We start from the raw sequence: 1,137,686 nt of genomic DNA on the forward strand, positions 1-1,137,686 counted from the left end.
GTGTTAGATCTCGGTTTCCTCACGTGGTGCACAACATGCTGGCGGCTTCATGGGACATGGTTTTGAGACAGGAAAGCTCTAAACCACCACCAAATGGATTTAAGCTGGGAGAAGGGAGATTTAGGCTGGGGATTAGGAAGAAATTCTTGACAGGGAGGGGGGCTGAGGCACTGGAACAGGTTGCCCAGGGAGGGAGGTCATGGATGTCCCCTCCCCGGAGGCGTTCAAGGCCAGGTTGGATGAGGCCTTGAGCAAGCTGGGCTGGTGGGAGGTGTCCCTGCCCATGGCAGGGGGAGGGGTTGGAACTAGATGATCTTTAAGGCCCCTTCTATGGACCCCAAACCCTTCTATGAATCTATACATCCATGGAACAGATAGGAGAAAGCAAAGTGTGCCCATCTGTCTCTGCACTCATCAATGCAAATCATAGAATGGAATGGCATGGCATCAATAAGTTTGGAAGAGACCTCAAAGATCATCAAGTCCAACCTGTCACCCAACACCTCATGCCTACTAAACCATGGCACCAAGTGTCACATCCAATCCCCTCTTGAACAGCTCCAGGGATGGGGACTCCACCACCTCTCTGGGCAGCACTTTCCAATGGCCAATCTCTCTTTCTGGGAAGAACTTTCTCCTCACCTCCAGCTTAAACCTCCCCTGGCACAGCTTGAGACTGTGTCCTCTTGTTGTGGTGTTGGTTGCCTGGGAGAAGAGACCAACCCCCACCTGGCTACAACCTCCCTTCAGGGAGTTGTAGACAGCAAGAAGGTCTCCCCTGAGCCTCCTCTTCTCCAGGCTAAGCAACCCCAGCTCCCTCAACCTCTCCTCACAGGGCTGTGCTCCAGACCCTTCCCTGGACACCTTCAAGTGTCTCAATGTCCTTCTTAAATTGAGGAGCCCAGAACTGGACACAGTACTCAAGGTATCATAGAATCACTGAGGTTAGAATCAGAGAGACAGGGAGGCTGGAAAAGACCTCCAGCCAACAAATCCAACCAAAAGACCTCTACCCTCAAATCCAGCCTTGCACCCAACACCTCCATGCCCATCAGACCACATCTACACACTGCTTGAACACCTCCACGGATGGTGACTCCACCGCTTCCCTGGGCAGCCTATTGCAATGCCTTATCAAACCCTTGAAAGCCAGTCTGGAGGTGCACTGGGAAGGAAGAACATCAAATGTTCTAGGATCTTTCAGTCCAGCATCCCCTGAAAACAGAAACATCCCTAACATGGCAGCATGTTCTACCTGTACCTCTCAGCAGTGAAATGGGGCACCTGTCTTGTTCGCCCTGACAAACTCAGCCTAGACAGAGGACAAAGTCTGACATCTTGCCCAGCACACAGCATCCCTGCAGACCCATTTCCAGTGCTTCACAGCAGGGAGAAGCAATTTCCACCTCACCCAGGCTCCCACCAGATGGTTTTCAGGGCAAACCTATGGGATGAAGGCAATACAGAGCCCCCCTGAACCCTTCTTTTTCTGCCTAATAATGGAACAAGCAGAAGGAACACAGAGGACAATCATAACCACATTCCTTCCAAAAGCTCCTCAAAGGCTTTCCCTGGGAATTAGGCACACAGAAAATCATTTGTGTGGGCTCTTATTTGATCAAAACCACCCCACTTCCTATGTCAATACAAGGCCATTACCGGTTCCAGGAGGCTCCTGGCTTGGATCTTGAAGTCTTGCCCATGCTTCCTTGCACTGGAATCAAAACTGTCTTGTCTGTGAAGTGTGGGTCAAGTAATCTGGGCTTCACAGTTGTTGGCAGCTCAGAGATGGAGGGTTTTATTCTCTCCCTTCACAACTGCATGCTTGCTTACACCAGGCAGCACCTCTGCCTTTGCTTATCTCCTCTCTGCAGCAAAGCAAACCTTTCAAATGAAAGCCCCCTGGCCAACCAGGTGGAACTAAATGATCCTCAAAGTCCCCTCCAACCCAAACCTTTCTATGAACTCTCCACTGATGAGCCACAGCCCTGGAAACTCACCCAGCCCTAAGCACCTGCAGGCAGTTTGGGAGCCATCAACAGGGGTTGCAAACACCTGGCTGAGGTCAGGGACTGATCCTGCCTCAGAGGGTTGCTTCCTTCCCTTTGGATACACGAATCAAGAGTAACTTCCCCCAAAACTGATGGGGTTATACTAGCACAGGACCAAACAAGAAGGGGAAGAGATGCTCTCCTACATCCTTGCTCCAGGATTAATTTTCTGCTTGCTTCAGCTCTGCAATAGCAGAGCTCCACTAGCTTGCGGCAAACTGAGTTTTATCAGCTTTGGTTAATTGCTCTCTAACTGCCTCCACATGGATGTTTCTCTCTCTGGTGCTTTCTCAGCCTCTGGGAGCTGCTGATACTGTGTCTCCTCTCAGGCTATTTGATAGCATGATCTGGTTCCATGTTTTTCCTGCTGATTGCAGTCCCTCCCATTGCCTTTGTAATTCTTTACCTCTGTGCATCAGCAGTGTGGAGGCTCTCTCTGACTTTCATCCCAAGCCAAGATTGTCCTTGTCCAGCTGGGTTCTGCCATGAGTTTTGTTTTACTTTCAAGCCCATCTCACTCTGGTGGATGGGGACAAGGCAGATGGGAGATTGCATCAGGGCTGCAGTCAGGCTCCAAGCTCCTCTCTTTAGCTTAGGAAGCACCTTAAAAAGGACCAGGTTACAAATCCCTCCAGATGGGTTTGAACCTGGAGGGGGAAAAGCACAGAGTACCTTGGATGCTCATTTTGCTGCCTCAGTCTACAGCTTAAGGGAGAAATAAGGGCCCTTGTGTTCATTTCACAGCTCTCCAGGGGCTCTTCCAGCCCTCCACTAAGTTGAAACAGATGAGCTGAGCACACTAACCTCAGTATCTCCTTGGGATGCTGTCTCCAAACCTCTTGGAAGTCAACCTCCTTGAAGGAGCATCCAATTCCCTGAAAGGTGAGGTTATTCCTAATGAATCTCTCCAGGGGAGCAAGGAAAGGGAAGTGGAATTTTTGCACATGCAACTGAAAAATCCTGGAGATGGCTCTTGGCTGGGCTGAGCTAATAAATAAGGACTAATTTTGGAGAGCATAACTCATGCTGGTGGGAGATAAGAGAGGAATGCAAGTTCCCTCTGAGAACAGCCTAGGAGAGAGTTATCCTCTGAGATCAGAGCAGAGAGTCAACAGCAGAGGCCAGTCACCAATAATAAATCCAAGCTCAGCAGAGCAGACCCCAAATCAGCAGAGCAAGGCACCATCCCATCCCACCAGGCAAGCAGCAGCAGGAGACATGCCAAAGCCTAGTCCCAGAGCAAGAGTTTGGGGGTTTGCAACACAAGCTCCATTTAGGCAGCAGGCTGTTTGTCTCAGTTGTGAAGCAGATGCATTCCTCCAAGGTGAGGCAACAGGCTCTGCAGATGGGAAACCATGCTAGGCCTTCCAGTAGTGGTTTCAGGGACAGTTCTGCTTGGGGGATCAGCTCCAAGTGATTTAAAACTGGAGGGGTCTCAAGAAGCCCAGCACTCCTGGGCAGCCTCTTCCAATGCCTGACCACTCTTGCAGCAGAGAAATTCTTCCTAACCTCCAACCTAAACCTCTCCTGGAACAATTTTGGGTTATTTTCTCTCATCCTATCATCTAGGAGAAGAGACCAACCCCCACCTCACTGCAACCTCCTTTCAGGGAGTCACAGAGAGCAATGAGGTCTCCCCTCAGCCTCCTCTTCTCCAGGCTAAGCAACCCCAGGTCCCTCAGCTGCTCCTCCCCAGCCCTGTTCTTCAGAACCTCTCCCAGCTTTGTTGCCCTTCTCTGGACACTCTCCAGCCCCTCAATGTCATTCTTGGGGTGAGGGCCCCAAAACTGAACCTAGGACTCGAGCTGTGGCCTCAGCAGTGCCCACTACAGGGGCATGATCACTGTCCAGGTCCTGCTGGTCACACCATTGCAGTTCCAAGCCAGGATGCTGGTGGCCTTCTTGGCCACCTGAGCACACTGCTGGCTCATGTTCTGACAGCTGTCAACCAGCACCCTCAAGTCCTTTCTTGCCAGTAGTTTCCAGCTGCTCTGACCCAAGCCTGGAGCATTCATGGGGTTGTTGTGACCCAAGTTCAGGACCCAGCACCTGGCCTTGTTGAACCTCATACAACTGAGCTCAGCCCATCCAGCCAGCCTGGCCAGATCTCTTGGCAGAGCCTTCCTACCCTCAAGCAGAGCACCACTCCTTCCCAACTGAGTGTCATAGCTCCTTGTCTCTTGCCCTTGGTATTGACTAAAGGGAGCTGAAGCAGAGCAGATTGTTTGTGCCATCCATTGTCTTGTTGCATGTCTCTTTCTTGCTCCATGTTTGTCACAACTGCTTCTAGCTTCCTGCCCAACATCTATTAAGGGCTTGTTGACACAGGACACCCAGGAACAGTCATCTGACTCCTTCTGGATTGTATTAGCTGGTGTCAAAGTCCTCCGTGGTGTTACATTCAAATCTTCATTCTCTTTGGGAAGCCTGGGCTCTACAGAGTCCTCCACACTGTCCCTCCTGGATTAACACCTTCACTTAACTCAGAAAAACCCTTCTGGAATGTTTTGGCACAGGCAAGCCAAGATCTTTGCTTCCTTCACATGGTGTCAGAGGCAGCAGGACACATGAGGACAGTGTTAATCATGCACCAGACCTCATGTCAGCTCTGACGCCGTCTCCAGCCAGATTTTCTCTCTGATGGGAGCAGGAGCAAGCTGCAGGGAAGCCAGAGAGTCAAGAAGTTGTGATTTAAAGTTGGACATCTGCCTATCTGGGAAGGCATCAAGAAGACAGTGCTGCTCCAGAGGAACTCAGTTAGGCTGGAGGTGGAGTTTTCCTTCTGCTCCTTCTTCCCTGTCTGTACTGGGACAGAAAGGAAGGGACCTCTGGAAAGAGGGAGCTTGAAACCCAGCTCTTCCCCATGGATCAGGGCGTGCTCACTGCACCTGCTCTGTATTTATAGATCACTTGAGTGGGAAATAAAGTCAAGGGGATGGGGACTGGGGAGAAAACAGGGTGGGAAAATCAGATCTCAGCTATGCAATGCTGCATTTTTTTCTGCAAGCACATTAAATGAAATCTTCTATATTAAACCAAAGCCACATTGCTGAAATCCTAAGGGGCTAATCCAGCTTCCTATCTAATCCTGCATCTCCCCAGTGCATCTTCTAAGAGGTTCTCAGAGATGTGCTCTAAAACATGAAAGAATTCACTGCAATCCTTCAGCTCATATGCCTTCAAAAAAGGTCATTGTAGAACTGTTTTGGTTGGAAGACACCTCTAAGATTGAGTCCAACCTTCAACCCAACACCTCCACGGCCATTGAACCGTGTCCCAGAGTGCCATGGCCACACATTTCTTGAACACCTCCAGGGACAGAGACTCCACCACCTCCCTGGGCAGCCTATGCCAATCCCTGACCACTCTTGCAGCAAAGAAAGTCTTCCTAATCTCCAACCTAAACCTCCCCTGGTGCAGCTTGAGGCCATTTCCTCTCATCCTGTCACTAGCTCCTTGGGAGAAGAGACCAACAACCACCTCCCTCCAATCTCCTTGCAGGGAGTCACAGAGAGCCAGAAGGTCTCCCCACAACCTGCTTTTATCCAGAGTAAACACCCCCAGTTCCCTCAGCTGCTCCTCCCCAGCCCTGTTCTCCAGACCCTTCCCCAGCTTCATTGGCCTTCTCTGGACCTGCGCCAGCACCTCCTTGTCCTTCTTGGAGTGAGGAGCCCAACTGCAAGCTGATCTTGCAAGTCTTCAACCAGAACATCCCAAGGGATAGGAAAATCACCTCGATCACTGCCAGATAGAATGGAATGGAATGGAATGGAATGGAATGGAATAGAATAGAATAGAATAGAATAGAATAGACCAGACCAGGTTGGAAAAAACCTATCACCCAACACCATCTAATCAACTAAACCATGGCACCAAGTGCCTCATCCAGGCTCTTCCTAAACACCTCCAGGGCTGGGGACTCCACCACCTCCCTGGGCAGCACATTCCAATGGCCAATCTCTCTTTCTATGAAGAACTTCTTCCTAACATCCAGCCTAAACCTCCCCTGGTGCAGCTTGAGACTGTGTCCTCTTGTTCTTGTCTTGACTGCCTGGGAGAAGAGACCAACCCCCACCTGGCTCCAACCTCCCTTCAGGTAGTTGTAGACAGCAATAAGATGCAAAGGCCCATAGCTTTTTCCTGCTTGTAACAGTGGATGTCTGGCTTTTCAGAGGTTTGTTTAAGAGAAAATACAAGGAACAACCTCACACCAGATGGGAATGAGGACTCCTTAGGCCACACATCACTCCATGCATACCTTGGGCTCAACGAACTGTCTCCCCAGTTTCAAGCCCACTTTGTTAATTCCAGTAGGACCATGCCAACTCAACTGGACTCCAGCTCCTCCAAAATCACTTTTTCCAGAGCCCCTTCCCCCCTGTTCCTCACCCTGCCATAAAAAAGAGAGGGAAAAACAACCCCCAAACCCACCCTGCAAACACCCACCATTAAAACCCTGCTGGGAACCAAGGGGGGATTTGCAGCAGCAAACACCCAGCCAAGGTGACAGAGACATCACCAAATAGCTATGCAAAGAGCTCTATTTTTAAACCTTCCCCTTGGCTACCTGTTAACCCTTTGTCTCCCGGGTGGAGGAGCAGAGATCCCTCTCAGTTTGCAGAGAGCAGCAGCCCCAGTTCCTGCCTTCTCTTTTCCCAACCTTTAACGATTTGTTTTCTTCTCCGGGAGGGAGAACTGCACCCCCCGGACACAGATTTGAGCCCCGGCTGTGTTAGTCTTGGCCAGGCTTGGAGCTGTTTCATACTCTGCACTGGCAGGGGCTTGTTATACCAGCTGCTTAGTAACAACACACCTGTATGCAAGCTGGGGCTGGGGGCCGCAGAGCACCCGAGCAGTGGCTTTAATTATTGCAGGGTGACACAGGGGTGTTGGCATGACCTCATGGTTTACTTTAGCCTGGTGATCCAACACGATGAAGAGCACATGTTTGCTCAGCTGTCCTTGGGCCCTCCAGGAGACCAGAGTGACCTGCAGGCTAAACCTCTGGTCAAGAGATGGCCACCTGTATGGAAGGCCTGGAGCTGTTCATCCCTCCTTAAGGAAGGCGCATCTCTCTCTTGCTTGCTCAAGTTTGCCTCCTGGAATGATTTATCGGCGGCGGTCTGGGGGTTTGGGTTGGCTTTCAAGACTGATGAAAAAGACTTTAATTCCATCCCACCCCCCCACACCCCCCCCTTCTTTTGGAAATCTGTGCTGCCTACAACGGGCCAGGAAGCTACAAACCCAATGGCATCCACATAAAAAAGAGTGGGGGGGGGGGGGGGGGGGGGGGGGGGGGGGGAACATCTCTGCAGCGAGCAGCAGGCTGGGCAGGAAAATGTGAGCCACGTTTACGTAATAATTATAACTCACACTCACGCAGAACCTGTCAGCAGGGGATTAAAAAGCACTTTGCGAACATTATTGACCACAACTCCTCTCTGAGGTAGGTAGGTAGGAGTCCTCCTTCCTCCCCAGGAGGAGCCAGAGCACAGAGAGGTGTTTTTCCAGCCCTGGCGTTATGAGAAGGCGGCCTGCGGGTTTGGAATAGAATAGAGGAGAATGGAATGGAATGGAATAGAATAGAATAGAATAGGATAGAATAGAGTAGACTAGGATAGAGTAGAATAGAATAGAGTAGACTAGGATAGAGTAGAATAGAGTAGACTAGACTAGAATAGAATAGAATAGGATAGAGTCGAATAGAATAGGATAGAGTAGAATAGGATAGAGTAGAATAGAATAGAATAGAATAGAATAGAATAGAATAGAATAGAATAGAATAGAATAGAATAGAATAGGATAGAGTAGAATAGAATAGGATAGAGTAGAATAGAATGGAATGGAATGGAATGGAATGGAATAGAATAGAATAGAATAGAATAGAATAGAATAGAATAGAATAGAATAGAATAGAATAGAATAGGATTGAATGGAATGGAATGGACTAGATTAGACTAGACTAGACTAGAATAGACTAGAATAGAATGGAATAGAATAGGATAGAGTAGAGTAGAGTAGAATAGAATAGAATAGAATAGGATTGAATGGAATGGAATGGAATGGACTAGATTAGACTAGACTAGAATAGAATAGAATCAATAAGGTTGGAAGAGACCTCAAAGATCATCAAGTCCAACCTGTCACCATGGCACCAAGTGCCACGTCCAATCCCCTCTTCAACACCTCCAGGGATGGGGACTCCACCACCTCCCTGGGCAGCACATTCCAATGGCTAACAACTCTCTCTGGGAAGAACTTTCTCCTCACCTCCAGCCTAAACCTCCCCTGGTACAGCTTGAGACTGTGTCCTCTTGTTCTGGTGCTGCTTGCCTGGGAGAAGAGACCAATCCCCACCTGGCTACAACCTCCCTTCAGGGAGTTGTAGACAGCAATAAGGTCTCCTCCTCTTCTCCAGTCTAAGCAACCCCAAGCTGGTCCCAAGCCAGCTCCTAGAGCCACAGTCCTACACAAGGAGGAGTTGCCACCCCAGTCCCAAGCCAGCTTCTACAGCCACAGTCCTACACAAGGAGGAGTTGCCACCCCAGTCCCAAGCCAGCTCCTAGAGCCACAGTCCTACACAAGGAGGAGTTGCCACCTCAGTCCCAAGCCAGCTCCTAGAGCCACAGTCCTACACAAGGAGGAGTTGCCACCTCAGTCCCAAGCCAGCTCCTAGAGCCACAGTCCTACACAAGGAGGAGTTGCCACCTCAGTCCCAAGCCAGCTCCTAGAGCCACAGTCCTACACAAGGAGGAGCTGCCACTCCATTCCCAAGCCTGCTTCTACAGCCACAGTCCTACACAAGGAGGAGTTGCCACCCCAGTCCCAAGCCAGCTTCTACAGCCACAGTCCTACACAAGGAGGAGTTGTCACCTCAGTCCCAAGCCAGCTTCTACAGCCACAGTCCTACACAAGGAGAAGTTGTCACCCCAGTCCCAAGCCATCTCCTAGAGTCACAGTCCTACACAAGGAGGAGTTGTCACCTCAGTCCCAAGCCAGCTTCTACAGCCACAGTCCTACACAAGGAGGAGTTGCCACTCCATTCCCAAGGCTGCTCCTAGAGCCACAGTCCCACCATGGCACAGGGCTTGGGAAAAGGTCTGACACTATCCCTGGAGGAGTGTTTATTTACAGACTGCCCTTGGAAATCACCAAAAGCCACAGGGAATGTGTCTTTTAGCCTCCTGGCCAAGAGGAAGAGTAGCCCAGAGCTTGCTGTAAGGGTTAATTCACCAGCCCTGCTCCTAATACAAACACTTACAGACCTCAGTTATGCTACCCACGTTTTAAAGGGACTGTAAAACATATATTGCATTGGCAAGATAGTCAAAAGCACCCCTGGGACTCGTGCTCTGGACTCTAAAGAGGTTTTACTTGATTTGATTGTTATTTTTTTTGCTTGGGTTTGGATTTTTTTGGCTCCTTTTTCCTCTCCCCCCCCCCTTTTTTTTTGACTTATCCAATACATCTGCATTATTGTGAGGTATGTGCATAAGCTCTGGGAGATTAAAGAGCTTCTATCTGTAATACTCTGTCTATATAAATAGATTCCACTGGGCCAGAGGTATCATTTTCAACATACCTGAGGATCTGTCATCTAGCTCCCACTGCCTGCCAGCACAGCACACACTCCCAAGCCCCTGAAGCCCTGCTGAAATCAAAGCGTGGACTCCCAATTCACCAGGTGCCTTTGAAAGCTCTGCCCCTCCAAAACCGCTCCAGCCCCAGTGCTCTGCCCTGATTGCAGCACAACTGCTCCTCAGGCATGCAAAGTAGCCTGAAAATGTGCCTGTGCTCAGCAGAGTAACTGCATAAAGCTGACACCTCATTACCACAAACATCTGCCCCGCGTGTTTCGGGTGAGTCACATTCGCTCCACTTACAGAGCAGAAACACAAACACATGTTTTAAGCTCCTCTGACCAACACAGTGCCAGTGGAGCTCAGGAAAAGCCCTCGAGGGTCTCCACTGCCTCGTGTTGTCATCACAAAGTGGCTGGCTCTGAAGTCCACATGGCAACGAAACAACAGCCTCCCTCCCTACACAACAGCCCTGCCTCTCACCGAGGCTTTTGTTCCGTTCACAGGTAGGGAGACAGAGGCACAGAGGGCCAAAAGGATTATTTTTTGTCTCACATCAAGAACAGCCTGATGAAATAGCTCCGTGGAATATCCAAATGCCAATGTCTGCAGCACCAGGGGCTGTGAAGCTTAGAGACTCACAGAAGGGCCCCTCAGTTTAGGAAAGATGTTGAGCTGCTGGAAGGTGTCCAGAGAAGGGCAACAAAGCTGGGGAGGGGTCTGGAGCACAGCCCTGGGAGGAGAGGCTGAGGGAGCTGGGGTTGCTTAGCCTGGAGAAGAGGAGGCTCAGGGGAGACCTTATTGCTGTCTACAACTCCCTGAAGGGAGGTTGTAGCCAGGTGGGGGTTGGTCTCTTCCCAGAAAGAGAGATTGGCTGTGGGAATGTGCTGCCAAGGGAGGTGGTAGAGTCACCATCCCTGGAGGTGTTTAGGAAGAGACTGGATGGGGTGCTTAGTGCCATGGTTTAGTTGATTAGATGGTGTTGGGTGATAGGTTGGACTCAATGATCTCAAAGGTCTCTTACAACCTGGTTACTTCTCCTCTTCTCTTCGCTTCTCTTCGCTTCACTTCTCTTCACTTCGCTTCGCCTTTATCATAGAGTCCAACCATCAACCCAACACCACCATGGCCACTAAACCACTTCCCAGAGCGCCATGGCTACACATTTCTTGAACACCTTCAGGGATGGGGACTCCACCACCTCCCTGGGCAGCCTGTTCCAATCCCTGACCACTCTTCCAGCAAAGAAATTGTTCCTCATCTCCAACCTAAACCTCCCCTGGTGCAACCCAGGAGAATTTTGCCTTTCAGTTGCAGGTGGACACAGCATCACCAAAGGACAGCTTAGAGCCGAGGCAAAGCTGTTTTGAGGCTGAGAAGGACAACAGTCACAGAATCACACAGAATCACCAAGGTTGGGAGAGACCTCAAAGATCATCAAGCCCAACCTGTCACCACAGACCTCATGACTAAACCATGGCACCAAGTGCCACATCCAATCCCCTCTTGAACACCTCCAGGGATGGGGACTCCACCACCTCCCTGGGCAGCACATTCCAATGGCTAACAACTCCCTCAGTGAAGAACTTTCTCCTCACCTCCAGCCTAAACTTCCCCTGGCGCAGCTCTAGTCAAAGCTCAGAGGTTCTTCTGACCTCCACATCATCATGTGTTTCTCATTTTGACCCTTCCCAGTTTTGCAGCCTGGCCATGGAGGGTGGTCACACAATCTGAGCTTTGATGGTATCCAGAGCCCATCCGAGATCACGCTTTGGCGTCCAGGCGCAGGTCGGTTCCAGCCAACAATGGCACGCAGGGCACAAGCTCTGATTAGGACAAGCTGTTGTGCAATGCACTGCAGTTGCAAGGCAAGTGGTGGACTCTGCCAGGAAGAGTTTATTTTGGGTTGCTGGAAAACAAAAGCTGCAGCAGCAAACTGTGTGATTTTTATTGCTGGTGAAAGGTGCTGGATTTGCACTCAAAGGAAGCAGAGTCTTGTGAAACGGGCTGGGGGGAGCTGCTTTCCCTATCTGATGGAGTTTTGCAGTCTCCTGAATTTCTTTGCATCCACATCAGAGCAGCATGAACTCAGAGCTACCTTTTTGGTTTGTTTTGTTTGAAATAAAAGATTTCACATTAGCTTTGATACCAAAGTTATTGACTTCTGACTGGAGCCCAGCACAGCTGGCTTAGGAACTGTCACAATTCAAGTGTGCAGATCTCTCCCCTAAGACCTGTACAGTAGAAACCTCTCAACTCTCTGAATCACAGAATCACCAAGGTTGGAAAAGACCTCAAAGATCATCAAGTCCAACCTGTCACCACAGACCTCATGACTAAACCATGGCTCCAAGTGCCACATCCAATCCCCTCTTGAACACCTCCAGGGATGGGGACTCCACCACCTCCCTGGGCAGCACATCCCAATGGCTAACAACTCTCTCGGTGAAGAACTTTCTCCTCACCTCCAGCCTAAACCTCCCCTGGTGCAGCTTGAGACTGTGTCCTCTTGTTCTGGTGCTGGTTACCTGGGAGAAGAGACCAACCTCCTCCTGGCTACAACCTCCCTTCAGGGAGTGTAGAGAGCAATCAGGTCTCCCCTGATCCTTCTCTTCTCCAGGCTAAGCAACCCCAGCTCCCTCAGCCTCTCCTCACAGGGCTGTGCTCCAGACCCCTCCCCAGCTTTGTTGCCCTTCTCTGGACACCTTCAAGTCTCTCAATGTCCTTCTTAAACTGAGGAGCCCAGAACTGGACACAGGACTCAAGGTGTGGCCTAACCAGTGCTGAGTCCAGGACACAATGACTTCCCTGCTCCTGCTGGCCACACTATTCTTGATGCAGGCCAGGATGCCCTTGGTGTTCTTGGCCACCTGGGCACGCTGCTGGCTCATGTTCAGCCAGCTGTCAATCAGCACCCCCAGGTCTCTTTCTGTTTGGCAGCTCTCTGGCCACTCTGACCCCACTCTGCCTGGGGTTGTTGTGGCCAAAGTGCAGCACCCAGCACTTGGATTTGTTAAATGTCATCTTGTTGGACCCTGCCCATCTGTCCAGTCCTTCTGCTAGCAATTGGCAAGCATTGAGAAACATTTAACCAAAATCCCTCTGCAAAGAGGTTAGTAACCAGCATGGTAAACAAAGCTCAACAAGGGTTGGGTCCTGGTTGTACATCTGCAGATGAAGACACCATGAAGAACAACTCACCCACCTCTGATTCAGAGCCACTTATTGCACTGGCTTGGAAGGGACCCTCAAATGTCATCTTGTCCAACCCCACCTTGCAGTCAGTAGGGACATCTCCAACTAGACCAGGCTGTAATGGTGATGGTGTAATGGGTTGTGGTATTTCTCCCTAAGCTGCTAAACAAGCCAGCTGGGTTTACAAACTCACCACTCTCCTATGAGAACAGGCTGAGAGAGTTCAGCTTGGAGAAGAGAAGGCTCCAGGGAGACCTTAGAGCAGCCTTCCAGTGCCTGAAGGGGGCTACTGCAGAGCTAGGGAGGGCCTTGTTACAAAGGCATGGAGTGACAAGATAAGGGCCAATGGCTTCAAGCTGCAAGAAGCTGCTTTTAGAGTAGACATTGGGAAGAAATTCTTCCCCACAACAGTGGAACAGGTTGCCCAGAGAAGCTGTGGAGGCTCCAAGCCTGAAAGTGTCCAAAGCCAGGTTGGATGGCACCTTGAGCAACATGGTCTAGTGGAAGGCATCCCTGCCCATGGTAGGGGAGTTGGGACTAGATGCTCTTTAAGGTCCCTTCCAACCCAAACCATTTTATGACTCCAAGAGGACATAATCTTGGAGAAATGGGAAGAAAACTTCTGCACCAACAGGGGTGGAGAAGATGATGACCACACCACAGGGGCTCTGCAGTCCATTCTCCAACACCTAGTGTGTTAATCAACACATGAGCACACACCAAGCCGAGGGATCTATTGTTTCAAAGCAACCACACAAAGCTGGAGCTGCTTTCCACCACCAAACAATCCTCTCCCCATCATTTATCTTGGCCAGTGAAGCTTTACATTCCTGATTAATTTTTTTGGGGGGGGGGGAGCACCAGCGAGTTCCAAGCCACAGGAACAGGCCATGTGGCTAGAAACCATCACTGCTGAGCACGTAAGCCCTGCTAGAAAGCCTTCAGAGAAGCCCCTAGGAGTGCTGAAGCCTTCCTGGTGTGCAGGCAGTTGCACCAAAGCTCTAGCATCACCCACCAAGAGCTGGGCTGCACGGAATCAGGCGGGGGAAGGCTTCAGGCGGTGCCAGGACGCGATCCTTCCAGAGAGCTCAGACCACAAAATAACTTCCCCAGTCATGTACAAAAACAATCATCTTGGAGAAGCCTCCTGTGAGTACACACACTCATTTACACTCTGTTGTTATTATTATACATGTTATTCTCCATTGGTGATGAAATCCATATGTCTGCTTTCTGCCCCCTCCCCGTTTCGTTCTTTCTCCGTTGCTATCTGAGGCTTTGATTTATTTCCTGGCCCTTCCAAATTGATTATTCAGAGCCATAGAAGAGGGAAAACATGATACTAGGGAGGCAGGAACCAAAAAAAAACCCCAAAGGGCTCAAAAAACCCAACCCCCTCCAGACCCTGGTGCCAAGTATCACACATCTGTAGTGTCTCTAGACAGAGGTGGGGAGGGGGGTGAAAACCCCACCACCACCACCACCAACCCCCAAGCTGTTCCCTGCAAGGGCACGGGCAGGGATTGACTGCAAAAGCCCCTGGTAAGCTAAACTTCTTGGGCAAGGGTTAAGCAACCAAGGAGCCCATCTTATAAACACTAAGGCACATACTTAACTTGATTTCAACATCAAAGGCTCCTCACGTGAGTCAAGTTATTGAGCATGTGTTTGCAGGGCATGAGGGGTTAGCAGCAGAGCCATAAAAAAAAGGGGCTGAGGAGGCTGGGAGAGAGAGCACAGCAAATAAGCAAGGATTAAAAATAACCAAAATAAAGGGGGGGGAGAAAAAAAATGCTGGCAAGGAACTCTTGGCAGCTAAAACAACAATAGTAAAAGAAAGAGGGGGGGGAAAAAAAGGAAAGAAAACAACAGAAAGCCCACATAAATTAAAATGCTGTTAGCATTATGTATGTGAGGGCTTCCTCAGTCTGTTTGCTTGCCAGACTGAGCTGTGAGATGGTCTTGCTGCTGGGACCTTTGTTCTTTATCAGCCCTCTCGCTGCACGTCTGAATTTGGAGCCTTGTCCCTGAGAAAACAGCTTTCTGTGCTTAAATCCTCACCCAAAAGCCCCAGACGTCCTGCAGAGGGGGATGGCTGCTGGATCAGCTCAGATGCTTCAGCCTTCCCAGGAGGACCTCCTCGTCCACCATGTGGTGCTGCTGCCGGTGCCAGCAGCACGCGGGTGGAGCGAAAGGTTGCTGAAAGCTAAGAGCAGGGAACCGTTGAATTGTTTCAGTTGGAAAAGACCTCTGAGACCACTGGGCCCAACCATCAGCCTAACACCACCATGGCCATTAAGCCAGGTCCCCTGGTGCCACGTCCACACATTTCTGCAGGGCCTCCAGGGATGGGGACTCCACCACCTCCCCGAGCAACCTACTCCAGTGACCACTTCTTAAAGAAAGGTAATTTATCCACATGCCCAAACCCACTGCTGACCACCAGTCCCATTCATTGTGCAGCACTGGCTGAGCACCTACAAGTTCCTATTGTAACCTCAGCACCAAGGAACAGGCAGAAAGGGACCTGGGGGTACTGGTTCAGAGTAAGCTGAACGTAAGCCAGCAGTGTGCTCAGGTGGCCAAGAAGGCCAATGGCATCCTGGCCTGCATCAGGAACAGTGTGGCCAGCAGGAGCAGGGAGGTCATTCTGCCCCTCTAATCAGCAGTGGTTAGGACACACCTTGAGTCCTGGGTCCAGTTCTGGGCCCCTCAGTTTAGGCAAGATGTTGAGTTGCTGGAAGGTGTCCAGAGAAGGGCAACAAAGCTGGGGAGGGGTCTGGAGCACAGCCCTGTGAGGAGAGGCTGAGGGAGCTGGGGTTGCTTAGCCTGGAGAAGAGGAGGCTCAGGGGAGACCTGATTGCTGTCTACAACTGCCTGAAGGGAGGTTGGAGCCAGGTGGGGGTTGGTCTCTTCTCCCAGGCAACCAGCACCAGAACAAGAGGACACAGTCTCAAGCTGTGCCAGGGGAAGTTTAGGCTGGAGGTGAGAAGAAAGTTCTTCACAGAAAGAGTAATTGGCCATTGGGATGTGCTGCCCAGGGAGGTGGTGGAGTCCCCATCCCTGGAGGTGTTCAAAAGAAGATTGGATGTGGCACTTGGAGCCATGGTTTAGTTGTCATGAGGTGTTAGGTATTAGGTAATAGGTTGGACTTGATGATCTCTGTTGATCTCTTGTTGATTCTATGATTCTATGAAGAGCAGCACAGAGCAGATCCAACCAAGCAAGCCTTAAATGTTCCTGGAGGTACCACAGCACAGCCACCGGAGGCCATCATACCCTTGGAGGCGCCACTTGTCATCTTCTAGACAACCTAAGGACAAAGACATGCTGCAGAAAGCCTATTTTGGTTCAACCCCACACTTCCAAGTAGTGGACTCCTGCCTGCTTCCAGACAGCTCTTTCCAACAAAGAGGAAAAGCCTCACCCATTACCGCCCCTCATCCAATTTCGGCCCGCTCAGAACGAGAGCAGCTCTTTGCAACGTCAAGCTGGAGCTGGAAAAAGTGAGAGACAGCAAGAAAGTGAGCAAAAAAACCAAAAAGAACCCCCTTACCCACAACTTGCAAGTTTCCTGTGGGAAAATTAGAAAGTTTTCTTTGTGGAAGGCTGTCAAGAAAGGGATTTTTCCCATAACTAGCTTTCTTTCAGGGGAAATGCTGGAGCTGCAGCCAGCTCTAGTCTAAAGCTCTTAGGTTTCCAGTATTAGGCTGGGAATATCATAAAAATAAGCTTCCTTGGAAGAGTGCTGGTATTTCTAACTCCTAATAGAGCTGGTTTTAGGAGCAGCATGAACAGCTATTAGTAGTCTCTTAGACAACTGTCAATGGGAGATACAGCAGCACGGCTTAAAAATGTCAGTAGGAGCTTTGGAGTAGACTTCAGCTCCTGTTCCCTTCCCCAAGCTATTTCCTTTGCCATATTTCTCCAATTATTAATTATCCTCAGAGAGATGGGAAAGCCTTTGTTGGTGTCTTTCTGCCATTCAGTGTCCACTTCTAGTGTGGTTCTCCCAAACTTTGGCTCTTTGCTTCTTCAGCCGCCTATGGCTTTCCCTCCATTCCTTTTGCTCAGCTATAAACACCTACCCCCAACCCATTCAGCTGCCAGATGTCCACAAATCCAGCCCTGACACACAAGACCCCACTTTAGGGAAGCAGTGGGAGCTGCTCACTGTTCTGGCTGCCCACAACAACCACTCTCCTCAAGTCATTCCCCCCACCTCGATTCTTTTCCTTGTCTCAACGTGGTGTGAGGTCCCACCAACTCCATGTTGGGCTTGGAGCGGTCTGCTGCTGACCCTAGTTGTGTGGTTTGGGCCCTGCTCCTCCACCAACTCATTTTTAACAAGGCACAAAATTCCATTTTAAGCATTTAAAGGATGAGGCACTCAGTTTAGTGCCTAGAGGACAGACCTTTGAATGAGGAACTCAGCTCAGAGCCTAGGGGACAGAGCTTTGAATGGAGCACTCAGCTCAGAGCCTAGGGGACAGAGCTTTGCATGAAGCACTCAGTTTAGAGCCTAGAGGACAGACCTTTGCATGAGGAACTCAGCTCAGAGCCTAGAGGACAGACCTTTGAATGAGTAACTCCGCTCAGAGCCTAGAGGACAGACTTTTGCATGAAGCCCTCAGCTCAGAGCCTAGGGGACAGACTTTTGCATGAAGCCCTCAGCTCAGAGCCTAGGGGACAGAGCTTTGCATGAAGCACTCAGCTCAGAGCCTAGGGGACAGAGCTTTGCATGAAGCACTCAGCTCAGAGCCTAGGGGACAGACTTTTGCATGAAGCCCTCAGCTCAGAGCCTAGGGGACAGAGCTTTGCATGAAGCACTCAGCTCAGAGCCTAGGGGACAGACTTTTGCATGAAGCACTCAGCTCAGAGCCTAGGGGACAGAGCTTTGCATGAAGCACTCAGCTCAGAGCCTAGGGGACAGACTTTTGCATGAAGCCCTCAGCTCAGAGCCTAGGGGACAGAGTTTTGCATGAAGCACTCAGCTCAGAGCCTAGGGGACAGAGCTTTGCATGAAGCACTCAGCTCAGAGCCTAGGGGACAGACTTTTGCATGAAGCCCTCAGCTCAGAGCCTAGGGGACAGAGTTTTGCATGAAGCCCTCAGCTCAGAGCCTAGGGGACAGAGCTTTGCATGAAGCACTCAGCTCAGAGCCTAGGGGACAGAGTTTTGCATGAAGAACTGAGCTCAGAGCCTAGGGGACAGAGCTTTGCATGAAGCACTCAGCTCAGAGCCTAGAAGACAGAGCTTTGAATGGAGCACTCAGCTCAGAGCCCAGAGGACAGAGCTTTGCTCTCACTGAAAATGAGGAGCACACTAAGGCAAGAGATTCCCATTTCCTACATATATTGAGGGAAGTCACAGCCCTGTGCTAGGGATTTCCTTAGCTTGTTTCTAGGTTCCTCCCCACATTTGTTCACTGGAGTAAGCTAACAAAACCAGAAGTGGCAGAAGGCAAAGCTGGCCACAACAGCAAGTCAGTGGTTTGTTGAAGTCAAAACTTTGCCTTCCTGGAGGAGCTGAAATGACAATCCCACAGCACTCCAGTAAAACCCAAGGCACGTTTGCTGGAGCAGTTGGTCCCAGACAGTTGATATCTAGGGACTCCATCAGCACAAACTCCACGCAACGAGGAATGTGGTGCATTTTTATCCCAAACCTCTTCCAGCAGCCATTAACTTCCTTCCTCCACTCTTGAACTGTCTGGGTTTGCAGCATTTGGTACCCTATCCCCTACATGAGTTGGCAGGCAGATGAAAGGAGTCTGTGGCTCTTGTCTTTGTGAAGCATTGCAAAGGGATCATGTCATGGCTAATCCCTCCCCCACCACCTATCACTTAGTATTACAAGGAAACCAAATTGCCTTGCAACCCAGAAAGTCCTTTTTTGGGGGGGTGTGGGTGGGGTGGGGTTTTGTTTGGGGTCTTTTTTTTCTCTCCTTTTTATCCTTTCCCATCTGAAGATTGTCTCCACTTACAAACCCAGAGTGAAACCTTAAACCTCTCTCGCCAGTAAGGCCAGCCCCACTGGGCATCCACCGAAGAGTCATCCTACCGGAGCCACGGAAGTGCTGGCAGACAGGAATGCAGGATCCAGACTTCAGCTCCATGGGCTGGAGAGGCTACCTCGTGCTCTGATAAGACACAGCAGAAGGAAGAAAGAGCCCCAGGGATTTCCAAGGGCTGCTGAAGCCTTGCAGCTGGCTGAGAGCGAACGCAAGGCTCTGTGGTTTGAGCTGAGGAGGTGTTGCAGGGGAACACGTCTCTTCCCTTGGAGATACCATCTGTGCCAGTAAACAGTAACCTGAGAGGGGCTGTGCTCACTGAACCCTGCTAGATAACACCCTTCCACTCTCACCAAGGCCTAGACCCACCCTTTCCCAATCACTTTCCCAGAACTTAACCTTTTTCCAGGCACTGCTTTGGGCTTTTAATTTTCCAGGAACGTTGCCTGGCCGTGGCCCTGTAGACAGTTTGTTGCAATCCACTTCTTGCACCCACACGGTGATCACATCCCCTCTGCTCCACCATTAGTCATGGCTGCTTGCAGCCACCCTCAACCAAACCCTGCAGCATCCCTTGAGGTCTGTTCAGACAGTTGGGGCTGTTTTGCCTGGGGAAAAGAAGGCTCCAGGGAGAACTTAGAGCAGCCTCCCAGTACCTGAAGGGGGCTACAGGAGAGCTGGGGAGGGACTTGTTACAAAAGCATGGAGTGATCTTGTTACAAAAGTATGGAATGTTCTTGTCACAAGAGCATGGAGTGATAGGATGAAGGGCAATGGCTTTGAGCTGGAAGAGGGCAGATTGAGACTGGAGGTTAGGAAGAAATTCTTTAGAGTGAGGGTGGTGAGACACTGGAACAGTTTGCCCTGGGGGGTTGTGGATGTCCCCTCCCTGGAGGTATTAAAGGCCAGGTTGGATGGAGCCTCCAGCAACCAGGTCCAGTGGAAGGAGTCCCTGGCCATGACATGGAGGTTAGAACTGGATAATCTTTAAGGTCCCTTCCATATCAAACCATTCTATGAGTCTTTAACCACCACAGCTACAAAGCAGATGGTACCAGCAGCCTTGAGGTTTGCCAACACCCACCAAGGGAAGAACCATGACTTGATACCAGTTTGGGATAACCAGACTCTATTTGCCCACATCAGCCCCATACCAGGCACCCTGATTCCCAGCCCTGAGGTCTGTCCAGCTTGGGAATACCAACAGCTTTGCCTGCCCCATGGCTTCCTGCCACAAGTCAAAGCAGTCCTGCTTCGGGGGCTGCGCTTTCTTCCCATGGCCAAGCTGCCTCTGCACATTCCCAAACAAAGCATTACACTATGTGAAAAGAAGGCACAGGCCCTTGCAAAGCCCATCCTGCTGGCTGAGGCAGGAAATATCTCCCATCATCTCAGCTAATCCTCCACCAATACAATGAGAAATGATATCCAGAGGCCGCCAGGAAGATTATTAAGTGAAGAACAAAAATACTGCACCGCCCATCGCCGGGGAGCCAAAGGCAATAAAAGGGGAAACACAAACTGCAGCCAGTGGCTGGGAGGAGGAGGGGGTGAGGAGAAGCAGCAAACAGCAAGCAAAGCCTTCAGCAAAGCCCCAGAGTTGGAAGAGAATCACAGAATGGTTTGGTTTGAAAGGGACATTAAAGGTCATCCAGTTCCATCCCCGCTGCCACGGGCAGGGACACCTCCTACCATCCCAGGCTGCTCAAGGTCTCATCCAACCTGGCTTTGAACAGAGCCAGGAAGGGAGCCCTATGAGGAGAGGCTAAGGGAGGATATTGAAACACTTGAATGTGTCCAGAGAAGGGCAAGGAGGCTGGGGAGGGGTCTGGAGCACAGCCCTGGGAGGAGAGGCTGAGGGAGCTGGGGTTGCTTAGCCTGCAGAAGAGGAGGCTCAGGGGAGACCTTCTTGCTCTCTACAGCTCCCTGAAGGGAGGTTGGAGCCAGGTGGGGGTTGGTCTCTTCTGCCAGGCAAGCAGCACCAGAACAAGAGGACACAGTCTCAAACTGTGCCAGGGGAAGTTTAGGCTGGAGGTAAGGAGAAAGTTCTTCCCAGAGAGAGTTGTTAGCCCTTGGAATGTGCTGCCCAGGGAGGTGGTGGAGTCCCCATCCCTGGAGGTATTCAAGAGGGGATTGGACATGGCACTTGGTGCTATGGTTTAGTGGTCATGAGGTGTTGGGTGACAGGTTGGACTTGATGATCTTTGAGGTCTCTTCCAACCTTATTGATTCTATGAGTCTGTGATTCTTCAGCAGCATGCCAGCCTGACATTGCACTCTCTGCATGCTCAACAGCTTCTCTTCTTAGGTTTGGCTGCAATGAATGGACCCAGGCCATGGCTTGAGTGTCTGGTACAGCCTGAGACCTGCCTCCAGCTAACAGAGCTTCTAGGAACAGGAGTTAGCACCAGGTTCCAGCCTGACATTGCACTCTCTGCATGCTCAACAGCTTAGGTTTGGCTGTAACTGTGCTAGTTTTAGGACACATTCCTCAGCAGCATGCCAGCCTGACATTGCACTTTCTGCACGCTCAACAGCTTCTCATCTTAGGTTTGGCTGCAATGAATGGACCCAGGCCATGGCTTGAGTATCTGGTACAGCCTGAGACCTGCCTCCAGCTGACACAGCGCTCCTGGGAACAGGAGAGAGAGCCCTAGAAGGGTTCTACCTGTGCATCCTACCACAGAAACACTGCTTCCCCCCTTTGATCAGCACCTTCCACTAAGAGATCTGCTTTAGCTGCAGAGATGTGACTAAACCAGCCCCTTGCACACTGACATTTACATCTCTCAGCACCAGGATATTAAGAGTTGTGTGGGCTGATCACACATAGCTCAGCATGAGCACGGCAGCTACTTTTAGGAGCGTGGCATTCGGGTGCTGAGGACAAAACTCTTGCAGCATCTCCCTACTGCTCCCCTCCTTGGGGCTCCAGAAGCTCTGTGAAATTAAACAAGGCACTTGGATGGACAGCACTGAGGGGAACTTGGAGTCTGCTTCAACAACAGCCTCCAAAATAGCAGTTGCCAGGTTGTTTTTAGAGGCAGTATTCCTTGAGGGTTGGGCTTGGGGTGGGGGTGTTTTTGGTGGTGTTTTTCTAAGCAGTGCATTCAAGGTGAACAGATTCAACTCTTGCAGGAGCAGCAGAGATAAACCTCCTGCCCCTTGGTCCCTCCTGGGGAAAACCTTCCACTGGTGGACCCCAAGAATCATTTGGTCCAGGCTTTCCAGGTGATAACTTTCTAGATGATACCTTCCTAGGTGATATCTTCCTAGATGATACCTTCCTAGGTGAAACCTTCCTAGGTGATACCTTTCCAGGTGATACCTTCCTAGGTGATACCTTCCTAGGTGATACCTTTCTAGGTGATACCTTTCTAGGTGATACCTTTCCGGGTGATGGAAAATCTTCCTTCAGGGAATTTGTCATGGAAAAAACCCACCATAGAATCACAGAATCAATAAGGTTGGAAAAGACCTCAGAGATCATCAAGTCCAACCTGTCACCCAACACCTCCTGACTAACTAAACCATGGCTCCAAGTGCCACGTCCAATCCCCTCTTGAATACCTCCAGGGATAGGGACTCCACCACCTCCCTGGGCAGCACATTCCAATGGCTAACAACTCTCTCTGGGAAGAACTTTCTCCTCACCTCCAGCCTAAACTTCCCCTGGCACAGCTTGAGACTGTGTCCTCTTGTTCTGGTGCTGCTTGCCTGGGAGAAGAGACCAACCCCCACCTGGCTACAACCTCCCCTCAGGGAATTGCAGACAGAAATGAGGTCTCCCCTGAGCCTCCTCTTCTCCAGGTTAAGCAACCCCAGCTCCCTGGAGTGGAGTGATGGTGGTGGAGTCACCATCACTGGAGGTGTTTAAGAGGGGACTGGATGAGGCACTGGATGCTATGCTTTAGTTGATCAGATGGTGTTGGGTGATAGGTTGGCCTTGATGATCTCAAAGGTCTTTTCCAACCTGGTTAATTCTATTCTATTCTATTCTATTCTATTCTATTCTATTCTATTCTATTCTATTCTATTCTATTCTATTCTATTCTATTCTATTCTACTGACTCTGCTTAGAGCTGCACATTACTGAGGACTGGGCTGTTTCACCACAGTTTCACAAGACACATGGATCTGGGATATGGTCTGGGGCTGAGCCCCCCTCAGTGGCACCACAATTATGTTAATAATAATAAAAAGAGGATGTTCCCTCCCAGAAAGTTTATGGTCTGAAGAGCCAGCCAGACAGGACCAGAGCAAAGGATTACCATTATCACCAGTGTCTGTGACTCAGGGGCTTACCCAGAAACCTCACCCAGTCTGCAGCAGTGCTGGGAAGGAGCTCAGCATCCCAGTTCCCACACCCATACCTCCCACGTGCCATACTTCAGCATCTCTTCTCCCTACACCTTCTCCAAGTCTGGAGGCTGAAGTTATCTTTCAGAGTTCCTGCTGCTCCTTCAAGTTATCAAATGCTCCAGTTTCCTAGCTAGCCACCACACTTGATATCAAAGTCTGGTTTGTGGCACCTCCCAGCTCATACACCTTCACTTCTGCCCACAGGACACTGCAAATTGTTCTCCAACACATCATTAAAGTCCTAGGGGGGACATTCAAGTGATTTCACCAAACCTGAAACACCCAACCCCTTTCCAGGAAACCTTAAAGGTGTTTTCCTTAAGCACATTCACCAAATGCTGTGCAGCAGAGTGACCTATTCCAGTGCTTGGGTATTAGATGGCTGCTGGAGAGCTGCTGCCAAATGTTCCACATGAGTAATGCTGAGTAGGTGGCACAGAGGGAGAGCACATCCTCACTTCTCGTTACCCTTCAGACCTGCCACAGGCTCCCAAGTGGCAGAATGAGGCAGGAGGGCCCAATTCCCACCTCTGCTGTCCCACTGGAAGTCATCTGCCCTGCAACAAGGTGAACTGGAGTGTGTGGCAGCCCTGATGCTTTGGGTGCTACTGGGCATCTTCATTGCTTGGCTCTGGCCTGAGTTCAACCCCCCCCTAAACTGTATCCTCACTTAAAAGCTGCTCTTACTGCTTGAGTCCTGGGTCCAGTTCTGGGCCTCTCAGTTTAGGCAAGATGTTGAGATGCTGGAAGGTGTCCAGAGAAGGGCAACAAAGCTGGGGAGGGGTCTGGAGCACAGCCCTGTGAGGAGAGGCTGAGGGAGCTGGGGTTGCTTAGCCTGCAGAAGAGGAGGCTCAGGGGAGACCTTCTTGCTGTCTACAACTCCCTGAAGGGAGGTTGTAGCCAGGTGGGGATTGGTCTCTTCTCCTAGGCACCCAGCACCAGAACAAGAGGACACAGTCTCAAGCTGTGCCAGGGGAGGTTTAGGCTGGCGGTGAGGAGAAAGTTCTTCCCAGAAAGAGAGATTGGCCATTGGAATGTGCTGCCCAGGGAGGTGGTGGAGTCCCCATCCCTGGAGGTGTTTAGGAAGAGACTGAATGGGGTGATTGGTGCCATGGTTTAGTTAATTAGGTGGTGTTGGGCAATAGGTTGGACTCGATGATCTATTCTTTTCTTTTCTTTTCTTTTCTTTTCTTTTCTTTTCTTTTCTTTTCTTTTCTTTTCTTTTCTTTTCTTTTCTTTTCTTTTCTTTTCTTTTCTTTTCTTTTCTTTTCTTTTCTTTTCTTTTCTTTTCTTTTCTTTTCTTTTCTATCCTATTTGGAATCATTTTCCATTCTAAGCAGAACCATTTTCTCCTGGAGGACTCAAGAAGAGGGTGCTTTCCAGTGAAGGTTGCTCCTTATTAAAGTGCCAGAGTTGTTCCAGGGCTTGCAGGGGTGAATCAGGTTTGCTGCATGGGGATGGCTTTCCTTCAGTTTGAAGTTCCCAGAGGAGTCAGTGCAGAGAGGTGAGGTGCCACCAGGCAGTGTACACCTTTGCCGTCCTCCATCACTCCCCTAAGGTGCTTGTAAGGCTGTAGAGAACCTCAAACACATCTTCCTGTGCCTCAAACACACTTTCTTGTGCCTCACACACACATTTGTCTGTGCCTCAAACATATTCCTGCCTTTGATATCTAACTGTGGATGTTCACACAGCACACTCCGAGATAATCTTCTAACCATCCCAGCCCACACAGGCAACTCCTACAAGTGACAGCTGACAGCTTGCTAATGTGGAGCTTGAAGGCTTGAGAGCCCTCTTTATACATCCCAGTATCATAATTGTCTTCTTTGCAACACAAAACCACACAAGACCCAAGCCTAGGGCACCTCCAAACCCTCCCAGGCAGAGCTGCTAGCTGGCCAGGCTCTTCTCCTTCTCCTTCTCCATCTCCTTCCTCCTTCTCCTCCTCCTCCTCCTCCTCTTCCTCCTCCTCCTCCTCCTCCTTCTCCTTCTCCTTCTCCTTCTCCTTCTCCTTCTCCTTCTCCTTCTCCTTCTCCTTTCTCCTTCTCCTTCTCCTTCTCCTTTCTCCTTCTCCTTCTCCTTCTCCTTCTCCTTCTCCTTCTCCTTCTCCTTCTCCTTCTTCTCCTCCTCCTCTCTTCCCCACCCAGAAGGGTTACTGTTTCTCTACACTGCGACAGTCCCCCCAAATCCTCACCTCACCCTCCAGCAGCACCTCCCTGCCTGGCAGCCCTGACACACTTATTCCCTCTTCTATCATCCAGAACCTCAGGGATTATGAAACACTTTGGGGTTGAGTGGTTTGGGTTTGTTGGTTGTTTTTGTTCAGCCCTGGCAAAATGTCACTTAATAAAGCTTGCTGCTCTGGCAGCAAACCATTAACAACTGCTCTGTGTCTGGTTTTCTCCTGCTTACCTTTTAGCAGCAGCCTCCAGATCATGCCTCCCCACCACACAGTGCCAACACCCTGCACATTCAAGACACATAGGTTTAGTCTTCCCTCCCCTCATATCTGCTTACCCACCAGGAGGGGCAATGAAATCACCTGGCTGAGCACAAATCACAGAATCACACAGAATGCTTGGGGTTGGAAGGGAGCTCTGGAGCTCATCAAGTCCAAACCCCCCCCGCTCAAGGCCTCATCCAGTCTGGCATCCACAGCCTCCCTGGGCAACCTGTTCCAGTGTCTCACCACCTTCAGTGGAAAGAATTTCTTCCTCATCTCCAGTCAAAATCTCCCATCCTCCTGTTTTAATCCATTGCCCCTTGCCTAATCACTCCAAGCCCTTGTCAAAAGTCCCTCCCCAGCTCTCCTGTAGCCCCCTTCAGGTACTGGAAGGCTGCTCTAAGACCTCCCTGGAGCCTTCTGTTCTCCAGGATGAACGACTTCCTCAGGGGAGGTGCTCCAGCCCTCTGATCATCCTCATGGCCATCTCTGCAGCTGCTCCAGCAGTGTCCTATTTCTGGTGATCTAACTTTGGATCTATTAAATGGACTAAGCCTTGGGGTGGCAGGAATCAGAAATCCAAGAGAAGCATGCTCTGGGTGCTTTCAATCCCCAATCAATCTCCAGGGAGGTCTGCAGGAACATGCAAGCAATTGGAACGTGGGCACTGTGAGAAATGGGTGGAACACTTTGCTTTTAGCTGATGTCCTTGCAGGAAACATTTGGCTGTCTTCAGATGCTGATGAAAAGCAGGTAAGGTGCCAATAGGGAAGGCCAAGAGCATTCTGTATGATATCAAGAGCAGTGTGGCCATCAGGACCAGGAAAGTGATTGCCACCCTGTGTTTGGCACTGCCTTGACTACTGGGCTTAGTTTTGGGGTACTCACTTTAAGAAGTGCTGGAAAGTGTCCAAAGAAGGGAAGCAGAGTTAGTGAAGGGTCCAGAGCTCAAGGTCTGTGAGGGGTGGCTGAGAGAACTGGGACTGTTCAGCCTGGAGAAAAGGAGGCTGAGGGGAGACAGTGAGGGTGGGAAGACACTGGCACAGGTTGCCCAGGGAGGCTGGGGATACTTCCTCTCTGGAGGTGTTCAAGGCCAGGCTGGATGAGGCCTTGAGCAACCTGGGCTGGTGGAGGTGTCCCTGCCCATGACAGAGGGGTTGGAATGAAATGATCTCTAAAGTCCCTTCCAACCTAACTATTTTATGAATCTATGACTCCAGGAATCTACTTTCAAACTGAAGCAGAGAGAAGAGCATCACTCTGGGAACCTGGAAGCCACCTCTGCTTATTATTGAGCAGCTCTTGAGCTCCTTTGCTGCACAAGGCTGGTAGAAAAAGCTCTCTCCCATAGGACACAGTGCTGCATTTCAAGATAGTCAGAAATAGCTGTGATAAGGAAGAAGATGCAGCAACAGAAGTGACCCAGCAGATGTTCCTCCAGGATCCTTCTCCCAGCTGATGCTCATCGTTAAACAGCCACCAAACACAGGCACAGAGCAGGCACCCTGCTCACCAGTTTGGCCAGAGAGTATCAGGCACCAGTTAATGTCATCCTTCTCATTCATGCAGCAATCACCAAGTTTTCCATGACCAAAACTCCCACACTGTACCACTTTGCCCACTTGCTCCCACTCTCAGCCTCTGGTTGATGATTTCTGCATTCCACCCCTGCAAGCCTTCCCAGCACACTGTGCTCAGAGCCAGCACAAGCTCCTACTCAGATGTCCAATGCCAGTTCCTCCACTGGTTAGCCAAGCTCTTCTCATCTACTCAGGGGATTCTCATGTTTCCTCCTGGGAGCAAATGATGACTTCCATTCTGCCTCTGTTTTGCTGTTGTTTCCCTGGCTTACTGCTAAACACTGGTCCTGTGCTCATCCTTTTAGTTCCATGTTAGCAGCATCTCTCCAAGAAGAATCTCCATGAGACTCCTTGGATTAGGCTGATCTTCTCCTTGGGCTTCTGTGCTTGCAGATGCTTTCTCTTGTGCCAGCATCACACAGATCTCACTCCAGTGCCATCCCAGTCAGGCTTTTTACACCTCAGGCTGTGAGAGTTTGGACTGTTCAGCCTGGAGAAGGCTCCAGGGAGACCTTAGAGCCTGGTCCAGTGGAAGGTGTCTCTGACATGGCAGGGGGGTTGTAACTAGATGTTCTTTAATGTCACAGAATCACCAAGGTTGGAAGAGACCTCAATGATCATCAAGTCCAACCTGGCACCACAGACTTCATGACTAAACCATGGCTCCAAGTGCCACATCCAGTCCCCTCTTGAACACCTCCAGGGATGGGGACTCTCCCACCTCCCTGGGCAGCACATTCCAACCCAAACCATTCTATGATTCTCCTGCCTGCTCTCAGTCATTGTCTTGCTGTGATTCAAGAACTCTTTCTTCTCCTTCCTCAGCCCATATCCCACCCTAACACCTCACAGAGGTTTCTGAGCCTGGAGATGAACTCCATCCTTCCACTCTGTCATATTCTTCACTACAAAGAAAAGCCTTCTTGTCCCCTTTTCCTTTTCTCTCTGCCCCTGGACTGATGCCCTGTGCTCTGTACAGTGCCTCACCCTCACCATGCTGATTTCCCCACCTGGAAACAGCAAACATTTCTGCATCATTCACCTTGGGACAGACCCTTCAAGTAACTCTGAAGGAAACCCTCTCCCCCCACCTCCCAACAACAGAACTGGCTCAATGCAAGGAGTCCAGCTGCAACTGGCCAAGTAGAAAAGGGGTACAACCACAGCCCCAAGGTATTGCAACCACACCAGCAGCCATTCCGGATTGGAGAGGGGGCCATGGGATTTCTTTCTATCACACAATGATGAAATAGCTTCTAATCCAACAGTACCTAAGAAGGATGTTAAGCCACAGCTAGTAAATGAGGTATTTTCAATCCAGCAAGCCCAGAGAACTTGCATTCAAGATTTAAAATGGACTTGGCCAAAGAGTGCTCTGGATCATTAATGTTGACTTTTAATAAGGCTTTGGAACACTGAGGGCTGGGAGAAAGCTGCTGTTGTGCCAGAGTTTTAAGAGGATAGAAACAGGATGACCCATGTAATAATCCACCTGTGACCCTGACTCCTATCCCAGGTGAAATAATGGAACAGCTGTAAAAGAACTTCATTAATAAAGCATTAAAGGAGGGGAACAGCAAATGCCAACAGCTTGGGTTTATAGGAAGCAGATTTGTCACTAAGTTGAGAAATTTTTGTGCAGTTGAATATGTTCCTTAGGCTTGCAGCCTGGATGTAAGAAGAGTATGAAGTTTGCACAGTTTAAAGCCAGCTGAGGCCTTACAAACCCCCCTCAGCCTTCCCAGCCTAGCAGAAGGACTATCAAAGCAGTCAGAGAGACCCTGGGGCAAGCCAGGAAATTGTGGGGTAAGATGGGCAAGGAAGTGGTCCCTGAGTCACCACAGACTGTGGAAAGGCACAGTCACACCAGCAGCCATCACAGGAATTTCCCCACTGGGAGGTGCAGAACATCATCACTCTCTGCTCTGGATTTCCTTGGCTCTTGGCTTCCCCTGAGAACCCCAAGGGCTTCCAATTGGTTTTGTTTTCTGTGCAACATCAACACAGACTTCCTCAAGCTGTGCCAGGGGAAGTATAGGCTGGAGGTGAGGAGAAAGTTCTTCCCAGAGAGAGTTGGTAGCCATTGGAATGTGCTGCCCAGGGAAGTGGTGGAGTCCCCATCCCTGGAGGTGCTCAAGAGGGGACTGGATGTGGCACTTGGAGCCATGGTTTAGTCATGGGGTCTGTGGTGCCAGGTTGATGATCTTCGAGGTCTCTTCCAACCTTGGTGATTCTGTGACTCCCCTCCCCTGGAGGTGTTCAAGAAACACGTGGGCATGGCCCTTTGGGACGTGGTTTAATGGCCATGGGGGTGTTAGGTGGGTGGCTGGACTCAGAGATCTTTTCCAACCAAAACAATTCCATGATTCTCTGACCAAAAGGGTTCTCAAAGACTGGAAGAGGCTCCCCGGGGAGGTGGTTGAATCCCCATCCCTGGAGGGGATTAATAGCCACAGAGATGTGGTGCTGAGGGACATGTCTTAGCAGCGGGCTTGGTAGAGCTAGAGAATGGTTGGACCTGATCTTAAAGGTCTTTTCCAACCCAAGTGACTCTGTGAGGCTATGACATACAGGAAAACTTCATTTACTTGCAAGCAAATCCAGGAGCTGAAGCACAACGTGAATACCAGAGGCGCTTCCAGGTGCACACCAACAGACGTGCCTCTGACGCTCAGAGAGGGCAGCCAGAGCCAGAACCCACCAACATCCCCCTGGTAAGGGACTAGTAAACTCACTGCACACCAGGAAGGCTTTGGGTCCTTGCCTAAGGCTAAGGAGAGAAATACAGAAGGGGAAAAAAGTGAAGCTGCTGATGCTGTCATCTTCCGGTATGAAGCAATGGGTGGTGAAGAGCCAAACTGGGTTGGCCAAACTCATGCTGCTGGGTCTGGTATTCCACAAAGGATGTGCTTCATCTCCAGCAACATCCCTGCCTTGCCCTAGGCTTAGCAGCAGCCTTCCTTCCTCACCCCTTCCTGGGAGGTCAGCTATGGTGGGACCTTTAGGAATCGGCCAGTTTTCCAAGCCAGGAGCCAAAGGCCTTCAGCCACGAGCCTGTCAGCTTCCCCCTTGATTTATGCCTGCCTGGGAGTCCCTGCCAGCTCCAGGTGGTGCAGCAGTGATCTGGGACTCACAGCCATTCCCCACAGAAAGCTGGTGAGCACCCAGCAGTGCACATTGGCTCTCGCCCCTCTGTGCCAGACAGCTGGGCGACCCTGGGCACCTTTGGGACAGCTAGAGGGTCTGTGAAGCATTTCCAAATCCCCCTGATGGTCATTGCTGAGCCTACATGACTTCATCTCAGTTACTGTTATGTTTCTGGGAGTCAAGAATAACATTAGTTTTCCATATCTTGTGGTTTTTGGAGGGTGTGAAGAAATTCTCTTGCTCTGAGTTACTGAGGTATCCATGAACCAAACCCAGCGGTGGTGAAGCCATTGAGCAATGCAGGAGAGCCATGGTGGAGATGTGGCAAGCAAAGACACACCAGCTTGACACACCCTGAGCTCCTAAATGCTAAGGCAAAAATTATCAAGGGCTCCAGATACTCCCTAGGGTCAATGATTGATCTTCTGCCCCGGTGCTCAGCACTGGTTAGGCCACACCTTGAGTCCTGGGTCCAGTTCTGGGCCCCTCTATTTAAGAAGGACATTGAGAGACTTGAAGGTGTCCAGAGAAGGGCAATGAGGCTGGGGAGGGGTCTGGAGCACAGCCCTGTGAGGAGAGGCTGAGGGAGCTGGGGTTGCTTAGCCTGCAGAAGAGGAGGCTCAGGGGAGACCTTCTTGCTCTTTCCAACTCCCTGAAGGGAGGTTGTAGCCAGGTGGGGGTTGGTCTCTTCTCTCAGGCAAGCAGCACCAGAACAAGAGGACAAAGTCTCAAGCTGTGCCAGGGGAAGTTTAGGCTGGAGGTGAGGAGAAAGTTCTTCCCAGAGAGAGTTGTTAGCCATTGGAATGTGCTGCCCATGGAGGTGGTGGAGTCCCCATCCCTGGAGGTGTTCAAGAGGGGATTGGATGTGGCACTTGGTGCCATGGTTTAGTAGTCATGAGGTGTTGGGTGACAGGTTGGATTTGATGATCTCTGAGATCTTTTCCAACCTTATTGATTCTATGATTCCTCAGAGAAGTTAATTAGAGCCCAAACTTGTGAAACAATAATCCAGCTGCTTCTTCTACCTTTGCTTTCATGCCTTGTACACAGGGATGAATACCAGGTGCCAAAAGACAACAGACTTGTACCCTTCCAGACCACCAGGAGTCAAGTAAACCCCTCCAAATCCTTCAGATAAACATCCTGCTGGCATATCAATGAGAAAAGCCAAGCCACTGTGATCTCCCACTGCTGTGCTCTCCTCCTAAAGATGTATCTCAGCTGGAGCTTTACACTGAAGCATCCTTTAGCCCAATGGCCACTGAAAGTTAAACAATTCAGGGGTATTTAGAGCTAGTACCTAAAAGGCCTGAGAGGGAATGGATTTAAGGTGGAAGAGGGAGACTGGAGATTAGGAAGAAATTCCTTAGAGTGAGGGTGGGGAGACACTGGAACAAGATACCCAGGGAGGTTGTGGATGCCTCACAGTATCACAGAATCACAGTATCACCAAGGTTGGAAGAGACCTCAAAGATCATCAAGTCCAACCTGGCACCACAGACCTCATGACTAAACCATGGCACCAAGTGCCACAACCAATCCCCTCTTGAACACCTCCAGGGACAGTGATTTCAGCACCTCCCTGGGCAACACATTCCAGTGGCTAACAACTCTCTCTGGGAAGAACTTTCACCTCACCTCCAGCCTATACCTCCCCTGGCACAGCTTGAGGCTGTGTCCTCTTGTTCTGGTGCTGGTTGCCTGGGAGAAGAGACCAACCCCCACGTGGCTACCACCTCCCTTCAGGGAGTTGCAGAGAGCAGTAAGCTCTCCCCTGAGCCTCCTCCTGGAGAGGAGGCTCCCTCAGCCTCTCCTCAATGTGAGCTCCTCCCTGGCCTGACCCCCACACACCACCACACGGGAAGCCTCCATTCGCCTCAGCCCAACTCAGAAGGGGCTTGAGCCTCCCACACGAACAAGTGCAGGAGGGAGAGACCTCATTTAAGGCTTCCACCGAGGGGAAATTGCACAAAAATTACCTAAACCTTCAGGAACACATTTCTATTTTGATTTCATGTACTATTACTTCCTGGTTTCCAGCAGGCTATTCCCTGGGCGGCCCCTATCAAATATCAGGCAGTATTAAATCACTGATCCCTGATCCCCGTGGCTCTCAGAAAAACATCTGTACTAATTTGTTGGTTTTCCTTAACATGAGGGCCAGATGAACTCCTCCAGGGCTCAAGCCAAGTGAGATCGCTGACAGATGCAGAATAGAAGTGCAAAGGGTTTTTTTCCCTCAGTATTTTCATGTGGGGGTTTTAATTTTATTCTTATTATTACTCTTCTTCTTCTTCTTCTTCTTCTTCTTCTTCTTCTTCTTCTTCTTCTTCTTCTTCTTCTTCTTCTTCTTCTTCCTTCTTCTTTTTCTTCTTCTTCTTCTTATTCTTCTCCTCCTTCTCCTTCTCCTCCATCTCATTCCCCTTCTACTTCATTCTTCTTCCTCGTCTTCTTCTTCTTCTTCTTACTTTTCTTCTTCTTCGTCTTCTTCTTCTTCTTCTTCCCTCTTCTTCTCCTTCCCCTTCTCCTTCTCCTTCCCCTTCTCCTCCCCCTTCTCCTTCTTTCTTCTTCTCCTCCCCCTTCTCCTTCTTCTTCTTCTTCTTCTTCTTCTCCTTCCCCTTCTCCTCCTTCTCCTTCCCCTTCCCCTTCTCCTTCTTTCTTCTTCTTCTTCTTCTTCTTCTTCTTCTTCTTCTTCTTCTTCTTCTTCTTCTTCTTCTCCTTCCCCTTCTCCTCCTTCTCCTTCCCCTTCTCCTTCTTTCTTCTTCCCCTTCTCCTTCTTTCTTCTTCCCCTTCTCCTTCTTTCTTCTTCCCCTCCTCCTCCTTCTTCTTCTTCTCCTTCTTCTTCTTCTTCTTCTTCTTCTCCTTCTTCTTCTTCTTCCCCTTCTCCTTCTTTCTTCTTCCCCTTCTCCTTCTTTCTTCTTCCTCTTCTTCTTCTTCTTCTTCTTCCTTTTCTTCTTCTTCTTCTTCTTCTTCTTCTTCTTCTTCTTCCCTCTTCTTCTTCTCCTTCCCCTTCCACTTCTCCTTCTTTCTTCTTCTTCTTCTTCTTCTTCTTCTTCTTCTTCTTCTTCTTCTTCTTCTTCTTCTTCTTCTTCTTCTTCTTCTTCTTCTTCTTCTTCTTCTTCTTCTTCTTCTCCTCCTCCTCCTCCTTCTCCTCCTCCTCCTCTATCTTTATTATTAAAACTCTTTATGATTATATCTCTTTATTATTACATTTCTTTATAATTTTATTGCTTTATTACTTTACTTCTTTATTAAAAGCTAAGGTTCCCCACTCCCCAGGCCTGAGCTTGTCCTCTGCCAGAGTGATGCAATGACACCCAGCAACCTTGATCCAACACTGTTGTGGATACCACAAGCCAGGGCTCTTACCTAATGCAGCTCCCCTCAGCGAGTGATTGCTGACAGCCCATCCAGCTTGGCACGAGGGGAGCCAACAAGGTGAGGGGGGCTGGCAAGTGCAGAGAACCCTTTTTAGCTGTGGGTTCCTGAACTGTCCCAAAGGTGTAGAGGTATTTGAGTTCACTGAGCTGGGAACACAGCAAATCTGGCACCCAGCTCGCTTGCAAGGCCGTGACTGCACTCCTGACAAACTTGGCTGCAGCAGCTCATACAGTCACAGAGTGCTCTGGGTTGGAAGGGACCTCAAAGATCATCCAGCTCCAACCTCCCCTGCCATGGGCAGGGAGACCTCCCACCAGCCCAGGTTGCTCAAGGCTTCATCCAGCCTGGCCCCTCCAGGGAAGGGGCAGCCACAACTGGTTAGGCAACACCTTGAGTCCGGTGTCCAGTTCTGGGCTCCCCAGTTTAGGAAAGATGTTGAGATGCTGGAAAGTGTCCAGAGAAGGGCAGCAAGGCTGGGGAGGGGTCTGGAGCACAGCCCTGGGAGGAGAGGCTGAGGGAGCTGGGGTTGCTTAGCCTGGAGAAGAGGAGGCTCAGGGGAGACCTTAATGCTCTCTACAACTCCCTGAAGGGAGGATGTAGCCAGGAGGGGGTTGGTCTCTTCTCCCAGGCAATCAGCACCAGAACAAGAGGACACAGTCTCAAGCTGTGCCAGGGGAGGTTCAGGCTGGATGTTAGGAACAAATTCTTCATAGAGAGAGTGATTGGCCATTAGAATGTGCTGCCCAGGGAGGTGGTAGAGTCACCATCACTGGGGGTGTTTAGGAAGAGACTGGATGGGGTGCTTGGTGCCATGGTTTTGTTGATCAGATGGTGTTGGGTGATAGGTTGGACTCGGTGATCTCGAAGGTCTCTTCCAACCTGGTTAATTCCATTCTATTCTATTCTATTCTATTCTATTCTATTCTATTCTATTCTATTTTCCTTGGGCAACCTGTTCCAGTGTCTCCCCACCCTCACTGGAAAGAATTTCTTCCTCATCTCCAGTCTAAATCTCCCCTTCTCAAGCTTCCATCCATTGCCCCATATCCTATCACTACAAGCCCTTATCAAAAGTCCCTCCCAAGTTCTCCTGTAGCCACTTTCAGGTACTGGAAGGCTGCTCTAAGGTCTCCCCAGAGCTTTCTCTTCTTCAGGCTGAACATGAGGGGCAGATGATGTGGAAGTCACCCTGATCTCCAGAGGTCCCTTCCAACCCAAACCACTCTATGATTCTGTGATCCCTGGAGGTGTTCAAGAGGGGATTGGATGTGGCACTTGGTGCCATGGCCTAGTAGTCATGGGGTGTTGGGTGGCAGGCTGGACTTGATGATCTTTGAGGTCTTTTCCAACATTATTGATTCTATGATTCTATTAATAGAATAGAGTAGAATTAACCAGGTTGGAAAAGACCTTCGAGATCAGCAAGTCCAACCTATCACCCAACACCATCTAATCAACTAAACCATGGCACCAAGTGCCTCATCCAGGCTCTTCTTAAACACCTCCAGGGATGGTGACTCCACCACCTCCCTCGGCAGCGCATCCCAAAGGCCAGTCTCTCTTTCTGGGAAGAACTTCTTCCTAACATCCAGCCTGAACCTCCTCTGGCGCAGCTTGAGAGCAGACCTTGGGTCTGTCCCTGCCTGGTGGGCTTTGTGATGTGGATGCTTCTCTTCTGCATGTGTGCACTTCATGCAGGGTGCTGAGGAGGCAACAGAAGCTGCCTTTGAACTAATTAATTAATAGGAATATTAATCTAATTACCAGCTGGGGCAAGACCTCCTTGCACGGAGAACCTCAGGCGTGCATCTAGCCTCGAAGGAGCTCACCACAAAACTTGTCAGTACCACAACTCCCTGCAGAGAAATGACTCACACCCCTCTGCCAACGCTGGTGGTGGGCATTCCCCCTCCAGGAAATTCTCCCTGGCAATGACTCAGGCCAAAAAGCAAGAAACCCCCTCCAAAGAAACCACCCCCCACAGAGAGAGAGAGAGAGATCCCTCCCCAACCGCCAGCAGCCTGAGGGTGTATTTGAGCCGGGGGCATCGGTCAGCCCATTGACAGGCTGGATCTGCTTTCAATAAACTTTTACAGCCTGTCAAAGTGCTGAATCCTACCCAATAAAATTGGTGTCAGGGAAAAAAAATAAGGGCAAAAAGAAGAAGTCTTGCAGTGCCAGTGTCTCTTTTTCCCCCCACTTTCTCTCTCCCCCTCTTTAATGTGAGGATAGGTGGGAGGGGCTGCTTCAGAGGCCAACTTCCAAAGGTTCTGAATTTCTCGTTAGTTATTTATTTGCTAATTAAAGACCTAAAACCAGCCCCACTTTAAATGACAATGGGAGCTCTCAAAGCCTCCTTCTGGGAAGAGCAGCCATTTTCTGCAGTGACTTCATTTCCAGAGCTGGCTTACCTCCCAGGGTCTGAACAAGCAAGGAAAGGAAAGTTCAGCATGCAGAGAGGTTTCCAGTTTGGCTTGCTTGGCTTCAAGCTGAAGAGGCAGAACCCAGCTTCTAATAATCCCAGGCACACTCTAGCGCGGTTGAAGCTTATGGGGCTGCCAGCCTTAAGCTTCAGCTTGCTGACCAGAAGAGATGAGATCCTGCACGGCGCTGCCTTCAGTGAACATGTGAATGCAGAACCTTGGCACGAAGAACCTGGAAACCCTCTGGCCAATCTGTGGGTTTAACCCTGCGAGGCTTTCGGATGGATTTTCACCGGGGCTCCGCGTCTGACACCTTTGGTTTGCATCCCTTCTTCGGGATGCGCTTTGGTGGCGGCTGTTGAGAGCCGGCTTAAATCCCTTTTCGGGTCCTTGCACCTCCTGAAATGCCGAGCAAGGGGCATTTAAGAGCCATTCAAGCTCCGGTAAAGCGTCGAGTGGAGACACAGGGACCGAGGAGACTTTGGGGCAGCCTCAGAGTCTCTTTATTCCCTCCCTTCAAGATGCAGATAACATTGTTTTCCTAACGAGCATGTTAGGAAGATAAAGACGCTGCCAGTGGCTAACAGGCTCCACGGCTCGGGATTTGCAGCCCAATTCCCAGTCCCACTGGGCACTTTTCACCCCAGCTGATGGTTGTCTGCAATGCCTGGTTATCAGGCAGAGTTCTCCCTGGGAGGAGCAGGGCTCTGATAAAGCTCTGAGTAAGCAGGAGGAATTTTTTTCCCCTGCTCCCATCAGTCACCCTTCGCTTTGCTACGAAGAGTACATGAGCCTAGGAGGGAGCTGTTAAGCCCATGTCCCAGCATGTATCTGTAAGGGAGGGGGATTCAGGCACGTAGGGTGCAAACAGCTGGAGCTATAGACAGCTGTTCTCCACCAGAGCACGGTGATGGATGGGCTCCCTGGCTGGGATGTCAGCTTTTGGGGGGTGTTTTAGGAAAGATAAGTCGCTAATGACTGCTGTTTAAATGCTTCTTGGCAGGAAGGAAAACACAGGGGTCCTTTCTGAAGAGCTGCTCTTTATCTGTCAGAAGAGCAGAGCCAGTTCATATTTTTGTTGTTTCCATGCTATATGTTGTCTCTGGGGTGGGTACGTGAGGGAAGAGCTGCTTTCTAACTCCTCTAGACGAGATGTTAACGTCCCAGACGTGATGGACTGCCTGCTAGACTCCCGTGGCTCTCTCTCTTGCTATCACCTCCTCCATTTTTAAGAGCTTTTGTTTCCAGTGAAAGGTGGGGGATTGACAGCAATCAGTTTGAGCAGCCTTAGGAGAGGTGAGGAAAGCTGCTCTGCTCTGCCCTGCCACAGAGGGGACCAGCTCAGACTGACAGCACTGCCTGGCCATCCCTCCCAGCGGTGTGACTTATGCTGAGGGGCCAGGATGGTTTCCCTCAGCATCCCAAGCAGCAGCCCTTTGGAGAGTTCTGTCAGCAATCTGGCTGCCCAGAAAGTCAACTGAATAAAATGAGCCATGCCTCTTCTCCTGGTGGCATCAGGAGAAGAAAAAGCAAAGCCAACACTCCTCACTCTGCAGCTCTGCAGCCCACAACACAGGAAGGACAGAGGTCTATTGGAGAGGGTCCAGAGTAGGCCACAAAGATGATCCAATGGCTGAAACATCTCCCCTGTGGAAACAGGCTGAGAGATTTTGGCTTGTTCAGCCTGGAGAAGAGAAGGCTCCAGGGAGACCTTAGAGCAGCCTTCCAGTATTTGAAAGGGGCTACAGGAGAGCTGGGGAGGGCCTTTTGACGAAGACATGGAGTGACAGGACATGGGGTAACAGCTTCAAACTGGAAGAAGCTGGGCTGAGGTGGAGCCCCCAAGCCTGGAAGTGTTCAAAGGCAGGTTGGCTGGGGCCTTGAGCATCCTGGTCTAGTGGGAGGTGTCTCTGCCCATGGCAGGGGGGTTGGAACTGAATGATCTTGAAGGTCCTTTCCAACCCAAACCAGGCTGTGATTCTGTGAAACTATATGCTGATGACAGAAACATGCATGAGTTCAGAAGTCCCTTATTCTTGATTTCCTTCCTCTTTGAGGTAGGTCAGGAGGTCTCCTACCTCTTTGCTGCACGCTCCTTGATCCAAAATAAGTACACGTAAGATAGAACTTGCCAGGAAGAGAGGTTCCTGTGAGGTCAGTGGCATAAAGGCAGTGATAGGATACTGTGTGACAGTGGAACAGGTTGCCCAGGGATGTGTTTAAGGCCCCATCCCTGGAGACATTCAAGGTCAGGCTTGATGTGCCCCTGGGCAGCCTGATCTAGTTGGTGTCACTGCTGAATGCAGGGAGGTTGGACAAGATGAGCTTTGAGGGTCCCTTCCAACCTGATGCAATCTGTGAATCTGTGATAGCAATGGGCAAGAGCAGGCTTAGAATAGAATAGAGTAGAGTAGAATAGAGTAGAATAGAATAGAGTAGAATAGAATAGAATTGACCAGGATGGAAAAGACCTTCAAGATCATTTGAGTCCAAGCTATCACCCAACACCATCTAATCAACTAAACCATGGCACCAAGAGCCTCATCCAGGCTCTTCCTAAACACCTCCAGGGAAGGTGACTCCACCACCTCCCTGGGCAGCACATTCCAATGGCCAATCTCTATGAAGAACTTCTTCCTAACATCCAGCCTAAACGTTCCCTGGCACAGCTTGAGACTGTGTCCTCTTGTTCTGGTGCTGCTAGCCTGGGAGAAGAGACCAACCCCCACCTGGCTCCAACCTCCCTTCAGCAAGACAGCAAGAAGGTCTCCCCTGAGCCTCCTCTTCTGCAGCCTAAGCAACCCCAGCTCCCTCAGCCTCTCCTCCCAGGGCTGTGCTCCAGACCCCTCCCCAGCTTTGTTGCCCTTCTCTGGCTGTGGAAATTTAGGTCTAATCTTCTTGTATGCAACCTCAGAGAGGTCAAACTCTTCCTTGTCAGCCTCCCCATCTACAGAGAGATCACAGAATGAGCAGTGGAGGATGCAGCCAGGCTGCCCTACCAAGCGGTGAGAATGAGCTAGTGGCTGTGAAGCGCGCCGAGAGCCTCAGCTGACAGGTAGTATATAACTGCAAACTCTATTATATCATCCCCCCAGCCCCTGTGCCAAAAACCTGCCTCTGCAGAAGAGATCCAGACACAGAGGACATTATTAAGTGAGGATGTCTGACAGTAGTTCAGCTATGTAGAGATGTTAAATAGCAATCATAATGAAACCATACTCGGCGCTTGAGGACGCTGTACATCTTCAAAGCACTTCACCAAAACATTAACTGATTATACCCCCAGAATAAATTGCTCACAGCTGTTAAAGAGAGCCAGAAGGTATTCAAAAGGAAGGGATGGAACCTCATCCATCCTGGATCATAGAGGGGATGCCTGTGTTACAGCATAATCAAGAGCTCAAAAGGAAATCGCTTGTGGGGAGTTCAGCTCTCAGTGATCTTCTGGACACCTCAAAGCATGGTTTGGTTGGGGGGTGGGGGTGGAGGGAAGCAGCACAGAGACCTCCTCTCAACTGCAGAAAAGGTTGTGAAGGAGCCAAAGACTTATTCAAAGTTCAATGTCATACTATTACAAGTCTCATTTCAACTTAATTTTAGCAGAAATAGCTGCATGCCAGACAGCTTAAGGCATCTATGTGTCCACAACCAAGAGAAAAGAGGTTTGGGCTTCATTGGAGTAAACACAGCAAGCTCATCCAACAGCCCCTTTGGCACTCATCTGTCTTAATTCAAGCATGGATCTCACTGCTGCAGTTCCCAGATTCACAGATTGCACTGGGTTGGAAGGCACCCTCAAAAGTCATCTTGTGCAACCCCCCCTGCACTCAGCAGGGGCAGCTCAGCTCACAGAATGGCTCAGGTGGGAAGGGATCTCAGAGATCATCTGCTGCAACTTCCTGCTGTGGGCAGGGACACTTCTCAACCAGACTCAGCTGCTCAAAGCCTCATCCAACCTGGCCTTGAACACCTCCAGGGAGGCATCCACAACCTCCCTGGGCAACCAGTTCCAGTGTCTCACCACCCTCATACTGAAGAGCTTCTTCCTCAGCTCCAGTCTAACCCTACTCTTCCTCACCTTAAACCCATTCCTCCTTGTCCTGTCTCTAGACAGCCTCATGAAAAGTCTCTTTGCAGCCTTCCTGTGGGACCCCTTCAGGTACTGGAAGGCAGCTCTAAGGTCTCCTTGGATTCTTCTCTTCCCCAGGCTGAACACCCCCAGCTCCCTCAGCCTGCCCTCACAGCAGAGCTGCTCCAGCCCTTGGATCATTGTTGTAGCCTCCTCTGGACTCACTCCAACAGCTCTGTGTCCTTCTTCTGATGATGAGGACACCAGAACTGGATGCAGTATTCAAGGCAGGCTCTCACCAGAGCAAAGTAAAGGGGCAGAATCCCCTCTCCTGACCTGCTGGCCACGGCACATGAAGGCAACACCTCCCTCTCCTGTGCCCATCCCCAAAGCAGGCAGCTGGCTGGAAAAAAGGCAGCAGTTTCAGGTGCTTCACAAAAGCTTCTTGCTGTAAGTGCCTGGGAGCTCACACACACACAGACACACTCAGAGACACACACACAGAGACACACACAGAGACACACAGAGACACACACACAGAGACACACACAGAGACACACAGAGACACACACACATAGACACACACACAGACACACAGAGACACACACACAGACACACACACACATAGACACACACGCACACATTTACACACTCACACATACTCTCACACACACACTCACTCTCACACACTGTCATACATCACACACACACTCACACACTCACACACACACATTCACACTCTTATACAGACACACACACACACTCACACACACACATTCTCACACACACTCTCACATACTCACACTCACTCTCACACACACTCACTACACCGACACAGACACACACACACTCATACGTTCTCACACATATACTCACACACACACTTTCACACATACACTCATACACACAGTTACACTCACACACACACACTCATTCTCACACACACTCTCATATACTCACACTCTCTCACACACTACACAGACACAGACACACATACACTCATATGTTCTCACACATACACTCACACACACACAGTTACACTCACACACACACACTCATTCTCACACACTCTCACATACTTACACTCACTCTCTCACACACACTCACTACACTGACACAGACACTCATACGTTCTCACACATACACTCACACACACACACTTTCACACACACACTCATACACACAGTTACACTCACACACACACACTCATTCTCACACACTCTCATATACTCACACTCTCTCACACACACTACACAGACACACATACACTCATATGTTCTCACACATACACTCACACACACTCCCTCACACACACTCATACACACAGTTACACTCACACACACACACTCATTCTCACACACACTCTCATATACTCACACTCTCTCACACACTACACAGACACAGACACACATACACTCATATGTTCTCACACATACACTCACACACACTCCCTCACACACACTATCACACATACACTCATACACAGTTACACTCACACACACACACTCATTCTCACACACACTCTCATATACTCACACTCTCTCACACACACTACACTGACACAGACACACACACTCATATGTTCTCACACATACACTCACACACACTCTCTCACACACACACTTTCACACATACACTCATACACACAGTTACACTCACACACACACACTCATTCTCACACACTCTCACATACTCACACTCTCTCACACACACTACACAGACACACACACTCATACGTTCTCACACACTCTCTCACACACACACTTTCACACACACACTCATACACACAGTTACACTCACACACACACACTCATTCTCACACACTCTCACATACTCACACTCTCTCACACACACTACACAGACACACATACACTCATATGTTCTCACACACTCTCTCACACACACACTTTCACACATACACTCATACACACAGTTACACTCACACACACACACTCATTCTCACACACACTCTCATATACTCACACTCTCTCACACACACTACACAGACACACACACTCATATGTTCTCACACACACACTTTCACACACACACTCATACACACAGTTACACTCACACACACACACTCATTCTCACACACTCTCATATACTCACACTCTCTCACACACACTACACAGGCACACATACACTCATATGTTCTCACACATACACTCACACACACTCCCTCACACACACACTATCACACATACGCTCATACACACAGTTACACTCACACACACACATACGCTCATACACACACTCACACTCACATACACACACTCTCACACACACACTCATACACACTCACATACTCTCACACACACCCACACCCACTCTCACACACTCACACACTCTCTCACACACATACATTCACACCCCCCCACAGAGGCACTCTAAAGGGCACCAGTGCACTTGCACCTAAACCACCCCAGGCAAAGCATTACTTCCACACACAGTTCCTGGCCGGTTGTCCAAGGCTGCAGCGAGTTCCTGGCCTGCTCCCTGCCAGAGCACAGCATCTGCCTAGGCAGCTGCCTGGAAAGACACGAGCAGGGACCTGGCATCTGCAATAATCATTAAGGTATAAAAGGTTGTTTGTTCCCAAAGCTGCAGAAGGCTGCCCTGGCCCTGCTGTTTGCCACTGACCCACTTTGTGGTCTGCCTGCATTCCCCTAAGAGCAGAGCTCAGAAGAAAACAAGCCTTGAGAAGCCCCAGAACAACCACTAATTTAACACCACTTTACCACAGCATTAGGCTTGGCTTGTTTAGTCTGCTCCTTCCAAAAGCAAAGCTGCCTGCTCAGTGCAGCATCTGGCCTCCCCTCGTCTCCAGGCAGGAGGGCAGCACAGCAGGGCAGTGGAGTGGGATCCAGGGTGGAGAGCACAGAGAGCAGCATCCTTCAGCATTTAACACTTAACACATCCAAGTGCCAGGTGCTGCACTTTGGCCACAACAACCCCAGGCAGAGCTACAGGCTGGGGATAGAGTGGTTGAGAGCAGCCAGGCAGAAAGGGACCTGGGGGTAGTGGTTGATAGTAGGCTGAACGTGAGCCAGCAGTGTGCCCAAGTGGCCAAGAAGGCCAAGGGCATCCTGGCCTGCATCAGGCAGAGTGTGGCCAGCAGGAACAGGGAAGTCCTTGTGCCCTGTGCTCAGCACTGCTGAGGCCACACCTTGAGTCCTGAGTCCAGTTCTGGGCCCCTCAGTTCAAGAAGGACATCAAGACACTTGAAGGTGTCCAGAGAAGGGCAACAAAGCTGGGGAGGGGTCTGGAGCACAGCCCTGTGAGGAGAGGCTGAGGGAGCTGGGGTTGCTTAGCCTGGAGAAGAGGAGGCTCAGGGGAGACCTTCTTGCTCTCTCCAGGTCCCTGAAGGGAGGTTGTAGCCAGGTGGGGGTTGGTCTCTTCTCTCAGCACCAGAACAAGAGGACACAGTCTCAAGCTGTGCCAGGGGAAGTTTAGTCTGGAGGTGAGGAAAAAGTTCTTCCCAGAGAGAGTTGTTAGCCATTGGAATGTGCTGCCCAGGGAGGTGGTGGAGTCCCCATCCCTGGAGGTGTTCAAGAGGGGATTGGATGTGGCACTTGGTGCCATGGTTTAGTCCTGAGGTCTGTGGTGCCAGGTTGGACTTGATGATCTTTGAGGTCTCTTCCAACCTTGGTGATTGTGTGTGATCCTCTGTGTGTGTGTGTGAGCAAACCTGCAGCAGCCAGCACAAATCACCACTGAGTGGCCCAGCAGAGCTTCATTTTGAAGGCTGAGGCTCACAAAGCACAAAGAGCAGTGTCACCATGGAAAGAGCAGGCAAAGTCCAGGTCAGGAGTAACAGATGCCCAGCAGCACCACACAGGAGCAAGTCAGGAGCTTTCCAGATGCCAGTGGCTAAGGTGAGGGCAGAGCAGCCAGCCTTGTGTCTGCACAACACTGCAAGGAGCTTTCATCAGATATTAGGGGACTCAAAGCCTGCTAGAGAGGGGAGCAGCAGAGCAATGGTGAAGACACCTTGACTCAGCCCACATCTAGAGGAAAGAAAAGCAGCTCCTCATGTTCTTGAGCATTAAAACTCAGTCTCACAGGAGTCTGAGTTTCAGCTTTTTCTACCATGTGCACACCATGGCCTGGAGATCATCCTGCCACACATCATCAGCCTCTCCAAAGAATCCCAGGGTGACTGCATGTGAAATGAGACCTCCACCACCCTGCAGGAAAGCCAGCAGTGCCTTTGGTAATGGAGACAGCCACAACCTGTTTAAAGATGAGCTCTTTAAAAGGAGCAGCCTCTGGTACTTGCCCAAACTCTTTTCCCTCGAGGAGAGCACCAGAGGGCATTTGTCTGCTTTGCTCCCAGCTCACAACACATCAGCTCAGAAGTGGGGGAAGGATTTGAGTTGCAAACCACATTTTAGTGTGTGTAGGGGGGTCACAATGTTTATTGAGTGCTTTAGGTTCCACAAGACAGGAATCACATCCTTGTGCTCTGCTGCAGCTTAACTGGGTCTGTGCAACTAAGGAAAGTGTTTAAACACAGCCCACAAGCCACAGCAGCTTGAGATATGCACTGGAGGCCATGAGCATGAAAAAGGGGCTGCAAAGCTTGCCCCTGCCCTGTGCATGGGCAAAAATACCACCACACCATCCCTACAGCACCCTCCATGTGCTCACAGGCATCCCCACAGCATCCTCCACACAGATTCACAAAATTGTCAGGGCAGGAAGGGACCTCAAGGCTCAGCCAGTTCCAATCCCTCTGCCATGGGCAGGGACACCTCACACTAGATCAGGTTGCTCACAGACACATCCAGCCTGGCCTTCAAAACCTCCAGGGATGAGGCTTCCACCACCTCCCTGGGCAACCTGTGCCAGGCTCTCACCATCCTCACACCATCACAGGACTCCACTCTGAGCTAGTAGTTATGGTTTGGTGCAGAAGGATGCTGGAAGAGGCACTGTGAACGTTGGTCAGAGGAAAGCTCTTTAGATGCAGCCTAATCATAGAGTCATAGAATCAACAGGGTTGGAAAAGACCTCAGAGATCATCAAGTCCAACCTATCACCTCCTAACAACTGAACCATGGCTCCAAGTGCCACATCCAATCCCCTCTTGAACACCTCCAGGGATGGGGACTCCACCACCTCCCTGGGCAGCACATCCCAATGACCAGTCTCTCTTGCTGGGAAGAACTTTCTCCTCATCTCCAGCCTAAACTTCCCCTGGCACACCTTGAGACTGTGTCCTCTTGTTCTGGTGCTGCTTGCCTGGGAGAAGAGACCAACCCCCTCCTGGCTACAGCCTCCCCTCAGGGAGCTGTAGAGAGCAAGAAGGTCTCCTCTGAGCCTCCTCTTCTCCAGGCTAAGCAACCCCAGCTCCCTCAGCCTCTCCTCACAGGATTTGTGCTCCAGACTTCTCCCCAGCCTCGTTGCCCTTCTCTGGACACAAAACACAAGGCAGGCTGTCAGCAGGTTGCTTTGCTAAAGCCTGAAAGCAGAGCTTAAAGCACCACCTCTGTGTGGGGCATCAGAGTGGAAAGAGCCAAGATCAGCTGCAAATCAGCACTGGGGGGCATTGGTGGAACTACATGGGAGCTGCCAGGGCAGGTGGGAGCCCAGCACTGCAGTGCAGGGTCAGACAGGCTGGTTTGAGGCACCCCTCACAGCCATCCCTCACCCCAAGAGCTGCAGGAGGGTCTGTGCACAGCCAAGGGAGGAGAAACATGGAAGAGCAAAGCACACACAGCACCTGCTCAGGCTGTGCCTGGCTCCAGTCAACACTGTCAGGCTCTCACTTGGAAAAAAAAGAGGGGAAAAAAGCCACCACAAATAGAGCTTCTCCCATCCAAGCCTCTCTCCTTCCCCCTCTGAGCTCATTCATGGCTCAGGCTCCAGGACAGCTGCTGGGTTGCCAAGTCCCCCCCAGCTCACTGAAGCACAGAGCAACACGATCAGGATGATAGCTGGGCCAGCTGTTAGAGATCACTGCAGGACTCAAAACAGCTACAGACCAAGCAGAGAGAGAGAGGGAGGGGGGGAAATAAACCAGCACAAAGCCTCTCACTCCTTTTCCTCTGCCTGGATATTGTGGCCTCTTTGTTACCACCATCCTTAACTGGCCAAGAGAGCCCTGGCCAAAATGACAGCTCATTAAGGATATTTAAAAGCTACACTGGGTGGGGACTAGAGGAGCCCAGGGAACAGGCACTGGATTTTTTCACACCTATGTGATTGTTTTGAATGCAGCTCAGGTCGATAGAAGTGACCCTGATCCTTACTGGGAGCAGTGCCAGTGGCCTGCAGGATGAAGTCCTCCCTCCCAGGCACCAGCAGAGCCACACTGCAGTTGAAGGCTCTGCAGGGAGGTGAGCTGTGTGCCTGTGGGACCTGCTGGTGGACATTTATCTGTGCATATTCACCAGCTGCCTCTATTTTGTGCTCAGTTACCTGTGTTTATTCATGCTCAGACACCTTTAGCTACAGGCTCTGCTTGGAAGGGTTGCCCAATTCTGCAGCCTTCACTCAAAGGCAGACTCCCCTCTCTGCATGAAAAAAACCCAACCCTTTCTAACCACAGGAAGGTACAAAATCCACCCAGCTCGTTGGGGAACATCATTCTGGTCAGATTCAAGCAGATTAAAGCAGGCAACAACATCTTTGTCTGTGGGAAACGTTGTCTTCCCCCTGGGGACTTGCAGAATGAGCTCCCCAACGTCCTCAGCTGCCACCAAACCTCAGCAAAGGGGCATTGAGGGGATGGAGAAGAGCAGGATGGCTGCTCCCTGGACATGGAGGCACCAGGAACACCACAAACTCAACAGCTCAGCAAGGAAGATGGGATTTTGAGCCACAAATAGCCACAGGGCCCCACAAGTGTTCACACCAGTGCCCAAGTGTCAGGCTCTGCATGGGGTAACCCTCACCAAAGTGGGGGGGAAAAGTCTGTCCCTGCACATCAGGTTGGGATGAGGCTTGGATGCCATGAGTGATGGTGACAGAGGACTGCATGGGATGCTGAGGAGAAGCAGCAGCACTCAGGCAGTTAAAACCATGATGTTTCCTCAGCACCTCACTGCTGCTCCACAGCCTTCAAGCCAGGTCTGCCCAGCCCCTCTGCTTTCAGCAGGTAGGATCATAGAACCATGGAAAGTTAGGGAAGGGACCTCTAGAGATCATCCAGTCCAACCCCCTTGGCAAAGCAGGATCACCCCAATTTGAATTGGAAGCCACCACCAGGAGATGTTGTTCCACTTTCCCTCTGCTCCCTGGCTGGCAGGGGCTGTCCCCAAGGCAGTGCCAGGCCACTCTCCCTCCACACCCTGCTGCTTGCACAGCACCCAGAGAACTTCCCTCCAGGTTTTAGGTGTCTCTAGGGTGGGAAGGAGGCCACCAGCACCAAGATTCTTCAGAAAAGCCTCCACACCTCCTTTGTGCTGTGCTAGCTCTGTACAAAGAGCAGAGCTCCAGTCTGTCAGCTCTGCTTAGCTCTGCTGCAAGCACATCTGATGAAGCAAAGCCAGAGGTTATGCTCCTCGTTACCAAGCTGGAAATAAGGCTTCAAGCAGAAAAACCCCAGAGGGGACACAGTTCTAGGCTGGGGCTGTCATCAAGATGCCTCCTGAGCTGTTTCCACCACTGTCTCCCCAGTGCACAGCAATGTTTCCCTGCAGTGTGTTTCTCCAGCACTGAGCCCTCCCCATCTTTCCTCCTCTCTCCGGGGCAGCAGCTGAACCCCGGTGTGTGGCCACCCAAAAGACCCTGCCCCTCCTGGCTGCAAGTCCAGCAGGGTGTTTCATGAGGAGAGGAAGGGGACTGCACCTCTGCTCTTCAGGAGGCTCTTGGCTCCTCAGAAGGAGCAATCAGCACACTCAGCAAACCCATGGGCTCCCACATCCTCTCTGCACATTAAGCAACAGCTGACTACTTAGTTATTAGGGAGTCTGCTCCAGCTGAACTCCTCCCTTCCTGTCCTCTGCCTTCCAGCAAGCTGCTCTCTCTCCCTTTGGAGAAGCCTCTCACCTACAGCAAAGGCCCTGCCTAGAGAGCCCAAGGGTTTGTCATTGTTGGTGAGAACAGGAGCCACTACAGCCTTGCTCCTGTGATTGCTTTTCTTCACCCAGCCTCCGGCAGAAGCATCCTGACAGCCTGCTGCCCTCGTTCCAGCTCCCTGCATCGCTTTCTTCCCACACCACGAGCTCGCTCCCACTGCCTCCAGGTGCACAGCACAAGCATGTTGCTGCCTAAACGCTGCTCCTGGGCAACTGGCTTCTTTCTCTTCCATTCCTTTATCCTCTGAGGCTTTGCTGTGTGCACAGAAGACGGGACAGATGTACAGGCTGCCGCAGCTCAGGGTGCCCTGTGGGACAGCGTGTTGCAGGATGAGGTAAGGCAGAAGGAAATGGGTGCTCTAGGCTGAAAGGAAGGACAGCTGTGGCTGTTCTCAGGCTCTGGAGCTACTTAATTGATAAAGACCAGAGTGGGACCTGCAGGAAAGCTGGGCATTCACAGCCAAGAAAGTCAAACTGCTTGGGAAGAAGCCCTGGCCTCTGTTGCACAATCTCCGTGGAAGGCACTCTCTGTACTCAGGCAGCAAGAGGCAAACCAGGGATAAGCGAATGCACACCCCCTCACTCTGCCTTGCACAGCCCAAAACTCAGCTCAGCACAGGCCATCAGCTTCCCACCTTCCAAGCACACAGCCTCCCAAAGGCAGTGCTGCAGCTCATCCTCTGCAGCTGCCCCTGAGGAGCTCGGGGCTAGAAGCAGAAAGATCTCAGGGTTCAGAAAAGATTCACAGATTGCATCAGGTTGGAAGTGATCCTCAAAGGTCATCTTGTCCAACCCTCCCTGCAGCCAGGAACAGGAGTGACTTTATAGAACCATGGGGCTCCATCCGTGACAGCACATTTCTTACCAGCTGACAAGATCTGATCATTTCTTATCAGCAGATCTCTGTCATCAAATGATGATCTTTAAGGTCCCTTCTAACCCAACCCATTCTATTTGGCTGCTAGGAACATGCTCTTTGGATGTTAGAAACAAGTTCTTTACCATGAGGGGAGTGGAACACTGGAACAGGTTGCCTGGGGAGGTGGTTGGGTCCCCATCCCTTGAGATCACAGAATCATAGAATCAACAAGGTTGGAAAAGACCTCAGAGATCATCAAGTCCAAACTATCACTCAGCACCTCCTAAACCATGGCTCCAAGTGCCACATCCAATCCCCTCTTGAACATCTCCAGGGATGGGGACTCCACCACCTCCCTGGGCAGCACATTCCAATGGCCAGTTCCTCTTTCTGGGAAGAACTTCCTCCTCACCTCCAGCCTAAACTTCTCCTGGCACAGCTTGAGACTGTGTCCTCTTGTTCTGGTGCTGCTTGCCTGGGAGAAGAGACCAACCCCTCCTGGCTACAACCTCCTTTCAGGTAGTTGTAGAGAGTGATAAGGTCTCCCCTGAGCCTCCTCTTCTCCAGGCTAGATATTCAAGGGGAGGCTCAACAGGGCTCTGGGCAACCTGATGTAGCTGAGGATGTCCCTGCTGATGGCAGAGGGGGTTGGCCTGGATGACCTTTAGAGGTCCCTTCCAGCCCAGCCCATTCTATGACTCTATGACCAGCTGATAAGATCTGATAATTCCTTATCACAGAAGCACAGAACCACCAAGGTTGGAAGAGACCTCAAAGCTCATCAAGTCCAAGCTGTCACCACAGACCTCATGACTAAACCATGGCACCAAGTGCCACGTCCAACCCCCTCTTCATCAGATTTCTGTCACCAGATGATGATCTTCAAGGACCCTTCCTACCCAAACCATTCTATGACTCTCTGATATACATCAGCCTTCCCTTCTTGTACCTGCCAAACCCCATGCTGACGCCAAACCCACCCCCCTGAGGTGCACTTCCAGGCACAGCAGTGGGATTCAAGCACAGCCTGTGTGGGTACACACACATGTGAGTGCTCCCCCCAGGGCACACGTGCACACCCCAGCGTGCAAATTATCTCCCTTCCCTTTGTATTTGGCTTGGCTGCACAGCCTGCTCTCCCTGGGCTCGGCCAGGAGATATCCAGGCTAAGATAAACACCAGACAGCTGCTGGGAGCCAGAGAGATTTTGGTGATTAACAGCTGTGCAGGGCTATCCAACAGAGACCCCCCCGACCTCCCCCAGCCCTCCACAACAGCCTGCTTCAGTTCAGATTTCTCTTTGTCAGGAGAAGGCTGGAAGTGATCAGAGAAGATCCTCTGCAGAATGTGCAGGTGGGAAACCTGGCTGGGAGAAGCTGTTGCCCAGGAATCCCATCCCTTTCCCAGCAGGCCAGGCAGGGCTGCCTGGGTTGGCTCTGCCCAGCAGCGCTTGCAACCACAACTGCGAAACCACCGTTACTTAGTTCAAGATCTCTTGAATCCAGAAATGAATAGCAAAAGCCTCACAGTGAAGCCTCTGCTCATGCTTTAATATAATCAGTTAGGGCTTTTTGCAAGGTTCTTCCCTCTTATTTCTCCCCTCCCCTCCCCTCCCCTCCCCTTCCCTTCCCTTCCCTTCCCTTCCCTTCCCTTCCCTTCCCTTCCCTTCCCTTCCCTTCCCTTCCCTTCCCTTCCCTTCCCTTCCCTTCCCTTCCCTTCCCTTCCCTTCCCTTCCCTTCCCTTCCCTTCCCTTCCCTTCCCTTCCCTTCCCTTCCCTTCCCTTCCCTTCCCTTCCCTTCCCTTCCCTTCCCTTCCCTTCCCTTCCCTTCCCTTCCCTCCCCTCCCCTCCCCTCCCCTCCCCTCCCCTCCCCTCCCCTCCCCTTCCCTTCCCTTCCCTTCCCTTCCCTTCCCTTCCCTTCCCTTCCCTTCCCTTCCCTTCCCTTCCCTTCCCTTCCCTTCCCTTCCCTTCCTTCTCCCCCTTTAAGTGCAACAAGGCTGGTGAGAGGCCTTGAGCACAGCCCTATGAGAAGAGGCTGAGGGAGCTGGGATTGTTTAGCCTGGAGAAGAGGAGGCTCAGGGGAGACCTCATTGCTCTCTACAACTACCTAAAGGAAGGTTGTAGCCAGGAAGGGGTTGGTCTCTTCTCCCAGGCAAGCAGCACCAGAACAAGAAGACACAGTCTCAAGCTGTGCCAGGGGAAGTTTAGGCTGGAGGTGAGGAGAAAGTTCTTCACTGAGAGAGTCTTTCATCATTGGGATGTGCTGCCCAGGGAGGTGGTGGAGTCCCCATCCCTGGAGGTGTTCAAGAGGGGATTGGATGTGGTACTTGGTGCCATGGTCTAGTCATGAGGTCTGTGGTGACAGGTTGGACTTGATGATCTTTGAGGTCTCTTCCAACCTTAGTGATACTGTGATACTTTCTCTTCTCCTCTCTCACAGCCATGCAACAAGGACCAATCCTGTCCTGGTGAGTGAAGAAGCTGAGGAAAGGAGTCAGACCTGGTCTTTAGACTAAGAATGGGGCTGACAGCAGAAATATTATTACCCCTTCAGAACAAGAAGGAGCAGGATGCACAGCAACCCCAGCTGCCCATGTCCAAAGAGCACAAGGAAACTCCCAGCCTGACTCGCCCAGTAGGAAAGGAGGAGTGCTGAATGGAAATCCATCCTCAGCAGCAGCAGCCTAGGATGCTTTACACACAACTGCAGGGCCAAAGATGTTTCGAGGCAGGAAAGGGGTGAAGAGTGGGAATTTGCTCACAATGTGACCATAAGCCAAAGTCTAAGGACTACTTAATAATGTGTGGTCTGAGGAAACAAACACAGCTCCCCATAAAGACCTGAGTTCAAACAAACTGCTGCTGCTAGCATTCCACCCCACCATCTGCAGGTCTGTTTTCCACTGGGGCCAGTGTGAAATTTAAAGGGACCACTGCGTGGGGAAACAGCCCCCTACCATCATCCTTTGGGGCACTGCAGAATCCAGATGTGGCTGAAGGACACCGTGACTTGGACTCATCCCTGCCTGATGTTTGTGCTGAACCCCAACGCACTTAGCTCAGAGTCCTTAAGCTTTACACAGGAGGCCTGAGTTGAAGGAAACAGCTTCTGGTCTTCAACAAGCTTGAGGGAGGGAGGTTTAGACTGGAGACTAGGAAGAAATTCTTTAGTGAGGGTGGGGAGACTCTGGCACAGGTTGCCCAGGGAGGCTGTGGATGTCCCCTCCCTGGAGGTGTTCAAGGCCAGGCTGGATGAGACCTTGAGCAACCTGGGCTGGTGGGAGGTGTCCCTGCCCATGGCAGGGGAGTTGGAACTGGATGATCTTTAAGGTCCTCTCCAACCCAAACCACTCTGTGAAGCTATGATGAAGGTCACAGACCCTAAGAAGCCAGCAGCAGGTGCAGGTGTGTGGGGAGATGGCTGCTTGTGCTCAAGGTGATTGCATGCCCCATCGAGCTCTCCTCCTCCTTTCTCTCCCTTACTCCCAGCTCCCTCCCTGCAGTGCTACAGGTAAAGCCCCAGAGCTGACAAACCAGGTCTAGCCCCAAAGCCCCCTAAGCTCCTTGTGGGAGTGAAGACCTCCCTGGCTTTGCTCAGGTCACCCTTTCATGCCTGATTGCAGCTCATCAAGGCCCAAAGCCTAATAATGAAACAAGGGAGGCTGAGAGCTCCCACTGACAGCTTAACTGATGGCTGCAATTTGGGAGCAGCCCACACAGCCTTTCATTAGTGTGCTGCACAGCACAGGAGTTACTCTGGCTGTGGTGGAGAAACTGGGCTTCATATCCAGCAAAAAGGCATCAAGGCCTCCAGCCTCTGAGGACAGAGGGGAGGAGAAAGGCTTGGTGCAGAGAGGGAGTTCCCTGTGCTTTTATGGATCTATAAGTGGCCAACAGCCTGCAGTTATTGGACGTTAGAAGGAGCTTCTGTCACTGAAAAGGTTCTCAGACACTGGAACAGGCTGCTCAGGGAGGTAGTTGCATCCCTGGAGGGGTTTAAAAGAGGCAGAGATGCGGTGCTGAGGGCCACGGTTTAGCACCAGCCTCGGGAGAGTTAGAGAATGGTTGGGCTGGATGAGCTGGGAGGTCTTCTCTAACCAAACCCAGTTCCCTGATTCTGTGATGTTCAGTGCAGAGTCAGGTTTCACTGACATGCAGTTGGCATTCTAGGGACATCCAAGCACCTTCCCATTGCATTGCACGTGGCACATTCATCAGTCTAAAATCTCCTGCAGCCCCCAGGTTATTCCACAGCCACTGGTGACTGCAGGCAATCTCTGGAGTCTCTGCTGTTTCCTCTCCACACCTTCTACATACCCTTAGATGAGCCTGGCCATGCCTTTCCTCAGACTGTGGGTCACTTCTTTGGGCTGAGCTTCACTTCTCAGCCTTCTCTGAGCACTGGCTAAGGGATCCTGCTGCAGTTGTGGTGGTGCTGGGCTACATCACTTCCTCTGTTTTGCTTCCTGAACAAAACAAACCCCCAAAAGATTTTCTTACATAGCAAAAGACTTCCCCATGCTGAGAAGCAGGTTCATTTTCCAGGTGACAGGTAGAATGGAGTCCTCTCAAGTCCCTGTTTCCTTCCTCTCTTCTGCCTTCCCAAGCAGAACCTGCTTCTCTCTCCTACTGCCACCAACAAGCTCTTGCTTTTGGTCACTTTGATTCCTCAGCTTTGAGTTTTCTTACTCAAAGAAATAGAATCAATAAGGTTGGAAAAGACCTGTCACCCAACACCTCCTGACTAACTACACCATGGCTCCAAGTGCCACATCCAATCCCCTCTTGAACACCTCCAGTGATGGTGACTCCACCACCTCCCTGGGCAGCACATCCCAATGGCCAATCTCTCTTTCTGGGAAGAACTTTCTCCTCACCTCCAGCCTAAACCTCCCCTGGCACAGCTTGAGACTGTGTCCTCTTGTGCTGGTGCTGGGAGAAGAGACCAACCCCCACCTAGCTACAACCTCCCTGCAGGGAGCTGGAGAGAGCAAGAAGGTCTCCCCTGAGCCTCCTCTTCTCCAGGCTAAGCAACCCCAGCTCCCTCAGCCTCTCCTCATGTCTGCTCCTCTTGTAGCTGTTTTGTGGAAGAAGTTGTGATTGTGAAATGGCAAAGGGAAGGAAAAGGAAGTAAAGAGGTTGTGGAGCCAGAATCACTCTTGGCACTCCTCCCATTTCTTTTTTTTTCCCCTCTTAGATTATAAATCTGGAATAAATCAGAGGTGAGCAGAACACAGCTGATGGGAGGGGAGCAGAACCAGCACTCTGGTCCCCTGCATGGCTACAACAAAGTGTCCTCCCATGCAGGCAACAGCTCTTCTGATCTGCAAGTGGTGGGGAAGGAGAATGGACTCCAAGTGTTTATTAGCAGTCATAACCTTAATCAAATAACACTCAAGGATATGTAAAGAAATCTGCTCCACTGCAGCCTCCCAAGCCAAATAAAGAAGTAAATGGACTTCTATCAAAAAGCCCTTTTAAAACTCATGCACCTCAGGTTCTAAAGAGAGGGAAAAAAAATATCCCAGCTTCTTGGGGAACAGCCAAAGCTCCAGAGGAGCTGCCCAAGATCAAACCAGTGGCCCGTGGTGCCAGGCATTCAGCTTGCTGCTGGAGAAAGGTGATGGCCTAGGATCAGCCTGGCTTGGCCATGTGTGGAGGCCTGTGGCTAGTGGTGTCCGCCAGGGGTTGGTTCTGGGCCCTCTTCAATATTCACAGAGTCATAGGCTCATAGAATGGTTTGGGTTGGAAGGGACCATAAAGGTCATCCAGTTCCAACCCCACTGCCGAGGGCAGGGACACCTTCCACAAGCCCAGGGTGCTCAATGCCTCATCCAGCCTGGCCTTGAACATCTCTAGGGAGGAGGCATCCACAATGTCCCTGGGGAAACTGTTTCAGTGTCTCCCCACCCTCACTGGAAAAGAATGTCTTCCTAATCTCCAGTCTCAATCTGCTTTCCTCAAGCTTAAAGCCATTCCCTCTCATCTTATATATTCATCAAAGTGATGGAGAGGACCCTCAGCCAGTTTGCTGATGATGCCAAGCTGGGAGGACATGCTAGGAGGCTGTGCTGCCATCCAGTGTGACCTGGACAGGCTGGAGAGCTGGGCAGGGAGAAAGAAATTCAATTCACTAAAGGCAGATGTAGTGTCCTGCATCTGGGGAAGAACAGCCCCATGGTTCAGTACAGGTTGGGGCTAATCTGTTGGACAGCAGCTCTGGGAAAGACAACCTGCAGTCCTGGTGGACAGCAGTCAAGAGAGGTTCTCCTACCCCTGTCCTCTGCTCTGGTGAGGCCACATCTGGAGTCCTGTGTGCAGGCCTGAGCTCCCTGGTTCAAGAATGACAAGGACTTGCTGGAAAGGCTACAGAAAAGGGCTACAGAGATGCTGCTGATTTCCTCAGCACATCTCTGTGATGAGGAAAGCCAGAGAACTGGGGCTGTTTAGTCTGGAAAAGAGCAGGCTGAGGGGGGATCTCATCAATGCTGATCAATACTTCAAGAGTGAGTGTCAGGAGGATGGGACCAGGCTTTGTTCAGTGGTGCCCAGTGACAGGACAAGAGGTAACAGGCACAAATGTGAGCATCAGAAGTTCCATGTAAACATGAGGAGGAACTTCTGTAATTGAAGGGTGATGGAGCCCTGAAACAGGCTGCCCAGAGAGGTGATGGAGTCTCCATCTCTGGAGACAGTCCTAACCCACCTGGATGTGTTCCTGTGTGACCATCTTTAGGTGACCCTGCCTTGAGGGGGGGTTGGGGGGTGTGTTGGATTTGATGGTTGAGGTTCCTTCCAAGCCCCCCCATTCTGTGATTCTGTGGAAGGAAGAGGATGCTCTCCCCACATCATCAGCCCTGGAGGCATCTCCAAGCTCAGAGATCCTCATCTACCCATTTCCCTTCGCATAGCAGGAGCTTCCTCGGCTCCCTCTTCCCCCATCTCTGTGACTGCTTCAGTCAGTGTTTATTATATTTTGTATAATTACATGGAGGGGGGGGCGGGGGGGGTGGTGGAAAGAAAAGAAACAGACTCAGTGTAATAGAGGTGCATGTAAATAATCACTGTCCTAATCCCCTCTGACAATGAAAGATGGCCAAGCAGAAAACATTCGTGTCTGTAACTCAACCTGAAACTTAAGCACAAGGAAGTCGTGTCAAAAGGGGACTTGGGTTCCCATAAAAGCCTCTCCACTTCCAGCCCCTGGGGGCCCCCTGGCCAAAAAACCAGAGCAAACTTCCAGACATAACATTGGAGAAGTGCAGGCCTCACAAAGGGACTCGCTAACCTCTGCCGGAGAAGCAGCCACCAGGAGAACAAGCAGGGAGAAGGAAGCCTTCGAGCCCAGATGAAGTACCTGCCATGGAAGAGAGGCAGGCTCTCCATCAGAGATCTAGCAGGCTGGGGGACACTGTCCCATGAGGGCTGGGGAGACATTCAAAGCAAGGCTGGACAAAGCCCTGGAGAAGATTCATGGCTGGAGTCTGTTCTCCTCCGCTCTGGTGCAACAACCCTGAAGCTGATGCATGACAGATGAACCTAGCTTGGTGTAGGAAGGATACAAGAAAAGATGGAGCAAATCACCCAGCTGTGCTTTTAAGTCTCTTGTTTGGATGCTTCTGCCCTACTAAGGATGCAGAGTGTGTGAGATTCACCAGCACTGCTTGGGCATGACTGGAAAACCTTCCTGGAAGGAGTGGAGGGCACCTCCAGTGGAGCAGGTACCCATCTCTGCGTGAGGACACCTGAGGTTAATGCCTCCTTTGCTGTCAATGATGTTAAAGAGAAGCAGTAAGGACCAAATTTCAGGCTGCTTTGAAGAGCAGAGGGTCAGGTCAGGACCTGGTTTTGTTTTTTTCAGGAAGAAAGAGAACCCCTAAGATGGCAGCACCTTTTCCAGAGCTAGCAGCTAGTCTGCTACATTCCCTGCCTCCACAAACCCCACCTTGCTTGCTTGCACCTCAGCAGCTTCAGAACATCTTCTTCCAGCCATGAAATACCCAGTTGAGCACCTTGCCAAGGATGGGTCAGAGTCCCTTAGGGGGGTAAGAGCCTGCTCTGGAGGAAGCCCAAACCTGAAAAAGCAGAGCTGTCTCCATGGCACACAGATTTCCTCCCCCTGGTTAAGCCACAGGACTGGCTGGAGATCTGTGACCACCATCACTCAACCATCAGACCTGGTTAAGGGCTGCTCACCTTGGTTTCTCCATAATCTCAAACTGGATGGACCCTCTTTAGCTCCAGGCCCCTGCCAGAGGCAGGGTGAACCACTGGAGTTGTCAGCTTGTTGCTTCCAGTCTCTGACAGGTCCTGCTTGTGGTCTGAAGGAAAGGATAGGATAGGATAGGATAGGATAGGAATAGGAATAGGAATAGAAATAGGAATAGGAATAGGAATAGGAATAGGAATGGAATGGAATGGAATGGAATGGAATGGAATGGAATGGAATAGAATAGAATAGAATAGAATAGAATAGAATAGAATAGAATAGAACAGAACAGAACAGACCAGACCAGACCAGAACAGAACAGGAGTTTGCACACTGCACCCTCTGCCTGCACAGAAAGCAGCAGCACCCTGAGGAAAGAGAAATAAGAGGGAAGTGTTAGGGCAAAGCTGGACTCTGTGGTTTCCTCTCCTGCCACGAGTGCTGGCTCTATTTTCAGAGAGTCATAGAATTTGGGTTGGAAGGGACCTTTAAGATGGCCTAGTTCCAGCCCCACTGCCACGGGTAGGGACACCTCTAATTAGACCAGGTTACTTCACTCAGCCTGGCCTTGAGCACCTCCATGGAGGGGACATCCACAGCCTCCCTGGGCAACCTGTGCCAGTGTCTCCCCACCCTCACTGGAAAGAATTTCTTCCTAATCTTCAATCTAAACCTCCCCTCCTCGAGCTTCAGTCCATTCCCTCATGTCCTATCACTACAAGCCCTTGTAAAAAGAGCCCCCAGCCCCAGGGCTCTGCTGGTATTAAGTTCCCTGTGCTGATGCCCTGGAGAGTCTCTCTTGGCTGTTGGCCCCGTGCCATTGAGCCGGTTTCTCATCGGAAAGCGTCGATGCCCTGCAATCAAAGCCCTCGGGGTGGGAATGCACCAGCTTCAGGAAATCCTTCATGGGAAAATGGCTCTTCAAACCCAGGCTGGAGCTCTCTGCCACAGAAGATCCAGATCCAGCATCCCCACCACCTGGCAGAACCAGTGCCTCCACCCCTGGGATGGGGACACCAAGACCCTTCTCTGTCTTGTCTTCTCCCCACCCCGAGGAGCTCTCTCCGTGAGGCTCACGTCTCTGCAGGTTTCTTTCACCCCTTTTAAGTGCTCTAACCCTCAGGGACACAAACCCTTCAACCCCATGGGTGGGACATGGGCCCATAGGATGGAGGCTTGAGCAGCCTGGTCTAGTGTGAGGTGTCCCTGCCCTGGGCAGGGGCATTGGAACCAGACCATTTTTAAGGTCCCTTCCAACTCAAACCGTTCTATGCCATTACCTCCGGTCATGGGAATGGGAGACCCGGATGGGAAGCCACACTCACCAGCCTGTGTATCTTTCCAGATCACTTTTCAACAGTTTTTCCTGGGGCAGAGCCTTGGGGTCACCCTGAAGAAGGGCTGGAAATAGGCTTAAGCTTGGGGGGAGGTCGCATTCGGGAGCTGGGCGCTGTCCTGCGCAGAGCTCCGGGAGATGCCGTGGTGGCACAGGGGGGGATCACATTTTCCCCCTGCCTGCGGTGCCTGTCCCCTGTCCCTCGCAGGCTCCGCGATGGCTGAGACAACAGCACCACCTTGTGCCTCTGCTTGGCCTGCGGAGCGAACTTCAGGACCAGCCGCGAAGCTCCCTCTCGTGGTTCCGGCAGCAACCAAGTCCCACCGGCCAGGAGCAGCTGGTCCTCTGCACCACCCCTTCATGTGCTGGTGTGGGGGCAAAGCAGACCTTGCAGCTTGCCTGCTCCCCAAACCAAACTCAGTAGAGAAACCATTCCAAGCAGTGTGAGCAGGCTGCCCAGGCAGGTGGTGGAATCACCATCCCTGAAGGTGGTCAAGAATTGTGGCAGGGGAGGTTTAGGTTGGAGATGAGGAACAATTGAAGCCCTGGAATGGGTTGTCCAGGGAGGTGGTTGGGGCCCCATCCCTGGAGGTGTTTAAGCCAAGGCTGGATGAGGCTCTGGCCAGCCTGATCTAGTGTGGGGTGTCCCTGCCCATGGCAGGGGGGTTGGAACTGGATGATCCTTGTGGTCCCTTCCAACCCTGACTGATACTGTGATACTACTATGATAGGTGTTCAGGAAGTGTGTGGCCATGGCACTTGGGGCCATGGTTTAATGGCCATGGTGGTGTTGGGCTGATGGTTGGACTGGATGGTTGGATGGTTTTGGAGGCCTTTTCCAATGCAAATGATTCTATGACTCCTAGACAGGGCAGGACATGGCATGTTCATGCCCCATCCATTCCTAATTCCAGCCACAGCAGAGGGCCATGTGAGGACACTGTGCAGGCAAGCCTGGGTTTCATAGCTCAAAGCATGGAGCACTGTTTGGGAGCTAGCAGGCTCCACTGAATCCCTTCCCAAACCAAGACACAGCTGCAGGGCTGTAGTCCTTCAAGAGATGCTGAGAGCCAAGGGAGGTGTCCCCGGCTACAACCTGCTGCTGCAGTGCAGGGGCCTGTAAGCACTCACCTTAAAGGCAGCTCACCTTTAACTGAGCACCTCCTCTGGCAGTGGAGGGCTGCCTCAGGAGGGTGCTCTCTGTGGCAGTGCCGCTGGTGCCTTCCAGCACTTTCCCAGCTGGTGCTTTGAAGTGCAATCGGCGCAGCGCTGGGGGGGGATTTGCTCAGCTGGAGCCAGCCCTTGGCTTTCCCAAGGGATTTCTTCCCCTATTGCACCCATTTTCTAATTTCACACCGTGGTGAAATCAGGTCCTTTTGATGTTTCCCCACCACCACCACCCCCAGAAGGATCCAGGGGGCTGACAGATTGCAAAACCACTTAGTGCTGCCTTATCTGCCGGCGCTTGTGCCACACTCCAGGCAAAATACAGCTGCTGCTGCCAAGCAGAAGAGATGAACCTGTTCTTAAGGACACTATGAGCTACAGGGCAAGCAACAGGAGCTTTTTGAAGAGTATTAGTGGCTGCAGATGTAGCTGCAGATCCATTGTTGTCACTTGAGAAAGGTGAGAAGGTTTCTTCATCCTAATGTCCTGTCTGGAGGACCTGCAGTATTGTGTCCAGCTCTGGGGCCCCCAGCATAAAGGAGACATGGCACTGCTGGAGTGGGTTCAAAGGGGGCCACAAAGATGATCAGAGGGATGGAGAATCTCACCTGTGGGGCAGACTGAGAGTTGGGGCTGTTAAGCCTGGAGAAGAGAAAGCTCCCAGGAGAACTTAGAGCAGCCTCCCGGCACCTGAAGGGGGCTCCAGGAGAGCTGGGGAGGGACTTTTGACTAGGGCTGGGAGTGACAGGATGAGGAGCACTGGCTTTGAGCTGGAAGCAGGGGATAGAGACTGGAGTTTAGGAAGAAATTCTTCAGACTGAGGGTGGTGAGACAGTGGAACAAGTTGCCCAGAGAGGTTATAGACATCCTTTCCTGGAAGAGTTCAAGGCCAGGCTGGATGAGGCCTTGAGCAACCTGGGCTGGTGGGAGGTGTTCCTGCCCATGGCAAGAGGGCTGGTACTGGATAATTTTAAGGTGCTTCCAAACCACACCATTCCCTGAATCCACAAATCTGTGTTCCTCTCACCCAGGTTTTTCCCTCCAAGCCACAATAAAGAGGAGCAGTTTTCAATCCTATTCCCCTCCATGCCATCACGGGCTCACAGGACGTTAGCAGTTGGAAGGGACCTCTGCAGACCACCAAGTCCAGCTCAAACTTACCCAGCTCAGGTTCCACAGGAACACATCCAGATTGGTTTTGACAGCCTCCAGAGAAGGAGACTCCACCACCTCTCTGGGCAGCCTGCTCCAGGGCTCTGTCACCAGAGTCCCTTCTTCATTCTCAACTCTCCTCAGCCTTTCTGTGTCCTCTGCCTCCCGTTAGCACAGGGCCCTGACCTACGCTGCCCTCCAACTTGATGGAGATGCTTCAGTGGGGCTGCCAGCCAGCATCTCACCACAGCTGACTAGCATGAGCTTGGCACTGGGAGTGAAGCCTGGCAGATATTCCCTCCCCATGTCCCTCACCACGCAGGCTGAGCTGTCCAGGGAATATCACGCCTGATGGCGTGCCAGCCTTGTTGTTCACCATCGATGAGATAATGTCTCTTAAATCTGGATCCCTGTCATGGAGGGTGTTCAACTCAACTCCTCTTTTGCCTGTGGCTGCATTCCAGTTGCAGGACAGAAATGACCAGGAGAAATATGAGAGGTTAGTGACATTCTTGGCTTGGAAACGGTCAGCCTGTCGTGGAAAGGAATGTGATCGAAAAGAGACATCGCTGGTGTTTGCTTTCAGGCCCTTGATGTGTGATGCACTTTCATACAGCCTGTCCTAGCCCAGCTTTGGAGCTTCAGGTGATCTTACCCAAGGGACTGGAAGAGGTTATTTTTGTTGGTGGAGCATAGTGGCCCAAGAACAGCCCTTAAAAAGCACTGTGCCTATTCATAGACCCATAGAACTGGTGAGGTTGGAAGAGACCTTGGAGGTCATCAAGTCCAACTGCTTGCCTAGAGCTTACAATCTCAGCCCTGCTGCTGAGCCACTGCCACCAAAACATGTGCCTCAGCACCACATCCACATGGTTTTTAACACCTCCAGGGATGGGGACTCCACCACCTCCCTGGGCAGCCTGTTCCAATAGCTCACCACTCCTGCAAAAGAGAATTTTTCCCCTAATCTCCAACCTAACCCTCTCCTGGCACAAGTTCAGGCCATTTCCTCTCATGCTATGACCTGATACTAAGGAGGAGAAGCTGACACCCTGCCCCTCACTCAAACTTTTCCTTCAGGGAGCTGTAGGGAGCAAAGAGATCTCCCCTCAGCCTCCTTTTCTCCAGACTAAACACCCCCAGTTCCCTCAGCTTGCTCCTTCTCAGCCCTGTTCTCCAGCCCCTTCACCAGCTTTGTTGCCCTCCTCTGCCCATTGATGATGCCCCTCAAGGCATCAGAGCCATGGGATGGCCAGGACAGGCCCTGCCATCCTGCTTTTCCATGCAGGTGGTGGCAAGAATGCTGGCAAATGCCACTTTGAGTGCCTGTCTTGAGGGACAGAGGGATTTCCAGAGCCTTCTTTGAGATGCAGATGAATCTGGGACCAAGCTCTCAGAAGGTGCAGGGATGTGTTTGTGCTGAGGTGTGGTGAGAGTGACAGCCAGGAGGCTATTGGAATTCAGTGGCACGGACAAGAGCTTAATAACACAGCTTGATGGAGTGCTCAGAGCCCAGAGCAGACTTGCTGCAATAAAAGCACATTGCCTTTTGACATAGTGATGAACACCACTGCTGGGAAGGCTCTTCACCACTCAGTCAAGCTGGGAAAGCTCTGCTCCCTTCATCTTCATCACTTTGTCCCAAAGAGAGCAGCAAGAAGCAAATCTCCGTCCTCGCAGAGTTATTCACCTGGTTCAGCAGTACATTTTCTGGAGAGGAGCAACATCCTCTCCCAAGGTCACATCCAGAGGAGCATGGGAGGTAATCTGGGTGAGAAACAGAAGGTGCTTGCAGCCCATTCATGCTGCAGATGAGGGAGGAATTCAGGAGTTTTTCTGTTGGTCTGGTCAGACAAAGACGGTGACAAGGTCCCTACTAGTGCAGAGCATGCTCCAGGCACACAAACCAATTCCTCCAGTGGCCCTGCCTGCACAGATAGCATCAAAGCATCTGTCAGGAAGAGGAGATTACCAAGTGCTAATGCTCTAAAAGGTCTCAGCTCCCTCAGTGGCTGCAGACCTCGAGCATATCTTGCAGACAAACCATCCAGCAGTGGTTCTGCAACAAACAAGTCCCAGGTGCTATCGGCCATCAGGCAGAGGGCACGAGCTGTCAGCTCAGCTCCCTTAGCTGTGCCAGAAGCTGGCACAGGAGGGATGTGCAACCTCACAACCTGATCTTCAGTTTTCCATGCTCAACTTTGCTTGTGACTGTCCCCCTGTGCTCGGCCCTGGTGAGGCTGCACCTTGAATACTGGGCTCAGTTTTGGGCCTCTCACTCCAAGAAGGACACCGAGGGGCTGCAGCAGGTCCAGAGAGAGGCAACAAAGCTGGGGAAGGGGCTGGAGAACAGGGCTGGGGAGGAGCAGCTGAGGGAGCTGGAGGTGTTTAGCCTGGAGAAAAGTAGGCTGAGGGGAGACCTCATTGCTCTCTGCAACTCCCTGAAAGGAGGTTGGAGTGAGCTGGGGGTTCATTTCTTCTCCATAGTAGCAGGTGATGAGAGGAAATGGCCTGAACTTGTGCCAGGGGAGGTTTAGGTTGGACCTTAGGAAGAATTTCTTTGCTGCAAGAGCGGTCAGGCATTGGAACAGGCTGCCCAGGGAGGTTGGTGGAGTCCCCATTCCTAGAGGTGTTCAAGAAATGTGTGGCCATGGCACTGTGGGACATGGTTTAGTGGCCTTAGTGGTGTTGGGTTGATGGTTGGACTGAGAGATCTTTTCTAACCAGAACAGTTCTATGACTCTAGGAACTTCCATGGCTCTTTCTCACTGTCACATATCATGATAGCTCCTGAAGGAGCCAGAAGTGGCAGCATTCCCCTGAGGGACACGGCTCAGTGCTGTGCACACCGTGGCCTTGCAGCAATCAAGTCAAGCTATTAAACATCCTGCACTTCCCATGAAGCTGACATTTCTAATCCCCACTCTGCTTCTCTTTTCTCACACTGGTGGCTGGGGCCTTTCCCCACTGCGAGGGGCTGTGTGTCTCCCACCTCATCATTTCTCCAACCTTATTGCTCCCTCCCACTTGCAGCTGAGAATTAAAAGCGTAATAAAGAGCCCTTGAGTCAGAGGGGAGGGTGGAAAAAAAACCCCCACAACAAACCAACAAAAAGCAGATCCCTTGTTTGAGCCTGGGATTCATCTGCCTCTCCCTGTGGAGATAAAGAGGCCCTTTCACCCCAGCAACCAGAAGGTTGAAGCTGGATATGTGGTCACCAGCACGGAGCTGCCAGCCTGGGGGCTGACGACGGTGACATTTCTCCTTCAGATGAGACAAAACCCCCCACCCTGGAGTTGCTGGGGAGACTGCCCCTTCATAAGGCTGCACGCCTGGGAGCGAGCCTCTGTAGCTATGAAACCAGGCCAGCGCCTGGACACAGCCCCTCTCTGCAGATTAAGGTTAATCAGAGGCTCCCCCAGCCCGCCGTGCCCACCGAGCTCTCCCAGCGGAGAGCAGAGCGGCGGGAGCCAGCGCCTCTCATATCCCCACCGGCGAGCACGATGTGCCCCTGCTTTTGTTCTCAGCTGCTGCCCGGTGCTTTTCATTACATCCAGCCCCTGCTCATGCACACATGGAGGGGGAGAGAGCCCACACAAAGAGAAAGAAAAAAGCTGCTTGCTAGAAACCCAGTAATTACGGGGCTGGGGCTTAGGGATTCCACATGGCAGCGGTTCACACATACGGCCCCTCCGGGGGCCTGCTCCCCTTCCCGTTTCATTAGCAGCAAGCTGGGCTGCCAAAGGCAACTTTCCCCCCTCCCCAAGAAAAAGGGGACAGTTGCACTTCTTTTCTTATCTGCTTCGAAAGCAATTTCACTGCTGCCCCCAAGAAGCCTCAGTGTTCACTCAGGAGAGCACAAATGCCATGAGCTGGCTTGTCATCACAGCAATACAATAGAATAGAAATGGGATAGAATAGGAATAGGAACAGAATAGAATTAACCAAGTTGGAAGAGACCTTTGAGATCATCAAGTCCAACCTATCACCCAACACCATCTAATCAACTCAACCATGGCACCAAGCACCCCATCCAGTCTCTTCCTAAACACCTCCAGTGATGGGGACTCCACCACCTCCCTGGCCAGCACATCCCAATGGCCAATCTCTCTTCCCATGAAGAACTTCTTCCTAGCATCCAGCCCAAACCTCCCCTGGCACAGCTTGAGACTGTGTCCTCTTGTTCTGGTGCTGGGTGCTTGGGAGAAGAGGCCAGCCCCAACAATGCCTGGAAATGTGTGGTCACCATGTATTTTAGCCAGATCTGGAGGTGATGGATCAGCCCTTCAGATGTTTCCTAACCCCACCTGTGACTTGTGGAGGCTTTGCTCTCAAGGTGCTTGTGAAGATAAGCAAAATTCTCTGTTTGACCTTTTATAATGGAGGTAAAATGTAACCCACTTAAAAACCACAGAATGGTAGGGGTTGGAAGGGACCTCTGGAGATCATTGAATCCAACCCCCCCTGCCAAGGCAGGGTGACCTAAAGAAGGTCCCACAGGAACACATCCATGTGGATTTGGAATGACTCCAAAGATGGAGACTCCATCACCTCTCTGGGCAGCCTGCTCCAGGGCTCCATCACCCTTCAATTAAAGGAGTTCCTCCTCATCTTTAGATAGAACTTCTTATGCTTAAGTTTGTGCCCATTAGCCCTTGTCCTGTCACTGGGCATCACTGAACAAAGCCTGGTCCCATCCTCCTGACACTCACCCTTGAAGTATTGATCAGCATTGCTGAGATTTCCCCCTCAGGCTGCTCTTTCCCAGGCTAAAAAGACTTGATACAAGTAAAGCCCTGATGTTTTGTACTCACTTGCCACAGGTGATGGGGGGTTTGCAGATGTCCTAACACTGCCAAGATCTGGGTGCTGTGGTAACTCATTCAGGTTGCAGTGAAGCCTAGATTCATAGAATAGGATCACAGAATGGTTTAGGTTGGAAAGATCATCCAGTTCCACCACCCCTGCCATGGGCAGGGACACCTCCCACCAGCCCAGGTTGCTCAAAGGCCTCATCCAAGCTGGCCTTGAACACCTCCAGGGAGGGGACATCCACAACCCCCCAGGGCAACGTGTTCCAATGTCTCCCCACTCCTCATCTCCAGCCTAAATCTCTCTTCTTCCAGCTTCAACCCACTCCCTCTCATCCTATCACTACAAGCCCTTGTCAAGACTCAGGCCCAGGACTGGGTTTCCAAACATGCTGAAGGTCGCTTTGGTTCTGTCTCCTAATTCCCACCACTTTTAGTTTCTCTCCTTATTTACTCGTTCAGTTCCATGGCTCTTAATTTCCTGCACCCCAACCCCTGCTGAGAGCAGCCTCTGCCTACATGGGATTGCAGGCTGCAGCCCTTCCCTCTTGAGGGAAAGGTCAGGAAGGGAGGTTTTGGTGTGCAGAGAAGAAAGGCAGCAGCAGACAGACAGAGAGCACTCATAAAGATCTGGCTGTGAGCCTCTCTGAGAAAATGTCAGGTTGGGGAGGCTCTAATAGCTTTAATCTGCAGTACAAGAGGATTAAAAGACTCCTTCTCAGAGGACAAAAGAGAAAGGAGCAGAGCGGAAGGAGCAGGACAAGGGGAGAATGAAGGCTGCAAGGGGAGGAAGGGAGAAAGTTAAAGGGCTCAGCTATAAAGAGCATCGGGATTTAAAGAGCTCCCTAAGAAATGTGAAGTGGCCCACAAGGAAAAGGGGCTTTAGCCAACGGCTTTGCTGTTGCTTTTTCACACCAAGCACACACACACTTCAGCCTCCTTCCACCCAGGCAACCTCTTCTGTTTGGCTTTGTTGATTTCCAGGGGTAAAGGAGTAGGAGGGGGAAACAGAAGGTTAATGAGGCTCTGCCAGAGGCGACACTCCAGAGGAGTGGTGGCCATTCGGGTTTTTAAACAGTGGTTTATGGGCTTTGATCCTCACCCCTGCTGCCCCTTGTCCTGGAGGGCTGTGGAGGAGCAAAGGGGCCTGGGAACAGGAAGGAAGTGCAGCAAAAAGCAGGATGCTCTCCTCAAGTACTGCTTGAGCAACCTTTTCTGGGAGGCCAGGAGATGGAGAGAGTGGAACTGAATGGCTGAGGGAGGAAGGCAACTTTAAATACTCCCCAAAGGAGAAAAACAACTCCAGTGCATCAACTGCAGGAGAGGGCAAGGCCAGCAAGCCACCAGGATGGACCAGCTGCACTCCAGGAAACTCAAAGCCAGCTTTAAAGCATTGCTAATACAGTGCAAGAAACAGAGTTTCTAAGGGCTGGATGCTGACCTCAAATGAAGGCAGGATTGCTCTGCTACATGAACAGGGAGGTCTGGACATACTGACATCAGGACACTGCCATTACTCTCCTCAGTGACACTGGGACTCTTCCTCCACCTGGTAGTAAGGGCAGATTTTAGCCTTCAAAAACCTGTGAAGAACCATAGAGTGGTTTATGTTGGAAGGGACCTCAGAGATCATCTACTCCAACCTCCCTGCCATGGCCAAGGATTCCTCTCAACTAGACTTGGTTGCTCATGGCCTCATCCCACCTGGCCCTGAACAGCTGCACGAAGAGGGCATCAACAGCCTCTCTGGGCAGAGTCCAGAGTCTCACTGTCCTTGTACTGAAGAACTTCCTCCTCAGATCCAGTCTAGCCCTGCTCTCCCTCAGCTTCAAACCATTCCCCCTTGGCCTGTCTGGACACCCTTATGAAAAATCCCTCTGCAGCCTTCCTGTAGGATCCCTTCAGCTAATGGAAGGCAGCTCAAAGGTACCCCCAGAGTCTTCTCCAGGTTGAACACCCCCACCTCCCTCAGCCTATCCTTATAGCAGGGCTGCTTCAGCCCTTGGATCATCTTTGTGGCCTCCTCTGGTCTTGTTCCAGCAGCTCTGTGTCCTTCTTATGCTGGGGACACCAGAACTGGAAGCGGTATTGGAGGTGGGGTCTCAGCAGAGCAAAGGGGCAGAATCACCATCCAGGGGGCTTGAATTCCCTCACCAGCCTAAAGCCCTGTGACAGCTCAACCCACCACAGCCCTGAGCAGAGAGAAGCAGCTTCCCTCAGCCCATTGGGTTAAACAGGACTGCAACACTTCCTCTGATCTTTTTAGTTATCCACTTTCCCCCAGCTCAGCAGGCTTAAAAGCCAGGAGAGATGCTCCAGGACACCACCAAGCACAATCCAATCTCTAAAGCAGGTTCTCTTGACTGTTTTAGCAGCTCAGCAAAGTGCTGGAGGGCAGGCCAGTGCTCTGGGCACAAGCTGTACTCAGAGAGGCAAAAAAAGAGAACAAGCTTTTGTAACATAATAAGCAAGCTCCAGACAGGAATTAGAGTGTAAGGTATCCAGTGGAGACAGGGGGCTAGAGGGGCATTAAGGTAGGGAGAGTATAATTACCTGCTCTGGAGAGGAGCCAGCAGAATGGTATCCATTTAGAAGTGCCCAAATCTGGATTTTACATTTACATCCAGAAAATGGCAAATCACAGCATCCTGATTGCATTCCTCAAGTGTTTGGCTGGAAGGGAAGTGCTCCTGATGGGTTTACAGAGAGTCATTGAATTGTTTTGGTTGGAAACGACCTCTAAGATCACCGAGCCCAACCATCAGCCTAAGGCCACTAAGCCATGTCCCAGAGTGCCATGGCCACACAGTTTTTGCACACCTTCAGGGATGGGGTCTCTATCACCTCCCTGGGCAGCCTGTTCAAATGCCTGACCACTCTGGCAGTGAAGAAATTCTTCCTAAGGTGCAACCTAAACCTCCCCTGGCACAAGTTCAGGCCATTTCCTCTCATCTTATCACCTGATACTAAGGAGGAGAAACTGATCCCCAGCTCACTCCAACCTCCTTTCAGGGAGCTGTAGAGAGCAATGAGGTCTCCCCTCAGCTTCCTTTTCTCCAGACTAAACACCCCCAGCTCCCTCAGCTTGCTCCTTCTCAGCCCTGTTCTCCAGCCCCTTCACCAGCTTTGTTGCCCTCCTCTGGACAGGCTCCAGCCCCTCGCTGTACTCCTCAAGGCAGCAGGGCCATGGGATGGCCAGGACAGGCCCTGCCATCCTGCTTTTCCATGCTGGTGGTGGCAGGAATGCTGGCAAATGCCACTTGGAGTGCCTATCTCAGGGACAGAAACCCCCAGTTCCCTCAGCTGCCTCTCCCCAGCCCTGTTCTCCAGACTCTTCCCCAGCTTTGCTGCCCCTCTCTGGACCTGCTGCAGCCTCTCAATGTCCTTCTTGGAGTGAGGGGCCCAAAACTGAACCCAGTGTTTGGGGTATAGCCTCACCAATGCCACACCAGGAAAGCTCATCCTCAGCTTCATTTGGGAATGCTGTTGCTGTTCAAGGCCAGGCTGGATGAGGCCTTGAGCAGTCTGGTCTAGGGGAAGGTGTCCCTGCCCATGGCAGGGGGTCGGGAACAAGATGATCTTCAGTGTCCCTTCCAACCCAAACCACTCTATGAATCCCAGTGCACAGCACTGGAGCTGCTGGTGCTGTGCTCCAAGGCAAGCCCTGCACCTTGCAGCACAGAGAGATCACCCACCCCCCTCCCCCCAAGTCACCCCCAGGCAAGAAAGCCAAATAAGAGCAGCAGGCAAGGGAGCGCAGCCCCCACTTCGATCTGGTATTAATTATCCACTGCTCTGCAGAGATAAATGTTTAATCCTCTGGCTGTTGACCCTGGAAGTGGCCCAATCTACCCTGGGGTGGATATTATACAGGGGAACTTGGCTGCAGCTCCCATCCCTGCATCATGTGCTGGGCAAATGTTCACTGGCTTGTAGGTAATGGATTTCATAGGGTGTAGAGGATCTTGCTGTGGCAGAGCTAATCCACAATAATACATGACCCAAGCACTCCTTGTATCAGATTTTCATTCCCCCTCTTTTTTTCCCCCCTTCTGCTTTTCTGTCAATGCAATATTTCAACTCTCCTGTGGAGCTTCTCTTTTTCAGCCAGCCTTTACTTACCAGCTTTCCTCCTCCAGCATCAGTGTCAAGGGCAACTTCCTAAGCAGCAGTGCCCAAGGGAGGTGCAGATGAGGCTGCACAGGGCCCTGCTTCTCCAGATGTCTTCCACTTTCTTCCAGGAGAATGCCCAAAGATTCATAGCTTCATAGAATGGTTTGGGTTGGAAAGGGTTGTGAAGATCATCCAGTTCCAGCCCCTCTGCCATGGGCAGGGGCACCTCAACACTAGCCCAGGTTGCTCAAGGCCTCATCCAACGTGGCTTTGAACGCTTCCAGGAAGGGGAAACCCACAACCAACCTGTGCCAGTGTCTCCCCACCCTCACTGTCAAGAATTTCTTCCTAATTTCCAGCCTAAATCTCCCCTCTTTCAGCTCAAAGCCATTGTCTCTCATCCTATCACCACAAACCCTTGTAAAAAGTCCCTCCCCAGCCTTCCTGTACCCTTCAGGTCCCCCCAGAGTCTTCTCTTCTCCAGGCTGAACACCTCCCAGCTCCCTCAGCCTGTTCCCAGAGCAGAGGTGCTTCAGCCCTTGGATCATCTTTGTGACCCTCTTCTGGACTCACTCCACCAGCTCTGTGTCCTTCTGATGCTGAGGACACCAGAACTGGAGGCAGTGCTGCAGGTGGGGTCTGAGCAGAGCAGAGCAGAGGGGCAGAATCCCCTCCCTCTGCTGCTACTCTCACTGCCTGGGATGCAGCCCAGCACACAGCTGCCTTCTGAGCTGCCAGTGACCACTGCCAGCTCATGTTGAGATCTCCACATTGCTCCTCTGGTTTCACACTCCCTGCAAAGCCTAAATCAAGAAGTTGGCTTCTCAGGGAGCTAGAAGCTGATGCTACCAGAGATGGAAAACTGCTCCTACTTCTGACCAAGTTACTACAGACTTTGGTCTTTCCCATGCCACTGTGTGCCAGGAGGGCAGACCACCATTTCAGGCCCACTGCCACCAGCCCTGCTGCCCCAGCCTGGCAGGTTAGGACACTCAAGGGAGGTGCCTGCTGCCCTCTTCCCACTCCCACTTGGGCTTTCTTGCCTCCCCCCTACTCACTCTTCCCTTTCTCAGGGGGCAGTGTCCTGGCAAAGGTGAATTTCAAACCCAAACACAGAAACATGTTTGAAACTGAGTATTATTGTCCACAGAACAAGAGCCACAGGTGCTTGGGAGCACCACCACCACTTTGCTCCCCCACTTAACAACAAAACCAGATTTTCAACACTGTGCTTTTCTACACAGCCCTGAAGACCTGCACCCGAAGGGTTTGAATACAGGAGACACAATAGGGGATGGTGACACTCCTTTATCCCCCAAACCATCAAGAGCAAGCTGTGGTTCAACACCACAGCCAATGATTTAGCTTCCAGTGGTGCCCTGAAGCTCTGGATCACTGCACTCTGCTGTTACAGACACACACCAGCAGCCTCTGCTTCCAGGGGGGGATGAAATGTGTTCCTTGATGCCACACAGACAGCAAGGGGTGGGCTGGAAGCAGAACATGTGTATCCAGCAGGATGCAGCGAGCTGAGGATCCACCTGAATCATGTTCTGCTCCAGACAGAAGCCTGCAACTTGTTCTTTAGCTCCAGCCTGGCTGCTCTCACCTCTTTCTCCCTTTAGGCAGAAGTGGCTTGAGCCTTCTGCACAAATCCCTGCAGAAAAAAGGGAGCTGGCTGGGAACAGACACAGACAGAGTGACTCAGAAGTTGCTTTGTTGGCCTTGTTTGTTTTACCAAAGTGGGGTTCCTAGTCTCAGTCCAAGGGCAGTGAAAAACTTTCAGCCCACCTGACTGGAGAATTCTGCCTTTGCCAGTGGCCTGCTGAATCTAATCCCCAAATTGCAGTGAGGCAAAGAAGTGGCAGCAGGGAAAAAAGCTGAGCTTTTTATTGGATTTTGGATTCCCTAACAACAAGAGAGGGGGAGAAAGAGAGAGAGAGAAGGGCTCCTTGTTCCTGCACTGCTCCTGGGCAGCTTCACCTCAGCTGTGAGAATGGACTAAGATCCATGAAGGAGAGAATGGGAGTTTGAAGCTTAGCCAGTGAGAGCATGAGAAAGGGCTCTGGCAAGCCTGGGTGCTGCTTTTCCTCACGTTAAGAGAAGAAAGGGAGGTCTGGGGATTAAAACTAAGACTCTGCAATCCAAATTCCTGGGGCTTGTCCCCAACTCTGCTGCTGACTTCAGAGTCTGCAAGTAAATCTGCTTCATCTCCCTGCCCCAGCTTCTCCCCTGGCAAACTGCTGCTGCTTCACCAAGGGAGTCTGCAAAGTGCAGGCTCTGAGGTCCCTGTGTGGCAGTGCAGGAGATGGAGACCCCAAGCAGGGAGACCAAGCACAGATGATTGTCACACCAGCCCAGCAAAGCCCCAGCTCTCAGGCTATGCTCCTTGGAGCCTGCCAGCAGAAATGATTTCCATCACAAGGATTGATTGTTGAGTGACTCACATGATGTTAGAGGTCAGGGTGAAAGGCAGGGGTTTGCTGGGGCTTCCCAGGAAAGCCATAGCTGCTTCTTCCAACATCACATCCAGTGTAAGGGCTGTGCTAGACCTCTGCCCCCACCTGGAGCTGGCAGTGCCCAGCTTGCAGTGTGTGTTCCTGAATGATCCTTTTCAGGCAGTCTCTTAATGATATCCCTAATCAGTGGCAGACTACAATCTTGGAGCTCCAAAGCCAGCTAATTAATGAGGAAGCAACAGCAAGCCAGCACACCAAGAGTGTCTGGGAGGCCACCAAGCACAACAGGGCCAAGCTCCATCAGCCCTGGCTGATGGCTGCTGCTTCTGCTGCCCTCTCCTCAAGACAGGTGATTAATAAATGGAAGTAGTAGGTAAAAGGAGGGAAACAGGAGCCTGGCAGTGAAGGACAGAGTGAGGCAGCTACTCCAAGGAGAGGATGTGTGGGAGTCCTGCTTCCCAGCCTGCTGCTTGGCCATTGGGGATTATCCCATATGAAGCCTTCTCCAACTTTTTGGCCTGTTCTACTCTTAAGCTACTTAACACACCTGCTCCCTTCTTTTCCAGGCAGGTGGCAAGGCCACCAGCAGCTCACAAGTGTCACTGCTGAGAACTGGCTCTGAGAAGCCATGCAAAACTGTTTTGCTTCATTACATTGGGCTCTGCCTTGTCTTGGGATGTCCTTGGAGCTCCCTAAAAATGCTGGCAGCAAGCTAAGCACACAACACACACCAGAAGCACAAAGCAGCACACATCACTGTGTGGCCATCATTAAGCAGCTGCCTCTGAAAGGAGCAGAGTCTCTGCTTCCAGCAGTAGGCATGTTGGAGTTACATCATCTTCCCTCCAAGCAGGCCACAGAGTATCCAGCTCCAAGAAACAGCAGGCTGCATGAAATGCCTGTCCTGTAACATGGAAACTAGTCATGATCCTGCACACTTCCCTGCTGGAAGTCTCCTCTTCAAAGTGCTTTAATCTGTAGAGAACACCAGGAGCAGCAGCTCCTTGATCAGCAAAGTCCAGCTCTGGGCAGCTGCTGTTTCTCTCAGGAAATACACCAGAACAGGTCACCACACCAGCCTGTTGGTGCATGCTCTCCATGTCCATTTGTCCTGCCACAAACCTGACAAACCCACTCAAGCCTTGGATGACCTGGAAAAGCAGCTGCCAGCAAAGTGTGCTGGGTGGCACTGGGCATGGTGACCTGGCAAGCTTGCTAGAGCCCTCTGCACACAGCTGCTGCAATAGCAGGCATAGCAAAGCCTGGTGGCACAGCAAAGCCTGGGGACAGAACAATCAACCCCAGAGCCCAGGTGGGGCTCTGAAACTCATCTCTGTGGCTGTCCATGACTCATCTGGAGTTCCTCCTGGGTTCAGAGGTGCTCACTTCCTTCCCCAGCTTGCTGTGACCAGCACTCTGTGTGGGAGGTGATTTCCTTGCTGTGTCACACATGGGTCAGCAATATTTCAGTTCTGTGCCTTCCCCCTGGCAGCCTCTGGGACTAAAACATGGCTCAGCAGGCAACATGCACAGTCCTCTGGGGTCCAGCTAAGCCACCACTCTTCAGCCTGGGAATAAGTCTCTTTTGCAGGACCACAGCCTAACCTGCTTACATCCTGATGTTCAGTCAGCAAGAGAGGCCACAACAAGACCATGTCAGTGCAGAGGCAGTGGGAAGCAGCTCATTTTGTCCCTGCTGCAGGACAGCAGCCCTGATTTCTGCACTGCTTCCAAAACTGGGATCCTTGACCTTGACTTCAGGGCTGCCACCACAACTCCACCTCTCCATTCTCTCTCCATCTTCCTTCTGGTAAAATGGATGATGCTGGTGTAGGCACAGGGCAGGCTGCTTAGAGAGGAGGGCTAGCATTTGTTTCTCCCTTGACCTGTCCTGGAGAAGCATCTATCAGCCTCTATCAACAAGACACCATCCCATCAAATCTCCACACGCCAGCGCCAGCTGAAGCCACGGAAGCACATCTGATGTGCTGTCTGATGTTCAGGAAAGTGGGGCAAGAAAGCAGGATCTGTGGGCAGCCTCCATATCCTTCTCCAACTCCCCAGCTCAGCAGAGGTCAGGCTTCTTCATTCCAGGCTCTCCATCAGGTCAGCAACAGAGCAGATGCTACATGGCAGAAACCCACCCTCAGCCTCTGACGCTGGGCTCAATCCATTACCCAGCCAAACCAGAGAAGCCTGGAAGCAGCCCCCTGTAGCACTGGCTGGAACAATTGCTTTGCAAGAAGCTCCCAGACGTGTTCAGTAAGCACTGGAAATCAAATCAGCCCATGCCTGTGGCTGCTGCTCTCCTCCACTGCTGGCTACAGCAGCCTCGGTCAGTGTGCTGCTTGCTCCAGGCCTCCGGAGGCAGACGGCGCGACAGCTGCGGTCTCAAGCTCATCACTGGAGCCCTTCACGACCAAGAACTCCAGCACAATATCCAAGAGGCAGAAAACCAGGTGCCTGAAATGAAGAGAGGACAGAGCTTAGGCTGGTCAGGGCCCAGCAGAGCAGGGAGATGGGCTCCAGGCACGCAGAAGTCAAAGCTCAGCTACAGAAGGTGGATTCTGGCTGCCGTCAGGGGAAAGACCAAAGACTTGGTGTGCTAGAAGGAACGTTTCAAGGGAGGGCTCAGGCTTGGGTTTTTCCCCTGTGCAAACACAAATACATCTTCTGGAGTGGGGTGGCACATGCACTGCCCTGCAGCTAAACAAACCCACTGCTTTCCAAACACAGGGTGATGGGCACACAGAGGAACACTGCACAGCTCTGCAGCCCCCCAAGCTCCTCTCCAAACAGCAAACCAAAGCAGGGTTTGTCTGCTTTCCTCTGACAGCCACAACCAAGCAGGCCCAGCAACCTAATTAACAAGACTGGCTCAATGAGCTCCAGCCAGACCAAGGTCCTAGACATGCACCTTCATAATAAGCAAGCCAGATGCCCTCTGCTAGTATAAATCTGGGGGAATTAGCCAGATATGTTCTGTGCCAAGAGGCTGGCAGCAAGAATCTCTTGGTGAAGCTCTGACTGTAGCTTACAGACCCCACCACAAAAGCTAGCAGGGAAAAGAGACCATAAATCCACTTACCTGTTTATCACAGGCTGGCCCAGGGACTCCAGTACCAGCTTCCAGCTCATCTGACATTTACTGGTCCCAAGGACTTCTTGGATTACATCTGTCAGAGACAAAGCTTTAGGAACTGTGCACTTGCACACAGCAGTGAAACAGGGTCAGGCTTCTGCTGGTGGGTACTAAATCAAAGTTTCTGGTGATGCTCTAAGCCTCAGGCATCTCATGGCCAACATGACCATGCCAGAAACCAGCCAGGGACAGTGCCAGGAAAGTTATTCAAGGCTGGAAGAGCCTATCCCCAAAGGACAGCGAGGGCCCCTGAAGCTGCAGCAAGGAGTTAAAAGTTCAGTCTGCACTCACATGGATTAGGCAGCAGCTGCTTTAATGCCAAAGGTCCTGGTGTCAGACTTCAAGAGAGGGAAATCCACTGCAGCTGGGCTCATGGTGTCAGCCCAGTGGAAAAGCCAAAGGCTTTGCCTTAAGAATCTTCCCAGCAATGGTGCCCTTTGGCAGCAGGGGGGAGCACAGGGTGGCACTGCCTTGCCTGAGCCCTACCTTCTTGGAAGTGGCTCAGCAGGAAGCAGCAGCACAGGGGACGTGGCCACTTTGCCTCTGGGAATCACCAGCACGTGTCCTTTCCCTCTGAGCTCTGCTGCTCCCCAAACACTTAGGCAAACTATCTAGAACTGGGAAATTGGGGAGTTTGCTTGCAGGAAACCATTCAGACCTCCAGGGTCACAAATGTTTCCCACTGCTTCAGCATGAGCAGGCTCCATCTCTGTGTTTAAGAACACTTCCAGCGATGCCAACGCACTGGAGGGCTCCCCAGCCACCCGCACTGCTCCTGTCTCAAGGGCAGCTGCCACATCCCTGGGGCACACTCACTAGGCAAGATCCCCATCAGACTCTGCAGGGCTTGCTCTGCTGCTGCTTTCTTCTGTTCCTCTGTCCTGGCTGGTTTAGGCACTGCTGGTAAAACTCCTCCAGGCCAGATGGATTCCTGGAGCAACTGGAGGTACTGGACCCAACGCTGGGTGCAGGTCAGGTTAACCACTTGGACTTCCAGCCACCTGTGGGCAGATGGAGAGAAAGGGAAATGTCAGGGGGAAAAACATCAAGCTTGGTACCAGCTCACAGAATCACCAAGGTTGGAAGAGACCTCAAAGCTCATCAAGTCCAACCTGTCACCACAGACCTCATGACTAAACCATGACACCCAGTGCCACATCCTATCCCCTCCTGAACACCTCCAGGGACGGTGACTCAGGAGCTTTCTGCTGATTCAGAGGCCCTTGGAGGGAATAAAATCAGCTTGCTGGCTGAGTTAACATGCATTTCCCAAGTCCTTATGTTAGATATTTTCCCAAGTCTTACTGAGCTGAGCTTCCCTGTGCACCAGAAGTATGTCAGTGCTGTCCATCTGACGAACAAAACACGAAAGCAAAGGCACAGTGAAGAGCAAAAGCCATGAAAAGCTCCACCACCCTCCTGCCTGCAGGAGACCAAGTGAGTAACCCTGCAGGGAGCACAGCTAAGGGATGTGCCTGGCCTTAGCCTCCTGAGCTATGTCCATACATGAGCAGATGGCAGAGAGGAGACAGAGCTGGGAGAACCACCAAAACTGGCAGTTTAGTTCTGCAGCAGCTCTCTGTGACTGACTGCAAGGACAGCAGCATGGTCTGGCAACCAGTGCTCCCCTCATCAGTCCTTCTGCTACCCAAAGAGCCAAGGGTGTCTTGCCTGGAGACCAAAACACACACTGCTAGGAAGGCAAGGCACAAATATCCTGCTGCTGTATGCTCCTCTCAGCCCCCTGCTGCCAAGCCCTGCTCCGTCTGGCAGCAGGCAGTGAAACCAGCACCCCTCCCACCCCAGAGCCCATCTATTAAAAGCAGAGTTAGGTACCTGCCAACAAAACTGCTGGGCAGCCAAGGCTCTGCTCTTTAGGAGGATAACAGCTTGCAAATCCCTGGGCTGTGGGAGGCCTGGAGGGCTCTGCAGCCTTCATGGGGGAGAGGAGTCCACAGCACCGGCTGGGAAGAGCCTTCTGCATCAACAGGTGAGATCCCTTCCCTGTGCAGCAGCAAGAGCCACGGCAGCCAACCACAACCCAACACTGCTTAAAATCTTCCCCCTCAGAACAAGCAGAGGCCAGCAGATGAATCCCTGGTGCCCCCAAGGCCAGCTGCAAGGCTCCCATCGACTCAGCAGGCCCAGGGCCGGGCGGCGCAGAGCCCACGGCGCCGGCTCGCTCCCCTCGCCCGCATCGGCGGGAGGCCGCGGAGCGGAGAGCGGCCACGGGGCAGGGAACAGGCTCCAGACTTCACCCAGCACTTCAAGGAGTCCCTGAGGAGAGGAGGCCACAAGCAGGGCCAAGAGCCCAGCTCCTCTTGGCAGCTGGGGCTCGTGCTTGCAATTCCCTCACCACTACGCCCCGGCAGCTCCCGGCCCAGCCAAGCGCGCGGGTCCTGCCAAGGCAAACTTTATTTAACCTGCGCTCTGCCAGACTGTCTGCATTCCTCTGGGGCCAGCCACAGGGCCAGCACTCTCCTTCCCCCTGCACCCAGCACAGCCTGAGTGCAGAGATGGCAACAGCAGCACCCCACGGGAGCCAGCGGGGAAGGGACGGCCGGTGGCCAGCGCCAAGGCCGCAGGGGCGACCTGTGGCAGCACCTAAAGGCAGCCAGGGGTGAAGGAATGGGAGCTGGCCAGCATCAGAGCCACAGTGGCAACCTGTACCAGCACCTAAAGGCAGCCAGGGGTGAAGGAATGGGAGCTGGCCAGCATCAGAGCCACAGGGGCAACCTGTACCAGCACCTAAAGGCAGCCAGGGGTGAAGGAATGGCCAGTGGCCAGCATCAGAGCCACAGGGGCAACCTGTACCAGCACCTAAAGGCAGCCAGGGGTGAAAGAATGGCCAGTGGCCATCATCAAAGCCACAGTGGCAACCTGCACCAGCACCTAAAGGCAGCCAGGGGTGAAGGAATGGCCAGTGGCCAGCATCAAAGCCATAATGGCAACCTGTACCAGCACCTAAAATTAACCAGGGGTGAAAGAATGGGAGCTGGCCAGCATCAGTGCCATGGTGGCAACACCATGCTCCTTCTCTACCTCCAAGGAGGTTGGAGCCAGGTCAGGGTCAGTCTCTTCTCACATGCAACAAGTGCCAGGAGAAGAGGAAATGGGCTCAAGTTGTGCCAGGGGAGGTTCAGGTTGGTATGAGGAAACATTTCTTCCCAGAAAGGGTTGTCAGACACTGCAACAGGCTGCCCAGGGAGGTGGAGGAGTCCCCATCCCTGGAGCTATTTAAGACACATGGATGTGGTGCTGAGGGATGTGGTTTAGTGGCAGTGGCTTAGCAGCAGAGGTGGGATGGTGAGCTCTGGGTGAGTGGTTGGACTTGAGGGCCTCAAAGGTCCCTTACAACCTCAGCAGTTCTATGGCTCTGTGATTGTCCAGCACAAAATGTGCCTGAAGGCTGGGGAGGCAGCAAGAAAGCTGGGGAGGGACTTTTGCCACGGGCTTGTAGTGACAGGATGAAAGGGAACAGATTGAAGCTGGAAGAGGGGAGATTTAGACTGGAGATAGGAAGGAATTCTTTCCAGTGAGGGTGGGGAGACACTGGAACAGGTTGCTCAGGGAGGTTGTGGATGCCCTCTCCCTGGAGGTGCTCAAGGCCAAGCTGGCTAAGGCTTTGAGCCACCTGGACTAGGGGAAGGTGTCCCTGCCCATGGCAGGGGGGTTGGAACTGGATGATCTTCAAGGTGCCTTCCCATTCAGTGAATCTCTGAATGCCCCTGGTGATGCCAGTGACAGCACTGGCAATGAGGAGCCATGGCTTTTCTGCTCAGCCTCACCAAGGTCCTCAAGTACTGCAGCTGCTCCAAGAGGTCCAAAGCACAGCTTCTACCTGTCTTAGAGGACAAAATGTCACAGCACAGCCTTGGGGGAAAAGGCCATGTTTGAACTACAACAGCTTAAGAGGGTTTTTATCTCCAGCCATCAGCAGAGTTTAACACCCTGGATCACATTAAACCCTCCAGCCATCCCCAAGCAAATTAAAGTGTTGAACTGTGGCTCCTCCAGGGGCAAGAGCTTTCATTAAGCTGCTTTTTCATTAACATGTTTTCCTACACAACCTGCCTTCCTAATTGAGAAAACATTTGAGGAGCAACAGAAGTTCAGAGACCTGGGGACAGAGCTGCAAACAGTCCAGCCCTGCACCTAGGGAGAGCAGATTGAATGACAGCTTGGAATGCCTCTCAGCCACAGTCACTCACCAGCCTCTCCAAGCCTGCAGGAGGCACACACCAAGCTTGCTTTTTCCCTTAGGAATGTTCCTAAAGCAGCCCCAAAAAGCCAAGCAGAGCTTTGAGAAGACACCAGATGTTTCCAGACAGCTCGAGAGAGGGCTGAGAAGTGACAAAGGCTGGAGGGTCCCACACAAGCAGTTTACCACTCCCAGCTCATCCATTTGCATCAAACCACCAGAGCTAGGCAAAGGGACCTCCAATTGACACCTCTGAATCTGCTCCAGTGTGCACCAACTGGGGTTATGCTGCAAGGTTTTAGTTCCCACAGCTGTAAAACATGCTTGATGGAGTTTTGACTTGGTCTGGCAGCTCCTTGACTTCCACTTCCTTGACTTCCTTCCTTAGGAAGCAAAGGGCAGGATCCAAGGATGGCTTTGCCCCACCTGCACCAAATGTGTGCTACAGCTACAGAGAAGATGCCAACTTCCCCATCAGAGTTGGAGGTGCCCCAGCTCACTGCAGGGGGTAGGACAAGATGAACTTTGAGGGTCCTAATCTCCAGCCTAAACTCTTCCTACTCTCCAGTCTACATCTGCCCTCAGACAGGCATCAGACAAGGCAGCAGATCAGGGTAACCTGCCCCCAAGAGTCTTCCTCCTTTCTCTCAACCTGAACCTGCTGAAGTCACCATCACCACCCACTCTGGAGGATGCACACTGCACTTCTACAGCACAGGGACACACAGCAGCAACAAGCATTAAAGACTGAGGAGCAAAGTCATTCCCTCAGCTCTCACAGCTGGAGAGAACCACAGAATCTTTTCAGCTGGAATAGACCTTTGAGATTATTCACAGTGAGGGTGGGGAGACACTGGCACAGGTTGCCCAGGGAGGCTGTGGATGCCCCCCTCCTTGGAGGTGTTCAAAGTCAGGCTGGATGAGGCCCTGAGCAAGCTGGGCTGGTGGGAGGTGTCCCTGCCCATGGCAGGGGGGTTGGAACTGGCTGATCTTCAAGGTCCCTTCCAAGCCAACCCATTCTATGACTCTATGCACCCTGGAGTCCAGCCATTACCTAACCACCAAATGTGCTGTCAACCAACTCAAGGAGAGTCACACCAAGCTTCACTGGAAAGTCCTACCCAAGCAAACCCCAGGTCTGTGGCAAACTGGCCTTTCCATGGCAGACTTGTTGCCCCAGGGTCAGGATTAACAGCTCACACTTCTCACACAAGAACTCCAAACATGTGCTGGTCCAAAGCTGACCTTTGCCAGCAGGTCACAGATGAGTTTTCTGTACTATTAAAGGACCAAGCATTTGAGATGGAAAGCACACACAGGTAGAAATAAACCCAGCAAGGAACACAAATAGATCTACCTTGGGGTTTTTTTTTTGGGGGGGGTGGATGGCTTATGAGCTACTATTTCCACTCTGCTATTTGATGAAGAAATAACCTTAATAAGAAAGAAAGAAAACCAAACCTATCTCTGAACCATCTCCTTACACTTCAACAGAGACCAGAAATAGATAGAAAGTGACCTCCCCAGGCTCAGACTTTCAAATGCTTTGATAATGCCCAATGCAAAGAGCCAGACTGCAAAGGCTACAAGTCCTGGACCTCAGTCTGGAGGTGCATAACTTGTCCATGCTGTAAGGGCCCTCTGTTTTAAATAGCTGCTGGTGAAGGAATGAAATGGCTGCTAAAAAAGAGCCCATTTAATGCCAAGGCTTAAGCTGGAACTCCAAGGTCAGCTGAAGGGTCCATTAAGACAGGAACGGTAGAAATGCCCTGGGAATGAGAAACAAGGCCTGGGGGGTACATACCTGGGGCCTTCTGTGGCTCTTAGAAGCACCAAGATTTATAGAATGGGTGGGGTTGGGTTGGAAGGGGCCTTGAAGATCATCCAGCTCCAACCCCCTTGCCATGGGCAGGGATGCCTCCCACTAGCCCAGGTTGCTCAAGGCCTCATCCAGCCTGGCCTTGAACACCTCCAGGGAGGGGAAATCCACAACTAACCTGTTCCAGTGTCTCCCCACCTGGGGAGAGGGGAGAGAGAGAAGAGGAGGGGAGAGGGGAGAGAGAGAAGAGGAGGGGAGAGGGGAGAGAGAGAAGAGGAGGGGAGAGGGGAGAGAGAGAAGAGGAGGGGAGAGGGGAGAGAGAGAAGAGGAGGGGAGAGGGGAGAGAGAGAAGAGGAGGGGAGAGGGGAGAGAGAGAAGAGGAGGGGAGAGGGGAGAGAGAGAAGAGGAGGGGAGAGGGGAGAGAGAGAAGAGGAGGGGAGAGGGGAGAGAGAGAAGAGGAGGGGAGAGGGGAGAGAGAGAAGAGGAGCCCTCCATAAATCAAGGAACACAAAGCATCCTGAGTCCTTTCAAAATTCTGGCCAAAGACACATAAGCAAAGTAAACTTTCCTTACTGGAAATGTTCCTCTCCTGCTGCCCTATAAAAGTTTACAGTTGTGGATGCTGTGAACAATTCGTCCTGTACCCCTGCCCGAGCACAGGCAGTGAAGTGTTTGACCAGGGAGGCAGTGGCCAAGTGCCTGCCCTCAAGCAGAGAGCCTTGCCAGCCCTGCACCTTCCAAGCACAGTTCCCCTGAGGGCACCAAAGGAAGCCAGAAAGAAATGGAGCTGCTAGGAGCTCATTTCACAGAATGGTAGGGGCTAGAAGGGACCTCCAGAGATCACCAAGTCCAAGCCCTCTGTCAAAGCAGGATCACCCAGGGCAGGTCACCCAGGAATGCATCCAGATGGGTCTTGAAAGTCTCCAGAGAAGGAGACTCCACAGCCTCTCTGGGCAGCCTGCTCCAGGGCTCCAGCACCCTCACAGTAAAGAAGTTTCTCCTCCTGTTGAGGTGGAGCTTCCTGAGTTCCAGTTTGTGTCCATTGTCCTACCACAGGACACCACTGACAAGAGCCTGAGCCCTTCTTCTTGCCCCTCACCCTTCAGGTATTTCCAAACATTCACAAGATCTCCTCTCAGGCTGCTCTTCCCCAGGCTAAACAGCCCCAGGTCTCTCAGCCTTTCCTCCTCACACAGTTGTTGCAGACCCTTCAGCATCTTCCCAGCCTCTGTTGGACACTCTCCAGGGCATCCCTGTCCCTCTCGAGCCGGGGAGCCCAGAACTGGACACAATGCTCCAGACGTGGCCTCACCAGGGCAATTTGCATCTAGCAAGCCTCCAGCAGCCTTGCCAGGGGGATTTTTCTACCTGCTTGGCCCGAGCAGAAGCCCTGTGGGGCAGAGAGGAAGAAAACCAGCTCATCCCCTGCTGCCTGCAGGCACGGACCCCCAGCTCAGGGCTGGGATTTGGGGCTGCTTTCCCGTGCTGCTCCCTCCGAGAGACACCTGCTGCAAAACCCCGGCGTGTAAACACCCAGGGCTCCAACTCCCAACCTCCTTCTCCCTGCTGTGCCTTAACCCAGCTGCTCTGCTGTGTTTTTCTTTGCTCTTCTCAAGTCAGAGCCCCCTGGCACGCCCTGGGGCTCAGGAAAGGGGGAGAGAAAGCAGCGTGATTAACCAAGAAACCAAGCCCCAAAGCCCCTTGATTGTTCAACAAAGCATCCTTTGCTTTCGATAACATCTTCATCAAGTATTTATTGAGCCAATTAAGCTCTCAGCAGGGCCCCAGGGGAGAGGCCAGGCTGTCTCAGCCAGGTCCTGCTCACAGCAGATTGCTTCATTAAGCCCACTTCAGAATCAAAATACATTAAAAAACCCCCCCCACCATTAACCCTTCCCGAGGCAGGGAGGAGGAAGAGCAACAAGGACACATTCTTGCCTCTCAGCCTTTGTCTTCTTTGCCTGGTCTGTTTGAAATAGGAAGTGGTTGAGTTTTGGGTGGGTTATTTAAATCTTGGGGGGAGGGGGGGGGGGGGAGGAAAAAAAAAGAAAGAGAAATAAAAGTTGGCAGGGATCTTGACAGTTGAAAGGGAATCAAAAGGCAAGAGAGAGGCAGGCAGTTCAAATAATGTTGCAATTGTTATCAAAGCACAGAGAGCTTGCTTCATTCTAGTGGCTGTTTTTGGAAGAGAGCTGCTTCTAGAAAAAGAGAGAAAGAACCCAAAATTGGGCTTGGGACAGAGATTTCAAGGCAGATCCAAAATTTCCAGGTGCTTGGAGACCACTGAATCAAGGCCTGGTTCCAAGCTGATTTTTTATTTACTTTACATCCACACACGAGGACACAGAGAGCCCTGAAGGTCTTTTTCACTGCCATTCCACGGCCCTGGGATTTCTGCAGCTCCTCACAGCTCTGAGGGCAAGAGCAAGATGCCATAAGGTTGGCTCCTCCACAGATAGAGCTGAGGGGCAGGCTGACAGCCTCTCACATTAGCAAGGAAACACCAATTCAGAGAGCCACAGAATGGTCAGGGCTGGAAGGAGACCTCAAGGATCATTTGGTTCCAACCCCTCCTGCCATAGGCAGGGACACCTTCCACTAGATCACAGAATCACCAAGGTTGGAAGAGACCTCAAAGATCATCGAGTCCAACCTGGCACCACAGGCCTCATGACTAAACCATGGCTTCAAGTGCCACATCCAATCCTTTTTTGAACACCTCCAGGGATGGGGACTCCGCCACCTCCCTGGGCAGCACATTCCAATGGCTACCAACTCTCTCTAGGAAGAACTTTCTCCTCACCTCCAGCCTAAACTTCCCCTGGCACAGCTTGAGGCTGTGTCCTCTTGTTCTGGTGCTGGTTGCTTGAGAGAAGAGATCAACTCCCTCCTGGCTACAGCCTTCCTTCAGGTAGTTGTAGACAGCAAGAAGGTCTCCCCAGGTTGCTCAAGGCCTCATCCAACTAGCTGCCAAGTCCTTGGGCCAGCCAGCACAGCAACTTGATGTGCTGTCAGAAAGGTCCTTGCCAAACATCCCTAAATCAGCTCTCCCAGCTGACAAACCACAGCACCAAATGGATTTAGCTGCCCCAGCTGCTCTGACACTGCAGTTTGACAGCTTGTTTCTGCCAGCCAAACACAGAGGCTCTGCCCAAGCCTGGACTGCTCACCTCCCTGCCAGACCCAAAGCCCAGGGAAGTTGGGAACAGCCACATGGGGAACCTCCCCAGCTTCTCCTGGACAGCCTGGAGCGCTGGGCAGAGGAGAACCTCATTAAGTTTGACCAGGGCAAGTGTAGAGCCCTGAACCTGGGGAGGAATAACCCCCTGCAGCAGTACAGGTGAGGGGTGACCTGCTGGAAAGCAGCTCTGGAGAAGGAGCTGGGAGTGCTGGAGGCCAAGTTCAGCGTGAGCCACCAATGTGCCCTTGTGGCCAAGAGGGCAAAGAGTCTCCTGGAGGGCATGAAGAGGAGTGTGGTCAGCACAGCAAGGGAGGGTCCCCTCCCTTCTTCTCTGCCCTGGTGATGACACAGCTGGAGTCTTGTGTTCAGTTCTGAGCTCCCCAGTCCAAGAGGGACAGGGAACTACTGGAGAGATTCCAGCAGAGGGCCATGAGGATGCTGAGGGGCCTGGAGGATCTCTTTGGAGGAAAGGCTGAGAGACCTGGGGCTGCTCAGCCTGGAGAGGAGCAGCCTGAGAGCAGATCTCCTCAGTGCTGCTCAATATGGTGACAGGTTGGACTTGATGATCTTTGAGGTCTCTTCCAACCTTTGTGATACTGTGGTATCTAAAGGGTGGAGGTCACGAGCATGGGGCTGGGCTCTTTTCATGGTGGCCAGTGACAGGAGAAGGGGCAGTGGGTACAAACTAGAACCCAGGAGGTTTCACTTGAACATAAGGAAAAACTTCTTTGGTGTGAGGGTGCTGGAGCCCTGGAGCAGGCTGCCCAGAGAGGCTGTGGAGTCTCCCCTGGAGAGATTCCAAACCAGGATATTGTGATCCTGGGCAAGCTGCTGTGGGTGACCCTGCTTTAGCAAGGGGTGTTGGACTTGATCTCCAGAAGTCCCTTCCAACCCCTGCCATGCTATGGTCCTTCAGGCACCTGAGGAGCACAAGTCAAGCCTCACTTTAAAAGTCTTTCTCAGAGAGAACACAGAGAGGTTACAGGGAGCCTCTGCAGCTAACATCTGCCTGTGCACAGCCATGTCCCACCCCAGGATCCCCCTGACACCAAGTGCCAGAGACACAGAGCAGCTTTGTGCTGAGCCCACAGCACTGAGATGAGGTCTGGCTGACCATCATGGCTGCTGGACACGGCCCCAGGCAGCCAGGGCTGGGCAGAGCTGCTGGCCCATGGGCAGCACATTCCCAGCACACCCAGGGCTGCAGGTGCTTGGCTGGCCAGGTTTACTCAGGGACACTGAAGAGGGTCAGGCAACACTAGATGCCGGTGGCACTTTCAAGTCAAGGGGATCAAGGAGCTTGCCAAAGGTCTGTCTTTGTGCCAGTGCAGTTGGCACAGAGATCAAGGAAGAAGTAAGAGAAATACCAGGAAAAAACCCACCCAGCAAGCAATTCCCTGAAGCTAGGAGCTCCTTGACTCCAGCAGTTGCACAAGTGCCTGTGACCCCTGGCCTGACACCCACAGGCTCCAACGACAGCTCAAGATGACAGCAAGAAGGCAAGGACAGCCTGGAGTAACTCCCAGCACTATCCCACCCACATCCAGTGTGTGTGCAATGGTTGGGCACTGTGCCACATCTCTGCTGAAGGAGAGATGGGAAATGTGCCACCAGAGCAAGCTGCAGCACCCTTGGAACCTTTGCTGATAGACCTCTGCTGAAGACAATCCTGCCTCTATGGTCTTGCCCACCCTCCACCAGACCAGGTTGTTCAAGGGCCTCAACATCTCCAGGGAGGGGGCATCCACAGCCTCTCTGAGCAGCCTGCTCCAGTGCCTCCCCACCCTCACTATAAAGAATTTCTCCAGTCTCAATCTCCCCTTTTCCAGCTCAAAGCTGTTGCTCCTCAACCTATCACTTCCAAGCCCTTGTCAAAAGCCCCTCCCCAGCTTTCTGGAAGGTACTGGAAGGTTACTTTAAGATGAGGAAGCAGATGTAAGCCTGGGAGAATCCCACAAGCACAGTGAGCTGGTACCCAGTGGCTGTCATCCCAGTTCCATGGCTACCACCATCCTGTTGTGGCAGGAGCAGACCCCTGACCTAGTGACCACTGTGCCACCCAGGACAGACTGGGGGCAGGGTGTGGGGTCACAGCTGTGGCGTGGTTCAGATGCCTGCTGTGTATTTTTAATGCTGCTTTGACTCACAAGGCTTCAAAAAGCACATGGATTCTCCAAATGCTTTTAAGCTCTTCCACCAACCCCCCCCAGGAGTCCAGAGTAGCCCCCACCTACCTCCCCTCCCCTTCTGCTACCAGGTCCCTGTTGTAGCTTCCTCAGGAAAGAGGGATCTGCACTGCCATGCCGTGGGATGGAAGTGAGAGCTGGAGAGAAGGGTGCAGAGCTGGAGCAGGGCAGTGAGTTTGTTTACAGGCATGGAGAGGCTGCTGGAAGCTCTGCTTGGCTGCAGGGCTGTCCCCACTCGCAGCGAGGCTCCCAGCCCCTCCGCCCGTCTCCTCTGGCGGCGCTGGAAAGGGCTCACTCCCTGTTGCATAACAGGAGGAGCTGCAGGGGGATGGAGCCTGCACACAGGGCCTCCTCTGGGCTTAACAATCCCTTTTTCGGTCATGCAGCCTCCCTCTGCCCAGCTGCCAGGCTGGGGAGAGGGAGAGCCACAGAAGTGCACAGGTTGGGAAGGAGCTCACCCAGTCCAACCAGCAACCCAACCCCACCACGGCCACCAAACCACGTCCCCGAGTGCCAGGGCAGCACAGTGCCTGAACACCTGCAGGGCTGGGGACTCCACCACCTCCCTGGGCAGCCTGTGCCAATGCCTGACCACCCTGGCAGCAAAGAAATTCTTCCTAGCATCCAACCTAAACTTCCCCTGGAGCAGCTTGAGGCCATTTAAATGGGGTGGTGGAGTCACTATCACTGGAGGTGTTTAAGAGGGCACTGGACATGGCACTTGGTGCCATGGTTTAGTTGATCAGATGGCGTTGGGTGATAGGTTGGACTTGATGATCTCAAAGGTCTTTTCCAACCTGGTTAATTCTATCCTACCCTGCCCTACCCTACCCTGCCCTACTCTACCCTACCCTGACTGTTCTCTCTCATTTTATCACCTGACACTAGGGAGAAGAGACCAACCCCCACCTCACCCCAACCTCCTTTCAGGGAGCTCCACAACCCTCTCTGGAGACACCCCTATGGCAGGGCTGCCAAATGCAAAGACACTGTGGTGGAACACTGCAACAGGCTGTCCAGGGAGGTGGTGGAGGTCCCATCCCTGGAGACATTCAAGGTGAGGCCACTTCCTCTTGTGTCATCTGATACAAGGGAGAAGAGGCCAAGCCCCACTTTGCTCCAAGCTCCTTTCAGGGATTTGTAGAGAGCAGCTCCTGGAGCTCCTGCACCTTGCAGAGCCAGGCACGTGGGGTGTGTTTGACAGCTTCTCTAGTGGAAAATACCAAAGCCATGTGCTGGGGCTGCAGGCTCCCCAGGGGCCTGGGACAGGGTTTATTAGGAGGTGATGACGTGCTCCAAGCTCTCATACCTCCCTGCTTACACACAGGGACTGCCTTCCAGCTCACCCCCTGTTTTGGAGAAGTGGGAGCAACACCCACCTCCTTCCACCCAAGGAAAGGGATTCTGGAGTGCTGGCCAGCAGCCCCTGACCTCAAAGTGCTTCAAGCAACCTCTGCTGAGGGCAGCTTAAATTACCAGCTGGGTTCCAATGTGCTGCCCTGCACATTCTGCCTGTGGATGTCTGCGAGAGAAGAAAGGGCACAGGAGTGGGAAAAGCACTGCTCTGAGACTCCCTCTATCCCAAGTCGTCCCAGGAAGGCTTTCTTTTTCCTCTGAAGGACCATATCCCTCAGCTAGTGATAGTCACTGACCTACACAAGGAACCAGAAATGCTCTGTTTGTGTGCCTTGGCCCAATGCCTTACCACACAGCGACACTGGCCCCAGAAGAGCTTGGCAAGCTCATGCCAGCTGGAAAGGAAGCATATCCCAAATAGCTGTGGGTCACTGCCCAAGGCACAGGCACTGCTGGCCCACTGCAGACCAGAGACAGCAAAGGCCCCAGGAGGCTGCATTCCAAGCTGTTACTTGACAAGTTGCTGGTCCCTGTGCCTGTTTGTTCTCCTTTGCTCAAAGAACAAGCTGAGCCCCTCAGCAGTGAGATACCGGGAGGCCAGCAGAGGCTTGTCTCTCCCTGGAGAGCCAAGCAGCTGGGCACTCTTTCCCTTTCATGAGGGAAGAAGCTTCCCATTTCCAGGGCTAGTTCCTTCCTTTCCCTGGTTGTTCAAGGACAGGAGACTGCCCACTGGATTTATGGGGCAAAGAGCTCCTGCTGCAAGTCTCTGAGACGTTTCCTCTACATAAATGTGACAGCTTCTTTGCAGAACCTTGTTGTGTGATGTGCATTTACCTCTGTTCAGGCAAGAGCCCCACTTCAGACTGGGATTTCAAGGGCAATGCTGTGAGGTTGGTTGCTGAGGCCTCACCTTTGAATGAGGGTCCCAAAGAGCAGGTCGCAGATCTTGTGGACGTTCTCCGTGCACAGCCAGCTCCAGCGATCCAGCAGCAGCAGACGAAGCACATCCAGGGCCAGGTCAGCCAAAGCTGTCTCAGAGTCTGGCAGGAGGAAGAGGAGGGTCAGGTGAAGAAGCCAACTTGGTGGAAAGTATCATCCAAAGCTGGCTCCTGTCTCCAAGAGCCTGCTTGTCTCTCTTTTCCTTGTGCTTCTGTGGCACAGCCGGACCGGGGAGCCCACCCTCTCAGGCTCCTGCCCCAACCACTCTTTCATGTCCACTTTCATCCAAGCTCCCTACCAGATCAGAACATGGTTGCTCCAAAAGCTTAGCTGCTGCATAGTTAAACCAAGAAATGATCAAACCCCAGTCCAGGCACAGGGATAGCAGAGGGCCCAGAACAGGTGAGAAAGAAGGCAGTGACCGTGGCCAGAAGAAAGCTACACTGCTGAGGACTTTTTCCCTGGTCTTCACCAACACTTTTCCCTCTTCCAAGGTGCAGTTTTCCAGGCATAAGCCTCGGGTCGGTGTCTGCAGGCTGCCACCCTGTGGCAGATCCAGGTCTGAGCAGGAAGGTGGACAAACCACATCTGGGTAAACCAGATGGCAGCAGTTGAAGACACCCCCCCAACACACACTCGTGCCCAGGTTACCTCTGGTGACACAGATTTGGGACAGCAAAACCTCTCCCCAATCCTCAGGGGGGTGTCAGAGCCTACAGTGTAAATACATCCTGCTGGCTAGAGAAATGTTTCTTAGATTCAGGCTGAAGAACAGGAAGAAATTCTTTAGCATGAGGGTGGTGAGACACTGGGACAGGTTGCCCAGGGAAACTGTGGATGCCCCCTCCCTGGAGATGTTCAAGGCTAGGTTGGATGAAGCCTTGAGCAACCTGAGCTGGTGGGAAGTGTCCCTGCCCATGGCAGGGGGCTGGAACTGGATGATCTTTAAGGTTCCTTCCATCCCAAACCATTCCATGATTTATGCTGCTTGGCCCCAAAGCATCTTATGATGAAGGAGCTCTTTTATGTACCATAAGCCTGCCTGAGACAAACAACCCCAGGTCTGTGCCCCAACCTGAGGATACTGTGATGGCTCTGCTGGCAAAGTGAGCTCCTGCAGAGCAGCTTCCCCTCCTCTGACCTTGATCTTGGTTTGATCTTTCAACCACTATGTTTATGGAGTCAACAAGACAGTTCTTGCCTGATTTACTGCTGGAGGTAAAGGGGAGAGGGATTCTGGACCCCAGAACCTCTCCTTTCCTCCTGGACTAATGAACTCCAGGCTGTTTCAGTTGGAAAAGACACGAGTGTGCTTGGCACCTCTTGCTCTGGGCCATGCAGAATTTACTCCTTGCTTGCTTTGCCCTTTGGGATCTGTCTTCCCTGGGCAGAAACAGGAGTAGGCTGTTCAGCAGGGCCAGCAAGCTCTGTTCATTCCCTTAGCATCCAAGTCCCCTTCCTCAGAGAGCTGCTGGCCAACCTCTTCCGAGAAGTCGCCCCGTGAGCAGATACCGGTTGCCTTTTCAGCCAGCTGCTCCTCAGACATTCCCTCCCCTCACCCTGCCACACCAGCCTGCCCTGTCTGGGCTCTGAAGCCTCACAGACCTGCAGGCATTTGACATCGCTGACATTCAGTTTCCTTTAGGCTCCAGCTAATTTGGCCTGCCTGTATCCTTTGTGCTCTGCACGCTGGCCTCCCAGCTCCAGCCCTGCTTCCCAGCAGCCCCAAAGCAACCCCATCCAAAGCCTGCACTCAAAGCTGGTAGCACAAGCTAGCTTTCAAAACACCAGCCCCATCCTGTCACAAGCACGTGCTTTCAGTCAGAGCTTGCCAAACTGGAACCACTGGAGTGAAGCTTTTGGGAAGTTCCAGCTGATAGAGCTCAGCTCTTCCAAGAAATAGATTAGAGAACATGTTTTGTGCCTGTGCTCAGGGCAATCTTGTAACCATTCTGACAGGCCACACCACCCCTCTGCTTCAGAGGAGGGATCTGTCATCAGATAAAAAGGAACAGCATTCCTTGTGCTGGGATTAGCTTTGCTGTTCCCATCAAACCCATCCAAAAGGTCCTTTAAGAGTGCATGGATGAATCAAGGCTAACGTAAGACTACCAAGAAATCATCATCTGGTCAGTTTTCAGCTCCTAAGAGCTTGGGTTTACAACACTGGCAGTTTAAGCAGCGTGTCCCCAGGAAGCTTGCTGCTTGCAGAAACTCCTGAGGGCACCACAGTGAAGATTCACAGTGACAGTGCTGAGCCAAGATCCAAGTTACTTCCATAACAATAAACACCAAAGCAATCACTGCAACAGGCTGCCCAGGAAGGCTGGGGATTCCCCCTCCCTGGTGGTGTTCAAGGCCTGAGCAACCTGGGCTGGTGGGAGGTGTTCCACCTTTTAAGGTCCCTTCCAACCCAAACCATTCCAGGAATTTTTGGATCACCCAGGAGGACTGGGAAAACTCAGTTTGCTTTCCCTCTAATCAAAGCTTGCAAAGGCCTTGCAAGCTGAGTCTGCAGTTGCAGAGCTCTTGAGATTCCAAAGGAGATAAACTGAAGCCTTAACAGAGGGCTTGAGCTCACCAGGTTCTGTGACTGGATGTGTTCCATGCTTTGATGTGCCCAGTCCATCTATGTCCTCCAGCATGGAGCTGTCCTTAACTTCTCTGCCTCCCTCACCTTCAGGAGCCTTGCTGGGGACAGCCTCCAGCAGCTTCTCCTGCTTCTGGATGAAGGACTCCATAGCAGCCAGGGACAGGGTGCCAGAGACCTACAAAACCAGCAGTGCATTAGGACCACAGCAGCAAGCTGCACACAGCCAAACTGATACACAAGATCTCCACTCCCAGGCAGCCTCCCACCACCTGCTTTGCACCTTGCTGTGGCCATAGGGCTGCTGATTGCCTTTCTGGCACGTGGAACGAGGCTGCAGCAGCCACAGCCCTCATGGCACAGGGATTATTCCATGTCAGCACCCAAACAGCACAATGATTAGGATCATGAGATGACTGAAAGAAGGATCTGAACTTACAGCACTTCCTTCCCTGAGAGAGTACAAGATCCTGTCATGAGCTTCACTCACACTCAGCACTGGAGTGATTTTACTGGAGGAGAATCTCAGCCGGGACCTGAAGAGGAGGGACAGGGAAGAGTCAGGGTTTTCTCAGCAAGCTGGGAGGGATGAGTTTCCCCACCCTTAGCCAAGAACCTGGACCACCTAGCTTTGCCCACTGTCTAAGCTTAGCTGTCCAAGCTGAGAAGCCTGATTAGGTCAAAAGTGGTTCAAAAAAGCAGGATAACTAAGGCTATCCCCTGGGGTATCTAAGAGCTAGCAGTAAAACCATGCAATACAAACATTACATACAAACCAAGGGCAGGGTCCTGCAGCTGGGTCGAGGCAACCCCAGGCACAAATCCAGGCTGGGCAGGGACTGGCTGGAAAGCAGCCCTGAGGAGAGAGACTTGGGGGTGCTGGGGGAGGAGAAGCTCAGCAGGAGCTCTCAGTGTGCACTTGCAGCCCAGAAAGCCAAGCAGAGCCTGGGCTGCAGCAAGAGAAGTGTGGCCAGCAGGGCAAGGGAGGGGATTCTCCCCCTCTGCTCAGCTCTGGGGAGACCCCACCTGGAGTACTGCCTCCAGTTCTGGAGCCCCTATTGCAAGAGGGATCTGGAGGTGCTGGAAGGTGTCCAGAGAAGGGCCAGGAGGATGAGCAGAGGGCTGGAGCACCTCTCCTGTGAGGACAGACTGAAGGAGTTGGGGCTGTTCAGTCTGGAGAAGAGAAGGCTTTGAGGTGACCTCGTTGTGGCCTTCCAGTATCTGAAGGGGGCTACAAGGAGGCTGGGAAGGGACTGCTCAGGATCTCAGGTAGTGATAGGACTAGGGGGAATGGAAGGAAGCTGGAGGTGGGGAGATTCAGACTGGAGGTGAGGAGGAAGTTCTTCCCCATGAGAGTGATGAAGCCCTGGAATGGGTTGTCCAGGGAGGTGGTTGAGGCCCCATCCCTGGAAGTGTTTAAGCCCAGGCTGGATGAGGCTCTGACCAGTCTGATCTAGTGTGGGGTGTCCCTGCCCATGGCAGGGGGGTTGGAACTAGCTGATCCTTGTGGTCCCTTCCAACCCTGACTGATACTGTGATACTATGAAATTAAAGTGCTTTTCCTCATAGAATCATAGAATCAGTAAAAAGGCCTCAGAGATCAAGTCCAACCTGTCACCCAACACCCCGTGGACCCAGCCAAGGCTTTCCACCATCCATCACACAAAACCACCTTCTTCAGAAGGTATGTCCCATCTCAGCTCCCATGGAGCTGCTGGCATTTCTGCTGAGCAAGGTGTGAGCACTGCAGCATGCAGGAAAGTGACCAGAAAAGCCTGGGAGACCAATCGCACTCAGCAGGATTGTGAAATCCACTTGTAACTCCACACAGGCAGGAGGAGGAGTCCAAAGGCCCTTTGGGATTGCAGGACAAATTGTAACCCAGCCTGGCTGTAATGAAGGAATGTCCCTTGCAGCCAAGATGCCTCAAAACATGGACTTTTTTGGTTTGTCTCTTTGTCCAGTTTTTTCTAGCAAAACATCTCTTTCCTGGACAAGAAGTCATGCTTGGGAGGAAACCTTCCCACCTCCTGTGAGGGAAGAAATGCTGCTGAGCACAAGAGGGCTCAGCACTGCCAGCAACACCAAGTAAAGGCCTGGTGAGCCACATTAGCCCAATGCCCTTAAACACCTACATAAATCCTCAGATGTTTCCTGGGCAAGGCAGCATGCCACTGTGTGAAACACAGCAAAGAAGCAGGAGAAAGCCTGCAGGTGGACAACTTAGAGCTGTGTCTTGCAGTGACTCACCACATACAGAGGTCACACACATGCTGAAGGGTAAAAAGCAGTTCTCCAGGAGCATCAGCTTGGCTGGCAAATGTCACCACCATATAGCTGCCTCAGGAAGAAAGCCACCCACTGGGGAAACCTGAGTGTTGCTGGAAATGACTCTACCCCAACAGGAACTCAGCATGTGAAAAAGGAAGGAAAAGAATCCACCTGGAGCACAACAGCAATGTGCTCTCCACCCACAACAGGTCAAGCACCAAGTCTGGGTTTTCCTGTGATGGAGTCACTGATGGATGAAGTCCTTGTTCTGTTTCAAGCACATGAGAAGCTGAAGAAGCTTTTCCTTACTTGTTTGCCTTCTTCCCCTCTGTCTGAGATTTCCCATCCACTTCAGACTCGCTCAGATCCTCCGTGGGGCTCTGGGGCTCTGACCTGGGGAATGCTGTCTTCAAGGTGTCCACAATGGCATTGACAACGATCTGCAAAAGCCAACAGGGCCACCAGTTGCTGATTCCCAGCCCTTAAACAGGAATTAAGAGCTTTCAGACCTGCATGCTCTCTGTTTTCCATGATAACCCCCAGGCTCTCTGAGGTAGGCTCTGAGTCTTCCTGGCTTTATGGTCATCTGGACAATCTCACATTATAGTCAGGGTGGGGAGACACTGGAACAGGTTGCCCAGGGAGGTCATGGATGCTCCTTCCCTGGAGGTATTCAAGGCCAGGATGGATGAGGCCTGGAGCAACCTGGGCTAGTGGAAGGTGTGCCTGCCCACGGCAGTGGGATCGGACCTAGATGGTATTTAAGCTGCCAAACCATTCTATGACTCTCTGAATCTATGACTCTCTGAATCTATATCCAGATGCCCAGCTACACAGAGAGGCTTCAAGTTTATTGGCTACTGCCACAACAGATGTTGAAGCCCAGGAGGCATGTCTAGCTGCAGGGTAAGGGGGTCAGCCAACCAGCTTCCCACCTTGTCGATCCTGGAGACAACGAAGGGCTTCTTGACAAACGCGATCCTGGCGTCGGTGTTGAGGGCCAGGAACTCCTGCACCTCCTCACTGTTTGCAATCTCAGGGATTGCACACAGTTGCTGCAAGGAGAGAGGTGGCTTTAGGTCTTTTGGGTTGGTTTTTTTTGGCTCAACTTCTCAGCTTAATCACTTAAAAGTGCAGGTGGAAGCAAACAGCTCACCTTCAGGAAAGATTCCAGCAGGCTTTTTCTGGCTTCCACTTTATCGCTGTCCATATTTCCAAATGGGAGGTCAGGGAAGAGCTTCTTTGGGCCTTTGATGTCTACAAAGACACCAAATTCATCAGCAAGCTCAGGAAAATTGCAACAGTTGGGTTAAAAATCTCAATGCTCTCATGTTTAAGGTTACATCAGCCCAAGATAACACAACCCTCAAGCCAGGGTGGCTGAATCAGGCCTTAAATCCACACAGACTTTGTGCTCTGCTGACACCACCTGTGCCTTTAAAGTAGCAAAACTGTCAGTTTAATACAAGGACTTTGCATCACTCCAAGACTAGATGATCCTTGAGGTCCCTTCCAACCTGGTATTCTGGGGATCTATGAATCTTTTGGAGTGGCTGGCTGGGGCATTGAGCAGAATGGAATGGAATTAACCAGGTTGGAAAAGACCTTTGAGATCATCAAGTCCAACCTATCACCCAACACCATCTGATCAACTAAATCATGGCACCAAGCATCCCATTCAGTCTCTTCCTAAACACCTCCAGGGATGGTGACTCCACCACCTCCCTGAGCAGCACATTCCAATGGCCAATTCCTCTTTCTATGAAGAACTTCTTCCTAACACCCAGCCTAAACCTCCCCCGGTGCAGCTTGAGACTGTGTCCTCTTGTTCTGGTACTGGTTGCCTGGGAGAAGAGACCAACCCCCTTCTGGCTACAACCTCCCTTCAGGTAGTTGTAGAGAGCAAGAAGGTCTCCCTTGAGCCTCCTCCTCTGTGGGTTTAGTAGGAGCTGTCTCTGCCCACAGCAGGGGATTGGAATTAGATTCTCTTTAAGGTTCCTTCCAAGCCAAATCATTCTATGAATCTATCTCAACAATGCAGTTTTCCAGTCAAACCCCAGATCTGTCAAAACCAAAGGATTATGGAGGGCCATGCTCAACCCAAGGAATCTTCCCACAGGAGCAGCATTTGAATGACAACAGAAAGAAATTTCCCCTCTAGCCAGCTCTGCTCAGAACAAGGATGTGGGCATCACACACAGCCCAGCATCCAGAGCTGCACAGGCAGTGCAGAAGAGAGGAGCATGGATAGGGAGGTTTAGGCTGGATGTTAGAAAGAAATTCTTCATAGAGAGAGTGATTGCCCATTGGAAGGTGGTGGAGTCACCATCACTGGAGGTGTTTAAGAGGAGACTTGACGGGTGCTTGGTGCCATGGTTTAGTTGACTAGATAGTGTTGGTTGCTAGGTTGGACTCAATCTCAAAGGTCTCTTCCAACCTGGTTTATTCTATTCCATTCCATTCTGTTCTATTCCATCCTAAGAGGGAGAGGGATTTTGTCAGGGGGCTAAGGCAGGCACTGACTTTTCAGGAACTTGCGGAGCTCCGGCTTCTCCTCCAGCCTGGTCTGGAGGTTGAGGAACTCGCGGTAGCGGCGGTTCACGGTGTGGTAAGCCATTTGCTGGAGGCTGCCTGTGCTCTCACCCTCCAGGGCTGTGTCATACTGAGGAGGAAGACAACACTCAATTATCCTTACAGACCCCAAAAGAGTCCTGATGTGCTGTGGGCTCTGCTGGCCCTAAAGCCCCACCCCAACCCGACTCCATAGGATTCCGTGCAGCGATTCCTCAGGCTGACCCTTCCTGGAAGAACAGCAGCTGCACAGCACAGAAAGCCCTCATGATGAGGGGAATGGTGGAAACATGACACAGAAAGCTCACTCAGCCCCATGCAACCCTTGCTCATGAGTAGGAGCCCCTGTCCCACACCCAAATGACCGCTGGAAAAGCCACCGCGCTTGATACGCCCCCGCTGCCAAACAAAACACACAGAGCAAGTCCTCATCTCCACACACCAGCCTGTGCTCTCCTGCCAGGACAGAGGTCCTGGAAAAGGGGTGGCCACTGGGGAAGCCTTTACCTTGACAGTGTAGAGGGTGTAGGGGTGGAAACCAGTCCCACTGTGCTCTCGGGCAGTGATGGTCCCAGTTATCCGCAGGTTCTGGATGACAACTGGTCCGTCGGGGCTGCTGAGGGGCTCAAAGCTGAAGGTGCTGATGGAAGCTGTTGGGGAGGATGTGAGCAGGGGCAGAGTCTGCCTGGAGTCTGCAAGGGTTTGTGGTGGGCCCTCTGCTGCCCCCAGATCTTTCCCCAAGCTGGAGGGTCTCTGTGAGGAGGACTTCTTGGGCACAGCAAGGCCTTCTACTTCCTTTTCAACTGCTGGGTTGATCTGGATGTCAGGGCAGGAGCTCAGTGCAAAAGCAGAGGTGGGAAGCAGGCCAGCATCTGAGTTGGTGGCAATGCCTTCCTCCTGATCCCCTATGCCATTTTCTGGTCCCTCGAGCACATTGGAGGTGTCCTGGAGGGATTCATCAAGGAACTCCCCTGCAGGTGATGGTGCCAGCAGATCCACGTCCTGGCCAGCATCCGGTGCGGAGGACTCCAGCTCCAAACCCTCGCAGGGAAAGAGGTTGCCCAGGGCGCGGGGCCGGAGGAAGGGCTCTTCTGGGGGGCACAGACCACTCACTGAGTCCTCTCCTTTCTCACCAGCAGCTCCAGCTTCTTGCCTGGGCACCTCTGTGACCCTCGGGGTAGGCGACAACCCTGCAGGGACGGTGTCCGTCGGCACCGTGAAGGGCAAGGAATCAGGCACTGGGGGCGCTGGGGGCGGCTTCTCAGCCCGGGGCTTCTTGGAGAAAGCCCCAATGAGCAGCAGGTTAATCCAGTCAGGATCAGCCATCTTCCTGATGGCCGGCAGCAGCACGTTGCAGGTGACCAGCTCCACCACCACGAAGCGGCCTGTCCGCGTCTCCAGGTGTGGCCAGGGCACCAGCGCCCGCAGCAGCGTCTCCACCGCAGCCCGGGCGTAGCCCACCTCAGCTGCCGGGCTGAGGAGGGCAGGATGCGGCCCTGCCAGCCGGCTGTACTCCTGCCACAGGGTCCTGCCACCTGCTGGATCGTCCCTCAGGGCCTCAGTGGCCTGCAGGTAGCTCTGCAAGTGATGGCCGCAGAGGAGGAGGACGCGGCGAGCCAGGGCTTGGCGGTCCACTCGCCGCATCCGCCGCCTCAGCTCAGCCGCCAGCCCGGTCATAGCCTTCTCTACCTCAACCTCAAAGGCTGGCTCGCTGCTGACGGTGCGGTACCAGGAGGCGACAAAGTCCCGCACCACCTTGTGGACGGTGCTGGTGATCTCCCTCTCCAGCCGCTCCTCGGCTTCGGGGCAGCGGGGCTGGGGCTGCAGCGAGCTGACAAAACGCTCCAGCCGCAGCCGCCGGCCAGGGGGACGGAGAGCTCGGGGGCCCAGCCAGCCGCCCAGTGCTGCCAGCAGCCCGCAGAGCAGCCCCAGTGCCCGCAGGTCCACCAGCAGCTGCAGGGCCAGCAGCCAGCCCAGCATGGCCACCAGCGCCAGCAGCACCCGCTGGAATCCTTGTGGCCTCTGGCTTGGCATGGTGGGGCTGGGCAGGAGGAGCCGCCCTGGGGCTCTGCCTGAAGGGCCACCAGGGCTAGGCACTAGCATCTGTCAAGGCCCAGCTGACCAGTCCCCTTCACTGGGCATCAGGGCTCAGCCAACTGGGCTCCTCAGCAGGCAGTGGGGCTTGCCGGCGCTCAACCGATTAGCATCCTTACTAGGCATGAGGACCCCGCCGAGCAGGTTCCTCGCTGGAGGCGCGGGAGCTCACCAGGCTTCCACGGACCAGGCTCCTTCACGGGACACCGGCGCCCAATCCGCCGGGCCCCTCCTCAAGCACTGCAGCTCACCGAGGCCCAACCGACCAGCGTCCTTACCAGGCAGAAAGGCTCAGCCAAGCAGGCTCCTCACCAGGGTGCAACACACCAGGCTCCTTTACCGGACGCGGGAGCTCCAGACCCGGCTAACCCTGGTCCCGCCGGGGCGCAGCCACCCGCAACCCTCACCGGGGTTACTCTGCGTGCACGGGAGCTCACGCCGCGGCGGAACGCAGAGCCCAGCCCTACCGACACGGCAGCACCCGCGGAAACGAATCCGCTACTCCCCGCGCCTACAAACCGGCACCGCCGCCAAGCCTGCCCGGAACCGGCCGCCGCTTCCGCTTCCAGTTCCGGTCCCCCTCCCACCGCTCCCCGAGCGGCTCAGCGGCTGCTTGGCTTTTGCCTGCGTTGCTCCCTTGCGAGCCGGAGGTCTCACGGCATCTGCTTTGGGATTAAAGCGGAAAAAACCCCAACACATCATATCCCAAAGCCCAGATTCCCACCCACCCACCCCCAATTTGCAGCTTCACGTGAGGCAGGAAAAAGTTTCTTCTTCCTCCCCCCTCCCCCCCCCTGCTGTTTACAGAATGCTGAATTAGCTTGAGGTTGGGAAAGACCTTTGAGATAATTGAGTCCAAGCTATCACCCAACACCATCTAATCAGCTAAACCAGAATACAGAATTAACCAGGTTGGAAAAGACCGCAGAGATCATCAAGTCCAAGCTATCACCCAACACCATCTAACCAACTAAACCAGAATACAGAATTAACCAGGTTAGAAATGACCTCAGAGATCATTGAGTCCAAGCTATCACCCAACATCATCTAATCAGTTAAACCAGAGTACAGAACAAGGTTGGAAAAGACCTCGGAGATCATCAAGTCCAAGCTATCACCCAACACCATCTAACCAACTAAACCAGAATACAGAATTAACCAGGTTGGAAATGACCTCAGAGATCATTGAGTCCAAGCTATCACCCAACACCATCTAATCAGCTAAACCATGGCACCAAGCACCCCATCCAGTCTCCTCTTAAACACCTCCAGGGATGGTGACTCCACCACCTCCCTGGGCAGCACATTCCAATGGCAAATCCCTTGTTTAAAAAGCCCTGCCACGAATTTATTTCACAGGGGCCCCAACCCATTACAAGCAGTAAGAGTTCCAAGGAAATCTTCTTCTCTGCTAATTTTTATCCTCATTTTTGGCATGCATTAAAGAAAGTGACATTGAGTTTCACAGAATCACAGAATCAAGCAGGTTGGAAGAGACCTCCAAGATAGTCCACTCCAACCTATCACCCAGTCCTATCCAATCAACCAGACCATGGCACTAAGTGCCTCATCCAGGCTTGTCTTGAAGATCTCCAGGGATGGCAACTCCACCACCTCCCTGGGCAGCACATTCCAATGGCCAATCTCTCTGTGAAGAACTTCTTCCTAATATCCAGCCTGAACCTCCCCTGGCACAGCTTGAGACTGTGCCCTCTTGTTCTGGTGCTGCTTGCTGGGGAGAAGAGACCAACCCCCCCGCCGGCTGCAACCTCCCTTCAGGGAGTTGTAGACAGCAATAATGTCTCCTCTGAGCCTTCTCTTCTGGAGGCTAAGCAACCCCAGCTCCCTCAGCCTCTCCTCACAGGGCTGTGCTCTGGACCCCTCTCCCCAGCCTTGTTGCCCTTCTCTGGACAAGTTCAAGTCTCTCAGTATCCTTCTTAAACTGAGGAGCCCAGAACTGGACACAGGACTGAAGGTGTGGTGTTTGCCACACGCTTGGTGCTTGCCAGGTGCTTGCCTGATGAAAAGAAAACCAAGCAAACAGGTGTATTGAATCTAAGAGGGGTTGGGGATGACTGCACACCACCTGAAACCAATAATCAATCAGGAGGAAACACAGGTGATGCCACTTAGGGGTGTGAGGTTGTGAGGGCAAAAGGGGCTGAGGGAGCAGCAGTTTCTTTTGGTTTCTCCACGGACTCAGACCTGGATCTGGGCTTGTGCTCAGGGAAATTTGGACTTGATGTTTTGTGGGGGTAAAAATACGTCTGGATGTTCTCCTCCTGTGACTAAGAAGGTGTGGAAAGCCTGGAAGCTTCTGCTCTCTCCAGGAGATATCTCAAAAGCACTTATGGAGCTTCTGGAGTCAGGCCATGCAAGAGGAGACACAGGATGGAGGTAAGAGCAAATTTTCTCTGCTAAAAGCTCTTTAAAGCTGTGTCAGGAGGAGAGCCTTGTGTAGGGGGCTTGGATGTGTCTCCATTCTGTCCCTGGGGACCTTGCTCCAGGTTCTGAGGTTTGAAGCATTGCTCCAGGTTCTGAGGTTTGAAGCACTGTGGGAAGGTGTTGCTGCAAGTTTTCTTTGTCCCCCGTGAGGGCATTTGTGTTTTGTGGCTGAACAGCTAAGGGCTGTTTAGGAGTGAGCTGAAAGTCCCCAAACCAGAACAAACACACAAAACATCCCCAGTTTCCTGGGTTTCTCCTGTTTCTCCCCAGTGTGTGGCTGCAGCTTTTGGGTTTGTGTGCCTCCCCCCCCCCCCCCCCCCCCCCCCAAACCTGGAGGCAGTGAACTCCCCTGCCCATGGGAGCTGGGGTTTGGTGGTATCTGGGAGCTGTGGATCGTTGGGCTGGGGAGCCTGAGATGAAATTGCTCACTTCTGGGTGGAGAAATTTGCAATGCTGTAAAAATTGCCCTGAATATGTCAGTTTTGAGGATGTCTTTTAACTGTGGGTACTGCAGGAAGGTACAGCAGCAAGGAAAACTTGGCTTGATCAAAACCTTCCTGTTTAACAAAAGGCTTTTTAAGGGGCTCATGTCACTTTGAACCCTCTGGAAGCAGAAGTGTGATGCTGTTCTCTGCCCTGACTTGCTGTTTGGGGAGCTGCTTGTGTGCAGGGCTGTGCTATGCATCTTGTTGCCTGAGTGCTCCCACCCCTGCCCTGGTGTAAATACATGTGTTAGACAAGCACCAGTACCTGCTGCCAGATGTTAGATGGGCATGAAAAAGTGATGAGGCAAGCCTGATGGTTTCTGTCATTGTTTTTGAAGTGAGCAAAATGCAGGTCTTACAAACTGCTGCTGCCTTCTAAGTGTGGTCCACAAAGCATGGTCCGACCTAAATGCATGCAAGGGAGGGGTGGAGCTCTTGGGTTTAATAAAGCTGAATAGCAGAGCTTGACTTCTGCTCCACCATTAAAGCTCCAAGAGGATTACCACCTTCTCTACTAGGGCACACTGCACTCAAGGTTAAAGCCCCACACCTGTTTCCCCCTTGCTTCCAGCTCTTTCCCCATTTGCTCTGGTTACCCTTCCTCCTTCAAGAGATATTTTGAGGAGAGGCTTTTATGCAAGCAGTTGCATGGGCTGAGCAACTTTGCCTTTATATCAAGAGCTGCAGGAGTGATGCCAAGGCATTTTAATCATGATGCCAAGGGTGACAAACATCCCTGTTCCCTCACTGGACATTTTTTACTGCAGGTGGGAGGGGGTGGCAGGATCCTTTGGCAGGTGCTAGCTCTTTGGTGCCATGTAACTGTGTGGTGTAAAAAGCCCCGTGGGGAGCTATTGTTCCTGAGTTGGGCTGGGAAGCATGGCCAATTAAAAGAGATTAATTTATAATGGGTACCAACCAGGAATCTGACAGCTTATTATTAATGGATAAATGCAGAACAGAGTGTGCAGCATGAGGAGCAAAGAACCTTGCTGATCTTGGAGGTGTGTGTGGGGGGGTGGGGGTGGTGAGATGCTGTGTACAAACCAGCTCCCACATGCTCTTTGAAGGTGAGGGTCCTCCCAAAGTGCTGATATTTGGGATTAAATCACCTGCCTCAGAGGTTTTGCCTTTCTCAAGCACCTGGCTTTGGGGTTTGATCACAAATGTTTCCTGCTTGCAAGCAAAGGGGTGGGACAGGGAAGAATTTGTTTGAATCCTTAAATATTTACAGCCATCTCTGTTAAATAGGTAGTGCTGTGCTTAATGAGCCACTTTGGGGCAGGGTGAGACCTCTGCAGAGGTGCTTCATGGAAGTTGCAGCTGCCTGGAAGGTTTAAGAGAGTGAAATAAATGAATTGCCTCAAGTGTATCTGCAGTTCCCTCTTTTGGTGACAGTTCCCTATCTGAGAAATAACTCAGTATGTGATTCCTCCTCTTGCAAAAGAGGTGGTGGAGTGGCAAAACACTGCTAAAGGAGGCAGTTTCATCCCAGGGTTGCTTATTTATGCTTTTCCTCCCCCAAGAAAGCAGTAGCAGCTTGATTAGATGGAGGGGGAAGGTGAGTTGAACAAGTCCCACACTTCCATTATTCCCCACAGCAAACTTGGGGCTGCCTGAATACCTGCAGCTAAATAGGTTTGATCTTTAAAGTAGGAAATTGGAGGTCAAGTGTGGAATACTTGGACACTCAAGTCGTCCTCTGTGTACTTGACAGGGGGGAATGTGAAGCTGTTGAGATGATTTTCATGTCGGGAGGTGCAAAGCATCCCTGCACAGCTGTAGAAGGCTGCTTATAAGCTCCTTCAGGTGCCTACACTGACTACAGGTGTTTCACAAGCTATTGTAGAGCCTTTCCCAGCTGCATCCCTCCTTTCCTGGGTATTGGAGCAAGCTGGTTCCTTACATTGGATTTTGTGGGTGGTTTTTCTGTTTTCTTTGCCCCTCAGGAAGCAGGGTTATTAATATGGAGACAGCCTGTACAGTGTCTAGAACAAAAAGACCATGGTGGGACACTAGTTGCTATAGAGATGTGATTTAGAAGGTCCTTTGCCTCCTACCTGAGCCTTTAAGTGAGCAAACAAGTGTTGTTGCTTTTCTGCAGTGCTCCACCAGCTTTGTGCTTGCTCTCCTGTGATGCTGATTTTGAAGGGGCTCTTGAGCACTGGAAGCTACTCCTCAGATAAATACCCTGAAGCTGGGAGTCTGTCTGCTAGAGCTGATAGCTCTGATCGACCTGACTGCTGTAGCAGTGCAGCTCTTAACGTGCAGGAGGTGATAAAAGAGTCATTGTCATGCCAAGATGCTTGAGAGTTGACCAGTCCTTCCCAGAGCCACTTCTGGACTGTACAGGTTTAAGAGATCCCTGTGCATTGCTCATACCTTTTAGGAGAGTCTGGGCTGATGGATGACTTTGCTATAGAAATCATTCAAGGCAAGAAAGGAAGAGTGTCTCTGTAGCTAGCCCTGGTCCTGGGGACATCTTGAGGTTTGGATTTGAGATGAATCCTGTGTTGGGAGAGCTGGGAAGGGACAGGGTGAGCTGTCCTCATGCTGTCCAGGTGTACAAGCCCCTCTTTTACAGATTGCACTGGGTTGGAAGGGACCCCAAAGGTCACCTTATCCAACCCCCCTACAGTCAGCAAGGACACCTCCAACTAGAGCAGGCTGCCCAGGGCCATATCGAGTCTAACCTTGAATATCTCTGGGGATGGGGCCTCAACTACATTCCTGGGCAACCTGTTCCAGGATTTCACCACTCTCACTGTGCAGAAATTCCTCCTAATCTCCAATCTAAATCTCCCCTCTTCCGCCTCAAAGCCTTTGCCTCCAGAGAAGGGCAACACGGCTGGGGAGAGGCTTTGAGCACAGCCCTGTGAGGAGAGGCTGAGGGAGCTGGGGTTGCTTAGCCTGGAGAAGAGGAGGCTCAGGGGAGACCACCTTGCTCTCTCCAGCTCCCTGAAGGGAGGTTGTAGCCAGGTGGGGGTTGGTCTCTTCTCCCAGGCAAGCAGCACCAGAACAAGAGGACACAGTCTCAAGCTGTGCCAGGGGAGGTTTAGGCTGGAGGTGAGGAGAAAGTTCTTCCCAGAGAGAGTTGTTAGCCATTGGAATGTGCTGCCCAGGGAGGTGGTGGAGTCCCCATCCCTGGAGGTGTTCAAGAGAGGATTGGATGTGGCACTTGGAGCCATGGTTTAGTTAGCCATGAGGTGTTGGGTGCCAGGTTGGACTTGATGATTTCTGAGGCTGTTTCCAACCTTGTTGATTCTATGATTATATGATTCTCATCTGATCACTCCAAGCCCTTCTAAACAGTTTCCTCTCCAGCCCTCCTCTAGGAGGATTTCTGATGCTCCCTGATTTGAGCACAGATCACCATTGCATCAAAGCTTGTCAGCTGGGCCATGGCTTGGAGACCTTCCATACCTTGACCACACTTCATCACCTATCCCTGAAACTCTCCAGCCTTCTTGTAGGAGGATTTCTGGTGCTCCCTGGTTTGAGCACAGATCACCATTGCATTAAAACTTGTCACCTAGACCACAGCTTGGAGGTCTTCCATACCTTGACCACACTTCATCACCTATCCCTCAACCCCTCCGCTCGGGTTGTGCTGTGCCGGGGAAGCGCCAGCCCCGTTTAAATCCTTGCACTTGAGTTGATTAACATACTCCTAGCTCATAAATCTAGGCAAGTGGATTTGGGAAGAACTTTTCCTGCCTCCAGTGAAACTTGCCTTTAAATTATTTAACAAGCTTCTTAAGCAACTCAGCCGTTTTGCATGGAATTTGTCAAGGCTCCATCAGCGACAGGCAGCGCAATGTGACAGCCATCCTTTTATTATGAGCAGCCTATTAATCTTGGAATAGTGCTATTTGTTTTCCCCCTCTTGCTTTTATGGTGCTTAAAAGCATGTATCTTCTCCTGAAAATCAATAACTGAAGCCATGAATAATAAAAAACCACTGCAGTGAATGGCTGGTGGAGGATCCTATGGCTGGGAGTTGCAGCTGTAATGGCTCTGTTTGCCATCCATTAAGTATGTGAACTCCAAAGAATTATGCAGATTATAATAGCTGTATCAACATAAGTATGTTTTGCTGATAGACTTTCCTGATTGGATCCACAGGATGTAAGCCTGCTAATCCCCTGTGCAGAGGACCTGATTATATTCGTGTTCTGCAGATAGAAAGTTAAGGAACAATTAAAAAGAGGTTGCTCGGTGTGTGGGGGGGGTGGTTCTCTGAAGTGCTCCTGTTGCTGCGGGCTTTGGGCTCTTCTTGAAGCACAGGTGGTTTTGACTCTTGGGTGCTTTGGTGGGAAGGAAGGCTCCAGCCCCGGTGAAAATGTAAACACCGATGGGTTTGGTACAAAGGAGTGAAATTTGCCCCGTGCTGAGGCTTAAATGTCGCAGCGGCTTTGTGCTGCAACCGCTCAGCCTGAGGCTTGAGCAGCGCTTTGGGACCAGCCTGGGTGGTGTGGGGCTGGGGGAGAGGGGGGAGGAACCAGCCTGGGCGGTGTGGGGCTGGGGGAGAGGGGGGAGGAACCAGCCTGGGCGGTGTGGGGCTGGGGGAGGGGGGGGAGGAACCAGCCTGGGCGGTGTGGGGCTGGGGGAGAGGGGGGAGGAACCAGCCTGGGCGGTGTGGGGCTGGGGGAGAGGGGGGAGGAACCAGCCTGGGCGGTGTGGGGCTGGGGGAGAGGGGGGAGGAACCAGCCTGGGCGGTGTGGTGCTGGGAGAGGGGGGGGCGGCAGCAGCCTGGGCGGTGTGGGGCTGGGGGAGAGGGGAGGGACAGCAGCCTGGGCGCTGTGGGGGGACCTGTGTCAGTGCGTGTGTGGTGTAGCCTTGCTAACTGCGGCTGTTGGGGGTGCATCTGCCCTCACACACTGCTCGTTGCACACGTGGATGTCAGCTGCATGCCTGGCGTCCCTTTTCTCTCCCTTTCTGGTTGAACTGCTCGTTGCACACGGATGTGCTTTGACAGCCTGCAGACCCCCTTTTTCACTCCCATCTTCACCTTGCAGCTTCTCAGTGATTTGTTGGCTGGAATGGAAGTGGGGGTGGGGGCGTGGGGGGGAAGACAAATCACCCCCCCCAGCCTGTAATTAAAGTAATCAGCTTGCTGTGCACTTGACACAAGGTTAAACGTCATCCAATTTGCTATGTAAAATGTTGCATGTAAGGTCTGCTTATTAATATCACCTTGTTAATGTGGTGTCACCTCAGGAGGTGACAGTGTGCTCTCAGGAGGTGACAGCTGCTCGGTGGAGTCTGCTCAGTTGTTTCTTCATGATGCTTCAGCTCTCTTCAAACTGAGGGGAAACTGAGGCTGTGCTGCAGGAGCTTCCATCCTGCTGGCATGGCTTGACTTGAATCATTGGCTTGGAGTCGCTGTCCCTGGAGGTGTTCAAGAGGGGGCTGGATGTAGCACTTGGTGCCATGGTCTAGTAGTCATGAGGTTTTGGGTGCCAGGTTGGACTTGATGATCTTTGAGGTCTTTTCCAACCTTCTTGATTCTATGATTATTCATAGGGGACCTTAAAGATGATCCGGTTCCAACCCCCTGCCATGGGCAGGGACATCTTCCACTAGCCCAGGTTGCTCAAGGCCTCATCCCCCTCCAGGGAGGGGTCATCCACAACCTCCCTGGGCAACCTGTTCCAGTGTCTCCCCACCCTCCCTGGAAAGAATTTCTTCCTAATCTCCAGTTTAAATCTCCCCTCCTCAAGCTCCATTCCCATGTCAAAACCCCTCCCTAGCTCTCCTGGAGCCCCTTCAGGTACTGGGAGGCTGTTCTAAGGTGTCCCTGGAGCCTTCTCCAGGCTGAACAGCCCCAACTCTCTCAGCCTGTCCCCATAGGGGAGATTCTCCAGCTCTCTGGTCATTTTTGTGGTCTCCTCTGGACCCACTCCAGCAGCTCTATGTCTGTCTTACTCTGGGTGAGCCAGCACTGGATGGAGTGCTGCAGGTGGAGGTCTAAGGACCTAAACCATTTCCATATTCAATAAGGGATGCACAGCCATGTGTAACCTGTCTAAATCCCTCATCCATGTCTCCTCTAAGTCTCCTTGGTCCTGTCATTTCTTGCTGTGGGCTGTTTGGTCACAAGCTCCTTTGATGCCTGACAAACACCTTGGTTCCCCTCAGCCCTTTGCAGCAGCATTTGGCCAGGCTCTGGCGGATGCCGGAACGAGTGGAAAGGAGGTCACTGTGTGTTAGGGCTCAGCAGAAAGGAGATTCTGCCCCCCCCCTCCAGTCAGCAGAGATGCATACAAAACTTGAAACATGCTGGTTTAATTTTTCTGGGAGAAGATGAAAGCTCCTTTCCAGGAGAATCTCTTCCAGCATCTCTGCTCCATGCTGAGTGCTTGCCTGTGAGGTAGGGGAGAGCAGCATCGCAGCTCTGCGGCGCTTTGGGTACCGCAGCAGGGAGTCATTTGTTCTGTGAACTGGATGAGGTTGGAGCAGTGTTTGCAGCAAAACTCTTTTGGCTGCTGGGAGAACTCAGACCTGGGATGGATGGCTTCAGCCAGCCCTCAATGTGGGCGAGCCTTGCAGCCAGCAGAAGTAACTGGAAAGAGATATTAGTCCTTGCATGTCTCTCCTGGCAGTGCTCAGCTTGGATTTTTTTCCATGAAGTCAGAGAATCACAGAATGGTTTGGGTTGGAAGCAACCTTTAAAGGCCATCTAGTTCCTGCAGTGAGCAGGGGCACCTTCAGATCAGCTGCTTACAGCTCTGTCCATCCCTAATGTTTCCAGGGAATCCACTACCTCTCTGGGCAGCCTGTGCTAGCATTTCACCACCCTCAGCATAGGAAACTTCTTTTTATCTAATCTAAATTGCCCTTCTTTTAATTAAAAACCATCAGTCCTTGTTGGAAGCCCTGCTGAAAAGTCTGTCCCCAGTCTGCCTGATATGCTTTTTCCTTAAAGGTGGTGGAGTTGGACTCGATGATCCTTGGGGTCTCTTCCAACCTTAGTTATACTGTGATACCGTGAGTCCCCATCCCTGCAGGTGTTCAGGAAACCTGTAGCCATGGCACTTGGGGACATAGAATCAACCAGGTTGGAAAAGACCTCAGAGATCAAGTCCAACCTATTACCTAACACCTCCTGACAACTAAACCATGGCTCCAAGTGCCACATCCAATCCTTTTTTGAACACCTCCAGGGATGGGGACTCCACCACCTCCTTGGGCAGCACATCCCAATGGCCAATCTCTCTTTCTGTGAAGAACTTTCTCCTCACCTCCAGCCTAAACGTCCCCTGGCACAGCTTCAGACTGTGTCCTCTTGTTCTGGTGCTGTTTGCCTGGGAGTATGGTTTAATGGCCGTGGTGCTGTTGGGTTGAGGGTTGGACTGAGTGATCTTGGAGGTCTTTTCCAACCAAAGCAGTACATGCTGGGAGTGTGTTATCTTGAAAGATGAAGGGAGAAGAGCTCCCTTCAGGTATCATAGTATCAGTCAGGGTTGGAAGGGACCACAAGGATCATCTAGTTCCAACCCCCCTGCCATGGGCAAGGACACAATGATCTATGCTCTATGATTCTATATTAGAACATCATCTATAGGGTTGGCCTCAACTTCCTTGTCCAGAGAAACTGCTTTGGGTTGGCATGAGGAATTAATTCAGTGGTTGTGGAACCCATTCTGCTTCCTGCTGTCCAGCCAGGGAAGCCATTGCCTCATGCAGCAGCAGCAGCCTCCCCTCCACCAGCCAGCATCTCATTAACAAATAAACTTGTTATGTTTCGGGGTAAGGCTGCCGGTGACTGTGATGTGCACATCACCACCACCCCCCTCACCCCCCACTCCCCCCAGAAAATAATCCTCTGCTCTGCCTTCAGAAGCAGGTTGGGTTGCACAGTGATGAATGTCATGCAAAAACTGGGAGGCACTAATTGAAGGTGGTTTCAACAGAATATTCAATTAATGCTCCGTGCGTCGCAGACAGTCTGGCAGAGGCTGGGAGCTCTCCTGAGGATCTCTGCTCCTCTGCAACAAACAGATGAAAATGAACCATTTTACAGCTGCCTAATTGAAAGTCGATGCACCAGTTTTATTAAAGTCTTCGTGGTGGGGGGAAACTGGGTGCCTCAAGGGCCCAGTAATGGGATGAAGAAGCTTCCTCCTTCTCTGCTGCCTCGCATCTAGCCCCAGGCAGAAGCGACTGGAAGTAAAAGCCTCGGCTGTCCCTGGTGGCGCCTTTGGCCTCGGCGTCTCTTTGGATCCGTCTTAATCTGTGCCCACCGCCCCCTTGAGGGGAGCCAGGATGCTTGGGATGCTTTCATGGAACAAAGTTGGGTGAGGAGAGTGGAAAGGATTTTCCTCGTCCCTATTTGTGGGCACAAGGTTTGGTTTCTTCTGCTTGGAGGTTTTTGCTCTATCTTGGTGCCATTGTGCCACGTACTGGGGAGCTGAAGCCTCACCGACCTGATCTCCTTCTGTGCCCGGGTGACCGCCTGGTGGATGTGGGGCAGGCTGTGCATGTAGCCTGCCTGGACTTCAGCAAGGCCTTTGACACCATCCCCCACAGCAAACTCCTGGCCAAGCTGTCAGCCCCTGGCTTGGACAGCAGCACTCTGAACTGGGTTAGGAACTGTCTGGAGGCTGAGCCCAGAGAGTGGTGGTGAATGGTGCCACAGCCAGCTGGCAGCCAGGCACTAGTGGTGTGTCCCAGGGATCAGTGCTGTGCCCCAGCCTGTTCAATATCTTTACTGATAATCAGGATGAGGGGATGGAGTCCATCATCAGTAAATTTGTAGATGACACTGAGTTGGGAGCAGGAGTTGATCAGTTAGAGGGTAGAAGGGCTCTGCAGAGGGACCTTGCCTGGCTGGACAGATGGGCAGGGTCCAACAGGGTGACATTCAACAAGTCCAAGTGCCAGGTGCTGCACTTTGGCCACAGCAACCCCAGGCAGTGCTACAGGCTGGGGTCAGAGTGGCTGAGAGCAGCCAGGCAGAAAGGGACCTGGGGGTAGTGGTTGGCAGCAGCTGAACATGAGCCAGCAGTGTGCCCAGGTGGCCAAGGAGGTTGATGGCATCCTGGCCTGCATCAGGAATAGTGTGGCCAGCAGGAGCAGGGAAGTCGTGCCCTGTACTCAGCACTGCTTAGGCCACATCTTGAGTCCTGTGTCCAGTTCTGGGCTCCTCAATTTAAGAAGGACATTGAGACACTTGAATATGTCCAGAGAAGGACACCAAGCAGCCAGCCCAATGTGGTTATGGTCTCTGGGTGCTGTCTGGGTGGTTAGAAGCAGCAGAAAGATGCTCTCCATGCAAATTCCAAACATTTGCTGGCTGGAAGCTGTTTGAGACCTTCCATGGTGTTTCATATGGATGCTAATTGACTCTCAATGATGATTTAGCTATTTTAAAGCATTATTTATGATGAATTCTGATACTTGCCATGGTGGTAGTGTTGTGATAATGGCAATTTGCAGCTCTTCCTGACAAGAGACTGTAAACCAACTGGCTGGATAGTTCCTTTTGTATTCCTACAGGCCTAATTTGTACCATAAAGCACTTAATAATTGTTATTAATGAACCTGCTGTGGTCGGTCTATAGACCCAGCTGGAAATCACATCTGCTCTCAGATCTAGCAGCAGAGTTGAGGGAGGTGTGAGCAGCCAGGAGGAGATGGCTTCAGCTGGCCAAAAGTGCCTGAGGATCAACAGGAGCCAAGGCCCAGGCAGTGTGGGGTGTTTTTTTTCTGTGGGGAGGAGCATGGGAATCTTAAGTGGCTGCTGGGTGAGGAAGGAGAATTGTAATGAAGAAGGGAAGTAAAGAAAAAAGAACCTTCTGGTTTCTTAGGGACAGGGTATTTGGGACAATTAAATGCATGTTGGTAAACAATTGCCAAGGACTTCAGTATATATCCTCAGGGATTCTCATCCCCATTCCTCACTTAAACAGAAAGCAGCCAACACTGGTTTTTTTTTCCTTGCAGCCAGCTAGTGACTGCTGTCTGGGTCCAGCTTCAGCTCTCCAGCATGGGATGGAAAGATAATGGATGCTTCTCATTTCTCTTCACCTCTCCCACTGGGTTGTGTGTGACCTTGAGAAAGGTGTTTAATCTTCATGTGCCTGGGCTCCTGCCTGAAATAAGGCTGTGCTGGACTTCCTCTGGGCTGCAGCCAAAATGGTGTAAAGATAGAGGCAGCACAGTCTTTATTACAATATCTTTTATTAAACCTTGCAAATCTCACTGCTGGTAGTCCCACCTGTTTAGATCTGGGGAGATATATATGTGTGTGTAGTCAGCACTGGTGAGGCTGCAGCTTGAATACTGTCCTCAGCTCCAAGGAGGACATTGAGGGGCTGCAGGAAGTCCAGAGAAGGGCAGCAAAGCTGGGGAAGGGTCTGGAGAAGAGGGGTGGGGAGGAGCAGCTGAGGGACCTGGCATTGTTCAGCCTGGGGAAGAGGAGACCTAGTTGCTCTCTACAACTCCCTGAAAGGAGGTTGCAGTAAGGTGGGGTTGGTCTCTTCTCCCTGTTATCAGGCAATAGGAGGAGAAGAAATGGCCTGAAACTGTGCTGGGGAGGTTTAGGCTGGAGATTAGGAATGATTTCTTTGCTGTGGGAGTGGCCAGGCATTGGAACAGGCTGCCTAGGGAGGTGGTGGAGTCCCCATCTCTGGAAGTGTTTGGGAAATATGTGGCACTTGATATGGTTTAATGGCCATGGTGGTGTTGGGTTGCTGGTAGGACTCAATGATCTCCAAGGTGTCTTCCAACTGAAACAATTGGGGATTGGATGTGGCACTTGGTGCCATGGTCTAGTCATGAGGTCTGTAGTGACAGGTTGGACTTGATGATCTTTGAGGTCTCTTCCAACCTTGGTGATTCTGTGAATTCCATGACTCTATTTTCACTGGCATGGGCTAACAGGCTGGGATCTAGGTGGAGGCATCTTCACTGCCAATGTAAACCTAACAAATTTGAATAGTGTGTTTTTGGAAGGCCTACAGCTCCCTGAAGGGAGGTTGTAGCCAGGTGGGGGTTGGTCTTTTCTCCCAGAACAAGAGGACACAGTCTCAAGCTGTGCCAGGGGAGGTTTAGGCTGGATGTTAGGAAGAAGTTCTTCATAGAAAGCGAGATTTGCCATTGGAATGTGCTGCCCAGGGAGGTGGTGGAGTCACCATCCCTGGAGGTGTTTAGGAAGAGCCTGGATGGGATGCTTGGTGCCATGGTTTAGTTGATTGGATGCTGTTGGTTGATAGGTTGGACTTGAAGATCTCAAAGGTCTTTTCCAACCTGGTTAATTCGATTCTACAAATGCTTGCAAGCCATGATGTCACTGACTAGATGACTTCAGAGAGCTTAATCATGCCAGCATCACCTCCTGATTCATCTCCTCATCCTCATCTCCTGATTCACAGCCCCGTGCCTCGTCCCCGGCAGCTGAAATGAGGTAATGCTTTCAAGCAGCACGAGCGGAGCCTTGCCGGGAGGATGTTTTGCATAATTGGTTTCTGACAAGACCTAAAATACTATTTGGACTTACATGGCTGAGTGTTAATTTATGCCTCTGCTCCTAAGCCTAACTTGGTTAGATGGGAGGCTTATTTACGAGGCAAGCTCAGATCTATTGTTGTGTTGGTGATAGCAAGGTGATAATGGAGATGGATGGCTCGTTGTGGCAAGGAGCTATAAAAGAAATGGGTAGATGTTTCTCTGCTGTTATGGACTTAATTTTTTAATGTGAGGTATGGTAGCAGTCATGAGGGATGTGATCTGCCAGTCAAGAGGAAAGCAGGATGGCAGAGGGTTCGTGGCAGAGGGGAGGAATAAGTTTCTTCTCGGAGATGCTTTGGAGCTCCTGCTGAGCCTGATGGCTTCTCCCAGCTTTTCCAAGTGGCTTGAAATCAAACTAGTGGGTATTGACTTGTCTCTTCTCTTAAATACAAGTCTCACATTTAATTAAAGCTTAAATCATAGCAAAATTAATCCTGTGTGTTGAATAGGAGAAAACTTAGCCTGGAAGTGAGACAAGTTGTGTTTGGCTGCAGTCCTTTTGATGTTTCATGATTGTTTCAGGCATTGGTGGAAAGGGTAACTTCTCTTTCTTCTTCCAAGGGGTGAAGTGTGAAATACTTTGATATGCTGCCTGGTTCAAGATGGAGAGGGGACAGAAAAGGGTTACATAGATGCTGATGGGACTGGAACATCTCTGTGATGAGGAAAGACTGAGAGAATTTGAACTGTTTAGCCTGGAAAAGAACAGCCTGAGGGGGATCTCATCGATGCTGATCAATACTTGAAGGGTGAGTGTCAGGAGGATGGGACTGAGGGAGTTGGGGCCGTTCAGTCTGGAAAGGAGAGGGCTCTGAGGTGACCTAATTGTGGCCACCTGGTATCTGAAGGGGGCCTGCAGGAGGGCTGGGGAGGGACTGCGGAGGATCTCAGGTAGTGATAGGATGAGGGGGAATGGAATGAAGCTGGAGGTGGGGAGATTCAGGCTGGATGTGAGGAGGAAGTTCTTCACCGTGAGAGTGGTGAAGCCCTGGAATGGGTTGTCCAGGGAGGTGGTTGAGGCCCCAGCCCTGGAGGTGTTTAAGCCCAGGCTAGATGAGGCTCTGGCCAGCCTGATCTAGTGTGGGGTGTCCCTGGCTATGGCAGGGGGGTTGGAACTAGCTGATCCTTGTGGTCCCTTCCAACCCTGACTGATTCTGTGGTACTACTATGACCAGGCTTTTTTCAGTGGTGCTCAGTGGCAGGACAATGGCCAAGTGGCACTAGCCTGAACATAAGCAATTCCATCTAAAGATGAGGAGGAAATTGCTTTCCTTGAAGGTGATGGTTCCTTGGAGCAAGATGCCCAGGGAGGTGGTGGAGTCCATCTCTGGAGACACTCCAAACCCACCTGGATGTGGTCCTCTGTGTCCTCCTCTAGGTGAAGCTGCCTTGGCAGGGGGATTTGTACTTGATGATCTCCGGAGGTCCCTTCCAACCCCTACCGCTCTACCATTCTGTGATCTTTATGCCCTTCCAGCAGCAAAATTCTGCCTGCAGCTGTGAGTTGTGGGGATGGTGGCTTTGTTTCTAATGGAAGTGAGAGACTGGCTTGCCAAAGCTCCTTCAAAACATCGCAGGCAGGAGCGTATCTTGTTTCTGCATTAGCGTTTTTATGTCTTACTTGACAAAGCACAACAGGAAACAGTTGAGGGGAAAACAAGTCTGGGGTTAAAGTTGTTTGGAAACAAAGAATGTAAATGCTGGGATTTTTGAGGAGTATCAAAGCAGGATGATTCAAAGTTGTCAGCTGTTGTTTTAGTCTATAGATTTATTTATCTTTTCCCTCCTTCCTCCTCCTGTGAAATGAAATGTCTGCAGCGAAAGCCCTGACTCTGCAGAGCGTTGCGCTTCCGACGCGTCTCATTTCCCTGACACAGAACGGTTCCTTCCCAGCCTTTTTTCCAGCCAGACCTACGACTTACCTTTTCCTGGGCCAGATTTATTCCTTCTCTCAACGTGTTTCCTCGTCATGGAGACGGCCCCAAAGCTCAGGGAAAGGAATCAAAACAGCTCTGGGTACTTCAAAGGCTGGAAGTCGCTCTGGCGCGGCGCGTTAGACGCCCCGCGACAACTAATCCAGCGTGTGATGTGACCCCTTTCCAGGTGTCCCTGCCTCTCTCAAAGACCTTGAAAAGAGCCCTGATAGACTGAACTCGACTTCTGCTTAAATCACCTGCCTATGATACTTTCCCTGTGAAAATGCAGGGGACTGGGGAATATGAAAGGAGCAAGAGCCAGATGAAATGAGAAACAAGGGAGAAGCAAGCAACACGCACGGGCAGGCAAGGTGTTAGCAAGATGGAAAGAGTAAAGGCTTTAGTGGCAGCAGTAAAAGCCAATATGAAGCCATCACACTGGACATAAAGCTAACAATTTACTGACAGCCCTGCAGCAGTAAATCAGGGTTGAGCTCAATCTGAATATAAGGAGCAGTGATGTGTGGACTCTGTAGGCAGCTTAGGATGGGGGTTTGCGTGAGCTGGAAGGTCCATGTGGTGTTGGAGGAGGGTGTGCAGGCTGAATGTGTGCCAAACTCAGATGCATCTCAGCTGAGTCTATAAGAGGCAGATTATCAGCTTCATTGCTTAGGGGAGACCCTTCTGGCTCTCTACAGCTACCTGAAAGGAGGGTGGAGCAAGGTAGGGGTTGGTCTCTCCTCTCGAGGAACAAATGATAGGACAAGAGGAAATGGCCTCAAGTTGTACCAGGAAGGTTTGGGTTGGACATGAGGAACAATTTCTTCCCCAGAAGGGTTGTCAAGGCCTTCAAAAGGCTGCCCAGGGCAGTGGTGGAGTCCCCATCCCTGGAGGAGTTTCAAAGCTCTGTAGATGTGGTGCTGAGGGGCATGGTGTGGTGATGATGTGGCAGGGCTGGGTTCATGGCTGGATTTGATGATCTTGATTCTTTCCAAGTAACTAATGACCAGACAAGAGCTAATGGCTTCAAGTTGCACCAGGGGAGGTTTAGGTTGGAGATGAGGAAGAATTTCTCTGCTGCAAGAGTGGTCAGGGATTGGAACTGGCTGCCCAGGGAGGTGGTGGAGTCCCCATCCTTGGAGGTATTCAAGAAACCTGTGGCCATGGCAGCCTGGGACATGGTCTAGTAGTCATAAAGGTGTTGGGTGGAAGTCTGGACTCGTTAATTTTAGGTCTTTTCCAACCTTAATGATTCCAGAATGTTAATGATTCTGTGGTCTTAAAAGCCAAATGATGCTGTGATTCATTGGCCAGCCTGGAGAAGGCAGTGGAACTGCTTGTTCTTGGCTTCCTTGCAGGCTTTCCTGTGCATTCACTTCCTGGGGGCTCCTCATGGGAGCAGGACTACCTCTGTGCTTTGGTGCATTGAGGATTAGAGCAACACCTATGAGAAAAGGAAGAAATCTCCTGTTTGGTCTTGAAATCTTCCCCTCTGAGTGCTGCAGGAGGATGCTTGTTAAGATTCTCTCTGAAGGCTGTTGGTGAGGATTCTTCACTTTTCACATCACATTGAAGAAGGGAAAGGAGCAAAAAAAAAAAAAAGGTCTTCTTTAAACTGCTATCACTTAAAAATCTTCTTAGCACTTACGGTTGTGGTTTTTCCTTTAAAAAAGAACAACTTTAAGAAAATCCCCAAGGTCAGAGCAGGCTCATCTTTGTATGGATTGCAATAAATTACCTCAAGTCTATTCATAGGCCAGGGAAGACCTTTTTATGTGGAAAAGGATCATTACAGAGTTGCCAGGTCGTTAATTACTTTGGGTTCTTCCCTGTGAGTCATTTCCACGGAGCTGCTAAGATCTTGGTGAGAGATAATGCAGTGAAAAAAAAAAGAAAAAAAAGAGAGAGTGCATTAAAATGCTTCAAATGTCCTTTTGCTCCTATCTGTGCATCAGTCCCAACGACAGTGGCTTCACAAAGGCCACTGCCAATTGCGATCAATAAAGTTTTACTGGTGCGGCTCGGGCCCCCTCTGGATGTTTCGAGCGGGAGCAGGGGGCTGGCAGCAGGCTTGCTGTTGATGCTCAGAAGTATTAAAGCTTAACAGACTCTCCAGCCCCATCCTGGCTGTCTGTCACGTTGGTGCAAATCCAGAGCTGCTCCGTGGCAGGCGAGGGGAGGGCTGCAGGTGCAGGAGCAGAATCTGGCCCTCTGTGCCTTATTTACCACTCCAACCACCTGCTTCAGGAGATAAAGCAGCTGCTATCTTTCTGGCTTTAAATGTGACATTCAGGCAGTTATGTGCCTGGTCCCCTCATCACTTTAGATGCTTGTTGATTTTTCTTAAATGTCAGAAGACTTGGTTTTTTTTTTTTCCCCTCTATTTCTGTGGTCTTTTTTTTCCTTGGAGCATCATTAGAATTCTGCTGCCAAGCTTTGGTGGCAGCGCTGTCACCTCCTGCACGGCTCTCCCACGAGGTCTGTCTGCTGAGTCCTGTTGCTGTGTGGCTGTCTATTAAAATGTTGAGGTGGGGGGAAATTAGCCCTGTCCTTTATCTGCAGGGAGAGATTTCTGCTCTGATTTACTTCCCTGAACGCCGCCAGCTCTTTTCGTAGGCTGGGGCTGAGCCGTTTCACTCCATTTAGCCTGGAGAAGAGCAGCCTGAGAGGAGATGCTGTTAATGCTTACAGACGCCTGAAGGGTGGGGGACAAGCAGAAGGGGCCAGGCTCTTCTCAGTGGTGTCCTGTGATGGGACAAGGGGCAATGGATGCAAACTGGAGCCCAGAAAGTTCCAGCTCAACGTGAGGAAAAACTTTTGCTGTGAGGGTGCTGCAGAAGGCTGCCTGGAGAAATTTTGGAGTCTCCTTCTCTGGAGACTCTCCAAACCTGTCTGGATGTGTCCTTGTGTGACCTGCCCTGGGTGTGATAGTGCTTGGGCAGGGGGATTGCCTTCAATCTCTGAGGCTCCCTTCCAACCTCTACTGTTCCATGATTCTTCCTTCCATTCTGTGATGACCAAGGAAGGGTCAAGTAGATGAGTGCAGATTTTTTTCTCAGGTGCTTATTCTTCAAACAGTCACCAAAAGAAATACTTTCCAACAGAAAACTCAGCCATTTTTGTCTACATTTTTGTCCTTGAGCTCCATCAGACTCAGTGGTGGGGAAGTGCATTTGCTTTCAAGCTGAGTCATGGTCCTTCTCCTGCATTTCTCCTTGAGCTCCATCAGATTCATTTAGTAGTGGGGAGCTGCCTTTGCTTTCCACTTGAGGCGTTGGCCCTTCTCCACTCACCTTGGATGTGTTGGAAGATGAGGTTTCATATTCCAATCCTGCTCTCCAAACAGATCCCTTGTGGTGTGTATGGGGGGGAAAAGAGCCAAGGGGAAACTCTTTGAAGCTCTCAGCTTTCTCTCTCTGCCCTCTCTGCTCAGGTTAGGTGTCTCTAGAGAACCCTGTGCAGGAATGCAGGCTGTCAGGAGCAGACTATTCTGGTTGCTAAGGAAAGAAACAGCTTGTCCAGGCTTGTCCAAGCAGATCCAGAAGATAGGGTCAGACCATGGAGCTGCAAGGCAAATCCGCCTGGGGCTTGGCTCCCATGAAAAATATGCAAGGTGGCTTCAGGTAAAGCCAGACACAACTCCTGCTGTCTCCCTCAGCTCTGAGCAGGGTGGGTTGTGGCTGGGAAGACAATCCATCCCAAGCCAGGCACTCACAGGGTTTCAAGTCCCTGTAGCTTGCCAAGACTTCATTAGTGGGTCTGAGAACCTAGAGCTGAAGTTTCTTCTACATGGAAAGGGCCATTATCATCATCAACACTATCTTGAAACTTCAGATTGAGGTCTTCAAAGCATGGAGGTGATCAGTGGCCCCTCCACATCAGCATTGCTTTGTGGGCTTAAAGCTGTCCATCAGCTGGAGATCCTCTCTGAGCTGGAAAATGGTGTTTTTAATAAAGCTGTGGAGACAGGCAGGTGGCTTATGAGTAAAGGGAGGAGGAAGAAGCACAGTGTAGAATAGAACAGAATTAACCAGGTTGGAGAAGACCTCAGAGATCGAGTCCAACCTATCACCCAACACCATCTAATCAACTAAACCATGGCACCAAGCACCCCATCCAGCTCTTCCTAAACATCTCCAGTGATGGTGATTCCACCATCTCCCTGGGCAGCACATTCCAATGGCCAATCTCTCTTTCTGTGAAGAACTTTCTCCTCACCTCCAGCCTAAACTTCCCCTGGTGCAGCTTGAGGCTGTGTCTTCTTGTTCTGGTATTGGGTGCCTGGGAGAAGAGACCACCCCCCACCTGGCTACAACCTCCCTTCAGGTAGCTGTAGACAGCAATAACACAGCAGGCACTGCTCTTGTGAAGATTGAGCAGTGCTTCCAGCAGCCCTACAGTGCTTGGCCCAAGCTCTTCTCTCTGCTGCTGAGAGGGGCAGGGTGGCCGTGGGGCAGGCGCGAACGCGCCGCCTCTGATCGCGAGCGCCAAGCCCTCGCCATCAAACCTCCAGCTCTTCCCTGCCTAATTACAACTTGCCTGGTGCATCGCTTACGACGAGCAATGAAGATATAATCGCTGCTGTTGTTTGTCCTTCCCAGCTCCAGCTGTTAAAACAATTCCTCCTTCATAGTCCAGCCAATTTCATGGCTCTGAGGCGTCCCCGCCGCCGCCGGCCCGCTCCCGCAGCCCGCGCGGGGAGCCGCTGCAGCAGGATCGCCGTGAAAGCAGCCTATTTCCTGCATGAAGCCCGTGAAATTGGGGAAGATAATATTTTCAGAGCTTGCTGGTACCCTGATTGCATGTTTGTTTGAGATGACAGTTTATGTTGTCTCTCTCTTTCATTAGGGAGGTTCAGCGATCGCGATGTTATTAACTAACAACAGCACTCACTGCATATAAACATGATTCCGCAGAGACACTCCAAGGAGCACTTGAAGGCAGAGGGGAGGGAGATGGAGAAGCAAGAGAGATGTGATGTTTCTTCCTGCCTTTTTTCTTTTTTTTTTAACCTTTTTTTTTTTTTCTCTCTCCACTTTTCAGAAGTGGAAAAAGGTTTGGAAAGGGTTTTTAACTAGATCAGGGAAGTCGTTCTGCCCCTGTGCTCCGCACTGGTTAGGCTACACCTTGAGTCCTGTGTCCAGTTCTGGGCCCCTCAGTTTAAGAAGGACATAGAGAGACTTGAAGGTGTCCAGAGAAGGGCAACAAAGCTGTGGAAGGGTCTGGAGCACAGCCCTGGGAGGAGAGGCTGAGGGAGCTGGGGTTGCTTAGCCTGGAGAAGAGGAGGCTCAGGGGAGACCTTCTTGCTCTCTATGACTCCCTGAAGGGAGGTTGTAGCCAGGTGGGGGTTGGTCTCTTCTCCCAGGCAAGCAGCACCAGAACAAGAGGACACAGTCTCAAGCTGTGCCAGGGGAGGTTTAGGCTGGATGTTAGGAAGTTGTTCTTCCCAGAAAGAGAGATTGGCCATTGGAATGTGCTGCCCAGGGAGGTGGTGGAGTCACCATCACTGGAGGTGTTTAGGAGGAGCCTGGATGAGGCACTTGGTGCCATGGTTTAGTTGATTAGATGGTGTTGGGTTGGACTCAATGATCTCAAAGGTCTTTCCCAACCTGGTTAATTCTATTCTATGTTTTGTACCAAATGCCCTGAGAGCAAAGGGGAGGTGCAGTGCTGACTGTCCAGGGTGAGATGTGGTGTTCTTAGGTTGATCTTTGGACTTGATTTTAGAGGTCTTTTCAGAGATTCACAGGTTGCATCAGGTTGGAAGGAATTCTCAAACGTTTTCTTTCCCCTAGCAGATCCTTTCCAGCCCAAATCATCCTGCTAAGAGGGCTGAGCTGCAGTGTGCCTTGCTGCAGCTGTATCTGCCTTCTAGCATCCATAGCATCTCCTGAAGCTCCACTTAATACTCTTCACAGCTCTAGCTCTGCACCAGACAAATGCTGTCACTTAATTAACAGACCATGACTCCATCCCAGGCAGTTGCTAGCTGAAGCCTCATCATCAGCCCTGTGAAATCCCCTGTGACAGGGCTGCTTTGCGTGGTGGCTGCAAGGAAAGCCAGGGCTGCAGGCTTGATGCCATTTAGAGATGGGGATCAGTGGGGACTAATGAAACTACTGCTTGGCTGGGGGAGAAGGGAGGAGGAACCTTGCAGATTGAGCAAGTGAAAGATGTTATTAGATCCAAAGTTGGAGTTTTCATGGACATAAACTCCTGCTGCTACAGTACTCCACTCAGAACACCAGTCAAATCCTGGTGCTTTGTGGAGTGCCTCAGAAAGCTCCTTGCTCCACAACCCTGAGCTGCAAGAGCAGCATCTTTCACACTCGAGGTTCTGCTGACACCATGCTAGAAAGTAAGTGTCCAGGGACTGGGAGCTGGCAGTGAGGGTGAAACCTAAGTGGTGTGGATTTAGGTTGGACATTGGGAGGAAGTTCTTTACAGTGAGAGTGGTGAAATACTGGAACAGGTTGCCCAGAGATGTGGTTGAGGCCCCATCCCTGGAGACATTCAAGGTCAGAGTTGATGGGGCTCTGAGCAACCTGATCCTAGCTGGAGATGTCTGCTCACTGCAGAGGGTTTGCACAAGGTGACCTTTGAGGGTCCCTTCTAACCCAATGCATTCTGTGACTCTGTGTTCAGCTATGGTGATTGGTTTTGGAAGGACCAGTGAGGGGAAGCCCTAACTGGTGGTCAAGTGGTAGGAGCTTTCTTCCAGAAGACAACTTTCCCCCATGAGAACAGCCAGAATCATTGGGGGAAGCAGTGGATTCCCCTGCACTGGGCAGCTTTTAAGACTCAGCTGGCCAGGGTGCTGGGCCAGCTCATTTCAACTCCACTATCACCTAGAAAGCTTGGACCAGATGATCCTTGGGATCCCTTCTGACCTGGTACTCTGTGAATTCTATGAGCTGGTAGCTGGGGAAAGTAGAGATGATGTTTATAACATCAAGACTGGGGCTCATTGGAGGTGTTTACCCTTCCTTTTCTCCAGCCTGTGTGATGGAGGAACAAGATGAATCGCTTTGGTGCATGCATCAGCACCCAACCTGCAGCACAGGGATGCTGCTGATTTCCCATGCTGCTGGTGCTGCCTCTTATTAAACATAAATAGCTGTGAAATGGGCTGCAGGGGGGTTTATCTATCCTGAGGTATGGAGCTTGCTTTAAGTGGAGCCAGCAAAGTTGCTTATAGCCAAGGCTGCCCATTATAAGATCCTGTTTGCAGCCAGCTAACTCTCTGCCAAGAGATAATTGTTCAGGCTCAAAATTTCCATGCTGTAAGTCTGCCTTGGGCTATATGAAATTAGGGGAGAGGAGGGGGGTGAGGGAGGGCTTTTTTCTGGTCTGCTCTTTAAAAAGAGAAGTAACTTGACAGAGCTGAAGGGATCCAGTCTCTCCATGAGATGGAGGCAGAGACTTGGAGTTTGGCAGGGGGGATGCGAAGGCTGTGCAGGAGCTGAGGTTGAGTGGTAGGTAAAAGCAGGGAGAGGAGTGATGAGTCTGGTGAGAGGGAACTGTCTGTTTTCATTACCCCTGACTCATAAACAGGAGGCTCTGCTGTGGCTCTAATAGCTGTAGACTTGCACATCCCAGTATGGGCTGGTTGGTTAATGTGGTTCTCCTAGACAGGGAAAATGTGCAGGAGAGATTGTTAAAGGAGCTTGATTAAAGGTGCAGCCATTTAGGGAAGAGCAGAAGGCTCCTTGTTCAGCCTTAATTTGGCCATTTGCATGGCTTGGTTCACTCTGATTGTTCTGAATGATGTAATTGGGTGTTATTTTCTCTATGGGAGTGCTTTATCTGTCACAAGGAAGTGCTGGCCTCGGTGCAAACATCCCTCCCTGGCTTCTGCTTTGTCTCCATCCTGCCTGCAGGAATAACCATCCACAATGAAAACACAGGAGAGGCTGGAGCTGTCCTTGGATGCTGGCCTTCCATCTGTGGGTTAGGGCTTTTCTGAGCTAGCTGTGTGAGAGGTGGCTCTTGCATCCAAATTTAGGCAGCCCAAAATACTTGCACACATACTACAGTGGTTGGACTTGATGATCTTAGAGGCCTTTCCCAACCAAAACAGTTCTGTGATTCTCCTCATGGTGGCCTTTCAATATTTACAGGGAGCTTACAAGAAAGATGGGGACAGACTTTTAAACAGGGTCTGCTGTGATAGGGTAAGGGCTAGTGGTTTTAAACCACAAAAGTCTGAATTTAGATGAGAGACAAGGAAGAATGAGGGTGGTGAAGCAGAGTGATGCCCATAGAACATTCAAGGTCTGGTTGGACAGAGCTCTGAGCAGTCTGATCTAGTTAAAGAGGGGAGATTTAGACTGGAGATTAGGATGAAATTCTTTCCAGTGAGGGTGGGGAGACACTGGAGCAGGTTGCCCAGGGAGGTTGTGGATGCCTCCTCCCTGGAGGTATTCAAGGCCAGGCTGGATGAGGCCTTGAGCAACCTGGGCTGGTGGGAGATGTCCCTGCCCATGGCAGGGGGTTGAGTCTAGATCTTTAAGGTCCCTTCCAACCTAAAGCATTCTATGTGTCTATGAAAGACGTCCCCATTATTGCATGGAGGTTGGACTAGGTGATCTTTAAAGGTCCCTTCCAACTCAAAGTAGTCTGTTGCTATAATTCTCTTCTCTTTCAGCTCCAGCCCCCTTTTCTCCCTTATTTTGATCCCTTATTGACCCTGCCCACGCTTCTGCCTTTCACAGCAGCCTCTTGCAACAAGTTTGATGTGCTAATTGTGTGTGTGCACAGATTAAAAACCACTGTCTTTGAATCTGCAAAAAAAACCCCAACACCCCACCAAACCCCAGTGTCTGAACTTCAGAGCTACTCATCCCCCGTGGTGCAGAAAGCCAGGGAGCTGCATCCTTTCCTCTCTTTCCCCCAGGAGGGATGCTGGGCTGCAGTGGTACCCAAAAGCCAGGCTGTGGGTTGGTGCTGCTGCAGTGGAGCTGGGTGGTGTGAGTGCTCCCTGTGTGTGCCAGCTGATTAGAAAGCAGAAGAATGGCAAGAGAAAATGAAAATGGGAAGGAGCTTGACAGCCCATGGAGAGGTATTTCAGCTGCAACACAAAACATTTGGTGGTAATTATAGAATAACCTTCATTTAAATGCAAATAAGCCTGTAATTAAGATAAGGGCTCTGTCATTTGCCAGTATTCCTCCTTCCCTCCCTTGCCAGCTATGGGTTTGAGATGTTCCCCATCTCGCTGTGGTGCTGCCTGTCTGCCTGAGGCCTCCTATGGTGAGGGGCAGTGAGATGAGCAGTGAAGGAAACAAGTTCTGCTGCACTTTGAGCCCATCTCAGCCAAGCAGAGCAGTCTGAGTTGGGACAGGCTGTCCTACTTGCACCCTTTGGCTGACAGCTTCAGCTAAACGCTCCAAGCGCTGGGAAGATGGATTTGGGCTGGCCTTGGCTGTTGTTGAGATGCAGATCTTCTCCATGGGCCATGCTGGAGTCTGCTGGGATTGCAGTACCTAGCAGAGAGTGCAGGAGCAGAGCTCCTTTGCTATGTCCTGGTGTACTAGGACAAGCTTGTTTCAGTTGGAAGAGACCTCCAAGATTGTTGAGTCCAACCATCAACCCAATACCACCATGGTTGTTAAACCATGTCCCAAAGTGCCATGGGCACACACTCCTTGAACACCTCCCTGGCCAGCCTGTTCCAATGCCTGACTGCCTTTGCAGGAAAGAAATTGCTCCTGATATCCAGCCTGAACCTCCTGTGGCACAACTTCAGGCCATTTCTTCTTGTGCTATCACCTGATACAAGAGACCAACTCTCACCTCACTCCAACCTCCTAACAGTAGGTACTTTGTCCTAGAAGCATCAGTGCCAGAGCACTGAGAAAGGCCAGATGATGGCCTGTTGGGAGCAGGAGTTGATCTGTTAGAGGGTAGAAGGGTTCTGCAGAGGGACCTTGACAGGCTGGACAGATGGGCAGAGGCCAACAGGATGGCATTCAGCAAGTCCATGTGCCAGGTGCTGCACTTCGGCCACAGCAACCCCAGGCAGTGCTGCAGGCTGGGGTCAGAGTGGCTGAGAGCAGCCAGGTGAAAAGGGACCTGGGGGTAGTGGTTGACAACAGCTGAACATGAGTCTGCAGTGTGCCCAGGTGGCCAGGAAGGCCAATGGCATCCTGGCCTGCATCAGGAACAGTGTGGCCAGCAGGAGCAGGGAAGTTATTGTGCCCTGTGCTCAGCACTGCTGAGGCCACACCTTGAGTCCTGTGTCCAGTTCTGGGCTCCTCAGTTCAAGAAGGACATTGAGAGACTTGAAGGTGTCCAGAGAAGGACAACAAAGATGGGGAGGGGTTTGGAGCACAGCCCTGTGAGGAGAGGCTGAGGGAGCTGGGGTTGCTTAGCTTGGAGGAGGCTCAGGGGAGACCTTCTTGCTCTCTGCAACTCCCTGAAGGGAGGTTGTAGCCAGGTGGGGGTTGGTCTCTTCTCCCAGGCAAGCAGCACCAGAACAAGTGGACACAGTCTCAAGCTGTGCCAGGGGAGGTTTAGGCTGGATGTTAGGAAGAAGGTCTACAGATAGAGAGTGATTGCCCCTTGGAATGTGCTGCCCAGGGAGGTGGTGGAGTCATTGGATGTGGCACTTGGTGCCATGGTTTAGTTAGTCAGGAGGTGTTGGGTGACAGGTTGGACTTGATGATCTCTGAGGTATTTTCCAACCTTGTTGATTCTATGGCTTGTAGCCTGTGGGAAGATGACTTTGGGGAGGCCATGTCCCTCATGGCTTTCTGGGCCAGCTCTCCCAGGCAGCAGCTGGGTTGTGCTGGGTTTCCTTGCCGGGGAGCGAAACTGGAGCGCTGGAAACTGCCATTGCTGGAAAGGTTAACCAGCAACCTTTGCTTAAACTGTCTCAATCTGTAGGAAATGTTATCTCTCTGCCTGACTAAGGATATGTGAGCTGAGGGAGTGGAGCTGCTCCCAGATTGTATTTATCTAGCCCTTTGAAAGGGCGCTTGAGGAATTAACTCAGCAGCTTAAGAGAACTTTAATGTTTCCCTAAGTGGCTGCTTCTGTGTCTCTGCAGCGTGACACCTGCCACAGAGCAGCTCCACAGCAGACAGGGTCTGGTTAAGAGGAGGCAAACTGCTCATCCCACTTGTGCTAAAGCTGCCAGACTCCCCAGTACCATTGGTGCCCCTTCTTCTTGGGCTCTTCCCTTCTCGTCCCGCTGGGGGCAGGCAGTGCTGTCTGGTTCCACCCCTGGAAGCCGGCCGTGGGTGATGCTCTGGCTGAACCAGCTCTTCCAAGCCCATCTGCATTGCAGATTCCCATGAAAATGATGCCTGCTGTATTCATGTATTCTTTTTCTTCCCATTCTGGAGGCTTCTGCAGGTGTTGGGGGTGGAGGAAAGACAGGCTTAGGTGCCCCTGCAGGGGAAGTGGAGGTGAATCCAGCTTGCTGCAGAAACAGTCTGGGGAGCTTTCTTGAGATGATGGTAAGATTTGGAGCTCTGACCTTACAGCAGCAAGACTTTCCACTTCAGGGGCTCCCAGGGACAGAGGCAGTAGGGCAAAGACAAGCAGGATGGAGTCCAGAGGAGCAACCAGAGGCAGTTGGACAGGATGATTCAGAGAATGGGGTGGGTTGGAAGGGACCTTAAAGATCATCCAGTTCCAACTCCCCTGCCGTGGGCAGGGACACCTAACACTAGACCAAGTTGCTCAGGGCCTCATCCAACCTAGCCTTGAACACCTCCTGGGAGGGGGCATCCACAACCTCCCCAGGCAACCTGCTCCAGTGTCTTATCACCCTTGCTGTAAAGAAGTTCTTCCCAGTAGCCAGGGATATTAGGAATGATGGTGCAGATACTTTCCTCCAGTATCATATCAGCAGGGAAAGCAGAAGACTTTGTCTCTAAGAGGTCAAGTTTCTCTTAAATACTGACAGGGGGATTTTCTCTTGAGACTGCTGAGCTGAGCAAGGGAAGCAGGAGAGGTTGGAGTGCAGGTTTTTCTTTCTGGAGAGGACCAGAATCTTACAACCTGCTGGCCTGGTTGATTTCTGTGCTCCCAGCAAGGTGCAAGTGGTCTTCAGTCAGTGTGAAGGAATGCAATTAAAGAGCAACATCCATCAGCAGGCCCTGGGGCTGCTCAGGAAAGAGTCCAAAAGGAGGCAAAAAGGGAAGAGTAATTTACTGGTGGAAGTGTTCTTGAATATACAAAGAATCTGTCAATAGGACTCTGCTTTGAATATTTGATACTGGCCTATGAATAATTCACTAAGATATACAGCCAGCTTGGTGACCTCTGGAGTGATGCAGAACGTGGGCTTGGGATAAATCCTTCATTCCAGTAAGGGGGACAAAGCAGCCCCTGGGGGGAGAGTCCCTCTGCTCTCTTCCCACTGCCCACGAGATGGCAGACAGTGCCTACACAGGCACCCACAGCTGAGCCCACTGCTGGTGGCTAGGCTGGCAGGGAGTGAAAGCTCACCTTGGGCCAAGCTGCCTGACTTAACAACAGTTCAGCTCCTGGGCCTTTTAGCACGTTCCTAGTCCTAGAATCACAGAATTGTTTGGGTTGGAAGAGGCCTCTAAGGTCACTGAGCCCAACCAGCAGCCCAACACTGCCCTGGCCACTAAACCATGGCCACACATGTCTTGAATCCCTCCAGGGATGGGGACTCCACCACCTCCCTGGGCAGCCTGTTCCAATGCCTGACCACCCCTGCAGCAAAGAAATTAGTATCATAGTATCAGTCAGGGTTGGAAGGGACCACAAGGATCAGCTAGTTCCAACCCCCCTGCCATGGGCAGGGACACCTCACACTAGATCAGGCTGGCCAGAGCCTCATCCAGCCTGGGCTTAAACACCTCCAGGGCTGGGGTCTCAACCACCTCCCTGGACAACCCATTCCAGGGCTTCAATTGTTCCTAATCTCCCACTTAAACCTCTCCTGGCACAATTTCAGTCCATTTCCTCTTGGCCTCTCACCTGATGTAAGTGAGAAGAGACCAATCCCCACCTCGCTCCAGCCTCCTTTTAGGGACTTGTAGAGAGCAATAAACTCTCCCCTCAGCCTCCTCTTCCCCAGGCTGAACAACCCCAGCTCCCTAAGATGCTCCTCAGCAGCCCTGTTCTCCAGACCCTTCATCAGCTTCTTTGTCCTTCTCTTGATGCACTCCAGCACCTCCATATCCTCCAAAACTGAACCCAGTGTCTGTTTTGGGTATGGGTGAGGGAGGTGGGTCTGGGGTTGCACCTCAGATGCACTACCAGGGAGCACTAACTCACATCCTTCCCCTGGCAGTCCCAGATATTCCCCTGGCTCTGCCTACCTGATCTAGGATTCTATACAGTTAGCAAAGGAGGGCACTGCCCCCATGCTGGCACAGCACTGCAGAGGGCAGCAAGCACCTCCTATGCCAGCCCATCCTGGTGTGTCCCCCCCAGCCTTGCATTTCCCCTCCTGCTGCAGTAGTTCATGTGCTACAAACAGGCCCAATTACCATATTGATCTCCTACATGCTGGGAGCTGATGGCAGGTTCCTCCCCAGCTGGCTTGGTAAACAGAGCTCTCCATCAGCAGGCACTTCATGAATGTCACAGAGCAACTTCCTCTTCAGCCCCCCAGTGGGCAGGGTGCTGTCAGGAAAAGGCAAACAGTCTTGGGAGGAGAAGGGAGAAACTGGGTCACCCCCTTCCCCAGCCACCAGAAATTGTCTGTGGTCACCACACTGGGTTGGTTTGCCAGAACATTGCAGACAGGAGGCTGCAGGCAGGGAGTGGGTGGTGATGTCCAATTTAAGCTATGGGTTAGAACCACAGAATGGTAGGGACTGGGAAGCACCTCCAGAGACTGAGTCCAGCCCCGCTGCCAAAGCAGGATCACCCAGGGCAAGTCACACAGGAATGCATCCAGATGGGGCTTAAAAATCTGCACAGAAGGAAACTCCACAACCTTCCTGAGCAGCCTCCTCCAGGGCTTGAGGATGGGGGAGCTGAATAGATTTCCTGGAGTGGTTAAAGTTCAGAGTGGGCTTAGCCAGGCAAAGCCAGGGCCATTAAGGCAGAGTCCAGAGCACTGTTTGCTCTGACTGATAGGGCTAAGGGCTCTGAGGCATCTTCCTCTCTCTGTGTCCAGTTCTGGGCCCCTCAGCTTAGGAAAGATGTTGAGTTGCTGGAAGGTGTCCAGAGAAGGGCAACAAGGCTGGGGAGGGGTCTGGAGCACAGCCCTGGGAGGAGAGGCTGAGGGAGCTGGGGTTGCTTAGCCTGGAGAAGAGGAGGCTCAGGGAAGACCTCATTGCCCTCTCCAACTCCCTGAAGGGAGGTTATAGCCAGGAGGGGGTTGGTCTCTTCTCCCAGGCAAGCAGCACCAGAACAAGAGGACACAGTCTCAAGTTGTGCCAGGGGAGGCTCAGGCTGGATGTTAGGAAGAAGTTCTTCCCAGAAAGAGAGATTGGCCATTGGGATGTGCTGCCCAGGGAGGTGGCGGAGTCACCATCTCTGGAGGTGTTTAGGAAGAGCCTGGATGAGGCACTTGGTGCCATGGTTCAGTTGATTAGATGGTGTTGAGTGATAGGTTGGACTTGATGATCTTAAGGTCTCTTCCAGCCTGGTCTGGTGTATTCTATTTTCACCTTGGGGTAGATGTTTGAGAGGCAGAGAGGATGCTTTGGTGGTGCAGAGTGACTTGGTACCTGCTGGTGGAAGCAGCTTCATGTCTCTGAGCTGTTATTAGCCATTATTTGAGTGTGTGAGCACAGGCAGACAAGGACAAATAGGCCAAGGGACAGGAAAGCCCTTGCCTTTGGCTTCTAGATGTGCTCTTGTGACGGCTAAGTGGTCCCAAGCTTGGCTCTGCTGTGCTGCTTGAACGTGGCATCCTCATCTGAAATAGGTTGAGTTGACCTTAGCTTGACTCCTGCTATGTGTCTGGCTTCAATTATTGCTAATCAAGTGTGGGAAAACTGTCACAGTGAGTGTGAGATGAGGTGGGGGTGACATTGCCTGCTCCTGGCTGCGTGGTAATGAGGTCCTACCGAAGCTCCTTTGGGGTGGCCTTACTTGAAGCGTTCCCTACGTGCCACAGGGTGCTGAAGGCTCACTGCTGGCTCCTTGAGTAACAACAAGAAGAGCAAGGCAGTGGGGAAGGTCATCAGAGTTTTTTTTTGGGGGGGGGAGTTCAGGGGGGGAGGGGGAGGGTACCACTAAGGTTTGCAAGCCAGGAGGATTTCAAACCCCATTTGTATTCGGCCCGTGTTGCGAATTTGCAGCCAAAGCCGAGGAGTTGGATGCCTGGAGAAATCCAGAGTTGCCATAACAACCCACAAAACTATAATTAGTCAAAGAGTTGAGGAGAGAGGGGTCCAAAGAACAAATGGGAAAAGGAGCTGCTCTTTGAGGGCTGCTGATAGAGATCAGAGAGCCTGGTCACAAGCGTGGTACAGGAGAGCTAATCTCTCCAGAAGCCGCTCGGTCTTTAGGCCCCCGGAGGAGTTGTTTGAAGCTGTCTAAACTCTGGATTTTCTGATGTTTTCACTTCTGGAGGACACAAGGATTAGAAACACCCCATGTGTTGAGGCTCTTGCTTTTGAGGTGTGATTGGGTTGCACTGGCAGAGCGGTGTAGGCTGATAAAGGGATTGCAGAGGTTTTTCTTGACCTGGAGGGTGCAGGATGTGAGGAGGAGCAGGGCTTGAGGAACCAGCCTGAGCTGCAGAAAGGAGCCTTGTCCTTGGCAGACAGGAGAAAGGGGGAAGATTTGCTGCTGAGTAACCAAAATGCACATGCCTGCATTGCAAGGAGACAAAACTCACTGCAGGACGAGCAGCCCAGCTTTATCCATGGGTTTTCCGAACAGGTTGGCTGAATGCCTGCTGGAATGGTTGGGATGCAGCGTCTGTGGGGACAGCAGGGAGGCACAGCCCATGCTTTGCCTTCTGAACTTGTGGCCTTTCATGCAGTAAAATGCATCCCACCCTTTTGCACTGGGCTGAGAAGCAGCAGCAGAATCATGGAATCAATAAGGTTGGAAAAGACCTCAGAGATCATCAAGTCCAACCTGTCACCCAACACCTCATAACTACTAAACCATGGCTCCAAGTACCACATCCAATACCCTCTTAAATACCTCCAGGGATGGGGACTTCACCACCTCCCTGGGTAGCACATTCCAATGGCTAACAAGTCTCTCTGGGAAGAACTTTTTCCTCACCTCCAGCCTAAACTTCCCCTGGCACAGCTTGAGACTATGTCCTCTTGTTCTGGTGCTGCTTGCCTGGCAGAAGAGACCAACCCCCTCCTGGCTACAGCCTCCCTTCAGGGAGTTGCAGAGAGCAAGAAGGTCTCCCCTGAGCCTCCTCTTCTGCAGGCTAAGCAACCCCAGCTCCCTCAGCCTCTCCTCACAGGGCTGTGCTGGAGACCCCTCCCCAGCTTTGTTGCCCTTCTCTGGACACCTTCAACTCTCTCAATGTCCTTCCTAAACTGAGGAGCCCAGAACTGGACACAGGACTCAAGGTGTGGCCTCAGCAGTGCTGAGCACAGGGCACAATGACTTCCCTGCTCCTGCTGGCCACACTATTTCTCATGCAGGCCAGGATGCCCTTGGCCTTCTTGGCCCCCTGGACACACTGCTGGCTCATGTTTAGGTGGCTGTCAATCAGCACTCCCAGGTCCCTCTCTGTTTGGCAGCTCTCAGCCACTCTGTCCCCAGCCTGTAGCTCTGCCTGGGGTTGTTGTGGCCAAAGTGCAGCACCCAGCACTTGGACTTGTTGAATGCCATCCTGTTGGACTCTGCCCATCTGTCTAGCCTGGCAAGGTCCCTCTGGAAGGCCCTTCTACCTGGAACTGCTCTTAGCAGCAGAAAACCATCCAGTGGCAGTTTAGGGTAGGATTAGGATATTGGGAAGAAATTCTCTCCAGTGAGGGTGGGGAGACCCTGGACCAGGTTGCCCAGGGAGGTTGTGGATGCCCTCTCCCTGGAGGTGTTCAAGCCCAGCTTGGATGTGCCCTTAGGGCAACCTGGGCTAGTGGGAGGTGTCCCTGCCCAGGGCAGCAGGGTTGGAACTGGATGATCTTTAAGGCCCCTTCCAACACAAATCACTCTGTGATTAGCCAGGAAGTTATTTCCTGGCCCTTAGGACGGAAATCCCCAGTGGCTTGGGGGTATTTTTGGGTCTCATTTGCAGCCTGTACTGGTGCAGGCTGCTCTGCTAGGAAGTGTCCCAGTTCTGCAGAGGGAGTGAAACCAAGTGTAGTGTGGAGGGAAGACAATTGGATCAATCACAACCCCGAGCAGCTCCCTGCTCTCCTACCCCCTGGTTTCCTCCTTGAGGCTGTTCAGAGGAACACAGGGGCAAGAGCAAGGCAGGCAGCATCCACATGGAGGGGGGTGTGTGTGTGAAAAAAGTCAGTCTAGCATGGAAAAAAAGCCCTCAAAAAGCCATGAAACACCTCACAGACAATATAGAACAAAAAAAACTAAAGCATTATAATATGTCTGGAATACAATAGAAGCCAAATCTCCTGGCAGCAAACATTCATGCACTTGACTGCCAAGAAAAAAAGGACCTTACAGAAGATGAGACATGAAAGGGATCCCAGCACAAAAAAGCAGCCCCCTAAAAGTCAGAACACAATGGTATATATTTCAGGCATATGAAAAGGAAGTGAGACAGTAATACTAAGGAGACAAGATACTCTAACAGAACTGGGAGCTGAGGAGAGGAGAAACTCAATCAGCAGTGACACAGGAGGGCTTGGGGGAGGCAGCTCTGTGAATGGATTGGAATCCTTTCACCAAAAAAAAAGAATCCTCCTCTTTTCTTTCTTTATTTAATTTTTTTTTTATTCCCCAGGAATTAATCTGCCTCCATTTCTTTTTTTCCCCCCTCCTTTCTCTGCTTGTAGAGGAACAAGAGAGCACGTGAATAATGCATGGCCGAGGCCAAAAAGATAGCAGGGGCTGAATGCAGGGGAACTGCAGGCATCAATACAAAATATTTATGCCCTGCAAAGGTGAGGCTTGCTGGCTTTTGGCAGTGGCAAGGGGTGTGCAGGGGAAAATGGGAGCCCAGGGGCAGAGGAGGAGTGGGTCTGCTACTGGAGGAGACCTGGAAGACCTCAGGCTATGAGAGTTGGGGCTGTTCAGCCTGCCCCCTGGGCTCAGCACTGGTTAGGCCACAGCTTGAGTCCTGTGTCCAGTTCTGGGCTCCTCAGTTTAGGAAAGATGTTGAGATGCTGGAAGGTGTCCAGAGAAGGGCAACAAAGCTGGGGAGGGGTCTGGAGCACAGCCCTGTGAGGAGAGGCTGAGGGAGCTGGGGTTGCTTAGCCTGCAGAAGAGGAGGCTCAGGGCAGACCTCATTGCTCTCTCCAACTCCCTGAAGGGAGGTTGTAGCCAGGTGGGGGTTGGTCTCTTCTTCCAGGCAAGCAGCACCAGAACAAGAGGACACAGTCTGTAGCAGTGCCAGGGAGGTTCAGGGTGGATGTTAGGAAGAAGTTCTTCCCAGAAAGAGAGATTGGCCTTGGGAATGTGCTGCCCAGGCAGGTGGTGGAGTCGCCATCACTGGATGTGTTGAAGAAGAGCCTGGATGAGGCACTTGGTGCCATGGTTTAGTTGATGAGATGGTGTTGGGTGATAGGTTGGACTCACTGATCCCAAAGGTCTGTTCCAACCTGGTTAATTCCATTCTGTGAGTGAGTGAGAAGAGAAGGCCACCCAGTGCCAATGGTTATGGTTCACTTTTGGAGGGTGAGGGCAAAGCCTAAACTGCAGTAGCTGATAGAAATAAGAAGGAGGAGAGGCAGCCCCAGGGCTTGCTGTGAGGGTTGTGGCTGGTTCACCCTGGAGAAACCAGGGAAACCTCAGAGCAGCTTTCCAGCACATGAAGGGAGCTACAGGAGAGCTGGGGAGGGACTTTTGACAAGCCCTTATAGAAAGTCCCTCCCTGTGTTTCTGCCAATAAAGATTTGCAGCCAATCTTTCTGTGGTCCTGAGGAATTCACAGAATCACCAAGGTTGGAAGAGACCTCAAAGATCATCAAGTCCAACCTGGCACCACAGACCTCATGGCTAAACCATGGCACCAAGTGCCACATCCAATCCCCTCTTGAACACCTCCAGGGATGGGGACTCCACCACCTCCCTGGGCAGCACATCCCAATGGCTAACAACTCTCTCTGGGAAGAACTTTCTGCTCTCCTCCAGCCTAAACCTCCCCTGGCACAGCTTGAGGCTGTGTCCTCTTGTTCTGGTGCCAGGTGCCTGGGAGAAGAGCCCAACCCCCACCTGGCTACAACCTCCCTTCGTGTAGTTGGAGAGAGCAAGAAGGTCTCCCCTGAGCCTCTTCTTCTCCAGGCTAAGCAACCCCAGCTCCCTCAGCCTCTCTTCACAGGGCTGTGCTCCAGACCCCTCCCCAGCCTCCTTGCCCTTCTCTGGACACCTTCAACTCTCTTAATGTCCTTCTTAAACTGAGGGGCCCAGAACTGGACACAATTCACATGTGTGTGGGGCTTGCAGGAGCCTTCCTGCTGGAAAAGCTGTAGCTCATGGTGGTGCTGGGGGTACCACTGACAGGGCTGGTAAGGGAAGGATGCTCAGGGAAAAAAGTCCCTGAGCTGCTTCCCTGCTGTCATCCTGGTGACAAAAGGGAATTCCCAGCTGGGTGTCTTGCACATCTCTCCTCTGTCAAAGCCTAGCAAGGCTTTCTACCTAGTCTTAGAATGACTTCTTTTTGGGGCTGAGTATATTTAGCAGAAGAGATTATTTTTGTCCCACTAGAGTGACTCGAGTTGGTACTTCAACGAGAAGCAGCTCTCAGTGAGCTCAGACTGCAGGAGTTGCCAGAGCCTTGACTCTCCTGGTCAAAGGAGTTGGTGCCAAAGCACTGCAAGAGCTGACTTGTATACATATTTTTATTTTTTTCCCCCCAGTTTATATATATATCATAGTATCAGTCAGGGTTGGAAGGGACCACAAGGATCAGCTAGTTCCAACCCCCCTGCCATGGGCAAGGACACCCCACACTAGATCAGCCTGGCCAGAGCCTCAGCCAGCCTGGCCTCAACCACCTCCCTGGACAACCCATTCCAGGGCTTCACCACTCTCATGGGGAAGAACTTCCTCCTCCCCTCCAGCCTGAATCTCCCCATCTCCAGCTTCATTCCATTCCCCCCAGTCCTATCACTGCCTGAGATCCTGAGCAGTCCCTCCCCAGCCTTCTTGTAGCCCCCTTCAGATCCTGGAAGGCCACAATGAGGTCACCTCAAAGCCTTCTCTTCTCCAGACTGAACAGCCCCAATTCCTTCAGTCTGTCCTCACAGCAGAGCAGCTCCAGCCCTCTGCTCATCCTCCTGGCCCTTCTCTGGACATCTTCCAGCACCTCCAGATCCCTCTTGCAATAGGGGCTCCAGAACTGGAGGCAGTACTCCAGGTGAGGTCTCCCCAGAGCTGAACAGAGGGGGAGAATCCCCTCCCTTGCCCTGCTGGCCACACTTCTCTTGCTGCAGCCCGGGATCTGGTTGGCTCTCTGGGCTGCAAGTGCACACTGAGAGCTCCTGGTGAGCTTCTCCTCCCCCAGCACCCCCAAGTCTTTCTCCTCAGGGCTGCTTTCCAGCCAGTCCCTGCCCAGCCTGCATTTGTGCCTGGGATTGCCTCCACCCAGCTGCAGGACCCTGCCCTTGGCCTTGTTGAACCTCTTGAGGTTGTCTTGTGCCCACCTCTCCAGCCTGTCCAGGTCCCTCTGGATGGCATCACTTCCCTCCAGCTGTCTGCTGCACCACACAGCTTGGTGCCATCAGCAAACCTGCTGAGGGTGCACTCAGTGCCACTGTCCATGGCACCCACAAAGATGCTGAAAAAGCCTGGTCCCAGGACTGTTCCCTGAGGGACTCTGCTTGTCCCTGGCCTCCCCTGGGATGTGGCCCCATTGACAGCCACAATATATATATATTATTTTTCTTTTCAGCATTAAATATTTAAATGCAGTGAGAAGGCTGAAGCCTGGAGCTTTGTTCTGTCCTTGAAAGGTACAAGAGCCTGGAGGCAGAGGCCAGGGCTTTCCAGCAGTTTGATGGCTCCTGTATGAGCAGCTAAATTCCTTTTTAATAGGTTGTTCTCTCTCTCCAAGATCAGAGAGCTTGCCTGTCCCCTCCCTCAGCCCTGGCAAGGCCCTGCTGCCTGTGGTTCAAGCACAGACATTATTTTTAATGATGTCCTGTTACCAGAAGCCTCCTGCAATCATCCCATTTAGATCTGGAGCCTCTAAAGGATGGCCTGGAAAAAAAAACCACCCCACCGCATATCTGAAGTGCTGAAGCACCTTGGGAAGAAACAATAAACCTCTGCCCAGCATTTCCATGCTATGGCAGATGGGAGATTGCAGCTCTGCTGCCACGGCCAAGGGCTGGAAGGGGGCATTGATTAGCTTATTGGTGATAGTTTTTCTTCTCCCCATCAAACATCACTTTTGGAGCCCAGAAGGTAGCAAGGGAGATTTTTTTTGGTCTGACCTAGCATGGCTGTGCTGATGGTACTTGCCCTGAAGCAGGTGTTTGGCTGCCCATGGCAGGGGGGGGTTGGAACTGGCTGATCCTTGTGGTCCCTTCCAACCCTGACTGATTGTATGACTCTAATCTCAGAGCCTGACTGGCCTTCAGAAGCCAAATGAATCAGTTCAGGGCAGGCTTCTATTATTTTCCTGTTCCTTTTTTTGTCTTTTTGCAGGGAGTGAGTTGTCAAAAAGAAAATCCTGATGCTCTTTTAGCTGGAGTCACCTCCTGGGGCAGGAGAGGGATCTGTGGTTGGAAGGGGCCTTAAAGGTCATCCAGTTCTAATCCCTCTGCCACGGGCAGGGACACCTCCCACTAAATCAGGTTGCTCAAGGCCTCATCCAAGCTGCCCTTGAGCACCTCCAGGGGAGAGGGCATCCACAACCTCCCTGGGCAACGTGTTCAGTGTCTCCCCACCCTCACTGGGAAGAATTTCTTGCTAATCTCCAGTCTAAATCTCCCTTCCTCCAGCTTCAATCCATTTTCCCTCCTATCACTACAAGCCCTTGTCAAATAGCTGAGGTGAGGGTAGGTAAGGATGAAAGGATCCCACTCCCAGGCGAGACATTCCCACTCTCCAGGGCTAAATTGAGCTTGTCTGTCTGGCCAAGGGCTTGCTGGGGGTATAATCTTACCCAGCTATGCTGAAGATGAGTCTGCAGAAACGTGAGAGGCTGGTGAAGGCAACTGCAGCTTGCATGAGCATCTCCTCCCCAGGGAAGCTCCCTGTCTGCCATCTGCCAGCCAGCTCTTCCCTCTTCTCTGAAGGGGAGCAGGGAGGACGAGGGGCTTGGAGAGGACAAGACCTTGTTGATTTGCCTGGCTGTTGGTTTGTTTACCTGTCCTAATGCTGTTTTATGGGCCTGCCATAAAAAACACTCATTAGACAGTGTTGATTTTCATTAATGTTGATTCACCAAAAGCTTAATCAATCTTCTGTGACCAACGACCCTGTTCCTGAGGGAGAACAAAGCTGTTGAACAAATTAGCCTTACAGATTGGAGGCAGAGCTTGCAGATGTGCCAGCCTGGGTACCAGAGCTGTAACAGGCCCAGGAACAATGACACTCAGCTGCCTTTTTTTTTCCTTCCCTTTTTCTTCTCCATTTGCATCTTGACTGAAGCACATCAGCAAGGGGCTCAGCCTTCCTCTTGTCTCACCTTCTCTGGTATGAGCCTTGCTGTTTGCAGGCATGGGGACGTGGAGTGAGGGGGAGAGTTAATGGACCTCCTGGAAAGCAGCCCCAAGGAGAAAAGGACCTGGGAGTGCTGGTGGGCAAGTTGTCTGTGAGGCAGCAATGTGCCCTCGTGGCCAAAAAGGCCAACTGTGTTCTGGGCTGCATGAAGAGTGTGGCCAGCAGGTCAGGGGAGATGCTCCTCCCTCTCTACTCTGTCCTGGTAGGGTCTCATCTGGAGTATTGTGTCCAGCTCTGGGCTCCCCACTTCAAGAGACAGGGAAATTCTGGAGTCCAGTGGAGGTCCATGAAAACGCTGAGGGGACTGGAAAAATCTGTGAGGAGGAAAGGCTGAGAGGCCTGGGGAAGAGAGTGGGGATCTGCTCAATGCTCAGCAAGAGCCTTGGAACAGGCTGCCCAGGGAGGTGGTAGAGTCACATCCCAGGACATGCTCAAGAGATGTGTGGCCATGGCACGTGGGGATGTAGTCCTAGTGGCTGTGGTGGTGTTAGGCTGGTGGTTGGACTCGATGGTCTTAAGCCTTTTCCACCCAAAACAGTTCTCTGATTCTCTGAAGGGATGGGGACTTGCCGGGGACGATGCTCTGTCCAGCTCCTGCTGGGGAGGAGCCGGGGACGATGCTCTGTCCAGCTCCTGCTGGGGAGGAGCCGGGGACGATGCTCTGTCCAGCTTCTGATGGGGAGGAGCCGGGGACGATGCTCTGTCCAGCTCCTGCTGGGGACTTGCCGGGGACGATGCTCTGTCCAGCTCCTGCTGGGGACTTGCTGGGGACGATGCTCTGTCCAGCTTCTGATGGGGAGGAGCCGGGGACGATGCTCTGTCCAGCTTCTGATGGGGAGGTGCCGGGGACGATGTTCTGTCCAGCTCCTGCTGGCTTGGTGACACCAAACTGTGTCGCCTGCAGGCTTCCTGCTGCTCCTCGGGGCTTGCAGACCCCCTGACTCATTTCCCACGGGCTGCAGCCTACCCATCAGGTTGGTAACAACTTCCCCTCTCCCTCCTGGGCTGGATCTGAGTGGCTGGGCCCGAGGTGAAAGGGCTCCGTTCCCATTACCGAGCCAATTTCCTGGACTTTTAGCGGGTAGCTAGGAGCTGCCGGAGCGGAACAGCCTGATGGAGCAGCCAGCCTGGTGTCTCCTCTCTGACAGCAGCTTGTGTTTGGCGTGTGATTAAAAGCCTTTGTACTGTTTGCCTTGTAACTCAGTCTCATGCTGTCACATACATGTCTCATTCGAGGCAGAATAGACCCTGACATTTGCAAACAGAGGGAGGTGAGCCCTCCCCTCCCCTCCCCAGCTGCAGGGTCGGCTCTGCAGCCACCTGAGCGTCTCTTGGCAGCGACTCCGGGCCCCAGGCTGTGTTGCGTGTGAGGCTCCGCACGCCGCAGAGGATGCTTCCCTCCGGCGCTGGGTGGGGAAAGATGTGGGGAGAGAAGAGCAGGCAGGGAGCAGAGCTGTGGCTTCCGGTGGGGGAGTTGCTCTGTGATTTATTTGCTCCTGCTGCAAACACTGAGATTAAGGAAAGTGCCCTAAATGGGCCTTAAAAGCTGGCTTTAGTAGGAGAGATGAGCCTGTGTGATTACATCCTGTCTGCCTCAGCCTGGGCTGGTTTGAGCCCCTCTCAGCAGATGTGCTGGAGCAGGTGAGGAGGGTCCACAGCCCTATCTGTCAGCAGGATGGGGTGCAGCAGGCAGCACCCTATCAAACCATGCTCAGAGGGTTTGCTGGCAGTTCACAGACTGTAGTGGGTGGCCAGGTACCCCCAAAGGTCAGCAGGGACACCTCCAACTGCATCAGGCTACATCATCAAGTCTGATCTTGAATGTCTCCAGGGATGGGTCCTCAACCACATCCCTGGGCAACCTGTTCCAGGATTCCACCACTCTCATTGTGAAGAACCTCCTCCTAATGGCCAACTTAAGTCTATTCTGCTGCAGTTTCAAACCATTGCTCTTCATCCTGTCCCTACAAGCTCTTACAGAAAGTCCCTCTCCAGCTCTCCTGTAGCCCCCTTCAAGTACTGGAAGGCTGCTCTAAGGTCTTCCTGGAGCCTTCTCTTCTCCATGCTGAACAGCCCCAACTCTTTCAGCCTGTGTGTATCTATTCCCTCTGCCTCAACAGGAGCTTTTGTTGCTCTGCCATGCAGATGGCAATCTCCCCTTCCCACCTGTGTTGCTCTGTGCTGTGGGCAGTGTACAGCAATGAAGCTCCATGTGTCTGTGCTCTGTGCAGTGTTTGCTCCTCCAGCTTGCCTTTGGGCTGGTGACCACCTTGCCTGGAGTGGCAGAAGCTGCTTATTAAAAACAAAAAGGCATGAGCAAGCTGTGGGACTGAGGAGGGACCATGTGGGCCAAGAAGATGAGACAAGCTGGGTGTCAGGGATTGAGAAGGGGCAATGTGAGTCAAGATGAGACAAGTTTGGTGCAGAGGACTGAGGAGGGACCGTGTGAGTCAAGATGAGACAAGCTGGGTGTCAGGGATTGAGAAGGGGCAATGTGAGTCAAGGTGAGACAAGCTGGGTGTCACGGATTGAGAAGGAACAACGTGTGTGAAGATGAGACAAGTTGGGTGCAGAGGGCTGGATGAAAAAGCAAGCCTTGTAGGTCTGGGATGACTCAGCTTATGACCAGAAGGAAAGAGAACTTCTGAAATTCGGTTTCAATGGGCCTGAGGTGATGCTGGAGACCTTGCATGGGAGTTTTGCAAGGCTAAAGCTCGCCTCAGGAGAAGTTGCTGGGCGTGAGGGTTTGCATCAGCACCTGGGCTTGCCAAACCCCTCTTTACAGGGGGAGGCTCTGCTTAAGACTGATTAATTTAGCCACCTAAGTGCTAATCCCCCTAATTGACTGAGCCTACAAGCAAACAAACCTGGGCTGATCAATAGAGAAATAATTTTCCCAATGGTGGGCATAAATCACGCCTGATGGGCGGCTGCTCCCGTTGGTTAATGACTAAACCAAACTAAATCAATTTGCTTTATTAAAACACAATTGTTTCATCTATTATTGCTGAAGGAGGGGGGCAGTGGCTATTCACCTTCCCAATGCTTCCTGGGCTGAGATGTGAGCAGAGGACCCACCAGCTCTGGTGTGTGCATCACACGTAGGCCACCATACCGGTGGTCCATGAGTGTGTCCTGGGCAGGCAAATGGAGTGAGGACACTGGAAGGGGATGCCCAGGGAGGCTGTGGATGCCACCTCCCTGGAGGTGTTCAAGGCCAGGTTGGATGAGGCCTTGAGCACCCAAGTCTGTGGCAGGGGGTTTGGAACTAGCTGGTCTTCAAGGTCCTTTCCAACCCCAAACCACTCTATGAACCTGCCTTTGGGATGCCATTTATCACAGTGCATTAATTAGCCTCAGTACTGCAGTATTTCTGTCTGCAAGGAGGAGGTAAAGAACCTGATGCCTGTGTCAGTATCATCACTGCTTTTGTCACCCATCACTCAGGCTGCAGCTCTTCAACCCTTGGCATGATAACCCACTGGTCTCGAGCACAAGCCCTATGAGGAGAGGCTGAGGGAGCTGGGGTTGCTTAGCCTGCAGAAGAGGAGGCTCAGGGGAGACCTTCTTGCTCTCTCCAACTCCCTGAAGGGAGGTTGGAGCCAGGTGGGGGTTGGTCTCTTCTCCCAGGCAAGCAGTGCCAGAACAAGAGGATGCAGTCTCAAATTGTGCCAGAACAAGTTTAGGCTGGAGGTGAGGAGAAAGTTCTTCCCAGAAAGAGGAATTGGCCATTGGAATGTGCTGCCCAGGGAGGTGGTGGAGTCCCCATCACTGGAGGTGTTCAAAAAGGGATTGGATGTGGCACTTGGAGCCATGGTCTAGTAGTCATGAGGTGTTGGGTGACAGGTTGGATTTGATGATCTCTGAGGCCTTTTCCAACCTTATTGATTCTATGATTCTAGCTCTGATCTTGGGTGCCAGGTATTTCAGGTGGCTCATCCCACAGCTCCCACTGCCTCTGGTGGATCTCCCCTCTTGGTCTGTACGTCTTGTGCTGGAGTTGGCCAGCCAGTCAATGCCTTGCTTTGTCCTTGCACCTTTCCCAACATAAGTAGTGATGATTTCCCCCGCATAAAGGTTGGAGGAGTCACTGTTCCTGGAGGTGTTCAAGAAATGTGTGGCCCTGGCACTTTGGGCCAGGGTTTAATGGCCATGGTGGTGTTGGGTCAGTGGTTGGACTTGATGATCTTGGAGGATTTTTCCAACCATGGTGATGGTGTTTTCAGGTCCAGAGTGGCTCTGATTTGCACCTGGGCATCCAAACCACTGCCTTGCTCAGGGGTGAAAAGCAGTTCCTTCTTTCCTCCACACTAGGAGAAGGATTAGGGCTGCTTTTTGGCCTGATTTACGCCTTTTTGGCCAGGAGGAGAGTTTCTTTGAATCACTTGGCTCTTGCTGGATGTGACAGCTGCCTCTGAGAGCTGTGGGGGTGCCTGAAGTGTCTGTCCAGGGAGCCCCATCTCTTCATTGATTTGGTTTTTTTTCCCCTTCTTTTTGAGTTCTACAAATGAAGGAATCACAGCACCACAGCAAACACAAGGGGGGGATAAATAATCTTGGTGCTTGGCAGGCTGAGCTGAATGGGGCCAAGTGAAATACAACAGGGATGTGAGCCAGGAGAAGGTCAAGTTTTTAAATCTCAGCCGGAGCTAAGTAAGATATTGGCTAACTGGATTCCAAAGCTCATAAAATGTTGATAGTGCTGACTGCTGGCTGGAATGCATCTCCTCCTCTGAGACAGGGAGCTGGTGCTTGCCTTGATCTTCCCTCCCTGGGGAAATGCTCCTCAGGAGGAGAAGGGAGCCTGTCAAGTGGCTTGTTTTCCTCTCTGCCGGCAGGGCAGAGCCGCAGAGGTCGCTGGGGTTAAAAGCAGCAGCGAAAGCAAAGCTACAAGCAGAGCTTCAAGCCCCTGTGCTTTGATTTCCTGAGCTGAGCAGTGAGCTGGGATGGATGCTTGGGAGAGAAGCTCTGGGCTCAGAGCCTCCCTGCTGGCTTGGAGGGTGTGAGTGCAGGTGCTTACCACCTCAGCTGGGCCTCAGTGTCTTTTGCAGTACGGGAGAGCACCTCTGTGGTTCAGGTCTTGAACTCTGCTGTGGAGGTCCCATGAGGATGGGTGTTCCAGAGGAGATCTTTCTCTGGAAGAGCTTAATAAATCTGGGGGCTCAGGCTGATGAAGACAACCTGATGATGGTTTCATGGCCAGTTTTCAGGCACTCAATCCAAGGAGGACATTGAAGTCCTGGAGTGTGTCCAGGGAAGGGCAGTGAACCTGGTGAAGGGCCTGGAGAAGAGGGCTGGTGAGGAGTGGCTGAGGGAATTGTTGGTTGTTCATCCTGGAGAACAGAAAGTTGAGGGGTGAGGGGAGACCTCCTGACTCTCTACACCTCCCTGAAAGGAGGATGGAACCAGGTGGGGGTTGGTCTCTGTTTTTTTCTGGTAGCAAGTGATAGGAGGAGGGGAAATGGCCTCATTTTTCACCAGGGGATGTTTAGGTTGGGCATTAGGTGAAATTTCTTCACTGAAAAGGTTCTCAAGCACTGAAACAGACTGCCCAGGGAAATGGTTAAATCCCCATCCCTGGAGGTCTTCAAAAGAGGCAGAGGTGTGATGCTGAGGGATGTGGTTTAGCCAACAGCCTTGGCAGAGTTAGAGAAGGGTTGGACTCAATCTTAGAGGCCTTTTCCAACTGGAATGAGTCTATGATTCTCTGCCCTGGCAGAACCTGCCAGCTCCCAGGAAAGGGCAGGTTGGTACCCAGGGGTTTGCCGCTCGCTCAGCTGCCGAAGAAGCTTTAGATGCTCCAGCTTCAAACCTCAGAGCCCACAAAGCTGCAGGCTGGGGCCTGAACCAACCTGCTGCTTCAGTAGAGAAAAATAACAGTGCCTACCACAAAGGGGTGTTGGGAAGACAAGTCAGGGAACATTCGTGCTCTGCTTTGAAATGGGGAGGCTTTTGAAGTCGAGATTCACTGCTTTCCTTTCCTGTCCTCTTTGTTCCCTTCAGTGCTCTGTAAGGAGTGTGGCTCAGTGGTGTGCTGGTAGCAGGGTTTGATGGCCTCTTGCTCCCTGGGAGAATTAGATTCTCCCTCGATGGCTTCACTTCAAGGCAGCCTGCTCAATTGGTATTCTCTGGCTGGCATTTGCACTTGTACAGAGTGCATTTTTATTCAAATAGTGCTATTGATTGGGGAAGGAGTAATGGAGAAAACAAATGAAAACAAATAAACACCCAAGATGTGCACTAAACTTTCTCAAGGTCTGGTGCTGAAAGTCAAGGAACTGTCTGTGTCCTCCCCAGGAGCAGTGGTTGGTGAGGCAGTTGGTGCTTCCTTCATCAGTGTGGAGTTTGATGCTTGCTGACAGCAAAGAGGGAATAAATATGTGGATTTACAGAATGGTTTGGGTTGGAAGGGACCTTAATGATCATCTGGTTCCAACCTCCCTGCCATGGCTAGGGACAGCTTCCACTAGCTCTCATCCAACCTGGCCTTGAGGAGGCTCAGGGGAGACCTTATTGCTGTCTACAACTACCTGAAGGGTGGTTGTAGGCAGGAGGGGGTTGGTCTCTTCTCCCAGGCAACCAGCACTAGAACAAGAGGACACAGTCTCAAGCTGTGCCAGGAGAAGTTTAGGCTGGAGGTGAGGAGAAAGTTCTTCCCAGAAAGAGTTGTTAGCCATTGGAATGTGCTGCCCAGGGAGGTGGTGGAGTTTCTATCCCTGGAGGTGTTCATGAGGGGATTGGATGTGGCACTTGGTGCCATGGTTTAGTAGTCAAGAGGTGTTGGGCGACAGGTTGGACTTGATGATCTCTGAGGTCATTTCCAGCCTTATTGATTCTCTGGAGCAGCTCCAGGGAGGAGGCATCCACAGCCTGCCTGGGCAACCAGTCCTAGTGATGGTGAGATGAGACAGCACAGCCAGCAAGGAGCAAATGCCCCCAAAGTACTGCTCAAGCCTGTCACAGGGAACTGTGTTCTCCCACATCAGATGTGACCTTCAGGTGGGCCAGGTGGACATTTTACCTGTGTCTTGTATGTGGCTCCTGCCAGGGTTTGCAAGTGATGGAGTGCGCTGGGGGAGCTGGCCGGTTCCAGCTGACAAGATAATGAACTGCCAAATAAAGCATGGGAGAAAGGGAAATCCATGATAAATCCACCTCTCACACATGGCAGAGGAGACAGATAAACTCCCTCTCTCCTCCTGACAGTGGGATTTTTCTCTGCTGTGCCCACTGCAGGAGACGTGGCAGGGACTCTGCTCCCATCGCTGTGCCCCTCCGGCACCAGCAGACAGACAGAGGGAGGCACAAGGAGGTTTGCATCAGCACAGTGTGATTTGTGTCCTCCTGGACATGGCTGGGGACAGAAAAGCTGTCTCCAGCAGTTGGGTCCCTTCCTAGGGTTGTCACCTTTCAGTGTTGCTTAAATGACTGTTGACCTGTAACCATGAATTGTGAAGGCACAGAATCACAGCATGGTTTGGGTTGGAAGGGACCTTAGGGATCATTTAGTTCCAACCCCCTGCCATGGGCAGGGACACCTCCCACCAGCACAGGTTGCTCAAGGCCTCATCCAGCCTGACCTTGAACCCTTCCAAGGAGGGGGCATCCACAACCCCCTTGGGCAACCTGTTCCAGTGTCTCCCCATCCTCGCTGTCAAGAATTGCTTCTTAATCTCCAGTCTCAATCTGCCCTCTCCCAGCTCCAGCCCTTTGCCTTTTGTCTTGCCACTACAAGCCCTTGTAAGAAGTCTCTCTGCAAAGCTACTGGTTCTTAAACTCCATTAAAGCTTTAATGGATGTGTGCAAATTAAGATCTTTGAGGTCTGTCCTAGCTGTGAGTCACTGCAGTGTAGGATTTCTGATCTCTCTGGAAAAAGTCAACCCAATCTCTGCTGCAGAGCTCTCTCTCCAGGGCCTGGGTGGTGGAGTCACCATCACTGGAAGTGTTTAAAGAGAGCCTGGATGAGGTGCTTGGTGCCATGGTTTAGTTGATTAGGTGGTGTTGGGTGGTAGGTTGGACTTAGATGATCTCAGAGGTCTTTTCCAACCTGCTTAATTCTGTATTCTATGCTGTCTTGTCACTACAAGCCCTTGTAAAAAGTCTCTCCTTCCCCTCGGGCTCTTGTTTGCCTCTTTTGGGGTGGGGAGGTCCTTCTCTTTCTCCCCTTGCTGCGTGGCAGCTGAAGCTGCTTCCCCAGCCAAATGCCACAAGGTGCAAATCAAACCCCAGCTCCCCAACCCAGACTCTACTGCTGCTTCTATTGCTCTCTCCATGTGATGCAGTCTTAAATTTTCCCTGAGACCAGGGAAGCACAAGTGCTGGTGAGACAGCCTGGGGCTGGAGGAGAGTTTGGAGGCGCAGAGTTTGGGGGGCAGCTCTCCGCACAGGCTGTGCTGCCAGCGCATTAGCAGAGAAGCAGGGCAGGAGATGAGGTGCATCAGCAAAGCAATTTAGCAGGTGGGCTGTGGAGTGGAATAATGAGGGCGGGGGGCAGGCTGGTGCTGGGGGTTGCTGCTGGAGCTCAGCAGCCCCCGGAATGGTGCCATTAGCAGAGGCCCACAAAGCGTGGCAGAGCCCGGGGCGGGGGGTCGGGCCGGCTCTCGGCTCTCCTCAGCCTCGCCCAGCAGCTCCTAAGAGGTTGGCCTTTTCTTTTTCAGTGCACTCTCTCCCTCTCCCAACTCCTTTCTCCACGCCTGATTAATAAATCATGAAGTTTGCCCAAGACTCCCTCTGTCCCCACCCAAATACAAACATTCCCCATCGCCGCCACCTTGCAACCAGCAAAGCTGCTCCCTCTGACAATCAATTACCCTCCGGAGATGAAATTATTGTTTAATGGCTTTTGGAACAGGCTCCTGCTCTGACATTCATCACAATCAATAATGCATCAGCGGGGACAAAAGAAATTACCTGCCTCCTGCTAAGTGAAAGAGTCCATTTGTATTCTGCACGGCCCCTTCACGCCCACTGAGCCGGCAACCACAGGTGGATCGCGCCGACGGCGGGTGAGGCAGCTGGCTCCAGCTTGAACTCCTGCAAACTCTGCTTGCAACTTCTTCAGCTCTGCTTGTGTTACAAGGTTTGGGGCTGATTGAGAGGATGGAAGGTGTCTAGGGACTTGGGGTGCAGGTGAGGGTATGGTACGGGGCAGGATATTGTAGAGCTGCAGAGGGGTTTGGCTTGGAAGATGCCTTAAAGATCATCCAGTTCCGAGCTCCTGCTATGGGCAGGGACACCTCCCGCTAGTCCACGTTGTACAATGCCTCATCTAGCCTTGCCTGGAACACCTCCAGGGAGGGGAACATCCACAACCCCCCTGGGCCACCTGTTCCTGTGTCTCCCCACCCTCACTCTAAGGAATTTCTTTTCAATCTCCAGTCCAAATCTCCCCTCCTCATGCTTCAATCCACTGTCCCTCTTCCTGTCAGTACAAGACCTTGTTAAAGCTCTCTTCTTAGCTTTCTTGTAGCCCTACTTCAGCTACTGGCACTTGGTGCCACGGTCTAGTCATGAGGTCTTGGGTGATAGGTTGGCCTTGATGATCTTTGAGGTCTCTTCCAACCTTGGTGATACTGGAAGGCTGCTCTTCCTTCTTTCTGAAGCCTTCTCTTCTTCAGGCTGAACAACCCCAACTCTCTCTGTGTGCCCCCACAAGGAGATGTGCTCCAGCCTTCTGATCATCTTGGTGGTCGTGAGGGTAAGATGAAGATTTAGGTTGTGTCATGCTGAAAATGCAGCTGGGATGGAAAGTCTCGCTGCTGGAAAGGGCAGGGTGAGGAGTGAGAGTATCATAGTATCAGTCAGGGTTGGAAGGGACCACAAGGATCAGCTAGTTCCAACCCCCCTGCCATGGGCAGGGACTCACACTACATCAGGCTGGCCACAGCCTCATCCAGCCTGGGTGTAAACACCTCCAGGGCTGGGGCCTCAACCACCTCCCTGGACAACCCATTCCAGGGCTTCACCACTCTCATGGGGAAGAACTTCCTCCTCACCTCCAGCCTGAATCTCCCCACCTCCAGCTTCATTCCATTGCCCCTAGACCCCTATCACACCTGATATCCTGAGAAGTCCCTCCCCAGCCTTCTTGAGCACTGGAATGGAAGCACTGTGGAGGCACTGGGAGGGCTGCAAGGAGAGAGCAGACTGTAGTGGGTGAGCCAAGGCAGCAGACATCCCTGAGCAGCAGGATTAAGCTTGCCCCAGGCAAGCATCCTCTCACTGCAGGGATCACTGCTCTCCGTGGCTGGACTTTGGTCCTTATCTCCAATAAGTCAGGGAGCTGCTTTTGGTCTTTACTCAAAGCTAAGAGGGCAAAACGTCCTCGGAGGGTTAGCTGTGATCTATCTAACTCATCTGCCGAGCTGTGGCGTGATAGCAGCGTGTCCCTGCGCCGGGCTCGGCGTGATCAATGCATCCGCAATGCCAGCGGCGTGGCTCCTCAGGCGGCTGCAGCCAGCCAGGCAAGGTCCTCAGCCACGGGGAGGGGGGTGGGGGGTCACACACTGCTGGCTCCAGGCTGTGTTGCTGCAGCATTAGGGAGCAGTGCTGCATCCCAGTAATCCCAAAGACACCACTTGTTCCAGCAGGCTGGGTGTCTGCAGGGGGACGTTTGGGGGTTTATTGCCTTCGTCTTCAGATGAAAAGGCAAAATACTCCCTAGGCAGGGGATGGTCTTGCTCCTGCCTCCCTTAATGTGACTTTGAAGGTACCAGGTCTCCAGCAGCACCAGTTTGTCAGCCTAGAGAATCAGAACATGGTTTCAGTTGGAAAAGACCTCTAAGAACACGTCCCTGGAGGGGTTCAAGGGCAGGTTGGATGAGGCCTTGAGCTAGCTGGTCTAGTGAAGGGTGTCCCTGTCTCTGACAGGAGGGTTGGAGCTAGGTAATCTTAAAGGTCCCTTCCAACCCAAAACATTTTATGAATCTACAAATCACTGAGTCCAACCATCAGCCCAGACCCACTGTGTCCCGAAGTGCCATGGCCACAGGTTTCTTGAGCACCTCCAGGGATGGGGACTCCACCACCTCCCTGGGCAGCCTGTTCCAGTGCCTGACCACTCTGGGAGCCAAGAATTTTTTCCTAATGAGCTGTAGTCTGTTGCTTTGGAGGATCTCCTGGTGATTAGGTAGCACTCTCAAGTGGCTGTCCCAATTAGTGATGATGTGGGGAGCCTCATCAGCTCAATGCCTTGAACACCACTTGCATTAAAACCTCTTGATTGCTATTGTTTGGTTTTTATTTTCCCACCCCAGCTGCTGTTTTACCTTAAGCTTAACTGTAGGAGCCAGGAGGTGATGGAGCAGGTGGGACCAAATGTGGTGGGCAAACTGCTTAGGGTCTTGTTCCCTTCTCAAATTCCTTAATTCTTTGGTTTCTTGCCAAAGAGCATCTTTGATAGCCTCTTTCCACAGACTCTGAGGATATGGCAGCCTCTAGGGCTTCCAGGGACATAAACTGGTTCCCACTGGGAGATGGTGAGCACTTAGTATCTCCTTCTCCCTAGTTTGGCACTTGCCTTGGCTCGTTGTGGGGGTCTTTGCTGCTGGTTTCAGTCCATGGGCACCTTGCATCAAAGGTGTGAGTCTTGCAGAGCATCCTGTACAGCATCAGCGCTGTGTGCCACTTGTGCAAGGGGAGGGTTGCAGAACAGCAGGAGAAACTTGGCTCTGAAGGTGCTGGAGGACTGGAGGAGGCTGCCCAGAGAGGTGGTGGAGTTCTTCTCTGGAGAGATTCCAACCCCCCCTGGACATTTGATCCTGGGCAAGCTGCTGTGCTCAGAGGTCCCTGTGTGGTAGGACACTGTGCTTCAGCAGGGGGCTTGGACTGGCTGATGCTCAGAGGTCCCTGTGTGGTAGGACACTGTGCTTTAGCAGGGGGGTTGGAGTGGCTGATGCTCAGAGGTCCCTGTGTGGTAGGACACTGTGCTTTAGCAGGGGGGTTGGAGTGGCTGATGCTCAGAGGTCCCTGTGTGGTAGGACACTGTGCTTTAGCAGGGGGGTTGGACTGGCTGATGCTCAGAGGTCCCTGTGTGGTAGGACACTGTGCTTTAGCAGGGGGCTTGGACTGGCTGATGCTCAGAGGTCCCTGTGTGGTAGGACACTGTGCTTTAGCAGGGGGGTTGGACTGGCTGATGCTCAGAGGTCCCTTCCAACCACCACTGTGCTGGGGTTTGGTGACTGTGGTGCAGCGATTTGGGCTAAAGAGAAGCCTTTCAGGGCCAGCTTTATTTGGGACCCCGAACTGGCTCTTTCCTGCGGGTGGGATGAGCAAAGAGGTTCGCCACCTTGTTTTGGAGCAGAGTCTGATGAATCAGAGGCTGGCTGGAAGGTGGCTGATCAAAAGCCAGCACTTGCTGTGCGATTCCCAGGTGGCAGCGGGAGCGGGGAGCGAGCAAACACCGAGCCCAGGGGGGGAAAAAAACCAGGGGAGAGGAGGAGACAAGAGAGGCAAACAACGCTCACACCGGCACCGTGTTTAGCTGTAATCTAACATGACTTTCCCCTCTGCTGGCAGAGGGGTGCAGATGATGTTAACATTCATTATCATGTCATATTCCATCGGCTGCCAGAGCGCATTAGGCTGCCTCCTGTGAGGCACCCGCCGCTGACAAGCCCCGATCGCTCGCGCTGCGCCTCCGCCGCGTCGCGGAGAGCTGCTGGGGTTGGGAGGTCGTGGATGCAAACCTAATGCGTGTCATTCCCCTGGGGATGCAGCTGCCTGGGATGGCTCCTTCGTAGAAATGAGTTCCTAGTACCAATGGGAAGGATAAGCAGGGTGCAGCAGGGGAGAGGAGGCCGAGCGGGTGCCAGCAGGGGCGTGCTAGCGGAAGCAGGGGGGGTGGTGGTGGTGCAGGAGTTGGATTCCTGAGGATCAGAAACCCAAGGATGGTGGCTGGGAAATTCCAGCTGCAGTCCTGGAGGAACTATAGTCTCCCCTGAGCCTCCTCTTCTCCAGGCTGAGCAACCCCAGCTCCCTCATCCTCTCCTCATAGGTCTTCAATCTGAAGACATTTCTCCTTTTTCCCACTCAAAGCTTCCTGATGATTGAAATTAATTCCCAAGGGAGAGGCAGAATGTCTTCTACTGGTTAGGCCACCCCTTCAGTCCTGTGTCCAGTTCTGGGCCCCTCAGTTTAGGAAAGATGTTGAGTTGCTGGAAGGTGTCCAGAGAAGGGCAAGGAGGATGGGGAGGGGTCTGGAGCACAGCCCTGGGAGGAGAGGCTGAGGGAGCTGGGGTTGCTTAGCCTGCAGAAGAGGAGGCTCAGGGGAGACCTTCTTGCTCTCTGCAACTCCCTGAAGGGAGGTTGTAGCCAGGTGGGGGTTGGTCTCTTCTCCCAGGCAAGCAGCACCAGAACAAGAGGACACAGTCTCAAGTTGTGCCAGGGGAGGTTTAGGCCAGAGGTAAGGAGAAAGTTCTTCCCAGAAAGAGGAATTGGCCATTGGGATGTGCTGCCCAGGGAGGTGGTGGAGTCCCCATCCCTGGAGGTGTTTAGGAAGAGCCTGGATGAGGCACTTGGTGCCATGGTTTAATTGATTAGATGGTGTTGGGTGATAGGTTGGACTTGATGATCTCGTAGGTCTTTTCCAACCTGGTTAATTCTATTCTCTTCTACTCTGTGTGAGCTTCATGTTCTTCTTTGGCTGGTATAAAAATATTGTTTCCCTTTGGGTTGGCTGTGAGGGGGATTTCTGGGAGAGGACTTGCTAAGTTATTCTGGATTCCACACAATTAAATTTGGAGTTCAGCAGGATAATGAAGTTGCAGCTCCTGCCAGAAATAGCTGTTGCAGTTGAGATGGAATTGGATCACTGTGCTTTGAGGTCTTCTAGTTTCCTGGTGTTGGTCTAGAATGGTAGGGGTTGGAAGGGAGCTCTGCACATCACTGAATCCAACCCCCCTGCCAAAGCAGGGTCACCGAGGGCAGGCTGCACAGGAACACATCCAGGTGGGTTTTGAAAGTCTCCAGAGATGGAGACTCTCTGGGCAGCCTGCTCCAGGCCTCCAACACCCTCACAGTAAAGATGTTTGCCCTCATGTTGAGGTGGAACTTCTTGTGCTCTGGTTTGTATCCATTGTCTCTTGTCCTATCACAAGGGAGCCCTGGAAAGAGCTTGGGTAGTTATTCTTGTTCCCCACCCTTCAGATGCTTTTAAGCATTAATAAGATCTCCTCTGAGTCTTCTCCAGGCTCAAGAGCCTCTCAGCCTCTCCTCCTCATACAGATGTTCCAGTCCTTTCACCATCCTTGTAGCCTCTGTTGGACACACTCTAGTAAATCCCTGTCCCTCTTGAACCAGGGAGCCCAGAACTGGACACAATATTCCTGATGTGATCTCACCAGGGCAGAAGGAGGAGAGCTGTCCTCAGCCTGCTGCCCATGCTCTTCTTGATGCACCCCAGGATACCATTTGCCTTCTTGGCCACAAGAGCATATTGCTGTCCTGTGGATAGCTACTTATCCTCTAGGGCACCCAGGTCGTTCTCCATGGTGCTGTTTTCTAGCAGGTCGAGCCCTGATCTGTACTGGTGCATGAGGAAACTGTGGTGCAGTGAGCTCTGTGCAGGTCCCTTGTGGTGTTGTCTCTGTGCTCAGAGAGGCAAATGTGTGCTTGCAAAGGGAGGGAAAAAAATCTCATTTGCTCCCTGTGCAGCAGGCACTAGGCAGTGAGACTCCTTTTATTCCCTCAGGTCAAATTTAATCCCAGCAAGAGAGGGAGCAAATCTCTGGAGTTTGCTGCACAAACGTTATCCCCAGGCGTGCTTTCTGTGGCTCTGCACTGACATGCTTACACTGCAACCACCTAGGCACTCTTGCTGCTCCTTGCCTGCCTGATCCCTCCTGCCCTGGAAAACTTCTCCCACTTCCTTCAACCTAAAGCACATAAAGGCTTGGCTCCTCTCCTCATAGTATCAGTCAGGGTTGGAAGGGACCACAAGGATCAGCTAGTTCCAACCCCCCTGCCATGGGCAGCGACACCCCACACTAGATCAGGCTGGCCGGAGCCTCATCCAGCCTGGGCTTAAACACCTCCAGGGATGGTGCCCCAACCACCTCCCTGGACAACCCATTCCAGGGCAGAGAAGGGCAACAAAGCTGGGGAGGGGTCTGGGGCACAGCCCTGTGAGGAGAGGCTGAGGGAGCTGGGGTTGCTTAGCCTGGAGAGGAGACTCAGGGGAGACCTTCTTGCTCTCTCCAACTCCCTGAAGGGAGGTTGTAGCCAGGTGGGGGTTGGTCTCTTCTCCCAGGCAAGCAGCACCAGAACAAGAGGACACAGTCTCAAGCTGTGCCAGGGGAGGTTCAGGCTGGATGTTAGGAAGAAAGCCTTCCCATCAAGAGAGATTGGCCATTAGAATGTGCTGCCCAGGGAGGTGGTGGAGTCACCATCACTGGAAGGGTTTAAAAAGAGCCTGGATGAGGCACTTGGTGCCATGGTTAGAGGGTGTTGGGTGATAGGTTGGACTTGATGATTTGGAAGGTCTTTTCCAACCTGGTTAATTCTATCCTATTCTATTCAACCAGCTTTGCTCAGGCTCCCTATTGATTGACTGAGTGATTAAGCTGTTGAATCACTGCTGCCATATTTGTGGTGTCTAACTGTCATTTTTCTCCCAAGGTCTTAAAAGGATTGTTTTTTGGGCTTTTTTTTTTAGTATCTGTCAGCTATATCCTGCATATTTGCTCCTAATAATCAATATTGATTTTCTCATGCTGCAGTCCATCCTGGTGCCAGCCCTTATTTGTTGTAAGATTAGAATCTCCATGAGCTGATAAAAATAAAGCACATATTCCCCTCATGCATGGATGCAGAAATACCCTGTTAAGATAATTATCTTCCTTCTGATGGAGTAAAAACCTGAGTGAGGCTCTGCAGCAGCAAAAAAACCCCATTCCACTCTGGCCACCTTACTCTTAAAGTCATTGATAGGGGGAATGGAATAGAATAGAATAGAATTAACCAAGTTGGAAGAGACCTTTGAGATCATCAAGTCCAACCTATCACCCAGCACCATTTGATCAACTAAACCATGGCACCAAGCACCCCATCCAGTCTCTTCCTAAACACCTCCAGTGATGGTGACTCCACCACCTCCCTGGGCAGCACATTCCAATGGCCAGTTCCTCTTTCCAGGAAGATCTTTCTCCTCACCTCCAGCCTAAACTTCCCCTAGAGCAGCTTGAGACTGTGTCCTCTTGTTCTGGTGCTGCTTGTCTGGGAGAAGAGACCAACCCCCACCTGGCTACAACCTCCCTTCAGCAAGGTGGTCTCCCCTGAGCCTCCTCTTCTCCAGCCTAAGCAACCCCAGCTCCCTCAGCCTCTCCTCACAGGGCTGTGCTCCAGACCCCTCCCCAGCCTCCTTGCCCTTCTCTGGACACCTTCAAGTCTCTCAATGTCCTTCTTAAATTGAGGAGCCCAGAACTGGACACAGGACTCAAGGTGTGGCCTAAGCAGTGCTGAGCACAGGGCAGAATGACTTCCCTGCTCCTGCTGGCCACACTATTCCTGATGCAGGCCAGGATGCCACTGGCCTTCTTGGCATCCTGGGCACACTGCTGGCTCATGTTCAGCTACTGTCACCCAGTACCCCCAGGTCCCTTTCTGCCTGGCTGCTCTCAGCCACTCTGACCTCAGCCTGTAGGTCTGCCTGGGGTGGTTGTGACCAAAGTGCAGCCCCTGGCACTTGGACTTGTTGAATGCCATCCTGTTGGACTCTGCCCATATGTCCAGCCAGGCAAGGTCCCTCTGCAGAGCCCTTCTACCCTCTAACAGCTCAACTCCTGCTCCCAACTCAGTGTCATCTACAAATTTACTGATGATGGACTCCATCCCCTCATCCAGATCATCAATAAAGATATTGAACAGGCTGGGGCCCAGCACTGATCCCTGGGGGACACCACTAGTGCCTGGCTGCCAGCTGGCTGTGGCACCATTCACCACCACTCTCTGGGCTCAGCCTCCAGCCAGTTCCTGACCCAGCTCAGAGAGCTGCTGTCCAAGCCAGGGGCTGACAGCTTGGCCAGCAGTTTGCTGTGAGGGATGGTGTCAAAGGCCTTGCTGAAGTCCAGGCAGGCTACATGCATAGCCTGCCCCACATCCACCAGGCGGTCACCTGGGCACAGAAGGAGATCAGGTTGGTGAGGCTGGACCTGCCCTTACTAAATCCATGTTGGCTGGGCCTGATCCCTTGGCCATCCTGCAGCTGTGCTGTGGTTGGTGCTGGATAGGTTTGGGGGTTGTTTTTAGGAATCTGAAAGCTTTTTAGTGGCTTTGGTGAGAGGATGGTTGGCTTTGCCTGGAGACAAGCTCCTGCTGCTGAGCGAGGAAAGATTCTTGCTGTAAAGAGAGGGAGCAGAGAGAACACTAAAACAAAAAGTGGATTGAGTGTGACTGAAAATGTGCCAAAGCAAATACAGGTTTGTGCCCAAAACTGTTGGGAGAAGTTAAAAATTAAGTCAATTTCCCTCCCCCCTCCACCCCCAGCCCCATTTTTTGACAGGGGCCTGCCAGATAAGATGCCTCAAATCGGCTTATTGAATTATAAGCCATCGACATTTGGAAGCAGGACACTTTGCTTTGAAGGGAAATGCTGAGATTTGTCATCCTGACATTTCCCAATTGGTCTGTGTGTGTGTGTATATATTATATATATATTTCTTTTTTTTGCTCTGGGTAACTTTCTGCACACCTGGTGGAAAAAGAAGGGAGATGGGGGTGGGGAGGAAGGGAGGCTGGAGGAAGAAAAGTGCAAGGCATTCAAATGACTGAATTGCTGAATGGGTAGAATAAAGAAATGCCACTCTTGAGATGGTTCTCATTAAAGGCAAGCTGTTCACTTGGTGCTTCATCTCTCAAACATGGCCCCAAGTATGCACCAACCTGATTATCTCTGTTTTTAACCACGTATAGCCAAGGTCCCATTGGCTTCTGTGTCTCTGAACCTATGGAGAGGCTTTCTGACACAATACAGACTACAGACTTAACCAGCTTGGAAAAGACCTTTGGGATCATCAAGTCCAATCTATCACCCAGCACCATCTGATCAACTAAACCATGGCACCAAGTGCCTCATCCAGGCTCTTCCTAAACATCTCCAGGGATGGTGACTCCACCAGCTCCCTGGGCAGCACATTCCAATGGCCAATCTCTCTTGCTGGGAAGACTTTCTTCCTAACATCCAGCCTGAACCTCCCCTGGCACAGCTTGAGACTGTGTCCTCTTGTTCTGGTGCTGCTTGCCTGGGAGAAGAGACCAACCCTCAGCTGGCTCCAACCTCCTTTCAGGGAGTTGGAGAGAGCCAGAAGGTCTCCTCTGAGCTTCCTCTTCTCCAGGCTAAGCAACCCCAGCTCCCTCAGCCCTCTCCTCATAGGTCATCAATCTGAAGACATTTCCCCTCTTCCCCACTCAAAGCTTCCTGATAATTGAAATTAATTCCCAAGGGAAAGGCAGAATCTCTTCTACTCTGTGATAGCTTCATGTTCCTTTTTGGCTGGTATAAAAATGTTGTTTCCCTTTGGGTTGGCTGTGAGGGGGATTTCTGGGAGAGGACTTGCTAAGTTATTCTGGATTCCACACAATTAAATTTGGAGTTCAGCAGGATAATGAAGTTGCAGGCTCCTGCCAGAAATAGCTGTTGCAGTTGAGATGGAATTGGATCACTGTGCTTTGAGGTCTTCTAGTTTCCTGGTGTTGGTCTAGAATGGTAGGGGTTGGAAGGGATCCTGGCCTGTATCAGGAGTAGTGTGGCCAGCAGGAGCAGGGAAGTCATTGTGCCCTGTACTCTGCACTGGTTAGACCACACCTTGAGTCTTGTGTCCAGTTCTGGGCTTCTCAGTTTAAGAAGGACATTGAGACTCTTGAAGGTGTCCAGAGAAGGGCAATGAGACTGGGGAGGGGTCTGGAGCACAGCCCTGGGAGAAGAGGCTGAGGGAGCTGGGGTTGCTTAGCCTGGAGAAGAGGAGGCTCAGGGGAGACCTTGCTCTCTGCAGCTCCCTGAAGGGAGGTTGTAGCCAGGTGGGGGTTGGTCTCTTCTGCCAGGCAAGCAGCACCAGAACAAGTGGACACAGTCTCAAGCAGTGCCAGGGGAGGTTTAGGCTGGAGGTGAGGAGAAAGTTCTTCTCAGAAAGAGGAATTGGCCATTGGGATGTGCTGCCCAGGGAGGTGGTGGAGTCACCATCCCTGGAGGTGTTTAGGAAGAGACTGGATGGGGCATTTGATGTCATGGTTTAGTTGATTAGATGGTGTTGGGTGATAGGTTGGACTCAATCTCAAAGGTCTGTTCCAACCTGGTTTATTCTATTCTAAGGGATCTCTGCAAACCATTGAATCCAACTTCCCTGTCAAAGCAGGGCCTCCTAGGGCAGGCTGCACAGGAACACATCCAGATGGGTTTTGTAAGTCTCTTGAATGGAGCCTCTCTGGGCAGCCTGCTCCAGATATTGGTCTAGAATGGAAGGACCAGAGCACAAAATGGGGAACACCACAAGGCAAGGGAAGGGTTTTGGGGAGGAAAACAGCTTGGAGGTCTTTCTAATTCCTCCCAGTTATGCATTTGTTGTTTGGTTTTAAAATCTCTTCCAGCAGAGGAGGTGCAGCTGTTGCCTGCAGGGCATGTTTGGACTTGGTCCTTCCTTGATGCTTGCTCCTCATCACCCCCCTTCTGTGTGCCATTGGCCATGGGATGGGATTTGTCTCCTCCCCTTATGCTTTCCAAAGCAAGCTAAAGGGGTGACTGTGCACGAAGAGAAGGCTTGAGGGTTGCATTATGCACCAAAGAGTGACTTAAAGAATGGGGAAAAAAAGACCCAAATCAAATAAATAAAAGTAAGGAGAGAAGGAAAATGAAACATCAAAAGAAATGAAAAGGCAGCAAAAGACAAAGCCAAGTTCTGCTTCTCAAGCGGCTTTTGTGGCTCTCTCTGCACATCCCACTTGGGTTTCCTCGTGGTTTGGGGGCTGGAGGGAGGAGGGCAGCAAGCTGCAGCTGAGCAAAGCTGAGCCAAAGATGCTTCATATGGTAATAACCTCTCCTGAGAGTCCCCCAGCGCCGTGCACATGAAAGCCCTGCCCCTGGCGCTGCTGATTATACAGCCTCTAATTGTCTCCCATGTCTGTGCTCAACATAAATACTGGAGAAGAGAGAAACCTAGATACTGTTTGCTGAGCTGGCCAGGCCAGCCAAGATCCTAAAATAAACCTCTGGTACACTTGGGAAGGGAGACTTGGGTACCAGTGAGCCCAGGGACGGGCTGAGGCCAGCTGTGAGGCAGGGCTGCTGATGCTGAAGCTCTCCCCAGCCTGGTGCCTGCAGGGACAGGCCCTTGTGTTTGGGTTAGTTTTGGGTAAAGCTTCAGCTTAGCTGCATCTGCTCAATAAAGCTTTTAGTTCAATACCTCTTAATGCTAAGCCTCAGTGTGTTAACTCAAGACTTCCCTGTGATCAGGCCATAAACATGGAGCAGCTCCTGCTGCAGAGACACCACTGGGTGCTGCCCTTAATAGAGCAGCAGAGCAGGAGGCAGCTGCTTCTCTCCCCCTGGAGGCTGTCAGATAGTGGAGTTGTCTGTTTGCTCTGCCTTGTGTCTGGGACCATTTTCAGCGTGGAGAGGACCAGAATAGACTCACAGAGTGGTTTGTTAGGACCATAGAACTGTTGAAGGTTTGAGTTGGAAAGGACCTTTCAAGGTCATCCAGTCCAACCCCCCTGCAGTCTGCAGGGACATCTGCAACTAGAGCAGGATCCTCAGAGCCCCAAACATCCTGACCTGGCATGCTTCCAGGCATGGGGCATCTCCCACCTCTCTGGGCAGCCTGGAACAGGCTCTCACCACCCTCATTGTGAACTGTTTCCACCTTCTCTCCCACCTGAGTCTCCCTCTTTTAATTCAGACCATCACTCCTTGTCCTCTCCTAACAGATCCTGCTCAAAAGTCTGTCCCCAGCTTTCTTATCAATCCCTTTAAGTAACTAAAGACCACCAGAAGATCCCCCTGGAGCCTTCTCTTCTTCAGGCTGAACAAGCCCCACTCTCTCAGCCTGGCCTCACAGCAGAGGGCTTCCAGCCCTCCCAGCATTGCTGTGGCCTTCTCTGGCCCTGATCCAACAGGTCCTTGTCTCTGCTGTGCTCCAATCTTGGCCCCAGCAATGCAGGTGGGGTCTCAGCAGAGCAGAGGGGCACAATCCCCTCTCTGCCCCAGCTACCCATGGCATGGCTGGGGCTGGGCTGGAAGCATTTGATGCTGGCTCTTAGTCCATCTTTGCACCCCTCAGCACCTCCAAGTCCTCCTTCTTGAGGCTGCTCTCCAGTCCTTCATCCTTAGCCTGGATTGATGTCAGGGATTGCCCTGACCCATGTGCAGGATCTTGTACTTGGCCTTGTTGAACCTCCTGACTTTCACATAGACATACTTCTCCAGCCTGTCCAGAGCCCTCTGGATGCTCCTGTCCTTCAGGTGTGGCAGCTGCCCCACTCAGCTTGGTGTCATCTTCCACCTCCCTTAGGGTGCACTCAATCCTATTGTCTGTGTCCTTGATGAAGACATTAAACAGCACTGGAGGCAAACACATGGTGTTAAAAAGCACAAGTCAAAGGTTTGGAGGTCACCTTTATGTTCTTGATCTCTCTGCAATATCTCCAAGATGTTTTGTACCACCCATCTCCCATCACAGAATCAGAGAGTGGTTTGGATTGGAAGTGACCCTAAAGACCATCCAATTCCCAACCCCTGCCATGGACAGGGACACCTCCCACTAGCCCAGCTTGCTCAAGGCATCATCCAACCTGGCCTTGAACACCTGCAGGGTGGGGACATTCCAGTTCTGGGCCCTTCAATTTAAGAAGGCTATTGAGACACTTGAAGGTGTCCAGAGAAGGGCAATGAGGCTGGGGAGGAGTCTGGAGCACAGCCCTGTGAGGAGAGGCTGAGGGAGCTGGGGTTGCTTAGCCTGGAGAAGAGGAGGCTCAGGGGAGACCACCTTGCTGAAGGGAGGTTGTAGCCAGGTGGGGGTTGGTCTCTTCTCCCCGGCAGCCAGCACCAGAACAAGAGGACACAGTCTCAAGCTGTGCCAGGGGAAGTTTAGGCTGGAGGTGAGGAGAAAGTTCTTCCCAGAAAGAGGAATTGGCCATTGGAATGTGCTGCCCAGGGAGGTGGTGGAGTCCCCATCCCTGGAGGTGTTCAAGAGAGGATTGGATGTGGCACTTGGAGCCATGGTTTAGTTAGCCATGAGGTGTTGGGTGCTAGGTTGGACTTGATGATCTCTGAGGTCTTTTCCAACCTTGTTGATTCTATGATTCATTCCACAATCTCCCTGGGCAACCTGCTCCAGGAGGGGAATGCCCTCGCTGCCTCCTCCCTTTTGGGTCTCCTCTGCAAGCACCCAGCCAGCTGCTCAGCTCCACGTGACAAATCATGCAGGCAAAGTGCTGCCCTCACGTTGTGTGCCTTTGCAAAGGAGCAATTTATCAGAGTGATTTTTTTTCCCCCTCATTAAGGCAAATTAAGGCCACAAAGCTGGCAGTGGAATGGGAGAGAGGGAAGGGGGAGGGGGAAAAAGATCAAAATTGGTGTTCATGAAATATTTATTAAAAACAGCCATTGTAATAAATATTTGAAACCTGGTTATTAGAGTTAAATCAGATCAATGTCAAGTGTGTGTTCCACATGGGCTCTTGTGCTAATTGGGGGCAGGGGGCTGCAGACCTTTCACACCAGGGGGGCAGCTGCTGCTGGCTGCCCAGCACTGATGGCGATGCTTCGCTTGTGGAGCTTGAGAGCAAAGCCCTAAAGAGCAGGGGCTCATAGAAATGGAAGGAGAGGCAGTGCCCAGGGCTTGCTGTGAGTGTTGGGGTTGTTTAGCCTGGAGAAAAGAAGGCTCCAGGAAGACCTTAGAGCAGCCTTCCAGTACCTGAAGGGGGCTACAGGACAGTTGGGGAGGGACTTGTTATAAGGGCTTCTAGTAATAGGACAAGGGGCAATGGATTGAAGCTTGAGAAGGGCAGGTTTAGACTGGAGATTAGGAAGAATGTGTCCAGAGAAGGGCCATGAGGATGAGCAGAGGGCTGGAGCACCTCACCTGCCAGGACAGACTGAAGGAGTTGGGGCTGTTCAGTCTGGAGAAGAGAAGGCTCCCAGGTGACCTCATTGTGGCCTTCCAGTATCTGAAGGGGGCTACAAGAAGGCTGGGGAGGGACTGCTCAGGATCTCAGGCAGTGATAGGACTAGGGGGAATGGAATGAAGCTGGAGGAGGGGAGATTCAGGCTGCAGGGGAGGAGGAAGTTCTTCCCCATGAGAGTGGTGAAGCCCTGGAATGGGTTGTCCAGGGAGGTGGTTGAGGCCCCATCCCTGGAGGTGTTTAAGCCCAGGCTGGCTGAGGCTCTGGCCAGGCTGATCTAGTGTGGGGTGTCCCTGCCCATTGCAGGGGGGTTGGAGCTGGCTGATCCTTGTGGTCCCTTCCAACCCTGACTGATTCTGTGATTCTAAGAAATTCTTGGCAGTGAGGGTGGGGAGACACTGGAACAGGTTGCCCAGGGAGGTTATGGAAGTTCCCTCCCTGGAGGTGTTAAAGGCTGGATTGGATGAGGTCTTGAGCAAGCTGTGCTGGTGGGAGATGTCCCTGCCCATGGCAGGGGGGTTAGAACTAGCTGATCTTGAAAGTCCCTCCCAACCCAAGCTACAAATCCCTTCTCTGATTGTAACCTCTGTGTAGGCTGATGAGTATTTTTCAATTGGATGTAAGCACTGTGGGGTGAGATAATTATCCCTGAGGAGAAGTAAAGTGAGGGCTTGTGCTCCAAACCACCCATCTCCACACCATGCAAAACAAGGGAATAAATCTCCAAAGTGGGCTAATAATGCAGGCAGTAAAATGAATATTGATTATTAGAGGAGAGGGTAGGAGGCAGTAAAAGTGGTTGTGAGGTGAAGCTGAGGTGGTTGTGGAGAGCTGGTGTTGGAGTGCTGAGCTGTGTGTGGGAATGAGGGGGTTTTCCTGGGGGATACATGTGGTGGTTGGCTCTTTCTCCAGATCTTTGGCTCAATGCACAGACCTCTAAAGGATGGTGGGGTGGAGGAAGGGACTCAGAAGGCTCACTAGGCTTCACTAGTGGTGTGCCCCAGGGATCAGTGCTGGGCCCCAGCCTGTTCAATATCTTCCTTGATGATCTGGATGAGGGAATTGAGTCAGTCATCAGTAAATGTGCAGATGACACCAAGCTGGGAGCAGGAGTTGATCAGTTAGAGGGTAGAAGGGCTCTGCAGAGGGACCTTGACCAGCTGGACAGATGGGCAGAGTCCAACAGGATGGCATTCAACAAGTCCAAGTGCCAGGGGCTGCACTTTGGCCACAGCAACCCCAGGCAGTGCTACAGGCTGGGGGCAGAGTGGCTGAGAGCGGCCAGGCAGAAAGGTACCTGGGGGTACTGGGTGACAGCAGCTGAACATGAGCCAGCAGTGGCCCAATGACATCCTGGCCTGGATCAGGAAGAGTGTGGCCAGCAGGAGCAGGGAGGTCATTCTGCCCTGTGCTCAGCACTGGTTAGGTCACACCTTGAGTCCTGTGTCCAGTTCTGGGCTCCTCAGCTCAAGAAGGACATTGAGAGACTTGAAGGTGTCCAGAGAAGGGCAATGAGGCTGGGGAGGGATCTGGGGCACAGCCCTGTGAGGAGAGGCTGAGGGAGCTGGGGTTGCTTAGCCTGCAGAAGAGGAGGCTCAGGGGAGACCTTCTTAATCTCTCCAACTCCCTGAAGGGAGGTTGTAGCCAGCTGGGGGTTGGTCTCTTCTCCCAGGCACCCAGCACCAGAACAAGAGGACACAGTCTCAAGCTGTGCCAGGGGAAGTTTAGGCTGGAGGTGAGCAGAAAGTTCTTCCCAGAAAGAGGAATTGGCTGCCCAGGGAGGTGGTGGAGTCCCCATCCCTGGAGGTGTTGAAGAGGGGATTGGATGTGGCACTTGGTGCCATGGTTTAGTAGTCAGGAGGTGTTGGGTGACAGGTTGAACTTGATGATCTCTGAGGTCTTTTCCAACCTTGTTGATCCTGTGGTGGGTTGGAGTATCTCCACCTCTACAGTGGGAACTAAGGGAAGCTTCTCAGGGGGAGTCCTGCAGAGGGCATACCCCAAACACTTGAGCATTGCAGCTGCTTCTCCTCAAGCTGTTGGTGTCTGGAGGGGAAAAAAAAAATAATTAAAGGCAAAAAGAAGAGTCAGAAGAGTGTCAGTTATTAACAGCTGGAGCCTTTGGTTCAGCTAACCTTTTGTCTGAAACATCCTTTATATTTATTAGAAAGCCAAAAAGCAATAAAAGCTTGCAAGGAGACGTGAAACACTTGGTTAAATCCCAGATCTGCTGCTTCTCTCTCCCCCTCTTGCTTGCAATAGCTGCTGGAGATGGAGCTGCCTGGTAGCTGGTGCTCAGGGGGAGGTGGGCACACTGCCTTGAATGGGTAGGGTGGGGACAAGGACATCCTTTGCTTTGCTTGCAAGCCTACTCCTACCTTATAACTTGCCCAAGGCCATTTAGTGTTTCTCCAGCCTTGGAGGTGCTTCTTTAATGCATAATTATTCAGAGACTGGTGGTAATTATTTAATGTATAATTATTCAGAGGCTAGTGGGAGCATAAAGCATGCTAAGCAGCTGGACAGGCACCCAGGAGCTGCTGGCATCAATCTCCTGGCTCCTCATCAGCCCAAATCTGCTCATCCCTTGCAGGCAGTGGGGTTGGGAAAGGAAGATCCTGGTATCAGCTCAGCTTCTTCCCAGTGTGGACACTGAGACACTTGAAGGTGTCCAGAGAAGGGCAACGAGGCTGGGGAGAGGCCTCGAGCCCAAACCCTACGAGGAGAGGCTGAGGGAGCTGGGGTTGCTTAGCCTGGAGAAGAGGAGGCTCAGAGGAGACCTTCTTGCTCTCTCAAACTCCTTGAAGGGAGGTTGTAGCCAGGTGGGGGTTGGGCTCTTCTGCCAGGCAGCCAGCACCAGAACAAGAGGACACAGTCTCAAGCTGCACCAGGGGAGGTTTAGGCTGGAGGTGAGGAGAAAGTTCTTCCCAGAGAGAGTTGTTAGCCATTGGGATGTGCTGCCCAGGGAGGTGGTGGAGTCCCCATCCCTGGAGGTGTTCAAGAGGGGATTGGATGTGGCACCTGGAGCCATGGTTTAGTAGTCATGAGGTGTTGGGTGACAGGTTGGACTTGATGATCTTTGAGGTCTCTTCCAACCTTGGTGATTCTGTGACCTGTGGTGGCTCTGCACCATCCAGAGGCCTTTGCAAAACACTTGTTGGTGATTCCAGCCCTCCAGTCTGAGGGGTGGAGGGGATTCTATAAACATATATGAAGATTTTACAAGGGGTTGTAGTAGATCAGGGTAATGGATTGTAGCTGGAAAAGCGTAGAGTTAGACTGGAGATGAGGAAGAAATTCTTTCCAGTGAGGGTGGGGAGACACTGGAACAGGTTGCCCTGGGAGGTCGTGGATGTCCCCTCCCTGGAGGTGTTCAAGGCCTGGTTGAAAGAAGCCTTGAGCTCCCTAGGCTGGTGGCAGGTGTCCCTGCCCATGGCAGGGGGGTTGGAACTGGATGGTCTTTCGGGTATCTTGCAACCCCACTCATTCTCTGATTGTATGATGTTTGAAGCAAGCAAATAAATAAATAGTAATTTAGCCATGGCCCAAACCCAGCCTCTCATAAAAGCTGCTGCAGACCAGATTTACAGCCCCGTGCTGAGATGCTTTTATGTGAAGCAGAGCTTCAGAGGGGAAGCCATCTATCAGGCAAGGAGCTGGAGTGAATGAGATTTAAAAGGCAGCTTCCTTTTGTTCCCTAATAGCTTGGACGCTTTGGTGTGAAGGTGGGGGGGAGGCAGGGCCGGGGGAAACGAGAAGGTGTTAGGAGTGACATTCCTAACGGCAGTGCTGCACACCTGTTTGGGTAATAGGCTTTAAACATTTAAGAAGGTGAATCCTCTTATTTCCTGTGTTTATTTTCTCCATCAGTGTAAATTTATCAGCCAGGGTTGACTCTGCTGCAAGCTGTGAGGAGCCTGATGCAGAAGGAGAGACTTTGGGTCCCGGTTAGAGCAGGAAAGCTGTAATTTCCCAGCTCCCAAATCTCCTCTCTTCATTTGAGTTTGCTTTTTAAACTCACCATGGTGGGGGCTCTCCAGTGGCCATGGGCAGCTCTTCTCCTCTCTGGCACCTCTGCTCTCTTTGGCTGGAGCAGGGAGGTGCCATCCTTTGGCTGAGAGCCTCTGGCAGCAGCAGCTTGCGGGACCAGCAGCGCTCTTGCCATCTATATCTGGAGGTCGGGCTGGCTGGTGGCCACCTCTCTCACCTCTCAGGTAGCCAACCTTGGGCTGAAATCCCAATGCTGGCAAGCTGAAGCTGGGCTAAACATCCTCTCAACTTCCAAATGTACCAGCAGAGCTCCTTTGCCTGCTGTTTAGCTGGAAATGAGGAAATGATAGCCTTGTTCCCTAAAAGGTGATGTTCCAGGGAAATCAGGCCATGGCTCTGCCTCATTTGGGGGCTGAGGTTGGGGCATTGCTTATCCCCCCTCCTTCCTGAAGCCACACTTGCTCCTCTCTGTGCATGGTAAGATGATTTTCAATGTCATTTGCACTTGCTGTGGGCTTTGCCCTCCAGAGGAGTACAGGCCAGTGATTCCAGTCTGCCAAAGAGTGTGTGTGGGGGGCATAGTCGTTAGCTTTAATCTTTGTGAAGGGAGGAACAGGTGAGGGAACAAAGGCATGGGGAAAGCAGGAAAAGAAAAGGCTGGGCAGGAGGATGTGGAAGGAAAGTTGGCACTGGGAGAGATCAGATGGGAGAGACAGCTGTGAAGGGCACAGACATGAGGCAGAGGACAAAGGCTTGAAGGCAGGAGCTGATGGTGTGAGGGGAGGCAGAGTACTGAGCCATACCTCTCTTCCCCAGGCTTCTCATTCCAGGGAAGTTCAGTGCCACCCACATGGGTGCCACATCCCTGCCAGGTCCAACCCTGCAACCTCCTCTGTTTCTATGCCAAGCCTGTCTCTGTCTCCAAGTCTTTTCTTGGTGGTGGCATGGCACATGGACAGCATCCCCCACTCCTTGCCCTTGGGCAGCTCTTACTGAGGGGAGACCTCACTGGTCTCTACAGCTTCCTGAAAGGAGGTTGCAGTGAAGGAGGGGTTGCTCTCTTCTTCCTAGTATCAGGTGACAGAAGAAGAGGAAATGGCCTGGAATTGTGCCAGGAGAGGTTTGAGGTTGGACACAGGGAACAATTTCTTTCCTGCAGGAGTGGTCAGGGATTGAAACAGGCTGCCCAGGGAGGTGGTGGAGTCCCCCTCACTGGAGGTGTTCAGAAAGGGACTGGATGTGGCACTTGGAGCCATGGTTTAGTTGTCAGGAGGTGACAGGTTGGACTTGATGAGCTCTGAGGCCTTTTCCAACCTTATTGATTCTATGATTCTGTGACTTTAGCTCTGATTTTGGGTGCCAGGTACTTCATCCCTGGAGATGTTCAAGAAATGTGTGGCCATGGCACTTTGGGACCTGGTTTGGTGACCATGGTGGTGGTTGGACTGGATGATCTGAGAGGGCTTTTCCAACCCAAACACTTCTGAGAGTCTCTGGGTTTATGAGTGAATCAGAGCTTTTCACTTGGCTGTCAGCCCTGGGATGGTCCTAGCGGAGTTGAATCACTCCAATCCCTTCCTCCACAGAGCTGGTGCTCCAGATTAAAGGCACAAGCTCTGTGCCATCCCCTGGGGAAGCAGTGGGGAAAGCAGGGTCTCTGTCTGCTGTCATGTCAAGGCTAAGGCACAGCTGGGAGGTGTGTGGCTGGGAGGTGTGTGGCCGCCCCAGCGATAAGCACGTTGCAAGGGACTCTATTACAGGCAGAGTGTACAAGGTCTGCTGGGAGAAGAAGTTGTCCCCACGATGCAACATGCAGGTGATTCAGGCTGACACAAATCAGCCCTTGGAATGAGAAAACACTCTCTAAAAAGACAAAAAGCTTTGGCTTTTTAGTGCAGCTTTGAAATGACTGCGGCGGTGCCACCGCCTGGGTTCTCTTCCCATGCTGGCTAACAGAGAAAGCAAGAAGCTGCTGGTGGTGGCAATGGGATGTTTTGGGGTGAGGGAGGCCAAGTTTCCCTTCTCCTCATTTCAGCATAGGCAAGCAAAAGGTTATTTTTGCAGGAGGACTGAAAAGAAGCTAATGGCATTTACTAATGCCAAGCCCTGCACCTGGGGCAGAGCAGCCTCCTGGATCAGTCCAGGCTGGGAGCTGATCTAATGGAGAGCAGCTCTGGGGGAGAAGGAACTGGAGGTTCTGGCAGGCAGCAGGATGGCCATGAGCCAGCAATGTGCCCTTGTGCTCAAGAAGGCAAAATGCATCGTGGGGTGCATCAAGAAAGGTGGTTGTAGCCAGGAGGGGTTTGGTCTCATCTCCCAGGCAAGCAGCACCAGAACAAGAGGACACAGTCTCAAGCTGCACCAGGGGAAGTTTAGGCTGGAGGTGAGGAGAAAGTTCTTCCCTGAGAGAGTTGTTAGCCATTGGAATGTGCTGCCCAGGGAGGTGGTGGAGTCCCTATCCCTGGAGTTGTTCCAGAGGGGATTGGATGTGGCACTTGGTGCCATGGTCTAGTCATGAGGTCTGTGGTGACAGGTTGGAGTTGATGATCTTTGAGGTCTCTTCCAACCTTAGTGATACTGTGATACTGTGAAGAAGAGTGTGGCCAGCAGCTGGAGGGAGGTCATCCTCTCCTACTCTGCCCTGGTGGAACCACATCTGGAATCTTGGGTCCAGTTCTGGGTCCCCCAGTTCAAGGAAGTCAGGGGCTTGCTGGAGAAGGTACAGCAAAGGACTATAAAGATGCTGAGGGGACTGGAACATCTCTGTTGTGAGGAAAGGCTGAGAGAATTTGGATTGTTTAGCCTGGAAAAGTGCAGGTAAGAGGGGATCTGATCATTGCTGATCAATACTTCAGGGGTGGGTATCAAGGAGGATGGGACCAGGCTTTGTCCAGTGGTGCCCACAGGCAGGATAAGGGGTAACAGGCATAAACTTGGACATAAGAAGTCCCAGCTGAACATGGGGAGGGACTTTTTTATCTGAAGGGTGACAGAGCACTGGAATGGGATGGGATGGAATTCAATGGAATGGAATGGAATGGAATGGGCTGCCCAGAGAGGTGGTGGAGTCTCCATCTCTGGAGACATTCCAAACCCACCTGGATGTGTTCCTGTGTGATGTTCTGTAGGTGAAGCTGCTTTGGCAGGGAGGTTGGACTCAATCTCCAGAGGTCCTTTCCAACCCTTACCATTCTGTTGACTCTCTGACTGGAGGAGTTGTCTGGTTTGGGATACCTCTGCCTTAGGATTGGGAACTCAGGGGAAGCAATTCCCCATTCAGCTCAGGGGTGCAGGCTGGAGCAGTGTCTGGGACAAGCACAGGCTGAGCATTCACAGGAGATGATTTCAGCTGTTATTCTACCTCTTCTGTATTGCATTGTCTAATAAAGACATCAATTTAAACCCCTTACAAGTGGCAATTACCTAATAAAATGCAGTGAGGATCTTCCAACTTGGCAGTAAAATTAGCATTACCAGGTTTTAATTAATAGCCCAAGCCTGAAAGGCTCTTCTGTGTCCTAGGTAAGAGGAATGGCTGCATGATGCTGCATGCAGATGGGGCAAGATGAGGCAAAAGAAGTCAGCCCCCAAAGTCTGCATGCTCAGGAGGCAGATGGGTGCTGGGAAGGGTTGTGTGGGGTCCAGCTTCGATGGAACTGCTGTGCTGCCTCTGCAGGTTGTTGCTCTTGGTGCTGCTTGCCCGTGGACCAGGCAGCCACAGCGTTGTCATGGCAGTCCTGTTGCATGAGGAAGCCACAGGAGAGCCCAGCTGAGATGGTGACTCAAGGCTCTTTGCAAAGCACTTGTTTGAAGAGCCATCAAGCTTTGCCATCACACATCCAAGGCTGATGTGCTCTTCAAACAAGTTTCCCCTGATTCATAGAATCCTAGAATTGGTTTGGTTGGAAAAGATCTCTAAGATCATTGAGTCCAACCATCACCCACCACCACCACTACAGCCATTAAACCATGCCCCCAAGTGCCATGGCCACAGGTTTCTTGAACACCCCCAGGGATGGGGACTGCACCACCCCCCTGGGCAGCCTGTGCCAATGCCTGACCACTTCTGCAGCAAAGAAATTATTCCTAATCCCCAACCTAAACCTTCCCTGCCACAATCCAGGCCATTTGCTCTCATCCCATTAGCTCATATTAGAGAAAAGAGACCAACACTCACCTCCCTCCAACCTTTCAGGGAGTTCTAAAGAGCACTGAGGTCTCCCCTCAGCCTCCAGAATAAACACCCCCAGGTCCTCAGCTGCTTTTCACCAGCCCTGTTCTCCAGACCCTTCCCCAGCTTTGTTGCCCTTCTCTGGACCTCCTGCAGCCTCTCAATGTCCCTGGGGTCCAAAACTGAGCCCAGTACTCAAGCTGTGGCCTCTCCAGCACCCGGGACAGGGGTTCAGTGAGTACCAGGCAGCCCCCATCGAGGCTGGATGCCCGCAGGGTCCTTTCCCTGCCGAAGCAAAGATGCAGCCGGCAGGAATTTGGGTGAGCTGCTCCTGGCTGTTCCGGCAGCAGGCACGGCCCCGGTTTGCCGCGGTGCAGAGCTGGGCTGCTACAAAGGCAACCTGTCAAAAGCCACTCGAACAAATTTGAAATGGCAGGGTGACTTTATAGCTCACCAGCGCTTTCTCTCGTGTAACCACAGGAGTTTTGATGTGCTACAAGAAGCCCTAGAGCTAGGCTGACTTGTGCTGTCAACCCTCAACCCTCCCCTATCCTTTTTATCCTTGCTCCCCGTCCCGTTTTCCTCCCCCGGTTTGGTGGCGAGCTGGCGAGCCGCCTGGTGGAAGCAAACGGCAGGGGATGGAGGGGAGGGAGGAGGGATGGAAGGGAGGGAGGAGGGATGAAGGGGGCTCTCCCCCTGCCCACATTGGGTTTCTCAGGAGGGTAGCTCCGTCAGATGGAGAATTCACAACACGCCAGCAAGATTACTTTCCTGGGGAATGGAGAGGGGGGAGAGGAGGGAGAGTGAGGGCAATCTGCCTGCAAATGTGCCTGTTGGAGAAGGGAAAAATCAAAGCGCTGCCTTTAGCGGAGCCAGTTTCCTCTCGGACCGGGAGGCGGCGGGGAGAGGGAAGCAGGAGCTCAGATTGGTGCTTCCCGAGCTAATTGTATTGACAAAACAATGGAAGTATTTGTATGCACTTGTTGTGGAGGAGCTGCAGCAAAGAGAAATCCACAGGATCGTGGGGTTGGGTATTTGTTCTCCTTGGTGTTGCAGTTCTCAGGCAGTTTGCAGCTGGAAAGTGATGGGAAGTCACTCTGCTAGGGGCTTGGCTTCATCTGGAATGAGTTAACCAGGGAGGCTGTGGATGCTCCCTTCCTGGAGGTGTTTAAGGCCAGGTTGGATGAGGTTTTGAGCAGCCTGGGCTAGGGGGAGGTGTCCCTGCACATGGCAGGGAGTTGGAACTAGATGATCACTTAGTGCCATGGTTTAGTCATGAGGTCTGTGGTGACAGGTTGGAGTTGATCATCTTTCAGGTCTCTTCCAACCTTGGTGATTCTGTGATTCTATGACCTTGAAGGTTTCTTCCAACCCAAACCAACAGAACAAGAGGACACAGTCTCAAGCTGCACCAGGGGAGGTTCAGGCTGGATGTTAGGAAGAAATTCTTCTCAGAAAGAGAGATTGGCCATTGGAATGTGCTGCCCAGGGAGGTGGTGGAGTCACCATCACTGGAGGTGTTTAGGAAGAGCCTGGATGAGGCACTTGGTGCCATGGTTTAGTTGATTAGATGGTGTTGGGTGAGAGGTTGGACTCGATGATCTCTGAGGTCTTTTCCAACCTGGTCTGGTGTATTCCATTCCATTCCATTCCATTCCATTCCATTCCATTCCATTCCATTCCATTCCATTCCATTCCATTCCATTCCATTCCATTCCATTCCATTCCATTCCATTCCATTCCATTCCATTCCATTCTTCCATGAATCTCTGCATCTCTCACCGTACTCCTGCCCTCACTGCCTGGAGATAGAGGGATGGGGTTCAAGTCCTGCACGTGCTACCATCACAGCTCTTGGTCCCACAGCAGTCACCTACCATCTCTTCTCTCCCCCTTATGTTCCTTGATTTAAAGGGTGGGCTTTAATTAAGGAGCAAGAGCCTGGTTTGATGCCTTGGCTCCAAGTCCTGGTGCAGTCATGAGCAGCTTCCCCTAGGGTCTGTGTGAGTTGAGCTGAACAAATTACCACCCAAGACACGTGGTTCCCATAGCATGTCCCTATGGAGACAGGCTGAGGGAATTGGGGCTGCTCAACCTGGAGAAGAGAAAGGCTCCAGGGAGACCTTAGAGCAGCCTTCCAGTACCTGAAGGGTGCTACAAGAAAGCTGGAAGGGGACTTTTTACAAGGGCTTGGAGTGATAGGGCAATGTTGATTGGGTTTTCTGATGGCTGTTTACTACAGACTGATTTTTTTGGGTGGTTTGTCTATCTTTTGGCAAACCTGCTCCTTTTAGCCTGGTTCCAGCATGGGAATCCCTTCCTTTTGGCTTTCCCTTTTTTATGAGGTGCTTCATCACAGGCTTCTGTGGGTGTGAGATGATGGAAAGTGGTGCTCTGTGAAGAATAATTGTTTAATGTGCCTGCTGAGCCCAGATCTGGCATCAAGCTGCCAATATTCAGGAGGTTTGAAGCTAGGAATGGATCCTGCATCAGTTTGTGGTGGGTTTGGGGCTGAGCATCACTTGCACTGTGTTACCAGAGCTGCAGGTGTAGCCCTGAGGGACAGAGCCTGGTGTTTTCTGCTCATCCTGGGTTGTGGAGCACAACTCTGAGAGTTGTGGCTGCTGTTGCAGGAGGAAAGAAGGGATCTGGTCTGGGGAAGCCTTGCAGGGTGAGACAAGGGATCACAGAATCAATAAGGTTGGAAAAGACCTCAGAGGTCATCAAGTTCAACCTGTCACCCAACACCTCATGACTACTAAACCATGGCTCCAGGTGCCACATCCAATCCCCTCTTGAACACCTCCAGGGATGGGGACTCCACCACCTCCCTGGGCAGCACATCCCAATGGCCAATCTCCCTTTCTGGGAAGAATTTCTTCCTCACCTCCAGCCTAAACTTCCCCTGGCACAGCTTGAGACTGTGTCCTCTTGTTCTGGTGCTGCTTGCCTGGGAGAAGAGACCAACCCCCAGCTGGCTACAACCTCCCTTCAGGGAGTTGCAGAGAGCAAGAAGGTCTCCCCTGAGCCTCCTCTTCTGCAGGCTAAGCAACCCCAGCTCCTTCAGCCTTTCCTCACAGGGCTGTGCCCCAGACCCCTCCCCAGCCTCATTGCCCTTCTCTGGACACCTTCAAGTCTCTCAATGTCCTTCTTAAATGGAGGAGCCCAGAACTGGACACAGGACTCAAGGTGTGGCCTGAGCACTGCTGGGTATGGGGGCACAATGACCTCCCTGCTGTAAGAAAGCCTTGCAGCTGCTTTAAAAACAGGTTCACATGAGAATCTCTCTGCTTTGTCGACAGAGGGATGGAGGAAAGCAGCTGGGTGACCTGTGCTGCTGCTTTCCAGGCAGTTCTGTGGCTGTTTGCAGTTGCTCAGCTCCCCCCTCCTCTGCCGGTGCACCGCGGGAGCGAGTCCCGCTGCCGAGCAGCCTGCTCAGCGTGTCCAGCCCCCATCTCTGCCCCGCTTCTCCAGGTCAGTGCCGGCAGAGAAGGGACCAATAACTTTAGAGACAGTAAAGAGAAGCCAGGAGCTCTTCATAAAGTGTCACTGATGTGGAAATAGAGGATCAAATGAGTAGCAATTCGTGTGTCACCGCATGACAGAACAAAACCCTCTACCGAGGAATTAAAGCCATAAATATCCTACAGAGCCCCTTCCCTGCTAACATGCTCCTGACATCTGGAGTGGCAGCCCACTGGAACCTATCTGCTGTCAAAGAGCTGTTGCAATTAAGTCGTGAATGCAGAGGGGAGAAGGGGGGAAAACAATTTTTTAACTGACTTGGCAGGTGATGGAAAACCAAAATACCCTTTTCCATTAACAGGAGCACATTTACCTTAAAAGGAGCTGGCTTAGAGACCGAGGAAGTTAATTGCTGGAGTCATTCAGTCAGCTTTTGGTCTCCTCTGGGGCCAGGGTGGGAGCTGTGGAGGGTCTCTGGTTGGGTTCCCACCCAGGGCTGTGCTGCTGCAGTGTTTAAGGCTTTCTCAAGTTTCTGTGCTCTGCCACGGCTTGAATCGGGGAGTGCTAGGGGTGGGAAGGGACCTCTGGAGCTCATCAACTCCAGCCCCCCTGCCAAAGGATCACCAAGTGCTGGGGGCTGCACTTTGGCCACAGCAACCCCAGGCAGTGCTGCAGGCTGGGGGCAGAGTGGCTGAGAGCAGCCAGGCAGAAAGGGACCTGGGGGTAGTGGTTGACAGTAGGCTAAACATGAGGCAGCAGTGTGCCCAGGTGGCCAAGAAGGCCAAGGGCATCCTGGCCTGGATCAGGAAGAGTGTGGGCAGCAGGAGCAGGGAAGTCATTGTGCCCTGTGCTCAGCACTGCTTAGGCCACACCTTGAGTCCTGTGTCCAGTTCTGGGCTCCTCCATTTAAGAAGGACACTGAGAGACTTGAAGGTGTCCAGAGAAGGGCAAGGAGGCTGAGTTGTGATGCAGCCTTTTGCATCTCTCCTTTGTGGCAGGGTTTACACAGACCTCACGCAGCCCCAGCATCCACCCAAACCTTTCCCACCTTGCAGAGCACCATGGGGTTGTGCCAGGCTGCCTGGTGTGGCTGTGCACCCCCAAAGCAAAGGTGCCTGCAAATCCTCCTTGGGATCCTGGCTGGCTGCTGGGTGCCATCCTGCCCGCTCGCCTTTCGGTGCTCTTCGCAGAGGTGGGAGCGCGCTCGATGCGATTTGCGCTCGGGGAGCTTGCAGAAGGTGTCACAAAGCAGAGAGAGTGGCAAGCTGTGTCTCACAGAGAATTTATTTCACTGGGGTTTTGCTCCCTCCTTTTCCAATCTGGCCAGCTTGATTGCAATTAAAGCATCTAGCTCCTTCTAAAGAGAGCAGCCCCAACGGTAGGCTCTGTGCTGGGCTCTTTTTCCCCCCACCTCCCTTCCTCCTTGCCCCTGTGTTTGGCTGATCTCCAAAGAAGCAGCTGCTGTCAGGCTGCTGTGGGCATGTCTTCACTGGAAAGATTTTCCTCACTGGTCATCTGAAAAATCAGGAAGCAGAATTGCTGTGGTATGCCTGGGCTGAGCGGGCTGAGCTCAGGACTAATCATTCGCCGTTCCTCAGAGGCTGAGAAGTTCAAAAGGGCTTCTGTGACTCTTTCCTCTTCATCTTGTTTAAGGGACCCACTTTTCAGAAGGGAAGTGCCCAGCTCTGGTGGGTTAACCCCCATTCTGAACACAAACCCAAACCAGGGGGGAGGGCTTGTGGGTGCTTTGCCCTCCCTGCAGGGCGTTTGCCCCCTGGGAAGCTGAGTCTGTTCCACTCCCCCCTCCCTGCCCAGCTAGGGTATAAAAAGCAGGACATTGCAGCCATTAGCTCTCCTTTTTGGCTCCTGCCTCTCCTGGATGAGAGCTACTGCAGCTGCCTTCTTGCTCCTCTGCCATGTGGTTGGGCCTGATCCTTCTCCCTGCTGCTTCTGTGCCTCTTCAGAGAGAGACTGGTTTTGTATTCCTCTTCTTTGCCCCCCTCCCATCCATCCTTGTTCCTTGCCCTTGTGAACCTTACCTGTTATTGTTATATATACACACACACATATATTGTTTAAAGAAAACTCTCCACCTCTCTACTTCCAAGCTGACTCCAAATTATTGCTTGGTGGATTTGCTCCTTTCCTTTTTTAACCTCAGTCGGGGGGGGGGTGGGAGCGGGGGAGAGATTCTCAGCCTTGCCCCCATCTGAGCCCTTGCCTCCCAGTTAAGGCTCAAACCACCACACCAGCCTTGACTGAAGTTTGCTCCTTTACAGATACTGAAGAGACTGTTTGGAAACTGCCAGTCACTTCCTGACTGCACTTTGCTGAGCATTAAATTATTCCAGCAGCAGCTCAGTCTTGACTGAACTGTTTCCTGTGTTTTCTCTCCCCCATAGCTTGCACAAACAGGAGGGGGGGAAAGACCTAAGCTGAATGACCTGCAGCAAGTGGTTGGACCTAAAACTGTGCTCACTCCCTTTTTGCTTTAAAACCAAGGATATTTCCTTCTCAGCCCCATCTGAATCACATCTCAAGGGCTGTTTGGGAGGGTTGGAGGTTTCTGTGGTGTTGGTTGATCCTGGAGAGAGGGAGAGGTGGCTGCAGAGGGTTGGGTTGATCCTGGAGTGAGGGAGAGGTGGCTGGAGAGGGTTTGGTTGATCCTGGAGTGAGGGAAAGGTGGCTGCAGAGGGTCTGGTTGATCCTGGAGAGAAGGAAAGGTGGTTGCAGAGGGTTTGGTTGATCCTGGTGAGAGGGAGAGGTGGCTGGAGAGGGTTTGGTTGATCCTGAAGTGAGGGAGAGGTGGCTGCAGAGGGTTTGGTTGATCCTGGAGAGAGGGAGAGGTAGCTGGAGAGGGTTTGGTTGATCCTGAAGTGAGGGAGAGGTGGCTGCAGAGGGTTTGGTTGATCCTGGAGAGAGGGAGAGGTAGCTGGAGAGGGTTTGGTTGATCCTGAAGTGAGGGAGAGGTGGCTGCAGAGGGTTTGGCTGAAATGGGTAAGCCACTGCAGCAACAGTTGTGATTATAGCAGGAGAGCATCAGTGATGGTTTTGTCTTATTTAATGCTGACATCCTGAGGTCAAGCTGCTCCTCTCCAAGGAAAGCACAGCAGCATTAGTCAAACACTGAAATCTTGAGCTTTGTAGTTTAGCTCCATGATTTATCAGCCACAAGGGTGTAAAAAGGAGGAGGTTTTTTCTTTTCCTCTGGAAATGCTCAGGAATTTCCCCATCCTTTAGTCTCCTTGTTGCATTCCCTGCCTCATTTTAACTTCAGTTTTATGACATCAAAGTGCTGGAGCTGAGCTCTCCTGGTACCCCTGTGCAGGATTTGGTCTCCTACCACGTCTTGCCAATCACTCAGTAATTCATCACACAGACACCATCCCACCTCCCTCCAGGTTTCTTGCAATGAGCACCTCCTGTTCAGAGAGGGATGGTGAAATACCAGGAACATATATAACCTGCTGCCTCATCTGCCACAGGAGCAAGAAATCCATCTTCAGCCTGCTTTAGCACTCATTGCCAGAGCTTTGTGAGGCTCAGAGCGCAGGACAGCTGAAATCCATCCCTCTGCCACAACAGGGACAGAGGATTCCAGTCCTAAGCCCTGCCATGGTGGTAGGGAAATGGTCATAGAATCACAGAATCAAGGCATGGCTCAACCCCTGCATGGTTGCTGCTCTGCAAGATGCTGGCTGCACCCATTGAGCTTCTGCACTTCAGATCTTCCATTGGGGAAATCAGAGAGTCATAGAATCAATAAGATTGGAAAAGACCTCAGAGATCATCAAGTCCAACCTAGCACCCAACACCTCCTGACTAACTAAACCATGGCTCCAAGTGCCACATCCAATCCTCTCTTGAACACCTCCAGGGATGGGGACTCCAGCACCTCCCTAGGCAGCACATCCCAATGGCCAATTCCTCTTTCTGGGAAGATCTTTCTCCTCACCTCCAGCCTAAACTTTGCCTGGAGAGCTTGAGGCTGTGTCCTCTTGTTCTGGTGCTGGGTGCCTGGGAGAAGAGACCAACCCCCACCTGGCTACAGCCTCCCTTCAGGGAGTTGCAGAGAGCAAGAAGGTCTCCCCTGAGCCTCCTCTTCTGCAGGCTAAGCAACCCCAGCTCCCTCAGCCTTCCCTCACAGGGCTGTGCTCCAGACCCCTCCCCAACCTCCTTGCCCTTCTCTGGACACCTTCAAGTCTCTCAATGTCCTTCTTGAACTGAGGAGCCCAGAACGGGACACAGGACTCGAGGTGCCTAAGCAGCACAGGGCACAATGACCTCCCTGCTTGCTCCTGCTGGCCACGCTGTTCCTGGTACAGGCCAGGATGCCATTGGCCTTCTTGGCCACCTGAGCAGACTGCTGTTCCAGTGCCCTCAACATCTTTGTAGCCCTTTGCTGTCCCTTCTCCAACATAGAATCACAGAATCACCAAGGTTGGAAAAGACCTCAAAGATCATCAAGTCCAACCTGTCACCCAACACCTCCTGACTACCAGACCAAGTGCCACATCCAGTCCCCTCTTGGCCCTCTCCTTGAAGCTGGCACCAGCTGAGCAGGTCAAAAGCTAAAACTCCTTTTTGGAAACGATTTCAGGCTGAGGGAGGCCTTTGTTTCCTTTTGCATTTGCAACTCTAATGTATTCTCCTTCTGCACTCCCACCCACTCCTCACACTCCACCCCAGACTCTACTCACATGGCTATCAGTGTCACATCTCAAGCATGTCTTTCCTTGCAAACCCAGCTTTTCATCAATTAAACATTTCTTTTTTGACAGCTTTTCTGAAACAAATCCTTTTAGGAAAAGAGAAAAACCCATAATCATTACAAATTGCTCTTTGCTCTCCTGCAAAGTTTTGGTGGTTTTACCTTAAAAGACTCCAGCAGCCCTGCTGGGAAAGGGCCTGGGTGATCCCAGCTTAGAGCAAGGTTTTGGGGCAGCTTTGGGCTGCTCCAGTATAGAATAGAATAAACCAGGTTAGAAAAGACCTCAGAGATCATCAAGTCCAACCTAGCACCCAACACCATCTAATCAGCTAAACCATGGCACCAAGTGCCTCATCCAGGCTCTTCCTAAACACCTCCAGGGATGGGGACTCCACCACCTCCCTGGGCAGCACATTCCAATGGCCAATCTCTCCTTCTGGGAACAATTTCTTCTTAACATCCAGCCTGAACCTCCCTGGCACAGCTTGAGACTGTGTCCTCTTCTTCTAGTGCTGGTTGCCTGGGAGAAGAGACCAACCTCTGCCTGTCTACAACCTCCCTTCAGGAAGTTGGAGAGAGCAAGAAGGTCTCCCCTGAGCCTCCTCTTCTGCAGGCTAAGCAACCCCAGCTCCCTCAGCCTCTCCTCACAGGGCTGTGCTGCAGACCCCTCCCCAGCCTCCTTGCCCTTCTCTGGACACCTTCAAGTCTCTCAATGTCCTTCTTAAACTGAGGGGCCCAGAACTGGACACAGGACTCAAGGTGTGGCCTAATCAGTGCTGGGTATGGGGGCACAATGACTTCCTTGCTCCTGCTGGCCACATTCTTCCTGATCCAGGCCAGGATGCCATTGGCCTTCTTGGCCACCTGGGCACACTGCTGGCTCATGTTCAGCCTACTATCAACCAGTACCCCCAGGTCCCTTTCTGCCTGGCTGCTGTGCTGTGGGGTGCAGCTCCATGGCTGTAGCTTGGCTGTGTTGCTGTTAGTGCTGCTCAGTTCTTGTGCAGGTCACTGGCATGATCACAGCATCATGGAATGGCTTAGGTTTGGAAGGGACCTCAGGGATCATCTCCTCCAACCTCCCCTGCCATTGGCAGGGACACCTTCCATTAGACCAGGTTGCCTAAGGCCTTGAACATGTGTCCTTAGACGCAGTCTCAAGCTGTGCCAGGGGTGGTTTAGGCTGGAGGTGAGGAGAAAGTTCTTCCCAGCAAGAGAGATTGGCCATTGGAATGTGCTGCCCAGGGAGGTGGTGGAGTCCCCATCCCTGGAGGTGTTCAAGAGGGGATTGGACTTGGCACTTTAAGCCACGGTTTAGTCAGTCCTGAGGGTGCCAGGTTGGAGTTGATGATCCCTGAGGTCTTTTCCAACCTTATTGTTTCTATTGATCTGTGATTCTGTAATACAGCAATTGCATCCTCCTGCTAAGGAGCAGAAGGGGCAGCAACAGATCTGCAAATCCAACCTGGGCAGCCAGCTTCACCCAGACCTTCTCTTTGTGCTTTAGAGTGGGTCCCATGTGTTGTATCTTCCAGAAATGCAGCTGAGGATGCTCTGTCCCTTTCCCTGGACTGCTCACACTTGTCTTTTTGATCCCTCCTTCTCCTCCCCTCTGCATTGCATTTAATTTCTCGCCTAGTGGCACTTTGAAGCCACTAATGAAGAGAAGGTCCCATCCTTCAGTGCCAGTCACACAAAATTGGTTTTGTGGGCACACAGATGCTTCAAGGATGAGACTGAACTGGCAGGACATGATGGCTTTGCAATGACTTGCAGACTCCTTTAATTAAGGTGAACATGTTTAGCTGGGGAGTGGAGGGGGTGGGGGGGGGGAAGCCCAACAATAAAGCAGAGCCCATGAAAGTATGCTAAGCATGTTGGTTTAATTGGCAATTACTGAATTTGAAGTTAAGCATTCAAGTGTAGCCAAGGCCCTTGTAAGACAAAGCCTGAGCCCAAAGTCCTCCCAGGCAAGCACCAAGAAAATGAGGCAGAGAAAGATTAAACACTTTGCCCAAGGTCCTGTGGAAGGTTGTGCCAGAACTGGGAGCTGAACTGTGGGAGCAGGCAGGCCTGGGGCTTTCCTCCTTCTGCAGCATCACTTGGGTCTAGGAAGGTTTTCTTATCTCCCCCCATCTCCAGCAGCACTGCAGAGCTCCAAGAGCTCTTTTTTTCAGTCTAATGTTGTCTTGTAAGTTGGTTTTAATCATGGAGGTGCAGAATGGTAGGGTTGGAAGCAACCTCTGCTGATTGAGTCCAACTCTGCTGCCAAAGCAGGTTCACCTAGAGCAGGTTGCACAGGAATGCATCCAGATGGGTCTTGAAAGGCTCCAGAGGAGGAGATTCCACAACCTCTCTGGGCAGCCTGCTCCAGGGCTCCAGCACCCTCACAACAAAGAATTTTCTTCTGCAGTTCAAGGGAAACTTCTGGGTTTTGGTTTGTACCCACTGCCCCTTGTCCTGTCACTGGCCACCACTGAGAAGAGCCCAGACCCATCCTCATGACCTCCACCCTTTAGCTCTTGCTGAGCCTTGAGGAAATGCCCCCTCAGGCTGCTCTTCTCCAGGCTGAACACCCCAAGTGTCAGCCTCTCTTCAAAGGCAGAAATTCCAGTCCCTCCTTATCCTTGTGGCCCTCTGCTGCACTCTCTCCAGCAGTTCCTTGTCCCTCTTGAACTGGGGAGGCCAGAACTGGACACAGTACTCCAGATATGGGAGGGCAGAGTAGAAGGGGAAGACAACCTCCCTTGACCTGCTGGCCACTCTCTTCTTAATGCTTCCTAGAACACTGTTGGTGGTCTTGGCCACAAGGCCACGTTGCTGGCTGCTGGTGAACTTGCCCACTGGTGCTTCCAGGTCTTTTTCCATAGAGCTGCTCCCCAGCAGGTCACCCTCTCACCTGTTCTGCTGCAGGAGTTACTCCTCCCCAGGGGCAGCACTCTTCAGCTGCCCTTGTTGAGCTTCCTGAGGTTCTCCAGCCTGGCCAGGCCTCACTGAACAGCAGCACAACCTCATGGGCTATCAGCCACCCCTCCATTGTGACTCTGTAATGACCTGGTGGTGTTCCTTTCTCCCTTTCCAGTGGCATTGTTGTGACTCTGTAATGACCTGGTGGTGTTCCTTTCTCCCTTTCCAGTGGCACTGGGAACACCATGGAGCAGCTGGTGTGAGATTTGTGATTTGAATCTACCTTATGTGCTGCTGGTCTGAAATTGTCTCCTGTCATCTTTTGCCTCTGAATCCTTTGGTGCCTTGAAGCTGGGGCTGTGGTTGCAACAGCCACAAACCAACATACCAAATGCTGGGCCCCTTAACTTTAGAAGAGCTTCACTTGGTAGAGGCTTTTACACTCTTACACCAGGGGGTACTGGTTGACAGTAGGCTGAACATGAGCCAGCAGTGTGCCCAGGTGGCCAAGAAGGCCAATGGCATCCTGGCCTGCATTAGGAATAGTGTGGCCAGCAAGAGCAGGGAGGTCATTGTGCCCTGTGCTCAGCACTGGTTAGGCCACACCTTGAGTCCTGTGTCCAGTTCTGGGCTCCTCAATTTAAGAAGGACCTTGAGAGACTTGAAGGTGTCCAGAGAAGGGCAAGGAGGCTGGGGAGGGTCTGGAGCACAGCTCTGTGAGGAGAGGCTGAGGGAGCTGGGGTTGCTTAGCCTGGAGAAGAGGCTCAGGGGAGACCTTCTTGCTCTCTCCAACTCCCTGAAGGGAGGCTGTAGCCAGGTGGGGGTTGGTCTCTTCTCCCAGGCAAGCATCACCAGAACAAGAGGACACAGTCTCAAGCTGTGCCAGGGGAGGTTCAGGCTGGCTGTTAGGAAGAAATTCTTCCCAGAAAGAGAGATTGGCCATGGGGATGTGCTGCCCAGGGAGGTGGTGGAGTCCCCATCACTGGAGGTGTTTAGGAAGAGAGTGGATGGGGTGCTTGGAGCCATGGTTTAGTTGATTAGATGGTGTTGGGTGATAGATTGGACTCAATGATCTCAAAGGTCTTTTCCAACCCCATTCCATTCCATTCCATTCCATTCCATTCCATCCCATCCCATCCCATCCCATCCCATCCCATCCCATCCCATCCCTGAGCATCTTTCTGAGTGAAAAATGCCTTACAAAGCAGCTGGGGAGAGAGCTGAGAGTCCCTTCCAGTCCCTATAACATCCCCCAGGCACAGGGAGCCTGGCTGCAGGTGCCATGCTGCGGCACTGAGCACGTTTGGAGGAACAATGTGCGTGGAGAGAGGCTGTGAGCAGCCAAACTGGGGCAGGCAGCTCCAGCCAAGGGCTGGCAGAGCTTGGTGGTGCTGGCCAGAATGTGGCACTTGTGCTTTTCACTCAAATGTGGGTTGTTCTTTTTGGTGGTTATTGATGTTACAGGGAGGACTGATCTGTGATTTTCCTTGATGTTTTGCCACGTGTTCCTGGAATGGTTCAGCAGGAAGTTCTTGGGGAAGCCCAGAGTTATGCTGAACCCTTTATTTGCTGCAAATAATCATTTGAATTATGCTTTTCCAGCAGGGAAATGTGCATTTTGCAGCCAAGCAGCTGAACCAGCTGGTGCCTCTTGGAGCTTTGTATAGAATCTCTCAGGTTGGAGGAGACCCATAAGTGTGGAACAGGTTGCCCAGGGAAGTTGTGGATTCCCTCCTGCAAGAGGTGTCCTTTATTCCTAGCCACTATGTTTTAGGGCTGTCTTGATGCTTGCTGTAGTCAACTCAAAGCCTTGCCTGCATGCCAAGGCATGGCTCAACCCCCACATGGCTGCTCCTCTGCAAGCTGCTGGCTGCTCCCTTGAGCTTCTGCACTTCAGATCTTCCATTGGGGAGAGAATCAATAAGGTTGGAAAAGCCCTCAGAGGTCATCAAGTCCAACCTAGCACCAAGCACTTCATGGCTTCAACTGCCACATCTAATCCTCTTTTTGAACACCCCCAGGGATGGGGACTCCACCAGCTCCCTGGGCAGCACATTCCAATGGCCAATTCCTCTTTCTGGGAAGAGCTTTCTCCTCACCTCCGGCCTAAACCTCCCCTGGCACAGCTTGGGAGGGAGCTGGGGTTGCTTAGCCTGGAGAAGAGGAGGCTCAGGGGAGACCTCATTGCTCTCTACAACTCCCTGAAGGGAGGTTGTAGCCAGGTGGGGGTTGGTCTCTTCTCCCAGGCAACCAGCACCAGAACAAGAGGACACAGCCTCAAGCTGTGCCAGGGGAGGTTTAGGTTGGATGTTAGGAAGTTGTTCTTCAAAGAAAGAGAGATTGGCCATTGGAATGTGCTGCCCAGGGAGGTGGTGGAGTCCCCATCCCTGGAGGTGTTTAGGAAGAGACTGGATGGGGTGCTTGGTGCCATGGTTTAGTTGATTAGATGGTGTTGGGTGATAGGTTGGATTCGATGATTTCAAAGGTCTTTTCCAACTTGGTCTGGTCTGATCTATGCTATTCTATGCTATTCTATTTGGCATCAGCCTTGATATGGCCCTGAACAACCTGGTCTAGTTGGTGGTGTCCCTGTACATTGCAGTGGTGCTGGAGAAGATGACCTTTGAGGGTCCTTTCCAACCCATTTTGTGGATCTGTGATGGAAGAGGCTTCTGCACCATGGTTACTCCTGCAATTAGCTACTCAGAACCTAAATGAAGGAAGGATCCCTGTGCTGTGTGCTGCCCTATGGAGTGGAAGGTGCTGTGAGGGTGCAAAGCAGGCTGGAAGCCAGGCAGGAGTGCGAGGGGTGAGAAGGGACTTTGGGCAGAGCTGGAGGGATTTCCAGCCTGGCCAGGAGGTGTGCCAGGGAAAGGGGCCAGCAATGCAGGGAACAGGGCCAGGCCAGGGTTATTATAATTCTTTGGAGGATTGATTTGCCAGCTACTCAAGCAAAAGCAAGCAGCCCCCTGAAATGGAGAGCAGCTATTTTGCAGCAATTAGCTGCTGCTGCTGGCTGCTGCTTTTGGAGGGGAGCCGAGGGCAAGCCGAGGGGCGGTGGAGGCAAGAGCCTGTGGGGTGTGGGCAGGGCTGCTTGCACCTCTGCTGCCACCCTGGGGGTGACACCCTCGTGTCACCAGGCATCATTTGGAAAGGAGGAGGTTGTTGCTGTCCTTCAGAGCATGGAGATGCTGTAAGATGCTGGATGGAGCATCTGGCTGAGGAGGAAGGGCTGAGACCTGGGGCTGTTTAGCCTGGAGAAGAGCAGCCTGAGAGGGGAACCTGATCAATGTTTACAAGTATCTGAAAGGTTGGGACAAGAAGAAGGGGCCAGGCTCTTTTCAGTGGTGTCCAGTGACAAGCCAAGGGGCAGTGGATGCAAACTGGAACCCAGGAAGTCCTGCTCATGAGGAAAAACTTTAGCCTGAGGGTGCTGGAGCCGGCTGCCCAGAGAGGTTGTGGAGTCTCCTTCTCTGGAGACTTTCAAGAGCAGTCTGGATGTGTTCCTGTGTGACCTGCCCTGGGTGATCCTGCTTTGGCAGGGGGGTTGGACTGGATGATTTTCAGAGGGCCCTTCTAACCCCTACCTTTTTGTCATTCTGTGATGGGATTTGTGATCCCTGTGGGTCTACAGAGCTGTAACAGTTAGGGAGGTCCTCAAGCCCCACAGGGCTGTTTGCAAGGGTTCAGCCTTCTTCCAGGCCCCTAAAAGCAGAACCTCCAGCAAGTGAGGGGTTAAATGGACACTTACATTACCACCAGTGCCTGTTCCAAGTGCTTGGTGTATTTCTGTGTCTGCTGCTTCTGGTTTTACTCCATGACTGTGCATGTGGCACAGGGAGGAAGCTGGACACGCATGGAAAAAAATCCCTGCTGGGATGCCAGCACCAAGAGTTGAGCAAAGGAAGGATGGGATGGGAGTGGGAGGATGATGGCAGGAGTCTCTTCTTTTTACAGAAAGTGAAAAATCAATCCTTGACCTTTAAAGGAGTTTATGAATTCCTGGCTTAGGGATCAATGCACATCGATTGCTGTGTGTCTGCGCTGGGCTTGCCATGTTTGCTGTCAGGTGATGAAAGCTGAGTTTTGCTGAGTCTGGAGCAGGCAGAAGAAGCAGGAGCTGTCTGCCCAGATGCCAGCAGTGAAAACATTGTTTTCCCTCCTCCTTTCTTACCTAGTTTTTTTCCTCCTCCTTCTGTCAGCCATGAGGTCACCTGAAGATAGTGTTTGGTGTTTTGGTGAGGTGGCAGCTTCCTGCCTCCCCTCTCCTGTCCTGCTGCACAGAGACTCTCCATTGCTCTGTGCCCCCCAGTTCTGCCCAGGGATGTTGCAGGCTCTGTCTTCCTTTGTTATTTAAAGGGTCTGCAAGAGGAGAAAGCTGCTGGCTTGCCTTGGGAAGGAGCACCATAGAATCAATAAGGTTGGAAAAGACCTCAGAGACCATCGAGTCCAACCTATCACCCATTTAATCAACTAAACCATGGCACCAAGTGCCCCATCCAGTCTCTTCTTGAACACCTCCAGGGATGGGGACTCCACCACCTCCCTGGGCAGCACATTCCAATGGCTAACAACTCTCTCTGGGAAGAACTTTCTCCTCACCTCCAGCCTAAACTTCCCCTGGCACAGCTTGAGACTGTGTCCTCTTGTTCTGGTGCTGGTTGCCTGGGAGAAGAGACCATCCCCCACCTGGCTGCAGATCATCAAGTCCAACCTATCACCCAACACCTCCTGACTAAGCAAGCCATGGCTTCAAGTGCCACCTCCAATCCCCTCTTGAATCACTGTCCCTCCCCAGTTGGGTCTAGTGAAGGGTGTCCCTGTCAGTGCCAGAGGGGTTGGAACTGGCTTCTCTTCAAGGTCTTTTTAAATCCAACCCTTTCTGTGAATCTATGAATGAATCTCCCAGTAATTCAGAACGGGATCATGAGAGGCTTGCTCAGGGTGGGGTTTGGCAGCGTGCTGGGGGAGAGGAGGGCAGAAAGACACAGAGATGTGATGCTGAGGGGCCATGGTTTAGCAGCAAGCTTGTTAGAGTCAGATAGTGGTTGGACTGGGTGATCTGAAAGGTCTTTTCCAACCAAACCATTCCTGTGATCCTCCCAGAGCTGCTCCCATGTGCTTGTTGACATTGCAGAGCTGCGGTGGCAGCTGAGGTTGTCGCTCCTGCCTGAGCCCTTGGATAAAGTGCTCAAGCCCGGGCTAGCAGAGGAGGTGCTGGTGGCAACCCTAATAGTGGTGACAACTGCTTAGGTAGCAGCCAGCACAGGTTTCCTCCTCCCCCCAGCAGAGCAGCACTTTTCTGCAAGACTGCAGACTCAGCCAGCGCCGGAGCGAGCTTAATGAATCAGAACTCGGCGCGGCTCGACCTCGGAGGTGTGACGTTCCTCCTTGTGAATGAGAATTTAAGGGAGGAGATGTGCTGGCAGCCCATTTCCTGACCTGCTCCCACGAGATGTGTGAGCAGAAGCAAAGCCCTCCTGTGCCACACTTCTAGATATATTTGGTGTCTGTTCGTGCCCACCCACTGATCTCCCGAGATGAAGCCGTGCGAGCTGACAGCTGCAGAGGAGCCGAGAGGTGCTGGGGGTGGGATGGGAACAGAAGGCTTGGAAGCCTGTTCAGCTGCTACAGGCTGGGGAGGGAAGCAGGAAAAAAGAAAGGCTGACGTGTCTCAACTCACAAATGTTGAGGAAGGCAGGGCAGGAAATAGCAGCACCCAACAGCATGGGCCTGAGCCGAGGCTCCTGCGGAGTGTCAGCAGAGTTGCTGTTTTCTGCAGCAGTCCCTGACGGGCCATCCAGGTTCAGGTGGTACAATGAGAGGAAATGGCCTGAACTTGTGCCAGGGGAGGGTTAGGTTGGAGATCAGGAACAATTTCTTTGCTGCAGGAGTTGTCAGGGATTAGAACAGGCTGCCCAGGGAGGTGGTGGAGTCCCCATCGCTGGAGGTGTTCAAGGAGTGTGTGGGCATGGATCTCGGGCACAGGTTTTGGTGGTGGTGTTGGGCTGCTGGCTGGACTCAGTGATCTTGATTCTGTGACAAGAGAAAGATACTTCCCTGTGCTCTGGTGGCTTTCTCACTGCATCCACAGGCCCTGGCTAATGCATGCTGCAGGACCTGGTGTTGGCAGTGTCACACTAGATCTTCTCTTGCAAAGAACCTTCTGATTCCTAGAGCTGCCAGGCCTGCTGTGGTGGGGAAGGGCTGGAAGGAGCAAGTGAATCAGGAGATGGGAGGTGCAGATACCAAGGGCTTTATTCCCCACCCCAGGACCCTGCTGATCTCTCCCTGATCAGTGTACAAGGTTTGGTGGTCCTCAAGACTGAGAGCTGTAAGGGAAAAGAACCTTGCTGGTTGGTGGAGATTCTGATGTCACTTTATTCAACCCAGCAACTTCTCCAGCCTCTCCTCCTGTCTCTTCTAATGTATTCGTGGTTGTTTGATCTCCTACAAACTTCCCCTCTCTGATCTCCTGATGAAATAATAAATCTGGGGCCCTTGAAGACATTTCACAGCAGGAGAGTCTAAACGAAAACCCTTTTAAGCATTTAGAGGTTTTTAATGTGACAATCCCCTCCTGCAAGGGTACTGTAGACACTGCAGTGCTCCTGGCTGCTCCCTGGGAAACACAGGGCCATAAGAGCTCCTTCTTTCCAAGGCTGGGTTGGATTCCCTCTCTGTGGAGACACAAGGAGCTGTCCATAATTACCCCAACTCCTTTCATTCACCAACCAGGTTTGTGTCCATTGCCCCTTGTGCTGGCACTGAAGAGAGCCTGGCCCCTTCCTGACCCCCACCCTTCAGGTATTCATGAACATTGAGGAGATCTCCTCTCAGGCTGCTCTTCTCCAGGCTAAACAGCCCCAGGTCTCTCAGCCTTTCCTCATCAGACACATGCTCCAGTCCCTTCAGCATCCTTATAGCCTCTATTTGACATCTCCAGTATATCCCAGTCCCTCTTGATCTGGGGAGCCCAGACTAGGATAGGATAGGGTAGGATAGGCTAGAACAGAATAGAATAGATTTAACCAGGTTGGAAGAGACCTTTGAGATCATCAAGTCTAACCTATCACCCAGCACCATCTAATCAACTAAACCATGGCACCAAGCACCCCATCCAGGCTCTTCGTGAACACCTCCAGTGATGGTGACTCCACCACCTCCCTGGGCAGCACATTCCAATGGCCAAGCTCTCTGTCTATGAAGAATTTCTTCCTAACATCCAGCCTGAGCCTCCCCTGGCACAGCTTGAGACTGTGTCCTCTTGTTCTGGTGCTGCTTGCCTGGGAGAAGAGACCAACCCCCACCTGGCTACAACCTCCCTTCAGGGAGTTGCAGACAGCAAGAAGGTCTCCCCTGAGCCTCCTCTTCTCCAGGCTAAGCAACCCCAGCTCCCTCAGCCTCTCCTCCCAGGGCTGTGCTCCAGACCCCTCCCCAGCCTCCTTGCCCTTCTCTGGACACATTCCAGCTGTGTTCTCACCAAGGCAGAGCAGTTGTACCAGGTGGTCCTTAGTGGCCTAAAAGCTCTCACAGTACCCAGAGGTGCTGCCCAAGTCTCCTTTTATATTTGACTTGAGACATCAGAATGCTTCTGAACACAAACTGAGCAGGCTGCAGCAGCCACACCAACTGCACTGTGTCCTACCACAGAGCTGCCAGGGAGTGCTACAGGCTGGGGTCAGAGTGGCTGGAGAACTGTCAAACAGAAAGGGACCTGGGACTCTGGCTGAACATGAGCCAGCAGTGTGCCCAGGTGGCCAAGAAGGCTAAAGGCATCCTGGCCTGCATCAAGAATAGTGTGGCCAGCAGGAGCAGGGAAGTCATTGTGCCCTGTGCTCAGCACTGCTTAGGCCACCCCTTGAGTCCTGTGTCCAGTTCTGGGCTCTGCAGTTGAGGGAAGATGTTGACCTGCTGGAATGTGTCCAGAGAAGGGCAACAAAGCTGGGGAGGGGTCTGGAGCACAGCCCTGTGAGGAGAGGCTGAGGGAGCTGGGGTTGCTTAGCCTGCAGAAGAGGAGGCTCAGGGGAGACCTTCTTGCTCTCTACAACTCCCTGAAGGGAGGTTGTAGCCAGGTGGGGGTTGGTCTCTTCTCCCAGGCAAGCAGCACCAGAACAAGAGGACACAGTCTCAAGCTGTGCCAGGGGAAGTTTAGGCTGGAGCTGAGGAGAAAGTTCTGCACAGAGAGGGTTGTTAGCTGTTGGAATGTGCTCCCCAGGGAGGTAGTGGAGTCCCCATCCCTGGAGGTATTCAAGACAGGACTGGATGTGGCACTTGGTGCCATGGCTTAGTTGTCAGGAGGTGTTGGGTGACAGGTTGGACTTGATGATCTTTGAGGTCTTTTCCAACCTTGTTGATTCTATGATCTCAGCTTGACCATTTCCCATCACTTGGGCAGGGATGCTCTGCAAAGCCCCTCCTGAGCCCCCTTGTGCTGAGCCTGCAATGATCTGCGGTGGGTTTGGAACTCTCCAGCACGACCCTGAGCTTTTCCCTTCTGGCTGTTCCTACAGGCACAGCCTAGAGGTTTGCTTCTAAGGCTTCAGGACCATCGTGCTGCCCTTGCAGATCTCCCCTCATGCCAACTGTGAGGAGGCAAAGCAGCTTTCGCTACGTTTACCTTTGCTGTCACCAAGATAAATGCTGCATTGTGGCTTCCAGAGCCGGGCGCCGCTGCTCACCCTGCTGCAATCCGAGGGGAAACGCAGTGCCACCGTGTGGCTTTGCTCCTGCTCCCTCCTTGCAAGGCAGGCACGGAGGCTTGGAGTCCCCACGCTGCTCCACAGAGCCAGCCACGGGATATTATCCAGATCTTTTTATTTCTTTACAGCATGTAATGATGTTTTGTCCATTTAGTGTGTTTGGCTGCTGCTCTTCATTGCATTGGGCTCCTCAGCCTGCGAGCATCTGATTCCATCAGTGGCCAGGAGCCCCCTAATTGGGTTTGCTAGTGTTTGAGTTTTGTGGAGAAGGAGGAGGAGGGAGGTGGGCAGGTTTGGGGAAGCCAGCAGCTAAGGAGTATCTTCTGCTGGGAAATGAAGTGACTCTGATCTGGGCTGGGCGTTTTTGCAGGGCAGAGGCACATTTGGGGAGTCTCTGGAGTGTATGAAGCTGCATGCAACAGAAGCTCCTGGGTTTGTGGGGCTCCAGTGCTGTAGGGCTTTGAGCTGCTGGCTAGACTTAGAGAGCCCATCTCAGCTCTGAAATAGCAGCTGATCACATCTGGAGTGTTGTGGCCATGTTTGGGCTCCCCAGCTGAAGAAGAACAGGGATCTACTGGAGAAAGGCCAATGGGGGCCAGGAGGGTGATGAAGGGGCTGGAACATCTAGAGCTGTTTGGCCTGGAGAAGAGCAGCCTGAGAGGAGATCTGAATGAAGGAAGCTCCACCTTACCCTCAGGAGAAACTTCTTTGCTGTGAGGGTGCTGGAGCCCTGGAGCAGGCTGTCCAGAGAGGTCATAGAGTCTCCTTCTCTGGAGATGTTCAAAACCCCTCTGGATGTGCTCCTATGTGACCTGCTTTTGCAGGGGGATTGCACTGGATGATCTCCAACCCCCCTACCATTCTATGCATGTGGTTGGTGTTGTTGGGTAAGTGACCCACCAGGTCTGCATCCAGGAGCCATATCCCAAACGTCTTCAGCCACACATGATGCCCTGCAGAATGATGATGTGCTGCAAAGGCATCTGCAAAGCCCTCAGAGATTCATGGGGAGGTCCTCTCTGCTCTAAAGGGAGGGAAGTAGCTCCATGGTCACAGAGGCAGAAATGCCCCTGCATGGCTTTGGGAAGTTGTTCAAGTGGACCCTGAGCCACACAGGGCTCGTGTTAACCTCTGCCAGCCCCTGCAAGGGGCCAGCCTCTTGCTGGAGGGTGACACAGCCTGAAAGTGCATAAAAATTGCAAATCCATCATTTCTAGCCAAGGAGGAGGTACCTTTTCCTCCTCCTGCCTTGGGCTGGAGATGATAATTCCCTTGCTGGTGCGCTAATGGATGTCACTAAGTGCTTTGCAAAAGCATGCATGGCTGCAGAAGTGCCAGGAGCTGTCACCAGTCACAGCCCAGTGGCGCTGAGAAACTGGGGGTAGGAGCAGGACCTCTGTGGGGCTGGGCTTTGCACGTGGGCTGGTGACAGCCCTGCACAGAGATGGAGACAGGGAGGCATTGGAGATGGAGAAAACATCTTCCCCAAGGTCATCAATGGCATTTCATTTCCAGGAGCAAGAGCCTTTCCTTGTGGCTTTTATCATCTTTGTTCTCCCTTTCTTCTCTCCTCCGAGGCTGGCTCCTGCTGGTTTTGATCCCATCCATTGCGAGCGTTGGAACAAAGCTTGGCTAAACATCTTTAAGTGATTTTGAAGAAGAAGAAGAAGGGGGTTGGGGGTGGGGGGTGGGAAATAAAACAACCCAGGAGCTAGGAAGAAAATAATGAAGTTTGTGGCTCTGAATTTTAAGCAGCAGCTTCGGTCGAGGCTGTGCGCCGCACGTGGGTGAACTCGGCCCCCTTTGCAAAGCTTCCCCACCAATTGGCTGTTCCCCTCCAGCCAAGCTGCTTTATAATTAAGTGATAATTGTTTTTGCTGGGGAGCTCACCAGCAAGATAAACAGCTTTGAGGAATCAATAAGCATCAAGGTCATAGGCTGAGTTATTTACTGAATCATCTGCAATTTATCTCCCAACTTTCTCCCTACAAAAGCAAGCGGCGGCTGCTTCACCGAGGGGTCTAGGGGGAGTGCTGGGGTGAGCAGTGGCTTTAAACCAAGGCAGAACAGTGCAAAATGTGGTGGATTTTGGGGGGTGGGGTGGGGGAGGTGGGGAGGAAACCCCACCCAAAGCCTTCAGGATTCAGTCAGGAAGGTTTGGGGGCAGTGTGCCAAGGTGCAATAGAGTTCTCCACACTCATGCATGCGCACGTCTCCACGTGCACTTGCTCTCTTACAATGGTTTAGCCAAATCGATGTAAAGCCCTGCCTGGACACTTACTTCTCATTAGCTTAAATTTGTCCTTAATTGATGTAAAGCAAACCACAGTGCACTTGCTTTCAATGGAGCTGGTGAGCAGCCCCCTCACATCTGTGGATCTGAGTCGCTTTGAAGCCGAGCTCTCGTTCGGTGGAGGGCAATTTGTGGGGTCGGGCGGTCGATGAGCGGAGCAGAAGGGTGGAGGGAGCAGGAGGAGCTGTGGAGATTGACAGCAGCAGGACCTTTTTGTACTGGTGGCAGCTGCCAAGTGGCTTGAATCCTGTGTACAGTTCTGGGCCCCTCAGTTTAGGAAGGATGTTGACTTGAAGGTGTCCAGAGAAGAGCTGGGGAGGGGTTTGGAGCACAGCCCTGTGAGGAGAGGCTGAGGGAGCTGGGTTTGCTTAGCCTGGAGAAGAGGAGGCTAAGGGGTGACCTTATTGCTCTCTACAACTCCCTAAAGGGAGGTTGTAGCCAGGTGGGGGTTGGTCTCTTCTCTAGGCCCCCTGTCTTCAGGTAGTCTTTGCTGGATACCCTCTGTGTATTGTCCAATCCCTGAAATAACAATTATGGAGTGCTTGCCATGGAGAGACCTCAAGTCTGTTTGTTATCCCATTTTCCTTATGGGATTTCACTTGCTCAGGGTTATCTGAGCAGCAGCAGAGCAGGAACCCCAGCTCCCCAGCCTGGTACATTATCTGCTGGGCAGCACCATCCCCTTGTACTTTGCTCTGAAGGGGATGTTTAATTTATACAGCCTCAAGTGAAGTGCAGGAAAGACTTTTCCCTGGGTAGCAACATGCATTATCCTCATTACCTTACATCAAATCCAAGGAATCCTGGGCTGCAGAACTGATAAAAGAATAAAGAGCCCAGAGACAGGACCCACGCTTCCAGCACTTGGCTGGGCAAACATCTCTATTGAGGATCTAATTCCCCTCCTGCCAAGGGTTTGGAGGAAAGTGCCTGCTGTTGCTTCACCCACAGCAGCACTGAGCTGCTGGCTGACCCCAAAACAGGTGAATGAGATCAAAACTCCATCTGGCAGCTCCCTTGCTTTCCCCAGCACCGTGGTGCAGGCAGCTCTCCTGCCGTGGTGATCGCTCCATGCTGGATTCTGCCTCCCTGCCTCTCACTGCCTTGGTTAAGTGATGTCACTGCTAGGCTTGTTGTGGGTGAAGTAGATCTGCCAGGCAAAGGACTGGGTGGATGCAGGTTCTCCTGGCTGTTGTTGTAGAAGAGCTTGAGCCCAGTCTTCTCTCTGGTCCCCGAGCTCTGGTCCGCTGCAGGACCATGCTCTGTGGCTTTTCCTTTACATGAGCTCCTTGAAATGGCCTTGGAGATGCTGCTGGACCCTTTAAACCCTACAGGTTTTAGTGCCCCTAATCCCTTGCTGGCTTTCCTAGCTCCTTCTAGCTTTTAGGATCCCTAATCCCATGCTGGCTTTCCTAGATTCTTTCTCTTGTTCTCCATAAAATAATCTCTCTCCTTTTTCAGTTTCTTCTTTTCCACTTTCTCTTTTATGTCTGCTTTTTTTCTGGCCTCTTCTCTCCTTTTTTTTTTCCCCTGGCCTCTCCTCTACCTTCATTTTCTTTTCTGGTCTCTCTTCTCCTTCCTTTTTTCCCCTGGCCTCTCCTCTCCTTCCTTCCTTTTTTTCCCCTGGTCTCTCCTCTCTTTCATTTTTTTCCCCCTGGCCTCTCCTCTCCTTCCTTCCTTTTTTTCCCCTGGCTTCTCCTCTCTTTCCTTTTTTTCCCCTGGCCTCTCCTCTCCTTCCTTTTTTTTCCCCTGGCCTCTCCTCTCCTTCCTTTTTTTTCCCCTGGCCTCTTCTCTCCTTCCTTTTTTTTCCCCTGGCCTCTCCTCTCCTTCCTTTTCTGGTCTCTCCTCTCCTTCCTTTTTTTCCCCTGGCTTCTCCTCTCCTTCCTTTTTTTTTCCCCCTGGCCTCTCCTTCTTTTTCCCAATCTCTCCTTTGTAACACCCTGATGATCTGCTATCACTTTGCTCTCTCTCTTTGACCTGCAGCATTCATTAGTCTCCCTTATTTGGCTGCCAAAGCATCCTCCTATTTCTTCCTCCTGTTTTTTCTGTGAGGAAAAGCACCGGAGCAGGTAGTTGGAGCCTGCTGTGCTCATTTGCTGGTGGTATCCAAGCTGAATTTAAACAAAGGCTGGAGAGGGCATGCACAGTGAGCTACCAAGCCTCCAGTGCTTGGAGATGGAAGAGGCAGGAGCTGGCATGTTAGCAGGGATTGTACAGCCCATAGCTGTGCCACTATCTACTGCCCAGTCCTCTGCAGCCAGCCTGGACAGGAGGGCAGGTGTCTGGCAGCAGCTGTTTACATCTCAGACAAGATCTGTGATCCCCCTGGAGTTAGGGGAATGAGGGCTGAGTTTCCCTATAGCTGCCTGCTTGGTGTTTGGAGATGTTTTCCCACGCTGTAGAGGTTTTAAGTGATGCCTTTAAAACTTAGTTGCAGATTTGGAGCAGAAAAGTTAGGAAAATTTAAACAAATCACTATTGGGTGGGGGGAAAAAAAGAAAGCAAAAGATTATTCTGAACAAATTCATTGGAGAAATGTCTAGAAGAAGACCACAGGAGGTCACCCACCAGAAGGCTATCACAAGCTTGTCTGCCCACAGGAGCTGTGGAGGCTCCCAAGCCTGGAAGTGTTCAGAGCCAGGTTGAACAGAACCTGCCCGTGGCAGAGAGGTTGGAAGGAAATGATCTTTAAGGTCCCTTCCATTCTATGAGTCTGTGATGTCTGAGGGGCAAAAATAGGGCTGCTTGGCACAAAAGTGCCTTCCAGCCTCTTGTAGAACTCCCTTTTGTTCAGCTCTGCAAGCTGTGCTGCAAACCCCTTCCCCTCCTATCTGCGCTTGGTGCCACCAGATGCCTTCCAAGCATGGGGCCTGTTACCTCAGGTTCCTTTATCTAAGGAATTCATCATATCAGGGAAGCAACTGACACTCCTCCTTCAGTCTCAGGCAGAGGCTGGAGTGCATTACCCATCATGCTAACATCCAAAATGACGACTTGGCATAGATCAATCCTGGCTTTTGAAACCCATTTAGGTGGCTGCAGCAGGCTGCAGCAAGTGAGGCTGGGGAGAAGAGAATGCTGTGTTAATCTGTAATGAAACAAGAAATAACCCTGAAGGGAGAGCCAGGCTGGATGGGGCTTGTGTTGGAAGGAGCATTTCCTGTGATGTTCTCATTCTCTCTCCATTTGTCCTGTGCAGCCTCTGGTTTTCTCTACCCTTTCACTCTGCACACAGCCTTTTGCCTTTGGAGATGCTCTGTCTAATGATGCCATCACTCGAGTGCTCCCCACCAGAGAAAAAGCTCTGCCTTTTATTCCATTTGTTCACAACCTTAATACATTTTCAAATGGAGAGTGTCCTAGTGACAAGCAAAGCTGCAAGCATGGAGATGGCAACCCTAGAGAGAAACTCTTTACAGTGGGATTGGGGAGACACTGCAACAGGTTAGCAGGGGAGGCTGTGGATGCCTCCTCCCTTGAGGTGTTCAAAGCCAGGTTGGATGAGGCCTTGACCAGCCTGGGCTAGAGGGGGGTGGGGGGGTGGGGTGTCCCTGCCCATGGCAACTGGATGATATTCAAGGTCCCTTTTAACCAAAACCAATCTATGAGCCTTTATAAAATCATAGAATTGCTTCATTCAGAAGAGATTTCCAAGACCAACCATCAACCTAAGACCACCATGGCCATTAAACCATGTCCCAAAGTGCTATGGCCAAAGGTTTCTTGAACACCTCCAGGGATGGGGACTCCACCACCTCCCTGGGCAGCCTGTTCCCATGCTTGACCACTCTTGCAGCAAAGAAACTGTTCTTAATAACCAACCTAAACCTCCCCTGGCACAATTTTAAGCTATTTCCTCTTCTTCTGTTAGCTGATACTAAGGAGAAGAGATCAATGTCCACCTCACTCCAACTTCCTTTCAGGTAGTAATAGAGAGCAATGAGGTCTCTCCTCAGCCTCTTCTCCAGACTAAACACCCCCAGTTCCCTCAGCTGCCTCTCCCCAGCCCTGATCTCCAGACCCTTCCCCACCTGTGTTGCCCTTCTCAGCAATACACTCTTCAGCCCCTCAGTATCGTTCTTTCCTTCTCACCCACGAACCTGCTGAAGGTGCTGCAGTCTCTGTGCTGGGCAATGGCTCAGGCAAGGCTGTGTAGGAGAGGAGACCTCATTGCAGCCTACAGCTGCCCAAAAGGACTCCCCTCTTTTGGACAAGTTCAACAACAATAGAGTTAACCAGGTTGGAAAAGACCTCAGAGGTCATCAAATCCAACCTAGCACCTAATACCATCTGATCAACTAAAGCATGGTACCAAGTGCCTCGTCTAGGCTCCTCCTAAACACTTCCAGTGATGGTGACTGCACCACCTCCCTGGGCAGCACATTCCCATGGCCAAGCTCTCTCCCTGGGAAGAACTTCTTCCTAACATCCAGCCTAAACCTCCCCTGGCACAGCTTGAGACTGTGTCCTCTTATTCTGGTGTTGCTTGCCTGGGAGAAGAGCCCAACCCCCACCTGGCTCCAACCTCCCTTCAGGGAGTTGCAGAGAGCAAGAAGGTCTCCCCTGAGCCTCCTCTTCTGCAGGCTAAGCAACCCCAGCTCCCTCAGAGTCCCTTGCTGTTGGGTGAGCTCGAACACACTTTCAGCACTCCAGGAAGGAAAGTTGTGAAATTACTTTCCCACATTCCAATTATTTTAAGGTGGTTTGGGGGGGTTTTTTCTTTGGTTGTTTTTTGTGAAGTTGAATTGTTTGCAAACTCCACCAACGCCTCCATCCACCCTCTCCCCCTGTCATAAACTCCTCTGCTGTGCAACACGAAATAAATTGTTTTGAAATTGACTGAAAATTTCAGCAGTGCCTCAAGCACTTTGATTAGAGCTGCTGGGAGATGTTTGGTGGGGGGGGGTTGGGTTTGTTTCCTCCCTCCCCCCTTTCTCTTTTCCTAATGAATCAGTTTGCAAAATGAAAACACAGATTTGCTGCAACCAAATCATTTTTTCTGTGGGGGCTGCCACTCTTTTTTTTTTCCCCTCCCTCATTTAAAACTTCATCAAAATGTTTTATTAGAATGGAGCCCAATCCCCTTGGCTCACTTGATCACTCTGCAGTGTTGGCTGCCTTGCAATTTGTGGTAGGAAATGAGAGGATGAAATTTCCCATGAGAGTGGTGAAGCCCTGGGATGGGTTGTCCAGGGAGATGGTTGAGGCCCCAGCCCTGGAGGTGTTTAAGCCCAGGCTGGATGAGGCTCTGGCCAGGCTGATCTAGTGTGAGGTGTCCCTGCCCATGGCAGGGGGCTTGGAAATAGATGATCCTTGTGGTCCCTTCCAGCCCTGACTGATTCCATGATACTATGGTTCATACTATCATAGAATCATAGTATATAATTCTTCTGCTGTCTACCACTCCCTGAAGGGAGATTGTAGCCAGGAGGGAGTTGGTCTCTTCTCCCAGGCAACCAGCATCAGAACAAGAGGACACAGTCTCAAGCTGCACCAGGGAAAGTTTAGGCTTGAGGTGAGGAGAAAGTTCTTCCCAGAGAGAGTTGTTAGCCATTGGAATGTGATGCCCAGGGAGGTGGTGGAGTTTCCATCCCTGGAGGTGTTCAAAAGAGGATTGGATGTGGCACTTGGTGCCATGGTTTAGTAGTCATGAGGTGTAAGGTGACAGGTTGGACTTGATGATCCTTGAGGTCTCTTCCAACCATATTGATTCTGTGATTCTAGTATCATAGTATCAGTCAGGGCTTCACCACTCTCATGGGGAAGAACTTCCTCCTCACCTCCAGCCTGAATCTCCCCACCTCCAGCTTCATTCCATTCCCCCTAGTCCTATCACTACCTGAGATCCTGAGCAGTCCCTCCCCAGCCTTCTTGTAGCCCCCTTCAGATACTGGAAGGCCACAATGAGGTCACCTTGGAGCCTTCTCTTCTCCAGACTGAACAGCCCCAACTCTTTCAGTCTGTCCTCACAGAAAAGCTGCTCCAGCCCTCTGACCATCTCCATAACCCTCTGGTTATGGAGATGGGGGGGAAATGAAACACAAACCCTTTGAGGCCGTGGGGGATATTGCTGAGTTCAACTTTTTGGGCTTGATTTTTGGGGTTTAATTGTTTTGGGGAGGTGTGAAACTTGCTTTTTTTGTCTGGTTGACGAAGGAAACAATGCAAATTGGAGTTTTCTAAAGGCAGAAAAACCCAACCCCAATAAATGTGGTGCCTGCCTCAGCTGCGGTCTGGGTGCCTCTTGCTGGTGAGGTTTCTCCCAGTGCTGGCCCTGCTCACCCAACACTTTCCCATCTCCCCTGTCAGTGGAGCTCAGCTGTCGCCACAACTCATAAATCAAAGCTTGGTCTGCAGTGTGGCTGGGATGAGATTGCTTTGAAGATTAATTCCTTTGAAAGATTAGGGCCGAGGGCAAGATTAGGACCTCTGTCACCCCTGGAAATGGCAGCAGCGATGCGAAATGTCTCAAAGTCTGAAGGAAATGGCAGGGCTGGCTGCTTGCAGACGTGGTTGTGGTTGAGGAGGGCTTGCACAGGGTGCTGGGGCAGTGGGCCTCCAACAAACACAGCTTGTGTTGTGTGGTGGGTTACTATGAGCCAGCATGGCGTCCTGGCCTGCATCAGGAACAGCATGGCCAGCAGGAGAATTCTGCCCCTGGGCTCAGCACTGGTTAGGCCACACCTTGAGTCCTGTGTCCAGTTCTGGGCTCCTCAGATTAGGAAAGATGTTGAGTTGCTGCTGGACGGTGTCCAGAGAAGGGCAACAAAGCTGGGGAGGGGTCTGGAGCACAGCCCTGTGAGGAGAGGCTGAGGGAGCTGGGGTTGCTTAGCCTGGAGAAGAGGAGGCTCAGGGGAGACCTCTCTCCAGCTCCCTGAAGGGAGGTTGTAGCCAGGTGGGGGTTGGTCTCTTCTCCCAGGCAAGCAGCACCAGAACAAGAGGACACAGTCTCAAGCTGCACCAGGGGAGGTTCAGGCTGGATGTTAGGAAGAAGTTCTTCCCAGAAAGAGAGATTGGCCATTGGAATGTGCTGCCCAGGGAGGTGGTGGAGTCATCATCACTGGAAGTGTTTAAGAAGAGACTAATTGGGGTGCTTGGTGCCATGGTTTAGTTGATTAGAGGGTGTTGAGTGATAGGTTGGACTTGATGATCTCAAAGGTCTTTTCCAACCTGGTCTGGTCTATTCTGTTCTGTTCTACTCTACTCTACTCTACATCTCCAGTGTCCTGGTCTCCAGCTGCTCTTAAGCATTTTCCATTGGAAATTTGGGAATTCAGCTTGGAGGATTTGCTCTCCCATATCCTCCCCCTCTGCTCTGCCCTGGTGAGACCTCATCTAGAGCACTGTGTCCAGTTCTGGGCTCCCCGGTTCAAGAAGGACAGGGACTTGCTGGAGAGGGTGCAACAAAGGGCTACAAAGATGTTGAGGGGAGTGGAACATCTCTGTGATGAGGAAAGACTCAGAGAGTTGGGGATATTTGGTGTGGAGAAGGGCAGCCTCTGGGGGATCTCATCAATGCTGATCAATACTTCAAGGGTGTGTGCCAGGAGGATGGGACCAGGCTTTGTTCAGTGGTGCCCAGGGACAGGACAAGGGGTAACAGGCACCAATGTGAGCATCAGAATTCCCATCTGAACATGAGGAGGAGCTTCTTTAATTGAAGGGTGATGGAGCCCTGGAGCAGGCTGCCCAGAGAGGTGGTGGAGTCTCCATGTCTGGAGACATTCCAAACCCACCTGGATCTGTTCCTGTGTGACCTTCTCTAGGTGACCCTGCCTTGGCAGGGGGCTTGGACTCAATGATCTCCAGAGGTCCCTTCCAACCCTTCCCCTTCTGTGATTCTGCCATGTCCTGGTGCTGGCAGGTGCAGTGTGAGGGTTGGGATGTAGGGCTTGGCCAAGCCATTTCTCCTGGCTGCCTGCCAGTTAATCCCCTGCCGAGTAAACACATTCCCTGTGCTTTATCAGCCCACGAGGAGCCTTAAAGACAAACAGAGAAGCAAGAAGGAAACAAAACAAGCCACCCGCCGGCAAATTAAATGCAGGGAGGAAAGCACAGAGAAAGCCCGAGCCAAATCCTAAGCAGCCCCTTCCTCTGAGTTAATTAATTGGAGGCCTGTTTGAGGACAAGTTCCCTCCTCAATCCCCCATTGCTGGATGCAATTTTCTCAGCACAATCACTGGGTGGCCCTGACGGACAGGAGCCCAATCGCTGCCCGCCAGAAGGCAAAGGCTGCGGCGGTGCTGGAGCAGAGGGATTTGCAACGCTGCTGCAGGGCTTGGAAATACCCAAGGGGAAACAATTCCCCCTCTGACCACTTCTTTCAACGTGTCCAGAGAAGGGCAATAAAGCTGGGGAGGGGTCTGGAGCACAGCCCTGTGAGGAGAGGCTGAGGGAGCTGGGGTTGCTTAGCCTGCAGAAGAGGAGGCTCAGGGGAGACCTTCTTGCTCTCTCCAACTCCCTGAAGGGAGGTTGTAGCCAGGTGGGGGTTGGTCTCTTCTCCCAGGCAAGCAGCACCAGAACAAGAGGACACAGTCCCAAGCTGCACCAGGGCTGGATGTTAGGAAGAAGTTCTTCCCAGAAAGAGAGATTGGCCATTGGGCTGTGCTGCCCAGGGAGGTGGTGGAGTCACCATTGCTGGAAGTGTTTAAAAAGAGCCTGGATGAGGCACTTGGTGCCATGGTTTAGTTGATTAGATGGTATTGGGTGATAGGCTGGACTTGCTCTCAAAGGTCTTTTCCAGCCTGGTTAATTCTGTATCATGGGTTGGATTTGTTCCCCCCAAGAGGTTGCCACTGCTGGTGTTTCACAGGAGATGTGGTGGTGATTTCCTTCTCCTACCTGTCTCTGTGTGGGAGCCTGCAAATGGCTGAGCTGTGGGTGGAGAAGATAGAATCACAGAGTTGTTTTGGTTGGAAGAGACCTCTAAGATCATTGGGTCCAAACATCAGCCTAACATCACCATAGCCATTAAACCATGTCCCAAAATGCCAATGTCTACAGGTTTCTTGAACCCCTACAGGGATGGTGACTTCACCACCTCCCTGGGCAGCCTGTGCCAATGTCTGGCCAGTCTTCCATCAAAGAAATTGTTCCTCATCTCCAATCTAAACCTTTCCTGGTGGAACTCAAGGCTATCTCCTCTCATTTTGTCTCTTGTACTTGGGAGAAGAGAACTTCACTACACTCACTCACTACACTCACTTCACTACAGCCTCCTTTTAGGCTGAATGAGTTTGGTTTCTTTTGTGTGTGTGTGTGTATGTGAAGGTTAAGGCCATGTTGCTACCTCCTTTGAAAGGGTTATGAGATATTGAACAGGCTGTCTGGAGTCTCCATTCCTGGAAGGACTTCAAAGATGCATGGATGTGGTGCTTAGGGCCATGGTTTAGTGGTGGGATTGTGAGTGTGGCTGATGATCTCAAAGGTCTCTTCCATCCTCAACAGTTCTATGGTTCCTGCTCACTCCTGAGGTGGGAGGATTCGTAGAATGCTTTGGGCTGGAAGGGACATTGGAGATCAGAGACTCACAGAATCACCAAGGTTGGAAGAGACCTCAAAGATCATCAAGTCCAACCTGTCAAACCATCCAGTTCCAACCCTCTGCCATGGGCAGGAACTCCTTCCATTAGTCCAGTTTGCTCAGGTCCCTGTCCTACCTGGCCCCACCTCCATCTAGACATCTACAGCCTCCCTGGGCAACTTGTTCCAGTGCCTCACCACTCTCACTGGAAAGAATTTCTCCCTAGTCTGCAGTCTCAGTCTCCCTTCTTCCAACTCAAGGCCATTGCCCCTTGTTCTGTCACAAAAGTCCCTTTCTGGCTTTCTTGTAGGCCCCCTTCACATCTTGGGGTTGTGCAACCACCATGCAAAAAGACTGAGGAGGAGAAGGGCTGGATGAGGAGTTTGGGCATGGAGAATCCCAGATCTGGAGAAAAGCTCAGGATCCATTTCCTGTAGCTCCAAGCAGCTTTTCCCTCTGGAACTGCCTTTTGCTTCCTCGGCTATCAACCAGCCCTGAAGGCGCTGGTGGCTGTGTGCGCGGTGCTGTGCGGCCAGGGGGGGTCAGGGAGGTCACCCCTCTTAAAGGCTTAATCCTTGGGCAGAAGGCTAACGACTTAACTATGTTTATAATATCAGGGAGGACCCATGTCAAATCCATTGTTGCATGATGTGACCAAAGCCATTACTGCACACATGGAAATCAATTACTGCCCATTAGGGAACGTTTAACACTTGAGCCTCTGCCGCTGCCTTGTTTGCACACCCGGGCTGCAGGAATCGTTAGCTGCCACTCTGCAAATGGATTTTCCCCACCCCCACCCCCCTCTCCTTTCTTTTAACATCTGCAACAAATGTGCATGGACACAGAGCAGAACATGCCTGGGGAAGGGCTTCATAGAATCATAGAATCAGTCAGGCTTGGAAGGGACCACAAGGATCAGCTAGTTCCAAACCCCCTGCCATGGGCAGGGACACCCCACACTAGATCAGGCTGGCCAGAGCCTCATCCAGCCTGGGCTTAAACACCTCCAGGGATGGGGCCCCAACCACCTCCCTGCACAACCCATTCCAGGGCTTCACCACTCTCATGGGGAAGAACTTCCTCCTCACCTCCAGCCTGAATCTCCCCACCTCCAGCTTCATTCCATTCCCCCCAGTCCTATCACTACCTGAGATCCTGAGCAGTCCCTCCCCAGCCTTCTTGTAGCCCCCTTCAGATACTGGAAGGCCACAATGAGGTCACCTCAGAGCCTTTTCTTCTCCAGACTGAACAGCCCCAACTCCTTCAGTCTGTCCTGGCAGGAGAGGTGCTCCAGCCCTCTGCTCATCCTCATGGCCCTTCTCTACATGGAGAAAGGGCTGGAGAAGAGCTGGGTGAAGGTGGTGGGTGCTGCACCAACAGCACTTACCACGAATGAGTGGGAATGGATGCTGTCCTCTGCCATCTGCAGATGTCTCACAGAATAGGAGGGGTTGGTTTCTGGGTGAGTGGATTGAGGCCACCATCAGTAAGTTTGGAGATGACACCAAGCTGGGGGCAGGAGCTGATCTGTTAGAGGGTAGGAGAGCTCTGCAGAGTGACCTGGCCAGGCTGGACAGATGGGCATGAGAATGAACACATCTAAGTGCTGGATTCTACACATTGGCCACGACAACCTCATGCAGAGCTACAGGCTGGGGTCAGAGTGGGTGGAGAGCAGCCAGGCAGAAAGGGACCTGGGGCCAGCAGGAGCAGTGTGGCCAGCAGGAGCAGGGAGATCATTGTGCCCTGTGCTCAGCACTGGTTAGGCCACACCTTGAGTCCTGTGTCCAGTTGAGTTGCTGGAAGGTGTCCAGAGAAGGGCAACAAAGCTGGGGAGGGGTCTGGAGCACAGCCCTGTGAGGAGAGGCTGAGGGAGCTGGGGTTGCTTAGCCTGCAGAAGAGGAGGCTCAGGGGAGACCTTCTTGCTGTCTACAACTCCCTGCAGGGAGGTTGTAGCCAGGTGGGGGTTGGTCTCTTCTCCCAGGCACCCAGCACCAGAACAAGAGGACACAGTCTCAAGCTGTGCCAGGGGAGGTTTAGGCTGGTGGTGAGGAAGAAGTGCTTCCTAGAAAGAGGAATTGGCGATTGGAATGTGCTGCCCAGGGAGGTGGTGGAGTCACCATCCCTGGAGATGTTTAGGAGGAGACTTGATGGGGTGCTTGGTTGCATGGTTTAGTTGATTAGATGGTGTTGGATGATGGGTTGGATGCAATGATCTCAAAGGTCTCTTCCAACCTGGTGTGGTCTACTGTACTCTATTCTACTCCTACTCTATTCTACTCCTACTCTATTCTACTCCTATTCTACTCTGCTCTATTCTATTCTACTGTGCTCTGCCCTACTCTATTCTACTCTACTCTATTCTATTCTACTCTATTCTGCCCTACTCTATTTCTATTCTATTTCTATTCTATTCTGTTCTATTCTACTCTGCTCTGCCCTACTCTGTTCTATCCTACTCTATTCTATTCATTTCTATTCTACTCTGCTCTGCCCTATTATATTCTATTCTACTCTATTCTATTCTACTCTGTTCTGTCCTACTCTATTCTACCCTACTCTCTTCTACTCTATTCTATTCTACTCTACTCTATTCTATTCTATCCTATCCTACTCTATTCTATTCTATCCTACTCTACTCTATTCTATTCTATTCTATCCTACTCTACTCTATTCTATTCTATCCTACTCCAAATTCCCACTTTGGCTTTCTCCTTTCCCCACCTGCCCGCAGGTCCCAGCTTTCCCCCGGCACTAATGTGCTCACTTAGCAGGCACTCCCCACCTCTGCTCTCCCCTGCCCCCCTTCCCCCCCCTTGACACGCACAGAGAGGCAGGAAATGGATGAAGGTTCAATTTTTTTTTGGGCCCCTCTCATAATGACTCATCCATAACGATTTCCATTGGTTATATTTCCTTGTGTGACAGAAACAATTTACTGCATTCCTGCAAAGCCTATTTTCTCTGCATGATCCGCCCGTGTGGAGGGCTGGGGAAGTAATTTACTGATATTTTGCCTCAAAAAATAGCTTACAAAGACAAAAGAGTCCTGTTGACACCAAGGTGCACTCCTCGGGAGCGAGGGAGAGGGGAATGAAACAGCTTAAAAAATAAAAGCCCTTTGTGGTAGTCACTCAAAGTCAAGCTCTGCGGCGCACCCGCAGCAGGCAGCAAGCTCTTGCGGCTGCTGGGGACTCAGGGAAGGTGCAAGGATTCTCTAGGGCCTGCTTGCACTTTGGGCTTGGGTAGAGAAGGGCAACTGGCTGGAAAGCAGCCCTGAGGAGAGAGACTTGGGGGTGCTGGGGGAGGAGAAGCTCAGCAGGAGCTCTCAGTGTGCACTTGTAGCCCGGAAAGCCAAGCAGAGCCTGGGCTGCAGCAAGAGAAGTGTGGCCAGCAGGGCAAGGGAGGGGATTCTCCCCCTCTGCTCAGCTCTGGGGAGACCCCACCTGGAGTACTGCCTCCAGTTCTGGAGCCCCTATTGCAAGAGGGATCTGGAGGTGCTGGAAGGTGTCCAGAGAAGGGCCACGAGGATGAGCAGAGGGCTGCAGCACCTCTCCTGTGAGGACAGACTGAAGGAGTTGGGGCTGTTCTGTCTGGAGAAGAGAAGGCTTTGAGGTGACCTCATTGTGGCCTTCCAGTATCTGAAGGGGGCTACAAGAAGGCTGGGGAGGGACTGCTCAGGATCTCAGGGGGAATGGAATGAAGGTGGAGGTGGGGAGATTCAGGCTGGAGGTGAGGAGGAAGTTCTTCCCCATGAGAGTGGTGAAGCCCTGGAATGGGTTGTCCAGGGAGGTGGTTGGGGTGTTTAAGCCCAGGCTGGATGAGGCTGTGGCCAGGCTGATCTAGTATGGGGTGTCCCTGCCCATGGCAGGGGGGTTGGAACTAGCTGATCCTTGTGGTCCCTTCCAACCCTGACTGCTACTATGATAACAAAGTTGGTGAGGCTCAGGGGAGAACTTCTTGCTGTCTACAACTCCCTGAAGGGAGGTTGTAGCCAGGAGGGAGTTGGTCTCTTCTCCCAGGCAAGCAGCACCAGAACAAGAGGCCACAGTCTCAAGCTGTGCCAGGGGAGGTTTAGGCTGGAAGTTAGGAAGAAGTTCTACAGAGAGAGAGATATTGGCCATTGGAATGGGCTGCCTGGGGAGGTGGTGGAGTCACCATCATTGGAGGTGTTTAGGAGGAGACTTGATAGGGTGCTTGGTGCCATGGTTTAGTTGATGTTGGTGTTGGATGATGGCTTGGACACAATGATCTTGAAGGTTTCTTCCAACATGGTCTATTCTATTCTATTCTAAAAGGATGGCCATGAACCCCTGTGTGCCCTTGTGACAGACAAGGACCATGGCATCCTGGGGTACTTTAGGAAGAGTGTGGCCCAAAGGCTGAGGGAGGTTCTCTTCCTGATCTGCCCTGGTGAGGCCACACCTGGAATTCTGTATCCAGTCCTGGGCTCCCCAGTTCAAGAAGGGCAGGGATTTGCTGGAGAGGGTACAGCAAAGGGTTACAAAGAGGCTGAAGGGACTGGAACAAGTCTGTGATGAGGAAAGACTCAGAGAATTGGGGCTGTTTGGTCTGGAGAAGACTGAGGGGGAATCTGATCAATGCTGATCAATACTCAGAGGGTGGGTGTCAGGAGGATGGGACCAGGCTTTGTTCAGTGGTGCCCAGTGACAGGACAAGGGGTAATGGGCACAAACTTGAACATAGGAAGTTCCATCTAAAGGTGAGGAGGAACTTCTGTGATTGAAGGGTGATGGAGCCCTGGAGCAGGCTACCTAGAGGTGGTGGAGTCTCCTTCGGAGTCTCCTTCTCTGGAGCTGTTCCAAACCCCCCTGGACCTGTTCCTGTGTGACCTTCTCTAGGTGACCCTGGAGTGTTGGACTCAGTGGTCTCCAGAGGTCCCTTCCAACCCCTATGATTCTCTGATCTGCTCTTGGATATTGTACCACAGGGGTAAGCCAGCCCCAGGGCTGCCATGGGTCATGAGAGCAGAGTGCTCCCTAGCCTTGTGGGTATGATTTTGCTGTTTCTATCTGTAGGACTGGGGCCAGAAGCCTGGGAAGAAGCAGGGAGTCATGGAAAGATGTATTTTGGCACAGCCCAGGGTTTTTTTTCTGTGTCAGTGCTCCCCCAGCCCCCCATAACCTGCCTGCAGCTCTCTCCCTGCTCCACCAGCAATAAGCTCAGAGATAATGACTGCTGGAGGTAATTTGCTCAGGCAAATGCTCCTGCTGATGTGCTCAATGCTCTGTGATGGATAGCTTGGTTATTTCTTGGGTGTCTGTTACTCCAGGACCAAATCCCTCTTTCCCTGCTTGTTTGCCCTGCCCCACAAGCTCAGCCCCTCTTGTGCCCCGGGAACCACCTGCAGCTGATCCAGGTGGAAGCAGCAAGAGGCCATTTCGTGTTTGCTTCTCCATCTGCTCATGCATTTGGCCTTGAATTTAGTTAGTGGGCAGGGTGGCAGAGGGGTGAGTGTTGTCATCTTCTGTGGTAGCAGGCAGGGGGTTGCCTTCTCCTCCAGTCACTGATGAAGGTAACAACCCCCCTGGGCTGGGAGGAAAGGCCTCAGTCACTGCCACCTGCAGCTGCCCAGGGGTGGGGGCAGGTCAGTGTGCCAGGCAGGGAGGATAGATTAGAGAGGGTAAGAGAAGGGGAAAGGTTTCTGTGCCCAAGAGCTGGGCTGCCCTGACAGTCAGGGCTGGAGTGTAAAGCATGTGAGACCTGGGAGCTGGAGCAAGAGCAGCTGGTGTCAGCAGCCTGTGCTGGGCTGACTCAAGACTGGGGGAGAGGGGAGGACTGGAAAAGAGTCCAAGGAGCCTGAACTTTGCACCTTACAGCCAGACTTGCAGCCTATCAGTGGGACCTCCCTCCTCATTACTTGGGATTTACTGGGAGCTCTTAGTTGGATTTTTCCTTTCCCTTATTTCCCTACTGATTATTTTTTGGGGAGGGAAGCAGATGCTGAGTTTGTGATTTGTTTGGTGCTGTGAGAAGAAGAAAACAACCAGCCAGAAACTTCTTACTACATTTGCTCTTAAAAGCAAGCTAATTGCAGGTGTCAAGGGCAGGACAAGCCTTGGCTGTATCTCTTAAAATCATAGAGGTTTATTTCCAATCAAAGCAATTCTAACCAGTCCAACCATCAACCCAGCACCACTGTGACATTAAACTGTCCCAGAGTGCCATGGCCACACATCTCTTGAACACCTCCAGGGATGGTGATTCCACCACCTCCCCGGGCAGCCTGCTCCAATCATAGAATCAATGAGGGTGGCAAAGACCTCAAAGATCATCAAGTCCAACCTGTCACCCAAGACCTCATGACAATGCCTGGCCACTCTTTAGTCCTACTCTTCAGCCCAGCCTAGAGCTGTATTTTGGAGGTAGCAAGGTGGTAGGGGCTGGCACAGCCCATCCTGGTCCCCTTGGGCTCCCCTTCAAATGCCTTGTCTGGAAGGAAGTCAAAGTTTGGTCCTTGCTTGGACCCTCTCCATATCTTTCCATATGCTGTTGGTGCTGTGCTCCAAGAAATGGGTGAAGGTAGAGCTCTGATGCTCCAGGCTGCTGGCACCACTGGAGAGCCTGTGTCAGGGACTTGAGTATGGTACCTGCCCTCTTGCAGCATCCAAGTGCCCCTTGCTGCCCTCTCACAGGGCGTCAGTGCAATGCTGGGGTGCTGGAGGGGGTCAGGGCAGTCACGGGGCTGGGTGTGGGGAGAGGCAGACACTTGTTTGCATTCACAGGTCAGACAGTGATGCCAGCAGCAGCAAAGAGTGGCTCTTTGTCCCCCTCCTGCCCTGCAGACACAGACCCTCTTGTTGCTGCACGTGGTGCTGGCAGCAGAGCCTGAGGAGCAGCTCCAGCGCTGCTGCAGCCTGGGGCAAAGGCTATCGGTGACCCAGCTGTCAATGGGCCCTTTGTGCAGGGACCTGAGGCAGATGGCTGTGATGTGAAGCCCACTGCCCCTTGGCATGCTCTGGGTGACCAAGTGCCATGTGGCTTTGTCACATTGATCTCTCCTGCAGTGTAGGGTCTGGAGGGACCTGGCTGCACCAAGTGCTTGCAGCCCTGCTTGTGTTTGGTGCTGAATCAAGCCAGGAAGAGCAAAAAGCAGTGTCCTCACCCTCCATCTCTCCCCAGCACCACATTTCTCCTCATCCAGCTCCCTGTGCAATCCCAGGGAAGCTCAGGGGCTGCTTTTGCAGCTCAAGAGCACCTCTAGATGCTGTCCTCCCTGCCTGTTGGCTACAGAGCTCGGTTTGACCATCTCAGGGCTGCTTGGGACCATCTGTAGCTGTTGCCCTATATGCCTGAGGGTTCCAGAACTTGATTTGACCATCTTGGGGCTACTTTTGCAGCTCAAAAACACCTCTAGATGCCTGTCCTCCCTGCCCAGGGGGTGCAGAGCTGGATTTGACTGATTTTGCAGCTTGGGAGCATGTGTGGATGTTGTCCTCCATCCCTGAGGTCTCTAGGGTTGGGTTTGACCATCTTAGGACTACTTCTGCAGCTCAGGAGCATCTATGGATCTTGTCCTCCACCCCTGAGGTCTCTAGAGTTGGGTTTGACCATCTTAGGACCTTTTCTGCAGCTCAGGAGCCTCTGTGAATGTTGTCCTCCCTGCTTGTGGGTTCCAGATCTGGGTTTGATCATCCCCAGGACCTTCTCCTGGGAGTGCTGGAGGAGACCACAGCAAGGTTTTAACTTCCCCTGGGTGAAAGGAATGGTGGTGAGCTCTGAGTGTGTGGTGGTCTGTACCACTGTGTGTAGCTAAGCTCCACTACACTGAAGGCAGGCAGCTGTTGGCCTTGGGTGCTGGCAAGTGTGCCCAAGTGGTAGCAGCCAGCATTTGCTCCTAGATCCGGGCTGAGGTCTGAGAATGCCTCCTGTTTGAGCTCGAGGATACTGTCCTCTGACAACATTGGTCTTTGATGCTTATTTTGAGACTGTTCATTGAGTACTGATCAGAAACTTTCACCTGAAACTTTGAGCTATTGAAACATTCCTCTTCTGAAAAAGCCAAGCAGGTTCCCTGCATGCTGAACAGATCTGGGACATGGGCCTTTTAGGAAAGCACACAGGAACCTGGAGGATCTTTCCTTCCTCCAGTCATCCTGACCCACTGTGAGTATTCAGGTTGGTGTCAGATGGCACCAGCCTTCACCCCTGCACAGAGAATCTTTGCCTTCAGAGAAGGACTTGAGGGATCCACAAATCATTTGTGGGTTTGTTGGCAAATGGCTGAACTTCATAAAATCATTTGGGCTGGAAAAGACCTTGAAGAGAGAACAGGCAAGCAGCATCAGAAAAAGAGGACACAGTCTGAAGCTGTGCTAGGGGAGGCTCAGGCTGGATGTTAGGAAGGAGTTCTTCATAGAAAGAGAGATTGGCCATTGGAATGTGCTGCCCAGGGAGGTGGTGGAGTCACCATCATTAGAGGTGTTTAGGAAGAGACTGGGTGGGGTGCTTGGTGCCATGGTTTAGTTGATTAGATGGTGTTGGGTGATAGGTTGGACTGGATGATCTCAAAGGTCCCTTCCCCTTCCCCTTCCCCTTCCCCTTCCCCTTCCCCTTCCCCTTCCCCTTCCCCTTCCCCTTCCCCTTCCCCTTCCCCTTCCCCTTCCCCTTCCCCTTCCCCTTCCCCTTCCCCTTCCCCTTCCCCTTCCCCTTCCCCTTCCCCTTCCCCTTCCCCTTCCCCTTCCCCTTCCCCTTCCCCTTCCCCTTCCCCCCCCCGTTTTTGTCCCCCCCTGCCTGTTGCAGGGGGACAGAGCTCTGCCCCTCTGGCATGCAGAGCAGGTAGCAGGGCTCTTGCATAAGAGGGCCCCCAAAGAGCATCCTGGGCCGGCGAGGCTGCGCTCTGTGCTAATTTGAAATGAGGTGAGCGATGGCAAATTGAGTTTCAAGGGCAGCAGAGACAACTTGTCAATTTAGCCTCAGCTCCTCTCTGGCTCTGCAATCTTTGGAAGCTGGATCTGAGGCTTGTTTACGGCCCTGAGATATAATAGCTGCAATCCCCCAGGTAGATTAAGCAATTTCTTCATTTAGGACTCTCCAAACTCTCTGATATTTGGAGGGATTTTTCTTGACCTTGCGAAGGGTGAGAGCTGCCTCCCCCCACTCCCCAGCAGCCTCCTGGCTCTTTCTAATGACTCCAGGGGGGGAAATAGAACTTGTCAGGGTGGAAATTGCTGTGGGATTGTGTTTGCTGTGGAAGTGTGGGGCAGAGCTGTGCTGGAGTGAGGGGAAGTCCTTCCACCGCCTTCTCTGTTGGGTTTTGGTTCATTGCCAGCAAGAATCAGAGAACTGTTTGGGTTGGGAAAGCTCTCTAAGATCATCAATTCCAACCATCAACTCAGCACCACCATGGTCATTAAACCATGTCCCAGATAGAATAGATTAGAATTAACCAGGTAGGAAAAGACCTTTGAGATCATCAAGTCCAACTTATCACCCAGCACCATCTCATCAACTCAACCATGGCACCAAGTATCACAGTATCACAGTATCACAGTAACTAAGGTTGGAAGAGACCCCAAGGATCATCAAGTCCAACCTGTTCCAAGTGCCTCATCCAGGCTCCTCTTAAACACCTCCAGGGATGGTGACTCCACCACCTGCCTGGGCAGCACATTCCAATGGCCAATCTCTGTCTGTGAAGAACTTCTTTCTAACATCCAGCCTAAACCTCCCTTGGCACAGCTTGAGACTGTGTCCTCTTGTTGTGGTGCTGCTTGCCTGGGAGAGGAGACCAACCCCCACCTGGCTACAACCTCCCTTCAGGTAGCTGTGTGCCATGGCCACACAATTCTTCAACACCTCCAGGGATGGGGACTCCCCCACCTCCCTGGGCAGCCTGTTCCAGTGCCTGACCACTCTTGCAGCAAAGAAATTGTTCCTAATCTCCAACCCTCAGGTTCTCTGCTGGGCAGCTTTCCAGGCACTCTGCCCCAAGCTTGGAGCATTCCTGGGGTCGTTGTGACCCAAGAACAAGACCCAGCTCTTGGCTTAAAGAGATGTGTCTCCTTACTCAGTGCTGGTTGGGCAGGTCTTGGTCTCTTTGCATGCCTCAGTTTCCCCACGTTAAACCACCCTCTGTTTAAGAAAACCAGCACAATGCAGCCACTTAGAGACTTGCTGGCAAGGTGTGTGGGACAAAGGAAAGAATGATTCTTTACTCTTGCTGTAGCATCCACCACCTAGCAGGTGCTTTGTGAATACAGGAAGCCCCAGTCTTAGCAGCAAAGCACTTAAAATACAGCATCAGGCAGTGAAGCACCTGGGGAGATGTCAAGGCAGAGGCAGTGTCAAAGAGAAAATGCAGTGTGAGCTCTAGATGGTGTTGGCTCAGCTCCTCCTGGGCCGAGAGGCAGCTGAGAAGTGCTGTGGGGGTTTGCAGGAAGGGTTTGCTGTGGTAGGGGGAAGTGGAGCAGAGACTTGTAGAAATCCCAGCAGTGGTGTTGGAGCAAGTCCAGAGGAGAGGCTGCAGCACCTCTGCTGTGAGGATAGGCCTAGGGAGCTGGGGGTGTTCAGCCTGGAGAAGTGAAGACTCCAGGGAGACCTTTTAGCTGCCTTCCAATGGCTGAAAGGATCCTGCAGGGAGGCTGCACCCTTTCGTAAGGGTGTCTGGAGACAGGCCAAGGGGGAATGGCTTGAAGCTGAGGGGGTGCAGGTTCACACTGGATTTGGGGAAGATGTTCTTCAGTAGGAGGGTGGTGAGACTCTGGAACAGGTTGCCCAGGGAGGATGCCTCCTCCCTGCAAGTGTTCAAGGCCAGGCTGGATGAGGCCTTGGGCAACCAAGTCTAGCTGAGAGGTGTCCTTGCCCATGTCAGGGGGGTTGGAGTAGATGATCTCTGATGCCCCTTCCAACCTGAGCCATTCTCTGAGCAGGCAATGCCTTCTGCAGGGTTTCAGTGGGGAATAAGCACCTCTGGCTTGTGAGCACTCCACCAGGCAACTGATCTGCATCCTTGGCTACCTAAACCTTTGCATATCTCTCTCTTGGCTGCTGCCAGAGCAGTAGTGCATCCAGCCCAGGTCCCTGTCAGCAGTTGCCAGCACCTCTGGGTGCTCAAGGGAAGGTGCAAAGAGAATTTGTACCCAAAGAGGCAGAAGAGGTTAAGGGTGAACTGCCAGGACCAGGGATGTCAGTGGGGAAAAGGAGCAACGAGGAGACTCTGGATGCTGAAACTCCTCAAGCAGGGAAGAGAATCAAATGGGACTTTTTAGATTTTAAGGAATAAAACCCAGCACACCAAACCCCAACCAAATCCAACCTGCTAGCAACCTGAAAGCTTTGAAGGCAGGAGCGTGGTTGATGACATCCCTGCTTACCTCCCCGCTCCATTTGCAGCTGATCTGCTGTCTGATTAAGTCTCAGTAGCAGCAACGTTCACAGCTGCATGTAGGACATGGAAAGTGCCTAATGACTGCTGGAGCTGGCATAATTCCTAAGTAGGTATGGCATGTGGTTGCTCTGGAAAGGATTTGGGGACTGACAGTCTGTGAACACTGATAGAGGAGAGGAATGGCAGAGCAGGGAATTAGCCACTCGCACGGCTGAGATGAACTCGCAAGGCAGGGCTGCGCTGCTCCTGCCTGAGCCTGGCCTGGGCTCAGCCAGGCAGCACTGAGGGTGCACACGTGGAAACGGGGTGAGGGCAACATGGGGATAGAAGGGGAGCTGCAGAGCAAGCCCTGGGTCCACCCCATCCACATCTTTCGGTGATGCTTCCTTGAGTTTCTTGGATGCTTTGGAGGTTTCTGTGGAGCAGAGACTCACCAGCTGGCTGCTGCAGGTGCCAAGCTCCAGCTTGTCTCCTAACGGCTTTCTGTGTCATCTGAGCTGATATTTAGGGTGGAAAGGTGCAGGAGCCATCCCTCAGGCCTTTGGGCTTGGGGCTGTCTCACCCTAGATTACTTGGGGGGGGGGGGGGGGAAATGTGCCTTATAAATGGACTTTTCTACCCATCCTGGCCATTCCTGCTGTCCCTCCCTCCCTCCCTTCCCCATGCACATCCTCTTCCCAGCTTTTCATTACCATAATTAGGGAATTAAAATAATTTCCAATATTTTCTTAAACCAGATGATGAACTCAGGAGCTGCTTTGGCTGCTGCCATATTGTTAAGTGTCTTAATAGCTCCATTTCCTAGTTAAACTCGCTTCATGTGCAGTTGCTCAGATGGTCAATGTGCAGCAGCCCACTCCAACCAGTCCTGGCTGGGCAGTGAGACTTAAGTGACTTCCAGTTTGTGGAAGCCTAATAAAAGAAATCATCAGCATTTTGGAGCAGAAATGAAGACCTGGCAAGGGTGATGCAGTTTAGGAGGACTGCTGCAAAACAGAGGCTTGGTTTGCTCTGGGGGGTGCACCAAAAGGTGGTCAGGAGACCAATCTGCCTCTTAAGCCACAAGAAAGGCCTTGAGTGATCTGCTCTAGTGGGAGCTGTCCTTGCCCATGGCAGGGAGGTTAGCACTAGGTGATCTTTCAGGTCTCTTCCAACCCAAACTATTCCATGAATCTCTGGAAGGGGTTGGTTTGCTCTCAGCTGCAGAAGGCTTGCATCCATTCTTCCCTTTAGGGCTATGATGAAGGAAATGAAATCAATAGAATCATAGAATTGTTTGGGTTGGAAAAGACCTCTAAGATCATTGAGTTCAGCCAATGGATACCTCCTCCCTGAAGGTGATCAAGGCCAGGTTGGATGAGACCTTCAGCATCCTGGTTTAGTGGAGGTGACCCTGCCCATGGCAGGGTGGGGCTGGAACTGGATGATCTTTAAGGTCCCTTCCAGTCCAAACCATTTTATGAATCTGTGAACCATGTAGCCTGCCTGGACTTCAGCAAGGCCTTTGAGACCTTCCCCCACAGCAAACTCCTGGCCAAGCTGTCAGCCCCTGGCTTGGACAGCAGCACTCTGAGCTGGGTTAGGAACTGGCTGGAGGCTGAGCCCAGAGAGTGGTGGTGAATGGTGCCACAGCCAGCTGGCAGCCAGGCACCAGTGGTGTGCCCCAGAGATCAGTGCTGGGCCCCATGCTCTTTAGCATCTTCATTGATGATCTGGATGAGGGCATTGAGTCAGTCATCAGCAAATGTGCAGATGACACCAAGTTGGGAGCAGAAGTTGATCTGTTAGAGGGCAGAAGGGCTCTGCAGAGGCAACTCAGCCGACTGGACAGATGGGCAGCATCCAACAGGATGGCATTCAACAGATCCAAGTGCCAGGTGCTGCACTTTGGCCACAGCAACCCCATGCAGAGCTACAGGCTGGGATCAGAGTGGCTGAGAGCTGCCAAACAGAGAGGGACCTGGGAGTGCTAATTGACAGCCACCTAAATATGAGCCAGCAGTGTGCCCAGGTGGCCAAGAAGGCCAATGGCATCCTGGCCTGTATTAGGAATAGTGTGGCCAGCAGGAGCAGGGAAGTCATTGTGCCCTGTGCTCAGCACTGCTTAGGCCACACCTTGAGTCCTGTGTCCAGTTCTGGGCTCCTCAGTTTAAGAAGGACATTGAGAGACTTGAAGGTGTCCAGAGAAGAGCAATAAAGCTGGGGAGGGGTCTGGAGCACAGCCCTGTGAGGAGAGGCTGAGGGAGCTGGGGTTGCTTAGCCTGCAGAAGAGGAGGCTCAGGGGAGACCTTCTTGCTCTCTGCAACTCCCTGAAGGGAGGTTGTAGCCAGGTGGGGGTTGGTCTCTTCTCCCAGGCAAGCAGCACCAGAACAAGAGGACACAGTCTCAAGCTGTGCCAGGGGAAGTTTAGGCTGGAGGTGAGGAGAAAGTTCTTCCCAGAGATAGTTGTTAGCCATTGGAATGTGCTGCCTGGGAAGGTGGTGGAGTCCCCATCCCTGGAGGTGTTTAAGAGGGACTTGGATGTGGCACTTGGTGCCATGGTCTAGTCATGAGGTCTGTGGGTGACAGGTTGGACTTGATCTTTGAGGTCCCTTCCAACCTTGGTGATACTGTGATAAAATAGGGAAGGAAAAAAAACCCCAACAAAACAACAAAACCAAAGCACAAATCAGACCCCAGAAGAAGCAAATGAAATCACTACAAGCATGGAATCATTAAGGTTGGAAAAGACCTCTAAGATCATTGAGTGCAACCATCACAAAATAATCACAGGGAGAAATAAAAGCAAAACAACAAACCAGACCCTGAAAGTAGCAGAAGTATCATAATAAAGCATAAAGTGTTGGAATAAATATTATTAGAGCATCTCCAGCAGCAATAAAATGATTAATTTGCAATTGCAAGGAAGGGGGGGGGGGGGAAAAACCACCACCCAACAATGTGTTTATGCTGAGAATTGCTGCTGGGAATTGCTCTCCATCTAACGTGTTCTGTTTTATTGCCTTTTGCCTCTTCGCCTTCCCCTTCTTCCCCCCTCCCTACCCACCCCCCCCAGCTCTTTGTGTTGCTGTAGGTGACTCTGAAGGTCCTGAGCTATCCCTCACACATCTCTTTGACTTAGGATTTGACTTGTTATGTGTTTATTTATTGGCATTATATTGGGGTTCTTTTTCTCCCCCACCCCACCCCCCCTGAAGGAACTGATTTGCCAGCGCCTGCTCTGAGAGGGTTCTGCGTGCAGCAGACGGGCAGCAGCTGATGTATGGCCACATTTGGAGCCACAGCCTCCACCAGCCTTAAGAACATTCTTCTTTGCAAAGTGCTGGCTGTTAAATATGTATGAGATGATGCTCCAGGTCCGTGAGCATCCCTCCTCCCTGCGGTTTAATGGGGCTGTGCTGTGGAAAGCAGGTGGGCAACCTCCTCTTTATTATTCTGCTCTGGCTCGGGGCTGGCCAAGCCTTGACCTGCCCTCACTAATTGTGTTTTCAGTGGCTGAATGGTGGGCATTACAGATTTATCTGGGGCAAGGGACTCTGTGTGGAGGCAGAGGGCTGTGCTTTGTAAGTCCTCTTAACAGCTCCAGCCTGGCTTGGGGCCAGGGGGATATGATTTTTGTTGATGAGCAAGGGCTGGAGGCTCTTGGCTGTGGAGCAGGAAGAGTTGGGGTGAGCTGAGGTCCTGTTCTGATGTGATGGGGACTTAAGCAGTCTGGTCTAGTGGAAAGTGTCCCTGCCAATGGCAGGGGGTGGGAGGCAGATGATCTGCAAGGTCCCTCGCAACCCAAACCGTTCTGTGTTTCTATGAGTCTGTGGTTTTTGCCTTTTTTCTGCCTCTTTGTGTGTTCTCAATTTAGGGTCAAACTCTTCCTCTTGCCTTAACCCCCCTCGCCCCCTGGGAAGTCCCCGAGACTTTCCACACCTCCAGCTTGGCTCTCATCCCACCATCAATCTTTTAAAGCCTCTGAATAGCGGCTAGGTGCTGCCAAAAGAGTGGCTGGAGGGGACAGAGGTGGCCTTTTTCCGCCCATGGGGAGGATAAAAGCAGGAGCGCCGGCGGCTAACGATGCCTTTCCTTTGGTTTAGGAGGGCTGATTGTGACAGCCCTGGATCCCGGCTCTGTTCTGCTCGCTGGGAATGTATCACTGCTGGCAATTGCAGCCTTACTTACAGGCAGCATCATTAAAGCAGCTCTTCTATCCCAAGGGGCGATGGGCTAAACTCAACAGTTCCAATTGTTTTCAAGTTATCTGATTGCAGCGGGGCGATAACGATCTACAAATTGCAGGAGTCATCTCCAAAAGCAAGCCTGCCTCTAATGTCCTCTTTGCCGGGGAATCGCTTTAATAAAGCATAACTAGCTCTTATTAGCATTTCCACCCGCAGCTCTGCAGCTTTCGGAGGGAGGAGGTGGCCTTGTGAAGAGGGAGAGGGAGGTGCAGCCCGTGCGGCTCGCTGGCGCTGTCCGGGATGCTGATGGAGCACCAGGCTGCCTTGAGGCGTGTTGGCACTTCTGCTGAGGTGCCAGCCAAGCTCCTGAAAACCCTCGTGAGCGTGTGAAAACGCACAGAGTGGCTTTAACTCCTCCTAACGTTGCCTATTTAATTTGTAACCTCGGAGAGGGGGGGATTTGGGTCGAAGCCAGGCTGTTTCCAATTGGTGCTCCTTTAGTTTTACTTTGTTAGTCAAATGCTGAAGGGTTGGAGATCAACTTGAGGAATAATTCCTTCACTGAAAGGATTGTCAAGCCCCGGGGCAGGCTGCCCAGGGAAGCGGTGGAGTCACCGTTCACAGATTGCATGGGTTGGAAGGGGTCCTCAAAGGTCATCTTGTCCAACCCCCTTGCAGTCAACTCTGTATCAGGCTGCCCAGGGCCACACTGAGGCTGATCTTGAATCTCTCCAGGGATGGGGCCTCAACCACATCCCTGGGCATCCTGCCCCAGGCTTTCACCACCCTCACTGTGAAGAACTTCCTCCCGATTTTCACCCTAAATCTGCCCTGATCCAGTTCAAAATCTATACCCCTTGTCCCATCACTACAAGCCCTTGCAAACAGCCCTGCCCCAGCCTTCCTGGGGGCCTCCTTCACATATTGAGATGCTGCTCTAAGGTCTTCCTGGAGCCTTCTCTTCTCCAGGCTGAAGAACCCCAGCTCTCCCAGCCTGTCCCCAGGTTCTCCAGCCCTCTGATCATCTTTGTGACCTCCTCTAGATCTTCTCCAGCTGCTCCATCTCCCTCTTGTGTTGGGGGTCCCGCAGCTGGACACCATCCCTGGAGGGACTGAAAAGCCATGCAGAGGTGGTGCTGAGGGCTGTGGTTTAATGGTAACCTGGCAGTGCTGCTTTAATGTTTGAACTGGGTGATCTGAAAGCCCTTTCCCAACCTGAAGCATTCTGTGCTGCTGTGAATGAGGGCTGTGTTGTGTAGCCTCCACCTCAGCATGAAGCGATAACGCCTCACAACCAAAATGCTCCTTACTCCAGTGACTTCCACTCAGTGATAGGGAAGGAGCTGTAAACCCAGTCACAGTCACAGCACAGTGTTTCTGTACAGCCTGCTGCAAGCCAAGGCACCTTAATAAAGGAAGGAAATTACAGCAAGAAGGCTTCTAGGGTAGACAAATTGGAAGGGGTTCTCCAGCCTGCTGCTCACTCCCTGTTTATTTAGCAAAGGGCTGGCTCATAACGAGGGAGGGAAAGGCTGGGTGCTGGGGTTTGTTGCCACCCCATTATCTCTGCCTCTTGGTGAGCAGAAGTGGTGCCTTACAGTCACCTGTGATCAAAGGAGACACACAAGTGAGTCAGGGCTGTGCAGTCCTCAGCTCTTGGACTATTTAATGTGGGTTTTTTGTAAGTGGCTTGTAGTGCTAGGATGAGAGGGAATGGACTGAAGCTTGAGGAGGGCAGATTGAGACTGGGGATCAGGAAGAAATTCTTGCCTGGGAGAAGAGACCAACCCCCACCTGGCTACAACCTCCCTTCAGGGAGTTGTAGACAGCAAGAAGGTCTCCCCTGAGCCTCCTCTTCTGCAGGCTAAGCAACCCCAGCTCCCTCAGCCTCTCCTCACAGGGCTGTGTTCCAAGCCCCTCCCCAACTTTGTTGCCCTTCTCTGGACACCTTCCAGCAGGTCAACATCTTTCCTAAACTGAGGAGCCCAGAACTGGACACAGGACTCAAGGTGTGGCCTAACCATTGCAGCATACAGGGGGAGAATCACCTCCCTGCTCCTGCTGGCCACACTCTTCCTGATGCAGGCCAGGATGCCATTGGCCCTCTTGGCTGCCTGGGCACACTGCGGGCTCATGTTCAGCCTACCACTGACCAGTACCCCGAGGTCCCTCTCTGCCTGACTGCTCTCCAGCCACTCTGCCCCCAGCCTGTAGCACTGCATGGGCCAAGCCCTGAGACTGAGCAGCTTGAGCAGGACGCTGGTGCTGGACCTGGCTTGAGTGTCACTGCTGTAGACTTGAGACCATGCCAGGCATTAGATGGCTGGTGGCCGCCGGGTGAGCCCCCAGGACGTGCTTGCTGAGCTGTAAATGGGACACCTAATATTGCTAATAATTTCACAGACAGCTCTGCTCACTGCTGAAGTGAGAGGAGACACTTGTGCTGCTCTGCCTGCCTCTCTTGATGGTTTAATCTCCCATTGAGATTCCAGGCACAGCTCTGCTAATTAAAACGATGAATGCCGGAGGAAGGCTTTGGCTTTGGCTTTGGCTTTGGATTTTAGGCTGGGTTTATTTTCTTTATTTTCTTTCATTTTTTTTTATTATTCCTTCTCCTGGTAGGTCAAGCTGGTATCTGCATGCACAGAGACTGCTTCAGGCAGAGGATATTTGCTGGCTGGCTGAGTACCCAGGACAGATAGAAACGCTCCCATAGCCACACACAAAATCTGGCTGAGAGATACCTGAGCCCCCCCTGGGAGCTCCATGAAATTGGAGGTTGTGTTGGTGCACACAGCCATCACAGTGTCTTGCACTGCATCCTTTGTCAGTGTGAGAGCTGCTGTCCAGCTGTGGGATCCCCAACACGAGAGAGATGTGGACCTGCTGGTGAGGAGGACCACTAAGGTGATCAGAGGGCTGGAGCACTTCTGCTGTAGGGACAGGCTGAGAGAGTTGGGTCTGTTCAGCCTGGAGAAGAGAAGACTCCAGGGAGACCTTAGAGCAACATTTCAATATCTGAAGGGCACCTACAGGGAAGCTGGGGAGGGACTGTTTCCAAAGGCTTGTAGTGATGGGAGGAGGGTCAAAGGTTTGAAACTGGAGCAGGGCAGATTTAGGTTGGACATTAAATAGAGCAAGAAGTTCTTGAGGTTCAAGAAATGGGGAGATTCAGATTGGATGTTAGGAAGAATCACAGAACCACCAAGGTTGGAAGAGACCTCAAAGCTCATCAAGTCCAACCTGTCACCACAGAGCTCATGAATAAACCATGGCACCAAGTGCCACGTCCAATCCCCTCTTGAACACCTCCAGGGATGGAAACTCCACCACCTCCCTGGGCAGTACATCCCAATGACTAACAAATCTCTCTGGGAAGAACTTTCTCCTCACCTCCAGCCTAAACTTCCCCTGGCACAGCTTGAGACTGTGTCCTCTTGTTCTGGTGCTGGTTGCTTGAGAGAAGAGACCAACCCCTTCCTGGCTACAACCTCCTTTCAGGTACTTGTAGAGAGCAATGAGGTCTCCCCTGAGCCTCCTCTTCTCCAGGCTAAACAACCCCAGCTCCCTCAGCCTCTCCTCGTAGGGAAGTTCTTCCCCAGGAGGGTGGTGAGAGCCTAGCACAGGTTGCCCAGGGAGGTGGTGGAAGCCTCATCCCTGGAGGTTTTTAAGGCCAGGCTGGATGTGGCTGTGAGCAGCCTGCTGTAGTGTGAGGTGTCCCTGCCCAGGGCAGCAGGTTTGGAACTGTCTGATCCCTGAGGTCCCTTCCAACCCTAACACTTCAATGATTCTTTATAATGAGAGTGGAACAGGCTGCCCAGGGATGTGGTAGAGGCCCCATCCCTAAAGACAGTCAAGGTCAGAACCCAAGGAGCTGAGGCATTGCTGCTTGTGCATGGCTTCCCCTCCCTAAATGCCCCCAGGAGCTTTGATTTTTTCAGTTGCCCATCACCACTCTTCCACTTTTAAATGCCTTGTGTTTTAATTGATAAAAAGAGAAGCTGAGTGAGGAGTTGTGATGGGCTCTGTTATCCTGTAATTAAAGCCTTTTTTCCCCCCTGCTTTTCTTTTTCTTGGAGTGCAGGCATGGAGGCACTCAAACAGCATTTCCCTGCAGTGGGGAGGGCTGGGAGCAGCAGATGTGTACTCTGGGTCGTGAGCAAAGAGAATGAATGAGCAGAAATGCATCAGGGAGGGTTCATGTGGGGGGATTGAAATGTCTGTGTCATGTGCTGTCACCAAAGCAGAGCTTTAAATAGGAGCTCTCTATAAGGTGCTTGCATAACTGCTTGTGCTAACATTAGCTCCTGCACAGGGCAGGGAGGCTGGCTGGGGGGAAAGGGGTTAAGCTGGGGAAAGCAGCATTAGTTCTGCTTGGATGTTTTGAATTCTTTGCCTTGTTACATCCTCATTGCCCCCCTCCCCACCCTGTGACCCAGAGGATGGAAATGGTGGTCAAGGTGGACATACCTCTGGGGGAGGGCACGAAGAAGAGGGCAGCCGGCAGGTCAAGGGAGGTTCTTAACTCTGCCCTGGTGAGGAGGTTGCACATGGAACATTATGTCCAGTTCTGGACTCCCATGCTCAAGAGGGACAGGGAACTACTGGAGAGTGTCCAATAGAGGGCCACAAGGCTGCTGGTGGGACTGGAGCATCTCTCTTACTAGGAGAGGCTGAGAGCAAAGGAGATCTTCTCTATGCTCAGCAAGGGCTAAAGGGTGTGGGGGGGCAAGGGGACGGGGCCAGGCTATTTTCAGTGGTGACAGGACAAGGAGCAAGAGCCATAAAGTGGCACCCAGGAGGTCCCATCTGAACTTGAGGAGAAAATTCTTTACTGTGAGGGTGCTGGAGCCCTGGAGCAGGCTGCCTGGAGAGGCAGGAGGTTGCCACTTCCCCAGCTGCCCAAAGAATGACATTCATTGTCATTTCTCTTCCTGACAAGGTGACTCTTGTCCAAGTGCTGGCTTTCAGCTGGAGCATCCCATATCCTACATCAAAGGTGTCCCAGGGCTGTGTCCTCCCAGCCCAGAGGGATGGACAGAGGTGTCCCTAGATTTATGGCTTCTTTTGCTCACCTTAGGAAAGGTTCCCATCCAGCTCCTCAATTCCCCAGGAGAGCGAGGGCTGGAAGTGTTTGCTGCTTTAAGAACAGGGTGCAAAATCCTCCCCTGTCTGGGCCAGAGGGAAAAGATCTTAAGTGGCCAACTGGTCAGTGCCAGCTTACCAGCATGTCCTCTGAGCATGCAAGGAGCAAGTGACAGGAACGGGGTGACCCAGGATTCCAGCCCAGGGGCTGGGGGGATGAGGGTATTGCCCTGCTGAAGCTGGCTTCTCAGCTCTGCAGCTCCTCCCTTGCATCTTCTGAGTCCCATTTGAAAGGGCAGTAGCCCCACATGTGCCTTTCTGCTCGACTCCCCTGCAACCCCTGTCCGTGGTGAAACTCAAACCCTCTGTGTGCTGTCACCGAAACCTCCCTTTGGGACACAGCTCAGAGTGGTGAGATCTCATCCCTATGTGCTTAGGAGAATGTTCATAGACTCATAGAATCAATAAGGTTGGAAAAGACCTCAGAGATCATCAAGTCCAACCTATCCCCCAACACCTTCATGACTAACTAAACCATGGCACCAAGTGCCACATCAAATCCCCTCTTGAACACCTCCAGGGGTGATGACTCCATCACCTCCCTGGGCAGCACATTCCAGTGGCCAATCCCTTCTTCTGGGAAGAACTTGCTGCTCACCTCCAGCCTAAACCTCCCCTGGCACCGCTTGAGACTGTGTTCTCTTGTTCTGGTGCTGCTTGCCTGGGAGAAGAGACCAACCCCCACCTGGCTACAACCTCCCTTCAGGGAGTTGGAGAGAGCAAGAAGGTCTCCCCTGAGCCTCCTCTTCTCCAGGCTCAGCAACCCCAGCTCCCTCAGCCTCTCCTCACAGGGCTGTGCTCAATACCTCTCCCCAGCCTCCTTGCCCTTCCCTGGACACGCTCAAGCAGCCAGTTTCCAGCTCAGGTCTAATTTCCATCAACCTTTAGCCGGTGATTTTGCAGCTAGCTCCCTTCACCTCTGGTCCAAGCAGCTGTGCTCACGGTGGGGAGGGGCGTGACAAGGCAGGAAGATCTTCAGGCAGATGCTCTAACTCAAACTGCTGTTTAATTGGGATGATTTAAATGGAAATCAGGAGAGCTTAGAGCGGGAGGAGTCCACCCTCCCGGCAGCAGTTGGGTTGTGTGCTTTACGATCGGGAGCTTTCGCAGGACCGGATTAGTTTGTTTTCGTTTCTCCTCTTGCCTGCTGATCGTCCAACTGTCTCAGTGTTTGGGTGAGATGCAGAGATGCTTAGAAATACCAATAATAATTAAAAATAACAGGCAGTGGAACCCAAACTGCAGCCTGCAATTTGGCTAGTGGCCATTGGAAACGGCTCAGAGAGAGGGCGGGCAGAAAATTCCCCAGCTCTGGAGGCTCTGGGGTAGGGGGTGGTGGAGGGATTCTGATGGCTGGAAGCCCCCCCCCCCCAAGCCCTTCTCTACCTCTCCCTGCAGCTTATGTTTGGAGACCTGCAGGATGTGTTGTTCCCTCCCCAGCGAGTCAATCCAACATCCCACCCTTCAAGCCCATCTGGCTTCCTGCCCACAAGATGATGTTCTATAAACCACCCTTAAATGCAGTGTCTGGGAAAGTGCCTTTATGTTTTAATTTCCAAATAGGCAGGCAAAATTGAGTGCTCTGATTGGCATCTGCAATCAGAGCCCCATTCAGCCAGAGCTGTGAAGGGAGCTGATTGCAACCAGCGCTGCTCTGACCTTCTGGGGCCTCCGCTGCTGCCTCTGCTTCATTAACAGGATAAATATTTTTCCAGAAACAACATTTCTGAGCTGCCAGAAGTCGTGACGGGGCTGGGGACTATTGTGTGGCAGGGGCTGGGCTGAGGCAGTGCTCTCACACGTTCTCCAGCTTAAGATTTTGGGGGAGGAAGAGGTATTTTGGGCAGGCTGGTGGTGCCGCTCGGGACGCGGCTTGGGGACACCTGGGCTTCGTTTCTGCAGTGCCACCGAGTGGCACAGTGTGCTCTGAGCCTTCCTCCTTCCGTGCCTGTCTTGCCTCAGCAGCTTTCATCCTTCCTTTTCCACTGAGCTGGTGAGTGGTGCAAAACAAGGACCCTATTTTGGGATGTGTTGCCCAAGGGAGACATCTTCGTGCTCTGCAGCAGAGAGCTCCTTGGCTTGCTCCTGCATCATCAGCTGCTCAAGGCTCATGGGTATTGAGGGGCTGGAGTGTGTCCAGGGTGAAGGGTCTGGAGAACAGGGCTGCAAGGAGCAGCTGAGGGAACTGGGGGGTGTTTAGCCTGGAGAAGAGGAGCATGAGGGGAGGCCTCACTGGTCTGTACAACTCCCTGAGAGGAGGTTGGAGCGAGGTGGGGGTTGGTCTCTTCTCCCTACTAACAAACAATAGGACAAGAGGAAATGGCCTCAGGTTGTACCAGGAAAGGTTTAGGTTGGATGTTAGAAGAAAATTCCCTGCTGAAAGGGCTCTCGAACACTGGAACAGGCTTCCCAGGGAGGTGGTTGGATCCCTGTCCCTGGAGGTATTTCAAAGAGGCAATTGGGGTTGTTCAGTCTGGAGAAGAGTGGGCTGAGGGGAGACCTGGCTCCCTCTGAAGTTCCAGTGCCTTGGCATGATGTCCCAGCAGTTATAGAAGTGATGATGGTAATGGGATAGTCAAGTATAACCGGGACATTTGTGTCCAAGGAGCACTCCTGGACCCCATCAGGGTCAGCAGTAACTTGTCCCCATCACCTCTCTTCCTTCCTGTGGGACTTGTGAAAAGGGAGTCTCCATTCTCCTGCGCCCACCCTTTCTGTACTGGTCCATGGTGATAAGGTCTCCTCTCAGGGCTGAACAAACCCAGCTCTCTCAGGCCTGAACAAACCCAGCTCTCTCAGGGCTGAACAAACCCAACTCTCTCAGCCTTTCCTTCTATGGCATGGCTGACAACCCTCAGGACTGTGCTGTGACCACGCTGCAGTGCCCATGGCTTGCTGTCATCAAACACCCACAGCGCGCTGGAGCTCGGTGCCGGGCTAAGAGCATCTGCAGCATCAGCTGAGCCCCTCCAGTGAGTTACAGCCTGGGCTCTGCTCCGGGGGCCTCTTAGCATCCTGCAGCCGGTAATAGATGTTTTTAATTCTCAAGGAATTATTGAACAAACATCAGGGAAATATGTTTTACAGTCCAGAGCTGGCTCTGAGCATCGTTAACATTGTTATTGGAGGCGAGGTGGATGATTTAAGCAGGGACCTCTGACAAAGACACACACCTGCCCGGGAATAAAAGACTGCCATTTAATACCCGCGCTGTTAATTAAGGAGAGGATGAGGGTCAAGTGTAATGCCCGTCTCAAAGGTCTCCCGAGCCCAGCAGGCAAGGTGACAGTGCTAATGCTTCCTTTGCTGCTCCTTGGCATGCTGAGCAGGCATCAGCTGAGGCAGGGGAGGGGGGAGCTGGTGAGGGCACACAAGTGTCGGGCACCTCGTGTCAGCTGTGGTCCGATGCCACGTAAGCTCAGCGCGGAGCCAGGCAGCGTGGAGATGGAAATGAGCAGATGCTGCCAGCTCAAAGAGCAGGAGAGAGCATCCCTCTCCTATCAGAGCAGAGCAAACTGCCCTTCCAGCCAGGCACTGACAGCCGTCAGCAGCCATGGCTCCGGCTGGAGCAGGGAAAGGCAGGAGCAGCCCTCCAGCGCCTGCCAGCGCCTTGGTGGTGACAGCCTGCCCCCAGCCTGCCCTCAGCCTGCCAGCTTGTCTGCGTGTTGAGGTTTTGGGGTTTCATCAATTAGTTTTGCACTGAAGAAAAGCCATCCTGTTGTCTGCAGCAGCGTGCTCCTGCGGCACCAGATAGGGCTCAAGGCTCACAGACGTTGAGGTGCTGGAGCAGGTCCAGAGAAGGACAATGAGGCTGGTGAAGGGTCTGGGGAACAGGGCTGGTGAGGAGCACCCAAGGGACCTGGGGTTGTTTAGTCTGGGAAAGAGGAGGATGAGGAGGGACCTTCTGACTCTCTCCAACTTCCTGAAAGGAGATTGCAGTGATGTGGGGATTGGTCCAGTGATAGGATGAGAGGAAATGGCCTCAAGTTGCACCAGGGTGGGGTTAGGTTGGATATTAGGAATGATTTCTTTCCTGCAGGAGTGGTCAGGCATTGAAACAGGCTGCCCAGGGTGGTGGTGGAGTCCCCATGCCTGGAGGTGCCCAAGAAACCTGTGGCCATGGCCCTTTGGGACATGGTTTAGTGGGCATGGTGGTGTTGGGTTGATGGTTGGACTCAATGACCTTAGAGGTCTCTTCCAACCTTAGTGATTTTATGAGTCTATAACCAACTCTATCTCCCTTCAGGGAGTTGTAGGGAACAACTCATCTGGGCTGCTTGAACCCAATTCCCTTGATCACAGCAGGCAGACACCAAGGCAAGGTTCATCCTGCCCTGCTTGATCCATCTCATCACTAACCTCTTTGCCAGCGACTGTAAAAGTTGATTAAAAAGCCGGGGCTGGAAATGCAATAATCCTAGGAGGGCTTCAGCAGCTGAAATCTTGTGTTTGGGCTGTCAGGGAGCTGTAGGGATGCTGCTAAACACTGCTTTCTCGCTTCATTTGGATGCGGAGCGGAGCCGATGGGAGGCGTTGGAGGAGCAGAGCTTGTTTGCATGCGTGTCGGAGCGCACAGGCGTAGCCCTACACGTGTCGCCGTCCACTTTGGTTCACTTCACCTGCATCCTGCACAGGCAGCCATGCAAGGAAATTGCTTCTGCATCACTTCTGCTCCTCTCTTTCAATAAAGGACCAGCAGCTGCTGAGCTCCTGCCTCTCTTCATCTGCCTCCCCTTGGACTGAGCGACGTCTCTTCTCCTGTGTCACTTATCCCTCCTCCACCCACACAGCTCAACTCGTTTTCCATGTCCTGCTCTGCAGCTTTCCTGCTGCCCATGGCTCCTAAGAGAGACAGGGATGATGTATCTGTGGTGGTGAGGAGCTGGGTTTTGACAAGGAGAAGGGTTTTGTCTTGCTGCCTGCAATATCTGTGTTTCCTTCTTGTGTCAGCAGCTCAAGCACCTATCTTTCAGGTGGCAGCACAGATTGGAAGGTCTCTGGCAAGCTCTTGGCAGCCAAATGGAGCTGAGAGACCTGGGGCTGTTTAGCCTGGAGAAGAGCAGACTGGTGGGGGGTATCTTATTAATGCCTACAAATGTCTGAAGGGTGTGGGGCAAGAAGCAGGGGCCAGGCTCTTTTCAGTGGTGTCCTGGGAAAGGACAAGGGACAGAGGATACAACCTAGAACCCAGGAGGTTCCACCTCAACATGAGGTGAAACTTCTTTGGTGTGAGGCTGCTGGAGCCCTGGAGCAGGCTGCCCAGAGAGGTTGTGGAATTTCCTTCTCTGGAGACTTTCAAGATCCATCTGGATTCATTCCTTTGTGACCTGTCCTGAGTGATCCTGCTGTGGCAGAGGGGTTGGACTTGATCTCCAAAGCTCCCTTCCATCCCCTACCATTCTATGACTCCATGACTTATCTGTCTCCTGTGGGGCTCTGTGTGAGCCTGGGACAATCTGGAGCCTTTTCAACCAAAGTGTGCCCAAAGGTTTGTTGCAGGCAGTGATAATCTGGAGCCTTTTTAACCACAGTGTGCCCAAGGGTTTGGTGCAGGCAGTGATAAATCTGGAGTCTCTTTGACCATAGTGTGCCCAAAGGTTTGGTGCAGGCAGTGATAATCTGGAGTATCTTCAACCAAAGTGTGCCCAAGGGTTTGGTGCAGGCAGTGATAATCTGGAGTATCTTCAACCACAGTGTGCCCAAAGGTTTGGTGCAGGCAGTGATAATCTGGAGTATCTTCAACCAAAGTGTGCCCAAGGGTTTGGTGCAGGCAGTGATAATGCGGAGTATCTTCAACCAAAGTGTGCCCAAAGGCTTGGTGCAGGCAGTGATAATCTGGAGTCTCTTTGACCATAATGTGCCCAAAGGCTTGGTGCAGGCAGTGATAATCTGGAGTATCTTCAACCAAAGTGTGCCCAAAGGCTTGGTGCAGGCAGTGATAATCTGGAGCCTTTTCAACCACAGTGTGCCCAAAGGTTTGGTGCAGGCAGCTTGGTGGGGAGTGGAGAAACCTCCTGTGGGAGGAAAGGCAGCAGTGTGAGCTCATCCTTCAGCAAAGCCTGGGAGGGTTCCCAGCTGAGTGCATTGTTCTGAATTCCCCAACAGTGGGGGGAAGAAAAAAAAAAAGACTTTGATCAGAGCTTGCACCTCATTAGACATCAGAGAATTGAGCCATGAGACACCAATCCATAGGCAGGCAGGCTTCATTAGTCTGGCTGCTCGTGGGACTGCCTGCTTAAGGAACAAGTAAATGCTACAAAATTGACTTTTGTTTTTAATTATTTTTATGAGGGCTTGCTCCCCCCTCTCCCCTCCATGTTGTGCCTGCCTTCTCTTTTTTAACTTGCTTGCAGGGCTCTGGCAGAATCTTTGCAGCAGGCTTAGGGAGGCTGCAAACAGTTATCTGTTGTTTCATCAAAGCGAGCCCAAAAGTTTTCTCGAAGTCGAATATTAATGTGTGGATCCATCTGCTGTGCCCCAGGGATCAGCTCTGGGATTATGAACCCTCCTGGGCCAGATTCCCAGCTCAGGCTCTCCATCCCACGCCACGTGTCTTAGGTTTCTCCTGCTGCTGCATTGCAGGGGCTGAATCCTGACCTGATGTTCTGATTCAGCCCCCAAAGCCCAAGCTGAAGCTGCAGCGCAAGAGCAGCAGGCAGCAGAAACAGCAAAAAAGAAACATTTTTGATGTTTCCCAACCAACCCTCTTCTGAGTCCCAAGCAAAGAAATAGATGGGAGAGGCAGAGAAGCTTGTCAGCTGTGGTTTGGGGGCAAACAAGTGGGCTTCTGAGCAGTAGAATCATTAAGGTTGGAAGGACCTCTGTGATCACCATCCCTGGAGGTGTTAAAAAAGGGATTGGACGTGGCAGTTGGTGCCATGGTTTAGTAGCCATGAGGTGTTGGGTGACAGGTTGGACTTGGTGATCTTGGTGGTTTCTGAGGTCTTTTCCAACCTTATTGATTCTATGATTCTATGACCAAGTCCAATCTTCTCCTAGGGCTCAATATTGCTCCACAAATGAACGACAGAGTCATAGAATCATGGAATGGTAGGGGCTGGAAGGGACCTCTGAAGATCATCAAGTCATATTGTTTAGCCTGGAGAAGAGGAGGCTCAGGGAAGACCTTACTGCTCTCTACATCTAGCTGAAGGGAGGTTGTAGCCAGGTGGGGGTTGGTCTCTTCTCCCAGGCAAGCAGCACCAGAACAAGAGGACACAGTCTCAAGCTGCACCAGGGGAAGTTTAGGCTGGAGGTGAGGAGAAAGTTCTTCCCAGAGAGAGTTGTTAGCCGTTGGAATGTGCTGCCCAGGGAGGTGGTGGAGTCCCCATCCCTGGAGGTGTTCAAAAAAGGCTTGGATGTGGCACCTGGAGCCATGGTTTAGTGGTCATGAGGTGTTGGGTGATAGGTTGGACTTGATGATCTCTGAGGTCTTTTCCAACCTTTCTGATTCTATGATCATTGAGTTCAATCTTGACCACCAGATCATCTCCTAAAGTGCTACATGGGCTTGTTTTTTGAAGTCCCCGTGGGATGACAATCTGGGCTGGCTTTGGAGACCTTTGTGTGATCTGAGCTGTTGTCTTTCCATGCCCAGCTCTGCCCTGCCCTTGGTTTTGGAGGAGCCTTTACCCAAGCACCCCTCCCAGCAGCTTGAGGCAGAGCAGAGCCTGAGGCATCGAAAGCACAGCAGCTTGTCTGTAAGTGGAATTCCTGTAAAACTCCTTGGCTGAAAGCTGTGGAGGAAGATAAATGGGGCTCTGAAAAGCCAGATTTGCACCATTCTCCTTCTCAGCTGTGCTCTGAGAAGAGAAGTGGCAAAACACAGAAGCCCCACGTGCTACAGACAGACCCCACAGCTGAGGGGAAGGAAGGACTCGCTCGCGGACTGTGTTCCAGTCGAGATCACAGCCTGGTGAGAAAATAGAAGCAGACAAGGTAGACCTGCTAATGCCTCCAACCTGCCTGATACAGAAATGGAGAAGAAAAGCTGAGTGCAGAGCAGATGAGAGAGACATTTGCCTCCTTGTGTGCAGACTGACAAGACCTGGGGATGGACGAATTCATCGCAGGTTCTCTGTGGAGTGGAGGCGGGGAATAGGAAGCCATCCAAGCTGATTAGTGAGAGGTTTCTCAAAGAGACAGGCTGGCTGGATTTAATTCCCTAGTCAGCATTCCCAGTACATTGATCTCCTCCTAAGCAGGAAGGAGGGGGAGCGGAGAGAGGGATGGTGAGGAGCGGGGAGAGGAGAGAAAAATAGGTTGGGAGGTGGTAAGAGAAGGAAGGCAGAGGGAGAAAAATTGGGAGTGGAAGGAAAGAGGAGGAAAATGGAGATGAAAATGGCAGGGATGCAGAGGAGGCAGAGATGCAGAACCAGCCTTGGTTATGCTCCAGTTCATCAGCCATCACCAGAGGTGCTTCCTGGTGAATAAGGAAGGAATCCAGGTTGGTTATCCTCTGCGATGTCCTCCTGGTCCATGTGAGGGACAGAGCAGCTCTCTGTCACGTTGCTAGCCATGACCAAGGCAAGGTGGAAGATTCAGGTGCGGCTGGACATAGCCCTGAGCTGTCTGAGTGAGGAAGAAGGATGATCAGATCCCTACAGATGTGCTCTAGGTCGTGAATCAGACACAGCTTTAGCATCCCATACCTCCTGCGACACCAGGGCTGGCGATGGGAGAGGCCAAGTGTTCGCAAGACGTGGTCCCCTACTTGCAACAGGCAGGAGGCTTTAATTTCCAGCCCCAGCTGGTTGTGAGATATTGGGCATTAAAAGCACATTATTCTGATTACTGTCTTACTTCTTTTCCCACTTTCATTCCTCACTTGGTTTCCAGCTTGATTTTTAGTGTCTACTCCCTCAAGATCCACAAGTGCCAGAAGTCAGGGCTGTATACCATCCGAAAGCTCAGCCTCCCAGCTTTCAGACGCTATAATTAAAGCATTAATCTCTTACTCCAGCAGTCTGTAAGACAGCAGCTGCTAAAATAACATGGAAGGGCTGCTACCAAAAGAAAAGGAGGTGATTTGCTTCCAAGATAACTGCAACAAGATTTTGGGGGTCAGCAAACACCCTCTTGCGCTGGGCAAGGTCCAGGGGCGAGAGCAGTTCTGGCCTTTGAAACTAGAGGCTGCTGTTGGGTCTCAAATCTGCTCCTCCCTGGACAGCTGCAACCTGGTATAAGGCAATGCAGAGCTGAATCTCTTCATGCTTTGCTGGGCTTGGGTCGAGCTGGTGGCTTCTTGCCTCTAAACTTGCCTTGCTGTAGGTGAAAGACCATTGGGAAATGCAGCTCTGAGCTAGAGCTGCTGTTGGATAGGGTCTCAAACCGTGGAGGTTTCTTCGTGTGGGGCCACTGACATTTTATTTGGTTGGGGTTTTAAGATGCTTTTGCAAGTAGCTGAGCTTAACCTGATTGTGTTCCTGTGCAAGCCTCCCTAGGTGATCCTGCTCTGACAGTGGGGCTGGACTTAGAGAATCATAGAATCAATAAGGTTAGAAAAGACCTCAGAGATCATCAAGTCCAACCTATCACCCAACACCTCATGACTAACTAAACCATGGCTCCAAGTATCACATCCAAGCCTTTTTTGAACATCTCCAGGGACAGTGACTCCACCACCTCCCTGGGCAGCACATTCCAATGGCTAATCTCTCTTTCTGGGAAGAACTTTTTCCTCACCTCCAGCCTGAACCTCCCCTGGCACAGCTTGAGACTGTGACCTCTTGTTCTAGTGCTGGTTGCCTGGGAGAAGAGACCAACCCCCACCTGGCTACAACCTCCCTTCAGGTAGTTGTAGAGAGCAAGAAGGTCTCCTCTGAGTCTCCTCTTCTCCAGGCTAAACAATGTGACTTGATGATCTTCAGAGGTCCCTTCCAGCCCCTACCATTCTATGGTTCTATGACTCAGTCTCTGTGAAGAATATTCATTTGTGGAGCAATATTGAGCCCTAGGAGATAAAAGCTCACAGAGTCCATCTGGGAGCTCTTCACTAATGGATTTCTCCCTGCTCTTTGGCTGCAGCAGGGCTGAAGAGTAGGTGCCAGAGTGTGGCTTTAGCAAGGTTCCTGCTCACCTCTTAAAGCTGGAGACATTTGTGGCCATGTGACAGTGTTCAGCCTTTACTGAACCCTGAGTCTTGGCCTCAGAAATTCCCCAGCCCCACAAGAGCCTGAATTCCTTCTGCCCTGCTCCTTTTTGCACACAGAGCAAAACATCTGCAAGGTGCAATGGGAGGTTTGGGATCTTGACTCACTTTGCAGTCATGTCCAGTTTGGGGGATTGTGTAAATACAGAGAGCTGAGTAACTCTTGGAGAAATGATACCCTGGAGCTTGTGGAGATGGCCTGCCTGCCTGCAGGCTGGGATAGCACCATGCCCCATGTGAGCAGGACCTGTGGCTCTCTGCAGCAGTTCACAGATTGCATCAGGTTGGAGGGACTCTCAAAGGTCCAACTACCTGCAGCAGGGACACCTCCAACTAGATCAGCTTGCCCAGGGCCACAGCAAGTCTGATCTTGAATGTCTCCAGGGATGGAGCCTCAACCACAGCCTGGATGTGGCTCGGAGCAACCTGATATAGTGTGAAATGTCCCTGCCCATGGCTGGGGGGTTGGAACTGGATGATCCCTGAGGTCCCTTCCAACCTCAACACTGGAGCTGGGATTGTTTAGCCTGGAGAAGAGGAGGCTCAGGGGAGACCACCTTGCTCTCTCCAACTCCCTGAAGGGAGGTTGTAGCCAGGAGGGGGTTGGTCTCTTCTCCCAGGCAAGCAGCACCAGAACAAGAGGACACAGTCTCAAAGTGTGCCAGGGGAAGTTTAGGCTGGAGGTGAGGAGAAAGTTCTTCCCAGAGAGAGTTGTTAGCCATTGGAATGTGCTGCCCAGGGAGGTGGTGGAGTCCCCATCCCTGGAGGTGTTCAAGAGGGGAGTAGTCATGAGGTCTGTGGTGACAGGTTGGACTTGATGATCTCTGAAGTCTTTTCCAACCTTATTGATTCTATGATTCTATAACTCTATGATTCTCTGGTCTCTGACAGAGGGAGAACAGACTCTTCCCAAGGTGCTGTGGCCTCCAGTCCCACACAGGGTTTCTCTTCATCAAGTCATGAGCTGCCAATGATTTTTCATAGCTTGATTAACGCTCTACAGACCAATTTCAATTGGCTGCTGCAGAGGAGCAGAAGAAGATGGATGTTTTCCATTACTTGATGTAATGACTATGAGGCAGCCTAATGAAACCTTTACAACCAAAGTTTACAGAGAGCCCACAAACAGTGATCAATAGCTGGAGCTCTAGTGCATAGATCAGAGTGGACCATGCTGCAGGAGACAAGCTGGGAGAGACAGAGGGATGGACTCAGGGGCGCTGGAGCAGGGAAAGGAGGGAGGAGGAGTGATGTTTTGGATGTAACATGGGATATACAAGGAGAAGAGGTGGGAGTCAGAGGGTTTTGCTGCTCCCAAAACACAAGACTGGTTTGTCCAGCTCTCTAGTGCAGTGCTGCTGGCTTTTCCAGTCCCTCTGGGAGTAAATCATTGCATCTCCAGGCTCTAAACTGCCTGCAGAGCTCTCTTGGTACCTTTCTTCAGCTGCAGTGCCCTTAAGGAGGAAGAAAATGAGCAAAAAAATCCTTGGGAATTGATAAAAATTGCACCTAGAAGAATGAAGGTGGATCTAAACCCAGGAAAAGGCAAAATAAACCTCTTAGCCACATCCAGGAGTCGCTTTAAGCTCCATGTTGTGGTGCAGGGCTGTGCCTAGAGCAAGAGGATAAGAGCCACTTAGGAGCTGCTCCTTCTACACCCTGAGGAGGCTCTCCCCACTGAATGTCCTGGCCACAGTTGGAGTCTTTGATATTGTAGTCATGGTTTGGCACAAAAAACAGACAGATCCTCTTCAAGTTTTGCTGCAGAGCTGCACAGAATCCTTTAATTGTTTGGGGTGGAAAAGACCTCCGAGATCATTGAGTCCAACTGTCGGTGTAAGGCCACCCTGGATGCTAAACCAAGTCCCAAAGTGCCATGGCCACAGGTTTCTTGAACACCTGCAGGGATGGGAACTCCACCATCTCCCTGGGCAGCCTGTGCCAATGCCTGAACACTCTTGCAGCAAAAAAACCACGTTCCTAATCTCCAACCTCAACCTCCCCCAGTGCAGCTTGTGACCATTTTCTGTCAGTTACCTGATACAAGAGAGAAGAGCCCAACCCTCACCTGGCTCCAGCCTCCTTTCAGGGAGCTGTGGAGAGCAATGAGGTCTCCCCTCAGCCTCCTTTTCTCCAGACTAAAGGACCCCAGTTCCCTCAGCTGCTCCTCACCAGCCCTGTTCTGCAGACCCTTTACCATCACCTCAAGACCATTCTACTGCTGGTCTGCTCCCAGCAAGCAAACGACACAGGCTGAAGTAGCAGAGCTTTGCATTGCTGTCTGCAAGTACCTGAAGGGAGGTTGTAGCCGGGAGGATGTTGGTCTCTTCTCCCAGGCAACCAGCACCAGAACAAGAGGACACAGTCTCAAAGAGTGCCAGGGGAGGTTTAGGCTGGAGGTGAGGAGAAAGTTCTTCCCAGGAAGAGGAATTGGCCCTTGGGATGTGCTGCCCAGGGAGGTGGTGGAGTCCCCATCCCTGGAGGTGTTCAAGAGGGGATTGGATGTGGCACTTGGTGCCATGGTTTAGTAGCCACAAGGTGTTGGGTGACAGGTTGGACTTGATGATCCTTGAGGTCTTTTCCAACCTTATTGATTCTCTGATTCTATGCAGGCACTAGAAGGATGGGCTCCATTACAGAACCATAAACCCGAGGAAATGCAAATGCTGGGCTCCTTAACCACCAAACCCCTAAACACTCTGCATTTTGTCTTGCTAAAAACTATTCCAGAGATGTCAGAAACTAACTACCCAGTTCCAGAGTCTCTTGTGTCCTCCTCCTAGAAATTTGCAATGAATAATAGATAAAGGAATCATTTTATTTAAAGGGAAGGGGGGTAGGGGGGGAATGGAATTTGCTCTCAAAAAAAAAGAAAGAGAAGAGGGAAAAAAAAATCACAATATCCACACACAAAAGCTCTTGCAAAGGGAAACTTTCTCCCCTTTTATTTGTTTGCTCTTCATTTATTATTGAAGCAAATGAGGCTGGTTGTCAGGAGTCTGTGTGCTGGGTGAAAGCGTGGCCGTGGCGGGTTCTGTTTACCCCTTTGGTTCGTGCAGCAGGCAGCTGCTTGAGCTGCTCTGCTTCTCAGCAGCCCTGCCTCCTCCTGGCCAAGGATCCGAGGGGATTTTGCACGGGGAGGTTTTATCTCCTCGCAGGAGCATCTTGTCTCCCCCGCCCTAGGGCTGGGGAGGGGAAAAGAGGACAAGGCAACATGTTGGTTTCTTCCCTCCTCCCTCTGACAGCGTGGTGTAGCAGCCAAGTCCTTGCCTGCTTTGCCAGAGCCAGAAAACTGCCTGAAAGCTGCTCAAAACAGGCAGGAGTTGGTGTTGCTTCCAGATTGCCTTGGCCTGTGGTCTCCTCTCCATTGGAGCTGCTGCCTGTGCAGGAGCAAGGCTTCATCCCTGGGCAATGGATGAATCGCAGCTGAAGGGGAAGGATGCGGGCTGGTGGGGGTTTGGAGGCACCATGGGTGTCCCTGATGCAGACAGCAGTAGTTCAGTGTTGGCATGGGCAGTGGTGGCTTTGCTGGAAGTCAAGCTGTGGATAAACAATGTTCAGCTTGGGACAAGGCACGACAGATCTGTTGGTAGCCCTCCAAAAGCACCGTTTCTGATCTTGCTTGGATCAGAGGGATGCTGCCGACTTTAGGCCTGCATCCAGCTCTTCCCTGGGTAAATGCAGCCCCCTCCTAGATCTTAATGGAGAAGACATCACTCCTACTTTCCTCTGGTTCTTCCAGGTGCCAGGAACAAGGTGAGGGAGTGTTTGCCTGTTGGAAATCAGAGTGAGTGGATCAGATTAAATGCAATGAAGGGGCGTGGAGGGTCTGAGCAGAGCTTCTGGCAGGGGCAGATGAGCAGAGGGCTGGAGCACCTGCCCTGAAGGGACATGCTGGGAGAGTTGGGGGTGTTCAGCCTGGAGAAGAGAAGGCTCCAGAGAGACCTTAGAGCAGCCTTCCAGTATCTGAAGGGGCTACAGGAGAGATGGGGAGGGACTTTCACAAGGGCTTGTAGTGAAAGAGTGAGGGGGAATGGCTTTGAGCTGGAAGAGGGGAGAGGTAGACTGGAGATGAGGAAGAAATTCTTGGCAGTGAGGGTGGTGAGACACTGGAACAGGTTGCCCAAGCAGGTTGTGGAGGTCAGGCTGGATGGGGACTTGAGCAACCTGGTCTAGTGGAAGGTGTCCCTGGCCATGGAAGAAGGGTTGGAACTTTAAGGTCCAACTGGTCTATGAGTCTGTGATCTTGAAGGATAGGAGGAGGGGTTGTAGCCAGAGGTGGTTGCTGATAGACATGAAGAGAGGATCGAAGTCTTCAGAGCAGAGTGATGCTGGGCTGTGCTTTGCTTTAGCTTAGGGTAAAGCCACACTGGTGGTGAGAGCCACACTCAGTTCCTGTGTGTTTGAGCTGAATTGGAGTCTTTGATACTCACCTCACCCGATGCTGTGACTGTGCAAGGTGTCCTGGGCACCCTCCTGCACCCCTGTGTTGTGTGTTTAGGCTGTGCAGGAGCCCTGGGTGTTTGGGGGATGGTGCACGGCACGGTAAGCATGAGGTGAGCTACATAAAGCTCCACTGACTTCTGGTAATCACTGAGCATGAGAGCTCAGGGCAAGAGCAAATGAAGGACAGCATCTCAGAGAGGAAAGGCAGAAGGAAGGAGCCACAGCAGACCTTGGCACTCAGGTTGTTTGCTGCTTTAATATTGCTGGCTGGAAGCATGATTTTCCTCCCTGCCAGTAGCTTTATGTACACAAAACTTCCACCCTGGTTGCAATTACAGCCCTTGAAAGTGGTTTTGTCATTGCTTGTGCTGCCCAAGGAGATGGACAACCTGTCCTGGTAACCCATCCGTGCTGTGCAGCACAGAACAACTCGTATGCAAACACTGCTTGGGTGCCTGGCAAGGTCAGGGGCAAACAGGCAGGAGGAGAAGGGGAAGAGGGAGGAGATCATAGGGGTATCATAGAACCAGTCAGGGTTGGAAGGGACCACAAGGATCAGCTAGTTCCAACCCCCCTGCCATGGGCAGGGACACCCCACACTAGATCAGCCTGGCCAGAGCCTCATCCAGCCTGGGCTTAAACACCTCCAGGGATGGGGCCCCAACCACCTCCCTGCACAACCCATTCCAGGGCTTCACCACTCTCATGGGGAAGAACTTCCTCCTCACCTCCAGCCTGAACCTCCCCACCTCCAGCTTCATTCCATTCCCCCTAGTCCTATCACTACCTGGGATCCTGAGCAGTCCCTCCCCAGCCTTCTTGTAGCCCCCTTCAGATACTGGAAGGCCACGATGAGGTCACCTGGGAGCCTTCTCTTCTCCAGACTGAACAGCCCCAACTCCTTCAGTCTGTCCTCATAGGATAGGTGTTCCAGCCCTCTGCTCATCCTTGTGGCCCTAGGCTGGAGGTGAGGAGAAAGTTCTTCCCAGCAAGAGGAACTGGCCATTGGAATGTGCTGCCCAGGGAGGTGGTGGAGTCCCCATCCCTGGAGGTGTTCAAGAGGGGACTGGATGTGGCACTTGCTGCCATGGTTTAGTGGTCATGAGGTGTTGGGTGACAGGTTGGACTTGATGATGTGTCCTCACAGGAGAGGTACTCCAGCCCTCTGCTCCTCCTCGTGACCCTTCCCTGGACACCTTCCAGCACCTCCAGATCCCTCTTGTAACAGGGGCTCCAGAACTGGAGGCAGTACTCCAGGTGGGGTCTCAGCAGAGCTGAGCAGAGATCTGACTGAAACTTTCGCCTATTGCGTCGGGACCGCTCCAGCTTCAGTTCCAAGCAAGGCAAAGGCAGGAGCTGGTGGTGGCAGGAAAGCAGGGAGCAGCTCCATGCCAAACTTGGAGATTTGATTTCGAGGCTGGCCATGCAGATTTCTGCTTTCCAGCATCGAGTGAGGATCAGCTGCAACAGCACAATGAACGCAGGGCCAGGAGGGACTTTTAGATCACACAAACAAGCCCCCGGAATTCATGAGCAGCCTCTTCCCTGAGCCCAGGATTTGGTGTTTATCGAACATAAATCTTCCAAAAAGGTGCTCAGGGTTGATTTAAGGATCTCAGGAGATGCTGAATCCAGGACTGCCACTGGTGGGGGATTCTAAAGGTTAATCACCCTGGCTGCTAAACATTTGTGCTGTATTTAATTTGTCTGCCTTTGACTCCTGCTTGTGTGTTATTGCAGTGGCTCTCTCCCTGCTAGGAGAAATCACCTGGCATTTTCTCCTTCCATCACACTTGGACCTTTCTCTTCTTCCCTCCCCACCTCCCCCACCCCAAAGCATTTTTTCAGCTGAGCTTGGGGTTTTGGTTTTTTTTTCATCCTCACCCAATTTATCTTTGTAGCTCTTTTCAAGGCTTCTTCCCACTTCCATTTTCTGGATGAATATTAATTAAAACTCCTCTCTTGAAAACTGAGGTGGCCATTGAAAAAGTTGAGCTGCTCCACAGTGGCTGTAGGGAGACAGAGGTTTAATTATCCCAGCTCCAGTTGCTCTTTGTGCTCTTCCAACACTGATGTATTTATGCACCTTCCCCTGTCTCTATTTAAGCAGCACCTTGGAAAATGCAGTAAAAGGAAGCCACAGCTCTTCTTAGTGGCCTCTAGGGGCTTTAATTTATGTTTATTGTGTTGGATGGCTGCTTCATTGTGGGCTTGTTGGGGGTAGGGGGGGGTGGGGGTGTTTCTTGTTTGTTTGATTTTGCTTTCCCTGCTGGCACTTGGGCTTTACTGCAGAGCAGAGGTGGTGCAAAGAAATAGAGGCCAGTGGATTTCAGAGTGTTAGTAGGGTTTGCTAAGTCTGCTTAGCAGAGAGAGATGTGGTCAAGCTGTCAATAAGCTGGGGGGGGTGTGACTTTAGCTGGTGTTTAATAGTGACCCTGTGGGGGTTTTTTTGCCCATAGTTAGAATTGGGTTGAGCCTCTGTTCTCACTGGGGCACAGCCTGAATTCCCTGCTCTGTTCATCTCTGCAGCCTGGCACTCTTCCAGCATCTTTATCTGCAGATCCTGGTGTGGGTTGGGGATGAGCAATGCTTGAGGACAGTGTTAGCCCTCTCCCCCCCCAAAAAAAACCCAACCTAAAGAAATGCTGTCTACAACTCCCTGAAGGGAGGTTGTAGCCAGGAGGGGGTTGGTCTCTTCTCCCAGGCAAGCAGCACCAGAACAAGAGGACACAGCCTCAAGCTGTGCAGGGGAGGTTCAGCTGGATGTTAGGAAGAAGTTCTTCCCAGAAGGAGAGATTGGCCATTGGAATGTGCTGCCCAGGGAGGTGGTGGAGTCACCATCATTGGAGGTGTTTAAGAGAAGCCTGGATGAGGCACTTAGTGCCATGGTCTGATGAATAGTTAGGATTGGCTGATTAGTTGGACTTGATGATCTTGGAGGTCTCTTCCAGCCTGGTTGTGAGTCTGTAACTGCTGTGGAATGTCTTAGGTTTTCCAGCTCAGGAGTGGGCTGCACAATGGGGAAGGTTTCTCTGCATCTCCTTAGGTTCTTTTCATACAATCATAGAATCAATAAGGTTGGAAGAGACTTCAATGATTATCAAGTCCAACCTATCACCCAACGCCTCCTGACTAACTAAACCATGGCACCAAGTGCCACATCCAATCCCCTCTTGAACACCTCCAGGGATGGGGACTCCACCACCTCCCTGGGCAGCACATCCCAATGGCTAACAACTCTCTCTTTCTCCTCACCTCCAGCCTAAACCTCCCTTGGCACAGCTTGAGACTGTGCCCTCTTGTTCTGGTGCTGGTTGCCAACCCCTTCCTGGCTACAACCTCCCTTCAGGTACTTGTAGAGAGCAATGAGGTCTCCCCTGACCCTCCTCTTCTCCAGGCTAAGCAACCCCAGCTCCCTCAGCCTCTCCTCCCAGGGCTGTGCTCCAGACCCCTCCCCAGCCTCGTTGCCCTTCTCTGGACACATTCAAGTCTCTCAATGTCCTTCTTAAACTGAGGGGCCCAGAACTGGACACAGGACTCAAGGTGTGGCCTGACCAGTGCTGAGCACAGGGCAGAATGCCTTCCCTGCTCCTGCTGGCCACACTGTTCCTGCTGCAGGCTCTTTTGTTATGTTCAAAAGAAAAGGAAAAAACAAAGAAAAGTTTCGTTTGCTCCCTCAGGAACTAAATTCTAGAAACAGTTGGACTCTCTTCACCTCAGCATCCTCTTCTCATTGCAGGCTGAGCTACCTCCACACCGACCCCCCTCCTGGCCACACTGGACTGCTGCATCACCTCCAGAAGAAGACAGCCTCTGTGAGTGACTGTAGACTGCTTTTCTTTCTGCTTACAAGTTGATGTGTGTCTGAAAGCTATGCATCTGTGTTCAGAGCATGCAAGGTGGTTTATTCTGCGTCTGTGAGGTGTGAAGTTGCCTACACAGAGTTCCTGGGAGCGTGGTTTCATCTGACTGGCATTGGGTAACCTTACTTAATCCAGACCTGGAAGCTTTTGAAAGTGCTTTTGGCAAACCTGGAGATGTTTCGAGCTTGGGAGGCTTTTGACCTGTCTCATTTGTGCTGTGCCTCTTGCATTGCTAAGGGAGAAGCTTAGAATTGTGAATGATCTGAAATGCAGCGTGAAATCTTTTGAGATATCTAAATCATGTGCATATACACACAGGCACTTCCCTCTGCTTAAAGCTTCAGCTCTCTCAATCCATGCCTGCTTGCTTTATGCCACAGCAACTGGGAGGAGAGTGGGCAGGAGGAGGTGAAGGATGTGGGTTTAGGCTCCCCATCTCCCTTCCCCAGTGGCATCCTGCTTTCCTCTCCCCACTCCATCAGGCTCCAAATGCAATGGCCTTATTCAGATCCTGTCTCAGATGTGGGGGAACAACCCCCAGCGTGCTGGGGGCTTTGCGTTTCTGAGGCTTCTGTGGGGTTTGAGATTTTCCTGTTTTCATGCCCTATTTTGCAAAGCCTATAACTATCTCTGAGTGTGTCTATTAGGCTGAGAAAGTCAGAGTTCTTCCTAAGTATAAGTTTCCAGGCTCTGTTTGTTTTGCACACATGGGTTGTCTGCTCTTCCTGCTACTTTTCCTAGCAGGTATTTTGCTGTTGCAAGGCTCAGACCTGTTGGTTGTGCTCTGGATTCCTCCTGTGCTGTGCAACCATTGCTCTTGTTTGAGGAGAGAAGAAAACTAAGTGTATGCCAGGCAGTGTTGGAGGCATGGGGATGTGGGTGGGCTGTGTGTTGTCTTTTCATCCTCCTTCCAAGGATATTGGTGGGGAAAAAAATCAGCACTTCAAAGCTTTGGAAGTTGCAGGTGATAAAGGATCCTAGAGTTCCAGGTTGAAAGGGAGCCCAAGGATCATCTGCTCCAACCTTTCTAGGTAACAGTGGAGTGGAAATGAGCTGGCCCAGCATCCTGGCAAGCTGAGTCTTCACACTGTGCAATGTAGGGGACTCCACTGCTTCCCTTGGGAGATGATTCCAGTGTCTGACTGTTCTCATGGGGGACAAATTTCTTCTGGAGTCCAAAGGGAATCTCCCCAGCAGTAACTTGTCCCCATCACCTCTTGTCTTATCGTGGGATTCCTTGCAAAAAGGGAGTCTCCATCCTCCTGGTACCACCCTTTCTGTGCTGATACAAGGTAATGTGGAAATAGTGACCCTCTATTGCTGGCTTTCCAAGTCCCATCCCACCTTGGTGTCTATAATCCAAACTGGCTGCTCTGGTCCAGTGCCAACATCTTGCAGCACTGCTGCAGTGGTGAGATCTGAGGGCACAGACCATCTTTCTTCTTTCTCTGGCATCATAGCTGTGTGAGAGCCCCTTCCCAAGGCTGCTGCAGTTGCAAGGGGTGGGCTGAAGGAACAAAACAGCAAGGAAAGTCAGAAAGAGGGAAGGGAATGACGGGAGCGAGCAGGGTGACTTGAACAACCTCGGCGAGCCCCGGCTTCTCCAGTCACTCAGTGATTCACTGCTCGCCACCTAATTTCACCCCAAACACCCTAAACTGGAAATAAAGCTCTGTTTAATCAACAGCACTCAGCATTTCATTCCCTTGAATGTTCTGCTAGCAACTGCTCATTATTCCAATTATTTCCCCCCGCTGTAATTATTCGGAACCAACTGTTCGCAGATTCCTCCCTTGACTTGCGGACCCCTGCGTGCTGAAATGTGGAGATATTTGGGTGCCCTATTGAAAATTCAATAGGATCCAATTTCAGTTGCTGATGCCTTTCCCCCTCCCCCTTCCCCCCTTCCCCCCCCCCGGGGGCCTCCCTTCTCCAATTTGCTGATGCTACAGCTGCACGATGGAGAAGAAAGGCTGCAGCGTCTCACACGGACACAAACAGCAACATCCAACTGAAATGGGCAGAGAAAAATCACTTCCTTGTACCACCATGTTCTTGACAAAAGCTGGCTCTTGCTTTTCCTTTTTCTCCCCCCTCTTTCTTTTCTCCTTCCCCCCACCACCCCCCACCCCCCTTGTCTCTTCTTTTTACACCACCTTCAATTTGCTGGCTCTTGAACGTGCTTTGAGTCTCCTGCCTACCACCGCCACAAACCCTTTAAAGCTTGTGGTGGAGGGAGAAGGAAAGAAAGCCCATGAAGAATGCAATTAATTGGGGGTGGCAGGATGAGCAGGAGAAGCTAAAGTTGCAAATTCACATTACTTGGGGGGGGGGGGGGGGGGGGGGGGGGGGGGGGGGGGGGGGGGAATGAATCTCTTTTTGGCAGCTTGAAAGTGGGAGATGTGAATTAGAGGAGGAAAAAAAAGTCTCCAGACGCTGCAGAGTGTCTCCAATGGCTCTTTCATCACAGGAAGGGGAGACTTAGGCTGGAGATTAGGAAGAAGTTCTTTACAGTGAGGGTGGTGATATACTGGGGGAGTTTGCCCAGGGAGATCATGGATGCTCCCTCCCTGGAGGTGTTCAAGGCCAGGCTGGATGAGGCTTTGAGCAGCTTGGGCTAGAGGAAGGTGTCTGTCTCTCTGTCCAGTGACTTCAGCGGGCTTTAGAAGAACTGTGGAGGTTTCCTTGGCGAATGTCCAGAGAAGGACAACAAAGCTCATGAAGAGCATGCAGAACAGGGCTGGTGAGGAGCAGCTGAGGGAACTGGGGTTGTTTAGTTGCAGAAGAGGAGGCTGAGGGGAGACCCCATTGCTCTCTGCAGCTCACTGAAAGGAGGTTGGAATGAATCATAGAATCACCAAGGTTGGAAAAGACCTCAAAGATCATCAAGTCCAACCTGTCACCACAGACCTCATGACTAAACCATGGCACCAAGTGCCACGTCCAGTCCCCTTCTGAACATCTCCAGGGATGGGGACTCCACCACCTCCCTGGGCAGCACATTCCAATGACCAATCTCTCTTTCTGGGAAGAATTTCTTCCTAACCTCCAGCCTAAACCTCCCCTGGCACAGCTTGAGACTGTGTGCTCTTATTCTGGTGCTGGTTGCCTGGGAGAAGAGACCAGCCCCCACCTGGCTACAACCTCCCTTCAGGTAGTTGTAGAGAGCAAAAAGGTCTCCCCTGAGCCTCCTTTTGTCCAGGCTCAGCAACCCCAGCTCCCTCAGCCTCTCCTCACAGAGCTGTGTGCTCCAACCCCCTCCCCAGCTTTGTTGCCCTTCTCTGGACACATTTGAAAAGATGCAGGGAAACACAAATATTCAAGGGCTCTGAGGGCAGATATTTTAAGACCATCACATCTTGCAGTGTCTTCCAAGACAAAGCAGACAGCTGAGCCTTTGTCTTCTCTCTCCAAGTCCCAGAGAGGGTGGTAGAGAGCTTGATGAGGACAAACAGCAATGAAGAGAAGCGTAGGGATGCGCCAGGGCTGTGTCACCCTCAAGCCCAGAAGCACGCACGAGGTAGTAAACATCTTCTATCTCCTCAAGCCATCTGTTTGCAGAGTCTTTGCCCATGCAGCAGTCCCTCTTCCCCGGGTGGACTTGTTGCCTCCTTGTAATCCATAAGTAAATAAACATCTAATCAAGTGGAAAGCAGAGAGCGGAGGCGGTGAGCCGCGATAAGAGCCCGGCTGGGACGGGGACTAACTGCAGCACGTGCTCCGCTGGGTGGCTGCTTGGAATGAGGAAGATTCTGGGTTGTTTGGGAAATGGCATAAAGGAAATGAAGAGTGAGACCAAGCAGGCTCTGAGCACCTCTCCAGAGGCTCTTGCCACCTTGCCAGGTCAAACTCTGTTAGTTAAATGCTTGAGCTCGGGAGTAGTTTGGACGTCAGGGACAAGTTCTGCACCATGAGGGTAGTGGAACACTGGAGCTGGTTGCCCAGGGAGGTCGATGAAGCCAAGTCCCTGGAGATATTCAAGGCAAGGCTTGTCAAGGCTCTGGGCAACTTGATCTAGGTGAGGATGTCTTTGCTTACTGCAGAGGAGAGGCTGAGGGAGCTGGGGTTCATTAGCCTGGAGAAGAGGAAGCTCAGGGGAGACCTCCTTGCTCTCTACAACTACCTGAAGGGAGGTTGTAGCCAGGAGGGGGTTGGTCTCTTCTCCCAGGCAAGCAGCTCCAGAACAAGAGGACACAGTCTCAAACTGTGCCAGGGGAAGTTTAGGTTCCAGGTAAGGAGAAAGTTCTTCCCAGAAAGGGGAATTGGCCATTGGAATGTGCTGCCCAGGGTGGTGGTGGAGTCACTGTCCCTCAAGGTGTTCAAGAGGGGATTGGATGTGGCACTTGGAGACATGGTTTAGTTAGTCAGGAGGTGTTGGGTGACAGGTTGCACTTGATGATCTCTGAGGTCTTTTCCAACTTTATTGATTCTATGATTCTGTGACTGGATGACCTTTGGAGGTCCCTTCCAACCCCTCTATGATTCTGTGAGTTTATATGCACTCACCTACTGACCAAAGATTTGGTTTGCAGGCTGGGTGCAGCCCTCCCTGCAGGGCTGTAGGACTCAACTCCTTCTGAGCTTGCAGTTTTGAGACACTTGGGAGCCATGGGAAGGCGTACACAGGGTCATAAAATGCACCAGATTGGAAGAGACCCTCGGTGGCAATCTTGTCCAACCCCCCTGCAGTCAGCAGGGACATTTCCAGCTAGATTAGGCTGCTCAGCAACCCATTAATTCTGGTCTTGAATGTCTCCAGGCATGGGGCCTCAACCACATCCCTGGGCAACCTGTTCCAGGATTTCACCACTCTCATTGTAAAGAACTTCCTCCTGACGTCCAACCTAAATCTGCCCTGCTCTGGTTTCAAACCATTGCCCCTTGTCCTGTCACCATAGCCCCTTCTGAACAGTCCCTCCCCAGCCTTCCTGTAGGTCCCCTTCAGATACTGAAATGCAGTTATACAGCCTCTCCAGAGCCTTCTCTTCTGCAGGCTGAACAGCCCCAATTCTCTCAGCCTGTCTTTGTAGGAGATGTGCCATCTCATACCCAGCTGGGCACCTTGCCTGGCTGAGCCAATCCCTTCTCCATCCTCCTTGTCTCCATCCAACCTTATCTTGCTGTCCCTTAGGATGCAATGTTCCATCATAGAATATCTTGAGCTGGAAGGGACCCATAAGCATCATTAAGTTCCATTCCAAGTTCAATTTTGATGGGAAACAAGTTGTACTCAGCACTGGAGCTGCTGGTTGTTTGGGCTTTTATCTCTGAGAGGTTCCTCGCAGCGTGTTCCACTGAGGCTGGTGTGCATTAAGCATTGCAGGAATGTACTAGATGGAGATGCACAGAGAGTGGCCAGTGGAAGCTGGGAGGGTGATGAAGGGACTGGAACATCTGTCTGATGAGGACAGGCTGAGAGTCCTGGGGCTGTTTAGCCAGCAGAAGAGCAGCCTGAGAGGGTCTTATTAATGTTTACAAATGTCTGAAGGTTTGGTGTCAAGAAGAACAGTCCAGGCTCTTTTCATAGAATCATACAATCAACAAGGTTGGAAAAGACCTCAAAGATCATCAAGTCCAACCTGTCACCCAACACCTCATGACCACTAAACCATGGCTCCAAGTGCCACATCCAATCCCCTCTTGAACACCTCCAGGGATGGGGACTCCACCACCTCCCTGGGCAGCACGTTCCAATGCCTAACAACTCTCTCTGAGAAGAACTTTCTCCTCACCTCCAGCCTAAACTTCCCCTGGCACAGCTTGAGACTGTTTCCTCTTGTTCTGGTGCTGCTTGCCTGGGAGAAGAGACCAACCCCCACCTGGCTACAACCTCCTTTCAGTGGTGTCCTGTGGTAGGACCAGGGGCAATGGATACAAACTGGAACCCAGGAAGTTCCACCCCACTTCTTTACTGTATGGTTGTTAGAGCCCTGGAGCAGGCTGCCCAGAGAGGTTGTGGAGTCTCCTTCTCTGGAGACTTACAGGACCCATGTGGATGCATTCCTGTGTGACCTGCCCTGGGTCATTCTGCTCTGGCAGAGGGGTTGGACCCTACTATTGTGTGATTGCAGACATGAGCTACAAGCAGGCTCAGCACAAGGCACTCATTTGGGGAAGGTGTTAGGGGGCATTCAGAGCTGGGGTGGTGACCCAGTGCCCTTTAGCACACGGCATAACCGTGTTTAATGTACTCAGTGCTAATCTTTCTCTAAACAGAAGCCATCCTGCTGAGTTCAGCACTGAAGGAGCAATAACCAATGAAGGAGATGAGATTAAGAAAACTCACAAGAATCAAATGTGCTCCAAAGGGCTGGGGAAGTGCCAGGGGCACTGCAGTCAATGACCTCCTTGGGAATCGAGGACAAATAAAATCCATGCCCCTGTCTCTTCCCCTTCCCAGGAGCTTCATGCCAATGCCTTTGCCCTCCCCTCCCTGGTGTGACCATAGATGCTGCTTTCAGGGTTATTTTTGTGCTTGGAGTACAACAAATCCTCTGTGCTATGGGGCTGAGCTGAAGATCCGTGTCGCTGCATTCAGAAAAACTAACCTCTCGAGCTCAAGGAGAGCTGCTTCAGTTGGCAGGAGCATTAGGTGCTTTATTCTGTCTGGAACAGCCTTGAGAGGGCAAACAAAACCTCTGTGCTGTGCCTCTTGCTTCTGAAGGCTCTCTGCAGGCAGGGCTGCTGGTGATCCTGGCCTGTTTGGGTTTTTTATCTCCTGTAAACTGGAAGCTGAGCCCCGAATTTGCCCAAATATCATCAGACTGGAATGAAAACAGGGGGCAGCAATCCAAGGGTCATCAGCAGGCCCAGCCCAAGCTTTCCTGGGCTTGGTGGGGAGGGGATGTAGGAAAACCTTCACAGATTCAGAGAATGGTTTGGCTTGGAAGGGACATTGAAGAGCATCTAGTTCCAAGCCCCCTGCCAAAGGCAGGGACACCAGACACTGGCTCAGGTTGCTCCAGTCTGGCCTTGAAGACCTCCACGGAGGGGGCATCCACAACCCCCCTGGGCAACCTGTTTTAGTGTCTCACTGCTTCTGCTCAGCCCTGCTGTTTCCACTCCGTGGGGGCAGTGGGGCTTTCATCTGATGTGGGGTGGAGGTGATGGGAGTGGCAAGATTTGATTTGTTTGCTTCCTGAAAGCGTTGGGGGTGGGAAGTGCTTCAGCAACGGGCTGGACGGAGGTTTGCTCCATCCCAGTGGATTTGCTTTCCACCTGCATGGTCCCCACAGCCTCACAGCACCTGAGGATGTCCTTCATGGAGCCTGGGCATCCCAGAAATGTCTCAGTAGTGGCCACTGCTTTGGATCCCTACCCCTAGCACCGTGCAGACTCGGAGGCAGCGAGGATGACTTGGCAGTGATATATTTACTACAATTACCATCTCTCTTCCCAGAGGAGGAAAAAATAGATGAATAATATGTTTTGAAGGTGTCATGGAGTGAAAGCAAGAGAGGAGCTTGAGCCTGAACTTATGAATAACTTATAGGCTTCCTCCCTTCATGCAGTCACTCCATTTGGGCTTATCTTTCTCGCCCGTAGGAGGTGTAATTAAAGGAGCAAAGCTGGGCACCCACGTGCACGGCGGCTGCCCGTGGGCACGCGGCTGCCTGGCTCCGTCTGTCCTGAGCTCACAAGGGCACAGGAATGCCAAATGCCTTTGTGTGCAGACAGGAGGGGCTGGGGTTTGCATGAAGCTTTGCAACACACCCCCCACCTCTCAGTTCTCCCCCTCCTCCCCAGTGTCTTTCATGCAAGAAAAAAGGTGTTCTACGCAGCGTGGGTATTCGGCTGTAGAAGCGTTCCCCTTGCGCTGGTGAAACGAGGAGTGCAAACCAGGCTGGGCAGGGACACCTGACACCAGCCCAGGTTGCTCAAGGCCTCATCCAACCTGGCCTTGAACACCTCCAGGGCAGGGGCCATCCACAACCTCCCTGGGAAGCCTGTTTCAGTGTCTCCCCACCCTCACTCTAAAGCATTTCTTCCTAATCTCCAGTCTCAATCTCCCCTCTTCCAGCTTAAAGCCCTTGCCCCTCATCCTAGCACTCCAAGCCTTTTTAAAAGCCCATCCCCACCTCTCCTGTAGCCCCCTTCAGGTACTGGAAGGCCACTATAATATGTCCCCAGAACCTTCTCTTCTCCAGCCCCATCTCTGCCAGCCTGTCCCTGTAGAAGAGATGCTCCTGAATAACCCAGGGTGGGAAATCACTGCAAGAAGCACCAAGTCCTGCAGCCTTTACTGGACATGGGAGACTTTTTACTGCCCTTCTTGACACGGCTGGAAATTCCCTCCCTGACCTCATGAGGTGACTTAACCATTTCAAGAGACGTTTTTTCCAGCCCTGAAATGAGGAATAATTTGCTCTTGTCTCAACACCTACCTCTGCTTTCTCTATTTTGACATGAAGAGCTCAAGGGAGGGACTGGTGGGGTGGGTTTTTTTCCCCCCTCCTTCTCCTGGTGTACATACAGAGTGTAACACAATGGAAGCAGGATGTTATCAAAGGCTTGCAAATGCTATTGTAATGCAGATCATAATTATAGGTATGGATACATAGGGATGATGGAGGGGGGGGGAAGGGGGGGGAAAGCCCCAATCCAAGGAAACATGGCATTTCCCTCTGGGGATAAAAAAATGGATGTTAGTGGAATCAAACCACGCCTGGGAACATGTCAGCTCCAGCAAAAAAAAAAGAGGTCTATTAAAAATTATGCAGCTCTGCTCAGCAAGGTCACAATGCTCCTTCTAGAGCCAGTTAGAGGTTTGCTTTTCAAAGCTCTGTGTCACCTTTTTTTTCCCCTTCCCCCCTCTCCCCCCCCCCACCTCCCCCCTTTCTCCTTCTTTCCCCCTGCAGACTTTTAGCTAAGGTGTTGGATTTTGTTCTTCTGGTGATATCTGTGAGCTGAGGGAAGGGAGGAATAATCATAGAATCATAGAATGGTTTGGGTTGGGAGGGACCTTAAGGATCCCCATCATGGGCAGGGATAGAATAGAATAGAATAGAATAGACCAGGTTGGAAGAGACCTTCAATATCATCACATCCAACCTGTTATCCGACCCACCTAACCACCTAAACCCCAAGCACCCCATCAAGTCTACTCCTAAACACCTCCAATGATGGTGACTCTACCACCTCCCCAGGCAGCCCATTCCAATGGCCAATCACTCTCTCTGTGTAGAACTTCTTCCTCACCTCCAGCCTAAACCTCCCCTGGCACAGCTTGAGACTGTGTCCTCTTGTTCTGGTGCTGGTTGCCTGGGAGAAGAGACCAACCCCCTCTTGGCTACAACCTCCCTTCAGGGAGTTGGAGAGAGCAAGAAGGTCTCCCCTGAGCCTCCTCTTCTGCAGGCTAAGCAACCCCAGCTCCCTCAGCCTCTCCTCATAGGGCTGTGTTCCAAACCCCTCCCCAACTTTGTTGCCCTTCTCTGGACACCTTCCAGCAACTCAACCTCCTTCCTAAACTGAGGGGCCCAGAACTGGACCCAAGACTCAAGGTGTGGCCTAAGCAGTGCAGTGTACAGGGGCAGAATGACCTCCCTGCTCCTGCTGGCCACACTGTTCCTGATGCAGGCCAGGATGCCATTGGCCCTCTTGGCCACCTGGGCACACTGCTGGCTCATGTTCAGCCTACAGCTTCCACGCTAATAATTCTCATCTTTAATTCACCAGAAATGTTAACTAAAACCATAGTAATGTGGCAGAAATTTGAACCAAACCTGTGAGCAGCAGGTGACTCCACACTTACTCAGCTCTTCTGAGACCTCACCTGCAGTACTGTGGCCAGTTCTGGTTGCCCCCCCACTTAAGAAGGACATGGAGCTGCTGGAGCAGGTCTGGAGGAGGCCACAAAGATCAGAGGGCTGAAGAACCTCCTCTGTGTGGACAGGCAGAGAGAGTTGGGGCTGTTCAGCCTGGAGAACTTAGAGCAGCCTTCCAGTACCTGAAGGGGGCTACAGGAGAGCTGGGGAGGGACTTTTGACAAGGGCTGGGAGTGATGGGATGAGGGGGCATGGTTTTGAGCTGGAAGAGGGGAGATTTAGGCTGGAGTTGGGGAAGAAATTCTTTGGAGTAAGTGTAGTGAGACACTGGAACAGATTGCCCAGGGAGGTTGTGGATTTCCACTCCCTGGAGGTGTTCAAGGCCAGGCTGGATGAAGCCTTGGGCAGCCTGGGCTGGTATCCCTTGCCCTTATCAGAGGGCTTGCAGCTAGATGATCTTGAAGGTCTCTTCCAACTCAAACCATTCTCTGATTCCATACTCCGATTCCAAAGAGGCTTCAAGCACCTCAGTGTACACCACACGGCACTGGATGATCTCCAGAGGTCTCTTCCAACCCCTACCACCCTGGGAATGCTGTGATACCAGCCCTGTTTCACACCAGATAAATGTCTCATTGCCAACAAAACGCTTCTTCCTCCCCCCCCCCCCTTCAAATCCCCATATCTCAGGAGCACAGCCCTGCTCCTCTGTATGTTAGGTAGATATGTATGAGGGTAATGGGTATTAGGCATTTATTGCCAAGGCATTCTGTTGAACATCACCTGCTGTTCAACATGAAAAGTTGATGTTCCACAAAGCCACGAGCCGAAGGCTCCTTAAGAGCCGTTCTGGTGCGGCGGGTAAACACACGTGCTCGGAACAAGCCCGGCCTGGATTAATAATGCATGGAGCAAAGCTGGAGGAAGAGCAGCTCCTCTGTAGGGCCTGCTTCCAAACTGCACTTCCCTGCTTAGGCAAATAGACAGGGAAGTTTTGTTGTTTAAAGTGTAATGGGTTGGTAATAAACCAAACTAACCTAATCGACCGCTTCCAGCTGCTCCGAGCGCCGCAGCCGGGGCCGCAGCCAGGAGCGGTGTGCAAGGTGGTGACAAAGGCTGCTGCCTGGTGCCTTGGCCTCTCACTCCAAGAAGGATGTTGAGGGGCTGGAAGGTGGGATGGTGAAGGGTCTGAGGAATAGGTCTGGTGAGGAGCAGCTGAAGTTGCTGGTGGTGTTTAGTCTGGAGGAGGCTGAAGGGAGACCTCATTGGTCTCTACAGCTGCCTGAAAGGAGCTTGCAGTGAGGTGGGGGTTGGTCTCTTCTCCCTTGTATCAGGTTGTATGAGAGGCTGAGGGAGCTGGGGTTGCTTAGCCTGGAGAAGAGGAGGCTCAGGGGAGACCTTTTTGCTGTCTACAATTCCCTGAAGGGAGGTTGTAGACAGGCGGGGGTTGGTCTATTCTCCCAGGCAAGCAGCACCAGAACAAGAGGGCACAGTCTCAAGCTGTGCCAGGGGAAGTTTAGGCTGAAGGTGAGGAGAAAATTCTTTCCAGAAAGAGGAATTGGCCATTGGAATGTGCTGCCCAGGGAGGTGGTGGAGTCACCATCCCTGGAGGTGTTTAAAAAGTGATTGGATGTGACACTTGAAGTCATGGTTTAGTTAGTCATGAGGTGTTGGGTGATAGGTTGGATGATCTCTGAGGTCTTTTCCAACCTTATTGATTCTGTGATTCTATGATATGTCTGAAATTGTGACAGGGAAGGTTTAAGTCCACAGGATCACAGGATGTTAGGGGTTGGAAGGGACCAGAGGTTAAGAAGAAATTCTTTCCAGTGAGGGTGGTGAGACACTGGAACAGGCTGCCCAGGGAGGTTCTGGATGCTCCCTTGCTGGAGGTGTTCAAGGCCAGGTTGGATAAGGCTTTGAGCAACCTGGGCTGGTGGGAGGTGTCCCTGTCCATGGCACTGGGGTTGGACCTAGATGATCTTTAAGGTCCCTTTCAGCCCTGTTCTGTGATTCCAATCATTTTGACGAGCCCCCATGAAAGCTGCTGGGTGGAGGTCTTGGAGGAAGCCAAAGGATGGTGGGATGCACCTCCCTGGTTGGGAACAGCCTGACCCTTTGCCTGTCTGATGACAGGGACGTGCAAGTATCAAACAGAGCTGTTGGAAACATCCAGCTGGCATCACTCTCAAGCTGCCAACTTTATTGTCAGCCCTGTGGATGGGACTTGAGGAGAAGGACTGACCTCTGTGGTTGGTCACCTACCCTCAGCAGAACGGCTGGCCCAGATCTGACTTGGAGAGTCCCTGGGTGGCAGAGATGGAGTGGAAAGAGTGAGAGAAACACAGCTGGGTTTTCTCTGAGCTCACAGCCAAATCTTCTTCTGAATTGCAAAGTGAACAGCTCAGATTTTGGACGCCTCTGAGGAGGAATAAATCCAAGAAGCCAAGATATCTTGGGGGTTGTCTCTGTCATTTTTTTCCTGTCTCTAATGTTGTTTTAAGGGGTTCTGAGTCACCTCAAGCAACAAAAGCAGGGGCTCTCAGCACTGATGAACAGGATGACTGTTTAACAAGATATTATTTATTGAGGTTGTGTCAAAGAGGAGTCTTGGGGTTCAGTGTCTCTAATAACCTCCTTGTTGGATGAAAGCTGACAAGACATGAAGCTTTTGGGCTTGAGGATCTTGGGGTGATGCTCTTGGTGTTGGGTTGTGGTATCTCAAGGACCTTATTCTATGGAGGCATCTTGATGTGATGCTCTTGGTGTTGGGTTGTGCTGCCCTGAGGACCCTTGCTATGGAGGCATGCTGGTGTGATGCTCTTGACCTTGGGTTGTTGGTCTCTTGAGGACCTTTTTCATGCAGCAATGCTCGTGGTGGTGTGTTGTGGTATGGACTGGTGGGGGTCTGTCTTGTCACCAAAACTGGCATGTGCTATGGAGTTTAACCAGGAGCATGTTCCAACCAAAGCAGGGAGCAGGTGGTCCTGATGCTGCTCAGAGCTGGAGATGGTCTTTGAGTATAGGGGGAAAAAAGCCTTTCATAGAATCATAGAATCAATAAGGTTGGGAAAGACCTCAAAGATTAAGTCCAACCTGTCACTCTTTGTCTGGAGGGAAAAAAAAAAGTCCTATTTCTACTACAAATTGGAGAGTTATTCACTATTAAATCTTCTTTTGGAGCAATTTGCATCTGGGATCAGCCCTGCAGCAGGAAGAGGCTTGTCTGGATGGTGCTGGGGGACACTCTCCCCTTCAGACACCAGCCCTGCAAAGCAGAGGTGCACACCTTCATTCAGGGTGGTATGAGGAGGGGGGTGTCACTGGGGGGGGGGGTTCCCTCCCATCATCATGCAGGTGGTGAAACTGAGTCAGGACACTGTTGCTGTCACTCCATGGGGGGGGGTCACCCAGCTTTTGTTTTCTGGTAAAGGGGGGGGTGAGGATATCAGGATAGTGGGGGGGGGGGGGAATTGTGAGGATGTCAGGGTGGGGGAGATGTGAGGATACAAAGGGGGGGTGAGGATGCCACAAGGGAGGTGGGATGCGGTGTAAGAGTGCTCGGGATGGGGGGATGAGGATGCTGGGGGGGGGGGAGGAGGGGATTGAGGATGCTGGTGAGTATGAAAGGGGGGTTATGTCAGGATGCCTGGGGGTGTCTTAGATGCCTGGGGAGATGTGTAAGGGGGGGGGGGGGGGGGGGGGGAATTATGTGAGGATGCCGAGGGGGGGGGTCTGGGATGCCTGGGGGGGACTACATAAGGGGGGCGGGAGGGGTATGCAAGAATGCCGGGGGGGGGTCTGGGATGCCTGGGGGGTGTTGGATGCCGGCACGGGGGGGGCGCAGCCAATGAGTGCGGTGCGGGGGAGGGCTGCGCTGCGCGGCCGGCGGCGTGGTGCAGGCGGGCGGCGTGTGCGGGGCCGGAGCGGCGGGGACGGCAGCGCCTGTCCCTCGCACCTTGCAACCCCTTCCGACCCCCCCTTTCCCCCCTTCCCCCCCTTTTTTTTTTTTCCTTTTTTCTTTCCTCCTCTCTCCTTTTCTTCATGCATTTTTTTCCTTCCCTCACCCTGCGGTGAATTTTTTTTCCCCCCTCTTTCCCCTCTTCCCCCCCCCTCCCAACCCCCCTTTCCCCCTTCTTCCTCCTCCTCCTCCTCCTCCCTTCCCTTCCTGCGCTTTGCTCCGGGAAACGCTGGATTTTAAACCTCTCCCCGGCAAGCAGTGAGCTGGGAAGAAAGAGGTGGGGGTTAAAAGATGGCCCAAGCCAAAATGCAGCACCCCGTCTCTTGGGTGATCTTCGCCGGGATGGCCGCGCTGCTCCTCTCCCAAGGTAGGGCCGGGCAGGAATGCTGGGGGCGGGGGGGCGGCGGGATGCAGCTGAAGGATGCGCAGCCCACCCGGAGGGCTTGGGATGGGTGATGAGGAGCCCCCGAAGCGGGGGCTGAGCTGAAAGAGGGTCTCCAACCCGCCGTTAAGTTGCGGGCTGTGGAATGTGTGTGGATGTGGCTATGGCACGGTGGCATCTGGCAGTTTCTGCTTGCTTCGGGCTGCGGGGGGGGGAAGGCTCTTCTCCCCCAGTGATGATTTTTTGTTGTTGTCGGAGGGGAGGAAGCCGGTGCTAAAGGACTCTGCCGTCTCAACTTAGTTCCTGGATGCAATGCATCCAACAGGCGGGGGGTAGAAGTGGGGTTCGGGGTCTTTTTGTGCAGCCCTACCGCCGTCCTCTTTGCATTGCCGACCCGGCTGCAAGGTCGTCCCAAAAACTCCCGGGCTGGGGAGTTGGGAAGTCCTTGTCCCGGGTGAGCAGGGCTGCCTGCCCCTCTGGGGAGGGGAAGGATGCTTCCGGTGGGGTGTTTTACAAGAAGAAAAAGAGCAAAGGGAAAAAAGCGCTGGGCAAAGGCGGGGGGAAGGAGGGAGGCAGGAGCCAGCCCCATCTGGCCGGGAGCGCCGAGCCTGTCAGCTTGCGTTAGTCTCCTCGCAGCCATCTGGAGGGGCTGTGGGAGCGGGGTTACCTCCGGGGAGGGGAGGGGAGGGGGGAGAGGGGAAGAGGGAGGGGAGAGGGAAAGGATGGGGCTACATCCTTCCCCCCGGACCGAATCCTTCTCCGGGCTCTCCACGGATCTGGGATGGGGAGCGATGCACCCAGGGGGCTGCATTGCACCGTGCCCAGGGATGCCCCGGCTCCGTGGTACCCGGGATGGAAGCACCTCCGGGGGGGTGCGGACACCTTCAAGGAATGGCTGCACCCACCTTCTGGGTGGAAAACAAAAAAGAGAACAGCCATAGCCAGTTACCCCTGAGCTGCCCACCCAGGGCTGGGTGCAGGATTTGGCCACCCCTACGCCCAAATCAGCCCTGCCTGGTCCCCTCCTTCCTCTGCAGCAGGACTCTGGTAGGGTGTGAGAGCCCTGCCTGTGTGGTGCTGGGGGCTGCCCAAGCCGGGCTGGGGGCTGCTGTGCCCTGGGGGGGTGACCAGCAGCCTCCATCTCCTCTGAAACTTCTCTCTCCTGGGCAGGCTGGGCCGGCTCTTGCAGAGCCACCCCTGCCATATCGACCGCCGTGGGCTGCTTAGCATGCACATCACACGCCAAGGCATTGCTCCTCTTCCATGCCAAGACATTTCTCCTCTTATCCTTCCTCCCTCTCTCCCTCCACAAGCTTGCTTTCCTTCTCCCAGCCTTGCTGCTCAGGATCACCTCAGGATCCCAAGGGGATTTCCTAGGCGTGGGGCTGCTGCCTCCATTCTCCTGCTTAGAATTTGTGCTTCATTTATGTCGACTTCATTTCATATATATATATTTTTTAAGGCTTGCATTTACCTCTCAACTTGGCTTCCTTGCAGCCTTATTCCCTGCCTCTGATCATCTATCATGCTTCCTCCCCTCGCTCTCATCAAAGCTTGAGGATCAAAAAGTAGTTTGGGTTTGTTTTCCTGCGCTGCCTCACCAAGCAGATACAAAAAATAATCCTCCATCCCCCCCCTGCCCTGCAGAAGTCTGTGGCTGTGAGGAGCCCTCAAGTCGCTGCTGGGATTGAGGGGGGATGGGGGACACACAGAGGGAGCTGTGTTACGTGGGACCCTGGGCAGAATATTGCACAGAGCAGAACAGTTTGGGTCCAGTTTGGGTTTGGTTAGCTGTGAGGAACTGGGGGGGGGGAGAGGGTTGTGTGTGTGTGGAGGGGAGGGGAAGAGGAGTCCACCCAGAAGGTTTTCTGGCATAATTCTGCTTTAAAGAGTGGTTAAAGGAATAAAAAAACCCCACACAGCAAAACCAATTTTGCCTTTGGCAAAAGCTTTCAAAGGGAGCGTGGAGGAATTTGGGGCGGCGGGGGGGGGAGTTATTGGGCCCAAAGATTCCTCCTCAGAGGTGATTCACGGCCCCAAATCAGCAGCGTGGTGCTTCTGCTCCCTGAGCTCTGCCGGTATCTCCCAGCAGCTTGTTGGCTTTCGAACTTTTCCCTCTTGCTTGGCACACGAAGGGAGCTGCCTGGCGCTGGCAGAGCGCTGGCGTGCAGGGAGAGCGCCTTCTGCGCGCACCTCCCGCACAGCAGCTCCAGAGCCCTGTGCTGCCCTCTGCAGCGCCTTTATCAATATTCCAGGGCATTTACCTATTTACTGCCAAACAAACAAGGAGGAAAGTGGCTGGGGAGTGTGCTTGAGAGTAGAGTGGAGCCTCAAGTGGGATAATTCCTAAGTGCTTGACCATCTGCATTTGTGCAAACATCCAGAGGGCCACTGAGTTTCGCTGATAGATTGTTGGGCTGATTGTTTTCTTTCACTCTGGAAGCAGGAGGCTGTTGAGTGCTGTAGCCATCAGGAAGGAGCTTGATGGGCCCCGAGGTGTCCAACCTGCTTTTGTCCCACCGTTCCCAAGGGTCCTTCTGGGTGTTGGTACTAGAAAGCAAGCTCGAGGCTCACCCTTGGGTGCTGCATCTCCCATAGGGATGAGATGCTCGTCGCATGGGGGCGTGGGAAGGGCAGAGCCAGCCAAAAATTCAGCTGTGGCTTGGGGGGAAGAGAACTGGGAAGACTGCAGAGGGCTGGGATTGCCTCAGGCACTGGGAAGTGAGTGACTGTTTGGCAACACAGCTCTCATTGTTGGCTATATTTTTTTCCTGCATGGGTTTTAAATAGCACCACTGAACAGCTATCTAGAGCACGTTTAAGGATCCAGCAGCAGCATTTTCTCTTCCTTCTTTCCATGTTTCAAAGCAGAGGTATGGTCTTGTGTGTGCTTGATACTCATGAATCATACACACACACACATACCTGGATTCCTCGAGGAAGAGGAGGGCTTGAGCACTTGGGGAGGGGAAGAGGGAAGTGGGAAGAAAACTCTTGGCTCAACCATGTGTAAAAGGATTACGCAGGCTAAAAGGTCACAGAAGATTTAGCTGGGCCTTTAGCATCAGTAAGCCAAGAATTATGGGAATTTGCTTTACAAATTAGCATAAAGACCTTATTCTAATGAGCAGAGGGGCTGAAATAGGTATGGAAAATAATAGCATATGTCAACAGCATCCGTGGGAGTGTTCCTCAGACGAAGGAATTATTCGCTCCGTCGCTGTGGCTGGGTCGCAGATAATTCCCAGACTGAGCCACAGGCCTCCACTCATGGGTGATGGAGAAGTTGGGTCTGGGAGGGAGAGACACATCCACAGATTAACAGATTGCATCAGGTTGGAAGGGACCCTCAAAGGTCATCTTGTCCAACCTCCCTGCAGTCAGCAAGGACATCTCCAACTAGAGCAGGCTGCCCAGGGCCACGGCAAGGCTGATCTTGAATGTCTCGACCGCATCCCTGGGCAATCTGTGCCAGGATTTCACCACTCTCATGGTAAACAGCTTCCTCCTGATGTCCAACCTTAATCTCCCCAGCTCTAGTTTCAAGCCATTGTCCCTCACCCTATCACCACAAGCCCTTCTAAACAGTCCCTCCCCACCTTTCCTGTAGGTCTCCTCCAGATATTGAAATATTGCTCTAAGGTCTCCCCAGCATCTTCTCTTCTCCAGGCTGAACATCCCCAATTCTTTCAGCCTGTGTTTGTAGGAGAGGTGTTCCTCTGATCACCTTTGTGGCTTCCTCTAGACCTGCTCCAGCAGGTCCATGTTCTTCTTGTCTTAGGGTCCCATAGCTGGATACAACACTGCAGGTGAGGTCTCCCCAGAGCAGAGCAGAGGGGCAGGATCCCCTCCCTCCATCTGTGGCCATTCTGCTTTTGATGCAGCCCAGGCTGCCACTGGCCTTCTGTGCTGCAAGTGCCCATTGCTGGCTCCTGTCCAGCTTCTCCCCCACCAGTACCCCCAAGTCCTTTTCTCCAGGGCTGCTCTCAATCATCTTATCCCCCAGGCAGGAGGCAAGATTTAACCTGACCAAGGTGCGGGACCTTGCGCTTTGCCTTATCGAACCTCCTGAGACTCTCTTCAGTCCACTTCTCCAGCCTGTCCAGGACAGAATCCTGTCCATGTGAGCTGCTTCCCCTTGGGAAGGTCAGGATTTGAGAAGGTTTCCTTGGTGGAGGTGGGAGGCAGGGCGGGGGAAACCTTCTGGCAGTTGGTACAGGAAGGTAATTGAGCTAATGAATGTATATAAGAAACATTACATCTATCGACATCGCTCTGGGAACACCCAGATTTATAGTTCCCTGGGGAAAATATTGGATGTGGCTTCCTGGTGGATAATAGTTACTGTGCTGGGTCAATAGAATGTGATATTCACCCCCACAGCAGAGAATAGCTGTTTAATAGGTAATAACAGTAATAATCAATAGCTACATGATTAGATAACCCCGTTATAGGCAGTACATAAAAGGAAGGGAAGACACCGTGGTTACTCAGCTGCCTGGATGGGAATGTTGAGGAACATCTGTTGCTCCTGGTGATCCTAAATGGAGCTGGAAGCAGGTGCCCAGCACCTCTGGAAATCAGGCCACCACGTGGGATTAACTGGCACAGATTGAACACTCAGCAGAGCAAAGAGGAGCCCCAGCACAGAGCTTGGGAAGCAGGCTGCACCGAGCGAAAATGTGGGCTGGCACCTAAACTGCTGGGCTGGCACTTGGGATCTTGGGTTGGTTGGTGGCTTTGAAGGGTTGGTGGCTTTCTTGGTTCCTTCAAGAAGGACAGGGGCTTGCTGGAGAGGATAAAGGAAAGATGCAACCAGCATCTGAACAAGAGGACAGAGTCTCAAGCTGTGCCAGGGGAAGTTTAGGCTGGAGGTGAGGAGAAAGTTCTTCCCAGAAAGAGGAATTTGCCATTGGGGTGTGCTGCCCAGGTGGACTCATCATCCCTGGAGGTGTTCAAGAAAGGATTGGATGTGGCACTTGGAGCCATGGTTTAGTTGGTCATGAAGTGTTGGGTGATAGGTTAGACTTGATGACCTCTGAGGTCATTTCCAACCTTATTGAGTCTGTGATCTCTGTGATGATGAAAGGCTGAGAGATTTGGGGCTGTTTAGTCTGGAGAAGAGCAGCCTCAGAGGAGATGTCATCAATGCTGATCAATACTTCAAGGGTGGGTGTCAGGAGGATGGGACCAGACTTTGTTCAGTGATGCCCAGTGAGAGGGACACAAACCTGAACATGGCAAGTTCCATCTAAACATGAGGAGGAACTTCTTTAATTGAAGGGTGATGGAGCCCTGGAGCAGGTGGTGGAGTCTCCATCTCTGGAGCCATTCCAAACCCACCTGGTGCATTCCTATGTGGCCTTCTGTAGGTGCAGCTGCCTTGGCAGGGGGGTTGGACTCAATGATCTCCAGAGGTCCCTTCCAAGCCCTAACATCCTGTGATTCCATGATTTGCTCTGTGCAGCATGCCATGTGGGGTTTTTCATGGCCTGGGGTAGTGCTGCTTCCCTCTGAGCATCCCTCCACTGATCTGTCATGCAGTGGTTGGCTAGTAGAATGTAGCAAGGAGTAAAGTTGTTGTGGTTGCTCTGTGCTGTGTGTGTGGAGAGCTCCTTATCAGAGAGACCATCAGAGTGTCATTTGTAAAGGGATACCTCTGTACTGTGGTGTGCCAGAGGACACACGCTGGAGCTGGCTCCTGCTGCATCTACTCCAGCTTTAGGAGCCCCACATGTGGATTAGAGTTGTGTGAAGTCCCAGATTAGAGTTGTGTGAAGTCCCATGCACACTGGATTTCAGCTTATTGCTCTTAGAATATAGGCATGGAGAAGGTTATCTCCAGTGGGATACATGAGGAGACAGCTAAGCAGACCTGGCCTGCATGGCCAAGGAGGTATGGAGCTGTTCAGCCATCCCCAGGCTAGGGATGAGATTCATTGCCTGGCCAAGAGGAGGTGAATAGGAGTTTGACACCTAGAGAAGAATATCAGGTGGTAGCAATGAGCCTGGGGTAAACCTTCTCTGGTGACTGTAAACTTCTGGACTTGATGGTTCCTGAGGTCTTTTCCAACCTGGTTGATTCTGTAATCAAAGGGATGGGCTCTCTTTAGCAGGCTTGGAGGTGCTGGATGCTCTGGAGTCCATAACCAGTGTTGGGATGCCCTAGTGCCTAGCAGAAACTGCTTGTCTTTATCTCTGTTGGCATTTTGACCACCACAGCAGCCCTGGTTTATGTTTTTTTTTCCTGTCTTCCCTTTGTGCCAGCCCTGGCCTGTGCCTGAGATGAGTTCATTCCATATTGGAAGTGTCTGCTTCATGTCTTTGCCTTGTAGTTTTGGCTTTAAGATATCCCTATTGTGATCCCCCTCCAATCTGATATGTTTCCCCCCCCACACACCTATGAGGAGAAAATTGATCAGTTTGACAGATCTAGGTCAAAGTTAGCAAGCAGGGCTTGCTGTTTTCTGTGATAAACCAAGGTGGAGAGCTCACCAGCTTGCTTCCCAGGCAGCTCACAGTCAGCCAGTGGAGCTGGGCTCCATCCAGCCTTCTTCCTCAGCCTGTGGTACATGGGGAGGAGCTTTCTGGCTGTGGAACTCAGGAAAAAAATAAACCCCAAACCTCTCTTGCATCTCTTTCCTTCCCAAACTTCAATAGTGGCAGGGAAGGGCAATGTTGCCTTTGCTGCTTCCCCAGCTGAAGGGATGCTTTCCTGCAGCAAAGCTTTGAAGAGGGTAAATAGGGCTTTTTTTCCCCCCCAGTGTTGCTGGTGGTGCTCCTTTGATGCCTGGTGGCAGATCCAGCTGGCCCCCAAACGTGATCCACCTTAGATGTTCGTGGCAAAGACTTGGAGCTGCATCTTGGACTTGGAGTTGAGTCCTTAGTGTTTTTAAACAGGGGCCAAAAAAAGCAAGATGCCAGATTTGGGGATTCTGTAGTGGAAGTCCAAGCTGTGCTGCCGTCTCCTATCTTCAGCCAGGGTCTTTCTGTGCCTTCAGTAGCTTCTGTGTGCAAACCCCAAACTGTAAAGGATGAGCTCTTTGTTATTGCATCCCCTGGAACGCCCTGGCCCCAAGAATTGCTTTCATGGGTGCTGGTGCATCCTCTAAACATCACTGATCCGGTGCTCCCTGCACATTTGGAGCAGTGGCTGCTGGCCTTGAGGAGCTCCCAGCTCCCTCCTCCTTCCCAGAGCAGGCACCTTGCTCTTGGTTAATAATAAATCAGAGGTGCTGCCTTCGCTGGGCTCTGTTATCTCCTGCCAAGGAGAGCATCATGGATTTTTGATGTGCTTGCACTTAATATGTCCAATGCTGAAAGCTGTTGTAAATTAATTGACCCCTTGACCTTCTTGTCCTGTTGACTGTTCCCACTAAAGACAGTGGTTGGTTCTTGGCATCCTCCCCTCTCTGCTTTCCCTTCCTCCATCTCGTGCATGCTTCGCTTGCTAATCAGGGGCAGTGGAAAAAGGGCCCTCTGAGCAGGGCTTCATGCAGCCCAGGAGCCACTGCTCTGAGATGCTTTGTAGCAGTCGTGCAGGGAAGCCAAGATCCCAGGGACCCAACGTGCATAAATGAGTGGAGGTTGGAGTATTCCCTTCAAAGCGCTGGAGAGGCTGTGATGGAAGCTGGCTCAGTATCATCCGACTTCCCGTGAGCATGGGGTGAGAGTGCTGCTGAGCTGAAAGTCATGGGGCAGGACTGGGGAACTTCTGGAGGGGGGGCTGAGGATCTTCAGGAGGTGGGTGGACCCCAGCAGCAGTGGGGTGATCAGTACCTTGTAGGAGGGCACTTCAATCTGTCTAGAGAGCTGTGGCTTGCACCAAGCCCTTAACTTTGGAGCCACGGTGGGTCTGGCTTGCAGAGAGGATGGGAGCAGCAGGAGTTTGGTGGTTTAGAGGACACAGTCTCAAGCTGCACCAGGGGAGGTTTAGGCTGGAGGTGAGGAGAAAGTTCTTCCCAGAAAGAGAGATTGGCCATTGGAATGTGCTGCCCAGGGAGGTGGTGGAGCCACCATCACTGGAGGTGTTTAGGAAGAGACTTGATGAGGCACTTGGTGCCGTGGTTTAGTTGATTAGATGGTGTTGGGTGATAGGTTGGACGCAACGATCTCAAAGGTCTTTTCCAACCTGGTCTATCCTATCCTATCCTATCCTATCCTATCCTATCCTATCCTATCCTATCCTATCCTATCCTATCCTATCCTATCCTACTCTACTCTACTCTACTCTACTCTACTCTACTCTACCATATCCCATCCTATCCTATCCCATTCTATCCTATCCTATCCTATCCTATCCTATCCTATCCTATCCTACTCTACTCTACTCTACTCTACCATATCCCATCCTATCCTATCCCATTCTATCCTATCCTATCCTATCCTATCCTATCCTATCCTATCCTACTCTACTCTACTCTACTCTACTCTACTCTACCATATCCCATCCTATCCTATCCCATTCTATCCTATCCTATCCTATCCTATCCTATCCTATCCTATCCTATCCTATCCTATCCTATCCTACTCTACTCTACTCTACTCTATTCTATTCTATTCTATTCTATTCTATAGCAGCAGAGAAAAATAATGCTGGGATGTGGGTTCTGAGTTTGTTTCTACTTGTCCTGCAGTGATGTGGCCTCATTTCATGGCTCTTCCTCCCTCAGAAAGATCCCAGCCATCATCCCCTTCACGTCTGCTCTAGCCAGCCTGGATTTGGTTGGGTGTTTTTTTTCCCCCTCCACTATGTAACTACATCGCTGAGCACTGGGACAACCCTGCCTGAGCCTGAAAGGGAGCTTGTGAGACTCGATTCTCATCCTCCCCTGCCTCGCCATGGGAGACTGCAGCTGCTAAGAAGCCCAAGGAAAGAAAAAAAGAAAGAAGCCAGAGGAAATTGTTCAATATTAGACACGAAGCAGAGTGGAGGTCTTTATTTATTCCCAAACAGACTAAACCAGGGGAGGGAGGGGGGTGGAAAAAAGATCCTGGTGAAAGTAAATTGTAGGCAAAGCAGAGATTGATTTTTGTTTTGTTTTTCTTAAGCATTCTTGTGCAGACTTGGAGCTGAACAAAGCTTTGTGTGCAAGTTGTGAAGAGGTTGCAGACAAAAACAGAAAGAGAGGAGAGATCCAAGGGGCTGCATTCCAGCTGCATCAAAAGAGCCTGGAGTCTGGAGCCTTGCTCTGTTTTATTTCCCCTCTCCCCCCACCCCCTTTTATTTTGTTGTGATTTCTTGAAGCCCAGATCCTCTGCTCATGTTTTGATTTTTGTCACCAACTGCACTCTGGAGTTAAAGAACTGCTTTGAAAGCCAGATCTGACCTGCCTCATTGGGAGGGTGACAAGCACTCGAAGCAAAGCGAGGTTCATTAGTGCTGTCGAAGAATCATCTCAGGCCTTACATGAGCTTTGTTCCCCTCCTCTTGTAGGGGTGTGGGGTTGGGGCTTGGCCTTGATCTTAGACGTAGTGTCTAGGGGAGGATTTTAGGGCCACAAAGCTGGGAAAGGGACTGGAGATCAGGGCTGGTGAGGAGCAGCTGAAGGAACTGAGGTTTAGTGTGGGGAAAAGGAGGCTGAGAGGAGACCTTGTTGCACTCTATTCTTATTCCATTCTACTCCATTCTACTCCATTCTATTCTATTCTACTCTATTCTTTTCTACTCTATTCTATTCTATTCCATTCTATTCCCATTCCATTCCATTCCATTCCATTCCATTCCATTCCATTCCATTCCATTCCATACTATTCTATTCCATTCCATTCTATTCCATTCCATAGCACTCCCTGAAAGGAGATTGGAGTGAGGTGGGGGCTGGTTTCTTCTCCCTAGGATCAGGTGATAGGACAAGAGGAAATGTCCTGAGGAGGTTTAGAATCATAGAATCAGCATGATTGGAAAAGACCTCAATGATCATCAAGTCCAACCTGGCACCCAAGACCTCATGACTACTAAACCATGGCACCTAGTGCCACATCCAATCCCCTCTTGAACACCTACAGGGATGGGGACTCCACCACCTCCCCGGGCAGCCCATTCCAATGGCTAACAACTCTCTCTGTGAAGAAGGTTGGATATTAGGAACAATTTCTTTGCTGCAAGAGTGGCCAGACATTGGAAGAGGCTGCTCAGGGAGGTGGTGGAGTCTCCATCCCTGGAGGTGCTCGATAAACCTGTGGCCATGGCACTTTGGGACATGGTTCAGTGAGCCTGGTGGTCTTAGGCTGGCAGTTGGAGTTGATGATCTTAGAGGACTCTTCCAAGTGAGACAATTGTATGATCCCATGAGCTATTTAGAGAATAACACAAAGTTCTTGGCTTGGGGTTGGTTGTTTTCTCGCTTTTATTCCCTTTCTGCGGGACAGATGGTATTTAGAGATCAGAGGGTGCCTGCATTTAGACTTTGCCTTTTGCAAAGTCAATCCCCAAAAGCCAGCACTGGGGTTTTTGAGAGAGAGCCAAAGCATGGGAGAGTGGCAGGGCTGGCTGGCAAGAGGTGAATTTGGATTTAGCATGAGTGACATCTCTCTTAATGAAGCCCTTTCTGGAGCAAGGCTGGCGGGGAGCGGGATCCATTAGAAGCTGAGGCAGCAGCAGAGCCAAAACCACCTTGTTATTGAAGACAGCATGGAAAAAAAAACAACCCACCCCAAAGCACCAACCCTTGGCTATTATTTATTGTTTACCTTTTGTGCTGCTTTTCCACATGTCAGCTCTTCCCATTGTGCATTTTGGGGGGGGGACCCTTCAAAAGCTGACATCGCATTAGCAGCCCGGCTCCAAAGCCCCCCGCCCCCCCACATAATGCATGAAGTATGATTATTCCTTCTGATCCACTTGTGTTTATGTAAATGGATGGAAAAGCGGTTTTCAGCTTATTTCAGGAGCTTAAGGGATTCATCCCAAGCCTATTATTGAAGAAATCAGAAAGTGAAAAGCAACTTCTGAGACAAGGAATTAGCAGCTCAATGGCAGCGTGGGGACCGCCGGCTGCAGCCGCAGATGGGAATTCCCTCGGGACGCGCACAGCAAACGCCTGGCAACAGGTTGTTGGGCTTGGGAGGGACTCCAGGGAGGTTTGTGGTTAATCCCAAGGGATCACAGAATCACAGAATCACCAAGGTTGGAAGAGATCTCAAGGATCATCAAGAGCAACCTGTCACCCAACACCTCATGACTAACTAAACCATGGCACCAAGAGCCACATCCACTCCCCTCCGCCAGGGATGGGGACTCCAGCACCTCCCTGGGCAGCACATTCCAATGTCTAACAACTCTCTCAGTGAAGAACTTTCTCCTCACCTCCAGCCTAAACTTCCCCTGGTGCAGCTTGAGACTGTGTTCTCTTGTTCTGGTGCTGGTTGCCTGGGAGAAGAGACCAACCCCCACGTGGCTACAACCTCCCTTCAAGTAGTTGTAGACAGCAATAAGGTCTCCCCTGAGACCTTGGGAGGGTCCAGGCTGGGGGTCTGGAAAAGGGAGTTGGGTGTAAACCATCAGAGGTGGTGGTGGTAGTGGTTGGGTTTGGGTTTGTTTTTCTTGGCTGATGATGTTGCAGTTGCAGCACAGGCTGCAAAATCCTGGTTGAGAAGCCTGGCTCTGGGCTGGGACAGTGAAGCTGGTGAGGAGTCTGGAGAACAGGGCTGGGGTGGAGTGGCTGAGGGAACTGGGGTGGCTTAGTCTGGAAAAAAACTGGGTCCAGTGTGGAGCCCTCAGTTTAGGAAGGATGTTGAGTTGCTGGAATGTGTCCAGAGAAGGGCAACAAAGCTGGGGAGGGGTCTGGAGCACAGCCCTGGGAGGAGAGGCTGAGGGAGCTGGGGTTGCTGAGCCTGGAGAAGAGGAGGCTCAGGGGAGACCTTCTTGCTCTCTACAACTCCCTGAAGGAAGGTTGTAGCCAGGAGGGGGTTGGTCTCTTCTCCCAGGCAAGCAGCACCAGAACAAGAGGACACAGTCTCAAGCTGTGCCAGGGGAGGTTTAGTTGATTAGATGGTGTTGGGTGATAGGTTGGACTTGAAGATCTCGAAGGTCTTTTCCAATCTGTTCTGTTCTGTTCTATTCTATTCTAAAAAGGAGGCTGAGGGGAGGCCTTCTGGCTCTCTACAACTCCTTGAAAGGAGGTAGGGGTGAGGTGGTCTCTTCTCCCCAGTATCAGGAGATTAAAGGAGAGGAAATGGCCTGTGAAATTATGCCAGGACAGGTGTAGATTGGAGATGAGGAACAATTTCTTTGCTGCAAGAGTAGTCAGGCATTGGAGCAGACTGCCCAGGGAGGTGGTGGAGTCCCCATCCCTGGAGGTGTTCAAGGTGTTCAGTCTGGAGAAAAGAAGGCTCCAAGGTGACCTCATTGTGGCCTTCCAGTATCTGAAGGGGGCTCCAAGAAGGCTGGGGAGGGACTGCTCAGGATCTCAGATAGTGATAGGTCTAGGGGGAATGGAATGAAGCTGGAGGTGGGGAGATTCAGGCTGGAGGTGAGGAGGAAGTTCTTCCCCATGAGAGTGGTGAAGCCCTGGAATGGGTTGTGCAGGGAGGTGGTTGAGGTCCTGTCCCCGGAGGTGTTTAAGCCCAGGCTGGCTGAGGCTGTGGCCAGCCTGATCTGGTGTGAGGTGTCCCTGGCCATGGCAGGGGGGTTGGAACTAGCTGATCCTTGTGGTCCCTTCCAACCCTGATTGTGATACTATGATGCTATGATACTATGAAATGGCACTTGGGAACATGGTTTGATGGCCATGGTAGTGTTTAGGGTTGGCCCTGCTGATCTTGGAGGTCTGTCCCAGCTGACACAGTTCTATGCATGAATGGAGGCTGCTCAGGAGCACCCCCACGTCCCTAGTGTGTGCCGGCTGTAACACCTGCAAGGCTTTTCCACCTCTCTCAGGAGAGACTGGGGAACAGATGCAAACCCTGTTTAGGATGGCACCTTCCAGCCAGCCCTGCAGCATCTCATCCCTCCTCTCCTGCTGCAGGTTTTTTTTTTTACCCTAGTTTGGTCCTTTTTCCCCCCTTCCTTATGTTAATTTCCCACCTGAGCACCAAGTACTTTATAAATAGCAAATCTGAAATGAATTTCCTAGCAGCAATCATTATCTCCCTCGACAGCCATTAAACATTCACACAAGCAGAGCAAAATGACAAAGGGGATTGATTTTTACAGAATGTTGGGGGGGGGGGGGGAGGCAGGAGAAAGGAAATTTGTTGACAAGGCATTTTTTTTCCACTTCCTACACCCCCCCTCCATCTCCACTCTCTCCTCCCTTCCAGATCTTCTGTCTGGAAGAATTTAAAATCATCCAGCAGCTTCTTTATTATTGTTTTTTTTTTTTTAAGCTCAGGTTGGGGAAAAGGAAAGCTGGAAATAAATCCTGAGATGATCAGAGGGTTGGAGAACCTCCCCTGTGGGGACAGGCTGAGGGAGTTGGGGTTGTTCAGCCTGGAGAAAAGAAGGCTCCAGGGAGACCTGGAGTTCTGGAGCCCCTATTGCAAGAGGGATCTGGAGGGGCTGGAAGGTGTCCAGAGAAGGGCCATGAGGATGAGCAGAGGGCTGGAGCACCTCTCCTGTGAGGACAGACTGAAGGAGTTGGGGCTGTTCAGTCTGGAGAAGAGAAGGCTCCGAGGTGACTTCATTGTGGCCTTCCAGTATCTGAAGGGGGCTACAAGAAGGATGGGGAGGGACTGCTCAGGATCTCAGGGAGTGATAGGACTGGGGGGAATGGAATGAAGCTGGAGGTGGGGAGATTCAGACTGGAGGTGAGGAGGAAGTTCTTCCCCATGAGAGTGGTGAAGCCCTGGAATGGGTTGTCCAGGGAGGTGGTTGAGGCCCCATCCCTGGAGGTGTTTAAGCCCAGGCTGGCTGAGGCTGTGGCCAGCCTGATGTAGTGTGAGGTGTCCCTGCCCATGGCAGGGGGGTTGGAACTAGCTGATCCTTATGGTCCCTTCCAACCCTGACTGATACTGAGATACTGTGATACTACACTATGATACCTTAGAGCAGCCTTCCAGTACCTGAAGGAGGCCACAGGAGAGCTGGGGAGGGACTTTTTAAATGGGTTTCTAGTGACAGAACAAGGGGCAATGGCTTTGAGCTGGAAGAGGGCAGATTGAGACTGGAGATTAGGAAGAAATTCTTTAGAGAGAGGGTGGGGAGACCCTGGCACAGGCTGCCCAGGGAGGCTGTGGCTGCCTCTTCCCTGGAGGTGTTCAAGGCCAGGCTGGATGAAGCCTTGAGCAACCTGGGCTGGTGGGAGGTGTCCCTGCCCATGGCAGGGGGTTTGGAACTGGATGACCTTTAAGGTCCCTTCCACCCCAACCCATCCTATAAATGTCTGACATTTGAACAAAGAGCCTTCCTTTCCCTCCCCTGGCAGCCCCCTGCAAGCTTCCCTCCGTCGCCTAAACGTGAAGTTAGTTGCGTGGCCCCAGCTGTGGAGAGGAATATGTCAGAGTTAATGCCTCTGAAGATGGAGGGGTGGGCTGGTGAAGGGGGGGGGGGGTGTTGGGGTGAAGGTTGGGGGTGTGGGGGGTGGAAGGAGGGGGATGCAATCTCTGCAGCCTTCTCAGCAGCCTGAATGTGTTGATGCAATAGTTGGGAGCCGGCAAGCTGCTGCCGTACGAGGCAGTGTAGCTGAAAATTTAACTTTGATTTCAATTTTCATATTTGTCAGCAATAATTAGATTCAAGAAATGTTGTGGGGTGGCTTTTTTTTTTTCCCTTTTTCTTTTTTTTTTTTCCCCTCTTTTCCTTTTTTGTGTGTGTATGTGTGTGTGCTGCTGTTCTAACATACTAATAAGCAGGAGCCTTTGTAGTACGGCTAATGGAGGCTTTTATTCCACACCCCCCCACCTTGTTTCTTTTCCTAGTGGGCTAGAAAAATTCCATTAAAGGGGGAAGTCATACTGTATTACCATGCTGCAACATGCATTGACTTGGCTGCCACAGCAATAGCAGCACTGGGAGGCAGTGGCCCTTGCTTCCAGCTGCGGGGAGGACGGCCTGGAATCATCGAATCACAGAGCGGCAGGGGTTGGAAGGGACCTCCAGAGATCACCGAGTCCAACCCCCACCCTGCCAAAGCAGGTCACACAGCAGTGCATCCAGGGGGAGCTGAAATGCCTTCAGAGATGGAGACTCCACAGCCTCTCTGGGCAGCCTGCTGAAGGGCTCCAGCACCTTCACACCAAAGAAGTTTCTCCTCATGTTAAGGTGGAACCTCCTGGGCTCTGGCTTGCACCCCTTGTTCTTTGTCCTATCACAAGACACCACTGAAAGAGCCTGGCCCCTTCTTCTTGGCACCCACCCCTCAGATCTTGAGACACATTAATAAGGTCACCTCTCAGCCTTCTCTTCTCTGAACTACACAGCCCCAGGGCTCTCAAGCTTTCTTCATAGGAGAGATGTTCAAGTCTGTTCATCATCCTCATGGCTCTCCGTTGGACTCTCTCCAGCTGATCCCTGCCTCTCTTGAACTGGGGAGCCCAAAACTGGGCACAGTATTCCAGGTGTGGTCTTGCCAGGGTAGAGCAGGGAGGGAGGAGAACTCCCCTAGACCTGCTGGATACACTTTTGATGCACCCCAGGATACTGCAGGGCTGTCATAATCTGATTGGTCTGGAAGGGACCTCCTGGTTGGGAGTGGGAGTGATGCTCTTTGGGGAGGCTTGAGGCTTTTCACACACTCATGAAGCATAGAATTGTTTCAGTTGGAAAAGACCTCCAAGATCATTGAGTCCAAGCATCGATGCAGCACCACCATGGCCAATCAATGCAGCATCCCATGGCAAATCAATGCAGCACCATCATGGCCAATCAATGCAGCACCACCATGGCCTTTAAACCAAGTCCCAGTGTGCCATGGCCACAGGTTTCCTGAACACCTCCAGGGATGGGGACTCCACCACCTCCCTGGGCAGCCTGTGCCAATGCCTGACCACTCTTGCAGCAAAAAAAATGTTCCTAATCTCCAAGCTTAACCTCTCCTAGTGCAGCTTGAGACCATTTTCTTTCATTCTGTTGCCTGATACAAGAGAGAAGAGCCCAACCCTCACCTGGCTCCAGCCTCCTTTCAGGGAGCTGTGGAGAGCAATGAGATCTCCCTCCCTGGGCAGCCTGTTCCTCCCAGGAAAGAAGTTGTTCCCATTTTGCAGTGCTAGGCTGGCTCTCACCCAGCCTCCTCTCTTTGGCAGTTGGTTTTTTTTTCTGGTGCTCCCATGGCTTTTAAACCCTTAGCTCAATTTGGGATCTCCCCTTGCTGACTCTGCCAAAGTCAGAATGCCTCTTTTTCCATCCCCCCTCCCCACCCTGCGGAGTGGATTTCCTTGGCTTCCCGTGCCAGGTTTTCTCCCAGAGAGCAAAGTGATATTAAATTTGCTGGAGAGATGCACAGCAAATGGGGGGGGGGGAAGCTGGAAGTTGTGTCATTCTCAAGTTACTTCAGCCTATTAAGCAAACAAAAGCACTTGTGGAGTGAGAAATGGAAATGGCCAAGGCGGCCCGATTAATCCTGGGTGTACAATTCCATTAATAAGCCAGCTTTTAATAGGGGGCTCTTTCCAGGAGCTGCTGAGGCTGAGAATTGATGTATTCACTGTAATTGTATTGCAACTAATAGGAGATGAAGAAAATGGTACTGAGGGCCTGCTCCTCCGCCGCCGTTTTCCAATCAGTTGAAATAATGCTTCCCTCCTGGAAGAGCCCGGCAAGGTAATGATGCTGAAACCTCCACTGAAACAGCAACGGGTTTAATTTCAGCTGGAAGGGTTTTTCACTCGTGCTTTTGCTTCCCCAGCGAGCCTCTAGAACCCACAGAGGCTGCTAACAAAGGGAGGGGAGGAAATAGGGTCCAGAGAAGGGCCATGAGGATGAGCAGAGGGCTGGAGCGGCTCTGCGATGAGGACAGACTGAGGGAGTTGGGGTTGTGCAGGCTGGAGAGGAGAAGGCTCCCAGGAGACCTAATTGTGGCCTTCCAGTATCTGAAGGGGGCTACAGGAAAGCTGGGGAGGGACTTTTGAGTGTGCCAGGGAGGGATAGGACTGGGGGAGATGGAGCAAAACTAGAAATGGGTACAGTGAGATTGGATGTTAGGAAGAAGTTCTTCCCCTTGAGGGTGGTGAGAGACTGGCACAGGTTGCCCAGGGAGGTGGTGGAAGCCTCATCCCTGGAGGCTTTGAAGGCCAGGCTGGATGTGGCTGTGAGCAACCTGCTGTAGTGAGAGATGTCCCTGCCCATGGCAGAGGGGTTAGAACTGAATGATCCTCGAGGTCCCTTCCCACCCTAACAATTCTCTGATTCTGTGATCCCAATGGAAATGCAGTATGCTGTGGGAGCTGGGGTTGCTTAGTCTGGAGAAGAGGAGGCTGAGAGGAGACCTCATTGCTCTCTGCAGCTCCCTGAAAGGAGGCTGCAGTGAGGTGGGAGTTGGTCTTGTCTCTCTAGTATCAGATGATAGAAGGACAGGAAATGGCCTGAAATTGTGTCAGGGGAGGTTTAGGTTGGAGATGAGGTTTCTTTGCTGCAAGAGTGGTCAGGCATTGAAAGAGGCTGCCCAGGGAGGTGGTGGAGTCTCCATGCCGTATTGCTCTCTACAACTACCTGAAGGGAGGTTGTAACCAGGTGGGGGTTGGTCTCTTCTCCCAGGCAAGCAGCACCAGAACAAGAAGACACAGTCTCAAGCTGAGGCTAGAGGTGAGGAGAAAGTTCTTCCCAGAGAGAGGAATTGGCCATTGGAATGTGCTGCCCAGGGAGGTGGTGGAGTCCCCATCCCTGGAGGTGTTCAAGAGGGGCTTGGACGTGGCACTTGAAGCCATGGTTTAGTTAGACATGAGGTGTTGGGTGACAGGTTGGACTTGATGATCTCTGAGGTCTTTTCTAACCTTATTGATTCCATGATTCTGTGGTTTAGTGGCCATGGTGGTGTTGGGTTGATGGTTGGACTCAATGATGTTAGAGGACTTTTCCAAACCAATCTATTCCATGCTTCCGTGGTTCTATGATTAGATGCTGTGGCTGCTGTTGCAGGTCTGGGAACCTCCAGCATTCCTCCTGAGAGCTACTGGGGGAATCTTTCCATGTTTCCAGGCATGGGGCTGCCCTCTCTCATGTCATTCAAAGCCTTTTGGTTTCTTCTTGGCAGTGAGAGTGGCTTTCACCCACTGCAGTCCATGCAGTTTGTTGGCTAAGCTCATTCCTGAGCCTGAGGTCCTGGTTCCATGTTTCTCCAGGACTGTGATCTCAGGGCTCCAGCACTGCTGCTTCTCTCTTTGCAACAGCCTCCTGGTTTGATCCTTCCTGCCTCATGGAGCAAATGTACCTTTGTGGCTGCTGCTCTGGGTCCCCATGGCATCTGATGAGGGTCTTGGGCTTTTATCCATCTCTCCAAGGGTTCCTGCAAGAGCAGCACTTGGTACCATGATGCCAGTCCCAGGCTGGCTGAGCTGGATCCACACATCCAAGGAATTCCTCGGGGATGCAGATCTCCATCATCTCATAGCAGTTGTGCAATTAATGCACATTAAAGTGAGGGAATCATTAAGCACAAGAGCTGACTGGTTCAAAATCCAGGCCTCAGTGATTGTTGCAGCCATCACTTTGCTAATGGCCTGGGGAATTGGAAGAAGTCTGAAGCCACTTTTTGTCCCTGGCCACTGTTTTGGGGGTTGTTCTTCATTCCTCCTCCTCCTCCCAATTTGTATGCATGCTCTGACCCTTCTTTGGTGGCAGGCTAGGGAGGAAATAAAAGGGGGAAGGGGAGTGGGGGAAAAGGGAGAGGAAAGAAGTAAAGGAAAAGAGATATGGAAAGGAAAAAGATAAAGGCGAAAAGTGGAAAAGGGGGAAATGGGCAAGGGAAAGAAAAGGGGAAAGGGAAAGAAAAGGGGAAAGGGAAAGAAAAGGAGAAGGAAAAGAGGAAAGGAGGAAAGGGAAAAAGGGGGAAGAAAAAAAAGAGGAGAGGAAAAAAGGGGAAAGAAAAAAGGAAAAAGAAAAAAGGGGGGAAAAAAGTAAAGGGAAAGGAAGAAAGTGAAAGAGGATAAGGGGGACAAAGGGAGGGGAAGGAAAATAAAAGAGAGAAGGAAAAAGGGGGAAAGAAAAAAGGGAAAGGAAAAAAGGAAATAAATAAAAAGGAAGAGACAATAGAGGGAAAGGAAGAAAGGGAAAGAGGAAAAGGGGGACAAAGGAAGGGAAAGGAAAATAAAAGAGGAAAGGGAAAAGGGGGAAAGAAAAAAAGGGAAAGGAAAAAAGGAAATTAAAAAAAAGGAAGGCAAAATAAAGGGAAAGAGGGAAAGGAGAACAGAGGAAGTGAAAGGAAAGATAAGGAAAGGGGAGGGGGGAAAGGAAAGGGCAAAAAAATGGAAAGGGAGGGAAAGAAAAGGTAAAGGCAAAGCCAGGCAAGGCAGAGTTCAGCTGAAATCCCTGAGGAAGCTGCTGTGATTGCCTTACAGAAACGGCTCCAGTAAGGGCCAGCAAGGAATATTGCTTTCAGAGCTTTTGGGATCTAAAACAGTTAGAAAACGTGATTGAGTGGCAGGGCCTAATTTATCATTTCCCCCTTGCCTCTCTCTTTTTCCCTCCTCGCACCCACCCCAGCCCCTCCGCCTGCTCAGACGGCCTCCCTGCCGCTTTTCGGCTCCCTGTCTCTCTCCTGCACCCACCCCCTGCTGCCTCACACGTGTGTGCCCACCCAGGCACGTGTTCCCCGCTGCTCCTGACTCCTTGTCCCTCTCTGCCTGTGTCATGGATTTATCATCATTCTGCTAAGCACTCAAACTCCTGTGGCTATTTATAATTAATGCTCAGAAACCTGCCAATCCATTTAATGACACTAGGAGGTCGTGGCCTCCCTTATAGCTTCCCATTAATCATCATTAGAACAGTTCTGGGTTTTTTACATTCTTTTTAAATGTTAATTCACCTTTATAATGCTCCTTTCAGCTCTGACTGTAAAGGGAGACTCTGTAGTGACTCCAGTCTGTCTCACAAGTGTGTGCAGGTGAAAGGCACAGTGGGACCATCGCACTTGATAAAGTCTCTTGGATGTCTCCCGCTGGAATGAATTCCACTCGCCAGCTCAGCCAGACGGGATTTCATCACTGCCCTCTGCTGCCTGCTCCTCACAGTGATGCTGTCGCTGCTCCCTCCCTCCCAGCTTCCTCCCTCGGGTACCACCGAGCCCCCCACTGGCGCTCCCCACCTTCAGAGCTCCACACACCACTGGGAACCCAGCACCAACCGGTTCCTGGAGGGGAATAAGCTCAGTGATGCAGGTGCAGAGCTTGATAGAGCCAGGTGTCCTTTGCCATGTGTGCTTTGCATTGCTGACCACCTTCAGAGGTCTGTACATCACTGGGAACCCTGCACCAACCAGTTCCTGGAGGGGACTAAGCTCACTGATGCAGGTGAAGAGCTTGATAGAGCCAGTGTCCTCTGCCATGTGTGCTTTGCATTGCTGACCACCTTCAGAGGTTTGTACATCACTGGGAACCCAGCACCAACCAGTTCCTGGAGGGGACTAAGCTCACTGATGCAGGTGAAGAGCTTGATAGAGCCAGTGTCCTCTGCCATGTGTGCTTTGCATTGCTGACCACCTTCAGAGGTCTGTACATCACTGGGAACCCTGCACCAACCAGTTCCTGGAGGGGACTAAGCTCATTGATTCATATATTGCATTGGGTTGGAAGGGATCCCTAAAGGTCATCTTGCCCAAACCCCCTGCAGTCAGCAGGGACACTTCCAACAGGATCAGGCTGCCCAGGGCTGCATCAAGTCTTGAATGTTTCCAGGGATGAGGCCTCAACCACATCCCTGAGCAACCCATTGCAGGATTTCACCATCCTCATTGTGCAGAACTTCTTCCTGATGTCCAACTTGAATGTACCCTGCTCCAGTTTCAAACCATATCCCCTCATCCTATTCCTAAAAGCCTTTCTAACCAGTTCCTCCTCAGGTGGGGAAGAGCTGGTGCAGAGCTTGGTAGAGCCACAGTTGTTCTGACTCTGCTGGGCAAATGTGCTGTGGTTTAAGGTGGGCTTTGGTTTGATGGGGTTGTGGTGGTTGTATCCCCTCAGCATCTGGGGTTGGGTGAAGCATCAAACTCACCCCTTGTGAAGGTTAACAGAAGTCCCAGAGAAGAGAGCTGCTCACAGTGCTCCACCTATCTCCTCTTTTTACTCTGGAAGCAGGAAACCCTTACCCTGTGTCCCAAAACACTCTCTGGCATCATCACAGCCCTAAACCCTCCAGGAGCTGGTGTGAGAGCATGACAAGGGGGCTTAGGAGAGATGTCTGCTGGTGGCTTGGAGGAAGGAAAGCTCTGTGTGCAATCTGGTGGCTTTTGGCAAGCAGCAGCTCCTCTTAAATAGCCCTCCCCTGGCTTGCTGTTGGATGCAGTTATCCCCCTCTCTGAAGTCAATCTGTGTTTGCCATTAGCAGGAATGGCTCCAAAGTGGTGTGTGTCTGATGTGGAGTCTGGTTTTGACCCTTTGGGGAGGGATCTTGGTGTGATGGTGCAGAAATTCGCTGCAAGGCATGGAGCTGTGTGAGCTGCTTCTCAGAAAGAGCTCCTGGAGATTTGTCATAGCCTTGGGTGATAAACCTGCAAAGCATCACTCTTGCTTTGTGATCATGCCTGGGACACTTACGTCATGCTCAGGCCTTGCACAGCAAGAGACAGTGGAGGCTCCCAGCCTGGAATAGTTGAAAGGCAGACTGGGGAGGTTCAGGCTGGGTGTTAGGAAGAAATTCTTCATAGAGAGAGAGATTTGCCATTGGAATGTGCTGCCCAGGGAGGTGGTGGAGACATAGAATAGTGTGGCCAGCAGGAGCAGGGAAGTCATTCTGCCCTGTGCTCAGCACTGGATAGGCCACACCTTGAGTCCTGTGTCCAGTTCTGGGCTCCTCAGTTTAAGAAGGACAATGAGAGACTTGAAGGTGTCCAGAGAAGGGCAAGGAGGCTGGGGAGGGGTCTGCAGCACAGCCCTGTGAGGAGAGGCTGAGGGAGCTGGGGTTGCTTAGCCTGGAGAAGAGGAGGCTCAGGGGAGACCTTATTGCTCTCTACAACTACCTGAAGGGAGGTTGTAGGCAGGAGGGGATTGGTCTCTTCTCCCAGGTAACCAGCACCAGAACAAGAAGACACAGTCTCAAGCTGTGCCAGGGGAAGTTTAGACTCGAGGTGAGGAGAAAGTTCTTCCCAGAGAGAGTTGTTAGCCATTGGAATGTGCTGCCCAGGGAGGTGGTGGAGTCCCCATCCCTGGAGGTGTTCAGGAGGGGATTGGATGTGGCACTTGGTGCCATGGTCTAGTAGTCACGAGGTGTTGGGTGCTAGGTTGGACTTGATGATCTTTGAGGTCTTTTCCAACCTTATTGACCCTATGATTCTATAACCACACACAGCCCTGTGTGGGCTGGGAAGGGGAGAAGCTTGGTGCCAGCCTCTCTTTTGGGGTAGAACGGGATCACTCCTGTGCCTTTGGGGCCTTTGGTCTCGGTGAGAGCCAAGCCCAGCCCTGTTTCTCTGAGTAAATACGCCAGCAGCATTTGGCTTAATGAACTGTGGCTTTTAATAAATGGCTCTTATCTTGCTGAAGTGCTGCTAAATTGTCAGGATTTAAAATTAGCCTAATAGATTTGTGGGCGATGTTTTATTCACTGGTTAGTTGGAAAGAGCCAGAGAAAGAAGGGGGAGAGAGAAAGAGAGAGAGAAAGGGGGGGGGGGGGGGGGGCACCCAGTCCTCCCTGAATTATACAAGAGTTATTTATTTGTTTGGGCCGAAGGGGAAATGTTCTGGATTAATGTGAGATGCCTCAGCACCTGACTTAATGAGAATTTAGAGACCTCTCCCAAAGTGATTGTCTCCAATTAATCACTCGAGGCCCCCTCTTGCTTTGCTGTCCCTAGGATTTATGTCTCAGAGCGCTGGTTGAGTCCTGGTAGCCACTGGTGCTTGTCAGCAGGCAGGGGGGACAGGGATGGGCTAGGGAGGTTCCTGGGTGCTGTGGTGGCTTAACAGGCCACTTCTTGCAGCTTTGCTCCATCTTGATCCATTTGGGATGGAAAGAGCTCTAAGATCAGCTATCCAACCAGCAGCACAGCACCACTGTGTCCACAGTGCCATGGCCACAGGTGTCTTGAAAATGTCCAGGGATGGGGACTCCACCACCTCCCTGGGCAGCCTGTTCCAATCCCTGACCACTCTTGCAGCAAAGAAACTGTTCCTAATCTCCAGCCTAACCCTCCCCTGGCACAGTTTCAGGCCATTTCCTCTCCTTCTATCACCTGGCACGATGGAGAAGAGACCAACCTCCACCTCACTGCAAGCTCCTTTTAGGCAGCTGTACAGAGCAATGAGGTCTCCCCTCAGCCTCCTCCAGAATAAGCACCTCCAGCTCTCTGTCTATACCCTGTATATGCTTGCACAACTTGTGTTCATGAGCACAGAGTTGAGCTGGTCCCTGCCCAGCTTCTGCTCCACCCAAAGAACTTGCAGGAGCCACTTTGTGCCTTCACTTCTTTTGGCAGCGTGGAGCCAGTTATGATCCTGTTGACAGTTTGGAGACATATGGAGAATCAAGGCAGAGCAGTGCATTATAACAGAGTAATATGGGATGTGGTTGGGATGAAAGATGCCAGGGAAATGTCAATCACCATCATTACCCTAACAAACTGCTGTACCTGCAGAGATAATAATAATATTTAGCAATTATAGAGCACCTAACGAGCTCAAACAGTGCAGACAGCAGCTAATTACATCTCCCAAGACTTCCTTTTGGGTGGGTGTCTTCCTAAGAGTGTGGACCAGCTTCTGCCCAGAGTGGTTTGTGTGAAGCTGAATCTGTTTCTCCCCCATTTCACAGGTAGGGAAAGGCTGAAAAGCCTCAGCAAGGGATAGAATAGAATAGAATTAGAATAGAAATAGAATAGAATAGAATTAGAATAGAAATAGAATAGAAATAGAAATGGAATAGAACAGAACAGAATAGAATAGAATTGGAATGGAATAGAATAGAATAGAATGGAATGGAATAGAATAGAATAGACCAGACCAGACCAGGTTGGAAGAAACCTTCAAGATCATCGCATCCAACCTGTTATCCAACACCACCTAATCAACTAACCCATGGCACCAAGCACCCCATCCAGTCTCCTCCTGAACACCTCCAGTGATGGTGACTCCACCACCTCCCCAGGCAGCCCATTCCAATGGGCAATCACTCTCTGTGTAGAACTTCTTCCTTAACATCCAGCCTACAACTCCCCTGGTGCAGCTTGAGACTGTGTCCTCTTGTTCTGGTGCTCAATAAGGTTGGAAAAGACCTCAAAGATCATCGAGTCCAACCTGTCCAACCTAAACCTACCCTGCTCTCATTTCAAACCATTCCCTTGCCCAACTTACATCCCTCTTGAGAAACCCTTTTGGAAGGTGATGCTTCTCAACTGCCATCCCTTTCAACAAGTCTGGGGAGAGGCCTTGAGCACAAGCCCTATGAGGAGAGGCTGAGGGAGCTGGGGTTGCTTAGCTTGGAGAAGAGGAGGCTCAGGGGAGACCTGATTGCTCTCTACAACTACCTGAAGGGTGGTTGTAGCCAGGAAGGGGTTGGTCTCTTCTCTCTAGCAAGCAGCACCAGAACAAGAGGACACAGTCTCAAGCTGCACCAGGGGAAGTTTAGGCTGGAGGTGAGGAGAAAGTTCTTCACCGAGAGAGTCATTTGTCATTGGAATGTGGTGCCCGGGGAGGTGGTGGAGTCCCCATCCCTGGAGGTGTTCAAGAGGGGACTGGATGTGGCACTTGGAGCCATGGACTAGTCATGATGTCAGTGGTGACAGGTTGGACTCGATGATCCTTGGGGTCTCTTCCAACCTTGGTGATTCTGTGATCCTGTGATGCCAGCTCCAGCTGGGGCATCTCCAAATCACCGCAGCTGAAAGCGAGGCTATCAGCTCTTCCCCACTGGTGCCATGCTCACCTTGCTTTTTCTTGACAGCAGCAGGTGAACCCATCCATAGCTGCTGGAATCCAGGTGGGATCCTTGACCCCTGCCCAGCAGCCTGCCACTCCAGCTGGGGGAGGCTGCCATCTCCCCATGACTTTGGGAAGGTCAGCGGCGCCTTCTGAAGCGGGGTTGGGAGCAGCGACGCGGTGATGCAGAGTGCCAGGCAGAAAGGCAATACTGTATATAAAAGATAAGGGCCTTTTTTTTTCCCCTTCTTCTTCTTCTTCTTCTTCCCTCCCCCCCTTTTCCTCATGGCAGAGGAACAAGGCTCTGGGTTCATTTAGCATTCATAAAGTCTTGCTTTGGAAACGCCTTTAAGTACTGCTGAGGGAGACTTGAAGGAGCGTGTTTGAGAGTCAAATGCACATCTCCTTGGGCTCTCCTTTCATCTGCTTTAAAAAACACCATCTTTTTTTTTTTCCCTTTTTTTTTTTTTTAATCTCTCTCTTTTTTTTCCCCTCTCCTTTTTTTTTTTTTCCTTCTTCCTTTTCCCCCTCTGTAAAACTCCTAATCTTCTCCAACAGCAGCAAGACACCCAGGGTGCAAGCGCTCAGCAATTAGTTCAGCGAGCACAGAATAAGCGAGGAGCAGAGGGAAGGGGAAACACAGCCAAGTACCAAGAGGACACCAAAATTCGTCTTGCTAATTAGGAGGTGGCTCAGCATGGTGCAGGAGGAACAGAGCCTGCTTAATTCAGGTGCAGAGTTGTGAGGCTGCACCTCAAATACCGGGTTCGGCTTGGGGGCCCTCACTCTAAGAAGGACAGTGAGGGGCTGGAGCAGGTCCAGAGAAGGGCAACAGAGCTGGGGAAGGGTCTGGAGAACAGGGCTGGGGAGGAGCAGCTGAGGGAACTGGGGGTGTTCAGTGTGGAGAAGAGGAGAAGGAAAAGGGGAGACCTCATTGCTCTCTGCAGTACCTGAAGGGAGCTACAGGAGAGCTGAGAAGGGACTTCAGAGAAGGGCTGGGAGTGACAGGACAAGAGGGTATGGATTGAAGCTTGAGGAGGGTGGATTTAGACTGGAGATGAGGAAGAAATTCTTGACAGTGAGGGTGGGGAGACACTGTGACAGGTTGCCCAGGGAGGCTGTGGATGCCTGCTAGACCAGGTTGTCAAGGATCCATGGCCAGGGACACCTCCTGCTAGATCGGGTTGCTCAAGGACCCATGGCCAGGAGCACCTTCTGCTAGACCAGGTTGCTCAACCTGGCTTCCAACCAGGCTCTGAACACATGGGGAAGAGGAGTGGCTGCTCTCCATAGGCTGGGCTTTCCCAGCAGGGAGTCATCATGTTAGGCTTCATGTCAGCACAGAGAGTAGGGAGATTCCTGTTAGCATCACAGGACCTAAGACAGAAAGAGCAAGCATGGGAAGAGAAGGAAGCAACAAGTGTGGTGTGGGGTTGGGAGCACAGCCCTGTGAGGAGAGGCTGAGGGAGCTGGGGTTGCTTAGCCTGGAGAAGAGGAGGCTCAGGGGAGACCTTCTTGCTCTCTACAACTCCCTGAAGGGAGGTTGTAGCCAGGTGGGGGTTGGTCTCTTCTCCCAGGCAAGCAGCACCAGAACAAGAGGACACAGTCTCAAGCTGTGCCAGGGGAGGTTCAGACTGGATGTTAGGAAGAACTTCTTCATAGAGAGAGAGATTGGCCATTGGGATGTGCTGTCCAGGGAGGTGGTGGAGTCACCATCACTGGAGGTGTTTAGGAGGAGACTTGATGGGGTGCTTGGTGCCATGGGTTAGCTAATTAGATGGTGTTGGGTGATAGGTTGGACTGGATGATCTCGAAGGTCTCTTCCAACCTGGTCTGGTCTATTCTATTCTATTCTATTCTATTCTATTCTATTCTATTCTATTCTATTCCATCCTATCCTATCCTATCCTATCCTACCCTATCCTATCCTACCCTACCCTACCCTATTTTATTCTGCCCTATTCTATTCTAATTGTTGTCATCACCCAGCCTTCTTTAGGCTGCAAAGGGCCAGCTTCAGGAGGAGTGTCAGATGGGCAGAAGTTCAGCTCAGCCTCCTCTTTGGCTGCAACTTTGTGTAGTCCTTGCACTCCCTCTCCTTCGCTCTGCACTTGAGGGAAGGGAATTTACTGCAGTGAAATCTGTTGTCTCGTGGCTCTTTATGAAAACAGCACATGTCACTGCCCCTGTTTCCTGGAGCCAGAGGATGTGGCTGGATTTCAAGAGAAGAACAGGACTGGATGATTTCATTATTGCTAACAACTGTTCCCACCAAGATAAGGACGGTCTAATCACATTCCCCCTGCAGAAGTACCAAGGGAACCAAAAGGGAAGGTTTCCATTTGATTGTCTGCCTTGGCTTCTGTGTTTTGGTTGGCTTTGGTGTTGTGCAGTGCCAGAAGCAGGCTGAGAGGCTAAACTGGCTTGGGGGGAGGGGGGGAGTCAAGGCAGCAGTAGGTGGGGAAGCATTGTGTGTAGCAGGGCACTGATGTCCTGGGTTGGAGATGATCTGCCAGCGGCAGTCTTGGTCCAAGCTGAGGCATGGCTGCAGGCAGGAAGGCTGAGAGCCCTGGGGCTGTTTAGCCTGGAGAAGAGCAGGCTGAGAGGGGATCTTACCAATGTCTGGAAATACCTGAGGGGTGGCTGTCAAGATGAAAGTGCCAGGCTCTTTTCAGTGGTGCCCAGTGACAGAACAAGGAACAACAGGTACAGGCTGGAACCCAGGAAGTTCCACCTCAAAGTGAGGAGAAACTTTGGTGTGTGGATGTTGGAGCCCTGAAGCAGGCTGCTCAGAGAGGCTGTGGAGACTCCTTTATAGACTGACTGACTGACTTGAATGTGTTCCTGTGTGACCTGCCCTAGGTTACCCTCTTCTGGCAGGGGGATTGGACTTGATGCTCTCTGTAGGTTCCTTCCAAGCCCTCACATTCAGCCATTCTATTCTGTGATTTATTTTGGTCAGGGTGTGAGGGTCTGCTGCCCCAAACTCTTTAGGCATGGTCTGGACTGTGATGGAGGAAATTGTGCCAAGGGCAGGTTTAGGTTGGAGGTTAGGGACAATTTCTTTGCTGCAGGAGTGGTCAGGGAGTGGAACAGGCTGCTCAGGGAGGTGGTGGAGTCCCCATCCCTGGAGGTGTTCAAGAAACTTGGGGCCATGGCACTCTGGGACAGGGTTTAGTGGCCATGGTGGTGTTGCATTGATGGTCAAACCCAATGATCTTGGAGGTCTTTTCCAACCAGAACAATTCTATGATTCTGTGTTTCACCAACTCCCACTGCCAATACCCCTGAGAGCTGGTCCACAGCTGAAAATTCCCCTCCCCATTGAGCACATCCTATCCTGTATTGCCAACAGGTGATGCTGACCATGGTGTAACCCAGGTTGAATCATTTTGGCTGCCCAAGAGAAGCTGAGGGCTTGGGGAGGAGAAAAGAGCCAAGAGGTAGAGTGGGGAGAGACTGAGCTGTGCTCTTCTGCCTGTGTGGGGCTGAGCTGCCACATGTCCCTGCTGAACAGCTTCATGTGCCAGGGAAGGAACCCTCTAGGCTTTGATTTGCCTTGTAGCAAGAGATAACATTATCATCTTGTCCTTTAATGACTTGAGGACAGACTATTTTTCACATCAATGTATCTATCTCAGTAGCCCTGCTCCTGCTCCTGCGCTGCTAGAGGGTGGAGATCATACAAGCCGAGAGGATGAAGTAACTCTTCCTCCTCACCCTCTCCTTGTTTGCTTGCCCTTGACACTGAGAAGCATCCTGAAGGCACTAATTGATGGATCCCATTAACACAGTTGGACGAGGAGTTGGCATTTGGTGAGCAAAGTGGGGTGCTGTCTGCGGGAGCAGAGAGGGGCAGCGATTCCCATCCAGGCAGCGACCACCCAAAGAGAAAAGATGACTTATAATTACATTTGTAATTGAAAGTGATTAATGGCAGCAAAAGAACTTGGAGCTATTTCTTGTAATTAAATACTAATTTTCATTCCTTTGCAGTGCTGAGCACCATATTTGCTTTACTGGTGATATTTATGGCTGCACTCCAGCACCCTTTCATGTCTTAAAAAGACTTGCTAAGTCATTAACAGATTTGGTTTTGTGAGGGGGTAAACAAGTAAACAGCAATTAATTTGTTGACTTTGTCTCTCTAATTAGTGATTATTATTATTATTATTTCATAGTTTGGAGGATCTCTGTTCTTAGAGGATTTGGGGGTTAGAGTAGAAACAGAGGAACTCTTGGTTGCTCCCAAGCTGAAGGATTCCTGGTGTCTGCTCTGGGTCTCTCTGTTCCCGGTGTCCCCTCCAGGTCTCTGTTCCTGGTGTCCCCTCCAGGTCTCTCTGTTCCTGGTGTCCCCTCCAGGTCTCTGTTCCTGGTCTCTCTTCCTAATGTATGCTCTGAGACTTGGCTCCAGGTCTCTGTTCCCAGTGTCCCCTCCAGGTCTCTCTGTTCCCAGTGTCTCCTCCAGGTCTCTCTGCTGCTGGTGTCCCCTCCAGGTCTCTGTTCCTGGTTTCTCTTCCTAATGTGTGCTCTGGGACTCTGCTCCAGGTCTCTGCTGCTGGTGTCCCCTCCAGGTCTCTGTTCCTGGTGCCTCCTCCTAATGTATACTCTGGGACTCTGCTCCAGGTCTCTGTTCCCAGTGTCCCCTCCAGGTCTCTGTTCCTGGTGTCTGTTCCTAATGTGTGCTCTGGGACTCTGCTCCAGGTCTCTGCTGCTGGTGTCCCCTCCAGGTCTCTGTTCCTGGTGCCTCCTCCTAATGTATACTCTGGGACTCTGATCCAGGTCTCTGTTCCCAGTGTCCCCTCCAGGTCTCTCTGTTCCTGGTGTCTCCTCCTAATGTGTGCACTGGGACTCTGCTCTAGGTCTCTCTGTTCCTGGTGTCCCCTCCAGGTCTCTGTTCCTGGTGCCTCCTCCTAATGTATTCTCTGGGACTCTGCTCCAGGTCTCTGCCCCTGGTGTCTCCACCTGGACTGCCCCAGGTCTCTGCTCCAGGTCACTGCCCCTGGTCTCTACTCCAGGCTGCACAAGCTGCAGAAAATAAAGACCTAGAAGGAGGAGGAGGAGGCAGCGAGCCCAACTGCAGCAGCCTAGGCTCAGAGGACATCGCAGCTGAGCTTTGAACCTGCTGTCAGTGAAGCCTCTTGTGAGGGCTTGGAGCGAGAGGGGAGGGAGCTGTCTGCGCACGGCAGATGCTCGCTGGCTGCTGCTGGTCTTGAGGAACAGAAGTGTCACGGAATCAGCTGCTGCTGCCAGGTTTTTGCTGTCTGTAAGTGACACCTTTCGAACTCAGCTGCTGCTTGTGATGCTGCTCTGGGCTGCCCTCCCTCTCCCCTTGTTCCAGCTACCAGCAGCTTCTCCTCCCCACTGCTCTTTGGAGATGCTGATGCATGCCACAGCCTCGGTGAGACCTTGGGGAGATGTTTGCTGGATTTAATATTTCATCCTTAATCCTATCATTGTATTGATCTGGCTTTGAATTGTGACAAGGTCAGCGTGTGTGGTTTGGGGTTTGGCTGCGGAGAGGCAGCTGATGGATGCTGGTTTGGGTGGCTACACCTGGGTGCAGTGTTGGGAGGCACCAAACTGGGCAGGATTCTCACCCTGGGGAGCATGGGGTATGGCAGAGCCCTGCCAGTGCCCAGGGAGAGCCAGGGTGATCTGCTCTAACTGAACATACCAGTAAGCCTGGGTTGGTTCATTGGCTGGGCAGTGGTTTGAGACTGGAGCAGGGGAGATTTAGGTTGGACATCAGGAGGAAGTTCTTCACATTGAGGGTGCTGAAATCCTGGAACAGGTTGCCCAGGGATGTGGTGGAGGTCCCATCCCTGCAGGCATTCCCTGAGCAACCTGATCTATTGGAGGTGTCCCTGCTGACTGCAGGGGGATTGGACAAGATGACCTTTGAGGGTCCTTTCCAACCCACTGCATTCTGTGACTCTGTCCCAGCTGCTTGGCTCAGCACTGTGGGATGAGGTGCTTTTGGTTCTGCTTTCCTGCACCTTGACAAAGTTGTTTTCAGGGGAGCCAGGCTGGGGGAATCTGTTTCCCCCCTAAAAAAAAACCCCAAACCCCAAACAAACTTGTTCCTGCTCACATAGCAACACACTGGGCAGGAAAGCACTTGATGGAAATCATGTCTCTTCCTCAGCAGTTCCTTGATTCCTTGCTAATGCTTTTCATTCCCTCTTGCTGCTTGAGAGAGCTGATGGTCTGATTAAATTAAGACAGACACAAAAGCAGCTGGCCTGCCAAAGCCTGGGATTTTATTAAAAATAATATTGTTTACAGAGCTCTCTCCTTTTATGGTGCATATAAACCAGTGTGTTCCACCCCAGCAGCCGGCAGCCTCGCTGCAATTTCCCCAGGAAGAGAGAGAAAGACATTAAACCTTCTCCTGATGGGGAGCAGGGAGGACGAGGAGGAGAGGGAGGTTGGGGATAAGAGGCAGAGCGTAGCTGTGGCAGCAAGCAAGGGGGAAGGCAAAGCAAGGAATGAAGCCAGAGAGAAGGAAGGGTTGTTCCTTGTTCCCCACCTCCCCTTCTCCCCTTGCATACCTGTGCTGAAATGAAGTGGTGAAAGAGGAAGAGAGATCGTGGAAGAGAGGAGATAAAGTAGGGCCAGAGAGCTCCAGCTGGGGACTCAGCCTCTAGCCTAGCAGGGAGGAGAGCTGCTTGCCCTCCTTGCAATATTCAGGAGCCCTTTCCAGGCTCTCCATGCTGGTGGTAAGGCTCTTCCAGTCTGTTCTCAGCTCATCTGAGGTCTTGCAGATGCTTTTGTGAGCCCTTGGGCAGGGAGGAAAGACAGTGCTGGGAGTACTGAGAGCGCTGACTTCTGCCCACCCGTGTGCCCCAGCCTACCAAGACCTCACCACTGAGCCCTCCTGGTTTATAAATAATTTCCTTGTAGTTTATTTGCACTAAACTCTCCATGCTGGTGGAAAAAGCTCCTCTGCTCTGTTCTCAGCTCATCTGAGGTCTTGCAGATGCTTTTGTGAGCCCTTGGGCGGGGAGGAAAGTCACAGAATCACAGAATTAACCAGGCTGGAAAGGAGATCACCAAGTCAGTGCTGGGAGTGCTGGCTGCCCAAGTGCCCCAGCCTACCAAGGCCTCACCACAGAGCCCTCAGGGGTTTTAAATCATGTCTTTGTAGTTTATTTGCACTTCAGGGGGCTGTGGGGGCAATGGGAGAGTGTGGCACAGAGCCATGGGGCATGGCACGAGGGGCTGGCAGTGAAGCAAGGAGAGACAAAGAGGACTTTCCAAGGTCACAGAAGCAGCTTGAGGTAGCACCCAAGCTTGAACCAAGCCCCCACCTCCAGCACAGCCTTGTGCTAGGCAAAATGTGTTCATGGTTTGCTTTGGGAGGCATGGAGGAGCCTCACTCATGCCCTGCCTCTGCTTTGCTTTCTCTCTTCTTTCTGTTTGTTTGATTTGGTTCCAAATAATTAATTGGAAAAACCCATGGCTAATGGTTTGAATGAAGGCTGGATGGGTACTTTAATTAACTGGGGAAAGGATTAGACACTTGTGCTTTCAGTCTCTCTAACCCCTGCTGAAGGAACAAGCCTTGAACATCTCCATGTTCAGAGGGAGCCGAGCGTCGTGTGAACGTCACAGCAGGCTGGGGAGGGAGGGATCAGCCAGAAGCCCTCCCTGCCTGTGCTGGCCAAGACACCATTGAGTCCATCAGCAGTAAATTTGCAGATGACACCAAGCTGGGGGCAGGAGTTTATCTGCTGGAGGGTAGAGAGGCTTTGCAGAGGGACCTGGACAGGCTGGACAGATGGGCAGAGCCCAAGGGCAGGAGATTGAACACATCCAAGTGCCAGGTTCTGCACATTGGCCACAGCAACCCCATGCAGAGCTACAGGCTGGGGTCAGAGTGGCTGGAGAGCAGCCAGGCAGAGAGGGACCTGGGGGTGCTGGTCGATGGTAGGCTGAACATGAGCCTGCAGTGTGCCCAGGAAGCTAAGAGGGCCAATGGCATCCTGGCCTGCATCAGGAACAGTGTGGCCAGCAGGAGCAGGGAGGTCATTCTGCCCCTGTATGCTGCACTGGTTAGGCCGCACCTCGAGTACTGTGTCCAGTTCTGGGCCCCTCAGTTTAGGAAGGAGGTTGAGTTGCTGGAAGGTGTCCAGAGAAGGGCAACAAAGCTGGGGAGGGGTTTGGAGCACAGCCCTGTGAGGAGAGGTTGAGGGAGCTGGGGTTGCTTAACCTGGAGAAGAGGAGGCTCAGGGGAGACCTTCTTGCTCTCTACAACTACCTGAAAGGAGGTTGTAGCCAGGTGGGGGTTGGTCTCTTCTGCCAGGCACCCAGCACCAGAACAAGAGGACACAGTCTCAAGCTGTGCTGGGGGGATTTAGGCTGGATGTTAGGAAGAAATTCTACACAGAGAAAGTAATTGGCCATTGGGATGTGCTGCCCAGGGAGGTGGTGGAGTCACCATCATTGGAGGTGTTTAGGAGGAGACTTGCTGGGGTGCTTGGTGCCATGATTTAGTTGATTAGATGGTGTTGGATGATAGGTTGATCTTGAAGGTCTCTTCCAACCTGGTTTATTCTATTCTATACCCAAACCCTGCTGGGAATGTGCCACAGAGACTCTGGCTGCAGTTAGTGCATGGGGTTCATCCTCTTTGTGGATGGGATCCTGGGTCACACAGGGAGAAACACTTCCCATCTCATGTTTAGGGATGGTTGAGCTCCAGCATGGTGAGCACCTTCTGCTGGCTGGTTTGGACACCTTAGAGGGGTTTGGTGTCAGTGAGGGAGAGGTTTCATAAGCTCTACAGAGACTTCAGAGATTCAGTAGGCCTGAGCCATGTTTTGGACTAATAGATGTGAAATTTGGATTTAATGTGAGCCATCTGCCCCTTTTTTTTGTATCATACAAGCTTGTAAGGTCCAGCAGGAGAAGAGATGCCATCTACTTTCCAATTTCAACCAGGCAATATACAACCACTGAGTCTAGCTGGGAAAGAAGCTCAGCACAGCAATCTCAGGGACCTGAAATTGCCAAGCTCCACTGTGCAGGAGGATTTCTGCAGAGCCAGGAGGTGAAGGGATCTGTAGATGAAAGAGAGGTCTTGGCAGAGGTGGCCCTGGGTTGCTCCTTGCTATCCTGAAGGCATTCTGAAGCTTGATGGGTGTCAAACCCTGTATTGATTCCTCTTTCTGAAGACAGGGAAAGGTTTGGGGCTATAGCAACAGGAGCTCCAGCCTTGGCAGCTCAATGTTTTGCTGTCTCATTAGTTGTTTGTGGCTCAGGAACTGCTGAGTAAGACACTGAGGAAATCTTTGGAGGGAGCTCCCACCTTGCTCCCACCTTGCTCCCACCTTGCTCCCACCTTGCTCCCTCCCAGCTCCCACCTTGCTCCCTCCCAGCTCCCACCTTGCTCCCTCCCTGCTCCCACCTTGCTCCCACTTTCCCTCCCAGCCCTTCCACATGCCATTCCCAAACTTACTCCTCTTTATGACTTCTCAGCTCTTTTAAGACAGTGTTAAGAGATGAAAAGTGTCTCCTGTGTGGATGTTTTAATGAGCAAATAAAATCCCAGCCTCAATTCCAGCAGGGACTGGTGCAGGAGCAAGACTTCTGCAGCTCCTCCACTGCATGGTTCAGAAAGTTGAGACCAGGCTGGGTCAACTAATTGTCTGTGTGAGTCAAAAGTGCTTTGAGTATCTTCAAGGGCTGGGGCCAGAGCTTGCATCATGCTACTGAGTCACTGGGCAATTTTGCCTCCCTCCAGGTGGGAGCTTCAGCTTGGCTGCTTAAAACAAGGCTGATTGGGCTTGTTCTCTCATGGAAAATGCATGAGAAGAAATGAATTTCCATGCTGTATTTCGGATCAAAAGCTGCTCAGGCTCTAAACAAGCCCTTTCTGGCCTCTTTTCAGTAGTGGTATCTGCCCCTGGAATCCTCCTCACTTATCAGTCCCCCAGCAAGCTGCTCTGTTTGATTGCTAATCTGCCTTTATTATGTTTGGAAATGCACTTTAATAGTTTAGTTCCAGCAACTCTTTATTGTCTTTTTTTTTCTTTTTCCCCTCCTTTTCTTTTTAAGGCCAAGCTCCAGCTTCTGAAGTAGGTACCTCTCTGGTTTTATCACTTCAGTGGCAGCCTTTGACGTTTATCCCAAGGCATAGCGTGGTCCTCAGGCTGGCTGAAATGAGATGCACTGATTAGAGAGCATCTCTGAGCTGCTGCCACGGCTCTGCACCTCCAAGGACAGCTCAGGGAAGAGGCTGGAAGTTGGAGCTGGGAATTCCTTGGGGTAGCTCACTTCAAGTGACCTGGAAATAGATGTCTGCTGGGAGGTCTTGGGATGCTTCCTTGGTGGTGGTGGTGGTGTGTTTTGCAGGCTTGTGGTGTGCATGAGTCATGCCTGTGAGGATATGAAGTCATTAAGGTTGGAGAAGACCTCTAAGGTTATTGGATTCAATCATCAATGCAACACTACTGTGGCCACTATCCCATGTCCCAAAGTGCCATGGCCACAGGTGTCTTGAGCACCTTCACAGATGGGGACTCCACTACCTCCCTGGGCAGCCTGCTCCAATTCCTGGCCACTCCAGCAGCAAAGAAATTGTTCCTCATCTCCAACCTAAACCTCCTCTGCTACAGCTTGAGACCCTTTCCTTTTCATAGAACCATAGAATCATAGAATCAGTAAGGTTGGAAAAGACCTCAAAGATCATCAAGTCCAACCTGATACCCAACACCTCCTGACTACTAAATCATGGCACCAGGTGCCACATCCAATCCTCTCTTGAACACCTCCAGGGATGGGGACTCCACCACCTCCCTGGGCAGCACATTCCAATGGCTAACAACTCCCTCTGTGAAGAACTTTCTCCTCACCTCCAGCCTAAACTTCCCTGGTGCAGCTTGAGACTGTGTCCTCTTGTTCTGGTGCTGCTTGCCTGGGAGAAGAGACCAACCCCCACCTGGCTACAACCTCCCTTCAGGGAGTTGCAGAGAGCAAGAAGGTCTCCCCTGAGCCTCCTCTTCTGCAGGCTAAGCAACCCCAGCTCCCTCAGCCTCTCCTCACAGGGCTGTGCTCCAGACCCCTCCCCAACCTTGTTGCCCTTCTCTGGACATGTTCAAGTCTCTCAATGACCTTCTTAAATTGAGGGGCCCAGAACACAGGACTCAAGGTGTGGCCTAACCAGTGCTGAACACTTTTGTCCTCTTGCTTGTTCCTTGGGACAAGAGACTGGCATTCCCTCACTCCAGCCTCCTCTCAGGTTGCTGCAGAGAGCAATGAGGTCTCCCCTCAGCCTCCTCTTCTCCAGCCTAAACAGCCCCAGTTCCCTTAGCTGCCCCTCCCCAGCCCTGTTCTCCAGACCCTTCCTCAGCTTCATTGCCCTTCTCTGGACCTGCTCCAGCCTCTCAATGTCAACTCAGTGGATGTATGATTAAGGCACAGAGGAGAATTGAACACACAGGGTCAGCTGGAGTCCTTGTTGTTCTCCCCCGTGGTTTTCATAACAAGAATGGTGAAACACTGAGCAAGCCACTTGCACCTGATAGAGGTTGAGAGTGCTTTTGGCTGAAGTGTTTAGTGTTTCCCATTCTTGCTGAAGCCAGCAGCAGCTTAAAACCTGCCATATGTGCTTGGAGGTGCTCAGCACCCGTTGCAACAGGGTGCAGACCTTGTCTGACAGAAATGGGTGCCTGGAGTGCTGTCTGCATCCTGCTTAGGCTGCTGCTCTGCTTGTGATTGCTCCTTGGAGAAACCTCCCTTGGCTTAACAGGAGTTAAGCATTTTGTTGAGGGAATTTGTTTGCTTGGTTGGAGTTTATTTTGTTCTTTCCATCCCCAGCGTGCTCTTGGGGAAATCCTATGTGGCACAGGGAGGAGGTGTGGTGGAGAGGATGGGTGTTGCAGATGTGGGGTTGAGAGGATGACTTAAGCTGGAGGAGGGGGGGGAGATTTAGACTGGAGATTAGGAAGGATGATGATTTAAGATGGGAGAGGGGAGATTTAGACTGGAGATTAGGAAGAAATGCTTTACAGTCAGGGTGGGGAGACACTGGAACAGGTTGCCCAGGGAGGTGGTGGATGCACTGCTGGCTCATGTTCAGCTGCTCTCAACCACTACCCCCAGGTCCCTTTCTGCCTGCTGCTCTCAGCCACTCTGACCCCAGCCTATAGCACTGCATGGGGTTGTTGTGGCCAAAGTGCAGCACCCAGCACTTGGACTTGTTGAATGCCATCCTGTTGGACTCTACTCTGTTCAGCCTGTCAGGGTGCCTCTGCAGAGCTCTCCTACCCTCTAACTGATCAACTCCTGCCCCCAGCTTGGTGTCATCTGCAAATTTACTGATGGCTGACTCAGTCCCTCCTGGTGCTGGGGGATCACAGTATCACTAAGGTTGGAAAAGACTTCAAAGATCATCAAGTCCAACCTGGCACTCGAGACCTCAGGACTAAACCATGGCACCAAGTGCCACATCCAGTCCCCTCTTGAACACCTCCAGGGATGGGGACTCCACCACCTCCCTGGGCAGCCCATTCCAATGGCTAACAACTCTCTCTGGGAAGAACTTTATCCTCACCTCTAGCCTGAACCTCCCCTGGCACAGCTTGAGACTGTGTCCTCTTGTTCTGGTGCTGCTTGCCTGAGAGAAGAGACCAACCCCCACCTGGCTACAACCACCTTTCAGGTAGTTGTAGAGAGCAAGAAGGTCTCCCCTGAGCCTCCTCTTCTCCAGGCTGAGCAACCCCAGCTCCCTCAGTCTCTCCTCAGAGGGCTTGGATATGGAGGTGTGTTTGGTATCTATTGAATTGAAGCCAGCAGCCACCTCACTCTTAATGACTAGCCCTGGCTGTCTCTCCAGGTAGGAGCAATATTTGTCTCAGTTGGTGTAGCTGCTGCAGTTTCTAAAGATGGCCAGGAAAGCTGGGCTTGATTGAGTTGCCTCAGGAAATGTTCAGTGCTTCTGTCACTCAGCCTCTGAGACTGAGCTGTCACTGCTGGCTGAGGTTTTCCCATCCTCCCTTCCTCAGAGCGTTGAGCAGTGTGAGAGAAGGGACAAATGAGTAATGGGATGGTCACCTGTGATGGGCTGAGGTGGGTGGGATGCCTCTCTGGTCAAAGCTAATGGTGTTACATGAAGGTGGTGCTACCACCACGTCCAGACACCATCTAAAGGGCAACAAGGGCTGAGAGTGAGGAGAGACTCTGACAACTCAATCCAGTGAAGCAGGCTGGCCCTGCAAATAGGACATGAATAAGTAATCTGGATAAATAATGGAGCTGTCTGCACTGGAGCAATAAAGAATGAAAGTGCTGAGTGGGGCTTGCTGTGATTTGTGGGGTCACACTGTCTTGGACAGCAGAGCCCTTGCTCCCACTGGTGAGCAGCTGCTTGCAGAAGGATCTCACTGATGGCACACAGATGACTTGTGGAGTGGTTTCTCGCTGCTGCAGCAGCTTTGTGGATCCTGGAAGCCTGGTGAGTCTCAGCTTGCTGCTGTGTAACCTCTGCAGGGTTACAAAACCGTAGGGCTAGGTGGGTTTCCAGGTGGCATCACCCTGGGGTGGAGCTGGGCACACGTGGGACACCCTTCATGGGCGACTAACTGATGATGGTGGAGGTCATGTAGCTTCTTGGAGGCCTTCTGCCAGGGTTTCATGAGCCTGAGTGCAGGTTATTCCCAGCACCCAAGCAGGACAGCAAATCAGGCTGTTTTCCTCTGCCTCTTCCATGGGATGTGGCAGATCATTATCCTCCACTTCCTTCATGGGATGTTTATGTATGGGAGGAGTTCTGCCATGCCTTACTCCATCTTTTCTTTTGGTGACAAAGCCAACCCCAGGGTCTTTCATCTTCCCCTGGAGCTGTCTGCACCTCTCCCTGGTTGCATTGCTGTCCCATGGACTAGCTCCCACTCCTCTCACCCATGCCCCAGAGGAACAACCCATTGCATCACAGCAGTTGGAGGGGCACTTGGGGATTGATCTGGGAAGGAAGGGAACCTCCAGCTGTGGGCTCAGCAGAGCCAGATGTGCTGGGGAGGAAGGGGAGATGCTTAGAGCAGGTCGTTGAGTAGCTGCTGAGCTGTTATGCTACAGTGACTTAAGCTTTAGCTTTCTGGTGGCATGGTGTCCACATCAGGATGAAGCAGGGCAGCCAAGGCCTTGGATTAAAGCAAGTGGTGCAAAATAGTTCTCCTTTGTCCACCTTACCATGCTTAGATTACTCCTGGGGAGATTCTGATTAGATATGAGAGGAAAATCTTTCACAACAAGGTCAATCAGCTATCAGAATGATCTCCCCAGGGAAGTCTCTTTCCAGTGAGGGTGGTGAGAGACTGGCACAGGAGGAGACTTGAAGGGGTGCTTGGTGCCATGGGTTAGTTGTTTAGGTGGTGTTGGATTGGTTGATGGGTTGGACGCGATGATCTTGAAGGTCTCTTCCAACCTGGTTTATTCTATCACACCACACTTGTCCACATCAGTGCTGGAGGGGATTTGAGATTCTGGCCCTACCCCTGCAGCCCTCCCAGCCCCTGTCCTTCTAGCTTGGCATCCTCCACACATAGTAATAAGCCTGCTGCTGGATCTGTGGCACAAGCAACTGTTAAATGCAAATGCTGGAGAAAGCAGGGCTCGGGACAGACCCCGGAGGAATCCAGCTGTAGGTTGCCCTCCCAGCTTGCTTGTAAATAATAGATAAGCCCTCTTTGAGAGCACTTTGTCAACAGGCTGTTATCCCTCCTCCCCTCTGCCCCCAGCCTCAGTGATTACATCCAGCCTGTGTTTCCTCAACTTTCCTCGGAGGGGGCCGCGTGGGACCGACGTCAGAAGCCTTATTAAAGTCAAGGTCTATCATGTCTACAGCGTTCCTCTTATCCACCCAGCCCTAGTTATCCTGTCAAGGTGGAAATTAGGTTGGTTTGACATGATCTGTTCTTGACAAACTCGTGTTGGTGGCGGTTGTGAGGGGCTGTGGGGGCTTTTTTCCCCCCTCCCCTCCCTTTATTAAATCCCCGGCACTTGCAGGCTGCGGCGCTTTCAGCGCTCGGGTTAGCAGCTCGCCGCTGATGGAAGCTGAGCTGATTGCCTGCAGCTCCTGGCTCTTTCCTTAAAGATAGGAAGATCTCCTGCCCTTCCTGCTGGCCTCCATGAGCTCCCAAAGAGCAGTGCTGATGGCTCAGGGGCCGTTCTGCCTGGTTTTTCAGCTCTCTCAGGAGACCCTTCCTCAAGGCTCTGCCAGCTGCTTTTAACTCTTCTTTCCCTCCTCGCCTTTGTGTGAATATTCATAGCATGGAATCATAGGATCAATAAGGTTGGAAGAGACCTCAAAGACCATCAAGTCCAAACTGTCCCACAACACCTCATGACTACTAAATCATGGCACCAAGTGCCACATCCAATCAATCCTCTCTGGAGCACCTCCAGGGATGGGGACTCCACCACCTCCCTGGGCAGCACATTCCAATGGCTAACAACTCTGTGAAGAACTTTCTCCTCACCTCCAGCCTAAACTTCCCTGGTGCAGCTTGAGACTGTGTCCTCTTGTTCTGGTGCTACTTGCCTGGGAGAAGAGACCAACCCCCACCTGGCTCCAACCTCCCTTCAGGGAGCTGGAGAGAGCAAAAAGGTCTCCCCTGAGCCTCCTCTTCTCCAGGCTAAGCAACCCCAGCTCCCTCAGCCTCTCCTCACAGGGCTGTGCTCCAGACCCCTCCCCACCTTTGTTGCCCTTCTCTGGACACCTTCAAGAGTCCTTCTTAAATTGAGGAGCCCAGAACTGGACACAGGACTCAAGGTGTGGCCTAACCAGTGCTGAGCACAGGGCACAAGGACTTCCCTGCTCCTGCTGGCCACAGTGTTCCTGATGCAGGCCAGGATGCCATTGGCCTTCTTGGCCACCTGGGCACACTGCTCATCTCCCTCTCAACATGGATTTTGGAGTTCATCACACACCCTCCTGTCATAGATTCACAGATTGTTTAGGTTGGAAGGGACCTTAAAGTTCATCCAGTTCTAACCCCACTGCCATGGGCAGGGACACCTCCCACCAGCCCAGGTTGCTCAAGACCTCATCCAAGCTGGCCTTGAACACCTCCAGGGAGGGGACATCCATGATGTCCCTGGGCAACCTGTTCCAGTGTCTCCCCACCCTCACTCTAAAGAATTTCTTCCTAACCTCCAGCCTAAATCTCTCTTTCTCAAACTTCAATCCATTGCCCCTTGTCCTATCACTTCAAGCCCTTGTGAAAGTCCCTCCCCAGCTCTCCTGTAGCCCCTTCAGGTACTGGAAGGCTGCTCTAAGGTCTCCCTGGATGCTTCTCCATGCTGAAGAGCCCCAGCTTTCCCAGCCTGTCCCCACTGGGGAGGTTCTTTAGCCTTCTGTTCATCTTTGTGGCCTCCTCTGGACCCACTCCAGCAGCTCCATGTCCTTTATACAGGCACATAAGGGACACAGCTTAATGACCATAGTGGTCTTACATTGATAGTTGGACTTGCTGAGCTGCAAGGTCTTTTCCAACTGAAACAATCCCATGGTTCTATAATCAAACATGGCAGTGAAGCTCCCTGCTGTGTGCTTTCCTCCCCTACTTGGTAATGGACCTAACCTTCCCTTTCCCTCTTCCTTTAACCACATCCAGGAGCCCTTTTGTTCTCTTCTCATGCCCCTTGCTAGCTGATGCTTGTCTGGCATGTCAGTGCTGCTGACTTGCTGCTGTTCCACCCAGCCCTAATTATGAAGCCCCTGGGTTTCCTCATTTTACTCTTATTTTTTTCCCCCCCTCTGCTTCCTTCTTCATTTCTTAGCCATTGATTCAGCCCCAGCAGCTTCTTCCCATGCTTCCTATCTTCCTTTTGCATGGGGACAGCCTGCTATTGTGCCTCTAATACAGTCCCCTTTCACTAACTGCCAGCTCTTCCCTTCTTTGTACCTTAGATTATTTTCCCTGGAGACCCCATCTACCAGCTTCCTGAATTGGTTGAAATCTGGCTTTTGAAGTCAGTTATCCTTCTTCCACAGCTTTCTCTCGCTCAGGTTGTGAACTCCATCATTTCATCACCACTCTCCCCCAAATTACCTTCCCCCTCAAAGCCTGCAGTCTGTCTTTACCAGGCAGATCCCACTCCTAGGCTCTTCCCAAGCTCTGAGCATCCTTGAATGCATAACAGGAGCTCCAGGAGCTGTGGGGTTGCTTAGCCTGGAGAAGAGGAGGCTCAGGGGAGACCTCATTGCTCTCTACAACTACCTGAAGGGAGGTTGTAGCCAGGTGGGGGTTGGTCTCTCCTCCCAGGCAAGCAACACCAGAACAAGAGGACACAGTCTCAAGCTGTGCCAGGGGAAGTTTAGGCTGGAGGTGAGAAGAAAGTTCTTCCCAGAGAGAGTTGTTAGCCATTGGGATGTGCTGCCCAGGGAGGTGGTGGAGTCCCCATCCCTGGAGGTGTTCAAGAGGGGATTGGATGTGGCACTTGGAGCCATGGTTTAGTTAGTCATGAGGTGCTGGGTGACAGGTTGGACTGGATGGTCTTTGAGGTCTTTTCCAACCTTATTGATTCTATGATCCTGTTGTGTTGGTGTTTTAAGTGCCTTCTGTCCATCCCTGGATTTTTGGGTTGGTAAGGGCTTGCCAGTGGTGGCAGATCAATGCCTTTGGCTCTCATCCTCTCCATGTTCTTGCTGCCTTGCATATTTTTGCCCCCAGTACCTGAAGGGGGTGAGAAAGCTGGGGAGGAACTCTTGACCAGGGCTTGTAGTGATAGTATGAGAGGGGATGGATTGAACCTTGAGAAGGGAGATTTAGACTGGAGAGTAGGAAGGAATTATTAACAGTGAAGGTGGTGAGACACTGGAGCAGGTTGCCCAGGGAGGTGGTGGATGCCCCTCCCCTGGAGGTGTTTAAGGCCAGGGTGGATGAAGCCTTGAGCAACCTGGGCTGGTGGGAGGTGTCCCTGCCCATGGCAGGGGGGTTGGAACTGGATATCCTGAAGGTCCCATCCAACCCAACCCATTCTATGATTTTGAGTTGGAGGGTTCCCCTGGTTGTATCCTGCTCCAGCTGAGGACATGAGGCAGTTTGCAGTCATCTTGGTGACCTCAAGATTCTTGTCCAAACCATGTGGCACACATCTACAGGTGTCCAGCTCCGTGTAGGAAGGACTGTCTTGATTCTTTGCTGCTGTTCAAAGCTGTCAGAGCCTCCTCCATCGACACCCTGGTGCATGGTGGCTGTAAGGCTTTGGTGGCCACGGCAGAGCCCATGGAGCTTTGGTGGGGCCCTGCTCATACTTCTTCTCAGGGCTGTCACAGCACCTGAGAAGGCACAAATGGCTTGTGCTTGACTTTGAACTTCAAGGCAGCAGACGTGGCTGCTGTGAATCCTGTCCTCCAGAACAAAGATGCATGAGGCCAGGGCAGCAAAGACCTTTAAATGTCAATAAAGCAATTCTGCAGAGCCCACAAATCTTGGTGGGGAGCTGACAGGCACTGCAGTGCTGGGCAAACCGACTCTGGAGCACCGAGGTCTGCCTTGGAGCAGCCCTGGGCACGGACAAGAGCTGTGCAGTAGCTGCAGACATGGCCCAAGGGCTCACAGCAGCGCCAGGGATGGTTGCTAGAGCAGATCTGTCTGCTTCAGTGGTTTCTGTGGAGGTTGCAGGTGTGAGTCCCCTTCCCATGGGCTTTGTGGGAACCTTTTATAGAGCAGGCTTGTGGCAGCTCAAGCATGGTTGGTGCAGGGCTTGGCTGGATGCATGGAGGTGGTGCAGAGCACCCCAGCAAAGGTTGCAGTAAGAGATTCAGTCTGACTGATCTGTGCTTAGCCTGGAAAGGAGGAGGTTGAGAGGGGATCTTCTCAGTGCTGATCAATATCTAAAGGGTGGAGGTCATGAGGATGGGTCTGGGCTCTTCTCAGTAGTGGCCAGCGATAGGACAAGGGTCGGTGGGGGCAAACTGGAGCCCAGGAGGTTTCACTTCTTTGTTGTGAGGGTGCTGGAGCCCTGGAGCAGGCTGCCCAGAGAGGTTGTGGAGTCTCCTCCTGTGGAGACTTTCAAAACCCACCTGGACACATTGCTGTACAAGCTGGTCTGGGCCAACCTGTGGGGATTGGACTCAATCTGCAGAGGTCCCTTCCAACCCCCACCATGCTGTGATTTTGTTCCTCAAAGTCTAACATGAGCAGGGCAGGATTTGCCCATCCAGTGACACCCAAGGAACCACAACCACCTAGGCTCTGTTTGTGCAAAATGCTGGCACCAGCCAGGGTGGAGATCAGCCCTGCAGAAACCTCTGGCTGGCTCAGGCACTGCTTTGGTGTTAAACACGGGGGTTTCAGGGCCAGGTCTCCTTCCAGCTGCTGTCTGATGGATGGGAGCACAGGAAGCTAACATCCAGTTAGCCACCTGCAATGGATGCAATTTGGCATCTCCATGGAGGTTGTGGAGCCAGCAGCTGGTTGCAGAGGTGTTCCAGCGTGCTGACACCTGGGCAGGGGTGCACATGGGCTCCTCAACAGCCACCTGCCTGAAACAGGCTCTTGTGTCCTCAGCCAGCACTCAGGGCCACGTCAGCAGTGCCCAGCTGCCGACAGCTGGATGTGCTGCTGCTGCAGAGGCTCAGGTGCACAGGCTGCAGCAGAAACTGCATCCCTTGTGCACCCAACCCCCCCACAGGTGTGCCATGGGGTGGGCTGGTGTCCTGCAAAGCCAGCCAGGGCCTCTGCCCACTGTGCAGGGGGTCAGAGAGATGCAATCCTTGGTAGCCCACGAGGGCATGAAATGCAATGTGCTGATGTCCAGGAATGATCATGTTTGGGAAACACTCATTAATCTCTGTCTGCCTCCCTGGGCTTTATTGTCTCCCCTTCTGGAGAGACCTCCTCTGCCTTGACTCTGGCTCTCCAATTCATGTCATCTCCTTTTCACCCCGGTTTGGTCTCCCACCTCTCCTCCCCTCCCACCACACCTCTGCATCCAGGGCAGCTCTTTGTAAAGGCTGCATCCCAGAGCCCCCCTGACTGTGACTGGAGAGGCAGGGGCAGAGCTTTTCAATACATCCAGCTTGTATTGGTGGTTATTTTTATTGCTCTGTAAAGCTGCAGCAGCTGAGGGGGAGATGATTGTTGGTTCTGTCAGGTAATAGGCAAAGGGTTGGTGAGCAGCTCTCTGCCCCTCAGCCTGACCCCCAGCATTACCCACTGGTTTTGGCATGAGGATGCTCTTCCCCACTACCACCTCCTGAATGGCATCTTGTGCCCAACCAGCACCACAGGGCCTTCCAGGATCTGAAGGGGGCTACAAGAAAGCTGGGGAGGAACCTTTTAGGGTGTCAGGGAGTGATAGGGCTGGGGGCAATGAGGAAAAACTAGAAATGGGTAGATTGAGATTGGATGTTAGGAAGAAGTTGTTCCCCATGAGGGTGGTAAGAGCCTGGCACAGGTTGCCCAGGGAGGTGGTGGAAGCCTCGTGCCTGGAGGTTTTGAAGGCCAGGCTGGATGTGGCTGTGAGCAACCTGCTGCAGTGTGAGGTGTCCCTGCCCATGGCAGGGGGGCTGGAACTGGCTGAGCCTTGAGGTCCCTTCCAACCCTGACAATTCTGTGATTCTATGACAGGTCCTCCTTGCTGCTGCTGCTGCTTGCTAATCCTGCAACCCTCCACCATCGCTCCAAACCAGTGTGCACACTCTGCACAACATCTCCTGTCCTCCTTCCTTCCCTCTTGTTCATCCTCATCACTCCAAGTCTAGCTCTCAGCATCACCCCCCCCCCCAGCCCCGACATCTTCCATCTTGTCCCAGCAGCTCTCATCCCACAGCAGCTCTGTCCTGCAGAGCCATCACCAGGCACTTCATTTCATACACAATCATTTCCTCATCAAGCCTAAATTAAATGCATATTTCAAAAGCTATGAGGAGGAGAGCAAACTGCTCCACTCTTGTGCTTTATTAAAACAAACAAACAAAGCAACAATGAAATCATCTTTGTGGGGGAAAGAGCCTGGGTGCCAAATCCCCACCCCGCTGATGGGGCCGAGCTGGTCCCAGCCACGCTGTAACCAATGTGTCAAGACGTGTGCTGCTGGCAGGGAGAACCTGCACTGCAGAGGGAAGCAGAACAGCATCCACCTGACAAATTAGTTTACTCATTAAGTTAAGAAGCCCATTCTGCTTGACTTCTGCAAAACAGAGTGCTTAGCACTCAGGAAATTTCCAAGGAAGGGATCTGCCTAGTGAGGTTTCAAGCTGGCAGGAGCCATAGAATCAGTGAGTTGTGTTGGTTGGAAAAGACCGCCAAGATCATCGGGTCCAGCCCTCAACCCAACATCACCATGGCCATTAAGCCATGTCCCAGGTGCCATGGCCACAGGTGTCTTGAAAATGGCCAGGGATGGAGGTGTTCAAGAGGGGATTGGACGTGGCACTTGGTGCCATGGTTTAGTCGTGAGGTCTGTGGTGCCAGGTTGGACTCGATGATCTTTGAGGTCTCTTCCAACCTTGGTGATTCTGTGATTCCACCACCTCCCTGGGCAGCCTGTTCCAATCCCTCACCACTCTTGCAGCAAAGAAATTGTTCCTCATCTCCAACCTAACCCTCCCCTGGCACAACTTGAGGCCATTTATTCTCTCTCTCTCTCACCTGATCCTAGGGACAAGAGACCAACCCCACCTCACTCCAACCTCCTTTCAGGCAGCTGTAGAGAGCAGTGAGCTTTCCTCTCAGCTCCCTCTTTTTCTCACTAAACACCTTCAGTTCCCTCAGCTGCTCCTCCCCAGCCCTGTTGTCCAGACCCTTCCCCAGCTTTTTTGCCCTTCTCTGGACCTGCTCCAGCCCCTCAATGTCATTCTTGAAGCGAGAGTCCCAAATTCAGGTGCACGTAGGAGGACTGGCAAGCAAACAACTTTGTAGATCTTGAGGAGGTAAATGCCTGGTTTTGGAGGCATGTAGGAGGATTAGAAAGCAAAGAATTTGGAGATCTTGAGGAGGTAAATGCCTGTTTTCAGGTGCATGTAGGAGGATTAGCAGGCAAAGAATGTGGAGATCTTGGGCTGAAGATGGCTGTTGACAGCCAGCTGCGTCCCTTCCCGGCCACCTCGACTCGGAGCACTCAGTCCTTCTGGGAAGGCACACAAGATCCCAGTGCCTGTTTGGGATTCTAGGCAGGGCTGAATTATTTCAGGTATTTAGGTGTTTAATTTGCTAGCTCAGCAAACAGCCAGGTGTGCAGGGTTGCAGTGGTCTGTGAGGAAAGACTTTGGCTGTGGAACAGCTCTCGATGAAAGGACCTAAAGATGTCAAGCTCTGTCCATAGCTCTCCCCCCCACCCCTCCAACCCCTACTTCCAGTTAGAAAGAAAGAATTTGGACATCTTGAGGTGGGAAATGCCTATTTTCAGGTGCATGTAGGAGGATTAGCAAGTAAGAATGTGGAGATCTTGGGCTGAAGATGGCTGTTGACAGCCAGCTGCGTCCCTTCCTGGCCACCTCGACTCGGAGCACTCAGTCCTTCTGGGAAGGCACACAAGATCCCAGTGCCTGTTTGGGATTCCAAGCAGGGCTGAATTATTTCAGGTATTTAGGTGTTTAATTTGCTAGCTCAGCAAACAGCCACATGTGCAGGGTTGCAGTGGTCTGTAAGGAAACACTTTAGCAGAATCATAGGAACAATAAGGTTGGAAAAGACCTCAGAGATCATCAAGTCCAACCTGGCACCCAGCACCTCATGACCTCTAAACCATGGCTCCAAGTGCCACAATCAATCCCCTCTTGAACACCTCCAGGGATGGGGACTCCACCACCTCCCTGGGCAGCACATACCAATGGCTAACAACTCTCTCTGGGAAGAACTTTCTCCTCACCTCCAGCCTAAACTTCCCCTGGCACAACTTGAGACTGTGTCCTCTTGTTCTGGTGCTGCTTGCCTGGGAGAAGAGACCAACCCCCACCTGGATACAACCTCCCTTCAGGGAGTTGGAGACAGCAAGAAGGTCTCCCCTGAGCCTCCTCTTCTCCAGAATAAGCAACCCCAGCTCCCTCAGCCTCTCCTCACAGGGCTGTGCTCCAGACCCCTCCCCAGCCTCATTGCCCTTCTCTGGACACCTTCCAGCATCTCAACATCTTTCCTAAACTGAGTGGCCCAGAACTGGACACAGGACTCAAGGTGTGTTAGCCATTGGAATGTGCTGCCCGGGGAGGTGGTGGAGTCCCCATCCCTTGAGGTGTTCAAGAGGGGATTGATTGTGGCACTTGGAGCCATGGTCTTGGGTGACAGGTTGGACTTGATGATCTTTGAGGTCTTTTCCAACCTTATTGATTCTATGATTCTATTCCACCCTCACTGGAAAGAATTTCTTCCTAATATCTCCCCCTCTTCCAGCTTCATTCATTCCAAAGCAGCACCAACCCTTCAGGGGATTGCTTTCACTCGCCAGCTCCCCTTTACCATCCCCCTTACCCCAACCCAGCCAGAGCAGAGGGACAAGGAGGGGAACAAGTGCAGGGCTCGTGCTGCATGCAGATATCACCAAGCCAGCACATTCCTCTCTGCCAGTGCCTCCTGCTTCTGGGTGTGGGGTTTTTTTTTTCATCCAAGGGAGTGGAATTTCTTCCCACCACGCATTAGCTCCCAACGTAATGGTGCAGAGCATTTTTCATTTATCATCATAATGCCAGTCAAACGAACCTCCTAATAACATAAATGCAAGAGGAAAGCTATTAGAGTTTATTTGTGCACTGGCTTTGAGCTGTCCCCACTGCTCCAACCTTCTCACTGCAAGTGGGAGTTGGAGCGGGAGAGGTATGGACAGAGCTTGATGTCTTTAAGTCCTTTCATTGAGAGCTGTTCCTCGGAGTCCAACAGGATGGCATTGAGCAAGTCCAAGTGCTGGGTGCTGCACTTTGGGCACAACAACCCCAGGCAGTGCTACAGGCTGGGGACAGAGCAGCCAGGCAGAAAGGGACCTGGGGGTAGTGGTTGACAGCAGCTGAAGATGAGCCAGCAGTGTGCCCAGGTGGCATCCTGGCCTGCATCAGCAATAGTGTGGCCAGCAGGAGCAGGGAGGTCATGGGTCCTGTAGGAAGGATTTGGCTTCATTCTTTGCTGCTGCTTAAAGCTGGCAGACCTTCCTGCATCAATACCCTGTGCATGGTAGCTGTAAGGCTTTGATGGGGATGGCAGGCCCCATGGAGCTGTGGTGAAGCCCTGGTCGTGATGGAGGTGTTCAAGGCCAGGTTGGATGAGGCCTTCAGCAACCTGGGCTAGTGGAAGGTGTCCCTGCCCATGGCATGGGGGTTGGAACTGGATGATCTTTAAGGTCTCTTCTAACCCAAACCATTGTGTGACTCGATGAAATAGATGTATCCAGGGCTCTGTGTTGCTCCCCTCTGGTAGCCTGCACTCCCTCTTTTCCACCTCATTGCTGCAGGCTTTGGGATGCTACCTCCACCTCAGGTGGGAACCAAGCAGGATAACTTTAGGGTAAGCTTGTGGTGGAGTCTGGAGCCATGCTTGGAAGCTGAAGGAGGAGTTTGACAGTTCAAAGGCTTTCCTTCATTTGAAAGCCGTGGAGCAAATTGAGTTCAGAGGGTCACTGTTACTCCCAGCTGCTGCGCCAGAAATCCCTAATGCACCGTATGGCAGCTTTCTCCAAAGCTTCAGCTGCTGTTTTATGAGCCACTGTCACTCTATTATCTGTCTCAAAGTTGGTCTTTAGCTCTTTAACCTCATGAGAAGGGAGGGAAGGAAAAAAAAAAGAGAGAGAGAAAACAAGATGCTCTCAAGAGCAGCTTCTCATCCTTGCCCACGGAGCGTAGCTCAGCGCCGGGCTGGCAGCTGTGGAATGAGGTTGGTGCTGGCCAGGGTACATCACCCCTGGGTGCTGTCACTCTTGTTAGGGCTTGTGGCTGCATGGTGGAAGGTGGCAGGGGCTGCAACTGGGGAGGAAAGGATGATGCAAAGAGAGGATGCCCCTGGAGTAAAGAGATGAATTCCTTAGGGGTGATCAATATAGAAAGGATCAGGGGCAAGAGGATAGGGCCAGACTCTTCTCAGTGGTGTCCAGTGTAAGGACAAGGGGTAATGGGCACAAATCAAAGCCCAGGAGGTTCCATCTGAACAGGAAGAGAAAATTCTTTGGTGTGAAGAGTGCTGGAGGCCTGGAGCAGGCTGCCCAGAGAGGTTGTGGAGTCTCCTTCACTGGAGAGATTCCAAACCGATGTGGACATTGTGGTCCTGGGCAGTCTGCTGTGGGTGCCCTGCTTTAGCTTTTGGACTGGATGATCTCCAGACCCAGGCATCCCTTCCCACCCCCACTGTTTTGGAATTCTGTGATGCTTCTGCCTGATATTTGGGGCTGCAGTGGTGGGTTGGTGGGATCCCAGCATCATCCCACTGTTCTGATCTTTCCCTGCTGCTTTGCAGAGGGAAACTGAGGAAGGGAGAGGCTAGGTGCCAAACCCCAGCCCTGCTTTGCAACCAAGAGGGGCTATGGGTCGACTCTGCTGCCCTACTCTTTGCAGCAGCATTTTGCATCTCCTGGCCAGCTGCTTGGCAGCCCCTGTGCACTGTGGCACAAGACAGGGCTTTTGCTCAGCTCTCTCCCCTGCATGCTAAACACTCTGGCTGCCTGCAGGATCCTGCAGCCTTCTGCACTGCTCTGCTGCAGAGGGGGTGGGGAGATGGCTTTCCTCTTCTAGCCCAGCAGCAAACAGACAGCAGGGAGGTGGAAAGCAGTAGGATGGAGTCCTCCTTCCTTGGACACATTCCTGTGGGTCTGTACTGCCCCAAAATGATCCCAGCTTGTGCTGGGCAGTGAGTGCCTGCCCTGAGCTGCTGCGTGGATGTGAACAGCAGCAGCCTGCATGCTCACCCTGCAGGGATGTGCAACCCTGAGCATAGCCCTGCTGCCCACCCCGTGGCTTCCTGGCAGCCTTGATTCCTGCTCCCCAGCAGGTGATACTGTCCTGGATTGGGGTTTGCAGACATCAGGCTCTTGCTTGGCCACAGCAGCAGTCACTAGCACCGTGGGATAAGATGGTGCTGGTGTCAGATCCTGACCAAGGTGCTGAGGCCACTACTGGCATCAAAGCATGGGGGCATGGCGTGCTCTTGGCACATCTGAGTAGCACTTGGTCCTGCAGCAGTGCACAGACTTTGGAGGAGAAGTTTTGAAGGAAACAAAGCAGCTTCTAAAATCCTTTGGGGGCACATCAGTTAATCAGCTGAGTGAGGTCTTCTGTTGAGCAGGTTGGGAGCCCATGAGGTCTGGGGTTATTCCTGGTACCACAGTCCTCTGTGCTTTCCTCATCCTCATGTTGATTTTTATCAAAGTACACAAGCAGGCTCCTGGACTGGGACTCACTCCTCTGACACCTTCTCCAAACTGTCTCAGAGGTGGTTTGCACCAGCACTGGGAGCTGCTTCCTGTGAACCAGGGAGATCCAAGCCCAAGCGGACACCAGCACATCCCATTGCTCCAGGGTTTCTCCAGACTTGCAGACCTCTCCCAAGCACCTTGCCCCCGCTATTCCTCATGCAGCTGCCCATTTCTTTCCACCCTGCACACCAACCAAGAGCTTTAATCTCCTCCCAAACCCACTAACCCTTCCTTCCCAGCTCTTCTGCCAAAGGTTGCTCTCCTGGAGGCTTTTTCAGGATAAAAGCCTTCATGCTTTTCCTGCCCTGCCATGCATCCTCTCCACAACTCATTTCCTCAGAACTTCTTCCTTGAGTCCTGTGTCCAGTTCTGGGCCCCCAGTTTAGGAAAGATGTTGAGTTGCTGGAAGGGCAACAAAGCTGGGGAGGGGTCTGGAGCACAGCCCTGGGAGGAGAGGCTGAGGGAGCTGGGGTTGCTTATTCTGGAGAAGAGGAGGCTCAGGGGAGACCTTCTTGCTCTCTCCAACTCCCTGAAGGGAGGTTGTAGCCAGGTGGGGGTTGGTCTCTTCTCCCAGGCAAGCAGCACCAGAACAAGAGGACACAGTCTCAAGCTGTGCCGGGGAGGTTTAGGCTGGAGGTGAGGAGAAAGTTCTTCCCAGAAGGAGAGATTGGCCATTGGGATGTGCTGCCCAGGGAGGTGGTGGAGTCCCCATCCCTGGAGGTGTTTAAGAAGACACTGGATGGGGTGCTTGGTGCCATGGTTTAGTTGATTAGATGGTGTTGGGTGATAGGTTGGACTCGATGATTTTGAAGGTCTTTTCCAACCTGGTCTATTCTATTCTATTCTATTCTATTCTATTCTATTCTATTCTATTCTACTCTACTCTACTCTACTCTACTCTACTCTACTCTACTCTACTCTACTACTCCACTCCACTCTACTACTCTACTCTACTCTACTCTATTCTACTCTACTCCATTCCATTCCATCCTATCCTATCCTATCGTATCCTATCCTATCCTATCCTATCCTATCCCATCCTATCCCATCCTATCCTATCCCATCCTATTCTATCCCTGAGTAAAGTCCCACACCACAGCCATTGCCTCTGCTTTGGTTACCAGCACCCTGCATGGCACAATCACGTGAGGTGGCACGTGGGCTTCAGAAGCACATCCCTGGTACTTCCAAAATGCTCCGTATTATTAAGCCAGATCCAGGAAAAACATGTAATTGTGCTTTTTATTTCCCCTCCCCCTCCCTTCCTATTAATTCCTTCTTATCACAGCCAAAATAAAGCAGTAACAGAGAGGGAGAGGGCACCAAAAATGGAACGTGCTTTTCTTAACGTTTCCATTCATACCTAACAAAGAACCCACCCCAGAAATATGTCTTTTCTGGTGGGGGGAGGTGAGGGGGGAAGGAAAAAAGAGACATTTTTGCATGGGGTGAGGGTAGAGAAGGAAAGAGAGATCGCATTAAAAACTTCCACCAGCTCCAGTAATGAGATTAAGGGAGCTGCCAGATGAAACCATCTGCCTAATCTTTTACCCACAGCCACTCTGTTCCCACTTTCTATCCAAGGATGGGACCAAAGCCACCTTCTGCCACGGACTGGCCTGACAGAAGATGCTCTGATACTCTCCTGCCCACAACCAGGCCAGGATGGTTCTCTCCAGACACCGAGCTCCTCGCTGCCAGCCGCTGGGCTGAGCAGCCGGGGTGGAGGGAGGGGAGGGGGAAGGGAAGAAAGAAATGAAAAGGGAAGGGGGAAAGAAATAAGGAGGAGGGAGGGGGAAAAAAAAAAAAGAAAAGGCACTCATAAAAAAGACAGTTTGACATTTTCTTGACTGTTTTGAAATTTTCCTAGCACAACAAGCTGTTTATCCGCCACTCCAGCTCTTATTGAATTAAAGTGTGGAGGGGGTGTTAGGAAGAAATCAATTCGTGCTCCATATGCTGCTCTGCCGAGGAACGTGGCTCTCCACACACTATGGAATGTGTAGGGAAGGGGTGGGGGAAGGAGAGATAAATCCATCAGCTAACAAGATAAGTGCCTTGTTCCTCCATCTGTTACTGCTGTGTCCTTATCTGGGATTGCGGCGTGGCAGCAGCGATGCGTCTTGTGTCAGGTATTATATTCCAAATTCATATGAATGAATGTTCCTGCCGGCAACAAGCCGTGACCCAGCCCCACTGTGGGTGCAGGGTTTGCTGAGGAACCCACAGGCTCAGCCTTTCTCCCAGGTAATTTGCTGTTAGAAGAGGGATGGAGCAGGAGCCGGCACCGGCTGGGCACGGGGACGGTGCAGCGGGGAAGGAAGAGCTGGAGGCTGTCCAGTCTCGGCAGGCCGACAGCGTGGACATGTGCTTTGCAGGCAGGGGAAATCAGCCTGGGAATAAAGTGGTGTGTTTAGAGGTGGCAGGAGGGACAAGAACTTCACCAGCCTTGGCTGTTCTGCTCAGGTTCTTGAGATGGAGGGATGGTAATCGGCTCTAGGGTGTGGAGGCTGACGTCCAGCCCACGTGTGGAGTGGTTAGCGGGGAGAAAGACGGCGCCAAAGCATCCTTCATCTCACCCTTGTATGGGTTTCTTTAGAGGCATCACCTTTTGTTTCTGGTGGAGGAATCAGATTTCTGTGTTGGACCAGAAAGCCACAGTTTTGGGAGCAGAATCGTGGCACCATTCTAGCTGGAAAAGATCTTTAAGATTGATAGACTCATAGAATGGTTTGGGTTGGAAAGGACCTTAAAGCTCATCCAGTTCCAACCCCCCTGCCATGGGCAGGGACACCTTCCACTTGCCCAGCTTGCTCAAGGCCTCATCCAGCCTGGCCTTGAAGACCTGCAGGGAGGGGGCATCCACAGCCTCCCTGGGCAACCTGCTCCAGTGCCTCACTGCCCTCACTGTGAAGAATTTCTTCCTAGTCTCCAGTCTATGTCTGCCAAGTCTGGTGCTAAACCATGTCCTTCAGGGCCACATCTCTGCCTCTATAAAACACTTCCAGGGGTGGGGATTCAACCACCTCACTGGGAGAAGCTGGATGAGATGAATCCTTCTGCCCTGCTGAGCAACCTTGGGGAGCTCATTTTAGCTGCCTGAACTCCTGAGGGGCTTCTCTGCCCAGCTGCAACCACACTCCAAACGGTGCCAAGGTGCCAAATTTCTAGGTGGTGCCTGTGGTTATAATTGGGTTAGGTCTAGACCAGCCTCTAGACCTGTACTGGGTTCAGTGGCTGCATTTGTTATGAGCCAGGGTCTTCACTGCTGGGAGCTGCTCCCTAAATCTAATCTTAAGGCTAATCCAAAGCTGTCCTCACCGGATCACCGGGGCACTCCTAATTAGCTGCAGGGAGGAATTTTATGGGTGGGCTTCAGCCCTCTGCTCTCTGTAGAACCAGCTCACTGCCTGAAATCTCGGTCATTGCAAGTGGCTAGTCAGCTGGGTGTCTGCAAAGCTTTCTGCAGCTTGAGGGGATAAATCAAAGTCTGGCTGGGATGGAAGGAGGCTTGTAAAATCCACAGCATCATCCTCGAGCGGTGCAGCTGGGGCCAGCAGCAGCATTTGTTTTTCTGAATGCCCTCATGTCTGCTACTGTGCCAGCTTCTCCTGGAGAAGGACACTGCAGAGAGACACAAAGTTCAGGCAGGGAATAGGGATGCATCTAAGTCATCTCCAACTGGCCATACTTGACTGAGTCTCTCTTGACCTGCAACCCCCTTGGGTTGCCCTGAAGGACCTGCGGCTGCCTAGCTGATGAATTAAGTCTGCACAGGCTTGCAGGCAGCTTCACAGAGGGTTTGCTCTGCCTCTGGAGTCTGGGAGTGTGATTTTCATTGAATCACAGAATAAGGGAGGTTGGAAGAGACTTCTGGAGAGCATCTTCTCCAAGCCCACTGCTAACTCAGTTACCCCTGCATCGGGTTGCCCAGGATTGCAATGTCCGCAAGGGGTTTGAAAGTCTCCAGGGAAGAAGACTCCACCACCTCTCTGGGCAGCCTGCTCTAGGTCTCCCCTGAGCTTCTTCTCTAGGCTAAGCAACCCCAGCTCCCTCAGCCTCTCCTCCCAGGGCTGTGCTCCAGACCCCTCCCCAGCCTCCTTGCCCTTCTCTGGACACCTTCAAGTATCTCAATATCCTTCTTAAATTGAGGAGCCCAGAACTGGACACAGAACTCAGGGTGTGGCCTAACCAGTGCTGAGCACAGGGCACAATGACTTCCCTGCTCCTGCTGGCCACACTATTTCTGATGCAGGCCAGGATGCCATTGGCCTTCTTGGCCACCTGGGCACACTGCTGGCTCATGTTCAGCCTACTTACCAACCAGTACCCCTAGGTCCCTTTCTGCCTGGCCACACTCCAGCCACTCTGACTGCAGCCTGCATCACTGCATGGGTTTGTTGTGGCCAAGTGGAACCTCCTGGGCTCTAGTTTGTACCCATTGCCCCTTGTCCTGTTACTGGCCACCATGGAAAAGAGCCCTGGGCTTGTTTGCATAGCCATGTGAGGAGCAGGGAAGGTTGGAGGTGGGGTGAGATGGGTGAGGTTCCAAGCCAAATGCCAGCTTTGCTGGGACCGGGGGTGTTTGGAGCTGGCTGATTTATTTTTGAGCTCTTTTTCAGTCGAGGTTCATCTTTGCTAGTGAAAGGCACAGACTGTGGCACCGTTCCTGAGCCAAGAATTAAAAACAAGCCCTGTTTTTAGAAGTAAAGTCTAATTTGGAATTAAAGCAGAGGAATTGCTAATAGGCTTGTGGGACTGAACCGTGGCGGGATCCTATTTTCCGCTTCTCATGTGTGCGAGACTCCTTCGAGCGACATCCACGGGGAGGGATCACTCAAGGTGATGCATAGGGCTGGGAGGGAGAAGGTGAGAGGAGTCAGTCAGCACACTTCCTTTGGAAAGAGAGAAAGTGAGGTGCTGCCAGCAAAGAGCTGGCTCCTAAGCATCCCTCTTGCCTGGGACTGGGATTTAGGAGGAATTCAGCCCCTCAGAATAAATGGCAGATGTTCAGTCATAGAATCATAGACTCAAAAAGGTTGGAAGAGACCTCAAAGATCATCTAGTCCAACCTGTCACCCAACATCTGACAACTAAACCATGGCTCCAAGTGCCACATCCAGTCCCCTCTTGAGAACCTCCAGGGATGGGGACTCCACCACCTCCCTGGGCAGCACATTCCAATGGCTAACAACTCTCTCTGGGAAGAACTTTCTCCTCACCTCCAGCCTAAACCTCCCCTGGAACAGCTTGAGACTGTGTCCTCTTGTTCTGGTGCTGCTCACCTGGGAGAAGAGACCAACCCCACCTGGCTACAAACTCCCTTCAGGTAGTTGTAGACAGCAAGAAGGTCTCCCCCGAGCCTCCTCTTCTCCAGGCTAAGCAACCCCAGCTCCCTCAGCCTCTCCTCACAGGGCTGTTCTCCAGACCCCTTCCCAGCCTCGTTGCCCTTCTCTGGACACATTCAAGAGTCTCAATGTCCTTCTTAAATTGAGGGGCCCAGAACTGGACACAAGTGTGCTTAGCTTGGGGGTTGTTTGGTGGCAGGAGCCAGCAGGAGCTGAAGCTGTCTTTTGGCTGCTTAGGGTATCAGAGAATGTGGCAGTTTTAACCCACCACAGAGAATCATTAAGGTTGGAAAAGATCTTCAAGATCATCAAGGAAAAAAAATCTTTACTGAAAGGGTGGTCAGGCACTGGGATAGGCTGTCAAGAGAGGTGCTGGAGCCTCAGTCCCTGAAGGTGTTCAAGAACTGTGCAGCCATGGCACTTTGGGACGTGGTTTAATGGCCATGGTGGTGTTGGGTTGATGGTCACACTTAGAATCATAGAATTGTTGTGGTTAAAAGAGACCTTTAAGATCAGCAAGTCCAACCTTCAGCTTAAGACCACCATGGCTGTTAAACCGTGTTTCAAAGTGCCGTGGCCATAGGTTGCTTGAATACCTTCAGGGATGATGACTCCACCACTTCCCTGGGCAGCCTGTTCCCATGCCTGACCACTCTTGCAGGAAAGAAATAGTTCCTAATGACCAGCTCAAACCTCCCCTGGTACAATCTGAGGCAGTTTTCTCTCATCTTTTGCTAGTTACTTGAGACTGAACCCTCCTCACTCCGACCTCCTTTAAGAGAGTTGTAGAGAGCCCTAAGGTCTCCTCTCAGCCTCCTTTTCTCCAGGCTGAACAACCCCAGGTCCCAGGCTGCCAAGGGATGCAGGAGTTGAAGCAGCAATAAAAGCAGGTTTTGTGCCTGGTTTCTGGTGGCCTCTCCCTCACTCTTTGTGCCTCATCTGCCGGATAAAAGGAACAAAAGCGAGGGCACTTCTCTTTGCTGGCGAGCGTCAGGGTAAAGAGCGTGTTCTGCTTGTGGAGCGATGAAATGTTTCAGGGAAGGGTAGGGAAAGAGGACCCCGAGCTCAGCTCACCCTGGGTTTCATCAGAGCACAGGAGGCATGGTTTGATCTTGAAACATCCTTTCTGAACCCATGCTGGAGCTGAAAAGGGGCAGGGAAGGCAGCGTGAGAAGCGGGAGCGCATCGGCTGTGCCCTGCCGGCAGGAATCGGCGCTGGGACGGAGCCCAAGCTCAAAAGCCGGGCTGTGACGAGCAGGTGTGGCAGAGCTGGGGTGGATCTTACCTCTCCTTTTTCTTCCCCCCCCCCTCACCCCTCATTGCCCACCTCCTTGCTCTCCAATAGAGCTGCTATTTTTATTTTCCCTTCTGTTTAGCCCCCGCTGGGCTTAACCCATCTCTGCGGAGGCCCAGAAATCCCAGCTCTAATTTCAATTAAGAGCGCTCCTTTTGATCGCAGCCCAGCCTGGGCTTTGGGATCTCTTCCTAATCCCTACATTAGCACTGATTCATCTCTTCCACCAGCATTATCATCAGTGGCCCTCGGGGAAGGGAGGGGAGGGATCTTTCAAGGAGAATAAATACCATTTGTTTGTGTTTGTATTAGCTTCCACGCCGCATCCTGATTACCTCCAGCTTTTTGACACAACAATTACTATTAATTTCCCGGCGTCTGCGTTTGGATCCTCGCCGACACAAAGGGGGAGAGGAGGGATAATGTCAGGCTCGGTAATTGGGTGGGGGAAGGGGCTGGAGAAGGGGGACTTGGGAGGAAAGGAGTGGAGGGGAGGGTGCAGATGGGATATTATTAGACAGCAGCTCTCGGTGCACGGAGCAGGGAAGGGGTTTTGGTGTGGGGTTCGGTTTTGGCTCTCAGCAGATTTGTCCGCGGGTCAGCGCCGGCGGAGAGGGGGCGGGGGACAGGCTGGGTGGTGGTGACTTGCTGGAAGGTGTCCAGAGCAGGGCAACAAAGCTGGGGAGGGCTTTGGAACACAGCCCTGTGAGGAGAGGCTGAAGGAGTTGGGGTTGCTTAGCCTGAAGGAGAGGAGGCTCAGGGGAGACCTTCTTGCTCTCTCCAACACCCTGAAGGGAGGTTGTAGCCAGGTGGGGGCTGGGCTCTTCTCCCAGGCAAGCAGCATCAGAACAAGACGACACAGTCCCAAGCTGTGCCAGGGGATGTTTAGGCTGGATGTTAGGAAGAAATTCTTCCCAGGAAGAGTGATTGCCCATTGGGATGTGTTGCCTGGGGAGGTGGTGGAGTCACCATCCCTGGAGGTGTTCAGGAGGAGACTTGATAGGGTGCTTGGTGCCATGGTTTAGTTGCTTAGATGGTGTTGGGTGATAGGTTGGACTTGATGATCTTGAAGGTCTCTTCCAACCTGGTCTGGTCTATTCTATTCTATTCTATTCTATTCTATTCTATTCTATTCTATTCTATTCTATTCTATTCTATTCGTTCACAGAGTCAGAGAATGGGTTGGGTTGGAAGGGACCTTAAAGATCATCCAGTTCCAGCCCTCTTGCCATGGGCAGGGACACCTCTCACCAGCACAGGTTGCTCAAGGCTTCATCCAACTTGGCCCTGAACACCTCCAGGGAGGGGACATCCACAGCTCCCCTGGGCAACCTGTGCCAGTGTCTCATCACCCTCACTCAAAAGAATCTCTTCCTAATCTCCACTCTGAATCTGCCCTCTTCCAGCTCATTGCCCCTTCCTTTTCACACCCAATAGTAATTTATTTACCTTTTGCTACTTCTCTGCTCAAGATCTGTGAAAATATTTAAAGGTATAGCCTAAAACTACCACACCTCTCACTCCCAGCCCTTTTAAAAAGCCCCTCCCCAGCTCTCAGGTGCTGGAAGGCTGCTCTAAGGTCTCCTTGGAGTCTTGTCTTCTCCAGGCTGAACATCCCCAACTCTCATCCTGCCCCCCTAGGGGGAGGTTCTGCAGCCCTCTGATTGTCTTTGTGGTCTCCTCTGGAGCCTCTCCAGGAGCTCCAGGACCTTCTTCTGTTGGAGGCCCCAGAACTGGAGGCAGTGCTGCAGGTGGGGGCTGAGCAGAGCAGAGCAGAGGGGCAGAATCCCCTCCCTGTGCTGCTGCTCTCCCTGCTCTGGATGCAGCTCAGCACTCAGCTGCCTGCTGGGCTGCCAGGGACCACTGCTGGCTCCTGGGGAGTTTGTCACCAACTGACAGCCCCAAGTCGTTCTCCTCAATACTGCTCTCAAGCCAATTTCCACCTGCCCTGTATTTGTGCTTAGGTTCCCTCACCCCTGTCCCTCTTTGCCCCCTTCCACACAGAAATCCCATCAGCTCTTTATTGTGGGAATTGGCTTTTCCAGAGAGCTCTGCCAGTTGCCTTCTGCTCCATCTGCCTTTGCAATGAACTTTGCTGAGGTGAGCCCTGGCCAGGGAAGAAGTGAGCAGTGGTGCTTCAGGAAGGCTTTTGGCCTTGGTGGGATGATTTGGAGGTCTGTGTGCCTTGGATGCAAGGAGTTGGTGCCCCTTGCAGGTGCAGCAGCTCCTGCACATTGCCAGAGTCAAGATAAGAACCCGTCAGTGCTGCCTGCTTGTTTCAGAGGTGTGGTCCTTGACCCAAGGCAAGGGGCAAAGGTGGCTGCTAATGCACAGCAAGGACATCACTGGTGAAGAAATCAGGGCAGGACACGTGTCCCAGTGCCCTTCTGTCCTTGCTGCTGGGAATTTCTGATTGCTGCTTGCTTTTGTCCTTTAAGTGGCTGCCACAGGGGCACTTCAGCAGGGCACAGCCCAGGTGATGCAAACATCTAGGAATAAAACCCCAAGAAATCCCTTGTTCAGCAGCCAGAGTGCAGAGGACCTCTTCTTCCCCCAGCTCCTGCACCCAACAGGATGCTGACATGTCTGGTAGTGCCTGAAGCAAGGTGCTGGAGGGGAAGGGCTGTCCTCTTCCCATGTCTCAGTGTTGTCTCACCTCTCCCACAGAGTCTGAGCTTGGGAAGCACTGGGTGAATAATGAATGAACCAGAGGAGCTAACTGTGATTCAGCTTTGATTTCTGAGGATGCTCATGAAACACAGAGAGCTGCTTGTGATGGAGAGGAGGAACAGATGGGGCTTGGAATATTTGGGGAACCTCCCTCCCCTTCATCATAAGTCTGTGCAGGGTTGGTGATGTGCTGGAATCTCTTTTCCTCCTCAGCTCAGATAGAGAGAGAAGATGGTGATGGGGTTGCTCTGGTGGCTCCTGTGTGGGGCTGGCAGGAGGGAATGGGGGATCACAGCCTTGTGGGGCTTCAACAGGGAGATTCCCTGGGGATGGAGTTGCTCTGGTGGCTCCTGTGTGGGGCTGGCAGGAGGGAATGGGGGACCACAGCCTTGTGGGGCTTCAACAGGGAGATTCCCTGGTGATGGGGTTGCTCTGGTGGCTCCTATGTGGGGCTGGCAGGAGGGAATGGGGGACCACAGCCTTTGTAAGGCTTTGTCAGTAAGTTTTCCTGGTGCTGGCTGGAGTACAGAAAGGCTCTGGGAGCTGAAATGCTTCTGGTGCCTGACCCTTGGTGGACTTGGGAAGTGCTTTCAGAGCCAGGCAGAGAGCAGCAGCACAAGGTCAGGCTGCATCTCTGCCCAAGAGAGGACCAAGCACATTGACCTTTTAACTTGTAAAATCATCCAGAGTGGTGTGGGGGTGGTTTTTGTTCTTCAACATTTGAACTTTGGCTGTGCCTGGTGTCCACACTGAGTGTTGAGTCCCATCACACAAGCAAGCTGTTCCCCACAGCTGGATGCTGCTGTTAACACCTTGCACCGATGGGGCAGACTCCTATCTCTTGGATTTGTGGTTCTTTGCCAGCCATGGCCTCCATGGACATAGTCAAATCTCTCTGGTTGTGCTCACTCTTTCTGTCTAGGCTTCTGCCCATCCCAAGACCTCTCCTTTAAGCATGCTGCAGAGCTCAGCCTCAGCTCCTCTTCATCTTCTATGAGACATGGGGCAGGATAAACAGGATCATGGCATCTCTCCAGGTTGGGCAGGATTTCTCATGCTGATGACTTGGACCTTCCAAGTCATCCTGCAAAGTGTTTAACCCCTGAAGGACACAGTCTCAAGCTGTGCCAGGGGAGGTTTAGACTGAATGCTAGGAAGAAATTCTTCAGAGAGAGAGATAGATTGGCCATTGGAATGTGCTGCCTGGGGAGGTGGTAGAGTCACCATCACTGGAGGTGTTTAGGAGGAGACTTGATGGGGTGCTTGGTGCCATGGTTTAGTTGATTAGGCAGTGTTGGATGATGGGTTGGACGTGATGATCTCAAAGGTCTCTTCCAACCTGGTCTGGTCTGGTCTGGTCTGGTCTATTCTATTCTATTCTATTCTATTCTAAAGCCCCACTCCAGGGGCACTTGGTCTGTCACAGTAAGGTCAAGGCAGGTGGATACCAAGAGTTGTGTTGCCTGGAGGTCACACATGATCAATGGAAGGGTGATATATGTGTCTCTATACATTAGGGTCGTGTTGTGAGCATGGCTCACACACAGGGATCCTGGCCTTGGTGGGAGCAGAACTGGGATGGCTGGAGTTGGAATCTGCCCATGGATAGAAGCAGAAGAAGCTTTTGAAAGCTTTTGAGTGAAGTTGAGCTGCTTTCCCCACTGTGCAGCAGCTGATCTGGCCGACTCACAAAGCTGGGCTCGCTGGAGCAAGCCAGCTTTGTCTCCACCAGAGGGGCAGAAGGTGCTTTGAGATGAGCCAAGCAGCTGGGCTTGGCTTGCAGAAGCAGGACAGAGCCACTTTGGGAAAGGAAGCCTGGTCTGCAACTACTGCAAAAAGGATTAGGAGATTTGGTTCAGGGTTTGACCCTTCTGGCAGGTTGCTGTGTGAGCAAGGAGGGAGAGAGGGGCTGTGCAAACATCTCCTGGGGGGTGCTTGTACCCATGGGTTGGAATGGGCATGGCTTGACACTGCCAGAGGAAGTGATGTGTTTGATGCTTTGCTCTGATATTGGGCCAGGTCTCCATCTCTGGAGCTTGCTGTTGAAAGAAAAAGATGTGCACAATCACCATGGCAAGATCAGCTGGGAGGGCAAGAGAGGCCAGGTTAGGCAGGAGTGATGTGGCATGTGTGTCCTAGGACCTGAGGGATGAGGAGCATCCTGGTCCCTGCTGCAGACTAGCCCAACCCCCTTCCCCTTGTTTCATTTCCCCCCTCCCTTTCAAACTTTGATCTTTTCAGCCTTTGAGCTCTCCCAGCCGTGGGTTTGTGTGTTCCACATCCAGCACAACCCCTGCCGTGTTGCTAGGGGTTAGCATAATGGCAGTGGTGATGTGGGGAATTATCAGAGACCTTATCAGCACAGCCAAACCCCAACTTTGCAGCTTTTCCCATTCACCCCTAAAGCAGAACCAGCTTTCTGTGAGGAAGTGACCTGTAGGTGCTGGAGCCAGGCCGTGGGGTCACCTCCTCTAATAGCAAATCCTTTGTCCTTAGAACAATCAATCCAACGTTTCCTTCCCTCTCCTGCATCTCTCTCTCTCTCACTCTTTTTTTTTGTGTGTGTGTGTGTCCATTTGCACATTGAAATCGTTTCAGCTGACTCCTGCCAGTCTTTACAAAAAGCTTTTGCTGCTTCAGATGCTTCAAAGATTGAAGGGTTGCCCATCAACCAGAGAGCTTTCCTTGTAAGCAGCTCTGGCCCCGTGGAAGGCAGTGGGAGGGAGGCAAACGTGTTTGGAAGGAATGGGGAAAGGGAGGCAGAAAGAGAAGGGGTTTTGTGCCCTGCTCTCCTGGGGGAAGCATTTTTATATATATATATATTTTAATCTCTAAATCTTTGTAATTGATGCCCAGGTACTCTGGTGATGAGTGCCTCAGAAATGCATCTGCAGTAATAATCTAATATCCGTTTGTTAGGGGCTCCAAGGAAATCTAATAATACTGATGCTTTGCCTAATAGAGCTCCTTTCATCCCAGGATGAAAATGCAAGGGGTTTGAGATGGAAAAGACCAATTTTAGGTCGTGCAGTTCATCTGCCTTGCACTGCAAAGTCTCGAGGTGTTTTACACACATTAAATAATTAAAGAGCAGTGACGGTCAGGGAGGCAACTAGGTGCAGAAAGCAGCAGCTGCTGAGAGCACAGCCCAGCTCCCTGGGTGTGCTGCCAGCTCCGCTCACTCCCAGGAAAGGAGCTGGGATGTCACACTCTCATCCTGCTCCCCCAGCCAGCAGCACTGGCTTTTACTGGAGCTTTGTTTCCATGCTGGTCTGGGCACCGGGAAGGGTGCAAGGTGGTGCTCAGTTCATCTGACCCTGCCCAGCCCAGCTCAGCCCTGCTGCTGCTGCTGCTGTGCTGGTTAACGGTGATGGCTGTTCTGGGACATCATCCCCGAGTGATGGGGACTTCAGGATTCAAGGCTGTTGGCTGTGCCAGCCAGAGCAGAGCAGCAGCTTGGTGGCTGCAGGCACGACTTTGTCTCTTTCCTGACCATCCACATGAGCAGTGGAGGGTGGTGACAGCTGCCAGAGCTTGTCTGAACCGCACGCCAAGGTGTCCCTTTCTGCAGGAACAGCTCCAGTGAGGAGCTGTGACCTGAGTTTGCAGTTAGCAGCAGCTCCTGGCACAGAAGCATCTCCTTCAGTTTCCAGTGCTTGAAATCACTTCATGTCAGTTGGTTATTTTCAGGGGGAAAGCGTGTCAAGGCTTGGGTTTACATTTCTTCAGCTTCACCCCACATGGGAGTGGGAGCAGACCCAGATTTGGGTCCCCTCTATTGCTGCACCCACAGCAGGGGTGACCCCAGGCTCTTCCCTGGCTCTGTTGCTCACTGCTGGAAAGTGATATCCTGGGGATCTTACTCCTTCCTTGTGCAGCACTTCCCCAAATTACTCATGGATCAGGCAGGATCCAACCTGGGGATCTCAGGCAGGAGAGCAGCAGGAGAGCAGCTCCTGCTCCAACAGAGAGCAATGGAGCTATGGCTGCCTTTGGATTTAGAACATTTGTCTCCATCTTTCCCAGGATGAGGGGTGGCAGGAGGGTGGGATTTGGGGATTTGCAGAATTAATGGCACCTGCAGTGAGGTGTCTGGCTCCAGTGGCTCCGGCAGTGGTGGGAAATCACCTGTGACCAGTTCCCTGGCTCTGCCCTCCTGTAAATAATGGCAGATGAAAATGTCAAGCCCAGAGCTCCTGATAACAGGCTAAAGCTACCTGAAGGGAGCTTGTAGTGATGCCAGTGTTGGCCTCTTCTCCCAAGTAAGAAGTGGCAAGATGAGAGGAAGTGGCCTCAAGTTGCACCAGGGGAGGTTTAGGTTGGACATGAAGAACAATTTCTTTGCTGCAGGAGTGGTCAGCCCTGGGATCAAGCTGTCCTGGGGGGTGGTGGAGTCACCATCCCTGGAGGTGTTAAAATGTGGCACTCCAGGACATGGTTTAGTGGTCATGGAGGTGTTGGGCAGAAGGTTGGATGTGATGATCTTCGAGGTCTTTGCCAACCTTAATGATTTTATGAGTCTATGAAATGTGTGTGCTGCTGTGGGAGGCTGGGAGAGGGCTGGAGGGAGATGGTCGGTGAGGGATGGAGACCTGGAGCCAAACTACCCTGCAGGGAATGGGCTGGAGGAGATCCCAGGAATCATAGAATCACAGAATGGTAGGGGTTGGAAGCAACCTCTAGAGATCATTAAGTCCAACCCCCCTGCCAAAGCAGGATCACCTAGGGCATGTCACACGGGAATGCATCCGTGTGGGACTCTGTGGGGATAGGAAGGGATGGTTGGGTTGTGCAGTACTCCAGCCTTAGGATGCTCCCTCTAAGCCCTTGGTTGCAGCTTCTCAGGCCAGCTCCAGCTCCCTGGAGGTAGCCTCAGGGAGGGGATTTTCGTAGTCAAACATTCAGCTGTGCCCTTCCACCCAGGCAGAAACACACAGCATGGCTGCTCCTCTTCCCCCGGCCACGGCTCTGCCACCTCCTCTGCAAAGACACACCTCCAGCCTTTTGCTTCTGTGCTGAGAGTGCTAATTAGAGGGCCAATTAGTGTTCAAGGTCAATTTGATTTGCACACTCACCCCAGTGGGGAATGGAGGGTCCATCTCCTCATTTTGCACAGCAGACACTGGGTGACAGGGGGTCACTGCTGAACCTGCTCCCTCTCTGTCACCAGCCCGGAGATGAGTCGTGCACATCTGGGCTGCTGCTGTGCACAGCTGTGCAGTGCTTGTCCTGTTGATGGGAAGAGGCAGGTAACAGAGAGGGGACAACCTCTGCCACCAAGCATTCAGGGACTGCTGATGGAGGGCAGGGCTTGGAAGCCCTAAAATAGAGGGGAAGGGAAAAGGGACTTGGGAAGAGCAGAGAGGTAATAGTGAAGTGAAAATGGAGCGGAGAAACAAAGGCTTTGGAATGGTTTCACTTACATTTAAGCACCAGAGCTGGTGGGTGTCCTGCAGAGGACAGCAGCAGGTTGAGGAGCAGGCAGGTGTGGAGCAGCCAGTCCTCAGCTGAGGTCATTGTCCTTGTCCTTGGTTCCCTGTGCTGAATCCTGCTCCAGCCCCACCAAAACGCTGGAGAGGAGCACTTTGCCTTGGCCAGGGTTTGTGACATCAGCTGAAGGGTGCAGTCTCCTCTCCAGGAACTCGTGTGCAGGGAGAAGGCTTGCAGCTCCCAGGCTGGATGTGGCAGCATCCTAGCTGACCTGCAGATGTGGCTTTTGGGGGCATGTGGGACAGGTAGCAGAGCCTGCTTTCTGTGACTGCCTTACACAAGGGCACAGGGTCCTTGTTTTTGTGCACAAAACAAGGACCAGCCAGTGCCTGCACCCAGCCATAGGGCACAAGCACCTAACTGCCCCATCCCCATCCCCTCCCCAAAACCCTGTGGGTGCAGAAATGCCCCTACAGCATTCAGGCAGGTCCATGCCTGTGCCCTGAGATGCTCAGGCACGTCTGTTGTCTCCTCCTCCTCCAGCTCCTGCCTTCCCCATAGCCAGAACTGGCTGTGTGAAATCTGTGCTGGGAGCATCCGCTTGATACCAGCTCCAGTCCAAAGCCGATGAGAAATGCACAGACTGGTGGTGCTGGACTGCATACTAATGGTGTGAGAGCTCGCAGGGAGCAGGGAAGAGAAAGGGAAGGAGCCAGACTGCAGCTCCTGGCTACCAGCGATTGATTTATTACCAGGTTTGCTGATGAATGTGTGAGAAACGCTATTGGTGATAAAGCAGAAAGCCCATAATTAAAGTAACAGCTTTCAGTTTTTAAGCACTGCTTGGATGTTTTCTTCTCCCTGGCAAATTTTATGTCCTGGTGCCTCTTTAGCAGCATCCTTTCCTCCCTTCCCCACCCCCCCCCCCCCCCCCCCCCCGGCCAGCTTCAGTTGTCCTGCCTTGAAGATGCCATTCAGCTCCGGTGCGGGGCTGCTGTGCCCAGGCTGGCACTGGTGAGGGGCAGGTTATGGTCAGTGGTTGACTTGGAGAGGGAATGTGGAGAGGGAATGTGGGATTTTGGAGCTATTGGCTCTGCTGTGGTGCTGTGGTGTTGGTCTGATCATAGTATCATAGTATCAGTCAGGGTTGGAAGGGACCACAAGGATCAGCTAGTTCCAACCCCCCTGCCATGGACAGGGACACCTCACACTAGATCAGGCTGGCCAGAGCCTCATCCAGCCTGGGCTTAAACACCTCCAGGGACGGTGCCCCAACCACCTCCCTGGACAACCCATTCCAGGATTTCACCACTCTCACAGTGATGAACTTCCTCCTCACCTCCAGCCTGAATCTCCCCACCTCCAGCTTCATTCCATTCCCCCCAGTCCTATCACTGCCTGAGATCCTGAGCAGTCCCTCCCCAGCCTCCTTGTAGCCCCCTTCAGATACTGGAAGGCCACAATGAGGTCACCTTGGAGCCTTCTCTTCTCCAGACTGAACAGCCCCAACTCTTTCAGTCTGTCCTCATAGGAATGGTGCTCCAGCCCTCTGACCTGTTCCTGATGTTGGCACAGGTTGCACAGGGAGGTGGTGGAGTCGCCATCCCTGGAGGAGGGGTTCAAGACACGTGGCTCTTATGGACATGGCGCTTGGGGATGTGGTTTAGTGGGCATGGTGGGGCTGGGCTGATGGCTGGGCTTGATAATCTCAGAGGACTTTTCCAACCAAAACAATTCCATGATTCTACACACATCTGTCCTGTACACCAGGAACATTCCCTACACCAGGAACATTCCCTCCATGCCCTCACACTTGGCAGAGCCCTGCAAAGGGGCTGGACAGAATCCCTGGGGATGTGGGGTGCTGATACTCTTCCCCAGCATGGGGATCAGGATTTTCCTTTAAATCCTTGCCTCACACTGGCAAAAGATGCTCAGCACATTGGCTGCCTGTGATGTAAGTGCTGCCACGATTTGCTCCTCCCCACAGCAGGGGCTTGCTCCTTTTCCAAGCCTGTGGGTCCAGCGCAGCCCAGCAGGCTCAGCAGTGTGACCACTGCTCATCCTCTCCAGAATCAAATCTCTGTGTCTGGCTCAGAGCACCTTTCCCAGCACCATTCCCCTCCTCAGAGCTGCCAGGATGTGGGAGAATAGAACTTGCTGCTTGGTAGGGTATGGATCTGGTGATCCACAATAGTATAGCTGCTGCCCTGGGGTAGTAAATGGAGCGGAGGCAGCACAGCCCCTGCAAGTGAGCAGCTGTGATGGATGGGCCAGCAGATGGAAGGATACAAGTGGTGAGGGATGGGGGAGAGGAGGTGAGCTCTCTGCTGATGACAGATGGACAGACAAGAGGTGGTGGGGGGGCATGTGTGTATAGCTATATATGTGGATATATATGAAGGTAGGTAGGGAAAGGGTCTCTCTGATGAGGGAGAGATTGGGAGAGATGGATGGATGGGATATTTATAGTGATGGCTGGGTAGATAGAGCTGGATGTGTGTTGATGAATAGGTGGATGATGGATAGAGGGCAAGGGCTGGGAGAGCTGGTGAGCTAAAGGGTATATACAGTGCTAGATAGATTAGATAGAAGGATATATGTGATGATAGAGAGATAGGATAAGCAGCAGCTCAGAGTCCCCAGCAATGCTCCTACTCCTTGTAGCTACTCTGAGCTCTGGTGTAATCTCACTTTGCCCTGGTAAATTCCTTATCAAGGCAGCTATTTTTTTTTTAATGAAATCCCCTTAAAAGAAATGGGAAAGGGAGAAATAAAAAGAGCAGCTCAGGAGGAGCAGCACTCCCCAGCTCCTCCGCTGACAGCCACTGACCCGGGCTGGCCGTTTCCATGATTACAAATTAACTGATGCTCTGCAGCAGCTCCCAAGTTTTCCCCAGCAGCTGCTGTGGGGGCTGCCTGGGTGCCACTGGGGAGGTGCCATCCCTAGGCTGTCACCTCCCTCCTGGGTTTAGGGGAAGCCCTGATTGTCCTCAAGAAACCTCGCCGTGTCCCCGCGGTGTCACAGGCGAGGGTGTGCAGGATGATTCTGACGCTGTTTAGTCCGGAGAGGAGGAGGCTGAGGGGAGACCTCTTTGCTGGCTATGGCTCTCTGAAAGGAGAGAGGTGTTGGAGTGAGGTGAGGGTTGGTCTCTTTTCCCTAGTATCAGGTGATAGAAAGAGAGGAAATGGCCTGAAATTGTGCCAGGGGAGGGTTAGGTTGGAGATGAGGAAGAATTTCTTTGCTGCAAGAGTGGTCAGGGATTGGCACAGGCTGCCCAGGGAGGTGGTGGAGTCCCCATGCCTGGAGGTGTCCAAGAAATGTGTGGACATGGCACTGTGGGACATGGTTTAATAGCCACAGCGGTGTTGGGCTGGTGGTTGAACCCAATGATCTTGGAGGTCTTTTCCCACTGAAACAATTCTATGACTCTGTGTTTCTGTGTTCTGGCAAAGCTCAGCACGCTTCCCAGTGTTGGAGGGTTGGGAGATGAGCTTTGGCTCCCTTCCCTCTCCCTCCCTACTCCTGCAAACAGCTGAGGAGCCCTGGGGACAGATTGTGCACGGAGGAGACCGAACTTCCAGCCTGCAGGATTGGTGGCTGTGTGGTTTTTCCTTCTCCCTGAGCAGGCAGACAGACTCAGCAGACGCGCGAAAGTCTGGCGTTCCTCCGTGCCTGTAGCAATTAAGATGTGCTAATGGGTTCAGACCAGCCCCTCAAAAAATGTGGATGTTTCACTCAGCCTTCTGGAAGCTTTTGCTCATCTGCAAACATTCCTGCTGGTGGCAAAGGAAAGCTTTCTGCAGCAAGACCTAACACCAACACGCCCCCCTGGGGTGGCAGCTGCAGTGACCCTCTTCATCCCACTTGTCCTGTGAAAGGTCAGGGAGCCCTGGAGAGGTTTTTGGAGCATCCCTATGGAGGTTTGACCTCAGGCTGCCCTTGAGAGCCACGGGATGGTGTTTTAACCATCACTCTGTGTCTGTGCTGGGTGTTCTGCTGGGCAAGGACACAAGAGACAGATGGGAGACCTGGACCTACTGCAGGCTCTGCCTTTGCTTTGCTGCAGTGAAGTGGTTCCCATGACAGCTGGGAGCAATGTTGAAAGGATTTGGTGGAAAATACAACCCAGGCCTGGTTGTCTTTGCCTCTTTTCTTGATGAGGAAGAAGTTAATTAGGCTCTCCTTGGCTCTGAGCTTCACCCAAGAGCTGTTTGAAGGGATGGTTTCATCTGGTGATGAAACCGCCTGGGAGACCTCATTGCTATCTATGGCTCCCTGAAAGGAGGTGGGATTTGGTCTCTTCTTCCTAGGCTCAGGTGATAGAAGGAGAGGAAGTGGCCTGAAATTGTGCCAGGGGAGAGTTAGGTTGGAGACTAGGAACAATTTGTTTCTTGCAAGAGTGGTCAGGGATTGGAACAGGCTGCCCAGGGAGGTGGTGGAGACCCCATCCCTGGAGGTGTTCATGTCCATGTGGACATGGTTTACTGACCAGGGTGATGTTGGGCTGATGGTTGGACTCAAATGATCTAAGTGGTCTGTTCCAGCCTAAATGATTCTCTGATTCTATCCTGCAGAGGCTGTACCAGCCTGAATCCAGTGCCTCTCCTATGCACAGTAATGATGCTCTGATTAGCAAGACCAAGAAGATGGGACTGGGGGGAATGCAAAGCCAGCCAGCCCAGAGCCTTTCTTTGATGCTTCATCGATTGGAAACACCAGGGAAGGCTTGAGGAGCTCAATGGGAGGCTGATATCAGGTGGAAGCAGAGGCAGAATTGCTTAGGAGGGGACAGTTTCCACACCAGTGGGCAGGTGGTGTGATGTCCTCTGTTACTAAGATTCCAGCCCCTGATGGCAAACACTTCAGTAACCTTGTTATTATTTTTACGTGCCTAGAGTTTGCTTCAGTGATCTGAATCAAAGCTGTGGCTTTCAGCTGCACCTGGTGAGGGCTATTTGAGTTTCTTTTCATTCTATTTATTTATCAATTTATTTCTCCCCTTCTGCTTTGCAAAATGCTAATGCTCCTTCCAGAGAGGTGGGCTCTGCTCCAGGAAACCCCTTCCACGATGTGCTGCATCCTTGCCTGCATCCCTGCCTGCTGTGGCACGTAGAATCATAGAATCAATAAGGTTGGAAAAGACCTCAGAGGTCATCGAGTCCAACCTATCACCCAACACCTCCTGACTAACTAAACCATGGCACCAAGTGCCACATCCAATCCCTTTTTTGAACACCTCCAGGGATGGGGACTCCACCACCTCCCTGGGCAGCACATCCCAATGGCCAATTCCTCTTTCTGGGAGGAACTTACTCCTCACCTCCAGCTTAAACCTCCCCTGGCACAGCCTGAGACTGTGTCCTCTTGTTCTGGTGCTGCTTGCCTGGGAGAAGAGACCAACCCCCACCTGGCTACAACCTCCCTGCAGGGAGCTGGAGAGAGCAAGAAGGTCTTCCCTGAGCCTCCTCTTCTGCAGGCTAAGCAACCCCAGCTCCCTCAGCCTCTCCTCACAGGGCTGTGCTCCAGACCCCTCCCCAGCTTTGTTGCCCTTCTCTGGACACCTTCAAGTCTCTCAATGTCCTTCTTAAATTGAGGAGCCCAGAACTGGACACAGTCCTCAAGGTGTGGCCTAAGCAGTGCTGAGCACAGGGCAGAATGACCTCCCTGCTCCTGCTGGCCACACTGTTCCTGATGCAGGCCAGGATGCTACTGACCTTCTTGGCCACTTGGCCACTCTGCTGGCTCGTGTTCAGCTGGCTGTCAAGCTGAGTACATCCCTACCTCCCCCTCCCACCACCACCACCACCACTTCCAGCCAGCTCCTGCCTTGCCTGGTGATTGATTGATCGGCGTGGCAGACTAATAAGCGATAACAGCACATATGACAAACTAAACAACCGCCTAATGAATTGATTGACACCCGAAGGATTCGACTTGATGCACAACCCCAGCCACAGATAAGGTTAATGAGGGAGAAATTAAAATGTAGCTCAATGGGTAATGAACACAGCGTGTGCCTGTGTTGTACCACATGCCAGATCCATCACTGGCAACCGAGGGAGGGGGGAGCAAGGCCTACATTATTTATTGTGCCCCTGGCCCTCCTGTCTCCAGGGAAGAGCCAGCCCTGCCTTTTGTGGTTTATTTTGGGGTATAGCTAGCTAGCTAGCTAGCTGACTCCATCGAGCTCTCTCTGCACGTTGTGAGGATCCAGAGCCAAGGAAAATTGCTTTGAATTTTGCCATTTTTAAGGCTTTATTTGTGGCCTCGCAGTATCTGAAGGAGATGAAGAAATCACTCTGGAGATACCTGAAGGGAGGTTGTAGACAGATGGATGATGGTCTCTTCTCCCAGGCAGCCAGTACCAGAACAGGAGGACACAGTCTCAGGCTGTGCCAGGGGAGGTTTAGGCTGGATGTTAGGAAGAAGTTCTATAGAGAGAGAGTGATTGCCTATTGGAATGGGCTGCCTGGGGAGGTGGTGGTGGTGGAGGTGGAGGTGTTCAGGAGGAGACTTGATGGGGTGCTTGGTGCCATGGGTTAGTTGTTTAGGTGGGGTTGGATTGGTTGAAGGGTTGGACACGATGATCTTGAAGGTCTCTTACAACCTGGTCTATTCTATTCTATTCTGTTCTGTTCTATTCTATTCTATTCTATTCTATTCTATTCTGTTCTGTTCTATTCTGTTCTGTTCTGTTCTATTCTATTCTATTCTATTCTATTCTATTCTATTCTATTCTGTTCTGTTCTGTTCTGTTCTAAAAGAAGGCTCCGAGGTGACCTCATTGTGGCCTTCCAGTATCTGAAGGGGTCTACAAGGAGGCTGGGGAGGGACTGCTCAGGATCTCAGGCAGTGATAGGACTAGGGGGAATGGAATGAAGCTGGAGGTGGGGAGATTCAGGCTGGAGGTGAGGAGGAAGTTCTTCCCCATGAGAGTGGTGAAGTCCTGGAATGGGTTGTCCAGGGAGGTGGTTGAGGCCCCATCCCTGGAGGTGTTTAAGCCCAGGCTGGATGATGCTCTGGCCAGCCTGATCTAGTGTGGGGTGTCCCTGCCCATGGCAGGGGGATTGAAACTAGCTGATCCTTGTGGTCCCTTCCAAGCCTGACTGATTCTATGAGTCTATGATTTCCCTTCCCCCTCCCCCCCCCCACCTCCCCACCCTTTGTAAACTCAATAGCCAAAAAAAAAAGAAAGAGGAAAGAAAAGGAAAGTAAAAGCCCAACAATCCCAAACCTGCCATGCCATTTGAATCATAATAGCTACAAATTCACTCCCCTGAATAAATGGAGAGGCTTATTTATCAAATATATACAAGATGTCTGTCTAGTTGTTAACACACTGAGGTATGAGTAGGCAGAGGAAATCGAGGAAGTTTACATATTCTCTGCTGTCTCCAGGGACCTTTCTTTTCCTCCTACTTCTTATTCCTCCTCCCCTCCCCCCCTGCACATCTCTGACTTGCTTTGACTTGCTGTTCTTTTCTTTCCCCCTCCCCCCCCACCCCTTAAATGTGTCTGGCTGACAAAACTTGGGCTGTCAGAAATGATCAAGAGATGAAGTTGCCAAGGAGGGGGAGAGAAATTTGCACAGAGCTTGCATCTCCCCATCCCTTCCTGCCTGCATGGGAGGGTATCTCTGCTGCTAGCCAGGGCTGTCAGCCTGCTTGCTACACTCGTGTGCCCCTGACTGTCACATGCATTTATTTCCACTTTGGGGAAGGGGAAGTCATTAGAAATGGCTCTGTGCTGGTTTTCAAAGGTCATCCGCAGGGCCAGGTGGATCTGGAGAGTAAAGAAGTCAACAAGCGTCATACAGGCTCCCTGTATTATTATTTATTCCTGAGATTTAGAGCCAGGCCTAGGTGGTGTGACCTCATTTTGATACCTGGGCTGGGGTATTTAGAGCCAGGCCTAGGTGGTGTGACCTCATTTTGATACCTGGGCTGGGGTATTTAGAGCCAGGACTAGGTGGTGTGACCTCATTTTGATACCTGGGCTGGGGCATTCAGAGCCAGGACTAGGTGGTGTGACCTCATTTTGATACCTGGGCTGGGGCATTTAGAGCCAGGACTAGGTGGTGTCAGCTCATTTTGCTTCTTGGGCTGGGGCATTCAGAACCTGGACTAGGTGATGTGACCCTAATTTGTTACCATGGTTGGAGTATTTGGAGCCAGGACTGGGTGGTGTGAGCCTAATTTGTTACCATGGTTGGAGTATTTGGAGCTTGGACTAGGTGGTGTGTTGCCACTTTGGCTTCTGGAGTATTTGGAGCCAGGGCTGAGCGATGTGTCACCTCACATTGGTTCTTTGGGGTACTTGGAGCCAGGGCTGAGCGATGTGTCGCCTCACATTGGTTCTTTGGGGTACTTGGAGCCAGGGCTGGGTGGTGTGGCGCCTCACATTGGTTCTTTGGGGTACTTGGAGCCAGGGATGGGTGGTGTGTTGCCTCACATTGGTTCTTTGGGGTACTTGGAGCCAGGGCTGGGTGATGTGTTGCCTCACATTGGTTCTTTGGGGTATTTGGAGCCAGGGCTGGGTGATGTGTCGCCTCACATTGGTTCTTTGGGGTACTTGGAGCCAGGGCTGGGTGATGTGTCACCTCACATTGGTTCTTTGGGGTACTTGGAGCCAGGACTAGGTGGTGTGACCCCATGCTTATCCCCAAGCTGGCATATTTGGAGCTAAGACCAGGTGATGAGCTATCCCAGAGGAGAGTGAGGAGCACACAGGGACTGTTGAAATACCTGTTTGAGGTTGTGCTTCTGGTGGTGGGAAGGTGTTTGCTGCCCACATTGAATGGGTTGGATGCTGCACGCCTGGAAAATGATCCCTGCCGTGCCTTGATCCGGGCAAGCTGTGAAGTCCTTGGCATGGAGCCGATCTCTTCCCACGAGCCTGGTGAAGCCTGCCCTGCTCCAGGAGGAAAAGCCACTTCTCCTGCTTTGTGCCCCTGGCTGCAGCTAATGAGTTCATTTTCCACCTCAGCATCCCTTCCCTAACAGCGAGGCAGAGACTGAGAGGACTCAGGTAGCACAACTTCATCACAGATGGAGCGAAACTGGGCAGCTGGGGGTGAGGGGGAAGGAGGGGAAACAAAAAATAGGAGAAAAAAGAGAAAAGAAAAATATTCATCTCTTTGCTTATAAAGTGCAGCTGGGTCTGAAGCCATTCAGAGGCAATGGCTGTGGATCCCCCCCCTGTGCCATTCTTCAGGAACAGAGCCATTCTCCTCCAAGCACTCTTCCAGGATTCATTTGAAACTTTCCATTGTAGGTCTGTGGCTGGTGGGTTTAGAGCCCAGGAGCTGGTGGCTATTAAGAGGTTCTGCTCCTGCCACGGGTGTCCTTTTGGAGCTGGGGCCTCTCTATTAAAGTGCAGCAGGTAGATGCCACCAGGCAAGGTGTGGAGCAGCAATCGTAGCGAGGCGCCGGCGTTTCAATTAACCGGGGAGACAGCAACGTCTCAGCACCTGTGCAGCTCTCTCTCTCTCTCTCCCTCTCCTGAGCAGCCAGGATGCATTGTATTATAAATAACAATAAGCAGACCCAGTCAAAGGCTGTAATTGAATCTCTTCATTTTGCTGACTGGGGTGAAAAAGCCCCTTTGAGTGACTTACACCACTTGTAGCAAAGCTGGGCGATGAGTAAACTTAATGCTCGTGCTGCAATTAGAGCAAGCATCCCCTCCTGGTGGGTGTCAGGGGTTCACAGAAGGGGTTGGCTGGGAAGGGACCTTCAAGATCATCTTGTTCCACCCTCCTTGCTGTGGGTAGGGACACCTTCCACCAGCCCAGGTTGCTCAAGGCCTCGTCCCACCTGGCTGTGAACACTTCCAGGAGGGGGCAGCCACAGCCTCCCTGAGCCACCTGTTCCAATGTCTCCCTACCCTCACTCAAAAGAATTTCTTCCTAATCTCCATTCTCAATCTCTCTTCCAGCTCAAAACTATTCTCTTTCATCCTGTCACTGAAAGCCCTTGTGAAAAATCCCTCCCCAGCTTTCTTGTAGACCCCTTCATGTACTGCAAGGCTGCTCTAAGAGCCCCAGAGCCTTCTCTTCTCCAGCCTAAGTGGCCCCAACTCGCTCAGCCTTAATCATAAAATCAATAAGGTTGGAAGAGACCTCAAAGATCATCAAGTCCAACCTGTCACCACAGACCTCATGACTACTAAACCATGGCACCCAGTGCCATGTCCAATCCCAATCTTGAACACCTCCAGGGATGGGGACTCCACCACCTCCCTGGGCAGCACATTCCAATGGCCAATTCCTTTTTATGGGAAGAACTTTCTCCTCACCTCCAGCCTAAACCTCCCCTGGCACAGCTTGGAGATTGTGTCCTCTTGTTCTGATGCTGGTTGCCTGGGAGGAGAGACCAACTCCCTCCTGGCTACAACCACCCTTCAGGCAGTTGTAAAGAGCAGTAAGGTCTCCCCTGAGCCTATCTCCACAGGGGAGGTGCTCCAGCCCTCTGATCATTGCAAGGGCAGGGTGGTCACAGAGACCTCCTGCCTGCCCACAAGCTGCTGGGAGGTGCCCACCATGTCCCCTTGAGCTGCAGGCCTGGCCTTAGGAAACCTTTATGGATTGAGGCAAATGCTGGATTCCATTTGCAGCCGAAATCAAGTGCCACACACGATCTTGCTGTATACAGGAACAAGCAATTCAATCATCCCACACTTTGAGCAGCAGCCTAGAATGCCTTTTGCTTAACAGAGGAAGCCAAAAGTTGTTGCCTTCCAGATACTCCAATCCCTTCTGTCTCCTGAGCCCGCCTGTGACGCTCGTGCTCAGCGAACTCGCTCCTCTTCTCACCACCCCCCTCCCCTCAGCCCAACCCAGACATCCCCTGAAGGCTGGCACATTTTTCAGCCCAAATTTTATCCTGACAGGATATATTACATCAGCATCGAGGCAGAATGTCAAGTGGAGAGGAGCTGGGGAGGTGGGGAGTGAAGAGAAATGAGGCTTTGCTGCAGCAGGTGGTTCTTGGTCCCTGCTCGCTCCCTCTCTGCTGTTGCAGGTTTTCATGGGGGGGTTGTGTCAAGAACATGCTCCACTTTTTCCTCTTTTCCTCTCTAGATCCCACTTTGTGAGTCAGTTGCCTTTTATTATTATTGTTATTATCCTAAACATCCATTACTTAGAGACTGTTGGAGCCTGGAAACCAATTTCCATGCTTATTTCCAAGAGCTTGCAGTGTTTAGGTGGCTGTGTGCAGGCTATTACATGACCTGACCATGGGAAAACAGAGCCTGGCAGGGCTGGGTGCCCCATGGGGAGGTGATGGAGGACCTCTGACAAGCAGGCATTGAGGAAAACACAAGATGACTGCTGCCTGGTGGACATCTGCATCTCAAACTAGATGGGAGATGGATTGCTTTGAGCTCAGGGTTTTGTGCTAGGGAGGGATGGGAGCCCAGATCCCCTTTCATATGGGGCTTTTGGTGTGCAGTGATGCCTTTGGGCATCCTCACTCATGGCATGCTGGGTCTATCCCTGGGGAGGACATAGCTTCAGCAAGTGTCCTTTGCTTGGCTTTGCAGGGCTCAGCATGTAAAGCAGAGGATCCCTGAGGATGTTTTAAGCTACTCAAGGGATTAGGCAGGGTTAAGAGCAATCCTAGGACACAGGAAATGTCAAGGCACCTTGCTACCCACCTCCTGTTCCTCTCCTTAGGCCAAGTAAAGGACTTGGAGGAATATTTGCATCTTGGTTTTGCCATTTAGGGATGGGTGGATGGCTGGTTGAGGAAGGCCCTAGGTGTGCAGGAGGACTCCCTCTTCCCCACAAACCATTATATTTAAGGCCAGAGAGGTGGTGGGAGGGAAATCCAGGCTTGAAGGATTGAGTTCATCCTCCTGTAAGCCTGTCAAAGTCAGCGGAGTGGCAGCAAGAGCTGGGCTCTCCTGATGTGTTCACGGCCTGAGAGCAATCCCTAAATGCTCTTGACTTGCTGTAACCCTCTGCTGAGCTGGCTGGCAGGCACTCCAAGCCCTGCCATGGCACTCTGAGTCAAAAGGATCCCTCACCAGAGGCAGCACAGACAGGGGAACCTGGTTTGGAGGTGAGGGAGCCCCACAGAAGTCACCATCAAAAGGACCTGCAGGCAAAGGGAAGAGCTGTGCCAGTGGGACGTACTGCTTCTGCCCTGAGTCTTTCATGCTGAGATTTCAAAAGGGCTGGAAAAGATCAGTCAGTGGCATTCTCTCTGCTTCTTGCAAGCAGGAAAAGTGAGAGAGCCCAGGCAAAGCAGCCCCTGCTCTCTCCTGGGTGCTCCCACCCGCTCTCAAAACCTCCCAGGGTGCAGGCACGTGCAGCCAGGGGCAGGCAAAGGGTGCCATCCCTGGGGAGCTTCACCCTTCCCATGCCCTTTAGAAAGCCAAGATGTAATTTAACTCACAAGCAAAACATTTCCTTCTCAGCATTCATGCTGGCTCTCTCCTCCCCATGGGATGCCAGTGGAGCATCCATGCCCTAACTGAAGTAAGTAGCCTGGGATGAGTACCCTGGGTCAAACTGGTTTTGCAGGGCTTGTGCTGAGGCCCAAACCATGAAGGCTCTGTAAGAATCCTCCCCTGGGGGGACAGGCTGAGGGAGCTGGGGCTGCTCAGTCTGGAGAAGAGAGGGCTCCAGGGAGACCTTAGAGCAGCCTCCCAGTACCTGAAGGGGGCTACAGGAGAGCTGGGGAGGGACTTTCACAAGGGCTGAGAGTGGTAGGATGAGAGGGAATGGACTGAAGCTTGAAGAGGGGAGATTGAGACTGGAGATTGGGAAGAAATTCTTTCCAGTGAAGGTGGGGAGACACTGGGACAGGTTGCCCAGGGAGGCTGTGGATGCCTCCTCCCTGGAGGTGTTCAAGGCCAGGCTGGATGGAGCCTTTAGCAATGTGGTGTAGTGGGAGGTGTCCCTGCCCATGGCAGGGGCTTGGAACTGGATGATCTTGCAGGTCCCTTCCAACCCAAACCCTTCTCTGAGACTCTACAAATCCAGGCAGCAAATCCATCTGCGTCCAAGCCGCCAGAACCTTACAGCAAGGCCGAGCAAAGGGCCTTCTCCAAGCTGCTTCCTCATCCTCCCAAAGGTGAGGCTGAAGAGCAGGCCGTGCTGTGGATGGTGGGAGGCAGGCAGGCAGGCAGCAGCAGCAGCAGGGTTGGCATTTTCTCCGCCTGGCTGGGAGTTTAATTCCTTCCAGTAAATCATCCAAAATCATTTGCGGCGAATCTCAATTCTCGGTGCGAACTTCGCGCCGGCTGCACAGAAGTGTCTCCTGCTGCCACGCTTCCCCGGCTCTGCTGATCTGAGACAAGGAAGCAGCTGGGGAATAAACAGGAGGCAAACTGGAAGTCCCCAGGGCTGGCAGCACGAGGGAGGTGCCAGGGCTGGCGGATAAAAGGCCGGCGAAGGCGAGAGCTGATTAAAGGCTAATTTGCTGTCTGTGCGGTGTTAAGCGCTGCCCTTCCCTACCGAGCAGGAGCCGCTGCCAAGCACCTTCTCCTTCCCCACCTCTCCTTTATTTACCTTTTCAATTATTTTAATGCTTTTCCCATCCTGGATAACGAGCCTTGTCTCCTGGGCTGGAGCCAACCTCTGTGCCACGCTGCTAGCAGAGGAGGATTTCTGTGCTAGGCAAGAGGAACCCCCCCAGCCTGCTCCACCTGTCTCCTGGTGCAGCTCAGCCCATGAATGGCCATGGGCTGGGGGTCGTGATTCTGCCCTCCTGCACTGCATTTGGGAGACCACACCAGCAGTGCTGTGTTCAGCTCTAGGGTCCCCCATATAGAATAGAATAGCATAGCATAGCATAGCATAGCATAGCATAGCATAGCATAGCATAGCATAGCATAGCAAAGCACAGCATAGCGTAGCATAGCGTAGCATAGCGTAGAAGAATAGAATAGAATAGGATAGGATAGGATAGGATAGAATAGGATAGGATAGAATAGAATAGAATAGAATAGAATAGAATGTAATAGAATAATAGACTAGAAGAATAGAATAGAATAGAATAGAATAGAATAGAATAGAATAGAATAGAATAGAATAGAATAGAATAGAATTAACCAGGTTGGAAAAGACCTTCGAGATCATCGCGTCCAACCTATCACCCACCACCATCTAATCAACTCAACCATGGTACCAAGCACCCCATCCAGTCTCTTCCTAAACACCTCCAGGGATGGTGACTCCACCACCTCCCTGGGCAGCACATTCCAATGGCCAATCTCTCTTTCTAGGAAGAACTTCTTCCTAACATCCAGCCTGAACTTTCCCTGGCACTGCTTGAGACTGTGTCCTCTTGTTCTGGTGCTGCTTGCCTGGAAGAAGAGACCAACCCCCTCCTGGCTACAATCTCCCTTCAGGGAGTTGGAGAGAGCAAGAAGGTCTCCCCTGAGCCTCCTCTTCTCCAGGCTAAGCAACCCCAGCTCCCTCAGCCTCTCCTCACAGGGCTGTGCTCCAGACCCTTCCCCAGCTTTGTTGCCCTTCTCTGGACACCTTCCAGCAATTCAACATACAAGGGGGAATCTGCTGGAGGGCACAAAGATAATAGAGGAGTGGGGCATCATGGGCAAGAAAAACTGTGGCTCAGGCAGCTCAGGGACCTTCTCCCACCCCAACCACCTGATCCAGCTGACCCAACCGATGACGGGGCCGTGTTGGAAGTGCAGCTCCCTGAGGATTTGGTTCCCTGGCATAACCCAACCCAGATCTGGGGCACCCTTTTGCAACTGGTGCTGGGATTGCACAGCAGCTCCCAGTGGGGGAAGCAGCCCTGATTAAAAGAACTATTTATAAAGAGCCTGGATGCAGGAGAGGAAGAGGTGATAATTAGCTGGTGGTGGCTGCGCTGCAATCTGGGGCTCGGGCTGGGTACTTGTGCAAGCAGGCAGATCCCTGTTCCTGGAGCAAGCATGGCTGGGATGAGGAAGGGAATAGTTCTGCTGATTAATGCTATTTAATTATTGCTGCTTGATTGTCTTAGCTGTGGTCTCCTGGCAGCAGGAGGAGTAAGGGTGTTGAGGGCTGACTGGAAGCTGTGTCTGCGTGGCGGTGAGGAGTTGTCAGCAGTGGTTTGGTTGATGTTTTCCATCAAGAAGGCCTCAACTGTTTGTTTGCTTCTTTAGGTTTTAGTTTTGCTTCTTTGTTATTTTTGCTTCTTTCTTTGTTTGCTTTTCTGTTTGTTTGCTTATTTGTTGGCTTATTTGTTTGCTTGTTTGGCTTATTTATTTGTTTGCTCATTTGTTTGTTTGCCCATTTGTCTGTTTGCTTATTTCTTTGTGGTGGTTTGGGGTTTTTTTTCTCCTCTCTCTCTCTCTCTCTCTCAAATGGCTGTGGGACAGAATGAATTTTTCATGGAGAAAGAAATCCAGCAGTGTTTCATGGCTGGAAAAAAAAAATTGGCTTTAAGTACATGTGTGTGTGTGAATCTGCATCTAGGAATAAAAATGTGGAACACTTCAGGCAGATCACAGAAGCGCAGAATCACCAAGGTTGGAAGAGACCTCAAAGATCATCAAGTCCAACCTGTCACCACAGACCTCATGACTAGACCATGGCACCAAGTGCCACATCCAGTCCCCTCTTGAACACCTCCAGGGATGGGGACTCCACCACCTCCCTGGGCAGCCAATTCCTCTTTCTGGGAAGAACTTTCTCCTCACCTCCAGCCTAAATTTCCCCTGGCACAGCTTGAGACTGTGTCCTCTTGTTCTGGTGCTGCTTGCCTGGGAGAAGAGACCAACCCCCACCCGGCTACAACCTCCCTTCAGGGAGTTGGAGAGAGCAATGAGGTCTCCCCTGAGCCTTCTCTTCTGCAGGCTAAGCAACCCCAGCTCCCTCAGCCTCTCCTCATAGGGCTTATGCTCAAGGCCTCTCCCCAGCCTCGTTGCCCTTCTCTGGACACCTTCAAGTGTCTCAATGTCCTTCTTGAACTGAGGAGCCCAGAACTGGACCCAGGACTCAAGGTGTGGCCTAACCAGTGCTGAGTCCAGGGGCACAATGACTTCCCTGCTCCTGCTGATCACACAGAACAGACCTTCAAGACCATCCAGGGACCAACCCTCAGCCCAACACCACCATGGTCACTAAACCACATCCCAAAGTGCCATGTCAACACGATTTTTTGGACACCTCCAGGGATGTTTCAACACTGGCACAGGTTGCCCAGGGAGGCTGTGGATGCCTCCTCCCTGGAGGTATTCAAAGCCAGGCTGGATAAGGCCTTGAACAACCTGGGCTGGTAGGAAGTGCCCCTGCCCATGGCAGGGAGTCTGGAACTGAATGATCTTTAAGGTTCCTTCCAACCTAAAGCAATCTATGAATCTATGCTGACTCCACCACCTTTCTGGGCAGCCTGTTCCAATGCTCCACTTATTTCTTTGTCTGATGTATTGTGTAGATTTATTGAACTGATGGCAGCACCTAGGCTGTGCTAGGCACTTCCTCAGCTCTTCTGAAAGCTGAGGGCTTGCAACCCAAGGACAGACAGACGTTGAAGTAGAGGTCAGCAGAAGGGGAAGAGCTGCTGACGGTTTATGTAGGAGCTAAATCTCTTCCTTCCAAGCTGCTGAGGAGCTCCAATACCTGCAGCTTTGGTGGGGGAGGGGGAAGGGAGGGAGGGGGGATTAGCTGCCTGTCACCTCCCCATTGGTTTGGTTTATATCTATATATCTAGATGTGTGTATTTCTCTTTCATTTGGCTGGGATAGAAACTGCTGAGTCAAAGATTCATTTTCTTCCCCAGCCCCTTGGAAGGCAGATAAAGAGGATGGCGGCGTGAAGGCAGGGCTATAAATAATGCATAGAGCACAGGAGCAGCCCCAGCAGCCCTTCTGCTTACCAGTGGAAGGTTTCTCACTGACATATTACCCTTTCTGCTGTCCCCAGTGCTGTCACTTCTTCCGTCACCTGGGGCTAACACCTGCAGCTCATCGAAGGAAAGAAAGAAATGAGCCTAAAAAGCTTCAAGTTCCCCCCAGTCCTGCCTGATTCTGTTGTTGCAGCCCTCCTAACACCCTGCTTGGCATTCTAGCCTGGGTTTCATGCTTCTGAAAGTCACCCTGCTGAAGGTGATGTGAGGACAGGGTGGGAAATGTGTCTGGTTGTCCTTCTGCCTGTCCCCCCAGGGTGTGAAATGCTACCTTCCCACCATCTCCCTTCGGCTCTGGGATAAGCTGCTGGGCCATCTAAATACAAAAGATCAGCCTCTGTGTGTGTGGCTGGAATGCCAAACCATGAAAGTACAGAATGCCAGGTTGGAAGGGACCCCAAGGATCATCTGGTCCAACCTTACTTGAGGCTAGTGGAGTTGAAATGAGGTGACCCAGCACCCTGTCCAGCCGAGTCTTAAATCAGACCAGTCCAAGGCAGCTGAGGATGTGGAGGAGGTTCAGGTGCAGCTGAAGGTGGTTCTGCACCCACAGGGGTTGTGATGCACAGGATCTCATCTTAGGATTCACTCCTGCTCCATATCAGTGAGCAAATTGCTTACAACCCTTTGCCTCAAGGACCAGCTGCTGGTGGCCTGAGCCACTCTGAGGATGATCAGTGGAGAAGAGAAGGCTTTGGGGAGACCTTAGAACAGCCTTTCAGTACCTGAAAAGGACTACAGGAGAGCTGGGGAGGGACTTTTGACAAGGGCTGGAAGTGGTAGGATGAGAAGGAATGGACTGAAGCTTGAAGAGGGCAGATTGAGACTGGAGATTAGGGAGAAATTCTTTCCAGTGAGGGTGGGGAGACACTGGAACAGGTTGCCCAGGGAGGTGGTGGATGCTCCCTCCCTGGAGGTGTTCAAGATCAGGTTGGATGAGGCCCTGAGCAATCTGGGCTACTGTTAGGTATCTCTGCCTCTGGCAGGGGGCTTGGAACTGGATGACCTTTAATGTCTATTCCAACCCAAACCATTCTCTGATTCTATGACTTACAAGGGCTCATTGGTGGGGATGGTGAAAGCCTAAAGCTTCCCAGTGGCTCAGCAGCCCACCTGGAGCTTGGTTCATTCTTGGCTGCTGTGCACAAAGCAGCTGCTGCTCAGGTTTGTAACTGGCTCCAGCAACCCTGTGGAGCACGGCGAGCTTGCGTGGGCTCAGCAATGCTCCGCAGAGGTGTGACTGATCCCCAACACAAAGCAGCCAGGGTGTTAGCAAGGTGGTGAGGGCTCATGGGGGTTTTTTCATGCAGTCCCAAGCCACGGGGGGCTTCAAAGGCCTTTTTCCCTTCCTTTTGAGCTTCTCATTCAAACAAACCTCAGCCCTTAAAAGCGAAACGCTGAGCAAAACCATCGCATTTCATCCAGTTCCCATCAAGTCGTGAATCAGTCCCAGGCTGGCACATGGATCCAGGGGGATAAATGGAGCTGCTCCCCCTGCATCTCATGGTGTAGGGACAGGAGATGCTGCTGAGTGAAAGCAGAAAGCAGCAAATGTCAAACTGATAAAAGGAAGTCTTTCTTCTCCTTTTTTTCCCCCCTGCCTTCTCACAATACTGGCTGCAACTCCTAGAAGTTTCTCAGCCTTTTTTCCTTGGACTTCAGCCTCAAATCCCCTGTCAGGAGCCACCTTTGAAACCAAAGCACAGCTGCAGGAGGGCAGGGAGGAAGGACATTTTCACAGCTAACCTGGATAACCTTGGAGAGTCTGGAGGAGCTCTGAGTCATCTCGCCCCAGGGCACTGGGCACCCTCCGGTTAAGGAGGGTCAGGAAGGGAGGCTGGCGTGGGAAGGGTGGCCCATGAGTGCCATCTTCAGGATTGTCTTTACTTTTTTTCCCTTAAGTTCTAAGGAGCAGGTTGGGTGCTGCAGGTGGCTGCTGGTTTGAGCAGGTTGAAACCCCAGTGTGGCCGAGTCAGGTTTGTTTTACCCCAAGGCTCCTCCAGCCGCGCTCTGGGCAGCGGCTCTTCAGCAGCGTTTCTTTGGGTACCCTTTGCTCTTGCAGCCCTCTTCATTGCCTGATCCAACGGTGTCAAGGGTATTTGGAGGAAATGTGGATGGTTTATTGACTGGTGTTTGAAGGAAGGAGTGAATTCAATTAAAGAAACATGAGGGAAAATTAGTAGTAAAGGAGGCTGATTGCGAGGCTTGACGTAGGGAGGATTTGGGTACCACAACGGGGGCGCCAGGAAGTGCTGGCTCTTTGCTCCATCCCAATCCTCTGTCCTTGGAGAAAACAATAATAAGAGGGGAGGGGGGGAAAAAAAATACAAAAAGCAAGCTGGGTTTTATTGTTGTTTGTGATTTTTACATAAATTGTGCAGATTGCAAAGCCTGATTTTATTATTTCTTTATTTCTCCCTTTCCTCTGTCTTCTCTGTTTAATGCAAACGGCACCTTCCTGCTGATTGCAATCACACACTGATTGAGAGGAGCTCTGCCAGGGCTGGGGAGGAAAGGAAGGATCTTTAACCCTTTCACACAGAATCAGGGAATGGTAGGGGTTGGGAGGGATCTCTGGAGATCATCGAGTCCAGCCTCGTTGCTGGGGGAGGAGAAGCTCAGCAGGAGCTCTCAGTGTGCACTTGCAGCCCGGAAAGCCAATCAGAGCCTGGGCTGCAGCAAGAGAAGTGTGGCCAGCAGGGCAAGGGAGGGGATTCTCCCACTCTGCTCAGCTCTGGGGAGACCCCACCTGGAGTACTGCCTCCAGTTCTGGAGCCCCTATTACAAGAGGGATCTGGAGGTGCTGGAAGGTGTCCAGAGCAGGGCCAGGAGGATGAGCAGAGGGCTGGAGCACCTCTCCTGTGAGGACAGACTGAAGGAGTTGGGGCTGTTCAGTCTGGAGAAGCGAAGGCTCCGAGGGGACCTCATTGTGGCCTTCCAGTATCTGAAGGGGGCTACAAGAAGGCTGGGGAGGGACTGCTCAGGATCTCAGGCAGTGATAGGACTAGGGGCAATGGAATGAAGCTGGAGGTGGGGAGATTCAGGCTGGAGGGGAGGAGGAAGTTCATCACTGTGAGAGTGGTGAAATCCTGGAATGGGTTGTGCAGGGAGGTGGTTGGGGCACCGTCCCTGCAGGTGTTTAAGCCCAGGCTGGATGAGGCTCTGGCCAGCCTGATCTAGTGTGGAGTGTCCCTGCTGATGGCAGGGGGGTTGGAACTAGCTGATCCTTGTGGTCCTTTCTAACCCCGGCTGATACTATGATGATGCTAACCCTCCTGCCACGAAGGTTCACCTAGAGAAGGTCACACAGGAACGCATGCAGGTGGGTTTGGAATGTCTCCAGAGACGGAGACTCCATCACCTCTCTGGGTAGCCTGTTCCATGGCTCTCTCACCCTTCAGTTAAAGAAGTTCCTTCTCATGTTTAGATGGAACTTCTCACATTCAAGTTTGTGCCCATTACCCCTTGTCCTGTCACTGGGCACCACTGAAAAAGCCTGGTCCCATCCTCCTGACACCACCTTTAAGTACTGATGAGATTCCCCTCAGCCTGAAAAGGCCCAAGCCCCTCAGCCTTTCATCATGAGAGAGATGTTTTAGTCCCTTCATCATCTTGGTAACCCTTAGCTGTACCCTCTCCAGCAAGTCTCTGTGCTTCCTGAACTGGGGAGCCCAGAACTGGACACAGTATTCCAGACATGACCTCACCAGGGCACCTCTCCTCATCCCTTCTTGCTGGCTCCACTCCTTCCCTACTCCCTAGCCTGGCTCTGTGACTCAAACTTCCTCTCCCCAAAGGCCTCCTGCTTATACATGCACCAGGCAGTCTGCAACTCTAATAGTGAATTTATTTTAATAAGTGAAGGCTTTGAAATTGATACAAAACCTGCCTGCTTCAGGGCACAGGCCCAGCTCCAGCTGATGTGATTAGGGAGAGACTTCCCTTGCAGAGAAATCATCACCTATCTGCCTGCTGCAGATGGGTGCCCCAGGAGGCTGGGAGCAGCGGTCACCGGGGAAGGAGGATGTCTCTGTGCACCAGGTCATTGTCTGTTCTGTCCTGCTGCTTGGATCCTCCTCATCAGCTCAGCACCATGGCTCCTTTCTGTGGTGTCTTAAACAACACCTCCATCTGCTTGCCACATCCTTAGGTGGGGAATGCTGTGGGAAGCTACCTAGCAGCCTCCTGACAAACCCACCCAAAAGGACATCGAGGGCCTGGGGCATGCCTAGAAAAGGCCAAAGAGCTGGGGAAGGGTCTGGAGGACAGGGCTGGGGAGGAGCAGCTGAGGGAACTGGGGGTGTTTAGTCTGGAGGAAAGGAGGCTGAGGGGAGGCCTTCTGGCCCCCTACAGCTCCCTGAAAGGATGTCAGAGACAGGTGGAGGTTGGTCTTTTCTCCCAAGGAATAAGGGATAAGACAAGAGGAAATTGCCTCAAGTTGTGGCAGGCCAGGCTGAGGTTGGACACAAGGAACAATTTCTTCACTGAAGGGATTGTTAATCCTTGGACCAGGCTGCCCAGGGCAGTGGTGGATTCCCCATCCCTGGAGGGACTGGAAAGCCATGTAGGTGTAGTGTTGAGGGACATGGTTTAGTTCTGACCTGGCAATGCTGGGTTAGTGCTTGGATTTGATGATCTTGAAGGTCTTTTCCAACCAAAACACTTCTGTGAGTCTTGGATTGTGACCAATGCACATGGGCTGGTGGGAGCTGTCCCTGGCCATGGCAGGTTGGGACTTGGCCAATGGCATCTTGGCCTGCATCAGGAACAGTGTGGCCAGCAGGAGCAGGGAGGTCATTCTGCCCCTGTGCTCAGCACTGGTTAGGCCACACCTTGAGTCCTGGGTCCAGTTCTGGGCTCCTCAGGTCAAGAAGGACATTGAGAGACTTGTCCAGAGAAGGGCAATGAGACTGGGGAGGGGTCTGGAGCACAGCCCTGTGAGGAGAGGCTGAGGGAGCTGGGGTTGCTTAGCCTGGAGAAAAAGGAGGCTCAGGGGAGACCTTCTTGCTCTCTCCAACTCCCTGAAGGGAGGTTGTAGCCCGGTGGGGTTTGGTCTCTTCTCCCAGGCAAGCAGCACCAGAACAAGAGGACACAGTCTCAAGCTGTGCCAGGGGAAGTTTAGGCTGGAGGTGAGCAGAAAGTTCTTCCCAGAGAGAGCTGTTAGCCATTGGAATGCGCTGCCCAGGGAGGTGGTGGAGTCCCCACCCCTGGAGGTGTTCAAAAAGGGACTGGATGTGGCACTTGGAGCCATGGTTTAGTTAGTCAGGAGGTGCTGGGTGACAGGTTGGGCTTGATGATCTCTGAGGTCTTTTCCAACCTTATTGATTCTCTGATTCTATGAGCTCTAAGGTCCCTTCCAACCCAACCCAATCCCTGACTCCAGGGCTGCGGTGCTGCACGGTGGGAGCTCAGCAAGGCCAGAGAGGCTGATGCCCAAATTCAGCTCTGGCAGCTGTGCCACCCCTCTTGCCTCGCTCTGGGACAGGGGGCCGGAGGAGCCGAGCGCTCGGCAGGCGCGGCGCTGCCCGCGCCGAGGTCGGGAGGGAGCGCGGTGCCCAGGCTGCTGAGGTACCGGTGGAAGGCAATGACTTGGGGGATTGGATTGCGTTGCCCAGCTCGGTTAGGTGGAGATAACATCCCTGGTTTAAGACATCGATCATTTCAGAGGAACCTGCAGAGGGATTTTAATGCCTGGCAAATTGCTTTTCCTTCTATTCAATTTACATTCACGATTGCACAGAGCATATTTAGGAGCTTTCCAACCCGCCACAAACAATGACAAATCTCTCCTGAAACGTTCTCCTGTTGCACTAAATTCGACCTGACAAAAGAGAGGGAGAAACTTCAGCCTCCTCCCGTGCCAGGAGGGCTTTTTAACCCTGCAGTAGGCTGAAGCTGGGGCTCGCTGGCTCTCTACCTGCTTTCCATCTTAGTGAAGGCAGGGAAACGCTTTGCTGCGATGCTCCAGCCTCCCAGGGCTGCGTTGGGACGTGCTGCCAAGAGATATGCAGGAGGAAAGACACTGATCCTAGAATCACGTCCCTGTAGAGTATCATCTCCCTTCTAGATGGAGCTGGAGCCTCTCAAAGGCCTGCTGGTGCAGCTGAAATAGCCTGGTGGGATGCAGACCTGGAGACATGGTGATGAGAGACATGGATCAGTTCTACATGGTCTGGCTTTGTTCAGGCTTGAGGAGAGAAGGCTTAGGGGAGACCTTATCACCATGGACCAGCACAGAAAGAGTGGTGCCAGGAGAATGGAGACTACCTCTTTACAGGGAGTGCCATGGAAAAGGCAAGGGGTGACAGGGCCAAGTTACTGCTGGGGAGAGTCCCTGTGAAGTCCAGAAGGGAATGTTTTCCCCCTGAGAACAGTCAGACACTGGGATCATCTCCCAGGTGGTGTCTTCCCCTACACTGGGCAGTTCCAAGACTCAGCTTGCCAGGGTGCTGGGCCAGCCCATTTCAACTCCACTGCTACCTAGAATCAGATGATTCTTGGTGTCCCCTCCCACCTGGATTCCATGTGCTAGTGAGTCTTTAAGCAGGCTTTGCCAGGCATGGTGATTATGGCGTGGGGCAGGAGATGTTCCTCAGGATTGAAAAGCATTTTTCACTCTTAGGCAGGCTCAATTATGCTGCCAGCCCTGCCACTGCCTCTCTGGTCCTGCCCAACCCACTGCTCAAATGGAATTCTCCCTAATTGAAATGTAATCAATATGGCAGTGATTGATTTGTTGGGGAGAGAGGATCCCTCTCTGCTGCAGCAGGGACAGGCTGCCCTGATGTCTAGGGAAGCACAGGAGACTGTGTCCTCCCCTGGGGATCCCAGCCATGCTATTTTGGGATTCCCAACCTGCCCCAGAGTCTGATTCTTATGGGTTAGGGGCTACATCTTCAATCCTTAAGAGCTCCAGGAGCATTTGATGCTCCAAAGGATGGCTGTAAGCCCATGTGGCTCCTGCTTGTACAGATGGAACTGGGTGGCCCCACAAAGCACTTCCCTGCTTCTCCAAGAGGAGCTTCGAGGGACTGCAGAGCTGAGGTCCTTATTTGTCGTGGCCAAACCAGCTGAGTGAAGCATCTCTGTATCAGTGTCCCCTGGTTTGCTATCTGGCACCTGCCAGAGCATCATTGCTTGCTCTGACAGAGCCGGAGATTTCAACTGGAAAATGTTAGCTAGCCTTGGACAAAGCCAGCCCAGGGCTCCTGGCAGCATTCCTGGCACCTTTTTATCTCATTTCTCCACGAAGCTATGATCCCAGGAATGACCATGCTCGAGGGGAAAGAAGCAATCAAATGCAGCAAGGAGCAAAGCCCCTACCACACAGTAAAACCTATTGCCAAGGTCCCAAGTGTGGACAGGCTTCCTGAGGCCCTTCTTTTAGCTGGTGCTTGCCTCTTTTTCTGCTTTTCCTGCCTTTTTTGGGGTCTGAGATAAAGCTTCTCAGCATTACTCCTCTGCCCCAGGAGCCTGGCAGGGCTCTGAGGATCTGGAGGCTGTGGTGGGGTTTCTGCTTTCCAGCTAGAGGTGGGTGCAGTGCTGCAGGCCCTGGGGATGGGGATTTTATTGCTGCCTGCATCTGTGTCCCAGCTCTCCCTCACCTCAATCCCCCTTTTTGGAGCCATGCAATAGCTGAGCACAATGCTCATCTGTCTCGTGGGTCCCTTTGACCTAAGATGGCTCCAGGAGGCTGCCAGCCCCATCACTGCTCTTGATTTAATCCTGGCTTTTGCTTTACAGTCTGAAAATCCTGATGGCCAACCGGGCACATCACGTTAGGGATCTGGAGACACATGTTCAAGCCTTCCTCTGGGCTTGTGCTGAAGCAGCTCCATGGCTGTCACCACTACAGAGGTGTGCTGGGATGCTCAGGCAGTAGGAGAGGACTTGCTGCTCTGCCATCAGCTGCAGGCAGGCTCCAGGGCTTTGGCTGAGGAGTTGAGTTGATGTAGCTTGGGGTGGCAGAGGGAGCTGCTGCTGTCAGCTGTGTGTGTGTGTGTGTGCTGAGCCTCAGCACAGGGATGGCTTGAAGGAGCTGCTCAACTGCCAGAAGTTACAGAGCAACACTTGGAAAGGGAAAGAAACACCAGTGAGCACCAGGTTGGATGCTGGGCTTCAGTCTGGTCTGGAAGCTATTTGCACAAGCAGCATGGCTGGATGTGTTGGGATGACTGGGATGGAGGTGCAAGGGAAGAGCCCACCTCCAGCAGGGCAATGGGTCATGCTCAGACTGACCTCTGGAGCTCATCCTTCCCAGATGATTGGGATACTCAGAGAAAATGAAATGGTTTTGTGCTCTCATCTTCTCCTAAGTGCTGTGGTTAGACTGGGAGGTGAATATGAGGCCCTTTAGTCTGCAAGAGCATGACCCATGGGCATGGAAGCACCAGGGTCCTCTCTAGGCTGGGCAGGCTGCTGCCTTCAGCACATCTGTGACTTGCTTTTGGCTTTTTAAGGCCTCAACAGCCAATTTCCCTTGAGTAGACCTAAAAGGGACAGAGGAATCCTGATTTTTCACTCTCTGCTGCCTTGGCACTCTGGGACATGGTTTAGTGGCCATGGTGGTGTTGGGTTGATAGCTGGACTGGATGATCTTGGAGGGCTTTTCCCTCCAAAACAATGCTGTGATTCTATGAAGACATCACAGCTACTTTCCCTTCCCCTGCCTTAGAATCATTGAATCAATAAGGTTGGAAAAGACCTCAGAGATCATCAAGTCCAACCTGTCACCCAACACCTCCTGACAACTAAACCATGGCTCCAAGTGCCACATCCAATTCCCTGTTGAGCACCTCCAGGGATGGGGACTCCACCACCTCCCTGGGCAGTACATTCCAGTGGCCAGTTCCTCTTTCTGGGAAGAACTTTCTCCTCACCTCCAGCCCAAACCTCCCCTGGCGCAGCTTGAGACTGTGTCCTCTTGTTCTGGTGCTGCTTGGCTGGGAAAAGAGACCACCCCCTCCTGGCTACAACCTCCCTTCGTGTAGTTGTAGAGAGCAAGAAGGTCTCCCCTGAGCCTCCTCTTCTGCAGGCTAAGCAACCCCAGCTCCCTCAGCCTCTCCTCACAGGGCTGTGCTCCAGACCCCTCCCCAGCCTCCTTGCCCTTCTCTGGCTCTCTCCAGAGCCAGCCCTCTGCCTGTGGATCTCTGCAGCTGATCATTAATCTTCTGTGGCTTTTGAGTACAAGTGGGGTGAAGCTGTGAAGTCCTCTCTGCAAAGGGCAGAGGTGGTCCCCACGGTGTCACCCAGCTGGTGGTGACTGTGAGAGGCTGTCACTGTGCTGGCTGGCAGGGAGAGCAAACGCTGGGCTCTCTCCATCTCTCCTCTCTCCTCCAGCCTGGAGCCTGCCGGTTTGCATTGCATAGGAGGGAACAGGCAAGTCATAAATCAATCCTCGAGTGTTTCTCTTCTGTTTAGGGGGAAAATAATAACCCCAAACAAAACAAGCTTGCAGACTGGAGAAAGGAATTCCTAATGACAAACTTACTTCAGCTAGGACACCAGGGGCTTCAGCTATATGAGATTAAACCTGCTGTGCTGAGACTCTATTACTCCATATATTACTGTGTGCTGCTGGACTGATGGTTCTCACAGGCGGAAATATAACCCTTTGAAATGTCAAGGCACATAATAAAGAGACCTAGCAGGGGAGGCTGGATGGCTCCAGGGATTGATAAAGCCTTTACAGCACTGGCTCTGCTGGGAGGAGGCTGTGTGCCCACTGGAGCTCGCATGCTTTGCTGCCTCTCTTTGTGAGATGGCTCCAAGGGAGAGGTGGGATGGGAGAAAGTCTCCTGGAGCAGCACTCTCTTGCCAAGTTTGCTCTGGAAATAAAGGAAGGATCTCAGAAGTCATAGAGTTGTAGAATGGGTTGGGTTGGAAGGGGCTTTAAAGATCAGCCATGGGCAGGGACACCTCCCACCAGCCCAGGTTGGTCAAAGTCTCATCCAGCCTGGCCTTGAACACCTCCAGGGAGGGGACTCCCAGGGCAACCTGTTGCAGTCTCCCCACCCTCACTGCAAAGAATTTCTTCCTCATCTCCAGTCTAAATCTCTCATCTTCCAGCCATTCCCTCCCATCCTGTCGCTCCAAGCCCTTTTCAAAAGTCCCTCCCCAGCTCTCCTTCAGGTACTAGAAAGCTGCTCTAAGGTCTTCCTGAAGCCTTCTCTTCTCCAGGCTGAACAGCACCAACTCTCTCAGCCTGTCCCATAAGTGAGGTTCTTCAGCCCTCTGATCATCTTTGTGGCTCAGTTTTGGGTGAATATTTGGCTCCTTCCTCAGCTGTGTTTGTCCCTAGGGTGGCTGCCACACTCCTCTCTCTTAATTAGCTCTTCATCCCCCTCCCCATCCTCTTTGTTTTGCAAACCTCTTGTGGAAGGAACATTTCTCTGGGAGCCTGGCAGGGTCCCCTGAGTTTGTCTAAGATCATAGCATGCATTAGGTTGGAAGGAAACTCCAGAGGTCATCTAGTCCAACCCCCCCCTGCAGTAAGCAAGGACATCCCCATGCTGTAAATCTCTTGAGGAGTTCCTTCCTGATAGCTGGGGGGTAGAGCAAATTAGGAGTGAAGGCAGGCACGTTTTAGGACAAGAGGAAATGGCCCCAAGTTGCACCAAGGGAGGTTTAGGTTGGAGATTAGGAAGAATTTCTTTCCTGCCAGAGTGGTCAGGGATTGGCACAGGCTGCCCAGGGAGGTGGTGGAGTCCCCATCCCTGGAGGTGTTCAAGAAACCTGTGGACATGGCACTTGGGGACATGGTTTAGTGGCCATGGTGGTGTTGGGTTGATGGTTGGACTGGAAGACCTTAGAGGCCTTTCCCAACCTGTGAGAAGTGGGATCACCATCAAGGATCTCCTTGCCAAGCCTTTCAGGTCAGGAAAAGCATTTGCTCCTTGGCTGGCAGATCTCTCACTCCTGTTTTGGGGAATGGGCAGGAGGGGGCTGCTGGAGGAGTCCATGCTGCTGGCTCTGGGCTTGCTGTTCCTGTGAGTGTTCCTGCTTGACTCTGCCATGCAGCACAGGGCTCCCTGTCCTTCCCTCCCTGTGAAAAATGCCAGTCCATGGCTGTAAACTCTGAACCTTCCCAGCTCTCCATGGCTGCTGTGGGCTCGTTAAGGCGAGAAGAGGGGAATAAATCTCCTGGAGCTCATGAACTATTTACAGCTGTGCTGAGCAAGCAGCCCACCATTATTTATTTATTCTCCCCAGCCAGGCTGTGCTTGCCAGACCAGGGAGGTCTGCCAGGACTGCCATGTCTAGCCCCACGTTGTCATCCCTTCCCTGGGGAGGTCCTCATGGCACACAAAGACCCCGGAAGGCAGCAGAGGTGCCCTGGGAGCATCCATGTGCAGTGCTGGCTCCTGTTTGTGTCTTGGGAAGGAAACAAAACCAACCCTTCCTTGTGCTGAGTGTATGTTCACCCCTGCTGTGACTGCACCAGCATCTTCCCCCTCCCCAGAACTTGGGCTCACACAGAGGATGCTGTGAGGAACATCATGAACTTCACCAAGGGCAAGTGCAGAGTCCTGCCCCTGGGGAGGAATAACCTCCTGCACCAGTACAGGTGAGGGGGGACCTGCTGGAAAGCAGCTCCACAGCGAAGGACCTGGGTGTGGTGGGGGCAACAAGTTCACCATGGGCCAGCAATGTGCCCTCATGGCCAAGAAAGCCAAGAAGATGCTAGGGGGCATGAAGAAGAGTGTGGCCAGCAGGTCAAGGAAGGTTGTTCTCTCCTCTGCTCTGCCCTGATGATTCTATATCTAGAGTATTGTGTCCAGTTCTGGGCTCCCCAGTTTGAGAGGGCCAGGGAGCTAGTGGACAGAGTCCAGTGAAGGACCATTGATAGAATAGAATAGAAGAGAATAGAACAGAATTAACCAGGTTGGAAGAGACCTTTGAGATCATCAAGTCCAACCTGTCACCCAACACCTCATGACTAACTAAACCATGGCTCCAAGTGCCACATCCAATCCTCTCTTGAACACCTCCAGGGATGGGGACTCCACCACCTCCCTGGGCAGCACATCCCAATGGGCAATCTCTCTTTTTGAGAACAACTTCTCCCTCACCTCCAGCCTAAACCTCCCCTGGTGCAGCTTGAGACTGTGTCCTCTTGTTCTGGTGCTGCTTGCCTGGGAGAAGAGACCAACCCCCAGCTGGCTACAACCTCCCTTCAGGGAGTCTTAGAGAGCAAGAAGGTCTCCCCTGAGCCTCCTCTTCTGCAGGCTAAGCAACCCCAGCTCTCTCAGCCTCTCCTCACAGGGCTGTGCTCCAGCCCCCTCCCCAGCTTTGTTGCCCTTCTCTGGACACCTTCCAGCATCTCAACATCCTTCCTAAACAGCTCTCCAGCCCCCCAGCAGTCTGTGATTGTGTGAAGCAGGAATGGCCTCTTGCCCTCCCCTGGCAGCACTGCCTCCTGTTTACTGGTGCTTGTGTCGCTACAAAGAGGGAGTTCATCTGGCCTGGGGCTTCTGGGCCAAGGACACTCCTTGCCTGCAGCTTTATATCTGTCAGTTTGATCAGCAAATGGGGGAGAGGGCCATAAAGCTGCAGAGGCTGAGCCCCAGCTCCTTTAATCCCGCCAGGAGGGCCAGTGTTATTTCTCCCCTGGGAGCGTTAATAGGATTCTAATATGCTGGCAAATGGGATTTTTTACAACTGCCATTCTGCACTTACTGAGATGCTGTGTCACTGGGACAGCCCCATCAATTCTCCTGCAGATGGAGGGGGCTGCTGGCTTGGGGAGGGGGGAGCAGTGCCTGCCACCACCCGCAGCCGTCATCACTGGGCTGGGATCCTGCTGGATTCTCCCCGTCGCTGCTCTCTCTGCTCTTGGGGCACTCATGGAATGGTTTGGGGTGGAAGAGACCTGAAAAATCACCTAGTGCCAACCCCCCCTGCCACGGGTAGGGACACCTCCCACTAGATCAGGTAGCTGGAGTCCTCATTCACACTTCCTTGAACATGCAGAGGGAAGGGACATCCACAGCCTCCCTGGGCAACCTGTGCCAGTGTCTCCCCAGCCTCACTCTCAACAATTCCTTCCTCATCTCTAGTCTCAGTCTCCCTTTTTCCAGCTCAAAGCCATTGCCCCTCGTCCTGTCACTGCAAGCCCTTGCCAAAAGTTCCTCCCCAGCTGTCTTGTAGCCCCCTTCAGGTACTGGCAGGCTGCTCTGAAGTCACTCCAGAAGCTTATTTGCTCCAGACAGAGCAGCCCCTGCTGGACTGGGCAGTATGGCCAGGCTGGTGGTTGGGCTGATGAGGCAGGCATGGTTTGGCTGTTTCTGGTAGGGTGGTATCTCACCTTGTGGACTTGCCCTCCTTGCTCCATCTGTCACCTCCCTGAGCTAGTATGTGCCAGGACCTAGCATCCCTGTGACTGTTCTCGGCAAGCTAAGTGATGAGTTGGGTGCCTGGTGGCTTCCATGGAGCCTTGATGGAATGAACAAACCCTAATAAGAATTACCAAACCCTAAAAACCTTGGGGAAGCTCTGGCAGGAGCTGTTTGAACCTTCTAGCCTCTAGATGTCTCTCCCCTGCCACCACTGCTCTGCAACCACCCCTAGGGCAGGGAAAACCCCTGGAGAGAGCAGGGACATTTGAGTCTAGATGGGTTTGTCTTTGTGGTCCTATTCCTGTCATTGATTTCATGAGTATGGACATGCTGATGAAGTTATAGGACTCATTGCATAGGAGGATGATGCATTTATGTCCTTGCTATAAATCCCTCAGCTAGCAAAGCTATGGCAGAGCAGGCAGCAAGCACAGGTGCAGATGAATCCAACTCCATCTGAGCATCACTTGGACACCCCTGGGACACACTTGTCATCCCCTCCTCAGCTCCCAGCTCAGGTGCCAGAGCCATAAATATTGTATCACTGTATCCAATCCAATCTCAGCTCCAGATTGATTTCTTCTTTCCCCTAGCCCCCACTGCAGAAAGCCCCCAGGATGGGATTGTTTTCCAGGGCTGTCACAGGTTGATGGCTCCTTGAAGCTGCTTCCACACTTTTTGACATCAGTAAATAAGCAGCTCCCCATGATCTTCTTTCCCAGGGATGTCTGCTGGGGTTTTGGCATCCTTAGCTGCAGTTTGGTGCAGGAAGCTGGCCTGAGCCTCCGTGTTTACAGCAGTATCACAGGCTCACGGAGTGGAAAGGGTTGGAAGGGACCTCTGGAGATCAAGTCCAAGCTCCCTGCTAAAGCAGAGTCACCTACAGCAGGTTGCCCAGGAATGTGTTCTGAAATTCCAAGCTCAGGAAGGACAGGGAACTGCTTGAGGGAGTACAGCAAAGGGCTTTAAAGATAACTGGGAGGCAAGAGCATCCCTCTTACGAGGAATGGCTGCGGGACTTGGGGCATTTTTATCCTGGAGAAGAGAAGGCTGAGGGGGGATCTCATGAATGCTGATCAATATTTAAAGGCTGAGGTCCCATCTGGAATCCTGTGTCCAGTTCTGGGCTCCCCAGTTCAGGAAGCACAGAGACTTGCTGAAGAGGGTACAGCTAAGGGTTACCAAGATGATGAGGGGACTAAAACATCTCTCTCATGATGAAAGGCTGAGGGGCTTGGGCCTTTTCAGGCTGAGGGGGATCTCATCAGTACTTAAAGGTGGTGTCAGGAGGATGGGACCAGGCTGTGTTCAGTGGTGCCCAGTGACAGGACAAGGGGTAATGGGCACAAACTTGAATGTGAGAAGTTCCATCTGAACATGAGGAGGAACTTCTTTAACTGAAGGGTGAGAGAGCCATGGAACAGGCTGCTCAGAGAGGTCTTCTCCCAGGCAACCAGCACAGGAACAAGAGGACACAGTCTCAAGCTGTGCCAGGGGAAGTTTAGGCTCAAGATGAGGAGAAAGTTCTTCACTGAGAGAGTTGTTAGCCATTGGAATGTGCTGCCCAGGGAGATGGTGGAGTCACCACCCCTGGAGGTGTTCAGGAGGGGACTGGATGTGGCGCTTGGTGCCATGGTTTAGTCATGAGGTGTTGGGTGCCAGGTTGGACTCGATGGTCTTTGAGGTCTCTTCCAACCTTGGTGATTCTGTTGTGAAGTCTTCATCTCTGGAGACATTCCAAACCTGCCTGGACATGTTCCTGTGTGACCTTCTCTAGGTGAAGCTGCCTTGGCATGGGGGTTGGACTCGATGCTCACCAAAGTCCCTTCCAACCCCTCCCATCCAGTGTTTCTGTGTGATTCTGCGAAGCGTGAGGAGCTGTAAACAGCTCACCCCAGGTTTTAAATCACAGTGTTAGGAATGCAGCTGCAGTTGCAGAGTCTCTTCCCCAGTTAACCAAAAATAATAATAATTGAGAAGTTCTGCCTGTAAATCAGCGCCGGGGAATGAGATCCTGTTGTGCAAGGAGCAGGGGAAGGCAGGGAAGTGTCATGTTTTATAGAGGCAGAATGTGTGATGAGGCACTATCCTCTCAGAGACTAACTGAAATGGTTGGGGAAAGCAAAACACCAGCAAGCTGGCCTTTGCAGAGGGCTGGAGATGGAGAAGGGGGAGGTGAGTGTCCCTAGTCGTGAGGTCTGTGGTGCCAGGTTGGGCTCGATGATCTTTGAGGTCTCTTCCAACCTTAGTGATACTGTGATACTGTCTCTTCTCCCAGGCAACCAGCACCAGAATAAGAGGACACAGTCTCAAGCTGTGCCAGGGGAAGTTTAGATTCAAGGTGAGGAGAATGTTCTTTCCAGAGAGAGTTCTTAGCCATTGGAATGTGCTGCCCAGGGAGGTGGAGTCCCCATCCCTGGAGGTGCTCAAGAGGGGATTGGATGTGGCACTTGGTGCCATGGTCTAGTCATGAGGTCTGTGGTGACAGGTTGGACTTGATGATCTTTGAGGTCTCTTCCAACCTTATTGATTCTATGATTCTATGATTCTATGATCTTGGGTACTTGTGCAGCCAAGGATGTGGCAACAACGTGGGGAAGGGCTCCTGAGCTACCAACCAGTTACAGCAGAGGCTCAGTGCAAAGCTGCTACCATCTGCTGCGCTTCAGGATGTGCTTCCCATGCTGCTGAGTCCTGCCTGTACACATCTGTGTGGGGAGAGGGTGTTGAGAAAGCTGTTGGAGATGGCAACCCTTATGCTGTAGATCAGGGTGCTCCAAATTCTCCCCAGCTCTGGAAATCCTGAGCTTTTCTCTGCTCAGACCAGTGGCTGCAGTTCTCCCTGCTCTCAAAGCACTGAGGCTGAACTCAAATGGATGCAAAGTCATTCAGGCTTTGATGTGCACAGGTGAGATGGACATGAGGAGGAAGTTCTTCCCCATGAGAGTGGTGAAGCCCTGGAATGGGTTGTCCAGGGAGGTGGTTGAGGCCCCGGCCCTGGAGGTGTTTAAGCCCAGGCTGGATGAGGCTCTGGCCAGCCTGATCTAGTGTGGGGTGTCCCTGCCCATGGCAGGGGGGTTGGAACTAGCTGATCCTTGTGGTCCCTTCCAACCCTGACTGTGATACTATGATACTAGATGTCCTCTCCTGGACCAAGGAGCTCTTCAAAGCCATTTGCCAGGGTGCATCTTCCCCTGCACCCTTCTTCCCAGCAAAGCTAGTGGAGAAATGTCCTTTGGACCAGACCAGCATGGTGCATACAAGGTGTTAGGATGCTCAGGATGAGTTTGGGGCTCTTGGGGATAGCTCTGTCTGAACTCATTGTTCTGGGAAGTTCAGGCTGGAGGTGAGGAGAAAGTTCTTCCCAGAGGGAGTTGTTGGCCATTGGGATGTGCTGCCCAGGGGGCTGGTGGAGTCACTATCCCTGGAGGTGTTCAAAAAGAGACTGGATGTGGCATTTGGTGCCATGGTTTAGTAGTCAGGAGGTGTTGGGTGATGATCTTTGAGGTCTTTCCCAACCTTATTGATTCTGTGATTCTATGATCTCCCTCAGTGTCTTGGGGCCACACAATGGGCACACATGAGTCCATCTCCACATGCTTTGGTTTCTCTCTCAGCAGAGCAGAAAGAGGAACATGAGGGTGTTCCCCTCTTTTCCCTGTCCACCAGCCTTTCCTAGCAGCTCTGCTTCTGCCTTTGAACTGCAGGCAGCCCAGGAGGGTCCTGCCTGGGGAGAGAGCTGCTGCTTCTGCCCTGGGAGGGATTAAATATTCACATCAGTATCTGAGAAGCTGTTCTGTTCAATAAATTCTCTTTTCTTCCCTTGCACATAACCAAGTGGAAGATCTTATTCTGGTAGGTCCAGAGGGGGAACTTTTCTTTCTCATGGGCTTCCTGCAGGGAGTTCTCATATTCAGCTCAGGAGTGGAAGAATTCCCCATTTTTCTTTCCAGCTCCCAGGTTATCTCCATCCCCTTGTCAAGGTCTGCCAGGGTGATGCACTTCCACATGCTCTGCCTTTGTAAATCTCCACCAGTGCTCTTGCAGCCCCCAGGATCATGGCTAGAGGGAGGGATCAGGGTGATGGAGCCCAGCAGCCCCAGGCTCAGTTTTATTTCTGTCATCCCTCTTTTGCTCACCAAGGTGTCAGGGAACCAGGATTTGGGCTTTGGTAAGGAAGAAATGCATTTCCCAGTGCTGTAATGCACACTGAGAGAGCTCCTGGAGGGGTTTTTCCACCTCCTGAAGCATCTGGCACTGGGCACTGTTGGCAGCACCTCCCAAGCTGATGGGATTTCAAGGGACATTGCTTTCTGCAGCTGGGAGACAAGTAATAAACAGCTCAGCAAGGAAGTCAGAAGAAACATGGATATTGTGCTTGGAGAGGACTCTTCCATCCCTCTCCATACCAAACTGGGATGCTCCTTTTTGGGATAATCCTTTCTAGGATGTTCCTTTGGGGGATGCTGCTTTCTGGGTTGCTCCTTTCTGAGATGCTCCTTTGTGAGATGCTTCTTTCTCAGATGGCCCTTTCTAGAATGCTCCTTTCTGGGATGCTCCTTTCTAGGATGCTCCTTCCTGTGGTACTTCCTTTTGGGATTCTCCTTTCTGTGACACTTCCTTTTGGATGCTCCTTTCTGGGATGCTCCTTGCTGTGATACTTCCTTTTGGGATGCTCCTTTCTAGGATACTTCCTTTCAGAGTGCTTCTTTCTGTGATACTTCCTTTTTGGTTGCTCCTTTCTGTGACACTTCCTTTTGGGATGCTCCTTTCTGGGATACTTCCTTCTGGAGTGCTCCTTTCTGTGATACTTCCTTTTGGGATGCTCCTTTCTGGGATACTTCCTTCTGGAGTGCTCCTTTCTGTGATACTTCCTTTTGGGATGCTCCTTTCTGGGATACTTCCTTCTGGAGTGCTCCTTTCTGTGATACTTCCTTTTGGGATGCTCCTTTCTCTGATGCTTCCTTTTGGGTTGCTCCTTTCTGGGATGCTCCTTGCTGTGATACTTCCTTTGGGGATGCTCCTTTCTGGGATACTTCCTTTCTGGGATGCTCCTTGCTGTGACACTTCCTTTTGGATTGCTCCTTTCTGGGATGCTCCTTTCTGTGACACTTCCTTTTGGGTTGCTCCTTTCTGGGATGCTCCTTGCTGTGACACTTCCTTTTGGGTTGCTCCTTTCTGGGATGCTCCTTGCTGTGACACTTCCTTTTGGGTTGCTCCTTTCTGGGATGCTCCTTGCTGTGATACTTCCTTTTGGGTTGCCCCTTTCTGTGACACTTCCTTTTGGGTTGCTCCTTTCTGGGATGCTCCTTTGCCATCTATCTGGAAAATGAAGTTGTGGTGATGCTCCTTACCTGTAGAAGAGTTCATGTGGAAGGAGGAGAAGCAAGGAGGAGCAAACACAACCCTGCCTATGTTCCCTTTGATCCTGTAACATGATTCTTCCTTAAATGATTGTATGCCAACTAAGATTTGATTGGTTTTGATCAATATTTACAAGTATTTGTTTGTGGACTGTGGCTGGGTGAGCTTGGAAGGGTCTGAGGAGATGGTAAGTGTGAAAGCCATGCATGGCCAAGCCTTGTTAGGAGCTGCAAGCCATCTACTTGACGGCAAATGGAGAACAAGATGAATAGATCAATTTTCATTGCAGCTAAAGCTGAACAGTAGAGGGCTTCAAATTTCCTCTGGGGTCTACTGTTGTTTAACTTGGTTCTTAATGGTCTGAAACGTGGTGTGACCAGGGCTGTGGCCTTTGACTGGAAGAGAAACATAAAGTTGCCCTAATAATGGAGCACTGGGAGTTATGAAAAGGAGCTGGAGGAATTAGGCTGTGGGCTTGTGTGTGGTGGCTGTGGCCATCTCCTTCTGGAGAGGTGAATATCAGTATTGAATAAGAGGAGAGGGGAGAGGGAAAAAAACAGTGCAAATTTGTTGGAGATGGAGGAGAATTTATCCTAGGGAAAAGAAGAACTGGTTTGGGTGATGCTCTCTGTGTGTCCAGGCTGCAGTGGTGGGGTTTGATTCTAAGCCCTGCATCCCCAAGGCTCATGGAAGGGCAGCTCCAGGTGCTCAAGAGGGGTTTGGATGTGGCACTTGGTGCCATGGTTTAATCATGAGGTCTGTGGTGACAGGTTGGACTTGATGATCTTTGAGGTCTCTTCCAACCTTGGTGATTCTGTGATTTGCTGCTGGCAAAACCTAGGCAAGACTTTTGTGCTCAGTGGAGATGTGGGGAAATGAAAAGGCTGAGAAGGTGGATTTTTTTTGGGGTGCATTTCATGGCAAGGAGAAGCTCTCTGGCAGGCAGGAGCAGGAAACAGCAACTATCTGCTAACAAATGCTGCTGATGTCCTTTGTCACGCTGGGTGGAAGTGACCCCATGCAAAACAGAGTTACAGATCTGGTGTGCAGCTGGACATCTGGCCAGGCTGGTATGGAAATGCTGCTTGTGCAGCCTCTGGGCTGCAGCTATAAACAGAAGGAAGAGCTGACACAAAGATGTTCCTGGAGGCTCCCCACTGTTGCCAAGAAAATAGAAATTAAACTAAAAGAAAGACTTTTGTAATGAAGCAGGATGGAAAAAAAAGAACCCTGGACTGGATTGATGCATCTAATAAGGATAAATATTGTGGCATAGAGGTGACCTTTTTTGTCTCCCCACAACTATTCCATGAAGCCAGAAGAGGCTCATCCAGACCCATTGAGACTTTGGAGCCATTGGGATAGAGACCAAAACTTATGAGGAGCAACTGAGAGAACTGGGGTTGTTTAGGCTGAAGAAGAGGAGGCTGAGGGGAGGTCTCTTTGCTCTCTACAGCTCCCTGGAAGGAGGTTGGAGTGAGGTGGGGGTTGGTCTCTTCTCCCAAGGAACAAGGGATAAGGCAAGAGGAAATGGCCTGAACTTGTGCCAGGGGAGGTTTAGGTTGGAAATTAGGAAAACAATTCCTGCATGAGTGGTCAGGGATTGGCACAGGCTGCCCAGGGAGGTGGTGGAGTCCCCATCCCTGGAGGTGTTTGGGAAACCTGTGGCCATGGCACTTGGGGCCATGGTTTAATGGCCATGGTGGGGTTGGCTTGGTGCAGGGACCACAGAGGCCTTTTCCAGCTGAAACAATTCTATAATGCTATGATTTCATAGAATCATAGGATGAATTGGGTTGGAAGGGACCTTTAAAGGTCATCTAATCCAACCCCCCTGAAGTAATCAGGGACATCCCCAACTAGATCAGGTTGCTCAGAGCCCCGTCAAGCCTGACCTTGAATGTCTCCGGGGATGGGGCCCCACCACCTCCCTGGGTAACCTATTCCAGCGCTCCCCCACCCTCACAGTACAGAACTTCTTCACTTCACCCTGCCTAAGGCTTGTCCAAATGTAGTTCTGCCATGGTTCAGGTCCCATCTGTTGTCCCCAGGGCTGGCACAAGCACTTGGCACGTCACACGCTTCTCGCTGGCCCTTGGGGAAGCAGCAGGGTTGCCAGCCCTTGCAGACCTCCTGTCCCCCAGACAGTGGTGCTGCCTAGAATTCATTTGGCTCCAAGGAAAGGAGCTGGACTTGGGGAACATGATTTATGTTCCCTGCAGGAAGTGTTGGGGCCACGTCCTCCTCGATTTGGGTGATTTGTGACATTTCACCTGCAATTTAAGCTGCTGAAGTTGTCACGCTTGGGCAGAGTGAAATTAATGAGTGGTGAGGAAGGGAGGGAAGAGGGGGGGGAAAAAAAAGAAGAAAACTAAAAATTAAATCCAACAGGTTCATGTTTTTCATTCCCCATGCAGGAGCAGGGAGGTCATTCTGCCCCTGTGCTCCGCACTGGTTAGGACACACCTTGAGTCCTGTGTCCAGTTCTGGGCTCCTCAGTTTAGGAAAGATGTTGAGATGCTGGAAGGTGTCCAGAGAAGGGCAACAAAGCTGGGGAGGGGTCTGGAGCACAGCCCTGGGAGGAGAGGCTGAGGGAGCTGGGGTTGCTTAGCCTGCAGAAGAGGAGGCTCAGGGGAGACCTCATTGCTCTCTACAACTCCCTGAAGGGAGGTTGTAGCCAGGTGGGGGTTGGTCTCTTCTCCCAGGCACCCAGCACCAGAACAAGAGGACACAGTCTCAAGCTGTGCCAGGGGAGGTTTAGACTGGAGGTGTTCAGGAGGAGACTTGATAGGGTGCTTGGTGCCATGGTTTAGTTGATTAGGTGGTGTTGGATGATAGGTTGGACCCGATGATCTTGGAGGTCTCTTCCAACCTGGTCTATTCTACTCTAATCTATTCTATTCTAATCTATTCTATTCTGTTCTATTCTATTCTGTTCTGTTCTATTCTATTCTATTCTATTCTATGCTATGCTATGGTATGCTATGCTATGCTATCCTATGCTGTTCTGTGCTGTTCTATTCTATTCTATTCTAGTCTAGTCTAGTCTAGTCTATGCTGTTCTATTCTATTCCATTCCATTCCATTCTATTCTATTCTATTCTAGTCTAGTCTAGTCTAGTCTAGTCTATGCTGTTCTATTCTATTCCATTCCATTCCATTCCATTCTATTCCATTCCATTCTATTCTATTCTATTCTATTCTATTCTATTCTATTCTATTCTATTCTATTCTATTCTACTCTATTCTACTCTATGCTGTTCTGTTCTGTACTATTCTACAGCTTGTTGAATATTCTCCTTCCCCTTTGGGAAGCGGGAATAAAGTTCACGGCGTGGGGAGCATAATGGAGCAAACGGCCTTTGAGCTCCTCAAGTGCCTCTGTTCTGCTTGGGCATTTAATCACCCACAGAAGCCATTTATTGCCTCGTATACTCCTCTTCCATGAACATTAGCCCTTAAATAGCTGGCATAATTAAAGGTGAAGCCGCGGCGCTGCGCTCCGTCTCCTGCCCGCGGAAGGGTAACAGATGAGGTGGGAGTTGTGGTGGAGTTCAAGGTGAGAGCTGTAAAGCCCATTTTCTGCCTGTGTCAGGGACATTATTTTAGGAATGTCTAATTCTGCCCGTGAAAATTGAGGCTGGCTCCAATAATAATTCACGCTTAATGAACTTAGAGTTACAGCCCCGGCTCTGCCGTCCCCTCCCTGCCTGGCGCGGTCGATTGGCCCTCGTCAGATCTTTAAAGGGCTGGTGAAGAAATGACAGAAAGGATTTGATGGAATTAAGAGGAATTCCCCCCACCCCACCCCCCCAAAAAAAAAATCCCCACCCAACCCAGAACCTTTCCTATTTCTTTGTGTTTAGGTCCCTTGTCTGGGAAGAAAGAAATTCGCTGCCGCTTCTGTGGCTGTAATCCACTCAGCTCCTCGAGCAGGTCTTTGCAAGGCTTTAACCTTGTGTGTTCTTCTTGCAGCTCAGCTCTTCAAAAGGCTTCCTGCCCTTTCTTTATGCCAAGGGAAGGGAAAAAATACAACAGCAACAACAACAACAAAACAACCAAACCCAAACCACAAAATATTGATGAAGGGTGAACACCCAGAGCTGCCTGGAGGTAGCAGATTTAAGGACCTGCCTGTCACGTCCCTGACTACCCAACAATCAGCCCTTCAAAGGCTTGATCATTAATGCAGTTATTCTTGTAACACCCCTTTGATAGTGAATTAATGGGCTGTGGTATGTAGAACATCAGCCTGCTGCTGGGTTTATACACTAGGCAGCTGCAGCATGGGGAAAGGCTCACCCTCTGATGAGGTTGGGGAATGGAGGCCATCGACCCAAAGCCATGTGGCACTGCTTAGGCCACACCTTGAGGACTGTGTCCAGTTCTGGGCCCCTCAGTTTAAGAAGGACATTGAGACATTTGAAGGTGTCCAGAGAAGGGCAACAAGGTTGGAGAGGGGCCTGGAGCACAGCCCTGGGAGGAGAGGCTGAGGGAGCTGGGGTTGCTTAGCCTGGAGAAGAGGAGGCTCAGGGGAGACCTTCTTGCTCTCTACAGCTACCTGAAGGGAGGTTGTAGCCAGGTGGGGATTGGTCTCTTCTCCCAGGCAAGCATCACCAGAACAAGAGGACACAGTCTCAAGCTGTGCCAGGGGAGGCTTAGGCTGGATGTTAGGAAGAAATTCTTCCCAGAAAGTGATTGGCTATTGGAATGTGCTGCCCAGGGAGGAGGTGGAGTCCCCATCCCTGGAGGTGTTCAAGAGGGGATTGGATGTGGCACTTGGAGCCACGGTTTAGTTAGTCATGAGGTGTTGGGTGACAGGTTGGACTTGATGATCTCTGAGGATGAGCCTGATCTAGTGTGAGGTGTCCCTGCCCATGGCAGAGGGGTTGGAACTAGCTGATCCTTGTGGTCCCTTCCAACCCTGACTGATTCTATGATTGATTCTATGATCGATAACCTGGCCAGAGGCAGAGAGGGCATGCACAGCATTCCTGGGCAACCTCATCTTAAAGGTGTTTTCCAGCTGGAATGGTTCAGTGCTTGCCAAGCCCTGCCTGGCTTCCTAGAAAGAGAGGGATTTCTCTGGCTGCCGAGAACACTCGGCATCTGTATAAACAATTGTGTTAAGCTGCTGTTGTAGTAATTGTGTTTGCACAGTGAAGCAAAAAGGCTCAGTTTACCCCTCTGCTGTCTGGAAATGATTCCTCCAGGTTATGTGTGAAGCATTTCATTTTTTTTTTTCCCATTTTTTTTCTCCCAGTGTACTGATTTCATTCGGGGGGCGGGGGGGGGAGGCATAAGAAAAGGCAAAGGAGAAGATACTATTACAATGACATATTCTTCCCCAATGGTAACTTTATCCCTGCTCCTGGCTCTGTGCAGCACCATAATTCATTTTTGTCACCAGGCTAGCAAATAAATAATAAGAATAAATTGAGCAGATTATCTCATCTTTAAGCCATGCCCAGCATTCATCAAATCCACGCCAAGAAGCAAGACTTATCTGCAGTCAAATTGATCCTACAAGAACACCTACCTTAAGCTCCATTAGTGCACCTCAGAGCCCCTCACCCATCTCCCCAGGCCCCTGGCTGCTTAAAAAGAGTCACTGAAGCTGTGAGCCCTGGGGCTTTTGAGTCTGAAGGAGAGAAGACTGAGAGGGGATTTAATAAGTGTTTATAAATGTCTGAGGGCTGGGGGTCAGGAGGGAGGGGAAAGGCTCTGCTCAGTTGTGCCCTGGGATAGGACAAGGGGCAATGGATGTAAAGTACAGCACAGGAGGTTCCACCTCAATATGAGGAGGAACTTCTTCACTGTGAGGGTCACAGAGCACTGGAACAAGCTGCCAGGTGGGGTTGTGGAGCCTCCTGCTCTGGAGACTTTCCAGGCCCATCTGGATGTGTCCCTGTGTGACCTGTGCTGGATTCTATGGTCCTGCTCTGGCAGGGGGTTGGACTTGAGAACAAGAGGACACAGTCTCAAGCTGTGCAAGGGGAAGTTTAGGCTGGAGGTGAGGAGAAAGTTCTTCCCAGAAAGAGGAATTGGCCATTGGGATGTGCTGCCCAGGGAGGTGGTGGAGTCACCATCCCTGGAGGTGTTCAGGAGGGGACTGAACGTGGCACTTGGAGCCATGGTTTGGTTGTCATGAGGTGTTGGGTGACAGGTTGGACTTGATGATCTGTGAGGTCTTTTCCAACCTGGTTGATTCTATGATTCTGTGCTCTCCACCAAAGCAGCTGCTTTGCACAGAAACCCAGTTTGCAATACCAACATGCACCAAATAGATTCTAGGATTCTAGGATTCAGAGGTGCCTTCCAACCCCTAACATCCTGTGAGCCTCTGATTACAGTGACACACATTCCCCAGGAGCCTTTCTTGCAAAAGGCCTGGTAAAAAACCCCAAACACAGCAAACCCAACCCTATCCTTACCATGCATTTATTATTGGATCATAGAATCAGTCAGGGTTGGAAGGGACCACAAAGATCCCTTTGTGCACACCTCCAGGGATGGTGACTCCACCACCTCCCTGGGCAGCACATCCCAATGGCTAACAATTCCCTCTGGGAAGAACTTTCTCCTCACCTCCAGCCTGAACTTCCCAGACCAATGAGTTCGGACAGAGCTATCCCCAAGAGCCCCAAACTCATCCTGAGCATCCCAACACCGTGTATGCACCATGCTGGTCTGGTCCAAAGGACATTTCTCCACTAGCTTTGCTGGGAAGAAGGGTGCAGGGGGAGATGCACCCTGGCAAATGGCTTTCAAGAGCTCCTTGGTCCAGGAGAGGACATCTAGTATCACAGTATCAGTCAGGGTTGGAAGGGACCACAAGGATCAGCTAGTTCCAACCCCCCTGCCATGGGCAGGGACACCTCACACTAGATCAGGCTGGCCAGAGCCTCATCCAGCCTGGGCTTAAACACCTCCAGGGCTGGGGCCTCAAGCACCTCCCTGGACAACCCATTCCAGGGCTTCACCACTCTCATGGGGAAGAACTTCCTCCTCCCCTCCAGCCTGAATCTCCCCACCTCCAGCTTCATTCCATTCCCCCTAGTCCTCTCACTACCTGAGATCCTGAGCAGTCCCTCCCCAGCCTTCTTGTGGGCTTTTTTTCACCCTTCTGAAAGGACCAAAGATGCACAAAGGTTCAGCAGAAGTTTGCTGCTTGTAGCATCAGATGCCAACACACACACAACCCCCCCCGACGTCCCCCTCCCCGCCAACCTCATCCATTTCTTCTCTCACTTCACTGAAGTTTTAATAACAGCTGCTGCAGGGAGTTTCCAGGGGACTAAGGTCTCATTACTCTTAGAGGAGATGCTACTGTACATTTATTAGTGTGCTGCAAAAGTGGTATAAATAATTAACAGGCAACTACACCGAGTAAACCGACTGCAGTCCTACTAATTGGTAAACAGACATGTGTTTTACTCGGAGTGTATGAGGAGAGTATTAACCACTTACAAGTGAATCATCCTGCTGAATACATTTAAGCTTATGAATAATGGTTGCAAGGGCTTGAGGCTGGCTTTTATTTGTTTCACAGCTCTCAAAGAAACTGCCAGGGATAAAGAAGTACCTGAAAAGGAGTGAGGGTGGGTGGGTGGTGGGTTTGGGTTTTTTCCCTCCCTCACAAGTAACAAGCTGTTGGACAAAAGGAATTGGCCTCGAGTTGCACCAGGGGAGGTTTGGGTTGGAGATTAGGAGCAGTTTCTTTGCTGCAGGAGTGGGCAGGAGTTGGAAGAGGCTGCTCAGGGAGGTGGTGGAGTCCCCATCCCTGGAGGTGTTCAAAAAGAAGTGTGGACAGGACACTGTGGGACATAGATTAGTGGCCATGGTGGTGTTGAACTGATGACTGGACTTGATGATCTTAAAGGTCTTTTCCAACCAAATCAATTCTATGACTCCAGAGCTTCATCTAAGCTAAAACTAGAGTTGGTGGGGAGGTTTAGGCTGGATGTTAGGATGAAGTTCTTCCCAGAAAGAGAGATTGGCCATGGGAATGTGCTGCCCAGGGAGGTGGTGGAGTCCCCATCACTGGAGGTGTTTAGGGAGAGACTGGATGGGGTGCTTGGTGCCATGGTTGAGTTGATTAGATGGTGTTGGGTGATAGGTTGGACTTGGTGATCTCAAAAGTCTTTTCCAACCTGGTTAATTCTCTTCTCTTCTCTTCTCTTCTCTTCTCTTCTCTTCTCTTCTCTTCTCTTCTCTTCTCTTCTCTTCTCTTCTCTTCTCTTCTCTTCTCTTCTCTTCTCTTCTCTTCTCTTCTCTTCTCTTCTCTTCTCTTCTCTTCTCTTCTCTTCTCTTCTCTTCTCTTCTCTTCTCTTCTCTTCTCTTCTCTTCTCTTCTCTTCTCTCTTCTCTTCTCTTCTCTTCTCTTCTCTTCTCTTCTCTTCTCTTCTCTTCTCTTCTCTTCTCTTCTCTTCTCTTCTCTTCTCTTCTCTTCTCTTCTCTCTTCCTATTCTATTCTATTCTATTCTATTCTATTCTATTCTATTCTATTCTATTCTATTCTATTCTATTCTATTCTATTCTATTCCATTCCATTCCATTCCATTCCATTCCATTCCATTCCATTCCATTCCATTCTATTCTATTCTATTCTATTCTATTCTATTCTATTCTATTCTATTCTATTCTATTCTATTCTATTCTATTCTATTCTAAACTTTGGTAGCAAGAAACAATGAGAAAGAAACTACCTGATAGGAGGTTGTAGCCAGGAGAGGGTTAGTCACTTCTCCCAGGCAGGCAAGCAGCACCAGAACAAGAGGACACAGTCTCAAGCTGCACCAGGGGAAATTTAGGCTGGAAGTGAGGAGAAAGTTCTTCCCAGAAAGAGGAATTGGCCATTGGAATGTGCTGCCCAGGGAGGTGGTGGAGTCCCCATCCCTGGAGGCGTTCAAGAGGGGATTGGATGTGGTACTTGGTGCCATGGTTTAGTAGTCATGAGGTGTTGGGTGACAGGTTGGACTTGATGATCCTTGAGGTCTCTTCCAACCTTATTGATTCTATGATTCTATGATTTCCCTTCTGTCTTCAACTAAAATAAAGTTCATTGAATCTCCTCTAAGCTGCTTCTGAAGCTGTCACAAGCCAGCCCTGCACAGAATTCAGACTAATTGGTTCATTTGCTGTCATGCTCTCAAGGTGTGTGCAATGAAGGTCTTGCCAACAGCACCAGACTTGTCTCCTCACATATTTTATTATGGATTTAACCTGATATATTCAAGTTGGAAAGCACACCAGGGGGAACAACTCCACTCTGGCTCAGCTTGATGGGGAATATCTTGAAGATGAAGCTGGAACAAGCACTGTTAAAACTGAAGCAGGCTGCTGCTCACAAGAGTGTTTAAAATAAACTTTCAGAATCATTAAGGTTGGAAAAGACCTCTAAGATCATCAGGTCCAACCTTCTACACCACACCTCCATAACCATTAGACCATGTCCTGAAGTGCCTTTTTTAAGCACCTCCAGGGATGGGGACTCCACCACCTCCCTGGGCAGCCTGTTCCAATCCCTGACCATTCTTGAGGCAAAGAAATTGTTCCTAATCTCCAACCTAAACCTGCCCTCCTGCAGCTTGAGGCCATTTCCTCTTGTCCTGTTGTTAGTTACTTGGGAGAAGAGGCCAAAACCAGCCTCACTGCAAGCTCTTTGTAGTAGTTTGCCCCTGTGTTGGTTTAATACCTGCCTCTTGTTAATAGCTGCAGGCTCTTGCTTAGCTACTCAGCCTCTGTTATTCCCCCTGGGCTGATGTCTCAAGCAATTTTCATCCACATGTTTGAGTTACCCTTGTGCAAAGGGAGCAAACTGGACATGAAACCATTACCAGGTCAGGAGAGGAGCATGCTGGCGTGACCTTTGTGCAGCAGAAGGGTGTTGGACTGGGTGAGGGAGCTTTTACAAGAGCTTGTAGTGATAGGACAAGAGGGAATGTATTGAAGCTGGAGGATTGGAGATTGAGACTGGAGATGAGGAAGAAATTCTTGACAGTGAGGGTGGGGAGACTCTGGAACTGGTTGCCCAGGCAGGTTGTGGGTGCCTCCTCCTGAAGGTGTTCAAGGCCAGGCTGGATGAAGCCTTGAGCAACCTGGGCTGGTGGGAAGGCTGGAACTAGCTGATCTTTAAGGTCCCTTCCAACCCAAATGATTCTCTGAGTCTATGATCTCCAGAGGTCCCTTCCAGCTCCTATCCTCCTGTGATGCTGCGAGCCGAGGCGAAAGCTCTCAACGGCAGTGGTGCCAACCCTTGGGAAGGTGGCAAGCTGGCCTGGTGAAAGCCTCAGGTTTGCAAGAGGCAGGGCACAAAGGGAGGCTGTGACTCAAAAAGGCAAACTGCCAGCGTGGCAGCACGCAACATTTCAAGGCTATATATATAAATCTCTGACCTATTTCTTATGGATAGCACAATAAGGACTCGATCAAAACCCCATTGAATCCTGCAGGAGCCTTTCCATTGACTTGAATGGCTTTTGGATTGGCCCCTATAAATGGCTCTGGGGGAGAAGATGGTGGGGCATTTGCCTGGCTATTTTTGTCAGCTGTTTGATCACTTGCTGGGGGATTTTTCAAACCGGAGCCGTTCGCCGTGGGGAGCGAGTGCAAATTACAACGTTGGATGTCCATAGAAATGTCTCTTGAAACAGAGCTGAGACTCATAAAACAGATAAATGTGTTGGCATCCCATGGCCACTGAGATGAAAGGAGAGCATTAGCACTCATTAAAAGGGACAAGTCAGTGCCAGGCTCGCAGTGACCCTGTCATGGCAACACGAGGGGTCTGCTGTTTTATCTTGCAGTTCTCCCAGCTTTTGGACTAGAGCGGGGCCTGCAGGAGCACTGGGCCAGCTGGTTTCCTGTCCTCTTGCTGAAAAATGGCATGCTGGGGAAGGTCCAAGGAGCTTCTCAGAGTGTGGCTGGAGAGCAGCACTCCCCTTGGAGATCATTGAATCAATAGGGTTGGAAAAGATCTCGGAGATCAAGTCCAAGCTGTCACCCAACACCTCCTGACTAACTAAACCACGGCACCAAGTGCCACATCCAATCCCCTCTTGAACACCTCCAGGGATGGGGACTCCACCACCTCCCTGGGCAGCACATTCCAATGGCCAATCTCTCTTTCTGGGAAGAACTTGCTCCTCACCTCCAGCCTAAACTTCCCCTGGCACAGCTTGAGACTGTGTCCTCTTGTTCTGGTGCTGCTTGCCTGGGAGAAGAGACCAACCCCCACCTGGCTACAACCTCCCTTCAGGATGTTGCAGAGAGCAAGAAGGTCTCCCTTGAGCCTTCTCTTCTCCAGGCTAAGCAACCCCAGCTCCCTCAGCCTCTCCTCAAAGGGCTGTGCTCCAGACCCCTCCCCACCCTCGTTGCCCTTCTCTGGACACCTTCCAGCATCTCAATATCCTTCTTAAATTGAGGAGCTCAGAACTGGACACAGTCCTCAAGGTGTGGCCTAACCAGTGCTGAGTACAGGGCAGAATGACTTCCCTGGGGGGTTTATTCTGGTTTTATTCTGCTGTGGAAGTTCTCATTGCTCTTCTAAATCCTCCAGCCTTTAGGTTCTCTTTTAAGCTGGTTTTATTCTGCTGTGGAAGTTCTCATTGCTCTTCTAAGTCCTCCACCCTTTAGGTTCTCTTTTTAGCTGGTTTTATTCTGCTGTGGAAGTTCTCATTGCTCTTCTAAGTCCTCCACCCTTTAGGTTCTCTTTTTAGCTGGTTTTATTCTGCTGTGGAAGTTCTCATAGCTCTTCTAAGTCCTCCAGCCTTTAGCTTCTCTTTTAAGCTTCTTTTTAATGATGCCTTGTAGAAAGAGGGATCTCATCCCCCCTGGGAATGTGCTGCCCAGGGAGGTGGTGGAGTCGCCATCCCTGGAGATCTTCAAGACAAGCCTGGATGAGGCACTTAGTGCCATGGTCTGGTTGATTGGATAGGGCTGAGTGAGAGGTTGGTCTGGATGATCTTGGAGGTCTCTTCCAACCTGCTTGATTCTATGATTCTATGATCCCATGCCTTTGCAGAGTGTTGCCTGTTGAATTTCATGGAGGGGTTCCTCTCTTTCTCCTCTTTGAGGGCTGCGAAGTTCTGGGCAGCAGGTTGAGAGCGGAAAGTTTTCCCATCACCACTTAGAGTGAAATCAAAGCCTCTGGTGAGGTCATTCCCACCAAAGCTATTGCAGAACATCACCAACTGGGTAGCACTTTCAATAGCTGGGCTATTATGTCCCAGCCTTGTCTTTTTGTCTTATTTTCTGTAATAAACCAACACTGGAATCAAACCGAAAAAGCATTCAAGTGAGGTCAAAAAGATTGTTCCTGGAAACACTCTGTGATGTGGAGGAAATTCACACTCTCAGAGTTTTGCCCCCAGGTTGTGCCCCTCATTTGAAAGCCCTCAGAATGTCTAATAAAAGGTAATTTACATGTTTTGACTTTTTACTTCCCTCCCTTTTCCCCCACCCCCCTCCCTTTCCCAGGGAATAAAGCTGTCTGCTTCTCCTCCTATTGTATCACACTCATCTAGACAGTAATAGTCAATCTCTGTCACACCTAGGAATTTGCAGCTGAAGGCACAGAGCATTTGAGGAGCAGGATGTGCATAGATTGCTTCATAGGATAATGATGGAGTTGTGGAGGTTTTGGTGGCTTTCCCCCCTCCCCCTTTGCTTTAAAAGCCTTTTGTGGATGTTTTAGAAGCAGTCAGTGGATTAGGTATAGAAACCCAGCTTGAGGGTTACTCATCGTGGCTCAGTCAAATTGCTGGGTTCTGCAAGGTTACAGGATTGGGGCAGAGTGCTTTAAACTGCCTGGCAGAAAAGGACCTGGGGGTGCTGGTTAACAGCAGCTGAATGTGAGGCAGCAGTGTGCTTAGGCCAACAACATCCTGGCCTGGATCAGCAATGGTGTGGCCAGCAGGAGCAGGGAAGGGATTGTGCCCCTGTACTGGGCACTGGTGAGGCCACAGCTTGAATACTGAATTCAGTTTTTGGCCATGGAGCTGCTGCAGTGTGTCCAGAGAAGGGCAACAAAGCTGGGGAGGGGTCTGGAGAACAGGGATGGTGAGGAGCAGCTGAGGGAGCTGGGGATGTTTAATGTGGAGAAGAGGAGGCTGAGGAGAGACCTCATTGCACTCCACAGCTCCCTGAAAGGAGGTTGGAGTGAGGTGGAGGTTGGTCTCTTCTCCCTAGTCTCAGGTGATAGAAGGAGAGGGCATGGCCTGAAATTGTGCCAGGGGAGGGTTAGGTTGGAGATGAGGAACAATTTCTTTGCTGCAAGGGTGGTCAGGCATTGGAACAGGCTGCCCAGGGAGGTGGTGCAGACCCCATCCCTGGAGGTGTGGCCATGGCACTTTGGGACGTGGTTTAATGGCCACGGTGGTATTGGGTTGATGATTGGGCTCAGTGGGCTTGGAGGGCTTTCCCAACTGAAACAATGCTATGATTCTATAATCCCCTGACCTGCTTGATCTGGCATCCTTGCTGGATACAGTCTTGCCTGGTGGTCCCAGCCTTTGGGCCAGCAGCTGGTTTTAAGGAAGAGATGAGGAGTTTTGGTTGGACTAATGGAACCTGAGGGCTTCTTCACCACCTGTGGCTGGAGGTCACCTTCTTAATGGCACCACCAATCCCAGGGCATGTCACTTCATTCTTTGCTTTCCACTCTGATCCTGCCAAGCTTCCCCTGTGCCTGCTGTGGAGAAGATGACCAAGGAATTCATTTACTTTCTCCTCCATGTCCTTATGCTCTAATTGCTCCCCTGCAGACCAGCCTGCTTGGAAAGCTTCCTGCTGCCAACGTTCAGGGATTTGGCTCAGGAGCTGCATTGTGGAGGCTGTAGATTGGATGGGAAAAATCTCAGGTTGCTGTTTCTGGGTCTGACTTTGCTCATAACCCCACAGGGAAACCTCCTGAACATGGTGGGAGCAGTGCTTGTCCTGACTCCTCTTCCCTTCCAAGTACACTGTTTTGCTGGGGTCACAGTGTCCTTTTCTGCTATTTACTGTGCTATAAACCCTTGGTTTTTCTCAGCAAACCCAAAGTTGCTGTTGCTCAAGACAAACAGGGAGAACTTCTCCATCAGACCTTTGTGACTTTGTGTCTGTATTTGTCTTCTAGAAACCACACAGGGAGCCAAAAAGCCATCCTTGACCCAACGAACAGCTCTTGGTTGAAACCTGCTCCCCCTTTTTAGGTTCCTGGAAGTGTCTAAGTCATAGAATCACAGAATGTTAGAGGCTGGAAAGGACCTTGAAAGATCATCTAGTCCAACCCCCACCTCATTCCAACCTCCTCTGAGGAAGTTGTAGAGAGCCATGATGTCCATTGGTGCTGCCCTGGAGAGTCATAAAGTGCTACTGACCTTGGTCCTCCACCTGGAAACTTAGTAAGGGTGGTGAGGCACTGGAACAGGTGGGTCAGGGAGGTTGGGAATGTGCCCTCCCTGGAGGTGTTCAAGACCAGTTTGGATGATGCCTTGAGCAACCTGGGCTGGTGGGAGGTGTCCCTGCCTATGGCAGAGTGTTGGAACTGGATGATCTTTAAGGTACCTTCCAACCCAAACCATTCTATGATTCTGTGACCCCCACCTCACTTCAGCCTCCTCTCAGGTTCCTGTGGAGATCTAAAGGTCAATGAGGTTCATTGCTGCTGGCCTGGAGGTTCATAAAGTGCTGCTGAGCCTTGTCCTTGACCTGGTAAGATCCCTTGGACCCTCCCCCAGATGATTAAGAGGAGGCTCAGGGGAGACCTTCTTGCTGTCTACAACTCCCTGAAGGGAGGTTGTAGCCAGGTCGGGGTTGGTCTTTTCTCCCAGGCAGCCAGCACTGAAACAAGAGGACACAGTCTCAAGCTGTTCCAGGGGAGGTTCAGGCTGGATGTTAGGAAGAAATTCTTCCCAGAAAGACTTGTTAGCCATTGGAATGTGCTGCCCAGGGAGGTGGGGGAGTCACCATCACTGGAGGTGTTTAGGAAAAGACTGGATGGGGTGCTTGGTGCCATGGTTGAGTTGATTAGATGGTGTTGGGTGATAGGTTGGACTTGATGATCTCTAAGGTCTTTTCCAAACTGGTCTATTCTATTCTATTCTATTCTATTCTATTCTATTCTATTCTATTCTATTCTATTCTATTCCATTCCATTCCATTCCATTCCATTCCATTCCATTCCATTCCATCCCATCCCATCCCATCCCATTCCATCCCATTCCATCCCATCCCATCCCATCCCATCCCATCCCATCCCATCCCATTCCATTCCATTCCATTCCATTCCATTCCATTCCATTCCATTCCATCATAGAACTGTTAGGGTTTGAAGGCACCTCAAGGATCAGCCAGTTCCCACCCCCCTGCCCTGGGCAGGGACCCCTCAGGGCCTGCTGTGCCTCAGCTCCTCCTTTATTCAAGGCAGGGCTGTGCTTCAGGATTGAAATGTCCTCTTTTCATTACTTTTTTATTGTTATTATTATTCTATCTATCACATTCTATTTTTTAGCCTAAAGGAGGGCTGAAAATTAAGCAAAGTGATCTGTTGGAACCTTTATAAATACATGTTTAATATCTGCTTAATGGGAGATGGAATTTATGAGCCGTTAAGTGATGCTTGATGGTTTTTGTAAGAATAGAGAACTCTGGTGGGAAAACTTCCTCCTGGGATATAAGCTCAGAGTATTTTTTTTTCTCCTTTTTTTTCCCCCCCCTTTTTCTTTCTTCTTTTTTTGGAAGGAGATTTAATATGTTCTGGTTGATGTCTGCAGTGACATTGGAACGCTTCCGAGGTGGGAGCTTGCACGAGGGCTTTATAAATCTTTAACAGCTTAACTTAATGAAATCCTTCTGGGTTTCAGCAGGGAGCTTTGTGGCTGCTCTAGCAGAGGAGGAAACTGAGGCATGGTCATTGTGCCTCTGTAGAATAGAATAGAACAGAACAGAACAGAATAGAATAGAATAGAATAGAATAGGAGTAGAGTAGGGCAGAGTAGAATAGAGTAGGGTAGAACAGAGTGGAATAGAATAGAGTAGAGTAGAATAGAATAGAATAGAGTAGAATAGAATAGAATAGAATAGAATAGAATAGAATAGAATAGAATAGAATAGAATAGAGTAGGGTAGAATAGAGTAGGGCAGAGCAGAGTAGACTAGAATAGAGTAGACTAGAATAGAGTGGAATGGAATGGAATGGAATAGAATAGAATAGAATAGAATAGAATAGAATAGAATAGAATAGAATAGAATAGAATAGAATAGAATAGGTTGGAAAAGACCTTCAAGATCATGAAGTCCAACCTACCACCCAACACCACCTAATCAACTAAACCACTGGTTAGGCCACACCTTGAGGACTGTGTCCAGTTCTGGGCCCCTCAGGTTAAGAAGGACATTGAGAGACTTGAAGGTCTCCAGAGAAGGGCAAGGAGGCTGGGGAGGGGTCTGGAGCACAACCCTGGGAGGAGAGGCTGAGGGAGCTGGGGTTGCTTAGCCTGCAGAAGAGGAGGTTCAGGGGAGACCTTCTTGCTCTCTACAACTCCCTGAAGGGAGGTTGTAGCCAGGTGGGGGTTGGTTTCTTCTCCCAGGCAAGCATCACCAGAACAAGAGGACGCAGTCTCAAGCTGTGCCAGGGGAGGTTTAGGCTGGAGGTGAGGAGCAAGTTCTTCCCAGAAAGAGATATTGGCCATTGGAATGTGCTGCCCAGGGAGGTGGTGGGTGGAGTCCCCATCCCTGGAGGTGTTCAAGAGGGGACTGGATGTGGCACTTGGAGCCATGGTTTAGTTGTTTTGTTCCTTTTTTTGCACCTCCTCTTTTCTTTCATGCACCTCTGAAAGGAGTCCCTCATCTCTCTTCTCCACAACCTTTAAAGGTCCCATCTCCCCCAAGCCATTCTCTGGGGAGAATCACCACTGGGTTGCTCTCCCGGCTTCCCCACACTGCAGTTACCACTCACCTTGCAGCCAGGCAGAACAGCCCTCTTGCTGCAGGGGCAGTTTGCTCCCTAGTCCAAGACCATCTGAGGGCTGGGAGGGGGTGGAACACAAGAGCTGGTGGGGGTACAGCCCAGCCTGGGGAACGTCTCTGATGTTCTATGTGACAGAGAGATTTTCAGCACGGGCACTGTGAGGGCGGCACTGCTGCTGTGGGGAATGAAGAGCTTTCTGTTTCCTGCAGCTGCTGCTGAAATGAGATTTTTTTTCTCTCTCTTCTGTTTTTTTTTTTTTTTTGCCTTCTTCAGTGAGGAAAAAAAACATCAGTGAAATCCCTCTGTTGCTGTTGCAGTTTGCTTCTAACATTTTGAGTATTTCCGAGAGATCCCCAGACAGTTTTGATATGAAACTTTAATACCTTCTCCTCTTTCCTAAAGCTGCTTTTGGAGAGGAATGCAGATTGCTGGGAGGGGAGAGGGAGGGAGGCATGCAGTAAGGGAGGGAGGGAGGGATGGAGGAAGGGATGGATGGAGGGATGGATAATAGATGCAAAGGGGGAGGGGGATGGATGGAGGGATGGATGGATGAATGGATAATGGATGCAAGGAGGGGTGGATGAAGGGATGGATAATGGATGCAAGGGGAGTGGGTAGATGGATGGAGGGATGGGGGAATGGATAATGGATGCAAAGAGGGGTGGATGGAGGGATGGATAATGGATGCAAAGAGGGGTGGAAGGATGGATGAATGGATGGATGGATGGATAGATGGATGAATTAATGCAAGGAGGGGGTGGGTGGATGGGTGGATGGAGGGAAGGAGGAATGGATAATGGATGCAAGGAGGGGTGGATGGATGGAGGGATGGATAGTGGATGCAGGGATGAAGGGATGGATAATGGAGGGGTGGATGGAGGGATGGAGGAATGGATAGTGGATGCAAGGAGGGGTGGGTGGATGGAGGGATGGAGTAATGGATAATGGATGCAAGGAGGACTGGGTGTATGGATGGATGGATAGTGGATGCAGGGATGGAGGGATGGATAATGGATGCAAGGAGGGGTGGATGGAAGGATGGACAATGGATGCAAGGAGGAGTGGGTGGATGGAGGGATGGAGGGATGGAGGAATGGGTAATGAATTCAAGGAGGAGTGGGTGGGTGGATGGATGGATGGATGGATGCAAGGAGGGGTGGATGGATGAACAGATGGGCAGAGGAGATGCCACAGTTGTCACCTCCTTGGGAAGCTCCTTCCTATCAGAGGACTTAAATCAATGTTGAGTTATTTTCCAAGCTCCAGCATTCCCAGGAATGCCTCCAGAGCTCGTGAGCTGAATGATGCAGTGAGAGAAATGCCAGGGCAGGGGTTGCATCCCCACTGTGCAGATGCAGCTTGGGGGCAGAGGCTCCCAGGCTCTGCTGACCAAGCCTGCACCGTGCTAGCAGTGTCCCTGTCCCCAGCCTTGTTTATCATTCAGCCCCTGTGCTAGGTTCATATTTGGTCCCTGCCTGCAGCTAATTAGGTTCAGCAAAGCCTCATTAGGATCTACTCCAGACTGGGGGTTTAACACTTTCTCTGGGAGGCTTGGATGGGAAGTCAGGATGTGACCCAGGAGGTCTGAGAGCAGCCAGGAAGCCTTTTTACCTCCTACCTCCTATTTTTTGGTGGGGGTGTGTGTCGAGGGGGGGGGTGGGGCGGGGGGTAGGAAGTGGTGGGAGGTGGATGGTGGTGGTGTGGTCATTGTAATTGCAACATCTCAGCATCAGATGCTCATTCCAGCACCCACCCAGGGCGGAGCAGAGAGTTACTAATGACCCCGTGGCTGAGGAGGGCTATCTGGGACTATCACAACTGATTGTCAGCTTTCTTATGAATAATTATTAAAAGAGAAGGGGGGGTGAGGGGGAAAGGGGGGGGGGGGGGAGAGAGGAGCAAAGCAGAGGGAGCTGAAGAAATAATCTTTTTACATTTTAATCTGAGCAGTTTTCAAGCAGTTTGATAAGGAGGGTTGTAGAAATGTCAGCTTCCCCTTATCTCTAATTGACTTAAAGTAGGAGCAGGCTTTAATCCTTGCATGCAGAGGAGCTTCTGATGGGGAGATGAGGGCAATTGATTTCTGCCTTTTTAATTAACAGCCTGGCTGCTTTCAAAAAACAAGGAGGGAAGGGAAAGGGCTAAAGCACGTGGTGGTGTTTGGAGCTGGTTGCTTGGGCCGGGTGCTGGGGGGCCTGTTGGGGAAGCTCAAGGTGCTGCCCAGCTTGAAGAGTTAGGTCTGATAGGTCCCAGTCTAAAGAGAGGAATTGCTTACCAGTGCCTCTTGAGGAGAGGAGGCAGAGATTTGGGCTCCTGGGATTCTGGCAGGGCTGTTGCAATAAACAGGCTGTGAGGATTAGGGTTATCAGGCTGGCTGTGCCACGCTTTCCTGAGCTGGGGGATTGGAGCTGCTGTGCTGAGCGGGAGCCTGGTTCGGGGAGGGATGGAGCAAAAGCAACCTGTTGGATGTTATCGCTTCATGAGGCTGCCTGACCTTGGGGTGGCTCTGCTGACCTCCAGGCCAGGCACAGAGCAGTGCATGCCCACACAGGCAGGACACTCAGTCGTGGTGTGAGAATCCAAGAGGCATTGTGGTTGGAAAAGACCTCTGAGATTGGATGTAGGGAGAGGGCTTTGTGCGCAGGCAAGCCAGCATCCATGGCATCACCTGGGTGAGCTCCACAGAGCCAACAGCTGGTGGAGGTCTCTGCAGAGCCCAAATTGTGCTTGACCCCACCAGGCACAACCTCAGCAGTGTGGCTAAGGGGGGAGTTTTCTGCTGATGCAGCTCTGCCAGATCATAGAATTGTCAGGGTTGGAAGGGACCTCAAGGATCAGCCAGTTCCAACCCCTGCCATGGGCAGGGACACCTCACACTACAGCAGGTTGCTCACAGCCACATCCAGCCTGGCCTGAAAAACCTCCAGGGATGAGGCTGCCACCACCTCCCTGGGCAACCTGTGCCAGGCTCTCACCACCCTCATGGGGAAGAGCTTCCTCCTGGCATCCAATCTGAATCTACCCATTTCTAGTTTTTTCCCATGCTTTAGGTATGAACAAACCCCAAATTTTGCTTGACCCCACCAGGCAAGAGCTCAACAATGTGGATAAGGGAGGAGTTTTCTGTAGCCAGGTGGGGGTTGGTCTCTTCTCCCAGGCAAGCAGCACCAGAACAAGAGGACACAGTCTCAAGCTGTGCCAGGGGAGGTTCAGGCTGGATGTTAGGAAGAAGTTGTTCCCAGAAAGAGAGATTGGCCATTGGAATGTGCTGCCCAGGGAGGTGGTGGAGTCCCTATCACTGGAGGTGTTTAGGAAGAGCCTGGATGAGATGCTTGGTGCTATGGTTTAGTTGATTAGATGGTGTTGGATGATAGGTTGGACTTGATCATCTCAAAGACTTTTTCCAACCTGATTAATCCTATCCTATCCTATCCTATCCTATCCTATCCTATCCTATCCTATCCTAAATGTGGTTTGACCCCACTGGACAGGACCTCAGCAGTGTGGACAGGGGGGAAGCTGTTGCTGCTGCAGCTGTTCCAGCTGTTTTCAGGATGGGCAAGCATCACAGATGTGGCAGTGATAATGGCTTTCACAGTGGGGGGAGCTGGCTGCTGTGACTTTTATGACTCCATTCGCTGTCCTGCTGCAATATGCTCACACTTGTCCCCTTAAGTGTCAGCCACACAGTGGAGAAGGTTGTTTATGCAGCACTTAGGACCATCGAGGGGGTAATGGGCTGTGCAGAAGACCCTGGGATAATTGGGGAAATGTCTGGAAGTGGATTATCTGCCTGTCTGGGTGGCAGATATTTGGATATATATACATAGGTTCAATCTTTAAATACATATTAGGTTAAACTCCTGCTTCTCCCAGGGGCTGGGGAGGTGGGGGTAATGTGATCTGCATGAAGTGGGTTAAAAGCTTGTCGATGTGGGCAGAGCTGGGAGAAGCAGCATCGGACAGCTGGCTGGGGAGCAGGAGGCTGTGGGCCTGTGCACAGTGAGATGATGGGGTGAGGAATGACCCCCACCCTGCAAAGAGCTGCTGAGACAAGGTGATTTGAGGATTGGGAGGGAGAGGCAGCAGGGAGATAGGGGAGGCAGCAGTGGGAGCATCCCAGGAAGGAAGAGATCTGTGATGCCTGCAGCTTGTTTGCACTTTGTTGAGGCTCTTGATGAAGGAATCCTAGAATCACAGAATGGTTTGGATTGGAAATGACCTTAAAGATCATTCAGGTCCAAATCCTCTGCCATGGGCAGGGACACCATCCACTAGCCCAGGCTACTCAAGGCCTCATTCATCCTGGCCTTGAACACCTCCAGGGAGGGGGCAAGTGGAGCTGGAAGGAACCTCAAGGGCTTGAGTTGGAAGGAACCTTAAAAACCATCCAGTTCCAAGCTCCCTGTGATGGGCAGGGACACCTTCCACTGGCCCCACTAGCCCATTTGTCTGCTGGCTCCAGCCAGCCAAATCCTCCCACTGCTCTCTAGATTCCAGCTTTCCATGAAATGTTTAATGAGCTTCCTGTAGATGAGAGGAGTGACTGCTTTGGAGAGGAGATGAAGAAATCAGTCTGGAGAAAAGAAGGTGATACTGTGATACTGTGAAGGCTCCGAGGTGACCTCATTGTGGCCTTCCAGTATCTGAAGGGGGCTCCAAGAAGGCTGGGGAGGGACTGCTCAGGATCTCAGGTAGTGATAAGACTAGGGGGAATGGAATGAAGCTGGAGGTGTGGAGATTCAGGAGGTAAGGAGGAAGTTCTTCCCCATGAGAGTGGTGAAGCCCTGGAATGGGTTGTCCAGGGAGGTGGTTGAGGCCCCAGCCCTGGAGGTGTTTAAGCCCAGGCTGGCTGAGGCTCTGGCCAGGCTGATCTAGTGTGGGGTGTCCCTGCCCATGGCAGGGGGTTGGAACTAGCTGATCCTTGTGGTCCCTTCCAACCCTGACTGGTTCTATGTTCCTATGAAACTGGGAAATGCTTTTGATTTGTGAAGAGCTGTCACGAGCAGAAGGAGAAGCAGGGCTGGAGCTTCCCCCATGACATAGAAACAGGGCTTACATCTGGACACTGGTCCTGTTCTCCCTGGGGTTTTTAGCCCAGGATGTGTATTGCAGCACTCTACAAAGGCATTGCAAGTCCCCAGGGGGTTGGTGTCTAGCTCTAGCAGCGTTGTGTTTTCCCTGTGATTTGTAGGGATCAATTTTTCCACTTTTAAAGCTCCCTAATAATTCATAATTTCTTAATACCGTGTGCTGTCTCTCTCCTGCTAACAAATCAATTGGTTATGGGTTAGATCTGCTGCTGAACCGTGGTGGGGAGGAGGAGGAAGAGCAGTGTTTGCTCGCTGCTTTGCACATTCCCTTTCATATCCTAAGGGTTATCAAGGCAGGCACCAAAATGCCACAACCCACCGTGACGAGCATCTGAAGCGAAGAAAACACCAAGCCAGACAACAAAGAAACCCAGTAGCAGAAACTCTTAGGACAGGAGCTGAAGTGATCAAGTGAGGTGCAAGCCCTGCTTGCCCATGGGCAGTTGGGATGGGAAAGCATTGCCCTAGGAAAGAGCTCCCACTTCCATTTAGGGAAGTGATGGTGGTGCCCCTGTACTGGGCACTGGAGAGGCCACACTGCAGATGCTGGGTTCAGTTTTGGGCTCCTCGCTCTGGAGCGTGTCCAGAAAGGGGTAAAAAAGCTGGGGGAGGGTCTGGAGAGCAGATCTGGTGAGGTGCAGCTGAGGGAATTAGGATGGAGAAGAGGAGGCTGAGGGCAGACCTCATTGCTGTCTACAAGTCCCTGAAAGGAGGTGGCAGTGAGGTGGGGGTTGGTCTCTTCTCCTAGAATCAGGTGCTAGAAGGAGAGGAAATGGCCTGAACTTGTGTCAGGGGAGGTTTAGGTTGGAGATTATGAAGAATTTCTTTCCTGCAAGAGTGGTCAGGGATTGGAACAGGCTGCCCAGGGAGTGGTGGAGTTCCCCATCCCTGGAGGTGTTCAAGAAAACTGTGGCCATGGCACTTTGGGACATGGTTTCATGGCCACAGCGGTGTGGGGTTGATGATTGGACTCAAGGATCACAGAATCACCAAGGTTGAAAGAGACCTCAAAGATCATCAAGTCCAACCTGTCACCACAGACCTCACGACTAAACCACAGCACCAAGTGCCACTTCCAATCCCCTCTTGAACACCTCCAGGGATGGGGAATCCACCACCTCCCTGGGCAGCCCATTCCAATCTTAGAGGGCTTTTCCAGCCAAACCAGTTTCATGGTTCTGTGATTCTATACCCTGTGATGCCAAATAAAGCTGAAAAGGCTGCCAAATCTGCCCAAATGAATCTTTGCCCTTGGCATCTTCAAGGTAAAGTGAATGGAGGGATGTGCATAAGGGCACAGGTAGGCACCCAGGGTACAACCAAAGAGATTTGGCAAGCCTGTGGCGTCTCATTAAAAGTTAGTGGGGCTTAGGCTTGGAATTGTGTGGAAAATTGGGAATTAAACCTCAGAACCCATGGAGGTCCTTTGGGAAGTGGTGTCCTGGTGGGGCTGCAGGTAGGCAGATGGTTCCCATGGCCAAAGCTTGGGTGGGAATTGATACAGCACCAGCAGCTTCATCGATTTCACGTCAGGATGCAACCTGAGGGGCTTTGGCTTCAGCCAGCCTGAGAGTTTTCTGCAGCTTTGTGGTTCGGTCTAATTAACATCTGGGAGGAATTAAAGGGGTCTTGGGGGAGAAGAGAGAGATCTGAAGTTTAAATAACAATTTAGTTTCAGCACAATTAAAAATAAGCTGCTTGGTGATTAGTGGGGCGGCTGCCTGTGTGGAGAGGCAGGGAAGCGGTCTGGGGGGGGCTTGCCAAGAGGAGTTGAGGACACCTCATCCCTGGAGGAGTTCAAGGCCAGGATGGATGAGTAGGGATGAAGCTGGCTTAAGGTTGAGACACCCACCAAGAGGATAACTCAGAGTGTTCAAGGCCAGGCTGGATGAAGCCTTGAGCAACCTGGAAGGCCACAATTAGGTCTCCTCAGAGCCTTCTACTCTCCAGACTGAATAACCCCAACTCCCTCAGTCTGTCCTCATAGGAGAGGAGCTTCTGCCCTCTGCTTATCCTCCTGACACTTCTCTGGAGCTCTAGGAGGATGTAAATGTAGGGATGGGATGGAATGGAATGGAATGGAATGGAATGGCATGGAATGGAATGGAATGGAATGGAATGGAATGGAATGGAATGGAATGGAATGGAATGGAATAGACCAGGTTGGAAAAGACCTTTGAGTCCAACCTGTCACCCAACACCATCTAATCAACTAAACCATGGCACCAAGTGCCTCATCCAAGTCTCTTCCTAAACACCTCCAGTGATGCTGACTTCACCACCTCCCTGGGCAGCCAGGAAAGGACAGGAAGCTGAGCAAGAACCAAACCTGATCCTGAAGCTCCAGGGAATGAATTTGGCTTGCAGGAGTAAGAAAAGCACCACAGAGATCTGGAGCTCAGTGATGGCATTTAACAAGTCCAAGTACTGGGTGCTGCACTTTGGCCATAACAACCCCAGGCAGTGCTACAGGCTGGTGTAAGAGTGGCTGAGAGCAGCCAGGCAGAAAGGGACGTGGGGGTGCTGATTGACAGCTGGCTGAACATGAGCCAGCAGTGTGCCCAGGTGGCCAAGGAGGCCAAGGGCATCCTGGCCTGCAACAGGAACAGTGTGGCCAGCAGGAGCAGGGAAGTCACTGTGCCCTGTACTCTGCATTGGTTAGGGCACACCTTGAGTCCTGTGTCCAGTTTTGGGCTCCTCAGTTTAAGAAGGACATTGAGAGACTTGAAGGTCTCCAGAGAAGGGCAAGGAGGCTGGGGAGGGGCCTTGAGAATAAGCCCTATGAGGAGAGGCTGAGGGAGCTGGGGTTGCTTAGCCTGGAGAAGAGGAAGCTCAGAAGAGACCCTTACTGTGGTCTACAACTCCCTGAAGGGAGTTTGTAGCCAGGTGGGGGTTGGTCTCTTCTCCCAGGCAAGCAGCACCAGAACAAGAGGACACAGTCTCAAGCTGTGCCAGGGGAAGTTTAGGCTGGAGGTGAGGAGAAAGTTCTTCCCAGAAAGAGAGATTGGCCATTGGGATGTGCTGCCCTGGGAGGTGGTGGAGTCCCCATCCCTGGAGGTGTTCAAGAGGGGATTGGATGTGGCACTTGGAGCCATGGTTTAGTTGTCAGGAGGTGTTGGGTGACAGGTTGGACTTGATGATCTCTGAGGTCTCTTCCAACCTTGGTGATTCTATGATTCTATGATGCGAGCGCTGCCACTTCAGAGCTCCTCTGGAGCACGCTCGTCACGCTCGCTATGCAAATATGGCCAGATCCCAGCTCCAGCTCCATTTACCAAAGGAAAAGAGGAGGAAAAAAAAACCCACCCCTAACCCACTCTAGAAAATCAAATGTTGTGCAGGTTGGGTGCCAAGACCCTCTTGAAGCTGATTGGTATCAATGGCCGTCTGCGAATCCCAGGCGATGTCTTTAATTGCTTTATTTTCCCTCCTCTGATTGCATCTCGCAACAGAGGATTTGAAGGCAGGGGAAAACTGAAGCAAACAGAAATTGTTTCGTGCAAATGAAATGCTCCAGTTGCCCAGCAGCAAAAACATTTGGAGACAACTTCAGGCTGCTTCAGGTCTGATTAGAAACAAGGCAGATTTCCATCAACCCCCCTCCCAAAAAGCTTGCAAGGAATGAAGATTTTATAGGGCTTTTTTTAAACCTGACTTTGGATGGGGTGAGGCTTTGCTCTTGGTTGTGTCAGAGAATGTGCTGGCTTGGAAGGGGCCTTTAAAGGTCAGAGAATCATAGAATCAAGCAGGTTGAAACTGGGTCTCTGTGCAAAGTTAACTGCTTTGGTGGAGACCATAGAATCATAGAATGAATAAGGTTGGAGAAGACCTTAGAGATCATCAAGTCCAAAGTATTACCTAATACCTCCTAACTAAACCATGGCTCCAAGTGCCACATCCAATCCCCTCCTGAACACCTCCAGTGATGGGGACTCCACCACCTCCCTGGGCAGCACATTCCAATGGCTAACAACTCTTTCTGGGAAGAAATTTCTCCTCACCTCCAGCCTAAACTTCCTCTGGCACAGCTTGAGACTGTGTCCTCTTGTTCTGGTGCTGGGTGCCTGGGAGAAGAGACCAACCCCCTCCTGGCTACAGCCTCCCTTCAGGGAGTTGTAGAGAGCAAGAAGGTCTCTCCTGAGCCTCCTCTTCTCCAGGCTAAGCAACCCCAGCTCCCTCAGCCTCTCCTCCCAGGGCTGTGCTCCAGACCTCTCCCCAGCCTCCTTGCCCTTCTCTGGACACCCTCAATAGTCTCAGTGTCCTTCTTGACCTGAGGAGCCCAGAACTGGACACAGGACTCAAGGTGTGGCCTAAGCATTGCTGAGTACAGGGCAGAATGCCTTCCCTGCTCCTGCTGGCCACACTGTTCCTGATGCAGGCAAGGATGCCCTTGGCCTTCTTGGCCACCTGGGCACACTTCTGGCTCATGAGGAGAGGTGTTCCCTGAAGGTGTTCAAGAAAGGCTTGGACGTGGCACTTGGAGCCATGGTTTAGTTAGTCAGGGGGTGTTGGGTGACAGGTTGGACTTGCTGATCTCTGAGGTCTTTTCCAACCTTATTGATTATATGATCACCAAGTCCAACCTGCGCCTGCTGCCTGCAGGGCTGTTGTGCAAGGTGCCCATCAAGAGCCCTTCCCAAGCTGACGCGTTCTGTGAACCTCCTGACAGAGTAGGTGTGGGGAGGTGAAGCTGCTTCTCCACATCCCCCCAGAGCACCCAGCTGCTACCCCTCTCCTGCAGCATCCCCACGGGGGGTGGGCCAGCAATAGGAGGGCGCGGTGAGGAGCTCATCAAAGCGCAGTGAAAAGGAACAAAGCTGCTCATTTCCTGCCGCCGCCGCGGTGTCCCGCGCTGCTGGGGAGAGGCAGCGGCGTCCCTGTTTGCTCCTGCTTTAGGGATTTCCATATTTATTGCTTGTTTTGCACCACAGGGGGGACAGAGTGTTTTGCAGATGGCAATTTCCGAGGGTTTGGAGCTGCGTGCTCTTACTCCTGCATCTGTTTGATGACACAGAAGTGGGAGGAGTGGCTGATACCTGGGGGAGGTTGTGCTGCCGTCCAGCATGAGCTGGACAGGCTGGAGAGCTGGGCAGGGGAGAAACTCATGATGTTCAACAAGGGCAAGTGGAGGGTACTGCACTTAGGGAGGATGAACCCCCTAGAGCAGGACAGGTGAGGGGTGAGCTGCTGGGAAGCAGCTCTCTGGCATAAGACCAGGGAGTGATGGTGGACAAGATGTTGCCTATGTGCCAGCAGTGTGTCTCTGTGGGCAGGAAGACCAACAGTTTCCTGGGATGTGGCCAGCAGGTCAAGGCAGGTTCTCCCCCTTCTCTGCTCTGCCTTGGGGATGCCACATCTGCAGTAATGTGTCCTGTTCTGGGCTCCTCAATTTGAGTTACTCCCTTTCCTCCCTTTCCTCCCTTTCCTCCCTTTCCTCCCTTTCCTCCCTTTCCTCCCTTTCCTCCCTTTCCTCCCTTTCCTCCCTTTCCTCCCTTTCCTCCCTTTCCTCCCTTTCCTCCCTTTCCTCCCTTTCCTCCCTTTCCTTCTCTTCTAAATTTATTTTCCCTTTTTAAAGCAGGATTTAGCCCACATAATTGCAAGCCCTATGAGGAGAAGCTGAGGGAGCTGGGGTTGCTTAGTCTGCAGAAGAGGAGGCTTAAGGGAGACCTTCTTGCTCTCTCCAACTCCCTGAAGGGAGGTTGTAGCCAGGTGGGGGTTGGTCTCTTCTCCCAGGCAAGCAGCAGCAGAACACAGAGGACGCAGTCTCAAGCTGCGCCAGGGGATGCCACATCTGCAGTACTGTGTCCAGCTCTGGGCTCCTCAGTTCACGAAGGACAAGGAACTGCTTGAGAGGGTACAGCAAAGAGCTACAAAGCTACTGAGGGGACTGGAATGTCTCTGTAATGAAGAAAAGCTGAGGAACTTGGGGCTTTTTACCCTGGAGAAGAGCAGACTGAGGGGGGATCTCATCAATACTGATCAATACTTCAAGGGTGGGTGTCAGGAGGGTGGGACCAGGCTTTGTCCAGTGGTGCCCAGTGACAAGACAAGGGGTAATGGGCACAGATTTGGACATAGGAAGTTCCATCTGAACCTGGGGAGGAGTCTCTTTGCTTGGAGTATGGAAACAGGCTGCCCAGAGAGGTGATGGAGTCTCCATCTCTGGAGTCACTCAAACCCCACCTGGATGCTGTCCTGTGCAACCTGCTCTAGGTGAAGCTGCTTTGACAGTGGGGTTGGACTGGATGATCTCCAGAGGTCCCTTCCAACCCCTGCCACTCTATGATTCTGTGAATGTTTCTGTGATTTAGGGTGAGGGCAGAGTTTGTCACTGAATAATGAAGTAGAATGGTACAGGGAGGGTGTTGGAATGGTCTTCCTAGGATTATTTTTGGGGTAGCTTTGTGTTCTCCTTGGTTTTATTGGACAGCTCCATTGAGAACCTTGCTTGAGCATCAAACCCTGCAGCACAAACAGCCTCTGCTTTGTTTTGGGGGGAGATGCACAGCTGGAAATAGTAGAGCAGGTTGGGAATATTTAGGTTTTGTGGACTGAAGCACAGGAGGTGGAATGGAATGGAATGGAATGGAATGGAATGGAATGGAATGGAATTAACCAGGTTGGAAAAGACCTTCAAGATCATCAAGTCCAGCCCATCACTCAACACCATCTAATCAGCTAAACCATGGCACCAAGTGCCTCATCCAGGCTCTTCCTAAGCACCTCCAGTGATGGTGACTCCACCACCTCCCTGGGCAGCACATTCCAATGACCAGTCTCTCTTTCTGGGAAGAACTTCTTCTTAACATTCAGGCTAAACCTCCCCTGGCACAGCTTGAGACTGTGTCCTCTTGTTCTGATGCTGTTTGCCTGGGAGAAGAGCCCAACCCCCACCTGGCTACAACCTCCCTTCAGAGCAGAATGGTACAGGGAGGGTGTTGGAATGATCTTCCTAGGATTATTTTTGGGGTGGTTTGGTGTTCTCCTTGGGTTTATGGGACAGCTCCATTGAGAACCTTGCTTGAGCATAAAACCCTGCAGCACAAACAGCCTCTGCTTTGGTTTGGGGGGAGATGCACAGATGGAAATAGTAGAGCAGGTTGGGAATACTTAGGTTTTGTGGACTGTGAAGCACAGGAGGTAGCAGATATCAATAGGAAGAGGTGCTGTGGATAAGGAGAGAAGGAAAAGTGACCCTCAACTGGCTTAGCAAAATTCCCAGGGGTTCTCATAAACACAGCTAAATGCTTTTTAGACCTCTGCAGCACAATCTTTGCCGCAGCTGTTTCAGTTCCTGGCTTGATGGGGACTTTTGCGTGAAATAAACATGCTGGATTTATGAGAGGCTTAAAATTTTTTCGTTTTAAAGACCAGAGGGTGAGTGGAGAATGAGTCAGGAGAGATCTCCAGGCTAAAACCTCTCCAAATGGATATAAAAACTCGAAATCCAAGTGGCAATGTGGGACGTGGCAGCTGCAGGGAAGCTGCACAGCCCCTTTAAAGCCCTTGCTGAGGAGCCCCTCCTCAGAATATTTCAGTGTGGACTGGCACAGGTCAGAAATAACAACTCTATTTTCATGGAAGCATAGAAGCATAGAATAAATAAGGTTGGAAAGGACCTCAGAGATCATCAAGTCCAACCTATTACCTAACACCTGCTGACAACTAAACCATGGCTCCAAGCGGCTACAACCTCCCTTCAGGTAGCTGTAGAGAGCAGTAAGTTCTCCCCTGAGCCTCCTCTTCTCCAGGCTAAACACCCCCAGCTCCCTCAGCCTCTCCTCACAGGGCTTGGAATTATTTGGATCAAATTCTGCTTTAAAGAGGGAAAATAAATTTAGAAGAGAATGGGAAGAAAGAAAGAATGAAAGAGAGAAAGAAAGAAAGAGAGAGAGAAAGAAAGAAAGAAAGGGAGATAAAAAGAAAGAGAGAGAGAGAAAGGAAGGAAGAAAGAAAGAGTGAAAGAAAGAACAAGGAAGGGAGGGAGGAAGGGAGGAAGGAAGGAAGAAAGGAAGGAAGGGAGAGAAAGAAAGAGAGGAAGGAGGGAAGGAAGGAAAGAAGGAAGGAGGGAAGGAAGGAAGGAAAGAAGGAAGGAGGGAAGGAAAGAAGGAAGGAAGGAGGGAAGGAAAGAAGGAAGGAAGGAGGGAAGGAAAGAAGGAAGGAAGGAGGGAAGGAAAGAAGGAAGGAAGGAGGGAAGGAAAGAAGGAAGGAAGGAGGGAGGGAAGGAAGGAAGGAAAGAAGGAAGGAGGGAAGGAAAGAGGGAAGGAGGGAGGGAAGGAAGGAGGGAAGGAAGGAAGGAAGGAAGGAAGGAAGGAAGGAAGGAAGGAAGGAAACCTGCCTTTGTAATTTCCCCCCAAAGAAGATCCAAGGGGTTCTGTTTGCTCTCCATCCCTCATAGAGTATGTCTTGCAGTAAAAAAGAAGAGCAGAGGGGAATTAAAACAAGCCTCAATATCTTTCAGTCCAAGCCCCCTGCCAGAGCAGGACCACACAATCTAGCTCAGGTGGTTGGCCCTTTGCCTGATGAGCAGCCAGGGCAGCAGCGAGGGTTGCGCTGCCTGGGCAGAGCCGCGCGCGCGAAGCTGCGGCGCAGTCTGCTGGGCGCTGCCGTCACCCAGGGTAATAAACGACCCCAGCAGCAGTCAGGAGCGGTGGATAATTGGTCAGTGACAGAGTTTTGTGTTGGAAATTCTCATCCTGCTACGATAGACTTGTTCCTTTCCTTTATTGACCCTTGATTAAATTTTGGTAACAATTACAGACCAATAATAGGCAGCTATTGATTTCTCTGGAGGTGAGCAGCAAGATTTACCGGTGTCAGGCTGGAAGCTATTGACTCTGAGGAGAAGAATAGCTTGGTATTGAGTGTTGGAGGGGGTGGCCAATGAGGCATGGTGATTTGCATGCCCACTCAGGCTGGTTTTATCTCTCTCCAGCCTTGGGATTGACAGATTATGAAGATCCAAAGCCTTGGTATCTGTGCCTGGCCGGTGGAAGGTCTTTCCTTCTGGGGTGTCGTCAAATGTGCTTTGGGACTGAAAAATCTAAGCTGTTAGAACCACTTTTATGGAAGTTGAACCTCTTCTTGGCAAAATCTGGTTTGGAGGAGTCCTCAAATTGATGGAGAAGTTGGGAGCTGGCCCAGGCTCCCTGGGAATGCACCCAGAGAATCATTTCTAGTTCTGAGCTCCTCAGTTCAAGAGACAGGGAACTACTGGAGAGTCCAATGGAAGGCCACAAGGATGCTGAGGGGACTGGAGAATCTCTGTGAGGAGAGGCTGAGACTCCTGGGGCTGCTTAGCCTGGAGAAGAGCAGCCTAAGAAGGCATCTTCTCAGTGCTCATCAAGAGCTAAAGGTTGGCTGTCATGTCATGAGGATGGGCCAGCTAAGTTCAGGGGAGGGGGCAGTGAGTATAGACTAGAACCCAGGAGGCTCCACTTGAACTTAAGGAGCAAATTCTATGGTGTGAGGGCGCTGGAGGCCTGGAGCAGGCTGCCCAGAGAGGTGGTGCAGTCTTTGGAGAGATTCCAAACCCTCCTGGGCAACCTGCTGTGAGAGATCCTGCTTTAGCAGGGGAATTGGACTGGATGGTCTGGAGAAGAGGAGGCTCAGAGGAGACCTTCTTGCTGTCTACAACTCCCTGAAGGGAGGTTGTAGCCAGGTGGGGGTTGGTCTCTTCTCCCAGGCAAGCAGCACCAGAACAAGAGGACACAGTCTCAAGCTGTGCCAGGGGAGGTTTAGGCTGGAGGTTAGGAAGAAGTTCTTCCTAGAAAGATGAGATTGGCCATTGGAATGTGCTGCCCAGGGAGGTGGTGGAGTCCCCATCCCTGGAGGTATTTAGGAAGAGCCTGGATGAGGCAGTTGGTGCCATGGTTGAGTTGATCAGATGGTGTTGGGTGATAGCTTGGACTTGATGATCTCAAAGGTGTCTTCCAACCTGGTTAATTCTATTCTATTCTATTCTATTCTATTCTATTCTATTCTATTCTATTCTATTCTATTCTATTCTATTCTATTCTATTCTATTCTATTCTATTCTATTCCTTCTATCTCCAGAAGCCCCTTTCAACCCCTACCATTCCGTAATTGTATGAAGTGATTCCTTTTGGCACTTCAGCTCCCGGGGTTGAATTCAGCCCTTGTGTTGTGGGAAGTGGTTTGTGCTTTTCTTCCAAGATCTTTCACTTTCAGTTGCATTGAGCAGGAAGAGAGTGCTCAGTGAGCTCGCTTTTCATCTCAAAAACTCTCCTAAGCTCCCACTCTTGTGCTTATCACCTTTTCAAATGGAGGCTGCTTGTGTCATCCTGGGCACTTGAAATTAAAAGGTACTTTGATATAGTGCCTGTAACGGCGTCGGGAGGATAATAGGCAACTCGAAATCGGCTGTTTCATCTCCACGGTGCCAGGAACCCACTGCTCGAGCTGCTGATCTGGACCCGCAGACGATGCCATCTCCTCCTCCATCACCCATGGGGAGGTGCCAATAGGTGGCAATCTCTCCACGTGCAGGGATGTGGTGTGTGGCATCTCTCCTGGCACAGTAATCCCCGGGTTGCGGGAGCTGCTGGGGGAACTGCACAGGCGTTGATGCGGTGAGGGGTGGGAAGAGGAGAAAAAAGGGACTTCAGCCTTTTAATGGGGCTGCTTTGGGAGTCCTTGGTGGCTCTGCTGCGAGGGTGAGATGGGGAAAGGGGACAAACCGACTTCCCTGTCCCTTTAAAGAGGCTTTGTTGGCATAATGGGATCCTTGATCTTGCAACTGCATAAATCACAGGCAGCCAGTTCAAGTCAATTCATATTTTTGCAGTTCGTTAGCAGCTCGGGAGGAAATTGCATTTATTATAATTGCCTCTAATTGCACCAGATTAGTGATTACAATTATTGATGGTGGCTGATTATTCATTAGGCTTCAAATCAATTCCCCTGCTTCATCATTACCCAAAACAGTAACTCTGATGAAGAGAGAGAGGGAGGTCTGGAGGAGCCTGCGTCCACACTCCTGCCAGGGAGCCTGCCTGCCTCTGGAAGTCATCTGAAATCAGCACTCGAAGCTGATTAGTGACTGCACACAATGAGAGAGGTCGTTAGGCAGGACTTGGGATGCCTTTGGTGGCCGGGAGCTGAACGAAGTTACATCTCTGCCTGGCCAGATCTTGCCCTGTCTCAGGAGGCTTCCTCAGCGGAGCTCCGTGGTCGAGGCTCACGGAGGAGATCCGCAGCAAGCCATGCAGGATCTCGAAGTGGCAGGAGGACAATTGGAAAAAAAGCAAGCTGACAGGAGCACCTCCTCCCAAAAGCAGCCCTCATGCTCCCGTGGTGGCATCCCTGAGCGTGGCAGAGCCCCAGGTGCAGGCAGCCACCTGCGCTGCCACCAAGAGCTGCCTAATTGTCACTAAAGCTTCCTGACTCGCATAACAACCGGCACCGCCAGCCGCCCGTGGCCCCGAGCTGCCTGCTTGCATATTCAGCTTCAGATGCTCGGGGATGCAGAAATCCGGATTGGAAGCACGTTGCCATCCCCGGTGTGCTGCCCCTGTCCCTCTGCTGGCCCTCCAAGCGAGCGCCTAACCTGCGGGAGGGATGGGGCTTCTTTTGAAGGGGTTGAGCTGTCTTCCCCCCTGGATTGGCACGGCTCTGGGAAGCTGAAGCCACTCAGGATAAGGCTGAGGAGCTTGTGCAGGGCACTAGCTGTGTGGTTTCTTTGGCTGGTGTTGGCTTTGCTGGAGATGCTGCTGCTCACAGGTCTAACCCACCAGAGTGTTCTCTCCCTCCCATCTCTCATCTGCAGCTGAAGGTTGCTTCAAAAGCCCCAAATGTCCCACTCTGAACTGACTCTTGCTCCTCCTCTCAGTGATGTTTCTGTTGCACTGACTGGGTGCTAACACTGGATGTTGTGATGCAGAGCTTGAACACGTTCCCTGAAGTGAGGGATGGCTCAGAAGCCTTCCGTGTTCGGGGGATCTGCTGCCAGCTATCCTTCTTGCTGACCCATAGAGCCAAGATCCAGTTCTGGGCTCCTCAATTTAAGAAGGACATTGAGACACTTGAGGGTGTCCAGAGAAGGGCAACGAGCCTGGGGAGGGGTCTGGAGCACAGCCCTGTGAGGAGAGGCTGAAGGAGCTGGGGTTGCTTAGCCTGGAGAGGCTCAGGGGAGACCTCCTTGCTCTCTCCAACTCCCTGAAGGGAGGTTGGAGCCAGGTGGGGGTTGGTCTCTTCTCCCAGGGAATCAGCACCAGAACAAGAGGACACAGTCTCAAGCTGTGCCAGGGGAAGTTTAGGCTGGAGCTGAGGAGAAAGTTCTTCCCAGAAAGAGGAATTGGCCATTGGGATGTGCTGCCCAGGGAGGTGGTGGAGTCCCTGTCCCTGGTGGTGTTCAAAAAAGGATTGGATGAGGCACTTGGTGCCATGTTTTAGTTGATTAGATGGTGTTGGGTGACAGGTTGGACTTGATGATCTCTGAGGTCTTTTCCAATCTTATTGATTCTATGATTCTACGATCCTGAGATCCTGAATCCCTTCCTCCTGGGAGGACCAAGGGATGAAATCTTGGTTGGAGGTGAGGTGGGAGGCACCAGTGCAACAGGGGCATTGCCTCCTGCACCCAGAAGGATGCAGATAGGAGGTGGTGGGCAGGAGCTGGCTCTGCTGGGACTGATGGGGTCAGTGGTACCTCTCTGCTCAAATGTAGGATATGGAACTGCTGCAAGGTCCATAGGGAAGTTCCTTTTTCAAACCTGGAGCTTTATCTGAAAGGGGAAGGATCAGGATTCCTGGATCCTCAGCCTGGTCTTGCAGTATGATTCTATCACCACCTCAAGTGTCTGTCAGCCACCAAAGCAGGGAAGGTTGTAGACAGGGATGAGACAGGCACCTCACCTCTCACTCTACATGTCCCACTTGGAAAGATGTAAATCTGTGTCCCCTGCTTCTCCTGTGGTGCTTGCAATTGTGTTTGTCCTGGAGGAGATAAAATTCAGATTGCAGTGCTAATGCAGCTAATATCTCCTGCTGGGCTTGAGCAGAGCCTGCAATGTTTTATGCATGTCCCAGCAGCACTGCCAAAGTGTTCCAGCATGCCAGAAATGACATGGACAGGCCCCAGTGCCTCCACTGTATCTTCTGATACCTGCTTGCAGCGGGTGCATGAGCAGCAGGAGAGGATCTAGACATGCACCATGAGCTTGTTGTGCATCCTCACTGCTTCCTCACGTGCCCTCTGACTCCTATGGAATCATAGAATTGTCAGGGTTGGAAGGGACCTCAAGGATCACCCAGTTCTAACCCCCTGCCATGGGCAGGGACACCTCACACCACAGCAAGTTGCTCACAGCCACATCCAGCCTGGCCTTCAAAACCTCCAGGCATGAGGCTTCTACCACCTCCCTGGGCAACCTGTGCCAGTCTCTCACCACCCTCCTGGGGAAGAACTTCTTCCTAACATCCAATCTGAATCTACCCATTTCTAGTTTATTTCCATTCCTCCCCAGTCCTATCACTCCCTAACACCCTGTCTTGGTTACCTTCTCCTGGCCTTGCAGCACTGAGCATCACAGAATGATTTGGCCTGGGAGGGACCTTAAAGATCATCTAGTTCCAACCCCTCTGCTCTATTAATTTAGGGAGTTTCTACCTTTTCCATTGTGTCTAACATGACTGCCAAGTGCATGGCTCTGGTTTCCCTCCTAATTTACCTGGGCCTGTGCTCAGGGGTGATTTGTTCTGGTGACTGTTCGCAGAAAGGACTTCTCCTTTCATCCTGCTGTTTCAAATAGCTGAGAGCATCTCAAGCCCCCAGTTATTTGGCAGTTTACTTTCAGCAGGTGCTGCCACAGCAAGATTCAGAGACCCTGAGATTCTTCTCCTACTATCTTGAAGTGTCCAGCCAGTGCAGTGCCCTTAACTAGGACTTTGCAGTGGTCTGTAGGGTTTGGGTAACATCATGGAGAGATGTCCTCTTCCACCAGGGTGGCAACACTCAAAAGCATGACCCTAAAGCTGTTGTTAAGGTTACAAAGGTGTTAAGCAGAGGGTGAAGGCACCCCAGCATTTTCCAGTCTGATTTTTGAGGACTAGATTCCTGATGAAGCTTTGGGAATCATAGAATCATAGAATGATTTCTGTTGTAAGAGACTTCCAAGACCATCAAGTCCAACCTTCAACCTCAGGCCGCCATGGGCATCAAACCATGTCCCAAAGTGCTACATCCACATGTTTCTTGAGCCCCTCCAGGTTCAGCACTGTGAGCATCTTCCCTGGCTTTGCTTGGAATTGGTTGCCATCAGTATGGGATTACAGAAAGCAAGGTTGGAGCCTCTTTGAAAACTTTCACTTGGAGAAAAGGAAGAAGAAGAAGAAGAAAAAAAATCATCTACCAGTAGGGAATAAAAATGGCATCATCAGAGCCTTTCTAGTGGAGCAACACAGCTTGAACTTGGCTAATGAGCATGAGAGTTTAAAAATAGATATATAGAGAGGTGTATATATAGAGAGCCTTGAGCTTTGAAGTGTTGGCAGTTGGATGTCTTTGGGTGGTCTGCAAACACACACCATTCAGCTTGATCTTTGATGTCCACTATTTACTCCACATTTTCTCCACCTTGCTGCTTACAGCTTCCTTGCTGGAAGCTCCTCTCCTCTCATGACGCCATCCAGTGCCCAGAAGGGAAGTTAAATAGGTATCAGGGTTGTCCTGTTGGGTACCTGAGACCATGATGATGGGAGAGGAATGTCCTTACATCCCCAGAATTGTAGAATCATAGGATCATAGAATGGCTTAGGGTGTAAGGGACCTTAAAGATCATCCAGTTCCAACCCCCCTGCCATGGGCAGGGACACCTCCCACCAGCCCAGGTTGCTCAAGGCCTCATCCAGCCTGGCCTTGAACACCTCCAGGGAGGAGGCATCTACCACCTCCCTGGGCAGCCTGTTCCAGAGTCTCACCATGCTCATACAGAAGAACTTCTTCCTAAGGTACAGTCTAAACCTGCTCTTCCTCAGCTTAAAACCAAGGATAGGATAGGATAGGGTAGGATAGGATTGGGTAGGGTAGGTTAGGATTAGAATAGGATAGAAATAGAATAGGATAGGATAGGATAGGATAGGATAGGATAGGATAGGATAGGATAGGATAGGATAGGATAGAATAGAATAGAATAGACCAGGTTGGAAAAGACCTTTGAGATCATCAAGTCCAACCTATCACCCAGCACCATCTAATCAACTAAACCATGGCACTAAGCATCCTATCAAGTCTCCTCCTAAACACCTCCAGTGATGATGACTCCACCACCTCTCTGGGCAGGACATTCCAATGGGCAATCTCTTTCTGGGAAGAATTTCTTCCTACCATCCAGCCTGCACCTCCCCTGGCACAGCTTGAGACTGTGTGCTCTTGTTCTGGTGCTGCTTGCCTGGGAGAAGAGACCAACCCCCACCTGGCTACAACCTCCCTTGAAGTAGTTAAGCTCCCTAAGCTCTCTTCCAACCCACCCCATTCTGTGCTTCCGTGATTGGAAGGCAGGAAGAGTTCAGCAATAACTTTTTCTCAGTGCCCAAATCCCTGACACAATCCAAAGCACTTCAGAAAGGTCCCAGATGCTGGCGGGCTGCTCAGCCGAGCGGGACGGAGAGGCTCATGATACAGCGATGTGGTGCCGGAGAACGACAGCCCTGTCACGCTGACTTATGATGGATGAGGAAAAAACCCATTCCTCATCGGTGGTGGGAAGATGTGAAGTGTAAAGAAGGATGCAGCAGGAGTCTCTGGGCGATTCATCTTGTGTCGGGCCAGCTCCTGGAGTCGGCAGAGTTGAGAGGGAGTTGCGAGCCGGCAAAGCCAAAAGGAGAAAGAGAAGGAGGGGCCGGGGAGAAAAATTCATTATGTGAAGGATAATCTCCCTGGGAAATATCAAAATGTCAGTGGCACCCCAGAGAGGGGTAAAGGAGAAAAATTAACTGGGGGCATTTGTCAGCTGTTAAACCAGGCGTGGAGCGGAGCGCAGCAGAGGGCTGCGGGATGGGAGGTGTGGCAGCTGCTGTGGGTGCAGCTCTGGGCTTGGGTTTTTCATACAAGGAGGAAAAAAAAATGCCACACCCCTGCTCCCCAACAGCTGCTTTTATCCCTCAGCACTTCCTGTAACTCTCAGGGATTTTTGTTTAATTGCAAAAAAAAAAGAACCCTGTGCCTCTCTGAAAGTGGAGCAGGTTGGACTGACAGGCTGTGCACGTCCTGGGGGTGTTCAATGCCAGGCTGGATGAGGCCTTGAGCAACCTGGGCTGGTGGGAGGTGTCCCATTACAGGAAGGATCTGGAGGTGCTGGAAGATGTCCAGAGAAGGGCCACGAGAAGGAGCAGAGGGCTGGAGCTGCTCTGCTGTGAGGACAGACTGAGGGAGTTGGGGTTGTTGAGTCGGGACAAGACAAGGCTCCCAGGAGACCTAATTGTGGCCTTGCAGCATCTGAAGGGGGCTCCAAGAAAGCTGGGCAGGGACTTTTGAGGGTGTCAGGGAGTGATAGGACTAGGGGGGATGGAACAAAAGTAGAAATGGGGAGATTCAGATTGGATATCAGCAAGAAGTTGTTCCCCATGAGGGTGGTGAGAGACTGTCACAGGTTACCCAGGGAGGTAGTGGAAGCCTCATGCCTGGTGGTTTTGAAGGCCAGGCTGGATGTGGCTGTGAGCAACCTGCTGTGGTGTGAGGACATTGAGGCACTTGAATAGAATAGAATAGTGAAGGTGTCCAGAGAAGGGCAACAAAGCTGGGGAGAGGTTTGGAGCACAGCCCTGTGAGGAGAGGCTGAGGGAGCTGGGGTTGCTTAGCCTGGAGAAGAGGAGGCTCAGGGCAGACCTTCTTGCTCTCTCCAACTCCCTGAAGGGAGGTTGTAGCCAGGTGGGGGTTGGTCTCTTCTCCCAGGCAAGCAGCACCAGAACAAGAGGACACAGTCTCATGCTGTGCCAGGGGAGGTTTAGGCTGGAGGTGAGGAGAAAGTTCTTCCCAGAGAGAGTTGTTAGCCATTGGAATGTGCTGCCCAGGGAGGTGGTGGAGTCACCATCCCTGGAGGTGTTCAAGAGGGGATTGGATGTGGCACTTGGTGCCATGGTTTAGTCATGAGGTCTGTGGTGACAGGTTGGACTTGATGATCTTTGAGGTCTCTTACAACCTTCTTGATTCTATGATTCTGTGTCCCAGCCCATGGCAGGGGGAGTCAGAACTGGTTGATCCTTGAGGTCCCTTCCAACCCTACCAATTCTATGATTCTGTGATCTGAGAGGCTCCCAATGTCTTGGCTTTTCCTTATTCCCCCCATTTGTTACATCTAAAACCCCCAAACCAACCAACCACCACCACCACCAAAACACACACACACAAAACCCCAAAACCACCAAAAAAAACCCCCAAAACCACAAAAAAATCCCCAAAAGAAATCAGTTTTGCTTGGAGAAATCTCCTGGGTCAGGTGGCAGCAGTAAATAGCCAGGGTGTTCAGAAATGATTGAGCCATTATTTCCCAGTGTCACCAAGCCCTGCTGCCCTGGCAGCGTGGCTGGCAGCACTCCCTGCTCGCTATGCACGGAGCAGAGAGAGGCAGTTTAATAGCTGGAGTGCCAGGGCACAGCCTGTGGTGTAATAGTTGGGGCTTGACACCCAATAAAAATCCCCTGTTAAAGAAATCAGGTTAATTTACTGTGTGAAATGAACCGACTGAGAGTGCTCCCAAACAGACAATAGATTGGACTTTTGCAGTGGGAGTGAGGAGGGGGGAGGATAAAAAGTGCTTGAAGCCTCTGCAGTAGCCTGGTGGTCTCCTCCCTGAGCTTCTCCCAAGAGCATGGCTGAACCCTGCCTGGCCATAGGGTAAAACCCTTCCTTGTGAAGGAGCTGAAACCATACAGGGAGGAGCACTCAGCATCTCAGAGCTCCCAATGGGCTCTGCAAATCCATCCCAGGAGCTTTGAGAGGGGAGTCTGCCTCTGCATGTTATGTTCTGAGATCCAGATGGAGAATCACAGAATGGTTTGGGTTGGAAAGGGCCTTTAAAGATCATCTATGGGCTGCCCAGGGAGGTGGTGGAGTCACCATCACTGGAGGTGTTCAGGAAGAGTCTGGATGAGGCACTTGGTGCCATGGTTTAATTGATCAGATGGTGTTGGGTGATAGGTTGGACTTGATGATCTTGAAGTTCTTTTCTAACCTGGTTAATCCTACTTCACTTCACTTCTATTCCATTCCATTCCATTCCACTCCATTCCATTCCATTCCATTCCATTCCATTCCATTCCATTCCATCTAGTTCTAATCCCTCTGCCATGCACAGGGACACCTCCCACCAGCCCAGGTTGCTCAAGGCTTCATCCAACCTGGCATCCACATCCTCCCTGGGCAACCTGTTCCAGACTCTCCCCAGCCTCACTGGAAGGAATTTCTTCCTCATCTCCAGTGCCTCAGGTTGTGTGGCTTCTGCACCTTGTTTTGCCCATCTCTCCCTTCCCCCCTCCCCCCAGAAAATGCTGCCATTCCCACCTGTGCTGACCAAACCCTCTTCTCCAGCTTGGAACTGGCAGATCTTGCCTGCCTGTGTGTCCTTTGGTAAAGATAAGCCTCGAAATGTGTGTCCTTTGGCAGAGATAATCCCCAAACGATTTCCCTTATCGATCCCACCAGGAGCAAGGCAGGGAACCAGAGGTGTGTAAGTGCTGCTGGTGTGGTGTTTTTTTATTCCCTCTTCCCTTTGCTGCTTTGTTAAGTGAGACTCCTCCTGCTGAATCCTGAAAGGAAAAAGCCACTCTCCTCCACAACTGGAGACCCCCTTCTCCTTCCAGCCCCAGGACACCATGGTACAACTCGAAAGCGATTAATAATACACAAAGGGATGATGTGGTTGGGCAAAGAGCTGCAGTTTCCTGGGCGAGCTTTGTGTTCTGCTTTTATTAAGCTGCAATCTAAAGCAGAGGAGAGGCAGTGATTTTATAGCCTGCAGCGTCTTGTTTGCAGATCATTTCTTTCCTTCCCCCCACCTCACCCCCCCCAAAGATGCTTGCTAGAATATCAATTGCCTGCCATGGCAAATCCGGGCAGGTGCTGCCTTCCACGGGAGCTGCACCAGTCATAGCATCATAGAATCAATAAGGTTGGGAAAAAAACCTCAGAGATCATCAAGTCCAAGCTGTCACCCAGCACCTCAGGACTAACTAAACCATGGCTCCAAGTGTGATGTCCAGTCCCCTCTTGAACACCTCCAGGGATGGGGACTCCACCACCTCCCTGGGCAGCACATTCCAATGGCCAATTCCTCTTGGTGGGAAGAACTTTCTCCTCACCTCCAGCCTAAACTTCCCCTGGCACAGCTTGAGACTGTGTGCTCTTGTTCTTGTGCTGCTTGCCTGGGAGAAGAGACCAACCCCCACCTGGCTACAACCTCCCTTCAGGGAGTTGTAGAGAGCAAGAAGGTCTCCCCTGAGCCTGGAGGTGAGGAGAAAGTTCTTCCCAGAAAGTGTAACTGGGCATTGGGATGTGCTGCCTGGGGAGGTGGTGGAGTCATCACCCCTGGAGGTGTTCAAGAGGGGATTGGATGTGACACTTGGTGCCATGGTTTAGTTAGTCATGAGGTGTTGGGTGATAGGTTGGACTTGATGATCTCTGAGGTCTTTTCCAACCTTATTGGTTCTATGATTCTGTGATTTTATGATTCAGGACCTTTCCTCCCTTTCCATCACCTGATCATATGGAGAAGAGACCAACCCTCACCTCATTGCAGCCTCCTTTCAGGGGGTTGTAGAGAGCAGTGAGGTCTTTCCTCAGCCTCCCTTTCTCCAGGCTGAACAACTCCATTTCCCTCAGCTGCTCCTCAGAAGACCTCATCTCCAGACTCTTCACCTCACTGTGCTTTTTCAGGGCATGGTTTAACATGGGCTGCCATGGGTTGGAGGTGACCCTTAGTGCTGGGGAGAGGACTGGGAAGGACAGAGGACACTGAGGGACGGCAGCAAACTTCCCCAGGCTTGTGCAAGCACCTGAATCCAGAGGTTTGAGTGGAAGCACAGATGTTCAGCCCTGCACGTCCAGGTTTTGATGGCATCACTGATGAGCATCACTTGCTGGGTTTGGAGAAGGGACAAGGAAGCAGCCTGTGTGTCAGATGGCAGAGAAGGGCACAAGGGAATGAACAAAGGAGGGGGGGGAGCCGGAGAAGGGCGGTGGCTTGCCCAATGTCACGCCGCAGTGTGTGGGGTGGCAGCCAGGCCACTTGGCTGCTGGCTCAGCCTGGTGACCTGGCTGCTAGGCTGTGCTGCTCCAGGCCCCAGGTGCCTTTGCCCTCCCTGGTGAGGTCGTATCGAGGACAGCTTATGGTTCTTGGTCTGCTTCCACATCAGCGTGGTGAAAGCAGCTGAATTCCTGACAGTACAGCAGATAAAAAAGGGGTGAAAAGAATCCAGGCAGGGGTTTTGCTTTAAGAAAAGAAGGCTTTCTGGTTCTTTGTGATGCTCTGAACCCTCTGTGATCCCTTCATGGTGCAGATAGACTCCTGCCATCAAGCAGAAACTCTCTGAGAGGCACAAAGCCCAATCAGCAGGAGAGGAACAATCGCGGCGCTGGCGGTCTCGGAGCTCTTCTGCTGATGAAGAAGAGCAGGGGCTGGACAAATCTGGAATAAGAAATCAGCTGCTGAGGAGGAACACCTAGTGACCTAACCGGGGAGAGAGGAAGCAAAAAGTTCTCCTCCATTACTCTGGTGTCTTTTCTGAGCATCTTTAATCATATCCAGCAGCATCTTCATCAGAGGGAAGGTGGCAATCAAGACAGCTGGCTGGGGATGATGCTGCTCTATATGCTGACGAGGCTGGGGGGTGGCTTTTGGGTAGTCATAAGCTCTGGAGTGTAGCAAATACATTTTGGATGTGTTTAACTCTTTGTGTGTGTGTGTGTGTGTGTGTGTGTGTGTGTGTGTGTGTGTGTGTGCAGCCAGCTAGGAGCTGGCTCATACTGTGGTAAGGACAGGGATCGAGATGCTCCTGCCCAGGGAGCTAACGAAAGACAAATCCAATGTAGGTCTCTTATGAATTTTTTTTTCCTCCTCTCCTGCCTTCTCTCTTTGTAGTGGTAAAATGATAGAATTTCATCCAGTCAATTGAGACTATTGAGTTGTTTTGCCACTAAAGTGCTGGAGCATTGACTGTATAGATTCAGAGGGTCCCCTCGGAATAACATCCCTTTTAACAATGTGCCATCAAGGGAGAGCTGTGCTGGCTCTAAAAGGTTCTGCAGGGTTGTATTTCTCTCTCTCTTTGCACTCAATGCACTGAAAGCAGGCTTGGAAGCAAGTTTGAAGGGGAGAGGGAGGCTCCAAGCCACGGCCAGGAGGGGATCCTCTGCCCTGCTTTATGGCAAGACACCAAGTCCCGGCCTTGCCTGGGGTTGGGGCCACATGGGATGCTTGTCCCTTCCAGCTGGCTCCACCTAGAGCACAAATGTTGTGAGGAGCAGCCAAGGGAACTGGGGTTGTTCACCCTTGGAGAAAAGGAGGCTGAGGGGAGACCTCATTGCTCTCTACAGCTCCCTGGAAGGAGGTCGGAGCCAGGGGGGAGCTTGGTCTCTTCTCTCAAGAAACAAGTGATAGGACAAGAAGAAATGGCTTCAAGTCATACCAGCAGAGGTGGAGGCTGGATTTGAGGCACTATTTCTTCCTGGAAAGGGTTGTCAAGCCCTGAACAGGCTGTCCAGAGCAGTGGTGTAGTCCCCATGCCTAGAGGCATTGAAAAGCCATGGAGCGGTGGTGCTGAGGGACATAGCTAAGTGGTGACCTGGCAGTGTTGGGTCAACAGTTGGACTTGATGATCTTGAAGGTCTCTTCTAACCAAAACAATTCTGTGATTCTATGCTACCAGCTGGCCTAGTTCCTCCAGGAGTTACTGGGAGATGCTTGGTATTTAGGATGAAAGGAATGCAAACCCAAGGCTTGGAGGGAAAGCCTACAGCTGAAGAAACCTCATTTCACCTGAGTTTCTGTGATTGCCCCCCCTCTGTGTGTGCTCACTTCTCATTTTCTATCAGCTCATGTCTGCTGCTCCTCTAGGAGAAACCTTTGCTTGAATAGAGCAGCCAAGGGACGTGCCAGGTCCAAAGTCACAGATTCAGAGATTGCTTTGGGTTGGAAGGGACCCTCAAAAGTCATCTTGTTCAGTCCCCCTGCAGTCAGCAGGGACACCTCCAACTAGATAGGGCCTCAACCACCTCCCTGGGCAGCCTGGAAGTCATGGGCTGAGATCTCATTGTGCTAGCAGTGTGGTGGTTTTGGCCTTTGCTCTCCACAGGCAGTGAAAATGAGGCTCTCTCCAGAAGAGAAGAGCAGCTTTGCAGGACATCTCCTGGTACAGTCCCCATGATTGTCACTGCTCTTCCATGGACAGTGGTGGAGGGGTTCAGGTGGGGCTGGCTCAGCTGGGCAGATTCCCATTAGGTTCCATGCTTTGGGCTATAATCTCTGCCTCTCTGTGAGATGAGCTGCAGACCCAGAAAGGCTCAGGAGCTGGCATGCAGGGTGAGCATCAGCCTCCTGGTGTCATTCAGTGGGACAGACCCCCTGGGGAAGCTCCATGCCCATCAACCTCTGCCTCTTACTGAAGCATCTCCCAAGGGCTTGCTGTGATAGGATGAGGGGCAATGGCTTTGAGCTGGAAGAGGGGAGACTGAGACTGGAGATTAGGAAGAAATTCTTTCCAGTGAGGGTGGAGAGACTCTGGACCAGGCTGCCCAGGGAGCTTGTGGATGCCCCCTGCTTGGAGGTGTTCAGGACCAGGTTGGATGAAGCCTTGAGCAACCTGCAAGCTGTCCCTGGCTATGGCAGGGGGCTTGGATCTTTAAGGCCTCTTCCAGCCCAACCCATTCTATGAATCTCTGATCGCTCCATGCCTCTCACCACCCCCTGGGTACTGCAGATCTCCCTGGGTGTCCTTGCTGCTGCTGCTGCTGCTGCTGGAGCTGGAGCTCTGTGATATTTATGAAACCCAAGCTTTTCAGACTTCAGCTTCTTTTAACCTCCAGTCCTGGCTTTCCTGGCTCTTTGCTGTGTGCTCTTTTAATAACTGCAACCCATCTGATAATGTTGTTATAAATTAATGATCTGTTTACAACCTTAACTCTGTTTTAATGAAGACTTCTTTTTTTCTTTCCTCTCTCTCTCTCTCTCTCTTTATTTTTATTTTCTTTTATTTTTATTTTTGGGTGTTGTTGAGGAAAATAAAAGCTGCTGTAATTATACCTTGTAACTGCAGGGTTTTATGGCCAGTGAACTCGTCCAACAAGCAATTTCGATTAGGTTAGCCAGGCAAATATTCTGGTGTTGAGTTCATATGTGTATATAGATATATATACACACCTCACAGCTACTTCCCTGAGCAGCAGAAATAACCATTCCTGCCTTGCTGTGTGTTGGGAGCAATCCTCTGCTACACTTTCTGACAGAATGATAGAATTTTAAGGGTTGGAAGGGACCTCTGGAGATCATCGAGTCCAACCCCTCTGTCAAAGCAGGATCACCCAGGGCAGGTCACACAGGGATGCATCCAGGTGGGTCTTGAATGTCTCCAGAGAAGGAGACTTCACAGCCTCTCTGGGCAGCCTGCTCCAGGGGTCCAGCATCCTCATAGCAAAGAAGTTTTTCCTCTTGTTGAGGTGGAACTTTCTGTGTTCCATTTATTGTCCATTGCCCCTTGTCCTGTCACAGGACACCACTGAAAAGAGCTTGGCCCCTTCTTCTTGCCCCCCTACCCTTCAGAGGCAATGACATTAATAAGTTCTTCTCTCAGGCTGCTCTTCAGGCTGAAGAGCCTCAGGTCTCTCAGCCTTTCTTTATCAGACAGAAGTTCCATCCCTTCATCATCCTCATATCCTCCAGTGGACTCTCTCCAGGAGTCCCCTGTCCCTCTTGAACTGGGGAGCCCAGAACTGGACACAGTGCTCCAGAAGTGGTCTCATCAGGACAGAGTAGAAGGGAGGAGAACCTCCCTTGACCTGCTGGCCTGGTCTTAATGCCCCCCAGGACATCACTGGCTGCCTTGGCCACAGGGGCTCATTGCTATCCTGTGGATAACTTATTGTCTAGCAGGACTTGAAGCTCCTTCTCCATGAAGCTGCTTTTCAGCAGGTCAAGCCCTAATCTGTGCTGGGGTCTAGGAAAAGCAGAGCTCACAGTCCTCCCTTCCTCTCCTAAGAGCATTAGCAGTATCTTTCATCTGACTAGCTTCCTATTTTCCCCAGCCTTGTATCTTGGAGATAAAGGTGGCCTCCTATCAGATTTTTATTGCAGTGGTTTATAAGGTTTAGAAATCACTGGAGATGGGGAAAGGAAACAGCCAGGCAGGCACTGCCGGTGTGTAAGGCTCATTTCCCTGGCAAACCAGGCTGAAAATAATTTAGGTGTCATTAAAAAGTTGGAGCTGACTGTTGTTTAACTGTAAAGATTTAGAGATGCTTGGAAGCTGTTTTTCCAAGTGCTTAGCACAGTCTGTGCCTTCCAAAGTGCTGGAAGCTCGGGTGGCTGGGCAAATTCCTGCAATTCCAAGGAGCTTAACAGCCAAACTGATTGGAAAATGCAGCTGTTTCTTGTGGGACCTATGTGGAGCTGGATATGCTTGATCCTCCTGAGGATGATAGAGTGGTTTGGGTTGGAAGGGACCTTGAAGATCATCCAGTTCCAACCCCCCAGCCATGGGCAAGGACACCTCCCACCAGCCCAGGTTGCTCAAGGCCTCATCCAAGCTGGCCTTGAACACCTCCAGGGAGGAGGCAGCCACAACCTTCTTGGGCAACCTGCTCCAGTGTCTCACCGCCCTCACTGGAAAGAATTTCTTTCTAATCTCCAGTCTCAATCTGCCCTCCTCAAGCTTGATGATCTCAAAGGTCTCTTCCAACCTGGTTTATTCCATTGCATTCTAACTGGGGAGCCTAGAACTAGGCACAATGCTCCAGAAGTGGTCTCCCTGGGGCAGAGTAGAGGGGGGAGATGAGGCTCCCTTGACCTCCTCTTCATGCACTGCAGGTTCTCATTTGATTTGGGATTTATCTGTGGGAGGACCCTGCCTCTGCCTCGTGGTTCCCAGCCTGTCAGCAACAATAGAAGCAGGATGATGACTTCCCCCAACACTCTCTCCTCCCCCACCCCCATTCCAGCCTTGTGTTGCAACAACAAAAAGTTCTGCCAAAGCCTTTCCCACCCCCAAAAATCCATTACTGTCCCTGTCACTGTCCTTTTCTCCTGGCTGCTGCCTTTCCCCCCCCCTTCTTCCCTTTTAATTTATTTTACTTTTCCCCTGGTTATCACAGAAACACTTTGCCAAGTGTCAACCTGCAGCCACCTGAGGCAGCAGGATGCTGAGTTATCAGTATTTGAACAGGTATGAAACGGGCTCCTGGCCATGACTGGGGCACTGTCCTTCCTTGTGTCCTTGTGATGGGCAGGAGAGAGGATTGAGTTAAAGATAAGGAGTGCTGGGGAAGGAATCAGGCCTTGGATCTGAGCTTGGCCAGCTCCTGGCCCTCGATTTCTCCTTGTGGTAGATAAGGTCCCCAGATGCTGAACCAGGACCACACGTTAAGGACAATCTTGTTGCTCTGACCTGCTTGGAGCTGTGCTGCTGAAGCTGCTGGTGTAGAATCACAGAATTGTTGGGCTTGGAAAAGCCCTCTAAGATCATCCCAGCAAGCCAGCACCACCATGGCTACTAGAACATGTCCCAAATTCCATGTCCACACCTTTCTTGAACACCTCCAGGGATGGGGACTCCACAACCTCTCTGGGCAGCCTGTTCCAGACTAAACACCCCAAGTTCCCTCAACTGCTCTTCACCAACCCTGTTCTCCACACCCTTCACCAGTTTTGGTGCCCTTCTCTGGACATGTTCCAGCCCTTCAATGTCCTTCTTGGACTGAGGGGCCCAAAACTGAACCCAGTACTCAAGGTGTGGCCTCACCACTGCTGAGTACAGGGGCATAATCTCTTCCCTGGTCCCACTGGCCACACCATTGCTGCTCCGGGCCAGGATGCTGGTGGCCCACACTAGCTCATGTTCAGCTGCTGTCAGCCAACACCCCCAGGTCTTTCTCTGCTGAGCTGAGTTTCCAGCCACTCTGCCCCAAGTCTGGAGCATTCATGAGGTTGTTGTGACCCAGGTTCAGGACTCAGCACCTGGTCTTGTTAAGCCTCAAACAATGGAGCTCAGCCCATCAGTCCAGCCTGGCTGGATCCCTTTGCAGAGCCCTCCTACCTTTGAGCAGACCAACACTCCCACCCAGTTTGGTGTCATCTGCCTTTTAGATCCCTCTTCACATGGAATCAATAAGGTTGGAAAAGACCTCAGAGATCATCAAGTCCAACCTGTCACCCAGGACCTCATGACTACTAAACCCTGGCACCAAGTGCCACATCCAATCCCTTCTTGAACACCTCCAGGCATGGGGACTCCACCACCTCCCTGGGCAGCCCATTCCAATGGCTAACAACTCTCTCTGTGAACATCCTTCAACTCCTTCTCCCCACCTTTTATTTTCCTAGGCATAGAGCTCCAGGCAGTGTTTTCCTATCATTTTATTTGACTTATATATTTATTATTTAATTCCCAGCCGCCCCTGGGACCCAAACCTTGGGGATGAGAAAGCAGCAAACACCAGGGGAAATCTGTGCCTTAATTTGCTATCTCTTTTTTTTTCTCTCTCTCTCTCCTTTTTTCCCCCTCCTCTTCCCTTCTTATCTCCACCAAGAATCTGCATAAAGCTGCTCCTCCGTGTATCATTTATTCATAGGGATGTTAGCAAGCGAGGCTCTGCCTCACGATGGAGATGTCATTTGCAAAATAATAAGGTCCTGCCTGCTGCAAAGAAGAGCAACCCAGCTCATCCCCCACGAGGTCATCCCTTCTAAATGATAAATCTTTTTAACCATTACCTTGTGGCTATACATGAGCACAGCGCTTAGATTCATTCCAGGTCTTCTTCTTCGTCGTCGCCTCCTTTGCTGTGGGTTGTTTTTTCGCCATCCCACCCACCCCCCGCCGCCTCCCCTCCCTCCACCCCTCCTCTCCACGCACAACTCCTGAACGTCTCCGGATCTGTATTCCTAATTGGTTTGCATCAAAGGATCGCGTTGCCTTCAGCTGCTGAGGTCCCTGCATTGTGAAGGGATGCAAGTCGTAGATATCATCAGATAATTAAGCTGGTATTAGGTGTCGGGAAGCGACGGTTTCCCTTTTTGATCGCCTCCCGAGCCGTACGCGGCAGCGCAAACAGGCGGAGGAGCCCCGGCGCACGCTCGTCCCCTCTGCCGCCGAGGGAGGGAGCAGGTGGAGGCAGCAGGGCTACCAAGGAGCTGAAAAATGGCATTGTTTTTCCTTTCTGGCAGCTTTCCTGCAGTAGGTCGCCGTGCAAACACTGGGGTAGAGCTGAGCGCCGGCGTTTTGGTGTGCAAAAGGCTTCTTATTTGGCTGCTAGCCACCCTGCCCAGCAGGGCAGAGTGCACATGCTTGTGGAGGGCACCTGTGGAAACTAGGGATGCAAAGCTATCCATCTGTCCCTCCATCCTTCCCTCCCTCTCCATTAAAGGATTGTCAAGCCCCAAAACAGGCTGCCCAGGGAAGTGGTCCTGGAGGGGTTTCAAAGCCTTGTAGATGTGGTGCTGAGGAATGTGGTTTGGTGGTGACCTGGCAGTGCTGGACTAATGGTTGGACTCAATCTCAAAGGTCTTTTCCAGCCTAAACAATTCCATGATTCTATCCTTACAGCCAGCCAGAGCTGGCTTTACATGCCTGCTCCCAAACACCAGACCCAACCCTGATCTCTGATAGGGCTTTTCCAGAGACAAGGGATCTGTGCTGGCTTATGATGGGATCAAAACCCTCCTTATGTGCTTACAGCCCAGCAGGGAAGAATGCTTTGATGGGACATCTCAGACTCATAGAATCAGTGAGGTTGGAAAATATCTCTAAGATCATCAAGTCCAACCATCAACTCAACACCACTAAGCTCACCAAACCACATCCAAAAGTGCCACCTCCACAGATTCTTTGAACACTTTCAGGGATGGGGACTCCACCACCTCCCTGGGCAGCCTGTTCCAATGCCTGACCACTCTTGCAACACAGAAGCTGTTCCTAGTCTCCAACTTAAACCTCTCCTGGTGCAGGCTGAGGCCAGTTCCTCTTGTCCTATTGCTAGTTACCTGGGAGAAGAGACTAATCCCCACCTCACTCCAGCCTCCTCTCAGAGAGCCATGAGGTCTCCCCTGAGCCCCCTCTTCTCCAGACTAAACAACCCCAATTCACTCATCTTCTCACAGAATCAATCACCAAGTGCCACATGCAATCCCCTCTTGAACACCTCCAGGGATGGGGACTCCACCACCTCTCTAGGCAGCACATCCCAATGGCTAACAGCTCTCTCTGGGAAGAACTTTCTGCTCACCTCCAGCCTAAACTTCCCCTGGTGCAGCTTGAGACTGTGTCCTCTTGTTCTGGTGCTGCTTGCCTGGGGGAAGAGACCAACCCCCAGCTGGCTACAACCTCCCTTCAGGTAGTTGTAGAGAGCAAGGTCTCCCCTGAGCCTCCTCTTCTCTAGGCTAAACAATCCCAGCTCCCTCAGCCTCTCCTCACCAGACCTGCTCTCCAGACCCTTTACCAGCTCTGCATCCTTGAGCCCACTCCATTTACCTTCTTCCCACTCCCTCAACTTTATCCCTTGCCTCCCAGGAGCTGTCTTTACAGAGGGGAAATTACCACTCACCCAAGGTGTCGTTTCTATGTCTTAAGCTTTGCTCAGGCTTCACTGACACATTTCCAGAGGAGGGGTTTGCTGTTGGGGAGGGTGGAGGGAGGAAGGTAAAGGGGGGGTGGGGAGGGGGAGAAAAGCCACCTTGCTTGTTTAATAAATAAGAGAAGAGCTTCATAAAGTGTCTGGCAAGCCCATTCCTCACGCCGAAATGTTAGGGAATAACACAGGATGAATAATAGAAAAGGTTATTGAAAAATTCATAATTTCCAAGCACCACTGAAGGCCAGGCTGCCACAGCGTTTATTTGCCTGTAGAAAAGTGATTAAAATATATATTATTGTCCTGTCTATAGGAAAATGTATTATTAAGTGGCTACTAGCATGACATTTGAAGAATCCATTTCGTTCCATTTAGCGGCAGAGCGGTGGGAGGGGGGAAATGAGGGAGGGGAGAATCTTTGCTCCGGCTTTGGTGGAGGGAGGTTTTCAGCCAGAAAAACCCAGCCCAAAAAAAGAAAATCACAAAGGGGAGGGTTTAATTGTGGCCCTCTGCCTCTCAGCGGGGCTGTTCCTGCTCTGTTTTCATGCTTTTGGGGCGTTCAAAAGGGAAAGAGATTCCTTCGCTTTTTGTTCGTGCTTTAGATTCATGGAGCTTCTGTGTACGCCAAGTGCCAAAGCAGTCAAGTCCATCAAGTCCAACCTGTCACCCAACACCTCATGACTAACTAAACCATGGCTCCAAGTGCCACGTCCAATCCCCTCTTGAATGCCTCCAGGGATGGGGACTCCACCACCTCCCTGGGCAGCACATTCCAATGGCCAATTCCTCTTTCTGGGAAGGACGTGATGATCTTGAAGGTCTCTTCCAACCCAGTTTATTCTATTCTATTCTATTCTATTCTATTCTATTCTATTCTATTCTATTCTATTCTATTCTATTCTATTCTATTCTATTCTATTCTATTCTATTCTATTCTATTCTATTCCATTCCATTCCATTCCATTCCATTCCATTCCATTCTATTCTAAACTTTCTCCTCACCTCCAGCCTAAACCTCCCCTGGCACAGCTTGAGACTCTGCCCTCTTGTTCTGGGGCTGCTTGCCTTGGAGAAGAGACCAACCCCCACCTGGCTACAACCTCCCTTCAGGGAGTTGGAGAGAGCAAGAAGGTCTCCTCTGAGCCGCCTCTTCTCCTGGCTAAGCAACCCCAGCTCCCTTAGCCTCTCCTCACAGGGCTGTGCTCCAAACCCCTCCCCAGCCTCGTTGCCCTTCTCTGGAAACCTTCAAGTCTCTCAATGTCCTCCTTAAATGGAGTGGCCCAGAACTGGACACAGGACTCAAGGTGTGGCCTAACCAGTGCTGAGCACAGGGGCAGAATGACTTCCCTGCTCCTGCTGGCCACACTATTGCTGATGCAGGCCAGGATGCTTCATTTCCCATCAGCCTTTCCTTTCCCATCAGGACCCCTCCCTGTGTCGAGAGGTGGAAGGTTTTCTCCATGCCTTAGATCTTGAGCAGAGTCTATATTTGCTGCGCTAATGACTCGGAGCCTATCTCCAGCTCCTCTTTCAGTTTTATTCATAGATCCCATCTGGGACTGTCGGAAATAGAAAGGCAAAACCTGCAAAGCAGCCGTGTGGCAGGAGAGGACAGGAGGCAAATCGCTGCTGCTGGGAGCTAAAACAGGGGTTGGGATTGACTTAAACTGTTCCTCCATCTGGAAGGCTTTGCCACCTCTCTTCAATGTAAACAAATTTCGAAGCCAAAAAAAGAGGCCTTGCTTTTGGGAGGGGGGTGGGTAGGAAGTTGGGGTAGGGGGGTTAATGAACTGCATTGAGTTGGAAGGAGGGCTCAAAATTGAGCAAAGGATAGGATAGGATAGGATAGGATAGGATAGGATAGGATAGGATAGGATAGGATAGGATAGGATAGGATAGGATAGAATAGGAGAGAAAGAGAAAGAGAGATAAATGAAGAGAAGAGAGGAGAAGAGAAAGAGAAAGGGAAAGGGAAAGGGAAAGGGAAAGGGAAAGGGAAAGGGAAAGGGAAAGGGAAAGGGAAAGGGAAAGGGAAGTCAATAGAATGGAATAGGATAGGATAGGATAGGATAGGATAGGATAGGATAGGATAGGATAGGATAGGATAGGATAGGATAGGATAGGATAGGATAGGATAGGATAGAAAGAGAGAGAAGGCAAAAGAGAAAGAGAAAGAGAAATGAATAGAATAGAATGGAATAGGATAGGATAGGATAGGATAGGATAGGATAGGATAGGATAGGATAGGATAGGATAGGATAGGATAGGATAGGATAGGATAGGATAGAAAGAGAGAGAAGGCGAAAGAGAAAGAGAAAGAGAAAGAGAAAGAGAAAGAGAAATGAATAGAATAGAATAGAACAGAATAGAATAGAATAGAATGGAATGGAATAGAATAGAATAGAATGGAATGGAATAGAATAGAATAGAATGGAATAGAATGGAATAGAAATTAACCAGGTTGGAAGAGACCTTTGAGATCATCAAGTCCAACCTATCACCCAACACCATCTGATCAAAGCCTCCAGCATCTCCAAAATGCAGCTTGCAAAGATTCATAGATTCACAGAAGGGTTTAGATTGGAAGGGACCTTAAAGATCATCCAGTTCCAACCCCCTTGCCATGGGCAGGGACACCTCCCACCAGCCCAGGTTGCTCAAGGCCTCATCCAGCCTGGCCTTGAACACCTCCAGAGAGAGGGCAACTGCAAGCTCCCTGGGCAACCTGTGCCAGTGTCTCCCCACCCTCACTCTAAAGAATTTCTTCCCATTTGCTGGTGTAAATCCAAAAGGCCGATCTCAGACCATGTCTGGAGGTCCCTCCATCCATCCTTAGAACCCTGCCTCTCAAATTAAATCCCCGAAAGCAGGCAGCAGGTGAAAGGCAGTGCTCCTGCCTGGCTGGCAGCAGCGGCGTGCCTGAAATGTCGCCGTCTTCCCTGTGTGCAGCTCTTTTCACATCTGCATGGAAAATCAGCTGGGGAGGATGGGAATATAGAGATCTCACCACGAAGGAGAGCTTAATGTACCCAGAAGCCGTTGATAGACTGCCTGATACCCGCAGTCACAGCTGGATGGGCAGCTTCTTCCTCTCCTGCCTCGGAAAAATCTCTCTGGGCAGGAAAAGAGGCTGTGCCAAGGGAAAATGGCGACGTTGAAGGATGGGGAGCTGTGGCTCCGTGTTCAGCCTGGGATTGTGAAGGATGGGGGGGCAGATGAGGCGGGGTAGGAGTGCTGGCAGGGTGAGGGGTAGGAGCGCTGGCAGGGTGAGGGGTAGGAGTGCTGGCAGGGTGAGGGGTAGGAGCACTGACAGGGTGAAGGGTGCCGGCGTGGCAGTGATGTGTGAGGCTCCGTGGTCAGCATGGCAAAACATCTGGATGCAACTTTTGTCATCAGCTCTCACTCCTTTTTTTTCCTCCTCTTTCTTCCTGTCCTCCCCCCCTCTCAGAATCTGGAGCTAAGCTGGCTTCTCCCTCTAGCCCTCCCTCCCCAGCCCCTCCCCGGTACCCATCTTGGATCATCTAAATTAAAATCTGTTATCGTTTCCCGGATAATCCCCTTTGATGCCCTGAATACAGCAGAATCTGTCCCTGCTTCAACCTTGCATGTAAGTGCTGATAGCTTTTGAACAGCTAAATGGCTTTGTATATCTCATACAAATGTCTGTCTCATCCAGGAGCTGGCAAGCACTGCGCAGTCGGCTGGGGAAGCTTTATGAGTTACAAGTGGAATTACTTCGGAGAGATGCTAAGGAGGCCAAACCTTTCAGTGCACGTTCCCTTGGCATCTTCTGTCTGCCAGGGCTGGGGTTTTTGTATTGTCTTAACCTCTCAGAGCAGCTAATTGGCGTCATGGTGTCGATGCAGTTTGTCAGCAGGGTTTTTCCTGCCTGGAACCCGCTGTGCCTGCCCTGGTCTGCTGCTCAGGGCTTGCCTGAGGAACCCGGGTTGTCCCAGCTGAGCTGCTGGTGAGATTTGCATTGAGGAGAGAGCGTAGAATCATAGGCTCACAGAATGTTAAGGGTTGGAAGGGCCTTCCAGAGATCAAGTCCAACCCCTCTGCCTGTTAAGGGTTGGAAGGGACTTCCAGAGATCATCGAGTCCAACTGCCAAAGAAGGGTCGCCTATGGCAGGCCACACAGGAACACATCCGGATGGGTCTTGACTGTCCCCAGAGAAAGAGACTCCACAACCTCTCTGGGCAGCCTGCTCCAGGGCTCCAGCAGCCCACAGCAAAGAAGTTTTTCTCCTCATGTTGAGGTGGAACTTCCTGTGCTCCAGTTTGTAGCCAGTGCCCCTCATCCTATCACAGGGTACCAGTGAAATGAGGCTGGGGCTTTCTGCTACCTAACCACCACCTCCTGGGCTGTCACCCTCACAGGGGAGGTGAGAGGAGATGGAACTTCCCTTGATGGGAGGGCATTGCAAACAGGCAGGGCAGGGGCTGGTGGTGGATGGTGAGCAGGCTGCAGGCACATCCTGGGTCTGTGAAGGTGCTTGTTGCCTGCCTCAAAATGCAAATCACAGCCCCCAAACGATTTGCAGCCCCAATGCACATTCCCTGTCTAAAATACAAACCTCTCTATCCGGGAGAGACATCTGAGGAGCAGCTGAGAATCATCATAACCAGTGACATCTCTGGGTCCCCTCTGAGATCTCACTGGTAGATCTCTGAGGAAAGAAGGGGAGGAGGAAAGAAACCTGTGAGAAGCTGGTAATAGTTTTGTGATGGCCTGGTGGCTTGAGCTGATGTGGCAGGGTACAGCTGTGACTGAGAGAAGCATCTTTGCAGCTCTCAGCCCCAGGTGACGTGCAGTGGAAATGCAGCCCCCTGCGTGAGGAGCTGTGCTTGGCAGAAGGGCCAGGGGAGAGAAGATTAAAGGGAAGGAGGCAGAGAGGCAGGGCTTTGTTTTTAAAAGGGAAAAACATACCCAGCACTCCTTAGTTGCAATTTCTCTCTCCTCTCTGCCTTGCCACCCGTCCCATGGTCCTGTGCAAGTGGGTCTGTATCTCTTGGTTAAACTGGGGGAGCAATGGTGATGGGGTGTGGATGGGAGCAGGTAAGGGGAAGCTGTGTTTCTGCACCTCCACACCCTCGTGTTTTGCCCAGGGGACAGGGACAAGGGACAGCAATGCAGCCAGCACCAGCTGCATTCATTTCTCTGAGCTGCCTGCTGTGCAGGAGCTCAGCTGCCAGACTGGCTGGAGAGCCTGCAAAGAGCAGCTATGTGGATTTAACCTTCCACCTCTGCTTCTGCTTCCTCAACAACAAAAAAACCCAACCAAACAAAAGTGATCTTGCTGAGCAGAGGCTTTATCTGAACGAAGGGCTAGGAGAAAGCAGGCAGCTGGGTTGTGGCGAGCTTCTAGCTCAGGCCAGGCAGCTCTGGCTCCTCCAAGCATCCAGGAAATCCCTGGGAAGGAGATTTCATTCCTGTTTGCTCCTTCTTTTTCTCCAAAGGTTCTACAATCTCCTGGCTGTGCCAGAGGGAGCTTCTCCTATGAGGCAAACCCAGAGCTGGATGTAAGAGAGGTGCCAGAGCTGGTGGGGAGCTCCCAAACCTGAGGCAGGAGCTGCTGACTTTGCAGTGTCCTGAGCTATTCCCTGAGCCCAGCTGGATCATGGCATGAGTCTGTCACAGGTTCTGGCTCTGGATGGCACTGCTCTGCCTCCCTTCCAAGGGATGTTGATTTTTCCCCTTTGGACAGATGCTCGTGGCAGGGGACAGGAGCTGAGTGAAGAGCAGAGCCATGGGCACAGCGCCTGCCTTGCCCCACTGCCGAGAGGCAGATGCCCTTGTCCTTGTGGCTGGTGACTCTGGGCCAGTGATGGCTTCTGCCAGTGATGCTCTATGTGCCCGTGGGCAAGGTCAGTGCTTGCCAGTGCTCTGCCTCTTTTCCTCTCTGCTCCAAAGCTGGGATCTTACTGGCAAGCATGGAGGCTGAGAGAGCTGGGGCTCTTTAGCCTGGAGGCTGAGGGCAGATCTTATTAATGCTTGCAAATATCTAAGGTGGGGGTGTGTGTCAGGAAGATGAGGACAGACTCTTAGCAGTGGTCCCCAGTGACAGGACAAGAGCCCTCTTCAGGTATTGGAATGCTGCCCTAAGGTCTTCCTGGATCCTTCTCTTCTCCACAATAAAAAGCCCCAACTCAGAGCCTGACCCCATAGGGGAGGGCCTCTCCCCAAGGGGAATGCAGGAGGAGAGGGCTGGTTGCTGTTTCCCTGCTTCCTTGTTGGGAATGAGGGGGGAAGCGTGCTGGAGGAGTAAGCTTTTGCTAGGCAGCTGGAGAAGGTGGACAAATATTCCTTCATCAGGGCTCAATCAGATCCAGAGGGGTTTTTTTGGCATAAAAGCTGCTTATTCGAAGTGCCTCAGCTGCTCTAATGAAAGATATCACCCTCCCTCCAAACCTTGCTGCTTCATCACCACGGCAGTGGGAAGGCTGTGGGAATTATCATGAGTGCAGCGGGAAGCAGGAGTTATGAGTTGCAGCATCTCCAGAGCAGCCCTGGAGAGGAGATGCTGCCCTGACAGGTAGGATACAAACATTAGGGACAAGCAGTTTGCTGTCTGTGTGCCTCAGTTTCCCCATCAGTAGCATCAACCAAGGAAATATCAGGCCAGGTGAGAGCTGCACATGGAGAATGCCTCAGGAGGGCTGCAGCTGGCTGCTGTGTCAGTGATGCAGCAGGCAGAGGTGTGTTTAAATCAGGAGAGCACTTGCTGGCTGTTAACTAGCCACAGTGCAGAGAGCATGGGATGGGCATGAGGGTCTTGTCCACCTTTCCCAGCCCTGATTAGTAGTGAAGGGGCTGGTTCCCTGTGGCTGATGTTCACAGTGCCTGGCATCTGCTGAAGCAGGAGGGTGTAGGGTTGAATTCATAGTTCTGGAGATCATTGAGTCCAACCCCCCTGCCAAAGCAGGATGACCTCGATCAGGTTGCTCAGGGACATGGCCAGGTGGGTTTGGAAAGTCTCCAGAGAAGGAGGCTCCACAATCTCTCTGGGCAGCCTGTTCCAAGGCTCCAGCACCATCACAGCAAAGAAGCTGCTCTGTAAGCTCAAGTAAAACTTCCTGCCTTCCTTCCTCCCAGTTTGTATCCATTGTCCCTCATCCTGGGCACAACTGACAAGAGCCCAGCCTGTCCTCATGACCTCCACCATTTAGCTATTGATCAGCAGATCCCCTCTGAGGCTGCTCTTCTCCAGACTAAACAGCCCCAGGTCTCTCAGCCTTTCTACCTCACAGGAATGCTCCAGGCCCCTCATATTCTCAGAGCCTCCACTGGACTCTCTCCAGTAATTCCCTGCCTCTCTATTGAACTGGGGAGCCCAGAAGTGGACACAATACTGCAGATGTGGCCTCTGCATGGCAGAGTAGAGGGGAAGGACAACCTCTCTTGACCTGCTGGTCACATGCTTAATGCATCCCAGGAGACCATAGGCCTCCTTGACCATGAGGCCACGTTCCTGGCTCGTGGTCCTCTTGTTGTCCAGCATCACTGCCAGGTCCTTCTTTGCAGAGCTGCTTTCCAGCCATGCTGGTGCAGGGAGCTATTCCTCTGCAGGGGCAGGACTCTACACTTGCCACTTTGAGTCAGGTAGTCTCTCATCTCTCCATCAGCAGCACAATTAAATCCCACCCCACTCCCCCCATCCCAGGCAGCAGGCAGCGGCGTTTCCCTGCGGAGCCTGGCGGTGTGGAATACAATGAATAATCATGGCAGGCCTCCCTCTCCCCACGAGGAAATCTTCAGATAAATAAATAAAAGAAATGACATTTTTTTTTCATGTCATTAATTTTTTTCCTCCTTTTTTTTTTTCCCCTTTCCCCCCCCCCCTCCTCTTTTCTATTTTTCATCAAAGCTCTCCCTCTGGTGAGCAATTTCCAGGCAGCGTAGAGATGAGCGGCTCAGAGGAGAGGATCTGTTGGAGCTGATGTGCTTCTCAGCTTCTCCTTGTGCTTCTCTGCATCTCCTTGTCCCATTTTCCAAGACAAGGGGGACTGGCAGTCTTCCTCCCAAACTGGCTTCTGGTTGCCATGATCCCAGCTGCCTGTCACGCTCTGCTGGAGCTGGGACCATTTGCACCCACAGGGCTTCTGAGCGGCTGACGGGGAAGGGAGGAAGCTGTGTGTGGTTAAAAAGGGCTTCAGTTTATTTATCTGGTGTTAAAATGAGGTGCAGAGAAGGGCAACAAAGCTGATGAGGGGTTTGGAGAGCAGGGAAGCTTGAGAAGGGGAGATTTGGACTGGATATTAGAAGGAAATTCTTTACATAGAGGGTGGTGGGACGTTGGAACAGGTTGCCCAGGCAGGTTGTGCGTGTCCCCTCCCTGGAGGCATGCAAGGCTATGCTGGATGAGGCCATGAACAACCTGGGCTAGTGGGAGATGTTCCTGCCCACAGCAGGGGGCTTGAAACTGGATGATCTTTAAGGTCCCTTCCAACCCAAACCATTCTATGAATCTATGAATCTGTGTCTCATGAGGGGAGGCTGAGGGAGCTGGGAGTGTTTAGCCTGAAGACAAGGAGGGTGAGAGGTCTCATTGCTCTCTACAGCTGCCTGAGAGGAAGTTTGGTGAGGCTGGTGTTAGCCTTTTCTCCTAAGTAACTGAACACAGGACAAGAGGAAATGGCCTCAAGCTGCACCAGGGGAGGTTTAGGTTGGATTTTAGGAGCAATTAGTTTGCTGCTAAAGGGTCAGGCTGCCCAGGGAGGTGATGGAGTCACCATCCCTGGAGGTGTTCAAGAAATATCATGACACTATGGGACATGGTTCAATGGCCATGGTGGTGTTGGGTTGATGGTTGGACTCGATGATCTTAGAGGTCTTTTCTAACTGGTCTGATCCTGTGAATGATTTTTGTGCTCAGCAGAGATGTGAGGAAATGAAAAGGCTGAGAAGATGGATTTTGGGTGCATTTTATGGCAAGAAGCAGCTCTCAGTTAGGCAGAAGCAGGAAACAGCAACTATCATGTCCAGTTCTGGGCCCCTCAGTTTAGGAAAGATGTTGAGATGCTGGAAGGTGTCCAGAGAAGGGCAACAAAGCTGGGGAGGGATTTGGAGCACAGCCCTCTGAGGAGAGGCTGAGGGAGCTGGGGTTGCTGAGCCTGGAGAAGAGGAGGCTCAGGGGAGACCTTCTTGCTGTCATCTGCACCTCCCTGAAGGGAGGTTGTAGCCAGGTGGGGGTTGGTCTCTTGTCCCAGGCAAGCAGCACCAGAACAAGAGGACACAGTCTAAAGCTGCACCAGGGGAGGTTCAGGCTGGATATTAAGAAGAAGTTCTTCACAGAGAGAGTAATTGACCATTGGGATGTGCTGCCCAGGGAGGTGGTGGAGTCACCATCCCTGGAGGTGTTTAGGAAGAGCCTGGATGAGACACTTGGTGCCATGGTTTAATTGATCAGATGGTGTTGGGTGATAGGTTGGACTCAATGATCTCGAAGGTCTTTTCCTACCTGGTTAATTCAATTCCTATCCTATCCTATCCTATCCTATCCTATCCTATCCTATCCTATCCTATCCTAGCTTGGACTTGATGATCTCAAAGGTCTTTTCCAACCTGGTCTATTCTATTCTATTCTATTCTATTCTATTCTATTCTATTCTATTCTATTCTATTCTATTCTATTCTATTCTATTCTATTCTATCCTATCCTATCCTATCCTATCCTATCCTATCCTATCCTATCCTATCCTATCCTAGCTTGGACTTGATGATCTCAAAGGTCTTTTCCAACCTGGTTAATTCAATTCAATTCTATCCTATCCTATCCTATCCTATCCTATCCTATCCTATCCTATCCTATCCTATCCTATCCTATCCTATCCTATCCTATCCTATCCTATCCTGTTCTGGGTTGGACTCAATGATCTCAAAGGTCTTTTCCAACCTGCTTAATTCTGTATGCTGTAAAGCAGGGCCAGGCACTGGGTATGGGTGCAGAGATGCAGGAGCCACAGAGGGTTGTGTGCCTGCACAGTGGCAGTGCCATGGGCATTGTGCAGGGCTGTGGAATCAGGATTAATGTCTCGAGCATCCTTCAAGCAAACTCTATCTCCGAGGGCTTCCCAGAGTTAAATGACACAAGACGGCAGCTAATATATGGTGTAAATCGCAGGCAAACAGCAGCACAAAGATCTGGCAGGGGGAATAAATTAAAGCTTTCCGTCACAAAGCCAATAAACAGGGGGAAGGGGGAGTGGAGAGAGGTGGAAACAAGGGAGAGGAGATTTATTTTCAGATGAGGTATGAAAGCGGTGCAGAATCAATGAGTGGGACATGGAGCAGCTCATGCGTGGCGCCAGTGTGTACACAGCACTTGCTTGCTGCTCCCAGCTGGGTGCTGGGAGGGGGATGAGGGTGTCCAGGATCTTTGGCCACTGAGTGATGTGAAAACCAACCTGATCTCCTTCTATGATCAGGTGACTGCCTGCTGGATGTGAGGCAGGCTGTGGATGGCCTGGACTTCAGCAAGGCCTTTGACACCATCCCCCACAGCAAACTCCTGGCCAAGCTGTCAGCCCCTGGCTTGGACAGCAGCTCTCTGAGCTGGGTCAGGAACTGGCTGGAGGCTGAGCCCAGAGAGTGGTGGTGAATGGTGCCACAGCCAGCTGGCAGCCAGGCACTAGTGGTGTCCCTGAGGAATCAGTGCTGGGCCCCATCCTGTTCAATATCTTTATTGATGATCTGGATGAGGGGATGGAGTCCATCATCAGTAGATTTGCAGATGACACCAAGCTGGGGGCAGGAGTTGATCTGTTAGAGGGTAGGAAAACTCTGCAGAGGGACCTTGCCAGGCTGGACAGATGGGCAGAGTCCAGCAGGATGACATTGAACAAGTCCAAGTGCCAGGTGCTGCACTTTGGCCACAGCAACCCCAGGCAGTGCTACAGGCTGGGGGCAGAGTGGCTGAGAGCAGCCAGGCAGAAAGGGAGCTGGGGGTACTGGTTGGCAGCAGCTGAACATGAGCCAGCAGTGTGCCCAGGTGGCCAAGAAGGCCAATGGCATCCTGGTCTGTATCAGAAACAGTGTGGCCAGCAGGAGCAGGGAAGTCATTGTGCCCTGTGCTCAGCAGTGGTTATGCCACACCTTGAGTCTTGTGTCCAGGCTGCCCAGAGGGGTTGTGGAGTCTCCTTCTCTGTAGACTTTCAAGGCCCATCTGGATGCATTCCTCTGTGACCTGAGCTAGGCTGTATGGTCCTGCTCTGGCAGGGAGTTGGACTCGATGATCTCTTTGGGTCCCTTCCGAACCCTGACATCCTGTGATCCTGTGATCCTGTGATCTTCAGCCGCTGAGTGATGTTAAAAGTGATGTGGGAAGTGCCTGGCTCTGTGCTGAGGTTCCTTCCTTGCAGGAGGGGTTGGTTGTTTAATGTGTTTTTTGCTGAGAGCTTTTGAAATAGGTCACCTTAAGGTGTCTCAGACTGGGTGGACCATATTCACCCCTCCTAGTTTGGTCCATCGAGGCCAGTCTTGCTGTTCTCTTCCAGGATGAGAGGCAATGACATTAGGCTGGAAGAGGGGAGATGTAGACTGGAGATGAGGAAGAAATTCTTTCCAGTGATGGCTTTGAGGCCCTGGAACAGGTTGCCCAGGGAGGTTGTGATTGCCCCCTGCCAGGAAGTGTTCAAGGCCAGGTTGGATGAGGCCTTGAGCAACCTGGGCTAGTGGGAGGTGTCCCTGCCCCATGGCAGGGGGGGTTGAAACTAGATGATGTTTAAAGTCCCTTCCAACCCAAACCATTGTAAGATTCTTATGATTCCATTCATAAAATCATAGAATGGTTTGGGTTGGTTTGGTTCATACCAGGTTGGACTTGATGATCTTTGAGGTCTTTTCCAACCTTACTGATTCTATACCAAAGAGACCTAGAACTCAACCACTACTTACACAGCTGCTGCTGTTTCCAACCATCCAACAGCCAAGGATCGCTGCCAGGCTGAGATGTGCTGTTGATTTTACCAAGTCAGCTACAATGAGAAGTGGCAAATCCTCATTTTGGGGTGAGCCTACTGTAGAAAACTGGCTTTAGCCTCACACCTTCCCCAGGGAGGAAGGTATCATGCATCAGGCTGGTAATGGGATGCTAAAGGTGAATTTTTTACAGCATAACTGAGCTAGCAGCACAATCCCATCGACTCTTTGGAGCCTAAATCACTCAGGAGAGCAAGCCATGAGCACCCTGCTCCCTGCAAGGATGTCAGGTTTAATTTATATGATTTATTCAAGGTCATATAGCAGAGCAGGATGAGTTTCCAGCCAGGAAGCAGCATCTCATCCAGGCTTGCTTTCATGAAGGAAGGGGGCGAGAGCTAGAGGAAGGGGAGGAAGGTCTCCCATGTGCCTTGTTGGCCAAGTTGGCAAAGCAGGGAGTAGGTTTGCAGGCGTCCTCATGTCCCTGGCTGCTGTTCCCCTGCTTGTCCCCTCTGATAAGGTAATGAGATGCGAGCCTTTGGTGTGTTTGACAAGCTGCTGTCCTACAGCGCCGCAGCCGAGAGTGCTCAGAGGCTGGGAGAGGAGATTAATTAATGCTAAAAGACACAGTTTGATGTGGCAATGAAATTTCGATTATAATAATCTCTAATTATCTTGTAGCACAAGTGCCTCAGCTCTCCCAGGTGTCTTCCCCAGTCTGAAAGTGTTATTTGTCGGCATCAAAAGGAGGAGAGGAGCTGGTGGAGGGGCCGCACGCCAGGCCTCGTGGGACGGGGAGCCTGCTCGCTGTCCAGGCTGCCCCACAGTGGGCACAACTGGCTGCTTCTCTGCCCCCCAGCAGCTCCCACATCAGGGCAAAGCAGAGGGCTCTGGGGTGCACTGTCCACAGGGTGTGATTTTCAGAGCCCATCTGAGGTCTGTGCAGATGGTTTGTGGCGTTTCCACTTTGCCTTTCCAAAGTGTGTCGCCTGAACACCTGGTCCCCACTGCTGTTTGGGTTTTTGCCTCTTATGGTTTTTTATGGGATTCAACACATCCAAGTGCCAGGTTCTGCACACTGGCCACAACAACCCCAGGCAGAGCTACAGGCTGGGGTCAGAGTGGCTGGAGAGCGGCCAGGCAGAGAGGGACCGTGGGGTACTGGTTGATGGTAGGCTGAACATGAGCCAGCAGTGTGCCCAGGTGGCCAAGAGGGCCAATGGCATCCTGGCCTGCGTCAGGAACAGTGTGGCCAGCAGGAGCAGGGAAGTCATTCTGCCCCTGTACACTGCACTGGTTAGGCCACACCTTGAGTCCTGTGTCCAGTTCTGGGCTCCTCAGTTTAGGAAAGATGCTGAGTTGCTGGAAGGTGTCCAGAGAAGGGCAACAAAGCTGGGGAGGGGTTTGGAACACAGCCCTGTGAAGAGAGGCTGAGGGAGCTGGGGTTGCTTAGCCTGGAGGAGGCTCAGGGGAGACCTTCTTGCTCTCTACAACTCCCCTGAAGGGAGGTTGTAGCCAGGTGGGGTTTGGTCTCTTCTCCCAGGGAATCAGCACCAGAACAAGAGGACACAGTCTCAGGCTGCACCAGGGGAGGTTTAGGCTGGATGTTAGGAAGAAATTCTTCACAGAAAGAGAGACTGGCCATTGGGATGTGCTGCCCAGGCAGGTGGTGGAGTCACCATCACTGGAGGTGTTTAGGAGAAGACTTGACAGGGTGCTTGGTGCCATGGTTTAGTTGATTAGGTGGTGTTGGATGATAGGTTGGACTTGATCATCTTGAAGGTCTCTTCCAACCTGATCTATTCTATTCTATTCTATTCTATTCTATTCTGTTCTGTTCTGTTCTGTTCTGTTCTTGTCAAAAATCAACTCATTCCCAGGGAAAGGTTTGGTCCTGACAAAATAACACATTGCTCAGGACAGCCATTTCTTTTAGCAGGCTTCTAGGTGCTTTATTGCCTATCCTCAGGGCTCAGCAAGCTTTAAAGTCCTCCTCCTCCATTCCCAGCAGCCTGAGCCGTTCTATTCCAACATCTTCACCATGAAATTGTGACCTGTCCCTTCCCTGGAGGGACATGGTGGCCTCTTGCAGAGGGCAAAAGGACAGTCTGGACAGTCGTGCTCTGAATAGCAGGTGGAGAGTTTAGCACCTTGAGGAGCAGGAATAATTGGGCTGCTGTGCTTGGGAAGGGTTGGAAGGGGGTTTGTGCTGCTCCAGATCACATTTGTCTACTTAAAATGGGCTCAAGAGAGGAAGCATCTTGGCTTTGAGGTCATTGCCCCTGCACTGCAAGCAGCAAAGGTGCTCCATTCCACTTTTCCACTTCTCCATCTATGAGCAGAGGGAGGAAAAGCAACACAAACTACCCAACCCCCTCCTCCCCCCCCCCTTCCCCCTCCCCATCTTTGTGGGCTGTTTTGAGGCACAGATCTGCTTGCAGATGAGCTTGGGGCAGGGCAGGGGCTCACCAGGTTAACAACAAACGGGGGAGGGAGGGGTCCCCCACGCTTGCTAAATCCTATTTCACTTCACCAATGAGCTGAGAAACTCTTGGATAATGGGTTATGAGTTGTAGATCTGTTTGATTGCATTGTTGCAGAGTGGGAATTGTTTTGCAACATAGATTCTTAATCACTGAGGCATCTGTGATTGAATGCGTCGAAAATTGGTCGGAATTGGAAGTTAACTACACTGCAGACAGCTTATTCTTGTGGATAATTGAAAATAAATCCTAATAACTCTTCTTGAAAAGGGCTGCCAAGAGGAAATTTCCAACCTTGTCCTCTCCTCAGCTCCCTCCTCCGATCCTACAAACCCTTACCCACGTCGTCGTTCCCCCACCCCAACCCCTGCCACCTCCCGCCGCTGCCTCCACCTTGGATCCTTTCTTTCTCCCTCCTCCAGAGGTGGGAAGTCAAATCCCAGCTCTGCATGTCACTCCCTGCATCATCAGATGTGGAGTATCCAGCTTGCAAGCAGCCCCTGGCACAAGGCTGGGAGATGGAAGTGGTGGAATCATAGGATAGGATAGGATAGGATAGGATAGGATAGGATAGGATAGGATAGGATAGGATAGGATAGGATAGGATAGGATAGGATAGGATAGGATAGGATAGGAGGAATGGAATGGAATGGAATGGAATGGAATAGAATGGAATAGAATAGAATAGAATAGAATAGAATAGAATAGAATAGAATAGAATAGAATAGAATTAACCAGGTTGGAGGTTCAGGCTGGATGTTAGGAAGAAGTTCTTCCCAGAAAGAGAGATTGGCCATTGGAATGTGCTGCCCAGGGAGGTGGTGGAGTCACCATCCCTGGAGGTGTTTAGGAAGAGACTGGATGGGGTGCTTGGTGCCATGGTTTAGTTGATTAGATGGTGTTGGGTGATAGATTGGAACTGATGGTCTCGAAGGTCTTTTTCAACCTGGCTTATTCTATTCTATTCTATTCTATTCTATTCTATTCTATTCTATTCTATTCTATTCTATTCTATTCTATTCTAATGTTGGGGTCCCCATCTCTGGAGGTGCCCAAAAACCCTGTAGATGTGGTGCTGAGGGACTGGCTCAGTGGTGGGCTTGGCTGTGCTGGGTTAACAGTTGGGCTTGATGATCTTGGAGGCTTTTGTCCAACCTTTGTGATTCTTCAGACCTTCTTGTGTGGGCAGCTGCGAATGTGCAGGAGCTGGGGGCATGGCCAGTCGTAGCCTAAACCTATTTCCTTTGGTCTGCACCCAAGCTTAGAGCTGCTGAGCCATCACAGACACATCTGCTCTGGCTGCAAATGAATTTCTCTTCTCTTTCCCCATGGAGGTGATGGAGAGATCAGGGTCTTGTTTGCTGAGTATTTCAATTCTCTGGAGCAATTTGCAGTGTTCATGGGAGGGTTCATGAAGGAGAGGAGGTCGGCTGCAGCTCCTGTTTGCTCTCTCGTAATTCAGGATCCAAAGGATGGCTCCTGGAAGTGAAAATTAACAAAATTAAGCCTGACACAGGGGGAATTTTATATCCATCATAAAATTTGAGTAGGGAGGCAATCACCCCATGAGACCTCCTGCCCCAAGTGATGATGGAGGCTGAGAGTTTAGCAGACCTCAGGAAGAATTGACTGCTGGAGGGTAACGTCACCTGGCATGGTACCACACCAGGGAGAGCTCTTAGACAGCATGGGTCCTGCAGCAATCAGGAGATAGCAATGGGACATTCAGCTCTCAGTGCACTGTTTGGTCTTTTGGGATGTCTTTCTACATTGACTAGACCTCTCTAGGCTGCCCAGGGAGGTGGTGGAGTCCCTATCCCTGGAGGTGTTCAAGAAACCTGTGGCCATGGCACTTTGGGACTTGGTTTTATGGCCATGCTGCTGTTGGGTTGGTGGTTGGGCTTCATGGTCATGGAGGCCTTTTCCACCTGAAACAAATGTGTGACTCTATGGTTCTATGATTCTACCACCCCAATTCTAGGTGACTCCTCCACCCTTGTCCCATCTGCCCCTTCAACAACGCCATGGCTTGCAGTTCCTCACCACCCCAGTCCCCACCAAGGACGGGTTCCTTCTCCTTGGGCAATTTTTGGGTTAGAGTTGATGAGGCACACAGAAGATCCTGCCTCACCATTTGATGCAAGCCAGAGAGGTGAAAATCAAATGGTACCCTGCTTTCTGCAAGCTTGCAGCAGTCTGCTGGGGAGTTATTCTTCATGGGACAAGAGGTCACTTTTGCTTGACAAAGAGAAGGGACTTTCTGTATTTTTTTTTGTGTTTGAGCTATTTTTAACTCTTTTCTCCACCCTCATGATGGGATGAGGCAGCCAATAGAGGGTTTCCATGGCCTCCTTTCAGAGAGGGCAGAATTTGAAGGGATGGGTTATTGTTAAGTCCTCATCAGGCTAAAGACGCTTTGAAAGCCCCACCTGGACCTGTTCATGATCTAAGCCTGGACCACCAAAGAAGAGAGGGCAGGGCAGAACCCAGGGATGGGGAACAAAAAGCCAAAAGCTCTCTTTGTGTGTTGATCACCTTTTGGTTGCTTGCAAAAAAAATAATCAGGTTGGAGCCTTTTCTGTGCTGCCCAGAGAACTTTGGCTAAGCTTACCTCCTTTTGAGGAGCACCAGGACTTTTGCAGAGGACAATATCTGCTTCGAGCTAGGTTAACTTTGGCATCATTCCTCATAGCACAAGCCCTGTGAGGAGAGGCTGAGGGAGCAGGGGTTGCTTAGCCTGGAGAGGAGGAGGCTCAGAGGAGATCTTGATACTCTCTCCAACTCCCTGAAGGGAGGTTGTAGCCAGCTGGGGGTTGGTCTCTTCTCCCAGGCAAGCAGCACCAGAACAAGAGGACACAGTCTCAAGCTGCGCCAGGGGAGGTTCAGGCTGGATGTTAGGAGGAAGTTCTTCATAGAGAGAGTAATTGACCATTGGAATGTGCTGCCCAGGGAGGTGGTGGAGTCCCCATCCCTGGAGGTGTTTAGGAAGAGCCTGGATGAGGCACTTGATGCCATGGTTTAGTTGATCAGATGGTGCTGGATGATAGGTTGGACTTGATGATCTCAAAGGTCTTTTCCAACCTGGTCTATTCTATTCTAGTCTAGTCTAGTCTAGTCTAGTCTAGTCTATTCCATTCCACTCTATTCTATTCCATTCCACTCTATTCTATTCTATTCTATTCTATTCTATTCTATTCTATTCTATTCTTCTATTCCATTCCATTCCATTCCATTCCATTCCATTCCATTCCATTTCATTCTGTTCTATCCTATCCTATCCTATCCTATCCTATCCTATCCTATCCTATCCTATCCTATCCTATCCTATCCTATCCTATCCTATCCTATCCTATCCTATCCTATCCTATTCCATTCCATTCCCTTCAGTTATCACCCCAAACCTGACATCTTTTTGGGGAAGAGCCAACAAGGAAATAAAGGCAGCAGCAGACCAAAACCCCACCTGAGCTACGCTGTGTTTGTTTATTTATTTATTCAGGTTGCATGAGAAAAGTTGCACCAGATGAAGTAAATTGATTTGAAATCAATTTATTTAAAATGGTGCAAACCCCTAATACAAGGCAGAACTACTTTAACCTTTGCTTAAATTGATTTTGCTTGCAACAGGAAATTACTGAGTGAGACTGAGCTGATTTAATGGAGGGTTAAAGCCTGCCTAAGTGTGTCCATTTGGGAGGATCTCATTGGTCTGGAGAGTGGAGATGGCTCCAGCCATCAGGAGCTCATGGGAGAACTCAGGATTTTCTTTCTTGCTCTGCCACAGATGTTGGCAAGTTCCCCTTCCTAGACCTCAGTTTCCTACGTGTGATGGAAGATTAGAGAATTATCCTGGTTTGCAGGAGCACCGTTGCCTCGCTGGTGAGAAGTGGACAAGTTAGGGGTTGTCTGGCCTGGGGAAAAACAATAGTTCCTCCTTTACTAACTCTTCTACTTCTTTACTAAAGTAGAATCATAGAATTATGGAATTGTTTCAGTTGGAAAAGACCTCTGATGTCATCAAGTCCAACCATCAACCCCCCCATGGCCACTAAACCTTGTCCCCAACTGCCATGGCCACACATTTCTTGAACACCTCCAGAGATGGTGACTCCACCACTCCCTGGGCAGCCTGTGCCAATGCCTGGCCATACTCTTTCAGTAAAGAAATTGTTCCTAATCTCCTACCTAAACCACCCCCTGTGCAATTTCAGGCCATTTCGCAGAATCACAGTGTCACCAAGGTTGGAAGAGACCTCAAAGATCATCAAGTCCAACCTGTCACCACAGACCTCATGACTAAACCATGGCACCAAGTGCCACGTCCAATCCCCTCTTGAACACTTCCAGGGATGGGGACTCCACCACCTCCCTGGGCAGCACATTCCAATGGCTAACAACTCTCTCTGGGAAGAACTTTCTCCTCACCCCCAGCCTAAACTTCCCCTGGTGCAGCTTGAGACTGTGTCCTCTTGTTCTGGTGCTGCTTGCCTGGGAGAAGAGACCAACCCCCAGCTGGCCACAACCTCCCTTCAGGGAGTTGTAGAGAGCAATAAGGTCTCCCCTGAGCCTCCTTTTCTCCAGGCTAAACAATCCCAGCTCCCTCAGCCTCTCCTCACAGGGCTTGTCCTCGAGGCATCCCCTTCTATGTCTTACTAGTATGGAGAAGAGTTGTTAGTAGCTCAGGCTTAGCCAGGGCCATACTTTTGGTTTGCAGGATGGCAAAAGAGACATTTTTCTGCCACAAACTGTAACCCCCAACCTTCCTCACTACCAGTATCCCTCTTGTATCCATCAGTCTCTTCTCCCAGGCACCAGCACCAGAACAAGAGGACACAGTCTCAAACTGTGCCGGGGGAGGTTTAGGCTCGAGGTGAGGAGAAAGTTCTTCACAGAGAGAGTTGTTAGCCGTTGGAATGTGCTGCCCAGGGTGGTGGTGGAGTCTCTGTCCCTGGAGGTGTTCAAAAATGATTGGATGTGGCACTTGAAGCCATGGATTAGTTAGTCATGAGGTGTTGGGTGACAGGTTGGACTTGATGATCTTTGAGGTCTTTTCCAGCCTTATTGATTCTATGATGCTATGATTCCCCCAGGGGTGCTCCACGCTCAGGCATGGCTTTTGTTTTGACATTTGTCTTTCAGGGCTTGTTCCAAGAGATGGAAGGAAGCTGCTGCTGGGGAAGCATCAGCCTTGGCTGGCTTCTCTAAGGTGGTTTTCCCTTCACCAGAGAGGCTCAAATGTAGCTCTTTGGGAGCAGAGGAGCCTCCATCCACCTGAGCAAGTGTTTTCCAGTGGGCAGCAAATTTAGCGTGTTGGCTGTCTGGGAGTGATGTGATTTGAATTAATCACAGGAGCACTGTGTGTGTGTGTGTGTGGAAATAAATAAATAACTAAATAGGGGCCAGATTGATGGAAGAAATGGAGTGGTGATAACTGTGTTTTAATCCAGTAGCTGAGTGCTTTAGAGCAGCCTCCTGGGAATCAATTCTCCTCTTCTTGCCTGGGGAATGTGAACCCACAGCTCGCCAGGAAGCGCTGAAGGACGTTGGTTGGGAGGTGCTGGGCTGCCCTCCTGCATGGAGCTCTCTGCTTTGTATACCAACAGTTATTTATTAATTAGGAAGCCTTGTGGCTTCCTCGTTCAGAGGTTAGGATGCTCACTGGGGATGCTCTGCTCCCTATTCTCATTAAGGTTTAATTATACAAAGTAAAATATCATCAACAGGCAGGGAGTGAGCACCCTGAATGCTGTATGAGAGGGTGGCTGGCAAAATGCTGCTGCGTGGGAGATGGACACAGCCTCCACAGAAATCACACAAGCATTCAGGTTGGAAGAGACCCTCAGGATCACCAAGTCCAACCATTAACCCTGCTCTGCAAGGTTCTCCCCTAAAACATATCCCCAAGCCCCACATCCAAACCACCTTTAAACACATCCAGGCTTGGGGACTCCACCACCTTCCTGGGCAGCACATTCCAATCCCTGACCACTCTTGCCCTGAAAAAATGTTTCCTAATGTCCAGTCTAAGCCTACCACAGCTTGAGGCCATTCCCTCTTGTTCTATCACTAATTGCCCATGAGAAGAGATCAGCACCAGCCTCTCTACAATGTCTTTGCAGGTAGCTGTAGACAGGAATGAGGTCTCCCCTCAGCCTCCTCTTTCTCAAACTAAGCAGCTCCTTCAGTTGTTCTTCATCAGATTTCTTCTCCAGGCCCTTCCCCAGCTTTGTTGCCCTCTTCTGCAGTGGCTCCAGCACCTCCACATCTCTCTTGCATTGTAGTGCCCAAAACTGGACACGGTACTCAAGGTGTGGCCTCACCAGAGCTGAGTGCCAGGGGACAATCCCCTCCCTACTCCTGCTTTGAGTCCCTAGGGATGGGGCAGCTGAATGGCTTCCATCTGGGTTGGAGGGTCTTGGGTTCACTTCTTGCTCTTGAAGAGCTGTGGGGTGAGTTTGGGGGACCCAGCCTGCAGCTGTGGGGTCAGTTTGGGGGACCCAGCCTGCAGTGGTTGTGGATGCAGGATAGTGCCAGTGCCATGGAGCAAACCCAGGTGTCACCGTGGAGTGAAGGACAAACCATCCGAGGCTGCAATTAGCTTAAATCCCCACCTGGGTGCATCTCAGGAGCCTATACATTTCAAAGGATAATTAGTAGCTGCCATACAGAAAGCAGCAGGGCACTAACCATTTTTACACAAGCTTTGGAGCACCTTCTTGCCCCAGCAGTGAGGGGGAAGGACAGCATTGTCCCTCCTCCTCCTCAGTACCAGCTCACAGTTGGACAGCAGCACAGCCCCTTGCACTGGGAGAGGTGAACCTGGAGGATGGGAGGGCTCAGGCAATGGTGGCTACATAGCATCATAGAATCAGTAAGGTTGGAAAAGACCTCAAAGATCATCAAGTCCAACCTGTCACCCAAGACCTCATGACTACTAAACCATGGCACCAAGTGCCATGTCAGATCCCCTCTTGAACACCTCCAGGGATGGGGACTCCACCACCTCCCTGGGCAGCACATTCCCATGGCTAACAGCTCTCTCTGGGAAGAACTTTCTCCTCACCTCCAGCCTAAACCTCCCCTGGTGCAGCTTGAGACTGTGTCCTCTTGTTCTGGTGCTGCTTGCCTGGGAGAAGAGACCAACTCCCACCTGGCTACAGCCTCCCTTCAGGGAGTTGGAGAGAGCAATAAGGTCTCCCCTGAGCCTCCTCTTCTCCAGGCTAAGCAACCCCAGCTCCCTCAGCCCCTCCTCACAGGGCTGTGCTCCAGACCCCTCCCCAGCCTCCTTGCCCTTCTCTGGGCACCTTCAAGAGTCTCAATGTCCTTCTTAAATTGAGTGGCCCAGAACTGGACACAGTACTCAAGGGATGGCCTAACCAGTGCTGAGCACAGGGCAGAATGATCTCCCTGCTCCTGCTGGCCACACTATTCCTGATGCAGGCCAGGATGCCGTTGGCCTTCTTGGCCACCTGGGCATGGATAGCTTCATTTTGGTTTGAAGAAACGCTGCTCAGCAAGTGAAAACATCTCACCTCCCTGACCAGAGTCTCCCCAAGCTGCCCATAGCCCTCATCTTGGCCACAGCTCCAGGTCTTTTATCACAGCAGGCATCTTGAGCCTGGTTCTCACAGTGTGAAAACTAAGGCAAGGAGCTCGACAGTGGTTTTACTGCTGAGATAAAAACGAGGTTCCTAATGTCTCACTGCTCTGGTCACCAGAGTGCAGGTTTTATTCCCCGGGTGGCTGCAGGCAGGGCAGAGTCAGCTAGGCACCGAGGGCTCAGCCTCGCCAGAAGGGAAGGAGGGAGGGAAGGAGGGAGGGAGGGAGGGGGAGAGCGAGGGAGGCTTTAATGAGTTCACGTTTTGGAAGTGCTCTCGACTCCTCAGGTGAAAGTTGCTCTCCAGGAGAAGTGCAAAGAGTGCTGATTTGCATTCTTATTGCTGGCAATATCCATAGGGAGAGAATGTCAGAACAGCTGTTATGTCAAATTACCTTCCCCCAGTAACAGGGGATTTTATCTGTCATCTCGTGGAGGGCAGAGGCACTCGCACCCCTTGGGGGAAGCCTGGTTTTGCATATTCCTTGCATCTAATGCTTTGTGAAGTGACTTAGCGCAGCTCAGTGCGGTGCAGGAGAGGCGCTGGGCGGCAGGTTGAGGGTTGGAGCAGAGCAAAAGGGGTGGGGTAAGGGCCGGGGACAGCCCCGGTGCTTCTCAAGGCCGGGATGATGCCCGGGGTCCTTCCCCAGCCCGGGCTGCGGGAGCAGCTCGCCGTGTCCTGCGCCGGGAAGCTTTTATTGCAAGCTTTTGATATAATCACTTCTTAATTAACTCAAGCGATGACTTTATTTCTTGGAGCTCATTTCCAAGGACTTAATTTTATTTCTACACAAAATGAATCTTTTACGTTTTGCTGCTCAGAAGCAACACCCAGATCCGTGCAAGGGGACGGGGAGGGGAGGCGAGGGGGGAGAGCAGGAAGCTGAGCCAGCCTTGCTCCTTGCACTGAAACGTTTCTGCTGTCATCTGTGGGGTTTTTTCCCTTCCCGGGGAGCCATCAAGTTCTGGTGATGGTTTGCAGGGAGGAAGGAAATCAAAATTCAAACCCAAGCCTGGGATCAAGAGAATTAAAATGCTTCACCTGGGTTGCACTAAGGACGGGTGACGACAGCTCGGCTTGGACCTGCCTGACCTCTGCTGTGTCCATCGCAGCCCTTTGGACATTTAGGCGAGGTTTAGGGACTCACGAGAGCCTCCAAATGTCCCTTGTGCCACTTGGCTATTTGGGAAGCATAGCTCTGCAGTGGGGGAGATGCTGAGCCCAAATTTGGTTCATCTGTACTCTCTGTGCATGTGCAGGGCTGGTTTGGGGGGGCTGGGATTGCTTTGGGGGCTGGGATTGCCTTTGGTTTCACACTCATCCAAGACTGGGAAGCTGGGGCTAATGAATACCTGTATGTGCTTCTGATGCTCCCCTCCACACCTTAAATTGCTGCCACTTCCCCCAGTTAGCCCTCTTATTCCCTCCCAATAAAGGAGCACCCATAGATCAGGCTGGTTTTGGTCAGAGGGGATGTCATCATAAAGCTCCAGGCTGGAGGTTCAGTCTGCTTTTTTGTGCCTCAGTATCCTTTTTTGTGCCTCAGTTTCTCCTTCCATGTCTCTGTTTCTCCTTCCATGCCTCAGTTTCTCCTTCCATGAAGTCACCCTGGTGTGTTTGCTTGAGATGCTTTGAAACACGCTGGGGGTTCTTAGGAGAGCAAGATACTTCTGCTGTTGTCCATGTGAAAGGCTCCAGCTGGCCCCTGCCTTTTGCTCAGACAGCAGCTTGGAGCAGAGCTAAGCCAAGTAGAATCTGATGGGAATCTCTCTCTTCCCCTCCTGCTAATCCCTGTCCAGCCCTAAGCTTCTCAGTGGCATTAGGTTTCTAAATAAGCTTTGTGTGGGATAGGGCACTCCAGGGAGAGGACCATAAATAGAGCTGGGTGTCCCCAGCCAGTTGAGTCTCAGAGCCCCAAAATAGCCACAAGGCTGGGTCAGAGGGGTTGGATGTCCACAACATCTGTTTCAAGCTCTTTGGGACTAAATCACTCCCATCAAAGCCATGCCTGGGAGCTGAGGCTCAGGGTTAGCCCACCCAAGCTCTCATCCATCCATTGATGGGCATCTCCTACATAGAATCAATCATAGAATTGTTAGGGTTGGAAGGGGCCTCAAGGATCAGCCAGTTCTATCTAACCCCCCTGCCATGGGCAGGGACACCTCACACTGGATCAAGTTGTCCAGAACCACATCCAGCCTGGCCTTCAACACCTCCAGGGGTGAGGCTTCCACTACCTCCCTGGGCAACCTGTGCCAGTCTCTCACCACCCTCATGGGGAAGAACTTCTTCCTAACATCCAAACTGAATCTACCCATTTCTACTTTTTTTCTATCCCCCCAGTCCTATCCCTCCCTGACACCCCACAAAGTCCCTCCCCAGCTTTCTTGTAGCCCCTTTAAGATACTGGAAGGCCACAATTAGGTCTCCTCGGAGCCTTCTCTTCCCCAGACTGCACAACCCCAACTCCCTCAGTCTGTCCTCATAGCAGAGCAGCTCCAGCCCTCTGCTCATCCTCTTGGCCCTTCTCTGGACACCTTCTAGCACCTCCAGACCCTTCCTGTCATAGAGGCTCCAGAACTGGCCACACTCATCCCTGCTGGTGGTACCTCAGGGACATGACTGTGCGTCCCCGGGGCAGGCAGTGTGGGACGCTGTGTGTTATTAATTCCAACAGCTGGATGACTCTCTCAGGCTTTGATGCATAATTCCTTTGCTCTGCTGTCATTCCCCTGTTCCAGACACGAAGGGTTTCGTGCTGGAAGTGAGGCAGAGGGAGGCTGGGAGATATTAAATGTCTGTAGCCTTTCAGAGGCTCCATAATTCATAATCCTGAAACGCACAGGCTGATAATTGCCCTAATCACTGGAGAAACATGGCCAAAATGTACTGAAATAAGCCATAAAACTCATTACAAGATAACAAGATTCTATCTATCCTCGGAGGTCGCGTTAAAGCTCGGCAGGTCAGGGAGTTAATCACCTCCTCCAGCAGGAGCAGCGCCGATAAGCAGTGGCACAGGGCACGTACCCACAGGCAGCCTCTGCCCTGGGCTCGCCCTGTGGAACCTGCCCCTCTTTGGAGAGGGGTGAGAAAGGCATGGGGTGCAAGTGTGTTGGGGAAGCTGGCAGCAGTGTGCCTGCTGGCTCAGCAGGGGAGAAGTCAGACAGAATCATAGAATGTCAGGTTGGAAGGGACCCCAAGGATAGGATAGGATAGGATAGGATAGGATAGGATAGGATAGGATAGGATAGAATAGAATAGAATAGAATAGAATAGAATAGAATAGAATAGAGTAGAATAGAATAGAATAGAATAGAATAGAATAGAATAGAATAGAATAGAATAGAATAGAATAGAATAGAAATGGAAGAGAAATAGACTAGACTAGGATAGACTAGACTAGACTAGGATAGGATAGGATAGGATAGGATAGAATAGAATAGAATAGAATAGAATAGAATAGAATAGAATAGAATAGAATAGAATTAACCAAGTTGGAAGAGACCTTTGAGTCCAACCTATCGCCCAACACCACCTAATTGACTAAACCATGGCACCAAGTGCCTCATCCAGCCTCTTCTTAAACACCTTCAGGGATGGTGACTCCACCACCTCCCTGGGCAGCACATTCCAATGGCCAATCTCTCTTCCTATGAAGATCTTCTTCCTAACATCCATCCTGAACCTCCCCTGGTGCAGCTTGAGACTGTGTCCTCTTGTTCTGGTGCTAGTTGCCTGGGATCATCTGGTCCAACCTCTCTAGGTAGCAGTAGAGTTGAAATGAGCTGGCCCAGCACCCTGGCAAGCTGAGTCTTAAAACTGTGCAATGACTCCACTGCTTCCCTTGGGAGATAATTTCAATGTCTGACTGTCCTCATGGGGAAAAGTCTTCTGGAGTCCAAAGGGAATCTCCTCAGCAGTAACTTGTCCCCATCACCCCTTGTCTTTGTAAAGAAGAAGTCTCCATTTTTGTGGTAGCCACCCTTTCTGGGCTGGTCCATGGTGCTAAGGTCTCCCTTGGTGATAAATTCTCCTCTCTCTCTTTTGGTCTCCCTTGGTGATAAGGTCTCCCCTCTCTCTCTTCTGAAGGCTGAGCAAACCCAGCTCTCTCAGCCTTTCCTCACATGTTAGGGCTTGCACCCCTCTGATCATTCTCATGGCCCTTCTCTGGACACTTCCCAGCCTTTCCAAAGGCAGGATTTGGGGAGGCTGAGCAGCAGTGATGCTTCCCTTGCTGGCTGCTGCAGCCTGGTGCTCCTTGTGTTTTATGCTGCATTGCAAAACCAGCTGAGCCTTGGAGCATGAGGAAAACAGGGAAGGACTCCTCTGTATAATGTTTTTGCAGGGTGTGATTCTTTGTGCTGTGTTTTGACAGGGATTGATAGTTAGGATGCTTTCCTCTCCTCCATCACTCCTGGTGTGTATCAGCTTTGCTCCATCCCTACTCTCAGCTGTTATATCTTGGAGAAACTTCAAGTGTCTTGGATCATTGCTTGGGAACACTCACAGAATGCCAGAATCCCAGCATGGGGTGGGGCTGGAAGGAGCATCTGGAGATCATCCAGTCCAACCCTGATGCTAAAGTAGGGTCACCCACAGCAGGTTGCCCAGGATGACAAAGTCCAGGTGGGTTTGAAATCTCTCCACAGGAGGAGACTCCACAACCTCTCTGGGCAGCCTGGTTGATGCCAGTTTTGTTCCTTTGGGAAGTGGAGCCCTTTAGCTTCCTTCCATTGGGGAAAAGTCTTTGTTAGGGGTCTGTCTGAGGATGGCTCACGTCCCTTGGAGGGGTGGGGAAGAGGCTGCAGATAATGGTGGACATCATAGGACAGCTGCGTGCCAGCTCCTCCAGCAGCCTCCTCCCCACTGGATTTGTAGTGATGGATCCTGGGCACGTGGCTAATCCATAATCCTTGGTAAATGCTGCTGATGAGTCAGTGCTCATTTAACATGAAATAGCCCTCCTGTGAAATCCATCTCCTTGGATTTTGCAGAGCTGCTTGTTGACTAAATATTAATTGGTTATTAAAAGTATTGGTGAGGGGGAAGACATTCTGCGCTTCCCCAGGGATGGGGCTCGTTCTGCCTCCCACCTACGTCCCCTTTGGTGTCCCCTGTACACAGGGGCCCTGCTCCCTCAATACCAGGACCCTTAGGTTTGTTATCCTTTTATTTACCACCCTCAGCCTCGATACAATTGCAGGAAAGGGAACCATGGTCCCCAGGTACTGACACTAGCAGCCACTCTGCACATCTCTGACCTCATCCTCCTTCCTTTTCCCTTCTTTTCCCACAAACTTTTAACAAATGAGTTTTCCCCTCTCTTCTCTTTGGGGGGAGATAAATTCAGGAGGGCCAAGGTCCGGTGCAATGTGCTGTGGAAGAGCAAGAGGGGCTGGGAACGGTGGGATAGCAACAATACTCCCGAAGGGATGCAGCATCCTGCCCGTGGTGCTGCTCGGGGAGGATCCATTTGCTTGGCTGTGGCTGGAATCAGAGCATTTTAAGGAGAGAACTGGGTGAAATGTGCACACACACACAGACACAGGCACACCCCCAATGTGATCTTGAGTTGTTCTTAGGGAGGGTGGCCAGCAGCATCCATCCTGGTGGGGGGGGCTGGATTTTGCAATGGCTTTTCTCATGGACGAGCTGTAGGGCAGGGTTTCCCACGAGGAGATTCTTTCAGCTTGGGGGGTGGGGGGGATAAGTAAATAAATAAAAGCAAGCTCTTTCTCTATTTTTTTTTTTTTCACTAAGAAATGAATAAGAGGAAGGAGTTTTGTGTGCTTTCATGGCCCTGTGTCCTGCTGGGTGACAAGAACAACAGTTTAAAGCCGTCGTGCATTTCCCCCCCCTCCAACCCCTGTCCCCTAATCCTGTTCGGTGAGGGATGGAAGGGAGCCCCCGTGGGCCCTGCAAATGAACATCCCCAGAGGTGCAGAACATGTTGCTTTGCCCAGTGGGGGGAGAAAGGAGAAAAAAAATAAATCAATAAATATGCTTGCTGCAAGGGAAAAAAAATGAAAGGCAAACCCACCACAAAGCCACCCCACAATACACAGGCAAAACTTGCTGCAAAGCAGGGAGGAGGGAGAGCAAGAGCTCCTCTCAAAGGAATAGTTGCTTGAGAGAGGAAAAGACCAGAAAGCAAAGCACTTTGCTGGGGAAGCAGAATAGCTTCAGACTGGGGATGCTGCAGGCACCTAGTGGGAGGATATTAGGCTGGTGAAAGGCTTCTACTCTCGCCCTGGGTATTCCAGAAGGGGTTTTCTTTCCCGTTCCCACATCAGCTTTGCAGCCCTGAGAGGAGCCAGGCAATGAAAAGGGGCTGTGATTCCTCTCCTCCCTCCCGGAGCATCCCTGCAGGTCAGGCTGTGGGATGCTGGGCACCTTCCTGAGCTTTGGTTGGGCTCTGTCCCCATCTAGCGATGGCTGAGCTGTGGCTGGGACTGCTGCAGCCTCAGCTAGTGCAGGAGGGCTTGGTGGGTTTTTCCTTCATTGCTCCCACACGGTGGGACCAGGATAACTTGACCTCTGCCTGCTCAGAGCTGCCTTCACCTCCTTGCCTGGCCACACCAAAGCCTCTCAGGCTGAGAAGAGTTAAAGCCACTGCAACCACTTCTGCTGTGAAAGCTAAAAACCAGAGAAACCTCAAGAGTTGGAGGGGATGAGGAGCAGCCAGGCTGTCACCACTCCTGGTTTTATGATGGTGTTAGAAAGAGCAACCAGTAATTCATTAGTGAAGGCTTTGCTTGCCCTGCTCCAGGCTGGGGGTGGGGAGTAATTAGAGCATCCTCTGAGAAGGCATCAACCTCTGGTCTTTGCAGGCAAGACAGAGAGAGGAGTTTCAGAGACTCTTACAATGGTTGGGGTTGGAAGAGACCTTAGAGATCATCCAGTTCCAACCCCCCTGCCATGGGCAGGGACACCTCCCACCAGCCCAGGTTGCTGAAGGCCTCATCCAAGCTGGCCTTGAACATCTCCAGGGAGGAGGGAACCACAACCTTCTTGGGCAACCTGCTTCAGTGTCTCACCACCCTCACTGGAAAGAATTTCTTTCTAATCTCCAGTCTCAATCTGCCCTCCTCAAGCTTCCATCCATTCCCTCTTTTCCATTTGTCTTCTGCACCTGTAGGAGAGAAGCAGGCAGGGTTGGGGCTGGTGGGGGGGAGGGTCTGGTGAGGAGGAGGTGGGAAATGATGGTGCTGAGCATGACATGAGGACCACCAAGGGTGGAGATGATGGAACACTCCATGCTCCAGCTGTCTCAGTCTGGTGGTTTGCAGTGAACTTCCCACCCCCACCCACCCCCCATCATAGGCACAATACATTTGAGCCAATCTCAAACAGAAGGATTTCTTTTGCACCTCTGCTGCTCTCAGTAACCAGCATTAACTGGCTGGTACTGGGGGGGGAGTGGATCTGCAGACAGCAGGTGTGCTCTCCTCCTGCCACAGCATCCTGCATGCCCCAGGTGAAGTGCTGCTGCTTCAGCATGTGCTGTCACTGCTGTCACTGCCAGCAGCCTGTGTCCCTGCCTGCTGAACTGCAAGGGCTTGCAGAGCCATATGGATGGGTGCAGGCAGTCCTGCAGCTGTTCCTCACACCAGTGCTCTGTGGGAACCTGTTAGCAGGATGCTCAGCCTGAAGGAATAAGCACCACACACCCCCCTCCCATCCTCAGCAGCTCTTCAATATCCCCATTGTCTTGTCTTCCTGTTCATGTGCTTGCAGATGCTTTGCAAAAGGATGAGACCAAACTTCTCATCATCACAAGCAGTGTCCAGCAGGATGAGGGAGGTGATTCTCCCACTCTGCTCTGCTCTCCTGAAACCCCACCTGGAGCACTGTGTCCAGTTCTGGGGCCCCCAGCACACGAAGGACATGGAACTGTTGGAGCGGGTCCAGAGGAGGCCATAAAGATGATTAGAGGGCTGGAGCACCTCCCCTTCTGGCACTGAGCCTTCCTTAGCTTTAGGACCTGTTGTAAATTATGGGATAGGAGCCTTTTGCTTAAATCATTCAAGAACTGGCAGGAGAAAACCCTTCAGGGGTGAGTCCTGAGTGCAGGAGGAGCAGTGGGAATGTTTCTCAGGCTCTCCTTGCATTTCCCATGGCTGAAATAGGGACAGACTGGGAAAGCTAACTGGGAAGTGCTGAGGCATGCAGAGATGAGGCTGTCAAAGCACTCAGCTTAGGTGCATTGAGATGAGCTCTCTGGAGGTGTTTAAAAGCCACATGGATGTGGTGCTGAGGGACACGGCTTGGTGGCAGTGGCTGAGCAGCAGCGGTGAGACAGTGAGCTCCAGGAGAGTGGTTGGACTTGATCTCAAAGGTCTCTTCCAATCTCAGCAGTTCTATGGTGCTTTGATTCTCTGATCTCACCTTTCCACCTCTATTTCCCCCCTCCTTTATTTGTTATTTTGCTTCTCTCCAGCTCCTTCCTTTGCCCCTTTAGAGGAGAAGCAGCCATGGGCACACACGCAGGGAGAGAGGAGGCTCGACAGGGAGTCAAAAACTAAACCAGAAGAGAGGGGGAAACTGGACTGAAAGAGACACTTTGAAAGCTGAGAGTCCTTTCAAAGAGTAGGGGAAAGAAGAGGAAGGGACGTGGGAGGACAATATCTTTCATTTTGTGTGTCATTTCAAAGCTTTAAGCTGACCTGATTTCAAAGAATGCCTGTGTAATACTTTCCCTCTTTCTTCTCCCTCTTCTTCCTTTTTTTTTCCCCCCTAATAGGTAAGTGATATTTTATTCTGCTCAGCCTCCAGGCAAAGTTGGATTTTTATGTAGGTTTTATTTTATTTTATTTTATTATTTCCTCCCCCCCCACACACCCCCAAAGAAAGGGGGATAAGACATGCAGGGAAAGAGCCACGCAGGCACAGGGGCCGGTGGCATCAGGAGAGAGGGATCAGAAAGCTGCAGAGGTAGGTGGCTTGGCGCGGGGGGCTGCTGCCAAGCCAGGGATGGGACACAGCTCTCAGGGGGAGCACAGCCACACCATTGCCACCCCCAAGCCCTCCAGTTTGGAGAGAATTACTGGGGAAAGCCTCAGCAGGAGCCTCCCCATCAGACTTGGGGGAGCAGAGGGAGATGCTAGTGAGGAGGAGGAAAAGTACATGGCTGGGGGGAAGAGTGTGGGCATGGGGATAACTCCCGGGGTTTGGGGGGTGGCAGGGGATTTGGGGGGCTGGACGAGATGCTGGTCAAGTGTGTTTGTGCCCCCTGATCCTTGTTCATCCATTTGATGAGGGATGTTGGTGTAGCTTTGGTTGGGTTTGGTGCTTTGGTGCAGGGGAAGTGTAGGTTTAGGTGCTCTGGCGTAAGAGGATGTGTGGGAATTCATCCACTTAGGACATGGAAATACCAGCTCAGCTCCAGGAGCACATAGAGCAATGACATTAGACATCTGCATTAGTCTTCCTACTCATCTACCTCACCCCATGGGCATGGGTGATGGGCAAAACCTGGAGCACAATGTGGGGGTGTAGGACAAGAGGCGATGGTTTGAAACTGGAGCAGGGCTGGATGTGAGGAGGAAGTTCTTCACAATGGGAGTGGTGAAATATTGGAACAGGTTTCCCAGGGATGTGGTTGAGGCCCTGTCCCTGGAGACATTCAAGATTCAGCTTGGTGTGGCCCTGTGCAGTCTGCTGTAGTTGGAGGTGTCCCTGCTGACTGCAGTGGGGTTGGACAAGACACCCTTAGAGGGTCCCTTCCAACCAGATGCAATCTGCGATTGTGGGAGCCCCTGTTTATACCTGGGATGCTTTAGTAGGACCTGTTTTGCCTGATGTTTCGCTGTAGGCATGAGGTCGTTGCTCAGAGCCCCTCCCTGGCTGATCTGCAGGTGTGTGCTGGCCTCTCAAAGTTTGGGCTGGCAAAGCAAAACCTAAATCACAGCAGCAAAAGCCCTGGGCACCAGCCAGGAATGCACAGGAAAGAATGATTGTTTTCTGCCCTGTTTTGCTCTGCAGCAAAGATGGCTTGATAACCACGTGAAGGCAGGCAAGCAGGACAGGGCACTGCCAAGCAGGTAGGCAGGCTGCAGGGCTTCTCTGGAAGTCTAGCAGGAGGAATAAAAAAGGAGGGGAAAAAAAAAAAAAGAAAGGAAAAAAGGTAGCTGTAAACAACAGCAAAAAAAAACCCCAAACCACAACCTACCTAAGCTAACAGCAGTTTGTTCTTTCTCTCCTGGCATCCCTGTGGAGCCCAGATGAGTGTGGAGCAGCGTGTTGTCAGCTCTTTCTTTATTTTTCATCTCTTTTCGACCAAGTTGACCACTGGCATCGTGATCCCTCTCTGCTTGAGCTCATGCTGATGCTCTGAGCAGCCAGCTGCAGAGCTGGGTTGTTCCAGAGCCTGGGAAAGGTGGGCAAAGCTCCATATTTTGGGGTTTGTCTTTTTTTGCACTTGCAATTGAAGATAGGACTTGGGGAGAGAGGCTTTAGGAGAACAAATAGGGTCTGTGGAGGCCTCAGGTCTATATGAAGTTGTCTGGTTGTCCGTGCAATCCCACCCTGGGTCTGCATGGATGCTCAGCTCCCTGAGACCCTTGGAGCTTGCTGCTCTTCATTAGAAGCTTGCTGGTGGGAGTATTTTTAAAAGCCATGTCCTCACTGATGATCTGGATGAGGGCATTGAGTCCATCATCAGTAAATTTGCAGACAACACCAAGCTGGGGGCAGGAGTTATCTGCTGGAGGGTAGAGAGGCTTTGCAGAGGGACCTCGACAGGCTGGACAGATGGGCAGAGGCCAAGGGCAGGAGACTGAACACATCCAAGTGCCAGGTGCTGCACATTGGCCACAGCAACCCCAGGCAGTGCTACAGGCTGGGGGCAGAGTGGCTGAGAGCAGCCAGGCAGAGAGGGACCTGGGGGTACTGGTTGATGGTAGGCTGAACATGAGCCTGAAGTGTGCCCAGGCAGCCAAGAGGGCCAATGGTATCCTGGCCTGGGTCAGGAACAGTGTGGCCAGCAGGAGCAGGGAGGTCATTCTGCCCCTGTACACTGCACTGGTTAGGCTACACCTTGAGTCCTGTGTCCAGTTCTGGGCTTCTCAGTTTAGGAAAGATGTTGAGCTGCTGGAAGGCGTCCAGAGAAGGGCAACAAAGCTGGGGAGGGGCTTGAAACACAAGCCCTATGAAGAGAGGCTGAGGGAGCTGGGGTTGCTTAGCCTGGAGAAGAGGAGGCTCAGGGGAGACCTTATTGCTCTCTACAGCTACTTGAAGGGAGGTTGTAGCCAGCTGGGGGTTGGTCTCTTCCCCCAGGCACCCAGCACCAGAGCAAGAGGACACAGTCTCAAGCTGTGCCAGGGGAGGTTCAGGCTGGGTGTTAGGAAGAAATTCTACACAGAGAGGGAGATTGCTCATTGGAATGTGCTGCCTGGGGAGGTGGTGGAGTCACCATCACTGGAGGTGTTTAGGAGGAGACTTGACAGGGTGCTTGATGCCATGGTTTAGTTGATTAGATGGTGTTGGATGATAGGTTGGACATGATGATTTTGAAGGTCTCTTCCAACCTGGTCTATTCTATTCTATTCTATTCTATTCTATTCTATTCTATTCTATTCTATTCTATTCTATTCTATTCTATTCTATTCTATTCCATGCCATGCCATGCCATGCCATTCCATTCCATTCCATGCCAATCCATTCCATTCCATTCCATTCCATTCCATTCCATTCCATTCCATTCCATTCCATTCCATTTCTCAGCTGTTGATTTTCTTTACTGCCAGGAAGTGTCGAACCCTTCTCCAAGTTTTGCTGTTTCAACCTGGGGGTGTTAGGAGGAGCAGGGATGGGGAGACCTTGGAGGAGAGAAGCTGTGTGCTTGTCGGGGCTGGAGCACCTTCCTGCCAACAGATAATTGATATTAAAAGTACAAATTGAACCTTGTCTTTTGGGGCTGGGAGGAGAAGGAAGATTTGAAACAAGTCAGTGTTTTAATTTCCATTTTGAACTTTGGTGGGCTTGGGGTTTTTCTTTTCCCCCCTCCTGGATTTGCAGAATGAAAAGGAAAAACAGAAAACCAACTCATTTAAACCCACTTTGCTCCAAGAAGATAATTTCCCCTTCCCTTTGATGTTTTGTTTCAGGGAGGGGAAGGAGCTGATGCGTAGGCTTGAGGTTTGCTTTATCAAGGCAACGCTTGAGATCTCATCCCTGTGCTCCCGGCATGTCCCGAGCATCCCGGCAGCCGCCGTGGCCGGGTGGTGGTGCCGGCCTGGGGGGCCCGAGATGGATGGGCAAATTGAAGTGAAACAGCCCTGAGGGGAGCCAAGCTGAGAGGCAATACACAAAGTGTGTTTGAGGCAAATATTTGGACAGTCTCAAGACTTTGTTTAAATGAAACATCAACTGCTAATGGGCGATCCCGCAGGGAAAAGCGGATCCTCCTGCCGTGCGCAGATTAGAGCCGGGGAGCATCGCCGACGCGGGGGGAGGACCACAATGTCGAAGCGGTCCCAAGCGCTGGAGTTTCTATTCAGATCCTGCTTGGAAAAACAAGAAATCGAGCAATGTTTAACCCCCCAGAGTATCTCATGCATCCCCCTGCCGTGGTTTGGTGTCGGGAATGTGACACATGCCCTGCAGCGTGGACTGGGAGGGCTGGGCTTCGGGGTGGTGCCGGATGGGGGTTTTCTTGTGGGGTTTAACAAGCGAGCTTAATGAAATGTTGAGCTGGGAATCTGTGGGCTGGGAGACTACAAGGCCATTCCCTCACCTCTCCAGCCCCGCTATCAGACTTCACAGGAACTAGGAAGCAGCACTGTATAGGTTTTAATAATGTTTCCCTTTGATCTCGCTTGTCCTCCTGCCTCTCCCGTTCACACCCCGGTTTTTGATCTCCCTTGTAACGTGTTTACATCCCACCATTATAGTAATTACCTGTAGGAAACCCAGGAACACGCTGCCAAACCTGGCTCATTCCAAAGGCTTTTAACCCTTTCCACGCTGGGCAGTCCTGGCAGCAGATGCCTCAGAGCCTGCTCCCCACGGCGTGGTCCTGCTGCTCCTGGCTTCGCTGTAGTAAATGTATTAAATACTGCAGGTGTTCAGGTCACTGCTCAGGTTTTAATACTTGTAAGGGGTAAGAAAATAGCTTTTGATCCCTCTTCTTCCCCAATCCCTCCTGCCTGCACCTCTACCTCCACCTTGCACCCCCAAAGCAAAGGCTGAGAGTGATTCCTTCTTGTCTTGGTAAGACAAAAACCTGCGCCGCGCTGCGGAGGCTGCAGCTGGTGAGAAAAGGGCCTTGATCAAGAGCCAGGAAGGAAATAAATGGACCTGCTGCTTTTAATACCTGCCCATCCCCTGCACCACTGCTGCTGAGAGGCTGCAGAGTGGGTTTTTTCGCTAGTTGACGGCTGCAGTGTGGTCATGGTGGGAGCAGGATCAAACCCATCAGTTCCCATCAGCCCCAGCTGGCAAGTCTTTTCCTTTTCCATTTGGAATTGATTGTCCCTCTCCTTGGGTGTCTGTTAATTTCTTCACTGCTTGGGGACAGCCTGTTGTGGTTTTTTGAGGATGTTCATGCTGGGAGCAAGACAGCTCCCTGGAAGCAGGTTGTAGTGGGGTGGGGGTTGGCCAGCAGGAGCAGGGAAGTCATTCTGCCCTGTACTCAGCACTGGTTAGGCCACACCTTGAGTCCTGTGTCCAGTTCTGGGCTCCTCAGTTTAGGAAAGATGTTGAGTTGCTGGAAGGTGTCCAGAGAAGGGCAACAAAGCTGGGGAGGGGTCTGGAGCACAGCCCTGTGAGGAGAGGCTGAGGGAGCTGGGGTTGCTTAGCCTGGATTGGCCATTGGAATGTGCTGCCCAGGGAGGTGGTGGAGTCCCCATCACTGGAGGTGTTTAAGAAGAGACTGGATGGGGTGCTTGGTGCCATGGTTTAATTGTTTAGATGGTGCTGGGTGATAGGTTGGACTCAATGATCTTGAAGGCCTTTTCCACCCTGTTTAATTCTATTCTATTCTATTCTATTCTATTCTATTCTATTCTATTCTATTCTATTCTATTCTATTCTATTCTCCCTTGTATCAGGTGGTAGAACAAGAGGAAATGACCTCCAAGTTGCACCAGGGGAGGTTTAGTCTGGATATTAGGAAAAATTCCTGTAGTGCAAGAGTGGTCAAGCACTGGAACAGGCTGCCCAGGGAGGTGGTGGAGTCACCATCCCTGGAGGTGTTTAAAAGGCACACGATGTAGTGCTGAGGGGCATGGTTCAGTGGCAGTGGTGGAACAGTGAGCTCCAGGCAAGCAGCTGGCCACGGTGATCTCAAAGGTCTCTTCCAACCTCAGCAGTTCTCTGGTTCTCTGGAGCCACCTCTGTCACTGCAGAGCAGCAATGAGCTCAGTGACGGGCTCCGTGCTGCCTTCCCTCCGTGAGCAAGCTGGAAAGCACAAAGGAAGCACCAAGCACCTCAACAGGTTGTGTTTCCTCCCTCTCCTTTTAATCCCTGCTTTTGGACAAACACCGACCCTGAAAGGGAGAGAAGAGGAATTAAATTAACGAACACAATTTCTCCCTGTCATTGCACTCTGACTAATGAGTCTATTTCTGGGTAATAAGAAGGAGCAGGAAGTGACAAGGCACTGTAATGAATTAGTGGCCCAGAACCTCGTTAGTCAGAATAATCTTTCCATGAAAGATAAACAATGCAAACATTAATTATGAAGCTTCTGCGGAAATGCATTTTGTTATTTGGCATCCCAAGAAATCTCTCCAAGTTATTGCTGGAGTGAGGGGCTGGAAGAAAAGGGGGGGAGGGGAGGGGAACTATAAGAAAAAGAAACCCCAAAGATTGTAAAAAGGGATGATAACAGAGTCACAGAATCAAAGAGTCATAGAACCAAAGAGTCATAGAACCAAAGAGTCATAGAATCATAGAATCAATAAGGTTGGAAAAGACCTCAAAGATCATCAAGTCCAACCTGTCACCCAACACCTCCTGACTAACTAAACCATGGCTCCAAGTGCCACATCCAATCCCTTTTTGAACACCTCCAGGGATGGGGACTCCACCACCTCCCTGGGCAGCACATTCCAATGGCTAACAACTCTCTCTGGGAAGAACTTTCTCCTCACCTCCAACCTAAACCTCCCCTAGTGCAGTTTGAGACTGTGTCCTCTTGTTCTGGTGCTGGGTGCCTGGGAGAAGAGACCAACCCCCACCTGGCTACAACCTCCCTTCAGGGAGTTGGAGAGAGCAAGAAGGTCTTCCCTGAGCCTCCTCTTCTCCAGGCTAAGCAACCCCAGCTCCCTCAGCCTCTCCTCACAGGGCTGTGCTCCAGACCCCTCCCCAGCTTTGTTGCCCTTCTCTGGACACCTTCCAGCAACTGTTGGTCTCCAAGCAGGATCACCTTCATGAGGTGATGCATAAACCAAGCAGCATCACAGATGTCACAGATTCCAGGGGTGTGCCTCTGTCTTGTGTCATTATCCATCTAGCAGTGATTCCTGGGGGTGCCCATCAGCCCAGAGCCCTGCATTAGGCACTGTGCAATCCTGTCAGCTCGAATGTGTCCAGAGAAGGGCAACGAGGCTGGGGAGGGGTCTGGAGCACAGCCCTGGGAGGAGAGGCTGAGGGAGCTGGGGTTGCTTAGCCTGGAGAAGAGGAGGCTCAAGGGAGACATTCTTGCTCTCTCCAACTCCCTGAAGGGAGGTTGTAGCCAGATGGGGGTTGGTCTCTTCTCCCAGGCAAGTAGCACCAGAACAAGAGGACACAGTCTCAAGCTGTGCCAGGGGAAGTTTAGGCTGGATGTTAGGAAGAAATTGTTCACAGGAAGAGAGATTGGCTGTTGGAATGTGCTGCCCAAGGAGGTGGTGGAGTCCCCATCCCTGGAGGTGTTCTAGAAAGGTGTGGATGCAGCCTTTTGGAGCATGTTTTAATGGCCATGGTTGGACTCAATCTTAGAGAACTTTTCCAACCAACCCAATTCTCTGCTCCTCTCTGTGCTCTCCCTTTATATACATTTCTATATATCTCATGAGGGAAGAAAGAAAATCATTCCACCCCCGCCCTCTTTCCCAGCTCCTGGCTGCTCCCACCTCCACTGTATTAGCACTGCTTGTCCCAATTTTCTTCTTTGTTGTTTTTTTTCCCCTTCATTCCTGGCTCTTCCTGCAAATTTCAAAGAGGCAGCACCCGGCGCTGGGTCGCAGCGGCAGCTCTGCCTTCCAGGTGCAATTACTTTGCAACACAACTTTATTTTGCACAGTGTCTTTCATCCCAAGCAACCAGGGAGAACACTTAGCGGGGTCTAGAGGGGATGGGGAGAAGGCAAGGGACAGGGAACCCAGGGGGAAGGATGGAATCATAGAATCACAGAATCAATAAGGTTGGAAGAGACCTCAAAGGTCATCAAGTCCAACCTATCACCCAAGTCCTCATGACTAACTAAACCATGGCACCAAGTGCCACATCCAGTCCTCTCTTGAACACCTCCAGGGATGGGGGCTCCACCACCTCCCTGGGCAGCACATTCCAATGGCTAACATCACTCTCTGGGAAGAACTTTCTCCTCACCTCCAGCCTAAACTTCCCCTGGCACAGCTTGAGACTGTGTCCTCTTGTTCTGGTGCTGCTTACCTAGGAGAAGAGACCAACCTCCTCCTGGCTACAACCTCCCTTCAGGTAGCTGTAGAAGGGGTCGTTGTAGAAGGAGGTGTCTGCCATCAGCATCTGCATCGTGTTTTGATTCAGCAGCTCTAGCAATGATACTTTGTCATTCCCCACCCTGCCAATGCAGGTACCAGGGTGGGTTGGGCAACGTTATGGCCAAACAGTCACAGAACCATAGACTGGTGAGGGTTGGAAGGGATCTCTGGAGATCATCAAGTCCAAACCCCACTGCTAGTTCAGGGTGTCTCACAGCAGGTTGGCCAGAATCAAAATCTCCAGGTGGGCTTTGAAAATCTCCAGAGAGGAAGACTGCAAAGCCTCTCTGAGCAGTCTGTTCCAGAGCTCCAGCCCAGCAGAGTCCACAGCTTGAGTGCTGTGTTCTGTCCTGGGCTCCACAGCATATGAAAGATATTGAGGTCCTGGAGCATATCCAGAGGAGTAAGAAGGCTGGTGAGGGGTATGGAGGGCATCATCCAAGGAGCAGCTGAGGGAACTGGGGTTGTTTAGTCCAGAAGAGGAGGCTGAAAGGAGACCTCATTGTCTCTGCAACTCTCTGAAAGGAGGTTGGAATGAGGCCAGCGTTGGTCTCTTCTTTCTAGTGGCAAGTGGCAGGAGTGGAAATAGCCTGAAATTGTTCCAGGGGAGGTAAACCCTGGAGATTAGGAACAGTTTCTTTCCTGCAAGAGTGGTCAGGCATTGGAAGAGGCTGCCCAGGGAGGTGGTAGAGTCTCCATCCCCGACAGTGTTCAAGAAGCAGTGAGACGTGGAGCTTCAGGATGTGGTTTGGTGGTCCTGGTAGCTGGATTATTGTTGGACTCAAATATCCTAAAGGTCTTTTCCAACCTTAATGATGCTACATTCTCCTGCAACTCCCATTTCCCTCTGATGCTCCTCTCAGAGAACCTCCAGCCTGCGCCGCCCGTGACGACGTTTGCTTTTGCGACGCCTTGGGCAGGTTTTATCCAAGTAGCAGAACAACTCAGCTCCTGGCACAGCTGCCTTTGTGCAAATCCTGCTGAGCATTCCCAGGATTATGTAAGTGTTATGTTGCAAACCCTTCTCTTCTCCTCCCTGGATCAGAGATTGCTGTCTGTTAATGGGAAGTAATAGCGGTGCATTGCCTTTGCGGAGGGTTGCGAGGATACCGCCGGCGGTAATTACAAGGTGCTCAGAAAGTGCCATAATGGGGCCAGCCATCTATTGTGGCAACACAAATACTTCATAATAATATCTTCTGCTGCTTCTAAAAGTGTCTCCAAATGCATCTGTGCTGCTCTGGCTGCGCTGCTCCGAGATGGGGCTGGTTAATGCAATATGAATCTAATAGCCTGCATGCAGCTCTGCTGCCAAGAGGGTACGGCCGGTTTAAGAGGTCGTTGTGCTGGTTCCCATCCTTTGGGTCTACATATAGACTAGAATAGAACAGAATAGAATAGAACAGAACACAATAAACCAGGATGGAAGAGACCTTTGAGATCATTGAGTCCAACCTATCACCCAACACCATCTAATCAATTAAACCATGGCACCAAGTGCCTCATCCAGGCTCTTCCTAAACACCTCCAGGGATGGGGACTCCACCACCTCCCTGGGCAGCACATTCCAATGGCAAATTACTCTTTCTGGGGAGAACTTTCTTCCTAACACCCAGTCTAAACCTCCCCTGGTGCAGCCTGAGACTGTGTCCTCTTGTTCTGGTGCTGCTTGCCTGGGAGAAGAGACCAACCCCCACCTGGCTACAACCTCCCTTCAGGTAGCTGTAGAGAGCAAGAAGGTCTCCCCTGAGCCTCCTTTTCTCCAGGCTAAGCAACCCCAGCTCCCTCAGACTCTCCTCACAGGGCTGTGCTCCAAACCCCTCCCCAGCTTTGTTGTCCTTCTCTGGAAATGTTCCAGCAAGTTGAGCCTGCTTAGCTCCTGCATTACCTGGTGTGAAAGGAGATGTGAAAGCCCTCTTGGGCTTGGGAAAGTTCATGGAAGGAAAGGTGAAAGCCCTCTTGGGTTAACCAGCAGGTCCTGGCCAGTGGGCCATGCCTGAGGCCATCACCTTCTGCAAAGCCAAAAGCAAACCTGTCTTTCCATGGAGCCATAAGCAAACACACTCAGCTCTGGACTGTGAAAGGTAAAGGGCCATCAGTTATTGCAACTCTGCTTTGTCTCCATGTCCAAGGCCTTCAGTCTTCTGAATCCCAACCAGAGAGAGTGATTGCCCATTGGAATGTGCTGCCTGGGGAGGTGGTGGAGTCATCATCACTGGAGGTGTTCAGGAGGAGACTTGATGGGGTGCTTGGTGCCATGGGTTAGTTGTTTAGGTGGTGTTGGATTGGTTGATGGGTTGGACGTGATGATCTTGAAGGTCTCTTCCAACCTGATCTATTCTATTCTATTCTATTCTATTCTAATTCTATTCTATTCTATTCTCCATTTTCTTCAAGGTATTTCAGTGCCAGGCTTCCACTGGTGGCAGTGGATGGTAATTGCCTAAATGCTTTGAAAATCAGGCTTCTTTGGGATCTTTCCTGTACCCATATGAACATAGAAGGGAAGGGATGAGGGGCAGGAGGGATGGGAATGCTCTGATACGAGCCTCCCTGTTGAGCTGGAACCTGGTGGGCACCCATGTGGGGTAGGACATTTGTTCCTTGGGTCACTGGGGGAGATGCTATCCACATGTGCTAACCTTTGTCCCTGTTTCTGCCCTACCCTGACATTCCTTTGCCCCCAGGAGGCCAAAGGAAAGGAGGGGAAAAGATCAATGAGTGGTCCTGTCTGAGTTTAGGAGCCATAGGGAGCCATGAATCACAGCTAGACCTCCAGTAATCACCACCATCATCAGGGCTGTTGTCTCAAGAGGGGAGTGAGGAAAGCAGTAACTTTTTAAAACTGTTGTTATTGGGGGGGTTTGTCAATTGTTAGCTAGTTGGGTCCCTACTTGAGTTAAGGGAAGGGAGAACCAAGCTGGAAACAGGCTGAGAAACAGCCCTGCTAAACCACTTCTACCTAGAGCTAAAGGACTCTGGTGCCTGGGTAATTAAGGAGCCCAGCAAGCCCCTGACACACCGAGCTGTTGTGGTTCTGCCTCAGGTGCTCTGCTGCATTTTCAAAGTGCAGAGGAATGGATCAAACAGGATTTGCTCCTTTCTGCAAGGGCTGCCTGACAAGCTGGGATTATGCTCCGTGAAAGCATCTGATGAGGAATGAAATGAGACATTGCAAAAGGAGCTCTTTAGAAAACAGAGCAAAGCAGAGGGGAGGGGAAGGGAAGCAGCAAAGGGGAGATGTTGCCCTGGCTTCATGAGCTCCTTGGGTGGCATGAGGATGGGATCAGTGATCTGTGCTCCCACCTTTTAGGGCTAGCTGGCATAGGGCATGAAGGAAGATTGAGCTTTTTGTTGTGCTTCATTTTGAGAGGAGGCTTGAACCTGAATTTAGAATAGAATAGAATAGAATAGAATAGAATAGAATAGAATAGAATAGAATAGAATTAACCAGAATGGATCTTGGCCTCCTAGGTGGGTTGGTGTCTTCTCCTGGAATCATTGGCCCATGGAATTGTTTGAGCTGGAAAAGACCTTTAGTATAACTGAACCCAACCATTAACCCAGCGCTGCCAGGTCACCACTGAATCATGTCCCTCAGCACCACATCTACACTGCTTTGAAGCCTCTTCAAGGGTGGGCATTCCACCACTGCCCTGGACAGCCTCTTCCAGGGCTTGACAACCCTCTTGGGGAAGAAATTGTTCCTAATGCCCAACCTAAACCTCCTCTAGTGCAGCTTGAGGCCATTTACCCCTGTCCTATCCCTTCTTCCTTGGGAGAAAAGACCAACCACCACCTGGCTCCAACCTCCTTTCAGGGAGCTGTAGAGAGCAATGAGGTCTCCCCTCAGCCTCCTCTTCTCCAGACTGAACAACCCCAGTTCCCTCAGCTGCTCCTCACCAGCCCTGTTCTCCAAATCCTCTTCTAATGAAGACCATATCCACAGCACCCTGGGGAAGCTTGCATCCCATTTCTGCCCTGGCTGTCTACCAAAGAGTGACAGTTTAATCTCTGGGTAGGGCTGGACATGAGCTCCTTGCCGTGGTGGAAGCAAGAGCTGGAAGGAACCTGCGACCCTCCCAGCTGGGCTTTCCATGCCAGCTCAGGCTCTCAGAGTGTTTGTGTGCTGCTGCTTGTCTTTTGCAAGCAATTGTCATTTCCAAGGCTTGACATCCCCATCAGGGGATTGCCGTTTCGCCTTTTCCCTCCCTCATCCCGCAGCCCAGCCTCTGCCCCCTCCCTGGCGATGTCAGTGATGTCAGACGGCTGCGCTGCCTCAAGGCAGAGCCGGGCGGGCAGGCACGGGGGAGCACAGCCTCCGGGAGATAATTGACTTCGGAAGCTCTTGGTATGAGATCTGGGAAGAAAGCGAGTGAAAATATGTTATTTTACAACCTTGCTACTCCTGACCTCATTGGAAATAAATACACACAGAACAGCCCGGAGAAACCAGAGGCTGCATTTAATGAAGAGGCAGGGATGGGAGCGCGGGGCTGTGGTGGCCTCGCACGGCTTCCTCGGGTACTACAAGGCTGCGCTGCGGAGGAGAGATGCTCCAGAGGATGTGCAGCCTGCTGGCTTATCCCACAGCTGCCCTGTTATAGATGCTGAAGGGACCGGGATATCTCTGTGATGTGGAAAGACTGAGAGAATCGGAGCTTTTAGTCTGGATAAGAGCAGCCTGAGGGAGGATCTCACCAGTGGTGATCAGTAATTAAAGGGTGGGTGTCAGGAGGATGGGACCAGGCTTTGTTCAGTGGTGTCCAGTGACAGAACAAGGGGTAATGGGCACAAATTTAAGCATTAGAAGATTCATCTAAAGATGACGAGGAACTTCTTTAATTGAAGGGTGATGGAGCCCTGCAGCAGGCTGCTCAGAGAGGTGATGGAGTCTCTGCCTCTGGAGACATTCCAAACCCACCTGGACATGTTCCTGTATGATCTTCTCTAGGTGAAGCTGCCTTGGCAGAGGGGTTGGAGTTGATGATCTCCAGAGGTTTCTTCCAGCCCCTGCCATTCTGTGTGATTCATTGGACTTGATGATCTCTGAGGTCTTTTCCAGCCTGGTTAATTCTATTCTATCCTATCCTATCCTATCCTATCCTATCCTATCCTATCCTATCCTATCCTATCCTATCCTATCCTATCCTATCCTATCCTATCCTATCCTATCCTATCCTATTCCATTCCATTCCATTCCATTCCATTCCATTCCATTCCATTCCTCTCCATTCCATTCCATTCCTCATCTTCCTCCCCAGCCAGTACTGGGGGCTCAGGATTGATGATGCTGTTCATACTGATGTGGAGGTGGACATGCTGAGCTCAGGGCACTGTATGCTGGAGCAGGTTGTGGATGCCCCCTCCCTGGTGCTGTTCAAGGCCGGATTGAACAGGGCCTGGAGTAACCTGGGCTGGTGTGAGGTGTCCCTGCCCATGGCAGGAGTGTTGGAACTGGGTGATCTTTAGGATCCTTTCCAGCCCAGCCCATTCTATGATTCCATGATCTGACTTAAGCACCCCCAGGTCGTGAGGCTTTGTAACTGACACCACAATCGACCTGGCACAGGTGTGTGCTGAAGGTGCTGGAGGTGTGCATGAGGCTGTTCCCCCCCTCCACCATGACTCCAGCCTCCTGGGGATTCCAGGGCACCTTGGCTGGCCCTGCTGGCCCCAGGTCCCTCTCTGCCATCTGTGCCAGGGTCGTTAAAGGTGTGAATTAGTGCTTGTCGTGCTGTGCTACTTACAGGTAATGAAGTTTACTTGGCTGGCTAAATTACCAGCTCTCTTTAAATGGCCTTTTTTTTTTCCCCCCACCCCCACCCCCAATCCCCCTTCCTTCATTGCTATGCAAATGTATGCTAATGAGATGGTCTCCAAACACAACTTTGATGACCTTCTAATTTTTATTTATTTATTTCCTTGACGAAGCAGTTTTGGCTGGCAGTGTAATTTAATTAGCATCCCCTGTTTCAGAGCTGGGCTGGCAGGGAGGGGGGAGACAGAGAGAGGTAAAGGAGATGGGGAGCTCCCTAAGCTTGGGGGCTGGCAGGTCTGGAGCACTGGGCAGGGTATTTGGGGAGTGCACCGAGTGGGGATGGATTTGCTGCCTGGAGCAGGCTGAGCCTTGCATATTCGGGGTTTTGCAACAGTAAAGTGCTGAAAATGAGCTTAAGAAGGGGAAATCTTTGTGTCTAAGTGAAATGAGGACACTGCAGGGAGGATTTAGGAAGGGCAGGTCCTGCCTCTCCAACCTGATCTCCTTCTATGATCAGGTGACCCGTCTGGTGGATGTGGGGAGGCCTGTGGATGTAGTCTATCTGGACTTCAGCAAGGCCTTTGACACCGTCCCCCACAGTAAACTGCTGGCTAAGCTGTCAGCTCGTGGTTTGGACCACAACACTCTGTGCTGGGTTAGGAACTGGCTGGAGGGCCGAGCCCAGAGAGTGGTGGTGAATGGTGCCACATCCGGCTGGCGGCCAGTCACCAGTGGCGTCCCCCAGGGATCAGTGCTGGGCCCCATCCTCTTTAACATCTTCATTGATGATCTGGATGAGGGGGTTGAGTCAGTCATCAGCAAGTTTGCAGATGACACCAAGTTGGGAACAGATGTTAGTCAGTTAGAGGGTAGAAAGGCTCTGCAGAGGGACCTTGACCGACTGGACAGATGGGCAGAGTCCAATGGGATGGCATTTAATAAGTCTAAGTGCCGGGTGCTGCACTTTGGCCACGGCAACCCCATGCAGAGCTACAGGCTGGGGTCAGAGTGGCTGGAGAGCTGCCAAACGGAGAGGGACCTGGGGGTGCTGATTGACACCCGCCTAAACATGAGCCAGCAGTGTGCCCAGGTGGCCAAGAAGGCCAATGGCATCCTGGCCTGTATTAGGAATAGTGTGGCCAGCAGGAGCAGGGAGGTCATTGTGCCCCTGTACTCTGCATTGGTTAGGCCACACCTTGAGTACTGTGTCCAGTTCTGGGCCCCTCAGTTTAGGAAGGACATCGAGACACTTGAACGTGTCCAGAGAAGGGCAACAAGGCTGGTGAGAGGCCTTGAGCACAAGCCCTATGAGGAGAGGCTGAGGGAGCTGGGATTGTTTAGCCTGGAGAAGAGAAGGATCAGAGGCGACCTCATTGCCCTCTACAACTACCTGAAGGGTGGTTGTAGCCAGGTGGGGGTTGGTCTCTTCTCCCAGGCAACCAGCACCAGAACAAGGGGACACAGTCTCAAGTTGTGTCAGGGGAGGTTTAGACTCGAGGTGAGGAAGAAGTTCTTCACTGAGCGAGTCATTCGTCATTGGAATGGGCTGCCCAGGGAGGTGGTGGAGTCGCCGTCCCTGGAGGTGTTCAAGGGGAGATTGGACGTGGCGCTTGGTGCTATGATCTAGTTGTGAGGTCTGTTGGAACAGGTTGGACTTGATGATCCTTGGGGTCTCTTCCAACCTTAGTTACTGTGATACTGTGATACTGTGATCTCCTGCAGGCACAGCCAGCCTGCGCCGGGCTGCCAGCTGTCCCCCGCCTGGGTCCCCTGCCAGTTCATTGTCTGGGTGTAGGGAGCAGCTCAGGGGACAAGCTAGCCCCAGGGATGGGGACAAATGAACTGGTATGGCCTCCCTTTGTGAAGTGCCTGCCCAGGAGGAGCACTTCTGACATCTCTGGTGATAGATCTGGAATTTCTCTCCTGCAAGGGAATGTGTGGCTCATCCTTCTTTCCATCCCATCCTTCTTTCCCCCCTACATCCTTCTTTCCTGCTGTGTTTCCCCCCCCCCATCCTCCCTTTCCCCCTCATCCTCCTTTATGTACCCATCCTTCTTTCCCTCCACATCCTTCTTTCCCACATCCTTCACTCTCATGCTGCTTTGCCCCTTCCCATTCCCTAAACCCCCACAGTCCTCTTCCACCCTCCTCCTCCTCTCCATCCCCATACCAGTGTGGTACTGGTGGCAGGCAGCGTGTGCTGGGTGCCCCGGGGTACCCAGACAAGCCAGCTCCAGCTGCTGCTGTGTAGGTATCAAGTGTTTACATTTGTTTATCACAAAGACACCCCTGAGATTTCCCAGCTCATCCACAAGCAGGGCTGGGGAGCTTTGTGAGGAATCCCATCAATGGTGTTCCTCAGCACAACCACCTCAGAACCAGTACTGGGCTGTGCCCTCTGCTTGGAGGTGCATGGTGTTCCATGGGGCTGGAGGCCTGGGTGAGAGCTGTGGAGATGCTGGAATCCCTCAGGTGGGAGCCTTTCCACACTTTTTGTCTGCCTCTGGAGCAGGACCAGGTGCTGGCAGCCATCCTCTCCTCCTCTTCCTCCTCCTCCTCCTCCTCCTCCACGATTGACTCGAGCTGCTCCTCTTGCAGCTATCACTCTCTGAGCCTGGCACAGGGAGAATAATAATGTTAATAAGAAGGAAAAGGTGCTGGAGGTGGGGGCTGCAGCTTCTCCTGCCCATTTGTTCCACCTGGTTAGAGGCTAATGGGAAACCCAGGGGAAGGGAGCACAGCTTTGAGGGGTCTGGTTCAAAGGAGCCTCCCACTAGAATGCTCTGCCCTTGCAGATCCCAGCAGAGCTGTGATGTATATCATGTCTGAGATGTCAGCTGTGGCTGGGGAAGAGGCTTGAAGCCTGCAAGAGGTGGGAAGCCTTCCTCTTGTCCCTTGCAGGGGTTCAAGGCATGCTATCTGTGGAGTGTAGGTCCACAGGGCTGATTCTGAGGGCTCTATCGATGTCCATATGGACCTGAGAAGCTCTCCAGCTCCAAAGAGTCCGAGCAACCAAAGCTCCTCTTGCGAGGTGCTGCGCAAACCATCCATCCTCTGCCTAGTCCTGTGCCAGGTGGGCAGACAGGAAGCTTCTTATCTCCTTGTTTTGTCCTCAGCCAGGATGTGAGAAACACAAAAGCATTTTGGTGAGTGTCTGGTCCCCCTCCAGGCCTGGGCTGGGCCAGAACTGGGCTGCTGGCAGCAGGGAGGTAGTTCAAACTTTTATTGGCGTGTTCATGTCCTGCGATTGACTGATAAACTGGCTCCTCATTATGTTTTTGTGTTCTACTCGTCTTTTTAATTAGCCTAAGGGCCTCATTAGCAGCAGCAACAGCAATGACTCTGATCAGCCTTGCCTGGCATCCAACCTGCATAATGTCACACGGGCTCGGCACAGAGAGGTTACCTGCAAAGAGGGCAGAGCCGCTGCTGAAAGCTGTCCCCATCCTCTCCAGAACCCTGGCCCCGAGGGAGGGGATGTGGGGGACAGTGTTGGAGATGTTTGGGAGGAGGTTGTGTTGGCTTGGTGGTGGGATGCTGCAAAAGAAGCGGGTGCAAGTGTTGAACTGCTGCCCAAAATGCTGTGGAAATGCCTCTGTGTCCTCTGCTTTGCTCTTCTCCTAGTTCATACGGGATGGCTGCTTTGTGCCTTGGTTTCCCTGCCCATACTGAGCCCCTTTTCCTCCCCCTGCCCTCAGAGAAGTGGAGTCTGAGGGTCTGTCTGGCAGGATGGTGAAAGGCTTGTCCCTGTCCCCATCCTGGGAAACTGAGACCTCATCTTCTGCACCCAACTTTGCTGGAGGAAGCCAAAACCTCCTGGCACCGTGTAGCAGCCAGGCAAAGGCACTTCTTCAGCAGCCAGCTGGTGCCCCCTTGCTCTGCCTGTGCCATCAGGCAGCCAATTAGCAAGAAATTAATATTGTGATTAGCAAATATTATGATTTTCCATCTGAATCTGTAATAAGCTGATTATTCACTCGTGAGCAGCAGCCGCTGCTGGTAGATGCTGTTGGTACAGGGCAGCATCCCATGCCAGGGAACCTCACTCATCCTGCCCGGGGAAGCCACCCCACGGCTTGCTGGGCTCCAGGGAAAGCTGCACCCAGCAAATGCAGTGCCCAGAGAGACGCAGGCAGAGCTTGCTGCAGGAGCATGCAGGGCTGCAGCTCGTCAGCAGATGGCAATCCCCTCCTGCAGCACCGCAAAGCGGGTTTGGTGGCGCTTCGAGGACCGCAGGAGGTGCTGGAGCTCACCTTCTCCAGGTTGCACTGCCCTGCCCTGCTGTTGCAAGGGGGTGGCAGCTGAGCTCCAGTTTGTTATTTTCTGGTTTGTGTGGGTTTACTGCAGCTCTGCCTGGGGCTGGGGCTTTGCTTTCCTGCTCTTTTTGGAGCATCTGGTGTGCTCTTCCTTGGGAAAGGGCTCACTCTGCTTTCCTGATCAATTAAAATGCTTCATCATTTGGGGGTTAGCAAGTGTCCAAGCTGATGAGGAGCACTCTGATGGATACCAAATCTGTTCCCCCCCTTTGCATAGTCTGTTGGGAAGGAGAATACATTTTGGATCTTATGGATTTCAGGCATTCATTTCAGTGCTTTTGGCACTGGCAAACTTTCCTCCCTTATGGTTCCCAGCATGCTGATGGGATTTGACAGAAGATAGTTTTCTCTGTGTTGTTAGAGAGAGAGAAGTTTTCCTCCTCCTTGCTTCTCTCTGTTTAGGGAAACCAAGATGCTTGCAGCCTTTCTCAAAGGCAAGGAGAAGGAACCAGCACTTTGGGCATGGGATGCAGGAGTAGAAAGTTTCATGCTCTGCAACCTATGTGTCCTGGGACAGCTCAGTTCTGTTCTCTGCGTCCAAAAACTGCTCCATAAAATGGTTCAAACGTGACCATTTCTGAGCATCTCCATCTCCGGGGCTTCAGGTGCACAGGGGCCAGGTCTGACCTGCCTTCACACCCAGGTTCCTGTTTTGGGCAGTTCTATAGACACGAAATAATCGCTCTCTTTTTTGCCTGGGTTTTGGTGGAGAGCTGAGCACTAGATGGCGAAAACGAGCCGTGGAAGAACCTCGTGGTCCTCACCCCACCATCCTCCCAGCTCTCCCCTATCATCTCTGCTGAAGACTTGGGGGAAAAAAAACAAACTAGGAGATAAGTTGAGGGAAGGTGATTTCTCTGAGCATGGCTGCGACGTGGAGCTGCAGCTCTTCCCTGACCTTGAGCATCCTCAGTCTGGGATGCAATGCTGCTGTAGGTGGTTCAGTATGGCCCTCCTGCTCTTCTCTTTCCTCCTCAGTGATTCCACCAGCCTGGTAGCTTGTAGCAAAGCTCTGCTGTCCCTGCTTGCAGGTGTGGTGTGGTGCAGGGCTCTGAGGCCAGGCTGAACTCATTGCTGCACTGGGAAGCGCTAAGCAGGGAACTGGGAGCAGTGAAGAGGTCCCTGGGGGAGGTGTGGAGGATATTCTTCAGAGTTCAGAAGATTTAGGGTTTAAACTGAGAGTTGGAGGGGAAGAAGTGATCCTGCAGTGGGGTGAGCACAGGCTTATCCTAGGCTCTGTAACCCCCTAAGTGGGAAATCCACTCTCATGGGCACCATCCCTTCCCTACTCATCTCAGGGCATCTCCACTGTGACCCCAGGCTTAACCCTCAGGAGTTTCTTCTTTGGATCCAGGTCACTTCTGCCAGCACTGCATCCTCTCTGTCCCTGTGCAAACACATCGAGCATCCTTGTAGAAACAGCAAGGCAGCAGCACCTCCTCTCTTCCCTCCTCCTTCTCTCCCATCCATGCTTTTGGGCTGAGGTGGGTCCTCTGCTGCCTCAGGACGCTCTCCCTTTATTTTGGGAAGCGGCTGGCTGTCTATGCTGGACAGAGCCATGGGCAGAACAGGCTCCTGCTGGTCAGCCATTTGTTTGCTTCCCTGCCATCAGGCTACGCCGAGCTGAAATTACTTCTCATCCGAGCAGCTTCGCCGCACGTGTGTTTACGACCTGTGCCTAAGGCATGTTCCCTCCCGCCGAGACTTGGCTGGGGCTCTTGCAGCTGCTTTCCCTCCCGATGCCAAGTCTGGAAGGAGTTTGTTGCATGCTAAAGCACGACAATCCATCCCAGCAGGGAGCAGAGGCAGAAGCGCTGGCGCAGGGAGGGCTTCGCGGCCGTCTGTTTGTCTGTCCACACACGTAGCTGTCCTTCTGCGCAGTGCTGATAGCCCTGATGCTCCCTTCTGCCCAGGGGGCATGGAAAGAAAGGGCTGAAGGGAAGCTGGGGAAGTGGAGACATGGGCAGCGGTGGAGTTGCTATCCCTGAAGGGATATAAAAGCCGACTGGATGTGGTGCTGAGGGACATGGTTTAGGTGACCTGGCAGTGCTGGCTTAGTGTTTGGACTTGATCATGTTTAAGGTCTCTCACAACTAAGATGATTCTGTGACCTCTTCTCTTCTCTTCTCTTCTCTTCTCTTCTCTTCTCTTCTCTTCTCTTCTCTTCTCTTCTCTTCTCTTCTCTTCTCTTCTCTTCTCTTCTCTTCTCTTCTCTTCTCTTCTCTTCTCTTCTCTTCTCTTCTCTTCTCTTCTCTTCTCTTCCCTTCCCTTCCCTTCCCTTCCCTTCCCTTCCCTTCCCTTCCCTTCCCTTCCCTTCCCTTCCCTTCCCTTCCCTTCCCTTCCCTTCCCTTCCCTTCCCTTCCCTTCCCTTCCCTTCCCTTCCCTTCCCTTCCCTTCCCTTCCCTTCCCTTCCCTTCCCTTCCCTTCCCTTCCCTTCCCTTCTCCCTTCCCTTCTCCCTTCCCTTCTCCCTTCCCTTCTCCCTTCCCTTCTCCCTTCCCTTCTCCCTTCCCTTCTCCCTTCCCTTCTCCCTTCCCTTCCCTAAAAGTGGAGTTGCTGTACAGCAACATTGATTTTTGGGGGGCAGCAATGAGAATGGCTGCAACTGAAGAGTTGTAGAGCAAATACCAGTGGGGTGGGAGGTGTGCCATGGTGCTGCAGAGCACTCACATCCTCTCTTTGAGGCACACACTTAACCAGGGAATTAATTTTCTGCTGTGGATTTGCCATGATCTGGGATTTAGAAATGAGAATTTCAGCCTTTTGGGGGGTTAGGGAAAACCTTGGAAGTCAGGATGTGAAGTGCCCTTGAGGGCTCAGCAGTATGGAAGTGCATTCAGCCCCTCTCCAGGACTGCAGCAGGACGGGTGACTGCGGGGTTGGAGGTGCTGGAGGGGCGACACCGAGCAGCCAAAAGGCAGCTCGCTGGGGACGTGGGGACTCCTCTCCAGGCTGGGTTAGAGACACCAGCTCTGTAATCACTGGCAAAGAGGAGATTAAGAAGGGGCTTCATTGAGGGCTTACACATTCCTGAGGGGAACTGAGCGGATTGATGCCACGAGGCTCTTTGAGCTCGTGTCAGATTAGAGGAACAAGTGGGCATCAGCTGGAGCCAAGATGCTGCAAGGCAGGACACTGAAGGAATTTAGGCAAATAGACATATATTTAAAATATTTTTCCTCTGTGCCATGATTAGTTAATCTAAGTCATTGACTACCCAAGGCAGCAGTCAGAGTAATCAGTGCAAATGACTTTAAAATGAAGCCAAGCTGGTAATTAGGGATAACAAATGTCATGTCAGGGAAGCAGTGACTTGGCTCCACGGTGCTGGAACTCTGGAAAGGTTGTCCAGACCCTGTGTCCACCTGGGGGAGCATGGAGGAAGGGCAGGAGATAGGCTGTGGGGAGCTCATTCATAGATTCATCCAATCTGGCCTCGAAGACCTTCAAGGAGGGGACTTCCACAACCTCCCTGGGCAACCTGTTCCTGTGTCTCACCACCCTCACTTCAAAGAATTTCTTCCTAATCTCCAGTCTGAATTTCCCCTCCTCAAGCTGTAATCCATTCTCTCTCTTCCCATCACAAGTCCTTGCAAAAAGTCCTTCCCAAGCTTTCAGACAGTATCACAGTATCACTAAGGTTGGAAGAGACCTCAGAGATCATCGAGTCCAACCTGTCACCACAGACCTCATGACTATTTCCTGCAGCCCCCTTCAGTTACTGGAATACCGCTGTAAGGTCTCCCCAGAGTCTTCTCTTCTCCAGGCTGAACAGCCCCAACTCTCTCAGCCTTTCCCCATAAGGGAGGTGCTGCAGCCCTCTGATCATCTTCGTGGCCCTCCCCTGACCTCCTCCCGCAGTTCAATGCAACGGATGCTGGGTCTCAAGTGTGCCACTCATCTCCTCACATCTCCTTCCTTGGGGTTAATGCTCTCTGACATGCTTTTTTGGCTTGGTTTATGGGTGCTGAGGGATCTTTACTTGGAGAGGAAGCAGAAGGCTGTGCACACAGCCAAAGAGTAGCTTGAGTACGCCAACTGAAACCCTAAGATAACTTTTAGCTCGCCATCGGTATGCTTCAGAGTTAACATCGACCGGTGCGAAGGGGCGATAAGAGATCTGACATGTCTGCGGAGCTCGGTGCCAGCTCTCTGCTGCCTGCGCTGTAATGCAGAGCGAGTGCAGCCCTTTTCAGAAGGGAAGGGCTGCTTTTTGCATGTCTGTGAAGCGCACAGCAGGGCCCTGATTTCGGCTGTTATCTCTGGGGCTCACTGGAACAATAACACTATCTGAAAGCGCCGAGTTCAGGAAGGACTTTGTTGCTTTGCCTGGTTGTTTTTTTTCTTGCAAAGCCCCTTCCAGTTGCGTTTTAATTTATATTTATCTGACTTTTTTTCCCCCCCCCTCTTGTTGGTGTTGTTGTTTTGATTGTTGTTGTTTTCTCCATGAATAAATTGAAAGCAGACAAAAGCCATCGCCAGCCCCCCTGGAAAGTGTCACCTTCAGAGTGACGCCGACCGTGGCACTGACAAAATCGCCTGTCGGCCTGTGACGCGCTGGCAGATGGCAACCTCCGCTGGGATGGAGCAAAGGAGCAGCTAGCAAGCCTGCAAAGGAGCTGCCAAAACAACCCCCAGTCCGCCCAGTAATGAGGGTGAAGGCTGTGTCTGCTGGGAGGGATGGGCGGGGGAGTGATGCTGTGGGAGGGTCGGGGTGTAACAGGCTGCCTTGCACCCTCCCAGCTCCGCCGAATGCAAACACCTTCCTTGCAAAGGCAAAGCCTGAAGTAGCCTGGGTTGGGGGTTTTTGTCTTATTATTCTTCCTTTCCTTCTTTTTCCTTCTTTTTCTTGTCTTCTTTGTCTTTTTTTCCTTGGCTTCTTTCTTCTTCTCCCCCTCCCCCCCCCCCCCCCCCAAAATACTTCTTTCCCCCCCTTCTTTTTCACCTTTGTCATCTCATTTTTCTTTTTCTTGTCTTCTGTTTCTTCTTCATTTTCATCTTCTTCTTCTTTTTCTTCATTTTCATCTTCTTCTTTTTCTTCATTTTCATCTTCTTCCTTTTCTTCATTTTCATCTTCTTCTTCTTTTTCTTCATTTTCATCTTCTTCTTTTTCTTCATTTTCATCTTCTTCTTTTTCTTCTTTTTCGTCTTCTTCTTTTTTCTTCTTTTTCCTTGTTTTCTTCTTTTTCTTCTTTGTCTTCTTTTCCTTCATTGTCTTTTGTCTTCATAGTATCATAGAACAGTTTGGACTAGAAGGGACCTTCAAGATCATCCAGCTCCAGTCCCCCTGCCATAGGCAGGGACACCTCCTACCAGCCCAGGTTGCTCAAGGTCCCATCCAACCTGGCTGTGAACCCCTCCAGGGAGGGGACATCCACAGCCTCCCTGGGCAACCTGTGCCAGTGTCTCCCCACCCTCACTCTAAAGAATTTCTTCCTGATCTCCAGTCTCAGTCTCTCCTCTTCCAGCTCAAAGCCATCGCTCCTCATCTTACCACTGCAAGCCCTTCTCAAAAGTCCCTCCCTCCCTCCCTCCCTCTTCCTTTTCTTCTTTTTTTCCTCTTTTACTTCTTTTTCTCCTGCTCTTCCCTTGCCCACGACTCCAGCAGACATCTGCCTAATGAATTTGCAGGGGTTTCTACCAGCCAAAGTGAAATGTATGAGGCTGATCGGCTTCATCTTATTACCGCTAATGGGAGCCCGCGCAGATAAATCCTCATGGATCCTGATGGAAACTTACCTTTAAATATCTGGTGCTCAGGGTGAAATATGGTAATGCTGAATCCAGGGGAAGATGGAGACACATGCTGCAAGCCACAGGGCTTAATTTGCTCCTCTGGGGGATGTCAAAAAGTGGTCCTCTTGAGATAAAATTGTAGAGGAGGAGGCAGCAGCTCGAGGCTTGGCTTTGAGGAGATGGAAGTTCAGTGGTGCCTGGGTGGAGACTGAGGGCTTGGGCACCCTTTGGTTTCACTCTGTAGCTGCACAGAATCATAGGGGTTGGAAGAGACCTTTAGAGATTGTTGCACGTGATGGTCTTTTCAGCCAGGCAGAAAGGGACCTGGGGGTACTGGTTGATAGTAGGCTGAACATGAGCCAGCAGTGTGCCCAGGCAGCCAAGAGGGACAATGGCATCCTGGCCTGTATCAGGAACAGTGTGGCCAGCAGGAGCAGGGAAGTCCTTCTGCCCCTGTATTCAGCATAGGACAGTTGGGCCAGCTGTGGGACAGTGAAGCCAGCACATCATCCTCCCCACATTTCTGATACCTCCTTGATGCTGGCTATGGATGGCCATGCCCTCAGTGGACAGCAAAGCAGGAAGGAGATGCCATTTCCTAGGCCTATCAGAGCTACATCCCTGTTGGGTTTTTTTCCCAATAAGCCCTGAACTCAGTGCCTAATTAAATAGCAAGTGGCTATTAAGCACATGCCTAGGATGAAGGTTTAATAAGGCAGTAATAGGCAGTGTGCATTCTTACACATGTACCCAGCCTGAGGTGGGAAACCTCAGCCCAGGTGCTCTTTAAATAATCAATAGTTGTTTATTAGCCATGCAGCAGCTATCCTGCTACAGTCAAATGAAAAGCCTAGCCCAGAGATGAGCTTGGATTTCAAGCATTAAAGACTAGGGAACAGGTCTGGTGAGGAGCAGCTGATGGAACTGGAGTTATTTAGTCTGGAGAAGGCTGAGGGGAAAACCTCACTGCTCTCTAAAACTCCCTGAAAGGAGGTTGGGATGAGGTGAGGGTTGACCTCCTCTCCCTGGTATCAGGAGAGGAAATAGCCTGAAATTGTGCCAGGGGAGGTTTAGGTTGGAGGTTAGAAACAATTTCTGTTCTGAAAGAGTCGTCAGGCATTGGAACAGGCTGCCCAGGGAGGTGGTGGAGTCACCACCAGATTGGGATGAGGCCAGGCTGCATGAGGTCTTGAGCAACCTGGGCTAGTGGGAGGCATCCCACTAGCAGGGGGGGGTTGGAACTGCATGATCTTAAAGGTCCTTCCCAACCCCAACCATTCTATGAAGCTATGTATGTATGGAGTACTCAGCATCACCTTCCTGTACCTTGTCTTCACTTCCCAGCCTCAGAGATCACAGAATCACCAAGGTTGGAAGAGACCTCAAAGATCAAGTCCAACCTGTCACCACAGACCTCATGACTAATCCATGGCACCAAGTGCCACATCCAATCCCCTCTTGAACACCTCCAGGGATGTTCACCTATTTATTTGTTGATTATTTTTTATCATTGTAGATATATATATATATATATTTCATACTATTCACAGAATCAATAAGGTTGGAAAAGACCTCAAAGATCATCAAGCCCAACCTGTCACCCAACACCTCCTGACTAACTACACCATGGCTTCAAGCGCCATGTCCAATCCCCTTTTTCAACACCTCGAGCCAGATGCTTGCTGGCACCTGGGGACTTGCAAACCTCACCCTGTGGAGCACAGCTCTCCTCTGGGTTTTGTCTTCCCCACTCACACACAAGCAGCAGCTCCAGGCTGGGAGTTGGTTGCTGGCAAGTTGTCTGCTCCCAGAGGCACCTCGCTGCCTGTCAATAAGTTTGCTGCAAGTGGTTCAGCATTTCTCTAGGTGAAAAAAAAAACCCAAACCAGTAAAAAAGGAGAGAGAGAGAAAAAAAAAGGAAAAAGACAAGAAAAACCCCAACCCAAAGAGCCTTAACTGCTGCTGTTTATCCCCTTTATTTTGTGTTCATTTTATGCAGCTTCAAACGCAGCTGACACTCGCCTGGGTCCATTAATGGAAAATAAAGGTCAGGGCTGGAGGCGCCGAGCGCTGCCGTCCCCAGCTCCCACGTGGGGTGTGCTGAGTGTGAGGGCTCCAGTCTTTGCCATTCTCCTTGCAATCTGGTGGGAAAAATCAGGGCTGAATTGGCTTCAAGCACCAAGCAGTTTGCAGGGATGGAGACAGGAGTGGGCCAGATGGCTCTTTGTCACTGCCCCCTGCCCCCAGTCCGGACTGGGTGTTTTGCAGCAGCGTCCTGTGTGGATAAATTGAAGAGCTCATGGATCTGTTTCAGGGGGTTGGGAATCAGAGAATCATTGAGGTTGGGAAAGGCCTCTAAGATCATTGAGTCTGTCAGCCCAAAACCACCATGGCTGTTAAACCCTGTCCCAAAGTGCCATGTCCTCCAGGGATGGTGACACCACCACCACCTCCCTGGGCAGCCTGTTCCAGGCCTGACCACTCTTGCAGGAGAGAAAGTGTTCCTAATCTCCAATCTAAACCTCTCTTGGTGCAACTTGAGGCAGTTTTTTCTCATTACATCATGAAGGAGAAGGCACCAATCCCCACATCACTCCAACCTCCTTTCAGGGAGCTGTGGAGAGCATGATGGAGGGGGGGATAGAATAGAGTTAACCAGGTGGGAAAAGACCTTTGAGATCGTCGAGTTCAACCTATCACCCAACACCATCTGATCAACTAAACCATGGCACCAAGTGCCCCATCCAGGCTCTTCCTAAGCACTTCCAGTGATGCTGACTCCACTACCTCCCTGGGCAGCACATTCCAATGGCTAATCTCTCTCTCTATGAGGAACTTCTTCCTAGCATCCAGCCTGAACCTCCCCTGGCACAGCTTGAGACTGTGTCCTCTTGTTCTGGTGCTGCTTGCCTGGGAGAAGAGACCAACCCCCACCTGGCTACAACCTCCCTTCAGGTAGTTGTAGACTGCAAGAAGGTCTCCCCTGAGCCTCCTCTGGGCTAAGCAACCCCAGCTCCCTCAGCCTCTCCTCACAGGGCTGTGCTCCAAACCCCTCCCCAGCTTTGTTGGATGACACTAGGCAAGCTTCTGCCCCCAAATATAATGCTCTTAACCTTCTCCTCAAGGGAGATTTGCTGCTGCTAAGGATGAAAACAAGCTGAAGGTTATTTGCTGGTGTGCTAGTGGTTGCAAGGTAGGTCCCTCCACTGTGATCAGCTAGGATATGGCTGGTGAGCAGCCATGGGCATAAGGTCTGCCACTTGCTTCCATCCCCTCCATCTCAGTGGAGATTAATGGTGAGGAAGAGGTCTGGTGCTTTGTTCAGGTGATACCTAGGGCTTGATGGCCTTGTTGGGTGCTTTCCATGGAGTCCAAGGGGAGGAGATATCCCATTGGGGTAAGTTATCATGCACAGGATGGACTCCTGTCCATCAAACTTTTCATGGTGCTTTGGTGTGTGGATCTCATCTCCTCACACAAAATTAGGGAGCCCTATATCCTTTGGGGTTTGCCCATGGATCTCTGTTATTTCTATCACCTCATCCTTTTCTTTTTCCCTCTGAGATTCACTGCCAGGCTCTTTACAGGGCAGCTGCTGTCCCCTGCAGCAGATGCATCCCAAAATGGCTCCATTCTGGTGTTGAGTGCCCTCAGGACTGTTTGTGGTGCCTGGGACTTGGACAGCCAACCTTCACCCCCAGCCCCAGCCCTCCTACACCTCCTGTAGCTCTGTGCCTTATTGCCTTTGATGTGCAAACCTGACCAGAGAGAAGACTTCAAATGAAACAGTCGATAGCATCAGGTGGGCAGAAGCTGGAGGACAGCAAACCTGGGTGGGCAGCAGACCCTTGCAGAGCTGGGGCTCTTCTCCTCCAGCCTGCCACCATTAGCTTACTCAGGGCAGCTAATGCATTGTGCCTTTGTTTGTGGCTGTTTCTGCTGCCTTTAGCAATGTGTGGAGACAGCTCGTGCCTCTCTCTCATGCATAGTCACCGTGTGATGTCTCTATCAGGCAGTGGTTTGTGCTGAGCATCCTTCTCCAACATGGCAGCGTGGCTCTGACCACTTCCCTGCTCCCTCTGTCACTTCATGATGTTGCTACGTGACAAAGTCCTCCTCCTCACTGCCCTCAGGCTCTGTGCTGCAGCTGCAGCAGAGGGGTGAGGGAAGAGGGAGCTTCGTGGTGAGGTCAGATGCAAACTCCAGCATGCTTTATTCCTTCCAAGGCACCCATCCATCAGGGGCTCCCTGTGGTCAGGTGGCTTCTGCTTTCATTCAGACTTGATGTGGCCCTGGGCAGACTGATCATAGTATCATAGTATCATAGTGTCAGTCAGGGTTGGAAGGGACCACAAGCATCAGCTAGTTCCAACCCCCCTGCCATGGGCAGGGACACCCCACACTAGATCAGCCTGGCCAGAGCCTCATCCAGCCTGGGCTTAAACACCTCCAGGGACGGTGCCCCAACCACCTCCCTGGACAACCCATTCCAGGGCTTCACCACTCTCATGGGGAAGAACTTCCTCCTCACCTCCAGCTTCATTCCATTCCCCCCAGTCCTATCACTACCTGAGATGCTGAGCAGTCCCTCCCCAGCCTTCTTGTAGCCCCCTTCAGATCCTGGAAGGCCACAATGAGGTCACCTCAGAGCCTTCTCTTCTCCAGACTGAACAGCAGAGCAGCTGCAGCCCTCTGCTCATCCTCCTGGCCCTTCTCTGGACACCTTCCAGCACCTCCAGATCCCTCTTGCAATAGGGGCTCCAGAACTGGAGGCAGTACTCCAGGTGGGGTCTCCCCAGAGCTGAGCAGAGGGGGAGAATCCCCTCCCTTGCCCTGCTGGCCACACTTCTCTTGCTGCAGCCCAGGCTCTGGTTGGCTTTCCGGGCTGCAAGTGCACACTGAGAGCTCCTGCTGAGCTTCTCCTCCCCCAGCACCCCCAAGTCTCTCTCCTCAGGGCTGCTTTCCAGCCTGTCCCTGCCCAGCCTGGATTTGTGCCTGGGACTGCCTCCACCCAGATGCAGGACCCTGCACTTGGTCTTGTTGAACCTCATGAGGCTGGCTTGTGGAGGTGTCCTTGCTGACTTCAGGGAGGTTGGACAAGATGACCTTTGAGGGTCCCTTCCAACCTGAGGCGGTCTCTGAGTCTCCCAGCTTCTCCTTGTGTGAGTTGTTCTGACCACCCCTGCTTGGTGATCCAGGTCCAGGGAGCATCCCAAGGACCTTCCCTGCATGCAGCAAGCCCTGGGGCAGTGGGAAATGTTCTTTAGGACCAGCAGATCCTCTCGTTTGTATTTCAAAGCAACAGTGGAGTGGGACTGGGATTTTTGCCAGAGTCTTGCTGGAGGGAAAGTTTTCTCTGGCTCAGTTCACACAACGAAGGAAGGGTGGTTGGTTTTTTTCCCCCCTCCTCCTCCTCTCTGCTTTATTCTGGTACCTTTTTAACAGGATCAGCTAAATAAGCAGACAGACTATACCAGTTCACAGGTCCCTCGAGGTGGAAAGCCACCACAGATTAAAGTATTTTTTGTGCTCTCCAAAGCAGCTGCATTTTCCATGCTGACCCTGCTTTGCTGATCCTATTAAGGGGTATCATGGAACACAGCACCTCATGGCTATGTGGTTGGCTTTCTGTAAGGGTTTGATTGTTGTTTGAGGGGTTTTTTTCCCCAGTTGTTGGTGGATCTCCTGTCATGCCTTGGTCCCTGATTAACCAGGTCTCCAAGGTCTCTCCTCAGGCTGAAAGGAGATTTCCATTAGCCTGGGACTAAACTCCCATGAAGTCCTTTGAGCAGCCTCATCTCCCACATCTTGAAGGTCACCTTCTGCTCTCCTGGATTGGCTGATGGGCTGGCTGGCTGCAGGGAGCTGTGGCAGTCCAGGGGCCAGGCTGGCAATTTCTTACCTCTGGTAATCCTTGTGTGGGATGCAGATGTTGTGGGCAAGGCTGGGGGAGGTGTCCTCCCCCCTTTACCAACTCTCCCATTTCTGAGGGGTATGTAGCTTCGTTGCACTCTACCACTGAGCTCCCTAGGTGCATGACTGCTCCTTTCAGCAGGTCTTCATCCTCCTCACTGCAACCCTTGGCCCAGGGCCTGTGCAGCAGTGTGGGGAATCAGCAAGACCCAGTGATGAGAGTCATGAACTTCCCTCCTCCCCCTTTTCTTGCTGAAACCCCCAGCTATCGATGTGAATATTCCAGCCCAGCCCTCCTGCAAAGCCCTGCACCTCCTGAGCTATCTGTCAGAGCCAAAAGATCCTACCCAGAGACCCCCTCTCATGCTAATGAATAAGGACAGTAATTAATGATCATCATTATTTGTGTTGAGGACTATGAGTGCTGTCACTGCTGACTGCGCTGGCAATTGCAAAGGCTGCTCCTCTGTCACACTGGCCAGTGGGAGAGAAGAAGGAGGAGGAAGAGGAAGAGTGACCATGATCCTTAGGGCTGGCCAGCCCAGAAGTACCCTTCAACATCACCTTGCAGAGCATGGGAACAACCTGCAGCAAACAGGTCCCCGTGGTCCTCCAGCCTCACCCTCCTCCTTCTTCTCCTCCTGGTATCAATCAACCCAGTGGAGCCTGCTTCCCCAGATGGGTCTCACTTTCTGTTCCATCTCATTTGACACTTCATCAGCTGTAGACAGCAGAGAGACATGTCAGCTCCTGAGATCCATCCCTTACCTGCCAAAAGGCTTGTGCTCCTTGGCAAGAAATGTGATTAGTCTGCTGCTCAGCGGAGATTTCTCTTGGTGTTATCTTGGGGGAGGCACTTGCAATCCCCATCCCATTTCCTTCCCCTTCCCTAACCCAGCAAAGGCTTATTGCTTATTCTGGCCTGATGCAGAGGTGACACAGAACTCTCCATGCCTGCTGGGTTGACTTGTGCACGTCCCTTGGGACACTGGTGCCGTTCCAGTACAGAGAGGCTGTGTATCTGGTGCAGGATGCAGTCAGGATGGGCTAAGCTTCTTACTTGCTGGGTTAAGTGCAAGTGCTACCCACTGTGCAAAAATACCAGCAGCAAAAGAGGGGAGAAGAGCCTTTTTCTTCCTCTCTGAAAGCACCTTGAGCCTGGAGATCTCTCCTGGAAGCTTTGATGCCTGCTGGTGTGGAGGGAGAAGCTGGGCAGCAGACGGCTGCCGGCAGATGCAGCTGTACCTGTCCATGTCATCCTTCCAAGTTATCTAGCAGCCAGGAAGATGCTGAGCAACTCCCCCAGAGATGCTCTGTGGCCAGTCCATGTGTTCCTGCTGCTGGCTGGGTGGCAGCATTCCTAGGTTTTCCATATTTCCAAGGCTTTCTGCATGCCTGCTGGTGTCCCATAAACAGTAATGATGGGCATTACGTTTTGAGGTCGTTTGGAGGGAGAACATAAAACCTAATAGGTAAAAATCTGCTTCTCCATGCAAGTTCCTCAGGAAATTAAACCCAACCTGGCTATCTGGGCTGCCTGTGAGTTGTGAGCCCCTTTTCCAGGGAGGTGTTCATGGAGAGCAACCAGGCAGAAAGGGACCTTGGGGTACTGGTTGACAGTAGCCAGACCATGAGCCAGCAGTGTGCCCAGGTGGCCAAGAAGGCCAAGGGCATCCTGGCCTGCAGCAGGAACACTGTGGCCAGCAGGAGCATGGAAGTCATTCTGCCCTGTGCTCAGCACTGGTTAGGCCACAGCTTGAGTCCTGTGTCCAGTTCTGGGCCCCTCAGCTTAGGAAAGATGCTGGAAGGTGTCCAGAGAAGGGCAACAAAGCTGGGGAGGGGTCTGGAGCACAGCCCTGTGAGGAGAGGCTGAGGGAGCTGGGGTTGCTTAGCCTGGAGAAGAGGAGGCTCAGGGGAGACCTTCTTGCTCTCTCCAACTCCCTGAAGGGAGGTTGTAGCCAGGTGGGGGTTGGTCTCTTCTCCCAGGCAAGCAGCACCAGAACAAGAGGACACAATCCCAAGCTGCACCAGGGGAGGTTTAGGCTGGAGATGAGGAGGAAGTTCTTCCCAGAGCGAGTTGTTAGCCATTGGAATGTGCTGCCCAGGGAGGTGGTGGAGTCACCATCCCTGGAGGTGTTCAAGAGGGGTTTGGTGCCATGGTTTAGTAGTCATGAGGTGTTGGGTGACAGGTTGGACTTGGTGATCTTTGAGGTCTTCTCCAGCCTTGTTGATTCTATGATTCAATGATTCCATGGTTTAGTTGCTCAGATGGTGCTGGGTGATAGGTTGGACTCGATGATCTCGAAGGTCTTTTCCAGCCTGGTTAATTCTATTCTATTCTGCTTCTGGAATGGCTGGCAGGTGGGGAAGCTAAAGGAGGTGAGGATTTAAGAGGCTTGATTCCTCCCATTGCACACTGGGGCTCTGCCTTGTGACAATGCCCCCAGGCTCCCACTGGAATGCACATAATAAATTAAAACCAAAAATGTGATTACTTTGTGGCTTGGAAGACAAATGCCTGTGCCTGGGGAGTAGCAAAGCATATTTGATTTGTTGTTGTTTTTACTATGTTTACTATTATTATAACTTATTCCAAATTATTCCAGCCTGAAAGGGAGAGGAAGCTGCAGCTTTGCAAACCTCATTGGGAAAAGTGAGTCTGGGGAAGGGAGGCAAATCCTCTCAAGACAAGTGGCATGGAGTCGTGGAGTTGGTTGGGTTGGGAAAGACCTCCTAAGATCATCCAGTCCAACCATCAGCCCAACACCAGCATGGCCACTAAGCCATGTCCTAAAGTGCCATGGAATCATGGAATTGTTTGGGTTGGTAAAGACCTCCTAAGATCATCCAGTCCAACCCTCAGCCCAACACCAGCATGGCCATTAAACCATGACAGATAGTACTGTGGAATCATAGAATTGGTTAGGTTGGAAAAGGTTTGGGTTGGAAAAGGTTTGGGTTGGAAAATACCTCCTAAGATCATCCAGTCCAACCATCAGCCCAACACCAGCATGGCCACTAAACCATGACATATAGTGCCATGGAATCATGGAATTGGTTAGGTTGGAAAATACCTCCTAAGGTCATCCAGTCCAACCATCAACCCAGCACCAGCATGGCCACTAAACCATGACATAAAGTGCCATGGCCACACATTTCTTGAACATCTCCAGGGATGGGGACTCCACCACCTCCCTGGGCAGCACATCCCAATGGCTAACAACTCTCTCTGTGAAGAACTGTCTCCTCACCTCGAGCCTAAATTTCCCTTGGCACAGCTTGAGACTGTGTCCTCTTGTTCTGGTGCTGCTTGCCTGGGAGAAGAGACCAACCCCCTCCTGGCTACAACCTCCCTTCAGGTAGTTGTAGAGAGCAATGAGGTCTCTCCTGAGCCTCCTCTTCTCCAGGCTAAGCAACCCCAGCTCCCTTATCCTCTCCTTGTAGGGCTGTGCTGGAGGTCTCTCCCCAGCCTCATTGCCCTTCTCTGGACACCTTCAAGTGTCGACCACTCTTATTTTCTGTGCTCTGCAAAGCAAGCTCCATCTCTCATCATCCCTGACTAGGGAGAGAAAAAAAAACCAAAGAGGGGGGAAAAAAAAAAAATAGAGGAATGGAGCTTCTAATACCCATCTCCACAGGAGCCTCTAATGCTGAAGAGCTTAGAGGGAGCCCTCATGACTTTGAGAAGAGTAAAAGCCTCCCTTGTCCCCTAAGCGGTGTCCGGCTCAGTGAGCCAATGCGCTCTGATAACGTGGCAGATGGGTATTTCTAGCATTTGTTTTGATGATGAAAGTGTACATTGTGCTCAAAGATGCCCCCAGGACACATTGTTCTCTGGAATAAAGTGATGAAAATTAAAACTAAGTTTCCTAGGTCAAAGGGACGCTCGTTAAACCGTTCAGGCCTAAGAGGTGGCAGGGGGGGAGGGGAGAAATAGAGGGAAAGAAGGGGAAGCCAATAAAAAAAACCCTTCAAACCCAACCAACAAAACCAAATCCTTTCCTTCAAGGAAAGTGGCTCTTAGGGAGCTGTGTGGGATCTGTTTGTTGTTGAGCAAGCTGGGTTTGGATGATGATCTCACTGTATCAGAGCGGTCCCCTGGTAAAGGCTGGGATGCTGGAGGGACAGAAAACTCTGGAGGGAGTCTTTAGGGTTGCTCAAGCCCTGGCAGCCAGGGAAATGCAAAAGCCCTGGGATTTAATCTAGGGAGAATACATCAGGACTTGGCTTGCTGTGCCAACAGGCAGTGGGAAGCACGGATTCATAGAACGGTTTGGGTTGGGAGGAAGCGTAAAGATCATCCAGGTCCTGCCATGGGCAGGGACACCTTCCTCTGGACCATGCTGCTCAAGGTCCTGTCTAACCTGGCCTTGAACACCTCCAGGGAGGGGCCATCCACAACCTCCCTGGGCCACCTGTTCCAGTGTCTCCCCACCCTCACTGTAAACAATTTCTTCTTCATCTCCTCTCTCAATCTCCCCTCTCCCAGCTCAAAGCCAGAGCCCCTTGTCCTGCACTCCCAGCCCTTGTCTAAAGTCCCTCCCGAGCTCTCCTGGAGCCCTCTTCAGGTACAGAAAAGCTGCTCTAAGATCTCCCTAGAGCCTTCTCTTCTCTAGTCTCAACAGCCCCAACTCTTCCATCCTGTCCTCCCTCCCTTCCCTGTCCTCCAGCCCTCTTTATGGCCTCTCTAGGCCAATTCCAGCAGTTCAAAGTGGAGGATGTGCTGGTTGGTGGGAGAAGCTTTTGCAGGAATGGAATCAGACTATCCCCAAGGTGTGTGCTGCAAAAGAAAACCACAACAACAAAGGGGCAGCTGGAGGCAAACACGAGTTTTGTGTGGTCTCAGGGTCCAGGGAGGGACCACTCCTGCTCCTTCTGTTCTGCTGGGCTTTTGTCTTCTGCTCTCAACCCCCCTCGCTGTGTGAAAGCCCCCAGAGAAGGAGGTTTTCCTCGGTGAATGGAAAAAACCCCACGTTGTGGAGATGGAAATGCCAGCTGGTGGGAGCCTGGGGAAGAGAGGAGCAGCGTGTGGCCTCTGCAAATGGCAGGAGAAGTGCCACAGTTGTTCAGAACCACTCAGGTGGCTCGGGGAAGGAGGAGGCCTTTAGCAGTTAGATGGGGAAAGTGGTCTTGGATTCCTTTTATAACCACATTATCGAGACAGCATGGGCAAATTGGTTCCCATCTTTGGTGTCCCAGTTTGGACTGATGGTTGTTGGTTTGGGGTGGTTGTTTTTTTTTTCTCCTTGCTGTCTGACAGAGGTGTGAGATTTGTTCTTGCCAAGTGCTTGAGCCTCCCTGGAGAAGTGATGTCAAGGAAGGGCAGACGCTTTTTGGGCTCTTAACAGAGTCGGAGACACTCCAGCCATCATAGCTAGGCTCTGTATAGTTGTTATCCCCCTTGAGGATACACAAAAGCCAACCAGGCCACCCATCAAACAATCAAATCCCATTCTTCTCCAGGTTTAATAGATCAATTAAAATGAAGCACAAAAAATCATGGTTTGGAAGCACCCTCCCCTCTCCCTTCCTCCCTCTACCAAGCCCAAACCAACCATCCTCTCGCTTATTTTCCTGCCTGCCTATTTTTGTGCCATCCAACCCCTGCTGCATCTCTCTGTCTGCTATTTCCCACCCACCCCCCCTTATTTGTGATTTGATTTGCCCTCCAGAGATCAGCAGAGAGCATCAAACGTCATTTTAGCTCTACCCTCTAGATCAAGGGAGAAGATTAATAGATGAGGGCTTTTATTGTGTGCCTCTGTGCGTGCTGGGGTGTTGAGCTTTCTCTTCCTCCTTAAAATGTTTTCCTATCTGCAATCAAATTGGAGACTTTTCTGCCCCAGACTTGAACACCAAAATTCCTCCTTTCCTTCCCTCCCTCCCCCTCCCAAAAAACCCCCACCCTATCAGCAATATTAATCCCCTCAGCAGCCAGAAATGCCCTGGGGTCGAGGTGTTGTTGCATTCCCTTCTTCCATCCTCCACCAACCATCCCCAGTTTTATTTTCTGTCATTAAACAGCTTCTTTTTGATCTGAAAATTAATTTCCAGATAAAGTCAGGCAGGCAGGCAAGAGCGTGCAGGGGAGCAGGCATCTGGGAGCAGGAGATGCTTTGGTGGCACCAGCTAAAACCACACTGGGGATTAAGACAGCTTCTGCTACTTCCCTGCCCCACAGCAGGCACTGAGTGCAACTATTGCTTGTAGGATTAAGCTGTTCTAGAATTAGATATATATATATATCTTTTAATGTTTATTGTTGTCCCCTTGTTCTCTGAACAGTGTGGCCAGCAGGAGCAGGGAAGTCATTGTGCCCTGTGCTCAGCACTGCTTAGGCCACACCTTGAGTCCTGTGTCCAGTTCTGGGCTCCTCAATTTAAGAAGGACATTGAGAGACTTGAAGGTGTCCAGAGAAGGGCAAGGAGGCTGGGGAGGGGTCTGGAGCACAGCCCTGGGAGGAGAGGCTGAGGGAGCTGGGGTTGCTTAGCCTGCAGAAGAGGAGGCTCAGGGAAGACCTTCTTGCTCTCTGCAACTCCCTGAAGGGAGGTTGGAGCCAGCTGGGGGTTGGTCTCTTCTCCCAGGCACCCAGCACCAGAACAAGAGGACACAGTCTCAAGCTGTTCCAGGGGAGGTTCAGGCTGGATGTCAGGAAGAAGTTCTATACAGAGAGAGTGATTGCCCATTGGATTGGGCTGCCCAGGGAGGTGGTGGAGTCACCATCACTGGAGGTGTTCAGGAGGAGACTTGGTGGGATGCTGGGTGCCGTGGTTTAGTTGATTAGGTGGTGTTGGATTGGTTGATGGGTTGGATACGATGATCTTGAAGGTCTCTTCCAACCTGGTCTATTCTATTCTATTCTATTCTATTCTATTCTATTCCATTCCATTCCATTCCATTCCATTCCATTCCATTCCAATACATTCTATGCTATTCTATTCTATTCTATTCCCTTCCATTCCATTCTATATTATTCTATTCTATTCTATTCTATTCTATTCTATTCTATTCTATTCTATTCTATTCTATTCTATTCTATTCTATTCTATTCTATTCTATCCTATTTCTCTGAGGAAATGTCTGTTGGGAGAACAAATACAACCAAATAAAAGAACAATGCCATTAAAACCACCCCAAACCCACCCCACACAGCTTCCTCCTGAAGCCAGTAACCTCGTGGAGTGATGGATTGCCTTGCTGGAAGTGGAGGCTGGGAGAAATGGAGAAGGAGAGGAAGAAATGTAGCTACCATAGGGTACTCCAGGGGGTTGGCAAGGGGACATGAATTATTAAGCATAATTAAAAATTGAAATAATTAACAGCTGCAAGAGATTTGTGTGTGTGTGTGTGTGTGTGTGTGTGTGTGTGTGTCCATCCTCCACCTAATGGAGGGGGCAATGTTTGGCATCAAGCTGTAGTAACCAGGAGTAATTTGATGTTAATGAATTTGTTGGCTCAGCAGTCCAAGCTTTTTCTGGGTGTTTTCTTTCCTTATAAATATATTAATAGGTTGAAGTCATTCTCCAAAGTAATTTTAAAAAAGAAGAAAGGGGAGGAAGAAAAAAAATCCCACCCTCCACCCCCACCAAAAGAAAAAGTCCTAGCAAACAGCAACTCATTTATTTAGGATCAGTAATTCAAAGGGTTTTCTTCCCCCAGCCCCCTCCTCCCCTCCTTCCTGCGTGCACATCAAGGGAAAATGGCTTTGTTCTGAGGAGCTTCTAATTTCTTCCTCCTCTGATACCAATCAATACCTGGTTTGCTGCTTGGGGCCAAGCTGTTGAGCTCTTGGCACTGTGATTTTCGTCTTCTGAGCTCTCAGAATCTGTTGCTGGGTCTCCCAAAGACCACAAGTTTTCGTTCCCCTGACTGCCTCAGGCAGTTTAGGAAGGCTGGAGAAAAGGCTCCTAAAGATGGAGCTGTGGTGATGGTGGCTTGGAGAATAGAATGGAATGGAATGGAATGGAATGGAATGGAATGGAATGGAATGGAATGGAATTAACCAGGTTGGAAAAGACCTTTGAGATCATCAAGTGACTCCACCACCTCCCTGGGCAGCACATTCCAATGGCCAATCTCTCTTCCTGTGAACAATTTCTTCCTAACATCCAGCCTAAACTTCCCCTGGCACAGCTTGAGACTGTGTCCTCTTGTTCTGGTGCTGCTTGCCTGGAGAAGAGACCAACCCCCACCTGGCTACAACCTCCCTTCAGGTAGTTGTAGAGAGCAAGAAGGTCTCCCCTGAGTCTCCTCTTCTCCAGGCTAAGCAACCCCAGCTCCTTAAGCCTCTCCTCACAGGGCTGTGCTCCAGACCCCTCCCCAGCTTTGTTGCCCTTCTCTGGACACCTTCAAGTCTCTCAATGTCCTTCTTAAATTGAGGAGCCCAGAACTGGACACAGGACTCAAGCTGTGCCAGGGGGAGTGTAGGCTGGAGGTGAGGAGAAAGTTCTTCCCAGAAAGAGGAATTGGCCATTGGGATGTGCTGCCCAGGGAGGTGGTGGAGTCTCCATCCCTGGAGGTGTTCAAGAAAGGCTTGGATGTGGCACTTGGAGCCAGGGTTTAGTTGTCATGAGGTGTTGGGTGACAGGTTGGATTTGATGATCTCTGAGGTCTATTCCAACCCTGTTGATTCTATGATTTTATGACATCTTACAGGTCAATAAGCTCCATGCAGCTGATTTAGTGTGATGGAGGTATTTAAATGCTGTTTGGATGAACTTGGGGACATGATCTAAGTGTTGTGTTCAGGGAAATGTTAGGTTATGATTGGACTTAATGATCTTTAGGTCCTTTCCAGCCAGGTGATTCTAAGATGTTGTTGGTCTTTGCTGATGGTTCAGGAAAGGGTTAGCCCAGATGGAGTCCTCTCTTCATGCTGCAGCTCCATGACTTCTCAGAAGGATCAGAGCCCCCTGTGCCATGTTTTGCTTTCCACTTGTGGAAGCTGAGACCAGACTGATATGGGAGAACAAGACTCAGAGCTCCAGGCAGTGTTATTTTGGCTCTGGGCTGGGATCTGGGATCATGGGGGTGTTGTGGAGGTGTGGGATGCTGGGTGTTTGGGCATGCTGGGTGTCTCGAAATGCTAGGTGTTGGGGGATGCTCAGCACTGGGGATGCATACTGGCTGTGGTGACAGATGGGCACTGTTGGATGAGAAATGGCATCACACTGTCCTGAGGGAGCATCAGCATCTTATCTTGAGGCAGCAACAACGGTGCCTCCCTTTGCAAAGCTCAGCACAAAACAGCAGAGCAGGGAAGGGACTAATTCCTGTCCTCGTCAGCAGATGGGGGTGAGATATTTCTGGTCTGGCTGGAGGGAGGGGAGGCTGCAGGGCACTGGAGATATCCAACCTGATTTTGTGCTGGGTAACAGAGGCAATTTAGGTGCTGAGCTGGAAGGACAGAGCTGAGAGCCTCGAGAAATGGAGGAAAAGGTGGGAAATACATTCCCCCCACCCCCTTCACTTTAAATGTTGTGAAAGCTCTGAGATGCCCAGCAGCAGGCACCAACTCCACACCTGCCCCAGAGACTGAAGGAGCATTAAAACTTCGATGCCAAACTGATGATTTGCCCAGGGAGGTGGTGGAAGCCTCACCCCTGAAGGTTTTGAAGGCTGGATGTGGCTGTGAGCAACCTGCTGCAGTGTGAGGTGTCCCTGCCTGTGGCAGGGGGGGTTGGAACTGGCTGATCCTTGAGGTCTCTTCCAACCCTGACAATTCTCTGATGAAGCTCAGCCATAGCAGCAGACATCTACACATTTCTCCCACTCAGGGATTTGCCCTACCTTTAATTTACACCTTTTTTCCCCCACCCTGACTGCTTTAGTGACTCTGTAAATGCCTGGAGTTTGGGGGCATTCTTTTTTCTTCCTCCCTCCCCTTTCCCCTTCCTGCTAGATGAAGTGGGTTTGGTTTTTATTGAATCTGTTTCCTCTGAGGAGAGAGGTTGTGAGTGGATAAAACCCTCTCTCAATCCCATAAAAATGCTGTCAGGGGATTCACTTAAATTTATTTAATCCTGTGCACTTTATCGTGGTCACTTCATCATGGCAGGTAAGTGGATGCTAATGGATCCCTTCTTTTTATGGCCTGCAGCCTCCTGGAATTAGATCCCCCAGCTGCAAATCTCTCATTTTGTGGTTGGCATTTTATCTTCTTTCTTTTATTTGATTAGCAAAGGTGGGGGGAGGGTCTGGAAGCAAGAGGCAAGGGAGCTTGGTTTAGGGTATTAAGGCCAGGAGAGCTCTTTGCTCTAATCTAGTCTGACCTTCAGGGTAGCGCCAGCCCGAATTTCACCTGGAGGAGATGGTCTGTGAATGTCAGGACATGAAATTCTCCCTCCAGCCTGTGAAATCATCTTTCCTTCCATCACTCTCATCACTCCTAGTCCATGAAATCCTCCCTTCATCCCTCTCTCCTAGCCTGTGAAATCCTACATCACTCCCATCCCAGTCCAGGAAATCCTCCCTCCATCCTTCCAGTCTCAGCCCATGAAATCCTCCTTTCATCCCTCCCTCCTAGCCCATGAAATCATCCATCTCTCCCATCCCAGCCCATGAAATCCTCCATCCCTCCCATTCCAGTCCATTAAATCCTCTCTTCATTCCCTCTCTCCTAGCCCATGAAATCCTCCATCCCCCACATTCCAGTCCATGAAATCCTCCCTCCATCCTTCCAATCTCAGCCCATGAAATCTGCCTTTCATCCCTCCCTCCTAGCCCATGAAATCCTCCATCCCTCCCATTCCAGTCCATGAAATCCTCCCTCCATCCTTCCAATTCCAGCCTATGAAACCTTCCCTTCATCCTTCCAATCCCAGCCCATGAAATACTTTCTCTCTCCTATCCCAGTCCATGGAATCCTCCCTCTCTCCCATCCCATCCCATGCAGTCCTCCCTCCATCCCTCCCATCCTAACCCACTGAGCCAGGATCTCTTCCTCTGTGCCAAAACCACAGGGGAAAGCTTTTGCTCCTGTCTGCCTGGGTGATGAGTCAGGGCTGGTGTGAACCTGCCTCTTCTGCTGGCCTGATTTGCTCTCCTCCCAACCTGACAAGCCCTTTCCATTGAGCTGTTGAACTTCATTGTCACTAAAGCATTTTCTTTTATAAAGTCAGAGTGTTTGGATGCTGTCAGGTGAAGGTTGTGGAATTGCCTGCTCCATTAGTGCTTTTAAAACTGGGAGGTTTTTATCCTTTGCTGTCACAATTCTGCCTCTGGTTTTGTTTCTGTTCTTTGGTGAACCTGCCCTAGTGTTTAGTTTCAGCTGCTAAATCTGGAGCACTTGTCCTGCCTGATCTCTGATCTTCAGCCTGTGTTTGTCTGCTTGGGCTCAAGGCTGTGGGATGCTGCTCCTGCAAACATCTGGGCCAGGCCCCCTTGGAGGTCCAGCACTTCAGCTTAGAGAAGAAGAGCTGAGTGGGTTGACCTTCATGATGCTCTTGACTCCTTTCCCACCAGGGAAACAGAGCTGTCCAGGTTCAGCATCACAGCAGTGATGACATGGATGGGAATTCAGTGTGGCTTGGGCTTGGGTGAACTTGAGGGCTGCAGGCTTTGTGTGATGGGACATGACCGTGCTGTGATGGAACTTCTGCCCTTTGCACATCTTTCTGAGAGCACTAAAAGGCAGCCTCAGGCTGCAGTGGAATGTGTTACAAGGTCTCACCCCCAGCAAAGCTTGGGCTGAGAGCCAGGATGGAGACTTTCCTGGTAGCAGTATTTATTGTTTTTACCCAAATTGGTGCTAACTCTGCAAAGGAAAAAGCAAATCCCAATGTGGGGGAGACCTTCTTGTTCTCTGAAACTCCCTGAAGGGAGGTTGTAGCCAGGTGGGGGTTGGTCTCTTCTCCCAGGCAAGCAGCACCAGAACAAGAGGACACAGTCTCAAGCTGTGCCAGGGGAGATTTAGGCTGGAGGTGAGGAGAAAGTTCTTCCCAGAAAGAGAGATTGGCCACTGGGATGTGCTGCCCAGGGAGGTGGTGGAGTCCCCATCCCTGGAGGTGTTTAAGAAGAGACTGGATGGAGTGCTTGGTGCCATGGTTTAGTTGATTAGATGGTGTTGGGTGATAGGTTGGACTTGATGACCTCAAAGGTCTTTTCCAAGCTGGTTAATTCTATTCTATTCTATTAGCAGGGAGACTTGGACTCGATCATCTCCAAAGGTCCCTTCCAACCCCTTCCATTCTGTGGTTCTGTGATTCTATCTCCCACATCCCAAGGGATCTCTGGGCACTCATTTGCCTCCAAGTGCCTCCTCAGGCAGGAGAAGGCTGGAGGCAGGGTGCTAATGAAAAAACTAAATAACTCTTAAAGCCCAAGCCCATGGGGTGAGAAAAGCAGAGGCTGGCTTTGAATTATTAAGGAGCCCAATCGCCGATGGCCGTGGGGGGGAGCGTGGGGAAGGGAGGGGATATTGGTGTTGGGGAAGGCCAATTATTTCTGAACTGCAGACAGTCTTATTAACTCAGGCAGAAAATTAATTAGTCTAATTAGAAAACCTCATTGGAGTTTGGTGAGGAGCTACTGGGGGAGTTGACTGGAGAGTGGAGGGAGCGACAACAGCCCAGGGAGGGAGGGGACGGAGGGAAGCGTGGGTGATGGGGGAGCTGCTTGGATTTATGGGAGCTGAGGAAGGCTGGGAAGAGATGGGAGAGAGGAAGGAAGAGGCTTTTTTGGTCAGGGTGGTCTAAATTTGGCAAGTTTATGTGTTTCTTTTTTAATGGAACATGAGCACTTCTACATGCACCCAGACATATTTATATCTGTTATATACACACACTCAGGGACGTGATATATTTATGCATGCTATAGGAATAGATCTTTTTATCTCTCTCTCTATTCCTCTATATTACATAGAGAAGGGAATGCAGAGGAGATTCATCAGCAGGATTCTTGGGGGGGTGGGGGGTGGTTGTATTTATTTCTGATAGTCCAGTCCATCAGCAGAGGGGTTTGTTAGGAAGGATTGGGTGGGTGGGTTGGGGGTTTTGTTCTTTTTTACCTTCCTGGATTTATGAAGTCCCTTAAAAACATCTGTTCCAGCCTGATTCCAGCGTCCTGCAGCAGCTCAGGGAGAGCTGCTCCTCGGCAGAGCTGTCTGCCTGTGCTCTGTTTGGATAGAGAAGGGTTTGAGTGTTGATAGTGGGGATGGAGGAAGGGAGAAGCAAGCAGAAGCCCTTCTGAGAGGGAAGGGCTTGGTGCTGGTGGGGTGAGAGAGAGAATGGAATGGAATGGAATGGAATGGAATGGAATGGAATGGAATGGAATAGAATAGAATAGAATAGAATAGAATAGAATAGAATAGAATAGAATAGAATAGAATAGAATAGAATAGGATAGGATGGGATGGGATGGAATAGAATAGTATAGAATAGAATAGAATAGAATGGAATAGAATAGAATGGAATAGAATAGAATAGAATAGAATAGAATAGAATAGAATAGAATAGAATAGAATAGAATAGAATAGAATAGACCAGGTTGGAAAAGACCTTCAAGATCATCAAGTCCAACCTATCATCCAACATCATCTGATCAACGAAACCATGGCACCAAGCACCCCAGCAGAAGAGGCAGGTTCACACCAACCCTGACTTATCACCCAGGCAGACAGGAGCAAAAGCTTTCCCCTGTGTTTTTGGCAGGGGGGCTCAGAAAGAGATGATCTTTAGGGTCCATTTGAACCTAAACTATTGTATGGAATCATCTCCTTACTCCACAACCTAAGATGAAGCAGAGATTTGGCTGAAGCTGAGTGCTGCAGTGTCCAGGGCGTTGGGCTGATCTTTGTGGCCCTGCTTTTCCAAGCTGAACTGATGTGCAGCTGTCACATCCACCCTCCCCATGGCAGGAGCTGTGCCTGCATTTGCAGCATGGACTACTCTGCATCCCCCAGCCACAGCCCAGGGCCAAAGCCACCTGCCTGTGGGTGACATTGTAGCTTTCACAGCACCTGAGCCACCTCTCCAGCCTCGCAGGCTGCACAGTCCCCAGTGCCTGTGCTCTGATGGCTTTGCTGCCTGTTACTGAAATAACCTGTCAAGCTCGAGCTCATAATGAGCCAGAAGTCAGATTCTCTCTGGTAGGTTGCCCTGGGTGTCTATCACAGTCTTTAGGGGTGACCCAGTTATGGTAATTGGCCAATCTCCCTACTGGTGTTCAAAAAAGAGTTGCCAGACAAAGGGAGAGAAAGAAAAACTGCCTGGAAATGCACAGAAACTCCCAAACACAGCTCTTTTCCAGCCCCCTTCTGCCATGGAGTGCTGCTCATGGTAACCTCTTCAGTGTGCTCTGCTCAGATACCTGCAGTGACCAGAGAAATAAAGCCCCCAGTGCAGGGGAGAGAATAGAATAGAATAGAATAGAATAGAATAGAATAGAATAGAATAGAATAGAATAGAATAGAATAGAATAGAATAGAATAGAATGAACCAGGTTGGAAAAGACCTTCAAGATCATCAAGTCCAACCTATCACCCAACACCATACAATCAACTAAACCATGGCACCAAGCACCCCATCCAGTCTCTACCTAAACACCTCCAGCGATGGTGACTCCACCACCTCCCCAGGCCATAGAATCACACAGTTGTGTGGGTTGGAAAAGCTCTCTGAGATCATCCAGTCCAACCATCAACCCAACACCACCATGGCCACTAAACCATGTCCCCAAAGTGCCATGGCCCCAGGTTTCTTGAACACCTCCAGGGATGGGAACTCCATCACCTCCCTGGGCAGCCTGTGCCAATGCCTGACCACTCTTGCAGCAAAGAAATTGTTCCTAACATCCAACCTAAACTTCCCTTGGCACAATTTCCATTCATTTCCTCTCCTTCTGTCACCTGATACTTGTTCTGTCACCTCATGGGGTTATGAGGATGCTGAAAGGACTGCAACATCTGTCTGATGAGGAAAGGCTGAGAGCCCTGGGGCTGGTTAGCCTGGGGAAGAGCAGCCTGAGAGGGGATCTTCTGTAGCCGAGGCAGCCAGTGGTGTCCTGGGGGCCATTAAGAAGAGTGTGGCCAGCAGGTCAAGGGAGGTTCTCCTCCCTTCTGCTCTGTCCTGATGAGACCACTTCTGGAGCACTGTGTCCAGTTCTGGGCTCCCCAGTTTAAGAGGGATAGGGAACTGCTGGAGAGAGTCCACTGGAGGATATGAGGATGATGAAGGGATGGAACTTCTGTCTGATAAAGAAAGGCTGAGAGAGCTGAGGCTCTTTAGCCTGAAGAAGAGCAGCCTGAGAGGAGAACTTAATGTTTACAAATACCTGAAGGGTGGGGGACAAGAAGCAGGGGCCAAGCTCTTTTCAGTGCTGTCCTGTGGTAGGACAAAGGGCAGTGGATACAAACTGAAGCCCAGGAAGTTCCACCTCAACATGAGGACAAAATGCTTTGGTGTGAGGCTGCTGGAGCCCTGGAGCAGGCTGCCCAGAGAGGTTGTAGAGTCTCCTTCTCTAGACACTTTCAAGACCCTCCTGGATGCATCCCTGTGTGACCTACCCTGGGTGACCCTGCTTTGGCAGGGGGGTTGGACTGGATGATCTTCCAACCCTTCCCATTCCATGACTCAATCATTCTACCACACCATGATACTAGGGAGACTTACTAGGATCACATAGGTGATACATGGGGTAGGTGCACCTTCAGCTGCCCCATCCCCAGGATTCCAACAGCCCAGAGATTGGAGCCATGTGCCCAGCTCCACGCCCAAGCTGCTCTGTTTGGGGCACTGGTTTGACTTCCCCTCACTCCTAAGACCTTGATGCTGTGAGAATAGTGGAGGTAATGCAGAGCTGGCCCCAAAGGAAGGAGGGATTTAGCCTGGAGAAGAGGAGGCTCAGGGGAGACGTTATAGCTGTCTACAACTACGTGAAGGGTGGTTGTAGCCTGGAGAGGGTTGGTCTCTGCTCTCAGGCAACCAGCACCAGAACAAGAGGACACAGTCTTAAGCTGTGCCAGGGGAAGTTTAGGCTGGAGGTGAGGAAAAAGTTCTTCACAGAGAGAGTTGTTAGCCATTGGAATGTGCTGCCCAGGGAGGTGGTGGAGTCCCCATCCCTGGAGGTGTTCAGGAGGGGATTGGATGTGGCACTTGGAGCCATGGTTTAGTCAGGAGGTCTGTGGTGACAGCTTGGACTCGATGATCCTTGAGGTCTCTTCCAACCTTGGTGATTCTGTGATTGCTTTTCCACCCAGCTGTGTACATCATGTACCTTCAGTCAGGGCAAGATAAAAGGAATAAAGGCAATTTCAGCCCCGTCCTTGCTCTTTTCCATCCCCCCCCTCCACTCCCTCTCCCCCTCCCACTCACCACCCCTGTGTAGTGCACGTTGGTATTATTTCTGCATCAGAATAATAACAATAGGGAAAGAACAACACTGGTAGGACTGCAGTGACCTCCTGCCCAGCCTGCTCTGCTGAAACGCTGCTGGAATTGCAACTTGGCACCGATCTCCTTAGTGAAGGATCGCTTCTGGCTAATCTATAATTCACAAAACACACTCAGATTCATTTTTTATGGCCTGGTTTTGATGCCATGCCATTTAAAAACTGGAGAGAACCGATGCACCTTTTGCAAAGCTTGCTCCTGATTCTCCCTGCAAAGCTTGCTCCTGATTCTCCCCTGCAAAGCTTGCTCTTGATTCCCCCTGCAAAGCTTGCTCCTGATTCCCCCTGCAAAGCTTGCTCCTGATTCTCCCTGCAAAGCTTGCTCCTGATTCCCCCTGCAAAGCTTGCTCCTGATTATCCCTGCAAAGCTTGCTCCTGATTCTCCCTGCAAAGCTTGCTCCTGATTCTCCCCTGCAAAGCTTGCTCCTGATTATCCCTGCAAAGCTTGCTCCTGATTCTCCCTGCAAAGCTTGCTCCTGATTCTCCCTGCAAAGCTTGCTCCTGATTCCCCCTGCAAAGCTTGCTCCTGATTCTCCCCTGCAAAGCTTGCTCCTGATTCTCCCTGCAAAGCTTGCTCCTGATTCTCCCCTGCAAAGCTTGCTCCTGATTCTCCCCTGCAAAGCTTGCTCCTGATTCCCCCTGCAAAGCTTGCTCCTGATTCCCCCTGCAAAGCTTGTTCCTGATTCTCCCCTGCAAAGCTTGCTCCTGATTCTCCCCTGCAAAGCTTGCTCCTGATTCTCCCCTGCAAAGCTTGCTCCTGATTCTCCCCTGCAAAGCTTGCTCCTGATTCTCCCCTGCAAAGCTTGCTCCTGATTCTCCCTGCAAAGCTTGCTCCTGATTCTCCCCTGCAAAGCTTGCTCCTGATTCTCCCTGCAAAGCTTGCTGCTGATTCTCCCCTGAAAAGCTTGCTCCTGATTCTCCCCTGCAAATGTTGCTCCTGATTCTCCCCTGCAAATGTTGCTCCTGATTCTCCCCTGCAAAGCTTGCTCCTGATTCTCCCCTGCAAATGTTGCTCCTGATTCTCCCTGCAAAGCTTGCTCCTGATTCTCCCTGCTCTTTATTTTATCAAGAGGGGGAGGCATGTTATTTATTTCCCCCCTCCCCCCTGTTGCTGTCACCGTCTGACCCAGGAGAAAGGGAATTTCTTATCGCGGCTTCCTGGACTGTTCCCTGCAGTGCTGGGGACAGAGCCCTGTGTCACATCTCCACCTTCAGCATCTGAGCTGGCTGTGCTTGCTGCAGCCCTCTGTGTATTCCTCTTGGCTTGTTTCTCCTCTCTTGGCTTGTGAGACATCTTTTTCTTCCCTCTCTTGGCTTGTGAGACATCTTCCCCCCCCCCATCTTTTGCTTGTGATAGAGGCAGGAGAATGATGCTTTTATTGCACCCTCTGCTTTTTCTCAGGAAGGCTGGGCAGGGAGGGAGAGGGGGACCCAAATGGCAGGACCCCTGTGAACCCCCTGGCTGATGCCTGAACTTTCCAGCTGTATTATCACCTGGTACCTGCCACAGCCTCTTGGGTCTGGAGCACTGAGAAGTCCTCGCTGATGTGAAATCCCTTCCCCGCTGGTGTAATACCCCTGCTATACCAAGAGCAAAGAGGTTCTGATGGCAGTGGGGAGGCTTGGCATGGTGGGAGGAAACTTTTTGAAGGGGGACCAAGGCTTGCAGTGCTTTGCCCAGGCTGTTTTAACTGCCTGCAGGCTCCTGGGCTCTTCCCTGTGCCGTTTTATGGTGGCCCTTTCTGACTAATGCAAATCCCATCCGGCATATATTAGGAGGAAGGGCATCGTTAGCAGGAAGAGCAGTGCTGGGAGAAACCAACCATGAATCTTCTCGGGCTCACAGGGCTCTGTGAATAGCACAGGAGGGATTAAATATGTTCATCTTTCCAGTCCAAAGGGAAGGGAAGAGGTTGCTCATCAGACCTCGGCTGCGGCGTGGCTGTGGTGTGATGATGTAGCTATAATTAACCTCCTCCCCGACGGAGGCTGAGCTGCTGAGCTGCTTTTCAATCACCCATGGGTTGCCCAGCGTGGAAAGGCAGCGTCTTGAGAAGGTAAAGCTTCATATCTGCTGATAAATAGAGGCCCCCTGATCTTCAGCAAGCAGGTACTCGAATGCAGGGAGCGTCAGCAGACCTTGTGCTCGTTTATATCCCCGTGCAGGCTGGAGCAGGGAGTGTTTGCTGCCTGCCTTCAGCCATGCAAATCAGCAGCACCAGCCCAACAGCAAGGAGCGCTGCACTCCTGGAGAGAGAGATGGGAACTGGCTTAACTCCCCTGACAGTTCCATGCAGTTCCAAAGCAATTTAGCTGTTAAAACCTCAGGGGTAGAGGTGGAAAAACTGTTTTCTGCTCCCCAAAATACATCATTGCAGCTTGGGTGGATGACTCGATGATCTTTGAGGTCTCTTCCAACCTTAGTGATACTGAATACTGAATACTGAAAATCAGGAGTATCAGGAACAGTGTGGCCAGCAGGAGCAGGGAGGTCATTCTGCCCCTGCACTCAGTACTGGTTAGGACACACCTTGAGGACTGTGTCCAGTTCTGGGCTCCTCAATTTAAGAAGGACATTGAGTGACTTGAAGGTGTCCAGAGAAGGGCAACAAAGCTGGGGAGGGGTCTGGGGCACAGCCCTGTGAGGAGAGGCTGAGGGAGCTGGGGTTGCTTAGCCTGGAGAAGAGGAGGCTCAGGGGAGACCTTCTTGCTCTCTACAACTCCCTGAAGAGGGAGGTTGTAGCCATGTGGGGGTTGGTCTCTTCTCCCAGGCAAGCAGCACCCGAACAAGAGGACACAGTCTCAAGCTGTGCCAGGGGAGGTTTAGGCTGGAGGTGAGAAGAAAGTTCTTCCCAGAAAGAGAGATTGGCCATTGGAATGTGCTGCCCAGGGAGGTGGTGGAGTCACCATCACTGGAGGTGTTTAAGAAGAGACTGGATGGGGTGCTTGGTGCCATGGTTTAGTTGATTAGATGGTGTTGGGTGATAGGTTGGACTCAGTGATCTCAAAGGTCTCTTCCAACCTGGTTAATTCTATTCTATTCTATTGTATTGTATTCTATTCTATTCTATTCTATTCTATTCTATTCTATTCTATTCTATTCTATATCTTCCACTGGGTGGGCTGCAGGGTGATGTGTGATGGGGAGACGAGCAAGGCTGTGGGAACTGGGGGTGTTTAGTCTGGAGAAGAGGAGGCTGAGGGGAGACCTCACTGCTCTCTACAGCTCCCTGAAAGGAGGTTGCAGTGAGGTAGGGATTGGTCTCTTCTCCCTAGTAGCAGATGATGGAATGAGAGGAAATGGCCTGAAATTGTGCCAGGGGAGGTTTAAGTTGGATATTAGGAACAATTTCTTTGCTGCCAGAGTGGTCAGGGATTGGCACAGGCTGCCCAGGGAGGTGGTGGAGTCCCCATCCCCGGAGGTGTTCAAGGAACATGTGGGACATGGTTTAATGGCCATGGTGGTGTTGGGTCAATGCTTGGACTCAATGACCTTAGAGGTGTTTTCCAGCCCAAATAATTCTTATGGTTGGACTTGACCTTAAAGGTCTCTTCCAATAAAAATGGTTCTCTGAGTCTGTAACTGGTGACATCTTGATCACCTACAGTGGGGTAGATGGATGCAGTGGGTCTTGGTGCTAATAAATGGGGTGAGATCCCCCAAACCCCATGAGCAAGGTGAGCTGCAGAGTGAGAAGGTGCTCTGGAAGGCAAGACAGAGTGGCATGGTGTCTGGTGGGGTCTGGCAGGATGGAACTTTGGGCTTCACATTGAGAAACACTTTGGGCTTCACAAGAGAAGCATAGCCCCAGGGCCAGGGAGGTGATTCTCCCCCTCTACTCCACTCTGCTGAGACCCCACCTGGAGTACTGCCTCCAGTTCTGGAGCCCCTATTACAAGAGGGATCCGGAGGTGTTGGAAGGTGTCCAGAGAAGGGCCACGAGGAGGAGCAGAGGGCTGGAGCTGCTCTGCTGTGAGGACAGACTGAGAGAGTTGGGGTTGTGCAGTCTGAAGAAGAGAAGACTCCAAGGAAACCTAATTGTGGCCTTCCAGGATCTGAAAGGGGGCTCCAAGAAGGCTGGGGAGGAACTTTTTAGGGTGTCAGGGAGTGATGGGACTGGGGGCGGGGGGGTGGAAAAAAAACTAGAAATGGGTAGATTGAGATTGGATGTTAGGAAGAAGTTGTTCCCCATGAGGGTGGTGAGAGCCTGGCACAGGTTGCCCAGGGAGGTGGTGGAAGCCTCCTGCCTGGAGGTGTTTGCAGCCAGGCTGGAGGTGGCTGTGAGCAACCTGCTGTAGTGTGAGGTGTCCCTGCCCATGGCAGGGGGTTGGAACTGGCTGATCCTTGAGGTCCCTTCCAACCCTAACAATTCTATGATGCCATGGGATCAGTTACTGGGTTAAGAGGCATCACAGTCAGTGCAGTGGCTGAGGAAGAGGGAAGGAGGCTCTGGGGAAGGAGCACGTGAGCAAGGAGCATTAAACAGAACAAAACAGGTAATGAATGCTGCTGTTACAGCTCCTGTCACAACTGCTCAGGAGTTTAATGCTGTGCAATTTCAGAAGAGAGAAGCTGCTCTCTGTGAGCATTTCTTCTGTTTATGTTTTTTTCCCCCACTGCTTATCTCCAATCTTAGCCTTTTCTTCTAATCCCTTGTGCAAAACAGGGAAGCTGAGGCAGCTCTGAGAGCTGATGCTGGCTTCCTGCAGCATCCCTCCAGCTCCCACCCTGGGTGTCCTCAAGGAGGAGTTTTTCAGCCTCACTTTAAGGGGTCCACATAGCCATGGCTTTGCTGAGCTGTTAAGATTTAGGTCAGCAGAACTTAATTCCTTTTTCAAATCCTAATATTATCATTGTAATTGCAAATGTTTTCATTAGGAGCTGGCACTTGGGAGCCTGGCACATCTCTGCAAAAAGGGTTTTGCACAACTTGGGCAGTAATAAAGCAATCACAGGGTGGGAGGAGTTGGGAAAGACCTCTGGAAATCATCCACACCAAGCCCCCCTGTTAAAGCAGGGTCCCTTACAGCAGGCTGCCCAGGATCACAGTGTCCAGGTGGGGTTGCAAAGCCTGCAGAGTAGTCATAGAATCATAGAATCATAGAATCAATAAGGTTGGAAAAAACCTCAGAGATCATCAAGTCCAACCTGTCACCCAACACCTCCTGACAACTAAACCATTGCTCCAAGTCTCCACAAGTTGCAGGTCACACAGGAACACATCCAGGTGGGTCTTGAAAGGCTCCAAAGGAGGAGATTCCACAATCTCTCTGGGCAGCCTGCTCCAGGGCTCCAGCACCCTCACACCAAAGAAACTGCTCCTTAAGTTTAAGGGGAACCTCAAGTGGAACCTGTTCCAGTGCCTCTCCACCCTCACTGTAATGAATTTCTTCCTAACCTCCAGTCTAAATCTGCCCTCTTCCAGCTTCAATCCATTCCTCTCTGTCCTGTCACTACACACCCCAGTAAACAAGTGATGAGTGTCCTGAGTCTGCTGCACCTTCCTGCAAACCTTTCCTTCCTCCAAACCTTTCTTTCCTTCCTCCAAACCCTTCTTTCCTTCCCCCAAACCTTTCTTTCCTTCCTCGAAACCCTTCTTTCCTTCCTCCAAAATGTTCCTTCCTTCCTCCAAACCTTTCCTTCCTCCAAACCTTTCTCTTGTTCCTCCAAACCTTTCTCTCCTTCCTCCAAACCTTTCCAACCAGCTGCAGGTGGGCAGGAATTGATCCTCCAACTAGGAATCATAGAATGGTTTGGGTTGGAAGGGGTCATAAAGATCATGCAGTTGGAAGGGACCATAAAGGGACCATAAAGATCATGCAGTTCCAACCCCCATGCCATGGGCAGGCACAGCTCCCACCAGCCCAGGTTGCTCAAGACCTCATCCACCCTGGCCTTGAGCACCTTCAAGGAGGGAGGAACTGCAGGAGCTAGGTGCTGGCTAAGCAGAGCTCCTTGCAGCTTAGTTGTGTCTCTAGCTGAGGCTGGAGGAAAGCTCTGCCAATCCCCACAGCAGCTCACAGGAGATAGCTGGACTTAGTTATGCCTTGTTTAAATAACACTTGTGTTTTTCCAGCAGCTAATCTCTCCGACTCCCTCAGTGCCTTGCCGCACGCCGATATCCACTGGGGATAGCTGGGATGGTGGGGGGCAGCTCCCCACCCCCTCAGCAGTGCCAGAGGATTTTCAAGTGCAGGGCTGTTTATTTCCCTCCTTCTTTCCCTATCATACAGCAGCTTTCCTCCAAACCCTCCTTTCCTTCCTCCAGAGATTCCTTTTCATCCTCAAACCCTCCTTTCCTTCCTCCAGACATTCCTTTTCATCCTCAAACCCTCCTTTCCTTCCTCCCAACATTCCTTTTCACCCTCAAACCCTCCTCCCCTTCCTCCCAACATTCCTTTCCATCCTTAGACCCTCCTTTCCTTCCTCTGGCCATTCCTTTTCAACCTCAAACCCTCCTTTCCTTCCTCCCAACATTGTTATCATCCTCAAACCCTCCTTTCCTTCCTCCAGAGATTCCTTTTCACCCTCAAACCCTCATTCCCTTCCTCCCACCATTCCTTTTCACCCTCAAACCCTCCTTTCCTTCCTCCAGATATTCTTTTTCATCCTCAAACCCTCCTTTCCTTCCTCCCAACATTCCTTTTCATCCTCAAATCCTCCTTTCCTTCCTCCAGAGATTCCTTTTCACCCTCAAACCCTCCTTTCCTTCCTCCAGAGATTCCTTTTCATCCTCAAACCCTCCTTTCCTTCTTCCCAACATTGTTATCATCCCCAAACCCTCCTTTCCTTCCTCCCACCATTCCTTTTCACCCTCAAACCCTCCTTCCCTTCCTCCAGACATTCCTTTCCACCCTCAAACCCTCCTTTCCTTCCTCCCACCATTCCTTTTCACCCTCAAACCCTCATTCCCTTCCTCCCACCATTCCTTTTCACCCTCAAACCCTCCTTTCCTTCCTCCAGACATTCTTTTTCATCCTCAAACCCTCCTTTCCTTCCTCCCAACATTCCTTTTCATCCTCAAATCCTCCTTTCCTTCCTCCAGAGATTCCTTTTCACCCTCAAACCCTCCTTTCCTTCCTCCAGAGATTCCTTTTCATCCTCAAACCCTCCTTTCCTTCTTCCCAACATTGTTATCATCCCCAAACCCTCCTTTCCTTCCTCCCACCATTCCTTTTCACCCTCAAACCCTCCTTTCCTTCCTCCCACCATTCCTTTTCACCCTCAAACCCTCCTTTCCTTCCTCCCAACATTCCTTTTCACCCTCAAACCCTCCTTTCCTTCCTCCCACCATTCCTTTTCACCCTCAAACCCTCCTTTCCTTCCTCCCACCATTCCTTTTCACCCTCAAACCCTCCTTTCCTTCCTCCCACCATTCCTTTTCACCCTCAAACCCTCCTTCCCTTCCTCCAGACATTCCTTTCCATCCTCAAACCCTCCTTTCCTTCCTCCCACCATTCCTTTTCACCCTCAAACCCTCCTTTCCTTCCTCCAGACATTCCTTTTCACCCTCAAGCCCTCCTTCCCTTCCTCCCAACATTCCTTTCCACCCTCAAACCCTCCTTCCCTTCCTCCCACCATTCCTTTTCACCCTCAAGCCCTCCTTTCCTTCCTCCAGACATTCCTTTTCCACCCTCAAGCCCCCTTTCCCTCCCTCCAGAGCGCAGTTTTCCTCGCCCAAATCACCGCCCGTGCAAACCCTGCCCCGATCCAATCCATCAAGGCCCAATTTAGGAGCCGAGCTGCTGTCTGTTTATCAGGGAAATGGCCTCAAAATTGGCCCTGTTAATGGAAACCCAGCTCCAGCACAAGTGTCTGAATTAATGGCACTGCCTGCTGCGGGCAGGCAACTTGGGCATTTGATTCCAGTTACAGGAAATTGCCATAATTTCTGCTCTGCACTCCTCTCATGCAGTGTTTATCTTCTTTTATTTTTATAGGTTGGTGGTTTGGTGGGGTGTTTTTTTTTTCCCCTTTCAACACCTCTCCACACACACACACACACACACACACACCCTCCCCCCATCAGCATCCCCCTTTATTTATTTATTTAGGCAGAGGAGGATGGCATCCTACCTGGGAGCTTTTCCCCCACTCGAGGGCTTGCCTTGTTATCATGGCAACACCTGCCTCAGCTGCAGACCTCTGGAACAGTGGAAAGAAAGGAGGCCTGGAGGAAGGAAAAGAGGGGTTGGGGGAAGCAAAGGAGGGGTTGGAGGAAGCAAAGGAGGGGTTGGAGGAAAGAAAAGAGGGTTTAGAGGAAGGAGAGGAGGGTTTGGAGGAAGAAAATGGTTTAGGGATAGGAGAGAAGGGTTTGGAGCAAGGAAAGGAAGGTGTGGAGGAAGGAGAGGAGGGTTTGGAGGAAGGAGAGGAGGGTTTGGAGGTAGGAGAGGAGAGTTTGGAGGTAGGAGAGGAGGGTTTGGAGGAAGGAAAAGAATGCTTAGAGGAATAAAAGAAGGTTTTAGGGAAAGTAAAGAAGGGTTTAGAGGAAGAAAAGAAGGGTCTGGAGGAAGGAAAGGAGGGTTTGGAGGAAGGAAAGGAGGGTTTGGAGGAAGGAAAGGAGGGTTTGGAGGAAAGAAGAGGGTTTGGAGGAAGGAAAGGAGGATTTGGAGGAAGGAAAGGAGGGTTTGGAGGAAGGAGAGGAGGGTTTGGGGGAAGGAAAGGAGGATTTGGAGGAAGGGGAGGATGGTTTGGAGGAAAGAAGAGGGTTTGGAGGAAGGAAAGGAGGGTTTGGGGGAAGGAAAGGAGGATTTGGAGGAAGGGGAGGAGTGTTTGGAGCAAGTAAAGGAAGATGGGGAGGAAGAAAAAGAGGGTTTGGAGGATGGAAAGGAGGGTTTGGAGGAAAGAGGATTTGGAGGAAGAAAAGGAGGGTTTGGAGGAAGGAAAGGAGTGTTTGGAGGAAAGAGAGGAGGGTTTGAGGAAGAAAAGGAGAACTTGAAGGAAGAAAAAGAGGGTTTGGAGGAAGAAAATGATGCAAATAAGATTATAAGGGCAGGTTTCAGAAATGGGCCCTTTGATCACACCATCACAGAAGTGGCTTGGTGGTAAAAGATCTCTGCATTCTTTGAGTCCAGCCATCATCCCAACACCACCATGGCCATTAAACCACATCCCTAAGTGCCAGGGCCAGGTTGTGTGGCTGTTGGGTGCTGCCTGCAGCCCCTGTGCTTCTCTGGTATGATCAAACGGTCTGACTGCTGGGGTTTGAAGTCTGAGGAGCACTGGAGTCCTCGGGGTGCCATGCCCACAGAGCACCCATCCCCCTGGCCCCTCAGAACGCTCTGGTGAAGCAGCAGGGGTGGCTTCTCGTGGCAGAGCTCCTTGTCTCACAGCAAGCAGGCATCTCCTTGGGTGACCTCCTAGAGAAGCTGTTCTCTCACACACAGCTCTGCTGAGGAGATGGGCTTCTTAATTTAGATGCCTGAATACAAGTATGTAAATATCCCACCCCGCACCTCAGATGCTGTGGGGCTGAACTGTTTGCTTTAGCTGTGCCTGAAGGTCATTCCCATCCCCCTGGATGCTCAACTGGGGGCTGATGCTCTTCTTTTTCTCTTTTATTCTCCTCCTTTCCTGCTGGCAAAGGTTACTGGGAGAGACCTGAACCGCTGGGGGCCTGGCTCTAACCCAGGGAATACACTGAAGCTGAGGGAGGGCTGTGAAGATGAAGGTGTGGATGTTTGCTAAGCACTATCAGGAGAAGCTCCACAGAAAGGCTGAAGAGGGGGAGAATAGTTCTGTCTTTGGTGTGGGTTGGAACAGAGGAAAATGAGCCAGCAGTGTGCTCAGGTAGCCAAAAAGGCCACCAGCATCCTGGCCTGGATCAGCAGGAGTGTGGTCAGCAGGAGCAGTGAAATAATCACACCTTGTACATGGCACTAGTGAGGCCACACCTCGAGTATTTGGTTCTGTTCTGGGCCCCTCACTACAAGAAGGACATTGAGAGGCTGGAGCAAGTCCAGATAAGGGCAACAAAGCTGGGGAAGGGTCTGGAGAACAGGGCTGGGGAGGAGCAGCTGAGGGAACTGGGGGTGTTGAGCCTAGAGAAGAGGAGGCTGAGGGGAGAATTCATTGCTCTCTACAACTCTCTGCATGGAGGTTGGAGTGAGCTGGGGTCTCTTCTCCCTAGTATCAGGTGATAGGAGGAGAGGAAATGGCCTGAAATTGTGCCAGGGGAGGTTTAGGTTGGAGATGAGGAACAATTTCATTGCTGCAAGAGTGGTCAGGGTTTGGGACAGGCTGCCCAGGGAGGTAGTGGAGTTCCCATGCCTGGAGGTGTTGAAGAAATGTGTGGCCATGGCACTTTGAGACATGGTTTAATGGCCATGGGGGTGTTAGGCAGATGGTTGGACTTGATGATCTTGGAGATCTTCTCCAACCAGGCTGGATGTGGCTCTGGGCAGCCTGATCCAGTGCGAGGTGTCCCTGCCCAGGGCAGGGGGGTTGGAACTGGCTGATCCTTGAGCTCCCTTCCAACCCTAACAATTCAATGATTCTATGGCTCTTCCCTTCTTGGCCTTGGGTGCCTCTCTCCATAGAGGCTCCATCTCTAAGTTCCAAACCAGAAAGGTGAGCTTGTTTGCCCACCCTTTGAAAATGGTTTATCCAGCTGTTGTGTTGCTTGGGTATGGCGTGGCATGGCGTGGCATGGGCTGACTTACATCTGCTCCAGTTAGGGGCCTTTTATTTCATCCTATGTCATGCAGCACTCCTTAGCAGAGCTGTACATTTTCAGGGGCAACCTGGCAGCCAGCAAGCAGGGTGCAGAGAACAGGTGAAATGAGTTTCTGGCTGGATGGGAGGGGATGAGAAGCTGTTGATGTCCTGCTTCAGGGAGGGAAGGAGCTCTGGACAAGCTTGGGATGTGTGTAGGAAAATTAGATCATAGAATCAACAAGGTTGGAAAAGACCTCAGAGATCAAGTCCAACCTGTCACCCAACACCTCCTGACAACTAAACCATGGCACCAAGTGCCACATCCAATCCCCTCTTGAACAGCTCCAGGGATGGTGACTCCACCACCTCCCTGGGCAGCACATTCCAATGGCCAATTCCTCTTGCTGGGAAGAACTTTCTCCTCACCTCCAACCTGAACCTCCCTTGGCACAGCTTGAGACTGTGTCCTCTTGTTGTGGTGCTCCTCTTTTTCTCCCTGGAGGAATATTGTGTGAAGAAAGGATGGCAGTGTGGGACAGCAAGGAGCAGAGCCCACAGGTGTGTGTTGTGAAGTCTGTAAACAAGGCTTCAGAACACACACCCAGGATAATGATGTGCAGCTGCAACAGCTCCCAGCTGGGCTGATGAGGAGCATATATTGGTGGTAGCCACCTGCCGTCACCACCATGTTCCAGCAGCAGCAGCTCAGACCTGCAGAGGTGGCTCTGGAAGGAGGTAAGTGGGCCTCTCATCCTGGGTTGTTTTTTTCCCCCTGTGGATAAAAAGAAGGGAAAGCCTTCACAAGTGTGAGTTCAGCAGTGAAATCACAGAGTTGACAGCATGGGAGAAGAGGTGGTGTGTGAGTTTTGGGATGCCTGCTTTGCTTTTGTGCTGGTGTTTGGGTAGGATCTCAGGTAGTGAATGAAGCTGGAGGTGTGGAGATTCAGGCTGGAGATGAGGAGGAAGTTCTTCCCCATGAGAGTGGTGAAGCCCTGGAATGGGTTGTCCAGGGAGGTGGTTGGGGCCCCAGCCCTGGAGGTGTTTAAGCCCAGGGTGGATGAGGCTGTAGCCAGCCTGATCTAGTGTGAGGTGTCCCTGCTCAAGGCAGGGGCGTTGGAACTAGCTGATCCTTGTGGTGCCTTCCAGCCCTGACTGATACTATGATTCTACTGCTGAGCTCTTTTGGTGGGTGGAAGTCCTTTTTGCTGGAGTGCTGCAGCAATCTGTGCTGGGGCTGAGCGCTGCTGGAGGAGAAACCCAAGGGTATAGTTAATGCCTTGGCATCCATCACTTGCAGAGATGCCTAATTTGAGTCATGCCCCCCAGGAGGAAGGTTCCAGCTATCTCTTTCTGCCCCCTCTTTGCCAGCCAGAGCCATCCTATGATCCTCACTGACCTCCTTAAAAGGGATCAACCACCTCAAATGAAGAGCTGAAGAGTAAAGGGAGGAGCTGGGGGGGGGTGGGGGAGGAGGAATGAAATTAGGAGCAGATATTAATAACCATGTTAAATATTTATCTGACCTCCTTTCACATGATCCTTTTTAATGGTGACCCAAAAAACTGATGTGCTAATATTCACTCTGGCTCTCCCTTTGCCTCTCTGTCAAAGGCTTTGGCTTTGAGCAAGGGAATAAGAAAGGAAACCACCTTCACTTTTCACTCACACTGGGAGGAGATGTTGGGCTGTGGGAGAGATTGGGGTCCTGAAAGAGCTTGGGGGCAGGGGGAAGTGATATTGATGATGGAAACAACTGGCCTTTGGGGGAAGACAAAGCTGGGGTCAGAGTGGCTGAGAGCAGCCAGGCAGAAAGGGACCTGGGGGTACTGGTTGATAGTAGGCTGAACATGAGCCAGCAGTGTGCCCAGGTGGCCAAGGGCATCCTGGACTGCATCAGGAACAGTGTGGCCAGCAGGAGCAGGGAAGTCATTCTGCCCTGTGCTCAGCACTGGTTAGGCCACACCTTGAGTCCTGTGTCCAGTTCTGGGCTCCTCAGCTTAGGAGAGATGTTGAGCTGCTGGAAGGTGTCCAGAGAAGGGCAACAAAGCTGGGGAGGGGTCTGGAGCACAGCCCTGTGAGGAGAGGCTGAGGGAGCTGGGGTTGCTTAGCCTGGAGAAGAGGAGGCTCAGGGGAGACCTTCTTGCTCTCTGCAACTCCCTGAAGGGAGGTTGGAGCCAGGTGGGGGTTGGTCTCTTCTCCCAGGCAAGCAGCACCGGAACAAGAGGACACAGTCTCAAGCTGCACCAGGGGAGATTCAGGCTGAATGTTAGGAAGAAATTCTTCACAGAGAGAGTAACTGACCATTGGAATGTGCTGCCCAAGGAGGTGGTGGAGTCCCCATCACTGGAGGTGTTTAGTAAGAGCCTGGATGAGGCACTTGGTGCCATGGTTTGCTTGATCAGATGGTGTTGGGTGATAGGTTGGACTTGATAATCTCGAAGGTCTTTTCCTACCTGGTTAATCCTATCCTATCCTAGCTTGGACTTGATGATCTCAAAGGAGCAGCCTGGATGAGGCACTTGATGCCACGGTTTAGTTGATTAGATGGTGTTGGGTGATAGGTTGGACTTGATGATCTCTGGGGTCTTTTCCAACCTGGTTAATTCCTTTCTATAACAATTGAAAAAGAAGAGTGCTGGGTCATAAAGGTGGGGGGGAAAGTGACAATGTGTCTGGGAACTGCAGTGGGTTTGTCTGGGAGTCCCCAGCACCTTGGCACATCTCCCCACGCCACGTGGCACAAGGTCCTGAGCCTCCTGCGGGCCTGGGGCTTCTCCATGTGTCTTAAGCAATGCAGCTGGGGCATCCCAAACCCTATCCTGAAGCTGGGAGGCCTTCAGGTGTCTCCCCCACCACTGAAAAAAAGGCTAAGGCCAGTAAAACCTCCTTGGAGAGGCAGCCTGGAATGACACATCTGGTGCAGAAATGGGCTTGAATCCTGTGGGCCCTTGCTCCATCCTTAATGTTGTTCACTCTGGCTGAAGGATTTGGGGAGTTATTTATTTCATTTGTATTTTTCATGTAATTTATGTTGGGTTTTGGGGCTGGTTTGGGGTTGGGTTTTTTTAAGCAGCCCTGTTCTGAATGGCTCCAGGCATTCTGAAGCTGTTGCTCGGGGGGGAACATTGCTTACCTGATAAACCTCAGGCTCAGCCCTCAGGGACAGGGCAGGATTATCAGCTCAGGGAGTTATGGGTCATGGCTAAGTCATTAGTGAAGGTTTGTGAATCCCTGACTGGTTTTTTTTCCCCCCCTCCCCTCTCTGTGCCTGAGAGCATATTGTGTTGGAGTGCAGAAATCCATGCTGTGGTTTGACCTGCTCAGCTGAGGAGGAGACTGGAGAAGTACACCAGAGAGGCAGGGTTTGGGTCAGGGCTGTGGTTAAGTTCTTCCAGGCAGGTGTGAGCTGGGAGGTAAAATCAGCAGCAGCTTAGGGTGATTTTAATGCTGGAAGCTCCTTTTGTGTCTTTCTCATCCCATATTTGCTGCTTTTTTTTTTCATTCATCCCTTTGGTTTTCCCCTCTCCCCTTTCCCCCCCTCCCTCCAGCTCCTGAATTGCAGAAGCATCAAATCTGCATCCAAACAGGTTCATGTTTTCCATCAGCTCCTCAGCTTGCCTTTTGCTGCTGAAGTGCCTGCTGTGCTTTTGCTCTTGTTTTGGAGGCTCAAAGCCTCTAAAAAGCTCTTGAGAGCATGTGAAATATCCTCTCATATTATAGTATTTGTCTTTTAAAAGGAAACTGAATTCATTAGAAGTGGGACTGAATACAGCAGTGGGATGTTTCTAATCTCCCCCATCATCACCCCCCTGGGGTGCCACCTTTCAAGGGGCTCCACTGGAACCCCTGAGCTGTAATTTGTGTTGTATTTAAGCATCAATTAAACACCAGCATCGCCTGACTTGGCCTCAGTTTCCCCTTGGGAGGATGACAGCCCTTGGCTCTTGGAGATTTTAAACTCAGGGAGTCATCCTTGCACCCACAACCTGGGGAACCAACAAGGGGGACAACAGTTGGTTTTGGTGGTGGGGGGGATTGTTTGGGGATGAAAATAAATGGTATTTGAGTGAGTGCCAGGGCAGAGGACTGTGGGATGAAGGTTTCCAGGGCCTGCTGGAGGATTCACAGGTTGAATCAGGTTAGAGGGGACCCTCCAAGGTTTTGTCCAACACCTTTGCACTCAGCAGGGACACCTCCAAACTAGATCAGGCTGCTCAGGGCCACAGCAATGTCTTCAGGGAGGGGGCCTCAAGCACATCCCTGGGCAACCTGTTGCAGTATTTTACCACTCTCACTGTGAAGAAGTTCCTTCTAAATCTCCCCTGCTTCAGTTGCAAACCATTGCCCCTCACCCTATCACCACAGGCTCTTCTAAGCAGTCCCTCCCCAGCCTTCCTGTAGGTCCCCTTCAGATACAGAAATGCTGCTCTAAGGTCTCCCTGAAGGCTTCTCTTCTCCAGGCTGAACAGCTCCAATTGTTCCAGCTTGTCTTTGTAGGAGAGATTCTCTAGCCTTTCTGCTCATCTTGGTGGCCTCCTCTAGACTGTCTCCAGCAGGTCCATATCTCTCTTTCTGGAGGTCCCTTGGTTGGATACAGCACTGCAGGTGAGGTCTCCCCAGAGCAGAGGGGTAGGATCCCCTCTCAACATCTCTGGCCATGCTGCTTTTGATGCAGCCCAGGCTGCCATTGGCCTTCTGGGCTGCAAGTGCCCACTGCTGGCTCCTGTCCAGCTTCTCCCCCAGCAGCACCCCCAAGTCCTTTTTTAACAGGGCTGCTCTCAATCTCATCATCCCCCAGCCTGCCCTGATGTTGAGACACTTGAATATGTCCAGAGGAGGACAACAAGGCTGGGGAGGGGTCTGGAGCACAGCCCTGGGAGGAGAGGCTGAGGGAGCTGGGGTTGTTTAGCCTGGAGAAGAGGAGGCTCAGGGGAGACCTTCTTGCTCTCTGCAACTGCCTGAAGGGAGGTTGTAGCCAGGTGAGGGTTGGTCTCTTCCCCCAGGCACCCAGCACCAGAACAAGAGGACACAGTCTCAAGCTGTGCCAGGGGAGGTTTAGGCTGGATGTTAGGAAGAAGTTCTTCATAGAAAGAGAGATTTGCCATTGGAATGTGCTGCCCAGGGAGGTGGTGGAATCCCCATCCCTGGAGGTGTTCAAAAAGGGATTGGATGTGGCACTTGGAGCCATGGTTTAGTTGTCAGGAGGTGTTGGGTGCCAGGTTGGACTTGATGATCTCTGAGGTCTTTTCCAACCTTATTGATTCTGTGCTATCAAGATCTGCCCCAGCCTAGCTGATTGTACCTTTTACAATCAATTGCATTAACTTTTTTTGGGGGGGAGGAGGGTGAGGGAAGAAGGAAAAACCCAACCCAATAACTTTTGCATCCTTGAGCTCCTCCTGGCTGGAGGATGCTGCTGTGAGACTCTCTGCTGAAGCCCCTATCCCCCACGCCACCAGCAAAACAGAGCCACGTTTAATCTTGCTTAACTGTAATCTTGTTGTAGAACAGGAAATTCTCCACTGGTCTGAGAGGATATTAAGATGCCTGCTCTGGAAGAAAGAAAGGGAGGGAGGGGAGGGGGGAAAAAAAAAGTGTTTGAAATTATCATCATTAATCTGGAAATGATTATTGCTTAGTTCAAGGCGAGGAACGTGAAAAATAAAGTTCAATCTGAAGTGTATATGGTGGAGAGCAAATTGGATTTTTAAACAGCTCTCATTTTCCTAATGCAAGATAAGATTAATGGCACAGCTCAGGAATTCAGAAGAGGTGCACACTTCCCAAATTTCGAAGCAGGCAGTGTTTTAAGGGGTTCAGGAACCTCCCCGTCGGGGAGGAGTCGAGCTGGTGCTCACCCGGTGCTTCTGCTGTGGAAATACAGATTGGTGCTGGCCAGGAAGGCCAAGGCCGTTCTGGGGTGGGTCAGAAGGGCTGTGACCTGTAGGATGGAATAAAACAGGTTGGAAAAGACCTTTGAGATCATCAAGCCCAACCTATCACCCAACACCCTCTAATCAACTAAACTATGGCACCAAGTGCCTCATCCAGGCTCTTCCTAAACACCTCCAGGGATAGGGACTCTACCACCTCCCTGGGCAGCACATTCCAAGGGGCAATCACTCTCTATGAAGAACTTCTTACTAACATCCAACCTAAACCTCCCCTGGTGCAACTTGTGACTGTGTCCTCTTGTTCTAATGCTGCTTGCCTGGGAGAAGAGACCAACCCCCAGCTGGCTCCAACCTCCCTTCAGGGAGTTGCAGAGAGCAAGAAGGTCTCCCCTGAGCCTCCTCTTCTCCAGCCTAAGCAACCCCAGCTCCCTCAGCCTCTCCTCACAGGGCTGTGCTCCAGACCCCTCCCCAGCCTTGCTGCCCTTCTCTGGACACCTTCCAGCAACTCAGCATCTTTCCTAAACTGAGGAGCCCAGAACTGGACACAGGACTCAAGGTGTGGCCTAACCAGTTCATGGAGCTGGTCCTCCAACTAGACCCAGGAGGTTTCACCTGAACTTCATATGTTTATAAACATTAATAAGATCTCCTCTCAGGCTGCTCTTCTCCAGGTTAAACAGCCCCAGGTCTCTCAGCCTTTCCTCATCATAGAATCAACAAGGCTGGAAAAGACCTCAAAGATCATCATCACCTCTCACCCAAGACCTCATGCCTACTAGATCATGGCACCAAGTGCCACATCCAATCCCCTCCTGAACACTTAAGGACACATCAGACACATGTTGCAGTTCCTTCAGCATCCTTGTAGCCTCTGTTGTTCGCTCTCCAGTACATCCCTGTCCCTCTCAACCTGGGGAGCCCAGAGCTAGGGAATATACTCCAGATGTGCTCTCACCAGGGCAGAGTAGAGGGGGAGGAGAACCTCCCTTGACGTGCTGACCACACTCCTCTTCATGCATCCCTAGGATGCCATTGGCCTTTTTGGCCCCAAAGGCACTCTGCTGTCCCTTAGACTGAGTGCTCTTAATGTGGGCATGAACTATATTCTCCAGCTCCACTCAGGGGACCATTAAGGCTGGCAAAGATCTCTTAGATCAAGTCCAAGATCTTAGATGTGAGGAGGAAATGCTTCACAGTGAGCCAGCCCCTAGCAGATGGAGCAAACCACACAATGCAAAGGAGGACTTTCAGGGGGACCTTTCTTCCTGTGTTTTGAGCAGAGAAATGTGAGATAATCTCTGATATTCCCCTTCTGCTGTCAGCCCTGTCTCAAGTTTGTTGCCTTGAGAGCAGGGAGAGAGTTCTTGGTGGGTTTTTTTTCCTCCTTTCCCTCCGATTTGAATCTCTGAGGGCTGTCTCCAGCTGACACCAACTGATCTCTGATAGCCCCACTGTAATAAATCCTGCCTCTCTTTGGCCTCCTTGATCCCTGCTGATGCTCCTGTCGTTGAGGCTTCCTAATTCTCAGGTTCATGGGGGTCAGCCAACTGCTGTCCCCACGGGTGCCCCCCAGAGCCTGTGTTTGCCTCGCTGGAAGGTTAATGCTGAGGGGGGGGGTCACAACTTTTTGATGTATTGTCTTTTGGCACTCATCACTCTTTCCTTTAAATTAAAACTCCCTCCAGATGGGGTCTGTGACACAGATTTATTGATCTGCAATAAAACCTCCCTCATAACCTGTACAGCTGCCCATTCATCTTGCAGGGAAGAAGGGATCATTTCTCTGGGGATGTCCCAAGAATGAGAGCAAGCTGCTAACTTTGCTCTGCCCCTGCCTGCCTGCTTTCCTCCACCGTTCCCATACCCCATCTCAGGTCATTTCCAAGGGACTAGGTGGGAACTACATCATCTCTCAGCCTAGCCCTCATGCCCCTTCTGTCTTAGAATCAATAAGGTTGGAAAAGACCTCGGAGATCAAATCCAACCTGTCACCCAGCACCTCCTGACAGCTAAACCATGGCTCCAAGTGCTACATCCAGTTCCTCTTTGAACACCCCCAGGGACAGTGACTCCATCTCCCTGGGCAGCCCATTCCAATGGCCAATTCCTCTTGCTGGGAAGAACTTTCTCGTTACCTCCAGCCTGAACCTCCCCTGGCACAGCTTGAGACTGTGTCCTCTTGTTCTGGTGCTGCTTGCCTGGGAGAAGAGACCAACCCCCACCTGGCTACAACCTCCCTTCAGGGAGTTGTAGACAGCAAGAGGGTCTCCCCTGAGCCTCCTCTTCTCCAGGCTAAGCAACCCCAGCTCCCTCAGCCTCTCCTCACAGGGCTGTGCTCCAGACCCCTCCCCAGCTTTGTTGCCCTTCTCTGGGCACCTTCCAGCATCTCAACATCTTTCCTAAACTGAGGAGCCCAGCACTGGACACAGGACTCACAGTGTGGCCTAACCAGTGCTGAGCACAGGGCAGAATGACCTCCCTGCTCCTGCTGGCCATTCTGTTCCTGATGCAGGCCAGGATGTCTTTATGGTACTTTAGGACATGGTTTAATGACTGTGGTGGCCTTAGGTTGATGGTTGGATTGGATGATCTTGGAGGTCTTTTCCAACCAAAACAATTCCATGAGTCCCTGGTTCTGTGACTCAGGTGCCCAGGAAGTTACGTGGTAGCTGAAAGGCCAGCTGGAAAGGTCCCAAGCGATGCTACAAGCCATAGAAGTCTATTTTAGATGCTCTAAGTCTTAATGAGGCTTCCATGCCTGACTCTCACAGGGATGTGCAGATGAAGGGCTTAATGGCAAGAAGTTGTGGCTTTTGTGGTGCAAGAAACTGCTATAATTGGATGCTGAGAGAAATTCCAGCCAGATGAGCTGCCTGGAAGCTCTAATGATCTCCTCCTTGATGACTTCTTGCACACACTTGTGGCTTTTTTCCCCCACAAATTGCTCTGGAGAAACCCATCTGAAAAATCTTTCTTTGGTGATGTGATGATTTGCTTGCTCAGATTAGGGTTGTTTAGTGATATGATCAAACCTTCCAAAAGGGTTTCAATCTTGGGGGGTGGAAAAATAGATCAGATGTTCTCAGAAGCATCATTTTCCCATGACAGAACAACAAGTGTGAGTGTGTGATGCCAAATGTGATGTGACAATCTTGAGTTTGAGGCAGGCTGACAGAAAATTACCCCCTCTCCTCCCAGAACAGATAACTGAAGCCTAGATGTGCCCAGCTGAAGTCTTCTTCCTCAGTTTCCCACCAAGGAAAGATGAAAATGAAGTGAAAGGCTAAAATATAACACATCTAAGGGCCAGGTTCTACACATTGGCCACAACAACCCCAGGCAGTGCTGCAGGCTGGGGTCAGTGTGGCTGGAGAGCAGCCAGGCAGAAAGGGACCTGGGGGTAGTGGTTGATAGTAGGCAGAACATGAGCCAGCAGTGTGCCCAGGTGGCCAAGGGCATCCTGGCCTGGATCAGGAAGAGTGTGGTCAGCAGAAGCAGGGAGGTCATTCTGCCCTGTGCTCAGCAGTGGATAGGCCACACCTTGAGTCCTGTGTCCAGTTCTGGGCTCCTCAGCTTAGGAAAGATGTTGGGGTGCTGGAAGGTGTCCAGAGAAGGGCAATAAAGCTGGGGAGGGGTCTGGAGCACAGCCCTGTGAGGAGAGGCTGAGGGAGCTGGGGTTGCTTAGCCTGCAGAAGAGGAGGCTCAGGGGAGACCTCATTGCTGTCTCCAACTCCCTGAAGGGAGGTTGTAGCCAGGTGGGGGTTGGTCTCTTCTCCCAGGCAAGCAGCACCAGAACAAGAGGACACAGTCTCAAGCTGTGCCAGGGGAGGTTCAGGCTGGATGTTAGGAAGAAGTTCTTCATAGAGAGATTGGCCATTGGGATGTGCTGCCCAGGGAGGTGGTGGAGTCCCCATCACTGGAGGTGTTTAGGAGGAGCCTGGATGAGGCACTTGGTGCCATGGTTTAGCTGATTAGATGGTGTTGGGTGATAGGTTGGACTTGATGATCTCAATGGTCTTTTCCAACCTGGCTTGTTTTGTTCTGTTCTGTTCTGTTCTATACCACTAGCTTGAAGCCAGTCCCTCCAACTTGCATTTCTGATGTCAAGTCTGGTCCCCAGCTTGATAGACCTGATACTTGACATCCTCAGGAATCATGCAGTGTTGCTCTCTCTTTAGGAAGCAAATGGGATTAGGAAGGATCAGGCGTTCTGACAACTGAGACAGGGCTTTTCAAGATGCCTCAAAGCACAGTGCTGTGTGAAGCAGGATTATGGTGTCTGACCCAAGTCGCCTGCACATAAAGATGTTACCTGTGGCAGTCTGTCAGATGTTGGCTGCGCTCTTGGAGGTTCACTTTGGGTAACTGGGTTGACTTACTTGCATCTGGCCAGGTTTTGGTTGGAAAAGGCCTCTTAGGTCATTGAGTCCAACCATCAGCCCAACACCATGATGGCCACTAAACCACGTCCCCAAGTGCCATGGTCACAGGTTTCTTGAACACCTCCAGGGATGGAGACTCCACCACCTCCCTGGGCAGCCTGTTCCCAATCTCTGACCACTCTTGCAGCAACGAAATTGTTCCTAATCTCCAACCTAACCCTCCCCTGGCACACTTTAAAGCCATTTCCTTTCCTATCACCTGATAGTAGGGAAAAGAGACCAACCCCCACCTAACTGCAAACTCCTTTCAGGAAACTGTGGAGAGCAAGGAGGTCTCCCCTCAGCCTTCTCTTCTCCACAGTAAGTTTCCTCAGCTTCTCCTCACCAGGCTTTTTCTCCAGACCCATCCCCAGCTTTGTTGCCCTTCTCTGTCCATGCTCCCACACCTCAATACCTTTCTTGGAGTGAGGGACCCAAACTGGACTTTGAAGAATATGGGGGCAGGTGGAGCTGCAGGAGAAATCATAGAATCAATTAGGTTGGAAGAGACCTCAAAGATCATCAAGTCCAACCTGTCACCCAACACCTCATGACCACTAAACCATGGCTCCAAGTGCCACATCAAATCCCTTTTTGAATACCTCCAGGGATGGGGACTCCACCACCTCCCTGGGCAGCACATTCCAATGGCTAACAACTCTCTCTGGGAAGAACTTTCTCTTCATCTCCATCCTAAACCTCCCTTGGCACAGCTTGTGACTTGTTCAGGGGGAGAAGCAAAAGGATGCATGAGGTGGCCCAGAAATAGCAAATGGGAGAGACCAAAGAGCTGAATGAGGAGAGGGAAAGTGAGAGGCCTCGAGCACAAGCTCAATTTAAGAAGGATATTGAGACACTCAAAACATGTCTAGAGAAGGGCAATGAGGCTGGGGAGAGGCCTTGAGCATAAGCCCTATGAGGAGAGGCTGAGGGAGCTGGTGGTGTTTAGCCTGGAGAAGAGGAGGCTCAGGGGAGACCTTCTTGCTCTCTCCAACTCCCTGAAGGGAGGTTGTAGCCAGGTGGGGGTTGGTCTCTTCTCCCAGGCAAGCAGCACCAGAACAAGAGGACACAGTCTCAAGCAGTGCCAGGGGAGGTTTAGGCTGGAGGTGAGGAGAAAGTTCTTCTCAGAGAGAGTTGTTAGCCATTGGGATGTGCTGCCCAGGGAGGTGGTGGAGTCCCCATCCCTGGAGGTGTTCAAGAGGGGATTGGTTGTGGCACTTGGAGCCATGGTCTAGTCATGAGGTCTGTGGTGCCAGGTTGGACTCGATGATCTTTGAGGTCTCTTCCAACCTTGGTGATTGTGTGCAAGTGCCCGTGGATAAGGGTGGCAGAGTGGTGGCCTGAGTGTGGGCCGTCAGGGGAGGGTGGGTGAGTGTCGAGTCAGACGGGAAGGCTTCCTCATCCATCACCATAATCGGGAAGCCAGGCTGAGAAGGTTTTAATCACCGCGCACGGAGCTGGAATGCAGAGCGAGTTTATGGTTTACAGTGAGCGGCCTGACACAGCTGATTGATGTCAAATATGTCATGATGTATATTGTAAAGCCAGGAGATTTAATGGTGTAACTCCATGGTAGTGTTGGAAGTGAGGCGCTGCAGAGCAGGGAGTGATGGATGGGCTCATTTCCATGTAAAATTGCCGATGGCATTGACAGTGCCGGCATGTGGAGGGGAGATAAGAGGGAGACAGCAAGATTCACTCTGACCCTGGTATTGAAATATTAAAAGACAGCTGTAGGATCACCTGGACTCTGCAAAGCGAGCTTGTGTCTGGGTGCATCTGAGTGTGGATGCACACTCCAGCTCCCCGGGGTAATGAGGTGCGCCGCACGGCTTTCGGAAGCAGGCAGCTCCGGGGAGCCTTAGCAGCTCCTGGCTCGGGCAAAAAGAGTTTGTGCTGCTCCCACACAGAATTGTTTTGGGTGGAAAAGACCTCTGAGATCACAGAGTCCAACCATTAGCCTGACACCTCCATGGCCACTAAAGGATGTCCCAGAGCGCTATGGCCACAGGTTTCCAGGGATTGGGACTCCATCCCCTCCCTGGGCAGCCTGTTCCCATGCCTGACCACTCTTGCAGCAGAGAAACTGTTCCTAACTGCCAGCCTGAACTATGACTCCCTGAAGGGAGGTTGTAGCCAGGTGGGGGTAAGTCTCTTTTCCCAGGCAACCAGCACCAGAACAAGAGGACACAGTCACAAGCTGTGCCAGGGGAGGTTTAGGTTGGATGTTAGGAAGTTCTTAATAGAAAGAGTGATTGGCCATTGGAATGTGCTGCCCAGGGAGGTGGTGGAGTCACCATCCCTGGAGGCATTTGGGAAGAGACTGGATGGGGTGCTTGGTGCCATGGTTTAGTTGATTAGATGGTGCTGGGTGATAGGTTGGACTCAGTGATCTCAAAGGTCTCTTCCAACCTGGTTAATTGTATTCTATTTGGACCTAAATTGCTCCCCAGCACCAGGTGAACTGGTGAATGTAAGCATGAGAAGGAACTCCTTTGCTTTGAGGGTGGCAAAGCACTGGAGCAGGCTGCCCAGAGAGGTGATGGAGTGTCTGTCTCTGGAGACTTTCAAGGTCCTCCTGGACATATAGCTATGTGATCTGCTTTAGGTGAGCCTGCTCTGGCAGGATGATATTCAGCAGCTCCTTCCAGCCCCTACCATTCTGTGAATCCAGTTGTTGCTTAGCTCTGGAGGAGCCTGTGTCCTGGGAGTAACTTTGCAGGGCTCGGAAGGGCTTGCTCCAGGCAAGCACAGCCTGGTAGCCTGAGGCTCAGCATCTCCTGTGGCACAAGGCTGCATTTCCAGCTCCAATGAATGCACCATTAACCCAGACTTCAGCACGTTCCCATTGTCACCGTGGTGTGTCAGCAGCAGGGATGGTGCAGAAGTTGCTTTTGTAGCTCAGGATCCCCCTCACGACATGTTCCTGTTGTCACCTCGGTGTGAGGAGCAGGACCGGTCTAGAAGCTGCCTTTGTAGCTCAGGATCTCCCTTCTAATTCTGGTTGACTGAAAGGGAGGCTGGAGAGAAAGAAACAGAGGGGAGCAAAAAGAAAATCTGGGGCTGCTGCAGTGATAGAAACTGAATGTGGCAGAGCAGAGAGTCCAGCTGAAATAAACTCTCAGAGGAGGTTTTGTTTCCATCACAATGGTGCAAGCTCCTGAAACGCCAGGGTGTGATCCTGGAATGTGATCCTCAGCTTTATTTCTTTAGGATAATGTCCCCAAGCTTTGGTGAGCTGCTTGTGAGGGTCCTGGGGAAGGTCAGCAGGAGAAACCTGGAGAAAGACATTAGGAGAAATCTGAAGAAGGTCGTTAAGAGAGGCCTGGGGAAGGTCAGTAGGAGAAATGAGCTTCTGGGTGCCAGTGTGCTGCTGGGAAGCCTGGAAGGGATGCAGGAATCCAAGAGGTTAAAGACTCATGTTTTTGGGTGGTTTTATCAGGATTTACCTCTCTTTTGAAGCTTTCCAGCTAAAAGTCTATCTGCTGTCCTACAGCTCAGGTAGCTTATCCATATCTGGTGCTAATGACTCCCTTGAAGCTGCTGGAGTGGTCCCTGGGATAAGCCATCCCAGTTACCTCGTGCAGGAACTTTGAAGGGTGAGAAGCAAAGAGAAAAATGTCCCTCTGCAGCTGCTCAGGCTGGCTTGGGAAGGATCCAGGAGCAGCCAGGGAATGGGATGGGTGGGAAAGAGGAAGTCAAGAGAAGCCCTTGCCCCCTAATGAGGGTTACTTATATCACAGAATCACCAAGGTTGGAAGAGACCTAAGAGATCATCAAGTCCAATCTGTCACCCATCACCTCAGGACTAAAGCATGGCACCAAGTGCCATGTCCAATCCCCTCTTGAACACCTCCAGGGGTGGTGACTCCTCCACCTCCCTGGGCAGCACATTCCAGTGGCTAACAACTCTCTCTGGGAAGAACTTTCTCCTCACCTCCAGCCTAAACTTCCCCTGGTGCAGCTTGAGACTGTGTCCTCTTGTTCTGGTACTGGTTGCCTGGGAGAAGAGACCAACCCCTCCTGGCTACAACCTCTCTTCAGGTAGTTATAGACAGCAATAGGTCTCCCCTGAGCCTCCTTTTCTACAGGCTAAACAACCCCAGCTCCCTTAGCCTCTCCTTGTAGAGCTTGTGCTTAAGGCCTCTGACCAGCCTTATTGCCCTTCTCTGGACACCTTCAAGAGGGGCAACAAGGCTGGGGAGAGGCCTTGAGCGCAAGCCTTACAAGGAGAGGCTGAGGGAGCTGGGGTTGGTTAGCCTGTAGAAAAGGAGGCTCAGGGGAGACCTGATATGGAGACCTGATATGACATCTACCACTTGGTCCTTGTCACCTCTGATCTCATCCTTCATTCCAACCTACTTGACAGTCAGTGGAAGAGCCTACACTGGGATGGTTTTTAGGGTAGGCTGACTAAGCACCGACTGAGCTGACCCTGCTCTAAACACTTAAGAGGCTTTGCAAGGGGATTAAGTGACTGCATTTTAATCTTTCCTCCTTCATGGGGACGTGTCATGGGTCCCAGTGTGCTCCCCAGCCCTGGCTGTGGATGATCCTGGGATGGATGGAGCAAGTGGAGCAGGCAAAGGGCAACATTTCCAAGAATTAACTTGAATTGCTCTTTCTTTAGAGGAATAAGCCTAATATTGAAGCCATCCTTGCAGAGGACTTTTTCTTTAAATGTTTTTTAAATCAGTTGATGAGCTGCTCTGTCATCTTTGGAGACAGTGGATGAATTATAGAAGAGCCAGAGCTGGGTGCTAAGGATGAATCCAGCATCCTTGGTGGACAAGAAGCTCACCAGGAGCTCTCAGTGTGGACTTGCAGCCCAGAAAACCAATCAGACCCTGGGCTGCAGCAAGAGAAGTGTGGCCAGCAGGGCAAGGGAGGTGATTCTCCCCCTCTGCTCAGCTCTGCTGAGACCCCACCTGGAGTACTGCCTCCAGTTCTGGAGCCCCTATTACAAGAGGAATCTGGAGGTGCTGGAAGGTGTCCAGAGAAGGGCCACGAGGATTGGAAGAGGGCTGGAGCACCTCTCCTGTGAGGACAGACTGAAGGAGTTGGGGCTGTTCAGTCTGGAGAAGAGAAGGCTCCCAGGTGACCTCATTGTGGCCTTCCAGTATCTGAAGGGGGCTACAAGAAGGCTGGGGAGGGACTGCTCAGGATCTCAGGGAGTGATAGGACTGGGGGGAATGGAATGAAGCTGGAGGTGGGGAGGAAGTTCTTCCCCATGAGAGTGGTGAAGCCCTGGAATGGGTTGTCCAGGGAGGTGGTTGAAGCCCCATCTCTGGAGGTGTTTAAGCCCAGGCTGGATGAGGCTCTGGCCAGCTTGATCTAGTGTGGGGTGTCCCTGCCCATGGCAGAGGGGTTGGAACTAGCTGATGCTTGTGGTCCCTTCCAACCCTGACTGATTCTATGATTCTGTGCTCTGCTAGGAGAAAGCAGTCTTGGGGGTGAGAGGAAAAAAGGAGTTAGGTTTCCTGAGCTCATATTGGTTCTGATTCCAAATCCTTAGAAGATGATGTGAGTCCCATTTTCCATTAACTCTTAGAGCAGAAATAGGGATTGCAATACCAGATCAACGCTGTGGTCTGTCTCCAAAAGCTGCCAGCAGCAGATGCTCAGAGAAGGGAGGGGGGGTGGAAAAAAGAACTAGAGAGTTATGCTGGAGTCATAAATTTTATCTGGGAGGATGTGATGGGGGCTGCACAAACAATTATGGCAAAGTCATCCTGGCCCAGATGGGTTCTTGAGATAAAACAGAGGGCCAGCAGGATTGGAAATGGTGCAAGGATTGAGAAGGTCATTGCTGTCCCTGTGTAGCCCTCAAGGGTTAAGAAAGGACAAGGAAAGAGAGAAGTGTTGATGCTGGTTGGTTTGGTTTCCTTGTAATTCCTCTTGGGGAAGAGCATTTGTGGAACCACTGGAAGCACCTTGTGCAGCATCAGGCATTGGAATAGGTTGCCCAGGGAGGTCATGGAGTCGCCATCCCTGGAGGTGTTGAAGAAGGGTATGGTCATGGCACTTTAGGACATGGTTTAGTGGCCATGGTGGTGTTAGGTTGATGGTTGGACTGGATGATCTTAGAAGTATTTTTCAACCCAAAGAAATACTATGATTTCATAACTTAAGAATCATGGAATGTAATGGGTTGGAAAGGACCTCCACAGGTCATCTAGTCCAACCCCTATGCCTGACCACTCTTGCAGCAAAGAAATTGTTCCTAATCTCCAAGCTAAACCTCCCCTGGCACAATTTCAGGCCATTTCCTCCTCTTCCTCTTCTTCCTACTATCACCTGATAGTAGGGAGAAGAGACCAACCCCCACCTCACTGCAGCCTCCTTTCAGGGAGCTGTAAAGAGCAATGAGGTCTCCCTTCAGCCTCCTCTTCTCCAGCCTCAGCACCCCCAGTTCTCTCAGCTGCTCCTCCCCAGCCCTGTTCTCCAGACCCTTCCCCAGCCTTGTTGCCCTTCTCTGGGTAACCCATTGGTGTACTGATACCCCCAGCATCCTCTCAGCTCCCCACCTTTGCCCCCTGCCACACCCTGGTGGCAGCCAGCTGCCCCCTCAGCCCTTGCCCATGAAGTTGAGGCTACTTTGGTGCTTGTTGATTTTCATTATCATCTTTCTCCCTGGCTCGGCACTCCCGCAAGGGAGGCAGCGTCTGTGTTAATGGGATTATGCCTGCTGTTTGCTGATGGCTACGTGTTTGCCTCTTCCTCTCCCTTTGAATTTCACCCAGATAATTGATTTCTGTCTCTTCCTTGGCACTTGCTGTTGCAGCATGGGGTGTTATTAGTCCCCTTTTGTTTCATCGCCGAGCGCGAAGCCTTTACAAGGCAGCCCGAGCAGAAAACAATTGTTGAATGTCTGCCTTCCCTTATTAACTGACAGGGACTGAGGGCAGCTTGAAGCCCATGGAGAAATGTGACATCAGTGATGGCTTGGGAGCAATGTGACTCCTTCCCACTGCGTGAGGTTGGGTGGATTATCCAGGTCTCCACTGCTACTCTGACTCTGATTGTCTCCTGTCCATCCATTGATCCAAAGTTAGAATCATAGTGATTCCCACCAAAATGATTCTGTGGTTGGAAGGTACCTTTAAGATCATCAAATCCAGAGGTCAACCCAGCACTACCAGGTCACAACTAAACCACATCCCTCAGCACCACCTCTCCATGGTGTTTCAATACCTTGAGCGATGGCAACTCTACCATCGCCCTAGGAGGCCTTCTGCAGTGCTTGAGCAGCATTCTGTAGAAGAAATTGTTCCTCATGTCCACCTTAAACCTGCCTTGGTGCACCTTGAGGCCATTTCTTCTCATTCTGTCACTTGCTACTTGGAAGAAGAGAGCATCTCTGACCTTCTTCTTTACTTTGGTCACAACCCCATGCAGAGCTACAGACTGGGGTCGGAGTGGCTGGAGAGCAGCCAGGCAGAAAGGGTCCTGGGGGTACTGGTTGACAGTAGGCTGGACATGAGCCAGCAGTGTGCCCAAGAAGGCCAGTGGCATCCTGGCCTGCATCAGGAATAGTGTGGCCAACAGAAGCAGGGAGGTCATTCTGCCCTGTCCTCAGCACTGGTTAGGCCACACCTTGAGTCCTGTATCCAGTTCTGGGCTCCTCAGGTTAGGAAAGATGTTGAGTTGCTGGAAGGTATCCAGAGAAGGGCAGCAAGGCTGGGGAGGGGTCTGGAGCACAGCCCTGTGAGGAGAGGATGAGGGAGCTGAGGTTGCTTAGCCCGGAGAAGAGGAAGCTCAGGGGAGACCTTCTTGCTGTCTCCAACTCCCTGAAGGGAGGTTGTAGCCAGGTGGGGGTTGGTCTCTTCTCCTGGGCAGAGCATATCCCCTCTCTGCTCTCCTATCTGCTTAATTTCTCTGCTTCATTTTCCCTTCCTATTGTCTTTGCTCTTTTGCCTTATTTTCTCTCTCACTGCCCTATTTTCTGTGCGACTTCTGCTTTTGTGGGGTGGTTTTTTTTTCCCCCCTCTTTCCCTCCCTAGGATGTGGCTGGCATGAATGAGTGATTTCTAGAAGTAATAAACTTGTTTAAGGAGGAAAGGAGGGAACACACACACACACACAAATATACAATACTAAAAAGCCACCTCATTTTCTGTGCATCACTGTGTAAAATGTACAATAACAGAGCAGAGCCACACTAAATGAGTTATGGTTTTAAAAAGAAAGAAAGAATCTCCCAAATTACCAACATGCCAAATACTATTAGCAGGCAGATTTGTGGAAGGATCCTGTGCACAGAGGAAGGTTTGCTTATTTCATTGCTTGTCTCCCTTGCTTCCCCTCTACGGCAGATGCCGGCCGCTCGTAGCAGCTGGCTTGAGGTGCCCTGAATGAACAACTGACACCCCCCCACCCACCCACTCCCCAAAATACATATAAATAAATAAGGAAAAGCAAGACATGATCCCCAGAATCATTTTTCATGGTGTCAGGGTATCAAGGTAATGTGTTACTTCTTGCAAGAGCTTCCTATATGTGAGCAGAAGTCTCATTTCCTTTGACGGGATTAATGATCGCTTATTCCACCCGAGAAGGGAGATGGAAGGGAGTCAAAACAGAGAGGGCTGAGCAAGAGAAATGTTGTCTAGGGATTGATTTGCTGGCGTGGGCCAGGCAACCATGCTGGTGAAGGGTCTGGAGAATAAGTCTGAGGGAGCTGGGATTGCGTAGTCTCCGGAGGAGGAGGCTGAGGGGAGGTCTTGTTGCTCAATACAACTCCCTGAAAGGAGGTTGTAGGGCAGTGGGGGTTGGGCTCTTCTCCCTAGGATCAGGTGGTAGAAGGAGGAGGGATGGCCTGAAATTATGCCAGGGGAGGTTTAGATTAGAGATTAGGAACAATTTCTTTGCTGCAAGAGGCATTGGAACAGGCTGCCCAGGGAGGTGGTAGAGTCCCTGTCTCTGGAGGTGTTCAAGAAAGGTGTAGCCATGGCACTCTGGGACATGGTTGAATGGCCATGGTGATGGTGGGTAGATGGTTGGAGTTGATGATCTTGGAGATCTTTTCTAACCAAACCAATTCTGTGATTTTTTTTTTTTTAATATCAAGGCTTTAATAAGTGGGCTGCTGGGATAACTAGATAACTATGAGCATCCTCAGATATTGTGCCTGTTGCTGATGGAGTTAGAAAGTAGTTGAGTGGTCCTGGACCAAGCTGCCCAGTGCAGTGGTGGAGTCCTCATCCCTGAAGAGGTTTCAAATCTGCATAGATGAGGTGCTGAGGGACATGGTTTTTAGGCTGGAGGTGAGGAGAAAGTTCTTCCCAGAGAGTTGTTAGCCATTGGAATGTGCTGCCCAGGGAGGTGGTGGAGTCCCCATCCCTGGAGGTGTTCAAGAGGGGATTGGATGTGGCACTTGGTGCCGTGGTCTAGTAGTCATGAGGTGTGGGGTGACAGGTTGGACTTGATGATCTTTGAGGTCTTTTCCAACCTTATTGATTGATTCTGTGGTTTAGTGGTGACCTGGCAGTGCTGAGTTAGTGAATGAACTCATTGATCTTACAGGTCTCTTTCAACCAAAACAGTTCTCTGATTCTCTCTTAGGTGAACAGATGGGGCAGGCAACAACCAGAGTCAACTTTTTGGTGGTTTCCAACCAAAACAATGCTATGATTCTATGACTAGCATTGGAGGAGGCCCATGTGGCAGTTCATATTCAATATTCCAAGCAGCTGAGGTAGTGCACCTCAGGTAGAGGAACTATTTTCCCTCATTCAAAGCATTTCTTTTTCACTGTATTAATAGAAGTTGCTCTTGTGCTGATTGCACTTATTTTTTGCTTGCAAGTGTGAGGAGCTCAGCCAAGAGATGGAAACACTGTTGAGCTTGGCCAACAAAGCCATGCTGTCAGTGGTCAGCCCTGGGGGACCTGTCTGAAGAGCAAAAGGCCAGAGCGTGGCTCCATCCCTCTTTGGTCGAAGCTGCTCCATTTGTGCATGAATAAATATTTGTTGGGCTAGCAGAGATTTTTTTTATAGCCCATCATCTAGGGCACTCAGCTGGGCTGGAGGAGATGTGTGCTCAGATCTCTGTTCCAAAGCGCGTTGAATTATTTATCTGCGACAGAATGGCTCACAGGAGAGACCAAGAGGAGGAGTCAGAGGCCAAGTCTGTAGCCTGATGGCTGAGGTATTTAGGTGCCAAGAGAGGCTGTGATTGATTGATTGATTTTTATTGCTGCAGATGACTGGCTTTTTTTCGGGTTCAAGTTGGTTTTCTGCTCTGGGTCTGAGGAGGAAGCCTGTACTGGATTGTAGATGTGGCTCCTAAACTGGGCTGGTTTGGGATGGGTGCTGGAGGGTTGTTTGTAGGTCTCTACATATCCCTATGAGGAGAAGCTGAGGGAGCTGGGGTTGCTTAGCATGGAGATGAGGAGGCTCAGAGGAGACCTTATTGCTGTCTACAACTCCCTGAAGGGAGGTTGTAGCCAGGTGGGGGTTGGTCTCTTCTCCCAGGCAAGCAGCACCAGAACAAGAGGACACAGTCTCAAGCTGTGCCAGGGGAGGTTTAGACTGGAGGTAAGGGAGAAGTTCTTCAATGACAGAGAGATTGCCCACTGGAATGTGCTGCCCAGGGAGGTGGTGGAGTCCCCATCACTGGAGGTGTTTAGGAAGAGCCTGGATGGGGTGCTTGGTGCCATGGTTTAGTTGATGGTGTTGGGTGATAAGTTGGACTCGATCCTCGAAGGGCTTTTCCAACCTGGTTAATTCTACTCTATTCTCCATGGAAATATTCCAAGGTTTAGGGAAGGTGGCAGATCTTTGAAATACCCATTTTTCTAAGGACATAGAGAATCACAGAATGGTTTGAGTTGGAAAGGACTTCAAAGATTATCTAGTTCCTACCCCAATGCTATGGGCAGGGACACCTCCCACTAAACCAGGAGATGTTGCTACCAATGGGCCTTCTATGCTCTGTTGCTCCTCAGATATCTTCCACCTTCTCAAAGGACCCTGGAGGTGTTAAAGGAAAGACTGGATGAGGCACTTGGTGCCATAGTCTAGTTGATTAGGTAGCATTGGGTGATTGGTTCGACTTGATGATCTTGGAGGTCTCTTCCAACCTGGGCAATTCAGTGACAACTTGTACAACCTATAATGTGTCTGCTGAGGCCAACATGCACCCAGCCTCCAAACCAACACTGCAGAACAAGACAGGGATATTGGGGATACTGCCCCAAAGTTCAGCTGGGGTAGCTGTCAAGCCATATGTGTCCTGCCCCAAATGTCTGCCAAGAGTTCGCTATCCCTTATCCTAGACACAAGCATTTAGCCTCAAGTGAGTTAATTAGCAGCTGAAGTCAAATGTAAAGGAGAAGCTGGAGTCTAACAGAACCCTGCCTTGCAGAGGTTTCTTCCATCCATGCTTTTCCAGAAGGGCTAGGAGGACTTTGGAGGTGTTGTGCAGCTTGTAATGAAGCCATGCTCTGAAGTCTCTGTGCACCCAGCAGTCAGACTCTTGTCATTGCTATTAAGTGGGAAGAAAAAGGTCACCCTCTTTGACCTTCCCCCAGGCAGCTCGTACAGCAAAGGCAACCTGAAGCTTCTTGACAGAAAGGCTGCGAAGCAAATTAAACAGAACAATGTCTCTGTTGTTCCTTTGGGGCTCCTTCATTACCAATTGGCAAAATTATGCTGCTCACTCCAAGGGAAAAAAAAAACCAAACCTGTCTGGGATATTTTAAATAATTGCCCAAGTCAAAACAGTTCACTCACCTTGAAGAAACACATTAGTTTGGGCATCTTCTGAGATAGGGAATAATAAATAAGAGTCAATGCATTAATTGTGCACTTAGGGTAGGTTCCAGCCTTCCTAAGGCTTTGGATTTGGTAGGTAAATGGAAACAGCTTCGAGGTGTGAGCTTGATCTAAATTTGGAGCAAGTTTGGGCTCGGCTTACGTTGAAAATTACTTCTGTTTTGAGTGGGGAGCTACATCAGGTGACGTCCAGAGGGCTCTTCTCACCTAAATGATGCCCCTGTGAGGTGTTCTTTATGTCCTTGTCACATTGATTGTGTTTTTCTACCTCAGTTAGTGGGAGGAAGCCTCTGAGCCACTGTGAGAAGCTGATCTTGGTTATTACCATGCTTTGATTTCCTCTCTTGAAGCGCCAAACTTCTGAGGAGTGCCAGAAAGAAAGCACTGAGATGGTTAAGAATCACAGACCAGTTTGGGTTGGAAGGGACCTTAAGGATCATCCAAGGTCCAACCCCACTGCCATGAGCAGGGATGCCTCCCACTAGCCCGGGTTGCTCAAGACCTCATGCAACTTGGCCTTGAGCACCTCTGGGTGCACAGCCTCCCTGGGAAGGAGGAGAAGGGAGGTTGGGAAGGAGGAGAGCTAGAGAAGCATCCTAGCCAAGGCACATGTACTACTTCCCAGTGATGTTGTCCTTGATGGCTTGGCAGCCCTGGAGGGCGCCGCTGGCTTTATCCAGCGACCTCTGTCTCGGAGCAAGACCACCCCAGCGTCCAAACTCATGCTCTTGGCTGGGGTGCAGCTTGAGGAAGGACCATGTGTGTGGAGTGTCATGGTTTGTATTAAACAAAAATAAATTCCTTCTAACCTGAGTTTTTCAGACAGGTTGTCCTAATATATTAACTTCTGTCTGTGTTTTGAATAGTCAATTTCACGGTGAAATGAGTTCTTAATAATATATTTACCACCTGGGAGAAATCTCCCAGCCATCTGGAAAGGAGTGGGGATTTAGTGCCTCCAAATGGAGATTGGTTTTTTATTTATTTATTTAGCCCAGGCTTTCCACCACCCCCCTTCACCCCAGACAGGACCCAGAGGATGCCTTGGGTCTGAGCTGATGATGGCAGCAGGTTTCAGGGGGGTTTGTCCTATCTCTTATTGAGGTGGAGGCATCAAGAAGCACGTGGAGGTTCTCCACAGCTTCCTGGGTGGGAGGTTGGTGTTAAGGCAGCTCAGGGCTGTGTTTCTGCTTTGCCAACCCCAGGCTAGGATGGTTTCTGTCCCTAGCACTGGGTTCGGAGAAAGCAGAGTTCTCTTGTCCCCTTCTTCAGCCCTAGGCTAGGATGGTTTCTGTCCCTAGCACCTGGGTTCAGAGAAAGCAGAGTTCTCTTGTCCCCTTCTTCAGCCCTAGGCTAGGATGCTTTCTGTCCCTACCACTGGGTTCAGAGAAAGCAGAGTTCTCTTGTCCCCTTCTTCAGCCCAGGCTAGGATGGCTTCTGTCCCTAGCACCTGGGTTCGGAGAAAGCAGAGTTCTCTTGTCCCCTTCTTCAGCCCAGGCTAGGATGGCTTATGTCCCTGGCAGTGGGTCAGAGGAAGAGGAGTTTTGCTTGTAGATGCTAACAAAATCTTACTCATGATGGAGATGTCAGTGATTCATGAGCTAAATCCAGGCTGGTTTATGTAATACATCTTTTGAACTCCAGCAGAATGGAAGCCAGATGCAAACCAAGCTATCCCTTGATTAGGTGGGGGAAATGGTGAATTCATCATCACTTGAAGTCTTTTAAGCAAGACTGATTGTGCCGCTCCAACCTATCCATTGCCTCAGCAAGAAGCGATCAGGTTTGATGGTGTTTGCCTGAGCTCAAGGGAATAATCCTGCTGTTTGCTCCGAGGTGAAATTGTGTGGCATGGCATCTTCAGGCTGTCAGTTTTGATTGTCTCTTCTGGCCTTTGACACCCTGGATTGATGGAATCTCATCATAGCCTTTCTCCCGCGTCCCTGCGTGGTTTTCCCTATGCGCCAAAACCTCATCTTTTATATCGCTGGAGTATGAAATTCCCGCATGCCCTGAGGGAACTCGGTGCTCACCCGCCACAAGTCCTTGCAGAAGAGGAATCTGGTGGCTCCAGGGCTTGAGAAAGCTTTAATTGTGTTTGAAAAAGCGATAGCATTAGCATACCCTGAGCCTCTCCTTTCATGCTCCGCACAGGTCCCTTGCGTGTCGTTGAATGAAGCTTTTTGCTGTGGAGATTTGTGTCAACTGGGGAATCTTAGCTCCTAAAAGCTTCTCCTTGGGGATGGTGGGACAGCCAACAAGGGAGTAGAGGACTGCATCCAGTTGTGGAGCCATTAGTACAAGAAGGATATGGAGAGGTGCTAGAATGTGTCCAAAGAAGGGCCATGAGGATGAGCAGAGGGCTGGAGCTGCTCTGCTATGGAGACCGATTGAGAGAGTTGGGGTTGTTCAGTCTGGAGAGGTGAAGGCTCCCAGGAGACCTAATTGTGGCCATCCAGTATCTGAAGGGGGCTACAAGAAAGCTGGGGAGGGACTTTTGAGGGTGTCAGGGAGTGATAGGACTGGGGGGATGGAGCAAAACTAGAAATAGATACAGTGAGATTAGATGTTTAGTTGATTAGATAGTGTTGGGTGATAGGTTAGACTTGATGATCTCAAGGGTCTTTTCCAACCTGATTTATTCTATTCTATGACTACTAAACCATGGCACCAAGTGCCACGTCCAATCCCCTCTTGAACACCTCCAGTGTTGTTCTGCTTGGAAAGGACCATCAAACTAAGACCACCATGGCCATTAAACCATGTCCCCAAATACCATGTCCACATGTATCTTGAACCCCTCCAGGGGCTCCACCACCTCCCTGGGCAACCTGTTGCAGTGCCTGACCACCCTTTCCCTAAAGAAAAGTGTGCACAGGGAGAAAAGAAAGAAAAAGCAGAAGAGAGCCCTGTTAGGAGCTGCATTTTACAACAGGTTGCCCCAAACCCTTGGATTTAGCTCTCCTTGAAGGTGGAAGTTGGCAATAATTGAAGACCAGATTTTGCAGCTGCTGCTCTGACATGATATTGCTGCTGGGTGTTATGAAAACCACTAGAGCTAGAAGCCAGTGCTATAGACTCTTCTTGGAGCTTTAGCTTTCAAACATATGAAGCATCAATCTCTAGCTAGCGGCTCATGAGCTATCAGCTCCTACAATCAAGTGGAAAAGAGTATTTCAAAAGTGCTTAGTTACTGGAACGGTACAAAATGCTTTCTGGACCAGTAAATGCTTCCATGTCTCAGTCCCAGGCCGTGATTAAGAAGATAAAAATCTAGTCCCTGAGAAAATGCACTGCCTGGTTGCTCCTGGGGCTGAAATGTCAGAGTAAACAGGAGGATGAGGAAGGGATTCCAGGCCTTCAGGATCGGTTTGCTCACCCTGTGGGGGCTGCTTCCAGGCCCCTTTGGGCCACACATTGATTTGATTAATTTTTAATTTGATTTATTTTTTAATATATTTAAAAATGATCACTTATTGATTTGGTCCTTTTATTTGGTATTGATTTGTACTTTGGTGCTTCGAATTTTAATTGCCATTTATTGGCTTGGTTTGGTCTGTTTATTGTGTAGCTATTTTGTGATTACTATTTAGTGATTTGATTTTCATTCTTTTGATTTTGTTTCTATTTTCAATTATTCCTTGATCTGGTTTGGTCTATTTATTGTGTAGCTATTTTTGATTGCTATTTACTGATTTGGTTTTTCTTCCTTTTGTTTCTGTTTCAAATGATTCTCTGATTTGGTTTGGTCTGTTTATTGTGTAGCTATTTTTGATTGCTATTTACTGATTTGGTTTTTCTTCCTTTTGTTTCTGTTTCAAATGATTCTTTGGTTTGGTTTAGTCTGTTTATTGTGTAGCTATTTTTGATGGCTATTTACTGATTTGGTTTTTTCTTCCTTTCTTTTGTAACTACAATAGACTAAACCAAATCAAATAAATAAAAACTGAAGATAAAAAGAACTAAAATCAATGAATATTAAAAATAACTAAAATAGACTGAAAGCAAATTCAATGATTAAAAGTTGAAACAAAATGAAAAGACTAAAACTCAATAAACAGTAATTAAAAATAACTGCAATAAATAGACTAAATGAAATAATTTAAAATTGAAACAAAATAAAAAGAACAAATAAATAATAATAAATATTAAAATCAATAAATATTTAATTATTTGATTTAATTTTATCTGTTTCCAATTTCAATTATTAATTTGCTTTTAGTCTATTTATTGTAGTTATTTTTTTATTATTGATTTGCTTTATTAATTTATTGATTTGATTTTTAATTAATTTCTTATTTTACTGATTTGTTTGTTGGTTTTCAATATTTATTACACTGTGCCAGTTTTTTCCCCACTGCAATAAGAATTGTGGGCTTGAACCCCCCCCCCAGGTTCAGGCCTCGAGCTGTGCCAGGAGAGGTTTAGGTTGGAGATGAGGAACAATTTCTTTGCTGCAAGAGTGGTCAGGGATTGGAGCAGGCTGCCCAGGGAGATGGTGGAGTCCCCATCCCTGGAGGTGTTCAAGAAATGTGTGGCTATGGCATGTGGGGATATACTGTTACTGGGATCATGAAGATATTGGGTAGAAGGTTGGACTTGATGTTCTTGGAGGGATGAAGCTTTGTGGGTCATGGGTGAGGATTGTTGCTGTTTGAACAAGGGCTAATTAGCGTGGGTGCTCTTGGCCATCGTGTCCCATATGTATGGTGAAGAACCACATTTTATCACTATTTGGGGACTGTATCATAGAATAGAATACAATTAACCAGGTTGGAAAAGACCTTCAAGATCATCAAGCCCAACCTGTCACCCAACACCATCTAATCAACTAAACCATGGCACCAAGTGCCTCATCCAGTCTCTTCTTAAACAACTCCAGGGATGGTGATTCCACCACCTCCCTGGGCAGCCCATTTCAATGGCCAGTCACTGTAACTGTAATGGCCAAGGGCAAATGAACTTGTAGCCTTTGGCTCTTAAAACTTGGTGGCTGCAGGGCAGGCAGAAGTAGCCTTTCCTTGGTGGCAGGGGAGTGACTCCCCTTGATAAGGATGGAAGAGGCCCTTGTGGCCTATACAACATGCATATGGTTAAAGCACTGCCACCTACTTCATGGCATCTAACCATGCTTTCTTGAAGGTCTCTTGCAACCTCGTTTATTCCATTCCATTGATGGTGGAAGGAGCAAGCAAAACTCTCTCGGGCTCCTATTTCTTCCCAGCAACTTAGGATCTAAAATGAGATTGTCTCAATCTTGCCCCTAAAATGACCCTGCCAGCAGCTGGCACCTTGGAGGTCGAGTTTTCCCATGTGATGTCACTGGGCATTAGGGTGAGTTACCTTGAAATGATGTAAAAGGTTGGGATGCTTGAAATTGAAAGCCTCTCCATTCCCAGCCCCTTTTTCCCTGCGCCGTTTTCCCGGTGATGTGACATGATATCAATAACAATGAGGTTCCTCGCTGCCTGCTCCAGTTGTTTATGGAAAGGAGTTTCAGAAAACATATTATTATAGAGAATAATGGATGGGGCTGTAGGGAGACAAGGAAATAATTGCATTGAGGGGGGGCTTGAAAACATCAGCAAGCCAAGAATGGAATTTGGGTGGACTCCGATGTGGCAAGGTCCCTAGGACTAAGCTAATTCTCCATAAATCTCTGCAGCCCATTTAGGTTTACTGATTTTCCTTCTTTCTCCCCCCCCCCCCCCCCCTTTACTTTTTCTCCCTCCCTATTCCTCCAATCTCCTCTGTGGTCTTTCTTCAAAAGAGAAGAGAGGTGAACAACAAAACCCACCCCCATCCACAATTGTGGTGATTAATTATCCTTTTGTACCTTGTTAGCACCTCTGGGTTCTCTGTCAGGAGGGGGCCTGAGAATCATCCAAGCACGGAATAGAGAAGCAGACATCCTTCAGCTAAGGAGCTTGGAGCTTTGTTTGAAAAGAACTGAAGGGGGGGGGGGGGGTGGTGGAATTAAAAATAAAAATAAACAGAGAATATATTAAAGAAAAAAAAAAAAGAAAGAAAAGGAGCTGCTATGGAGTTGACATCCAGATCAGAAGTGTTGCCAGCATTCTGGCTGCTAAAGCTACTCATTTTTGGCTCTGCTCCCTTTTTTTGCCACTTTTGGGAAGAGCTGAAGCTCTTAAAGTTGTTAATTTATCATAGAATTGTAGAATGGTTTGGGCTGGAAGCAAGCTTAAAGATCAGCGTGTTCCAACACACTCAGGGATGCTTTCCACTAGCCCAGGTTGCTCAGGGCCTCATTCAACCTGGCCTTGGACACATCTAAGGGAGGAGGCAGGGAGGGGAGGCTGTCAAAAGAAGTCTCTTCCATTCTGCTGCTGGAGTGGGAAGGTGATGAGAGGGCAGAATGAGGTGGACATGGGGAGGCTGTAGAAAGAATTCTCTTCCATTCTGCTGCTGGAGTAGGAAGGTGATGAGAGGGCAGAATGAGGTGGAATCATAGAATCATTAAGGTTGGAATGATCTTTATGCTCATCAAGCCCAACTGTCAACCCAACACCATTTATCCATCTCCTAGAGAGCCATGTCTATAGTCTCAATGTCCTGGTGTTCCTTTTATGGAACTTGGAGATCCAAACCTCTCTACTCTGCCCTGGTGAGTCCTGGAATGCTGTGTCCAGCTCTGGGGTCCCCCATTCAAGAAGGACAGGGACTTGCAGAAGAAGGTACAGAAGAGGGCTGCAAAGATGCTGAGGGGAGCAGGACATCTCTATGAAGAGGAGAGACTGAGAGGGTTGGGGCTGTTTAGTCTGGGGAAAAGAGCAGCCTGAGGGGGGAATCTCATCAATGCTGATCTGTACTTCGAAGGTGGTGCAAGGAGGATGGGACTAGGCTTTTTTCAGTGGTGCCCAGTGACAGAACAAGGGGTAATGGGCACAAACTTAAGCATCAGAAGTTCCATCTAAATGTGAGGAAGGACTTCTTTAACTGGAGGATGATGGAGCACTGAAACAGGTTGCCCAGAGAGGTGCTGGAGTCTCCTTCTCTGGAAGCATTCAAAACACACCTGGACATGTTCCTGTGTGACCTCCTCTAAATGAACCTGTCTTGGCAGGGGGGGTTGGACTTGATGAACTCCACAAGCCCCTTCTAATCCCTCCCACTCTGTGAAACTGGAAGGAATTTGGCATCTTGATGCTGCCCCTGGGAGAACCACATTCCCCACCCTGAGAAACACAGGGGAGGTCAAACATCTTCTTGAAGCCTCTGTTGAATATTTTTCCCTCCAGCCATTCTCCCCCTGAAGATTCCAAATGGCTATCTCACAAAAGACCTATTGAGTTGCCATTCCACAGTGAATTTTCCCCCTCTATTTTCCAGTCAATCATTTCCCCCCCTGGCCCTGTTATTTTTATTTGCATTACATCAGCTTGATGGGGGGGGGGGGGAGGAGTGAAAATCCAGGACTTTGACTGCTTCTTTCAGAGGTGGGATGAAAGGACCTCTTTTGCTTCAGGGGAGGATGGTTATTTGTTCAGCTTTCCAGGGTCTGGGAATAAAAAAATCACTAGCCTGGAAGCATGGTGTTGTATTTATCATAGGATTAAATTGTAGGATTAAATCAGTGGGAGGTGGTGGTGGTTACACTTCCATGAGCTTCCTGGGGTTGAAGTCGGGAGGAAGGGGACAATTTGTATTCCCTGCTTGTGCTGCTTGCGTCACGTTTCAGCCCCTTTTTGGCCTCATTCGTAGGGTTTAGCATCCTCCATTAGTTTCACAAGGACTCATGCTGGCTTTGCTAGTGGGGGTTGGTCTCTTCTCCCTAGTATCAAGTGCTAGAATGAGAAGAAATGGCCTGAAATTGTGCCAGAGGAGGGTTAGGTTTGGATATTAGGAACAATTTCTTTGCTGCAAGAGTGGTCAGGGATTGGAACAGGCTGCCCAGGGAGGTGGTGGAGTCACCATCTCTGGAGGTATTCAAGAAACCTGTGGCCATGGCACCCTGGGGCATGATTTAATGGCCATGGTGGTGTTGGGTAGAAGATTGGACGTGATGATCTTGGAGATCTTTGACAAGCAAAACAATTCTGTGGTTCTATAGCTGCTGAAACCAGTGCTGACTTTTCAGGGAGGGGGTTCTGCACACCTCCACCACTCCAAAAGAGTCACAGTATCACCAAGGTTGGAAGAAACCTTCAAGATCATCAAGTCCAACCTGTCACCACAGACCTCATGAGTCCTCCCAGTGTCTTCCCTCACCAAATGCTGGGTGAATAATGACCTTTCATATCATAGAGTCACTGTCATTGGAGGTGTTCAGGAGGAGACTTGATGGGGTGCTTGGTGCCATGGGTTAGTTGTTTAGGTGGGTTGGATTGGTTGATGGGTTGGACGTGATGATCTTGAAGGTCTCTTCCAACCTGGTTTATTCTATTCTAAATTAGGACATTGAGACACTTGAATGTGTCCAGAGAAGGGCAGGGAAGTCATTCTGCCCTGTACTCAGCACTGGTTAGGCCACACCTTGAGTCCTGTGTCCAGTTCTGGGCTCCTCAGTTTAGGAAAGATGCTGAGCTGCTGGAAGTTGTCCAGAGAAGGGCAACAAAGCTGGGGAGGGGTCTGGAGCACAGCCCTGTGAGGAGAGGCTGAGGGAGCTGGGGTTGCTTAGCCTGGAGAAGAGGAGGCTCAGGGGAGACCTTCTTGCTCTCTGCAACTCCCTGAAGGGAGGCTGTAGCCAGGTGGGGGTTGGTCTCTTCTCCCAGGCACCCAGTACCAGAACAAGAGGACAGAGTCTCAAGCTGCACCAGGGGAAGTTTAGGCTGGTGGTGAGGCGAAAGTTCTTCACTGGGAGAGTCGTTCCCCATTGGGATGTGCTGCCCAGGGAGGTGGTGGAGTCCCCATCCCTGGAGGAGGATTGGCCGTGGCACTTGGTGCCACGGTTTAGTCATGAGGTCTGTGGTGACAGGTTGGACTGGATGATCTTTGAGGTCTCTTCCAACCCTGGTGATTCTGTGACATTTCACAGCTTGCTCCATGGCTTGGGGGTCACCTCGGAGAGAAGAGCAGAAGGGGTTGGGTTGCGCCGAGGTTTTCGGTGGCGGTTTTGGGGTTGCTGGTGGGTTTTTTTTTTTGCAGTGGAGTAAACCCTGAGCTGCTGTCAGATGGTAGGGAAACAGCTTATGCAAACCTGAAAATAAACCCATATGCTTCACTTACCACTTCTATATTTTTTTTTCTTCCCCCTAACCTTTATATAAACGTCAGGGTTTGGGGAATGACAATGACACTTCAGGAGAGAGATTGAAATGTAACACACGAGAAACATCACCACGAGATGTTTTGACTTCCCTTCAGCTCCCTTCTCTCTCAGTTCTATTTATTATTATTTTTCCTCCCCTCCCTGCAAAACAAAAACCACACCAAACCTGTTCACTCAAACCTGACTTGAATCCACAGACAGTTTCTGTGCCTGCAAAAATGACATTTTTCTAGCAAAACACGCTGTCAGTCGAAAACAAAAGGGAAAGAAATCCTGCGGGCCTTGCTCGCTCCTGGGGGCCAGCCCCAGCCCTCCCTCTGCTGTTCAGCACCATCTTGGTGCTCCAAAAGCATTTGGGCTGGGACAGCTCCAGCCTGAGGGACAGCAGGGGCTTTGCCCCCGCTCTGGCAGGCTGACCTTTTGCTTTTCCCCCCTCTTTGCACCGCTCAGGTTTCGCATTTTTGAGCAAATCCTGTGCTTCAGGGGCTCTCTGCAAGGAGAGTTTGGAGGCTTAGGGGTAAAGAGGGACTTGGGATCCCCAGTTCAAGAGGGATAGGAAATTCCAGGTACCTAACTCTTCTCTATTTCACAGAATCACCAAGGTTGGAAGAGACCTCAAAGATCATCAAGTCCAACCTGTCACCACAGACCTCATGACTAAACCATGGCGCCAAGTGTCACATCCAGTCCCCTCTTGAACACGTCCAGGGACGGGGACTCCACCACCTCCCTGGGCAGCACGTTCCAATGGCTAACAACTCTCTCTGGGAAGAACTTTCTCCTCACCTCCAGCCTAAACTTACCCTGGCACAGCTTGAGACTGTGTCCTCTTGTTCTGGTGCTGCTTGCCTGGGAGAAGAGACCAACCCCCACCTGGCTACAACCTCCCTTCAGGGAGCTGGAGAGAGCAAGGAGGTCTCCCCTGAGCCTCCTCTTCTGCAGGCTAAGCAACCCCAGCTCCCTCAGCCTCTCCTCACAGGGCTGTGCTCCAGACCCCTCCCCAGCTTTGTTGCTCTTCTCTGGACACCTTCAAGTGTCTCAAGTGCCTTCTTAAACTACTGGAGGGAGCCCTACAGAGGGCTATGAGGATACTGACTGGACTCCAGTCCATCTCTTTTATGAGGAGAGGATGACAGACCTGGGCCTGTTTAACCTGGAAATGAGCAGACTGAGAGGGGATCCTATCAATATCTAAAGGCAATGGGAATGGGGCTGGGCTGTTGTCAGTGGTTCCCAGAACAAGGAGCAGCAGGTACAAACTAGAACCCAGCAGGTTTCACTTGAACTTCAGGAGAAAATTCTTTCCTGTGAGGGTATTGGAGCCCTGGGAACAGGCTACCCAGAGAGGAATCAGAGTCTCCTTCTCTGGAGGCTTTCAAAACCCACTTGGGCATTGCAATCCTGAGCATCCTGCTGTGGGTGACCCTGCTTTTGCAGTGGCATGGGACTGGATGGTCTCCAGAGGTCCCATTAGTGAGGAGCTTGGACTTGATGTCCATTAGTCCCTTCCACTCCCTACCACTCTGTGATTCTATGAAAGCAAGACCCAGAGCCAGAAAGCAGAGAGTATTTATGGCACCTGGGTGGCACCAGAGCAGAGCTGTGCCTTAGCATCCTTATCTCCCCGTGGATTAAGGGAGCTGTGGGTCAGCCAAGTGACACTTCACCCGAGATGTGTTGGGAGCAGGAGCAAGATCCCGGCTGTGACTCAGGAGAGCAATGAAGTGCAAACCTTGAGTACTTCATCAGCCAGGCGATTGCTTCACTGCTGGCTCTCACATCAGGCTCTGCCCACGTGTTTTCCTGAGTCACAGTCTAGGAGGAGAAAAAAATGCTGCTCCTCAGCGTCTCCATCCCCAGCATTCTTCTTCATCCCTGGTTTTTCTTCCTGCCACCAATGGTGTTGTGAAATAAAAGCCTCACTTTGCTTGTAGTCATTGCAAGGAAGAGAGAAGAGGAGGCTCTGTGGGGCTGCTTGGCTTCTGTTTCACCCCAGGTGGGGCAAAGTTGGTTTTGTGTGTTGACCTGGGGAGCTTGCTGCTCCTACAGGGTCCTGGGGATACAAGAAAAAGATGGGGAGAGGTTCTTCAGTAGGGAGTGAAGTGACAGGACAAGGAGGGATGGTGTTGGAACTATAAGAGGGGATTTAGATTAGGGAGAAAGAAGAGGATTTTCACATGGCAGTTGGTGAGATGCTGGCCCAGGTTGCCTAGGGAGGAGGTAGAACATAGACTCATGGGATCACAGAATTGCTTGGGTTGGAAGGGACCTTAAAGATCATCTAGTTCCAACTTCCCCCTGCCATAGCAGGAACACCTTCTTCTAGATCAGATTACCCAAGGCCCCATCCCACCTGGCCTTGAACCTCTCCAGGGAAGTGGTAGATGCCCCATCCTTGGAACTGTTCCAGGTCAGCTTTGCTGGAACTCAGAGCAACCTGGCTTAGTGGAAGGTGTCCCTGCCCACAGCAGGTGGCTTGGAAGCAAATGCTCTTTAAGATCCCTTCCACCCCAAACCCTTCCATGCTGCCCTTGTTCCTTGCTGCCATGCAGGTTGGTAGCGCAGGGCAGGGCGAATCGCTGTGTTTGATGCCAGCGTTCAACTGTATTTACAGCAGGGGAAAATTAATGGGAGTCAGCTTTCAAAGGTAGATTATTTCATTATCATCCTAATTGGTACTTATAATTAGTTGCTACTCTGCCATGTGATGCTCCCTCAGCTCTGTGGCTGCTAAGTGCCAGAGCGAAAAGGCTACTTGGTTGGTCTTTCTTTTTCCTTCTTTACTTTTATTTGTTATTAATTGTGCCTGCTGTTTATTCTGGGGGGATATTTTACACCCTTGGTGTTTCAAATCAAGTGACCTCAGCTTGTTCTGCTTTGCAGTGGGCAGGTGGTAGGGCTCTGCTTTGGCTCTGGTTCATATTCAGCTCTAACCCTTGCCCTTTGGTCAGCTGTGCCTCCCGTCAGCCCAGAGGCAAACTGGGAATACCTCTGCCTGCCTGGCTCCATGCTCAGGCCAGGAATAGCAGGAAAACTTGCTGATGCTGCTGTCAAATGGCTGCAAAGCCTTAGGTGGGGCTGTGAAGATGCTCCACCGCTTTTCCAGTGGGTACAGGTGAGGAAGAGACCCAGGCACTGGTGGTGAGCCCAGGGGCATCGTGCTGGAGGACAGAACCCTCCTGTGGAAGCCAAATCTCCCTGGAAAACCCCCAGCTATTTGCAGGCTGCCTGCATGGAGTCAAGCAAAGGGCCTTCTTTGTGGCACATCAGCCTTTCCACTGCTGAAACAATCCCTGCCCTTATCCTCCTTTAGCTGACGCAACCTCACAAAGCACCATTGATTTGGGGAGGTGCTTGAGCAGCGACAGGGACGCCAGGGATGGGCTTTTATGACCCCAGCGGCTTTGCCAGGCGCCCGTGTACATGTGGTTGGGTTTTAATGAGCTCTTTGGGCAGCGAAGTGGGTCAGCACTTTCATCTTCCCCTCCCCCCCCCCCCCCCCGCCCATTCTCCTCTTTCTCTCCTGCAGCAGAGACCTGAGGAACTCACCACATGGTGGCATGAGCCGCTGCATCCCGGCGTTGATCTTGGCGGTGGATGGAGCAGGGAGAGGTGGGGAGGGGTTGTGTGGAGGGGAGGTGGGGTGGGTCTAGCTGAGACAGGAGGCTGTAACCTGCTGAGGTGGCTCCCCACGGACCCCTGAGCTTTGTGCAAATGGCAGTCGTGGTGCGCTTTGAAGCCTGAAACCTTGAGCACTTCAAACGGGCAGAGGACAGGAGGATGATGTATGGGAAATTAATACCTAACGGGGCTAAAAATTGTTCTCAATGCCGCCCTAACTCCCCTGCCCAGCTGAGCTCTATTTACTTTCATCCCATCCAGAGCATTTAGCACAAAGAGACCCCTTACACCCTTAATTTTCTGAACCACAAAGCCTTCCGTTTGACTGCATCCAGCTGAAACCTTCCCCTTTTCTCTCTCATTTTCCGGTTCTCTTTTGAAACCCTCCTCTCCCTTGCTGCAGCCTCTCAGGGGAGAGGAACAGAAAACCCAGCAAAGTTTGGAAAGGAGAGCAGGTCGGTAACCCTTTGGTGGCCAGGCTGGCGGAGGGAGGGCGGGGAAGAAGCATCCAGCAACATCCAGCAGCCCAAGTTGTGCCTCAGAGCTGTGCCTGAGCAAAGAGCTGCCGGCACAAACAGGAACGGTTAGCAGCGGTCAGCACCGGGAGGAGGGTTTGTAACTGGAAATCGGGATGCTTGACATCTCATTTCTGTCACAGCAGGGGGAAAGGAAGCCTGGAGGAAAGGCGGCTCCAGGGCTACCTTAAAGCAGCCTTCCAGTACCTGAAGAGGGCTACGGGAGAGCTGGGGAGGGACTTTTTGCAAGGGCTTGGAGTAATGGGATGAGGGGTGATGGCTTTGAGCTGGGGGAGAGGAGATTGAGACCAGAGATGAAGAAGGTGGTTGAGACCCCATCCCTGGAGGTGTTCAGGACTAGGCTGGATGAGGCTCTGGCCAGGCTGATCTAGTGTGAGGTGTCCCTGCCAATGGCAGGCAGGTTGGAACTAGCTGATCCCTGTGGTCCCTTCCAACCCTGACTGATTCTATGATTCTAAGCAATCCTTGACAGTGAGGGTGCTGAGACACTGGAAGAGGTTGCCCAGGGAGGCAGTGGATGCCCTTTCCCTGGAGGTGTTCAAGGTCAGGTTGGATGAGGGCCTTGAGCAACCCGGACTAGTGGGAAGTGTCCCTGCCTGTCCCTGCCAGGTGATTTTTAAGGTCCTTTCCACCCCAAACCATTTGATGACTCTCTGAAAAGCTGCCTCTCTGCCATGCCCCAGAGCAGAGCAGCCCAGCTGAGCTCTCCCTAAGGTTGTAGGAGTGAGGATGATTTCAACATCAGAGCACCTGCCCCCCTAGTGGTAGCCAGGTTCAGCTCTGCCACACTCTGTGCTCTTAGCAGCAGGTTGTTTGCCCACCTCTGGGGTTCACACCTTGTCTGGTCATTGTTAGCAAAGGGATGAGCTCAGGGCAGATTGCTCTGTGCAGGTGGGAATGGTGTGGGCTGGCACAAGGCTGGCATTTCATACCCCACCCTTACGTGGACAGGGTGTGCCTGAGATTATCAGGGCTGGGTGGGAGAAACAACCAACCAGGGAACAAGTGGTGTTTCAAAACACCTCCAAGCAGATTTTCCCAGGCTGATTTGCCATCTCTCATTTCTGGGCTGCTGCAAAAACATTGTTTAGCCTGGAGAAGAGGAGGCTCAGGGGAGACCTTCTTGCTCTCTACAATTCCCTCAAGGGAGGTTGTAGCCAGGTGGGGGTTGGTCTCTTCTCCCAGGCAAGCAGCACCAGAACAAGAGGACACAGTCTCAAGCTGTGCCAGGGGAAGTTTAGGCTCAAGGTGAGGAGAAAGTTCTTCCCAGAAAGAGTAATTTGCCATTGGAATGTTCTGCCCAGGGAGGTGGTGGAGTCCCCATCCCTGGAGGTGTTCAAGAGGGGATTGGATGTGGCACTTGGTGCCATGGTTCAGTTAGTCAGGAGGTGCTCGGTGCCAGGTTGGACTTGATGATCTCTGAGGTCTTCTACAATCTTACTGATTCTATGATTCTAAAGGAAAGATACTTTTTTAGCACTGACAGCTTAAATTTGTGTGGTTTTGAGTGTACCAGGGGCACCCCTGGGCCAAGCCATGACCAGGGCTGTGATAAAAGTGCTGCCTTCATCAGGGCTGAGAGCTGACAGCCTGCACTGGAGGTGGCTGCAAAGCAGGATGGTGCTGGGGGAGCCCCTTGCCAGCATGTCAGCCTCCCCTAGTCTGATTCCTGGGAGAGCTGGGTGCTGTGAGATTGAAGTTCCACTGTCTAAGGCTCCTGGGATTTCAATGTCTAAACTCCAGAGGCTGGCAAGCTGGCATTTTGAAATGAGGACAGGTGGGATCACCTGTGCCATGCCTGACTTCTGGCTTTGCCCAGGGCCTTTGATTGATGCAATTTTATTGATGCAAATCTAAGAGGGGTGTGGGTGCTCAGCACACCCTGTCTGGTGCCACATCTTTTGCTGCGTCTCAGCAGCCCCTAGACAGCTCCTATTAATAATGGAGGTCTGATGTCCTCCTGGATATGAGGTTGGATTGAATTTTAGGCAAAATTGAAATAAATGTTGGACTGCAAGAGTGGTCAGCCACTGGAACAGGCTGCCCAGGGAGGTGGGGGAGTCCCCATCCCTGGAGGTGTTAAAAAACCCCTGTGGACTTGGTACTTTGGGCAATGGTTTAATAGCCAGGGTGGTATTGGGTTGATGGTTGGACTTGATGGTCTTAGAGGTCTTTTTCAGCTAAAATGATTCGATGATTCTGTGGTTCTATGGATGTATCACTGAGCTGACTCTCCAGCCTCCATAGGGACAGCTTATAGAACCATAGAATGGTTTGTGGTGAAAGGGACCTTAAAACATCAAAGTAGAATAGAATTGACCAGGTTGGAAAAGACCTCCAAGATCATCAAGTCCAACCTAGCACCCAACACCATCTGATCAACTAAACCATGGCACCAAGTGCCTCATCCAAGCTCTTCTTAAACACCTCCAGCGATGGTGACTCCACCACCTCCCTGGGCAGCACATTCCAATGGCCAATCTCTCTTTCTGGGAAGAGTTTCTTCTGAACATCCAGCCCAAACCACCCCTGGCACAGCTTGAGACTGTGTCCTCTTGTTCTGGTGCTGCTTGCCTGGGAGAAGAGACCAACCCCCTCCTGGCTACAACCTCCCTTCAGGGAGTTGGAGACAGCAAGAAGGTCTCCCCTGAACCTCCTCTTCTCCAGGCTAAGCAACCCCAGCTCCCTCAGGCTCTGCTCACAGGGCTGTGCTCCAGACCCCTCCCCAGCCTTGTTGCCCTTCTCTGGACACCTTCCAGCAACTCAACATCTTTCCTAAACTGAGGGGCCCAGAACTGGACACAGGACTCAAGGAGTGGCCTAAGCAGTGCTGAGCACAGGGCAGAATGACTTCCCTGCTCCTGCTGGCCACACTCTTCCTGATGCAGGCCAGGATGCCATTGGTCTTTTTGGCCACCTGGGCACACTGCTGGCTCATGTTCAGCCTACTGTCAACTAGTATCCCAAGGTCCCTCTCTGCCTGGCTGCTCTCCAGCCACTCTGACCTCAGCCTGTAGCATGCCTGGGGTGGTTGTGGCCAAAAGATCCTCTAGTTCCATCTAGTTTGCCATCTTCCATCAGACCAGGTTGCTCCAAGCCTCACCCAACCTGACTTTGAATATTTCCAGGGCTGGAACATCCACAGCCTCTTGGGGCAGCCTGTTCAGACATCTCCCCACCCTCACATTGAAGAATTCCTTCGGCTTCATGTGCCCCCAAAGCAAGTCCTGAGGCAGGTCCATGTCCCTGGCTGTGGCACGCAGAGCAAGGCAGCACCGTGCCTGACATCTGTCAGCAGCTGCAGCTGCACATTTCCCTATGAGGTAGCAGGAACCAGGGGCTTGTGAGCCATCTCTGCAAAGCTGGGATGTCTTCCATCACTGGAGGGCCTGATCCTCAAGCTGGTGGAAGCTGGCACAGAGTCACTGAGCAAATGGGCCAGCTGCTCTCTTGGTGGATGTTTGTTGTCCATCCCCAAGCAGCCAAGCCCACTGCATCACTCTGCAGTTTGAACTGCTCTGCTCTCTCTGCTTCCTTCTCTTTTCCTTCTTTCTCCCTTTTAATTCTCTCTGTGTCTGTTTGTTCCTATCCCCTTCTGTTCATCCCACTCTATTCTTGAGCCATCCTTCCTTTTTTGAGCAAGGGAAGAGGGGGAGGAAGGAGCAAGGGAAGTGGGGGAGAAGGAGCAAGGGAATTGAGGGGGAAGGAGCAAAGCAGGCCAAGTGAATAGGTTTTCCCAATAACCTTCCCTAAAATCTCACCAGGTTACATTATGCTCTAATAGACTTTAAGCCAATCTGCCTCATGCTACTGCAAAGGTCAATTGAATTCACCCTAAAAATTTCACTCTTGGCTCATTATACATTTGGAAAATGGATTAGAAGCACAAGCTGCCCCAGAGGTTTCTGATATTTTCCTAATGAACGTGGCTCCTAGTGGCAGAAAGAGAAAGAAAACCACCCTCACACCCCCACAACTTTAAGTGCCTGTTGTGCTGGTCCATTGGAGAGAGATAAGCATCTCCTGATAGGATCAGAGAATGGTTGGGGTTGGAAAGGACCTTTAAAGGTCATCTAGTCCAACCCCCATGTAGTCATTAGGAGCACCTTCAACAGGATTAGCTTGCTCAGAAGCCCAAACAACCTGACCTGGAATGGTCCCAGGGATGGAGCATCTACCACCTCCCTGGAGGTGTTCAAGGTTGGGTTGGATGAAGTCTTGAGCAACCTGGGCTGGTGGAAGGTGTCCCTGCCTGTGTCAGTGGGTATGGAACTAGATGATCTTTGAGGTCCCTTCCAACCATTCCATGATCTCCCATCTCACTGGCCAACCTGGGCCAGGGTCTCAGCACCTTCTCTGAAAAAATTTAGGCCAGTTTTAAGGAAGAAGTCTCCCCTCTTTTAGTTTAAAACCATCCTAGAGCAAAGTGAAGAGGTGGGATGGGTGGTACAACGCTTCTGCAAGGTCATTTACACCCAACCAAGGAATCTGACAAATCAGACTCTCGCCCAAGAGCTTTGACCTTGTGTCCATGCCTGGCTCACTTTGCAGGATGCCATGGGTGGGTTGGCTTCATGCTCCCACCATGCAGCATCAACCTTGATTTAATCACTTTGCATCTTGGAGTCATCATCACTGGAGGTGTTTAGGAGGAGACTGGATGGGGTGCTTGGTGCCATGGTTTAGTTCATTGGATGGTGTTGGGTGATAGGTTGGACTGGATGATCTTGAAGGTCTCTTCAACCTGGTCTGGTCCCATTCTATCTTCCTGGGCTGGTTACAAACATGTGGCACCAACTCCCCAGGCTCACAGCCCACCTGCCCAATAATTACCCTGTGCCTGGAGGGCTTGGTGAGCTGCCTGCAAGCAGAAGAGGAGACAAAATTAATCAAGTGAACAAGTAATGGCAAATTCTGACCCAGGTTCCTGTCAGTGACAAGTTTGGAGGGGTTTTGAGGCTGAAGATGCTTGACAGGAAATGCCTTGAAGGAGCCTGAGAGGTTTTTGTTTGGGGTTTCTTGTCTTGAGAGAGTGGTTGAGAAGAGCTCTTTAAAGCCCTGTACCTCTGAGCACTCCAAGTCACTCAAGGCTCATTGCATTTTCATCCTCCTCTAATGTGTGCATCCAGCACGCATGAGAGACTGGAGATTAGGAAGAAATTCTTTGTTGAGGGTGGGGAGACACTGGAACAGGTTGCCCAGGGTGGGGCTGTGGCTGGCCCTTCCCTGGATGTGTTCAAATCCATGTTGGGTGAGGCCTTCAGCAACCTGGGCTGGTAGAAGCTGTCCCTGCCCATGGCAGGGTGGTTGGGACTGGAGGATGATCTTTAAGGTCCTTTCCAGCCCAAACCATTCTAGGGATCTATGAAAGATGCCACCACTGATAACTACCTAGGCTGAGGTTCGCCACACCTAGGCTTAGTCAGGTCTAACCTGGTGCTCCCATCGAGGATGGCTCATTCCCTCCTGAAGTAGATTAGATAGAGGATGTGGCCACCCCTTCTGTTCTCTTGGCTGGCCAGGAAGCTGAGTCTAACCACTGTAATGTGAAAACAGGCTGCAACTCCAGCCTGAGCTGCTGCCTGTTTCCAAGAAGCTGTTGGGAGTTTTCTTGCAGGGCTGTGTTTTTGGCACAGGGAAAAGCTTCAGGGAAAGGAAGAGCCTGGGCATAAGTCCCTTCAGTTTGTCTTTAATTACAGCTAGGGAAGAGGTGGTAATTACAACACTCCCTTCCCTCACAAAGATCCTCAGGTGAAAGCAGGGCTGGGAAATATGCATGCTAATCAGGAGCCTGTTTTCTGCCAGGGTTGCTGTTGTGTTGGTTGGGATTGAGCGGAGCGAAGCTGCCCAGATGGCAAACAGGACTGTGTCTGGCAGAGGAGGCTCTGCAGAGCAGCTAGGACAGGGAAAGCTGTTCTCTCCCTCATGCTACGGGTGTTAGGCAGGAGCTGGGGACAGCGGTATGGTGCTTGCAATGTCAATTATTAGCGTGTTTAGTAAATTACCTACTAAATTGGCCCTTAAAATTTCCAACTGCGTGTCCTCTCTTGCACTCCAAGCCTGCAGCTGAGTTGTTTACACTTTTTCAGCAGGGAAGATGGATCAGCTCTGTCTCAGCTTCTGGATGTCTTGCAGAGAGGAACCTGAGCTGATCTTGCACCCCGCTGCCTGGCTGGGAGAAGGAGGGAGGCTGATGCCTACAAAACGCAGGAGCCCTCACCTTGGCCCCAGTTAAAGCCAAAAGAGCCGTGACGGGGAAGTGTGGACCCCAGGAGCCCGTGTGTCCTTGTCACACACACGTGTCCATGGGTGCCCAGCAGGTTCACCACTGTTTGTGTGTGTGAGATGATCTCCTGTGGTTCTCCTGATTGCCTTCTCTCTGTGTGCTGCTGCTTGGCAAGGGCCGCGCCTGGTGCGGCGGCGAGCCGCGGGCGCAGGAGGGAGGTGCTTGTCTTCCTTCTCTCTGTAACAGCAGGCTGGGGGAGTGACTGGTAAAGCAGAAAGGCAGGTAGCCATGCCATGGGGAGGGAGAAGGATCATATCCATGATATGCTCGATGCATGATATGGGTAAGCTGCTGTTGGGTTTGTAGCCCTGGCCGTTGAGATCCTGGAGTGTGTCCAAGGAAGGGCAGCAAAGCTGGCAAGGGGTCTAGAATGCAGCTCTTATGAGAAGCAGCAGAGGGAACTGGGGTTGTTTAGGCTGGAAAAAAGGAGGCTCAGGGGAGAAGACCTCACTCTCTACACCTGCTCCCAAGGAGGCTGTAGTGTGGTGGGTGTTGGTCGCCTCCCAAGTCACAAGTGATAGGGTAAGAGGAAATGATCTCAAGTTGTAGCAGGTTCCCCTAGGTTGGATATTAGGAAGAATTTCTTCACTGAAGGAGTTGTTAAGCATTGGAACAGGCTGCCCTGGGAGGTGGTTGAGTCACCATCCCTGGAGGTATTTAAAAGAGTTATAGATGTCATGCTGAGGGATATCATTTAGTGGCTACTTGGTAGTGCTAGGTTAAAGGTTGGACTTGATGAACTTAAAGGTCCCTTCCAACCAAAATGATTCTATGAAAGCCCTCAAGAAAGACTTGGTCATGGTCTGCTGGCCATGAACTGCTCCATAAACCAACCTAAGGAGTTTACCTCCCTCAGTATCTCTACCTGTGACTGATTAACAGCTCAGAGATCATTGCTTTAGGGATGCTTCCCAGGAAGGGCAACCCATCCTGTGGGGCTTATTGCTTTGAGCCTTGCTCCACTTGTTTCAAAGCTTTGGAGGAGTGCAGTGAGGGTACTAGTAGGGCTCCTCAGCAGCAATGCTGGACCCATGCCTCTTTGGGCTAAAGCCACTCGGGGTCTGCTCTTAGGACTTTGGGGTCAAGAGAACATTGAGATGAAGATTTGGTTTTAGCTGGGGCTGTTTCCAGGCCAGGAAAGCTTTCTCCCTCACTCTGCTAGCTGGGATGTGCACAGTCTGATTTCCATCAGAAGGTGTTTTTTCCTTTCTGTGCATTTTTCAACTCTCCTTTTGCCTTTTCATGTGGACTGTAAAGGTCAGCCTGTAGCTGGAACATGCTTGAAACCTGCACAGAGAGCTGGGGGTAGGAAGAGAGGAGATGTTAGTGCTGCTGCAGTAGCTCCAGCCTTGCAGCAGAGTGTTTCTGCTACTTCTGTGGATGGCTGGGATACCAGACCACACAAAGGTCTGAAGACCCACCTGAAACACGAGAAAACAGGGATGCTATTGGTCTGCTTTTGTCACAAAAATCCCCCAAAGCACGGAGTAGCCGGGTTGTAACCCCACCAGCTGTCACCAGCCTCAGCTGTAGGGGCTAGCTCAGCCTTGTCCTTCTTCTCTCCCCGGGGGGGATGCTCACCTCTGCCCCCCTGCTGTTCTGCTGCTCCTCCTCCTCCTCTGTCCCCCTCTGCGCTGGACAGCAGGCGCCCGACCTGCTCCCCCTCCCCACCGCAGCATCCTGCATCCCTTGCGCTTTTCCCGGGAGCGCAGGCTGGCAGGTCCAGTGCCATGCCCCCTCTTGTCTCCCTGTCAGCCCCCTTACCTTGCCTGTCAGCTGCTGGCTCCTCTGGCCAGGACCTGCTACTGCTCCTCTTCTGGTTTAATTTTGCTGCGGCTTCGCGACAGCCACTGCTAGGTGAGGGGTTGCAGGAAGGTTAGTGGTGAGTGATGGATATTGACATCCTTAGCAGTGCCCCGACCCCATCAGTCTGGCTCTGGTCTTCTCTTTTTTTCCCCCCTCTTGAACACTTGTCCTGTATTTTTATATATATTTCTTTTTTTAATTGGCCTTTTTCATGCATAAAGTTTGCAGAGCAAGGAGGCAAGCATTGATTTTCCCCCCCACCCCGGGCTGAGCACAAGCACTGAAGGGAGGTTTTCATCCTTGGATTGTTTTGCTGTCCTCCCTCAAAAACAAATCCAAACCCTATCTGCTCCTTTATTTTTTGGTATTTTCATAGATTCACAGAATGGTTTGGGTTGGAAGGGGACTTTAAAGATCATCCAGGGCTGCCCCCTCCCTGCCATGCCCAGGGACACACCTCCCACCAGCCCAGGCTGCTCGAGGCCTCATCTAAGCTGATTGTGAACACGTCCAGGGAGGGAGGGAGGGAGGCTGGCCATCCCCAACCTCCCTGGGGCAACCTGTTCCAGTGTCTCCCCCACCCTCACTGGAAAGAATTTCTTCCCATTCTCCAGTCTAGATCTCCATCCTAGCTCTCACCTTCCCTCCATCCCACGATGAGCTGATGTGACGTGATCAGATGGTTCAGCACTAAAACTCTCAGCATGCAAACTTGGTGGGTTGCTGGTGGGTTGTTTTTTTTTTCTTTCCCCTACTTTATTGTTGCCTCCATAAAACTGGCTGGGAAAACTGCTGAAGCAGTAACCCTGCTTGGTTTTAAAGGCAGCTGCAAATCAGCCCCACTCTTTGGTGCAGCACCGAGCTGGTTTTTACGAGCTCTAATTAAACAAGATCTGCCCTGTGGTCTACCTTTCCACCCAGCCTATCTGAAGGATGGGATTTAACTGCTGGGGTTATGGTTCTGCATCCGTGGGCTTTGGTTCCCCTTGGAAATGAGCTGCAATAAGATGGTGAATGGATTAAGGTGAAGAGAAACAGCCCATGCAAAACTGTCCATCACACAGGTGGAAGGGCCTCAGCTGAAAAATGCAGGCTGGGGACTGAGTCAACCCTTTTTAGGGCTGGAGAAGGAATGCCTAATGCTGTTTCATGGTGCTGAAAAATAGGAATGAGCATTAAATATAGGAAATAGTCATTTTGGAGTGAGCAGCTCTAGGATGTGGCAGGGCTATGAGGCTCCTGAGTGCTGCTGCCTGTGAAATACCAGGGCAGAGAGGGATTTTTTTTGGCTGCTTCAGGCTACTTTGAGCTGAGGTACTCCTCAGCAGGCGATGGGCATTGAGCATTTCCTTTGTTTTCCTGTGGGAGGCTTTTCAAGGTTTGCTTCCCCTGACCTTTCTTCCTGGTGGCAGCGGGTGCAGCTCAGTCCCTCTGCCCCAGGTTTTGAGCAGGAGGGGGAAAATACCAGTTCTGAGAGAAGCCTCATGGAGGGGAAGTGCTGGCAGTCCCTCTGCCCCAGGTTTTGAGCAGGAGGGGGAAAATACCAGCTCTGAGAGAAGCCTCATGGAGGGGAAGTGCTGGCAGTCCCTCTGCCCCAGGTTTTGAGCAGGAGGGGGAAAATACCAGCTCTGAGAGAAGCCTCACGGAGGGGAAGTGCTAGCAGCTGGCACTTGATGATTTATTTGAACCCTTGAGTCTTTCCAGGAAAGCAATTTCTTTGATATTTCTCTTGGCATTTGAAGGGGAGAAAGGTAGCACTGCCCACGTGTGCTCACCGCTCCTGTCCTCCCCTTCCCCGAAATGGTCCTCACTTCTCGCTCTGCAAAAGCCAACTGCTGCTTGCAGCCCATAACCAGGGTGAGGAGAGAGGTGGGGAAGAGAAGCAGTGCCTGGGAGGGTGGAAACGTGGAGTGGATGTGGGGAAGGGAAGCAGTGCCTGAGAGGGCAGAAAGGTGGAGTGGATGTGGGGAAGGGAAGCAGTGCCTGGGAGGGTGGAAATGCAGTGGATGTGGGGAAGGGAAGCAGTGCCTGGGAGGGTGGAAAGGTGGAGTGGATGTGGGGAAGGGAAGCAGTGCCTGAGAGGGTGGAAAGGTGGAGTGGATGTGGGGAAGGGAAGCAGTGCCTGGGAGGGTGGAAAGGTGGAGTGGATGTGGGGAAGCAGTGCAAGGGAGGGTGGAAAGGTGGAGTGGATGTGGGGAAGCAGTGCGAGGGAGGGTGGAAAGGTGGAGTGGATGTGGGGAAGGGAAGCAGTGCGAGGGAGGGTGGAAATGCAGTGGTTGTGGGGAAGAGAAGCAGTGCCTGGGAGGCTGGAAAGTGGAGTGGATGTGGGGAAGGCAGCCTGGGGAGCTCACTGCCGTGTTTGCACGGGCGTTAGCATCTGTAGTGGTGGCCGTAAGGACGCCAGGGAGTTTCATGGCATTGCAGGCTGTCTGGCGAGAAGATCCTTCCAGACAACTCTGTGCATCCAACCCTGGGCTCCCCCAGACAATGTGACATCCACCAGCAACAGTGAAATATCAGCAGCATCATGGCCAGGCTTAAATCTTCCCCCAGTCTCCATTTTTCTTTCTTTTTAAACGCTTACAGAATAAATGGAATTTATAATCAGAACCCATAAACCCCCTGATTTATGGCTCATCTTGATGACAATATTTAATAACTCGTGTATATTTTATTACATCTTTTTAATGCCCTGTTGTGGAATTTTACTTAGGCATTTTGCCCTCTATATCAACCTGTCTCAGCACAGATGGGCTGAGGTTTTTGCTCCGGGCTTGACGACGGAGCCAAAGCGTGCTCCAGGCTGGGCTCTGCCCAGGGCTGCCGTCGGTCTGTCCAAGCCAGGATGGTTGTCCAGCCGTGGTCTGGCTCCTTCCAAGAGCTGCTCCTCTGATTGCAGATGCAATGTGTTGTGTTGCTTTTGTTTTGTTTTGTTTTCCTCTGCTCGTCTCCAGCATCCCCAGCCAAGTTTCGGTGCAGGTGGGGAGAGGAATTCAGCTCTAGGGCCTCTCTTCCCTCCTCAAGGACTTTTTGCTTGGAAACGCAGCTCTATTTAGGTTATTGCTGGAGTGTGTTCTCCTCTGGAGAGCACTCCCTGCCTTTCTGGGACCATTAGTGCAAATTAACTGATGCATCCTATCAGCCCCCAGCCTGCTCCGCACCCAGGGTACCGATCCTCTTCTCAGCGCTTGCATGGGAAGGGGAAGCTCATTGCACTCTGGCTGTTTTCTGCCTTTGTGGAAAAGCAGCAGCTCCCTCCCTCCTTCCCTCCCTCCCTCCCATCTGCCTTCCCTAACCTGCTGCTTCTCAGCCCCATGCTGCTGGATATGGAGAAAGGAGGTGGAAGGGCTGAAGGGGAGGCGCCTTGAAGTGGAGAGTTTGGACATGATGAAGGGGATGGGGCAGGAGTTTCAGGTGGAAGTCCTGGGAGTGTGGACATGATGGAGGAGATGGGCAGGATCTCAGGGTGAATGTCTTGAGAGTTTAGATGTGATATTTGGGATGGGCAGGAGCTTGGGGTGGAGAGTTAGGACATGAGAAATCTGTTCTGGCTACCTGCAGCCTGAGCAGCACACAGAGCTAATGCTGCTGTGGGGACAGGTGCCATTGCTACCCACCTACAGTGGTTCTAGAGCTGGGACCACAGGCTTGGGGCCACACTGACCTGGCTTTGGCCTGGATGAGCCAAGGAGTGTGCAGTACCAGCCATATCCCTCCTGCTGGGGTAACCCAGTGGCTTGCTTTTCTTGCTCCTCAAGAAGGATGTTGCCCCAGCATGAAGCCAGCTGTGGGAGCATGCCAGGGATTAGAATCATAGATTCAATAAGGTTGGAAAAAGACCTCAAAGATCGAGTCCAACCCGTCACCCAACACCTCAGGACTATTAAACCATGGCTCCAAGTGCCACGTCCAATCCCCTCTTGAACACCTCCAGGGATGGTGACTCCACCACCTCCCTGGGCAGCACATTCCAGCGGCTAACAACTCTCTTCGTGAAGAACTTTCTCCTCACCTCCAGCCTAAACCTCCCCTGGTACAGCTTGAGACTGTGTCCTCTTGTTCTGCTGCTGGGTGACTGGGAGAAGAGAGCAACCCCCACCTGGCTACAACCTCCCTTCAGGTAGTTGTAGACAGCAGTAAGGTCTCTCCTGAGCCTCCTCTTCTCCAGGCTAAATTATGGGCTGGTGGGAGGGGGTGAGTGGAAGAGCTGTGAGCCCCCCAGCTCCAGAGCTGGCAGGCACCCCCAGGAACTTGTTTGGCGCATCTGTGCGGTGCTGGCTCTGCTGACAGTCGCTGCCCATCCATCCGGCTCTGCCCTCGCCTCGCCGCTCTTGGCAGGAGCTGGGAGGGAAGAGCAGCCAGGTGGAGAGGAGGAAACGGTGCGAGACAGCTCGCTGGCCGTGTGCAGGCAGAGCTGCCCACCTCGCTGCCCTCATGTGCCGCAGAACCAGCCAGCAAAGCCTCCCCCCCAGCTCTCCGCAGCCATCTGCGCTGCTGGGCACCAGCTGAGGGGCTCTGGCTGGCTGGGGGATAGTGTGGCAGTTAGGGGGAGCTGGGGACAGCAGGAGAGGCTGTGATCAGGGGCAGGAAGGGAAGGGAGAGTGGAAAGCAGCGTGCTATCCAGTTAGACTTTGGAAGCATCTCCCAAGGCAAGCAGTGAATTCCCCTATGCTGGACAGTTTTCAGGCTCAGCTTGACAGGGTGCTGAGCCCAGCTTATTTCAATTCTACTGTTACCTAGAAAGATTGGACCAGATGATCCTTGGAGCCCCTTCCTGCCTGGCATTCTGTGATTCCATGGTTGATTCAGGCTCTTCGTATTTGGATGCAGCATTGGCCAGCTCTTGTTTGGGTGCAACAGCAGCAAGTGATATATGGGTGCAGAAGGGCTGAGTGTTTCAGGTTTGATATGGTGAAATGGTGGACTTGGCAGTGGGAGGTTAATAATTGGACTCAAGGATCTTGAAGATCTTTTCCAGCCCAAACGATTCTATGATTTGTAGGTGTCCCTGTCTGATAGGGCAGTTGGAACTAGGTGATCTCTAAGGTCCTTTCCAACCCAAACCATTCAATGATTCTGTGGTTCCAGGACTCTGTGTTGGAGCTGTGGGTGAGGGCTGACTGCCCTCTTGAACACTGTCCTCCTATCTGGACCAAACAGTCTTACACCAACCCTGGCTGAGGGTAACTCCTTCCCAAGTGCCCCAAAAAACTAATGACCTGAAGGAAAATGACTTTGAATCAGATGATGATGGTGGCTGGGCTGGACTCAGTTGCACCTCAAGACTGTCTCTCCCACTGATGGTCTTGGTAGGGCTGTGATCACCTATTACAATAGAATAGAATAGAATAAACCAGGTTGGAAGAGACCTTCAAGATCATCACATCCAACCTATCATCCAACACCATCTAATCAACTAAACCATGGCACCAAGCACCCCATCAAGTCTCTTCCTAAACACCTCCAATGATGGTGACTCCACCACCTCCCTGGGCAGCACATTCCAATGGGCAATCACTCTCCCTGTGAAGAACTTCTTAACATGCAGTCTAAACCTCCCCTGGCACAGCTTGAGACTGTGTCCTCTTGTTCTGGTGCTGGCTGCCTGGGAGAAGAAACCAACCCCCACCTGGCTACAACCTCCCTTCAGGGAGTTGGAGAGAGCAAGAAGGTCTCCCCTGAGCCTCCCCTTCTCCAGGCTAAGCAACCCCAGCTCCCTCAGCCTCTCCTCCCAGGGCTGTGCTCCAGACCCCTCCCCAGCTTTGTTGCCTTTCTCTGGACACCTTCCAGCAGGTCAACATCTTTCCTAAACTGAGGAGCCCAGCACTGGACACAGGACTCAAGGTGTGTTCTAACCAGTGCTGAGTACAGTGGCTGAGTGACTTCCCTGCTCCTGCTGGCCAAACTGTTCCTGATGCAGGCCAGGTGCCATTGGCCTTCTTGACCACCTGGGCACACTGCAGGCTTATGTTCAGCCTACTATCAACCAGTTCCCCCAGCTCCCTTTCTGCCTGGCTGCTCTCTTAAGTAATGGAGCTCGTTCAGAGCCAACACCATTGGTGGGGCCATTGCTCTTTGCCCCCAGGATAGGTTCCCTTATGCTGTCCCTCAGGCAAGGAGCACTTGTCTTCAGCATGGAGGAGGCAGAAACACCACCTTCCTGATTTGCATGGACTTTCATGTAGCTGGGAATCTGCTGGGCCTGGGTGCTGCTATTTTCTTTTGGAACAACACAGCAATTCAGCCTTTTCCCCAATGTTTTGACAGGGGTGGGATTTTGTGTGTGTGTGTGAGTGGCTTTTTAGTGGTTTATTTGGTTGGTTTGTTTTGGTGGGGCTCAAACTGTTTTGCAGAGAACTCCCAGGACTAGCTGAAATGTTTGTGCTGGGAAATCAGCCATCTTCAAAAGGCCTCCTCTTCCCCTGCAAAACATTTGCAGAGGTTTCATCTGCATGGTTTGGCTCCTTCGATACAAGGCAGGAAGCACCCAGGGAATTGTCTTCCCGTTGGTTATTCTGCTGTCTCTCCTCCTGCTTTGCTTCTACTAGGAGACAGAAAAGGCAGAAGGGGGAAGAAGTCCAACCAACTGCCACCAAGAGAAACCTCCTTTTTACTGCAGGTCATGCTGGGCTTGGTTGGCTCAGGTCTAAACAAGGTCAACAAAAACCTGCCTGATGGTGGTTGAGTGACCAAAGTCTCACATCACAGGGCCTTGGAGGAATCTTCATGGAATTGTTTCAGTTGGAAAAGACCTCTAAGATCATTGAGTCCAACCATTAGCCTAACACCACCCTGGCCATTAAACCACTTCCCAAAGTGCTGTGGCCACACATTTCTTGAACACCTCCAGGGATGGGGACTCCACCACCTCCCTGGGCAGCCTGTGCCAATGCCTGACCACTCTTGCAGCAAAGAAATTGCTGCTAATCTCCAACCTAAACCTCTCCTGGCACAAGTTCAGGCCATTTCTATTAGGGTAGAAGAGACAAACCCCCACTTCACCCCAACCTCCTTTCAGGGTGTTGTAGAGAGCAATCAGGCCTCCCTTTTTGTGCTCCCTGACTGCAGAGCCCCAGATTTCCCTTTCTTACTGGATGTGAGGGTTGAAGGTGTTCTAGGCCACGTTGGACAGGGCTTTGATCAGCCTGGTCTAGTGGAAGGTGTCCATGCCCATGACAGTGGGTTGGAATTAGCTGATCTTCAAGATCCCTTCCAACCCAAACCATTCTATGAAAGGAGAAGCCTCCTGCGGGGGTGGGAAGTGATCACAGCCTGTAAGTAACTTGCAGGAGGGGTTGGAAACAGAAGAAAGGGAATTATTCATGGTCTCCAGTGGTGGTAGGACAAAGAGTAGTGGCCTGGAGCAAAGGAAGGTAAAGTTTTTCTGCTTGGCCATTAAGAAAGTGCCCCAGGAGAATCCCCGGGGAGGGCTTGCAGGCGCCGGCAGCAGAGCGGGAGAGGAGTCGTTAATGGGGATGATGAAGGGAAGGATCTTTAGACAACTGGAGAGGTCAACCTGTTGACCCAAGGCAGCTCTCTCCTGGCCCTAGGGTCTATACAGTGCCATGATAAATTCCACTTACCCTGCTTTACTGCGGGCACTTTATAGCTCGGCTTAATGGCTGGGAAATGTCTTCACTTGACTGCTCCCCTTAAGACGAGAGGGCTGTCTGTGAGCCTCGGGTTTCAGCAACAACTCACTGTCTGCCAAGGGATGATGCCTTTTTATTAGCTCCTCTCTTGGAGCCTGGGCTCTTGAGGTCCTGGCTCTTCTTTGCCACCAATTTTTTTTTCTCTCCCCTCCTCCTCCTTCCCCCTCCATCCTTTCTGATCTCTCTGCCTTGCAGATCTGCACAAGCTGCCTTTGGGAGCCGGCATCCCCAGAGGGCTGATTTGGTGACGGTGCTGTTAAAGCTGAGGTGATCTTGGGTTCCCTGACGGTGCTGTGACCCCTTTTGATGCCAACCTGGAGAGCAGAAATCTGCTGAAGGTGCAGAGGTGGTTGCTGGCAGCAGATGCACACAGCACTAGCAGCCCTCCTGTTTTTACTGCAGGTCTCAGGGGTCTCATCAGAGTTGATGTTTTCTCTTCTTAATGTTACCAGCATCATGTGGCTGTGCAGGAGTCTGGACTCGAATTTAGCAGCAGCTTGGAGATGCTAGGATTGCAGGGGTGTGTGTGTGTGTGAAATACCAACACAAACCCCCCATCAATAGGGGCTGCAACCTGTAGGGTAATAAAACCAACCCATCTTAGTTATGGCCAGTTTTATTTTAGATGGCAAAATGAAAGGCTGAGAGGGGATCTCATTTGGAGTGATGGAGGTATGGAGATGATTATCTCAAGAAGTGTGGCCAGCAGGATGAGGGAGGGGCCCCTCAGTTTAGGAAAGATGTTGAGATGCTGGAAGGTGTCCAGAGAAGGGCAAGAAAGCTGGGGAGGGGTCTGGAGCACAGCCCTGGGAGGAGAGGCTGAGGGAGCTGGGGTTGCTTAGCCTGGAGAAGAGGAGGCTGAGGGGAGACCTTCTTGCTCTCTCCAACTACCTGAAGGGAGGTTGGAGCCAGGTGGGGGTTGGTCTCTTCTCCCAGGCAACCACCACCAGAAGAAGAGGATGCAATCTCAAGCTGTGCCAGGGGAGGTTTAGAGTGAATGTTAGGAAGAAATTCTTCGAAGAGAGAGAGATTGGCCATTGGAATGTGCTGCCCAGGGAGGTGGTGGAGTCCCCATCCCTGGAGGTGTTTAGGAAGAGACTGGATGGGGTGCTTGGTGCCATGGTTGAGTTGATTAGATGTTGCTGGGTGACAGATTAGACATGATGGTCTTGAAGGTCTCTTCCAACCTGGTCTGGTCTGGTCTTTGCTCTGCTCTGCTATGTCATGTCTCTGCTCTTGTGAGACCCCTACCTCTGGAGCACTGCATCCAGCTCTGGTGCCCCCCAGCACAAGAGGGACATGGAACTGTTGGAAAGGCTCCAGAGGGAGGCCATGAAGATGATCAGAAGGCTGGAGCAGGTGCTCCAGCTGGGGCTGTTGAGCCTGGAGAAGAGAAGGATCTGGGGAGAGCTTAGAGCACCCTTTCAGTACCTGAAGGGGGCTGCAGGAAAGCTGGGGAGGGAGTTTTTGCAAGGACTTGTAGTGACATGGGGGATGAGGGGCAATGGCTTTGAGCTGGAAGAGGGGAGATTGAGACTGGAAGAAACTATTTCCAGTGAGACAATGGAACAGGTTGCCCAGGGAGGTTGTGGATGCACCACTCCCCCACCCTAGAGGTATTCAAGGCCAGGTTGGATGAGGCCTTGAGCAACCTGGGCTAGTGGAAGGTGTCCCTGCCCACAGCAGCGGGGCTGCCACTAGCAGATCTTTAAGGTCCCTTCCAACCCAAACCATTCTATGATTCTGTGATCTGAGGTAGGGTTTTTAAGGGGCGATGTGCTGGCTTGGGTTGTGATGATGGAAGGATGTCTCCATATGGCAGGGCTGAGGTGTGAAGTATGGGGAGCTTCGACTCATCCCTGGAGGGGAGTTGGCCGTGCTGGATGCTTTTATGGAAGTAAAATCAGTGCCAGGCAAGGGAGAGATGGCATTTCAAGCAGCACCAGGGCTGGGTGGCTGTGTCCCCACGCTGAGACAAGCAGCATATCCAGGAGCGCTGCCCCAGGGTGGGGATGAATGGGTGCTGGCAGCATCCTTCCAGCCTGCCTCAAGGCTGCCCTCCCCAAGGAGCCTCCACCTTTCCTTGGACCCAGCAGCATGAAATGCCAGAGGAATGTGTGTCCCTCCTTGGAGGCTGCTGCAGTAAACTGTTAGCAGGCAAGGAACTGTCGCCGGCAGCGGCTTTGCGTTAATCTGATCTGAAGGGTACCCGGGGGAAGGCAGCTGGAGCGGTCCCCACGCTCCCTCTGCACGGAGATGGCAGTGTGCAGGCTCCTGGTGCCTTCCTCAGCCTGCAGGGGGGTGAGGGAGGGCCTTGCCCCGAAGATCACAGAATCACCAAGGCTGGAAGAGACCTCAAAGATCACCAAGTCCAACCTGTCACCACAGACCCCATGACTAAACCATGGCACCCAGTGCCACGTCCAATCCCCTCTTGAACACCCCCAGGGATGGGGACTCCACCACCTCCCTGGGCAGCACATCCCAATGTTGGATGTGGCCTTGAGCAACCTGGGCTAGTGTCAGGCATCCCTGCCCTTGGCAGGGGTGTTGGAACTGGCTGATCTTTAAGGTCCCTTCCAACCCAAACTATTCTATGATTTTATGGTAAAAACCCCTCAAACCATTCCATGGAAATGTTGCTTTGGGGACATTTCTGCTGAGCTGGGCAAGTTTGGGGATTTCAGTTGGTTGGGTTTTTTTTTTTTTACTCATTAAATATATATATTTGAGTTGCAGTGGATTTCCATTTGCTAGCCAGCCCTCTGTGAGCTGCCACTTCTGCAGGCAGTGTGTGACTTCTTTCCCCTCAGGAAATGCTTCTAATATCAATTTAATTCTGACTCTCACAACTGCATCTATTCCACGGGGAGCCTTCCCCTGCAGCCTCGCCGAGGAGGTGTTCCCTCTTAGCTGCCAGTTCATTTCCCGCCCCCCGCCCCTCAAAAGGGGATTCAGCCATTCCTAAGGAAAGATAGCATCAACTTGCAGGCTTGGTGGCTTAGCTGAGCCCCTAATGGAGGTGGGGAAATGATTCCTGCAGTAGCTCAACCCTTGTTTTCCCATTTTGCACCTCGCAAAGGAGGGCTTTGGCTGAGGGGAAACTGCACCCAGAGGGACCAGAGGAGATTGGTGTGGATGCAAGCGCTCGAAGTTGCTCCCCAGGCACATGGTCTTGCACTCCACAGGGATTTGCCCTTCTCTGTAATTGCAGTGATGCTGTTCCCCACAAATTCTCCAGGAGCAGGTGATGAGGAATTTGGCCCAGCGGGGCTTGGAGTGGTTTGGGTTGGAAGGTATTGTCTAACAGAATAGAATTAACTAGGCTGGAAAAGACCTTTGAGATCATCCAGTCCAACCTATCACCCAACACCATCTAATCAACTAAACCATGGCACCAAGTGCCTCATCCAGTCTCTTCCTAAACACCTTCAGTGATGGTGACTTCACCACCTCCCTGGGCAGCATATTCCAATGGCTAATCTCTTCCTCTTTCAATCTCTCTTTCCTAACATCCAGCCTAAGCCTCCCCTGGCACAGCTTGAGACTGTGTCCTCTTGTTCTGGTGGCCTGGGAGAAGAGACCAACCCCCACCTCACTCCAACCTCCCTTCAGGGAGTTGGAGACAGCAAGAAGGTCTCCCCTGAGCCTCCTCTTCTCCAGGCTAAGCAACCCCAGCTCCCTCAGCCTCTCCTCACAGGGCTGTGCCCCTGACCCCTCCCCAGCTTTGTTGCCCTTCTCTGGACACCTTCCAGCAGCTCAACATCTTTCCTAAACTGAGGGGCCCAGATCATCCAGTTCTGACCCCACTGCCATGGGCAGGGACATCTTTCACCAGCCCAGGTTGCTTGAGGCCTCATCCAACCTAGCCTTGTACACCTCTAGGGAGAGAGCATCCAAGACCTCCCTGGGCAACCTGCTCCAACACCTTAAAGAAATAGGGGGGGGGGTGGAACCAGTAATGTTTAATTCAAATGTTTGGGTATAAATTATCTGACAACCCAAAGAGGAAGGCTTTTAGAACCACCACTTGTGCTTTTCCTTCAGAAAACAGTGAAGCATCTCAGCCTGACAGTTCCAGAACTCAGCCCCTAAAGCTTCTGAAGTGAAAGATAAATCCAGAGTAACCTCTTTTGCTGCTTTTCAAAAGCAGATTGGCTTTTGATGGATGCTTATACCTCCTCTGTGGATCCCAGTCCCCCAGGCCCATCTCTTCTTCCTGGCCTGGTGCGAATGCCTGAAGCATCAGAGGGTTACAGAGTCACAGAATGCATCAGGTTGTAAGGCACCCTCGATGGTCATCTTGTCCACCCCCCCCTGCAATCAGCAGGGACAGCTCCAACTAGGTCAGGTTGCTCAGAACCCCAGCAAGTTTGGCCTTGATTATCTCCCAAGATCAGCCTCCCATCACATCTCTGGGCAACCTCTTGCAGGATTTCACCACCCTCACTGTGAAGAAATTCCTCCTAATTTTCAATCTCCCCTGCTCCAGTTTCAAACCATTGCCTCTCATTCTATCACCACAAACCCTTGGAAGCAGTCCCTCCCCAGACTTCCTGTAGGTCCCTTTCAGCTGCTGAAATACTGCTCTAAGGTCACCCCAGAGCCTTCTTTCCTCCAGGCTGAACAATCCCAACTCTCTGTCTATGCCCACAGCAGAGGTTCTCCAGCCCTTTGTTCATCTTGTGTTGGGGGGGCCCATAGCTGGGCACATCACTGCAGGTGAGGTCTCACCAGAGCAGAGGGGCAGGATCCCTTCTTTCCATCTGTGGCCACACTGCTTTTGCTGCAGCCCAGGCTGCCATTTGCCTTCCAGGCTACAAGTGCCTATTGCTGGCTCCTGTCCAAGCTTCTGGTCCACCTGTACCCGAAACCCAGGGCTGCTCTCAATTGCCTCATTCCCCCAGCCTGCCTTGATTTGGTTGGTCTGGGTGTCAGTGATGTCTCCTGGGGCATTCCCATTCCTACCTCCTCTCCTTTTGCTGTCAATCCATGTCCATCCTTCCTCCTTGCAACTTCCTTAGCTGCCTTTTATCCCTCTGAGAACCTACCTCAGAGGATTAGGCATGAAATACAGGGTTGTAGGTTCTAATAGCAGGGCTATAATTACCTCCTGAATACAGCCTAATTACACCACAGCAAGGCTTTTGAATAACCTCCTCACCACCCACCAGTCCCTATAAAGAGGAATTTCTTTACATTCCAGTTATAAGATTACCTCCATCCCCACAATTGTGGTTTTGGCTTGCTGGCCACCAGGGCTGTGTGGTTTTAGCATTCAGTGGCACCACTGATTTTGCACTTAGACTCTAATTAATTGGCAGCCATAGGTCTCAGACTTGGAGTTATGTGAATGTTGGGGCAATTAGAGGTGTGGAAAGTGTAGCTGTTGAGTTCCCACACCATGATGGCTGGGTAGTTGAACCTCTGGTGGCTTGCAACCATGTGTGGTGGCATCTCCCCTGGGAGTGTTGGTTGGGGTCTGATTGGACTGAAGGAGCCAAGATAGGCACTTAGCAAGCTTGGTGATGCTGTGAAACTTGAACACAGCATCAGGTTGTGTTGCCATCCAGTGAGACTTGGACAGGCTGGAGAGCAGGGTGAAGGTCAGCAAGGATAAGTGTAAGGTTTTGCCCCTGTGGAAGAACAGCACCAGGCACCATGACAGATAAGGGGTTGACCTGTTGGAAAGCAGCTCCATGGAGAAGGACATTGGAGTCCTGGTTATCCATGGGGCAGCAATTTGCCCTTGTGGCCAAGAAGGCCAATGGTATCCTGAGGAGTGTGGTCAGCAGGTCAAGAGAGGTTCCTTTCCCCCTCTACTCTGCCCTGGTGGGGCCACACCTGAGTATTGTGTCCAATTCTGGGCTCCTCAGTCCAAGAGGGACAGGGAAATACCAGAGAGTTCATGAGGATGCTGAAGGGAGTGGAACATCTGTCTGATGAGGAAAGGCTGAGAGCCCTGGGACTGTTTAGCCTGCAGAAGAGAAGACTGAGAGAGAATCTTCTTAATACATATGAATATCTGAAGGGTGGGGGGCAAGAAAGAAGGGCCAGGCTCTTTTCAGTGGCGTTCTGTGATAGGACAACAGGCAATGGATACCAACTGGAGCCCAGGAAGTTCCACTTCAACATGAGGCAAAACTTCCTTGGTGTGAGGATGCTGGAGCCCTGGAGCAGGCTGCCCAGAGAGGTTGTGGAGGCTCTCTCCAACTCCCTGAAGGGAGGTTGTAGCCAGGTGGGGGTTGGTCTCTTCTCCCAGGCAAGCAGCACCAGAACAAGAGGACACAGTCTCAAGCTGTGCCAGGGGAGGTTCAGGCTGGAGGTTAGGAAGAAGTTCTTCCCAGAAAGAGAGATTGGCTATTGGAATGTGCTGCCCAGGGAGGTGGTGGAGTCACCATCACTGGAGGTGTTTAAGACAAGACTGGATGGGGTGCTTGGTGCCATGGTTTAGTTGATTAGATGGTGTTGGGTGATAGGTTGGACTTGATGATCTCTGAGGTCTTTTCCTACCTGGTCTGGTCCATCCTATTCTATATTATACTACTTCATGGCACCACTCAGCAAAGTTCAGCTCTGGCTTGATGAGCAACCCGAAGCCAATTGCTTGACCCCCTTGTGGATCTCAGTCCACCCCCACTCCATTCAAAGGAGCAGAGCCTTTCTCCCTGCCTTTGGAAGCTGCTTGAGATCCACAGCTGATGAGCCCTGCAGCATAATGGATTTTTACTATTATGAAGCTCCCAGTGACACTTTCCCTGTCAGTGTAATAGGGCTAATGAAATGTCCCCACTGCCTCTGGGACTGGAGAGGACAATTTGGTGAGGTTCTCTGTAGCATTTGGAAGGAGCAAACCGCTGGTTGTTGTTATTTATTGCAGCTCTGCTTTCCTTAGTGCTGTGTTTATTGAGTCTGTCTCCCACTTCCCAGTGCCGCTCCTGCTGCCAGGGAGCCTTCCCGATGCCACTGAGCTGCCTTGCACGTTGCCAGCTGGACTTGGTGTGGACTACCAGCTCAGGACAGTGGGCCAGGTTCCTCCCTGGTGCAACATCATTGACTTTAATTAAGCTACGCCGCAGGGAGAAATTTGGCCCTCGCCTTTTGCTAGCTGTGTGCTGCTGCCAGTCAAAAGGCAGGGCGGGTGCCAGCCAGGGCTTTGACAGCCCAGTTTCAGCGTGGGACAAGGAGGCCCATCAATCTTTGTTTGGGGTGGGGCACTGCTGTCTGCTGATAGGGAGAGAAAGGAGGATCTTCGAATCTTGTGCATTCCAGGTTCCACCTTCCCTGACTGCCTGGAGGTACAGAGATAAAAATAGCAAGGGGGGGGGGAATAAAAATGGGCAGTGGAGTCTTAAATCAAAGGAAGACTCTCTCAAATCTGAAGAGCTGCTGCTGCTGGGCCCTCTGGATCAGACCCAATTTCCTCATTACATCTTGTAGTTGGCTTGAGAGATGTGTGCTTAGAAGCAAAGCCTCGTTTCCTGGTGGCAAAGGCTACCTGGTGACAGTCCCTCTCCAGCCTTCCTGTAGGTCCCCTTCAGATATTGAAATGCTGCTCTAAGGACTCCCCAGAGCCTTTTCTCTTCTCCAGGCTGAACAGCCCCAATTCTTTCAGCCTGTCTTCATAGGAGAGCTGCTCTAGCCCTCTCATCATCTTGGTGGCCCTCCTCTCTCCTTAACTCATCCCTTCCAGGGTCTGGCAGCCCCAGCATCACCTGGCTTGGTGACAGTCACTTGTCTGCCATCACAATTCAGGTATTGAAATGCTGGAGATGGTGGAGTCACCATCCCTGGCGTGCAAGCAATGTGTGAACGTGGCAATGTGGGACGTGGTTTAATGGCCATGGTGGTGTTGGCTTGATAGCTGGACTTGATGATCTTGGGGATCTTTTGCAACCAAAACAATTCTGAGATCACCTTGGGCAGGCTCTGGACCCCTCCATCATCCCCACCAGCAAGGGACTGGGCTGCATTTCTCTATCCATCACCTCCCGCACGCTGCCTGGAGGCTGCTGCTTCCTGAGGAGCTAACTCAGCTGCCTGGTTCAAAGCAGAGTTCAAGTTTGTGTGCTGGCAGATCTGGGGCAGGCTGTAAGAGCCAGCAGTATTTTCTCCCCACGCTGTCTGAAGTGAGGCACGTCCAAGGCTCACAGCCCTTGGCTTTCATCCGCCTCACCGCAGGCGTTTGTGAGCTGCTCTGCTCTGAGGCAGCTCTCCCATTTTAATGTTTCCTGGGGGTTTAGAGAGTGGCTCTCGTGCTCTAAATGCTCTCAAATAGCTCTAAATGCAACCATGTTGTGGGGGGGTTGGTGCATCCCCCCCCCCCCCCGGGCTTGGTGTGCTGAAAAGGGTGGGGGTTGATGGGATGAGATGGGTGTGGAGGTGGGGTTGAAGTGGCAGTGCTGTGGTGGCAGTGAACTGGGAGCTCAGGCTGAAATGGGCACTGAAATGGGGATGAGGTGAGTGCTGTGGTGGGGATGAAGTGGGGACTCTGATGGGATGGGTGCTGTGATGTGGATGAGGCAGGCACTATGAGGAGAGGATGAAGTGGGGACTCAGATGGGATGGATACTGAGATGGGGATGAAGTGGGTGCTGAGGTGAGGATGAGATGGGGACTCCGATGGGATTGGATGGGTGCTGTGATGGGGATGAGGTAGGTGCTATGAGGAGGATGAAGTGTGAACCCCAGTGGCATGAGGTGGGTGCTGTGAGTGGATGAGTGGGATGCTGAGATCAGATAAGACATGCTGTAGTGGGGATGAGGTGGGTGCTGAGGTGAGATGACCACTTTGATGCTGAGATGGGATGATGAGGGGTGATGAGGCGGGCATGAGATGGGGACTCCGATGGGATGGGTGCTGAGGTGGGGATGAGGTAGGTGCTATGAGGAGGATGAAGTGGGGACTCCAATGGCATGAGGTGGCTGCTGTGATTGGATGAGGGGGATGCTGAGACCAGATGAGTCATGCTGTGGTGTGGATGAGATGACCTGAGATGGGACGAGGCGGGTGCTGAGATGGGTGTTGTTGAGTGTAGAGGGCTGTACCTGAGGCTCAGACACAGGGAGATTTGCATCTCCCATCGTTTATGCGGGGCTCAGAGAGCCTCCACCCTCCTTGCTTCCCTGCTGGCACTGTGACCTCCTCCCCAGAGGCTGCAAGGTCCTCTTTGCACCCACATCTGCACATCTCGGGTGAGCTGAGGACGCGGGGTGCGGAGAGCAGCAGGTTTGGTGACAGCAGGGACAAGCATGGAAAAGCTGTGGTGCAAACAGTTGGGAACTGATAACTTGCAGCGCTGCCTTTGCCAGGAGGGAGTAGAAGGGAGGGAGGGGAAATAAAAGAAGATCCCCTGTAAATTCACTTTGTTTTGGTATTCGAATGGTGTGTGGCATGTGTGCTAATGCACGCGCTGCTGTTGTGGCATTAGCTGAACAAAACACTCAGGCGATTCCTAGCAGAGTTTGTGTCTCACAAGCTGCTTGGAAATGTTGGCTTGGAAACAGGAGCGTAGCATCAGGAGTCTGTTTCCTCCTGGGGGGGAAATGGCTGGCCCCAAGCTGCTCTGCAAGGCTGAGTGTGGGAAATGGGTGACTTCTCTCAGTAGGCAGGAACAGAGCTCCAGACCTTGGGGAACTGGGTTTGTTCAGCCTTAAGAAGAGATGGCACAGGGGAGACTTTTCCACTCTGCACCAGTACAGAAAGGGTGGCTACCAGGAGGGTTGGAGACTCCTTTTCTATAAGGAGTCCCATGGAAAAGACAAGGGGTGATGGGGACAAGTTCCTGCTGGGGAGATTCCCATGGGGCTCCAGAAGACAATTTTTCTCCCTGAGAACAGTCAGACATTGGAATCATCTCCCAAGGGAAGCAGTGGTGACCCCTCCATTGGACAGTTTGAAGACTCAGCTTGCCAGGGTGCTGGGCCAGCTCATTTCAACTCCACTGTTACCCAGAAAAGTTGGCCCAGATGATCTTTGGAGTCCCTTCCAACCTGGCATTCTGTGAAATCCCTGCTGGAAAGGGCCACAGTGCAGATCCTCCTCTCCAGCACTGGAAAAGCTTCCTGAATAAAGATCAGGAGGATCCTCCAGCCCTTGGTCCCTCTTCCACACGTGCTGACCAGGTGTAGAAAAGGTGCAGTGGGATGTGCTGGGCTGCCTGTTAATGGCTGCCCTGCTTCGGACACAGCCAAACTCCTGCCTGTATCCCCTCCTGGCGCTGTCTGCTCCTTGGCTGAGGCTGGGACGAGGCTCTTAGGTCTCCATTCCCACTGAAATGAGCAGCAAATCAATGCAGGTCTAATAAAAGATGATTGGAAATTGCTAATAGGAGCGTGGGAGGGCAGCCCTGCCTCCCAGAGCCAAGATGAGTATGGATTTTTTTCGTGCCAGCAACTGTAAGTGGTTCTGCATTCCCTCTGGAGTCCTGGATGCTCACCTTCTCCCTTTGCCCTCTTGTTTTCCTCCAGCCTTCAAAAAGAAGCTCAGTAGTGGTAATTAGCTGGATTAATTAGCTAGTAGTGGCAGGGAGGGCTTAGCCTGCCTGCTGGAGAGGAAAGGAAAGAGCTGGGGCAGGGTACCTGGTGCCAACCAGATCAGCTTATCTGCCCTGGCAAGAGTTTGGCTACCCCATCTCATGGTTTGTGTGGAGGGGATAAATTCAGTCAGAGAGTGGAGGGTGCAAAGGTCATAGAATAATAGAATGGTTTGGGTCAGATGGGACCTTAAAGCCCATTTAGTAGTTTCAAGTCCCTGCCTTGGGCAGGGACACCTCCCACTAGCCCAGGCTGCTCAAGGCTTCATCCAGCCTGGCCTTGAACACCTCCAGGGAGGGGACATCCCCAACATCCCAGGGCAACCTGTTCCAGTCTCTCACCACCCTCCTGGGGAAGAACTTCTTCCTCACATCCAATCTGAATCTCCCCACTTTAGTTTTGCTCCATCCCCCCCAGTCCTATCACTCACTGACACCCTCAAAAGTCCCTCCCCAGCTTTCTTGGAGCCCCCTTCAGATCCTGGGAGGCCACAAGAAGGTCTCCTGGGAGCCTGGAAAGAATTTCTTCCTAGGCTCCAGTCTAAATCTCCCCCTTTCCACCTCAAAGCCATTTTCCCTCATCCTGTCACTACAAGCCTTTGTAAACAGTCCTTCCCCAGCTTTCTTGTACTATATCTTCAGGCACTGGAAGACTGCTCTAAGGTCTCCAGCTGCCTTGGTGCTGGGCTGCAATTCTGGCATCTGCTAGTTCCTCACACTTTATTTAGGGGCTCACCTCTCCTCAGCTCCTCTCCCTCTGACAGTGTCATGCCAGCAGCACCCTGCTGCCTCCTGATCACTGATTGATCACCACTGATAACCACCTTCCTCTGCTCTGTACTCAGCAGCCAACCACCCCCCCCTGCTTTTGCCCTTCATGCTGAGGGTGCTGGGGGATGATGTATGAAATCTGGGTGGCTTTGATTCATCCCAGTGGTGCTCACCTTGCAGAGCAGGCTGTCACAAAAACTCATAAACCTCCTTGTTTTAATGCCTGGAGAGGCTTTTGGATGGGCAGCAGGATGGGTTTAGGTCCTCTTCCAAGGAAAGAGGTGCTTGTGGGAATGACAGATTGCCCACCATGGTGTGGCTGCACCACCAGTAAACAATCATTAGAGCTGTGGCTGGAGGCTGCACTGGGGAACAGGGTCCTGTGACTCATGCCACTGATGCTCAGCAAGCAACAGGTCCTGACCCACAGTCCATAAGGTCTAAATGGATGGTGTGAAGAGCAGGGGGCTGCCAGTGAGCAGTGAAGTTTCCTGTCATAACCCAGGAGGGAAGGTGGCATAGGCTTAGATGCTGAGGCTTGCCAGCTTGTTCGTGCAGGCTGACCAGGATGACTGCAGTTTAAGGGGGCTCTAGCAGGAGAAGCAAAAGCAGGAGCTGGCAACATCTTGCTGAAGGAGCTCTGGAGCAGGCTGCCTGGATTGGTTCTGGGGTATTCTTCTCTAAACACTTTCAAGACCCTTCTGGGTGCGTTCCTTTGTGACCTGCCCTAGGTGGTTGTGCTTTGGCAGGAGGTCCCTTCCAACTGCTGCTGTTGTGTGATTCTATGATTCTCACCCTTCACTTGCATGTTGAGTTTTTGCTGTGCCACAGAGCAACAAAGCTGGGGAGGGGTTTGGAGCATCACCTTATGAGGAGAGGCTGAGGAAGCCAGGGTGGAGAAGAGGAGGCTCAGGGGAGATCTTCTTGCTCTCTACAACTAACTGAAGGGAGGTTGTAGCCAGGTGGAGGTTGGTCTCTTCTCCCAGGCAAGCAGCACCAGAACAAGAGGACACAGTCTCAAGCTGTGCCAGGGGATGTCTAGGCTGGATGTTAGGAAGAAGTTCTTCCCAGAAAGAGAGACTGGCCATTGGAATGTGCTGCCCAGGGAGGTGGTGGAGTCCCCATCCCTGGATGTGTTTAGGAAGAGCCTGGATGAGGCACTTGGTGCCATGGTTTAGTTGATTAGATGGTGTTAGGTGATAGGTTGGACTGGATGATCTCAAAGGTCTTTTCCAACCTGGTCTGGTCTATTCTATTCTATTTCTCCTTTTGGGGCAGCAGCTCAGGGCATGATGCCCACCTCTGATCTGCTTGGTGCCCACAGATCAGCTTCTCAGTCCCCCTCTCTCGGGATGATCTGCTGTGCCCTGCTCTGGGGTGTGATGCCCAAAGCCTTGTTCCCCTCTGTGCCCTGCAGCACCCTGCACATGTGCATGGCTCTGAGGCACAAAAATATTAATGGGAGAGGGGGGAAAAAGTTAACCACAGTTATTGAACTGCAAAAAAGGTTGTTTTTATATCCCTTTATTGGAGTATAAAGTCAGCTTTTATAACCTTTTAAAGGGGCATAAAAGCAGCTCGGCGACTAGAAAGCTCTCTTCACTTGAAGGCAGGCAAACGGAGCAAGGGAAAAGAGAACAGAAAACATCTGCTGTGCCCTGAGGTGAGAAGTAAGCCATGGAGTGGTGGAGGGAGATGCTGGAACGCCAGGTGTAAGCTGGTTGTGGTCTCACCTATCTCGAGGAGGTTTGCAGCCCTCTCTGCTGTCAGCAGCCCAGGCTCTGGGCATTGACACATGTTCCTCCTCTCAGCAAATGCAAAGCTAGCTCCTCAGAGCCCTCTTGGGAGGGGTAGGTGTCATGTTCAATGAGCTAACCTCTCTTATTTCACTGTTCTCTGTGGAGAAATGCTGCTTTGGCTCCTTTCCTCCTGGAACGGGGGGAGGAGGCAGCCTCTGAAGGTCTCACTTTGAGGCCAGAGGGAAAGTTTACTCTGCAGACTGCTCCAGCCTCTCCCACAGCACCCACCCTCAACCAGTGGGACTGTGAGGTGGACCAGCTGCCAAACTCAGTGACCTGGGTGGATTTGGGATGTGTTTGTACCTGTGGCTGGCATGCTCACGGATGGTGCAGCCTTTTGTGTGCCCTGTAGTGTTCTGGGGCAAGCACAGAGCTGTGCTGTGATCCCCTCCTCCACGGCACAGGATTTGCTGCCTCTGCTCATCCCAGCCAGTGAGTCCATCTGCAGTTGGAAGCAGCATCTTCAAAGTGAGGAGGAAGCTCCTTCCACCTCTTCCAGAGCTCCTGGATGGTGATCCAGAAGCGTTTGCTGTTGCAGGGGGTTATAACCTGACCACTTCATGCTGGCATATGCTTCCAAAACTGGGAGGAAGCTTCTTCCACTTCTTCCAGAGCTCCTGGATAGTGATCCAGAAGTGTTTGGTGTTGCAGGTGGTTGCAGCTTGACTACCTCACGCTGGCATGCGTTTCCAAAGCCAGGAGGAAGCTTCTTCCAATGCTCCTGGGTGGTGATGCAGAAGTGTTTGGTGTTGCAGGTGGTTATAACCTAATCACCTCATGCTGGCACACTCCTCCAAAGCCAGGAGGAAACTTCTTCCACCTCTTCCAGGGATTCTGCATGGTGATGCAGAAGTGTTTGGTGTTGCAGGTAGTTGCAGCTTGACCACCTCATGCTGGCATACACTTCCAAAGCCAGGAGGAAGCTCCTTCCACCTCTTCTAGGGCTCCTGGATGGTGATCCAGAAGTGTTTGGTGTTGCAGGTGGTTATAACCTAATTGCCTCATGCTGGCACACCCCTCCAAAGCCAGGAGGAAGCTCCTTCCACTACTTCCAGGGCTCCTGGACAGTGATCCAGAAGCATTTAGTGTCACAAGTGGTTACAGCTTGACCAGCTCACGCTGGCAAGCTCCTCCCAGGATGGAAATGGGCTTTCCCCATCCGGATGGGGAGATGTGGCTTCGCCTTTCCCTTGTTGACACAGCGGTCGGTCTGACGAGACATTAAGAGAGGAGAGTGACCTTTCCAGCAGTCTCCAGCTCAGAGGAGGGAAGAGCTGAGCCCCCACCTGCAGCGAGGCACAATTTGAATACGGATAGGTCGGGAGAGTTGGTTATCCCCACGCCATCTCCCAGCTAATAGGGCCTCCAGAGCTAACGCTGTGGGGCCGTGGAGGGGATGGAAACAGGAGCAGCTGCTTCTCCTTTCACTTCGTGGGGAGGGAGGCGATGCTGGGAGCACCCCGCATTCTCTGCACATATTTCTCATCATTACAGGCAGGAATGCCAGAGCAGTGACAGATATTAATGCAGTTCACGCCGGGAGAAAATCTTCCTTCCATCAGGCTCTGTGTGCAGCAAGAGGGCAGTGCCATTTGCAGCCCTAGGGAGGATGTGTTTGAAAGGTGATGTGGTTTGGGTTGTTTGTTTGTTTTTTTACCCAGCAACTTTTCTTGCAAGACAAAGTTCACTGCAGAAAAAAGGCCACCTGGAACCATCCCACTGGGAGCCCTGGGATCGCTCCCTGCCCAGGCAGTGGACCTGGGGGGTAGCATGTTAGAAGCAGGGCTGGGAATTCGTTTGGGGTTTTGGGGTGACTCAAATTGCCCTCTACATATTCCCATGCAGGTGTCATTGCTCCAGGTGGCAGGTTTTGGTGTAATCAAAGCACTTTCCTCATGTCCCCTTGGAGGTGTCATTGCTCCATGTGGCAGGTTTTGGTGTGACTCCTATCACCTCTTCATGTCCCCTTGGAGGTGTCATTGCTCCAGGTGCCAGGTTTGGGTGTGACTCCTATCACTCTCTTCATGTCACCTTGGAGGTGTCATTGCTCTATGTGGCAGGTTGTGGTGTGACTCCTATCACTTTCTTCATGTCCCCTTGGAGGTGGTGTTGCTCCATGTGGCAGGTTTTGGTGCATTCAAATCACTCTCTTCATATCACCTTGGAGGTGTCATTGGTCTATGTGGCAGGGTTTGGTGTGACTCAGATCACTTTCCACATGTCCCCTTGGAGGTGTCATTGCTCCAGGTGGCAGGTTTTGGTGTGACTTAAATCACTTTCTACATGTTCCCTTGGAGGTGTCATTGCTCCAGGTGGCAGGTTTTGGTGTCTCAAATCACTTTCCCCATGTCCCCTTGAAACTGCTCCAGGTGGCAGGTTTTGGTGTGCTTCAAATCACTCCCTCCACGAGACACTGGCACAGGCTGCCCAGGGAGGCTGTGGATGCTCCTTCCCTGGATGTGTTCAAGGCCAGGCTGGATGAGGCCTCGAGCAACCTGGGCTGGTGTGAGGTGTCTCTGCCCGTGGCAGTGGGTTTTAACTGGCTGATCTTTAAGGTCCCTTCCCACCCAAACCATTCTATGACTCTCTGTCACCCTGAAGGTGTCATCACTCCACGTGGCAGCTTTTGGGCCCTGAGGTCCCAGCCTGTCTCCAGTCAGGACTCGGAGCGACGCCGCAAGCTTTGCAGATGTACTCCGGCGCGGGGGGTGGGGGCTGCACTTCCTCGCACCCCTCAGCCTCCTTTTATTTGCTTATCCCACTAAATATTCATCAGTAACATTTAAGACAAAGGAAAGAGATAATTACAAGGGGAGAGGGGTTTTTTTTGCAGTATTAAAGGTTAACAGAATTCTTGGCATTTGTGCCTTGTCGATCTCCATATAATTATGCTCATTTCCCAGAATTCAGAGGCGACTCTGCCTGTTAAGGCTCAAAGATGGTACCCCGGGAATTAAATTTATGAGATCATTTCTCCAAATCTTCAGATTCCAACCCAGCATCTTGCTTAATGGCACGACTATTAGTAACATTATTCTTGGCCGCCGAGCTCGGCGAGGGTCAGGAGGACCAGCTGCAAAACTCCAAGCGATACAGGCGAGACAGCAGCCTGCCCGGTTTTTGTTCCCAAGCTGCGTTCCGGCAGCTCGGCGAGCTTGGGTGCTTTGCAGAATGAGCCCCGAGGCGGGAGGGGAGAAGTTGGAGCCCCGAGGGGGGGGGTTAAACAAAGGTGAGCCCCGAGATGTGGGGCGGAAGGGGAGGGGAAGAGGAACCCCGAAGGTGGGGAGAAGAAGGTAGAGCCCCGAGGGTGGGGGGAAAAAAAAGAGGAGCCCCGAGGGTGGGGGGAAAAAAAAGAGGAGCCCCGAGGGTGGGGGGAGGAAGTTAGAGCTCCAAGGTGGGGGGTAAGAAAAGGTGAGCCCCGAGGTATGTGTGTGGGGGGGAAAAAAAGAGGGGCCCCGAGGGTGGGGGGAAAAAAAAAGGTGAGCCCCGAGGGGGGGTGGGGGAGTGGGAAAGAGGAGCCCCGAGGGTGGGGGGAAAAAAAGATGAGCCCTGAGAGCAGGGGAGGTGTGGGGTGTGGAAATGAGCCCTGCAGAGGTGCAGTTCCTCAGGTTTGAGGTACATCTGAAGCAGCCCCTTTCTGGCTGTGGCTGGTTGGGAGTCAGAAAGCAAAGCCTGGATCTCACCTCCCTGGTTTTGAAAGTGGCTGATCCAGGTCCAAAGGCACCTGCAGGCAAAAGGCAAATCAGTGTCTCCAGGAGAGTTTGGTTTCAAAGATGCTGAACACCTGGCAGTGGGTTGGGGTTTCACCCGGTGCTGCTGAGCGTGCTCAGTGCCTTCAAAAGAGAGATTGCAGGGGCTGTGCTCTTCATCTCTGCTGTGTGTTGAACTTCGTGGTCTAAATCAAGCTCTCTCCTTGTGCTTCCTCTTCCTGGTTTGTTTGGACTGAGCAGCTTTGAGGTAGGAACTGGCTTGGCTGTGGAAAATTCACACATTGCCTTGGATAGGAAGGGAGCCTCAAAGATCATCTTATCCAACCTCCCTGCAGTCAGCTGGACACAGTACTGCAAGTGAGACCTCAGCAGAGTGAGAGAAGCCTCTCTCTGGACCTATTTGCCACACTGCTTTTTTGCAGTCCAAGCTGCAGTGCTGCCTGGCTCATCTGTAATGCACCTCTGAGCATCCTCAAGGAGGCTTTCATGTAATTCTGCATGTATTCAGGATGGCAGTGCTGTAAGAGGTGGTTTGGCAGGTAGTGATGAGTTCTTCCTCCTGCCCTGGCCATCTTCCTCCTCCTTAGGCGATACCTTCTTGGTTCCACTGTACTGTGTCCAGTTCTGGGCACTACAGTATAAGAAAGATGGCAGTGAAGCTGGTGAGGGGTTTTGGGAGCATGTCTTATGAGGAGGGGCTGAGGAAGCTGGGTTGTTCACCCTGGAGAAGACAAGGCAGAGGGGAAACAGCATTGCTCTCTTCAGCTACCTGAAAGAAGGTTGTAGTGAGGGTGGTGTTTGGCTCTTCTCCCAAGCAACTAACAACAGGGTAAGAGGTAGTAGCCTCTAGGTGCACCAGGGGAGGTTTAGTTTGGAGATTAGGAACAAATTCTTGTACTGCAAAAGTAGTAAGGCATTGGAACAGGCTGCTCAGGGAGGTGGTGGAGTCACCATCCCTGGAGGGGTTCAAAAACACAAAGGTGTGGCACGCTGGGACATGGTTTAGTGGTCATGGAGGTGTTGGGTAGAAGGTTGGACATGATGTTCTTAGAGGTCTTTTCACAACTCTATGATTTTTTCCTGAGATGCTACAGGGAAGTAAATTGTTCCCTGGCTTTGAAGCTCCAACTTGGAACAGGTGTTTGCAACCTTTTGGGAGGACAGCTGCTCCTCTGGTTCCTCATCTGCAGCCAACAGGAGACAGCTGCAGCTCAGCCCAGGGGGGTGCCCTGGAAAGAGTTAACTCACCTGCTAGAAAACTCCCTAGGGCTCTGAGCACGGAGTGACAAACCCCAAGCTCTGCAGGTTTGGTTATTTCCTTTCGTTCCTAAAGGGCAAACAAAACGTTCTTGGCTTTTCTTAACGGCCTAGCGCAGGCAGCAGGGCAGCAGATCCCCGGCGCGGCTTTAGGGGAAGGCTCCCAAAAGCCCACTTCAGTTAGATTTAATGGGATGGTTACTGTAAGTTTATATAAAAGCCAGTTAAATATTAACAGCGTCTTTACCGGGGGATTAATGGGGTCTCCAGTGTTGTTTTTAAAGCCCCGTGAAGAGGGTGCTGATAGTCACCGCCCGCTTTAGAGCACGGGATCGAGGACCCGCGAGGATGCTTTCTGCCTTCAGAAAACCGGCCTGAAAAACAAACCCCTACCAGGCAGGAATGCCTTTGGGGTGAGAGAGGCTCAAAATATCTCCAGCCAAGTAAGGCTTTCCATCATTGTTTCTTAATTGGGGCCACCATTAGCGAGGGGATAAATGAGTCAGCAGAGCCTCCCGGTCCTTTTGTGCCTGCGCTGAATGGTTGGAGACATTGAGGGCTCAGTAGTTATGCAGGGAAAGCTTTCCCCCCAGACTCTCCTGTGTCGTTCACCTGACTAATGGCAGGAAAACAAAGCACCGGGGTTTTATTACGGTGATCATTTATTCATCTATTTATTTGTTTCAGTGGAGAGCGATGGGGTTCTAAACATCATCTCTTCATTCTGAAGGGAGGAGAACAGGCACAGGCGTAAATTAAGTTTCCTGATCGCATTTAGCCATTTTTTTTCAGATTCAACAAAACCAACCAAATTTCCACTTTGGGGGTTATCAATTGCCAGCTATCAGCTTCCTGGAAAGGGGAAAAGAAAAGATAAAAAAGGAAAAACTGAAGGAATGAAAAGTGAAATCTGGCTGTGCAAAATGCTTGGCTATGACCTACTTATTGAAAGCAATTTTGTTTCTTTTCTCCTTAGTTTTTGGCTTTTTACCCCCTTTTTCCCCCCCCTATTTTTTGGCCTTTTCCCCCCCCTTTTTTCCCTTATTTTTTTTTGCCTTCCCCCCCCCCCTTTTTTTCCTTATTTTTTTTGGCCTTTCCCCCCCACCCCCCCCTTTTTCCCTTATTTTTTTTGGCCTTCCCCCCCCTTTTTCCCTTATTTTTTTTGGCCTTCCCCCCCCTTTTTCCCTTATTTTTTTTGGCCTTCCCCCCCCCTTTTCCCTTATTTTTTTTGGCCTTCCCCCCCCTTTTTCCCTTATTTTTTTTGGCCTTCCCCCCCCTTTTTCCCTTATTTTTTTTGGCCTTCCCCCCCCTTTTTCCCTTATTTTTTTTGGCCTTCCCCCCCCTTTTTCCCTTATTTTTTTTGGCCTTTCCCCCCCCTTTTTTTCCTTATTTTTTTTGCCTTCCCCCCCCTTTTTTCCCTTATTATTTTTTTGGCCTTCCCCCCCCTTTTTTTCCCCCCTCATTTTTTTGCTTTTTCCCCCTAGGAATAAGATCTTTCAGTGTGGGGAGAGGGTGGTATTGTATATATACAGGTTTGGGCTGGATGGGAGGATCTCTCAACTGTCCCTTCAAGCAGCTACAAGCCAAAGAGAAGCTAGAATTGCGCTGAGGAAGCTGGAAACATAGAAAATGAGGCAAAGTTGTTGGTTTAGGTTTTTTCACTTGGCTGAGGAACTGCAACTGGAATTTGGCAGCTGCTTGTTAGCTTTTGGGACCACTCAGATCTGCTTACAGAATTACAGAGTGGTAGGGGTTGGAAAGGACCACTGAAGGTCGTCTAAGTCCACCCCTCCTTCCTTGCTTGCCACCTCCCCTTACTCACCACCCCTCTTACCAAGTTTAGGCTTGGATTTGCTCAATAAGCCTGAGATTGGGGCAGCATTTGCTGGAACGCTCCCGTGTCTGGCAGAAGGAACTGAGGTCCACTGCAGCAGGCTGTGGGAATCGCAGGTCTGAGCTCACAATTCTGCCCTGGGGGTGTCTGTCAGAATCCCAGCATGCTGGGGGGTCTGAAAGGACCTCTGGGGATCATTCAGTCCAAGTAAAGTCTCCCAGGACTGCAATGTCCAGGCAGGTTTGCAATCTCTCAGAAGAAGATTTTTTTTTTTGGGGGGGTGGTGTTGATGTGACTGAGTTTTTGGGGATTGATGTGACTGAGTTTTGGGGGATTGATTGGCTCTCTCCTTTGCCTGCAAGATTTCCCATCCCCACTTATCACTGCCACAGAGATGCTCCTCTGCAAAGCAACCCCTCAGGCTCTTCCTCCTCCTAACCCCTTCTTCCCCATCCATGATTTCAGCATCCTCCCTACCAGTTGCCATCTCCCAAGGGAAAATCCTTCCTTTGCCTCCATCCCTGCTGCTGCTCCTCTTCTTAGCACAGACCAGAGAGATGCTTGTGGTCTCTGCCAGGAGAGGGGGGCCTTTAGCCTTGCTTGGAAAGAAGGAGGTTGAGACAGATAAGGAGATAAATATAAACCGGTGCTTTGCATGTTCGGTTTGTTTGCTGCCTGTTGCTTGCTACAGAAAGGGAAAGGGGAAAAAAATGAGGGGGGAAAAAAAGGACTTTTATCTAAGCAGGAAGAAAAGGAAGAAGCTGAAAGCAAGACGCTACGTTTGGTGCTCGGATAGGTGCTGCTTTGCAAGCAGCTTAGCCCGTGTACGGCAGACTCTTCTTCTGCTGTGGTCAAAACCCACCGAAGGAAGAAAGCCTCTCTCATCCCTAGAGGAGCCTACAAAGCTCTCTTTCTCTGCCTGCTGAACCTTCACAGCTGGACTCAGTTGCTGGCTCCTCTGCTGCTGGAGCAACTGAATTATTTAAAGGAACCTTGATTTGGTTTTCTCTTTGCTGTTTTCGTGCGTTGTGTTTATTGTCTATAGATATTTTTATAGTCTGAAGCAATTACAGCTGTCAGGAAGGAGACGAGCTGTGACAGGCTGATTTATATGTACGATGTACGTATGCAAGAGAGCTGGAGATAGACCAGGGATTCTGCTGGGCTTTAGTATGCAGGAGCCAGCGATACTGGATTTAAATTCCTTGGGATTGGCAAACAAAGCTGATGATCTCCTAACAATGGGCTAAATTCAGCCCTTTTGCAAGGGGTTGAAGGCTGCTCAGCAGGTCACGTTCGGCCCCAGCCTTCCAGGCTTTCAGTGCAGGCAGGTGCTTTCTCTCCCGATTTAAGATGCTCCCGGCAATCCGGGCCCGAATGCTGTGTTAAAAGGTTAACTGGCTGTGGTTATTGGAGTCTCTTTGGTTTTGCTGACACAGGAGGTGGTCTCTGCCCAGCCAAAAGACGGCAAGCTCTTGCGGATGACTGTGGTGATGGCTTTGTAGGTCCTGTACATCAAGGGGGTTCCCCAGTAGGGAATAGGTAGCGTGGTGAGGTCCTCATCCTGCCCGTGGTGCCTGCATGCTGCAGCAATCATCTAGAGCAGCATCTTTTATGCCTTCACTGACTCGTGCAGCTCAGTGCAGCGCCACAACCCTCTATACGAGTAGTTTCAGCTGGTGGTCTTGCTTTGTGCAGTTAGGTTTCAGGACACCTCCCCTTCCCACCCACCCCCCTCTCATCCCACTTTGTGGTCCCAAAGGATCTGCTGAAGGCAGGTGGTTACCCCTTCCCCTGCCAGACCGGCCAGGAGCAGAGTAAGCTGTGAAGATTAAGCTCCTGCCACTGAGAGCTAGGAAAAGCCGCTGTTCCCTCTGGGAAAACGTAGGACCTGAGGCAGTGCTGAATTCAAGAAGCAGAGGAGCCTTCAGAAGAAGTAGTGGAGAGACTTGCAAAGCAATCCCCTTCTCATGCCACCTATCAGCGAGCACAATAATAATAATAAAGCTTTATTTGATTGAGTGTTTCCTCTGCCCAGCACAGCTCACACTGTTTTAGAGATTAAATGGCACAGTTAGTGAATTAAGCAGTAGTTTTACAGGGGGATTCAGAGACTCCAGGGATTAGTAACAGGCTACGGCTCCTTTCACATCTAGGTCACCAGTTTGAATCCTGCTCAGGTTGGCAGTGATTTCAAGGCAAAGGGAAAAAAAACCCCAATCAACCCAAAACAAAACAGCCAACAAACCACCCCATAAATTGGGGCTGTGTAATAGCTGCCCAGCCTGTGGTAGGGAGCAGAGGGAGGGAGGGCTTTTGGATAAGGTCCCATGGCACAGGGAGGTCGTTAGGGACAGAGAGCGGAGGGGGCCTGGCTTCCCCTGCCCAAGCTTTGAGGGGTTGCAGCCCCTTGAAATCCGTGGCTGGGCTCTTGCTGGCTTTGCACTCGCTCGCTGGTGGCCCCAGGACTTTGTGCTCTCAGGATGGGTTTCCCAGCACCTTTTTTACCAGCATGAAACTGTGCCTGGAAATAGTAATGTGTGTAGCTGCTAGTGGGGGGAAGGAGGAATTGCCTGGGCTAAGCAAGTGTGATATTTGTTAAATTATGAGCTGATTAAAAAAAAAAGAAAGTACGTGGTGGCTGGGGAGGAATTTCCCACTTCAGCTCCTGCTGTGTGTCTGTGAGGTGCAGTGCTCCTGCCTCTCCTCGTCACCACCTGCCCGGCTTTGAGGGGTGGGGGAAGAAATATTATCCTGTGCCTCAGTTTCCCCTCCTGCAAAGTGGCTTCGCCACCTGGGGAGGGGATGGTGCGGAGGGAGAGGAGGGTACGAATGTTAGAGGTGGTGTGGTGCTGGCTGCTGGGTGGAGGTAAGAACAGCGGGGAAGCAAAGGGAGAGGGACTGGAGGGGTCCTGGCATCCCGGCCCCCAAGGAGCGTGGTGAGGTGGGGGTTAAAGTGGGTGTCCTTAGCCGGGGCTGGCGTGTTCAGGAGGCGCTGCCGCCGCGCTCCCCCCTCCCCGCCGCTGTGTGTGTGCGGGGCTGTGCCGGGGGTGCGGGAGCCAAAGTGCCGGTCAGTGATGGAGCCGCTGCCATGACAACCCCGGGAAATCAGCCTCCGCGCCGCCCAGGGATGCTGCCGGCCGGCGCTGGGATGCTGCTGCCGCCGCCACCACCTCGCCTGTCCTCCCACCGCTGAGGCCAGCTCCGGCATCCCGACATCCTGACATCCTTCCCCTCATCCTGCATCCCAATGTGCTGACATCTCCCTCATCTCCTGCATCCCGGCATCCTGGACCAACCCGCCTTTGGGACCTGACAGTGGGGCTGGAGGAGCAGAGGAACTGCCGGGCACCCCGCAGCCCTTTCCCCGTGGTGCCTTCTTGCGGCTGGACCCCTTTGCTAGCTCGCTTCGGGGGTGTTGGGGTTTTTTGTTGGGTTTTACTGGTTTTTTGGACTCGGGACAAGTGTGCGGGAGCAGGGTGCAGCCAGGAGGCTCCCCTGGCGTCTCCTCGCCCAAGTGAGCCTCGGACTGTTTCCCGGGAAGAGCCGGCTCGCCCAGCGTCCAGCACCTTTTGCCACTTCTCCTCCTCCTCTTCCTCCTCCCCTCCCGGCCCTCCCGTCCTCCTCCCTCACCCAAGGATACTGGGGACTCCCTCCGGATGCCGCTCGGCAGGCTCAGTGCTCGCAGGCTGCCTTGCTCCTGATCTCCGTGGAGCTCCGCATCGCTCGCCCCGGTTGTTTTGCTCCCCTCCTTCCTCTCCCTCCTCATCATTTTTCCCCCACCCCCTTACTTTTTGCTCCCGGTGGCCTTGTCGGGTGTGCTTTTTGGCCTGTTGGAAAAGTCCCTGCTGCCCAGGATGGGGGTCGGTGGGTGCTTAGCCCTGCCCTGGAGGTGCCTAGTCGTCCTCTGTCTCAGGCTGCTCTTCCTTGTGCCCGCAGGAGTGCCCGTGCGCAGCGGAGATGCCACCTTCCCCAAAGCTATGGACAACGTGACTGTGCGGCAAGGGGAGAGTGCCACGCTCAGGTAGGAGACGCTGGGTTTCTATCTTGGGGTGTATTGGGGCGGGGGGGTCCTGCTGCATGGGGAGGGCAGCCGCTGCCTTGGGAATGCGACTCTGTTTCTCCATGGGGGATGCACAATGTTGGTTGGTCGGGCAGCAAGTCAAGAGGGCGATTTGGGTGCCAGGGGACCGGGCTTTGGCTCAGCCCTCTCCAGCTGTCTGTGGGAAAGTTACTGGGGGATGAAAAAGGGGGAGTGTGATTCCCTCTTGGCCCCCTGCCTTGCAGTTCCTGCTGTCAGTGGTTGTGGCTCGGGCGCTTCGCCTGCGTTTGGTGGGGCTAAACACATCCTGGGGTGCAGCCCTGAGGGTGCCTTCATGCGCGTCAAGCGGCCTCAGGGTGGGGAAAGGGCGAGTTGTTTACCTTCCGGTGGGTTTCGTGCCTTTTCCCCATGTCCAGCCCTGCTGGCGTGAGGGGAGCGGGGATGGGGCAGGCAGATGCTGCCCTCCTTAAAAAGATCCCCCTGCTCTGAAGGCAGAGGGGTTGCGGTTAACTCTTTGGGGTGGTAGGGAAACGCGGGGCTGGGCGTTGCACCGGGGTGCTGCTGGCGTGCAGGGGCTGCCAGCGAAGCTGTCGGGTTTGATCGGTGTAACTTCTGGGACGCCTGACGGCCAGATCCCTCGTCCTCCGAGCAGATGGGCGCAGTCATCCCGGAGAATGGTTGATAGGGACATTAAAAAAATCAAAAGGCAAGGCTTAATTGCGGCTCTGGGAAAGCGGCTCTCGCAAGTCGGGCGTGCTGGGGAGTGACTTTCTTGCATAGGTGACACGAACATCTGCGGGGCCAGCTGGGTGTGTGCGCTCAGCGCCGCACTCCTGCTTTACGCCAGCGAGTGGAGCAGGGCCAAGACAGGGCAGGGGGAAAAAAAACAACATCCAACCTAAACCCTCAGCAGGAATTCTCAGCCAGGTCTCTCCTCAAGCGGTGGGAAGACTTAAACGGCGGCTCGGTTTAGCCCCTGGATGCGTTTATCCTCTCCTTGTGTGTTTTATATAATCATGGAATGATAGAACAGCAGGGATTGGGGATTAGAAAGGACCTCCAGAGATCATCGAGTCCAACCCCCCCTGCCAAAACAGGATCACCTAGGGCAGGTCATGGAGGGATGCATCCAGACAGCTCTTGAAAGTCTCAAGAGAAGGAGATTATTTCCTGCAACTTGGCTGTTTGCAGCCAAATGTCTCTTTTCACCCATCCCCTGCACGATCCCAGGATTTGTTTTTGTGTTGTGTCACCATCCCTGGATGTGTTTAAAAGCCATGCAGATGTGGTGCTTGGGGATGTGGCTTAGTGGTGGAGTTGGCAGAGTAGGGTTAACGGTTAGAGCCTGTGCAGCAGGGGTAATGGTCGGACTTGATGATCTTGAAGGTCTTTTCCAACTTAAATGATTCGATGACTCTGTGGAAAAGAGGCTTGGAAATAGGTGGCTGAGGGGGGAAGGTGGTGTGTCTCTCCTAGGAATTTGCCTTGCTGAGTTTGACTTTAAAAAAGGTAGCCCCTTTCCTCTCCTGGTTCACTGAGCAACTCAAGCGCTGAAAATCCTGTGGATCTTGCCATGGGGTACTGGAGAGGGAAGGGTTTGGGTTGCTGGAGGTCTAGGCAGCAAAATACACGGGAGGGCTGTAGCAGCAACGTGGTACAGGCACTGGTGCCCTGCAAACTTACTGGAAAGAGGAGAGTTGATTGTGCTCTGATGGAGGCCTGCAAAGGGGCTCTGGCACAGATGATGCCAGGGCTCTGCCCTGGCACTGGGTGCTCGGTGGAGAACAAAGGAAAGCTGAGGTGAGTCAGCAGGAGGGATGCTTTCCTTCCATCCAAGAAGGCCTGCTTCTGGGAGATGGTTGTGGGGAGGGAGGGCAGTGGCTTGTCATCACCCCAGAGCTGCTGTGTGCTCATCCTAGTTGGGGAAGCTGTTCTGGTGGCAAGGCATGTCTGTGTCCCTACATGGGCAGCTGGTCCGTACAAGTCTGCCCCAGGAGATGGGCACACAGGCTTTGGGTGTGTAAAGTGTGCTGCTGCTCTTCCTGTTGTGCCAATGAAATTCCAGACATCCTGCCCCTGGAGTGAACATTGCTCTTGGAAATGAACGGCTCACTGCTGCTGCCAGCTTGGTGCACTGGTTTGGTAGCTGGAGAGGTGGAGGGCTGTGTTTTACACCAGCATTTTGAGGCATTTTCCTTCTGGTTTGGGGTGGGAGTGGTTAATCTAGCCTACAACTGTCCCCTCCCAGTAGGTCCCAGTCCCTACAGTGCTGTGGCAGGAGCTGAGAGAAGTGCATGTGAAAACCACACTCATCCAGAGGAAGGAATCAAGGAAGCGTGAATCTTCCTGCCTGCTCCCCTCCCAGCCCGGCGTAGCCATCGATCTGTTGTGGAGGAGTTAACTTGTTCAGAATAGCAATGCTGCTGCTCCTGGGCACCTCCTGCCCAGCATAAAGGCTTTAGCTCTGCCCTCACCCCAGCCCTGCAAGGGTGGCAGCCAGGGAAGAGTGAACAGGAAGGGAAAGTAAAACAGTACCTCCCCTCTGACCATTTGGTTCTGTGGGAGGTGGGAGGACAGTGAGTTGCAGCCAAGGATATGGAAGGGAAGAGATTCTCTGGAGGTCTCATCTTGAGTTTTTCACAGCCAACAAAAGGGAGAGCAAGCTGAGAACTCAGCAGCAGAAGCTGCTGCTCAGCTGAGTGTTTGGGAGTTCACCCTGCTGAGGAAGAAGGGGGCTGTAGGAAATGGGTAATTTTATCTGAGCTGGGCCCCAAGCTGCTGCTAAGCAGTGGTGGCCTTCCAGGGAGGCTCATTTCAGCTCCATCCCTGCTGCCCCTCCAAGCAGAGCTCACTTGATGCTGGAGAAAGACTGATGGTTGTGAAGAGACTTCTCCACTGTGAAGGGCTCAGACTTTGGTTCCTGCAAAGTCAGCTATCATAAATCTACCATCAGGAGTCAGTTTAGGACCAGAGTCACCAGGGAGATTCAGATGTTTCCTTCTGTCTTGTGATGTCTGCTGGAGGGTGAAGTCATGTGTCTTGCTTTGGTACCAGCACTTTAGATCACTCTGGGTGATTTAAATCTGGGTTTAGACCTTGGGATAGAGCTACCACCTGGGATAGAAGAGGCAGGATTTACTCCTAGATGCAGCAAAAGCTGGACAAGGACAAGGGTGTGTGGGTGTTGGGCCCAACAGCTTGGTGTTTATACTGATGCATGTATCGGCGCCTGAGCTGGGGCTGCTCCTGCTCTTGGGGGGCTCACGTGTGTGGGAAGGTCAGAGCTGGCTGTCTTGTTGGACCTCACAAAGCCACACCATGAGGACACAGTCACTCTGCATCCCCTCCTACCACGTCCAGACCAGTAACAAGCGGTTCATGCTGGAGAGGACCCAAGCTGAACTTTCATCAAGCACTTGAACCGAGTCCAGGCTCTGCTGAGACCTTTAGAGCAGTTCTCTCGGCACCAAAACAAATGGCTTGATTATGATTTCACTTTAATTGGCATCAGTCAGCACTTTCCACAGCGAGGCTGTGCTGATCCCATCAGCATGCACAGGCACTTGTGTGATATCCCCCCCAAACGTGCAGGTGCCCCCCTCAGATTCTCTGGCCCCCCAGATCTGGCTGTAGGGCGAGAGCCACTCCATTCACAGGCTCCTTCCTCTGTGTCTCCTGTTATTTTTTGGGGGGAGCAGGGTGATGCAACATCTTTGTTTATTCCCCCTTTGATTCTGATGCTAGGAGTCAAATCTGAGTTTGACATGACTCAAAGCTTCCCTATTTTTAACCCTGAGGTTTCCTGTGGTTTCCACCTCGGGCTTTGAATAGAGACCATGCACTTTGCCGCTGAGATCTGCCATGGTTTACCTAAGCTTGGTTTGCAAATTTATTTTGCTCCTGTTGTGCTCTTGAAATAATTTTGGAGAAATGATAACTTGGCTGCGAAACAAAACAAAATCAAGTGTGTTTGTCTGATGGATGCAAACAGAAAGTGATTGTTTGCCAAGCCAAAGAGGATCCATCCCGGGAATGAGGCTGTTTTCTGTGACTCTTTGCTGCTCCATCTTTTCCCCTTTTATCCACGGGGAGGGTTTGTGCTGTGTAAGGTGGGAAAAGAGGGCTGCTCTGTGAGGGATAACAGGGGTGGTGTGCTCCAAAACAGGTTCTGGGGAGTCATTCATGCCCCTGTTCCTGCCTGATGAGGATTCTCCACTGAGGTTTTGGGCAGCTGCTTTTGTGGTTTGCAGTCGATGAGAGCAGAGAAGTCTGGCAAGGGGTAGGGGAAGCCGCTCTGGGCTCTCTCACAGTGCTGGCAATCCCCATGGCCTCAGGGCTGAGTGATGCAAGGCTCACAGAGCGCTGCTCAGTGTGGGGCTGGGCAAGTAAAGAACGTGGTTCCTGGGAAGGTCCCGCTGTGATTGCTCAAGCTCATTTGGTAGCTGCTTAGCCTGCTGGCTGTTTTGCTCGAGGCTCCCCACTCCCCCCTTTTGCTGGTGGTAGGAGCTGCAATCACCCCAGAGAGGGAGTGGTGCTTCTCGAGCCCTTTCCCACACCCCAAGGACACCCTGAGTTATGTGCTGCTCATCACATCTCTCCCATCTTCTGCCCTGCCCAGCCAACTCCCTCCAGCCTTGCACAACCACCCAATTCCTTACTACCAGGTCACAGTGAATCTCCCTCCCCTGGGCTCAGGCTGTGGGACACTGCTGCCAGGAAATAATCATCCCACGATGATGGTCTCATCACTATGGTATTTTTCGTCTAGCAGAGCACTGCAACAAGCTGCTCCATCTCTAGAAATGCTCAAATCTTGCTTGAATGCCTCCTCCTGCAACCTGCTCTGGCAGAGGTGTTGGACTGGATGATCTCCAGAGGTCCTTTCCAACCCCTACCATTCTTCGATTCTGTTGTCCTAGTACAATTAGTTATTTCAGTCTCAAGCCACAGCATAGGTTGAAGCTCCTGATTGCTTCTCTGCCCACTTCCCAAGTGCAGGCTGCAGAGGCCAAGGTGTGATTGCTTTGCTTCCCTTGGTTACTGAGCAGTGAAGAACTGAGCACTTGAGACTGGGTGGGACTAGCCCCTAGTGGCCCTATGGGCATAGGGTGAGGAAGAAGCTAAGCTGCCAGCTCAGTGGATATTAGCAACCAAAGCTGATTTTCCTGACTGTTTCAGTATTTAGTGTGCTCCTTTTTCTCCTTCAGTCCCTCTTTATAAATTCAGGGCTGTGGTGACCCTCCTATGTGAAGGTGAAGAAGGAGAGCACGTTGCCCTACATCCTCTCCCTGACTAGGGAAATCAGTGCCAACAGCAGCAATACTGAGTGCTAGCACTTGAGTTTCTGCTCCCATCAGTGCCACTTCAACCTTGCCTCTCTGCTGCTCCCATCATTGCTGGGTCCTTCTTTCTGGCTGGGGTTTTCTTTCCATGTCACAGAATCACAAAGTGCATCAGGTTGGAAGGGACCCTCAAAGGTCATCTTGTCCAACTTCCCTGCGGTGAGCAGAGACATCTCCAACTGGATTGGTTTGCTGAGGGCCACATCAAGTCTGACCTTGAGTGTCTCTAGGGATGGGGCTTCCACCCCACCTCTGGGCAGCCCGTTCACGTATTTCAGCACCCTCATTGTGAAGAGCTTCCTCCTAATGTCCAACCTAAATCTCCCCTGCTCCAGTTTCAAACCATTGCCCTTTCTTCTATCACTGCATGCCTTTGGGAACAAGCCCTCCCCAGCTTTCTTGTAGGTCCCCTTCAGATACTGAAATGTAGTTCTAAGCTGTCCCTTGAGCCTTCTCTTCTCCAGGCTGAACAGCCCCATTTCTCTCAGACTGTCTTTGTAGGAGAGGTTCTTCAGCCCTCTGATCATCTTTGTGGCCTGCTCTGGACCCAGTTCAGCAGGTCCATGTCTCTCTTGTGTTGGGAGCCCCGTAGCTGCATGCAGCACTGCAGGTGACATGTCCCCAGGGCCGAGCAGGGGGGGGAGGATCCCTTCTCTCCACCTCTGGCCACACTGCTTTGGATGCAGCCTGGGGAGGCTGCCGCCGCCACTGGCCATTGCTGGTTCCTGTCCAGCTTCTCAACATGAAGGCAGTGAGAGACTGGCACAGGTTGCCCAGGGAGGTGGTGGAAGCTTCATCCCTGGTGGTATTGAAGACCAGGCTGGATGTGACTGTGAGCAACCTGCTGTAGTGTGAGGTGTCCCTGCCCGTGGCAGGGGGGTTGGAACTGGCTGATCCTCGAGGTCCCTTCCAACCCTAACAATTCTGTGATGCTCCCCCACCAGCACCCCCAAGCCCTTTTCTGCAGGGCTGCTCTCAATCTCATCACCCCTCCTAGCCTGGATAGACATCAAGGGTCACCCCTAGCTAAGTGCAGAGCTTTGCCCTTGGCCTTTTTGAAGCCCACGATGCCCTCCTCAGCCCACGGGGTCCTCGCAGCGGTGCGGCTGCGGCGGTCCCACGTGCGCCGGCGGCGGCTGCTGGGAGCTGCTGAGTCGATCGCTCTGCTTGCGCCGGCAGCTTTCTCAAAGAGGAGTTTATTGCTAAAGTGACGTGTCAGCAAATCTTCCTCCCCCCCCCCCACCTCTCTCCCATCTCTGAGATGGAATCAGCTTAAAGGGGGGGGGGGGGGGGATATCAAATTGTCATATGCATGGATTAGGTTTTTTTTTCCCCCCTTCTTTCTTTTTCCCTGAGTGTAATTTCCATCTGAGATGAGACAAGCTCTTGATTGCTCTGCCAGAGGAGGGTTTCCCTTTATAGCTCTCCTCCTAGAACTGCTGCTTCTGGTTTGCTTTTGGGGCTGAGGTCTCTCAGGGGGCGAGTATGGGTTTGTTTCCTCCCTCCTGGAGCTCTTATCTCCATTGTAGAGTTAAACATCTCCAAGCTACCAGCCCTCATGAGGTTAAAGTCAGACAGATGTGGACCCTGCTCCTCTGGGGATGGGAGAGGCCAATGGGGAGGAAGAATTAGGGAGGAAGTGAAGGAAGTGATTGTGCCCCTGTGCATTGGTGAGGCCACACCTTGAATAATGGGTTCAGTTTGGGGCCCCTTACTATAAGGATGTTGGGTCCTCAGTTTAAGAAGGACATTGAGACACTTGAACATGTCCAGAGAAGGGCAGTGAGGCTGGGGAGAGGCCTTGAGCACAAGCCCTATGAGGTGAGGCTGAGGAAGCTGGGATTGTTTAGCCTAGAGAAGAGGAGGCTCAGGGGAGACCTTCTTGCTCTCTAAGACTACCTGAAGGGAGGTTGTAGCCAGGAGGAGGTTGGTCTCTTCTCCCAGGCGACCAGCACCAGAACAAGAGGACACAGTCTCAAGCTGTGCCAGGGGAAGTTTAGGCTGGAGGTGAGGAGAAAGTTCTTCCCTGAGGGATTCGTTAGCCATTGGAATGTGCTGCCCAGGGAGGTGGTGGAGTCCCCATCCTTGGAGGTGTTCAAGAGGGGATTGGATGTAGCACTTGGTGCCATGGTTTAGTCATGAGGTCTGTGGTGACAGGTTGGACTTGATGATCTTTGAGGTCTCTTCCAACCTTGGTGATTCTGTGATTCTCTCTGATTCTGTGCTAGAGTGTGTCCAGAGAAGGGCAACAAAGCTGGGGAAGGGCCTGGAGAACAGGGCTGGTGAGGAGCAGCTGAAGGAACTGGAGTCGCTCAGCCTGGAGAAGAGGGGTTGCGCGCTGACCTCATTGCTCTCTGCAAGAGCCTGAGAAGAGGTTGGAGTGAGGTGGGGGTTGGTCTCTTCTCTCTACTATCAGGTGGTAGAGGGAGAGGAAATGGCCTGAAATCGTGCCAAGGGAGTTTTGGGTTGGAGATTAGGAAAAACCTGTTTACTGCAAGAGTGGTCAGGCACTGGAGCAGGCTGCCCAGAGAGGTGGTGGAGACGCAGCCCTGGAGGTGTTCAAGGAATGTGTGTCCATGGCACTTTGGCTCGTGGTTTGATGGCCATGGTGGTGTTGGGTTGCTGGTTGGCCTCAGTGATCTTAGAAGGCTTATCCAAGCAAATCGATTCTATGATTCTATAATTCTATAATCCTATTAGAAAGGCAGGGAGGAAGGGAGGGCAGAGCAAGCTTGCAGGTGACAGAGCGGGCCAGTTGCTGAGGTGACATTTCTGATGGCTAGGCTGAGGCTGTGAAAAGAAGGTTCAGCTCTCAGCCTTGTTATCAGCTCCTCATGTGACGTGGGGCATCCTCCTAGGTCCTCTCCCCATGTGTATCTGTGCACAGCAATCGCAACGCTTCCTTTCGCTGGCTCCATGAGTCATCTGCTTGCATTGCAGTCTTTTTATGGCAGGATGTGGTCCTCTGCAAGGAAAATGTAAAGTGTGTCCTACTGGAGGGCACCACAGGTGTCCACCGCTGTCCTGCCCTTGCCTGGAGCGTGAAGGGGCTGCTGTGAGAGTTGTTCAGTTGGAGGTGCCAAGGGATTGTCGTTTAAGGGGTAAATGGTGGATGGCTGGGGTACTCAGAGCTGCTTGGCAGGTGGGAGGTCATCAAGCAGGAGCTGAAGGAAAGTCAGGGGGTGGGAAGCAGGAATTCCTTCAACTGAAGGTCTACTGGAAGCTGCTTTCATCATGACATTGAGCTTACCTAAGCCTTGGACCTAGATACTTGTGGGTGATACTCCGAGGGATGGTAATTGGTCTTATCTCTAACTTGTGGCCATGCTGATGTGCAGTCCCCATGCTGTTCTGTTCCACCTTGGCAGAGACCTCTGGGCAATGACCACAGGGCTGTCAGCATTGCACACTGTGAGTGGGCAGCTCCATGGGTGTGTCCATGAGAGGTCATCTTCAGCTTGCTCGAATTGTTATCTCTTCTGGTCTCAGTGGTGTTACTCCAACTCCTGCTGTTGGAAAAAGCCTCCTCTTGATCTAGAATTGTTCTTTCCTCCTCCCATACCTGTCTAAACCTGCCAGTTTTAGCTCAGGCACCCTTATTTTCCTCCAGGAGAAGGGAGAAAAATCAGGAAGGAGCTAATCTACAGCCGCATGGGTGGGAGACAGGGCTGGTAGACATTGCAATGAGAGCAGAGAGCCAAACAAGCAGGCAGACGGGGGAAATGCAGTCCCACCAACACCACAGAGGGATTTATGCTGACAAAGGGGCTGGTCCAGTGCTCGTTGAAGTCATCAGGAGTCTTTATCCTAACTGTAATGGACTGTGCCTCAGCTTGGAAGACAGCATTTTCAGCTTGCTGCGGTACACACTCCGTGACCACCTTGCCTCTGGAATAGCAATGCAGGAAGGTCCCAGCAGAAAGAGTCTGCTCCTGCTTGCTTTGCAAAGCACAAGGGAAATACCTCCTGCTCTCCTCAGGTTTGGTTTTCAGAGGTGCAAAAGCTGTGAAGGAGCCAAATCTGAGACACCAGCTTAGCCGTCTGGATGCTGCAGTCGTCTTAATCATTAGCATGTATCCCTTTGTCGGTACTGTGCCCCTGTGGCCAAGAAGGTCAATGGTGTTCTGGAGTGCAATTAAAAAGAGTGTGGCTAGCAGGTCAAGGGAGGTTCTCCTCCCACTCTACTCTGCCCTTGTGAGGCCACATGTGGAGTATTGTATCCAGTTCTGTGCTCCCTGGTTCAAGAGAGACAGGGAACTGCTGGAGAGAGCTCAGTGGAGGGCCACAAAGATGCTGAGGAGAATGGAACATCTCTCTGATTAGGAGAGGCTGAGAGACCTGGGGCTGTTTAACCAGGAGAAGAGCAGCCTGAGAAGGGATCTTCTCAATGCTCATCAAGAACTATAAAGGGTGGAGGCCATGAGGATGGGGCTGGGCTCTTCTCAGTGGTGGCCAGTGGTCAGTGGGTACAAACTGGAATCCAGGAGGTTTCACTTGAGTGCAAAGAGAAACTTCTTTGCTGTGAGGGTGCTGGAGCCCTGGAACAGGCTACCCAGAGAGGTGCTGGAGTCTCCTCTGGAGACTTTCAAAACCTACATGGACATTGTGATCCTGTACAACCTGTTCTAGGTGAACTTGCTTTAGCAGGGGAGTTGAACTTGATGGCCTCCAGAGGTCTCTTCCTTCCATGCTGGGATTTTGTATATTAAAAACCTTGCCTTAAAATAGGGATTCCACAGCTGGCTGTGAGCGGTGTTGGCTCTCACCACCAGCAGCCATGCTGGGAAGTGTTTATTAGTTTAGATGCAAAGAGAGGAGGCAGAATGGTGCAGAGTGACTGAAGACAAACTTGACTTTGGAGCTGGATTGTCCCCTGGAAAAAGCCACTGTCAGTGGGATAGAGAGGAGGTCTGCAGTGCTGAGCCTGATCTGAAGGTGGAGACACCTTTGGGGCGAGTGCTGACTAGGAAAGGACACCAAGGGTCAAATGGGAGATGTGTGAGTCCAGCTCTGCATGTCAATGAGGACCGAGTAAATAAGGAATAAAAGCACCTTCCAACATGAGCAGCTGGTGAAATATCACAGGTTTTGGGTTTTTTTCCCAGAGATGGGAGATTTTGACCGGCTCTGAGCCTGCAACCACAAATGGCTCTGACACCTGCGTCTGTTTTATCAGACACATGCAGAGCCCCGGACAGCATCCAAGCAGTCATTACTTGGGATTTTGGAGGCTGATATTATTTTTCCCTCTTTTCAAGTGTTTTCCTTTCCCTCCACCCCCCACCCCCACCCCTTTCTTTTATTTTCCTCCCCATGGTGGGATCATATTTTTTTTCCCCATCTTCACATCTGATGGTCACCAAAACCTGTGTTTTTCAGACTTAGGTTCCTTATACACCTCTAAGAAAAAGCAAGGTAACAATAGCAGATTCTCAAAGGGACAGAAGAAGAGCAGAGCAGCTTCAGGCTCAGAGCCACTTCTGAATCTCCAGATGGTTTGGAACTACAGATAAGCTGGAGGAGGGTAGATTTAGATGTGTTGTTAGGAAGAAATTCTTTCCAGTGAGGGTGGGGAGACACTGGAACAGGTTGTCCAGGGAGGTTGTGGATGTCCCCTCCCTGGAGGTGCTCAAGGCCAGGTTGGATGAGGTCCTGAGCAACCTGGGCTAGTGGGAGGTGTCCCTGCCTGTGGCAAGGGAGTTGCAGCTGGATGATCTTTAAGGTCCCTTCCAACCCAACCCATTCAATGAAATCCATAAGCACAGCTCCGGTGTTTGAAGATCTGCTTAGATTCTTACCCAAATCCTCTGAATTCAGTAAATCACAGGGCTTTAGTCCAAGATAATCTTTATTATCTTGCATCCTTTTATAGTCCAGCCTGAAGTTCAAAGGAAGAATGACCCAGGGGAACAATGGAGCCAAGCATCTTCCATGTCTCCACAGGTTTGATGCTTACCTTGCATTGTGATTCAGTGGGCAAACAACTTCCTCTTGTGCTCTTATTCAGACATCTGACTTGTAAGAAGAAAATACAATTTCTTCCTTTTATTTTCCCCCCCTTACTTCTGAAGCAGATATTTTCACTTTAAAAAAAGAGGAATCAATTTCCTTTGTATCAACTTTGACTGGGAAACATCTAGTTTAGAATATCCCCTGTTGGGGGGAAGAAAAAAAGAGCAGATTTGGGTTTGGTTGGTAGGAAGGGGAGGGGGGGAGGAATAGCATTTCTTGCTTTTAATCTGAGTTTATGAGTTCATTGAATTATCTTGTCAAATTCAAGAGGAAATGCTTTTATTAAGCTGCAGTGAGGCTTTAACATGTCTTACAGGAAACAGTGCAATTTTGATTCCATTCAGCCTCAGAAGGGAAGGATTTCAGGATATACAGAGTTTTCCTTTCAGCTAAGAAAAAGGTCTTTTCCCTTCTCATCTCTGAACTGCTTCACATTCTTTTGGAGTTTTCTATTTTCCTTTTTTATGCCATCCTTCCTGTTGCTTTCTTCTACTTTGGAGGAGCTCTGCTTTGAATCAGAGTTGATGTGATGTGATTTAGCCCTCTACGCACGTGAGGAGCGAAAGGCATCCCTCAGCCCTCGGCTTGGTGTACTTGTGGAAGGAAGACAAGCCTCTCCCCTCTCTAGATGGTTGTCTGCTGTGGCTGGGTAGGGCATGGTCAGAAGGTTACAGCCTTGTCTTGGGTTGTTATTGCTTCATCATAAAGGTGGTTGGTTGAGGGAGATGCCTTCACTGGTGCGTGTCAGCTGGGTCTCCTAAATTTCCCTGCCTGTCCTTGGCTTGTGGAGGACAGCAGCTGCCATTTCCTTGCTGGTTTGAAGCCAGCAGCACGCAGACTGTTGACATTGTCTAGCGAGGTGTGGGGCCCTTCACCTCAGACACCTCTGAAAATAGCATGCCAGGCATTTCTGGCCATGCAGAGCTTCACTTGATGACCTTCATCCATTGAAGTGGCACAGCCCTAAGAAATCTCAACAGACAGCCAAGGTCTGCAGAGGTCACTGGGTGGACAATGCTGCTTGTGAGTTACTTTAATACATGCATTTTTCTTAGGGGAGGTTTAGGCTGGAGGTTAGGAAGAAATTCTATACAGAGAGAGTGATTGGCCATTGGAATGTGCTGCCTGGGGAGGTGGTGGAGTCCCCATCACTGGAGGTGTTAAAGAGGAGACTTGATAGGGTGCTTGGTTGCATGGTTTAGTTGATTAGGTGGTGTGGGGTGATAGGTTGGATGCGATGATCTCGAAGGTCTCTTCCATCCTGGTTTATTCTATTCTTTAAGTGGTCCTAGAGCAGGGTAGATATAGATTAGACATTAAGAAGCTCTTTACTAAGAGGGTGGCGAGAGACAGGAATTGGTTGCCTGGGAAATTTGTGGATTCCTCATCTCTGGCATTGTTTAAGACCAGGCTGGATGAGGCTTTGAGCAACCTGGTCTAGTATGAGGGATCCCTGCCTATGGCAGGGGGGTTGAAGCCAAATGATCTTTAAGGCTCTCTCCACCTAACCCATTCTATGATTCTCTCCTACTCTAGCAAGGGTGTTGGATTAGATGGTTTTCAGAGTTGCCTTCCAACCCCCAAGCTGGGATTCTGTGTCATAAATATCCTCTTAGCCCTTCTAGAAGAGACTTGAAGGCTTGATGTCAGTGTGTTGGACAGGAGAAACTTTACCCACCGTGCTGGGACCCAACCTTCCAGGCACGGCGGGGGGAGCTGCAGCCTGAACCTCTCCCGGGTTCAGTGGGAAGAGAAGGTGCAGAACAATATCCTGAGCTCAAGGGGTTTGGGGAAGGGAGGCTGGAACCCCGTGGGGCTGCCGAATCAGTGCGATGGGGACGTGTCAGCTCTCCCTCTCAGCTTCCCTTCGCGGCGCCAACTGTCAGTAATTTAACTAACGTTTTGTAAATAAATGTGGCATTCGGACAGCTGTCACCAGGCCTGTTATAAACACTCCCTTTGTCACTAAGAGCTGGCAGAACCGCTCTGTTTCCCCTGCAAACTCAGCTCCCACAGCCAGTTAGCTCCTGAAGCCAGGGCTGTCAAGGAACGGCGTGCCGGCCGGCGGCTGGGAGTCCGCAGCTTCGCGCTGGGAGCCCGGCGAGGCTTTGCCAGGACCTGGTGTGAAGGCAGCTTTTCCATCTCGAAAAGAAATAAATGGGCCTGATCAATGGGCATGAAAACCCTGTCTGAGTGTGGCTGCAGGGCTGGTGGGTTCCCAGCCAGCATCCTGGGGCGCCCAGCTGCAGTGATGCTGGTGGCACTGGTTCCTCTGCCATGTCTTCCCAGCCCCGTGGGATGCACAGGTAGGATGAAACAGGGAGGGAGCTCAGCCTGTCCTGGGCTTTGATGAGCCAAGGGAGCAATTTGGCACTGGCACCAGACATAGGTTTTGTGTTGGAGTGTGAGCTCCTCATGCATCAGGCTTCGGTAAATCCAGTCTCTCTGGGACTGGGCTGGATTTGAGTGGGAGAAATCTGTCCTTTGAGCCCATCCATCTTGCTCAACACGCTTGTCCTGTTAGGATCACGTTCCAAGCCTTCAGGCAGCGTGGATGTTTCTCCTCCTAACAACCCTGACTAGGTGAGGGGATGCTGTTGTCTTTCTCCTCTGAAGCCTCCATCCTGTTCTGCTCCTCTCCTCCCATTTTTCAGGAGCCCTTGCAGCTCCAAACAACCCACGGTGTTTGTCTCCTGGTATCAGGTGGTAGCACTTTGAGCAGTCAGCACCTCTAGCCCTGCCGTGCTGCTGATGGGTGATGCAGGCAGTAGAGAAATCAGCACATGACATCTCTCTCTCTCTCTAAGCTGCTGTAAAATTAGCTTCATCTCAAGTGGCAGAAAATGATCATCCTCTCGCTTGAGGGCGATGAAGAATATTCCTGAGTCACTGCTAGTGATGAAACAGGCAGAAAATCCAGAGTGGTACACAACTGCCCACTCACTTCTAATCGCCGAGGCCATTTGCTGCTGCAGAGCCTTAAGATGCAGCTTCCTCCTCCTCTTCCCTCCCTTTCATCCATCACTCTCCTTAGCGACCTAGGTTGCAGATCCCAGCAGGGACAGAGCAATTTCCTGTCCCACCAGGAAGGCTGCAGGCTATGAGCATCTCCTGTTCCCTCACTGCTCTCCTGGGAGGGAAGAGAGGAGGGGGTCAAAGCTTCATTTTCATACAGCAATTCAAGGGAAAAGATGGAACCTTCCCTCCTTGGTTCTGTTCTATCCAGGCTGTCATCCTAAAGCCTGGGAAAAACTCTTCTTCAAGCAGGCCCTCAGCTCCACAGATCTTCCTTGCTGCCTCTGAAGCAGCTGCTGTGCCCAGGAGGAAATTTTCTTTCACGTTTCTCCCCTGTCAGCTTTAGCCCAAAGCCATCTCCCTGGATTTTCATGTCTTGGCTAAAGCCATCCTCTTCCCTGCAACTGCCAGCTCAATGCTTGGGAGCCTCTTGCCAAGTTTGCTGGTGACTAAGGCCAAGAAAACCCTTCAAAACCACTGATGATCAGAAGCAGAGCACTGTAATACTTCCCTTCATTGCATATGCTCCTTGGCAGCACCTTAAAGCTAAGAACTCCTTGGAGAAGGCTTCCTGCAGGTTGTGCCCTGACAGCTGTCCCCCAAAATTCATACAATTGTGGAACGGTTTGGGTGGGAAAGGACCTTTAAAAGTCTTCTAGTACCCTGCAGTAAGCAGGGACATATTCAGCTAGAGAAGGCTCAGAGCCTTGCCCAACCTGATCTTGAATGTCTTCAGGGAATTCAGATGCAAGTCCACAATGCTCTGGGTGCAGACTGTATGGTCCAGAAAATCCTCTGCTTGGCACTGGTGAGGCTGAACCTTGAGTATTGGGTTCAGTTTTGAGCCCTTCATTCCAAGCATGTCCAGAGAAGGCCAATAAAGCTGGGGCAGGGTCTGGAGAACAGAGCTAGTGAGGAGCAGCTGAGGGCACTGGGTGTTTTATTTACTCTGGAGAAAAGGAGGCTGAGGGGAGACTTCATTGCCCTCTACAGCTCCCTGAGAAGAGGTTGCAGTGAGGTTATTGTTGGTCTCTTTTCCCTAGGATCAGGTGACAGAAGGAGAGGAAATGGCCTGAAATTGTGCCAGGGGAGCTTTAGGTTGGAGATAGGAAAAATGTCTTTGCTGCATGAGTAGTCAGACATTGGAAGAGGCTGCCCAGGGAGGTGGAGGAGATGCCATTCCTGGAGGTGTTGAAGCAATGTGTGGCCATGGCATTTTGGACGTGGTTTAGTGGCTGCGGTGGCGTTGGGTTGATCATTGGACTCGATGATCTTAGAGGACTTTTCCAACCACAACAGTTTTGTGTCCTCCAGCCTGCACATCACCACCTCCTCCTGGTTTTCCACATGGCTCATGTGCTGCTGACCTGGTTCAGCACCGCTGTGGGGGATAAAAGCGGAGCGGCGCTTCAGGTCACGCAGGCGTTAGAACCGGCGCTCTCGTTTCTCCAGTCAGGGCTTGTCAGTGCTTATCCCTTAACCTGATTTTCAGATGTTCTCTATCCTGCAGATTTTCCAGGATATGCTATTCACACAAAACTCTCCTGGTGTCAGACTTCTGCTAGGATAGCTTAATAGCTCCTACCAGCTTGCGAATCAAGCAGGACTGGCAAGCAGCACAGACGTGCAGGCATAAATGTGTCAAAGCAGGGGGGTTGCCAGCATCTCACACACACAAAACTCATTGCAGAAGCTGACTTCCTCCCCCCTCCCCCTCCCTCTAATGGAGACTGCTGTACCAGCAAAAGTTTTCCACCCTGCTTGGCCAAATCCAGGCAAATTTCCCCCCCATCCCACTCTCCTAGCTGTAATCCCTGGCAGCTTTGCTCGACAGGCATTTGTCTGTCAGCACAAGCAGGTGCAGAGCTGCAGGACACGAGCTGAACATCTTGCTTTGCTGCTTGTTCCAGCGTTCAGCTGCTTCGTTCCGTGCTCAGAGCTTCCTCTTCAGCTTTGCGGTGTCACAGTACAGTACAGGTTGGAAGGGACCTCGGGAGATCATGCAGTCCAACCCCACTGCCACAGCAGGGTCACTTAGGTGTACAGGAACGCATCCAGGTGGGTTTTGAAAGCCTCCAGAGAAGGGGTGGGGGGGGGCATAGCCTAAAACCACCACAAGGAGACTCCACAACCTCCCTGGGCAGCCTGCTCCAGGGCTTTGTCATCCTCACTGTAAAGAACTTTCCCTTCATGTTGAGGTGAAATCTTCTACGTTCAAGTTTGAAGCTGTTGTTCCTTAGCTTATTACTGTGCATCACTGAAAAGAGCTTGGCCCCCTCCACTTGACACCCACCCCTCAGATATTTGTACACATTGATGGGATCCCCTCTCAGTCTTCTCAAGACTAAATAGCCCCAGGGATCTCAGTCTGTCTTCACAGTCCCCTAATCATAGCTTCATTGCCTTCTTTCTCTTCTGCCTGAAGGGAGGTTGTAGCTAGGAGGGGGTTGGTCTCTTCTCCCAGGCAACCACCAAGAGAACAAGAGGACACAGTCTCAAGCTACACCAGGAGAAGTTTAGGGTGGATGTTAGGAAGAAATTCTTCACAGAAAGAGAGATTGGCCATTGGAATGTGCTGCCCAGGGAGGTGGTGGAGTCTCCATCACTGGTGGTATTTAAAATAAGACTGAATGAGGCACTTGGTGCCATGGTTTAGTTGATCAGATGGTGTTGGGTGATAGGTTGGACTCAATGATCTCAAAGGTTTTTTTCCAACCTGGTTAATTCTGTATTCTGTGTTCTTCCCCAAAAAAGCAGAGCCTGGATGTGATGTTTTGGGGTTAGGTTCAGCAGGAGCCCAGGAAGGGCAAGTGTTGTGGCCAAGAAAGTCAATGGTCTCATGGAGGCATCAAGAAGAGTGTGGTCAGGAGTTCAAGGGAGGTTCTCCTCCCCCTCTACTCTGTCCTGGGGATGCCACAGCTGGAGTATTGTGTCCAGCTCTGGGTTCCCCAGTTCAAGAGGAATAGGGAACTACTGGAGAGTCCAGCAGGGGTTATGAAGATGCTGAGGGGACTGGAGCATCTCTGTGAGGAGGAAAGGCTGAGAGACTTGGGGCTGTTTGGCTTGGAGGAGAGCAGCCTGAGAGGGGATCTGCTCAATGCTCAGCAAGAGCTAAAGGGTGGAGGGGCAGCAGGATGGGGTTGGGCTCCTTTTGGTGGTGCCCAGTGATAGGACAAGGGGCAGTGGGTACAAACTAGAACCCAGGAAGCTCCACTTAAACTTAAGGAGAAACCTTTTTGCTGTGAGGGTGCTGGAGCTCTGGAGCAAGCTGCCCAGAGAGGTTGTGGAGTCTCCTCTGGAGAGACTCTAAACCTGCCTGGACGTTTTGATTCTGTGCAAGCTGCTGTGAGTGACCCTGCTTTTGGGGGGGGGGGGGGGGGGGGGGGTTGACTGGATGATCTCCAGAGGTCTCACCCAACCCCTACCATTCTGTGAAATGATAAGATGGGGAGGACTTTGAATCAGAATGAGTAGAATTTGGGGGTTTTGTGCATTACAGCTTCCCCCCTCCAGCACTCTCACATTCTGCACGCGCCAGCCGCCGCACGCAGCCAGAGTCTGTGTCTCTGTGTGTTTATGGACCTTGTGCAGGGCTAATGAAGGAGGATAGACCCAGTAGGAAGAGAGAAGAATTCGTGCAGGTACCTGTTGAGAGAAGCAGGAGATGAGGATCAGGCCAGCAGGTAGCTGGTGCAGATGGCAAGCACGAATACTTCAGCCATACCCAGGAGCAGCAGCCCCTTGGCAGAGCAGCAGCAGGGGCAGCTTTGGGCAGAGGTGAGGGACAAGCCCTTTGGTAAACATTCTCATTTTTTTTCTCTGGATGCTGCCAACTGCTGCCTGTTTCTCCTGCTGTGAGTCTGAAGCAGTCCTGCTAACCTCTGGCAAAATCAGGAGGCTAGCACGGGAGGAAGGCTGACTTTGTGGAGATTGTGCTTGCTTTTTTTCCCCTTTTTCCCTGGCTTGGGAAGGAAGAAATAAAGTTGGGTTTCAAGTGGGGCTGCTGCAGTAATGGAGGGAAATGAGAGATGCTCTTCAGCTGCCTTCTCCTTCCTCATGTCCCCATAAATAACCCTTCTTGCTTGGAGACGCCACAGCTCTTAGAGGAGAGGGCTGGGGTTTGGCTGTTATTTCTGTGCCACAGCTCAAGGGCCCCTTCCCTTCCCTGCCTGCAGGTCGTCACCTCAGAGCCTGGCTCACCCCAGGGCTGCTTTCCAGGAAAGCTGTTCCTCTTCTGATGTGGGCTCTGTGTTTTGGGGAGCTCCCATGACAGACCTGGCCGCTCCCCAGCATCCACGGTGTTCGGGCACCTGTGTTGTTGCTGGCACCTTCTGCCCGGGGGGATGGACAGCAGCATGAATTCATGGAAGCAAAGTGCAGGTGGTCTCTCTGCCCCTGCATGTCCCTTTTGCCCTCCACCATTTCTGCTGACTTTTGTGACTCAGCTTCTTGGCTTTGGTCAGTTGGGTGTTATATTTATACAGCTTCCAGGCCTTGTTCAGTGGTGCCCAGTGAGGGGGCAAAGGGCACAAACTTGAACATGAGAAGCTCCATCTAAACATGAGGAGGAACTTCTTCAGTTGAAGGTTGGTGGAGCCCTGGTACAGGCTGCCCAGAGAGGTGGTGGAGCCTCCATCTCTGGAGATATTCAAAATCTGTGTTTCTGTGTGACCTTCTGTAGGTGAAGCTACCTTGACAGGGGTGGGGATGGACTTGATGATCTCTGGAGGTCCCTTCACAGTCTCGAGCTGTGCCAGGGGAGGTTCAGGATGGATATTAGGAAGAAATTCTTCCCAGAAAGAGAGATTGGCCATTGGAATGTGCTGCCCAGGGAGGTGGTGGAGTCCCCATCCCTGGAAGTGTTTAGGAAGACACTGGATGGGGCACTTGGTGCCATGGTTTAGTTGGTTAGATGGTGTTGGGTGATAGAATAGACTAGAATAAACCAGGTTGGAAGAGACCTTCAAGATCATCAAGTCCAACCTATCATCCAACACCATCTAATCAACTAAACCATGGCACCAAGCACCCTATCAAGTCTCCTCCTGAACACCTCCAATGACAGCCACCTCCCCTGGCAGCCTATCGCAATGGGCAATCACTCTGAGTAGAATTTCTTCCTACCATCCAGCCTGAACGTCCCCTGGCACGCTTGAGACTGTGTCCTCTTGTTCTGGTGCTGCTTGCCTGGGAGAAGAGACCAACCCCCACCTGGCTCCAACCTCCCTTCAGGGAGTTGTAGACAGCAAGAAGGTCTCCCCTGAGCCTCCTCTTCTCCAGGCTAAACAACCCCAGCTCCCTCAGCCTCTCCTCACAGGGCATGTTCCAAACCCCTCACCAACTTTGTTGCCCTTCTCTGGACACCTTCCAGCAACTCAACATCCTTCCTAACCTGAGGAGCCCAGAACTGGACACAGGACTCAAGGTGTGGCCTAACCAGTGCAGTGTACAGGGGCAGAATGTCCTCCCTGCTCCTGCTGGCCACACTGTTCCTGATACAGGATAGGTTGGACTGGATGATCTCAAAGGTCTGGTCTGGTCTAGTCTATTCTATTCTGGTCTAGTCTATTCTATTCTGGTCTAGTCTATTCTATTCTGGTCTATTCTGTATTCCTTCCCATTCTGTGAGAAGGTTTTTGGTGCTATCAAATGAGGGATGCTGCACTTTGCTTGCCTGCACTGGAGCAACAGCAACAGCTGGTGGCTGTGGCATTGCTGAAACCTGCTGGCTCACCCTTCCCTTTAGTCAATACAAAAAACAGAAGAGGAAAGGAGGAAAAAACCCCAACAACAAAACAAAGCAAAAAAAAACCAACCCCACCCCCCAAGCCCCCAAATCTAAACCCCACAATGCCCCAAAAAATCATAACCATAAAAGAGGCAGCAGCTCACTTTCCAGAAGTTCCTAACGCCGCAACAGGCAAAGCGCCGGAGATAAAAAGGCATAAAGAAGCGAGGGGAAAGAGGGAGGGAAATGCATTTTATGAGCTCTCAAACTAACAGCATGCAGCTCTCAGATTATTTTTCCTCCTTAGCCTTTGAAACAGAACAAGGGCCCCGAGCCTTCTCGGCAGATGGACAATGTGCGTTGCCTTAACCACTTAACAGCCATTAGCCTAATTTCACGTCCTGCAGCCAAATTAAATAATAAGTAAGAGGCTATGAAAAGCTGGTTTGGAGGCTGTGATGCTGCCTTTCACTTGATAACCTTCTCATAAACAGATGCTCTCTCTCTACCCTATTAACCTTGTCAGAGAGTGGGGGGGAGGGGGTGCACACACACACGCACACACTCTGCTGCAGCAAACAAGCCAGACCTTGGTGGGGAGGGAGGGGGAAAGTCAGCCAGATGTGGAGGTCCTCCAAATTGTGGAGGCTCCTCTGTCGTGGTGGGTTCCCCCCTCCCCTTCCCTCCCCCCTCTCCCCTGATGCCCCAGCCGTGGAGGAGTCGTTGAGCAAGAGCCTGTTCTGCTGTCGTGTCCAGGTCATTTTGAGTGTGCCAAATGATTCATCTTGATCAGTGAGCCCATCTGTACCTGCTGGGTGAGGCTGCGCCACCCGGAGCTGATTTTGTGGACAAATCTGCTTTACTTGGAGGAAAGGGGAGCTGGTGCTGGTAGACATGAAAGGGGAGGTGGCCCCGTGGCTCGCTGCCTGCTTTTACCTCAGGCAGGTTATGGGAAGGGGGGGGGGAGCTGCTGCGTCCTCCATCCTCATTGTACCCCCGGCTTAGCTTTAGGATAAAGTCATTTTGCTTCTCTCTTGCCCACCCCTGTGTTGAAAGAGGAACACGAACAATTCACAAAGATTTGGGAATTTGAGAGCCCTGGCTGGTTGGCAAAATGCCTGGAGAAGAGAAGGCTCCCAGGAGACCTAATTGTGGCCTTGCAGTATCTGAAAGGGGCTACAAGAAAGCTGGGGAGGGACTTTTTAGGGTGGCAGGGAGTGATAGGACTGGGGGGGGGATGGAAAAAAATAACCTAGAAATGGGTAGATTCAGATTGGATGTTAAGGAGAAATCCTTCCCCATGAGGTTAGTGAGGCACTGGCACAGGTTGCCCAGGGAGGTGGTGGAAGCCTCATGCCTGGAGGTTCTTGCAGCCAGGCTGGATGTGGCTTTGGGCAACCTGCTGTAGTGTGAGGGGTCCCTGCCCATGGCCGGGGGAGGCTGGAGCTGGGTGATCCTTGAGGTCCCTTCCAGCCCTGACAATTCTATACTTTGGATGTTATTTTGGTGCAGGTGTGTGCAGAAGGGGTGGTGTGTGTAATTTATTGGTTTTGCTGCAAAACAGTTGGGAGTGGCTGCCTTATTTCCATTCCTCCCCCCAGGACTATCACTCTGTGCTTTGCACCTCAACTTGGAGCCTTTTTAAGTTTTCAGGGGATTATAGATGATGGTGAAGCTATTTTTGGTGTGAGGTTTTATTTATTAAAAAGCCATTAAAGAGATACATTGATGGGAAGTAGATGAGCAGCTCTATTACTGGGGGCTAGCATGCAATGCAAGCCTGGAGCTGCCAAGCCGACCTGCTGCATGCCTTCCCTTTGAAGCAATGAGGACCTTGCACCCAAAGTTTGGTCCCTGAACCATCCCTTCACACCCAGCTGCAAGGTCCAAGGTTCTGGGTTAGATGTGAGAAGGTTTGGTTTTCATAGAATCAAAGAATGGTTTGGGTTGGAAGGGACTTTAAGGATTCACAGGTTGTAGTGGGTTGGAAGGGACCTTCAAAGGTTATCTTGCCCAACCCCCCTGCAGTCAGCAGGGACACCTCCAACTAGGTCACTAGGTCAAGAGGACACAGTCTCAGGCTGCACCAGGGGAGGTTTAGGTTGGATGTGAGGAAGAAGTTCTATAGAGAGAGAGTGAATCCCCATTGGAGTGGGCTGCATGGGGAGGTGGTAGAGTCGCCGTCATTGGAGGTGTTCAGGAGGAGACTTGATGGGGTGCTTGGTGCCGTGGGTTAGTTGTTTAGGTGGTGTTGGATTGGTTGATGGGTTGGACTCGATGATCTTGAAGGTCTCTTCCAACCTGGTTTATTCTATTGTAGGTCAGGATGACAGGGACTCGTTGACTTTGATCTTGAATGCCTCCAGGGATGGGGCCTCAACCACATCCCTGGGCAACCTGTTCCAGTACTTCACCACTCATTGCAAAGAACTTCCTCCTCTGTCCAGCCTAAATCTCCCCTGCTCCAGTTTCAGACCACTGCCCCTCAACTTATTGCTATAGGACCTTTAAACAGCCCCTCCCTGGCCTTCCTATAGGCCCTCTTCAGATATTGAAATGCTGCTCTCAGGTCTCCCCAGGGCCTTCTCCTCTCTAGACTGAAGGTGGGCATAGGACAGGGGCAGGGACACCTCCCACCAGCCCGGGTTGCTCAAGGCCTCTTCCACCGTGACCTAGAACACCTCCAGGGAGAGGGCATCCACAGTCTCCCTGGGCAACCTCTTCCACTGTTCTACCACCTTCTCTGGAAAGAATTTCTTCAGTCTTAATCTCCCTTCCAACTTCAATCCATTCCCTCCCACCCTATCACTGCAAGCCCTTGTGAGAAGTCACTCTTCTGGCGCAAGATCTCCAGCAGTTCCTCGGCGCCGGCAGCAACTTCATTTTCTTTCCTCGTTGGTTTTTTTTTTTCCCTCCTTCGACTTAAGTTGTCAGGCAGGCTCTGATTTCACATGCAAAGCCCATCCTCTGACTGGCACAGAAGCTGATAAAGCTGAGTTTCTTACAAGTATGCTTCATTTTGGTCCAAGGAGGAGTAAATGACTCGCCGCCCGCGGCGGGGACGTTCGGAAGAGCTTTGTGCTGTGTGGATTCTTTGAGCTGCAGATGAGGATGAATCTCATTTTTTCTGTGGCCTTTCCCTCCGTGGGGCACTCGCTGAGTCCCTCTCCTGTACCTGGCTGCCTATCTCTACCAGACTTGCAGGTACTTAATGTCTTTGAGCCATCTGTTCCTCTGTCAAATTCAGTTAAAATTGGCCAAAGGCGTCACAAATTATTGGGGAAGATCGCTAGACAGAGGCACACAGGCAAAGAGCACGGTTGCAGAAGCTCATTCCAGGAGAAAACAGGGCTAAAAATATATCAGGGTATGTTATTTGAGACCAAGGCAGCTGGGAAGATGGCATCCATAGGCAACCTTTCCCCAGCGTGAGAGATATTGGATTTGGCTCTGGTTTTTTTGGTACTGTAGAAATCACCTCCTCGGAGCTGGCCTTGCTACGGGTAGGACATGCTGCTGTATCTGTTCTTTCTTGCATTGTGTGGATTTCTATCCAAGATGAGCCTCATTCTCCCTTTCATAGAATCAATAAGGTTGAAAAAGATCTCAGAGATCATCAAATCCAACCTGTCACCCAACACCTCCTGACAACTAAACCATGGCTCCAAATGCCACATCCAATCCTCTCTTGAACCTCTCCAGGGAAGGTGACTCCACCACCTCCCTGGGCAGCACATCCCAATGGCCAATTCCTCTTTCTGGGAAGAACTTTCTCCTCACCTTGAGCCTAAACCTCCCCGGGCACAGCTTGAGACTGTGTCCTCTTGTTCTGGTGCTGCTTGCCTGGGAGAAGAGACCAACCCCCACCTGGCTACAACCAGGTGTTCAGGTAGTTGTAGACAGCAATAAGGTCTCCCCTGAGCCTCCTCTTCTCCAGACTAAGCAACCCCAGCTCCCTCAGCATCTTCTCACAGGGCTGTGCTCCAGACCCCTCCCCAGCTTTGTTGCCCTTCTCTGGACACCTTCCAGCATCTCAACATCTCTCCTAAGCTGAGGAGCCCAGAACTGGACACAGGACTCAAGGTGTGGCCTAATCAGTGCTGAACACAGGGGCAGAATGACTTCCCTGCTCCTGCTGGCCACACAAGGCACTGAGCCTTACACCTAGGTGCTGCAGTTGTGCTCGGAGGCAGCTCTTTGTTCAAGAACTCATCCTCCAAAGGCTGGGATCTGATGCTTGCTTGGAGGTGACGTGTGGCCTCACTGGCACAGCAGCTTGGCCAGCTAGTAGCAAGCTTCCCTTGCTGGAGGGAAGGAAATGAGAGGGATCACTTAGCCTTGGGCATCCAGAAATCCTGATTTAAGCAGATCTTTAGGTGGACCAGAACACCTCATGGAGCCTTTAGCTACAAAGGGACACAGATGACCAGCGTGGGTTGAGGTGAGATGAGATACATGTTAGAAGAGAGGGGGAAAAAAAACCAAAGGGACCAGCAAACTGCCCCTCAAAGGCCAGGTGGCTCTTAATCCATTAGCATTTCTGAGAGGAAAGCCCAAGCAATCTGGGATACTTGCTCCAGTGACTGCAGGTGTCTGATGTGATGGATGTCTGCAGCTGAGCATCTTGTCTAGCCCCCATCCCTCCTCCCTGCTTCCTCTTTGTAGTCGTTGGAGAGCAATGGACCTTTTTAGGGTGCAATTCATCCCAGTCTAAGGCAGATGTCTAAAATAGGTCAGACAGATTGTGTCCTAGCAGTGCCTTTTTCTCTCCATTTGCTCTCAAACCAGGTCCAAATGGTGAGTTTGCATGTCGAGGTGATAAATCCCAACCCAGACACCTAGAGGAAGCCACAGGGTCAAGGCAGGAAATATCTGACATGGATCAGGGCATGGTATTGGAACCAGGGGAGAGTGTTAATGCACCTGATCCTTGACCCAGCAGAAACTGGGCTCGGATATAGGGGTGGGGGTGGGGGGGGTGGTTCTGGGTGATTCTTTTTTGGGTGGGTTTTTTTCTTGCCTCCTGAGTCCATTTGCATCTCATGCCTTTAACTTCCAGGAGTCTCAGCTAAGCAATTCTGCATGTAGCTTGTCATTAGGTGCCTCACCCAGCAACCTGTGAGTTCATTAGTATTCTTTTAAGTGCTAACGAAATGTCTGAGCTGCATCTTTTCTGCATGAGAGGCTGAAATGCTTTAGCAGTAGGGGGGAAAAATACAACTCCAGCACTACAGAGACCACCCAGAGCAAGCCCTTGCTGCCAGCAGAGCTCTGGTTGTATCAGCACGGCCAGACCACAGGAGCAAGAAAAACAAACAAACAGAAAAAAACCCAACCCTGAAAGGGGTGGGAAGAGAGTTTCATCTCTCTAATTGCAGCTGCCTTTGCCAGTGGGGGGCTTTGAGCTGAGCATCACAGGATCAAAGTATCAGTCAGGGTTGGAAGGGACATCAAGGATCAGCTAGTTCCAATCCCCCTGCCATGGGCAGGGACACCCCACACTAGAGCAGGCTGGCCAGAGCCTCATCCAGCCTGGGCTTAAACACCTCCAGGGACAGAGCCTCAACCACCTCCCTGGACAACCCACTGCAGGGCTTCACCACTCTCATGGGGAAGAGCTTCCTCCTCACCTCCAGCCTGAATCTCCCCACCTCCAGAATAGAATCAACAAGGTTGGAAAAGACCTCAAAGATCATCAAGTCCAACCTGACACCCAACACCTCATGACAACTAAACCATGGCTCCAAGTGCCACATCCAATCCCCTCTTGAACACCTCCAGGGACAGGGACTCCACCACCTCCCTGGGCAGCACATTCCAATGGCTAACAACTCTCTCTGGGAAGAACTTTCTTCTCATCTCCAGCCTGAACCTCCCCTGGCACAGCTTGAGACTGTGTCCTCTTGTTCTGGTGTTGGGTGCCTGGGAGAAGAGACCAACCCCCTCCTGGCTACAACCTCCCTGCAGGTAGTTGGAGAGAGCAAGAAGGTCTCCCCTGAGCCTCCTCTTCTGCAGGCTAAGCAACCCCAGCTCCCTCAGCCTCTCCTCCCAGGGCTGTGCTCCAGACCCCTCCCCAGCCTCCTTGCCCTTCTCTGGACATGTTCTTCCCACCCTGCAGAAATCCACAGGACTAACTATGGGCTTGTTTAGCCTGGAGAAGAGGAGGCTGAGGGGCGTCCTTATTGCTCTCTACAACTCCCTGAAAGGAGGTTGGAGAGAGGTGGGGGTTGGTCTCTTCTCCCTCATATCAGGTGACAGGACAAGAGGAAATGGCCTGAACTTGTGCCAGGGGAGGTTTAGCTTGGAGATTAGGAACAATTTCTTTGCTGCAAGAGTGGTCAGGGTTTGGAACAGGCTGCCCAGGGAGGTGGTGGAGCCACCATCCCTGGAGGTGTTCAATAGATCTGTGGCCATGGCACTCTGGGACATGGTTTAGTGGCTGAGATGGTGTTGTGCTGCTGGTTGGACTGGATGACCTCAGCGGGCTTTGCAACCCAAACAATTCTGTGATCTGCAGGTAGAGAGGCATTGGGGAGGTTTAAGTTAGGGCTGCTCCTTTTCCTTCTGCCCCTGTAGGAGCCTCTAGGGCTGCCTGGCTTTGTTTCATGTGTTGTGTAGCATGGGTGCAAGCTCCTTTTCTGGCTGGGCTGATGAATGCCAACGAGAGAAGGCAGCGCAAGAGCCGCGGCTGTGCCTGAGAGACTTTCATTGATTTTTGTTTTCTTCAATGGAAACAGAACTGACATCCATTAACCAGGCTCTCAGCCTCTCCAGAGCCAGGGGTGGAGGCAGAAAAAGCTTTATTAGGATTTTTTTTCCTCCCTCTCTCTCTGAGGCTGGTGCCTTCCTCTCCTGTTGCACTTCGCTAACGCTCAGCAGCTCCAGCTGCAGCTGGGGATATGGAGAAGGTTTTGAGAGCAGAGCTGAGGACATGAGATGGAGATGAAGCTCCCCTCACCTGACTTCTCCCCAGTGTGCATCTGTGTTTTGTGAGCCTCTCAGTTTATTTAACCAGTTTAGATGTCCACAGATATGGCCTTGAGCAACCAAGACTGGTTTAGAGGTGTTCCTGCCTGTGGCAGGGAGGTTAGATGGTCTCTAAGGTCCCTTCCAACCTAAGACATTTGATGGTTCTGTTTCAGCAGTTTAGATGTCCACAGATATCTCTGTGAAGCAGCCATGGGGGAGGTGGATGGAAGAAGCCATCAATCCTGGCTTTCCTTGGCAGCAGCCTGGGAGATGGAGAAGGTTTTGAGAGTAGGCCAGAAGACATGAGAGGTAGATGAAGCTCCTCTCACCTGACTTCTCCCCAGTGTGTATCTGTGTTTTGGGAGCCTCCCAATTTATTTAATCAGTTCAGATGTCCACAGATAGCTCTGTGAAGCAGCCATAGGGGGGATGGATGGGAGAAGCCATCAATCCTGGCTTTCTCTGGTAGCTCAGATGCATTCACTGCTCATCTGGATCTGAGCTAGTGGAGGGTAGATTCAGATTGGATGTTAGGAAGAAGTTCTTCCCCATGAGGGTGGTGAGACACTGGCACAGCTTGCTCAGGGAGGTGGTGGAAGCCTCATCCCTGGAGGTTTTGAAGGCCAGGCTGGATGTGGCTGTGAGCAACCTGCTGTAGTGAGAGGTGTCCCTGCCCATGGCAGGGGGGTTGGAACTGGCACAGTCTCAAGCTGTGTCAGGGGAGGTTCAGACTGGATATTAGGAAGAAATTCCTCATAGAGAGAGATAGATTGGCCATTGGAATGTGCTGCCTGGGGAGGTGGTGGAGTCACCATCATTGGAGGTGTTTAGGAGGAGACTTGATAGGGTGCTTGGTGCCATGGGTTAGTTGATTAGGTGGTGTTGGATGATGGGTTGGACGTGATGATCTTGAAGGTCTCTTCCAACCTGGTCTGGTCTGGTCTACTCCTATTCTATTCTATTCTATTCTATTCTATTCTATTCTATTCTATTCTATTCTATTCTATTCTATTCTATCCCTGAAAATTCTGTGATCTGCAAAGTTCTTCCTTAGGGATCCAGTTGGGCCAAGCTGGGAATACTGGGGTGCAGAGCAAGCTCTTGGGGACCTTATTAGGGGCTGGGGAACAAGGTACATCTCCAATCAAAGAGAGCTTCTTTCCTCTGCAGAGGTTTTGCAGAGGGGAAACCTGGGAATGATCTCAAATCTTTGCATCATTCTTCAGGAGAAAAAGCACCTTTTATCCTTCCTTAGGATCTGTGACAGGTAGAAGAGGGCAAAAAACTATTTATGGCTAGAAATGGACTTTTAAAGTTCAAGTTTTGGGCCATAAATAATACATATTTCATGTCGTATGTCTATATGTGATGTAGACTTAGGAAGCTGATGTATATTTTATACCTACACATCTGATGGTGGATATTTAATGTCTGCTGAATTCTCAGCAGAATATTTTGCTCAGCATTCTGTTTACTTACCTTTTCCCCCCCACCCCCACCCCCTTTTTGGCCCCCCCTCCCCTCTTCCCTTTGCTTTTGGTGTTCTGGTTTCTCATCGCTAGCTGTCACTGTGCAGCTCTTCAAGAGCTGTGCTTTGCATTCAGCTGCAGAGTTTTCTTTGGGGGGTTGGTTTTTAATACACTGTTTATGAAGAAGGCTGATTTGGGGGAGGTTGGATGTTCACAGCAGAGTGCTTCTGCAGAGAGCTGGAAGGTCTCAGAGAAACAAAGGAACACACAAACAAGCATGGAAGGGAGGGGAGGGGAAAAGAAGGTGATTTGGTCTTTTTGGACAGTGAGCCCTGCAGAAATCTCTCTAACAATTAGTAGACAGGTCTTGAGCTGACTCAGGTACCCAGATTTCAGATGTGGTAGGACAAGAGGGAATGGATTTAAGATGGAAGAGAGGAGATTGAGCCTGGAGATTAAGAAGAAATTCTTTAGAGTGAGGATGGGGAGACACTGAAACAGGCTACCCAGGGAGGATGTTCAAGGCCAGGTTGGGTAAGGCCTTGAGCAGCCTGGGCTAGTGGAATGTGTCTCTGTCCATGGCAGGGGTATTGGAATTAGGTGATCTTTAAGGATTCCCCCAACCCCAAACCATTCTATAGTTCTGTGTCTCTGCCTAGACTGGAGCTCAGCTGCTGATTTAATGGCAAACCTCTGGTTGCTAGCCCAGCTGTGCTGCTCCAGTCCCTGCTGGAAAAGCAGCCCAGGCTCTGGTTGGTGCTGAAGGAGCTGTTAACACTCTGGTGGCTATAAAAGCTCCTGTATCTATCAGGGAAGTACAGGAACTTCCTCACTCCCTCACCCATCCCCATGAGCTTGAAAGATGCTCCCGGTCCCCAGGCACTCCATGCAGCGATCTCATTCCTGTTCTGGATGCTGGTGCAGCGAAGTTAATTAGCTTCATCAAAACACCTCTCCTGAAGATCAGATCAGGATCCTTGCCAGGGTGCTGTGTCCTTGGCTTTCTGGGTGGTGATTTTCAAGGTTCATCTCCCCCTCCACAACTGCTCTAGCAGCTTGGTGGAACACGCTGCTGTAGCCAGCACAGGGCTGATGGGAGCACTGGGATCGTATGTCCTAAGCTGGGAAAAATGTAGATGCTGGAAATGGAGCACTGGGAGCTGTGGGCTTTGTGCTTGATTGCTTTCCTGATTGGTACTACATAAGAAATGGAGGGGGAAAAAAAAGGCATTAGAGAAAGAAATGTTTGATTTAAAGAGGGCCTGGATGCAGGCACCACCTTGCTTTGTTTGCCCTGTAAAATGATAGAATAGAATAAACCAGGTTGGAAGAGACCTTCAAGATCGAGTCCAACCCACCACCCAGCCCCATCTAATCAACTAAACCATGTAACCAAGCACCCCATGAAGTCTCTTCCTGAACACCTCCAATGATGGTGACTCTACCACCTCCCTGGGCAGCACATCCCAATGGCCAATCTCTCTCTCTGTAGAATTTCTTTCTAACATCCTGCCTGAACCTCCCCTGGTGCAGCTTGAGACTGTGTCTTCTTGTTCTGGTGCTAGTTGCCTGGGAGAAGAGACCAACCCCCACCTGGCTTCAACCTCCCTTCAGGGAATTGTAGACAGCAAGAAGGTCTCCCCTGAGCCTCCTTTTCTCCAGGCTAATCAACCCCAGCTCCCTCAGTCCACCCTTGCCCAGCTCTCCCCAGCACCTTGGCAATGTGCTTGCAGAGGCAATGACCTGGTCAGAAGTGGTGGCTAAGAGGTTTCTTTAACTTCTTTTTCATTTTCTTTCTACCTGTATCATTCCCCCCCGGCTGCCCCCTGTCCCCCAGGCTGCCCCCTGTCCCCCAGGCTGCCCCCCTCATTTGCTGGAGGAGGAAGCCAGAGCTGGCATCAGAGTGAAATCTCTAAGGTTGGAGTTTCTCTGGCCAGCTCTGCCAGGCTGATGGTAGAGAGGTTATTTTACAGCAGTGCCTCAAGCCATATTCCTTCAAGAGTTACTGGGTAAGGGGAGCAAACAAGCCCTGGCAGCAACCCTGCACAAAAGCATGGAAAACATCCAGCTCTGAGGAACTTAATGGGAAGTTATTAGCCTGAATATTCTCCTTATTGTGGAGGCTGGGCTGCCTTATCATCCTGACAGTCCCCAGTAATTGATGTCCTTTCAGAAGGAAGCTGAGCCAAGGTTTTGTGGTTTGTTGGGAGGCTTTGCTCTGCTTGACCTTCCCACTGAGGAGCAGCTGGGGGATTGTAAGATGATCAGTGGAGCCCCAGGATGCTGCCCAAGTTTCCCAGTCAAGACAGATAGCAGAGGATGGACAGAGGGCAACCAAGGACACAGCAGTGGCACTGGCAGCATTCAGAGCTGGGCTTGACATCTGATCCTGTGTCATAGAATTGTTTGGGTTGGAAAAGGCCTCTAAGATCGTTGAGTCTGTCAACCCAACACCACCATGGGCACTAAACCATGTCCCAAAGTGCCATGGCCACACATTTCTTGAGCACCTCCAGGGATGGGGACTCCACCACTCCCTGGGCAGCCTGTTCCAATGCCTGACCACTCTTGCAGCAAAGATCTCCTACCTCAACCTCCTCTGTTACAACTTGAGCCCATTCCATCTTGTTCTATCACCTGGATACTAGGGAGAAGAGTGCAACCCCCACCTCACTCCAACCTCCTTGTGGGGAGCTGCAGAGAGCAATGAGGTCTCCCCTCAGCCTGCTCTTCTCCAGGCTGAACAACCCAAATTCCCTCAGCTGCTCCTCATAAGTTTGGCAGAGTAGGGGAGAAGCATTTTGGCCTCACTAGGGTTTGCTCAGGCTGGGGTGGGGCTGGCCCTTGGGGCTGGCTTCTTTCACTAAATCAGAGGAAGTGGCCTCAAGTTGTGCCAGGGGAGGTTCAGATTGGATATTAGGAAACATTCCTTCCCAGAAGGGGTTCTTCAGACACTGGAACAGGCTGCCCAGGGAGGTAGTGGAGTCATCATCCCTGGAAGGATTTAAAAGATGCCTGGATGTGGTGCTGAGGGATGTGGCTTGGTGGCAGTGGCTGAGCAGCAGTGGTGAGACTGTGAGCTCTGGGTGAGTGGCTGGACTTGATGACCTCAAAGGTCTCTTCCACCCTCCACAGTTCTATGGTTCTATGCTCTGCTGGAGCTCACCACCCTACTAAATTCAGAGCCTGTCCAAGGTTGAGTCGATTATGGGTTAAAGAATATCTGCAGTTAGTGTAGGTAATGGGTTGTAAACCTGCTGTGATGCCAGGAACATCTGGAGAGGGCTGGCAGGGGGCTGGCTCAGCTGCTGCTTAGGACTTCCTTCTTTTGTCAAGGAAAGTTTCATGGCCTGCTACAGGAATGGTCCAGATTTGCATCTGTGGTTCTGTGGTAGGGCTCACTCTGGTGCAAGGAATGAAAAAAATCATAGAATCAATAAGGTTGGAAAAGATCTCAGAGATCATCAAGTCCAACCTGTCACCCAACACCTCCTAACTAACTGAACCATGGCTCCAAGTGCCACATCCAATCCCCTCTTGAACATCTCCAGGGATGGGGACTCCACCACCTCCCAGGGCAGCACATCCCAATGGCCAACAACTCTCTCTGGGAAGAACTTTCTCCTCACCTCCAGCCTAAACTTCCCCTGGCACAGCTTGAGACTGTGTCCTCTTGTTCTGATGCTGATTACCTGGGAGAAGAGACCAACCCCCACCTGGCTCCAACCTCCCTGCAGGTAGTTGCAGAGAGCAAGAAGGTCTCCCCTGAGCCTCCTCTTCTGCAGGCTAAGCAACCCCAGCTCCCTCAGCCTCTCCTCACAGGGCTGTGCTCCAGACCCCTCCCCAGCTTTGTTGCCCTTCTCTGGACACCTTCCAGCAGCTCAACATCTTTCCTAACCTGAAGAGCCCAGAACTGGACACAGGACTCAAGGTGTGGCCTAAGCAGTGCTGAGCACAGGGCAGAATGACTTGCCTGCTCCTGCTGGCCACACTGTTCCTGATGCAGGCCAGGATGCCATTGGCCTTCTTGGCCATCTGGACACACTGCTGGCTCATGTTCAGCTGCTCTCAACCAATACCCCCAGGTCCCTTTCTGCCTGGTTGCTCTCAGCCACTCTGACCCCAGCCTGTGGCACTGCCTAGCGTTGTTGTGGCCAAAGTGCAACACCCAGCACTTGGACTTGCTGAATGCCATCCTGTTGGACTCTGCCCATCTGTCCAGCCTGGCAAGGTCCCTCTGCAGAGCCCTTCTACCCTCTAACAGATCAACTCCTGCTCCCAGCTTGGTGTCATCTGCCAAATTTACTGACGACTGACTCAGTCCCCTCATCCAGATCATCAAGAAAGGTATTGAGCAGGATGGGGTACTCAAGTACTCAAGGTGTGTGGCCTAAGCAGTGCTGAGCCCAGGGGCAGAATGCCCTCCCTGCCGCCAAACTCTTCAACCATTGAACTTGTTTTGTGCTGGTCCCCATATGGCTTCATTTGAGATGTTTCCTGTCTTGGGTATTTATTATGGTGGTGTTTTTTTTTTTCCCCCTGAACTTTCTGGAAATATGCAGCAGCAATCAAGGCAATTAAGTGTAATTGCAGAGAGCCTACCTTGCGAAGGCGGGCCGCAGAAATAGGCAGGTAATTACAGTGAGTTATAAATGGAGGGTTATTTACAGCAGGAGTGATGCTCAGGGCTTCAGGCAGCCAAAGTGGGAGCCCATGGTTGCAGCAAAGGACATGCCCCAGGTCGTTCCTCCCAGCCCCTTCCTGCCCAGCCACTTCTCTCCTCTTCACCCTCTTCCAGGACACTGAAGTGTTGGAGCGGGTCCAGGTGAGGCCAGGAAGACGATCAGAGAGGCTGGAGCACCTCCCCTATGGGCTGTGGGAATTGGGGCTCTTCAGACTGGAGAAGAGAAGGCACCAGGGAGAGCTTAGAGCAGCCTTGCAGTGCCTGAAGGGGCTACAGGAGAGCTGGGGAGGGACTTTTGGTAAGGGCGAGAGGCAATGGCTTTGAAACTCCTCCAAGGATGGGGCCTCCATCCCTGCCCTGGGCGACCTGTTCCAGGGCTTTCAACCAAGGTTGGAAGACCTCAAAGATCATCAAGTCCAACCTGGCACCACAGACCTCATGACTAAACCAAGGCACCAAGTGCCACGTCCAATCCCCTCTTGAACACCTCCAGGGATGGGGACTCCACCACCTCCCTGGGCAGCACATCCCAAGGGCCAATCTCTCTTCGTGTGAACAATTTCTTCCTAACATCCAGCCTAAACCTCCCCTGGCACAGCTTGAGACTGTGTCCTCCCATTCTGGTGCTGGCTAGAGAGAAGAGACCAACCCCTTCCTGGCTACAACCACCCCTCAGGTAGTTGTAGAGAGCAACAAGGTCTCCCCTGAGCCTCCTCCTCTCCAAACCTTCAGGGAAGATTCCCCCCCCCAGCCCCAATACCCAACCTAAGCCTCCCCTAGTGCAACTTGAGGGCATAGTCTGTGGTCCTATTGCAAGTTACTTGAGCGAAGAGACAGACCCCCACCTCATTCCAGCTTTCTGTCAGGGAGTTGTAGAAAGCAATGAGGTCTCCCCTCAGCCTCCTCTTCTCCAGTGTAAACAACCCCATTTCCCTCAGCTGCTCCTCACCAGCCCTGCTCTCCAGACCTTTCCCCAGTTTTGTTGCCCTTCTCTGGATGCACTCCAGCACCTCTATGTCCTTCTTAAGTGAGAGGCCCACTAGGTTTGGGGCAGCAAGATGCAAACTGCCTCTCTATTGTTCCTTCTGTTCTGGGCAGAGTGTTGGATCTGTGGATCAGCCATGCTGGGTTTGTCCTGTGCTTTCCTAGGGTTCCTTGAGTCCTGTGTCCAGTTCTGGGTTCCTCAATTTAAGAAGTACATTGAGACACTGTAATGTGTCCAGAGAAGGGCAAGGAAGCTGGGGAGGGGTCTGGAGCACAGCCTTGGGAGGAGAGGCTGAGGGAGCTGGGGTTGCTTAGCCTGCAGAAGAGGAGGCTCAGGGGAGACCTTCTTGCTCTCTCCAACTCCCTGAAGGGAGGTTGTAGCCAGGTGGGGGTTGGTCTCTTCTCCCAGGCAAGCAGCACCAGAACAAGAGGACACAGTACCAAACTGTGCCAGGGTAAGTTTAGGCTGGAGATGAGGACAAAGTTCTTCCTAGAAAGAGGAATTTGCCATTGGAATGTGCTGCCCAGGGAGGTGGTGGAGTCCCTGTCCCTGGAAGTGTTCAAAAAAGGCTTGGATGTGGCACTTGGAGCCATGGTTTAGTTGTCAGGCAGTGTTGGGTGACAGGTTGGACAACTTGATCTCTGAGGTCTTTTCCAACCTTATTGTTTCTATGATTCTAATGCTACTACAAGAACCTTGAGTTGCCCTTCCGACTCTTCTCTCTGGAGGAGCACTTTGTAGGCATCAGTGCTCTACTCTGCAATGATTTTATGTTGGGGTTTTTTTTTAGCTAGATTTTAGAACACTGTTCTGAGTAAAGGAGGATGCCTTTGCCCTTGTAGCAACAAGCACCCTGAGAGAGCAGCCATTAAGGCAGGCAGCTCAGGGGAGGAGTGGCTCAGTTGGTATTCGTTTCAGAGAGACAAGGTGCTTTGGTGGCAGGACATCTTGTGAGTTGTGTAGATTTCCTGGCCCTGGCTTCCCTGGAGAGGTTTAAAACTTTTAGTGCCCTCTTGCTTGGATGTACTTAGCAACAAAGAGGCTTCAATTATTTAAAGATACAGGAAGACATCAAAGCCATTAGGAAGGGACCTGGTGCTCCCCCGGAGATGTTGCAATCTTCTCCATGCTTCCCCTAGACAGCTTGCAGGGCTGTCTTCAAACATCAGCTCCCACACCAGGGAGAGGAGACATGTAGGATGAAGGATGGATGATGATTACTTCGGCCTAAAGTTGGTTTTCAAGTTCCCCCCTCCCTGCCCCCCATGTTTTGGGTTGGAATTGGTTGAAATTTAGACTGGATATTAGGAACAATTTGTTTCCTGAAGGAGCGGTCAGGCTGAGGTGATGGAGTCCCCATCCCTGGAGGTGTTGAAGAAATGTGTGGCCATGGCACTGTGGGACATGGTTTAATGGCCATGGTGGTGTTGGGCTGATGGTTGGACTTGATGACCTTAGAGGTCTTTTCCAACCAAAACAATTCTGTGACTGGGTGCCATGAGGGACAGCTTGGTGTGGACCCAAAAATAAGAACAGCAAAGCCCATGCAAGGCAAGGGGACCTAAAAAGGGGACTGGGTATTAGGGTGCAGAGGGTCAAGATGTAGTATCTCTTGTGTTCATCACTCCTTGACTACAGTTAGGACTTGATCCCAGAGGCTGGCCAATTCAGCACCTTTAGGTACGTGGTATGCCGTGAGGGAAGCCTTTCAGCTTCTGCTTGGAGGAGGCTTGAGCCTGTGTGATGTGTACACACAGACAGCAGAAGGAGACAGCCTCAGCTGAACACATTTCTTGTGTTTCATTGACACCTCATCCTCTTAAGAGCCTGAATTTTTGTGCTGCCTGTTAAGCTGAGGAGAATCTCGAGCCCCGCGCGAGGCATTAGATGCTGTCAGGTTCCTACAGGCAAATGTGGAGCTGAGATGTGCTCAGGAGTGACTCCTCCTCTCTCTCACATGCTGAAATCCAGCTTAACAAGACAGACAGCAGGTCAGGACTGTGTTAACCTCTCTTACTGCATCCCCAGCTCTCCTGGAGTTTGTTTCTGCTCCTGCAGATCCTGGTTATGATCAGAAAGGACCACAGCCAAGGCTTGGTGTGCCTTCCCCTCTCATCACCCAGGGATTCACACCAGGGAATTACAGAATCACACAATGGTGAGGGTTGGGTGAGACCTCTGGAGGTTTTTCAGTCCAACCCCCCTGCTAAAGCAGAGTCAGCCACAGCAGATTGTACAGGAGCACGACACCCAGGTTGGTTTGAAATCTCCCCAGAGGAGACTCCACAGCCTCTCTGGGCAGCCTGCTCCAGGGCTTCAGCACCCTCAGAGCAAAGAAGATTTTCCTTAAGTTCAGGTGAAACCTCCTGGGTTATGGTTTGTGCCCATTGCCATTTGTGCTATCACTGGACACCACTGACAAAAGCTTAGCCCCATTCTCATGACCTGGTGGAGTCACCATCCCTGGAGGTGACTCATTCTCTTTAGCTCTTGCTGAGAAAATCCCCTCTGGGGCTGCTCTTCTCCAGGCTCAACAGCCCCAGGTCTCTCAGCTCCTCATAGAATAGAAACTCCACCCCTTCAGCATCATCTTTGCTCTCCATTGGACTCTCTCCAGTGGTTCTCCACTAGCCAGCAGTGTGCCCAGGTGGCCAAGAAGGCCAATGGCATCTTGGCCTGCATCAAGAATAGTGTGGCCAGCAGAAGCAGAGAAGTCATTGTGCCCCTGTATTCAGCACTGGTTAGGCCACAGCTGGAGTACTGTGTCCAGGTCTGGGCTCCTCAATTTAAGAAGGACTTTGAGAGACTTGAACATGTCCAGAGAAGGGCAACGAGGCTGGGGAGAGGCCTTGAGCACAGCCCTGTGAGGAGAGGCTGAGGGAGCTGGGGTTGTTTTGCCTGGAGAGGAGGCAGCTCAGGGGAGACCTTCTTGCTGTCTACAGCTACCTGAAGGGAGGTTGTAGCCAGGAGGGGGTTGTTCCCTTCTCCCAGGCAATCAGCACCAGAACAAGAGGACACAGTCTCAAGCTGTGCCAGGGGAAGTTCAGGCTTGAGGTGAAGAGAAAGTTCTCCCCAGAGAGAGTTGTTGGCTATTGGGATGTGCTGCCCAGGGAGGTGGTGGAGTCCCTGTCGATGTTCAAGAGGGGATTGGACATGGCACTTGGTGCCATGGTTTAGTAGTCATGAGGTGTTGGGTGACAGGTTGGATTTGATGATCTCTGAGGTCTTTTCCAACCTGACTGATTCTCTGATTCTGTGATTCTCTGTCCTCCTTGACCTGCAGAGCCCAAAACTGGACAAATTGCTCCAGCAGTGGCCTCACCAGGGCAGCACAGTGAGCCTAGGTGGTAGCACTGGGTGGGCGGTTGGACTTGATGACCTTAGAGGTCTTTCCCAACTGAAACAATTCTGTGATTCTGTGAAGATATAAACCCTAAACCTTGCACCCTCTCAGTCACTGGGACCTGCTGGCACAAAGAGCTTCATTGCCTGTGACATGGCTCCATCTGTGGTGCTTGTCACCGTTTTGCACTTGACTGTCATTAAAGCTCGCTGGGGAGAGTGCAACTAAATGGCTGCTTATTTTTTTTTGCCTTTTTTATTTTTACAGTTGAGGGCTGTCTGTCAGGAAGGCCTTTTAGGAAGCTGCTTCATTCACAGAGGGGAATTTCTGATCAGAGAGAGAGAGAGATGTCTTGGCAGTTTATGAGGAGGTTAATCTCACCTCCTTCAGCCCTGTAAAACTTAGTTGTTGTAATCAGCCTCTGCAGGGGCTGGAAAGGAGCAAGCAGCTCATCCTTCAAAAGGTGTCAGTGGCAGATTAGAGATGCCCTTCATAGAGAGCAGAGGAAGGTGCTCAGTGGCATGGTTTAGTGGTGGGCTTGGCAGTGCTGGGTTAACACTTGGTTTTGAAGGTCTTGAAAGGTTTTTCCAGCCTAAACAATTCTATGAGCTATGCATCTGTGGGGAACTGGGGTTGTGTGGTCTGGAGAAGAGGAGGCTGAGGGGAGGTCTCATTGCTCTCTACAGCTCCCTGAAAGGAGGCTGCAGTGAGGTGGGGGTTGGTTTCTACTCGCTAGTATCAGGTGATAGGACAAGATGGAACGTCCTGAAGTTGTGCCAGGGGAGGTTTAAGTTGGATGTTAGGAACAATGCCTTCCCTGAAGGAGTGGTCAGGCACTGGAACATGGGTTCCAAGGAGGTGTTGGAGTCACCATACCTGGAGGTGTTGAAGAAATGTGTGGCCATGGCACCTGGGGACATGGTTTGGTGGCAATGGTGGTGTTAGGTTGATGGTTGGACTCAGTGATCTTGGAGCTCTTCCCCAACTGAAGCAGTTGTATACTTCTCTGATGGAAGGTGATGCCCAAGCAGCAAAGGGGTTTAATTACCATTTTTAAATGAAACTAAGGTGTTAGGATAGGACAGGGCAGGGACCTCCCCTGGCTGGGCTGAGGATGGTGTGAAGCTGGTACAGCAGGTGACCAGCAAATCTTCTCCAGTTGCAGAGGCTCTTCCTCACACACAGCAAGTACCTTTGATTTATTACAACTGCAACTGAAAACAGTCCTGGAGCAGGAAGAGAATTAAAAACATGCATGGCATGTATATGATACAGAATAACTAATCTTTCCTGACATTTACTGTCAATCATGGGTAAGGGGAAGATAACTAACTCTGCCTCTCATGTTCTGTGGTCTGCAGTCTTCAGTCATGAAGATAAATGTCAGGCATCAGCTGTCCTTTAGTGCAACCATCTTCTGGCAGGCAGCAGCACTTCAACAAATTCTTACTCTGGAAGGTGAACCTTTGTGGAGCTCAGACAAATGCAGCCAGAATCCTGGGGACTTGGTGTGAAAAGGCTTTGGTCCCAAAACCAAACGTGTGCAGAGAAGGGCAATGAGGCTGGGGAGAGTTCTCGAGCACAAGCCCTGTGAGGAGAGGCTGAGGGAGCTGGGGTTGCTTAGCCTGGAGAAGAGGAGGCTCAGAGGAGACCTTCTTGCTCTCTACAACTACCTGAAGGGAGGTTGTAGACAGGAGGGGGTTGGTCTCCTCTCCCAGGCAACCAGCGCCAGAACAAGAGGACACAGTCTCAAGCTGTGCCAGGGGAGGTTTAGGCTGGAGGTGAGGAGAAAGTTCTTCCCAGAGAGAGCTGTTAGCCATTGGAATGTGCTGCCCAGGGAGGTGCTGGAGTCCCCATCCCTGGAGGTGTTCAAGAGGGGATTGGATGTGGCACTTGGTGCCATGGTCTAGTAGTCATGAGGTTTTGGGTGTCAGGTTGGACTTGATGATCTCTGAGGTCTTTTCCAACCTTGTTGATTCTATGATTCTGTTCTATGATTCTATTCTATGATTCTACCAGGTTCCCCCCTCCCTGCAGGTGTTCAAGGTCAGGTTGGATGAGGCCTTGAGCAACCTGGGCTAGTGGAAGGTGTCCCTGCCCCTGGCAGGGGGTTGGAACTAGGTGATCTTCAAGGTGCCTTCCAACCCCAAACAATTCGATGAATCTATGAGAAAGAGAGGGACCCAAATTGTGCCCTGCAGCACCAAGAGCTGCTGCAATGGCCATGGTGATGTCCCTGTGAGCCAGATGGAGCTTGGAAGAAGTCCTTGTGCTGCTCTGATTTCCCTGAAGTGTTTATGTCCTACATAGATGAGCTGTTGTAGTCAGTTGGAGATGGGATCTCTCTTCTCGTGGCAGCCAGATCGAATTCCACATGGATATATATTTTTTCTTTCCTGGAGAAGTCATAATGCCTTTTTTAGGCCATCTGAAATCATTTCCCCATTCATACCCAAGCTCTCAAGTTATTTGGGGGAAAAGCAAAAGCGTGGCAAATGAGGACAAAACTGGGGGGCTGGGTGTTTTCAAGTATGTCATTTGAAAGGAGCTGGGGAGCCAAACACCCAGTTCTTGTCACTTTAAACTCAGCTGCTTGACTCAGGGCTCTCTGGGAAGGAATGTGAAGTGAAGGAGATTCAAGTTCAGTCACCAACATGGAGATAAATACTTTGGTTTAATGCCCATCCTGAAATAAAACCAGGGGGGAGGGCTTGCAGGTGCTTTGCCCTCCCTGCAGGGTGTTTTCCCCCTGGGAAACTGAGTCTGTTCCATTTCCCCCTCCCTGCCCTGCTAAGGTATAAAAAGCAGGACATTGCAGCCATTAGCTCTCCTTTTTGGCTCCTGCCTCTCCTGGATGAGAGGATGTGGTGGCAGGTTGGACTCAATGATCCTGGAGGTCTCTTCCAACCTTAGTGATACTGTGATACTGCAGCTGCCTTCCTGCTCTTCTGCCACGTGGTTGGGCCTGATCCTTCTCCCTGCTGCCTCTGTGCCTCTCCAGAGAGAGACTGGTTTGGTATTCCTCTTCTTTGTCCCCCTCCTATCCATCCTTGTTCCTTGCCCTTGTGAACCTTACAGTATCACCAAGGTTGGAAGAGACCTTACCTGTAATTGTGTTTTATATATATATATAGTTTAAAGAAAACTCTTTACCTCTCTGCTTCCAAGCTGACTCCAAATTATTGCTTGGTGGATTTGCTCCTTTCCTTTTTTCTTCTTTCCTCTCTGTTGGGAGGGAGGAGGGGGGGGAGCAGGGGAGAGATTCTCAGCCTTGCCCCCATCTGAGCTCTTAACTCCCAGTTGAGGCTCAAACCACCACAATCAGAGAGTCGTTAAGGTGGGAAAAGATCATCAAGTCCAACCTTTTGCCCAACACCTCCATGGCCACTGGACCCAAGACCTCCATGGCCACAGGACCCTGTCCCAAAGTGCCACATCTACTCCTGTTTTGAATCCCTCCAGGGATGGTGACTCCACCACCTCCCTGGGCAGCCTGGGTCCAGAAAAGGCAGAGAAAGAACATGGGCACCAGAGGGGACAAAAGGAGGGATGTGCACCCCTCCCTCCCCCATTTGATGGCACAGGGAAAGGAGCACTGCTGCCTGAAGCACCTGGGCATTTTGGGAAACTGCTTATTGACATTTACAAAGACTGTTTCCCTCCTAGAGGTGCCTACAAGGGCAGAGTTAGCGTTGCTATTATTAATAATAAATAACAGTAGTACGGTAAAATGTGTACTTAATATATCTTGTGTCGTTCAGTGCATCTCCCTGTGCCTCACAGAGGAGAAATTGTAAGTGCATGTGTGAGGAGGGTAAATATGAGACAAGGAGACAAGGACTCATAGGGAGATGAGAGAGAGATTCCTCGAATGGTCTGGGTTGGAAGGGACTTGAAGATTATTTAGTTGCAATCCCCCTGCCATGGGTGGGGATACCTTACACTATCATAGAATCATAGAATCAGTAAGGTTGGAAAAGACCTCAAAGATCATCAAGTCCAACCTGTCACCCAACTCCTCATGCCTACTAAACCATGGCTCCAAGTGCCACATCCAATCCCCTCTTGAACACCTCCAGGGATGGGGACTCCACCACCTCCCTGGGCAGCACATTCCAATGGCAAATTCCTCTTTCTGGGAAGAACTTCCTCCTCACCTCCAGCCTAAACTTCCCCTGGCACAGCTTGAGACTGTGTCCTCTTGTTCTGGTGCTGGTTGCCTGGGAGAAGAGGCCAACCCCCACCTGGCTACAACCTCCCTTCAGGGAGTTGTAGATGGAAATAAGGTCTCCCCTGAGCCTCCTCTTCTGCAGGCAAAATAACCCCAGCTCCCTCAGCCTCTCCTCACAGGGCTGTGCTCCAGACCTCTCCCCAGCTTTGTTGCCCTTCTCTGGACACATTCAAGTGTCTCAATGTCCAGCTTACTAGACGAGGTTACTCCTCATCCTGCCTGGCCTTGAACATCTCCAGGGAGAGGGCATCCAAAACCTCCCTGGGCAACCTGTTCCAGTATCTCCCCACTCTCACTGGGAAGAATTTCTTCCCAATCTCCAGTCTAAATCTCCCCTATTCCAGCTCAAAGCCATCGTCCCTCATCATATCATTCCAAGCATTTGTCAAAAATCCCTCCCCAGCTCTACTGTAGCCCTCTTCAGGTACTGGAAGGCAGCTCTAAGGTCTTCCTGAAGACCTCTTCTCCTGGTTGAGCAACCCCAACTCCCTCAGTCTGCCCCCACAGAGGAGGTTCTCTCCAGTCCCCTGACCCTCTTTATGACCTCCTCCGGACCTGCTCCAACAGTTCCATGTTCTTCTTCTGTTGGGGACACCAGAACTGATTGCAGTACTCCAGCTGGGGTCTCAGGAGAGCAGAGCAGAGGGGGAGAATCACTTCCCCTATCCTGCTGCTCACAAGACATTAACACCTGGTTGGGTTTTTTTTTGTCCTTAATCTTCTTGGCATATAGATTGTAGTGATATAATTGCCTGTTAAACTGGGATCTGGGTGGGATTTGGGGACTCACTGAAGTTAGTCATTTCTGCCTGCAGAATAAATCCAGGTGAAAAAGTGGAAGGAAAAGGTCATGGAACATCCCTGTCATACAAAATCTGTTGGGGATGGTGTGTGGGGGAGAGAGTGTGGCTATCACATTGCAAGCTACAAATAGAGCTGTTAGCATCCAGCAGATAGCTGCTGGCCAGTGATAGAGCTTCATCAATGGGATCAAGATAAATGTGAAGATAAGAGAGTGTGGGTTTTGCTTTGAAATCCACTTGTGGTTACCAAAGGAGTTTTGTCTGCACGTTGATTTCTTCATTCTGCTCCTGTGGTAAATGCCAAGTGCTGAAATCTTATTTATGGTGAAGCTAATGAAAGGGGGGGAAAAAAAACCACCACAACTCAGCCCATCCAACAGAGCCAGAGCTTCACCCAGAGGATATGAAGATCTTCTGTGCTGTCTTAATTAAGGGAGGTAACAGGGAGACTTCTGGAGCCACCTGACAGTCTTTGCACGACTCATTCTCTCTGGCATCGAATTAAAAACGAGGAGCATTTAATAAGCAGGGTTAGGTGCCCCTTGAGTGCTGGGGGGAGGGGGGTGGGGAGCTGCACTTAAGCTCAGCCTCCCTGCATGGTTTTGAAAGCCTGACTCATATTTTCCAGCACTTCTCAGCAGCTGTGAGGGCACGAAACTTTTGTAGATGGGAGATAAGATCCTTGTTGTAATCACATGATGCAGGGAGCTGGAGCTTTAAGGGGAAGTGTGCTAAAAATAACCGGGATTGGTGACAAGATAGTAGCAATTTTGGCTTTTTTGTACCGTGAAGGGCTGGTTGCCAGCCCTAGGGAAAGGAGTCAAGGGCTTCATTCTGCCAGCCTGGCACCAAAATGTCATTAGCCCACCCCTGTCACTGTCTGGGGGGGGCGAAACTTAAAGAGGGGAAGGGGTGAGGGAGGAGAAAAGATGGAATGAAAGTGAGAGGAACAGGGAAAGGTAAATAGTGTAAAGTGTGGAATAAGGGAGCAAGGGAAGCAGGGCACAGCAGGTCTTGGATTACTGCCACGTGGGCTGGGACGGTGCTGGAGGAAGACAAAAGGAGCGAGACAGAGTGAGAAGCACAATGACTTTAATTTGTAGGCAGAGACTGTTAAGAGAGAGAGGAAAAAAAATTGAGAGAGGGGGGAAAAAAGGTGATTTGGCTTCTTTTATTCATTACTAACCATAAAAGGCCCAGACTGTGTTGCCAGTGGCTTTAAAATCCAGGACCCTATTAAACCTTCCTTGATAGTAACTCAGCACTTGGGAAGAGAGTTAAAGAAGGGATGAGAGGGAGGAGGGATGGGGGAGGCAGCTGAAGCGAGGGGAGACTTAGGGTGAAGATCTCATCTTCTGGCCATGCTTTTAGGGGATCAAGCAGCTCAGGCTGCCTGTTTGCCTGGAGAAGCCCACTGGGAACCAGCAGCATCCCAATGCCCCTGGTGAAGGAATAGGCCTGGCTGCGGCTCCCCAGGAAAGGGCACTGCCCCCCATTCCCAGGTATTAAAGCAGGATTTATGCCTGCTGCTCAGAAACCAGCTGCAGCTTCGGGGAGGCTGCACTGAATGCGAGATGAGATGGGAAGAGATCAGCAGATAAATGCGCTGGATAAAGCCAGCAGCAAAAGGTTCTTTGGATTAAGTCACTTTATGATAAATAGCAGGCGTGAGGCTGTCTTAGTTGGAGGTTCACGTCAGGGTAAGGAGGCACACTGCTTGCACTGCCCCCTCTGCAGCCAAAGCAGGAGCAGCCTGGGCCTGGGAGAACAGGAAATGGGTAATTTCCCCCCTCTTTGCCTCCAGCACCGCTGATGGTATCACCTCCCCCCCTGCACCCCCATCCCCAGGGGCCACCTTTCCCCGTGTGCTGCTGCAGGCATTTCGTTGCCAGCCTTCAAACCCTGCCCTGCGTCCAGCTCAGGGGAGAGTTGTAATTAAAAGAGCTGTTCCCCAAGCCCCAACGACTTATTGATTTTGTGTGTGTGTGTGTCTGAGTGGGTGTGTGCTCCTTTCTCCTCGGGGGAAATGGAAGAAACCATTCATTTCCAAGCCAGACGGGGATGTGACACACGGGTCTGTGCCATGCCCTGTCCTCTGCTCCCTTGGACGTGTGCAGAGCAGTGCAGCAGGGCGAGGAAACAGCTCCCTCAGGAGATGCTCACAGCCAAAGGGGATCTCAGCTCCCTGAGGATTTCTCTTCCCTGCTGGAAAGGCAGTGGTTGGAACAGAGATGCTCGTTCCACACCTCATACTGAGGATCTCTGGGCAGGGAGCCACAGGTTTGAGGAGCCTCTGCAGCCCTAATAGAGATGTTGCTTGGTGGGGAGAGGGGGAGAAGGAAACAGGGATGCTCTCTCCCTGTTTGAGCATCTAGGGATGCTCTGTCCCTCTTTGAATCTCCAGGGATGAGCATCCTTTCTCCAAACTGACCTGGAAGAAAGAAAAGAGAGGCTCAGGGAGCTGCCACGGTTTATTCCAGTTCATGAAGTGGGTAATCAGCCCTCTTTATGAAGTCCAACTCCAAGCTCTTTGAATTTTCACCCTGTTCTCTCCCTCTTCCAGAAGAGAAATGGCTGATAAAGGTCTTATCTGGTTGCTGTGCTTGCTTGAGGGAATCGGTGCTGCTGGAGGAGCGTGGCTGTGACCAAAACCTGGCTGGGGATGCGGTGTGCTGAGCCCGGCTGGGGAGTGAGGAGCAGAGCATGATGTGACAACCAGAGAAGCATTGCTGTAGTGGCTGAGAGGGACAGTGCAAGGAAATGCTTTCAGGGGGAGCTGCTTTCCTTATAGAATTTGGGAGCTGCCTCCTGTAGCTGCACACCTCTGCCTTTCCCAGCAGGATGCAGTGTGTTTGCAGGTTGTTCCTTTGTTTGCCTTGAAAGAGAGGTGACAAAATGCAGGTTTAACCCATAGAAATAGGAGCTTCTGTCAATGTTTTGCTTTCCTAATGGAAGCACAGAGCATCCTGTATAGTAACTAATCAGTCAGCAGAGGAGTAAGATGCTTAATGGGGCAAAAATACTCAGTGGCTTGTCTAGGAGAGGCTAGAGAGCTTCATGCTTACTTACTGATAGGAAAAGTGGAAGGAGGTACTGGCAGCTTTGCCTTTTCTGTGATGAGGAAAACATCAGAGCAGGTGGATTTGGGCATTTAGCTCCCTGAAAACCAAACCAAACCAAAACCACACAAACAAACCTCCAGCAGAATAAGGAGATCTCCAGGACCTCTCCTTCCTTACAGCTGTATAGAGGAGCAAAAAAACCAACAACCCAGGGCTCTAGTTCACAAGGTCTTACCCTAAATCAGCTGAAGGGGCTGAAAGGAGAGGAAGGACTCTCATTAGCCACCCTTTGAAAGCTTCATTTCAGGCAAGCCTGCCAAGGTGCTGGTTGCCCCTCGGGTAGGAAGTGTTAGCAAGCTCCAGCAGCAGCTTTCTGCAGCTTCAGAGAGTATCTTTAAGTATTATTTGAGGATTTGGCCTGCTGGAACTAGGCAAGCCACAAAATCCAGAGCCTGTTGTACTTGGCAAGAGCCTGGTGCTCTTTGCAGAGGGGGCAGGTTTTGTCCTTTGCTGAAGCTTGAGCAAACTTCCATTAAGAATTAAGTGGAGTCCTTTGCATTTCAGCTGCCTCCTCGCAGCAATCTCAGATGGATTCTTCATTTTCACCCTGCTCTGCTGATGGACATCTGCAGAACATCCATTTTCCTAGAAAGCTTTGCTTCCATCTGCTCTATCGACTTTGGTAATGGAGTTAAGACCCCCCTGCTTCCTGAGCCAGATTATCCCTCTAATAGAATTCAAGGAAACCCCTCAGCTCCCAGCTGGCTCAGGCAGTTGCTGGGTGATAAAACTCACTCCCCTCCCCCACCCCAAAATAAAATAACCCCAACAACAAGAACAAAAAGTGGTCAGTCTGGCTCAAGATGAATCATGACCAGCAGTTTAAGCAGTTCCACTGAAGTTTTCCTCATTTCCTCTCAGTTTTGAGGCCAAAAGAGTTTTTTTTTTTCCCCCTACTGGTGTTTTGCAGAGAGATTGTGAAGAGGTGAAATGTCTTTTTCCAATCATAGAATCAATAAGGTTGGAAGAGACCTCAAAGATCATTGAGTCCAACCTGTCACCCAACACCTCCTGACTGCTAAACTGTGGCACTAAGTGCCACATCCGATCCCCTCTTGAACACCTCCAGGGATGGGGACTCCACCACCTCCCTGGGCAGCACATCCCAATGACGAACGACTCTCTCTCTGAAAAACTTTCTCCTCACCTCCAGCCTAAACTTCCCCTGGTGCAGCTTGAGACTGTGTCCTCTTGTTCTGGTGCTCCTTGCCTGCAAGGAGAGACCAACCCCCAGCTGGCTCCAACCTCCCTTCAGGGAGTTGTAGAGAGCAAGAAGGTCTCCCCTGAGCCTCCTCTTCTGCAGGCTAAGCAACCCCAGCTCCCTCAGCCTCTCCTCACAGGGCTGTGTTCCAAACCCCTCCCCAGCCTCCTTGCCCTTCTCTGGACACGTTCAAGAGTCTCAATGTCCTTCTTAAATTGAGGAGCCCAGAACTGGACACAGTACTGAAGGTTTGGCCTAACCAGTTCATGGAGCTGATCCTCCAACTGGACATAGGAGGTTTCACCTGAACTTAAGGAGAAACTGCCTTCAGTGTGAGTTTGCTGGAGCCCTGGAGCAGGCTGCCCAGAAAGGTAGTGGAGTCTCCTTCTCTGGAAAGATTCCAAACCCTCCTGCACATTGTGATCCTGGGCAACCTGCTGCAAGTGACCCTGCTTTAGTAGGAGGGTGACCAGAAGATCTCTAGAGCTCCCTTCCAACCATTCTAGGATCCTGTGAGTGTCTTTTCCAAAGCCTGTCCTGCAGCTCCAAGCAATGCCAGCTGAAAGCTTCCCATTGACATTTTTCCTTGGGAGCATCTATTTTATGTTAGTTTGGTTTGGTTTGGTTTGGTTTAGTTTAGTTTGGTTTGGTTTGGTTTGGTTTAGTTTAGTTTGGTTTATTTGGTTTGGTTTGGTTTGGTTTGGTTTAGTTTGGTTTGGCTTAGTTTGGTTTGGCTTGGTTTGGCTTGGTTTGGTTTGGTTTGGTTTGGTTTGGTTTAGTTTGGTTTCGTTTGGTTTAGTTGGGTTTGGTTTAGTTTGGTTTGGTTTAGTTTGGTTTGGCTTAGTTTGGTTTGGTTTAGTTTGGTTTGGCTTGGTTTGGTTTATTTTAGTTTGGTTTGGTTTGGTTTAGTTTGGTTTGGTTTACTTTAGTTTAGTTTGGTTTATTCTGGTTTGGTTTGTTGTAGTTTGTTTTCTTTTCCTTTATTTTTAAGGGCAAATTTTGCTCTACAAAACATTTCTTCAAACAACACAAAGCAACAACAAAAAAAACCCCAAACCAAACCAAAAAATCCCAACCAACCAACCAAAAAAAACCCCACCCCCACACACACCAAAAAAAAAAAAAACCCAAATAAAACCCCAAACCCAAAGAAATACAAACCCATAGAGACAAAAGATAACAGGCATTGATTTTTAGTTTGGATCCTTCCAGAGAGGAGACTCTGCAATCAGCTGGTCCCTCTCTGTCTGCCTTTTCCCCACTGTCACTTTTGAGCCCTTTGGCCAATTTCTACCCAATTTGACAGAGGGAAAGAGGTCTCTGAGATATTAAATTTCTATAAATTTCATTAAAATAGGTAGCTGGGTAGAAGGGACCAACTATTACAGCAGCCTCCCCCCCCCCTCACCCCTCCCCCCCCCATGGGACCGAGGCTCTGGCATATGCAGAGCTCTTGTTAAGCATCAAACAGTATCCGAGAGAAAAGATTTTCCTGTGTGAACCTTTTCAAGAGAAGAAACCCCCCCCCCCAAAAAAAAAAACCAAATCAAACCAAACCAACTGCTTGATCAACACTTGCACCCTAAGAGCCTCTGAGAGCCTGGCTGTAGAATTTCACAGAAGTTCAGGGGCTGGAAGGGACCTCGAAAGCTCATCCAGTCCAACCCCCCTGCCAGAGCAGGGTCACCCAGAGCAGATCACACAGGAACACATCCAGGCAAGTTTTGAATATCTCCAGAGAGGGAGACTCCACAACCCCCCTGGGCAGCCTGTTCCAGGGCTCTGTCACCCTCCCAGGGAAAAACATTTCCCCTCATATTTACATGAAACTTCCTCTGCCTCAACTTCCACCACTGCCCCTTGTGCTGTCACTGGGCACCACCCAGCAGAGCCTGGCTCCATCCTCTCGGGACTCACTCTTTACATCTTTATAAACATTGATGAGGTCACCTCTCAGTCTCCTCTTCTCTACGCTAAAGAGCCCTCAGTTTCTCCTTGTATGGAAGATGTTCCACTCCATCATCCTCATGGCTCTGCACTGGACTCTCTCAAGCAGCTCACTGTCTTTCTTGAACTGAGGGGCCCAGAACTGGACACAAGTCTCCAGATGCAGCCTCACCAGTGCAGAGTAGAAGCAGAGGAGAACCTCTCTCAACCTACTGGTCACAGCCCTTCTGATCCACCCCAGAATGGCACTGGTCTTCCTGGCCACAAGAGCACATTGTTGGCTCATGGTCACCCTTCCATCCACCAGGACCCCCAGGTCCCTTTCCCCTTCACTGCTGTTCAGCAGGTCCATCCCCAACCTAGAAGTTCTTCACAGAAGAGATTGGCCATTGGAATGTGCTGTCTAGGGAGGTGGTGGAGTCACCATCACTGGAGGTGTTTAAGAAGAGCCTGGATGAGGCACTTGGTGCCATGATTTAGTTGATTAGATGGTGTTGGGTGGTAGGTTGGACTCGATGATCTTGAAGGTCTTTTCCAACCTGGTCTGGTCTGGTCTGGTCTGGTCTATTCTATTCTATTCTATTCTATTCTATTCTATTCTCTGTCCTGTCCTCTCCACTTCTCTCCTCTTTTATCCTATCCTCTTCTACCCTACCCTACCCTACCCTACCCTACCCTACCCTACCCTACCCTAGTGCATGGAGTTGTTCCTTCCCAGGTACAAGACTCTCCCCTTGCCCTTGTTGAACTTCATCAAATTCCTCCCTGCCCAGCTCCCAGCCTGTCCAAGTCTTGCAGCACAACCCTTGTGGTGTGAAGCTCTGCATCTCAGAATCTACAAAGGAGCCTTGAAGGCCATGTTGTATTTGTTCCACCGCCTGTGGACAGCTTGTTCATTCAGCAATGAACTTGTAAGTCCTCGAAATAGGTCACAAGCAGGGTGGGAGAAGCATGAGGGAGCCCTTGTTCGGTCCTCTCCGCACCGGAATAGATTTCAGCCGTGGAGATCTGGCCGGTTTCTCCCCTCCCTGGCCACGCTCCACTTTCTTTCCTCTTGCTTAAACAAAAAAAAAAAAAAGCCAAGGGGAAGAAAAAAAGAAACAAAACCAAGAAAAAAAAACATACACCAAGAAAATACACCAAGAAAAAAAAAAAACACCAACCCCCCAAAAAAGAAGTAAAAACACTGAGCTCTAAACTGGGACTTGGTTCCGAGCAGAGCCCGGCGGGGAGAGGGGCTGGGGAAGGGCTGGGAAGGAGGCAGGCAGCCAGGCTGACCCCTCCCCCCCCTAAAAAAAAAAAGCTGAAGTATTATTAAGATTTTTAGATACACAGTTTTGATAAAAGCTTGCAAGTAGCAAATTTGCTATCAAGCCTAATGTAGCATGGCAGATTTTGTCTGAGCTAGCAAAGGATCGCATTTGCAGCTCCTCTGAGGCGGGGAAGTGGGCTCAATAGGCTATTTTCCACATCCATGCTTTGTTCCTGGGGGGAAATAAATAAATAAAGGAGTGAATGAAATAAAATCAAAGGGAGAGGAGAAATAAAGGAAAATAAAGATAATTCCTATTGGCTTTTATTGGTTGGGTTTTTTTTTTTCAGCTGTAGCCTAATTTTGCCTGTGTGCACCTTTGGAGCACAGGTGGAATGTGCTGCCCAGGGAGGTGGTGGAGGCACCGTGCCTGGAGGTGTTCAAAAAAGGCTGGGATGTGGCACTTGGAGCCATGGTTTTGTTGTCAGGAGGTGTTAGGTATTAGGTAATAGGTTGGACTTGATGGTCTCTGAGGGCTTTTCCAACCTGGTTGAGTCAATTATTTTATGATTCTTTGAATGTTGATAGCCAATAAGGAGACCTTATTGTGGTCTTCCAGTATCTTAAGGGAGATGATTCCATGATTCTATGATTCCATGATTCTATGAATGTTGATAGTCAATAAGGAGACCTTGTTATGGCTTTTCAGTATCTCAAGGGATATGATTCCATGATTCTATGAATGTTGATAGCCAATAAGGAGACTTTATTTTGGCTTTCCAGTATCTTAAGGGAGCTGATTCTGATTTTATGATTCCATGATTCTATGATTCCATGATTCTATGAATGTTGATAGCCAATAAGGAGACTTTATTGTGGCCTTCCAGTATCTTAAGGGAGATGATTCCGATTCCATGATTCTATGAGTGTTGATAGCCAATAAGGAGACCTTATTGTGGCCTTCTTCTTAAGGGAGGCTGCAAGAAAGCTGGGGAGGGACTTTTGAGGCTGTCAGGGAGTGATAGGACTGGGGGGAATGAAACAAAACTAGAAGTGGGAAGATTGAGATTGGCTGTGAGGAAGAAGTTGTTCCCCATGAGGGTGGTGAGAGCCTGGCACAGGTTGCCCAGGGAGGTGGTGGAAGCCTCATGTGGAGGTGTTTGCAGCCAGGCTGGACGTGGCTGTGAGCAACCTGCTGTAGTGTGAGGTGTCCCTGCCGATGGCAGGGGGGGGTTGGAACTGGCTGCTCCTTGAGGTCCCTTCCAGCCCTGCCCATTCTGTGGTGCCCTACTACCTCGCACGCTAAATGCAAAGCTTTGCCGGGGGATTTGTGTGGTTTGTTTTTCCTTTTTGCTGGGTGTGCAAAATTGCTCTGGAAGGTTTCGAGACAGATTGCAGCATTTTGGCGAGCCTGGCGCGTTCCCCATCCGTTGGCATCCTCATTTCAACCTCTCTTTAGTGGAATTAATGCCTCCCTGCCTCCTCCTGCGCCGCGCTAAAGCTGCTGAAGCGACGGGGGAAGGCAGCAACAGCGCAGGCTGAAATAACCATCAAAAAGTGTGCTTTGTGCTGAGTTCCTGCTTAATGTTGTTAACAGATTTTTGCCATCTGAGCTTGGATGGGGAAGTGGGGGGATGAAAAAAAAAAAAGGAAGAATAAAATGTTGATTCTAAAGCCAAAGTTTTGGGAGAGAGATTTTTCTAATCAAAATATTGGTAGTAAAAAAAACACACCCTCCAGCTCCTCAGCTGATGGTCCTGCTCTAGCTGGGAGGGCATCTGCTGGGTTTTTTTTTCCCCTGATATTTTAGGAAACTCATAGAATCCCTATGAGGAGAGGCTGAGGGAGCTGGGGTTGCTTAGCCTGGAGAAGAGGAGGCTCAGGGGAGACCTTCTTGCTGTCTACAGCTACCTGAAGGGAGGTTGTAGCTAGGTGGGGGTTGGTTTCTTCTCCCAGGCACCCAGCAGCAGAACAAGAGGACACAAAAGCTGTGCCAGGGGAGGTTTAGGCTGGAGGTGAGGAGAAAGTTCTTTCCAGAAAGAGGGATTGGCCATTGGAATGTGCTGCCCAGGGAGGTGGTGGAGTCACCGTCCCTGGAGGTGTTCAAGAAGGGATTGGATGTGGCACTTGGAGCCATGGTTTAGTAATCATGAGGTGCTGGGTGATAGAATAGAATAGAATAGAGTAGAGTAGAGTAGAGTAGAGTAGAATAGACCAGACCAGGTTGGGAAAGACCTTTGAGATCATCAAGTCCAACCCATCACCTAACACCATCTGATCAACTAAACCATGGCACCAAGCACCCCATCCAGTCTCCTCCTAAACACCTCCAGTGATGGCAACCCCACCACCTCCCTGGGCAGCCCATTGGACTTGATGAACTCTGAGGTTTTTTCCAACCTTATTGATTCTATGATTAAGGTTGGAAATGACCTCTAAGACCATCCCAATATTGATTATAACCCCAACATTTTGGAAGAGAGACTTTTCTAATCCAAATATTGGTTGTAAAAACATCTCCTCAGCTGATGGTCCTGCTCTGGATGGAAGGGCAGCTGCTGATGTTTTTTCCTGGTACCCTAGGAAACTTACAGAATCATTAAGGTTGGAAATGGCCTCTAGGATCATCCAAATATTGATTCCAGAGCCAAAGTTTTGGAAGAGAGATTTTATAATCAAAGTGCTGCTGATGAAAACAAACTGTGGGGAGAGAGATGGTTGGTTCAGCAGTCATGCTGCTGGTCCCACCATCAGCTGGAGGGAAAGCTGAGAGAGGTTTCACAGATTCACACATTGTTTTGGGTTGGAAGGGACCTTCAAAGGTCATCTTGTCCAATGCCCCTCCTAACTGCAGGCTAGATCAGGCTGCTCATGACCCCATTAAGTCTGACTTGTATGTCTTCAGGAATGGGCTCTCAACCACATCCCTGGGCAACCTGTTCCAGTATTTTACCACCTTCATTGTGCAGAACTTCCTCCTGATGTCCAACCTAAATCTACCCTGACCCAGTTTCAAAGCATTGCCTCTCATCCTATCACTCTAAGCCCTTCTAAACAGTCCCTCCTTAACCTTCCTGTAGGTCCCCTTCAAATATTGAAATGCAGCTCTAAGGTCTCCCTGGAGCCTTCTCTTTTCCAGGCTGAGATATTGTCACTGGAGTCCCATGAAAAAGATTCCAGGGGATTGCAAGGTCACCTAGCTCCAGCTCTGTGAGTTTGGGGCTGCTGCATGCACGCTGGGCCTCATTTTCCCCAATCCATTCTGCATTCAGCCCACTTTGCTTTCTAGTCATTTTTGGTTTGCAGCTCACTGAGATGTGCTGCAAAGCCACTGCCTGGGCACCAGCCTGGGCTCGCTGCTGCTGCTGAATGTGTGACCCAGGCAGGGATGAGTTTCCTCACTTACCTCCTCCGAGCAATAAAACAGCTATTTAGACGTGGCACGGAGGAGACTGGAAGTTTCCCTGCACTGATGTAGTAGCATTTTTCTCATGCATGAAGCAACTCTTCTTATTTCAGGAGACTGTGGTGTATTTTCTTGCTCAGGAGAGCGTAGGGAGATGGCTTCTTTTTTGATGGGATCAGGCATGTGTTTTGTTAATGCCCTCTACGCCGTGCCGCCGCTTTTATTTGCACCATTTGCTGCAGTTCTGTGGTTTAGTGACCCAAAATGCTGCTGCTGTGCTTTGCAGCACTCAGCCTGAGCATCCTGCAACCTCTGGCTGTGTCCCTGGGCTCTGCATTATCCTTTCTTCACTCTTCATTCCTTTCCACTGTTTCTCTTGGGCGTTTTGTACCTTGTACCGTTTAATAATGCTCCTTTGTCGCTGCCTGCCTGATGGGTTTTCTTCCTGCTTTCCTGCAGCATCCCTAATCTTGGAGCCTTGGTTTCATTTATGGGGAGGGGGAGGAGGGAAACAAAACCCTGCTGCTTCTGCTAAATCAAGTGGTGTTTGTGTTGGGAAATGAGAAAGTGATGCCATCAAACTCACTTATTCTGGAGATGGGCTAGGTTTGCATCCCGGCTGCTTGCAAATCACATTTTTGTGGAGCCAAGGAGCTCATTGCTCAGCAGCACATCCCCTGAGCTCGTGTCCTGCCCTAAATGGGAGGGCAGCTGCTTACTTGTCCTGATATTGGAGGAAAATCATATAATCATTAAGGTTGAAAAAGACCTCTTAAGATCATCGAGTCCAACACCGCCATGGCCATTAAACCACGTCCCAAAGTGCCGTGGCCACAGGTTTCTTGAGCACCTCCAGGGATGGGGAACTCCACCTCCTCCCTGGGCAGCCTCTTCCAGTGTCTTTGGGATTGTTTTTTTTTCAGGCCTCATCCTGCACCCTCCTTGGCAGCAGAGCTGAGCCAGGGTGACATCCCCAGGGGCTTCCCTGCATCATACCAACAGGTCTTGTAAATGTGCAGGACCATTTAGGCTTTTAAGACATCCGAGGCTGCTTTTCATCGCAGCCTAGGCTGCTGCACGGTTTTACAGGGTCATAAAAGCCCTGACAGGAGTCATAAAAGCCTCCAATTGCACTGCACAAACCCGTGGAGTATATTTTTAAGGGCCCCTGAGTTTTCATTTTGCTGCTTTTATGGGAACTCATAAAAACCTCGATGAGCACAGCCCCTGATTGGCTCCTCAGCACGGAGGTAGTTAAAATTACAGCCACCGACAAATTGTTCCAGTCTAAATAAATCAGGGCTTTGCATGTGGCATGGGAGAGGAGCTCTGCTCCCCCCAGCTGCATGCATGCAGGGGCATGCATGTGCTCCCTCTTCATTTCTCCCTAGTGACTATGCAAATCCCCCCTGTCCCAGGTGCCATCCTCCAGGTACATCTTGGTTGTCCTGCAGCCAGGCACCATGAATTTTGCAGAGCTTTCTGCTCTCTTTGAGGGTATGTCTTGGTTGTCCTGTGACCAGACACAATGCATCTTGCAGAGCTTTCTGCTGGGCTGTAGGTCCTGCTGCCTGCACATTTGCATGGCTTTCTGCTCCATCACTCAGTCTTCACAGAAAGAGTTGTTGGCCATTGGAATGTGCTGCCCAGGGAGGTGGTGGAGTCACCATCCCTGGAGGTGTTCAAGAGGGGGTTGGACGTTACACTCGGTGCCATGGTTTAGTTAGTCATGAAGTGTTGGGTGAGAGGTTGGACTTGCTGATCTCTGGGGTCTTTCCCAACCTTATTGATTCTAGGATTCTAGGTGGCCAACAAGGCTGACAGCATCCTGGCCTGGATCAGGAATAATGTAGCCAGCAGGAGTAAGGGAGAGATTGTGGCCCTGTATTAGGCTCTGATGAGGCCACATCTCAAATACTGGGTTCAGTTTTGTGCCACTCGCTCCAAGAAGGATGTTGAGAGGTTGGAGTGTGTCCAGAGAAGGGCAGCAAAGCGGGTGAGGGATTTAGAGAGCAGGGTTGGGGGAGCTGGGATTGTTTAGCCTGAAGAAGAGGAGGCTTAGAGGAGACTATTGCTCCCTGCAGTTATCTAAAAGGAGGTTGGAATGAGGTTGGTGTTGGCCTCTTCTCCCAAGAAACCAACAACAGGACAAAAGGTTATGGCCTGAAACTGCATCAGGGGAGGTTTAGGTTGGATGTTAGGAAAATTTTCTTCCCTGTAAGAGTGGTCAGGCATTGGAACAGGCTGCCCAGGGAGGTGGTGGAGTCACCATCCCTGGATGTGTCCCCCAGTCTGAAACCTCAGTGGCATTAGGGATTTGTCTCAGCACTCAGATGCTAGACTGGCTGTCACCAAGGCAGGGACAGACCCTGGGGCACAGCAGTGGTTGCAAGGAGAGCTGCTGGGGTTTGGCAGGGTTTTCTGGCTCGATTGTATTACCATTGAGCAACATTGGGCTGTCAGAAGGGAAATATTTCATCCCAATATCTTGTTGTGGCTTGTTGGTGTGTTGTTTTTTTTTTAACATTACCTAGCTAGACTGAAATAAATAAGAGCAGTTGAAATGCAAATGTGATGTTTGGAAACTACAGAATCAGATCTCTTGGTGTAAATAGGAACGTTTGGGCTGGATTCTTCCTTCCCTTGCTTCCTAGGACAGGGAAATGTGTCTCGGTGCTGGGAGCTTCATGTGCCCAGCTGCTGTGATGAAGCAGTGGCAGGGGGGACATGGTGAAGGTCAGTATAGGAGGAGGAAGGAGGTGAAGCACATGTTTGGAGCCAGCAGCAAGCCAAGAGTCTGGATTTACAATGGAAACTTCCTTGGGTGTTGTCCTCTTCTCTGCATCATGCAAGGTGATGGTGAGGTCAGCTCTTGGTTAGGTCAGCTCTTGGTTGTTGGATGTGCTCAGTGCCACTCACCCAGGCCCTTCCTTGTCTCTCATTCCCAACAGACAGCTTTCATTTGGAATGTTTCTACCCTTAGTGATCCTCACCAGAGGGAGAAAAGCTCAACACCAGTGGCTTCCTCCATTGCTATGACCACCTCCTTTCCCCCATCTGCCTATCCAGGGCTTTGCCCATTGTTGCTGGGTGTGGGTTGTGGGAGCCAGGGTGGCTCACATGGGCCATACAGGCAGAGCCAACTCCAAGGGGCCAAGCTCAAGTGCCACATCCTCAGCAAAAAGGACTAGCAAGATCTCAGCTGCGTGACCTTCCAGGCTGCAGCCTGTTTGTCACAGCTTGAGAAAGAAAGGAAGCGATCAGAAAGGTTCTCTTTGCTCTGCAAAGATAAATGTATCTTATTTCTGTCTTGCCGTAGCTTTATATAGTAATTATATCAACTACAGCTGATCAAAGCATTTGTTAAAGGGAAAACTATCTCTCCTTTGCTTTTGTTACTGTTTGCAGCCAATTTGACAGGCTCTATATCTCCAACTACATTTTCTTTTATTTTCCACGCTTGATTTCTCTTTTTCTCTTCCTTCCCCCTTGTTGGCACCTGGCACATAGATGTCTCTCCCTCCTCCCCCCTCCTTCCTCTTTCCCTTCCCCCTCTCTCCATCTGGCTTAATAAAAATGTTTTTTAAGCCATCCCAGGGACTCAGGAGCAAACAGCAGCAGTTGTGCAAGTGATGGATCTACCTAAGCCTCCTGCTCCGGCCAGGCAGGGAGGTGTGAGCAGAGTGGTTCAGCCACGCAGGAGAGCAAGTGGAGCATCTCCTTTCCTCCTTCTCCTCTGGTTCTCCATTTCCTGCCTTTTTTTTTGTTTCTTCAGGTGTTTACAATGGTTTAACCTCTCACCATTGTGAAGGCTGGCTCTGCAATTCTCTGAGAGGAGGTTGGAGTGAGGTGGAGGTTGGAGTGAGGTGGAGGTTGGTCTCTTCTCCCTAGGATCAGCTGATAGGAGAGGAAATGGCCTGGAATTGTGCCAGAGGAGGGTTAGGTTGGAGATGAGGAACAATTTCTTTGCTGCAGGAGTGGTCAGGGATTGGAGCAGGCTTCCCAGGGAGGTGGTGGAGTCCCCATCCCTGGAGGTGTTTGACAGACCTGTGGCCATGGCTCTTTGGGACGAGGTTTCACAGCCATGGTGATTTTCGGCTGCTGCTTGGACTCGGTGATCTTTGAGGTCTTTTCCAACGGAAACAATTCTATGATTTTGTGCAATGGGCTGCCCTTTTATTCCAGCCATATCCACAAATCCCACAAAGCCCATCCTTGCTGCTGCTTTCAAGTTAATATTTCTCCTATTTTAGGGTCTCTTTTTCCCCCCTGTTGACTTTCCATCTCTCTTTAATCTCATTTAAAAACCTGTCGCTCCTCCGATGCCTCTGACTCTTCCTTCCTCTCTCTGTTATTGCCTTTATGGCCAAATGGTTTAATTTATTTGCCATACAATATCTCTTTACCACCGTTCTGGGGATACAAATTGTTTGAAAGACCTTACAATAATCCCAGCTCCTGGCACAGCTGTTTGTCAGGGCGCAGCGTTTCCAGCTCAGCTGCTCAAGGCTGGGTGGGTGGGAGGTGTCATCTTCAGCATCTGGGGAGACTGACTGCAATTCCTTGAGCTAAAACTTAGCTGAGATTTGGAGCTCCCAAGACAAAAAGCTTGCAGGCAGCTCCTTCTTTCCCAACTTCAGCACCGTGGTGTTTGGAGCAGCCCAAATGAGTTGCACCCTGCTGATGGTTTGTAATTGAGTCGCTCCTTGCACAGTGAAAGGATCAAACCAACATCTGGAAGAAGAGCTCTGGATTTAAGTGGAATGGGTGTAAGCTTGAAGAGGGGAATTGTGGACTGGAGATTAGAAAGAAATTCTTGACAGTGGGGGTGGTGAGACACTGGAACTGATTGCCCAGCATGGTTGTGGATGTGTCTTCTCTAGGAGGTGTTCAAAGCCAGGTTGGATGAGACCTTGAGCAACCTGATCTAGTGGAAGGTGATCCTGCCCATGACAGGAAGGTTGGAACTAGATGATCTTTAAGGTCCTTTCAAACCCAAAATATTCTGTGATTCTGTGATTTGGCTTTCAGGTCAAAATATGAACCAAAATTGGCTGATTTGGGTCCAGAGTGTTGGGGATGTGTTGGTGGAGGTAGGGTTTTGCCTCTTAGCCATGTTGATGAGGGTGCTGGACTTGTAAGTGGCTACAGTTCCGCTGCTGCTGCTGGGAAGTCATTGCTTTGCATGAAGGACAGCTCAGCCATGGAGCTAGAACTATACCCATTGCTCAGCTGGGAACAGAGCTGCAGAGGGGTGAAACATCACAGCTGGAGTTGTAGGGGATCTCAAGCCTGACTTATTTGTGATGATGCTAAAAGCAGATAGAAGCCAGCTGCCTTGGGCTTGGGTGGGGGGGGGGGGGGTTGGTGAGATAGCAGTTCACCTTGGGCTGAGATACCAGCTTGCCTTGGACTAGGCAGGATGTAGGCTATAAAACCACCTCCACAGCTCTGCAATTGCCTCCCCCATGGTGTTTTTTCGCTTTCCTTATCAGCGCACTTCATAACTTCTAATGTTCATTGATTGCTGTCTATTTCTCCTTTTATCTTTGTGTTATGCTTGATTGCTGCTTTAGCAATAAGAATGGGGCTTTTAGCCAAAATTGTCTCTTTTTTGGATGGTGGAGTCCTGGCTTTTTGGCTCTCTAATAAGTTTTCTGTTACGAGCCCACATTTCTCTGTTGACATTTTTTCCTTCCAGCCAATTTCTCCCATAATTTTCCCCAGCGTTGGAAATGAGTCCTTTTGAAGCACTGAGTATATATATTACTGATTGGGGCAAGCCTTTATTATCCCTTGTGAATGTAATCAGGTCCTCATCACTAGTTTCTTGATAATCACTGAGCACTGGTTCAGTCATTAATTTGGTCTTTATCCATCATGTCTTCTTTCCACGTTATTTGCTAAATAGTTTGGACGTGATTGCGAGGCTCAGCATCTGAGCTTGTAACTCTTTGCTTTCTTAATGTGTTTACATTGTCAGGGTGATGCTGTCCCCAGCACTTCAGGTCTGTGCTATTTTACTATGAGGGATGGTGCAGTGAGCCTGCGTGGAGGAGATGAATACGCCTTTGTTAGATGATCCCCATTGATGGTCTTTAGGTCCTGATGCTTCAATGCCGCCTGCCTGCGAGCTCTAATTTATGATCTCCCCAAATCAAGCTCCTCAAGACTGAGCTGTTTATCTTCCCCCCTTCGTTTGCAGCGTGGTGCTTGTGTGGAAATTCAGCTTGTGCTGTGAGGTTTCCCTTATGGTTTGTGCCTGCTGGGGCTGGCACTGCTTGTGCTGGTTGCAGTCACAGGGCGGTGGGGGTTGGAAAGGCTTTCTGGAGATCCTAGAACGGTGAATGACTGAGCTTGGGAAGGACCTCCACGGTCATTAAGTCCAACTATAAGTCCAACACCACCATGCCCACTAAAATATGTCCTGAAGTGCCATGTCTACATGTTTTTTGAGCTCCTCCAGGAGCTCAGGACTGCAGCACCTCCCTGGGCAGTCTGTTCCAATGCCTGACCACTCTTGCAGCAATGAGATTGGAATGGAATGGAATAGAATAGAATGGAATGGAAAGGAATAGAATAGAATAGAATTTATGTTCAGATAGAATAGAATTAACCAGGTTGGAAAAGACCTTCAAGATCATTGAGTCCAACCTATCACCCAACACCATCTAATCAACTAAACCATGGCACCAAGCACCCCATCAAGTCTCCTCCTAAACACCTCCAGGGATGGTGACTCCACCACCTCCCTGGGCAGCACATTCCAATGGCCAATCTCTCTTTCTATGAAGAACTTCTTCCTAACATCCAGTCTGAATTGTTCCTAATGTCCAATTTAAACCTCCCCTACTGCAGCTTGCGGCCATTTCCTCTCATCCTATTGCTATCTATTTGGAAGAAGAGAATCCCATGGAGATCACTTAGTCCATCCCCTTTTGGTAACCCAGGCTCCCCTAGAGCAGGTTGCACAGTCCATGTATATCCATGGGACCCACAGCTCTAAAAGTAGGGAACTAAATGGATTGTAGCAAAACCTCTTTGATGCACTTGATGATCATAAAGGCTGGGCTCTTGTCAGTGGTGCCCAGTGATAGGATAAGGAGCAGTGGGCACAAACCAGAACCCAGGAGGTTCCACTTGAACTTAAGGAGGAGCTTCTCTGCATTGAGGGTCCAGAGAAGGGCAACAAGGCTGGTGAGAGGCCTCGAGCACAAGCCCTACAAGGAGAGGCTGAGGGAGCTGGGGCTGTTTAGCCTGGAGAAGAGGAGGCTCAGGGGAGACCTTCTTGCTCTCTACAACTACCTGAAGGGAGGTTGTAGCCAGGTGAGGGTTGAACACCCCCAGGGGTGGTGACTCCACCACCTCCCTGGGCACCACCTCAGCCCTGTTAGCAGAGACACAGGGAAAATGGTTTAGTTGGGGTTTCCTCAGCAAATAAACACACCCTGCTGATTGCAGGGGTTAATTAGCTGGGACAGGGCTTAGTGTTGCCATGCTCTTAACTCCTGGTACCTGAACTGGCTTTCTTACACCTGCTCTGGACCTCTCTTTTCTATGCTGCATTGCACCAATTAGAGAGACCTTCAGTGTCTTTCGAGAAGGGTTTGCAGAGCTCCTCTGAATTCTGCCAGGAGAAAGCTAAGGCTGCAGGCATTAAAAACCCCAAGACTTCCAATTGCTGCTGATCCTTGCAGTGGTCTAAAATGAGCTAAAGTATGACAGGAGCCTCAGGGGGGAAGACACAGTGACTTGCAGGATTGAGTCAAGTCCTGGTGACTTCTCTGCTGTCCTTCTCCTCCTCCTCCTCTTCCTCCTTCCCCTGCAATGTGCTGCTGCTAACATTTTTCACTCAACAAGCTGCTGTGCTCCTTCTTGGACACTTTCATCTCATGTCATGACTTGGTCTGGTGGGATTAGGGCTAAGAGATTCCTTTAACATAGGGAACAATGCCTGGGAATGATCCATAGGGAATTATCAGGCTTATAAACATTAAAACAAAACAAACAACCCAACCAAACCAAATGCAGAAGGGCTGTAAAATATCTTTCAAGCCACAGAATGGTTTTATAATGATGGAAGTTTGGAATAAACCTCCCCAAAAGTTGGTTCTTTGGTGCTTCTTGGAATAAATCTCCCCAAAAGTTGGTTCTTTGGTGCTTCTTGGAATAAACCTCCCCAAAAGTTGGTTCTTTGGTGCTTCTTGGAATAAATCTCCCCAAAAGTTGGTTCTTTGGTGCTTCTTGGAATAAACCTCCCCAAAAGTTGGTTCTTTGGTGCTTCTTGGAATAAACCTCCCCAAAAGTTGGTTCTTTGGTGCTTCTTGGAATGCATCTCCCCAAAAGTTGGTTCTTTGGTGCTTCTTGGAATAAACCTCCCCAAAAGTTGGTTCTTTGGTGCTTCTTGCTGTGTCCTGCCCAGCTGGTGGTGGCTGTCCATGGGCAGAGGCAGGTGCATGCTGTGATGATCTTTTGTTCTTTCAGGGATGGTCAACTTTGTGTCTCCCTGTTATTGTTTGGTGTGTTGGATTTTGGCCTTGGGGCATTGTTTGGTGTGTTGGATTTTGGTCTTGGGGAGGTAGCGGAGGGTGTTGTTGTCATACAGGTGATAATAGCTCATGAGATGAAGCAGCACCTCTGGTGATTGCTGCTTTCCTGAACCAGGCTGCTAATGGAGACCATGGAGGATGTGCTGTGCATTTTGGGAGATGTTTCATGGCCACTGGACCAACTCTATGCTCAGGACAAAATTGCTTTGTTCAAAGTGTCCAGAGAAGGGCAACACAGATGGGGAGGGCTCTCAAGCACCAGCCCTGTGAGGAGAGGCTGAGGGAGCTGGGGTGCTTAGCCTGGAGAAGAGGAGGCTCAGGGGAGACCTTATTGCTGTCTACAACTCCCTGAAGGGAGGTTGAAGCCAGGTGGGGGTTGGTCTCTTCTCCCAGGCACCCAGCAGCAGAACAAGAGGACACAGTCTCAAGCTGTGCCAGGGGAGGTTTAGGCTGGAGGTGAGGAGAACGTTCTTCCCAGAAAGAGAGATTGGCCCTTGGGATGTGCTGCCCAGGGAGGCAGTGGAGTCCCCATCCCTGGAGGTGTTTAGGAAGAGCCTGGATGAGGCATGGTGCCATGGTTTAGTTGATCAGATGGTGTTGGGTGATAGGTTGGACTTGATGATCTCAAAAGTCTTTTCCAACCTGGTTTATCCTATCCTATCCTATCCTATCCTATCCTATCCTATCCTATCCTATCCTATCCTATCCTATCCTATAGTGCAGAGCCACAAGTGTGGGCTGGTGGTGGGTCAGCGGATCTTCTGAGATTCATCTGGGATCAGCAGAGGGCATCTCCAAGAGGAATTCACCCCAACCTGTGCCAGATGGTCCAGACAATTAGGAGGATCATAGAATCAATTGCTTTGGTTGGAAAAGACCTCTAAGGTCACTGAGTCCAACCATCAAGAGAACTCATGCTGCAGGAGGATCTTAGACAGCTGTCATTGATACAATCCACGTGATGTTAGAAAACTCAGTTGGAAGGCTAAATCCCTCCTTTCTGGGGGATAAGGCCATCAGACAATGATTGCAGCACAGGTGAAAAACCCTCTGTCCTGCCTGCCAAAGCAGCAGCTTGGTGTGTTTTCAGCCCACCAAGCAGCAAATCTCCAGATGGATTAATAAATCCTTGATGGTGTCCTCCTCTCTTTTAATGAACGCCTTGTTCAGCAGTCAGCTCTCCTCATTCTCACTCAGAACTTCAACTTTCCTTCCTCCAGAGGTGTCAGCCTCTCTGGATAATGTGCCCTGACAGCTGCTCTTAGCAGAGCTTTCAGCACTGGTGTGCAGAGCTCTGTGGAAATGGAAGAAAATCCACCTTGTGAGTGCTTTTAGGGGCTAAAACAAACTGCAGCCAACAGCTATCCCTAGCACCTTCTGCCCTCCCTGAAGTTGAGCAAAACCTCAAGAAGCTGGAAAAAACATGGTGGTGGCTGAGCTGGGGGATTTTTCTTCTCTTTTCCCTCTTCCTCTTTCCCCCCTCCCCACAGCTGTGAAAAATGAATGGCTCAGGAGATATTTTACTGGGAGAAAATTGGGTAATCTCCCAGGGAAGTGGTGAGAAGTGAGGAGTGCGATAGCATCTTGTAATTTCTTAACCTACCTCCGAGTCCTTCAGCCCTCCCAAGGCAGAGAAATGGGCTAGAGAGCTGGGAGACCCAGCATGGGCATGGATCCTGCGCTGGGATGAGGCACCTTTGTTTTCTGATGGTTTCTTCCCTTCACTTCCCCCCCATTTTTCCATTTTTCCTCCTGTTTTCTCTCCCTTCCATTTCTGCTGCATCCAAGGCTCTTCCCTGTCATCCATCTGTCACCAGTCCACACACAGAGATGGTCCTTTCCATTGTCCAAGCCTTGGGGGCTTCTTTTGGTTCTAATTGAGATTGAATGAAGGCAACAAAATGATTTGGAAGGGGCAGCATCCAGCGGTGGGATGCTGGGGCAGGGATGCAGAGCTGGTTTACAATAGAATAGAATAGAATTAACCAGGTTGGAAGAGACCTTTGAGATCATCAAGTCCAACCTATCATCCAACACCAACTGATCAACTCAACCATGGCACCAAGCACCCCATCCAGTCTCCTCCTAAACACCTCCAGTGATGGGGACTCCACCACCTCCCTGGGCAGCACATTCCAATGGCCAAACTCTCTGTCCATGAATAATTTCTTCCTAACATCCAGCCTGAACCTCCCCTGGCACAGCTTCAGACTATGTCCTCTTGTTCTGGTGCTGGGTGCCTGGGAGAAGAGACCAACCCCCACCTGGCTACAACCTCCCTTCAGGTAGCTGTAGATGGCAAGAAGGTCTCCCCTGAGCCTTCTTTTCTGCAGGCTAAGCAACCCCAGCTCCCTCAGCCTCTCCTCCCAGGGCTGTGCTCCAGACCCCTCCCCAGCTTTGTTGCCCTTCTCTGGACACCTTCCAGCATCTCAACATCTTTCCTATACTGAGGAGCCCAGAACTGGACACAGGACTCAAGGTGTGGCCTAATCACTGCTGAGTACAGGGGGAGAATAATGACCTCCCTGCTCCTGCTGGCCACACTGTTCCTGATACAGGCCAGGATGTCATTGGCCTTCTTGGCCACCTGGGCACACTGCTGGCTCTTGTTCAGCCTACTGTCAACCAGTACCCCCAGGTCCCTCTCTACCTGGCCACTCTCCAGTCACTCTGACCCCAGCCTGTAGCACTGCCTGGGGTTATTGTGGCCAACGTGCAGAACCTGGCACTTGGATGTGTTCAATCTCATGCCCTTGGCCTCTGCCCATCTGTCCAGCCTGGCAAGGTCCCTCTGCAGAGCTCTGCTACCCTCTAACAGATCCACTCCTGCCCCCAGCTTGGTGCTGCCTGCGATGATGGACTCAATGCCCTCATCCCATGCTGCTGGAGAAGGAGCTGAGTGCGTTCCATTGCCTTTTCCCCCCCCTTCTTTTTTTATGCTTTATAATTTCATCTATTGCTGTAGGATAATAGAATTTACTTTGTTTTTAATACAAGGGCCACATAAGCTGCCATCTGTAATATTTTGTGGACCCTGACATAAATTTCCATCATGGTGCTTATTAAAACCTCTCTTTATTGCCCTCAGTGTCCACAGTGCTCTGCAAATCTGTTGTATTCCCACCCCCCTCCCCTCCACTGCCTTGGGATTTATGTTGGCCAGGACTTTTTTGGAGGGTGATGCTTGGAAGCAGGGAGCTTCTTTATTGTGTTTTGTTTTTTTCATCTCAGTGGAGTTCAAGTCCCTTTGTAGGGGCTCCCAGGCCACCTCAGCACGAATAAGCAGAGGGCAGCAAGTCCTGCTGGGCTCACACAGCCATGAAATATGGCAGGATTAAAAGCTGGGAAAGCTTTTATGAAATGTCTGTGTCTGTGTTTCCCTCCTTGCCCTTCCCTCCCTCCCTCTCCCCCCCAACCCCCCCAAAAACCAGATACTTGCAGCAAATGCTGTTGGAGCAGAGCAGGGCTTTTCCTAGAAGGAACCTTTTTATTCTGCTCCATGTTTGTGCACTGTCTAGCCTCACAAGATCCTGTCCTCCATGTGTTCATAGGCATCCTTCTAATAACCATGATTAATAATGAATGACAACCATTAAATCACTTTAAATATCTACCAGCAGCACGGTGGAGACCCTTTCCTTCCCGGCACTGCTCAGGCCATCCAAGTAGGGCTAAGCAGGTTGCTGTCTCCTGTGGCACAGCCACAAAAAGGGGGAGGGAGGTGGGGGACACCTTGTAGAGAATGGGGACAATTTATCTGCCTTTTGCTTCATTTAGCAGGCTGCCTGGAAACGTGGGATGTGAATCAGGAGAGGGATTCCCTCGCTGGCTCTGTGGGGTGGGGAGGAGGCGGTCGGTGGCGGTGCCGTCGGAGAGGATGCGAGGCAGCAGCTGCTCTGCCTTTGCAGGTTTCAGGAGGGTGAAGCTGGGGTTTTTTTGGCAGCTTTATGCCTGGAGAGCAGGTTTCCTATGGGCAGGAATAATCCAGATTATAGGGACCTGCTGTGCTTGTGTAGGATGTTGAAGTGCTGCCCAGGAAAGCCTCTGTGACCGTGAACTTTGTATCCGATTAGGGGATGTGCTGAATTAGGGCTCAGCTACGTCCCCTGCCATAGGCCCTGTCTCCTTCTCCAGTGATGGGGCAGGAATCAAGGGATGTTTCAGCCCTGTCCAGTGTCACCTCTGCTCCAATGAAGTTAGAGGCCTGGTGTATCTCTGTGAGGAGAAGCTGAGAGACCTGGGACTGTTTAGCAAGAGCTAAAGGGTGGAGGTCATGAGGTCTTCCCTGGAGGTTTTGAAAGCCAGGCTGGATGTGGCTGTGAGCAGCCTGGTGTAGTGTGAGGTGTCCCTGCTGGAGCTGGAGTTGCTTAGCTTGGAGAAGAGGAGGCTCAGGGGAGACCTTCTTGCTCTCTCCAACTCCCTGAAGGGAGGTTGTAGCCAGGAAGGAGTTGGTCCCTTCTCCCAGGCAACCAGCACCAGAACAAGAGGACACAGTATCAAACTGTGCCAGGGGAAGTTTAGGCTGGAGGTGAGGAGAAGGTTCTTCCCAGAGAGAGTTGTTAGCCATTGGAATGTGCTGCCCAGGGAGGTGGTGGAGTCCCCATCCCTGGAGGTGTTCAAGAGGGGATTGGACTTGGTGCCATGGTTTAGTCCTGAGGTCTGTGGTGCCAGGTTGGACTTGATGATCTTTGAAGTCTCTTCCAACCTTGGTGATTCTGTGATTCTGTTTCTTCTCACCCAGGATGAGACATCCCAGAGCTGTGAGGTGGAGTGAGGTGCTTCCCAACCCTCTCCAAACTCCCTGCCCCCCACCCCCACCCCCCATCATGAAAACCAGTGCAAAATGAAGCCCACGTTCCCTACTTGTATCTGTGCCAGCCCTGCATTAGAGAAGCACAAACAAGAGGAGAATTTGTTCTCCTGAGCTGCTGGGAAGCCAGAGCTGCAGGTTCCCGTGGCTGAAGGCAAGGGCTGGGATTTTCCACTGCCCTGCACCTTGTCTTTCTCACTCCTGTCATCACGCTCCCTTGGTCTCAGCATCCTGCTGAAGTTCAGAGGAGGCTCTCAAAGACAAATGGTGCCCAGATGCTTAACTCGAGGTGGCTTTAGGATGTGTGTCCGTGCCATGTGTGCCTGGGGGAATAGCAAAGTGACTGCATGGGGCAGGGGATGGCAGAAATAAGAAGCTGTTGTTTATAGATGTTCAGTGGAGTAGAATGAAATGAAAAGCTTGTCCTGCTGTGATGAATTCCCCTGGTCATCCTTTCTGACCACAAGCAGTAGCTGAAGTGGGGCAGAAGGAGAAATGCTGAAGCATGCTTAGGTAATGATGAGTGAAGGGCGGATGCAGGGAAGGAGAGTGGATAAATTATTTAAGGGGTGATCATTAGAGCAGCCATGGGGGTAGGGGGGTGGGAGCAAATGTGTTGATTTTTGCTTCACTTGCAATATTGAAAATGGGAAAAGAAATCATTTTGGATCAGGCTGGAATGAAGCCTTAACTCAACAGCTGAAAGAAAATTGACGTAGAGTTGGCTGTTCCTCATTCAGTGAGAGCAGAGAAAAGCTTTGCTTGAGTGTTTTTGTAGTGAGGGAGGCCAGAAGGCCAAGAGAGCAGCAAAGTCCTCAGATCATGGCTGTGCCTGGTGCTGCTCTGGGTCTCAAGAACCAGAAAGAATTCTTAGAATCCTAGAATGGTTCTTGAGACCCAGAGCAGCACCAGGTACAGCCATGAGGTGCTTTCCAACCCAAAGATCATCCAATTCCAACCCCCCTGCCATGTTAAAGGACCCATCCAACCTGGCCTTGAATAGTTTGTCCAGAGGGGTTGTGGATACTCCCTCCCTGGAGGTGTTCAAGGCCAGGCTGGATGAGGCCTGCAGCAACCTGGGCTGGTGGGAGGTGTCCCTGCCCATGGCTGGGGGGTTGGAATTGGATGATCCCTGCCATTGGATGTCCCTGCCATGGCAGGGGGGTGGAACCAGAGGATATTTAAGGACCCTTCCAACCCAAACTAGGACACAGTCTCAAGCTGCACCAGGGGAAGTTTAAGCTTGAGGAGAGGAGAAAGTTCTTCACAGAAAGAGTTGTTGGCCATTGGAATGTGCTGCCCAGGGAGGTGGTGGAGTCCCCATGCCTGGAGGTGTTCAAAAAGGGATTGGACGTGGCACTTGGTGCCATGGTTTATTAGTCACAGAATCACAGAATCACCAAGGTTGGAAGAGACCTCAAAGATCATCAAGTCCAACCTGTCACCACAGACCTCATGGCTAAACCATTGCCTGGGAGAAGAGACCAACCATCTCCTGGCTACAACCTCCCTTCAGGGAGTTGCAGAGAGCAAGAAGGTCTCCCCTGAGCCTCCTCTTCTGCAGGCTAAGCAACCCCAGCTCCCTCAGCCTCTCCTCACAGGGCTGTGCTCCAGACCCCTCCCCAGCCTCCTTGCCCTTCTCTGGACACCTTCAAGTCTCTCAATGTCCTTCTTAAACTGAGGAGCCCAGAACTGGACACAGGACTCAACGTGTGGCCTAACCAGTGCTGAGTCCAGGGGCACAATGACTTCCCTGCTCCTGCTGGCCACACTATTCCTGATGTATGAGATGTTGGGTGACAGGTTGGACTTGATGATCTTTGAGGTCTTTTCCAACCTTCTTGATTCTATGATTCTATGATTCTGATTCTCTTCTAGGAGTCTACATTTCATTAGTAAAAAGCCTTGTAGACCACATCCATGAGTACCACATCTTCTGCTCCGTGCATAAATATCCTCAAGATGCCTTCCAATCCAAACCAGCCTAGGATTCTATGAAGTCTCTGCAGCTCTCTCCTGCAAACCATGTGATGCTTCTTCCCATGGGCTGGCAAAGGCCATCCTGCAGGCTCTGGACAAGTGCTTTTATAGTCTTTTAAGGTTTCCAGAGCCACTCTTGGAGGGCCGTTAAGACCTTCGGCTGGTGATAATTGGATTTGTAAGACAGTGCAACATGTGATAAAGTGCTCTTGTTGGACAGGCTCCCAGTTTTCTTCTATCATTCCTATTAATGTGATAAATGTCACTGTCTCAGCTGATAGGGCTGTGTTGGCTAATAAGATTGGAATCAGCTTTGATTTCTCCCAGCTCAGTTCTGCATCATGGCTCAGCAAGAGCAGGCAGGGAGGGACCTGGCAGAGGTGGCCATTGATGGGTCAGGGGTGTATAGAAGCAGAGACTTGTCAGGGTTGGAAGGGACCTCAAGGATCAGCTAGTTCCAAACCCCCTGACATGGGCAGGGACACCTCACACTACAGCAGGTTGCCCAGAGCCACATCCAGCCTGGCCTTAAAAACCTCCAGAGATGATGCTTCTATCACCTCCCTGGGCAACCTGTTCCACCACCCTCCTGGGGAAGAACTTCTTCCTAACATCCAATCTCAATCTACCCCTCTCTACCCTCTTGAATCTACCCATTTCTATCTTTGTTCCATCCCCCCCAGTCCTATCACTCCCTGACATCCTAAAAAGTCCCTCCCCACCTTTCCTGTAGCCCCCTTCAGATACTGGAAGGCCACAATAAAGTCTCCTTGGCACCTTCTCCTCTCCAGACTCAACAACCCCAACTCCCTCAGTCTGTCTCCATAGCAGAGCAGCTCCAGCCCTCCACTCATCCCCGTGGCCCTTCTCTGGACACCTTCCATCACCTCCAGATCCTTCCTGTAATAGGGGCTCCAGAACTGGATGAAGTACTCCAGGTGGGGTCTCAGCAGAGGGGAGTAGAGGGGGAGAATCACCTCCCTTGACCTGCTGGCTGTGCTTCTCTTGCTGCAGCCCAAGATGTGATTGGCTTTCTGGGCTGCAAGTGCACACTGGTGCCTTATGTTGAGCCATGTATGTGCCTCCACACCAGGCTGTTTTGTAGCTGGCAGGGCAGGAGATGAGGAGATAGGTCCAAAGCAGTGACTGGAAGCTTTCAAGGCACTCAGCATGGAGTGGGTGAGGAAGGTGGCTGTGGAGGAGCTGGAGCACAGAGGGTTGGATGTGGCAAGCGATGAAACCTCTCCTAATTGAAGCTGATGGCAGACGAATGCAGGAGTGTGAGGACAGCTGGGAAGCACAAGACCAATTTGGAACTGAGCAGCTGTGAAATTGGACCCATGGACCACAGCTGGGGCTGGAGGACTATGGCAGGGTGAGGGGAGGAAGCAGGGCCAGGAGAAGGCCATTATGGTTACTGCTCCTCATATGTCTTGATGTACCATGTCTGTACTTATTCTGCTCCTTGGGAGTTATGTAGCTAACCAGGACCTTGGCTATGGGTGAGTAGAAGGAGAGGTGGCACTTTGGTAGCCCAGATTGCTCTATCTCCTTTGCAAAGCTGGTGGTAGCCAAGATGGGGAAAAGCTTTCCTGACAAGCAGGGTGTGCATGAAGTCATCATGCTGGGGCAAAGAAAGGGGAAGAGGGTGAGGGGGTTTCCATCTTAAACCCCCAATCTGTCCAAGAAGAAATGGTCTGGAAAAGAGAAGACTGAGGGGAGATCTCATCAATGCTGAGCAGTACTTAAGGGGTGGGTGTCAGGAGGGTGGGATCAGGCTGTTTTCAGTGGTGTTCAGTGGCAGGACAAGGGGTGACAAGCACAAAGTTGAACATAACAAGTTCCATCTAAAGATGAGGAGGAACTTCTTTACTTTGAGGGTGGCAGAGCACTGGAGCAGGATGCTCAGAGAGTCTGTGAAGTATCTATCTCTGGAGTCAACCCAAACCCACCTGGACAGGTTCCTATGTGACCTTCTGTGGATGATCCTGCTTTGGCAGGGGGGTTGGATGGGATGGGATCTCCAGGGGCCCCTTCCAACCCCTAGCAGTCTGTGCTTCTGTGTTAGTCTTGTTCTTTGTGTGTCCAGAGAAGGGCAATGAGGCTGGGGAGAGGCCTTGAGCATAAGCCCCATGAGGAGAGGCTGAGGGAGCTGGTGTTGTTCAGCCTGGACTAGAGGAAGCTCAGGGGAGACCTTCTTGCTATCTACAACTACCTGAAGGGAGGTTGTAGCCAGGAAGGGGTTGGTCCCTTCTCCCAGGCAAGCAGCACCAGAACAAGAGGACACAGTCTCAAGCTGTGCCAGGGGAGGTTTAGACTGGAGGTGAGGAGAAAGTTCTTCCCAGAGAGCTCTTAGCCATTGGAATGTGCTGCCCAGGGAGGTGGTGGAGTCCCCATCCCTGGAGGTGTTCCAAGAGGGGATTGGACGTGGCACTTGGTGCCATGGTTTAATCATGAGGTCTGTGGTGCCAGGTTGGACCTGATGATCTTTGAGGTCTCTTCCAACCTTGGGGATTCTGGGATTCTGTAATATAGGAAAGATTTCTTCTCAAATCCAATGCTCTGCTGGTTGGGGATGTTTTTATCCCTCTCCATCTCTTTGTGCTTCTCCTCTCTGTTCCTCTCGTGCTTTACTGGGGCTTGGGGATGGGATGTGTGCTGTGGGGAGGAAGCTGCAGCAGCAATCCAGTGGGCACTGTGCCGTGGGTGAGCAGTAAATAGCTGTGACATCCAGCTCGTGTTGGGTGGGTTTTTTTCATTTTGCAGGACCCATGCTTTTTCTTGCTAAACAAATGCCAAATTAAGCCTCCTTCCTCTACAAGGATGGTTTGAAGAGGCAGCTGGAGGCACCAGCCTTTGAAATTAGGTGGCAAACCGAGCCACTGTCTATTTCTGCTTCGTGTTTTGTGCGGAATGAGAGCGGCGGAAGGAGGATGCTGTGTCCAGCCTCCTGCCTGCCCCTTGCAGAGCAGTTAGCCCTGCTGCCAGCCACGTGTGGGGACAGAGAGCCGCTCGAGGCCCTTCAAGCGTTGCTGGGCTTTGGCGTGGAGGTAGCTGACAGAAAAAGCAACTCATTAAACCCCCCCAAGGTGTTCAGAGGCAGCTGCACGGGCTCTGCCGGCCGCGCGGGCAGAAAGCGCGGCTGGAGCGCGGGGAGGCTACTGCAGTGATCATCACCAGCATCATTATCCTCAGGTACCCTTACTTAGAGACCAGCTGTTTGCTGCACTCAAAGGGAAAGAGGAGCACACACTGTTCAAACAGCCAGGCAAAGTACCCTGAGCCTGCTGAGTCCCCGTTTTGTAAATGTTATTTCCAATCTTCATTGACTTCCCGGCGTGTCCTTTCCACTAGCGCTGATTGCCTGCCTCTCCTGCTTTGGGGAGCTGAGGGTTTTGTCCTCTCTCTTGATTGCTCTGAGCTGCACAAGGAAAAGGGAGAGGCCAGCAGGTAGCCAACAAAGAAAATCACAATTAAAAATAATAATAATAATAATGAAAAAAAAATGTGAAAAATGAGATCTGTGATCATAGAATCAGAGAACTGTCAGGGCTGGAAGGGACTTCAAGGCTCAGCCAGTTCCAACCCCCCCTGCCATGGGCAGGGACACCTCACACTGCAGCAGGTTGCTCACAGCCACATCCAGCCTGGCCTTCAAAACCTCCAGGGATGAGGCTTCCACCACCTCCCTGGGCAACCTGTGCCAGGCTCTCACCACCCTCCTGGGGAACAACTTCTTCCTCACATCCAATCTGAATCTACCCATTTCTTGTTTTGCTGCATCCCCCCAAGTCCTATCACTCCCTGACACCCCTCAAAAGTCCCTCCCCAGCTTTCTTGGAGCCCCCTTTCAGATACTGGAAGGCCACAACTAGGTCTCCTCAGAACCTTCTCTTCTCCAGACTGAACAACCCCAACTCTCTCAGTCTGTCCTCATAGCAGAGCAGCTCCAGCCCTCTGCTCATCCTCGTGGCCCTTCTCTGGACACCTTCCAGCACCTCCAGATCCTTCCTGTACTAGGGACTCAAGGACTGGATGCAGTACTCCAGGTGGGGTCTCACCAGAGATCTGCCCTATACCATCCCCCAGCTTGGAGGTGATGTACTTGGAGCACTCAAACCAAATCCAAGTGGGTTTGGGAAGGGTTTCAGAGGGCAGGAACTGAGGCAAACTGCTCCTGGTCCAGGGTTTCGGAGGCAAGCTGTGGCTCTGGTGGGTTTGCATTACTGCTAAGGAAAGCCTGGGGAGGGTGGCAAAAGCTGCAGGAGCTGTTAAGGAGAACTGAGATGTCTGACAGTGCTGTGTGTTCTGGCAGGAGACAAACAGACTAGGAGGAGGAAGCTTTGCCTTCTCCTCCTCACCATCTCATTGAAGCTCTATCCCTTAGATACAGTTGGATATCTCTAGGACCACAGAATTGGTTTGGTTGGAAGAGACCTCTAAGGTCATTAAATCCAACTGCTAACCCAGCACTGCCAGGTGACCGCTAAACCACAGCCCTCAGCACCACATCTCCACAGCTTTTTAGTACCTTCAAGGATGGGGACTCCAGCACTGCCCTGGGCAGCTGGGGCCAGGGCTTGGCAACCCTTTTGGGGAAGAAACTGTTCCTCATGTCCAATTTAAACCTTATCTGGGGCAACTTGAAGCTGTTTCCTCTCGTGCTAACAAACACTCGACCAGGTTGCCCTGGGAGGTGGTGGAGTCACCTTTCCTGGAGGTGTTTAAAAGCCACATGGATGTGATGCTGAGGGACATGGTTTAGTGGCAGTGGCTTAGCAGTAGTGGTGGGATTGTGAGCTCTGGGTGAGTGGATGGACTTGATGATCTCAAAGGTCTTCTCCAGCCTCAACAGATAGATGATTCTATGATCCCATGACCACTAAACCATGTCCTGAAGTGCCAGGTCTACACATTTGTCAAGTGTGTAGATCTGCCCAAGGTTGGACTTCAGCTGTCCCACATTAACAGTTCTGTGCCACCATGAAAGGGCAACCAGAAGGTTCTGGAGCTGGGTTCTGTGTTGGGTTTTGCTTGCTTGTACTTGGACCCAGCTGTGAGCAGGCAGGGCAGCAGCAGCCCCAGCAGCTGCCTTGTGCTGTGGCTGAGGAGAACCAGCCCCAGGTCTTTTATTGCTGCAGGGCTTTATCTCCATTGTTCCCTGCTCTGCTCATTCCTCACTGTCAGCTGTGGCAGTTTTTGCTTAGGGAACAAGTGTCAAGAATACCCCAGAACTGTGTTCTGCAAGGACAAGAGATCCCAGAGCAGAATCAAGAAGCAGCTGCTCTCCTTATTACACCTGGCCTTGGACCCAGCCTGTCCATCAGCACCGTGTCAGGATGCTGACACCTTGTGTAGCAGAGAAATCCTGCCGGGTGCAATCAGTGTTGGACAAGCAGAGGGATGCTGCTCTGCTCTGCCTTACCTAGGAGATGATATCAGCAGAGGTTTTCAGCTCTAGATAAAAGCCAGGCAGAGCAGAGGTGCTCAGGGGATGCAAACTCTCTCTGCTGCTCACTAGGTGATTGCAAGCTTTGCTCCTACCCATTATTACCTGCGCTGACTTCCACACAGCCCTTCCACTATCTTCCTGTGTTCTGGAAGGCTGCAGATGCCTGGTGTCCCCTCAGGGAGTTCCCTGAGTGAGGACCATAGAATCATTTAGGTTGGTAAAGGCCTTAAAGGTCATCCAGTACAATCCTTCTCTAACTCTACAAAGTCTGATGTTAAACCATGTCCTTCAGCACCTCCAGGGATGGGGATTCAGCCACTCCCCTAGGCAGCCTGTTCCAGTCTTTGAGAAACCTTTCAGTGAAGAAATCTCTCCTAATAGCCAACCTAAACCTCCCCTTGTGCAACTTGAGGCCATTACCTTTGTTCTATCACTCATTTCTATGGAAAAGAAACCAACCCCCACCTCACTCCAACCTCCTTTCAAGGGAGTTGCAGAGAGCAATGAGGTCTCTCCTCAGCCTCCTCTTCTCCAGGCTGAACAACCCCAGATTCCCTCAGCTGCTCCTCATCACACCTGTTCTCCAGACCCTTTACCAGCTTCATTGCCCATCCCTGGGCACACTCCAGCACCATAATGTCCTTCTTGGAGATGCTGGGTAGCTTGGTGGCTTGGCCTGACCTCTAATCACCAACCCTCTGTCATCTTCTGGTTTAGTTGTTTTTTTGGGGGGGTCTGGTGTATTTTATTGCAGCCCTGGGGAGATGGAGGGCTCTTTCCTGCAGCCCTTCATGTGCCACGGTGCAGTCTTTTTCATCATTATTATTATCATTATTATCATTATTATTAAAGGTAGGATTTTTAATCTGGAGAGAAGGGATATTTATAATTTACCTCCTAGGGCTTGGTAATTAATATTTGCGTAGAGCTCTCAGCGACGCCTCGGATGTGAGGCGTATTGTATAAATAAAGAGTGTCTTGCAAGCAGCAAGGGAAGAGGGCAATTAAAAAGAGAGAGAGAGGGGGGAAAAAAAAGGAGGATTTTCTGATTTCCTGGGAGCAGGTGAAGCTCTGGGATGATTCCAAGTCCCCAGCACCCAAAGTGACCGTGAGGAAAGACCAGGTCAGGCTGAGACGCTCTGACATGCTAGAAAGAAGGAAGGAGGTTGACTTGCTGGAGCGTGTCCAGAGAAGGGCAAGGAAGTTGGTGAGGGGCTTGGAGCATAGCCCTGTGAGGAGAGGCTGAGGGAGCTGGGGTTGCTTAGCCTGGAGAGGAGGAGACTCAGGGATGACCTTCTTGCTCTCTACAACTACCTAAAGGGAGGTTGTAGACAGGCAGAGGTTGGTCTCTTCTCCCAGGCACCCAGTACCAGAACAAGAGGACACAGTCTCAGGCTGTGCCAGATGAGGTTTAGGCTGGATGTTAAGAAGTATCACAGTATAACCAAGGTTGGAAGAGACCCCAAGGATCATCAAGTCCAACCTGGACTATATAAGTTCTATACAGAGAGAGTGATTGCCCATTGGAATGGGCTGCCCGTGGAGGTGGTGGAGTCACCATCATTGGAGGTGTTCAGAAGGAGACTTGATGGGGTGCTTGGTGCCATGGGTTAGTTGTTTAGGTGGGTTGGATTGGTTGATGGGTTGGACACAATGATCTTGAAGGTCTCTTCCAGCCTGGTCTGGTCTATTCTGATCTATCCTATCCTATCCTATCCTATCCTATCCTATCCTATCCTATCCTATTCTATTCTAAAGAAGCTCTGTGGACAACAGCTTCACCATGAGCCAGCAATGTGCCCTCATGCCAAACAGGGCCAATGGCCTCCTGGTGTGCATTAAGAGTGCGGCCAGCAGGGTGAGGAAGGTTCTTCTCCTACTCTGCTCTGCCCTGGGGAGGTCACATCTGGATTGTTGTGTCCAGTTCTGTGCTCCCCAGTTCAAGAGGGACACAACTGTCTACAACTCCCTGAAGGGAGGTTGTAACCAGGAGGGTGTTGGTCTCTTCTCCCAGGCACCCAGCACCAGAACAAGAGGACACAGTCTCAAGCTGCACCAGGGGCAGTTTAGGCTGGAGGTGAGGAGAAAGTTCTTCCCAGAGAGAGCTGTTAGCCATTGGAATGTGCTGCCCAGGGAGGTGGTGGAGGCACTTGGTGCCATGGTTTAGTAGTCATGAGGTGTTGGGTGACAGGTTGGACTTGATGTTCTTTGAGGTCTCTTCCAACCTTATTGATTCTATGATTCTATGAAACTACAGGAGAGAGTCTAGGGGACTCTGCTAATATGCAGAGGAGCCTGGAGCATCTCTGTGAGAAGGAGAGGCTGAGGGACCTGAGTCTGTTTGGCCTGGATAAGAGCAGCCTGAGAGGGGATCTCATCAATGCTGATCAATATCTAAAGGCTGGAGGCCATGAGGAATAGGGTGGACTCTTTTCAGTGTGACCAGTGATAGGACAAGGGATGATGGGTACAGACTGGAACCCAGGAGGTTTCACTTGAAATTAGGGAGAAACTTCTTTACTGTGAGGATGCTGGAGCCCTGGAGCAGGCTGCCCAGAGGAGTGGTGGAATCTGCTTCTCTGGAGACATTCAGAACCCACCTGGACATCGTCTTCTTATGCAGTCTGCTATGGGTGAACCTTCTTTACAAGGGGTTTGGAGTAGATGCTCTCTGGAGGTCCCTTCCAACCCTCACCATGCTGTGATGCTTCTGTGTGCGTAGGTCGGGGGCTCTCATCGCTGCAGGCCAGCAGGTTTTCAGTCTGGAGGCTGTTCACTGCACGTGAAATGAATTTGTGTTCTTATGCTGCTTCCTAGCAGACCATAAAATCCAATGCACTCGCCAGGTCTTTGGCTGCTTGTACGCAAAGCCTGCTGATGAAATGGGCCGTGGAGACTGAGCCGCTGCAGCCAGGCTACTGTCACCACTGCTGCCAGCAGGCTCCTGTGGCTAACAGGTCCCTTGTCTCCATCCTCTCACCCCCTTGGGCTCTGCAGCTCAAGGCCAAAACCTGCTTTGCCAAATCCTTAGAGGGGGAGAAGCATCATCACAGAAACATGTACCACTCTGAGGTGTCCCTCAGCAGCAGTCCCTGTGTGTTCAGAGTCTTCTGGGACATCAGGGATGTGACCCCCCCACTCTCTCCAGGGAATCTCTAGCCTTTTCAGGTCTAATTGTCCTGGTGGCACCAGGGATGAGGATGAAGGGGAAAGCCCAGCCACCCATTGCAGTGACAGAATGAGGGGCAATGGCTTCAAACTAGAGAAGGACACAGCCTCAAGCTTTGCCAGGGGAGGTTGAGGCTGGATGTTAGGAAGAAATTCTTCATAGAGAGTGTGATTGCCCATTGGAATGTGCTGCCCAGAGAGGTGGTGGAGTCACCATCACTGGAGGTGTTTAGAAGGAGAGTGAATAGGGTGCTTGGTGCCATGGTTTAGTTATTAGATGGTGTTGGATGATGGCTTGGACATGATGATCTTGAAGGTCTCTTCCAACCTGGTCTGGTCTATTCTATTCTACTCTACTGTACTCTACTCTACTGTACTGTACTCTACTCTACTCTATTCTACTCTATTCTATTCTACTCTACTCTATTCTATTCTATTCTACTCTCCTCTCCTCTACTCTATTCTGTTCTACTCTACTCTACTCTACTCTACTCTATTCTAAACAATTCCATGCTTTTTTTTTTTTGTCATGGATTCCTTGACTCAGCAATTTTGGGGCTGGGAGGAGTTAAAAAGCCATGGAGACAAAGTGACTTCATTCGGGCAGAGAAACAGCTTGGGATTTTTGTCTCAATTACATGATTTGAATTTCTTTCTTTCTTTTTTTATCCTTTGAAAGCAAAAAAATAATACTATAACAAATCCTGATTATTAAGGGCCAGGCAAACACACTGAGAAAAGCTGACAATGAAACTCAGACCTTTGTTTTCTGCTTGACCAAAATATTTCATTTGACCCAAACAATTTCTCACCTGATTTTTCACTTCTGTCATAAAATCAATTTCCTGCAGAGCTCGACTCTCCCACGCTACAGCTGCCCATGGGGTCAGGGAATCCTTTTTGCCTTCCTTTCTTTTGGGTTATTTATTCCTTATCTCTTCTCTTCTCTTCTCTTCTCTTCTCTTCTCTTCTCTTCTCTTCTCTTCTCTTCTCTTCTCTTCTCTTCTCTTCTCTTCTCTTCTCTTCTCTTCTCTTCTCTTCTCTTCTCTTCTCTTCTCTTCTCTTCTCTTCTCTTCTCTTCTCTTCTCTTCTCTTCTCTTCTCTTCTCTTCTCTTCTCTTCCTTTATTCTTTCTATTTTTTTCCTTTTCCTTTTTTTGTTGTTGGTTTTTTTCCCCCTAGGTTTTCCTTGTTTTTCCTTTTCTATTTTTTCTTAGTTTTCTCTTTTCTCTTGGTTTCCTTCTGTTGTTGTTGTTGGTATTCCTTTTCTGTTTTCTTGGGTCTGCCTTTCTATTTTTTCCTGCTTTTCCTTAGTTTCTTCTTCCCTTTTTTTCCTTTTCTTTTTTCCTTTTTTTTTTCTTTCCTTTGTTAATTTCCCTTTTTTTAAGTTCCTTGTTTTCTTCTTTCCTGTTTTCTTTCCTCCCCCCCCCTTTTCTTTCTTTTTTCCTTATTTTCTTGTTTCCTTGTTTCCTTTTCTTCTTTCATTTTTATTTCCTTTTTTCTTTCTTTTGTTTTATTTCCTTATTTTCTTCTTCCCTTTTTTCTTTCCATTTTTCCTTTTTTCCCCTTTTTCTTTCTTTTTTCCTTATTTTCTTCTTTCCTTTTCTCCTTTTTTCTTTCCTTTTTTCCTTCCCCCCTGTTTTTCTTTCTTTCTTTCCCCCTCATTTTCTTCTTTCCTTGTTTCCATTTCTATTTTCCTTTTTTCTTTCATTTCCTTATTTTCTGCTTTCCTTTTTCTTTCCTTTTTTTCTTTTCCTTCCCCCTTTTGTGTTTCTTTTTTCCTTATTTTCCTCTTTCCTTGTTTCCTTTTCTTTTTTCCTTCTTTTCACTCCTTTTTTCTATTTTTTAAATTCCTTCCTTTTTCTTTCCTTTTTTCTTTCCTTTTTTCTTGCCTTTTTTCTTTTCTTTTTTTCCCCCTTTTTTTCTTTCCTTTTTCTCCCCTTTTTTCTTTCATTTTCCCCCCTTTTTTCCTTTTATTTTTTCCTTTTTTCTTTTTCCTCTCTTTTTTCCTCTTTTTTCCTTTATTTTTTCTTTCTTTTTTCCTTTCTTTTTTCCTTTCTATTTTTTCCTTTTTTCCCTTCCTTTTTCCCTTCCTTTTTCCCTTCCTTTTTCCCTTCCTTTTTCCCTTCCTTTTTCCCTTCCTTTTTCCCTTCCTTTTTCCCTTCCTTTTTTCCCTTCCGTTTTTCCCTTCCTTTTTTCCCTTCCTTTTTTCCCTTCCTTTTTTCCCTTCCTTTTTTCCTTTCTTTTTTCCTTTCTTTTTTTCCTTTCTTTTTTTTTCCTTTCTTTTTTTTCCTTTCTTTTTTTCCCTTTCCTTATTTTTTCCTTTGACTTTTCCTTTTCCCCCCGTTCCCCTCCCCCACCACCGCTACCCCCCCTCCGCTCCCCCCCTTCCTTTTCCCTCCTCTTCTCTCCTTTCCTCCTCTCTTTGAACTGCACTAATTAGAACGTAGCTCTTATGTAACTAATATGTGCAGGTAATATTGTGATTGTATCTCCAGAGCCATATGGCCCTGTGCAGGCACTTCCAGAGCCGTTAAACCGCTGAAGCAGATCAGCTCCGTGTCCGCTCACAAAGTAATTGCACAAAACTAATTTGTGTTTGCAAACAGCACAGAAATTAAGTATGTAAATAAGCAGAGCTGCAGACTAAATATTATAGTAGGGAAAGGAAGGAAGGGGGGGGAGGGAAAGACAGGGGGGAAAAAAAAAGAGAGAAGTGGAAACAACTTCATAAGCACAGAGAGCACAATCAGTGCCGGAGATGGAAATGGGAAGTGTTGATAATGTGCAGGGAGCTAATGCTGGGAACAAGTGTTGGAAGGGTTTGGGCTATAAATCCCTCGTGTCTCTCCATCCCTAGCTCTGCCTCCAGCTGCAGCATCGCTCAGGGGGTGTGGGGGGAGAGAGATGTCATACGTGCCTGGTGAGGAGAGGCTGAAGGACCTGGGGCTTTGTAGTCTGCAAAAGAGAGGACTTAGAGGGCATTTAATAAATGTTTGTAAATGTCTGAGGGCTGGGGGTCAGAAGGGAAGAGACAGGCTCTTACATGCTCCCTGTGCTAGGACAAGGAACAATGGGTGTAAACTGCAGCACAGGAGGTTCCACCTCAGCACGAGGGGGAACTTGTTCACTGTAAGGGTCACAGAGCACTGGGACAGGCTCCTAAGAGAGATTGTGGAGTCTCCTTCTCTGGAGACTTTCAAGGCCTGTCTGGATGTGTTCCTCTGTGACCTGAGCTAGATTGTGTGGTCCTGCACTGGCAGAGGGGTTGGAGTGGATGATCTCTTTGGGTCAGCACCAACCCCTGACCACCTGTGATGCTGTGATTCTGTATTGTTTTTTTGCTGGGAAATAGATGGAGTTTAACCCTGTGTCACTCATTTGGAGACTCTCTTTTACTTAAAAACTTTTAAAAAGCAACATTTTATAGCCTGGGGTGAGCAGCATGAATAATGGATGATGCAGACACTGCTGCAGCACATAAATTTAGGGTTGAGGCAGCGTCTCCAGCCCCTCTCAACTGGCAGAGACCTCACCTGCTCACAACAGCGTGCTCCTCCCCAGCCTGCTTTCGATTTGGAGCCTTGGGTGTGGAGTGGTAGTGTGGATACTGCAGGGATATTTTTGCAGAGGGACATGTAGTGAAGCCAGGGGACTCCAGAGGGACAGGTGGTGGAGCCTCCATCTCTGGAGACATTCCAAACCCTCCTGGATGCATTCCTGTGTAACCTTCTTTAAGTGAACCTGCCTTGGCAGGGCATTCCGACTCGATCTCCAGAGGTTCCCTTCAACCCCTACCAGTGTGTTACTCTGTGGATGCAAAGGGCTCTTTGCAAGGCTATCAGTAATGAGATTTGTGCACAGAGCAGCACAAATCTCAGCCACACCTGAGCACATCTCAGCAAAGAGGAGGATTTACAGCAGGGAGGCACTTTGCACCCCCTGGAAATGCACTGGATGCCTGAGAGGGTCCTAAACTGTTTTTGTGCAGCCCCAAAGCTCTGAGAATCACAGAATGGCTCATGTTGGAAGGGACCTCAGAGATCCTCTACTCCAACCTCCCTGCCATGAGCAAAGATGCCTCTCAACTAAATTTGGTTGCCCATCCAACCTGGCCTTGAACACCCTCAGGGCATAGGCATCCACAACCTCCCTGGGGCAACCCAGTCTCACCACCCTCGTACTGAAGCAGCGATGCTGGCTGTGGCAGAGAAGCTGTGAAGGGTTCCTCAGTCTTTCCCAGCCAGCAGTGGGAAGGTTCCCACTGCTGGCAAACAGGCTCTGGCCCCTGAAAAGCTCCCAGTAATTATCCTGAGCCGGTGTGAAACCAGAGAAAGGGTTTAATTGCAGAAGTGCTTGGGAAAATGTCACCCAGCATCCCCACACGTGATATCCTGTATTTACCAGGAGAAAAAGGTGCTGGCAATCCTGGCTCCTATTTATAACCCTGTTAAAGACTCGTCTTGGGACTGGAGAAGGAGCTCACAGTTTCTCTCTCCAAGCTTTTTGGCTTCTTTTGAGTTCCCTCAGATTGCTGCTCGCAGGTGCCTGTGAAACGGGTCGAAATCTGCATGAGTGGAACGCCATCGTTCCTGCTAGCAGCATTAATGATGAGGTCCTTGTCATGGAGTTGGTGGATTTCAGCTCTGTCAGAAAGCAGAGAGCTTAAAAGAAAAATAGAAATCATAACAAAAAAAAAAACCAACCAACCCCTAACCAACCAAACCTCCCACAACCCTCCCCCCCCCCCAAAATGCTACCCAGAAAACAAAAGCAGAATGGCTGTTGACCAGATGGGTAAGGGGCAGGATGGCTCAAGGGTTGTTACAACTCCCTGTTTTCAAGCTGGTGCAAAAGCACAAGGTAAAATGGATACATTAATTGATAAATAAATAAATCCTCCTCGAAAACAGATGGGTCCCCTCGAGCCCAAAGCCATTCTCTCTTTGTTTCCCTTCCGAGCTCGTGCTCCACGAGCTGCGCACGATGCGCTCGGCTCTGCCGCAGTGTGCTGCCGGCGCCTGGTCTGTACTGGGTGGCAATAGAATAGAGTAGAATAGAATAGAGTAGAATACAATACAATACAATACACCAGGTTGGAAGAGACCTTAGAGATCATTGCATCCAACCTGTCACCCAACACCACCTAATCAACTAAACCATGCAACCAAGCACCCCATCAAGTCTCCTCCTGAACACCTCCAATGATAGGGACTCCACCACCTCCCTGGGCAGCCCATTCCAATGGGCAATCACTCTCTCTGTGTAGAATTTCTTCCTAACTTCCAGCCTAAACCTCCCCTGGTGCAGCTTGAGACTGTGTCCTCTTGTTCTGGTGCTGCTTGCCTGGGAGAAGAGACCAACTTCCAGTCTGCAACCTCCCTTCAGGTAGTTGTAGACAGCAATAAGGTCTCCCCTGAACCTCCTGTTCTCCAGGCTAAGCAACTCCAACTCCCTCAGTCTCTCTTCATAGGCCTTATGTTCCAAACCCCTCACCAACTTTGTTGCCCTTCTCTGGACACCCTCCAGCAACTCAACATCTTTCCTAAACTGAGGAGCCCAGGACTGGACACAGGACTCAAGGTGTGGCCTAACCAGTGCCGTGTACAGGGGCAGAACGACCTCCCTGCTCCTGCTGGCCACACTGTTCCTGATTCAGGCCAGGATGCCATTGGCCCTCTTGGCCACCTGGGCACACTGCAGGCTCATGTCCAGCAGTAAAGCTCTGGTGGGTACCCTGGGTGCTCATTTGGCAGCCAAACCTGAGGATGTTCCATGAGTGCCAGCAGGATCAGACCCTCCTCTGGTTTCACTCACCCTGGGAAATACCCAGTGTGCCCACTCAGAGAGCCCAGTAAAGCCCTGGTGGGTACCCTGGGTGCCATCCCCCCTGGCAACGAAGCTGGTGAAGGGTCTGGAGAACAGGCAAAGGCAATGCTTCCCCTTTGGTATCACTCTGAATTGCTGCATGTCAGTCACCCAGGGTGGAATTTGGCTTTGACTGGGCCGAGTTGAGAGAACTCATTGCAGATTTGCTGCTGTAGGATGGGGATCAAACTCCTTTGCCTTGCCCTAAGGTGAACCCCAGCCTACAATAGGCAGGACTTTGGGGCTGGTAAATTGGGAGATGAAATCCCCTGAACTGCTGGGAAGCTGATTTCTACCTTCAGCCATGATCATTTTTGTTCTGTTGTTGTGCAAATGTTTTAAAAATAACCAGGGTGGGGGGAGAAAAAAAGCCCTGCAAGAGCAGAGGGAAAGCACTGATAAACACAGCCTGAAATGCTGTTACAGGCAGAGTTTAGAGCCTGAAATCACCTCAAATGTATTCTGAATTACCTTGAGCATATTTAGACAGATCTATTTTTCATTGTAGGACATTAATGTACTGACTTGGGGGATGTTGCCTTTTTTTCCTCTGCACAAATATTTCTGTCACCTGCTGTGAGGAAGGAGCAATAAGACTTCTTAGCACCAGGACAAGAAGAAAGTGTTTGTGAGGGAGCAGTTGGAGAGAGAGTTGGGGGCACAGCTGCGAGTCTAGGCTCTGGAGGGTTATTTTATGTAGTGCAAACCAAGGCAAGCTGGAGTTTCAGAGCTGGCTTGGGCTCTGGAGACTTCTCCAATGAGGCTGGGAGTTCATTTTCTTCCCTATCTTGCACAGTTTGCACCTTCTTAGCACCAGGACAAGAAGAAAGGCTTTGTTGGGGGGATAGCTGGGGACGTGGCTGCAAGTCCGGACTCCAGAGGGTTATCTTTTGCAGTGCAAACCAAGGCAAGCTGCAATTTCAGAGATGATTTGGACTCTGGAGGCTTCTCCAATGAGCCTGGGAGTTGATTTTCTTACTTATCTCGTACATTTTGTGAGGCTGCTGTGCTCTGTGCAATATTTGTATCCCTAAAGGTTTGTAGATCCCTGTGATCTCCTTTCCACAGGTTGGGATTCAAGGTGCAGCCCATGGGAATTAATACATATAGTGGGAAATCAGCTTTTTCTCCCAGGCTTTGTGCTATCAGGTCACCCTCTCTGTGCCAGACAGGAGCTCTTCACAGGTCTCTGGATGAATTAAACAGAAGCTTGAGCACAGTGCCTCCCAGATCTTGGTTTTGCAGCTGAATAAGCAGGTTGAAGTTGTATCTCCTCCAGATCTTGCTGCGTCCAGCAGTGGGAGGACATGGGAATGGAGATGCTCTGCAGGCTTGGATGGAGGAGAAAGATGTAGCTGGAAAAAAACAGTGCAGCTGGTGGCCTGGAGATGGGTGGGAAGGTCTGTCTGAACAGCAGGTGAGGGGCAAGAGGAGCAGCACAGCAGATGTTGAGGGGCTGTGCCCAGGCAGGATTTTAGGAGAGGAGGACGCAAAGGCATGCAGGCGAGACAGGCTTCTTCAGCAAGCAGCTCCTCCTGCCAGGCTGGAGCTTTGCTGGGAGGAGCTTTGTGGTGGGGGAAGAAGGGAGATATACCCCCTCCACCCCGCCTCTTCCTTCGCTAGCTGCAGCTCTTGGGCTTTGCTGGAGCGGCTCAAGGGAGGGGAGAGAGCCAAAGGTTTCTCCTGGCTTGTGGTCTTTCCAGAAGTAGCCCTGAAAGAGCCAAGGCAAAAGGGGTATCTCCCCCCACACACCCCTCCTCCTCCTCCTTCTCCTTCTCCATGACTGGCTCGCTGCCTGCTTGGAGGAGCTGTAAACCTTCCCTGTGTCCTTATGATTAATGACTGAGGCAAAGCAACACCGCGGCTGCTGCTCAGCTCCCGCGGTCAGCAGCCTCCCACCCATGCTGTGCTCGACCCCAGGGACTGCTGCCTTTCCTCGGATACTGGGCCTGCAGTTCTCCTTGGATAATACCCTTGGAAGCCCAGCAGCATAGCTCAGGGTGAATATATCCCTCTGGATAGATGTGACTTAGATGTTGCCCTTTCCAGCAAGCATTTAGGTGTGAGATCAGAGCAGCTCCTGCAGATGCCCTCTGGGCAAAGGCTGTAGCTGGTGGTGAATGCCAGGGGAGATGGCTCTGCACATCTGTCCTGTCCCCAGCACCGGGCAGGTGTCCAAGCAGATGACTTTCCAGCACTGATGAGCTGGTACCCAGATGAAACAGGGCAGGAGGGATGTGAAATCTCTCCTACTTTTCCCTCTTTCACTCTTGCTACTCCCTCTCCTGTTCTCGAGGTCGTACTGCATTTCTGTGCTCACCCCTCTGCTCCAGGGCTGGGTCCCGTAGTCCTGCAGGTAGACACTTGGTTTCTACTTGTGGAAAGCTAAAGGGAACAGTGCAAGTGGGGGATTTCTCCCTCGTGTAGATACTTTCCCAGTTAGAAAGGAAGGTGGACACGTAGAGAAGTAGGTAGCCTTAGCATTCTGCCAAAAATCCCTCCTGGAGGCATCCTGCAAGTATCATCTGAAGGAAAAAAAGGAGAGATTTCTCCATCTTTGAATCAGTTGTGCTGTTTATATGCCAAAAGATGGGTGGCTGGTTGGTTCTAGTCCAAAATAAGCTTTCTCATCACTGCCCTTAGCTCCAGCACTGCCATGTGTGAGCCTCCCAAGCTGCAGACATTGAGTTCTGTATGATTCTCACTTCCTCCACAGAGCCATATCCATCCCATGGCTACTGGGATCCCCAAAGGGCTACTGGGGTCCTCACATGACTAACAGGGTCCTCAGAGGGTTTGGAACACAAACCCTGTGAGGAGAGGCTGAGGGAGCTGGGGTTGCTTAGCCTGGAGAAGAGGAGGCTCAGGGGAGACCTTCTTGCTCTCTACAACTACCTGAAGGGAGGTTGTAGCCAGGTGGGGGTTGGTCTCTTCTCCCAGGCAACCATCACCAGAACAGGAGGACACAGTCTCAAGCTGTGTCAGGGGAGGTTTAGGCTGGATGTTAGGAAGAAATTCTTCACAGAGAGAGTGATTGCCCTTTGGAATGTGCTGCCCAGGGAGGTGGTGGAGTCACCATCCTTGGAGGTGTTTAGGAGACTTGATAGGATGCTTGGTTGCATGGTTTAGTTGATTAGGTGGTGTTGGGTGATAGGTTGGATGCAATGATCTTGAAGGTCTCTTCCAACCTGCTTTATTCCATTCCATTCCATTCCATGCCATTCCATTCCATTCCAACTTCAGGACTGCTTCAGTTTACAGATTGCCAATGATATCCTTCATAGATTGCTCTAGGGACTAAAACCAGCTGTAGCAGATGAATCATGTTCCCTTTATCAGAGACACAGTAAAGGACACAAATCTAACTCACCAGAGGAAGTTTAGGCTGGAGGTGAGGAGAAAGTTCTTCCCAGAGAGAGTTGTTAGTTGTTGGAATGTGCTGCCCAGGGAGGTGGTGGAGTCCCCATCCCTGGAGGCGTTCAAGAGGGGACTGGACGTGGCACTTGGTGCCATGGTTTAGTAGTCATGAGGTGTTGGCTGACAGGTTGGACTTGATGATCTTTGATGTCTTTTCCAACCTTATTGATTCTATGCTTCTAACTGGGTCCTGAAAAAATCTAATGGAGTCCCCACATGACTAGTGGGAGCCTTGCAGGGCTAGAAAGGTTCTTAGAGGGCTAACAGGGTGCTCACATGGCTAGTGAGGTTTTGAAAGGGCTAATGAGGTCCTCCCATGACTAGCAGGGTCTCCAAGCGAGCTCACAGTGTCCTCAATACTCCAGGATGATGTGTTGGGTGGGGAGTTGGATGGGAATCCACCTTCCTGGCTTCAGGAGCTCTGGTTTGAAAGAGGCCTGCAAAGAAGTTTGGGGAGGAGCTCAAAAACATCAAAGGAGAGGAGAGGGTTTTTTGTTTGCTTTTCTCTTTTTGGGTTTATTTGTTTTTTGGTGCTTTTTACCTTTTCATTTTGTTTTGGTGTTTTTGTAAGTCAATAAAGCCTCAGTTGTCAGACAGGAGCATGCCCTTAAGCTGGTGACCTTGGCTGTTATCAGTGCTGTCGGAGATCTTTATTGCTTCCCTCGTGCTTGCCAGGGATGAAGTTTTACTTGTGTTGGTGGCGTGACTGCTCGCGACGTGACTTGTCTGGGCTCTGGGAGGGGGGACGAGCCACTGAGCACAGCTTTGGGAGCAAGGCAGTGGGGTTGCAGCTGTTTCTCACAGTCCTGCTGCCTCTGCCAGCCCTTGGTCCTCTCTGCAAGATACTGAGATGGCTCCGTGACTTCATGACCTCTCCTCTCCGAACCTCTCCTCTCCGAACCTCTCCTCTCTGAACCTCTCCTCTCCTCTCCCATCCTCTCCTCTCCGAACTTCTCTCCGAACTGCTCCGAACCTCTCTGAACCTCTCCTCTCCGAACCTCTCCTCTCGTCTTTTCTCTCTTCAAATAGACTAGACTAGACTAGACTAGAATAGAATTAACCTTTGAGATCCTCAAGTCCAACCTATCACCCAACACCATCTAATCAAATAAACCATGGCACCAAGTGCCCCATCCAGTCTCTTCTTAAACACTTCCAGGGATGGTGACTCCACCACCTCCCTGGGCAGCACATCCCAATGGCCAATCTCTCTTGCTGGGAAGAATTTCTTCCTAACATCCAGCCTGAACCTCCCCTGGCACAGCTTCAGACTGTGTCCTCTTGTTCTGGTGCTGCTTGCCTGGGAGAAGAGACCAACCCCCACCTGGCTACAACCTCCCTTCAGGTAGATGTAGACAGCAATAAGGTCTCCCCTGAGCCTCCTCTTCTGCAGGCTAAGCAAATGGGACAAAATCTGATGGCACAAAATCTGTCTCTGAGGGGACAAAATGAGGTTATCTGGAGCAGAAGGGCATGCAGACCAATCTGTTCCTTAAGCATTGAGGGCTTCAGCTTGCCTTCGGCAGAAGGATGGAGAACTTGAAGGCAGAGAGGGTGGAAGCAAAGCCCTATGAGGAGAGGCTGAGGGAGCTTGGATTATTTAGTCTGGGGCAAAGGAGGCTCAGGGGAGACCTTTTTGCTGTCTACAACTACCTGGAAGGGAGGTTGTAGCCAGGAGGGGGTTGGTCTCTTCTCTCAAGCAACCAGTACCAGAACAAGAGGACACAGTCTCAAGCTGTGCCAAGGGAAGTTTAGGCTGGAGGTGAGGAGAGAGTTGTTAGAGTTGTTAGCCATTGGGATGTGCTGCCCAGGGAGGTGGTGGAGTCCCCATCCCTGGAGGTGTTTAAGAGGGGACTGGATGTGGCACTTGGTGCCATGGTTTAGTCATGAGGTCTGTGGCGACAGCTTGGACTTGGTGATCTTTGAGGTCTCTTCCAACCCTGGTGATGCTGTGATTCTGTGAAGGAGAGTGACAGTGAAGGAATTTGTCTTCACCATGTGTTTTTCCCAGCCCCCCACCCACTGTCCCTTGTGGGAACTGGCTGCTGGTTGTTCCTGCCTAAAGACGGCGCCGATTTGCAAAGTAAAAAGGCAAAGAAAAGCAGCAGTGTCAGGGAGACAAAAGGGAACATTAAAACCCAAGCGGCTCCTCCAGAAGAAAGCAGTGTGGTCTGAAGAAGGATCCTTGACAAAATAGGAGGCATGAGTCCGAAGGAAGGAAAACCAGAAGCATGCCAAATTCCCCTCTAATCCCCTCGACAACAGCCAGCTCCAAACGGCTTTGCCAGACTTTCCCCTGAGCTTGTTTTGCTTTGGTCCGGAGGTTTTTTCCTTCTTGCAAACTCTGCCATGCTGGGAATTTTAATCAGGGCCAGGGCCCTGGTTCTTGGTGGTGGTGTTTATAAAGCTGAGAGGAGGAGAAAGTCCAGATTTTGCCCTTAAAAAACAAACCAAAACAGCAACAACAAAACCCCAAACCTCAACCCACAAACAACAAAGGCTGAGAGACTGGGGACTTTTTAGCCTGGAAAAGAGCAGACTGAGGGGCATCTCATCAATTCTTGTGAAAGTATAGATTAGAATAGAATTAATCAGGTTGGAAGAGACCTTTGAGATCATAGAGTCCAACCTATCACCCAAGACCATCTGATCAACTTAACCATGGCACCAAGCACCCCATCCAGTCTCTTCCTAAACACCTCCAGTGATGGTGACTCCACCCCTGCCCTGGGCAGCACATTCCAATGGCAAATCTCTCTTTCTATGAAGAACTTCTTCCTCACCTCCAGCCTAAACCTCCCCTGGTGCAGCTTGAGACTGTGTCCTCTTGTTCTGGTGCTGGCTACAACCTCCCTTCAGGTAGTTGTAGACAGCAATAAGGTCTGCCATGATCTGCTCTAGGTGACCTTGCTCTGGCAGTGGAGGGAGCTGGGATTGTTTAGCCTGGAGAAGAGGAGGCTCAGGGGAGACCTTATTGCTCTCTACAACTACCTGAAGGGAGGTTGTAGCCAGGTGGGGGTTGGTCTCTTTCAAGCAACCAGCACCAGAACAAGAGGACACAGTCTCAAGCTGTGCCAGGGTGGAGGTGAGGAGAAAGTTCTTCCCAGAGAGAGTTGTTAGCCATTGGGATGTGCTGCCCAGGGAGGTGGTGGAGTCCCCATCCCTGGAGGTGTTCAAGAGGGGATTGGATGTGGCACTTGGTGCCATGGTTTAGCCATGAGGTCTTGGGTGCCAGGTTGGAGTTGATGATCTTTGAGGTCTGCTCCAACCTTGGTGATTCTGTGAGCTCTCGAGGTGCCTTCCAGCCCCTGAAATTCTGTGATTCTGTGCAAAACAAACAAACAAAAATCCTACCAAAAAAAAAACCCCAACAAACCAGGGTAAAAAAAAAAGCCAAGAAGCAGCACAGCTCCAGAGGGGAAGCTTACAAGCTGTTGCCATCCTCATTCTGTCCTGGCTGATGGAAAATCACCAGCGCTTGCCTCATGTAAATGGCACTTTATCCACTGGAAATGTGACTGCTGTCACCGGTGCCCAGCTCTGTCAAGCTTATCAGCTGAGCTAGTGAGACGGAGAGATGCACCCAGTCCTGTTCACGCCAGGAGAGTGATAGATAATAACATTTCCAAGGGAGAGGGGAAAAAAAAAACCAAACCCACACAAAACACAAACCACCACAACAAGGCAGTGAGGAGGAGGCTGAGGGAAGGGAATTAAGGTGCCCTGTGGAAGTCCGTCGCTTCCTCACGCAGACGCAGGGGAAATGGCGTTTGCTTTCTGGTTCCTTTCCTTTGTGCCTTTCATGCTTCTGGAAAAGTCAGCCTGAAGGGAATTCATTCTCTTCTCCCCTCGCTCCCACCTCTGCATGTGTCACTCCTCATTTGCACCTGTAATGGGGCCTGGCAGATTCACATGTGGGGCTTTGAGTGCCGGGAGGAAGAGGGATTTGCTGCAGACAAAGCAAGCAGAGGCGTGGGAGCCAGGGTTTCCCAAGGAGGCATCCTGCAATGGGTGTGGGAATCCTCCTCCAGAAGTGCTGTTCAGGCAGAGGATGGTTGTGCTTGAAAATACTTGGGTATTTGGGAATATACTTGGGAAATTATTTGGGATGGCCACGCTGCGCCGGCAGCCAGAAATCTGATGGTGGAGCTGCCACTGAGGGCTTTGAAGGCTTTGCAAGGGATGTGGGATGGAAAGAAGCTCCAGCAGTGGCTTTGTGGGGCTTAAGCAGCTGTTTCCCCAACCTTAATAGAGGATATTAAAACTGACCTGCACACCATCCTGTGCAACCTGCTCTAGGTGAACCTGCTCTGGTAGAGGGGTTGGACTAGATACCCTCCAGAGGTCCCTTCCAGCCCCTATCATTCTATGGTCCTGTGATCTCAGGTGGACTAGATGCCCTCCAGAGGTCCCTTCCAGCCCCTATCATTCTATGGTCCTGTGATCTCAGGTGGACTAGATGCTCTCTAGAGGTCCCTTCCAACTCCTATTTGCACCTGTACTAGGGCCTGGCAGATTTACATGTGGGGCTTCAGGTGCTGAGTGGAAGAGGGATTTGCCGCAGACAAGGCAAGGAGAGGTGTGGGAGTGAGGGTTTCCCTAGGAGGCATCTGCAATGGGTGTGGGAATCCTCCTCCAGAAGTGCTGTTCAGGCAGAGGATGGTTGTGCTTGAAAATGTTTGGGTAGGAGGGATGGCCACGCTGTGCCAGCAGCCAGAAATCTGGTGGTGGAGATGCCACTGAGGGCTTTGAAGGCATTACAAGGGATGTGGAAAGAAGCTCCAGCAGTGGCTTTGTGGGGCTCAAGGATCATCTAGTTCCAACCCCCCTGCAATAGGCAGGGACAGAATACAAAATACAGAATTAACCAGGTTAGAAAAGACCTTTGAAAATCATTAAGTCCAACCTATCACCCAACACCATCTGATCAACTAAACCATGGCACCAAGTGCCTCATCCCGGCTCTTCTTAAACACTTCCAGTGATGGTGACTCCACCACCTGCCTGGGCAGCACATTCCAATGGACAAGCTCTCTTTCTATTAAGAGCTTCTTCCTAACATCCAGCCTAAACCTCCCCTGGCACAGCTTGAGACTGTGTCCTCTTGTTCTGGTGCTGGGTGCCTGGGAGAAGAGACCAACCCCCTCCTGGCTACAACCTCCCTTCAGGTAGTCTTAGAGAGCAAGAAGGTCTCCCCTGAGCCTCCTCTTCTGCAGGCTAAGCAACACCAGCTCCCTCAGCCTCTCCTCACAGACCTGTGCTCCAGACCCCTCCCCAGCTTTGCTGCCCTTCTCTGGACACATTCCAGCAGCTCAACATCTTTCCTAAACTGGGGTCCCAGAACTGGACAGAGGACTCAAGGTGTGGCCTAACCAGTGCTGAGTCCAGGGTCAGAATGACTTCCCTGCTCCTGCTGGCCACACTCTTCCTGATACCTCACACTAGATCAGGCTGCTCAGAGCCACAACCTGATCTAGTTTCCAACCTGAATGATTCTGTGATCTTTGAGCTCTCTTCCATCCTGTGAGTCTGTGATTCTGTGAGCTCGACGTCAATCAGTGGATGAGAAGGAGGTTACCGGGGGAAAGACCACCAGGAGGAAGGGTTTGTTCCCATGCAGGGATCCGTGGGATCTCTCCTTCACCAGCACCATGCCTCAGCCTTTGGAGGGATTATTAATGAAGATCAGAGCTGCTTTCCATATGCATGATGCTGAAAATCTTGCCTTCCCCAGCGTCCTCTCCCGCACGCGAGCTGTAACCTAATGAGTTAAAGGCAGCTGGGCTGAAAGCAAATGGCCTGGGGATTTGCTTTAAAACACTGGACAGGGCTTTATCGGCCAATTAATCAGAATGTATAATGGATAAATTAAAGGGCAGAGTCAAGCGAGGCTGCCAAATAAAAACCAATAAAGTGCAATCTGCAAATGGGCAGGACATTATGGGATGGCGTGCAACGGAAGCGGAGAAGGACGGCAAGGCGCGGCGCCGATGCGCACGCAGGGCTCCCCGGCTCCCCTTGGCTTCCCAGCCCGCGTCTTGGAAGGCAACGTAGAATCACAGAAGCACCAAGGTTGGGAGAGACCTCAAAGATCATCAAGTCCAACCTCTCACCCAGCACCTCCTGGCTAACTAAACCATGGCTTCAAGTGCCGCATCCAATCTCCTCTTGAGCACCTCCAGGGATGGGGACTCCACCACCTCCCTGGGCAGCACATCCCAATGGCTAACGACTCTCTCTGGGAAGGACTTTCTCCTCACATAATTGTTAAGGCTGGAAGGGACCTCAAGGATCAGCCAGTCCCACCCCCCCTGCCATGGGCAGGGACACAGAATCACAGAATTGGTTAGGTTGGAAAAGACCTTTAAGGTCATCATGTCCACCTGCTAACCCAGCGCTGCGAGGTCACCACTAAACCATGTCCCTCAGCACCACATCTGCACAGCTATGAAATTCCTCCAAAGATGGTGACTCCACCACTGTCCTGGGCAGTCTGTTCTAGGGCTTGACAGCACTTTTGGGGAAGAAGCTTTTCCTAATGCCCAACCTTGGCACAACCTGAGGCTGCTTCCTTGTCACCTGTTACTAGGGAGAAGAGACAGACGCCCATCGGGCTCCAATCTCTATTCTGAGAGTTGTAGAGAGCCAGAAGGTCTCCCCTGAGCCTCCATTTCTTCAGACTAAACAACCCCGGTTCACTCAGCTGCTCCTCACTTGACCTGTTCTCCAGAACCTTTACCAGCTTCACTGCCTTTCTTTGGGCCTGCTTCAGCACCTCAATGTCCTTCTTGTAGTGAGAAGCACAGAGTATGTGGGTGGCTGCTCACAGCCACATCCAGCCTGGCCTTAAAATCCTCCAGGGATGAGGCTTCCACCACCTCCCTGGGCAACCTGTGCCAGTCTCTCATCACCCTCATGGTGAAGAACATCTTGGAGGTGGTGGAGTCACCATCCCTGGAGGTGTTCAAGGAACCTGTGGCCACAGCACTTCAAGACATGGTTTAACAGCCATGGTGGTTGTATGTTGGTGGTTGGGCTCAGTGATCTTGCAGGTCTTTTCCAAGCAAAAGAGTCGTATGACTCTGTGATCTCGTGTGCAGGTCTTTGTTGTTGCTCTTTGTTGAGGGGGAGTCACCATCCCTGGAGGTGCTCAAGAGGGGATTGGATGTGGCACTTGGTGCAATGGTTTAGTCATGAGGTCTATGGTGACAGGTTGGACTCAATGATCTGTGAGGTCTCTTCTAACCTTGGTGATTCTGTGATTCCCCTGGCCAGCTTGAACAAGCCACCAGCTGGGTCCAAATTTGGGAGGCTTTGCAGCAGTTTGGATTAATTCAGGATTGGGTTCCTTTGTGGCAAGTTCACAGAACCACAGAGTGGTAAGGGCAGGAAGGGATCTCTGAAGATCATCAAGTCCAACCCCCTTGCTAAAGCAGGATCACCCAGGGTAAATCACCCAGGGACATGTCCAGGTGGGTCTGGAATGCCTCCAGAGGTGGAGACTCCACAACCTTTCTGAGCAGCCTGGGCCAGTGCTCTCCCACCCTCAAAGAGAAGAATTTTTTCCTTATGTTTACATGGAACCTCCTGGGCTCCTGTTTGTGTCCATTACCTCCCCTCCTGCCCCCCAGGGGGTGAATCTTTCAGTGCCCACAGGGCCAGCGTTTTGCCTGTTTATTTATTTATTGGTTTTAATTGTCAGTGCTGAAAATAGCAACATTTGGGGGCCCTGGACATTACAATCACTGCTCCACTGCTTTTATGGGCAAAGCTGGTTCTTCCAAGGAGCTCAGGCAGGGGGTTAAAAGGAAGAGCTGGCAGTCACAAGAATGAGCTGGAGGAGCTAATTTCCTCCCAAGCTGTGCAAACCCTCCACACTCCATCAGCCGCTCGAACGACCGCACCGAGCTGCGTGCGGCTCCCTCGGCAGCACGGACCCCTTCCGCTGCAGGGAGGCAGCAGGATTTACAACCCCCCCTCCTCCTTACACCCCTCCATGGAGGGAGGATTTCCTCCCCCCAGAAATAAACCCAAGCAAGAAATTGAGTTTGCAGGTAGGGTTGAGGGTGTGGCTGCAGGTTGCTTCCTTCCAGGCTGAGCTCGCCGGCTGTGCTCACGCAGCACAGCTGAGTTGTAGCTGCTCTCAAGGTTTAAAGAAATGTATTCACAGCATTGTGCTGGTGGTGAAGTGAAGCTGCTGGGGCTCACCAGGAGCTTTCCCCTCCAGGTGAATGCTGCTTCATTGTGCTTCCTGGGAAAAGGAGGTGGCATCTGCTTCTCACGCGCTGGGCACAAGCCGGGGCCGCTTCCAGGTCGCTTGGCACATCACAAGCGTTTGATGAGTCCTCTGAAGGGACAGCAAAGGTGTGAAGCTGTCAGGAAGCGAGCCCAAAAAAGTAACCAGAAATAGATTTTTAGCTCATTTTTTAATTATTATTGTTCTGTTATTGCTGTGGGGTTTTTTTTTAAGTTCAAGTGTAGCAAAAAAAAAAGCCCCAACAAAGCAAACACGGAAGCCGAACTCCTCGCTAGAGCAGCACCAGCAGGGAAATAGCAGCAGGAAAGGAGGGGAAAATAACTCAATGGTTGGGAAGCAATGTTTGGTTTATGAGAGATGGATCTGATGGAGAGGGGGTGGCTGGAGCACAGGCCATGCCTTTTCCTGGAGAGCTTTGGATGCCAGACTGATCCTGCCGTGCGTGTGCCGCGGCCTTGCTCCCCTGCAGAGGGACTTCCATAAGGAAATCTTTGAGCCGAGAGACGAGGCCAGATCCTGGGGAACATATTGTTTGTGAGCAAACACCAACAGCTAGCTCCTCAGCTGCTGCAAATGACACAGCCATGTGGCGACTTCCACCCAGCTCCATCAAATCCTCGCTTCTCTTTCTGTGCAGCAGCTATTAACATCTTGCTCCTGACAATGCTGTAATGGGCTGAGCCAGCGTGGGATCTTGGGGGGTGCTGATGGAGCTGAGAGCCAGATCAATCAAGACTTTCCCAGGAGCACAGAATCACAGAATAGGAGAGGTGAGAAGGGAGATCACCGAGTCCAACCCCCACTGCCAAGGCCTAGAGAAGGTCACAGAGGAACATGTCCAGGTGGGTTTGGAATGTCTCCAGAGATGGAGGCTCCAACACCTCTCTGGGCAGCCTGTCTCAGTGCTTCATCACTCTTTAGTTAAAGAAATTCCTCCTCATCTTTAGATGGAACTTCTCGTGTTCAAATCTGTGCCCGCTGCCCCTTGTCCTGTCACTGGGCACCGCTGAACAAAGCCTGGTCCCATCCCCCTGACACCCATCCTGTGAGTATTGATCAGCATTGATGAGATCCCCACTCAGGCTGCTCTTTCCAGACTGAAAAGCCCCAATTCTCTCAGTTTGTCCTCATCACAAAGGTGTTCCAGTCCCCTCAGCATCAGTAGCAATTCCCTGTCCTTCTTGAACTGGGGAGCCCAGAACTGGACACAGTACTCCAGACATGGCCTCACCAGGGCAGGTTAGAGGGTGAGGAGATCCTCCCTCAACCTGCTTGCCACACTCTTCTTGATGCACCCCTAACTCTCCTGAACTCTCATGTCATCTTTTGCAAATCCTGGGTGTCTCTCTGCTTTTCCAGGGCCTTAAATACTTCTGCCAACCCTCCTTTCTCTGTCTTGCCCCCCCAAACTGGAGGGAATCTAAGCTCAGCAGGGTTTCCAGCATACATTTCTAGGAGCCAGGCTTCCCACCCCTCATTTCCCTAGATGGGAATCAGGGGCCAAGTGGTTTCTCAGGAATGAGGATTGGGTCTGATGGGTCTTTTGTCCATCAGAGAGTCTCAGTGCTGAGGAGAGGTGGAGGAGGAGTCCCTCAACACCCTTCCACCAGCCATCCCCATCTTCATTTTTGCTGCTACAAGCAAGAAAGTGATGGCATCATGGCTTTGAGAGGGGGACTGCAGTGTGAGAAGGGAACAGAGTACATTGTGGTAGGAAGGGGAGCTACTGGCATCCCTGTCCTGCAGGACACAGTGCTTGTCCCCTCCTGCTTTCCCATGGGCAGAGCAGCAGCACTTTCTGCTCTTCTTTCCTGCTGTGGGCTGCAAAGAGGTTCCTAAGTGCCACTAAAAATCTCCTCCCAGCTCTCTTGGAAGTGGTCAGAGATCAGGGCATGCTTGCTGGCTACATCCTGAGCACCCACATCTCCCTGAGCATCAGCCCCCGCAGACATCTTCAGTGCTGAGCTTGCCTGAATAGGGGCTCTCAGAATTATGCACCTCGACTGGCTCTGCTTCCAGAGGCTCAGAATCTAAGAGGATTTGCTCAGATAAAGCAAATGTTAACCAGCACATTTGTTTACTTGGGAATCATAACCATCTCCATGTGCCCAAGCCAAGCATTGCATCATGACTGTGAGGATCAGAGACCAAAGCAACTTGCTCAGCAAGGAAGCAGCCCTGCTGGGTGCAAATATCCTCCCTCAATAAGCACAGGGAGAAGCAAAGGGTGCTGCTGAGTCTTCCACCACTCATGGCAGAAGATCACAGAGTCATGGAATGGTCTGGGTTGGAAGGGACCTCCAAAAGTCATCTAGTTCAACCCCCTCTGCAGTCAGCAGGGGCATCCTCAACTAGATCAGGCTGCCCAGAGCTCTCTTGAGCCTCACTGGAAGTATCAGCACCAGAACAAAAGGGCAGAGCCTCAAGCTGTCCCAGGGGAAGTTTAGGCTGGAGGTGAGCAGAAAGATCATCCCAGAGAGAGTTGTTGGCCACTGGAATGTGCTGCCCAGGGAGGTGGTGGAGTCCCCATCCCTGGAGGTGTTCAAGAGGGGATTGGATGTGGCACTTGGTGCCATGGTTTAGTCCTGAGGTCTGTGGTGCCAGGTTGGACCTGATGATCTTTGAGGTCTCATCCAACCTTGGTGACTCTGTGCTTCTGTGACCTTTGGAGGTCCTTTTCAACCCAAACCATTCTATGATCCTATGATCCTGTGCTTGCTGCAGGAAGATTCTCTCTTCTGGAAGGTGCTCTTTGCCCATCTTCATCCATCTGCTGATGAAGGAATAGCTCCTGGCCTGCTCCAGAGCAGCTTTCCTCCATGCAGTTTTCTTGCCGGAGCTTCTGCCGTGGGGCTGGCGAGCCAAGGGACGCAGTGGCAGGGAGAGCAGCGTGGGAGAGGGTTGGAGCCTAGCAAATCTGGGCATGTTTTCTTCTTTTGGACAAATAGCTTATTCTCTGAAAACTCACTTGTGGGTCGGCCAGCACCATCTGTGAAGCCCTGCCAAAGCTGGTGATGAGTTTCAGCCAAGAAAGAAAGGGAAGGAAAGGAGAAATTAAAAAGCCTGGAAAACATCCATTTGCAAATCCACTTTGCAAAACAAACATCTCAGGTCTTTCTCTCCAAATTAGGTTTTCTGCTGACATTTGCCCAGTTAATAACATATATTTTTTAAAGGGTTTGGAGAGGCTGACCTCAAGTACTTAGGTTATTTGACATGTTGTCTCTGTGTGGGAAATGGTTTTGCTCCCTGGACGCAGAGCTCCAGGAAAAAGCAGATCCAGTCTGCCCAGGGACACATTTGGTGCTTGTGCAGTGACTGCTTCTATTGGGGCAGGGTTTGCAAGTCTGTGCTGGTGGCTTATGGACTGACCTTGAGTCCTGTGTTCAGTTCTGGGCCCTTCAACTAAAGAAGGACATTGAGACACTTGGTGCCATGGTTTAGTCATGGGGGCTGTGGTGCCAGGTTGGACTTGATGATCTTTGAGGTCTCTTCCAACCTTGGTGATTCTGTGACACTTGAACGTGTTGACAGAAGGGCAATGAGGCTGGGGAGAGGCCTTGAGCACAAGCTCTGTGAGGAGAGGCTGAGGGAGCTGGGGTTGCTTAGTCTGCAGAAGAGGAGGCTCAGGGGAAACCTTCTTGCTGTCTCCAACTCCCTGAAGGGAGGTTGTAGCCAGGTGGGGGTTGGTCTCTTCTCCCAGGCAAGCAGCACCAGAACAAGAGGACACAGGTGAGGAGAAAATTCTTCCTAGAGACAGTTGTTAGCCATTGGGATGTGCTGCCCAGGGAGGTGGTGGAATCCCCATCCCTGGAGGTGTTCAAGAGGGGATTGGATGTGGCACTTGGAGCCATGGTTTAGTTAGTCATGAGGTCTGTGGTGACAGGTTGGACTTGATGATCTTTGAGATCTTTCCCAACCTTATTGACTCTGTGATTCTATGACTTCTTTGGAGAAGGGAGAGTGTCATGGGGTGCAAGTGGTCCTACATCTGCACCAGCTTTAAGGCTGCATATTTAAGTTGGGACCATGGGTTGCAAAAGTGCCAGGGTTTGCCCTTTCAAAGGGAGCTGAGGAGCTAAGCTCCACCTGCTTGTGTTTCCATTCTCTCTTTCCAAAGCCCCTTTCCCTGGTGTCTTCTTGACCACCTTAGTATCTCCTCTTCCTTTGCAGTCCTGGTTTCCCATCTGCTTTTCTACAAGAGCCATGGAATGATGTCATCAATCCTTTCCCTCTACCATATATTAATGGAGAAGGGAGAATAACAGAGTGGTTTGGGTCCACGCTCTCGTGAGCATAAATAGGCACAATCGTATAATAATTGGTAGGACAAGAGGTAATGGCCTCAAGTTGCACCAGGGGAGGTTTAGGTTGGAGATGAGGAACAATTTCTTTGCTGCAAGAGTGGTCAGGCATTGGAACAGGCTGCCCAGGGAAGTGGTGGAGCTACCATCAGTGAAGGTGCTCATAAAACAAGGAGATGTGGAACTTCAGGACATGGTCTAGTGGTTATGGATGTATTGGTTTAAAAGTTGGACATAGAGTAGAATAGAGTAGAATAGAATAGAATAGAATAGAATAGAATAGAATAGAATAGAATAGAATAGAATTGAATTAACCAGGTTGGAAGAGACCTTTGAGATCATCAAGTCCAACCTATCACCCAACACCATCTAATCAACTCAACCATGGCACCAAGAGCCTCATCCAGGCTCTTCCTAAACACCTCCAGTGATGGGGACTCCACCACCTCCCTGGGCAGCACATCCCAATGGCCAATCTCTCTTTCTGGGAAAAATTTCTTCCTAACATCCAGCCTGAACTTCCCCTGGCACAGCTTGAGACTGTGTCCTCTTGTTCTGGTGCTGGTTGCCTGGGAGAAGAGACCAACCCCCACCTGGCTACAACCTCCCTTCAGGTAGTTGTAGGCAACAATGAGGTCTCCCCTGAGCCTCCTCTTCTCCAGGCTAAGCAACCCCAGCTCCCTCAGCCTCTCCTCACAGGGCTGTGCTCCAAACCCCCCACTTGACCCTGCCCTTGGTGGTTGTAGTAGTCTTCTCCCACCTTCATGCTTCTATGAATCTATATTTTTATGATCCTATGGTTCTGTGTTTCTTATGATTCTATGATTTGAGCTGGATGAGACTCTTTGGACATCAGCTGGTCGAGCCTCCTGTTGATGCAGCTGTCAGGTCCGTGATGCAGGTGCTCATTTGCATTATGCCTTTAAAACTGCTCTGCCTGCAAAGCTCAGGTCATGTCCAGTAAAATAAGCCTCTAGACCAATGCATGCAAGGAGGCCTTGGAGTTATCAGCTTGCTGGAGCAGTTTATTTGGCTAAACATGCCATTGATTTGTTTGGGCTGCATTCCGACTGTGTGGGCTTTGTAAGTCAATACAACTCCAGTCCTCCTCTCCACACTCAGTAATTGCTCAGTAGCAGAGTATATTTAGAAAGTGCAATGCTGAGTATGGCTGTGTGCTGGAACAACAGGCATGGGAGGGTCATCACCAAGAGGAGAATGGAGTGAAGGCTCTGTGGGGTGTTGCACAGGTCAGGGAGGAGGCAAGTGAGGGTATTGCATTGCTGGAGGAAGGAGGGAGTTGTGTCTGCTTTGCTGCTGCTCCTTGTTTCTGTCAGGCTGGGCTTGCTCGGCATTGCAAGTCACCTGCTGGTCTGTCCCACCTTGGTGGTACCCTTGAGGCTATGACCTACCTCTTTGAGAACCATCAAATCACAGATTCATAGAATGGTAAAGGTTGGATGAGACCTCTGGAGATCACTGAGTCCAACCCTGCTGCCAACACCTAGAGCAATTTGCGCAGGAGCGCATCCAGGTAGGTTTGGAATCTCTCCACAGAAGGAGGCTTCACAACCTCTCTGAGCAGCCTGCTCCAGGACTCCAGCACCCTCACAGTAAAGAAATTTCTCCTTGAGTTTGAGTGAAACCTCCTGGGTTCTGGTTTGTATGCATTGCCCCTTGTCCTGTCACTGGCCACCACTGAAAAGAGCCCAGCCCTTCCTCGTGACCTCCAGCCTTTAGCTATAAATAGGTCTTGATCAGCATTGACACAATCCCCTATGAGGAGAGGCTGAGGGAGCTGGGCTTGCTTAGCCTGGAGAAGAGGAGGCTCAGGGGAGACCTTCTTGCTCTCTACAACTGCCTGAAGGGAGGTTGTAGCCAGGTGGGGGTTGGTCTCTTCTCCCAGGCAAGCAGCACCAGAACAAGAGGACACAGTCTCAAGCTGTACCAGGGGAGGTTTAGGCTGGATGTTAGGAAGAAGTTCTTCATAGAAAGAGAGATTGGCCATTGGAATGGGCAGCCCAGGGAGGTGGTGGAGTCACCATCACTGGAGGTGTTTAGGAAGAGCCTGGATGAGGCACTTGGAGCCATGGTTCAGTTGATTAGATGATGTTGGGTGATAGGTTGGGCTTGATGATCTCGAACGTCTTTTCCAAACTTGTTTATTGTATTGTACTGTATTGTATTGTATTGTAGTGTAGTGTAGTGTAGTGTATTGTATTGTATTGTATTGTATTGTATTCTCAGCCTGCTCTCCTCCAGGCTGGACACTTGCAGGTCTCTCCTTGTAAGAGAATCTTAGATGCTGGCTGGACAGGCAACAGTGTCTTGTGGAGGAGACTCTGCCTGTGAATAAAGAGATTTAGGCTCTACCTCCTCTTGCTTTCCCTTCCCTCCATCTTGCCACGTTGAGTGTGATGAGGCTTAGTCCCCAGTCTGGGTGTCCTCCTGCTGCCCAGTGCAGATCCATTCCCAGCATGGTGGCTCCCAGCTGTGGTGAGTGATTACCCACCTCAAAGTGACTCCACTAACCCCAGAGCGATGCGGTGTGGGTGCCAAAGGGGTTAAATCCCAGCCTGCCTGGAGCCAAGGACGTGGTCAAGTGGGAACTGCTTTTCCTTCTCTCTTTCTCTTAAGAAAATATCTCTGAAAGCAGATAGTTGTAAATACTCCTTTATCTCCCATAGAAATTCAGGGTTTTCATCAGACACCTGCAAGTCCTCCTCGCCAGAGCAGCATAGAGCTCCCCAAACCCTTTCAGAACTGAGGCAGAAGCATTTCAGAGGGTGTTGGGTTTTTTTTCACCGAGAAATCAACTATTGCTTCAAAAATCATTCTTTACACAACTTCACTGAGCAACAGGCACACAGGGTGGGTTATAGCCCCTCATTATAGCTTTTTCTGAGCTAATCCTGAGAGCAAGCTTCATGTCCCTGATTGCAGGCAAGGTCCACACTGGTTTCACAGGGAACATTAATGCAGATGCATCTCCCTGGGATGGAGAGAAAGAAAAGCTGGTGAGGGGTCTGCAAAACATGGAATCATAGAATCTGTGAGGTTGGAAAAGACCTCAAAAATCATCAAAGTCCAACCTGTCACCATGACTCATGAGGAACAGCTGAACTGGGGTTGTTGAGTCAGGAGAAAAGGAGGCTGAGGGGACAACTCATTGCTCTCTCCAAGCCCCTGCAAGGAGGTAGAATTGTGGTGAGTGTTGGCCTCTCCTCCAAAGAGTGAGATAGAATGAGAGGAAATGGCCTTAAAGTAAGCAGGAGAGGTCTAGGTTGGGCATTAGGAAGAATTTCTTTCCAGCAAGAGTGGTCAGGGATTGGAACAGGCTGCCCAGGGAGGTAGGTGGTGGAGTCCCCATCCCTGGAGGGGTTCAAGTAACCTGTGGCCATGGCCCTTTGGGACATGGTTTGGTGACCATGGTGGTGTTGGGATAGCAGCTGGACTTGGTGATCTCAGAGGTCTTGTTTTAACCTTCATGAGTCTGTGATTCTATGTTAAAAAGCAGCACGTGTGCTGCTGCTTCTCCCTCCTCATGGGGCCTGCTGCATCCCTTCACCATCCAAATCTGGTCCCCCAGCAGCTTTTAAGTTTTTCTCTTCACTGGTGATAGAGCACAAATAAAGGATGGAACAAGACTCTTTCAAGCCCATTAGAAACACAGAGGGAAGTAGTCAATGATAGCCAAAGGAAGCCAGCAGAGGATGGAGCTATCAGGGTTGAGGAAAAGCCATTTGCAGGCAGGGAGGAGATGCTAATTCAATTAACTTGGAGAGTTTTACCACAGATTCCAGAGCAAATCTGAAGGAGGAAAAATAAACCACAGCACTTGGGTAAAAGCAGCAAAATAATTCATAAAATGAAAGAAGAAGACAACCCCAAAGCCTTACACAGAGGTGTTGGGGGTGGGGTGGGGGGCTGCTGAGGACAGGATTTGCTGCAGTCCCCCACCTGTTTATCCAAGTGTGCATTTCTGCATCTCAGGAGCCCTTTGGAGCTGCTCAGCCCTTCCCTTTGATGCTGTGATTGATTCCCCCAAGGGACAGGAGAACACTACCTGGGGAAGCAATTTGTGGATATTTTTAGCTCGGTGAGCACCAAGGGGGATTCCACCAGCAAGGCTGAGCTCTGCCTGCCTTAACCCCTCACAGCCCATCCCATCTCACATTCTCAGATGGCTTCAGGTTGGAAAGAACCCTCCAAGGTCATCTTGTCCAGCCCTCCTGCACTTAGCAGAATGGTCTCCAACTAGATCAGGCTGCCCAGGGCTGCATCCAGTCTGACCTTGAATGTCTCCAGGGCTGGGGCCTCAACCACATCTCTGGGCAACCTGTTCCAGTATTTTACCACCCTCCTTGTGAAGAACTTCCTCCTGATGTCCAACCTTAATCTCTCCTGATCTACTTTCAAAGCATTGGCCCTAGTCCTGTTGCTGCAAGGCCTTGTGAGAAGTGCCAGCTTTCCTGCAGACCCCCTTCAGGTACTGGAAGGATGCTCTAAGGCCTCCCTGGAGCTTTCTCTTCTCCAGGCTAAGCAACCCCAATGCTCTCAGTGGGGGTTGTTCAAGAAACCTGTGGCCATGGCACTCTGGAATATGGTTGCATGGCCATGGGGCTGTTAGGTTGCTGGTTGGACTTGATCTTAGAGGACTCCTCCAACTGAAGCCAGTCTATGGTTCTGCTCCCTCCAGCCCCAATTCACTGCCCTCCCCCCAGAGCAATGTCTCACCTCTGGATGGATTTTCCCAAGCTCCAGGGCTGGCCTTTGCTGTGGTGAGTCTGCTTATGGTGTGAGCAAAGATGCTCTAATTGGTGGGGAAATGGCTCCTGAAATGTCACAGGGAGATTTATATCACAGCCTCTGCAGGTGCTAATTGTGCTATAGGCTCTTGGATAATGGCTCCAGGAGAAAATGATCCCAAGCTCTCCTGTGCTCTTCTTCCTCCCTCCCTGATTTCTTTTTCTCTCTCTATCCTCCAGATTCTTGGAGGGCTGGGAGGCTTGGGGAGGGGTGAGTTCTAGGCAGGGATGCTGCCTGCCTTGCAGCAAAGAGAGGGAATGGGTTTAGTAGGAAAGGGAATAATAGAAAATGCCCTTGTGGATGTGACTCAGGGATGGGATGCAGCTTTTCAGTATTGCTGGCACAGGAAAAATTGTGGCTGGATTAGCAATGTAGCTGTGTGGATGCTGGGAGGACTTCTCAGCTAGGACATGAAACTACAGAGTCCTGGCAAGGGGGGGAAACAACAAATTTCATTCCCCCAAGGCAGAAAAATCCTCAATTAGCCCCCAGTGTAGCAGTAAGGGATGGGAGTGAGCCACCCCAGATGGCTCAGATATTCAATCCCACCTTGCCAGCCTGATTTACAAGGGTTTGTAGTGCTAGGATGAGGGACAATGGCTTTGAGCTGGAAGAGGGGAGACTGAGACTGGAGATGAGGAAGAAATTCTTGAGAGTGAGGGTGGGGAGACTCTGGCACAGGTTGCCCAGGGAGGTTGTGGATGCCCCCTTGAACACCCTGGAGGTGATCAAGGCCAGCTTGGATAGGTCTAGTGGAAGGAATCCCTGCCCATGGCAGGGGCCTTGGAACTGGATGATCTTTGGGGTCCCTTCCAACCCAAACTATTCAAAGTGCTTTTGGAGGGAAATGTTGGGAAGCAGAAAGGCAGTAATGTGGAGCAGCTGGTGAGAAGCACTCCCCCAGCCTCTGTGAGGTTTCTTCTGCTCTGGCTCAGAGAGGAGATCTGATGAAGGGTGACTGAAGGAGGATGGTTAATGTGTGTCCAGTTCTGGACACCTCAATACAAGAGAGATGTGGAGGTGCTGGAGCCAGGGCAGGGGAGGGCAAGGAAGCTGTGAAGAGCCTGGAGAATAAATCTGATGAAGAGCAACTGAAGGAGCTGGGGATGGTTAGTTTGGAGAAGAGGAGGCTGAGGGGAGACCTCCTGGCTGTCTACAACTACCTGAAAGGACCTTGTAGAGAGGCTGCTGCTGGTCTCTTCTCGCAGCTAATTAGTGCTAGAACAAGAGGGAACAGCCTCAAGCTGCAGCTGGGTAGGTTTAGACTGGACAGTAGGAAAAAAACCTTGAAATGTGCTGCCCAGGGAGGTGGTGGAGTCACCATCCCTGGGGGTGTTCAGAAAGTGATTGGATGTGGCACTTGGTGCCATGGTTTAGTTACTCATGAGGTCTGTGGTGACAGGGTTGGACTTGATGAGCTTTGAGGTCTCTTCCAACCTTGGTGATTCTGTGAAGAGTCATCAGGGTTTGGAATGTGCTGGGCAGGGAGGTGGCTGAGTCACCAACCCTGGATGTGTTTGCAGGTGGTTTGGATGTGGTGCTTGGGGCTGTGGTTTAGGGGTGACCCTTGCAGAGCAGGGTTGATGGTTGGGCTTGGTGATCCTGAGGGTCTTTTCCAACCTGAGCGTTCCTGTCATTCCTGTCAATGTCTCTAGGCATCTCAGCAAGGCAGCCCTGGTGGGGTGGGGGTGGCTGTGTGCAATCAGAGACATGTTTGTGTGAAACAGGACCAGTAGCTTTCCTTCCCCCTGCTGAAACAACAATATTGATCTCCTTGGTCAGTTACATAAAGCCCATCTGCATTCAGCTGATGGAGAGGGGATTTAGCTGGCGCAGGAGTGAACCTGTTACTGTTCTAATCTCACTTCAGCAACACAGAGCTGCTTTTTTAATCACTTCCCTTTCCTCTCCCACCTCTACTATCCCAGGCTGTTTGGAGCAGACTGGCTGTTTCTTTACTTGGCTTTGCAGCTTTGTTTTATTTTATTGGCCAGCAGGAGCAGGGAAGTCATTCTGCCCTGTGCTCAGCACTGGTTAGACCACACCTTGAGTCCTGTGTCCAGTTCTGGGCTCCTCAGGTCAAGAAGGACATTGAGAGACTTGAAGGTGTCCAGAGAAGGGCAAGGAGGCTGGGGAGGGGTCTGGAGCACAGCCCTGGGAGGAGAGGCTGAGGGAGCTGGGGTTGCTTAGCCTGGAGAAGAGGAGGCTCAGGGGAGACCTTCTTGCTCTCTCCAACTCCCTGAAGGGAGGTTGTAGCCAGGTGGGGGTTGGTCTCTTCTCCCAGGCAAGCAGCACCAGAACAAGAGGACACAGTCTCAAGCTGTGCCAGGGGAAGTTTAGACTCGAGGTGAGGAGAAAGTTCTTCCCAGAGATTGTTGTTAGCCATTGGAATGTGCTGCCCAGGGAGGTGGTGGAGTCCCCATCCCTGGAGGTGTTCAAGAGGGGATTGGATGTGGCACTTGGTGCCATGGTTTAGTCATGAGGTGTTGGGTGACAGGTTGGACTTGATGATCTTTGAGGTCTCTTCCAACCTTATTGATTCTATGATTCTATTTCCATGCTGGGTGTGCTCAGCCATCAACAGGGCTCCCAGCACCCCCTAAAGTCCTCTGCCTATAGGTTTCCAGCCCACAATTTCTCCCCTGGTGGCACCTCCGGATGGTTGTGCACGGAAGGACATACCAGCAGCTGCTGTGGCTATGTAACCCCTGCACTGCTGACCTCTCCTGCCCCCAGACTCAGGACATTTAGGTTGGGTGTTAGGAATGTTTTATTGGCTTCAGTAATGGTCAGGCACTGGAGCAGGCTGCCCAGGGAGGGCATTGGGGATTGGATGTGGCACTTGGAGCCATGGTTTAGTTGTCAGGAGGTGTTGGGTGATAGGTTGACCTGATGATCTTTGAGGTCCTTTCCAACCTTATTGATTCCATGATTCTATGTCCTAAAGTGCCATGGCCACAGGTTTCTTGAACACCTCCAGGGATGGGGACTCCACCACCTCCCTGGGCAGCACATTCCAATGGCCAATTCCTCTTTCTGGAAATAACTTTCTCCTCACCTCCAGCCTAAACCTCCCCTGGCACAGCCTGAGACTGTGTCCTCTTGTTCTGGTGCTGCTTGCTCTGGAGAAGAGACCAACCCCCACCTGGCTACAAGCTCCCTTCAGGGAGTTGGAAAGAGCAAGAAGGTCTCCCCTGAACCTCCTCTTCTCCAGGCTAAGCAACCCCAGCTCCCTCAGCCTCTCCTCCCAGGGCTGTGCTCCAGACCCCTCCCCAGCTTTGTTGCCCTTCTCTGGACACCTTCCAGCAACTCAACATCTTTCCTAAACTGAGGAGCCCAGAACTGGACACAGGACTCAAGGTGTGGCCTAACCAGTGCTAAGCACAGGGCAGAATGACTTCCCTGCTCCTTCTGGCCACACTATTTCTGATGCAGGCTAGGATGCCCCTTGGCCTTCTTGGCCATCTGGGCACACTGCTGACTCATGTTCAGCCTCCTGTCAACCAGTGCCCCCAGGTTTAGTGGTTCAGTGGACATGGTGGTGTTGGGTAGAAGGTTGGACTCTGTGCTCCTGGAGCTCTTTTCCAGCCTTAATGACTCTCTGATTCTGTAAGATGCTGGACAATGCATTGAGGTCACAGAATCACAGAATCACCAAGGTTGGAAGAGACCTCAAAGATCATCAAGTCCAACCTGTCACCACAGACCTCATGACTGAACCATGGCACCAAGTGCCACATCCAATCCCCTCTTGAACACCCCCAGGGATGGTGACTCCACCCCCTCCCCGGGCAGCCCATTCCTATTCACCCCCAGCTGCAGGTGAGGTTGGGAGAGAGAGGCCTTGTTGGGGTGTTTGCAGCACCATCTTTGCTGATGCTCAGTGCTGCAGCAGAGCTGGGAGGCCTGTTGGGTTTTCTCACCTCCAGATGGTGACTACTAAGAAAAGTACACGAGTGTCAGGGGAGGGAAGATCAAACACCATATTTTTGGTGCTTCTCCTGGAGGCTGGGGAGTTGCTAGGTCTGAGCAGTGAGAGGCAAATTAAAACCTTGCATTAATTCCATCAGCTATGATCATCTTCTCACCAGGGATGAATTTAACTGCTCACCATCAGCATTGTTGCAGACAAAAGGTTGCATCAAGATGCCCATGCACCATTACCTCCACCCCACAGTGGCAGTGCCTTCTGATCCAGCCTGTGCTTTCCCTCTTGAGCCTTCCCCACGTTGTGGGATGACCCCCACAGACCCTCCCTCCCTTCTCCTTCCTGGGTGAGCAAAGAAGGTGTTAAAAGGCAACCAAGTGAGTGGCTCTGCCATCACCATGCTGGCAGCTGTGCTGTTAGTGCCTGCCCAGCTGGACTGCTGTGCTGGTGCTAGGTAGGGCTGCTTGCCTTGATCCTGCTGTTGAACCAAGCACAAATACATCACCCATCCCCAGCTGCCATTTGTAACTCTGCTTTCTGGTGCAGAATTGACTTCTGGTGGGAATTTGGGGGGGGGGTTTAATGCTTGCTGAGCTGTATTTGTGTGCAGAAGGAAGGTGATGATCTTCCTGTCATGCTGACAGCTGTTTCCTGAGGTGGTCTGAACTCTTTGTTCAGTCCTTTTCCTCTGGAAGGGTGGGCTGTGGGAGCATCTCCTGATGGGAGGGTTGTGCACAGTTCCAGTTCTGGAACTGGGACAGCTGAGCTGGGAGGTTGGTTGTGACTTCTAGCAATTGGGAAGGCTCTGTAAGAACAACTTCAGCAGATTGGTAGAGGAGGAGACAGAGAGGTGCAAAGTCAGGGGGACAAGTGCCAGTGAAGGAGGAAAAAAGCTCAGAAGCAGCTTCCTCGTGGCTTTGCTGTGGGGGAAGCTGCATTTTTTCTTGTTGAACCAACAGAAACTGCTGCATTTTTATTCCTCTGGCCATCTCTGATCTCTCCCATGTCCATCCACATTGCCTATATGCTCTGTGTGCAACAGAAGCTTGCAAAGGGTTCCTCCTTCTCTCTGTGGTTGGTGGAACGAGTTTCTGGTCCATCCCAGCTCAGGTTGGATGTAGGCCTTCTCAGATCCACCTGGGATCTTTTCTGGCATGTCTGAGAGCCATCACCACTGGGTGTATGTCTAGCTTTGCTCTGAAAGCCACATCCTTGCTGCTCTGCTTGAGCTGCCATGGTTGCAGGGCCAAAAGCCTCAGGACCATGCTGGGACATATCTGTCATCAGCCAGGTCCCCTTCTTTGGCTCTGCATCCATTCCTCATTCTTCAGGGATCCACTCAAGAGAGTCCAATGGAGAGCTACCAGGATGATTGAGGGTCTGGAGCACTGCCCTGTGAGGAGAGGCTGAGAGCCCTGGGGCTGTTCAGTCTGGAGTGGAGAAGACTGAGAGGAGATTTAATAAATGTTTACAAATATCTGAGGGCTGGGGGTCAAGAGGGAGAGGACAGGCTCTGCTCACTTGCACCCTGGAGTAGGACAATGGGTAATGGATAGAAACTGCAGCACAGGAGGTTCCACCTCAACATGAGGAGGAATTTCTTCACTGTGAGGGACACAGAGCCTTGGAGCAGGCTGCCCAGCGAGATTGTGGAGTCTCCTCCTCTGGAGACTTTCCAGCCCCATCTGGATGTGTTCCTGTGTGACCTGTGCTGGATTCTATGGTCCTGCTCTGGCAGGGGGGTTGAACTTGATAATCTCTGTAGGTCCCTTCGAAGTCCTAACATCCACACCTTGAATCCTGTGTCCAGTTCTGGGCCCCTCAGTTTAGGAAAGATGTTGAGTTGCTGGAAGGTGTCCAGAGAAGGGCAACAAAGCTGGGGAGGGGTCTGGAGCACAGCCCTGTGAGGAGAGGCTGAGGGACCTGGGGTTGCTTAGCCTGGAGAAGAGGAGGCTCAGGGGAGACCTTCTTGCTCTTTCCAACTCCCTGAATGGAGGTTGTAGCCATGTGGGGGTTGGTCTCTTCTCCCAGGCAAGCAGCACCAGAACAAGAGGACACAGTCTCAGGCTGTGCCAGGGGAGGTTTAGGCTGGATATTAGGAAGGAGTTCTTCATAGAAAGAGAGATTGGCCATTGGAATGTGCTGCCCAAGGAGGTGGTGGAGTCCCCATCACTGGAGGTGTTTAGGAAGAGACTGGATGGGGTGCTTGGTGCCATGGTTGAGTTGATTAGATGTTGCTGGGTGATAGGTTGGACTTGATGATCTCAAAGGCCTCTTCCAACCTGGTTAATTCAATTCAATTCTATCCTATTCTATTCTATTCTATTCTATTCTATTCTATTCTATTCTATCCTATCCTATCCTATCCTATCCTACCCTATTCTACCCTATTCTATTCTATCCTATCCTATCCTATCCTATCCTATCCTATCCTATCCTATCCTATCCTATCCTATCCTACCCTACCCTACCCTACCCTACCCTACCCTACCCTACCCTACCCTATGAGCCTGTGAGCCTGTATCCACAGATACCCACACCTTCAGCTCAGGGTTTGCAGACAAAAGCAACATTCCCAGGGCTCTGGGATCAGAGAGGTAAGTGTAGAGGAGTGGGTTGGGGCTAGTGGCATAAAGACAAGGAGCTCTCTTTGCTCTGTGCCCCATGGCTTTGAGGTCAGAGGGAGCTGGTCACTGCTGGGCGAGGCAGCTCTTGTCAGGGAGCAGCAGTGAGCTATAAATCTGCGGCAGGTAATTCTTCCTTCTCTTTTGCATGGATTCCACTTGTTCTCTGCTTGGCCTTTTCAGCAGGGAGAGCAGTTTGGATACACATTACCCACGCAGCAAAGTGTGCTCTAATTGGCCAAGAATTGGTCCCAAAATGTCAGGGAAAGATTTATTTCCCACTGCAGCCTCTCCAGGTACTAATTTTTTTCTATGGGCCGCCAGATAATGGCTCCAGCACACAATAGCTCAGAGTCCCTAATCAGGATACAGAGCTGTAATTGGGTTGAAGGGATTTAAAACCATTAAAGGCACATTCAAGGGGAATAATAAAAAAAAAAGAGGAACCCCCCACCTTTCTCTGCTCCCCCCCCAAGACAGAGTGTCTGTGTTTAATGAGCAGCTCCTGGCATAGTGCTGATGATATTCAGGTAATTGTGTCGGCAGCAGAGCAGCCCAAGAGGAGGTTACTGAGCATCCAGAAGTAGGAAAGTCTCAGATCTGCCATTTTGCTGCAATGTTCTGGTCCTGTAGCCAGCCCTGCATGGCTGGTGGGTGGAATGAGTCCTGCTCTGTGCGTTCCTGGTCCCTTGGTACTGCTGGATGAGTGTCATCTACCCTTGGGTGAGGAGTGAGATCAAGGTTGTTGACCAATTTCACAGTCTTGTCCTCATTTTATGGTCTTATCCCCATGTTGTGGCCACTGGTGGGTGCAATGAGTCGAGCTCTGAGCCTTCCAGGTCCTTTGTTACTGCTAGATCAGTGTCTTCTGCTCTTGGGTGCAGTCAGGTCAAGATTCTTGACCAGTGTTATGGTCTCATCCCAGTTTTATGGGCACTGGTCACTGGTGGGTGCAATGAGTCAAGCTCTGAGCCTTCCAGGTCCCTTGTTACTGCTGGATCGGTGTCTTCTGCTCTTGGGTGCAGTCAGGTCAAGGCTGTTGGCCAGTTTAATGGAATTGTCTCCATTTTATGATCTCACCCCTATTTTATGGTCACTGGTCACTTGTAGGTGCAATAAGTCCAGCTCTGTGCATTCCAGGTCCTTTGTAACTACTGGATCAGTGTCTTCTGCTCTTGGGTGTAGAGTGAGGTAAAAATTGTTGACCAGTTTCATGGTCTTGTCCCAGTTTCATGGTCTTATCCCTATTTTATGTTCACTGGTGGGTACAATGTGTCAAGCTCTGAGCCTTCCAAGTCCCTTGTTACTGCTGGATCAGTGTCACCTGCTCTTGGGTGCAGTCAGGTCAAGGCTGTTGACCACTTTTATGGAACTGTCCCCATTTTATGATCTCATCCCTATTTTATGGTCACTGGTGGGTGCAATGAGTCCAGCTCTGTGCATTCCAGGTCCTTTGTTAACACTGAAGCAGTGTCCTCTACTTTTGTGTGCAGGGTGAGATCAAGGTTGTTGTCTTCATTTTATGGTCTTGTCCTTGTTTTATGATCCCAGCCCCGTTTTATGGTCACTCGTGGGTGTGATAAGTCCAGCTCTGTGCATTCCAGGGCCCTTCTTACTGCTGGATCAGTGTCCTCTGCTCTTGGCTGAGGTCGAGGTTGTTTATCCATTCTATAGTCTTGTCCCCATTTGATAGTCTTGTCCCCACTTTATGGATGATTCTGGGTCCATACTGGTGTGGTGGTGTGGTCTTAGTGATGAGAACTGCTAAAAAATCAATGGTTCTGGAATGGGTGAAGAGTGGCAGGTAGGAAGCTGAGTGAAAGAGACCTTGCAGAGGGACCTTGCCAGGCTGGACAGATGGGCAGAGGCCAAGGGCATGAGATTCAACACATCTAAGTGGAGGGTTCTACACATTGGCCACAACAACCCCAGGCAGTGCTACAGGCTGGGGTCAGAGTGGCTGAGAGCAGCCAGGCAGAAAGGGACCTGAGGGTAGTGGTTGATAGTAGGCTGAACATGAGCCAGCAGTGTGCCCAGGTGATCAATAGGGCCAATGGCATCCTGGCCTGCATCAGGAACAGTGTGGCCAACAGGAGCAGGGAAGTCATTCTGACCCTGGACTCAGCACTGGTTAGACCACACCTTGAGCCCTGTGTCCAGTTCTGGGCCCCTCAGTTTAGGAAAGATGTTGAGATGCTGGAAGGTGTCCAGAGAAGGGCAAGGAGGCTGGGGAGGGGTCTGGAGCACAGCCCTGGGAGGAGAGGCTGAGGGAGCTGGGGTTGCTTAGCCTGGAGAAGAGGAGGCTCAGGGGAGACCTTCTTGCTCTCTCCAACTCCCTGAAGGGAGGTTGTAGCCAGCTGGGGGTTGGTCTCTTCTCCCAGGCAAGCAGCACCAGAACAAGAGGACACAGTCTCAGGCTGCACCAGGGGAGGTTTAGGCTGGAGGTGAGGGAGAAGTTGTTCTCAAAAAGAGAGATTGCCCATTGGAATGTGCTGCCCAGGGAGGTCGTGGAGTCCCCATCCCTGGAGATGTTCAAGAGGGGATTGGCTGTGGCACTTGGAGCCATGGTTTAGTTAGTCATGAGGTGTTGGGTGACAGGTTGGACTTGATGATCTCTGAGGTCTTTTCCAACCATATTGATTCTGTGATTCTGTGGGGAAGGCGATGTCAGGAGACTCCCCGACAGTGGGGGAGGAGGGGGGAAGATGCTGTCCACGTTTAGTTGGCAAGGATTGTTTTGTTTTCTGTACAAAAGCAGCAAATCCCCCAGAAGCTGGTCAGGAGCACAGCTGTTTATGGCGAACAGAAGCTGCTGCTTATCTCCTTGTAGCAACCTGTCTCCAGGAGATCACGGCTTAATTAACTCGCCCGTTATCCAGAGTGAAATTGTACAGACATTGTCTGGAGAGAGAAAAAAGAAAGGGAGAAGAAAGTGAAAAGAAAAAGAATAAAAATTAAAAATTAAAGAGAGATAAAGTGCAAAGGGAGGAGGTGACCTGGGAGTCAAGTGGTGTGGACTCTACAGAGAGCCAAAGCACGTGGCCGGTGGTGGCTGCTGGTGAGTTTGCATGTGAGGGATGAGCTGGATGCTTGAGCAGGCCAGAGAGATTCCCTGCGCCCAGGTGTGGTGTGAGGGTGCAGAGCAGCCATGTGCCTGCCCAAAACCATAGCTGAGTGTTTCCACTGGAGGGGGTTTGCACCTGAGCTCTGGTCCCTGGTTAAGGGATTGCGGTGCATAGCTGGCAGCTGGAGCCTCCCAGGCAGTCTGGTCACCAGCAGAGGCTTGTCACACCTCATCCAGGCTATTTGAAGGACAAGCATGGTGGGATGCTAGTGATGACCTCTCCACTCCATCAATTTGGAAGTGGGCAACACCCCTTAGCCTCAGGTTTCCTAGAGCAGTTATTTTCTGGCTGGTGTGCATAGACTGAGCAGCCACTTGCCAGCAGCAGGGGGAGAGAGCAAAGTCCTTCCTGAGGACGCTTTTTGCTGGGCAAATCTCTCCTGTATCTCAGTTCCAGAGCTTGTTTATAAAGATGGGTCAGACACCCTTACCTTTTGCCTTCAGCAACTTTGTGTTGATCCCAGCAAGAGCTCTGTGTTGGTCCCTGCAAGAGCTTTGTGTTGGCCCCAGCAAGAGCTTTGTGTTGGCCCCAGCAAGAACTTTGTATTGGTCCCAGCAAGACCTTTGTGTTGGCCCCAGCAAGAGCTTTGTGTTGGCCCCAGCAAGAGCTCTGTGTTGGTCTCAGCAAGAGATTTGTGTTGGCCCCAGCAAGAGATTTGTGTTGGTCCCAGCAAGAGCTCTGTGTTGGTCCCAGCAAGAGCTCTGTGTTGGTCCCAGCAAGAGCTTTGTGCTGGTCTCAGCAAGAGCTTTGTGTTGGTCCCAGCAAACTTTTGTGTTGGCCCCAGCAAGAGCTCTGTGTTGGTCCCAGCAAGATTTCTATTGGTCCCACCAAGATTTCTATCCATCTCAGCTAGTTTCTGTTGGTCCCAAACATGGCAGCAGTTGGCCAAGCAGGTCCCTGCCCTCCCCCCAAACAATTCATCCCAGAGCTGGCTTTGCACCTTGCTGCAGACCTTGCAGCAGGCAGGGCAGGAGCTTGGCCCCAAGCCTGACCTCAGGGCCGCCCGCACTTCGAGCTTGTGGCACTCCTTGGGCATTGACCAAGGAGCAAACCCTGCTGGTCTCTGGGGCACAGCTGGGTGCACTGATCCTCCTGGGGATGTGCTGAGAGGTGTTGTTGGAGGCAACTGCACAGCTTGGGCCGTGGAGTCACTCAGGGCTGCGTGTGGAGGGGGAGATTTGACAACCTGTCCTATTCATCGCCCCAAAGCGCTCCGCAGATCAAAGCCCGGGGAGACAATAATACATTTTGAACTAAGGACATTAATTTGTATCCAGAGCATTTTAATAAATAATTCTTTATTTCCCCCCCCCCAACAGCTCCCCTGAAATCCAGTTCAGCCCTGTCATCTCAAGCCAATTCCATTTAATATCCAGCCCTTCCACTGACAGATTTTGAACACCATAATTAGCATCCGTGGCTCTCAAAAAGCCTTCTCAGACCTTTTCTGCATTGTGGCATCTTCTCTCCCCCTCCCATCCCTCCCCCCAGTCCCCTTTATGGTTTTTTTCCCATATTGTTATTCCATTTGGTGCTGTTTATTGTCCCCACTGAGACAGATTAAAGGCAGGAAGGAGCCTGAGAGTTGTTCTGAGGGGCCAGAGTGGGCACGGTGCAGCTCAGGGATTCAGAACCCAGAGCCTGGCTTTTAAGTCCCTGTGTCTGAAGAGTGGAGGTGGCTTCTGAAGTGGTTCATTGTTGTTTTGTTGAGCCTTTTTTGGTTTGTTTTGTTTGATTTGGGTTTGGTTATACTTTTTGGGGTGGGTTATCTTCCCCCCTCCCCCTTTATGTTTTTTGGTAAGGGAAGAGGGAGGAGTGAGAAAGGTTTCTGTTTCCAGAATGAAAGCTGAGGTTGTGTAACCACGAGCAGCTGAGAGCTGGGGCTGAAGAGGAAAATAAGAGAGGTTCTGAGATACTCAGGGTTTGGCAGCCCTGAGAAATATATCCTAGTGTGTTGTTGTGTAGAACAAAGCTTCATCTGCTCCATCTAAAGATGAAAGTGGGTCCAGCAGAAAGACAAACAAAGCTGAGTGCCTTTATTTCCCCTTCGAAGCCTTTCAGTGGGATGTAAACCATCCCCGTTGTGGGCGTGCTTGGATCCAAGGCTCTTTCCTCCAGCAGGAACTGTTGTGGAGCAGTGGAGATGTTTGCCAGTTCTCATTTGTGGGCCTAATCTGGTCCACAGAAGGAGCCCAGGTTTGTTTTCTTAAGCCACCAGGGTGTGAGCAAGAGGGAACCAGCCCTTGTCCAGAGAAATCAAGACACCAAATGCTTCCTTCTAGTGATTGTGTTCCACTTCGCTGTTGGCTAAGGATGAGTCCAAAGCAAAATCCCAGCTCTTGAACAAAAGCCTGGAAGCTGAACCTGCTCCCCAGATTGTGATTGATGCTTATCTCAGCCATGATAAGGAATCAGAGCTGGAATCCTGTGTCTTTTCTGTTGCAGCACCTGGTCTTTGGAACAGAGTTAGAATAGAAGCAGAATAGAATTAACCAGGTTGGAAGAGACCTTTGAGATCATCGAGTCCAACCTGTCATCCAACACCATGGGACCCAAAACCATGGCTCCAAGCACCCCATCAAATCTCTTCCTAAACACCTCCAGTGATGGTGCCTCCGCCACCTCCCTGGGCAGCCCATTCCAATGGCCAGTCTCTCTGTGAAGAACTATGAAGTTGCCCTGTCCTGCAGAGGTGTAAGCCTTGGGAGCATACACCTGTCTCTAAATCTTGCTGGAAGTCCTGCATATCAGTGCCTGCTTTTCAGGCAAAGCAATGCCTTGTGCCACCTGGCAGCAAGTGCATAACAGGTGAGGGTGCTCAGGTTCCCCAAAACCCTGGCAGCCATCTCTCCAGCAGTCAGAGGTGCTCACGATGTACTGTGGGTCAATGCATGAGCCAGCAATGTGCCCTTGTGGCCAAGAGAGCCCAGGGTCTCCTGGGGTGCATTAAGAAGTATGTAGCCAGCAGGCCAAGGGAGGTCCTTCTCTCCCTCTGCTCTACCACATGTGGAATATCATGTCCAGTTCTGGGCTCCCCAGTGCAAGAGGGACAAGGAACTACTGGAGGGAGTCCAGTGGAGGCTAGGAGGTAAAGACTGAGAGACCTGGGGCTGTGTAGCGTGGAGAAGAGCAGCCTGAGAGGGCATCTGCTCAAGATTCATCAACATCCAAAGGGTAGGGGTTGAGAGGATGGGGCCAGACTCTTTTCAGTGGTGCCCTATGACAGGATAAGGGGTGACAGGCACCAACTGGAATTCAGGAGGTTCCATCTGAAGGGTGAAACTTCTTTGCTGTAAGGGTGCTGGAGCCCTGGAGCAAGCTGCCCAGAGAGGTTGTGGCATCTCCTTCTCTGGAGATTTTCAAAACCCAGCTCAACACATTTGTGTGCAACCTGATCTAGGCAAACCTGCTTTGGCAGAGGGGTTGGACTAGATGATCTCCAGAGGTCCCTTCCAACCCCTACCAGGCTGTGATTAAAACACAGCACTGGCTTCTCGCTGCTGCAAAGCACAGCAGAGCCAATTTGGACTGCAAAGCCCCAACATTCTACTCAGCTCTGGGATGCCCTTAGCTTATGCAATGCAAATTTGCAGTAGGCTGCAGCAAAACAATTGCTCCAACTCATTATTCCTACCATGGCACCTCGATGGCAGATGTTTTGTGGGAGGACAATGCCCATTCCCATGCCATGTGGCCACCAGCCCCAGTGTGCCACAGCAGTCCTGCCAGCTTTGACAGGATGATGGCTTTGACACCTTCCCTTCACCAGCTCAGAGCTGGCCTATGGTGTACCTGCTGGGCCCATGGGGGCTTGAAACAAAGCCTAGGGCTTGTACCTGGTTTATTGTTGGCACTTGGTGTTTCTTCTGGCTGCTCCAGCGGTCTTTCTGGTCTCTGGCTCATGGCTAGCTTGCAGCTGCAGTGTCCCAGCCACCACCCTGATGGAGGTGATCGTTCAGCAAGCCCCAGAAGTTGGTGAAGAGTTCAAACTGTGCTGCAATTTGTTTTCAGAGGAAGGCTAAAACCTCCTCTCTGCTTTTTGTGGTAAAGACTGCATTTATTCCCTGGCTTTGGTGCTGGCTTTGAAGGAGACAACTGCAGTTCCATGAAGTCTTTTGTCTCCAGATTGCCTTTTGGGAGAGAAATACTAACATCCAGGGGGACTTCTTTGTTATGTCCTTGCTTTGCTTTCTTTCTGGAGTCCCTACAAAATGCCAACCCCTTTTTTGTCCCTTCAGCCTAAGTGCACCCACTTTCCCAGGTTCCTGGTATATTGGAAGGAAATCCATTTTCTTGCAGTTAGGCTCAGTAGGAGGCTGCTGGATGCCTCTTTGTCACTGTTGTCACTTGTCACATGTGCTGGTCTGGACCCTATTGAAATCAGATACTTAGACCTAGAAGGAGTTATCTGTGACCTCCAGATTGCAAAAATTGGCCATTTTTGATGTGGAGCCTGAGATGAGGCAGCAATCATCTCCATTTCCCCTGTCTTTTGCCCACCACTCTGGTTTCTGCTGCTGTGAGCCATGCAGATGTGTTGATAGGAGGTCTGGGGCACAAGACATGGTGTTTCATAAGCAGGTTATGCAGAGAGTTTTCCAGCAGCTTCTCCCCCACAGGATCACCCAAAGTGTCCCCACAGCAATAGGCCAAGTAGTATGAAGGTGACACTTTCCCTAATGCCTGAACTCAGAGCTTGAGTTTGCTGCTGATCAGCTTCTCATAGAAGCACAGAATTGGTTTGGTTGGAAAAGGTCTCTAGGATCATGGAGTCCAACCATCAACCCAGCACCACCATGGACACTAAACCATGGCCCAAAGAGCCAGGGCCACACATTTCTTGAACACCTCCAGGTAGTGGTGACTCCAGAACCTCCCTGGGCAGCCTGTTCTAATCCCTGACCACTCTTGCAGCAAAGAAATGTTTCCTCTTCTCCAACCTAAGCCTCCCCTGGCACAATTTCAGGCCATTTCCTCTCTGTCTATCACCTGATCCTAGGGAGAAGAGACCAACCCCCACCTCACTCCAACCTCCTCTCAGGGAGCTGTAGAGAGCAATGAGGTCTCCCCTCAGCCTCCTCTTCTCCACACTAAACACCCCTAGTTCCCTCAGCTGCTCCTCCCAGCCCTGTTCTCCAGACCCTTCCCCAGCTTTATTGCCCTTTTCTGGATATGCTCCAGCCCCTCAGTGTCTCTTTTGTAGTGGGGGGCCCAAAACTGAACACAGCATTCAAGGGGTGGCCTCACTAGTGCTGAGTAGAGGGTGCAAATCACTTCCTTACTCCTGCTGGCCACACTATTCCTTGTAGAATACGAGGAGGAAAAAAACCAAACCAAACCAAAACCAAACAAAACCAAACAAAACCAAACCCAACCCAAATCAAACCAAACCAAACCAAACCCAAACCCAAGCCAACCCAACCTAACCCAAATCAAACCCAAACCCAAACCAAACCAAATCAAACCAAATCCAACCCAACCTAACACAAACAAAACCAAACCCAAACCAAACCTAATCAAACCCAATCCAACCCAACCTAATACAAAAAAAAAACCAAACCCAAACCAAACCAAATCCAACCCAATCCAACCCAAACCTAAACCAAATCAAACCCAAATCAAACCCAAACCAAATCAAACCCAAACCAAACCAAACCCAACCCAAACCAAACCCAACCCAAACCAAACCCAAACTAAATCAAACCCAAACCAAACCCAAACCAGATCAAACCCAACCCAACCCAAACCAAAACCAAACCAAACCCAACCCAACCCAACCCCAAATCAAACCAAACCCAAACTAAATCAAACCCAAACCAAATCAAACCCAACCCAAACCAAATCAAACCCAAACCCAAACCAAACCAAACAAGAAACCCCAACCAACTAAGCAAAAAAAGCCCCAACAACAACAAAACACAACCCAACCCCCCAAAACCTGACCAAAAAACCCCAAACCAAAAACCCAAACAAAAAAACCCAGACAAAAAAACCAACAAATGAACCCCCAAAAACCCCCAAACCAAATTAAGAATCCAAGAAGCATTTGTGGAAGTTGAGCAGGGCAAGGAAAGTGGAGGCTGCTCTGTAGTGTCAAGGTGAGCAAGGGGATGGCATTTACTTTGGAGATATCCGAGCCTCAGGATCTGGGATTAGTGTCAGCTCTCCTGTGGCAAGCTAAATTAGGGATGCAGAGGCTGGCTGTGTTTGTGATACAGGGTTGTTAGGCGCTTCAGGTACTGTCATTCTTATTTAAGGATATATTTAAGGATTAACAGTAAGAAGTCCAGCATTAGCAAGAGAGAAATGAATGTTAGTGAGCTTAGGCTTGGAGGGCTTATTTTTGATCATCATCATGTGAGCTGCTTTAGGAGAGATGAGCTCCAAGATGGGGAGGGGAGGGGGAGATACTTGTGGTTGGGTGTTTTTTTTTTCTTTCCTCTTCTTCTTCTTCTTCTTGTATTTTTGCAGGAAAAGAAAACCTTTTGCAAGTTTAAATAGAGATCAGAACTTAGCAACAATGACAACTGCAGGGGTAAAGCCACATAACTCCCTGAAGCTGGGGCTGTGGATCTGGCTCGCTGCATCCAGCCTATTTTTAGCCTCCTTTTTTTTTGTGTTTTGCTTTGGATTTCTATTTTTTTCCCCCCTTTTTTTTCCCTTATGCAGATCATGCACAATGAAACAATACCCAGAGAGATTTCTTTGTTGCTGGGAATCATCATTCAGAGTTTTTAATTGGCAACCTTTCCGTTCCGTTGTGCAAGTAGGTTGCGTTTTGCTGCATGACCCTGGCTCAGGTGCTTGGGCTGGCTTGGAGAAGCTGTCTCCTGCTGCTTCTCCTCTCAACTGGGTGCAGGCACAAAGATTTTTCTTGCTGCCAAATGTTTTCTTAAGTGTAAACTCCATGTTTCACTTTCCCTGGCTTTGATATCTGCTGCCCACAAGCACCGGCGCCGGTGAGGAGCTGTTGAAGATTCACAGCTCTTCACATTCCAAGATGAGAAAGGCTTCTCTTAAGACATGAGTTGAGTTGGTTCTGATGGTTGAGAGGCAGAAGGAGGGAGATCTCGCTGTGCATCAGTCTCTTCTCAATAATAACAAGTGTTAGGATAAGAGGAAATGGCTTTGAGTTGCACCAGGGGAGGTTTACGTTAGGCATTAGAAGAATCTTCCTCACTGAAAGGATTCTCAAACCTTGGTACAGGCTGCCCAGGGAGGTGGCATACAGCAGGATGTGTGTCTTAAATCATGGCTGAGGCCTCTTATGGTGGAGTTACAATCACTGAAAGTGTTTAAGAAGAGAGTGGATGAGGCACTTGGTACCATGCTTTAGTTGCTTAGATGGTGTTGGGTGGTGGGTTGGACTTGATGATCTCAAAGGTCTTTTCCAACCTGGTTAATTCTACTCCTCTTCTCTTCTCTTCTCTTCTCTTCTCTTCTCTTCTCTTCTCTTCTCTTCTCTTCTCTTCTCTTCTCTTCTCTTCTCTTCTCTTCTCTTTCTCTTTCTCTTTCTCTTTCTCTTTCTCTTTCTCTTTCTCTTTCTCTTCTCTTCTCTTCTCTTCTCTTCTCTTCTCTTCTCTTCTCTTCTCTTCTCTTCTCTTCTCTTCTCTTCTCTTCTCCTCTCTTCTCCTCTCTTCTCCTCTCTTCTCCTCTCTTCTCCTCTCTTCTCCTCTCTTCTTCTCTCTTCTCTCTTCTCTCTTCTCTCTTCTCTCTTCTCTTTGGCTGAATCCTTATCCCTGGAGGTGTTTCAAAGAGGCAGAGATGTGATGCTGAGGGCCATGGTTTTGCCCCAGCCTTGGTAGAGTTAGAGAAGGGTTGGATTCAATGATCTTCAAGGTCTTTCCCAACCATTTCTGTGGTTTTATCCTTCCACCTTTGTTGGAAGGAGTAGCTTAAAGCCTGGGCTCCTGTCTTTGAAGCCTGCAGGATTCTGGTCTGTTTGAGGTTTTAATTACTGTTTGTAGGTGTTACAATTGCTGGGTTGAGTTTGCCCTTTGGGATGAGTTTGGGTATGCTGTGGGCTGTGCTTCACCCTTTGTTCTGAGCCCTTTGCTGGAGTGGAGACCACACATCGCTGGTCCAGCACTCTTCAGCTTCAAGAAAAGAGGATGATAGGGACAAAAGACAAAAGGATGCCAACTTCTGTGTTCAGAGCCAGTGAATGCATCTGCTGCTTGACCAAGGTGGACACTGGTGGGTGCCCATTACTTATGTGTCTCCTGAAGCTGAAACAATTGCTATTATCCCACAGAACACTGCATGACCTACATTTTCACTTGAAAGCCTCCAGCTAATAATTAGTTTGTATTTTGATTTATAAATAAACACATTCATATTCTTTATTCTTTTTTTTTAAGCAGGGGAAGAAATCAAAACCCTTGATAGACAAAATCCCCATCTCTCCCTGAAGGCCTCTTCTGGGCCCCTCAATTTAAGAAGGACATTGAGACACTTGAATGTGTGTAGAGAAGGGCAACGAGGCTGGGGAGGGGTCTGGAGCACAGCCCTGTGAGGAGAGGCTGAGGGAGTTAGGGTTGCTTAGCCTGGAGAAGAAGAGGCTACCTGAAAGGAGGTTGTAGCCAGGTGGGGATTGGTCTCTTCTGCCAGGCACCCAGCACCAGAACAAGAGGACACAGTCTCAAGCTGTGCCAGGGGAGGTTCAGGCTGGAGGTGAGGAGAAAGTTCGTCCCAGAAAGTGTAATTGGCCATTGGAATGCACTGCCCCGGGAGGTGGTGGAGTCCCTGTCCCTGGAGGTGTTCAAAAGAGGATTGGATATGGCACCTGGAGCCATGGTTTAGTTAGTGAGGAGGTGTTGGGTGATAGGTTGGACTTGATGATCTCTGAGGTCTTTTCCAAACTTGTTGATTCTGTGATTATTTCTGCCTGTTCCTAACATGGGGGATGATAAGGGAGGAAGGAGTGGACTTCTTGGGCTTGGTGAAGGAGGGAGGATTTGGATATAATGAGACCACTGAGCATTTTCCTGGAAAACTGTAGGAGCCTCAGAGCTTGGGAGATTTGGGCCATCTGGATAAAGAGGGTCAAGCTCCACCTTGGCAGCTTGGCCTTGCCAAAGGAGCTGCAGAAAGCAGCAGATCGGTGCACCAAAGCACCTCACAGAAGGTACATTCCTTCCCTTCCTTGGCTTTCCCAGCATGGTTGGGATTGCCACTGCTTCTCCTCCTCCTCCTCCTCCTCTCTGTCCATCTGCCTGCCCAGCCACATCCAAAGGCGTGGGAGGAAGAGTTGGCCTTGGGTCAATGCCTGGGACTTGGCACGTGTGCCTGGGCAGGGGCTCGTTAGTCAGCGAAAGGGCTGGGTGTTGATTAGCAGTGGTGAGGAAGGAGAGATCATACAATCATAGAATGAACAAGGTTGGAAGAGACCTCAAAGATCATCAAGTCCAACCTGTCACCACAGACCTCATGCCTATTAGACCATGGCATCAAGTGCCATGTCCAGACCCCTCTTGAACACCTCCAGGGTTGGTGACTCCACCACATCCCTGAGCAGCACATTCCAACAGCTAACAACTCTCTCAGTAAAGAACTTTCTCCTCACCTCCAGTCTAAACTTCCCCTGGCACAGCTTGAGACTGTGTCCTCTTGTTCTGGTGCTGGGTGCCTGGGAGAAGAGACCAACCCCCTCCTGGCTACAACCTCCTTTCAGGGAGTTGTAGACAGCAAGAAGGTCTGAGCCTCCTCTTCTCCAGGCTAAATAATCCCAGCTCCCTCAGCAGATGATTGTGGCTTGTGAAGACATAATCATAGAATCACAGAATTAGGGAATCATAGAATGGTAGGGGTCAAAGGGACCTCTGGAGATCATTAAGCCCCTGCCAAAGCAGGATCACCTCGGGCAGGTGACACAGGAACACATCCAGATAGGTCTTGAAGGTCTCCAGAGAAGGAGACTCCACAAACTCCATGCAGCTTGTTTCAGATCCCTCCCAGAGATGGTCTTGAAGCAAGATGATTGCTAGCCTTAGTCATTGTCTTTCTAGCCAAAAATAGGCCAATCAGACACAATTGGAACAAAACCAAGAGAGTCCTGTGAAAATTGGTGTGAAATTCCACAGAAAGAGGTAGACAATGTAGAGTCCCCAGTGGGATCCCATGGATGAGATCCACTGTGCCTTGAGGAGGTTTTCATTTGCTGGTTGCTTTGGTAGCACTTGCCCATAAGGTGTTATCCTAAGTGATGCCACTTTAGGTGCTATTTTTATTCAGCAAAATGTCAAATCCTTTCACAGAACTTAGTGATTTGTTGTCTTGGTAATTTCTTGCAGAAACAAGATCTATAAAAATCCCAGATTTTCATGGCACCAGGCTTTCCTTCCCTGTTTGGGATGGAAATAGCTCTTTAGAAACAGGAAATGCCAAATGGGAGCCACCTTCCTAGGACACCAAGGGTGCATCAAGAAGAGTGTGGCCAGCGGGTCAAGGAAGGTTCTCCTCTCCTTATGCTCTTCCCTGCTGAGGCCACATCTGGAATACTGTGTCCAGTTCTGGGCTCCCTGGTTCAAAAAGGACAGGGAATTGCTTGAGAGCCTACAGCAAAGTCTGTGAAGATGCTGGGGGGACTGGGAACTTCTTTCTGATGAGGAAAGGCTGAGAGACTTAGGACTTTTTAGCCTGGAAAAGAGCAGCCTGAAGGGCATCTCCTCAATGCTGGTCAATACTTAAAGGGCAGGTGCCAGAAGGATGGGACCAGGCTTTGTTCAGAGGTGCCCAGTGACAGAACAAGAGGTAAAGGACACAAACCTGGCTCGAGGAGAGGAGAAAGTTCTTCCCAGAGAGAGCTGTTAGCCATTGGAATGTGCTGCCCAGAGAGGTGGTGGAGTCCCCATCCCTGGAGGTGTTCAAGAGGGGCTTGGACATGGCACTTGGTGCCATGGTTTAGTAGTTATGAGGTGTTGGGTGACAGGTTGGACTTGATGATCTCTGAGGTCTTTTCTAACCTTATTGGTTCTATGATTCTATAAGAAGTTCCATCTAAACATGAGGAGAAACATCTTTAGTCTGAGGGTGCCGGAGCACCAGAGCAGGCTGCCCAGAGAGGCTGTGGGGTCTCCTACTCTGGAGCAATTCAAAACCCACCTGGATGTGGTCCTGTGTGACCTGCCCTGGCTGATCCTGCTTTAGCATGGGGGTTGGACTCAATGATCTCCAGAGACCCCTTCCAGCCCCTATCATTCGGTGACTCTGTGACGTCTCTCCCAGAGCAGCGCTTGCAGGGTGCCTCGTGGCGGAGATGGAAGCAGGCTGTAGCTGTGTGCACTCTTATTTATGAGCCTGATGCTGTGTCCCTTGAATAGAAGCCCTTGGCTGGTGAGATGCTATCTAGCCCTGTTCTTTCTTCATGCACCATTTCCTAAGCTGGAGCTGTGCTCTCTGGGAGCTGGAAATGCAGCGCTGAGGGAGGTTATATTCACTGTGAATTGAGGGTGGCAGTGAAGGGGGGGGGGAAGGGAGGGGGAGAGCCTCCTCTGTTTGATTTTATATTTCATGAAATTTCCGGCAAAGATGACATTTTCCACAACAAATAATCACTTCAGGAATAACTCATTTCCAATTGGGGAAAAAAAAAACACCAAGAAATATGAAAGCATCCTACAGTGCTTCTGATAACAAGGTTGATTCATGCAGTGCCTCAACCAGCTCCGGAGAAGAGATTTCTGCTCCTGCTCGCTGGGTTCACCGAATCACAGAACTGTCAGGGTTGGAAGGGACCTCAAGGAGCAGCCAGTTCCAACCCCCCTGCCAGGGGCAGGGACACCTCACACTGCAGCAGGTTGCTCACAGCCACATCCAGCCTGGCTGCAAAAAACCTCCAGGGGTGAGGCTTCCACCACCTCCCTGGGCAACCTGTGCCAGGCTCTCACCACCCTCATGGGGAACAACTTCTTCTTAACATCCAATCTGAATCTACCCATTTCTAGTTTTGCTCCATCCCCCCCAGTCCTATCACTCCCTGACACCCTCAAAAGTCCCTCCCCAGCTTTCTTGTAGCCCCCTCCAAGGCCACAATTAGGTCTCTTCAGAGGCTTCTCCTCTCCAGACTGAACAACCCCAACTCCCTCAGTATGTCCTCATAGCAGAGCAGCTCCAGCCCTCTGCTCATCCTCGTGGCCTTTCTCTGGACACCTTCCAGCACCTCCAGATCCTTTCTGTAAGAGAGGCTCCAGAACTGGATGCAGTACTCCAGGTGGGGTCACAGCAGAGCAGAGTAGAGGGGAAGAATCGCTTCCCTTGACCTGCTGGCTATGCTTCTCTTGATGCAGCCCACGCTCTGGTTGGATTCTGGGCTGCAAGTGCTCACTGCTGGCTCCTGTTGAGCTTCTCATCCACCAGCACACCCAAGTCCTTTTTTCCCCCCACAGAATGGCCAGTGCTGCCTTTCCTAGCAGGGTTAGAGTCATAGAGTCATTAAAGTTGGAAAAGAGCTCTAAGACAACCGAGTCCAACCATGAGCCTGACACCACCATGGCCATTAAACCATGGCCCAAAGTGCCCTGGCCACACATTTTGAACACCTCCTGGGACAGCAACTCCACCACCTCCCTGGGCAGCCTGTACCAGTGCCTGACCACTCCTGCAGCAAAGAAATTGTTCCTAATCTCCACCCTGAACCTCTCCTGGCACAATTTCAGGCCATTTCATCTTGTCCTATTGCTGGATACCTTTCAGGGAGCTGTAGGAGCCTTTTCTCCAGACTAAACAACCCCAGTTCCCTCAGCTTCTCCTCACCAGACCTGTTCTCCAACTCTTCACCAGCTATGTTGCCCTTCTCTGGACTCACTAGAACATCTCAATGTGCTTTTTGGAGCAAGGACCCCAAAACTGAACCCAGTATTTGAGGTGTGACCTCACCAGTGCTGAGTGCAGGGTGACAATCCCTGCCTTGGCTACAAGCCCCAGATAGCTGTGATGGCTGCTTCAGTGGTGATGGAGGGGGAAAACCAGAGCCTTGCTCAGTGTTAACACCTGTGTTGTGTCTCCCTGCAAGGTGCAAGAGGAGTAAGTGCTTTGGGGAAGGCTTTGGGGTGCTCATGCCATGTGTCCAGTTCTGGGCCCCTCAGTTTAAGAAGGACATTGAGACTCTTGGACATGTCCAGAGAAGGGCAACAAGGCTGGGGAGAGGCCTTGAGCACAGCCCTGTGAGGAGAGCTGGGGGTGTTTAGCCTGGAGAAGAGGAGGCTCAGGGGAGACCTTCTTGCTCTCTCCAACTCCCTGAAGGGAGGTTGTAGCCAGGTGGGGGTTGGTCTCTTCTCCCAGGCAAGCAGCACCAGAACAAGAGGACACAGTCTCAAGCTGTGCCAGGGGAAGTTTAGGCTGGAGGTGAGGAGAAAGTTCGTCCCAGAAAGAGGAATTGGCCACTGGAATGTGCTGCCCAGGGAGGTGGTGGAGTCCCCATCCCTGGAGGTGTTCAAGAGGGGACTGGATGTGGCACTTAGAGCCATGGTTGAGTTGTCATGAGGTGTTGGGTGGCAGGTTGGACTTGGTGATCTCTGAGGTCTTTTCCAACCTTATTGATTCTATGATTCAAGCTCCTGGGCTCCGTTGTGTTTTGTGCAACACCAGGCAAAGGCAAGGCAGCAGCCGCAGAGCCCTCGGTGGGGGGAGAGAGGGAGGGGGTGAGCAGTGTCTCTCCAATCCCGACAAGGTCCCCGGAGTCCAAAAGGAGCAAGGCTTGGCCACGAAAGCCAGGGCTGCCCTAATAAAACATTTAGTGGGGTTTGGAGACCTGTTGGCTCCGACACGGTGCATACATATTCAAGGATCACAGTTTCCGTGCCTGCCGGGGAGCCGGCTGCTAATCCAACGCAGCCCTTGGGCTTTGCTCACCACCAGCTCTGCATGCAAGCAAACTGCTGCTCTGCTTTCCTGGTTAAAACATTTCTGAGCTAATCCAGGCGGGTTGCAATTTAGGAAGCAATGAGATCCTGACCTCTTAAAGGCTTTGCCAAGGAGAGCCTTGGGAAGGTGGATTAGTGCTTGAGAATGGTTTCCATCTCTCAAATCCTGGCCGCCTCTGACTTTGCTGCAAGCTATCTCGGTGCTGCTGTGGTATCTTCTCCTCCTCCTCCTTAACTTTTTCTTGCTCATCCCCTTCCCTAAATGGCCACAAGTTCTGTTAGATTGGATATTAGGAAGAATTTCTCTGCTGCAAGAGTGGTCAGGCGTTGGATCAGGCTGCCCAGGGAGGTGATGGAGTCCCCATCTCTTGAGGTGTCCAAAAAAATGAGTAGATGTGACACTTCAGGACATGGTCTAGTGGTCACAGAGGTGTTGTGGTAGAAGGCTGGACTTGATGGTCTTAGAGGTCTATTCCAACCTTAATGATTCTATGATTCTCTTCTGACTTGCTCCATCCCACATTCTGTTGCCCATCCCAGAACGAATTCCTCTGTCTCTTCAGGTCTCAGCCTGGGCAGAACTCTGCCAGTGGATTAAAACCAAAGAAAAGGGTTAAATATAACCCAGTAAAATAACCCAGTTTCACCCTGCTTGGGTTGATAAACTGAGCACACTCGAGCTGAAAGGTGCCGAGAGGGAACAAAGAAAACACAGAGCCCCCAGGGTGCCACTTTTCAAAGCCACGCAGCCCTTTCTTTGCCTTGGTTTAGCTATGCAGGGAAGCCAGCAGGTAAAAAGAAAACCTGCAGGGGCTGCTCTACCGGAGGCACTGGGCTCCCCGAGGCAGCTGCTGGTGCTGAGCTGCTTCAGCACCTCTGCAAACCCCTGGTTATCCCAGCCTCTGCTGCTTTTGCAGAGCAAATACTTCACTCACTGATTCTCGCTGCTCCAGCGGTTTGGGGCTGATGGGTTTGGCTTTCCACTTGGTTACAGCATCTTTTCTGCTTCTTGAGCATCTCCTGTGTCTTTCATGTAATTCCTTAACTTGTTTCCATTTACAGACAGGGCCTTCCTCTTAAGGTACTTACAGCTGTTTGATCACCAACACATTTCTCTTCCTGCTCCTTTGATAAATAAATTAAATCTGGGCACTTTTTGAAGGCTGCCTCCCTTTCTCTTTCCCCTTCCAGGCTTGGTGGGGAGTCAGGAGTCAGCCCTTTGCTAGGAAAACAAAGTAAATTAAAATGAGAGTTCAAAGTGTGATGTCTCCTCTTATAGAGAAGAGGGTGAGGAGAAGGAGAAACCAACCCTGCCATATATTCTTACAGATGTGACATCAAAATGGAAAACTAGAAAGGATGTGTTTTCAAAGGGAGTGAGTGTGGCTCAGTGGGAAATGGGCAACCAAAGTGTCTCCTCCTGCTTTGAAAGCTGTCCCCAGGCAACCACAGCCCTTGTTGTTGTTTTAGCTGGAGCAGGGATTCTTCTCCACCTGCTGAACACATCCTGCAGTCAGGGTACGGAGAACAAAGGCTGCTGTGGAGGGGTGGGCTGGGTCGATGGTTAGAAGTGATGGCCTGGGGACAAGAGGATGAAACAGTGGAAGAGGTTGGGTGCTGCTGTCACCAGCTTCTGTTATGTCCTTGTGTCACCTTGGTGTCTGCATCTGTCTCTGTCATCAGATGCACCTCCTTCTGTGCTCGCTGCAGAGGAGCTTTGGGAGGTGTGATGGGAGATGGAGTAGGAAAGGAAAAGGACAAGTCATAGAATCATTAAGGTTGGGAAAGACCTCTAAGATCATCAGGTGCCACCATGAACCCAACACCAACATGGCCATTAAACCATGTCCCCAAGTGCCTTGGCCACACATTTCTTGAACACCTCCAGGCATGGTGACTCCAGCACCTCCCTGGGCAGCCTCTTCCAATCCCTGACCCAGTGCCAGTCCATTGGGAAGGGATGATACCCAGGGCAGGATCATGAGGTATCAGCTCCCTCTCTGTCTTGGTGATGGCCACTGTCATTTGGGTTGTGGAGCTGGACAACAAGAGCTGGCATGAGGTGACCTCTGGGTTCTCACCCAGCCTGGAAGTGCTCTGTGCAAATGACCTCATGATGCTGTGGAGCTGCTGAAGCAGCAGCCTGTTCCCTGGCTCTGCTTTTGCACCTGAGCAGCATCTGGGAAGTCCTGCAGGGTGGCAGCTGTGTTAGCAGCACGCTGCTACCCAGGTAACTGCCTTTCCTCCCCTGAATCCTAATCATTGGATTTCTTGCCATCCCCTGTGGGACCTCACAACTTATTTCATCCCATCCAATCCCACCAATGCCTTGGCAGAAAGCAAGCTCCCAGCCCAGATCCCTCCCCCTCCAAAAGGTTTTTTTTAACCTCAAGAGTCAGGATCTGTGCATGGTTGAGGCTGGGACATCGTGTCCATGGAGAGGTTGAGATCTCACCCACGGTGGTAGGACCCATTGAACAAGCTACCATGGGGCTTGCAGCAAGCATCATGGAATCATAGAATTGCTTTGGTTGGAAAAGACCTCTGAGATCACAGAACCACAGAATCACCAAGGTTGGAAGAGACCTCAAAGATCACCAAGTCCAACCTGGCACCACAGAGCTCATGACTAAACCATGGCACCAAGTGCCACATCCAATCCCCTCTTGAACACCCCCAGGGATGGGGACTCCACCACCTCCCTGGGCAGCACATTCCAATGGCTAACAGCTCTCTCTGGGAAGAACTGTCTCCTCACCTCCAGCCTAAACTTCCCCTGGTGCAGGTTGAGACTGTGTCCTCTTGTTCTGGTGCTGCTTGCCTGGGAGAAGAGACCAACCCCCACCTGGCTACAACCTCCCTTCAGGGAGTTGGAGAGAGCAAGAAGGTCTCCCCTGAGCCTCCTCTTCTCCAGGCTAAGCAACCCCAGCTCCCTTTGCCTCTCCTCCTAGGGCTTGTGCTCAAGGCCTCTCCCCAGCCTCATTGCACTTCTCTGGATCAATTCCAAGCATCAAGATAAGACCACCCTGAGTTCCCCTGGAGTCATATCCAGCTCAGTGACTGTGCATGAAGGGTCCAACGTGCTGGTGGCTGTGCTGGAGTTTCAGGCTGACACCTGCTTAGCATTTTATCTGGCTTCCTGAAGGCAAGGGCTGTTGGACTGGAGCACAGCAGTTGTGTTGCATTAATTGGAATAAAGGGAGTTCCCAAATGCATGTGAAACCTCTTGGCTGGCCCAGTACAAAAGGAGCAGTGTCATGGTGAGATAGTCTTGTACAAAGCGAGCTGAGCTTCAGGTCTGCATGTGTTCAAGGTCAGCAGAGCATCATCTCTGCTGCAGGCAAAATACCCCTGGGCACAGAGAGCAGCCCTACGCTATCCAAGCCTGGATTTTTTTGTCTCTCTTCTCTAGCAGAATTCAGAACAGGCAGGCAAAAGGGTCCAGTGCTAAGTCCCAGAGATCCAAGCATGCCAAAGCCCTCCCCCAGCTCTAAGCAGGTGACTTGAGTGGGCACAGAAGGCTTTAGGAGCTTGAATGAGATTTCAGACAGTTTTATCTCCATCACTTCATCAGCTTCTGCACCTTTCCTGAGTGATCCTCAGCACAACCTCCTTACTCAAAGATCTTCTCCAACAATCTCACCCACCTAATCCTCCCCCTTCCCATGTGGAACATACAAAGTGGGATATGGATGTCTGGGAACCCTCTGCTGCAGCCCACAGCTGTGACATCCAAGTGCCTTCAGTAGTGATAGCTGCCCAATGCAATCAGTGATTTGGGGAGGAGCAGCTGCAGTTCCTCCCTGCTCATCTTCACTACTTTTTGTTGTTGTCTTGCTGGCTGCTAAATGGCTTGTGTGGAGGACAAGGTGTCCACTTCCTGCTGGGGAGGCATCAGGAAACCTTTGGCTTCTGAGCTGTTCACCCAAATACCTGTAGTGCAACATGTCTCTGGTAGTAGCCCAGGGCTTAACATGTGGCATGAATCATAGAATCATTAAGGTTGGGAAAAGACCTCTAAGATCATCCAGTCCAACCATCCACCCAACACCACCATGGCCACTAAGCCATGTCCCAAAGTGCCATAGCCACACATTTCTTGAACACCTCCAGGGATGGGGACTCCACCACCTCCCTGGGCAGCCTGTGCCAACACCTGACCACTCTTAAGAAAAGACATTGTTCCTAATTTCCAACCTAAACCTACCCTGGTGCAACTTGAGGCCATTTCCTCTCATCCTGTTGCCAGTTACTTGAATAGTGTGGCCAGCAGGAGCAGGGAAGTCATTCTGACCCTGGACTCAGCACTGATTAGGCCACACCTTGAGTCCTGTGTCCAGTTCTGGGCTTCTCAATTCAGGAAAGATGTTGAGTTGCTGGAAGGTGTCCAGAGAAGGGCAACAAAGCTGGGGAGGGGTCTGGAGCACAGCCCTGGGAGGAGAGGCTGAGGGAGCTGGGGTTGCTTAGTCTAGAGAAGAGGAGGCTCAGGGGAGACCTTCTTGTTCTCTGCAGCTCCCTGAAGGGAGGTTGTAGCTAGCTGGGGGTTGGTCTCTTCTCCCAGGCACCCAGTATCAGAACAAGAAGACACAATTTCAAGCTGTGCCAGGGGAGGTTCAGACTGGATGTTGGAAAGAAATTCTTCATAGAAAGAGAGACTGGCCATTGGAATGTGCTGCCCAGGGAGGTGGTGGAGTCACCAGCACTGGAGGTGTTTAAGAGACTGGATGGGGTGCTTGGTGCCATGGTTTAGTTGATTAGATGGTGTTGGGTGATAGGTTGGACTTGATGATCTTGAAGGTCTCTTCCAGCCTGGTTTGGTCTGGTCTGGTCTGGTCTGGTCTGGTCTGGTCTATTCTATTCTATTCTATTCTATTCTATTCTACCCTACGCTACCCTACTCTACTCAATTATTCCATTCCATTCCATTCCATTCCATTCCATTCCATTCCATTCCATTCCATTCCATCCCATCCTACACTCTTCTCTTCTCTTCTCTTCTCTTCTCTCTTCTCTTCTCTTCTCTTCTCTTCTCTTCTCTTCTCTTCTCTTCTCTTCTCTTCTCTTCTCTTCTCTTCTCTTCTCTTCTCTTCTCTTCTCTTCTCTTCTCTTCTCTTCTCTTCTTTTTTTCTTTTCTATTCTCTTCTATTCTCTTCTCTTCTCTTCTCTTCTCTTCTCTTCTCTTCTCTTCTCTTCTCTTCTCTTCTCTTCTCTTCTCTTCTCTCTTCTCTCTTCTCTCTTCTCTTCTCTTCTCTTGTCTTCTCTTCTCTTCTCTTCTCTTCTCTTCTCTTCTCTTCTCTTCTCTTCTATTTTCTGCTATATTGGCAGAAGAAGAGGATTCTTGCTGTGCAGCTGATGGAGCTCGGGCTGCAGGGTGGCTTCGCACCCAGCGATGCGCTCAGGTCTGGGGGCTGGTGGTCTCGCCGCACATCGATCCCTTGCTCCTGCTCCATCTGCATCACCTTGGATTAATTACAGTACAATGCAATATACATTTCTATGGTGTCTGCACCAGTGTCTCGGGGCCCTCTGCAATCTGAGGAATCTAATTAAGGCGCAGCCTCCAACATGAATGCTTATCACCGGAACGTGTTCGGCGAGGCAGGGGCAGCGTGCCCCCACCACTCAACCAGGAGCTGAATCCACACTCTCAGGGCATTATTAATTACTCAGAGCTTGGTGTCCTAGACACCGATCAATACCCTGAGCCCAGCGAGATGGGAAGATTTAAGTGAGCGTGAGGGGAGCAGAAGATAACCATCAGCTCGGAGCCTGGTGGAGGCTGCTCGTGGCTGAGGAGGAGTCATTGCTTTGCAGGAGACGTGAGCGGTGGCAGCTCGTGTTTACCAGAGACTTTGATGCTGGAAGGTTGTTTATTTGATGTGGAAAGATGAGATGTTGGGGAGAGTGAATTTTCATCAACTCAGAGAAGCATTGAATTGTTTCTGTTGGAAAATTCCTCTCAGGTCACAGAATCACAGGGTGGTAGGGCTTGGGAGGGACCTCTGCAGAGCAGCGAGTCCATGGAGGGCAGCGAGGCTGGGGAGAGGCCTTGAGAACAAGCCCTGTGAGGAGAGACTGAGGGAGCTGGGGTTGTTTAGCCTGGAGAAGAGGAGGCTCAGGGGAGACCTTATCTGAGACCTTAGGAGAGGTCTTAGGGGAGGTCTTAGGAGAGGTTCTAGGGGAGACCTTAGGTGTTCAAGAGGGGATTGGACATGGCACTTGGTGCCATGGTCTAGTAGTCATGAGGTGTTGGGTAACAGGTTGGACTTGATGAGCTTTGAGGTCTTTTCCAACCTTGTTGATTCTATGACTCTATGATAATTGCTCTCTACAACTACCTGAAGGGAGGTTGTAGGCAGGAGGGGGTTGGTCTCTTCTCCCAGGCAAGCAGCACCAGAACAAGAGGACACAGTCTCAAGCTGTGCCAGGGGAGGTTTAGGCTGGAGGTGAGGAGAAAGTTCTTCCCAGAGATAGTTGTTAGCTGTTGGAATGTGCTGCCCAGGGAGGTGGTGGAGTCCCCATCCCTGGAGGTGTTCAAAGGGGGATTGGACATGGCACTTGGTGTCATGGTTTAGTTGTCAGGAGGTGTTGTGTGACAGGTTGGACTTGATGGTCTTTGAGGTCTTTTCCAACCTTATTGATTCTATGATTCTATGATTCAATCCCTCTGCCAACACAGGTTCACCTAGAGAAAGTCACACAGGAACATGTCCAGGTGGGCTTTGAATGTCTCCATCTGGGCAGCCTGCTCCAGTGCACCACCACCCTTAATTAAAGCAGTTCCTCCCCATGCTTAGATGGAACTTCTCACAGTCAAGTTTGTGCCCCTTACCCCTTGTCACTGGGCACCCCTGAACAAAGCCTGGTCCCATCCTCCTAACACCCACCCTTGAAGTATTGATCAGCATTGATGAGCTCCCCCTCAGGCTGCTCTTTTCCAGACTGAAAATCCCCAATCCTCTCAGTCTTTCCTCATCACAGAGACATTCCAGTCCCCTCAGCATCTTTGCAGCTCTTTTCTGTATTCTCTTCAGCCAGCCCCTGTCCTTTGGGGTTTTTTTGGTACCAATCATCAAGTCAAACCACCTGGGAAGGCCCTATCTTGAGGCCCAGGCTTCTGATGGTCGCAGCATCGTTCTGCAAGGGTTGCTGAAAAACTTATTTGGCCTTTTTTTTGTGTGTGTGTGGGTCTCATGAGTGGTGCCAGCTGTTGGGAACGCCAGGAAGGGAGGGAGGGAGCGACGACGGCGTAAATAACCAGGGGAACAGGGAAAGGAAATGTGAAGTGGCCCTTTAAATATGAGCCTCCAGAGCCTGGAGCCCAACTAGCAGTTCCCTCAAGTATTCAAATGAGATTGCAGCATCAGATTGGTATGCATTAGGCTGGTCTCAATGAAAATTAACATGTAATTGCTTCAAATGAAGTAAGTGAGGAGGTAATCTGTTCTTAAATTGGATTCGCAGGATTTTGTGGTACCATAATGCAGCTGTGAAATGAAATATATTTTAAGAATGATGTCCTCAAGGGGAGAAGGGAGAAAAAAAGGGGGGTCTGGACTGGGAAGGGTCTTTTCCCTCCTTCCCTCTTTTGTTTTTGGTCTCATTAGTGCCATTTTATCAATGGGGAGAGGTTTAGGTGCGAGCAGCATGGCTGGAGAAGGTCCCATTGGCTCCTTCATCTTTCCTTCCTTGACCATCCTTCCTGTCCCTCCCCTTTCCCTCCTCTGTCTCTCCCCTTTTCTGTACCAGTGCCCTTCCAGCACCTTCTCAAGTTCCCATCCCATTGTGATGAGGTGTTCATGAGATGGGACACTTGCACTTTGTTCATAGAACAAAGCAGAACCAGAACAGAACCAAACAGAATGGAATAGAATAGAATAGAACAGAATAGAATAGAGTAGAGTGGAATGGAATGGAATGGAATGGAATGGAATGGAATGGGACAGAAAAGGATGGAATGGAATGGAATGGAATAGGAATAGAATAGAATAGAATAGAATAGAATAGAATAGAATAGAATAGAATAGAATAGAATTAACCAGGTTGGAAGAGCCCTTTGAGATCATGTGATGGGGGAAGATCTGGCAATCCCAGGCAACCGGCACCAGAATGAGGGGACACAGCCTCAAGTTGTGCCAAGGGAGGTTCAGGCTGGATACTAGGAAGAGGTTCTTCACAGAGAGATTTGCCATTGGAATGTGCTGCCCAGGGAGGTGGTGGAGTTGTCATCCCTGGAGACCTTCAAGAAAAGTCTGGGTGAGGCACTTAGTGCCATGGTCTGGTTGATTGGATAGGGCTGGGTGATAGGTTGGAGTGGATAATCTTGGAGGTCTCTTCCAACCTGGTTGATTCTATGATTCTGTGTGATGGCTTTGGAGCAGCTGTAAGAAGCTGCAGAGGTTCTCACTAGGGAGCTAGCTAATTGCCATGAGGAGATAGATGTCAGAGCCTCTTGCACAGGATATCTTCTAGTTTTCACAGAATCACCAAGGTTGGAAGAGACCTCAAAGATCACCAAGACCAACCTGTAACCACAGACCTCATGGCTAAACCAAGGCTCCAGGTGCCACATCCAATCCCCTCTTGGACACCTCCAGGGATGGGGACTCCACCACCTCCCTGGGCAGCACATTCCAGTGGCTAACAACTCTCTCTGGGAAGAACTTTCTCCTCACCTCCAGCCTAAACTTCCCCTGGCACAGCTTGAGACTGTGTCCTCTTGTTCTGGTGCTGCTTGCCTGGGAGAAGAGACCAACCCCCTCCTGGCTACAACCTCGCTTTAGGTAGTTGTAGAGAACAATAAGGTCTCCCCTGAGCCTCCTCTCCTGCAGGCTAAGCAACCCCAGCTCCCTCAGCCTCTCCTTGGAGGGCTTGTACTCGAGGCCTCTCCCCAGCTTCATTGCCCTTCTCTGGACACCTTCAAGTGTCTCAATGTTTGGCCCCTTGTGACCTTGGAAGGTGAAGCCTTTTCTTCTACCAAAGGGAAAGGTCCTCTCTCCATCACCCTGACACCCAGTGTGGTGCTGCAAGGCTTGGGGATTCATCCCCCAAAGCCTTGGGTTGCTCTGCTCCTCCCATGCAGTCTTGTGTTGCCAGGACCACCTCTCTGCCTTAGTTTTCAGGTTTTGCTCGTTGTCCTCGTTCTGTCCATCTCTACCCATCTGCCAGCAGAAGCAATATGAGCTTGGGTGTAGTGATGAAATTGCAATTAGCATGAAGGAGAATGGGTGTAGGAAGGTGATGTGGTAACCTGCAATTATCATCGGGTTACAGACAGTGTGTGCAGAATATATTTGCTACAGGTAGACCCAGGAGCACTGCAAGCTCCCCTGTCTCAGCCCTGTGTTTCAGCATCCTGGGCTGCTGGGGAGGTCTGATAGTGGCTTGAAAACCTGAGACTGATCTCATGAGACCCTACCTGGAGCACTGAGTCCAGTTCTGGGGTCCCCAACACAGAAAGGACATGGGAGATGCTGGAGTGGGTCCAGAGGAGGCCACGAAGATGATCAGAGGGCTGGAGAGCCTCTCCTGTGGGGACAGGCTGAGAGAGTTGGGGCTGTTCAGCCTAGAGAAGAGAAGGCTCTGGGGAGATCTTTTAGCAGCCTTCCAGGACCTGAAAGGGGCTCCAGGAGAGCTGGGGATGGAATTTTGACAAGGGATTGCAGTGCTAGGATGAGGGGCAATGGCTTTGAGCTGGAAGAGGGCAGATTTCGACTGGAGATTAGGAAGAAATTGTGTGGAGTGAGACACTGGCACAGGTTGCCCAGGGAGGTTGTGGATGCCTCCTCCCTGGAGGTGTTCAAGGCCACGCTGGATGAGGCCTTGAGCAACCTGGGCTGGTGGGAGGTGTCTCTGCCCATGGGAGGGGAGTTGGAACTAGATGATATTTAAGGCCCCTTCCACCCAAACTGTTTTATGATCCCCCCAAGCTGCACCTTCCAGTGGCCTCCAGCCCTCTCTTTGCAGCACTTCTCCTTCCCCCTTGCCTCCTTCTCTTCCTGACCTGCAGCCTCCTTTAGCATCCAGCTCCCTGCTCCCTCCTCTCTCCGCAGTCCTGGCAGAGAGCTCTCACCCCTGACTGTTCCTGTTTTGTGCCTCAACTTCTGAGGAAAAGGCACTTCAGTGATAATTTCCCACTTGTAATAAGTTAAGTGCACCGCTTCCTTGCGAATACATTTTCAGTGCAGTTAAGCTCAGCAGTCCCTTGCCTGCCTGCCTGCCTGCCTGCCTGGTTAAACGCTCTCCTTTGCAGGCCGTTGGGGTGGATGGCGTCGCTTTATTCCCGGCCCATTAGTGTCAACTGCTCAAAGCAGAGCCAGGATTTATTCCTGGGGGCAGAGCTCGTAATTGAACCAGTTCAGAGCCGGGAGTGCAGCCTGAAGGAACTTCCCCGCTGGGCCGGAGGAGGAGAGCGGAAGACGCTGGTGGGACTGAGAAGGGATGAGGGATTGGGGTGTCTGGAGTGGTTCAGCTCAGGGCTTGTAGGTGGCACATGAGAGTTTTTCTACAGGTAAGTGTACAGCAAGGAGAGAGGAGCAGGCTGAGAGGGGATCTCAGTGATGTCATGTATTGATGGAAGGGCAACGAAGCTGGGGAAGGGTCTGGAGAACAGGTCAGGGTTGGAGTGGCTGTGGGAACTGGGGGTGTTTAGTCTGGAGAAGAGGAGGCTGAGGAGAAACTTCATTGCTCTCTACAGCTCCCTGAAAGGAGGTTGGAGTGAGGTGGGGTTGGTCTTCTCCCTAGGATCAGGTAATAGGATGAGAGGGAATGGCCTGGAATTGTGCCAGGGGAGGCTTAAGTTGGGTGTTAAGAACAATTTCTTTGCTGCAAGAGTGGTCAGGCACTGCAGCAGGCTGTGCTGGAGAGGTTGTGGAGTCTCTTCCTCTGGAGACTTTCAAAACTCACCTGGACACATTCTTGTCCAGATCTAGATGGTCCTGCTTTGGCATTGGGGTTGGACTAGATGATCCCCAAAGGTGCCTTCCAACCCCCACCATTCTATGATTCTATGAGAGATCTCAACAGGTTTCTGGAGGCAGGGAGAGGAAATTTCTTCTCCACACCTCCTCAGCTGAAGAGACCTTATCTGACAGAATTTAAACTGCTCTGGAATTCCCGGGGGGAGAAACCTTCTTCCTGTCTTTCTGCTTTTGAAGGCTCTTCAGGCAACATGCAGGCAGCTGCCTGAGCTAGGGCCTGATCTGGTATGATGCCCTCCCTGCAGAAGTCAGTACCCAGCCCTGGTAGAACTCTTGGATAGAGGTGGTTACCACCCAGGGCTCTTTGCTTGCTGGCATCTAGGACCCTCCAAGCAATCACTTGGGCTGAGGATATGGCAAAAAGGAGAAAACCAGCAGGACCAAAACGCCCCTGGAGCTCAGCACAGGATCCCAGCGCTGCAGGAGGTTCTTGGTGGGGTGACATTTCATTAGTAAACCAACCATGTCCCTGCACAGCTGCCTACAGGCAGTTTGGTGCTGGCATCCCCCCCATTTCCCAGTGCCATTAGCACTTTTGGAGGGCACCCAAGCAGATGGGCCAGGAGCACGCTCTGGTGACACTGCACAATGTCAGCTCCAGGGGTAGGAGCCCAGGTTAGGGACACAGGGTGCTGGAGCAGCTGCCCTCATCGATTGTTTGTGGCACGCTCCGAGATGCCGAGGTGGAAGATGCTGTAGATGCGCCGAGCCCTGCTGTTAGCAGAGACAATAGGAGGATAAACAGAAAGGCTGGATGAGCTGAGCAGGGGACTTGGAAAGGTGCTAGTGCACTGCTGCATTGCAGAGAGAGAAAGACTTTTCCAGACAAGCCATCCCTGCCTGCTGCATCGCAGCCTGCCCGCTTTGCACCAGCGTTCGCTGCTGGTGCAGGGGGGCTCCGGAGGCTGCTGGGGTGTTGGGCACCCTGGCGGCTGCTTCGTGCCCTGCCTTGTGCTCGCTCAGCAGAGCTCCAGCTCTTTTTGCAGCTCTTCCTTCCTCCCCAGGCTGGTTTCCTCCTGTTTCCTTGGCGTTTGCCAATAAACCCATCTAAGGCAGCAGGCTGGGAGCTGTTTGCAGCTCGGCGAATCCCGGGCAATGAACCAAGGCGGATCTTTGCGAGCCTGGGCTATTATTATTAATGTAATTAGTGGGAATCATTTGCATGTATAAACTTTCAATTGAGGAGATCAGGTACTTTGCAAACACGCCTTAACTCGCCCTCCCTGGTGAGGAGGTGCCAAACGCTCTTTAAAGCCTTGCCCGGGGGCACGAACCGAGGGCAGGGATTTGTGAGGAACTCGCTGCAGGTTGCAGCGTGAAGCAGTGGGAGAGGCAGGACCTCCAAGTCCAGAGCCCCCACTCCCTCCTCAACGACCAGGATGAAACTCTGTCTGAGCAGGGAGCACAAAAGGTTTTTTTTTGCTTTTCCACTACTGAGCTCTGCCTTTGACAAGCTCAGTGTGAGTTTGAAGAGGCACTGGTGTGGCAGCTGATCTGAAGGCACCTCCACACCCCTCAGCCTTTGGACATGATCTGGCTGACGGGAGGGGGTGGACTGGAGGTAGACACCAGTCCCAGCAGGGACCTCTCCTTTTTGTTGGACCCTGCTGCCAAGTTCATCATTTGGTCAGATCCTGACTGGCAGGGAAGTGGTTTTTTTTCAGCCCAGGCAGCCATTCTGTGCCATGAGGAATTACTCAGGCTGTGGTTTTGCTGGTGTCACCTCACTGTGAGCTCAAGGGATGCCCTCCAGCTGATTTGTCGGTTGATGAGGGTGGCTGGGGTGAGGATGGTTTAAATCTACACTCTTTCAGCTTCAATCCATTGCCCCTCACCCTACCACTACAAACTCTTGTCAAAAGTCCCTCCCCAGCTCTCCTGGAGCCCCTTCAGGTCCAGAAAGGCTGCTCTAAGGTCTCCCTGGAGCCTTCTCTAGGCTGAACAGCCCCAACTCTTTGAGCCTGCGAGTGCTCCAAGGGAGGTGCTCCAGCTCTCTGATCATCTTCATGGCCTCTTCTGGACTTGCTCCAACAGTTTGATGCCCTCCTCCTTTTGGAGGGGGTGGGGGGTGGTGCAGAAGTGGACAGAGTGCTGAGGGTGGGGTTCTGTGGAGCTGGGGGGGGCTGGTGTGTAGGGCAGGGTCGCACGGTGGTGCCTACGTGAGCAGACGGTGCTGCAGCATGGGTGTGCAAACGTGCCCAGTCTGGCTGTGCACAGCGAGCAAGCAGCTGCTGTAAATCCTGCTGAGAAAGGGCTGGGCTGGTAGGAATTGCTAGTGCATGACTTAACACAGCAAAGAGTATTGAGAGGGAAACCAGGCTGGGTGGTGGAAATAAGGGTTTGGGCTTAATATCCAGGGAGGGACTTTTCACTGAGGATGTGTCTGCAAAACCTCCTGGAGAAACACCTCCTGCCTCTGTGTGAACAGCAGGAGTGGGGCTCTGATGTGTCCACTTCTCGTGCTCCCAACACAAGAGGGGCATTGAACTCTTGGAGAAGGTCCAGAGGAGGCCACAAAGATGATCAGAGGGCTGGAGAACCTCCCCTATGGGGACAGGCTGAGAGAGTTGGGGCTGTTCAGCCTGGAGAAGAGAAGGCTCTGGGAAGATCTTTTAGCAGCCTTCCAGGACCTGAAAGGGGCTCCAGGAGAGCTGGGGAGGGACTTTCGACAAGGGATTGCAGTGCTAGGGTGAGGGGCAATGGCTTTGAGCTGGAAGAGGGGAGACTGAGACTGGAGATTAGGGAGAAATTCTTTCCAGTGGGGGTGGTGAGCCACTGGCACAGGTTGCCCAGGGAGGTTGTGGATGCCCTCTCCCTGGAGGCGCTCAAGGCCAGTTTGGATGAGACCTTGAGCAACCTGGGCTAGTGGGCAGGTGTCCCTGCCCATGGCAGGGTTTTTAAGGACCCTTCCAACCCAAACTCTTGTAGGATTCTACATTTTATTAGTAAAAAGCCTTCTAGACTCCATCCACATGAACCACATCTGTCCATGGCGTGTCCACCTTAGCCTTAAGGGATCATGGGCAGCAAGGAGCAGGGGACAATCTGCCCTCAGGCTTATTATTGCTCAGGAGCTGATGGCCCTCTTGCCACCAGAGCAAAAGCAGCAGCATTGGGAAGGGTATGAGAGCAGTGGAACTGTGCCTGAATGAGATTGAGTTGTTCACAGCCTGGCCTTTAATTAATCGTAATAAATAACAATAAAATGTGATAATCACAGAAATAAATCTGAGATGTGAGCTCCTGCCTCCGGCAGCAGTCTCGTTGAGTTGATCATTTATGGCACAGCTGATGGTGCAGAGGCTGGAGGGTAGCTGGCTGGGACAGGAGATGCTGGGGACAAGGCAGGGCTGCAACACCTTCCCCCCTTACCCAGCCTCGGCAGGAGGCCTTTGCACCCAGTTTTAAATTCAGTCCCAAGACGCTTCCTAATTTCCAGCGGGTCTAGCCTGTGGCAGAGCCAAAACACTGCTGGGTGTGGAAGGGCTTGCTTCAAAATCCAGGAGGGAATTGCTGAGTTAGGCTGGGGACAAGTCAAGGAGATATCTAGGGATGGTTGATGGTGGCTCAGCACCATGAAACTTCATCAAGTTGTGTCTGGGGAAAAGGAGGTTGAGGGGAGAGCATTCTCTCTCTCTGCAACTACCTGAGAGGAGGTGGGAGTAAGGTGGGGCTTGGGCTTTTCTCCCTAGTAAAAAGTGATAGGAGAGGAAATGGCCTCAAGTTGCACCAGGTGAGGTTTAAGGTGGATATTAGGAGAAACTCCTTGGCTGAAAAGGTTCTCAACACTGGAACTGGCTGTCCAGGGAGGTGATTGAATCCACTGTGAAGTGGAATGGAATGGAATGGAATGGAATGGAATGGAATGGAATGGAATGGAATAGACCAGGTTGGAAGAGACCTTGGAGATCATCAAGTCCAACCTGTCACCCAACACCATCTAATCAACTAAACCATGACTCCAAGCACCCCATCCAGGCTCTTCCTAAACACCTCCAGGGATGGTGACTCCACCACCTCCCTGGGCAGCACATCCCAATGGCCAATCTCTCGTTCTATGAAGAACTTCTTTCTAACATCCAGCCTAAACCTCCCCTGGCACAGCTTGAGACTGTGTCCTCTTGTTCTGGGAGAAGAGACCAACCCCCACCTGGCTACAACCTCCCTTCAGGGAGTTGGAGACAGCAAGAAGGTCTCCCCTGAGCCTCCTCTTCTCCAGGCTAAGCAACCCCAGCTCCCTCAGCCTCTCCTCCCAGGGCTGTGCTCCAGACCCCTCCCCAGCTTTGTTGCCTTTCTCTGGACACCTTCCAGCAACTCAACATCTTTCCTAAACTGAGGAGCCCAGAACTGGACACAGGACTCAAGGTGTGGCCTAACCAGTGCTGAGTCCAGGGTCAGAATGACCTCCCTGCTCCTGCTGGCCACACTGTTCCTGATGCAGGCCAGGATGCCATTGGCCTTCTTGGCCACCTGGGCACACTGCTGGCTCATGTTCAGCCTACTATCAACCAGTACCCCTGGTTCCCCATCAATGGAGGTGTTTAAAAGACACAGATGTGGTGCTGAGGGACATGGGACCAGACATGGCCGACCTTAGGTAATGGTTGGACTTGATCGTCTTGAAGACCTTTCCCAGCTGAAACAATTCTGTCATTCTAAAGGGTCTGGATTTGGCAAGGCAGAATCTTTAGGATGGGCACCAGTGAAAACAAGGTGGTGGTGGAAGGAGAAGCCAGCTCAGGGGGAAATCAACTTGGTCACAGCCCCAGGTTGGGCCAGCAAGTTTAATGGGGTGAGCCAGGCTTAGCCCCATCCCTGCCCTCCCACGGCAGAGCTTGTACCCTGATAATTGCAGCAAGCACAGCAATCAGGGTTGGTAATTTCACTCAGCTCTTTTCAGTTCTAATTAACATTATTCATTTCTTGTGTGTCCTGCTGAGTTGAGGCAATCTGTGCTCTCCAACCCAGCCCTCTGGAACACCAACGATCTGCATCAGAGGCAACAACAACAACAGCAACATCAACAACAAAAAGTGTTGCATGCCAATTACTACACTTCAGTAATTAAAACCCTCCTTCCCCTCCCCCCCTTCCCTCCCCCCACTGCTGGGCCACCTCCTCTCCCATCATTTTCTGTGTGCAAACTTGTGAAAACAAGAGAGAGAGGAATTCAGGAGGGCATTGCATGGCTGGCATCTGCCACCTGGGTCTGCTCCAAAAGGCAGGGAACACTACCAGGGGCTGCAGGAAGGGGACCAGTGGTCAGAATGACCACAAAGTGATAGGACAAGGAGCAATGGTTTGAAACTAGAGGAAGGTGGAGGTAGGTTGGACATCAGGAGGAAGTTCTGCACAGTGAGGGTGGTGAAATACAAGAACAGGTTGCCCAGGGATGTGGTGGAGGCCACATCCCTGGAGATATTCAGTGTTAAACTTGATGGGGATCTCAGCAACCTGATCCAGTTGATGTCCCTGCACCATGCAAGGGGGTTAGACAAGATGACCTTTGAGGGTCCCCTCCAACCTGATGCATTCTGTGGTTCTGTAATGCTCAGATTTTGCTCCCTCTTCACACAATCACAGAATCACCAAGGTTGGAAGAGACCTCAAAGCTCATCAAGTCCAACCTGGCACCACAGACCTCATGACTAAACCATGGCACCAAGTGCCACATCCAATCCCCTCTTGAACACCTCCAGGGATGGGGACTCCACCACCTCCCTGGGCAGCACATTCCAATGGCTAACAACTCTTTCTGTGAAGAACTTTCTCCTCACCTCCAGCCTAAACTTCCCCTGGCACAGCTTGAGACTGTGTCCTCTTGTTCTTGCTTGTGAATACTTGATTCTGGTGGCTTGATTGTGAGCAATGTGGGAACAGGTCCTTGTCTGTAAAGCAGTCTGATTCCCTCTGCCCAGGGCTGGTTTCTTCCCACCAAGGGCTTTGCTGGCATTTTCAGCAGTTCTCACCTTTGCTTAGTGCATGCAAAGGTCTCAAAATGCTCAGGCTCCATCACTTGTGGTCATTTTGAGGTGCTCTCAAGGCAGCAGGGAGCAGAGGCTTTGGTGCAGTGTGAAGAACTACATCTCTCTGCAAGCCATCACTACCTACCCCAGGCTGATGCAGCTGTGGTGTGTTAGCAGCATTGCCACCAGCTGCAGGAGAAATCATGAGGTGGGGGACTCTGGATTTAGAGAGAAACAAAGAGCAGAGAGAAGGAGCAGCAACATCTCCTCCTTGTGCTGACAGACAGCAGTTTTACATCTTCCTGGAGGAGAAGACCTTTCCTTCCAAGCAGGAAGCTCACAACACTTAAGGATCTTGAGCTAGAAAATGACCTCAGCAGCTGTGCTTAATTATTTTTATATCTCCTCCTTGGAGGCCAGTTCTGCTTTCCAGCACCCAGAGGGCATTTCTCTCCCTGCCACATCATGGAGTGAGAACCTCCAGCGAGGTGCAGGAAGCATCTTGGGACTTTGTACCTTGCCAGGAGCAAGATGGAAAGACAGGGAGGCTGCAGGCTCGGTGGTGGCTTTGCTCTCCACCTGTGCTCGGAGCCCAGCTTCCTGGCCAAAGCCAAAGGCTTTCTGCTCGGCTGCCTGTGTGTGGGAGAGGAGGGCTTCCCATCCCTGCTTCTGCCAGCCTTCTGGAGACAGGAGCTGCTGCAGGAGGGAAGGGGCAGCAGATGGAGGGGCTGGAAGAGCTTCAGGTCTCTGCAGCGAGTCATGGCCACAGGGACCCCAACTGATGCGAGGAGGAGCAGGGCTTGGCAGGGTGTTTGTAAGCAGCTTGGGCAGGAGCAGGACCCTACACCATCTTCCCCTCTACTCCGCTCTGCTGAGACCCCACTTGGAGTACTGCATCCAGTTCTGGAGCCCCTAGTACAGGAAGGATCTGGAGGTGCTGGAAGGTGTCCAGAGAAGGGCCATGAGGATGAGCAGAGGGCTGGAGCTGCTCTGCTATGAGGACAGACTGAGAGAGTTGGGGTTGTTCAGTCTGGAGAGGAGAAGCCTCTGAAGAGACCTAATTGTGGCCTTGCAGTATCTGAAGGGGGCTACAAGAAAGCTGGGGAGGGACTGTTTAGGGTGTCAGGGAGTGATGGGACTGGGGGGGGATGGAAAAAAAAATAGAAGTGGGGAGACTGAGATTGGATGTTAGGAAGAAGTTCTTCCCCTTGAGGGTGGTGAGAGCCTGGCACAGGTGGTAGGAGCCTCATCCCTGGAGGTGTTTGCAGCCAGGCTGGATGTGGCTGTGAACAACCTGCTGCAGTGTGAGGTGTCCCTGCCCATGGCAGGGGGGTTGGAACTGGCTGCTCCTTGAGGTCCCTTCGAACCCTGACAATTCTCTGATTCTCTGATCCCCTGCGCAGCTCATCGTGTCCGGAGCTTGCAGCCTGTCCTCTCTGGGAGCTATTTCTGTGCTTTATTATACACACATTGGCTTGGGAGCTTGACGAGGCAGGGAAGAAAATCAAATCACAACTTGAAGCTCAGCGATCCCAGGGCCAGAGCAGCGTGTCTAGGTGATAAGAAGAGATTGTGCCCGGGTGCTGTGAAGGGCAAAAGCACTTATTTCACTGTTGCCTCATGCGTTACCTGAGCCCTGCTGCTTTTCAAAAGCTCTTAAATGCCCATATGATAGAAGCAATGCTTGCACTGCACACTGCCTGCCTCCATTATTATCCAGGGATCTCCAAACCGCTGCGTTTCACACACGCACAGAAAAAGCCCCAACCAAAACACCCCCCTGGCGTGGAGGAGGAGGAGGAGGAGAAAGGGAATTGGTATTTTTAGTGCAGCCTCCTTGCAGGTTCTCAGGGATCAGCTCCACAAAAGGGCTCAGCCCAAGAAATTCAAGCCACGTCTGGTTTCTCATCAGCCAGCCCTTGCCTGCAGCCTGGCTCTGGCAGTGAGGGTGCCTGGTGTCGCTGTGACTGTGGGAGCCCATTGGACAGGGGCATGGTGGGCTGGCCAAATTCACCTCTGTCTAAGGGCAACGAAGCTGGGGAAGGGTTTGGACAACAGGGCTGGTGAGGAGCAGCTGAGGGAGCTGGGGGTGTTTAGTGTGGAGGAAAGGAGGCTGAGGGGAGACCTCGTTGCTCTCTGCAACTCCCTGAAAGGAGGTTGGAGTGAGGTGGGGGTTGGCCTCTTCTCCCTAGTAACAAGGGGCAGAATGAGAGGAAATGGCCTGAAATTGTGCCAGGGGAGGTTTAGGTTGGAGATTAGGAACAATTTCTTTGCTGCAAGTGTGGTTCAGGGATTGGAACAGGCTGGCAGGGGGGTGGTGGAGACACTGTCTCTGGAGGTGTTCAAGAAACCTGTGGCCATGGCACTGCACAACATGGTTTAGAGGCCAGGGTAGTCTTAGGTTGATGGTTGGACTGGATGATCTTAGAGGGCTTTTCCAACCCAAACAGTTCTATGGCTTCAATGGTTGTGTGATTTACTTTGAGCTCCTTAGATCTCCATGGATAGTTCCATGTGGTGGAACGCTGGAACAGGTTGCCCAGGGAGGTGGTAGAGGCCCCATCCCTGGAGACATTCAAGGTCAGTCTTGATGAGCAGCTTGATCTAGCTGGGGATGTCCCTGCTTGCTGAAGGGGGATTGGACTAGATGACCTTTAAAGGTCTCTTCCAACTCATTGCATTATATGATCTGAGCTGCCAGCAGAGTTGGGCTTCAGAGTACAACATCCTAAAGCCACCCTATGAGGGGGGAAGGGGGAAATCTCCAATTTTGTTCAACTGGAGTAGCTAAACTGTCTGGTTTTGGTCAAGTTGTAATGCAGCTGAAAGCAGAGCCCAGGTTCTTGGTGTTCAGCCCAGGCTGAATCTATTGCACTTTTTAATGTGGCTCATAAAAATCTGCTCCCATTTAATTTATTATTATCGTAATATCATTATGGAACAGCAGTAAAATGCTTTAATTTATTGGATGTTTTTCACACCAGAAAGAGAAGATGGTGCAGTAGCTTGGGTACTTGCCTAGCAAATCAGAAGGAGACTCTTGGGCTGCAGGCTATCCACCCTCACCTTGGGCATTTCACCTCGTGGGGAGTCCGTCCTCCCTAACCTCTAAACGTTGTGTTGCTGCTGAGTGGCTTCTTGAGGCTTCTCCAGTAACTGCTGCAGCCAAAGAGATGCTTCCAAACCCCAAACTAAACCAGCAAAACATAAGGCTTAGGTGAAAGGAGGCAGCTTGTCCCCAGGTCAGCACCTTCAGTAGTGGACATGGGAAGAGAAGCCACCCACCAGTGAGGATGCAGAGAAAGAACGGTGCTGGGATAAGTCCACATGGCACAGACAGACTCATCCTGACTGTTCAGGATGGCCTCTCTAGCCCATGAAGCCCATTGCATTCATCAAGGTGAGGTTACCTCCCAGTGGCTTCCCCCTAAGTTCATTTGCATCCCAGGCTCTGCACAAGTAATGAAGGAGATTGGGGAGACTACAAAGAGTGGATCTTAGGATGAGTGCTTTTATGAAGGAGCATTCTCCTCCACCCCTGGCATCCAGCAAAACACAGCTGAGTCCTGACAGCTCCATAATCCCAAACTTGCTGGGTTTTAGCTGGCTTGGGGATGCTGCGGGCTTCTGCTTGGACAGCAGGCAGTCTCCAGACCTCTGTTCTTTATTGATCTGGAGATGATTTGTGGAAATGGAGGATACACACTTTGCTGGGGGATGTGGGGTTGGAGGGTTACAAAGCTGGTAGAGACCTCTGGGAGGAGCAAGAGTGACCCCCACTGACCTGGACAGGAAAATCCTCTCTTTCAGGAGTGAAGTTGTCTTCCAAGAGGACTCAGTTTCTTAGTGAGGTAGGATGGAGAAGTTTTCTACCTCCAGAACATCACTCAATAAGTGAAGTGCTTAGTGGAAAGTGAGGGAGATGTAGCAATGCAGATTGGATGTTAGGAAGAAGTTCTTCCTCATGAGGGTGGTGAGAGACTGGTACAGGTTGCCCAGGGAGGTGGTGGAAGCCTCATCCCTGGAGGTGTTCAAGGCCAGGCTGGATGTGGCTGTGAGCAACCTGCTGTAGTGTGAGGTGTCCCTGGCCATGGCAGGGGGGTTGGAACTGGCTGATCCTTGAGGTCCCTTCCAACCCTAACAATTCTATGATTCTATGATGAGTGGAGAAGGAAGGGTTGACAGGGGGGACAAAAGGTAGGAAGCTCAAGGATGCTCTTTAGAGGTGTGTCAGAGCTGGCTTGCTTCTGAGATAAATCTTCCTCCCTCCTTTGTGCAGCAGCACTAGCTGCTTTCCCAGCTTCACTCTGCATTTCTTTGCCTGGCTGCAGGGACAGTCTGTGGAGGGAATGAGAAGTGATGGGTTTGGGCAGGAGGCTGCAACCTGCATCCCCCTAAGAAGTGTGGTTTGGACAGCAGATAGAGGTTTTGGCTTGGCTCTGGTCGTTTCTGGGCTTACCAAGGGTCAAAAAGGGAATAGAGGAGCAAAAGGTCTTTTGGGGAAAGGTAGTGGGTAGCTGTAACCCCTGAATATCCAATAATCATTGACTGGGAAGGTCTTGGACACACCTCTGGAGCCACCAGTTTGGATGAGTATTGGTGCCCTGAGCACTGCAGGAGAAGAGCTGCACGTTGTCCTCTTTGACCACTCACTCTCTCAAACCACTGCTGGCACCAAAGCTGCAAATGGTGCCAGGCAGCCAAGAGGGCCAAGGGCATCCTGGCCTGGGTCAGGAACAGCGTGGCCAGCAGGAGCAGGGAGGTTATTCTGCCCCTGTACACTGCACTGGTTAGGCCACACCTTGAGTCCTGTGTCCAGTTCTGGGCTTCTCAGTTTGGGAAGGAGGTTGAGCTGCTGGAAGGTGTCCTGAGAAGGGAAACAAAGCCAGGGAGGGGTTTGGAACGCAAGCCCTATGAGGAGAGGCTGAGGGAGCTGGGGTTGCTTAGCCTGGCTCAGGGGAGACCTTACTGCTCTCTCCAACTCCCTGAAGGGAGGTTGTAGCCAGGTGGGGGTTGGTCTCTTCTCCCAGGCAAGCAGCACCAGAACAAGAGGACACAGTCTCAAGCTGTGCCAGGGGAAGTTTAGGCTGGAGGTTAGGAAGAAATTCTACACAGAGAGAGTGATTTGCCATTGGAATGTGCTGCCCAGGGAGGTGGTGGAGTCACCAACATTGGAGGTGTTTAGGAGGAGACTTGATAGGGTGCTTGGTTGCATGGTTTAGTTGATTAGGTGGTGTTGGATGACAGATTGGATGCGATGATCTTGAAGGTCGCTTCCAACCTGGTTTATTCTGCTCCATTCTAGGAGGAGGACCAGGAGGGGCTGGGCAAGGGCTGGGAGAGAGCTCCCAGGAGCAGCACACCGATGGTTGACTCTCTCTGCCTCTCCTCAGGTGCTCCGTGGACAACCGAGTCACCCGAGTGGCCTGGCTGAACCGCAGCAGCATCCTCTATGCCGGCAATGACAAGTGGTGCTTGGACCCTCGGGTGGTGCTCTTGGCCAACACCAAGACCCAGTACAGCATCCAGATCCAAGACGTGGATGTGTACGACGAGGGCCCCTACACCTGCTCCGTGCAGACAGACAATCACCCCAAGACATCACGCGTCCACCTCATCGTGCAAGGTACGAGGGAGGCAATCCACGGAGGGGGTTGGGCTTGCTGCCTTCCATAGAGTCAGTAAGGTTGGAAAAGACCTCAGAGATCATCAAGTCCAACCTGTCACCCAAGACCTCAGGATTGCTAAACCATGGTTTTGCCAAGAAAGCTTGGACCAGCTGGTGCTTGATGTCTTTTCCAACCTGGTAGTCTAGGCTCGAAATTCCTTGTGCACATTTGGGGTGCTCTTGTTGAACCTGGAGAGACTGCTGCCTCTGGGGGGAGTTTGAAGGGAGTGGATGGTGTTTTCTTGGTCATGGAGAATCCCAGTGGAGCAATAGGGTTATTCAGCCCTCCTGGAGCAATCTGGAACTATCCAATGGTCATGGAGAATCCCAGTGGAGCAATGGGGTTATCCAGCCCTCCTGGGGTAATCTGGAACTATCCAATGGTCATGGAGAATCCCAGTGGAGCAATGGGGTTATCCAGCCCTCCTGGAGCAATCATGGAGCTCTGATGAAGGCTGAAGCAGTCACTGGCAAATCTGTGTTGCTGGTTGTTGTTCTCCTTGTATTTTGATGGGGGGTTTGTTTTCCATGCTGGAGGCAATGCTTGAAGGAAAACTTGTGTTGGAGGAAAAGAGAGCAAGCTGGCAGGCTTGTGTACTTTGTGGGGGTGTGTGTATGCCTAGCAACAATATGTGTTTGTGTGTGGAAAATCTACTTCTGGGAGGAGGAGGAAGAAGGCTGGCAAAGGGTGGTAGAGGGCTCATGGTGGCAAAGGTTGGCCTGGATCAGGAATAGTGTGGCCAGCAGGAGTAGGGATGTGATTGTGCCACTGTACTCAGCACTGCTGAGGTTATGTCTTGAATCTGGGTTCAGTTTTGGGCACCTCACTCCAAGTAGGACATTGAGGTGCTGGAGCAGGTCCAGAGGAGGGCAATGAAGCTGGGGAGGGTCAGGAGAACAGGGCTGGGGAGGAACAGCGGAAGGAACTGGGGGTGTTTAGTCTGGGCTGAGGGGAGACCTCATTGCTCTCTGCAACTCCCTGAGAGGAGGTTGCAGTGAGATGGAGGTGGATCTAGTCTGCAACTACCTGAAGGGAGGCTGTAGCCAGGTGGGGGTTGGTGTCTTCTCCCAGGCAAGCAGCACCAGAACAAGAGGACACAGTCTCAAGCTGTGCCAGGGGAAGTTTAGGCTGGAGGTGAGGGGAAAGTTCTTCACAGAAAGAGTTGTTAGCCATTGGAATGTGCTGCCCAGGGAGGTGGTGGAGTCCCCATCCCTGGAGGTGTTCAAGAGGGGATTAGATGTGGCACTTGGTGCCATGGTTTAGTTAGTCATGAGATCTTAGGTGACAGGTTGGACTTGATGATCTTTGAGGTCTTTTCCAACCTTATTGATTCTATGATTCTGTGATCTCTTCTCCTTAGTATCAGGTGATAGTATAAGAGGAAATAACCTGAAATTGTGCCAGGAGAGGCTTAAATTGGAGATGAGGAACAATTTCTTTGCTGCAAGAGTGGTCAGGCATTAGAACAAGCTACCCAGGGAGGTGGTGAAGTCCCCACCCCTGAAGGTGTTCAAGAAATGTGTGGCCATGGCACTGTGGGACCTGGTCTAGTGGCCATGTTGGTGTTGGGTTGATGGTTGGCCTCATTGATCTTAGAGGTCTTTTCCCACCAAAACAATTCCACGCTTCTCTGTGCGCTCTTCAGGCGTGCAAGCACACACAGCCTCCTCTCAGGATGGGACATGAAGCATGGCCACGCTTGATGGTGGAGCAGATGGACGTTCACGCAAGACAGCTCCTGTGTCCGTGCTGTGGGACTTGTTAGGGACATGCAGTGAGCAAGGAGGAGCTGCTGGGGTGGGACATATGCGACCTGCTGCGCTCGTAGCGAGGCAGCCTCGGGGAAGATTAATGGGAGAGCTCTAATCCCTTGCTAGCAAGGTGGTTTTTCTTTTCCCCCCTCTTGCGCCTGTGCTTCGGGCAGCAGCCCCTCTGAGCATGCCACAACCAGCCTGAGTATTGGAATCTCGTCTGGGGCTCATTTTCGAATGCTGATGGCTGTATTGATCTGGAAACAAGCTGGGTTAAAAAGGCTCTGCTCTTGTACACAGAGGCGGGTGGAGCTAATCCGCCGTCGATATGCCAGACTCGAGCCTTATCGACAGCCTAATGAATGGAAAGGGGGGAAAAAACCCAAACCCAGGGCATTTATTTTCCACCCCCTCCCTCCCTGTGCTTTTTCTTTCCCCTCTCTGAGCAATGAAGCAAACTAAGCCCAGCCAGACTTGCTCCATCTCCATTAACTGTGGGGAGAAAGCAGATGCATTGCCAGCCTGGGTGCTTTGCTTTTTATCTTGCAATCTCTTATTACCTGCCTGAGTTTCCTAAGCCAAAGTCGATCTCCACCCCTCCAGCCCCCCAAGTTCTGAAGTCCCTATCAGGCACCAGGGAGCTGTAGGACGAATTCTGTCTGTTCTTTTCTGATTCCTGTTTCCTGACCTAAATTTAGAATAGAATAGAATAGAATGGAATGGAATGGGACTGAAAAGAATGGAATGGAATAGGAATAGTAATAGAATAGGAATAAAATTAACCAGGTTGGAAAAGACCTTTGAGATCATCAAGTCCAACCTATCACCCAACACCATCTAATCAACTCAACCATGGCACCAAGTGCCTCATCCAGGCTCTTCCTAAACAACTCCAGGGATGGAGACTCCACCACCTCCCTGGGCAGCACATTCCAATGGCCTGTCACTCTTTCTGTGAAGAATTTCATCCTAACATCCAGTCTATCACCAGACAACCAGCTCTTGTGTCTTGCTGTATTGTTAAGAAGAAGGTTTTTTGTGGGGTCCTGGAGGGAAAGATCCTATCTTCACTGAATCACATGGTAGTAGGAGTTGGAAGGCACCTGCAGAGATTACCAAGTCCAACCCTTCTGCCAAGGCAGATTCACCTAGAAAAGGTCACAAAGGAACATGCCCAGGTGGGTTTTGAAGGAGAGAAGGATGTGTATGAGATGCTAATCACAGAATCACAGAATGGCAGGGGTTGGAAGGGATCTCTGGAGATCATTGAGTCAACCCCCCCTGCCAAGGGCAGTTCACCAAGAGAAAGTCACACAGGAACACCTCCAGGTGGTTTGGAATGGCTCCAGAGATGGAGACTCCACCACCTCTCTGGGCAGCCTACTCCAGTGCTCTGTCACCCTTCAGTTAAAGAAGTTTCTCCTCCTCTTTAGATGGAGCTTCTTAGGTTCAACTTTGTGCTTGTTGCCCCTTGCCTTGTCTCTGGGCACCACTGAACACAGTGTGGTTCCCTCCTCCTGACATTGATCAGCATTGATCAGCATTCTATGATTTTGGGGCTCTGTTGTTGGCTCACATCAGCTTGGGGTCAGGCTCAGCATTAGCAGGGCCATGTACAACAGTCCCCAAAATAGCGGGTCTGAACTTTGATGCATTCAATGCCAAGGATCTGCTCTCTCATTCCCAGGCTCATTTGTCCCACATTAGTGGAAGGAGAGATGCACTGACCTGGTATTCCTGGATCAGCAGCAGTCACCTTGCGCCTTTTGTAGCAGGATTTCAGGACTGAAAAAGTGTTTCTGAAAGCCTGGCTGAGCAGGGAAGGTGGAGGAACAGGGTTTGCATGGCTTCAGAGAGGAGGTGGCTGAGGGGGCCACATGATAACAACCTTCCCAAAAGCAAAGAGGTTGTTAGAAAGAGGACACTGATCCATTGTTCCCGAGGTCTGCCGGGGATAGGCTGAGCAAAACTCCACTTCATTTGCAACAAAGGAGCTTTAAGTTAGATATTAGCTATACATTTTCTAATTATAAAGGTAGTGAGGCAGTAGAATGGAGTGTCTGGGGAGACTGAAGAAGCTGCTTTGTTAAAGATTTCTCAAGAATAGCTTTCCCCCGTGTTTGCCAGCTGTGCCTCTGCCTTCTTGCTGGAGGACAGGGCTGAATTAGCTCTTGAGGTGCCAGTGGCATCCTGGCCTGGATCAGGAATAGTGTGGCCAGCAGGAGCAGGAAAGTCATTCTGCCCTGTACTCAGCAGTGGTTAATCCACATCTTGAGTAATGTGTCCAGTTCTGGGCTCCTCAATTTAAGAAGGACACTGAGACACTTGAAGGTGTCCAGAGAAGGGCAATGAGGCTGGGGAGGGGTTTAGAGCACAGCCCTATGAGGAGAGGCTGAGAGAGCTGGGGTTGCTTAGCCTGGAGAAGAGGAGGCTCAGGGGAGACCTTCTTGCTCTCTGCAACTCCCTGAAGGGAGGCTGTAGCCAGGTAGGGGTTGGTCTCTTCTCCCAGGCAAGCAGCACCAGAACAAGAGGACACAGTCTGAAGCTGTGCCAGGGGAGGTTCAGGCTAGCTGTTAGGAAGTTCTTCCCAGAAAGAGAGATTGGCCATTGGAATGTGCTGCCCAGGGAAGTGGTGGAGTCCCCATCACTGGAGATGTTGAAGAAGAGACTGGATGAGGCACTTGGTGCCATGGTTTAGTTGATTAGATGGTGCTGGGTGATAGGTTGGGCTTGATGATCTCAAAGGTCTTTTCCAACCTGGTTAATTCTATTCTATTCTACTCAGTTATTTTGGGGAGCTCACACATCAGTAGTCAACTTAAAAAGAAACATGCAGTGCTTCCACAACTGCAGCATGGACACAGAATCAGGATGGGAGGGTTTGGAAGGGATCTCCAGAGATCACCCAGTCCAACCCCCCTGCCAGAGCAGGATCACCCAGGGCAGATCACACAGAAACACACCCGGATGGATCTTGAAAGTCTCCAGAGAAGGAGACTCCACAGCCTCTCTGGGCAGCCTGTTCCAGGACTCCAGCACCCTCAGTTTTTCCTGATGTCGAGGTCAAAGTTCTCATGTTCCCATTTGTATCTGTTGCCCCTTGCCCCCTCGCAGGACAGCACTGAAAGGAGGCTGGCCCCTTCCTCTTGACACCCACCTTGATCCCCTCTCAGTCTCTTACTGGTTCCTGGTGGTTTCCTGTTGATTCTTCCCTGCTGCCTTTGGGAACCATCCCAGACCCTCATACCCTAAGGGAAGCTCCTTCACCACCCCTATCCCTCTTCTGGTTTTTGGTCTTTTACCCCATAGCACTCCTTGGCAGACACCAGAGATGCCCTAGCTCCATCCACAGCCATTTCCCAGCCAGCCTGGGGAGAAGGAGGGAAGGACAGAGTGGGCTGGGGGTGTTTGGACTCTGACCAATACACATCCATCACATCTGCCTGGGGGAGAAGCAGGCTGCTGAAATCCTGGCTGGAAGGGGGAGAGCTCCTTTCCCCTCGAAGTCAGTCCCTTTAGAGAGTGCAGCCAGCCCTAGGGTACAATTTAATTGCATCCTGAGAGGCTGAAGTGCTCCTGTCTCCAGAGCTCTGCCCCCGGGCCCTTTCCTAGTGCAGCAAGGGGAAAGTCAGGACCTGCTGAGAGCAATCTGCACACCTCCTCCTCTCTAGCTGCACCTGGGTTAACCCTGTTCCAAAGAGAAGTTCTCCTTTCCCACTTCTTGTCACCACTTCCTCTTTCCTATCAGGCTGAGGGAAGGGTAAAGAGGTCCCACAGCCACGAGCTGAACTTGGCACATCCCTGAAATCTGGCATGCAGACACCCTACTTCTCTGGAACAAAGGGGTGAGCTCTGCCTCCTGCATGCTGAATGTCTCCTGGGACAGGATTATAGCAGCCTGCCTATTATTTGGCTCATTTTTCCAAGGCAGGAGATTTAATCCTGGCACTTCAGCCCAATTTTATTCAGGGTCATTAAGGCAGACTTCCCTTAAATAGGACACGATATGCACTTTTATGTCCTGCTCCCTTGCCGCTTTCCACCTAAGGAAGGGCTGGCTGAACCAAGAAATAGCTCCTGACATTAGGGAGTCAGTATTTCTGTCAGCACTGGGGAGGATGCTCAGAACATTATAGCACTGAGCTCATCAATGAATCCTCCAGGACTTAACTCTGACACTGCAAGAAGTTAAGACACAAAGATGCTGAGGGGCCTGGAACACCTCTGTGGTGAGGAAAGAGTGAGAGAGTTGGGGCTGTTTAGCCTGGAGAGGAGCAGACTGAAGGGGGATCTCATCAATGCTGATCAATACTTAAAGGGTGGGTGTCAGGAAGCTCTGTTTAGTGGTGCCCAGTGACAGGACAAGGGGTAATGGGCACAAAGCTGAACATAAGAAGTTCCACCTGAACAGGAGGAAGAAATTCTCTAGCTGAAGGGTGACAGAGACCTGCTCTTTTGGAGACTGCTGTACATGGCCCTGCTAATGCTGAGCCTGACCCCAAGCTGATGTGAGCCAACAACAGAGCCCTGAAATCACAGAATGCTGATCAATGCTGATCAATGTCAGGAGGAGGGAACCACACTGCGTTCAGTGGTGCCCAGAGACAAGAGGCAACAAGCACAAAGCTGAACCTAAGAAGCTCCATCTAAACAGGAGGAGGAACTTCTTTAACTGAAGGGTGACAGAGCACTGGAGCAGGCTGCCCAGGGAGGTGTCTCCACCTCTGGAGCCATTCCAAACCCACCTGGAGGTGTTCCTGTGTGACTTTCTCTTGGTGAACTGCCCTTGGTGGGGGGGGTTGGACTCAATGATCTCCAGAGATCCCTTCCAACCCCTGCCATTCTGTGATTCTGTGATACTGTGATTAGCATCTCACACACCCCCTTCTCCCTGGTCACAGCAGAACATTTGTGCTATTTAAGCTGTTCTTCAGGTTACTGGCTTTAAAAGAGAGAGAGAGAGGAAAAGAAGAAGGAGGAGGAGGGTGTCTGGAAAGCTCTTATTTGTATTGATAATAAGCCCTCTGTGAAACCCTCCCACTGCCTTGTAAGATGCATTAAGGGAAGTTGGGCCTTATCTCAGCGAGGGAAATGGACTTGGGGAAGGAGGCACAGTGCCTGCCAGAGTTTAATCTCATTTAGGCACACAAATTTGCATGATAGAAAATGGTGGAATTTTACTGCTTAGAAAGAAAGAAGGAAGGAAGAAAAAGCAAAAGCAGGCAACTGGGGGATATTAAGGCTTTCCCCGCTCCTTTATCAGTTTCCCTGGCCCTATCTGCCTCTTTCTGTTGTCACTGGAGCAACTAATCACCCCTCCCCTTTTGTTTGGTGTAAATGAGTTTTTCCTGCTCCTTCCCCCAGCCTGGGTTAATCTGCAAATCCCTGCTTTTGTTTGGGAGTTAATTACCTGCTGGCGCCAGCCAGGGGGCTGCGGGCGGCGCAGGTGACAGGGCGCTGTGTTGGTGCCACCTCGCTCAGCACCAGGGCTGCCCCGGGAGCTGCACTGCCAAGGTGTGCACCACTGAGATAAAGCCAATGGTGGGGCTGTGGTGCCCGAGCCAGCTTTGTTTCAAGCTCCAAACTCTGCTCAATTAATTTTCCTTTGATGCCATGAGCGCCTTTCACTCCAGGGAGAAGGAGGAGAACTTTTAGCAGCTGGTTTTCTGCAGTGGGGAGTGTGGGAAGCACCCACCCTGCCCAGCAGTTCATGTAGTGGAGTAGGCTGGGAAGAAGAATCAGTCCCTGCAGCCATCATCACTCTTGTCCAAATGCCTCAAGGTGGCTTGTAGGGAAAACAGGGAATGCATTGCTCTTTTTGGTTTGGGTTGGGGTTTTTTTTGGCCTGAGATGCTCAGAGCCTTCCTGACCACTCCATACTCAGCAGCTTCGGTGCTGCTGCTGGAACCAAGGCCGTGAGCCTGTTCCCTGAGCCCCCAAAGCCACCAGAGGAGCAGAAGGGTTTGCCCTGAGCTGTTTGGTAGCTCAGTGGCAATTGGAGTGTGTGGATGCAATAGGATGGGAGGGAATGGATTGAAACTTGAGGAGGGTAGATCCAGAATGGAGATTAGGAAGAAATTCTTTACAGTGAGGATGGTGAGACACAGGCACAGGTTGCTCAGGGAGGTTGTGGATGGCCCCTCCCTGGAGGTGTTCAAGGCCAGGTTGGATGAAGCATTGAGCAACTTGGTATAGTGGAAGGTGTCCCTGCCCGTTAGAGGGGGGTTGGAACTAGATCATCTTTAAGGTCTCAACCCAAACCATTTTATGAGTCTGTGTTGGCCATTTATGAAGCTGGAGGTTGATGCTTGGGGCAGGATGTTTCCCAGCAGAAACCACAGGAGCTACTCCTGGCATGGGTTTTTCTGCTGTCCCCGCACCTTTTCTTCCATGAAAGCAGCTATTCCATTCTAGAAACAAAAGCAGGCTTGAATAAGGCCTTCTAAAAGGCATGTGCAGAGCTGGGAGAGCCTCCCCAAACCGGTGGAAGGGAGGAACCCAGAGGCAGAAAATCAAAATCCTCCCTGGCTTCGCCTGCGCTCTCTGCTGCTGTGACTGATGCGTTCCTTCCCCGGCTCTCTTTTGTCGCTAATCACCCTCCGTCCCTCAAAGCATCTTTTCCTTTTGTATCAGGGCTGTTGTTGAGCGCTGAAGGTCTCCCACGCTCTCTCCTGCACTGTCCTAGTTGTTGGCTTTGTATCCTCCCCTTGATGAGCATCCCTGCTGCTCTCCCATCCCCAAATCTCTCCATCTCCCTCCCAAGGTTAAGCTTCTCCGCGGGGCTCAGCGAGTGCATTTAACCCACCCCTGTGCCTGTCCCCTGCTCCCCTGCGGAGCGGCCACATTCCTGGAGCGCGGCTGGGTAGGCTTCCTCTGGCCTTCCCCAAGTCACTTGACCTCTTTGCAAATCAATTTAACATCTGTGAGGCAGAGATAATAATTGTCACCTCCTTCACAGGGGGGTTGATGAGGATTAATTCATTAATGTCGACAGAGGTCTTTGAAGATGGAATGCGTTATCTGAGAGCTAAACGTTATTATTAATTAGCAATTATATCGTGGGGTGAGATGGGGGGGAGGAAAGCAGAGACTCCAGAGTCCTTTGCTGGAAGTTCTTGCTCCAGGCTCACATGCCTGCCCTTGCTGCAGCTTTGGCTTGCCCCAGTTACGTGCCTGCTGTATGGCTGGAAGGTGCCAGGCGTGCTGCATGCCACCAGGGACCTGTCCCACTCGTGCTGTGGCACGTCCTCCTTCCTGGAACGTGGGGGAGTAGAAAGTGGGAGGGATGGGGAGGTGAAGAGTGCTGGAGTGTGTTAGTTGCTGTCCTCAGAGAGCAAGCTGGTAATGGGAAGTGGTGGTGAAGGGTAGCATAGAATGACAGAATGGTAGGGGTTGGAAGGGACCTCTGCAGGGCATTGAGTCCAACCCCCACCCCACCAGGTTCTCCAGGTTCACCTAGAGAAGGTCACAGGGGAACACACCCAGGTGGGGTTTAAACATCTTCAGAGGAGACTCAAAAACCTTTCTGGGCAGCCTGCTCCTTCACCCTCAAATTCAAGAAGTTCCTCCTCATGTTTGGATGGAACTTCTTATGTTCAACTTTGTGCCTGTTACCCCTTGTCCTGCCACTGGGCACCACTGAAAACAGCCTGGTCCCATCCTCCTGACACCCATCCTTTAAGTATTGATCAGCATTGATGAGATCCTCCCTCAGACTGCTCTTTTCCAGACTAAAAAGCCCCAATGCTCTGAGTCTTTCCTCATAATGGAGATGTTCTAGTCTTGGAATCACAGAATGATTTGGGTTGGAAGGGACCTTTAAAGGTCATCTAGTCCAACCCCACTGCAGTCAGCACCAACACCTACAACTAGACCATGTCTCTCAGAGCCTTGCCCAGTCTCTCCTGGAATGCTTAAAACAATGAAGCATTCATGGTCCTGCTCTGGCAGGGAGGTTGGACTCAATGAGCCTGGAGAGGAGGAGGCTCAGGGGAGACCTTCTTGCTGTCTACAACTACCTGAAGGGAGGTTATAGCCAGGTGGGGGTTGGTCTCTTCTCCCAGGCAAGCAGCACCAGAACAAGAGGACACAGCCTCAAGCTGTGCCAGGGGAAGTTTAGACTTGAGATGAGGAGAAAGTTCTTCCCAGAGAGAGTTGTTAGCCATTGGAATGTGCTGCCCGGGGAGGTGGTGGAGTCCCCATCCCTGGAGGTGTTCAAGAGGGGATTGGATGTGGCACTTGGTCAGGAGGTGTTGGGTGACAGGTTGGATTTGATGATCTTTAAGGTCTTTTCCAACCTTGGTGATTCTAGGATTCTGTGATCTTCGGAGATTCCTTCCAACCCCTAACATTCTGTGATCCTGTGATCTGCCTGGGCAACCTGGGCCAGTGTCTCACCACCCTCAATGTAAAACATTTCTTCTCTCTATCCACTTGAAGGCAGGCACCTTTCACGCTTGCCTGGCACCCCAGCAATATGGGCACCGCCAGACCCTGAAGGATGTATCTTGCTCCCAACCAGAAATAATTGGCAGGAGAATGGAGCAAGGGGAAGTTAGAACCAGTGATTCATAGGGCACACAAAGTGTTTTCATTTCCTTCATGTTTTTCTTTCTCTCATAGACCAAGGCTAATTTCTCTGGTTTTCTCCCCTGGTGAGCTGCTAACACTGTAATTGGGTGTGTTGGGTGTTCCACTAAGCAAGCAGCGACACAAACCCTTGGTGGTACCCATGCCCTGGGACTAGGACAGCACAGCACAGTACGTGGATGCCCACTGAGGCCATTTCCACCTCTGACACCCCTGTGCCTCTGCTATTTCCATCCTCCACAGCTGTGTGTGCTTTTGTGAGGGGTGAGCAGAGTGTAACTCTTTGCTACTCCCTGGGTGTTGTGCAGAGCCGTGGAGCTCGCCCTCTGATCACCCCTCTTCTAGAAAACAAGAACCTGCTCCTCTTTGAGTCTTTCTAAGCATGCCAGCTCCCAGCATCCCCATTTACCCATCCTCTCCAAAAGCTTTCAGGGAGAGGTTGTCCAGCTCACCCCAAGCCATTCACCAGCAGCTCCACTAATCCCATCCGCAGAGCGGCTGAAACTGGGAGGCCAGCAGCAGACTGTGCCAGCAGCTCTCCAAGAAGGGCTGGAGGCACAGGAGTGGAGTTGTCTGCATGTCTCCTGCTCACCCTTTGCTCTGGTGATCCCCCTCCTTTTTCCAATGACTTTCTGGGATGCACGTTGAGAATCTTCCCACAGCTCTCTGAGCAGGGCTGGAGAAACTGGAGTGGAGTTGTCTGCAGGTCTCCTGATCACGCCTTGCATAGCTGATCCCCGTCTTTTACCAATTACTTTCCCAGTCTTTGGGCTGCAGGGCTGGAGGAGCAGGAATGGAGTTGTCTACAGGTTGGAAGAGACCTCAAAAATCATCAAGTCCAACCTGTCACCACAGACCTCATGACTAAACCATGGCACCAAGTGCCACGACCAATCCCCTCTTGAACACCTCCAGGGACAGGGACTCCACCACCTCCCTGGGCAGCACATTCCAATGCCTAACAACTCTCTTTGGGAAGAACTTTCTCCTCACCTCCAGCCTAAACTTCCCTTGGTGCAGTTTGAGACTGTGTCCTCTTGTTCTGGTGCTGGTTGCTTGAGAGAAGAAACCAGCTCCCTCCTGGCTACAGCCACCCTTCAGGTAGTTGTAGACAGCAATAAGGTCTCCCCTGAGCCTCCTCTTCTCCAGGCTAAACAACCCCAGCTCCCTTTGCCTCTCCTCATGGGGCTGTGCTCCAGACCCCTCCCCAGCCTCCTTGCCCTTCTCTGGACACCTTCAAGTGTCTCAATGCCCTTCTTAAACTGAGGGGCCCAGAACTGGACACATCATCCCACAGCTCTCTGGGCAGGGCTGGAGGAGCAGGATTGGAACTGTCTAGAGGCGCAGGCTTGACCTCCCTTTCCCCCAGTGACATTGCCACTCTCCGGGATGCGCGTCGGGAACCTTCCCGCCGCTGCCCGCGGCTTGCAGAGCGCCGTTGCTCGGCGCGCTGAGGCTGGCGAGGGTTTAATGAGGTCACTGCAGTTTAATGTTGCTGCAGTAATCTCTTTTGTTTTACTACATTAAAATATTTGCGGTGGAACGGCCGGGCTGGCTGTAAGGCGATCTGCCTACCTTAATGTTATTGTTACCTCGGCAACGCTAATGGCAGCTCAATAACATTATTGCCATTTAATCTCAACGACAATAAAGTGAAGGGTAGGGGCTGCGAGCCCTCCACGATGTGATGTTACTACAGTAACAGCATTGTTAGCGTAATCGCGGGAGCAGAGTCAACTCGGCGGCGTGCGATGTTTGGTGCCAGAGCTTCGCCGTTGCCCTGGCAACGCGGAGCATCCGCCGAAAGGCGCGGCGGGGGATGAATGAGAGCAGACGTCACCGATACACCGCTACTACAGCTACCCCCGGGGCTGGCAGCACGGGAAGGTCACGCTGCTCGAGACTCACTTCAGCCTCCTGATTCATGGATTTCATAGGCTCGTAGGTTTGTAGCTTCATAGACTCAAAGATGCACAGATTGGTGGATTCATAGATGTGTGGATTCATAGATTGGTGGGTTCATAGATCCAAAGATTGATAGATTCAAAGATTCATAGATTAATAGATTGAAAGATTCATAGGTGCATAGATTGATAGATTCATAGATTCAAATATTCATAGATTGATAGATTCATAGATTCAAATATTCATAGATTGATAGATCGATAGATTCAAAGATTCATAGATTCATAGATTCAAAGATTCATAGATGCATAGGTTTGTAGATTCATAGATTCATAGATTGATAGATTCAAAGATTCATAGAGTCATAGATTTGTAGATTCATAGACTCAACTATTCATAGATTGATAGATTCAAAGATTCATAGATTGATAGATTCAAAGAGTCATAGATTGATAGTTTCAAAGATTCATAGATGCATGGATTTGTAGATTCATAGATTCAAAGATTAATTGATTGATTCAAAGATTCATAGATTGATAGATTCAAAGATTCATAGATGCATAGGTTTGTAGATTCATAGATTCAAAGATTCATAGATTGATAGATTCAAAGATTCATAGAGTCATAGATTTGTAGATTCATAGATTCAAAGATTCATTGATTGATTCAAAGATGCATAGATTGATAGTTTCGAAGATTCATAGATGCATGGATTTGTAGATTCATAGATTCAAAGATTCATTGATTGATTCAAAGATTCATAGATTGATAGATTCAAAGACGCATAGAGTCATAGATTTGTAGATTCATAGGCTCAACTATTCATAGATTGATAGATTCAAAGAGTCATAGATTGATAGTTTCAAAGATTCATAGATGCATGGATTTGTAGATTCATATATTCAAAGATTCATTGATTGATTCAAAGATTCATAGATTGATAGATTCAAAGATTCATAGAGGCATAGGTTTGTAGATTGATAGATTCAAAGATTCATAGATTGATAGATTCAAAGGTTCATAGAGTCATAGATTTGTAGATTCATAGACTCAACTATTCATAGATTGATAGATTCAAAGATTCATAGATTGATAGATTCAAAGAGTCATAGATTGATAGTTTCAAAGATTCATAGATGCATGGATTTGTAGATTCACAGATTCAAAGATTCATTGATTGATTCAAAGATTCATAGATTGATAGATTCGAAGATTCATAGATGCATAGGTTTGTAGATTGATAGATTCAAAGATTCATAGATTGATAGATTCAAAGATTCATAGAGTCATAGATTTGTAGATTCATAGACTCAACTATTCATAGATTGATAGATTCAAAGAGTCATAGATTGATAGTTTCGAAGATTCATAGATGCATGGATTTGTAGATTCATAGATTCAAAGATTCATTGATTGATTCAAAGATTCATAGATTGATAGATTCAAAGATTCATAGATTCATAGATTTGTAGATTCATAGATTCAAAGATTCATTGATTGATTCAAAGATGCATAGATTGATAGATTCATAGATTCAAAGATTCATAGATTAATAGATTCAAAGATTCATAGATGCATAGATTGATAGATTCATAGATTCAAAGACTCATAGATTAATAGACTCAAAGATTCATAGATGTATAGATTTGTAGATTCATAGATTCAAAGATTCATAGATGCATAGATTTGTAGATTCATACAGGCAGAGGTTGGTCTCTTCTCCCAGGCAACCAGCACCAGAACAAGAGGACACAGTCTCAAGCTGCGCCAGGGGAGGTTTAGGCTGGAGGTTAGGGAGAAATTCTACACAGAGAGAGTGTGGAATGGGCTGCCCGGGGAGGTGGTGGAGTCACCATCACTGGAGGTGTTTAGGAAGAGCCTGGATGAGGCACTTGGTGCCATGGTTTAGTTGACTAGATGGTGTTGGGTGATAGGTTGGACTGGATGATCTCTGAGGTCTTTTCCAACCTGGTTAATTCTATTCTATAAATTGATAGGTGCAAAGATTCATAGATTTGTAGATTCATAGATACATGAATTGATAGATGCAAAGATCCATAGAGTCATTGATTTGTAGATTCCTAGATTCAAAGATTCATAGATGCATAGATTTGTAGATTCAAGTCACCATCCCTGGAGGTGTTCAAGAGGGGATTGGATGTGGCACTTGGTGCCATGGTTTAGTAGTCATGAGGTGTTGGGTGACAGGTTGGACTTGAAGATCTTTGAGGTCTCTTCCAACCTTATTGATTCTATGATTCATAGGTACATAAATTGATAGAAGCAAAGATTCATAGATTCATAGATTCAAAGATTCATAGATTTGCAGATTCATAGATACATAAATTGATAGATGCAAAGATTCAAAGATTGATAGATTCAAAGATCCATGGATTTGTAGATTCTAGCTGCATAGATTCACAACAGAAGGGTTGTGCTGCCATTCAACGAGTCTTGGACAGGCTGGGAGCTGGGCAGGGAGAAGTTTGATGAAGTTCAACCAGGGCAAGGGTAGAGTCTTGCACCTGGGAAGGAACAACTCCGTGCACCAGGATAGGTTGGGGATGGACCTGCTGAACAGCAGTGAAGGGGAAAGGGACCTGGGGGTCCTGGTGGTGACCATGAGCCAGCAATGTGCTCTTGTGGCCAGGAAGGCCAATGCCATTGTGGGGTGGATCAGAAGGGCTGTGGCCAGCAGGTCAAGAGAGGTTCTCCTCCCCCTCTACTCTGCACTGGTGAGGCTGCATCTGGAGTCTTGTGTCCAGTTCTGGGCCCCTCAGTTCAGGAAAGACAGTGAGCTGCTTGAGAGAGTCCAGTGCAGAGCCATGAGGATGATGAAGGGAGTGGAACATCTTGCATACGAGGAGAGACTGAGGGAGCTGAGGGCTCTTTAGCTTAGAGAAGAGGAGACTGAGAGGTGACCTCATCAATGTTTATAAAGATGTAAAGGGTGAGTCCTGAGAGGATGGAGCAAGGCTCTGCTGGGTGGTGCCCATGACAGCACAAGGGGCAGTGGTGGAAGTTGAGGCAGAGGAAGTTTCACGTAAATATGAGGGGAAATGTTTTTCCCTGTGAGGGTGACAGAGCCCTGGAACAAGCTGCCCAGGGGGGTTGTGGAGTCTCCCTCTCTGGAGATACTAAAAGCTCACCTGGATGCTTTCCTGTGTATTCTGTGGAGCAGGATCTGGTGCATCCTGCTCTGGCAGTGGGGTTGGACTGGATGAACTTTCAAGGTCCCTTCCAGCCCATGAAATTCTGTGATTCTGTGATAGATTCACAGATTCTTAGATTTGTAGGTTCATAGATTTGTAGACTCATAGATTCATAGATTGATAGATTCACAGATTGATAGATTCATAGATTCTTAGATTCATAGATTGATAGATTCATATATTCATAGAATGGGTTGGATGGGACATTACCTAGTTCCAACCCCCCAGCCACAGACAGGGATACCTTCTACCAGCCCAGGTTGTTCAAGGCCCCATCCAACCAGGCTTTGAACACCTCCAGGGTGGAGGCATCCACAACCTCCCTGGGCAACCTGCTCCAGTGTCTCACCACCCTCACAGTACAGAATTTATTCCTTATCTCCAGTCTAACTCTCCCCTCCTCAACCTTCAGTCCATTGTCTCTCATCCTTTCACTCCAAGCCCTTGTCAAAAGCCCCTCCCCAGCTCTCCTGTAGCCCCCTTCAGGTACTGCAAGGTCACTGTAATATCTCCCCAGAGCCTTCTCTTCTCCAGACTGAACAGCCCCAACCCTCCCAGCCTGTCACCATAGGGGAGGTGCTCCAGCCCTCTGGTCATCTTGGTGGCCCTCCTCTGGATCTGCTCCAGCAGTTCAGCGCTCACCATTGGAGTGTTTTTATGGGGGGACTTTGTCCTTCCCACCTCCCCACACCCCCCCCCACACACTGCCAGAGCTCTTCAGAGCCAGTCTGTTGTTTTAGCAGCAGTGAGGGAAGATTTAAAGCTGTGCCTCCATCCAGTTCCAGATCCTTCTGCCCGGCATTTTATAGCATGTGGCTGTTATGGAGCGATAACGTTTTATATTTATATGTCATCTTCCGTCGTGAAGGATCCCAGCACAGCCCACAAATTATCATCCCTCTGCAGGGCCAGGCAGGCAACTCCACACACGCTGCCTCTGAATGACAGGAGGGGGCTTCATCCAAGGGCAAGCAGCTCAATTTGCTGGAGAGATACCGACTGAGATACCTGGCTGCAGGGCACCAGAACCGGTGCGAGGCAGAGTCCCCTTTGCTTTGAGGACGTACCCAGAGGCCCCAAACTGTGTGAGACGGGACAGGGGGCTTGGTGCATGGCAAGCTTCACAGCCGCTGGGGTAGCTGTTGGGTTGCCCAAGGTGAAGGTGACAGCTCAGTGCCATGTGCAGGGGACGGCTCGGTGCGGAGCGCAGGTGACAGCTCAGCCGCTGCAGTTTTCTCCAGCCTCCAGGGGAGGGAGGCAGAGCTACCGATCGCTCCTCGGCACCGCCACCGCATCCCTCCCGCATCCCCGCCGCATCCCCTTTGCTTGTCCTGCCACCCCATCTGCCAGCCCTAGTTTGATGCCCTAGTTGCTCACTGGCACCCCTGAGGATTATTCCCATCACCTCCTTTGCTGCTTAGCCAGGCAGGATTTATCCTCCTCTTTGAGGCCTTGTGCTCCCTCCCAGCTTCTCAGGAGGTCTCCATCCCTTGACTGCTCTTCTTGGTGCATGTGAAACCCAAATCTGGGTGCACTGCTGCCTGCCTGCATTCTGCAAGCCCAGCCTCCTGCTCTAGCACAAATTTGGGCTCATTCAGCGAAGCAGCTGCTCAGCTCCTTTCATGCATCAGCATTTGATCTCTCTCCATGGGTATTTGGACTCTGACCACTGCAGTAATTCCTTGTTTGTCCTTCAATAAAAGACCTGGGAGCCCCCTTGACACTGGAGCTGGAATCAGTGGGACCTGGGGTGTCCTGTGTGCCAGCTCTTCGTGGCAATCTGGTAGGGCATCCATCCTGCCAAACTGGCTCCTCTGGGAGTTACGTGTTTGGAAACACCAGCAGCAGCTCATCTCCCATCCACTGTTTTTCCCCATCATTTGCTTTATTAAATATTGATTTTCTGTTGCATTATTAAACCTTAAGTCCCAAGCATAAATTCAAAGTTGATACTTTAATCTGGCTCCTCTTTTTTGGCCTTTAGAGCTGATGCTTTCGGCCAGTCACCCCAGCAGCGTGTCCAGAAGCAAAAGCCTGTTGCAGAGGCTTGGGAAGTTGGTGAGCAGGAGCAGAAGGCTCTTCCCAAGGGATCTTGGTCTGTCTGGTGCAGTGTTTGCCGTCAACAGTGACATCCAAGGGGAGGCTGGCTTACAAACCTGGACAGCCCATGAGTGAAAAGAGGTTGCAGAGGCATCAGCCAAGCTTTGCATGGAAGTTTAGATGTTACTGGCTGTGGGAAGGATATATAGCCCTCTCCTTTTTTTTTGACAGCAGGGGGAATTTAGCCTGGAGCCACTGCGTGGGCAGAGCGGCAGCGAGGCATCCCTCCAAGTGTCCCACTCAGTTTTGCTCCCCGGCTTTTTGCTGCCTTGCTTTGCCAAAATTGCCATGCTCAGGATCTGCACTCTGTGCTAGGGAAGGAAGCCACAGATGGTGGTGTCTTGTCCTAAATGCATCTCTTAAAACACGGCTCCTGGGCCATGCTGTACAAAGCTGTGCTTTTCGGCAGTACAAATCCCCGACGAAAGCAGGAGCTGCCCGAAACTCCAGGCGAAGCCGGAGGGAGGCAGGCAGCGGGATTGCTGCCAGCACCAAGTTTGAGAAAGCCAGCAGCCAGGCAGGGAGTGGTGCAGGCACCCAGCAGCACGTCCCCAGTAGCCAAGGTGGGTCGTGTTGACCCTCCTCAGCTGGCCCCCGCCCGCCTCCCCTTCTCTATCAGGGAGCTGCAGGCGGCCGGCCACTGCCAAAACCCTGCGCCGCCAGCAACCAGGTGTCTGAACATGCTCCCAGAGCCAAGAGAACTCTGCAGCCAGAAGGGAGGAGGGGAAAGCAATGTGGCAGCACTGGCAGGTTCACGAGGATCAAAAAAGAAATAAGGGTAAAGGGGGGAAAGAAAAAAAAAGAGGGAAAAAAAGGCAGAGGGAGGTTTGCAAACGGCTTTTGGATGCTGATCCAAACAGGACATGCTGGGTGGCACGAAACCCGAGCCTGGCAGCCAGAGAGCTGAGCAGTGATTTAAACCCAGGCTCCCAGCAGCAGGGAAAGAAGCAGAGGGGGAAGCAGATGTGAACACAATGATGGAGATAAAGGAGAGGCCAAGGGAACAGCTGGCGAAGAGCTGGTCCGGCCCTGCCGCTGGCACCGAGGGCTAGAAAACCTGCAGCAAATATCCAGCAGCTTAAGGATGGGCTGGAGGGGGTTGCTGAGTAGATAGGAGAAGGAACAGGAGGACCAAGGGGAAAGTTTAGTGTTTTCTGCACTGGTTTTTATGAGGTTTTGAAGAAGAACTTGAAGGTTGGAGAAGGAGAGCTTCACTGACACACTGGGGGAGTTATGGTCTGGTTTTCTGGTCTGTTCTGGTGCTGTGATGGAGGAGAAGGTGATTTGAGAAAGGAGAGGAGGAATGGGAAGTGTAGGACCAAAAGGCAAGGACCTTTGGAAAAGAGGTGAATGTATGGTCCATTGGAAAAGACATGGAAATATGGTCTTGAAAGAGTTCTGATTTGGGTTTTCTGCTTCTGGCTGTTGTCTGTCTGAGAAGCTGGTGGAGAGGCATAGCTGTGAGACCCTTCTTCCCCATTCCTTGGATACGAGGTGGCTTTGTTCATTAATCCAGGGCTGGATGCCTGGAAGAGCCCTACAGCATGGCCCCACTGGGTGCAGGCAAGAGGACAGGAAGGTCTCATTGGTCTAGGTGGATGCATACATTCATTGTCCATGTCTGGGTTGCTATCAAACCAGTAGCAGAGGTGCCTGCAGATTTCAGCACTGGCTTCCAATCCTTTCTCCCAGGAAAGACTAAGACTGGGACAAGGCAGTGAAGGCTGCAGACTCCATCCTGGCTTGCTGTCCTACATGAGATGAAATGAGCAGGTCTCAAACCCAATGGCTCTGATGCCAAACCATCTCCATCACCAGGCCCTCACAGCAAGCAGGCTCCCTGATTTGTACCCTGGGCTGTCCTTTCCTGGCCCAACCTCGAGGCAAGGGGTCAACAGAGATGTCTTCTCCATGGTTTTCCCTCCTTGTAATCCCTCCTCCTCACAGCCAGCCCCAGAGCTTCAGCCTTTGATCCTCCTCCTCTTTTGCAAACACTTCTCTCCCCTGGCAGAATTAAATCTCTCTCATGCAGTTTTCCTTCCCCATCTTTTCTCTTTTGGCCAAGTCTGTCTGAAATAGTCTATTTCAGAGTTTTTTTCCTGCTCCTTCAGCAGCAGGGCTATATAATTGATGGCCTCACCAAGCTCTCTGAGCTGAGCATTAAACCCTTCCTGCCTTGGCTCCGACCGGAGTTCATTACTTTCTGAAAAGCTTTGTTGTCTGTTGGTGCTCAGATGATTCTTGTTGTGGAGGGGGAGGATTTTGTCAAGCAGAGAGAGAGAGGAGGAGGAGGGAATGGGTTTGGCCAGGGCTGCTTTGTAATCAAATCCTGCTCTCTTTCTTTTGTAGCAAATTTTGGAATGGGAAGAAAAAAACAATGAAAGAAAAGCCTCTTTTAGCAAAATTGCAATACCAGCACCCTCCCAAAGGCAGGAGCACAGAGCCTTTGGGGGTGGGAGGGAAATGTTCCTTTGCAAATTGCCTGTGAGAGTGGTCAGTGAATGAGAGAATCGTTCTGCTTGGAAGAGGCCTTTCAGATCGTTGAGTCCAACTCTTAGCCCAGCACTGCCAGGTCACCGCAAACCCGTGTCCCTCAGCACCACATCTCCAGGGCTTTTCAGTCTTTCTAGGAATGGGGACTCCACCACTGCCCTGGGCAGCCTGTTCCAGGGCTTGACAAGCCTTGCTATGAAGATATTTTTCCTCATGTCCAAATAAACCCACCCCTGGTGCTACTTGAGGCCATTGCCTCTTGTCCTATCACTGGTTACAAGGGAGGAGAGGCCAATCCCCACCTAGCTCCAATTTTCTATCAGGGAGATGTAGAGAGCAATGAGGATAGGATAGGATAGGATAGGATAGGATAGGATAGGATAGGATAGGATAGGATAGGATAGGATAGGATAGGATAGGATAGACCAGGTTGGAAGAGACCTTTGAGATCATCGAGTCCAACCATCCAACACCATCTAATCAACTAAACCATTGCACCAACCACCCCATCCAGTCTCCTCCTAAACACCTCCAGGAATGGGGACTCCACCACCTCCCTGGGCAGCACATTCCAATGGCTAACAACTCTTTCTGGGAAGAACTTCTCTATGAAGAATTTCTTCCTAACATCCCATCTGAACCTCCCCTGGCACAGCTGGAGACTGTGTCCTCTCATTCTGGTGCTGCTTGCCTGGGAGAAGAGACTAACCCCCACCTGGCTACAACCTCCCTTCAGGTAGTCTTAGAGAGCAAGAAGGTGTCCCCTGAGCCTCCTCTTCTCTAGACTAAGCAACCCCAGCTCCCTCAGCCTCTCCTCACAGGGCTGTGCTCCAGACCCCTCCCCAGCTTTGTTGCCCTTCTCTGGACACCTTCCAGCAACTCGACATCTTTCCTAAACTAAGGAGCCCAGAACTGGACACAGGACTCAAGGTGTGGCCTAACCAGTGCTGTGTACAGGGGGAGAATGACCTCTCTGTGGTCTCCCCTCATCCTCCTGTTCTCCAGGCTGAACACCCTCAGTTCTCTCAGCTGTTCCTCCCCAGCCCTGTTCTCCAGACCCTTCCCCAGCTTCATTGGCTCTCTCTGGACACACCCCAGCCCCTCACCGCTCTCTTCCAAGCAGAAAGGCTCTCTGATTCTGTGCTTGGTCGGGGTGGGGGTGGTATTGTTTTAAACCATGCAAAATTCTTTTGGCATCTCCTCTGGGCAAGATGAAGCAGATCTGGTTTGCCCTCCACTGCTGTTCCATTTTGGCTCCATGGTTTTTTTTCTCCCAGCCCTTAAAACACAGCGAGGCCGAGGCGATTACAAGGCTTGGGAGATGCAGCGACACTTCCCTGCCAACAAGTAATTGATTTATTAAAGACATTACAATACATTCATGGTTGAGCATAAGAGTTTCCTTTGAACTGGGCTGGGAAAATCCAAAGGGATTGGTGCCTGTTTGCAAGTTACCACAGGCAGAATAAATCTGTGCTTCCCCCCCCACCCCGTATCAGTGCTGCAATTTCATCTCCCTTTGACTGGCGCGAGTAAATATCACAGCTCGGCAACTGCGGCCCAGTGACCGGCCCTGATCCAATTTAATAGCAGTTAAAAATTCAAAGTGATTGTTAGCCAAATGGAAATGTAAGATTTCATACCCAGCCTGCCTTGGGGGAGGAGAGGAAGAGCGAGGGAGGGCGAGGGAGAAGCGGCGGAGGGAGCGGGGAGAGGGGGAGGGAGGGAGGAGGGATGTAGACAAATGGACTAGATAAAAAATAATGGAAAGTAACTTAATTAAAGAGGCTGGAGGCAAGCTGAAAACAGGCAGGAGTTTGGAGTTGGAGAACCACAGGGGTTTGGTGTTTTGGGTTTTTTGGTGGTTTGGGGTTTTTTTGTTGGTTTGGGTTGTTTTTTTTTTTCGCTTTCAAATGAAAGAGGAAAGAAAAGAAAGGGAACTGTGGCTGTGCCAGGGAAAGTTTAGGCTGGAGGTGAGTAGAAAGTTCTTCACAGAAAGAGTTGTTAGCCATTGGAATGTACTACCCAGGAGGTGGTGGAGTCACCATCCCTGGAGGTGTTCAAGGGGGGATTGGATGTGGCACTTGGAGCCATGAGGTGTTGGGTGACAGGTTGGACTTGATGATCTCTGAGGTCTTTTCCAACCTTATTGATTCTAAAGAGCTTCCAAAATGATTAAACAGAGGAGAAGGAGCCATTGGTGATCTTTGAGGTCTCCTCCAACCTTGGTGATTCTGTGATCTGTGATAGAAGGCTGGACAGATGGGCAGAGTCCAATGGCATGAGGTTTAGCATGTCGAAGTGAAGGGTTCTACACGTTGGCCACAACAACCCCAGGTAGTGCTACAGGCTGGGCTCAGAGTGGCTGGAGAGCAGCCAGGCAGAAAGGGACCTGGGGGTACTGGTTGATAGTAGGCTGAACATGAGCCAGCAGTGTGCCCAGGTGGCCAAGAAGGCCAATGGCATCCTGGCCTGCATCAGGAATAGTGTGGCCAGCAGGAGCAGGGAAGTCATTCTGCCCCTGTACTCAGCACTGGTTAGGCTACACCTTGAGTCCTGTGTCCAGTTCTGGGCTCCTCAGTTTAGGAAAGATGTTGAGTTGCTGGAAGGTGTCCAGAGAAGGGCAACAAAGCTGGGGAGGGGTCTGGAGCACAGCCCTGTGAGGAGAGGCTGAGGGAGTTGGGGTTGCTTAGCCTGGAGATGAGGAGGCTCAGGGGAGACCTGCACTATGGGACTCCTTCTGAAAAGGGAATCTCCATCCTCCTGGTAGCCACTCTGAATAGACTAGACTAGACTAGACTAGACTAGACTAGACTAGAATAGAACAGAACCGAACTGAACCAGGTTGGAAGAGACCTTCAAGATCATCACGTCCAACCCATCAACCAATCCAACCCACCTAAACAACTAAACCATGTACTGGTGCATGTTCCAGCCTGGAATTCTGTCATTGTTTGAACTGGGACATGTAGGAGCAGGCCCTCATGGAATAGGGGAACAGCCCCCACCAAGTACCCTGGGGACACTGATCTATGTCACTGCCTTGTGGCAGCATCACTTACCCTTTCCCTTTTAACTCACAGAATCACAGAATGGTAGGGGTTAGAAGGGACCTCTGGTGATCCTCAAGGAAAACATCCAGGCAGGTTTTGGATGTCTCCAGAGCTGTAGACTCTATCACCTCTCTGGGCAGCCCATTTCAGGGCTCCCATCACCCTCAAATTCAAGTAGTTGCTCCTCATGTTTAGATGGAACTCCTTGTGTTCAAGTCTGTGCCCACCAAACATCCCCTGGCTGGGGTGCAGTTTGGTAATGAGGTTTTAATTGCCCCTCTGCAGATGCAGACATCCAGCTGTGCTCTCTACTGCCTGGTGACTCATTTTTGACTGCAGTGCTCTCATCTTGTGTGGCCCATTGAAAATACCTGGCCTGGCAGCTGTCCTCACCCTCCTGCTTCCTTTATCCATGGCTTCCCAAGCTCTGTGGAGCCTGAAGAGCAGGTGCTGATAGAGCATTGATCCAAATGGATGCTTCTGGGCCATTTGCTCTTTGGGCTTCATTTCTCTATCCATAAAGAGGGGATAATAAGACCCTCTTATCTCACTGGTGTGTTTGGATGATAGGGCTTTTAGTGCCCACCTTGCTGGCAGACTCTGGGGGGAGTGATGTGTGTGGGTACCAAGAGAAGCTGGGCACCTGCAGGAAAGAGTTGTCCTTGGACTGTGGGGGGGATTAATTTAGGTAGCAGAGACCCACCTTTGCAGTGCTAAGGTCTCTCTTTTAAGGACATTTTAAGGCATGGGCTCTGGCTCCTTGGTGTTTGCTCTTCTTGTTTCTTTCAGCTCTCTCCAAGCTTTGGGTTTGGGGCAGCTGGTGTATTGGGTCAGGATGGATGCAAAGAAGGTGCCTTGGGGCAAAAGTATTCCACAGGAGGACTGAGGATGGTGGATAAGGGGCTCTTGGAGCTCAAGGAGGAGAACCTGTAAGAACAGGGCTGTTTAAAGAAATATCTAAGGTGTAGAAGAAGTGAAGCAGGGCAGCCTTAGGAAGGTGGATCTGCCTCTGGCAGAGTGGTGGAGCAGTTCACAAGTCTGGTATGAAAAGATGTGTACCCATAGGGACAGAAGGAGCTACATCAATCACTTCACCTGTGGTTCATTTTGAACTGCTGGACCTTGCTGACCTCCAGCTTTATACGAAGATGAACAAAGGGTCTGATCATAAGTAGCAGCCTCCAGACCACCTAATCACAGAGTAATACAGTTGTGCTCCCAGCCTGATCCATTCATGTTTCACCAGTGTCAAAGGTGAACACAGGAGAAAGCTCAGCAGAAGTCAAAGCTCTTGCTGGAGCACAAGGAGCCAACTGCAAGGGCTGGAGCTTAGTGTGCAGAGCACTTGGGAGGGGAGAGGCTGCCTAGGGACAAGCAGTGATGACAGCAGCACTTGTGGGGTTAGAAATGGTTTGCATTTTTGGTTGGTTGGGTTTTGTTTGGGTTTTTTGTTGGGTTTTTTTTTTTGTTTGGTTGGTTGGTTGGATTGGTTGAGTTTTGTTTGGGCTTTTTGTTTGGTTTTGTTGGGGTTTGGGTTTTTTGGTTGGTTGGTTGGGTTTGGGTTGGGTTTATTGGTTGGTTGGGTTTTGGTTGGGTTTTTTGGTTGGTTGGGTGGGTGGGTTTTGGTTGGGTTGGTTGGTTGGTTTTTGTTGGGGTTGTTTGGTTAGTTTGGTTGGGTTTTGTTTGGGCATTTTGTTTGGTTGGGTTTTGTTTGGGTTTTTTGGTTGGTTGGTTGTGGGTTTTTATTTGTTTGGGTTGGGTGGGTTGGGTTTTTTGGTTGGTTGGGTTTTGTTTGGGTTTTTTGGTTGGTTGGGTTTTGGTTGGGTTTTTTGGTTGGTTGGTTAGGGGTTTTTATTTGGTTGGGTTGGTTGGTTGGTTGGGTGGGTTTTGTTTGGGTTTGTTGGTTGGTTGGTTGGTTGGATTGGATTGGATTGTATTGGTTGGTTTTTTGTTAGGTTTGGTTGGGTTTTGGTTGGGTTGGTTGGTTTTTGTTTGGGTTTTTTGTTTGGTTGCTTGTGGGTTTTTATTTGGGTGGGTTGGTTGGGTTGGGTTTGTTGGTTGGTTGGTTTTTGGGTTGGTTGGTTGGTTGGGTTTTGTTTGGCTTTTTTCTTTGTTTGGATTGGTTGGGTTTTGTTTGGGCTTTTTGTTTGGTTTTGTTGGGTTTAGTTTGGGGGGTTTGGTTGCTTGTTTTAGGGTTTTTTTGGTTGGGTGGGTTTTGTTTGGCTTTTTTTGTTGTTCGTTGGTTGGATTGGTTGGGTTTTGTTTGGGTATTTTGTTGGGGTTTTGGTTGCGGTTTTTGGTTGCTTGTAGGCTTTTGTTTGTTTTGGTTGGTTGGCTTGTTTGGGTTTTATGTTTGGGTTTTTTGTTTGGTTGGGTTTTGTTTGGGTTTTTTGGTTGGTTGGGGTTTGTTTGGTTTTTTTGTTTGGTTTGTTGGTTTGATTTGGGTGTTTGGGTTTTTTGTTTGGTTTGGTTGGTTTTTGTTTGGGCTTTTTGTTTGGGTTTGGGTTTTCTTTGGGTTTTTTTGGTTGGTTGCTTGCTTTGTTTTTACCCTGATATCCATTGCAGCATTTTGGGGGAAGCACTGCTCCTTCCCTGGGCAGATGAGCCACCATGCATTTCCCCAGGCATGGGCTCCTGGAATTAGATTAGTGTCGGTCTCATCATAAACACTTACTTTGTGCTCGAGCTGGGGGAGCGAGAGAGCAGAGATAAGAACAAATATGCAAGAGCATAGTGTGTGTTTAATGGAAGGGAGATTTATTTCTCTCTGTGTCTTTTTAAGCCTCTAGATAGATCATAAAAGAAAAGAAAGAAAAAAACACAACACCAAAACCCCAACCAACCCAACCCACACACAACCTGGCTGCCTGAAATAGCTGGAATGTAATTTAAAGAGCATCATTTTAACTAATACTTCACTTCAGAGACACCTGCCCTACATTCCTTGGAGATGCAGGCTGCATTAGAGCATCTGATTTATCTTCCAAGAGGATGTGTGAGCTCCTTTGTTCCTACTGGCTCCCTTTTGATGAGTGGCTGGTTTGGTATGTTCAGCCCTCTCTCTGATGCTTGATTCTTATGGATGAAGAGCTGAGGGGAGGACTGGGGAGAACCCTGCATTCTCTGGAAGCAGGGCCTGTGTCAGAGATGTAGGGTATGGTCCCTTGCCTGCTGGGGCTGGGTTAGGAGGAAAGGAGCTGAGGTTTCATGTTGAGTTTATCAGGACAAAGTGTGCTGATGGACCAGGTAAGTAATACAATAGAATCATAGAATCATTAAGGTTGGAAAAGATCTCTAAGATCAGCAAGTTCAACCTTCTGCACAACACCTCCAGACCACTAGGCCATGTCCTGAAGTACCATAATATATAGGGATCTAGAGCACAAGTCTTCTGAGGAGCAGCTGAGGGAACTGGGTTTGGTTTTGGTTGGTTGGTTGGGGTTTGGGATTTTTTTGTTTGGTTGAGTTTTGTTTAGTGCTTTGGTTTGGTTTTGGTTTTGGTTTTGGTTTTTTTGGTTGGGTTTTGGGTTTTTTTGTTTGGCAGAGTTTTGTTTGGTGCTTTTGATTGGTTTGGGGTTGGTTGGTTGGTTGGGGGTTTGTGGGTTTTTTAGTTGGTTGGGTTTGTGTGATTTGGATTTGTTTGGTTTGGTTGGGTTTGGGGGTTTTTTTTGTTTGCTTGGGTTTTGTTTGAGGTTTGGTTGGGTTTTGGTTTTCTTTTTGGTTGGTTGGGTTTTGTTTGGTGCTTTTGTTTGGTTTGGGTTTGGTTGTTTGGGCTTTGGATTTTTTCAGTTTGGTTGGGTTTTGTTTGGGGTTTTGGTTGGTTGGCTTGGTTGGTTGGGTTTTGGTTGTTTGGTTGGGTTTTGGATTTTTTTGTTTGGTTGGGTTTTGGTTGGGGTTTTGTTTGGTTTGGGTTTGGTTGGTTGGGGTTTGGGGTTTTGGTTGTTTGGGTTTTGGGGTCTTTTGGTTTGGTTGGGTTTTGTTTGGTGCTTTTGATTGGTTTGGGGTTGGTTGGTTGGGGCTTGGGGTTTTGGTTGTTTGGTTGGGTTTTGGGGTCTTTTGATTTGGTTAGGTTTTGTTTGGTGCTTTTGTTTGGTTTGGGTTTGTTTGGTTGGGTTTTGGGGTCTTCTGGTTTGGTTGGGGTTTTTTTGGTGCTTTTGTTCAGTTTGGTTTTGTTTGGTTGGGTTGGGTTTGGAGTTTTTCTGTTTGGCTGGGGGACAGGACGAGGGAGTGCGGAGTTGAGCAGGAGGAAAGATGGGGAGAGGAGAGCTGTTGTCAAATCCCTAGCTTGCCCTCTCTGCTCTGAAGTTCACTTGTAATATTTTCCTCGGCTCGGGTTGCTAATGCATTTTGTTCTCCAGAGTGCGCGTGGCCTGGCTTCCCGCGCAGCCTTTAATTAGTTTCTGGATGATGACATCTCCGCTGAGAATCATCTCCTCGTGTCCCTCCGATCTCGAGGGGAGATAAAGGAATCTAATAAAGACATCCAGCATTTCTAGGTGATGGCTTTGACAAGCTTTCTATTAACAAGCAGTCATGTTCCAACTTTTCTCGGGTCCCCTCGGCGTGCGGCGACTCGTCCCCGGCTTGGGGACTTTACCCGGGGGAGGCTGACGGAGCCTGAGTGGGATGAGAGGGGCAGAGGTGGGGACCCTGAGCAGGGGGAGATGGAGTCACTCTTGGCTTGATGGTCACTGTGGAGGTATTTGTGAGAGGCTGCCTCGAGGAGAGGTGTCAATACTGCCGGAAAGGTGAGGCAGTTATCTAAGGTTTCAAGATCCTTCAATTTTCTGCCTTTCATGAGGCGTTGTTTGACTTGCTGGGGGAATCCCAGGTGGCTCGAGGTGCAAAAAAACTGGAAACTAGATCCTTGCTCTGTGCAGCATGTGTGGAGCTGCAAATGAGATCTGTCTAGACAGGGAGCTGAGCCGTCGAGCAGCCCTTGTTTGTCTGCGCTTCTTCCTGGCTTGCAGTGCTAAAACGGAATTCATGGAATCATAGAATAGAATCATAGAATCAATAAGGTTGGAATAAGACCTCAAAGATCATCAAGTCCAACCTGTCACCCAAGACCTCATGATTCTTACAGCTTTAGGGGGTTCTAAGGGAAGGTTGGGTGCTGTGGGTTTGATTTGAAAGAGGAATATGAAGCAGTTTCTAAACGGGATCAGCATCATTAGGCTAATGGGTGGACTCACCCAAAGCTGAGGGCCAAGTCCTTGTGCTGGAGACCTGCCTCTCCTGCCGTGCCATGTTTGCTCTGGCATGTCCTTCCTCGACTGCAGTAGGAGTGCTGCTGATTTATGCTGTCATAAGTGGAATCAGATTGGGCTCCCTTTTGGCACTTAGCTGTAAAGTTTATCTGCAGAAACCCTGCTGCTTACGCCGTGAATTATGCCCGCGCTCACAAATACTTTACTAATGAATGATTGGAACCGTCTTGTTCCTTCCCCCCGCCCCCCATCTTCCCCCACCCTCCTCCTCCTCTGAGTTATGATGATGCTGAAGCCATAGAACCTGCTGTAAAAAATCTCCTGTCCTCCAAGCTGGGGAGAGCTTTGCTGCAACAGGAGCTGCTGCCTGCTGGGGGAATCACTCAGAGACATCTCGCTGCTGTATGACATATCTCATTATGCCTGGCTTTAACGCCAGCAATTGTCATTAGTTATTTATTAATTGCTTATTAAGGCGGTTACATGTGTCCTCTTTGGTTCCAAACTGCTTTCTTCACATCTTTGGCTGCTGACAGGAGCTTGGTCAGCAAAGCCGAGCCCACCGGAGCACAGAGGTGGGGAGGGGAGTGATGGTGCGCACCTGGGGGGGCAAGGTCAGCACACATACTTCAAGGAGGTTTGGCCACAAGCCTACATGACCAAGCAGGGTGGCTGGAAGCAGGTTCTAAGGCTGTGTTTGCTCTTCCTCACACCCTGTGAGCTCTGGGGCTATGTGGACTAATAGAATTGGTTTGGTTGGAAAAAACCCTCTAAGATCATCCAGCCCAACCATCAACCCAACACCACCATGGCCATTAAACCACATCCCACAGTGCCATGGCCACACATGCTTGAACACCTCCAAGGGTGGTGACTCCACCACCTCCCTGGGCAGCCTCTTCCAATGCCTGACCACTCTTGCAGCAAAGAAATTGTTCCTAATCTCCAACCTAAACTTCCCTTGGCACAATTTCAGGCCATTTCTTCTCATTCTGTTGCCTGATATTAGGGAGAAGAGACCAACCCCCACCTCACTCCAACCTCCTTTCAGGGAGTTGGATGGCAGGACGGAGGGATGAAGCCCTCTCTGCTTTGCTCTTAATTATGGCTGTGTTAGAGCAGCTCAAACTGCTTTCAAAGCCCATTCTAATACACCTGTAATTGAAGGCACAGGGCTCTCCACGTGCTCCCTGCCTACCTTAAAAAGGCAGAAAGGTTTTGAACACAAAAGAGGGAGAAGGGACAATGGAGGTGGCTGGCACTGCAGCAGTCAGATTGCTATGCCTTATCCTGACTTGGCAGCTGCTGATGGAGAGAGGGAACTGCCCTGGAGGAATTTGATGGGGAGCCCAGTGTGGGGGTCTCTGTTTCCAGCTGGCTTTGGCATTGCTGTTTCAGGATCATGGGATAGGTTCAACGTGCAGCATGACCATGAGAAGGAGTAGGGCAGACAGGGCTTCCCTTCACTGAGTTCTAGAAGCAGGACCCATGGGAGCAGCACTCTGGAGAACACAGGGAGGTCTGTGGGTGACAGCAGTCAGAGGATGTTGTGAAACGTGGGAGCAGCAGCAGCCTGGTGTTCAGGAAGCTGCCGGCGCAGATCACAGATCGCCTGCAGAAGTCTGAATCTCCCTCTTATTCTTTCTTCAAGACACTTTTATAGTTGTTCTTTGTTGTTGCCTTTGATCTGAAGCAGATGCTGCTCGTGCTGGAAGGAGGAGGTTTGCATGTTTTATGTGTGGAGGAAGCAAGGCACTGCCAGGCATACTGGAAGAGCCTTCTCTCTCCTTGCAGGCACTCAGTGAGGCTCATCTGACCTCTCCTTCCCCACCTCCGGTGGAGAGGTTGCTCCAGAGCCATTCTCTATTAATACTCAGGAGCTTCTTAGCTGATGCATGGCTGAAATTTGGGGTGCTTGAGGAGCCCAGCCATGCCAAGGGGAGCAGCAGGAGACAGCAGTGGGAGCAGGAAATACGTTCCAGCAGCACGGTCATGGCAGATGACATGGTTGGGGTATTGGTTCACAAGTGTCTGAACTTGAGCCAGCAGTGTGCTCAGGTGGCCAGGAAGACCAGCAGCAGCCTGGCCTGGCTCAGCAAGAGTGCGGCCAGCTGGAATAGGGAAGTAATTGTCCTTCTGTACTCAGCACAGGTGAGGCCACATCTCAAGTACTGTGCCCAGTGTTGGGCCCCTCACCCCAAGGAGGATATTCAGGTGCTGGGTCCAGAGAATGGCAGCAAAGATGGTAAGGGCTTGGTGTGAAGAGCATATCTTGTGAGGAGAGGCTAAGGGAGCTGGGGTTGTGTAGCTTGAAGAGGAGGCTGAGAGGAGATCTTACTGCTCTCTATAGTTCCCTGAAAGGAGGTTGGAGTGAGGCTGGTGTTTGCATCTCCTTCCAAGTAACTGATAACAAGAGAAGAGAAAATGGCCTCAAGCTGCAGCAGGGGAGGGTTAGGTTGGATATGAGGAGCAATTTCTTTGCTGCAAGAGTGGTCAGGCTTTGGAACAGGCTGCCCAGGGAGGTGGTGGAGTCCCCAGCCCTGGAGGTGTTCAAAACATGAATAAATGTGGCACTTTGGGACATGGTTTGGTGGTCATGGAGGTTGGACATGGTGATCTCAGAGGTGGTTTCCTACTTTAACAATACTATGAGGAAGATGAATGGGAAAGTAATGATGACAGGACCTGGCAGGGCCAAGGGGTACATGCTTGAGGGATGTGAACTTCTGCATCTGCCCTGGCTGTGGGATGGGTGTTTGGAGGTGAAGGCCTCGCAGGGCTGTGGTCTGTGCCAGCGGCTGGAGGGTGTCTGTGTGCCAGGGAGTGTGTCTGTGTAGGCAAGCACATATGCTTGGATCTGTACAGGCATACATCACCTGCCTGAACACCCTCCAACGTGTAGCACACCATATGCTTTGCTTAAATATTTAAGCAAGCTGCTTTCTGTCCCGAGGCCTCCGCGTGTGCAAGCGGGCACCGAGTCCAGGCGAACCTGTGTGGAGGGCTGAGAGCAGCCCTGAGACCTTCCTCAGCATCGTGGCAGGGATGGGCGTGGGGCAGGGGGGGAGGAAAAATGAAGTCAGATCGATAGCACACCAGCCTGCCTCCGGGGAAATCTGCGGCGTGTCGCTGGAGCAGCTTGGCCAACGCTGCCATGTTTAATCACTTCTGAGCAAGAGAGATGCAGAACACAAAAGGACTGCCCTCAAGGAGAGGGTTCCCGCCTGGGAAGCCTGCATTTGTTTAGCTTTATTTATTTATTCATTCCCACAGGGGCACAGCTCCATCTGCATCCTGTGCTTGGCATAAGAAATTCCTCTCCTGCCTCCTCTGGCCCTCACCGACAGATGGGGAAGGTGATGAAATGTGCGGAGAACCAGAGCACCGCTGACTCTTAAATAAGATTCACTATAAACCTACAGTCACTTATCATAGAAGCAGACAATGGGTTGGGTTGGAAGGGACCTTAAAAATCATCTAGTTCCAACTCCCCTGCCACGGGCAGGGACACCTTCCACTAAAACAGGTTGCTCGAGGCCTCGTTCAGCCTGACCTTGAGCACTTCCAGGGAGGCAATGTCCACAATCTCCCTGGGCAACCTGTTCCAGCGTCTCCCCACCCTCACTGGAAAGAATTTCTTGCTAATATCCAATTTAAATCTCCCTTCCTCAGGCTTCAATCCATTCCCTCTTGTCTTATCACTACAAGCCCTTGTAGAAACTGCTTCCCCAGCTTTCCTGTAGCTCCCTTCCAAGTACTGGAAGGCCACTAGAAGGTCTCCCAGGAGCCTTCTCTTCCCCAGGCTGAACAGCCCCAATTTTCCTAGCCTGTGCCCATAGGGGAGACCTTATTTGTGAGGGTTTCCCTCCCTAGTGTGGTAAAAGCCTTGCAAGAAATCTGCTCAGTGTCTCCAGAAGGACGTTTTACATAGTTCCTGTGGTTAATTATTCAAAGGTTTAATTAGCATACAATAACTGTCGTGTTAAGTCCTACTGCTGCACATTTAATTGAAGGGTTAGCTAATGGCTTTGCTGACGTCACTCTGGTTTGCTTCCCAGTAAGCTCATCTTGTCCCAGGTGGGATGTAGTCAACTGCCACTCCCTGAGCAAGTCCCAAGCATGGTGAGGGGTTTCTTCCCCACTGGCATACCAACAGAATCACAGAAAAGTAGGGGTTGGAAGGGACCTCTGCAGATCATCGAGTCCAGTCTCCCTGCTAATGCAGGTTTACTTGCATCAGGATGCACAGGAAACTGTCCAGGTGGCTTTTTAATGTCTCTAGAGAAGGAGACTCTGCAACCTCTCTGGGCAGCCTGCTCCAGGGCTCCAGCACCCTCACAGCAAAGAATTTTCTCCTTAAGTTCAAGTGAAACCTTCTGGGTTCTAGTTTGTATCCATTGCCCTTTGTCCTATCACTGGCCTCCATTAAGAAGAGCCCAGCCCCATCCTCTACCCTTTAGCTATTGATCAGCATTGAGCAGATCCCCTCTAAGGCTGCCCTTCTCCAGGCTAAACATCCCCGGGTCCCTCAGGCTTTCCTCATCAGACACATGTTCCAGTCCCTTCAGCATCCCTGTAGCCTCCATTGGACTCTCTCTGTTGGATTCCCTGTCCCTCTTGAACTGGAGATCCCAGGACTAAACACAATATTCCATGTGCAGCCTCACCAGGGCAGAGCAGAGGAAGATTGAGCTGGTTCTGCACTGGTTGGGGGAGCTGCAGAGCTCCCATTACCCAGCCAAGCAGCACCACCATCATCTCTCCTCCTCTGCCTGCTCTCAGCACCATTTACACCTCCTGCTGTATTGCTGAGGGGGAGGATGTAGCACTTGTGTTTGGGGAAATCCAAGTTTAATTGGTTTTAATTATGCTTCAAAAGCTGGTCAGTGGATTTGATTACAGATTGTTCCTGGGTGGGTGCAAATCTGTGTCTGTGGTAGTGGAGTCACGGTGCAGGCTTAGTGAGCTCTGCAAAACAAGCTGGGATGAGCTGATGTGGGTTCAAGCAGGTGGCAAAAGAAAACCTCAGAATGGTTCCTGTGTGATTTAGCAGCATCACCAGAACAAGAGGACACAGTCTCAAGCTGCACCAGGGGAAGTTTAGGCTGGAGGTGAGGAGAAAGTTCTTCCCAGAGAGAGTTGTTAGCCATTGGAATGTGCTGCCCAGGGAGGTGGTGGAGTCCTCATCCCTGGAGGTGTTCAAGAGGGGATTGGATGTGGCACTTGCTGCCATGGTCTAGTAGTCATGAGGTCTGTGGTGACAGGTTGGACTTGATGATCTTTGAGGTCTCTTCCAACCTTGGTGATTCTGTGATCATGCTGAGGATGACAGATGTGGCTCAGGGTGTGATGGTTCTTACAGCAGGAAGCTTCTTCCAGGGTGAGGCACTTAAGGATTGGACTTGATGAATCTTCTTCCAAGGGGAGCAGTGGAGTCCCCTACTTTGGACAGTTTGAAGACTCAACTTGCCAGGACACTGGGCCAGCTCATTGCAACTATGCTATCACCTAGAAAGCTTGGACCAGATGATCTTTGAGGTCCCTTCCAACCTGGAATTCTGAGATTCTCTGATTCTCAAAGTTCTTTTCCAACCTGAATAATTCTGTGATTGGTGAGGCATAGGAACAGGATGCCCAGGAAAGCTGTGGAGTCACCATCCCCGGAGGTGTTCAGAAAAGAGAATAGATGTGGCACTTTGGGACATGGTCTAGTTGGTGTGGAGATATTTGGTAGAAGGTTGGACTTGATGATCTCAGAGATCTTTTCCAACCTTAATGATTCTATGATTTTATGTTTTAATGATGGCATTTTTGTTTGCACCTCAGCCTGCCTCTTCCCACCTCTCCAGTGGCCATGGTAATACTTCCTTGGGCTGTTTTTGCTGTCCAAACCATAAGCTGGATCTTTTTAAAGCACACCTGGCTGTCCTGGCAGTGATGCCAGCCATGTCAGGGGCACATTAGGGCAATCACAATGCTGTTGGGATTCACCTCTAAAAGAGGTTGGAAAACACCTCTAAGATGGAGTCCAACCCAACACCCCCATGGCCCTTAAACCATGTCCCACAGTGCCATGGCCACACATTTCTTGAACACCTTGAGGGTGCTGACTCCACCACCTCCCTGGGGCAGCCTCTTCCAATGCCAGACCACTCTTGCAGCAAAGAAATTGTTCCTCATCTCCAACCTAAACCTCCCCTGGCACAATTTCTGGCATTTTTTCTCATTCTAGCACCTGATACTAGGGAAAAGAAAGTGACCCCCACCTCACTCCAGCCTCCTTTCAAGGAGAGAACAGAATAGAGTAGAGTAGAGTAGAGTAGACCAGACCAGGCTGGAAGAGACCTTCAAGATCATCAAGTCCAACCTATCATCCAACACCACCTAATCAACTAAACCATGGCACAAGGCACCCCATCCAGTCTCTTCCTAAACACCTCCAATGATGGCAACTCCACCACCTTCCCAGGCAGCACATTCCAATGGGTAATCTCTCTATGAAGAATTTCATCCTAAGCTCCAGCCTGAACCTCCCCTGGTGCAGCTTGAGGCTGTGTCCTCTTGTTCTGGTGCTGCTTGCCTGGGAGAAGAGACCAACCCCCACCTGGCTACAACCTCCCTTCAGGGAGTTGGAGAGAGCAAGAAGGTCTCCCCTGAGCCTCCTCTTCTCCAGGCTAAACACCCCCAGCTCCCTCAGCCTCTCCTCATAGGGGGAGTTGCAGAGAGCATTAACTGCATCTCCTCCATGGGCTACCTGGCTGTTTGCAGAGCATCTCCCAGTGTGGACGTGGGCTCCCAGGAGGCTGTGATGTCCCCCTTACACTGGGCTTAATGACACCAATGCATATTAATATGTCTTTTAGTGTCATCTCTGTGCCCTCCACTGTCCTGCCCCAGAGCCCCCACTGTTCCAGGAGTGTCTGATCAGTAGTTGTCCTCCGGTGCATGATTAGCAGATTAGCCGTGGTGCCCAGAGCAGCAAAAAAATGAACTCCCAGAAGCCCTTCAAAACAGAGAATAATTCATTACCCACCTTGATTTCCACTTAAAATGTACTTTAACTACACTTCCAACTACAAACCCTAAATCACCCTCGTGTTCACAAAAAATCCATCATTTTTTATTTCATTGCACGGCGCTGGCATGACATAATCCCTGCCAGAGCCTCTCCGAGTGCTTTACGGATCAATAAATTACTTACCTGCACAGCAGAGGCAATGCTTGCAAGGCCATTGCAGTCATTCCGGCTCAGCACAGCCCTGCAAGGTGTGGGAGGTGGGGAGAGGCAGGGGAAAGGCCTCTGGGGGGAGCGGGATCGGCGATAGGGGTGTTGCAGCGCTCGGGGCTGCGGCTCCAAGCAGATGGATGAATGGGGCTCGCCCAGGGAAGGGGGGAAGGAGCAGGATGCTTTGCAAGTGATTTGTGCCTCTCCTGCAGAGCGCAGCAGCAGGGTGCCAATCCACCACTCAGGCCTGGAAAAAAATAAACTAAGGAAGGTGATGGTCTTCATTATGTTCTGCAGGTGCAGGCTGATAACAGCAGCTGATCGTTTTTCTCGTGGAGCTCAGAGAAACCCCAGCCCCCTCCCTGCAGCTGCATCACCTCCTCTGCTCCTGCGGCAGCAGGGGCTGAGTGCTCCCTGCTTGCTCCTCAGCCCTTCCCCTTCTCTCAGCCCCACTTCTCCTCACTCCCTGCCTCATTTGCTCCTCAGCCCCTCTTCTCCTCACTCCCTGCCTCATTTGCTCCTCAGCCCTTCCCCTTCCCTCAGCCCCACTTCTCCTCACTCCCTGCCTCATTTGCTCCTCAGCCCCTCTTCTCCTCACTCCCTGCCTCATTTGCTCCTCAGCCCTTCCCCTTCCCTCAGCCCCACTTCTCCTCACTCCCTGCCTCATTTGCTCCTCAGCCCCTCTTCTCCTCACTCCCTGCCTCATTTGCTTCTCAGCCCCTCTTCTCCTCACTCCCTGCCTCATTTGCTCCTCAGCCCTTCCCCTTCCCTCAGCCCCTCTTCTCCTCACTCCCTGCCTCATTTGCTCCTCAGCCTTTCCCCTTCTCTTAGCCCTGCTTCTCATAACCCTCTGTCTCCTAGCTGTGTCCTCTCTTTTGGTCAGGGCCACTTGTGCTTGACCTGCTCCTGTCTAGTCACAATGTCAGTGCTTTCATCCTGATTGAATTTCTCTTCCTTTGCATGGTGGTAGACCTTAGAAACTCCTCTGCAGACTTGTTGTCTTCATGGCCATCTCCTCGTGGTGCTTTCCTGCTTGCAAGGGCATGACAGAGAAGCCTACATGGCTGTAGAAAGAGCTACAAGCCATGGAGAGGCTGGACAGGAGGCTGGGCCATCTTATCTAGACCATGGTTTTCATAGACTCACAGAATCAATAAGGTTGGAAAAGACCTCAAAGATCATCAAGTCCAACCTGTCACCTAACACCTCATGACTATTAAACCATGGTTTTGCCAAGCTTGGACCAGATGATGCTTGATGTTCTTTCCATGATGGTGTTCTGGGATTGTGATTCCATGTGCACATTTGGGATGCTCTTGTTGAACCTGGGGTGACTGCTGCCTTTGGGGGAGTTTGAAGGGAGTGGATGGTGTTTTCTTGGTTGGATGGAGCTCTGCTTGAAAGGGTTCATTATGGCTGGGAGGACAGGATGATTACTGGAAGCAAGGCGAGGAAGAAGCACCAGCTCACACACCATGGAGGCTCTGAGGAGAAGCTGTCTCAAACCTCCCTAAAATAACAGAATCCCCTCTGGCTACAATTTCTTCCTACCTCAGCCCTATCTTCTCTACCCCCTCCTTTCCCCTCTGTGTTCCTGTTAAGTCATATGAGACCGATGGGATACTGCATAGCTGGTTGAGGTGGAGGAAGGAAGGAAATTCAGCCTCCTTCCCCACATTTTGAGACTGGAGTTGGGAGCAGAACCAGCTGCATTTTGATTCCCTTCTTTGTGTCATTGCAGTGTCTCCAAAAATCACCGAGATCTCTTCTGACATCTCCATCAATGAGGGCGGCAACGTCAGCCTCACCTGCATAGCCACAGGCAGGCCAGATCCAACAATCACCTGGAGACACATCTCACCCAAAGGTAAGAGCCAAATGCTGCCAGAAATAACCCAGGAAGGGCACAGGGACGTTTGCCAGTGGCTGGAGAGGTGTTGATTGCTTGACATGCTCCAAAACGATGTCACGTAATGCAGGAGGTGATGACTGACGGAACAACATACAGCAACCCCATGAGTGCTACAGGCTGGGCTCAGAGTGGCTGGAGAGCAGCCAGGCAGAAAGGGACCTGGGGGTACTGGTTGACAGCAGTTGAACATGAGCCAGCAGTGTGCCCAGGGGGCAAGAAGGCCAATGGCATCCTGGCCTGCATCAGGAAGAGTGTGGCCAGCAGGAGCAGGGAAGTCATTGTGCCCTGTAGTCAGCACTGGCTAGGCCACATCTGGAGTCCTGTGTCCAGTTCTGGGCTCCTCAGTTTAGGAAAGATATTGAGATGCTGGAAGGTGTCCAGAGAAGGGCAACAAAGCCCTGTGAGGAGAGGCTGAGGGAGCTGGGGTTGCTTAGCCTGGAGAAGAGGAGGCTCAGAGGAGACCTTCTTGCTCTCTCCAACTCCCTGAAGGGAGGTTGTAGCCAGGTGGGGATTGGTCTCTTCTCCCGGGCAAGCAGCACCAGAACAAGAGGACACAGTCTCAAGCTGTGCCAGGGGAGGTTCAGGCTGGATGTTAGGAAATTCTTCCCAGAAAGAGGAATTGGTCATTGGAATGTTCTGCCCAGGGAGGTGGTGGAGTCACCATCACTGGAGGTGTTTAGGAAGAGCCTGGATGGGGTGGTTGGTGCCATGGTTGAGTTGATTAGATGGTGCTGAGTGATAGGTTGGACTTGATGATCTCAAAGGTCTCTTCCAACCTGGTTAATTCTATTCTATTCTAACATCCACCCTGGTGGGCTGGCAGAGGAGGTGATGCTTTTGCTCATGTGAAGGACTGGCAGTGGGTGCCAGGTTGGGGTTGTGGTTGTTGGGCAATGGCCATGCTTTTCTGACAGTGTTGTGAGGATTTGGGGGGGTAATTCTTGCTTGTTGCTTCAAAGGAAGCCTGTAAATGGTGCAAATGAGCAGGAAAACACAGGAAGCACTAATTGGTAGCCTTGTTAATTGGAAAGCCAAACTGGAGCAGAACTGTGTGGGTGTGACTGCTGGGAAGCAAATCCCAAGACGTGCTTGTTTGAGAGCATAGCATTGCCAGAGCGATTCCCAGCTGCTTCCTGGAATTCGCTTCTTGCCGCCCTGTTATTCCCTGTGAGGTCCTCACACGTGAGCTGGGGGTGAGAGCTGGGGGGCTTTAGGCAGGATGAGCCACCCAGCCAAGGGCCAGCGCCTGGCTCTGATCCTCTGACTCCATCCTGTCTCTGATCCTCTGACCTGGCTGGCCCCCTGCTGATTGAGGGTGCTTCAGCTCCCTCTCAGTCATTTCCCCCTGGAGGCTTGACCCACCTGGGCTGTCGGCCCAGACAAGCTCTCCTTGGGGGGTGCCCCACCTGGGCTGTCCAGCAGGTGAAGGAGAGGGCACAGGAGCAGCAGTGATGGATGGGGCCACATCTGCTCTCTGTGTTCAGCTGCCTGGCAGTGGCTCTGCTGGCTCTGTGCAGCTCCATTGATTTTTTCTTTTTTTGACTCTGTCTGCACTGTAGCAAACTGCTGGGCCAGATCCATCACTCCCCAGAGTCCAGGCAGAGTGAGCTGAGTCAGAGTCATCTCAACCCCTTCCCTTGACAGGAGCTTCTGTGAAAAGCCTTCCTGGTGCACATGTTGGCTGATCCAGTGTTGTGGGTGGTCATGCTGAGGTGAAAGCCTTTGGTCAGGGTCTGGGCATGGATGAAATGCAGGGTGCAGATCTGTGCTGTCTCCTCTGTCCCTGAATCACAGAATCACAGAATCACGAAGGTTGGAAGAGACCTCAAAGATCATCAAGTCCAACCTGACACCCAACACCTCCTGACTACTAGACCATGGCACCAAGTGCCACATCCAATCCTTTTTTGAACACCTCCAGGGATGGGGACTCCACCACCTCCCTGGGCAGCACATCCCAATGGCTAACAGCTCTCTCTGGGAAGAACCTTTTCCTCACCTCCAGCCTAAACCTCCCCTGACACAGCTTGAGACTGTGTCCTCTTGTTCTGGTGCTGCTTGCCTGGGAGAAGAGACCAACTCCTTCCTGGCTACAGCCACCTTCATGTAGTTGCAGACAGCAAGAAGGTCTCCCCTGAGCTTCTTCTTCTCCAGGCTAAACAACCCCAGCTCCCTCATCCTCTCCTTGTAGGGCTTGTGCTCAAGGCCTCTCCCCAGCCTCGTTGGCCTTCTCTGTCCCTGAGCACCTATCCATGGCATTGAAGCTGCTGTCACAGTATCTGTCACCATAAGGTGGCATTTATGGTTGAGGCAGTCCACACGCTCTCACCTTGCAGCCTCTTCTTCTTTCTCCTCCTCCCTTTGTCTACCCTGACAAAGTGTTTTGGTCTCGCTCAGTCTCCTCACCTCCCATTTTCCACATGCATCACCTCCTGCTCCCCCAGGACCCTCCTCTCGCACTCCTGCGCCCCTCACTTCCTTTCCCCCCACACCATCCATCCTCTCCTAAGCAGGCTCCCGGCTCAGGATGCTTCTGCCTTTCAGGAGGGCTATTTTCTGTGTTTGCTGCCATCCAGCAGGTTTTTGCCCCCAGGGAATCTTTACCTGCGCTTGAACCAGATGTTTCCATTTTACTTAGGACTTAGCTGCTATGGAAACTGAGGATGCACCAGGAGAGGAAGAGTGAGCTAATCAGAAATTACCTGTGGTGCTGTGTAATTTGCAGCAGCAGCTCTTACCTGATTTTGGCCATGATTAGGCATTCTGCTTTCAGAATGCAAAGGGAACAAATGATCACAGAGATTTACTTGTGGCTGGCCTCCTGCTGACGGGGGGTGCTGAGCCCAGAGGTGGCCTGAGACAACTTTGGTGGCTGCCCATCCCCATGGGCAGCTCCTCTGTTATTCACTCTGGGTCTGCCAAGCCACCAAGGGGGACCTCTGCCTCATTTTGCATTCGGCATGCGTAGGAAAGACAAAGATTGGAAGCATGGGGGCTGAAACAAGAGCCAGGGCAGGTGCACAGAGGTGCTGCAGCAGATGCCGAGATGGCAAACCTTGCCCTGGTAGGATAGACTTTAATTTGGAGAGCCAGCAGCAAGCAGGGCCCCAAAACTAGCTGCTGGCTCTCTCTTGGTTTAGCTCTGCCTCGCTGCTCATCCCCAGGGACGTCTCAAGCAGGCTGCCTCACCGTCTTTCTTGGAGTGGTGGAGAAAAGGGACTGAGGAGAATTGGTTTGGGGAAGGCTGGTGCCTAATTGAAGGGTTTACATAGTGGATGGGTAAGCAGCTCTCACTGCTGTCACCTGGGAGAGCCTGGGATCTCGCTGGCTCTGCCAGGCACAGACAGAGCAGGAGCTGGAGGAGCCATCCCCACACTCACACCACTGAGTGCTCCTCTGTGCACAGGCACTTCACAGGCCTTATTATTTTCTTGGCAGCTCTAAGCCTACTGTGAGGCTCTTGGTGAGACATGGAGCAAGTGAGAGTGTTTGTTCACCAGGGGAGCATATGGTTGGGTCCTTCAGAGCATTTACACCGAGAGTGGCCTGGCTCCCTGATGGCTGAGCTCACTTGAGACCCCTCTCCAGCCACCCCCAGCTCCCTCAACTGCTAAGCTGTTTCCTCACCCATGCATTGCTCTGGTCCAGTGCAGTGTGTTTAGCAGCTTGGTCTGGTAGGCTCTGCTGAACCCTCACGTCTGCAGCTGCAATGTTATGGGAGCTGTTAAGCCTCTTTTTAGGCTCTCTAAGTTTTGGGGACTGGAAGAGTTCCTCACAGCTGGGAGGAGGAGACAATTTTTGCAGTCTAACTCAAAAGCTGGGTGAACCTGAGCAAGAGGAGTTTTCTGCTAGGGGATCCCACAAGAGCCAGCATTCTCCATGTCTCCATCGCTAGGCTGAGCCCTGCATGGGGACTGGTCCTCCCCGTGCCCACCCTCATCATTTGCTGTGAGCAAAAGCAGGATGCTGACTCCAGAGAAGGGTTTTGTGAACCTGTGGCCAGCCCAACCAAGATGTGCTCCAGCCTATATTTTGTCTCACCCCTCCCTGTGCTGTATAATTTCTTCTCCCAGTGATGCTGTACTAACCCACAGCAACTCCTCTTAATGCAGCTGAACAGGTTGATGTAGAATGAGAAAGGGAGCTGGTGTAGCCACGACTTCTTCTGCCTTGGAGGGAAAGACTTAACTGCTCTGGGGCTCTGCTCTAGGCTTGGATGTTCCAATTGGCAGCACAACTGCTACCAGAGCTGCCAGCAGGCACCAGGGCTTCAAAGTGCAGCTCACCAAAAGCATATTAGGAAGCCAAGCTCTGGCATGTTGTGAGGCATCTCCATCTCCCCCTTGGTACCCCAGTGATGCCAAGGCCATTAGGATGGCAGTCAAGAGAAACATCCTCAGCAGGGTGAAGGAAGAGAGGAGGGCAAAGAGGGGGAAGAAGAATGTAGATAACCATGATCTGGATGAAACAGCCAGGGTGAAGAGAGGGAGGAGAGCAGAGAGGGGGAAGAAGGATGTTGATGGTGTGGATATAGCACCCTGGAAGGAGGTAGATAGCCATGGTGTGGATGTAACACCCTGGGTGAAATGAGGGAGGAGAGCAAAGAGGGGGATGAAGGCTGTAGATAACCTGGATGAAATGAGGGAGGAGAACAAAGAGGGAGAAGAAGGCTGTAGATAACCACTGTGTGAATATAACACCCAGGATGAAAGCAGAGAGGAGGGCAAAGAGGATGCAGATAACCATGGCTGGGATATGACACCCAGCAGGAAGGCAGCAGCATCTTTCCAGAGGAGATGTAGGTCGTGCAGAGGGCTTCGACACTGGGGTCTGACAGGCAGCATTGTGTGCCCCTGCACTTTTGTGTTTGCACCCATGGGTGCTGAGCACCTCTTTGTTTCCAAGGCTTTGGATGTACTGCAGTCCCCAATGCCATCTGCAGCCTGGTGTTGGAGTTAATGATCTGGGTTTGGTCACCCAGGTGTTTCCATAGTTACTGGGCTCTTTATTTATTTTTTGGGGGCAACTCTGATGTTGTCATGGCGATTGCCAGGTTGTCAGGCCGGTGTTCAGCTCTCCCTGGACGAGGGTTGGGATCTCTTGGCTGGCAGGAAGCGCTGAGGCCAGCGCCGGAGCACGCGGAGCTGCTGCCTGGCAGACACTGATCCATGCTGCAGGCACGATTCTCATCATGCTCCCTGTTAAGCTGGGGAAATGTGCTGAGGAATTGAAGGGAGGGCTCTCCCAGGAGGGGTGAGGGCTCGGCAGCCTCTGTCCCAGGAGGAGCAAGTGTGGATTAGCAGCAATGCTAACGAGGGCTCGGTGGTCAGATGGCAAGTGTGGCTATCCTGGCCTGAGGGGAGCAGGAGTAGGAGGAGAGGGTGAGATTCAACACACCTAAGTGCAGGGTTCGACACGTTGGCCACAACAACTCCATGCAGTGCTACAGGCTTGGGTCAGAGTGGCTGGACAGCAGCCAGGCAGAAAGGGTAGTGGTTGATAGCAGGCTGAACATGAGTCAGCAGTGTGCCCAGGTGGCCAAAAAGGCCAATGGCATCCTGGCCTGTATCAGGAAGAGTGTGGCCAGCAGGAGCAGGGAAGTCATTCTGCCCTGTGCTCAGATATTGATCCTGGCTGGTTCTGGGCTCCTCAGTTTAGGAAGGATGTTGAGTTGCTGGAAGGTGTCCAGAGAAGGGCAACACAGCTGGGGAGGGGTCTGGAGCACAGCCCTGTGAGGAGAGGCTGAGGGAGCTGGGGTTGCTTAGCCTGGAGAAGAGGAGGCTCAGGGGAGACCTTCTTGCTCTCTCCAACTCCCTGAAGGGAGGTTGTAGCCAGGTGGGGGTTGGTCTCTTCTCCCAGGCAAGCAGCACCAGAACAAGAGGACACAGCCTCAAGCTGTGCCACGGGAGGTTTAGGCTGGAGGTGAGGAGAAAGTTCTTCCCAGCAAGAGGAATTGGCCATTGGAATGTGCTGCCCAGGGAGGTGGTGGAGTCCCCATCCCTGGAGGTGTTTAGGAGGAGACTGGATGGGGTGCTTGGTGCTATGGTGTAGTTGGTTAGATGGTGTTGGATGATAGGTTGGACTCAGTGATCTCAAATATCTCTTCCAACCTGGTCTATTCTATTCTATTCTATTCTATTTTAATCTATTCTATTCTGAGCTGGGTTTTGCAGATAGCTCCACTGGTTCATCTGCCTGGCTGGCACCAGTCTGCCCCAGACAGACGTCTTGAGCTAGAGATTGCATCCAAGTCATCATCCTTAACGATCCTTGATGGACTTTCCTGCCATGGTTTTGTCTAATTGCTTTTTGATGATTGCTGGAGTATGATGGATTCTGGTGTAAGGCTTAAGAGAGCTGCTGCCAGGGCAGGGAAACATTTCTGCTTGGCTTGATGGTGTATTTACTTGTAAGAGGTCTGATCAAGAGGTCTTTACAGTGGGAATCTCTCATTAATCCCAGGATTAGGCTGGGTGCTGAAGGACAGATCCCATGTGGAGCCAGAGTCCCGAGCCAAGCCTGTGCTGTAGTTGGTGGAATATCCACCTTGGTGCTTTGCAAGGCAGAGGCACGAGGCAGGGAGATGCTCAGAGCATCCCAACATTGCCACATCCCGGATATCCTCCCTGATCAATCTGTTTAACCTCCGTGGCCCTCCTCATCCCTCCTGGAAGAGGCACAGCAGCAGTCCCTTGTCTCGCAGGACCGATGGGAGGATGAATGCATTCAGGGCGTGAGGCAGTGGTAATCACAGCTCATATATGCACTTAAGATAGATGAGACACAGTGGCCTGATGTGGCAGAGGCCTCATGAGATCATCTGTCTATACATCAGCAGCAAACCAGCGAAGGGACTCTGGGAGAAGTGTGGTATATTTGGAGGTATTGATTGGCTCTGGCTCTTGGCTGGGCTTAAAACAAGAGGACAAAAGAAGAAAAGAAAGATAAGGCAGCTTGAAGAGTTGCTTGTCCCTGGGAAGGAGACAAGTCCTCCCTTCTCAGAGCTTAGTCCATTAAGCACATCACTTGCTGTGTCTGCATCTCCCCGGGGTCCTCTCTGGACAGGAGGCAGGGGATGGTTGGTAGGATAGGTTGGACCTCAGCTGTGCGGCGCAGAGAGAGGAAGAATCCACTGGGGTGGGAAAATCTCCACCTGCTTCTGTGCCATCTTGTTCCTCACTGTGATCAGCTCAGCATCCTTTGAGATTGCTCCCTTTAAATCTGCTTCAAATTAACTTCAGGTCAGAGAGACGTGGCCTCTGCTGGGCCTTTTAGCAGGGAAATATCTCTTGGGGAGAGCAGATGGTTTGTGTAAGGCTGCTTCTGAGTTCACCTCGGCTCTTCTCCCTCTGTACTGTCTCTTGGCTCCTTTTGAGATGTTGTGTGAGCCAGCACAAGTGGTCCTTGAGTCCTCCTACAGTGGCTGTGCAGTGGAACACAAAGCCTGAGCTGTAGTGTTCATAGATTCATAGAATGGATTGTATTGAAATGGACTTTAAAGATGAGCTAGTTCCAACCCCATGCCATAAGCAAGGATGCCTTCCACTAGACCAGGTTGCTCAAGTTCTGGCCTAACCTGGTTTTGAACACCTTCAGGGTGGGGGAATCAACAAAATCCCTGGGCAACCTGTCCCAGTGTCTTCCCAACCTGTATAATTTTTCTTCCTCATCTCCAGTCTCAAGCTGCCCTCTTCCAGCTCAAAGCCATTGCCCCTTGTCCTGTCTCTCCAAGCCCTTGTAAAAAGTCCCTCCCCAGCTCTCCTGTAGCCCCCTTCAGGTACTGGAAGGCTGCTGTAAGGTCTCCTGGATCCTTCTCTTCTCCAGGCTGAACAGCCCCAGCTCTCCCAGCCTCTTGGCTTGGGTTGGCCACCACACTCTATGTGATAGAGTAGAGTAGAATAGAGTAGAGTAGAATAGAGTAGAGTAGAATAGAATAGAATAGAATAGAATAGAATAGAATAGAATAGAATAGAATAGAATAGAATAGAATAGAATAGAATAGAATAAGCCAGGTTGGAAGAGAGAACAATTAGACAAAACCATGGCAGGAAAGTCCATCAAGGATCATTAAGGATGATGACTTCGATGAAGGCTCTAGCTCAAGATGTCTGTCTGGGGCAGACTGGTGCCAGCCAGGCAGATGAACCAGTGGAGCTATCTGCAAAGCATAGAATAGAATAGAATTAACCAGGTTGGAAGAGACCTTTGAGATCATCCAGTCCAACCTATCACCCAACACCATCTAATCAACTCAACCATGGCACTAAGCACCCCATTAACTCTCTTCCTAAACTCTTCCTCGAGGAGCATCAAGTCCAACCTGTCACCCAACACCTCCTGACTAATAAACCATGGCTCCAAGTGCCACATCCAATCCCTTTTTGAACAGCTCCAGGCATGGGGACTCCACCACCTCCCTGGGCAGCACATTCCAATGGCCAATCTCTCTTTCTGGGAAGAACTTGTTCCTAACATCCAGCCTGAACCTCCCCTGGTGCAGCTTGAGACTGTGTCCTCTCGTTCTGGCGCTGCTTGCCTGGGAGAAGCGACCAGCTCACCTCGTTGCACACATTCTCTGTTCCTCATGGAGACTCATTTGGTGGCTTGAGCACCACATCCTCCTTCCAGGAGGCCATTGCAAGGCCTGGGCTCCAGCTAAATTAACTGAAGCATTTCAACCAGCTCCAATGCTGTAGGCAGCTCAAGCGTCCCCTTGTTTACTGTTGAAATAATTACTGCTTTGCCATAATATTAGCTCTGAGCCGTGACTCCATTACCATTATCACCGGAATATTACCCATTTATTATCTCCCAGCAACCCTGGAAGATGAACACTAGGCTTCAGAGACCAATTGTTTTACAACAGACAGGATCTTGGTGTGCATTGTTTAATGAGGTAAACTACATTATGGCTGGCATTAATTTGGCTGCGGTGCACTCCACTAAATCATTGCTAACCTGTAAATCTGCCACTGGGTTTGATGCACACTTCATCAGAGCGCTCATGGGCACAGCAACTGGGTCACCAGTGGCCCCAGCTCCTCTTTGGTGTGTTTTTTTTTGCATGGCCTGGGGTGCAAAGGAATAGGTTGTGGTGCTCTTGAAGGAGCAGGAGTTGGAGATGGGCGCTGGTGGATGAGAAGCTCAACGTGAGGCAGCGGTGTGCACTTGCAGCCCAGAGAGCCAAGCAGAGCCTGGGCTGCAGCAAGAGAAGTGTGGCCAGCAGGGCCAGGGAGCTGATTCTCCCCCTCTGCTCCACACTGCTGAGACCCCACCTTGAGCACTGGGTCCAGTTCTGGAGCCTCTATTACAGGAAAGGTCTGGAGATGCTGGAAAGTGTCCAGCCACAAGGATGAGCAGAGGGCTGGAGCTCAAGTCCAGAGAAAGGCAACAAGGCTGGTGAGAGATTTTGAGTACAAGCCCTATGAGGAGAGGCTAGGGAGCTGGGGTTGTTTAGCCTGGAGAAGAGGAGGCTCAGGGGAGACCTTATTGCTCTCTCCAACTCCCTGAAGGGAGGTTGTAGCCAGGAGAGGGTTGGTCTCTTCTCCCAGGCAAGCAGCACCAGAACAAGAGGACACGGTCTCAAGCCGTGCCAGGGGAGGTTTAGGCTCGAGGTAAGGAGAAAGTTCTTCCCAGCAAGAGGAATTTGCCATTGGAATGTGCTGCCCAGGGAGGTGGTGGAATCCCTGTCCCTGGAGGTGTTCAAAAAGGGATTGGATGTGGCACTTGGAGCCATGGTTTAGTTGTCAGGAGGTGTTGGGTGACAGCTTGGACTTGATCCTCGAGGTCTTTTCCAACCTTATTGATTCTCTGATTCTATGATTGTAAGTGACTGAAACACGGTCAGTGTGCCACGTTCCAGCTGCCTGCCTGTGGGTAGCTCCCTTCAGCACTTCCCTTCCACTGCTGTGCCCTGCTGCCTCCTGCTCTTTGGAAGCAATGGGAGCTGCTGTACTTGTACTTGTGTGTATCTGTATAGATAAAAGTAATACTTTTCATTCCCTGCATGGTGGAAATGAACTCTCTGAGCTGATTTGCTTGCATACTTGGCAGAGCTGCCTTTCAAATATGCATCTTGGTACAGAAATAACAAGACCCCTACCAGCTACAAATGAGGCAATGTCTTTCCCTTAAGAAAAGGAGGCAAAAACACCCTCTCAGCTCCAACATAATCCCTAAACATAGCTTTGCCATGTCACACTTTCCCTCCTTGCCAGCAGCACAGCATGCTCAGCTCAGGGAAGCAGGGGGAGCAGTGCTGCTGCCCAGTGCTGCCATACTGGGGGGCAAAAGTGGGAGGCTCTGCCCACACCTCCAATTTTTATCCTTTGATTTATCCTATCAGTTGCCAACAACTTTTCCCACAGAGGCAAGGCCACTGTGGTGGTGAAAGAAGTCTGTGTTGCCACTGTGCCCAGCATGAGTTTAGCTGGCACCCCATACAAAGCCATATTAATAACCATATTGAGCTTAATAAACACATTGAGATGATCCTTGGGGTCCCTTCCAACCTGACATTCAGTGATTCTGTGGTTTCTATTTCTTGCTCCTGATCTGACTCATTGCCATGGCAATCTCAGCAACCCTGTGTGCAGGAAGTGGCAACAGGACATGGTTAGGGCAGCAGGGAAGTTTTTATTCGCTCCCATAACATCCTCAGTGCCCTCTGCTCAAGCATCCCATGCTATGGCTTTGTTTGGAGATGGGGGTTTTGGCCCCACACCATCATCTTTTCCCCATCCCATCATCCTTTTCCCATCCCTACATCCTTTCTCCATCCTGGCATCTCTTCCCTGTCCCTGGCATCCTTTCCCATCCCCACACCCCTTCTCCATCTCAGCATCTTTTGTCCATCCCTAGCATCTGTTCTCCCTTCCCAGCATCTTCTCTCTGTCCCTGCTGTCCTTTCCCTTTCTCCAGCACCAGCATCCTTTCCCATCCCATCATTCTTTCTCCCTCCTGGTATCATTTCTCCATCTCAGACATCTCCTTTTCATCCCATCATCCTTTTTCCACCCCTGGCACCTCTTCTTTATCCCCAATGATTTTTCTCTCTCCTTGACATCCTCACTCTGTTCCTGGCACGCTCTCTCCATCTCCAGCAACCTTTCTTCATCCTCAGCACTCTTTCCCCATCCCATCATCCTTTCTCCCTCCTGGCATCTTTTCTCCATCTCTGGCATCTCTACTCTGTCCCAGCATCCTTTTGCCATCCCTGGCCCCTCTTCTCCATCCCCAATGTCTTTTGTCGCTCCTTGACATCCTCTCTCTGTCCCTGGCATCCTTTCCCATCCCCACACCCCTTCTTTCTCCATCTCAGCATCTTTTGTCCATCCCTAGCATCTGTTCTCCCTTCCCAGCATCCTCTCTCTGCCCCTGCTGTCCTCTCTCTGCCCCTGCTGTCCTCTCTCTGCCCCTGCTGTCCTTTCCCTGTCCCCAGCAGCCTTTGTCCAGCACCAGCAGCCTTTCCCATCCTATCATTCTTTCTCCTTCCTGGTATCCTTTCTCTATCCCTGACACCTCTTTTTCATCCCAGCATCCTTTTGCCATCCCTGGCACCTATTCTCCATCCCCAAAGTCTTTTGTCCCTCCTCGACATCCTCTCTCCGTCCCTGGCATCCTCTCTCCATCCACAGCGTCCTCTCTCCCCCCGCAGCAGCACCTTGGCTAACCTCAGGAAGAAGAGGACCCGTTAGTTGTTTGTTTGGGGTGATGGGACCAGGCAGACAAACCCCCAGCACGCTGCTGGTGTCAGCTTGCGGGATTTTTTTCCATCTCTCTCCCTCTTCCCCTGGTAAATGTGTGGCTTTGTGCCGGGGCTCGCTCCCCGCCTGGGACTCGCCTTTCATTCGGCCGGAGCGAGGGATGGGAGTGGCTGAGATGCGAGAGATCTCCACACAAATTAAAACCTTTTATCAGCCCCTAATAGCTGTGCAAACTAATTATATTTGGGGCAAACTTTGCCAGCGACTCCCCCGAGGTATTATTATAAGAATGTGAGCTGTGGCAGCTCGTCCCCATTCTGTCAACACCAGGGCGCCGCAGCTACGGAAAACTCCGCTCCGGCTGCTCTTAGCCCCCGTGATGTGCTTTGCATAAGCTGCTGCAGTTGTTTTTTGGGCGGGGGAGGAGAGAGCCCAGCTGGGCTGCCTCACATGTGGCCCAGGTCTGCCGAGTCAAGGGCAGAGCTGAGTGGAGAGGAATAAAGGCTTTGCTCTGCTGAGAGCTCACCTGCAGTACTGTGCGCCGGTCTGGAGCCCCCAGTATAGGAAGGATGTGGAGGGAGGTTGTAGCCAGATGGGGGTTGGTCTCTTCTCCCAGGTAAGCAGCACCAGAACAAGAGAACAAGCCTCAAGCTGTGCCAGGGGAGGTTTAGACTCGAGGTGAGGAGAAAGTTCTTCCCAGAGAGTTGTTAGGCATTGGAATGTGCTGTCCAGGGAGGTGGTGGTGTCCCTGTCCCTGGAGGTGTTCAAAAAGGGATTGGATGTGGCACTTGGTGCCATGGTTTAGTAGTCATGAGGTGTTGGGTGACAGGTTGGACTTGGTGATCTTTGAGGTCTTTTCCAACCTTATTGATTCTGTGATTCTATGATTAGGTCCAGAGGAGGGCCACAAGAATGATCAGGGGGTTGGAGCAGCTCTGCTACAAGGACAGGCTGAGGGAGCTGAGGTTGTTCAGACTGGGAAAGAGAAGGCTCCAGGGAGACCTAACAGCAGCCTTCCAGTACCTGAAGGGGGCTACAGGAAGGATGGGGAGAGTCTGTTTACAAGGGCCTGCAGTGACAGGGAATTACTGGAAAGTGTCCAACAGAGGCTATGAGGATGATGAAGGGACTGGAACCTCTGTGTGATGAAGAAAGGCTGAGAGACCTGGGGCTGTTTAGCCTGGAGAAGAGAAGACTGAGAGGAGATCTTTCTAGTCTTTATACATAGCTGAAGGATGGGTGTCAAGCAAAAGGGTCCAGGCTCTTTTCAGTGGTGTCCTGTGATAGGGCAAGGGGCTGTGGGCACAAACTGGAACACAGGAGGTTGCATTTGAACTTTGGAGAAACTTCTTTGTTGTGATGGTGCTGGAGCCCCAGAGCAGGCTGCCCAGAGAGGCTGTGGAGTCTCCTCCTCTGGAAACTTTCAAGATCCACCTGGATGCATTCCTGTGTGACCTGCCCTGGCTGATCCTGCTTTGGCAGTGGGGTTGGGCTCAATGATCTCCAGAGGTCCCTCCCAAATCCTAACTTATTCTATGGCTCTGCAATTCTATGAACATCAGCTCTGCTCTCCAGGCTTGCACAGGAATCATAGAATCAATAAGGTTGGAAGAGACCTCAATGATCATCAAGTCCAACCTGTCACCCAACACCTCATGACTACTAAACCATGGCACCAAGTGCCACATCCAATCCCCTCTTGAACACCTCCAGGGATGGAGGTGGACTCCACCACCTCCCTGGGCAGCACATTCCAATGGCCAACAACTCTCTCTGGGGAGAACTTTCTCCTCACCTCCAGTCTAAACCTCCCCTGGCACAGCTTGAGACTGTGTCCTCTTGTTCTGGTGCTGCTTGCCTGGGAGAAGAGACCACCACCCACCTGGCTACAACCCCCCTTCAGGTAGTTGTAGAGAGCAATAAGACAGCAATAACTCTCTCTGTGAAGAATGGGGATCACAGTATCACAGAATCACCACAGTCGGAAGAGCCCTCAAAGATCATCAAGTCCAAGCTGTCACCACAGACCTCATGACTATGGGGCAGAAAGGCCAAAGACATCCCCTGCATTCACCTGCCTGCACCATCCATCACTTCTTGGAGCCCAGCTCCTGCCCTTGTGACGTTTGCCTGGTGGGACAGAGGTTCCATGGCCCCACCAGCAGCACTCCTCTGCTGTCCTTGCTCTCTTCCTGGGTGCAGATTGCCGGCTAATGGGGGGGAGCCAGCGCCGGCGCTCTCCATTAATGGAGCAGAATATAAACAGAATAAAGCCTTCATTTCCCGGGCTGTGATTTCATTATTAATATACTTTACAGTTCACAGGTCGTTCATGTGCTTCCATGTTTTCTCAGCTGGCGCAATCTGCGGCGCAGAGCGAGAGGAGTCATAAAAGAATCTCCGTTTCCGGTTGAATGTGCCTCCAATTCGCCGTGAAATGCTTCCCTCCCTCGTGAATATTAAGTGTCCGAGGAGCCTGTAGCCACAGGATTAGGCAGGGCAGGTTGCCAGCCCCCAGGGGCATGGGAGAGATGTGGCTGCAGAGAAATGAGGTGGCCAAGAAGGCCAATGGCATCCTGGCCTGCAGCAGAAATAGTGTGGCCAGCAGGAGCGGGGAAGTCATTCTGCCCCTGTGCTCAGCACTGGTTAGGCCACAGCTTGAGTCCTGTGTCCAGTTCTGGGCTCCTCAATTTAAGAAGGACATTGAGAGACTTGAAAGCATCCAGAGAAGGGCAACGAGGCTGAGGAGGGGTCTGGAGCACAGCCCTGTGAGGAGAGGCTGAGGGAGCTGGGGTTGCCTAGCCTGGAGAAGAGGAGGCTCAGGGGAGACCTTCTTGCTCTCTGCAACTCCCTGAAGGGAGGTTGTAGCCAGGTGGGGGTTGGTCTCTTCTCCCAGGCAAGCAGCACCAGAACAAGAGGACACAGCCTCAAGCTGTGCCAGGGGAGGTTTAGGCTGGAGGTGAGGAGAAAGTTCTTCCCAGCAAGAGGAATTGGCCATTGGAATGTGCTGCCCAGGGAGGTGGTGGAGTCACCATCCCTGGAGGTGTTTAAAAAAGGCTTGGATGTGGCACTTGGAGCCATGGTTTAGTTAGTCAGGAGGTGTTGGGTGACAGGTTGGACCTGATGATCTCTGAGGTCTTTTCCAACCTTATTGATTCTATGATTCTAAGCTATGAGAACAGACTGAGAGAGTTGGGATTGTTCAGTCTGGAGAGGAACCTCATTGTGGCCTTCCAGCATCTGTTGTGTGTTCAGTTTTGGGTCTCTCAATACAAGAAAGGCATTGAGAGGCTGGAGCAGATCCAGAGAGGAGCAACAAAGCTAGGGAAAGGACTGGAGAACAGGGCTGGGGAGGAGCAGCTGAGGGAACTGAGGGTGTTTAGTGTGGGAAAGAGGAGGTGGTGGAGTCCCCATCCCTGGAGGTGTTCAAGAAAGGATTGGATGTGGTACTTGGAGCCATGGTTTAGCTGCCCCATGTCAAGCTGAAGTGGATCAGTGAACAGCCTTGGAGCTGCAGGTAGCATTGCACAGCAGGAAAAGGGCTTGGGACATGGATTGGAGGGGGAAGAAATCATATTTGGCTCCAGGTTACGTGGCCAGCAAGAAAAGTAGAGAGATCTGTTGTGTGCTTAGTGCATTCTATAATGGCCTTTGATTGAAGGGTTGCCCTGGGGCAGGGCAGCAGGAGTTTGGGTACTGGGGCAGGCAGCTTGTGCCGGGGTTGGTGGTACCAAGGAGGGGTGCCTGCAGCTTCAGCAGGCACATCTGGCAACACATCTGGCACACTGCTGCAGCTGGAGGTGGTGAGGCATGCACACACTGATTCCCCTTTCCCTGCCCACCATCCCAGTCTTGTGACAGTGTGTGGGACAAGAAGCCAAACCCCTCTGCTGTGCCCAGGCTGTGGGGATAACTCAGGCACTGGCCAGAGCAGATGGCACTGTTTCCTTGCAACTGTTTGCTGAGATGACTTCTGCCACAGCATCCCTCGCTGCAGGGGGGGGAAAAAAATGCTTCTTCCTCTCCCATCTTCTCTTGGTTGAGTCAAGATAATAATAGTCTTTTTCTGATCCCCTGAACTTTCCCATCTGCTTGGTAAAACAATGGCAATTCTTTTTCCTCCTGGTCTCTCTCTCTCTCTGCCTTCCTCTCTTTTATTTTTCTCCTCCTACAGTATAATTTAAAGCCAGAGCAATGCTGTAGCCCATGGGTTTGTGCCTTCCTCTGATACACAGCAGTTACTTAAAATGGCTTTTCCCTGGCACAGAAATGCCTCTCACTGCCCTCCCAGCACCCACAGAGGGACTGATACCTTCACAGGAGGCCTGCAGAGGGGGCAATGGGCTCAAGCAGTGGGGCAGAGCCTGATCTCCCTGATCCCATTCCCTCCCAGTGCCTGGATAGGCATCACTCATCCCTGCACTTCCTCCCTGGGATGGCAATATGCTCTCCAGCCACCCCTGGCCCCCTTGTCCATACCAAGCCCATCCATCTCACCACCCCTTCATTTCCCCTGCTTCTCTCAATATTGTGAATGATCCTCTAGAAATGGAGACATCAGTGCCATAAACCACAAGGGACAGAGCAAGGCCACTGGGCTGGAAAATAGCGTGTCTGAAAAAATAAAGACAGGCTAAAGATGATGGAGAGGCAACAGCCAGCTTCACCCTGCCATGATTCAGATGGCTGCAGGGGGTGAAGAGGGGTCAGGAGGTCCTGGGAGAAGGACATCATCCCCTCCTCGCAGGAAGCCACCTCAGCAGCAGCGTCCAGGCTCGCCAGGAGCTGGCTGCAGAGATACTCAGGGTGAAGGGAAAGTTTCCCAGCTCCCTGTGACTTCTTCGTGCCAGCTCTGGGGCTGGATTTAGCCAGCACTTGATGCTCAGTTTTTCACTCTAATGCCATTATGCCACTTGCTTCCCATCCTAGGGATATTTTCTTAATGCGGCTGAAATGCAGCTTAAGGGAGGTTACAGCCATTTAAGGCTTTGGATTGCAATTGCTTCTTAAGAGCTTGTCCTGCAGGGAAAGCCCTTGGGTTTCAATTTGCAGCCAGAGGGACCCTGCAGGCTCCTGGCCACCAGCAGCTGCTTGTCAGACAAATCCAGGGGAAAGGAGGACACCTCGAGTTTGGCAGGGGATGGGGATGCTTGAGAAGCGAGGGCACTGGATGCAGGGCTGTGGGGATTGGTGCTGTGATGGGAGATGTTCCAGATCTCCCACGTCTCCCAGCCCCATGGCATAGAATTTTTGCATAGAATCATAGAACTGTTTTGGTTGGGAAAGACCTCAATGTTCATTGGTCCAATCATCAACCTAAGACCACCATGGCCATTAAACCATGTCCCCAGGTGCCATGGCCACACATTTCTTGACCACCTAAGGGCAACAAAGCTGGGGAGGGGTCTGGAGCACAGCCCTGTGAGGAGAGGCTGAGGGAGCTGGGGTTGCTTAGCCTGGAGAAGAGGAGGCTCAGGGGAGACCTTCTTGCTCTCTCCAGCTCCCTGAAGGGAGGTTGTAGCCAGGTGGGGGTTGGTCTCTTCTCCCAGGCAAGCAGCACCAGAACAAGAGGACACAGTCTCAAGCTGTGCCAGGGGAGGTTTAGGCTGGGGGTTAGGAAGAAATTCTACTCAGAGAGGGTGATTGCTCATTGGAATGTGCTGCCCAGGGAGGTGGTGGAGTCACCATCATTGGATGTGTTTAGGAGGAGACTGGATGGGGTGCTCAGTGCCATGGTTTAGTTGATTCGATGGTGCTGGATGATAGGTTGGACTTGATGATCTTGGAGGTCTCCTGCAACCTGGTTGATTCTGTGTGGCTAATCTCTAGACTGGATGATCCCGAAGGTCTCTTCCCACCTGATTAATTCCATTCTATCCTATCCTATCCTATCCTATCCTATCCTATCCTATCCTATCCTATCCTATCCTATCCTATCCTATTCTACTCCATTCTACTCCATTCTATTCTATTCTATTCTATTCTATTCTATTCTATTCTATTCTATTCTATTCTATTCTATTCTATTCTATTCTATTCTATTCTATTCTATTCCATTCCATTCCATTCCATTCCATTCCATTCCATTCCATTCCAACCTGTTTAATTCTGCCTCCTGCACACCGCAGCCAGCAGCACCTCATTTCTCGGTGTTTTCATCTTTGCCAAGCCTTGTGCACCACAGCTCCTCCTGGAGACGGCAGAGGAGCTGCCAGAAGCGGGATGTGCTCCAGGAAAGCCGAGTGGCACGGGGATTTAGCCGAGGAGCAGGATGAGTCTGTTTGTCTGCGCCATCCTTTTTTCCCTTTTCCCCCTCTGGCAGCATCTGTCGCTCTCCGACGTCTTGGTATCATCGCAGCAAATTATTTAAACACTACCCACTGTACCCCATCTGTCAGGCAGCCCCTCCACACCTTGCCACCTCTCCAAAGGAACTTCACCAGCGGAGGCTGGGAGCCAAACAACAGGACAAATTAAATCAAAAGCACAGCTCCGGCACCCAGGGGGAAAATGCACATCAGCTTTGACTTATGGCGCGGCGCAGGCTTGCAGGAGAGCAGCAGAGGCTTTTGTCACTGCGAGGGGCCATGAAAAATGAATTAGGGCTGCTGCTGGGAGAGGGCAAGCAGGAGAATCTTTCATTCTGGCGACGCTGTCCTCTCTCACCTTGCGAGCGAAAACATCCCGGGGAGGAAGAGAATAGAATAGAATAGAATAGAATAGAATAGAATAGAATAGAATAGAATAGAATAGGATAGAATAGAATAGGATAGGATAGAATAGGATAGGATGGGATGGGATGGGATGGGATGGGATGGGATGGGATGGGATGGGATACAATAGGATGGGATACAATAGGATAGGATAGGATAGGATAGGATAGGATAGGATAGGATAGGATAGGATAGAATTAACCAAGTTGGAAGAGACCTTTCAGATCATCAAGTCCAACCTATCACCCAACACCATCTAATCAACTAAACCATGGCACCAAGCAACCCATCCAGTCTCCTCCTAAACACCTCCAGGGATGGTGACTCCACCACCTCCCTGGGCAGCACATTCCAATGGCCAATCACTCTCTCTGTGGAGAATTTCTTCCTAACCTCCAGCCTAAACTTCCCCTGGCACAGCTTGAGACTGTGTCCTTGTGTTCTGGTGCTGCTTGCCTGGGAGAAGAGACCAACCCCCACCTGGCTACAACCTCCCTTCAGGGAGTTGGAGAGAGCAAGAAGGTCTCTCCTGAGCCTCCTCTTCTCCAGGCTAAGCAACCCCAGCTCCCTCAGCCTCTCCTCGTAGAGCTGTGCTGCAGACCCCTCCCCAGCTTTGTTGCCCTTCTCTGGACACCTTCCAGCATCTCAACATCTTTCCTAAACTGAGGAGCCCAGAACTGGACACAGGACTTAAGGTGTGTCCTGACCAGTGCTGAGGAGGTCTCGTTGGGTGGCTGGTTAGGGTTTGGCTCTAGGCTGTGGGGAAAGACCACAGGATGATGAATGGAGTGGATGTCCTGAGAGTTAATGGCCTGAAATTTTGCTAAGAGAGGTTAAGGATGGAGATTTGGAAGAATTTCTTTGTGCAGGAGTGGTCTGGTGTTGGAACCGGCTGCCCAGGGAGGTGGTGCAGTCACCACCCCTGGAGGTGTTCAAGAAGGGATTGGATGTGGCACTTGGTGCCATGCTTTAGTCATGAGGTCTGTGGTGACAGGTTGGACTTGATGATCTTAGAGGTCTGTCCCAACCTTGGTGATACTGTGTGTGTGGGAGTTGGTGCCAGCTGCAGCCTCTGCCCAGCCTTTCCTCTAAGAACATCCATCCCTCCCAGTGTCACCATGAGAGCCACCACTTCACCTTCTGAGGAGCTGGACCCTAAGGGGATGTCCATCCTTGTAATGGTGTGTGGGTATCATTGAGAAAAGCAGCCCTCTACACCCAGCTCTGGCAGTGCTTAGGTGCCTGCTGAGCTGTGGCCATTGCTAATCTGCTTTAATGGGATGACATCTGCCATCAGGACCTTTTAATGGGGCAAAAGGTCCACGCCAGCACCTCAGGAGGAAGCAGGAAGCTGGGAGAGGCTGCAGACAGTTGAATTTGTTGAGCTCTGAGGTGCCTGAGAGCAAGCCCTGCTCTCCTGCATGCCAAAACAAAAGGGCTCATTCTTTATTCGACTCATTTACTCCTGAGTTAGAGCCTCGTTCAAGGGTGGTTGGTCCCCGAGTTGTTTTGTTTTGTTTCTTTAAATATTAATTTCCATAATCCTTTTATTTCCCAAGGAACTACTTCTTGCAAACAAAAGGTTTAATGCCTCTCTTTTATTCCTGGTAACAAATAAGTTGTCTGAGGCGTGCAAGCATCCCGGCAGCAGTGAGCCATGCACGCACAGCAGCCACCAAAAAGCCTTTAAAGATGACTTGTGGTGCTCAGGGAATGGAGGAGAAGCATCCTGATGGATGCAACAGCATCCCTCCGCTCTGCTCTCCAGACACCTCACCTAGATCACTGCATCCAGCTCTGGTGCCCCCAGCACAAGATGGGCACTGAGCTGCTGGAGTGGGTCCAGAGGAGGCCACAAAGATCAGAGGGCTGGAGAACCTCCACTATGAGGACAGGCTGAGAGAGCTGGGGCTGTTCAGCCTGGAGAAGAGAAGGCTCCAGGGAGAGCTTATAGTGGCCTTCCAGTATCTGGAAGGGGCTATGAGAAAGCTGGGGAGGGACTTTTTACAAGGGCTGGGAGTGATAGGACAAGGGGCAATGGCTTTGAGGTGGGAGAGGGGAGTCTGAGACTGGAGATTAGGAACAAATTCTTTTCAGTGAGGGTGAGGAGACACTGGAACAGGTTGCCCAGGGAGGTCATGGATTTCCCCTCCCTGGAGGTTTTCAAAGCCAGCTTGGATGAGGCCTTGAGCAACCTGGGCTGGTGGGAGGTGTCCCTGCCCATGGCAGTGGGCTTGGAACTGGATGATCTTTAAGGTCCCTCCCAACCCAACCCATTCTATGAGTCTATGAATCTCCCAGGAGATGTCCACCCCAAGAAGGGCAGCAGTGAGTCAGGCCAGCGCTGGGAAGCCCCCATGCAGCCCGGGATGCCGCTGCGACGCATGGAGGAGGCTCTGCCAGGCCTTTGTGAGATGGAAGATTTGCAAGCCTAAGGCTGGGAAGCACAATAGAAGATAGACTGCTTGTATCCTATTGTCTGGAGAATAGATGGGCTGCAGGTTCCTGGAGAATAGGAGCTGCCACTCAAGTGGCTTTAATAGAACAGGAGGCAGATAGATTTCAATAAAAGAAATGAGTATAAATATTGTTAGCCAGGGAGAGAAGCAGAGTGAAAAGGATCTCGTTGGACCAGGCACTGTGGGAAACTTTCAAGGACTTTTAAGCTAAAAACTCCTCACAATGGTGCTGTAATGGGTGGCAAGATAGGCTTGGCCATCTTACACAGCACTGGTGAGGCAAGCAAGGTGTCCCAGCACAGCTTTCCAGAGAAGATCCAAGCTTGGATGCAGAGCGTGGCGGTGAGCAGGGCACGGTGGTGAGCTGGCCGTGCCCAGAGAAGCCTGCTCAAGTTTCAACTCCTTGTGCCTTGCTTTGGGTGTCTATGGAGTGGATGGATGGTTGGATGGATGGATGGATGGGTGGAATGAGTGGATGGATGGATGGAAGGATGGAGTGGATGGATGGATGGATGGATGGCCATCCCCTCCCTGGAAGTGTTCAAGGCCAGGCTGAGCAGGGCCTTGAGCAGCCTGGTCTTGTGGGAGGTATCCCTTCCCATGGCAGGGGGCATTGGAACTAGATGGTCTTTAAGGTCCCCTCCAAGCCAACCCATCTGGATGTGTTCCTGTGTGACCTGTACTGGATTCTATGGTCCTGCTCTGGCAAGGGGCTTGGACTTGATGATCCTCAAAGGTCCCTTCCAACCCCTAATGTCCTATGATTCTATGGGTGGATGGAGGCTACAGGCTGTGAATACAGGCTGAGCCACCAGGTGATGTGGTGGCATCTGGAGGTCTCTGCAAGTTGCATGTCCCAGTGACCAGTAAGATGTGTTGCATGCACCTATTTCATAGTTAAATATTGGAGTTGCTGTAGGAGATGTGAGCCTCAGATGTGCTCTTGGAGCTGAGTGTGGGGGTAATCAAGAAATGCAGCCACAGAGGTGGCTCCTGTCTCAGATCTAGCTCTGAGTAGTGCAAGAATGTCAAGAAAATGTCTTCTGTGGCAGCAAGGAGCAGAGGTTTGGCAATGGGCTGCAGAGCCCTTCCTGACTGCATTTGGAGAAGGCTCATTCAAATCTCTGTGTCCCATCCCCATGGTCGTGGGCAGCCTTCAGAAGTAGTCATCTCTGCTCAGGTCAGACCTAAATCATACCTATGAGGGTCTTCTGTTACATCTCAAGGTGAAACATGTGGTACCAGCAGCTCCCCATTTTGCCCAAAGTAACTGCAGAGGGAAGAGAAGCCATAGTGCTGCATGGCCATGCATGAGGGGAGGTTCTCACAGCCCAGGGGAAGAGGGAACATTGATGCCAGCACAGAAGGAGGACTTCATGGTGAGCATAGATCCTTCAGTCTTGCCCTAGGGTGCACTGGGAGCTCTTGGTGCTGCTGTCAGCACCTTTTCCTCACAGCACATACCAAAAAGCACAATGGGAACAAAAGTGGATGTGAAAGTTCTGCCCAGTCCAGTTAAATAAAGAGCATGAACAAGGAAAAAGTGGCATTTCCCTTCTCCCTGGTGACATGGGCACAGCTGGTAATGGTCACCAGCTCTGAGGTGTCAGGATGAGGAGGGACCCTGGGCTGCAGCAACAGAAGAAGCTCCTGTGAAGCACAAAAGCCTGGCAGAGAGAACATCATCCCTTGGGGCTTTGCACAACATCAGGCCACAGAAACATGCTGTTTAACATGGAAAACCATGTAAGAGGGGAGATTCCTTCCCTTGTCATCAGGACACTTCAAAAAGAGAGAGACTTGGCCTTGTGTAAGCAAACACAGCCTTTGATGTGCTGTGTGCCTGCTCCTGGGGTTACCCTCCTTCTGCTGCAGGCTTGTGGAAAATGAAGAGAAGCTTTATGCCCTGTAGCTGTTGTACACTGCTTGTGTAGGTCATGTCCCTTTCACAGAATCACAGAATGCCAGGCTGGAAGCAACCCCAAAGATCATCTGGTCCAAATTTGTAGGTAACAGTAGAGTTGAAATGAGCTGGCCCAGCACCCTGACAAGCTGCCCAATGTAGGGGTCACCACTGCTTCCCTTGGGAGATGGTTCCAATGTCTGACTGATCTCATGGGGAAAAATTGTCTTCTGGGGTCCAGTGGAAATCTCCCCAGCAGTAACTTGCCCCCATCACCCCTTGTCTTTTCAATGGCACTCCTTGTGAAAAGTGAGTCTCCATCCTCCTGGTAGCCATCATCCCTGGAAGTGTTCCTAAACTGTGGCCATGGCACTCTGGGACATGGTTTAGTGTCTGTGGTGGTGTTGGGTTGATGGTTGGACTGGATGATCTTAGAGGTCTCATCCAACCTTAATGATTGTATGATTCTGTGGCTTAGTGGGCATGGTGCTGTTGTGTCACTGGTTGGACTTGGTGATCATAGAATCATAGAATCAATAAGGTTGGAAGAGACCTCAAAGATCATCAAGTCCAACCTGTCACCCAACACCTCATGACTACTAAACCATGGCACCAATTGCCACATCCAATCCCCTCTTGAACACCTCCAGGGATGGGGACTCCACCACCTCCCTGGGCAGCACATTCCAATGGTTAACAACTCTGGGAAGAACTTTCTCCTCACCTCCAGTCTAAACTTCCCCTGGAGTAGCTTGAGACTGTGTCCTCTTGTTCTGGTGCTGGTTGCATCTTAGAGGTCTTTCCCAACATCTATGACTCCATGATTCCTTCCCTCCCCTCCTTCCATTCCTTCCCTCACCTCCCTCCTCACGCTCCGGGAGCCGAGCTGCTGGTGTGACGCCACTAAATCACCCTCCCTGCGCTTTTCCCCCCCTCAACATCGCAGTCAAGCAGAGGTGAAGCAGGTCTCAGGCACCAACAGTTCCCTCTTATTACCTTTGTGGGTTTTATTTATTTACTATAAACTATTATGGGCTGGCCATCACTGCTGCAGCGGAGTGACAGCGGAAATAGATGGCTCTTGGTTCGCGCCCGTCGCTGGGAGCCGGGAGCTCGCACGGTGTTAATTTTTATTGCCAGAAGTAGCTATAAATTGATAGCTCAGAATGGCTGCAGGGACTGTAATTAACTAGTTACTATTTCACCTCCAAAAGGAGCCAATGTTTCACGCTCTTACTTTTACTTATCTGGAATCAGCTGCTGTCAACATCCGCTGAAGCCAGTATAAAGATTTATAGACCTTGGAGGTAAATATTGACTAATGGGCAGCTTGGCTTAATGTTCACCTTGAAGGACAATAAATTGTGCTATTGATTGAAGGCAGATGTCAATATCTGCATTGTTGTAAACATTTTAATAAAATTATCTCCATAAACATCTCCTCCTGCTCTGCCTGAGCCCAGCTGCTGGGGTTGGTGCCCGGCAAAGGCAGCGGCCTGGCGCAGGGTGGAGGTGTTCAAGGGGGGATTGGACGTGGCACTTGGTGCCATGGTTTAGTCCTGAGCTCTGTGGTGACAGGCTGGACTTGGTGATCTTTGAGGTCTCTTCCAACCTGGGTGATTCTCTGATTCTGTGTGTGAGCAGTACTGGGCCTGGAGGACAAAGCCACTGCAGGATGAGTGCTGAGGGTACACCTTTGAGCTTTGGAGCTGGAAATAATTATGGAATCATAGAATTGGTTTGGTTGGGAAAGACCTCTAAGATCTGCCCCTGTGCTCAGCACTGCTTAGGCCACACCTTGCGTCCTGTGTCCAGTTCTGGGCTACTCAGTTCAAGAAGGACATTGAGAGACTTGAAGGTGTCCAGAGAAGGGCAAGGAGGCTGGGGAGGGGTCTGGAGCACAGCCCTGGGAGGAGAGGCTGAGGGAGCTGGGGTTGCTTAGCCTGCAGAAGAGGAGGCTCAGGGGAGACCTTCTTGCTCTCTCCAACTCCCTGAAGGGAGGTTGTAGCCAGGTGGGGGTTGGTCTCTTTCTAGAGCAACCAGCACCAGAACAAGAGGACACAGTCTCAAGCTGTGCCAGGGAAGGTTTAGGCTGGAGGTGAGGAGAAAGTTCTTCCCAGAAAGAGGAATTGGCCATTGGAATGTGCTGCCCAGGGAGGTGGTGGAGTCCCCATCCCTGGAGGTGTTCAAGAAAGGCTTGGATGTGGCACTTGGAGCTATGGTTTAGTTGTCAGGAGGTGTTAGGTATTAGGTAATAGGTTGGACTTGATGATCTCTGAGGTCTTTTCCAACCTGATTGATTCTGTGATTCTATGATTCTGTGATCATCAAGTCCAGCCAACAAGCCAACCCCACCATGGCCATTTAACCACGTCCCAAAGTGCCATGGTCACAGGTTTCTTGAACACCTCCAGGGATGGGGACTCCACCACCTCCCTGGGCAGCCTGTTCCAATGCCTGAACACTTCTTCCATAAAGAAAATTTTCCTAATATCTAAACTAAACTTCCCCTGGCACAAGTTCAGGCAATTTCCTCTTGTTCTATCTTCTGCTATGGCAGCCTGGATGGCTTGGCTGCCTTGATCCAAGGTGCAGGGGAGTTGGTGTGGGCCCAGATGTGCCCTGGTAGGCATGATGTGCCATGGCTTGGAGCAGGGGTAGGGACTACATCTCATCAAGATTGTGATCCTCAGGAATTATCATGATGCAGAGAAACTGTTGTGGCAGCTATGCTGCTTGCTTCTCTCATGGGCAGGACACTGTGGCCAGACCATTGGCTTGCTCCCAGCTCAGCAAAGCTTTCTGAAGAGCATCAGAGGCAGCATTCAGCCAGGAAAAGCCATAAGGTTTCTCAAGGTCTGGAATGGGCTCCCCAGGGAGGTGTTTAAAAGAGGCAGAGATGTGGTGCTGAGGGGCAGGGCTGAGCAGCAGGGAAAGTTAGGTGCCAGCTGGCCTCGACGATGTTAAAGGTCTTCTCCAACCCAAAGTGTTCTGTGATTCTATAAGCAATGCACCTAGAGCAATGCAGCAGCAAGCAGGGGGCCAGCAGCACGTAATTAATTTGGGAACATGTGTTGGCTTTCTGGTGAGTTATTATCTTGTCAGAGGCTCGATGGAAGCTAAAGGAGGAGGAGGCAGAAGGGAGACGTGTCGGGCTGGGAAAACAAGGAGAAGCAAGGGATGGGGAAAGGCAAGGAGGGAGGATTATGGATGCAAGAAGCATCTGCCTGCACCTCATTGTAGCTGTGCTGTTAAGGACCTTGCTCCTTTGTGCTTCTTCTTCCCTGAGGTTTCTAATGGAGGTCTGGCTGGCAGAGCGAGTTCTAAGCAGTGCGGAGTGGTCTTTGTGCAGGCTTGCACTCGATAAGGAAACAGATTCAGGCTCTGGTTTTCCATCTCTCCATCTCCTCCAGGGTTATTTCATCATCCTTGGCTGATGAGCAAGGATTTTACTTTTGCCTAGTCCGTGGCTGTTCCATTTCTGGCCTGTATGATATTATTAGTATTAATAATAATAATGATGGGTGCTGGCTGTGCTGGTTTTCAGGCTCCTGAGGAGATGAGAGAGCTCTCCCATTAATTCCTGCAATATTTCAGCTCCTAATTGTGCCCAAGCAGAGACAGCCTTGAAAAGCTCCCACCATCAATTCAGGTGGAGCAGCACCAGTAAGTATGGGAGAGCTCCTGGAGCTATGGAGCCTGAGCCAGCCCTGCCCTGAGCACCCCTGAGCTCCTGGTGCTTTTGGAGACAGGGACCATGGCAGTTGGGTGCCTATCACATTGCTCTAGTTCCCCTCAGAGGCAAGTGGTGGGAGGATTGTGGTGCAATCCAAAGGGCCAGAGAAAGGAAACAAAGCTGATGAAGGGTTTGGAGGACAGGTCTGGTGAGGAGCAGCTGAGGGAACTGGGGATGTTTAGTTGGGAGAAGAGGAGGCTGAGTGGAGACCTCACTGCTCTCTACAACTCCCTGAGGTTGGAGAGAGGTGGGGGTTGGTCTCTTCTCCCCAGTAACAAGTGATAGGACAAGAGGAAATGGACTTCAGTGGCACCACAGGATGTTTAAGTTGGATATTAGGAAAAACTGCAGGAGTGGTCAGGCATTGGAACAGGCTGCCCAGGGAGGTGGTGGAGTCCCCATCCCTGGAGGTATTCAACACATGTGTGGACATGGCTCTTTGGGACATGGTTTGGTGGCCATGGTGGTGTTGGGTTGGACTTAATCATCTTGGAGGCCTTTTCCAACCAAAACAATGTTATGATTCTCAGTGTAAGACTGATTGGAGAAACAGTTCCCCTCCAAAATCCATGCTGCAGCTTGCCTCACTCCAAAGCCTGAGGAGTTCAGTTTCACCCAAAGCAGCATCTGCATCCCTCTTCATGTGAATAAATGTCCCTCCCAGCCCCTGGGAGACCCCAGCAACCACAGGCACATGGGCACCCTGTTAAGGTCTGCACTTACAGATTGCCTTTGCTTAACCCTAGCCCTGCTCCCTGGGTCCCTTCTATTTGTTTTCCCGTTCCTGGCAGTGTCACTAATGAATGAGATTTGTCCAGCTATCAACATGACTGCCCATTATAAATTGGCCAAACCACAGAGGCCAAGGAGCTGAGTGGTGCCTCAATTATTCCTGCTCTGTGCCTTCGCCCCTCGGCAGGCACCAAAGCAATCTGGCAGCGCAGGCAGCTGCCAAGTGGCTTTATGGTCTGGTTTTCCAGGTTCCTGTGCCCCTCTACTCAGCATTGGCATGGCCTCACCTCAAATCCTGGGTTCAGTTTAGGGCCCCTCACTACAAAAAGGTCATTGAGGGGCCGGAGTGTGTCCAGAGAAAGCCAACGAAGCTGTTGAAGGGTCTGGAGAAAAGGGCTGGTGAGGAGCAGCTGAGGGAACTGGGGGTGTTGAGTCTGGAGAAGGGGATGCTGAGGGGAGACCTAATAGCTCTCTACAACTCTCTGAAAGAAGGTTGCAGTGAGGTGGGGGTTGGTCTCTTCTCCCTAGAATCAAGTGATGAAAGGAGAGGAAATGGCCTGAAACTGTGCCAGGGGCAGTTTAGGTTGGATATGAGGAACAATTTCTTTGCTGCACGAGTGGTCTGGGATTGGAACAGGCTGCCCAGGGACATAGTGGAGTCCCCATCCCTGGAGGTGTTGGAGGAAGGTGTGGATATGGCACTCTAGGCCATGGTGATGGTTGGACTCCATGATCTCAGAGATCTTTACCGACTGAAACAATTCCATGACTCTAAGCGCCGTGTGTAGACCTCTTTTGAACCCTTCCAGGGACAGTGACTCCACCACCAACCTGGCCAGCCTCTTCCAATACCTGACCACTCATCCAGGAGACAAATTGCTCCTAATATCCAACCTAAACCTCCCCTGGTGCATCTCGAGGCTATTTCCTCTGGTTCTATTACACCAGACCCCGATACCCTGAACTCTTCGCCGCGCACATAGCTGAGACTCCAGCTCTCCGCCGGCGCAGAGGAAGCCTTCATCTCTCAATTTCCTGAGCTTTGGCAGGCAGCAAGCTGACCCTCACAGTTACTTTAATGAAGTCCTTTCTTTTTTTCTGCTGGCTAACCAAAGGCACTCGAGCTGCTTTGCTCCCAGATCAAACGGGGGCCGGCCGCGGCGGCTGGGCGCCGGCGAGAGCTAATTCTTGCTGCGTGCGAGCCGGCAGCGGCAGCGGCGCGCTCGGGGAAGGGCCTTTGCTTAGGTAGGAAGCAAACTTTTATCTGAGCCTTTGCACAAAGCAGAGTCAGCTTTGCTCACCGAGCATCTGAAGGCCACCGGCTGTGTCGGTATTTTATCAGCAGGCAGCGCTGTGCTACAGAGAAGCCAATTCTAGGTCAGCCATAAAAGGGATTTTTCACCCCCCCCTCTCTCTCTCCTTTCTTCCTCTGTTTTTTTTTGCACTGCACACAGTGCTGCAGGCCTTCTGGAAGTAATGCTGCAATTTGTGTGTCTCCAAAGGATATTGATCTGGGGGTAACTCCTTCGTATCATACCCTTCAGTTGTGTTAAGTACTGATGAGCTCAGCGGTTTTGAGCGGGAGCCGCTCAGGTGGGAACTTTGGTGGGGGCTGAGAGCACAGGAGGACAGCAGCAATTTATTGGTTGCACAGCAAAACTCACTTCAGCCCTGTCTGAAGCTCCTGGGGTGGCTTAGGGGTGTCTTCCCAGGTAGGTCAGCCTGGAATTGTGGGCTGCGTGGGTTCCTTGGTTTGGCTGCCAAGAGAGAGCAGTGGGTGAGCAGAGTCCTGGGGCTGCTGTGGTGCAGGGGACAGCCAAGGAATGATTTTGTTATGGCTGAGTGTATTTGCTGTAGGTTGAGCTGACAATAGCAGAAGACAAGCTGGGAGAGCTGGGGTTGTTCAGCCTGGAGGTGAGAAGGCTCCTCAATTTAGGAAGGACGTTGAGACTCTTGAAGGTGTCCAGAGAAGGGCAGGGAGGCTGGGGAGGGGTCTGGAGCACAGCCCTGTGAGGAGAGGCTGAGGGAGCTGGGGTTATCCAGCCTGCAGAAGAGGAGGCTGAGGGGAGACCTTCTTGCTCTCTACAACTACCTGAAGGGAAGTTGTAGCCAGGAGGGTGTTGGTCTCTTTCTCCCATGCAAGCAGCACCAGAACAAGAGGACAGAGTCTCAAGCTGCACCAGGGGAAGTTTAGGCTGGAGGTGAGGAGAAAGTTCTTCCCAGAGAGAGTTGTTAGCCATTGGGATGTGCTGCCCAGGGAGGTGGTGGAGTCCCCATTCCTGGAGGTGTTCAAGAGGGGATTGGATGTGGCACTTGCTGCCATGGTTTAGTAGTCATGAGGTGGTGGGTGACAGGTTGGACTTGATGATCTGAAAGGTCTCTTCCAACCTTATTGATTCTATGATTCTGTGATTCCAGGGAGGCCTTAGAGCAACCTTTCAGTATCTGAAGGCGACCTGCAGGAAGGCTGGGGAGGGACTGTTTCCAAGGGCTTGTGGTGACAGGACAAGGGGCAATGGTTTGAAACTGGAGCAGGGCAAGTTTAGGTTGGACATTAGGAGGAAGTTCTGCACAGTGAGGGTGGTGAAATACTGGAATAGGTCACCAGTGAGGTGGTGGAGGACCCTTGGCTGGAGACATTCAAGATCACTGAGTAACCTGATCTAGCTGGAGATGTCCCTGATGACTGCAGGGGGGTTGAGCAAGATGAGCTTTGAGGCTCTCTTCCAACCTGCTGCATTCTATCATTCCGTGTTTCTGTGAACCAGGGGTGGCACCAGCAGGTGCCCTGGCTGCAGGAGCCGTTGTGGAGATGTTGCAGAGATCACATTGATGCTGCCTGAGTGCGCAAACCCTCATGTCCACCTGCTCTCCAGACAGCCACCTTGTCAAGTGCTGGCCTATGAGCACGCTGACTGTTTCTGTAGGGTGGGCAGAGATGTTGCTGGACATGAGGAGGAAGTTCTTCACCATATCAGGTAGTGATAGGACTAGGGGGAATGGAATGAAGCTGGAGGTGGGGAGATTCAGGCTGGAGGTGAGGAAGTTCTTCACCATGAGAGTGGTGAAGCCCTGGAATGGGTTGTCCAGGGAGCTGGTTGAGGCCCCATCTCTGGAGGTGTTTAAGCCCAGGCTGGATGAAGCTCTGGCCAGCCTGATCTAGTGTGAGGTGTCCCTGCCCATGGCAGGGGGGTTGGAACTAGCTGATCCTTGTGGTCCCTTCCAACCCTGACTGAGACTATGATACCATGTTAGCAAAGCATCAGCCAGAGGGCCGCAGACAGCTGCAGAGGCCACAGCCTCCTGTGTCTATGTTTTTGCCTGCATTTGTTGGGAGCAAGGTGTTTATGGTTGGCTGGTCAAGCACAACAAGCTACAGCCCAGCAGGTCACGCTAGCACAGAGCTGGATGGGGAGTGAGGACAAGTGTGGGATCCCCCAGCTTGGCCAGCAGAGCTCATTAGGTCCCCTGGGGACTGGGGACCTGCGCTTGGCCTCTGTGCCACTGGCACTCGCTGCCCGAAACAGCTGTCCGGAGCTAATTTATTTCCTAATGCTGCAGCGATGTTAATTTATAAATTACACTGGTAATTCCAGCTATTATTAATTTCAGCTGGTGTAGGGCAAGCCTAATTAAAATATGACACCAATTGCCACACATATGTAGCCGGGACCAGCGTTTAAAATTTATAGGAATATTAAGTGTGACACCAGGCTCGGAGACGCTTCACCGCTCCGGCGTCTGAGGGGGAGAGCTCAGCTGAAAGAAGGGAGAAGCTGTCCACCTGTAGGGGTCATCAGAGAATGGGTTGGGTTGGGAGGGACCTCCAAAGTCATCCAGTTCCAACCCCCCTGCCACAGGCAGGGACACCTCCCACCAGCCCAGGTTACAGTATCACAGTATAACTAAGGTTGGAAGAGACCCCAAGGATCATCGAGTCCAACCTGTCTCGACAGACCTCATGACTAGACCATGGCACCAAGTACCACGTCCAATCTCCTCTTGAACACCTCCAGGGATGGGGACTCCACCACCTCCCTGGGCAGCACATTCCAAAGACGAACGACTCGCTCAGTGAAGAACTTTCTCCTCACTTCGAGTCTAAACCTCCCCTGGCGCAGCTTGGAAGGGACCTTCAAGATCATCTTGTTCCAACCCCCTTGCTGTGGGTAGGGACACCTCCCACCAGCCCAGGTTGCTCAAGGCCTCATCCAAGCTGGCCTTGAACACCTCTGGGAGGGGACATCCACAGCCTCCCTGGGCAACCTGTTCCAGGGTCTTACCACTCTCACTGTTAACAATGTCTTCCTAATCTCCAGTCTCAATCTCCCCTCTTCCAGCTCAAAGCCATTGTTTCTCATCTTACCACTCCAAGCCCTTGCAAGATGTCCCTCCCCAGCTTTCCTGCTGCCTCCTCTCCTGTAGCTACTGGAAGGCCTCCCCAGAGCCTTCTCTTCTCCTAGGCTTTCCCAAGCTGTTCCCCTGAGGATCTGGAAACAATTTCTTCCTAATCTCCAGTCTAAGTCTCCCCTCTTCCACCTCAGAGCCATTGTCCTTTGTCCTATCACTCCCAGCTCTTGTCAAAAGTCCCCCCCAGCTCTCCTGGAGGCCCTTTCAGGTCCTGGAAGGCTGCTAAAAGTTCTCCCCTGAGCCTTCATTTCTCCAGGCTGAACAGCCCCAGCTCCCTCAGCCTGTCCCTATAGGGGAGGTTCCCCAGCCCTCTGTTCATCTTTGTGGCTTCCTTTGGTCCTTCTCCAACAGTTCAATGCCCCTCTTGTGTTGGGGTCCCTAGAAGTGGACACATCAGGGACCTACTCGTGCTGTTCACTCAGAGGCAAGAGGGGTTTCTGCAGGAGGTTTTGCAGACACATCCTCATTGCTAAGTTTCTGTATGCTTGTTTTAACTCCCTGATCTCCATGCTTGTTTTAACTCCCTGATCTCCTTCAACCCAGAGACTATCACATCCCAACACCTGCGCCTCCCCAGCTGAGCACTGTGGGTTTCCAGGAGCACTTCAAAGCCAAGCAGACTCTGGGAAGGAAGGAAGGGGCTGTAAGACACCAGACAAAAGCAAAAGCTGCTGAATGCATCAGCCTGGCTTTGAGGGAAACTGGGAGCTGTGGTGCAGCCCCAGGGAGGGGGCAGGGGGGTGAGTGTGGACCCCCATGGAGAGCACAGAAATGAGTCTGGAGCGGCACAGGAGAAATGATGCAGCAGAAAGGAGATGCTGACATCACAACTAATGGGAATAAACTGGCTGGGAATTAACTGAAGCCAAGCAATCAAGGCAGGGTGTCTGTGGGGGGTGGGCAAACCCAGTGCTGCCTCCCAGCAGGAGGCTGGGGTGGGATGAGCTGATGCCAAGGAAAGATGGTTTCAGGTTGTTCTAGAAGGGTGCAGGTTTAACAAGGACCATGTCACCCACAGTGGTAGTTTCAACCCACCACATCCACCCTCTGCATGCTGGGGTCACTACCTCCAGCAAGGATTTCCCCACAGCAAACTCCTGGCCAAGCTGTCAGCCCCTGGCCGGGACAGCAGCACTCTGTGCTGGGTCAGGAACTGGCTGGAGGCTGAGCCCAGAGAGTGGTGGTGAATGGTGCCACAGCCAGCTGGCAGCCAGGCACTAGTGGTGTGCCCCAGGGATCAGTGCTGGGCCCCAGCCTGTTTAATATCTTTATTGATGATCTGGATGAGGGGACTGAGTCAGACATCAGTAAATTTGCAGATGACACCAAGCTGGGGGCAGGAGTTGATCTGTTAGAGGGTAAGAGAGCTCTTCAGAGGGACCTTGCCAGGCTGGATGGATGGGCAGAGGCCAACAGGATGGCATTCAACAAGTCCAAGTGCCAGGTGCTGCACTTTGGCCACAACAACCCCAGGCAGTGCTGCAGGCTGGGGGCAGAGTGGCTGAGAGCAGCCAGGCAGAAAGGGACCTGGGGGTACTGGTTGACAGCAGTTGAACATGAGCCAGCAGTGTGCCCAGGTGGCCAAGAAGGCCAGTGGCATCCTGGCCTGTATCAGGAATGGTGTGGCCAACAGGAGCAGGGAAGTCATTGTGCCCTGTGCTCAGCACTGGTTAGGCCACACCTTGAGTCCTGTGTCCAGTTCTGGGCTCCTCAGTTCAAGAAGGACATTGAGAGACTTGAAGGTGTCCAGAGAAGGGCAAGGAGGCTGGGGAGGGGTCTGGAGCACAGCCCTGGGAGGAGAGGCTGAGGGAGCTGGGGTTGCTTAGCCTGCAGAAGAGGAGGCTCGGGGGAGACCTTCTTGCTCTCTGCAACTCCCTGAAGGGAGGTTGTAGCCAGGTGGGGGTTGGTCTCTTCTCCCAGGCAAGTAGCACCAGAACAAGAGGACACAGTCTGAAGCTGTGCCAGGGGAGATTTAGGCTGGAGGTGAGGAGAAAGTTCTTCCCAGAGAGAGCTGGTAGGCATTGGAATGTGCTGCCCAGGGACGTGGTGGAGTCCCCATCCCTGGAGGTGTTCAAGAGGGGATTGGATGTGGCACTTGGAGCCATGGTTTAGTTAGTCATGAGGTGTTGGGTGTCAGGTTGGACTTGATGATCCTTGAGGTCTTTTCCAACCTTACTGATCCTATGACTCTCTGATTCTCAGGATGCTCTTGACAGGACCAGGGCCACCACTGAGGCCCAGCTCTTGCAGACGCATTTCTGGCAAGGGTTTGCTTGGCGCAGTGGGGCTGGGACTTGCAGGGTGGGTGTCCTAGGGTGGTATGACACAGTCAGCAGTGGGCACAGGTTTTCCATGCCCCTTCATCTCTCAAGGCCCTCTGTATCTGTCCCTGCAGCTGTGGGCTTCATCAGTGAGGACGAGTACCTGGAGATCACAGGCATCACACGGGAGCAGTCGGGCGAGTACGAGTGCAGCGCGTCCAACGACGTGGCAGCTCCTGTCGTCCAGAGAGTCAAAGTCACTGTCAACTGTGAGTAGCCTGCAGGCTGGCAGGGACCAGGGACAGGGGGACAGGCTCACCATTCTCCCCCACAAGGTTTTGGGGCTGAGCAGTGGGTTGAACTCAGCTCCCAGGCGCCAGAGCCGAGACAGGCGGCGGAGTTTTTGTGAGCAGGTGGTGGTTTGTCTCTTTTTTTGTGTTGGGTGGTGTTTTTTTTCCCCCTTTTTCTTCTGAGCTCCTTTTCTTTTTCTTTTTTTTTCCCCACCACCTCCTCCTCAGCTGTCTCCATCAACCTGGGTTTTCCACCCATGGTGAGATGCTGTGCTGATAACCTCCAGGGAGAGGAGAGAAGTGAGCAGTAAATAGGAATTTTGTTGTTGTTGTTGTTGTTGAGTTGTGGGGGGAAAAAAAATGAGAGAGAGGAAAAAAGAGATTAAAAAAGAAAGTAGAGCCATTTGTTCTCAGGCAGAGGTGAAGACCCTCCTAAGGCCCTCTCCAGACCCCAAGGCAGCTGTATGGGGTTGGCCCAGGGGCATTCGTGGTGCCCAACAGCTGGGAAGTGCCACTCTTTGGAGAAGTCCTCACTGGTGGTGGTGTGGAGCCCCCTGTGAGCCCCAAATCCCCTTGGACAGCAGTGCCAGAGGAGCTGGGGATGCACTCAGAGATGATTTTTGTCTCCTTTGTAAGAGCAGAGAAAGAAAAGGGATCTTGAAGAGCAAGGGGAGGGGGTAGGATACGCCAAGGTGTTGACCCCAGGTTTTCCATCCTCCTCCCCACAGACCCACCCTACATCTCGGATGCAAAGAGCACCGGGGTGCCAGTGGGGCAGAAGGGAATCCTACTGTGTGAAGCTTCTGCTGTGCCCTCTGCTGACTTCCAGTGGTACAAAGATGACAAGAGGTAAGAGTCTGGGCTGGGGGGGGGGGGACACAGTGGGCATGCACCAATCCCCAGGAGCTGCACCTGGTGGCAGCAGCTTCACCAACAGGGCTGCTGGAGCCGGTTGCACAGATGAGGGCATTTGGGGGCGGGGGGGACAATTCTTGCAGGAGCCTCTGTCAGATGGGGTTTGGTCTTCATTTGGGTAGGCAGAGCAGGCAGGATGTGCCTCTGTCTGTGCCTCTGGTTTATGGTGTCATGGTAAATGCCTGCCTGGGTGAAGCATCACGGCCGAGAGCGATATTGGCAGCGCAAATCCAAGCACTTAGGAGAGGATGAAACCTCTGTCATCTCCTTAAACACTCTGGCCAGAAGGCAGCGTCAGCCCCTCGCTCTTGGGAAGGCAAAAGGAATGTGCAGTTGGGTTTGCTGTGCTGCAGACAAGGCTTGCCTGGTGCTGGGCTGAAAGGCACCTTTTAGGTCAACCAGCAGCTCCCGAGTCCCACTCCAGCAGCAGCAGCACAGCCATGTGGCTGGGAAGCAAGGAGAGAAGCAACACAGCCAGGGGTAGGGTCCCAGGCTTGGGGTCTCTGATCCACCACCCCCCCTCCCCCCCAATAAAAAAAAAGGTTTTTTATTTAACCCCATTTTTGCATTGCTTCTCCTCTTGAAGCCCAGAGGGGCTGTAGGGTAGCAAATCACAGGAGAGGCTGAGGAGGGATGTTTGAGCCCAAAAAGATGCTCCAGCAGCTGGAGGAAGAGGCTGGGGCCGCCCTGCCTCTGCTGTTTGGGAGGAAAGGAGCAGGCAGAGGGTACAAAGCAGCGGATGTTTGCCTGGCAGATGAAAGGCTTTGCTCAGAAGTAGGTCAGATCACGAGGGTCTGTAAAGCAGCAGCGGGAGCAGCCTCGGCCTGCCTGGATCAGCCATCAGACCCCAGCCCAGGCCATAGTGGGGATCCAGGAGGAATCAGCATGTGCAGGAGCTGCAGGAGCACAGCAGGAGGGAGCCAAGAGAAGGAAGCTGGACTCTTCTGCTGAGTGGGAAGGAGGCTTTCCTAGATTCCTAGATATGTGGGCATCCCTTCCTCTGCACAGCATTTGGCAAGCCCCAAAGCCACCCCCTTTAGCAGTGACTACATCTTTGAGGATGCTCCTAGACAGCATGGACATGCTGGGAGCTGCTGAGACCTAGCAGAGCAGTGTCCTTCTCCTATAGCCCTTTCCCTTCCTCCTCTTTGCATCTGATCATTTCTCCACCACCAAGGTCCCCTCTCTCAGGCAGGACCAAGGGGACAGCAGATCACAGAAATTCATCAGCACTTCTCCTCCTGACACCACCCCCATGACCCTCTGCCCTTCTGCTTTTCTCTCAGGCTGGCTGAAGGACAGAAAGGACTGAAAGTGGAGAACAAAGCCTTCTTCTCCAGACTGACTTTCTTCAATGTCTCTGAGCAGGACTATGGCAACTACACCTGTGTAGCCTCCAACCAGCTAGGAAACACCAATGCCAGCATGATCCTCTATGGTGAGTGGGGCTGAGGGAGCTGCCTCAGCTGTGAGGGTGATGATGTATGAGACACAGGATGGGCCTCAGTTTGCCTTTTGGGAGACAAGTGCATTTCCTGGTGATCCCTTCTGCCCTGGCACATGGGTTGGAGGCCACAGAGAGCCCAGGGAAAGCAGAAAGCCTCCAAATGTAGCTCCCAATAACTCCCAACTCAGGTCCCACATCTGCCACTGGTGAGAAGTGTTGGGCACTGTGCTTAGTGTCCACTGTTAGTGCAAAGTTGGGACTTGGCTGTGGATTTCCATCCACTCATCCTGATGAATTCTCTGCTTGAAGATATTCTCCCATGCTGATCAGTGCTTGAGATTGCCACAGCTAACCTGTGGGTCCATGCTGCAGGCTGCTGCTTGGTGCACTCTCTGACCATCCCAGAATAAACAGCCCCCATGGCTCCACCACCTTCCAGGTCATGTTTTCTGCTCCTGCTAAGCAGCTATATTCTTAGTCATGTTGTCAGAGGGAAGGGGGGAGGTTGAGGTTGGGGGTCAGGGATGGGGAGCTGCTTAGTGCCCTAATCTGGGGACTTGCTCTACATGCTAGAGCTAGGGTGAGAGGGATGCATCCCTGTGGCATCATGGACAGCTGTGGAGGGCTGTAATTGCTCAACACATTTGTCAAGCACCTTCAGGGGGTGGCAGAGCCAGAGGACAAGGCCATGCTCCCCAGATTCCTTTCATTGTCACCAGGAATTGGAGATGAAGATTTTTCCCTGCCTGTGATGCAGGGCAGGTGGTCCTCAATGGGAGGAGTGGGGCTTGGGGACCTCTGTCCTCTCCTGGCATCACCCTGATGCTGTCCTTGTCACCCACCCTCCCCTTGGCTGTTCCACCCTGTGACAAGCACTGACTGTGGGCAACATTAGTACCATCCTGTGGTAAGCAAAAGCATCAGTTTCCTTCAACCTGGAGCCATCCTGGTGTTGCAAACCCTTTCCTAGTGCATACAAAGGATTGAATTAAACCCACAGAGAGCCTGCAGGAGATCCCCTCTTCCATAGGAGAGACAGGGCTGGAGTCCTGGAGGGCCCAAACGAGGGGGCTTGGCTGGTTTGTAGGTGTGTGGTGGTTGCAAGAAGTGCAATCATAGAATCATAGAATAAATAAGGTTGGAAAAGACCTCAAAGATCATCAGGTCCAACCTGTCTCTTCTCCCAGGCACCCAGCACCAGAACAAGAGGACACAGTCTCAAGCTGTGCCAGGGGAAGTTTAGGCTGGAGGTGAGGAGAAAGTTCTTCCCAGAGAGAGTTGTTAGCCATTGGAATGTGCTGCCCAGGGAGGTGGTGGAGTCCCCATCCCTGGAGGTGTTCAAAAAAGGATTGGATGTGGCACTTGGAGATGTGGTTTAGTTAGTCATAAGGTGCTGGGTGACAGGTTGGACTGGATGATCTCTGAGGTCTTTGCCAACCTTATTGATTCTATGATTCTATGATTCCTTGGAGGGGTGACTCAGGTCTAGGAGGCCAGGAGCACACAGGGATAGTGAGCAGCCCTAAAGCATGTGTTGAGTTGTTTAGTGTGCTGTTACAGTTTGTTTAGTGTAGTGTTGCAGTTTGTTTAGTCTAGTGTTGCAGTTTGTTTAGTCTGTTCCAGTTTGTTTAGGATGTTGTTCCAGTTTGTTTGGGATGTGGATGCAGTTTGTTTAGGATGTTGTTGCACTTCAGTGTGTTGTTGCACTTTGTTTAGTTGTCTTGCTTCAGGATGTTGTGTAAGGTGTGTTAAGACCCCTGCAGAGCAACACCTGCTTCTTCCTACCCCAGAATCACAGAATGCACCTGCTTGGAAGGGACCCTCAAAGGTCATCTTGTCCAAACCCCCTGCAGTGAGGAGCTGGATGTGATTCAGGGGAGCCCCAGACCAGGGATGTGGTTTGTCTAGGGAGAGCAGAGGATGCCAACCTCCACACCATCCCATTTGGGATGCCAGGTTCCATCCCTGTAGCCCCAATGTAGAACTAACCTTGGGTGTTAATGAGCCTCACACCTATTCATTCCCCCTCCCCCCCCAAATGTCCATCTCTAAGCAATGAACATTAGCATCTTTACCTGCTCGTTAAGCTATCATTAGCGTTGCCTAGGAACTATCTCAGCTCTCTTCTCCACCAGCCCTCCTGGTAATCAATGTCCCAAATAACCTCGTTTTTAGGGAGATGGACACCTCTGGCACCACAGAGCCCAGCTTCATTCATGTTCCTTGAACACCTCCAGGGATGGCTTCCTGGGCAGCCTGTCCAATGCCTGACCACTCTTGCAGCAAAGAAATCGTTCCTAATCTCCAACCTAAACCTCCCCTGGTGCAGCATGAGGCCATTTCCTCTCCAATCACCTGATACTAGGGAGAAAAGACCAACCCCCACCTCCTTGCAACCTCCTTGCAGGGAGTTGTAGAGAGCAGTGAGGTCTCCCCTCAGCCTCCTCCTCCCCAGACTAAACACCCCCAGTTCCCTCTGCTGCTCTTCATAAGCCTTGTTCTTTAAACCCATCAACAGCTTCTTTGCCCTTCTCTGGACACACCTCAGCAACTCAATGTCCTTCTTGGAGTGAGGGGCCCAAAACTGAATGCAGTATCAAGGTTTAATTTGTGTGGGTACCAGGATTTGAGCCTTTGTGGAGCTCAGTGACAGAGGCTAATGTAGTGTACAGCTTTTCATCCTTGTTCTGATCTAATTTTGTGGAGAGGTCAAGGAGTGCTTTAGTTACAGTGTACCACTTACTAGTGCAGCCCTGCTGCCTCCTTCTGCAGCTCATTTGGTGCTCTCTGGGGTGTGATGGAGCACTTGGTGGTACCACATCATTTTCTGGAGTTGGGGAGGAAAACTAAAGCTCTCCACTCCTCCCATGTTGTGTGGTCTGTGTTGCTTCCTAGAGTCTGATATCAGGCAATAAAGCCATTAAGGATGCTGCAGGGGATGAACACATTTGGGCTGTTTCTATCTAAACATGAGGAGGAGCTCCTTTAATTGAAGGGTGATGGAGCACTAGAGAGGCTGGCCAGAGAGGTGGTGGAGTCTCCATCTCTAGAAACATTCAGCCCCAGCCTGGATGTGTTCCTCTGTGGCTGCCTCTCTAGCAGGTGAACCCAGCGATCTCCAGAGGTCCCTTCCGACCCCTCCCATGCTGTGATTTGGTGATGTTGCAGGGTTATTGAGAGGGGTGAGCCCCAAACCCACACTGGAGTGGAGCAGGAGGAGTGCAGGGGAGAGGCCCAGAATCCCCAAATCCCAGCCCTGCAATTTTGGTTTTTCCTTAGGGTACAACCATGAGCTTTAACAGGGTCCCCCCACCCAGGTCAGGGGTCCTGCAGTAGGTTCATCCCAGCTCATGAAGCACTTTTCCCAGACAGCAGGATGCTGGTCCCAGAGAACCAGGGTGCAATTTGGACATAAGCATCCCACTTGCTCCCCCATCCTTTTGTTTTCCCCAGCTCCAGGTGGAAGGCAGGCTGAGTGACATTTCTCAAGCCTACACTTTCCATTGCCCTTTTGCCCTAACTTTCCCTTGTTCTTTAATTTTTAGAAGAGACAACTACTGCTCTGACACCCTGGAAAGGTCAGTAATTCGGGGACCCCTGCAATGCCAGTGCTCCCCCTGCTCTATTTCCCCATGGGACCCTCCAGCTCCTGCCCCAACTTGTCCCAATGGCAGCCCTGCCACCTCCTGTCCCACCACCCCCCCTCTCCTGCTGGGATAGCAATAAATTAGGACTTTCTTGCTGTTGTCCAGCTTCCCTCCCATCCTGGCTCCTCCCTGCCAGCCTTCTGTGCCAGTCTGGTAGCAATCTGTGCCCTCTGCATGCCATGTTCCCCTGCTGCAGTCCCCCACTCCCTCCCCATGGCCTCTGTGCTCTCCCTGGAAGCAGGGATGTCTCTGTGGTGTTCTTTCCCTGTGCTGCTGTGTAAATGGGGCTTGCAGCAGCTCCTTTCTCCTCTGGGATGTTTCTAGTGCCTTTTTTCCCTTTTTTTTTCTTTCCTGAGATACAGCAGGGGTGGAGAGGTGTTTGGTCTTCTTCCTGGATTTATTTGTGGCCACAGGGGCCATGCCATCTTAGCAACCAACCAGCCAGCTCAGTGTCATCTCCAACCATTGACACTTGGTGTCAAGTGATAGGACAAGAGGAAATGGCCTCAAGTTGCACCAGGGGAGGTTTAGTTTGGGTATTAGGAACAGGTCCTTCACCAAAAAGGATCATCAGGCACTGAGCAGGCTGTCCAGGAAAGTAGTGGAGTCACCATCTCTGAAGGGCTTTTAAAAGATACTGGGATGAAGTGCTCAGGGACATGGTCTGACAGCTGTGAACAGGGAGATGTTAGGTTGTGGTTTGACTCTATGACCTTAGGGTCTTTTCTAGCCAGGAGTTTCTGTGATTCCATGATCTCAGTTTGGAGGTCCATAGGCTGACAGCTTCATTTATGATGTCAGCCCTTCACTGAGTAGTCAGCCCTTGGGATGACTTGTAAGGGAGGTGTTAGGAGGGCTACAGAGTTGGAATGGAGACTATCATGTCTCCAGATCTTCCTTTGCATAAGGCTCCCTGGCTGTGCCAGGGTTTGAGGCTAAGTGGGAAGTGTTTTGAGGTGGCTGTGAGTGTGTTGGAAGAGTGCTGCTGGCAGCAGATAAAATGGGTAATGTCTTCCAGTGTCCTGGTTGAGCTGTGGGAGGATGAATCTATCAGACATCATGGGCAGCCATGCTTGGGCAAAGCACCAGCCTGGATGCCATTCCAAGGTCTCTTCTCACCCTTGGGACAACTCTTTGGGATGTTTTGGTGAAAGCCACTAGGTCAGTTATCCTTTGTCAGGATCAGCACTGAGCTTCTCAGCCTCTGTGATCCCCAAAGGTGGCCTTGACTCTTGGCTATCCCCTTCCTCATCCCATCTCATTCTTCTTGAGATGGTCCAGACCTAAGGGCAGAGTGTGTTATTAGTGACAGCCTCTCTGGGGAGGGGGCAAAACACCAAGTCCTGGGTGTTGGTGATGTGTCTGCTGGGTGTGCAGGTGTGTTTTGTGACCCTCCAAAAGAGAGAAGTGGGGAAAAAGAGGATGCCCACCCCTGTGCTAGCTCCTCAGGGCTGGTAGAGGGTGGGTAGCATTGAGCAAAAGCTATTATCTCCAGTGTGAGTGTGGCTGGAAACTTGGACAAATTTTGGAGGAGGGGCAAAGGATGTTGGAGGAGGAGCTGGGGACTTGGGGGCTTTAGTAAGACCACAGCAGGTTGTGACCCAGAAATTGGGATTAGTGAGGATGGGGATGACTGGCACCATGCTCTCAAGGATGGCACAGGTGGATGGGGTTACACAGAGAGGCCTTGCCTGGAATGATGCCCCCTCACTGGAATTGTTCAAGGCCAGGCTGAACAGAGCCTTGCCCATCCTGGTCAAGGTGTCCTTGCCCATCCTGGTCAAGGTGTCCTTGCCCCATGGCAGGGGGGAGTGGAACAGTATCTTAAGAGTGCCTACAAGAAAGCTGAGGAGGGACTTTTTAGGGTGTCAGGGAGTGATAGGAGTGAGGGCAATGGAACAAAACTAGAAGTGGGGAGATTGAGATTGGATGTTAGGAAGAAGTTGTTCCCCAGGAAGGTGATGAGAGACTGGCACAGGTTGCCCAGGGAGGTGGTGGAAGCCTCATCCCTGGAGGCGTTTGCAGCCAGGCTGGAGGTGGCTGTGATCAACCTGCTGTAGTGTGAGGTGTCCCTGCCCACAGCAGGGGGTTTGGAACTGGCTGATCCTTGAGGTCCCTTCCAACCCTGACAATTCCATGATGATCTTTCAAGCCCCTTCCAACCCGACCCATGACACAGTATCACCGGGTGCCCCGCTGCCACGGCCTGCTTGGTTTGATTGAGTGTTTGCTGGCGGGGGGTGAGGGTTTGTTGTCTCTGGGGCTAACCAGGTGGCTGTTCCTCTTTGCTGGTGCAGGCCCGGGCGCAGTGCACGACGGCAACAACGGCGCATGGCGGCGAGGCGGCTGCCTGTGGCTGCTGCTGCTGCTCCCTCTGGCCCAGCTCGCCCGCCAGTTTTGACCCCAGAGCCGGCCCGCGGAGTAGCGGCGGCGACGACCACGGCCAGCGAGCGCAAGCAGAAAGGAGAGGAAGAAGAAGATGAAGTTGATGAAGATGATGATGATTATGATGACAATGATGACGATGATGATGATGATGAAGAAGAAGTGTTCACCGTTTCTGAAAATAATCATAAGAATTGAGAGAGTATCCGGCCAGGCCACCCAGGGGAGGGGGAGAGAGAGGATAAAACCACTCCAGGAAAAAACCCTCAACAGGAATTTGGAAAGGAGAGGAAAAGGTGGGGGGGAGGGAAAAAAATTACTAATAATCCAAGGCTTCCTGCTGAAGATGCACCACGATTCAATTTCTCTTTGGTTTTCTTTTTGCCCTATTTTTTTTTAGGTTGTTTGGGGTTTTTTTGGTTTCCCAGCCCTTTCCCCCCCCCACCCCACCCTGTTCTCACCGTTCTCAGCACGGGGGATGGGTGAGGCTGTCAGGGGCATGGCGCTTCCCTCCCCTCATCCCTGCCCGTCCCCTTCGCCGCCCGCCCTTGCCCACGGGGAGCTCTCTGGTTTTCTTCTTTGCCGCCGTTTCCCTGGCTTCTCATGGACTGTGCCACCATTTGTGTTCCAGAATATATATATATATATATATATATCTCCACACATACATATATATAGATATATATATATATGTGTATAGGTATATAGATCTTCAACAGTTACCAATGGAAAGGGAGGGAGAGGAGACCGGCGTTGAGCCACCCGTCCACCGAACCACCCACGGACATCGTGAATGATACAAAGGATTCTGAGTCATGGTTAATTTTATTGAGTGTCTTTGCTGAGATGAGCCTAGAACTCTTAGTTCCTATAAAAAAATAAGAAAAATAAGAAAAAACAAACAAACAAAAAAAAACACACCAAAAAAAAAAGAAACACAAAGCAAAAACAAAAGAAAACGAAACAGAAATGCAAAAAAACAAACCAAGAGGGGAGAACAACAACAAAAAACCAAACTGCAACAACAACAAACCCAACAAAAAACAGCAAACCACAGCAACAACAACAACAACAACAAAAATCCAACAAACCACCACCACCACCACAACAAAAAAAGGAGAATAATAATAATAATAATAATAATAATGATGATAATAATGAAATCCAGGGGCAGCAAGCGGAGAGAAGTTGGTTCACCAAGGGCTGTACAACCACACAGGCGACCGGCCGAGGAGGTTGATGAGCCTGATGAGTCAGCATGGAGACAAGGAGGAGGAGGAAGAGGAGAAGGAGGAGGAGGAGGAGAAGGAGGAGGAGAAAGAGGAGGAGGAATCCCATGCTGAACCCCCCCCCCCTCCCCCGAATCCATCCCAAAAAGCGGCCGTCCTGAACACTTCCTGCCGGGCATGGGCGCCGCTCGCTGCGCGGCGAGGCGAGGCGGAGGGAGCCGCCGGGTCTTTGTTCTGGGATATATATATACAGTATATATAAATATACATATATATATATATATATAATTAATTTTGTTTCGTTAGCGTTCTAGCCACGGTTGCCAGCAGGGTCCTTCCGCTGCCATTACTGCATGCTGTATATGGAGTTAGGTGTCTATGGGTCCTCAACCAAGACCAACCTCCCGGTCCACGCGCCTCCCCCCACCCCCAAAAACCCTTCCTCTCCTTTCCGCCCTCGCGTCACCGGGGTGGGGAGGGGGGGGGGCTAGTCCCCTGGCGGAAGAGGAGTCTGGGGGCTTCTCTCCATCAGCCCCTCCCTCCCCAGCCCCTTTTGCAGTGGAATGATGTGAGCTGAGGGTCAGAGGGAGATCTATATAGCTCAGTTTTATATTTTTATATATATATATATCTGTATGTATCTGTGTGTGCGTGTGCCTGTGTGCGTGTATATATATATATATATATATAAAAGAAAAATAGAGACAAGGAGAAGAAGGAGAAGCACTTGGCACCAAAACCGTGAGACCAACCTCCTCGCTGTCTCCTTTTGGTGAGGATCTGTCCCATGGTTGGGGGTTTTTTTTTGACTTTCCCTCCCCCCCTCCTTCGGTTTCCTTTCCTTTCCCCGTGGCCGAGGGCAGGGGGCGCGCGGGGAGCGCGGGCGGGCGGCGAGGGGGCTCTCTCTGCCTATCCATTAAAACGATTGTTCCATGTGGCCGCTCCGTCTGGTTGTGGTGCTCATTGCAGCTGGTGGGGGGAGGACACCCCTGCGCTCTCCCCCTCCGTGCCCGTGGGGATGGGGAGGGATGTGGGGAGGGATGCCGGAGGAGGCACATTGGGTGGGGACACTGAGTCGTTGCAGCGGGCCAGAAGAACGTTGGAGATGGCTCCGGCGAGCCCAGCAGGTCAGAAGTGAGGCTTTGGTGAGTAGATGGGGAGGGTGTGAGGCACAGCCCTGCCCTAATGATACCATACAAGATCCCACTCGGGGCCCCAAAACCTTTCTGTGTAGCTCTCCACCCTGGTGGCATGATGTTGCAGAGGATGCTCATGGAGTGGGTGAAGTGAATTCCGTGGGAAGGAGCAGCACAGCAATGTGAGGTGAGTGTAGGAAACCAAGTGGTGTCTGCCAGGCTGAATACAGGTGAAGCACTGCAGGCCAGAGCCTAGGTGTAGGTGCAGCTTGGTGGCCAGGCAGATGAGGAGTGTGGCCAGCTTGTCTTGGCTGATGTCTTGGGGTTTTGTTGGTGTGCAGCTTACTCAGAGCTTTTGGTCCTCAGCCTCAAATGTAGACTCCGAGGTGCTGGCTTCTGCAAGTCACTTAGCCCATTTTCTTGGTAGGATCAGAAGCAGATTGGTAGTGATGGTGGGACTCTTAGTGGGGCTTTTTGTTTGTTGACTCTACAGTGAGCTTGCATCACCCAGGAGATGAGCACAGAGAGCAGGGAGAGAGCAGAAGGAGTGATAAGCACCTCATGGTGTGACATGAGGCAGCTGAACAATACCAGCATGGGGCAAGGGAAGAGGATCAAAGGCTTTGACACATGTCCCAAGTAAGAGAGGAGCTCTTGTCCCAGTAGGGATGCAAGGACAGGAGCTTTCTGCATGTCAGGGCCAGGATGGCATGGAAGGACGGAGCCAGGCAGCCCAGCCCTGCTGGAGCCATCCCTTTGGCAGCTGTGCTTTAGAGGAGAAAGTGTCAAGAAAGTGTCTTTGGGGTGCTCAGGGCAGTAGCAGGCAGGCAGGGTGGCTCTCCCTTTCTGGACCTCTCTTCTAGGAGACCTGATAGGATTTGGGAACCACTTACCTTTTGCTGGGGTCACTTGAAGGGGACAGCAGAAGTGTCCCTGATGTATGAAGTTGTGGTAGTTCACCATCACAATGCTAGGATGGAGCTGTTCCCTCTGTCTCCGGCATCACTACACAGCACCTGGTCCCCACTGCTCCCCCAGTCTATTACATGGTGATTCCTGGTGGCCTTCCCATCCTAGGACTGAGGGATGTCAGCCTTAGGATTTCCCTAAGGAAGTGGAGACTCTCTTCTGCTTGGTGGTCACACAAGCTGCAAGCTGCAACAAACAGAGCAGGTGCCCAGGGAAAATCAGGCAGCAGCCACCTCCTGACTTGTGGCCAAGCAGGTCAGTGAGGGGTTTGGTCCCAAAGTCTTGTGGCATCTGGTTCCATGTTAGAGGAGCTTGTTGAATGGTTTCTCCTGGTTGATGGGGTAGACATCCCCTTGGGAGCAGGAAGTGCAGCCTGTCACCCCACCCTTGGACTTTTAGGGCGAGATGGTAGCTGTGCTGGGTAGATCTGAAGTTTGTGGCTTCTGTGCCCAGTCCTTGCAATCTTTGTCCCCTGATGAAGGCATTTTGTCCACGTCACACCATCAGATTGAGTTAGGAGCATGTCATCTGCAGGGCATCATGCAGGGCTGTCCCATGTGTGAAGGTAGGCTGAGTCATTGGGGTGAGAGTTGTTACGAGACAGTGGAGAAGATGCTGGGAATGGCTCAGTGACAGAAAGGAGGCTGCCGATTGTTCTGCTCTGCTGAGCACAGGTGAGCGATGAGAGCAGAGCTGGTCCTTACCCCACAGGGGCTACATCAGCAGGTGTGTGCTCATCAGCAACTGTGCTCCGAAGGCAGGTGGCAGCCAGGACCCATCAGCGGAGCCAGTTCCAAGGGGAGATGCTTGGGACGGGGCAGGGGTCGAGTTGAACAGCAGCAGACTCTGGTTGAAAACTTCGAAGCATCACCATCCAGGGGTTGATGGAAAGAGGCTCCAGACGTTGTGTGAGGCTGCGGGAGAGACGGAGGCCCCCGGGGGCTTGGGAGCCGTCTGGGCTCGGTGCGCCGGGCGCCACCTCCCCGCCCGGGGGCGCGCAGGGGTCTGCGAAGCAAAGCCCCGAGGGTACAAAGTTCGTCAAACTTTATTGATACACTGCACAATCACAACCATCTCTTATTCTTGCCGAATTAGAAAAGGTTACAACTACAATGTAACATGCACAATCTCAGGTAGTAGAGCCACCCTTGGAATACAATGATCGACGGAAACTGCAGACCGGCCGGCGCGGCCACGGGCACGACAGACCCGAGAGCAGCGCACCCCCTCTTCCCCCAAGCCCCGGGTGCCCGGCCGCCCCCCGGGCATCCAAACGGGGGTTCGCCTCCCTGCCGAGCCACGGCAGGGCCGGCCTCAGACAGCCAACACGTTCCTCACAATGGCACGTTACATGGCACGAGAAAAGTTGAGCGCCGTCCCGGCGGAGGAGGGCAGGGGAGCAGAGTAGACCCGGGGGAGGAGAAGGACAGGCGGGGGCAGGCCCGGTGCCACGTCTGCTGGCTGCAGCGCGCAGCGATGCCCCCACTCTCCAATACACCACAGCCTCTGGCCCTGTGTGTTCAGGGCTAGTTCAGTGTTTCTGCCATGAGGAGAGAGAAATCTAGGGCTGGCACGGGGAGATGGTGGGGTGGAGGGGAGGCACAGACCAGGCAAGGCTTGGAGGCAAGGAGTCTCCCATGCCCCAAGGGTACTTTTGGAGCAGGCACAAGGGGAAAGATGTGTGTGTGTCCCTGTGCTGGCTGAAGACAGTGGCATTCCTGCTCTGTAACGGTGCCCAGGGCCACTGGGATCGCTGCTGGTGCCTCCTTTCCGGGATGCCAGTGGAGAAGGGGTGCAGCAGCACCTCAGGGACTACAAGCCATGGACTTGCCCGGATCCCCACCAGTCAGGTAAGCCAGCATGCTGGGCCTGTGCCAGAGCAGCCCTCCACCTTGAGTTTTTGTGTCAGTCAGCTGTGGTACATGTTGGTTGAACATCCAGGATGAGGGGGCAGTAGTGTCCACAGAGATTTTGTAGCTGTAACTTCTTATTGTGACAGCCTTGTGACCTTCAGTGCCAATCCCAGGTGCCTCATTGAGTGCAGGGATGAGGAAGGGTCATGGCTGCATAGAGGATGGGGTGATGCACGTTGTGGCCTTGTGGGCAGGGGATGTTTTGTTTTCTATCTTGTGTGCCAAGGACCATCGCCCCCAGGTTCCTCACAGCCACAGAACACAGGACAGCAGGGCAAGGAGGTTTTGGCAGCAGCAGAACTGGCATGGGAAGGGTGGTGTGTGAGGGGCCACTGCTATTAAGCCATCTCGCTTATGAAGAGAGGAGGATGGGGGCAAGGCACAGGGAGGCGTTGGGTGGAGACAAGGGAATGCTTTATGTGCTTGCTCAGTGTGTCGCTGTAGAGTCGAGTTTCCCTGTGACAAGCACAGGGTCTGGCACTGTGCATGACTTTCCAGGAGGAGGACAGGGGGTCTGTCCCTGGAGAGTGGCCCCAAAACATTCCTGGGCAGACATGGAGCATCAGGAAGCCTCGGGGCTTCTGCCACAGAACTAGTGAGAGAGAACATTGCACAGGGTGCCTCTGGGCATGCAGTTCTCTGCATAGGAAGATGCTGTGGCTGCTGCTGTGGTGAGCAGCAGGGAAGGGGGCAGAAGCTCCCAGGGTGGCTGGAGGAAGTAGAGAATAAAGTCTGAGCCCTCTTCTGTAGGGCTGAATGCGTCAGAGTCTCCTGGGACAGGGGCATGTGGCAGGTGTGAGAAAAGGCAAAGCCTGGACATTGCAGCTCAGGGTTGGCTTGTGTGTTTTTTCTGCCCCTTGAGGAGGCAGAGATGCTTGGCTGAACAGTGTGGGGAGGTCATGCCAAGAGATGGACCAGCAAGGCATGGAGTGGTCAAGGTACAGACCTTGAGGCCAGGAGCGTGCAGAACTGTCCCCTCTGGGTGTGTGCAGATGGCCATGAGCATCAGAGCCATAGCAAAAGGCCCCTTGTCACCTGGAGTTTTGGTTTTGTTGTGTCATTCAGTGCCTCTGCCCAGTGTTGGTGGTGCTGTGCTTTTGATGTGCAGGTCAGAAAGTGCTTGGAAAACCAGCCTGGAGAAATCTCCATGACAAGTGCCGTCAGCGCATCAGGGCAAGAGCCAAAGATACATTAGAGGGGCAGCAGCAGAGCAAAAGGGGGTCAGGAGTGAGGAGGGGCGATGGCCCAGCTACCCAATGTGTTGAGCAGAGGCAGCTCAGTGTCCAGGCTGGTGGGAAGGCTCTTGTCCACCTAAGGGCTACTGGTGTTCTGCAGGTCCTCACATTCCTGGGAGAGCAGCCTCGTGTTGTCAGGAAGGGTGGGATGGTGTCTGGGGAGGTGGGATCTGACGTGAGCTGGGATCAAGAGCAGCAGGAGGTCCGTGCCCCTTGAAGGATAACCAGTTGTGTTGGGTGACCCTCTCAGAAAGGGTGTGGGAGCAGAGGCGAGGCCAGGTGACAGGGGTCAGCGACATCGGGAGTGCTTCGGGAGGAGCTTTGGCGGCGAGAACTGACATTCAGGACCAAGAGGGCTGAAGGCAGAGCCGGGGGGGCTTCAACCTTGGGGTCTTTTTGGGCATAGGCGGCTTAGCAAGATGATGTGAGACGGATATCCCCGGCCATGGCTCCGGGTGGCACCTGCTCCCGCAGCCCCACGCCCCCTCTCGCTGGAGACGAGGTGGGCGCGGGGGAGCCCCGTCCGCGCCGAGCCGCATCCCCGTGGCGGCGGCGGCGGGCGGCAGTCTGGTGGCACGTGGTGGGGTCTGTACAGCGTAACCGGCGGCGAGAAGGATCCCGGCACCGGGGAGAGACGGGGCCGTCCTCGGACGCTCGACGATGACGCCGGTCCTCCGGTGCATCGCCCGTCCGACGGAGAGGAGTCCCCGGGCGGCGGGGCGGGCCGAGCCCGCGGCGGGGGAGAGGCGCGCTGGGGCCTCCCGGGACCCTCCCCTCCCTTATCAAAAGTCGAGGAGGAGGCGAGCAAGGAGGGCAGCCCAGAGGCAGAGGCCGGCGGCTGCCCGGGATGCTGCGTTGCCTCCGTCGTGCACCGCTCCAGGGCCTGGGGAAGGGAGAGAAGACGACAAAGGATTAAGGAACCTTAGTATCTCTCCTTGTGTTGTGCCATGTCCCTCATAAGCTAACTGCCCTTCCCTCTGCTGCTGTCTCTCTGCCCATCTCTCTGTGCCACTCTCCCTGTCTCTCTGTGCCCTCTCCCTGTCTCTTGGAGCCCTTGGTGACATTCATCTCTCTGAAGATGCCCTTTGTTTGCCCTAGAGACACACCACAGGGTCATGCCACCTTCCTCAATGGCAGCTGTCCAGTCCACTGTTCCTCAAACACTTTCCTACCCAGGAAGCAGAGGTGACCAACACAAATCACCTCACTACCCCTATCAACACCTAAACCCACCCAGCTTGCTGCTGCTGAGAAAAACAACAGCACAAGACCCCCCCCAAAAAAGCCCCAAAGCAAGCACCCAAAATGTCTGCACACACAGCCTGGGCTCCTCTTCAGCCCTGCACTCCAGCAACACTCACAGATTGGTCAGGACCCTCTTCTTCACCCATGTGAAGAAAATCTTTTACAGAAACAAACTCCACTGCACCCACACACCTGTGAGCCCATGAGTGCCATCTCCACCACCAACTGCCTGTTGGTGGCAATGAGCCAACATGGATCTCATCATCTGATGCATCTTCCTCTCTCTGTAGGACCTTGCTGCTACAATCTCACACCATTTGGTACCTCAACATGCTGAGATTAAATAAAGCCAGCTCTGTTCCACCTCCCTCACCTCCTCCACTTCCTCCTTCACCTGATCATAGGATGTTGGGGGTTGGAAGGGGGAAGATCATCAAGTCCAAACCCCTTCCAGAGGAGGATCCAGCACAGGTCATACAGGAACACATCCAGATGGGTCTTGAGAGTCTACAGAGGAGGAGACTCCACAACCTCTCTGGGCAGCCTGTTCCAGTGCTCTGTGACCCTCACAGTGAAGAAGTTCCTCCTCATGTTGAGGTAGAACCTCCTGTGCTGTATTTTATACCCATTGCCCCTTGTCCTATCCCAGGGTGCAACTGAGCATAGCCTGTTCCCTTCCTCTTGACCCCCAGACCTCAGGTATTTATAGCCATTGATCAGATCACCTTTCAGTCTTCTCCTTTCCAGATTAGACAGCCCCAGGGCTCTCAGCCTCTCCTCACAGGGCAGTGTTCCAGTCCCTTAATCACCCTGGTAGCTGGACTCTCTCCATCAGATGCCTGTCCCTCCTGAACCGGGGGGCCCAGAACTGGATGCAAGACGCCAGGTGATGTCTCACCAGGGCAGAGTAGAAGGGGAGGAGAACCTCCTTCCTTCTCCTCTTCCTTCTCCTGACAATACCTTGCCACAAAACCACAGGGCACCTACCATACAGGATGATGCTGGCGTTGGTGTTGCCCAGCTTGTTGGTGGCCACGCACGTGTAGTTGCCATAGTCCTTCTCTGAGACGTTGAAGAAGGTCAGCGTTGACAGGCGGCCCTTGCTCTCGATCCTCACACCCTCCAGCCCATTTGCTAACCTGCAGGTCAATATGGCCACCAGCCATCAGATGATTGTCACACTGGCACTCTAGCACATATTTTGCCCCCTCCCCAGACAGTCCCTCCTGTCTCACCAGCAAACAGCATCATATATCCACATCTTCCCTCAGCAGACTCCCCATATCCCACTGAGACAAGTACTCAATGTTTACCATCCCATAATCTGACTCCCCACCTGACCCACACCACCCTTGTTAGCTCCTGGAAGCCACAGCAACCATCCCCAGAAGGAGCAAACCTGGGACCTCCTTGGGCCTGAATAGAATAGAATAGAATAAACCAGGTTGGAAGAGACCTTTAAGATCATCACATCCAGCCCATCAACCAATCCAACACCACCTAAACAACTAACCCATGGCACCAAGCACCCCATCAAGTCTCCTCCTGAATCACAGAATCATAGAATCATAGAATCAATAAGGTTGGAAAGGACCTCAGAGATCATCAGGTCCAACCTGTCACCCAACACCTCCTGACTAAAATCGAACACTTGGACCCATCAGCTACCTAAGAGGAGGTTGGAGTGAGGTGGGGGTTGGTCTCCCCATTATCAGGTGAGAGAAGGAGAGGAAATGGCCTGAAATTGTGCCAGGGGAGGTTTAGGTTGCAGATGAGGAACAATTTCTTTGCTGCAAGAGTGGTCAGGGATTGGAACAGGAGGTCCAAGGAGGTGGTGGAGTCCCCATCCCTGGAGGTGTTGCAGAAACGTGTGGCCATGGCACTTGGGGACATAGTTTAGTGGCCATGGTGGTGTGAGGCTGTTGGTTGGACTCAAGGATCTTAGAAGGCTTTTCCTGACAAAACAATTCTATAGATGTGAGATTCTGGAAATGAATCCATCCCAGCTTCCCTTCACACAAGGCTCCCAGCCACCACTATCCTCTTCACCCCATCACCCTCCAGCCCCAAACCTGGCATGGTTGCTTCCCACCTTGCCCCACCACACCCTGGTCATGGGATACAGGGTGGGACCTCAGTGGCCTCTCACCTTGTGTCCTCCTTGAACCACTGAAACTCTGCCACGGGGACAGCCGAGGCCTCGCACTGCAGGATGCCCTTCTGGCCCACTGAGGCACCTGTGTTCTTGGCATTGGAGATGTATGGTGGGTCTGCAGAGACATCACACCATGTCACACTGTGCTCCACCCCCAGCCACCCCTCCCTGGCCTCCCCTCTCCCTTGCACTCACAGTTGACAGTGACTTTGACTTTCCGCACGTCGGGCATGGCCACGTCGTTGACGGCGCTGCACTCGTACTCCCCGGACTGCTCCCGCGTGATGCCTGTGATCTCCAGGTACTCATCCTCACTCACAAAGCCCTGCCCTGGGAGATATCCCAAACATGTGGCACCGTCACCCTTCATCCAGCAAACCTGGGACATCACCTAACACGCATCCTCACCCCCACACCAGGGCACATCGCAGGCCCAGAAGCTCCACCACCGACATCAATGGGACCATGGGTCGCCTTTGTGCCATCTCCTCCACCTCCACGGGAACATCTGCCCATGCTGCACAGGCCAGGAAAGACCTCTCCTCAGAGCCAGGCAGCTCCTTCCCCCAGCCCTGGGGCCGGTCTCACCTTTGCCAGAGAGGTGCCGCCACGTGATGGTGGGCTCCGGTCTGCCGAAGGCCAGGCACATGAGGGTCACGCTGCTGCCCTCGTTCACCGTGATGTCCGAGGAGATGTTGACGATCTGGGGGGGGACTGCAAGACAGCACGAAGAGAAAGGCCACCATCAGCACACTGCCTTGCCAGACGTGCCGCCTGCCCACCCCTGGGAAGCCGCAGCCACGAGACATACCCCCATCCCTGGACACCAGCAGCCGTCCTGTCGCCCTGGCCAGATGCCAACCAGCCCTCCCCAAACCGGCATCACAAACTGAAACTGAGCACAGACCAAGGGTGCTGAGAGAGCTCCTCACCGGTTACTCAGACCCCCAAAACTGTGTCATGTTGTTGCCCTCAGCAAGGCTCATACTGGAGCACATTAATGAAAGCTGTTTACATTACTAAGCTCCACTCCACACCAGCCGCAGGGATTTACATCACCCTATCCTCAGATCCTCCAACAACCTGGCAGGCTCCACACCCATTAGTACCCCCAACCCTGGGACACACTGATTTAAACTCCCCCCCCACCCCCAAGACCACTTCATGGTGCTCTGGCTGGTGGGCATGGACCCCAAAAGTGTCTGTGGCCCAGAAAGCAAATGAAGCCATAGGAAACCATCCACTCCAAAGTAATCACCACTCCTACAGTGCCACAAAGGATGCCCCTTGCCCCCTCCCCAAGCACATAATGTGCCAAGAGCCTCAGCTCACATAGCCAACCCTTGTACCAAGGGTTCTCCTGCAGCATCACATGGTCAAGAAAAGCCCATGAGGGCTGCCAGGGATTTCTCTCACCCCTGGGGACCATCCCAGCCCTGTTCATTGTCCAAACTGTCCAAACTGGTTGGATAGGGAAAGGCTGACCAGGGTGGCTAGGACAGACTGGCCAGACTGGGTAAGGACAGAGGGACACCCAGTGGGGCACCAGCAGGGCCACAGCTACACCCTGAGCAGCTTTCCTGTCAAACCACCACAGCAGCTCAGCCTAAGCTTCCTATCGCCATCAAGCTCTGAGCACCACTACTAGCCTTTAAACCCCCAATACTCCAAGAGAGCATTTTGCTCCTGGACAGGCTCCTGGATGCAGGCAGATGATCAGCTTTCCCACCCCTGTTCTCCTGGCATCCTCTTTGCCTGGCACAGGAGATGTCATGTAGGGATGAGCCATGGCAAAGACCAACAATACACTGCTGTCTCCACAGCCTGTTGGGCTCTGCAAGGCAGTAAATTTCCCAGCAACCTGACACATTAATACAGAAGTGGAGACTGTGAGAGCAGAGGGAGGTTGTCTGAGTCCTTCAGGGCAAAGCAGCAATCTGAACATGAGAAGTGGGTGCTGACAGCTGCTGGAAAATGTAGGTAATGCTCAGAGCATGGCCAGCTGGACACAGAACTGGTGAGGCTGCACTTGGCACTGGTGACGCCACACCTCAAAAACAAAGTTCAGTTTTGGGCACCTCAGTCCAAGAAGGATATTGAAGTGCTGGAAGGTGTCCTGGGAAGGGCAACAAAGCTGGGGAAGGAGAACAGGAGATCTGGAGAATAGGGCTGGTGAGAAGCAGCTGAGGGAATTTGGGTTATTCAGTCTGGAGAAGAGGAGGCTGAGGGGGGACCTCATTGCTCTCTGCAACTCCCTGAAAGGAGATTGGAATAAGGTGGAGGTTGGTCTCTTTGCCCCAGTATCAGGAGGAGAGAAAATGGCTTGAATTTGTGTCAGGGGAGGTTTAGGTTGGGGATGAGGAACAATTTCTTTGCTGCAAGAGTGGTCAGGCATTGGAATAGGCTGCCCAGGGAGGTGGTGGAGTTCCCATTCCTGAAGGTGCTCAAGAAACCTGTGGCCATGGTACTTTGGGACATGCTTTAGTGGTCATGGTGGTGTTGGGTTGATAGTTGGACTGGAAGATCTTAGAGGCCTTTTCCAACCCAAACAGTTCTATGATTCTATGGTTCTATGTCTGTCACTCTCTCAGGATATCTCTCTTGGCCCTGAGGCTGCTGCCAGAATGGGAGCAAGATGCTCACCTTCCAGAGACATGGGAGGCCAAAGCAATTCTGCATCACAAAGTCTCTCCCCCCTTACTCCCAGTCCTGCACTCATTGCAAAGCCAACAGCTACAAGCAAATTAAACACAGGCTTCATCCCGAGGAAGTGAGGAGCAGCATGACCTCACCAGAGCTGCAAGCCACACATGGATGATTTTGTCCACCCCATGTAATATTAATCACTGGCAAGTTAATGCAGAATGGTCGGCAGACCCCAAAACACATCTGTGCTGTAATTCCTTGTTTGTTTGGAAAGCTGGAGAGAGAAATTGGATGTGAAAGAGATGCCACTAAATTCAATAACAATAAGCCTGTGATTTATCTCCTTCCACTGCTGCTCGAGACCCAACCTGCCTGCCTCACACTCTCCATGGGTGCCGGATTCTGCCACGATGCCACCCCTCCCTTCATGTCCCAAAGTGGGGGCTGCAAACAGCCCCATGGGGTGGCCTTCCCTCAGTGATCATAGATTCATAGAATGGTAGTGGAAGGAACCTCCAGAGATCACAGTATCACAAAGGTTGGAAGAGACCCCAAGGATCATCAAGTCCAACCTGTTCCAACAGACCTCACAACTAGACCATGGCACCAAGTGAGACCATAGCACCAAGTGAAGATCCCCCTGCCAAAGCAGGATCACCCTGGGCAGGTCACACAGGAACACGTGCAGATGGATCTTGAAAGTCTCTAGAGAAGAAAACTCCACAACTACGCTGGGCAATGCCACAGGGATGCCACCATGTCCTGTGATGCCATATGTCATACTCAGGATATCCCTGCCAAGCACAGCCAAGCTATCTCTGGAAGCCTGGTTACCAGCACCAGCTTTGCCTGTGCTGCTGCTCCATAGCTGGTCCATCTGGGGACAAAACTAAAGAGCTCAGATCATAGCATCACCAAGGTTGCAAAAGACCTCCAAGATGACCAAGTCCATCCCTCTAACCAACACCTTTGTGAGCACCAGACCCTGTCCCAGAGTGCCATGGCCACACGTTTCTTGAACACCTCCAGAGACAGTGACTCCACCACGTCTCTGAGCAGCCTGTTCTAATGCCTGACCACTCTTGCAGGGCAGAAACTTCCTTGCAAGCTAGCACTGCTCACCCAGGTGTGAGGAGGGATGGGCCCTGTCTTGCCACTGGGGACACCTCATCCATGCTAAACCATGCAGGAAGGGTACTCAGCACTGGTTAGGCCACACCTTGTGTCCTGGGTGACTTCTGAGCTCCTCAATTTAAGGAGGACATTGAGACTCTTGAATGTGTCCAGAGAAGGGCAACGAGGCTGGGGAGAGGCCTCGAGCACAGCCCTGTGAGGAGAGGCTGAGGGAGCTGGGGTTGCTTAGCCTGGAGAAGAGGAGGCTCAGGGGAGACCTAATTGCTGTCTACAGCTCCCTGAAAGGGAGGTTGTAGCCAGGTGGGGGTTGGTCTCTTCTCCCAGGCAAGCAGCACCAGAACAAGAGGACACAGTCTCAAGTTGCGCCAGGGGAAGTTTAGGCTGGAGGTGAGGAGAAAGTTCTTCCCAGAGAGAGCTGTTAGCCATTGGAATGTGCTGCCCAGGTGGAGTCCCCATCCCTGAAGGTGTTCAAGAGGGGACTGGACGTGGCATTTGGTGCCAAGGTTTAGTAGTCATGAGGTGCTGGGTGTCAGGTTGGATTTGATGATCTTTGAGGTCTTTTCCAACCTTGTTGATTCTATGATTCTAAGGGGCAGCAGGTTGGCAATCCCTGCGTGATCAGTGCCTCCATGTGATGCTGACGCACAGCACCACGCGCAGCTGACTCATCCCCCGGCTGCTCCCCGGTGCCGATCCCTGCCGGAGCCCAGCCGCTCACTGCTGTGGCCCTGCTCTATTTTTAGCAGCTGGATCATTACTGCTGCACGCCTCAGAGCAAAGAGCTGCCAACACGTGTGACCGATGTTCCTCCTCCCCATCATTAGCTCCTCATCCATTAGATCCTCATCCTTGCTACAGCTTTCATAAGGTGAGATGATCGATGGAGATCTATGGGCTCCTCAATCCACCAGACAACAGCTGCTTGCCCGTGTCTGCTTGCCAGACAGGCCCTCACAGGGTTGTCCCTGCTCACAAAAGGGGACTTCTCTCCTTTGGTACTCAGCAGGGAGGTGTTAGCCTTCACAGACACCATCCAGCCGTGCTCCAACCCTGGTTCCTCACTTCCTAACCCCTCTTGAACACCTCCTGTTTTGGGGAGATGCAGCATTTACTCTGCTCCTTCAGGCCTCCAGCTGCACCCCTGCCCTCTGACGGCTGAAACACCTACCAGAGCTTCCACCACCTCGCTCTCTGGCTGCCTACAGTCCCACATTCCAGCCTCTGGCTCTGTGTGAGCCTCTCCAGCACCGGCAGGATGGAGCTGTCAGAGGTGTCACCGCACAAGCACTCATTAGCGTACAGAAAGTCAGCACAAAGAAGGCAAATCTGCTGAAAGCTCACATTTTGCTTGTGCTGTGCATCTCCTTCACAGATGAGAAGCACAGCAGGATGATGGCCACAGCCTCTGGCCTGTTTCTTCATTTCAATATCTGAAGGGGACCTACAGGAAGGCTGGGGAGGGGCTGTTTCCAAGGACTTGTAGTGACAGGACTAGGGGCAATGGTTAGGGACTAGAGCAGGGTTAGACTTAGGCCTGGATGTTAGGAGGAAGTTCTTCACAATGAGGACAATGAAATACTGGAACAGGTTACCCAGAGGGGTGGTGGAGGCCCCATCCTTGGAGACATTCAAGGTGAAGCTTGATGGGGTCATTAGCAACTTGCTTTAATTAAAGAGTCATTGATTTATAGAATGGTTTGCTTTGGAAGGGACCTTTAGATCACCTAGCTCCAACCCCCTGCCATGGGCAGGGGCACCTTCTACTGCACCAGGTTGATCACTGCAGGGAGGTTGTTAGTGATGAACTTAAAGGGTCCCTTCCAAACCAATGTATTCTGTGATATGTCTTCCCCAAAACTGCTCCTGTTTGGGGCTCATCCCCTTAAAGAAGAATAGAATAGAATAGAATAGAATAGAATAGAATAGAATAGAATAGAATAGAATAGAATAGAATAGAATAGAATAGAATAGAATAGAATAGAATAGAATAGAATAAACCAGGTTGGAAGAGACCCTCAAGATCACCACATCCAACCTATCACCCAACACCACCTAATCAACTAAACCATGGCACCAAGTACCTTATCAAGTCTCCTCCTGAACACCTCCAATGATGATGACTCCACCACCTCCCTGGGCAGCACATTCCAATGGGCAATCACTCCCTCTGTGTAAAACTTCCTCCTAACCTCCAGCCTAAAACTCCCACGGCGCAGCCTGAGACTGTGTCCTCTTGTTCTGGTGCTGGGAGAAGAGACTAACCTCAGCCTGTCTACAACCTCCCTTCAGGGAGTTGTAGAGAGCAATAAGGTCACCCCTGAGTCTCCTCTTGTCCAGGCTAAGCAACAAGCAGCACCCATGAGCCATCTCCCAGCTGGGGAGCATCTGCTGCCAAACAGAAATGGATGTGCATCCCATCCCTGCATCCAACTCACATTTGGATTCGGGCTTCAGGGGGGGACAGCCACGGGGATACTCTTGCAAACGCTATGTGAACACACCTTGACATCCCATCTAGGCTGCAGGAGAAGTGAAAGGAGCAGGGGGAGATGACAGCAGAGGTTTTTAACAAAGTGTTGTGTCTCACCTCACAGATCCTCATCTCTGATCGAAGCTGGCCTGATGACAGCCCAATCCAAGAGGCTCGTCAGAGCTGATTTTATCGAGATAATGGATTGAGCACAGCCGACAGCCACAGTTTGGTCAGCAGCAGGATTCCTGTCAGCTTCCCCAGCCGGGCGAGCGGTGCGCAACGGAGCTGCTGCTAAGGGCACTCCACAGGTGCTCTGCTTCAGGGGAAATCTTTATTTTCCCTTCCTCTGGGTCTTAACACAGTCTCAAGCTGTGCCAGGGGAGGTTTAGGCTGGAGGTGAGGAGAAAGTTCTTCCCAGAGAGAGTTGTTAGCCTTTGGAATGTGCTGCCCACCTCCATCCCTGGAGGTGTTCAAGAGGGGATTGGACGTGGCACTTGGTGCCACGGTTTAGTTAGTCATGAGGTCTTGTTTAACAGGTTGGACTTGATGATCCTTGAGGTCTCTTCCAACCTTATTGATTCTATGATTCAATGATTAAAGCACACTTTGGGCAACCCTTTCACAGGCAGGGCTGGCACCACACCTGTTTCTAATCCACCCTCTCTGCCGCACAGATGAAATTGCCATCAGCAGTGAGGCTGCACCTGGGTTCAGTTTTGGGCTCCTTACTCCAAGAATGACACTGAGGGGCTAGAGCAGGTCCAGAGAAGGGTAACAAAGCTGGGGAAAGGTCTGGAGAACAAGGCTGGGGAGGAGCATCTGAGGGAACTGGAGTTTAGTCTGGAGAAGAGCAGGCTGAGGGAAAACTGTTGGGGAAGGTCCAGAGAAGGCTCACAAAGATGACCAGAGGGCTGGAGCACCTCCGCTATGGGGACAGGCTGAGAGAGTTAGGGTTGTTCAGCCTGGAGAAGAGATGGTTCTGGGAAGACCTCATAGCAGCCTTCCAGTACCTGAAGGGAGCTACAAGAAAGCTAGGCAGGGAGTGTTTAAAAAGCCTAGGAGTGCAAGGACAAGGAGGTATGGTTTGAAGCTAGAGCAGAGTAGATCTTGATTGAACATTAGAAGTTCTTTGCTATGGGGGTGGTCAAACACTGGAAGAGGTTGCCCAGAGAATCTGTGGATGCCTCTGAAAGTGTTTAAGACCAGGTTAGATGAGGCTTTGAGCAACCTGGTTTAGTGGAGGTGTCCCTGCCTATGGCAGGGGGATTGGAACTAGCTGATCTTTAAGGTGGTCCCTTCCAATTCAAGCCATTGAATGATTCTATGACTGACATTAGAGGAGCCAGCATGGACCCTTCCATCCAAGCAAAGCCAAACCCCGGGTGCATTAGGGACACGAAACAATGCACAAATCAATCAGGGGCATCACGCACCCAGGCAGCATCTCCTGGCTGCTTGCTGTGCATCCTTTTTTCACCAGGTTTTCACCCCGAGCTGGGGAAAGCAATAAAACAAGAACTGGCAGTGTTTTACCTACTGTGTAACCACCTGTCAGTAAATTTATGAACAATTAGGAAGTGAGAGTGCTTCCCAGGGAGCTATTTGCACGCACGCTAAAACGTTCTTTCTGTTCAGCACTGTAATGGGGGAAACAACTTCTCCAGTTCTCCCCCTGCTTGCCCATTTTCCCTTTCTTTTTTTTTTTTTTTCCTTTTTCTTTTTCTTCAGTAATTAATCAGCTGCCACCATGCTTCTGTTTCGTCAGCTCCTGGGCCTTGAGGCATATCCCAGTGCCTCCAACAGCTCCGCTCCCACTGGCTCCCTTTCAGAGCAGGCACAGAGGAGACCTTCTTGCTCTCTACAACTACCTGAAGGGAGGTTGTAGCCAGGTGGGGGTTGGTCTCTTCTCCCAGGCAACCAGCACCAGAAGAAGAGGACACAGTCTCAAGCTGTGCCAGGGGAGGTTTAGGCTGGATGTTAGGAAGAAGCTCTTCCTAGAAAGAGAGATTGGCCACTGCAATGTGCTGCCCAGGGAGGTGGTGGAGTCACCATCACTGGAGGTGTTTAAGAGGAGACTGGATGGGGTGCTTGGTGCCATGGTTTCGTTGAGTAGATGATGTTGGATGATAGGTTGGACTTAATGATCTCAAAGGTCTTTTTCCAACCTGCTCTATCCTATCCTATTCTATCCTATCCTATCCTATCCTATCCTATCCTATCCTATCCTATCCTATCCTATCCTATCCTATTTCAAGGAGTCTCGAGAACAGGAGACTGAGGCTGCTCTCTGGATGTTCTCCATCCCATCCCTTCTCCATAGAATAGTAGGGGTTGGAAGTGACCTCCAGAGATCATCAAGTCCAACCCGTCCCCCCTCCAAAGAAGTGTCACCTAGGGCAGGTCACACAGGAACACATCCAGGTGGGGCTTGAACTTCTCCATAAGGAGTCTGCTCCAGGGCTCCTCACAACAAAGATTTTTTTTCTCATGTTGAGGTGGAACTTCCTGTGCTCCAGTTTGTATCTGTTGCCCCTTGTCCTATCACAGGACACCACTGAAAAGTATCTGGCCGCTTCTTCCCCACCACCCTTCAGATATTTACAAACATTCATAAGGTCTCCTTTCAGCCTTTTCTTCTCCAGGCTAAACAGCCCCAGGTCTCTCAGCCTTTCCTCATCACACAGATGTTCCAGTCCCTTCATCATCCTTGCAGGCTCTGTTTAACACTCCCTAGTGTATACCTGTCCCTCTCTAACTGGGGAGCCCAGAACTGGGCACACTACTCCAGATGTGGTCTCATTAGCGCAGAGCAGAGGGGAAGGAGTACCGCTCTTGACCTGATGGCCATGTACCATTGGCCTTCTTGTACCATTGCTGTCCCTTGGACGACTCCAATGTCCTTCTCCATGGAGCTGCTTTTCAGTAGGTCAACCCCTGCTCTGTTCTGGAGCTCTGTTTAACACTCCCTAGTGTATACCTGTCCCTCTCTAACTGGGGAGCCCAGAACTGGACACACTACTCCAGATGTGGTCTCATTAGCACAGAGCAGAGGGGAAGGAGTACCTCTCTTGACCTGATGGCCATCTACCATTGGCCTTCTTGTACCATTGCTGTCCCTTGGACGACTCCAATGTCCTTCTCCATGGAGCTGCTTTTCAGTAGGTCAACCCCTGCTCTGTTCTGGAGCTCTGTTTAACACTCCCTAGTGTATACCTGTCCCTCTCTAACTGGGGAGCCCAGAACTGGGCACACTACTCCAGATGTGGTCTCATTAGCGCAGAGCAGAGGGGAAGGAGTACCTCTCTTGACCTGATGGCCTTCTTGCATCATCGCTGTCCCTTGGACGACTCCAATGCCCTTCTCCATGGAGTTGCTTTTCAGGAGGTCAGCTCCTGCTCTGTCCTGGAACATGTGTGCTGTTCCTCTGCAGGTGAGTTCTGGGATTCCAAGGAGGCGCAGCCGCGCGTGCTCCGGCATCAGGCCTCTGCCTGTGCCAGCTGGCGGCGGAGCCCGCAGTAATGACCAGTTAGCAACCACGTTCAGCTCAATTAATTTATATTTGTGTTTTGCAAAAGGCAAAGTTGGCTGGCTGCAGTATTGATTCTGTGTCTCTGTGTTCAATCGGGTTTTAATTGTGCGACTGCGGGGCCCAGCCTCCCCTCCTAGCAACCCGGCCATAAATCTGCCGGCCAGTCGCAGGCAACAGTAAATGTCTCTTAGTGCTGTTATTAATATGTCTCGTGGATTGGCTCATTGCAGCAGCCCTTAACAAGGGTTTGTAAGAGCATGGATGGCAGGGAGCCAGAAGGGCCTTTGTCTCCCTCTTCCTCTTCTCTTCAGCCACTGCCTTGTGTTGAGGGCGCGGATGCGTTCGGGGTGCTCGGGGCCCTCCTGTGTGTTTTGGGGAGGGTTAGGACTGCAGGGAAAATTGGTGTTGAATCTTGTGCAAGAAGATGGACTGCCTCACCCTGCTCTTGGAGGGAAAACTTCTGTACTGTGAGGGTGCTGGAGCCCTGGAGTGCACTGCCCAGGGAGGCTGTGGACTTCCTAGCCCCATCTGATGCATTCCTGCCTGGCCTGCCCTGGGTGATCCTACTTTGGGAAGGGGTTTGAGCTCAGTAATCCCCAGAGGTCCCTTCTATGATTCTGTAATTCTATGAACTGTTGAGTTTAGAAGAGACCTGTAGGATTATCAAGTCCAACTGCTTCTCACACCAGTGGAAAACTTCTCCCAGCACACTTAGGGACACTTCACCACCAGACAGTCTCTCTGGATGCAAACTATCTGTGGCCTTCACCCACCTGAGCCTGGTGAGTGCCTGGGTTTTTGGGACCCACTCTGAAAAGGGACTGAACAGAGTGGATGCTGAGCGCCGCTGGCTCACAGAATCACAGAATGCATCAGGTTGGAAGACACCCTCAAAGGTCATCTTGTCCAGCTCCCCTTCAGTGAGCAGGGACATCTCCAAATACATCAGGTTGCTTAGGACCCCAGCAAGAGCTCACTCCATCAGGGCTCATCAGGTGTAAAGCACTGGGGTACTTCACTGGTGTTGGCTGGCTGGATTAGCACGATTAGAGAGCAGACAGGATAAACAGATTAAACTTCACAGACAGACAGTTAACATGCAGCTCAGAAAGGGGGGAGAGGGAGAAGCCCACAGAAGGAGGATTGATGGATAGTCCTTACAGACCTCTGCTCTTCCTGAGGCAAGCACTCCCTTCATCCCCCTAACCCAATGTGAATGACTCCCTGAGACACTCCCACCTAGGCTGGGTGGAAAAACTTGTTGGAAGGGGAGGAGACAAACAAACTCAGCCTCCCCCAAATGAGCAGGATGCATAGAGACAGACAGATCTGCACTGGGGGCTTCCTGGAGACATGTTGAGGCTGAGAAATGTTTCAGATTTGCTCATTGCAAAATCAATACCCATCAGCTGTTGGAAATTAAAGGAAAAATTAGGTCCTGGTTTTATACGCTCTTTATTGTATTCCAAGAGCTTTCTACTTGGCCAGATAAATCTTCTTTAAGAGGATTAGGAAACTTTCATTATCTTTATCTAACCTGAACTAACACTAACTCTGAAAAATTAATCTAGAGGCCGGACAAAAGCCGGTAGCCGGTGCAAAGCCGCAAGGATCCGGTGGCAGCATCCACCGGCGTCTTACGGGCAGCTCTGATCTACCAGCACCCAGATCTCCCTAACAGAGCAGCCTCAAGAATGCTGCTTTGCAGTCCAAGAGCATCACCTACACCAACATGCTCATCTGTGCCAAAAGCCCCTGTCTCTCAACACCATGGAGGCTTGTGCCGTTGGAATCCACTCCTCTGCCATGCCTGGCAGCACTTTGCTTTCAGCTCTCCCTAAGCCTCTTCAGAATAGAATAGAATAGAATAGAATAGAATAGAATAGAATAGAATAGAATACACCAGGTTGGAATGGAATGGAATGGAATGGAATGGAATGGAATGGAATGGAATGGAATGGAATGGAATGGAATAGAATAGAATAGAATAGAATAGAATAGAATAGAATAGAATAGAATAGACCAGGTTGGAAGAGACCTTAAAGGTCATCACGTCCAACCTATTATCCAGCACCACCTAATCAAATAAACCATGGTACCAAGCACCCCATCAAGTCTCCTCCTAAACACCTCCAGTGATGGGTACTCCACCACCTCCCTGGGCAGCACATTCCAAAGGGCAATCACTCTCTCTGTATAGAACTTCTTCCTGACATCCAGCCTAAACCTCCCCTGGTGCAGCTTGAGACTGTATCCTCTTGTTCTTTTGCTGCTTGCCTGGGAGAAGAGACCAACATCCACCTATCCACAACCTCCCTTCAGAGAGTTGGAGAGAGCAATAAGGTCACCCCTGAGGCTCCTCTTCTCCAGGCTAAGCAACCCCAGCTCCCTCAGCCTCTCCTCATAGGGCTTGTGTTCCAAGCGCCTCCCCAGCTTTGTTGCCCTTCTCTGGACACCTTCCAGCAACTCAACATCTGGATGCCATTGGCCTTCTTGGCCACCTGGGCACACTGCTGGCTCATGTTCAGCCTACTATTGACCAGTACCCCCAGGTCCCTCTCTGCCTGGCCGCTCTCCAGCCACTCTGACTCTGAGCACCTACTAACAGTTCCCCAGCACAACAAGCCAAGCATTGTGGTCCCAAGTGGTAGAGAGGGGTCAAATCCACAGAAAGAACAGATGAGGAGGGAGAAGGAAGAGAATGCCAGGCCCAGCTTCAGTTCTCTGGTGTATGCTGCCCCATGGAGTCATAGAATCATGAAATCATGGAATCATAGCATCATAGAAGCATGGAAACATAGAATAATGAAATCATAGAATGATGGAGTCACAGTAAGGCTGAGATGATGCAAGTCCAGCTCCTCCCTCCACCTGTAAGCCCCTGTTCATACTCCTGTCCTCATGCCACTCAGTCTTCAAGGCAATGGATGTTGGCCTGAGCCCTCAATCCCCATCAATAACAGGGTCTCCAAACCCTTCACAAGCCCAGACATCCTTCTATATAGAATCATAGAATCATAAATTGTGTGAAAAGACCTCTAAGATCATTGAGTCCCACTGTCAACATAATACTGCCATGTCCATCAAACCATATCCCAAAGTGCCAAGTCCACACATTCCTTGAACACCTCCAGGGATGCTGACTCCACCACCTCCTTGGGCATCCTGTTCCAATGCCTGACCAAACACATCAAACCTTCAGTTTGACAACAGTGTATTACAGAATCACAGAATTTTAGGGTCTGGAAGGGAGCTGGAAAGCCCATCCAGTCCAACCCCCATTGCCAGAGCAGGGCCACCTACAGCAGATCACACAGGAACGCACCCAGGTGGGATTTGAATATCTCCAGAGAGGGAGAATATTAGAACCTACCTTGCACGATGAGGTGGACACGTGAAGTCTTGGGGTGATTGTCTGTCTGCACGGAGCAGGTGTAGGGGCCCTCATCATACACATCCACGTTGTGTATCTTGATGCTGTACTGGGTCTTGGTGTTGGAGACGATGACCACGCGGTTGTCTATAGACCACTTGTCATTGCCAGCGTACAGGATGGTGCTGCGGTTCAACCAGGCGACCCGCGTCACCCGGTCATCCACGGTACACCTGCAGAGGAACACACACAGGCTCACAGTCCTGGGACAGAAGGCACAGCAAGGCTTCTGGATCCCTAAAAGGGGACATGAGTGGGATAGGAGCTGCAGTGTGGGCTCCCCATCTTGCATAGCATCACTGCTGGCAGGGAGTCACGGTTGGGCTAAAGTAACACTGAATGACACAGAATCACCGAATCACCAAGGTTGGAAGAGACCTCAAAGATCATCAAGTCCAACCTGTCACCACAGACCTCATGACTAAACCATGGCACCAAGTGCCACATCCAATCCCCTCTTGAACACCTCCAGGGATTGGGACTCCACTATCTCCCTGGGCAGCACATTCCAATGGCTAACAACTCTCTCTGGGAAGAACTTTCTCCTAACATCCAGCCTAACCTTCCCCTGGCACAGCTTGAGACTGTGTCCTCTTGTTCTGGTGCAGGTTGCTTGAGAGAAGAGACTAACCCCCTCCTGGCTACAACCTCCCTTCAGGTAGTTGTAGACAGCAAGAAGGTCTCCCCTGAGCTTCCTCTTCTCCAAGCTAAACAATCCCAGCTCCCTGCCACCATATCGTAGAAGTATACAGGCATAGAAGCACAGAATCATAGAGTCATGGAGGCATAGAATTATGAAATCATGGATTCATAGCATCATAGAATCATAGAGGCATGGAATCATATAATAATGAGATCATAGAATCATGAGATCATAGAATCATGGAATCATAGAGTCATAGAGTCATGGAATCATGAAATCATAGAATCATGGAATCACAGCAGCATGGAATCATAGAATCATAGAGCCATAGAATCATAGAATGATGGAATCATAGATTCATGGAATCATAGAATGTTAGGGAGGACCTCTAGAGATCATCAAATCCAACCCTCCTGCCAAAGAAGGATCACCCAGGGCAGGTCACACAGGAATGCATCCAGGCAAGTTTTGAAAGTCTCCCGAGGCTCCACAACCTCTCTGGACAGCCTGCTCCAGGGCTCCAACACCCTCACTGTAAGGAAGTTTCTCCTCATGTTTAAGGTGGAACTTCCTGTGTTCCAGCAATTTTCAGTTGTTCCTTGTTCTGTTACTGGGCACTGTCAAAAAGAGCCTGGCACCTTCATCTTGACCCCCACCCTTCAGATATTTATAGACATTGATCAGATCCTCTCTCAGCCTTCTCTTCTCCAGACTGAACAGCCCCAGGTCATAGAAGAGATGTTCAAGTCCCTCATTCATCCTGTTAGTTCTAATTTGGGCTCTCTCTAGTAGAACCCCCCAGTAGTGTGGACCATGGTTGGGCTACACTGACATCACACGCCCCCAGTCACCCGAGACTTCACAGAACCACTGAATTCATCAGAATAACAACATAAAATCCAACAACCTTCTTTCTTTCTTTTTAAGCTTTCTTTTTTATTATTTTTTTAAAATTGCTTAATACAGAGCCGAGGACCCAGGGAGGAAAATCCGATCACACTCAGCACAGACGCTTCCTGCGCTCGCTCATCTCCGCCGCTCCCCCCGTCCCCCCCGCTCCCCCCGCGCCCTCGCTGCACGCTGAGAATTTCAGATGAAGCTGTAAAATTTGCTGACAGTTGTGCTCCTCGGCACAGCCCTCAAGCCATCCCCGGGGTGATATACGCACCCGCTGCCGCGGAGAGGGCCCGCGGCACAGGCGCGGGGAGAGGGGAGGGAGCCGCACAGCCGGAGACGGCGGAGAGGAGAAGGGAACATTTGGATAAGCAGCTGTAAATCCAACAAGTGCCTTGAAAACACAACGTGGTCGTTGCCATTATTTATTTCCCTGCCTGGCTCCCACCCTCCCTGCTTTGAGACGGGGGCTCGGCAGCGCTGCTCCACGCCGCAGACTTACACTTGGCAAAGAACAGAGGGAGGGGGAGGAAAGGGAATTAAAATCTTCCTGGAGAACATGGCTTTTTCATTGCCTTTGATAGATTTTTTCCAATATATTTGCTTGTGGCCTTCTCTGGCACCTGCAGCAAAACCACCCAGCGTTTGGCTAAATTAAGAGCTTGGCATTTCTCGTGAGCTTCGCCTTTCCCACCCTAGGACCCAAGGGGAGCATGAAAACAAACTGGGAAAACGGAGCGCAGCGCAGGCTGGCGCCGGCAATGGCAGCACTGCTGCAGCTCCGTGCAGCTGAGATCTTAGCAAAAGGCACCTACAGTCAATCAGGAAACTCGTGCAAGTCCCTCTCCACACGCCTGTAAATTCCAAGATGGGCTGTGGGCTGTCCCCATCCCCATCCCCTCCGCTGCAGAGGCTTTGGGGGTGTTATATGTCTCCCTTGCCGGGACCGCAGAGTGTCACCTCGATCGAGGTTATTAATCGGGCAGAGGGAAGGGGCGACACTCGGCACGTCGGAGGGTCCCCCGGGGTGCTCGGTTCAGAGGAATGAGCCATATATCCTCCTGCAAACGAGTCATTTTCCCCTTGCAGGAGCTGTACGTCTCCGCCAGCCACATCCCGTATGGATGCTGGGAAAGACGGATGGCTCTCCGCGCCCGCTGCCGCTCTGCCGGCTCGGCTCCGGCGGACCGAGGCGGCCCCGTGCCGGCGCACGGCGGCGTCCTTGTCGGGGAGCCGAGCCTTTCCTTCGCTCAAATTAACTGGGGGAGAGCTAAGCGCAGCCGAGTTAAGTTCAGCCCTGGGGGATTCCAGTCTAGTGGACTATTACTGCTGTCTCACTTCATTATAATGAATAATAAAGAGATACTTACACACGGCTTCTGTAAATTATTCATTGCGTGCACCGCCAAAATCAGGGCAGCAATATGTAAAACAGACAACGTGCGTGTCTGTGCGCACAGAAATAACCAGACTACAGCCCTGCCAGCTCCTCTTGGGTCCCCTCATTAGGGGTGAAGCACAAGGACTTGGGTTTGAAGTGACAGGGATGAGGAGCTTGTGTCGTTACCAGGCACGTTTCCCTGTTGTTACCCAGCTCCGGCTGGTGTTTCCCAGGGAGCTGTGGGGTTAAGTTAGGACCCCTTACAATGAGGATCACTTGTTCTGTGTTTACAGATCGGATTTATGGCTCAGAGCCCACCTGGACAAGTTCATAGGGATGCCTGTAACACAGATATGCTCATGGAAGGAAGGGCAAGGACAGCATCACCCTCCCTTTCCTGTAGTGGCTGGTGACCCCCAAAATCACTCCAAGTAAATGAACAGGACAACTTCAAGATTTAGTCCAAGAGCAAGGAGGCAAAGGCTCCTTCTTCCCATCCCTCAGGCTCACTCTTCAGCAATAGCTGACATGGGACCAAGACCCTTCCTGCACCTCCTAGCAATGTGACAGAGCAAACACCAGCAGCAACTACCACAAGCCACCATCCATCAGCTGCCACAGAGAACACCTTTCCAGCCAATTTTGCCTTCCCACCACAAGTTCTCTGGGATTTGGTGCTTCGAAGGCAAATGTTGACCAACACCTCAGTGCAAGGAACATCCTGCCAGGTTCTCTACCCAACGCAGAAAGTGATCTCTGTTACCCACTAGCCTGCCTGCACTCCCTTGGCTGCCGAGCTGTCTTTGCTAGCTCTTCCCATTGACCAGGATTATGATAATGTCTCCAGTAAGCAAACAGGTAAAGAGACTTCTGCAAAGCGTTTAGATAAAGCAGACAAGCTCTGACAAAGCTGGATAATAAAGCGGGCCAGAAGGTTTTCCCTTGAAGGGATCTAATTAAGAACAAAGACAAACCCCCATTAACAGTCTCCTGAAGGCACCGTATCCATCTCCAGAAGAAACCCTGCCTCGTGAGTCCAGAAGGGACAAAAGACAATAAAGCACCTGTCAGACAGGAGGGAAATAAACCCATCCTGGAGAAAACCCAGCAGCAAGGCAGTGGGAATATCTCAGAACTGATATTGTCAGTCGAGCCTCTGGCACCCAACCCACCCCAGCTCCCCCATGCAGCCCTTTCTCATGCAATGTGACCCATCCTGTCTGCAAGCCACTTAGACTCTCACTGCATTCAAGCGGAGACTTTTACTGCCTTCGGGCCTTTGGCCGCCTCCCACTGTGAGCACTCTCCACCACAGCAGCTTGCTGGGATGCCGGCCTTCACCTGAGCTCCCGCCCCACAACTCTCCCACCGACACGCAGGGTCTGTCGGGCAGTGAACCCGACCGCAGCAGCACGGCAAGATGCATGAGGGAGGGAGCGGGGGGCAGCGCCGCTGCGCCGCTTTCCCTCTAATTGCCCCTATTCCTCATCCTGAAATGCTAATTTTGAGGTTTGCCGAGGAGTTCTTTCACTTAGTGTCACCAATACAGATAACTCCACCGATGTGCTCTTTGCATTCAGCGGCACAAAGCGACCATTTCCCTCCTCCTGGACCTATTAAGAGAGAACCCTGCATCGCTCCCGCAGCAGGCTCCTGCGCAGACCCATCAATGACACTGACAGCACTTCTCCAACAGAAGGAACACGACATAACACTCCCTGCTTTCCCTTCGCCTCATGAACCTTCCCTGCACTGCTGACTTGGCCAAGCATGAGGGTCAAGCCTGGATATTGAAGCTGGATTTCCCGTGGCTGGGGGGGGGGGAGGGATACCATGCCCGGGGTCAACACAAGGTTTTCTGACGCTAGTTTGGAAGCATAAATGACATACAAAGAGTTGGAGACACAAAGCAAGTCTCTGTTTATTTCGCACCCACTCTGGATGGGTGCAAAATAGTCCAAGGGATGGGATGCTCAAAACCCTAAAACACACATCCTGAGCTGTCTGGTTCACACTCACAGAGTCTAGCGGAAAGTGTCCCTGCCCATAGTAGGGGGGTTGGAAATAGACGACCTTTAAGCTCCCTTGCACCCCAATCTTTAAGGTTCCTTCCTGTGAGCCAAGGCAAGAGGCTTTGGAGAGATGCTCATCTTCGGATCAATTCAAAAGCTTCCCGTTCCTTCATGCAATGCTCTGCTTTTCAATTCTTCTACAGCCCTTCAAGCCCAAACTGCTTTTCTCTCCTGTAGACAATACACCTCATCGAGATGATGAATGGAGTGTCAAAACCAGTTGCACACTGGCCGGCTGACCCACTTTTCAGCAGCTAAAATAGCTCAGCCAGATTGGGAGCGAAGCCCCTTGACAGCAACAGGGTGGTGCTTCACCCTTCAGCCTCAAATACCCATCAGAGGGGCAGGGTAATCACCCCAGCACCCTTGTCTTTGAGAAGGAATTGTTAATTACAATTGCAGGGGACTCCTAATGGGATTTCTCTTTTACTTCTGGTCCTCACCCCGGCTACAGAGTTCCCAGGCTCTGAACTCCTTTTATTCCAGACAGCTGGAGCAAAGGCAGAGGAGATTTATTTGTAATCATCGGAAATAAACACCCTTCCTCAGAAGTCAACACAAAAGAACAGAACCTGGCTGGGCTCCCGCTTCGTTAAAGATGCAAATTAGAAGCAGGCCATCCAAAGGCGGCGGCTCCTCTAATCCTCTCCCCACAATGGGAGCCCTCACGTTAGCCGCGGGTACAGCAGCAGCCGCGGCGTGCAGCGGTGACTCTGGCTCCACAGCTCCCCGGGGGCAGGACTCAGCCGTCTGCGCTTCCATCACTGTCAGCCCTGAGAGTTATTCTCAGTGTGGAGGGCGGGACGCACTTTGTCTTCATTCCCTATCCCTTCCCAAGGCACCTGGGCTCCTCCAAGGCACTCGCGGTATCCTTTCTCCCATCTTTCCCATCCACCCTGGTGTCTGGATGCACCATAGCATCCCCACATCATCCCAGCACCCCAAGCATGGGTGAGACCCACAGTGTACCATTGGGCATTGCCCAGGATCACCACCTCCTGCCCAGCCCTCACTGCTAACTCAGCAAATACTGCCCCATAGTCCATGTTCCCCAAGGAAAGCAAAGAGTGTAGGATGCTGCACATTGAACTGCTGGAACTGTTGGAGAAGGTCCAGAGGAGGCCACGAAGATGATGGCAGGGCTGGAGCACCTCCCCTATGGGGACAGACTGAGAGACTTAGGGCTGTTCAGCCTGGGGAAGGCTCCAGGGAGAATTTGGAGCAGCCTTCCAGTACCTGAAGGGGGTTACAGGAGAGCTGGGGAGGAACTTTTGACAAGGGCTGGGAGTGACAGGATGAGAGGCAATGGCATTGGGCTGAAAAATGGAAGTTTGGGAGTGGAGATTAGGAAGCAATTCTTCCCAGTGAGGGTGGGGAGACATTGGAACAGGTTTTCCAGGGAGGTTGTGGATGTCCCCTTGCTGGAGGTGTTCAAGGCCAGGTTGGATGAGGCCTTGATCAACCTGGGCTGGTGGGAGGTGTCCCTGCCCATGGTGTCGGGGGGTGGGGGTGTGTGTGTAAGTAGATGATCTTTTAAAGGTCCCTTCCAACCCAAACAATTCTCTGATTCTATGCACAAGAAGCTTGGCCAGCCTAAACTCTTTTCCTTTCCCCCACAATGTCCCTCCACACATCAGTCACACTGAACACCTCCCAGAACATCCCACACCATCAGCTCTCACTCTTGGCAAGCTCCATTAATTGCCTGCCCTATTATTACTGCTTCACTCTGGTTCCCTGAGCTTTCTCAGTGCAGTTCCAACAAACTCCAGACTACCAGCAAACCCTTCCCCAGCAACCACTCTCTCCTCAGAGCCCTCCAAAAGGCCCTCCTGCCCTCCCCAGGAGCACAAGGGTCGGTCAGGGAGGGTTTCTCCTCATCCATTCCCCAGCCCTGGTGAGTTGTCCACCCGCTGCCGAGTACCAGAACAGAAGCTGCTCCCTGTGAAAAATCCAAGCCCAAATTGATACATTAGAGGGTGCTAAATATAAAATATCCATCTGCAAAGATAATAAGCCTGTGAGGGCAGGGGCTGCTGAGTTGCTTCATTTCAGATAGTTTAATGGTGTTTTGGTCCATGACGGCAGCTCCCAGACATTAGAATGATAACAAGATGATGAGGAAGGAGGGAGCTGCCTGCACGAGGCAGAAGAAATCAAGGCCAAGAGCTCAGTGTGCAGATTCTGAGGGGCCCACATCACCCAAAATAGCACCTCTGGGTTTGCACCCAGCACGGAAGGACCTGGAGCTGTTGGAGCAAGTCCAGATGAGGCCACAAAGCTGATCAGAGGGCTGGGGCACCTCCCCTATGGGGACAGGCTGAAGGAGTTGGGGTTGTTTAGAATAGGATAGGATAGGATAGGATAGGATAGGATAGGATAGGATAGGATAGGATAGGATAGGATAGGATAGGATAGGATAGAATTAGAATGGAATGGAATGGAATGGAATGGAATGGAATGGAATGGAATGGAATGGAATGGAATGGAATGGAATAGGAGACTGATGTCTGGGGGAGGGGGGGTCTTGTGCTCACCTTTGTTCTCAAAGGGACTTGACCTGCTCCCCAGTCTGGGAACTGTGGAGCCAAATACTGGTGCAGGCTGCACAGCATGATGCTAAAGCCAGTGCAGGCAGAGCTGTGCTGCAGATGGCTTCAAAAAGGGCTTTGGTCTGGCATTGGAACAGGCTGCCCAGGGAGGTGGTGGAGTCACTGTCCCAGCAGGTGTTTAAAAGAAATGTGTGGCCATGGCACTTTGGGACATGGCTTAGTGGCCATGGTGGTGTTAGGTTAGTCAGTCAACTGGTTATCATAGAATCAAGAAGGTTGGAAATGACCTCAGAGATCATTGAGTCCAACCTGTCACCCAACAGTTGGACTCGAAGATCTTAGAGGTCTTTTCCAACTGAAACAGTTCTATGATTCCATGAAAAGAGAGCATGGGAAAGGGACACACAGCACAGCCAGCTACCTTGCTCACTGACCACATCTTCTCCCTAAAGCCATTCCTGGGATTTTCTGAAGTAATGCTCCACATGGAGCAGACCCAGACACCACAGTCAGCTGTTACAGTGAGCCAGGCTTTGCCTTTCCCTCCTAAAGCTCCTCTTGGATGTCTCGTGGCTTTCACTTCCAGCTTGAGGGGATGCACGCCACCCTGACAGCATCAGCAGCAAGGGGAAGGGAAATAGGAGGCGGCAGCAGAAGAGATAAAGCAGAGAGCCTCTGGATAGAGCAAATCAATGAGGATGTTTATAGAGTGGCTGGCACTTAAATGCTAACGTCAGCCGCAGTGGATGATGGCACCGAGCAGGCGCAGCCAGCCCAGAAAAGGCTCAGACCCTGGAGGAAGTGCAGTGAGGAATCTTCCCTTGCCCAAAGCACTACCTAAGGGACCACACTTCCAATATGGTCATGGCCACCTGTGGTTTGAATTGGGGAAGGCTGGGAGGTCTTTCCAGCTCCCCCCCAAAGAGACAACTGATATTCACTGGCATTTACCATCAATGAATAGACTAGACTAGACTAGACTAGACTAGACCAGAATAGACTAGACCAGAATAGAATAGAATAGAATAGAATAGAATAGAATAGAATAGAATAGAATAGAATAGAATAGAATAGAATAGAATAGAATAGAATAGAATAGAATAGAATAAAGCAGGTTGGCAAAGACCTTTGATATCATCAAGTCCAACCTATCACCCAGCACCATCCAATCAACTAAACCATGGCACCAAGCACCCCATCAAATCTCCTCCTAAACAGCTCCAGGGATGGTGACTCCACCACCTCCCTGGGCAGCACATTCCAATGGCCAATCTCTCTCTCTATGAAGAATTTCTTCCTTACCTCCAGCCTAAACCTCCCCTGGTGCATCTTGAGACTGTTCTGGTGCTGCCTGCCTGGGAGAAGAGACCAACCCCCTCCTGGCTACAACCTCCCTTCAGGTAGTTGTAGAGAGCAATAAGGTCTCCCCTGAATGACAGAATGGCTCAAGTTAGAAGGAACCTTTAAAATCCAACACCCCTGCCATGGGCTGGGACACCTTCCACCAGATCTGGTTGCTCAAAGCTTTATCCAGCTTGGTCTTAAACACTTATAGGGATGAGGCATCTACAATTTCTCTGAGCAACCAATTCCATGTCCCACCAGCCTCACAGTAAAGAACTTCTTCACAATGCCCAGTCTAAATCTACCTTGCTCTAGTTTCAAACCATTCCCCTTCATCCTATCACCACAAAAAGTCCCTCTCCATCTTTCCTGATGTTTCCAGCTTCCTTCTCACTGGGGGAACCCCAATTCCCCTCCACCTTACACCAGGGCTCTGCTCTGCATGCCAGCAGGGAAGATAGAACCCAATGAGAGATGCTTCCAGCACCACATTGAAGGTGCTGATTAAGGGCCATGATCCTGCACACCCCCTGCTCGTGGCATGCTGGTGCCGGCAGAGCCCTGCCCCTCAATCAGTGCCTGTGTGTGGAGTCAATCAGCGCTCATCTCACACAATGCAGCACCTGCTCCCCGCCTGATTTCTAGTGTTCTTCAATCAAAAGGAGGAGAAGAAACTCAGGGCTCGTTGCTGGCAGTGTGAGCAGACCCAAACAGTCGAGAACCTGGAGCCTTCCATGCCTGCAGTAGAGGTTTTGGGCTTGGGTTTGGCTGTTGTGAGGGCTTCTAGCTATTTTTTGGGGGGCATCCACAGAGAACAGGGAGAGAGAGATGTAACTGGTCCCATGCAGTGAGAACCAGTAATTCACTATGGCTACTCAAGACTCCAACCACTATGACTCATTCATCGCAGTGACCACCTCCATCCTGGCCAGGCAAGGGAGCCACTGTCACAGAATGACAGTCACAGAATGGCAGGGGCTGGAAGGGACCTCTGGAGGTCATCCAATCCCTCTGCCAAGGCAGATTCACCTACAGAAGGTCATACAGGAACACATCCAGGCAGGCTTTGACTCCACCACCTCTCTGAGCAGCTTTTCAACCCAAGGAGAGAGTGGTCACAACTCCAGCAGCATCCCACAGTCACCAAAGAAGAAAGGATGCTGACAGCCTGACTAAAACATGGACCAGCTCCTGTACAGCTGGAGCAAAGCCACCTGTCCCTGGCTTGCAAGAAGGAAAAATTGGTCTGAAGCAGCCCTGGAGCAGGACAGGTTGGCAAGGAGTGAGGAGGGGTGGCAGAAGGGCAGCAGGTGATCACCTCAGAACGGATCCCTGGGTAAACCAACAGCACACAGGGATGGAGACTTGGCCAGGTCTCCATGGCGAGTGGTCCTCATACTCTGGGTTGGTCTGTCTAGCCTCACCACCCTCCCCAGCAGAATCCAAGGGGGAGGCACAGCTCTTCTCCCAACCCCTCTGTTAATTACCACCAAAAATATATTTGTCATGAGACTCCTGCTCCTCTCTTTGCAGCTCTTAAGGGTAATGGAGAGGTTTCAGTCTTTGGAGGATAAGTCTCAGGCTCTTGGCTGCTTGCCCAGGAGGATTATTTTACATCAGGTTGAGTTCTGTAGTAATTATCTTCAAAACAGCTGGACTGCTGGATAAACTGGCTCTATCTTAATGCACAATACAAGAGCAAATACAGAGAATTAAACTGCAATTTCAGACGGGCCTGACAGATAGGTGGAAAAACCACTCACCGGTGCTTTGGACTCTGAGGCTCAGGGGCTCCTCACACCTCTAGGGTGAGAAGGCATTTTCTCATTTGGAAATCAATTCAAACATCCCCAGAGACCACTTGGAGGGGGGAGGAGGGGGAAGAGATACCAGATGAAGATGTTTCACCCCTAAGCTCTTCGTGGAGAAAAATCAGCACCGTTTCCATGACCCTCCTGGCTGAAAAATGAAGAGGTGTTTGATCCTGGCTGCAAAGCCTGGTGTTTTGCACAGCCCTGAGTCCCTGATTAAAGCCCACATTTTCCAAGTGCTTTGCTTCACACTGCAGCCTTCATGCCTGGACATTCCTTCCAGCATCCTCTGCACCCCATCCCAGCATGATCATAGAGTCATAGAATCAATAAGGCTGGAAAAAACCTCAAAGATCATCGAGTTCCAACCTACCACCTAACACCTCCTGACAATGAAACCATGTCTCCAAGTGCCACATCCAAGCCTTTTTTGAACACCTCCAGGGATGGGGACTCCACCACCTCCCTGGGCAGCACATTCCAATGGCCAATTATTCTTTCTGGGAAGAACTTTCTCCTCACCTCCAGCCTAAACCTCCCCTGGCACAGCTTGAGACTGTGTCCTCTTGTTCTGGTGCTGGTTGCCTGGGAGAAGAGACCAACCCTCACCTGTATCCAACCTTCCTTCACGTAGTTGTAGAGAGCAGTAAGGTCTCCTCTGAGCCTTCTCTTCTCCAGGCAGGTAGAGACAGCCTTGTTAAGCCTAGCCTTGAGAATCACAGAATGGTAGGTGTTGGAAGGGCCCCCTGGAAATCATGGCATCCAACCTCCCCCCTGGTAACTCAGGTTCTCCTAGGTCAGCTTGCACAGCAACACATCCAGGTGTGTTTTGAAAGGAGACTCCACATCCTCTCTGAGCAGCTTCTTCCAGTGCTAAACACCCCCAGCTCCCTCAGCCATCAGCACCTTTATAGCCCTTTTCACAGAATCACAGAATCACCAAGGTTGGAAGAGACCTCAAAGACCACCAAGTCCAACCTGTCATTCTATACCACAGAATCACCAAGGTTGGAAGAGACCTCAAAGACCACCAAGTCCAACCTGTCATTCTATACCACAGAATCACAGGATCACCAAGGTTGGAAGAGACCTCAAAGACCACCAAGTCCAACCTGTCATTCTATACCACAGAATCACAGGATCACCAAGGTTGGAAGAGACCTCAAAGACCATAAAGTCCAACCTGTCATTCTATACCACAGAATCACCAAGGTTGGAAGAGACCTCAAAGACCACCAAGTCCAACCCGTCATTCTATACCCTTGCCAGCAAGTCCCTTTCCTTCCTCAAGCAGGCGAAGAAGTCATCACCACCACCAGATGACACCAGTCCCCCAACACAGGAACCAACCAAAGACCTCACCCACTGGTACCCCCTCTCTGAGCACCCCCACGAGCCCGGCTCCCAATCCCAACCACCCCACGGAGGGGGATGGGGGGAGGCCGCAGGCTGGGGGGTGCAATTAGGAGGTTTATTTGTTTGAGTTGTGCGTGAGCCGAGCAAATTACATTATCAGATGATCACCCTGCTTCTGATTTATTCCTTCTTTGTTCTTCAAGTCTTCGTACATCTAAGCAATTAACCTCTCAAAGAGCTGGAGAACACATAATTATCCTCATTTGTCTAAACGTCACCAAGATGGCTGCCTTTCAATTAACCTTCTGGGAGCGGAGGGAAGTTGGAGTGATACAGTGATCATTTCCAACTTCAGCACAGGCTTTTTGGCTTCTTTTTCCCCCCCCCCCCCCTCTCTCTCTCTCTCTTTTTTTTCCCCCACTTCCCTTTCCCTTAAAGTAATTTAATTGAAATATTCAGATGATAAAATACAGCCCTGAATAACTGCTCCTGCAGGTAACGGGATCAAGAGGGGGCTCGCAATCGAGAGAGGAGTCAAACGAGGCACAGTAATATTATATCAATATGTGCCACTGCCACCTAAAAATATCAAAGCACTTGCTGCTTGTTAATGATGGGAGTCTTCTGCATTCTTCTCCCCACCCCTCCTGCTAAGACTGATCTCTCATCTAAGACTGATCTCACTTCTGAGACTGATCTCCTTCCTAAGACTGATCTCACTGCTAAGACTGGTCTCTCTGATGACTGATCTCACTGCTAAGATTGATAGTATAGTATAGTATAGTATAGTATAGTATAGTATAGTATAGTATAGTATAGAGTGGAGTAGAGTAGAATAGAATAGAATAGAATAGAATAGGAATAGAATAGGAATAGAATAGAATAGAATAGAATAGAATAGAATAGAATAGAATAGAATAGAATAGAATAGAATAGAATAGAATAGGATAGACTAGACTAGACTAGACTAGAATAGAATAGAATAGAATAGAATAGAATAAACCAGGTTGGAAGAGACCTTCAAGATCATCGCATCCAACCTGTTATCCAACACCACCTAATCCACTAAACCATGCAATCAAGCACCCTATCAAGTCTCCTCCTGAACAACTCCAGTGATGCTGACTCCAGCACCTCCCCAAGCAGCCCATTCAAATGGACAATCCCTCTCTCTGTGAGTAAGTCTGTAAGACTGATCCCACTAAGACTGATCTCACTGTTAGACTGATCTCCCTGCTAGACTGATCTCCCTGCTAAAGATGGGGACATTGAGGCAGGAATCATAGAATTATCAGGGTTGGAAGGGACCTCAAGGATCAGCCAGTTCCAACCCCACTGCCATGGGCAGGTACACCTGACACTGGAGTATGGAATCATAAGAATCATAAAATCATAGAATCAATGAGGTTGGAAAGGACATCAAAGATCATCAAGTCCAGCCTGTCACCCAACACCTCATGACTACTAAACCATGGCACCAAGTGCCACATCCAATCCCCTCTTGAACACCTTCAGGGATGGGGACTCCATCACTTCCCTGGGCAGCACATTCCAATGGCTAACAACTCTCTCTGGGAAGAACTTTCTCCTCACCTCCAGCCTAAACCTCCCCTGGTGCAGCTTGAGACTGTGTCCTCTTGTTCTGGTGCTGCTTGCCTGGGAGAAGAGACCAACCCCCACCTGGCTACAACCTCCCTTCAGGTAGTTGTAGACATCAATGAGGTCTCCCCTGAGCCTCCTCTTCTCCAGGCTAAGCAACCCCAACTCCCAGGTTGCTGAGAGCCCACTTCCAGCCTGGCCTTCAAAACCTCCAGGGATGAGGCTTTCACCACCTCCCTGGGCAACCTGGGAGATAAGCTCCAGCTGATGGAATTGGTCCCTGTGTGGCTGGGAGCTCTGGAGAGCCTCCTTTTGGTGGCTGGTCCCCCTTTTGCTCCACAATAAAGTAGCTCCATGATGAAGTGAGCACAGGAGTCCCAGCTGGCTCCCGCGATGTTCAGCTTAACCTTGCATCACTAACTCTTGATCCACTGCATCATTTGCCTTGTCCTGACCACCTCTTTTCTCCTGGGGCATGATGAGGTGCTGGAGCCAAAATTGCTTACTTGGAGGGCTGGTTTTGTTAGGGCAACAAAGGTTAAGCAGCCTCATTAAGCCTATCCTTGAGAATGAAAGAATGGTAGGAGTTGAAAAAGGAGTTGAAAAAGGCCTCTGGAGATCATTGAATCCAACAACACCACCCCACACACACCCTACACTTCCCCCTCCCTGCCTTTCCCTGAGATGAGATTGCACAGAAAGAGCCCAGGTGGTTTTTGAAAGTCTCCAGAGGTGGAGGCTCCACAATCTCTCTGGGCAGCAGAGCTCCAGCACCTTGACAGTAAAGAAGTCCCTCCTTAAGTTCAAGAGAAACCTCTTGGGTTCCAGTTTGTGCCAGTTGCCCCTTGTCCTATCACTGGGCACCACTGACAAGAGCCCAGCCTCATCCTCATGACCTCCACCCTTTAACTATTGGTCTCTCAGCTTCTCCTCACAGGACAGAAGCTCCAGTCTCCTCAGCATCCTCATGACCTTCCATTGGACCCTCTCCAGCAGTTCCCTGTCCTTCTTGAACTGGGGAGTCCAGAACTGGAGGCAGTACTCCAGATGTCGCCAGACCAGGGCAGAGCAGAGGGAGAGGAGAACCGCCTTTGACCTGCTGGCCACGCTTGTCTCACTGCACCCTGAGCCAATTTAGCTGTTGTTTGTTTTATGAGCAAGCCTCATTTTGCTGAGATGGTGTCTCCAGAACCAGCAAGTGAGGGATCTGTTCCCCCCTGCTGCCTCACTAATAAATATGCATCGCTTCTGCCGGGAAGTGCCAGGTCAAACTTTGCGCCCGCACTAAGCCAGACACCAGCACTGTCTGGCACACACCCCTCATATTTATACACAGCCTGTGCACAAGTACAGGCAGAAAATAAACAAGCACACCCCGAAGTTCATTGCCTCTCCTCCCTGAGAAGCGTGGCTTCCCAATTCCCCGCAGCGCTGCAGCTTTGCTCCCAGCGTGAAATCGCTGAAGCAGAGAATTGTTTCAGCTGGAAAAGGCCTCCAAGATCATGGAGTCCAACCAGCAACCCAGCACCACCATGGCCACCAAACCATGTCCCAAAGTGCCATGGCCACACAGCTCTCGAACACTTCCAGGGATGGGGACTCCACCACCTCCCTGGGCAGCCTGTGCCAATCCCTGACCACTCTTGCAGCAAATAAATTGTTCCTCATCACCAACCTAAGCCTCCCCTGGCACAATTTTAGGCCATTTCCTCTCCTTCTTTCACCTGATATTGGGGAGAAGAGACCAACCTTCTTTCAGGGAGTTGTAGAGAGCAATAAGGTCTCCACTCAGTCTCCTCCAGACTAAACAACCCCAGGTCCCTCAGCAGCTCCTCATAAGACTTGCTCTCTAGACCCTTCACAACCTTTGTTGCCCTAACAAATCCAGCCCTCCAAATAAGCAATTTTGGCTCCAGCACCTCATCATGCCCCAGTTTCTAATTCTCATCCCAGAAGAACAGAGCTGGTCATGGCAAGGCAAATGCTTGCCCTTTCTGTGGGTTTTGAAGGGCCACGAGGAAGCTCCCACAGGATGGAAAACCAAGACATCAAGAGAGGGAATCATAGAATCAACAAAGTTGGAAAAGACCTCAAAGATCATCAAGCCCAACCTGTCACCCAACACCTCATGACTACTAGACCATGGCACCAAGTGGCACATCCAATCCCCTCTGGAACACCTCCAGGGTTGGGGACTCCACCACCTCCTCAGGCAGCACATTCCAATGGCCAATCTCTCTTTCTGGGAAGAACTTTCTCCTTATCTCCAGCCTAAACTTCCCCTGGCACAGCTTGAGACTGTGTCCTCTTATTCTGGTGCTGGTTGCCTGGGAGAAGAGACCAATCCCCTCCTGGCCACAACCACCCTTCAGGGAGTTGTAGACAGCAAGGAGATGCACAGGACTCATTCCCTGCATTGGGTGGCTGAGGCAACTGAGGCTGTTCAGTCTGGAGAAGAGGAGGCTGAGGGGAGACCTTCTGGCTCTCTACAGCTCCCTGAAAGGAGGTTGTCATGAGGTGGGTGTTGGTCTCTCTCCCAAATAACAAATGATAGGCCAAGAGGGAACAGCTCTAAGCTGCACCAGGGGAGGTTTAGTCTGGACATTAGGGGGGAAAACTCTTCACTGAAAGGGTTGTGAAGCATTGGAACAGGCTGCCCAGGCAGGTGTTAGAGTCCCCATTCCTGGAGGTGTTTCAAAGCCACATAGATGGGGTGCCTGGGGACAGGACTTTTTGTTGGACATGGTAGAGTAGGGTTAATGGTTGGACTTGATCATGAAGTTCTTTTTCAACCTAAATTATTCTACAATTCTCTGAGGAAATCTGCTGATCCATGCAGATGAGCCAGGAGGAAAGGAGGTGGAAAGCACAAGGGTCCCTCTTAGGGACACCACAAACCCCACATCTCCCCTGGCACATTGATCTGGGGAGATGAAATGAGGATAAGACAAGAGGCACTGAGTTTATTTTGGGCACAGGCTGAGTGGAACACCATTAAATGCCAGCTGGAGTCAAGGCACCTATCACCAAACCTTTGCTGGTGGCTCTGAGGCTTGATAGGAAGCCTCTGCCTGACATGGGGCCTCTGTACCCAGGGGGAGGCACAGATAAAGGCTCTTCTTTATGGACAGACATCTCCATGTTTCCTTTGAGTAATGGGCCTTGCAAATTAGCACCCAGCAGCCTGAAATACACATTTCACCACGGACAGGCAGGATCCTGAGCCCACAGGTGATGAGGGCAAACAGTGCCCGAGGGGAGCTGCCATAGAATAGGATAGAATTAACCAGGTTGGAAAGACCTTTGAGATCATCAAGTCCAACCTATCACCCAGCACCATCTGATCAACTAAACCATGGCACCAAGTGCCTCATCCAGGCTCTTCTTAAACACCTCCAGTGATGAAACCAGGCATGCATAGCACAATGCCATCACTGTGCTGCCTGGCTGTGTTTTATCTCAGCTGGCAGGACAAAGAGCAGAGCGCAGAGCTCGAGGCTGGAGGGGGACATCCAAAGGATGGGGGAGGAAATGGAATGGAAAAAAACCCTCTGAGAGAGCAGCAAGGGGCTGATGAGTAGCAGCGATGGTGGCTGGGAGCAGCCAGGCAGTCTCAGGAGGGAATTGATGGTGCACCAGCACGGCATAGCATGGCACAGCATGGCACATCTCAACCTCTGCCCCTCGAGGAAGCAGAAGCAATGATGCACCTGGCATGGCACAGCATGGCATGGCACAGCATGGCACATCTCAGCCTCTGCCCCTCGAGGGAGCAGAAGCAATGATGCACATGGCATGGCACAGCATGGCATGGCACAGCATGGCACATCTCAGCCTCTGCCCCTCGAGGGAGCAGAAGCAATGATGCACCTGGCATGGCACAGCATGGCATGGCACAGCATGGCACATCTCAGCCTCTGCCCCTTGAGGGAGCAGAAGCAGTGGTGCACATGGCATGGCACAGCATGGCATGGTGGCTGGGAACAGGCAAGCAGGCTCTGGATAGAAGCAAGGATGCACCAGCATGTGGCATGGCACAGCACATAAAAGCCTCTGCCCCTTGAGGGAGAGGAAGCAGTGATGCACCTGAAACGGCACAGCACAACATGGCAAAGCGTGGCACAGCATGGCATGGCACCTCTCAGCCTCTGCCCCTTGAGGGAGTGTAGGCAATGATGCACCAGCATGGCACTGCACAGCATGGCATGGCACCTCTCAGTCTCTGCCCCTCAAAGGAGTGGAAGTGCTGATGCACCAGCATGGCACAGCATGGCACGGCACATCTCAGCCTCTGCCCCTGGAGGGAGCCCAGCAGCCACCTGAGCAGCAGCAGGACGGATACACCGTGGCAGCCTGTGGCATGTGCTTCTCCCTGCACAAAGCTGTGGATTCCTGGCTTTCAGTGGAGTTTGGCTGAGCGTTTGGGAAGGTCGGAGGTGCCTTCGACGTTGCAGCTTCTCTGGGGAGAAGGGGAGGTACCTCGGTGGTGGGGGGCAGCAAGGCTGCTCAGTGGGAGCCTGGAAGCAGGAAAGATTAAACATCCCTGAATGAACTCGGCGAGGACCATCGGGAGAGTGACAGAGAAATATGTGCGGCTGAACACGAGGGGGAGCAGGGAGCAGGGAGGAGACAGCTTACCTGCTCACCCTCTTTCCACACCCCTCCCTTCATGCTCCATCTGTCTCCCCCTTCTCTTTCCATGCCCCATCCCTTCCCCTCTGCCCTCCTCACACTGCCATACACATGGCTGCATCTCCACAGAGCCATAGGGAGGGAGAAGATGCTCAAGCACCAGGGGCTGCCCTGCAGATACACTTCACTCTGCACAGCATCTTCCCCACCTTGCATCAAGGCTGATGCACAGAGCTGCAGGTGTGGCCAGCCATGGATTCATCAAAAAGCTCAACACAGGCCTGAAAATTGCTCTGAACCTCACACAATGGTCTGACACCTATAGTTCTCCTTGTCTCCAGAACCTCCTGCCAGAGGAACCTGCTGCCGCTTCCCTGTCCCAAATGTGCCACGTGGGGGCTGTTGTCACTGCAAGGACTGCAAGGGATGAGCCACAGGCTTCAAAGCAAGCTAAGAGCCTGGAGAAGGAGCTTGTATCCTCACTACCAGCTCTCAGGGTCTCCAAATAGGGTTTGAGAGCAAGCTGAGCTGCTGTGGCCTCACCAACAAGACCCTTGAGACCCTTGGTGGAGCACAAACCAAAGCCCTGAATGACTCCGTGCCCGCAGCACGACTTGCTGCATCTCCCAGACGACTTCAGCATGGGGAAGTTGTACTTCAGGAGCAGGCAGCTCAGCCATCCAAGACATGATGTGAAGAGACAGCTATGAACTCTCCAGGAGAGCAGGAGTTTCGGTGCAGTGAGTACAGCAGTCTGGAGGCACGGCAGCCAGCCCGTGTGCCAGCCACTGCTGTGCTCTTTTCCAGCCAGGGAGATGCTTCAGGGCAAAGGGGAAGGCAGAGCCTTTCCAAGGTACCACATGTGCTTTGCCAGTCACACCATGATGATGCTGTTTTATGCATCAGTATCTCCCTCCAGGACTACCAGGCTGAGCCACAGTTCACTGGGGTGAATGCAACAACTTCCACCTTTCTCTAGAGGCATGGGGCTGAGCTCTTGTCTATCTCAACCAGCCACTTAAGGGCATTGCATTTCATTTGTAGCTAGCCAAATGCTACAAAGAGTGGCCAAAAGCACCTTGGGTAGTTAATCCACAGCCCTGTCACCACCCCAAGGACCTGAGAAAGGGAACTGTAGAATCATAGAATCAAAGAATCATAGAATCAAAGAATCATAGAATCAAAGAGTCATAGAATCAGAATCAAAGAATTATAGAATCATAGAATCAGTCAGGGTTGGAAGGGACCACAAGGATCAGCTAGTTCCAACCCCCCTGCCATGGGCAGGGACACCTCACACTAGATCAGGCTGGCCAGAGCCTCATCCAGCCTGGGCTTAAACACCTCCAGGGATGGGGCCAAAACCACTTCCCTGGACAACCCATTCCAGGGCTTCACCACTCTCATGGTGAAGAACTTCCTCCTCACCTCCAGCCTGAATCTCCCCACCTCCAGCTTCATTCCATTCCCCCTAGTCCTATCACTACCTGAGATCCTAAGAAATCCCTCCCCAGCCTTCTTGTAGCCCCCCTGTGGAAGACCACAATGAGGTCACCTCGGAGCCTTCTCTTCTCCAGACTGAACAGCCCCAACTCCTTCAGTCTATCCTCACAGGAGAGGTGCTCCAGCCCTCTGAGCATCCTTGTGGCCCTTCTCTGGACACCTTCCAGCACGTCCATATCCCTCTTGTAATAGGGGCTCCAGAAGTGGATGCAGTACTCCAGGTGGGGTCTCAGCAGAGCTGAGTAGAGGGGGAGAATCATCCCCCTTGAGCTGCTGGCCACACTCAAAGAATCATCGAATCAAAGAGTCATAGAATCATAGAATGAAAGAGTCATAGAATGAAAGAATCATAGAATCAAAGAATCATAGAATTATAGAATTATAGAATAATAGAATCAAAGAATCAAAGAATCATAGAATCATAGAATTATAGAATAATAGAAGCAAAGAATCATAGAATGAAAGAATCATAGAATCATAGAATCAAAGAATCAAAGAATCATAGAATCAAAGAGTCACAGAATCATAGAATCAAAGAATCATAGAATCATAGAATGAAAGAATGAAAGAATCATAGAATCAAAGAATCAAAGAATCATAGAATCATAGAATGAAAGAATCACAGAATCACAGAATCATAGAATCAAAGAATCATAGAATGAAAGAATCATAGAATCACAGAATCAAAGAACCATAGAATCAAAGAATCCTAGAATCAAAGAATCATAGAATCAAAGAATCATAGAATCATAGAATGGGTTTGGGTTGGAAGTGACCTTAAAAATCATCCACTTCCAACCCCACTGCCATGAACAGGGACACTTCCCACCAGCCCAGGTTGCTCAAGGCCTCATCCAACCTGGCCTTGAACACCTCCAGGGAAGGGGGAATCCTGGGCAACTTGTTCCAGTGCCTCACTGACAGCTGAGAGCTGTTCTGGGAAATTCCTGAGGTGTTTTTCTTTTATCAACCTCGCTGCCAAAACCGTTGGCAGTGGCAACAATTCCTGCCACCTGCCCCCACACACCTACAGAGCAGGGAGACAGAGGCCTGGGCCAGGATGTGCAGGAATCATTTTCTGCTGGCAAAGCTGCCGACTCAAGGAGAAACATGAAGCCCTCGACGAAGGGCTTGTCTGGTTTATTATAACATCAGCTCTAATTTATGCGCCTGCCTTTTATGATTGTTCTCTATCACTGTTCCTGGGGCTTATTTATAGAGGGCCATTAGCACAGAGAGCAAGCCCTGATGAGTGAGCATTGGCAGCGTCTGCCAGGGGACCAGGGATATAAACTGAGACGAGGAGGAGGAGGAGGAGGCTGCCAGCTCTCACATGGGGCTGCAGTGAGTCCTCTCTCCCTGGAAGCCAAGCAGGATAATTTGATCTCGGAGTGTGATACAACTTCATTTCACGTGGCTCTCTCTGGGCAGGCTGCAGCCTCCTTCACATGCACTTTGTGAAATTCCCAATGGAGTGAAGAGGAGGCAAAGAGGTTTGGATTCCACCACCCACACCAATGCAGGGAAAAGCCTCTCAGCGCTGCTGCGGAGAGAAGGGGGAAGGAGACCTCAGCTGTGCACCATCCGAGCAGCACATCACAGTCTGCTGACAATGGCACTCACCCCTGCCTGGACATCCCAGCCCTCTGTCCATCTCATCTCCCTCTGTCTCCCTGCTCTGCAGGCTCTCAGCAAGTTCTGTGTCCAGTTCTGGGCCCCTCAATTTAAGAAGGACATTGAGACACTTGAAGGTGTCCAGAGAAGGGCAACGAGGCTGGGGAGGGGTCTGGAGCACAGCCCTGTGAGGAGAGGCTGAGGGAGCTGGGGTTGCTTAGCCTGGAGAAGAGGAGGCTCAGGGGAGACCTTCATGCTCTCTACAACTGCCTGAAGGGTGGTTGTAGCCAGGTGGGGGTTGGTTTCTTCTCCCAGGCAAGCAGCACCAGTGGTGCCATGGTCTAGTCATGAGGTCTGTGGTGACAGGTTGGATTCGATGACCTTTGAAGTCTCTTCCAACCTTGGTGGTGATACTGTGATACTGCAACAAGAGGACACAGTCTCAAGCTGCACCAGGGGAGGTTTAGGCTGGAGGTGAGGAGAAAGTTCTTCCCAGAGAGAGTTGTTAGCCATTGGAATGTGCTGCCCAGGGAGGTGGTGGAGTCCCCATCCCTGGACGTGTTCAAAAAGGGATTGGATGTGGCACTTAGTGCCATGGTTTAGTGGTCATGAGGTGTTGGGTGACAGGTTGGACTTTTTGATCTTTGAGGTCCTTTCCAGCCTTATTGATTCTATGATTCTAAGCTTGCAAGTGATACCAAGCTGTGGTGTGGGATGCCACCTACAGGGATCTGAACAGGATTGATAGGTGGGCCCATGCCAGCCTCATGAAGTTCAGCGAGGCCAAGTGCAAGGTCCTGCACCTGAGTGAGGGCAATTGCAAGCAGAAATACAGGGTGGGCAGGGAATAGCGTGAGAGCAGTCTGGAGGAGAGCTTGGGGGTGCTTGCAGCACAGAAGGCAACCATGTCCCAGGCTGCATCCAAAGCAGTGTGAGCAGCAGGACAAGGGAAGTTATTCTCCCACTCTGCTCTGCTCTTGTGAGATCCCACCTAGAGTACTGTCCCCAACACAAGAAAGACATGGAACTGTTTGAAAGGGTCCAGAGGAAGCCTCAAAAATGATCAGAGGGCTGGGAAACCTCTCCTATTGGGACAGGCTGAGGGGGTTGGGGCTATTCAGCCTGGAAAAGAGAACGCTTCAGGGACACCTTAGATACCTTCTAGTACCTGAAGGGGGCTACAGGAGAGCTGGAGAGGGACTTTTTACGAGGGCTGGGAGTGACAGGACAAGGGGTAATGGCTTTGAGCTGGAAGAGGGGAGATTGAGACTGGAAATTAGGAAGAAATTCTTCCCAGTGAGGGTGGGGAGACACTGAAACAGGTTGCCCAGGGAGGCTGTGGATGCCCTCTCCCTGGAGGTGTTCAAGCCCAGGCTGGATGAGGCCTCTGGTGACCTGGTCTAGTGGGAGGTGTCCCTGCCCATGGCAGGGGAGTTGGAGCTTCCCACCCAAACCATTCTACGAATCTATGATCCATCCCTTTCCACCTAAAAAGCAAAACACTCTGAGGGCTGCACTGCACCTCCCACTCCCCCCTTTGCCCCTTCCCCCTCCCCATGCAACGCAGAGGCTGAGGGGCACCAAAAACTTCACGCCACCAAACCATTCCCATTTCACAAGCATCACTCTCCAAGCTCCAGCTCCAAGCCAGGCGCTTCTGTGCCGGTAATTAAAACTCCACCCACGAAACGACAGGTTAATTACAGACGGGGGCAGGGTCTAGCCCACCCCCCTTTCCCCTCCCTCCCCCCCCAACCGCCACACTGACGTGTGGAGGGACCCAAAAAAACCGGTTCAAAACACAGCTAAGCAGGGAGGTAGGGCCGGTGGCAGATCGAGCCGAGGCGAAAGGAATTTGTATGATCAAAGCCTCCCCATGCAGTTCGCAGGTAATTGGTGACGAGAACAAAAGCTTTAAATTCCTCCACTAAATTATTCACTCCGAATCGTCCTCTCGGCTCCTCCGCTCCGTGTCCTTCAAGCTGTTCTAGGTGGTGATTAGGTCCCCTCGGCGCTCGGGGAGGCCTCGGGAAAGACGAAGCCGGCGATCCGACGCTGGCGGTTTGATTTACAGAGAGAGAGGAGCTGGGGAGAGGAGACAGCAGCCCTCAGGAAAAAAAGAAAAAGAGAGGAAAAAAAAAAAAGAAAGAAAAGAAACTTCAAGCTGTAAGCATCCCATCAAGGTGCTTTCTGGCTCCTTGATGTGGGTTTGTGGGGGCTTTTTTCCCCCCCCCTCTTTCTTTCTCCTCCACCAGCTCCACACCGCAGGCAGAATAGATGCTGCTGAATTATTTTGGAATATGCTGAGAATGCCCTGCCTGGCCAAGCAGAGCCTCATAAATCATCCCTCCCCCCGCCTCCTTTCCAGTTGTTGATCTCTCTTTCAAGCAGTGTGATGCCAGATCACCAGGGAGCCCTTTGCCCTGGCACTCTGATTTCAAGCCGGCGCTGCCCAGACTTGCCACCGGAGCCAGACCTGCTGCCGAGGGCAGGAGACAATGCGACTGGGAGAGACAGGATGGCACCAAGAAGGAGCTGCTAATGAGGTCACCGCCTGGAGGCAGACAGTTTTGGAGCCCAACCCGGTGCAAGATTTCCCTATGGAAGTCCAGAGCTGAGTGGTGCCAAGAAGCTTCCTCACCAGCACTGCTCCAGCTCACAACCCCACATCAATTTGCCACCAGGCAGCTCTGCACTTGTTGCTTTGCTGCTCTCCTTACAGATTCCTCCAGAATCCCTCCTATGGATACACCATATCCCCATGATTTAAGGTTCATCACTCACTTTTGAAGAGCCAGGCTCACATCAGGAATGGGACAAGTAGCTCTGAGGTCAGCTTGGGCACTGCTGGTTACCTTCACCCTCAGATCAGCAGGCTTTGGCTAGAGAAAGCAGCTCCATGCACAGCTGGGGAGGGATGGGAGATGCACTTGCATCCAGGTGCTGGCTGATCAAGCATCACTCCTGATGGAGCTGGTGACCTCAACTAAGTTCTCTTCTGACAAGCACAAGGGGAAGGTGCCTGTGAAGGACCTGAAGGACCCTGTATTTGGCACTAGTGAGGCCACAACTCAAGTACTGGGTTCAGTTTTGGGCCTCTCACTCCAAGAAGCACATCAAGAGGCTGGAGCATGTTCAGAGAAGGGCAATGAAGCTGGGGGAGGGTCTGGAGAAAAGGTCTGGTGAGAAACAGCTGAGGGACCTCAGGATATTCAGTCTGGAGAAGAGGAGGCTGAGAGGAGACCTCATTGCTCTCTATAGGCTGGTGGGAGGAAAGCCCTGCATGGAGGAGGTGTGGAGCTCATTGGGTATTTGTGCCATAACTGGAGGGGCTGCATGGCCTGGGGCTGTCAGTCTGGCTACCAGGATTAAAAACCCACTTTTGCCCTACAAAAACCCCAAAGCTGAGATATGCTATTGAAAGGCAGAGTCCCCTCCAGCCAGGGCTGATGGGGAGGGGAGCACGTGGGCTCAGGAAGCACAGCGTGGCAGAGACACAGTCATTTTCTGATACCTGAAGTGACATTTCCTGAGTCCCTCACACTCAGCTGTGACACCAACAATGTCATAATAGGGATGTGAGTGCTGCTCATCTCTGTGCTGGCCTGGTACCCATCACTCAGGCGTGATGGAGAGGCGGCGGGCTTGGGAAGCTGCTGACAAGAGGGATCAGCGAGCAGCTCTATTTGTGGCTCTGGGCAAAGACTAAACCCTGTTCCCTCCCTGCCTCACAACAGCTCAGAAAAAAACCCAGGCTGCTGTCTTCCACAGCTTGGCTGTGACTTAGCTTGGGAGGTCTCAGCCAGGCATTTCAGAAGGTCTCAGGTGGCCAGGAAGGCCAAGAGCATCCTGGCCTAGATCAGGAATAGTGTGGCCAGCAGAGGCAGGGAAGTGATCATGTCCCTGTATTTGGCACTGGTGTGGCCACAACTCAAGTACTGGGTTCAGTTTTGGGCCCTTCACTCCAAGAAGGACATCAAGGGGCTGGAGCATGTCCAGAGAAGGGCAATGAAGCTGGGGGAGGGTCTGGAGGAAAGGTCTGGTGAGAAACAGTTGAGGGGCCTCAGGATATTCAGTCTGGAGAAGAGGAGGCTGAGAGGAGACCTCATTGCTCTCTACAGTTCCCTGAAAGGAGGTTGCAGTGAGGTGGGGGTTGGGCTCTTCTCCCTAGTACCAAGTGATAGAAGGAGAGGAAATGTGGCCATGGCACTCTGGGACATGGTTCAATGGCCATGGTGGTGTTAGGTTGATGGTTGGACTCGATGATCCTAGAGGTCTCTTCCAACAGAAACAATCCAGTGATTCCATGTGATCCCTGGAAATCCCTGAGTGGGAGGATGCTCCCTCATCCATCCTTGGGGGTGATGGATCTGCATGGAGCCGCAGGATGAGCCTCACAGTACCAGAAGCAGAGCCGGGCTCCCCCAGCCCTCAGCATCAATCCTCTCCATCTCCACCTCCACAAACACAAGTGGGCTTTTACACTGTATTTTGTTTAATCAATACCCATCTGCCCTCCCCAGGGGAACACTAAAAAAACCCCAAAGCCATCAAAGCCTCAGCAGCCACCCTTGCCTCTCCAGAGCCCGAGCTTTACGACACTGGAGCTATTTATTGCTGGCTGTGTTTTGCAAATACCAGATGTGACGCTCATCCTGAGCAGCCTAGTTTAGGGCCCCTTGGTTATTCCATAGATGGAGCTGCTATTTTAGACAAGACAGACGTGAAACAACAACAAATCCTAGAGCAGAAGGGGGTGGAAAAAGCCCTCTGAGCGCTGCAATGGTGACAGAAATCCACAGCGAGTCAGTCTTCGGTTTTCAGCCTGCAGGGAGGTGAAACGGCCAAGTGGGGCTGCACACACCCAACAGCCGTGGGTCCTAGCAACCCTCTGGGGCTGGATGGGAGCTGCTGGTGGGCAGGGAGCTGCCAGAAGCTCTGCCAACACCAGCACCAAGCATGAGGATGATCCAGTAAGCAAGGGGATGCCCTAACTGGATTTGTGCATCAGCAGCTCCTTGCTGGGAGGAACAGCTGACGATGCTCACAAGCGGCTCCCTCTACAGCTTCTCCCCTACACATTAGCACAGCACATTTGGGCCATCCAGATGTCATCCCCACCTTTTCCACTGGGACCTCTGCCAGGCATCCAAGTCCTTTCAAGCCAGAGCCCCAGTGCCAGCAGGGCCCAAGGTACCAAATGTGTCATCCCCAGTGTCCCGGAAGGGCTAAGGACCATGCGGCCGCGCTCCATAAACCAACCATTAGAGATCCCCCAATGGAGATGGATTATAATTTGCAGATGATTAAAACACAATTAACAGCAGTAGGGAGGTACTGGAGGCCCTGCAAGAGAGCCATGCAAATGAGGAGCTATCAGGACCTTGGGTGTCCTAAGCACCTGTCAATTCTTGGTTGAAACAAGTGCATTAGCCTCGTCCAATATCCATCTAACCTTTCCACTCTCCCTTGCTCTGTTTCCCTGGCAACCATTTAAAAGTGCTGGAAAAAGGCACAGCTGCTTTCAGGGAAAAAAAAAAAAGAAAGGGAAGAGGGGAGGAAAAAAAGAAGAAGGAAAAAAAAGGCAGCATGTTCTTTTAAAGCACACATGTGCTGGCTTGCTCTTTTCTGTCCCCTTCTCTTCCTCCCCTCTTTCAGCGCCCAGCTCAGCTCCAAACCTGTGCCCAAGCTGCCACGCTTGGTGGACAGCAAGCAGGGTGGTCATGGCCATGTACACCTTGCTTTCCCCAGGGGTGCTCAGACACACCACGAGCCATGGCAGAAAAACTCTCTGGACTACATGGAGGTGGAGTGGAGCGAACCCAGGAGCTGGCTCGAGCACGAGATTCTGCTGCCCAAAAGCCCATTCCTTGAGGCAGGAGGGCCTGGAGTGCCCCTGCACAGCTCTCCAGGGTGGTACAAGCATAAAACTCAGCATTCCGTGGAGCTGCCTGTCACTCTCTGAGCAAAACAGCAGTTAACAAAGATCAAAACTTGAGGCTGTCACTGAACCTTCCTCTGTTGCCGGCTAAAGAGGGCTGTTTTATTCCTCTTGCCTTTACTCCCCACTCCCACCTGCCTGGGCATCATTTCCTAGCACATCCATGCTGATGAGAGTGGCATTTGTCCTGACACCATTGGGAGCTCAGCTCCAAAGGGTGGAATGAAAATGGCAAGAGGAGCAGGCATCGTAAAAGACAGAGAGAAGGACAGCTCCTGAAGCCTGTCACCACAGGCAAATGCAAGAGCAGGGCTGGAAATGCATCCTCCTTCCCTAGGGCTACCCAGTACCACCCCACTTGGGGTGAGGAGGATAGGGTGAAAGAAGGAGAGATTAGGTTTCCAGGTGCTTCAGGAGCCAGGAAGCAGCAGAGGTGGGAAGGGTGCACCCCAGCACCCCCCACCACACCCTTTGGTGCTTTGTGGCACTGCCCGGTGGGGAAGATGTCACATCAAATTTGTTGGGTCCTGCAAGGCACTGGGAATCTCCTCAGAGGGGAAGGAGCTGCCTTCATGGGACTGATCACAAACCTTCCTCTGCTCCAGAGAGGCCTCATGGGAACACAGCCCCTGGGGACATCTCCAGAGGCAATCAAGCCTGATTAGCTCCGCTGCTCTGGTCTACACACTGATTTGCTGCTCCAGGTAGCAGCCTGGCTAGAGGCAAGCACAGGAATTGCTAATAACTCTGTATCCCATCCTGTATCCTCCCTGGCATCACACACGTGGCTGTCCTCATCACCTGCAGATACAATTCAAGCACCACCAAGGGTTGATGTTGGTCTTGATGATCACAGAATCATAGAAGCATAGAATGCAGTGGGCTGAGAGGCAGCCCTAGAGGTGTCCAGTTCTGGGCCCCTCAGTTTAGGAAAGATGTTGAGTTGCTGGAAGGTGTCCAGAGAAGGGCAACAAAGCTGGGGAGGGGTCTGGGGCACAGCTCTGTGAGGAGAGGCTGAGGGAGCTGGGGTTGCTTAGCCTGGAGAAGAGGAGGCTCAGGGGAGACCTCATTGCTCTCTACGACTCCCTGAAGGGAGGTTGTAGCCAGGTGGGGGTTGGTCTCTTCTCCCAGGCAAGCAGCACCAGAACAAGAGGACACAGTCTCAAGCTGCACCAGGGGAGGTTTAGGCTGGATGTTAGGAAGAAATTCTTCATAGAAAGAGAGATTGGCCATTGGAATGTGCTGCCCAGGGAGGTGGTGGAGTCCCCATCACTGAAGGTGTTTAGGAAGAGACTGGATGGTGTGCTTGGTGCCATGGTTTAGTTGATTAGATGGTGTTGGGTGGTAGGTTGGACTCGATGATCTCCAAGGTCTTTTCCAACCTGGTTAATTCTATTCTATTCTATTCTATTCTATTCTATTCTATTCTATTCTATTCTATTCTATTCTATTCTATTCTATTCTAGTCCATTCTAGTCCATTCTAGTCCATTCTATTCTAATTAATTGCACAGTTTGAAGCATGCTACTGATGCTTCACATTCAGGGGCTGAAAAGGAGGGAAGTGGAAGGAAATAATCAATTAAGCAACACACCCAAGGGAGGGAAGACCCCCAAAAGCAAGGCCACCCCTCCCCTAATCTAATGCTTCACAGACACCGGGCACCCAAACAGCTGATCTCTGTCAGGAACTTTAGTTCCAAGAACCACTTAGAGGCTTTCATCAACACATTATAATATTAATCAAGCCTCATAATGCAGACTGATTTGCATGCCAACAAATATATTTACACTGTAAATTGTTTGTTGAGAAGCCTCAGAGAAATCTGCGGTTCGCTGCCACTGAACTTGGGGAGCGGCGAAAGGGAGGGAGAAACAAAGGCAAGTGCCAACTCCCTGTGGGGTTGGCTCCTTCTGGCTTTGGCAGCACAGCTCATTAGCATGCCTCCTCGTTTCCACGTGGGCTTCTTGTGCCCAACCATTTCGCTGGATCACAGCAGTTGGAGGTTGAAAGGGCTTATTAAGGTCCTCAGGGCTAAAATCCAGGCTGCTGGCTTCTCAGCGGAGGAGGTACGCCCGCAGGTAAACCTGTCCTGCTCCAGTCAGGGAGTCACAGAACAACAACAAATGGCTCCTCCCAACAGGAAAGACATTGAGGTGCTGGAGAGTGGCCAGAGAAGGGCAGCAAAGCTGGGGAAGGGTCTGGAGGATAGGAGCAGTTGAGGGAACAGAGGTTGTTTAGCCTGGAGAAGAGGAGGCTGAGGGGAGAGCTCATTGCTCTCTACAGCTCCTTGAAAGGAGGCTGCAGTAAGGTGGGAGCTGGGCTCTGCTCCCTAGGATCAGGTGATAGAAGGAGAACAAATGGTCTGAAATGGTGCCAGGGGAGGTTTATGTTGGAGGTTAGGAACAATTTCTTTGCTTCAGGAGTGGTCAGGCATTGGCACAGGCTGCTCAGGGAGATGGTGGAGTCCCCATCCCTGGAGGTGTTCAAGAAATGTGTGGCCATGGCACTTGGGGACATGGCTTAATGGTCATGGTGGTGTTAGGTTGAAGGTTCTGCTTGGTGGTATGAGAGGTCTTTTCCAACCACAACAGTTCTATGATTCTGACATGGGAGGTGTCCCTGCCCTGGGCAGAGGGGTTGGAGCTAGGTGATCTTTAAGGTCCCTTCCAACTGAAGCCATTCCATGTGATTTTGTGACTAGGCACACCAAGGATCCAAGCTAGTTGAAGATGTCCCTTCTCACTGCATGAAGCTTGGACTAGATGTTCTTTAAAGGTCCCTTCCAACCCAAACCATTCTCTGGTTCTATGATGACTGTCACACACAGAGGACTCTGTTCAACCCCTGAAACTTTTATTTGTGTAGGATTTCTGCTTCTGTGGTGTTGTGTTGGGCTGTCAGGGTGCATCAAAGCCAAGTGACCCCAGAACAGACCTAGTCCTGTGGAGGGGACACAGCACAGGGTGTTGAGTATCTGGGGAGGTGATAGAAGAGCTCCCAATGCCCCCAGCCCCCAGCTGGAGTCACCTAAAAAGCCTGGGGATGGGTGGTTGACAAGGACCATGGCAGCATACAGATGACTGCATTCTCCTGGGTCATTCCACATCTCCCTGCCCACAGGGAAGATGGTTTCAAGAGACAGCTTGGTTCAGAAGGCAGGATCTGGGGGTCAGACCCACACCAAGAAGCCTTTACAGTCCCTGGGGCAGTGGAGAGGCTAAGAGGAGCATTGTCTGCCCTTCACAGCCATCTGTATCTCCAGCCTCTGCCAAAGAGGACAAGTTGGGAGGCACACCAACTGGGAAGCAGCACTCAGATGGAGACAGGGCTCCCTCCACAGTCCTTATCCTGAGGGATCCTCCCCTCTGCTCTGCCCCTTTTCCACGCTGCTCTTCTTGCCACGGTGTGCAGGTCCCTCCGAGGCTCTGAGCCGGGTGTAAATGAGCATCTGCTGTGCTCCCCACCCAGCCTCTCCCCTCACTGCCCACCCAGGGCTTGGGGGCTGCAAAGGCTGATTAGCAAAGGTGTTAGAGGAGAATTAAAGGGAGTATTCTGTGGTGCCTCTCTAAGCTGCTGAAGAGCGGATTAGCAGGAGGCATTGATCTCCTGGTTCAGAGATCTTCTAAAGAGCGAGGCGGAAAAATAATGGGAGGGAGGAGGGGGAAAGCTAATTAACACTTCCAGGGTAGCAAGTCCTCCATGCAGAGCTGGTATTAATAGACTAGATAGAAGGTGCCCTGGCCAGCAGAGTAAGAGGTGATTGCTCAACCAGTGGCTGTCACAGAATCATAGAATCAATAAGCTCGGAAGAGACCTCAAAGATCATCAAGTCCAACCTGTCACCCAAGTCCTCCTGACAACTAAACCATGGCACCAAGTGCCACATCCAATCCCCTCTTGAACACCTCCAGGGATGGGGACTCCACCACCTCCCTGGGCAGCACATTCCAATGGCCAATTCCTCTTTCTGGGAAGAACTTTCTCCTCACCTCCAGCCTAAATCTCCCCTGGCACAGCTTGAGACTGTGTCCTCTTGTTCTGGTGCTGGTTGCCTGGGAGAAGAGATCAACCCCCACCTGGCTACAACCTCCCTTCAGGGTAGTTGTAGAGAGCAAGAAGGTCTGCCCTGAGTCTCCTTTTCTCCAGGGTAAGCAACCCCAGCTCCCTCAGCCTCTCCTCGTAGGGCTTATGCTTGAGGCCTCTCCCCAGCCTTGTTGCCCCTCTCTGGAGACATTCAAGAGTCTCAATGTCCCTTTTAAACTGAGTAGCCCAGAACTGGACACAGTACTTAAGGTGTGGCCTAACCAGTGCTGAGTACAGGGGCACAATCATACAATAGTAGGGGTTGGAAGGGACCTCTGGAGATCACTGAGTCCCACACCTCTGCCAAGGCAAGGTCACCTAGAGAAGGTCACACAGGAGCATGTCCAGGTGGGTTTGGAATGCATCCAGAGATGGAGACTCCACCACCTCTCTGAGCAGCCTGTTCCAGGGCTCCTTCACCCTTCATTAAAGCAGTTCCTCATCATGTTTAGATGGTACTTGGGATGTTCAAGTTTCTTCCTGTTACTCCTTGTCCTTGTGTGGCAAGAGGGAAGGAGCTGGTGAACAGGGCCAGCATGAAGAGAGGGAAGATGACAGCTATCATCAGGACATGTCACCTCTAGTCTCTGCTGGCCCATGTCACAGGATGCTCTCCTACGAGGACCTCTGGCCGCAAGGCACTGCCTTTGCTCCAGGCAAAGGGAAGCAAGAAGCTGAAGATATTCTCCCTGTATCCCAGCTCTTTATGCTCCCCCCAGGTAGCAGCTATTTTGGGATAACACTTTATGCTCCCCCCAGGTAGCAGCTATTTTGGGATAACACTGATGTTTATAAACCCACTGTGTGGCCAGGGCTTCAGCCCCGTGCAGAAGAGGGAAATGATCTGAGAGCAGGGGAAGCTTTTCTGCAGAGCAGTGCAAACCACAGGAATAAACTTTCAGGGTCCATCAGGTAGTTTGATCTGTTTACATTTAATACTCCATTTCTCTACGCCAGCCAAGTGCAAACCCCTAATCCCTGCTCAGTAATTACCTACATTAGAGGACCAAAGCACAGTCTTAACCATCCACACCGGCTAATGCATACACAACCATTTCCCTAACCCCCTCTGCACTGCAGCATTAAGGCCAGGCAGATGCCTTCAAGCTCTCTGTTTGTGATGATTGCCCTACAAGGGGAAAAAAACACAACCAAACCAACACAACACATCAGGGAAGGAGAAAGAGGTTGGTTGGGGGTGAAGGGGCATTTTATTTGATAAAATCATAAAGAGCAGTGCATCCTGCAGAGCAAGAATCTCTGAGACATAAATGTCAGGTTTATGAACAATTGAGCTGCTCTCTGCTTGCCCAAAATTGCTCCTTAAGGTCAGTGCTGTAAGTGTTCCCTTGGGCAAATGGACTGCAGGACACTGAGTTCTGACTGGAGAAGAGCAGCTCTCCTCTCCCCAAAGCTGTGGTGAGAAACCACAGCCCCGAGGTGTGGCTGCCCACACCACCCCAGGCCACCCCATGGAAGGATTTGGGGGGGGAAAGGTTTGGCAACAGAAAGAGCATCGCTGCCTCCAAGCCCTGGGGAAGCATCAGCTCTGTTCTCAGGAAGACAGCTTGATCTGTACAGCCACTGCAGCTAAATTGGTGATGCCAAGGTGCCTCACTTCACCTGGGTCTCAAAGTGCATGGGATGCAGATGTGCCCTTCTCCTAACCCAGGGCTGGGGTTCCTTCCTGCCCTGAGAGCACATCCTCCATGGAAATGAGTCTTATTGATATCCATATCAGATTTGGTAAAGGATCACAGAAGGCTGGGAGCTTGCAGGGGAGCAAATGGCAAGCCCAAGACTATTTGGAGAAGACAAAGGGCTGAGTGCACTCCAGGGGTACATAAATCTTGAGGAAAGAGCAGCCAGAGTTGGCTCAGCTGGCTTATTAAATGGGCTGGCTGAGAGCAGAGGGATGCCTCTGCTCCTCCTCCTGCCTTCCAGGGAAAACACCCCACGAGGAGACCAACACAGAACATAAATCAGAGCAAGAAGGAGCCCAGGAACCGTTCTCACAAAGGCTGCAGCCAGCAGCCTCGGTAGGGCAGGACGATCGCTAACACAAGTTGGTTTATATTCCTCCAGGTAGTTCTGACGAGACCTTGATGGGCCATATGGTCTTGTCTTGACCCTTAAATCATCTTATGCCCTTCCAACAGCAGCTATCACTGTTGCTGGCTTCTATTCCTTGTTATTCTTGGCACTGGGAGGCCAGGATTGCAAGGCAGCTCAACCCTGTAATGAGATGCATCAGATGGAGACCATCTGGAAGGAGCATCCAACTTTAACCTTGAGGACTACTTGGGAAAGGACCTTCAAGCTAGCACAAAATGCCTTCCCACTGACAAGCAGCCCTCTCTGAAATGCTCCCTGCAACATGCCAGGGTCTTGGGAACTGTCAGCCTCTAAAGAGCTCAGCGCTAAGCCTCCTGCACTGGACGTCTACAGGATGGGTTGTCCATCTGCTCCCTGCCAAGCCACCGTGTCCTCCCACAGTGGGAATGTGGTTGAGTGGGGCCAGAAAAGCGACCATGGGCACTCATGGGAAGCAAGGCAACTGACAGCCAGGTGGGGCATGGCTGGAATAAATCAATTATCCCATGTTTCTCATCCAGAAAGCCAAGAGGCAACTTGGGGGGAAGATCCAGCTGGTGGGGCAGCTGCAAGGGACAGCTCTGTCTGCTGGCTTTTTGGACCTTCCTTGCCTTTCTCTTCACCTCTCACTCCCCATTTCCTTTTGCTAATAGCCAACCTTTTGCATTCCCACATTCCCATCTCTTTAAAGGCTCTCTGGGCATCCAACAGGTATTGCTGCTGAATCTTGCTCAGCCACCCCACCCTTAGCAGAAAGCTCAATTTCCAAACAGCTCCGAGGCTCCCTCCTTTATTTCCATCCCATTTAGGAAAGAAAGCCAGGAAATGGAAAGAGATCTTCAGGTTTATGAGACAAGAACATGCTCTGGGTGGATCAAAGCGTTTCCCATCAGCGTGCTCTTAGGTGAAAAAGCAAGGAGAGATTTGCACCGCTAGCTATAGGACCCCAATTTCACGGAGCAAAGCCTTGAAGAACCTCTAAGCCGGCGCTGAAAGCCAAGGAGAAGCTGTTAACTTCAACCGTTTGCTTAAGTGCCTCTCTCAATTGCGTCTTTGTTCTTCCCGGTTTTTTTAATTAAGACCAAAAGGTTGAGGCTGTAAAAAGCGGCACTGGGAAGCTGCCTGCACGGGAAGAGGGAAAGTTCATTTGAATGGAAATTGAGAAGCCAAATCCTTGGAAAAGCTTTCAAAAGCCCACCTTAAACGATTTGCTTTGTTGTCCGGCAGGTTAAACACCTCATTGGAGCTGGGCTATCTGTCTGGCAATGCCTCTGCAGATCTCCCCAGAGGCTGTTCTTGATAGCTCGGCCACACACAAGCATTATTTGTTGTGTTTTTTTCAGCAACAGTTGAATAGGAGTGGGGAGAGCATGAGAAACATGTACTTGCCACCAAGATAGCTCTGACACCTTCAAAAAGCCAGGGCTTTGCTGACAAAGAAGTCTCCAACCAGCCTCAGTGCATCCCTGTGGCTTGACCCAAGATGCTGCTTGAAATAGAATAGAATAGAATAGAATAGAATAGACCAGACCAGGTTGGAAGAGACCTTCAAGATCATCAAGTCCAACCTATTATCCAACCAACCTAATCAACTAACCCATGGCACCAAGCACCCCATCAAGTGTCCTCCTAAATACTTCCAGTGATGGTGACTCCACCACCTCCCTGGGCAGCACATTCCAATGGCCAATCACTCTCTCTATGAAGAATTTCTTCCTAGCATTCAGTCTAAACCTCCCCTGGCACAGCTGGAGACTGTGTCCTCTTGTCCTGGTGCTGCTTGCCTGGGAGAAGAGCCCAACCCCCACATGGCTACAACCTCCCTTCAGGGAGTTGCAGAGAGCAAGAAGGTCTCCCCTGAGCCTCCTCTTCTGCAGGCTAAGCAACCCCAGCTCCCTCAGCCTCTCCTCACAGGGCTGTGCTCCAGACCCCTCCCCAGCTTTGTTGCCCTTCTCTGGACACCTTCCAGCATCACAACATCTTTCCTAAACTGAGGGGCCCAAAACTGGACACAGGACTCAAGGTGTGGCCTAACCAGTTATAGAATAGAATAGAATAGAATAGAATAGAATAGAATAGAATAGAATAGAATAGAATAGAATAGAACAGAACAACATGGAATGGAATGGAATGGAATGGAATGGAATGGAATGGAATGGAATGGAATGGAATGGAATGGAATGGAATGGAATGGAATGGAATATATAGAATAGAATAGAATAGAATAGAATAGAATAGAATAGAATAGAATAGAATAGAATTAAGCAGATTGGAAAAGACCTTTGAGATCATCAAGTCTTGAATGCCTCCAGGGACAGGGCCTCAACCACATTCCCTGGGCAACCTGTTCCTGTATTTTACCATCCTCACTGTAAAGAAATTCCTCCTACAGCCACCTCTGGATGCTATTCCAATGGTTAACAAAGCTCTCTGTCTTCCCCATGCTTCCACCAGCTTTCTAGCTCCAAGAAGACTCCTGGGGCAGCGTAGAGGTGTCGAGACCTTGTGACCTTTGCCGCTTGCGTTTCCCTTCCCGCTGCCAGCGTCCTCATCCCCGCAAGCCCAGCCGAGGCTGAAGGCGCCGACAGCAACCAGAGGATGTGGTGCTGCTAACAGCGAGGCACGTAGGGAGCGTGCCAGCCACCCTGTTGTGTTATTAATACCTGAACTTTGCCACCACCCTCCCACGCTGCCTGCTGATTTTTATACCATATTGCATAATTAATCTGTCAACATTCTCTGACGAGGTATAAATATTAATAACACGATCACACAGTTGGGCTGTTCCCTTTAAAACATTCAAACTCCACGAAGATAAATCACACACTTCATCTTGGCAAGCTTTGAAGAGTGCATTAGGAAAAAAAAAAAAGGGAGGGGGTAGGAAAAATAATTAATAAATAGATGTGGAGGGGTGTGGAAAAAAAACAACCCACATATGAAAGGGATAGATTTGATTGGGCAAAAGGGATTGCCTGCTTTCACCTGGATTGCTCCCCCACCTCCTCCTTTCTCTCTGCCTCTGCCCTTTGCAGCTGTGAATGTGATGCTCAAATCTGCTCAAATGTCTGCACACCAGTTATGGCCCTTCCCCAGACTCACAGATTGCATCAGGTGGGAAGGGAACCCTCAAAGGTCCTGGGTTGCTTAGCCTGGAGAAGAGGAGGCTCAGGGGAGATCTTCTTGCTGTCTATAACTCCCTGAAGGGAGGTTGTAGCCAGGTGGGAGTTGGTCTCTTCTCCCAGGCACCAGAACAAGAGGACACAGTCTCAAGCTGTACCAGGGGAAGTTTAGGCTGGAGGTGAGGAGAAAGTTCTTCCCAGAAAGAGGAATTTGCCATTGGAATGTGCTGCCCAGGGAGGTGATGGAGTCCCCATCCCTGGAGGTGTTTAGGAAGAGACTGGATGAGGCACTTGATGCCATGGTTTAGTTGATTAGATGGTGCTGGGTGATAGGTTGGACTTGATGATCTTTGAGTTATTTTCCAACCTGGTCTATTCTATTCTATTCTATTCTATTCTATTCTATTCTATTCTATTCTATTCTATTCTATTCTATTCTATTCTATTCTTCTTGTCCATCCCCTCTGCAATCAGCAGGTTCTCCTCCAACTAGATCAGGCTGCTCAGGGCCACATCAAGTTTTAATGTCTTCAGAGATGGGGTCTCCACCACCATTCTGGGCAACCTGTTCCAGGATTTCACCACCTTCACTGTGCAGAACTTCCTCCTGACTTCCAAATTAAATCTCCCCTGCTCCCATTTCAAACCATTGCCCCTCATCCTATCATCACAGGCCCTTCTAAACAGTCCCTTCCCAGCCTTTCTGTAGGTCCCCTTCAGATACTGAAGTGTAGTTAAAACCCTTTCCTGGGTTAGGTCCTCTCAACAGCCCCCCCAGAGTATCAGCTGGGAAAACAAAACAAAACAAAACAAAACAGGAAGGGCTTTAAAGAATCCCTTCAAGCAATGTCAAAAGGCAGAGCTGGAGCAATTTCTCTGCTCATTCTGGACTGCAAGACATCGTTAACACTTGCTGCTAACTGGCTCACCACCCCAAGACTTCTGTTCCATGCTGGTTTCCATGTATTATTCATCTCCAGTTGAGATGTTGCCTCTTTCTGTGCTTTCTGCCCACAACATGAGCCAGCACAGAAGCACAGAATGGTAGACATTGGAAGAGACCTCTGGAGATCATTGAGTCCAGCTCCTCTGCCAAGGCAGCTTCACCTAGAGAAGGTGGCACAGCAACATATCCAGGCCTGGTTTTGAATGTCTCCAGAGATGAAGACTCCACCACCTCTCCGGGCAGCCTGCTCCACTTCTTCATCACCCTTCAATTAAAGAAGTTCCTCCTTATGTTTAGGTGGAACTCCATCATTGGAAGTGTTTAGGAGGAGACTTGACAGGGTGCTTGGTTGCATGGTTTAATTGATTAGATGGTGTTGGATGATGGGTTGGATATGATGATCTTGAAGGTCTCTTCCAACCTGGTCTTGTCTATTCCATTCCATTCCATTCTATCCTATCCTATCCTATCCTATCCTATCCTATCCTATCCTATCCTATCCTATCCTATCCTATCCTATTCCATTCCATTCTTATGCTCAAATTTGTGCCTGTTACCCTCTTGTCCTGTCAAAGGGGAGCCATGAGGGGCTCCTTCTCCATGCCCATTCTGTCCAAGCTTAGGTGCTCTCTCTCTCTCTCACCCTACTTTGGCTCTAAAAGAAGTGGTGAAAACTCCTCCTTTCCCCCCCAACCCCTGCACTGCAAACAAGGCGCAGCCATGGCAAACCCTTCTCTCCACTCTCCACTCACTTTGTTTTAAGGAGCACTGAAATGAAAGGGATACTTTAGATTAAAAGATTTGTTTAATGGTCTGATTAATTCATTCCAAACAGACAGAGCCTGTTCTGAAGATCTCTGTTAGCTCTTAACCTTTCCAGCTTGGGGTTTGAGGGTTTTTTTCCCCCCGTGCATAAGCGAGGATGTGTTTTAATTTAATATTCAGCGCCTGCTGCGCTCTCTCTGGGTTGGATCACATGGCTTTGCTTCTTCACATGGTGAGGGGACCAAATGTTCTTAAAATAAACAGAGAGGAGCTGGTAAACAAGGAGGGTGAAAGCAGGAGGGCACACCTGACGGCCCCGCACCCGCCACGGGCAATTACCCCATTCGCCCTGGTTCAGTTCACAAAATTAATTAGCACTGAACGCTGCTGGTCCATATTATTCATGAGCTAATGAGCAGGAGAAGCTTCAGCTCCAAAGGTAAGCATGCCAGGTGGCCAAGGACAAGTTTCCAGCCCCCAGGGAGGGTAAGGATCTCAAGCCTGTCATCCCAGCAAGACACCTCGCAGCGCAATGGGGCTGCTTTGAGGTTTCGGGGAGGAGAACTTGCCTGCGAGGATGGCAAAGCACAAGAAGCTGTGATGTTGCTCCAAGGTTTTTGGAGACCTGGATCAAAGAGTAAAGGGTCTGGTTAGTGCCCTGTGCCTGGTCTCTATGTGCTCTGTGCAGCAGCTACACCTGCACCTTGCAGGGAGTGGTCCTAGGGTCACTATGGAGTCCTTAGGTACATGCAGTATGCCCACATTTATGCAACCATAGGGTCCTGCTGCCCTCAGCTGCTCTCATTCCCCTGGTCCCTTCTGCTTCTCCAAGGAGACCTGAGAAACAACCAACACCAGGCATGGGCACATGGCATGACATGATGGATGGTTTCCAGGACTGGCATGCCAGCTAGACGTGATGGAGGTTCAGCCACCCGTTGGCAAAGGCCAGCTCTCTAATGGCTGTCACTGTCATGCTGGAATTCAGGGAGGCCTGTCGCATCATACCTGTCTCCTGCAGGCTTGGAGCTGTTTCCCTTTCCCTCTAGCTAGGAAGACAGATTCCCCCTCTGATTGAAACATAAGGCCACTTTGTCAGGTGGAGAAAGGGACAGTGACAAACAGGTGCATTAGCACAGCAGGCGAGCGTGAAGCGTTCACACCGAAGCCCTGCATCAGGAAAACTCAACATCCTGCCCTCCCTGCTGCTCCTAGCCATAGCTTCTCAGCCACCCTGCAGCCCCCAGATTGGGTACCCGCAGCATGGCATCTCCCCTGGGGAGCAGCCAGCTCAGCAGAGCGATGGGGAGATGATCCCCAGCCACTGCCCCCAGGCACTGCTCCAGCAGCAGGTTGGGAGAAGAAGGAGAGGCATTTAACTTCCATGCCATCATTTGCATGAGATCACAGCTTCTGCTCTTGCTTTTGCTCATCCCCCCCTCCTCAAGGACTGTGGAGAGACATCACTACTTGCTTCAAGTGAGGCAGAAAGTTCAGCCATGGCATCTGCTAAGAGTACTCCACATCTAGTGATCATCTCCTAGGCAGGCCTCTGACTGTGAGCAGCTCTGTGCCTCACCATCCCTCCAGCCTGCAGTGATCACATCCAGGGGATGCTGAGCAAGGGGTAACAAGACTCTTCACGCAGAGAGGGTTTACTTTGGGATGCATGGACAGCATGCATCCATGCAGCCAGCAGGTCAGGAGGGCACAACTCAGGAATGCCACCCCTCTTTCAGCACAGGACTTAGCTCAGAGCTCCTTGCATACAGTTATTTCCAGGTCCAGCCTACTATCCGTGCCACATTTCACCCAGCTGGTCTGTGTTTGCCTCTTTTATTGTCAGCTCTCCTGTCCAGATGCTGCATGTCCCCTTCTCCTCAGCAACGGTGAGGAGAACGTTCAGTTTTGGGCTCCTCACTCCAAGAAGGATATTGAGAGGCTGGAGCATGTCTAGAGAAGGGCAACCAAGCTGGTGAAGGTTCTTGAACACAAGTCCTATGAGGAGTAGCTCAGGCATCCAGGATTGTTTAGTCTTCAAAAGAAGAGGCTGAGGGGAGACCTTATTGTTCTCCCCAACTGCCTGACAGAAGGTTACAGTGAGGTGAGGGTTGGGCTCTTCTCCCTAGTATAAGGTAACAGAAGGAGAGGAAATGGCCTCAAGCTGTGCTGAGAGAGGTTCAGGTTGGATGTTAGGAAACATTTCTTCCCAGCAAGCATTCTCAGGCACTGGCACAGGCTGCCCAGGGAGGTGGTGGAGTCCCCATCCCTGGAGGCACTTCAAAACCACGTGGATGTGGTGCTGAGGGACGTGGTTTGGTTGCAGTGGCTGAGCAGCAGTGCTGAGATTGTGAGCTCTAGGCCAGCAGCTGGACTCGATGATCTCAAAGGCCTCTTCCAAGTTCAACAGCTCTATGATCCTATGATTATCCTTCCCCCATCCACAACTGAAACAAAAGCCAAAGCCTCAGCTGCTCAGTCAGGAAAATCATTTCCCTTTCCTCGTCTGTTGATTATTTTGCACCCCATACGCTCACAAGTTTGGTGTGGTGTGTGTGTTGGTGTGGTGTGTGTGTTTTTTCCCTCCCCTCACTCTGCTGTTTAACAGGCAGGGGGGAGGGTGGGGGGAGGGAAATCTTCTTCCACACTTTCTGTTTCTCTCCGCCTTGCCCCTTTTTTTAGCACAGAACAGATGTTTGCCACGTCAGTGTCTCTCCTGACAAAGGAGGCCTTTTTCTGCTGGTGAAAAGATGCTCTTGCAGGGAAATTTCCCCCAAGCTCTGAGTCCCAAATGTCCTCAGTTTTCACCGAATCATTGAGGTTGGAAAAGACCTCTGAGATCGCCAAGTCCAACCCTCAACCCCACACCTCCACGGCCACTCAACCATGCCCCAAAGTGCCTTAGCACAACTCTGCTGTGTGATAACAGGGAACTGGGGCAGTGGTCATCTAGCTGTGCTTTGGCAAATCCCCCTTCAAGCAGGAATATTGCAGCACAGGGAGAGAGGGAGGAGAGGACTGGGACTTGATTTGCCTCATCTTCCAGCTTCCCTATATGAGGAGGACCATATCCTCGAACTAAAAAGCAAATAAACCTCTTGCTACAGGTAAAGACCAAAGGAGTGTAAGGGGACTTCAAAATTGCAGAGTCTGTTCTTAGAACTGTGGAGGTTGGAAGAGACCTTTGAGGTCATTAAGTCCAACCACTCACCCAGAGCTCACAATCACACCACTATTGCTAAGCCACTGTTATTAAACCACATCCCTCAGCACAGCATCCATGTGTGTCTCCAGGGATGGGGACTCCACAGCCTCCCTGGGCAGCCTGTTCCAGTGCCTGAGAACCCCTGCTGGGAAGAATTTTGTCCTAATATCCAACCTGAACCTCCTCTGGCACAAGCTGAGGCTGTTTCCTCTTGTCCTGGCACTTGCTGCATGTGAGAAGAGACTGACCAGCTTTTAGAATAGAATAGAATAGAATAGAATAGAATAGAATAGAATAGAATAGAATAGAATAGAATAGAATAGAATAGAATAGAATAATAGAATTAACCAGGTTGGAGGAGACCTTCGAGATCACTAAGTCAAACCTATCACCCAACACCATCTAATCAACTAAACCATGGCACCAAGCACCTCATCAAGTCTCCTCCTAAACCCCTCCAGTGATGGTGACTCCACCACTGGAGGTGTTTAGGAGGAGACTTTTCACTTAAGCCAGTGGCACCAACTGGTTTCACAAATTGGACAGGAGGGGTTGGAGATGATCTTTGAAGGTCCCTTCACAGGTGGGGGTTGGTCTCTTCTCCCAGGCAACCATCACCAGAAGAAGAGGACACAGTCTCAAGCTGTGCCAGGAGAAGTTTAGGCTGGAGGTGAGGAGAAAGTTCTTCCCAGAAGCAGTAATTGGCCATTGGAATGTGCTGCCCAGGGAGGTGGTGGAGTCCCCATCCCTGGAGGTGTTCAAGAGGGGATTGGACGTGGCACTTGGTGCCGCGGTTTAGTCATGAGGTCTGTGGTGCCAGGTTGGACTTGATGATCTTTGAGGTCTCTTCCAACCTTGGTGATTCTGTGATTGTGTGACAGTATGGCCAGGACCCCACGTTTGGCCAACAGTCCCAAGCAGAACCTCCCCAATCATTTTCACACCATTGCCTCCAACAGAGCAATCCTCAGCTCCCTCCTCCCTGACACATCCCCACCTCACTGCACGCTCAAAACCCAGCACCTCGGTGCTGCATTATCTCCTCCGGAGCCTCCGCGAGCTGCGCTGGCACCAACCCTTTCCTCAGGACGAGATAATGTGCATTATTTGCTAAAATAACTTTGACATTAATTAGCAGGAATCTCGCTGGCACAGCCTCTCACTGCGCAGCAGCTGTGATGCAGGCTCCCAGCTCCTTCCCTCCCCACCGGCTGGGGATGGGAGGAAGGGCTGGAGCCGCCGAGATGTGTGTAACACGTCCAGGAAGACTGCGTCGAGAGGGACTGTCACCACCAGTGCCAAGCAGAGACGTCCTCCCAGCAGCAGGCTGGCTGTGTTTTGAAACAGACAAGCTGGGAAAGAGACAGATGTCAGCCGTGATAGACAAGGCAAAGGAGGTGGGGGGAGAAGGGGTAGGGGGGCTGGCTGGCACAGAAGCTCTCTGCTTCCCCTCCCCCCGCCCCGGGAAATGCCGGCATGGGACACGGTCATTTGACTTCCTCCAGAAAGTGGGTAGTGAGTGATTGAAGCCCCTGCCTGAAAGCTCCTGTTCCCTCCAGAATATCAGCCTCAGATTCAAGCCAGGCAGCTCAATCCCTCATCCTCTGTGCTCGATAAACCCTGGTCCATAAAATTTATTGCATGCTTCTAGATGACAACTGCAGGGGGGGAAAAAAAGAGAAACCAAGCCAGTGCTGGAGTGGCATCTCTGGTAGACAGCCTTTACAGATGGCACTGCCACGGCTGATTTACATGAGACAAGAGGCAGGCCAGCCCTGAGTGCCGTGAAAAATCCCATACCTGGGTGTAAAGAAACCCCTTCCTCTCCATGGCCCAATCCTGCACCCTCCTTTCTGACAAGGACCTTACTCCATAGGTCAGCTACAGCATCCTGGTGAAAACTGCAGCAGATGCAAACACTTTGCAGAATCAGAGCTTGCCCACAGCTGCCTGCATCAGCACTGTGTAGAATCACAGAATGGGCTGGGTTGGGAGGGACTCTAAAGATCATCTAGGTCCAACCTCCCTGCCATGGGCAGTGACACCTTCCACTAGCCCAGGTTCTTCAAGGCCTCATCCAACCTCACCTTGAACACCTTCAGGGAGAGGGCATCCACAGCCTCCCTGGGAAACCTGTTCCAGTGTCTCACCACCCTCACAGGAAAGAATTTCTTCCTAATCTCCCCTCTTCCAGTTCAAAGCCCCACATCTAACATGTACCCCGTGTCGAACCATCCATGCATGTGAATCTTAAACAACAGACATGCTCCATCACAGATGGAGGACTGTGATGGCAGGAAACCTCTCTCTGAACCCAAGAATGCTGTACTAGGGCCTGCTGCTACCTTCCTTTTATTGACCATGACAAGGAGTTTGGTCCTCTTGAGTTACACACACAGCAAACCACAAGAGCGGATGGCCAGCCCCAGGGGAAGTGCTGTCTCTCTCCATGGCCAAGGAAAGGGAGGTAAGAGAAATGCTGATGATGATATCAGGCAGAATCAAACTTAGCACCTCTTGGACCCTAGAAAAGGTCAAGGACTGGAGATGACCTGGATATATGCGGTGCAGGAAGAGGCATGGAGCACCTAGGGGAGCAGGGAGCAAACCCATAAGGGTTGTGGAAGGTCAGTGCTGAATGATACAGGGCCAGTGGTCTGGGACATGTGATACCTTTCCTCTTATCCACACCAAACTTGCATGGTGACAAAACCAAGCAACATCTCTGCCATGCTCCATTCTCTCCTGAAAGCTTCTTCAGCCAATAACAGGGGAGAAACTCTGACCATCAATGTTCAAAGCAGATAAGGACCCAAATCATGCAGCATCCCTACTGAGCTGACCACAAAGTGGGCTTCAGCAGGGCTGGTGGTGACCCCCGAATCCAACCTCTCCTTTTCCCTTTCCATGGTGGAAAGGATGGGAGACTGGGAGGGAAGAATCAAAAGGAATGGAGAATGAGGGGGAAATGAAAGAAGAAGGGGGAAAGGAGAGGATGAAAGAAAAATCAGAAAGGAGAAAAAAATGAAAGTAGGAAGGGAAAAAAAATGAACAGAGAAGAGAAGAAAAAGGAAAGAAGGAAGGAGGAAATGAAAGGAAAAAGGAAAGGAGGAGGGGAGAGGGAAAGGAGAAGAGAAGAAAGAAAGGATGAGGGAGAAAGGAAAGGAAGGAAACAAGAAAGGAAGAAAAAGAAATTAAAAGAAGATAGGAAAAAGGAAAGGAGGAGAGGAAAAAGGAAAGGAGGAGGGGGAAAGAAGGAAAGGAGGAGGGGGAAAGAAGGACAGGAGGAGGGGGAAAAAAGGAAAGGAGAAGGGAAGAAAGGACGATGGGGGAAAAGAGAGGAAGGGGGAAGAAAGGAAAGGAGGAGGGAGAAAAAAGGAAAGGAGAAGGAAAGAAAGGAGGATGGGGGGAAAGGAGAGGAAGGGGGAAGAAAGGAATGGAGAAGGGTACAAAAAGAAGAAAGGAGGAGGGAAGAAAGGAAAGGAGGAAGGGAAAAAAGGAAAAGAAGTGAAAAAGGAAAGGAGGAGGAATGAGAGGAGGAGGAAAGAAAGGGAAGGAAGAAGGCAAAGAAGGAAAAAGACGGCAGAAGAAGCCCCCGAAGGGTGAAGGGAGTGGAAAGCCTTCCGAAGGAGCCATGTTTGTCACACTAAAGTGAGTGAAAGGCAGGCGCCGGCGCTTCCCTGCCTGTCAAGAGCGTTTGTCTCCGGTCCCGGGAATTTTCATTATTCATTATTCGCCCGGCGTGGACAGCAGCGGGAGCGTGAGGCTCCGTCTAATCCCCACCTGATAATGTATTTCTGATAAGCGTGACGGAGCCGGCGCTCCCGCCCGGATTCACATCTCCGGCGGATAAAGTGCCATTTGCAGCAGGCAGGCGCCGCGAATCCAGATCCGGCCGATACGGAGAGGTGGGGGCAGGGACCCGGGCGGGGGACTGGCTGGTCCCAAGGGCGAGAGGGACGAGCAGCGCTGTGGGGCTGGGGACGGAGGGAGCATCCAGGTGGCTGTGCCACGATGTGCATAGGCTAAGAAGTGTCCAGAGAAGGGCCGGGAGAATGAGCAGAGGCCTGGCAGCCCTGCTGTGTGAGGAAAGGCTGAGAGAGATAGAATAGAATAAACCAGCTTGCAAGGGAGCTTCGAGATCATTGTGTCAAACCCATCACCCAACACCATCTAATCAACTAAACCATGGCACCAAGCACCCCATCAAGTCTCCTCCTAAACACCTCCAGTGATGGTGACTCCACCATCTCACCAGGCAGCACATTCCAAAGGGCAATCTCTCTCTCTATGAAGAATTTCTTCCTAACATCCACCCTAAACCTCCCCTGGTGCAGCTTCACAGTCTCAGGCTGCGCCAGGGGAGGTTCAGGCTGGATGTTAGGAAAAAGTTCTATACAGAAAGAGTGATTGCCCATTGGAATGGGCTGCCTGGGGAGGTGGTGGAGTTGCCATCACTGGAGGTTTTCAGGAGGAGACTTGATGGGGTGCTTGGTGCTGTGGGTTAGACGTTTGGGTGGTGTTTGATTGGTTGATGGGTTGGACACGATGATCTTGAAGGTCTCTTCCAACCTGGTTTATTCTATGTAATGGAAATTGAGACTGTATCCTCTTGCTCTGGTGCTGCTTGCCTGGGAGAGGAGACCAGCCCCCACCTGTCCACAACCTCCCTTCAGGTAGTTGCAGATAGGTTTGGTCAGCCTTCAGGAGAGAAGGTTTAGGGGAGACCTTATCACCATGGTCCAGGATGTAAAGGGTGGTGCCAGGAGAATGGAAACTCCCTTTTTACAAGAAGTCCCATGGAAAAGGCAAGGGGTGATGGAGAGAAGTTACTGCTGGGGAGATTCACTTTGGACTCCAGGAGACAAATTTGTTCCCCATGAGAACAGTCTGACATTGAAATCATAGAATCATAGAATCATTAACGTTGGAAAAGACCTCAAAGATCAAGTCCAACCTGTCACCACAGACCTCATGACTACTAAACCCATGGCTCCAAGTGCCACATCCAATCCCTTCTTGAACACCTCCAGGGATGGGGACTCCACCACCTCCCTGGGCAGCACATCCCAACAGCTAACAACTCTGTGAAGAACTTTCTCCTCACCTTGAGCTTAAACTGCTTCTGGGAATCATCTTCCAAGAGCAGCAGTGGATTCCCCTACAATGGACAGTTTCAAGACTCAGCTTGCCAGGGTGCTGGGCCAGCTCATTTCAACTCTACTGTTACTTAGCAAGGTTGGCCCAGATGATCCTTGGGGTCCTTTCCAACCTGGCACCCGGAGATACTGTGATTCTGTGTTCCTGTGGCAAGGATGCATGCATGTAATTAACACTGAATCCAACCCAAAATCAACATCAAAGACACTGGAAAAGCCTTGGCCTGACTCTTGTCCCTCCTGTGAGAGAGATTTCAAAGCATCAAAGGGCAGTGAAACCACCCCCAAGACACAACTCAGAGCTCCAGAAGTGCATCGTGCTTGGCGAAAGAGCTAATTCAGGGTCCATGTCCACCAGCAATTATCATGGCTTGGCTCAACCTCATTGACTCCAATGCTACCACGGTGCAAAGCTAACAGCAATGGGCCATTAATATTTATCAGGCTTCACAGAAGGAGCAATGGCTTGTGTGGTATGTTCTGTGTAATTTATGTCGTGTATTTTAACAGTGGGTCGTGGCAGAAGCCAGATAACAATAACCTTGTCACCCAGCAGGATTTATCGCCTGGTTAAGACACATCTAGAGGTACCTGCATTATTGCAGCCCATAGTATCATAGTATCATAGTAGTATCATAATATCATAGTAGTATCATAGAATCAGTCAGGGTTGGAAGGGACCACAAGGATCAGCTAGCTCCAACCCCCCCTGCCATGGGCAGGGACACCTCACACTAGATCAGCCTGGCCAGAGCCTCATCCAGCCTGGCCTTAAACACCTCCAGGGCTGGGGCCTCAACCACCTCCCTGGACAACCCATTCCAGGGCTTCACCACTCTCATGGGGAAGAACTTCCTCCTCACCTCCAGCCTGAATCTCCCCACCTCCAGCTTTATTCCACTCCCCCCAGTCCTATCACTACCTGATATCCTGAGAAGTCCCTCCCCAGCCTTCTTGTAGCCCCCTTCAGATACTGGAAGGCCACAATTAGGTATCTATAAGTGTGGTTATAAGTATCAAGAAAGTCTGAAAACTCTGAGGGAGAGGTCTAGGTGCCAGAGGGCTCAAATTACAGCTGCTGGGGAGGGAGAGAGAGAGAGAATTTAGGTCAAGTATAAATATGGGAAAAGTTTTTGTTGCCAAGACCCACAGGGCTGTGCAGTTGTCTCCTGGGAGGAAGGAGGAGAAGCTCCATTGTTTTCAACATTTCAAACTCATCTGGATGTGGAGACTAAATCTTGCAGGTGGGAACGAGGAGCTTACGTGCTAGCAAGGGGACAGACTGGAAATGCAACCCCGCTGTGAAAAGTGGTGGCAGGAAGAGGACACAGCCTTTCCAGCCTGTCCCACAAAGCAGCTCCACTCATGTATTCAGAACTGGATCTGCTGATTTTGGGTGACAGACAAGGCTGCAATGTTTTCTGCTGCTGCTGGCTCGATGCAGGCAGGAAGGAGGGAGCCGAAGCCTCCCGAGTGCTGTGTGATGAATGGCATTATTGCCATCTGCAGTACTGGCTCTGCACTCCTGCCAGAGGTGAGGAGGCTATGAGTGTATGGATGAGGGCAGTATTTCAGCTGCAAGTGCCCAGCTTGACTTTTAGACCCAGTCTGGGAAGTGGAAAATATTTTTTTCCCCCCTCTAAACACAAACCTGCTGAGGCTCTGGGAAGACAGCGCAGGAATGTTGACCTCTGTCTCCCTGGCAGATGGGCAACGTGCTTAAGGAGCCCAAGACTGAGTTAACATTGGTCACTCCAACAAGGTATCTCAGCACACTGAGTTTCAACATGAAGGCAAGAGCTGTTAGATCATGGTAGAGTTAAATAATAGTTGGACTTGATGAGAATGGAATGGAATGGAATGGAATGGAATGGAATGGAATGGAATGGAATAGAATAGAATAGAATAGAATAGAATAGAATAGAATAGAATAGAATAGAATAGAATAGAATTAACCAGGTTGGAAAAGACCTCAGAGATCATCAAGTCCAACTTATCACCCAACACCATCTAATCAACTAAACCATGGCACCAAGCACCCCATCAAGTCTCCTCCTAAACACCTCCAGGGATGGTGACTCCACCACCTCCCTGGGCAGCACATTCCCATGGCCAATCTCTCTTTCTGGGAAGAATTTCTTACTAACATCCAGCCTAAACCTCACCTGGCACAGCTTGAGACTGTGTCCTCTTGTACTGGTGCTGGGTGCCTGGTAGAAGAGACCAACTCCCACCTGGCTACAACCTCCCTGCAGGGAGTTGGAGAGAGCAAGAAGGTCTCCCCTGAGCCTCCTCTTCTGCAGGCTAAGCAACCCCAGCTCCCTCAGCCTCTCCTCACAGGGCTGTGCTCCAACCCCCTCCCCAGCTTTGTTGCCCTTCTCTGGACACCTTCCAGCATCTCAACATCTTTCCTAAACTGAGGAGCCCAGAACTGGACACAGGATTCAAGGTGTGGCCTGATCAGGGCAGAATGACTTCCCTGCTCCAAACCAAACTTCCAAACTTCTCTGGGGAAGTTTAGGCTGGAGGTGAGGAGAAAGCTCTTCCCAGAAAGAGGAATTGGCCGTTGGAATGTGCCGCCCAGGGAGGTGGTGGAGTCATCATCCCTGGAGGTGTTCAAGAGGGGACTGGATGTGGCACTTGGTGCCATGGTTTAGTAGTCATGAGGTCTGTGGTGACAGGTTGGACTTGATGATCTCTGAGGTCTTTTCCAACCTTGGTGATTCTATGTTTCTATGATTCTCCAATTCTTGGATTGGAGGCTTCAGCCTTTCTGTAGCTGTCACCTAGTGACCACCCTGGATCCAGGATCTCCATGCCAATGCCAAGCACCAACTCTTCTGGGGAAAATAATGGAGAAGCAGACTAGCTGGTCCCAGAAGACAAGAGCATCCCTAGGGCCTGGCAGAGCTCCCAGCAGCTGGAGGGCAGCGGGAGAACTCCCGCCACGCAGCTATCATAACTTTTGCACCAGCAGCTCTTTAACAGCTTCCCTCACTAACAAGCTGCTCTTGTTTTCATGTTTTGGAATGGCTTAATCCTGGCTATGATAACATTCCCAACAAGTGAGTGCATTAAACTGTGACAGCTTTTCACTGACCTAAGCAATTGCATCGCGAAAACGCCATTAGCATCTCTCTCTTCTTCATCTAATCCCCCCACACCCCCTCCCTCCCTCCCTCCTCCTCTTCCCTGGCCAGTAAGAGCTATGCTCGATACCACTATTAAATTACCCTTAGAAATACGCTCCTCAAAGAAAATCAATGCACATGTGTTTTAACACTTGTCACAAATAGATCAACTGGGCAATCAAACATGTATTATTCCACCCGGGGTTTAAATAAATAAAAGGGCCACATGGTGATGGTGTGCTCCTCCCAGGCTGCTGCCCTGCCCCTCCTGCTCTCTCTGCTCCATCCCAGACAGCTCTAACAGCCACAGGCACAAGGGGGAAGGGCCAGGTCCCAGTACTCATTAAACCTGGTTTTGCGGTGTGAAGCTTGACAGATGCTCCCCAGCTGCAGCAACAGGCTGTGTGGATGCTGCTGGCTGGCCTCATAGAATCGTTAAGGTTGGAAAAGACCTCTGAGATGATCATCAGGTCCAACCTTCTACCCAACACCTCCATGACCACTAGACCGTGTTCCAAAGTGCCACATCTACTCATTGAGCATCTCCAGGGGTGGTGACGCCACCACCTCCCTGGGCAGCCTATTCCAATGTCTGACCACCCTGTTCCAATGTCTGACCACCCCTGCAGGAAAGAAACTTCCTAATGTCCAACTTAAGCCTTCCCTGGTGCAGCTTGAGGCCATTTCTTTTTGTCCAGTCATTAGCTACTTGGAAGGAGAGGCCAACACCAGCCTCACTCCAACCTCCTTCCAGGTAGCTGTAGAGGGCACAGATCACAGAATCACAGAATCACCAAGATTAGAAGAGACCTCAAGGATCATCAAGTCCAACCTGTCACCACAGACCTCATGACTAAACCATGGCTCCAAGTGCCACATCCAGTCCCCTCTTGAACACCTCCAGGGATGGGGACTCCACCACCTCCCTGGGCAGCACATTCCAATGGCGAATGACTCTCTTAGTGAAGAACTTTCTCCTCACCCCGAGCTTAAACTTCCCCTGGCACAGCTTGAGACTGTGTCCTCTTGTTCTGGTGCTCGTTGCCTGGGAGAAGAGACCAACCCCCTCCTGGCTACAACCTCCCTTCAGCTATTTGTAGACAGCAACAAGGTCTTCCCCGAGCCTCCTCTTCTCCAGATGTCTCCTCTCAGCTTCCTCTTCTTCAGACTAAACAGTTCCAGCTCCCTCAGCCTCTCCTCATGAGCCATGCTCTCCCTGACCAGCTTTTTTTGCCCTTATCTGTACTAGCTCCAGCACCTCAACATCTTTCTTATACTGCAGCTGTTTTTCAGACCCTTCTCCTCGTCCCCTCCCCGATGCTGTTACTCACTGCTCCAGGTACCAGTGGGATGATTCTCCCCAGGAGCACATCTTGGCCTCTTTCTCCATAAAGAGCCATTGCTGATGGTTTGTGGAGGGAACTTGCACACAGGTCTAAAGTGCCTGATAAATAGATTGTGAGCCTTGAAATCTATTCCTACTGTGAAGAGGTTTGCTGTGACTATTTTTACTTCAACATCATTTTCTCTCCCTCTCTCTCTCTCTCTCTTTTCCTTTTCACCCACCCTTCCTCTTGTGTTTTGTGTTTTTTTTTTCCCTTGGTCAAATTGGGACAGAGAGGGATTTCTTACCGACTAATTAAAGTCCCCCATGTTAATGAACTCCCAACACTTTACTGCCTGAGTGTCTGCAGCCCCACAGGAAATTAATAAGAGCTTTAATCATGAAGAGACTTGAAAGGTCAGAGCCTGCTATGGGTCTCCAAACACAGAAGGCAGCAGAGGCAGATCGTGTTTTCAAAACACCCCCCTGAGCAGCCATGGGGCTGAAGCCACAGACAAAGTAACAGGCAGAAAATGAGAGGTGCAGCTGCTGTCACTGGGCGAGGGAAAAGCAGGACAGGGAGGCTGTCACCACACAGACTGCCTTTGTCTTCCCTTTAATCTGCCCTACCTTTGTCATTTCTCCTTTTCCCAGCGCAAGGCCAGCTCGCACGTGATCGATCAGCTCCGGAGTAACCCTTCACCAACCTACCTGAAGGCTCATCTCCTGACCTTCCTCTCCAGCTGCCTGCCAACCCAGCTCCCCCCAACTTCTCCCTTCCCAGCTATTTGTGTGCATCTTCCTAAAGCTCCTTTCAAGGTATTAGGAGCTATGTAGATAAATTGATATCGTAAGTAGATGCTCCAGGTGGACCAATTACTGAGTTAATCCATAATACCTACCTGGCTGCAGCAGCTACTGATTTACAGCAGTCACCAAAGCCCACACATCATCTATTCATTCCTCAGTGTAGTATCAAAGCACAGCATTGCAAGCACCAGCTCTGTGAATTATTTTTAGTCCAGCCCCAGTGAAACTCCAGTACTCAAAGGATTTCAGTTCCAGGAGCATCTCCAAATAGGAGCATACACTGAGGAGGATAGCTTGGAGCAAGTGCTTCTGGGGCTGGACAGCACAGCCCCAATTAGCAAAAGGACCAGGGGCCACTACAAATTCTGCTGCTCCCAATACAAGGACATTGAACTGTTTGAGAGGGTCCAGAGGAAGCCATGAAGATGATCAGAGGGCTGGAGCACCTCCTTAATGGGGACAGACTAAGAGTTGGGGCTGTTGGGGCTCTTGAGAGAGAATTGCTCCCTGGAGAAGAGAAGGCTCCAGGGAGACCTTAGTACCTTAGAGGCCTTCCAGTAGCTGATGGGGGATAGAGGAGAGCCAGAGAGAGACTTTTCACAAGGACTTTGTAGTGACAGGGTGAAGGGCAATGGCTTGGAGCTGGCAGAGGGGAGATTGAGACTGGGGATTAGGAAGAAATTCTTCCCAGTGAGGGTGGTGAGACACTGGAGCAGGTTGACCAAGGAAACTGTGGATGCCTCCTCCCTGGAGGTGCTCAAGGCCATGTTGGATGAAGCCTTCAGCAACCTGGGCTGGTGGGAGATGTCCCTGCCCATGGCAGGTGGGTTGGAACTGGATGATATTTGAGGTCCCTCACAACCCATTCTATGGTTCTATGATATGATTCCGTGTTTCCAGGTGCTTGCTCCTGGCACAAACCTCAGCCCACCATACATTTTATTGTCCACTCCAACAGGAGCACCTCTCCCAGTTCAGTGGGAGCAATCATATGTAGATCACAGCTGTGAATCCAGACCTGGTCTGGACATTGCAAGTTGTCCACACAAGGGACAAGTCAGGAAAGCCTCAGCCTTCCCAACCTTGACCACTCACTTGAAGACCCTCAAAGATAAACAACATTACAGTGCCTGAGCTTCACAGCCATGCACAGCTCCTCATCCCTTTTCCAAATCCTTCTGAGAGGCTCCAGCAGCTTTTCCCTCTCCTCCCACTCTCCACAATTTCTCTGACCTCTGAACCTCCAGTGATGCAATTTCCTACCTGATTGATTGTAAAAGCTTTAGCTACTCTAATCACAGATCAATGGACTGCTTCGTGGAGAGAAAATCATCCTCGGTGGTGTTTATCATCCCTGCAAATTTCTGCCATCCTCTCTCACTCCTCTACCTCTTTAACCCCTTGCTGCCTGCAGCCTCCTGTTGCATCACTGCTACTAGGGGATGAGCTGAAGAGGGAGGAAATTCCCCCAGGACATGCAAGTGACAACTCCCAGCACCCTCATCAGCACATTTTCACTATAAACCTCTGGTCCTGTCTTGAACAGAAGCCAAAAAACCTCCAGAAGCTGTTTGCTAGTCCAGTTCCAAGAAAGAAGACGACCAGGAACTGCCTGAGCAGGACCCAAACTTCCCTGCAAGTTGGCATGACGTGCTGGAGGAGCAGGAAATGTGGTCCCCCAAAGCCAGCATCTGGACCTAAGAGCTGAGTCCGGCTCAGCCACGTGGCAAAGCGAGCTCCTGCAAGGCTTATATCCAAAAGCAAGAGATCACATCTAACACAGCAGCGTTCCAGCCCATCTCCAGAGCGTGTTCAAAGAGCTTTATGCTCAGAGGCCTTTCCATCTTTAGGTTTACAAGCCAAATCCTGAGAGGAAAGGAGCCCCTAGCACTACTGCCGAGGCTCAAACAAAGACATGACAATGCATCGCCCAGGAGAAAACCCGGCCTTGCAACAGCATCAAACACAAACTTGAAACCCCCCTCCTGCTCTCAGGCAACTGCTGCTTCCCTCGAGTTCAAAGGCTCTTCCCTTTGGGCAGGTTATAATTGAGCACTGTGACGCTACCTGTGCCGGCCCAGCCCCAGCCCCGCTCCCCGGCTTCTCCCCGGCAGCTCCCCAGCCTCATTTTGACTTGCAGTTCCTCAGCCCCTCTTGGGATTTGGCCCCATCTACAGAGATAATTGGAAACACACCCTCTGCGCCCTCCTCCTGTCAGGAGCCAGCTGCCTGATGCTTTAAAGACAATCTCCCTGTTTTCCTCCCTGCTCCTGCTCCCTGCGAAAGCCTCTGCCGAGATCCCGGTGAGATGCACACCGTGGGGAGCAGGAGGAGACAGCCCTGCTCCCTTCCCAAACTACTCATCCTTCTGCGAGCCAGCCTCAGCTTCCCCTTTAATTTCCAGCCAGATTTCATCTGACAGCACTTGAGAAAGCAGCACAAGAAATCAGCACTGGAGCAATAATGCGATTACAGTCCCTCAACAGCCATAGCTGAGGATGCAATAACTGCGCCCGTCGCTCACCTCTGGCTTTGCCCTCACCACAACCCAGCCTCCTCTGAGAGATCCCCAGCCCCACTCTTGTTGATTGTTTTTATTCTATTTTCTCATATTCTGGCTGTACAAGGAGAGAGAAAGGAACACTCAAACCCATGGGAGATGCAGACAGCAAACTTTCCCAGCAAGAACCGGTCCCTCTGCAGTGAGCATCTCTCCTTCCCTGGCACACGGAAGGAGATTTGCTGCAGCTGGCACCAAGATGCCCTCCTGAAGAAATGGGGACCAAATCTGGAGTATTGGGTCCAGTTCTGGGCTCCCCAGTTCAAGAGGGACAAGGATATACTAGAGAGAGTCCAACAGAGGGACACAAGGATGCTGAGGGGACTGGGACATCTTTCTGATGAGGAAAGGCTGAGACCTGGGGCTGTTTAGCTTGGAGAAGAGTGAGAGGAGATCTTATGGATGTTTAGAAATATCTGAAGGGTGTGGGGCAAGAAGAAGGGGCCAGGCTCTTCTCAGTGGTGCTCTGTGATGGGACAAGGGATGTTGGACACAAACTAGAACCCAGGAAGTTAAACCTCAACAGGAGAAGAAACTTCTTTACTGTGAGAGTGCTGGAGCCCTAGGGCAGGCTGCCCAGAGAGGTTGTGGAGGCTCCTACTCTGGAGACTTCCAAGGGCCACCTGGATGTGTTCCTGTGTGACCTGTACTAGGTGACTCTGCTTTGGCAGGGGGGTTGGACTCAATGATCTCCAGAGGTCCCTTCCAACCCTTCCCATTCTATGATTCTGTGATGATTCCCATGCCCTGGGCAGCTTGGTGTGACTCCATCCTTCTGCCCTGAACTCCCTGGTCCTGCTTGGGCATCCATCAGCTGTGTAGCTCCTAGAGCATGGAACTGGCTGTGGCTATGCTCACCTGACCATTCCATGACTCTATGATTCCATTACAAATATATACATATATATATATATGTATATAAAACCACAACTACATATATATAGAGAGCTAGATAAAGAGAAGAACGACCCACTTAATGAGCTCTGCTACCCTCCTTGTAAAGAGAGGGAAATTATCTGCGAGTCTAGGAATATCTTCATTAAAAATGCATTTAGCTGTGGAGCGCTGCGAAAGAGAGACCTGTAATACATGAAAGATTAGCCCCAGATTGCTGATTGGGCTCTTTCACATCGTTATGGTAATTAGGCTCACACAGCCTGTTGTGCTGACTCCGAGACTTTGCTGGGCTTGCCTTTGTCTGGGATTTAAGGTGGATTCCCCCCCGCCCCGCCGCACCCCTCCTGCTCCTCACCCCTTCTCCCTCCCCACCAATTCCTCCCCCTTCAACCCCGTTGCTACAACTCCCTGCAAGGAGGTTGGAGTGGAGTGGGGGTTTGTCTCTTCTCCCTAGTATCAGATAAGAGGACAAGAGGAAATTAGAATAGAATGGAATGGAATGGAATGGAATGGAATGGAATGGAATGGAATGGAATAGAATAGAATAGAATAGAATAGAATAGAATAGAATAGAATGGAATGGAATGGAATGGAATGGAATGGAATGGAATAGAATAGAATAGAATAGAATAGAATATAATGGAATGGAATGGAATAGAATTAACCAGGTTGGAAAAGACCTCAGAGATCATTGAGTCCAACCAATCACCCAACACCATCTAATCAATTAAACCATGGCACCAAAGTGCCTCATCCAGGCTCTTCCTAAACACCTCCAGTGATGGTGACTCCACCACCTCCCTGGGCAGCACATTCCAATGGCCAATCTCTCTTTCTGGGAAGAATTTCTTCCTAACATCCAGCCTGAACCTCCCCATGTGCAGCTTGAGACTGTGTCCTCTTGTTCTGGTGCTGCATGCCTGGAAGAAGAGACCAACCCCCACCTGGCTACAACCACCCTTCAGGGAGTTGTAGACAGCAAGAAGGTCTCCCCTGAGCCTCCTCTTCTCCAGGCTAAACAACCCCAGCTCCCTCAGCCTCTCCTCACAGGGCTGTGCTCCAGACCCCTCCCCAGCTTTGTTGCCCTTCTCTAGACATGTTCCACTAACTCAGCATCTTTCCTAAACTAAATGGCCTGAACCAGGGGAGGTTTAGGTTGGACCTAAGGAGGAATTTCTTTGCTGCAAGAGTGGTCAGGCATTGGAACAGGCTGCCCAAGGAGGTGGTGGAGTCCCCATCCCTGGAGGTATTCACGAGCTGTGTGGCCATGGCACTTTGGGACATGGCTCAGTGGCCATGGTGGTGTTGGGCTGATGGGTTTGAGTTCAATGATCTCAGAGGTCTTTTTCACCCAAACCAGTTCTATGGTTCTCTGCTTGTCCCAGCCCCCTTGGCTGATCACTATGCAGAGTGCCGCCATCCAATTCAGCCGTGCTCCCCGGCTGCCTCTGCCAGCCCTGGCCCTGCCTCGCCCGGAGGAGAGAGAAGAAATTAATGATAATTACGAGGTGTGAGTGGATATTACAGCTCTCAATCTATTGCCACTGAAACCAAACAGAAATGCAACTTAATCAGCCAATTATTAAAGTGGGGAATAAACAAACCGTGACGTGCCCTCATCCTTCGCAACACACTGCTCAGGCCTCCAGCAAACAAACCTTGCTCCAATCATCTTGGGTCTGGGTGGGGGGTATTTTTTTGCCCCCCTCTGTGTCACTGGAAAGCCAAATCCTGCTCAGCCCACCCAGCCTGCAGAGCTGGAGTGAGAAAGGTGTGCTTCAGAGGAGGCGTGCAGGAAGGGAGAAGGCTTAGAACGTTGCCAGGGAGAAGCACAGGGAATGAATGAGGTCTTCAACAAGTCTGATGGCTCACCCCTTCTTGTCAAGTACTGCTTCAGCTTTCCTGAGCTGCTGAATCCCCTCCTCGGGGCAGAAGGCTGCAGACCTCCTCTGAACCTCAGCAGAAACACTACAGCAAGGCTTGCAGCTGCCTGTCAAACACTTGGTTCACCTCAGAAGGAGAAAGAGCCATTTAGTGGCACGGAACCTGCGAGGCAGTGAGGATGGGAACATCTTGTACCACTGCTCGAGCGTCGCTGCATCTTATTCCTCTGAGCGACAGCAAACAGCGAAAGAACAACTCCCTTTGGTCTCAACTCAGGATCCAAGGTCCTGCAATGCTCCCCAGCTCCTGAGACTAGACAAAGACCTTTGTTATCAAAGATCCAAAGGAGGATGTCTGGGCAGCAAAGGTTTCTAAAACCCTCACTTGCCACCAACTGCTGAAGCATCTCTAGGGCAGAGAGGGATTTTAGATGCAGCCAACATAGAAAGCAACCAATTACAAGTCCACCCCATCCAGCAGCATGAACAGCAAGGGACTGCCTCATCCCTCCTGAAACAGGTCTGAGCTTCTCCTCTGCCACCATCCTGGATGATAAAACTTCTCCAATTTCCTGAAGCTGGTGCCAGCCTGTATCATAGCCTGCTAATCCCAGCCATGAAGCCTTCTAACCCTGCTGCTCACCCTCTTATCTCTCACTTCCCTATCTGCCCACCTTAGGTTTCAGCTGGCATTTGCCTAATCCCAGGGGATCTCAGTGGAGCCACTGGCCTTGCATTAACCTTATGGCAGCAGGGCTGGTTTGGAGATTTTCCAGATGTGATCTGAGCCTCTGACTCAGAATAATAATAGACAGAAGTGATCATAAATTAATCTCCTCATCTACCTCTCCCTTCCTCATACATGTATTGATGTGTTTCTATAGCCCTTCTGCATCCTCCCTCCACTCTATTCATCCATCCATCTATCTCCTGGCAGGTCCTTTAATTACCTACCCATTAGGTTTCCTCTTTCCTGGCTCCACATTTTATCCCCTCTCTGACTGCAGGGGGGATTATGCTTTAACCCTGCAACAGACCATGGAGGAAGAACTTAGGGAAGAGTCCATGCATGGAAGGGTGCTGAGTTCCAGGCTTCCTGAGGACATCTCTAGAAACTCCCTCTTGGAGGCAATAGGCTTCTGGTTAAGTGCAGGAGCTGTTGTCACAGCTGGAAGCTAGACACCTGCCCAAGAAGACACTGTTGGATTGCCCAGCTGCTTCAAACCACCACTGGGCACAGAAGAAAACCAAGTCACAACTAGCAAGAGAAGAACTGAAGATTTAGAGCCCCACCTTGTCCCCTCCTCATCCCCTGTCCCCTTGAAATCCTTCTGCAAAGCCTCCATCTTCCAGTAGCTGGAGAGGACCTACAAGAAAGCTGGGGAGGGACTTTTGACAAGGACTTATAGTGATGGGATGAGAGACAAGGGCTTTGAGCTGGAAGAGGGGAGACTTAGACTGGAGATAAGGAAGAAATTCTTGGCAGTGAGGGTGGGGAGGCACAGGAACAGGTTGCCCAGGGAGGTTGTGGATTTCCCCTCCCTCGAGGTGTTCAAGGCCAGGTTAGGTGAGATGTTGAGCAACCTGGGCTGGTGGGAGATGTCCCTGCCCATGGCATGGGGGGTTGGAACTGGATGATCTTTAAGGCCTTTTCCTGTCCAAACCATTCTCTGATTCTGTGATTCTCCAGAGCCTTGCAAATAAGGCAGAGTGAGGCTGATGCAAAAGAGGTTGCTGCTGTGGGTGGGTCACAAGGGCTTGCAGAGAGAGGCCAGGCCTGCCCAGAGCTGCTCCATCCCTGCACAGTTTGGAGGTGGGTGCTGACACAACATCTGCTTCCAGAGCACAATGAAACGTTTTTTGCAGCTCCTAGCCCCTGGAGCCTGCGCTTGTGTCCAAAAAGCAGAGCAGAGGCTCCCAGTGAGCAACACCAGCACCACAAATAAAGGCAGGCAGCAGCAGGGTGACAGCTGTAACGATCCAGCGCCTACGTCCCTCTCAGAGCTTAGGGAGAGGCTGCTCAGCTGCTGATGACTGATGACATTTGGATTGCAGTGAGACAGTTTTCACAGGAAATCTGCAGAGCAGCCACTTTGAAGCCCCCCCCCCCACCCCCCCCCTTCCCCTAGTAATTGCTTAATAAGCATCATAGCACAGCAGCCTCCTGTGCTGCGTGAGGGTCTTGTGGTGGGGGACACCACCACAGCACCTACAGACTCACAAAGGACTTCAGGAGTCCCAGACTCCACTGTTGAGGCTACAGCATCAGTGTCAGTCCCATCCCCACCACACAATTTCTTATGTTGCTCTTCAAGGACCTGGAGTGCTGGTTGACAGCCATCTGAAGAAGAGCCATTGTGTGCTCAGCTGGCCAAGAAAGTCAACAGCATCCTGGCCTGGATCAGGAAGAGAGCAGCCAGAAAGGACCAGGGATGTGATTGTCTCCCTGTAGTGGGCACTGCTGAGGCCACACCTCCAATACTGGGCTCAGGTCCTCCTCATGAAGGACATTGAGAGGCTGGAGTGTGTCCATAGGGAAAGGGTCTGGAGAACAGGGCTGGTGAGGAGCAGCTGAGGGAATTTGGGTTGTTTAGTATGGAGAAGAGGAGGCTGAGGGGAGACCTCACTGCTTTCTACAGCTCCCTTAAATGAGGGTGCAGTGAGGTGGGGGTTGGCCTCTTCTCCCTAGTATCTGATGATGGAAGGAGAGGAAATGGCCTGAAATTGTGCCAGGGGAGGTTTAGGTTGGAGGTTAGGAAGAATTTCTTTGCTGCAAGACTGGTCAGGGATTGGAAGAGGCTGCCCAGAGAGGTGGTGGAGTCCCCATCCCTGGAGATGTTCAGGCAATGTGTGGCCATGGCTCTTTGGGACATGGTTCAGTGCCCATGGTGGTGTTGGGTTGAGGGTTGATGGTCTTTCCCAAGGCAAACAATTTCATGCTTCCATGAAGGCCTCCAGCAGTGAGATGCAGCAGCTCTGTCTTGCTGTCCCCTCCCAGTGCTCTCTGCTGCCTGCTACCAGCGAGATTGCTATTCCCAAATATCTAACCTTGATCTTCCCTGCTGCAAATTAATCCAATTCCTTCCTGTTCTGTCTCGCAGTGGACACAGGAGCGATCGATTGCTCTCTTTTCTATAACAGCTTCTGACATATTGGGGAAAAAAAAACCATGCTGGCATCACCCTCTCTCACCTTCAGATCCTGCTGGCAGCCCACAGAGGTTTGCTGGGAGCTCTGCCTGGCCTTGCACAAAACATCCAGCCCTGCTCTGTGAGGAGAGGATGATCTTTGAGGTCTTTTCCAACCTGGTTGATTCTATGATTCTATGAGAGGAGCTGGTCTGCAGATCTGCTTCTTCCTTCTCCTGCTGCTCAGAGGGTTATAACTGGGGGTTGAAATCCCTGGCTGTGAAGGATATGGGATGGGGAAGGGCAGGGGGACTAATAGCTGACAGATCAGATGGTCATTTGAGACACAGAACCATAGAATCATAGAATCAATAAGGTTGGAAAAGACCTCAGAGATCATCAAGTCCAACCTAGCACCTAGCACCTCATGACTAACTAATCCATGGCTCCAAGTGCCACATCCAATCCTCTCTTACACACCTCCAGGGATGGGGACTCCACCACCGCCCTGGGCAGCACATTCCAATGGCCAATTACTGTCTCTGTGAAGAACTTTCTCCTCACCTCCAGCCTAAACTTCCTCTGGTACAGTTTGAGACTGTGTCCTGGTTGCCTGGGAGAAGAGACCAACCCCCACCTGGCTATAACCTCCCTTCAGATAGTTGCAGACAGCAGTAAGGACTCCACCACCTCCCTGGGCAGCACATTCCAATGGCCAATTCCTCTTTCAGTGAAGAACTTCCTCCTCGCCTCCAGCCTAACCTTTCCCCCTGGTGCAGTCTGAGACTGTGTCCTCTTGTTCTGGTGCTGGCTGCTATAGAACTGTCAAGGTTGGAAGTGACCTTCATGAGCTCATCTACAGCTCACAACCCCACCACTGCTGCTAAGCCACTGCCAACAAACCACATCTCTCAGCACCATATCCAAGCATCTCTTAAATGCCTCCAAGGATGGCAACTCCACCACCTCCCTGGGCAGCCTGTTCCAGTGCCTGAGAAGCCTTTATGGGAGGAATTTTTTCCCCTAATATCCAACCTGAACCTCCCCTGGCATAACCTGAGGCTGTTTCCTCTTGTCCTGTCACTTGCTACATGTGAGAAAAGACCAACCCCCACCTGGCTCAAACCTCCTATCAGGGCGTTGTAGAGAGCAATGAGGTCTCCCCTCAGCCTCCTCTTCTGAAGACTAAAGAATCTTCAAAAGACTGAAGATTGTTCTGAAGATTTCTAGCCTGAGCAACAGAAGGACCTAAAAAAGCAGCAGACACAGCTTCATCTCCTTGCTTTTCTCCCACCAAATGGCCCAGGAGTGGGTGTCTCACTCCTGAGCTGCTGCTGGTGTCAGCATCCTTAGAGGTGTTCAAGCAACATGTGGAGACGGCACTTTGGGACATATCTTGCTGGGCATAGTGGTGTTGGGTTGAACATTGGACTAGAGGATCTTAGAGAGCTTTTCCAGCTGAAACAATTCCATGATTCCATGGTTCCTCCTAGGAGGGTCTATGCCTTAGCTGGTTCCTCAGGCTCTGTGCCAGCCCAGTATTTGTGCCACCATGGCTCAGCACCAGCACGACCCAGCACCAGCACGACTCAGCAGCACCACGACTCAGCACCACCACGACTCAGCAGCACCACAGCCACCAGGATGTCAAAACAAGAAGCCAGCAGCTCCATCAGGAGCACTGCTATTTATACCCTGAGGGCCTGATGAGCACCAGCAGCAAGGGAGAGCACAATGGCGAGCACCAGGAGCTTGATTACCAAGGGGTATTTTTAGAATGTATGAATCCTCTACCTCCCACCCTGGTGGAAGGATTTTACTCCCCCTCCTTCCCCCTCAAAACCCTGATGGCAGCACTGAATGCTGCTCCATGCCTGGTGTGTGCAGCCAGCAATGACAACCCCCTTGTGCTCCCCACAGCAAATGGTTCCATGGCTGCAACTTCACTCCCCCAAACCACCTCCCCGTGGTTTTTCCTCCCTCCCTCCGGGTTTTCCTCCCTCCCTCTGTTTTTTCCTCTCTCCCCTCCACACACATGCCCCAACCCTGCAAACCAAGTTGGTGGGTGGCAATTGAAATTCTTCCACAGCCAATGGCACCTTGGCAGAGCCAGAGCCAACCTGCTGCTCCTTTAGCTGGCAGCTGGAGCTGGAGCTGGGTGCGTGCGTGGGAACCCAGCTAGAAACCATCTCCAGTCAAAGTGGGGGCTTTGGCTTTCATGATCCCCCCCGGGTGACAGGCTGGCCTTCCAGTGTGGCTTCATTGCAGGCAGACAGGAGCAGCTATTTGCAGGCACATTAACAGAGCTGTGTCAACTTCGAGGTGAATCAGCTTTGCTTCATCAGACACATCAACAGGCTCAGCCCTGCCATCTCCTCTCCTGCTCAGCTTTATTTAAACTGCACGCTGCAAATAGCATTCCCTCTCCTTTGCCTACCCACATCCATCTGGAAATATCTCTCAGTTCTTCTACTCTTGTGTTCTAGACTTTTTTAGCACTCCCCTCTCCTCTTTCCCACCTTGTCCTCGTCTGGATCCGGGCTGAGGTTTGCGGAAGGGGGCAGCGAGTTGTAAATGAGAAGGGTCTGGGCTGCCCCAGCCACTTGCTCAAATATCAGAGTGCCTAAAAGCTGGCCCCTTTCTGCCAAAGACCTCCAAAATTGCTCTTTCACAAGATGCCAGCATTCAGACCTCATCCTGCCCTGAATTGTTGCTGGACCTAAGAGATGGATCCCTGGAGTTTCATAGCCAAGTGGGTGCCTCCTTCATTCTTCTCTGGACATTCCAGCTCCACATTTGTTTTGTTAGACACCAAATAGGTATGGAAAAATGCCAGCCCAGTACCTCTAAAAAGCCAGGGATCTAAGGTGGCTACAATCATAGAATTATGGAATCATAGAATTGTTTCAGTTGGAAAAGATCATCAAATTGAACTCTCAACTCACCACCACCATGGCCATTAAAACATGTCCCAAAGTGCCATGGCCACACATTTCTTAAGCACCTCCTGGCCAGCCTGTTCCAATGCCTGACCACTCCTGCAGTGAAGAACTCTCTTCTAATCCCCACCCTAAACCTCTCCTGGTGCAATTTCATCTGATGTCCTCTCCCATCTGATTCCAGGGAGAAGAGACCAACTCCCACCTCACTGCAGCCTCCTTTCAGAGAGCAATGAGGTCTCCCCTCAGCCTCCTCTTCTCCAGACTAAACACCCTCAGTTCCCCTAGCTGCTCCTCACCAGCCCTGTTCTCCAGACTCTTCCCCACCTTTGTTATCCTTCTGTGAACCTGCTCCAGGACCTCAGTGTCCTTCTTGGAGTAAGGGACCCAAACCTGAACTCAGTATGGAGGAGCTAAGGAGAGAATAACTCCCCAGCTACCAAGGTACAAGCAGCCAACTCACACCCTTCCCAGAGAGGTTTCTGTACCTTAGCCACCCTAGCAAAAGTGTCTGTTTGCCCTCAGCTTCCCTGTGAATCTACCAGCTCTCTCCAACTCCCCTTGGATACACACAAACCATCTCAGGCTTGTCCTTGGACACCTCTTACTCGCAAGCAAATTAATATCAACAATCGATCATTAATCAGAACTCTCCTCCAGCTAGCAGGGAAAGGAGCTGGAGCAGGGCAGGCTCTGCTCCCATTCATGTCAGACAAATGCAAGCCTGTGGAGCCACTCCAGCTCTCCACAGCGCGACAGCGAGCGGAACAGGGCTGGGCACTCCATCACGCAGCACCCGAAGCCAAGCCCAGCAGCCAGCAGCCCAGCAGCTGGACTCGATGTGACTGGCTCCAGCCAGAATGTGATTAGCAAGGAGAAAAGGGGAGGAGAAGTAGGGAGGCGGTTAGTCACCTCGCTAAGAGAATGTCAGCCTTAGATACGGCGTTTCCCATTATAGTTCCTTAATGACTTGCCATTGTCCTCCCAACGCCAGGGGAGGGAAGCATGGAGGACAGAAGCTCTCTGCCTGATTGCAGAGTCCACATTAAAAGGAGAAAAAAAAAACCCACACACAAAAAACCCAACCAACAAAAAAAAAGCCACCTCCATCATAATTAAAAAGCTGCTCTTTCTTGCACAGGCAGCTTGGCAATTAAGGGCTGCTCTGGCCAGAGCTGCGTTTTCCCTTACACAGGTAGGCTTTAAATGCAGCTATCTGCAAAATAAGAAATGGCTGCACTCTGCTGGCATTTTAAAAGGTGGATAAATATTTTTAATGCCCTCCTCAAGCCGGGCCAGCCAGCCTTGTCCAGCCCCTGCAAGGCTATTTCATCCACACTTGAAGCCGTAGCTGGGGTGACACCCGTGCCCGCCCTGAATTACAGGAGCTGCAATCCACCCAACCCACCCAAGGTTGCTAACCTGCTTATTTTAATTGTCTGTGACACCAGGCCTGTGAAACTCACCAGCTTGTAATTTCTAGCAGCTCTCTTCTGGGACCATGCAGCACATTACTGCCACAGACAACAGACCTGCTCATAAAGTGCATGTGCTGAGAGCAGAGCGTTGGCTTTTATGGGCCGTGGCACCTTCCAACTATTTGTAGCTACTGTAAAAAGCAGGCAACAGCTGCCTGGAAATGGGCAGAAGAGCAATTCAAGGCAGATTTGAAAGCCAACAAAGAATCATAGAATTGTTCCAGTTGGAAAAGCCTTCTAAGATCATCCAGTCCAACCATCCACCTAAGACCACCATGGCCACTAAATCATGTTCCCAAAGTGCCATGGCCACAGGATTCGTGAACACCTGCAGGGATGGGGACTCCGCCAGCTCCCTGGGCAGCCTGTTCCAATCCCTGACCACTCTTAGAATCATAGAATCATAGAATCAACAAGGTTGGAAAAGACCTCAAGGATCATCAAGTCCAACCTGTCACCCAAGACGTCATGCGTAGCTACTAGACCATGGCTCCAAGAGCCATGTCCAATCCTCTCTTAAACACCTCCAGGGATGGGGACTTCACCACCTCCCTGGGCAGCACATGCTGACAGCTAACAACTCTCTCAGTGAACAACTTTCTTCTCACCTCCAGCTTAAACTTCCCCTGGTGCCAGAACAAGAGGACCAGCATCAGAACAAGAGGACACAGTCTCAAGCTGTGCCAGGGGAGGTTAAGGCTGGATGTTAGGAAGAAGTTCTTCTCAGAAAGAGAGATTTGCCATTGGAATGTGCTGCCCAGGGCGGTAGTGCAGTCACCATCACTGGAGGTGTTTAGGAAAAGACTGGATGGGGTGCTTGATGCCATGGTTTAGTTGATTAGATGGTGCTGGGTGATAGGTTGGACTTGATGATCTCAAAGTTCTCTTCCAACCTGGTTAATTCCATTCCATTCCATTCCATTCCATTCCATTCCATCCCATTCTATTCTATTCTATTCTATGCTATTCCATTCCATTCCATTCCATTCCATTCCATTCCATTCCATTCCATTCCATTCCATTCCATTCCATCCCATTCTATTCTATTCTATTCTATGCCATTCCATTCCATTCCATTCTATTCCATTCCATTCCATTCCATTCCATTCCATTCCATTCCATTCCATTCCATTCCATTCCACACCTGCCATGAAGGCCTCCAGCACCACCAACCCGCTGCGCAGCCTCCACACCCCTCAGTCCCTGCGGACTCCCAGAAGCAGCCTGCCATGGCTGCCTTTAATAACTTTGCAATCAGGTTTCAATTGCCACTGCAAAAGGTTTATAAAAGTTTGTGTTGCCTGCTAATTAAATCCACACAAATGCCAGCTTGGCATTAATTTACTGTAAAACGAGCGTGGGGCTGCACGGAGTCCTTTGCGAGGGACTTGCCCACGCTGAACCACCAGCCAGGAGCAGCTGACCTTGGGGAATTATCTCCCCCCAAACCCTGCCTGCCGCAGATCAGACACAGCCATTCTCTTTTGTGCTGGTTGAAGCCTTAACTGGGAGTTAAGAGCTCAGATGGGGGCAAGGCTGAGAATCTCTCCCCAGCTCCCCCCCGCCTCCCTCCCAACAGAGAGGGGGGGAAAAAAAAGGAAGGAGCAAATACATCAGGTAATAATTTGGAGTCAGCTTGGAAGTAGAGAGGTAAAGAGATTTCTTGGCCTGCATTATGAATAGTGTGGCCAGCAGGAGCAGGGAAGTCATTGTGCCCTGTACTCTGCATTGGTTAGGCCACACCTTGAGTCCTGTGTCCAGTTCTGGGCCCCTCAATTTCAGAAGGGTATTGAGAGACTTGAAGGTGTCCAGAAAAGGGCAACAAGGCTGGGGAGGGGTCTGGAGCACAGCCCTGTGAGGAGAGGCTGAGGGAGCTGGGGTTGCTTAGCCTGGAGAAGAGGAGGCTCAGGGGTGACCTCATTGCTCTCTACAACTACCTGAAGGGAGGTTGTAGCCAGGAAGGGGTTGGTCTCTTCTCTCTAGCAACCAGCACCAGAACAAGGGAACACAGTCTCAAGCTGCACCAGGGCAGGTTTAGGCTCGAGGTGAGGAGAAAGTTCTTCATGGAGAGAGTCATTCGTTATTGGAATGTGCTGCCCAGGGAGGTGGTGGAGTCCCCATCCCTGGAGGTGTTCAAGAGGGGATTGGACGTGGCACTTGGTGCCGTGGTTTAGTCATGAAGTCTGTGGGGACAGGTTGGACTTGATGATCTTTGAGGTCTTTTCCAACCTTGTTGATTCTATGAGCCTTTTTCTAAATCAATCATAGAATCAATCATAGACTCATAGACTCATAGAATCAGAATCAATAAGCTTGGAAAAGACCTCAGAAATCATCAATTCCAAGCTGTCACCCAACACCTCATGACTAAATAAACCATGGCTCCAAGTGCCACATCCAATTCCCTGTTGAGCACCTCCAGGGATGGGGACTCCACCACCTCCCTGGGCAGCACATTCCAATGGTTAACAACTCTCTCTGGGGAGAACTTTCTCCTCACCTCCAGCCTAAACCTCCCCTGGCACAGCTTGAGACTGTGTCCTCTTGTTCTGGTGTTGGTTGCCTGGGAGAAGAAACCAACCCCCAGCTGTCTACAACCTCCCTTCAGGTAGTTGTAGATGGCAATAAGGTCTCCCCTGAGCCTCCTTTTCTCCAGGCTAAACAACCCCAGCTCCCGAAATACCACACTCTCATTGAATACCAGGAAAGGAAAGTCTTGAGGGCAGGGGAGAGGGAGAGGGAGGGGGAGAGGGAGACTCGAGGAGAGGAGAGGAGACTCGAGGAGAGGAGACTCGAGGAGAGGAGACTCGAGGAGAGGAGAGGAGAGGAGACTCGAGGAGAGGAGAGGAGACTCGAGGAGAGGAGAGGAGACTCGAGGAGAGGAGAGGAGACTCGAGGAGACTCGAGGAGACTCGAGGAGAGGAGAGGAGAGGAGAGGAGAGGAGAGGAGAGGAGAGGAGAGGAGAGGAGAGGAGAGGAGAGGAGAGGAGAGGAGAGGAGAGGAGAGGAGAGGAGAGGAGAGGAGAGGAGAGGAGAGGAGAGGAGAGGAGAGGAGAGGAGAGGAGAGGAGAGGAGAGGAGAGGAGAGGAGAGGAGCAGAAGAAAGCCAGTTACATCCCTCCTCATCTCCACACAGACATTGATGAGGAGCTCCTTATCCCCCAGCCTGCCCCAGCTCAGCAGCATCCAGACCAAGCAATGGCTGAGCACAGAGGACAAATATACGTTTGGGTCTGCTCTGGAGGCTCAGCCACACTGGTTTTGCTTGATCTGCCTTCATGGAAAGTATCATGGTGCCTGCAGAGCAGGAGCAGAAATCAGCCTGCTGGCACAGCCTGATCCTACTGGGCTGAGTCAAGGGACCCCCCTCCAGCACACAGTGGGGTGGCAAGGAGCAGGCTGCCTGCACAATCTGCCTGTTTCACCTTTAAAAGTGAGGGGAGAGGGCGGGGGGAAATCATCTGCATAATTCAAGCAGAGGTGGCAGAAATGGCTTCCTGATATAGCAGCGCCTCAGCCACCAAATATAGAACTGGACACACTGGATAAAACCCAATTACTGCTGTGAAAACCTCTCTCAGACATACACACTTGAGACTGTATTAACTCCAGCAACACACTATATCTTGTCATGCCAATAAAGTTCCTGACACTGAAATGGAGAGGAGGGAGAGCCTCTATATGGACATGGGAAGCAGGGAGAGCAGCAGCAGAGCCATGGAACAGCCAAGGCTGCAGGAGCAGCAGCTGATTATAACAAGCCACTTTAATTTGCCTGACACATTTGCCCTGGCATTATTATTTTTTTTCCCCTCAAAGACTTTACAGCTCAGCAGGAGAGATCATAATAATAATTAAAAAAGCCAACCAGGGCTATAAATAAAACGAGAGACAATGAAAGAAAGAAGAGCATGTGGTGTTTAGAGGCAGCTAAGCCACCATGCTGGGCTCTTTGGAGAGCAGTCCTCCCATGTGTTCCCCTAGCTGTCCTGCATTTATCCCTTTGTGGCCAGATCTGATGCTCTGCCTTCAGAGCTCCAAGGAGACTTTAGGGCAGTCTTGCAGTGCCTGGAGGAGGGCTACAAGAAAGCTGGGGAGGGACTCTTTACGAGGGCTTGTGATGGGAGGAGGGGGAATGGATTGAAGCAGGCAGAGAGGAGACTGAGACTGGAGATTAGGAAGAAATTCTTCACAGTGAGGGTGGAGAGACACTGGAAGAGGTTGCCCAGGGTGTTTATGGATGCCCCCTCCCTGGAGGTGTTCAAGGCCAGGATGGACAGGACCTTCAGCAGCCTGGTCCAGTGGAAGGTGTCCCTGCCCATGGCGCAGGGAGGGTAGAATTGGATGGTCTCTAAAGTCCCTTCCAATCCAAACCATTCTAAGCTTCAAAGATCTCAATGTGGTCACCCAGCACTGTGGCCACATGTGACCAGTAGTGTGACAACATTCTGGGTGATGCCCAAGAGCATGGAGATGGAGAGGGCTGTGACCAACCCCTTCTGTTTGGGGTGCAGAGGTGATGGAGAGACACTCAGGGGGCTGCTCAGGGGAGGTTTAGGTTGGATATTAGGAAGAATTTTGTGGCTGAAAGGGTGGTCAGGCACTGGAACAGGATGCCCAGGGAGGTGGTGGAGTCCCCATCCCTGGAGGTGTTCAAGAAGCATGCAGACTTGGCACTTTGGGAAACAGTTTAATGGCCATGGTTTAATGGCCCTCTCCATCACTGATAGCATCTCAGTGGTACACCTCCCCTGGAGACATCCCTTTCCCTGGCAGTTCTGCTTGCAGGCAGCTCCCACCCAAAACACCCAGCTAACAAAGTTGGGTTTCACTCCAGCCAAGCCTTCATCATTATTAATCTTTACAAGAGGTAGCAGAGGATGGCATTGATCAAATGATATCTGCATTAGCAGGAACGCAGCAGAGCTGTCACTGCATTACACAGCTCTTTCTCCCTCTCAGTATTCACAGTAGCTTAAGGGCTAAACAAACTTGGTGTGAGGAAGGAAGGGAGAGTGGAAACCTTTTGCCTCCTCCACACGATTAACAGTGGGCTGTGGGAAATGGCAGTGATGTCTGGCAGCTCCAGGCCAGGGAAGCCATGTGGGGTTGGGATGCCAGGAAGGCAAAGGAGCCAGCTAGGACCCAGCCCTAGCCAGGAGGATGCTGCTCAGCCTCAGTGCTGAACCTGCTCCTGATGGACACAAGGCCACAGCATCAACTTGCCTCTTTTCACAGAATCACACAGGATCACAGAATCACCAAGGTTGGAAGAGACCTCAAAGATCATCAAGTCCAACCTGTCACCACAGACCTCATGATTAAACCATGGCACCGAGTGCCATGTCCAATCCCCTCTTGAACACCTCCAGGGATGGGCACTCCACCACCTCCCCAGACAGCACATTCCAACAGCTAATGACTCTCTCAGTGAAGAACTTTCTCCTCACCTCCAGCCTGAACTTCCCCTGGCACAGCTTGAGACTGTGTCCTCTTCCCTGCTTCCCTCTCTTGATCTCCTTCCAGCTGTGTCCTCCTGTTCTGCTGCTGGGTGCCTGGGAGAACAGACCAACCCCCACCTGGCTACAACCTCCCTTCAGGGAGTTGCAGAGAGCAAGAAGGTCTCCCCTGAGCCTCCTCTTCTCCAGGCTAAACACCCCCAGCTCCCTCAGCCTCTTCTCACAGGGCTGTGCTCCAGACCCCTCCCCAGCCTCATTACCCTTCTCTGGACATGTTCAAGCGTCTCAATGTCCTTCTTAAACTGAGGAGCCCAGAACTGGACACAGGACTCAAGGTGTGGGCTAAGCAGTGCTGAGCACAGGTCAGAATGACTTCCCTGCTCCTGCTGGCCACACTGTTCCTGATGCAGGCCAGGATGCCATTGGCCCTCTTGGCCACCCGGGCACACTGCTGGCTGCCTCTTGGAGCAGTGGCAAAAAAAATCCTTCCCAGCCCCTCATGCTCTTGGGGAAGGATGATGGTTCTTCATATTAATGCTAAGTGTCAGTGTATCAATTTCAGAGTCTGGGCAAGTTGAGATGAAACATGTGCCAAGGTCAGGGCTGGAAGGCTTAAGTGTATCTATTGTCATCCGCATAATAGCACACGGATTCGTTTCTATCATTTTTATCTCTCTTCTCTTTTAATAATCCTATAGCAAGGATATAATTCTCTATTAATACATTATAGAAGAAGCTTAATGGAAAAAAAGAGGGGTGCTGCCTTTTTTCTTCTGACTTACAAGCAGTGCATACAGAAAGGGGGGAGGCTGAGGGTGCCTATTCTCTCACATTTTCTCTTTCTTTTACTGGCAGATAAAAAAAATAATAAAATAAAATGTGTTTTTCACAGGAGCAGAGAATGGCAGAGACTGGAAGGCAACTCTGGAGATCACCCAGTCCATCTGGAGCAGAATAGAGTAGAATGGAATAGAGTAGAATGGAATAGAATAGAATGGAATGGAATGGAATAGAATGGAATGGAATAGAATAGAATAGAATAGAATAGAATAGAATAGAATAGAATAGAATAGAATAGAACAGAATAGAATAGAATAGAATAGAATAGAATAGAACAGAATAGAGTAGAATAGAATAAAATAGATTAGAATAGAATAGAATAGAATGGAATGGAATAGAATAGAATGGAATAGACTAGACTAGACTAGAGTAGAATAGAATAGAGTAGAATAGAATAGAGTAGAGTAGAATGGAATGGAATGGAATGGAATAGAATAGAATAGAATAGAATAGAATAGAATAGAATAGAATAGAATAGAATAGAATAGAATAGAATAGAATAGACCAGGTTGGAAGAGACCTCAAGGACCATCAAGTCCAACCTGTCACCCAACACCATCTAATCAACTAAACCATGGCACCAAGTGCCACATCCAAGCCCCTCTTGAACACCTCCAGGGATGAGGACTCCACCACCTCCCTGGGCAGCACATCCCAATGGCCAGTCTCTCTTTCTGGGAAGAACTTCTTCCTAACATCCAGCCTGAACCTCCCCTGGCACAGCTTGAGACTGTGTCCTCTTGTTCTGGTGCTGCTTGCCTGGGAGAAGAGACAAACCCCAACCTGGCTACAGCTTCCCTTCAGGGAGCTGGAGAGAGCAAGAAGGTTTCCCCTGAGCCTCCTCTTCTGCAGGCTAAGCAACCCCAGCTCCCTCAGCCTCTCCTCACAGGGCTGTGCTCCAGACCCCTCCCCACCTTTGTTGCCCTTCTCTGGACACCTTCCAGCAACTCAACATCTTCCCCTGCCAAGGCAGGATCACCTAGAGAAGATTACACAGGAACACATCCAGTTGGGCTTGGAATGTCTCCAGAGATGGAGAACCACAGAATCACAGAATTTCAGGGGCTGGAAGGGAGCTCAAAAGCTCATCCAGTCCAACCCTCTTGCCAGAATAGGGTCACCTACACCAGATCTACACAGGAACACATCCAGGTGAGTTTTGACTTTCTCCAGAATCCACCACCTCCCTGGGCAGCCTGCTCCAGTAATTAAAGAACTTCCTCCTCGTGTTGAGATGGAACTTCTGCTGTTCAGGTTTGTGTCCATTACCCCTTTACCCCTTGCCCCTCATTGGGCACCACTGAACAAACTCTAGTCCCATCCTCCTGACACCCACCCTTGAAGTATTGGTCAGCATTGATGAGATCCCCTTCAGGCTGCTCTTTCTACATTAAGCAGCTCCAATTCTCTCAGTCTTGACTCATCACAGAGATGTGTGAGGTCACTCAGCACCTTTGTAGCCCTTTGCTGTACCCTCTCTAGCAAGTCCCTGTCCTTCTTGAACCAGGGAGCCCAGAACTGGATGCAGTATTCCAAATGTGTATCATATCATAAGGGTTGGAAGGGACCACAAGGATCATCTAGTTCCAACCCCCCTGCCATGGGCAGGCACACCCCACACTAGATCAAACTGGCCAGAGCCTCATCCAGCCTGGGCTTAAACACCTCCAGGGATGCAGCCTCAACTACCTCCCTGGACAACCCATTCCAGGGCTTCACCACTCTCATGGGGAAGAACTTCCTCCTCCCCTCCAGCCTGAATCTCCCCACCTCCAGCTTCATTCCATTCCCCCTAGTCCTATCACTACCTGATTTCCTGAGAAGTTCCTCACCAGCCTTCTTGTAGCCTCACCAGGGCACAGGACAGGGGGAGGATGATCTCCCTCAACCTGCTTGCCATAGGTGACTTGCCTCTTTCCCTTCCACATAACCACAGAACAAAAATGGAATACAGAGCTCTGTCTCCTGCTCATTTGAGGTCCTCCCAGAACTGGAGGTTTTCTGAGCTGCTGTTTCACAGAGCAGGCTTTAACAAAGGCATCTCTCTCATGAGGTTTTTTTCTCCCCAGAAAGTCATGAACAAAAGGAGGTGACAATAAAATCCAGCCCTCAAAAGCAGGGTTTCAAACAGCCAGCTACCCCTCATCTTCCAGAGAAATCATGCCTCAAACAACATAATCCTAACAAGTTCTCCAGATGTCCTCTGAGCCTTCCAGAAAATAGCAGACAGCTATATACTGAATTTTTAATGTGAAAACCAGTCAGAAAAGTAAGAAAGCAAACAAACAGCAACTAAAACAAACAAAAAAACCCCAAAGCTTTTTACTCCTTCTCTGTATGTAAATCTCATATCACAGATTCCAGCATCTGGTTTTGCCTCTTGTGGTTTTTTGTCTCAGCATAACTACTGTAAGAGAAACAACAGCCAACAGCTCTGCAGATGGCTTCATGAGGTCTGCTTGGGAACAAGGATGAGCTTGCTCCCCATCCATGCCATGCCCAGCAGCACACACATCTACCAGCACACCACTAACTGCCTCTGTGCCCAGCCCTTGGGAGACTGAACCTGGCTTTTGCCTGGACAAGCCAACTGCTGGCTGTGAAGCATCCAACATGCCATGGTTACTGCTGCCTTCCTGGTCATATGGAATGGAATGGAATGGAATGGAATGGAATGGAGTAGAAAAGAGTAGACTAGACTAGACTAGACTAGACTAGACTAGACTAGACTAGACTAGAATAGAATAGAATAGAATAGAATAGAATTAACCAGGTTGGAAAAGACATTTGAGATCATCAAGTCCAACCTATCACCCAACACCATCTAATCAACTAAACCATGGCACCAAGTGCCTCATCCAGTCTCTTTCTAAACACCTCCAGTGCTGGTGACTCCACCATCTCCCTGGGCAGCACATTGTCACAAAACAACTGGTTGTCCATGGTGAAAAAAGAGCCTCCAGCCACAGAAGGCTGGGCTTGCAGCATCCTGAGGTACAAGTGTGGCAACATGGAAGAGAAAGCAAGAGGTGAAGCTGCTGCCCTATAAAGCACTTGCATGGAGGCAGCAGGGATCTCCACCTCCCCTCCATGAAGACTCCTTTCCACAAGGGCTTCCACCTCCCCTCCATGGAGACCCCTTTCCACAAGGGCTTCCACCTCCCCTCCATGGAGACCCCTTTCCACAAGGGCTTCCACCTCCCCTTCATGGAGACCCCTTTCCACAAGGGCTTCCATCTCCCCTCCATGGAGACCCCTTTCCACAAGGGCTTCCACCTCCCCTCCATGGAGACCCCTTTCCACAAGGGCTTCCACCTCCCCTCCATGGAGACCCCTTTCCACAAGGGCTTCCATCTCCTTTCCATGAAGACCCCTTTCCACAAGGGCTTCCACTTCCTCTGCATGAAGACCTCCTTCCACAAAAGCTTCTCCTACAACTTGCAGCTACTCCAGTGGAAAAGCCTTGCCTCTATAGCCCCTCCAACACAACCCTTCCTCCTCTTGTTTAAAATATGATGATCAGGGTAAGCAGCTTCCAATTTCCTGACATCCAAAGCCCAGAGCAAAGAGACAAACGTTAGCACTTCCAGAAAGCTGTAGCAATGAAGAAATTACAGCCAGCCCCTCTGTGGCTCCAAAGACCTGGCTGAACTCATTCGGGGACCTCCTGCTATTCCCAGCAGAGCACAAGGCAAGAGTTGGAAGATTTCCAGAGGTCCACCACTCTCACCCCATTTGCTGAGAAGCCAAAGATATCCAGAGATGCAATATTTTTAGCATAGTTAAAAGGAAGAAAGGAAAAAGCAAAGCCACCCTTCTATTCATAGCGTGGCTCGAGAGGATCGGAGCTGTAACGCGGAGTGAAAGCATCCTTGGATGACAGCCCCTGGAACCCTGCTGTGCACAGCAGGGCCGAGGCTCAGGCTGCCGAGAAACAGGATTCAACCTCTGCCCAAACCGCGGGCTGAATCCAAATGCCAAAACATCCCGGGGTTCACACGCAGGGCTATGGAGAACACGAGCTCATCTAAAATGCTTTTAATCTTTGCTCCCGAAAGAGCAGCCTCCTCCCGCGGGATTTCGACCGGAAAAGAAAGAGCTGCAGGTACACACGGAGGGGAGGGGGCGGGGAGGGAAGGGTTGGGGGAGAGGAAGATGAAACGAACCGGTATTTTCTCATCCACAGAAACAAAGTTTCTTGGGGGAAACCTGCCAGAGAGCCGCTGCTTTGCTACGGTCCCGCTCGTCAGCTCCCTCGGAAGGGGCATTGATCTCATTGTCACATTAAGCACCCTACCAAACGCTCGCCGTGTTGAATTAGTGCTGGTAGATTTCTCCGACTCGAACATGTTAGAAATCACAGTTGGGTTACCCGAATCAATTAGGGCCAGATGGGGGGTGCAAGGAAGTTAAACAATTTGCCTCATTGTAGGATTCGGGGCTGTGGCAAAGAGTTCTTTACATTTTCATTTAGATTTAAAACTCACTCGAGTGCAGCCTCTGTATAATTCAATCGAGGAACGGAAATGAAACTACTGAGCGGGTAAGAGATATATTGTTCTTCTCCAGAAGATAAAAGTTGGGGAGTGGGGGTGGGTAGGGGGGTGTGGAGAGAAAAGAAAAAGAGAGGATTAGAGCTCAGCTCTTCAGGAGGGGGAAGTCTACACTGGAGCACTGATGTTGATGCAGCAGCAGCAGCATAGAGTCATAGAATCATAGAATCAATAAGGTTGGGAAAGACCTCAGAGATCATCAAGTCCAACCTGGCACCCAACACCTCATGACAAACTAAACCATGGCTCCAAGTGCCACATCCAATCCTCTCTTACACACCTCCAGGGATGGGGACTCCACCACCCCCCTGGGCAGCACATCCCAATGGCCAATTACTGTCTCTGTGAAGAACTTTCTCCTCACCTCCAGCCTAAACCTCCCCTGGCACAGCCTGAGATTGTGTCCTCTTGTTCTGGTGCTGGGTGCCTGGGAGAAGAGCCCAACCCACACCTGGCTACAACCTCCCTTCAGGGAGCTGGAGAGAGCAAGAAGGTCTCCCCTGAGCCTCCTCTTCTCCAGGCTAAGCAACCCCAGCTTCCTCAGCCTCTCCTCACAGGGCTGTGCTCCAGACCCCTCCCCAGCCTCTTTACCCTTCTCTGGACACATTCATGTGTCTCAATATCCTTCTTAAATTGGGGAGCCCAGAACTGGACACAGTACTCTGTACATACAGAATACACTGTACCTACAGCAGCATCACCATAATCCAGAGAAGCACAGAATCCAAGAGTGGTAATGGTTGGAAGGGATCTCTGGAGATCATCTTGTCCAACCCCCTGCCAGAGCAGATTGCACAGGAATGCATCTAGGTGGGTTTGGAATGACTCCAGAGATGGAGACTTCACTGCCTCTCTGGGCAGCCCACCCCAGTGTTCTTCCACCCTCAAAGGAAAAATGTTCCTGCTCATATTTAGATGTTCCTGTTTGTGCCCCTAACCACCTCAAAGCATCTCTTCTCCTGAAGAATCATAGAATGGTGAGGGTTGGAAGGAACCTCTAGAGATCATCTGAGGGCTGGGGGTCAGGAGGGAGGGTCAGGCTCTGCTCACTTGCTCCCTGGGATAGGACAAGGAGCAATGGATGTAAGCTGCAGCACAGGAGGTTCCACCTCAACACAAGGGGGAACTTCTTTACTGTAAGGGTCACAGACACTGGAGCAGGGTCCCCAGGGAGGTTATGGAGTCTCCTTCTCTGGAGATTTCGAGGCCTGCCTGGATGTGTTCCTCTGTGACCTGAGCTAGGTTACATGGTCCTGCTCTAGCAGGAGGGGTGGACTTGATGATCTCTTTGGGTCCCTTCCAACCTCTGACATGCTGTGATCCTGTGATCATCAAGTCCAACCCACTGCCAAAGCAGGATCACATAGGGCAGGTCACACAGGAACACATGCAGATGGATCTCAAAAGCCTCTAGAGAAGTAAACTCCACCACCTCTCTGAGCAGGAAACTCCACCACCTCTCTGAGCAACCTTCTCCAGGGCTTCAGGACCCTCACACTAAATTAATTATCCTTATGGTGGGGAAGAAACTTCCTACATTCAAGTTTGTGCATGTTACCTCTTCAAAGCATCTCCTCTCCCATCATCATCATCATCACCATCATCTCTTCTCCCAGCTACCCTGCCTCCATTTTGGTCACTGGTGGGATTTCAAAGTAGCCATTTGTGGTGGTTGGAGCCTTAACTGGGACTTAAGAGTTCAGATGGGGGCAAGGCTGAGAATCCCTCCCCTGCTCCCCCCTCCTCCTTCCCAATAGAGAGGAAAAAGAAAGGGAAGGAGCAAATCCACCAAGAAACAATTTGGAGTCAGCTTGGAAGTAGAGAAGTAAAGAATTTTCTTTAAACAACATATATCCAACCTGGTCTATTCTATTCTATTCTATTCTATTCTATTCTATTCTATTCCATTCCATTCCATTCCATTCCATTCCATTCCATTCCATTCCATTCCATTCCATAAATGTTACAATAACAGGTAGGGTTCACAAGGGTAAGGAGAAAGCAAAAATAATACAAACCCAGTCTCTTTGAAGAGGTGTGGAGGTAGCAGGGAGAATGATCAGGCCTGACCACGAGGCAGACAAGCAGGGAGCCACCAGCAGTCCTCACCCAAGCAAAGGCAGGGGCCAAGAGATCTAATGGCTGCAGTATCCTCCTCTTTATAGCCTTGCTGGGCAGGGAGGGGGAGTGGAACAGACTAATTTAGTTTCCCAGGGAGAAACCGCACTGCAGGGAGGGCAATGCTCTCACAAGTCCTACCCCACTCCTGCTTCCAGGATGGGTGTTAACCCATCACACCATTTTTCAGGACAAGGTTTCTGGGGACCTATGCTGAGTCACTGCCTCAGTAGGGGTGGGAAACAGGTCACCTGGACAAGGACCCATGCGGACTGCCTCCCAGCAGAGCTGAGAAGTAGTAAGGAAACCCAGGCAAGGTTAGTCAAGGGGGGAAAAAAAGAGAGAAAGAGTCCTGGCTAATATGCAGCACACCTCCAGCCCTGCAATAAAGAGGAGATTGAATTGCAGAACGTGACTCCAGGTCTTGTTTCTCTACCTTTCAATGTTGTGCTCCAACAGGTCGGAATATTGTTAGCAATTCCGTCTGCGGAGGAGACATTGCTGAGCTGGGTAAAACATGTGGCAAAGCTCCTTCCCTGCTCCTCTTGGATCAGGTGAAGGCATTTGATTATATAGGCTCAGGGGTTATTTGCATTATGGGATTCCCAACACTCCTCCTGAATTGGTTGGGAGCGTTATGTGAGTCAGCCAGAGGGGAAGCTTTCCACAGCTGATGGAACAACTTTCATCTCTAACCTGGCTACTTCTCCAATTGCTTGGGTATGTCTCTTGCCACCCACTGCTCCTGAAGGGAAATCCAGCCTTTTCATAGAATCAGCCAGGTTGGAAAAGACCTCAGAGATCATCAAGTTCAACCTATTACCTAATACCTAACACCTCCTGACAACTAAACCATGGCTCCAAGTGCCACATCCAAGCCTTTCTTGAACACTTGATCCCCCTTTATGGGGGATCCCAGAGTCCTCATGTTAGGAGAAGGAAAAGGGCAAAGATCCCTTTCCATTTTCCATCTGCATGCACAGGCTGATGTGATGTGCTTCCTCCAGACAAGAGGAAAGGTTAAACACAGCCCTTGTTGAGTAGCAAAGCCGGAAGGCTTGAAGCCAAGATCTGCAAAGATATCTGAGAACCACGCACCCAAAGCTCACTGGAAGTCAAATGATGATGATGATGAACCAGCACCAGAAAAACAGGACACAGTCTCAAGCTGCACAAGGGGAGGTTTAGGCTGGATGTTAGGAAGAAATTCCTCACAAAAAGAGAGATTTGCCATTGGAATGTGCTGCCCAGGGAGGTGGTGGAGTCATCATCCCTGGAGGGGTTTAAGAAGAGCCTGAATGAGGCACTCAGTGCCATGGTTTAGTTGATTAGATGGTGTTGGGCAATAGGTTGGACTTGATGATCTTGAAGGTCTTTTCCAATCTGGTCTATCCTATCCTATCCTATCCTATCCTATCCTATCCTATCCTATCCTATCCTATCCTATCCTATCTGAGCCCAAAAGCCTGTTCTGAACCACCTCAATAGAAATAAGCCCAGGTCCTTTTGTGCCAGGGCTTGCCTGCTCCTAAAGAGTAGCAAACACAGAGGGAGAAGTGACTGAGATCTATTCTGCTTCATCTCCCTCCACCTTGTGTGTGGTGTGAAGGCAATGCCAGGCTGCCAGGGATCAGCAAAAGGAACAGATGCATTGGAAGGTAGGAAAATCTGGGCAGAGAAAGGAAACTCAGTACCTCAGACAGCTCTGGGGCCAACTTGAACTTGCACCTCCTCAGCACCCCTCCAGATGCTCTAACCTGTGAAGTTTTTATTTCAACATTTTCTCACCTTTTCCTCACACAAGACCAGGACTGAGAAGCACTAAAGGTTCTCCAAGAGATGTCCCTTTCTTGGCCATGCCCAGCTCTTCCTGGGAAGCAGCAGATTAAGATGAACTCTCAGAACAGTTTCAGATGACACTGTTTGAAGGAAGAGGAACAGCACCTAAAGAGTCCTCCCAGCTTGTTTTTTAGGCACAGCTTCCTTTCTGTTGCCTGTTGCTGAGCTGCTCCCGAGCTCCTTGCACTGGAGCATCCATATCTCCCTTCAGACACACCTTGATTAATTTTGCTTCATTTATTATTGAAGCCTGGTACCTACGTGTAAAATATTGAAGACCTGACTCATTTGTTATTATTAAGCCCTGCCATGCACCCTAAGAGGCTCTGTGATCTCTGTAGCCTTCGATCCACCAGAAGAGAACAAACTCATCTCAATCCCTGGGTAAATATGAGGGATTGCTGGAGGGATGCTGTCAGCATCGTGCACCCTCTTCCCTCGGCTGTCGCATTGCCTTGCCACAGAGAACGCTCTTAAAGGCTAATTCACTTTCCAACATCTGCACGGCTCATTTGCTGCTCTCCCCTCTCCCCCCTCCATCCCTCTGCAGCTGGCATTGAAGGCAGGCAGCTCCCAGTAATCCCCAGTCGTGGATATGAATGGAGTGAGCTGGGAGCTGCGACTACGGCCAATTAGCCACCGGCAGAGGGTGGCTCTGCTGGTGAGGCCACGTGGAAATGCCACCTACCCGTGGGCCTGAGCCAAAGGACAGCACAGGGAATGCTACAGGGACAGAATGTCTCATGTTGGATACTTCCAGGGTGGTGACAGAGCACCACAAAATTATTTTTCCCTGCCAGAGTCCCAGTCGGCTCCCATGATGTTCAGCCTAACCTTGCATTTCTCTTACATCCCTGACTCATTTATCATAGAATCATAGAATCAATAAGGTTGGGAAAGACCTCAGAGATCATCAAGTCCAACCTGTCACCCAGCACCTCATGACTACTAAACCATGGCTCCAAGTGCCACATCCAATCCCTTTTTGAACACCTCCAGGGATGGTGACTCCATCACCTCCCTGGGCAGCACATTCCAGTGGTCAATTCCTCTTTCTATGAAGAACTTTCTCCTCACCTCCAGCCTAAACTTCCCCTGGCACAGCTTGAGACTGTGTCCTCTTGTTCTGGTGTTGCTTGCCTCGGAGAAGAGACCAGCCCCCACCTGGCTACAGCCTCCCTTCAGGTAGTCATAGAGAGCAAGATAGTCTCCCCTGAGCCTCCTCTTCTCCAGGCAGGTAGAGATGGCCTTGTTAAGCCTAGCCTTGAGAATCACAGAATGGTAGGAGTTGGAAGGGACCTCTGGAGATCATCGAGTCCACACCCCACCACCTCCCCCCTAGTAATTCAGGTTCTCCTAGATCAGCTTGTAGAGCAACACATCCAGGTGGGTTTTGAAAGGAGACTCCACATCCTCTCTGAGCAGCCTGTTTCAGCACTCTGGAACCCTCAAAGTAAAGAAGGGACATTTCTGATGTGTCCTCTTGTTCTGGTTTGTACCCATTGCTCCTCATCCTAGCACTGGGCAACACTGAAAGGAGTCTGGCCCCAGCCTTTTGACCCCCACCTTTTAGATATGGATAACCATTGACAGATCTCCCAGTCTGCTCTTCTCCAGGCTAAACAGCCCCAGATCTCTCAGTGTTTTCTCATAAGACAGATGCTCCAGTTCCCATTGGGAAGCTGGAGGTGGAAAGACTGTGGCTTCACACCAGTCCCACTCATAGCTTATATTCTGTGTGCCCACACTGGTCACTCCTCTCTCTGGAAGCTTCCCAGCCATTGGTGCTGGGCTGGGAAGCTTAAAAGCCAGGAGATCAAACCGTGCCTAGGCTTAGGAGGAATTTACATCTGAATTTCACAGCTTGGGTCCAGCTCTGTAACAGGCTGAACGGAGACAGAAAATGCAGTGAGCTCTTCCCTCCTTTGAGCACGGAGCTACACCCTGGGATGAAACTCCGTGGCTAAAATTCATCCGGACTTCAAAGGCGCCGGCGCAACTCAAAGGCAACAAACCCCGAAAGGGGAAAAGAATGAGAGTATTTCAATGGCAGAAGACAAGGCCTCCCATTTCTATGGCTCTCAGAGCACTTTGAAACGTAACAGAGCACACAGTCAACTACAGGTCACAAGAGAAGTCAAGTTCAAGTCTTGAAATCAATCCCAGCTGATGGGAAGGGAATTGCGGAGCGATAAAACTCTACTAGTTGGAGCTGCACTTATGCAAAAGCCCAAAGCTTAGGGTACCACTGAGCTCAGCTAACTGCAGCTCTTTCCAAGTCAGGTACTCTGTGCACGTTCAAAGCTCAACAGATGGCCAATCCCAGCTGCAGGATGCTCTGGGTAGGCAGGGACCTTTAAGGTGCTCTTTAAACGAGCACCCCTGGCTTTGGCCAACTTTTTAGGGTGCAATTGGTGAGGGGCTTGGAACACAAGCCCTATGAGGAGAGGCTGAAGGAGCTGGGGTTGCTTAGCCTGGAGAAGAGGAGACTCAGGGGTGACCTTATTGCTCTCTACAACTACCTTAAGGGGGGTTGTAGACAGGCAGAGGTTGGTCTCTTCTCCCAGGCGACCAGTACCAGAACAAGAGGACACAGTCTCAGGCTGCACCAGGGGAGTTTAGGCTGGAGGTTAGGAGGAAGTTCTACACAGAGAGAGTGATTGCTCATTGGAATGGGCTGCCTGAGGAGGTGGTGGAGTCACCATCACTGGAGGTGTTCAGGAGGAGACTTGATAGGGTGCTTGTTTGCATGGTTTAGTTGATTAGGTGGTGTTGGATGATAGGTTGGATGCGATGATCTTGAAGGTCTCTTCCAACCTGGTTTATTCTATGATGGAGGTGAATCCCTTCCTTGAGAGATCCGAGAGCACCAAGCCATCCAGCAGCTCCCCCAAGATTTTCAGCGTGGCAAACACAAGCTGATCTTGTGGTTTGGGGAGGGGGAGCCCAGCTCCTCTGACAGGGAGTTCACACCAAATCCGACAAGGAGCAAATTACACATCTGTAAATATCAAAGGCAGGTTGTTTTGTGAGAGGTTCAGCATCTCAAGTTTGGGTTTGCTTTTTCCCCCCACCCCCCTGTTTAAGCTTTGTCAATACCAACTGTGCTTTTCTTCCTGGAAACTGTATAATGAGGAGAGCAACTGTTTGTTTTTCTCTTTAAAGGGATGAAGTATTTTGCACCGATATTTTACATGTCCATAGAAACGATTTACAGGATTGAGTGGACGGGTCACACGCTGCCCTTTGCCTGCTCAAGGGAAGGAGGGGGGGAAAAGGTCACCCCAGGGCAGGATTTCAAGAGCTTCTTTGCTTCTCAAAGGCTTTCATGTGAAATATCATTCCCTTACATTTTTGGCAGGGGAAAAGAAAAAAACAACCAAGGAGTAAGTCTCTAAGCAGTAGTCAGCATGGACTCATCTCGAGATAAAGGATGGAGCAAGGCAAATGCTGTCTACAACTACCTGCAGGCAGGTTGTAGCCAGGAGGGAGTTGATCTCTTCTCCCAGGCAAGCAGCACCAGGACAAGAGGACACAGTCTCAAGCTGCACCAGGGGAAGTTTAGGCTGGAGGTGAGGAGAAAGTTCTTCACTGAGAGAGTTGTTCATCATTGGAATGTGCTGCCCAGGGAGGTGGTGGAGTCCCCATCCCTGGAGGTGTTCAAGAGGGGATTGGACGTGGCACTCGGTGCCATGGTTTAGTCATGAGGTCTGTGGTGACAGCTTGGACTTGATGATCTTTGAGGTCTCTTTCAGCCTTGGTGATTCTGTGATCTGTGACCTATAACTGAGGACAGACTGAAGGAGTTGGGGCTGTTCAGTCTGGAGAAGAGAAGGCTCCAAGGTGACTTAATTGTGGCCTTACAGTATCTGAAGGGGGCCTATGAGAAGGCTGGGGAGGGACTGCTCAGGATCTCAGGTAATGATAGGACTAGGGGGAATGGAAGGAAGCTGGAGGTGGGGAGATTCAGGATGGAGGTGAGGAAGAAGTTCTTCCCCATGAGAGTGGTGAAGCCCTGGAATGGGTTGTCCAGGGAGGTGGTTGGGGCACCAGCCCTGGAGGTGCCTAAGCCCAGCCTGATCTAGTGTGAGGTGTCCCTGCCCATGGCAGGGGGGTTGGAACTAGCTGATCCTTGTGGTCTCCTCCAACCCTGACTGATACTATGATACTATGATACTATGAATTGCATTTGTTAAGAGACTGAAACAGACAGACAGAAGGAAGTCAGGCTTTGTGGTTTGCTTCGGTGGCAGCTCCTTCTCTGGAACGTGTGCAGGCGAAGCAGCCCAGGCAAGGAAAGCAGCAGACAGCAACAAATACACCAATCATGCCTCCAGCGTGTGGTTGCAGCTGAAAACCGAGGGGGATAATAAGACACACGCACTCCCAATAAAAGTCAGATCAAATCTCATAACAAGTGTCGAGTGCAGCGTCTGAGAAAACACCCTGGAAAGGCAGCCAAGTCCCAGAGAGCATCCAGAGAAAGCAATGAGCACCGTGATGGGGGAGGGATGAATACATGGAAGATACCCACGTGAGGGTTCACAGCTGACCCCCAGGATGGAGGAACATCTATTTACCACTCTTCCTCCACCACATTTGCTTCACCTCCTGCCTACTCCAAAAGAAACCACCGCATTACCAGGTGACAGAATGAGAAGAAATGGCCTGAAATTGTGCTGGGGAGACTTAGGTTGAACATTAGGAAGGATTTCTTTGCTGCAAGAGTGGTCAGGCTGCCCAGGGAGGTGGTGGAGTCACTATCCCTGGAGGAGATAGAAAAGTGTGGACGCGGCACTTGTGGCCATGGTTTAATGGCCATGGTGGTGCTGGGTTGACAGCTGGACTTGATCTTGCAGGTCTTCTCCAACTGAAAGAATTCTATGGTGCTCTATCTGACCAGCCACGTAAGCCAGAGGCAGCTGGAAGGAATACATTTCCTACCTTCTCTCTCTCTCTCTCTCTCTCTCTCTCTCTCCTTTTTCTCTTCTGGATTTATGACAGAGAGCTGAAAACCAAGAGCCTCTATTCCTGGAAGAGCAGCGCTGGCTGGGAAGCCCTGAGGCTGGCAGATGCAGGAGGCAATTAACCCCCACGCAGGCAGAAAGGGAAGGAGAGGGAAAAGCCACTCAACACACAGCAAAGGGAAGCAAAGCCGAAGGCCTCCGCATCCCCTTCCTGCTGCCGTGGGGCACGGGGCTCTCACCTCCCCAAGGAGACAACGCCGAGGGTGGTATGAGCTGCCACACGAGCTGGGGCTTGGATCCTCCAAAGTGTTTAGGCAGGCAAATATCTTGCAGGGCCTGAGCCCCTCGGAGCCTCCTCGTGCCGGAATCCATGCTCCCGTACCACGCCACGAACCGAAGCCCCACAGCACCTAGCAAGATCAGCCGCTAATTAAACCATTCCCTCGACAGCTTGCAAGTTAGTTATGGCTCATTATCCTCACTTAACCGACTGGAGAAACTGAGGAAGGAGAGAGAGATTAAAGGATTTGCTAAATCTCCAGCAGCAGTCAGTGGCAGAGGCAAACTCGCGGCTCATCAACATTACAAATCCCCCCCACCTCGGGGCTCCCAACCCTGCACACCTCCCTCCCCTTGCTGTTTTTACTACTTGCTATTGCTTATTATGTGCTGAGTGAGTGCAAGAAGCAAAGAGCACCTTGCTCAAGAGCTCACGTCTGGAGGGCAGGTTTAAAAGGGAGAGGATGCTGAAAGCCAAGAGCCCATAAAACCTGCAGAAAAGGTTACCCAGTCCAAACTACTGCACTTGACCACGGTGCTTAAAACCGACCTGGTGCCCTCTGAGTGTCCTCCCTGGCGACCAGCAGCATCTTGGGGGAGTCAAAACCAGCCCCAGTTTTCTCCAAGTGAGCCAATAAATCAGGCACGGGAAGGGCTGGCAAAGCCCTGGGGAGAGGCTGCAAAGCCCAGGGAGGGAGAGGACACTGAGAGAGAAGGAGAAGGGCTTGGGAGAGAGAAGCAGCAATGAATTTAAAGGGAATAAAGGAGACAGGAGACCAGATGAAGGAAAAAAGAGCTTTAGAAAAGAGGAAGAGATTGACAGAGCGAAACAAAGATGGAGGAGAGGCACAGAGAGGAGAAGGAGGGAGACAAAAATAAAGGAGAAAAGCAGAAGGAGGAGGTAGCGGGGAGAGAGAGGAGGTGGCAAGCCAGGGAGAATTAAAACAGTGACAGCAATTTAACAGCAGAGTTTTATCTTCCAGTTTAATGGAGGAAGCCAACCCCCTGCTTGAGGAAGGTTGGTTTCTCTCTTCAGCTTGCTCCACAGCACGGCCACCAAGGAAAGAAACAGCAGAATTGGGTCCTTCCTCTCCTACCAGCAGCATTACTGTTCATTAAAGCTGGGATATTGTCTGCTTCCCCCTCCCTGTTCCTCTGCTGTGCTGGATTATATCCTCATTCCCCCCCTCCATGACAGTTTGCCAGTCAGCCTTTGGTTGTTATTATTCTTCTTGGTGACAAACTCCAGCAGCTCCCACTCCCTGGATGGAAAATCCCTGTCTCCTGCATCCTGCCCTGCCACAGGGAAGGATCTTTTCTTTCTAAGGGGGGGGGGAACACCCAACCCCCAAACATTTCAAGTGCAGCTTTGTTTTGTTTTGTTTTCTTGTTCTTTAGCTCTGCTTATCTGTTTCCTTGGCTTCTGTTTGTTATTTCACTGCAGATGGGCTTGGTTTAGAAACAAACAGGATTTGCTGTGACGCCTTTAACTTCCACCTCCCAAGGCAAAACAAAAGCTCAGCAGAGCAGGTGGGAGGTTGAGACATGGTGCTGTACATCCCTGTTCTGTGCTTCCATCCACCCCATACCTCCACACGTCATGCCCTGAGCTCTGCACGTTGGGAAGCTGGGAAGGTAAAGTGGGCATGTGGAAATTCTGCATTAGACTTTAGGTCTGAAACTCCTTTTCTTTTGCCCCTGTGGGTTTGTTCAGGAAGAGCAACCATGCCATGCAGGGCAAGGAATTCCTCTAAATCATAGCTTATGGTCCCCAGAGAATAAAAGCCCACCAAGATGCTCCTCAGCAAGAGTTGCTATGGAAGGGGTAGAAGGAAACATCCATTTCCAGCTTTGTTGGGCTCCCTGGTGCCACCTCTGGTCCCTCCAAGATGCTGACACCAAAATGTGGTGGCAGAGATGATGAGGTTCTGCCCAAGAACACCTGGCTTTTGGGGCTTGTGATGGAATATTGACCCACATGAAGACCAGGGGGCAGGGGTCCTCTTGTTCTGGTGCTGCTTGCCTGGGAGAAGAGACCAACCCCCTCCTGGCTACAGCCTCCCTTCAGGGAGTTGGAGAGAGCAAGAAGGTCTCCCCTGAGCCTCCTCTTCTCCAGGCTAAGCAACCCCAGCTCCCTCAGCCTGTCCTGATAGGGCTGTGCTCCAAACCCCTCCCCAGCTTTGTTGCCCTTCTCTGGACACCCTCCAACAAGTCAACATCTTTCCTAAACTGAGGGGCCCAGAACCAGCCAGGATCAATATCTCCTGATAAGGGCTTTGCTCCAACAAGCCCTCAGCCCCACAGCCCTCCCTGAGGCAGCATCTCTCCCAGACACCAAACAGTGATTTGAAGGCAGCAGAAGCATCGTTCACCACTTGACCTCTCCCAGTATCTGAGCCAGGCTGCCAAGCAAACAGATCCCTCCCGAGATGGGAAGCCAGGGCGCTCCGGTTTGTCTGGATGCAACGAGAGCAGGCAGAGCTGGCTGCTGGAAGCACCGCTCCTTGGAAGCTTCACCTTGCAAATAAATAGCTCTGAATTGCAGCCAGCAGCAATGGGATCTCTCAAAGACATTATCTGGGAGCAGTCAGTAGAATGCACCTAAAGTCTCATTAATCATCCCGCCGCTTACAGTGCTGCTTAATGGCTTTTATGGTTTATCCTTTGAACGCCAACAAAGAGTGTGATTTCTCCTGGCTTATTCTATTAAACAGAAATCAATATCTAATACAAATGTGCCGACGGTGGGATATTTGGAAAGGCCAAGGAGGCACCTGTCGGGCCTTTTCTGCTCCCTGACGTGGCTTGCTAAGGGGCAGGGAGCTGCTAAGTGCGGCTCCTTCGCTTTGCAAAGCCAGCCCTGAAGGCTGGTGGCTTGCAGAGAGGCTCTGCAACCATCTGCGGAGACGACGTGGGGCAGCAATGTGGCCTTGGGGCCATGAAGGCCAATGGTGTCCTCGGGGTGTGTGAAGAAGAGTGTGGGCAACAGGGCAAGAGAGGTTCTCTTCCCCTTATAATCTGCTCTGCTGAATGGAATGGAATGGAATGGAGTGGAGTGGAGTAGAGTAGAGTAGAGTAGAGTAGAGTAGAGTAGAGTAGAGTAGAGTAGAGTAGGAGTAGAACAGGAGTAGAATGGAATGGAATGGAATGGAGTGGAGTGGAGTAGAGTAGAGTAGAGTAGAGTAGAGTAGAGTAGAGTAGAGTAGAGTAGGAGTAGAGTAGGAGTAGAGTAGAGTAGGAGTAGAGTAGAGTAGGAGTAGAGTAGGAGTAGAGTAGGAGTAGAGTAGGAGTAGAGTAGGAGTAGAGTAGGAGTAGAGTAGGAGTAGAACAGGAGTAGAACAGGAGTGGAATGGAATGGAATGGAATGGAATGGAATGGAATGGAATGGAATGGAATGGAATGGAATGGAATGGAATGGAATTAACCAGGTTGGAAAAGACCTTTGAGATCATCAAGTCCAACCTATCATCCAACACCATCTAATCAACTAAACCATGGCACCAAGCATCCCATCCAGGCTCTTCCTAAACACCTCCAGGGATGGGGACTCCACCACCTCCCTGGGCAGCACATTCCAATGGCCAATCTTTCTTACAATGAAGAACTTCTTCCTCACCTCCAGCCTAAACTGCCCCTGGTGCAGCTTGAGACTGTGTCCTCTTGTTCTGGTGCTGGGTGTCTGGGAGAAGAGACCAACCCCCATCTGGCTACAACCTCCCTTCAGGGAGTTGGAGAGAGCAAGAAGGTCTCCCCTGAGCCTCCTCTTCTCCAGGTTAAGCAACCCCAGCTCCCTCAGCCTCTCCTCACAGGGCTGTGCTCCAGACCCATACCCAGCTGTGTTGCCCTTCTCTGGACATCTTCCAGCAAGTCAACATCTTGCCTAAACTGAGAGGCCCAAAACTGAACACAGTGACCACATATGGAAGTGTGTTCAGTTCTGGGTTCCCCAGTTCAAGAGGTATATACTGGAGAGTGCCCAACAGAGGCTGTGAGCATGATGAAGGGCCTTGAACATCTGTGTGATGAGGAAAGGCTGAGAGACCTGGGGCTGCTTAGCCTGGAGAAGAAAAGATTGAGAAGGAATCTTATGAATGGTTACAAACATATGAGGGGTGGGGAGCAAGAAGAGGCCAGGCTCTTTCCAGTGGTGCTCTGAATAGGACAAGGGGCAGTGGACACAAACTGGAACACAGAAGTTCCACCTCAGCATGGGGAAAATCTTTACTGTAAGGGTGCTGGAGCCCGGGAGCAGGCTGCCCAGAGAGGTTGGTGAGTCTCCTTCTCTGATGAATTTCAAGACCCAACTGAATGTGTTCTTAGGAGACATGCCCTGGGTGATCCTGTTCTGGCACTCAATGATCTTCAGAGGCCACTTCCAACCCCTACCACACTACGAACACCTTTCCCCTGGTGCCCAAAACCGAGGGATCAGAATCCACGAGAGAGAAAATAAGAAAGAGGAGCAGAAGCAGGGTAGGGTGGTTTTCATCTCTCCTTTCTCTAAGGGCTCTTGTGAATTGAGTGATGGTTGCAAGGCAGCTGAATCAACACTAAGCAGAGGTATAAATAAGATTCTAGAAGGATGGTCTCAGGAGTTGAAGCTTGATATTAATTTTGGCAGCTGGAGAGGCAGGCAGGCAGAGGTGGCTGCAGGTCTTTTGCTCCCTCTTGGTGATGGATTCAAGACTATAACAAGGAGAAGAGTAGGGTAGGAGGGGATTTGCTTTGCTAAGTATCTGGCATACGCAAGCAGCTTTAGGACAGGAATGATCTTTAACCAGTGAAACTTTTTCTACCCAGCTCATGCCTAACTGGGGGCCCAACCCCCACATCCCAAAAGCACCAGTGGAGAGGAAGAGCAGCTACCAGGCTGAATCAGGCTTGAGGTTCAGCTGGCATTGCCCAGCAGCAGCTCCTAGGCTTGCACGGAGAGAACCTGAAACAGCTACAAAAAAAAAAACCCCAGCATTAACCACCTCAGAAACCAATTCCAAGATCTTAATAGAAAATGAAATTTGTATTTGTTAAAAACCACTTAGAAGGTTTGGAGCCTTCTTTTTATAGCTCGCTTGGAAACACGCTGTTAAGTAATTTGCAATTTACCAGGTTTAAACAGTTAAGAAAATCCTTCCTGAAAACACCAGAGGCAAAGCACATCACTCCAGAAATGAGCTCCTTCATCCAGAGCCTTCAACGGTACCAACCAGCTCACAGCAGCAGAGAAAGGGATGAGGCTCAGCCTGCCCCACCACGGCTTTAATATCCATCCGACAGCCCAGAGCAGGCGGGAATTACAGAGCGAGGGGGGGTGCATGTCTCTCTGCTGCCACTGCCCTCTGGAGTGACACCTGCAGCTCTCAGTGCTTCCACATCCCAACTGCTATGAGCAAGAGTAAGCAGACTCAGAACCCAGAAGCATGTCAGAGACACCAAAGCCCCCTCACCACGTTCACTGCCATCCTGAGGATCCCCCAACTGCTATGAGCAATAGAGTAGAGTAGAGTAGAGTAGAGTAGAGTAGAATAGAATAGACCAGGTTGGAAAAGACCTTTGAGATCACCAAGTCCAACCTGTCACCCAGCACCTCATGACTACTAAACCATGGCACCAAGTGCCACATCCAATCCCCTCTTGAACACCTCCAGTGATGGTGACTCCACCACCTCCCTGGGCAGCACATTCCAATGGCCAATCTCTCTTTCTGGGAGGAATTTCTTCCTACCATCCAGCCTGAATCTCCCCTTGTGCAGCTTGAGACTGTGTCCTCTTGTTCTGGTGCTGGTTGCCTGGGAGAAGAGAACAACCTCCCCAGCTGGCTACAACCTCCTTTCAGGGAGTTGTAGACAGCAAGAAGGTCTCCCCTGATAGTAAGCCCCCTCACCACACTCACTGCCTTCCTGAGCATCCCCCAACTGCTATGAGCAAGAGTAAGCAGACTCAGAACCCAGAGGCATGTCAGAGACTCCAAAGCCCCCTCACCACACTCCCTTCCTGAGGATCCCCCAAGACCCAGCTTCAAACGGTTCCCTGCTTGAAAGATGCCAGGAAAAGGATCCAGAGACGATCAGAGATGGAGAAAGATGGGGAAACAGCCAGCCCAGGCAGCACCCGTCTGCATCATGCCCCCACCCCGATAGCACCCTTCCTTCTACAGCACCCTACAGAATGTTTTAGCATGGCTGATTGCACCCAATTCCTTCTTCCACTTCAGAAAGTTTCTCTTCTTGGAGGGAAAAAGTAAAAAAAAAAAAAAAAACCACCCAAAAAAGCCAGAAAAGGAGCTGAATAGTTACGGCTGCCCGAGGCACTTAGCTACACTTAGCAACCCCAAGCCTGCCAGAAACATCCTCGAGCAAGTGATGCTTCCAGAATTAACTCCCAGCTCTCGGCATGCCTGAGAAGCAAAAAAAAAAAAGGAGAAGCAGGTTAAGCCTCTTCCATGGCAGCACTTGCTTCTGCCTCAGCTCTGCTTCACACTTGGCTGTCGTTATCCCAACGGAGACAGCGACGGAACAGCCTGGCTGGGGCATGGGTTCCGACCTGCCGTGCAGCACCTTGGACAGCTGCTGCCAAAAAGGAGCTGGGAATCTGGGGGTTTGGGAAGCACCTTGGCCCAGGATTGAGGCTGTATCTGGCTGGGCTTGGGCCTATCTCCTGCCACCTAATAATAATAGTAAAGATGAATGTGTCCAGTTCTGGGATCCCCAGCTCAAGAGGGACAGGGATATACTGGAGAGTCTCCAGTGGAAGCTATGAGGATGCTGAGGGGACTGCAACACTGTGTGATCAGGAAAGGAAGAGATACCTGGGGCTGTTTGGCTTGGAGAAGAGAAGACTGAGAGGAGATCTAAGTATCTGAAGGGTGAGGGGCAAGAAGTAGAGGCCAGGCTCTTTTCAGTGGTGCCCTGTGACAAGACAAGGGCAAGGGATACAAACTAGAACACAGAATTTCCGCCACAGCATGAGGAGAAACTTCTTACTGTGAGGGCGCTGGAGCCCTGGAGCAGGCTGCCCAGGGAGGTTGTGGAGTCTCCTTCTCTGGAGATTTCCACACATGTTCATGTGTGACCTGGCTTAAGTGAGTCTGCTTTAGCATGGGGGTTGGACTCAATGATTTTTAAGGTTCCTTCCAAGCCAAACCATTCTATGATTGAATAAATTTGTTGGGATCCTCTCATTTATTTACTTTATGGACTCCCACTCTGAATGGAATGGAATAGACTAGACTAGACTAGAATAGAATAGAAATAACCAGGTTGGAAAATACCTCAGAGATCATCAAGTCCAACCTATCATCCAACACCATCTAATCAACTAAACCATGGCACCAAGTGCCTGATCCAATCTCTTCCTAAACCACCTCCCCAGGCAGCACATTCCAATGGCCAATCTCTCTTTCTGTGAAGAGTTTCTTCCTAACATCCAGCCTAAACCTCCCCTGGCGCAGCTTGAGGCTGTGTCCTCTTGTTCTGGTGCTGCTTGCCTGGGAGAAGAGACCGACATCCACCTGGCTACAACCTCCCTTCAGGTAGTTGTAGCCAGCAATAAGGTCTCCCCTAAGCCTCCTCTTCTCCAGGCTAGAAGAGGAGGCTCTATGTGTGGGGCTCTGCCAGCCCCATACATCACAAGCCTGTCTGCAGCAGCGGAGTCCTTCCAGGGCCATCCCACCCCCCACCAGCCCATCCCTACCTCAGAGCCCACAGCCAAAGCAAACACCTCCACCACCTCTCCTCCCAGCTGAAAGGCAGTTGAATAATTGAAAGCTTTACAGGTCCTTTTGGTTGGGGTGGTAAATAATTCACCAATTCCACAACGACAACCACTCCCCCCCCACTCCCCTCCATCACCCATGGAGCAGGTGCACCTGCACAAAGAGAGATGCTCTTTACAACTTCTGAGATGCTAAATCATGTCAAAGAGAAGGGATGAAAGATGGAGGGAGGACACCAACCTCCCGAAATCACATCCTCTGCTATTTCTCTCTGATAGATAAAGACTCTGGGAGAGTTTCACAGGGCACATGATGAGAGGAGATATTTTTGTGGTGCACAGGTGTGAAAAAGGGAGACAGGAGAGAGAATGAAACCTGATAACACCTCGCTCAGGCAGCAGCAGCAGCAGCAAAGGCAGGTGCCTTTCTTACCCCCCAGCTGCACAGAGCCGAGGGGGAGCAGGAGGGAACTGCAGAGCAGCCGAGCTGGCTCAGATCAGATCCCAAGCAGGATCTCACCCTACAACAACGTGTGAAAGCCTCCAGCAGCAAGTCAGCTCTGTTCTCCCAGCAGCAGACAGGTATTGCACTCGCAGCAGCTCATCACTTGCTTCTCAAAACCTGGGTGCAGGATGCCTTGCTGCTGCTGACAGCCCCCAGCGTGGCTCATTGTCACCAGCCAGATTCATTCCTGCCACACAAAGATGGGTTCTCTTTCCCTTTTCTTTTTTTTTTCTGGTGGTACTGAAAGCAGGAGACAGTCAGAGCACCTAAGAGACAGGTTTGGCTGCTTTGCAGAAAGGTGGGGGGGGAAAAAAGACCATCTGCTAAAGAAGGAGCACCTCTCCTATGAGGACAGACTGAGGGAGTTGGGGTTGTTCAGTCTGGAGAAGAGAAGGCTCCAAGGTGACCTCATTGTGGCCTTCCAGTATCTGAAGGGGGCACCAAGAAGGCTGGGGAGGGACTGCTCAGGATCTCAGATAGTGATAGGACTGGGGGGAATGGAAGGAAGCTGGAGGTGGGGAGATTCAGGCTGGATGTGAGGAGGAAGTTCTTCCCCATGAGAGTGGTGAAGCCCTGGAATGGGTTGTCCAGGGAGGTGGTTTGGGCCCCGTCCCTGGAGGTGTTTAAGCCCAGGCTGGATGAGGCTCTGGCCAGCCTGATCTAGTGTGGGGTGTCCCTGCCCATGGCAAGGGGGTTGGAACTAGCTGATCCTTGTGGTCCCTTCCAACCCTGCCTTATACTATGATACTATGAAGGTGAAGTTTAATAAGCTGAGGGCAAAACCTGTCCCCTCGAGTCCAGCCTAAATAAAACCAGAGCAGTGCAGTATATCACAGAATCATAGAAGGGGGCCAGGGGGGTGCGGGATTGGAAAGGGACCTCTGGAGATCATCAAGCTTGATAGCCCTACCAAGGAAGATTCACCTAGAGAAGGTCACACAGGGATTCATCCAGGTGGGTTTTGAATGTCTCCAGAAGTGGCAATTCCACCACCTCCCTGGGCAGCCTGCACCAGGGCTCCATCACTCTTCAATTAAAGAAGCTCCTCCTTAGCTTTAGATGCAACTTCTTATGCTCAAGTTTGTGCTCATTGCCTCTTCATAGAATCATAGAATCAATAAGGTTGGAAAAGACCTCAAAGATCATCAAGTCCAACCTGTCACCCAAGACCTCATGACTAAGCCATGGCACCAAGTGCCACGTCCAAGCCCCTCTTGAACACCTCCAGGGACAGCGACTCCACCACCTCCCCTGGGCAGCTCATTCTTGTCCTATCACTGGGGACCACTGACCAAAGCCTGACACCCACCCTGAAGTATTGATGAGGTCCCCCCTCAGGCTGCTCTTCTCCAGACTAAAAAAAGCCTTAAATTCTCTCTGTCTTGCCTCTAAAGAGATGTTCCAGTCCCCTCAGTATCTTTGTAGCCCCTATTCTGTACCCTCTACAGCCAGTCCCTGTCCTTCTTGAATGTCATGAAAACAAGAGGGATTAGCATTATTAACTGCAAGATCAGAAGCTACAACCTGGTGGCTTATCTGGGAACCACCACCATCTGCAGACACCCCCGCCCCCAGCTCTCACATCCCCACCCAGAGCACGTGCACCCTCTTTTCATGCCACCCTTAATTTCTCCACATCAAAGACCTGCTCAAAAAAGCCAGCAGCTCCTGATGTGCTTTTGAACCCCTCAAGGTCTGAGGCTGCTCTGAACAGCATGTGCTGAAAAGGTGTTTCATAAACAAAATTGTTAGAATGCTAATCCTCTGAGAAATCCAGGTGGGTTTATTACTGTTTTTTCCCTCCCCCCCTCTCCTCCATTCTTGATGCTGCTGAGGATTTATTGAACACTTGCCAAGGAGCTCTTACACACCTACTCTAGCATTTTCCCCCCCCCCACTTTAACTCATGCTGTTTCATCTCATGGAGCCTCTTTACAGGAGAATTTCTCCAGTGACTCCCTCATGGATACTCCAGGGATGATTTTTGTTGGTCGCCTTCCCCTGGGAGGTCCTTGGAATGACCTGGGAAGGGGAATGGCAATGATAGCTCAAGCCCCCAAGGGTTCTTCAGACATCCCCACAGATTTACACAAGCACAGATTCACAGCCTGCATTGGGCTGGAAGGGAGCCTCAAAGGTCATCTTGTCCAACCTCCTTCAGTCAGCAGGGACATCTCCAACTAGATCAGGTTGTTCAGGGCTGCATCAAGTCAGATCTTGAATGTCTCCTGGGAAGGAGCCTCAACCACCTCTCTGAGAAACCTGTTCCAGTGTTTCAGCACCCTCATTGTGCAGAACTTCCTCCTGAGGTCCAAGCTAAAGCTGCCCTGCTCCAGTTCCAAACTGTTGGCCCTTGTCATAGAATCATAGAATCACAGAATCAATAAGGTTGGAAGAGACCTCAAAGATCATCAAGTCCAACCTATCACCCAACACCTCATGACTACTAAACCATGGCACCAAGTGCCACATCCAATCCTCTCTTGAACACCTCCAGGGATGGGGACTCCACCACCTCCCTGGGCAGCACATTCCAATGGCTAACAACTCTCTCTGGGAAGAACTTTCTCCTCACCTGAAGACTAAACTTCCCCTGGTGCAGCTTGAGACTGTGTCCTCTTGTTCTGGTGCTGCTTGCCTGGGAGAAGAGACCAACCCCCTCCTGGCTACAACCTCCATTCAGGTAGTTGCAGACCACAGGCTTTTCCAAACAGTCCCTGTAGGTCCCCTTCAGATATTGAAATGCAACTCTAAGGCCTCCCTGGAGCCTTCTTTTCTCCAGGCTGGATAACCCCAACTGTCTCAGCCTGATCCAGGGAGCACAACCATGCCCCTTCATCACAGGGAAATATTCTCCAGCTTGCCTGTGGGAGGAGAGCAGAGGAGAGACAATGCCCATGGGTGAGGGGACAGCGAGCAGGATTTATCACCTGATGCTCTGGGAAGCAAAGCCAGTCCAAACTCAGCTGAGCACAGAGATTTAGGCTTGTGAGGGACCTGACCTTTCTGCAAACTCTGGTTATTTATTCTGATAATCCTTATGTTGGGATAAACCCTTTGCTCTCACCATGGCCTCAAGGTCATCCGAGTTAATGAGGAGGGGAGAAAGGCCAAGTGAATGGGAATTGTCCTCTGCAACCAAATGCTTTAGTGGAGGAGAGGAGAGCTGAGTGGGCTGGACTCCTCCTCTCCTTGTTTTGACCTGAAAAAGGCCAACCACAGCAAACACACAGCTGCCAAGCATGGCTCCCTTTCTATCTCCTCCTGGCTTTTTCCTCTTTATCCTATTAATCCCCTCATAGGGGATATAGCCCTGTGAGGAGAGGCTGAGGGAGCTGGGGTTGCTTAGCCTGGAGAAGAGGAGGCTCAGGGGAGATCTTCTTGCTGTATACAACTACCTGAAGGGAGGTTGTAGCCAGGTGGGGGTTGGTCTCTTCTCCCAGGCAACCAGCACCAGAACAAGAGGACAGAGTCTCAAGCTGCACCAGGGGAGGTTCAGGCTGGATGTTAGGAAGAAGTTCTTCATAGTAGGAGTGATTGGCCATTAAAATGTGCTGCCTGGGGAGGTGGTGGAGTTACCATTATGGAGGTGTTTAGGAAGAGACTGGATGGGGTGCTTGATGCCATGGTTTAGTTGATTAGATGGTGTTGGGTGATAGGTTGGACTTGATGATCTCAAATGTCTCTCCCAACCTGGTTTGTCCTATTCTATTCTATTCTATTCTATTCTATTCTATTCTATTCTATTCTATTCTATTCTATTCTATTCCCAGTCTTCCCTAGACAGCAACCTCACCTCCATACTCCAACCAGCTATACATGACCCATAACCTGATGACAATATCTCACAAGCTCATAGACTCAAAGAATTGTTTTGGTTGGAAGAGACCTTTAGTACCATTGAGTCCAACCATCAACCTAAGACCACCATGGCCATTAAATCTTGTCCCCCAGTGTCATTCCCACAGGTTTCTTGAGCACCTCCAGGGATGGTGAATCCATTTCCTCCCTGGGCAGCCTCTTTCAATGCCTGACCACTCTGTCAGCAAAGAAATTGTTCCTAGTTTTCCTAATGTCCTCATGACCATGCACTGGATCCTCATGAACAAACCTCAAGCTAGCACCATCCAGCCCCACCCAAGGACCCCCAACCTTTTTAGAACCCCTTAACACCGAGGCTCACAACTGCCCCTTGAGCTGAGCAAAGGGCTGGAGGGGAAGCTTTCTGCACCTTCCTGCTCAGATGCAGCCATTTTGGTGCAGAGATCTGCAAGAAGAATATTAAGCTTGGTCTGAATGCAGCAGCCTCGCTCAAGATTTATGAAGGATGAAGGAAGGAAGATTCTGAGGCAAAGCATCATCTCAACAATAACTGCTGAGTCCTAGCGGGTATGAAAGATCTCTCCATAAACCACTTTGTCATCACCAGTCAATAAAAACACAAGCAACAGGAGGAGGAGGTGACAGCCACTGTCCCTTGCCCTCTATGTCACACTGGAGACATCCCAGGCAGAGCATTCACATCATTTCCAGCCTGGCTTGGAATACAAGTGCCCTGTCCCAAAGGCCCCAGGTGAGCATAGCCACAGCCAGTCCCATGCTCTGGGAGCTACACAGCTGATGGATGCCCAGGCAGGACCAGGGAGTTCAGGGCAGAAGGATGGAGTCACACGAGGCTGCCCAGGGCATGGGAATCATCACAGAATCATAGAATGGGAAGGGTTGGAAGGGACCTCTAGAGGTCAACCAGTCCAACCCCCCTGCCAGAGCAGGGTCACCTAGTACAGGTGCCACAGGAACACATCCAGGTGGGGCTTGAAAGTCTCCAGAGAAGGAGACTCCACAACCTCTCTGGGCAGCCTGCTCCAGGGCTCCAGCCCCCTCACAGTAAGGATGGTTTCCCTCATGTTGAGGTAGAACTTCCTGTGTTCCAGTTTGTATCCATTGCTCCTCGTGCTGCCACAGGACACCACTGTAAAGAGCCTTTCCCTTTCTTCTTGCCCCCCACCCTCCAGATAGTTATAAAGACTCATAAGATCCTCTCTCAGCCTTCTCTTCTCCAGGCTCAACAGTCCCAGGTGTCTCAGCCTTCCTTCATCAGGCAGATGTTGCAGGGAGGTTCACCATGAAGGCAGCAGGAAGCAGATCAGTGTGCTGCTGTGATCAGGTCTGTCTGGAGAGCAGGCTGGAGGCTTCTCTTCTTTTCTGTGTGTTTCTTTAAGACTGCACCGATACAAAGGAAAATGCCCCAGTAGGTAAAAGATGAAGGAAGCTTCCCTCATCACCTTTCCCATCACAGGCAGCCCAGACACTCCTAGCAACTTCCACCTGCCAGCCCTGGGAAACCTTCCCTTTTGATTTCCCTGTGCCAACGTTCAAAGAGGGGATGGCCCTGGGAGAGCAGGGAGGCGATGCCAGTTCTGCCACCAAGGGCTGACAGCAGCAGAGATGGAAGCAGCAAAGTTGGAACAGATCTGTTAGAGTTATCCAGGCTCCCATCCAGCTGGGGCAGGTCTGCTTCTTTGCTGTATTCTCCAGTGCTCTATTGAGTCAAGTTTTAAATAGCTCAGATGACGGAGGGGACTGTGTCAGCTTCAAGATCTGCCCAACAGGAGGATCTCTTCCCCTACAAAATCATTTCTCCCTTAATGATACCTCTCAGCTCAGCCTCTCCTCAGCTTCCACCCCAATGCACCATGTTCCCCTACCCACATCCTCCTGTAGGGAAAAGACCACTGTGATGCAGCTGGGATAAAACACAGCCCAAGGTTTCCAGCCAGGATTTCCAGCCCCTTGGGAGTGCTGAGAGTGCTGGGGACCTGCCAGCCATGCCCCCATAGCAACCCAGGGATGGATAGAATAGAATCATAGAATCAATAAGGTTGAAAGAGACCTCAAAGATCATCCAGTCCAACCTGACTGGACTGACCTCATGACTACAGTAGCCACTAGGAGGATATTCATAGAATTCAGTAGAGTAGAGTAGAGTAGAGTAGAGTAGAGTAGAGTAGAGTAGAGTAGACTAGACTAGACTAGACTAGACCAGGTTGGAAGAGACCTTCAAGATCATCATGTCCAACCTATCATCCAACACCATCTAATCAACTAAACCATGGCACCAAGCACCCTATCAAGTCTCCTCCTGAATACCTCCAGGGATGGTGACTCCACTATTTCCCTGGGCAGCCCATTCCAATGGGCAATCTCTCTCTCTGTGTAGAACTTCCTCCTCACCTCCAGCCTAAACCTCCCCTGGCACAGCTTGAGACTGTGTCCTCTTGTTCTGGTGCTGCTTGCCTGGGAGAAGAGACCAACCTCTGCCTGTCCACAACCTCCCTTCAGGTAGTTGTAGAGAGCAATGAGGTCACCCCTGAGCCTCCTTTTCTCCAGGCTAAGCACCCCCAGCTCCCTCAGCCTCTCCTCATAGGGCTTGCTCATAGTGGATGCCTCATCCTGGATGATCCTTGAGGATCCTTTCCAACCCTAACACTTCTATGATTCTATGCTTTAAAGCCACCAAGAAGCACATCTGCCCAACCTTGTTCTCCTTCCATCATTTTACTTTATTACTTGCTTGCTTTTTTTTTTCCCTCCCCCTTAACCTTCTGCCTGAGAAGAAGGGAAAAAAAAATAATATAAAAACCCCAACCCACCTCCCCATCCCTTCTCATTACCACTCATTCATATCAACCTCCCAGGAAGCACTCTGGGGCCACTTGACTATTAACAGGGCACTAAATGCAAGGCGGGGGAGGATGGATTAATATCTAATAAGAGTGATAGATGATGCGAGGAGCTCAGGCACTCCAACTCAGGTACTCATGTCAGGTACTGGAGCTAATTTAAAATAATAATAATAACAACAATAATAACAACAGCAGCAGCTGCCTTCATTTTCCAAGCCAATTGATTCCTCAGCAGGAATGCCATCTTGACAGATTTATTTTGATCGAATTGTCTAATTGAATACAGTTCTTGTTTCCCTTCGCTTCGTGACCTTTCACGCCCGGGAAAGAAATGCAATTTGGAGAATTATTCCTCAGCTCCTCCAGGGCTGGGGGTTTGCTCCTTCATTCTGCCCCTGCGCTCAGTCCTTCTGCCCCTGCGCTCAGTCCTTCTGCCCCTGCGCTCAGCCATTCTGCCCCTGCGCTCAGTCCTTCTGCCCCTGCGCTCAGTCCTTCTGCCCCTGCGCTCAGTCCTTCTGCCCCTGCGCTCATTCTGCCCTGTGCTCAGCCATTCTGCCCCTGCGCTCAGTCGTTCTGCCCCTGTGCTCAGTCGTTCTGCCCCTGCGCTCAGCCGTTCTGCCCCTGCGCTCAGTCGTTCTGCCCCTGCGCTCAGTCGTTCTGCCCCTGTGCTCAGCCGTTCTGCCCCTGCGCTCAGCCGTTCTGCCCCTGCGCTCAGCCGTTCTGCCCCTGTGCTCAGCCATTCTGCCCCTGTGCTCAGCCGTTCTGCCCCTGTGCTCAGTCCTTCTGCCCCTGCGCTCAGTCCTTCTGCCCCTGTGCTCAGCCGTTCTGCCCCTGCGCTCAGTCCTTCTGCCCCTGCGCTCAGCCGTTCTGCCCCTGTGCTCAGCCGTTCTGCCCCTGTGCTCAGCCGTTCTGCCCCTGCGCTCAGTCCTTCTGCCCCTGCGCTCAGCCGTTCTGCCCCTGCGCTCAGCCGTTCTGCCCCTGCGCTCAGTCCTTCTGCCCCTGCGCTCAGCCCTTCTGCCCCTGTGCTCAGCTGTTCTGCCCCTGGACTCAGTCTTTCTGCCCCTGTGCTCAGTCATTCTGCCCTGGACTCAGCACTGCTTAGGCCATACCTTGAGTCCTGTGTCCAGTTCTGGGCTTCTCAGTTTAAGAAGGATATTGAGACGCTTGAATGTGTCCAGAGAAGGGCAAGGAGGCTGGGGAGGGGTCTGGAGCACAGCCCTGGGAGGAGAGGCTGAGGGAGCTGGGGTTGCTTAGCCTGCAGAAGAGGAGGCTCAGGGGAGACCTTCTTGCTCTCTCTAACTCCCTGAAGGGAGGTGGTAGGCAGGTGGGGGGTGCTCTCTTCTCCCAGGCAACCAGCACCAGAATAAAGGGACACAGTCTCAAGCTGCACCAGGGGAAGTTTAGGCTTCAGGTGAGGAGAAAGTTCTTCCCAGAGAGAGTTGTTAGCCATTGGAATGTGCTGCCCAGGGAGGTGGTGGAGTCCGCATCCCTGGAGGTGTTCAAGAAGGGACTGGATGTGGCACTTGGTTCCATGGTGTAGTAATCATGAGATCTTGGGTGACAGGTTGGACTTGATGATCCCTGAGGTCTTTTCCAACCTTATTGATTCTGTGATTCTCTGATCTGTCCCCAACTTGCCAAGCAAACCTTGTCAAAAAGCAAGAGGCAGCTTCTGCAAAAGGAGTCCCCCAGTCCTGGGTGCTGTGCCAGTGTTTCTTTTCCACTTCCACGTTAAAAAATGTTAAATAAAGGGGGGGGGGATTAAAAATACAACAACATATGGGAGGGTTGCCAAATGTACTTGCTGTTTGGGCAGATTTTATCTTCTGCTTATTCAGGTCCTCAGCGTTGGCTGCACTCAGGATTTTTCCAGTTTAATGGAAGCAGTTTTGCTCCCCAGATGCTACTGGAATAAGTTGCACCACCCCCATTCCTTCACCCAGCAGAGAATCAGGCTTCAGCCACCAGCAGCCCTGCTTTCACCCAGCAGAGACAGGTTTTAAACAGCCCCTTGCCCCACTCTTTCCTTCACCCAGCAGAGAATCAGGCTTCAGCCACCAGCAGACCTTCTTTCACCCAGCAGAGACAGGTTTTAAACAGCCCCTTGCCCCACTCTTTCCTTCACCCAGCAGAGAATCAGGCTTCAGCCACCAGCAGCCCTTCTTTCACCCAGCAGAGACAGGTTTTAAACAGCCCCTTGCCCCACTCTTTCCTTCACCCAGCAGAGAATCAGGCTTCAGCCACCAGCAGACCTTCTTTCACCCAGCAGAGACAGGTTTTAACCACCATCACCACCACCCTCTTTCCTTCACCCACCAGAGAATCAGGCTTCAACCACCACCAGCTCTTCTTTCACTTAATAGTGACACAGGTTTCGACCACCACAACCATTCCTTTTCCTTCACCCAGCAGAGACTCAGGCTTCATCCACCACCAGCCCTTCCTTCACCCAGCAGAGACTCAGGCTTCATCCACCACCAGCCCTTCCTTCCTTCACCCAGCAGAGACATGGGTTTCAACCATCACTTCCACCCCTTTTCTTTCACCCAACAGAGAGAGGTTTCAACCTCACCACCCAGCCCTCATTTTCCTTCACCCAGCAGAGACTCAGGCTTCAATTACCACCTCCACTCTCATTCCTTTACTCAGCAGAGACTCAGGCTTCAACCACCACCTCCACCCTCTTTCCTTTACTCAGCAGAGACACAGACGTCAACCACAACCATCACCACTCCCTTGCCTTTACCCAACAGAGAGGTTTCAAGCACACCACACACCCCTCTCTCCTTCATTCAGGCTTCAGTGCCCAGCAGCGCTTCCTCCATCCAGCTTCACCACCTCCCTAGGCCCTCCCCAGCACATCCCAGCCTACTGTAGAACAGAACAGGACAGAACAGGACAGGACAGAACAGGACAGGACAGGACAGGACAGGACAGGACAGGACAGGGTAGGATAGGATAGGATAGGATAGGATAGGATAGGATAGGATAGGATAGGATAGGATAGGATAGGATAGGATAGGATAAAATTAACCAGGTTGGAAGAGACCTCAGAGATCATCAAGTCCAACCTATCATCCAACACCATCTAATCAACTAAACCATAGCACCAAGCACCCCATCCAGTCTCTTCCTAAGCACCTCCAGTGATGGTGACTCCACCACCTCCCTGGGCAGCACATTCCAATGGCCAATCTCTCTATCAAGAACTTCTTCCTAAATTCCAGCCTAAACCTCCCCTGGCACAGCTTGAGACTGTGTCCTCTTGTTCTGGTGCTGGTTGCCTGGGAGAAGAGACCAACCCCCATCTGGCTACAACCTCCCTTCAGGGAGTTTTAGGGAGCAATAAGGCCTGCCCTGAGCCTCCTCTTCTCCAGGCTCAGCAACCCCAGCTCCCTCAGCCTCTCCTCACAGAGCTGTGCCCCAGACCCCTCCCCAGCTTTGTTGCCCTTCTCTGGACACCTTCCAGCATCTCAACATCTTTCCTAAACTGAGGAGCCCAGAACTGGACCCAGGACTCAAGCTGTGGCCTAACCAGCGCTGAGCACAGGGTCAGAAGGACTTCCCTGCTCCTGCTGGCCAGGAATTTCACAAGAAGGGGAATCATCAAGGATTAGAAATACCTGAGGCACATCCCTGGCAGACAAACGTGCCGAGAGAGGTCCCGGCGAGAGGAGTCGCAGCTGAATCTTTTATAATAATATCAATCAATATTAAAAATGCATGGCCCTGCTCAATTTTTTAGCACACCTCTAAATGAATCTTTAAACACAACTATTTTGCTTAAACCAAAAGCTTTCAGCAGCCTGAGAGTGGTGTTTCCACCCCTTCCCCCCTGGGCTCGTGCCAGATTATCTCGAGGAGGGCTAATAAGTAAGTAAATAATAAGCATCCAGCACAGCTCCCCAGAACATCAAAAGAGGAGGGGGAGAAAACCCCACAATTTAGTGCTAAATTTGTTATTGACTTAGCAGCACAAAACATCTTTATCTGTGTGGTATGAGGAGCTCTATAACAACATGCAAAGAGCCAAACCTGCTGGGTTCAGGCTGGGTAAGGAACACAGCTGCTACCCCTGGAGATCGGAGTGGTCCTGAAGACAGGGAGTGGGGTAACAGGAAGGGATGAGGACACAGCAAAGCTGGGCTTGATTCACCCTCTTTTGAGTACAGGTCTCATGAGGAACAGCTGAGGGAACTGAGGTGATTTAGTCTTCAGAAGAGGAGGCTGAGAAGAGTCCTCATCACCCTCTAAAACTCCCTGAAAGCAGGTTGGAGTGAGGTGGGGGTTGGTCTCTTCTCACATGCAACAGGTGCCAGGACAAGAGGAAACAGCCTCAAGCTGTGCCAGGGGAGGTTCAGGTTGGATAGAAGGAAAAAGTTCTTCCCAGCAAGGGTTCTCAGATACTGGAACAGGCTGCCCAGGGAGGTGGTGGAGTCATCAAGTCTGGAGGGGTTTCAAAGACGTATGGATGTGGTACTGAGGGACTTGGTTCAGTGGCAGGGGGTTAGCAGCAGTGGTGAGATTGTGAGCTCTGGGTGAGTGGTTGCAATTGATGGCCTCAAAGGTCTTTCCCAACCTCAGCACTTCTATTGCTGTCTACAACTACCTGAAGGGAAGTTGTAGCCAGGTGGGGGTTGGTCTCTTCTCCCAGGCAAGCAGCACCAGAACAAGAGGACACAGTCTCAAGCTGCACCAGGAGAAGTTTAGGCTGGAGGTAAGGAGAAAGTTCTTCACAGAGAGAGTTGGAGCCATTGGAATGTGCTGCCCAGGGAGGTGGTGGAGTCCCCATCCCTGGAGGTGTTTAGGAAGAGACTGGATGGGGTGCTTGGTGCCAGGGATTAGTTGATCAGATGGTGTTGGGTGATAGGCTGGACTCAGTGATCTCGAATGTCTCTTCCAACCTGGTCTATTCTATTCCATTCCATTCCATTCCATTCCATTCCATTCCATTGCATTCCATTCTTAAACCACCAGGGCAAAAGGTGGGCAATACCCTGAACTCTCCAAAGGCTGCTGGCAGCATCACAAAGGCTTCCCAGGAGCAGAAAACCCCTCCCAGGCAAGCAGCAAGCTCCCTGCTGACAGTGTCTCTAATATATTCAGGGGGGGAAATGGCATTTCTGATGGCAAAAACTCCTGCCTCACTTGCTGTTTCATGTTAAGAGGCTTGTACAGTCAGCAGCCTTTAAAGAGTAATGACTGTTTTCATGGCAAATGCTCTGTTAAATAACCCAGGATTATTGTGTTGTGTTATTGCATAGATAAAATGGCCTTGCAAAAAAAACAACACAAAACCCAACAACAAAAAGAAGAGAAAAAAAAAAATAAACTAATTGGTTTAGAGCTAATTGAGGTTTTTGTAACCAGCTCTGTACAGGGAATTTGCATTTGGTGGAGGGGTGAGCTGCTGTCAGGCACACAGCAATCAAGGCAGGGAGGCTGCCCCATGGCAAGCCGTGGTTGACAGTAAGCTGAACATGAGCCTGCAGTGTGCCCAGGTGGCCTGGATCAGGAAGAGTGTGGCCAGCAGGAGCAGGGAAGTCATTCTGCCCTGTGCTCAGCACTGGTTAGGGCACATCTTGAGTCCAGTGTCCAGTTCTGGGCTCTTCAGTTTGGGAAAGATATTGAGATGTTAGAAGGTGCCCAGAGAAGGGCAACAAAGCTGGGGAGGGGTCTGGAGCACAGCCCTGTGAGGAGAGGCTGAGGGAGCTGGGGTTGCTTAGCCTGGAGAAGAGGAGGCTCAGGGGAGACCTTCTTGCTCTCTCCAACTCCCTGAAGGGAGTTTGTAGCCAGGTGGGGATTCGTCTCTTCTCCCAGGCAAGCAGCACCAGCACAAGAGGACACAGTCTCAAGCTGTGCCAGGGAAGGTTCAGGCTGGATATTAGGAAGAAATTCTTCCCAGAAAGAGACATTAGCCACTGGAATGTGCTGCCCAGGGAGGTGGTGGAGTCACCATCACTGGTGGTGTTTAAAAAGAGCCTGGATGAGGCACTCGGTGCCATGGTTTAGTTGATGAGATGGTGTTGGGCGATAGGTTGGACTTGATGATCTCGAAGGTATTTTCCAACCTGGTTACAGCCAGTTCCTTGCTCTAGGAGATACCCAGCTGATGGATGCCCAAGCAGGACCAGGGAGTTCAGGGCAGAAGGTTGGAGTCACACCAAGGTGCCCAAGGCATGGGAGTCATCACAGAATCATAGAATGGGAGGGGTTGGAAGGGACCTCTGGAGATCATCCAGTCCAACCCCCCTGCCAGAGCAGGGTCACCCAGGGCAGGGCACACAGGAACACATCCAGGTGGGGCTTGAAATTCTCCAGAGAAGGAGACTCCACAACCTCTCTGGGCAGCCTGCTCCAGGGCTCCAGCCTCCTCACAGTAAGGATGTTTTCCCTCATGTTGAGGTAGAACTTCCTGAGTTCCAATTTGTATCCATTGCTCCTTGTGCTGCCACAGGACACCACTGTAAAGAGCCTTTCCCTTTCTTCTTGCCCCCCACCCTTCAGATATTTATAAAGATTAATAAGATCCCTTTTCTGGCTGCTCTTCTCCAGAGTAAACAGCCCCAGGCCTCTCAGCCTTTCCTCAGCTTCGGGCACTACTTCTGGCTAAGCAACAGAGCAAGTTTAAGCCTCCTGCTCCAAAATGCAGAAGGGAAGGAGCCAGGCACATCCCCACCGCCGCTCTTCACTCCAGACCCGAGTGCCCACCCACTGCAGGAGCATCCCTTGGGCATGCATGGTCAATGAGACACCAGAGAGCCATCCTGCCAGCCCACCTCCACCTCTGACATCTGCTCTGCAGATTTCCTGCTCTTAGCCCCCTAGGTTTGGTCTGCGATCCACGGGGTGGCACTTCAGAGCCACTAAAACCCTCCCCCGGGGGATGCGACGTCCCCCTCCCTGTCCCCCTCCCCTGCCTCCCTCCCCTGTCCTCATCCCCTGTCTCCCTCCCCTGTCCCCCAGTGTTATTTCTGCAGACAGCCGCGGAGAACCGCCCCAGTGCTAGCAGCAGTGGGATGATGAATCACGGGTGAGCAATCCTGCTGCCAGAGTTTAACTCTAAGCATTCCAGAAGGATTTTGGATGGCTCAGCTCCTTCCCCTCACCACATCCTCAGGGGAACAGTCTCCAGGCCAGGCAGAGCCACCACCACCATCATCCTCTCCGGCACCTCCTGCTCCGTTCTTTTGGCATCCACCAGCTCCACTGCCCAAGCTCTGTGCTGCAAGAGCCTGAGCACAAAATTCCAGCAACCACAAAGCTGCTGAGAGCCTCAGCCCCCTGTTTATGATCTTGCAGTGTGGCAGGCATTTCAGTCCAGCATCAAAGAGCAGAGAAGTGCTCCGAGCTTTCAAACCTGGAGCCTTTGAGCTCCTCTGAGGGCAGCAGCCTCGCTGACCCTTGTCTGGAGGCTTGCAGGGCACTCAAGCAGTCAGAAGTGTTGGTGGAGCCCTGAAGCCTTACCCAGGCAGGGACTTTGGGGATGGGAAATTAATCAGAGAAGCGAAGGTCTCAGAGCTGCCGGAAGGGAGAGCGGAGCCGTCAGAGACTGCAGTTTAAAGTCTGAAGCCTCTCCTAAGATCTCCACGTCCCAACACGAGCTTGATAACAGCACACTCAGATCAGAGCCTGAGAGTGGGGAGCTCTTAAGCAGCTCCCAGAGGAGACCTGTTGGGTCACTGGGTCTCATCCTTTTGCTCTCTGGTAGACAATTCATCCAAGGAAGACCTGCAGCATCTCTCCTCCACGCACCGGCACACCACAAACCGCCTCACAACAGCTTATAACAAACCTGAGAGCTGTAGTGCAAAGGCCAAAAGCCACCAGCTCTGAATCATCACAAGAAAAGAAGAGGAGATGAAAGCTATCCTTGTGCCCCAGACTCTGGCAGCAGCAGGGGATGGGTAAAAGGAAAAGGCTGAAGTAAAGCGTGCGAGGAGGCTTGCAGATGGGCAGGGAGGAGATCTCCCCTGCTCCTCCAGCACAGGAAGGACAGCACAAAAATAATTGGGCTGTGAAATGTAAGGGAAGGCTGGCAGAGCAGGGGAGTTCAAGACCTGCTGGGTTGAAATTACTTCTTACCCCTCAAAGTTACTCCTGTGCTTCTCTTTGCCTCACGCCATCACTTGGGATGGAGCTTGTGGTCTGTCCTAGGCCTGGCAGCTTCAGAGCTGGCCAGCCTCACACAATGCTGCCCTGGAACAAGAGCTTCCACTTTCTGCTGCAGCCTTTCCCAGCCCCCAAAGACAGGTCTGACCCAGTAGTCTAGGAGACAGCCCCCTGCTTGAGGATTCACAGAGAGGAGACAGGAGTAGTTTCCTTTCTGAACATCACTCCATGCACTGGACACATCTCCTGCAGAGGGCTACATCCAGCTCTGTGCTCTGACAGTGTGAGCAGTGCTGCTGGCTGCACACACAGCCTCTACAAAACAAGACAGAGAAGTGGCATCCTGAGTTCAAAAGCTTCTCACCCTCATTCTCTTCCAACCCCATTCTCTGAAAAGCCAGAACAGTCTGTCCCCAGCTCCTCTCAAGGACAGAGCCACTCTCCACTTCACTCTTTTCCTCTTCAGAAGGAGCCTTTTCCAGCTCCTGAGGCTCTGTCTCAACCCTTTCCCTTCCTCAGAGGCAGCTGGACCCCAGGAGGATGCTGCCCTAATGGGTTACATCTCATTACTGCAACCGCGATGTCAAACCACGTCTCTCTATCCCTTCAGCGTCGGTCTCCACGGTATCTAAGTGCCTCAGATGACTAGAAAAGTCCCTTTGTGTGTTTTCCCAACCCTTGGCTGTACAAGTGCCATTTAATCAAGCTCAGTAATGAAGCCAGAACAGGCTGTGCAGCCACAGGCAGGATCAGCACAGCCTTTGAACGAGAGGTGCAGGCCAATCCTCCGACTCACAGGTGACAAAAGGGACAGGAGCAGCCGTGGGGCCAGGCACCTCTGCCATGCTCTGCAAGGTCCAAGCAGCCTGGAAGCTTCAAACAACTGACAGGCACTTCAGTGCAAGTGGTAAATCCCAAAACTGCCTCCTCCTACACATCAGTGCCACAGGGTATGTGTCCCTCCAAGGTTCTCAGGCTCTTGTCTGACCCCCAGTTAAAGCATCACTCTCCACCTCGGGACACCCAAAACATATTTAGGGCACTTTTGAGCACACCCGTGGCTGGCATTGCCAGCCCAAACACAGCTTACTTCTGAACACACTTCTGCTATCTAGCCTTGCAGCTCTCCCTCTCTCCAGGATCTTCCCCATGTAGATGCTGTCACCATGAGCTTTAATTAGCACCTTCCTCCAGTCTGGCCAGCTTCTCTTGCTTACAGCATTGTGGAGATGACTACCTCAGCTTGTAAATCACACACCAGGAGACACATCTCCCTCACATGCCATCCTTGACCACCCAGGAATCCCTTGGAGGCTTCAGGGGGAGTCGCATCCCCACCAGCACAGCCTGATGGAAGGTGTTCAGGACACAGCTTTCCTAAAATCAGCTCTTCAGGACAGAGCTCTTTCCATGGCTGGTGTCACACCACCAGCTCCCACCACCCTCAGCACTGAACCAGCTTTTCCCTCTCCCCTCAAATCTGCAAGTCCTGGAACCATGCTTAGATGAAGACCTCATGGAGCAAAGAGCTGTCAGGCATGTGCAGAGCCGGAGCAGCATCATTAAAAGTTTGCAGCCACGACCTGAGGTCGTCTCAGAAAACCCACAAAGCAAACAAAAGGCACCTCAGAGCCCAAACTGAAGTCAATGAATCAAAAGACACCACCTTTTGTTCACCACCTCGTGGCCTCACCTCCCTTTTCAAGTGGTTAACCATTGCTATTACTAGCAAGGAATTACTATTCCCACTAATCAAGAGAAACATGGTGGCAGCCAAGCTGCTGCACTGCTGCAAAGGGTTGCAAGTGAGTTTTATTTCTTGGGAGAGATGCTTAGGAGCCAGCTGTGGAGCCCTAAGACATAAAAACCCCTGCTAGCTGCTCTGGGCAGTGACTGTCTCCTTGCTCTACGCTTGTCCCAGCCTCTAGGCTCTACAGCAGGATAAATAACACCAAGCCCTCACTCAGCAAGAGAATGAAGCACTTGGTACTAAAAATTAGTTAAAATTCATACCTACATTGGGAGATTATTCAGTAAACTCTAATTACTCACCAAAAGCAGCGATGATATTTTTAAGGAGAGGGAGTGCCCATAAATACAGAGCCATAAATACACTGCTGCACAGTGGCACAAATTAATCTGTACTTAATTGCTAGCAATTGCTATCAATTACTGAACAGTCCTTGCAGAATAGGCAAATTCTTTTAAGAACAATCTCAATTGCTAATGGGAAGTCTTATTTTTTTTGCCTCCTGCAGGAGATGTCCATCCATCCATCCATCCATCCATCCATCCATCCATCCCTACATCCATCCATCCATCCATCCATCCACCCACCATCCATCCATTCATCCGTCCATCCATCCACTCATCCGTCCATCCATCCACCATCCATCCCTCCAACCATCCACCCCTCCATCCATCCAACCATCCATTCCTCCCTCCATCCCTCCATCCCTCCATCCCTCCATCCATCCATCCCTCCATCCATCCACCCACCATCCATCCCTCCATCCATCCATCCATCCATCCCTCCATCCCTCCATCCATCCATCCCTCCATCCCTCCATCCATCCATCCCTCCATCCATCCATCCACCCCTCCATCCATCCAACCATCCATTCCTCCCTCCATCCATCCCTCCATCCACCCACCATCCATCCATCCATCTATCCCTCCATCCCTCCATCCCTCCATCCATCCATCCATCCATCCCTCCCTCTCTCCCTCCCTCCCTCCATCCCTCCCAGCTGGTGAAGCTCAGACCTTTCAGCACCACCAGGTCTTCTAGAGCAGGGCAGGGAAAGATCCATAAGGAGCCAATTTGCTTCTCAGGCTTCAAAAAGTTTCACCACCTTTAGTCAAACCCTGAAGGTGGCAGGAAAGCTGGTGATGAGAAGCATCCCCTGACCTACCAAGGATAGAGATTCCTTGCAAAGGATTGAAAGGAGGGAGCTAGGAGCTGGCAGTTACATATCCATTGTGCACCCAGGGAGAGAAACACCTCACAGGGACCATTCATCTCCTCTGTCTGCTACAGCAAAACCATGTCAGAACCTGCAGGGACCCTCATGCATTGTGTTGCTCCTCTTGCCTTCCATCAGAGGCCAGGGAGGCTGCAGTGCTGCTCCTGCATCTGCTGTACAGCTCACCTGGCTGCTGCTTCCTTCCCCATGCATCCACAGCGAACAGCCCCAGCAGCGCTTCTGCCTCCCTTTCTGGTGTTCTCTGCTTGGCTGTTGGCACAACATCCCATCAGCACCGTTAATTACATCCAGGCTGGGTGTGAAGGACAGGCTGCTTCTTGCAAGGAGCCCCGAGGCCGTGCAATCCATCCTGCTGCTCACACGGAACAGCTTCCTCGCTTGCTGACAAACTGCGGCGAGGTGCTGCCCCAAAGCAGCTCTTCCACGCACTGCCAGTCTTTGGGGTTCTGATCCTCCTCCAGCATTCCTGATGCCAGGTCAGACTGATGTCCACAAACATCTCCCCCACACACACACACACACTCCCCCTCCCTGATCCTCCTTGCCCAAGCAGACACTACGAGGTGTCCTCCAAAAGTGAGCTGGCAGCACACAATGCAGCGGAAAGGTTTGCCCACGGTGGCTGGGCAGAGCTCAGCCAGCGCAGAAAGCACCCCCTCAAAACCCACCCTCCTCGCTAGCTGCACAGGGTGAGAGGGGAGTGGAAGCAAGGGAGGGTGCTGGGAAGAGCTGCTTATATCTCCAGCTTGAGTGAAGAGAGACCCAGGGTCTCCAAGCCTGTCAATCCAACCTCAAGGCATCACTCCATCACCAGTCCCCCCAGGACGGGGGCTGCCAGTCAGAGGGAGTCATCTGCCAGCCATGACAAGCCAAGCAAGTGACACTCACATCTTCCTGCTTACAATAACAGCCCTTCCGTGTCCAATCCATCATAATTCGATGCAGATCTCTTCCCCTGAAGTGTTGTCAATGAGGATTTAATTTGGAGCTAATTAGACAAATATTGCATGTTAAACACCCATTGATTATTAAGAGGCAGGGAGTGGGGGGTTCAGCTCTGCAGCGGGCACGGCCACGCTGCATGATAGCTGGGACCAGGCTGGGAGATGTCTTGCTGTTTCTAATCATCAGCCAGTAATTAAGGTCCAATAACTTGCAACTGGGTTTATCATTATAGATTTGGGAAGGCAGTAATAGGACTGTATGCTAATTAAGGAGCAATTGATTATTTAAGGCATGGGAAAGATTCAGCAGCTAGGTGACGGGTGCAGGCAGTGGTGAATGCTTCAATAAATGTCACACAGCCTCCACCTGCATGAGAGGCTTGGTGGCTAATGGAGAAGTGCTGCCCCTCAAGCAGCTTTGGGATGGGGGCTTGCAACAGTGCTTGGCACCGGGCAAGCCCCTAGCCAAGGGCCAGAGTTCTCCAGCTGCAGGAAATGGGAACAAAAGTCAGGAAATCTGGAGCTTGCAAGGAAAGAATAGAATAGAATAGAATAGAGTAGAGTAGAGTAGAATAGAATAGAATAGAATAGAATAGAATAGAATAGAATAGAATAGAATAGAATAGAATAGAATAGAATAGAATTAACCAGGTTGGAAAAGACCTTTGAGATCATCAAGTCCAACCTATCACCCAACACCACATAATCAACTAAACCATGGCACCAAGTGCCTCATCCAATCTCTTCCTAAACACCTCCAGGGATGGTAACTCCACCACCTCCCTGGGCAGCACATTCCAATGGCCAATCTCTCTCTCTGGGAAGAACTTCTTCCTAACATCCAGCCTAAACCTCCCCTGGCACAGCCTGAGACTGTGTCCTCTTGTTCTGGTGCTGCTTGCCTGGGAGAAGAGACCAACCCCTACCTGGCTACAACCTCCCTTCAGGGAGTTGCAGAGAGCAAGAAGGTCTCCCCTGAGCCTCCTCTTCTGCAGGCTAAGCAACCCCAGCTCCCTCAGCCTCTCCTCCCAGGGCTGTGCTCCAGACCCCTCCCCAGCCTCCTTGCCCTTCTCTGGACACCTTCCAGCAAGTCAACATCTTTCCTGCACTGAGCCTCAAGGGAAGGGAGGTGCTCAGTTATAGAATCATAGAGTTATTGGAATAGTATAGAGTCATTAAGGTTAGAAAAGACTTCTAAGATCAAGCTCAACCCTCAACCCAACACCACCATGCCCACTAAACCTTTCCCCAAAGTGCCTTGACCACTGCTCCACGATCACAGCAGAGCCCAAGCCACTCAGAAGCTGGCATTTCACCACTCAGCTCCCCTCTTACTCTAAGATCATCAACCTGTCAGCCCAACACCACCATGCCCACTAAACCATGTCCCAAAGTGCTTTGACCCCTGCTCTTAGGTCAGAGCAGAGCCCAAGGCACTCCTAAACTGACATTTTGCATCTCAGCTTCTCTCTTACTCCACACAACCCCCTGTGAAACGGAGACAAATTACCAATTCCCTGCCAGAAAAAGGCTTTCAAACCCAAGCCTGGCACCTGCTGGCTTCCCACCAGCTTCATCTAAAAAGCTGCTCAGAAAAGACACTCATAAGAAACTGGAGAGATCTGCCTTTAAATAACAGCCAGAAAGGAGCTGCTAGATGTTAAGTTGCATTGTAGAAGTCCACCAAGTCCTGCCACCCAGCTCCTCACAACTGCCTCTCCTCCCTAGGATATCACCATGCTCCTCAGACAGGATCTGACCCCCTGTGATTGTGGAGGGCTGGGAAGACTGGACTCCTTCCCATGTGGGAGGAAAAGAAAGATGAGAGACAGAAGCCTCTTGTATGAAAGAGAAAAGATAAATGGCTCCTGAAGGGAAATAACCTGCTGGACTCAGTGGGTTTGGCAGCACCCTGCTAAGTGCAGCATCCGTCTTGAAAACCATCTGCAAGCTCAGCAGCCACAGGACAAAGCAGAGGGTTTGGAGAGCAAAGCCAAGCAGATACCAGAGCTTCTTCCCAGAGGGAGCCCATGGCCAGGATCATCAGGGCTGGGCCACCCTGGGTGGCTCCTGGCTTGGGCTGATGGGCTAGGAAAGGCATGGGGAAAGGATTTCCCTTCAGACCAGTGTCATGGACCTGGCCTTGGGGCATCAACAAGAGGGATATGGCTCCAGTGCTCTGGGTCCAAATGTGAGCAGCCAGCACCCTCACAGCTCAGCAGCTCAGACAGGATGAGGCCAACAGGGATAACCAGCATCTTTTAGTAAAGGGAGCTGCTTTTTGACGGGCTGCACCCATCAGCAGTTTACTGGGCAATAAAAGGAAATCATGGAAAATGCTCCAAGTGCACCTCTGAGAGTCTGCAGCTTCAGTTCTAGAGTCTGGGCAGGCTTCAGCTGCCTCTCAAACCTTCTCTTGTATGTAATGGGTCTTCATGGTGACTGGGGAGGGCTTGGTGTGCTCTGCATGGTGACTGGGGAGGGCTTGGTGTGCTCTGCATGGTGACTGGGGAGGGCTTGGTGTGCACTGCATGGTGACTGGGGAGGGCTTGGTGCGCTCTGCATGGTGACTGGGGAGGGCTTGGTGTGCACTGCATGGTGACTGGGGAGGGCTTGGTGTGCACTGCATGGTGACTGGGGAGGGCTTGGTGTGCACTGCATGGTGACTGGGGAGGGCTTGGTGCGCTCTGCATGGTGACTGGGGAGGGCTTGGTGTGCTCTGCATGGTGACTGGGGAGGGCTTGGTGTGCACTGCATGGTGACTGAGGAGGGCTTGGTGTGCACTGCATGGTGACTGGGGAGGGCTTGGTGTGCTCTGCCAAGGGAAGTGGTTGGCCCTGCAGTGGGGCTGGAGCACAGTGTCCTCCACAAAAAGGGGAGGAGGGGTGCTGCTTCTCAGAACCACTGCACAAAAAGGCAGCAGAAAACAGCTGGATGAGGCCAGCAGCCATCCTGCAACAGGCTGGCAAACCTCATTGCCTAGAAGAAGACCAACCCAAACCACAAACATGCTCCACCCTTCTCACATGGGGCACCATCAGATGGACTATGCACAAAACATCAGCAGCTGCACATTGCTACTTCAGAAACCTTCAGAGTCCTTGATGCCATCCCAAAATGCCAGCCCTGCAGCACAATGATGCTATGCAGAGACGCACTAGGAATCCTGCACAAGGATTTTCAGGACAAAGAAGATCCCCCAAGCCCTCTGTACAATCCAGCAGGACATCATTAAGCAGCCACAGCCCCGAACTCCTGCAAAGGCAGCTTTTGCTATCAACTGGGAGCAGACTTCATGCTGGGTTGGCTCTCAAAAGCAGGGAAGCACCTTACAGCAGCCAGCCCATTTCTGTACAGCCTGCTCTGCACGGTGGTTCCCACCTTAGGCTTCCCATCAGCTCACAAAGCAGCAGGTCTAGCCTTGCCTAGGTCACATTCTGAGGCATGTCCTGCTTCTCCCCCCATCCACGAGGCGTGCAGCACTGTCATGCAGAGGATATTAGATTAGTCTGACACAGCTTCTCCTTGGCAAATCTCCGCTGGCTGTGGCACTGCTTCTTGTCCTTTCCTAGCTGAGCACAAGGATTTTCCTAGACTGCTCCAGAGCTTTCTCAGGATGGAAGGTCAGCCATCTCCTAGGACCTTTGTTGCCCCTTTCCCTGCACCACATTTGCCTTTCCCTAGCGGTCTGGAGCTTCCCTTGCCCTCTCAGCTGAGCAGCAGCGGTCCTGATATCGCTCCAGCCAGTTCCCTGCACAAAGAGCAGCAGCTCAGGAAGTTCATGTGTGAAACCAAGGGAGAGAGTAGAGTAGCACAGAGAAGGAGAGAAACTCCTCTTCAATAGTTTTGCAGCAGAGTTTACCCATGCTGCAGCAGGCAACAAAGAGAAACGTCAAGAGCAATGAGACAAGGCAGGGAAGGCGTCGCAGCAGATAAAGGATTCTTCAGGTATGAGACAAAACCAGCTTTGGAAACCTCACAGAAGTGAGTTTAAAGTCTCCAGAGGATATCAATTGAGAGTCTGTCACTTGGTGTCAGGATAACTTTCTGGACAGCTCTCGGAGCTTGTTAAGCTCTTGCTTGGGCTGCATTTGAGCTCTGGTGGCAGCGCTGTCTGCTAGCACGAGTGCTGAAACCGGAGATGAAAAACACCTGCCAAGACCACACAGCTTCTCTGCTGTTCCTCTAACATCCCCCACCACGACATGCAACATCCCACACCATGACCTGCAACATCCCCCACCACGACCTGCAACATCCCCCACCACAAACTGCAACATACAGAATACAGAATTAACCAGGCTGGAAAAGACCTTTTTGATCACCAAGTCCAACCTCTCACCCAACACCATCTAATCAACTAAACCATGGCACCAAGCACCCCATCCAGTCTCTTCCTAAACACCTCCAGGGATGGTGACTGCACCACCTCCCTGGGCAGCACATCCCAGTGGCCAATCTCTGTTTCCGGCAAGAACTTCTTCCTAACCTCCAGCCTAAACCTCCCCTGGCACAGCTTGAGACTGTGTCCTCTTGTTCTGGTGCTAGTTGCTTGCCTGGGAGAAGAGACCAACCCCCACCTGGCTACAACCTCCCTTCAGGGAGTTGGAGAGAGCAAGAAGGTCTCCCCTGAGCCTCCTCTTCTGCAGGCTAAGCAACCCCAGCTCCCTCAGCCTCTCCTCCCAGGGCTGTGCTCCAGACCCCTCCCCAGCTTTCTTGCCCTTCTCTGGACACCTTCCAGCTACTCAAAATCTTTCCTAAACTGAGGAGCCCAGAACTGGACCCAGGGCTCAGGGTGTGGCCTAGCCAGTGCTGAGCACAGGGCACAATGACTTCCCTGCTCCTGCTGGCCACACTGCTCCGGATGCAGGCCAGGATGCCATTGGCCTTCTTGGCCACCTGGGCACACTACTGGCTCATGTTCAGCTGCTGTCAATCAGCACCCCCAGGTCCCTTTTTTTTTGGCAGCTCTCCAGCCACTCTGTTCCCAGCCTGTAGCACTGCCTGGGGTTTTTGTGGCCAAAGTGCAGCACCTGGCACTTGTATTTGTTGAATGCCATCCTGTGGGACTCTGCCCATCTGTCCAGCCTGGCAAGGTCCCTCTGCAGAGCTCTCCTACCCTCTAACAGCTCAACTCCTGCCCCCAGCTTGGTGTCATCTGCAAATTTACTGATGATGGACTCAACGCCCTCATCCAGATCATCAATAAAGATATTAAACAGGGTGGAGCCCAGCACTGATCCCTGGGGGACACCACTAGTGCCTGGCTGCCAGCTGGCTGTGGCACCATTCACCACCACTCTCTGGGCTCAGCCTCCAGCCAGTCCCTAACCCAGCTCAGAGAGCTGCTGTCTGTTGCTGATGCAGGCGGCCGAAGCAGACAGCCGTCACAAGTGATGGCTCCAGGAGGCAAGTGGCTGCTTCCCCCACAGCAATCATTTCATCAAGAGCCCTGCAAGACTCCTGCTGTTCCCACTAGCCCTGGATCCCTAACTTTAATTAAGTCCAAGCAGCCTTCTCTCAAGAAGAAGGGAGGCGAGGGTGACTCAGCCAGCGATGGGACCAGCCGCTCTAATTATCATACAGTTAAGGATATTAATTAAAAACAGCCCTCCCCCCCAACCACCTTTTTTCTTTCTTTCTTTTTTTTTTTTTAAAGCCAATCTAATCAATTCCACTTAAAGGGATATATGGGGATAAGGAGCCAGAGCAGGGAGGGTGACAGCGAGAGAGATGGGATGCGATGTGAATGCTAACAGCTTCCCACCGTCGCCACTGCCGCAGTAAAGCCCCAGGCCTGGCTGCTTCCAGCAGTGACTTGGGAGTCTCCTTGGAAATGGGCTCAAGCTTGCCTTCTACCTGCTGCTGCTGCTGCATCAGAGCACCACTCCTGTGAGTGCACAAAGGACTTTCCATCTCTTGCTTTAACTGCCTTGATTGAATTAAATGCAACAGGACGGCGCCGCAGCCTCGTGGTCGAAAGCTTGAGCGTGGAGGCTTTCTCCTCTGCTAAAGGCACTCTTCCCTCTTTCTGAAATGATGAGTTGCTCCTGGGTTATGCTCTTTAAGAAAGGGGAAGGGGAGGGGGTGGGGGGAAGTCATCTGATAAAGTGGGTTATAAAACCGGTGGTGGTAATAAAAGGGAGAGCAAGGAGCTTGATGCGAAGCGAGCAAGAGAAGGGAGAGACTGCTCTAGGGTTGTAACAGCTGAGCTGTGATTAATAGGTGGCCAAGGGTGAGGGTGGAGGGCACGGCGTGGGGTGGCACATCCGTGACGCAGGGGACGCAGAGAGCAGTGTTGAGCCCGAGAGGGGACCTCAGCCGGGTGGCAGATGGAAGGGGATGGATGGAGGGTGATGAGCAGCTGGCTCCCAAGTGTCAAAGCCTGGCACCACGACACACTCTGGACTGTGGGCACCACGTGGGACAGAGTGTGAGCTGTGACCAAGGAGCTGAAGGGGATGAAGCCAAGCAGCAACACAATGCAGTGGTTACAGCCTTGCAAGGACTGTTTATCCTCCAACAAGTCTACTGTCCCCTGGCTGAGGGCTGCAGGGGAAAGGAGGTTCATGTATCTGTGTTCATGCCAGGGAAAGGAAAGAGCTGGGGACAGCTCAGTGTGTAGAGGCACTGCAAAAAATGCTCAGAGTGAAGGAAAGTATTATGAGAGGTGCCCTCTGCCAGAGCACCACTCTACTGCTCCTAACTCCTACCCACTGCTTCAAGCACTCTGGGCCATGTCATAGAATCAGGGAATTGTTTTGGTTGAAAGAGACCTTTCAGATCATCAAGTCCAACTATTAACTGAGCACTGTGAAGTCACTGCTAAAGCACATCCCTCAATACCATGTCTACACAGCTTGTAAATCCCTCCAGGGCTGGGAACTCCACCACCACCCTGGGCAGCCTCCTTCAGGGCTTTACAACCCTTTGGGGGAAAAAATTGTTCCTCATGCCCCACCTTAACTTCCCCTGGTGCAACTGAAGGCCGTTTCCTCTCATCCTATTGCTTTTTCCTTGGGAGAAAAGACTGACCCCCACCTCACTCCAACCTCCTTCCAGGGAGTTGTAGAGAGCAATGAGAATAGAATTATCCAGGTTGGAAGAGACCTTGGAGATCATCGAGTCCAACCTATCACCCAACACCATCTAATCAACTAAACCATGGCACCAAGTGCCTCATCCAGGCTCTTCCTAAAGACCTCTAGTGATGGTGACTCCACCACCTCCCTGGGCAGCACATCCCAATGGGCAACCTCTCTTGCTGGGAAGAACTTCTTCCTAACATCCAGCCTAAACCTCCTCTGGTGCAGCTTGAGACTGTGGTCTCCCCACAGCCTCCTCATCTCCAGACTAAACACCTCCTGTTCCCTCAGCTGCTCCTCACCAGCCCTGTTCTACAGACTCTTCACCAAGTTCATTGCCCTTCCCTGGATATGCTCCAGCAAGGCATTTCTCCAAGACACAAACTCATCCTGGTGGGTGAAGAGCATAGCTCCCATCTCTCCTTCCCAAAACTCCACACTCATCTTGCTTCTTTCTCTGCAAAAGGAATGAGTTCTTTACCATGAGGGTGCTGGAATGTTGCAACAGTCTGCCCAGAGAGATACTTGATACCCCATTCCTGGAGATCATACAATCATAGAATCAATAAGGTTGGAAAAGACCTCAGAGATCATCAAGTCCAACCTATCACCACAGACCTCATGACAACTAAACCATGGCACCAAGTGCCACATCCAATCCCCTCTTCCTAAACACCTCCAGGGATGGTGACTCCACTATCTCCCTGGGCAGCACATTCCAATGGCTAACAACTCTCTCTGGGAAGAACTTTCTCCTCACCTCCAGCCTAAACTTCCCCTGGCACAGCTTGAGACTGTGTCCTCTTGTTCTGGTGCTGCTTGCCTGGGAGAAGAGACCAACCCCGTCCTGGCTACAACCTCCCTTCAGGTAGTTGTAGACAGCAAGGTCTCCCCTGAGCCTCCTCTTCTGCAGGCTAAGCAACCCCAGCTCCCTCAGCCTCTCCTCACAGGGCTGTGCTCCAGACCCCTCCCCAGCCTTGTTGCCCTTCCCTGGACATGTTCAAGAGTCTCAACGACCTTCTTAAATTGAGATATTCAAGCTGAGGCTCAACCAGGCCCTGGGAAACCTGATCTAGTTGAGGATCCCCCTGCATACTGCAGAAGGGGTTGGAGTGGATGATCTTGGGAGGTCTCTTTCGACCTAAACTATCCTGTACGAACGGGGCCAACAGCAGCTCATTCCCAAGCACGCAGAGTGCCACGAGAAGGTGCCCTGGGAACATAAACCATTTCTTTTTATCAGCCTCCATTCTGGTGACATTAATATCATTCCCCATGTGCTGGCTGAATGCTCAGGTAGCCAAGGAGCACTCCTGGCTCTTTCCTGCCCCTTGGTGAGAGCAGGGCATCCTGCTGGCAAAGGCCCAGGAGAGTTACAGGCGGGTTGCTGGGCACAGACACGGCTATCGCTTCCTTTTTATGAGCTTTCATTGTTATTACCACCTATTTCTTTTTACATTCCTGCCAAAATACCAAACATTAATCTCCCTTCGCTCCCTGCAGGCAAAACATGGGTAATTGGATTTATATGGGTTAGGAATTTGTTAGATTTTATATATATATATATACATGTATATCTGGATCTGTATATACACACAAACACACAGAAAATACCCCAGAAGCAGGAGGTGAAGGGGATGCACTGAGCAGCTGGAACTGGTCTGAGGACTGGGGTACCAGCTGGCTCAAGACATAGGTTAGGTTAGGTTAGGTTAGGATAGGATAGGATAGGATAGGATAGGATAGGATAGGATAGGATAGGATAGGATAGGATAAAATAGAATGGAATGGAATAGGATAGGATAGGATAGGATAGGATAAAATAGAATGGAATGGAATAGGATAGGATAGGATAGGATAGGATAGGATAGGATAGGATAGGATAAAATAGAATGGAATGGAATAGGATAGGATAGGATAGGATAGGATAGGATAGGATAGGATAGGATAGGATAGGATAGGATAGGATAGGATAAAATAGAATGGAATGGAATAGGATAGGATAGGATAGGATAGGATAGGATAGGATAGGATAGGATAGGACAGGACAGCACAGACTGGAATGGAATGGAATGGAATGGAATGGAATGGAATGGAATGGAATGGAATGGAATGGAATGGAATGGAATGGAACAGAATTAACCAGGTTGGAACAGACCTCAGAGATCATCAAGTCCAACCTATCACCCAACACCATCTAATCAGTTAAACCATGGCACCAAGTGCCTCATCCAGGCTCTTCCTAAACACCTCCAGTGATGGTGACTCCACCACCTCCCTGGGCAGCACATTCCAATGGCCAATCACTCTCTCTGTGAAGAACTTCTGTGACTGAACCTCCCCTGGCACAGCTTGAGACTGTGTCCTTTTGTTCTGGTGCTGCTTGCCTGGGAGAAGAGACCAACCCCACGTGGCTACAACCTCCCTTCAAGGAGTTGGAGAGAGCAATTAGGTTTCCTCTGAGCCTCCTCTTCTCTAGGCTAAACAATCCCACACAGATGTTCCAGGCCCTTCATCATCCTCATAACCTCCATTGGACACTCTCCAGTAGCTGCCTGTCCCTTTTGAACCAAACACAACACTGTAGATGTGGTCTCTGCAGGGGGAGAACTTCCCTTGCCCTGCTGGCTGCAGCCTTTTTCATGCGCCCCAGGACACCATTGGCCTTTTTGGCCATGAGGTCTGTTCCATTACAGACTAAAAGCCATTGGCAGGGGCTCTGTGTGTGTGTGTGTGGAATTCTTTTTCTCAGTCCAAGCACAGCAAAGCCAAAAGCAAAGCAGCAAAACCAACCACAGAGCATCCTAACCCTCCAAGGCTGCTTGCAAGGACAGAAGGAGAAGTGATAGTCACCAAATCAGATATTCCTTATGAAGTGGCTGCTCAGCTGTGCTATCTAAAGATTATCACTTAAAGCAGTATGTCCAGCTGCTGTAACAAGCACCCCTGGTTTAGGGCCGAGACAAATGAGGAGGAGGCCAACTGTGAGAGGAGTCACAGGAACTCTTTGCAAACTGGGACTGTGAGAGGCAGGCACAGTGCCCCCTCTGCAGCGTTCACACCTAATCCTTCTCCAGAAACAAAAGAGCTGAGCTCCTGGAGCAGCCTGGTGAGCTGGGGGAAGGACACAGCTATCACCGCTCCCGAGCCCGGGGAGCTTATTGTGCTTGCAAAAAAGATCTCCTGTACCCTATAGTGAGAGGATTAGCAACAGTTCAGTCTCATCCCCTGCAGCTCAATAGCACTGCTTGTAACTACTGCTGCCTAGCAGAGCTCAGAAACCTAGTGTGGGGGTTGGCTTTTTGCTAGGAGAGAGGATCTTCCCTGGGCTGGCATCCCAGTCCTTGGAGAGGTCATAGAATGACAGAACAGTTTGGGTTGGAAGGGACCTTAAAGATCATCCAGTTCCAACACCCCTGCCATGGGCAGGGTCACCTCCCACCAGTGCAGACTGCTCAAGGCCTCATCCAACCTGGCCTTGAACACCTCCAGGGAAGGGACATCCACAGCCTCCCTGGGCAACCTGTGCCAATGTCTCACCACCCTCACTGGAAAGAATTTCTTCCTCATCTCCAGTCACAATCCCCCCTCTTAGAGCTCAAAGCCATTGCCCTCATCTTGTTATTACAAGCCCTTGTAGAAAGTCCTTCCCCAGTAGCCCCTTTCAGGCACTGGAAGGCTGCTCTAAGGTCTGCTGAGAGCCTTCTCTTCTCCATGCTGAACAGCCCCAACTCGCCTATGACAGCAAGTGACTTCTCTTACTAATGCAGAGCTGGACCAGACCATTGCATTCCCCAAAACAGGCACTGCTGAAGCACAACCCCAGTGCTCTGCTTCCAATCTCTACACCAGCAGTGGTCTAGCTCTCTGCCCTGCTGGAGTGTAGTGCTTCACCCATGGACTGGATGATGCCCCTGTACTCAGCACTGGTTAGGCCACACCTTGAGTCCTATGGCCAGTTCTGGGCTCCTCAGTTTAGGAAAGATGTTGAGATGCTGGAAGGTGTCCAGAGAAGGGCAAGGAGGCTGGGGAGGGGTCTGGAGCACAGCCCTGTGAGGAGAGGCTGAGGGAGCTGGGGTTGCTTAGCCTGGAGAAGAGGAGGCTCAGGGGAGACCTTCTTGCTCTCTCCAACTCCCTGAAGGGAGGTTGTAGCCAGCTAGGGGTTGGGCTCTTCTCTCAGGCAAGCAGTACCAGAGCAAGAGGACACAGTCTCAAGCTACACCAGGGGAGGTTTAGGCTGGATATTAGGAAGAAGTTCTTCATGGAAAGAGAGATTGGCCATTGGAATGTGCTGCCCAGGGAGGTGGTGGAGTCACCATCCCTGGAGGTATTTAGGAAGGTGTTGGATGATAGGTTGGACTTGATGATCTCAAAGGTCTCTTCCAACCTGGCTAATTCTATTCTCTATTCTCTATTCTCTATTCTCTATTCTCTATTCTCTATTCTCTATTCTCTATTCTATCCTATCCTATCCTATCCTATCCTATCCTATTCTATCCTATCCTATCCTATCCTATCCTATCCTATCCTATCCTATCCTATCCTATCCTATCCTATCCTATCCTATCCTATCCTATCCTATCCTATCCTCTCCTATCCTATTCTCTCTCTGGAGGTCTCTTCCAGCCCCTGCCATTTGTGATTCTATGCTTCTAAGGTGGGGGACTGTGAGGCTGCTCCAGCTTCAGCAAAACAGGAAGGGAGCACGACTGGTGAGGCTGAAGCATCCAGCTGCATGGCCTCAGCATCTGCCCTTCAGCAGCAGTGTTTGCCTTCATGCAGGAGTGCTGGGATGGAGGCAGCCTTCCTTCAACCCCTTGACCTTTCCCCAGCCACGCTCCCGACGGCTGCAATATCGCGGGGAAAATTAGCGGGCACTGTAATTATAACTATCAGGAGCAGCTAAGACAAGTTAAATACCAGCTACCTAGGGAGAAATTATGATGCCAGCCAGGAGGATCCAAATGCCAGAATCCTTGGCTGTAATTTTACTGAGTCGCTCCACCAGGCAGCGAGCTCTACCTTGGAAACGGCAGGTATATATTTAGCTGCTCCAGAAAACTTGGATGTTTTATTTGGGGGGGGGGGGGTGGGGGGGGGTGGAGGAGGAGGAGGAGGAGGAGGAGGCAGGGGGCAGCAATGGAGCAAGTCCTCACTAATCTGCTCTTGGCTAATCCCACGCTTTTAGCATCTGCGCACACACACAAAAGGCAGCGACTGCGTTTTCCATTTGGAATCATAGCATCACAGAGCTGTCAGGGGTGGAAGGGACCTCAAGGATCAGCCAGCTCCAAGGCCCCTCCCATGGGCAGGGTCACCTCACACTACAGCATCTTGCTCACAGCCACATCAAAACCTCCAGGCATGAGGCTTCCACCACCTCCCTGGGCAACCTGTGCCAGGCTCTCACCACCCTCATGGCGAAGAACTTCTTCCTAACATCCAATCTGAATCTACCCATTTCTAGCTTTGGTCCATTCGCCCCAGTCCTGTCATTCCATGGCACCCAATGCCACGTCCAATCCCCTTTTGAACACCTCCAAGGATGGTGACTCCACCACCTCCCTGGGCAGCATATTCCAATGGCCAATTCCCCTTGCTGGGAAGAACTTTCTCCTCACCTCCAGCCTAAACTTCCCCTGGTGCAGCTTGAGACTGTGTCCTCTTGTTCTGGTGCTGCTTGCCTGGCAGAAGAGACCTGGCTACAACCTCCCTTCAGGGAGCTGGAGAGAGCAAGAAGGTCTCCCCTGAGTCTTCTCTTCTCCAGGCTAAGCAACCCCAGCTCCCTCAGCCTCTTCTCACAGGGCTGTGATCGAGGCCTCTCCCCAGCCTCCTTGCCCTTCTCTGGACACCTTCAAGTCTCTCAATGTCCTTCTTAAACTGAGGAGCCCAGAACTGGACACAGGACTCAAGGTGTGGCCTAAGCAGTGCTGAGTACAGGGCAGAATGACTTCCCTGCTCCTGCAGGCCACACTATTTCTGCTGCGCCCCACTCCGCTCTCCCCCCCCCCACCCCCCCTTCCCTCTTAAAAAAAGAAGAGTAAGAAGGAAAAAAAGAAAAATAATAGAAAGCAAAGCAGCATTGTCAGAAATAATTAAAACCATAATTGCAAAAATAAATGGAAGAAGGGCCTCTCATGGTGTTTCATTCTGGCTTTTCAGTTTTAATTGGAACTGTTCTCGTAGTCACTAATTGACGAAAGTGCAGCCAGTCGCAGAGCTGTGGATGTGAAGGAGCAGAGGTGCCCTGGTGTTTGGCTTTCCTCCATTGATAAACAACAAGGGAGACCCCCCACCCCCAACGAGTGAACAGAACCATAGAACAGGTTGGTGGTGGATTCCCCAGCCCTGGAGGTGTTCAAGAAACGTGAGGACATGGCACTATGGGACATGGCTGAATGGCCACGGTGGTGTTGGGTTGCTGGTTGGACTGGATGATCTTAGAGGCCTTTTCCAACCAAAACAAGTCTAGGAATCACAGAGTGAATCAGTTTGGAATCATAGAATCCAATAATTTGGAAAATACCTCAGAGATCATCAAGTCCAACCTATTACCTAATACCTGACACCTCCTGACAACTAAACCATGGCTCCAAGTGCCACATCCAGCCAACAGCTCCAGGGATGGGGACTCCACCACCTCCCTGGGCAGCACCTTCCAATGGCCAATAACTCCTTCTGGGAAGAGCTTTCTCTTCACCTCCAGCCTAAACTTCCCCTGGATCAGCTTGAGACTGTGTCCTCTTGTTCTGGTGCTGGTTGCCTGGGAGAAGAGACCAACTCCCACCTGGCTACAACCTCCTTTCAGGAAGCTGTAGAGAACAGACTCATAGAGGGAAGGGACCCTTGAAGGTCGTCTTGTCCAAAACCCTGCACAGTGAGCAGGGACAGCTCTAGAATCTGCCTTTAAATACAGGAGAAAAGCAGCTCTGTATTATTTAACCTACTGAAAATCCCATGTGTCATAGAATCCTAGAATGGGGTGGCTTGGAAGAGACCTTAAAGAACATGGACCTGGGCAGGGATACCTCCCACTACCCCAGGGTGCTCAAGGCCCCATGTAACCTCGAGCACCTCTAGGGAGAGGACATCCACAAACTCTCTGGGCTACCTGTTCCAGTGTCTCACCACCCTCACTGGAATGAATCTCTTCCTAATCTCCAGTCTCAATCTCCCCTCATCAAGCTTCAGTCCATTTCTTCTCCTGCTATCCTGCCTGCCTCAGGTTTTTAGCACCACCTCTGAACACTCCTCACTAACAAGCAGCTGCTGTTGGCTCCAGGTGCTTGTTTACAGCTAAGGAAACTGAGGCAGAGAAGGAGGAGAGGCCACCTTAAGGTCTGAGGTCTTTTGAATGGTAACCAAGGAGAAAACGCAGGAGAAACCTCCTTCCAACTGCTGGAACATGCACTCCCTTCTCTTAAAAAGGAAAGAGAGAAAGGGAGGGAGGCAGGAAGGCAGGCAGGAAGGCAAGAAGGCAGGCAGGAAGGAAGGAAGGAAGGAAGGAAGGAAGGAAGGAAGGAAGGAAGGAAGGAAGGAAGGAAGGAAGGAAGGAAGGAAGGAAGGAAGGAAGGAAGGAAGGAAAAAATATAAAGCAAATACATCCAGTTCTGGAGCCCCTGTTCCAGGAAGGATCTGGAGGTGCTGGAAGGTGTCCAGAGAAAGGCCATGAGGATGAGCAGAGGGCTGGAGCTGCTCTGCTATGGAAACAGACAGAAAGAGTTGGGGTTGTTCAGTCTGGAGAAGAGAAAGCTCCCAGGAGACCTTCTTGTGGCCTTCCAATGTCTGAAGGGGGCTCCAAGAAAGCTGGGGAGGGATGTTTTAGTGTGTCAGGGAGTGACAGGTCTCGGGGAATGGAACAAAACTAGAAGTGGGGAGATTCAGATTGGATGTCAGGCAGAAGTTCTTCCCCATGAGGGTGGTGAGAGCCTGGCACAGGTTGCCCAGGGAGGTGGTGGAAGCCTCACGCCTGGAGGTTTTTGCAGTCAGGCTGGATGTGGCTGTGAGCAACCTGCTGTGGTGTGAGGTGTCCCTGCCCATGGCAGGGGGCTTGGAGCTGGCTGATCCTTGAGGTCCCTTCCAACCCTGCCAGTTCTGTGATTCTATGATTTCTTAAATGCAGATAAGCCTCTAAAGCCTGGAAATCTTGAGCAGCTGTTGTTTTATGTCTTTATGAACTGTGCTGATGCTTGTAACAAAAGGTCTGGCTGCTGGTGGCACAGAGCCCTCCCAGCCCTTCTCTGAGACATTTTAACATTGCTTGAACGTTTGCCACAGCAGCACTTCCACCCCTGCCTGCACCTCACCTTTGCTGGTGGAGATGATTCCACCACTGTGATGCAGCTGGGATAAAACACAGCCCAAGGTTTCCAGCCAGGATTTCCAGCCCCTTGGGACTGCTGAGAGTGCTGGGGACCTGCCAGCCATGCCCCCATAGCAACCCAGGGATGGATGCCTTGTGCCCCGCAGCTCGCAGGGCGTGCAGCCAAGAAGCGTCGTGCATAGAAAGCTGAGACTCGGTGGCACTCTTCCCAAAAGCAGAGACTTAATCCTTGTTTCCACATCAAATCCCAGCTGGGAAATTAAAAAGTGACCTTCTTCAACCTCTCTGTCCATTACCAGTGTGTTCCTTGCTCCGTTTCGTGTCCCAGACCGGGGGGTAACAGAGGTTACCGCTGCCAGCTGAGCACCTGCCCTGCTCCACGGGCAGAAGGTTTTGTGTTTCAGAGTCAGGTAAGAGGCAGCTGGATTTTTCATTTGAACAGTAGGCAGAGAATTTGCCAACTGCCTGGAGCTCCCCAGAGAGGAGAGGTGCGTGATGATTAGGGGAATTATTTGTTCTTACAATAAATACCAGCAAATTATCAACAATCTCTGCTTAAAACAGAGGAATCGTTCGCCGCCGATCTAAGATGACCTAGAAGCTGCCTGTAGATGGAGCTTTGGTTTCTGCAAGGATTTCACTCCTGAGCCTCCCTCCAAAAAAAAAAAAAAAGAAAAGAAGAAAAAAAGAAAAAGGGTGGGGAACTGGAAATGGAAGAGCCCAAAATCCAATACAGGAAAGCCACAACCGGTCTGAAAGGCCTCCAGGTTTCCTCCGCTGCTAACGTGCAGTTCTGCTCCTTCTCTTCTGCTCATGTCTGCAGTGAAAGGCTGGCTAAAGAGCAGGTCTCAGGAAGGAAAGAGCTTTCATCAGCCCTGGGAGACTCCAAGGCTCAGCCCAACTCATGACCAGACAGCAACTCCATATAGAATCATAGAATCATTCAGGGTTGGAAGGGACCACAAGGATCACCTAGTTCCAACCCCTCTGCCATGGGCAGGGACACCTCACACTAGATCAGCCTGGCCAGAGCCTCATCTAGCCTGGGCTTAAACACCTCCAGGGCTGGGGCTTCAACCACCTCCCTGGACAACCCATTCCAGGGCTTCACCACTCTCATGGGGAAGAACTTCCTCCTCACCTCCATCCTGAATCTCCCCACCTCCAGCTTCATTCCATTCCCCCTAGTCCTATCACTACCTGAGATCCTGAGAAGTCCCTCCCCAGCCTTCTTGTAGCCCCCTTCAGATACTGATATGAAGCACGATGGGAGAGGTCTGACCCTTCCAGACCTAGCAGCATTGTGACTAATTCTGCAAGAGCTGCAAGCTGGAATTACCATTCTCAGCTTCTCAATCACAGAATCACAGAACCACCCAGGTTGGGAGAGACCTCAAAAATCATCAAGTCCAACCTGTCACCCAACACCTCATGACTAAACCATGGCACCAAGTGCCACATCCAATCCCTTCTTGAACACCTCCAGGGATGGGGACTCCACCACCTCCCTGGGCAGCAGATTCCAATGGTGAACAACACTCTCAGTGAAGAACTCTTTCCTCACCTCCAGCCTAAACTTCCCCTGGTGCAGCTTGAGACTGTGTCCTCTTGTTCTGGTGCTGGTTGCCTGGGAGAAGAGACCAACCCCCTCCTGGCTACCACCTCCCTTCAGGTAGTTGTAAACAGCAAGAAGGTCTCCCCTGAACCTCCTCTTCTCCAGGCTCAAGGCTCAATTCCTTGGTTTAAGGAAGGTGCCATTTTGCAGGGAGGGCAGCAGAGGCACCACATCTGCTCCTACAATGGGTGCCCAGCCCATGAGAAAACTCCATCATGCTAGATATCTACCAAAAGCATCACCCCCATGGAAAGGCTGCCCAGGGATGTTGGCCCTTCCTGGCTTTTCATAGGATATTGCAGTCTGCAAATAAATCCCAGCCACATTTTCGGGCTGCTGTGTTCAACCCATGGTTGACATCTCTTGGGGTTGCTCCAGGTGATGCCTTGTCCACCTCCAGGCCCAAGGGCAGACAGAAAACTGCTGGCTGCTCAGAGGAGTAGAAGTGGGGAAATAGAGTCATAGGACCATTTCAGGTGGACGAGACCTTTGCAAACATCAAGTTAAGCCACCACTAAACCATATCCCTCAGCACCACATCTACACAGCTTTTCAATCCCTTCAGGGGTGGGGACTCCACCACTTCCCTGAGCAGCCAGGAGGGCAGGTGGGACCACTGGAAAACAGCAGTGCAAGAGAAGATGGGAGAAATGGAGTGTAAATGGGAGCTGGAGGCCAAAAACCTGACTGCAGCAGGGCAAAACTAAACTGGAGGACAAAAAGAAAGGGAGTGACAGCCTGGCCAGGAGTAGCTGGCAGGGGATAAATGGGTAGAGAAGTGCTTTGGGGGCTCCTCTAAGAACCTTTGAGGTGCTCAGTGTCCCACCAAGGGATGCAGAGTTTCATATGGGAAGGCTGAAACTCCCCAGTGCTTCAGGGCTGGCTGCTTCACAAACATCCCCTCTCCCAAACCAGGCAGAAAAGAGGCCAGAAGCTTTAGGGGGTAAAAAAAAAGAAAAGAGAAAAATAGTCACCCAAAAAACGGAGATCCAAGTCAGCCCTCTGCTGGCAGCAGGCTTGGAAGGAGATGAAGCCACAGGGTCCCCGGGGAAAGGGCTCAGCACCCTGCAGAGTGCATCCACAGCAGGCCCCCATCCTGCTCTGACCTCCGTGAGCATTGCCTTGGAGAGTCCCAACCCCACGCTTCACTGGGGAGACAAATTCAGACAGCGAGGAAAAGAGCACCAAGGCCAGAGGCATCTCTCTGAGGGGTTGTCTCCTCTTTAAACTGCCTTGCTCAGTCCAGCTCACCTTAATCATTGCTGCTGTTCAATTATGAGGAGCACAAGGAAACTGCTCTCCTGCTGTGCCACGGCCCCCAGTTACACGGGGTGATGACAAGTGTGTCCCACTGGGGCCCTAGCTGGAACCAAGGGCTAGGGATGTGCCCAGCACAGGCAACATCCCAAAGTCTGGCAGGCGCCGTGCTGGGAGGCAGACAGACAAACAACCAACGCCTCTCCCAGCAGCACAGCCCTCGAGCCAGAGACTGGAGCCCTCCACCACATTGTGCACTGAACATCTCCCCTCTCCAAAGACCACCCCAGCCACGGGAAGCCTGCCTGGTTCCCCTGCCCATGCCTCCACCACCCAGGCAAGCAGAGCATCCACTGCCCCAGCCGGCAGGAGCTCCTCATCCCTGCTGATGGAGAGCACGACACACTCTGCTTGCTTGTGCCATCCCTGTGCCCGGCTCTGGGAAGAGCAGCTGCTCTACTGCAGCTCTGTTCCTCCCGCTCGGAGCCAGTGAGCAGCCAGCCTGACGTCGGGGGGCACACACTGCTCACTGCTGCAGAGACACCACCAGACTAACTCCTCCAGACTCACTTACTCCAGCCTCACACCCCAACCATCCCTCTGCTGCTCGCTCCAAGTCCAAGATTGCTTGGATTAACCAGCTTAGGTCCTCCCCGGGCTGCCTGAAGCACAACCCAAAGCTCCAGACAAGAGCCTACCACCCTCTCAGAAAGGCTGGGCTGCTATCTGCTCGTCTGGCCACGCTGCCGAGATGTCTGTGGAGAGCTGCTCTCCTACACGGGTAATGCACCAGGTACACCTGTAACTCATTCAGGGGATGAAAAGGGACGCTGCTGTATTGTGCAGCACAGAAGTGGCCCATCTGCATATAAGCCGCCTTGCCTCCCTCCTACAGCAAACAGCATAAGGTAAAACATCCATCAGAATTCATAAGATGCACCCCTGGAGTAAAAGATTGATTTGATATTAACAGATCCGTGCAGAGACTATAAAGTGATCAAGGCGAAACGCTGACACCTCGGAGGCATCGCAGCCCTGGCAAGCCGCTGGCAATGCAGGCAGTGCAGACCCCCGCCCCCCTTCCCCTCCCCTCCCACACCGACAACACGCACCCAGACAACTTTGGGAGCGCCAGGCAGCAGCGCTCACTCCTTGTCTGCCACCTAAGCCCCTTTGTCAGCACCACGTCTGGCACCGCCAGCCCCGCACCGGCACCGACGGGAGGTCGCCAGCCGACCCTCTCCTCCCGCCAGCATCAGCACATCGGTCCCCACCAAGGTGTTCCTTGTCACCATGGGAATGAGCCTTCGGCATGCATGCAAAGTCTACAGCCGGTCCCAGGACCCTCAAGCAGCCCTGTTCAGAGCACAGCATCACCCCAAAAGCCATTGGTAGGACGCTTCCCCCCACACCCCCAAGGTAGAAACCCAGCGTCTCCTACCTGAGCGTGGCACTCTCCCCTTGCCGCACAGTCACGTTGTCCATAGCTTTGGGGAAGGTGGCATCTCCGCTGCGCACGGGCACTCCTGCGGGCACAAGGAAGAGCAGCCTGAGACAGAGGACGACTAGGCACCTCCAGGGCAGGGCTAAGCACCCACCGACCCCCATCCTGGGCAGCAGGGACTTTTCCAACAGGCCAAAAAAACCACCAAAAACAAAAACAAAAACACACCCGACAAGGCCACCGGGAGCGAAAAGTAAGGGGGTGGGGGTGGGGGGGGTGGGGGGAAAGATGAAGAGGAGGAGGAGGGAGAGGAAGGAGGGGAGCAAAACAACCGGGGCGAGCGATGCGGAGCTCCACGGAGATCAGGAGCAAGGCAGCCTGCGAGCACTGAGCCTGCCGAGCGGCATCCGGAGGGAGTCCCCAGTATCCTTGGGTGAGGGAGGAGGACGGGAGGGGAGGAGGAGGAGGAGGAAGAGGAGGAGGAGAAGGTGCAGAGCAAGAGATGAAGGTCACAGATGTGTGTCTGCTGGAGACGCTACTTTAAGATTCAGTTGGGCACGCGCTGCGGAGATCTGGCATCAAAAGTTTATAACCCAAGGAGGAAACGTAAGTGTCTCTGGCAGGAAAAAGGGAGGGCGGCCATAAAAAGAGGCTGGGGGAGCAAGAGGGGCTGGGAGTTGGGTTGTTTGCTGGCTGTTGCTCTTTTCTTTAAATAATAGAGGGAGAGAGAAGAAAAAAAAAAAAAACAGGGGGAAAAAAAACAACCCCAAAGACCCAAAAGCTCCCCGAAATGCCGATTCTGTCGCAAGATCGAAACTTCCCCGCGGAGCTGCAGGCGATGGGATGCGAGGCTGGCAAACGGGGTCTCGCCGCTCCTCGGCTCTGGAGAAGGGGTGTCCGGACACCCCCCCCAAGCCGGGGGGCTCGGGGGTGGGAGGTTGCTCTCAGGCGAAGCAGGGGGCGGCCAGGGCTCGGGGTGGCGGCGGCAGCAGCATCCCAGCGCCGGCCGGCAGCATCCCTGGGCGGCGCGGAGGCTGATTTCCCGGGGTTGTCATGGCAGCGGCTCCATCACTGACCGGCACTTTGGCTCCCGCACCCCCGGCACAGCCCCGCACACACACAGCGGCGGGGAGGGGGGAGCGCGGCGGCAGCGCCTCCTGAACACGCCAGCTCTTAACCCCTGCTGCACCGTGCTCCTGGAGAGCAAAGGGGACCCGGCTGTACCCACCATCCCCACTCCCTGACACTGAGATCTTGGCAATAGGAAGCCCAAGGGCTTTCCACCCCACCACTCACCACTGGACATCTCCTTTGGAGACACTCAGACAACATGGTTTGTCTCTTCAAAGGGGAACTGAGGACACCAAGATCTCACTGACCATTTACAGGCATCTGTCTCTGTGCCTACAAAAGGAAACCAACCTCACTCTGCCATCCCCCCATGCTGCATCTCCCCAGTCAACCTCATTCTGTCATCTCCCCATGCTGCATCTCCCCAAACAACTTCACTCTGCCATCTCCCCATGCTGCATCTCCCCAAACACCCTCATTCTGCCATCTCCCCATGCTGCATCTCCCCAAACAACCTCCTGCTGCCATTTTCCCACGCTGTGTCTCCCCAAGCCAAGGCAGAATCATAAAATCACAGCACCACAGAATTGTAGAAATGTAGAATTGTTTTGGTTGATAAAGACCTCTAAGATCATTGAGTCCAACTGTCATAAGCTGGACCTCAGTTGGATGCCTTCCTCCAAAGCACATCTGCCCCTTCTACTGAATACATCCTGGGGAGCCTGTCCCTTCCCAAAGCATAATGACCAGTGAATGAGTTTTAGCTATCTGGGGACCCTAATGTCACCCAGAGACCCAAACACAGCTGCTAAAGCTGACAAAGAGTTTTTGCAAGGGTTTGTAACCCAATTACCAGCACAGCAGGTCCGTTGTGTTTGGCAGTGGGATGTGCTGCCCCTGAATCCACTGCTTGCCACAGGCTAGCACTGCAGAGCTGTGCGCTGGCTCCCGGCACCAGCTATGGCTGCAGGCACCAGAGAGATGCTCGCTGCAGCTTGGATAAATAGGACAGACCAGGAGCAGAGGGAAGCAGGGAGAAAAGCAGGGCTGAGTTTTCCATCAGAAAGCTCATCAGCTGCTGAAAAGTTGGCTGAAACCCTGGCCACACAGGTTGGCTGCTTTGACGCCAGGCATCCTTCGAGGGGAAGGATGAAGAGGAAGGATACCTCATCTTCATCCTGCCCTGGCCCAGAGAAACTGTGTCTGCTGTCAGGGAGGGGAAAGCAGCAGAATGGAGCCAGCACAAACCCATTGCAGCTCCCCACTAGTGAGACAGCTTGACCTCAGGCACTGCTGTTCTTCATCCAGAAGCGGGGCAAGGTCCAGCGGGGAGGATGCTGCAGGGACCAGAAGCTCTGCTGGGTGAAATGGTGTTGGGATAGGAAACTGTAGACACAGAGTGTGTGTAGCAATAAGACTGCCAGAGCCTCTGCAATCCAGGAAAGGTGAGATTTAAAGGTATTGAAAAATATTAATAATAAAAACAAAAAGTCTGTCTGTGTCTGAAAGAGCATCTGAGGAGGCTGGAGACATGAACAGATGCAAAGGCAGGGCTGCATGAGCAGACAGACAGACAGCTAAATGGGCTGTTACAGACAGCTGGGCCCAGGTAAGCATATCTGGGGCATGAGGGAGGGGAAAAAGAGGGCAGGACAGGGAACGTTATCAAGATTTACATAACAGAAACCTGCCCAGCTGGGTAGGGACCCAGCAGCCTGGAACAGCCATGCAGGAGACTGCTGGATGTCTGTTTCATACACACTCAACCTCTCAGAAGCCACTTTGAGCATCCAACAGCAGATGTAGGTGAGGCAGAGAAGCCTCTCCTCCTCTGGGCTTCTGCACCACCCCATCACAAAGATCTCCCAGTCTCGTTGCTCTGGTTAACTCCACCTCCTGAGTGAGCAGGCTACCATCCAAGCAAGGGAGCAAGCTGGGACGTGGGGGAGAAAAGGGCAGGGGGAAAAGATCTCTGAATCCAGGAAGCTACAGAATCTGGATGCCACAGAGCAAGGCAGCAGACAGGAAAGCAGAGCCACTCGAGTAGCCAGACAGTCTGCAGACCTGAGGTGCTCTGGGGGAGTCACAAGGGTGGCCTCAGCTGAGGTCCACGTCTAAAAATATCGCCTAGCCGAGAGGGACTCAGAGGCTGGCACAGGCCCTGGGGGCACCAGGCATATGGCAGTGGCAGAGCCTGCTCCTCACAGTGACATTAACAAGCCCTGACCTTCTCTCATCATCCCAGAGGCTCAGAAAGAAACTGAGACTGCAAGGACGAGTCCCTCCACCTCCTCGTCTCCCGCCTCCCAGCTGATTGTCAATCTCAGCTTTTATTAGTGGTGCAGTTCGGCCTCCATCTCCCTCGGAGATTTCTCCCTCGTTGCTCTAATCAGGAGCTTGCAAATGTCAAGAGTACAGGCCTGGAAGTAATTAGTGAAGGACTGGAGCCCAGGGGCCACAGAGCTGCTCAGCAGCAGCTCTGCTCCAGCGTGGGAGCAGCCTGTAGCCACCAGGACCTACGTCCGGCTGCCCTGGGTTGGATTCTGCATCCTCCCTGCTGTTCCTGGATTATTTTCCTCTTCCACACATGGTTCAGAGGATGTTGAGATGCTCACTGTGCAGCAGGGAGCCCAGATTCCCTGACATGAATGCAGGGAGAGATGGGGAGACTCCATCCCTGTTGGGACCTTATGCCTTTGGCCTTTGGCCAGCATCACCTCATATAAGCACAGAGTGACAGGCTGGAAGGGACCCCAAGGATCCCCTGGTCCAATCTTTCTAGGTAACAGTAGAGTTGAAATGAGCTGGCCCAGCACCCTGGCAAGCTGAGTCTTGGAACTGTCCCATGTAGAGGAATTCACTGCATCCCCTGGGTGATGATTGCAAAGTCTGACTGTTGTCATGGGGAAAAATTGTCTTCTGGAGTCCCCAGGAGTAGCTTCTCTCCATCACCCCTTGTCTTTTCCATGGGATTCCTTATCAAAAGGAAGTCTCTATCCTCCTGGTAGCCATCCTTTAAGTCTTGGCCCATGGTGATAAGGTCACCTCTAAGCCTTCTCTTCTGGAGGCTGAGCAAACCCAGCTCTCTCAGCCTAAAAAGTCCCTCCCCAGCTTTCTTGTAGCCCCATTCAGGTACTGGAAGGCCACAATTAAATCATAGAATCAAAAAGGTTGGAAAAGACCTCAAAGACCTTCAAGTCCAACCTGTCTCCCAAGACCTCATGACTACTAAACCATGGCTTCAAGTGCCACATCCAGTCCCTCTTTGAACACCTCCTCACATGACAGAGCTTCCTTTTCATTTTCTGAGCGGAACGTTGGTGCCTCCAAACCTTTCAGCCTTGTTAAGAGCTGAAGGGGTTAATGTCGCACCCAGGAAAGGAAAAACCCAGCTGAGCTGCAGGGGAGAGCAGTCCTGGGAGTACCTGAGCTTGTTTAATCAAAGTGCTAATCCTTGCTCCCGGGGATTCATCCTCCAGCACTGGTGGAAGTGGAAGATCTCCAGATCTCCCTCTGGAAAGCCCAGAAAAGCTCTTCCAAAGCCGCCAGCTCCTCTGTAGTCCCCAGCTGGCAGGCAGCTGCTCACTCCTTGCTGAACATGGGGCTCTTCTAAGGCATCTCTCTCCTGGGTCACGTGGAATCGCTAATCCTGAACATCTTGGCCACACTATCTGGCCAAGATGTGTGCAGCACCTCCATGGTGAATCAAGAGCTGTGCCTTGTAGGGCTCCTGCTACGTACAGATGGTGTCTGGGCTCGGGGCTATAAGATTTTTAACTAATATCTTTCTGCACTATTATCCCTTCCTCCCTTCTCTCCCACCTCCTCTTTCTCTCCCTCCTTCTCTCCATCTGTCCTTACCCCCTACTCTTCTCCACCTTTTCTCTTGCACACTTGCAGCTGCTAATTTTTCCCCAGCATATTTGGCAATCCATCCCAACACCTCTTCCCCCACACTCCACCGCCCTGCTTCTTCTTGCTTTCCCCATTTTCTGCTGAATATTCTTATTTCTTCACCCAAAAGCAAAGAGCACCATGCACAGGCAGGAGGAGCACACACACAGCAAAGTAGCACAGCAGGGAGAATCACATCTCACAGCCCTGGGGTAGAGCTGGAGTGGATCCAGAGAAGGGTGACAAAGCTGGGGAAGGATCTAGAGAGCAGGGCTGGTGAGGAGCAGCCGAGGGAGCTGGGGGTGTTTAGTCTGGAGGAAAGGAGGCTGAGGGAGGGACCTCCTTGCTCTCTACAGCCCCCTGAAAGGAGGTGGGGGTTGGTCTCCTCCTAAGCAGCAAATGACAGGATAAGAGGAAATGGCCTCAGGTTGCACCAGGAAAGGTTTAGTTTGAACATGAAAAGAAACTTCTTCACTGAAAGGCTTCTCCAACCCCCGGAACAGGCTCCCAAGAGAGGTGGTTGAATCCCCATCCCTGGAGGTGTTTCAAAGAGTCAGAGCTCTGGTGTTGAGGGACATGGCTTAGCACCAGCCTTGGTAGAGTTAGAGACTGTTTGGATGACCTTAAAAGCCTTTTCCAACCAAAGCAATTCATAGAATCATAGAATTGTTAGGGCTGGAAGGGATCTCAAGGATCAGCCAGTTCCAAACCCCTGCCATGGGCAGGGACACCTCACACCACAGCAGGTTGCTCAGAGCCACATCCAGCCTGGCTGTAAAAACCTCCAGGGATGAGGCTTCCACCACCTCCCTGGGCAACCTGTGCCAGGGTCTGTGATTCCATGAACACATGGGAAAGGGGTGGACACAGCACAACATCTTCCCCCCCCTCTACTTTCCCAGGATGAAAGCTTTAGGACAGCCTTTCCCAGCCGGCTTGACCACTGCCTGGCCAATAACACACACACAGAGAGAGAGAGCTCTCCCTCTCCACCACTCCCCCCCTTACCCCCCCCTCTCTGCAGCAGAATTTATTTGTCCCACTTAATTTTTCCAGTTGTTTTATCTTGTTTTATCTTCACACTAAATCAGGGCTCGCTCTGCAAACTGAACTTTTATTTTCCCGTGCTGTTACATTTAATGCATTTTATTGTGTGAATTTAGCCAAGGAAACAAAAGAAAAAGCCAACCAAAACACAGCAGCCAGCTGAGGTAACAGCACACACACACAAAAAGCCCCCAACCAACAACCCACAAATCCCAGAGCCTCAATTCCTCACATTGATTGTGGTGCTTGAGCTTGCCTGGGAAGAAAATGCCGACTCCAGGCTCCCGCTCCTTGCTGACACTCAACTGCTGGGTTAGATAAATGAGGTGGGAGATCTCCCACCCCTGGAACCACTCCAGATCAGGTTAGATGGAGCTCTGAGCAACCTGCTCGAGTTGTAGATATCACTGCTTACTGCTGGGCAGGTGGGCTAGATGGGCTTTCAAAGTCCCTTCCAACCCAGATCATTCCATGGCCATGTAGCCCTTCCAACACCGTAGGATAGGGTAGGATAGGATAGGATAGAATAGAATAGAATAGAGTAGAGTAGAGTAGGATAGGATAGGATAGGATAGGATAGGATAGGATAGGATAGGATAGGATAGGATAGGATAGGATAGGATAGGATAGGATAGACCAGACCAGACTAGACTAGACTAGACTAGACTAGAATAGAATAGAATAGAATAGAATAGACCAGGTTGGAGGCTGAGGGAGCTGGGGTTGCGTAGCCTGGAGAAGAGGAGGCTCAGAGGAGATTTTATTGCTGTCTCCAACTCCCTGAAGGGAGGTTGTAGCCTGGTGGGGGCTGGTCTCTTCTCCCAGGCAATCAGCACCAGAACATCAAGTCCAACCTATCACCCAACACCATCTAATCCACTAAACCATGGCACCAAGTGCTTCATCCAGGCTCTTCCTAAACACCTCCAGTGATGGTGACTCCACCACTCCCTGGGCAGCACATTCCAATGCCCAGTCACTCTTTCTATGAACAGCTTCTTCCTAACATCCAGCCTGAACCTCCCCTGGTGCAGCTTGAGACTGTGTCCTCTTGTTCTGGTGCTGCTTGCCTGGGAGAAGAGACCTGGTTACAACCTCCCTTCAGGTAGTTGTAGACAGCAATGCCCAAGACTGGATATTAGGGAAAATTTCTTTACTGCAAGAGTGGTCAGGCACTGAACAGGCTGCCCAGGAAGGTGGTGGAGTCAGCAGCACTGGAGGTGTTCAAGAAATGTGTGGCCATGGCACTTTGGGAGGTGGTTGAATGTCCATGGTGGTCTGAAGTTGGACTTGATGATCCTGAAGGCCTTTTCAAACCAAAACAGTTCTGTGATTGTATGATATGCAAGCACAAACCCCTCCCTACTTCCCTTATATGCAGGAAAATGCAAACCCAGCCTAGGGGTGGGGGGAAGATTACACTGTCCGTGTGGTGATGCAGGTTATAGGTGAGGAGGACCTGCACCACCTCCTCAGCTCCACCAGGGCGGTTGTGGATTTTCCTGGGCTCACTTTACACTCAGTGCTCACCATGCAGCTGAAGTCCTCAGCTGACCCTGAGCCATATGGTGTGCATAAACTGCCTGTAAACCTGACAACTGGAATTCAAACTGGAGGTGGCTCTGCAGACACCCACCTCAGGGAGCTGAAAGCAGCCTCCCTCACTACACCAAACACTAAGGGAAACAAAACCCCCTCTGCAAACCCCCTGTGCTGCTCAACCCATGCTTGAAGGGGCTGAGATCCCCAGGCAGGGTTGGTTGTAGCCAGGTGGGGGTTGGTCACTTCTCCCAGGCAATCAGCACCAGAACAAGAGGACACAGTCTCAAGCTGCAACAGGGGAGGTTCAGGCTGGATGTTAGCCTATTGCCTTCCCAGAAAGAGAGATTGGCCATTGGAATGTGCTGCCCAGGGAGGTGCTGCCATGGTTTAGTTGATTAGATGGTGTTGGGTGATAGGTTGGACTCCATGATCTCAAAGGTCTTTTCCAACCTGGTCTATTCTATTCTATTCTATTCTATTCTATTCTATTCTATTCTATTCTATTCTATGCTATGCTATGCTATGCTATGCTATGCTATGCTATGCTACTCTATTCTACTCTACTCTACTCTACTCTACGCTACTCTACTCTACTCTACTCTATTCTATTCTATTCTATTCTATTCTATTCTATTCTATTCTATTCCATTCCATTCCATTCCATTCCAACCAGGTGGAGCCATCACAACAGCACCCAAAGAGCTGGAAATTTCATTTTCCAGGAGGATTTCTGACAACCATCCAGGATGATGATGATGATTATAATTACATGGATGTGGCACTTGGAGCCAGGGTTTAGCAGTCATGAGGTCTTGGGGGACAGGTTGGACTTGATGATCTTTGAGGTATTTTTCCAACCTTATTGATTCTATGATTCTATTACTATTATCATTATCATCATCATCATCATCATCATCATCATCCTTTTCTTGTGCCTCAGGAAAGCAAGACATTACCATTTTCTTTGCCATGCCAAGGTTTAATGTTTATTTGTTACTGTTTTCTCTATGGGTTTTTTTTGGTGCCATTCCTGTTGGTATTGAGTGCATTTGGCCAAGTTTTCATCTCCCATGCTGTCTTTCCCTTACAAGCTGCCTCTCGAGGGAAGGGGCAGAGGGGGATGATTACAGGCATGTGACATTTTGCTTGGCTGCCAAAACATTTCCATATCAAAACACGCTAAAGTTCAGCCTGCTTCGTGGAGGACATTGCAAAAGAGCACCACACACACAAAAAACCCTCACCACACCTCACAGGCCCTGCTGGCATCCATCAAAGAGATGCTTCCAGAAACCCAGCCCCAAATTTTCTACATCTCTTGGAAGCAGAGGGGGAAAAAAATCAGTCCTGGGCCAAAAGGAAGGAATTGGAGTGTTAGAGAAGAAAGTGTAAGGCTGGGGAGGACCTTCCTTGGATGGGAGATGAATCCTTGATCCCTTGTCCAAGGAGAGGTTTGCCCATGAGCAGGATGAGACCAAACCCTCTTTGGACCAGTGAGCAGCAATTAAAAGTCTTTCTGCTTCAATCTCACATCAAAGGACCTGGGCTTTCCAGAGTGGGGCTGCTTAGAAGAACCTGACCAGGTTACAGATACCTGTAGGTGTCTGTAGGAATCATGGGCATGATGCAGCTTGAGTGCCACCAGGCATGGGGACAAGGCTGTAGGACAGGTTGCTGCTGGGCACAGAGTCCGTGCCTCTCCCCAGACAAGGGTCAAGTAGAATAGAATAGGATAGAATAGAATAGAATAGAATAGAATAGAATAGAATAGAATAGAATAGACCAGGTTGGAAGAGACCTTCAAGATCATCGTGTCCAACCTATCAACAAATCCAACACCACCTAATCAATTAACCCATGGCACCAAGCGCCCCACCAAGTCTCCTCCTGAACACCTCCAATGACGGTGACCCCACCACCTCCTCGAGTAGGCAGGTTTGAGGAGGCAAAATGCCCTTTCTTGCTCTGAAGTCTCTGAGCTGAAGGGCACAAGGGAAGCAGGGGAAGGAAGAGCTGCTCCATCCAGCCATGGCCCAAAGTCCTACTTAGAGGGAAGGGAGAGAAAAGTAGGTTATGAACGTTGGAGGCAGATGAGCTGCTGTAAAGAGGGCAACAGCACTGCACACTCCCACGGGCACTCATCTGCTCAGAGCGTGCCCAAGCACAGAGCACCACAATGCCCCCATTTCCTCTCCACTGCCCTCTCACAGGACACCCTCCTAGCCCCAGAGTGAGTGGCAGGGATGGGAGCTGATGTTGGGATGTCATTGTGGAAGATCTGGTGCTGATGGACCCCATCTTTGCAAAATCCCCTGCCAGCCTAGAGAAAGCTGAGAGCCACACATGCACTTGGATAACCACCATGCATGAGCATCTCAGCTTCATCCTAAGGCCTACAGATGAGCCTGACAGCGTTAGGAGGTGGAGGTTTGAACTCAGCAAAAGCCACAGCAAAAGTTCAAGGGCCACAAGCTGAACCTGAGAGTACTGAGGGAAGAGAGGGAGGAACCAATAAGAGGCCATGAACAGGGTGGTGGTCACCATCTGAGGGTACTGGCCACCTCAGGGGCCTAAAGCTTGGACAGGCTTGAAGTCACCTCTGAGATGGAGGAGTTTAGAAGGATGTGCAGGTGGCAATGAGCTCTGAAAACAAAAGAGCCAGGCTGGGTTTGCTGTGGTTTCTTTACCATTAGTATCATGGAATGGAATGGAATGGAATGGAATGGAATGGAATGGAATGGAATGGAATGGAATGGAATGGAATGGAATAGAATAGAATAGAATAGAATAGAATAGAATAGAATAGAATAGACCAGGTTGGAAAAGACCTTTGAGGTCATCAAGTCCAACCTATCACCCAACACCATCTAATCAACTAAACCATGGCACCAAGTGCCTCATCCAGGCTCTTTCATACTCAGCTCTCACCTAATGACTTCTCCCTGGGCCAAGGTTCCTCAAACTCCAAAATCAGTTCCAAAAAACTAGGTTAGGAGCAGGAGCACTGCTAAGCCTGGGCATGCAATGTGCAATGGGGGCTTACCAAACATTACATGGAGAGAGGCTGGGAAAGTTGGGGCTGTTAGCCTGGAGAAGAAAAGGCTCCAGGGAGACCCTAGAGCAGCCTTCCAGTACCTGAAAGGGCTACAGAAGAGCTGGGGAGGGACGTTTTACAAGGGCTTACAATGACAGGACAAGGCCAATGGCTTTGAGCTGGAAGAGGGGAGATTGAGACTGGAGATTGGGAAGAAATTCTTTCCAGTGAGGGTGCTGAGACACTGGCACAGATTACCCAGAAATATTGTGGATGTCCCCTCCCTGGAGGTGTTCAAGGCCAGGTTGGATGAGGCCTTGAGCAACCTGGGCTGGTGGGAGGTGTCCCTGCCCATGGCACTGGGGGTTGGATCTAGATGATTCCAACCCAATCCATTCTATGATTTACTCCAGGGTCTCACCTTGCCAGGGGGCAAGGCAGCAAGCCTCTCAGAGCCCCCTCAGTTTCCCCCCCAGGTGCCAAGTGGGAATGTTTCTTGCCTCTCCTGGGAGCACGACAAGGCTCATTTTGTAGATGCTTGCAAAATGTTTTGCCAGCTCTTAAGAGAGAGAATAAAAGAACAAATAAACAGATAGCAACCAGCCCTGCTTATCCTACTCCTAAAGAGAAGCTGTGGCATAGCCTCTGGGCTTATTTACAAAATACAGAGATGTAGAAATGATCAGAGCAAGGCTCTGCCACCTAGGCGAGACGCTGCAGGGAGGAAAGCGCCACGAGGATGTCCTGGGAGGCTCAGAAACTATGCCCTCAGCACACAGTCAGAAGGTGGAAGAGGAGCAAATCCTATCCACCCATTCTCCTCTGTGCATTGGTAGTTTTCACACAATCACAGAATGGGAAGGGTTGGAAGGGACCTTTGGAGATCACCCAGTCCAATGCCCCTGCCAAGGTCGGCTCGCCTAGAGAAGGTCACACAGGAACACATCCAGGTGGGTTTGGAATGACTTCAGAGATGGAGACTCCACCACCTCTCTGGGCAGCCTGCTCCAGGGCTCCATCACCCTTCAATTAAAGAAGTTCCTCCTCATGCTCAGATGGAACTTCTCACATTCCAGTTTGTGCCCATTGCCCCTTGTCCTGTCACTGGGCACCAGTGAACAAAGCCTGGTCCCATCCTCCTGACACCCACTCTAAGTATTGATCAACATTGATGAGCTTCCCCCCTGCCCCTGGCTGCTTTTTCTGGACTAAACAGCCCCAATTCTCTCAGTTTTTCCTCATCACAGAGATTTCCCAGTCCCTTCAGCATCTCTGCTGTACCCTCTCCAGCAAGTCCCTGCCCTTCTTGAGCTGGGGAGCACAGAACTGAACGAATCTCAAAAGCCACCCATCACTGAGATGGTTGGGCTGACACTGCCTGCTGCCATGCTTGGAGTCTGGAGGACCAGGCAGCCTTCAGTAAACCCATCCCTGTGCAAAGCAATGACTGATCACAAACCCTGGTGCCCTGTACAGCCCTCAGGGCAGCCTGGACCAGACCTCAGACCTGCCTTGGTACCGGCAGAGGAGCCAAGACAGCAAGATTTAAAGCTGACAAGAGAAGGAGGGAGGGAGAGAAAACCTCACCTAATTACCTAGGGATGAACGGCAGCTTGCAAAGCTGTCTCCCCTTGCAAGCAACAACTTGTGCCCTGCAACACACGAGCTGAAGTGCTGCATTTCGTGCTCCATCAGCTCATCACACACCCCTCACCCCCTCCAGCACCATCCTCTCCTCTCGGGCAGGATGGTCCCCACTGACCCCCCGCTGTGCTCACTGCCACAGTGCTGCTGGGCAGGTTTGGCAGTGGTGTGAAGCAGGGAAAGGTCTAAATGCTTGTTCTCAGCCTGTCTGAGCTACCCAAGCTTCACGGGCTGCAGGTCCCAGGAGAAATAAAAATTCTCCCTGTTTTCAGTCTTTTCCCCTCTGCAGTCACTGCAGGTGATGGAGGGTTTTTTTTTTTTCACCTTTAAAATTCTTCCTTCTGAGGGCTGAAGCAAGGGGGGGAAAAACAGCCCACAAGGTGAGGGAAGGAGCTCAATTCCTGCAGGGTTTGGAAAACTTCCCTGGGAGCAAGATCTGAGCTGTGGGTAAATGCCAGCACAGGTCCTGTGCTCTCTGAACCAGGGGATCTGCTCCCTGCGTCTCTGGCTGTTGATTTATTCCCAGTGGTATCAGGGCACAACAAGATAAATATGCAAGTGGCAAAGCCAGGGTGGGGATGTGAACATCTCCATCTTCCTGGGTCAGTTTTAATCCATCTTTCAGAGTCAGCCTGGCCTGAGCCATTCCCTCCTGCCTCCAACCCAATTCTCTTCAAAGCCTGGGTCTGGCTGGATGCTGGGATTAAAATCTAGGTTTGCAGCAAGCAAAACTAAGCATGTTTTATGAGGAAGAGTAACCTTGGGGGAGGGTTTGACTGCAGTTTCAAAGGCTGAGCAAGGTTTCTGTACACAGCACTGACTCTGTTCTGCTTGCTGTCAGCAGTCCCTGCTATCTCCAGCTTGCTGACAACCCGACAATCTCCGATACCGCAGTCAGGAAACAACCTGCGAGCTGCACAGCCCTGTGTTATCCCAGTTTGCAGAGAGAATAACGAGCTAGGAAAAGACAAAGGAACCCAAATACCTCTGGGGAAAAGGGGGGGGGGGGGGGGGGGGGGGGGGAAGCCATAAGAAACCTCTCCAAGGTCACCCTGGAAGCTCAGGGTTTTTTCCAATGTACACCCTTCCCCCGTGGACACATAGCCTTGGAGCAATGTAGGTTGGTGGTGGTGAAGTCCTGAAACAGCCCTGAGGATCTTTCTGCTATAGAATGGAATCACAGAATTGTTGGGGTTGGAGAAGACCTCTAAGATCACTGAGGCCAACCATCAACCCAACACCACCATAGCCATTAAACCAGGTCTCCAAGTGCCACAGCCACACATTTCTTGAACACCTTCAGGGATGGGGACTCCACCACCTCCCTGGGCAGCCTGTTCCAAAGCCTGGCCTTTTTACCAGTAAGAAATTGTTTCTAATCTCCAACCTAAAACTCCCCTGGTGCATCTTGAGGCCATTTCCTCTCCTTCTATCACCTGGTACTAGGCAGAAGAGACCAACCCCCACCTCACTGCAACCTCTTCTCAGTGAGCTGTAGAGAGCAATGAGGTCTCCCCTCAGCCTCCTCCTCTGCACATTAAACAAGCCCAGGTCCCTCAGCCACTCCTCCTAAGCCTCAGTTCCAAGCCCACCAATTCATACAAGGACACATCACTGCAGAATCATGACCATTCCCACCACAACAGCTCCAAAATGATCTTCCCAGGATGGATAAGGTGTGTGAATGCAAGACACCAGGATCCCCCTGCCTCGAGTTACAGGCTGGGGTCAGAGTGGCTGGAGAATGGCCAGGCAGAAAGGGACCTGGGGGTAGTGGCTGATTAGGCTGAATGTGAGCCAGCAGTGTGCCCAGGTGGCCAAGAAGGCCAATGACATCCTGGCCTGCATCAGGAAGAGTGTGGCCAGAAGGAGCAGGGAAGTCATTGTGCCCTGTGCTCAGCACTGCTTAGGCCACACCTGGAGTCCTGTGTCCAGTTCTGGGCTCCTCAGTTTAGGAAAGATTTTGAGTTGCTGGAAGGTGTCCAGAGAAGGGCAACAAAGCTGGGGAGGGGTCTGGAGCACAGCCCTGTGAGGAGAGGCTGAGGGAGCTGGGGTTGCTTAGCCTGCAGAAGAGGAGGCTCAGGGGAGACCTTCTTTGCTGTCTCCAACTCCCTGAAGGGAGGTTGTAGCCAGGTGGGGGTTGGTCTCTTCTCCCAGGCAAGCAGCACCAGAACAAGAGGACACAGTCTCAGGCTGTGCAAGGGGAGGTTCAGGCTGGTTGTTAGGAAGAAGTTCTTCATAGAAAGAGAGATTGGCCATTGGAATGTGCTGCCCAGGGAGGTGGTGGAGTCACCATCCCTGGAGGTGTTTGAGAAGAGCATGGATGAGACACTTGGTGCCATGGTTTAGTTGATCAGATGGTGTTGGGTGATAGGTTGGACTCAATGACCTCAAAGGTCTTTTCCAACCTGGTTAATTCTATTCTATTCTATTCTATTCTATTCTATTCTATTCTATTCTATTCTATTCCTAGGTAAGAGCATCAAAAAGCAGGATGAGTTTGGAGAGCTCCATCACTCCTCTGCCCAGCCTGCATCTCCTCAGGTACCTTGTTACTGAAGCAGGCATTTGTCATGGTAAGCAGCTGTTGGAACACAAAGCAGAAGCGCCAAGAAAGAGATGAGCCTTGCAGATGGGCAGCATTTTCTTCCTAACTGCTTGGGTTTTATTTATTTGTGGGTTGTTTGGTTGTTGTGTTTCACTTCCCCCCCTCCCCTCCCCTTCTCCTTCCCCCTCTAAAATCCCCCCTGCTATTGTGGCTGGCTCTGCAAGCCACCATCCTGATAAGCAGCCACTCGCTGGCTTCTCCCGGACCTCGCAGACTCTCCTCCTATTCATCCTTGTTTCTCTGTCGCTACAAATTGGCACTTCTGAAGAGATTTCCAGGCCAAGTATTAACCCCCTCTGGAGCCCAGCTACATAAACACACACGTTATTTGTCAGAGCACAGAAAGGCAGTCAAGCTGTAGGGAAATTTAAGTGACTTGTCTGCAACGGCACCAAGGAGCAAAGAGAGGAGCTGAGGCAGGCATCTCTTAACTGACACAGGACCTTCTCTTTTCCTTCCAGCTCTGCCAACAGCCAAACCCCTAAAATCCTCAGTCTGCCTAATAAATCACCCAAACCAGGCTCCCCATCAGAGCTGGAATAGGATAGGATAGGATAGGATAGGATAGGATAGGATAGGATAGGATAGGATAGGATAGGATAGGATAGGATAGGATAGGATAGGATAGGATAGGATAGGATAGGATAGGATAGGATAGGATAGGATAGGATGGGACAGGACACAGTCTCAAGCTGTGCCAGGGGAAGTTTCGGCTGGAGGTGAGGAGAAAGTTCTTCCCAGAGAGAGTTGTTAGCCATTGGGATGTGCTGCCCAGGGGGGTAGTGGAGTCCCCATCCCTGGAGGTGTTCAAGAAGGGATTGGATGTGGCACTTGGAGCCATGGTTTAGTCATGAGGTCTGTGGTGACAGGTTGGACTTGATGATCTCTGAGGTCTTTTCCAACCTTATTGATTCTTTGATTCTGTGTTTCTATGAGTCTATGCTTCTATGTTTCTACGAGTCTATGCCTCTATGCTTCTATGTTTCCATGATTCTATGCTTCTATGCCTCTATATTTCTATGACTCTATGCTTCTATGTTTCTATGAGTCTATGATTCTATGCTTCTATGTTTCCATGATTCTATGCTTCTATGTTTCTATGAGTCTATGCTTCTATGTTTCTATGTCTATGCTTCTATGATTCTATGTTTCTATGCTTCTATAATTCTGTGCTTCTATGTTTCTATGTTTCTATGCTTCTGTGTTTCCATGATTCTGTGCTTCTATGCTTCTATGATTCTATGCTTCTGATTCTGTTTCTGTTTCTATGATTCTATGCTTCTATGTTTATATGCTTCTATGTTTCTATGATTCTATGCTTCTATATGCTTGTTTCTATGATTCTATGTTTCTATGATTCTATGCTTCTGATTCTATGTTTCTATGTTTCTATGTTTCTATGCTTCTATGTTTCTATGATTCTATGCTTCTATTTCTATGATTCCATGCTTCTATGATTCTATGCTTCTGATTCTATATTTCTATGTTTCTATGATTCTATGTGTCTATGCCTCTATGATTCTATGCCTCTATGATTCTATGTGTCTATGCCTCTATGATTCTATGTTTCTATGCCTCTATGATTCTATGTTTCTATGCCTCTATGATTCTATGTTTCTATGCCTCTATGATTCTATGATCCTATGCTTCTATGAGTCTATGCTTCTATGAGTCTATGACTCAGGAGTCCTGACATCACACAGCCATATTTAAGCCCCAAACCAGCTTCCCTCTCATTGCCAATTCCAGACCAACCTGCTTCGAGAAAAAAATAATAAAAGGGGGGGAAAAAAAAAAGAAAAACGAAAGGGTTTATAGAGGTTTTATTTCTTGTCAACTCCTGGATGATAAAATGAGGCCACTCCAAGTCCTATTTATTTCCCACCCTCCCTGGGCTAGGAAGGGCTGGGATGCAAAAGGTTCCCGGCGCTGGGCTCGGGGCTGCTTCGCAGCCGGCTGGGGTGATTATTTTCTAATAGCTGATAGCATCTGTGATTTAATGCTGCTGTTAGAAATTAGCAAGGACTCCATCGAAAGCAGCCCAGTCACTCACCATAACAGGCTAATAAATCATTCCCCTGGTGCTCCCTGGCATTTATAGGTCTATTTTAGAGATGCAAAGCCGAGATCCGGCTGCTCGCCCGGATTGATTTTTATTTATGCCTTTAATAATGCAATTAAATAAAGAAATTTCCCCCTGGTGTGACTCAAGTTCCCAAAAACAGCACCAAGGAGAACTTCCCCCTGCCATGTGGCTTCCCATCCTTCTTCTCTCCCCGCTAGCCCCAGTTAAAGTGGGAAACAAATGGCTCCACAGCTCCCCCAGGATATTCTTTCCTAGGCATGGGGTGCAAAGCTTGAGCTGCTGGAATCCAGGGAAGGCAGGAGTCAGAGAATCATTCTGGCCCTGGGCTCAGCACTGGTTAGGCCACACCTTGAGCCCTGGGTCCAGTTCTGGGCTCCTCAGTTTAGGAAAGATTTTGAGTAGCTGGAAGGTGTCCAGAGAAGGGCAACAAAGCTGGGGAGGGGTCTGGAGCACAGCCCTGGGAGGAGAGGCTGAGGGAGCTGGGGTTGCTTAGCCTGCAGAAGAAGAGGCTCAGGGGAGACCTTCTTTGCTGTCTCCAACTCCCTGAAGGGAAGTTGTAGCCAGCTGGGGGTTGGTCTCTTCTCCCAGGCAAGCAGCACCAGAACAAGAGGACACAGTCTCAAGCTGTACCAGGGGAGGTTTGGGCTGGATATTAGGAAGTAGTTCTTCCCAGAAAGAGAGATTGGCCATTGGAATGTGCTGACCGGGGAGGTGGTGGAGTCACCATCACTGGAGGTGTTTAAAAAGAGCCTGGATGAGGCACTTGGTGCCGTGATTTAACTGATTAGATGGTGTTGGATGATAGGCTGGACTCAATGATCTTGAAGGTCTTTCCCAACCTGGTTAATTCTATTCTATTCTATTCTATTCTATTCTATTCTATTCTATTCTATTCTATTCTATTCTAATTGTTAGGGTTGGAAGGGACCTCAAGGATCATCCAGTCCCAACCCCCTGCCATGGGCAGGGACACCTCACCCCACAGCAGGTTGCTCACAGCCACCTCCAGCCTGGCTGCAAAATCTCCAGGCATGAGGCTTCCATCACCTCCCTGGGGCAACCTGTGCCAGTCTCTCACCACCCTCATGGAGAAGAACCAGTTCCAAGCAGAGGGGGACAATCTGATTCCCAGACCTGCTGGCCACACTGTTCCTGATCCAAGCAAGGATGCTGGTGGCCTTCTTGGCCACCTGAGCACACTGCTGGCTCACCTTCAGCCAGGCATCCGTCTGCACCCCCAGGTCCCTCTCTGCTGAGCTTCTCTCCAGCACACCCCCTTGCAGCATGAGAGAAGCCCCTGCTTGGTGGTGTCCCCAAAGGTTCCACAAGCTCATGAGAGGAGCATCACACCCCTCACTCTGTGCACCACCACCCCAGTGAGCCCAGGAGCCTGCTTCTGCCTTCAAACACTCATTCCTGCACCTCCACACGTGCCTGCTCTCCTGGGGCAAGCAGCTAACACGCACCAGCCTTCAAAACATCTGAGCTCTCAGCTCCTGGTGTGCTGCCTGCTGGAGAAGGCAGGGGGGTGGCAGAAGAGGGGAGTGGAGCAGGGTCTTTCTGCAGCATTCCTGCGTGTCAAGAAGAGGTCAGGATGTGTCTCTCCTGCTTTTTCCCCTAAATGAACTCCTTGTGCCCGGCGTGTCCTGGAATACAATGCACCACAGATTGACAGCTGCAGGGTCACAGCTGATTTCAAAGGGCTGTTCTGCAAGGTTTCACCAGGCTCACTGTGCACGCTGCTCAGGAGAAGCTGGGTGCACCCAGCTTCAAAGAGAGAGAGGCAAAGACCAGGGAGCTGAATGGAGACTGAAGCTGTCTCGATTTACTCCCAAGAGAGGTTCATGTTGGGTCAGCTTTGGAGCTTTTGTGAGGTTCTCATGCCTTTATTTTTTAAATCTCCTTAAAATGAGCCTTATCCTGTAATCTCTCACATGGGCAGTTCCCAAACACAGACATCCTTGAATGCCTTTCAAGGTCAGCTTCTTCTTTCCAGCACTTAAGAGACCCATCCTGAGTTTGGAGTGGTGCTCCCCCACATCCTGGATCAAGGTGGGGAGCAAGCACCTCGGTTTCTCACCTCAGCTTTAGCAACCTCCTCATGTCCCTGGAGGTGTTCAAAAAGGGAGTGGATGTGGCACTTGGAGCCATGGTTTAGTAGTCATGAGGTGTTGGGTGACAGGTTGCACTTGATGATAGAATAGAATAGAATAGAATAGAATAGGATAGGATAGGATAGGATAGGATAGGATAGGATAGGATAGGATAGGATAGGATAGGATAGGATAGGATAGGATAGGATAGGATAGGACAGGACAGGACAGGACAGGACAGGACAGGACAGGACAGGACAGGACAGAATAGAATAGAATAGAATAGAATAGAATAGAATAGAATAGAATAGAATAGAATAGACCAGATTGGAAGAGACCTTCAAGATCATCAAGTCCAACCTATCACCCAACACCATCTAATCAACTCAACCATGGCACCAAGCACCCCATCCAGTCTCCTCCTAAACACCTCCAGTGATGGTGACTCCACCACCTCCCTGGGCAGCACATTCCAATGGCCAAGCTCTCTCTCTATGAAGAATTTCTTTCTAGTATCTACCCTGAACCTCCCCTGGCACAGCGTGAGACTGTGTCCTCTTGTTCTGGTGCTGCTTGCCTGGGAGAAGAGTCCAACCCCCACCTGGCTACAACCTCCCTTCAGGGAGCTGGACAGAGCAAGAAGGTCTCCCCTGAGCCTCCTCTTCTGCAGGCTAAGCAACCCCAGCTCCCTCAGCCTCTCCTCTCAGGGCTGTGCTCCAGACCCCTCCCCAGCTTTGTTGCCCTTCTCTGGACACGTTCCAGCAAGTCAACATCTTTGAGGTCTTTCCCAACCTTACTGATTGGGTGACTCTCCCGCACTGCAAGCCACCAACATGAGTACATAACTAACTAAATAAATAAATGAAGCTGGTCCTTCTCCTTCATCTAAGAATATTTGCAGTTAATAAGGAGAAGGAAGCAATTTATTTCTCAGCCACGCACTAAACTCTGGTGGTAGTGAGTTTAGAGTAAGCCAACACCCACTAGAATCTGCATAGACTTCACTGGAGCTGAATCAGATCTCTGCTGGGTCCATTTAAAATGTTCTGAGCATTTTCATCACATCCTTACTTTTAAGTAGAGTTACAGTCAGAAAAATTACTCTGCATACACGACCCCAGAGGTTTCATATTTCTTCTCCTGTGGTGACAGTTCCCAAGCAGATCTGCTTAATTTACAAGTTGGGAGAGAGGGTTGCTTCCCTCCCCCTCTCCCTTAAAACTGCCAGCCCTGCAGATTCTTCTGGAATGGAAATGCTCAGCTGCCCTCCATGGCTCTGTCACCTCAGCCCAGGATATATGGCCAGGACACAAGTGGATAGGAGAGGGAAGCTCAGCTGGCTTCTCATCCTGGGAGATGAATCACAGAAACACAGAATCATAGAATTGGTTTGGTTGGAAAAGGCCTCTAAGATCACTGAGGCCAACCATCAGCTCAGCTCACCACGGCCACTAAACCCTGTCCCCAAGTGCCATGGCCACACATTTCCTGAACACCTCCAGGGATGGAGACTCCACCACCTCCCTGGGCAGCCTGTTCCAATCCCTGACCACTCTTGCAGCAAAGAAATTGTTCTAATCTCCAACCTAAGCCTCCCCTGGCACAATTTCAGGCCATTTTCTCTCCTTCTACCACCTAATACTGGGGACAAGACACCAATCCTCACCTCACTGCAACCTCCTTGCAGGGAGCTGTAGAGAGCAATGAGGTCTCCCCTCAGCCTCCTCCAGACTAAACAATCTCAGTTCCTTCAGACCAGGTTTTTTGACCTTCTCTGGACCTGCTCCAGCACCCTAATGCCCTCTTGGAGTGAGGGCACCAAAACTGAACCCAGTATTTGAAGTGTATGATGAAGCCAGACAGCAGATTGAGGCTGGAGATAAGGAAGAAATTCTTTCCAGTGAGGGTGGCAAGACACTGGAACAGGTTGCCCATGAGCTTGCAATGTGCCCAGGTGGCCAAGAGGGTCAATGGCATCCTGGCCTGTATCAGGAGCAGTGTGGCCAGCAGGAGCAGGGAAGTCATTCTGCCCTGTGCCCAGCACTGCTTAGGCCACACCTTGAGTCCTGTGTCCAGTTCTGGGCCACTCAGTTTAGGAAAGATGTTGAGATGCAGGAAGGTGTCCAGAGAAGGGCAACAAAGCTGGGGAGGGGTCTGGAGCACAGCCCTGTGAGGAGAGGCTGAGGGAGCTGGGGTTGTTTAGCCTGGAGAAGAGGAGGCTCAGGGGAGACCTTCTTGCCATCTACAACTACCTGAAGGGAGGTTGTAGCCAGGTGGGGGTTGGTCTCTTCTCCCAGGCAAGCAGCACCAGAACAAGAGGACACAGTCTCAAGCTGTGCCAAGGGAGGATCAGGCTGGATGTTAGGAAGAAATTCTACACAGAGAGATTGGCCATGGGAATGTAGCCCAGGGAGGTGGTGGAGTCACCATCCCTGGAGGTGTTTAGGAGGAGACTTGATGGCATGCTTGGTTTCATGGTTTAGTTGATTAGATGGTGTTGGGTGATAGGTTGGGCTCGATGATCTTGAAGGTCTCTTCCAACCTGGTTAATTCTATTCTATTCTAGTCTAGTCTAGTCTTGTCTTGTCTCATCTAGTCTAGTCTAGTCTATTCCATTCTGTTCTGGATGCCCACTCTGTGGAGGTGCTCAAGACCAGGTTGGATGAGGCATGTAGCAATGTGGGAGGTGTCCCTGCCCATGGCAGGGGGTTGGAAGTGGATGATCTTGAAGGTCCCTTCCAACCCAAAGCATTCTGTGAAGCACTGGGACCGCTCCCCATGGGGAGGGCTTGAGGAGCACCAGCAGGAAGATGGGAATCACTCGACAGCCCCAGCAGAAAGCCACCATCTCTGGCTCTTTAATTATAGAAACTGATTTTTTTTTGCAATTACTGCTTAATCTAATGGAATCTGTCATTAAAGCAATGGGTTCAACTGCTCTGATCCCTTCCCATTTAAATGAAGACAGATGGAGAAGGCTCTGGGAATTGGGACCACCCACCAGACCAACATCTCTAACTGGGGAGCTTCAGTACAATCAGGTCAGCTGCGAGAGAGCTGGGAGCAGCACATTCACAGCTTTCCATGGAATTAATCCCAGCAGAGTTGCTCCCTGGTGCTGAGTTGTGCCAAGGACAGGGCACAGAGCACCTAGCTTGAGACTTCAGAGCATCTTTGCTTTGCTCCCCAGTGTTGTTTGTTGTTTTTGTTTCCCAGTGGGCATCTCCTAAGGATGCAGGAGTTTTCACAAGTCCAACAGCTCATCCAGGATCTTTCCAGCCCTTTCCAGCACTGCCAGCAGCCTCCTGCCATCCTCCACCTATTCTTAAAGCACAGCCCTTTGGCCTGATACTCAAATGGTTCTGAAGTCCCTCTTCAGCCAGCAAAGAGGTGTTCAGTGACTGCAACCCTTCACTGATGCTTTCCTAAAAGAATCAGGTCTCTCCAAGGATCCCCATGGAGACAGCCAGGCCTAGTCATAGAATTGTTAGTGTTGGAGGGGAATAATTCCGAAGGGACAGAAACCACAAGATCATTTTTCTTCCTTTTTCACTGCTAGGAAAGAAAGGAAGCAGGCTGATAGCTCAGGGGTGCAATCATAGAATCATAGTATTGTTAGGATTGGAAGGGACCTCAAGGACCATCCAGTCCCAACCCCCTGCCATGGGCAGGGACACCTCACACCACAGCAGGTTGCTCACAGCCACATCCAGCCTGCCTGTAAAAACCTCCAGGGATGAGGCTTCCACCACCTCCCTGGGCAACCTGTGCCAGGCTCTCACCACCCTCATGGGCAACAACTTCTTCCTAACATCCAATCTCAATCTCCCCACTTCTAATTTTTTCCATTCTCCCCAGTCCTATCACTCCCTGACACCCCAAAAAGTCCCTCCCCAGCTTTCCTGTAGGCCCCCTTCAGATACTGCAAGGCCACAATTAGGTCTCCTTGGAGCCTTCTCCTCTCCAGGCTGAACAGCCCCAACTCCCTCAGTCTGTCCTAATCCTGCATCCAAGATCCAAAGCATAAATGTCATTGCCCTCTGCAGAAGCCACTTGGTACCAATTATTCCTTTCCTTACCCCAAATCCTCCTCTTAGCATGCAAGGAACTGAAGGAGCCTTGATCTTGAAAGGAAGCAGAGGGCTTCAGTAAGCACTTTTAGCAGTATTTTAATAATAAAAAATCTAATTAAATTTTTACATATTTAAATGCATTCACCATGTATTTTCATTAATAACACTCTGTGCCCTCTTTAATTTGATAATCTCCTTTACCCCTCTGCACATAACCTCCTCCCGAGGCTCCAGCCTACCTGGCATGCCAGCGGCACCCACAGCTGAGCATCTCTCCCAAGGCCACACTGCACTGGGGTGGCAGTGGTCCTCTGCTGGGATCCAGATGAGAGGGAAAAGGAAAGGGAAAGGGGAAAAAGGGAAAGGGAAAGGGGGAAAAGGGAAAGGGAAAGGGGGAAAAGGGAAAGGGAAAAAAGGGAAAGGCAAAATAGGGGAAAGAAAAAAGGGAAAGGGAAAGGGAAAGGGAAAGGGAAGGGGAAAGGGAAAGGGAAAGGGAAAGGGAAAGGGAAAGGGAAAGGGAAAGGGAAAGAGGGAAAGGGAAAGAGGGAAAGGGAAAAAGGGAAAGGGAAAAAAGGGGAAGAGAAAAAAGGGAAAGGGAAATGGAAAAAGGGAAATGGAAAAAGGGAAATGGAAAAAGGGAAATGAAAAGAGAAAAAAGGGGAAGGGGAAGGAAAAGGGAAAAGGAAAGGGAAAGAGAAGGGGGAAAGGAAAGGGGAAAAAAGGAAAAGGGAAAGACAATGGAGACAGCAACCTGGCAATAGGTGTTGAATGCAGAGCCAGAGTCCTGGTTTTGAGCCACAAGCTACTCCAGACCAAGGGACAGAACAGATGTTTTACTCCTTTTGGGGGAGTAGAAAGTAGATTGGAAGTTTAAATGGAAAGCCTATTTACATACACAGACACCCAAGGTAGTCAACTAGAATAAATACATTCACCTGGGCCTATCACAGCCATGGGTCCTTCAAACACCTTCAGGGATGGGGACTCCACCACTTCCCTGGGCAGCCTGTTCCAGTGCCTGAGAACCCTTGCTGGGAAGATGTTTTTCCTAATATCCAACTTGAATCTCCCCTGGCACAGCTTGAGGCTGTGTCCTCTTGTCCTGGCACTTGTTGCATGTGAGACAAGACCAACCCCCACCTCACTCCAATGTCCTCTCAGGGAGTTTGAGAGGGTAATAAGGTCTCCCTTCAGCCTCCTCTTCTGAAGACTAAACAACCTCAGTTCCCTCAGCTGCTCCTCACGAGACCTGTGCTCTGCAAAGTCTCCTGGAAACAGCCTATTTTCAAGACCAATGCCACAGTAAAGACAAGCCACTCAACTCGTGGCCATGGTGGCACTACACTGGGATGATGGTTGGACCTTCATGATCTTAGAGGCATTTTCCAACCTTAATGACTCTATGAACTTTCCAAGGCCTTAAGGATCAGCTGAGCTTCAGTTACTCTCCTTAATGTGTAATTGGGCAACAAGAAATGAGCCCAAACTTGGCTCAGTAGTTGATTCATAGAATCATAGAATGGGTTGGAAGGGACCTTGAAGCTCATCCACTTCCAACCCCCTGCCATGGGCAGGGACACCTCCCACCAGCCCAGGTAGCTCAAGGCCTCATCCAGACTGACCTTGAACACTTCCAGGGAGGGGACATCCACAGCCTCCCTGGGCAACCTGTGCCAGGGTCTCACCACTCTCACTCTAAACAATTTCTTCCTAATCTCCAGTCTCAATTTCCCCTCTTCCAGCTCAAAGGCCTTGCTCCATATCTTACCACTCCAAGCCCTTGCAAGATGTCCCTCCCCAGCTTTCCTTCAGCCTCCTCTCCTGTAGCTACTGGAAGGTCTCCCCAGAGCCTTCTCTTCTCCTAGGCTTTCCCAAGCTGTTCCCCTGAGGATCTTTATGGCAGTTTGGGCCATGGTTCAATGGTCATGGTGGTAGTAGGTCACAATTCCAACCCCCCTGCCATGGGTAGGGACACCTCCCACCAGCCCAGCTTGCTCCAGGCCTCATCCAGCCTGGCCTTGGACACCTCCATTCTGATTTCTATGATACCATCTGCAGAGAGGGCAAAAAGATCCTTTGTCTCTGCATACTGATCCACTGCCTGGAGCAGAGCACTCATTCAGGAGCTGGGCAGAGTTCTCCTGCAGTTGGGTATTTATTTTATTAATATTATTATTATTATTATTATTATTTTTAACCGTGGAATCATTTTATTAATATTAATAAACCCGTGGAAAGTGCTAATTTCCTCCATCATTCCCCTAATTACCTCTATTGAATTGTGAGGATCATCTGCATGAATAATGACTCCCCATGCATTCTGCTTCGCCGTTCAGCAGCGAAATCAGCACAAGCTGAATCCTGCGCCCGCAGATGGCAGGGAAGGGTCTTCTGAACCACCACCAGATGCCTCCTACACTGGCAGCAGAATACAGAATTAACCAGGTTGGAAAAGACCTCAGAGATCAAGTCCAACCCATCACCCAGCACCATCTATTCAGCTAAACCATGGCACCAAGCACTCCATCCAGGCTCTTTTTAAACACCTCCAGGGATGGTGACTCCACCACCTCCCTGGGCAGCACATTCCAATGGCCAAGCTCTCTTTCTAGGAAGAACTTCCTCCTAACATCCAGCCTGAACCTCCCCTGGCACAGCTTGAGACTGTGTCCTCTTGTTCTGGTGCTGCTTGCCTGGGAGAAGAGACCAACCCCCACCTGGCTCCAACCTCCCTTCAGGGAGTTGGAGAGAGCAAGAAGGTCTCCCCTGAGCCTCCTCTTCTGCAGGCTAAGCAACCCCAGCTCCCTCAGCCTCTCCTCACAGGGCTGTGCTCCAGACCCCTCCCCAGCCTACTTGTCCTTCTCTGGACACATTCAAGGGTCTCAATGTCCTTCTTAAATTGAAAGTGTGGTCTAACCAGTGCTGATCATAGGGCAAAATGACCTCCCTGCTCCTGCTGGCCACACTGTTCCTGATACAGGCCAGGATGCCATTGGCCTTCTTGACCACCTGGGCACACTGCTGACTCATCTTCAGGCTACTGTCAACCAGTACCCCCAGGTCCCTTTCTGCCTGGCTGCTCTCAGCCACTCTGACCCCAGCCTGTAGCACTGCATGGGGTTGGTGTGGCCAATGTGTGGAATCCAGCACTTAGATGTGTTATATCTCATGCCCTTAAATAGAATAGAATAGAATAGAATAGAATAGAATAGAATAGACCAGGTTGGAAGAGACCTTCAAGATCATTGCGTCCAACTTGGCCTCTGCCCATCTGTGCAGCCTGTCAAGATCACTCTGCAGAGCTCTCCTACCCTCTAACAGATCAACTCCTGCCCCCAGCTTGGTGTCATCTACAAATTTAGTGATGATGGACTCAATCTCCTCATCCAGATCATCAATAATGGACTCTCCCCCAGCCTCAAAAGCCTGGCCAGGCTCACCAGATCCATTCCCTATGCTGCCACCCACAAATGTTGGACCAGATGATCCTTGGAGTCCCTTCCAACCTGGCATTCTGGGATTCTGCATGGAAACTGCTGGAACAGGGAGCTCAGGGTAGTGGTGGAGTCACCATTCCTGGAGGTGTCTAAAAGATGTTTGGATGAGGAGCTCAGGGACATGGTCTGACAGCTGTGTACAGGGAGATGTTAGGTTGTGGCTGGACTTGATGGTGTTAAGTTCTTTTCCAACCAGGTGATTCTGTAAAAGGAGAGGATGGGACATACCTGCTAAGGGGAAGGTGACTCCTCCCACACTACTCAGTGCACAAAGCCTTTCTCTGCTCCTCTGCAGCTCCAACTCCCTCAGAAGCACTTTCAAACTGTTGCACAGTGTGCACACCTCCCAACCATCCCAGCTTTGCCACAGGTTTTGGTTGAGGCCAAAGCTCACCCTGGATTCTAGTCCCAGGAGCAAAGAGGTGGCAGCATCACCAAGGTCTAGTTCCCTCAGCCACCCACTGACTGAGACCAGAAGGTCCTAGATTGGGTTTAGGAGGTTATGCCACAGTGCCAGGATGTGCAAGATGAAGAAGTCCCCAAAGCAGTATGTGCATGAGACCTGTTATTGCTTTGTTTGGGGCTGGTGAGGTCTTTTTGCCCCCTTGCAGCAATTAAAGGCAGGACATGATGTTCTTGTTGATCATCATGAGGTTCAACAAGACCAAGTGCAAGGTCCTGCAGCTGGGTTGGGGCAATCCCAAGCACTGATATAGGCTGGGCAAGGACTGGCCAAGATGTTGCTGATGCCAAGATCTTTTGCCTTCTTAAGTCCTGAAACCTTGGAGCTGACTTAGGAAGGAAATGGGCTGGATGCAAAGGTCTCTTCCAACCAAAACAGTTCTCTGATTCAGTGTAACCACACACACCATGGGAATGCTTTCCAGCTCTGGAAACACCCCAAGTACTTATGTTTAGCACAACACCTGGGAAGCTTCATCAATGTCACCTCCATGGCTCCTTCATGGGAGTCTCTGTAAGGTGACCCAGGAGGAGAAGAGACAGCAGCACATCTCTGCAGTGTGTGACTCCTGCACAGCCTGGCAGCAGCAGCTGCACAACACCCTCCTTGCTAAGGGACTCCAAATCTTTAAAAGATGTATGATGTTCTTGGATGGGATCCATTCCCTTGAAGCTACCACATGCTGACAGGCTTGCACAGAGGCAGAGGTCTGCCAGCACATGGCAGCCTGATCCTGCTGGACCCTTTGCAGGATCTGGCATCCTCTGCCAGAGGAGAGAAAACTCAAAGTATGAAGGAGATCTCCATAGCCATCCCTGCTTTTAGCACGGCAGAGCTGCTCCCAGCAGCTGCTCATTCAGGCAGAGGGAAAAGACAGAATCATAGAAGAGAAGCACTAAGGTTGGAGAAGACCTCTAAGACCACTGAGCCCAACCATCCACCCAACACCACCATGACCACTAAGCCAAGTCCCAATGTGCCATGGCCACAGGTTCCTTGAACACCTCCAGGGATGGTGACTCCACCACCTGCCTGGGCAGCCTCTTTCAATGCCTCACCACTCATTCAATGAAGAAATTGTTCCTTATCTCCAACCCTAACTCTCCCCTGGTTCCTACTTGAGGACATTCCTGCCTCCTCCAATCATGTGAACATACACAAGTGACGTGCCATCCTGCTTTGCTACCTTTCAGCTGCAACCTTAAGCCAAAAGATGCCCACAGACTGCTTTGCCACCTCCAGAAAGCACTCTTCTGGCAAGGGAACAGGACAGACATGGGGATGTTTTCCTTTGCTGGTAGCAGCAAGGTGGGCAGGTAGGTTGGCAAAGCTGGGAGGTTGCCCAGGGAGGTGGTGGAAGCCTCATGCCTGGAGGTTTTTAAGGTGAGGCTGGATGTGGCTGTGAGCAACCTGCTGTAGTGTGAAGTGTCCCTGGCCATGGCAGGGGGGTTGGAACTGGCTGAGCCTTGAGATCCCTTCCAACCCTGACAATTGGAATGGAATGGAATAGGATAGGATAGGATAGGATAGGATAGGATAGGATAGGATAGGATAGGATAGGATGGAATGGAATGGAATGGAATGGAATGGAATGGAATGGAATGGAATGGAATGGAATGGAATGGAATGGAATGGAATGGAATGGAATGGAATGGAATGGAATGGAATTAACTGGGTTGGAAAAGACCTTTGAGATCATCAAGTCCAACCTATCATCCAGCACCATCTAATCAACTAAACCATGGCACCAAGTGCCTCATCCAGGCTCCTCTTAAAGACCTCCAGGGATGGGGACTCCACCACCTCCCCAGGCAGCACATTCCAGTGGCCAATCTCTCTTGCTGGGAAGAACTTCTTCCTAACATCCAGCCTAAACCTCCCCTGGCACAGCTGGAGACTGTGGCTGTGAGCAACCTGCTGTAGTGTGAGGTATCCCTGGCCATGGCAGAGGAGGTTGGAACTGGCTGATCCTTGTGGTGCCTTCCAACCCTGACAATTCTATGATTCTAAAGCTCTCACTTCATGGGAGAGGCTGCCTGGCTCATATTTGTATTCATTTTCATGAGCTCCCCATAAAAGTCACTAATAGAAGACAATCTGCTAATTAAATTTCACGCAGAACGACATTTTCACCTCAGATTAGCAGTGTCCTTGCACATTTTTTTGCTACTAATGCACTAATAACATCTTATTTGTCTTATAAATGAATTCCCTTCGACTTATCATTAAATTTCAGATATTAACACACTCAAATGAACAAAAAAAAAAACATTTAAAAAAAAAAAGAAAAGAAAAAGAGGGGAAAAAAGGGGGAAAGGGAGGGAATGGTTCCAAAGGGACAGAAACCACCAGTTCATTTTTCTTCCTTTTTCACTGCTAGGAAAGAAAGGAACTGCGAGAGTCATTAGCCATTGGAATGGGCTGCCCAGGGAGGTGGTGGAGTCCCCATCCCTGGAGGTGTTCAAGAGGGGATTGGATGTGGTACTTGGAGCCATGGTTTAGTCATGGGGTCTGTGGTGACAGGTTGGACTTGATGAGCTTTGAGGGCTCTTCCAAGCTTGGTGGTTCTGTGATTCTGTGAAGCAGGCTGATAGCTCAGGGGTGCAATCATACAATCATAGAATTGTTAGGGTTGGAAGGTACCTCAAGGATCAGCCAGTTTCAACCCCCTCTACTGTGGGCAGGGACACCTCACACTAGAGCAGCCTGCTCACAGCCACATCCAGCCTGGCCTTCAAAACCTCCAGGGGTGAGGCTTCCACCACCTCCCTGGGCAACCTGTGCCAGTCTCTCACCACCCTCGTGGGAAAGAACTTCTTAATATCCAATCTGAAGCTACCCATTTCTAGTTTTGCTCCATCCCCCCCAGTCCTATCACTCCCTGCCACTCTCAAAAGTCCCTCCCCAGCTTTCTTGGAGCCCACTTCAGATACTGGAAGGCCACAATTGGATCTCCTCAGAGCCTTCTCCTCTCCAGACTGAGCAGCTCCAACTCCTTCAGTCTGTCTCCAGAGCAGAGCAGCTCCAGCCCTCTGCTCATCCTCATGGCCCTTCTCTGGACACCTTCCAGCACCTCCAGATCCTTCCTGTAATAGGGGCTCCAGAACTGGATGCAGTACTCCAGGTGAGGTCTCACCAGAGTGGAGTAGAGGGGAAGAATTGCCTCCCTTGACCTGCTGGCTATGCTTCTCTTGATGCAGCCCACGCTCTGGTTGGATTCTGGGCTGCAAGTGCTCACTGCTGGCTCCTGTTGAGCTTCTCCTCCACCAGCACCCTGAAGTCCTTCAGGGCTGCTCTCAAGCCAGTCCCTGCCCAGCCTATGAGTGGCCAGGCTTGGGAGCAGGCTGCTCAGAGCAGTGGTGGAGTCACCACTTTTCAAGGTGTTGAAAAAATGTGTGGCCATGGCACTTTGGGAGCTGGTTTAGTGGCCATGGCGGTGTTGGACTTGATCTTAGAGGTCTTTTGTAGTCTTAGTGGTTACAGACTCATTCATTGCCCAAGGACTTGTTGCTGACCCAGAGATGCCTCACCTGGGGGGTGCAAATCCACTGGCCAGGGGCAACTGCTGCACCTGCTTCCCAACCCAGGACCTGGATTGAAAATGTTCATCACAGGGAGGCAGGAGAAGGAGGGGGAGAGGCGTTGTTGCTCATGAATCTTGGCAGGATGCAGCTGCTGCCTGTGCTTCCCTGTGACTCTCCGGAAGATGGATAACGGAGAAGGAGGGCAGGCTGCAATGTCTAAATCCAGCTCTGCTTTCCCATGCTGCTGGGAGCCCTCCCCTTCCAGAGCTGTATCTTCTGGCTGCACCTCCTCAAACCTGCCTTGCACCCAGCAGCACAGGAGATGCATCACCATCCTCCTGAACATCACGTAAGGGCCTGATGCCAACCAACAACCGCTCAGCACGTACCGAGCCGTGCCTGGAGGAAGGAGATGCATTTCTGCATCTGCTTTTCCTTCTGCTGAGCCTTTTTGTCCCAGATCAGGCACTTGTGTCTGGCTCAAATCCTGTCCTGGCTGAGCAAAACAAGAGCAATTACGATTTCCTCCTCGGTAGCTTCCTCCATGGCCCTGTGGTGTTTAACAGCCAACTTTGCAGAAGCAAACGACATCCAACCTCTGCTCTTCTGACGGCAGCATTTTCTCCCCCTTCCCGAAGATCCAATCCTTTCCCACACGTAATTGGCTGAGGCAACATTGACATCCAGTGGCCGATGAGATTAATCACAGCGGAGCTGGAGTCTTTCCCCTGGGGATGGAGCAGCGCGGTCGGAGCTGCCACGGGCAGAAGAGACACCAGCGCCCCACAGTTGTCCCTCTGCTGCTTCCCTCCCTCTAGGGCCACCTCCATAAACCAGGGGAAACTGCATCCCAGAGGGTTATTATTCCCACATCCTCCTCCATAGAATCAGAGAACTGCTTCAGTTGGAAAAGACCTCTGAGATCACAGAGTCCAGCCCTCAATCTAAGACCACAGAATCACCAAGGTTGGAAGAGACCTCAAAGATCATCAAGTCCAACCTGTCACCCAACACCATCTGATCAACTAAACCATGGCTCCAAGTGCCTCATCCAATCCCCTCTTGAACACCTCCAGGGATGGGGACCCCACCACCTCCCTGGGCAGCACATTCCAATGGCTAACAATTCTCTCTGGGAAGAACTTTCTTCTCACCTCCAGCCTAAACCTCCCTGGGCACAGCTTGAGACTGTGTCCTCTTGTTCTGGTGTTGGTTGCCTGGAAGAAGAGACCAACCCCGTCCTGGCTGCAACCTCCCTTCAGGTAGCGGTAGAGAGCAATAAGGTCTCCTCTGAGCCTCCTCTTCTCCAGTTCATCCTCCAGCCCTGTCCAAGAGCCTCTCTGCTAGCTCAGGCTTGATCTGGCTCTACTTGCCCATCCATTTGCAGCACAGCTTCTGCCCCCAGCCAGTCCCACCAGCTCTTGGTTGTGTTTTAGCCATGCAGCAATGTGGCACAGGGCTGCCGGTAGGTAACTTGATGATTTCTCATTATAGAATAACAGAATCACAGAATGGTAGGGGGTTGGAAGGGACCTCTGGGAGATCATCTAGTCCAACACCCCTGCTACAACAGGTTGCACAGGATGGCATCCAGGTAGGTTTTGAATGACTCCAGTGATGGAGATTCCACCACCTCTCTGGCAGCCTGCTCCAGGGCATCACCACCCTGAAGCAAGTGAAAGTAAGGAAAGCAGTTCCTCCTCATGTCTAGATGGAACTTCCTGTGCTCACATTTGTGTCCATTGCCTCTTGTCTGTTCACTGGGCACCACTGAAGGCATGGTGGACATTGAAATGGATGTGGTCCATCTCAAATATGTTCCACAGTATCACCATACATTAGAGGTTGGAAGGGACCTCAAGAGACCATCCAGACCAATTGCCCTGCCAAAGCAGGATCCCTTAGGGTAGTCTGCACAGGAATGCATCCAGGTAGGTTTTGAAAGCCTCCAGAGAAGGAGACTCCACAACCTCTCTGGGCAGCCTGCTCCAGTGCTCTGTCACCCTCACTGCAAAGCAGTTTCTCCTCATGTTGAGATGGACACCTGTGATGCCCAGTGGAATTTCTCTATTCCCTGCTTACAGACAGTGAAACTGAGACACCAGGAGAGGAGGAAGGTCATGGTGGAAGGGCAAAGGTTGTAAAGCCACCCCACTAAAGCCTGCATTCAGACACTTTCACCACCTACACAACCATTTACACGCCTAGAGGGGCAGAGGGATGCTGCTCCCTCTCTCCAAGCCAGCTGTGAAAAACAGAAGCTCCCCTTCCTCAAATCAGCTTTCAAGGCCCTCCAGCTTCTGTGGGGCTTCCATTTCCCTCTCAAAAAAAAAAATACTGAGGCAGATCCCACGCTATGCAATTAAATATTGATTGGGAATTCTCCCCAAGTATGTTTCCCCTCCATCTCTCTGCCTCCACGGGGGAGATGTCAAGTTCTGTTTCCTAAGCTGTCCCCATCCGGTGATTACGTTCATTAGGACACCAGCCTTGTGGTTAAAAGTAGTTGCTTTGCTGCTCTACATTTAATTAGACAACTCTTGCCTAGAAATTATTTATAGGCAAGCTTGGGAGCTATTGTTAGTCCGAATGTAAATAAGATTCAAAAGGGAACTCCCAGGGCACCCCTGTGGCTGGTGAGCCGCTCGCTTCAATCCATTAGCACTGGTCCCAGTGCCCCTGCTTAGCACAGGCTTCCAGGGGCTTTATGGCTGCAACTTGGGCTATTTAACAAAATAAAAGAGCCAGCCAGGCTAGGCATGGGTTTCCAATCCAACTTTCAGTGGACAAGGAGTGTTTTGCCTCTCATCAGTGCAGGCAGCCGGGATAGGCATTGGAACAGGCTGCCCAGGGAGGTGGTGGAGTCACCATTCCTGAAGGTGTTCAAGAAAGGTGTGGAGGGAGAAGAGGAGGCTCAGGGGAGACCTTATTGCTGTCTGCAACTACCTGAAGGGAGGTTGTAGCCAGGTGGGGGTTGGTCTCTTCTCCCAGGCAACCACCACCAGAACAAGAGGACACAGTCTTATGCTGTGCTAGAGGAAGTTTAGGCTGGAGGTGAGGAGAAAGTTCTTCCCAGAAAGAGGAATTGGCCACTGGAATGTGCTGCCCAGGGAGGTGGTGGAGTCACTGTGCCTGGAGGTGTTCAAGAGGGGATTGGACGTGGCACTTGGAGCCATGGTTTAGTTGATTAGATGGTGCTGGATGATAGGTTGGACTTGATGACCTCTAAGGTCTCTTCCAAACTGGTTGATTCTATGATTCCATGATTCTGTGACATGTCCTTTGGGGACATGGTTTAGTGGCCATGGTGGTGCTGGGTTGATGGTTGGACTCAATGACCTTAGGAGTCTTTTCCAACCAAACCAATTCTATGATTCTGAGCTGGGCACTTTCAGGTAGCTTCACCCTTCTGCTTATGCAATTTCCTGTTGGAGGTGCTGGGATGCTGTGGCAGAGAGATGAGCTCAACAGGGTTTGGATTTGCATCCTTCAGGGTACCAAAGCCCTGGCACCGTGGTTCTCTGGCCCTTTGGGAGATCCCTGGTGTTGCTGCCAAGCACCTGGGGAGCAGGCTGTGTGGTGGGCATACAGCCCCATCCCTGGAGGTTTTTGAGGCTAGGCTTGATGTGGCTCCTGGCAACCTGATCTAGTGTGAGGGGTCCCTGCTCATGGCAGGGGGGTTGGAATTAGATCATAGAGTCATAGAATCATAGAATCAATGAGGCTGGAAGAGACCTCAGAGATCATCAAGTCCAACCTGTTACCCAACACCTCATGACTGACTAAACTATAGCTTCAAATGCTACGTCCAATCTCTTTTTGAACACCTCCAGGGATGGGGACTCCACCACCTCCCTGGGCAGCACATTCCAAAGGCCAATTCCTCTTTCTGGGAAGAACTTCTCCTCACATCCAGCCTAAACTTCCCCTGACACAGCTTGAGACTGCATCCTCTTGTTCTGGTGCTGCTTGCCTGGGAGAAGAGACCAACCCTCACTTGGCTACAACCTCCCTTCAGGGAGTTGTAGAGAGCAAGAAGGTCTCCCCTGAGCACCAGGTCCCTCAGCCTCTCCTCATAGGGCTTACGCTCAAGGCCTCTCCCCAGCCTCATTGCCCTTCTCTGGACACGTTTGAGTGTCTCAATATCCTTCTTAAATTGAGGGGCCCAGAACTGGACTCAGTACACAGTACACAGATGATCCTTGAGGTCCTTTCCACCCCTATCAGCTCTGTGATTCCATGTGAAGGCCATCTCTGCTGTCCCCACACCGTCAGCCAAGCACGGAGGCAGCGTGTGACAGATGGGTCAAGGAGGAGAGGTGCAGAAAAGCTGCTCTAATCCTGCGAGGGGAGGGTATGAGCTCTGACAGTTACCTGGGGACCCTGAGATACCAGAATCCCTAACTTAATCAGACAGATAATGGGAGCAGCTCGAGATGAGGCAGGAGCAGGAACCGCTGAACAATAGGAGCGAGCCCCCCCGGGCCCCCGTGCTGCGAGTGAGATAATAAAGTATATAAAAACCTGTCACCGGGCGATAAGTGATGAATTAGAATCAATTATATGTTCAAAATAATAGACCTCCCCATGGTGTTACCCTCCAGAATGGTGATGCCTTCTGCCTGGGCTTGGCAGCGGTGACAACAGGCTGGCTGCCGCTGCCGCCATCAGGGCTGGGACCCGTCGTGCCGGCAGCACGGCCACGCCGGGGAGCTCGAGGGGGAGGCAAGAGGAATCAGAAGTGGCAGGCTTGCTGGGGGAGTTTAAGCACAGAGTCACAGAGTCAAAGAGTGGTGGGGGTTGGAAGGGACCTCTGGGGATAGGATAGGATAGGATGGAGTGGAGTGGAGTGGAGTGGAGTGGAGTGGAGTGGAGTGGAGTGGAGTGGAATGGAATGGAATGGAATGGAATGGAATGGAGTGGAGTGGAGTGGAGTGGAGTGGAGTGGAGTGGAATGGAATGGAATGGAATGGAATGGAATGGAATGGAATGGAATGGAATAGAATTAACCAGGTTGGAAGAGACCCTCAAGATCATTGCATCCAACCTATCATCCAACACCACCTAATCAACTAAACCATGGCACCAAGCACCCCATCAAGTCTCCTCCTGAACATCTCCTCCTGGAAAATGAAATTTCCAGCTCTTTGGGTGCTGTTGTGATGGCTCCACCTGGTTGGAATGGAATGGAATGGAATGGAATGGAATGGAATGGAATAGAATAGAATAGAATAGAATAGAATAGAATAGAATAGAATAGAATAGAGTAGAGTAGAGTAGAGTAGAATAGAGTAGCATAGCATAGCATAGCATAGCATAGCATAGCATAGAATAGAATAGAATAGAATAGAATAGAATAGAATAAAATAGAATAGAATAGAATTAACCAGGTTGGAAGAGACCCTCAAGATCATTGCATCCAACCTATCATCCAACACCACCTAATCAACTAAACCATGGCACCAAGCACCCCATCAAGTCTCCTCCTGAACATCTCCAGTCATGGTGACTCCACCACCTCCTCAGGCAGCACATTCCAATGGGCAATCACTCCCTCTTTGTAGAACTTCTTCCTAACCTCCAGCCTGAACCTCCCCTGGCACAGCTTGAAGCTGTGTCATCTTGTTCTGGTGCTGCTTGCCTGGGAGAAGAGACCAACCTCTGCCTGTATACAACCTCCCTTAAGGTAGTTGTAGAGAGCAATAAGGTCACCCCTGAGTCTCCTCTTCTCCAGGCTAATCAACCCCAGCTCCCTCAGCCTCTCTTCATAGGGCTTGTGTTCCAAGCCCCTCACCAACTTTGTTGCCCTTCTCTGGATGTGCTCCAGCAAGTCAACATCCCATCACCTAGTGCAATCCCTCTCTTAAAATGGGGTCACCCACAGTGGGTTGCCCAAGATTGCGATGTCCAGGTGGGTTTGGGAAGTCTCCAAAGACTCCACCACCTCTCTGAGCAGTCTTCTCCAGGGCTCTGGTGCCCTCAAGGTAAAGAGGTTTCTCCCTCCGTTCAACTGAAACCTCCTGGGTTCTAGTTCGTGCCCATGGCCCCTTGTCCTGTCACTGGGCACCACTGAGAAGAGCCCAGCCCCATCCTCATGACCTCCACCCTTTAGATATTCCCAGAATCACCAAGGTTGGAAGACACCTCAAGGATCATCAATATTGATCAGCCTTGAGAAGATCCCTCCTCAGTCTGCTCTTCTCCAGGCTAAACAGCCACAGGTTTTCAGCCTTTCCTCCTCACAGAGAGGCTTCTGTCCCTTCAGCATCCTTGTGGCCCTCCATTGGACTCTCTCCAGTAGTTTCCTGTCTCTCTTGAACTGGGAAGCACAGAACTGGACACAATTCTCCACATGTGGCCTCACAAGGGCAGAGGAGACAGGGAGGAGAACCACCCTTGACCTGCTGGACACACTTAGGATAGGATAGGATAGGATAGGATAGGATAGGATAGGATAGGATAGGATAGGATAGGATAGGATAGGATAGGATAGGATAGAGTCTATGGTCCTATGATCTCACTGAGGATGCCCCTGCAGACTGCATAGGGGGTTGGACTGGGGAACCTTTGGAGGCCTCCCTTCAAGCCCAAACCACTCAGTACTTCAGTTTGCAGCTTTTGGAGGTTCCCTCTCTTTCCTGCCTTCTCGCTTGCTCCACGCAGGTGGCCTCGCTGCTGCTCCCTGCGTGGAGCAGCTATTTTCAAGCTGCTGAGTGTTGTTCTGCTAAATCACGCTGCCTGAGTGCATTTTTTTTCCCTCCCTCAAATGGCAGGAGGGCAGCTGAAGGTGTGAAAATGCAAGTTTAACCCTGCGAAGCAGCCGGCGGATGATGCACGCCTGGCTCACGGGTGCAGGGCTGGCAGGAGGGGGGGAAGCATCCAGCCTCCATCACCCAGGTGCTGCACGTAGGATGTGGTGGTTGGAAAATGTGCCCAGCAAAGCTCTTGCAGGGTGGTGGTTCCTGCCCAGCCTGGTGCTTAATTTCACACAGAATCACCGAGGTTGGAAGAGACCTCAAAGATCATCAAGTCCAAGCTGTCACCACAGACCTCATGACTAAACCACGGCACCAAGTGCCACATCCAATCCCTTCTTGAACACCTCCAGCAATGGGGACTCCACCACCTCCCTGGGCAGCACATCCCAATGGGTAACGACTCTCTCTAGGAAGAACTTTCTCCTCACCTCCACCCTAAATTTCTCCTGGCATAGCTTGAGACTGTGTCCTCTTGTTCTGGTGCTGCTTGCCTGGGAGAAGAGACTAACCCCCACCTGGCTACAACCTCCCTTCAGGGAGTTGTAGAGAGCAAGAAGGTCTCCCCTGAGCCTCCTCTTCTCCAGGCTAAGCAACCCCAGCTCCCTCAACCTCTCCTCACAGGGCTGTGCTCCAGACCCCTCCCCAGCTTTGTTGCCCTGCTCTGGACACCTTCCAGCATCTCAACATCTTTCCTAAACTGAGGGGCCCAGAACTGGACACAGGACTCAAGGTGTGGCCTAACCAGTGCAGTGTACAGAGGCAGAATGACTTCCCTGCTCCTGCTGGCTGCACCATTCCTTAACACTAGGATGCTCACATCATTTCCCAGTGCCATTCAAATCCAGCCCTAATCCACAGGAGCTGGCCACTGCCACAGCCTTCAGAGCCCTACTCCTCCTCTCTCACTGGAGCAAGGAGAGATCAGAGCTAAAATGGGTCGATTTGGCAAATTTCCACTTCACAAGGTGCTTTCAACATCCCCACACTTTGTTTTTTGTTCTGTTTCACGATGAAAAACCACCAAAAAAAAGCACTCACAAAGTTGTTTTGGGTTTTTTTTTCCCCCCCTCTTTTTTTTTTTTTCTGTTGAGCTCAGCAACTCCAAAAAGCTGCCAGAAACCAGAGTTTATTTGACACTTTAAAGAACCTCTTTGCAATTTCCCTGTTTCTTTTTTTTTTTTTCCAAGCATCACTTTCCTGTTGGGTTTTTCAATTACCTTGAGTCCTGTGTCCAGTTCTGGGCCACGCAGTTTAGGAAAGATGTTGAGATGCTGGAAGTTGTCCAGAGAAGGGCAACAAAGCTGGGGAGGGGTCTGGAGCACAGCCCTGTGAGGAGAGGCTGAGGGAGCTGGGGTTGCTTAGCCTGGAGAAGAGGAGGCTCAGGGAAGACCTTCTTGCTCTCTCCAACTCCCTGATGGAAGGCTGTAGCCAGGTGGGGGTTGGTCTCTTCTCCCAGGCAAGCAGCACCAGAACAAGAGGACACAGTCTCAAGCTGTGCCAGGGGAAGTTTAGGCTGGAGGTGAGGAGAAAGTTCTTCCCAGAGTTGTTAGCCATTGGAATGTGCTGCCCAGGGAGGTGGTGGAGTCCCCATCCCTGGAGGTGTTCAAGAGGGGATTAGACGTGGCTCTTGGTGCCATGGGTTAGTGGTCATGAGGTGTTGGGTGACAGGTTGGACTTCATGACCTTTGAGTTCTTTTCCATCCTTGTTGATTCTGTGATTCTATTCTTTATTATCATTAATTTTAGACTCTTTGGAATGATTTGTGCCACACTTCACCATGCTGAATGCAAGGCTGAGCAGCAGGCAGAGCAGCAGCTCCCGGGACGTCGCTCGGGTGACACCGCGCGATGATGGAGGCGTCGCGCAATCGGAGCCTATTTTCCAATCATTAAGGGGCTGCTGCCTCCCTCTCCCCCTCCTGATTGAAACATCTTGGGTTTATTTCTCAGATCAAAGAGTGCCTTGTTCTAAATGGAAGGGAAACAGCCTGACATGGTTCAAAAATGGCGTCCAACCCAAGGGGTGGTGTTTTTTTTCTGCAGCACAAACAGCAGAGGCTTTCATCTGGGTGTCAAACTGCTTCATTACAACAACAAACACGAGGCACTTTTATCTGAAGACTAGGATGTTTTAGTTGACTTTAAGTAGCAGCTGCCCTTAATTATTTGCAAAACAAAAGGCAACACTGGGAGGATTAATCTGCTTCGGTGCTGGGGGATGTCTCAGGGAAATGTATGAATAATAAAAGAGAAACCTCCTAACACACTCAGCTCCGAGTAGAAGGCTCAGGGAGTGAAATTCTCCCTGATTTCTCTGCCAAGGAGACTGCTGTGGGGGAAGGTCTGCATAGTAACACCCTGCAGTGGGATTGATTCTATGGTTTAGAAGCATTGGTAAGATTGGACAGGTTGGGCTTGATGATCTTTGAAGTCTCTTCCAACCTGGGTGATTCTGTGATCCCCTGGATCTCTGCAGATCAGCAATGGGAGTATATCCCAGCATGCTGCTCTCTGTGGCCTCTCTAGAGCCAGCGAGCTCCAGAAGGTCCTAGATAGCTTCTCTTCAGCTGTGGATGAACACACAGGCTGATGTCCAGCCCAGGAAAACCTGCACTCATCATGGTGCCTGCAACTTCATAGAATCATAGAGTCAATAAGGTTGGAAAAGACCTCAAAGATCATCAAATCCCAAGACCTCCTGACAACTAAACCATGGCACCAAGTGCCACATGCAATCCCCTCTTGAACACCTCCAGGGATGGTGACTCCACCACCTCCCCGAGCAGCACATTCCAACAGCTAACAACTCTCTCAGTGAAGAACTTTCTCCTCACCTCCAGCCTAAACTTCCCCTGGCACAGCTTGAGACTGTGTCCTCTTCCCTGCTTCCCTCTCTTGATCTCCTTCTAGCTGCAAATCTAGGGGGCATGCAGCAGCCCCCTTCTCCACAGGGTTCCTCCAGTGGCTGCATGGTGAGGTGAGATGTTCAAGGACACACAAGATCCCCTGGATCTTCTCAATCTGGTGAGGATCGATCCAAGATTGAGAAGGAAGAATTATTTCCCTGTGAGGGTGACAGATCCCTGGAGCAGGCTGCCCAGGGGGTTGTGGATTCTCCCTCTCTGGAGATATTCAAAACCCACCTGGATGTGTCCCTGTGTGATCTGCTCTAGGTGATCCTGCTCTGGCAGGGGGGTTGGACTGGATGATGTCTCGAGGTTCCTTCCAGTCCCTAACATTCTGTGATTCTGTGATCCCCTGGATCTCATCAACCTGGAGAGGACCACTCCAAAAAAGAACAAGTTGAAAGTGTTGTCCATTTGTAGAATGTGAGGGGTCAGAAGGGACCTCTAGAGACCATTTAGTCCAACCCCGCTGCCAAAGCAGCATCATCTATTAACTCCCTTTAGTAGCAACAGCTTGGGGGCCCACAAACTCTTCCCTATCCTTTGGTTGCCCTCTTGCAGCAGCAGGATCCCTACCACACAAGCGGCAGCAGGATGCTGGCATTCCCTGGAGCCCTGCGTCCACGCTGCATCCTTGGAAACCAAACCTCTCCACTCTTATAAGCACGGAAGAGGCCCTCGAGGTGCCATTAACTGCTCTTGGAGTGGCTGAATATTCCTGAGGTGGGCTGAGCTCTGGGTTGCAAGGAGGACAGTGCTGGTTTCCCCGCCAGCTATTGCCTTTGCTGCTGACATTTTGCTCGGTGCCTGATGAGCTTCCTCCCCCACTTCCCCTAGGAATGACACCGCTGTTATCTCCGCTGCATCTAAAGCACACACAGACTCAGTTTAGGGACAGTTAATTTCCAATTCTTTCCAGATGGGTTGGAATAATATCCCCAGGTGGTAAATACATTATTAAGAAGGCAGTTTGGTGTGAAATTGGCTATTAAAATATAGATAAAGTTTAATATATTGAGCTCCTTGTCAGAAAAATCACTTTAGAGGGAGCTTATTATTTGTTTGATATTAAAAGAGTCACAGCTCCGCTCCAAGTGACAAATGGGGAGGGGGAGGAAATGCCACCAGTAATGAACAAAAGCTTTTTAACATTTAAATTTAGGTTGCCACTCTCCCCCCCCCTCCCCCTGAGCTGTTCTGGCCATGCCCACCCAGCAGAGCCACCCTCTGCTCCTCAAACACCTGAGACACCTGCAGCCTGCGCCCTTCCCAAACCCTGGCCACAGTGCTGGAGGATGCAGGCACCTCTCCTTCCCACTTTGGGAGAAGTTCAAAGCAAGCAGCCTGCCCTCTTTGCTCTGTGTTTCCTGAGAATAAGGCAAATGGAATCATTTAAGGGGGGGAAATGACTTTATAACCTCCCCATGTGTATGGCAAGCCCCATCTTGTTGCCCAGGGAGGTGGTGGAGTCACCACCACTGGAGGTGTTTAGGAAGAGACTGGATGGGGTGCTTGGTGCCATGGTTTAGTTGATTAGATGGTGCTGGGTGATAGGTTGGACTTGATGATCTCAAAGGTCTCTTCCAACCTGGTTAATTCTGTTCTATTCCATTCCATTCTATTCCATTCCATTCTATTCCTTATATGGGATGCCCTACACATCCACCAAAGGCAACCTCCTCTCTTGCTGGAGGCTCCATCCCATCAGTACAGCTCAAAAACCCAACAAAACAGCAAACAAACTAAAGCTTTGGGATCTGTTTCCCAGATGACCAGCAGCCTGGGTGGGATCAGATATGGACTACTCAGAGACAAGCATCCTGGTGTGGATCACCAAGGGTGAGGCTGGTGGGAGTAGGGAAGTGATCCTGCCCCTCTCTTGGACACTGGTGAGGCCACACAGTGAATACTGTGTTCAGTTTTGGGGCCCTCACTCCAAGAAGGACACTGAAGGCTGGAGCAGGTCCAGTGAAGGGCAACAAAGGTGGGGAAGGGTCTGGAGAACAGGGCTGGGAAGGAGAAGCTGAGGGAACAGGGGGTGTTTAGTCTAGAGAAGAGGAGGCTGAGGGGAGACCTCATTGCTCTCTGCAGCTCCCTGAAAGGAGGTTGCAATGAGGTGAGTGTTGGTCTCTTTTCTCTGATCTCACAGAATCACAGCATCACCAAGGTTGGAAGAGACCTCAGGGATCATCAAATCCAACCTGTCACCACAGACCTCATGACTAAACCACGGCACCAAGTGCCACATCCAATCCCTTCTTGAACACCTCCAGGGATGGGGACTCCACCACCTCCCTGGGCAGCACGTTCCAATCGCTAACAACTCTCTCTGGGAAGAACTTTCTCCTCACCTCCAGCCTAAACTTCCCCTGGTGATAGAAGGAGAGGAACTGGGCTGAAATTGTGGCAGGGGAGGGTTAGCTTGAGCATGAGGAGCAATTTCTTAGCTGCAAGAGCAGTCAGGGATTGGAACAGGCTGCCCCAGGGAGGTGGTGGAGTCCCCACCCCTGGAGGTGTTCAGGAGGTGTGTGGCCATGGCACTGGGGGCCATGGTTTAGTGGCCAGGGTGCTGTTGGGCTGATGGTTGGACTCAGCCTTCGAGGGCTTTCCCTCCCAAACCAACGCTATGACTCCAAGCTGTGCCTTCCCACTGCTCTGTGTAGGGCTCGAGTTAGGTCTCCTATTACCAAGACTTCATTAGTTGTACAAAATATCCTACAGAACACTTACCAGAGGGCCATGAAGAGTCATAAATAATTAAAATGAAATTACTCTTGTCAGGGAAAGGAAGGAACTGCTTCCCTGCACCACATTAGCTGCACACACCACTCCTTCACTTGTTTCTCAAGCACTCATTTATGAACTTTGCAGGCTTTTACAGGCAGGGATTGAGAGCAAGATGCTCTTTGGGCACCAAAATTAATACCCTCAACCTGGGCTTTTGCTTTCTTGCTGTTGTTTTTGGTGCTTTTTTTTTCTCCCCTCTCCCACTCAGCCCCAAAAGCAGCAGAAATGACAACTGAAGCTGGTGGCCCCACCTTTGAAAGCAGCAGTGGTGTTAAAAGCATTATTAATCAGCATTATTATTATTAGCTGGCAATTAGCAAACTTCAATAATTGGCACTTATTAGATCTTCCCACTTGATGAGGATTTACTGGCAGAAGCTTTGGAGGGAAGGCACAACTAACAGTGGAAAACATCTTAAGTAATTAATTAAGCCTCACAGCAGCCCCAGAACTCTTATGATAATGAAGAAGTGAAAAGGATTGGGGGGGGGGGGGAGGGGAGAGGGGGGAAAATGAATTAAAAAAAAAAAAAGGAAAAAAATAAAGAAAAAGGAAAAGGAAGGAAAGAAAAAAAAAGGGGGGGGGGAGAAATAAAAAGAAAGGAATAAAGGGAAAAGAAGGAAAAAAGGAACAGAAAAAAGAAAGGGGGAAAAGGAATTCATTTAAAGGAAAAAAGGAAAGGAAGGAAAAAGAGGGGGAAGGGGGAAAAAGGGGGGAAAGGAAAGAAAAAAGTTAAAAAGGAAGGGAAAGAAAGGGAAGGAAAAGGAATAGAAAGAACTCAGATCATCGAGTCCAACCTATCACCCAACACCTTCTAAGCAACTAAACCATGGCACCAAGCACCTCATCCAGTCTCTTCCTGAACACCTTCAGTGATGGTGACTCCACCACCTCCCTGGGCAGCACATCCCAATGGCCAAACTCTCTTTCTGGGAAGAATTTCTTCCTAGCATCCAGCCTAAACCTCCCCTGGTGCAGCTTGAGACTGTGTCCTCTTGTTCTGGTGCTGGCTGCCTGGGAGAAGAGACCAGCCCCCACCTGGTTACAACCTCCCTTCAGGGACTTGTAGACAGAGAAGAGAGCAAACATGAGGCAGGCAGCAGATTGTGGATATGCATGGAGAGACCCAACCACACCTCATGATGTTCCTTGGAGAAAGGCAGGGACCAAGCAGCAGTCATTAAATCCAATTAACTTGCACACTGCAGGGGGAGCCCAGGGAGCACCACAACCCCTCCAACACAGCCCCAGCCTGGCACCAGGGCTAGGACAAGCCGATGGTGACAGCATACTGGGGTTCCCCACCCATCCAAAGGATGCTGGAAGATGGCAGACCCCAGGCTGCACCGACTCCCTCTGACCATAAACCTCCAAGTGGCAGCGAAGCCAAGACTCATCTGCAGTCTCCTCCACGCCGTGCTGATTAGCCAGGCGCCAGCCTCAAGCTGCAGCTGCTCCTCCAAAGAAAACTCCCACCCCCCCTGCCATCCCCTCCCCTTTCTCTTCCCTAGGCAGTCAGATGAGTGCAATTATCCACCCAGCCCAGCTCCTCGGCCCTCCCGCTCTGCCCAGCTCCTCCACCCCCGGCTCCCAGCCCCGGAGAAGTTTGCAAGTGCCTTCACTAGTGGAGGAGGAGGAGGATCAAGGTTGCCGATGCTCCTTTCAAAGAAGACCTGGAGAGGTTTGGAGGAGAGGCGGGGCTGCCTGCAGGCTTCCCCCGGAACGTCTTATTAGAGTCACTTTCACACATCACTTGAGAGCTGCCTGACAATGTCCTTCCTTTAACAAAGCAAATATTGTATAAATTAATAGCCCTTCAGGGAAAGACAGAAGCAAGCACTTCCCACCACAGCCCCGACTGCCACTCGCCACAGCCTGCTGCTGCAGCCTACCCGGAGCAAACCGCTGGCAGGCTGGGGAGGTGACACGAGGTGACACGCAAGCAGAGGTCCCTGCACACCAGATGCACCTCAAAACCTCCCCAGAGGAGGCTGCCAAAAGCAAACTGAGCACTGTGTCCCGATTGCTGCATTCCTGAGGCAAGCCCAAGGATGTCTCTTAGAATCATAGAATCAGTAAGGTTGGAAAAGACCTCAGAGATGATCAAGTCCAACCTGGCACCCAACACCTCAGGACTAACTAAACCATGGCTCCAAGTGCCACATCCAATCCCTTTTTGAACACCTCCAGGGATGATGACTCCACCACCTCCCTGGGCAGCACATTCCCATGGCCAATTCCTCTTTCTGGGAAGAACTTTCTCCTCACCTCCAGCCTAAACCTCCCTTGGCACAGCTTGAGACTGTGTCCTCTTGTTCTGGTGATGGTTGTCTGCGAGAAGAGACCAACCCTCACCTGGCTACAACCTCCTTCTTACACAATCATCATCAACATCAACATTTCAGGACTCCTACACCAACATCAACATTTCAGGACACATTTGTGAAGGCAAAGCGACTCTTCTGCAAAAGCCATCACGGACATGGCTCTCCTGCTTGCAGATCTGAGGGCTGCTCCCAGTTACAGCAAGTCACAGGTGCAGAAAGCCTATGGAGAGGAGATAGGCTGCAGGCTTTGATCAAAAAGAGCAGGAGACACCTGGATGTGAAAGGGATGGGAAGCACCTCCTGACCTGCCACTCCTTCCCCTGGTGTTTGGTCCCTGGGATGGAGCAATGAGGGTGCAGGGCAGGGCTCCTCACTGGGCAAGTTGCTGAGCACAGCAAGGAGCACTTTGGTTGCTACTCTTCCAGTCTGCTGAAGAAAGAGCTTGAACTCCTCACAAGGAGGCTCACACCTGACTCTGCCTGGACTTTTCATGGTGAGGCCATCGACCATGAAGTGCCATGGCTATGCTGCACCACCCTGGGAACCCACACACAGCTCCATCTTCCCCCTTCCCTGTTGGGAACACGGCCATGGTTGCTTATCATGAAGAAAATCATAGCATAGAATGGTAGGAGTTGGAAAGGACCTCCAGGGATCACTGAGTTCAACTCCCCTGCCCAAGCAAGGTCACCCAGGGCAGGTCACACAGGAATGCACCCAGATGGGTCCTGAAAGCCTCCAGAGGAGACTCCACGATCTCTCTGGGCAGCCTGCTCCAAGGCTCCAGCACCCTCACACTCAGAGAAAAGGCAGGAAATCACTTTCTCCTGCATGCAAACCACCACGGGCAGGCCTGAGAGCAGACAGAGCTCCCTACAGCCCAACTGAGCTCTTTTTAACTGCACCAACCCCCCAGAGGTGCAGCACAGTGCTCCTGAAAGTATTCAAGGAGCTGCAACTTGCTCCTCTCCCTTCCTCTGCCTCACTTTGCTGCCTACTTCCTTTCATCTTGTTTAAAACTCCCCAGCTCCCTCCTCCATCCGTCCCAGCCAAGCAGCTCCCTCTGTGAGTACCCTCAGCAGAGCCCTGCAGTTGATTTAACCTCTGTTATCTCCACGATTAGCCCTGCCATGGAGCAGATAGTTGGCTCTTATCAGCCCATTAAAGAGCCAAAGAATGCTGGTACCAGTTTTTTATCTGCAAAAAACACACAAAGCCCTGCTGATTATTCTATTAATTTGTTAATGAACCTGTCTTGCCAGACAGACTCTCAGAAGCCTTTACCAAGTAGGGGTAGGGAATTTTAATCTTCCTGGGGGCTCAGACCCTGGACTCCCAGGGTTTTTCAGCTCCAAACTTCTGGGGGATATGAAAGAGGAAGTTCACCTCCGTTATCAGCTGCCAAACATAGCTGAGAGCGCTCCAGAAGTGGCTCCTGCACGGTGCTGCTGGTGGGCATGGACAAGGAACAGGCTTGGCTGGCTGCAAGAGTTCCTTCCAGAGGCAACACCAGGTCCATAGCTCTTCAGCCACCCACTGCAACATCATCTCAGAATCACAGAATCACCAAGGTTGGAAGAGACCTCAAAGATCATCAAGTCCAACCTGGCACCACAGACCTCAGGACTAGACCATGGCACTAAGTGCCACATCCAATCCCTTCTTGAACACCTCCAGGGATGGGGACACCACCACCTCCCTGGGCAGCACATTCCAATGGCTAACAACTCTCTCTGGGAAGAACTTTCTCCTCACCTCCGCCTAAACCTCCCCTGGCACAGCTTGAGACTGTGTCCTCTTGTTCTGGTGCTGCTTGCCTGGGAGAAGAGACCAACCCCCACCTGGCTACAACCTCCCTTCAGGTAGTTGTAGGCAGCAAGAAGGTCTCCCCTGAGCCTCCTCTTCTCCAGTCTAAACAACCCCAGCTCCCTCAGCCTCTCCTTGTAGGGATGATGTTGGGTACCAGCACCTTGAGCCCTGTAGACCAGGCTCCAAGGAGTACCAAGCATCCAGATGACCTCTAAACACCAAATCACTCAATCAAGAGTGCCAGGGAGCCCACAGTTCCAGTACCATGGATACTGGATTCACCTGGGGTGGAGATGTCCCTAGAGGTCCTGGTTCTAGTGAAGGACTGAGCTGGGATGCCACAGCACAAGGTCAGCTGTTGAGTGCTGCATGTGGTCCACACCAACCCCATGCAGTGCTATGGGTTTGAGGGATGACCAGCTGGAGATGAGCCAGCAGTGTGCTCAGGTGGCCAAGAAGGTCAATGGCATCCTGGCTTGCATAGGAACAGTGTGGCCAGCAGGTCTAGAGATGTGATTGTCCTTCTCTACCCAGCACTGCTGAGGCCACCCCTCAAATTCTGTGCTCAGTTTTGGGCCCTTCACTCCCAGAATGTCATTGAGGTGCTGGAGCATGTCCAGAGACCAGCAACCAAGCTGCTGAAGGGCCTTGAACACAGGCCTTGTGAGGAGCAACTGAGAGAACTGGGGTTGTTTAGTTTGAAGAAGAGGAAGCTAAGGGGAGCCTTCATCACCCTCTACAACTCCCTGAAAGGATGTCAGAGCCAGGTGGGGGTTGGTCTCTTCTCACATGCAGCAAGTGCCAGGATAAGAGGAAACAGCCTCAAGCTGTGCCAGGGGAGGTTGAGGTTGGATATATAAGGAAAAAAGTCTTCTCTGCAAGGCTTCTCAGGCAGCACAGGCTGCCCAAGGAGGTGGTGGAGTCCCCATCCCTGCAGGGGTTTCAAACCTGCATGGATGTGGTGCTGAGGGCTGTGGTTTAGTGGCAGGAGCTTAGCAGCAGTGCTGAGACTGTGAGCTCTGGCTGAGTGCTTGGACTTGATGACCTCAAAGCTCTCTTCCAACTTCCACAATTCTATGAGGGAAGCCACAGAAAGGTTTGGGTTGGAAAGAACCTTAAAGAAGCAGCTGGCTTGGACCTGCCAAGGCAGGTCTCTCTCCCTGCCAAGGTCAGCTCAGAAAGTTCCAATTGGCTCTGAAAGGAGATATTAAAAATCATAACTTTGAGGCTGTGTTTGTCGACCCTCTGAGCTGCTGAGATTTGCAAGTGCACGCTCTCTTGCTGTGCAGGAGCCTTTCCACAGCACCTTAATGCCTCCCTGTCTTTAATATATTTACTCTGGCAACACCCCCTGTGCAGAAGAGATATTACTCTGACTGTGGAGAGGAGCAGAGAGCCCAGGATGGCACAGAAAGGCAGCAGCAAAATGAATGATTCAGCCCAAATCTTCTAAACCCTGGGCTGGTGCTCTAACCACCAGGCTTCTCTTCCTCTCCTTCCCCTTCCATTCACTCATGGACAGAGCTGCTCCTAAGAGAGGAAGGGATGAAGTGAAAACTGAAATCCTCAGTACCAATCCAGGCTGGAGAATGATGAGAGCAGGCCTGCAGAAAAGGACTTGGGGGTGCTGGTGGAAGAGAATCACAGAGTCACAGAATGGTAGGGGCTGGAAGAGACCTTGAAAGATCATCTAGTCCAGCCCCCCTGCCAGAGCAGGATCACCTAAAGGAGGATCACCTAGAGCAGATCACACAGGAACACATCCAGGTGAATGGTGAGCATCTCCAGAGGTGGACATGAGCCAGCAATGGGCACTGGCAGCACAGAAGGCCAATGGCAGCCTGGTTTACATCCAAAGTAATGTGGCCAGAGATGGAGAAAGGGGATTCTGCCCCTCTGGTCTGCTCTGGGAAGACCCCACCTGTGCTGTGTCCAGCTATGGGGACACCAATGCAAGAGAGACATGAACCTGATGGAGAGGGTCCAGAGGATGCCAAAAAGATGATCAGAGGGCTGGAGCATCTCTGCTATGGGGACAGGCTGAGAGAGTTGGGGCTGTTCAGCCAGGAGAAGAGAAGGCTCCAGAGACACCTAAGAGCAGCATTTCAGTATCTGAAGGGGACCTACAGGAAGGCTGAGGAGGGGCTGTTAAGAAGGGCTGTGGGGATAGGACAAGGAGCAATGGTTTGAAACTTGAGCAGGGGAGATTTAGGTTGAACATCAGGAGGAAGTTCTTCACGGTGAGAGTGGTGAAAGATTGGAACAGGTTGCCCAGAAAGGTGGTGGAGGCTCCATCCCTGGAGACATTCAAGGTCAGACTTGCTGGGGCCCTGAGTAACCTGGTCCAGTGGGAGATGCTGTGTCCAGTTCTGGGCCCCTCAGTTTAGGAAAGATATTGACTTGCTGGAAGGTGTCCAGGGAAGGGCAACAAAGCTGGGGAGGGGTCTGGAGCACAGCCCTGAGAGGAGAGGCTGAGGGAGCTGGGGTTGCTTAGCCTGCAGAAGAGGAGGCTCAGGGGAGACCTTCTTGCTCTCTCCAACTCCCTGAAGGGAGATTGTAGCCAGATGGGGGTTGGTCTCTTCTCCCAGGCAACCAGCACCAGAACAAGAGGACACAGTCTCAAGCTGTGCCAGGGGAGGTTTAGGCTGGATGTTAGGAAGAAATTCTTCCCAGAAAGGGGAATTGGCCACTGGAATGTGCTGCCCAGGGAGGTGGTGGAGTCACCATCACTGGAGGTGTTTAAGAAGAGCCTGGATGAGGCACTTGGTGCCATGGTTTAACTGATTAGATGGTGTTAGGTGATAGGTTGGACTTGATGATCTCAAAGGTCTCTTCCAACCTGGTGTATTGTATTGCATTGTATTGCATTGCATTGTAGTCTATTCTATTCTATTCTATTCTATTCTATTCTATTCTATTCTATTCTATTCTATTCTATTCTATTCTATTCTATTCTATTCTATTCTATTCTATTCCAACCTGATGCACTCTGTGATGCTGTGAAAACAACCAGGGAAGCCTGGCTGGCCTGTCAAGCATCGTGTGGCTTTGCAGCACTCCCCTCCTTGGCCCCCCACCATTCCTTCCCTCATCCAGAACACACAGAAAAAAAAGCACCCCAAACCCAAGAACAACAACAAGCCCCTCTTTGCTTTCCAGTTATTTTTAGGCCAGGATAGCTGGATGCTGAAGCTCCACTGAAGCTGCCAATTGCACACCAAATTAAATGCATAACCCTGGAGCACGCAGAGGATGAATACATTATGGACAAAAGAAACATGTCATCACACCCACACACAGCTTTGTTGACTTTGCATTCATACATGACTCTGTTGTCACCTCCATCCCTGACTCCTAATGATAAAAGACAAAAGGCAGAGAGTTCCTGCTCACTCCCCTCCCTCCCTGCCCTCCCCCCTCCCCCCCCCCCCCCCCCGGCCCAAAAGTCTCCATCTGATATGCACAAATGCAATTTGTCTCAGAGCCTCCTGAGGTCCTGTGGATGGCAGGGAGATGCATACACAAAAAGCTGCAGGTAGGACCCAGATCACTGCAAGGACAGAGTCTGGAGAAGGAGCTGAGCCCAGACTTTGCTCTGTCTCATTGCAGCCCTGCCCAGAAATCTGGGACCAGCCTTCCACAATGCTCAGGCAGATGGAAGAAGATGTTTCATAGCATTGTTTTGTTTGGGAAAGACTCTCGAGATCATTGAGTCCAACCATCAGCCCAACACCACCATGGCCACTAAACCCTGGCCCCAGGTGCCATGGCCAGGCAGCTCTTGAACACCTCCAGGCACAAGGACTCCACCACCTCTCTGGGCAGCCTGTTCCAATCCCTGACCACTCTGGCAGCAAAGAAATTGTTCCTCATCTCCAACCTAACCCTCCCCTGGCACAATTTCAGATCATTTCCTCTCCTTCTATCACCTGTTACATTCCCACAGACATGCCACAGCTGCCACAGTTCCTACAGGATCTCTTCCTATTTGTCATGCCAAGCAGCCTGAAGTGTTTATATTTATGCTTACAGGTCTCAGCCACATCCCAAATCAGCCACCCTGGGTTTGACTTGCTGGAAGGTGTCCAGAGAAGGGCAACAAAGATGGGGAGGGGTCTGGAGCACAGCCCTGGGAGGAGAGGCTGAGGGAGCTGGGGTTGCTTAGCCTGCAGAAGAGGAGGCTCAGGGGAGACCTTCTTGCTCTCTCCAACTCCCTGAAGGGAGGTTGTAGCCAGGTGGGGGTTGTTCTCTTCTCCCAGGCAAGCAGCACCAGAACAAGAGGACACAGTCTCAAGCTGTGCCAGGGGAAGTTTAGTCTGGAGGTGAGGAGAAAGTTCCTCCCAGAAAGAGGAATTTGCCACTGGAATGTGCTGCCCAGGGAGGTGGTGGAGTCACCATCCCTGGAAGTGTTTAGGAAGAGACTGGATGGGGTGCTTGGTGCCATGGTTGAGTTAATTAGATGGTGTTGGGTGATAGGTTGGACTTGATGATCTCAAAGGTCTCTTCCAACCTGGTGTATTGTATTGTATTGTATTGGCAGCAAAGAAATTGTTCCTCATCTCCAGCCTAACCCTCCCCTGGCACAATTTCAGATCATTTCCCCTCCTTCTATCACCTGTTACGTTCCCACAGACATTCCAGACCTGCCACAGTTCCTATAGGATCTCCTCCTATTTGTCATGCCAAGCAGCCTGAAGTGTTTATATTCATGCTTACAGGTCTCAGCCACATCCCAAATCAGCCAGCCTGGTTTTGCCCAAGGCCAGAGTTTGATCTGAACCCCAGAACTGATACTACACATGAGTTTCAAAGCCACAACTCCTTCATTAGATCAACCACTCAGAGCCTCCTCACCGCTCAACTCAGTCGCCTCTGAAATGAGTAACCTCATTGATAGTCTGCATTTTGATGCCTCACCCCAAGTTTCCTTTGATATGTCCCCAATTCTGGGGCAGACTCAAAGTTTCTTTAAACCAAAGCTTTTCAAACCAAAGCAGCCACAGCACCTGGCAGGGCATGGACCAGCTGGCCCGCAGGTCTGCTCCATCTGCTGCTGGCAACATCTTTGCAGGTCAAAGCAGGGTTTCATCTCACAAAGCACAGACAACTCAGGCTGTGAGAAGGCCAGAGGATCTCTGTGTTAATAATCAGGAGCATGAAAGCAGAGGGGCCATAGCTGAGAGGAAAGGGTGATGTTGAGGGGGGGACAGGCAGGTCATCAAAGAGACAGAACCACTCATTTTGCACCCACACGTGCTCTCCTGCAGGTAGAGCCATAGAATTCTTCTGGTTGAAAAAGACCTCTCAGATCATCCAGTCCCTCAGAAATTCATAGGATCAACAAGGCTGGAAAGGACCTCTGAGATCAACAAGTCCAACCTATTACCTAATACCTAACACCTCCTGACAACTAAACCATGGCTCCAGGTGCCACATCCAAGCCTTTTTTGAACACCTTCAGGGATGGGGACTCCACCACCTCCATGGGCAGCACATCCCAATGGCCAATTCCTCATTCTGGGAAGAACTTTCTCCTCACCTCCAGCCTAAACCTCCCCTGGCACAGCTTGAGACTGTGTCCTCTTGTTCTGGTGCTGGTTGCCTGGGAGAAGAGACCAACCCCCACCTGGCTACAACTTCCTTTCAGGTAGTTGTAGAGAGCAATACAACCACCAACCTACTACCACCATGGCCATTAAACCATGGCCCAAACTGCCATAAAGATCCTCAGGGGAACAGCTTGGGAAAGCCTAGGAGAGGAGAAGGCTCAGGGGAAACCTTCCAGTAGCTACAGGAGAGGAGGCTGCAGGAAAGCTGGGGAGGGACATCTTGCAAGGGCTTGGAGTGGTAAGGTGAGGGCAATGGCTTTGAGCTGGAAGAGGGGAGATTGAGACTGGAGATTAGGAAGAAATTGTTTAGAGTGAGAGTGGTGAGACCCTGGCACAGGTTGCCCAGGGAGGCTGTGGACGTCCCCTGCTTGGAAGTGTTCAAGGTCAGTCTGGAGGAGGCCTTGAGCTACCTGGGCTGGTGGGAGGTGTCCCTGCCCATGGCAGGGGGTTTGGAACTGGTTGATCTTCAAGGTCCCTTTCAACCCAAACCATTCTGTGATTCTGTGATCCAGTGCTGACCTCTCTGAGCCTTCCACACCACTGCAGAAACCAAGCAGCCTCCAAACAACAGCTTTTTATGACTCCTGAGTCCATTTATAACTCTCCCTGACAGACAGTTTGTCTTTTTCTTTTTTCCCCCACCACTACAAGGTAACATTCACAGCACACAGACAGCCTCACCAGGGCACACTTTGTCAGCTCGATGGCTTCCTGCAGCACTGAGCACAACTTGGCAGCAGCTCCTGACTACAGTCCTAAGGACGATGACAAAGCCAGGGAGGGGTTTGGAGCACAGCCCTGGGAGGAGAGGCTGAGGGAGCTGGGGTTGCTTAGCCTGGAGAAGAGGAGGCTCAGGGGAGACCTTATTGCTCTCTCCAACTGCCTGAAGGGAGGTTGTAGCCAGGTGGGGGTTGGGCTCTTCTCCCAGGCAAGCAGCACCAGAACAAGAGGACACAGTCTCAAGCTGTGCCAGGGGAGGTTCAGGCTGGATGTTAGGAAGAAATTTTTCCCAGAAAGAGAGATTGGCCATTGGGATGTGCTGCCCAGGGAGGTGGTGGAGTCACCATCACTGGAGGTGTTTAGGAGGAGACTTGATGGGGTGCTGAGTGCCATGGTTTAGTTGATTAGATGGTGTTGGGTGACAGGTTGGACTCGATGATCTCAAAGGGCTTTTCCAACCTGGTCAATTCAATTCAATTCAATTCAATTCAATTCAATTCAATTCAATTCAATTCAATTCATTCTACTCTACTCTACTCCTATTCTATTCTATTCTATTCTATTCTATTCTATTCTATTCTATTCTATTCTATTCTATTCTATTCTATTCTATTCGATGCTACTCTACTCTATCCTTTCCTATCCTATCCTAAATATCAGCAACAGCAACACAACCTGGAGCTGAGCTGGAGCACACTGGGAAGGAGGGAAGCCTAGGAAAGGGCTTATCCTGCTTCCTGCAGCCTGGCAGAGGAAAACAAACCTCCAGCCAAGTGTTATCAGGAAGCCTGCTCTTCCTCAGAGCATCCCAGCATTGTCCAGGCATGTCCACCCCAAAGGACTTCTCACAGCCCAGGATCCTCCCAACAGTCACTGTCGTCTTCTTCCCTGCCTACACCTTGCTGTCTAACCAGTGCTTGGTATTTGAGTCTAAAGGTTAATTAAGTGTGGCTGCAAGAATGAAAGGCCACAATCAATTACTGTGCCTGCCTGTCCGTTTAAGTCAATTTTTAATCATGGTGATTTGGTATTTTGGGAGGCATGGGGTGAGCAGAAGGGCAAAATTCTCTTTCTTCCTCCCTTTTTGAGAGGTATTTATTCTAGCTGGATTATTCCCCTGTCTCCAGGCAGACAGCAAGCCGTCCCCTGGCACCCACCAGCTTCTCCCGCCTTCCCTTTGTTCCTCTGCCACGCTCCAGAAGAAGGAAGCCAGCAGAGATGGAGGAATGGAAGGAAAACTGGCTTCAATATAGTTCCACCACAGCTTTTTGGACCTGCTGCCTGCCCTGAGTCCTTTGGTTTTAATCTGTCCTGAAGGGGCTGGAAATAGCCCCCCGCACACACCTATCAATGGGTCTCCCAGACCCTCATCTACCCTGCCCTAAACTTGTTGGCTCCATGATAGGTAGCCCAAAAGGCACGGGGCTGCCCACCTGCCTCCTGACCCACAGCATGCACCAGATTGGAAGGGACCTCAAAGGTCATCTTGTCCATCACCCAGCAGGGACTCCAACTACATCAGGCTGCCCAGGGCCCCATCAAGTTTGACCTTGAATGTTTCCAGGGATGAGGCCTCAACCTCATCCCCAGGCAACCTGTTCCAGTATTTCACCACCCTCATTGTCAAGAGCTTCCTCCTAATGTCCATCCTAAATCTCCCCTGCTCCAGTCTCAAACCACTGCTCCTCATCCTATCACTAGAAGCCTTTGGAAGTAGCCCCTGCTCAGCTTTGCTGTAGGTCCCTTTCTGATACTGAAATGCTGCTCTTAGGTCTCTCTGGAGCCTTCTCTTCTCCAGGCTGAACAGCCCCAAGTCTCTCAGCCTGTCCCCATAGCAATGGTGCTCCAGCCCTCTGATCATCTTTGTGGCCCCACCAGCAGCTGAATGGCCTTCTACTGGGGGCTCCAATCCTGGCTACAGCACTGCATGTGAGGTCTCAGCAAAGCAGAGCAGAGTGGCAGAATCACCCAGATAAAAGCCAGGCAGCACCCTTGGTGTACCCTGACCACACCTACACCATAAACACATGAGCCCTCAAATGTGACCCCTCCACAACCCCCCCAAACAGTCCTCTCAGCCCTTCCCATCCCTTCCCTCCCCCCCACTCCCCTGAAGGCACCACACTCGCCCACCCCCCTCAGCCCTCCCCAAGCCCCCTCCCTTTGCCTGCTATAATAATTAACTATTTAAAATTCCCCCAGTGCTAATGGCAGCAGCCTGGGCTGTGTTCTCATTACCCAGGATCAATTCCTGCTTAATATTCCCCTCCTGGGGTGGATGTGGCTGGAATCCGTTGCCGATTCCTCTTGCTCCCTGCCCAAGCTAATGAGTGGCTCCTGCTATTGTAGTACAGTCACTCTGCTGTAATCAGTCAAAATAACAAGCAACAGCACCTTCCAGGGACGTGAAGGCTTCTACATACATATACATAGACAGGCAGCCACGCCAATGGGCTTCACATCTCAATGAGCTGTGGCCAAGGTGCAGCCCTGCCCTGGCTGGGGGTGCAGGGAGAAGCCTGCAGCCTAACAATTAGAATAGAGTAGAATAGAGTAGAATAGAATAGAATAGAATAGAATAGAAGTAGAATAGAATAGAAGTAGAATAGAATAGAAATAGAGTAGAATAGAATAGAATAGAATAGAATAGAATAGAATAGAATAGAATAGAAGAATAGAAGAATAGAAGAAGAGTCGAATCAAAGTAGAATAGACTAGACTAGACTAAACTAGACTAGACTAGAAGTAGAATAGAATAGACCAGATTGGAAGAGATCTTCAAGATCATCAAGTCCAACCTATCACCCAATACCATCTAATCAACTAAACCATGGCACCAAGCACCCCATCCAATCTCCTCCTAAACACCTCCACTGATGGTGAATCCACCACCTCCCTGGGCAGCACATTCCCATGGGCAATCACTCTCTCTATGAAGAATTTCTTCCTAACATCCAGCCTAAACCTGCCCTGGTGCAGCTTGACACTGTGTCTTCTTGTTCTGGTGCTGGCTGACTGGGAGAGGAGACCAGCCCCTGCCTGTCTACATTCTCCCTTCAGGTAGTTAGCTCTCAGCTCATAGAATCATAGACCTTCAAGAACATCAAGTTCAAACATTAGGGACTTTTTAGGGTGTCAGGGAGTGATAGGGCTAGTGGAAAGGGAACCATGGAATCCAGTGTCTGAAGGGGGCTACAAGAAAGCTGGGGAGGGACTTTAAGGGTGTCAGGGAGTGATAGGACTGAGGGGGATGGAATAAGAATAGAAGTGGGTAGAATGTTAGGAAGAAGTTCTTCCCCAGGAGGGTGGTGAGAGACTGGCACAGGTTGCCCAGGGAGGCAACACCTCATCCCTGGAGGTGTTCAAGAGGGGATTGGATGTGGCACTTGGAGCCATGGTTTAGTCATGAGGTCTGTGGTGACAGGTTGGACTTGATGATCTTTGAGGTCTCTTCCAACCTTGGTGATTCTGTGATTCTGAGTCAACCTTCCCCTCAACCCTCTCTCTCTGGAAGAACACAGAGCTCTCACAAAATAACAACAGGGAAACCCCACCCTGCCTGCTCCCTCTGAGGCTTTTGCTAATAGATCTTGCATGGGGCATGATTAATTTCCATTTCCCTCCTCTCCCACCCCAGGGAAACATGGAGCTGGCTTCTTTTCCCCTGGCTTTTGTAAGCACTGGGGGAAAGCTAAACCCCATTTCTCTGGGGAAAGCAACAAAGCACATGGAGCTGGTGGCACCATCAGCACTAACAGCATGAGCAGGGGAACTGCTCTCACTCATGAGGATGTGCAGCTAAATTAGCATGCAGCAAAGTCCTCCTAAGGCTGGCCCTGATTCAAGAGCTCATTTGGTGAGGCACAGAGGAAGAGAGAGGGTCTTCTTAGCAGGGCTGTAAACTTGTCACCAGCAAGTCAGTCAGCCTGTCCACATGGAGATGCCAGTGGCACGTCATCCAGGGACACATGGGGAGAAGTGAGAGTCATTTCTCATCAGCCTTCACCTGGACAGGTCACAGGACAGCAGGAAAATGGGAGCTGTCAGGAAGCTTCAACACATCACCAGAGAATCCTATTTTTGTTCCCCAGCAGCAATTAAGGGCAGAAAATTCACCTAGCAACTTCACAGCAGGAAGTTCATAGAATCATAGAATTGTTTAGGTTGGAACAGTCTTCTAAGATCACCAAGTCCAACCAGCAACCCAACACCTCCATGGACACTAAACCCTGTCTGCAGGTGCCATGGCCACACAGCTCTTGAACACCTCCAGACACGGGGATTCCACCACCCCCCTGGGCAGCCTGTTCCAATCCCTGACCACTCTTGCAGCAAAGAAATTGTTCCTAATCTCTCACCCAAACCTCTCCTGGCACAATTTCAGGCCATTTCCTCTCCATCTATCACCTGAGAGTAGGGAGAAGAGCCTAACCCCCACCTCACTGCAACCTCCTCTCAAGGAGCTGCAGAGAGCAATGAGGTCTCCCTCAGCCTCCTCTTCTCCAGACTGAACACTCCCAGCTCCCTCAGCTGCTCCTCACCAAGCCTCTTCTCCAGACCCTTCAGCAGCTTTGTTGCCCTCCTCTGGGCACAGCTGTCACCTTGGTGGGTGGCAGCACACTCCTTAATCAGCTGCACCATGGTGGTTAATGGCGAGGAGCAGGCTGGGAAACACTTGTGCCCTGCTAGCACTGTAGGGATGGAAATGACTTTGCCCTTGGGGAACCTTCCAAAGGGAGATGGAGATATGCTCATTAGCCATCTGCAGTGATGGTACTGCAGTGATGGTGAGAGGAGGAATTTCTTCACTGTGAGGGTCACAGAGCACTGGAACAGGCTCCCCAGAGAGGTTGTGGAGTCTCCTTCTCTGGAGACTTTCAAGACCCATCTGGATGTGTTCCTGTGTGAGCTGCACTAGGTTCTGTGGTCCTGCTCTGGCAGGGGGGTGGGGATTCATGATCTTTGGAGGTCCCTCCCAACACCTAACGTCCTGGAAGCCTGTGATCCCGTGACACTGGAACAAGTTGCCCAGGGAGGTTGTGGATGCCCCCTTCCTGGAGATGTTCAATGCCAGGTTGGATGAGGCCTTGATCTACCTGGTCCAGTAGAAAGCGTCCCTACCCATGGCAGGGGGTTGGAACTAGATGATCCTGAAGGAAGGTTGTAGCCAGGTGGGGGTTGGTCTCTTCTCCCAGGCAACCAGCACAAGAACAAGAGGACACAGTCTCAAGCTGTGCCAGGGGAAGTTTAGGCTGGAGGTGAGGAGAAAGTTCTTCCCAGAAAGAGGAATTGGCCATTGGAATGTGCTGCCCAGGGAGGTGGTGGAGTCCCCATCCCTGGAGGTGTTCAAGAGGGGATTGGATGTGGCACTTGGAGCCATGGTTTGGGTTCAGGAGGTGTTAGGTATTAGGTAACAGGTTGGACTTGATGATCTCTGAGGTCTCTTCCAACCTGGCTGATTCTATGACTCCATGATCTCTAAGGTCCCAAACCACTCTCTGACTCTCTACCCAGTGCCTGTCCACCGCCTGCCAAGAGCTCGAGGCCGGAGGAGAAAACCCACAGATGCCTCGAGGCTCGCTGGCTCGCTGCGAATCAATAGCTAGCATGAGAAAAAATGGATCAGGTTCCCACTGGAGCAGACTGCTGAGGGCTGTGCCATAATTCTGCAGAAGAGTCAATATTTACTGTAAGTGTCTCAAATAAAGACCGAGCTTCGACTGGGCGCGATCGTTATTGTGCGTTAATAATATGCCGATTGATTATTAAACATATTTACTGAGGGGATGAAAAATAGGCCAGGAAGATGAAAGGGCAGCTGAGGCAGGAACATGATGTTAACTAGGGAACCTAATTGTGCAGAGCTGCATTAGCCAAATTAGCTTCCTGTCGTTAGGAAGCATTTTATAAAGGCATTAAAAACTGCTACCGAGCGAAGAGCGAGAGATGAGCGGGCAAAGGAGTTGGGGGAGAGGACAAATTGCATCCAGATGATCAGAGGATCATGGAATTGATTCAGGAGGAAAAGACCTCAAAGAACCATAGAATCATAGATGCATAGAATCATAGATTCATAGAATGGGTTGGGTTGGGAGGGACTTTAAAGATCATCCGCTTCCACTGCCGTGGGCAGGGACACCTCCCACCAGCCCAGGTTGCTCAAAGCCTCATCCAGCCTGGCCTTGAACACCTCCAGGGAGGGACCATCCACAACCTCCCTAGGCAACCTGTTCCAGGGTCTCCCCACTCTCACTGTAACCAATTTCTTCCTAATTTCCAGTCTCAATCTCCCCTCTTCCAGCTCAAAGCCATTGCCCCCCTGTCCTACCACTACAAGCCCCTGTAAAAAGTCCCTTCCTGGCTTTCTTGTAGGCTCCCTTCAGGTACTGAAAGGCCTGTACAAGGTCCTCTCAGAGCCTTCTTTTCTCCACAACTGACCATTGAGTCCAACTCTCAACCTAAGAGCACCAAGGACATAAACCATGTCCTGAATCATCATGTCCATACATTGCCTGTGTTTGCTTCTCCCTCTCCAGCAGCCCTGGAGGACCCACTGCTTCCTTGGGCAACCTGGTGTAGTGGAATGTGTCCCTAGCCATGGCAGAGGGGTTGGTACTGATGATCCTTAAGGTCCATTCCAACACAAACCATTCTATGGTTGTGTGATTGTATCATAGAATAATAGTAAGGTTGGAGTTGGAAGGGACCTCCAAAGGTCATCTGGTCCAACCCCCTCTGCAGTAAGCAGGAGCATCCTCCAGTAGATAGTATGATTGTGAGGGAATTCTGATGCTCCAACAGATTGTATGATTCTGAGGGATGAGGGAGATGGGGTTGTTTAGCCTGGAGAAGCAGCAGCTCAGGGGAGACCTTATTGCTCTCTACAACTACCTGAAGGGAGATTGCCCTTGGAATGGGCTGCCCAGGGAGGTGGTGGGGTTAACACCCCTGGATGTGTTCAAGAAAAGACTGAATGAGTCACTAGGTGCCATGGAGTCACCATCACTGGAGGTGTTCAGGAAGAGACTGGATGAGGCAGTTAGTGCCATGGGTATAGTTGATTAGATGGTGTTGGATGATAGGTTGGACTTGGTGATCTTGGAGGTCTTTTCCAACCTGGTTAATTTTGTATTCTGTATTCTATAGCATGCATCATAGAATCACAGGATGAAGCAGGTTGGAAGAGACCTCCAAGACCATCAAGTCCAACCCATCACCCAACACCTTCTAATCAACTAAACCATGGCACCGAGCACCCTATCCAGGCTCTTCCTGAGCACCTCCAGTGACGGTGACTCCACCACCTCCCTGGCCAGCCTTATGCTAAGGGCTCTCCCTGCCCTGAAACCAACCAAACACACACACAAACACAACAGAGATGAAAGGCCTGGGAGCAGACCAGAAAGCAGCCAAGCTTTATGTCTCTAAGCTGCCTGCCACCCAGTGCGCTCCCGGGCGCGGTGTGCTCCCTGCCGTCAGAGCGCCGGCGAGAGCGCGGCGGGGCTGGCGCTGACATTTGCCTGGGTGCTGAACAAGGCTTTCTGCTGTCTGAGGATTTTCACAACGCGCCACAAATGTCACTTCAAGGAACAGGCTCGGCTCAGCAGCCAGTTCTCACTTTGAAAATACAGGGAGACGTCAGCTCCTGCGTGTTTTTCCTCCTAGTCCCAATCATATTCCTCGCGCTGAAAACTGAGCTGAGGTTCTTGGGTTGTTTTTTTCTCTCATCCTCTCTCTTTCTCCCCCCGCCCAAGTTCTTGATGAAATGTAAATGATTTTCAACTTTGATCTTTATGCTTCCTGGCTCTTTCTGACTATGTTCTTTCCTTAACAATTTCACTCAAGCTTTCTCCCAAAATAAAGGCTCTGTGCTCTCATCTCCACCACACAAATTAATGAGCAGCCCCGTGCAAGAGCTCAGGAGAGGCCACTCTCTTCCCTAGCAACAGAAATTATTGCCATCTGGAGCCATAGAATTACAGAATCTTAGAACTGTTGCAGTTGGAAAAGACCTCTAAGATCCTTCGGTTCAACCATCAACCTGAGACCACTAAACCACGTCCCCAGGCGCCATGTGCACACATTTCTTGAACACCTCCAGGGATGGGGACTCCACCACCTCCCTGGGCAGCCTGTGCCAATCCCTAACCACTCTTGCAGCAAAGAAATTGTTCCTCATCTCCAACCTAAACCTCCCCTGCTGCAACGTGTGCCCATTTCCTCTCCTTCTATCACCTGATACTAGGTAGAAGCACTCAACCCCCACCTCACTGCAGCCTCCTTTCAGGGAGCTGTAGAGGGCAATGAGGTCTCTCCTCAGCCTCCTCTTCTCCACACCAAACACCCCCAGTTCCCTCAGCTGCTCCTCCCCAGCCCTTTTCTCCAGACCCTTCCCCAGCTTTGTTGCCCTTCTCTGGAGACACTGGAAGGAGGGCTCACCTGCCCCCTTGCTCCCACTCAGTGGATTGCTGCTCACCAGGCATTCCAGTTTTGCTCTTCTGGTGCTGCAGGGCAATTTTGAACACACCAAAGCCCAGGCTGCCCTGTCATGGGATGCCGGTCAGAGTTGTGCTAGATCCAGGTGCCTGTCAAGCAGGAGGAGGGGTGGGATACATGGTCTTGTATCCCCTCTGAAGCTTGTGGAGGTTTGGGTGGGATGTAGAGGTATAGGTAGGTTGTGGAGGTATAGGTGGAAGGACTAATACTTGTACAGGTTGTCCAGAGATGTGGTTGAGGTCCCATCCCTGGCAACATTCAAGGTCTAACTTGATGGGGCACTGAGCAACCTGATCTAGTTGGAGATGTCATAGAACCATAGAATCAATTAGGTTGGAAAAGACCTCAAAAGGTCATCAAGTCCAGCCTGTCACCCAAGACCTCATGACTACTAAACCATGGCACCAAGTGCCACATCCAATCCCTTTTTGAACACCTCCAGGGATGGGGATTCCACCACCTCCCTGGGCAGCACATTCCAGTGGCCAACAACTCTTTCTGGGAAGCACTTTCTCCCCACCTGGAGCCTAAACTTCCCCTGGCACAGCTTGAGACTGTGTCCTCTTGTTCTGGCACTGGTTGTCCCTGCTGACTGCAATGGGTTGGACAAGAAGACCTTCAAGTGTTCTTTCCAACCTGATGCAATCTATGAATGTGTGACCTTGTTTGGAGCTACCCATGATGCCTGCTGCAAACTGGCAGCACTGGGAACCTGCAGAGCTGGGCTTTGGTCTCCTGGCTTTGCATTCTTAGCACATCCCTTACTTTGGCTCCACACTGAGTAGCCTCATGATGGTTGGGCTACTGGGCACATTTTACAGACAGCTGATAAAAAGGAAGAAAATCAAGAGCACAGAGATCTGAAGCTTGACTACCTCACCAAAAAAAAAAAAAAAGATAAAATAAAATAAGAAGAGGGGGAATTAAAATGCAATTCAGACCCAAAGCACAGGGATGCTTGCCAGGAGGGAGTGCCGGGTCCGTACCTGCATGTCCCACGCTGTTTCAATGCCTGCCCAGCCTTGGCAGCAAAGCCATCACTCTCCACATCTGGGTTTGATCCTAGTCTCCAGGCACTGAGGGCTGGATAATTCATGCCTTCTCAGAGGCAGTGAGAGAAGAAAGGTATAACTTGCCTCCAGGCTTCCCACCCTCCTCCTGAGATGCTCCTGCCTGGTGTCAGCACAAGACTTTCTACTTTCTGTTCTAAGGAAGGGAAAAAAAAGCGGGGGGTTCTCAGTGTCCTTTGTGGGGGGCATTTCACAGGGATCCACTGCTGGGCCAGCCCTGACCAAGCCCTGCTGGAGGAAACATGGTGACAAAACTACCTCCTCAGCCCCTGGTGTTTTCCCGCCAGTTGTGCATCGCTTTCTCTACTACTGGGAGTGCTGGAAATCCTCAGTGCTCTGCCAGCACCTGTCATGGGAGGATTTCAAAGCATTTTGCAGACATGAACAAAACCAAGCCACCCAGCTCCCCTAGGAAGAGGGTAAATAAGACTGAGATTAATCCCAGTTCAGGAAACTAAGGCCAGCCCCCATAGGAAGGGGGTAAAAAAGAGTAAGAGTAATCCCAGTTCAGGAAACTAAGGCCAGCCCCCATAGGAAGAGGGTAAACAAGAGTAAGAGTAATCCCAGTTCAGGAGACGAAGGCCTGAGAGGCAAGGAAAGAGGTGGGGGATTGAGGGGGGTGGAAGTAACAAAAGCAATACAAGAAACCACACTGGGTCCCCAGTGCCTTTGATTTACCTTGCTCTGGTTGAACTACCATGTCCAGACCTTGACACACAGCTGCGAGTCCCAGCACCGCTCTGGGTTGAACAGAGACCTCAACTCTGCCTCCTGCTCCCTTGGAGACCACGGTTATCAGCTGCTCTCCAGCATTTTCCTGTCCAGGGAGGCTTGGGGGAGAAGCAAGCCATGACAAGCTCTCCTGAGATGCATGGACTCGTTTGCAGAATATGACTTTCTTTTTTGTTTCCATCCCTGCAGTGTTTGATGGAGAGGGAAAGTTCCCCACGGAAGAGATGGCTCTGCGGCAGGCACCGCCGCTGCCGGAGGGAAGGTGACGGATAGGGTGGTGGAGAGCTCTCCGTTTCCCTCTCCTGTCTGCCTGCCTGCTGCTGGAATGAAGATAATCTATGAGCAGCGGCGTGCATCAGCACCGCTCTCTCCCCCGTATAAATCAGGAGGGCGAAGCGGTATTGAAGGCAGAGCTCCTCCAGCCTTCCTCCTGCCTGCCCGCGGCGTTATCCATCTGGTGCTGAAGGTCAAAAAGAAGCCTCCGAGGACAGGATAATCACTACAGAGAAGAGGGCTGCACTCCATCACTTGCAGGGTGGAGACCACGTGAGCCAAGGGAAGGGTGCACGTATCCCACCTCGCTGCCTTCCCTCCTTCCCACCTGCAGATGAAGCCATCCCTGCTTCTGCCTGGGCTGAGCTTGGCCCTCAGGCATCCTGCTGGGATGCGTTCAAGTAACCTCTGGCCATGGCACATGGGGCCATGGTTTAGAGGAGGCCCTCTGAGAGGAGGAGGCTCAGGGGAGAACTTATTGCTGTCTACAACTACCTGAAGAGAGGTTTTAGTCAGGTTGGGAGTTGGACTCTTCTTCCAGGCAACCAGCACCAAAACAAGAAGACACTCTCAAGCTGCACCAGGGGAGGTTTAGGCTGGATGTTAGGAAGAAGTTTTTCACAGCAAGAGAGATTGGCCATTGGGATGTGCTGCCCAGGGAGGTGGTAGAGTCACCATCCCTGGAGGTGTTTAGGAAGAGATTGGGTGGGATGCTAGGTGCCATGGTTTAGTTGATTAGATGGTGTTGGGTGATAGGTTGGACTTGACGCTCTCAAAGGTCTCTTCCAACCTGGTTAATTCTATTCCATTCCATTCCATTCCATTCCATTCCATTCCATTCCATTCCATTCCATTCCATTCCATTCCAGAGGCCATAGTAGAGTTGGGTTGATGTTGGGCTGGGTGATCTCAGGGAGCTTTTCCAACCTTAAAAATTCTGTATCATATCATATTGACATTGAATCATATCATTTTGGCACTTGGAGCCGTGGTTTAGTAGCCAGGAGGTGACAGGTTGGGTGACAGGTTGGACTTGATGATTTCTGAGGTCTTTTCCAACCTTACTGATTCTGTGATATTATCCCAGAATCCCAGGATAATCACTACAGAGAAGAGGGCTGCACTCCACCACTTGCAGGGTGGAGACCACATGAGTCATGGGAAGGGTGCAGACATCCCACCTTCCTGCCTTCCCTTCTTCCCACCTGCAGATGAAGCCAGCCCTGCTTCTACCTGGGCTGAGCTTGGCTCTCAGGCATCCTGCTGGGACTGGGCATCAAGAGGTTCTTGATAGTGTTGCTTGCAAGGGTTGGGGTGGGCTCTCCTGCTTTGCCTTGTGTCCCTGACTCATTGTGCAGCCTGTGACCCAGAGGTGCAGATATAGTTTGGTGTGTCTCCATTCAAGAGGAAGGAGCCTCCAGGAGCAAGACTGCTTGCTCCTCAGAGAATGCAGCCAGTTGCCTAACTGGGAAACAAAGCCACTGCTGCTCAGGCAAGAGGAGAGGAGGAGCAGGGCATAAGGAGAAGAACATCTGGGACCTTAAGGAAGACCTTTACTAGCATGAAGCATCGCTACTGAGGTCTCTTTAGAACCATTGTCTCCACCTCCATGGACTGTTTTGGTTGGAAAACACCTCTAAGATCATTGACTTCAACCATCAGCCCAACACCACCATGGCTATTAAACCATGTCCCACAGTGCCATGCCCACAGGTTCCTTGACCAGCTCCAGGGATGGGGACTCCACCACCTCCCTGGGGCAGCCTCTTCCAGTCCCTGACCACTCTTGCAGCAAAGCAATTGTTCCTCATCTCCAAACTCACCCTCCCCTGGCACATTTTCCTCTTGTTCATTTCCTGGTCATTTCCTCTTGTTCTATCACCTGACACAAGGCAGAAGAGACCAAGCCCACCTCACTCCAGCCTCCTTTCAGGGAGCTGTAGAGAGAGCTGCTCATTGCAGAAAGCTGGGCAGAGATGTTGAAACCCAAACCCAAGCAGACCACAGATGATAACCTTTGATGCCAGGCTCAGAGGCTGTGATTTATCAGCACTGTTGGCACGGTCAGTAACTTCATCACTCTTTTTGACATGGTCATGATGGAAGAGGAGGACAGAGGTGGTTAAACAGGCCCTGAGGTGTGGAGAGGTGAGTGAGAAGAGCCTGCCAGCCCATCAGACAGCTTCTCTTGAATCCCCAGCCTGGCCCTCACCCATCATAAAGCTCCTTCCCTCACTCCTCTTGGCAATGGCTTTAATTTATCTGCTGCACAACTTAATTAAGGTCAGTGCCAGAAACAAGCCAATCAAATCCACCCTGGATCCTTCTCTCCTCCCTCCAGCACAGCCACTAGTGGCCCACAGCACCCTGGCTCCTTTTGCAGCTCTGCTCTCAGGGTTTCCTTTGATTCATGGACATTCCCAGACAAGAGTGACTTACTCCTCACTTGTTTCTTTGGCAGCCACGCTGCAGAGCTGCTCCTGCAAAGAGAAAGCAGCCCTGGCCCCCTCCTCAGGGCATCATTTCTTTCTTCCAGGCTGCAAAAGCGCTGCTCCTTTTGGCACACCGGGTTTGTAACCCCATCATAAGGAGAAGCAGGCTGGCCCTAGGAACTCCAGGCTTGGTTCTTCTGGCATTTGTCTCTGCCAGTCAAAAGCCATAATTGGTCCCTGCTTTAGGGAGGAAAAAGAAATAACCTACCTCCAAAAACACCTCTCCAATCAATACACGTTTGTCCTTTGCATCCGTGGCACGGTGGCTGTGGGCTCCCTGGGGCTGCTGCCAGCCTATTTTTCTTCTCCTCTCTCTGGCCCATCGTTTAAGCTAGGTGCTGAGCTTCACCTCTGGACCCTCTCTCTCCCCCCCAAGCCAATCAATAACTAACCCTCTGCTAATGACCTTTCCATCCCTCTGGAGGAGCAGATCCGTCAGAGAGCAGGGATGAGCCAGGAGCTGGCTCATCCTTTCTTGGACAGTGACTAATTGCTGCCATTAGATGCAGAATTACAGACAAAGAATGAAGGCAGGGAAATGACTGACCCCGTGTTTAATGCAACCAGTGTCCGAGTGTCCATCACTGCTGCAGTGCTGGGGGAATTACAATGCAGCAGGGAGGTAGAAGTCCTCTCATGGCCACTGCTGGGCCAGCCAGGCTGCTTCTGCCCAAGCTGGGTGAGTTACTCCTTCCTGGAGAGAAAAAGATTGCTGGCAGCAGCCAAGTTTTCTCCGATGCAAAAGCATGGAGTCAGACTGAGTATCTAAGACTAGTTAAAAATCTCCTGCAGAGCAACAGTGCCCATTCCTCCCCTCCTCAGAGCCATCCTGAAGATCTCCAGCACAATTCAGAGCATGACCAATCCCCCTGCAGCCGAGCAGCTCGTATAATCACCGAGAGGCAGAGCACAGGCAATGAGAAGCAATGCATGAAATCACCATTCTGCTTCAACCCCCCCACCCCCTCCAAAATTAAATCAACAGCGACAAGTGCCTCAGCCAGACCCTGTTTGCACAACACAGCCACTCTCTGGGCAGCTCTGAGCCCAAACACATCCCCACGCTGGTGATGCAGCCAGGCTGGTGACGTTGGCGGCAGACACCTTGCCCAACAGGCTGCCAGAGCTCATGACACACCAAGGGTGAACAGGCAGCTGCTTTCTGGCCTGGCCATGGGGAAAGCTGGCTCAGAAAGCCACTGGAAAGGAATAAACAAGCGACTCCCACCAGCCTGGAAAGCAGGGGGAGCTTTTTGTTGCTGCTATCGTCATGGCTGTTGTTTTCCTCCTTGCAAACCCCAGGCCAGACCTTCTCTTTTTGTAAAGCATCTCTCTGATATGGAAAATTTCAGCAGCTTTCAGCACAGGTGAAGCAACATATTCCCACCTCAGCTTTGCCTGCCTGTCTTTATGCAGCTGATTGAGCCTGAAGATCGGCACTTCTGCCAGCTGCAGCTTTGCTCTGGACTCTGAGTGAAGTTTCTGTATGCAGGTCTCTTGTTTTATGGGGGGATTTCTAAGCCCTCAACTGCCAGGCACAGAGTGAAAGAGTCATGGCAATTATTCTGCTCTGGATCAAGCCCAGCCAAAGAGCAGCAGGCACCTCTCCACCTGCTCCTGTTGGGTTTAGACTGGGAGTTTACTGAGGAATCAGTGCAAATCGTAGAGCTGAACATCAAGATCCTATTTAGCTCAAAGGGGTTTGGTAAAAGATTGATGGCAGCAGCCTTGCCCTGCCTGCCAACCTTGTTTGTCTCAGGCAGCAGAAGCAGAGGTGGCTGGACTGATGCTTCACATGACCCCTCACAGAATCCCAGAATGGTAGGGGTTGGAAGGGGCCTCTGAAGATCATTGAGTCCAACCCCCTGGTAACAGAGGTTTGCCTAGAGCAGGTTGCACAGCAACATCTCCAGGTGGGTCTTGAATATCCCCAGAGAAGGAGACTCCACAACCTCTCTGGGCAGCCTGCTCCAGGGCTCCAGCACCCTCACAGAAGTTTCTTCTTAAGTTCAAGTGAAGCCTCCTGTATTCTAGTTTGCATCCACTGCCCCTTGTCCTCTCCCTTGGCACTACTGAAAAGAGCCCAGCCCCACCCTCATGACCTCCTTTAGATATTGATCAGCATTGAGACGATCCCTTCTCAGCCTGCTCTTCTTCAAGCTAAACAGACCCAGGTGTCTCAGCCTCCCCTCAAAAGAGAGATGCTCCAATCCCTTCAGCATCCTCACAGCCTCTGTTGGACTCTCCCTGTAGTTCCCTGTCTGTCATGAACTAGGGAGTCCCAAACTGGACACAATACTCCATGTGCAGCCTCACCAGGGCAGAGTAGGAGAGGAGAATCTTTCCTGACCTTCTGACCACACTCTTCTTCATGCACCCATGGTGACTATTTGTCTTCTTGGCCACCACTGCTCCTAGGTCCTTCTCCACAGAGCTGCTTTCTAGCAGCTTGTCACTCCTGGAAACACTCTCTGGGCTTGTCAGGAGTCCTGGACCAGCCACCACTATGTCCTGACACCAGCTGCACCCTGGGGCTGGCAGGCACAAGGCAGATTGGGTTCATGACGAAGCAAGAATCCTTTGGGATCGGCTTTGAAGTCAGGGCTGGCTAGCACTCATGTCTTTGTTAGGATAAGAAATGACTGGTCACTGGAGTCAAGGCAATTAAGAAGAGCGATTACCATAACTCACCACATCCTTCTTTCCTGTCTGTTGTCCTCCTTCAGTTCCCAACTCTGCAGCTTTCTGGGGAAAATCTCACAGGAGGGTTTTAGCTTTGTTGAATTTTTTGCCTCATCTCCTCAGGATCACTTCCTCAGGATCACCTCCTCAGGATCACCTCCTCAGGATCACTTCCTCAGGACCACCTCCTCAGGATCACCTTGAAACTTTTTAATATGAGGATGGTGAAACCCTGTCCCTGGTTTCCCACAGAGGTGGGAGATGCCCCATCCCTGCAAACATTCCAGGTCAGGTTCTCTGGGGCTCTGAACAACCTGCTCCAGTTGCAGATGTCCCTGAGGACTGCAGGGCAGTTGGGGTGGGTGGGCTTTGAAGGTCCCTTCCAACCCACAACATTGGATGATTCTGTGACTCTCTCTCCTCAGTGCCCTCCCTGCCTCCTGCCCACCTCCAGCAGCAGCACTTGAACCATGTCAGAAGATGATTTAGCAAACCAAGAAGAAAAGAAAGAGAAAGTCCTCAGCACTGAACCTTCTCTCCCGGCGCGGTAAATATTCACTGTGCACAGTTTCAAGGCATCACTCCTGCCTTGGGCCCTGTTCTAATAATGCAGAAGGAAGAGTGAAGGGCCATATTTTTGGGTTTGGTGGGGGTTTTTGTCATTGGTGTGGTTTCCTCCCCCCCCCAGTCCATTTCAAGTGTCCCTTGTGGGTAAGGAATGCAGGAGACATCTTCTAAATATACACACCTGCCTCTTTCTCGGGAGCGATAGCATCGGCTGCAGACAGAGACAGGAGTTACAATTGCCAAGACAGAGAGAGATTAGACAGACAGACAGACCATGAGCAGGAGAAAAATGGGGATTTAAAGTGTAATTCATCTCAAAAGACTTCCAAGTGCCTGGCCAAGAGAGGAAAACTTTGCAGAATCACGCTCTCGAGTGCGCCCACTCCACGCTCATATTTATCTGCCCAGCACAACACCGAAGCCAGCCTGAAAGCCAAGCTAAAACCAGCTCAAGGGAAGCAGAGTGCCAGACCTCCTCCCTGCAGACACCTGCCTTGTACTAACTAGAGACTGGATGGGGTGCTTGGTGCCATGGTTTAGTTGATTTGATAGTGTTGGATGATAGGTTGGACTCAATGATCTCAAAGGTCTGGTCTATTCTGTTCTACTCTATTCTATTCCACTCTATTCTATGCCACTCTATTCTATTCTGTTCTATTCCATGCCATGCCATGCCATGCCATTCCATTCCAACAGCCTCAAACAACAGGACCCATTCACAGAATCATAGGATCATCCAGGATGGAAAAGGCCTCAGACATCATCAAGTCCAACCTATTACCTAAGACCTAACTCCTCCTGACAACCAAACCATGGCTCCAAGTGCCACATCCAAGCCTTTCTTGAATACCTCCAAGGATGAGGACTCCACCACCTCCCAGGGCAGCCTCTTCCAACACCTGACCACTCTTCAAGCAAAGAAATTGTTCCTAATCTCCAACCTTAACCAACCTTAACCTTCCCTGCTGCAACCTGTGCCCATTTCCTCTCTTTCTATCACCTAATACTAGGTAGAAGCTCTCAACCCCCACCTCACTGCAGCCTCCTTTCAGGGAGCTGTAGAGAGCAATGAAGTCTCCCCTCAGCCTCCTCTTCTTCACACTAAACACCCCTAGTTCCCTCAGCTGCTCTTCCCCAGCCCTGTTCTCCAGACCATTCCCTGGCTTTGTTGCCCTTCTCTGGACATGCTCCAGCCCCTTAGTGTCATTCTTGGACAGAGAAGCCCAAAACAGAAATGAGTATTGGAGGGGTGGCTTCACCAGTGCCCAGTCCAGGGGCACCATCCCTTCCCTGCTCCTGCTGGCCACACCATTGCTGATCCAGGCCAGAATTCTGGTGGCTTTCTTGGCCACCTGAGCACACTGCTAGCTCATGTTCAGAGGGCTGTCATCTATCACCCCTTGGTCCTTTTCCACTGGGCAATTTTCCATCCACTCTGCCTCAAGCCTGGAGCATTGCTGGGGTGGTTGTGCCCACCAGTCTCTGCCTTGAATCTCTTTCTGCAAGGAGCTAAACCTGGTGATGACTGCTGTGATGAATCACAGAATCACCAAGGTTGGAAGAGACCTCAAAGATCATCAAGTCCAACCTGTCACCACAGACCTCATGACTAAACCATGGCACCAAGTGCCACATCCAATCTCCTCTTGAACACCTCCAGGGATGGGGACTTCACCACCTCCCTGGGCAGCACATTCCAATGCCTAACAAGTCTCTCTGGGAAGAACTTTCTCCTCACCTCCAGCCTAAACTTCCCCTGGCACAGCTTGAGACTGTGTCCTCTTGTTCTTGTGCTGCTTGCTTGAGAGAAGAGATCAACTCCCTCCTAGCTACAACCTCCCTTCAGGGAGTTGCAGAGAGCAACAAGGTCTCCCCTGAGACTTCTCTTCTCCAGGCTAAACAATCCCAGCTCCCTCAGCCTCTCCTCACAGGGCTGTGCTCCCCAGCCTCATTGCCCTTCTCTGGACACCTTCAAGTCTCTCAATGTCCTTCTTAAACTGAGGGGCCCAGAACTGGACACAGGACTCAAGGTGTGGCCCAACCAGTGGAGAGCACAGGGGCACAATGAGCCACAAACCAGGGACTGTTGAAAGCAAAACTGCTGCTGCCTATCCCGGGAAGCTCTGAGCTGCTTCTCTCCCACTGCTTGCAATTCAGCAGCAGATCGCTCAGAGTGAGGTTTATTCTCTACTTGATTGGCATGCACTTAATTAACGTTAATGGAGCTCTCGCATCACGATCAAGGAGAGACTCTGAACCCCAAAGTAGACTGAATCTAAAGAATTACAGCAGAATTCATGGCCTAATTACAGTGTATTGTTGAAATACCACTTAAATATAGTGATTATTAAAAGCATATTATTGATTGGGGTTTCACTGCTATGTAAATAAATCTAGTTGAGGCAAACTGAGCTCCAAATTCATTACCCAGCTGTAAATCCTCAATAAATATCTTTCTTTTTATTTTTTTTCCCCCCCTTTTCCTTTCTTTCTCTCTCCCCTCCCTCCCCCCCCCCCTCTTTCCCCCTCCCCCCTCCATGAATCAGTTGTTGTTTATTATACAATAAATGTCTTGTTAAGTCAAAATTAATCGCGGCTTTGAGGAAACTTCATCCCTCCTTCCCTCCCTCCCTCCCCCACATGGGCACTTTGCCAGGTGGCCTTTGAAAACCTCCCCTCTCCCACCTCCCTCTGCCCCTCCTGGGGTGGGTGGGGAGCAGGTGCAGCTCCTGCCTCCTGCCAAAGCAAATCCAAGCGGTGAGGCGGCGGCGGCAAAGACTCCGTCATGCCACGCTCACCCGGGGCTTGGCCACCTGCAAACTGTGGTGATGAGGAGAGGCTGAGGGAGCTGGGGTTGCTTAGCCTGCAGAAGAGGAGGCTCAGGGGAGGCCTTCTTGCTCTCTCCAACTCCCTGAAGGGAGGTTGTAGCCAGGTGGGGGTTGGTCTCTTCTCCCAGGCAAGCAGCACCAGAACAAGAGGACACAGTCTCAAGCTGTGCCAGGGGAGGTTCAGGCTGGATATTAGGAAGAAATTCTTTCCAGAAAGAGTAATTGGCCATTGGAATGTGCTGCCCAGGGAGGTGGTGGAGTCGCCATCCCTGGAGGTGTTTAGGAAGAGCCTGGATGGGGTGCTTGGAGCCATGGTTTAGTTGATTAGATGGCGCTGGGTAATAGGTTGGACTCGATGATCTCAAAGGTCTTTTCCAAGCTTGTTAAGCCTAGCCTAGCCTAGCCTAGCCATTCCATTCCATTCCATTCTTAGCAAAGCTGCCTCCTCCTCCAGCCTATTCCATTCTATTCCATTCCATTCCATTCCATTCTATTCTATTCTTAGCAAAGGTGCCTCCTCCTCCAGCCTATTCCATTCTATTCCATTCCATTCCATTCTATTCTTAGCAAAGGTGCCTCTTCCTCCAGCCTATTCCATTCTATTCCATTCCATTCCATTCCATTCTATTCCATTCCATTCCATTCCATTCCATTCCATTCCATTCCATTCCATTCCATTCCATTCCATTCTTCCTCCCCCAGCCTGAGCACCCCAGGTCCCAAGGGGGAGCTTCCTTTTTTCCCCCCTGCCCTTCCTCCTGCAACATGCCAACGCACATACCAGGCAGCCAACCCTGGCAAAGCAAAGCCCGTGGGGTCTTTGGGAGGCAGGAGACCTCTCCCAGCAGAGCTGGTCAATCAGAGTAAACACTTTAAGCCAGAAGACAAAAAAAAAAGAGATGAAATTTTAATGACTTTCCCCTTTTCTTCCATGACTGCAAGCACTGAAGGCTCCAGAGCTGGGTGATTTTCAGAGGTCTCAGCAGCTAAGAAAGGAAGGCTCCGAATTCCTCTTTGGGCACGAGCTATCATGATGAATAATAAATAAAATGAGAAGCAGCAATACTTTGCATCCAGCAAGAGCTTTTCATCTGGAGAGCTCAAAATGATTTACAACAGCAACAACCCCCCCCCCAAAAAAAAATGTATAATAAAGGCAAGAGAAGTAAGTGTTAGAGGTGTTAAGAAAGCAGAATTCCCTTCCTCTGGGAAATCTGAGTAGTTCAACATTTGTTTTCATCTCGAGATAGGGTGAGAAGTTGAAAGGTGGTTTTGGTTTTTTTTTTTTCTTGTTTCTTTTTTTTTTTTTTTTCCTTTTTTTCCCCTTTGGAATCATCAGTTCCACAAGGCTGAGATTCAAAAGTGGAGATTTGGTGAGGGTTGGGGTTTTTTTTCCTGCTTTGTTTCGTCAAACCGAGGCGTTGTACCAAACCGCGTCCGCGGGGGTTTGACGTGCCAATCTCAAAGGAGGGAGCTGGGGTTGCTTAGCCTGCAGAAGAGGAGGCTCAGGGGAGACCTTCTTGCTCTCTACAGCTACCTGAAGGGAGGTTGTAGCCAGGTGGGGGTTGGTCTCTTCTCCCAGGCAAGCAGCACCAGAACAAGAGGACACAGTCTCAAGCTGTGCCAGGGGAGGTTTAGGCTGGAGGTGAGGAGAAAGTTCTTTCCAGAGAGAGTTGTTAGCCATTGGGATGTGCTGCCCAGGGAGGTGGTGGAGTCCCTGTGCCTGGAGGTGTTCAAGAGGGGATTGGATGTGGCACTTGGTGCTATGGTTTAGTCATGAAGTCTGTGGTGACAGGTTGGACTTGATGATTTTTGAGGCTTCTTCCAACCTCTCACCTTGCCTGGTAGACAGCAAGAAGGTCTCCCCTGAGCCTCCTCTTCTCCAGGCTAAGCAACCCCAGCTCCCTCAGCCTCTCCTCGTAGGGCTTGTGCTCAAGGCCTCTCCCCAGCCTTGTTGCCCTACTCTGGACACGTTCAAGAGTCTCAATGTCCTTCTTAAACTGAGGGGCCCAGAACTGGACACAAGGCCACAGGTTTCTCAAACACCTCCAGGGACGGTGACTCCACCATCTCCCTGGGCAGCCCCTTCCAATGTCTGACCCCTCTTGCAGCAAAAAAATTGTTCCTAATCTCCAACCTAAATCTCCCATGGCACAATTTCAGGTCATTTCTTTTTCTATCACCTGATACTAGGGAGAAGAAACTAACCTCCCCTCACTCCCACCTCCTTTGTTTCCAGTCCCTTCCTACCACCTCAAACATAAATCTCCATGAACTTAGGCTGCTTTTGGAGCACACACAAACCCCACCCTGCCCCAGCCTCCTTAAAGTCCATTTTACAGAGGGGAGCTCATGGCTCTCTGGAGAGACCTGGTGAAGCTGGGCAATGGAAGGCAGAGGGGGGACAGTATGCTTAGGGGTCCTGCATGCTCATGCAGTGGAGCAGCAGCACATTCAATACAATCATTCCCATCACCTCTTGGCCTGTCCATCAGGGCAGGCATCAGGAGGAGTTGCTGCCTGCGCCGCCTTTCATCCTGAGCAGATGGAAAATTGAGCCCTGTTTATACACCACACCACCAGGAGAGGAAAGGCTGAATCCATCTAGCAGAGAAAAACTAATGCTCTTGTTAGGAAGCTTAATTATTAACATCAGCCTCCAGTTATTTTCCCTGACATTCAGTTCATTGCTGACTTCAGAGCCATTGCTCTTTGCGCGCCCTTGGTGCACTCTCCCATCTCTGCAGCCTCACAGGGGTCCTGTGGCCTCCCCAGTGCCTCTGTTGCATGAATTCCCTTTTCCACTGACACCCTTATCCCTGGGGAATCAACATCCCCTCACTCCTAAAGCCTCCAACAAACCATGAGACCTCATTTCTGCCTCCTGGAGATGTTTGCCAAGGGTGGGCATGGTGCAGAAGGAAGGGAGCCAGGGCCAGGACAGGATCCTATCTGTTTTCCTTGATGCACCATGTATTGGAAACACATCAGTAGCCTTTCCAGAGCTCCTGATGGAGAATTGATCTCTAGGTCATAAAACTAAATCGTGATGCTAGTAAGAAGAGTAAACACAGGGACTGGTGGAGGGGGATGTCAGTGCAGAGCTGCAGAGCTGCCTGACTCGATGCCTGCTGATGGTCACCAGGGATTTGGGAATCAAGAGGATAAGTTGGATCAATGCTGAGCTTCCTCTGAGATTCCCAGGAATCCCTGAACAACCAAGACCATAGCCCTTTCTTGACACCAGCAAAATGGCAACAACCAGGATGCCTACCAAAGGTGCTCAGTGCAGAAAAACCCAGCCTGGGTGCAGCCATCACCCTCCCCAACAATCCCAACCCGGGAGCCCACACCAGGGAAGCTGAGGAGGAAACTGCTTTTTTGCCTCCACTTCCCTGGCTGCCCGAGGGGTTGTGCACATTCTGCCCTCTCCTCCACGAGGCACACAGCCCAATTACACAGCAATCAATTTTGGGAGCACTGAGGAGATAATGGAGTGATAAGGAACAGCCACTGTGGATTTGTCAATAGCAAATCATGTCAAACCAACTTCATTTCCTTCTTTGACGCCGTAATTGGTCTCACGGATTGGAGAGGGGGAGGCAGCAGATGTGATCTACCTTGGCTTCATTAAAGTGCCTGACACCTTCCCACCTGACAACCCCCTGTGAGGGAACTCAGCAAGAAAGCTCAGGGGTTGTCATCAGAGGGAACAGCTGCTGAGCATCTCCTCAGCACCAGGAAGGGCACTGCAAATGGGTTCTCCTCATCTGCCACAGACTGGAGTCTGGTTAACAGGATCACAGGATGTCAGAGGTTGGAAAGGATCCAAAGAGATCATGGAGTCCAACCCCCCTGACAGAGCAGGACCATACAATCTAGCTCAGGTCACACAGGAACACATCCAGATGGGCCTTGAAAGGCTCCAGAGAAGGAGACTCCACAACCCCTCTGGGGAGCCTGTGATGAGCCTGATGGGGACCCTGGTTGCTTTACATTTCAGCAGAGAGCCATAGAATGGTCTGGGTTGGAAATGACCTCTGGAGATTGCCAAGTCCAACCCCCCTGCCAGAGCAGGGTCACCCAGGGCAGGGAACACAGGAACACATCCAGGTAGGGCTTGAAAGTCTCCAGAAAAGGAGACTCCACAACCTCTCTGGGCAGCCTGCTCCAGGACACAAACACCCTCACAGCAGAGAAGTTTCTCTTCATGTTGAGGTGGAACTTCCTGTGGTCCAGTTTGTACCCATTGCCCCCTGTGCTATCACAGGGCACCACTGACAAGAGCCTGGCCCCTGCTTCTTGACACCCACCCTTCAGATCATTTCAAGCATTAGTAAGATCTCCTCTCAGGGTTTTCTTCTCCAGGCCAAACAGCCCCAGGTCTCTCAGCCTCTCCTCATCACACAGATGTTTCAGTCCCTTCAGCATCCTCATAGATCCTTCATTGGACACACTCTAGCACAACCCTGTCCCTCTGGAACAGAGGACACAACACTCCAGATTGCCTCAGCAGGGTAAAGCAGAGGGGGAGGAGAACTTCTCTTGCCCTGCTGGCCACACAGTGCTGGGGATAATGAAGCAGAAAGCATCTGAGACCAACCCAAAGAACTCTATCATTCCATGCTACTGCAGAAAGGAGCCTGGAACACTCCACAAGTGAGGCTCAGAATTCAAAATACTTGTGATAAAATTAGAGAATCAGCCAGGAAAAGAAAGGAAAAGAAAGGAAAAGAAAGGAAAAGAGAAGAGAAAGGAAAAGAAAGGAAAAGAGAAGAGAAAGGAAAAGAAAGGAAAAGAGAAGAGAAGAAGAGAAGAAGAGGAGAGGGAGAGGGAGAGGGAGAGGGAGAGGGAGAGGGAGAGGGAGAGGGAGAGGGAGAGGGAGAGGGAGAGGGAGAGGGAGAGGGAGAGGGAGAGGGAGAGGGAGAGGGAGAGGGAGAGGGAGAGGGAGAGGGAGAGGGAGAGGGAGAGGGAGAGGGAGAGGGAGAGGGAGAGGGAGAGGGAGAGGGAGAGGGAGAGGGAGAGGGAGAGGGAGAGGGAGAGGGAGAGGGAGAGGGAGAGGGAGAGGGAGAGGGAGAGGGAGAGGAGAGGGAGAGGAGAGGGAGAGGAGAGGGAGAGGAGAGGGGAGGGAGAGGAGACTAAATTAAAGATATTCTTGAGCCATTATTAGTGAGCTGGTGGCTGATCTCTCGAGCATGGGGACTAAACCAAGAGATGTTCTCTCTGCTGCTTCCCAGCAGGGCTGAGACCAGGGCAGAGCTGAGCTGCCTTCTCCCTTTAACAAGGGCTCTATAAATCCAGCAAGGCAGCCAGGTAGGAAGCACCTGTGTGTTTAAAAGCTGCTTTTATTGCTAAATGCCATCAAAGCATTGTTACAAGCTAGCAACAGCTGGAGAAAACAATAATTAAGGGTTAGAGACAAAGTTTGGGCTGATGTTTTCAAAGTCAGCTATGAGACAGATGTCCTCCTCTTATTAAAATTGATGGCAACCAAGCATCCCAAGCACCCAGGTAACTTTGAAAAGCTCATCCTTGCTTCCCATGTGCTGCCCAGCTCCTACACCACCACCACCACCTCCCTCCTTCCCCCACAGGGAACTTGGGTTACACAAACCCCCAACATCTGCACAGGAATAAATGCATGTTTTTAATGCTCTTCTTTTTCAAATCTCCCACTCATCTCCCTCTCTCTGCTAATTTCCATACCTCTAACTAATTGCACATCAGGGAGCAAAGAAGAGAAGGAGAGATGAGAGCCCAGATCTCATGCAATGGGATTGCACCCAGCTAGGATGGGACACCCAGGCCCGGGGCAGCTTCTCGCCTTGAGTATTGTGAGTGCTGTGTGGGTACTCACCTTGAGTACTGTGTTCAGTTCTGGGCTCCTCAATTTAAGAAGGACATTGAGAGACTTGAAGGTGTCCAGAGAAGGGCAATGAGGCTGGGGAGAGGTTTGGAGCACAGCCCTGGGAGGAGAGGCTGAGGGAGCTGGGGGTGCTTAGCCTGAAGAAGAGAAGGCTCAGGGGAGACCTTCTTGCTCTCTCCAACTGCCTGAAGGGAGGTTGGAGCCAGGTGGGGCTTGGGCTCTTCTCCCAGGCAAGCAGCACCAGAACAAGAGGACACAGTCTCAAGCTGTGCCAGGGGAGGTTTAGGCTGGAGGTGAGGAGAAAATTCTTCCCAGAAAGAGTGATTGGCCATTGGAATGTGCTGCCCAGGGAGGTGGTGGAGTCCCCATCCCTGGAAGTGTTCCAAAAGGGATTGGATGTGGCACTTGGAGCCATAGTTTAGTTGTCAGGAGGTGCTGGGTGACAGGTTGGACTTGATGATCTCTGAGGCTTTTTTTCCTACCTTACTGATTCTATAATTCTCCTGCCCCACCAGCTCTTAACCACGCACAGCAGCTTTCTACCAAGCTAATATCTCTGAAGATGTCCTCCTCTTAATACAATTGATGGCAACCAAGCATCCCAATCCCCCAGGTGACCACGGGGCTGCTGAGAGAACCTGGGTTACAAATAACTCCAACATTTGCACAGGAATAAATGAATGTTTTTAATGCTCTTTTTTCCCAATCTCCCACTCATCTCCCTCTCTCTGCTAATTTCCATACCTCTAACTAATTGCACATCAGGAAACAAAGAAGAGAAGGAGAGTTGAGAGCCCAGATCTCATGCAATGGGATTGCACCCAGCTAGGATGTGGCACACATGCCTGGGGCAGCTTCTCGCCTTGAGTATTGTGAGTGCTGTGTGAGTATTCACCTTGAGTCCTGTGTTCAGTTCTGGGGCCCTCAACTTAAAAAGGACATTGAGACACTTGAAGGTGTCCAGAGAAGGGCAATGAGGCTGGGGAGGGGTCTGGAGCACAGCCCTGTGAGGAGAGGCTGAGGGAGCTGGGGTTGCTTAGCCTACAGAAGAGGAGGCTCAGGGGAGACCTTCTTGCTCTCTCCAACTGCCTGAAGGGAGGTTGTAGCCAGGTGGGGGTTGGTCTCTTTGCCCAGGCAAGCAACACCAGAACAAGAGGACACAGTCTCAAGCTGTGCCAGGGGAAGTTTAGGCTGGAGGTGAGGAGAAAGTTCTTCCCAGAAAGAGGAATTGGCCATTGGGATGGCAGGGACAGGAGGTGATCACCCCCCTGTGCTCAGCACTGGAGAGGCCACACCTCGAGTGTTGCGTTCAGCTCTGGGCCCCTCACTGCAAGAATGACATTGAGGGGCTGGAGCCTGTCCAGAGAAGGGCAATGGAAGCGTTTAAAAAGAGCCTGGGTGAGGCACTTAGTGCCATGGTTGAGTTGATTAGATGGTGTTGGGTGATAGGTTGGACTTGGTGATCTCAAAAGTCTCTTCCAACCTGGTCAATTCTGTATTCTGTATTCTCCTGCCCCACCAGCCCTTAACCATACACAGCAGCTTTCTACCAAGCTAGTATCTCTGAAGGCCTTCGTCCTCTGCCTGCAAAGCAAATCACACTTGCTGGCCCTGACAGCCCCAGCCCTGGGGAGTCAGGTCAGCTGCAAGCCTAGGCAATGTGCACAGATTACAGCCGACATCATTCACCAGCAAGCTGGATCCCCACCACCCAGCCCAAGCCTAATATGCTGGTGGGGGAAAATATATAACTAACTAACTAAATAAATAACTAAAATAATGCACTAGGCAGGAGGGATTTCTGACACAGCTCTTCATAACCAGGAGGAAAATGCATGGAGAGAAAGAAGAGTAAACAAAATGATGCACTTCTGCTGCGCCGCCTGCCCGGAGGCACTCAAATATTCTCCACCTTGTCTAAGCTGGAGATTAAGAGACTCCCAGCCCAGATGTGCTGCCATGGATGCTCAGGGCTTCCCATACAGCTGTGGGGTGATGCCAAGCATCCTGCACAGCCAGGCTGGCTTGTGGCACTGAAGCTGTGCTGGGTACCTGCGTGGGCTGGAGGAAACATTCAGTCCTCTAGGCTGCTCTGCTCAAAGACATCTGCCAGCCTGCCCAGGGAAAGGTACATTGTGCACCCCAGTCCTATCACTCCCTGACACCCTCAAAAGTCCCTCCCCAGCTTTCTTCGAGCCCCCTGCAGATACTGGAAGGTCACAATTAGGTCTCCTTGGAGCTTTCTATTCTCCAGACTGAACAGCCCTAACTCCCGAGGTCAGTCCTCATAGCAGAGCAGCTCCAGCCCTCTGCTCATCCTCATGGCCCTTCTCTGGACACCTTCCAGCACCTCCAGATCCTTTCTGTAACAGAGGCTCCAGAAGAAGGGCAACAAGGCTGGAGAAGGGTTTGGAGGAGAGGCTGAGGGAGCTGGGGTTGCTTAGCCTGCAGAAGAGGAGGCTCAGGGGAGACCTTCTTGCTCTCTCCAACTCCCTGAAGGGAGGTTGTAGCCAGGTGGGGGTTGGTGTCTTCCCCCAGGCCCCCAGCAGCAGAACAAGAGGACACAGTCTCAAGCTGTGCCAGGGGAGGTTCAGGCTGGATGTTAGGAAGAAGTTCTTCCCAGAAAGAGAGATTGGCCATTGGAACGTGCTGCCCAGGGAGGTGGTGGAGTCACCATCACTGGAGGTGTTTAGGAAGAGCCTGGATGAGGCACTTGGTGCCATGGTTTAACTGATTAGATGGTGTTAGGTGATAGGTTGGACTTGATGATCTCTGAGGTCTTTTCCAACCTCGTTCTGTTCTGTTCTGTTCTATTCTATTCTATTCCATTCCATTCCATTCCATTCCATTCCATTCCATTCCATTCCATTCCATGAACCTGACTCAGTTCTCCAGGAGGGGTCTCACCAAAGCAGAGTAGAGAGGGAGGTAACTCCCCCAGAGACCACTTCCCCCTGCATCTTCCCATCTCCTAAGCCACCCCTCCCAAGGCGGGGAGCTGATGCTTCCAAGAAACAGAAGAGCTGCCAAACCCCTGACGAGTTCCTCCCATCCCCTTCCCCAGCATCCCAGGAGCGCAGCAAGGAGGAGAGAATGAATCACCCAGCACCCAGGCTGGGCAAGGGGGGGGGTGGGGGAGGGAGGTGGGGAAGTGAGCCTGCGTGGCACCTGCCCAAGGAGGCTCCTTGTGGGACTGGATTGCGTTCAGCATAATAAACTCTCATCTCCAAACGAGTGCTCCAATTGAGTTTTGATGTAAACACTAATATTTTCCTCCACTCCACTATTCTCTTCCAGGGAGGATCTCATGTATATTTCACCATGTGTCCTACCTACTCTTGCTCTCATACATCAAAGGGTTGGAGGACAAGGAGCCTGATTTTGAAAACATTATTCTTTTAAAGATTTATTCGCTCGTCTTGACCACCTCCTCTGCTGAGAGGGAGAAGCTCCCCATGAATTATTGCAGCATCCTATGTAAAACATGCACGTGCGTGCTGCCCTCGGCTTGGGAAGCTGCAGGAGAGGAGAGACCCTCCAGCAGTTCCTTCCTCCTGCTCCTTGCTTTCCTCAGAGCCTTCTCTGCCCTCGCCCGTGCTGAACTGCTCCACGTACCACCCCGATGCCACCTTAAACGGGAAGCTGAGGGACAAGTATCATAGAATCATGGAGTTGTTCAGGTTGGGAGAGGCCTCTGAGGTCGTCAAGTCCAACTGCTCACCTTGAGATCACAATCTCACCACTGCTGCTGAGCCACTGCCACTTAAATCACATCCCTCAGCACCGTGTCCATGTGGCTTTTAAACATCTCTAGGGATGGTGACTCCAACACCTTCCTGGGCAGCCTGTTCCAGTGCCTGAGAGCCCCTTCAAACACCTCCAGGGATGGTGACTCCACCACCTTCCTGGCAGCCTGTTCCAGTGCCTTAGAACCCTTTTAAACACCTCCAGGGATGGTGACTCCACCACCTTCCTGGGCAGCCTGTTCCAGTGCCTGAGAAACCTTCCTGTGAAGAAATGCTTCCTAATATCCTCAGTGGCTTGCTCAAGGCTATATGGCAGCAATGTGGCAGAGAAGGGGTCTCCAGACAACTTGATGTCATAGAATCATAGAATTCAGTTGGCAAAGACCTCTAAGATCATCCAGTCCAACTATCCACCTACCACCACCATTAAACCATGTCCCAAAGATGCCATGGGCACACATTTCTTGAACACCTCCAGGGATGGGGACTCCAGTACCTCCATGGTCAGCCTGTTCCATTGCCTGACCCTCTTTGATGTCCCACCTTGCACTTCTGCCCAGCTCAAATCAGCCATAGAATCCTATCATAGAATCACAGAATGGCTTGAGTTGGAAGTGGCCTTAAAGATCATCCAGTTCCAACTCCATTGTCATGGGCAGGGACATCTCCCAGGTTCATCAAAGCCTGTTCTAAAACACTTCCAAGGTTGAGACATCCACAACTTCTCTGAGCAACCCATTCCAGTGTCTCATCACCCTCATAGTAAAGAGCTTCTTCCTGGTGTCCAAGCTAAGCCTGCCTTGCTCTAGTTTAACACCATTGCTCCTTGTGCTATAGCCACATGCCCCAACAATCCTCCTCCTACCCTGCACCAGCTCAGAACCAGAATCACAGAAAGTTAGAGCTTGGAAGGGACCTCTAGAGATCATCAGTCCAACCCCCCTGCCAAAAGCAGGATCACCCAGGGTAGTCTGCACAGGAATGCATCCAGGTGGGTTTATGAGAGTCTACTCTATGATTAGTGTCCAGTTCTGGGCCCCTCAATTTAAGAAGGACATTGAGACACTTGAACATGTCCAGAGAAGGGCAAGGAGGCTGGGGAGGGGTCTGGAGCACAGCCCTATGAGGAGAGGCTGAGGGAGCTGGGGATGTTTAGCCTGGAGAAGAGTAGGCTCAGAGGAGACCTCCTTGCTCTCTCCAACTACCTGAAGAAAGGTTGAAGCCAGGTGGGGGTTGGTCTCTTCTCCCAGGTAAGCAGCACCAGAACAAGAGGACACAGACTCAAGCTGTGCCAGGGGAGGTGTAGGCTGGAGGTGAGGAGAAAGTTCTTCCCAGAAAGACTGATTTGCCATCGGGATGTGCTGCCCAGGGAGGTGGTGGAGTCACCGTCCTTAGAGGTGTTCAAGGGGGGATTGGATGTGGCACTTGGAGCCATGGCTTAGTTAGTCATGAGGTGTTGGGTGATAGGTTGGGCTTGATGATCTCTGAGGTCTTTTCCTACCTTATTCCTATTCTATGATTCAAACATCTTCAAACCCCACTCAGAGCTCTGACAGCAACGTGCTCCTGAGCCCATCCTCCCACCCTGGAACACGTTGGCTCTGAGCAGCCCAGACAGACACATGTCAGGAGAGATGAAGTATTCATAACCTCATTTTGTAGCCACAGAGCCTGACTTGCAGTGGGGGGGGGGGGTCACAAAAGACAGCTGCAAGAAACACTAAAACCTTTCAGCAGGCCCAAGAAGAGGAAGCTCTTCAAGGAGCAGCACATGCAAAATTAACCACACGTCCCCTCTGCCCCCTTCTGCAGCAGCTGCTGGGAGGCACTCAAAGGAAGCTACATTTATTTAAAATTAACTAAAAGCAGCTCATTTTGGCATGCAAGAGCTAATGCACCTGGGGGACATCTTGCTTCAGGGCACTGCCAACAGAAGAGGAGTAGCCGACTTAAGAAAGCAATTAAGACACTGCTGCAGACACTTAGTGGGAGGCTGGCACACGCAGTCAGGAGAGGAGATTTCACTCCTGCCTCTGCCACCCCCCAAACCTGGGGCATGACTCTCTCCAAGCTCTCCCCCAGGCATACAGCAGAGAAGCTCAGAGCATGGACACAATCATAGAATCAATAAGGTTGGAAAAGACCTCAAAGATCATTAAGTCCAACCTGCCACCCAAGACCTCATGACTACTAGACATGCCCTTTCAACTCTGGATTCTGACCTGAAAATAGGAGGAAAACCTTCAGCTTTCTGCACCCTGACTGCATGGCTTGGAGACCAGCTGGTGAACAGGAGCAGGATGTCCCCAGGTTCTTCAGATCCCCCAGCAGTCAGGAGCTGAGAGGCTGAACATCCAACCAAGCAGCTTCTCCTCTTCCCTGCATCCTTGAGGACCAGTTGGAAGGGACCTTCAAAATCATCTAGTTCCAACCCCCCTGGCCTGAGAGGAACCCCTGGTCCTGAGGCAGGCATTGACAGCCTTTCCTCACCTCTGAGACGAGTGAAAATACAACAGCACTACGGAAGTTGGTGGAGAAAACTGGACCTGTGGAAATGATCGACGAGCTGCTGGCTTCTCTGCTGTGGAGTTTTGTCAGCACCGTGTGGAAGAGCTGCAGCATTGCACGCTGCTCCCAGCTCCTCAGCGCGCAGCCCGGCCGCGGGCAGCTCCACGTTCCCTGCGCCTGGCATCTTGTCGGAGACAGCCTTTGCTCCTTGCTTCATGCAAAGCAACACGTGGTGCCCCCAGCACCAGCGTGACAGCAACCGTGGGGCCAGCATGCACAAGGAAATATGAGGATGCAAAAGGTGTGCAAGGTGGCCAAGAAGGCCAATGGCATCCTGGCCTGCATCAGGAAGAGTGTGGCCAGCAGGAGCAGGGAAGTCATTCCGCCCTGTGCTCAGCACTGGTTAGGCCACACCTTGGGTCCTGTGTCCAGTTCTGGGCCCCTCAGTTTAGGAAAGATGTTGAGATGCTGGAAGGTGTCCAGAGAAGGGCAACAAAGCTGGGGAGGGGTCTGGAGCACAGCCCTGTGAGGAGAGGCTGAGGGAGCTGGGGTTGCTTAGCCTGCAGAAGAGGAGGCTCAGGGCAGACCTCATTGCTGTCTCCAACTCCCTGAAGGGAGGTTGTAGCCAGGTGGGGGTTGGTCTCTTCTCCCAGGCAAGCAGCACCAGAACAAGAGGACACAGTCTCAAGCTGTGCCAGGGGAGGTTCAGGCTGGATGCTAGGAAGAAGTTCTTCCTAGAAAGAGAGATTAGCCATTGGAATGTGCTGCCCAGAGAGGTGGTGGAGTCATCATCACTGGAGGTGTTTAGGAAGAGACTGGATGGGGCACTTGGTGCCATGGTTTAGTTGACTAGATAGTGTTGGGTCATAGGTTGGATCTGATGATCTCTGAGGTCTTTTCCAACCTGGTCTATTCTAAGGTTGTGCAAAGTGCAGAAGGATGCACAAGGTGCATGAGGATGAACAAAGAGGTGCAGGGTGCATGGGGAAGCATAAGGATGTACAAGGAAGCATGAAGATGAAGAAGGATGCACAAGAATGCATGAGGAAGCAGAAGGTGCACAGGGATGAGCAAAGTGCAGAAGGATGCACAAAGTGCATGAGGATGAAGAAGGATGTGCAAGGTACACAAGGAAGCACAAGGATGCACAGGAAAGCATGAGGATGTGCAAGGAAGAACAAGGGCACAAGGATGCACAAGGATGCATGAGGAGGTGGAAGGTGCCCAAAGATGCACATGGGTTGTACAAAGATGCACAAGGTTGTACAAGTTGCACAAGGAAGCATGAGGATGAAGAAGGATGCACAAGGGGCACAAGGGTGCCTGAGGAAGCACAAGGATGTGCAAGGAAGCACAAGGATGTACAAGGATGCATGAGGAGGTGCAAGGTGCACAAAGATCCACAAGGATGTAAAGTTGCACAAGGAAGCAAGGGGATGCACAAGGATGCACAAGGTGGACAAGGATTCAGGGCTGGATGCAAGGCACAGGTGTGAAGCTGGGACACATCAGAGGGGCTGTGCAGGGGCCACCAACCCAATGAGGGGCCTGGAGTGGTGCACATCCTCTCTGCCTTAAATTCCCCACCACACACTGGAGATCATCTGGCTCTGCACTCCTTTTCTCCTCAGTGACTCATTGATATTTTGAGGTTGATTCTGACTATTTTAGTGTGGCCTTAGAGCAAATTGTAAAGCACTGACTCAGAGCTCAGCATCAGGTATCCAGTGACCAACCCTCTGAGTGCTTGGTCCATGCTGGAGACCTTGGAGAGAGGGAGGAGCAGCAGGGCTGGGGAGCATTTCCTAGTCCCTTTCAAAAGTCTCTCCCTCTCTCCTCAGCCTGGCTGGGTTCTCTCAGCACAGGAGGCAGAATGCAAATGGAAGCAAAGTAAAAATGTTCAAAGGCTTCACAAACCTCTGTGTTTGATCTGGGGAGGGCTGGAGGCCCTCCTGCTCCTGTCTTCACTCACACACCTGCAGAAGCTCTCAGCCAGAGCAGCCTTCCTGTTCCCTTGTGCTATTTTAATGTGGCCACACTCTCTGACCCCGGGCTGGAGCAAACCCAGGGCAGGAAACACATCGTCCATGAAGGATGCACAAGCTACAGACAGCATATGTGCAACTGACTGGAGGTCAGCTGTCCTTAAGCTCACCACTCCCTCCCCAAACACTCAACCCAAGAGCCAGAAGTTCCTCCCTTCCCCAAACCAGGTTTCATAACCAATTTGTCCACAGGGATGAGCAATGAATACTCCCAAAGCTTGGAGCTGTCTCCTCCTCACCCAGGTACAAGAGGAAATGGCCTGAAATTGTGCCAGGGGAGGGTTAGGTTAGTGATTAGGAACAATTTCTTTGCTGCCAGAGTGGTCAGGGATTGGCACAGGCTGCCCAGGGAGGTGGTGGAGTCCCCATCCCTGGAGGTGTTCAGGAAATCTGTGGCCGTGGCACTTTGGGACATGGTTTAGTGGCCATGATGGTGTTGGGTTGATGGTTGGACTCAGTGATGTTAAAGATCTTTTCCAACCCAAACAATCCTATGCTTTTGCAAGATAATGGAAAGATAAAGGCAAGATCAGAGCCAGGCTTAAACCCACTAAGGTGTAAGTCTGCCCTCTGCCACTCTGCTCAGCAAGATGAGAACCCCACCCTAAACCAGACCCTGGCAAGGATTCCCTAGGGGAAATTCTGACAGCTTTGAAGCCAGGAGACTAAAAATCCTCCAAATCTGAAGGAGTACAAGTTGCTGTTTGGTTTTTTGGTTTGTTTTGCTTTCTTCCTTTTGGCTCTGCTCCTCCATCATCTCCACAGGAAAACTGAACACCAGGAAGGAGCAGGACCTCTCCATTCTATACTAGGGGGAATGGAACAAAACTAGAACCGAGTAGATTCAGATTGGATGTTAGGAAGAAGTTGTTCCCCATGAGAGTGGTGAGAGCCTGGCACAGGTTGCCCAGGGAGGTGGTGGAAGCCTCATCCCTGGAGGTTTTTGCAGCCAGGCTGGATGTGAGCAACCTGCTGTAGTGTGAGGTGTCCCTGGCCATGGCAGGGGGGTTGGAACTGGCTGAGCCTTGAGGCCCCTTCCAACCCTGACAATTCTGTGATTCCTTTCATCCTGAATGGAGGGAGGGTGGCTTTGCTTTTGATTCCCTGTCAGATGGGTTCAAATCAGGACTTTCTCTGCATGGGTTCATGGCTGCAGAAAAGAAACCTGCCCTGAGAGCTGTGCTCCACGGGACACGGAGTAACAGACGGGGATTGCTGGCTGCAAAGCAGCCCAGCAGTAGCTGAAACGTCAAGCAGAGCTGACTTGCATGATTTTCCATTGATTAAGATGACAAAGTTGGGCCAAAAATCATGCAGAGACAGATTACAGAGGGCTGATGCCATCTAATCTAAGCCTCAGTTCACTAGCTTTAGGCTTAAATCTGAGCTTAGTCTGGAAATGATCCGTGCTTCCTTGGTTATCTCCACCAACTCAGGGAATAAGCAGTCATGTAAAACCACAGGCTGAGAGATGCTGAGGAATTAATGAATAAAAAAAGACCAGATGCTCTCCCTGACTTCCCTGGGGGACAGAAAGGGTGATGGAAGGGAGATGCTGGGTCCAGAGGTGGAGGATGCTTCCCTGCCAAACCACCTACAGGCGGCAGAGCTCCCCGCCCCATGCCAAATCCTACCTGGGCTTTGCCTCCAGCATAACAAAGCAGCAAGTCTGTGCTTGGCCAGCACAGAAAAGACAGAACCACAGAATGGTGAGGGTTGGAAGAGAACCTGGAGATCACCTCATCCAACTCCACTGCTAATGCAGGGTCACCCACAGCAGGCTGCCCAGGATCACAATGTCCAGGTGGGTTTTGAAAGGCTCCAGAGAAGGAAACCACAACTTCTCTGGGCAGCCTGCTCCAGGGCTCCATCCACCTCACAGTGAAGAAATTTCTTCTTAAGTTCAAGTGAAGCCTCCTGGATTCTAATTCACACCCATTGCTCCTTGTTCTATCACTGGGCACCACTCAGGAGAGCCCAGCCTCATCCTCATGACTTCCACACTTTAGCTATTGATTAGCACTGAGAAGTTCCCCTCTCAGGCTAAGCAGCTCCAGGTCTCTCAGTGTCTCCTCAAAAGAGGAATGTTCCAGTCCTCTCAGCATCCTTGTGGCCCTCCACTGGACTCTCTCCAGTAGTTCCCTGCTGGGGAGCCCAGAACTGGATCCACTGCTCCAGGTGTAGCCTCACCAGAGCAGAGTAAAAGGGGAGGAGAACCTCCCTTGATCTGCTGGCCATCCTCTTCTTAAAGCATGGCAGAGAACCATTGGCCTTCTTGCCCACAAAGGGACATTGCTGGCTCCTGATGAACTACTTCTCCACCAGCACACCCAGTTCCCTCCCTCCAGAGCTGCTTTCCATCAGGTCATCTCCTCAGCTGCATTGGTAGAAGGGCTTATATCTCCCTAGGTGCAGTGCCTTCCACTTGCCCTTGTTAAACTTCATGAAGCTGAAGCCTTTCAAGTTCTTTACTATCAGGGCAGTGAGACACTGGAACAATCTGCTCAAGGAAGTTGTGGATGGCTCATCCCTTCAAGTGCTTAAGATGAGGCTGGATGAAGCTTTGAGCAACCTCATCTAGCAGGAGGTGTCCCTGCCTGTGGCAGGTGGGTTGGAACTGGATGGTTTTTAAGGTCCCTTCCAGCTCATGTTGTTCCATGTTCCTGTGATTCTATGACTGCTTCTAGCTGGGCAGAAGTGCAATGTGGGACCCCAAAGTGTGACAGAGGACACAGTCTCAAGCTGCACCAGGGCAGGTTTAGGTTGGATGTTAGGAAGAATTTCTTCCCAATTGGCCATTGGAATGTGCTGCCATGGGAGGTGGTGGAATCACCATCACTGGAGGTGTTTAGGAAGAGACTGGATGGGGAGCTTGGTGCCATGGTTTAGTTGATTAGATGGTGTTGGGTGATAGGTTGGACTGGATGATCTCAAAGGTCTTTTCCAACCTGGTTAATTCCATTCCATTCCATTCTAGAGGCCATGGTGGTGTTGGGTTGATGTTGGACTGGATGATCTTAGGGAGCTTTTCCAACCTTAAAGATTCTGTATCATATCATATTGGCATTACATCATATCATTCTGTCACTTGAAACCATGGTTTCATAGGTTGGACTTGATGGTCTCAATGGTCTTTTCCAACCTGGTCTATTCTATTCTATTCTATTCCATCTGATGATCTTGAAGGTCTCTTCCAACCTGGTTAATTCTATTCCATTCCATTCTATTCCATTCTATGCTATTCTATGCTATTGTATGCTATTCTATGCTATGCTATTCTATGCTATTCTGTTCTATGCTATTCTATTCTATTCTGTTCCGTTCCATTCCATTCCATTCCACTCCAATCCATTCTACTCCACTCCAGTCTACTCCATTCTATTCCATTCTACTCTACTCTACTCTACCCTACTCTACTCTACCCTATCAAGGTGTCAAGCCATGCTACGAAGCCATAAGTTCCTTGAAACAAGAACCACAAAGCTTCTTTTCCCAAAGGCAGTGCAAGAGCTGGCGCCCAGAGCAGGCAGGAGGAGGGATGCAGAGCATCCCAACACCCTCCGAGCGTGCGGCTCGAGGCACCACCTCACCCCGAGCCCCCCGCTCCCCTCGGCGGCTCGTTCAGCAGAGGGTCTCACCCCTGTCTCCACAATAAATACATCTGCAATAAATATGCAAACGTGAGAACTGATTTGCATTGACATTTGGACTGGGGGTGGGGAGGGGAAGCTGAGGGGAGAGCGAAATAAAGTCCATTATAGCGCAGAGTAATTTAGGATATTACCACCGGCATCTGAATTACAAATCTACCTCTCATTACTGCTATGTTAAGCGGGAAAGGCAGCTTCTCAACAACATGCAAGGCAGAGTTTATTAGCATGAATTTGCATAATAATTAGCTCTGCAGCAAGCAAAGGCTGTTGTGCCTTTCAAAAAGCCAACTTTCAATGTCAATATCCAGCCCCAGTTTGGCTCCCGCCCTGCAGCCCTCCGGCAGCGAAACGCTGCCGCAAGCGCTCTCGGCAGTCGCTGCCACCTCCCTGGCGCTGTCACCTGCTTCCAGGACCCAAGGAGGTCCTGCTCCATCCCTTGGGCATGTCTGGGGTGCTGGGAGGCACAAAAGAGCTCCTGGAAAAGGTCTTTGACAAGCAAGCCTCATTGAACAGAGAGTTCCTGTGTTCCCCAGAGAGTTTCTCTGCTTCCTGGAGAGTTTGTGCATTCCATGGAGAGGTTCTGTGTTGCACGGAGAGTTTGTGCATTCCATGGAGAGGTTCTGTGCTGCATGGAGAGTTTGTGCATTCCATGGAGAGGTTCTGTGCTGCATGGAGAGTTTGTGCATTCCATGGAGAGGTTCTGTGCTGCATGGAGGGTTTGTGCATTCCATGGAGAGGTTCTGTGCTGCATGGAGAGTTTGTGTATTCCATGGAGAGGTTCTGTGCTGCATGGAGAGTTTTTGTGTTCCATGGAGAGGGTCTGCATCCCATGAGGAAGTTCTGTGTTCCATGGAGAGTTTCTGTGTCCCATGGAGAGTTTTTGTGCTTCATGTAGAGTTTCTGTGTTCCATGGAGAGGTTCTGTGTTCCATAAGAGAGTTTCTGTGTTCCATGGAGAGGTTCTGTGTCCCATGGAGAGTTTTTGTGTTCCATGGAGAGTTTCTGTGTTCCATGGAGAGGCTCTGCACCACACAGTGAATTTCTGTATCACACAGAGTTTCTTTCCCCTGTGCATTAGCAGAGTTGGCTGCTGGATGGCTCCAAAAAGTCCCAAAGTCCCGGTTCAAAGCAATCCAGAGCTCCTCCTCATGCTACATCTGCTGCCAGCTACAAAGTCCCCACCCCTGCCCCTTCAGCCAATTAAGCCTTTAGACAACACAACTCCCATAACACAATTTCCCATCGCAGCAGGAGAACTGCTTTTGCTACCTCACAACACCAAAGAGGATAAAAGAGTGGTAATAGAGAGAATTACGTTTAGTCTCCATCTACCCGAGCTGGCCCCCACAAACACCATACTGGACTGAGCACCACTCCACCACCAGCCTGGCGTTTTCCAGGTAGCCTTGTGCCAAGAGCAGACTCTTTACTGGCCACAGCGGCAAAATAAAAGCGAACACATGAGGCTGTTTTGGGCTTTGTTTTTGGCCGGAAAGGACAAGTTTGATCTATCTGCAAATACATTGAGCCATTTGCAGGTGCATTTCAAATGCAAATATCTCCATTTGAACAAGACAAACAAACCAAACCACACTTACTGCAGGGAAGGAGGCTGGAGCGTTTTGTTTCTCCAAATGTTTTCTTTGATGCCTTTCTTTCTCGTTGTTTTTTTGTTCACAGCTATTCAGCACAAAGACTTGCCGGGAAAAATCTCCCTGTCTCCAGTCCTCTCTGCTGCTGGCAGCTTCCCTTCGCTTGCACACTCTAAGCCCTTCTGTTTCAAAAGATATTTTTTTTGGGTCACTCCTGGGTGAAAGGAGATGCTTAGCAGGATTTCTGTCATGCAGGGAGTCACACATTTATCAGCAAGCAAGTGACAACTGGCATGTGCCTGGTGTCCCATTCAGAGCTGCTCGAGAGGAACTGGAACCTCTCGGTGTGAAGTGTTAATTGCTCTGTGTGTAGCTATTTTGCTGCTGTCTTAGAATCACAGAATTGTCAGGGTTGGAAGACACATCAAGGATTATCCAGCTCCAAGCCCCCTGCCATGACCAGGGACACCTCACACAACAGCAGGTTGCTCACAGCCACCTCCAGCCTGGCTGCAAACACCTCCAGGGATGAGGCTTCCACCACCTCCCTGGGCAACCTGTGCCAGTTTCTCACCACCCTCCTGGGGAACAACTTCTTCCTAACATCCAATCTCAATCTACCCATTTCTAGGGTGTTTTTTTTTTCCAGTCCCCCCAGTCCTATCACTCCCTGACACCCTCAAAAGTCCCTCCCCAGCTTTCTTGTAGCCTCCTTCAGATACTGGAAGGCCACCAGAAGGTGTCCTGGGAGCCTTCTCCTCTGCAGCCTGCACAACCCCAACTCTCTCAGTCTGTCTCCATAGCAGAGCAGCTCCAACCCTCTGCTCCTCCTCGTGGCCTTTCTCTGGACACCTTCCACCATGTCCAGATCTTTCTTGTAAGACACTTTCTTTCAAGACACTATGCCTCAGTTTCCCCTAAGAGGATTTTTTTTCCCCAAGAAGGACCTAAGCTGATCATTTCTAGACAGGAACATCTCAGTGTTGGTTTGGATTCCTCTGTTTCCAACACAGGCAAAGCCTCATCATCCATCTCTCAAAAGAAATGCATAACCCAGCTACGTCTCAGATCTGCCATCTCCAAGCCTTCTGCTGCAAGGCCAGCTCTTTGCAACCTCTCCCCACCAAGATTCATGCAATTCCAGCCAGCAAGAAGTGCTACTGCATTTAGCACCAGAGAGCAGAATTAGCTAAGGCTTGGCCTCAATGAGTTTCTCCAAACAAAATGATTCTGTGATACATGTTGGCTTTTCCTTTCAGCACTGTAAAGGACTTACTATTTCAGACAGGTATAAAAGGAGTCTGAGCAACAGCAAACCAACCTCAGCGCCTCTTCTTGTCCTGGACTAGACCCTCCTCTACCTCACCTGGAAGTCAGCTGCACTTTTAAACCATTCACCATCGCTGCAGTTAGCAGAAGGCTTTGGAAATGCCTACCCTTGAAAAATAGGAGGGGAAAGCAAAGGGGGGAAGTTTGGTCCAGGTTCTGAGAGGGTAGGATAAGGGAGTTGGAAAAGGGCTGGTGTTGGGAACTGCCAGCATTTCCCTGGGCTCCTCAGGAGGTGCGATGATAGGTACCAGCTGTGCCAGCTCCAGACTGACACGAGATGGTGCTGCTTCCCCAGGCATGGGCAGGGAGACAGCCAGGCAAGGATGCAGCCAGACCGGGATGCTACAGGGATACAGCTGGGAAGGGATGCTCCAAGACCACCCTCCTTCAGACAATCACTACAGTTGGAAAAGACCTTCAAGAGCTGGTGGGACTGGCTGAGGGCAGAAGTTGTGCTGCAAATGGATGGGCAAGTAGAGCCAGATCAAGCCTGAGCTAGCAGAGAGGCTCTTGGACAGGGCTAGAGGATGAACTGGAGAAGAGAAGGCTCAGAGGAGACCTTATTGCTGTCTACAACTACTTGAAGGGAGGTTGCAGCCAGGTGGGGGTTGGTCTCTTATCCCAGGAAACCGGCACCAGAACAAGAGGACACAGTCTCAAGCTATGCCAGGGGAGGTTCAGGCTGGATGTTAGGAAGAGGTTCTCCTAGAAAGAGAGACTGGCCATTGGAATGTGCTGCCCAGGGAGGTGGTGAAGTCACCATCACTGGAGGTGTTTAGGAAGAGCCTGGATGAGGCCCTTGGTGCCATGGTTTAGTTGATCAGATGGTGCTGAATGATAGGTTGGACTTGATGATCTCAGAGGTCTTTTCCAACCTATTCTATTCTATCCTATCCTATCCTACCCTATCCTATCCAACCTTTCTGTCCCTCCTGCTCTGGCACTACACAAAGCAAGGGAAATGGAGAGTGCTGGGACAGGGTGGCACAGTCAAAGGGTAGCAGGAGTCAGCACAAGGGCAGCCCTTGGTTTTCAGCTGATTTAAAATCTGTAGGAATACAGAGGGGAAAATAACTCTGTTCCAAAGCACTCTCTACTTCAGAGAAGAGATTTGTAATTGAGGAAGGGAATGTTGAAACTCAGAGAAGGAAAAAAACCTGCTTAAAAGCAGTGTAATGACATCACCAAACCACCACACAGCAGGTTTTTGCCCAAATCAGATTTTTTTTCTTCCCAATTTGGGGCTTTTAAAGGAAGGTTGGAGAAGCTTTTCCTCTTTTTCTTTTTTCTTTGGTTGTTTTTGGGGTTTGGGTTTGGTTTGGGTTTATTTTTCACAGTATCACCATGGTTGGAAGAGACCTCAAATATCATTGAGACCAACCTGTCCCCACAGACATCATGACTAAACCACGGCACCGAGTGCCACATCCAATCCCCTCTTGAACACCTGGATGACATTTGTTTTTAAAAGACATTTTCATGCTGTGGTTTTTATCCCCTAGCTAGGCAGGGAGGTGGGGAGTGGAACAGATTCAGTTTCCCAGGGGGAAAGTGCCCTGCAGGGAGGGCAAAGCACTCGCAAGCCCTTCCCCGCTCTGTTTTTGAGGATGGCTGTTAACCCACCACACATGCACTTCTCACACATGTTTGGTTTGAGTTTGGTTTGGTTTTTTTCCCCCTTGTAGGAAAACCAGGGAGCTGAGGATCCTGCAGAACTCATCAGCAATCTGCTGCCTGCGAGTGTGCCACCCCCCTCTCCCCCGATAACAAACCCAGGCAGGGCCATGGGGGAGAAGCAGGGAAGAACCATTTGGAAGAAGAGGATTCTGCAGTGAATTTAAAAGGAGTTATCAGCTGCTGCTGGGTAAATCAGCTTGGCTAAGATAAGAACCAGAACAAATATTTATTCCAAATTTACACTGACCTGAACCTGAGAGCTTGAGGGTGGAATAATCTTTGGTGAACTCTGTATTTTCTTGTTTTGTCAACTCATTTCCAGGGCTTCTTGCATGGGGCTGAAAGAGCTTCAGCTGGGGAGGATAAATGGTGGCGACTCATCTACTGCTGTCAGAAGGATGGGATGGAAACACAGATGGCAGCACCGATAGATGGCAATAAAAATAATCTTCAGAGTGTTGCAGGCTCTGCTGTAACCACAACAGCAAAACTAGAGCAAGATTTCTCCAAGTGATGCTGAACGTTGCCTTGCTCAAAAAGCTCATCCTGCCACAGAGAAAAAGGGGTCCCAAATTTGCAGGAAGCTCTTCGGGGCTGCTGGTATGCAGCCCCCTGTTCAGGCAAGCAGCCCGAATCATAGGATCATGGAATCATAGGATCATGGAATCATAGGATCAGTCAGGGTTGGAAGGAACCACAAGGATCATCTAGTTCCAACCCCCCTGCCATGGGCACGGACACCCCACACTAGATCAGCCTGGCCAGAGCCTCATCCATCATGGAATCATAGAATCATAGGATGGTTAGAGCTGGAAGGGACCTTAAAGATCATTCAGTTTCAACTCCCCTGCCATGGGCAGGGACACCTCCCACCAGCCCAGGTTGCTCAAGGCCTCATCCAGCCTGGCCTTCAACAGCACCAGGGAGGCAGCATCCACAACCTCCCTGGGCAACCTGTTCCAATGTCTCATCACCCTCACTGTTAACAATTTCTTCTTAATCTCCAGGCTCCAGTCTCCCCTCTTCCAGCTCAGAGCCACTGTCCCTTGTCCCATCACTACAAGCCCTTGTAAAGAGTCCTTCTCCAGCTTTCTTGCCTCTTGAGATATTGAGATGCTGCTCTAAGGTGTTCCCAGAGACTTCTCTCTCCAGGCTGAACAGCCCCAACTTTCTCAGCCTGTCCCCATAGGGGATATGCTCCCTGCCTGCCAGGACCCACAGTGCTTGCCATCACAGACACTGATTTGCAAGCTGTACCTGACACAAGGCATAGCAACACCCAGCTCTCAGTTCCTGCCCTGTTTCTCCTTCACAATCATAAAGTTTGGAAAAGTCCTTGAAGATCACCCAGTCCAACCATCAACCCATCACCCAAAGTGCCATGGCCACAGGTTTCTTGAACAAAGAATCTCACAGAATCACCAAGGTTGGAAGAGACCTCAAAGATTGAGTCCAACCTGTCAACCACAGACCTCATGACTAAACCATGGCACCAAGTGCCACCTCCACAAATGGGGACTCTACCACCTCCCTGGGCAGCCTGCTCCAAAGCCTGACCACCCTTTCCATAAAGAAATTGTTCCTGATCTCCAACCTAATCCATGTGGGAGAATCTTTTTCACCTGCAAATGTTACCTGCTCTGTCTGCCACTCCATCCTTGCAGGAACAGGAGCAGAGGAACAGAAGGATGGGAACAGGCAGGAGCTGAGTTTACATAAACAGTGGTGAGGCACAACTAAAGGTTCTTTGTGCCTGCAGGCTGCTTTGGGATCCTGTGAAATGCAGGAGCCTCAGGCTGACTTGCACTAGACAGGGAGTTCCTGGAACACTACAAACTGCAGCTTTTGACAGCCCCTGAGCAGTGCAGGGGCTCAAGGTGCTACTGAAAGCACCTGTGAGGAGCTGGAGCTGGTAGGGCAATGTTATCCAGCAGCTCCCATCCCTTCCTTGTGCTGGCCAACAGCCTGATTGCAACTTCAGCTTGAGCAAACATCCATCTGCTTTGCAGAGATTTGCTGTCACTCTAAACACTGGGCAAGAGTGGGTAAAGACAGGAAAATTGGCATTAATTTGATATTCTGCACTAAAAGCTCTCTAGAAGGACTAATTCAAACACCACCCTGAGGGCTGCCTGTGTTCAGAACCTCTTCTATGGGGACAGGCTGAGAGAGTTGGAGCTGTTCAGCCTGGAGAAGAAAAGGCTCCATGGAGACCTCAGAGCAGCCTTCCAGTACCTCAAGGGACTCCAGGAAAGCTGGGGAGGGACTTCTGACAAGGGCTGGGAGTGATAGGATGAGGGACAATGGCTTTGAGCTGGAAGAGGGCAGAGTGAGACTGGAGATGAGGAAGAAAATCTTTAGAGTGAGGACGGGGAGAGACTGGCACAGGTTGCCCAGGGAGGATGTGAATATCCCCTCCCTGGAGTTGTTCAAGGCCAGGCTGGATGAGGCTTTGAGCAACCTAGGCTGGTGGGAGGTGTCCCTGCCCATGGCTGGGGGCTTGGAACTAGATGATCATTAAGGTTCCTTCCACTCCAAACCATTCTATGAATCTGCGACTTCAGAGGGTGGGGGGTGGAGCATTTCAGCTCGGAGAGAGATAAAAATCAAATCAAAGCCAGGCAAAATTTACAAGGGGAGAAAACACTCAACTCAAACAAAGCAAGTCATTTTGCAGCCACCCAGTATTTTTTTTCCCCTCCACTCTCTCTCTCTCACTCTTTTTTTTCTGTTGCTCTATTTCCTTTCCCCTTTTGAAGCCAGCATTGTGTGGAGCCGTGTTCCGCGGCGAGATCTCAGATGTTGCCGTGTTCAAACGAATTCCATTTTGTCACAATCAATGATTTTTCCCTGCTCTCTATTACCTCCAGCCCCGTGGAGCAGGCAGTGCCTCTGGCAAGCCTCCAAACCCTGGGGCAGGGAAGGTTGGGGGAGGAGGAGGCTGCACCACCCCAAACCCCACAGCCCGGGGGCGGGAGGGGGGACGCCGGCGAATGTCACCTCCACCTGGGTGGTTGTTAATTTTCCTTGCTTTTCCCTATCCTGTGAAATTACCTCCAGCTTATTTGTCTGGCTAGAGGTTAATGAAACATTAATGATGTTAATGAGCCTTTCATGCTGCAAGTTTTTTCAAGAAAGAGATATAATAGCTGTTTTCCTTTCCTTTTTAATCTTTTTCATCAGTCGGGAGTTGCGGGGCCAAAGCAATTAGCGACTCGTGCGGCTCCGTCTCCTCTCCCGGTCACAGCCCAGTGGGGCAAAGAGAAGGAACCTATTAAAGCCCCTTCACATGTCCACTGGTGATGAGCTTGGGGCTGATGCAAGCAGGCTGCAGGAGCCAGAAGGTAAAATGCCGTTTGGGGTGTGCGTGTGTGTGTTTCAAAACAAGGGGAATGAACAATCTGGAGCTGTCGGGAATGGTGGAGTGTGGCCATTAGCTGTGCAGTGTTTGTCACAGAAGGTGACAAGACAGGTGAACTTCCAGAGGTCACAGGAAGTCTGGCTAGGGCTCCCAGCAGCCCAAGAGTTGCTGGCTATCTTTCACCCTGGATTCAGAGATTCATAGAATGGTTTGGGTTGGAAGGGAGCTTGAAGGTCACATAGTTCCAAGCCCCCTGCAATGGGCAGGGACACCTTCCACCAGCCCAGGTTGCTCAAGGCCTCACCTAACCTGGCCTTGAACACCTCCAGGGAGGGGACATCCACAGCTTCCCTGAGCAACCTGTGCCAGTCTCTCCCCACCTTCATTCTAAAGAATTTCTTCTTAATTCCCAGTCTCAATCTCCCCTCCCCAACCTTCAATCCATTCCCTCTTACCCTATCATTCCCAACCCTTGTCAAAAGTCCCTCCCCAGCTCTCCTGGAGCCCCCTTCAGGTTCTGGAAGGCTGCTCTAAGGTCTCCCTGGAGCTTTCTCTTCTCCAGCCTGAACCATAGAACCTCACCCCAGAGAAACTCACCAGCCCCAGAGAAACTCACCAGCCCCAGAGAAACTCACCCCATTTTGGTTTGCATCTTGGTGAGCTTTGCTTTTGGGTACCTGACACCACTCTGGCCAAAAGCCAGCCTGTTCCTACCTCAGCTCATTTTTGTTAAAACACAAGAAAGTGTGGGGGGGAAAGAGACACAGGAAGAGAAAAGCTCCCAAACTCAGAGCAATGGTTGCTCAGGAAGCTGCTCCACACCCTGCTCATCTCCACCCTGCTGCCTCAGATATCGGAAAGGATTTCTTTATCATTCCCTAATCCCCTCAACACAGGCAAAACTCCATCGCTCTCAGCCCATTTTACAGCTGGCTTGTCCCACCCCAAGCAAAAAAGGACAAAAGCTGGGGGGGTCCTAACATCAGCCCCCCACCATCACCACGCTCCTCACCATGCTGGGAGGCGACGCTGCCTCCGCTTTACTTGATGGATGCGTCGGTGCCAAAGGGCACACAACTAAATTACGAGCTGGCACTTACAAGGAGTGAGGGCTCTGGCTTGTGCTTCCATTAGAGGGTATCTATCTGCATTTAAAGCTGTGGCACTCTGATAAGGAGAAGGGAGGAAGCTAGAGAGACCTCAAAAAATTGCCTGGCCGAACTCCGAGATAAGACTTTTCAGACAGACAAAAAAGCCTGTCCTGATTTATAGAGCTCTGTCTGTCCTTGACAGTACCTCTGGAGCTCCTGATCTTGCCTGTGGAACAAAAAGGGGAAAGTTCCATCAGAAATGTGTGCTCTGCCCCCAAAAGTGTTTATCCAGACAACCTGTCAACCCACCACAGCCAGATCTTCTCTTGACATGGACAAGGCAGCGACACAAGCGGCCACCTTTGCTTTCCCCCCCTTCTCCTCTCTCCTGTTCTAGCTAATCACAGATGCTTTGTCCTCGGGAGAAGAAAGAGCCTGGGTGCCTCAGTTTCCAGGTTCTGTTGTTATCTTGCCTTTCAGCTGGCATGTTTATTTATGACTGCTACAAAGAGCTTTCACAGCAAGCTGCCATTAGGCTGGAATGATGCTCCCTTGACATCGAGATCAGAATCTGCACAGACTGCCATGCAACAACTCATCTTTATGGCTGCCTACTTGTCTTAATTCCTTTTCTTTTAGTGGTGGTGTTATGATTATTATTATGATTATGATTATTATTATTATTCCTTTTGCAAGGGCTGCCAGAGAGGCACGTGCAGCACAAAGACAGGAAGCAGCTCTGATGGAGACCACAGATGGCATAGGTTGGCTTGGCTAATCCTGCCCTCTCTCAGGGCATGCAGGCTCTTCACAAGCCCATTAAGAGAACAGGACCTCAGGCTGACAGGGGCACAGTAATGGATTTGTTCTTGCTCATGACATGGAGGCAGCTCTCCCACATGGCACGCCAGCAGGGATGGAGGACTGGGCAAAGAATGGGTTGGGGGAGGGAACAAGGTGGGGGGCAGTGCTCACTTGCCCTCCTCAGTCAAGTCCAGCATGTGATAGCTGCAGGTTAAAGCCTCAAACCCAGCAAAACTAGCAGGGATGCTGTGCTCAGCTTCTGCTGATGGCTTCTCTCTGCTGACTTGGCACCAAGAAAAAGCCACTCACTGAGATATCATCAGGGTGACAGCCACATGATCATAGAATCATTAAGGCTGAAAAAGACCTCTAAGATCCTTGAGTCCAACCTCCTACACAACACCTCCATGACCACTATACCATGTCCCAGGGTGCCACATCTACTTGTTTTTTAACACCTTCCAGGGATAATGACTCCACCACCTCCTTGGGCAGCCTGTTCCGATGCCTGACCACTCTTGCAGGAAAGAAATCCTTCCCAATATCCCAGTCCTGTCCCCTAATGATGAGGGCTTTAATGCACTATCCAGAGTCCCTTTGACCCCAGCAAACCTGGCTGCTTCTGCCTTCCCCAGAAACTCCTCACAGACCTCATTCCTGAGCACAGAATCACAGAATTCCAGGGGCTGGAAGGGACCTCAAAAGATCATCTAGTCCAACCCCTTTGCCAGAGCAGGATCACCTCAGAATTACAGAATTAATTAGGTTGGAAAAGACCTTTGAGATCATCAAGGCCAACCTATCACCCAACACCATCTAATCAACTAAACCATGGCACCAAGTGCCTCATCCAGTCTTCTCTTAAACACTTGCAGTGATGGTGACTCCACCACCTCCCTGGGCAGCACATTCCAATGGCCAATCTCTCTCTCTGTGATGAATTTCTTCCTCACATGCAGCCCACTCCTCCCCCGGTACAGCTTGAGACTGTGTCTGCAACTACATGAAGGGAGGTTGTAGCCAGGTGGAGGATGGTCTCTTCTCCCAGGCAAGCAGCACCAGAACAAGAGGACACAGTCTCAAGCTGCACCAGGGGAAGTTTAGGCTGGAGGTGAGGAAAAAGTTCTTCCCAGAAAGAGTAATTGGCCGTTGGGATGTGCTGCCCAGGGAGGTGGTGGAGTCACCATCACTGGAAGTGTTTAAGAGGAGCCTAGATGAGGCACTTGGTGCCATGGTTTAGTAGTCATGAGGTGTTGGGTGACAGGTTGGACTTGATGATCTTTGAGGTCTCTTCCAACCTTATTGATTCTGTGATTCTATGTGTCTTCTTCTTCTGTCACAGGTTACCTGGGAGAAGAGACCTACACCAGATTACACAGGAAAGCATCACAGGACACGGCAGAGCTCTCCAAAGGCACGCAGACACCAATGAAGTCTTCTCAATCTGCTTAGCAGATGAGAAGTGGAGTTAAAACTCCCTGCCAGCTGGCCCCTCTGCTTCCCAATCCCCATCCACACCGGGAGGCGGGTCCTAGAGCACGGGCCACGCTGCCTCTTCAGTGCCATCCCTCCAAAAGGACGGAGCAAGGAGCTGGGGCAGACAAAGGGAGGGCTGGGTATGATCTGGCATCTCCTTCAGCCGCCAGCCAAGGCGCGTCCTTCCCCGCCGCCGGCTCTCTAATTAGTTCTATTGGTTGCAACAGTTCGTCGGGCTCGCTGAATGTAATATTTAACACCCCAGAGGGAAGCCTTTCACACCGATGCCTCTTTCATCATCTCTGCCCATCTGGTGCTCACTTGATGCTGGCGGAGCACCACCTGCTTGGAAAACAATGAAGTGGTGCAGCTCCCCCACCCCCCACCCCCAGCCCGACCCTCCGGGGAAGCTGTGGGCAGCCAGCTTCCCCGTGCCAGCCAGCCCTGACATCCATCCTGCGCGTCCCGTGCTCGCTCCAAAGGTGCTTCTTAGCGCCTCTTTATCACACTACCCACCAAGGATGCTGATGCAAAAGGAGCAGTGCAGTTTTTCCCCCTTTCTGACTTGGCTCCAGGAAGAGCTCATTCAATGCACACCACGTCCGCACGGACTCTTGGGCTGCCTGTCTCTCACTGGCTACGGCCTCACCATTGCCACCTCTCCTGGACTGATCCAGGCTGAAGGATGGATAAGTGAGAGAGGGCAGTTGGCAGAGCAAGGCATAGAAGCAGAGAGTTGTTTAGGTTGGAAGAGACCTCGAAGGTCATCAAGTCCAATCATTGACTAGCACCACCATGGCCACTGAATCATGTCCCAGAGTGCCACAGCCACACATTTCTTGAACACTTCCAGGGATGGGGACTCCACCATAGAATCAGTAAGGTTGGAAGAGACCTCAAAGATCATCAAGTCCAACCTGTCACCCAACACCTCATGACTACTAAACCATGGCACCAAGTGCCACATTCAATGCCCTCTTGGACACCTCCAGGGATGGGGATTCCACCACCTCCCTGGGCAGCACATTCCAATGGCTAACAACTCTCTCTGGGAAGAACTTTCTCCTCACCTTCAGCCTAAACTTCCCCTGGCACAGCTTGAGACTGTGTCCTCTTGTTCTGATGCTGCTTGCCTGGGAGAAGAGACCAATCCCCTCCTGGCTACAACCTCCCTTCAGGGCGTTGGAGAGAGCAAGAAGGTCTCCCCTGAGCCTCCTCTTCTCTGGCTAAACAACCCCAGCTCCCCCAGCTCCCTGGGCAGCCTGTTCCAGTGCCTGACCACTCTGGTAGGAAAGCAGTATTTCATACTGCCCATCCTAGCCCTCCTCTGGCACCACTTCAGGCCATTTCCTCTCATGCTACCATGAAGGGCTTGGCGGTGGATCTCCTTGGCTGCAACTGGTAGCGGATGTTGTCTCTGTGTTACAGTGACACCCAGGAGCAGGGTGTGATGTGCCCATGGCCAGCTGCATTGTCACAGCCTCTGAGCAGAAATGGGAAGGGAGCCCACAGAATCCATTTGATGTCTGCACCCACAGCACCAGGGCTGATGACATGACTGTGTCTGGAAATGATTAGATTCCTTCCAGTGACTGACACCTGCTAATAACCTGGAAGATGGGTAGAGGATACTCACATTGTCATCTCCAGCTATCTACAACTTCATTTTCCATCATCTTTGTCACTCAAGGACAGCAGCAAAGGGTATTATTGCTACCAGGATTGTTATTGTTATTATTTAAAGCCAGGCAGCCACAAATCTGCAGGTAGCTGGGCAGGGCTGGGTGGTTGCATTCCCCTGGTAGATTCTCCTTCAGATCAGGAGGGAAATTTATTGCAAGGATTATGTATAATGTATTTTCCTATTAGATTAAGAGAAGCTTCCCTTGCCAAAGTTCAGCCTGATAACCAGCAGCTGGAAGGAAAGAAAGAAGGGAGGAAAGAAGGAAGGACAATGGTTTTGATCTCATGCTGAGCAACACATCAGGAGCACAGGGAAGTTGGAAAGATGGATAGATAGATGGATGGATGGATGGATGGATGGATGGATGCTCACTCCCAGGGAAACAAAACAGACTAAATTGGGTGGGAGTCCTGATCTGCTGGAGAGTAGGAATGCTCTGCTAAAAGATCTGGCCAGGCTGGACCAATGGCCTCAGGTCAGCTGCATGAGGTTTAACAAAGCCAAGCGCTGGGTCCTGCACTTGGGTTACCATAACCTCATGAATGCTGCATGCCTGGGGCTGAGTAGCTGGAAATTTGCCTGGCTGAAAAGGCCCCAGGGCTGCTGCTTGACAGCCATCTGAACATGAGCCAGCAGTGTGCTCGGGTGGCCAAGAAGGCCACCAGCATCCTGGCTTGGATCAGCAGTGGTGTGGCCAGCAGGAAGCAGGGAAGCGATGGTGCTCCTGTTCTCAACACTGGTGAGGCCACACCTCGAATCCTGGGTGCAGGTTTGGGCCCCTCACTCCAAGAAGGACACTGAGGTGCTGGAGTGAGTCCAGAGAGGGACAACAAAGCTGGTGAAGGGTTTTGAGAACAGGTTTGGTGAGGAACTGCTGAGGGAATTGGGGTTGTTTAGTCTGGAGAAGAGGAGGCTGAGGGGAGACCTCATTGCTCTTTACAACTCCACCATTCCTGGAGGTGTTCAAGAAAAGTGTGGACAGGGCACTCTGGGACATGGTTTAATGGCCATGGTGGTGGTGGTTTGATGGTTGGACTAAATGATCTTAGAGTTCTTTTCCAGCCAAAAAAATCCCATGATTCAGTGATTCTATGATCTCCCTCTTCTCACAGTCCTGAGCTGTATCTCTGGGCCTCCTGCCTCTGCACAAAGCCTATTTAGCCACTCATCAATGCCACAAATAAATAAATAAATACACCAGTGCACTACAGTGCCAAGGGCAGGGAAGTTAGAGGACATTATAACTCTTTAATTACATCAGGCTTGGGAAAGAAAAGAGCTGTCATTCCCTCCTCCTTCCCTCCAGGGAACACTTGGTATCTACCTTGGCCAGAACCCCCTTAGGAAAGTTGTTGCAACATATGTCTTCCCTGTGATTCATGCCAGGGATGGGTTTAGTCCTGTATTAATATTCCCCACCCACTATTTACTCTGCTTGCACACACACACACACAGAGATGCACACAAACATGCCTTTCATCTCCTGCCTTGAAAGGAGGAGGAGGGGGGGGAAAAAACCTTAGGTAAGCTTTCAAGATAAGCAAGTCATGTGCAAGTCTCTGGGCTTAGCATGCAGGGAGGATTTGCTTCCCAGATACAGCCTTACAGAGGGTTTTGGAGGGGTGACTGCAAAGAACCAACCCCTTGAGGGGCAGAGCACCCTGCCCTTGGGGATGCACTGAGATGGACACCAACTAAATGCAATCACACTCCACACAGCCCATCAGGTAGCAGGGGCAATGGTTTGAAACTGGAGCAGGGGAGATTTAGAATCATAGAATCAATGAGGCTGGAAAAGACCTCAGAGATTGTCAAGTCCAACCTAGTACATAACAACTCCTGACTAACTAAACCATGGCTCCAAGTGCCACATCCAATCCCCTCCTGAATACCCTCAGGGATTGGGACTCCACCACCTCCCTGGGCAGCACATTCCAATGGCCAATTCCTCTTGCTGGGAAGAACTTTCTCCTCACCTCCAGCCTAAACTGGGTGCTGGGTGCCTGGGAGAAGAGACCAACCCCCACCTGGCTACAACCTCCTTTCAGGTAGGCAGCAAGAAGGTCTCCCCTGAGCCTCCTCTTCTGCAGGCTAAGCAACCCCAGCTCCATCAGCCTCCCTTTACAGGGCTGTGCTCCAGACCCCTCCCCAGCCTCTGGACATGTTCAAGTCTCTCAATGTCCTTGATGTTCCAGTCCTCTCAGTAGCTTTGTAGCCCTTTGCTGTCCCCTGTCCAGCAAGTTCCTGTCCTTCCTTCCTGAATGAGGAGGCCCTCTCATGGGAGCAGTGATGCTCCTGTGGGGATGGTGCCACTCACTTGAGCCTCCCCTGACTGACAGCCAGCAGTGTGCCCAGGCAGCCAAGAAGGCCAGAGAAGGGCAACGAGGCTGGGGAGGTGCCATGGTTTAGTCATGAGGTCTGTGGTGCCAGGTTGGACTTTGATGATCTTTAAGGTCTCTTCCAACCTTGGTGATTCTGCGTGACACCGCAGGGTGCATGGATGAGGCTCCAGCTCTCTGACCCAGTTTTGATCATTAATTGATGGGCACAAATGTTTGACAAATGAAAGAGCAGAGGGAACCCCAGAGCCTCTCACGTGCACATCACCATTTCATGCTGCCTTGCTTATTTGTTTGCTTTTCAATCGCAAATCGCTGTGATACATTTTTCATCTCCAAGCTCTCTTGGCCCTTCCCAGAGCTATTTCCATGCCTTTGGTGATGAAAAAGGAAGGTTCAATCCTGAAGTGCAATGGGATATTTTAGGAGGTGGGTGATGGGGTGCTTGACAGCTATTTTCCTTGCTACAAAGGATGGGTTTTTTTTGTCAGGGAGGAAGATATTTAAAAGCCTGCTTATTTGCAAGCCCTCCCTGGGATGCTCTTTGATGCTTCTGCATCCTTGGCAGCTCAGGGATCCAGATTCACAGAATGAATCAGGTTGGAAGGGACCCTCAGTGGTCATCTTGTCCCACACACCTGCAATCTACAGGACACCTCCATCTAGATCAGGCTGCCTAGGGGCATCAAGGCTGATCTTGAATGTCCCCAGGGATGGGGATTCAACCACATCCCTGGGCAACCTGTTCCAGTGCTCCACCACCCTCATTGTGCAGAATTTCCTCCTGATGTCCAATCTTTCAACCCCTACCATTCTGTGCTTCTGTCATACCCAGTCCAGGCTGCTGGCAGTCCCCAGTTTCCCCACAGAGGCTATGAGAGGGTTTCTGCAAAGTGACTTGGCTGCAAGGAGAAGCAGTGAGCAGTCATCCTTGCTGCCCTTTGAACCAACACCAGAGATCGATGGGCCAGCACCTCACCAAGAGCTCCTCAGTCACCTTGGAGGCAAGGCCATCGCTCTGTGCTGTCAAGAGCCACTTCTCAAAGCCTGAGATACCTCTGACTCTGAAGGACACTCCATTAGAGACAGGGCAGCCCCCAGAAGAGCTTTGCAAAGGGGAAGGACTGGGAGGCATCAGGGTCAGCCCCACAGCCTTTCCTCCTGCTGCGTTTTCCAAAGCCCTCACAACACCAACATGCACTTCAAGAGAGAGCAGGGGCAAAAAAACCCACAGACACACACAAAAAACCCCCATGAAAACAGAAAGAAAAGAGAAGAAACCATAGGAGCTGAGGTAGGTGAATAAGGAGATATGGCAGAGTCAGGAGGCAATGGCCCAAGGGGCCTATTAACAAGATTCCTCCCAGAAGCCCAGGCCATCAATAAAACCTGTTCTCCTCCCCAGCCAACCTTGCATGGCTCTGAACTTTCAGGCTACAGGCTGCAGATTGGATTCTTCCATCATCACCATAAAAACAGATGAATTGTCCACGGCTGAGGGCCCTGTGATAAGCCAGGACCCCTTAGGCAGCAAGGCTCCCTGTATAAAACCAGCACTGACTTTCAGCAAGGCTTGGCTCCACGCTGCTGGGGGTGAGCACCTGGCCCCACACGCTGCAGCAAACTCCACCCTGTGCTTCTCATACCCAAAACTGAGGGGCTGGAGATCACCTGCCCTCCTGCAAGCCTGCAGCTCAAGCTGGCTACCTCCTGACACAGCACATCCCAGGGTGATGCCTGTGCTGAGTGCTGCCTCCATCCTTCCCCTGCTACAATGTGTGAGGAGCCCTCCTCCCCCCAGATTTCTCAGGAGCATCTACAGACCTGCTCACTGCTGCAGGAGCCCAAAGCACTGGCCCAAGCCAGCCCACCACTGGCCCTTCCACCACTTCAGCAGCAGGCAAGCAGTGCTGGGAAAGGTGCACAACTCATGCTGGTCATGGTGCTCAGCTCACTGCTGCAGCAGCCCAAAGCACTGGCCCAAGCCAGCCCACCACTGGCCCTTCCATCACTTCAGCAGCAGGCAAGCAGTGCTGGGAAAGGTGCACAACTCATCCTGCTCATGCTCTCCCCACTGCTGCAGGAGCACAAAGCACTGATCAAAGCCATCTCACTGCTGGCTCTTCTGCACTTGAGCAACAGGCAGAATCAACCAGGTTGGAAAAGACCTCAGAGATCATCAAGTCCAACCTATTACCTAATACTTAACACCTCCTGACAACTAAAGCATGGCTCCCAGTGCCACATCCAAGCCTTTTTTGAACACCTCCAGGGATGGGGACTCCACCACCACCCTGGGCAGCACATTCCAATGGCTAATTCCTCTTTCTGGGAAGAACTATCTCCTCACCTCCAGCCTAAACTTCCCCTGGTGCAGCTTGAGACTGTGTCCTCTTGTTCTGGTGCTGGTTGTCTGGGAGAGGAGACCAACCCCCACCTGGCTACAACCTCCTTTCAGGTAGTTTAGAGAGCCATAAGGTCTCTCCTGAGCCTCCTCTTCTCCAGGCTAAACATCCCCAATTAGTCCTGCATGGGCTGGGAAAGGTGCACAACCCATCCTGGCCATGGAGAACTATGCCTCCTGCTGTGACCTCCAGTCCCAGGACAAAGGATCATAGGATTACAGGATGTTAGGGGTTGGAAGGGACCTTCAAAGATCATCCAGTCCAACCCCCCTGCCAGAGCAGGACCATAGAATCCAGCACAGGTCACACAGGAAAACATCCAGATGGGGCTTGAAAGTCTCCAGAGAAGGAGACTCCACAACCTCCCTGGGCAGCCTGCTCCAGTTCTCTGTGACCTTCACATGCCGTGAAGCATCACACTCCTTGTCACCCATAGTGGGGCAGCCCTGCCAGACTGGGGTGGGAGGCAGCAAGGCTCCAGATGGGACATTCCTCTCGTTCACCAGCTCTGGAACAAAGGGAAAGGGCCAAGCAGCATCGCTGGGAGCCACAATCCCAGCCGTGAGAGGAAAGGCTTTGCAAGCCAGCGAGGAGCTGGAGCGGCTCGAGCTCTGCAACGAAAGCATTTCCTCCTGTTTTGTTTTGCTTTGCATTCTCATTGCCAGGTTCATTATCAGGGCCCTTATTCCTGCACACGCTTCCCATTTTTCTCCCTCCTATCTCCCCGCATCCGAGGCAGCAGGCTGTATTAGTTTATGTTAACAAGCTGTGGCAGCAGTAATCCAGCCTCTTCTGCTGACCAGGCACACACTCTGTCTCTGCTGCCTGGTGACAGCCCCCACCTCGGTGCAGCTCCTGCTCACCCTGAGCCTGCCCCCACCTCAAATCCCAGCATCCCTCTAGGCTAGAATCCAGGAATCCTAGGCTGCACCAAAAGCAGCAGCAGGACAAGGGAGGAGATTCAAGAGGGGGTTGGATGTGGCACTTGAAGCCATGGTTTAGTTAGTCATGAGGTGTTGGGTGACAGGTTGGGCTTGATGATCTCTGAGGTCTTTTCTGACCTTATTGATTCTGTGATTCTGCCCCTCTGCTCTCCTGAGACCCCACCTGCAGCACTGCCTCCAGTTCTGGGGCTCCTAACACCAGATGGACATGGAGCTGCCAGAGAGGGCCCAGAGGAGGCTACAGAGATGACCAGAGGGCTGGAGAACCTCCCCTGTGGGGACAGGCTGGGAGAGTTGGGGCTGTTCAGCCTGCAGAAGAGAAGGGAGACCTTAGAGCAGCATCCAGTACCTGAAGGGGGCTACAGGAGAGCTGGGGAGGGACTTTGGACAAGTGCTTAAAGTGACAAGATAAGGGACAATGGATTGAAGGTTGAGGAGGAGAGATTTAGATAGGAGAGGAGGAAGAAATTGTCTACAGTGAGGGTGGTGAGACACTGGAACAGGTTGCCCAGGGAGGTTGTGGATGGTCCCTCCCTGGAGGTGTTCAAGGCCAGGTTGGATGAGGGCTGGTGGGAGGTGTCCCTGGATGATCTTTAAGGTCCTTTCCAACCCAAAGCATTCTATGAATGCATGAATCACACTGGGGGGTGTGATGCGTGGCCACAGGTTGTTGATGGAGTACAAGTTGCAAAACCCATTCTGTCTGCTCTGCTGAGCACCAGCTGAATGGCAAAGCTTTTCTCCCCACAATCAAAACTTCTCTTCTCTGCTGCAGGAAACAGCATCAGCCCTGTGCCCCCAGTGTGATGGGGACTGCCATGTGCCGTGCAGCACCTCCTCCTGCTGCTGAAGGGGCTGGAGGACCTTCTGCCCTCTCCTGCCCACCCCACCCCTGCAAGCTGACAGCCTGCATTTGTCTTTTCAGCTTTGACTTCCTCCTTGGCCCAGGCTGACAGAAAACCAAACCAACAGACAAACAAACATCACCAAAAACCACCCCAATAACCCATCAAACCCAAACCCAAACCCCAACCAATCAAAAAACCAGGACAAATGAAGGCAAATAAGAAAGGGGGAGGGTGGGGGTGGCAAGAGAAAAGGAAATAAAAACAAATACAAGGGGGAAAAAAGGAAAGGAAGAAAAGGGGGAAGAAAAAGACACAAAAGCAAAATGAAACAAGAAATGAAGGGAGAAGAAGGGAAGGGAAAAGAAAAGCAAAAGGCACAAGGCAGCTGCTGCGGTGAGGGGTTGTGAGGAACAAAGACTCCAATCTCTACTCCACTTCCAAGGGCATGGCAGCATGACTCAGATGCCCAGTGTCTCCCCAGGAGGAAAAGAAAAGGTGGAAGGCAGGGGAGCTTGGCCAGTGCCCCAAAATCAGGAGGCCTGGGCTCAGCCCTTCTGCTGTGTTCTCTCCTCAGCACATCAAAGGCTGGCTGCCCGCACAAGCTCTGCTAGCCAGGGCTGGGGGCTGGGTCCTCTTTGCCTTCCCAAGCAGGAGCAACCAACCAGCCTGGGGAAATACAATCACAGAATCATGAGTCCTAGAATGGCTTTGATTTGGAAGGGGCCTTACAGATCATAGAGTCCAACCATCAAACTAACACCACCACTGCCATTGAAACATGTCCCAAAGTGCCATGGCCACCCCTTGCACAAACACCTCCAGGGGACTCCACCACCTCTCTGGGCAGTTCCAATGCCTGACCACTCTCTCCATAAAGAAATTGCTCATAATCTCCAACCTAAATCTCCCCTGGCACAATTTCAGGTCATTTCTTTTTCTATCACCTGATACTAAGGAGAAGAAACTAACTCACTCCCACCTCCTTTGTTTCCAGTCCCTTCCTACCACCTCAAACATAAATCTCCATGAAGCTTGGGCTGCTTTTGGAACACACACAAAATCCTCCCCTGCCCCAGCCTCCTTAAAGTCCATTTTACAGAGGGGAGCTCATGGCTCTCTGGAGAGACCTGGTGAAGCTGGGCAGTGGAAGGCAGAGGGGGGACAGTATGCTTAGGGGTCCTGCATGCTCATGCATTGCAGGTTGAGCAAACAAATAGGATAGAATACAATAGAATAGAATAGAATTAACCAGGTTGGAAAAGACCTCAGAGATCATCAAGTCCAACCTATCACCCAACACCATCTAACCAACTAAACCATGGCACCAAGCACCCCATCCAGGCTCTTCCTAAACACCTCCAGTGATCGAGACTCCACCACCTCCCTGGGCAGCACATCCCAATGGCCAATCTCTCTTTCTATAATGAACTTCTTCCTGACACCCAGCCTAAACTTCCCCTGGCACAGCTTGAGACTGTGTCCTCTTGTTCTGGTGCTGCTTGCCTGGGAGAAGAGACCAACCCCCACCTGGCTACAACCTCCCTTCAGGAAGTTGCAGAGAGCAAGGTGGTCTCCCCTGAGCCTCCTCTTCTGCAGGCTAAGCAACCCCAGCTCCCTCAGCCTCTCCTCCCAGGGCTGTGCTCCAGACCCCTCCCCAGCTTTGTTGCCCTTCTCTGGACACCTTCCAGCAACTCAACATCTTTCCTAAACTGAGGGGCCTGCCTCTGCTTGTGCCATGGGGAGAATTCCATAGAGTCCCAGAATGGTTTGGGTTGGAAGAATCCTTAAAGATCATCCAGTTCCAACCCTCCCCCTGCCACGGGCAGGGACGCCTCCACACCATGGCCACAGCCCGGTGCCCCAGCACCCAGCGGTGCTAATGGCAGCTCTGGTCTCACTGCAAGCCTCTAACGAGCAGCATGAGAGCTGCTGATTAACAGTGTGGCTGTGCCAGGCCAACCAAAAAAAGGGGAAGGAAAAAAAAAGAAGAGGGAAAGAAATCCAGTGTAAGATTGCACACAATTACTCCTCTCAGATAATCACTGTTTTCCAGTCCAGACGCCTGCATAAATATTGCATAATGCTGGGGCTCAGCACGGCATTGTCAGAGATTACTCTGAGCCAGTCACTGCCTTGTTGGCAAGAGCTGAGAGCTTGTCACAGTGCAGGGGCAGTGGCTGAGGGCTGAAGGCTTCCCAGGGACTGTGAGCAGCAGAGCAGCCCTTCCCTGAAGTGCTCAGCACTGATGTCTGCAAAGCCGGCTCACATTCGGGAGAGTTGGAGCTGTTCGGCTCAGGGAAAAGAAGGCTTCAGGGAGACCTTAAAGCAGCCTTTGCGTCCCTGAAGTGGGCCACAGGAGAGCTGGGGAGGGACTTCTGACAAGGGCTGGGAGTGATAAGGCAAAACAGAATGGATTGAAGGTTGAGGAGGGGAGATTGAGCCTGGAGATTAGGAAGAAATTCTTTAGAACGAGGGTGGGGAGACATTGGAACAGGTTGCTCAAGGAGGTTTGGGATGTCCCCCTCCCTGAAGGTGTTCAAGGCCAGGTTCGATGAGGCCTTGAGGAACCTGGGCTGGTGGAAGGTGTCACTATCCATGGCAGGGAGCTTGAAATCACAGAATCACCAGGGTTGGAAGAGACCTCAAAGATCATCAAGTCCAACCTGTCACCACAGACCTCATGACTAAACCATGGCTCCAAGTGCCACATCCAATCCCCTCTTGAACACCTCCAGGGATGGGGACTCCACCACCTCCCTGGGCAGCCCATTCCAATGGCTAATAAATGGGACAATCTCTAAGGTGCCTTCCACCCCAAACCTTTCTATGATTCATACCCCAAGGAGGCAGGAGCCTGTGTCGAGCAGCGTTTGTGCAGACAGGGATGGAGCAGAGGTGCACCGAGGTCAAGCAGGGCACAGCCAGCTCCCTGGGCACTGCTTGTGACCAAAGCCCTCACAGTGCAGTCATAGGATCAGAGAATTATTTGAGCTGGAAAAGACCTCCACAATTGAGTCCAACCATCAACCCAACACCACCATGGCCATTAAACCATGCCCCCAAAGTGCCATGGCCACAGGATTCTTGAACACCTCCAGGGATGAGGACTCCACCACCTCCCTGGCCAGCCCGTGCCAATCCCTGACTACTTGTGCGGCAGAAAACTTCTCCCTAACCCTCCTGCAGAGCCACAGATGGCCACCTGCACAGCACGAGGGAGATGCTCCTGCAAGAGCTTGGTGCTTGTGGCGCCAAGGGCTGAGCTCCAGCCACCCATCACTCTGGACAGGTCTCCTTCCCTCTCTCAGCCGAAGCTGTTTTGTTCGGGAGCCATCTGCCGCGCACCCTGCCGCGCCGGCGGCGCGCGGGGCCCAGATGGAGGAGGTCTTTGATAATTCTTTAAAATGAAGCACCCAAGCACGACGGCACCATATGCCAAAGGGCTGGCCAAGCTCAGAGAGCTGTCACACCACCCTCCCTCCCTCCCTCCTTGGCTCAGCCACGCTCCTGCCCGCGCCCCAGCGCTCTCCATCACCTGCCGACACCTTGCCAGCGCTGCCGGGGGCGGCTTTCTCTCTGCTAAAGGCAACGCAGCCAGAAAGAGGTTCAAGCTCCTGGGCAGCCTCTAGCCTGCATGCCTGACATCTCAGGTCCTCACCTCCCATGGGCTGAGGGGAGCAGGTGTCACAGAATTGCTTCAGTTAGAAAAGACCACGGCCAGCGACCTAACACCACCATAGCCAATAAACCATGTCCCCAGGTGCCATGGTTACACGTTTGTTTAATCCCTGGTGACTCCACCACCTCCCTGGGCAGCCTGTGCCAGTCCCTCACCGCTCTTGCAGCAAAGAAATTGTTCCAAAGCTCCCATCTAACCCTCCCCTGCCACAATTTCAGGCCATTTCCTCTCCTTCCACCACCTGAGACTAGGGAAAAGAGACCAACCCCCACCTCACTGCAGCTTCCTTGCAGGGAGGGGTAGAGAGCAATGAGGTCTTCCCTCAGCCTCTTCTTCCCCAGCCTAAACACCCTCAGTTCCCTCAGCTGCTCCTCAACAGATCCTTCCCCAGCTTTCCTGCCTTTCTCTGGACACACTCTAGCACCTCAATGTCCTTGGAGTGAGGAGCCAACCACACTGCTCTTGAGCTTTCCAAGGCAGAGTACGTGGTAAGAAGAAGTGGGTGGAGGTGGTGAGGATTCTTCTTTTTCAGAGCTACTTTTTGCCCCCATTTCACAGCTGGTTTCAAAGCAGACACCTATGTGATTGCTCTGCAAAACAGCCAGGGCTGGACTTGGCTCAGAGCATCCCATGGACATGCTTGGAGGCACAGGATAAAGCCAGCTGCATATAGGGAATAAACCCCTGCCTGGAATCATGGATTCCTCTCCCTAGGGAAGCTCAGCTTCACCTCCAAAGGCTCACATTGCCCAGTTTTGCACTGACACTCCAAGAAACTTCCTCATGAGGAGGAGAAGGCAGCCTGAGATTCCTGCAGGAACTGGACCTTTAAGGTGGGGGGGAAACCACCTTGCAAAGTCCATGCCAGAGTCAGATAGATTTTGATACAAGCTGCAGTGAAGGATGGCTCTGTGGGACTGCAGATAAATAAAGGCACAAAGGCTGCTGACACTGGACTGACACCTTTCAGCCTCTGCTTTCCTGCCCCTATGCCTTGAATATCAAATCCTTCCCTGTCACCAGCAGGCCTGAGCCCCAAAGCTCTGGAGAGGTGGGTTGAAGGGACTGATTCCCAGAAGGAGAGTAAGAGGAGCTCCCCAAAACCAGAGAGGGGGGATGCCAGAGCAAGGGAATCCCCTTCCCAAGCAAGAGAACTCCTGCTCTGGTCCCACACCATGATCCTAGGACAGGACCATGCTCGTGAGCAGGAGGAATGGCAACAGCAAATGATGGGGATCCAGCTCCTGAGCTGTCAGCATCACCCCTGGACCATCCTCTCAATAGAGATCTGTGGTGTCAATAAGGAAGGAGATTGGCTTCCAGAGAGTGAATGAGGTGTAGCAAAGAAAAGCTGCTTGAGGGGCTGAGAAGCTGCCAGGAGCCAGTGTGCAGCTAAACAGGGCCTGAAGAAGCATTGCTGCTTCCTGGGGATGGCCAAGCTTGAGGACAGCACGGGGTGAGCAAAGGATTCAAGGGGTTCAGGGCATCCTTCCTCTGCCTGGCTGGCTTGAGAGAGGCCAGAGCTGGAGCATGGGGTGATGGGGACAAGAGCCCAACACCTCCTAAGCTCCTCTGCTCGAGCCTTCAGCCTCACATCTCACCCGGTGCGTGGCAGCTGAGTGCTTTTGTTCACAGCAGATCACACACAGTGCCTCCAACAAAGCCTCAGCCAAGGCTTGCAAGTGAAGCAAAGTAACATTGGTGACTTTATCATCTGACAAGCCTCGTGGAAATGCTTCCCTTTTGCTAATGAGACGCTGGGAAAAGCGCTGAGCTGAGGTGGGACAAAGTGCCTGGCTGGCTGGTAATGAAGAACAATAAATAGTGCACAAAATCAGCCCCGAGTTCCTTTCAGCAGCCCTTGATCAAGCAGCACCCCACCAAATAATGAAAATCTTGCTCCATTGTGCCCATGCAAATGGCAGGCACCGCTTGAAAGAGCCTGAATTAATAACTCCTGTGTTGGGCCAATAAAGGGGGGCGGGGGGGGGGGAAAGTATCACATTATCTTGTCCACTTAGCCATTAGAGCAGCTCTGAAGTGCATTCATTCACCTCCTGCAGTGCTTCCAGCTCTGTTCCCAAGCAGCACGTTTGCCACCAGCCCTGAAAAGCTGCAGCTCCTACAGTCATAGAGTGATAGAACACCCAGAGCTCAATGAGTCCAAAGCCCCCTGCCAAAGCAGGGTCACCCAGGGCAGGGCACACAGGAGCACATCCAGGTGGGTTGGGAATGTCTCCAGAGCGGGAGAGACTCCACAACCCCTCTGGGCAGCCTGCTCCAGGGTTCCAGTGCCCTCACAGTGAAGTTTCTCCTGATGCTGAAGTGGAGCTTGTGTGTTCCAGTTTGTGTTTGCTGCCCTGTGATCTATCACAGAACAGCACTGCCAAGAGCCTGGCCTCTTCTTCTTGCCCCCCACCTTTCAGATATTTATAGACATTAATGAGATCTCCTCTCAGGCTGCTCTTCTCACAGAATCAGAGAATCATAGAATTAATAAGGTTGGAAAAGACCTCAGAGAGCATCAACTCCAACCTATCATCCAACACCTCCTGACTAACTGACCCATGGCTCCAAGTGCCACGTCCAATCCCTTTTGAACACCTCCAGGGATGGGGACTCCACCACCTCCCTGGGCAGCACATCCCAATGGTCAGTTCCTCTTTCTGGGAAGAACTTTCTCCTCACCTCCAGCCTAAACCTCCCCTGACACAGCTTGAGACTGTGTCCTCTTGTTCTGGTGCTGCTTGCCTGGGAGAAGAGACCAACCTCCACCTAGCTACAACCTCCCTTCAGGAAGCTGTAGACAGCAAGAAAGTCTCCCCTGAGCCTCCTCTTCTCCAGGCTCCCTCAGCTTCTCCTCACAGGGCTGTGCTCCAGACCCCTCCCCAGCTTTGTTGCCCTTCTCTCAGGACCATCCTGCTGCTGCTTGGGAAGGCTCTGAGCATCACAAAATGAACATTTACACCCTGAAGGAGGTGGGGGCCAGCTGCCTTTCTGCAGCCTGTGTTTCTTTAAGGCCAGGCTGCACAGGATCCAATTATCCAGCCAGAATTGCACAGGGGAATCCAGGTAAGCAGACTGTAATTAACCAAGCTGGCACACTGCCACCTCCGACAGATGCAGAGATGCACCTTGGGAAGAGCAAAAGGAGGAGGGAGAGAAGAGCAGAAGAGGAGCACCAGTTACCCAGGGCACTCTGCTGCTCCCTGCCCACATGTCCCAGGGAGATGCAGGGAGGTGCAATAAGTGCAGAAGAGCTGCTGTGCCTTCCTCCTCTTCTTCCCAGCTGGTGGGCTGGAGTGAAATTCCCTAGGAGATGCAGGCAGGGAGTCTCAAAAGCACTGACAGCAGGTAGGGGATGGAGTTTGGCTCTCCAGCTTCCTTGGGCAGAGATGGCCAACAGCTCAGGCATGTGGAATCATAGAATGGTGTCTTAGAAAAGCCCTCTGAGATCATCCAGCCCAACCACCAACCCAACCTCTGTGGCCCATATCCCAACGTGCCATAGCCACAGGTTTGTTGCACACCTCCAGGGATGGGCACTCCACCACCTCCTTGAGCAGCCTGTTGCAACGCCTGACCCAACCTCCTACATTGAATAGGAAAAGGGAACTTTGTTCCCCTTAGCTTAGGAGGCTCAAGCCCCAGCTTTGCTGCAGGCACATCAAGCCTGGCTTTCAGTAAGCAACCAGAAAGCAGGATTTGTGTGCCTGACCCAGAGCCAAGCAGCAGTAATCTCCACCCAGCCCAACTAACTCCCATGTCAGCTCCATTCCTCCAGAAATAGCTTCCAAGAAATTCACCCAGACAAATGCCCACAAGTGCAACATCCTTGATTTGTTCTGCTTGGGCCTGTCTCAGGCCAGCACTCACAACACCACAGATGAAGCTCTCTAGCTCTGGAAATTGTTCAGGCTCCCCTGGTTCCTGTGTGACCTGCCCCAGGTGATCCTGCTCTGCCAGGGGGGTTGGACTCAGTGATGTCTGGAGGTCCCTTCCAGTCCCTCCCATTCTGTGATTCTGTCCCACCAGGACAGAAAGGAGGTTGTTTAGCCTGGAGAAGAGGAGGCTCAGAGGAGACCTTCTTGCTGTCTCCAACTCCCTGAAGGGAGGTTGCAGCCAGGGTGGGAGTTGGTCTTTTCTCCCAGGCAAGCAGCACCAGAACAAGAGGACATAGTCTCAAGCTGTGCCAGGGGAAGTTTAGGCTGGAGGTGAGGAGAAAGTTCTTCCCAGAGAGAGGAATTGGCCACTGGAATGTGCTGCCCAGTGAGGTGGTGGAGTCCCCATGCCTGGAGGTGTTCAAAAGGGATTGACTGTGGCACTTGAAGCCATGGTTTAGTTGTCAGGAGGTGTTAGGTATTAGGTACTAGGTTGGGCTTGATGATCTCTGAGGTCTTTTCCAACCTGATTGATTCTATGACCTTCAAACCTGAGCCAGGACAACGTGGCTTGAAGCATGGCAAGGGCAGCGCTGCCTCTCACCCTGCCCCACAAACGACTCAACCTCACAGGGTGAGGCATGCAGGGCTTTTTCCCCCCCTCTCTGTTTTTGCTTTGTTTGCTCATTTGCCTTTTCCCTGCCCTGCCTTGCAATCAGGCTGGCACTGAGCAGCAGCACGAGCGGCTGCGCTGGCTGCAGATGTCAGAGCCCACAGTAATTGCAGCACCCGCTCTAATTTATGTCAACAGGAGGAAGCCTTTGCAGGGAAGGGAGCTCACCCTGCCAGCACCAAGCCTGGGAGAGCCTTCACTCATCATCTTCAGGGTCTTGCTCCTGCCTTCCCACCAGGCACATGTGCAGCACACTCCCCTTTGAAGGGGAGCATACTCCGCAGCTTGGTTGTGCTCCAGGAGCCCCTCTGAGAAGCACAGCAGCCTGTCCTGCTGCCTGCAGACACCCTTCACACCTCTAAACCAGCCTTATATGCTTGTTCTGCACACAGACTCCCAAAACCATCCAGAACAACTTCAGCACACACTCTCCCTGCCCTCCTTTCTGATGCAGCCAGCCTCAGCTCAGCATCTCAAGACACAGGAACCTCCGCAGGGCTGTGCCAGCAGAGGGAAGGAAGCTGGTGGGGGAGCAGAAGTCAGCCTGGCTGTAGGATATTTTGCTCTCCAGGTGGGAGCTTTGCCCATCTGCAGCAGCAATGGGGGTGGTGGAGGCTGGGTACAGGAGCACAGCATCCTGCAGGTGGAAATTCTGCACTTTGTCACAGCTGCTGCATGGAGCCCAGGGGCACCCAGCTGCTGGAAACGCTCTGCCAGAGCTGCCAGCAGCTCATTATCCTGCAGGAGCTGGGCCTGGGCTGGGGAAAAGGGCTCTGAATCACAGAGTGGCAGGGCTTGGAAGGGACCCTCAAAATCACTGAGTCCAACTTCCCTGCCAGACCAGGGTCACCTAGGACAGGTCACACAGGAGCACATCCAGGTGGCACTTGAAAGTCTCCAGAGAAGAAGACTTCACAACCTCCCTGGGCAGCTAAGCAAGCAAGATGGTCTAAGAGTTTCCTCCACAGGTCACCTCCAGGCAGTGAGAGAGAAGGGGACAGAGTGCATAAGGAAGGTGAAAAGCCCTAGCAGCATCCCAGCCACACAAGTGCTGGTCTCTGGGTGGTATCATCCCTGACTCCAGGGCTGCCTAAGAGTCACCCAAGGCTTTATAATCATCACCTTGTGTGCTGTCACCTGTCCAGAGAACCCTCATACAACAGCAAAGCACCCATCTCCTCCCCAGTAAGGATAGGTCCTTGGGGGCTCCTGGGGCAGCTGGACCCTTCCCCAGCACTGAAGCCTACCCAGCCACAATGCTTCCCAGGGGGGATCAGGCAGGCTTGGCTGGCTGCACATGGGTGGAAGCCCTGTGAACACAAGCAGGACAGGGCTCATCACCACCCTGCTATGCATGGTGGCACCTGGGCAGGTGTGAGCTCTTGCCTCCTCTTGCACATGAGAAGGATGTGACTTCTGGACTTGATGATCTTTGAGGTCTTTTCCAACCTTGTTGATTCTATGATTGTGGAAGGGTGGATGGAGGTTAGAGTGAGGTGGGGGTTGGTCTCTTCTCCCAGGTAACTAGATAACAACAAGAGGAAATGGCTTCAGGTTGCACCAGGGGAGGTTTAGGTTGGAGATTAGGAACTATTTCTTTGTTGCAAGAGCAGTCAGGGATTGGCACAGGCTGCTCAGGGAGGTGATGGAGTCCCCATCCCTGGGGGTGTTCAAGAAACCTGTGGCCATGGCACCTGGAGACATGGTTTAGTGGCCATGGTGGGGTTGGGTTGATGGTTGGACTCAATGATCTTGGAAGTCTTTTGGAAAAGAAGGTTGGAACCTCAATGTCCTGTGGATCTGTGGGGAGAAGCAGCAGAAGCCCCATGGGGCAGGCAGAGTTTCCAGCCCCCCAAGTGTCACATCTGCCCTGGTGCTGCCCTCCCCTGTCCCCGGGCTCTGCAGAGAGCTCCTGGGCACAGTGCAAAGGGGCAGCTGTTGGTTGGGAGCAAGGCAGGTTGAAAAAAAAAGAAACAACAACAAAAGGAGGAACAAAACAAGAGAAGCCAAACCCCACAAGGCCAAAAACAAACATTGCAAAAGACAGAACACATCAAATATTAAAGGAATCAAACTCCTCCTGTCAGCGAGGAGGACACAGAAACTGCTCCCAGATGTGGCAGGGCTGTCACCTTCTCTGATCAACTCGGCTTCAAACAGCTTGTCAGAGAGATGTTTGTGCTTTCAGGGTCCCTAACCCTGGTGGCTCTCCCACTCTGGGCTCCCTTGGAGGGTTGGATCCTTCACTGGTGTAAATCAGCCTGGAGCTGCTGCAGAGAGAGCTCTCCAGGCTGTGCAGGCATGCTCACAGCAGCTTGCACTGCCAGCAGCAGGTGCTGAGCACTGAAGGGGAATGGGGTGACAGGTTCACAGAGGGGACAACCCCCACAGCACCTGGTTTGGCCAAGACAGCTCACAGGGCAGGGCACAGCACCTTTCACCCCAGGAGAGGACCTCCTGGAAGGAGATGCTCACACCCAGGGACACTGAGGGACTGCACACCCAAAACGCATTTTGCACTGAACCTCACCTCCTGCCCTGCCTTTCCCCTCGCTGGAGGAGCTGGGATGGACTGTGCCTGGCCCACAGTGGAGACACTGGGACTGGGAACAGAGGAGCTTTGACTTAAGAAACCCCTTCTTGTGGTAGTATCCCACAGGTGAAGGGTCTCTGTGGGCATTTTGCTGCCTCCAGGGGCAGGACTTTGGCTCTTACTAGGGAAGCAGAAGGTGTCACAGCTGTACCTCCCTTGAAAAGCAGCCCCTCTCCCAGCAGATCCATACCAGGCAGCTCCCAGCTCCATCCACACAGCTCCCAGCACAGCAGCAGCTCTGAGGTTGTGTCCTGCTCACCACTCCCCTGTCACAGGGAGCAAGAGAGTAGCCCTGGGCTCGCTCTCCACTCCCAGGCTGTCCCTGGCACCTTGCACCACCACAGCTGCAGTGTCCCTGATAAGAGGTGGCACACTCCAGGCATAAAGCAGCCCTTGTTCTGCAAGGGGGGAAAAATGAGCTGTCTGGGACTGCTCCCAATAGCTGGACCCTTGCTCCTGCCACCTGATGTCACCTTCCCAGTGCAAACATGGAATATCCATGGAAACAGGCATCTCACAGAGGACACTCTTCTATCTGGGCATTGGGTAGCCAAAGCCCTGTGGCCATGTCGACCTGGAGTCCCAGTGATGCTAACTCTGCGGCTCAGGGTGATCTCCAGCAGGACAGAATTACACTCCCAGGATGGATTTGGCACCTTGGTGTTTTGCATCACTGCCTGAGATTCGACCTCTGAGTCTGAGCTTTCTGGAGGTTGTAGTGATGTGGGTCCTGGGCTCTTCTCCCTGGTAATTAGTGATAGGAGAAGAGGTTGGAGATGAGGAACAACTTCTTTGTTGCAAGAGTGGTCAGGGATTGGAAGAGGCTGGCGAGGGAGGTGGTGGAGTCCCCATCCCTGGAGGTGTTCAAGAACTGTGTGGCCATGGTGGGGTTGGGTTGATGGTTGGGCTTGATCTTAGAGGCTTTTTCCAACTGCAGTGGTTCTGTGCGTCTGTGAAGTTCACCTTTGCTCACAGGGATATCAACCAAGCCCACAGGAGGCTTGGCCAGGTGGCCATGTGCCAGGTTCATCTGTCCCCAAACTTACTCAAAGTTCCATGCAATCCTCCCCTGCCTCTCCCTGCAGCACACAATCTGCCTCCCCTTCCCCCCACACCCCACCAAAGACCTCAGTGACCTTCCCCCACCACAGCTGCTGCCTCCATGGCACAAAGCTGCCCAAGGGTGCAAAATAAAGTGGTACTGGATCGAAGCACCAGCGACAGGGCACCAGCTGCACCTCCCCTCACCCCATGGCCCCTGCCTGTGCCACAACCTTTGACTGTGGCAGCAAATTGCTAACATCCCCAAGGAGGTGACATTGCCTTTGACATCCAAAAGCAGCTTTGGAGCCATTTCCCCAGGTCCCTCCTGAGCACCAGCGGCTCCCATTTAGCAGCCACATGAGCAAGCACTGGGGAAACCACAGCCCAGGAGCTCCTTCCAGGGCTTATTTAGGAGCATTAAATATTCAGCAGCCCCCAGAATAAACACACTAACGACTTGATGGCCTTCTGGGATTCCCTGCCAAAGGGTTGCCACAGGGATGCTGGGCCAGGATGAAGTGAGAGATGCCAATGGGGATACTGAGAACCAGTTTGTCCCTGCTCCAGCATTGGTAACTCAGGCACCGAGCCATGGGTTCTCTAAGGAACAATTGTCAGTGTGTCCAATGCCTTCACACCCTAAACCAGCTCTTCTGAGGGGAACTTCACAGTATCACAGAATATATCCAACCTTCAATCCATGTCCCTAAGCACCAGGTCCACAGGCTGCTTAAACACCCCCTGGGATGGTGACTCCACCACTGCCCTGGGCAGACCATTCCAATGTTTGAGAAGCCTTTCAGTGAAGAAATATTTCCTAATATCCAGCCTGAACCTCCCCTGGCACAGCTTGAAACCATTTCCTCTGGTCCTGTTGCTTGCCACCAAGGAGAGGAGGCTCTTCCCTCCTCACTGCAACCTCCTTTCAGGGACTTGTCGAGTGCAATAAGGTCTCCCCTCAGCCTCCTCTTCTCCAGACTGAACACCCCCAGCTCCCTCAACCCCTCCTCATAGCCCAGGTGCTCCAGGCCCTTCTCCAGCCTCATTGCCCTTCTCTGGACAGGCTCCAGGCCCTCAATGTCCTTCTTGTAGTGAGGGGCCCAGAGCTGAACACAGCAATCAAGGTGTGGCCTCTGCAGTGCTGAGCGCAGGGGGATGATCCCCTCCTGTCCCTGCTGCCCACCCTGGTTGTAACACAAGCCAGGATGCCCTTGGCTTTCTTGGCCAGCTGGGCACTGCTGACTCATGCTCACTCAACTCTCAACCAACACCCTTAGGTTCCTCTCCAAGTCACACCTCTCCAACCACACATCCCCAGGCTTGGGGTGGTTGTGACCCTCATCCGTGTCCTAGCACTTGGTTTATTAAAAGAGAAATAGAATTAACCAGGTTGGAAAAGACCTTTGAGATCATCAAGTCCAACCTATCACCCAACACCATCTGACCAACTCAACCATGGCACCAAGTGCCACATCCAATCCCTTTTTGAACACCTCCAGGGATGGGGACTCCACCACCTCCCTGGGCAGCACATCCCAATGGCAAATCTCTCTTTCTGGGAAGAACTTTTTCCTCGCCTCCAGCCTAAACTTCCCCTGGCACAGCTTGAGACTGTGTCCTCTTGTGCTGGTGCTGGTTGTCTGCGAGAAGAGACCAACCCCCACCTGGCTACAACCTCCCTTCAGGGAGTTGGAGAGAGCAAGAAGGTCTCCCCTGAGCCTCCTCTTCCCCAGGCTAAGCAACCCCAGCTCCCTCAGCCTCTCCTCACAGGGCTGTGCTCCAGACCCCTCCCCAGCTTTGTTGCCCTTCTCTGGACACCTTCCAGCATCTCAACATCTTTCCTAAACTGAGGAGCCCAGAACTGGACAGAGGACTCCAGGTGTGGCCTAAGCAGCGCTGAGCACAGGGGCTCAATGACTTCCCTGCTCCTGCTGGCCACACTCTTCCTGGTACAATTAGCCTTGGCTCATCAAGACCAAATGGCTGCTCTGGCTGGGGGGGGGGGGGGGGAGGTGGTTTCCCCCCCCCCTCACTAAACCCCCTATTTTAACTTGATTCTTCCAGAGCACAGAGCGCTCTGCTCTCTAATCAAGGGAGCTCTAACGTGGTAACGCGCAGTAAATGGCAATTAATTTCCCCTCCTCCCCTCCCCTTAATTGGTGCGTGGGAATATCCGGGACCCTCGTTCTGCTGCCTTCCAACTCCTTCAGAGCAGCATAGGATTTGACAGGTTAATTGGAAAGCAAAAGTTGGGCTCCTCACAGCAATCCAAGCAGAAGCCCCAGAACACAGCCCTGCAGCGCAGGGCTCCGTCAGGCGGAAGCAAAAGGGTTTGAAGCTAGGTTACCGTCCTCGTCATCATCATCATCATCACCACCACCATCATCCCTTTAATTTCACTAATTGAATTTCTGTGTCATTGGCATCTCTCTCTTGCTCTCTCTCCCCTTACCCCATCCCATCCCCCCCCCCCCTTCCCTCCTCCCCTTTTCCCTTTCTCGGAAGATAATAAAAGCTTCATTTCACAGTCCAGGAAATTTGGCAGCAAAAGGTGACAGCCAGCCAAGGGAAGCTGGGGAAGAGGCACAGAGGAGGCTGTGCTTCCTTCAAAGTTAAACCAGCGGTGCTCAGCAGCCTGGAGAAGGGCAGAGGAGGTCAGGCAGGACAGGGAGGAATTAAGAAACCCTTGGGGGTTTTTTTTCTGCTTCTCTCTCAAGGTGGCGAAGTGAAATCAGGCAACACTAACGATGGGGCTCGGTGCCAGAGGGTGCAGAGGCACCCTGCACCAGCAGGCAAACGCAGCTGCTTCATTGCTGCAGAAGGTCAAGCATTGAAGGTCAGACTTGATGGGGTCCTGAGCAACCTGAATCTGGTTGGAGATGTCCCTGCTCACCACAGTGGGGGTTGGACAAGAGGATCTTTGAAGGTCCCTTCCCACCCAATGCATTCTGTGATTCTGGGAAGGCTTGGGTCACCTTCCAGGAGCCTCAGTGAGTTGGTGGGCAATGTCTCCTTGACTTGGGTCACCTTCCAGGAGCCTCAGTGAGTTGGTGGGCAATGTCTCCTTGACTTGGGTCACCTTCCAGGAGCCTCAATGAGTTGGGTCACCTTCCAGGAGCCTCAATGAGTTGGTAGGCAATGTTTCCTTGACTTGGGTCACCTTCCAGGAGCCTCAATCAGTTGGTGGGCAATGTCTCCTTGACTTGGGTCACCTTCCAGAATCACAGAATCACCAAGGTTGGAAGAGACCTCAAAGATCATTGAATCCAACCTGGCACCACAGACCTCATGACTACTAAACCATGGCACCAAGTGCCACATCCAATCCCCTTTTGAACACCTCCAGGGATGGGGACTCCACCACCTCCCTGGGCAGCACATTCCAATAGCTAACAACTCTCTCTGGGAAGAACTTCCTCCTCACCTCCAGCCTAAACTTCCTCTGGCACAGCTTGAGACTGTGTCCTCTTGTTCTGGTGCTGGTTGTTTGAGAGAAGAGACCAACCCCCTCCTGGCTACAGCCTCCCTTCAGGGAGTTGTAGAGAGCAAGGTCTCCCCTGAGCCTCCGCTTCTCCAGGCCAAGCAACCCCAGCTCCCTCAGCCTCTCCTCCCAGGGCTGTGCTCCAGACCCCTCCCCAGCTTCCTTGTCCTTCTCTGGACACCTTCAAGAGTCTCAATGTCTTTCTTAAACTGAGGAGCCCAATGTGTTTGTGGGCAATGTCTCATTGACTTGGGTCCCCTTCCAGGAGCCTCAATGACTTGGTGGGCTATGTCTCCTTGACATGAAGCATTTTGGGGTTGAAACTCAGCAAGTCCAAGCTATTATTAACACCAGGAACAGCACCATGCAAGCACACAGCATTGCTCCCACCTCTCACAGAGCCCCAGAGTCTTGGCATACAAATACTTTTGGAGTTATAGATGTCCCTGCTGACTTCAGAGGGGTTGGACTAGATGACTTTTAAGGGCCCCTTCCAACACAAACCATTCCATGATTCCATCATTCTAAATGCAAACTGCCTCCCACGCCAGCAGGAGAAACATCTCAAGCATGATCACCCTTCAGTATGAGAGTGGTGGAGCACTGGATCAGGTTTCCCAGGAAAGTGGCAGATGCCCCATTCCTGGAGACATTTGAGTTCAGACTTGATGGGTGTCTGAACAACCTGATCTAGCTGGGGATGTCTCTGTTTGCTGGAGGAGTTCTGGACTACATCACCTTTAAAGGTCCCTTCCAAGCCAAAGCATTCCATGATTCTGTTCTATGAAACACTTCAAAATCCTTAATGATTTGTACCTGGAGCATCAAACCCAACACTTCCATTAAGAACAACCAACCTGTTCTGATAGACTTAACCTTCTTGATGAGAAACTGCATTGAAACATCCTCTTCCTCACTTCTTGCATGAGCTCCAACACTCTTTACCACGCACCAGCCTGCTCTCCACAACCTCCATAAGGATCCTGCCTACAGCTTCAGGTCTGGCATCCACTGAGGCTGGAAACACCATCCCTGCATCCCTCAACATCCCATGGCTCCTCACCTGGTCCTCCCCATTATGGGTATGAAACAAGCTCAAGGAGCTGGGGAAAAAAAGGACTAAAGTCACACCACACCACCCCCAGATATTTCACCAGGAGAAACACAAAGGATAAATGAATGCAAGTCTTAGATGAGGATGATTGGCAGAGTCCAACTTCAGTCTGGCTGCGAGGATATTTACTGGAAGCAGATCTGGACTGAGCAAAGCATATGGGAATACTCTTCTTCCAGAATCAACACCAGTGCTGTCTCTTGCCAAGCTGCCTTGTGGGGCTTAGGGGCCTTTTTTTTTTTGGTGGATATCTACAGGAGAATGTGAAAAACATGTCTGGCTTGATGTCCCTACCCTGCCAGAATGATGTCCAAGCAGAACAGTTTGCAACATCCCCGCTCCTGTCTGCTGTCATCCAACCACACCTCTCCCTCTTGCTCTCCAACTGCCCTTTTCATCCACACAGCCAATTGCAGGGGGAAAAACACCCCCTCACACAAACACACACCACTGTGAGGGTGGGGAGACACTGGCACAGTTTGCCCAGGGAGGTTGTGGATGTCCCCTGCCTTGAGGTGTTCAAGGCCAGGTTGGATGAGGCCTTGAGCAACCTGGGCTGGTGGGAGGTGTCCTATGCCCATGGCAGAGGGATTGGAAGTGGATGATATTTAAGGCCCCTTCCAACCCAAAATGTTCTGTGAGTCTATGATTTCATGTAAGTCAGCCCACACCAGGTGCAGGCAGGGACAAAGAGAAGTCTTTCCTGTCCTTTTTGGAGTCATTGAGAGATTGGGTGAAGTTTCAGGAAATGAGAAAAAACTTCCAAGAACTCCAAGATCCTCAAGTCCAACCATCAATCCACCCCCACCATGGCCACTAAACCATGTCCCAAAGTGCCATGGCCACACAGCTCTTGAACACCTCCAGGGATGGGGACTCCACCACCTCCCTGGGCAGCCTGTTCCAATCCCTGACCACTCTTGCAGCAAGGAAAACGTTCCTCATCTCCAACCTAAACCTCCCCTGGTGCAAACTGAGGCCATTACCTCTCCTTCTATCACCTGATTCTAGGGAACGGAGATCAACTCTCACCTCACTGCAACCTCCTTTCAGGGAGTTGGAGAAAGCAATGAGGTCTCTTCCCCAGGTTGAACAATCCCAGTTCACTCAGCTGCTCCTATGAGGAGAGACTGAGGGAGCTGGGGTTGCTTAGCCTGGAGAAGAGGAGGCTAAGGGGAGACTTTCTTGCTCTCTACAACTACCTGAAGGGAGATTGCAGCCAGGTGGGGGTTGCTCACTTCTCCCAGGCAAGCAACAGCAGAATAAGAAGACACAGTCTCCAGCCACACCAGGGGAGGCTCAGGCTGGAAGTTAGAAAGAAATTCTTCATAGAAAGAGTGATTGGCCATTGGAATGTGCTGCCCAGGGAGGTGGTGCAGTCCCCATCCCTGGAGGTGTTTAGGAAGAGACTGGATGGGCTGCTTGGTGCCATGGTTTAGTTGATTAGATGGTGTTGGGTGATAGGTTGGACTTGATGATCTCAAAGGTCTTTTCTAACCTGGTTAATCCTATCCTATCCTATCCCTCCTCAGCCCTGTTCTCCAGACCCTTCCCCAGCTTTCTTGCTGCTCTTGTGCCCATCAGTGCTGTTTGCCTTAACTCATGTTGGAGGAGCTGCTCAGCTGGGAAAGTGCTCTGAGCCCTGCTGAGCTGCAGCAGGGATGTGGTTTTCCTATCAGATGCATCTCCCTCTGCCTCCTGCCGTCTCTCATAAAGGCGAGAGATGTCAACTGACAATTTCTCAGCCAGGAAAAGGGAAAAAAAAAAGGGGGAGAAGAGAAGAAAAAGAGGCTTTATATCTACTTTAGGTTATATTTTTATTGCCAGCCTTTACTGTAGCACTTGCTCTGATTACCAGATTAATCACCAGATTGCAAAGCCCATTAAACAAAATCAAGTCAGACAGTTGAGGTGTTCCAAGAGCGATGTCTCTCAGTGCATATCCCCAGCCTGCTTCTCCCTCCTCCTCTCCCTCCCTGTCACTCACCTCTAGAGAAAGACCTTTCTCCAGCTAGGCTACAAGGGGGAAACACACTTCCCTCTCCTGCTCTAACAGGGGGGCTTGGACTAGATCACAGGATGTCAGGGATTGGAAGGGACCCAAAGAGATCATGGAGTCCAACCCCCCCTGCCAGAGCAGGGCCATACAATCTAGCTCAGGTCACACAGGAACACATCCAGATGAGCCTTGAAAGACTCCAGAGAAGGAGACTCCACAACCTCTCTGGGCAGCCTGCTCCAGGGCTCTGTGACCTTTACAGTAAAGAAGTTTCCTCTTGTGTTGAGGTGGAACCTCCTGTGCTGCAGCTTACATCCCTTGCTCCTTGACCTATCCCAGGGTGCAACTGAGCACAGCCTGTCCCTGTGCCCTCCCTCCTGACCCCCAGCCCTCAGATATTTATAAACATTTATTAAATCCCCTTTAAGTCTTCTCTTTTCCAGACTGAACAGCCCCAGGTCTCTCCGCCTCTCCTCACCAGGCAGTGCTGCAGACCCCTGACCATCTTCATAGCCCTCCCTTTGACGTTCTGCAGCAGATATCTGTCCCTCTTGAACTGGGGAGCCCACAACTGAACACAGTACTCAAGATGAGGTCTCAGCAGGGCAGACTAGAGGGGGAGGAGAACCTCCCTGGAGCTGTTGGACTCACTCTTCTTAATGCACCCCAGTATCTCATTGGCTTTCTTGGCCACCAGGGCACGTTGCTGTCCCATGGATACCTTGCTATCCACCAGCACTCCCAGCTCCCTCTCCACAGGGCTGCTCTCCAGCAGATCACCTCCCAGCCTGTTCTGCTGCAGGTTTTTACTCCTCCCCAGATGATTTTTCGAGGTGCCTCCCAGCCCTTGAAATTCTGTGATCATAGTATCAGTCAGGGTTGGAAGACACCACAAGGATCGTTTAGTTCCAACCCCCCTGCCATGGGCAGGGACACCTCGCTCTAGATCAGGCTGGCCAGAGCCAGGGGTTCCTGGGGACACAAACCACTGGGAAACACCAGCTCCATCCCAGGATCATCCCACCACCTACTCAAGCTCCCTCTCCCAAGCCTGCACATCATCAATTAGGCTGATGGACAGCACAACCAGGTGAGGCTGTGTTTGACAACCCTTGGCTCGGGTCTCTGCAAACGAGCGGTGTAGATCTCCCCTTCTCCTAATGTCACCTGTCAAAGCTTCCACTCTTCCTGGGAACAGGATCCCGCTTCAAAGCACAGTTAAATGGGGTGTAAATGCCTCTTTCATGCACAGAAAATGGGCTGGTTTGGCAGTAATAGGGGGAACTGTAAATGCTGTCAGCGGCTACATTTTGTTTATTGATTTACACGCCGTAATGGGATGACTCGATGGGAGGCGGAGGCGCAGGTGTCATGTCCCATTCATCGCCCCTGCATTTAATAAGGGGAACATTGCACCGCTCAGCTTGGCTGCACAGTGGGGCACAGCAGCCCCTGAGGGCTCACAGCACCTCCTGAGGGCTCACAGCGATCCTAAACCCACCCAGAGTTGGGCGGCTGGTAGCACAGGGCTGGACCCGACCCACCCGATGGTTCCAAGAAGGCCAATGGCATCCTGGCCTGCATCAGGAGCAGTGTGGCCAGCAGGAGCAGGGAAGTCATTCTGCCCTGTGCTCAGCACTGCAACCCCCACCTGGCGACAACCTCCCCTCAGGGAGTTGTAGACAGCAAGGAGGTTTCCCCTGAGCCTTCCCTTCTGCAGGCTAAGCAACCCCAGCTCCCTTAGCCTCTCCTCCCAGGGCTGTGCTCCAGACTCCTCCCCAGCCTCCTTGCCCTTCTCTGGACAAAGTATCACAGTATAACTAAGGTTGGAAGAGACCCCAAGGATCATCAAAGTCCAACCTGTCTCGACAGACCTCATGATTAGACCATGGCTCCAAGTGCCACATCCAATCCCCTCTTGAACACCTCCAGGGATGGGGACTCCACCACCTCCCTGGGCAGCACATCCCAATGACGAATGACTCACTCAGTGAAGAACTTTCTCCTCACCTCGAGTCTAAACCTCCCCTGGCACAGCTTGAGACTGTGTCCCCTGGAGACTGTGACACCTTCAAGTCTCTCAGTGGTCTTCTTAAATTGAAGAGCCCAGAACTGAACACAGAACTCAAGGTGTGGCCTAAGCAGTGCTGAGTACAGGGCACAATGAGTTCCCTGCTCCTGCTGGCCACACTATTCTTCATGCAGGCCAGGATGCCATTGGCCTTCTTGGCTACCTAAGCACACTGCTGGCTCATGTTCAGCTGCTGTCAAGCAGTACCCCCAGGTCCCTTTCTGCCTGGCTGCTCTCAGCCACTCAGACCCCAGCCTATAGCACTGGGTTGTTGTGGCCAAAGTGCAGCCCCTGGTACTTGGACTTGTTGAATGTCATCATGTTGCTCATCTGTGCAGCCTGTCAAGGTCCCTCTGGAGTGCCCTTCTACCCCCTCTAACTGATCAGGGTTAGGGTTGGAAGGGACCTCAAGGCTCATCTAGTTGCAACCCCCCTGCCATGAGGACGGAACGAATGAAGCTCCCCTATGTCCAACCTCCGCCTGTGCCACCTAAACAGGGCAAGTTTGAAATTGGAGTAAGGTAGATTTAGATTGGACATTAGGAAGAAGTTCTTTATTATGGAGGTGGTGAGATTCTGGAAGGGGCAGCCCAGAGAAGTTGTGGACAACTCATCCCTGCAGGTATTTAAGACCAGGCTGGATGAGGCATTGAGCAGCCGGGTCTGGTGGGAGGTGTCTCTGCCCATGGCAGGGGGGTTGGAATAAGATGACAAGGGGCAATGGGTGGAAGTTGAGGCATGAGAAGTTTCATGTAAATATGAGGGGAAATTTTTTTCTCTGTGAGTGTGACAGAGCACTGGAACAGGCTGCCCAGGGAGGTTGTGGAGTCTCTCTCTCTCTCTGGAGATACTCAAAACTCACCTGGATGTGTTCCTGTGTGATGTGGTATAGGTGATCCTGCTCTGGCAGGGGGGTTGGACTGGATGAGCTGTCGAGATCCCTTCCAGCCCCTGAAATTCTGTGACTAAGCCCCCTCCCACTTTAAGCTATTCTATGATTCCATGAAATCCCAGGCTGAGTTCACTTTACCATGGAAAACCCAAGGGATTGCTCATTTCTGCCTCATCTGTCTCTCAAGCAGCACGAGGAGTTCAAGCCCATCGCTTCGTTCCTGCGGCGCCTGCCAAGCTTCCCCTTCCACCCCCCAAACACCAAGGAATCCAATCAAGAAGCCCTGAGCTTATCACCCCAGTGGTTCCAACACCAATTAGGAAAGAGTCAACCATTCCAACAGCCAAGCAAAACAAGGCAAATGACAAGTCCCTGAAACCCTGCTGGGCACTCTGCGGCCGAGGGCAGGCTGCCGTGTTGCGGCTGCTAATTAGCAACTGCTCAAAAGCCTGCAGAGAGCCCTGGCACAGCAGTGCAAGGCACAGCCATGGGCTGTTGGGTTTATCCCTGCTCCCATCATCCAAGGGTCCCAGAGACACCTGCACTTCTCAGATGGGGCCACAGGTATGACAAGCTGAGGTGCTGGAAGGTGTTCAGAGAAAGGCCACAAGAATGAGCAGAGGGATGGAGCTGCCCTGCTATGAGGACAGACTGAGGGAGTTGGGGTTGTTCAGTCTGGAGAGGAGAAGGCTCCAAGGAGACCTTCTTGTGGCCTTCCAGTATCTGAAGGGGGCCACAAGAAACCTGGGGAGGGACTTTTGAGGGTGTCAGGGAATGATAGGACTGGGGGGGATGGAACAAAACTAGAAATGGGTGATTCTATGTGTTCCATGTGAATGTGGGGCAGGGGCAAGAATCATAGAGCTGTTTTGGTTGGAAAAGACCTCTAAGATCACTGAACCCAACCCCACCAGCCCAACACCACCACAGCCATTAAACCATGTCCCAAAGTCCAACCTGCCACACAACACCTCCATGACCACTATACCATGTCCCAGGGTGCCACATCTACTGGTTTTTTTTCCCACACCTTCCAGGGATGGTGACTCCACCACCTCCCTGGACAGCCTCTTTTAGTAGAGAAACTATTTCTAATCTCCTACCTAAACCTCCCCTGGTGCAGCTTGTGGCCATTACCTGATACTCCAAGTACCAGGACACATCAGTTACATGGAGAGGAGATCTGCCTGTGCTTCCCAAAAGGATTCTCAGCACAAAATATTTGCTGCAAAGCTGTTCCATTGTCACTTTGGGAACAGGAAGGAAAGAAAGAAATCCTGGGCTGCCACTGAGGAAAGAGAAGGGTGGCTGCTGAGCACAGCAGCAACACAGCTCAGCACCCCCAGCACCGAGGCCCTTCCCTTTCACTGCTGCCTTCCTTGCCAAGCAAGCTGAGGCAGGGCAGGACCACAGAATCACCAAGGTTGGAAGAGATCTCAAAGATCATCAAGTCCAACCTGGCACCACAGACCTCATGACTAAACCATGGCACCAGGTGCCACATCCAATCCCCTCTTGAACACCTCCAGGGATGGGGACTCCACCACCTCCCTAGGCAGCACATTCCAATGCCTAACAACTCTCTCCGCACCTCCAGCCTAAACTTCCCCTGGTGCAGCTTGAGACTGTGTCCTCTTGTTCTGGTGCTGCTTGCCTGGGAGAAGAGACCAACCCTCACCTGGCTATAATCACCCTTCAGGGAGTTGTAGAGAGCAAGAAGGTCTCCCCTGAGCCTCCTCTTCTCCAGGCTAAGCAACCCCAGCTCCCTCAGCCTCTCCTCACAGGGCTTGCGCTCGAGGCCTCTCCCCAGCTTCGTTGCCCTTCTCTGGACACCTTCAAGTGTCTCAATGTCCTTCTTCAACCGAGGATGGCATCATCCCCCTGCTTTTCAGGTCATGCCTCCCCTTGAAATGCCATCACTTGGAGCAATGAAGCCATCACTTCTTGTATTTTTCGTTTTTCAAGCCTTATATTTCATTCCAGCGCCAGCCGCCGAAAAGGACGAGCAAAAGGCCAGGGCAGGGAGCAAAAAATCAATACGCTGCAGGAAGACAGAAGATCTGTTTCTGTTCTTCCTCTCTGATGCTGGGTACCCAGGGAATGTCTCTGCAAACAAGGCTGTGGGCTCCTGCCCTCCTGCTGAAGCTAAGTTCTTGGGCAGCCTATCCCAGCCGCTGGCTGCCCGGGAAGGGGCTGGCTCCGTGGGAAATGTTTTTCCTGCATGGAATTAGAGAGATCAATGAATCTCACACGGAGGGCAGGCAAACAAGGCAGCCCTTGGGTACAGAGAAGCTTACTTGTTTCTCTTCAAAGCCCTTGCTTCATCTGCTCCATGCACCTTCTTCTGCTCCCATGCTCAGCACTGGTTAGGCCATACATTGAGTACTGTGTCCAGTTCTGGGTTCCTTAGCTCAAGAAGGACATTGAGAGACTTGAAGGTGTCCAGAGAAGGGCAATGAGGTCTGGAGCACAGCCCTGTGAGGGAAGGCTGAGGGTGCTGGGGTTGTTTAGCCTGCAGAAGAGGAGGCTCAGGGGAGACCTTGCTCTCTCCAGCTCCCTGAAGCGAGGTTGTAGCCAGCTGGGGGTTGGTCTCTTCTCCCAGGCAAGCAGCACCAGAACAAGAGGACACAGTCTCAAGCTGTGCCAGGGGAAGTTTAGGCTGGAGGTGAGGAGAAAGTTCTTCTCAGAGAGAGAGATTGGCCACTGGAATGTGCTGCCCAGGGAGGTGGAGTCCCCTGCCTGGAGGTGTTCAAAAAAGGCTTGGATGTGGCACTTGGAGCCATGGTTTAGTTGTCAGGAGGAGTTGGGTATTAGGTAATAGGTTGGACTTTATGATCTCTGAGGTCTTTTCCAACCTTGTTGATTCCATGATTCTACATTCCCCCCTTCTTTAACTCATCCTACACAAACTGCACATTCCTGTTTTCCACCCTGCCTAAGACCCTTCCCACTCACACATCACCTTTCTGCTCTGAGCTTGTCCATCACCAAAGCACCCAATTCTCACCTAATCCCTTTGTCTTCCCTTGCTCCTTCTGCATGGGGAGCCAGGTCCCCCAGGAATACCTCCCATACCACTTAGGCTCCCTCCAGCTACCCCTGAATCCTCGGCAGAGGATGAAAGCTGCTTCTGCTCAGCCCATGTCATGCTCTGATGACCTGCTCCCTTTTACAGCATGTGAACATGTTGAACACATCCAGGCAAATCATGGTCTCCTCTACAGGCACAATAAGGAAGCCAGTAGCTGCAGGAGGCCTCAAAGTGACATGGAAGTAAAGGCATTTGGCTCCCAGGCAGCAGAAACACCTCTCAGAAGAGACACAAGATTCTCTCACAAACCAACCCAATCTGAAAGGGTTGGAAAGGTGCTTCCTGCCGCAGCCTGGGGGCAGCTGGTCACAGGAAGGTGCTAGCAGAGGCTTTCTTGGTGGTGCTGAGGAGGCAGAGGATGATCAAAATGCTCTCTCCTCTTCTAGGCATTGCTCTTTCAAAATGTGGTTGGATGAGGTTCTGAGCAACCTGCTGTAGTTGCAGATGTCCCTGCTGGCTGCAGAGGAGTAAAACTAGATAACTTTTTGGGGTTCCTTCCAACCTAGACTGTTCTATGGTTCATTCTTTCATCCTAAGGGTTATGCAATGCAGCTAAACCTCCTTGGAACTGACCTTATACAGCAGTTGAGTAAGTTAGGTCCTGAGGAACAACACGATGTGATGGCTGGTATTAGCCCAGCTGGTAACACCATCCACCCACCCACCCATGCATGCATGCATCTATCCATCCATCCACCCACCCATCAATGCATGCATGCATGCATCCATCCACCCACCCATGCATGCATCCATCCATCCACCCACCCATGCATGCATGCATCTATCCACCCACCCACGCATCCATCCACTCTTTCCACAGGGGCTTCTCAGCAGTAGCCACCCCATAAATCAGAGGGTGAGGGACAAGCATGGAGCATGGGAAGTGCAGAAGCAGCAGCACTGCAGTCATAAATCAGGATCTAATTCAATCTTGCACGATGCCTCCTTTGATTAATTTATGTCAGCGTTTTCTGTGCCGCCGCCGCCGGCTGCTGTCCCCTCCCTGCATCTCCTCTACCTCTCACTCTCCTCTGCAGTCCCATGCTGGACAAGCAGGCAGCTCCAGGCTGGAGGGCTGGCCATGAAGGAATCCAGCTCTGCCTGACCTCTCACAGAATGGTTTGAACTGGAAAGGACCTTAAAGGTCGTTTAGTTCTAAGTTCCCCACCGTGGGCAGGGCCATGGCACTCTGGGGCATGGTTTAATGGCCATGGTGGTCTTAGGCTGATGGTTGGACTTGATGATCTTAGAGGCCTTCTCCCACCACAACAATTCAGTGATTCTATGGTACAGTGTGAACAGGAAACAGAAAACAGCAGTAGGAACCAAGTGTTCCTTCAACTGCAGGAGTTGAGGAGGTCAGAGGTGCAGGCAGCCCAGGTACTGGCCCTTTTAAGACAAACTCTTGCTCCACATGCACATTCCCTTCTGCCAAAGCCCAGGGCTAAGAGTTAACACAAGCACTTAGTCAGCTTAACCTAGGATGGCTTGGTTACCATCAAAGGGAGCACACAGAAAGCCACCCTGAGATGCAGTGCCTCATTTCAGAGCAGCCAAAACCTGGTGAAGATCAGTGTCAGGTTCTGGGTTGGAGGACTTGGGCTTAGAATTCCCTCAGGGGCTGGCAGGAGTTTGCTGGGGCACCAAGGGATTAAGCTGCCCTGATTCAGCAGCAGCAGAGAGCAGACTGTTAAATAACCTGAGCAGCTCTGAGAGCTCCATCTGAGCGGCAGAAGGCTTCAAGCTGCAGAGCTGCAGGCTGACGTGCTGCCCAAACAGCTCCTTGCTGGCACCTTGCAGCTTGTGCAACAGAGAAGATGGCAAGATGGCTCAGTGGCCCAGGGACAGCTGTGCCTGCTGGGGCTTTGTGGTTAGGAAAATACCTGAGGTTTCACACACATGCTCCAGCCCTCAGCACAGCAATGGAGAGGCCCTGCTAGGGACACTGTGAGAGGCTGCCCTGCTCTGCTGTCAGCTTGAAAGCCAAAAACCACTCACAGACCTTTAGAGAAGAAGCATCAATGTGATGGGGATGTTCCTGCATCCTTCCTTCTCACCTCTCAGAGAGCTTTCACCACACAATTCCCAGCTATATTCTCTCTCTCTATTGGACTACCAGCCCAGGGACATGGGCTAGTAGCCAAGGCAGACACAGCTCTGCCATCCCATCTGCCTTCTCAGCCCAGAAGATAAGACCAGAAGCAATGAGTACCAACTAGAACCCAGGAGCTTTCACTTGAACTTAAGGGGAAAATTCTTTGCTATGAAGGTTCTGGAGCCTTGGAGCAGGCTGCCCAGAGAGGCTGTGGAGTCTCTCTCTCTGGAGCCTTTCAAAACCCAAGCAGACATTGCCATGCTGTGCAGCCTGATCCAGGAGAAGTTATGTTAGCAGGGGGAGTGGAGGAGCTGATCCCCAAAGGTTCCTTCCAACCCTTTTAAGACTCTGCAATCCCAGGGGGGAAATGCTGCCCTTCTCTTTTGCTCCTCTGGTCCCACATCCTCCTGCTAGTTCAATCCCCCTCCTCCCAACACAACACCCTGGGAGTGCCGTGCCCAGCGGCACCCCACGGCGAGCCGGCTCCTCCGCCCTTCGCCAGGCAGCGCGGGAGGCTCCCCACCGACTCCTCTTCAGATGAAACTCCACTCAACCCATTTGTATTCCTAGCAGCAGCAACTTACAAGGTTTGGAGTGATTTCAGAACACCTTCACTGGCAATTTTCTCAAAGGCCAGTCTTCAAACGGTGACAAACCTGCCTTGATCTTCCCCGTGGAGCAGCAGGAGACGGACTGAGCCTGTCCTCTTAATTGGTGTTACTCTCCCATTATTTCCAGGCTGGTAGAAATCCTGCAGACTCCTTTTCTGGCTGGTAGGCAGAATGGGATTTCCTTGGGACTAAGTGGAGAGCAGTACTCTGAGTCAGTGCTATCTCAGTACCTGGCTCCCCAGGGAAGGAACCTGCAGGCAGAGGCTTCCAGGCGCTGTCATTTCACGCCTGCCTTGAAGTGCAGCAGCGAGCCAGAGGATGAAGCTCCTTCACCACCCTCCCTCATATAGACTGGGAATGCCACCCAGTATTCCACATAAAGCTGAGGCTGCTGCACCCATACAGGGCCAGGGCACGTTCCCAGATTACAGTAGTTTCTCTGAAAGCCAGCTGGCCTTCATAGATATCAGTCAAGTGTCAGTCTCAGCTACAAGCTATTCGAGCCACCAAGGCAGACAGCTTCATGCATGCTGCAGATCACAGCTGTGATGTCCCCACCACTTCCTACGCTAGCACACCACAACATCAGCACCTAGCATATCATGGAATGGTGTGGGATGGAAGGGACCTCAAAGATCATCCAGTTCCAACCTCCCTGCCACAGGCAGGGACACCTCCCACCAGCCCAGGTTGTTCAAGGCCCTGTCCACCCTGACCTTGAACACCTCCAAGGAGGGGCCACCCAGAAGCTCCCTGGGCAACCTGTTCCAGTGTCTCACCACCCTCACTGTAAACAATTTCTTCTTAATTTCCAGTCTAAATCTCCCCTCTTCCAGCTCAGAGCCACTGTCCTTTGTCCCATCACTACAAGCCCTTGTAAAGAGTCCTTCCCCAGCTTTCTTGTTCATCCCCTTGAGATATTGAGATGCTGCTCTAAGGACTCCCTGGAGTCTTCTCTTCTCCAGGCTGAACAGCCCCAATATCATAGGGGATGTGCTCCCTGCCTGCCAGGACCCACAGTGCTTCCCATCACATACACTGATTTGCAAGCTGTATCTGACACAAGGCATAGACTAGAATGGACTAGAATTAACCAGGATGGAAAAGACCTTTGAGATCATAGAGACTAACCTATCCCCCAACACCATCTAATCAACTAAACCACGGCACCAAGTACCCCATCCAGTCTCTTCCTAAACACCTCCAGTGGTGGTGACTCCACCACTCCCTGAGCAGCACATTCCAGTGGTCAATCTCTCTTTCTGTGCAGAACTTCTTCCTGACATCCAGCCTGAACCTCCCCTGGTGCTCAGTTCCTGCCCTGTTTCCCCTTCACACTCTCACCACTCCACTTCAAAGAATTTCCCCCCAATATCCAGTCCAAATCCCCCCTCATCCAGCTCAAATCTCCTCCCCCTCATCCCACCACCACAAGCCCCTGCACAAACACGGTGAAGGTTGCAAGACAGCTCCTCAGCGAGTGAGGAGCTGAGCTTCTGCATCCTGGCCCCTAAAATCTCCGGGGTTGCTTACCCTGTTCCTGTGTCTCCCGTTGCTTCCCTGCTGTTCTTGTATCTCTCCTTGCTTCCCTGCTGTTCCTGCGTCTCCCGTTGCTTCCCTGCCCTTGAGACGAAGCACTCTAATGAGGTCCACCCAATCATCCTCAGGTAACCCTTAAGTACTGCTAATCAAACACGTAGTGAAGAGCAATTAGAGCCTGCTGCTTCACTTCCAACGCGCCTGTGTGTTACTCAACAGCTTACTATGCAAAGACAACATGATGGATATCAACTCCATATTACTTATTAACCACCTAATACGGCTTTAACAGGTCTGTTTACTGAAGAGTGTTAATCTTAATGAAAACAATACTTGAGACAGACTGGCAGGATAATTCCCTTCCCCTTTATATCCAGAGATCTCAGAGCACAGGAGCAGTAATTGATCCTCACTGCGGCTCTGTGGGTATTTACACCTTTTTAAAAGGGTAAACAGAGGCAGGGAGAGGTTAAACAATTTGCACAGAGGGCGTTTGGCTTCGGGAGGAGTGCTGAGAGCGCAGTCCCCGAGCCCTCAGGAAACCCACAGAAGCACGTCTCTAACAAGAGAGGGCTGTGGTTTGCCTCTGACAAGCCTGCTTTTGAGCTCTGTGATGACTGAGGAGCAGAACAAGTGCTTCACAGAAATTAGAGATGGAGGAGGCCCACAAGGAACGCTCATCGTTACACTAGAGGAGATAAAAACACGCCAGGGATCTAAGCCCTTCTGCCTCAGCACAGAAGTCAATCACTAACTGCCTGGGACTGGCAGAGAAAAATCTTTCTCAGGCAAATGATCATAGTAGGCTCTGAGCACCTTTCTTAGCAGCTGGGATCACAGAATCAATGAGGTTGGAAGAGACCTCAGAGATCATCAAGTCCAAGCTGTCACCCAGCACCTCCTGACAACTAAACCATGGCACCAAGTGCCACATCCAATCCCCTCTTGAACACCTCCAGGGATGGTGACTCCACCACCTCCCTGGGCAGCACATTCCAGTGGCAAATTACTCTTTCTGGGAAGAACTTTCTCCTCACCTCCAGCCTAAACTTCCCCTGGTGCAGTTTGGTCCTGGGAGCCATTGAATATTTACCTGACTGGACTTGTCAGAATCATAGAGTGCTTTGGGTTAGGAAGGACCTTAGAGATCATTCTAGTTCAAATCCCCCTGCCACAGGCAGGAGCACCAGCCACCAGCCCAGGCTGCCCAAAGCTTCACCCAGCCTGGTCTTGAACACCTCCAGGGAGGGGACATCCACAATCTCCCTGGGCAACCTGTGCTAGTGTCTCACCACTCTTCTGCCTAATCTGCAGTCTCAATCTTCCCTCTTCCAGCTCAAAGCCACTTTCCCTCCTCCTGGCACTCCCAGCCCTTATAAAACATCCCTCCCCAGCTCCCCTGGAGCCCCCTTCAGGAACTGGAAGGCTGCTCTAAGGTCTCCTTGGAGTCTTCTCTTCTCCAGGCTGAACAGCCCCAGCTCTCTCAGCCTGTCCCCACAGGGCAGGTTCTCCAGCCCTCTGATCATCTTTGTGGCCCTATTGCTGTGGGCTGCCTGAGCATCTAAAGCACTCAGGCAACCAACAGCCTCAGCAGAGCTCCTGCTACCCTCACCAAGGGCACAGGCAGTGCTGGTAGGGAAAGGAGGAAGATTTGAAGCTCTCTTAGCCCAAAGAAATCACATTTCTCTCCCTTACACACAGCCTTCTCAGCCCTGCCAAGGCAGGAGAAGGTGTAACAGAGGAGGCACAGCACAGCACAGGAGTCACGGCCCCATGGGATGTTCTGCAAGTAATTTTCCAGCACTAAGAGTTCCCAGATTGCCTCTGGAGCAGGACACATGTCAGGGTTCATGAGATTTCCCTATTCTTCCAGAAAAAAAATATTTTTCACTATCTTGGAGCCTTCATTATCACTACCTGGGTCCATCTCCCAAAATTCATCAAATCTTTCCCAAAACACCCCCCAGCAGAAGAGCAGAGGTTGCTCTAAATCCCAAGCGATGCACAGCCCCTTAATGACAGGCTCCTGCTAACAGAGGCGCTCTGGTGTCAATCCATCAGCCCCTGGCAGGGAGAAAATCGCCTCAGGGGGAGGTGAGGAGGCACAAAGAGTCAGGGCTGACTCACCGTTTCATGGTCCAGGAGCACTCACGTTTGTGTGAGATGCTTTGATCTCCCCCAGCACTAAAAGGTCATCGAATCACAGAACTCGATCGTTGAGCCTGACCATCAGCCCGACTCCACCACAGCCATCAAACCTTGTCCCCAGGTGCCATGGCCACAGGTTTCTTGAACACCTCCGGGGCTGAGGACTCCACCACCTCCCTGGGCAGCCCAATTCCTGACCACTCTTGCAGGTCCTTCTATCCCCTACCATTCTGTGACATCTTTGTGGGTGCCATGGACAGTGGTATTGAGTGCACCCTCAGCAGGTTTGCTGATGACACCAAGCTGTGTGGTACAGCAGACAGGCTGGAGGGAAGGGATCCATCCAGAGGGACCTGGACAGGCTGGAGAGGTGGGCACAAGCCAACCTCAGGAGGTTCAACAAGACCAAGGACAGGGTCCTGCAGCTGGGTCAAGGCAATCCCAGGCACAAATCCAGGCTGGGCAGGGACTGGCTGGAAAGCAGCCCTGAGGAGAGAGACTTGGGGGTGCTGGGGGAGGAGAAGCTCAGCAGGAGCTCTCAGTGTGCACTTGCAGCCTGGAAAGTCAACCAGAGCCTGGGCTGCAGCAAGAGAAGTGTGGTCAGCAGGGCAAGGGAGGGGATTCTCCCCCTCTGCTCAGCTCTGCTGAGACCCCACCTGGAGTACTGCCTCCAGCTCTGGAGCCCCTATTACAAGAGGGATCTGGAGGTGCTGGAAGGTGTCCAGAGAAGGGCCAGGAGGATGAGCAGAGGGCTGCAGCACCTCTCCTATGAGGACAGACTGAAGGAGTTGGGGCTGTTCAGTCTGGAGAAGAGAAGGCTCCCAGGTGACCTCATTGTGGCCTTCCAGGATCTGAAGGGGGCTACAAGAAGGCTGGGGAGGGACTGCTCAGGATCTCAGGGAGTGATAGGACTGGGGGGAATGGAATGAAGCTGGAGGTGGGGAGATTCAGGCTGGAGGGGAGGAGGAAGTTCTTCCCCATGAGAGTGGTGAAGCCCTGGAATGGGTTGTGCAGGAAGGTGGTTGGGGCCCCATCCCTGGAGGTGTTTAAGGCCAGGCTGGATGAGGCTCTGGCCAGGCTGATCTAGTGTGAGGTGTCCCTGGCCATGGCAGGGGGGTTGGAACTGGCTGATCCTTGTGGTCCCTTCCAACCCTGACTGATACTGTGATACTATGATACTATGACTCTGGGACCCACTTGCCCAGTGCCCTGAGGATACAGACAGAGCACCAGCACCACTGGCTCAGTGGGAAATGAACTCCCACTCCTTCTCTAATGCAGCAGGAAGTTGCCATAAGTGCTTTCCACGCACTTTTGGGCTTGTTTACACACAGTTCCTGTACGAGCTGTACTGCCTCAGCAAGAAACAGCAGAGCCCCATCCAAGGGATAGAGTTACTCTGCCACAAAGACGCTGCGTCAGGGCTAGCTTGTTTGCACATGCATGGAGAAAGAGGCCAGGCAGCCCAGCCTGCCTGCAGGCAGCAGCCAGGGTGATCCATCATCAGGAAGCTCAGGAATGAGTCTGGATGGGCTCCAGTGGGAAAAGAGCAGGTATGGATCCCCTAGGGTTGCAGCCCAAGATGATGCCAGAAAGATGGTGCAGTCCCAGAGAGGAACCCTGCTTTTTCCTCAGCTCTTACTGCAGTGCAAAGCTCCCAGCATCTTCCCAGTGTGATGCTGGTACCTGCAGCCCTCACTGGTCCCAGGGTGGTGCTGGTACCCACAACCGTCACTGGTCCCAGGGTGATGCTGGTACCCACAACCGTCACTGGTCCCAGTGTGATGCTGGTACCCACAACCTTCACTGGTCCCAGGGTGATGCTGGTACCCACAACCGTCACTGGTCCCAGGGTGATGCTGGTACCCACAACCGTCACTGGTCCCAGTGCAATGCTGGTACCCACAACCTTCACTGGTCCCAGGGTGATGCTGGTACCCACAACCGTCACTGGTCCCAGGGTGATGCTGGTACCCACAACCCTCACTGGTCCCAGTGTGATGCTGGTACCCACAACCCTCACTGGTCCCAGTGCAGTGCTGGTACCCACAACCCTCACTGGTTCCAGGGTGATGCTGGTACCCACAACCCTCACTGGTCCCAGGGTGATGCTGGTACCCACAACCCTCACTGGTCCCAGTGCAGTGCTGGAACCCACATCCCTCACTGGTCCCAGTGCAATGATGGTACCCACAACCCTCACTGGTCCCAGTGTGATGCTGGTGCCCACAACCCTCACTGGTCTCAGCCTGCTGCTGGTACTCACAGCACAAAGGCTGCATCTCTCCCTTTCCCTCCGCACACGCTGCCCCGTCACTCAGCCCCCCCTCCATCCCTCCTCTTGTATGTATTTTGCTGGGGAGCTTGTAGGGCTTGTCTGGCTAATGAAAAGCTGCTTTAGATCCCCCTTTGGGCTTTTCAGGAAGGATTAGCAAGGTTTCACCAAAGCAGACACAGCAAGACAGTGTGTTTCTCTAAATACATCAGGGACTGCTCCAGCACTTGGCTTTGGCAGGGGCTAACTGCAGTTGTCTCGCAAGTTGTCTCCTTCCTTAGGTGTACTAATAGCAAGGTGCTGTCAAGCTTCCATACAGGGCTGCTTGGGCTCTGCCTCTCCAGGGGGCTCCACAACTCCAGCCCAGGCTAATAGCAAGTGAAAGCTGTTGCCTGCTGACAGCTCTGCTGAGGTCTAACCACGCAGACCCAAAACAATGCGTGCTGAGGAGAAGCTTCCCTGCAGAAGATGCTGACCCCTGCATGGCTGGCAGCCAGGCTGGCAGTGCCTGCATGAAGGTCACCAGAGCCCAAGTGATCCATCACACTCCACAAAGCCATCATCTCATCCTCTACATGCCCCCATAGAACCATAGAGTCCCAGCATGGTGGGGGTTGGAAGGGACCTCTGGAGATCACTGAGTCAAAGCACCCCTGCTTACACAGGTTTGCCTCAGAGAAGCTTGAAAGACACCAGAGAAGGAGACTTCACAACCTCTCTGGTCAGCCTGCTCCAGTGCTCCAGCACCCTCACAGTGGAGAAGTTCCTCCTCAAATTCAGCTGAAGCTGCTGGGTTCTAATTTGTTGATGCATGCTGTAAGACTCAGGGAAGCCCACCTGGCCAGGGAGCAGAAACTCTGGCTCTGGCTTTCCTTGCCCCATTCTCAACCCACCTAGCCAGCCCTTCCTTGGACACAGCCTTTCCCTCAAACCCCACCACAAAATGAAGCTACTTGCCCGTGGTCAAGCAGCAAAACCATGGCAGAGCTGGGACGAAGGCTGACCTCCAGCTGCATGCCCTCCTCAAGACACTCAGTCTTTAAGGGACTGCTGCAGAGTCCTAAAACTGGTGCTGGTCCCACTGACCCTCCCAGTCCCAAACCAGCCTGTAGCTGACTTGTGTTTCTCATTTGGAGAAACTGGGGCAAGTGATTAGCTGTCTGCACAACCCTTACGGGAAGCTGCTTTTGGCAGGGGTAATTGAATGTTATCCCAGTAAAACAAGGGGAACAAGATGTGATAGCCATATCATCTCAAAATAGGCTACACACAGGCCATTCATCCTTCCCTCTGGGGGCCTGGCTTTGTTTGAGCAAGATTATGAACTCCCCTTCAGAAGAGCTTCATCATTTCCACATATTTCCCCTTGGCCATGGGCAGGCAGGATCAATAAAGATATAATCCGAGAGACAGCTGCAAACACAAAAGTTCCTAATGAATTCCTGACCAGACAGTCAGCCCAAACCCACAGCCCATCAGCTGGGAGTTTGTGCAAAGCCATCGCTCTGACACGCTTAAAATTTCCCCATGGAGGGCAGGACCAGAGGCAAGGCAGTGTCAGATGAATCCCAGTCCAGCTCCGAGCCTGCTCTTATCCCCAGAGCAATTACTCCACCAGACAGCACCACCTCCTACCCAAGGAGGTGTAGGAGGCAGAGGAAAGTATATTTGAAAGGAGGACTGTGGAGGTGACTTGGATGTGTGGCCCTGGGGAGCTGAAGAAAGAAAGTTGCTGTGTGCATAATAAGGATGAGTCAGGAGCTGAATTCTTTGCTCCAGGCTGTCCCACGGGTACCAACTCAGCTTTCCCCTTCTTCCTTTTCTCTTCCTAACTCCTCCTTCTAAATGCAACTCAGTGTCTCTAAAAGTACTATTGCCCCACCATCTAAACAAGTGTAGCAAGAAGAGTAGAACATTGGCCTCTCTGCAACCTCTTTTCAGGTAGCTGTGGAGAGCAAAGAGGTCTTCAGAAGAAAAGGAGGTTGAGAGGACACCTTACTGCTGTCTACAGCTCCCTGAAAGGAGGTTGGAGTGAGACTGCTGTTGACCTCTTCTCCCAGCAGGAGCAGAGATAATCACAGAATCACCAAGGTTGGAAGAGACCTCAAAGATCATCATATAATGACCATGAGCTGCACCAGGGGAGGTTTAGGTTGGAGATTAGGAACAATTTCTTTGCTGCAAGAGTGCTGAGGGATTGGAACAGGCTGCCCAGGGAGGTGGTGGAGTCCCCATCCCTGGAGGTGTTCCAGAAATGAGATGTGGCACTTTGGGGCAGGGTTTAGTGGTGGTGGAGGTGTTGGGTAGAAGGTTGGACCTGATGATCTTTGAGGTCTTTTCCAACCTTAATGATTCTATGATTCTCCAATTCTAAGGAAAAAAAAACCCACCCCCACACATGGGTTCACATGGTCTTAAAGTGTACTGGACAAACTATTGCAGGTCTCAAAGGTCTTTTCCAACCTGGTCTGGTCTATTCTATTCTATTCTATTCTATTCTATTCTATTCTATTCTATTCTATTCCATTCCATTCCATTCCATTCCATTCCATTCCATTCCATTCTATTCTATTCTATTCTAAACCACAGTGGCCCAGAAGCCACCAGCAAGTCAGCCCAAACCCACAGACATTTACTGCTGGTTTTCTGGGTGGTTATTTGTGAAACCTTCTTTTGGAAAACACACAACAAAACTTTCTAAACCATCTGGGGGGGAGGGGAGGAATTTGAGCATGAAATCCTATTCAAATGAAGCCTGCACCCACAGCTCCTGGGGGGCTTTGTAAATCCCAGTTAAACTCTCCTGACTTTGTATTAAGCCTGTTGCTCCCCTGGAGTACCCAGTGGATCTACTGCCAATATTTAGGCAAGAAACTCCTCCAAGTGATACAGATCTGTCATTTTCAAAAGCTAAAGGAACAAGATGCTTATCCCAGCTTCCCAGAAGGCAGTTTTGTGTGCATGCAGAACTGCTTCCATCTCTGAACGACCCCAAACGCTCACATCCACAACAGCCAATGAGAGGAAACTCTTCCCTGATGGGGCTGCTCAATGAAACATTCTTGAGGGACTAGTAAAGAGCAGCCCAGAAGGCTGACAGTATCCTGGGCTGCACCAAAAGCAGCGTGACCAGCAGGAGGAGGGAGGGGATTCTGCTCCTCTACTCTGCTTTCCTGAGACCCCATCTGCACTACTGCAGCCAGTTCTGGGGCCTCAGCACAAGCAGCACATGGAGCAATGGATTCACCAGGGGAAACGAAAGCCAGGCTGCCATGGGGTAAAGGAGAGGGTGGATTTGAGGGCTGGTTGGCTCAGCAGGCCCAGAGATGGATTCAGACAAGGTTCTGCACCTGGCTCTGGGCAATCCCAAGCACAAATATAAGCTGGACCAGGAGTGGCTTGAAAGCAGGCTGCAGGAAAAGGACTTGGGGCTGTTGGGTGATGAAATATTCAGTATGGGCTGGGAATGGTCACTGGCAGCCCCCAAAGGAAATCATGTGCTGGGCTGCATCAAAAGCCGTGTGACCAGCAGGGCAAGGGAGGTGATTGTCCTGCCAAGCTCTGCTGAGACCCCCACCTGCAGCACTGCCTCCACTTCTGGGGCCCCCAACACAAGAAGGACCTGGAGCTGCTGGAGCAGGTCCAGGGGATGCCACAAAGATGATCAGAGTGCTGGGGAACCTCCCCTGTGGGGACAGGCTGAGAGAGTTGGGGCTGTTCAGCCTGCAGAAGGGAAGGCTCCCAGGAACAGCTTTCCAGTACCTGAAGGAGGCTCCAGGAGAGCTGGGGAGGGACATTTTACAAGAGCTTGTAGTTAGAGGATGAGGGGCAATGCCTTTAAGCTGGAAGAGGAGAGATTAAGAATGGAGAGTAGGAAGAAATTCTTTAGAGTGAGGGTGGGGAGACACTGGCACAGGTTGCCCAGGGAGGCTGTGGATGTCCCTTCCCTGGAGGTGTTCAAGGCCAGGCTGGATGAAGCCTTGAGCGACCTGGGCTGGTGGGAGGTGTCCCTGCTCATGGCAGAGGGGTTGGAACTGGATGATCTGTAAATTCCCTCCAGACCCAAAGCTTTCTATGACTCTTAGTAGCAGATTGATATCCAATATATATGTCCAGGTACAGAGAGAGACACAATATGATTACAGGGGTCTGCTGGGAGCAGGAATGAGTAGAGAGGAATCTGAGCAAAGCCCTGCAGCTGAAAGTCCAAAGGTCTTTAATTCTACTTATCCTGAGCACCAGAAAGCATCTCCAGACAGCATTAGTTCAAGGCAGGGCAGGCAGGAACAGAAGAGGTCATGAATTTCCCATGTAACACAAAGGTTAAGCAGTAAGTGCATGGCCTCCAAACCCACGTGCCTGGGGTTGTGAACCACAGCTGGCTTTGCAGCTCTTTCTAACCCAGCAGCAAAGCCTGGAGTCAAGTCTTAGAGAGTAAATACCCTGCAAAAGCAATTGGACTGCCAGAGTGCCTCAGATCATACAACAAGCTTCTCTACTGCTCCTGCATCCCCCAAAAGTTTACAAATGATGTTCCTGATGGCAATGGATCACCAGAATCAATAAGTGCTCTGCTGTGGTTTGTATTGGGCTAATAAAAACACTCTGCTTGCAAGCACTTGGCTCTGATTGACTTCAGCAGCTCTGTGGTGTTAATGGAGCCAGGATTAGGGGATTGCAAGGTGGAGTTAGCACAGGCATCAAGGGGCTGAACCTGGGAGGTTGCAGTGATGTGGGGCTTGGTCTCTTGTCACTACAGTGATGCTGTGATACTGTCCCTATCAGGTGATAGAAGGAGAGGTAATGGCCTGAAATTGTACCAGCAGAGGGTTAGGTTGTAGACTAGGAACAATTTCATTGCTGCAAAAGCGGTCGGGGACTGGCACAGGCTGCCCAGGGAGGTGGTGGAGTCCCCATCCCTGGAGGTGTTCAAGAAACCTGTGGCCATGGCACTTTGGGACATGGTTTAACGGCCATGGTGGGTTGGCCTGATGGTTGGACTTGAGGATCTTGGAGGTTTTTCCCCAAAGGAAATGGTTCTCTGATTCTAAGATCAGTTCAAACCCAGCATGAGTTACCTGCTCTTTCCTAGCAGCAGCCCTGCCAGGCTCCTTGAAAACTTCATTAACACTTACTGTGAGAGAAGCAGACTCAGAGGAGATATTATTAGCATTTGCAAATATCTGGAAGGTTGGTGTCAGGATGAAGGTGCCAGTTTGTTGGTGTCAGGATGAAGGTGCCAGTTTCTTTTCAGTGGTGTTCTGCGGTAGGAGCAGGGGCGATGGATACAGAGTGGAGTGCAGGAGCTCACATGAGGAGAAACTTCTTTACTGTGAGGGTGCTGGAGCCTTGGAGCAGGCTGTCCAGAGGGGCTGTGGAGTCTCCTCCTCTGGAGACTTACAAGCCCTACCTGGATGTGTTCCTGTGTGACCTGCCCTGGGTGATCCTGCTCTGGCAGGGGGCTTGGACTCACAGTATCACAGTATCACAGTATCACTAAGGTTGGAAGAGACCTCGAGGATCATCAAGTCCAACGTGTCACCACAGACCTCATGACTAGACCATGGCACCAAGTGCCACATCCAATCCCCTCTTGAACACCTCCAGGGATGGGGACTCCACCACCTCCCTGGGCAGCACATCCCAATGACGAAGGACTCGCTCAGTGAAGAACTTTCTCCTCACCTCCAGCCTAAACTTCCCCTGGCACAGCTTGAGACTGTGTCCCCTTGTTCTGATGCTGGGTGCCTGGGAGAAGACACCAACCCCTTCCTGGCTACAACCACCTTTCAGGTAGACTCAATGATCTCTGGAGGTCTTTTCTAACTCCTACCATTCATAGAATCACAGAATTGTCAGGGTTGGAAGGGACCTCAAGGCTCAGCCAGCTCCACCCCCCCTGCCATGGGCAGGGACACCTCACACCACAGCAGGTTGCTCACAGCCACCTCCAGCCTGGCTGCAAACACCTCCAGGCAGGAAGCTTCCACCACCTCCCTGGGCAACCTGTGCCAGGCTCTCACCACCCTCCTGGGGAACAACTTCTTCCTAGTATCCAATCTCAATCTACCCATTTCTATTCTTGTTCCATTCCCCCCAGTCCCATCACTCCCTGACACCCTCAAAAGCCCCTCCCCAGCTTTCCTGTCGCCCCCTTCAGCCCCTGGATTCCACGACTCCATTAGCAGGGGCAGGGGATGGATTTCCGGGCTCCAGCCTGAGGGCATCACTCCTCCCCGCCGGAAGGCTGCGGAGCGCTTCAGAGACCTGCCACAGCTCCTTTGTGGGTAGGTGATGGGAAGGATTGGAGTGTCAGGCCAGGAGGCTTTGAAATCACACACCTTCTCTTCTCTTCGAGGCGTTGCTGTGATTTTCTTTTTGAATGGCCGCAGCGCGAGCGCCGGCACCTAGCAGCACTCAATTTAGCTGTATGAATAGAACTAATTACTGAGCGATTAAATGACTTGCTCAAAGTCAAAATGAATCAGTGGCAGCACCAGGGGAAAAAAAAAAAAAAAGGAATTAAAAAGAGGCCAGCAGGCCTGGCTCCCAGTCCTTCACACCTACCATCAGATCACACCCGCGCCAGGCGCCTCCTTCCGGCCGGATCTTGACCGGCTGGATGGATGGGCAGAGGCCAACAGGATGGCATTCAATGAGTCCAAGTGCCAGGGGCTGCACTTGGGTCACAGCAACCCCAGGCAGCGCTACAGGCTGGGAGCAGAGTGGCTGGAGAGCAGCCAGGCAGAAAGGGACCTGGGGGTATTGGTTGATAGCAGGCTGAACATGAGCCAGCAGTGTGCCCAGGGGGCCAAGAAGGCCAATGGCATCCTGGCCTGCATCAGGAAGAGTGTGGCCAGCAGGAGCAGGGAAGTCCTTGTGCCCTGTGCTCAGCACTGCTTAGGCCACACCTGGAGTCCTGTGTCCAGTTCTGGGCTCCTCAATATAAGAAGGACATTGAGAGACTTGAAGGTGTCCAGAGAAAGGCAAGGAGGCTGAAGAGAGGTCTTGAGCAGAGCCCTGTGAGGAGAGGCTGAGGGAGCTGAGGTTGCTTAGCTTGGAGAAGAGGAGGCTCAGGGGAGACCTTATTGCTGTCTGCAATTTCCTGAAGGGAGGTTGTAGCCAGGAGGGGGTTGGTCTCTTCTCCCAGGCAAGCAGCACCAGAAGAAGAGGACACAGTCTCAAGCTGTGCCAGGGGAGGTTTAGGCTCAAGGTGAGGAGAAAGTTCTTCCCAGAGAGAGCTGTTAGCCATTGGAATGTGCTGCCCAGGGAGGTGGTGGAGTTGCTGTCCCTGGAGATGTTCAAGAGGGGATTGGATGTGGCACTTGGTGCCATGGTCTAGTAGACATGAGGTGTTGGGTGGCAGGTTGGCCTTGATGATCTTTGAGGTCTTTTCCAACCTTGTTGATTCTATGATTCTATTCTATGACTCTATGATTCCTTGGCACTGACTGCACTGCAGATGACCATCGGTGTCCCTGCCCTGGATCACGAGAGTCAAGCAAAGGAGGTCACTCAGCACTCAGAGCAAAAGGAGTTTCACCTGGTGCAAAAGGCTTTCTCCTGTGATCAGGACTTGGGAGATGATTCTGTCCCTCTACTCAGCTCTTGTGAGACCCCCACTTGCAGTTCTGCATCCAGTTCTGCCCTCCACCCCCTCTCCCCAAGGAGGACCTGGAGCTGCTAGAGCAGGTCCAGAGCAAGCCATAAAGATGATCAGAGGGCTGGAAAATTGGCATTAATTTGATATTTTGCATTAAAAGCTCTTTAGAAGGACTAATTCAAACACCACACTGAGGGTTGTCTGTGTTCAGAACAGTTGGGGCTGTTCAGCCTGGAGAAGAGAAGGCTCCAGGGAGACCTGAAAGCAGCCTTCCAGTACCTGAAGGGGGCTACAGGAGAGTTGATGAGGGACATTTGACGAGGTCTGGGAGTGATAGGGTAAGAGGCAATGGACTGAAGGTTGAGGAGGAGAGATTGAGACTGGAGATGAAGAAGGAATTCTTGGCATTGAGGGTAGGGAGAGACTGGGACAGGTTTCCCAGGGAGGCTGTGGATGCCTCCTCCTTGGAGATGTTCACATACATGTTGGATGAGGCCTTGAAACAACCTGGTCTGGAGTAAGGTATCCCAGCCAATGTCAAGGAGGTTGCAACTAGCTGATGTTCAAGGTCCCTTCCAACCCAAACCATTCTGTGAATCTCTTGAATGTCTGAATCTGCTCCTCTCCAGAGTTAGCTGTCAGGAGCATCTGGGCATTTGGCTGGAACGCTCCCTGATAGATGAGGAGCATGTTGAACATGTGCTGCCTGCAGTTGCTACAAGGTTCTTTGTCAACCCAAGCATTGCTTAAGTGCCCATAATGGGGAACAGGTTGCCCACCAGTTCCTCCTCCCTGCTATTGATTATGGGGATATAATACTCCACAGAGCAGCAGCAGCAGCTGTCTTTCACCGCCTGGATATTACGCACAATAAAGCACTGCAAGTTCCTTCTCTCCTGCAGTTATTACTCCATGCACCACAGCCACTCCTGCAAACAAGCTGTGCTGGCTCAGACTTGCTGCAGGCATCCCAAACTTCAACCCAGCACGCAGCAGGGATCGAGGCTGAGCCACAGGGACTCGCAGGGTGACAGCCCGTCAAAGCCAGGATGCTGGAAAATCCAGGTGGAGTTGGAGGAGCATCCAGGAAGCCGTGCAGAAGAGTTTATACAGCCAAAAAGGCAGAGGGGATTGAAAAGATCATAGAATCATAGAATTTGGGGAGTTGGAAAAACCCTGTGAGATCATTGAGTCCAACCATCAGCCCAGCACCACCATGGCCATCAATCCGTGTCCCCAGGTGCCACGGCCATAGGCTTCTTGAACACCTCCAGGGATGGGGACTGCACCACCTCTCTGGGCAGCCTGTTCCAATCCCTGACCACTCTGGCAGCAAAGAAATTGTTCCTCATGTCCAAACTAAAGGTCCCCTGGACCAGTTTCAGGCCATTTCCTCTTGTTCTGTCACCTGATACTAGGGAGAAGAGACCAACCCCACCTCACTGTGACCTCCTGTCAGGTAGTAGTATAGAGGAGTGAGGTCTCCCCTCAGCCTCCTCTTCTCCACTATTCTATTCTATTCTATTCATGCCCATGCACACACCCCCCCCTCACCTTTATTCCAGGAAGCTCTTGGCTGTGGCTGCAGGAGCACAGCCCCCTCCCCGTGCACACAGGCAGAACGAAAACCAAGCAGAAGGGTTCAGCGCAGGTTTCCTCCTGCTTTACCACTCCAGCAGGCTCCTTTCCCTTACAAAGCACTCTGCACGGATTACAGCACCAGCTGGATCGAGAGGCTTTTGTGCAGAGTTCAATACACACAAAGAGGAGCAGAATCTTTTACCCAACCCTCCTGCAATCAGAGCAGAGCAGTGAGCAAAGTGCCGCACTGCTGGGGAAGAGAGGAGCAGGCTGCGAAACCATTTGCTGAAGGTCACACAGTCAGGGCTGTGACAGAGCAGGGATGAGTCCTGCCTCCCCTAAGGTCAATTCCTGAGCCACATCACTTTCCAGCCCCCCCTCCCCAAACCCACTGGGTTTGACAGCTTTCTGTATTCCTTCCTTGCCCAGAGCAGTCCTCCCAAACCTCCCTCCTCGCAGGGGATGGCTCTGCCTGCACAGCGCCAGCCTGGAAGTTAAGACCTTTAAGCAAACAAAACCAGGAGAATCTGAAGGCAAATGCTTGAGCAGCTTTAACCATCTCTGCTGCTCTCATTGTCATTAAAGGCTTCCATAATAAAGATGATCTCACTCAGGAGGGCAGCCTGGACTGGCCAAGGAGGCAATGTGTGCTCCATGAGCTGGAGTATCCTGTGGGGAAGACCTTGAATCCTCCTATCTCCACAGACACAACCCTTCCCAGCTACTCCACAACCCAGGCTGGCCAAGCAATGTGTGCTGCAGAAGCTGGAGTATCCCATGGGGATTCTTTGCATCCCCACATCCCCACAGACACAACTCTTCCTAGCTCTGTCACATCCCAAGCTGGGCAAGGAGACAATATGTGCTCCACAAGCTGGAATATCCCATGGGAAGACCTTGCATCCCCCTATCTCCACAGACACAACCCTCCACACGCCATGCTGGCCTCAGGCTGAAGCAGCTCTGAGCCACAGCTCCTTCTGCCAGGCTGTCACTCACCACCTTGTTCATTACAGGGAAATGAACTCTGCTCCCAGGCGTCAGGAGTGGGGTTGGGGGGGGGGGACACAGAGAGAGTAATTGGGTTCTGTGCAGCCTTTCCACTTAATTTGCTCAAGTTGTATTTATTCCTTCCAGAATTAGGTTTTAGCTGCTGATGGACAAGAGATCAGAAAAAAAAGACAGAGGCAAATGGATGGGATAATAAACTCAGAGAGAGAAAAATGATGTCTCTTGGTTTATCTTTTTATCTTCCCCTCACTGTCTCCAGCACCTCCTCTGCTTTTTCATCCTTTTCCTAAGGAGCAGGAGGAACAGGGAGGGCTGCTGCTAAAAAGCTGCACTTCATCACCATGAGGCTTTGTCAAAGGTAACCTTATTATCTAAGTTCACCCCAACATAAGGGGGGGAAAAGGATATTTAATGTGGGTTAAGACGTGCCAGCAGAACAATCTGCTGAGTTTAATGAAATCAAAACATTTGCAAGAACCTATTGATTGTGTTGACATTTTCAGGGAAGAAGAAGAAGAAGGAGAAGAAGGAGGGGAAGGGGAAAAAAGAAATATCAAAATGTTATTTTTGATAAGGTTGAAGTCCTTGATTTCAGAGCATTATAATTATATCTGATGTCCTCACGCAGAGGAATTTGGGATACAATCTACAAATCAGAAGGAATTGCCTCAGCTTGCCAAAATAAACCCTGCTGACTCTCATCATGGCTCTGAAAGACTTCCTCACACTGGCACAGGGAGCAGAGGAAGACCTCAAAACTGAAAAGCCCAACCCTTCATCCTGAAGTGAAAGTCTCTTCCAGCGGTGCAATCCTAGAGTCATAGACCTGTCAGGGTTGGAAGGGACCTCAAGGCTCAGCCGGCTCCAACCCCTCTGCCATGGGCAAGGACACCTCACACTACAGCAGGTTGCTCACAGCCACATCCAGCCTGGCTGCAAAAACCTCCAGGGATGAGGCTTCCACCACCTCCCTGGGCAACCTGTGCCAGGCTCTCACCACCCTCATGGGGAAGAATCCTCCAGAGCAGCAGACAGAGAGGTGCTGAAGAGTGTTCAGAGAAGGGCAACAAAGCTATTGAAGGGTGTGGAGGACAGGGCTGGGGAGGAGCAGCTGAGGGAACTGAGTCTGTTCAGTCTGCAGAGGAGGAGGCTGAGGGGGGGACCTCATTGCTCTCTACAGCTCCCTGATAGGAGATTGCAGTAAGGCTCTTTTTCCTAGTATCAGATGATGGAAGGACAGCAAATGGCCTGAAATTGTGCCAGGGGAGGTTTAGATTGGGCATGAGGAACAATTTCTTTTCTTCAGGAGTGGTCAGGCACTGGAACAGGCTGCCCAGGGAGGTGGTGGAGTCCCCATCCCTGGAAGTGTTGAAGAAATGTGTGGCCATGGCACTTTGGGACATGGTTTGAAGGCCATAGTGGGGTTGGGCTGATGGTTGGACTCAATGACCTCAGAGGTCTCTTCCAACTGCAATGATTCTATGAATCCATAAAGGAAGACCACCCCTGCTTCCTCATTTTAAATCCTCTTCCAGCAGCACAGTCCTGCTCCAGAACAGCAGAATAGGGAATGTCATGGGTTGACTAATTAAACCTCATTATCTTTGCCCTAGCAGGCAGGGGCCAGCTTTGAAGGGCTGAACAGCAACATCTCCCACCTCCAGTGGTCACAACACCCTCATGTGCATAATGGCTTGGGGCTCTTCAGTCTGGAGAAGAGAAGGCTCTGAGGTGACCTCATTGTGGCCTTCCAGTATCTGAAGGGGCTCCAAGAAGGCTGGGGAGGGACTTCTCAGGATCTCAGGTAGTGACAGGACTAGGGGGAATGGAATGAAGCTGGAGGTGGGGAGATTCAGGCTGGAGGTGAGGAAGAAGTTCTTCCCCATGAGAGTGGTGAAGCCCTGGAATGGGTTGTCCAGGGAGGTGGTTGAAGCCCCATCCCTGGAGGTGAGGAAGAAGTTCTTCCCCATGAGAGTGGTGAAGCCCTGGAATGGGTTGTCCAGGGAGATGGTTGAAGCCCCATCCCTGGAGGTGTTTAAGCCCAGGCTGGATGAGGCTCTGGCCAGCCTGATGTAGTGTGGGGTGTCCCTGCCCATGGCAGGGGGGTTGGAACTAGCTGATCCTTGTGGTCCCTTCCAACCCTGACTGATACTATGATACTATAATAATCCTGAAGCATTAAATCCCTTCTGTGGGCTAATAGGGGCTCTAAAGTGTGGCCACCAGCAAACTGGTGCCACCAGCCCCTCGAGTCGCTTGGAGAGAGGGCACAGGATGGCACAGGGGGGCAAGCAGCAGAGGATGAGCACACCCAGCTTCACCTCACCCTGTGGCACCATAAATTATGCAGCTGTCTTCATCCATTATTCAGCATAATTTATTTTGAACATTTAGATCAGCAGTTTGTGTGAGGGAAAGGAAAAAATGAAGTGGAAGGGAAAGGGGGGAGGGGGGGAAAGAAAAAGGGAATTAAGTGAAGGAGAGAGGGAAGCGCTGGAACGGATGGTCCAGTCATTAATCAAAGGTGGGCAGTGAGATGACAGGAAGAGAGGGAGCAGCTGGAAAGCCACTTAAATAATAACAAGAGCTCCAATTCCCTCGGCCTCTGAGGAGTGGAGGGTGGTATAAAGCTATAAACAGCTTCAGCTCCTCTTCCTCCCTAAAGCCGGAGCCCAGCCCAGAGCAGGGCTCTGAAATCAGGGTTGAGCACCACGTGGCTTCCCCCCTCTGTGCAGCACCTCCTGCAAACCCTGCAGATGGACAGAGTTTGTCCATCAAAGAATGTTTTACCCCCCAAAAGACAAGGCAGCCCTACCAGGGTGAGGATAACAGCCAACATCTGCCATCCCGAGCTCACCAGCCAGCCCAGGTTGTTGAGTGACAACTGCTTGCTGAGGGTGTTTCAATGTGTGTTAGCACATTACTCCATGATTAACAAATGGAAGGAAACAGCAGCTTCCCAGCAGATACACCCCAAAAATTCCATTCATGAGTTATTTGCTCCAATCTAACGTGGCCAGCCCTGCTCAAGAGCAGCTGCCCCGAAGACACACACTGCTACCAGCTCCTCTGAGGTACTCAAGAGGGAAAAGCCCAATCAAGAGAAGCTGGGCCAAGTTATCACCATGAAATATCACTTCCTGCAAAGAGGAGGTAGCCTTGGCTTGCAAAAGTCTCCCTCTGCCAAGGAACCAGCAGATTCCCTTGAGGGTCCCTTCATCTGCATCTCAAAGGCCTTCTAGGGCACTCACTCCTCCTCCTTCAGAAAGCAAGGAGTAGAATCACAGAATTGTTTAGGTTGGAAAAGGCCTCTGAGAGCATCCAGTCCAACCAAGAACCTACCACCACCATGGCCATCAAACCAGGTTTAACAGTGCCACAGCCACACATTTCTCCAGGGATGGGGACTCCACCACCTCCCTGGGCAGCCTGATCCAATCCCTGACCACTCTTGCAGCAGAGAAACTGTTCCTAATCTCCAACCTAACCCTCCCCTGGCACAATTTCAGGCCATGCCCTCTCTCACCTTATCACTTGTTACTTGGGAAAAGAGACCAACCCCCACCTCACTACAACCTCCTTTCAGGGAGCTGTGGAGAGCAATGAGGTCTCCCTCAGCCTCCTCTTCTCCAGGCTAACCAACCCCAGCTTCCTGAGCTGCTCCTCACCAGCCCTGTTCTCCAGACCCTTCCCCAGCTTTGTTGCCCTTCTCTGGACCTGTTGCAGCCCCCCAATGTCCCTCTTGTAGTGAGGGGCTCAAAGCTAATCCCAGTATTTGAGCTGCAGCCTCAAGAGACCATACTCTGGTGCTGCATGGGGTGGAATTGCAGAGGAAGAGCACAGCCTGCTCCAGCAAGCGGTGGACTTGGGTTGGGGGTCTCTGAAACAATCCCAAGGTGTTGTAGGAACACTTCCAGAGGAAATGAACAGAAGGTTAGGGCTGTGCCTTTCAAATCCCCCAGGGGACCATGGGATCCAGACAGGAACAGCAAGTTTTGTTTGCAGCTGCAAGAAAACTGTTCCTGTTGTTAGAATTGTGATGACACCTGAGGTGCTTGCTAGAAACCACAATACCCATGGATTCCATCCCCAGCAGCAGCTGTGCTGGGAGCACAGTGGAAAGCAGAGGATGGCACTGTAACCACTCACAGCCCAAAGTCAGCACAGTGGGATCATGTCCCAGCCAAACACACTGGGACCATGTCCCAGCCAAGCGCTCTGGGACTGCCACTGAAGCTCGGTGTGAGCCAGGCCAGCTCTGGGAAAGCCACCAGTGCTGTGGAGCAGAAGGTAATTTAGCCCACACCTGCCCCTCTGCTCCTGTTTATCCAGGCCATAGTCCTGGAAAGGCAACATGCAGTTTGGGGAAGGCACTGGCAGTCTCCAAGAGCCTTGCCCAAACAAGCAAACACCAAAACCAGAAGGGGAAAGCTCCAAGTGTCAGTAACTCTGCAGCTGCTCTGCTCTCAGGGTTGGCATTGCTGGAGCAGAAGAGCAACGACCTGAGCAGCAAGCCTGCCTGTGCCAGGGCTGCAGGTCCTCTCCTGACAGCAGCTTGCTTTGCAAAAGCTGATGACAGACAGGAGCAAAGTGGGCAACGAGGTAGATGCACCACTTTATGCACCCCACCGGGATGGGACCTGCTGGAGATGTTAATGTCCTGGAGCTGCTCCTCATAGCCCCTGCCTGGGAAGGGCTCTTGCCTTCTGGGTGAGCCATTTTTCAAGCTGTCACTTCTGCTTTCACAAAGAGTTGTCAAGGTCCCCTTCTCTCTGAGTAAGCCCAGAGGAGAAGCTGCTGCTGCTGGTGCTCCACTGGACAGGAACCAGCTGCCTTCAGGGCATCCCAGCACGGAGCCCCATTACCACACAGGAGTTCAGTGCTGCACTCCAAATCTCCATCATTCCTCTCCCCCTGATGGTCTGTCGAGCTGATTGGTGCAAACCCAGCACTGAGACACGCTTCATCCCCACACCTCACCTACTCTTGCTCCTCTTCCTCCCAGTGCCTGGGAAACTCAGTGCAATCTAAGCCGAGTTGTGAAGCTTTAATGGGACCAGATGGTTCCATAAAATATAAATGCAGAGATAAAAATGCCAACATCCCTCCCAGTGATTAACTTTGGATATACCCTGACTAGGAGGGAATCAACTGAGCTTTGCTGAACCATCAAGCTTGCCACCTCCCTCCTGCAGATGGGTCCATAAACTCTCTCTGTGCTTTTCATCTGCTTCAAGACCACTGCCAAATGTCTCTCCAACTCTTTATGGTCCTCCAGCCTCTTCTGAAGGTCTGGTGTGCCAACCAGATAATGTGCCCATCCAATTCCTGCTCAAGGAATCAGAGAATCATAAAATAGTTTGGGGTGGAATGGACCTTAAAGATCATCTAGTTCCAAACCCCCTGCCATGGGCAGGGACACTTTCCACCAGCCCAGGTTGCTCATGGCCTTATCCAACCTGGCCTTGAACACTTCCAGGGAGGGGACATCCACAACCTCCCTGGGCAACCTGTGCCAGGCTCTCCCCACATTCACTCTCAAGAATTTCTCCCTAATTTCCAGTTTCAATCTGCCCTCTTCCAGCTCAAAGCTGTTGCCTCACATCCTATCCCCACAAGCCCTTGTCAAAAGTTGGGGGTTCCAAAGCAAAGCTCTAAGAGGTCCCTCCCAAAATACCACATTGCCAAGGGCAACGAGGCTGGTGAGAGGCTTCAAGCAAAAGACCCACGAGGAGAGGCTGAGGGAGCTGGGGTTGCTTAGCTTGGAGAAAAGGAGGCTCAGGGGAGACCTTATTGCTCTCTACAATGTCCTGAAGGGAGGTTGTAGCCAGGAGGGGGTTGGTCTCTTTTCCCAGGCAAGCAACACCAGAACAAGAGGACACAGTCTCAAGCTGTACCAGGGGAAGTTTAGGCTGGAGGTGAGGAGAAAGTTCTTCACTGAGAGAGTTGTTAGCCATTGGAATGTGCTGCCCAGGGAGTCCCTGTGCCTGAAGGTGTTCAAGAGGGGATTGAATGTGGCACTTGGTGCCATGGTTAATCATGGGGTCTGTGGTGACAGGTTGGCCTTGATGATCTTTGAGGTCTCTTCCAACCCTGGTGATTCTGTGATTGCCAAACGGTTTCATTCGCCGCAGTGGAGGAGTTTGGGCGAGAGAGAGAGAGAGAGAGAGAGAGAGAACAGAGAAAAATCTTTCCTTGTCACTTCAAAATACCAAGAAACTTTCTCATGGATTGAAAACTAAATTAAGACTAAAATTACTGCACAATTTCCCTCAGTAATGTTTCCTCCTTCTTCTTTTTTGTTGCTGGCATGGAAATGATCGCTCCGCGCTTCGGGAGCGAGCAGATCATGCCAGACTTCAAAGGCTTATTTCAGCATTAAGTAAACTCATTGAATTAGGGGGCTTTGAAAGTTGTAATAAAGCACCTAGCTGAACGTGACATGGCAAACAGCATGGCTTTGGGGGAAAAGCAAGTCACACACCCACCCACCCCCCCCCGGCTAATTCTGCTTGGCTGCTTTGGGGGAGGCAACAAGGAGGAGAGGCTGAGGGAGCTGCCCCTGTGCTCAGCACTGGTTAGGCCACACCTTGAGTCCTGTGTCCAGTTCTGGGCTCCTCATTTTGAGAAGGGCATTGAGAGAATTGAAGGTGGCCAGAGAAGAGTAAAGAGGCTGGGGAGGGGTCTGGAGCACAGCCCTGTGAGGAGAGGCTGAGGGAGCTGGGGTTGCTTAGCCTGCAGAAGAAGAGGCTCAGGGGAGACTTTCTTGCTGTCTACAACTACCTGAAGGGAGGTTGTAACTAGGTGGGGGTTGGTCTCTTCTCCCAGGCAAGCAGCACCAGAACAAGAGGACACAGTCTCAAGCTGTGGCAGGGGAGGTTTAGGCTGGAGGTGAGGAGAAAGTTCTTCCCAGAAAGAGGAATTGGCTATTGGGATGTGCTGCCCAGGGAGGTGGTGGAGTCCTCATCCCTGGAGGTGTTGAAGAAAGGCTTGGATGTGGCACTTGGTTTAGTTGTCAGGAGGTGTTAGGTACTAGGTTGGACTTGATGATCTCTGAGGTCTTTTCCAGTCTGGTTGATTCTGTGATTCTGTGATGCTAGGATGCTATAATTCTATGATGCTATGATTCTACGAATACCTGCAAGAAAAAGCAGCTAGAATTTATTGGACCTTCCAAACTGCCTTAATTAACACTAACCAGTCCCTCCCTGAAGAAGCAGCAGGCTCCAGAGATGAAAACCCTCTTCCTGCAGAAACCTTGTGAAGGGATGTCATCTGAACAAGGACTGTGGAGCGTAAAGTACACGAAGCAGACAGCAGCTGGAGGAGAGCAGCAGCTTGTCAAAAGCCATACAAAGCAGGGACGTGGGAGAGTGAAAAAGAAAAGCCACATCTCCTGAGTCATGGTTCTCCCACCCCTGAACCAGGCAGATGCCAGGCACGACATCAACATGGTGAGGAGGACACAGGATAACATGAGTTAGGTAGATTCAAGTCACCAGAGATGAGCAAATCAGGATTTAACAACCCAAATGAATGGAATGGAATGGAATGGAATGGAATGGAATGGAATGGAATGGAATGGAATGGAATGGAATGGAATGGAATGGAATGGAATTAACCAGGTTGGAAAAGACCTCAGAGATCATCAAGTCCAACCTATCATCCAACACCATCTAATCAACTAAACCATGGCACCTAGCACCTCATATAGGCAGCTCCCTCAGCCTCTCCTCACAGGGCTGTGCTCCAAACCCCTCCCCAGCTTTGTTGCCCTTCTCTGGACAAACATTTCAGAGCTCCTGATGGGTTTATATCACCTGTGCTACACCTTCAACCCTGCACCTTCAGGCAGCTGGAGCTTTCCCTACCCATCCAGGGTGTCCATGACCTATGAGGAGAGTCTGAGGGAGCTGGGATTGTTTAGCCTGGAGAGAAGGAGGCTCAGGGGAGACCTTCTTGCTGTCTACAACTACCTGGAGGGAGGTTGTAGCCAGGTGGGACTTGGTCTCTTCTCTCAAGCAACCAGCACCAGAACAAGAGGACACAGTCTCAAGCTGTGCCAGGGGAAGTTTAGGCTGAGAGGTGAGGAGAAAGTTCTTCCCAGAGAGAGTTGTTAGCCATTGGGATGTGCTGCCCAGGGAGGTTGTGGAGTCCCCATCCCTGGAGGTATTCAAGAGGGGATTGGATGTGGCACTTGATGCCATGGTTTAGTCATGGGGTCTGTGGTGACAGGTTGGACTTGATGATCTCTGAGGTCTCTCCCAACCTTGGTGATTCTGTGATTCTGTGACACCTAAGCCCAGCAAAAAAACCCCCAAACCTCAGAGGCTGGTGGAGAGCAATGAGCAGTAAATGGACAGAGAAGTGGGAAGGAAAACAAGCAGTGACTGAAAAGGGAAAAATGGAATAGCTGCTAACAGATTAAATCAGCCAAGCTGGGGTGAAGTTTAAAGTGGCATAGGGGGGAAAAAAAAAGGTGTCAAGTTTGAAGCCTTTCTGATAAAATGCTATTCATTCCAGGCAGGAGGAGAGGACTGTGGGAAATTCAACATTATCTAACACAGGCAATTAAGAAAACAATGACAGCTGAAATTTAATACAGACAAGTACCAAGGTAATGCCTATCAAAAGCAGCATTTCCAACAACTTCCACCCGCTGATGGATTCTAACTTAATTGTAGCCACTCAGGGGAAAGGCAAAAGCTACACATCACTCTGGACAACTTAACAAAAACATCTCAACAGCACCGGTGGCCAAGAAAGCAAAGCATGGGGAGAGAGGGAGAGGGAGAGAGAAAACAACAACTGCAAATATTGTGATGCCATCGTGGCAGAAAACAACATCTTCCACTGGCAGTATCTGCTTCAGAGTCAGAGAGACAGATGGATCCGAAAGGGAGAGGAAGAGGCAGTGGGGGGAAAGTGATTTTTCAACGTATTTGCATACCCAGTGGGGAAAAAAAATAATCAGTGGGGTAGCATTCAAGGGGAGGAGGGGAGCTGCGGGAGAGCAGCCCTGGGGAGAAGGACCTGGGAGTCCTGGCGGATAACAAGTTCTGCAGGGGACAGCAGTGTGCCCTGGTGGCCAAGAAGGCCAATGGGGTCCTGGGGGGCAGAGCCAGGGAGGTTCTCCTCCCCTTCTACTCTGCTCTGGTGAGACCTCACCTGAAATATTGCATCCAGTTCTGGGCTCCCCAGCTCAAGAGGGACAGGGATCTGCTGGAGAGAGTCCAAGGGAGGGCTACAAGAATGCTGAAGGGACTGCAGCACTGCCTGGGGAGGAGAGGCTGAGAGCCCTGGGGCTGTTCAGTCTGGAGAGGAGAAGGCTGAGAGGGAATCTAATTAATGCTTATAAATATCTGAGGGCTGGGGGTCAAGAGGGAGGGGAAAGGCTCTGCTCAGCTGCACTTTGATAGGACAAGGAGCAATGGATATAAACTCCATCACAGGAGGATCCACCTCAACATGAGGAGGAACTTTTTCACTGTGGGGGTCACAGAGCCCTGGAGCAGGCTGCCCAGAGAGGTTGTGGAGTCTCCTTCTCTGGAGTCTTTCAAGCCCCATCTGGATGTGTTCCTGTGTGACCTGTGCTGGATTGTATGGTCCTGCTCTGGCAGGGGGGATTGGACTCAATGATCTCCAGAGGTCCCTTCCAACCCCTGACATCCTGTGAGCCTCTGATAAGAAAGGAGAAAAACAGATTGCACAACAACAACAAACCCCCCCAAAAAAACCCCAACCAGCCAAGACAACCACCCCAAGGTGAAGTGGTGCCTTTTATTCATCCTCCTGTCATGAAAAGCAGACATTCACTGCCACTAAAAGCCAACAGATTTGGAAGCAGTAGACAGTGCCTCAGCAGAAACACCCAAACCTTTGCCACCTGCTTCCAGCAGCGCACAGAGATGCTCAGGCTTTACAGTAGCAGGAATGTTAAAGCCTCGAGACCTGCTTGTAGGACAAAAACCTATTAGGATCCAAATGGGAACCCCTGGGAGTCTTTCCCATGTGTAGTTGGGGGCAGCCTGGTGGTTTTCATTTAACAACAGCTCCTTGTAGAGATCCAAATGCCTGGAGTTAGGAAAGAAAATGTTCCCTTAGCTGTCTCCCGGGAGGACTTTTCCCCTTAGCTCACGAGGAAGCCAAGCATCAGAGTCATCCCCACAATGAGTGCTGCTGGAGGCACATCAAGTGACGCTGCCAAGGACAGAGGGGCTTTGAGTGGTGGATTGACTCGGGAAAGGACACAAATAGGAGCGAGCAACCCTCCACGGGGACGCAGGCTCCTCCGGCAGCAATAGCAAGGCTCAGCAGCGTGAGGCACTATTGACTCAGCTTTGACCAGCAGCAAAACTGAAAAGCACTGCTGGCCTGAGCTGACCTGGAGGGAGAGATGACACAGCTTAAAACGGCCCAGGTTCCTCAGTGCCGTGCGTGGGGTGGTCGCCCGGGCAGGTTCAGCACCTCAGCATCGTGGCTCTGGAGCCCAAAGAGGATGAAGAGGACCCTTGGGAAGAGGGTACTGAGGAAACGCTCTCACCCATCCCTCTAACACATTGGTGAGGGGGAGGGGGGGAAATGCTGCCTCTAACACATTAGTGAGGGAAGGTGGTGGTGGGGAAAACCTCTTTCCCTTTCCAGTTGGACACTTGATTAATTCCTAGAGGGCTGAGAAGCTGGTGTGGGAGGTGTGGAGATGGGGAGGCAGCTCGGGGCGGCGTTTGCGGGGCCCTGCTGCTCGCAGCCACAATCTGCCACCGCTCATAACCAGGGGTGGATGTGAAGGGCAATCCCAGCACATTTGCAAACAGATTTAATAATCAGAGGCTGTCTGCCTCCATGTGTCAAGCTATCTGCAAGGACTGCAAAAGAATCTCATCGAGTGTGACATAATGCAAAGCAGGATAAGGTCATTCGCTTTGCTTTCCTCTGTTTTAAAGCACCAGGAAAAAGAGGGGAGGGGGGGGGGGGAAGCAAAAGAATTCTTTTCAAAACACAGCTTTCACAGGAACATGACCAGCTGCCTCAGGAACCACTGGAGATCAAGCCTTTGATATTCAAAATTAATCCCAGGAGGACCAGGCACGATACATTCCCTTTCCCTTCATCCATTTCCAGGCTGGAGATATCTCTCTTCCATTAACTCAGCTCTCCCCCTCCTCCCTTATCCCCCCGACCAGGTTTTCTTTACAGGCTCAGAGTTCATCTCTCTCCCTCTCTCTTTTCTTTCCCCCCACCCCCTTCCTGAACCACTGATCTAAAGGAGGGGTCTGATCCCACGCTCTTCATTCCACAGGGATTTGCAGCTGAAGTGAAACCTTTCCACGAGTGAAACCTTGGGGCTTAATTTTATCACCTCCACAAAGCCAAACACCCCAAGATGGCAGCCAAAACCCACTCGAGGTGAAACTAAGAGAAGCTCTGCTGCTTTTACCACCAGGAAGAAACAGAAACAAACCCAAGGTTGCAGCCAAAACCCACTCGAGGTGACAGTAAGAGAAGCCCTGCTGCTTTCACCACCAGGAAGAAACAGAAACAAACCCAAGGAGGGGACCTTGGGTGACAACCTCAGGAAGTTACTGAGCCCAGATTTAGTTAGGGTTTAAATTGGGATCGCTGCAACCCAGGCAAGCAAAAACTCTTGCATGTGGGCAGTGTTTCAGAGCACAGGATCTTGGCTTTGCCTTTTACACCAGAGTGGATTTCCAAGCTGCCCTTGCCCTGCACGTTGCCTCTCTCCACCCCAGCGCTGCCCATCATGTCCACCTGTCACTGCAGATGTGACAAGTAGGGAAGCACAGCTTGTGGATTCACAGATTCATAGAATGATTTAGGTTGGAAGGGACATTAAAGACCATTCAGTTCCAACCAGCCCAGGTTGCTCAAAGCCTCATCCAGCCTGGCCTCGAATGCTCCCAGGGATGAGGCTTCCACAGCCTCCCTGGGCAACCTGTTCCAGTGTCTCCCCACCCTCACTCTAAAGAATTTCTTCCTAATCTCCAGTCTCAATCTACCCAACTCAAGTTTCAATCCATCTCCCCTCATCCCTGTGTGTTTCCCTCCAGAAGATGTGCTTCTTCCCAACAGAGTACCATCTGCAGATGTGCTTCCATGTGGAGCACACCCAGGGGGGAAGCCACCAGAGAGGATGGGAGCCCAGTAACCTCTCCCTCCTTACAAGAGTCCCCTTTAGGACTCTCCAGTTGTAAACCACCACTCAGATGCCCAAACAGAGTGGCTGAGCATGGTGGGATGCCCCTGGCACAGCTGAAATACAGAATGCAGAAATAACCAGGTTGGAAAAGACCTCGGAGATCATCAAGTCAAACCTCTCACCCAACACCATCTGATCAACTAAACCATGGCACCAAGTGCCTCATCCAGGCTGTTTTTAAACACTTTCAGTGATGGTGACTCCACCACCTCCCTGGGCAGCACATTCCAATGGGCAATCTCTCTCTCTCTATGAAGAACTTCTTCCTAACATCCAGCCTAAACTTCCCCTGGTGCAGCTTGAGACTGTGTCCTCTTGTTCTGGTGCTGGTTGCCTGGGAGAAGAGACCAACCCCCACCTGGCTACAATCTCCTTTCAGGGAGTTGGAGAGAGCCAGAAGGTCTCCCCTGAGCCTCCTCTTCTGCAGGCTAAGCAATCCCAGCTCCCTCAGCCTCTCCTCACAGGGCTATGCTCCAAACCCCTCCCCAGGTTTGTTGCCCTTCTCTGGACACCTTCAAGTCTCTCAATGTCCTTCTTGAACTGAGGAGCCCAGAACTGGACACAGGACTCAAGTTGTGGCCTAACCAGTGGAAGTTGCTGGCACAGCTGGAAGCTCCTAGCACAGCCAGAAGCTCCTAGCACAGCTGGAGGCTCCTAGCACATCCGGATGCTCCCGGTGCCTCCCGGTGCCTCTCCATGGGAAGAAGCTGCTGGAATATGAGAGTGCATGCCCCAGTGAGGCCCTAGGGAAGAGCCACACTGAGGAAGAGAAGTTAACTTTGCAAAACACAACTGCTCCACGTGAAATGAGGCATAAGGAAGGAGAGCCCTGGTGATGACATCTCAAGACGTGTAAACATCTGGTAACGGCGGCGGCTGGGGACGCCCAGGAGCTCACCCGGCACTGATGGCAGCAGAGCTGCTGAGGGAAGTGTTGAGGACAGGGTAAGGCATAGCTGAGGGGCAAGGCTGTTTACCAGTTGCAGCAAGCTGGCATGGGAAGTCATGACACATAAATCCAAGCAGCGCAGCAAAGGGGAAGCCCTGCTGGGAAGCCATCAGGTTTCTCTTGAAGGCTGCCTGTGAAGTGCGGTAGAACAGATGCACACAGCTGCTCTGCAGCAGCACAGCCACAAAGGGAAAGGATTGACTGGTCCCAGGTGAAGACTCGCCACATTTCTCTTTGCTGTCTAACCCCTGGCTTGCTCCTAACATTATCAATAACTGCTGGGCAAAGCTGAGTGAGAAAGAAAGCAAAAAACAAGAACCCCAAACCACCACTCAAGGAAGCTGATGCTCCAGGAAAAAACCCAGTCCCTTCCTCCTCCCAAGGCTTCAGCAATGCTGCTGAGCCTTCAGCTGACTGACTTGAGCTCAAGAATGGTCCCAAGCTACTAGCACAGACCTTGGCCCAGCAGCAGCCAGCCAGATACTTGAATCTTCCTGACCAGGTTGCAGAGCTGAGCTCTTGAACCTCAGCCCACAAGCCAGGAAGCTCGCACCAAGCACCTGAATGGGCTATATCCTGCCCCACAAACAGCAAAATGTCAGGAGGCTTTGAGAAGCAAATGCCATCAGCATGGCTGGGCAGTGTAAGCTGAGAGTTCATAGCAGCTGACCATGACCATGCCCATGGCCACCAAACTCAGAGGCTAAACTCACTCATGTAGAGCACCACAGACCCATGCCCAAGCTGAAGGATCCTGGGCAGCCTGCTCTACTTGGAGGTGTCCCTCTTCACTGCAGAGGGGTTGGACAAGATGACCTTTGAGGGTCCTTTCCAACCTGACACAATGTGTGAATCTGTAAACCATGATGATGGTTTAATGGTATGAGAAGGTCTGCTGTGGACATAGTCCCATGGCTCAAACTTACCAGAAGTGGAGAGCCAGGACATTTAGCATCCTTCAGCTCCCCCCAGATTCAGTGCCAGCCATCAAGGTAAGGCACTCTGCCAGATGACATGGGGGCAAGGAACACCTACACTATGTCTGTGGCCACGTGGAGGACCTGGGGGTACTGATTGACAGTAGGCTGAACATGAGCCAGCAGTGTGCCCAGGTGGCCAAGAGGGTCAGTGGCATCCTGGCCTGCATCAGGAGCAGTGTGGCCAGCAGGAGCAGGGAGGTCATTGTGCCCTGTGCTCAGCACTTGTTAGGCCACACCTTGAGTCCTGTGTCCAGTTTTGGGCTTCTCAGTTTAGGAAAGACTTTGAGTTGCTGGAAGGTGTCCAGAGAAGGGCAACAAAGCTGGGGAGGGGTCTGGAGCACAGCCCTGGGAGGAGAGGCTGAGGGAGCTGGGGTTGCTTAGCCTGCAGAAGAGGAGGCTCAGGGGAGACTTTCTTGCTCTCTCCAACTACCTGAAGGGAGGTTGTAGCCAGATTGGGGTTGGTCTCTTCTCCCGGGCACCCAGCACCAGAACAAGAGGACACAGTCTCAAGCTGTGCCAGGGGAGGTTTAGGCTGGAGGTGAGGAGAAAGTTCTTCCCAGAGAGAGAGATTGGAATGTGCTGCCCAGAGAGGTGGTGGAGTCACCATCCCTGGAGGTGTTTAGGAAGAGCCTGGATGAGGCACTTGGTGCCATGGTTTAGTTGATTAGATGGTGTTGGGTGAGAGGTTGGACTTGATGATCTCTGAGGTCTTTTCCAACCTGGCTGATTCTGTATTCTGTACTCCTCCTTCTCCATGCACACCACTGGAAAACACCTGCAGCTCCTCCTGCATGCCTGAATCCATCCCATACTTGTGCTTCCCAAAGATCCTCCACCATTACAGCTGCCCCAGCTGGTACCTGGGCTCTGTTTAGCCCCACCAAGGAGACCTCTCCTTTTCAACAAGCATGTTAACATAACACACAAAACCCTCCAGCTCTCACATTTCTCTGGAGCCCCAGAGGAGTACAGGAAATTCTTCTTAATTGCAATGAGTGTGTGTTAAATAAGGACAGCAGAAAGCAGCACTTCAAAACACCTGGGAAAGGTGGTGAAGATACCACCACTGCTTCTGGTTGGGTGGAGATGGTGCCCACCACATCTAAAGTGGCAAGATCACCAAAACTCCTATCTGAGAGGGCTTCAAACATGATGGGAAAGTGTGGCCAGCAGGGCAAGACAGGGAATTCTTCCCCTTTACTCTGCTCTTGTGAGACACCACCTCAAATATTGCATCCAGTTTTGGTGTCCCCAGCATAACAAGGACACAGAAATGCTGGAGGGAGTCCAGAAGAGGGCTATGAAGATGATACAAGGAGCTGGAGCACTTCTGTTATGAGGACAGGCTGAGGGAGCTGGGCTTGTTCAGCCTGGAGAAAAGACAACTCCAAGGGGACCTTAGGGCTGCCTTCCAATAGCTGAAGGGATCCTACAGGAAGGCTGCAGAGGGACTTCTCACAAGGGTGTATGGAAATAGGAGAAGGGGGGATGGTTTTAAGCTGAGGGAGTGTAGGTTTAGACTGGATCTTAGCAAGAGGTTCTTCAATACAAGAGTGATGAGACTCTGGAACAGGCTGTCCAGGGAGGCTGTGGATGTCCCCTCCCTCAAGGGACTCAAGGTCAGGTTGGATGAGGCCTTGAGCAACCTGAGCTAGTTGGAAGTGTCCCTGTCCATGGTGGGGAGGTTGGAGTAGATGATCTCTCAGGTACTTCCAACCTGAGCTATCCTATGGTTCAATGATTTGAAGCAGTGGCTGGAGAGCACTGAGTGATGCTGCAGAAGAAGCAGCTCCCAACACAAAGTTTTAACCAAACAATTACAAGCCACCAAGCCCTTGAAAAATCTCCTTGCAATGCCACTGCAGCCTCCACTCATTTGTCATCTGGTGAGTAATCAGTCAGTGTCACAAGAGTTTAACCCTGTCACAGGGGACAGCAGCTCTGTCACTCCTGGCAAGCAGGATGGCCATGCAGGGATGTGCCTGTGCAGATCCACACCTAATTCCTCTGCAGTGGCTTTTTCCAGAAGGCATGGCCCTGTGTGCACATAGAGTCATAGAATCAACCAGGTTGGAAGAGACCTCCAAGATCACAGAATCATAGAATGATAGAATCAATAAGCCTGGAAGAGACCTCCGAGATCATCAAGTCCAACCTGTCACCCAACACCTCATGACTACTAAACCATGGCTCCAAGTGCCACATCCAAGCCCCTCTTGAACACCTCCAGGGATGGGGACTCCACCACCTCCCTGGGCAGCACATTCCTATGGCTAACAACCTCTCTGGGAAGAACTTTCTCCTCACCTCCAGCCTAAACTTCCCCTGGCACAGCTTGAGACTGTGTCCTCTTGTTCTGGTGCTGCTTGCCTTGGAGAAGAGACCAACCCCCACCTGGCTCCAACCTCCCTTCAGGGAGTTGTGGAGAGCAAGAAGGTCTCCCCTGAGCCTCCTCTTCTGCAGGCTAAGCAACCCCAGCTCCCTCAGCCTCTCCTCATAGGGCTTATGCTCGAGGCATCTCACCGGTCATCCAGTCCAACCTATCACCCAGCCCATGGCACTAAGTGCCTCATCCAGTCCCTGCGTGCACATCCCTACCTCACACCCTAGCAGGATGCTCACCATGACTGGTGAGGCTGCACCTTGAATCCTGGGTTCAGTTTTGGGCCACTCGCTCCAGGAAGGACATTGAGGGCCTGGAGAAGGTCTAGAGAAGGGCAACAAAGCTGGGGAAGGGTCTGGAGAACAGGGCTGGGGAGGAGCAGCTGAGGGAACTGGGGGGGTTTAGTGTGCAGAAGAGGAGACTGAGGGGAGGCCTCATTGCTCTCTACAACTACCTGCAAGGAGATTTGCCTCTTCCCCCTAGTATCAGATGATAGAAGGAGAGGACATACCCTGAAATTGTGCCAGGGGAAGCTTAGCTTGGAGATGAGGAACAATTTCTTTGCAGCAAGAGTGGTCAGGGACTGGATCAGGCTGCCCAGGGAGGTGGTGGAGTCCCCATCCCCGGAGGTATTCAAGAAATGTGTGGCCATGGCACTTGGGGCCATGGTGGGGCTGGGCTGATGGTTGGACTGGGTGACCTTACAGAACTTTGCCAATCAAAACAATTCTATGATTCTGTGACCTGGATGGGTCCAGGCCCTGCTCCTCCCCGCAGTGCTGCCACTTAGAATTTGCTAATTAAGTCCTGTTAATGAATTCCCTCCAGTGCCCAGTCACAGCACATTTGTGCTCCCTCCCTGCCAGCTCTCTCTTGTCAACCAGTTGGCCGTTGGGAACTTGTCTGAAACCTCAGGAGCTGAGCCAAGAAAGTCCATTCCGGCTCCACAGTCACCAAGGCTCACACCAAGAGCACAACTTAACACTGCCTTCATGAAGGGAAGGGAAGGGAAGGGAAGGGAAGGGAAGGGAAGGGAAGGGAAGGGAAGGGAAGGGAAGGGAAGGGAAGGGAAGGGAAGGGAAGGGAAGGGAAGGGAAGGGAAGGGAAGGGAAGGGAAGGGAAGGGAAGGGAAGGGAAGGGAAGGGAAGGGGAGGGAAGGGGAGGGAAGGGGAGGGAAGGGGAGGGAAGGGGAGGGAAGGGGAGGGAAGGGAAGGGAAGGGAAGGGAAGGGAAGGGAAGGGAAGGGAAGGGAAGGGAAGGGAAGGGAAGGGAAGGGAAGGGAAGGGAAGGGAAGGGAAGGGAAGGGAAGGGAAGGGAAGGGAAGGGAAGGGAAGGGAAGGGAAGGGAAGGGAAGGGAAGGGAAGGGAAGGGAAGGGAAGGGAAGGGAAGGGAAGGGAAGGGAAGGGAAGGGAAGGTTGAAGAGAAGAGAAGGGAAGGTTGAAGAGAAGAGAAGAGAAGGTTGAAGAGAAGAGAAGAGAAGGTTGAAGAGAAGAGAAGAGAAGGTTGAAGAGAAGAGAAGAGAAGGTTGAAGAGAAGAGAAGAGAAGGTTGAAGAGAAGAGAAGAGAAGAGAAGAGAAGAGAAGAGAAGAGAAGAGAAGAGAAGAGAAGAGAAGAGAAGAGAAGAGAAGAGAAGAGAAGAGAAGAGAAGAGAAGAGAAGAGAAGAGAAGAGAAGAGAAGAGAAGAGAAGAGAGACCAGGTTGGAAGGAAGAGGCCCAGCCTGCCTGAGCCTCTGTCTGTGGCAGGAGAACAAGAATATGAGACATCATCCCTTTTTTATCAGGTCATTTTATGGCTACAAAAAGCCTCAAATCCCAAGCAGCTATCTCCAAACAAGCCACAGATCAAATCCCACCAGCAAAACAAAAATCAGTCAGCTACAGCAAGCAGCTGTGAAGAAACCAAGGTCCATCCACCCATGGAACAGAAGCAAGCAGACAAAGTGACTGAGTCCTGCAGATGATCACCTAAGCCCATAGCCAGCAGGTTGTGGGAGGCGATTCTCCCCCTCTGCTCCACTCTGGTGAGACCACACCTGGAGTTCTGCATCCAGATCTGGAGCCACTATTACAGGAAGGATCTGAAGGTGCTGGAAGGTGTCCAGAGAAGGACCACAAGGATGAGCAGAGGGCTGGAGCTGCTCTGCTATGAGGACAGACTGAGAGAGTTGGAGTTGTGCAGTCTGGAGAAGAGAAGGCTCCAGGGAGACCTAATTGTGGCCTTCCAGTATCTGAAGGGGGCTCCAAGAAAGCTGGGGAGGGACTTTTGAGGGTGTCAGGGAGTGATAGGACTGGGCAGAATGGAACAAAACTAGAAGAACTAGAAGTGGGTGGATTGAGATTGGATGTTAGGAAGAAGTTCTTCCCCATGAGCGTGGTGAGAGATTGGCACAGGTTGCCCAGGGAGGTGGTGGAAGCCTCATCCCTGGAGGTGTTTGCAGCCAGGCTGGAGGTGGCTGTGAGCAACCTGCTGTAGTGTGAGGTGTCCCTGCCCATGGCAGGGGCTTTGGAACTGGCTGAGCCTTGAGGTCCCTACCCTGACAATTCTATGACTCTATGGTTCTCATGTTCTCCACCGCTCATGCTCACGTAGAGCCAAAGCAGGATAATTCAGCTAGATGCTCAGCTGACACTAAATATTCCTGTTCCTTAGACACTTCTTTTCATCCCCAGGATGTCTCAACATCTGAGCATGGTAATTCCCTAGTGATTAACTTCTTTATTTATTTAAAAAGAGGAAAAGAGGTTTTCACAGCCACAACTGTCACTCAGCATCGCTCACCGACAGCGAGTCGGGGATGACGTCTGACGAATGCTCCTGGTGGGTGTCTCCTCCAAAGGGAGGTATCCCCTGGCTGGGGCAATGTCTAGGGGGGGGTCTTGCAACCACAGAAGCTCCCAGTTCATTGATAATGTCATTGATAAGGGAAGGCTCTGAGGAGACCTCATTGTAGCCTTCCAGGATCTGAAGGGGGCCCCAAGAAAGCTGGGGAGGGACTTTGGAGGGTGTCAGGGAGTGATAGGACTGGGGGGGGGGGGTGGGGTGGAGCAAAACTAGAAATGGGTAGATTGAGATTGGCTGTGAGGAAGAAGTTGTTCCCCATGAGGATGGTGAGAGCCTGGCACAGGTTGCCCAGGGAGGTGGTGGAAGCCTCATCCCCGGTGGTTTTGAAGGCCAGGCTGGAGGTGGCTGTGAGCAACCTGCTGTGGTGTGAGGTGTCCCTGCTCATGGCAGGGGGGTTGGAACTGCATGATCCTTGAGATCCCTTCCAACCCTGACAATTCTATGGTTCTATGATAATTGGGATCTAGATTATTTTCTCCTCCAAATACACACCCAAAAAAGCAAGAGCATTAGATAAAGTGTGTTAGACACAGCCACAGAATCACAGAGTGATAGAGGTTGGAAGGCACCTTTGAAGATCATCAAGTCCAACCCCCCTGCCAAGGCAGGTTGCCTGGGAGAAGAGACCAACCCCCACCTGGCTACAGCCTCCCTTCAGGTAGTTGTAGACAGCAATAAGGTCTCCCCTGAGCCTCCACTTCTCCAGGCTAAACTGTGCTAATACACAGCAAAATCACCAGGCATCCCTCTGGATAACCAGGTAGTGAAGTGGATGTGAACTGGTTGAAGGAAAGAAATCAGAGAGTTGTGGTCAATAGGACACAGCCTAGTTGGAGGCCAGTGTCTACTGGAATCCCTCAGGGGTCAGCACTGGGACCACTACTGTTCAATACATCCACAGCATCAACCTGGATGAGGGCACAGAGAGCCCTGTCAGCAAGTTTGCTGGTGGCACAAAACTGGGCAGAGTGGCTGGCACACCAGTGACAGCACAAGGGGCAAGGGTGGAAGGTGAAGCATAGGGAGTTCCATGGAAGCAGGAGGGAAAATCTTTTCCCTGTGAGGGTGACAGAGCACTGGAGCAGGCTGCCCAGGGGGGTTGTGGAGCCTCCCTCTCTGGTGATATTCAAGACCCACCTGGGTGTGTTCCTGTGTGAGCTGCTCTAGGTGAGCCTGCTCTGGCAGGGAGGGTGGTTTGGACTGGGTGAGGTCCCTTCTAGCCCCTAACATGCTGTGATTCTCTGCAGCCAACCCTCTGTGCACCCCCCCTGAAAGCCCCTGCCGGCAGCCAGCGTGTGAGAGCGAACAGAAGATCTTCGACCGCTGCTGGGGAAGCCACAAGAGGTAATGGCAAAGCTCTGCAGTTGGTTTCCTGGCCTTCAGAGAAGGGGGCCAGGGCTGCTTCGACAGAGAAGGAGGAGGAATGAGAAACCCTCCTGCTTGAAATGAATAAAACGTGTCACTCCTGATCTTGTAGCTATTAAATCACTGGCTATACAATTACTTAATTATGTTGCAGCAAAAGAAAAGGGGGGAGAGGGGGGGAGGGGGGGGAGAAGATGGTATTTTTCCTCCTGAAAAAACCTCAATTTGCTACCTCCAGAAAATAATTACTCGATTCAAACATTAAATAATTGAGACATTCATTAGGAGCCCTATTGTACCATTAGCACCAGGAAGGTACCATTTAAAGGCTGAGCAATGGATTCACCAGGGGAAACGAAAGCCAGGCTGCCATGGGGTAAAGGAGAGGGTGGATTTGAGGGCTGGTTGGCTCAGCAGGCCCAGAGATGGATTCAGACAAGGTTCTGCACCCTGGCGATCCCAAGCACAAATATAGGCTGGGCCAGGAGTGGCTTGAGAGCAGGCTGCAGGAGAAGGACTTGGGGCTGTTGGGTGATGAAATATTCAGCATGGGCTGGCAATGGTCACTGGCAGCCCCCAAAGGAAATCATGTGCTGGGCTGCATCAAAAGCAGTGTGACCAGCAGGGCAAGGGAGGTGATTGTCCTGCCATGCTCTGCTGAGACCCCCACCTGCAGCACTGCCTCCACTTCTGGGGCCCCCAACACAAGAAGGACCTGGAGCTGCTGGAGCAAGCCCAAAGGAGGCCAGGAAGATGATCAGAGGGATGGAGAACCTCCCCTATGGGGACAGGCTGAGAGAGTTGGGGTTGTTCAGTGTGGGGAAGAAAAGGCCCCAGGGAGACGTCAGAGCAGCCTTCCAGTACTTGAAGGGGGCTCCAGGAGAGCTGGGGAGGGACTTTTGACAAGGGCTGGGAGTGACAGGATGAGGAAGAATGGCTTTGAGTTGGAAGAGAGGAGATTGAAACTGGAGATGAGGAAGAAATTCTTTCCTGCTGGGGTGGTGAGACACTGGAACAGGTTGCCCAGAGAGGTTGTGGATGTCCCCTGCCTGGAGGTGTTCAAGGCCAGGTTGGATGAGACCTTGAGCAAGCTGGGCTGGTGGGAGGTGTCCCTGCCTATGGCAGGGGGGTTGGAACTGGATGATCTTTAAGTTCCTTTCCAACCTAAACCATTCCATGATTCTATGAAATTTTCCTAATGGCACAACCAGGGCCAGGATTTACTTACTCAGACTTAGGAACTCTTCCCTAAGCCTGCCTGCCCTCTGCATTCCACTGCCCAGCTTGACCAGGTCTCTCCAGAGGGCCCTGAGCTCCCCTCAGACACATCACTCAGCACCTTCATTCACTGCTTGGAGAAAACAAGATAAAAGAGATTAGGAACATTCTCTTTGCTGGAAGAGTGGTCAGGGATTGGAGCAGGCTGCCCAGGGAGGTGGTGGAGTCCCCAGCCCTGGAGGTGTTCAAGAAACCTGTGGCCATGGCACTGTGGGACATGGTTTAGTGGCCATGGTGGGGTTGGGTTGAGGGTTGCCCTGGATGATCTCAGAGGCCTTTTCCAAGAGAAACAATTTGTAGTATCAGACAGGGTTGGAAGGGACCACAAGGATCAGCCAGTTCCAACCCCCCTGCCATGGGCAGGGACACCTCACACTAGATCAGCCTGGCCAGAGCCTCAGCCAGCCTGGGCTTAAACACCTCCAGGGCTGGGGCCTCAACCACCTCCCTGGACAACCCATTCCAGGGCTTCACCACTCTCATGGGGAAGAACTTCCTCCTCCCCTCCAGCCTGAATCTCCCCACCTCCAGCTTCATTCCATTCCCCCCAGTCCTATCACTACCCATGATTTGACGACAGTTCTATGAATCAAAGGTGCTGGTCCCAGCAGTTCAGACCTGAGCTCCACCTCAGCCTGAACCCTGCGTGAATTCAGCGCTGCTGCAGTAAGCAGCTGCCAAGGAATTTGCTGCAGGAGACAGGAAGCAGGAACCCTTCATCCCCCCAGATGCAATCGAGCTGTTTACAGTGTCTGCAGGGGGAAAAAAAAACAGCCCCAACAAACCACCCTGCTGCAAACCTGCTGCTGCTCAGCACGGGGCGGGGAGAAAGCCAAGAAGGGGTGGACAGGGACGGCAGCTCCCAGAGAGGAGAGAGGGCAAAGGCAGTAGCTGGAGGGAAAGCAATTACAAGCAATTACTGGCAGAGGTTGCCATGTGGAACCACTCTCATTGTTTAAAATTTGACCCACTGTGAATATCTTTCTTAAAATGGTTATTGCCTTATCCTCTCGGATCTAAATAGCCCTCTCCACACTTGGCTGCTCTGCACCAGACAGAGCAGCCCTCAGCAGTGCCTGGAGATCGCTGAGGATTTGGGCTTGCTTGCCATTTCCTTCCCAACCCACCTCACGGGGGGGGGGGGGGGATCTCAAGGCTAATTGGAGGCACAGCACTGCCTGAAACCCAAGGAAAACATTCCTGCTCCCTGCCACCCACTCCCTGAGCAGGTTCATGTGCTCAGCACGCAGCGCTGTTGGGGGAAAGGCCACAGAAAGGACCAGCACCAATCAGCTCTTCCTACAGAGGAGGTAGGTGAGAAAGGAAGAGCACAGAGCAAGCTGAGCTGCTGCTAAAGCCCATGGCTTGTAGGACAATCTCCTGCAGTCCTTCAGCCCTTTTGTCCCCTTCAGAAACCAGAGGGAATGAGCCATGAGCTCTAGACACATTATTTATCACAGGCTCACAGGATGTCAGGGGTTGGAAGAGACCCAAACTCATCATTGAGTCCAACCCCCCTGCCAGAGCAGGACCATACAATCTAGCTCAGGTCACACAGGAACACATCCAGACAGGCCTTGAAAGTCTCCAGAGAAGGAGACTCCACAACCTCTTTGGGGAGCCTGCTCCAGGGCTCTGTGCCCCTTACAATAAAGAAGTTCCCCGTTGTGTGGAGGTGGAACTTCAGCTGTGCCCTGTTGTGTCCAGTTCTGGGCTCCCCAGTTCAGGAGGGACAGGGAACTACTGGAGGGAGTCCAATGGAGACAAAAAGGATGCTAAGGGGTCTGGAACATCTTTCTGAGGAGGAAAGGCTGAGAGGGTTGGGGCTGTTCAACATGGAGTAGAGCGGCCTGAGAGGGAAGCTTCTTAATGCTGATCAGTGCAAAAGGGAGGAGGTCATGAGGATGGGGCTGAGCTCTTCTCAGTGGTGCCCAGAGCTAGGACAAGGGACAATGGGTACAAACAAAACCCAGGAGGCTTCACTTGAACTTAAAGAGACACTTCTTTGCTGTGGGTGTGCTGAAGCCCTGGAGCAGGCTGCCCAGAGAGGTTGTGGACTCTCCTTCTCTGGAGACTTTCAAAACCCACCAGGAGATGTTCCTGTGCAAGCTGCTCTAGGCAAACCTACTTTAGCAGCGGGGGTGGACTCAGTGATCTCACAGAATCACAGAATCACCAAGGTTGGAAGAGACCTCAAAGATCATCAAGTCCAACCTGTCACCACAGACCCCATGACTAAACAATGGCACCAAGTGCCACATCCAATCCCCTGTCTCCAGAGGTCCGTTCCAGCCCCTTCCCCCCTCCTCCATTCCCTGATTCTGTGATTCTATGATGTAAGTCTGGAGTTGAAAGCTGCAAAGGCAGAGTGTTTTTATATCTTAGATCACGAGATTGCTGCCTTTATGAGCTGACATCTCATGAATACATAATTTTTTCGTGGCAAAACCCATCACATACACAAGGACAGGCTTTCCTAGTGAGGGAAAGGAGGGACTGGAAGATCTTTAAGGTCCCTTCCAAACCAAACCATTAAATGATTCCATGATCCTCACTCCAAGGATCTTTAAGATCCCTTCCAACTCAAACTATTGAATGATTCTATGATCCTCAATACAACAGAATAGAATTAACCAGGTTGGAAAAGGACTTTGAGATCACCCAGTCCAACCTATCACCCAACACCATCTAATCAACTAAACCATGGCAACAAGCACCCCATCCAGTCTCTTTCTAAACACCTCCAGTGATGGTGACTCCACCACCTCCCTGGGCAGCACATCCCAGTGGCCAATCTCTCTTTCCATGAAGAACTTCTTCCTAACATCCAGCCTAAATCTCCCCTGGCACAGCTTGAAACTGTGTCCTCTTGTTCTGCTTGCCTGGGAGAAGAGACCAACCCCTACCTGGCTACAACCTCCCTTCAGGGAGTTGCAGAGAGCAAGAAGGTCTCCCCTGAGCCTCCTCTTCTGCAGGCTAAACAACCCCAGCTCCCTCAGCCTCTCCTCACAGGGCTGTGCTCCAGACCCCTCCCCAGCTTTGTTGCCCTTCTCTGGACACCTTCCAGCAACTCAAAATCTTTCCTAAACTGAGGAGCCCAGCACTGGACACAGGACTCAAGGTGTTGCCTAAGCAGTGCTGAGCATAGGGCAGAATGACTTCCCTGCTCCTGCTGGCCACACTCTTCCTGATGCAGGCCAGGATGCCCTTGGCCTTCTTGGTCCCCTGGGCACACTGCTGGCTCATGTTCAGCCTACTATCAACCATTACCCCCAGGTCCCTCTCTGCCTGGCTGCTCTCAGCCACTCTGCCCCCAGCCTGTAGCACTGCCTGGGGTTGCTGTGGCCAATGTGTAGAACCCGGCACTCAGATCACTCTCAGGATAGCTGTCTGCACAGATGCAGATTCTTCCCAGCAGCTTTTAGGCAGCTCAGAGCCTCTTTTGGTGGAGCACAAGCTCCTTTGGCTGCCTTAGCAACCCTCCCCAGAGCTCCATCGATGTCATCTCCACGCAACGCCACCGGCACGAGAGCGGCGAAGGCTCAACGCGAGGAGGCAGAACCCAAACGGTGGCAGAACAAAAGTGGCCACGTTCATCTCATCTCCATTAAAAAAAAGTAATAATGGATCAAAGTTTGCCAAATAGAAAAAGGACAAAATCAGCAGAGAATTGCTTTAATTATTACCTTCAAGCTTTGCAGGAGAAGGAAGAAAGGGAAATAGAATGATGAAGGGTATTACAACCCAGAGCACAGCGCTGAAGGAAAGCTAAAAAGGAAGTGCTTGACAGTGCCCCTTTAATTAAACTGCTCTGAATATCATTACCAATGGACCTTTGGAATTTAAAGCCAATTACAGTCTAAACACAGAAGTTACTTGCTCACCAAGAAGCTTATACAACAGCTTTCAGAAGTGGGCTTGGTGCGCAGGGAAGAGCTTTTCCCCCGCTAAGCACTTTTGTGCGAGCTCTCTCAGCACTGAGGAAGGCCCAAAGAAAAGAGGAGGGAGAAGATTCATAGCATGGGTTGGGTTGGAAGGGACTTTAAAGATCATCTAGTTCCCAGCTCCCCGCCATGGGCAGGGACACTTTCCACCAGCCCAGGTTGCTCAAGGCCTCATCCGTCCTGGCCTTGAACACCTCCAGGGAGGGGGCAGCCACGACCTCCTTGGGCAACCTGTGCCAGTGTCTCTCCACCCTCCCTGTCAAGATTTTCTTTCCAGAATGTAGTCCCATCAGGCTCCAGTTATGGGTTCAAATACACCCACCCTACCCTGAGATGCACACAGGGGCAGCAGATGTTGGACCTTTAAGTCAAGCTGGTGGAGTTTTTGACTTGCTGATCTCTGGAGGTCACTTTCAACCCCATCATTGTATGATTCTATGACTTGAAGGACTGTAAAGGCCAGCACTTTGGTCAGTGTTTCATGCAGATTCATGCCATGCCACCTGATGCTGGGGGGCTTGGACCAGATCACCTTTGGAGGTCCCTTCTATCCCAGACCATTCTATGACTCTGTGCTCCTGAAGTTCAAACCTTCAACGACAGCTCAGGAGAAACCTGAACCTCCAGAACTGGCTTCCCAGCAGTTTCCAAGTAAGACTCTCCACTGCTCACCACGAAATCCTTTCTTTGGCAATCACCACCCAAGATGCCAAGTTTTGGCATCACCAAGTTCAGCTTTACTTACACTAAGACCTGGGATAGGGCAAGAACATGCCCTGGGTCCCTCACACTCCTCCCATGTTCTATCAACAGGCAGAAGATAGTCACCAAGAGGACAACAGAGGAAAAGAAGGAGCCCTGCAGCCTGGGGGCTGTGCCTGCTGCCCCTGCTTCTTGTCCTTGAAGGATCCCTCTGCTTCCCCAAGGTTGAGCTCAGACCCTGATTATGGAGCAACAAAACTCTGCAGTTTATCTTCTGGTCAAAAGAAATATGACTGCAATGACAGGAGACTGCAGCTGCTCGCATGGAGACGGCTCTCCCCGTGCCGTGCCAGCACAAGAGGGCACATCTTGCTGCACTGATGTTTCTGCTCTGCAATGAGCTTCAAAGGGAAAAGAGTAGAAACAGAGGGCACATGGAATGAGTCACCCCAAAAGTCAGACAAAACCAGGGCCAAAAATCACACCTTGGCTCCTCTGTGATGTGCACAGGGCTCATGGCAGCTCTGAAAGGAGAGAGAAGACCTCAAGTTCATGGATATGACACCAAGCTGCGAGGTGCAGCTGACAGGCTGGAGGGAAGGGATCCAGCCAGAGACACCTTGACAGGCTGGAGAGGTGAACCCATGACAACCTCATGAGGTCTTGCATTGGGTCAGGGAAATCCCAAACACTGATATAGGCTGGGCAGGGACTGGCTTGAGAGCAGCCCTGAAGAAAAGGCCTTGGGGGTGCTGGTGGATGAGAAGCTCTACATGAGCCAGCAGTGAGCACTTGCAGCCCAGAAAGCCAATCACATCCTGGGCTGCAGCAAGAGAAGTGTGGACAGCAGGTTGAGGGAGGTGATTTTCCCCCTCTCCTTCACTCTGCTGAGACCCCACCTGGAGCACTGTGTCCAGTTCTGGAGCCCCTGTTACAGGAAGGCTCTGGAGGTGCTGAAAGGTGTCCAGAGAAGGACCACAAGGATCAGCAGAGGGCTGGAGCTGCTCTCCTATGAGGACAGACTGAAGGAGTTGGGGTTATTCAGACTGGAGAAGAGAAGGCTCCGAGGAGACCTAATTGTGGCCTTCCAGTATCTAAAGGGGGCTCCAAGAAAGGTGGGGAGGGACTTTTGAGGGTGTCAGGGAATGATAGGACTTGGGGGAATGGAATCAAACTAGAAATTGGTTGTTGCAGTTTGAGCTGGGTGCCCCCTGATGTGTTCACTGCCTGTGTCCAGATTGGATGTTAGGAAGAAGACACTGGCACAGGCTGCCCAGGGAGGTGGTGGAAGCCTCCTGCCTGGAGGTGTTTGCAGCCAGGCTGGAGGTGGCTGTGAGCAACCTGCTGTGGTGTGAGGTGTCCCTGCCCATGGCAGGGGGGGTTGGAACTGCCTGATCCTTGAGGTCCCTTCCAACCCTGACAATTCCATGATTCTATGACCCTATGATCATAGGCACCAGGAGGCAAAAACTTTGTTCAGTGGTACCCAAACCTTCTTCTCCTGAAAGCAAACCTATTATTACTTAAGGAACCGTTCTCCCTCTCTCTCACACCTCTTATCTTCATGGAAAAAAATCCTGCAGCCTGCCTGCAGCCTGCACAAGTGTTTGACTTTCAAAGCAAAGCAGGGAAACATCTTCCTGTCAGAGCATTTGGTGGGACAGCGCCGAGGAACCCAACAGAAATATTCATCACCATATGTTCCAGGAACGATTCCCACAGCCGTTCATTAGTGCCACCGCCGTGGAAGCCTGCAGGCCTTGCCTGCAAGGGAAGTGGCACTTGCTAATTAAACTGCACACCTCACCCCGGGGCGAGGGCAAGTCAGGATCGGCGCCTCCAGCTGGAAGAGCGAGAAAGGGGAGAGGGGTGGAGCGTGCTGCAGACATTCAGCCGTCACAGAACCAGAGAACTGCTTGGGTTGGAAAAGGCTTCTAAGATCCTCCAGTCCAACCATCAACCCAACACCACCATGGCCACGAAACCATGTCCCACAGTGCCATGGCTGCAGGTTTCTCCAACACCTCCAGGGATGGGGACTCACAGAAGCACAGAATCACCAAGGTTGGAAGAGACCTCATCGAGTCCAACGTGTTACCACAGACCTCATGACTAAACCATGGCACAAAGTGTCACATCCAAGCCCCTCTTGAACACCTCCAGGGATGGGGACTCCACCACCTCCCTGGGCAGCACATGCCAATGGCTAACAACTCTCTCTGGGAAGAACTTTCTCCTCACCTCCAGCCTAAACCTCCCCTGGCACAGCTTGAGACTGTGTTCTCTTGTTCTGGTGCTGGGTGCCTGGGAGAAGAGACCAACCCCCTCCTGGCTACAACCTCCCTTCAGGGAGTTGGAGAGAGCAAGAAGGTCTCCCCTGAGCCTCCTCTTCTCCAGGCTAAACAACCCCAGCTCCCTCAGCCTCTCCTCATAGAGCTTGTGCTTGAGGCCTCTCCCCAGCCTCCTTGCCCTTCTCTGGACACCTTCAAGTGTCTCACCACCACCTCCCTGGCAGCCTGACCCTGACCACTCTTGCAGCAAAGAAATTGTTCCTAGTCTCCAACCTAACCCTCCCCTGGTGCAATTTCAGGCTGTTTCCTCTCTTTCTATCACCTGATACTAGGCAGAAGAGAGCAACCCTGACCTCATTCCACCCTCCTTTCAGACAGCTGTAGAGAGCAATGAGGTCTCTCCTCAGCCTCCTCTTCTTCAGACTAAACACCCTTAGTTCCCTCAGCTGCTTCTCCCCAGCCCTGTTCTCCAGACCCTTCCCCAGCTTCGCTGCCCTTCTCTGGGCTTGCTCCAGCTCCTCAATGTGCTTTCTGGAGTGAGAGGCTCAAAACTGATCCCAGGATTTGAGGTGTGGCCTCACCAGTTCCCAGTCCAGGGGCACCATCACTTCACTGCTCCTGCTGGCTACACCATTGCTGATCCAGGCCAGGACACTGGTGGCCTTCTTGGACACCTGGGCACGCTGCTGGCTCATGTTCAGCTGCTGTCAAGCAGCATCTCCAGGTCCTTCTCTGCAACTTTCCAACCACTCTACCCTGAGCCTGGAGTCTTGCATAGGGTTATTGTAACCCAAGTGCAGGACCCAGCACATGGCTTTGTAAAACTTCACACAGCTGCCCTTGGCCCACTGATCCAGCCTGGCCAGATCCCTCTGCAGAGCCTTCCTGCCCTCCAGCAGATCAACACTGCCACCCACTTGAGTGTCAGCTGCAAACTGACTGAGAGTGCCTTGATCCCCTCAACCAGATCTTTGATAAAGAGAACTGGCTCCAGTATTGAGCCCTGGGGATCATCACTTGTGGCTGACTACATTTAGCTGCATTCCCCACCACTCTTTGGGCCCAGGAGCAGGCTGCCCAGGGGGGCTGTGGAGTCTCCCTTGCTGGGGATATTCAAAACCCACCTGGATGTGTTCCTCTGTGATCTGCTCTAGGTGCTCCTGCTCTGGCAGGGGGGTTGGAGTTGATGAGCTTTTGAGGTCCCTTCCAACCCCTAACATACTGTGATCCTGGGATTCAAGGCAGCCTGTTCACTGGAGGTGTTTAAGAGGAGACTGGATGAGGCACTTGGTGCCATGATTTAGTTGATTAGATGGTGTTGGGTGATAGGCTGGACTTGATGATCTTAAAGGTCATTTCCAACCTGGTTAATTCTATTCTATTCTATTCTATTC

At 51.4% G+C, this 1,137,686-nt stretch overlaps 3 protein-coding genes and 1 non-coding gene across 8 annotated transcripts; 2 read left to right on the top strand and 2 right to left on the bottom strand.

The window, feature by feature from the left end:
* Positions 1-71,043: 71,043 nt before the first annotated feature.
* Positions 71,044-98,718, bottom strand: SNX19 (sorting nexin 19). Its single transcript, XM_054176075.1, has 11 exons — positions 97,141-98,718; positions 96,586-96,724; positions 95,219-95,319; positions 94,998-95,117; positions 94,372-94,502; positions 92,231-92,327; positions 91,783-91,969; positions 89,173-89,302; positions 76,336-76,520; positions 75,466-75,553; positions 71,044-74,840 (listed from the first exon to the last, which is right to left on the bottom strand). The coding sequence occupies exons 1-11, from the start codon at positions 98,665-98,667 to the stop codon at positions 74,714-74,716; spliced, it is 2,832 nt and encodes a 943-aa protein (XP_054032050.1). The 5' UTR covers positions 98,668-98,718; the 3' UTR covers positions 71,044-74,713.
* Positions 98,719-253,684: 154,966 nt separating this feature from the next.
* NTM (neurotrimin) lies at positions 253,685-799,706 on the top strand. Of its 5 annotated transcripts, none has more exons than XM_054176077.1 (9): positions 253,685-253,887; positions 568,845-568,929; positions 718,946-719,178; positions 756,501-756,626; positions 790,725-790,859; positions 791,609-791,729; positions 793,082-793,233; positions 796,788-796,820; positions 799,187-799,705. In XM_054176077.1, exons 1-9 carry the CDS (start codon positions 253,812-253,814, stop codon positions 799,288-799,290), a joined length of 1,065 nt encoding a protein of 354 aa, XP_054032052.1. In that variant the 5' UTR covers positions 253,685-253,811; the 3' UTR covers positions 799,291-799,705. The 5 variants fall into 5 exon arrangements, with proteins under 5 accessions (XP_054032052.1, XP_054032053.1, XP_054032054.1 ...); XM_054176078.1 differs by lacking the exon at positions 253,685-253,887 and adding an exon at positions 567,709-567,774 and having other exon boundaries at positions 799,187-799,706; XM_054176079.1 differs by lacking the exon at positions 253,685-253,887 and adding an exon at positions 567,947-568,277.
* LOC128898880 (U6atac minor spliceosomal RNA) lies at positions 520,908-521,007 on the top strand. The gene has a single exon (XR_008463014.1). It is a non-coding gene; the product is annotated as a U6atac minor spliceosomal RNA (small nuclear RNA).
* Positions 799,707-803,198: 3,492 nt separating the features above from the next.
* LOC104301745 (opioid-binding protein/cell adhesion molecule homolog) lies at positions 803,199-954,231 on the bottom strand. Its single transcript, XM_054176025.1, has 7 exons — positions 953,960-954,231; positions 822,312-822,544; positions 809,745-809,870; positions 809,352-809,486; positions 809,151-809,271; positions 807,989-808,140; positions 803,199-806,639 (listed from the first exon to the last, which is right to left on the bottom strand). Exons 1-7 carry the CDS (start codon positions 954,124-954,126, stop codon positions 806,539-806,541), a joined length of 1,035 nt encoding a protein of 344 aa, XP_054032000.1. The 5' UTR covers positions 954,127-954,231; the 3' UTR covers positions 803,199-806,538.
* Positions 954,232-1,137,686: the final 183,455 nt, after the last annotated feature.

Source organism: Dryobates pubescens, chromosome 34, assembly GCF_014839835.1.
Source record: "Dryobates pubescens isolate bDryPub1 chromosome 34, bDryPub1.pri, whole genome shotgun sequence".
NCBI lineage: Eukaryota > Metazoa > Chordata > Aves > Piciformes > Picidae > Dryobates > Dryobates pubescens.

What these genes read in the sequence shown, in the direction of transcription:
- SNX19 (XM_054176075.1), bottom strand. Translation starts at nt 98,667, where the DNA reads ATGCCAAGCCAGAGGCCACAAGGATTCCAGCGGGTGCTGCTGGCGCTG. An exon ending in GCTCCGCAAGTTCCTGAAAA is followed by an intron (nt 95,320 to 96,585) that starts GTCAGTGCCTGC and finishes GTGTCTTTGTAG; the next exon opens with ACATCAAAGGCCCAAAGAAG. An exon ending in GGCCAGCCTGTGATAAACAG is followed by an intron (nt 74,841 to 75,465) that starts GTAAGTGGATTT and finishes TCTTCATTTCAG; the next exon opens with GCACCTGGTTTTCTGCCTCT.
- LOC104301745 (XM_054176025.1), bottom strand. Translation starts at nt 954,126, where the DNA reads ATGGGGGTCGGTGGGTGCTTAGCCCTGCCCTGGAGGTGCCTAGTCGTC. An exon ending in TGTCCACCTCATCGTGCAAG is followed by an intron (nt 809,871 to 822,311) that starts GTAGGTTCTAAT and finishes GCTGTCTTGCAG; the next exon opens with TCCCCCCCCAGATCGTCAAC. An exon ending in GCGGCACCTCTCTGGCAAAG is followed by an intron (nt 809,487 to 809,744) that starts GTGAGACCGGCC and finishes GATATCTCCCAG; the next exon opens with GGCAGGGCTTTGTGAGTGAG.
- NTM (XM_054176076.1), top strand. Translation starts at nt 568,763, where the DNA reads ATGGGGGTCGGTGGGTGCTTAGCCCTGCCCTGGAGGTGCCTAGTCGTC. An exon ending in CGTCCACCTCATCGTGCAAG is followed by an intron (nt 719,179 to 756,500) that starts GTACGAGGGAGG and finishes GTGTCATTGCAG; the next exon opens with TGTCTCCAAAAATCACCGAG. An exon ending in TGCTCTGACACCCTGGAAAG is followed by an intron (nt 796,821 to 799,186) that starts GTCAGTAATTCG and finishes TTGCTGGTGCAG; the next exon opens with GCCCGGGCGCAGTGCACGAC.